The 1,153,433-nt window shown below is 46.5% G+C and overlaps 5 protein-coding genes, 4 long non-coding RNA genes and 3 pseudogenes across 34 annotated transcripts; 4 read left to right on the top strand and 8 right to left on the bottom strand.

Annotated features, from left to right (window-relative positions):
* Positions 1 to 141,861: 141,861 nt before the first annotated feature.
* On the bottom strand, positions 141,862 to 198,824 carry LOC142580183 (large ribosomal subunit protein mL53-like). 3 transcript variants are annotated; one of them, XM_075691063.1, is made up of 3 exons: positions 198,639 to 198,824; positions 149,574 to 149,686; positions 141,862 to 142,151 (listed from the first exon to the last, which is right to left on the bottom strand). In XM_075691063.1, exons 1-3 carry the CDS (start codon positions 198,761 to 198,763, stop codon positions 142,051 to 142,053), a joined length of 339 nt encoding a protein of 112 aa, XP_075547178.1. In that variant the 5' UTR covers positions 198,764 to 198,824; the 3' UTR covers positions 141,862 to 142,050. The 3 variants fall into 3 exon arrangements, with proteins under 3 accessions (XP_075547178.1, XP_075547179.1, XP_075547181.1); XM_075691064.1 differs by having other exon boundaries at positions 198,644 to 198,824; XM_075691066.1 differs by lacking the exon at positions 198,639 to 198,824 and adding an exon at positions 182,774 to 182,797.
* Positions 198,825 to 229,046: 30,222 nt separating this feature from the next.
* Positions 229,047 to 231,995, top strand: LOC142580182 (uncharacterized). Its single transcript, XR_012827619.1, has 3 exons — positions 229,047 to 229,182; positions 229,314 to 231,477; positions 231,546 to 231,995. It is a non-coding gene; the product is annotated as an uncharacterized LOC142580182 (long non-coding RNA).
* Positions 231,996 to 244,258: 12,263 nt separating this feature from the next.
* LOC142580180 (uncharacterized) lies at positions 244,259 to 265,649 on the bottom strand. 18 transcript variants are annotated; one of them, XR_012827613.1, is made up of 7 exons: positions 264,401 to 265,641; positions 262,519 to 262,707; positions 260,106 to 260,242; positions 255,921 to 255,989; positions 255,649 to 255,699; positions 253,035 to 253,125; positions 248,759 to 250,031 (listed from the first exon to the last, which is right to left on the bottom strand). XR_012827613.1 is itself a non-coding variant. In XM_075691057.1 (6 exons), the coding sequence occupies exons 2-5, from the start codon at positions 260,158 to 260,160 to the stop codon at positions 253,082 to 253,084; spliced, it is 219 nt and encodes a 72-aa protein (XP_075547172.1). In that variant the 5' UTR covers positions 260,161 to 260,242; positions 264,401 to 265,634; the 3' UTR covers positions 249,990 to 250,031; positions 253,035 to 253,081. The 18 variants fall into 18 exon arrangements, 10 of the variants coding, with proteins under 10 accessions (XP_075547172.1, XP_075547173.1, XP_075547170.1 ...); XR_012827615.1 differs by having other exon boundaries at positions 265,450 to 265,641; XR_012827614.1 differs by having other exon boundaries at positions 262,552 to 262,707; positions 264,401 to 265,640.
* A 12,387-nt stretch (positions 265,650 to 278,036) lies between these two features.
* Positions 278,037 to 744,885, top strand: arr (low-density lipoprotein receptor-related protein 6). 5 transcript variants are annotated; one of them, XM_075691046.1, is made up of 17 exons: positions 278,037 to 278,280; positions 280,738 to 281,137; positions 361,631 to 361,771; positions 409,512 to 409,620; positions 433,333 to 433,483; positions 433,545 to 433,679; positions 439,962 to 440,358; positions 467,762 to 468,012; positions 499,708 to 500,132; positions 533,875 to 534,189; positions 570,494 to 570,590; positions 570,914 to 571,120; positions 633,088 to 633,216; positions 661,717 to 661,919; positions 694,768 to 695,027; positions 710,550 to 710,747; positions 711,254 to 711,832. In XM_075691046.1, the coding sequence occupies exons 1-17, from the start codon at positions 278,217 to 278,219 to the stop codon at positions 711,270 to 711,272; spliced, it is 3,501 nt and encodes a 1,166-aa protein (XP_075547161.1). In that variant the 5' UTR covers positions 278,037 to 278,216; the 3' UTR covers positions 711,273 to 711,832. The 5 variants fall into 5 exon arrangements, with proteins under 5 accessions (XP_075547161.1, XP_075547159.1, XP_075547158.1 ...); XM_075691043.1 differs by lacking the exon at positions 711,254 to 711,832 and adding an exon at positions 743,629 to 744,885 and having other exon boundaries at positions 278,038 to 278,280; positions 694,831 to 695,027; XM_075691042.1 differs by lacking the exon at positions 711,254 to 711,832 and adding an exon at positions 743,629 to 744,885 and having other exon boundaries at positions 278,038 to 278,280.
* Positions 375,660 to 376,442, bottom strand: LOC142577679 (uncharacterized; annotated as a pseudogene).
* Positions 386,019 to 387,856, bottom strand: LOC142580175 (uncharacterized; annotated as a pseudogene).
* On the bottom strand, positions 614,163 to 622,436 carry LOC142577678 (uncharacterized; annotated as a pseudogene).
* LOC142580173 (uncharacterized) lies at positions 663,976 to 668,705 on the top strand. The gene has a single exon (XM_075691047.1). The coding sequence runs from the start codon at positions 664,102 to 664,104 to the stop codon at positions 666,220 to 666,222; it is 2,121 nt and encodes a 706-aa protein (XP_075547162.1). The 5' UTR covers positions 663,976 to 664,101; the 3' UTR covers positions 666,223 to 668,705.
* crim (QVR superfamily protein crim) lies at positions 744,807 to 859,471 on the bottom strand. Its single transcript, XM_075691048.1, has 4 exons — positions 859,339 to 859,471; positions 808,952 to 809,089; positions 760,657 to 760,810; positions 744,807 to 759,155 (listed from the first exon to the last, which is right to left on the bottom strand). Exons 1-4 carry the CDS (start codon positions 859,391 to 859,393, stop codon positions 759,020 to 759,022), a joined length of 483 nt encoding a protein of 160 aa, XP_075547163.1. The 5' UTR covers positions 859,394 to 859,471; the 3' UTR covers positions 744,807 to 759,019.
* An 81-nt stretch (positions 859,472 to 859,552) lies between these two features.
* Positions 859,553 to 1,059,600, top strand: LOC142580178 (uncharacterized). Of its 2 annotated transcripts, none has more exons than XR_012827607.1 (3): positions 859,553 to 859,640; positions 988,093 to 988,392; positions 1,059,468 to 1,059,600. It is a non-coding gene; the product is annotated as an uncharacterized LOC142580178 (long non-coding RNA). The 2 variants fall into 2 exon arrangements; XR_012827608.1 differs by lacking the exon at positions 859,553 to 859,640 and adding an exon at positions 932,633 to 932,738.
* On the bottom strand, positions 962,399 to 1,039,429 carry LOC142580179 (uncharacterized). Of its 2 annotated transcripts, none has more exons than XR_012827610.1 (3): positions 1,039,387 to 1,039,429; positions 1,034,037 to 1,034,173; positions 962,399 to 962,775 (listed from the first exon to the last, which is right to left on the bottom strand). It is a non-coding gene; the product is annotated as an uncharacterized LOC142580179 (long non-coding RNA). The 2 variants fall into 2 exon arrangements; XR_012827609.1 differs by lacking the exon at positions 962,399 to 962,775 and adding an exon at positions 1,029,856 to 1,029,923.
* A 26,273-nt stretch (positions 1,059,601 to 1,085,873) lies between the features above and the next one.
* Positions 1,085,874 to 1,087,424, bottom strand: LOC142578157 (uncharacterized). Its single transcript, XR_012827198.1, has 2 exons — positions 1,087,217 to 1,087,424; positions 1,085,874 to 1,086,010 (listed from the first exon to the last, which is right to left on the bottom strand). It is a non-coding gene; the product is annotated as an uncharacterized LOC142578157 (long non-coding RNA).
* Positions 1,087,425 to 1,153,433: the final 66,009 nt, after the last annotated feature.

The raw sequence follows: 1,153,433 nt of genomic DNA, 5'->3' as shown, positions 1-1,153,433 counted from the left end.
TTTTCCTGACTGCTCAGGGGCTGCACAACATTATTCATTGTTCGTCGATTCGTGTTTATGCGCCGCCCTGGGCGCCATTCTAGAAAACCTAAACCCGATACCACGGTGCATCCGACTATTCGTGTGCCGTTGTGGCACAGCTAGCGCACGGCCGATTCCAACATTTCTCTTTTGCACTAAAACTGGTGATATGAGCAGCTCCCGAGTTTGGATGGAATGATCTAAAATTTTCCTGACTGCTCAGGGGCTGCACAACATTATTCATTGTTCGTCGATTCGTGTTTATGCGCCGCCATGGGGGCCATTCTAGAAAACCTAAACCCGATACCACGGTGCATCCGACTATTCGTTGGCCGTAGTGGCACAGCTAGCGCACGGCCGATTCCAACATTTCTCTTTTGCACTAAAACTGGTGATACGAACAGCTCCCGAGTTTGGATTGCATGATCTAAAATCTTCCTGGCTGCTGAGGCGCTGCACAACATTATTCATTGCTCGTCGACTCGTATTTATGCGTCGCCCTGGGGTCCATTCTACAATATAAACCAGATACCACGGTGCATACGACTATTCGTTGGCCGTGGTGGTACAGCTAGCGCACGACCGATTCCAACATTTCTCTTTTGCACTAAAACTGGTGATACGAGCAGCTCCCGAGTTTGGATGGAATGATCTAAAATTTTCCTGGCTGCACAGGCGCTGCACAACATTATGCATTATTCGTCGACTCGTATTTATGCGTCGCCCTGGGGGCCATACCACAAAACATAAACCCGATACCACGGTGCATCCGACTATTCGTTGGCCGTGGTGGTACAGCTAGCGCACGACCGATTCCAACATTTCTGTTTTGCACTAAATCTGGTGATACGAACAGCTCCCGAGTTTGGATGGAATGATCTAAAATTTTCCTGGCTGCACAGGCGCTGCGCAACATGAGTCATTCTTCGCCGCCTCGTGTTTATGCGTCGCCCTGAGGGCCATTCTACAATATATATACCCGATACCACGGTGCATATGACTATTCGTTGGCCGTAGTGGTACAGCTAGCGCACGACCGATTCCAAGATTTCTATTTTGCACTAAAACTGGTGATACGAACAGCTCCCGAGTTTTCATGGAATGATCTAAAATTTTCCTGGCTGCACAGGCGCTGCACAACATTATTCATTGTTCGTCGATTCGTGTTTATGCGTCGCCCTGGGGGCCATTCTACAAAACATCAACCCGACACCACGGTGCATCCGACTATTCGTTGGCCGTTGTGGTACCGCTTGCGCACGAGTGATTCCAACATTTCTCTTTTGCACTAAAACTGGTGATACGAACAGCTCCACAGTTTGGATGCAATGATTTAAAATTTTCCTGCTGGCAGAGGCGCTGCACATAATGACTCATTCTTTACCGACTCGTGTTTATGCGTCACCCTGGGGGCCATTCTACAAAACAAAAACCCGATACCACAGTGCATCAGACAATTCGTTGACTGTGGTGGTACAGCTAGCGCACAACCGATTCCAACATTTCTCTTTTCCACTAAAACTGGTGATACGAACAGCTCCCGAGTTTGGATGGAATGATCTAAAATTTTCCTGGCTCCACAGGCGCTGCACAACATTATTCATTGTTCGTCGACTCGTATTTATGCGTCGCCCTGGGGGCCATACCACAAAACATAAACCCGATACCACGGTGCATCCGACTATTCGTTGGCCGTGGTGGTACAGCTAGCGTACGACCGATTCCAACATTTCTATTTTGCACTAAAACTGGTGATACGAACAGCTCCCGAGTTTGGATGGAATGATCTAAAATTTTCCTGGCTGCACAGGCGCTGCACAACATGACTCATTCTTCGCCGCCTCGTGTTTATGCGTCGCCCTGGGGTCCATTCTACAATATATAAACCAGATACCACGGTGCATACGACTATTCGTTGGCCGTGGTGGTACAGCTAGCACATGACCGATTCCAACATTTCTATTTTGCACTAAAACTGGTGATACGAACAGCTCCCGAGTTTGGATGGAATGATCTAAAATTTTCCTAACTGCTCAGGGGCTGCACAACATCATTCATTGTTCGTCGATTCGTGTTTATGCGCCGCCCTGGGGGCCATTCTAGAAAACCTAAACCCGATACCACGGTGCATCCGACTATTCGTTGGCCGTGGTGGCACAGCTAGCGCACGGCCGATTCCAACATTTCTCTTTTGCACTAAAACTGGTGATACGAGCAGCTCCCGAGTTTGGATGGAATGATCTAAAATTTTCCTGGCTGCACAGGCGCTGCACAACTTTATGCATTATTCGTCGACTCGAATTTATGCGTCGCCCTGGGGGCCATACCACAAAACATAAACCCGATACCACGGTGCATCCGACTATTCGTTGGCCGTGGTGGTACAGCTAGCGCACGACCGATTCCAACATTTCTATTTTGCACTGAAACTGGTGATACGAACAGCTCCCGAGTTTGGATGGAATGATCTAAAATTTTCCTGGCTGCACAGGCGCTGTACAACATGACTCATTCTTCGCCGCCTCGTGTTTATGCGTCGCCCTGGGGGCCATTCTACAATATATAAACCCGATACCACGGTGCATACGAATATTCGTTGGCCGTGGTGGTACAGCTAGCGCACGACCGATTCCAACATTTCTATTTTGCACTAAAACTGGTGATACGAACAGCTCCCGAGTTTTGATGGAATGATCTAAAATTTTCCTGGCTGCACAGGCGCTACACAACATTATTCATTGTTCATCGATTCGTGTTTATGCGTCGCCCTGGGGGCCATTCTACAAAACATCAACCCGACACCACGGTGCATCCGACTATTCGTTGGCCGTTGTGGTACAGCTTGCGCACGAGTGATTCCAACATTTCTCTTTTGCACTAAAACTGGTGATACGAACAGCTCCACAGTTTGGACGCAATGATTTAAAATTTTCCTGCTGGCAGAGGCGCTGCACATAATGACTCATTCTTTACCGACTTGTGTTTATGCGTCACCCTGGGGGCCATTCTACAAAACAAAAACCCGATACCACAGTGCATCAGACTATTCGTTGACTGTGGTGGTACAGCTAGCGCACAACCGATTCCAACATTTCTCTTTTCCACTAAAACTGGTGATACGAACAGCTCCCGAGTTTGGATGGAATGATCTAAAATTTTCCTGGCTCCACAGGCGCTGCACAACATTATTCATTGTTCTTCGACTCGTATTTATGCGTCGCCCTGGGGGCCATACCACAAAACATAAACCCGATACCACGGTGCATCCGACTATTCGTTGGCCGTGGTGGTACAGCTAGCGCACGACCGATTCCAACATTTCTATTTTGCACTAAAACTGGTGATACGAACAGCTCCCGAGTTTGGATGGAATGATCTAAAATTTTCCTGGCTGCACAGGCGCTGCACAACATGACTCATTCTTCGCCGCCTCGTGTTTATGCGTCGCCCTGGGGTCCATTCTACAATATATAAACCAGATACCACGGTGCATACGACTATTCGTTGGCCGTGGTGGTACAGCTAGCACATGACCGATTCCAACATTTCTATTTTGCACTAAAACTGGTGATACGAACAGCTCCCGAGTTTGGATGGAATGATCTAAAATTTTCCTAACTGCTCAGATCTGCACAACATTATTCATTGTTCGTCGATTCGTGTTTATGCGCCGCCCTGGGGGCCATTCTAGAAAACCTAAACCCGATACCACGGTGCATCCGACTATTCGTTGGCCGTGGTGGCACAGCTAGCGCACGGCCGATTCCAACATTTCTCTTTTGCACTAAAACTGGTGATACGAACAGCTCGCGAGTTTGGATTGCATGATCTAAAATTTTCCTGGCTGCTGAGGCGCTGCACAACATTATTCATTGTTCGTCGACTCGTGTTTCTGGGTCGCCCTGGGGGCCATTCTATAAAACACAAACCCGATACCACGGTGCATACGACTATTCGTTAGCCGTGGTGGTACAGCTATCGCACGACCGATTCCAACATTTCTCTTTTCCACTAAAACTGGTGATACGAGCAGCTCCCGAGTTTGGATGGAATGATCTAAAATTTTCCTGGCTGCACAGGCGCTGCACAACATTATTCATTGTTCGTCGACTCGTATTTATGCGTCGCTCTGGGGGCCATTCTACAATATATATACCCGATACCACGGTGCATACGACTATTCGTTGGCCGTGGTGGTACAGCTAGCGCACGACCGATTCCAACATTTCTATTTTGCACTAAAACTGGTGATACGAACAGCTCCCGAGTTTTCATGGAATGATCTAAAATTTTCCTGGCCGCACAGGCGCTACACAACATTATTCATTGTTCATCGATTCGTGTTTATGCGTCGCCCTGGGGGCCATTCTATAAAACACAAACCCGATACCACGGTGCATACGACTATTCGTTAGCCGTGGTGGTACAGCTATCGCACGACCGATTCCAACATTTCTCTTTTCCACTAAAACTGGTGATACGAGCAGCTCCCGAGTTTGGATGGAATGATCTAAAATTTTCCTGGCTGCACAGGCGCGGCACAACATTATTCATTGTTCGTCGACTCGTATTTATGCGTCGCTCTGGGGGCCATACCACAAAACATAAACCCGATACCACGGTGCATCCGACTATTCGTTGGCCGTGGTGGTACAGCCAGCGCACGACCGATTCCAACATTTCTATTTTGCACTAAAACTGGTGATACGAACAGCTCCCGAGCTTGGATGGAATGATCTAAAATTTTCCTGACTGCTCAGGGGCTGCACAACATTATTCATTGTTCGTCGATTCGTGTTTATGCGCCGCCCTGGGCGCCATTCTAGAAAACATAAACCCGATACCACGGTGCATCCGACTATTCGTTGGCCGTGGTGGTACAGCTAGCGCACGACCGATTCCAACATTTCTATTTTGCACTAAAACTGGTGATACGAACAGCTCCCGAGTTTCGATGGAATGATCTAAAATTTTCCTGACTGCTCAGGGGCTGCACAACATTATTCATTGTTCGTCGATTCGTGTTTATGCGCCGCCCTGGGCGCCATTCTAGAAAACCTAAACCCGATACCACGGTGCATCCGACTATTCGTGTGCCGTTGTGGCACAGCTAGCGCACGGCCGATTCCAACATTTCTCTTTTGCACTAAAACTGGTGATATGAGCAGCTCCCGAGTTTGGATGGAATGATCTAAAATTTTCCTGACTGCTCAGGGGCTGCACAACATTATTCATTGTTCGTCGATTCGTGTTTATGCGCCGCCATGGGGGCCATTCTAGAAAACCTAAACCCGATACCACGGTGCATCCGACTATTCGTTGGCCGTAATGGCACAGCTAGCGCACGGCCGATTCCAACATTTCTCTTTTGCACTAAAACTGGTGATACGAACAGCTCCCGCGTTTGGATTGCATGATCTAAAATCTTCCTGGCTGCTGAGGCGCTGCACAACATTATTCATTGCTCGTCGACTCGTATTTATGCGTCGCCCTGGGGTCCATTCTACAATATAAACCAGATACCACGGTGCATACGACTATTCGTTGGCCGTGGTGGTACAGCTAGCGCACGACCGATTCCAACATTTCTCTTTTGCACTAAAACTGGTGATACGAGCAGCTCCCGAGTTTGGATGGAATGATCTAAAATTTTCCTGGCTGCACAGGCGCTGCACAACATTATGCATTATTCGTCGACTCGTATTTATGCGTCGCCCTGGGGGCCATACCACAAAACATAAAACCGATACCACGGTGCATCCGACTATTCGTTGGCCGTGGTGGTACAGCTAGCGCACGACCGATTCCAACATTTCTGTTTTGCACTAAAACTGGTGATACGAACAGCTCCCGAGTTTGGATGGAATGATCTAAAATTTTCCTGGCTGCACAGGCGCTGCGCAACATGAGTCATTCTTCGCCGCCTCGTGTTTATGCGTCGCCCTGAGGGCCATTCTACAATATATATACCCGATACCACGGTGCATATGACTATTCGTTGGCCGTAGTGGTACAGCTAGCGCACGACCGATTCCAAGATTTCTATTTTGCACTAAAACTGGTGATACGAACAGCTCCCGAGTTTTCATGGAATGATCTAAAATTTTCCTGGCTGCACAGGCGCTGCACAACATTATTCATTGTTCGTCGATTCGTGTTTATGCGTCGCCCTGGGGGCCATTCTACAAAACATCAACCCGACACCACGGTGCATCCGACTATTCGTTGGCCGTTGTGGTACCGCTTGCGCACGAGTGATTCCAACATTTCTCTTTTGCACTAAAACTGGTGATACGAACAGCTCCACAGTTTGGATGCAATGATTTAAAATTTTCCTGCTGGCAGAGGCGCTGCACATAATGACTCATTCTTTACCGACTCGTGTTTATGCGTCACCCTGGGGGCCATTCTACAAAACAAAAACCCGATACCACAGTGCATCAGACAATTCGTTGACTGTGGTGGTACAGCTAGCGCACAACCGATTCCAACATTTCTCTTTTCCACTAAAACTGGTGATACGAACAGCTCCCGAGTTTGGATGGAATGATCTAAAATTTTCCTGGCTCCACAGGCGCTGCACAACATTATTCATTGTTCGTCGACTCGTATTTATGCGTCGCCCTGGGGGCCATACCACAAAACATAAACCCGATACCACGGTGCATCCGACTATTCGTTGGCCGTGGTGGTACAGCTAGCGTACGACCGATTCCAACATTTCTATTTTGCACTAAAACTGGTGATATGAGCAGCTCCCGAGTTTGGATGGAATGATCTAAAATTTTCCTGACAGCTCAGGGGCTGCACAACATTATTCATTGTTCGTCGATTCGTGTTTATGCGCCGCCATGGGGGCCATTCTAGAAAACCTAAACCCGATACCACGGTGCATCCGACTATTCGTTGGCCGTAATGGCACAGCTAGCGCACGGCCGATTCCAACATTTCTCTTTTGCACTAAAACTGGTGATACGAACAGCTCCCGCGTTTGGATTGCATGATCTAAAATCTTCCTGGCTGCTGAGGCGCTGCACAACATTATTCATTGCTCGTCGACTCGTATTTATGCGTCGCCCTGGGGTCCATTCTACAATATAAACCAGATACCACGGTGCATACGACTATTCGTTGGCCGTGGTGGTACAGCTAGCGCACGACCGATTCCAACATTTCTCTTTTGCACTAAAACTGGTGATACGAGCAGCTCCCGAGTTTGGATGGAATGATCTAAAATTTTCCTGGCTGCACAGGCGCTGCACAACATTATGCATTATTCGTCGACTCGTATTTATGCGTCGCCCTGGGGGCCATACCACAAAACATAAAACCGATACCACGGTGCATCCGACTATTCGTTGGCCGTGGTGGTACAGCTAGCGCACGACCGATTCCAACATTTCTGTTTTGCACTAAAACTGGTGATACGAACAGCTCCCGAGTTTGGATGGAATGATCTAAAATTTTCCTGGCTGCACAGGCGCTGCGCAACATGAGTCATTCTTCGCCGCCTCGTGTTTATGCGTCGCCCTGAGGGCCATTCTACAATATATATACCCGATACCACGGTGCATATGACTATTCGTTGGCCGTAGTGGTACAGCTAGCGCACGACCGATTCCAAGATTTCTATTTTGCACTAAAACTGGTGATACGAACAGCTCCCGAGTTTTCATGGAATGATCTAAAATTTTCCTGGCTGCACAGGCGCTGCACAACATTATTCATTGTTCGTCGATTCGTGTTTATGCGTCGCCCTGGGGGCCATTCTACAAAACATCAACCCGACACCACGGTGCATCCGACTATTCGTTGGCCGTTGTGGTACCGCTTGCGCACGAGTGATTCCAACATTTCTCTTTTGCACTAAAACTGGTGATACGAACAGCTCCACAGTTTGGATGCAATGATTTAAAATTTTCCTGCTGGCAGAGGCGCTGCACATAATGACTCATTCTTTACCGACTCGTGTTTATGCGTCACCCTGGGGGCCATTCTACAAAACAAAAACCCGATACCACAGTGCATCAGACAATTCGTTGACTGTGGTGGTACAGCTAGCGCACAACCGATTCCAACATTTCTCTTTTCCACTAAAACTGGTGATACGAACAGCTCCCGAGTTTGGATGGAATGATCTAAAATTTTCCTGGCTCCACAGGCGCTGCACAACATTATTCATTGTTCGTCGACTCGTATTTATGCGTCGCCCTGGGGGCCATACCACAAAACATAAACCCGATACCACGGTGCATCCGACTATTCGTTGGCCGTGGTGGTACAGCTAGCGTACGACCGATTCCAACATTTCTATTTTGCACTAAAACTGGTGATACGAACAGCTCCCGAGTTTGGATGGAATGATCTAAAATTTTCCTGGCTGCACAGGCGCTGCACAACATGACTCATTCTTCGCCGCCTCGTGTTTATGCGTCGCCCTGGGGTCCATTCTACAATATATAAACCAGATACCACGGTGCATACGACTATTCGTTGGCCGTGGTGGTACAGCTAGCACATGACCGATTCCAACATTTCTATTTTGCACTAAAACTGGTGATACGAACAGCTCCCGAGTTTGGATGGAATGATCTAAAATTTTCCTAACTGCTCAGGGGCTGCACAACATCATTCATTGTTCGTCGATTCGTGTTTATGCGCCGCCCTGGGGGCCATTCTAGAAAACCTAAACCCGATACCACGGTGCATCCGACTATTCGTTGGCCGTGGTGGCACAGCTAGCGCACGGCCGATTCCAACATTTCTCTTTTGCACTAAAACTGGTGATACGAGCAGCTCCCGAGTTTGGATGGAATGATCTAAAATTTTCCTGGCTGCACAGGCGCTGCACAACTTTATGCATTATTCGTCGACTCGTATTTATGCGTCGCCCTGGGGGCCATACCACAAAACATAAACCCGATACCACGGTGCATCCGACTATTCGTTGGCCGTGGTGGTACAGCTAGCGCACGACCGATTCCAACATTTCTATTTTGCACTGAAACTGGTGATACGAACAGCTCCCGAGTTTGGATGGAATGATCTAAAATTTTCCTGGCTGCACAGGCGCTGCACAACATGACTCATTCTTCGCCGCCTCGTGTTTATGCGTCGCCCTGGGGGCCATTCTACAATATATAAACCCGATACCACGGTGCATACGAATATTCGTTGGCCGTGGTGGTACAGCTAGCGCACGACCGATTCCAACATTTCTATTTTGCACTAAAACTGGTGATACGAACAGCTCCCGAGTTTGGATGGAATGATCTAAAATTTCCTGATTGCTCAGGGGCTGCACAACATTATTCATTGTTCGTCGATTCGTGTTTATGCGCCGCCCTGGGGGCCATTCTAGAAAACCTAAACCCGATACCACGGTGCATCCGACTATTCGTTGGCCGTGGTGGCACAGCTAGCGCACGGCCGATTCCAACATTTCTCTTTTGCACTAAAACTGGTGATACGAACAGCTCCCGAGTTTGGATTGCATGATCTAAAATTTTCCTGGCTGCTGAGGCGCTGCACAACATTATTCATTGTTCGTCGACTCGTGTTTATGGGTCGCCCTGGGGGCCATTCTATAAAAGATAAACCCGATACCACGGTGCATACGACTATTCGTTGGCCGTGGTGGTACAGCTAGCGCACGACCGATTCCAACATTTCTCTTTTGCACTAAAACTGGTGATACGAGCAGCTCCCGAGTTTGGATGGAATGATCTAAAATTTTCCTGGCTGCACAGGCGCTGCACAACATTATGCATTATTCGTCGACTCGTATTTATGCGTCGCCGTGGGGGCCATACCACAAAACATAAACCCGATACCACGGTGCATCCGACTATTCGTTGGCCGTGGTGGTACAGCTAGCGCACGACCGATTCCAACATTTCTCTTTTGCACTAAAACTGGTGATACGAACAGCTCCACAGTTTGGATGCAATGATTTAAAATTTTCCTGCTGGCAGAGGCGCTGCACATAATGACTCATTCTTTACCGACTCGTGTTTATGCGTCACCCTGGGGGCCATTCTACAAAACAAAAACCCGATACCACAGTGCATCAGACTATTCGTTGACTGTGGTGGTACAGCTAGCGCACAACCGATTCCAACATTTCTCTTTTCCACTAAAACTGGTGATACCAACAGCTCCCGAGTTTGGATGGAATGATCTAAAATTTTCCTGGCTCCACAGGCGCTGCACAACATGGCTCATTCTTCGCCGACTCGTGTTTATGCGTCGCTCTTGGGGCCATTCTACAAAACAAAAACCCGATACCACGGTGCATCTGACTATTCGTTGGCCGTGGTGTTACAGCTAGCGCACGACCGATTCCAACATTTCTCTTTGGCACTAAAACTGCTGATACGAACAGCTCCCGAGTGTGGATGGAATGATCTAAAATTTAGCTGGCTGCTGAGGAGCTGCACAACATTATTCATTGTTCGCCGACTCGAGTTTATGCGTCGCACTGAAGCCACTCAACAAAACATAAACCCGATACCACGGTGCATCTGACTATTCAGAGGTCGTGGTGGTACAGTTAGCGCACGACCGATTCCAACATTTCTCTCTTACACTAAAACTTGTGATACGAACAGCTCCAGAGTTTGTATGGAATGATTTAAAATTTTCCTGCTGGCAGAGGCGCTGCACATAATGACTCATTCTTTACCGACTTGTGTTTATGCGTCACCCTGGGGGCCATTCTACAAAACAAAAACCCGATACCACAGTGCATCAGACTATTCGTTGACTGTGGTGGTACAGCTAGCGCACAACCGATTCCAACATTTCTCTTTTCCACTAAAACTGGTGATACGAACAGCTCCCGAGTTTGGATGGAATGATCTAAAATTTTCCTGGCTCCACAGGCGCTGCACAACATTATTCATTGTTCTTCGACTCGTATTTATGCGTCGCCCTGGGGGCCATACCACAAAACATAAACCCGATACCACGGTGCATCCGACTATTCGTTGGCCGTGGTGGTACAGCTAGCGCACGACCGATTCCAACATTTCTATTTTGCACTAAAACTGGTGATACGAACAGCTCCCGAGTTTGGATGGAATGATCTAAAATTTTCCTGGCTGCACAGGCGCTGCACAACATGACTCATTCTTCGCCGCCTCGTGTTTATGCGTCGCCCTGGGGTCCATTCTACAATATATAAACCAGATACCACGGTGCATACGACTATTCGTTGGCCGTGGTGGTACAGCTAGCACATGACCGATTCCAACATTTCTATTTTGCACTAAAACTGGAGATACGAACAGCTCCCGAGTTTGGATGGAATGATCTAAAATTTTCCTAACTGCTCAGATCTGCACAACATTATTCATTGTTCGTCGATTCGTGTTTATGCGCCGCCCTGGGGGCCATTCTAGAAAACCTAAACCCGATACCACGGTGCATCCGACTATTCGTTGGCCGTGGTGGCACAGCTAGCGCACGGCCGATTCCAACATTTCTCTTTTGCACTAAAACTGGTGATACGAACAGCTCGCGAGTTTGGATTGCATGATCTAAAATTTTCCTGGCTGCTGAGGCGCTGCACAACATTATTCATTGTTCGTCGACTCGTGTTTCTGGGTCGCCCTGGGGGCCATTCTATAAAACACAAACCCGATACCACGGTGCATACGACTATTCGTTAGCCGTGGTGGTACAGCTATCGCACGACCGATTCCAACATTTCTCTTTTCCACTAAAACTGGTGATACGAGCAGCTCCCGAGTTTGGATGGAATGATCTAAAATTTTCCTGGCTGCACAGGCGCTGCACAACATTATTCATTGTTCGTCGACTCGTATTCGTCGACTGGGCATGGCAGCATCGACAGAATGCGGAGCACTAATCCGTTTGTCTTCCTTGTGCAGCTGTGTGGCCTTCTTGGGTGTTTCAACGTTGGCTGTCCGGACATCGGCGTGCTGAACCTCTCTGCGCATGTCCATCTTTCAACGCATCAAGACATCGATCAAGAAATACGCCCACCAGCATTGGAATCTTGGAATCCGTATCATCATTCTTCGGCAACACGTTCTGATTGCCAGGAACCTGGACTGCAGGGGGCATCACAGTGCACTCAAGCTATAAATGGGATTCATGCTCGTTTTGCAACCACTGGGCATGGCAGCATCGACAGAATGCGGAGCACTAATCCGTTTGTCTTCCTTGTGCAGCTGTGTGGCCTTCTTGGGTGTTTCAACGTTGGCTGTCCGGACATCGGCGTGCTGAACCTCTCTGCGCATGTCCATCTTTCAACGCATCAAGACATCGATCAAGAAATACGCCCACCAGCATTGGAATCTTGGAATCCGTATCATCATTCTTCGGCAACACGTTCTGATTGCCAGGAACCTGGACTGCAGGGGGCATCACAGTGCACTCAAGCTATAAATGGGATTCATGCTCGTTTTGCAACCACTGGGCATGGCAGCATCGACAGAATGCGGAGCACTAATCCGTTTGTCTTCCTTGTGCAGGTGAGCAAAAAGTATGGAAAATGTTTTCGTTCTAATGACCTATTCCTGTTGGTGCTGCCGTGCCCTCGGCTTTGTTGCTTGCTACAGGTTTTCACATTGTGTCTGAGGAAATTATTATTGTTAGCCGGAGACATTGAATCGAACCCAGGCCCTGACATGACCCGAATTTTACAACAACTTAATGATATTGCAGTCGACATAAAAGATATGAAAGAGAACAGATTACTGAACATAGAGAACAAATTAGATGCCCTGTCCAGGCTTGAGAGCCGAGTAACGTCCTGCCAAGAACAGGTTAGTTGTATGAGTACAACGATTGAAAGGCTTGAAGCAAGGCTTGAGCATCTTGAAAATTATAGTAGGAGGTCAAATCTGATCATATATGGCATCCCAGAAACTGAAGAGGAAACAAATGAATCGCTTGAAGAAACCGTAAACAAAGATATTTTTCATGATATTTTAGGACTCGACCCTATCCCTACTGAGCGGATACATAGGTTAGGTAAACCGGCAATTGACAAAACACGTCCTGTAATCCTAAAGCTTTTAGACAGTAGGCATAAAACTGTGATACTCAAGAACGGAAAGAAACTAAAGGGAAAAGATTATTCAATTGGCGAAGACTTTTCAAAGAACGTTCGTGAACTAAGAAAGAAACTATGGGATAGCGCGAAGCCGAACCGAGATAAAAAAGAAAGGGTTTCCTTGGTGTTTGATAAGTTATATATCAATAATATTCCTTACGTTTGGGACTGCGAAAAAAATGATAAAGTGAGGGTTCAAAAAAACGACGGGATCGGCGCAAGTCGGCCCGTGACGCGAAGTTGTACGCAGTTGCGAAACCGCTCACCAATAAAGTGAGTGGTTCATTTACCTCAGCTTCTTTCTTCACTAAGACAGATAGCTTGTCTTGCCATAGTAACACGGGCCAATCTAGTATAAAAAGCTTGAGAATAGCTAACATTAACGCACGCAGCGTTGCAAACAAGAAAGACTCGCTTGAACTTAAACTGCTGGAGTTCGACCCACACATATCAGTCCTGACGGAAACTTGGTTACATGAGGACTTAGCAGATGACCTGGTATTTCCTCCTCATTATAAAGTTGTTCGCAAGGACAGGACCTCAAGGGGTGGTGGCGTAGCCATTCTCTTAAAAGACTCTGTAGAATGCGACCTTGTATATGATGTTCCTGACCTTGAATGCCTTTGCATAAAAATTTCTTGCTGGGGTCATTCTTTCATCCTGTATGGTTGCTACAGGCCACCAGATGCCGCACCCGACTATCTTATTAAGCTACAACATCACCTGTCTCATTTCCAAAATAAGAAAATACTGTTAATAGGTGACTTCAATCTGCCAGATGTGTGCTGGTACCGCCTACAAGGCGGTGCTAAGTCTGGGAGCAATGCAGACGTTCTGTTTGATGTCATGCTTACTCATGATTTAGCTCAAATTGTAAATCAACCTACTCGTGTACAAGGTTCATCTTCCTCTATACTAGACTTAGTTTTTGCTAGCCGTCAATATTCTATGCATACTGTATCGGTCGAAACAGGCATTTCAGACCATCACCTCGTAAGCGTATCGATAGATTTAGTTAAGTCCCCTTACCACAACAAAAAAGCCAGTCACGTACGTTGTTTCAAGGATTATTCTAGGGCTGATGATGCCGCAGTGATTGATCATATGGAAACTTGTTTATCGAGCTTCGATGATAATGACGATGTCTGCAAGCTGTGGGAGCGATTCGTCGAAATGTGTCAATATTGTCTAAATGCCTTTGTTCCGAATAAACGCAAAAAAGTTCACAAACGCACACCTTGGATGACGCGGAAGATTATTCAACTGAAGCGAAAACTAAAAAGATCTAAGAAAAAAAACCACCAGTTAAGTCAGATTGAAACGCTTAAAAATAATCTTGAACGTGCGGTTCGTGAGTCAAAAGACTTCTACTTTAACACAACATTACCCAGTTTTGTTAAAAATGACCCAAGTAAATTTTGGAACTTCCTGAGTGACAGCAAGAAACATATCTCAAAAATAACAGCGGAGGGAGATACTTTGACTGATCCGATTGATATTGCACGCCATTTTAATTATTTTTTTCACAGCGTATTCTCTAAAGAAGGTGTACAAACTGTACAAAGCGCATCAAATTTTCCTGTATCGGAGGTTGACTTTGTTAGCCTCCCTGGTGTATTTGCTTTGCTTTTAGAACTGAAACCTAAAACTTCTTCTGGTCCTGATAATTTACCCAATGTATTTTTGCGACGCTATGCCGAAATAATTGCGAAGTTTCTTTTTGTGCTGTTTAAAAAATCTCTGCTGTCATCAAAACTTCCGGTTGAATGGAAGACTGCTCGAGTTGTTCCCATCTTTAAAAAAGGTGACTGCACATTACTACAAAATTACCGTCCTATTTCTTTAACTTCCGCATGCTGTAAAATGCTCGAACATATTATTGCTAAACATATTAACAAATTTCTTGAAGAACACTCCATATTAAGCGACTTTCAGCATGGGTTTAGAAAGGGCTATTCTACAATAACACAATTAGTTACAATAGTACACACCTTTGCTAAAACACTGGATATGAATGGTCAAATAGACGCCATATTTATGGATTTCAGCAAAGCATTTGATAAAGTTCACCACGAAAAACTGATTCAAAAACTAAAAAACATTAATCTTCCAGACATTTTAATATCGTGGATTCAAGATTACCTCACGAATAGAGTGCAATTTGTTTCAGTCGATGGGTGCAGCTCCAGTTGTCTCCCAGTCACCTCTGGGGTGCCCCAAGGAAGCGTCTTGGGGCCTTTGCTTTTTCAGATTTACATAAATGATATTGTTAATGTGGTTACTCCAGGAACTCATATTCGCTTGTTTGCTGATGATTGTGTCGTTTTCCGTCAAATTACGTGTACTAACGATCAAAACGAACTTGACCAGTGTCTTCGAAATGTTCTTGATTGGTGCAGCGAGTTTTCCATGGTTCTTAACACTGAAAAAACAGTTTCGATGCAAATAACACATAAAAAGAACCCAATTAACCACGTGTATACACTGGGATCATCAACACTAAAGCAGGTTAATAGCTACAAATATCTAGGTGTAACAATCACAAGCCGTCTTTCCTGGAACTCACATATAGATAACATATGCTCCTCTGCATTTAAAAAGCTGTGTTTTCTGAGGCATAAACTAAGAAATTCACCTTCTCACATAAAACTTCTAACGTATAACACTTACATCAGGCCAAAGCTCGAGTATGCTTCGGTTGTTTGGGACCCATTCACTAAACTTAACATAGATAAATTAGAAAGGGTTCAAAGAAAAGCTGTTAGGTTTATCTATTCCAAATTTAAAATCACCGACTCCCCCACTGACCTCATGGCGGCTAACAATATTGAAACACTTGAAACGCGAAGAGGAAAATATCGCCTTGAATTTCTTTATTCTTTACTTAACCATAAGTTTGCTTTGGATCCTTCACAGTACATATCCCCTCTAACCACACGTTATACCCGACATCATCACATTCACTCATTGACACCGTATTTTGCGAAAACTGACTGTTTTAAATATTCCTTTTTTCCGCGGACAATATCCGATTGGAACCATGTTATGACATCTTAATAGTTTGCAATATTTGTCTCCTTATTTTTATGTATATTTCTTTTCATTGTGTTCTGTATCTTTTGAGTTTTAAGAATATATGCCTGTCCTGCTTGGACCCTGAAAAGGGTCTGCAGTATGTACTAAATAAATAAATAAAATAAAATAAATTTATGCGTCGCTCTGGGGGCCATTCTACAATATATATACCCGATACCACGGTGCATACGACTATTCGTTGGCCGTGGTGGTACAGCTATCGCACGACCGATTCCAACATTTCTATTTTGCACTAAAACTGGTGATACGAACAGCTCCCGAGTTTTCATGGAATGATCTAAAATTTTCCTGGCCGCACAGGCGCTACACAACATTATTCATTGTTCATCGATTCGTGTTTATGCGTCGCCCTGGGGGCCATTCTATAAAACACAAACCCGATACCACGGTGCATACGACTATTCGTTAGCCGTGTGGTACAGCTATCGCACGACCGATTCCAACATTTCTCTTTTCCACTAAAACTGGTGATACGAGCAGCTCCCGAGTTTGGATGGAATGATCTAAAATTTTCCTGGCTGCACAGGCGCGGCACAACATTATTCATTGTTCGTCGACTCGTATTTATGCGTCGCTCTGGGGGCCATACCACAAAACATAAACCCGATACCACGGTGCATCCGACTATTCGTTGGCCGTGGTGGTACAGCCAGCGCACGACCGATTCCAACATTTCTATTTTGCACTAAAACTGGTGATACGAACAGCTCCCGAGCTTGGATGGAATGATCTAAAATTTTCCTGACTGCTCAGGGGCTGCACAACATTATTCATTGTTCGTCGATTCGTGTTTATGCGCCGCCCTGGGCGCCATTCTAGAAAACATAAACCCGATACCACGGTGCATCCGACTATTCGTTGGCCGTGGTGGTACAGCTAGCGCACGACCGATTCCAACATTTCTATTTTGCACTAAAACTGGTGATACGAACAGCTCCCGAGTTTCGATGGAATGATCTAAAATTTTCCTGACTGCTCAGGGGCTGCACAACATTATTCATTGTTCGTCGATTCGTGTTTATGCGCCGCCCTGGGCGCCATTCTAGAAAACCTAAACCCGATACCACGGTGCATCCGACTATTCGTGTGCCGTTGTGGCACAGCTAGCGCACGGCCGATTCCAACATTTCTCTTTTGCACTAAAACTGGTGATATGAGCAGCTCCCGAGTTTGGATGGAATGATCTAAAATTTTCCTGACTGCTCAGGGGCTGCACAACATTATTCATTGTTCGTCGATTCGTGTTTATGCGCCGCCATGGGGGCCATTCTAGAAAACCTAAACCCGATACCACGGTGCATCCGACTATTCGTTGGCCGTAGTGGCACAGCTAGCGCACGGCCGATTCCAACATTTCTCTTTTGCACTAAAACTGGTGATACGAACAGCTCCCGAGTTTGGATTGCATGATCTAAAATCTTCCTGGCTGCTGAGGCGCTGCACAACATTATTCATTGCTCGTCGACTCGTATTTATGCGTCGCCCTGGGGTCCATTCTACAATATAAACCAGATACCACGGTGCATACGACTATTCGTTGGCCGTGGTGGTACAGCTAGCGCACGACCGATTCCAACATTTCTCTTTTGCACTAAAACTGGTGATACGAGCAGCTCCCGAGTTTGGATGGAATGATCTAAAATTTTCCTGGCTGCACAGGCGCTGCACAACATTATGCATTATTCGTCGACTCGTATTTATGCGTCGCCCTGGGGGCCATACCACAAAACATAAAACCGATACCACGGTGCATCCGACTATTCGTTGGCCGTGGTGGTACAGCTAGCGCACGACCGATTCCAACATTTCTGTTTTGCACTAAAACTGGTGATACGAACAGCTCCCGAGTTTGGATGGAATGATCTAAAATTTTCCTGGCTGCACAGGCGCTGCGCAACATGAGTCATTCTTCGCCGCCTCGTGTTTATGCGTCGCCCTGAGGGCCATTCTACAATATATATACCCGATACCACGGTGCATATGACTATTCGTTGGCCGTAGTGGTACAGCTAGCGCACGACCGATTCCAAGATTTCTATTTTGCACTAAAACTGGTGATACGAACAGCTCCCGAGTTTTCATGGAATGATCTAAAATTTTCCTGGCTGCACAGGCGCTGCACAACATTATTCATTGTTCGTCGATTCGTGTTTATGCGTCGCCCTGGGGGCCATTCTACAAAACATCAACCCGACACCACGGTGCATCCGACTATTCGTTGGCCGTTGTGGTACCGCTTGCGCACGAGTGATTCCAACATTTCTCTTTTGCACTAAAACTGGTGATACGAACAGCTCCACAGTTTGGATGCAATGATTTAAAATTTTCCTGCTGGCAGAGGCGCTGCACATAATGACTCATTCTTTACCGACTCGTGTTTATGCGTCACCCTGGGGGCCATTCTACAAAACAAAAACCCGATACCACAGTGCATCAGACAATTCGTTGACTGTGGTGGTACAGCTAGCGCACAACCGATTCCAACATTTCTCTTTTCCACTAAAACTGGTGATACGAACAGCTCCCGAGTTTGGATGGAATGATCTAAAATTTTCCTGGCTCCACAGGCGCTGCACAACATTATTCATTGTTCGTCGACTCGTATTTATGCGTCGCCCTGGGGGCCATACCACAAAACATAAACCCGATACCACGGTGCATCCGACTATTCGTTGGCCGTGGTGGTACAGCTAGCGTACGACCGATTCCAACATTTCTATTTTGCACTAAAACTGGTGATACGAACAGCTCCCGAGTTTGGATGGAATGATCTAAAATTTTCCTGGCTGCACACGCGCTGCACAACATGACTCATTCTTCGCCGCCTCGTGTTTATGCGTCGCCCTGGGGTCCATTCTACAATATATAAACCAGATACCACGGTGCATACGACTATTCGTTGGCCGTGGTGGTACAGCTAGCACATGACCGATTCCAACATTTCTATTTTGCACTAAAACTGGTGATACGAACAGCTCCCGAGTTTGGATGGAATGATCTAAAATTTTCCTAACTGCTCAGGGGCTGCACAACATCATTCATTGTTCGTCGATTCGTGTTTATGCGCCGCCCTGGGGGCCATTCTAGAAAACCTAAACCCGATACCACGGTGCATCCGACTATTCGTTGGCCGTGGTGGCACAGCTAGCGCACGGCCGATTCCAACATTTCTCTTTTGCACTAAAACTGGTGATACGAGCAGCTCCCGAGTTTGGATGGAATGATCTAAAATTTTCCTGGCTGCACAGGCGCTGCACAACTTTATGCATTATTCGTCGACTCGTATTTATGCGTCGCCCTGGGGGCCATACCACAAAACATAAACCCGATACCACGGTGCATCCGACTATTCGTTGGCCGTGGTGGTACAGCTAGCGCACGACCGATTCCAACATTTCTATTTTGCACTGAAACTGGTGATACGAACAGCTCCCGAGTTTGGATGGAATGATCTAAAATTTTCCTGGCTGCACAGGCGCTGCACAACATGACTCATTCTTCGCCGCCTCGTGTTTATGCGTCGCCCTGGGGGCCATTCTACAATATATAAACCCGATACCACGGTGCATACGAATATTCGTTGGCCGTGGTGGTACAGCTAGCGCACGACCGATTCCAACATTTCTATTTTGCACTAAAACTGGTGATACGAACAGCTCCCGAGTTTGGATGGAATGATCTAAAATTTTCCTGACTGCTCAGGGGCTGCACAACATTATTCATTGTTCGTCGATTCGTGTTTATGCGCCGCCCTGGGGGCCATTCTAGAAAACCTAAACCCGATACCACGGTGCATCCGACTATTCGTTGGCCGTGGTGGCACAGCTAGCGCACGGCCGATTCCAACATTTCTCTTTTGCACTAAAACTGGTGATACGAACAGCTCCCGAGTTTGGATTGCATGATCTAAAATTTTCCTGGCTGCTGAGGCGCTGCACAACATTATTCATTGTTCGTCGACTCGTGTTTATGGGTCGCCCTGGGGGCCATTCTATAAAAGATAAACCCGATACCACGGTGCATACGACTATTCGTTGGCCGTGGTGGTACAGCTAGCGCACGACCGATTCCAACATTTCTCTTTTGCACTAAAACTGGTGATACGAGCAGCTCCCGAGTTTGGATGGAATGATCTAAAATTTTCCTGGCTGCACAGGCGCTGCACAACATTATGCATTATTCGTCGACTCGTATTTATGCGTCGCCGTGGGGGCCATACCACAAAACATAAACCCGATACCACGGTGCATCCGACTATTCGTTGGCCGTGGTGGTACAGCTAGCGCACGACCGATTCCAACATTTCTCTTTTGCACTAAAACTGGTGATACGAACAGCTCCACAGTTTGGATGCAATGATTTAAAATTTTCCTGCTGGCAGAGGCGCTGCACATAATGACTCATTCTTTACCGACTCGTGTTTATGCGTCACCCTGGGGGCCATTCTACAAAACAAAAACCCGATACCACAGTGCATCAGACTATTCGTTGACTGTGGTGGTACAGCTAGCGCACAACCGATTCCAACATTTCTCTTTTCCACTAAAACTGGTGATACCAACAGCTCCCGAGTTTGGATGGAATGATCTAAAATTTTCCTGGCTCCACAGGCGCTGCACAACATGGCTCATTCTTCGCCGACTCGTGTTTATGCGTCGCTCTTGGGGCCATTCTACAAAACAAAAACCCGATACCACGGTGCATCTGACTATTCGTTGGCCGTGGTGTTACAGCTAGCGCACGACCGATTCCAACATTTCTCTTTGGCACTAAAACTGCTGATACGAACAGCTCCCGAGTGTGGATGGAATGATCTAAAATTTAGCTGGCTGCTGAGGAGCTGCACAACATTATTCATTGTTCGCCGACTCGAGTTTATGCGTCGCACTGAAGCCACTCAACAAAACATAAACCCGATACCACGGTGCATCTGACTATTCAGAGGTCGTGGTGGTACAGTTAGCGCACGACCGATTCCAACATTTCTCTCTTACACTAAAACTTGTGATACGAACAGCTCCAGAGTTTGTATGGAATGATTTAAAATTTTCCTGGCTGCACAGGCGCTGCATATGACTCATTCTTCGCCGACTAGTGTTTATGCGTCGCCCTGGGGGCCATTCTAAACAGTATAAACCCGATACCACGGTCCATCCGACTATTCGATGACCGTGGTGGCACAGCCAGGGCACGACCGATTCCAACATTTCTCTTTTGCACTAAAACTGGTGATACGAACAGCCCCGAGTTTGGACGGAATGATCTAAAATTTTCCTGGCTGCTCAGGGGCTGCACAACATTATTCATTGTTCGTCGATTCGTGTTTATGCGTCGCCCTGGGGGCCATTCTACAAAACATAAACCCGATACCACGGTGCTTCCGACTATTCGTTGGCCGTGGTGGTAGAGCTAGCGCACGACCGATTCCAACATTTCTCTTTTGCACTAACACTGGTGATACGAACAGCTCCCGAGTTTGGATGGAATGATTTAAAATTTTCCTGGCTGCTCAGGCGCTGCACAACATTATTCATTGTTCGTCGACTCGTGTTTATGGGTCGGCCTGGGGGCCATTCTACAGAACATAAACCCGCAACCACGGTGCATACGACTATTCGTTGGCCGTGGTGGTACAGCTAGCGCCCGACCGATTCCAACATTTCTCATTTGCACTAAAACTGGTGATACGAACAGCTCCCGAGTTGGATGGAATGATCTAAAATTTTTCTGGCTCCTCAGGCGCTGCACAACATTATTCATTGTTCGTCGACTTGTGTTTATGGGTCGCCCTCGGGGCCATTCTATAAAACATAAACCCGATACCACGGTGCATACGACTATTCGTTGGCCGTGGTGGTACAGCTAGCGCCCGACCGATTCCAACATTTCTCTTTTGCACTAAAACTGGTGATACGAACAGCTCCCTAGTTTGGATGCAATGATCTAAAATTTTCCTGGCTGCTCAGGCGCTGCCCAACATTATTCATTGTTCGTCGAGTCGTGTTTATGGGTCGCCCTGTGGGCCATTCAACAAAACATAAACCCGACACCACGGTGCATCTGAATATTCACTGGCCGTCGTGGTACAGGTAGTGCACGACCGATTCCAACATTTCTCATTTCCACTAAAACTGGTGATACGAACAGCCCCCGAGTTTGGATGGAATGATCTAAAATTTTCCTGGCTGCACAGGCGCTGCACAACATGACTCATTCTTCGCCGACTCGTGTTTATGCGTCGCTCCGGGGGCCATTCTACAAAACATAAACCCGATACCACGGTGCATCTGACTTTTGATTGGCCGTGGTGGTAACGCTTGCGCAAGACCGATTCCAACCTTTCTCTTTTGTACTAAAACTGGTGATAAGAACTGCTCCACAGTTTGGATGGAATGGTTTAAAATTTTTCTGTTGGCACAGGCGCTGCACATGACTCATTCTTCGCCAACTCCTGTTTATGCGTCGCCCTGGGGGCCATTCTACAAAACATAAACCCGATACCACGGTCCATCTGACTATCCGATGACCGTGGTGGCACAGAAGGGCGCGACCGATTCCAACATTTCTCTTTTGCACTAAAACTGGTGATACGAACAGCTCCCGAGTTTGCATGGAATGATCTAAAATTTTCTTGGCTCCACAGGCGCTGCACAACATGGCTCATGCTTCGCCGACTCGTGTTTATGCGTCGCTCTTGGGGCTATTCTACAAAACATAAACCCGATACCACGGTGCATCTGACTATTCATTGGCCGTGCTGGTACAGCTAGCGAAAGACCGATTCCAACCTTTCACTTTTGCACTAAAACTGGCGATACGAACTGCTCCACAGTTTGGATGGAATGATTTAAAATTTTCCTGGTGGCGCAGGCGCTGCACATAATGACTCATTCTTTGACGACTCGTGTTTATGCGTCATCCGGGGGGCCATTCTACAAAACATACACCCGATACCGACTATTCGTTGACCGTGGTGGTACAATTAGCGCACGACCGATTCCAACATTTCTCTTTTGCACTAAAACTGGTGATACGAACAGCTCCCGAGTTTGGATGGAATGATCTAAAATTTTCCTGGCTGCTCAGGCGCTGCACAACATTATTCATTGTTCGTCGACTCGTGTTCATGGGTCGCCCTGGGGGCCATACCACACAACATAAACCCGATACCACGGTGCCTCCGACTATTCGTTGGCCGTCGTGGCACAGCTAGCGCACGACCGATTCCAACATTTCTCTTTTGCGCTAAAACTGGTGATACGAACAGCTCCCGAGCTTGGATGGAATGATCTAAAATTTTCCTGGCTGCACAGGCGCTGCACAACATGACTCATTCTTCGCCGCCTCGTGTTTATGCGTCGCCCTGGGGGCCATTCTACAAAACATCAACCCGACACCACGGTGCATCCGACTATTCGTTGGCCGTTGTGGTACCGCTAGCGCACGAGCGATTCCAACATTTCTCTTTTGCACTAAAACTGGTGATACGAACAGCTCCACAGTTTGGATGGAATGATTTAAAATTTTCCTGGTGGCGCAGGCGCTGCACATAATGACTCATTCTTCGCTGACTCGTGTTTATGGGTCACCGGGGGGGCCATTCTACAAAACATAAACCCGATACCGACTATTCGTTGACCGTGGTGGTACAATTAGCGCACGACCGATTCCAACATTTCTCTTTTGCACTAAAACTGCTGATACGAACAGCTCCCGAGTTTGGATGGAATGATCTGAAATTTTCCTGGCTGCTCAGGAGCTGCACAACATTATTCATTGTTCACCGACTCGAGTTTATGCGTCGCCCTGAAGCCATTCTACAAAACATAAACCCGATATCACGGTGCATCTGACTATTCAGAGGCCCTGGTGGTACAGCTAGCGCACGACCGATTCCAACATTTCTCTTTTACACTAAAACTTGTGATACGAACAGCTCCAGAGTTTGTATGGAATGATTTAAAATTTTCCTGGCTGCTCAGGCGCTGCACAACATTATTCATTGTTCGTCGACTTGTGTTTATGGGTCGCCCTGGGGGCCATTCTATAAAACATAAACCCGATACCACGGTCCATCCGACTATTCGATGACCGTGGTGGCACAGCCAGGGCACGACCGATTCCAACATTTCTCTTTTGCACTACAACTGGTGATACGAACAGCCCCCGACTTTGGATGGAATGATCTAAAATTTTTCTGGCTGCTCAGGCGCTGCACAAGGTTAATTATTGTTCGTCGACTCGTGCTTATGGCTCGGCCTGGCGGCCATTCTACAAAACATAAACCCGATACCACGGTGCTTCCGACTATTCGTTGACCGTGGTGGTACAGCTAGCGCACGACCGATTCCAACATTTCTCTTTTGCACTAAAACTGGTGACACGAACAGCTCCCGAGTTTGGATGGAATGATCTAAAATTTTCCTGGCTGCACAGGCGCTGCACGACATGACTCATTCTTCGCCGACTCGTGTTTATGCGTCGCCCTGGGGGCCATTCTACAAAACATAAGCACGATACCACGGTCCATCCGACTATTCGATGACCGTGGTGGCACAGCCAGGGCACGACCGATTCCAACATTTCTCTTTTGCACTAAAACTGGTGATACGAACCGCCCCCGAGTTTGTATGGAATGATCTAAAATTATCCTGGCTGCTCAGAAGCTGCAGAACATTATTCATTGTTCGTCGACTCGTGTTTATGGGTCCGCCTGGGGGCTATTCAACAAAACATAAACCCGATACCACGGTGCATACGACTATTCGTTGGGCGTGGTAGTACAGCTAGCGCACGACCAATTCCAACATTTCTATTTTGCACTAAAGCTGGTGATACGAACAGCTCCCGAATTTGGATGGAATGATCTAAAATTTTCCTGGCTCCACAGGCGCTGCACAACATGGCTCATGCTTCGCCGACTCGCGTTTATGCGTCACTCTTGGGGCCATTCTACAAAACATAAACCCGATACCACTGTGCATCTGACTATTCATAGGCCGTGCTGGTACAGCTAGCGAAAGACCGATTCCAACCTTTCGCTTTTGCACTAAAACTGGTGATACGAACTGCTCCACAGTTTGGATGGAATTATTTAAAATTTTCCTGCTGGCGCAGCCACTGCACATAATGACTCATTCTTCGCCGACTCGTGTTTATGCGTCACCCGAGGGGCCATTCTACAAAACATAAACCCGATACCGACTATTCGTTGACCGTGCTGATACAGCTAGCGAAAGACCGATTCCAACATTTCTCTTTTGCTCTAAAACTGGTGATAGGAACAGCTCCAGAGTTTGTATGGAATGATTTAAAATTTTCCTGGCTGCTCAGGCGCTGCACAACATTAATCATTGTTCGTCGACTCGTGTTTATGGGTCGGCCTGGGGGCCATTCTACAAAATATCAACACGACACCACGGTGCATCCGACTATTCGTTGGCCGTTGTGGTACCGCTAGCGCACGAGTGATTGCAACATTTCTCTTTTGCACTAAAACTGGTGATACGAACAGCTCCACAGTTTGGATGGAATGATTTAAAATTTTCCTGGTGGCACAGGCGCTGCACATAATGACTCATTCTTCACCGACTCGTGTTTATGCATCACCCTAGGGGCCATACTACAAAATATAAACCCGATACCACAGTGCATCAGACTATTCGTTGACTGTGGTGGTAATGCTAGCGCACGACCGATTCCAACAATTCTCTTTTCCACTAAAACTGGTGGTACGAACAGCTCCCGAGTTTGGATGGAAAGATCTAAAATTTTCCTGGCTGCACAGGCGTGGCCGACATGACTCAGTCTTCGCAGACTCGTGTTTTGCGTCACCCTGAAGCCATTCTACAAAACATAAACCCGATACCACGGTGCATCTGACTATTCGTTGGCCGTAGTGTTACAGCTAGCGCACGACCGATTCCAACATTTCTCTTTTGCACTAAAACTGCTGATACGTACAGCTCCCGAGTTTGGATGGAATGATCTAAAATTTTCCTGGCTGCTCAGGAGCTGCACAACATTATTCATTGTTCGCCGACTCGAGTTTATGCGTCGCCCTGAAGCCATTCTACAAAACATAAACTCGATATCACGGTGCATCTGACTATTCAGAGGTCCTGGTGGTACAGCTAGCGCACGACCGATTCCAACATTTCTCTTTTACACTAAAACTTGTGATACGAACAGCTCCAGAGTTTGTATGGAATGATTTAAAATTTTCCTGGCTGCTCAGGCGCTGCACAACATTATTCATTGTTCGTCGACTTGTGTTTATGGGTCGCCCTGGGGGCCATTCTATAAAACATAAACCCGATACCACGGTCCATCCGACTATTCGATGACCGTGGTGGCACAGCCAGGGCACGACCGATTCCAACATTTCTCTTTTGCACTACAACTGGTGATACGAACAGTCCCCGACTTTGGATGGAATGATCTAAAATTTTTCAGGCTGCACAGGCGCTGCACAAGGTTAATTATTGTTCGTCGACTCGTGCTTATGGGTCGGCCTGGCGGCCATTCTACAAAACATAAACCCGATACCACGGTGCTTCCGACTATTCGTTGACCGTGGTGGTACTGCTAGCGCACGACGAATTCCAACATTTCTCTTTCGCACTAAAACTGGTGATACGAACAGCTCCCGTGTTTGGATGGAACGATCTAAAATTTTCCTGGCTGCACAGGCGCTGCACGACATGACTCATTCTTCGCCGACTCGTGTTTATGCGTCGCCCTGGGGGCCATTCTACAAAACATAAGCCCGATACCACGGTCCATCCGACTATTCAATGACCGTGGTGGCACAGCCAGGGCACGACCGATTCCAACATTTCTCTTTTGTACTAAAACTGGTGATACGAACCGCCCCCGAGTTTGTATGGAATGATCTAAAATTATCCTGGCTGCTCAGAAGCTGCAGAACATTATTCATTGTTCGTCGACTCGTGTTTATGGGTCCGCCTGGGGGCCATTCAACAAAACATAAACCCGACACCACGGAGCATCTGAATATTCATTGGTAGTGGTGGTACAGCGAGTGCAAGACCGATTCCAACATTTCTCATTTGCACTAAAACTGGTGATACGAACAGCTCCCGAGTTGGATGGAATGATCTAAAATTTTCCTGGCTCCACAGGAGCTGCACAACATGGCTCATTCTTCGCCGACTCGTGTTTATGCGTCGCTCATGGGGCCATTCTACAAAACATAAACCCGATACTACGGTGCATCTGACTATTCATTGGCCGTGCTGGTACAGCTAGCGAAAGACCGATTCCAACCTTTCACTTTTGCACTAAAACTGGTGATACGAACTGCTCCACAGTTTGGATGGAATGATTTAAAATTTTCCTGCTGGCGCAGGCGCTGCACATAATGACTCATTCTTCGCCGACTCGTGTTTATGCGTCACCCGGGGGGCCATTCTACAAAACATAAACCCGATACCGACTATTCGTTGACCGTGGTGGTACAATTAGCGCACGACCGATGCCAACATTTCTCTTTTGCACTAAAACTGGTGATACGAACAGCTCCCGAGTTTGGATGGAATGATCTAAAATTTTCCTGGCTGCTCAGGCGCTGCACAACATTATTCATTGTTCGTCGACTCGTGTTTATGGGTCGCCCTGGGGGCCATTCTATAAAACATAAACCCGATACCACGGTGCATACGACTATTCGTTGGCCGTGGTGGTACAGCTAGCGCACGACCGATTCCAACTCTTCTCTTTTGCACTTAAACTGGTGATACGAGCAGCTCCCGAGTTTGGATGGAATGATCTAAAATTTTCCTGGCTGCAGAGGCGCTGCACAACATTATTCATTGTTCGTCGACTCGTGTTTATGGGTCGCCCTGGGGGCCATTCTACAAAACATAAACCCGATACCACGGTGCATACGACTATTCGTTGGGCGTGGTAGTACAGCTAGCGCACGACCAATTCCAACATTTCTATTTTGCACTAAAGCTGGTGATACGAACAGCTCCCGAATTTGGATGGAATGATCTAAAATTTTCCTGGCTCCACAGGCGCTGCACAACATGGCTCATGCTTCGCCGACTCGCGTTTATGCGTCACTCTTGGGGCCATTCTACAAAACATAAACCCGATACCACTGTGCATCTGACTATTCATAGGCCGTGCTGGTACAGCTAGCGAAAGACCGATTCCAACCTTTCGCTTTTGCACTAAAACTGGTGATACGAACTGCTCCACAGTTTGGATGGAATTATTTAAAATTTTCCTGCTGGCGCAGCCACTGCACATAATGACTCATTCTTCGCCGACTCGTGTTTATGCGTCACCCGAGGGGCCATTCTACAAAACATAAACCCGATACCACGGTCCATCTGACTATTCGATGACCGTGGTGGCACAGAAGGGCACGACCGATTCCAACATTTCTCTTTTCCACTAAAACTGGTGATACGAACAGCTCCCGAGTTTGCATGGAATGATCTAAAATTTTCTTGGCTCCACAGGCGCTGCACAAAATTATTCATAGTTCGTCGACTCGTGTTGATGCGTCGCTCTTGGGGCCATTCTACAAAACATAAACCCGATACCACGGTGCATCTGACTATTCAGTGGCCGTCGTGGTACCGCTAGCGCACGACCGATTCCAACATTTCTTTTTTGCTCTAACACTGGTGATACGAACAGCTCCAGAGTTTGTATGGAATGATTTAAAATTTTCCTGGCTGCAAGGCGCTGCACATAATGACTCATTCTTCACCGACTCGTGTTTATGCGTCGCCCTGGGTGCCATTCTACAAAACATAAACCCGATACCACGGTCCATCTGACTATTCGATGACCGTGGTGGCACAGAAGGGCACGACCGATTCCAACATTTCTCTTTTCCACTAAAACTGGTGATACGAACAGCTCCCGAGTTTGAATGGAATGATCTCAAATTTTCTTGGCTCCACAGGCGCTGCACATGGCTCATGCTTCGCCGACTCGTGTTTATGCGTCGCTCTTGGGGCCATTCTACAAAACATAAACCCGATACCACGGTGCATCTGACTATTCATTGGCCGTGCTGGTACAGCTAGCGAAAGACCGATTCCAACCTTTCACTTTTGCACTAAAACTGGCGATACGAACTGCTCCACAGTTTGGATGGAATGATTTAAAATTTTCCTGGTGGCGCAGGCGCTGCACATAATGACTCATTCTTCGACGACCCGTGTTTATGCGTCATCCGGGGGGCCATTCTACAAAACATAAACCCGATACCGACTATTCGTTGACCGTGGTGGTACAATTAGGGCATGACCGATTCCAACATTTCTCTTTTGCACTAAAACTGGTGATACGAACAGCTCCCGAGTTTGGATGGAATGATCTAAAATTTTCCTGGCTGCTCAGGCGCTGCACAACATCATTCATTGTTCGTCGACTCGTGTTTATGGGTCACCCTGGGGGCCATACCACACAACATAAACCCGATACCACGGTGCATCCGACTATTCGTTGGCCGTCGTGGCACAGCTAGCGCACGACCGATTCCAACATTTCTATTTTGCACTAAATCTGGTGATACGAACAGCTCCCGAGCTTGGATGGAATGATCTAAAATTTTCCTGGCTGCACAGGCGCTGCACAACATGACTCATTCTTCGCCGCCTCGTATTTATGCGTCGCCCTGGGGGCCATTCTACAAAACATCAACCCGACACCACGGTGCATCCGACTATTCGTTGGCCGTTGTGGTACCGCTAGCGCACGAGCGATTCCAACATTTCTCTTTTGCACTAAAACTGGTGATACGAACAGCTCCACAGTTTGAATAGAATGATTTAAAATTTTCCTGGTGGCGCAGGCGCTGCACATAATGACTCATTCTTCGCCGACTCTTTTTTATGCGCCACCCGGGGGGCCATTCTACAACACATAAACCCGATACCGACTATTCGTTGACCGTGGTGGTACAATTAGCGCACGACCGATTCCAACATTGATCTTTTGCACTAAAACTGGTGATAGGAACAGCTCCCGAGTTTGGATGGAATGATCTAAAATATTCCTGGCTGAACAGGCGCTGCACAACATTATTCATTGTTCGTCGACTCGTGTTGATGGGCCGCCCTGGGGGCCATTCAACGAAACATAAACCCGATACCACGGTGCATCTGACTATTCAGTGGCCGCGGTGGTACAGCTAGCGCACGACCGATTCCAACATTTCTCTTTTGCTCTAAAACTGGTGATACGAACAGCTCCAGAGTTTGTATGGAATGATTTAAAATTTTCCTGGCTGCAAGGCGCTGCATATAATGACTCATTCTTCGCCGACTCGTGTTTATGCGTCGCCCTGGGGGCCATTCTACAAAACAGAAACCCGATACCGACTATTCGTTGACCGTGGTGGTACAATTAGCGCACGACCGATGCCAACATTTCTCTTTTGCACTAAAACTGGTGATGCGAACAGCTCCCGAGTTTGGATGGAATGATCTAAAATTTTCCTGGCTGCTCAGGCGCTGCACAAAATTATTCATAGTTCGTCGACTCGTGTTGATGGGCCGCCCTGGGGGCCATACCACACAACATAAACCCGATACCATGGTGCATCCGACTATTCGTTGGCCGTCGTGGCACAGCTAGCGCACGACCGATTCCAACATTTCTCTTTTGCACTAAAACTGGTGATACGAACAGCTCCCGAGTTTGGATGGAATGATCTAAAATTTTCCTGGCTGCTCAGGCGCTGCACAACATTATTCATTGTTCGTCGACTCGTGTTTATGGGTCGCCCTGGGGGCCATACCACACAACGTAAACCCGATACCACGGTGCATCCGACTATTCGTTGGCCGTCGTGGCACAGCTAGCGCACGAGCGATTCCAACATTTCTCTTTTGCACTAAAACTGGTGATACGAACAGCTCCACAGTTTGAATGGAATGATTTAAAATTTTCCTGGTGGCGCAGGCGCTGCGCATAATGACTCATTCTTCGCCGACTCGTGTTTATGCGTCACCCGGAGGGCCATTCTACAAAACATCAACCCGATACCGACTATTCGTTGACCGTGGTGGTACAATTAGCGCACGACCGATTCCAACATTTCTCTTTTGCACTAAAAGTGGTGATACGAACAGCTCCCGAGTTTGGATGGAATGATCTAAAATATTCCTGGCTGCACAGGCGCTGCACAACATTATTCATTGTTCGTCGACTCGTGTTGATGGGCCGCCCTGGGGGCCATTCAACGAAACATAAACCCGATACCACGGTGCATCTGACTATTCAGTGGCCGCGGTGGTACAGCTAGCGCACGACCGATTCCAACATTTCTCTTTTGCACTAAAACTGGTGATACGAACATCTCCCGAGTTTGCATGGAATGATCTAAAATTTTCCTGGCTGCACAGTAGCTGCACAACATTATTCTTGGTTCGTCGATTCCCGTTTATGCGTCGCCCTGGGGTGTATTCTACAAAACCTAAACCCGATACCACGGTGCATCCGACTATTCGTTGGCCGTGGTGGCACAGCTAGCGGACGACCGATTACAACATTTCTCTTTTGCACTAAAACTGGTGATACGAACAGCTCCCGAATTTGGATGGAATGATCTAAAATTTTCCTGGCTGCTCAGGCGCTGCACAACATTATTCATTGTTCGTCGACTCGTGTTTATGGGTCGCCCTGGGGGCCATTCTATAAAACATAAACCCGATACCACGGTGCATACGACTATTCGTTGGCCGTGGTGGTACAGCTAGCGCACGACCGATTCCAACACTTCTCTTTTGCACTTAAACTGGTGATACGAGCAGCTCCCGAGTTTGGATGGAATGATCTAAAATTTTCCTGGCTGCACAGGCGCTGCACAACATTATTCATTGTTCGTCGACTCGTGTTTATGGGTCGCCCTGGGGGCCATTCTACAAAACATAAACCCGATACCACGGTGCATACGACTATTCGTTGGGCGTGGTAGTACAGCTAGCGCACGACCAATTCCAACATTTCTATTTTGCACTAAAGCTGGTGATACGAACAGCTCCCGAATTTGGATGGAATGATCTAAAATTTTCCTGGCTCCACAGGCGCTGCACAACATGGCTCATGCTTCGCCGACTCGCGTTTATGCGTCACTCTTGGGGCCATTCTACAAAACATAAACCCGATACCACTGTGCATCTGACTATTCATAGGCCGTGCTGGTACAGCTAGCGAAAGACCGATTCCAACCTTTCGCTTTTGCACTAAAACTGGTGATACGAACTGCTCCACAGTTTGGATGGAATTATTTAAAATTTTCCTGCTGGCGCAGGCGCTGCACATAATGACTCATTCTTCGCCGACTCGTGTTTATGCGTCACCCGAGGGGCCATTCTACAAAACAGAAACCCGATACCGCGGTCCATCTGACTATTCGATGACCGTGGTGGCACAGCAGGGCACGACCGATTCCAACATTTCTCTTTTGCACTAAAACTGGTGATACGAACAGCTCCCGAGTTTGCATGGAATGATCTAAAATTTTCCTGGCTTCACAGTAGCTGCACAACATTATTCATTGTTCGTCGATTACCGTTTATGCGTCGCCCTGGGGGCCATTCTTCAAAACCTAACCCCGATACCACGGTCCATCTGACTATTCGATGACCGTGGTGGCACAGAAGGGCACGACCGATTCCAACATTTCTCTTTTCCACTAAAACTGGTGATACGAACAGCTCCCGAGTTTGCATGGAATGATCTAAAATTTTCTTGGCTCCACGGGCGCTGCACAAAATTATTCATAGTTCGTCGACTCGTGTTGATGCGTCGCTCTTGTGGCCATTCTACAAAACATAAACCCGATACCACGGTGCATCTGACTATTCAGTGGCCGTCGTGGTACCGCTAGCGCACGACCGATTCCAACATTTCTTTTTTGCTCTAAAACTGGTGATACGAACAGCTCCAGAGTTTGTATGGAATGATTTAAAATTTTCCTGGCTGCAAGGCGCTGCACATAATGACTCATTCTTCACCGACTCGTGTTTATGCGTCGCCCTGGGGGCCATTCTACAAAACATAAACCCGATACCACGGTCCATCTGACTATTCGATGACCGTGGTGGCACAGAAGGGCACGACCGATTCCAACATTTCTCTTTTCCACTAAAACTGGTGATACGAACAGCTCCCGAGTTTGAATGGAATGATCTAAAATTTTCTTGGCTCCACAGGCGCTGCACAACATGGCTCATGCTTCGCCGACTCGTGTTTATGCGTCGCTCTTGGGGCCATTCTACAAAACATAAACCCGATACCACGGTGCATCTGACTATTCATTGGCCGTGCTGGTACAGCTAGCGAAAGACCGATTCCAACCTTTCACTTTTGCACTAAAACTGGCGATACGAACTGCTCCACAGTTTGGATGGAATGATTTAAAATTTTCCTGGTGGCGCAGGCGCTGCACATAATGACTCATTCTTCGACGACTCGTGTTTATGCGTCATCCGGGGGGCCATTCTACAAAACATAAACCCGATACCGACTATTCGTTGGCCGTCGTGGCACAGCTAGCGCACGACCGATTCCAACATTTCTATTTTGCACTAAAACTGGTGATACGAACAGCTCCCGAGCTTGGATGGAATGATCTAAAATTTTCCTGGCTGCACAGGCGCTGCACAACATGACTCATTCTTCGCCGCCTCGTATTTATGCGTCGCCCTGGGGGCCATTCTACAAAACATCAGCCCGACACCACGGTGCATCCGACTATTCGTTGGCCGTTGTGGTACCGCTAGCGCACGAGCGATTTCAACATTTCTCTTTTGCACTAAAACTGGTGATACGAACAGCTCCACAGTTTGAATAGAATGATTTAAAATTTTCCTGGTGGCGCAGGCGCTGCACATAATGACTCATTCTTCGCCGACTCTTTTTTATGCGCCACCCGGGGGGCCATTCTACAAAACATAAACCCGATACCGACTATTCGTTGACCGTGGTGGTACAATTAGCGCACGACCGATTCCAACATTGATCTTTTGCACTAAAACTGGTGATAGGAACAGCTCCCGAGTTTGGATGGAATGATCTAAAATATTCCTGGCTGCACAGGCGCTGCACAACATTATTCATTGTTCGTCGACTCGTGTTGATGGGCCGCCCTGGGGGCCATTCAACGAAACATAAACCCGATACCACGGTGCATCTGACTATTCAGTGGCCGCGGTGGTACAGCTAGCGCACGACCGATTCCAACATTTCTCTTTTCCTCTAAAACTGGTGATACGAACAGCTCCAGAGTTTGTATGGAATGATTTAAAATTTTCCTGGCTGCAAGGCGCTGCATATAATGACTCATTCTTCGCCGACTCGTGTTTATGCGTCGCCCTGGGGGCCATTCTACAAAACAGAAACCCGATACCGACTATTCGTTGACCGTGGTGGTACAATTAGCGCACGACCGATGCCAACATTTCTCTTTTGCACTAAAACTGGTGATACGAACAGCTCCCGAGTTTGGATGGAATGATCTAAAATTTTCCTGGCTGCTCAGGCGCTGCACAAAATTATTCATAGTTCGTCGACTCGTGTTGATGGGCCGCCCTGGGGGCCATACCACACAACATAAACCCGATACCATGGTGCATCCGACTATTCGTTGGCCGTCGTGGCACAGCTAGCGCACGACCGATTCCAACATTTCTCTTTTGCACTAAAACTGGTGATACGAACAGCTCCCGAGTTTGTATGGAATGATCTAAAATTTTCATGGCTGCTCAGGCGCTGCACAACATTATTCATTGTTCGTCGACTCGTGTTTATGGGTCGCCCTGGGGGCCATACCACACAACATAAACCCGATACCACGGTGCATCCGACTATTCGTTGGCCGTAGTGGCACAGCTAGCGCACGAGCGATTCCAACATTTCTCTTTTGCACTAAAACTGGTGATACGAACAGCTCCACAGTTTGAATGGAATGATTTAAAATTTTCCTGGTGGCGCAGGCGCTGCGCATAATGACTCATTCTTCGCCGACTCGTGTTTATGCGTCACCCGGGGGGCCATTCTACAAAACATCAACCCGATACCGACTATTCGTTGACCGTGGTGGTACAATTAGCGCACGACCGATTCCAACATTTCTCTTTTGCACTAAAAGTGGTGATACGAACAGCTCCCGAGTTTGGATGGAATGATCTAAAATATTCCTGGCTGCACAGGCGCTGCACAACATTATTCATTGTTCGTCGACTCGTGTTGATGGGCCGCCCTGGGGGCCATTCAACGAAACATAAACCCGATACCACGGTGCATCTGACTATTCAGTGGCCGCGGTGGTACAGCTAGCGCACGACCGATTCCAACATTTCTCTTTTGCACTAAAACTGGTGATACGAACATCTCCCGAGTTTGCATGGAATGATCTAAAATTTTCCTGGCTGCACAGTAGCTGCACATCATTATTCTTGGTTCGTCGATTCCCGTTTATACGTCGCCCTGGGGGGTATTCTACAAAGCCTAAACCCGATACCACGGTGCATCCGACTATTCGTTGGCCGTGGTGGCACAGCTAGCGGACGACCGATTACAACATTTCTCTTTTGCACTAAAACTGGTGATACGAACAGCTCCCGAATTTGGATGGAATGATCTAAAATTTTCCTGGCTGCTCAGGCGCTGCACAACATTATTCATTGTTCGTCGACTCGTGTTTATGGGTAGCCCTGGGGGCCATTCTATAAAACATAAACCCGATACCACGGTGCATACGACTATTCGTTGGCCGTGGTGGTACAGCTAGCGCACGACCGATTCCAACACTTCTCTTTTGCACTTAAACTGGTGATACGAGCAGCTCCCGAGTTTGGATGGAATGATCTAAAATTTTCCTGGCTGCACAGGCGCTGCACAACATTATTCATTGTTCGTCGACTCGTGTTTATGGGTCGCCCTGGGGGCCATTCTACAAAACATAAACCCGATACCACGGTGCATACGACTATTCGTTGGGCGTGGTAGTACAGCTAGCGCACGACCAATTCCAACATTTCTATTTTGCAATAAAGCTGGTGATACGAACAGCTCCCGAATTTGGATGGAATGATCTAAAATTTTCCTGGCTCCACAGGCGCTGCACAACATGGCTCATGCTTCGCCGACTCGCGTTTATGCGTCACTCTTGGGGCCATTCTACAAAACATAAACCCGATACCACTGTGCATCTGACTATTCATAGGCCGTGCTGGTACAGCTAGCGAACGACCGATTCCAACCTTTCGCTTTTGCACTAAAACTGGTGATACGAACTGCTCCACAGTTTGGATGGAATTATTTAAAATTTTCCTGCTGGCGCAGGCGCTGCACATAATGACTCATTCTTCGCCGACTCGTGTTTATGCGTCACCCGAGGGGCCATTCTACAAAACAGAAACCCGATACCGCGGTCCATCTGACTATTCGATGACCGTGGTGGCACAGCAGGGCACGACCGATTCCAACATTTCTCTTTTGCACTAAAACTGGTGATACGAACAGCTCCCGAGTTTGCATGGAATGATCTAAAATTTTCCTGGCTGCACAGTAGCTGCACAACATTATTCATTGTTCGTCGATTCCCGTTTATGCGTCGCCCTGGGGGCCATTCTTCAAAACCTAACCCCGATACCACGGTCCATCTGACTATTCGATGACCGTGGTGGCACAGAAGGGCACGACCGATTCCAACATTTCTCTTTTCCACTAAAACTGGTGATACGAACAGCTCCCGAGTTTGCATGGAATGATCTAAAATTTTCTTGGCTGCACAGGCGCTGCACAAAATTATTCATAGTTCGTCGACTCGTGTTGATGCGTCGCTCTTGTGGCCATTCTACAAAACATAAACCCGATACCACGGTGCATCTGACTATTCAGTGGCCGTCGTGGTACCGCTAGCGCACGACCGATTCCAACATTTCTTTTTTGCTCTAAAACTGGTGATACGAACAGCTCCAGAGTTTGTATGGAATGATTTAAAATTTTCCTGGCTGCAAGGCGCTGCACATAATGACTCATTCTTCACCGACTCGTGTTTATGCGTCGCCCTGGGGGCCATTCTACAAAACATAAACCCGATACCACGGTCCATCTGACTATTCGATGACCGTGGTGGCACAGAAGGGCACGACCGATTCCAACATTTCTCTTTTCCACTAAAACTGGTGATACGAACAGCTCCCGAGTTTGAATGGAATGATCTAAAATTTTCTTGGCTCCACAGGCGCTGCACAACATGGCTCATGCTTCGCCGACTCGTGTTTATGCGTCGCTCTTGGGGCCATTCTACAAAACATAAACCCGATACCACGGTGCATCTGACTATTCATTGGCCGTGCTGGTACAGCTAGCGAAAGACCGATTCCAACATTTCTCTTTTGCACTAAAACTGGTGATACGAACAGCTCCACAGTTTGAATAGAATGATTTAAAATTTTCCTGGTGGCGCAGGCGCTGCACATAATGACTCATTCTTCGCCGACTCTTTTTTATGCGCCACCCGGGGGGCCATTCTACAAAACATAAACCCGATACCGACTATTCGTTGACCGTGGTGGTACAATTAGCGCACGACCGATTCCAACATTGATCTTTTGCACTAAAACTGGTGATAGGAACAGCTCCCGAGTTTGGATGGAATGATCTAAAATATTCCTGGCTGCACAGGCGCTGCACAACATTATTCATTGTTCGTCGACTCGTGTTGATGGGCCGCCCTGGGGGCCATTCAACGAAACATAAACCCGATACCACGGTGCATCTGACTATTCAGTGGCCGCGGTGGTACAGCTAGCGCACGACCGATTCCAACATTTCTCTTTTCCTCTAAAACTGGTGATACGAACAGCTCCAGAGTTTGTATGGAATGATTTAAAATTTTCCTGGCTGCAAGGCGCTGCATATAATGACTCATTCTTCGCCGACTCGTGTTTATGCGTCGCCCTGGGGGCCATTATACAAAACAGAAACCCGATACCGACTATTCGTTGACCGTGGTGGTACAATTAGCGCACGACCGATGCCAACATTTCTCTTTTGCACTAAAACTGGTGATACGAACAGCTCCCGAGTTTGGATGGAATGATCTAAAATTTTCCTGGCTGCTCAGGCGCTGCACAAAATTATTCATAGTTCGTCGACTCGTGTTGATGGGCCGCCCTGGGGGCCATACCACACAACATAAACCCGATACCATGGTGCATCCGACTATTCGTTGGCCGTCGTGGCACAGCTAGCGCACGACCGATTCCAACATTTCTCTTTTGCACTAAAACTGGTGATACGAACAGCTCCCGAGTTTGGATGGAATGATCTAAAATTTTCATGGCTGCTCAGGCGCTGCACAACATTATTCATTGTTCGTCGACTCGTGTTTATGGGTCGCCCTGGGGGCCATACCACACAACATAAACCCGATACCACGGTGCATCCGACTATTCGTTGGCCGTAGTGGCACAGCTAGCGCACGAGCGATTCCAACATTTCTCTTTTGCACTAAAACTGGTGATACGAACAGCTCCACAGTTTGAATGGAATGATTTAAAATTTTCCTGTTGGCGCAGGCGCTGCGCATAATGACTCATTCTTCGCCGACTCGTGTTTATGCGTCACCCGGGGGGCCATTCTACAAAACATCAACCCGATACCGACTATTCGTTGACCGTGGTGGTACAATTAGCGCACGACCGATTCCAACATTTCTCTTTTGCACTAAAAGTGGTGATACGAACAGCTCCCGAGTTTGGATGGAATGATCTAAAATATTCCTGGCTGCACAGGCGCTGCACAACATTATTCATTGTTCGTCGACTCGTGTTGATGGGCCGCCCTGGGGGCCATTCAACGAAACATAAACCCGATACCACGGTGCATCTGACTATTCAGTTGCCGCGGTGGTACAGCTAGCGCACGACCGATTCCAACATTTCTCTTTTGCACTAAAACTGGTGATACGAACATCTCCCGAGTTTGCATGGAATGATCTAAAATTTTCCTGGCTGCACAGTAGCTGCACAACATTATTCTTGGTTCGTCGATTCCCGTTTATACGTCGCCCTGGGGGGTATTCTACAAAGCCTAAACCCGATACCACGGTGCATCCGACTATTCGTTGGCCGTGGTGGCACAGCTAGCGGACGACCGATTACAACATTTCTCTTTTGCACTAAAACTGGTGATACGAACAGCTCCCGAATTTGGATGGAATGATCTAAAATTTTCCTGGCTGCTCAGGCGCTGCACAACATTATTCATTGTTCGTCGACTCGTGTTTATGGGTAGCCCTGGGGGCCATTCTATAAAACATAAACCCGATACCACGGTGCATACGACTATTCGTTGGCCGTGGTGGTACAGCTAGCGCACGACCGATTCCAACACTTCTCTTTTGCACTTAAACTGGTGATACGAGCAGCTCCCGAGTTTGGATGGAATGATCTAAAATTTTCCTGGCTGCACAGGCGCTGCACAACATTATTCATTGTTCGTCGACTCGTGTTTATGGGTCGCCCTGGGGGCCATTCTACAAAACATAAACCCGATACCACGGTGCATACGACTATTCGTTGGGCGTGGTAGTACAGCTAGCGCACGACCAATTCCAACATTTCTATTTTGCACTAAAGCTGGTGATACGAACAGCTCCCGAATTTGGATGGAATGATCTAAAATTTTCCTGGCTCCACAGGCGCTGCACAACATGGCTCATGCTTCGCCGACTCGCGTTTATGCGTCACTCTTGGGGCCATTCTACAAAACATAAACCCGATACCACTGTGCATCTGACTATTCATAGGCCGTGCTGGTACAGCTAGCGAACGACCGATTCCAACCTTTCGCTTTTGCACTAAAACTGGTGATACGAACTGCTCCACAGTTTGGATGGAATTATTTAAAATTTTCCTGCTGGCGCAGGCGCTGCACATAATGACTCATTCTTCGCCGACTCGTGTTTATGCGTCACCCGAGGGGCCATTCTACAAAACAGAAACCCGATACCGCGGTCCATCTGACTATTCGATGACCGTGGTGGCACAGCAGGGCACGACCGATTCCAACATTTCTCTTTTGCACTAAAACTGGTGATACGAACAGCTCCCGAGTTTGCATGGAATGATCTAAAATTTTCCTGGCTGCACAGTAGCTGCACAACATTATTCATTGTTCGTCGATTCCCGTTTATGCGTCGCCCTGGGGGCCATTCTTCAAAACCTAACCCCGATACCACGGTCCATCTGACTATTCGATGACCGTGGTGGCACAGAAGGGCACGACCGATTCCAACATTTCTCTTTTCCACTAAAACTGGTGATACGAACAGCTCCCGAGTTTGCATGGAATGATCTAAAATTTTCTTGGCTCCACAGGCGCTGCACAAAATTATTCATAGTTCGTCGACTCGTGTTGATGCGTCGCTCTTGTGGCCATTCTACAAAACATAAACCCGATACCACGGTGCATCTGACTATTCAGTGGCCGTCGTGGTACCGCTAGCGCACGACCGATTCCAACATTTCTTTTTTGCTCTAAAACTGGTGATACGAACAGCTCCAGAGTTTGTATGGAATGATTTAAAATTTTCCTGGCTGCAAGGCGCTGCACATAATGACTCATTCTTCACCGACTCGTGTTTATGCGTCGCCCTGGGGGCCATTCTACAAAACATAAACCCGATACCACGGTCCATCTGACTATTCGATGACCGTGGTGGCACAGAAGGGCACGACCGATTCCAACATTTCTCTTTTCCACTAAAACTGGTGATACGAACAGCTCCCGAGTTTGAATGGAATGATCTAAAATTTTCTTGGCTCCACAGGCGCTGCACAACATGGCTCATGCTTCGCCGACTCGTGTTTATGCGTCGCTCTTGGGGCCATTCTACAAAACATAAACCCGATACCACGGTGCATCTGACTATTCATTGGCCGTGCTGGTACAGCTAGCGAAAGACCGATTCCAACCTTTCACTTTTGCACTAAAACTGGCGATACGAACTGCTCCACAGTTTGGATGGAATGATTTAAAATTTTCCTGGTGGCGCAGGCGCTGCACATAATGACTCATTCTTCGACGACTCGTGTTTATGCGTCATCCGGGGGGCCATTCTACAAAACATAAACCCGATACCGACTATTCGTTGGCCGTCGTGGCACAGCTAGCGCACGACCGATTCCAACATTTCTCTTTTGCACTAAAACTGGTGATACGAACAGCTCCACAGTTTGAATAGAATGATTTAAAATTTTCCTGGTGGCGCAGGCGCTGCACATAATGACTCATTCTTCGCCGACTCTTTTTTATGCGCCACCCGGGGGGCCATTCTACAAAACATAAACCCGATACCGACTATTCGTTGACCGTGGTGGTACAATTAGCGCACGACCGATTCCAACATTGATCTTTTGCACTAAAACTGGTGATAGGAACAGCTCCCGAGTTTGGATGGAATGATCTAAAATATTCCTGGCTGCACAGGCGCTGCACAACATTATTCATTGTTCGTCGACTCGTGTTGATGGGCCGCCCTGGGGGCCATTCAACGAAACATAAACCCGATACCACGGTGCATCTGACTATTCAGTGGCCGCGGTGGTACAGCTAGCGCACGACCGATTCCAACATTTCTCTTTTGCTCTAAAACTGGTGATACGAACAGCTCCAGAGTTTTTATGGAATGATTTAAAATTTTCCTGGCTGCAAGGCGCTGCATATAATGACTCATTCTTCGCCGACTCGTGTTTATGCGTCGCCCTGGGGGCCATTCTACAAAACAGAAACCCGATACCGCGGTCCATCTGACTATTCGATGACCGTGGTGGCACAGCAGGGCACGACCGATTCCAACATTTCTCTTTTGCACTAAAACTGGTGATACGAACAGCTCCCGAGTTTGCATGGAATGATCTAAAATTTTCCTGGCTGCACAGTAGCTGCACAACATTATTCATTGTTCGTCGATTCCCGTTTATGCGTCGCCCTGGGGGCCATTCTTCAAAACCTAACCCCGATACCACGGTGCATCCGACTATTCGTTGGCCGTGGTGGCACAGCTAGCGCACGACCGATTCCAACATTTCTCTTTTGCACTAAAACTGGTGATACGAACAGCTCCCGAGTTTGGATGGAATGATCTAAAATTTTCCTGGCTGCTCAGGCGCTGCACAACATTATTCATTGTTCGTCGACTCGTGTTTATGGGTCAACCTGGGGGCCATTCTATAAAACATAAACCCGATACCACGGTGCATACGACTATTCGTTGGCCGTGGTAGTACAGCTAGCGCACGACCGATTCCAACACTTCTCTTTTGGACTTAAACTGGTGATACGAGCAGCTCCCGAGTGTGGATGGAATGATCTAAAATTTTCCTGGCTGCACAGGCGCTGCACAACATTATTCATTGTTCGTCGACTCGTATTTATGCGTCGCCCTGGGGGCCATACCACAAAACATAAACCCGATACCGCGGTGCATCCGACTATTCGTTGGCCGTCGTGGCACAGCTAGCGCACGACCGATTCCAAAATTTCTCTTTTGCACTAAAACTGGTGATACGAACAGCTCCCGAGTTTGGATGGAATGATCTAAAATTTTCGTGGCTGCTCAGACGCTGCACAACATTATTCATCGGTCGTCGACTCGTGTTTATGGGTCGCCGTGGGGGCCATTCTACAAAACATAAACCCGATACCACGGTGCATACGACTTTTCGTTGGGCGTGGTAGTACAGCTAGCGCACGACCAATTCCAACATTTCTATTTTGCACTAAAGCTGGTGATACGAACAGCTCCCGAGTTTGGATGGAATGATCTAAAATTTTCCTGGCTGAACAGGCGCTGCACAACATGACTCATTCTTCGCCGCCTCGTGTTTATGCGTCGCCCTGGGGGCCATTCTACAAAACATCAACACGACACCACGGTGCATCCGACTATCCGTTGGCCGTTGTGGTACCGCTAGCGCACGAGTGATTCCAACATTTCTCTTTTGCACTAAAACTGGTGATACGAACAGCTCCACAGTTTGGATGGAATGATTTAAAATTTTCCTGGTGGCACAGGCGCTGCACATAATGACTCATTCTTCACCGACTCGTGTTTATGCGTCACCGTAGGGGCCATTCTACAAAATATAAACCCGATACCACAGTGCATCAGACTATTCGATGACTGTGGTGGTAATGCTAGCGCAAGACCGATTCCAACCTTTCTCTTTTGCACTAAAACTGGTGATAAGAACAGCTCCACAGTTTGGATGGAATGATTTAAAATTTTCCTGGCTGCACAGGCGCTGCACAACATGACTCCTTCTTCGCCGCCTCGTGTTTATGCCTCGCCCTGGGGGCCATTCTACAAAACATCAACCCGACACCACGGTGCATCCGACTATTCGTTGGTCGTTGTGGTACCGCTAGCGCACGAATCATTCCAACATTTCTGTTTTGCACTAAAACTGGTGATACGAACAGCTCCCGAGTTTGGATGGAATGATCTAAAATTTTCCTGACTGCTCAGGGGCTGCACAACATTATTCATTGTTCGTCGAATCGTGTTTATGCGTCGCCCTGGGGGCCATTCTAGAAAACCTAAACCCCATACCACGCTGCATCCGACTATTCGTTGGCCGTGGTGCAACAGCTAGCGCACGGTCGATTCCAACATTTCTCTTTTGCACTAAAACTGGTGATACGAGCAGCTCCCGAGTTTGGATGGAATGATCTAAAATTTTCCTGGCTGCACAGGCGCTGCACAACATTATGCATTATTCGTCGACTCGTATTTATGCGTGGCCCTGCGGGCCATACCACAAAACATAAACCCGACACCACGGTGCATCCGACTATTCGTTGGCCGTGGTGGTACAGCTAGCGCACGACCGATTCCAACATTTCTATTTTGCACTAAAACTGGTGATACGAACAGCTCCCGAGTTTGGATGGAATGATCTAAAATTTTCCTGGCTGCACAGGCGCTGCACAACATGACTCATTCTTCGCCGCCTCGTGTTTATACGTCGCCCTGGGGGCCATTCTACAAAATATAAACCCGATACCACGGTGCATACGACTATTCGTTGGCCGTGGTCGTACAGCTAGCGCTCGACCGATTCCAACATTTCTATTTTGCACTAAAACTGGTGATACGAACAGCTCCCGAGTTTGGATGGAATGATCTAAAATTTTCCTGGCTGCACAGGCGCTGCACAACATGACTCCTTCTTCGCCGCCTCGTGTTTATGCCTCGCCCTGGGGGCCATTCTACAAAACATCAACCCGACACCACGGTGCATCCGACTATTCTTTGGTCGTTGTGGTACCGCTAGCGCACGAATGATTCCAATTTTTCTGTTTTGCACTAAAACTGGTGATACGAACAGCTCCCGAGTTTGGATGGAATGATCTAAAATTTTCCTGACTGCTCAGGGGCTGCACAACATTATTCATTGTTCGTCGATTCGTGTTTATGCGTCGCCCTGGGGGCCATTCTAGAAAACCTAAACCCGATACCACGGTGCATCCGACTATTCGTTGGCCGTGGTGGCACAGCTAGCGCACGGCCGATTCCAACATTTCTCTTTTGCACTAAAACTGGTCATACGAACAGCTCCCGAGTTTGGATTGCATGACCTAAAATTTTCCTGACTGCTGAGGCGCTGCACAACATTATTCATTGTTCGTCGACTCGTGTTTATGGGTCGCCCTGGGGGCCATTCTATAAAAGATAAACCCGATACCACGGTGCATCCGACTATTCGTTGGCCGTGGTGGTACAGCTAGCGCACGACCGATTCCAACATTTCTATTTTGCACTAAAACTGGTGATACGAACAGCTCCCGAGTTTGGATGGAATGATTTAAAATTTTCCTGGCTGCACAGATGCTGCACAACATGACTCATTCTTCGCCGCCTCGTGTTTATGCGTCGCCCTGGGGGCCATTCTACAAAATATATACCCGATACCACGGTGCATACGACTATTCGTTGGCCGTTGTAGTTCCGCTAGCGCACGAGTGATTCCAACATTTCTCTTTTGCACTAAAACTGGCGATACGAACAGCTCCACAGTTTGGATGGAATGATTTAAAATTTTCGTGCTGGAAGAGGCGCTGCACATAATGACTCATTCTTTACCGAGTCGTGTTTATGCGTCGCACTGAAGCCACTCTACAAAACATAAACCCGATACCACGGTTCATCTGAATATTCAGAGGCCGTGGTGGTACAGTTAGCGCACGACCGATTCCAACATTTCTCTGTTACAATAAAACTGGTGATACGAACAGCTCCCGAGTTTGTATGGAATGAGTTAAAATTTTCCTGGCTACAAGGCGCTGCACATTATGACTCATTCTTCGCCGACTCGTGTTTCTGCGTTCGCCCTGGGGGCCATTCTACAAAACCTAAACCCGATACCACGGTGCATCCGACTATTCGTTGGCCGTGGTGGCACAGCTAGTCACGGCCGATTCCAACATTTCTCTTTTGCACTAAAACTGGTGATACGAACAGCTCCCGAGTTCGGATGGAATGATCTAAAATTTTCCTGACTGCTCAGGGGCTGCACAACATTATTCATTGTTCGTCGATTCGTGTTTATGCGTCGCCCTGGGGGCCATTCTAGAAAACCTAAACCCACTACCACGGTGCATCCGACTATTCGTTTGCCGTGGTGGTACAGCTAGCGCACGACCGATTCCAACATTTCTCTTTTCCACTAAAACTGGTGATACGAGCAGCTCCCGAGTTTAGATGGAATGATCTAAAATTTTCGTGGCTGCACAGGCGCTGCACAACATGACTCATTCTTCGCCGCCTCGTGTTTATGCGTCGCCCAGGGGGCCATTCTACAAAATATATACCCGATACCACGGTGCATACGACTATTCGTTGGCCGTTGTAGTACCGCTAGCGCACGAGTGATTCCAACATTTCTCTTTTGCACTAAAACTGGTGATACGAACAGCTCCACAGTTTGGATGGAATGATCTAAAATTTTCCTGACTGCTCAGGGGCTGCACAACATTATTCATTGTTCGTCGATTCGTGTTTATGCGCCGCCCTGGGCGCCATACCACAAAACATAAACCCGATACCACGGTGCATCCGACTATTCGTTGGCCGTGGTGGTACAGCTAGCGCACGACCGATTCCAACATTTCTATTTTCCACTAAAACTGGTGATACGAAAGGCTCCAGAGTTTGGATGGAATGATCTAAAATTTTCCTCGCTCCACAGGCGCTGCACAACATGGCTCATTATTCGCCGACTCGTGTTTATGCGTCGCTCTTGGGGCCATTCTACAAAACAAAAACCCGATACCACGGTGCATCCGACTATTCGTTGGCCGTGGTGGCACAGCTAGCGCACGGCCGATTCCAACATTTCTCTTTTGCACTAAAACTGGTGATACGAACAGCTCGCGAGTTTGGATTGCATGATCTAAAATTTTCCTGGCTGCTGAGACGCAGCACAACATTATTCATTGTTCGTCGACTCGTGTTTATGGGTCGCCCTGGGGGCCATTCTATAAAACACAAACCCGAAACCACGGTGCATACGACTATTCGTTAGCCGTGGTGGTACAGCTATCGCACGACCGATTCCAACATTTCTCTTTTCCACTAAAACTGGTGATACGAGCAGCTCCCGAGTTTGGATGGAATGATCTAAAATTTTCCTGGCTGCACAGGCGCTGCACAACATTATTCATTGTTCGTCGACTCGTATTTATGCGTCGCTCTGGGGGCCATACCACAAAACATAAACCCGATACCACGGTGCATCCGACTATTCGTTGGCCGTTGTGGTACAGCCAGCGCACGACCGATTCCAACATTTCTATTTTGCACTAAAACTGGTGATACGAAAAGCTCCCGAGCTTGGATGGAATGATCTAAAATTTTCCTGACTGCTCAGGGGCTGCACAACATTATTCATTGTTCGTCGATTCGTGTTTATGCGCCGCCCTGGGCGCCATTCTAGAAAACATAAACCCGATACCACGGTGCATCCGACTATTCGTTGGCCGTGGTGGTACAGCTAGCGCACGACCGATTCCAACATTTCTATTTTGCACTAAAACTGGTGATACGAACAGCTCCCGAGTTTGGATGGAATGATCTAAAATTTTCCTGACTGCTCAGGGGCTGCACAACATTATTCATTGTTCGTCGATTCGTGTTTATGCGCCGCCCTGGGCGCCATTCTAGAAAACCTAAACCCGATACCACGGTGCATCCGACTATTCGTGTGCCGTTGTGGCACAGCTAGCGCACGGCCGATTCCAACATTTCTCTTTTCTACTAAAACTGGTGATACGAGCAGCTCCCGAGTTTGGATGGAATGATCTAAAATTTTCCTGACTGCTCAGGGGCTGCACAACATTATTCATTGTTCGTCGATTCGTGTTTATGCGCCGCCCTGGGGGCCATTCTAGAAAACCTAAACCCGATACCACGGTGCATCCGACTATTCGTTGGCCGTGGTGGCACAGCTAGCGCACGGCCGATTCCAACATTTCTCTTTTGCACTAAAACTGGTGATACGAACAGCTCCCGAGTTTGGATTGCATGATCTAAAATCTTCCTGGCTGCTGAGGCGCTGCACAACATTATTCATTGTTCGTCGACTCGTATTTATGCGTCGCCCTGGGGTCCATTCTACAATATATAAACCAGATACCACGGTGCATACGACTATTCGTTGGCCGTGGTGGTACAGCTAGCGCACGACCGATTCCAACATTTCTCTTTTGCACTAAAACTGGTGATACGAGCAGCTCCCGAGTTTGGATGGAATGATCTAAAATTTTCCTGGCTGCACAGGCGCAGCACAACATTATGCATTATTCGTCGACTCGTATTTATGCGTCGCCCTGGGGGCCATACCACAAAACATAAACCCGATACCACGGTGCATCCGACTATTCGTTGGCCGTGGTGGTACAGCTAGCGCACGACCGATTCCAACATTTCTGTTTTGCACTAAAACTGGTGATACGAACAGCTCCCGAGTTTGGATGGAATGATCTAAAATTTTCCTGGCTGCACAGGCGCTGCGCAACATGAGTCATTCTTCGCCGCCTCGTGTTTATGCGTCGCCCTGAGGGCCATTCTACAATATATATACCCGATACCACGGTGCATACGACTATTCGTTGCCCGTGGTGGTACAGCTAGCGCACGACCGATTCCAACATTTCTATTTTGCACTAAAACTGGTGATAGGAACGGCTCCCGAGTTTTGATGGAATGATCTAAAATTTTCCTGGCTGCACAGGCGCTGCACAACATTATTCATTGTTCGTCGACTCGTATTTATGCGTCGCTCTGGGGGCCATACCACAAAACATAAACCCGATACCACGGTGCATCCGACTATTCGTTGGCCGTGGTGGTACAGCCAGCGCACGACCGATTCCAACATTTCTATTTTGCACTAAAACTGGTGATACGAACAGCTCCCGAGTTTGGATGGAATGATCTAAAATTTTCCTGACTGCTCAGGGGCTGCACAACATTATTCATTGTTCGTCGATTCGTGTTTATGCGCCGCCCTGGGCGCCATTCTAGAAAACCTAAACCCGATACCACGGTGCATACGACTATTCGTTGGCCGTGGTGGTACAGCTAGCGCACGGCCGATTCCAACATTTCTATTTTGCACTAAAACTGGTGATACGAACAGCTCCCGAGTTTTGATGGAATGATCTAAAATTTTCCTGGCTGCACAGGCGCTACACAACATTATTCATTGTTCATCGATTCGTGTTTATGCGTCGCCCTGGGGGCCATTCTACAAAACATCAACCCGACACCACGGTGCATCCGACTATTCGTTGGCCGTTGTGGTACAGCTTGCGCACGAGTGATTCCAACATTTCTCTTTTGCACTAAAACTGGTGATACGAACAGCTCCACAGTTTGGACGCAATGATTTAAAATTTTCCAGCTGGCAGAGGCGCTGCACATAATGACTCATTCTTTACCGACTCGTGTTTATGCGTCACCCTGGGGGCCATTCTACAAAACAAAAACCCGATACCACAGTGCATCAGACTATTCGTTGACTGTGGTGGTACAGCTAGCGCACAACCGATTCCAACATTTCTCTTTTCCACTAAAACTGGTGATACGAACAGCTCCCGAGTTTGGATGGAATGATCTAAAATTTTCCTGGCTCCACAGGCGCTGCACAACATTATTCCTTGTTCTTCGACTCGTATTTATGCGTCGCCCTGGGGGCCATACCACAAAACATAAACCCGATACCACGGTGCATCCGACTATTCGTTGGCCGTGGTGGTACAGCTAGCGCACGACCGATTCCAACATTTCTATTTTGCACTAAAACTGGTGATACGAACAGCTCCCGAGTTTGGATGGAATGATCTAAAATTTTCCTGGCTGCACAGGCGCTGCACAACATGACTCATTCTTCGCCGCCTCGTGTTTATGCGTCGCCCTGGGGTCCATTCTACAATATATAAACCAGATACCACGGTGCATACGACTATTCGTTGGCCGTGGTGGTACAGCTAGCACATGACCGATTCCAACATTTCTATTTTGCACTAAAACTGGTGATACGAACAGCTCCCGAGTTTGGATGGAATGATCTAAAATTTTCCTAACTGCTCAGATCTGCACAACATTATTCATTGTTCGTCGATTCGTGTTTATGCGCCGCCCTGGGGGCCATTCTAGAAAACCTAAACCCGATACCACGGTGCATCCGACTATTCGTTGGCCGTGGTGGCACAGCTAGCGCACGGCCGATTCCAACATTTCTCTTTTGCACTAAAACTGGTGATACGAGCAGCTCCCGAGTTTGGATGGAATGATCTAAAATTTTCCTGGCTGCACAGGCGCTGCACAACTTTATGCATTATTCGTCGACTCGTATTTATGCGTCGCCCTGGGGGCCATACCACAAAACATAAACCCGATACCACGGTGCATCCGACTATTCGTTGGCCGTGGTGGTACAGCTAGCGCACGACCGATTCCAACATTTCTATTTTGCACTGAAACTGGTGATACGAACAGCTCCACAGTTTGGATGGAATGATCTAAAATTTTCCTGACTGCAAAGGGGCTGCACAACATTATTCATTGTTCGTCGATTCGTGTTTATGCGCCGCCCTGGGCGCCATACCACAAAACATAAACCCGATACCACGGTGCATCCGACTATTCGTTGGCCGTGGTGGTACAGCTAGCGCACGACCGATTCCAACATTTCTATTTTCCACTAAAACTGGTGATACGAACAGCTCCAGAGTTTGGATGGAATGATCTAAAATTTTCCTCGCTCCACAGGCGCTGCATAACATGGCTCATTATTCGCCGACTCGTGTTTATGCGTCGCCCTTGGGGCCATTCTACAAAACAAAAACCCGATACCACGGTGCATCCGACTATTCGTTGGCCGTGGTGGCACAGCTAGCGCACGGCCGATTCCAACATTTCTCTTTTGCACTAAAACTGGTGATACGAACAGCTCGCGAGTTTGGATTGCATGATCTAAAATTTTCCTGGCTGCTGAGGCGCTGCACAACATTATTCATTGTTCGTCGACTCGTGTTTATGGGTCGCCCTGGGGGCCATTCTATAAAACACAAACCCGATACCACGGTGCATACGACTATTCGTTAGCCGTGGTGGTACAGCTATCGCACGACCGATTCCAACATTTCTCTTTTCCACTAAAACTGGTGATACGAGCAGCTCCCGAGTTTGGATGGAATGATCTAAAATTTTCCTGGCTGCACAGGCGCTGCACAACATTATTCATTGTTCGTCGACTCGTATTTATGCGTCGCTCTGGGGGCCATACCACAAAACATAAACCCGATACCACGGTGCATCCGACTATTCGTTGGCCGTGGTGGTACAGCCAGCGCACGACCGATTCCAACATTTCTATTTTGCACTAAAACTGGTGATACGAACAGCTCCCGAGCTTGGATGGAATGATCTAAAATTTTCCTGACTGCTCAGGGGCTGCACAACATTATTCATTGTTCGTCGATTCGTGTTTATGCGCCGCCCTGGGCGCCATTCTAGAAAACATAAACCCGATACCACGGTGCATCCGACTATTCGTTGGCCGTGGTGGTACAGCTAGCGCACGACCGATTCCAACATTTCTATTTTGCACTAAAACTGGTGATATGAGCAGCTCCCGAGTTTGGATGGAATGATCTAAAATTTTCCTGACTGCTCAGGGGCTGCACAACATTATTCATTGTTCGTCGATTCGTGTTTATGCGCCGCCATGGGGGCCATTCTAGAAAACCTAAACCCGATACCACGGTGCATCCGACTATTCGTTGGCCGTAGTGGCACAGCTAGCGCACGGCCGATTCCAACATTTCTCTTTTGCACTAAAACTGGTGATACGAACAGCTCCCGAGTTTGGATTGCATGATCTAAAATCTTCCTGGCTGCTGAGGCGCTGCACAACATTATTCATTGCTCGTCGACTCGTATTTATGCGTCGCCCTGGGGTCCATTCTACAATATAAACCAGATACCACGGTGCATACGACTATTCGTTGGCCGTGGTGGTACAGCTAGCGCACGACCGATTCCAACATTTCTCTTTTGCACTAAAACTGGTGATACGAGCAGCTCCCGAGTTTGGATGGAATGATCTAAAATTTTCCTGGCTGCACAGGCGCTGCGCAACATGACTCATTCTTCGCCGCCTCGTGTTTATGCGTCGCCCTGAGGGCCATTCTACAATATATATACCCGATACCACGGTGCATACGACTATTCGTTGGCCGTGGTGGTACAGCTAGCGCACGACCGATTCCAACATTTCTATTTTGCACTAAAACTGGTGATACGAACAGCTCCCGAGTTTTGATGGAATGATCTAAAATTTTCCTGGCTGCACAGGCGCTACACAACATTATTCATTGTTCATCGATTCGTGTTTATGCGTCGCCCTGGGGGCCATTCTACAAAACATCAACCCGACACCACGGTGCATCCGACTATTCGTTGGCCGTTGTGGTACAGCTTGCGCACGAGTGATTCCAACATTTCTCTTTTGCACTAAAACAGGTGATACGAACAGCTCCACAGTTTGGACGCAATGATTTAAAATTTTCCTGCTGGCAGAGCCGCTGCACATAATGACTCATTCTTTACCGACTCGTGTTTATGCGTCACCCTGGGGGCCATTCTACAAAACAAAAACCCGATACCAAAGTGCATCAGACTATTCGTTGACTGTGGTGGTACAGCTAGCGCACAACCGATTCCAACATTTCTCTTTTCCACTAAAACTGGTGATACGAACAGCTCCCGAGTTTGGATGGAATGATCTAAAATTTTCCTGGCTCCACAGGCGCTGCACAACATTATTCATTGTTCTTCGACTCGTATTTATGCGTCGCCCTGGGGGCCATACCACAAAACATAAACCCGATACCACGGTGCATCCGACTATTCGTTGGCCGTGGTGGTACAGCTAGCGCACGACCGATTCCAACATTTCTATTTTGCACTAAAACTGGTGATACGAACAGCTCCCGAGTTTGGATGGAATGATCTAAAATTTTCCTGGCTGCACAGGCGCTGCACAACATGACTCATTCTTCGCCGCCTCGTGTTTATGCGTCGCCCTGGGGTCCATTCTACAATATATAAACCAGATACCACGGTGCATACGACTATTCGTTGGCCGTGGTGGTACAGCTAGCACATGACCGATTCCAACATTTCTATTTTGCACTAAAACTGGTGATACGAACAGCTCCCGAGTTTGGATGGAATGATCTAAAATTTTCCTAACTGCTCAGATCTGCACAACATTATTCATTGTTCGTCGATTCGTGTTTATGCGCCGCCCTGGGGGCCATTCTAGAAAACCTAAACCCGATACCACGGTGCATCCGACTATTCGTTGGCCGTGGTGGCACAGCTAGCGCACGGCCGATTCCAACATTTCTCTTTTGCACTAAAACTGGTGATACGAGCAGCTCCCGAGTTTGGATGGAATGATCTAAAATTTTCCTGGCTGCACAGGCGCTGCACAACTTTATGCATTATTCGTCGACTCGTATTTATGCGTCGCCCTGGGGGCCATACCACAAAACATAAACCCGATACCACGGTGCATCCGACTATTCGTTGGCCGTGGTGGTACAGCTAGCGCACGACCGATTCCAACATTTCTATTTTTCACTGAAACTGGTGATACGAACAGCTCCCGAGTTTGGATGGAATGATCTAAAATTTTCCTGGCTGCACAGGCGCTGCACAACATGACTCATGCTTCGCCGCCTCGTGTTTATGCGTCGCCCTGGGGGCCATTCTACAATATATAAACCCGATACCACGGTGCATACGAATATTCGTTGGCCGTGGTGGTACAGCTAGCGCACGACCGATTCCAACATTTCTATTTTGCACTAAAACTGGTGATACGAACAGCTCCCGAGTTTGGATGGAATGATCTAAAATTTTCCTGACTGCTCAGGGGCTGCACAACATTATTCATTGTTCGTCGATTCGTGTTTATGCGCCGCCCTGGGGGCCATTCTAGAAAACCTAAACCCGATACCACGGTGCATCCGACTATTCGTTGGCCGTGGTGGCACAGCTAGCGCACGGCCGATTCCAACATTTCTCTTTTGCACTAAAACTGGTGATACGAACAGCTCCCGAGTTTGGATTGCATGATCTAAAATTTTCCTGGCTGCTGAGGCGCTGCACAACATTATTCATTGTTCGTCGACTCGTGTTTATGGGTCGCCCTGGGGGCCATTCTATAAAAGATAAACCCGATACCACGGTGCATACGACTATTCGTTGGCCGTGGTGGTACAGCTAGCGCACGACCGATTCCAACATTTCTCTTTTGCACTAAAACTGGTGATACGAGCAGCTCCCGAGTTTGGATGGAATGATCTAAAATTTTCCTGGCTGCACAGGCGCTGCACAACATTATGCATTATTCGTCGACTCGTATTTATGCGTCGCCGTGGGGGCCATACCACAAAACATAAACCCGATACCACGGTGCATCCGACTATTCGTTGGCCGTGGTGGTACAGCTAGCGCACGACCGATTCCAACATTTCTCTTTTGCACTAAAACTGGTGATACGAACAGCTCCACAGTTTGGATGCAATGATTTAAAATTTTCCTGCTGGCAGAGGCGCTGCACATAATGACTCATTCTTTACCGACTCGTGTTTATGCGTCACCCTGGGGGCCATTCTACAAAACAAAAACCCGATACCACAGTGCATCAGACTATTCGTTGACTGTGGTGGTACAGCTAGCGCACAACCGATTCCAACATTTCTCTTTTCCACTAAAACTGGTGATACCAACAGCTCCCGAGTTTGGATGGAATGATCTAAAATTTTCCTGGCTCCACAGGCGCTGCACAACATGGCTCATTCTTCGCCGACTCGTGTTTATGCGTCGCTCTTGGGGCCATTCTACAAAACAAAAACCCGATACCACGGTGCATCTGACTATTCGTTGGCCGTGGTGTTACAGCTAGCGCACGACCGATTCCAACATTTCTCTTTGGCACTAAAACTGCTGATACGAACAGCTCCCGAGTTTGGATGGAATGATCTAAAATTTAGCTGGCTGCTGAGGAGCTGCACAACATTATTCATTGGTCGCCGACTCGAGTTTATGCGTCGCACTGAAGCCACTCTACAAAACATAAACCCGATACCACGGTGCATCTGACTATTCAGAGGTCGTGGTGGTACAGTTAGCGCACGACCGATTCCAACATTTCTCTCTTACACTAAAACTTGTGATACGAACAGCTCCAGAGTTTGTATGGAATGATTTAAAATTTTCCTGGCTGCACAGGCGCTGCATATAATGACTCATTCTTCGCCGACTAGTGTTTATGCGTCGCCCTGGGGGCCATTCTAAACAGTATAAACCCGATACCACGGTCCATCCGACTATTCGATGACCGTGGTGGCACAGCCAGGGCACGACCGATTCCAACATTTCTCTTTTGCACTAAAACTGGTGATACGAACAGCCCCGAGTTTGGACGGAATGATCTAAAATTTTCCTGGCTGCTCAGGGGCTGCACAACATTATTCATTGTTCGTCGATTCGTGTTTATGCGTCGCCCTGGGGGCCATTCTACAAAACATAAACCCGATACCACGGTGCTTCCGACTATTCGTTGGCCGTGGTGGTAGAGCTAGCGCACGACCGATTCCAACATTTCTCTTTTGCACTAACACTGGTGATACGAACAGCTCCCGAGTTTGGATGGAATGATCTAAAATTTTCCTGGCTGCTCAGGCGCTGCACAACATTATTCATTGTTCGTCGACTCGTGTTTATGGGTCGGCCTGGGGGCCATTCTACAGAACATAAACCCGATACCACGGTGCATCCGATTATTCGTTTGCCGTGGTGGTACAGCTAGCGCACGACCGATTCCAACATTTCTCTTTTGCACTAAAACTGGTGATACGAGTAGCTCCCTAGTTTGAATGCAATGATCTAAAATTTTCCTGGCTGCTCAGGCGCTGCCCAACATTATTCATTGTTCGTCGACTCGTGTTTATGGGTCGCCAGGGGGCCATACCACAAAACATAAACCCGATACCACGGTGCATCCGAATATTCGATGGCCGTGGTGGTACAGATAGCGCACGACCGATTCCAACATTTCTCTTTTGCACTAACACTGGTGATACGAACAGCTCCCGAGTTTGGATGGAATGATCTAAAATTTTCCTGGCTGCTCAGGCGCTGCACATAATGACTCATTCTTCGCCGACTAGTGTTTATGCGTCGCCCTGGGGGCCATTCTACAAAAGATAAACCCGATACCACGGTCCATCCGACTATTCGATGACCGTGGTGGCACAGCCAGGGCACGACCGATTCCAACATTTCTCTTTTCCACTAAAACTGGTGATACGAACTGCTCCCTAGTTTGGATGCAATGATCTAAAATTTTCCTGGCTGCTCAGGCGCTGCCCAACTTTATTCATTGTTCGTCGACTCGTGTTTATGGGTCGCCCTGGGGGCCATTCAACAAAACATACACCCGACGCCACGGTGCATTTGAATATTCATTGGCCGTGGTGGTACAGCTAGCGCACGACCGATTCCAACATTTCTCGTTTGCACTGAAACTGGTCATACGAACAGCTCCGGTGTTTGGATGGAATGATCTAAAATTTTCCTGGCTACACAGACGCTGCACAACATGACTCATTCTTCACCGATTCATGTTTATGCGTCGCTCTGGGGGCCATTCTACAAAACATCAACCCGATACCACGGTGCATCCGACTATTCGTTGACCGTGGTGGTACAGCTAGCGCACCACCGATTCCAACATTTCTCTTTTGCACTAAAACTGGTGATACGAACAGCTCCCGAGTTTGGATGGAATGGTCTAAAATTTTCCTGGCTGCAAAGGCGCTGCACAACATGACTCATTCTTCGCCTATTCGTGTTTATGCGTCACCCTGGGGCCCATTCAACAAAACATAAACCCGATACCAAGTTGCGTCCGACTATTCGTCGGCCGTGTTGGTACAGCTAGCGCACGACTGATTTCAACATTTCTCTTTTGCACTAAAACTGGTGATACGAACAGCTCCCGAGTTTGGGTGGAATGATCGAACATTTTCCTGTCTGCACAGGCTCTGCACAACCTTACTCACTGTATATGCGTCGCCCTGGAGGCCGTTCTAGAAAACATAATCCCTAGAAACACGCTGAATCCGACTATTCATAGGCCGTGGTGGGACAGTTAGCGCAAGACCGATTCCAACTCTTCTCTTTTGCAGTAAAACTGGTGATGCGATGAGCTCCGGATTTTTGTTGGAATGATCGAAAGTTTTCCTGGCTGCACATGCGCTACACAACATCACTCAGTGTTCACCAACTCGTGTTTATGCGTGGCTATAAGGGCCGTTCTACAAAACATAAACACTAGACACACGGTGGATCCGACTATTCCTAGGCCGTGGTTTTATTGCTGAGGCATGACTGATTGCAACAATTCTTTTTGCAGTAAAACTGGTGACACGAACAGCGTCGGAGGTTGTTGGGAATGATCGAAATTTTTCCTTGCTGCACAGGCGCTGCGGGACATCACTTATTGTTCATTGACTCGTGTTTATGGGTGGCCCTGCGGGCCGTTCTAGAAAACATGAACTCTAGAGACGCGCAGAATCCCACTATTCGTAGGCCGTGGTAGTAGAGCTAGCGGACGACCGATTCCAACATTTCTCTTTTGCACTATAACTGGTGATACGAACAGCTCCGGAGTTTGGCTGGAGTGATCGAAGGTTTTCCTGTCTGAAGGTATATTTGAAGGGAATCGCGAATAATCGAAATCTAAAACTTATCTAAGAAGATGCTTTCATTGTTATAAATGTTCAGAGACGGGGTGCTTACACAGGCGTCCCCTCTTTTCTTAATCTGGTTGGCCTCCAACAATTCAAGCGCCACAGAATCTTTACTTGTAAACATGATTGTTGTGTCAAGAAGCCTTGCTTCACATACTAGTTTCTTCTCATTCCCGCAGGCCTTGCAATGAAGCGGCAAGTTTGAACCATAGCCGTTTTTCAATGAAAGCTTATGCTCCCTCAGGCGTTCATTGATACATCGACCAGTTTGGCCGATATACTCTTTCCCACACTTGAGTGGTATGCGGTATACTGCCCCTTCTTCACACTTAACAGAAGGTTTCGTAAGTTTAATAGAACAGCCTACTTTCTTCGAGTCATCAGAACCAATCAGGCGGCACAAGGTAGCAAGCTTTTGGGGCGCGGAAAAAAACCACAGGGACTTTGAATTTCACGGCCACGTGTTTAAGATTATGCGCCACTTTATGTGAATACGGGTATCACCACTGGTTTAGTTTTCTTTTCGAATGTTTGACATTCCTAACTGCTTCTTTTTCTTTCTTCTTTCACCTTTTTCAAAAGTGCCTCCGAAACTGCGCTTAAAACCAAACAAGGAAAGCCAGCGTTCCTCAACTTCAAAATCTGTTCGTCAAAGCTTGCTTGTGCCTTATGACAGCACGATTTTTTAAGGGCGGACTGGAGGCACATAGTGGCGATCACACGTTTTACAGTCTTGTAGTGTATAGAATCATACGGCAACAATTCCAAGTAAAGATTCCAAGCAACAATACAAAACAAGTAAAGATTCTGTGGCGCGTGAATTGTTGGAGGCCAACCAGATTAAGAGACGAGGGCACGCCTGTGTGAGCACCCCGTCTCTGAACATTTATAACAATGAAAGCATGTTCTTAGATAAGTTTTAGATTTTGATTAATCGCGATTCTCTTCAAATGTATCTTCAGTGTTCTCGCACGTGCGCATTCACACTTCTTCTTCTTCTCCCTCTTCTTTCGTCCCCCTCGCCCCGTGGCAATATAATCAGCCACCTTTGACTTCAATAAACAGTTGCAAGTAGCGCCTTGTCCTGTCTTTTGTTCCTTCTTTGTGTGCTGTTACCGTTGGCGCTTCATTTTTTGAAAGATACGAAAAACTCCCGAGTTTGGATGGAATGATCTAAAATTTTCCTGGCTGCTCAGGCGCTGCACATAATGACTCATTCTTCGCCGACTAGTGTTTATGCGTCGCCCTGGGGGCCATTCTACAAAAGATAAACCCGATACCACGGTCCATCCGACTATTCGATGACCGTGGTGGCACAGCCAGGGCACGACCGATTCCAACATTTCTCTTTTCCACTAAAACTGGTGATACGAACTGCTCCCTAGTTTGGATGCAATGATCTAAAATTTTCCTGGCTGCTCAGGCGCTGCCCAACTTTATTCATTGTTCGTCGACTCGTGTTTATGGGTCGCCCTGGGGGCCATTCAACAAAACATACACCCGACGCCACGGTGCATTTGAATATTCATTGGCCGTGGTGGTACAGCTAGCGCACGACCGATTCCAACATTTCTCGTTTGCACTGAAACTGGTCATACGAACAGCTCCGGTGTTTGGATGGAATGATCTAAAATTTTCCTGGCTACACAGACGCTGCACAACATGACTCATTCTTCACCGATTCATGTTTATGCGTCGCTCTGGGGGCCATTCTACAAAACATCAACCCGATACCACGGTGCATCCGACTATTCGTTGACCGTGGTGGTACAGCTAGCGCACCACCGATTCCAACATTTCTCTTTTGCACTAAAACTGGTGATACGAACAGCTCCCGAGTTTGGATGGAATGGTCTAAAATTTTCCTGGCTGCAAAGGCGCTGCACAACATGACTCATTCTTCGCCTATTCGTGTTTATGCGTCACCCTGGGGCCCATTCAACAAAACATAAACCCGATACCAAGTTGCGTCCGACTATTCGTCGGCCGTGTTGGTACAGCTAGCGCACGACTGATTTCAACATTTCTCTTTTGCACTAAAACTGGTGATACGAACAGCTCCCGAGTTTGGGTGGAATGATCGAACATTTTCCTGTCTGCACAGGCTCTGCACAACCTTACTCACTGTATATGCGTCGCCCTGGAGGCCGTTCTAGAAAACATAATCCCTAGAAACACGCTGAATCCGACTATTCATAGGCCGTGGTGGGACAGTTAGCGCAAGACCGATTCCAACTCTTCTCTTTTGCAGTAAAACTGGTGATGCGATGAGCTCCGGATTTTTGTTGGAATGATCGAAAGTTTTCCTGGCTGCACATGCGCTACACAACATCACTCAGTGTTCACCAACTCGTGTTTATGCGTGGCTATAAGGGCCGTTCTACAAAACATAAACACTAGACACACGGTGGATCCGACTATTCCTAGGCCGTGGTTTTATTGCTGAGGCATGACTGATTGCAACAATTCTTTTTGCAGTAAAACTGGTGACACGAACAGCGTCGGAGGTTGTTGGGAATGATCGAAATTTTTCCTTGCTGCACAGGCGCTGCGGGACATCACTTATTGTTCATTGACTCGTGTTTATGGGTGGCCCTGCGGGCCGTTCTAGAAAACATGAACTCTAGAGACGCGCAGAATCCCACTATTCGTAGGCCGTGGTAGTAGAGCTAGCGGACGACCGATTCCAACATTTCTCTTTTGCACTATAACTGGTGATACGAACAGCTCCGGAGTTTGGCTGGAGTGATCGAAGGTTTTCCTGTCTGAAGGTATATTTGAAGGGAATCGCGAATAATCGAAATCTAAAACTTATCTAAGAAGATGCTTTCATTGTTATAAATGTTCAGAGACGGGGTGCTTACACAGGCGTCCCCTCTTTTCTTAATCTGGTTGGCCTCCAACAATTCAAGCGCCACAGAATCTTTACTTGTAAACATGATTGTTGTGTCAAGAAGCCTTGCTTCACATACTAGTTTCTTCTCATTCCCGCAGGCCTTGCAATGAAGCGGCAAGTTTGAACCATAGCCGTTTTTCAATGAAAGCTTATGCTCCCTCAGGCGTTCATTGATACATCGACCAGTTTGGCCGATATACTCTTTCCCACACTTGAGTGGTATGCGGTATACTGCCCCTTCTTCACACTTAACAGAAGGTTTCGTAAGTTTAATAGAACAGCCTACTTTCTTCGAGTCATCAGAACCAATCAGGCGGCACAAGGTAGCAAGCTTTTGGGGCGCGGAAAAAAACCACAGGGACTTTGAATTTCACGGCCACGTGTTTAAGATTATGCGCCACTTTATGTGAATACGGGTATCACCACTGGTTTAGTTTTCTTTTCGAATGTTTGACATTCCTAACTGCTTCTTTTTCTTTCTTCTTTCACCTTTTTCAAAAGTGCCTCCGAAACTGCGCTTAAAACCAAACAAGGAAAGCCAGCGTTCCTCAACTTCAAAATCTGTTCGTCAAAGCTTGCTTGTGCCTTATGACAGCACGATTTTTTAAGGGCGGACTGGAGGCACATAGTGGCGATCACACGTTTTACAGTCTTGTAGTGTATAGAATCATACGGCAACAATTCCAAGTAAAGATTCCAAGCAACAATACAAAACAAGTAAAGATTCTGTGGCGCGTGAATTGTTGGAGGCCAACCAGATTAAGAGACGAGGGCACGCCTGTGTGAGCACCCCGTCTCTGAACATTTATAACAATGAAAGCATGTTCTTAGATAAGTTTTAGATTTTGATTAATCGCGATTCTCTTCAAATGTATCTTCAGTGTTCTCGCACGTGCGCATTCACACTTCTTCTTCTTCTCCCTCTTCTTTCGTCCCCCTCGCCCCGTGGCAATATAATCAGCCACCTTTGACTTCAATAAACAGTTGCAAGTAGCGCCTTGTCCTGTCTTTTGTTCCTTCTTTGTGTGCTGTTACCGTTGGCGCTTCATTTTTTGAAAGATACGAAAAACTCCCGAGTTTGGATGGAATGATCTAAAATTTTCCTGGCTGCTCAGGCGCTGCACATAATGACTCATTCTTCGCCGACTAGTGTTTATGCGTCGCCCTGGGGGCCATTCTACAAAAGATAAACCCGATACCACGGTCCATCCGACTATTCGATGACCGTGGTGGCACAGCCAGGGCACGACCGATTCCAACATTTCTCTTTTCCACTAAAACTGGTGATACGAACTGCTCCCTAGTTTGGATGCAATGATCTAAAATTTTCCTGGCTGCTCAGGCGCTGCCCAACTTTATTCATTGTTCGTCGACTCGTGTTTATGGGTCGCCCTGGGGGCCATTCAACAAAACATACACCCGACGCCACGGTGCATTTGAATATTCATTGGCCGTGGTGGTACAGCTAGCGCACGACCGATTCCAACATTTCTCGTTTGCACTGAAACTGGTCATACGAACAGCTCCGGTGTTTGGATGGAATGATCTAAAATTTTCCTGGCTACACAGACGCTGCACAACATGACTCATTCTTCACCGATTCATGTTTATGCGTCGCTCTGGGGGCCATTCTACAAAACATCAACCCGATACCACGGTGCATCCGACTATTCGTTGACCGTGGTGGTACAGCTAGCGCACCACCGATTCCAACATTTCTCTTTTGCACTAAAACTGGTGATACGAACAGCTCCCGAGTTTGGATGGAATGGTCTAAAATTTTCCTGGCTGCAAAGGCGCTGCACAACATGACTCATTCTTCGCCTATTCGTGTTTATGCGTCACCCTGGGGCCCATTCAACAAAACATAAACCCGATACCAAGTTGCGTCCGACTATTCGTCGGCCGTGTTGGTACAGCTAGCGCACGACTGATTTCAACATTTCTCTTTTGCACTAAAACTGGTGATACGAACAGCTCCCGAGTTTGGGTGGAATGATCGAACATTTTCCTGTCTGCACAGGCTCTGCACAACCTTACTCACTGTATATGCGTCGCCCTGGAGGCCGTTCTAGAAAACATAATCCCTAGAAACACGCTGAATCCGACTATTCATAGGCCGTGGTGGGACAGTTAGCGCAAGACCGATTCCAACTCTTCTCTTTTGCAGTAAAACTGGTGATGCGATGAGCTCCGGATTTTTGTTGGAATGATCGAAAGTTTTCCTGGCTGCACATGCGCTACACAACATCACTCAGTGTTCACCAACTCGTGTTTATGCGTGGCTATAAGGGCCGTTCTACAAAACATAAACACTAGACACACGGTGGATCCGACTATTCCTAGGCCGTGGTTTTATTGCTGAGGCATGACTGATTGCAACAATTCTTTTTGCAGTAAAACTGGTGACACGAACAGCGTCGGAGGTTGTTGGGAATGATCGAAATTTTTCCTTGCTGCACAGGCGCTGCGGGACATCACTTATTGTTCATTGACTCGTGTTTATGGGTGGCCCTGCGGGCCGTTCTAGAAAACATGAACTCTAGAGACGCGCAGAATCCCACTATTCGTAGGCCGTGGTAGTAGAGCTAGCGGACGACCGATTCCAACATTTCTCTTTTGCACTATAACTGGTGATACGAACAGCTCCGGAGTTTGGCTGGAGTGATCGAAGGTTTTCCTGTCTGAAGGTATATTTGAAGGGAATCGCGAATAATCGAAATCTAAAACTTATCTAAGAAGATGCTTTCATTGTTATAAATGTTCAGAGACGGGGTGCTTACACAGGCGTCCCCTCTTTTCTTAATCTGGTTGGCCTCCAACAATTCAAGCGCCACAGAATCTTTACTTGTAAACATGATTGTTGTGTCAAGAAGCCTTGCTTCACATACTAGTTTCTTCTCATTCCCGCAGGCCTTGCAATGAAGCGGCAAGTTTGAACCATAGCCGTTTTTCAATGAAAGCTTATGCTCCCTCAGGCGTTCATTGATACATCGACCAGTTTGGCCGATATACTCTTTCCCACACTTGAGTGGTATGCGGTATACTGCCCCTTCTTCACACTTAACAGAAGGTTTCGTAAGTTTAATAGAACAGCCTACTTTCTTCGAGTCATCAGAACCAATCAGGCGGCACAAGGTAGCAAGCTTTTGGGGCGCGGAAAAAAACCACAGGGACTTTGAATTTCACGGCCACGTGTTTAAGATTATGCGCCACTTTATGTGAATACGGGTATCACCACTGGTTTAGTTTTCTTTTCGAATGTTTGACATTCCTAACTGCTTCTTTTTCTTTCTTCTTTCACCTTTTTCAAAAGTGCCTCCGAAACTGCGCTTAAAACCAAACAAGGAAAGCCAGCGTTCCTCAACTTCAAAATCTGTTCGTCAAAGCTTGCTTGTGCCTTATGACAGCACGATTTTTTAAGGGCGGACTGGAGGCACATAGTGGCGATCACACGTTTTACAGTCTTGTAGTGTATAGAATCATACGGCAACAATTCCAAGTAAAGATTCCAAGCAACAATACAAAACAAGTAAAGATTCTGTGGCGCGTGAATTGTTGGAGGCCAACCAGATTAAGAGACGAGGGCACGCCTGTGTGAGCACCCCGTCTCTGAACATTTATAACAATGAAAGCATGTTCTTAGATAAGTTTTAGATTTTGATTAATCGCGATTCTCTTCAAATGTATCTTCAGTGTTCTCGCACGTGCGCATTCACACTTCTTCTTCTTCTCCCTCTTCTTTCGTCCCCCTCGCCCCGTGGCAATATAATCAGCCACCTTTGACTTCAATAAACAGTTGCAAGTAGCGCCTTGTCCTGTCTTTTGTTCCTTCTTTGTGTGCTGTTACCGTTGGCGCTTCATTTTTTGAAAGATACGAAAAACTCCCGAGTTTGGATGGAATGATCTAAAATTTTCCTGGCTGCTCAGGCGCTGCACATAATGACTCATTCTTCGCCGACTAGTGTTTATGCGTCGCCCTGGGGGCCATTCTACAAAAGATAAACCCGATACCACGGTCCATCCGACTATTCGATGACCGTGGTGGCACAGCCAGGGCACGACCGATTCCAACATTTCTCTTTTCCACTAAAACTGGTGATACGAACTGCTCCCTAGTTTGGATGCAATGATCTAAAATTTTCCTGGCTGCTCAGGCGCTGCCCAACTTTATTCATTGTTCGTCGACTCGTGTTTATGGGTCGCCCTGGGGGCCATTCAACAAAACATACACCCGACGCCACGGTGCAATTGAATATTCATTGGCCGTGGTGGTACAGCTAGCGCACGACCGATTCCAACATTTCTCGTTTGCACTGAAACTGGTCATACGAACAGCTCCGGTGTTTGGATGGAATGATCTAAAATTTTCCTGGCTACACAGACGCTGCACAACATGACTCATTCTTCACCGATTCATGTTTATGCGTCGCTCTGGGGGCCATTCTACAAAACATCAACCCGATACCACGGTGCATCCGACTATTCGTTGACCGTGGTGGTACAGCTAGCGCACCACCGATTCCAACATTTCTCTTTTGCACTAAAACTGGTGATACGAACAGCTCCCGGGTTTGGATGGAATGGTCTAAAATTTTCCTGGCTGCAAAGGCGCTGCACAACATGACTCATTCTTCGCCTATTCGTGTTTATGCGTCACCCTGGGGCCCATTCAACAAAACATAAACCCGATACCAAGTTGCGTCCGACTATTCGTCGGCCGTGTTGGTACAGCTAGCGCACGACTGATTTCAACATTTCTCTTTTGCACTAAAACTGGTGATACGAACAGCTCCCGAGTTTGGGTGGAATGATCGAACATTTTCCTGTCTGCACAGGCTCTGCACAACCTTACTCACTGTATATGCGTCGCCCTGGAGGCCGTTCTAGAAAACATAATCCCTAGAAACACGCTGAATCCGACTATTCATAGGCCGTGGTGGGACAGTTAGCGCAAGACCGATTCCAACTCTTCTCTTTTGCAGTAAAACTGGTGATGCGATGAGCTCCGGATTTTTGTTGGAATGATCGAAAGTTTTCCTGGCTGCACATGCGCTACACAACATCACTCAGTGTTCACCAACTCGTGTTTATGCGTGGCTATAAGGGCCGTTCTACAAAACATAAACACTAGACACACGGTGGATCCGACTATTCCTAGGCCGTGGTTTTATTGCTGAGGCATGACTGATTGCAACAATTCTTTTTGCAGTAAAACTGGTGACACGAACAGCGTCGGAGGTTGTTGGGAATGATCGAAATTTTTCCTTGCTGCACAGGCGCTGCGGGACATCACTTATTGTTCATTGACTCGTGTTTATGGGTGGCCCTGCGGGCCGTTCTAGAAAACATGAACTCTAGAGACGCGCAGAATCCCACTATTCGTAGGCCGTGGTAGTAGAGCTAGCGGACGACCGATTCCAACATTTCTCTTTTGCACTATAACTGGTGATACGAACAGCTCCGGAGTTTGGCTGGAGTGATCGAAGGTTTTCCTGTCTGAAGGTATATTTGAAGGGAATCGCGAATAATCGAAATCTAAAACTTATCTAAGAAGATGCTTTCATTGTTATAAATGTTCAGAGACGGGGTGCTTACACAGGCGTCCCCTCTTTTCTTAATCTGGTTGGCCTCCAACAATTCAAGCGCCACAGAATCTTTACTTGTAAACATGATTGTTGTGTCAAGAAGCCTTGCTTCACATACTAGTTTCTTCTCATTCCCGCAGGCCTTGCAATGAAGCGGCAAGTTTGAACCATAGCCGTTTTTCAATGAAAGCTTATGCTCCCTCAGGCGTTCATTGATACATCGACCAGTTTGGCCGATATACTCTTTCCCACACTTGAGTGGTATGCGGTATACTGCCCCTTCTTCACACTTAACAGAAGGTTTCGTAAGTTTAATAGAACAGCCTACTTTCTTCGAGTCATCAGAACCAATCAGGCGGCACAAGGTAGCAAGCTTTTGGGGCGCGGAAAAAAACCACAGGGACTTTGAATTTCACGGCCACGTGTTTAAGATTATGCGCCACTTTATGTGAATACGGGTATCACCACTGGTTTAGTTTTCTTTTCGAATGTTTGACATTCCTAACTGCTTCTTTTTCTTTCTTCTTTCACCTTTTTCAAAAGTGCCTCCGAAACTGCGCTTAAAACCAAACAAGGAAAGCCAGCGTTCCTCAACTTCAAAATCTGTTCGTCAAAGCTTGCTTGTGCCTTATGACAGCACGATTTTTTAAGGGCGGACTGGAGGCACATAGTGGCGATCACACGTTTTACAGTCTTGTAGTGTATAGAATCATACGGCAACAATTCCAAGTAAAGATTCCAAGCAACAATACAAAACAAGTAAAGATTCTGTGGCGCGTGAATTGTTGGAGGCCAACCAGATTAAGAGACGAGGGCACGCCTGTGTGAGCACCCCGTCTCTGAACATTTATAACAATGAAAGCATGTTCTTAGATAAGTTTTAGATTTTGATTAATCGCGATTCTCTTCAAATGTATCTTCAGTGTTCTCGCACGTGCGCATTCACACTTCTTCTTCTTCTCCCTCTTCTTTCGTCCCCCTCGCCCCGTGGCAATATAATCAGCCACCTTTGACTTCAATAAACAGTTGCAAGTAGCGCCTTGTCCTGTCTTTTGTTCCTTCTTTGTGTGCTGTTACCGTTGGCGCTTCATTTTTTGAAAGATACGAAAAACTCCGGAGTTTGGATGGAACGATCTAAAATATTCCTGGCTGCACAGGCGCTGCACAACATTGTTCATTGTTCGTCGAATCGTGTTTATGCGTCACCCTGGGGCCGCTCTACAAAACATAAATCCTAGACACACGATGCATCCGACTAATCGTCGGCCGTGGTGGTACAGCTAGCGCACGACCGATTGCAACTCTTCCTTTTTTGCAGTAAAACTGGTGATATGAACAGCTCCGGAGTTTGGTTGTAATGATGGAAAATTTTTCTGGCTGCACAGGCGCTGCACATGACTCAGTGTTCACCAACTCGTGTTTATGCGTCGCCCTAATGGCCGTTCTACAAAACATAAACCCTAGACACACGGTGGATCCGACTATTCCTAGGCCGTGGTTGTATGGCTAAGGCATGACTGATTGCAACAATTCTTTTTGCAGTAAAACTGGTGATACGAACAGCTCCGGAGTTTGCTGCGAATGGACCTTCAGCAAAGCCCTTAAGGCCTAGAGTGCCGAAACCCGTCTGGACCAGAGTCCTAGAACTTTTTCTTATGTTAAGGGGCGATTGTCTAGTTTTTAGAGCGTGGTCACGAGCACTTTTCTTGGCACATTGTAACGAGGGACAGTCACAGAGGAGGTGTCCGATCGTCTTCTCGCAGCCGCTGGTGTCGCAAGTAGGGCTGTCGGTCATTCCAATGCGGCAGGAATAGGAGTTCGCGAATGCCACGCCGAGCCATTGGCGGCACAGAAGTCTTGGTTCCGCTCGAGATAATCCTGGTGGAAGACGGACTTGTAGAAGTGGATCCAATTTGTGAAAACCTGCGTTCGCGAATTCACTGGTGTTCCACAGAGTCTGCGTAAACTCGCGCGCGAGGGAGCAAAGGCTAGTGGCTGCATCTGTTCTTGACAGTGGTGTTGGTATAGTATGCGTACCATCGTTGGCCAATGGGGCAGCGTCATCCGTACTGTGATTTCCCAAAATTCTTCAGTGACCCGGTATCCACTGGTAGATGATGTTGTGCCCCTTGTTGATTGCATGACGGTGGAGTAGTCGGATGCCTGCGACTAAATGCACATTAGGTCCATGGTTGAAAGGGGACAGCCGACACTGGAGAGATGCCTTCGAGTCACTAAAGATGGACCATGAACGTGGTGATTTGTGACCAATAAACTCCAGAGCATCACGGATAGCTGCCAATTCCACAGCCATCGATCCTTTAACGTGAGACGTCTTGAATTTGATGCTGACAGACTGCGGGAATTACCACTGCTCCAGCTCAACTTTTAGACGAGACACAACCGCCCTTGTACACGTGGGTGCGTTCTTTGTGCTTGTCATGTAGGAATGAAAGCACGGTTTGTTTGAGCGCAAAAGATGACATCTGCGTTTTATTTTTGATGCCGGGAACGACAAGAAAGGCCTGGAGTCGATGCGGGCACCACAGCGGTACAAATGGTCGTGCTGCAGGCGTGAAGTTTGACTGTAAAGTTCCATCTTTGGTGCCAATAATTCTGCTAAACGCCGAACGAGGTCAAGCGGCAGGAAGTGAAGCGAGATGATGCGATGGAAGTCGGGCGAAGTGCCTGAAGTGCTTCCTTAAAGAGTCGACATGAATATTCGTATTGATAGGGTGTTCATGCGCGATGGGTATTGTTGCTGTCGTGGATGTACACCTGGGAAGGCCAAGACAAATTCGCAGAGTTTGAGCACGCACAGACTGGAGGGCACGGAGGTTGGTCTTACCGGTTCCGCCCAGTACAGGTAGGCTATTGGGGGCGAGGAGTTACTGAGTTGCCATCTGTCGGAATCACCTCCCTTGCTATGTATGAGGGATCACGCGGCGCGCTCCTCACAGGTTTGGGTTACGGCGCTCAATAAAAACACCACGCGGCAGCCCTCCTGGACATTTATGTAAGTACTCTCAAAACGAGGGAAGTTTTTTACTGCCAAAATAGTAACCTTGGGCAAACTGAAAGCACTGAATCGTTTACAGACGCTATCTCTTTACCGAATACGTACAGTGAACGCCACTGCGCGCGGTCGCCGTGATGGAGTCTTCCGAACCGGCTTCTTGCGTGAACGGTAGGCACACGCTGAGAGTAAACTATGTGAAATGTGTTCGTATAGTGGGCTGTCTGCATAACCAAATGGGGCATAACAGAACGAAGCCTCAATGCAGCGATCGCACGGGTTCGCAGCGACTGACTGCGCGTCAGCATGCATGTCCGCGCACAATGTTTCGCTTTCGCTGTGAGCGCGTTTTCGCACTGGACCGTGAGTTTTAGGCAGCAGCATGTGAGCATTTGCCAGTACACTAGCAACCATTGTTGTATCGACGCTATCAGAGCTGTTCAAAAATAATTTCGTTACAGAGACTTCGACGCCTACGGCGACTGTGATCTGCCGTCGCCACGATTAAATCTTTTTTTGTCTTCTAAATTCTTGGACATTTCAATATTATTTCTCAAGTTGCGTCGCACTGTATGTTTATCGGTTTTCTCAGCGTGCGATTTCCCTCTGCTTCTTTTTCGTAATCCAGTGCATTAATTCATAACACAAACATGGCCGCATGACACAAACATGACCACATACCATGCATTTTTTTAACGTGCCTCTTCCGTTTCCTTTGCCAGTATGTAGCATCAACCAGTTCACAGACCAAACCGTCATGACATCAGCCGGGCAGCGGGCGAGCGTCTCAGTGTGTGTTTTCTGCTACTCACCGAGCATCGCGAAGTCCCGGCGCGGTAGCAGAAATCTTCCTCGCGACCGTTTCAAAAACTCGAAGGACGTGCTCTACGTTGATGCTGCCGACTATGGCAACGGCCGCATGGCCCTAGCTGTAGCAAGCGCTGAAACTAGATTGATAGCCAGTGGCACAGTTCCAACGGATTGCTCTCAGATTGGAGAAGAATCTGCCATAGCACTTGCAATGGGCTCGGTGGCACGACAGCCATGACAACAGCCGCTTACCTGCGACGCCTTTTCGTTCTGCAGGTTCTGCTTTGGTGTGGCCCTCGACCACGCGACAACGGATGCACTGGCGACATCCCGGAGGTCTCCTGGCTCCCGGCTTGGCCAGACGCAGCAGATGACCTTGACTTGCCACACCGGACGAAGCGCACCCCACCGACATCACGAGGGACTGCTACATCGCCGCCCCAAGATCCGTTTCACGAGCCACCACCTTGGCTCTCACAACTGCGCCCCCTGGTTCTACCGTTACCAAGCCACCAGATAACGTCGCCTTTCACCCAGGACTATATAAGTGTGACACCGTGCAGCGCGGTATTCTATGGGCTCGGTGGCACGACAGCCATGACAACAGCCGCTTACCTGCGACGCCTTTTCGTTCTGCAGGTAAATTATCAGTATTCATTGTATGGCCGACGTACTCGTTATATGGCCCTTGTTGTGCTGCCGAGCCCACAGTGTTGTATTGATATTGCTTTCGATTGTGCACGTGTCCTTCATCAACTACTAATTCTGTCCGGAGACGTTGAGTTAAACCCAGGTCCAAGCACCCGTGCAAGCGAAACGCAAACATCCAGTGACATAATGACAGCACTGACTGAAATTCAATCTGGCCAAGCTTCACTACTAAAAGAAATGAAATCCCTGCAACGTAATCTGTCCCAGAGCGACAGCGCTATAAAGGAGATTAAAGACCGCCTTGTCAAAATTGAAGAAGACTGCGCATCCCTGGTAATAATAAAAGAACAAGTTCACGATATCCGGACGCTTGCCGATCAAAATGCAAAAGATATATCATTGATTAAGGCCAGGCTGGACGACTCGGAAGACCGCGCGCGACGCTCAAACCTAGTATTCTTTGGATTAACAGATCGCGAACGTGAAACGTGGGCCGAGTCAGAATCGTTAATAATAGATCTATGCCGTAAAGAATTAAATATAACTATTCAGTCGGTGGACATCGAACGTGCCCACCGTTTGGGCAAATTCAAAGTAAACAACAACAGGCCAATTATTGTAAAACTTTCACATTTCAAAGTAAAAGAACAAATTCTTTCACAGGGTAGGAAACTGAAGGGCACTGAATATAGAATTTCAGAAGATTACTCTCCTAACACTCTAACAGCTAGAAGGCGTTTAGTCGAATTCGCCAAGACACAACAGAAACCATTCAAGCTCCGACATGACAAGCTAACTATTGGAAACAAAGCTTACACGTTTGACCGCAACGCCCAAAAGGTTGTCCATCGTGCTTTAAATGCCTAGGCCCCAGCAATGCTAACTCCAAGAAAAATTGTTTTTCGTTTGTTTTTACTAACATTAGAAGCATTTTTCCGAAGCTTGACGCTCTCAGTAATCTTGCCGACACAACAGAGTCTGACCTAATTGTTATTACTGAAACTTGGTTGAATTCTACAATAGAAGACTCTGAAATATTGCCATTTTTCCCTAATTTCAATATCTTCAGACATGATCGAACTACCAAACGTGGTGGCGGCGTATTCATTGGCGCTCATAAGGACCTTCAATGTACTGAAATTAAGACATCGTCCTCCCTAGAAATTCTGTTCGTCCTGTGTAATGCCTCTTACCCACCCACAATAATCGCAGTCTGCTATCGCCCCCCTGGTAATGATCCTAACTTTGTTGCAGAATTCCACGAAACATTGCGTTCGGTAACTGAATTGCATCACCACTCTCCGATGTTACTGTTCGGTGATTTTAACTTCCCCGCCATAAACTGGACTAACCTAACATCAGCAACTTCGCAACACAGTACCGAAAGCGATTTTGTTAACTCCTGCCTAACCTTTGGATTAACGCAACTTGTCACTGAACCTACACGTCAAAGTTGTAATTCTTCTAACATACTCGACCTCATTTTTGCTTCTGATCCTGACAAAGTTTATGCAATGACGCATTTGCCTGGTCTTAGTGATCATTCTATAATCCATGCATCGTACTCCTGTCAGCTTACACAACCTACAAAGATAACCAAAGTGATCAAACTGTATGACAAAGGAAATTACTCGGCAATTAACTCGGAACTCGCACATTTTGCTGCTTCATTCCACGCCAGTTTTTTTATGCGTTCGGTCGAAACTAACTGGCTGCTTTTTAAAAACAAGATGCTCGATGTGTTCGCGAGATACGTACCCGTTATTACCCTAACCGAAAAACAGTCATCCCCATGGTTTAATATCACACTAAAGCGTCTTAACAATAAAAAGAAAAGGCTTTTTCGCTCGGCTTAACGATTTAACAACGCAGGCGCATGGAATAAGTATTACCTTGCAGAAAAAGAATTCGAAGCTTTAGCAAATAAAGAAAAACGCACTTTTTTTCGCAAACGCTGCCGTCTATGTTAAGAAATAACCCCCAAAAATTCTGGAAGGTTATTAACCCTAATAACTTCCAACCATTAGCTCTGTTTGACGATCAAAACCATCGTGTTCCCGATTGCGAAATTGCTGAACAACTTAATCGTACTTTTTCTTCCGTCTTCACAATTGAACCTGTTAACATATTACCTCGCTTCCCTCTTTCGGATCATGAAGCCATGCCTGATATTACCTTTTGTCCTTACGGCATTGAGAAACTAATTGATTCATTAAAACTTACATCATCGTCTGGCGTCGATGAAATAAATGCTAAAATGCTGAAAAACACCAAAACAAATGTGAGCGCGATGTTATGTGCTATTTTTCAGCAATCATTGTCATCAGGAGTGGTGCCGGAAGACTGGAGAGTAGGCAAGATTGTTCCAGTCCCCAAAAAAGGTCCTCCATCGCTGTGCTCTAGTTATCGCCCCATTTCACTCACCAGTGTTTGTTGCAAATTAATGGAGCATGTTATTTACTCTCAGATCGTAAACTTTTTAGTATCCAATAACCTCTTTCACCCAGCTCAACATGGCTTCCGTAAAGGTCTTTCATGTGACACCCAACTAGCTTTATTTTTTCATGATCTAAGCTCTAACCTCGACTTGAACGTACCTGTAGATGCTATTTTCTTAGATTTTGAAAAGGCATTTGACAAAGTTCCACACCAACGGCTACTTCTAAAACTTTCCCGTCTCAAGATTAATCCATTTGTACTAGACTGGATACGTAGCTTCCTCACTAACCGACAACAGTTTGTATTTGCTAACACACAGTCATCTAAAAGATCTTCTGTCCTTTCGGGCGTACCACAAGGCACAGTTCTCGGACCACTACTCTTTCTAATTTACATTAATGATCTTCCTACTGAGATCTCTTCTAACATTCCATTATTCGCAGACGATTGTGTAGTTTATCGACGCATAACTAACACTTCATACATGCATTTGCTTCAAGATGACCTAAAACGCATTCAATTATGGTGTAACAAATGGTTGATGTCTTTGAATACTAAAAAAACCTCGCTAGTTTCTTTCCATCGCAGAAAGCATCACCAATCGGGGAAATACACCATATACGGCGCCGAAATCTCATCCGTAGACTCGTGTAAGTACCTCGGCAAAACCTTTTCCACTACCCTAAATTGGTCACATCATGTCACTAACTTAGCCAATGCCACGAATCGAACCCTCGGTTTTCTCCACTGGAATCTAAGGCTTGCTCCCCCATCAGTAAAATTGTTAGCTTATGTTACATATGTCCGCCCTAAGTAAGAATATGCATGCTCTGTCTGGGATCCTCATCAACATAGTCTATCTAATACACTGGAATCAATTCAAAACCGTGCAGCCCGGTTTATCTACTCTGAATATTCTTATCATGCAAGCGTGTCTGAACTAAAATCCCGTGCCGGTCTTACTAATCTAGAATCGCGACGTCTTATTTCTAGACTGTGTCTTTTTCCCAATTTCTATCATTCACCACTCCACATTTCAGCTATATTACCAGCTCATCGTCAGTCCAGCCGCATTAACCACAGCAAAGCCGTGTATCCTCCCCCGGCGCAGACTACCTCTCATCTACGATCATTTCTTTTGAAAACCGCCAGGGACTGGAAAGTCTGTCTGCCGACATCACGCACCACTCCGACACTCATCACTTCAAGGCTGCTCTCAAAACACTGTTTTGTTAAAGCCCATCCCTCATGTAATACCCCATCTCTGGGGCCTTTGAGGTATAATAAATAAATAAATAAATAATTGCAAGTACTTCAGCCAAAATTAGTCAGCAACTCTAAGGTTGCGGTGATGAGCTTTGCCAGAGGCAGAATTTCTCCCGAGGCGAACCGAATCCTGCAGACCTGCAGAGATAGCAGGAAAATTGAAATAATCTGGGCACCTGCGCACGCCTCCCTCGCTGGGAACGAGGCGGCGTACGAATTAGCTCGAGGATTTACATTCCGAGCTGGTGGGCTAGCCGGAGGCTTCACGGGGCGGGACCGCTTAGTGTGTTACAGAAAGATCACACAACACTACAGACTAGGGAGGGTTAAATATCCTCCGGCTGATATATTCTTAAACAAGAGCCAGGCCTCCACTTGGCGTCGCCTGCAAACCAACTCGTTTCCAAGCCTGGTGTCGTGCAGCCTCTACTACCCGGGTCAGTACTCGAGCCAGTGTAAGCTATGCAAAGCCAGGGCTAATCTTAATTACATTCTGTGGGAATGCCCACAGGCTCCCTCTGAGGGAAGAATAAAGTCTGTAGAACAATGGGAGACCTTATTACTGAGCTCCTATCCGGAGATTCAACTGAAGACCGTCCGACTGGCCGAAACCGCCGCTAGGGTCCAAGGACTCCTGGCCGTCGTCTAGGTGGGAAGGCTTAAAGCCTTCCCTACATCTGTTGGACAAATAAAGTTTTACAATCCAACAATCCAATCCTCGCGGCTGTGCTTGCTGCATATGCGAATTGTAGCCGATGGCTGTCTGCCGGTTCTAAGTTTCGCCAGCCAAGCTTCACGCAGCTTCTTGCCCTGCGGCTACGTGCGAATAAGGCTGACACCGGGCTCTGCTGCGTACGTCCGGCACTGCGGCACCGAGCACTGGCCTACCATGCTGCACGTCTCCAAAGGCAGTCACTACCTATTATAGTGCTTTCAAATGTTGTCAAGCAGACACCCAAGGCGGGAATGCCTCACCGCTTATTCAAAACCGCGGCGCAGGTGGGACATTAAACTTTCGTTTTCAGCTTGCTTCGGCGCTTCCGAAGCAGCCGACACGGCCGCTGTGTCCACGTGATCCCTCATGCCACGTCATGCCGACGGTGGCGTCAGCCTTTCCAGTGATGGAGCTAACCCCCAATAGCGTAGGAGACCCAGGAACAGTGCTTTATAATGTCCGAGCATCGCACAACCAGATGCACCAGATGACTTTCCTGCAAGGAATCTGAGCACGTGGGTTATAATGACTAGTTTCCTTTCTAGGTGCGAGGAGAGGCCTCGATATGTTATCACTCCTAGAAAGCGGTACGTTTTCTCGTGGGTGTCCATTAATTTGGGCAACTTACGGTCTCATTGCTTTGTGCGTGAAAGCGACCACAGAGTACTTGTCGGAGGAGACCTCCAGACTTCGCGCTCGAATATAACCTGATTTTATCGTGGCCGCTTTTTGGATTTATGATGCAAAAAAGGGCGAGGCGTGCAGACACGGACACCAGAGAAGTGGACAACACGAGTGCTTCTCTTGTATCACCCACCGTGGTTGCTCAGGGCTGCTGAGCACGAGGTCGCGGGATCGAATCCCGGCCACAGCGGCCGCATTTCGATGGGGGCGAAATGCGATAATACCCGTGTGCTTAGATTTAGGTGCACGTGGTCGTCTGTGCAGCCAACCCCAGGTGGTCGAAATTTCCGCAGTCCTCCACTACGGCGTACCTCATAATCAGAAAGTGGTTTTGGCACGTAAAACCCCATAATTTAATTTTTTTTCTCTTGTGTCCGTGTCTGCACGCCTTACCCTTTTTTCCACTGTGAATCCTTACCAACTAGCTCAGCTTTCTGTCGTTCTAAGCCGCTTTTTACAGTCTGGCGCGCACCTTGGGACGCGCCGCTCCTGCTGACCACAAGCATTTATGTCGTCTGCATATATCGACACTTGGACGGATTGCGGAAGGGTATGAACTAGGTCGATGAGCACGAGGTTAAATAGAATGGGGCTCAAGACTCCGCCTTGCGCTACGCCACGGTAGGTGTTGTGTTGTGATGACGCACCATCTTCTGTTTGCACAAAGAATGACTTCGTGCAGCTAAATATCCATCGAAACACAAGGCCACCTAGCCCGACATCTCCCAAGCTGTCCATGATGGCTCTATGGGTTACGTTGTCATAAGCACCTTTAATGTCGAAGAACATCGCCGCTCACAGTCGCCTTAGGTTCTTTTCTGCTGAACAGAAAACTGTGTGCCCACAGTTTCACCTTCAAGCATCTGTGAGTCTGTACCACATACAGTAGAGAGGGACGTCATACACTATACTGTATGACGTCCCTGTATGCCTGTATAACACGCAGAGCAGTTCGCGAACCTATCTTTATCTGTGTGTTTGCACATGAGGCACATGAGCTTTCAACGAGATCCGTCAATGGCACATAACTGGAAAAGCTTTTTTGACAGAAAACAACAATGCTCCCGCATGCTGTTCAATCTTTCGTAGTCTATGTGACGCGTAATGTATATATGCAAGGAATAACACGAGATAGGGAATAACGGTGTAGATAATACGAGGTAGAAGGCACCGACATTGGGCTTTCCCACCTCTGCCGGAAAAGCCCAATGCTGCCTGGGCTGGGTTCCATTATAATTGAATAGGCATAAATAAAACAGCAGTGGAAGTGCTACACGAATGCAGTTTGGATCTTTTGCCAGCTTCGCCCGTCTTGAAACATTGCCGTGAGAACAGGCCGAAATGGGCCACCTGAGAACACATGGCCTATTCGATAAAATCACGAAGGAGACGGGCCATAATAATACGTGCGCCGACGAAGAAACGCAGGCGCCACCGCCTAGCTCTCGCGAGCAGCTTTCCGATGAGATTTCACGCGCGGAGGGGCAGTCACTTTCCATGAGACGCCCAAGTGAGGCGCGCACTTAGCGAAGTGCTTTTAGGGCCATTTCTACGACTGTCTCCTCGCGTTAGCGGCCGTGGACGTCGAACCAATCGGGCCGCGTCGGTCTGGAGGGAGCAGTGCCGTGTGTGCGTGGGGAGCAAGGAATGCGCTCCTTCGTGTCGACAAATACGTGAAGCTGCGAAGCTGCACCTACGCCGTACCTGCCCGCGCACTATGCGCAATGAACAGCACTTAGAATAAATGCTACGAACACAAAACGTTTCGCATATATTTTTTTTTATTTATTAAGCATTGATTGAGAGACAGTGAAAGTGCTGTATGGCAAGGCAGAACATTGTCTGCCGTACCAAGGCCTCGTAAACCGCACACTATTCGACCGTGAGGTAGCTTGCATGCATTATACATACACAATACAGGGTGTCCCAGCTAATTTTAGCCAGAGTTTAGAAATATGCCGATGCAATCTAAGGCGAAGCAACCAAATGCATGTTGCTTACTAGTGTGTGGAGTAAGTCATACTATTCTTTTATTCTGCTTAATTGCATAATTAGTCAAGATTAATGAGCCAACTTTTGAAGCAACGAAGTTAGGCAAGACATCATAATTAGAAAGTTGTAGAGCGCTTTGCAAGACGTCTGGTTAAGCAATTTCTAACTTTCTACCTACTACGTATTGGTGTTTTTCCGCTTACTGCAGATGCTTGCGAAATACAAAAAAAAAATCTCAGTGCCCTTCCACTCTGTGATGAAGGATGGCCAGCGGCATTGCACTATCTTAGGGATCAGCCCACGTATGAGGAGTGCTTAACGCCTGCTTCACCTCCACTGCGGGTCGGGCCGGTATTGCACTATCTTTTGAACTAACTACTGAACTTCCCACATATAGCACATTCATCAGGCTTCTTTCTATGCTTAAAAACCGAATATTTGGTGTTTTATTGATGTTTAACTGTAGCTGGCTCACTGCTAACGAAATTAAAAGTTTATCTATCCTATTATTATTGGAGTACACGTGGCTGTTACTGAGAAAAAGACACATGTGTCGTCAGCACACAAAACTATGTTGGAGTAAGCGGTAAGTTTGCAATATCTTTCACGTATATAATTTATGATCGTGGACCTAAAATTGACCCTTGCGGGATACGAAGTGTTATTTTATTCTTTTGCGAACAAAACTCATTATTACATGTGTATCGTTGTCTAGCAGTGAAGTGATTTCTAATCAAGTTCTGGGCAGCCCCGCAAATTTCATGGTATGGCACCTGGTTAAATAGGATGATATATTTAATGGAGTCGAAAGCTTTTCTGATGCCCAGGAAATGACAAACCGTATATAATTTGTTATTAAAATTACTGAGTATTTTTCCTTTCATCTTAACAAGTGTCGTTTCAGTAGACCTATGTTCACGGAAGACAAATTATTGATGCAAAATTGCGTGCTTTTATCTAGAATATGATTAGTCGGCCCTTTTGGAGTCGTTTCAGCGCTGTCAAAAAAAGAGAAAGTATGGATTTCCCGTCTGTAATTATATAAATCAACGACGTAGCCTCGTTTGTGCAATAGAACCAATTTGGCGATTTTAATTGGATCGGGATAGATACCATTGGCTAAACCGCTGTTATCGATATGGCATAATGGAGCCGAGGCAACATCAGCAACAGCTATGATTGGTTCAGCTTTTGTGTCACCAGGCCCTGCAGTAGTATTCTTCTTCAAGACCTTAAGAACGGAGAAAGCTTTCATTTTAGTGCAAGTTGATAGGAAATTGGAATTTCAGCTTTCGTAGTTCACATAATTTCAGATTCCATTAATGAATGGGATTCCCCACCAGCCAGTAAATACTGATCATTGAATTTCTTAAGACGCGTCGCTACACTCAATGTCATCAAACGTTAGAGTATCCGGGTTTGTGCCTTGTTGGTTCCCTTTAAACTTTCGAACTGCGCTCCATATTTTGTTTGGATGGTTTGATACCGTGGAAAACATACTCTCATAATACCTGTTTCTAGCTTTTTTGAGCTGCGAAATCAACTTGTTTCTTATTTTCTCGTATTCACTTAACACAACAAGTTCCTTGAAGCTAATAATTGTATAAAATAGTTTGTCATAATTCTAAATTCTATTATACGTCTCTCGAGTTACCAGCGGCTTCCTTGCTTTCTTCCACCTCCTCATTTCTTCTAATGGAAAGGCGTCTTAATAACAAGACTTTTTTATCTTATAAACGTATCATATGAAATATTTGGACCATTCTCGCCATACATTTCAGACCAGTCTGTGTTCTCTATCACGTTAAAGCGGCGACTGCCATTATGCAGTCGCATAAAGATTAAAATGCAGTAATTAACAACATCAGCCGATTGCGATCCAGAGCGCACGCAATAATCTTTGACAACATTCATAACACTAAAAATAATTTCCTACTTCCTTCAGAGAGGTAATTAACCTTCGCTATATTGAGTCAATTACGAGCGGTCAGAAAAAGCAGCGCAGCTAGTCGCACGGCGCTTTTTTTTTTCGCTTCGTGGGCATTCTTTCAGGCTTGGAAACCTTTTACGTAGCACATATGGAGCAACAGTGAGTTTAATGACGAATTTTTCAAAATCTTCCATATTTTCTCATTGAAACTTTTCCTCTGATTATACGAAGTTGATTAACTAATAACAACTCATTATTAAACTAGGCGATATACAAATAGTCTGACTAGCTCGAAGCAACGGCCAGCAACATTATCTTGGTTCTGTCGAGCTACGTGGAACTTGCGTATTTTTAAAAATTTTGGAACAAGTTACATGGAACAGGTGGCGTATTCGGGGGTGATCATTTTCCGGTTTTGCGGAATTTTTTAAAACTTCCCTGCAGCAGATAACATAATTTTAGTCCTTGAGCTGGAGTGTTCGAAGGGAGTGGGGGGCGTCACTTGCCAGACAAGCCTAAACATAGATTCATTTAAGAAAAATACACTAATTGACCTCTTAATTGCTTATTTTGCTGCACATAATGTGCAGTGTACGAATTTTTGGCGGTGAGATTGCAAGGCCTATCTATTTTGAATGATTAATTTAGACAATGGCACCAATTTGGAGATATGCGCCATCAAACTCGCCGTAAAAATGCATTTTTGTTGCATTTAATTTTTTAACATAATGTAACTGGAGCGCCCATGCATTCCGTCCAACACCGGAATATCTCGAACTTCGAGAAGACGCGAAGTATCCTGAACGCGCATACAGGGAAGCCGCGACAGAGCCTACGCCTCGCTCGTTGGCGAGTTCGTGGCAACGTGTAGGCGGCAGAGTCCGTAGCGCAACAACACGTCCTGTGACAGCGGTTCTTTGACGGTGAGACCCTCTCAAAAGGAGCTGCAAATGCACGTAAGCAACGGAGACGCTAGAAGTGCCTCCCCGACTGGTCCCTGGGTTGTGGGCTCACCGAGGGTGAATAAGATCAGCGTTCCGCTAAGCCAGTCAAAAATTAAAAAAAATAGAAATAGAAATGGGGTTTTACGTGTCAGAACCACGATCTGATTATGAGGCCCCCCGTAGTTGGGGCTATCAAGACTCGGGGTCGAGGACGAGGGACGGACTCTTGGAGCAGACGAAGAGGAGACGAAAACCTTTATAGAATATGTACAGAATATATAGCAGAAAATAGCGTAGAAGCAGCGGTTAGAGCGGGGCGGCTAGTGGCGACTCTCTCTCTTAACAATGGGCGGGTGCTGCCTTAAATCCCTTGGGCGACCCATCGTGGACAGAAATGGGGCGGGGCAGGTGCTGAGGTCACCCGTGTCGCATTCTATTCGCCTTTATTTTATTTATTTATTTATTTATTTATTTAGGAATACTGCAGGCCTTAGAAGGCCCAGGCAGGAGGGGAAAGGTACATACAAAAAGAAAACACAATAGATTGACGAAGGAGTAAAAAAAAAAGCTCCGGAAAAAATGTAATAGAAAGTACAATTGCATAATGAGTAAAGCACCTCTAAATAATGCATAGAGAGTGGCAGATACAAATTGAAACACTGTTTCACAAGCACAATTTCAAAGCACAGGAAATGTAATAGAAAAAAAAGGAGGAGTGCATATTTCAAAATTACTACAACGCGCAAATCAATAAATATTGCACAACGATACAAATTGAAACGAGATTACACGCATTCTTGCATGTTAATACCAAATGACGTGCTTAAATTAAATTTTTTCAGCTGACGTCGTCGGGTGGAGCTTCAAACTACTGACGCTTACCTGGTGTCAAAACGTTGGATGAATGCACAAAAAGCCCGCAACGAGCATTTATATGAGAATAAAACATTTCCTCATTTCACAAGGCGTTTGCGTCTTTATGAAATCGCACCTGGCACATATTCGATGAAGGTTTATAAAGATCGCTCGAATCACTTTTACTTAATAAACGATTTCGCAGGAATACCGCGCGCGTACGAGCTGTAGAAGTGAAAAAAGAAAAGAAAAAGAAACGGCGCAGCCGGCGTGAGGCGTACCAGCTAGCATTCAAAACGAGCGCGCACAATACCGAAACAGGAAGTGAGGTTCAGGTATCAACGCCGGTGGCTTGGTGTGCCGCAGTCAATTGGGCCGCTGGGCTCTATGGGAGTGTCCGCTCTTGTATTCCTTTCTCTATGGCTAGGCTCTATGAGAGGGTCCGCTCTTGTTGAGTGAGTCAGTGAAGTAACTTTATTTCGGTCCAGAGAAGACGCAGGGAAGACCCCGCGCCACCCGGCTAGTCCCACGTCGGGACCGCCAAGCCGAGCTTGACGGCCCGATCGCGGGCACTCTGGACGGCCAGGGTTTGGTCGTTGAGTTCGGGGCTGCCCAAGAGCGCAGCCCACCTATCCTCGCTGAAGGAGGAGCCGATGGCTTCACACTCCCACAACACATGGTCCAATGTTGCCCTTAGTCCACAGGCAGGGCAGTCCGCACTGGGATATCTTTCAGGGTATATGACATGAAGAACCGCGAGGTTAGGGTACGCACGGGCTTGTAGAAGCCGAAGGGTAACCGCCCGCGCCCTACATAAGGCGGGGTGCGGGAGGGGGAATACCCGTCTTGACAGATAGTAGTGTGTGGTGATTTCATTAAACGTAAGCAAGGGTTCCCCGCGGGGCAGGGGGACTGCTGAGGCGGCGCGGTCAGTGAGGTGCACTCTTGTTGAATCATTTTTGTGTGGTCGTAGCCACATGCAGCTGAGCTACGCCCCAGCCAACGCTACTTAACCCCTGGGACGCGACTCCACTACCACTGGAACTACGAGTGGCGCAGAACTCAACAGAGATTAGTGAAAATTGCGCGGCGCCCCTGTTTTATGGACCATCAGTATTTAGTTTGTGTCTAGTCCCACGTCTGCTGTCCGTGTATAAATTCGTTCCTCTCTGTCTCAGATGATTCATTAGTGCCCCTGGCACCCCCACATTTGCCCACAACTTGGAAAAGCTCGAGTCGGAAAGAAAAAATTCATTTCACTTCATTCTTTGCACCCATCCCCGCACTGTGTACGACCAGTGCTCCGCTTTCGTCTTATTCAACCCTTCCACTGGGTTGACGCTATTTCGAATGCCTTCAGAGCACAGAACAATGAACTCCGCCATCACACAAAAGCAGTGCCCTTACTTTCGAGGGTTCCTCTAATCCTCTGCATTTAGCTGATCTACTTTTTGTTAGAACATAAAAAGATGACACTAGCTTCCTCACGCTGCATACTTCTGTTATTTCTTTTCACGAGTACTATGTTGTAAGTTGTAAAGATATAAGAGCAGCTGAAAGCACTATCATCAGCTTCATTGTCTTTTTGCAATATTTATTGTTAAAGTGCGGCTAACGTGTCAAAGACATTCCACACAGTTTTTCCACGTGTACCATGCTGAGAAATTATTATTTAACTGTGCTGCGCTCTGCTGTTCTAATTAACTCACATGGAAAGTGGGGGTACTAGACGAATGCCCCGTATGTTGCACTTGTGCAACACAGCAGCTGTACATAGCACTATCATACTGTCACGTAGTAGTGACGGTAAAGAGAGCAACTAAACGGGGCTTGACGAAATTAGAGTTTTAGTGGGCAAACTTCTGCCCTCAAAAGCAGGCTACACTCAAAGAACAACGATAACGGCGAACACAGTGGGCGATGCGCGTAAATTGGGTCTGCCGGTCAAGTACGTCGGCTTTTATACACGAGCAAATGAACATTTCAGAGAAATCGATGGTGCCCTCGTGTCCTCCAGAAAGTTCTACGCCATTCGCGTCGTGCATACAGTTCATCAGATTAGACAAGGTTCGGTGACAACAGACAGCGGACAGAACCATCAATAACATTCCAGAAACTTCCGATACATGCGGACGCATCCCGTGCTGAGCGATAACATTTGTTACACGGTGGAAAGCGCTCACCCGAAAAAGATAAACAAGTCCACGTGTCAATGCCCCCCTCTCAAAAAGTATCGTCCCGAAGCTAGAAAGGTAAGAGGAGAGCCAAACACAAGGGGGCCCTTATCAAAGAAACAAAGACCAAAGTCACACAGTCCAAAAATAAAGTCCGAAGGTAAGCTACGCAAAGTCCCAAAGTTCATTAGCGCTGGTAGAACGGCTTATGTGGCACAACGTGGACTATTTCAGGTCGTGAGCGGCGCCGCTGTGATAGTGAAATGCGGTGTGGTACGACCTCATAGTCAAGTGCGCCGGTGCGTCGGATGATTTTGCAGCGCCCGAAATAGCATCGAAATAGTTTCTCGCTAAGTCCTCGTCGGCGGATTGGCGTCCAAACCCAAACACAGTCGCCGGGCTGGTACTCAACGTAGCGTCGTCAAAGGTTAAAATGTCTGGTGTCGCGGTCATCTGCTGGTTCTCGATCCGCAGGCGGGCGAGCTTTAGGGCGTCTTCGGCGCGCTGGAGATAGGTGGCGACGTCAAGACTCTCTTCGTCGGAGACGTGCGGCAGCATAGCGTAGAGGATCGTTGTCGGGTTCCTGCCGTAAACCAGCTTGAGCGGCTTGTTTCTTGCACCGCCCAGTTGTAAGCGAACGTTACGTACGGCAGGACGGCATCATAGGTCTTGAGTTCGACGTCGACGTATACATTGCTATCATATCGCCGAGGGTCTTATTGAGGCGCTCCGGCCATTCATCTGCGGGTGGTAAGCAGTTGTCCTCCTGTGGCTTGTCAGACTGTATTGCAGAATGGCTTAGGTCAGCTCTGCTATAAAGGCCCTTCCTCTGTCGGCGGATGGATGGATGGATGGATGGATGTTATGAACGTCCCCTGTGGAACGGGGCGGTGGGTTGCGCCACCAAGCTCTTGCTATTATACTGCCCAATGTCCTACCTAAGTTAAACAATAAAAAAATAAAAAAGAAACACTATGAACTCCTACACCCATATTTTCTGATCCCCTATTGCTAACTGTGCTTTTGTACGTCTCCGTTTTTTCTCGTTTCACTACTTTTCGTCCACCAATCCTCTAATCACCTCTTACTAATGCTTATTGCGGAAATGTTTACTTTTTCACTGCTCCCGCTGAACCCAAGGGCTTCAAGGAGGCCAGTGGTGCCTAAATCGACCGCTGGGTAGACGTCTTCACATTCTAATAAAATATTTTCCGTCATTTCCCTAGCTTTACCGCAGCTTCTTCTTTCTTATATCTCGTTTTATAGGTGCGTGTTCTAAGGCATCCCGATCTCGCCTCGAAAAGTAATGAGCTTCCCTTTGAGTTATCATAAAATGTTTCTTTCCTGATTTCGTTTTTTCCTCTTAAGTAGTTACTCATGGCACGTTTCCTTTCCATTGCCGCCACCCATGAGATTATTTCGGCCTCTGACTTTCCGCTTGACCGTTTTTGTTGCTGTGTTGCCCACCTTACAGGTCACACACTTGCTGGTAAGCTTCCTAGTTCCACTGTGAATCCACTGTGAATCAATGTTTTTTCAATCAATCAATGTTTTTTCCTGTACAGATACCTGAACACTCTCCCAGCCCATTTACTTTCCTCCATATTCATCAGCCGTTCTTCATACTCAACTTTTACTGCGAGCTTCCCTCACTTCAAAACTAGTCCAGCCCATATCACCCTGCACAGCTTCATTTGTAGTCTTCCCGTGGGCGCCCAATGCGAAGCGACCCACTAACCTCTGGTTCCCATCGAGTCCTGATTGTACCCCTGATTTAAAGCAAACAACCGCATTTCCAAAAGTAAGTCCTGGAACCATTACACCTTTCCACATACCTCGGAGGACCTCGTACCTGTCGTATCCCCATCGCGCTCTGTGCTTCATTATGGCTGGATTTCTCTTCCCCTTCACTGTTATTGTTTTTTCCTGTGTTTCCATATATCTAATGCCCTCGTTTATCCATATACCACGGTATTTATATTCTGTTACCCGGGGTATTTCCTGGCCCTGTATTTCCACTGTCTGTTCACTGTTTTCATTGAATACCATAACACCTGATTTTCTAACACTAAATTTAAAACCTAAATTGTTGCCTTCCTGTCCACAGATATTAGCCAGACGTTGCAAATCACTTGGCTTGTTAGCTAGCAACACAATGTCATCCGCATAAAATAAACCCGGGAGCTGCTGCTCTACAACTGTACCCGCCTGTTTGTATGAGAGATTAAACCCGATATTACTTCCTTCTAGCGCTCTCTCCATCCTCACCGTGTACATCATAAACAGCAGCGGGGATAAAGGGCACCCCTGTCTCAGTCCCTTGTTGGTATTAGCTTTCTCCTCGTTTCTCATTCCTTCCCATTCAACGGAAACGGCATTTTCTAGGTAAATCTCTCTCAAGAGCTGTAGACAATCGTCACCTAAGCCTTCCCCTTTCAGAATATCCCACAAGATGTTGCGGTCTACGCAATCATAGGCTCCTGTAATGTCTAAAAAGGCCACATATGACAGTCTGCTTTCTACTTTTGATATTTCAATTCACTGAGTAAGAACAAATGAGTTATCATCTAAACGCCTACCTATTCTGAAGGCATTCTGAAGTTCTCCCAAAATGCCATTATTCTCTGCCCAAGCTTGAAGCTTTAATTTGAATGCCTGCATTGCTAGCCTGAATATTACCTATGTAATGGTCAACGGTCTATACGAGTGAATTCTTTCTCCCCCTTACCTTTATAAATTAAATTCATTCTGCTTTGTCGCCAACTGTCTGGTATATTCGTCTATCTTTTAAAGTTTGTTTCACTGCTTTCACCATAGTTTCCCTACCTTTTGGTTCTAGTTCATTAATCAGCATAACGGGAACCTCGTCTAGCCCCGTGGCTGTGCGCTTAGCAATTTTCTCTTCCGCTTTCTTCCAGTTGAAATTTGTCAGCACGAGCTCCTTTTCCACTTGGGTCTCTTTCATTCTTTTCTTTTTCTTCAAGTACAACCTCGTCATTGCATTGGAAAGATTATTTTTCGGGTGTAATTTATTGCCGCTTCTTCCAGTCTGTTTTCATCTTCGTCTAGGATATGTCGTCGTATTGTTGTTGACTTCCTGCCTAATAATTTTATGTGGTTCTAAAAGGGCGCGCCCTGAAGGACCCTAATAAAGTTTTTCATCCATCCATCCACCCAAAATATACTAGGTGCGGCCTTCTTTTCCTCACGTATTTCTGACAACCAACGTTCACTTTCACCTTTTAATTTTGCTTGCATCAGTATTTGAACCATAGACTTTTTCTCCCGGTAATTTCCCATTTACTGGTTACTTCATCCTGCGGCAACTGCGCCTTCTTTCCCTGCCTGTGCTCTCGAGATGCTTTCTGTCGTTCGGCGATCGCTTCTCGTATCTCCCTGTTCCACCAGGAGCTTTTCTGTTTCTTTGTTCCTTTCCTAACGGCGATGATGACTCTGGGGCGCCATCTCGCAGCAGGATGTTCTCGACAAAGAATTTCGCCCCTTCGGCTGCGCCATATGGCTGCGCTATCTTTGGGCAGAGCTTCCATGCGTTTCAGCGTGAGCTGTGGTTGCTCAGTGGCTATGGTGTCGGGCTGCTGAGCACGAAGTCGCGGGTTCGAATCCCGGCCACGACGGCGGCATTTCTATGGGGGCAAAATGCGAAAACACCCGTGTACTTACATTTAGGTGCACGTTAAAGAATCCCAGGTGCTCGAAATTGCCGGAGTCCCCTACTACGGCGTGCCTCAGAATCAGTTTATTCAAGGCAAAAATGGGGATAATTACACGATAAGTATATACAGAAGGAGGTCCCGTAGTTAGGAACTGAAATGGGACCTCCTGTGCATGATGACTAGAATTAATAAAACAACATGGGAAATTTCCGATAATAAAGGTTTTAGGAGACAAGGCATAAGTGAACAGAAAAGCAGCAGATGAATGTATTAAGCAATAACAAGGTGTCAGGAGGGACAAGCGTAAACGAAGAAAGAGGACGAGGAAGAAGGAGTGGAGCGGGCGCGTGGAGCCGCCATCTTGGGGAAGGGGCGCGCGCAGGGAAGGACGTGGTGGCCAGGGCGCAGCGTTCCAGGAGAAGACGGCCGGAGATCGCCTCTCTGGGTCCTGCCCCAGTTCCTAGGCGACACATCGACGTCCCGCCCGAGTACCAGGCTCGGCGAGCAGATGTCCGACGTCCCCGGAACTACCGCTGGCCCGGACCTACCTGCCAGGACACGTCAGCGTTTGTGCCGCTGAACGTAGACGCGCGGAGGCTGGCTACAGCCAGTCACCGTCCCGTCCGGAGAACTACGCTGGGCCGGCGCGCACCGGGAGCGCCAGCCGGCACGAGCCGCGCTCTGCCGGAGCGCGACAGCCCCTCAGCGACCATGCCTTCGTCACGTCGGCCGGGGCATCGGTGACGCCGGACAACAACAACGACTGACGACGACCAGATCGCATCGACGGACCACAGACCGGGGGACGCCGATACCCGCGTCGAACAGAACCGGTACTGTAAGCGCCACTACTACAGCGAATAGACGATCGCCGCACAGACGTTTGTAAACGCGGTAGTGTGAGCGGAAAGCTTAGCAAGGGAGGACGCATTCCGTGTGTAATTAGTGTTGAATCTTACCGTGTGTTCCTGTTACTAAAATAGCCTATTGAATGAATGTTACGTGTGTGCTGCATCTTGCGTTCGTGTGTTCCTTCCGCCCGCTGAAGCAAGCGTACCAGGCGTTAACTTATGCGTGACACAAGGCTTCGGATTAGACAACAAAAGGTGAAACTACAAAAATAGCTTAAGAAAGAAAAAAGAAGTAAACAAAATGCGAGAGACATCGAGAGAAACAAAGTGAAAGTTAGAAATATAACATATAGTACACTCAAATGGGAAAGTTGGAGGAAGCTAAAAGAAAATACTTAAGTTCTGTACGAAACCTGTGAGCTTTGAACAATTTTAAAGGGAATGGTAATGTGTTTCACAGAGATAAAGCTGAAAAATGTAATGACTGCTTACCATAGTTGGTGCGAACGATGGGTAAAATGAAGTTCATATTTCCTGCAAATCTAGTATTATTTACATTAGTAAGGGATGTCTTTGGTAGGATGGTTACTGGAATATCATTGTTTAATGACATAAATATAGATATGGCCAGGGTATATTTAACAAGATCCGTCACATTCAAATTATTATTTTATTTAATAATACTGCAGGCCAATACTTTGGCCCAAGCAGGAGGGGCATATCACAAACAAGAAAAGACAGAAAAGCGTATACAATGCAACATGAAATGAACATAATGCACTAAAGAAGCACAAATGATAACGTCAACATCGCTAACTTGCACAAAAATGATTTTGCAATGCAGCCATGAAATCTTTAGACTGAAATACACTAATGGGAAGTAAATTCCAATCGTTCACCGTTCGAGGGAAAAAACTGTACTTGTAAGCGTTTGTTTTCGCGAAGATCGGTGCAAGCAAATACTCATGACTGTGTCGTGTTCTCCTCGTAGAAGGCCGACATTTGGAAGCTGGTAGCGTCATATTATTATTTCCAGAAAGAGTGTTATGTAGTAGTACAAGACGATTAATTTTTCTGCGTATTTCGAGTCTCTGTATTCTATTGTGTAACATTATTGAGGACGGCGAATCCTTCCTGGCATATTTCCCGTAAATAAATCTCACTGCTTTTCTCTGTACTCGCTCAAGTTCTTTTGTGTCTTTCATGGTATGCGGGTCCCAGAGTTCGGAAGCATATTCTAACTTTGATATCACTATTGCATTGTAGGCTAACATTTTAGTCCTTACAGGCGCGTTTTTAAGCTTTCTTTTTATGAACCACAATTTTTTAGCGCAGCTGAGCAAACATCCGAGATATGAGTTGACCATGTAAGCTTATTGTTGAGGGTAACGCCAAGGTATTTGTATTTGTCGACTTCGAGGACAGTTCTATTTCCAAGTTGGTACGGAAAAATGCTAGCTGATTTTTTTCTTGTTACGCGTAAAAGTACAGTTTTTTCCGCATTGAGCTCCATTCCCCAATTGGAACAACAGTCAGTGATTTCTGCAAGGCATCTTTGCAGCACAAAATGATCATCATAGGACACAATTTCCCTGGAAATAACACAATCATCCGCGTATAACAGTATGGACACATTACCAGGAATAACATCAATCAAGTCATTAATATAGATTAAAAATAACAATGGTCCTAGTACACTGCCCTGAGGGACTCCTGAGGTGACCTGACGTGCACTGGAAGTACAATTCCTAATATCAACAAACTGTTCTCTGTTTTTGAGATAAGCACATATCCACTGTATGATACCAAATGGGAGTCCAATTTTATCTAATTTATGTAATAGCTTTGCATGGGGAACTTTATCAAAAGCTTTGCTGAAGTCCAGAAAGAGCACATCTATTTGTCCAGATAAATCAAGTAAGCGGGATAGCTCATGTACGGTTGTTACGAGTTGAGTTACAGTGGAGAGTCCTTTCCTGAAACCATGCTGAAAAGGTGATAGTATGCTATGATCTTTCAAAAACTCTTGTATAAAACCAGCGACAATATGTTCCAATAGCTTACAACACGAGCTAGTAATAGATATAGGACGGTAATTTGAAACAGATCGGCGGTCTCCTTTCTTGTGTACCGGCACAACACGTGCTTTACTCCAGACTGATGGTATTGCACCTAATTTTAAGGATAACTGGAAAAGATTAGAAATGAATTCAGATAATTGCTCAGAATATCGCCTCAAGAAAGCACTAGGAATGTTATCGGGCCCAGCTGACTTCTTAATATTTATATTTAGAAGCAATGCCAGGACACCTTCGCGACTGATTAAAATATTATCTACCGATGGGCTACTTGCACTGGAAAGTTCACACTGATCACGTTCTGTAAACACACTTTGAAAATATACATTGAAGTATTCACCAATGCAGTGTGCATCCTCTATTTCAATTCCGTTGAAGTTAATGCTTTGTATATGTTGTTTTCTCTGGCTTAGATGCAGCCAGAACTTTTTAGGATCGCTAGAAATAAATTCTTCAAGATTCAAGCTGTAGAACTCATCTCTAGCCGAATTTACCTTTCGTAGTAAGTCTTGTTTCAGCTGCGTAATCTGCGGGGTTGTAGCTTTGTTCCTCTTTCTCAGCCTTTTTATTAACGCGATAGCGTTAAGGAGCTCGTGTCGCAGAAAAGCCGGTGTCGTCGGCGTCGGTGTCGGGTGTCGGCGTCGGCGTCCGCGGCGTTGGCCGTGAGCGATAAATCATGGCAGGCACTTCATAAGTAAAAAGCAACTTCCAAGATGGGCTGGGTGGGAATCGAACCAGGGTCTCCGGAGTGTGAGACGGAGACGCTACCACTCAGCCACGAGTTCGATGCTTGAAAGCGGTACAAAAGCGCGTCTAGTGAATGCGGTGTTGCCTTAGAAACGAGCCGTAGAAAGTTATACTGCGGTGTATATCTGTAATTATGAGCATGTAACTTACAGAAGTCGCATTTACACGAATAGCGAAGTACGTTTCCGCTACATTTCTTCTGCGCTTACCACACACGCAGAGCCATCTTGCGGCAAACAATAGACCCCCTCCTCTCAATGTACGGCGCTGCCCCGACAGGTGGCGCGCCGCGCGCGCGCATTGGGGCTGTGCGCGGACCGGTGCCAGGCGCCTCGCGTCCCCCGACTCCCTCTCCCCAGACGACGCTTCGCCGTGCTCCCGCACGGGTTGCAGAATCAAGCGCCGTTCCTTTCTTTAGATTACTATCTATCTCTCTGCCCGTGCCGATCACGACGTTTGGCTGGCGTAGATCGTTTTCCCCTCCGAGACACCGAGTTCTTTGCTTCGTTCCGTTTGTTCAGGCGCGCGTTTCGTTGCCGCGCCGAACGCTGCGTTGCTCGACGCTCACCGCGTGATAGGTGGGCGCCGAGTCCGATGCGGGGCGCCTCGTAAGTGATCACTGTCTGAGCGCATTGTCTTACACCCCTTGGCGGGTCGACGGCAACGCTGTCGCGTTCCACTCTTGAAGGCGAAGCTTAAGCGTCCTCCAATTTTTTTACGCTTGGTCTGAATAATATCTCGATTTATCCAAGGATTTAGGCGCTGTTTTCGAACTACTTTTAAAGGGACAAGGTGCTCCGTACAGTACTTTACAGTCTCCTCAAAACGTTGCCATGAAAGTTCAACATTATTTTCGATTATACCAAGTTGTGTATCTAAATAACCTATAATCGCAACATCATCTGCCTTAGTGAAATCTCTAATTGTTTTAACTGTTCTATGATCTTGGTGCTTCTGCGCAGGAACTTTCCAGCAAAAAGATATCAACTTGTGATCTGATATACCAGGCTCGACCGTTGTTGTTCCATCAGAAAATACTTCGCTCAGGAATAGAAGATCGAGAATATTATTTCCACGGGTGTCACTATAAACAGCCTGCTGGAGGCCCAGGCTGAACATATATCTATCGCCAAGTCACCAGAAACCGATGAACCATAGTTTAAACGATTCCAGTTTAGACACGGTAGATTAAAGTCACCTGCTATTATTAAGTTTTTTCCCTTTAGTTTCAGAAGATGATCATACAACTGATGCATAAAAGAGTCATCAGCCCCTGGGGCCCGATATACAGAGCACAAAAAAAACGACATTCCCCAGATAGATACCTTCAAGAGTAAACTTTCGTGTTCCTTGATTTGATCTGCAACTGTTACATGAACACTGGATTTTGTTATGACTGCAATACCGCCACCGCGAGAAAACCTGTCTTTTCTGTGCAGATGATAGTTCGGCGAAACTATTTCGTCGTCGCGAATGGCTTCGTGCAACCAAGTTTCCGAAATGATGCAGACATGGGGGTCATATAACAAAAGCAAATCTTCCAGCTTATCTGTTTTATTAACAATACTTCTGGCATTGAATGAGAGAAGCCGGAGCTGGTGCGCCTGCAAAAGCTAGCTTTCGGACGTTGAGCTGTTCGTTCTATAATTTTGTTTGCGGCTCGGTGTACTATCAGTTCCAGAAATCTGTTTACGGGAGTTGGAGGCATCATCCCAAGAAAAATACTGGTCATCAATTCGCAGCTTATCGTGAATCAGCTGAACCTTTTTTCCGCTATCTTTGTCTGCCTTCGCACTAGTCCAAAGCAGTTTGCGTTTGCGCCGCGTGTCAGCGCAGTAATCATTCTGAATAGAAATGTTTGAACCTTTTAGCTTAAATGCGTTCTGCATGACTGAATGTTTTTCCGTGTAGTCCTGGAAATACACGATAATCGGCTTGCCATCTGAACTCCTCCCAAGCCTATGTATTCTTGCCACCGACGAACAGCTCAAGCCCAATCTATTCAGAAAGACGTCGTTTAAAACCTTGTCACGTAAGAGCGACAAAGATTCATTGGGAATTTCCGGAACGCCAAAAACTATCAGATTTGATCGCCTACTTCGATCTTCTAGGTCGATCATCTTGGCTTTCTGCGATTTTAGTATCTCTTCCATTTTACATACAGTTGTGACCAAGGTAGCAGCTGTGCTCGTATTTTCTTGTACGTCTTCTTCCAACTGAGTCAAACGTTTGTCAAAACAATCAACAGCTTTTTCTGTATTTTCAAGGCGCATTTTCAAGTCCGCGATATCATTTCTTATTGCCTGTTGTCCTTCCATCAAGGATTGAAACATTTCTTCAACTGTTGGTACAGGATTTTCCTCAACATCGCCACACAACATCAGTTTGCAGGAGCAAAAACAATCATAGGCTATGCTTATACAAAGTTGAGGGCACGGCAGAACAACTAAAAACCTATTGTCACTACGAAACGAACAGTTGTGACCAACCTGTACAAAGAAGATGAGGCGCATGGTGTACGACCTGCGCCAAGCGCTTTCGCCGTGCCCACTGAAGATCCTCGGGTGCGGGACAGTCTTTATAGGGGTAATGGCCGGTGACGTCACGAATCCATGGCTTGGGAAAGGAGGCGGTTCGATGAGACGTTGAGTATCCGAGCTTGATTGCTGATGCTTGGTGTTGTCGATACCGGCGTTAGCGTGGTTGCAGGCGATGAACCTTGCGCTGACAGCAACAGAGCCTGTACAAATAAGATGAGGCGCATGGTGAACGACCTGCGCCAAGCGCTTTCGCCGTGCCCACTGAAGATCCTCGGGTGCGGGACAGTCTTTATAGGGGTAATGGCCGGTGACGTCACGAATCCATGGCTTGGGAAAGGAGGCGGTTCGATGATGACGTTGAGTATCCGAGCTTGATTGCTGATGCTTGGTGTTGTCGATACCGGCGTTAGCGTGGTTGCAGGCGATGAACCTTGCGCTGACAGCAACAGAGCCTGTACAAAGAAGATGAGGCGCATGGTGAACGACCTGCGCCAAGCGCTTTCGCCGTGCCCACTACATGTGCATCGGCGCTAATTAATCGGCGCTACATGTGCATGTAGCAGCCAATTTGCGCTAATGCTACGAGGTGAAAATGTTATTACTCGAATAGCTCGATTCTGAATTACTTGCAACGAAGTTAGGTGACTGTTATAAGTGTTTCCCCATAATTCAATGTTATAGTTCATATGAGAATGAACGAAAGCATAATAAAGCGACATGAGAGTTGAAAATGGTAAACATGGTCGTGCTTTGATTAAAACGCGTATTCCGTATGCCATTTTGAGAAATTTCATTTTTCCATTCCATTTTATATTTTCATACTCAGAAAGTGGCTTTGGCTCGTAAAACCCCTTAATTAAATTTTTTCGTTTCAGCGAAGATGGTTGGTAGTCCGTCACCACGACGATCCACTTATTTCCAGATGTCGCCGTCGGACAGGGTCCCAACAAATCCATCCCGATCTGCTGAAATGGTCGGTAAGGAGGTTCGATCGTGGTCAGTGGTTCTTTGTCTTGCGTTACGACCACTGCTGCGTAACGTTGACATGTGGCTGCTGCGTGGTATCGTCAGATCGTCCTTCGTCGGCTATTCTTTGCTTCCAGATTTTGTCGGGACGGCAGCGTATCGTTGATATGTCGTGGAGACAGGGTTCTTGGCGTCTTCGTTGGCAGTAGAGGATCTTCGTCAGTTCGACGAACCGCAACCGTACCTCCACCGGTTGCTGCTTTTATAGCTTTCCAGATATGGGCTCGCAGAGCGGCCCTGGGCTTCGTAAGCGTATGGTCGGCTTTGCGGCGATATGTAGCGGGCCTGGTGAGGACGGTCGCCGAGGGCTCCACTGAGTGGCGGCGCGATAGTCGGCGATGTCACGTGAGCACTCCCCAAGTTGTGGATGCGGCGCGTTTACGGCGAACCCTTTCCGTCGCAAGTCGGGGTATGGGCACAGAACACCTAGGTATGGGCATCGGCGGTACACATGGCCGGCTTCTCCGCAGTGATTGCACAGCGGGTGATGGTCGGGGGCTCGCCAAATGTCCGTCTTCCTCGCGTAGCTGCGCTGGGCGGCGGGTGGTCGTGCTGGCGGCGGCGGCGTTGGACGACGGAATCGCGCCGTTACAGGGCCCTGGCGCGGGCACAGAAGGGGACCTTGAAGGCGGGCGACGGCGGCGTAGGTCATCACTTCCTGCACTGGAAGTGGCAATTCGGGCTGAACTTAGGAAACGCCCAGTGACCGTCGAAGTTCGTCCTTAACGATATCAGTGACTGAGGACGTCTGAGATTGGGACGAAGGAAACATGTTGCGCAGTTCTTCGCGCACACTCCTGCTGCTTATCCGTCGGCTATAGACAAAGCCAGATAGGAAGCCCAGTGCTAATCCCGGTTGTTAACAGTGGTGGCTCCTTGTCGAGCAATGTCCTCAGGTGACATATCACCTGTGGAAATGGGTGGCACCCAGACCAGCTCTTAGAAGCATCTATAGATGTTGCTGGGCACAGTGCCGAGACGTCTGATATTCGAAATCCCATCTGCTTGCGCCTCTTATGCAGCCATGCGCTTTTTCAAATGCTATCTTTCTCTGTTTAGTGCCCTAATAATTTATTGGCGTTTTCTTTTTCATGACACTTTGGTTGGTAAACAGCCTCTTGAACAAGTTATAGAACTATGTGTGTCTAGGCCAAGTAGTCACAGTGGACCTAGATCACGAGGATAATACCAAATAAGAATGAATTGGAGCGCCTAGTTCTGTCTATTGCTATCCTCGAAGAGAGAACTACAGAATCAGTTCATTCTAGCAATAATAAACTGCAGGCCTAAAACTTGGTGGATAACAAAGAAACTTGTAAACAAACAAGACCGTTCACAGGTTTAACATTATGAGACAATAATTGTACAGTACATATTTGACAGCAAATGAGTGTAGCCAGTATACTCGTCGAGATTAACAGAGCTGGAATTCAACAGATCATGCAATGGAAAGAGAAGATAATCGACACTCTTATTTTAACAGAAAGTCTGCCAAGGGGAGGGAAACATGGTCAGGGGTAGCAGAGGCCATGGTAGCACGGTACTATTAATAAATCTGCAAGCATAGCATGGAGTTCGCTAACACAAGGCAGGATAGCCAGAGATCGCTGTTACCTTCAATGTTTTCCGTACAAGAGAACCCACTGTTTGTACGAAAAGTATGAGTAATCTTGGTTTTCAAGGTATACAAAAGTTATCACAACTCTGTTGTCTTTCATTTGTTTGAGTGTTTTTCACTGTACAGTACCTTGCACTATCAGCTCCCTAGCCATCATCCTCTTTCATTGTTTCCAGTTTGTTAAACGACACTTTCTTTGCTGCTACTCCAGGGCACGGCATGTGTCGTCGTTTTCTTGCCATATATAATTGTGGTAACTTGGGTCATTGGCTATGTGCGAAAATAGACAACCTATTGCTGATTATTGTATGGTGTAGTAAGCAATTTCGGCAGAGGGAATATGCAACTGGGTATGCGCTCATTCTTGGCTAATCCCCCAGAATGGATGCGCTACTGAGACACACGAAGTATGAAGCCTCAAATGCATTTAGATATTTATGTACTTGTCTTCGCACATGCATGTCACTACTGGACCTTCAGCACATGCTCACTCATGTTGCCTAGCTGCAGACCTGCTCAATACGGCCCGCCATGAGGTTGAGCACATGCTGGAACTAGGAATCGTGCATCCACATTTCAGCCCATGAGCACGTCCATTGCACCCAAGAAGGCTCCAGGTGACTGGTGCTTCAACGAGACCTACCAGTGTTTGACGTCCCCGTCTGCTAGCCAGTGCCATACGTTGAAGGCTTCGCAGCAGCACTGCACAGAGCTGCTGCCTTCTACAAAACCTCTCATCTCATCCTCTCAACATTTTCCCATTGACAAGCATCACAAATCGCCTTCATCTATAGCCCAGAGTGCTAACAGCTACAGGCAGTCATGCTGTGCTCATGTGGTATGCTACTGCTGCAACCTCACCAACTCAGACAAGCTTCGTGGCATTTAGATTTCGACACTGTACAGGATCTGCGTGTTTGATGGTGATAACTGCCTAGGTAATATTTAATACAACCTGTCTAGCAGTACTTGGAATGTTACTATAAATGTGGAAGATGTTTCCTCTACATTTTGTGCAGAACTGCCACAGTGGCGTGCTTCTAGTTCTCGAGGCAAGTTGTATTATTTGTTACATCTTGGTACATGAACGCATGATTGGTTATAAAGTCAACAATTTAAATACAGCTGTATTGCTGAGTGGTCAATCTGGTTTGCTTGTTTTTCTAGGCAACCGCCATCCAGTGTCACAGTCACATCATCAAGGTCATTTGTTAGAACTAACCTCAACAGCTGCACAGAGTGCACAGAGCCTCACATTTTGCTAATGATCACATTTGCTGCACGGTATTGTATTCTGCTCACAAGGTGTTTGTACAATGCCGAGGATTGATGGTTGTCGCAGCTTTGTGCTGGTGTGCTTGAAAAAATCTGGTTAGCCCAGTAATGTAAAATGAGTGTTGCTAGAATTATGCATTATTACAGCAGAAACTATATGGTCAGTAGAAGGCCAACATTGAATTTCATGTCCAGGTATGCGAGTCTCCTTCACTTATGTACTGCTGTGGACAACTACGCTTTCTTTTAGCAGGAACTATTCTTCTTTGCTAGTGCTGTATTCCTTCCCACTGGTAGCAGCTTTTATCCTTTTCCTAAGAGAACCACTTAACAGAAATATAGCTTTCTTTTGTTATATGACAAGGTTAGTGCACCTAGAATCACTGAACAACATAAGTGCTAGCTTGAACCTGCGTGCTGCCCATGTGTGTGCCAATCTGTCCACACTGTTCTTGGGGAAACAAAAAGTGCTAGTAATTGGGTGTAACACGCATGAGCAGAGTTAGAAATGCAGGGGTAATTTGTAGCATAGTAGGAAATTTGTTTCAATAATTACTTCACAAGTTTAGCTGTTTGTTTTAGCTGTTAGCTGTTTTAGCTTTTGTTCTTGTTTGATGTGTGCTTACAACAAATCCTACATTTAATTGGGGAGTGTTGCATGGAGATTAGCTGCTGCTCAAGAGGTTTCAGGGGATGTTAGCTGTACTTCGAGCTTTGCTGTAAATGGAATTGATTCCTCATGGCTGTTAAAGTCTGCAGACCTTTTTTTTACAGGTGCAGTTTCCAGACATTCACCAAATGATTTCGCAGTTCCAAGAAAGTGTGTAAAATTATGTTTTATTTTATAGGTGAAGCACCCAGCCATTCTCAGAGTGATGTCTCGATACAAGAATGTGTGTGCAATGAACTTGATTATTACACCTACCTGCCTTTTAAATGTTTAATTTATGTTTAATCTCATGCTGGATTGCAGAACAGTTAGAACATAGCCTTAAAACTTTGTAAGATAGTGCAAAATTGTCTGTTGTGTAAATTTTACGAAAGACATCCTAAATACTTGTATATTGGCGTCCAATCTGCAGAACAAACCAAAGTCTGCTGGCTTCAATCAGAAAGGAGATCTCATGTAAGCACATTTTGGTACATTTTATTTTGCATACAGTTTGCTCATCAATAATGGTATTACACAGGTATTGCACTTAAGGAATTTAGTTATAAAAATTGATTTGGTAAATGAGAAATTTGATTTTGTCCCCTGCTTATGTGAATGCGCGTTATGTGCATACCACACAGTCGTTTCTTTTTTGTGCATGTGTTCAATATACTACTTGAGTTTTCCCTTTTCCAATTACGTAATTTGTCTTCACTTATTAACATGCCACCAGAATTTGTTTAATCCCATCCATAAGAAAGCCTTTGTGGCAGTGGAATACAGTTTCTTAACATGACTGAGATATGGGCTTTTAATGCATTTGCAAACCATTATGTATTTTAATCTTCACATTTCAGCCATTACTCCCAGCATTTTGAAAGACACTGCTGTCTTAGGAACGCAAAATGAAGTCATTTGGAACCTCTTGGGTAGTAATTGCGAGTGCGAAACGGAGGAGCAGCCTGTACAGACATACCCACTAAAGACAGTTGATGAAATTGACCATCTGGAAGGCAATTTCAAAGCTCCAGCAGCACCCATAGGCAAGTGGTAAATGTTATTCAACAACTTGGTTTTATAAGTATGATTATTCTGCTGTTCTTCAACAGTGCAAAGTCCTAGGTCACAGTGACAGCAACACAGTGCGCAAAACTGCAAACATCATGAAATATTTGCTCCATGTTTCCGTCACTGTCATGTATAGCCTCCATGGACATAAAGGAAGAGCCTTGGCTGATACAAACTTGTGCCGCATAATTCTGGGTAAGCAGAGTTCGAGTGTCTGCAAGTTATTGTAATAAGTCACATGCCACATTTGCAGCATTGGCTTGCTTTAAGTGCACATTGAGTCATAATGCATAATTTTGCAATCTGTAAAGTGTAAAAAAACATTAAAAAATTGATTTGCCATATGCAAGCTCATACTTCAGTTTAAATGCATCTGAATAGCTTACTTCTGGCAGTGGCCTACTGGCTATGGCATTCATTGGAACACATTATCAAATGCTTGAATACCAGCCATATGATAGCATAATTCTGAAGCAGGTAAAAAATAATAACATCTGTGTACTTAGATTTAGTTTCACCTTTAAAGAAACCAAGTTATTCTAATGTCTGCAGCCCTACACTGTAGTATTTTATAATGTGGCAGTAGCTGTGGTATGTAAAAAAATCAGCAATTAGATGACCAGCGAAGCCTTTCAGAACATTAATTCAGTCACCTAGCATGCAAAAGGTGGTTATTTGGAGGCCTGTGTGGTTTCTTTTAATGTCCATTGTATAACTAAGTACTTTTTACAGTGTCTGTATGAAAAAATGCAGCAACAGCATCTGCTTCAGGTGCAGAGATCAGTACAGGTATCATGGCATGGCTGAAGAATGCACAAGCTCGTCTCGATTCAGCCATGAAGCGGTAATCTGATTCATTCTTTTTTTTTTTTGTAATTCACATACCTTAACTCCTTAATTTAAGCTTGTCCATGTCAAATTATTTCTATATGTGCTGGCCCGAGGAGATTCATGCTGGCAATTTCACCTCGAGGACGTTCTCAAAATATAGGCTGATATACAGGCAAGAAAAATAAACAGAATCATCTACAATGCACTTTCTAAATTACTAAATATGCCTTCATATTGCCACGACAAACTTGGTGACATTCAAGTTGCGCGCCCTTTGCTTTGGGCACTGTGCACGCCGTACAGTGGTGTTGTTCAGCAACAGGCAGCGATCTTCGTGGCACGGGCAGCCAGTTGGACCCGGCTCGCATGCGCCACGCGCACGAGGTGTCACGCGAGGAGAAGAGGAAGACTGTTCGAGCCCAGTTTGAGAACGCGACTGCCGCGGATTTCTGCACGACCGCAGCGACTTTTACTTGTGGGCACAAGTTCGCCTTTAATAAATATCCTTGTTTTACTAACATCGTTACATTTCTGGTGGAGGTGCTGGGTATGAGTCGAAGCCCCACGACCGAAAGTCAGCGTAGCCCCGACAACCCGCGAGTCCATCCCGTGGAACTGGCACCTGTACACCAGCGGACCAGCCGCCGTCTGCGAGGTGGCTCGCCCGAATTCGGCCCTCTTCTCTTCTTGCCAAAAGAAACTCCCACAACGGACGCCGCCACAATGACTACCCAGGTAACACCGGCACAGCTAGTAGTAAGCCAACCTCGCAAGCCGCCAACATTCCATGGTGACTCGTTCGAAGACGTGGAAGATTGGTTGGAACTGTTCGAGAGAGTGGCGAGCTTTAATGATTGGAATGAGAGACAGAAGCTCCGTAACGTATATTTCGCGTTGGAAGACCGCAAAAATGTGGTATGAAAACCACGAACCCTCTTTGACCTCTTGGGAGGAATTTCGACGACAACTGCTAGCAACGTACGCCAGCACGGATCGTAAAGAAAAGGCGGAAATCGCACTTCTAGCCAGGAACCAGCTCACAAACGAGAATGTGGCGATGTACATCGAGGACATGTCCCGCCTGTTCAAGCGTGCTGATCCCACCATGAGTGAAGATAAGAAGCTGCGCCATCTCATGCGTGGAGTAAAGCAGGAACTCTTCGCAGTTCTCGTCCGCAACCCACCGCGCACGGTCGCCGAGTTCAGATGTGAAGCAACGACCATCGAAAAGACGCTGGAACAGCGGGCTCGGCAATACAACCGTGAGGCAAGCTGCGCACCTGTCCATGTCTTCCCTGGAGGCCTGCCAAACGACCCGGAAGCCCTGCGGGAGCTTGTCCGGTCAGTGATCAGGGAAGAGCTCAGCAAGTTGCAGATACCTCAGGCTCCAGCTGCACGATCTATCGTCGACGTTGTCAGTGACGAACTCAGGAACGTCATAAGGGATCCAGAGCGTGAGCCACAGCCGACGCGGCGCACCCCAACGTACGCCGACGTACTCAGGCAACCCGCGGTACACAGTAGTAGAGCAGTTGCGACGACCGTTCCCTACCCGTCGACAGTACGCAGTGCACCTCGTCTACTGGAACCACCGGCTGCCTATCAGCCTTTAGCACGTAGTGCACCTCGTTTTGTGGAACAAAGGCCCCGAAAAAGTGACGTCTGGCGTGACCACCCCTTACAAAAATTTTTATAGAAAGTCCATAGACAGTCTATAGACATTTGTCTATGAAGTCTATAGACTGTCTATAGACATTTCTTTAGACTAGTCTATAGACAGTCTATAGACTTATGGCCATACACTTTTTATAGACTAGTCTATAAAAAGTCTGAGTCTATAGACTGTCTATAGACAGCACCTTTATACAATGTTTTATTGCATGGTATGGTGAACAATTAAACAGTCACAACTGCTGCTCGTGCCAGCAACAGTATGTTCCCTTTTATGACAAGTTCATATATGATGCATTATTGTACTTATCCCAAATGGTCTCCATATTTATTGCTGAAACGTTACCCAGTTGGGCTGTCTGTACATTTTTTTTGGCTGGTAGTTAAGTATGCCCGTGCAGAGGGATATATTCAGAAGACGTGACTGGAATATTCACAGTATCATGCCTAAGATTGTAATTTATTTTGCTTAATACACATTTAAATGTCTTTCTCACACTTTTAAATGAATGGGTGATTGGCCATAACTTCAACGGAAGGCAGATGGGCTGATTGTATCGATATGGTCACTTAATTTGTTACAGGTAATGAGGCCTCTTGGGCGTGCCAACAGGTTTCCAAGTTAGGTATGCCACATGAGCACCCGAAATACCACACGAGCACTTTGTGTCATGGCACGACAGATATGCACCTCCTAGGAAACAGAACTGATAGTATAGTTCGAATGAATTCTATTACAGTAAATTATTTAAGGTGCTTTGAAAGATGAAAATTTTTTCTAGGCTATCGAGGTTCAGGACGTTTAGTTAACGAAAAAAAAAACACATATTGAGTAAGAAATGCCTTGTCAGTAAGCTTGACTTTCTTTTATTTTTCAATAAATGGAACCAATTTCCTTCAATTTTTATCAGGTGAAACGTTTTAAAAATATATTTACATCAGAGATTCTCTGGAAACTTTGTATGACATATAACAAGACAGCATACCTATGTGGCCATTTTAAAATTTCCCGATCTTTTTCCAAGCCTTCCCTGGCTGTTCTCATGAAAATTTTTTGGCAATCTATGACGCCTGCAGCTTAAGTGTAATAAAAAAATATTGTGGTTGAATGCTTGCCAAGTACTGCCAGTTCATAATATCTATAGATAAAACGAATAACACGTCAGTCACTTGACATGCAGTATTAGATTCAACTGACTTGAATCCCTTGATTAATAAAGCTGACAAGGGCTTCGGCAAGTTCGTAATTGATGGCCACACGAGTACAGCACGGAAGACACAGAGACACACGTAAAGCAAATGCAACAATGTGAGGAAAAACTATACAATGAGTTATACAATTAGTTATTTTTACGGTTCAATAGTAGTTTTCAATATAATTTGCTCTCATCACTTATGCCTCTAGTTAACTTTGTTTACCTCTGACTAAAGACTACATGGCAATATTAATCAGTACCATTATGATGTTTCGTTATACTACAGTATGATAAGCAGTTAGACAACCGTAATGGTCGCCGGTGCCAGCAACGGTACGTTTCGTTTTAATACAGGTTCATGTGACACACAGTGTACTTATAAAAATAAAAGAAATGCGAGAATCCCAAACGATTGCTATAATAATACTTGTTGAAACAAAGACACCCGGCTGGACTGTGCACATTTTCAGGTGTTAATGCAATATGCCCGTGCCGAACGAACATGCTCAGCATACTGACTGCAGTTTTGAACAATCACGTTAAGATTTGCAATTTATTTCCGCTTAGAACAGTCTGCAATGTCTCTTTTCTCATACTTCGAGATGAATACATTTGCCACACTTTCAGTAGGATGCACATGAATGGGGGCGTACTGATCAGGTTACTTATCAACTAAAACATGTTACGATCTCTTAGGTGTGTTGATAAGGGTAGAACAAATGCAATGCCCACTGAATTATTTGAATAATCTGTGCGTTATCTACTTAGAAAAGACCACCAAATTGATAATCTGGCTCTTTTTTCTTTTGTACAGCGCATATTGTATGCAGTCTGTCCAAGACGACGGCACTACATGCAACTGAAACCGGAACACTTATTACGCACGACAATGGCTTCATACCATGCACGATTAGCACAATGCGAATCTGCGCCAGCAGCTGCCTTGTGATTAAGAGCACGTAAACTGCAGAACGCCGAAGCATCGGAAGCCGCTTAACGCTTTTCATATAGCTCGAAAGATAACTTCTGCTGCTAAATTGTTTAAAAAAGAGACAAAAAACAAATCTTCCAACTACCGTCAAACGCAATGCCTTCAGTTTGAAACGTGTAAAGGTGTTCCCGGAGCGACTAATTTATTGTTCTCTAATTTTTTCGGCTAAGTTGCGAAGCTGCAAGTGACTGAGCTTATCGCAGGTTTCATGCTCCAAAAGCGTTTGTGGTTGCATATAAATGGATTGGGTAAATCTAGAGATTTCTACTAGATGTTTCTTCAAGTCTCGTGTTTTGCTAGCTGTAAATTCCCAAAATTATTTAGATTGGTTGCCAGGAACCTTAAAAATACTGCTACTTTTAAACTATGCGAAAACGGCAGCGCACACACTGCTGATGCATGCCCCGCAAACACGGCCTTTCATCCGAGTACGCTAGCAGTTATTCAACTATGCCTGTCTGTTTGAAAATTCTTGATGCTAACACAATTTCGAGATATATACGTAAAGCGTGTCACGAGAATTTCACTACACATACGATGCAGGATTCATCGCGGCCGGATCAAGCGCCACTAAATGAGATCTACCACACTGGCTGCCTAACACACACAATCCGCTTAGTGGTAGCTAAGTATCAAGTTAAAACATGATGTACTTCCTTTTTTACGCACCTTAGCTATAATGATGAAATCAACAAGCACGAGCGATCGCTCGCCGTAAAACATTCCGTATAGTAGAAGCGAGAACAAGAGCGCGTTATCAAACCATGTCAACGACAAACCGACACTATACCCGAGTCGCCTGCGCTACATGCAGGCGGTTCGCGCTACGAAATGCGCTCACATAATCATGAGGTATTGACGCAAAACGTCTTTGATAAAGCTTACCATTCAGTGTAGTTGACGTGTAATGCCACAAAGAAGACACGCATACACAGACACCAACGTTCAGGGAGACACCGTACACCGGCACAACCGTTTACGTGCCTGGCGCACTCGTTGAGACGGCGCACCGCGGCGCATGCGCAAGAGCTCCGAGCATGCGCAGGAGCTCCGCGCGGGAGGGCGTGCGCGCTCGGAGCAGTGTGAGCGCCTTTTCCTCCTTCATTTTTTTTCTTTGTCTCTTTCTCTCTCTCTGCGCGCCATGCGCGCCGGAACGGGTGGCTTTTCTTTTCCGTTATGCACTTTTTTCGTGGACGAAGGATATGCGCTGGCAGGTTGCATGACAAACGCTGTGGGCTATCGTATGAGACTGGAACGCTAACATGAATGCGCTGTTTGTAAAAGCCGTTACGGGGCCCTTCGGACGTTTTAGACGCATTATTGCCAGCGTCGATGAGTAATACAGCGTATTTGTAGCATATCTTCCAGGGTACCGCCAAATGTGATGCCCGCACGTATGTTAGTGCTAATTTTCTGTTCCGATGATAGGTCAAAGCAATCAGTACAGCATTGAGGTACTCATATGCGTGGCTGCGCAGGCATACCGCCGGCGAAATACTGGGTGGGCTCAGAGAATTTGGCACCTACTTTAAGTGAATGAGAAACTTTGATGAGTTTATAGTGCAGGATATTAGGCAACAAAAGTCGCCCGATGTTAGTGACGCAGCCGAGATATGAAGACAATGTGAAAAGTATCCGAGAATCGGACGACACACAACGCGAACACCACATGCGCGACATCGGTTCATGGCACATTCACAAAGTCCGCGTTGTCAGCTACAAACATTACGAGTGTCTTTGCTGTTAGCTTGATGCCTGTTTCGAATCCACTTGTATCTGAAGCTGGCGTTCATAACACATATTTTAACAATTGGATCGGCGTTTTTCTTCCGTTATTCTACTGCCGCAAAAGTGATGCGACAACTGTGAAGACTGTCTTGGGATTGCCGAGAGCGACTACGTACATCATATGTGGTCAACAAATGCGAAGGTATACACTATGTGTATACTAAAGTCTACAAATAGGCTCTACAGCAATCTCAGCAGTATACAACTTTAGTGGCTTATATCAAATGCAGCTATGTATTATCCACCGGTACCTGCGCTTGGTTACAGCGTACACGGGTTGGGCCCAGATTAACGATGTTTGTCTATTGTTAATCTATAGACATGCAAGACCACGACAACTCAGAGGTGGTGAATTCACCACCTGGTCTGCGGGCTTTCGCCACTTATTCACCCCCTTTGCCACATCTTCCCCATCTGACCTTCACCACCTGGTCTTCGCGAAGTGTACGTCCGGGAAGCAGCCAGGTTTAGGGCCTTCGGGTGACTGGAAGACCTTGGTGACACGGACGGTGCCTGCTCCGCCGCGATCCTCGTTCGGTGCAGCTGCACCGAACGCAGACTAGTAGTCTGCACGGTTTGCCCGCCGCGCCGGGGTTGCGGTGCCGTCGCGCATGAACCAGTGCCATATCATCGCGTTCGCAGAGGGCGGGGGGTATGGGAACTCGGAATTACATATTATCGACTTTCTTCTGTAGACATTCAATACACCAGGAGTAGAGAAAAAAATAGAAACCTTGTCGACTATTGTCCATAATATAGAGAGTCAACAGACAAAGTATGGACAAAAATAAATAGAAACTGTATCGGCTTTCGTCTACAGGTAATCCATATAGAGGGGAAGTAGACAAAGAAGAAACAAACTCCTTATCGAATTTTTTCTATAGACCGTCTATAGACTGCGAGTAGACAAAAAGAAATAGAAATCTTATCGACTTTCGTCTACAGAAAGTCTATATACAAAGTATATGGACAAAAATAAATAGACACTGTATCGAGGTTCGTCTAAAAGTAGTCCATAGAGGGGAAATAGACAAAAAGAAACAAACACCTTATCGTCTTTTTCTATAGACCGTCTATAGACAGCGAGTAGACAAAAAGAAATAGAAACCTTATCGATTTTCGTCTATAGAAAGTCTATAGACAAAGTATGGGGAAAAATAGATAAGAGACTGTATCCACTTTCGTCTATAGGTAGTCCATAGAGGGGAAGTAGGCAAAAAAGACACAAGCACCTTATCGACTTTTTTCTATAGACCATCTATAGACTGCGAGTAGACAAAAAGAAATAGAAACCCTATCGACTTTCGTCTATAGAAAGTCTATAGACAAAGTATGGACAAAAATAGATAGAGACTGTGTCGACTTTCGTCTGTAGGTATTCTATAGAGGGGAAGCAGATAAAAAGGAAACAAACACCTTATCGACTTTTTTCTATAGACCGTCTATAGACTGCGAATAGACAAAAATAAATAGAAACCCTATCGACTTTCGTCTATAGAAAGTCTATAGACAAAGTATGGACAAAAATAGATAGAGACTGTCGACTTTCGTCTGTAGGTATTCTATAGAGGGGAAGCAGATAAAAAGGAAACAAACACCTTATCGACTTTTTTTCTATAGACCGTCTATAGACTGCGAATAGACAAAAATAAATAGAAACCCTATCGACTTTCGTCTATAGAAAGTCTAAAAGTATGGACAAAAATAGATAGAGACTGTGCCGACTTTCGTCTGTAGGTATTCTATAGAGGGGAAGCAGACAAAAAAGAAACAAACACCTTATCGACTTTTTTCTATAGACCGTCTATAGACTGCGAATAGACAAAAAGAAATAGAAACCCTATCGACTTTCGTCTATAGAAAGTCTAAAGACAAAGTATGGACAAAAATAGATAGAGACTGTGTCGACTTTCGTCTGTAGGTATTCTATAGAGGGGAAGCAGACAAAAAGGAAACAAACACCTTATCGACTTTTTTCTATAGACCGTCTATAGACTGCGAATAGACAAAAAGAAATAGAAACTTTATCGACTTTCGTCTATAGACAGTCTGTAGACTTTATATCAACAAAAGTCCAAATCTATAGAAAGGAAAGGTCGTCTATGAAAAGTCTATAGACTTTCTATAGACAGTCTAAAGTCATTTTTGTAAGGGACGAGCGCAGGCCTCTGTGTTTCCACTGCGGAGAAGCGGGTCACCTGTATAGGTTCTGCCCGTACCGTCAAGTTGGGTTAAGGGGTTTTCCCTTAAGCGCACCATGCCTCCGAAACGGTGAACGGCCAGCGGAGATCGAAGAATACTTGTCGACGCGCCAAAGCCCCGTTACTCCTCGCCAACGTCAACCACGATCACCGTCGCCCATACGCCACCGATCGCCTAGCCCACGCGCGTCTCCAAGATTGCCTAGGCGTCGTTCGCCAAGCCCACACCAGGAAAACTGAAGCAAGCGACCTGTGGAGGTGAGGCCGCTGATAACCAGAGTTACGAAGATCCTCCAACGCGATTCCAGTGCGGTGACGAGATAATTCCAGTCTACAGGTGCAGGAACGAAACGATTACGTCAGATTTGCGGTTGATAATAGACGGATGCGAGCTGAATGCCTTAGTCGACACCGGCGCTGATTATTCGGTAGTAAGTTTCAAGATGGCGAAGCACCTTAAAGAAGTTGTGACGAAGTGAACTGGTCCGCAGATACGCACGGCAGGCGGCCATCTTATTACGCCCCTTGGCCGATGCACCGCAAGACTTACGATAAAAGGCTTCACTTACGTTTCTGACTTTATTGTACTGCCAGAATGTTCACGGGAACTTATATTGGGAATGGATTTTCTACAAGCTAACGGCGCCATAATTAACCTATGCAGGTCCAGTGTATCTTTCTCGACAAACCAAGCTATACCTATGGAAGAATCGGAGGAGCGACGTCTCGCTGCACTGCGCGTAACTGTGCCGCCACGCTGCAGTATAATGGTTCTTGTGGAGAATGAAAGATTTTCCGACCGCGAAGGCATAGCGGATGGAAACATAGAGCTCCTTTTCAACAAAGGTATTTGCGTGGCTCGGGGCCTTGTTCAGTTAAGCGATGGCCGTGCAAATGTCGCACTTACAAATTTCGCTAATGAATTCCAACACATCGCACAAGGAACAGCTTTTGCTATTTCCACGAGTTGTGAAGCGACCGAATTATGCAGCCGAACTACGTCAACTGCCCTGCCAGGAACCTGCAGTGTCGACAGATCAATTACCGTCAACCCGAGACTCCCTGAAGCCCAAAAGAAACAGATATATGCCCTGATAAAGGATTTTTCTGACTGCTTCTCCACGTCCTCGAAGATACGGCGCACGTCTGTTACGAAGCACAGAATCATAACAGAGGACGCCACAAGACCGGTATGCCAGCACCCGTATCGAGTGTCACCAAAAGAAAGGGAAATCATCAAGAAGCAAGTAGAGGAGATGCTTTCAGATGACGTTATTCAGCCTTCCAGCAGTCCATGGGCGTCCCTCCGGTAGTGCTGGTTAAGAAAAAAGATAACACACTTCGATTCTGCGTCGACTACCGTAAACTGAACAGCGTAACCAAGCGGGATGTGTACCCCCTTCCGCGTATCGACGATACGTTAGATCGGCTCCGATGTGCAAAGTTTGTCTCCTCCCTGGATCTCAAGAGTGGATATTGGCAAATAGAGGTGGATGAACGGGACCGTGAAAAGACAGCATTCGTAACCCCTGATGGCCTGTACGAATTTAAAGCACTTCCATTCGGCCTCTGTTCCGCACCCGCAACGTTCCAGCGAATGATGGACTCTGTGCTTGCAGGATTGAAATGGCAGTCATGCTTAGTGTATTTGGATGATGTGGTCGTATTTTCCACCACATTTGACCAACATCTAGAGCGCCTGCGACTAGTATTAGAAGCTATTCGCGCAGCAGACTTGACAATTAAGCCGGAAAAATGTCAATTCGGCTTCGATGAACTTCGGTTTCTCGGACACGTCATCAGTGCTGAAGGCGTTCGGCCAGATCCCGAAAAGACAGCAGCTGTTGCGAGGTTCCCGACACCCACAGACAAAAAGTCAGTGCGACGTTTCTTGGGTTTATGCGCATACTACAGAAGATTTGTGGAAAACTTTTCAAACATTGCTGACTGCTGAGCCCCTTATAATACTGACAGGAGATGATCAACCTTTCATGTGGAAAAGCGAACAACAAGACGCCTTGACTAGTTACGGAAACGCCTGCAAGCTTCTCCAATCCTTGCCCATTTTGATGAGACAGCCGACACTGAAGTTCATACCGATGCGAGTAACGTCGGCCTCGGTGCCATACTAGAGCAGTGGAATAACGGCCAGGAGAAAGTAATTGCTTATGCCAGCCGTAAGCTCTCGAAAGCAGAGGCAAACTACTCCGCAACCGAGAAAGAGTGCCTTGCAGTCATTTGGGCAATGTGTAAATTTCGGCCCTACCTCTACGGTAGACCATTCAGAGCAGTCAGCGATCACCATTCGCTTTGCTGGCTGGCGAATCTCAAGGATCCATCCGGACGACTAGCAAGATGGAGCCTTAGGCTTCAGGAGTATGACATTACTGTCTTATACCGATCCGGGAGGAAACACAGCGATGCCGACTGCTTGTCACGCGCACCCGTCGAGACAGTTAACTGTGTCAGAAGAAGAGGATTTCCCGTTCCTTAGCATTGTTGACGCGTCACAAATTGCACAACAACAACGAGATGACCCGGAATTGCTTCCACTTATACAGCGCCTGGAGGGACTCGGCGTTCAACTGCCGCGTATTTTCTCTAGGGGGCTATCCTCGTTCTGTCTGCGAGGAAGTGTCCTCTACAAGAGAAACTTCGAGAACAGCGAGACAAAGTTTTTACTTGTCGTACCCACATCTATGCGAGAAGAAATTTTGCATGCATGTCACGATGAGCCGACGTCTGGACACATGGGCGTGAGCCGTACAGTCGCCAGGATTCGTCTGAAATACTACTGGCCCAAGTTATTAGCATCAGTGCAGCACTACGTCAAGACTTGTCGCGAGTGTCAAAGGCGCAAGACTCCATCCGTAAAACCGGCCGGCCTCCTCCAGCCAATAGAGCCACCAAAAGCCCCATTCCAACAAGTCGGTATGGACCTCCTTGGACCCTTCCCAACATCATCTTTAGGCAAAAAGTGGATAGTTGTGGCCACGGACTATCTGACCCGTTACGCAGAAACTGATTCCCTGTACAATGCAACGGCTGTCGAAGTTGCAAAATTCTTTGTCCACAATGTCGTGCTCAGGCATGGCGCTCCCACAGTTATTACCGATCTGTTTGGATCGGACCGCTGGTACAATCTGTTGGGAACTCGGCGCTGACGCCCGTGGTTGTACCTGGGTCGCAAGCCCCAAGGGTAGCGTTGGCCTGGCGGCCTGGGGTACAACTGGAAGCATCCGAAGGTCCCGGCAAAGCATGAGTCGACTGGTAACAATGAAACAACTTGTTTATTTTAACATCGCAAAGAGTTGGCGGTCAGGTTTGACCGTAGTAGAGAGACGGGAGAGCACTTCACTCAACAGAAGAAATCGGAGCCCTCCTTTTGGCGTCCGGGGGGCAGCTGTTTTTATACTCTCGCAGTTGAGGGCAAGAAGGAACCCCTCAAAAGACGAGCACGTGAATGTACAATGGGCTAATGGTGACGCACACTGTCGTGGCGCTGCGCACGATCTCGTAGCACCCTGTCGTGGCGCTGCGCACGATCTCGTAGCACCCTGTCGTGGCGCTGCCGGTCGGACACAATGACTGGAACGAGATCCCTGCTTTGGCATCGCCTGTTTCGGGCCCAATAACTGGAATGAGATCCCTGCTTTGGCATCGCCTGTTTCGGGCACAATGACTGGAACGAGATCCCTGCTTTGGCATCGCCTGTTTCGGGCCCAATAACTGGAATGAGATCCCTGCTTTGGCATCGCCTGTTTCGGGCACAATGACTGGAATGCGAGGAGGATCCCTAGGCGGTCGCATCGCCGCAGACGCGCCTGGAAACACCTGGCGATGAGTGTTGCGGCGACGACGATCGGGCCAAAATGTCTGCCGCCCCGCCGCAGTCGCGCCGGCAAAACCACGTGTCGCAGGCGAAACGCAACAGACCGCCCCGCCGGGGGAAGGAGATCCCGATGGACAGGGGACTGCATCCGCTGTCCGGAGGGATGTCGCTCGATGATGCTCATAACCGAAGTCGGGCGTCCCTTGACGTTTCTTGAGCGCAGCGCACAGAGAAGGCCTCGTTCTCTCGTTCAGGTTCGCACGGGACACTGCAAAGTGACTTCGGGAGAGTTCACATTTTTGTTCTCGTTCCCGGCAAGCGTTAGAACTACGCTGAAAACTCAACCGCTCAGTCAGCAAGCACGGCACAACCCTCACTAAGCCCTGCCAGGCTCTTTCCCCTTTTTATACCACTGCCTAGTTCCTTACAGTAGTCTAGCATCACTCAGAACGCGTCCACAAATTGAAAAATTGCACTAGAAAGCATATCATCACTTTGAAACACTAAACAAAAGCAATATGTTAAAAAAAATCCTGCCTCAGGAAGAACAACATCAGTAACAAACAATTTTGAGGCTGATTCCTACGTTAGGGGCTTCGACTTAAGCCATCGGCGTTACCGTTGAGACTCCCCTTTTTGTAACGCACCTCAAAGGAATATTGTTGTAAAGCGAGGCTCCAGCGCAGGAGGCGGCCATTTTTGGGAGAGATGGTCTGCAGCCATTGGAGAGGGCAGTGATCCGTCTCAATGATAAACCTCGAGCCGGCTAGATAGCATGACAATTTCTGAACGGCCCACACGAGACACGCACACTCTTTCTCGGTGGCGCTATACGCCTGCTCACGACTGGTCAGCTTACGACTAGCATACAGGACGGGGTGTTCTACTTCTCCATTTTCCCGTTGGCACAGTACAACGCCCATGCCTCGCTCACTAGCATCGCACTGAACAATGAACCCTTTTGTATAGTCTGGCGATCGTAGCACAGGCTGGCTTGTTAGGGCACTCTTTAGGGCGCTAAAAGCTCTTTCCTTTGTCTCGTCCCAGACGACTGTTTGAGGCTCTGTTTTTCTTAGAGCATCCGTCAGGGGAGCCGCGATATCAGAGTACCTAGGGATGTACCTCTGATAGTAGCCGGCGACACCCAAGAACGACCGAATATCGGTCTTGGTGCGCGGTTGCGGAAAGTCTCGCACAGCGGCCACTTTTATTTCAGAGGGGCGGCGACGACCCTGACCAATCATGTGACCGAGGTAGACAACCTCGGCCTGTGCTAACTGGCACTTAGGAGCCTTGACTGTCAAGCCCGCTTCGCGCAGGCGGGTTAGCACTGCCCGCAAGTGTGTCATATGCTCAGACCAGGATGCGGAGAATATCGCTACGTCGTCTAGATACGGTAAAGCGAATTCTTGCTGTCCCCGCAACACTTTATCCATGAGGCTTGAAAAACAGTATGGCGCGTTCTTCAAACCAAAACTCAACACTTTAGGACGGAATGTTCCCATTGGTGAAATGAACGCCGCATACCTACTAGCCTCTTCTGTAAGTGGAACCTGCCAATAACCCCTGACAAGATCTAGGGTGGAAATAAACTGAGCGCTACTAACTTTCTCAAGGCGCTCCTCGATGTTAGGGATTGGATAAATTTGATCCTTAGTGATGGAATTAAGCCTGCGGTAGTCGACGCAAGGACGAGGTTCCTTGCCCGGTACCTCAACTAAAATCAAAGGGGAGGTATAGTCACTCTCACCTGCCTCAATAACACCGAGCTGTAGCATTTTCTTTACCTCAGCCTCCATAATATCGCTCTGGCGGGGTGACACCCGATACGCCTTGGATCGTACTGGCTCTGTGGAGGTAAGTTCTATATCATGAGTAAGTACAGAAGTCCTACCAGGCCTCTCAGAGAACAGACCTTGAAACTCTTGTAATAGCTGGTGTAGTTCGGTTTTCTGCTCGGGCGACAGCGGTGCTTTACTGATAAGGTCACTAATGACTTGACCGGTGTCTTCCCTGTTCGTCACTGAGCCTAGTCCCGGAAGCTCGATCGGAAGCTCTTCAGGAACGTTTACCATCATGCACACCACTGCTTCCCTTTGTCTATAAGGTTTGAGCAGATTACAGTGGTAAACTTGCTGTGCTTTCCGCTTTCCTGGCAGACTTACCACGTAGTTAACGTCCGACAGTTTCTGAACAATTCGTGCTGGGCCCTCCCACTGCACGTCTAGTTTGTTGTTTAGCGATGTGCGCAATATCATGACCTCATCGCCAACCTCAAAACGACGGGCCCTGGCTGTCCGATCATAATAAACCTTGGCCCTCTGCTGGGCCTTTGCCATTGCTTCACCTGACAACTCCTGTGCCCTTCTTAAGCGTTCGAGGAGCTTAAGTACGTACTCCACCACGACTGGGTCGTCGCCCCTACCTTCCCACGATTCTCGAAGCATGCGAAGCGGAGATCGAAGCGAGCGACCGTACACCAGTTCAGCTGGCGAAAACCCCGTAGCCGCATGCGGCGCGGTCCTTAAAGCAAACATCACCCCAGGCAGACACAGCTCCCAGTCAGTTCGATGTTCAAAACACAACGCTCTCAACACGCGCTTCATGACGGAGTGGAGCTTCTCAACGGAATTCGACTGTGGGTGGTACACTGAGCTGTGTAACAGCTTTACCCCACACCTTTCGAGAAAAGTTGTCGTCAAAGCGCTAGTAAACACTGTGCCCTGATCTGATTGGATTTCCGCAGGAAAACCAACTCGCGCAAATATGGACAGTAGTGCATTAACTATCTCAACTGAGCTGAGTTCTTTAAGCGGCACTGCTTCAGGGAACTTTGTCGCTGGGCAGATCACAGTCAAAATGTGTCTGTACCCCGTGGCTGTTACCGGCAGAGGTCCCACAGTATCAATAACGAGCCGTCTAAAAGGCTCCGTAATGATAGGTACCAATTTCAACGGCGCCCTCGATTTGTCCCCTGGTTTGCCCACCCGTTGACAAGTGTCACATGTCCTCACGAAATGGTCTGCGTCCCGAAAACACCCTGGCCAATAGTACTCTTGCAAGAGACGGTCCTTAGTTTTCTTAACTCCTAGGTGTCCGGACCACGAACCCCCGTGTGACAAGCGCAACAGATCCTGACGATAGCATTGAGGCACGACCAGCTGATCGAACTCCACTCCTCTGCGGTCTAGATACTTCCGGTACAGGACTCCCCCTCTTTCCACAAAACGCGCAGTTTTCCTGGCGATACCTTCTTTGACATTGCAGCGCACGTTTTCCAGGCTGCCATCCTTTTTTTGCTCGGCTATCAAAGCCGACCGGCTGACTTTTAGCAACCTATCAAGTCCGTCTGACGTAGGCGCGATGAGCAAATCAGTAGATAGCTCTTCTAACTTTCCCGCGTCGGGCGTTTCCTCTCCAGTATCTGGCGCCTTTAACGTTACAGACTCAAGTCTATTCAGTTCGGGCGTGCTCTGAATATCAGCTTGCTGCGCCTCTGACCCTTTTTCGTTGTTTGATAACGTCGGCCCCGCAACTACCGCCTTTGCAGCGAGCTCCCGAACCTTCGATCTGGTTAAGGCCTGAACACTAGCTTCACCAAACAAAAGCCCCTTCTCGCGCAGGAGGTGATCGGACCTGTTTGAAAATAGGTACGGGTACTGGGGTGGCAGCATAGATGACACTGCGGCCTCCGTCTCAAGCGCTCCGAAAGGTCCTTCAATAAGCACTTTTGCTACCGGCAGACACACGCTATGAGCTTCCACGGCTTGCTTGATCCATGCGCACTCGCCCGTGAACATATGGGGTTCTACGTAAGATGGGTGAACTACATCCATCGTAGCTGCGGAATCGCGAAGCACTCGGCACTCTTTCCCGTTCACGAGGAGGTCTCGCATGTAAGGCTCGAGAAGCTTCATGTTCTCGTCCGTGCTGCCTATTGAAAAAAACACAACTTTTGGTGTTGTTTCCGGACACTGCGCCGAAAAGTGACCCGGCTTCTGGCACGTATAACACAAGCGCGCTCGCCTCATCTCGAACCGCTTTCTGCGTTTGGCTGCCGCCGTCTCTTTACGTTTGGTCGGACTGCTTTCGCTCGCATCCGCACTACGCGTGTCCCCTTTTAATCTCATGGGTGTGAACTTTGGCCTCTCAAACTTCGAGCCAAATTCACCCTTTTGACCGTCCTTAGCTCCGCGAGCTCGACGCGTCACAAACTCCTCGGCTAGCTCAGCGGCTCTAGCCACCGTACTCACGTCTGGCCTATCCAAGACCCAGTATCGCACGTTCTCAGGTAACCGACTATAAAACTGTTCTAGCCCGAAACACTGCAGAACTTTATCGTGGTCACCAAACGCTTTCTCTTCTTTGAGCCACTCCTGCATGTTCGACATAAGCCTATACGCAAACTCTGTATATGACTCACTTCTGCCTTTCTCATTTTCCCGAAACTTCCGACGGAACGCCTCCGCAGACAGCCGGTACTTTTTTAGCAGACTCGATTTTACTTTGTCGAAATCCTCTGCTTCCTCTCTATCCAAGCGAGCGACTACGTCGGCCGCCTCGCCGGGTAACAAAGTGAGCAAGCGCTGTGGCCACGTTTCCCGAGAGAACCCCTGCTTCTCGCACGTTCGCTCAAAGTTAACCAGGAACAAACCAATGTCCTCTCCAAGCTTAAACGGCCGCATCAGGTCAGTCATTTTGAACAATACGCGTTCTCCTGCACCGTGTGCCTGACTTCCATTACGAGCGCGTTCCATTTCTACCTCAAGACGCTTCATTTCCAAAGCGTGTTGACGGTCACGCTCTTGTTGCTCTCGCTCTTTCTGTTCTTTACGTTCACGCTCTTCTTTTTCTTTTGCAGTCTCCCTCTCTTCAATAGTCTCAAGGCATTCCGACAGCTCGTCATCCTCAGCCTCTAACTCAAGAATAGCCTTTAGCAGTTCTGGTTTTCTGAGTTTGTCCGAGACATCCAGACCCAACTCTCTTGCAAGCTCCAACAATTTCGGTTTGCGCAACGACTTCAAATCCATGGCTGCTCTGAATGCTGCTTTCTCTACTGCTTACTATTGTCTTGCCGCAAACTAACCCGGCAGCAACGACAACCACAATTACCAGCTCTGTTTCTGACACTAACAAAAAGCCTGGCAAAGCTCAGAAGAAGAAAGTCCCGCACTCACCAAACCTCGCAGGCAGGAATTCCGCGCAGTCGTTCCGCTGCAGGCAACCAGTCGTCACACAGGGCTCGTTGCACTGCTCCCGGATCGTCGTTGAGCTGCTCAGCATACTGTCAACTGCATCTCTTTGCTGCTGGCCTCCGTTGTCGCGATCTCGCCGCTGGCAGACCGTTGTTTGAAGTCGTAGGCGATCTCACCGCTGCCAACCAGATGTTTGGATCGGACCGCTGGTACAATCTGTTGGGAACTCGGCGCTGACGCCCGTGGTTGTACCTGGGTCGCAAGCCCCAAGGGTAGCGTTGGCCTGGCGGCCTGGGGTACAACTGGAAGCATCCGAAGGTCCCGGCAAAGCATGAGTCGACTGGTAACAATGAAACAACTTGTTTATTTTAACATCGCAAAGAGTTGGCGGTCAGGTTTGACCGTAGTAGAGAGACGGGAGAGCACTTCACTCAACAGAAGAAATCGGAGCCCTCCTTTTGGCGTCCGGGGGGCAGCTGTTTTTATACTCTCGCAGTTGAGGGCAAGAAGGAACCCCTCAAAAGACGAGCACGTGAATGTACAATGGGCTAATGGTGACGCACACTGTCGTGGCGCTGCGCACGATCTCGTAGCACCCTGTCGTGGCGCTGCGCACGATCTCGTAGCACCCTGTCGTGGCGCTGCCGGTCGGACACAATGACTGGAACGAGATCCCTGCTTTGGCATCGCCTGTTTCGGGCCCAATAACTGGAATGAGATCCCTGCTTTGGCATCGCCTGTTTCGGGCACAATGACTGGAACGAGATCCCTGCTTTGGCATCGCCTGTTTCGGGCCCAATAACTGGAATGAGATCCCTGCTTTGGCATCGCCTGTTTCGGGCACAATGACTGGAATGCGAGGAGGATCCCTAGGCGGTCGCATCGCCGCAGACGCGCCTGGAAACACCTGGCGATGAGTGTTGCGGCGACGACGATCGGGCCAAAATGTCTGCCGCCCCGCCGCAGTCGCGCCGGCAAAACCACGTGTCGCAGGCGAAACGCAACAGATCGTGGAACGGCCTTTACTGCGGACCTAATGAAATGCTTGTTGCAAATGACACATACTGACCATAGGAAAACTACGGCTTACCACCCTCAGACAAACGGTTTAACTGAACGCCTTAACAGAACACTGACCGACATGCTTTCGATGTATGTCGACGTTGAACATAGGCTGTGGGACGAAATTTTGCCATACATCACCTTCGCACATAATACGGCCGTTCAGGAAACAACACGAGTCACCCCGTTTGAACTTGTACTCGGCCGAGCAGTAACCACAACTTTGGATGCTATGTTGCCGTTAGATGAAGAAAACCATAACTCATCTGACCTAGATGATTTCTTGCAACGAGCCGAGGAGGCACGACAGATGGCAAGGTACCGAATACGCCGCCAACAACGCATCGACTCCAGCCGGTACAACCAGCGCCGTAGTGAAGCTCATTACCAGCCCGGTGATAAGGTGTGGGTATGGACCCCAGTGCGACGCCGTGGACTGTCTGAAAAGCTTCTGTGCCGATATTTCGGCCCTTACGAAATACTTCGTCGTATAAGCGACGTCACTTAAGAAGTGAAATCCGCTGGACACGAGAGCCCAAGACGTCGCAACTCCACGGAAGTTGTGCATGTTGTCCGCATGAAACCCTACCACGAGGTCATGAACAACAACAAAAAAAAAGTGAGAGCCCCTACTTCCACCTCACGCATCGGGCCGATGCGGTAAGGAGGGGGATAATGCCACGACAAACTTGGTGACATTCAAGTTGCGCGCCCTTTGCATTGGGCACTGTGCACGCCGTACAGTGGTGTTGTTCAGCAACAGGCAGCGATCTTCGTGGCACGGGCAGCCAGTTGGACCCGGCTCGCATGCGCCACGCGCACGAGGTGTCACGCGAGGAGAAGAGGAAGACAGTTCGAGCCCAGTTTGAGAACGCGACTGCCGCGGATTTCTGCACGACCGCAGTGACTTTTACTTGTGGGCACAAGTTCGCCTTTAATAAATATCCTTGTTTTACTAACATCGTTACAATATTCATTTGCAGTCATGAATCAAAAGAGAGCACCTCAGTTCTGAAATTTATGCAATAAATTATTATGTGTTTCATGTTGCATCTTTTGTGTATCCAGAGCAGATATATGTTCAATAGTGTTATGAAGATTTTGTGCGGTTAATGCCCAATTACACGTAAAATAAACATGACGCTGCAACTTAATGACTGCTGAGCATTTCTTGAAGTGTGAAGCAGGTCATGAATTGTAATTTTCTCCCATTCTTGTCACCCATATATCCTTGTCAAGGTCTGTATGCTGCTATAAATTTCTTTTTTTACCTTGCTGTAGGGCACATGTTACAACGGAACAATGAATAAACAGCTAAACGGTGGCAAGCCAGCCACATTTTTCAAGAAGTTGTGTGCTCACCAAACAAAGGCAAACATATATGTAGGAGCATGCTAGGCTTGACTGTTTTGTTGACTGCCTCCTTTTAATTCCTATGCAGATGTTCCATTTGTTCATTCGCGGCACCACTAACCTGCTGGTTGCCATTATTTTTGTCTAGTCAAGGTAAGCCACATGGTTCCAAGGCAGAGCTTGACTGTTTTGTTGACTGTCTCCTTTTAATTTCTATGCGTCTCTTACGTTTACTCTTTCGCAGAACCGCGAGGCCTGCTGGTTGCCATTGTTTTCGTTTGGCCAAGGTGAGTTGCATGGCTGCAAGCCAGACTCTGAATGCATGCTTACTCGGTTGTTTTCTGTATTGCATGCACAATCACTGCATTGGTTTCCATACTTTTTGGCATTTCACTATTTGTATGCTGCTACAAATTTGTTATCTTGCAGTAGGGCATATGTTCCACAAACAGATGAACAGGCGCCAAGCGGCCACGTTTCGCAGTTTGATGCATACCTGTATTAAACACAAGGTAAACGTGTAGGAGCATGCAAGGCTCAACTGTTCCATTATCTGGCTCTTCTATGTTGGCTCTTTTGTGTACTGGTGCTTCTTACTTGGCACCATGTGGCGGCCAGACTAGTGAGGCCATTCTATGTTTAGTCACAAGTGTTTCAGGGCCCCTTTAGGAAGAGAATCATCATCATCATCATCAGCAGCAGCAGCAGCAGTCTGATTACGCCCACTGCAGGGCAAAGGCCTCTCCCATACTTCACCAACTACCCTCATGTACTAATTCTGGCCATGTTGTCCCTGCAAACTTCTTAAACTCATCCGCCCACCTAACTTTATGCTGCCCTCTGCTACGCTTCCCTTCCCTTGGAATCCAGTCCGTAACCCTTAAAGGGACACTAAAGGTTACCAGAAACTCAAGTTAAAGTGGTAGAGCAATGTTCTAGAACGTCTAAGGCGTCAATATAATCGCGAACAGAGCTTTAGTAACCGAGAAATTGAGGTAAGTGCATGACACGATTTGAGACCCCCCAGCGACATTCCGGTACTAGCCCGATGACGAAAGGACTCCTCATAATTTGTGTTACTAATACTCAACTACTCGTATTAAAAATATCATTTCATTCGATTATAAGACGGAAAAAATGCTACTTGTCTACGTCTATTCGATTCTAAGAAAAAGTAACATTTTGACGTTACCCTTCAGTAATATAGGTGTTCTAAAGGTTTCGTTTTCGTTCGACTTTGCGCGCTCGACTCTGCGCCGCGCACGCTTTGGAGTTTCAGTAGTTTCGTTATCACGTCGTGATGTGAGGGTTCTGCTGGCTCGCGAAACTTTCATTTGGAACAAGCAGCGAGAATGCCACGTCCATGTGATGTCGTGGGAAGCCCTCGTTGCTTTCCCGCTCCGGAGAGCCGGTGTCGAGGCCGCCGTCGTAGTACGCAACGACGCCGGCAGTGCGAGCCCTCAGCAGCAGGTCGCGCTCGTCGGTGCTCAAATCGCTGAAGTTGAGCCCACCATCACGAGCCAATTTGTCGGTGTCAGGGTCCATTGCGACGAGCGTCGAAGTTAGCGTCATAGAATGAAGAACCAGCTTATGGGCGTCTTGCGCTGGAGTTTGAGGTATAGTAGCGGCGCCTGGTGGCGGTGCGGGAAACGACATCTGGGTCGTGCCAGCTTGGGTCGTATTCAGCCCTGGCTGTGGCGAAGCACGTTTCTAGGCCGAGTTTTGCGTCGATTCGCACATTTTTATGCCCTGTTGCGAGTGCGAAAAGGCTCGTCGCTTCTCATAGACCACGCTGCGAGCTCGCCGCAGCCTATAGTTTAACGAAAACGGACTCTCCGTGTGCCGTGGGACGTAATGTGGGACGTAATTCGTTTCTCCTTCCGCTAGTCACCATACTCCCGCTTTCGCTCTGCTGTCGGCTCTGTCTTGGCTCTGTTTCTGGCCGCGCGTTCGCGTTTTGCGCAGAAAAGCCGTAGCGCCGTCTCCGGACGCCGTTCTACTCACCGATGGCGCAACGTCACTGTGAGACCATGGCGTGCGTCTATTTGTCGTACAAAAATCCCTCACGTGACCTGATCCTAGGTGCCTAGGGACTGCATCGTTTAGGGATTTTTGAGAAGGCGCGATGCTGGCGCCGAGCGACGCCGTGGCGTGTTCGTCCTCGGCGTGATCGTTCTCTGGACCCCGCGTTGTTCAACATTGCTCATGTGATTGTAGTACGTGCGTTGCTTGTGTGTTGGTTGTAGGTTCTGCGTTACTTGGCGGAAAGCCGCGAGTAGTGGTGGTGCGGCAGTGCGGCTTTCGCCTCGGTGAGCTCTGGCAGTAGAGAATCTGCGTTGTGTGACCCGTGCTTGCTTGACAATTGAAATGTCGAAGTGGCCTAGCGCATCGGCAGCGAAGTTCTGCGAACCGCGATGTGGCGTCGCCGTGTCCGACTTTGCTTAACGGACATCGAGGGATGTGCTGCTCGCTACAAGTCATGTAAATGCGACTGCGTCGACCGCCCACTGTTCAGTGCTGAATGTGTGTTAGGTGTGCTGTGCTTGAAACGAGTGGTTCAGCCGTGCAGCGGGGGGTGGTGGAGGAGCAGAGTGGCTTAGGGTCTCCATTTGCACGTTCACAGATATGTGCTCCCGTTTTGGTCTCATTAGCGGCTGTCGCGGGATTGTGGTGTGCTCCTTGCCTAGTATGAAGTTTACGATGCTAACACACAGCATGTTCACGTTTTTCCGTGCTATATGTCATTTGCATGATACCGAGTTGAAAACAAGGCATATGTATCTGTTGTTTTCGTTTGTGTGTTGTAAATTACTACCTGTTGTGGAAGTTCTGGAAGTCTTATTACGCAAGGAGTACGAACGTAAACATATAAACATATTTCTGTGTGTGTGAAATTATGAATTACCCAGAATAGCCTTTACGACTGATAAGTGGGCTACACAGCCTGTGTGAATCAGCTACCTTTTGTTGCGACGCTCTTCCATGTGGTAGACTGATGCATGGTGCGCGTTTATTTCTGTACTGTTGTAAAAAGCATTTGTTTATTCACTCAATACAAATGTACTGCTTCTTCGCCGCAGTGCATTTTAGTTACGCGGTAAAGGATACTAAAAGTGGGAGGGGGCCGCTATCACCCAGCATAGTATGTCCACTCAGGCGACCTGAGAGGCGGCGGTTGCGCGAGTGTATAATCATAGGGTATAATTAAAGAACTCTTTTTATGTCCAGTGACAGTGGCCCCTTTCCACTTTTAGTATGCTTCAACGCAGTACATTGCTTAGGCTTCACCGCAGAACATAGGTGTATTGCAAAAAAAGTTAATCTTAAAAAGCTCAATTATGCAACGTTTCTTTCGTAGCTTGCTACACCGCAATACAGAGGTGGAAATAAGCATTGTGCAGTAAAGCATACTAATAGTGGAAAGGGCACATAGGTTTGCTCATTATTTTCAATTGTGATATAATTTGCAAGTGCATCTGTGCTCTTGGTAAGCTTAATTGACAATTCTTTGTACATTACAAATTCATATTGCAGGGAAGCTTACTAAGGCACATTCGTCATTTTGTAACGCAGTATTCACCTTCAATGCAGGAGCACAATGCGATTCATACCTATGCTTCTGGCTGGACTGCACATGCTCTTTGAGAATTGATTCGTTTTGCATAAGTGCACTGGTACTTTACTCTAAACTGGAGGGCTGAAATTTATACGGAAGCACAATTTTTATTAAGGGGACAAGATGTTGCCAAGATGGTTGCAGCACAGCTTTTTTTTCTTCCAGGCACCTTTTCTATTAGAAGCTTCCATTGCAGTGTTTCGAGCCTCTTTGAGCCAGCATATAGTGTATATAAAAATCGGACACCGATTGGGAACATCACCTATGCTCTCTGCAATAAGCTGTGCACAGGATAAGTTCATGCCTATATATAGAAAAAAATGTAGCATGACCAGACAAAATAAAAGGGGGTGGGCTGCAGCAATACTAGGTGTTAAGTGGTGCCTTATCCTTTCCCTTCAGTTTTCTGTTTTGTGCTTTCTATTATGGATCCTCCACAGTAACCACACGAGTGCTGAACTTGAGCTTGTTGGTTTCAGATCTGATGGTTGTTACTAACAGAACAGTGTGATACACGAACAAGGGCTTGGAGGCATCCGGTCACCTTGCTTGTCTCATGGTGTCGCTTTGTGAGCACCATGAGCCTCCAGACCAACTCGGAAGAAAGGTTTCTTGCAATCGCTTCTGAACTGTATTGCCACCAAACCAACAGTGCTCTCAATGACAACTTTTGGACAGTAGTATGCTTGCACCCAGCAAAGTCTAAGAAGGAAGCATTCAGGATGTGCCAAGTGGGCACATCCTGAAGCATTTGAAGCTGGCCGCATTGCTGAAGGGGCTTTGCCTATCCGCCCTCCTTATGGATGCACAAGGATGATTTCTTCTTTCAGAAGGATTGTTTCAGAGGTGTCACATGGCAACAGTGTTGGGTGTTTAGTAGCAGATAAGCTTGCCTTTGGCCACTGTCAATAATCTGTTTTTTCTCCAATGCCCCTGTGAAGTGCCTACTTTTTGGACACAACGTGCTCTCCATGCATGCATGCATTTTTAGCTTGTAAAGATGTCTATTACCCCTTGCCTGAAGCCGGTCCTTGCTGATGTCAACCAAGAAGGCAGTGGGGAGTATGGCGATGCATACTTACAAAGCACTGCTAATACCAGTGAAACCAGATTAGTGGAGCTGCCGTTTTTTTTTGTCCACTCCATCTTCATCAGTTACAATGAGCAGTTCTTTGTCCAAACAGAAGGCATATGTAGTTGGTCATGCATAGCCTGCGCACTAAGATTTGTTGGCGTGTTACAAGAGACGTGCCTGAGAACCTTAGCAGTGTCTATACGGAAAAATCTTCTGATGTGTTGATGACTTCCTTCTCTTTATCACAGTTTGCCTGATGAAGCCAGCAACTTGGTCAATTAGATGTTCAACAGGCTTCCCACTAGTTTTCCCAGCGTCTCCTTTACCAGGGTGCTGCTCATAGATATGTTTTCTTGACCTTGCACTGCACTTCAACCATGGCCACACCTGCTGAACCTATAGTATGCGATCAGAAAAGTGCTATACATCACGTTGCTCCAAACTCATGACAAGCTAGAAGGCCTTGAGGAACACCTTCATTAATTTCCGTCCTCATCATACTGTAGGAAGCTTCGCATGACAAGTGCAACAATTAACATCTGCTGGTTTTTCAGTGCTATTCCTGTCCAGCTTGCTGAAAGCTATCCTGAGTGTTTCAAAAGCAAAACTGCTGCCGGACAAGAAGTGCATAAAGCAAGGGTAGCTATAACCATATATGTCACACAAAATGAAGAAGGCCACCGAGTGTACAGGCGGTTTACTTCATATCCAACAAGCTTGGTTCTCCCTCTGTGAGTAAACTCAACTTGCCCCAAAGACATGGCCTGTGACAAACTATGTGCCAGATGCTGTGTCCCCTGCAAAGCTGAAGATGTGTACGAGATCCTGACACCCCGCAGCGGCTTCTACGCTGGGCAAACGGGCTACTATAAAAACGACTGCCTTTACTGATATGCTAATAACATGAAAGCAGGCAGAAATTTGGCTATTCATTGGCCCCAATTGCAGGTGCAAGCCACTCTTCCGCCAGATGCGTGTTGTTCACAGGAACTGGAGCTATACAAATGCAGATAAAAACAATGATGTTTGAAAGTAGTAGAGTTGAACTATATTCTGCACAAACAGTGCTACTTGCAGTGCTGGTAACTTATAGACAATTCATGGCTGCCCCACCATGCAAAGGCACTATTCTTGAATTAACTTCTATTTATGGTGGCCATATATTGCAAGTACATATCATCCACATTGTGTGCAATATGATTAAATGATGTCAACTTTGATAGCCATTCCTAATCTGAGATACAACAAAAGAACTAATATAGGCAACAAATCGTAATTCAAAAAGACAACCAGTGCAGAGGATAAGTGACAGACTTCCTTTTATTGAACAAAAGTCACATGTCAACAACAGTGGGTAGCAAGCTTGGGTGACAGAGGCAAAACTTAGCGAAATGCTACACTCATACTCAAATGTAAAACGGCCTATGACACAAAAAACATTATATTTTACTGAATGAAAGGGCAAGACTCCATCCAAGAATGCACTATGGCACCACATAATTGACATGGTGTAAAAGATGTTAACATGCCCTCTCCATAAAAAAAGAAACACTTAAAACATGCCTTAAAAGGCAATGTGCAGAGTCTGAAAGCAAGGAAAAACAACCCAAAAAAGGTTTCGCTAAGTCTTTCAATGATTAAAATTGTCAAATTGTCTTGTCACTTCTTAATGAATCTTCACAGCGAAAAAGGATGAAAAGAAAGCCCAATAGCAGGGCCACAGAAAATGTCACCAAATAAATAAACCTTGCTTACCAAGGATATTGGTTTAGTTGTCTGACTCTGCAAAATAATTGTGTATGAGCTTTTCTTGTTAGAACGGTTTAGCAGATAGCGGAAAAAATGGACATGAGAGCACCAGGTGCATGCATAGTCGATGCACGAAGAGCCACTGTTTTCTTACTTTTTTTCTCTACTACTATTCACGAATATGTAAGTGCCTTAATAGCACTGCTAAAATCCTACTGCAAAACACAAGATTGGGCAAGTTGTGGCATAACGAAAATTGGAGTTCCACTCATACTGTGAAAGTGATGCAATAAATGGTGAAATATGCGCAGGAAGCTTGCTTCATTCGGTGTTTGTTGAAGTGAACACTTGCCAGCGCAAGTCAGTAATCTCCTTTAAAGAAGTAAAATAAGTGGGAGTTGTGCCTCCCAGTGTTGAAGTGGAAAGACTAGTTTTCTTCCTCCTCTTTCACATCCAGACTTGGTCTCTGGTCTCCAGAAAAACAACCCTTTAGCTTCTTACTGCTGAATTAATTTGGTTTTCTCAAAGCTATATTTGAGCTACCCATTGCTAGGTCTCGCGCTCTGCCCCATCAACCAGCCCCATCCAGCAAATCTGAGAAGCCAAGCACTAGAAGATTAATAAAGCAGATGCACCCAATCACTGTCATTACATGTAAGAAGAAAAATTAACATAGTACTGCCTTCACAAGTGGGGAAAGTGATGAGTAAGAATTTGAAGGCGTGGACGCCAGCTCTATATGCAGCACGCAGACATTGAACAGGTGTTAGCCAATCATGGCACCTGTTGGCTAGATCGCACTCTCCAGGATCGGTATTCGCCACGACTGTACCTTCAGCAGAGTGGCTGAAATGTAGAATTGTGGACTGCCAATCTTTTGATCATATGTTTGAATGAATCACAATGAGAACTTTATCTGCAATATTCTAGCAATAAATTTGGGAATTAGAGTGACAACACCAGTAGACATCAGAACCAGGGGAGTTGGCCCATAGCAGCTATTGGTGTAAAAAAGAAGACTTGCATAAGAAGAATTGAGATGTGCACGCTACATGCCTTTGTTCTGGTAGTGTTCCACTACTTTGGTGCTACAGTTAATGATCTCGAATGAGTTCAAGGAGCAAGAATTTAGTCCAGAAAAAAATATTACGCATAACAGCTGTATCTAGTCGTATCATTTGCCTATGCCGCTGTATATAACCCTGTCCACACTGCTAGGAAGGGAAGCGTAGCAGTGGGCGGCAGAAAGTTGGGTGGGCGGATGAGGCTAAGAAATTTGCAGGGACAACATGGCCACAATTAGTACATGACCGGGGTAGTTGGAGAAGTATGGGAGAGGCCTTTGCGCTGCAGTGGGTGTAACCAGACTGATGATGATGATGTCCACACTTGCCTAAAGCACATGAGTGGCATCCTAAACAAAATTGAGCTTTTGATATTGCTTTGGAGAAAATTAATCTGTTTCAGCCTAACAGTATGTATACATATTGCGCATACCTGCATTCGGTGTACCTTATCACCAACTGTTAAGTCGCCTTCTTACCTCATCAGCAAATCACTCCTGCAACCAAGTGTGCTGGTCCGGGTTTTACCTGCATTTCCACCTGTGCAGTTGGTAAAAGTCTGGCTGTTTACTATAACTTCATATTCAAACATATGGTTGCATTAGAGGCTTTCACACCACTAATGACTGGGCAGGCTTCACGAAAGGCCACCAGTACCTCCTCATTGCAGACTGTGCTCAACATCCTTCTTGGTTGGACTGTGACTAAGAACCCATACATCTTTCCTCCAAAGCGGCTGGCATTGACGATGGTTTGATGCAGAAAGAGGCTATTGTCTTTCCCAGATGCTGGTTCAGCCTCGCGAGGCACATTCCTTCAGTCAATATGCACACTGTCAATGTGAGTGAGACTGATCAAAGGTTGTCTATGGTGTCAGGTTTCTTGCCTGGTTTCGGTAGTGGCATCATGACCAAGTGTTTTCACTCTGTGGGGAATTCCAATATTCCAGATTTCATTGATTACAAGCAATAGTGCTTGCTTCCTTGTTTCGGCAAGATTCCTCAACATCTGAAAAATGACTCCATCTTTGCCATGTGCACTCTGTGGTGTCTGCTTCGTCAAGGTGGCATCCTCTTGGCCGTATGTCTTTGTATCCCCAGTGCGGGTGATGTGCATTGAGCTCACCTCGACTGAGTATTACGTGCTTGTGAAAGCGAATTTGAAGCTGTCAAAGCCAAGTGAAGTCGCCTTGGCTGTGGTGCCTGGTTTTGGGACAGAGGTAGACCAATGCCAAAACGGCTTTTAGCCAGCAGCACATCACCGCAACTTTCTGATGAGACATATGTTTATTCAAGCCGTTTCTTCCTTGCTAATTCAATAATAGCCAATTTTAGCAGCTGCAAATCAAGCTGACTTCAGAAGACTGCTGATTTTTTAGCCACTTCTAGTAGATTATTGCATGGTTAATTTTCTAGTTGGGCATGACATGCTTTGTGCTTAAAAAATGAACTGTTTAAAGAATTATTGGAGTAATATTAGGACAGGCAACTCTGATTGAATCATCACTGCTTTTGTCGCAAAATGTGGCAATGAGCTAGGCAGATGCTGTCACAAAACCATAGGTTGTACAAGTACAGAAGAAACAAAATTGGAGTTGTGAAATTCAAAGCCATATTTTTACAGCCTCTCTTTATACTGCTGACATTAGAGAGCGTTACATTAGTGGACGCAAGCAGCGTGTGTAAACAAGCACCATGTTTGGGTATTTCTGGCACCCATGTGGTTTGCATAACCAAGCAGCACACGAGTCGCTTGCGTCCTCTTATGCAGTACTATTATTTTCATTGTAAAACAACCAATATCAAAGTAAGTCTGATCAGCCTGCATCAATATGCTAGAAATTTTTAAGCACTTAAGGTGTGTTGGTTGAATGTTTAAAGCACTTCACCACACCCTTGGTCACTAGACTTGAACTTTCCAGTATTACTTGCTAATCAACTCTTGAGGTGTTTACGTTGCTTTTCTGTGCTGTAAGATTAGTTTGACAGTCCTAATAGAATTGTTAAAGTGAAGATATGAGCAGTTGTATTGGCCATGTCATTCTATAACTGTTAGATCCGACACTGTCAAAGCACTTGGCAACATTAATCAGCTTCACCTCACTATATATATGTATTGCGGTAAGACCATTCAGCACGTGAAAATAAAAATACCGGCAAATAGAGTTCGAGAGCACCTGAGATTATAGTAAAGCGGGCGGGGCAGTATGTTCAAGGTAACAAATGTGTTGCGGTGAAGTTATTGCAGACGTATATACACATTCATTCGTCCCAACTTTGCACCGAACCCTGCGTCCTGTTGCTAAAACTAAGAGCGCGAAAAACGGGCACAAATGCAGCTGAAGATTACAGGGCACAGTATTAGGCTCCACCTCACTGTGCTTATCGCGCCCTTAGTACGAATAATATTAAACATCTACTCTGCATTTCGTGGAATTCTGGCAGATCATGTGACATCACTAAAGCTCCGTTATGTTCACAGCACTACGCGATAATTGTCGTAAAGCCCACGATAAAAGTAAATCACATGAAGTGACGGATAGTGCACTAGCGCTGCACACGATTGAAAACATGCGCTGCCCTATTTCAAGGACGCGTGAACAGTTGTGAGCAAACACCACCTTATGCATTATATTACTTACGTAAGTCGTGGCCAAAAACACGTGCAATACCTCCGCCTACGAGTCCCGTCAAGTAAAAGTGCATGTGCGATGTGATGACGCTGCCGAAAAGGGGCGAACACGACGACGCTGCTGCACAGCGCCGGTTCGCAAATTGCATTGCCGTGGCGCTACGCCACTTGAATAATTAAATCGTCAGCACCAATGAATTCTTCAGAAATACGGATCTCACACCACCAGAGTTCACCGAGACTTAAAGCCGACATGCCACACCACTACTACTGCGCGACTTTTAGCCAACTAGTACTGATCCCACTGCGGAGACACACGACCAGCGGGCGGCGTGGGCCGGAGATTCAACGCACGCCACGGCATCGCGGTTCGCAGAACTTCGCTGCCGATGCGCTAGGCCACTTCGACATTTCAATTGTCAAGGAAGCACGGGTCACACAACGCAGATTCTGTACTGCCAGAGCTCACCGAGGCGAAAGCACAGATGGCGAAAGCCGCACTGTCGCATCACCACTACTCACGGCTTTCCCGCTAAGTACGTACAACCAACACACAAGCAACGCAAGCACAATCACATAAGCAACGTTGAACAACGCGCGGCCCGCGCGAGCCGGTGAACGATCACGCCGAGAACGAACACGCCACGGCGTCGCTCGGCGCAACCATCATGCCTTCTCAAAAGTCCCTAAACGATCCTGTCCCTAGGCACCTAGGATCAGGTCACGTGAGGGATTTTTGTACGACAATTAGACGCACGCGAGACCATGATGTGAGTACTCCTCGATCGGAGGGCGGGCGATTTGAACTGCGCTAGAGGTACGCGGACGCTTCAGAACGCATTTTCTCTTAAAATAAGTCTCTCCTTGGCACGAAACAAGCGTTTCGAGGTTTCTGTGATGGTATTTCAACTGTTCACGTTGACTTAATAGTAACCTTTAGTGTCCCTTTAATGACCATCGGTTATCTTCCCTCCTCATTACATGTCCTGCCCATGCCCCCATTTCTTTTTCTTGATTTCAACTAAGATATCATTAACTCGCGTTTGTTCCCTCACCCAATCTGCTCTTTCCTTATCCCTTAACGTTACACCCATCATTCTTCTTTCCATAGCTCGTTGCCTCGTTCTCAATTTCAGTAGAACCCTTTTCGTAAGCCTCCAGGTTTCTGCCTCGTACGTGAGTACTGGTAAGACACAGCTGTTATATACTTTTCTCTTGAGGGATAACGGCAACCTGCTGTTCATGATCTGAGAATGCCTGCCAAACGCACCCCAGCCCATTCTTATTCTTCTGATTATTTCAGCCTCATGATTCGGATTCGCAGTCACTACCTGTCCCAAGTAGATGTATTCCCTTGCCACTTCCAGTGCCTCGCTACCTATCGTAAATTGCTCTTCTCTTCCGAGACTGTTAAATATTACTATAGTTTTCTGCAGATTAATTTTTACACCCACCCTTCGGCTTTGCCTCTCCAGGTCAGTGAGCATGCATTGCAGTTGGTCCCCTGAGTTACTAAGCAAGGCAATATCATCAGCGAATCGCAAGTTACAAAGGTATTCTCCTTAACTCTTATCCCAAATTCTTCCCAATCCAGGTCTCTGAATACCTCCTGTAAACACGCTGTGAATAGGATTGGAGAGATCGTATCTCCCTGCCTGACGTCTTTCTTTATTGGGATTTTGTTGCTTTCTTTATGGAGGACTACGGCGGCTGTGGAGCCGCTATAGATATCTTTCAATATTTTTACATACTGCTCCTCTATACTGATTCCGCAATGCCTCCATGACTGCTGAGGTTTCGACTGAATCAAACGCTTTCTCATAATCAATGAAAGCTATATATAAGGGTTGGTTATATTCCACACATTTCTCTATCGCCTGACTGATAGTGTGAATATGGTCTATTGTTGAGTAGCCTTTACGGAATCCTGCCTGTTCCTTTGGTTGATGGAAGTCTAAGGTGTTCCTGATTCTATTTGCAATACCTTAGTAAATACTTTGTAAGCAACGGACAGTAAAGCTGATCGGTCTATAATTTTTCAAATCTTTGGCGTCCCCTTTTTTATGGATTAGGATTATGTTAGCGTCTTTCCAAGATTCCGGTATGCTCGAAGTCATGAGGCATTGCATATACAGGGTGGCCAGTTTCTCTAGAACAATCTGCCCACCATCCTTCAACAAATCTGCTGTTACCTGATCTTCCCCAGCTGCCTTCCCCCTTTGCATAGCTCCCAACGCTTTCTTTACTTCTTCCGGCGTTACTTGTGGGATTTCAAATTCCTCTAGACTATTCTCTCTTCCATTATCATCGTGGGTGCCACTGGTGCTGTATAAATCTCTATAGAACTCCTCAGCCACTTGAACGATCTCATCCATATTAGTAATGATATTGCCGGCATTGTCTCTTAACACGTACATCTGATTCTTGCCTATTCCTAGTTTCTTCACTGCTTTTAGGCTTCCTCCGTTCCTGAGAGCATGTTCAATACTATCCATATTATACTTCCTTATGTCAGCTGTCTTACGCTTGTTGATTAACTTCGAAAGTTCTGCCAGTTCTATTCTAGCTGTAGGGTTAGAAGCTTTCATACATTGGCGTTTCTTGATCAGATCTTTCGTCTCCTGCGATAGCTTACTGGTATCCTGTCTAACGGAGTTACCACCGACTTCTATTGCACACTCCTTAATGATGCCCACAAGATTGTCATTCATTGCTTCCACACTAAGGTCCTCTTCCTAAGTTAAAGCCGAATACCTGTTCTGTAGCTTGATCTGGAATTCCTCCATTTTCCCTCTTACCGCTAACTCATTAATCGGCTTCTTATGTACCAGTTTCTTCCGTTCCCTCCTCAGGTCTATGATAATTCGAGTTCTTACCATCCTATGGTCACTGCAGCACACCTTGCTGAGCACGTCCACATCTCGTATGATGCCAGGGTTAGCGCAGAGTATGAAGTCTATTTCATTTCTAGTCTCGCCGTTCGGGCACCTCCACGTCCACTTTCGGCTATCCCGCTTGCGGAAGAAGGTATTCATTATCCGCATATTATTCTGTTCCGCAAACTCTACTAATAACTCTCTCGTGCTATTTCTAGTGCCTATGCCATATTCTCCTACTGCCTTGTCTCCAGCCTGCTTCTTGCCTACCTTGGCACTGAAGTCGCCCATCAGTATAGCGTATTTTGTTTTCGCTCTACCCATCGCCGATTCCACGTCTTCATAGAAGCTTTCGACTTCCTGGTCATCATGACTGGATGTAGGGGCGTACACCTGTACAACCTTCATTTTGTACCTCTTATTAAGTTTCACAACAAGCCCTACCACCCTCTCGTTAATGCTATAGAATTCCTGTATGTTACCAGCTATATTCTTATTAATCAGGAATCTGACTCCTAGTTCTCGTCTCTCCGCTAAGCCCCGGTAGCACAGGACGTGCCCGCTTTTTAGCACTGTATATGCTTCTTTTGGCCTCCTAACTTCACTGAGGCCTATTATATCCCATTTACTGCCCTCTAATTCCTGCAATAGCACTGCTAGACTCGCCTCACTAGATAATGTTCTAGCGTTAAACGTTGCCAGGTTCATATTCCAACGGCGGCCTGTCCGGAGCCAGCGATTCTTACCACCCTCTGCTGTGTCGCAGGTCCGACCACCGCCGTAGTCAGTTGCTTCGCAGCTGCAGGAAACTGAGGGGCTGGGGTTTGATCGTTGTGTTCATGTTGGAGGTTGTGGCCAAGTACTGCACCAGGGTGGCCAATCCTGCTCTGGTGAGGGAGTGCATTACCGGTTCTGGTCACCAGGATCAGGCCACATTCCAGGCCTGTTTCTGCAATTTTATCAACACGCGGATCCTTTTCTTTAATCCGGTGAAAAATTGCGCGGCACCGGGATTCGAACCACGGACCTCTTGCACGCGAGGCGGGTGTTCTACCTCTACGCCACCGCTGCACTCCTAGGAAGAGAATGGCTTTATGGATATGTGGTACAATACCGCAGTAAGACACACTTGGAAGGCGCAATTGCCAGCCTTGAATGCCAGGATAAAGCCAGCTTGTTGCTACAACCTATACAAACCTTCACGTGAGGTCTGCAACATCATCTGTGGTCAGGCAGTGGTATCCAAGAGGGAACATTGCTGTGGTTACCGCAGCTACGTCTTCATTTTATATGGTCACCTTTTCTATTGTATTTCTAAATTATGTAAATCCAGGGAAAACAGGGGGAACGCAGGAGATGGAAATTCAAGATGATGAGCAAAACGAGAACAGGTTGAAAGCAGGAGCCAATGTTTCGACAAGTGGACTTGTCTTCTTCAAGGTGACATATGCTTTCCTCGCCGCAGTATATATAGGTAGGGTTCTTCTGAAGGGGAGAGGGCGTAAGGCGGGTGGATGCGGCAACAAGCGAAGCTGCGTTAGCGGCGAGGCTGTCAAATTGAGAATAAAAGAGTGCTGTGCACAAGGCCAGGGACACGCCCGTCTGTCAATCACGTGTCAACGGCCGTGTGTCAGCCGGCGTGTTTGGTGGTCGTGGGCTATCGTGCCTCTGGAAGAGATAATAGAAGGAGTGGCAGAAACCAGTGCTTGTAAAAAAATATTAAAGAAATAAAAGAAAAATATTCAAATGGAATAAATAAATAAATAAAAGAAACAAGCGGAAAGAAAAAGGAAAAACCACTAAGCAACTCTAAGCAATTATTCCCAATCCAGGTCTCTGAATACCTCCTGTAAACACGCTGTGAATAGCATTGCAGAGATCGTATCTCCCTGCCTGGCGCCCTTCTTTATTGGGATTGTTGCTTTCTTTATCGAGGACTGCGGTGGCTGCGGAGCCACTATAGATATCTTTCAGTATTTTTACATACGGCTCTTCTACACCCTGGTTCCGTAATGCCTGCATGATTTCTGAGGTTTTGACTGAATCAAATGCTTTCTCGTAATCAATCAAAGCTATATACAAGGGTTGGTTATATTCCGCACAGTTCTCTATCACCGGTTACTATCTCTCCAATCTTGACGTGACATCATAAGCTCTATCGAGAGCAACTTGTGCATAGTTTCTTCGAGAGACAATCAGAATTACCGAAGAAACAGCCTACAGCATAATCTGACAGACCGCCAGCCTTTATAACAAAATATTCTAATGCAATCCCAAACACAAACAACATCCTACGAAAATACCTCCCAATATTATCAAGTAACGAGCGTCTGAGTAAAGCGTTCCCGGATGTACCAAGGGTTACCTATCGCCGCAACAGGAACTTTAAAGACATTTTAGTGCACGGAAAAGTCAGCCAACAGCATTCCTCCGTAAAAAAAAGCATGTTGCCACCCCAGGTGAAAAGCATGCAGGGACCTTCAAAGTGACATTAAAATTAAAAGCACCGCAAATTATTATATACATGAAGTCAAATCTCACGTTACTTGTACATGTTCGGATGTGATTTACATGCTTTAATGTTCCTTCTGTAAGAAACAATATATTGGTGAAACGGGACCATCAATGAACGTGATTAAACGACATTGTGTGGACACAGTTAAAAAGCTTGACAAAGCTCTCGCCGAGCATTTCAACCAACCAGGTCATAACTTTGATGAACTTAAGCTCTACATCTTACCGTCAAATTTCTGTTCTGAATGAGAAAGGAAATACACAGAATCATACCGTATCCATAAGTTCAATACCTTGCAACCAATAGGCATAAACGTTTCAAAGGGAGCTTTAGAATCATTCGTTATGCTAAATTTGAAGCTATAGGCAACACTTAGTTTGGTTGCTTAGAGGGGTTTTTTTTCTTTCCGGTTTTTTTTTTACAATTATTTATTTATTCCATTTCACTATTTTCTTTGATTTTCTTTCATTTTACGAGCACCGGTTTCTACCGCTCCTTCAGAGACCATCAGACGTGCCAGCTGACACACGGCCGTTGACACGTGATTGACAAGACAGCCGTGTCCCTGGCTTTGTGCACAGCACTCCTTTATTCTCAATTCGACACCCTCGCCGCTAACACACCATCGCTCATTGCAGCACACACCCACCTTACACCCTCTCCCCTTTAGAAGAACCCCATCTATATAGAATGTGGTGAGGAAAGCTTATGCCGCCTTGAAGAAGACAAGTCCACTCGTTGAAAAGTTGGTTCCTGCTTTCAGCTTGTTCTCGTTTTGCTCATCATCTTAAATTATGTAGTCATTCTGCATGTCCTTTATGTTTTATTTTTATATACAGTATACTGTGCTCACGAAGGACCATGCAGGTGGGAACTTGTTTGTGCACAGTTTTGTGGTACGAATGAAGCCGCACGGCACGACGATACAAATAAAGCGTAACCACAACCAGTAAAAGAAACCGGTTCAACCTGTCCAGATAAAATATTACAACCCATAGGAGGGTGCAAAATACTACAGTTCACAATCGAGTGCAAGACCTATAACAGCAGGAAGATGCAAAAAAGAACGCTCCACTGAAATACGTCAGGTATACAGATTCAATATTTTGCACATTATGAAATAACACTGCATCAATAAAACATTGACATTCTAAAGAAATGACAAAATATTAAAGTACTAATAGATCAAGTAGCACACTTTCAAGAGCACTTGCACATTCTACTCAAACTATTTTTCAGGTAGTGCATTCCAATCAGCAAGAGTTTGCGGAAAAAATGAGTATTTGAAGAGGTTTCTGCGCGTTTGATACAGAAGTAGATTGTGCGCATGCCGATTTCTCGACGTGCACCACAAGAATGGCTGAATATATGCGCATGCATTCACATTGAGTTTGTTGTGATAAAGCAAGAAAAAAAATTTGTCTCGCTATTTTTCTGTGCTGCTCTATTTACCAGCATTATGGATGACGGCGAATCTGTTCTTTTATATGTATTTGTTAAATGCGAAGCGTACTGCCCGCCTCTGGACCATCTCGAGCCTATCTTATCTTTCTGATAGTGGGGATCCCAAACTACGCTCACATATTCAACTTTAGGCAAAAGAAAAGTTTTGTAGGCAAGAAGCTTTGCATCGGACGGCACACTTTTTAGTTTGTCTAAGTAAACAGAGTTTCCGAGTAGCTGCTCTACAAATGTTTTCGATGTGGGAGGACCACTTAAGGTTATTAGTGATTGTCAATCCCAAATATTTGTATTCTGTGGTTTCTGTTACAGCATTGTTAATTTTATATGTGAATAAAAATGGTTGTCTTTTATTGGTTATGTGTAGCAGCACGGTTTTCTCTAAGTTCAAGGAAATTGACCATGTTGCGTACCATTCATGATTTTTCGCTAGGCTACGGTTTAATGAAATTTGGTCATTCTGGCTCATCACCTTTTTAAAAAATCAAACAATCGTCAGCAAACAACCCAATTTGAACATGAGGACACACAGCAGTGGTAATATCGTTCACATACATGAGAAAAAGAATGGGTCCCAACACGCTTCCCTGAGGCATGCCAGACGTTACAGGAAAACATTCAGACGAGTACCCATCGACATCCACAAACTGAGTTCGGTTGGACAACTACTGTTTGGTCCAATTTATAATAAAAGATGGCAGGCCAAATCTGTGAAGCTTGTTTAAAGGTTTACTGTGGGATACACGATGAAAAGCTTTGCTGAAATCCAAAAAGACTAGGTCAGTCTTACCGGCCAAATTGAGGGTTGAAGCAACCTCATGAATAGTAGCGGCAAGCTGTGTGAATGTTGAAAGGTTTTTGCAAAACCTGTGCTGGCGATTAGATAGCAGTTTATTACGTTCAAGGAATTCGGTTATGAAATGTACGAGGATGTGCTCAAATATTTTGCAGCAGGATGAAGTCAGGGATATCGGGCGTAAGTTTTCTTTTTGTAAGCAGTCTCCCTTTTTATGAAAAGCCACTACCCGGGCGACACGCCAATCATCTGGGATAGCCAGTTTTAAGGAACGAAAAATCGCAGCGAGAATATATGATACAGGCTCAGCATACCGGCACAAAAAAGCATTGGGAATGTTATCTGGGCCGCCTGGAGATCTTTCCTTGAGGTTCAATAAGAGAGAGGCAACACCTTCAACAGATAAAAGGTTAAAATGAAACATTGAAGGCCCAGATGACTGGATGTCGCCTTCAGCTGGAGAGAATACAGAATGGATGTATTCATTTAACAGGTCAGCTATGCCCCTTGGCTCCATTATAAGCATATCCGCGTTTTTTTATTTTGTCAGTTTGTTCAGATATTGAGCTGAGAAAGTGCCAGATCTCCTCAGGATTTGTTTTCAATAACACTAGGCAAAGTAATCCCGAAATACCTTTTTGCACATGACAAGGCACAGGATAATTCTTCTCGGAGTTGACGTAGCAATTCGTTATTGGTTACTTTTTTCTTTGCTCGCTTAAACCTACGCTTGAAATATATAATGTTCCTATCAACCCAGGGGTTGTGGCGATCCAACTTAATATGTCTCATAGAAACAAAATTGTAAATGCATCTTTGAACACTTTCTTTAAACTTATGCCAAAAAGCATCATGGTTTCACAAGTTATCTACTAACTCCAACAGCTCGTCGAGAATCACATTATCATTTGCCTCATTAAAGTTTTTAACAGTTTTGGTCTTAGGTGGAGTCTTCACAGTTATTTAGGGTGCAAGAAAAAAGAACTAACTTGTGGTAGGATATACCATCCTCTACACCAACGACATAATCAACAATACTTCTGCTGACAAATACAAGATCCGATATTGTGCCGCTCCCTTCAGATTCACGGGTGGTTTCATGAACAACTTGAACTAAGTCACTTGTCAGCATTACATCTTGTAATGGGCTGTCAAGCAGGTGAGATGTGATGCTGCAAGCCCAGTCAATTGATGGCAGATTAAAATCTCGAGCCATAATTAGTGATAGTGATCTGATAATGCCAGCAAGAATTCAGGAGGCGAAGGAGGAGGCCTGTAGACAGCACACAATGTAAGTGCATGTCACCAGCAGTTTATTTTCAAAAAAATGCATTCATGGTTTTCTATCTGGGGAAGCAGTGTAGCTAAATGTGTTTTTTAAAATAACTGCAATGCCGCCTCCCCAGGACATACGGTCACGGTGGAAAATATGGTGCGATTCGTCAACTAATACTTCGTCTGGTACACCAACATCCAACCAAGTTTCCGTTATTATTGTGATATGGGGATCGTGGGTAAGGAGGAGGCATTTGAGTTCTTTTGTTTTGTTCACGATACTACAGGCATTAAGATTAAGTACTCTAAGACATTTTGGCCTCATGCATACGTGGTCTCATGAATCTTTTGACTCTGTGCTGTGGCCGAGTTCCTCTGATTTGCTCCCTTCCTCTGCACTACCCTGCGTAAATCTTTTTGGTGATAGAACTGCTCGATCGTTTCTGGCTTCATCGAACACGTAAAGTACGCCATCTAATTTTAGTCTGTCATGGATAAGAGACCCTCTAGCCTCATCTTCTTTCTCAGACTGCCACAGAAGTCATCGCTTATATTGTGTCGAAGAACTATAATCATTACTAATCTATTGATTAGTGCCTTTCAACTTATTTGCCTTCCGCAGCACAGCCTCTTTTTCCAAGAAGTCCCGGAAGTAGACACTGACTGGTCTATTTCCACGACACCTCCCAAGCCGGTAAATTCTCGCCACAGATTTGCAAGTCTGCCCTAATTTTCTGCCTAAAAGATCCATAATCACCTTCTCTCTTAAAATTTGCTTATCTTCTTCGCCTTGTTCCTGGATGCCATAAACAACGATTTTATTAGTCAATAAAGCCGCTTTCTCACAAGACCAGGTGGTAATCTTTTGCTGCACATTATGCACATTTGCTTTGGATGAGTCATTGCACAAAGAGCCAATTTAGACATGTTAAATTTTATGCAGGTTATTATAAATTATGTACTGCTTCAATTTATTTTTCAGCTTTATATAATAACATGCCATGTACTATGAAGCTTGCATATGGATGGTATGCTGAAACAGCCATTAATTTTGCTTTTTACCACGCCATTGTAGGATAACCATTTAGAAATGCTGCTGTAAGAACACCTATAAAAGCCTGCGTATTGTTTCCGAAGCCATTATAACAGAATTCTGGGAACGTCTGGTAAAATTCTAATTTTGTTCTTGTAAAGATGTTTATAAAAGCCTGCATATATAATGCTTCCGAAGCCACTACTACACAACTTTGGGAACGTCTAATACAATTCTTGAAGTTGTTCTTATTGAGATGTTTATTAGCCAGCTTTTAGCCAGCTTTTAGCGTAATGTTAGCAGGGCTTACTAAAGAATCTGTAGACGTTCACACCTAGAAAAGATTTTGAGCAGGACAGCTATTAGACTTTTGAATTAGCTGTTCAAGACATTTTTTAGACATAAAATAGCTGCTTCCGTGTTTCATGGGTACATATAGGGTGTTTTTTTAGCTGCAAGATTGTTTTGAAAATTGCCTGTGGCCAATAGCATAATTCTAGCCCATGATCTAAATTACTCGATGAGGCGGCAATTATTTCCATGTGAAATCAGAACACTTAATTGAAGAATTAGCATAGTCAGGCTAATTAACCATATTGTTAATTACTTCACTGCACATATTTCAATCTACGAGTTATAGCCGGCGATCCACTTGGAGCAAATTCTCAGGTCTGCACCAGTCTCAAGGCATTATTTTTCAAACTGTCTGAAGAAATGCATTGGAGTTCCAGTTACCTCTTTTTACAGAATACGCTGTTTTATGCATTGAAGCACAAGAGTACCTGGAACACCAATGCATTTTGTCGGACACCCAAAATCAATATCTTCAAAATGGTGTGGTCCTGAGAATTCGTTCCAAGTGGATAAGTTTGAGAACTCACTACCTTCAATTCGTAGAATAAAATGTGTGCAAAAAGCGATTAATTAAACAGCTTATTATCATATTTATGTTAATTATTCAAATAAGCATTTTGATGTTTCGTAAATGTAATGGCCGCCTCATCGAGTAATTTGGATCAAGGGTTAGAACTGCGCTTTCTGCCTCAGTCAATATTCAAGAATTTGGTACAGCTAAATATAGAATAGAACAGAATTTATTGACAGGAAAGACAGAGAGGTCGACCTGAGCTAGTGCGCTCTAGTCAGCTACTCTGCACTGGGGAAGAGGGAAGGGGAGTGAAAGTACTGGGATGGATGATGATGATAAGAGAAGTGGTGAGTGCTTATGTCTGAGGCAGTTGCCTTGCTAGAGCCGCTCGTCGAGCTTGGTGTCCTGCGGAAACTTCAACACTTTAGTTGCACTAACTGAAGTTGCAGTGTCAGGCCATTTGCCCAGGATAGCTTCCTCCGACAGTGGTTGCCTGCCAACGCTGGCTAGGATATTCCTTCGCTCCAGCATATATGCTGGGAAATCGCACAGTACGTGTTCCAGTGTTTCAGGCACCTGGCAGTGTTCACAATCAGGGCTGTTTGATTGGCCGATGAGGTGCGTGTAGCGACGGGTGAAAGCAACGCCCATCTGAATCTTGTGTAGCAATGATGTTTTGCTCCGCGTAACGTTCAAGGGCAAACAGAATTTACCCTCTGGGTCGATCATGTGTAGGCATCTGTGAATGTTCTGTATGCTCTGTGAATAGCTCTGTATGCCTTTGTAAGCTCCTGCATGAGTACCTTGATCATGGAGTGGGCAAGGACTCTGATTCGCCCTCGTATATATATTTTTTAGGTACAGCTAAAAAGAAAAAGGAAACTCTATTTAGGAGGGCGAATCAGAGTCCTTGCCCATTTATTTTTTTTTTTTTTTCAGCCAAGTTACAGCTGTAAATGCAAAGTCAACATCTCCATTCCCAGCAGTGAACCTTTCTTGAACCGGTTCGGCCTTATCTGCCGGTAGCTGCACGGCACGGTGCTGCCGACAGTTGTTGAAGATGCTGGTTGTGCATCACATGTCCACTGCATACGAGCAGCAAAGTGTGATTAATTTTCTATGGAGTAGAGGATGAACGCTCATTGAAATCCATAGGGAAATGCAGCCCACGTAGGGGGAAAAGTGTCTCGCTTTGAGAAGCGTTGTGGTGGTGTTGCGAGTTTGTAAAAAGGCCCTGAAGACTTGCATGACAATGAGCATCCAGGGAGGCTGTGTGCATTGCTGACCTACGACAAGGGCCTCTCAAATTTAGTGCTGCGATGAGAAAAATGTCTGAACTGGAGTGGAGACTGTGAAAAAATAGTGTAAGGTACGTAGCATAGTACGTATATTTGCAATTACCTGTAAGTACCCTACTTTGGCTAATAAAAGACAGGTGCGAAGACTTTGCACCGTTATATTCTTCAAGACAGCAGTCACGGTCAGGTAGGTCTTCGGTGTTCACAAAGAACTTTAATAGCAAGTTGCCGCAGCAGGTTGTTGTTCTTTTTAAAATGCTCGTCAAAGACCTCTGCGCCCACTGTGTGCCTTTTGGCGCATCAAACACTTAACAGATGTTTTCGGACATGAAAGGGACTACAAGCAACGTCCAAAAGCTACAAATCCTAGAGAGAAAAGACACCGACGTTGAGCCACATATTTTATTATTCGACGGGGTGCAGGGTGACAAAGCGCGATAGGAGAAAGGCGACGAGGCAGGTGGCGAGCACGAAGCAGGTGGCGAATATGTAGAAGGTCTCCTCGTCAAAGAGGTCCCGGAAAGCGGGCACCTGGCTGTACGCACGCAGGAACAGTTCCGCCTGGGGCGTCAACTTGTCACTGTCCGCCTTGACCATGGCCTGCCAGACGGCCCACCGCTTGCAGCACTTCCAGGCAGCTCAGGTGGTTGCACCGAACCACGGCTTGACGACCGTCCACTGCGGGCATTCGATTGCTAAAGCGTCGTTCATGCACCTTGCCTTGCCACCCTTGCTACAAAAGCTCGCAACAGGGCAGTGTCAAAATTACTTTTATTCAGGCTTTCCCACACCCACCCACGCCTTTTGGCACCACATTGCATGTCGAAACTATTGAATGGTTATAAGTGGATCTATGATGAAGGACACAAGTTTACGAAAGAAAAAAGGCGAGAAGTACAGCGAGTCGTTTTCTGGGAATTTAGTTTCAACTGAGAAGGGTCAAGGAATGACTAGAGGCAATCAGGCGAGCACACAGGCCTACATGGGCTACAATGCAAGGAACCTGGCGAGGTCATGTATCTCAGATTGCTGCCCGGGCGATCTTTAGTTTATTCCTATTTTTGTCCGCTTTGGCTGCCAGTGCAATGAAAATGAGAAGGGTCGCAGGGTGCAAATCGTGCGAGCCCTATCAGTCTTAACACTCTCGATCGGACTGCTGCAGCCAATGACAGCGCTGATAGCGTGGCACATAGCAAACCCGGCCTCGCCACTCCGATCGTCCCAATACTCAAACCTTACTTTAACACTCTGACAACAGCAGGGGCAAGTTCACCGACTGTAACATGGGGTTGCCATCTATCTAGACCTATTTACATCGTTTGTGGTTTGTAGTTTACCCCAAACAATAACCAAGGTCGATGTTCACTTTACACAGCTGAATGAGAAGGGTCGCAGGGTGCAAATCGTGCGAGCCCTATCAGTCTTAACACTCTCGATCGGACTGCTGCAGCCAATGACAGCGCTGATAGCGTGGCACATAGCAAACCCGGCCTCGCCACTCCGATCGTCCCAATACTCAAACCTTACTTTAACACTCTGACAACAGCAGGGGCAAGTTCACCGACTGTAACATGGGGTTGCCATCTATCTAGACCTATTTACATCGTTTGTGGTTTGTAGTTTACCCCAAACAATAACCAAGGTCGATGTTCACTTTACACAGCTCTATTGGTGCATCGTGGCACGTAGCACGTGTGATTGCTTTTGAATTTCATCTTGCACAAAAACAGGTAATCAAGCCTACTGGCCGCCACAAAGAAAGCAAGCAAATGTGCTACCGTCGCGCCGCCGCCGGTTACTCCGATACTCTTCACTGATGGTGGCGGAGTGGCATGACAGTCTATGGAACTTGCGAATAGGACTGGCCTTTGGATCCAGGGCCGGCGGACCTTGCGATCAGTCCGCAGCTCATAATAAAACGTCTGTATTCGTCGACACTATCATCGTCTGCACATTTATGTCACTCATAAGTGACAGTGCAATTAGTTTTACTGGCGCCGTTGGCAGCGATGACAAAACACGCTAGCCAGGGAAGCCACTTCACATGGGCAATTGCTGACCACTTGCAAGTCGAAATCATGCCAATGATTTTACTATTTCGTGCAATGTTTTCTAACATGCAGACTTTCGAGGTCACTTTACGAGTTATTTCATGTCAGAAACAAATTGTAGCGAATTTTTGTGCCGCCGTCAGCGGCACAAGTGGCCAGCATCTCGACCAGGGAGAGAAAAAAAGCACCGGGACGATCGGAGTAGCGAGGCTTGCTTGCCAGCCCCACCCCGCCGGGTTTGCTATGTGCCACGCTATCAGCGCTGTCATTGGCTGCAGCGGTCCGATCGATGCGGCACTTGTTTGAACTAAGCCCCTCCATACATGTTTTCAAAAGAGCATGGATGGAGGGGATTTTCATTACTTTTCGAAGTGAGATCAGGATGCCTTAGAACATGCACTTATAAAGCGAGATATAAGAAGGAAGAGGAAGCATGTGCCTGTTGTGGTGAAGGAACATGTATTATAATGTCAAAATATCTGCCCAGCGGTCGATTTAAGAATCACTGGCCTCCTTGAAGCCGTTGGGTTCAGCAAGAGCAGGAGGAAAGTAAACATGTCCACAACAGAGATTAGTAAGAGGCGACAGGAAGATTGTTGGGAGTAGGGAAATGACAAAACGGAGGCACACAGAAACAAAGTTCACGAAAGGGGTTCCGAAACTTTGGTTATGGGAATTCATTGTGGGTTTTGTTTTTCCCTTTTCTTTTTTTAACATTGGTAGGACATTAGGCAATCAAAATAACAAGAGCATATGGTGGCGCAACAGTGCAGTTTGTAAGCTTCACTTTGAGCAGCGCTACAGCATTTGGTTACTGTGCTTCGATTATGTGACCTCCGTAGGGCCTGTGTTCATCTCTGCCCCTGAACCGAGCAGAAGGTGCCTGAAGGTCAAGGCGATCACCTCTGACACCACTGAGGCACGAAGTGCACGAGTGGTTCTCGTGAGCATACTAAAGAATGCAGGTGTGTAGCCCGTCTCTCCAAGCAAAGTCATGGATTCCAAAGCCACTGAAAGTGGTTTACTTTTTCTTCCAACAGCTTGCACTGTCTTCCCACTGTATTCTGTTAGTGAAGTTCCAGCCCAAGCAAGTGGATGCTTGCTTATGACAAAGCTTTCTATAATAAATTGTTTTTATGAATAAACAAGATCATTCTTTGTACACAGTGCAATGCTCGTACACTACACTCAAAATTCTAAGGTTGTTGAGCCCCTCATAACATCGAAAACAAGTCATTTTTAAACAGTGCATTGCCTGTATAAGGAAAACACCATTTACCAACATTCTTCTGACAAGATAATGTTCACAGCACGACAGCTATTTGAGGTACCGCTAACTTCAGATGACACGGATAATGATGCCAAGATTATTAAGCTCCACTGTACCGATCAGTCAGTTTTTTTTTTTTTCTGTATTTTTCATATTTTCCAGCAATCGTCCTGACTTCAAGCCAAGAAATGATTTGCCCTATCTCTCAAGGGCGTTTATGGAGTAGGCATTCTATGCTTTGACGTTTCAGTCATCAAGCATTACGAAAACATGTACTAGACATGAATGACAGGCACAAAGTAAGCTGCATCAAACAGAGCGCCAGGAAGCGTCAGAAGTGCATAGCCATGCAGGAAGGAAAGAAATCTAGGAGGGAGCGTCACATGATTCTGCTAGCCTCAGCAAGTAAACCTTCTCTGAAGCCGCCCCTCCCGCTGTCCAGGGGCTTGTACACGGTGCCTTTTGGGTAGGAATAGGCCCACATGGTTGCTGGACCATTCGTGATTGTTTGGTACGTGGTAACCCAGCCTGAAGTCAAAGGTACGAAGGCACGTAGGAAGTATAACATGTGGGTTTCTGGTATTGCATGCGTCGTTCATTTCAAATGCAGTGCCTTGAAACATGGAGAAAGACTCAGGAGCCAGACCCACGGCAACATAATGTTCAAAGCACCACTTGCGCTTACCACTGCCGTTTGTCAGCACTATCACCTCAAAACCTGTCCAGGGTATGCCCGATGCAGCTTGGTCTACTGTTTCGTCAAATCAGCTGTTGTGTACCATAAACTGTGGTGCGTATTATCGTGCTAATTTTTGTTCTGCTGTCTTGCACCTATACAGGATGAGATGAGATGTTATGAGGGATAGTTATTTGTCGCGTTGTTCATAAGTAAAAGGTCCTGCCGTGTGTCTTTCATTGTGAAATAAATAAATAGCATTAGCCTGCACTCCGAAATCATCGCCTTTTCTTGAGATTTACGTGCACTATTTTGTAAGATAGTGTAGTGCAACATCGTTACGCTGCGGAAACACGCACGCCTATTGAGTTCTCGCCAGTCTGTTGAGAGGTAGACTGCACGAGCAGAACGGCAGCATCTACTGGGACTGTCTGCCTTACCTATGGGCCGGCACGGCCTTAAATATGCTCAGGTGCCTTGCCATATGCCTTGCCAATCTCTCATTGGGCGAAAGATGAGATGAATTTTTTTCACACGGGAAAGCAGTTGCTGTGGACCTTGGATGCTTGCTTGATTGCCTCTCCATGTTTACAGGGGCAAAAAACATTGTTTCCCAAAAAATGCCCCCAAACATGATGAATTGCCATAGGAAGGGCAGCTTGGTTGCCTTCACACATTTGCAAGATTAAAGGTTTCCTCGTTTCCCTGAAACCGCCCTGAAGTGCAACCAGTTGTCCTTGAGGTGGTCCTCCCGGTTTGTTGAGCCCAATGCCAATCACACGACGCTTCCATTTGCTACAGCCTTGGCTGCTGCTTGAACGGCTAGCCACATGGTGGTTTGGTGCGACTGACATAGCACAGACTCCACTGCCTCACACACTTGAATTCCTTCACTAGCCTTGGCGTGGGATTGCCATGTCTACCATGTGCACAAATTCCGAAACCCCCTCAGCAGAACCAACCAAAGCGAGCCGACTAAATCTACCGCTTGCCTATCACGTGGGGGCCTATTTCCCATCATCCCATTCCTCAAAATTTTTTATGACTAGGCTTCAAGATTGTAACATGACGCTCCCTCTTAGTTTTTTCTTTCCTCCATGCGTATAGCATTTCCTGCGTGCGGCGTGCCTTCAGTAGTGAACAACTGCAGCGCCGCCGCTACAGTCGCCGTAAAACATGCCAGGCGCGGTTGCGCCACTCAACAGTTGTACACTCTATCGTGGCGAAGTGTTTCCTCAGTTGTTTACAGGCCCTGTCCATTGATGTCGATGTTGCAAGGTGCTGCCTTCTGCGGCTGGCTGCGCGCACATACTTTAAAGTTAATTTAAATATGTTCTAAGCTATATTTGCCGTTTATATTTGCAGACGATGTGTGTGTGTGTCCACATAAATTGATCTCACAAGTTAACTCGACTTCAAAATTTTGTGTCGGTACTCCTTCAATGTATAAGCATGATCGAAATTTCGGACACCTTAAGGCATGCCGTTTAATCATTCTGAACCGTCTGCATAACTACGTGCCAATTTGACCACCAAGTTGAGTAAAAATGGCGATATTTTGGCTGTGATACGCTGCTGGCATTGCCATGGCATGGTCATCAGCCATGTTGACGACACCTCCTCAAAATTGAAGCTAGCAAAGCCTAGTTAATCCAGCACAGACTGCACCCCAAACTGTAGGGCAAGCAAACCCTGGCAAAGCATTTGTGAGTCCCGCGGTGTTGGTTCTGTGCATCTGGCATTTGTTCACTCATGTGTTAATAGCAACAAGGTCTCGGCGACTTAACATTGTTTAAACGACGGTGACTCTACCCTCGATGTCTGCAAGGTCAATGACTGTTTCTAAAAAAAGCCAGTCATCATTCAGCTACGATAGCGTGGTCAACTTCTGGAACGCAATTTCGTAGCAATGCATTCCACTCGATTCGATGTGCCACCCTTATCGTCCGTTCATGGCCGGCTGAAAAGGCATCGCCACAACATCGAAATCCTGTTATGTGGCTGAAGAGTCGGTGCATGCATTGATTGTATTTTCATCTATCTGTGGCAACAGCATGACAATGGTAGAGATTGACGGACTGAGTAGACATGGACTGACCAGATCATAGGCAAACGTACGTGTGTGCAGAAACGCGTTGACAAACTTTAGCTTTATTTTTGAACAATCCCTTTTAGAATACTTTTACTACATTTCACGTGACTAGCACCAGACACGTCAATGGACAATATCCATTGTAGCACAGTGCCAATGCTGTCGTTCGCAAATGCAAATGCGTCTGAGAGAGTTTTGGCAGTGCGCAGTTACCGAACGATAAGTGCAGCAATACTCTGCTGGCTGAGCACTGCGCATGCGCACACTTTACGGAAAGACTTTTTGTACGGCATACTAGATGGTAAGGAGTCGTTCAGGCTTGTCTCGCATCGTGTTTTATGAGCTGAGCCGCACCAAGCCAAAAAATAGTGAGAAACTGGCATCGGCCACAGAGTCCACACCATGCATGTGTGCATCTCGCATGCTTTTTTTCACCGTGATAGGGCCAAGGCACAAGTTAACTTTAATTCACCTTCTGAGACGTGACGAAGTGGCAGCAAGTACGACAGTCCTTCTATGGAAGGTAAACTTGAGCTGAACTGAACTTGTGGTACCATTGGTAACAGAATGAGAAAAAAAAAAGAATATTAAAAAAAGCTAAAATAATAAAAAAAAACAGAAAACACGGCAAAAAACTTCGGGTTGGTGGTGTCATCTAGTAACGCAGAGTTTACTTGTAGGGGAAGCAGAGATACCTATATTCTACTTATGTGCTGGTGTAAAGTGTCGGCAGTGGTGGAATTTACAACAAACAGTTCTTTTTTTATATATTTCTTAGACAAAAGCACTTATGTAAAAAAGGAATGTTTTACGCATTGTAGGACAGTGTCACATAATGTCGCTACCGGCCTTGTGACTGGCGTCTACACTTGCCGTAATCCAAGATTTCCATAAAGAATAATGTCTATTTTCTAGTATTTGCCAAAATGAATATTTTGAGCTCAGCACATAATTATTGTATTCTATAAGGCCTGAATGTTAGCCACTATCATCATTATAATGTTACCCTATGCATCGAGCCGCATATATAGCTAAAACATCTTCGGTCATCGTCGTAGGTTAGTACGGAACAGTAATACCGTACCATATAGCACACTTACCGTACTGTAATATGACACTGCTAAAACTCTCTAGTGAGGCGAAATTCCCCAAACGTGATCGTATTCCAAAAGTAGTCATCCGAGAATGCAGCAAATTTTTTTAACCACTCGTGAAATAGTCACTTGTGTTTTGGTAAATTTGGATGTTTCAGACTCCTGATTATTTGGACTTTTAGGCAGTTCATGTCCAGCCTGAATTATCAGTCGGCAACAAGATAACGCAAAGTTTTATTTATTAAGCTGCTTCAGTCATGCAACATAGCAGAGTGTGGGTGTAGGCCTGCTGGTGATGCATAATTTGGAAAGTTACCACAAAGAATACAAGAGACTTGAAGAAAGGGACAACATGAGACGGTGCATGCTATGCATGTCTGCAGCCCACTGCAGGTAGAGACGTATTGCACAGTCGCTATGTTTGGTCCACTTAAGCACAAAATTGTGTTTTTTATGGAGATGGCACAGGAAATCTTGTTAGGCAAAATTTGGCACAGGCATGCAAGCACTGCATATACTAGTAGTAGGCAGGCATATACTAGCTCATATACTAGCAGTGACTACATTGGTTATTCAGCTAAGCTGCACAGCACTCCATGATGTTAATCCACAAAATTTCGAGAAAAAGCAACTGCAAGTACCGACGAAACACAGAAAAAGCGACAGCACAGACAGCAGCGTGCTGTATCAAACCAGAAGTCGCTGCAAAAGACCCCACACCTCACAATCCCTTGCGAGAATGTTTTTGTTATTCGCTTATTACTCCTTGGTATTCTGGATAACTTTGGCTACAACAACATTCACTGAAGCTCTGCACATGTATCTACACTGCCATCAAAAGTGGCCTGCAAGTACACAGACCAATCACTAGAGCAACAAAGATCCCTGGGCTTGGCAGCAGCAAGGTGCCTACTTACAGAGTGCAATCTCAATGGTAGGTTCTGATCGGTCGCACAACACTTCCGTCTTGACGGCACACTCAGGGTTGGTCAACCGCACTCGTGATGTACTCACGTGGAATAGGAAGTCCCTGCACAGAAAGTACTTTTCCTTAAGACAACATTTTCATAGATACACTACTTGCTTTGCTGCCAGACAGGCATCACCGTCAGCCTATTTTTATGACCACTGCAGAACGACCACCTCTCCCAGCCATCTTCAATTACCCTCGTCTTGCGCTATCCAATTTCAACTTGTGATGCAAATTTCATAATTTCATTCCCCACCCAATTTTCTGTCATCCTCAATTGCACTTCCTTTCTTTGGCATTCGTTCTGTAGCTCTAATGGTCCACCGGCTACCTGTCCTACGTATTACATGGCCTCCCCAGCTTCATTTCTTTCTTTGATTGTCAATTAGATTATCAGCTGTCCCCGTTTCCTCTCAAATTCACACTGCTCTCTTCCTGTCTCTTAACATTACACTTAACATTTTTCATTCCATCACTTTCTCCATGGTCTTTAACTCGTTCTTGAGCTTCTTTATTAATGTACACGTTTCAGGCCCTTATGTTAGCACCGGTAGAATGCAATGATTGTACACTTCTCCTTTCGATGACAGTGGTAAGGATTTGGTAATGCCTGCTGTATGCACTCAAACCTGTTTTTATTCGTCTGTAAATTTCCTTCTCGTGATCAGGGTCCCCTGTGAGTAATTGAACTGAATAACCGTACCCCCACACAGACTTTAGAGGCTGACTGGCGATCATGAATTCTCTTTCCCTAGCCAGGCTATTGAACATTACCTTTTTCTTGAGCATATTAATCTTCAACCCTACTCTCATGCTTTCTCAAACAGGTATACATGTACTGCCCTTCAGTGGCCCCACAAGGCTTTGGCAAGCTTGTTTTCTGTAATAGTGTTGAAAATAAAGTGGTATTAAGTATTACTTCAAGCAGGGGGCTATACTCATCTGCAACATTTAGGTCACCGTTAGGCTAAACAAGGTTGGCACATGAAAAAATATAGTGGCAAAGGCAACAAAATGACAATTATAACACAAATGGCAAGAATAAATTTTCATAGATTACCTAAAGCAGAACAGCAATGAAGCCAGTCGAGTCAAAAACGAGTGGGAAACAACTTATAGGGGCTCCGAACCACTTTTTATCGAAGTGAAGGCATTTGAAGTGAAAATAGGCTATTTCAGAAATACTTTGCCGCAAAAAGTACTTCCATGCATTCAGTAGAAGCGGAATTATTGGCAGTCAAACACGGCCTCCACTGTGCTCCTGTTCCTTCTTCAATGCCTTGCACTGCAAAGGTTACGGCCCAGTGAAGCGTGCGCACAATGCTCCGCCTTCTTAATGTCACCGTGGCGCCCAGTTCAAATTTCATTTTGGAGACGCCATCACTTCCGCCTTTGGTGTCTACAACGGGCTAAACATAAGCCAAACACGGTTGTCCTCAGAAAGCCGCTGTGCACTTAGCCAGTGGACTCGTGGCGGCACTCCATGACGGCCACGATATCTACATCATGTAGCCGCCCGCAGCTTGATGTCAGCTATCAGCCGATGGCAACTGTCTAAGGGGATGAAGAGATAAACCGTCCAGAAGACAGTGAGGACAGGGCCTTCTGATGAAAAGAGCGTATTTGAGAGAAAGGTGACTTCGCAATCCGCTTGCGAGCTCCACGCACCACGTACGACTGCAAAGCTTAGCTGAAATGTTCGCAGCAGCATATGGTACCCACAGACCAATCCTGAGGGGTGGTTCAGGGGCCCCTTCAGGTGGCATTACTAAATAAAGAAAAGAAAAACATCTTGGAGCCCTGCGTCACTTCACACATCACTGAACACTAGTGTGGAATTTCAGCACCCTCTACGAATGGCAGCAAACACAGTGTGCATTAACACGGATAAGAGCTCATGCATAGTGTTAACTCTGCATATGCACCGTAAATCATGTGTTAGCTAGAAAAATTTCACCAGAACCCATCACCTCACAATGACTGTCAACGGTAATGCATTAGCATTGAGCCAATATAGCAACACATTGTAGTGCCACCATTGAAACGGGTTATATATAAGGTGTGTACTGCAGCACGACTCCTCTTTCACCCTTCCCTAAAAATAATTGGTGGCATCTAGCGCTGCCGCTACGAAGCCTGCACATGGTCTCCAAATGCATGGCGCAGTGGTGCGTGCGAACGCTAGTGGCATGCAGCAGCTGGGCTTCTCTGTCGTGTTTCCTTCAAGTCCGCGTGTAGACTCCAAGACAAGAATGGTGTGCCGGTGCCTGCAAACGTTGAAAATTGTTCTCTCGCTTGTCGCGCACTCAGTGGCACATACTCAGTGACCCAAGTTGGCGAGAGGTTCATTGAAGAGCGACACATAGGCACTTACCCAATGCGTTTGTGGCACAGCCTGCTAATTTGTCAGGTTGCTATCCTTGAGGAACCCTTGTGAGATGGGCTCCCAATTCCACTCGGCAATGAAGAAATTTAAGGAATTTTTATTGCCATTGAAGAGAGGCACATTCCCATTGGCACGTGCCTAGTTACCCACGTTGGCGTCAGAGACGTTTATTGAAGAGCGGCACACACCTACTGGCACATACCCAGAGACCCAAGTTGGCCTCAGAGAGGTTCTTGGAGTCTAGCACAGTGGTGCATACACAGTGACCCAAGTCAGTGTCAAAGAGTCTCTTCAAACAGCAGTACCTACCGGTTCCCACGTATATAGTGACCCGTGTTGGCATGAAAGAGGTTCGTTGAAGAGCGGCATGTATGTACAAACTGCCACATGCTCAGTGACCGATGTTGGTCCGATGGTTGGTTTCAAACTCTGTTACCTGTGCACTGCAGCCCAATGCGCTGCCCATTCGACCACGAACTACCCAGTGACCCACTAGACAGGAAAATGGATAGATACAAACAAACATACATACCGTACTTACACAAGTGTAAGTCGACCTATCTTTTTAATTTGAAAATCTCAAGTGGGGGGTCGACTTACAATCAAAATCAAAACATGGCACTGCCAAAAAAGCGAGACCAACAAGATATCAGGGGAGCTACAATGTAGTTACAATTTTATGTTTGCTCTATGGCCCTACCCGTAGCTTTTCGCTATCCTGTGTGTTTGTTCGCTTTTCGGAAGGGTTTTGAAATATTTTTGAGTTTTACAGTGTACACAACACTGTAACAACACTGGGAGGGGGGGGGGGGGTCAGTGGTTGATGGAAGTGCTGCTGTTCCATTCGCGGTGGCACCCTCAGAAAGGCGGCGCTTGCGGGCAGTATCAATAGTTCATGGAAGAGCAGACACCGCTCACATGCTTCTTTTTACCTGTATTCAATTTGACTTATTCGATTCGATTTGATTATTCGATTTGACTGCCGGCTACATGCTACTATTATGCTTCCTTAGTCTAAGAGTGCTTCCAGGCCCACTAAACATTCGACGCTCATTTACAGCAGCATTCAAGAGGGCTGCCATCGTTTACGTCGAAGAAACAAATCACTATGAAGCGGGCTGCAAGTTCAATGTTTCTGAACGGGTGGTGCGGGAGTGGCAACTGCAGCGAAGCAAAATTTTCACCTGTGGCGGCGAGAGAAGAATTTCCCACGGGCCGAAGTCTGGACACTTTTCGTAGCTGTAGGCCAAGCTTGCGGTGAACGTCGCTGAAATGCGTGATTGGTCCCTGCCAGTGAAGTGCGACGTGGTCATGAAACAAGCTTGGATCTTCACCTTTTAAGGACCTGCTCCGCCATGAGTACGAGTGGCTGGTGGCAGAAGACCGCGAACTTACGCCAACTGGATCTGTCAAAAAAGCCTCCCTGACGGCTACATGTGGTTGGGTGCATTTGGCGTGGGCTGCTGTTCGACAAGATGTCATAGTGCTGTCGTTTGCCAAATGTGGAATTTCGCTGGACGATGATGCGCTGTGGGACCATAGCAGCGATGACGATGGCAGCACTAGTGAGGACAATGGCACAAGTGAAGACGAGTAGTCCAGTGACCATGTCAGCTACTAATAAATTTTCGTTATCAAATGCGCCCTCGGGTATGCTCTTATTTTTTTTTTTTTTCCTGTCACACGCGAAAGGGGGCGCAACTTACATTCGAGTCGACTTACAATCGTGTAAATACGGTAGACACATAGAAACATATACATAGCCCCCGTAAAGTGCGTAAAGTACCCCAAGAATACTAGGGCATTAAGAAGTTATGAAGATCCAATGCACATATGGAAACTTTTGCGAAGTGAAGCTTTTATGTAGCAGTTAATGAAATGCTTTGTGATTGTTCATATTCTGCATGCAGTGTTTTGCAGCACGGCAACTATGCACCGGCCTGACAAGACTCCCTCCATGCGACCCCCACAACTGTCTGGAATCGGCTCACTATGCTATGACACTGGCAAACCACTTTACTGTGGTCTACAGTCACTTTTCTTGGCATGAAACGAACAGAGCAGACATGCCAAACACCAGTGAATTAGGCATAGAACTCTTTGCTTTAATCATGCACTTGGAGGTGCGTACTTGTTGCAGTGGGGATATACATACATATATATATATATTTTTTTTTTCCCTTCCGTAGAGAACAGAGTGGGCCACAGACACATATGTAGGGGCAGTACACGAGACTACACACATGATTAGTTTTACAAACCACTGTGTTAGCTATTTGGCAGCAGCCATGCTCAGCAAAGTTTGGGAGGGTTTGCAAAGAAAGCTTCACTTTACAACACATATAGTAGCGGGCAGCACACATTGTGGCCTTCTTCAAGTAAATATATTCAGGCAGTGACAGGGAGCGCTGGTGGCCAGAAGTAACAAGAAAGAAGAACAGCACCTAGCAGCTGTACCCCCATCATCAACATCATAAACCTATTTTAGGCCCAATGCACGATGAAGGCGTCTCCCTCCGATCTCCAATTACCCACACTACGCCAACCAATTCCAACATGTGCCTGCCAATTTATTAATTTCATCACCCCACCTAGTCTTTTGCCATCCTCGACTGCGTATTACCAACGCATTACATGACCTGCCCAGCTCCATTTCTTCCCCTTAATGTAGATTAGAATATTGGCTATGCCCGTTTGCTCTCTGATCCCCACCGTTCTTTCCGTCTCTTAACATTATTCCTCCCATTCTTCGTTCCATCGCTCTTTGTGCAGTTCTTAACTTGTTTTCGAGCTTCTTTGTCAGTTTTCAAGTTTCTGCCCCATATGTAAGCACTGGTAGAATGAATTGACTGTACACCTTTCTTTTTCGTGATAATGGCAAGCTTCCCATAAGGGTCTGAGTATGTTTGCCGTATGCGCTCCAACCCAATTTTATTGTTCTGTAAATTTCTTTCTCATGATAAGAGTCCCCTGTGAGTAATTGTCCTAGGTAAATGCATTCCTTCGCATACTCTAGAGGCTGACTAGCGATCCTGAACTCTTGCTCCCTTGCCAGGCTATTGATCATTATCTTTGTTCTCTGCATATTAATCTTCAACCCCACTCTCACACTCTCTCTGCAAAGGTCCTCAACCATTTTTTGTAACTCATCGCCAGTGTTGCTGAATAGGTCAATGTCATCTGCAAACCGAAGGTTGCCGAAATATTCGCCGTTGATCCTTAACCCTAAGCCGTCCCAACTTAATAGCTTGAATACTTCTTCCTAGCATGCAGTGAATAACATTGGAGAGATTGTGTAGTAGGTATCTTCCTACTTTTCCTGCGAAGAATTAGGGTAGCTGTAGAATTTTTGTAGATATTTTCCAAGATATTTATGTAAGTCACCTCTACTTCTTGATTACATAGTGCCTCTATAACTGCTGGTATCTCTACTGAATCAAATGCCTTTTCGTAATGTATGAAAACCATGTAGACAGTTAGATTGTACTCTGCTGATTTCTCGATTACCTGATTGATTACATGGATGTGATCTATTGTGCAGTATCCTTCTGAAGCCAGCCTGTTCCCTTGGTTGACTTCGCATCCAGACTGGTTCACTTGTATTAAGTTTTCTCGTACTTGCTGTTGGCAAGCCATCTGCTGATTTTTCCTTGGGCGTGATGCAGTCTATTTTCGTCCTAATCTGGTAACCTAGCAAACGTTCTGCCGGTGACTTGCCATCCTCCCAGAGTGTTCGACGGTACCTGAGCAAAAAACAATCCAACCGTGTTTTCAAGTCCTTTCCCAGATTTTTCTTTAGTCGTTCCTTGACTGTGTGCACCACTTTTTTGGCTAACCCATTAGATTGTGGGTGACAGGGTGCTGTTGTGAGTTGTATCTTGTTACGTGCCAGGAACTCGCGGAAGACAATGCCCGCAAGTTGTGGTCCATTGTCAGACACGAACATTTTTGGAAGTCCAAACTGTGTAAATATCAAGCTTAGTGCTCTGACCGTGGTTTCCGACGTGGCAACCTTCAGTGGATCCGCTACAATCCACTTTGTTTCCGAGTCTACAATGACCAAGACCATGTGTCGATCCAATGGACCTGCAAAATCATTGTCCAGACGGCTCTATTTTTCTGCGGTCGCCCGCGACGTCGCCGGTACCTGTACAGGTGGCATCACGGAAGCCTGCACACAAACATAGCATGATCTCACCAGTCACTCAATCTCCGAGTCTAGTCCCGGGTACCTAAATAGCGTTCTGGCTGTGTTCTTCATGGAAAGCATACCGGGATGAGTTTCACGTAGCAGGCTTAGTGCACGTCTTCTTGCCACCAAGGGTAAAACAATGCGATGCCCCCAATATACCAAACTGTCACTTACGGCCAGTTCCATCCTTCTGTTGAAATACAGCCGGTAGTCCTCGTGATCCTGTGGGCGAAACAGCAGCCACCCCTTTAAAATCTATTGTCTGACCTGTTGAAGAGTGGTGTCTTGACCGGTCACTTGTTTCACCTCTCAGGCACATATTGTCGTTCCTTCCAGGCCTTGGGAAAACAAAACGTACTCCTATGCTCCGTGATGGCGATTTCGGGGCTCTGTAGCCGGCAGTGGCAATCAGCTGAAGGCATCGGCATCTGAATGCTCACTGCCCTTACGGTACTGCAACGCATAGCTGTAGTTGCCGAGGAACAAGGCCCAATGCTGAATTCTGGTGACCGCCGGTGGTGGTATCGCCTTCCTTGGATTGAACAAACCAGTCAGAGGTTTGTGGTCCCTCACTAGGATGAACTGATGTCCGTACAGGTAGTGCTTAAACCATGCAACGCCAAACACGAGTGCTAGAGCCTCTTATACCAGCTACGAGTAATTACATTCTGCCCTTGTGAGCTTCCTGGAGAGGAACCCAAAAGGAACACCATTGATGCGGTGGGACAAGACGGCTCCATTCCAACTGGTGACGCATCGGACTCAAGCTGCAACGGCTTATCAGGATCAAAATGGGCCAGGAAATTGGAAGCCTCCATTGCCTCCTTAACTTGCCAACAACATTCTTTGTGTTCCTGCTTTCACTGCCACTTGGCTCCATTCGCGAGAAGGGTGTAGTGGGGAGCCAGCAAGGTGGCTAGATTCAGCAGGAACTTGCCGTAATAATTTACAAGATCTAAGAAGGCTTTCAGCTCGCTCACCGAAGTGGGTTCTGGCGCTTCGAGAACGGTCTTTATGTTCTCGTCCTTCGGCAGCAGTCCGTTAGCGTCAATATGATGGCCAAGAAATGTGACTTCGCTTTGCCGAAATTTGCATTTTTCCTTATGCAATCGGAGACCATACTCCGACAGTCTCTGAAGGACTTTACGTAGCCGTGACATGTCGTTCTCCTTTACGGCGATGATATCATCATCCAGATATACCTGCATGCCTGGAATATCACCCAGCAGCCCGTCCATCTGTCTCTGAAATGTGGCTGGTGCAGAGCTTATGCCAAAAGGTAGTCGTTTAAAGCAGAAGAGGCCCTTTTGAGTGTTAACTATCACTATCTTCTGGGCATCCTCATCCAGTGGTAACTGGTGGTAGGCCTAGAATAGGTCCAATGTCGTGAAAACATCCCCGCCGTTCAGCTTTGCAAAAATGTCATCCACTCGCGGCAAAGGATACTGGTTAGTCACTGTGGCCAGATTGACTGTCATCTGAAAATTCGTGCAAATTCTGAGCGACCCACCACTCTTTAAAATGGGTACAAGCAGTGTTGCCCACCCTGCTGTTTTCACCGGCATAAGGACGTCTTCTGCAACTAGCTGGTCCAACGCTTCCAACATCTTCTCTGTCAAAGCATAAGGTACCGTACGGACCTTGAAAAACCATGGACACGCATTTTCTTTTAACTGGAATGCCACGGTGGTCCCTTGCAAAGTTCCAAGATCTTGAGCAAATACATCAGCGTGCTCACTGAGTAGTGCTTCTAATTCCGCGTTCGCTCTATTGGACTTGATTGGTTGCACACTCGTGACCAAGTTCGTCAGCATGGGCACACCGACCTCGTTAAAAGCGTTTATCGTCTCTGCCACATAGTGACGGTCCTTGGCTGTTGACCACTATGACCGTGTCAGGAATATCTTTCCCATCACACAAGGCCGTCATGCTTAGTTGTCGAAGCACTGGAAGTTTGCCCAATAGGCAGGACAGCTTTAGCTGCGTTTTCCAAAATGGCGGCCACTTCCTTTTGCACTTTCAAAACACATCTACTGAAATTATGCTTACAGGTGATCCCATGTCCACCAGCATTGTTAGAGGGACGTTGTTCCAGCTGATGACTTTGTAAATTGGTTTAATCTTGCGGATGCTGGCCTCTTGATGAACAGCCTTTATTGTGTATAGGGCCCCATTATAACCCGAGGTTGCTCTGTCTTCAGCTGTCATTGCGTACAAACCTCGATGCCGTCCATCTGTGTATGACCTCTGCTGTCGGCGGCCAGATATGAATGACTGGCACATTCAGCTCACATGGCCTCGTTTGCCACACCTGTAGCACACTGTGCGCAGGTATTTACATTCATCGTCAGCATGTCTTTAACTACCACACCATCCACACAGGCCACGCATATCCGGCTTTGGCTGAAAATTCCCCATACGGCTCTTTTGCCGTGCAAAATTTACAGAACTTTGCTCTGTAAAGTGCATCATCCTGGCATTCTCAGCCGCTCTGTGCCGCAATTGCAAAACATTCTGCCTATTCCAGGGTGAGCTTCTGTTGTGTCAGTAAATGGCGCCTAATGTCTTCGTTGTGCACGCCACACACAATTCGGTCTCTTAGCATGCACTCCAATGATGTGTCAGTAAATGGCGCCTAATGTCTTCGTCGTGCACGCCACACACAATTCGGTCTCTTAGCATGCACTCCAATGATGTCCCTAAATTGCACTTCTCCGCCAGCCATCTAATTTCAGCAATGAAATCCTGAACAGACTCACTGGCATTTTATGCGCGCATGATGAATGCATAGCTTGCAGTGATCTCGTTGACATGCGGGGCATAATAATCTTCCAAATGCACAGTGACTTCATCGTAGTTAAGCTCGTTGGCCTTTTAGTAGCGTCTGCTGCCGGGCTAGTTGGTACATGGCTTTAGAAATGGTTTAGGCCCAAAAATAATAGATGGACAACAGAATAGAAGGCACGGACAGGCGCACACTTGCAAGTGATTTTTATTTTAGCCGATGCTTCACTTATATACCCTGAGGCACGCGAACAGGAACATACTCAGGTGAGGTCACATGAGATATAAACCAAAGCTAATCATATCCTATAAACTCATTACCGTGAAGGGACAATGATGGAATGCTGATACACTGGTCACCAAACTTTCTGATATACATCGCCTCTGCTAGTTCTCGTGCAACCGTATCCTTACTTTTTCGTAATATGCATGTGTTTTACCACAAAGGTTCACACGTGCAGACTTTGCAGTGATACGGCAAATGCAAGCCAGTCCCATTCTTGATCGATAGAGCATGCTCTTGGAGGCGGTCACTTATACAACGCCCAGTTCGGCCGATGTATATTGTCACATGGTAGTGACTGTGGACGAACACAGCAGCAAAACTGTAAATGGCGAAACTACCTCTTTACTGGGTGAACCTTTCCCCTCAAAAACAAGTTACACTTAGAGCACAACGATAGCAGTGAACACAGTCGGTGATCGTTGGAAATCTGAAAAGCGGGTCAAGCGTGACGGCTTTTCTACATCAATCGTCGAATGTTCCAGGGTAATTGCTGCAACTCGGGCATCTTCCACAAAGATTTACATCCCTCGTGTCGCGCATACATGCAATCAAATTACACAAGGTTCAGTGACAAACAGAGGATGCAATCATTGATAACTTTCCAGAAACTTCCGATACATGCAGGCGCGTCCTGCGTGTGCGATAACATTTGTTAGGCAGTGAAACATGGTCTATTGCAGGAGACGAAAGATCTGGTTAAGAAACGCCAATGTATGAAAGCCTCCAACCCTACAGCTAGAATAGAACTGGCAGAACATTGCAAGTTAATCAACAAGCGTAAGACAGCTGACATAAGGAAGTATAATATGGATAGAATTGGGCATGCTCTCAGGAACGCAGGAAGCCTAAAAACAGTGAAGAAGAAACTAGGAATAGGCAAGAATCAGATGTATGCGTTAAGAGACAAAGCCGGCATTACATTACTAATATGGATAAGATAGTTCAAGTGGCTGAGGAGTTCTTTAGAGATTTATACAGTACCAGTGGCACCCACAAAAATAATTAAAGAGGGAATAGTCTAGAGGAATTCGACATCCCACCAGTAATGCCGGAAGAAGTAAAGAACGCCTTGGGAGCTATGCAAAGGGGGAAGGTAGCTGGGGAGGATCAGGTTACAGCATAGTTGTGGAAGGATGGTGGGCAAATTGTTCTAGAAAAACTGGCCAACCTGTATAGACAATGCCTCATGACTTCGAGCGTACCAGAATCTTGGAAGGAACGCCAACATAATCATAATCCATAAGAAAGGGGACACCAAAAACTTGAAAAATTATAGACCGATCAGCTTAATGTCCGTTGCCTACAAAGTATTTACTAAGGTAATCGCAAATAGAATCAGGAACACCTTAGACTTCTATCAACCAAAGGACCAGGCAGGATTTCGTAAAGGCTACTCAACAATAGACCATACTCATACTATCAATCAGGTGATAGAGAAATGTGGGGAATATAACCAACCCTTATATATAGCTTTCATTGATTACGAGAAAGCGTTTGATTCAGTCACCTTCATCATCCTCATCATCATCATCATCAACCTGGTTACGCCCATTGCAGAGCAAAGGCGTACCCCGGTCATGTACTAATTGTGGCCATGTTGTCCCTGCAAACTTCTTAATCTCATCCGCCCACCTAACTTTCTGCCACCCTCTGCTACGCTTCCCTTCCCTTGGAATCCATTCCGTAACTCTTAATGACCATCGATTATCTTCCCTCCTCATTATGTGTCCTGCCCATGCCTCATTTCCTTTTCTTGATTTCAACTAAGATATTTTCTTGATTTCAACTAAGATACCATTAACTTGCATTTGTTCTCTCACCCAATCTCCTCTTTTCTTATCCCTTAACGTTACACCTATCATTCTTCTTTCCATAGCTCGTTGCGTCGTCCTGAATTTAAGTAGAACCCTTTTCGTAAGCCTCCAGGTTTCTGCCCCTAACGTGAGTACTGGTAAGACACAGCTGTTATAAACTTTTCTCTTGAGGGATAATGGCAACCTGCTGTTCATGATCTGAGAATGCCTGTCAAACCCACCCCAGCCCATTCTTATTCTTCTGATTATTTCAGTCTCATGATCCGGATCCGCAGTCACTACCTGTCTTAAGTAGGCGCATTCCCTTACCACTTCCAGTGCCTCACTACCTATCGTAAACTGCTGTTCTCTTCCGAGACTGTTAAACATTACTTTAGTTTTCTGCACATTAATTTTTAGACCCACCCTTTGGCTTTGCCTCTCCAGGTCAGTGAGCATGCATTGCAGTTGGTCCCGTGAGTTACTAAGCAAGGCAATATCATCAGCGAATCGCAAGTTACTAAGGTATTCTCCATTAACTCTTATCCCCAATTCTTCCCAATCCAGGTCTCTGAATACCTCCTGTAAACACGCTGTGAATACCATTGGAGACATCGTATCTCCCTACCTGACGCCTTTCTTAATTGGGATTTTGTTGCTTTCTTTATGGAGGACTACGGTGGCTGTGGAGCCGCTATAGATATCTTTCAGTATTTTTACATACGGCTCGTCTACACCCCGATTCCGCAATGCCTCCATGACTGCTGAGGTTTCGACTGAATCAGACACTTTCTCGTAATCAATGAAAGCTATATATAAAGGTTGGTTATATTCCGGACATTTTTCTATTACCTGATTGATAGTGTGAATATGGTCTATTGTTGAGTAGCCTTTATGGAATCCTGCCTGTTCCTTTGGTTGATGGAAGTCTAAGGTGTTCCTGATTCCATTTGCAATACCTTAGTAAATACTTTGTAAGCTACGGACAGTAAGCTGATCGGTCTATAATTCTTCAAGTCTTTGGCGTCCCCTTTCCTATGGATTAGGGTTATGTTAGCATTTTTCCAAGATTCCGGTACGCTCGAAGTCATGAGGCATTGCGTATACAGGGTGGCCAGTTTCTATAGAACAATCTGCCCACCATCCTTCAACAAATCTGCCGTTAACTGATCTTCCCCAGCTGCCTTCCCCCTTTGCATAGCTCCCAAGGCTTTCTTTACTTCTTCCGGCGTTACTTGTGGGATTTCAAATTCCTCTAGACTATTCTCTCAATTATCGTCGGGGGTGCCACTGGTACTGCATAAATCTCTATAGAACTCCTCAGCCACTTGAACGATCTCATCCATATTCGTAATGATATTGCCGGCTTTGTCTCTTAACGCATAGATCTGATTCTTGCCTATTCCTAGTTTCATCTTCACTGTTTTTAGGCTTCCTCTGTTCCCGAGAGCATGTTCAATTCTATACATATTATACTTCCTTATGTCAGCTGTCTTATGCTAATTGATTAACTTGGAAAGTTCTGCCAGTTCTATTCTAGCTGTAGGGTTAGAGGCTTTCATACATTGGCGTTTCTTAATCAGATCTTTCGTCTCCTGCGATAGCTTACTGGTATCCTGTCTAACGGAGTTACCACCGACTTCTACTGCACACTCCTTAATGGTGCCCACAAGATTGTCATTCATTGCTTCAACACTAAGGTCCTCTTCCTGAGTTAAAGCCGAACACCTGTTCTGTAGCTTGATCTGGAATTCCTCTATTTTCCCTCTTACCGTTAACTCATTGATAGGCTTCTTATGTACCAGTTTCTTCTGTTCGCTCCTGAAGTTTAAGCTAATTCGAGTTCTTACCATCCTATGGTCACTGCAGCGCACCTTGCCGAGCACGTCCGCATCTTGTACGATGCCAGGGTTAGCGCAGAGTATTAAGTCTATTTCATTTCTAGTCTCGCCGTTCGGGCTCCTCCACATCCACTTTCGGCTATCCCGCTTGCAGAAGAAGGTATTCATTATCCGCATATTATTCTGTTCTGCAAACTCAGCACTAATACCTCTCCCCTGCTATTCCTAGTGCCTATGCCATATTCCCCCACTGCCTTGTCTCCAGCCTGCTTCTTGCCTACCTTGGCATTGAAGTCACCCATCAGTAGAGTGTATTTTGTTTTGACTTTACCCATAGCCGATTCCACATCTTCATAGAAGCTTTCGACTTCCTGGTCATCATGACTGGATGTAGGGGCGTAGACCTGTACAACCTTAATTTTGTACCTCTTATTGAGTTTCACAACAAGTCCTGCCAGCCTATCGTTAACGCTATAGAATTCCTGTATGTTACCAGCTATATTCTTATTAATCAGGAATCTGGTGAGGGAGTGCATTACCGGTTCTGGTCACCAGGATCAGGACACACTTCAGGCCTGTTTCTGCAATTTTATCAACACGCGGATTTTTTTTTTCCTTTTTTTAATCCGGTGGAAAATTGCGCGGCACCGGGATTCGAACCACGGACCTCCTGCACGCGAGGCGGGTGTTCTACCTCTACGCCACCGCTGCACTGGTCCCCCATAAAAAATGCAACAAACTCCCAATAAAGGACGGCATCAGGCAGGGAGATACAATATCTCCAATGCTATTCACAGCGTGCTTACAGGAGGTATTCAGAGGGCCAGATTGGGAACAAATGGGGATAAATGTTAATGGAGAATACCTTAGTAACTAGCGATTCGCTGATGATATTGCCTTGCTTAGTAACTCAGGGGACCAATTGCAATGCATGCTGACTGACCTGGACAGGCAAAGCAGAAGGGTAGGTGTAAAAATTAATCTACAGAAAACTAATGTTTAACAGTCTTGGAAGAGAACAGCAGTTTACGATAGGTAGCGAGGCACTGGAAGTGGTAAGGGAATACATCTACTTAGGGCAGGTAGTGACTGTGGATCCGGATCACGAGACTGAAATAATGATCACGAGACTGAAGCCGTGCAGAATCGCGCCGTCCGATTTATATCATCATGCTATTCAAGAAAAACCAGTATTACCGCGCTGAAACACTCCCTGGCCATCCCATCACTCGAGTCACGCCGCATTATATCTCGCCTCTGTCTTCTTCATCATTTCTACTGTCACCCACGCACGAGACACGAAAAGCTGCAACCCCCGCACAGGACGTCCAGCCGCCTAAGCCATGACCATAGCATCGCACGCATCAACTGTCGCACCCTAGCTCTAAAGTCATCATTTTTTCCGGACGCGATAGCACTATGGAATGGCCTGCCAAATACCATCGCATCATGCACTAACCGCACATCATTCCGGGATAAACTAAATGACCATTTTTCGTGAGGGCAAAAGGTTCCTATCGTATTAGATTCGGCACTCTGAACCGTTGATTATCTTTATTTTTACTTGTTTTCCGTGTGATGCCTTTTTCATTGTATTTTTCTCGTGTATTGAGTGCTTCATATATACATCTATATATTTTTTTTTTCTCGTGTTTAATTCCCGTGAAATTTACTTTGCATTGTATACGCGTGACAAGAACATTTAACTGTTACATACTCTTTATTTGTTATTGTTATCTTTTGTCAATTTATTCTTTCTCTTTGACCTTGATTTTGCTCCCCCCTTATGTAATGCCTTCGGGCCTTTAAGGGAAAAATAAATGAAATGAAATGAAATGAAATTAGGGTGCATTTGGCAGGCATTCTCAGAACATGAACAGCAGGTTGCCATTATCCCTCAAGAGAAAAGTGTATAACAGCTGTGTCTTACCAGTACTCACCTACGGGGCAGAAACCTGGAGGCTTACGAAAGGGGTTCTACTTAAATTGAGGACGACGCAATGAGCTATGGAAAGGAGAATGATGGGTTTAACGTAAGGGATAAGAAGAGAGCAGATTGGGTGAGGAAACGAACGCGAGTTAATGACATCTTAGTTGAAATCAAGAAAAAGAAATGAGCATGGGCAGGGCACGTAATGAGGAGGGAAGGTAACCGGTCGTCATTAAGGGTTATGGACTGGATTCCAAGAGAATGGAAGCATAGCAGGGGTTGGCAGGAAGTTAGGTGGACGGATGAGATTAAGAATTTTGCAGGGACAACATGGCCACAATTAGCATATGACCGGGGTAGTTGGAGAAGTATGGGAGAGGCTTTTGCCCTGCAGTGGGCGTAGCCAGGCTGCTGCTGCTGATGATGATGATGAAACATGGTCGCCCAATAAAGATAAACAAGTACATGCATCTATACCCGACCCTTAAAAAGCATCGACCCAATGTTGTAAACAAACGAAAGTAATAAACAAGACACCCATAACAAAGAAACAACAAAATAAGGAAGTTCGTCAGCGTGCGTAAAAGGGCTTAAGACGCACCCCGTGGACCACTTCAGATCATGCGTGGTGCCTCTGTGAATGCGAAATGTCGTCTGGCACGACCTCATAGTCCAGTGCGCCAATATGTCTGGTGACCTTGTAGGGTCCGAAATAGCGTCGCAATAGTTTCTCGCCAAGTTCTCGTCGGCGTATGGGGTTCAACCCAAACACAATCGCCGGGCTGGCACTCGACGTAGTGTCGTCGGAGGTTGTAGTGTCAGCTGTCTGTACACTGCTAGTTCTTGATCCGTAGGTGGGGCGAGCTGTTGGGCTTTTTCGGCGTGCTGCAGATAGGTGGCGACATCAAGATTTTCTTTGTCGGTGACGTGCGGCAGCATGGCGTCGAGAGTCGTAGTCGGGTTCCTGCTGTAAACCAGCTTGAATGGCATGATCTGTGCTGTTTCTTGCACCAATGTGCTGTAAGCGAAGGTTACATACGTCAGGATGGCATCACAGGTCTTGTGTTCGACGTCGACATACATTGCTAGCATGTCGGCGAGGGTCTTATTCAGGCGCTCTGTAAGGCCATTCGTCTGTGGGTGGTAGGCAGTTGTCCTCCTGTACCTTGTCTGACTGTACTGCAGAATGTGTTGGGTGAGCTCCGCTGTTAAGGCCATTTCACTCTCAGTGATGAGGACTTCTGGGGCACCATGTCATAGCAGGATGTTCTCGACGAAAAATTTCGCCCCTTCAGCTGCGCTACCTTTCAGCAGAGCTTTCGTTTTCAGCGAAGCTGGTGAGGTAGTCCATCGCCACAACGATCCACTTATTTCTGGCTATTCGGAAAGGGTCCCAACAAGTCCACCATCCCAATCTGCTCAAATGGTCGGCAAGGAGGCTCGATCGGCTATAGTAATCCCGCGGCACTTGTCGGTGGTGTCTTGCGTCACTACCAGACTCGGCATGTCTTGACGTAACGGGAAACGTCGGCGATCACGCCCGGCCAGTAATACTTTCCCTGTATCCTCGAAAGCGTCTGGGAGAATCCGAGGTGCCCAGTGGTCGAATCGTCATGCAGGGCATGCAGTACTTCTTGAGGCAGCGCTGATGGAACATCAAGAAGGCAGTTGGCGCAAGCTGGTGAGAAATCCTTTTTTGCTAGTAGACGAGAAGAAAGGGGTTTAACTGAGGGGCCTGATTTTTATTAGTCACATCATAAGTCAACAAACACTGACACCAAGGACAACATCAGGGAAATCACTTGTGCTTAATAAATGAAATAAAGAAACAATAGATTAATGGAAATGAAAGTGGATGAAAAACAACTTGCTGCAGGTGGGGAATGATCCCACAACCATCGCATTTCGTGTGCAATGTTCTACCAATTGAGCTACCGTGGCGCCATTTCCCCATCCACTTTTGGCTATTTATGTTTCCTATTAGAACCCTGGGAGTGCTAGCCTGCGGCAGGAAGGATGTCCCACATCTGCCACCAAGGTCTGCGAGTGGTGGCACCTTAAGCTACAGGCCTGCTCGACTTCCACAACAGGATCCATCTAACCTTCCTCCGGACTCGTCTTACAGTCGCCACCCCTTCGATTCACGCCGGTCACCTACCCCACGTCGCCGATCCATTTCCCCAATGGTTCGCCAACACATCACAGCCCAAGAGAAAAACTAACAATCGCAGTTCCAGAGATAAGAACTGCGTTTATGTAGAACATTTAAAGGCCTCATTCTTCCCCGGCGAACGAAATAGAACTGTTTGTTGACGGCCTCACCACACACGCACTTATCGACACCGGAACCACCGTTTCCATTATTAGTGAGAAGCTTTGCCGCAATTAGAACAAAGTGACAATTCCCCTTACCTCTTTTTCTCAGCGTATGGCAACCTAACATCGCATTCAGCCTTCAGCGTCGTGCACAGTCTGGGTCGTCATTTAAAGTGTTTTGTACATTATCGAATTTGTCGTCCTATCTCACTCCTCACACGACGTTATTCTTGGATGGAACTTCCTATTAGTCAATCAAGCTCTTATTGACTGCGCTCGTGCTTAACTTACGTTATCAGTGCCGTGCTTTGACCCTGATGACCATTATTCTCCTGAAGTTGTTGCCACCTCTGACATCGACATCGCACCTTTCTCCACCGCTCTGGTCCATGTGTCATGTAAATCTGCTGCGAACTCATCTGTTTTGTTTATGCTGTCGGCCACTTGTGCGCGCCACCAGAACTTTCTGCTTCCGTTTGCTGTCGTCACTTTTGCGACGGTTCTGCTGCCCTTTAAGTGTGCAATCCATCCGCCTGCCCATCATCCCTACTCCGTGGCAAGTGCCTGGGTACCTCTGAAGCTTTCGATTGCATTCTCCCGGCCACCGTGTTTGGTGATACGGCATCACTTCCGATTTGGGCCATCACTCCTCGCACCACGACCGATTACCCTGTAGAAGTCTTCGATCGTGCCGTTGTCGCAGAACTCACACCTGTGCAGCATACAGAAATCATCAAGCTCCTCCACAGGGTGTCTACCAAGTCGACATTTCCAAATTCCCCTGAGTTCTCCAGATTCTCCCTGAGCACCTTTGCAAAATTCTCTGAATGAGCCAGAACTTTGTTTTATGTCAAGGCAGGCTGACATCATGTTGCTCGATGCTGTCACTCTCTAATAAGCATGTTGAAACATAAAAATGACTTAATCCAGTCTGAATAGTAAGGGGTAATATCTATTTTATTCAAAAAGAAAACAGAGGGCACAGCAAAAAAAAATTGTAAAACCCATTCCACATTGAGTCGAACATATTCAAATACGAATAAAAAGGAGATGCATATATAAGTAAATATTTTTGAATATGAGCTATTTATATCAAGTGATAGCAAGCTCATCGGTATGAGGCCTGAACTTTGTCAGAACTAAGATTCTCTCTCAGCAGCTGGAAAGTCAACCTCAACTGTTCTGACATACTCTCAGCCTGTGCACAATGCCTCAGTGTAGTCTTTTATTTTGGTTCGAAGGAGGGGCACCTGCATCTCGGCGTCAGTCAACACCGTTTTATGAGCTCAAGCTCCTTCAAAGAGGTGGCAGCACGCTTCCTGTCCCGTTAATTCTCATCCTCCTTCTGCCACGCGTTCACCCCATGGATCATTTGAAGCATCTTCTTGGTCAGTTGTACAGTCAACGTCTGATTTTTTGGACTCCCTAGGGGCCGCAATAACACGAGAAAAATCAGGCAGTCCGGAAAAAATGAATGCGTGTCTTTAACCTTTAAGGGCTGATATTGCCACAGGCGCATCCGAAAAAGCTCTTAAGGCCCGCCAGTACACTTATTAGGCATATTGGTGCTCATACTGTGACTCGGGACTGCACGCATGTATAATCAAGAAATACATGCTGTGTCCTTCAGTGGGCATGGAAGTGCAAGGACAATGCAGACCATGCCAACACCTTTCCGTTTTTTGATGCAGATGCTGATTGTTGGATCCATTTGGGATCTATCGTCCGGCTTCGTCAGTGCGCAGCTATGCCAGCCACAATGCGCAATCCAGGGCACTGAAAAGTGCCACAGGCTACCGGCGGTGAACTCACCTCCCTGTCAAGCGCCAGCGCCGTTTTTGTTTGCGGTACATCAGCCGGAACTCGACGCCTTGCTGTCCGCCGCATTGAAAGCTACATCAGCAACGCGCTTTTTAAGCGACCGCTTTCCCGTGGATTTCTTCAGTGGGCATGGAAGTGCAAGGACAATGCAGACCATGCCAACACCTTTCTTTTTTTGATGCAGATGCTGATTGTTGGATCCATTTGGGATCTATCGTCTGGCTTCGTCAGTGCGCAGCTGTGCCAGCCGCAATGCGCAATGCATCCAGGGCACTGAAAAGTGCCACAGGCTACCGGCGGTGAACTCGCCTCCCTGTCAAGCGCCAGCGCCGTTTTTGTTTGCGGTACATCAGCCGGAACTCGACGCCTTGCTGTCCGCCGCATCGAAAGCTACATCAGCAACGCGCTTTTTAAGCGATTGCTTTCCCGTGGATTTTTTCAGTGGGCATGGAAATGCAAGGACAACGCAGACCATGCCAACACCTTTCCGTTTTTTGATGCAGGTTGGTCGCCCCCTTTCACTTTACAGTAGAAAGTCAAACGACCTTTGCTTACTTGTACTTCCATGCCCAAATGTTTTGTTCGCTTTATTCTGTGAGTGCGTCCACGTTGCTAAGGTGTTGTTTATGTCTGGTGATATTGAGTTAAATCCAGGGCCACCTAGGGAAGATCCCTCTGGTCAGCAATACAGCCAGCTTGTTGCTCTCATGAAATTGCTGCATGAAAAAATGGACAAAAAACATGATGAACTTATGAGTGCCCTTAACGAGCTGAAAGAGGCTCAGCAATCACTTGAGGGGCGTGTTTCCAACATAGACAGCAGGCTTCTCGCAGTTGAAACTAGGTTATCATCGGCTGAAACCACAGTCGGACAAAGCTCAACAGCCGAAGTAGTCACTGTTAACCAACGACTTGATGATTTTGAGGACCGTTCCCGCAGGGTTAACCTTATATTTCACGACATTACTGACACCGGCACGAAAACATGGGCTCAGTCAGAGGGCAAGGTTGTTTCCCTTCTGAATTCCACAATGAATCTAAACCTAAATTGCAGTGACGACCGCTTGTCTTGTGTGCACTGACTCGGCAAATATGTCCCTGGGAAATGCCGACCTATTATTGTTAAATTTATTTCAATGAAACTTCGGGACAGTATCCTGGCGGCAAAGCGTAATCTGAAGAAATCTGGAGTGGATGTGACTGAAGACTTTTGCAGAGCGACAAGAGCTATGAGAAAAAAATTGTTTGATTATGGCAAATCTTCAGGAAAGCAATTTTCAATCCGGCATAATAAGCTCTATATCAGCAAAAAGTGCTACGTTTACTGTTCAGCTACCGACCGTGTTTGGTCCTTGAATCTGGTAATGGTGCTTCCGTTTTAACAGATGCATCACCTGCATCGACGTCGGCTTCTGACAATCAGTTGTTAACCTAACTAAAAGCCCCGCTACTCACCGTGATGTATCTTTTTTATTCACGAATATTAGAAGCATTGTCAATAAACGTAAGGCACTGTCTCAGTCTTGGACGCATGCTCCGCCGATGTGGTTCTACTTACTGAAACCTGGTTATCGTCAAAAAATGACAGCTCTGAGCTATTTGAGTGTGAAAAAAAGTGCGCGGTTTATCGCTGTGATCGCTCCGACAAACACGGTGGTGGCGTGCTCATTGCTGTGGCCGATAATCTTGTATCGCATATGATTGTAACTAACTCTGACTTGGAGTTTATTTGTGTTTGCATTTCCTTAAACCACAAAAATTTTCTTTTTTGCGCATGCTACCGCCCGCCAAATGCTGCTTCAGATTTCTGTGAAAAATTACATGATGTGCTTAATTACCTGGTTCTACAATTCCCACGCTCTCCATTATTTCTCTTGGATGACTTCAATATGCCTAAAATTAACTGGTCTGGACCTGTCCCGGTTGTATCTGAAACATTACCTGGTGTTTCATCTTTTGCTACCTTGTTTTTAGACTTCAACTTCACTCAGATCGTTTCCCAGCCTACTAGAATTGGTCCTACATCGGCTAACATTCTTGATCTCATCTTAACAACAGTACCTAGACTTGTACACTCGATGTCATACATGCCTGGTATAAGCGACCAGAGCTTTATTCATTTCGTTATAACAACTTGCAACATGCGCCAGCCTTCGACAACAAAAACGTTTAGAAATTACAAAAAGGAAGATTATGTCTCAAATAATAAGGAGCTTTAACTATTCTTGGGTGGCTGCATTCCAACATTTTTCGATCGTACAGTGGAAGAAAACTGGATTTCCTTTAAAAATGAATTTACAAGTCTCATTAACAAACACATACCATTACAAAAAATTTCAGGTAAATGGGCACCTTGGTTTAACACAAACTTACAGAGGCTACTGTACAAAAAAAAGCTTCTTTTTCGTTTAGCGAAGTCTACAAACAGTCTTGCTCGCTGGCGTGTATATCGTAATAGTCTGTGCTCCTATCGCATTGCTATCAAACAGGCAAAAGATTTTTTTCTGGAGAGCACACTCCCTTCCCTTCTTTCCACCAACCCTTCCAAGTTCTGGAACTTTGTTAAACCTGCACAAAGCCGTGCCATTTCTCTTGTTGACTCTGTTGGGCACATGCTGCGCAATGAGGAATGTTGTACTGTCCTGAATGACGTCTTCGCGAGAGTGTTTACAAAGTCACCTGCCGTTGTCACGCCGCAGCTGCATAATCGCGATTTCTTTCCCTTGGATGCAATTGTAGTGAACTTTGAGGGAATAGCTAAATTAATTGAGAAACTAAAGCTTTCGTCTTCATGTGGTGATGAGGAAATTAATGCAAAGTTTCTGAAGAACACGAAAGTTTACTCTTCAGTTTTCCTGTCATACCTCTTCACACAGTCCATTGAATCTGGTATGCTGCCATCAGATTGGAAGGTAGGGAAAGTGGTGCCACTTTTTAAATCTGGGAACACGGCATTCGCCTCTCAATTATCGACCAATTTCTTTAACTAGTATCCCGTGCAAACTTTTAGAACATGTAATTTACTGTAATCTAGTCTAATATCTTGAATCTAATGACTTTTTTAGCTCCTGCCAACATGAATTCCGGAAAAACTATTCCTGTGAAACACAGTTTCTGTTATTTACTAATCGCATCGCAGCAGCTGTAGACCGAGGCTCGTTTCTTCATAGTGTTTTTCTTGACTTTTCTAAGGCTTTCGACAAAGTACCTCATCAACTACTTCTACTAAAAATCAGCACTTTGAAAATTGACCCAAACATCCTCAAATGGATCGAATGCTTTTTATCTAACCGAACCCAATATGTTATCGCTAGCAATCACGCTTCCTCTCCTTGTCCTGTTGAATCTGGCGTCCCTCAAGGTTCAGTTTTAGGTCCACTACTGTTCCTGATCTACATAAATGATCCTCCAGATAACATTAACTCTAGTATAAAGCTATTTGCTGACGACTGCGTTATCTATCGCAAAATGAATAACCCTAATGATACACTTGTCCTTCAATCTGACCTAAATAAAGTATCTGAATGGTGCAATAAATGGTTAATGACCCTTAACATCAGTAAATGCAAGCACATGACATTTTCGCGAAGCACTAATGCCTCAATGTCTTCAAAATACAGAATTAATGACATCGGACTGGAGCGCATGTCTGCCTACAAGTATCTCGGTGTCTACATATCTGATGACTTTTCATGGCATACTCACATTGACTACATCATAGGTAATGCAAATCGCACTCTCGGTTATTTCTGATGCAATTTTTTCCAATCTCCACAGTGCCTTAAATTAATGCTTTATCAAACTTTCGTTCATCCGAAACTCGAATACGCATGTGCAATTTGGGATCCGGCACACCGCACTCTCATTCAATCCATAGAATCCCTTCAAAATCGATCAGCTCGTTTTATTATGTCGAACTATTCACGTACCGCTAGTGTCTCGCAGATGAAATCGTCACTTACCCTTCCTGACCTTCAAACTCGGCGCAACATCTCGCACCTTTGTTTATTCCACAAAGTGTTCCATCACCATTCATTGAATCAGCAACTCATTTCGCAGCCAGTGTACTTATCCTCCCGTATCGATCACAGCAATAAGGTAGCTGTTCCTCTTTGTCGTGCTGACATGTACCTGCATTCTTTTATGCCGAAAGCCTGTTCTGAGTGGAACCCCCTTCCCTCTTCTATCGCCACCTTAGCCGATGCGTCATCATTCAAGACCGCTGTGACAGATCATCTTTTAAAATTACTGGAATGTTGCTGTTTTTTTTTTCTTTTATTTTGCTGCTCTTACTGTCTGTTTACTTTGCCCTTATGTTATACGCTTGAACGCTTTTTGTTTGTAAACCATGTACCCACCCCCTCTGTAATGCCCATTGGGCCCTGAGGGTATGATAATAAATAAATAAATAAATAAACTGCCCCTTCCCAGGTTTGTTATCCTTCACCGCTTAACACTGCTGTATTAAGGCAAAGCTAACTTTCGGAGACTGGCATTACGCAACGCGCTGTGCTTTGCGAGCTTCGAGGCCAATTGCAAAGATTACAAAGGCGAAGTTGGTGCCATTGCTGACAGCGGCGAATTCTTTTAATGAAAAACACAGCACCGCACTGCAAGAAGCTTAAAAGCGAACGTAGAAGCAGCTAGGCCTAACATTGCCGCGGTGGTGGCTACGGTTGCCAGCGGATCTGCATGCGAGTGTGCCGGTTCGAGGTGGCAAGATAATCAAAATGGCGGCGGCGGCGGCGGCTTTGATTAATGCCATTGCAGATCTGCAGTCAGGGCAATATACATTGAGTACGTGGTGGTGCTGCAAAGCCGTGCCAATTATCGGGCATGTTCGAAAAATCGGGCGTCTGGAAAATCGGTCGTTAACTACTCTGGCAATACCTCGTGCCGATGACATGGCGTCAGACGATACATTGCAATTCCTCTGTTACTGGAGCCAGCATTAACACGACTTTCTTTCCCTTTCAATAAAGTTACAGCTAATGTTCCCTGATAAAAGCCCAAATTCCCTGAGTTTTCCCTCAGTATTTCCAGACTATTCAAATTCCCTGAGAATTCCCGGTTTTCCCGGTTGGTAGACACATTGCCTCCAGCATTTTCATGCCTCATTTGATATTGGCCAACCATCCTTGGGCCGAGCGTCCACAGTCATTCACCGTATCGACACCAGTCAACAAACACCATTGCGCCAGCGTCCGTATCGTGTGTCGGCCACTGAACGCCGTATCATCGACCAGCCCTCTAACAGTCCCTGGGCATCTCCAGTTGTCCTCGATAAAAAAAAGAGAGTGAGATGGCGCCATTCGGTGCTGCGTCGAATATCGCCGCCTTAACCGAATAACATGCAAAATGTCTATCCTCTGCCGCGCATCAACGATGCCTTGGACAGTCTGCACGGAGCGGAATTCTTTGACTCGCTGGATCTGCGCTCCGGGTAGTGGCAAGTGCTAATGGCAGAGGCTAATCGCCAAAAGACAGCCTTTGTAACACCTGATGGGCTATATGAATTTACTGTTATGTCATTCAGCCTCTGGAACGCGCCTGCCACTTTCGAACGAATGATGGACACCATTCTTCGAGGGCTAAAGTCGAAAACATGCTTCTGTTATTTAGATGACATTGTGGTTTTTTCCACCGACTTTGCGTCGCACCTCAGCAGCCTCGAGCAAGTCCTTGCGTGCCTCTTCACTGCAGGACTGCAACTACAGTGGAACCCCGATCAATGGCGTAGCTAGGTCGTCTGGCACCCGGGGCCCATAGGTCTTTTGTCACCCCCCTCCCCGGGTGTAGCCGGTGGAAAGAGGGGTGTCTTCAGACGTATATGACACCCCCCCCCCCTCATTGGCCCCTTGCACCCGGGGCCCACGGCCCCCCGGCCCCCCCTGTTGCTACGCCACTGACCCCGATTATACGACTTTCTCGGGACCCCGATAAAGTGTCGTAAAATGCGGGTGTCGTAATATCTGAACATAAATTATGCTTATAAAAATACTACTTATTTCGCGTGACAGATTTACGAGAAACTTCAATGTAAACTACTCACATACTCTGCAGGGCTTGGAAAACCAAATTACCAAAAAAGTAAATGCGATAAGAATTAATGCTGCAGCACAGGTACCAATCACGATTTATTCAAACGAACCTTTACGGCACTCCACTACCCACTGCCGCGATTCCCGCCAGCCGGCGCAAAGTTTAAAAAAAGTCGGTAAGTTTCTTTTGGACCTTGCTTGATCCAAGAACCAAGAGCTTTCGCTCGAGTTCGGCAAAGTCCAAAAGGAGGTCCTCTGCGGCATCGCGTGAACAGATGAAGTTCTGGACGCCATCTATGTGCCGTAGCACCTCGGCGAATGTGGTAGGCACAGGCACGGCATCTGTAGCGTCATCGTTGTCCTCATCCGATGTCGCAGCAGTGTCGGCACTAGGCAAAGCATCCTCGCTGGCGTCATCCAGCGACACCTCGCCGCAGATCGCAACGTTGTCGTCGGCCTCCACGTACTCGGCGAAAGTCTTGGTGAGGTTTAAACCCAAGGTCCACCTTTTCTTTTATAATGGTGCCGTCAACGTTGTGGGGATGCGCGACTCTCACGCGTCCCCTGATATGTTTTTCCCGCATAGCACGTCTCCTGTAATCCGGCTTCGCCGCGTGGCCTGGCGCCCGCGGCGGTCAGAGTGGTTGAGGCGCTGTACGAGAGATGGCGCGAGTGTTGCGCTGCTAACGCCGCCGACAGGCGGGGTTACTTGGGCGCCGAAAGACAAGGCACTTGCTCTCTTTGGTTCGGGACAGCAGGCAGTGCGGACGTGCCGTGCCGCGCGTGCACCGTACCATGCTTCTGCGAGACCGTCTCGCGTGGCCGCCTTCGAATGCGCCACCGTTCGCGTGACCGTACACGCGAACGACCAGGCGTTGGGATCCAGCATGGGGCGAACACATTCGCTCGCTATCCGGTCGCGGTGAGTTGGACTTCCTAGATTTGTCGCGCGCCCATCGGCATGTTTTGTGGATAGCAACCCGGCTAGCAGGCATTGATCTATGAAAGGTGCAATAAATGCCCTTGTGATTGTTTGCACTAATGTGTTGTGGTTCCTTTGTCCCAAGAGCGGGTGTGAGAACCCCACAACGTTGATCGCAGAGCTCCGTGCTTGATGCAGCCACTTGAGAAATTTTTCTAACTTCTCATGCTGTCCTTCTTTTGCCGCTTTCCGCTTGAGCCCGAACTTGTTGGCATTCTGCAATATCACCACTTTGTTTGCCAGGATCGTCTTAAGCGAAGATTCATGTATCTTAAGGTCCCGGGCAATGCTGGCTTTCGCGGCTCCATGCCGCTTTTCAGCTTCCTCGATAATATTCAGCTTATCGCCAAGCGACAGAACTATCCGCTTTCGGAACATCGTGCGTCCCGTTGCTCCACACAAATTCAAAACCTCCGCTGAACACTGGTCACTAGGATTACGATGAAGAACAGGTGCGATAAACCGAGGCCTCTCTGTGCTACCTTGTCGGCGGTCTGCTGCTGGGAAACTGGAAGGAGAGAAACGCTTCCCCAACGCAACGAGAGGCGATGCCGCCGAGAAGAGAGGCAGAAAGTGATTGTCGAGAAGAAAAGGCGCTATTTCAGCACAGCAAGTGTCGCGGGCGGCTGCTGGTGGGGGAGAGAGAAACGAATGATGAAACGAGGCAGGGAAGAAAGCTGCGCCGGAGCGAACCGGTCGAGTGGTGTCAAGCACTCCGCACGCAGAGAGATGGAGCAAGGAAAGAGACCTGCAGCATTTTTCTTTCATCCGGTGCTTTGTCCTGCGCTTCGCGAGGGTCGTCATATAACGTGGGTCAGGCGTAATATTGCGTCGGATAACCGGGGTTTTTAATGCATTGCTTCTATGGGGACTTCGCCAGGACTGCACTAATCCATCGTAAAACTTGGGTCATCGCAAAACCGGGGGACGTATAACCGGGGTTCCACTGTAAATTTGAAGAAATGCCACTTCGACGCTCGCACGCTTACTATTCTCGGCCATGTACCGTATTTACATGATTGTAAGTTGACTCGAATGTAAGTCAACCCCACCCCCATATCGCGTGTGACAGGGAAAAAAAAATTTAGCATACCCGAGGGTGCATTCTATAACAAAAATTTATTAGTAGCTGCCATCGTCATCTCTGCTACGGTCCCACAGTACGTTGTTGCCCAGTGAAATTCCACATTTGGCAAACGACCGCACCACAACATCTTGTGGAACAGCAGCCATCAAGGAGGCTCTTTTGACAGGTCCGGTTGTCGTAAGTTCGCGGTCTGCCGCCAGCCACTTGTTGTACTCATGGCGGAGCAGGTCCTTAAATGGCGAAGATCCGGGCTTGTTTCACGATTATGTCGCACATCACAGGCAGGGACTGATCACACGTTTCAGTGACGTACGCCGCAAGCTTGGCCTACAGCTCCGGAAAGCATCCAGACTTTAGCCCGTGAGAAATTCTTCGCTTGGCGTCACAGGTGAAAATTCTGCTTCGCTGCAGTGGCCACTCTCACACCCCCCATTCAGAAACGTCGAACTTGCGGCACGCTGCACAGTGATTTGTTTCTTAGGCGTAAAGGATGGCAGCCCTCTTGAACGCTGCTGTGAATGAGTGCCGAATGTTTAGTGGGCCTGGAACACACATGACGACTGAGGAAGCATGGATATAGCATGTAGCCGGCAGTCGAGTCGAACGCGTCAAACTAAGAGCATTCTAAGAGCTGCAGGGAAAGAGAAACGCGTGAGTGGTGTCTGCTCTTCCATGAACTATCGATACTACCTGCAAGCACAGCTGTTCTGGGGGTGCCACCATGAATGGAACAGCAGCACTTCCATCAACTATCAACACACCCCCATGAGAGTTGGGTGCGCTGTAAAACTAAAAAATGTTGAAAAACCCTGCCGAAAAGCGAACAAACACACAGGATAGCGAAAAGCTACGGGTAGAGCCATAGAGCAAACACAAAATTGTAACTATGTTGTAGCTCCCCTGATATTTCGTTGGTCTCGCTTTTTTGGCGGTGCCATGTTTTCGTTTCGATTGTAAGCTTCATATTTTCACATTTAAAAAAATAGGTTGACTTACAATCGTGTAAATAAGGTAGTTTCAAAAGACGGTATACTGTCGGACCCCACGAAACTTAGGGCTGTATCCGAGTTCCCTAAACCAACCACCATGAAAGAGCTTCGCAGCTTCATCGGCCTATGCTCATATTTCCAACGCTTTGTCCGTAACTTTGCCGCTATCATCACCCCCTTGACGCAGCTTCTCAGGGCAGTTTTGAGCATTCAGCCCCAGCGTGTGACACTGCATTACAAGAATTGCGACACGTTCTCACCTCTCCTCCAGTACTGCGACACTTCGATCCCTCTGCTCCAACTGAGATCCATACGGACGCTAGTGGTGCCGGGCTCGGCGCTGTTCTTGCACAACACAAGGATGGCTTCGAAGAGTATGTCGTCATGTATGCCAGCTGCACCCTTACCAAAGCCGAGGCGAACTACTCGGTTACTGAGAATGAATGTTTGGCCATCATTTGGGCTATCGGAAAATTTTGTCCTTATGAGTATGGGCATCCATTTGACATTGTGACCGACCATCATGCCCTATGCTCGTTATCTTCACTAAAGGATCTAACTGGACAGCTCGCTCACTGGGCATTGCGCCTATAAGAGTACGGCATCTACATTGTTTATCGCTCAGACCGAAAGCATTCAGATGCAGACGCTCTATCCAGGTCCCCCCTGCCCTCTGGTCCTGTCCACTCGCCTATTTCCACCTGCAGCGCCTTCGCCCTCAACATTTCCGACATGCCCTCAGAACAGCGCAAAGACCAATGGTTCTTTTGGTTATTGACTTCCTGTCTAGGCAGTCGCCAGCGCCAATCTCTAGGATGCTCCGTCGTCAAGCCGTGCACTTCATCATTCGTGATAACCTGTTGCACCACCACAACTACAATTTGAGCGGCCACAACTGCTTGCTTGTTATAACCCGACACCTCCACTCCGACATCTGCGCCACATTCCACGATGATCCACAATGCGGCCACGCTGGTGTATTAAAGACATACTCTCACCTCCAGCTTCGGTACTACTGGTGCGGTGTGTACCGTTTCATTCGCCAGTATGTCCGGTCTTGCCACATATCCCAATGACGCAAGACGCCACCTCAACATGCCACCTGCTCCTTGCAACCTTTACCATGTCATGCTCGCGCATCCGACCACGTCGGCACTGACCTATACAATCCGCTTCCCAACACTCCAAGCAACCGCTGGGTTATTGTTGCTATTGGCCACCTCACCCGGTACGCTGAAACTTCTGCCCTAGCATCTGCCACAGCAAAAGATGTCGCGTTTTCTCCTTCAAGAGCTGATTTTACGCCATGGAGCACCTCGAGAATTACTGAGCGACCGTGGTCGCATTTTCCTCCCCAACTTCATTTCAGCATTGCTAAAGGAATGTCGCATCATTCACTGCACTACCACGGCATATCATCCTCAAACTAATGGGATGACAGAACGTTTCAACCGCACCCTTGGCAACATGTCAGCCATGTATGTTTCATCTGACCACTCGAATTAGGATCGCATTCTGCCCTATCATCACCTACGCTTACAATCATCATCATCATCATCATAAGCCTGGTTACGCCCACTACAGGGCCCAAAGGCCTCTCCCATACTTCTCCAACTACCCCGGTCATGTACTAAATCTGGCCATGTTGTCCCTGCAAACTTCTTAACCTCATCCTCCCCCCCCCAACTTTCTGCCGCCCCCTCCTACGCTTCCCTTCCCTTGGAATCCAGTCCGTAACCCTTAATGACCATCGGTTATCTTCCCTCCTCATTACATGTCCTGCCCATGCCCCCCCCCCCATTTCTTTTTCTTGATTTCAACTAAGATGTCATTAACTCGCATTTGTTCCCTCACCCAATCTGCTCTTTTCTTATCCCTTAATGATACACCCATCATTCTTCTTTCCATAGCTCATTGCGTCGTCCTCAATTTGAGCAGAACCCTTTTCGTAAGCCTCCAGGTCTCTGCACCGTACGTGAGTACTGGTAAGACACAGCAGTTATACACTTTTCACTTGAGGGATAATGGCAACCTGCTGTTCATCATCTGAGAATGCCTGCCAAATGCACCCCAGCCCATTCTTATTCTTCTGATTATTTCAGTCTCGTGATCCGGATCCGCGGTCATTACCTGCCCTAAGTAGACGTATTCCCTTACCATTTCCAGTGCCTCGCTACCTATAGTAAATGGCTGTTCTCTTCCGAGACCGCTAAACATTACTTTAGTTTTCTGCAGATTTTTAGACCCACCCTTCGGCTTTGCCTCTCCAGGTCAGTGAGCATGCATTGCAGTTGGTCCCCTGAGTTACTAAGCAAGGCAATATCATCAGCGAATCGCAAGTTACTAAGGTATTCTCCATTAACTCTTATCCCCAATTCTTCCCAATCCAGGTCTCTGAATACCTCCTGTAAACGTGCTGTGAATAGCAATGGAGTGATCGTATCTCCCTGCCTGACGCCTTTCTTTATTTGGATTTTGTTGCTTAATTTATGGAGGACTACAGTGGCTGAGGAGCCGCTATATATATCTTTCAGTATTTTTACATACGGCTTGTCTACACCTTGATTCCGCAATGCCTCCATGACTGCTGAGGTTTCGACTGAATCAAACGCTTTCTCGTAATCAATGAAAGCTATATATAACGGTTGGTTATATTCCGTACATCTCTCTATCACCTGATTGATAATGTGAATATGGTCTATTGTTGAGTAGCCTTTACGAAATCCTGCCTGGTCCTTTGTTTGACAGAAGTCTAAGGTGTTTCGGATTCTATTTGCGATTACCTTAGTAAATACTTTGTAGGCAACGGACAGTAAGCTGATCGGTCTATAATTTTTCAAGTCATTGGCGTCCCCTTTCTTATGGATTAGGATTATGTTAGCGTTCTTCCAAAATTCCGGTACGCTCGAAGTCATGAGGCATTGCATAACAGGGTGGCCAGTTTTTCTAGAACAATCTGCCCACCATCCTTCAACAAATCTGCTGTTAACTGATCCTCACCAGCTGCCTTCCCCCTTTGCATAGCTCCAAAGGCTTTCTTTACTTCTTCCGGCGTTACTTGTGGGATTTCAAATTCCTCTAGACTATTCTCTCAATTATCGACATGGGTGCCACTGGTACTGTATAAATCTCTATAGAACTCCTCAGCCACTTGAACGATCTTATGCATATTTGTAATGATATTGGCGGCTTTGTCTCTTAACGCATACATCTGATTCTTGCCTATTCCTAGTTTCTTCTTCACTGTTTTTAGGCTTCCTCCGTTCCCGAGAGCATGTTCAATTCTATACATATTATACTTCCTTATGTCAGCTGTCTTATGCTAGATGATTAACTTGGAAAGTTCTGCCAGTTCTATTCTAGCTGTAGAGTTAGAGGCTTTCATACATTGGCGTTTCTTGATCAGATCTTTCGTCTCCTGCGATAGCTTACTGGTATCCTGTCTAACGGAGTTACCACCGACTTCTACTGCACACTCCTTAATGATGCCCACAAGATTGTCATTCATTGCATCAACACTAAGGTCCCCTTCCTGAGTTAAAGCCGAACACCTGTTCTGTAGCTTGATCTGGAATTCCTCTATTTTCCCTCTTACCGTTAACTCATTGATAGGCTTCTTATGTACCAGTTTCTTCTGTTCGCTCCTGAAGTTTACGCTAATTCGAGTTCTTACCATCCTATGGTCACTGCAGCGCGCCTTGCTGAGCACGTCCGCATCTTGTACGATGCCAGGGTTAGCGCAGAGTATAAAGTCTATTTCATTTCTAGTCTCGCCATTCGAACTCCTCCACATCCACTTTCGGCTATCCCGATTGCGGAAGAAGGTATTCATTATCCGCATATTATTCTGTTCTGCAAACTCTACTAATAACTCTCCCCTGCTATTCCTAGAGCCTATGCCATATTCCCCCACTGACTCGTGTCCAGTCTGCTTCTTGCCTACCGTGGCATTGAAGTCGCCCATCAGTAATGCAGCGGTGGCGTAGAGGTATAGCATCCGCCTCGCGTGCAAGAGGACCGTGGCTCGAATCCCGGTGCCGTGCAATTTTCCACCGGATTAAGAAATAAAAAATCCGCGTGTTGATAATGCACAAAAAGGCCTGGAGTGCGGCCTGATCGCGGTGACCAGAACCAGTAACGCACTCCCTCACCAGAGCAGGATTGGCCACCCTGGTGCAGTACTTGGCCGCAACCTCCTATATGAATACAACAATCAAACCCCGGCACGCAGTCCCCAGCAGCTGCAAAGCAACTGACCCCAGCGGCTCAGACCTGCGATGAAGGAGAGGGTGCTAAGAATCCCTGGTTCCGGACAGGCCACCATTGGAATCTGAATGCTTACAATACTGCCACGCAAAGCACCACTGGGTTCTCCCCTTTTTTTCTCCTTTACGAACACGAACCTTTGTGCACTATGGTTACGATTCTACCTTACTGGCCAGATGCTTCGGAGTGGACGACTGTTTCTAGAGTGGCTGCTTTCGCCAAAGAATCTTGCCAGCTCGCTCATGCATTCACATCCCAGGACCAGTGGCGCCAAAAGCATCGCCACGATTCATCCACTAAGGTTATGTGCTTTGCTCCTGGCTCACTGGTCTGGTTGTGGGTGCCCTCTACTCCTCCAGGCCTTTCCTCCAAGCTGCTCTCTAAGTACCATGGTCCTTATAGGGTATTGAAGCAAACATCTGCGGTAAACTACCTCATCGAGCCAATGGAAGAGCCTTCCGACCAGCATGGTCACGGCCAGGAAATTGTCCACGTCTCCCTGCTCAAGCAGTGCCACGACCCCTCTGCGTTCTCCTGTCCTTAGGTCACCAGGATGGCTACTCTTTCGATGGGGAGTGATTGTACTGGAGGCACTGGGCAGTGAACATAGTGCTGGTGAAAGAGAAGACGATAATTGCTTGCTTCCCCGTTTCGGTATAGCACCGACCAGTTTCAGCCTACCGCTACAACCTAGAACTAGTGCTGCTAGGCGAACACTCCCATTGTAACATATATATATATATATATATATATATATATATATATATATATATATATATATGTAAACACACACACACACACCACTCCACGTTTTGGAAGCACCTTCCCAAAATAAGAATCCTAGATAAACGCCTGCCTATGATAATGATGATTATATGCAATGAAAAGAATGAACAACATAGAGCACTTGCAGTATTACATACTGTTACATTTGGCATATTAGCTAAAGAGATAATTGTGGTATTGGCATCAAATGGCATTCCACTGAGTCAACGTGGGCACAGATGCTGACAAAGCCGGCACTTTGGCCGGCATCGGGACGCAATTTACAAATGGTATGCCGCTTTACGAGCAGATTGCAATGCAGAAAATCGTAACAAGAAATAAACAGCAGCAGTTCACTTCAGTATGCGCACAGTATATTGTCCAGCCCGAAGCCCAAACCAGATCACAGTCTTTTCCATTCCGAAGCAGCGGTGGAGGCCACGTAGGATGCACTGCCTTCATTTGATTGAACGTACTTCCACATGTGGAGCATCTGAACTCCAGGCACTTTCTTTGCCGTTTTCCATTCTTCTTTCTTCATCTTGCCAAAGTCTGCAAGCTCCCTCTGTGGGAGCTCCAGAATGGTGATGTTCTTTAACGTTCCTTGAATTGCATCCACAAAGCCACTGGCTGTTTGTATGGCCTCACTTGCAGGCTTCCACAAGTTGTCGTGTCATGCTCGATGCTTCACACACACTTCGATGTTTCACAAGCCCACTAATGCCGTTGCAAGCATTTTTGCTGTGTCCAGTGGCCGAAAACATCCATTTCGTCTCTTGATTTTTCACTGCGTTGTAGCTTATGAAACTGATATTTATTCTTGAAGTGAGCGGGAGCCTCGTCGCTCACATATGTTATCTTGGTGTAGATTGGCGCGTTGTCTTCGAGGTGTGCTTTGATTTTCGAGAGCCAAGCATGCATGAGTTGAATCATGAGACATATCGTCGGAAATAACGGCGTAGTTCCGAGTCAATTTTCTTGAAATGACAACGCAAGTAAACACAGTGACCTGCTTTTTCTGCCAATGGTACGTTTGTACTGCGTCTGGAAGCACAACTGTCCAGTTTTCGGCGAAATCAAAATGCAAAACAATTGCACCTCTCTCGCAGCTGTGTTTTTCTTCACGTATTGCTTTTGTTTGCACAGATCTGATATAGTTGTGGGGAATCCATTTCATGGTCATTATTAGAAATTCTCTCATAAATGATGAAGCGGTCAGTTTTTTAACTAGCTCACCGTATTCCCATGAAGCAATCAACAGCTCGTCCTCGCTGCTCATTTCAATATTTTCTGAAGTGAAAATGCCATCTTGTGGACAGTGCTCCCAATTCCTGAGGAAACACGACGCAGTAGGTTCCTGGCATACGCAGAGATTCTGCATATCATCGGGAGAAAGCGACCTTCTGGAGACATTCTGCAGACCCACGAGGCAGAAGTGAAAGTTTGTACAGCATACGCAAACACACACTTGCCACTGTGGCGAGCATTTCACCCACTTAGGACACAAGGATATGAATTTTGGGAGGCCAACCTGGGAGGCAGAGTGAGCTTGCTTGTAGAGGCGGAATGCTTCCCGCAAGGACCGGGTCATGAAGCGTTTAGATACCCATCCTTCTTTCCCTCCTTTTCGATTCTCACATCCCTTTTGTTCAATGTCTGTCTAGAGCAATCGAGTTAATCAATGGTGAAATATTTGAAAATGGTGGTAATGTCTTCGTGTTGTAGTTTACATCTTGTATATCTCTCCTGTGAGGACCATACGCCTTCTTCATCCACCATCTTCTTCGATTTTTGGATTTTTGGATAACATACCTCGTTGCCTCTGGAATAACTTCCTGCACATATTTCACGGTTAGGTTGCGTGGTAGCAGTGTCAGCAGCTGGCAACGCTCTTGAAAGGACGTACACCTAATGTAGGCAGCATGTAGGTTGTCTTTACAGCTGCTGCATTGCGCACACTTTTCTTCTCGGTCTCGGTCGAAGGCTGAGGCATAACTGCCAGGCATTGGGTGTGTTGCGATGGAAAGATGATAGCGATGGCTAAAGCCTTGGTGCGGTGGTGGCACACATGGTGCTATGAAATTCAGGGTTGCGCTGGGCGTTATATATCTATAGGAGCGGCTGCCAAGCGCGGTTCATTCCTGGAGCGGCAGCAGCTCGTTAAAGGCATCTTGAGAGTAGCGACGGGTGCATTAAATGTTTTCATAAACTACCACTAACCACACGTCACTCCAAAATAATGTGCTAAAACATGCTTACAGTAATTAAAGTTCCACTGTTAGAAAAGTACGAAAGCGAATAGGAGCTTTAGACCTTTGATTGTAAGAGAAAAAAACACTTACAAATTACACTTATGAACTCAGCAACTGTAGCATTTAAAATTTACCAACAAAAAAACAATACTAAATCCAGCTTCTCACGACAGCACATCCTAAGGAATACAGGGCAGTCGTAGGGAATGAAATCATGAAGTCTGTTTTGTATTTATTTTCATACTTTAAAACAATATAATGAAACACTTCTCTTGTGCCTTATAATTATCGAGTATTGAGGATTATTCAGACAAATTTTAATGAAATTCGATGATGATGTTTATTTTTAAGTCCAAGTCAAAGTTGTCACTTTTTTTACGTTTTTTAACTTCGGCCAATTTTGAGGCCATACTGAAAAATATCTGTCAAGTGTAGAGCTACAAAACTTGCCTAAAGTGAGTAAAAGTAGCTGAAAAATATTGAGAAAAAGATTCAGTGAGGAGATCTTTACGCATCTTGCCCTAAGGCTGCCCTGAAAAGTGCCTTTTTTGCATCGCATAGCTCCGGAAGCGAAGTTTGCTATGTTTTATTTAGAAGATTGACACAGCAAGAAAATGTTTTAAAGAGGTAACGAAAAAATACTTATGTGCGGAAAAAATTTATTGTGAATGCAGTGAGGCTCCAAACTTGCAAATTTGCGAAGTGGCAAAAACGACATTCTCCACCTCTTGTGACATGATTTTTTCCAAGAAAACTACGAAGTTTTGGAAAACTAAGGTTCATTCCTTTGTGTGGACACATTTACCTATCACATATAAGTTTAATTGAAAACAAAAAATGGTCATGGGGCCTCGATTACCATTCTTATCTGAACATGCCCATACATATATATATATATATATATATATATATATATATATATATATATATATATTAGAAGTACAACCATGTTATGTCAATCAGAGGCCTCTGGAGAGGAGCTGAGGATATAATGAAGTGGGGGGATCAAAGCTGGAACACGGCCGCTGGACAAAAAATAACAGCCATCATCCGTAGAAAACGACACGTGCCATCCTCAAGAGGTAGTGCCATTTAGGCCAGCCAGCAGCCGCGAATGCAACTATGCTGGTCACAATGTGGCAAACCGCAACTGGGAACATATTGTGACTATCACATTGGCGATACTATCGCCTTAGCGTGACGTAGTGCTGAACCAGCCAATTAGCGCGCACCTGAGGGCAACACTAGACAATTTTACCCAGCTTAGCAGAATAGCAGGACTGAAATGCGCATGCGCAGAATGCTAAAGGACCCATACCGTTTAGCGTATGCACACTATTTCTCATATACTGTCTTTGCGTGGTTTACATAAAACATGGCGGCGGTCCCGGCCGCCTGCTGCGAACTGAATTTGGCTATGTTTTTGAAGAATTCACCTCATTTGTAGCAATTGACTCTATAAAGGGCTTTCGCTTAGTCTCCAGCCGCTTCGATGACAGAGTATTACGGATAACTTGGATGAGTTTTCAAGATCACTTCTCATTTCAAACACGTCCAAGCCTAATGAGAGAAACCACAGAACACCTAGAGACACACACACAGGCGACTGTGTGTGTGTGCCTCCTTCTATTCCTGCGTTCCAATCCTGGCCAGCATCGGTAACAGTCCATGTAGACAGCTAAGAAGAAAGCCGAGACAGCTTTGAGAACAAGTAATCGAACGCGTTTCTACCTGTCGCTTCTGCGACGTAACGTCCCCTCGCAGCAACAAAAGAAACTTGAGAAAAGCACACAATATTTCTGCATTTTAAGTCACTGAGGCTGTGAACCTATGAAAAACACAATGTGACTTACATTAAGAGCATAGGAAAGTGTCTACATTTTCTTGTGCGCAAATGACCTTCCCGTCAAGTTTCCGAGTGTCCAGCTCAGACACCACCTCGTTTTGACTTCGATGCTTGCTCAGATGGCGCGTACCCACTATGGGGGACTGGTCAAGAAGCCAGCGGTTAAACGGAAAACGGTTACAGCAAAAGATGTTTTTGAAAGGAGAGCAAACTAGAAAGAAACACATTTTAATCAATTTAATTTGAATTATGTAAAATAATTAATAAACACGTAAATTAACAGAAATTCAAATTTTGCTAAATAAAAGAAATTGAGGATCGATTCCACCCTGTGATTGTGGTCGACCAGTGAAGCTGCTAAAGTGGCATAAATTATGTTGGTATAGAGTTTTGTTGGTATGTAACTATAAATATAATTATGTATATGTTATTTATGCGAAATACAAAAAAATACACACTCATTTATTGCATTGTTTCTTTTCGCTTGCTACACAAGTGATGATGGTCTTGTGGTCGCTGTGACACACCACCAATGGCTCTGTGACGATGCTGGTTAGATGCTTGGCTAGTGTCAAACCTATACACGATCATTGACGCATTGTCATGGGCACTTTGAGGTCACTGTGTAACACTGCAGACCAAACTGTTCAAGCGCAAAGGACCACAGCCACTTGCCATCGGGCCACGACACGTCGACATTGAAGTCGGCCACTACGATGAAAGGCCTGTCTTCGGTGGAAAAAAGCCACCAAAATGTCGACGTCTGTGGGCCGCCTCCCACCGCTGCTCTCACGTCACTCATCGGTAAGATGCTGCTCTTCAGCCGTATGGATCCCGCATGGCCTTCCCATAGCGAACGGTGGAGTGAATTGGTACCAAGATAGCCCTTGGTCGTCTTATCAGGCACGCACTATGTCATACATACACAGAGCTACCGCCGAAGGCCTTTTACGATGCCGCTTTAAAGACACAGGTCTTGTCTAGATGTGGGTATCCATTAAACTGAGCCTCAACGCGAGCGACGATATGCGTTGACCAAGGCACAGTCCAATGGAGTGCACGAAACAAAACACGTTTGTTAGTACTTCACAATTGAGCGTACTTCCTAGTTATTCGCTGAATGAAACTTTGGAGGATTAGTTTTATTCTAGCGGACAAACATGGGGCTGTTCGTTTCCCTCTCACAAAAGCCCATGTATTGACAGCAGATAGGAATTCCACAATATTTACAACTTCACTATGGACTATGTAATTATCAAAAGTAAATGGAACTGAGCGTAGAGTCGTCTTGGCAGCTAATTTTAATATAATTTGTTTCAGGATAGTTTCGACAAAACAAGAGTTACAGCCGTTTCCTGTAATCACACTCCCTCCATAGATTCCCATGTATTGACAGCAGATGGGAATTCTGCAACATTTAAAACTTCACTATAAACTAATTATGACAAGTAAATGAAACTCGGTGTAATGATAGAGTCGTCATAGCGGCCAATTTCACTATTCCAAGATACCTACATTAAATTAAGCGCTACAGAGCTGTCAGAAAGCTGGCTTTGCTGTAAGGCATTTTCTGTTCACCACCATGATTTTTCCGGAGGGTAGCCATAGTCAGCTTTACTGTAGTAAACAAAAAATCGAAGTTTGTGTTCATGAAACTGTCTACTTCCAGGAGACTTAAGATGGCCGCTGTCCACTCAGCCAGTTACAGCGAGTATTGGAACACAGCCTTGATTCTAGCTAGTTTCCTTTATCGCTTAAAACATAAACCGACTACAGTGCAGTTCACTTATAGCGACACCACATATAACATTATATCGGTTTTAATCATGAGTCGACTTCAGAGTATCAACTTCTGCATTAGGGCTATGACAAAAAAAATAAAAAACGTTTACTTCATATCGAATATAACAATCGAAATTCTGCCTTTGAGGCGGCGTTTTCCATGCAGAATAATCGTTAAATTTGCGTAGCTAAGTTCCCCTTAACCGAGACAGGCAAAAAGTTTGCCTACGCGAGTTCGTATCAGCCGTCATTACCACACAGCACATCCCGCCAGCGCGCCCATTGCGAAAGCCATGGAAAGCATCGCAAGTTGGCGCAGTGTGCCACAAGATGGCGCCAGCTGCCTACCACCTAGGCCAAACGGCGGCTCCCCCCTTAGGCCTAGGTGGTAGGAGGGACCTATTTGATAGGCTTATTTAATTCTTTCAGCTAGCTCTTCGGATTCTTACATGGAGTAGGGAGTGATAATTCTTTATTTTTGTTTGGGATAGCGGTCGAGGTCGGCTTTGCGTGAGTGATTTGGCGAACTTGCTCGTTGGGCCTAGGGACGCAGGCCTAGTGATGAAATCAAAGAATGTGAAGGCCGCAGGGGACGGGGAGCAAGTGCAGTGCGACGAGTGCCTGCGATGGTGCTTCCTCGACGAGACTAAATTCCAGAATTTAGCAGACGCAGAGGGGTCTAGCTTCACGTGCAGGTCGTGCGAGGGCGTCAGGGAAGCCGTCTAAAAACTGGAAGGGAATTGGGCGGCTAAGTTCGAAGAGCTTAAGGCAAACCTGAGGGAGGAGCAGGAGAAGCGGGTAGCACTGCAGGCGAAAGTTGAAAATTTCGTCAAGGTGGAGGCGGCCCAGGCCGCGCAGTTAGTAAGGACTGTGGCCGAGCTTGAGGAAGAGAAAGAAAGGAGCGCCGAACTGAAAAAGCGGCTCGACGCGCTTGAGACGCGGGCAGCGGAGAATGTCGGGTCAGGACACCAAAGCGGTGGCAAAAACTCAGAAAGTAGAGTAGACCCTACAGGCGAAGTGGGAGGCAGGGAGCCAAAGCAAGCGGTCACTGGCTCGCCGCCGGTGAATCGGCGTAGCTATAGCGAAGCAGCTCAACACGCCCCGAGTGAGGCGACGCTGCAGCCACAGGAAGCTGGAAAGAGCGGCACCTACCTTGAGGCCGCCACGCGGAAAAAGCAGGAGCCCAGGGGACAATGCCCTTTGTCGAGTCCGAATCACGCGGAAAAGGACACAGGGAAGCAGGGAGAGGTAGGAGAGAGTGAAAGGGTGATTATCGCTGGCGACTCAAACATGGCTGGGTGCTCAAAAGCAATTGTGGAGAGGGTGAAACGCGACAAAAGAGTGGTGGTAGGGACATTTCCAGGGCGGACTCTGAGTTCTGTCATGGAGCGAGCAAAAGAAAAGCTCACGGAAAATGCCCACGTGCGCAACCTTGTCGTAGTAGCAGGTGGGCTAAATGACGTCCTAAACAGGAAAGGGCCAGGACTAGCCGCGCTTGGCGAAGGGAGTGGATGACTTGCGCGAGCTATCCCCTCAGGTGCAGATCATGGTGTGCACGGTGCCGGAGGTGCCTGTGCGTGACAGTCACGTACAAAGAGTCGTAATGGCTGCTAATGAGGCAATATGGAAAATGAGCCGAGAGAAGGGCTTCGAGGTTGTCGAAGTAAACAGGGAAGTGAGAAGTTGTGGTGGTTTTAAACGAGATGGGATCCACTTCAATTACAGGCTAGCACGAGAAGTGGGCTGGCGACTTGGGGGTCGCGCTGTTGCTTTTTTAGGGGGCCCGCGGGTGCTCAGGAGGTCAGAGTAGGTAGTAATGAAGAAGGTCCCCTAGGGGAACATCAGAAGAGCATCGCCGTCGATAACAGAAAAAGGAGGAAAGCAAAAACAAGAGCTCGCCATGAAATAAGCTACATAAACATGCAGGGCGGCAGAAGAAAGGAAAAGTGGGCAGAGATTGAGGAGCAGTTACATAGAGAACAAATAGGGGTGTATGCGGTTACAGAAACGCGCCTTAGAGACTCAGAACAGCCGCCAGTTATTGAGAATTATGTTTGGGAAGGGTGCAACAGAACTAAGTCGGAAAGAAAGGGAGGGGGAGTCGGAATGCTCATCCACCAGGGAGCCAAATGGAAAAGAGTAAATTCACAATGTCAAGAGCATCTTTGGTTATCAGGTACAATGAGTGGGAAAGAAACTTGGCTGGAAGTTACATATTTGTGGAACGGAAAAAATTGCAGAGAGAAGAATAAAGAGTTAGTGGAATGCATAAGCGCTGATATTAAGGGTTTCGGGAATGGTGCTGAGATTGTCCTAGTAGGTGACATGAATGCCCACATACAGGATTTAGATGGCTATACCGACAATAACGGGAAGTCAATGCTAGACCTTTGCGAGCAACATAACCTCGTGATCGTGAATACAGGGCCTAAGTGTGAAGGACAGATCACATGGGAAGTGGGAAACTGGCAATTGACCACTGATTACTGTCTGATGACAGAAGGAATTCATGATAAGTTGAGAGAAATGGTCATCGATGCGGAAGGGTTTAGCAGCATAGGGAGTGACCATAAACGCATCATTTTGAAAATGGGATATGTAGTTGAGAAAGAGAGCAAGGAAAGCACAATGGCCAGTCCAAATTTGAACGCTGAACAAATAGCAAATATAGTCACCAGAGTTGCGGAAGAACTGGGCAAGTGGCCAAGTAAGGAGTGGGAATATGGTGAGCTTCTAAGTGTAATAACGACAGAAATACGGAAAGAGAAACATGTTCGTTGGAAAGGAAAAAAGAAACCGAAAAGCTGGTGGAACAAGGAGATACGAGAAGCGATCGCCGAACGACAGAAAGCATCTCGAGAGCACAGGCAGGCAAAGAAGGCGCAGTTGCCACAGGATGAAGTAACCAGTAAATTGGAAATATACCAGGAGAAAAAGTCTATGGTTCAAATACTGGTGCAAGCAAAATTAAAAGGTGAAAGTGAATGTTGGTTGTCAGAAATACGTGAGAAAAAGAAGGCCACACCTAGAATATTTTGGAATCACATAAAATTATTAGGCAGGAAGTCAACAACAATACAACAACATATCCTAGACGAAGATGAAAACAGACTGGAAGGAGAAGCGGCAATAAATTACATCTAAAAAGTAACAGCCGAATCTTTCCAAGGCAAGGACGAGGTTATACTTCAAGAAAAAAAGAGCATGAAAGAGACCCAAGTGGAAAAGGAGCTGGTGCTGACAAATTTAGACTGGAAGAAAGCGGAAGAGAAAATTCCTAAGCGCACAGTCACAGGGCTAGACGAGGTTCCCGTTAGGCTGATAAATGAACTGGGACCAAAAAGTAAGGAAGCTCTGGTGAAAGCAGTGGAAAAAACTTTAAAAGATAGACGAATACCAGACAGTTGGCGACAAAGTAGAATGAATTTAATTTATAAAGGTAAGGGGGAGAAAGACAGAATTCACTCGTATAGACCGTTGACCATTACATCGGTAATATCCAGGCAAGCGATGCAGGCAATCAAATTAAAGCTTCAAGCATGGGCAGAGAATAATGGCATTTTGGGAGAGCTTCAGAATGGCCATAGAATAAAGAACAGCTTTAGAGAAGGGAAACTGTACCTTCCGCAGTGGTTCGAAAATGAGGAGCGGCAGCGCATGGAACTTACCTAGGTGGACGCCAGGTAGCGCTGCTAAAACAGGGGCGCGATCGGAGATATCTTGTTCGAGACGCGTTCTGTTCAGTTGCTGCAACGTCACAAAGTTGCAGTGTGCAAAATTTGTGACAGCGGGGCGAAGAGAGCAGCCAATCAGGAAGCGGTGACCTCCCCGGTAGTTTACTTCCGTCGTTTGTCGTCTGCTTGCAAACAGTATACTACAAAACTAAATGTTTCTCGTCTTCCAAATGAATTACATCTTTATCTAAAAAAATGTATTTTTTCTTCTCAAGCGCAAACACGTTTTCAAATAGTAGTACGCGTGACTACTGCAATTTAAAACTATTAGTCTTTGCATCGTCCCTAGGTGGCGTCGCGCACAGCGAGAAGAAAAAAGAAAAAAAAACGACTGGAAGAGTGGCGCACTTTTCAAGAGGCAGCGACAACATTCCAGTGGCTCGCTGGCACCGTTGATGTTGTCGATTTCTCTGTACAACCAACGAATTATTTGTTTCGAGAAACAAAAACGACGCCGGAATTCACTTTCTGCCATTTCTTCAAACACGTTTCGAACCGCCACCCGCTCTCCTCCTTCCTCTAGAAACGCCAGCGCTACAACCTAAGTTCCCAAAGGAAGCGCCATTTTCTCGAATTAAACTATAAATTGGATTCAAACATGCCATTCCGCAGCCGAAAAGGCCGCCTGTTGGATCCAATCCAATCCACCAGACGCGTCAGGCGAAGCCGTATGATCGCTCCAAGCGTCCCAGCTCCCGTCGGGTTCGGCGCCTAGCAGACGAAATGCTCGGTGGGAGGATGATTGACAGGAGCGTGTCGTCATTTTGACGTCACCGAAGAAATGGCCGCGCCCCGTGGCTGGCGACGTCGGCGCGGAGTAGGCCAATAGCGCGCGCCGGTAACCGAACGAACGCGCCGAACAACCATCTCTGATCGCACCCCAGGAAGCAGATACACAGGAAAACGTATGCAGCCTGTGGGGTGGGCAACACAGCAACAAAGAATGTCAAGCGGAAAGTCAGAGAGGCTGAATTAATCTCATGGGTGGCGGCAATGGAAAAGAAACCTGCTATGAGTAACTACTTAAGAGGAAAAAACGAAATCAGGAAAGAAACCATATATGATAACTCAAAGGGAAGCTCATTACTTTTCGAAGTGAGATCAGGATGCCTTAGAACACACACCTATAAAGCGAGATATAAGAAGGAAGAAGAAGCGTGTGCTTGCTGCAGTAAAGCTAGGGAAACGACAGAGCATATTTTATTAGAATGTGAAGATGTCTATCCAGCGGTCGATTTAGGCACCACTGGCCTCCTTGAAGCCCTTGGGTTCAGCGGGAGCAGTGGTAAAGCAAACAGGTCCGCAATAGACATTAGTAAGAGGCGATTGGAGGATTGGTGGAAGAAAAGTAGGGAAACGACAAAAGATGGAGACGCACAAAGGCACAGTTCGCAATAGGGGATCAGAAAATTTGGACGTGGTAGTTCATAATGTTTTTTTTCCTCTTTTTTCATTGGCTAACCTAGGTAGGATATTAGGCAGCATAGTAGCAAGAGCTTGGTGGTGCAACCCACCGCCCCGTTCCAAATGGGACGCTCATAACATCCATCCATCCATCCATTGCATCGCCGGCGTACATCCATAATAAATTAAAAAACGAGCTCTCTTTCTACAATCTCCCACAGATCTCCCTCTCGACATGCACCACGAAAGCAGCCGTCGATGCGTCAACAAAGTGCGAAGATTTGTCGCGTGGCACGAAGCTGCAAATTTTGCAAGACTCGCGTAGTCGATGTTATCGACGATCCTCAAAACCGCGAGCGCCGCGATCATGAAGGCTAGAGCCACTGACCATGTCGATCAATGGAAACGGCTGGCTTAGTGCGCGTGGCTGAAACCCCCCACGTGTGAAACCAACACGGTAGCAGCCGCTGACATTACCGAACTCTGGGAGCACGTTGCTACGGACAATAAAATAGGCGTTGCTTCGATGGAGGAGTTTCTGAGCACAAATAGCGCTACCTCGTTCAGAGAAGAATCTCCAACAGGGCGATCGTTGTCGCGACACAGACGGCGACTTGGTGCGACGGAGGAGACAACAGCAGCGGCAGCGATGACGAGATTGACAGCGGCCCGTCTTTGACACCAACCCCAACGTTCACGCAAAGTGCACTGTCGGTAGAATCGCTCATTGATTTCGGGCACGCTCAAGTATGTTTGCACAGCTGCTGAACGAGATGCAGACCGCGGTTGCGAACCTGAAACTTCCGCAAACGCAAGTGCAGACTATTTCAGCGCACCTAACATTTGACATGCTGCTTAGAGGTATAAATAAACGTTTCATTTTTCACAACCTACTTTCTGCATCGCCAGTTTATCGTAAGTGGCAAATTTGGTTTCGAAGCTACGAAGGTATGTTCGGCAGTCTTTTTCTACGGCAGTCCAGATATAGCGATCATCAGTTGTAATGGTCGGTTTTTTCGTTCTAGATATCGTTATAAGTGGACTACACTGCAGCACAGCAATTCACACTTATAAACTCCTATAGAAGTGAATGGAGGATTATATGAGCGTCCCCTTTGTAATGGGGTGGTGGGTTGCACCACCAAGTACTTGTTTTTAATTGCCTAATGTCCTACCTATGTTAAAAAAAGAAAGAAAGGAAGAAAAAAAAACGCACATAATTCCGATCACCACTCTTTCTGGGCCCCTATTGGGAACATTGCTTTTGTACGCCTCCATTGTCGCTACCCTACATTTCTTCCATCAATCTTCCAGTCGCCTGTTACTAATCTCTATTGTGAACATGTTTGCTTTCCCACTGCTCCCGCTGAACTCAAGAGCTTCAAGGAGGCCAGAGGTGCCTAAATCGACCGCTAGGCAGATGTCTTCACATCATTCTCTATCATTTCCCTAGCTTTACCGCAGCAAACACATGCTTCTTCCTTGTATCTCGCTTTATAAGCGTGTGTTCTAAGGCATCTTGTTCTTGCTTCGAGAAGAGCTTCAATTTGAGTTACCATAAACTGTTTCTTTCCCCGATTTTGTTTTTTCCTCTTATGTGGTTACTCATAAGCAGGTTTCTTTTCCATTGCCGCTACCCATGATATTGTCTTCTCAGCTTGACTTTCTGCTTGTTCTTTGTTGCCATGTTGCTCACTATACCGGTAACGTACTTGCTGGTAAGCTTCCCAGTTCTTTGCCTTCACTGTGAGTCAATGTATTTCCTGTACAAATATCTGAACACTTTTCCAGCCCATTTACTTTATTCCATATTCCTCAGTCATTCTTACAAATATATGGGTACTATGAGCATCCCCTTCACAACGGGGGGGTGGGTTGCGCAACCAAGCTCTTATTTTATTGCCTAATGTCCTACCTATGCTAAAGAAGGAAAAAAAAAAAAGATAGAACTTTCTGAACCCCTACTGTGAACTTTGTTTTCGTATGCCTTCATCTCTAATTAATCTCTATAGCAGGCATGTTTACTCTCCCCCTGCTCTTGCTGAAGCCAAGGGCTTCAAGAAGGCCAGAGGTGCCTAAATCGACTGCTCTGCAGATATCTTCACATTCTAATAAAACGTGCTCCATTGTTTCCCTAGCTTTCCCACAGCAACCACATGCTTCTTCTTCCTGATCTCGCTTCAAAAAGTAAAGAGCTTCCCTTTGAGTTATCATAAATTGTTTCTTTCCCGATTTCGTTCGTTTCCTCTCAAGTAGTTACTCATAACAGGTTTCTTTTCTATTTCCGCCACCCATGAGATTATCTTAACCTCTCTGATTTTCTCCTTGATGTTCCTTGTTGCCATGTTGCTCATCATAAAGGTTGTATACTTGCTGGTAAGCTTCTTAGTTCTTTTCCAGCTGAAACAACACTTCTCTGGGGAAAGAAACAAAAACAAAACCGAATCTGAACTTACATCGCAACAGTGGGCAGCTGGATATTTTGACATTTGAGCGAATAAATGCATGAACACACCAATTTATTTATTTATTACAATATCCTTAGGGCCAACAGGGGCATTACAGAGGGAGTGGGTGAAAACAAAGAAAGTACAAGTACAAATCGAAAATCATAATGCAAATGCCTGTTTAACGATATGCTTGGTGATGGCTGTCTTGAAGGATGGAGTGTTAAGAGGTGGAAGGTGGTTCCACTCTGTGCTAGTCTTAGCTAAGAAAGACTTAAAAAGCACATTCATTCTGCAGCTAGGGATGATCAACTTTATGCAGATGATCAACACGTGACGACATATATGACGGGATTGAAGAAAAAAATTCATGTTTTTAGTGTCTGGGTCTGGTCATGAAAGAAAATGCTGTGGAAAAGACTAAGGCATGCAATTTTTCTGCGAACTCCAAGATTAGCTGAACGAAGTTTTCATTTCATTAAAAAAACACTAGCTATGCGAGGATAATTTGAAAGGATGAAGCGAGCTGAGCAATTCTGAACAGATTCTATAGCCTCAATTAAAGTGAGTTGTACGGGATCCCATATGGATAATGCATATTCTAGCTTAGGCCATATTAGTGTTTGATACAAAAGTAACTTCAGATGGGGTGGAGCCTGAAAGAAGTTTCTGCACATGTAGCCAAGGGCGCGGTTCACATTGTTAGTGTCATATTCAATGTGCATGGGCCAGGATAAATTAGCAATGTGAACACCAAGATATCTATAAGATAGTTCACTCTCTAGTGAAACTCCATTATCTTGTAATCGAACATTCTGGACGGATTAGATTGGCATGAGATGGACACAGCTTTACACTTAGACGGGTCAAGAATCATACACTATCGCTCACACCAATTCAACACGTTATCAAGATCAGAGGGGCGCAACTATCATTATGGTCATTTATTGCACGAAAATGAACACAGTCATCAGCAAAAAGCTTAAGGGAAGGGTTCATTCCAATCGGAGGGTCATTAGAATTAGGGAATTAGAAAGAGTAAAGGCCCCAAAACAGATCCTTGGGGAACACCAGGTGTTACCGCACATGGTGATAACGAGTTGTTAGCTGATACAAATTGAGAGCAGTTAGTCAAGCAACATTAAATTTATTTGAAAAGATCAGGGATTCAGAGAACTAATTTTAAGGAGTAATTGATGTGACACCTTATCAAAAGTTTTAGCAAAGCAGTAGAAAGATACATTCGGTTAGCAAACCACTATGTAAAGACGATGCTAAGATATTAGTGAAAGAGTTGAGTCACGCAAGAAAAATTCCTTCGAAAACCATGCTGACAAGACCTGAAGAAAGAGTTGCTTTCAAGAAAAGAAATGAGATTAGAATATATAATGTGCTCTAGAAGTTAACAGGGAATGCTTGATAATGACACAGGCCTGCAGTTAAGAGAATTCGCATTACCTTATTTGAAGAGTGGAACCACTCTCGCTACCTTGCAATCAGCCGGCATTGTGGAGTGTTCAACAGACTGGGTGAAAAGGTGCGCCAAGTATACGCTGGAATAAACAGCAGTATTTTTCAAAAACTTTGAATTAATGTGGCCAACACCGCAACTAGACGATAACTTGAGGCCCTGTATTAACGTCACAGTACCTGTGAAACCCGCGACAATGGGGTCCACTGGGGAAAAAATCACGCTTAAGCACTTCTGGGGCCACATCAAAAGAACAATCAGAAAACGATTTCGCAAAAGCGACGTTTAAGGCAGCACAACAGTCATCACTTGTCACAGTATTCCCAGCGCTTTATCAAAAAGCTTAATGACATTTCGAATAACGCAGGAGGGAGCCTAACGCCAACTGCAACTCCGGGGAGGGTGGTCTAGCTTGCACAGGTGGAGTGATATGTTTGGCAGGCACTGAATTAACTATCCGATCCTGCGTCGAAAACCCGGCATATGGGTGCGTCTAATATGGCCACTTCGGCCGCTCCATGCGGCCTTCGTGAGCATGCAATTCGCAACGCACGCCTCAGGATCGCGCGCAGCCGGTCGCGAGCTGTAGTGACCCACCTCACCGGAGTCGCATTGCTGTGAAACGGGTCAATTCTGACCGTCACTCTCTTGAAGGGCTCCAGGTGCAATGCTTTTGCTGCTTGACCGACGGCCTGCCGCAGAACCCTTACGGCGGTGGACATGATGGCAAAACAAGCATGGACGGCTACGAAGAAGAAGAAAAAACAGCCAATGGTGCTTTGCGCTCACCCAACGGTCAAAAAAATGCCTCAGCTTTTTTTTCTTTTTTAATGTACAGACGGAATCACCAGGCCCCGCACACTCTCAAGTTCAACAAATGGCCAAAATGGCCACAGAGGGCGAAAAATCAATCGAGGCGTGTTTCAGCGTAAGCGCGTAAGTGGAGCTACTGTAATTTGGTCGAATACTTTAATTGGTGCTTTTTCTGCTAGGGGCGCTGAACATGCTGAATTTTTTACGGTACACAAACCATTGACATAAACAATCGAGGTGTCTAAGGATGTTTTTTTTTTACCTCAGGCAAATAGGCAGTTGATTTTCTTTAAATTTTTTTGTTGAAGCTGCTTTTTAGTCATAGCGTCAATGTTTTTGTACTTGATTAACCACCGACAGCCTATTGGTATCGATGTGTTTCCTGGCCGTTGACGTTCGATATAGTGCCTAGAATATACTGGCTAGTGTGCCGAGCACCAGCTCTTTTCAATGGACGAGCGTGGCGCCGCCTGCAATGAATGCCCACTATGGCCGGCAGAGGTCGCTGCCACACGGGTGGGTGCAGACTGCGCGTGTCGTCTGCTTCGCATATCAGTTTCGCAGCTGTTGCGTCGGTTTCTGTGTTTGCGTTTTCAGTGTTATAGCGGCGTTGCGTGCTTGTTCTTGGTGTTGTCAAAGAGTGAGTGCGTGGCTGTTATGTTCGTGTGCCTGTCATTGCGAGAACTATGCGGCGGCGGTGAAGAAATGCCGAAGCTATAGAAACATTGCAAGGAGAGGACCTGCTTTGTACCGTTGTGTAGAAGCGGTTACCGCTCGAACAAAGGGCGTGTATCCTTGTTCACTCTACCATCTGATACGAACCGGCAGCAGAATGGGCAAGAATTATCAGGAGAACGGACAGAAGGCCGGCACCAACTGCTGCGGTTTGTGAAAAACATTTCGAAAACAGTACGTTTAGTCGAGCGCGCGTTCTCTATCACCGTGAATGACGTTGTCCACGAGATTCCCCGCGATAAAACACGCCCACGGTGGAAGTATTCTTCCATCGTGACCACGCCTGAAACCATAAGCTATACCCACGATATTCCCTGAGTATGCTAAGCATTCAGCTTACTTTTCCTGAGTACCAGGGGGGGGAAAACAAGAAAAAACGAGCAGTAGTGCTTTGATCTACTATACTGCAGGTTATGTTGCACGAAAGATCACTGCCCAAAATTCTTGACCGAATTGTGCAGGCTTCCTTTGCGTAAGTAAAGTTGGAGCTAGTAACGACGCTGCTTCATTATTGCACTTCCCATTTTGACAATGGAGGCCTTGCTTGTCTATCTTAGCCAGACGCTGTCAACCACTGTGAAGGCCGTGGGAGATGCTTTTACTGTGTTCTTCAGCAGAAACAAGTTACATGTAGCGAGTGTAGCTGATTTTTCAGGTCAGCTGCAGACAGCTGGCCTTTCCCCAAGTAGGGTGCCCAGAGCATGAAAAGCCAGCTTTGACAGCGCTTGCAAACTTCTTATTTTCTTGAGGTTTCGGTTTTTTTGTAAAGGCATCAACAAAGAGAGGGAAGCGCAAAGGCAACGGCAGAAGCTCCTTAAACTGCGTCACTGCGCGATCTATTTTCTTCATGTATGTGTGCATTATCTCATCTAGGGCTGTCTTATATGCCTGCGTTTGACTGTTGTTACGCATAAATAAAATCTTTATTACACTTTAATGAAAGATCTGTTTCCTATTTTTGTTCACGTATATCAGACATAAAAAGAAATCTGCACGTATTTACCAAGTGTAAAAAAAATGAATAGTACACGGAACACCACGTGCTGTCCATTTTACAGGCAATTTTTTTTTTTTGCTTATTATCCTATCCTCGGGGCCCAATGGGAATTATAAGGAGATGGGTACATGGTTTACAAACAATCAAAAACATTCAAACCTATGAGGACAACAATAAGATAATAGGCAGAAATAGCAGCAAATAAAATAAAAAGAAAGAACAGAGAAATTAAAGTCATTTCAAAAGATGATCGGTTACAGCGGTTTTGAATGGTTATGCATTAATATAACATCGATAGAACAGTAACGTAACCTTAGAATTCCTTTACTTTATTAGAATGAAAAATGTAACCTAAAACTTACCCTTAAAATATTACGTTGCAATCATAGCTAGATTGAAAAAAACAAGTGTCCTTAGTTATCGCCGAAGGCCGTGGGAGATGCTTTTACTGTGTTCTTCAGCAGAAACAAGTTACATGTAGCGAGTGTAGCTGATTTTTCAGGTCAGCTGCAGACAGCTGGCCTTTCCCCAAGTAGGGTGCCCAGAGCATGAAAAGCCAGCTTTGACAGCGCTTGCAAACTTCTTATTTTCTTGAGGTTTCGGTTTTTTTGTAAAGGCATCAACAAAGAGAGGGAAGCGCAAAGGCAACGGCAGAAGCTCCTTAAACTGCGTCACTGCGCGATCTATTTTCTTCATGTATGTGTGCATTATCTCATCTAGGGCTGTCTTATATGCCTGCGTTTGACTGTTGTTACGCATAAATAAAATCTTTATTACACTTTAATGAAAGATCTGTTTCCTATTTTTGTTCACGTATATCAGACATAAAAAGAAATCTGCACGTATTTACCAAGTGTAAAAAAAATGAATAGTACACGGAACACCACGTGCAGTCCATTTTACAGGCAATTTTTTTTTTTTTTGCTTATTATCCTATCCTCGGGGCCCAATGGGAATTATAAGGAGATGGGTACATGGTTTACAAACAATCAAAAACATTCAAACCTATGAGGACAACAATAAGATAATAGGCAGAAATAGCAGCAAATAAAATAAAAAGAAAGAACAGAGAAATTAGTCATTTCAAAAGATGATCGGTTACAGCGGTTTTGAATGGTTATGCATTAATATAACATCGATAGAACAGTAACGTAACCTTAGAATTCCTTTACTTTATTAGAATGAAAAATGTAACCTAAAACTTACCCTTAAAATATTACGTTGCAATCATAGCTAGATTGAAAAAAACAAGTGTCCTTAGTTATCGCCGAAGAGACACGTACGAAGGCGAACGCCTTGTAAAGCCTACTCTAATTCACTCTAGTCCTCCTTCATCCACCCTAATCCTCCTTAATTAATACACCTTAATCCCTCTAATTCAGCCTAATCCCCCTTAATCCAATCACTATAATCAATAATGAAATTTGCTAATGATTAGCATCTCTTATACACGGCTGGACATGTTTTGGTTCGTTTCTGGCCTTCCTTGGATCGTGTGATATGTTCTGTACCTCGCAACACGGCCTTGGAACATGGAGATCAAGGCATTTGCCTTAAAAATTACGTTTTCTCTTCGCCAGCATAGAAACACATCGAGTTCCCCGCTCGAAGCCCAGCTGAGCTAGCACACGCTTTTCGTGCAAGCGACAAGCGCTAGAGAAGCCTGTTGTAATCAAAACAAACCCTGATTTATAAATCAGCTGCCCGCATTTGAACTGTGCTGCTGCTACAGCTTAATAAAAACAAAAAGCGCAGCAGCCCGCTTGCCGATGCTGTGGAAACACGGCGGGCTACGAAGACCGGATGGTGCCGCGGCACCCACCTGCACTGCAGCGCCCCTAGCGGCAGCCGCCGACATTCATTGCATTTGGTGCCACCCGGGAGGCCGCGGACGGTACACTAGCCAGTATATTCTAGGCACTATAGCTTTCGAATACTACGGCGGTAAAACATTTTCGAAAGCATGCTGGTTTCGTCTGCGAGTAATTACATAGACTTGCTGGACTCTTAGCAAAAAATAGTGCCTCATTTTGTTTAGGCGTTGATTATCATAATGAATGCGGCGGAGGTTGAAGGAGTACGCTTGAAGGTACGTTTTTATGCCGTTGATCTCCATAACACCGTAAGTACGCAAACCGATGTCACAGAACACCCGATGCATCATTGTGTGTTCTCCGTCATCGCTTGTTTGCTGTACGCCTACTAATTCTTCATTTCTTCTTCAAGTGTTGTATCCTCCTTTTGTCCTTGTTCTCTTGTGCTTCACTTACAGTATGTCGTTCCGTCAGCTGTGATGCGCATTTGCAAAACCAATACGTTTGATAAGACGCAGTGATTATCATAATTTCACTACACATGTATTAAGCTGGCACATATGGTTCAGATACAGATGCCTGTATGCGGACTTGCACGACGTTGATGCGAAGATTAGAATAATTATGACACCCGTAAGGAAGAGGCAGCTGACGGCCGTAAGCTGTTGCGTTCTTTCCGCCAAACTACCCGGCCTGGTAGTGCTGTAAAGATGCTGTATAAAAGTGACACGCGGTGACAGGGACATTATTATACTTAGCAGCCGACCGTACGTTTTGTAGCTTAGGTCTTCTTTCTTGTGCGTTTGTGCTACCCTTATTAATGATCCATCTCTTGACTATGTTCTTGACTATGTAACCGCGCGTTTGTGTGGATGCGTAGACGTGTGCTTTTTGTTGTACTTGTAAAATGCAAATAAAATATTTTCAGGCTTACTCAATCTTTGGTGTCCTGTGCGTTTATTCCAGTCGAGGCCATCGTGCCATCTGGAAACCGCATTCTGTCAGTAGCCCTACACGAAATGCAACAGCTGGAGCGCGGCGGCACTACTCGGGATAACGGCGGCGTAATAAACGAAAAACCGCTCGGGATGCCCTTAAAGTCAGCTCAGAGTGTGCCTTAACTCGATATTACTCAGCGCTACATGTATTCTGCTGCGCCTCGATCGTGCTCCCGCCAGTTTGGTTGCTGTGTGGCAAACGTAGCGCCTACACATATATGTAGGCGCTACGTTTGCCACACAGCAACTAAACGGGCGGGAGCACGATCGAGGCGCAGCAGCCAGAAACCCAGTAAGGCCACAGAACACCTGGTAAAGTACAGTGAATTCTAGTTCACTGTATGGTAAAGCGGCCGCCGTACTGTGCAAAACCCCGTTTCCGGATGGATGGATGGATGGAAGGTAGGAGCGTTCCCTTTGAAACGGGGCGATGGCAGTTGCCACCATGCTCAGATTTTTATTTTGCCTTTTATTTTTATCTGTGTTGTGTGTTATTGAATTTCTCGATTTTCTTTAAATACGTCTTCCTACCCTTTTAACCTTATGTCACCTCTCTGCTTTTGAGCCACCAATCCTCCAATCGCCTTTTGCTAATTTCCACCGCATATTTATTTACATGACTATCATCTCTGAACCCTAGGGCCTCAGGAAGGGTGACACAGGGGTGTAATCTCTACGACAGATTATACCCTAGATTGCTTCGTTGTAACCTTCTTTCCATGCTTATCATATAAAGCATGAACAGCAGCGGTGATAGAGGACAACCTTGCCTCAATCCTTTGTGAACCTCGACAGTTGTCGTACTCTTGATTCCTTCCCATGTTATTTCAACATTATTTTCTCGATATAGTTCCTGTAGAAAATCAATTACCTCATTACCGATACCTTCAGCTTTTAATATGTTCCACAGGAGTTCCCTGTTCACATTGTCGTATGCACCACTTATCTCCAGGAAGGCTAAATACAGAGGTCTATTTTCCGCCTGAGCTATTTCTATGCACTGGGTAAGCACGAACAGGCTATCATCTAAGCGCCTACCACTTCTGAACCCGTTCTGAAGTTCTCCAAGTATTCTATTACTTTCTACCCATGACTGCATTTTTAATTTCACCGCCTGCATCGCCAGCCTATATATAACTGATGTTATCGTAATTGGTCGAAAAGATCTTATATGTTCTTCTTATCACCTTTCCCTTTATAAATCAAATTCATTTTACTCTGTTTCCAGCTGTGCGGAATTTGCTTATTTGTTATGACTGCCTCCAATGCTTTTATCAGCGTTTCCTTGCTTCTTGGGCCAAGTTCATTAATTAACTTGATTGGAATTTCGTCTATCCCCGCGGACGTGCACTTTGGAACATTTGCTTGCGCCTTTTTCCAGTTAAGATTGGTCAATTCTAAGCTGTTTTCTATTATGCTATTCTGTGTTGCTCCCTCACTTGGGGCGATTACCCTATCGTCTTTCCTAAATGACTCTGCTATAACTGAACCGATGTAGTTCACAGCGTCATCTCCCTCTAAACAATTTCCTTCGGCATCGTGAATCTGTTCCTCTTTTCTGTGATTAGCTTTACCCAGCCAGCTTATATGGTTCCAGAATTTTCTTGACCCCCCTTTAGCTGCATTGCGAACTTCAGCCAGCCAGCGATCAGAGGACTGCTTTATTTTAGCCTGGACGAGGACCTGCACTTGTTGTTTCTTTTGTCGATAATATTCCCATTTTTGGCCTATTTCCTCTTCAGATAACTGCGCCCTAGCTCTTTGCTTCTCTGTGTTCCCGAGATGCCCACCGTCGTTGTTCGATGGCCTCTCTAATTTCGTTATTCCACCAACTTCGTGGCTTCCCCTTTCCTCTCCAGCAGTTTACTCCTTTTACCTCTTTTATTTTTGTACTAATGAGTAGTTCTAACTGATTATAATCCCACCTTTCCATGGGATGTTTCTTTATTGCTTCCTCTATGCCAGCCGCTATTTGCGCTATTTGCGCGTCATTTAATTTTGCGTACTCTTTTTGGCTTCCCTGCATTTCTCTTTTGAGTAGGGCTCCCAACTGTAGACTAATACGCTTATGATCACTTCCGAGGCTGTACTTCCCCTCTTCGTCTATTTCCATTATTGCTAGCTTGCTATACAATCCCTGCGACATTAAGTAGTAGTCAATGGTCGTTTGTCTGTTACGGAACTCCCACGTGATTTGTCCCTCACACTTAGTTTCTCTATTTACTATAACTAGGTTGTGTCGTTCACAGAAGTCTAGCATCAACTTCCCATTACAATCTGCGTATCCATCCAGATCCTCGATGTGGCCATTCATGTCACCCAGCAGACAAATATCGGCACCTTCTCCAAACTACTTTATATCGTCATCGAGACACTTCACTAGATCTTTGTTCTCTTGCCTGTATTTGTCCCCTGTCCCTAAATAAACTACTCCTAGCCATGCCTTTTTTCCGGCAATTGTACCTGATACCCAGACATGTTCTTTGCAAGTTAACTTTATTCTTTGCCAATTTGTTCCTTGGTGTATGAGCATACCTACTCCTCCTCCCTTCCTCTCCATTGTTGTTCTATTGCTCCCTTCCCAGACGTAGCCTTCAATAAGCGGTGGGTCTTCTAGATCCCTGACGTGTGTTTCGAATAGCGCGTATACACCTACTTCTTCGTCCTTTGACTGCTGTTCTATTTCTAACCACCTCGCTCTCTTTCTACCGCCTTGCATGTTTATGTACCTGGTGTTAAATTTATTTGTAGTTTTCTTCCTGGACCTCCTAGTGGCCATTTTATTGGCGTCAGCCTCTATTGTTGCACTTTCTACACTGTTTCTACCTACCCCTACGCCCTGAGGCGCAGTGGACCCCCTAAAAAAGCTACTGCCCGACCTGCCAGGCGCCAGCCGATCGCGGCTCCTAGCCTTCCATTAAAGTGGATGCCATCTCGTGTAAAGCCTCCGCCAAAGCCTGCTCTATGCACTTCTCTGTTTATGTCTGCCACTTCAAATCCTTTCTCCTGGCTTATAGCTTTCTTATTTCACAATTTACAGCCACAACGTCCTTGGCAATTGCTCCGTTCCTTCCTTGCACCTCCGGCACTGTGCATACCACGATCTGGACTTGCTGTGCTATCGCCCTTAAATCGTCAACTCCCTCCGCTAATCTTTCCACTACTTTTGCAGCTTCACCATTCAACACATCATTTAGCCCCGCCGCTACCACTACCAAATTGCGCTCTGCAACATTCTCAGAAAGATCGCTTTTTGTTTCTCTCAGTACTGTGTCCATTGTACTGCCTGGGAACGTCCCGACTGCTACCCGCTTATCACCCTTTGCACGCTCCATTATAGCTCTTTTGCACCTCCTCATATTTGAATCACCACCGACAAGTACTAGGGCATTCTTTCCCTCCCTCCTAACTTCCAGGTTGTGCTTATCATTGACTATGAGCTCATTCCTTGGGGTTAGCTTGTTCCCCTCCTCTCCTCGCGCTCGCTGGCGCCCCTGTGTCTGCAGCGTCGCCTCCTGCGGGGCGTGTTGCGCTGCTTCGCTATAACTACGCCGATTCACCGGCGGCGAGCTGACTACCGCTTGCTCTGCCACCCTGCCCCCGACTTCGCATGTAGGGTCTACCCTACTTTCTGTGCTTTTGCCACCGGCTTGGTGTCCCGATCCATCATTCTCCGCTGCGCTCGTCTCAAGCGCATCGAGACGCCTATGTAGTTCTGCTCTCCTTTCCCTCTCTTCTCGAAGCTCGGCCACGGTTCTTACTAATTGCGCGGGCTGCACCGCTTCCACCTTGACCAACTCGGCGACTTTCGCCTGCAAAGCTAACCGCCTCTCCCGCTACTCCCTCAGGTCTGCTTTCAGCTCCTCGAACTTGGCTGTCCAATTTCCGTCCAGTTTTTGGACTGCTTCCCTGACCCCTTCGCACAGCCTGCACGTAAAGCTAGGCTCCTCCGCGTCTGCTAAGCTCTGGAAACTGGTCTCGTCGAGGGAGCACCAGCGCAGGCACTCGTCGCACTGCACTTGCTCCGCGTCCCCCGCGGCCTTCCCTTTCTTTGGTTTCATCGCTAGGCCTACGTCCTTAGGCTCAACGAGCACGTCCGCCAAATCACTTCGAAGAACTAGCTGAGATAGTTAAATAGGCCTATCAAATACGTCCCGCCTAGCACCTAGGCCTAACGAGGGAAACCGCCAGACCTAGACAAAGCCGGTAGGTTTACCACGCTTACCACGATTTCAAAATCCGCGCTCCCGCTCCATGCAAAATAAAACACTTCAAAAACATCAGCCAATAAGAAGAAAAAAGAGCACCCAGCTACGAACGAAGTCGCCGAAGCCTCGACACAGGAGCGTCCGCACGCCCAATTACTATATAAATGCAAAAAACCAGCAAATAAAAACAGACGCAAGCTCAAAGCATGCACAAAAACTTATGATTTCGTCGTCGCCACGGAGCCCCGAAAAGCACGTCCATCCGCCACAAATCCAAATCCGTTTCCTAGAGTTACTGTATATGCTACCGCAGGTAGCAGAGTTGCGCGTAGGTCCGCCATCTTGCCTGGGAAGCAACCAAATGTATGCGGCGAAGCCGCACTCCGTTTTTGCTGACGGCATGCCTACCGTATCGTCGATCGACAGTTCGTGGTTTTGCATCGCTTTTGGACTGCTTGTCCGCCTAATCGTAAACAAAGCGCATCGAAACAGCTGACTGCATAAGATCGTCAAGAAAAAGGCGCCGAGATCGGTGCCCACCGAAGCTTAGGCCTAGCGTATCCGCCGAGTCCGTCTGCACGCTCTCGGCGCGCCTAGGCTCAGGAATCAAGAAGTCTAACACGGATAAATCACTCTATATTTCAGCTTTCGCATCGGTGTTCTTAAATAAACCATTTTTTCATGTGTACAGTGCGAGCACAAGTAGCGATGAGCGCCGATGTGACGCGTCATAAACACAGGTATGTATGTGCTGTCGCGGAAGGCTCCCGGCTCTAGCCTGCGCTTCTCTGACGAAGATATATGACTAGACAGACGTGTCTACTGAAAGGCATCACTGAACTAAGGAAACGTTGCATATCCTTCGCTTGAAGAACAAGAAACAGCTATCCAAATCAGTAGTAACAGCCCATACAGCGTCCCAAGTCGGCGGTTCATTTAGGACTTTTTTCAAAGTTAAAATGCCAGTCGCAAGTGAAAATCGATGTTGTGGCCCTTCCGAGCATGCTACTGAATACGGACAGCAAAATTTTCTTTGTTGTACAGGCGTGAGTTTTATATGCAGGGCGATAGCGCATCTACCATGACTGAGCGAAACATCTCTGTGAAACTAAAACTGCTTCTCGATCCTTGACATGGCATATTATCCCCTCATCTTCCACTTCTGGCGTGGCGCAGATGAATGTCTGGAAATAAAGAAAAAAATTCTGGAGTGGCGCAGTGGTAAAGTACCGGGATTGGGATCTGTAGGTCCGCCGATCGAATCCTGGTCGGAGCTTTTCTCTTTTTCCTTTTTTTTTTATTGCACCAAATCGCTCTCTGTTGTTTTTTGTATTCCAACAAGATATATACGGTGTCCAGGCACCGCGTATTTAACGCGCTATAGTTATTTTTCGCACCAGTACCCAGTGCCTCCGAGTACGCCGCGCCTGCCCAGCATCCAGCGCGCGGCACTGGGCCCATAATCCGGCGCTGCACTGAACACTGGATAATGGGTACTCGGTTTTGCATTAGGGATACCTGCTTATGTGCCAAAGCTCTCAACGTGTAGGCAGTCTAAAACATTACTGGTGAATCAATGACCAACCATGGCATTTCGACACTGGTACCCCCTTAGACTTGCTGTAGAAGCGTACCCACCTACTAGCAGGCACTGGATATCAGCCACACTGGATATCAGCCACACCTGCAAGAACCACTTCATTATGTGCCTTTTCACTGCAGGGATTCCAAAAGTAACCTTCTGTGGGAGTGTAGTGAAAGTTTTTCTCTCACAGGATTGACATAGCTACACTGACATAACTACATAGCCAGCTCACCGCAGCTAGCCCGCACGCGAACAGCGAACGCCAAGGTCGGCCGGATTCGCTTTGAATTTGACTGGCGATAACTTGTGTCAATCCAGTTCGCTGCAGCGGCGGCGTCGGGAAATACAAAAATTGGCCCGAGCATCTGCTTCTCCGCAATGCATGGTTGCTTGACTACCACGTGATGACGCTCTGCCAATAGAGGCGCTAGCGGCGTGATAAAACAGACGCGCAACTCTGCTACCTTTGGTAGCATATACAGTAACTCTACCGTTTCCTAGAGTTCTTCCTAAAGGCACATAATGAAGTGGTACTTGCAGGTGTGGCTGATATCCAGTGTGGCTGATATCCAGTGCCTGCTAGTAGGTGGGTACGCTTCTACAGCAAGTCTAAGGGGGTACCAGTGTCGAAATGCTAATGGTTGGTCATTGATTCACCAGTAATGTTTTAGACTGCCTACACGTTGAGAGCTTTGGCACATAAGCAGGTATCCCTAATGCAAAACCGAGTACCCATTATCCAGTGTTCAGTGCAGCGCCGAATTATGGGCCCAGTGCCGCGCGCTGGATGCTGGGCAGGCGCGGCGTACTCGGAGGCACTGGGTACTGGTGCGAAAAATAACTATAGCGCGTTAAATACGCGGTGCCTGGACACCGTATATATTTTGTTGGAATACAAAAAGCAACAGAGAGCGATTTGGTGCAATAAAAAAAAAGGAAAAAGAGAAAAGCTCCGACCAGGATCCGCGGACCTACAAATCCCAAGCCCGGTACTTTACCACTGCGCCACGCCAGAATTTTTTTTCTTTATTTCCAGACATTCATCTGCGCCACGCCAGAAGTGGAAGATGAGGGAATAATATGCCATGTCAAGGATCGAGAAGCAGTTTTAGTTTCACAGAGATGTTCGCGCTCAGTCATGGTAGATGCGCTATCGCCCTGCATATAAAACTCACGCCTGTACAACAAAGAAAATTTTGCTGTCCGTATTCAGTAGCATGCTCGGAAGTGCCACAACATCGATTTTCACTTGCGACTGGCATTTTAACTTTGAAAAAAGTCCTAAATGAACCGCCGACTTGGGACGCTGTATGGGCTGTTACTACTGATTTGGATAGCTGTTTCTTGTTCTTCAAGCGAATGATATGCAACGTTTCCTTAGTTCAGTGATGCCTTTCAGTAGACACGTCTGTCTAGTCATATATCTTCGTCAGAGAGGCGCAGGCTAGAGCCGGGAGCCTTCCGCGACAGCACATACATACCTGTGTTTATGACGCGTCACATCGGCGCTCATCGCTACTTGTGCTCGCACTGTACACATGAAAAAACTGTTTATTTAAGAACACTGATGCGAAAGCTGAAATATAGAGTGATTTATCCGTGTTAGACTTCTTGATTCCTGAGCCTAGGCGCGCCGAGAGCGTGCAGACGGACTCGGCGGATACGCTAGGCCTAAGCTTCGGTGGGCACCGATCTCGGCGCCTTTTTCTTGACGATCTTATGCAGTCAGCTGTTTCGATGCGCTTTGTTTACGATTAGGCGGACAAGCAGTCCAAAAGCGATGCAAAACCACGAACTGTCGATCGACGATACGGTATAGGCATGCCGTCAGCAAAAACGGAGTGCGGCTTCGCCGCATACATTTGGTTGCTTCCCAGGCAAGATGGCGGACCTACGCGCAACTCTGCTACCTGCGGTAGCATATGCAGTAACTCTACCGTTTCCTGCAAGCGACTCGTGTGCTGCTTGGTTATGCAAACCACATGGGTCCCAGAAATACCCAAACGGGTTCTTGTCTACGCATGCTGCTTGCGTCTACTAATCTATAGCTCTCTGATGTCAGCAGTATAAAAGAGACTACAAAAATAGGGCTTTGAACTTCACAACTCCAATTTTGTTTCTTCTATACTCCTACAACCTAAATACTATGCTGTCATGACAGCGTCTGCCTAGCTCATTGCCACATTTTGCAACAAAAGCAGTGATCACTCAATTAGAGTTGCCTGACCTAATATTACTCTAAGAATTCTTTAAACAGTTCATTTTTTAAGCACGAAGCATGTCATGCCCAATTAGAGAATTAACCACGCAATAAGCTACTAGAAGCAGCTAAAAAGTCAGCAGTCTTCTGAAGTCAGCTTGATTTGCAGCTCCTAAAATTGGCTATTATTGAATTAGGGGAAGGAAAGAACAGCTTGAATAAACATGTCTCATCTGAAAGTTGTGGTGTGCTGCAGGCTAAGGCAGTGAAAGGAAGCCATTTTGGCATTGGTCTACCTCTGTCCCAAAACCAGGCACCGCAGCCGAGGCGACTTCACTTGGCTTTGACATCTTCAAATTCGCTTTCCAGAGCACAGAATACTCAGTCGAGGTGAGCTCAAGGCACATCACCCACATTGGAAATGCAAAGACGTACGGCCAAGAGAATGCCACCTTGATGAAGCAGACCTAAAATTAACAAATGACACCAACTATCCCATCTGCCACACCCTCCATTAAAACCAGAAGGTACACTTACTTAGCACGGGCAACTGGGGCCTTCATCCAGAGTGTCAGTGCGACTCTGCCCCAAGAGGCAGCGAACATTATCCAGTATAACACTTGATGTAGGGATGAAAATGTGCCATATTAAAAAAATCGCGGTTTTAGGCTGGGACCATTTCTGTGATGCACTTGAGTCTGCAGAATGTAAAGGTGTTGGAGAATCGCTAGCAACATGCATCCTTTACACACTGCAAAGAGCGACATGCGAGCTAGAGCTTACTGGGGCAACATTCAGCCCTGACAAGCACCTGCTGCAACTTTGGGGTGAGCAAGCCAAGCTGCATACTACATACTTAAATTGTGGCTGCATGCAACAAACCATGGTCAATGTTCTGCACAAGACTGAGCAGGCAAAGATGTCATGCTAAGCAACTTGCCAGAGACTAGTGAATGGACCACTGTGTGTCATTTGAATGTATAGGTCTCAGTAAGATGCGACACATTCTCGGCTATAACAGAAAACCAAATACTGTAATACTATTGAAAACATGCTGCTCGATCTTCAGCGCACATCTGAGTAATTTGAGGAACAAGCTGCAGATGCTTTCCCAAACAACATCACAGTGACTGACCGTCACCAGAGTTGTACGCACCTTAATGACCATTTGCCAAAGAAGAAATGGAAAGCCTCTTTATGATGGCAGAACGTGTCGTTGCTCTCGAGCATGTCAACACTTGAAGCGCACATGGCAAAAATGGAGCCATTTTGCAGATGTTGAGGAATCTCACCAAAACAAGGAAGCCAAGCACTATTGCTTGTAATCAATGAAATCTGGAACATTGAAGTCCCCCACAGAGTGGAAATACTTGGTCATGATGCCACTACCGAAACCAGGCAAGAAACCCAACACCATTGCCAACCTTTGATTAGTCTCACTCACATTGACAGTGTGCAAATTGACTGAAGGAACGTGCCTCGCGAGGCTGAACTACTGCATGGGAAAGACAAGACTTTCCATCTGTGCCAGATTGGTTTCTGGCCTAAGGTTAACACGTGCGACAATAGCCTCTTTCTGCATAAAAGCATCGCCAATACCAGCCACATCGAAGGAAAGATATATAGGTACCGCAGTCGAACCAAGAAGAATGTTGAGCACAGTCTGCAACGAGGAGGTGCTGGTGGCCTTTTGTGAAGGCTGCCCAGGCATTAGGGTTGTCAGTGTTGCCAAAGCCTCTTATGCAACCAAATGTTTGAAATATGAAGTTACAGTAAACAGCCAAAAACTTTTGCCAACTGCACAGGTGGGAATGCAGGTAAAACCCGGACTAGCACACTTGGTTGCAGGAGTGGTTTGCTGATGTGGTAAGATGACTTAAGAGTTGGTGATAAGGTATACCGAATGCAGGTATGTACAGTATGTATATATACTGTTCGGCCGAAACAGGTGAATTTTCTGCAAAGCAATATCAAAAGCCAATTTTTTTTCAGGATGCCACTCATGTGCTTTACGCAAGTGTGGACAGGGTTATATAAAGCTGTATAGGCAAAATGATACAACTAGATACAGCTGTTAAGCATAATATTTTTTCTGGGCTAAGTTCTTGCTCCTTGAACTCATTAGAGATCAGTAACTGTAACACCAAAGTAGTGGACCATTACCAGAACAAAGGCATATAGTGTGCCCATCTCAATTCTTGTGCTTATGCCAGTCTTCTTTTTTACAGCAATAGCTGATATGGGCTAACTCCCCTGGTTCTTCTGATGTCTACTGGTGCTCTCACTGGAATTTCCAAATTTCTTGCTAGAATATTGCAAATAAAGTTCTCATTGTGCTGCGAGGATTCAAACATAGGATCAAAAGACTGGCAGTCCACAATTCTATATTTCAGCCACTCTGCTGAAGGTACGGTCATGGTGAATACTGATCCTGGAGAGTGCAATCTAGCCAATAGGTGCCATGATTGGCTAACACCTGCTCAATGTCTGCGTACTGTATATAGAGCTGGTGCCCACGCCTTCAAGTTCCGACACATCACCTTTCCACTCGTGAAGGCAGTCCTATGTTAATTTTTCTTCTTACATGTAATGACAGTGATTGGGTGCATCTGCTTCATTAATCTTCTAGTGCTTTTGTTTTCCTCAAGCACAGTGCGAGACCTAGCTATGGGTAGCCCAAATATATATTTGAGAAAACCAGAACAAATTCAGCAGTAAGAAGCTAAAGGGTTGCTTTGGTGGAGACCAGTGGCCAATTCCGGATATGAAAAGGAGGAAGAAAAGTCGAGTTTTTCCACTTCAACACTGGGAGGCACAACTCCCACAAATAAATACGACTCGTACTTATTTTACTTCTCTAAAGGAGATTACTGACTTGCATTAGCAAGTGTTCACTTCAATAAACACCGCATGAAGCAACCTTCCTGCGCATATTTCACCAGCTACTACATCACTGTTTTGCGTTACGAGTGAAACTGCAATTTTCTTAATGCCACAACTTGCCCAATTTTGTATTTTGCAGTAGGGTGTTAGCAGTGCTATTAAGGCACTTAAATACTCGTGAACAGAGATAGAGAAAAAACATAGAAGAAAGCAGTGGCTTTTTGTGCGTAGGCTATGCCTACACCTGGCACTCTCATGGTAATTTCTTCCCTATCTGCTAAACCATCGTAAACAAGAAAAGCTTATACACAATTATTGTGCAAAGTCAGACCACAACTAAAGTGGAGGTATCCTTGGTAAGCAAAGTATATTTGATGGCATTTTCTGTGGACCTGCTATTGGGCTTTCTTTCCTTCCTTTTCAGCTGTGCAGGTTCATTAAGAAGCAACGAGACAGTTTGACAATTTAAACAATTGGAAGACTTAGCAAAACCTTTTTTGGGTTCTTTTTTCTTGGTTCAAGACTCTGCACATTGCATTTTAAGGCGTGTTTTTCATGTTTTTTGCTTTTGTGTTTTTTATGTGTAGGGCATGTTAAAATTTTTTACACCATCCCAAGTATGTGGTGCTGTAGAGTTCTTGGATGGAGTCTTGCCCTCTCATTACGTACGATATGATGTCGGTTTTTTGTGTGCAAGGCTGTTTTACATTTGAGTGCGATTGTAGCATTTTGCCAAGTTTTGCCAAGTTTTGCCTCTGTCACCCAATCTTGAAAGATTGCTACACACTGCTGGTGGAATGACACATGTGACATTCTTTCTTTCAATAAAAGGAAGTCTCACTTATCCTGTGCACTCGTTGTCTTTTGTCGCTTTGAATTGCAATTTGTTGCCTATATTTGCTCTTTTGGTGCATTTCAGATTAGGAATGGCTATCATAGTTGACATCATTTAACCCTATTGCACACAATGTGCATGATGTGTACTTGCAATATATGGCCACCAGAAATATAATAGAAGTTAATAATTCAAGAATAGTGCCTTTGCATGGTGGTGCAGCCATGAATTGTGACTATAAGTTACCAGCGGTGCAGGTAGCACTGCTTGTGCAGAATATAGTTTAACTGTGCTAATTTTCAACATCATTGTTTTTATCTGCATTTGTATAGCTCCATTTCCTGTGAACAACACACATCTAGTGGAAGAGTGGCTTGCACCTGCAATTGGGGCCAATGAATAGCCAAATTTCTGCCTGCTTTCATGTTATTAGCATATCAGTAAAGGCAGTCGTTTCTATAGTAGCCCGTTTGCCCAGCGTAGAAGCCGCTGCGGGGTGTCAGGATCTCGTACACATCTTCAGCTTTGCAGGGGACACAGCATCTGGCACATAGTTTGTCACAGGCCATGTCTTTGGGGCAAGTTGAGTTTACTCACAGAGGGAGAACCAAGCTTGTTGGATATGAAGTAAACCGCCTGTATACTCATTGGCCTTCTTCATTTCGTGCGACATACGTGGTTGTAGAGACCCTTGTTTTAAGCACTTCTTGTCCAGCAGCAGTCTTTTGCTTTTGAAACACTAAGGATAGCTTTCAGCAAGCTGGACAAGAATAACACTGAAAAACCAGCATGTGTTAAATGTCCAACTTATCATACGAAGCTTCATACAGTATGATGAGGGCGTAAATAAATGAGGGTGTTCCTCAAGACCTTGTAGCACATGTCATAAGTTTGGAGCAACATGATGCACTTCTTGCACTTCTTTGATCGCATGCTATAGGTTCAGCAGGTGTGGCCATGGTTGAAGTGCAGTGCAAAGTCGAGAAAACATGTCTGTGAGCAGCACCCTGATAAAGGAGACACTGGGAAAACTAGTGGGAAGCCTGTTGAACATCTGGTTGACCCAGTTGCTTGGTTCATCAGGCAAAGTGTGATAAAGAGAAGGAAGTCATCAACAGATCAGAAGGTTCTTACATATAGACACTGTGCCAAGGTTCTCAGGCAGGTCTCTGTCATAACACAACAACAAGTCTTAGTGCACAAGCTATGCACAACCAACTACATATGCCTTCTGTTTGGACAAAGAACTGCTCATTGTAACTAACGAGGTTGGAGTGGACAAAAAAAAAACAGCAGCTCCATTAATCTGGTGTCACGGGTATCAAGTGTTTTGTAAGTGTGAAACGCCATACTCCTCAATGCCTTCTTGGGTAACATCAGCAAGAACCAGCTTGAGGCAAGGGGTAATAGATATCTTTACAAGCTAAAAATGCATGCATGCATGGAGAGCACATTGCGTCCAAAAAGTAGGCACTTCGCAGGGGCACTGGAGAAGAAACAGATTAATGACCGTGGACAAAGACAAGCTCCTCTGCTACTAAACACCCAGCACTGTTGCCATGTAACGACCTCTGAAACTATCCCTCTCAAAGAGGAAATCATCTTGGTGTATCCATAAAGAGGGCAGACAGGCAAAGCCCCTTCAGCAATGCTGCCAGCTTCAAAAGGCCCACTTTGGACTTCCTGCATGCTTCCTTCTTAGACTTTAATGGGTGCAAGCATTCTACTGTCCAAAAGTTGTCATTGAGAGCACTGTTGGTTTGGTGGCAATACAGTTCAGAAGCGATTGCAACAAACCTCCCTTCCTTGTTGGTCTGGAGGCTCACGAAGCGACACCATGAGACAAGCAAGGTGGCTGGATGCCTCTAAGCCCTTGCTCATTTATAACACAGTTCTGTTAGTAACAACCAAGAGACCTGAAACCAACAAGCTCAAGTTCGGCACTCGTGTGGTTACTGTGGAGGATCCATAATAAAAAGCACCAGAACAGAAAGCTCAAGGGAAAGGATAAAGCACCATGAAACACTTAGTATTGCTGCAGCCCCCCCCCCCTTCTTTTATTTTGTCTGGTCATGCTACATTTTTTTACTATAGATAGGCATGAACTTCTGTGTACAGCTTACTGCAGAGAGCATAGGTGATGTTCCCAATCAGTGTCCGATATTTATATACACTATGTGTTGGCTCAAAGAGGTTTGAAACATTGCAATGGAAGCTTCTAGTAGAAAAGGCGCCTGGAAGAAGAAGAAAAGAAAGCTGTGCTGCAACCATCTTGGCAACATCTTGTCCCCTTAATAAAAATTGTGATTCCATATGAAATTCAACCCTCCAGTTTAATGTACCAGCACACTTATGAACGAATCAATTCTCAAAGAGCATGTACAGTCCAGCCAGGCTTCCCTGCATGGGCATGAATCCGCATTGTGCTCCTGCATTGAAGGTGAATAACACGTTCCATAATGGCGAATGTGCTTTAGTAGGCTTCCCTGCAATATGATTTCGTAATGCACAAGGAATTGTCAATGAACCTTACCACGAGCACAGATGCACTTGCAGATTATATTACAATTGAATGTAATAAGCACAGGTAAACATATGTGGCCTTTTCACTCTTAGTACGCTTTACTGTACGATGCTTATTTACACCCATGTATTGCGGTGTAGCAAGCTACAAAAGAAACGTTGCATAATTGAGCCTTTTAATATTACTTTTCTCGCAATACACCAGTGTTTCGCGGTAAAGCATACTGTCACTGGACATAAGAGTTCTTTAATTATGCGCTCGCGCAACCGCCGCTTCTCAGGTCGCCTAAGTGGACATACTACGCCGCGTGATAGCGGCCCCCTCCCACTTTTAGTATGCTTCACCGCGTAATTAAAATGTACTGAGGCGAAGAAGCAGCACATTTGTATTGAGTGAATAAACAACTGGTTTTTACAACAGTACAATAAACGCACACCATGCATCAGTCTACCACACGGAAGAGCGTCGGAACAAAAGGTAGCTGATTCACAAAGGCCGTGTAGCCCACTTATCAGTCGTAAAGGGTATTATGTGCAATTCAAAATTTCCGACACACAAAAATATGTTTATATGCTTACGTTCGTACTCCTTGCGTAATAAGACTGCCAGAACTTCCACAATAGAAAGTAATTTCCAACACGCAAACGCAAAGTATTGGACATATGCCTCGTTTTCAACTCGGTCATCATGCAAATGACATATAGCACGGAAAAACGTGAACATGCTGTGTGTTAGCATCGTAAACTTCATACTTGGCAAGGAGCACACCACAATCCTGCGACAGCCGCTAATCAGACCAAAACAGGAGCACATTCCTTTGAACGCGCAAATAGAGCCCCTAAACCACTCTGCTCCACCACCACCTTCACTGCACGGCTGCACCACTCGTTACAAGCACAGCACACCAACCACATATTCAGCACTGAGAGAGAGAGAGAGAGAGAGAGAGAGAGAGAGAGAGAGAGAAACTTTATTTGGTTCATTCAAGGAATTAGCGTCTCGAGGTCTCCGTTGTCTTCTTGGGCGCCGGCGACTTGGAGCCTCTTCCGGCAAGGGTGGGCCCCTATTCCAGGGCTCCACTGAGCCTAGCTACCTCACTAGCGTGCTGCACTAAGGACCTTTGGGCCGTGAGCTCGCAGCTGGTAAGCCGACGCAGTCGCATTTACATGACTTGTAGCTAGCATCACATCCCTCGATGTCCGTTAAGCAAAGGCGGACACGGCGACGCCACATCGCGGTTCGCTGAACTGCGCTGCCGATTCGCTAGGCCACTTCGACATTTCAATTGTCACCACCACCGGGTTCTCAAGGAAGCACGGGTCGCACAACGCAGATTCTGTACTGCTAGAGCTCACGGCTTTCCGCCAAGTAACACAGAACCTACAACCAACATACAAGCAATGCAACCACAATCACATGAGCAATGTTGAACAACGCGCGGTCCGGAGAACGATCAAGTCGAGAACGAACACACGCCACGGCACCGCTCGGCCATAGAATAAAGAACAGCTTTAGCGAAGGAAAACTGTACCTTCCGCAGTGGTTCGAAAATAAGCAGCGGCAGCGCATGGAACTTACCTAGGTGGACGCCAGATAGCGCTGCTAAAACAGGAAGCGGATACACAGGAAAACGTATGCTGCCTGTGGGGTGGGCAACACAGCAACAAAGAAGGTCAAGCGGAAAGTCAGAGAGGCTGCATTAATCTCATGGGTGGCGGCAATGGAAAATAAACCTGCCATGAGTAACTACTTAAGAGGAAAAACAAAATCAGGAAAGAAACCATTTATGATAACTCAAAGGGAGAAGAAGCATGTGCTTGCTGCGGTAAAGCTAGGGAAACGACGGAGCATATTTTATTAGAATGTGAAGACGTCTACCCAGCGGTCGATTTAGGCACCACTGGCCTCCTTGAAGCCCTTGGGTTCAGCGGGAGCAGTGGTAAAGCAAACAGGTCCGCAATAGACATTAGTAAGAGGCGATTGGAGGATCGGCGGAAGAAAAGTAGGGAAACGACAAAAGACGGAGACGTACAAAAGCACAGTTCGCAATAGGGGATCAGAAAATCGGGACGTGGTAGTTCATAGGTTTTTTTTTTTTTCATTGTTTAACCCAGGTAGGATATTAGGCAGCATAGTAGCAAGAGCTTGGTGGCGCAACCCACCGCCCCGTTCCAAAGGGGACGCTCATAACATCCATCCATTTATAGAGTTTCTCACTATAATACGCGTGCGTCTAATTGTCGTACAAAAATCCCTCACGTGACCTGATCCTAGGTGCCTAGGGACAGGATCGTTTAGGGACTTTTGAGAAGGCATGATGGTTGCGCCGAGCGACGCCGTGGCGTGTTCGTTCTCGGCGTGATCGTTCACCGGCTCGCGTGGGCCGCGCGTTGTTCAACGTTGCTTATGTGATTGTGCTTGCGTTGCTTGTGTGTTGGTTGTACGTACTTAGCGGGAAAGCCGTGAGTAGTGGTGATGCGACAGTGCGGCTTTCGCCATCTGTGCTTTCGCCTCGGTGAGCTCTGGCAGTACAGAATCTGCGTTGTGTGACCCGTGCTTCCTTGACAATTGAAATGTCGAAGTGGCCTAGCGCATCGGCAGCGAAGTTCTGCGAACCGCGATGCCGTGGCGTGCGTTGAATCTCCGGCCCACGCCGCCCGCTGGTCGTGTGTCTCCGCAGTGGGATCAGTACTAGTTGGCTAAAAGTCGCGCAGTAGTAGTGGTGTGGCATGTCGGCTTTAAGTCTCGGTGAACTCTGGTGGTGTGAGATCCGTATTTCTGAAGAATTCATTGGTGCTGACGATTTAATTATTCAAGTGGCGTAGCGCCACGGCAATGCAATTTGCGAACCGGCGCTGTGCAGCAGCGTCGTCGTGTTCGCCCCTTTTCGGCAGCGTCATCACATCGCACATGCACTTTTACTTGACGGGACTCGTAGGCGGAGGTATTGCACGTGTTTTTGGCCACGACTTACGTAAGTAATATAATGCATAAGGTGGTGTTTGCTCACAACTGTTCACGCGTCCTTGAAATAGGGCAGCGCATGTTTTCAATCGTGTGCAGCGCTAGTGCACTATCCGTCACTTCATGTGATTTACTTTTATCGTGGGCTTTACGACAATTATCGCGTAGTGCTGTGAACATAACGGAGCTTTAGTGATGTCACATGATCTGCCAGAATTCCACGAAATGCAGAGTAGATGTTTAATATTATTCGTACTAAGGGCGCGATAAGCACAGTGAGGTGGAGCCTAATACTGTGCCCTGTAATCTTCAGCTGCATTTGTGCCCGTTTTTCGCGCTCTTAGTTTTAGCAACAGGACGCAGGGTTCGGTGCAAAGTTGGGACGAATGAATGTGTATATACGTCTGCAATAACTTCACCGCAACACATTTGTTACCTTGAACATACTGCCCCGCCCGCTTTACTATAATCTCAGGTGCTCTCGAACTCTATTTGCCGGTATTTTTATTTTCACGTGCTGAATGGTCTTACCGCAATACATATATATAGTGAGGTGAAGCTGATTAATGTTGCCAAGTGCTTTGACAGTGTCAGATCTAACAGTTATAGAATGACATGGCCAATACAACTGCTCATATCTTCACTTTAACAATTCTATTAGGACTGTCAAACTAATCTTACAGCACAGAAAAGCAACGTAAACACCTCAAGAGTTGATTAGCAAGTAATACTGGAAAGTTCAAGTCTAGTGACCAAGGGTGTGGTGAAGTGCTTTAAACATTCAACCAACACACCTTAAGTGCTTAAAAATTTCTAGCATATTGATGCAGGCTGATCAGACTTACTTTGATATTGGTTGTTTTACAATGAAAATAATAGTACTGCATAAGAGGACGCAAGCGACTCGTGTGCTGCTTGGTTATGCAAACCACATGGGTGCCAGAAATACCCAAACATGGTGCTTGTTTACACACGCTGCTTGCGTCCACTAATGTAACGCTCTCTAATGTCAGCAGTATAAAGAGAGGCTGTAAAAATATGGCTTTGAATTTCACAACTCCAATTTTGTTTCTTCTGTACTTGTACAACCTATGGTTTTGTGACAGCATCTGCCTAGCTCATTGCCACATTTTGCGACAAAAGCAGTGATGATTCAATCAGAGTTGCCTGTCCTAATATTACTCCAATAATTCTTTAAACAGTTCATTTTTTAAGCACAAAGCATGTCATGCCCAACTAGAAAATTAACCATGCAATAATCTACTAGAAGTGGCTAAAAAATCAGCAGTCTTCTGAAGTCAGCTTGATTTGCAGCTGCTAAAATTGGCTATTATTGAATTAGCAAGGAAGAAACGGCTTGAATAAACATATGTCTCATCAGAAAGTTGCGGTGATGTGCTGCTGGCTAAAAGCCGTTTTGGCATTGGTCTACCTCTGTCCCAAAACCAGGCACCACAGCCAAGGCGACTTCACTTGGCTTTGACAGCTTCAAATTCGCTTTCACAAGCACGTAATACTCAGTCGAGGTGAGCTCAATGCACATCACCCGCACTGGGGATACAAAGACATACGGCCAAGAGGATGCCACCTTGACGAAGCAGACACCACAGAGTGCACATGGCAAAGATGGAGTCATTTTTCAGATGTTGAGGAATCTTGCCGAAACAAGGAAGCAAGCACTATTGCTTGTAATCAATGAAATCTGGAATATTGGAATTCCCCACATAGTGAAAACACTTGGTCATGATGCCACTACCGAAACCAGGCAAGAAACCTGACACCATAGACAACCTTTGATCAGTCTCACTCACATTGACAGTGTGCATATTGACTGAAGGAATGTGCCTCGCGAGGCTGAACCAGCATCTGGGAAAGACAATAGCCTCTTTCTGCATCAAACCATCGTCAATGCCAGCCGCTTTGGAGGAAAGATGTATGGGTTCTTAGTCACAGTCCAACCAAGAAGGATGTTGAGCACAGTCTGCAATGAGGAGGTACTGGTGGCCTTTCGTGAAGCCTGCCCAGTCATTAGTGGTGTGAAAGCCTCTAATGCAACCATATGTTTGAATATGAAGTTATAGTAAACAGCCAGACTTTTACCAACTGCACAGGTGGAAATGCAGGTAAAACCCGGACCAGCACACTTGGTTGCAGGAGTGATTTGCTGATGAGGTAAGAAGGCGACTTAACAGTTGGTGATAAGGTACACCGAATGCAGGTATGCGCAATATGTATACATACTGTTAGGCTGAAACAGATTAATTTTCTCCAAAGCAATATCAAAAGCTCAATTTTGTTTAGGATGCCACTCATGTGCTTTAGGCAAGTGTGGACATCATCATCATCAGTCTGGTTACACCCACTGCAGCGCAAAGGCCTCTCCCATACTTCTCCAACTACCCCGGTCATGTACTAATTGTGGCCATGTTGTCCCTGCAAATTTCTTAGCCTCATCCGCCCACCCAACTTTCTGCCGCCCACTGCTACGCTTCCCTTCCTAGCAGTGTGGACAGGGTTATATACAGCGGCATAGGCAAATGATACGACTAGATACAGCTGTTATGCGTAATATTTTTTTCTGGACTAAATTCTTGCTCCTTGAACTCATTCGAGATCATTAACTGTAGCACCAAAGTAGTGGAACACTACCAGAACAAAGGCATGTAGCGTGCACATCTCAATTCTTCTTATGCAAGTCTTCTTTTTTACACCAATAGCTGCTATGGGCCAACTCCCCTGGTTCTGATGTCTACTGGTGTTGTCACTCTAATTCCCAAATTTATTGCTAGAATATTGCAGATAAAGTTCTCATTGTGATTCATTCAAACATATGATCAAAAGATTGGCAGTCCACAATTCTACATTTCAGCCACTCTGCTGAAGGTACAGTCGTGGCGAATACCGATCCTGGAGAGTGCGATCTAGCCAACAGGTGCCATGATTGGCTAACACCTGTTCAATGTCTGCGTGCTGCATATAGAGCTGGCGTCCACGCCTTCAAATTCTTACTCATCACTTTCCCCACTTGTGAAGGCAGTACTATGTTAATTTTTCTTCTTACATGTAATGACAGTGATTGGGTGCATCTGCTTTATTAATCTTCTAGTGCTTGGCTTCTCAGATTTGCTGGATGGGGCTGGTTGATGGGGCAGAGCGCGAGACCTAGCAATGGGTAGCTCAAATATAGCTTTGAGAAAACCAAATTAATTCAGCAGTAAGAAGCTAAAGGGTTGTTTTTCTGGAGACCAGAGACCAAGTCTGGATGTGAAAGAGGAGGAAGAAAACTAGTCTTTCCACTTCAACACTGGGAGGCACAACTCCCACTTATTTTACTTCTTTAAAGGAGATTACTGACTTGCGCTGGCAAGTGTTCACTTCAACAAACACCGAATGAAGCAAGCTTCCTGCGCATATTTCACCATTTATTGCATCACTTTCACAGTATGAGTGGAACTCCAATTTTCGTTATGCCACAACTTGCCCAATCTTGTGTTTTGCAGTAGGATTTTAGCAGTGCTATTAAGGCACTTACATATTCGTGAATAGTAGTAGAGAAAAAAAGTAAGAAAACAGTGGCTCTTCGTGCATCGACTATGCATGCACCTGGTGCTCTCATGTCCATTTTTTCCGCTATCTGCTAAACCGTTCTAACAAGAAAAGCTCATACACAATTATTTTGCAGAGTCAGACAACTAAACCAATATCCTTGGTAAGCAAGGTTTATTTATTTGGTGACATTTTCTGTGGCCCTGCTATTGGGCTTTCTTTTCATCCTTTTTCGCTGTGAAGATTCATTAAGAAGTGACAAGACAATTTGACAATTTTAATCATTGAAAGACTTAGCGAAACCTTTTTTGGGTTGTTTTTCCTTGCTTTCAGACTCTGCACATTGCCTTTTAAGGCATGTTTTAAGTGTTTCTTTTTTTATGGAGAGGGCATGTTAACATCTTTTACACCATGTCAATTATGTGGTGCCATAGTGCATTCTTGGATGGAGTCTTGCCCTTTCATTCAGTAAAATATAATGTTTTTTGTGTCATAGGCCGTTTTACATTTGAGTATGAGTGTAGCATTTCGCTAAGTTTTGCCTCTGTCACCCAAGCTTGCTACCCACTGTTGTTGACATGTGACTTTTGTTCAATAAAAGGAAGTCTGTCACTTATCCTCTGCACTGGTTGTCTTTTTGAATTACGATTTGTTGCCTATATTAGTTCTTTTGTTGTATCTCAGATTAGGAATGGCTATCAAAGTTGACATCATTTAATCATATTGCACACAATGTGGATGATATGTACTTGCAATATATGGCCACCATAAATAGAAGTTAATTCAAGAATAGTGCCTTTGCATGGTGGGGCAGCCATGAATTGTCTATAAGTTACCAGCACTGCAAGTAGCACTGTTTGTGCAGAATATAGTTCAACTCTACTACTTTCAAACATCATTGTTTTTATCTGCATTTGTATAGCTCCAGTTCCTGTGAACAACACGCATCTGGCGGAAGAGTGGCTTGCACCTGCAATTGGGGCCAATGAATAGCCAAATTTCTGCCTGCTTTCATGTTATTAGCATATCAGTAAAGGCAGTCGTTTTTATAGTAGCCCGTTTGCCCAGCGTAGAAGCCGCTGCGGGGTGTCAGGATCTCGTACACATCTTCAGCTTTGCAGGGGACACAGCATCTGGCACATAGTTTGTCACAGGCCATGTCTTTGGGGCAAGTTGAGTTTACTCACAGAGGGAGAACCAAGCTTGTTGGATATGAAGTAAACCGCCTGTACACTCGGTGGCCTTCTTCATTTTGTGTGACATATATGGTTATAGCTACCCTTGCTTTATGCACTTCTTGTCCGGCAGCAGTTTTGCTTTTGAAACACTCAGGATAGCTTTCAGCAAGCTGGACAGGAATAGCACTGAAAAACCAGCAGATGTTAATTGTTGCACTTGTCATGCGAAGCTTCCTACAGTATGATGAGGACGGAAATTAATGAAGGTGTTCCTCAAGGCCTTCTAGCTTGTCATGAGTTTGGAGCAACGTGATGTATAGCACTTTTCTGATCGCATACTATAGGTTCAGCAGGTGTGGCCATGGTTGAAGTGCAGTGCAAGGTCAAGAAAACATATCTATGAGCAGCACCCTGGTAAAGGAGACGCTGGGAAAACTAGTGGGAAGCCTGTTGAACATCTAATTGACCAAGTTGCTGGCTTCATCAGGCAAACTGTGATAAAGAGAAGGAAGTCATCAACACATCAGAAGATTTTTCCGTATAGACACTGCTAAGGTTCTCAGGCACGTCTCTTGTAACACGCCAACAAATCTTAGTGCGCAGGCTATGCATGACCAACTACATATGCCTTCTGTTTGGACAAAGAACTGCTCATTGTAACTGATGAAGATGGAGTGGACAAAAAAAAACGGCAGCTCCACTAATCTGGTTTCACTGGTATTAGCAGTGCTTTGTAAGTATGCATCGCCATACTCCCCACTGCCTTCTTGGTTGACATCAGCAAGGACCGGCTTCAGGCAAGGGGTAATAGACATCTTTACAAGCTAAAAATGCATGCATGCATGGAGAGCACGTTGTGTCCAAAAAGTAGGCACTTCACAGGGGCATTGGAGAAAAAACAGATTATTGACAGTGGCCAAAGGCAAGCTTATCTGCTACTAAACACCCAACACTGTTGCCATGTGACACCTCTGAAACAATCCTTCTGAAAGAAGAAATCATCCTTGTGCATCCATAAGGAGGGCGGATAGGCAAAGCCCCTTCAGCAATGCGGCCAGCTTCAAATGCTTCAGGATGTGCCCACTTGGCACATCCTGAATGCTTCCTTCTTAGACTTTGCTGGGTGCAAGCATACTACTGTCCAAAAGTTGTCATTGAGAGCACTGTTGGTTTGGTGGCAATACAGTTCAGAAGCGATTGCAAGAAACCTTTCTTCCGAGTTGGTCTGGAGGCTCATGGTGCTCACAAAGCGACACCATGAGACAAGCAAGGTGACCGGATGCCTCCAAGCCCTTGTTCGTGTATCACACTGTTCTGTTAGTAACAACCATCAGATCTGAAACCAACAAGCTCAAGTTCAGCACTCGTGTGGTTACTGTGGAGGATCCATAATAGAAAGCACAAAACAGAAAACTGAAGGGAAAGGATAAGGCACCACTTAACACCTAGTATTGCTGCAGCCCACCCCCTTTTATTTTGTCTGGTCATGCTACATTTTTTTCTATATATAGGCATGAACTTATCCTGTGCACAGCTTATTGCAGAGAGCATAGGTGATGTTCCCAATCGGTGTCCGATTTTTATATACACTATATGCTGGCTCAAAGAGGCTCGAAACACTGCAATGGAAGCTTCTAATAGAAAAGGTGCCTGGAAGAAAAAAAAGCTGTGCTGCAACCATCTTGGCAACATCTTGTCCCCTTAATAAAAATTGTGCTTCCGTATAAATTTCAGCCCTCCAGTTTAGAGTAAAGTACCAGTGCACTTATGCAAAACGAATCAATTCTCAAAGAGCATGTGCAGTCCAGCCAGAAGCATAGGTATGAATCGCATTGTGCTCCTGCATTGAAGGTGAATACTGCGTTACAAAATGACGAATGTGCCTTAGTAAGCTTCCCTGCAATATGAATTTGTAATGTTCAAAGAATTGTCAATTAAGCTTACCAAGAGCACAGATGCACTTGCAAATTATATCACAATTGAAAATAATGAGCAAACCTATGTGCCCTTTCCACTATTAGTATGCTTTACTGCACAATGCTTATTTCCACCTCTGTATTGCGGTGTAGCAAGCTACGAAAGAAACGTTGCATAATTGAGCTTTTTAAGATTAACTTTTTTTGCAATACACCTATGTTCTGCGGTGAAGCCTAAGCAATGTACTGCGTTGAAGCATACTAAAAGTGGAAAGGGGCCACTGTCACTGGACATAAAAAGAGTTCTTTAATTATACCCTATGATTATACACTCGCGCAACCGCCGCCTCTCAGGTCGCCTGAGTGGACATACTATGCTGGGTGATAGCGGCCCCCTCCCACTTTTAGTATCCTTTACCGCGTAACTAAAATGCACTGCGGCGAAGAAGCAGTACATTTGTATTGAGTGAATAAACAAATGCTTTTTACAACAGTACAGAAATAAACGCGCACCATGCATCAGTCTACCACATGGAAGAGCGTCGCAACAAAAGGTAGCTGATTCACACAGGCTGTGTAGCCCACTTATCAGTCGTAAAGGCTATTCTGGGTAATTCATAATTTCACACACACAGAAATATGTTTATATGTTTACGTTCGTACTCCTTGCGTAATAAGACTTCCAGAACTTCCACAACAGGTAGTAATTTACAACACACAAACGAAAACAACAGATACATATGCCTTGTTTTCAACTCGGTATCATGCAAATGACATATAGCACGGAAAAACGTGAACATGCTGTGTGTTAGCATCGTAAACTTCATACTAGGCAAGGAGCACACCACAATCCCGCGACAGCCGCTAATGAGACCAAAACGGGAGCACATATCTGTGAACGTGCAAATGGAGACCCTAAGCCACTCTGCTCCTCCACCACCCCCCGCTGCACGGCTGAACCACTCGTTTCAAGCACAGCACACCTAACACACATTCAGCACTGAACAGTGGGCGGTCGACGCAGTCGCATTTACATGACTTGTAGCGAGCAGCACATCCCTCGATGTCCGTTAAGCAAAGTCGGACACGGCGACGCCACATCGCGGTTCGCAGAACTTCGCTGCCGATGCGCTAGGCCACTTCGACATTTCAATTGTCAAGCAAGCACGGGTCACACAACGCAGATTCTCTACTGCCAGAGCTCACCGAGGCGAAAGCCGCACTGCCGCACCACCACTACTCGCGGCTTTCCGCCAAGTAACGCAGAACCTACAACCAACACACAAGCAACGCACGTACTACAATCACATGAGCAATGTTGAACAACGCGGGGTCCAGAGAACGATCACGCCGAGGACGAACACGCCACGGCGTCGCTCGGCGCCAGCATCGCGCCTTCTCAAAAATCCCTAAACGATGCAGTCCCTAGGCACCTAGGATCAGGTCACGTGAGGGATTTTTGTACGACAAATAGACGCACGCCTATAATACCTAGAGCAAAATCTGGCGCCACCATAGAGTTAGTAGAACAACCCTAGAGGAAAAGCTGGGCCGGAAAAGTGGGAACCTCTAGGGCGCCGCCCTGTTGCTACTGGTCAATATGGCCAGCGCAATTAGTATTGAAAGAGCTGAAAGCAAGTACAGGTCACCTTATGCTTTCTCATCTAAAAACGCATACCTGATGGCTTTATGAAGGTGGTACGTTAATATTAAGTTTACAGAAAGCGATCGCTAAGTCCGCGACTTATGTAAATCACGATGTACGCATTCATGCAATAAAGGATGCCGCCAATTTCGGTTTCGAATCTGTTTTTTGGATGCGTAGTAGTTTCGTACAGTTTAGGTTTGACATGCGATCGCGCGTCGACATCGGACGGTATGGCACACACACTCGTGCCTTATGTGCCACCGAAGCCCCGAAGTGCTCTCGCATATACCTTCACATGTAAGTAAACAAATGTATCTCCTTGTTGAGAATATCACGCGAGTAGGCAGCTCTTGTGGTGCATCACAATCGTTTGAGAAGCGTCACAGTATAGCATTTTTCTGCATGCGGAGCGGTGTTTTTATTTGCAGGTTTCCCTTCAGTAGGAAATTGCTGGACAGGCGGACCAGCGCACCGGAATTCTACTGGCGAAGCCGCAAGCAACTCAAAGAATCTGTTTAATTGTTGCACTTTGAACAATCATGCTTCTACGAAGGCCACAGCAGACAAACAGCCTGATGCCGAGTATTTCTGTGCCACGAAGTAATCAAGAGGCGAGTGCCTAATGCGGACGAAATCGAGTGCATCGAGACTTAGAACGACAGAAAGCTGAGCTAGTTGGTAAGGATTCATTATGCAAAACAGAGGTGAGGCGTGCAGACATAATAATAATAATATTTGGGGTTTTACGTGCCAAAACCACTTTCTGATTATGAGGCACGCCGTAGTGGAGGACTCCGGAAATTTTGACCACCTGGGGTTCTTTAACGTGCACCTAAATCTAAGCACACGGGTGTTTTCGCATTTCGCCCCCATCGAAATGCGGCCGCCGTGGCCGGGATTCGATCCCGCGACCTCGTGCTCAGCAGCCCAACACCATAGGGCGTGCAGACAGGAGAAAAGAGTAGAGAAGTGGGCGGTGCTCGTGTTGTTTGCTTGTAAATACTCTACTCTTGTGTCCTGTCTGCACGCCTCACCTCCGTCTTGCATGACGAGTGCATCAACCCACATATTAATAGCGTAGGCGTTTTATTAACTGTGCAATATTTTCAACACTTCCTTGCATGCCATTTCATGTGGAATATCTTTTCTGGTCACAAATTTGTGCAGCGAATCTATTTGCATGATTGACTCCGGGCCTGCGGGAACGTTCACTTGCACTTGATGCTGAGTCTTTTACATGTATCCATAAACTGCAGATATGCACATCAGATCCCTGCGAGCATTTTCAGAAGTCAATTATTTTAGACAACAGGCACATATGCAATACTGACGTAATCCCGAGTACCACTAAGCAGCTGGGACACATTTTTGTTGACCATACTCGCAGGTAAAATAAGTAGATCATGTGGACAGCTCCAGCTCATTCTCCTTAAATCAGTGTGTACAAGGGGTATGCAAAAATAATTCTTTTCTCGCGCACCGATTATTTTGCTCTATAAGCAAGAGAACCCACCACGTTAGTGTAACGTATCTTGCACATCACACTAATATGTGCTTTAATTTACCAAGTGAGATGAGTTACTTTTATGGCTCATTCAGTCATATCACACTGCAAGCTGCATTCATCAATCTTCAATTGGATTTTGCAAATGTTTAATGAAACATGTTTCCCTTTTATGCAGATATGCAATGGCAAGCCCTTCCGTGTGTTCCAAAGGTAAAATATAAGCTCTAAATTAAAAAAGACATTTTTAGTCAGAAACAAGCAAAAATGGTGAACGCAGAGTATCGAAGCCCAAGGTACAGAAATTATGAGAAGTGTCGAATGATTTTAAGGAAAGAGTCGTATTTGAAAATGCAAGACTCTTTAGTGGAGGTCAAGCAAGTCAATATAGGTAGAATACTCTGCAAAATTATGCGAGTGAGGGGATGTCAAACAATAGGTCAGGAAATGCGTTGTTCTTCTGCAAAAAAAAGGTGATTGCCATTACATAAGTAATTTTAGCATCATGAGACTGGTGCTTGATAAATTCAGAAATAAACCAAAAAACAAGACAAGCAAAAATAAAAAAACAATTTAATGATGCTCTCTCCACACTGGCATAAATAAAAACAAACACATCACATCTAATGTGGACATATGAGACGCCTTGTGAAACACTAAAGGAAAAATTCAGTTTCGAGCTATGGAACTTGCCGCATAGATGTGGGGGGCCTTGCACTAATAGTGATAGTTACCACTGCATTTAGAAATTGAAAGCATTCGTGCAGACAAGGATGATTCTTTATATTTTTGGCTACCACTTCAAATGCCTCCACCAAGTGTTACAATGCTGCACGCAGCCATACTAAGGATCTCACAGCAACACCTGCAGGTAAAAAGCAGAAGCAGTCAAAGTCATGGTGTGTACTGGACACTATGTTTGAAAATTTTTGGGCAAGAAGAGTGCAAGAAGCAGACATAACTGCATTGATTTCAATAATTTCCCATTTGAATGGCCTTTTCTTTTTGCTTAGACAATGCCTATGCCTAGTCACAGCAGCTCCCTCATACAGACTCCGCAAGCCAAGAGGCCGTGGAGGCAAATGCAGGTAAGAGGCAAGAAGCAATAGCACTGGTATCGACATTCATCTAATTTCTTACTTTTTCTTTCGTTTAGGCAGCCAGCACACCTCGAACAGCCACCTTGACTGCGGGTGTGTCACCCTAGTCACCAAGGAAACATTTGAGGGAAAGCGGCAGGCAATGTGAACAGCCACTTCTCCATGTAAACGATACTCTTTCTCTCGGATGACTCCTGCGCCTCGCCACGCCAGCACACTTGTGCACAAAGATGCCGTAGAGGCACGTGCAGGTCGGAGGCAAGAAGCAGTGGCACTGGTGTCGACATTCACCCAATTTCTTTTTCTTACACTGAGGCAGCCAGCACACCTCAAACAGCCACCTTGACTGCGGGTGTGTCAGTAGATTCCTGTTGTACACATGCTCATAATAAACTTCAGTAAACTTGAACTTGATAATAAACTTGAAGGCAAATGGGACATTGATGCATTGTATTTTTGAACATTTATTGTACACATACAATGTATGTTGCACTTTGCAGTGCTACAGAGCGTATCTTGAAGCTTCCCCCTATATTTTGCACCTTTAATTACGTATGTGTTGTGTGGCCCTCAATGCAGTTCATGTTCTAGCAGCTGCTTTGTCTGTGTATCGCACATTGGCTTAAGCTTGTGATATCCACATACTTCTCTCACATATACAAAATAAAGTTCTATGTAGTCCTCAGTGTTACAACAAAAAATGAAAGTAAACAATCCAATCGTGGAATTGTGTTTATTACAGTGATTCCTATGGCAGTTACTGACAAGTTGACAACTTGAACTGGTCAATCCGTTCACAGCCTGCTCTATTTTTCAAAAATAAAGGAGGCTATGATCCGTTATGGCAAGGAATTGTATGTATACATAAAAAGAGGGGGGGTATGTGTGTGTGTGTTTGTAGTAGGGGGTATAAGATTAGGGCGGTACGAAAAAATGTACCAACACCGTCCTCTAGACCCATTGCGTTAAGGTACCGTAACAAAGCGTATTATGCATAAAGTTCACACAACCAACTCTGATATTACTGCACACGCCAGGCGACTCGAGCTAAATTTGTCATGACGCATTCGCGACTGCACCGGATGCCCTCCATATTATTCTCTTTAATCGTGCACACTGCACCGACGCAAAAGAAAGATCATGGGCGCAGGTGCCTTTAAGGTATCTCGACCTTGCGAGGCGCTGCTGCGCGTGCCAGGGGAGCTGTCCGTGCGAACACTCCCTGGCACACACCTGCCTCGGCGGCCCCAACCTACGTACCGCCCTGCTTCGAGCTTTGATCCCCCCACTGTCCCTTGGGTGCCCTGGAGTTCCTGCGCCGCGTGCTTTATTATAATCTCAGGTGCTCTCCTAAAGCCTGTTTAGACTTCCGTTTGCCGGTTACATGTACCCTACAGCTGGATCAGTACTTATAATAATAAAAAAACCCGATCTATCGTCGCGACGATAGATCGCGAAAGCGGCTTTTGCAACATACCGCGCCCGTGCGAAGAGAATTACGGAACGCCAACGAGGAATCTCACCACAGCTTCGAGCTCGTAACCTCGTCGAGTGACACTCCTGCAACAGGCGTGACCGCTGAAAACCGCATACCGCCGGAAACTTCAACAGGATCATCCCTCGGTTGCATAACCGCCCCCTGTACGGCAAACATGGACTACACCCACACCGTCCCGCAACATAGAATAAAGAACCAACTTATAAAGCCCAAACACACGGCTGCACGCACACATCACGACACTACAAGCGAGACGCCATGCTGCTACGCTGCTACGGTTGCCGGATTAAAACTGACTACTGTCACCAAGTCTAGCAAGCGTCTCAGGAGCTGGCAACCTCGGCGCGTAGCAACATGGCGGCGCTCTTGCGGTTCCCGATTTCAATGCATGGGCACATAGAGTTTCTCACTATGTAGTGAGAAACTCTATGCATGGGCATGGCATGGGCCCTATGGGTCGAAAACAGTCTGACGCCGACTGCCTATCACACGCCCCCATCGATCCCCCGCCGGAAGACGACGAGGATGACGACGCCTTCCTCGGAATAAGCGCAGAAGACTTCACTAACTATGGGTAGCTTGTCCTCTAGAGTCAGTACAGTAACTCTATGGGCGCCACCGTCTATGGGAGCATAGAGTTTCCTAGGAAACTCTATGTATGGGAGTTTCTTAACACCGTGCCGTCATGGGAATGACGGTATATGTATAGTGCCTATAGCATAGAGTTTCTCACTACATTACCCAGAGGGAAATCTGGCGCTGCTGCGCTGTGGTATGCATGGGAATGCCGGTATATTGACGAGCACATCGAAATTGGATTTCACCGCTCTTTCTGCGCACGCGCGAGGAGCAGTGGTTGCGAGAGAGAAATGTGGGGACTTTAGGTGCTCAAAATTTCTCGTCATTTAGGTACTACGGGGAAGAAAACCGTTTCCTCCGTTTGTCCCTAGCCGAGCTTGCTGAAGAGAATCGACAGGATGCGTGACCGGCAAGGCGAAAAAGCCGCGTCCGAGGTGAGTTTGTTGCTATTTTGTTGCGACGGTAGCATATTAAATTTTGTAGTCGCAAGGGGATACGTTTGGAAGTGAGGTGTCTTCTCGGATGACTTTAGTGGCAAAGCATTACGTCGTGCCGATGCATTGTTCATTAGCGTCGTTGATCAAGGTCAGCATACCACACACTTCAGGGGAATTGCGGGAACGGAAACAGTTTATGAATTAACTGCCGTGCCGATGCATTAGTTCTTAATGTAACTGAGCATACAACACACTTGGAGATTCGTGGGAATGGAAATTTTGTACTCTGTATGTGTATGTGTGTACTTGCGTCGCCATGCAATCTGAGCCGTAGATCGTTGAATAATCCCGGCTGTTACGATGTCTAGCTCATATACGGGGCGCTCTGTGTGGACGAAACAAGGGCTCAGATCGCTACAACCGCAGGCGAAATACTCTGAATGCCTGCCAGTACACTTGTTCGGCGTCTCCGTGCTTGTACTGCGGCAGGAGACGTGACGGCAAGTGGGCACGTATATCACAGTGGCCGCTTTCACTCTTGGTATACTTTGCCGCAATACAATGCGCATGCTTCATTGCTGGCTTCGAAGCTGGCTTTAGGCAAACGGTATTATGCAACGCTCGAGCCATGTTGTCCGTCACTGCGGATAGAAAACGCATACACGTTCAACCTATTTGAGCTGCATCATTTTTTCGATGTTTAACCCTCTGTACTAAATGAAGAGCATAACGTACGCCTGTGTGGGTGATTTAAAAGATTGATAAAAAGCCTGGTAACATGTGCAGTCAGTCAAAAAACACTATATATGCAGGCGTCCACGCTCCTGTAAAAAAAATGCAATTCAGTGATGACCCTCTGGAGGTGGATCCGCACCTATATAAGCACAGCCGGCTCATCAATCACAAAGTAGGAGCTGAAGAGAAATTTTTAATGCTCATTACACAGCGATTCATTTGTGGTCAGCCAGTGACAAACTCATTGCACGAAACAGCGAGACTTCGTTTAATCCGCAATGCTTATGTGGCGAACAGGAGAGCAATAACATTTCTAGCAGAAAGTGCTTGCTCCTTGGCATCCGATCTCCTTATTCATTTGCTACTTTCTTCAAATTTTTCTTTTTATGTGATGCTCTTGCCTTCACACGCTGTCAGACTTCTCCTTCATGCGTTTCCTTAATACTCCTTCTATCCGCTTCTTGCTCGACATACCGTGCATGCCTTCAGTCATGTCCAATTGATCGATGCAGTCTTGTCCTTTTGTCTCTCTCCTCCAGAACCTGCAACTTTCGACAACCACTCCCCAGCATTATTTTGCTTCTTTTTGTGATAGTGCCTGGCTATCTGTTGCTGATGCCACGCATTCATTTTGCAATGGTTTATTAGACCACATACATAAATTAGCAGCTGTATAAAACGTTGACCCTCCAGCACTTCCACAAAATTCATGCAGAAGTGGAAACACAGATTACACTTCATTCTTCACCACAGCTTACTATGTCTGCATCAAAACTTGATATTACCTACACGTCTGCACTGTCTTTGTGTCTTCCTTTGTAGCTGTAGGTCACTGCATGAGCAGAAAAAAGATTTTGTTGCTTAATGTTCATATGCTTAAGCAGGCAATGTGGTGTACTTGATTTTCACAATGCTTAACTCAATTGGTGGTATGCCTGCACTATAACATGCACAAACTGAACAGCATATCCAAACAAGAAAATTGCTAGCCTATCGCAGTTAGGTTGAGTCATTTGAATGAAAGTTGGGACAGTTTTTGTATGGGATGGCTGATGGCATTCAGGCTCATCATGTCATCCTCAAAGTGGGAGCAAAAACGCAGTACGTACATGTATAAAAGATGAGCAGTTTTATTGGATTGTGGTGCTTTACATGCACCTCACTTCAAGCACAATGATGTCTTTGCGTGTCACCTGTGTCGATATGAAGCCACTGCAGCTGGTGAGCAATGTGCTTGCAGATGGCACTGGCTACATTCCTTTGGAAAGGCATCATGTTGCACAATGTAGTGAAGATGAAGGCTTTTAAATTAATGTGTACTTTACTTTTTATTTACCTCTCACCTACTGTTGCCAACACAAATGATGCCTCCTGGTAAGCCGAATGCCTGTGAACATTGCAAGGCAAAGTGTCAGGCAGCCGTTTATAATCTTCAGCATAATACTGTAGAAGGCGGCCTTCTGGTTTGTATACATGAAAGCACCAGGAAAGCAAGCTAGATAGACTAAAGACTAGCTGACTTGACAGCTCTGTACAGCCTGTACTGCTTACAGAAAGCAAGTCACACTGGTCATGGGAGCTATAGCAGCGGCATGCAAATAGAGGTTTGTATTAGCTGTAGTACATATACATAGCCTTTCTTTGAGGAAAAATATGTTTGGTCACTTTTCATTAACTTTAGCTAGTCAGGACATGCATTATCACTTAAACTGCTTAGTTTTCAAATAAAACGAGCATTTTCTACATAGTAACTTTTACTTACATGAAATATGTGGTCGTGTTGACCTGCAGAAGTGTACAGAATACATAAAATCTTGAAGCACTTAAGCAGAATTTATAAACAATGCTAAATTTAGGTGGACTGACAAACTGGACTCTACAACACAGATAATATAGGGCACTTTCAAGACAGTTTCTTGATGGCCTACTACCTAGAAGGTATTTAGAACAAAAACAGTGTCAACTGATTGGAAAAGGAAAGGGGACAGACACAGTGCTCACTTACGACTCAAGGTTTTTGTGTGTGTGTGTGTGCAGTAATATATACAAGGTGGGTTCAAAAAGAAACCGAACTTTTGAAATAGCGTGCCAATCAGCAGAGGGAGCGCGCTGCGGCTACTGAGCGCATGTAGCGGCAGGTTTAGACAACAAACTGCCATTCGCCGCGTTTCGCTCTGATTGTTATTTGGCGAGCTACAGCCGCTGAAGTGAGCACATGAACAAGCTGCTCTTCGGATTGGTGCCAAAGTGACAATGAAGGAATTGGAAGAACAGTGTGTGTGTGTGAAGTTCTGCTATAAACTTGGGAAAACTTTCACAGAGACATTTCAGTTGCTTAGCCAAGCATACGGGGAGGACTATATGAGTCGCACGCAGTGCTATGATTGGTTCAAGCGTTTTGAAGAGGGAAGAATGTTTGTCGGTAACGATCCCAAGCCTGGACAACCTTCCACACCCACAGATGATGACAACATCGAGAGAGTTCGAATTATGATTCGTGGAAATCGTTGTTTGACTGTTTGAAAAGTCGCTGATGACGTGGGTATCAGCGTAGGATCATGTCATGAAATTTTGTGTGACAAACTTGGGATGCATCGTGTCAGTGCAAAATTTGTGCCACGTTTGTTGTCTGGTGCACAGAAGCAGACCCGTGTTGAAATAAGCCAGGAAATGCTTGCCGCTGCCAATGACGATGAAAACTTTCTTAAGAACATCATAACAGGCGATGAGACATGGGTTTATGCCTACAATGTTGAAACGAAAGTGCAGTCGTCGCAGTGGGTGGCCAAAGGTTCTGTTCGTCCAAAAAAAGCACGCATGAGTCGGTCAAAAATGAAAGTGATGTTGGTTGTGTTTTTTGACTGCAAAGGCATTGCCCATCAGGAATTTGTGCCACATGGTTAGATGATAAACAAAGAAGTTTGCCAGGGAACCCTAACATGTTTGAGAGATTGTGTGTGCAGTAGGAGGCCTGAATTGTGGGAAAATCAGGCTTGAATGTTGCATCATGACAATGCCCTGGCTCACATGTGGCTCCTTGTCTGCAGCTACTTAGCGAAACACCACACTCCTTTTGTGCCCCACCCACCATATTCTCCGGACCTAGACCCTTTCCAAATCCTAGAGGAGATCCAGGACAATGCGAGAAGAGACCTGCATGCCATTCGAGAAATTGCATTCCAGGAGGCTTTCCAAAAAATGGAAGATGGGAAGAGTGCATTGCCAGTAGGGGGGACTACTTTGAAGGGGACAGCACTGAAGATGTACCATAAGCAGCAAAGCTGTTTTAGCAAAAGTTCGGTTTCTTTTTCAACACACCTCATATGCATGGAAAGGGTGGGGTTCAAGGCAGGTGCAACAACAACACCCAATGTGAGGTCGAATGTAGAGTTTAATGTCCAAACCACAGCAGTAAGCTGGTAACTTTTAAATGGTAAGCAGAACAGTAATGCTACGGGAACTGTCATCCCCTTCATAATTGTAACAACCGTCGGAATATTGAAGTGTCTTTTCAATGTCCCATTAATTTCCACTATTCTCATTCTAAATGGGCAAATGCACCTCCATTCATTTACCATAAGACATATCAAGAGATCAACCCCAATAATGCTAGTTCTTTCTAGGTAGCTGAAGCAAAATAGCATTTCGTTCAGTCAGTATTGATGCAAGTTTTCAAACACTCCTATCATGAAATAGCTCAGTTGTCCATCTTGAGCAAGGCAGTTATTAGCTGGTATAATGTCAGAATTTGTTTATCATTTACTGGTAGACCTGCCGATGATAATGTAAGCAGAATGCTGCTGAGACCAATGAGAAAGTGTGAAAAAGAAAATAATTATAACATTGTTCCAGCCATCATTCCCTAAGGTGTCCACCCTGCCCCATCGTAAGCAATCACTTCACATCCCAGCATGCATATCTTGCGCATTTCTTTATTTCACTTTTTCTCTATTGTGTAGGACTGGCCATATTAGCTTAAAGCACTAGAAATCAATAACAATGACATCAGCATTGCCGCTGAGAAAAGACTGAAGTTAAAGAAAACAGAACAAAATCGTACAAGGAAAGTAACGAACACACACGAGCACCTATTCACAACTGGAAGTTTATTGGTGAAGAAACAGGTACAACACAAATTGATAAGGAAATAAAATGTTCACGGAAAAACTGTACATGTGTAACAGAACCTTGTGGGTGCATAAAGAAAAAAAGACTAAATGTTAACCTCATCACCCAAAGGGTCCCTGAAACTATTTTAGTTGTGTGTTACCTACACGTACACAGTATCTCTCCTCGAATGGTTACTCAAAAAAGCTTCATGTCACCATGCTATATAAAGAGCTGCAAGTGGTTAAAAATTACCCTCCTCTAAAGCCTTTCCTCTCCAATGTCACTTTTATTCTATGTGGCCTTGGCTATGTCCTGCCTCATTGGACACGACATCGTACAATGACAGTAGTGTTGGCTACTTGCAGTTTACTTGAACCTAGTGTGTTCCTGTGTCACTTAGAGATGCAGCTTTTTTTTGTTATTGTGGTGATGAAGGCCTCAAAACGAAGTTTACATAGAGTGCTTATGTTTTGTACAGTGTGCAGTCGCGGTAACTTACTCTCTGCACTCACCTGCAGTACAAGAATATAAGTGCAATAGATACAGTGCAAGTTTCTGCCACCACATGTACCCCTCTGCTGCTTTGCTTTGGTTGCTGTCGTCACTGTGCTATCGTTAAACATTATTGCATTCTTTTTCACTTTTTGCCTGCACATCTACAGCCTGGCACATCTATAGCAAAGCCCTGATTTTTTGGGGAAACTCTAATTCATACCTTCCCTACCACACACATACAAATGTACTATCGACCCAAAAAGTTAACGAATGGAGGGATCTCACAAAAAGCTGAATATCTCCGCAGCCTCAAAACGAAGCCTGGTATTCCCATTTCCAGCCTCTACTAGTATATGCGAACATTGTGATGTACGATTTTACTGGCTACTTTTAAAGGCTGCTCGGATATTTAGCGTTTTCTGAGATCCCGTGGTCCGTAAACTTTCTTAGTCAATAGTATGTGTGTAGACAACAGTGGCAGACAATCTGCTATCTCAGGCAAGTCTACCATTGGACTCAAGAAACATCTACATGTCTTACATTAGTGTGTTTACTTTTACAGGTACATCAATTACTGTGCCTTCATATCCTACTAAAAATAAGCTTAATGAGGAGGCTTGCTTTGCGTATTATTAATGATGTCATGTGGGAAGCCAATACACTTCATGAAAAAAGATCACTTGTTCGTTCTACTAGAGGTGGCTCAAAACCTGGGAAGTGGTGCCGCTGTGACACCTAGCAATGGTGATGTTTAATACCTAATAATTACACAATTTATGCAGAATACCTAAATTTTATTTCATCATTCATCATTAGTACAGATGGAGGTCCCAGAGTTACAAAAACTGTCAGTGGGACCTATTAGTAGTTAATATAGTAATGAATACATTATGGCAACATAGCAGTGATACACATCAGAATACACGAAGTTAATGAAGCAAGTAATCAAATACAAGGAAGGTGCTTACAAATGCAAGCAAATGAAATAGATGCTGTGTATGAATAAATAAAAATGTAGTAATTGGCACGTTATGGAAACATAGGGATGACACATATCAAAGAACACAGGGTTAATGTACGAGATAATTAGAAACAAAAATATGCTTACAATATGCAAAGTACAAGTGAAATATATATTGTGCGACAAAAAACTTAAAATTTCTAAAAATAAGGAAGGAAAAAATAAAGACAATGGGATATAGAGAATAAAAGCGATACATTAGGCAAATACAGAAGCACTGAAAGTGTTAAAATAAATTTGTATATAATATATGTTCGTAGTAATGAGTCTGTAGCCAGTAGTGTCGATAGTAAATATTTCTTCATATCTCTCTTGAATGTTAATGTTGTGCGGCAGGCTTTAATAGGGGGTGGTTTAATTTAGTGTTTAATCACCATAAAAGAGCAGTAAACATTGACAATTAGTGTTTATTTGAGGAAGGAAAGAATTGTTAGAGGAATGTCTCGTATTGTTAGTGTTGGTAAGAGCAGATATATTAAATGCTGAACCCTTGATGATCACCAGAAGGTACGCTACTGACTGTGCACTTGCACAAAACTCAAAATAATTTCAGAGCCCTGAAAACGAAGCTTTCTTTTCCCTACTCGTCAGGTGTTTCACAATCTGCACTGATGGTGTTCTTCTCGAGTATGGCTTGTGCTGTGCGAATGTTCAAAATGTCAAATGTAAATCAAATAGTTGTTGACCATTTGACTTGTATTCAATTGGAGAACACGCAATTAGAAGTTATCAAATCTTCCTTTCTGTCAATAATTACACACACTAGAATCTTTAGGGAGAAAGTCAGGTGCATGTGGTGACCATTCTCAAAGGGAACTGCAGTTCCTGAGTGGACATATAGAGCAGGTACTTTTTTGCTTTGCTTAGTAATTTCTAGTCACGCAGTAGGGATGCCTTGCCTTTAGGCAGCCAACAGATTTGTTTTCTCAATTGAGGCTGTAAAAATTATCATTTGGACAATGTGAACATGTTCCTGATGTCATCTTGGTGCGGCAGATACTATTACCTTTCAGTCACTCTCATTTACAAACTTATCAGTTGACCAGAAGCCTGGTTGTGACTGGCATTACGTGTGTCGAACAATCTAAAAAACATCTCTTCTAAAGCTTTCCGCGGTTTCTTTTCCACCTCTCGAGTTTCAAAACCCGCCATAATGCCTTTGGCATTGTGTGCTGCTAAACCCAAGGGCGCGGAATCAAATTCCGACTGCAGCAGCTGCATTTCCACGGGGAAGAAATGCAAGAACACCTGTTTACCATGCATTGAGTGCACATTGAAGAATTCCAGGTGGTCAAAATTAATCCAAAGTCCCCCACTATTGTGTGTCTCATAATCATGTCGTGGTTTTTGCACATAAAACCCCAGACTCACCTCTTGTGTCCCCTGTAAGTAGCATTGGTTACACGCATTTAAGGCCATACTGCTCCACTCAAGGCCCATGTGTAGTAGGGGTTTTCATATTCTGATATTTCTGGATAGAATTAAATATGGATATTTGACGAAACTGACCTATTGAATATTGAATAACAAATATGTTCACATTTCAGAGAAGTGTGGAATATTTCTGAAAAAAAAAAAGAAACTTTACATTGCAAGGGTGGACTTTTAACATTGTTGGTACAACATTTTTTTAGTGCTTCGCGCAGAAACCATACACAAGACAGACGAGAGAAGAGACCACACACAAGTGGTACTTTCAACGATTTATTGGAAGTTGGATCACGGGTTTATACATGCAAGCATTTGCTAGCATTCTTGATAAACCTGGCCAGATTGATGCTATATTCCTGTATTGCAGACAGAAAAGCATTTGAGCTTGTTTGACACTCAAAACTAATTGAGAAGCTCGAAATCACAAATCTTCTGCCATACTTAATTGGCTGAATCTCTGCATACTTAACTAAGCACAAACAATTTGTCAGCATAAGCGATTGCCCTTCCCATGAAGTGCCAGTTACTTCCAGTGTTCCTCAAAGCAGCATGCTTGGCCTCTTGTCATTTTTAATATATATTAATGATATAGAAGTAGTCAGTCACCCCTTTTAAGTAAAGTTTTGTTGATGATTGTTTTTTATTTAATGAAATATGTTTCTGTTAGCCCAAACTTCTGTTATTTCAATCTCAAAATTGGCCTTCGTCAGATAATTCAAACCTCACTGGTCAGATTCGCCCAAATACAGCTGTGTTAAGCGCTGAAGCATATGCAACTTGCTGTGGTGAAGCATACCAAGAATGGAAAAGGGCCACTGTCACAGGACATAGCACGTGTTCCTTGATTATACAGGCATGCAGTCTCCTGTCACAGTAGGAGCACCTAGCCACCTAATAAGCATACTGGCAGCCATTCAGAGCTGTTTCTTACGTTTCAGTGGTGATTTGAGTCCTTTTTTCACCTTCCATGCATGTCTCGTATATGAGACCATTAATGAGGCCTAGTATGTGTTCTTTAAGTAAATGTGCCGTGCACAGAGAAGTGGAAAACAATCATGTGTTTTGGGAAAGCTAGCAAAAAGGAAGGCAGTAAGTTGAAAAAACTGCGATAAGCCGAGGAGATGTTAAAAGCCAACAAAAGAGTGTGAATATATCAAACTCTGAAGGCCTGCCCATACACCTATTAGGCGTCTTGGTGCTCATACTGTGACTGGAGACTGCACATGTGCATGTACGTAAATTAGGGAACACGTGCTGTCTTGCAACAATGGCACCTTTCCCTGCTTGGTATGGTTCTATGCATAACATGGCTGTATTGCAGTCAAGCTAAAATTAAGAAAAATAGTAAACTGGGCGAGTTGGTAGCTGTTGATGGTTGCAGGTGTAGCGCTAAACTGAAACGCGGCCAAAGTTAATTTTAAAGGCAAATACTGTAAAGTGAAGCAATGGCATGTTTCAATGTTCTTTTATGCCTTTTGTTCAATTCAACCAGTCTCAATGGTCCCGTCAGGATCAATTAACGGGCATGCCTCATAATCAGAACTGGTTTTGGCAAGTAAAACCCCAGAGAGGTGATCAAATTAATGGAAGTCGACTGTATATATGGCTCATGAGTAGAGCCACCACTGTCTAAAACCGGTACAACAAGAAAACACCAAGAAACCTAAATGATCCATTGCAAATGCAGTCAACTTTCATGGCATGCGCAAATAATCTAACTTTCTCACGGACAATGATAGTGATAGTTCGCTGATACATTGGTCAGCGGCCGAGAGGATTTGCCCAGTTTCTACTATTAATTTTACACACTTGTGCTTATCCCTGTATATAACAGCGGTGTCATTTAGAAGAGGGCGACATGGACATGTATTGCAATGCAAAGCAAGAAAATCATCACCTGATACACTATTTCTCTCTTAAGTGCTCATTAATGCATCTTCCGGTTTGGCCTATGTAGCATCTACCGCATGACAGTGGAATATGATAGACCACTCCTACAGCGCATCCGACGAACTCATCTTTGCGATTCTACCGCAAACCGGCTTTTTTGTCCTTATTGGGTTAGTGGTTTTACACAAGGTGCTTGGCTTATTTGGAGCTGAAAAAATACCCGCACGTTACCTTGGCTTCCTATCTTTTTCAGGCTATGTGATATCTGGTGTATATACGGAATCACAGCGGTTTTCACCTGGTCACGGCTGCTAGCTCTTGCATTTGCACGGAGGCATCGTCTCGAACGTTCCTGTTTGAGCAGCCTTTCTGCCATTGACACCAACACATGGTTAGGGTAACCAGCCTCCTTAAGACTTGCAGCCTGTTGCTGGAAACTGGTTTTCATCAGGATGTTTTTGAAACACATGTTAGTTACAAAGGGTTTAAGATTGGGCTTGTTGATAAATTATGCTTCAAACTCAGGTTAACAGCGCAAAGCCACCAGAAGGGATAGAAGAGAGAACGGAGTGCTGAACTTCCAACTGTTTATTTTCTTTTCAGAAAGCATCGCTATTTATAGTCACACAATAGCCCACCAACCATGCTTAGAACGCCACGACAAAGCCACACAAAATTCAACGTGGTGATAGCCCGAGGTGTCTGATCTCCTCGTCAGTGAGAGCAATAGAGGGGTGCTGACTCAACCATTCTTTAAACGTAGAATTTCTCCCGCTTTGATTATCTCACGTGTAACACGGTCTCCGTGTTTTGCAACGATAAAACATGTTTTGAATTTCGGCCTACATCCACATGCGCAGCAGTGGGCAGAATGCCATCCCTATTAGTTAGTTATGCCCCTATTCACCAAATTCAAATGGGCTGAACGAAATTGGAGAAGGGGTTTCTTAGCTCATGGACTGTAAGCCCAGCAAGTCCTACTATCAGTAGAGATGAACTGAAAGTCAAGAAACTGAAACGTATTGCACTTCAAGAGGTCTCAAGCACTCGCAAAAAATCTTAGACATCAGGACATTTTTCTAGAAAACTATTACTAGGGAAATCCAGATACACTAAAAAATTGTTGACAAATCTAAAAGCTCGCTGAAAAACTGTTAGTCCCGTGAGGTGGTCATATATGTGCCTATCTAATTGTGCTAAATATAGGTTGCTAAAGACGGGAGCCAGACACAACCCTATGCAAATGCCTTTCTTCTGCAGATGCAGCCTATTGTTCCACTGTGCAAAGGTTGACGACATGTAAAAACACCATAATTCTAAATACCCTTCTACTGAAACAACCTGCTTCCTGTGAAAGCCTTACGGCACCATATTTGTCAATACAATCCTCGACACATTGAATAATGTCATTGAGCAGGGTAGAATAATATAATTCTCTGACCTTAGCTGAGAAGGCCTTGAAGCCCTTTTTGCCGTGAAACCTAACAAAATCAAGGATTTGTCAGAACCTTTTACAAGAAACTGGTCATCAATCTAACGTTCAGCTTTGAAACCAGGTACAGGGCAGCTTGCTTCTGCCAGGTACTCCTTTCGAAAATTATGACCTGAAAAGGAACATCCTCCTTGTGCACTTACTAAAAATTACATCTCTGAACTTTTCCTTAGTTTATCGAGATTAAACTTTCTGTAAATTTCACTTGGTTTCGCTGCTGCTTTCATAAGTGATACATGCTTGCGCTCATTCAACACTGCAGAAATTGCTTGACTGGCTTTTTCCAAGAAACATTTAAAGGAAAAAACTGCAAAACCACCCTCTTTGTCAGCTGGTATGACACACAATGAATTATTCTTCAGGTAAGACTACACATTTTACAGGTAACTTAGAAGGTTGGGGCTTACATCGTAACAGGGCATCTAAACTTCTGAGTTCATCCTCACACCATCTTCTTGCGGGGCTCTTCTGGACACTTTACTTATGATGGACAGGGAAGTTCCGGTTTAGTCCAGCTGGTAGCTTGGGCACATTTTGGACCGAGGCCAAGAACTTTGCACACACTGTTGGGAAGGATGAAACCTTCAGAAACGTAGACATCACTTGTTGCTTTCTGTCAATTCTTGTCCACGTGAGCCCGTAGTAGTCTTATTTGAGGTTGCCAAAGGAACTTGGTGGCCTGATCAGCTAAGTGCAGGTGCCTCCACAGAAGATTCCTTGCGACGCACGGCTCATACTGATCAAACATCTGCACGCTGAGGTAATCTCTGTGGAGACATGCCTGCTGAAGTCGTTTAGCACATACAATCTTCAAAATTCTTTTTCCGTGACCGACATTCGAATGGTGCGAAACCAGTAAACAACGATTTTATATCCTGTGGAAGCTGCTTGTTATGAATACAGAACCTTAGGACACACGTGCTGCTAGCAGCTGTGGCAATGAGGGCAACAGTATGCCCAAAATCCCGAGGAACATATTGAAAAAAGCCTGTTGTACTAGAAATGAAATTGACAAGGGTGTCAATATGGGCTTGTTGGTCGGTCATCATGGAATGGTATCTGGGTAGTGCAGCAAAACACGTACACAATAAAAGAAAGCTAGAACTACCTGTGAGCACATATATATGCACAAGTGTATGGTTGAATAAACTCACAGGTGTTTAATTTGTTTTCTTCTGTTGCTACTTTTTCTTGCATTTTGATTGCTACATATATTGGTAATTCCCGCAAAAAGCATCAGCTGGTAGTCACCACTGTATTTTGCTATGCAATTTGTATTTTGTTATGCAATTTTAGCATCTCAGCGCGCGCCTGAAGGCGAAATTGTTGCCTAGGCAAACTATCGCCGAACTGGAACGTTTCAGAATACGTCCCCAAGTATGTGCACGAATACTTCACTGAAAAACATTTCAGGCGTATCTTTGCTTTATTACTAAAATTTCGCAGCAACACAGCATTTCTTTACTCTAAGTTATTTAGGAATCACTAGGTGTCATTATCTACGTCGTTCATACGTACTTTAGGCAGTAAAAACGGCACACCTACCTGCGAGCTTCTCTGATACCGACGTGTCTGTTATAAGGCGATGATATATATATTATTCTGGACAAATCGGGCGAAGCCAACATGCTAAGCATATAATAATGGGATTTTGTTTTGAAATCGAACTAGAACTGAAGCAAACGCAAACGCAGGTTAAGATTACGGTAGAGATTACGGTTACGGTAGTACCCATGTAGTGGTTTCAATACCACTTTTCATCAGGCCTATAAGAAAGTGGCGGTCAGATGCAGCCGTATACCGATAAAGCATGTAGTTAAATTACAAATATTGCCCTTGCAACGAAGGTCGGCGCAAGCTGGCTGAGAGGGTTTGCTTACCTCCAGAGATGGCGCGTATACAAAGACACACACGTATCGATGCAGGACTTTCTAGAGGCTTCACAAATACTCACAGCATCTATTCAATGAGATTGCGTTATGCATAACGGCACACGAAAGCTTCGAGACTCAGCCATACTCAGCTGCGTTAGTTACGCCAACTTCGAAAAGTAAACAGGAAGCTGCCATGGCACTTTTTTCAGGAAGCAGGTGGCGCTTCATGCATCAGAAACCGAAACAGAAACTAGCAAAGCCAATCTTTTTTTTTTTTTTTTTTTTGTAAGCGTTAATCTTGTTTTCAGTGCTCGGAAGTTATAAGTTATTCTATTGGTTTGTTGCAGGGCGTCCGTGTCATTGAAAGATTCAGTCCCAGTTTAAATGGTTTAAATTCTTCAAACAGCTCGTATTTTTTGCACCGCCAGTACACAGAATCGTTTTATAACGATCTTTATTGATGAATCGATATGTGGCCATTGTTTATAGCGTTTTGAAGAGCACTCGCTTCGTCTTTCCAACAGGACGCATAGGTTCGGCGCTCCGATTTGCATTTAAGGGGAGCTTTTGATAGCCTTACTTTATCCATTTAAGCGCTGTAGATGCGTTGTGACGCCTTTCGGTAGTTTGCGACGACGCAGAGTATAACAGCGGAGTCCCGCTGTTTACCTTTAACGTGTTAAACGAAGCAAAACCTCGGTAGTGCATCGTAATTTTTTTCTAAACATAATGCAGGCACCACTCGCACCGTTAAAGCATGACTGTTAAGAAGCATTTGCAGCAGCTCATTTGTCACTACGTTGGTGCGAGAATATTGCTCATCTGCCGCTTTACCTTTACTGCTCCGTATTTTTGTGTATCCGGATATTTTAATTTTATGCAAACCACCCATTCCGTGTGAAAAAGAAAAGAATTTAAGGAAAGGAAGATGCAACAGTTGCAAGGAAGGTGCAACAGTTGTGTGAAATAAATAGTGCTTTACCAACATCTGTAGTGACCTGGTGATCGTGCGCCTTGGGCGAATTCATTTTGTGTAAAAATGTGTTCCGGCTACTTAAAAAGTAAGCGTGACGTTATGGCATCAACTGCTATCTCTCATGTTGAATGAATTTTTGACAATACGTCATTGTCATGGTGCCGAGGCAAAACACAACTGAAAGTCACCTTGCAACCAAAACGCTGCCTTTCAACATACGACAGGAACACATAAACAAAACATTACGCTTCAGTATACCTTATTTTTACAGCTATTCTGAGCTATAAAGCTTAGGTAGTTGTGAAAATGAGAGGCAGCTGCGATGGATATAGAAGAGCATAGTATGCTTGCAATACCTAGAAATATTTTAAGGATGAAATTTCAGTACTTGAAAACAGTGCATAAAAGTAGAGCACTGCATGGACACTTTTCCCTGGCCTGACCCGAGCCAGTGCCATGCACTGGTCCACCCTTGTCTAGCTCAGCTAGGTTTGTCCTGTTAGCCCTTCAGCCTCAGTGTAGCATGATCCACCTCTCTGTTGTTATGAAGATGCCAACTGCATACGTATTTGCTAGATACAAATCTTGCTAAGCAGTTTTCCACTTGCATTGCTGCCGACAAGTGGCAAAAAAAAATAATTTTTTTTTTAATTTTTGGCAGCAGCGAATAATTTGCCACCTTACATTACTTTAGCTGTGGTCATAGTAATGCAAGCAAAAAAAAAAAATAATTAGAAAATTTATCAGAGCAATGAAATTAATTGACATGGAAGGAAATAAATTATGGATATGCATTCACCAATTATGTTGCACGTTAAGGTGTAGTCCAACCGACTAATGATTTCCATTTAATTTCTTTATTCATTGTTCAAGCAAGTTGAATGAAGTTGTGTAATTCATTGCATAATTACATCAGCATGAATGAATTCTTGATTGAAAGTTTTCTTCAATAAATACTTGAAGGGGGGATGCTGCGAAATTTCTCGTTGGTGAAGGGGATTTGAAAAACAGAAAAGAATGTAATGTCTCACCACAATGTCGATGGGATTGGTGGATGAACAGGCGACCAGAGTGTGGTGGCTCCGGTTTGAAGAGGGAAGGCAGGCGGCGGCAGATGGTGATGGCGTTCTGACCAGGCAGCTGGGCGTAGAACTCGGGCCCATAGCCCGACTGCTCTCGTTCTGCTCATGGGCGCAGAAACTCGCCGGTTTCGAGCAGCCGTTCACGATCGGGTAGAGTGGTGAAGCCCAGGAACGGGTTGGCAGGAGGTCCCAGTTGGGTGAAGTCCTGGTGGCTCGGGTCCGCAACCTGCCGGTCAGTCTTGAACTCCCAGTCCGGTGGCCGACCTTCTCTTGGCGTCGCTTCCTAGAACTCTCCCTTCTGCCAGCGCACCTCGCTTTTCTGCTGCTCTCGTCGATTTTTCGTTTCCTGATTGGCCCCTGGAAGCTCCGTGTTTTCTTCTGATTGGATGCATTTTCATTTTATTATTTTTTTTTCTTGTGCTGCGTGCTCACGTGCCGGACGCTCTTCAACGTTGTCTTCCATCCAGTACGGAATTCGCCTCTGCGCGCACATTCTTTCTCGTCTGCTTATTGTCTCTCTCCATCTGCTGCACCGTGTCACACACTACACACCACACTATGTAGTACAGACATTCATATTATTACGATCTCATCGAGAGATGCTCAAGAGATGAGCCGCCGCGAGGAAGAGATGAAGTGTGTCTGGGCTCATGGCGTGAGCGAGTGTCGGCCTGGCTGTCTGGCTCCAGTGTAAATAGCATGTAAATAGCCTCTTTCATCTGTGTATTTCGTCTGTGTCTGTGCAACATTCTGGTGGAGGTTAGCGATCCCCGTCCTCGTCACGGCACTCCAAAGTGGTCGGTACATCGAGCTTGTCACCGTACCTCCCAGTGACGAGACCGCATCTGCAATGGCTTCAGCTTGTCCGACTGCTCTTATCGTCATGGTTGCCCAACATCGTGACCCTGGTCTCTTCTGTGGCCTGGAGGGACAGGACGTTGATGATTGGCTCAAGCTCTATGAATGCGCCAGTGCTAATAACAGGTGAAATCCAACAATTATGCTTGCTAATGTAATCTTTTATCTCGGTGGCACCCCACGCATGCGACTCTGAACGCATGACGAGATAACGAGCTGGGACAGTTTCAAAGTAAAGCTACGAGAACTGTTTAGCGACCCCTTTGGGCGCAAGGTTGCCGCGAGAAAGGCTCTTGCGCCTTGTGACCAGACATCTACAGAGCCATACGTTTGATACATCCTAGACGTCTTGGCTCTTTGCCACAAAGCCCACCATACTATGTCTGAAGCAGATAAGGTGGCTAAAAGGCATCGCCTACGACGCTTTCAATTTTCTTGTTTTCGGCAACGTCTTTCCTATCGGCGCCATGACAAATTAATACCGTCGCCTTGAACAAGCTAAGAGCCGCCGTATCACACACCACATCACGCAGCTACCCAACAGTGCTGCTACGTCGACATGTGAGGGTCGACCACATCAGGCGACCACCTGTGATGACCGAACCCGTATTGTTCGCCGCCAGCTCGAGGCCACCTGTTGGCCAGCCTTCTCTGCAACACCTCCCGACCCGCTAGCAACCACAATTGCCAGGATTCAGGCCGTCGTCAGACAGGAATTTGAGAACATGGGTCTGAACTCCGTGTGTTGCACGTCTCAACCCAGCGTTCCCCCGTTCTCTAGCGGCCCTCCTCGTCCCCGGCACTCCTTTTCTGCCACATATCGCAACCCGTCCAAATGGCGTACCCCTGATGACAAGCCGATCTGCTTCCACTGCTGTCGCATCGACCACGTTGCTTGTCACTGCCGCAACCAATGGCCACCACCTCCTCGGACATACGCCTGCGCTTATTCCTGCACCTTTGGACCTACTGTTCCCTATGCCACCCGCCTAGAACCCACTGCCGCTGATGCCCCACCTCCGAACCTTCGCTACAGCCACTCGCCCTCATCTCAATGCCATTAGTCTCGTACGCCCAAGGCCCGTCGCTTCTCCTCGCCGCCTATTGCCTCCTGGATGCAGCCAAAAAACTAGGCACCACAGCTTCTGGAGGTGAAGCTGTGTTGTCGACCCTGCCCTCAAATTCTCTGCTCATGTTACCTACGAACCAAAACTTTCTTGACGTTGACGGGTATCCTGTGTTACGTTCGACCAGCAGGTGCTGGCGATCTTCGAGGAAGGGACCGACGGAAAGGCACCACCAGGTCTGCTCTGACGACTCGCTTTGAAAGGACGACCAGACATCAGTCCCCAGCCCATCGGCGCTACCATGGCTGTGGCGGCGACTGGTTTTGTAAGGAGGACAATGCGCCTCGTTTCCAACGGAAGGGTGCCGAGATGGCTAGACACAGTGGACGGAGCAAGTATTATTAGTGTGTACACCGTCAAGGTCTGCTTGGAGCAGGGGAGCTCCTGGAAGATATTTTGCGGTGCCGTCTCAGGCAGCTTAGAACCCGTCTCGCGCATCAGTCAATGGACAGATGCGGCGGCCACTGACTGCAGGGTCAACTCTGGAATAAAGAGGCGCCTGCTCGGGTCAAGCACAGTGTCTGCGAAAACCCTCTCACCTTGGTGTGGTCAGTGCAACCTGTGCAGAAGTGAGTGCATAAACCCTCCCCCTCAAAGGCGGGTTGGTTACGATGACTTTGGACGCTCCGAATTAGTCGGCGGTGAACTGCCGTTTTCCCTCACCTAGGGATTTCGGGAGGACAGTGTATTTAAGGAGCCGTTGGCGGCTCCTCAGGGTGCATTCCTTTTTCAGTCATGTTAGACTGATGAACTGTCACATTCTCATGCAGATACTGTAAATAAATCCCAGATTCCTCATTCTTGATGAGAACAAGTCTCTTCCTTCAACAACGTCCTCAGCGTGGATAAGTTCGATGACCGCGTGGGCCAGCTACCATCTATTTCATGCCCGACTCCAACCATTACACCTGTCACTGCACTCATCGATGCAGGAGCACATCTTTCTATTATGAGTGCTGCCTTCCGACGACGACTGAAAAAGCACTTCACCCCAGTGTCTGCACGCGTCGGTTGCGTTGCGGATGGCGGTACTGTGCCTATCATCAGCATATGTACGGCATGTGTGAGCATCGCCGGCCGCCACACTCCTGTCCTCTTCACCGTGATTGCTCATTGCCCCATGACCTAATTCTCGGACTCGATTTTCTCTCTGCGCATTCTGCTCTTATTGACTGCTCTGCCAGTACCCTTTGCCTTGAGTTGCCGATTCTCGTAGAACCTTCTAACGCACCCCAGTGTCGCTTACGCCTCACCTGCTTTATTCGCCTGCCACCGAAGTCAATAGCCTATATTAAACTGTTGTGTTGCCCACCTGTTCCTGATGGCGAGTACCTCGGCACTCCTCTGCCCAACATTCCACCACAGTATGACATCACTGTGCCTCACAGCATTCTGACTGTTACTGCTAACCATACTCGCATGCCTATCTTTAACTTTGGATTGGGAAAGCAAATCCTACTGCAAGGTATTTGCCTTGTCAACGTTGATTGTCTCGGCGACTATCACGTAGCAGCTTTATCAACCGATGGTTCTTCTGAGCTTAGCAAGCCCCTTGCACCAGCCTCGGGCACCGATGCCAACATAAAGAAAATGGTTGCGGTGGACCTGTTCTCTGCGCAGGCTGACAACCTTTGCCACGTATTATCCTCCTACCGAGATATTTTTTTACTTCAAACGATCACCCTTTAGGCCAGACGCTCGCGGTCCAGCATCGGATTTCTACTGGCGATGCTACGCCTATTCACCGATGACCATATCAAGTTTCTGCATCGGAACGCCGAGTAATTCTAAGTGAAGTGAACAAAATGCTAGATAAAAACATCATTAAGCTTTCTTCGAGTCCCTGGGCGTCACCTGTGGTTTTGGTTAAGAAGGACGGCACGTGGCGCTTCTGTGTAGACTACCGTCATCTGAACAAAATTACTAAGAAGGAAGTCTACCTGCTCCCAAATATAGACGATGTCCTTCACTGCCTCCATGGTTCCAGCTATTTCTCTTCTATTGATCTTCGTTCTGGATATTGGCAGATTTCTGTTGGCGATATGGACAGAAAAAATACGCTCAATCAGCTTGGTAAGTTTAAAAAAGTAGGGTACGCTGTTCACTCCATAGAGAAATGTTTTGCGTTCCTGGTTCATTGGCCTTGAAACGAAATTGCCCTCGCTGTGCAGCACTATAACATGGTTGAACTTCAAAAGTTCCTCTCATAAGAATGCAAAGAAGCTCCCCAGAAGGACGGGTGCAGTTGTCTAATGTGGCTATCACTAATATTACCCACAGTCAAGATTCTATGGCACATATGTTTCTTTGATTAACAAGGCCAACGTAAAAGCAAGATGTGTGTTTTTACACCATAGATCAGCAGCACATAACCTCCACCTTAAATGTGATTGTTCACCTAAATCTGCCTGCATTTTGAAAGTTAGTGCAAACATTAAAATTAAATTAAATTGTGGGGTTTTACGTGCCAAAACCACTTTCTGATTATGAGGCATGCCGTAGTGGAGGACTTTGGAAATTTCGACCACCTGGGGTCCTTTAACGTGCACCTAAATCTAAGTACACGGGTGTTTTCGCATTTCGCCCCCATCGAAATGCGGCCGCCGTGGCCGGGATTCGATCCCGCTACCTCGTGCTCAGCAGCTTAACACCATAGCCACTGAGCAACCACGGCGGGTAGTGGAACCTTCTGTGCTGTTGGCACCCAATTTCAAAGTGTTTGCCCAGCCCTGTGCACTGTAACTTGATGGTTCCAAATTGCTGGTTTTTAGGCCCTTGCCCAACTGGTTTGTTGAAATAGATGTTAAAACGAATGACAGCTACAATTTCCTGGACACTTATCAATGAGATTCCGCTGTAATTTCAGCGGTGCTCACAGCAACAACAGATTTGGTGAAGTAAGGGACAGGCAGAGTGTTAAAGAGAACTGTGAAATCCATCAAACGGATATGTTGAGCTAACAATGTGGACTGATTGTATAAAGCGAGCAAGCTGCCGAGAATTGCTAAGCTTGATGTGCAGACCTCATTTCTTAGGCAAATAAACTGTGCAATGTCTTGTTTTATTATTGATGACTGCTCTGCCAGTCTGCCTGAGTTGTCATTTTTTTGTATTTATCATAAAGCAGGCACTTTCATGTTTTTGTAGTTGTGTGACACAGAGTCATTTGTTTCTTACAGCTGTCATCTTCTCAGAAGCAGGTACTCATGCTTGGACACCTGGAGAGCACAAGCTGCAGCATGTATGCCGAAATAAACAGCTATTGCCTATTTCAAATAGAACCTATGTAAGGCAAGGCCCCTTTTTTGCTGTACTGTGCTTGCAAATTGCAAAGCAATGATAAGACACAATGTAGAAAGAAACATTTTCTTTTATTTGGCAGACATTAGAGTGGCATCAAAAAAAAAATATATATTGAGCAGCCCCAAATCAGTCACTACACTAAGCAGCTCCACTACAATTCACATGACCTAGGAATCCCAGCCTTACAACCGAATGATTATTCGTATAAGTGACGATCAAGATCATTCTTCACTTGAATGCCACGGAGCGCTGTTCAGTAACAGCAGTCAGTTTGTGTCCCTGCAAGCAGGAATATTAATTCGTGTTTTGGTTAATGGTGACATAACGAAATTTATAGTTTTCTGGCCCATCAGATGTTTGAATCGCAAATAACTTCGCCAAAGATGTACACCTTGTCAGCGGTACATGCAGGATGATTTGCGTTGGCCAGACTTTTGAGTGGGACTTCGGTATCAATGGAGGTATAATGTGTGTGTGCATGCTTCAGTACAAGGGAGATTGGAGGCAGCATCAAGGCAACCTATAGGCACTGCGTGAAAAATCTTGAAAGCTATGCTATTTGCTAATGCCCTTCTGCCCTCTGCACTTGATAGAATACTTTCCAGGTTTAATTTCAATCAGAAAAGAAATTTAGTATTTTCTGATGCTACCTTGACATGCAAACAAATTTTTGTCATGTAGGAGGAGGGGTTAGGTTAAACTACAACACAATTTATCTATAAGTTTTTCAGCGTGCTATTTCATGTGTGGTACACTTTCTTTAATTTGGCTTGCTGACCTGGCAGCCGCATAGTCTTGGGCCAGGGATGACTGGATGGGAGAAGACAATGAGGTGTACTGTTCATTGTTTAATAGGCGCTTGTGTACTATAGCATGTAAAAATAAAAAAAACGAGTGATATTTTTATGCTTTAAGCATTTTGCAGAGTGAAGTAAAGTTATAACGATTTTTTTTTCTCTAAGAGATGAGAGAAGATGGTGTTGCTTGCTCATGATGTTGCTGGGATACCCTAGTACCTAGCTCATAACTCTTTAGTGAAGTAAAGATCACCAGGTAGAAACCACATCAATTTGTAAGAGTTATGAATCTTCAGCATGAAAGTAAATTAGTGCTTTATTTTATTGGATACGTTCCCCTTTTGGAAAGTTCTGTGAACAAAATGAAAATTTGCAAAAGGAACAAATAAGAATTTGGAACAAGCATGCTATCAACACAACTAATGCAAAAGCAGAATTTAGTCACACTACATACCAATAAGGACAGTGTAGGTGTGAGAACGTTGCTGATACTTTACTTTTCCACCTATGACAAAGGAAAAAGTATACTCCAGTAATTCAAATGAGAACACAATTCTTGTTACACCAGGTGTGGCGAGCCCGGGAGACAGCAAGAGCCGCAGGAGTCCTGGACTAAGGGCGCCTCCCACACAAGCAGAATGACACCTGCTTTTCCTTTCTTTCTTTTAATAAATGTTTTTCCTTCTCCTCCTCTTCCTTATAATGTTCTTTAATACAATGGTTTACCTGACTTGGAGGCAGTTTTATCTTGGGAGCTCCTATCTGAATACATGGGAACAGAGAAATAGTTTTTCTCTGAAGCCAGCAGCAGAATTCGATGAGGTTGGTTACATGTAAAAAAAAAAAGCTGAAATGTAGCGACTGTTTTAGGGGGCAATTTTTTGTGGCAGGAAATTTTGAAAATTGTGAAATTAAAAAGACTTCCGTATGAAGTTTACAACTTGATACAAAAGCTATGAAATTGTAAACTTTGTGCTTATATTTGTAAGCTTACTGACTCTCAGCAATTTTTCCTAAATATTCAAGGTCCTAAATCAAAATTATGCAGCCTAGAATGACTAAAATTTAACTTTTTCTCTCAAATGCAACAAATTTCATTGAAATTATTCCAGTAGTCTCAAAAGCATTTCTGCATTTTACATGTATTTGAGTGAAGAGATTAGAGTTGGCACTGAACTAAAGCATCCTCCTCAAGGTAAGCACATCATTTCTGGCCGTAAGGCCAGTTATCAGTCGACGCTCTACACTATAAAAGAGAATTGCCTTTTTTTACACTTTTCCAGCAATTCCAACTTAGTAGCATGCTTAACTGAATGCAGCTAGGAAGAAGGAAATTTGACAATTTTTAGTTTATGTGCAGAATTAATGCATTTGTATGTCACTGAATTTTGGCCTTCATAAGCATTCATATCCTTGAATTTTCTTTCAATGTTGAATCGAACATTTTGTACAATACCTGAAGCAGCCATCAGGCCACCAAGCAACGTAAGGGCAAATAAGAGCTTCATGTGGAAGCACTTAAAAGGTCTGCTCAATTCACCTGCACAACTGTGAACCAGTTAACGAAGGTTCACGAGAAGTTCAGAAATTGTGCAGCTTGTTTCTGCGGTGCAGGCACAGCGCAACACTCGAAACAAATGCCAAGGTGCAGATGCGGTGCAGGCGTTATGTTATGCCCGATTAATGTGCACAGAGTGCGTACATTTGAAAGATTGTGAACTACAAGAATTATCAGCTTGTGGGCCTAACTACAAACCACACTTGTAGACACATCAGACGTGTGTAAGCGGGCTTTTAATGGTGCTTGCACCCATGTGCTGGATTGTCTGCTGCACTGCTGCGTCGCACCTGTACGCCTGCACCAAGTCGGCACCGACAGCGGAGTAGGTGCAGCAAAATCATGAATCAGCCCTGCACCTTTTGAAGCGAACGGAGTGGTTCAGCGGGTGCCATTGCTGCACCACTGGAACGAATGGCAAGGTGCAACACCTCGTGAACTGGTTCAGGCGGTGCAAGCGAATTGAACGCACCTAAAGTAAAGCACATTCAGGGGTGCTATAACATAAAATGATTTCAAACTGTTTTGATTCCAATCTCCTGACATCAAATTTATGTAACCACCGGCGCAAGCATCGGGCAGTGACTTGCAGCGTGGTCTGAACAACCCAACCAAACACTCTCCTCGTTTATAGGTGGTCACCTTTGTTCACTTCCAAAACCAATAACATTGCCTACACTCAGCGGTTTTTCTTATCTAATTGGCTGACAAGAGGCGAGGTGTACGGTCTAGTGGAGAGGGTTTCGATGGGGCCGAGCCAGCACAGTGAAAATAGATAACCGCATGAAGAGGGTGGTGCTGGCTTCTCCGAATGGTCCGCTTCACCTTATTTAGCTTGCGGTGGCTGGTCGAAAATCGCGGCGGCTTGCAACAGAAGGATAAGAATGCCGCTAAAACGAATCCTCAGCAAGGAAGAGTTGGCAGAGCGATGCTGTATACATGCCGCAAGGGCTCGATAACGTTTTACTGCCGTGCAAAAAGGTTTATAATGTGCAAACAAATACATGCTGACCGGCAGATGTGAGTAGCGAGGGCCTGAGCGATCGGCGGGCAGCCATCTTCTATTCCTTTCAGAACGGGGCAGTCTCTGGCTATTCAGAAAAATTTTCAGTTTTGTTCAGCATATTAATGCATTTTTTTTTCACGTACACGTCACTTTGATGCAGTCAGTTTTTGTGGTTTTGTGAGGTCGCGTGACAGACAGGCGAGGTGGGTGTTACCCAAAAACATTGAACCAATAGCAGAGGGCCAATGGTGAAAAGGCGTTGAATCAGGAATAATTATTTTTCTTTTGTGCAGTTTAATCATTCATAATCAGTGTGTACATGTATAGCAGATGGAGAGCCATCACGGTTTTCGTGACGTCGCGTGACAGACGGGTGAAGTTTGGAGTGGCCTGAAAAAGTTTTGACCAATCATGGTGGGCTGATTGCAGAATTGGAATAGAAAAGTTTGGAATCATTTTATGTTATAGCATCCCAGGATTCTACAGGGGGCCATAGAATGTAGGCTTCCATGCAAAGATGGCCAACCTCACAAGGTTCACACGGCTGACGTAATGAAGTCAACCTAAGCTGATCTCAACCTCCCTAAGTGATGCGACATTGGTTGGCTGTTAAAATTTTTTAGCTATGGCAGTGGCAACCTCATGGACAAATTTGAGGTTGACTGAGGTCGAATGCTCGGTGAGGTTATATTTCACAGCAGCTGATGTGCACATTTCCACCTCATGAATAAATATGTGGAAAGTTTTATGATTTTACTGATATGAAGGGGTAAATATTTATGATAATAATACAATAGCCCCAGGCAGGAATCTGGAAGTGGGCCTCACCCCAAGCCACCTGAGGCTTTGTTTTCAATTTGTATAGACAGCTCTCGTCACATATGAACCATAGGTGAACATTTCTTTTGCTTTACTTCAGATGTGTGACACCACCGCAGTTGGATATCTTGCATCGGCCTGTATCCTCTGACCTTACTTTTAAAAGACAGTGAGTCACGTGCCAAACTACTTCCTCGTCTGCTCTGAACTAACAAATGACAGTTGTTGCCTCTCATTCAGTGTTGGCCAAAGACAGCTAGCCAGAATCTTGGTACTGAATAATTAAACTACGCAAGACAAACATTCTTTTTTCTGGTATGTTGCCTGTAGGCAACAATTGTCAATAAAGGGTTAATGAGAAATAAATTAAAAACTGAAATACAGTAGAACCTCATTGATACGATCTTCACAGGAACTGGAAAATAAAGTGTACCATAGGAAAATCATATCATCCAACATATTATCCAACCAAATCGGATTTTCAAGAAAAAAAAAAAAAACTTAACATTTCGAAAAACGTATTAAGCAGAATCGTATCGAGGTTCCACTGTATAAAAAAACTACACTGAAATTGGCTGTAGAAAAGTCAGTACTACTAATTACTAACTGCGCTCTGAAGCTTGTCACAATTTTTTCTAGAGTTTAGAAGTCTAGGACCTTGATTTAACGCAAGAAATGAATAGTCAAAAATATCATGCAAGTACCCCTTTAAAGTTCAACATCTTGAGACGTATTTCTGCACATTGAGATGTAATATTTACCAAAGCCATAAGACTCTTAACAAAGCATGTTTCACAGTCTTGCAGGCAAACCAAACATTTACAGTGGTGCACCTTCAGTCAATTCTATGGACCTAATGCTTGCATCTTGCACACCTGCTCAAGCCAGAGGCAGGAAATTAGGAAAACCTCCAAAACACTTCAATTATCTCTTTCTGAAAGAGAGAAGTATGTTTTATCTAGCAATTCTTGACATAGCCAGACTAGTCTAAAGGTAAATTGACAACTATGTTCCTCACGAAGGCCTGATTCACACAGGTGTTATCAGCCCCATCACGGTACATGCGTCTGTCAGGACAGAGCATTTCCTTGCCGATTTCTCTCCAGAAACAAGACGCTATCGACATTTGCTGATGCTCTAAACATCATCAGTATCCTGTGTTAGAGGAGAAAATGGTGTGAAAACCCTCTATTTTCACAGATACAGGTTCCGTAACATTTGGTGCCGAGACATGACAGGATGGGTCAAATGTGTGAACCAGAATTAACTTACAATGGCACTTGAACATAAGATAAGTTAGAGAAACATTGCTGTAAACAGATGGCAACACAGGTGAAAAGTTTTAGATAATGATGCCAAAGGACAGACACCATTGCTTGTAATGCTTCAGTAGAAGCACAAGGTGAGATTTTCAAGATCATAAGCTGGAATCTAAACCATGCAAGGCAAGCAAAGCCCACCTGCCAACTGTGTTCACAGCAGCCTACACATATTGTCAACCCACGTGACGTTTCTGTGGCCAACATACCATGGCGGTTGTGCCAGGATGACTGTGGATGCAGATGGCAACGTGGCCAAAGCATTCTCGCCTTGAGCTAGCATTGCAGATGCAGCCAAGGAGCACCTGCTGCATAAATCAGTCTTGCGTCTGGAAGCGTCCGCAACCTCCATGAAAGTGTTACACAGGAAAAGAGATGCACCAAATATATTTACTGAATATTTACAAAAACTGTAGCAGCTGACAAGATAGTAGTTAGCACGCAAAATCCAAAAGTGTTCCCTTTTTCATCAGCCTTTTAAAATATGCTCTCTAGATCACTAGACTTTATCTAAAGCAGGAACAATAGATCGATCCTCTTCAAAAAAAGACAATACAGCACTGACATGGGTACTCGCATGAACGAGCCCACTTCGTGTGTCGACCACTCGAATCTGTTTTAAACACAGGCCTATTTCCAAAGCTCCAACTGCAGTGCACTTGCTTTTATGAAATATGTAAATTAATTTGGGCTAGTTGATGGGTCTTAAACGAATGCACAAATATAGATGGAAGTGACAATGTGGACAGAACCGTCTTCCAACTGTTTCTATTAGAGCATAACCTCCCTATAGCAAAGCAACATATAGGGAACTGACAGTTACAGTGAAAAAGTGCCAGTCCTGATTACACTCCGTTAGGCATTCACATATTTTTCAATGATATCCCATTCATACACTGCGTGCACAAGAGACTATTTAAATATGACAAGCCTTTGGTGTAACTTAGAATGATCAGGGGTTCCCTGCAGTGCGATTAGGTGACAAGTTTGGTTCAGTACATATTGATTGGTTTCATTGCATGGTATTTATATAATTGTTACTTTTACAAAATATTTCGCCTACTGCCTAATGCGAAATTTGAGTGCAGCTCTATACAGGTTTCCATTTCGCAATATATTGGCTAGCATGGACAATCTATCTCGTGTGGCACTTCGCAAACAAAGCAAGGTGTGGCGCAACTGCGTTGCTAATTGGAAGACCATGAGGGCAGCACATGGGTGATGCGTGGGCGCAATTCACAGCAGCTGCCGCAGACAGACCTCTGCTCATGCAGTGCTTTGTTTCCTTACAGATGATGCGCACTAGTGTGGTATAAAGGCTTCCAAGATTTTCTTTCCTAGGAAACATCTAATGAAGCAATAGCTCCTAAGAAGGCCACTATCCAAGATAATCAAGAAAGGAATAGAGAAAAATGTCACAGAAAATCACATCAAACTAGGTCAGAGCATCAAAAATTGACCAACATTCTAGGCCTTGCCCTTGGAAAAAGTCTTGCAGCAAGGTTAATTGAGCACAAATTATATGCAGGTATTCTATGGAGTGATGTCAAAGCTCAAACACTGAGCTCTGCTCTTCTGCAGGACCTTGGTGATGCACATTTTAAATACCATTCTTCTGGCTACTATGGTTTACAGGAAAATTGGTCATCCTTAAGCGGACAGGCCACCACCATAGTACATTTTCAGGCATATTACTTGCGCTAGCAGGCAAAACAATTAAGGTATACTGACAATGAACATCTGCGGCAGGACGCAATAGCAATGACAGTATTTGGCAGGATGTTTAGACAACAGACTAAAAAGAGTGGACTGGAGGTGAAAGCAGTTCTTTTGGTGAAGTATTTAGCTCGGCTTTAAACAGTGCATTGCTTGCATATAGGGTAACATACTTGTCATGTGCAAGTTTGTAACAGTGTACTTATGATGGAAAATTCTGATCAAAACCACACAGTGGCATGGTGAGGCAAGTGGACAACACAGTGGTTTTAAAGCATTGTTTCATGCCGAGTACTAAGCAGCAAGTTCGGTATTCCCACACAGCAGCCAGGTTAATGAGATCAAAAATGAGAATAAAATGTCAAACCAAGTGACAAAGCATGAAGCAAGACCTATATATAAAGTTTCAAAGTTCTTTGACTCGTGTGTGCACCTTGTTGGCAAATGTGTGAACTTTCGACGCAGAAAAAATGTTGTCATAGGAAACAACTTGTCAAAGATAATCACTTGTTTATCAACAAAGCGAGATTTTATCACACAAGAGTTCAAAAATCGCTGCTTAAAAAATTAGAAACACCAGTAATTTTGACCTTCTCTTGCATTGAACACCCTGTGATTAAACTGTCTATGGCATCTCTAGCATGTCGTGCGGACCAACACCTAGGCAAGAGACAATGCCAGCAACTGCTGCAGAATAGGCAAAAGCAGAGAAAACAGTAATGGCATGAAACAGGCTGTAGCATTACAAAAAGAAAATGCACAAGTTTGATGACAAATGATAAAAAAAATACAATTCAGAGCCCTTCCACTATGTGAAGATGGAAGACCAGCTGAAGCTGTACTTGTTGACAAGTATATTGAGTTATATATGGTTAATTGCTATATTGATTAAATAAAGAAACATACACACAACTTCGTTATCTTTGATTTTCTATTTACTTTGTCACCATGGTAACCATTGCTTTGTGGTCACTGTGATATACTGCAATTGGTCGCCGATGCTTTCGTGCCCACTCCCGCTTCTGTTTGCAAAGGTGATCCTCACGGGCACGCTGTTCTTCATCGGTCACAGAGCAGCTAGCCGACATTACGGATCTGCAGACAAGGCGGGTCTGGCTATAGCAACTGCCCGTTGCCTTCACGCTGTTGCTCACACCGGTGCTCTTAACATGCACATTGTTGTTCTTCAGTACGAACTAGACGCATCCTGGCCATAGCAGGACCAAAGTAAAACTGCTGATAACGTCGCTAGAGCGATGTCGACTTCACAAGAAAACGAGGCACAGACATTGGTGGGTACACAATGACGTTTTATTATTCTGCCATGCACTCCGGAGCCACTGATCACTGCTGGCGCACAGCAGGCTACTGTGGATTCAATTTTGTCGACGCAACTTTTTTCTGCACACCCTGTCGATGTATGCACTATTGGTCATGGTCAGAACCTAGCCATATACAGCTTCTCTGTAAAAATAGCAGGGGAAACAGAAGCAGACACGTTCAATGCATCACAAAGGAATGCAGCAGGCAAAAAGATGCGGTTTCTGCAGCACAAGCCATGACCTTGTACAGCTTGTGGCAAAAAAATGCAGCACAAGCAGATAGCTCAATCACTTCGCAGTTGTTCTAGCCTTGTGAACTGGAGCAACTGGCTTTCCTGTCCAGGAAGCATGGGCAACGACACTGCACACATGTTGGTAATATCAAGCTTTGATGCAGACATAGTAACGTGTGGTGAGGAATTAAGTAATCTTTGTTTCCACTTCTGCATGAATTTTGTGGAAGTGCTGGAGGGTCAAGGTTTTATACAGCTATTAATTTATGTATGTGGTCTAATAAACCATTGCAAAGTGAATGTGTGGCATCAGCAACAGATAGCCAGGCACTATCACAAAAAGAAGCAAAATAATGCTAGGTTGTCGAAAGTTGCAGGTTCTGGAGGAGAGATAGAAAAGGACAAGACTGCATCGATCAATTGGAAATGACTGAAGGCATGCACGGTATGTTGAGCAAGAAGCGGACAGAAAGAGTACAAGGAAACGCATGAAGGAGAACAGTCTGACAGTGTGTGAAGGCAGGAGCACCACATTAAAAAAAATTGGAAGAAAGTAGCAAATGAACGGGGGATCAGATGCCAAGGAGCAAGCATTTTCTGCTAGAAATGTTATTGCTGTTGCGCCTTAGCCCTGGTGCTGCAAATGGAAGGTGGAAGAAACAAGTACAGTACAAGTTGAGAAAGCGTTGTGGCAAGAGTGAGTGGCATTAGATCGGTGCCTCATCAAAATGATAGAATTTGCAGTGCTCATCTGCACTCAACAAAGTGTGGTAACCTGTGTTGCTGGAAGTGTGTAAACTATCTCGAGATGAAATGTACAATCAGCCAGCTCTTCCAGATTCAGAAAAGAGTTAAGACCAGAGGAAAATTTCAAAAATTACAAGACGGCAACCTGATTTGATAAATCATATTTTGGATGTTTCCAGTAGAAGCACTTGCACCAACGGAAACTAAGCTGCATTAAAGGTTGGACTTCAGAAAGTGCATCAACACTACACCAACGATAAATGCAATTCCACTACATGGATGACTTGCCTTGTATGAAAACATTGTTTTCACCTTTTGCTCTCCTGTTCGCCACGTAAGCATTGCGGATTAAGACGAAGTCTCACTGTTTGGTGCAATGCATTTGTCACTGGCTGACCACAAATAATCGCTGTCAATGTAGTCTAATGAGCATTAAAAAGTTCTCTTCAGCTCCTACTTTGTGACTAATGAGCCGGCTGTGCTTACATAGGTACGGATCCACCTCCAGAGGGTCACTACTGAATTGCATCTTTTTTTTTCTTTACAGGAGCGTGGAGACCTGCATTAATAGTGTTTTTTCACTGACAGCACATATGTTACCGGGCTTTTTATTAATCTTTTAAATCACCCACACTGGCGTACGTTATCCTCTTCATTTAGTATAGAGGGGTAAACATCGACAAAATGATGCAGCTCAAATAGGTTGAACGTGTATGCGTTTTCTATCCGCAGTGACGGACAAGATGGCTCGAGCGTTGCATAATGCCGTTTGCCTAAAGCCAGCTTCGCTGCAGGGCACCAGTGTCGCGCAATGAAGCATGCGCATTGTATTGCGGCAAAGTATACCAAGAGTGGAAAGCGGCCACTGTGATATACGCGCCCACTTGCCGTCACGTCTCCTGCCGCAGTACAAGCACGGAGACGCCGAACAAGTGTACTGGCAGGCATTCAGAGTATTTCGCATGCGGTTGTAGCGATCTGAGCCCTTGTTTCGTCCACATAGAGCGCCCCTTATATGAGCTAGACATTGTAACAGCCGGGATTATTAACTAGCCAATATCAGTGTTACTGTACAGCTTTCACAAAGGTCTACTGCTATGAAGTTGCATGACGACCATTTTTCTTTAGCATACATTTCTTCCGTATTCATCCGCAGGGCGTAGTCTTTTGCCAGTGTGGCTGTACAGCTCTCACAACGATCTACGGCTCGATCGCATGGAGACGCAAGTACACACATACACATACAGAGTACAAAATTTCCATTCCCACGAATCTCCAAGTGTGTTGTATGCTCAGTTACATTAAGAACTAATGCATCGGCACGGCAGTTAATTCATAAACTGTTTCCGTTCCCGCGATTCCCCTGAAGTGCGTGGTATGCTGACCTTGATCAACGACACTAATGAACAATGCATCGGCACGACGTAATACTTTGCCACTAAAGTCATTCGAGAAGACACCTCACTTCCAAACGTATCCCCTGCGACTACAAAATTTAATATGCTGCCGTCGCAACAAAATAGCAACAAACTCACCTCGGACGCGGCTTTTTGGTCTTGCCGCCCACGCATCCTGTCGATTCTGTGCTGCAAGCTCGGCTAGGGACAAACGGAGCTAACAGCTTTCTTCCCCGTAGTACCTAGGCGAAGAGAAATTTTGAGCACCAAAAGTCCCCACATTTCTCTCTCGCAACTACTGCTCCTCGCGCGTGCGCAGAAAGAGCGGTGAAATCCAATTTCGATGTGCTCGTCGACAAGTGCAATCGCGGAGACGTGGATCGTCGAATTCGGTACGTACGCGAAGGGAGAATAAAAAACTTGTACAGATTGCATTCTCCGATTGCTATGCGTTTGTTGACACGCTACACAGCAAATGAAGTGCATTTTCACGTTTGCTTCGTGCGCCTTTGCGAGTTGTCAGTGCTAGGAGGTGTTCGATCCCCAGCAGACGACGAGGTCGTCACAATTTTCTTTTGTTGAGTAGCATGCAAAAATCGCGCTTACGGAGCAGCTTGAATTATTTCAACCTCGGCAAGGGCAAATGACAAGACAGCAAAGTACCCGAAGTTTCAACGTTGCGCTGAACGCGGTACCGTTCAGTTGCATTTTCTTGTCGGTTTTCAAGCATGAATTGCCCGATGCATCTTGAAAGCTTATCTTGCCTCTTATTAAATTTGACAGAGCAAAAGTGTAGGCTATCGTAATGAATTTGCTACGATAGCATTAAATCCGTGGCTTGAATAAAATATTACATGCACGTTAAGTTGCACCTCTTCTCTGGAGAATTTTTTTTTCTTGCACAGAAACCAATAAACATTGGCTATGTTGCGGACTTTGTATCCTTACTGCATCTGTATTAACACTTGCTTTGAAAGGTAATTAACTCAAGAGCTAGTAGATTAAGTAAATTGCTTGCTATAGTGGCAAAGTGACAACGTACCCTCGTGCACAATTATGTAGAACTCGTGCAACAATGCGAAAAGCAGGCAAACGGCCTGTTCTTGTGGGGATAAAACAGTATAAAACGACACGCTGAAGAAAAGTAAATCAAAACTGTGCAGTGAAGTCAGCCAGTGCAAGCAGTTCTTGCACGTTCACAGCGGATCAAGTGTGCAGAAACATTCATGCCTTACATGTTTCTAGTAAGTTTCTAATAAGTTTGTGATCACATATATTAGTGTGTAAACCCATATAACGATATCCGCTGCGATTATTATCTTTATAAGTAATGAAATACCATGCTACTTGCAAGAACATATATCACCCGAGGATTTTAGAACAAATTTCTGCATTTAAACTATACACAATATGTGGTTTATTCAATAAAAGACCACAAACTGGGCTTTTTTGCAATGACAAACTTATTCCAAACTTTACTTACATACAGGCAAGAAAAAAAAATATAGACAGAAATATTGTTCTTCAATTTGTTCACCTGCCACTGTGGCTATAGCATTCTGCTGCTAACACAAGGCGAGGGGTCGATTTGCCAGCCATGGAAGTCGCATTTCTATGGGAGTCATAGGTGAGAAAAAAAGCTCTTGCACTTAGATTTAGTTCATCACCTTTTATTGAACTCTTACACTTCAAAATACTATTGCATAGGGGGGCATGCTTATGCAAAATCTAACACCAATAGAAGGCAAAGGGCAGAATTGTAAAACAACTTTCTTTCGTGATAATTCGAGTGTGTAAATATTCATTGCATCAATATGTATTGTTCAACAGCACTGCACAAATAAGCATGATCAGGTATAACAAGTACTCTGTCAGGAAGCTGGTTCTACAGATGTATAAAAGGCATGAATGCTCATATTACGTCGCACACATAGCACAAAGAAAACCTTTTTCAAGAGTTGTCCCTTCTGGCAGATATGAGTGGGCCATAAGCAGCAGAAACTTTATTGCAGGACATTGTGTAATACCGCTTATGAAAGAATGAAGAGAGTGAAGAGGCTTTTAACAGCAGTACCTCATGCTGCTCTAATAAGAGGAACGATGAGCAAAAACATTTCTGGTAGAGCACTTAAACAGTAACTTTCTGAAAGACAGAAAATTCCAGGTGAGAGTTTGAGGTACATTTGGCCCACACACACCAACAACACGGGCATACTACAAGAAACACTACAGCCTATGGTGTATTACAGTCTATGGGAAAGCTATGTTATACAGAAATCAAGAATGATGCAACAAGCCCTCGACAACACTGCAGACTTTCTTGGCCAGTCTGGCCTCTCGCTTTCTGATAAGTCAGCTCATATCTACGTCGGAAAAAAAAGAAAGACTAGAATCAAGAACTACCCCAGATTGCACATTGTGATCCACATAGCTGGACAAATATGCCCGCAAGTCAACATCCACAAATCCTCAGCTAGTGTAAGCCCATTACGGCAGAGCCAGCACATGGGTGAAACAATTATGCAATGCCTGGACGCAACTTCCACACCTGGTGAAAAGAATAATCTCGAAATAATGGGGGTGGACGAGTGGATGCTATAGAAAATCGCAGATGCTGTGCTTGTGTCCAAGGTATGGTACGGTGTGAACTACCAGCAGCACACAAAAAAGACAACTCATCGAATACAGGCATCGGGTAGTAATAACAGGTCTTTCCAACTGTACCATGCTTGAAGACCTCTATGAGAAAGAGCTAACGAACAAGCACCTAGACAGAGTAGAGTTGCAGCCTGCAGCACAAATTCTTTGTCTCAAGAGCTCAGAACCTCGTCCCAAGATACTATGCCAGCTAGCATATGAGATGCAAAGACTACTACCTCTCCCTTCAGAAACACAACCTCGGGATTACCTGAACTTGAAACACAACAGGCCCATACCGTGCAATATGGGGGCAAACAATTAGGCCAGGAGACTATATGCAACTGCCAAACACACAGAGAAGGTTGCTAATCATGAAGATGCAAGCAAACATAAGGCACATATAGTACACTGATCTGGCAATAGCAATGTAACAGTAGTATGACACTACATAAAACTAAACCCCATATAAGTGAGTACAATTCCAGGTCATCCTACACCTAGAAAAGCTGAACTGAAAGCAATCAAAGCAGCACTTGTGCAGACTACACCCTGCACAACACCCTGCACAACACCCTGCATGGATTCACCAGAAACTGTCTGGGCCTGCACGTCACACAAGATTGTCAGGAAAATCAGGAGACTGACACGCTGCTTGTAAGCACATGGCCGGAAATTAAATTACAGGATACATAGCCATGCAGATATTTCAGGACACAAGCAGGCTTATAAGCCCGACATAATAACTGAAAACTAGATGAGTTTGTGTGTATTCATTATTAACTAAAGTGCAACAGATACACAACAGACAAGAACGAAGTGCTCTGTGTGTTCACTTCGTTCCTGTCCATTGCATTTCTGTTGCACTATAGTTAATGAATTCATAAGGCTGCACAGGAGAAGAATGGTACCTCTGCCCAAGGGCCCAATCTCTTTCTCTCTCTCTCTCTCTCTCACACACACGCACACACACACACACACACACACACACACACACACACACACACACACACACACACACACACACACACAAATGTTGCAAGAGTGCATAGCATGAAGCAGTATCAACAGGATGACACTAGATATGGATGAGGACGAACTTTCAACTGAGGTTCATTTGTAAAAATGTGGCGAGATATATAAATTACCAGAAAAAAAGGACAATGAGCAAAACGAGAACAAGGTGAAAGCAGCAGCCAACATTTCGACAAGTGGACTTGTCTTCTTCAATGTCCACGTGTGGAAACGTTGGCTCCTACTTTCACCTTGTTCTTGTGTTGCTCATCGTCTTGAATTTCTATCTTCCACCTTCGCTGTGTTTTCCCCAGAAAAAGAAAGACATCTTTGAAGGATAGATAAAAATTGGTGCTTGATGCAGCCAAACATAAATAAAAATGCTACAGAAAGAAAATACAGAAAAATACCAAGTGCAGGAAAAGAATCATTACAATTGCCAATCCTGCATGCCAGCACCTTTCAAGAAACACTGTTCTCATTCCAGTAGACAGACTGACAGCTTGCTTATGCAAGCACATTCTTCCAGTTCCATGCCATTGGAAAAAAAATGAGTTTCCTGGAATGCAGCCACATGCACACTTGGTGATCACAATGTTTTTTTTTCCCTGGACTTGTATATATATATTTTCTGCCTTTCCCGCTTTTATGTTTGGTTTCATCAAGCACTAGTCTTTATCAGGTTTTATTGCTGTACTACTTTCTGGTAACCTTTATAGATCACTGCATTTTCACAATAAACCTTTTAACTAGGAGTTAGCGTACCGTGTTCTTACTGCTTCACACTATACATTCTTGCTACATTGGCCAAATAAAGGATTTTATAAGGTATCATGAGGGCCATTAAAGTGACTTGTTGCAGTCTAAAAAAAAAAAAAAAACGAATAGCCTGGTTGCAAATGGCACCAGAGAACACATAGGACAAACAAGAAAACCGAGATGATCTAACCATCAAAAGTTTAATGTACACACTGAGTAAATGCTCGCTGACAAGCAATAAACAGAACATACACAAAAAGGAGAAGCAAAAATTCATGTGCGTTTCCTGACAGGAAATGCATCCATTTCTAACGGAGGCTGTGCTGACAAGATTCTCCCAGCATTTTTAGATCTACAGCTTCTGTAATTTCTCTAGGCAGCCGATCTGCACAGAATGCTAGCTTCTTCCTCTACAATGCACGCTCAGATGTGGAGAGTGCATTGTAGAGGAAGAAGCTAGCATTCTGTGGAGATCGGCTGCCTAGAGAAATTATGGATGCTGTAGATGCAAATACACTGGGAGAATCTTGTGTCAGCATGGCCGCTGTTACACTTTCAGAGATGGATGCGTTTCCTGTTGGGATCTGTATGGACACACATCAGATCTTTCTTCTGCTTTTTGTGTAAATTCGATTTATTGCTTGTCGAACAGCACTTACTCGGCATGTTCAATAAACTTTCATTTGTTAATACACCTCATGATTGTCTTGGTCTCTAGCAGAAAGGTGTTCATTCTTTTTACAGTGAAGCTGTATATGCCTAGGCGAAACAATCATGGTCCGATCCCAAAAACCCTAGTGTAGGGGTATGAGGTATGAGCCATTGTTTAAGGGGGTGTGAGCCATTGCATTCGTCTTGCATGATGGACGGAGACATTTCTTGTTGGGTAGACATAGAAATGCTTATGCATTTCAAACATACATTTATCTGCATATTATTGCAGGGAAGGGACACAGAGGGGGATGCGGTTAAGACAAGATCATGATGTCATTATTATCTCACAGCAAAGGTGTGGTGGGCCAGTGGCTAGACTGATAGTGACGTCGTTTCTCTCTAGCAGCAGTGCGCGCGTGCAGCAGTCTCTCTCAGACTTCCCAATAGGTTTGAAAATGTGTCCCTGTATTTAATTAAATGAAATGTGCAGCCCCGGTGTGTCACTTCGTAACTACAGTGCATAACTGAGTCGTAAACATTATGATTAACGCATTACAAAACACAAGTGCGTAACATAATTCAGAAAGACTTTGATGGACCCGCTGCATTAACACAATGAACCACTCATTTCACTTTACATGATGGTGATCTTGCAAAGTGCAATGTGTGGCATTCCAAATAAACAATGTGATAAACCCAAGCCAAACATGTGCATAACCTCATTAAGAAACACAGACATAACCAATAATATAGAAAGACTTGAATAAACCATTGGAATTAACCCAGTGATAAACACCGGGGCTGCACATTTCAGCTTCGCTGGTCTACCGTCTGTACAGGGTGCATGGACAGTAACTTTTTCTGTTATTGTTTGTTAAGTATTGTATAATGTTGTGCCAGTAAAACACGGGCTAGTTGATGCAATGTATTGGTACTGCTTTTTTTGCTGGTTTTTTTCTTAATGTTGTGCCCTTTTTCCTTTTGTAACAACTTTTTTATTCCCCTTTGCATAATACTCCAACCTTGTAGCCTGCGAGGTATATAAATTTAGTACATAAGCACGTCGTTCATTCATTTTGTTCGTGGAACAAAAACGCATTGATAAGCTTAGACATATAGTCATTGCTTAACACTTTCGAAACGAACAATTATAGCTTGCTATCGACATTGAAGCAGCCTTTCGACAGCAAGAAAAGGAATCAGTTTTTCCAGCTCTGAACATTGAATTGCAGGAAATGCAAGCAGGCATAAAATTCTGCCAATATAATCTGTTCAGGAATACCAAATTGGAATAAACATTGAGGCTTGCATTTGTACTTTCTCTGGCTGAGCAATCTAGCTTGAAATGACTCTCATAAGCATGTCGTAACAATGTTGATCTAATACAGGTTAAATGCATGACTAGCTTAAGAAATCTGGATGATTGCTATAAATTACAGTGAAGAAACTATAATATCTAATAACATTAATAATACCATAATAATATTTATTTCCACAAAACAGGCTAACCGTGAGAGGCGTGCGAGGCTGAGCAGAAAGCTGAAAAATTCTACGGCAAGTGCGCCTGCCTTGGGCCTACGATCCTGCATTATGAATAGCGCGTATTGATATGGTCTTCTCGTTAGAAGTTCCGAGTATACTACCAGCGCGAGACACGGGACAACAAAGTGGACGAGAAGCGTGTCTTTTAGAATGCTATGTTACAACGTACAGGCTTCTACAAAAGTGACGGTAACTGCTCGAAACATTTGATGCGTCGGCTTTTGCGCCTTTAGAGGTATTTAGAGGGGGCTCCCATATATATATTCGCAGCGCAAGCACGGCGATGGACGAACTAGGCTAGCGCTAAGGTTGAATTTCACGACACAATTTTCATTCCACGTCGTAATCACACAGATCGTTTGAGGTTTCGTTCAGGGGCACACGCGGGCGTTCGGGTCGGTGCTTCTTGTTGCGTTCGGCGTAAGAATATGGCTAGGAGCAGGCACCACATATGCGCAATGACGGGCAATATACACGCATCATTTCTCCAGAAGCTGACGCCGAGCACGGGTAGCGCGAGGATCTTGTTGGGCTGACACGACAACTTCGTGGCAGCCGAATTCCGAATACTGCATATACGGTGAGGGTAGCTATATGAACTTGTCGATGGGCCATCTTGTAGATTGCTGTAGCGCAGGCAGAACGAAACGGTCATAGAAGGTAGATAAGACAACAGACAGCGCTGAACCACTTGCGAACAGCTGTTTACGTGCGCGATCTCGCACTGAACTACAGAAACCGCCGTCGCGCACCCCAAGACAAATCTTAACTAACGTTTCTTAAATTAGTAAACGTACATATTATTTGCTTTTAATCAAGAGAAGTCAATAATATTATAGTGTAAACGTTTTATTCACTACAATAAAAGAATTATGCAGCGTGTGCCACGAAACCTGGCAGTAAGCAACCCTGGGCGTCGCACCAGTCGCATTGTTGAAATCGCAATCATGTGAAATGAGCCCTCTAAAAATCGCATTGCGACGCGTGCGACAGCACCGATTTTCGTCGTTGCAGTCGCAGCATGTGAAACAGCCTTATGTTATGGCGCTAAGTTGTCGCTATGGCGCTTCCGTGGATGGATGGATGGATGTTATGAGCGTCCCCTTTGGAACGGGGCGGTGGCTTGCGCCACCAAACTCTTGCTACTATGCTGCCTAATATCCTACCTTGGTTAATCAATGAGAAACAAAAAAAGACACTATGAACTACCACGTCCAAATTTTCTGATACCCTATTGCGAACTGTGCTGTTGTACGTCTCCGTCTTTTGTCGTTTCCCTACTTTTCTTCCACCAATCCTCCAATCGCCTCTTACTGATGTCTATTGCGGACCTGTTTGCTTTACCACTGCTCCCGCTGAACCCAAGGGCTTCAAGGAGGCCAGTGGTGCCTAAATCGACCGCTGGATAGACGTCTTCACATTCTAATAAAATATGCTCCGTCGTTTCCCTAGCTTTACCGCAGCAAGCACATGCTTCTTCTTCCTTCTTATATCTCGCTTTATAGGTGCGTGTTCTAAGGCATCCCGATCTCGCTTCGAAAAGTAATGAGCTTCCCTTTGAGTTATCATAAATGGTTTCTTTCCTAATTTCGTTTTTTCCCCTTAAGTAGTTACTCATGGCAGGTTTCTTTTCCATTGCCGCCACCCATGAGATTAATTCAGCCTCTCTGACTTTCCGCTTGACCTTCTTTGTTGCTGTGTTGCCCACCCCACAGGCCGCATACTTGCTGGTAAGCTTCCTAGTTCTTTTCCTCCACTGTGAATCAATGTTTTGCCTGTACAGATACCTGAACACTCTCCCAGCCCATTTACTTTCCTCCATATTCCTCAGCCGTTCTTCATACTCAATTTTACTGCGAGCTTCCCTCACTTCAAAACTAGTCCAGCCCATATCCCCTTGCACAGCTTCATTTGTAGTCTTCCCGTGAGCGCCCAATGCGAGGCGACCCACTGACCTTTGGTTCCCGTCGAGTCCTGATTGTACCCCTGATTTAAAGCAAACAACCGCATTTCCAAAAGTAAGTCCTGGAACCATTACCCCTTTCCACATACCTCGGAGGACCTCGTACCTATTGTATCCCCATAGCGCTCTGTGCTTCATTATGGCTGCATTTCTCTTCCCCTTGACTGTTATGGTTTTTTCCTGTGTTTCCATATATCCGTTGCCTTCGTTTATCCATATACCAAGGTATTTATATTCTGTTACCCGAGGTATTTCTTGGCCCTGTATCTCCACTGTCTGTTCACTGTTATCATTGAATACAATAACACCTGATTTTCTAACACTAAATTTCAAACCTAAATTGTTGGCTTCGTGTCCACAGATATTAGCCAGACGTTGCAAATCACTTTGCTTGTTTGCGAGCAACACAATGTCGTCCGCATAAAATAAACCTGGGAGTTGCTGCTCTATTACTGTACCTGCCTGTTTGTATGATAGATTGAACCCGATATTACTTCCTTCTAGCGCCCTCTCCATCCTCACCATGTACATCATAAACAGCAGCGGAGATAAAGGGCACCCCTGCCTCAGTCCCTTGTTGATATGAACTTTCTCCGCGCTCCTCCTCCCTTCCCATTCAACGCAAACAGTATTTTCTAGGTAAATCTCTCTGAAAAGCTGTATACAATCGTTACCTAAGCCTTCCCCTTCCAGAATATCCCACAAAATGCTGCGGTCTACGTTGTCGTATGCTCCTGTAATGTCCAAAAAGGCCACATACAACGGTCTGCTTTCTGCTTTTGATATTTCAATACACTGAGTAAGAACAAACAAGTTATCATCCAAACGCCTACCTATTCTAAAGCCATTCTGAAGCTCTCCCAAAATGCCATTATTTTCTGCCCATGCTTGAAGCTTTAATTTGATTGCCTGCATTGCTAGCCTGTATATTACCGATGTAATGGTCAACGGTCTATACGAGTGAATTCTGTCTTTCTCCCCCTTACCTTTATAAATTAAATTCATTCTACTTTGTCGCCAACTGTCTGGTATTCGTCTATCTTTTAAAGTTTTTTCAACTGCTTTCACGAGAGCTTCCTTACTTTTTGGTCCCAGTTCATTTATCAGCCTAACGGGAACCTCGTCTAGCCCTGTGGCTGTGCGCTTAGGAATTTTCTCTTCCGCTTTCTTCCAGTTTAAATTTGTAAGCACTAGCTCCTTTCCCCCTTGGGTCTCTTTCATGCTCTTTTTTTCTTCAAATACAACCTCGTCCTTGCCTTTGAAAGATTCGGCTGTTACTTTTTGGATGTAATTTATTGCTGCTTCTCCTTCCAGTCTGTTTTCATCTTCATCTAGGATATGTTGTTGTATTGTTGTTGACTTCCTGCCTAATGATTTTATGTGATTCCAAAATATTCTAGGTGCGGCCTTCTTTTTCTCACGTATTTCTGACAACCAACTTTCGCTTTCACCTTTTAATTTTGCTTGTACCAGTATTTGAACCATAGACTTTTTCTCCCGGTATATTTCCCATTTACTGGTTACTTCATCCTGTGGCAACTGCGCCTTCTTTGCCTGCCTGTGCTCTCGAGATGCTTTCTGTCGTTCGGCGATCGCTTCTCGTATCTCCTTGTTCCACCAGCTTTTCGGTTTCTTTTTTCCTTTCCAATGAACATGTTGTTTCTCTTTCCGTAATTCTGTCGTTACTACACTTAGAAGCTCACCATATTCCCACCCCTTACTTGGCGACTTGCCAATTTCTTCCTCCACTCTAGTGACTATATTCGCTATTTGTTCAGCGTTCAAATTTGGACTGGCCATTTTGCTTTCGTTGCTCTCTTTCCCAACTACATATCCCATTTTCAAAATGATGCGTTTATGGTCACTCCCTATGCTGCTAAACCCTTCCTCATCGATGACCATTTCTCTCAACTTATCATGAATTCCTTCTGTCATCAGACAGTAATCAATGGTCGATTGCCGGTTTCCCACTTCCCACGTGATCTGTCCTTCACACTTAAGCCCTGTATTCACGATCACGAGGTTATGTTGCTCGCAAAGGTCTAGCATTGACTTCCCGTTATTGTCGGTATAGCCATCTAAATCCTGTATGTGGGCATTCATGTCACCTAATAGGATTATCTCAGCACCATTCCCGAAACCCCTAATATCAGCGCTTATGCATTCCACTAACTCTTTATTCTTCTCTGTGCAATTTATTCCGGTCCACAAATACGTAACTCCAAGCCAAGTTTCTTTCCCACTCATTGTACCTGCTAACCAAAGATGCTCTTGACATTGTGAATTTACTCTCTTCCATTTGGCTCCCTGATGGATGAGCATTCCGACTCCCCCTCCCTTTCTTTCCGACTTAGTTCTGTTGCACCCTTCCCATACATAATTCTCAATAACTGGCGGCTCTTCTGAGTCTCTAAGGTGCGTTTCTGTAACCGCATACACCCCTATTTGTTCTCTATGTAACTGCTCCTCAATCTCTGCCCACTTTTCCTTTCTTCTGCCGCCCTGCATGTTTATGTAGCCTATTGCATGGCGAGCTCTTGTTCTTGCTTTCCTCCTTTTTCTGTTATCGACGGCAATGCTCTTCTGATGTTCCCCTAGGGGACCTTCTTTATTACTACCTACTCTGACCTCCTGAGCGCCCGCGGGCCCCCTAAAAAAGCAACAGCGCGACCCCCAAGTCGCCAGCCCACTTCTCGTGCTAGCCTGTAATTGAAGTGGATCCCATCTCGTTTAAAACCACCACAACTTCTCACTTCCCTGTTTACTTCGACAACCTCGAAGCCTTTCTCTCGGCTCATTTTCCATATTGCCTCATTGGCAGCCATTACGGCTCTTTGTACGTGACTGTCACGCACAGGCACCTCCGGCACCGTGCACACCACGATCTGCACCTGAGGGGATAGCTCGCGCAAGTCGTCCACCCCCTTCGCCAAGCGCTGGGCTAGTCCTGGCCCTTTCCCGTTCAGGACGTCATTTAGCCCACCTGCTACTACGACAAGGTTGCGCACGTGGGCATTTTCCGTGAGCTTTTCTTTTGCTCGCTCCATGACAGAACCCAGTGTCTGTCCTGGAAATGTCCCTACCGCCACTCTTTTGTCGCCTTTCACCCTCTCTACAATTGCTTTTGAGCACCCAGCCATGTTTGAGTCGCCAGCGATAATCACCCTTTGACTCTCTCCTACCTCTCCCTGCTTCCCGGCTTCCTGTGGCTGCAGCGTCGCCTCACTCGGGGCGTGTTGCGCTGCTTCGCTATAGCTACGCCGATTCACCGGCGGCGAGCTGGCGACCGCTTGCTTTGGCTCCCTGCCTCCCACTTCGCCCTCGCTTTGGTGTCCTGACCCGACATTATCCGCTGCCCGAGTCTCAAGAGCGTCGAGCCGCCTTTGCAGTTCGGCGCTCCTTTCTTTCGCCTCCCCAAGCTCGGCCACAGTCCTCACCAACTGCGCGGCCTGGGCCGCCTCCACCTTGACGAAATTTTCAACCTTCGCCTGCAGTTCTATCCGCTTCTCCTGCTCCTCCCTCAGGTTTGCCTTAAGCTCTTCAAACTTAGCCGCCCAATTCTCTTCCAGTTTTTGGACGGCTTCCCTGACGCGCTCGCACGACCTGCACGTGAAGCTAGACCCCACCGCGTCTGCTAAATTCTGAAATTTAGTCTCGTCGAGGAAGCACCAGCGCAGGCACTCGTCGCACTGCACTTGCTCCCCGTCCCCCGCGGCCTTCATGTTTTTCGAGTTCATCGCTAGGCCTACGTCCCTAGGCCCAACCCGACCTCGACCGCTATCCCAAACAAAAACAAAGAATTATCACTCCCTACTCCATGTGAGAATCCGAAGAGCTAGCTGAAAGAACTACCCCCTAGGCCTAACGGGGGAGCCGCCAGACCTAGACAAAGCCGGTACGTTTCCTACTCCTACCAAAAATTCAAAATTTGCGCCCCTACTCCATGCAAAAGAAAACACTTCAAAACACTAGCTAATAAAGATAAAAGAGTACTTAGCTACGAACGAAGTCGCTGAAGCCTCGTCCACAGGAGCGTCCGCGAGCCACCTCCGTTTTTTGTTTAAGCAGCGCCATCTGTCGGGCTCCCAGCTAAGTTCCATGCGCTGCCGCTTCTTATTTTCCAACCACTGTGGAAGGTACAGTTTCCCTTCTCTAACGTTGTTTCTTTATTCTATGCTGTTGTGCAGCGATGAGCGATAAGGGTTGGCGGTGTGCTTGTCAACCGTGCAACAAGTGATGGCCGCGTTGCTTCGGTCCAAGCGGCCGACGTCGCGGTATTTATTCACTGCCAAGTGACACATGAGGCAGCTAAGGATACACTGGCGCTTCTGGGAGGATGCTTCGCTGCTGGCACCTTTGTGGCTTGATATTATGGCTCGCCGTGTGCGATGCGGCGCACGGTGAGTGTCCGAACGTTTTCAGCGAGCGTTAGGCCTAGTGGCTCTCTTTTACGGCTCGCCTACATGCAGCGTCGTCGCGATCGCGCGCATTTTATTGATCGGGCTGTCGTGCCGGCACGTTTGAATTTGTCCCATTTGCGCGCTTTTTCTGACGCTGTCGTGTTTCCGTCGACACTGCCAATTATGGACCGTCAAGTGGCTGTTAGCCTGCATGACATAACGCGATTTCAAGTGCCCATCACATGTGAATAACACCCATATTTCGTAAGGCGTTGCTATTAAATAAACAGTAAGAAATGTCATTTCGGCGATGCTCCGTCGCCTGGACTTCTTCCTATTCATCTCAACGTAAATGGTACAATGATTGAAAAAAGGATTCTGAAGTGTGGCTTGGTAGGCAAGCGCCTCCCAAGCAAAGTCGCACCACATGTGCTTAATCTTTGCCGGCCGCTCATCTTTCTCACCGATTGTCGAACCGGGCTCGTCTTTCCGTACCGATGCGTTGTCATGGAAGGATGGTGACGCCAACCACGCTTTAAGAAGTTTGAAATTACTGGTTTTGTACACCATTCTGCTAAAAACTTCTGTCCAAGCTGAGTGATAGGTTTTACTGCGCTTTCGATTGATGACGTGCTGCACATAGCGTGGTGCGCGCGAATAATAATAGTAAAAAAAAAGTGCAGTGACATCTGCTGCGTCTTTCACAAATGCCCTCAGCACAGTTTGGGCCGCTATTTTGTAACGATGCTAATGCGTTTTCGCGTTTCGTCAGTAGTCGGTGAGTGCGACGCTCCGCCTGTTATCGACGGGATCAGCCGGCAATGAGCGATGGATTATAATAGAGCGGAAGACATCGCCTTGCTTTTTTTTTTTTTGTCGCAGCACTCCTGACCTATCACGGAGGGCGGATTTCGAATAAAAACAGATTGGAATAGTTACGTTATAGCTCATCGGCCATCAGGCGCACGCTGATTGGCTGGTTGAGCACCTGCGTCATGCGCAGTTATCGCCGAAAGTGATCGTGAAATACGTTATTTGATAACATTGTGTAATGATGTTCCACTGTACTATATGTAACCTTTGTTTTGTTACCTCTTTATTTGATGCTGTTTTTCTGTTCGATAGAAACTGTTTCACCCTTACTCATGCCCTTCAATGGGCATGTAAGGTATGAGTAAAAAAAGAAAATGTAGATAGTATTATGAGTAAAAAAAAAAGTTGATAGTCTTAGGGCACATTGTTTGTTGGATGTCGAAATAACCAACTTTTGATTTGGAGAAGTATGGGAGAGGCCTTTGCCCTGCAGTGGGCGTAACCAGGCTGATGATGATGATGATAACGAAAGTCCCAAGGATATTTGGACCTTTATCGACTCGGGCTTGAATAGTAGTCCTCCCAGAGGCTTTGTGCTTTTGTCTCCATGTGACAGAATTCAGTTTTCTTATATGTTGAAATTACAAGCTGAGGTTGGCATTTCTACAGCTTGTGTGAATTGCGTATTTTCTTACCCACTTTGAAAACTTGAGTCAGTTCAGTGTACCGCTTGCTCCCAGCAGAAGGGCCAGAAGGATGCACTTGAGTGCACACGCGATGTATCTGACTTTGTTGTGTGGGTGCTCTTCCAGGGGAGTGGCCTGGCAGAGTTCAGTGCAGCTTCCACCAGTGTGCATTGCTTGCTTGGCGTTTTCACTTATAAAATTGGGTTGACTTTGATAGAATTTTTTTAAACTTTGATCATGCTTTGGTGTGCTTGCTTGCATCATTGAAAAGCTTTACTATATTTATTTTACAGTACTGCCAGCTGCTTTTTGGCAGCCAGAACAGGACATTTCCACAAGCAAAATAATGTTGAAAAACAATTAAGAACCAGCAGAACAAACAAAGCTACTTATTTTGCTCATACACAACTGTTCAGAACAACCAGTAGGCGGAAAATAGTGCTGATTATAACAACATGAAAATTTGTGTATTCAATAAAATTAGTTAAAAGGCTAAAAAAGACAAGATCACTAAGCAGTAATGTGAAAAATACAGCAATGATTACAACCAATACGAGGAGAACTGCATACTTTGTTCGTCACATATGGCTGGCAACAGTCAAACTTGCATTTATTAAGGGTGTGCAAACGTGTGCAAACCTTGCTGTGCTAGAGGCAGTAATTATGAATAACTAAATTAAATGTGCAAATCTGAAGTGGAAGATAATTTACATTTTATGCATTGTTCTTAATTGCAGCTGTAGGTGAGCAGAAATTTTGCTTAACTTGCATAAACAATGTTATGATTTCATATTAGACAATTGCATCATACATTTGTTTGTTCCGCATGATCTAGCAGATGTAGATTAGAGTAGTGATGTGCAGCGATATATGTAAAGAAAGAAATAAGGCCCTGAATCAAAACTGTGCTTGACGCAAGTAGTCTCTGTTCAGCCTAACAACAAAGGGTGGTATGCAGGGGTACGCCTACTGTTTGCCAACCGTAAAGACATTCGGCTGTTGGAGCTGGATGCTTCAGGCCGCCGTGCAAATGGCTCCCGGCTGGTGGTGGATGGTCTCGAGGACGCAGCGGCATTGGACTTTCTCTACGAAGGCGGTCTTCTCTTCTGGACCGACGTGGGACTGGAGGTGATACGGCGTCGGCCACTGGAAGGCTCCGGGGCCGACGTAACGGTGGCGTCCATGGGAGTGGTGTCTCCCGATGGCCTGGCCTGTGACTGGGTGGGTCGCAAGCTCTATTGGACCGACTCCGAGACGAACCGCCTCGAGGTGGCCGAGCTTGATGGCTCGCACCGCAAGGTGCTGCTCTGGCGTGACCTGGACCAGCCACGCGCTATTGCGCTCGTCCCAACAGATGGGTGAGCTAGCCATTTCGTCGCAACTGCAAACTGAGTTGTGCGCTCTGCCTAGCATTAACTGTTCCATTCCTGTACTTTCTTCTAGCACTGACTTATTCTAAAGGCAAGTATTTCACCTAAATGGGATATTAAACAGCATCCACCAGAAAGTGCCACCTCTGTGCGAAACGTGAGGGCAAACAAGCCAGTCAAACAGCTTTGTATACCTTGCACTCCTGTTTATGTTCCTGTGCTACACATTTAAAAAAAAGTGTGCATACTTCATTTATAAGCGGAAGAGGGGCTTGCACAGCCATTTAACGGACTATTCGAGCTCTGAGGGCATTGTCCAAATTTCTAAATAATGTGGAGCAAGAAAAAAAAAAGGGATTCTTCTGAGACAAAGTATTTCACCGCAAGTGGATGCATGACATGCATGCAACTGGGCTTGTTTGGTGACATAGTGATCACATGTAAAAGAGCAGGGACCCTGAAAGTAGTGCATATGTGCCATCAATGCATTCCAGCATTTCTGGTAAAGTTCGGGACACCACGGACCCGAGCACATGGCGGTATCTGGGTGCGTGGCCTTGCTGTGTCAGGGGAAATCGGTGTCGAGCTAATGCCGGGTTAATAAAGAGAAAATTAGACATCCACCCATTCGTAGCAGTTGTTACAAAGGAAACTCTAATTTCAAATTTTCCCTTTATTAATTACCTCTCTCCACCTTGCTGGTTTCTGCGGAACTATTTTGTCAAACTAATGCCGGGTGTTTGGAACTTTATGGCCTCTCGGCAAAGCGAACACTCCTCTTTGTCCTCAGCTTTGTGTTAGACAGCAACCCCTGATTGACCCATCCTTGGGAAGTTGGCAGTCGCGTTTTCCTGTCACCCCAATCCAACCCTTTTCTTTCTCTCTCTGACTTTTGCAGCTTCCCCGTGTTCTATTCGCTTCTCCTGACATCAAAATTTCCACGTGGCAAGGGTTAACTCCTTGCCATGTTTGTAACCACTCTTGATTATACATGTTGGGCTATAGCAAAGTTGTAGAACTGGCACATACTGAACATAGTCCTGTTTCTTGTTGGGCTCTCCATGGTGGGTGGCTCGCATCTGTGCTGAACTGTGGCAGAACAGTCTCCTTGACTTCCTCAGAAAAGAGGGCACCACCGATGATGTTTCCAGTTCTTTCGCAACCAAAAAGAACTGTCCCAGTACCATTTACAGTGCGTTCCACTGATAATGATATTGTAGTTCAGAGACAACTATTTATTGTGGGCTAACCTGTGCCCGGCAAGTAAATCAAAAGATGACTGCAGCATTCCAGATAGATCAAGAATGCCTTCATTTTTTTTCTATCGAGCGGTGCTTCACCTCTTCTTATAGTATTCCCATACAATGGTCATATATGCTGTGAGTGCATGCAATGAGTGCACAAGCCACTGTGCATACCTGCCAACTCTTCCGAATTTTCCGTGAAATGTATGAATTTCGAGTAGTCTTACGATTTTGCGAATCTTACTTGAAATTTTATGGAAAACATTATATTTGCAAAAAACAACATGAAAATGTAGTAAAACTACACCCTGGTGCCTTGCGCCGCCACGAGAGGGCAATACGTATGTGTGGTATCATCATCAGCAGCTGCAAGGTTGTAGTGACTTCTGTCATCTACTAGGGGGGTCACGAATCCATATCCAAAGCTCGATAGTGCTTGTAGATCCTCCGCAAACCTGTTGCCATGCTGTTGCCTTTGTTCGCACGGACTTGCAGGTTTGGACTTGAGTCAGCTTCAGTCACTGCAGTGTTGGTCTCTCCTTTTGTGTGACTGGCTCCCATGTTATGTGCAGTGCGACTCCGGCCTGTAGCGGCTTCGCAGTGCAGTGTCGGGCTCGAAGCCCCGACAGTACTTCCAAGGGTTTTTGAAATCATACATGGCAGAATTTCTGTGCTTTGTACCGTTGAAAAAAGGGGAGTTCAGATTCTGCACCACATGTGCCTGTGATGTGAACATCTTGCATGGCGGCAAGTCTGACAAGGTCCACATCGCTTCAAAAAAGCATCGGGGATACCGTATATACATGATTGTAAGTTGGCTCGAATGTAAGTCGGCCTCCCCATATCGCGTGACAGGAAAAAAAGAAAAAGGAGAGCATACCCGAGGGCGCATTCGATAACGAAAATTTATTAGTAGCTGATACGGTCACTGCAAGGAGGTTAAAGGAAAACTGCTAGAGTGGAAGCTCCTGTAGCTTCGTAACAGGAAAGGTGAAGCCGATGCTTGCCCCTCCTTCACCTGAAATAGAGCCTTATTGGGTGATGTTTGCTTACAGATGAAGTGATTTGGCTCTGTTATTGTTATGCTAGGCTAATTAGAAAATAAAAGCTAGTTGTTCCCAACGAAAATGGTAATTTCTTCTGAATATTGATGACGTTCTCCCCCATACAATATGCCAAAGTATTCAGATTTCACTCTAAAACCAGAGGTACACGTAGATAGGTATGTCGGGCAAAGCAGGCGATTATAAATCGAGGAGGTTGATTAACTCATGGGAAGTGTGCGAAGAGCGCTCCATCATTTTTATTTGTAGTTCTATCGTGCCCCTCCTGTGCGGACCTCTTTGCGTCACTGGGCTACTCGTCTTCACTAGTGCTGCCATCGTCATCGTTGCTACGGTCCCACAGCGCGTCGTCCAGCGAAATTTCACATTTGGCAAACGACCGTACCACGACATGTTGTGGAACAGCAGCCCACGCCGACTGCACCCAACCACACGCAGCCGTCAGGGAGGCTCTTTTGACAGGTCCAGTTGGCGTAATTTCGTGGTCTTCTGCCGTCAGCCACTCATTGTACTCATGGTGGAGCAGGTCCTTAAAAGGCGAAGATCCGGGCTTGTTTCATGACCATGTCGCACTTCAGTGGCAGGGACCGATCACGCATTTCAGCGATGTATGATGCAAGCTTAGCCTACAGCTCCGGAAAGCGTCCAGACTTCGGCATGTGGGAAATTCCTTACTTGCCGTCACAGGTGAAAATTTTGCTTCGCTGCAGTTGCCCCTCTCGCACCCCCCGTTCAGAAACATTGAACCTGCGGCCTGCTGCGCAGTGATTTGTTTCTTCAGCGTAAAGGATGGCAGCCCTCTTGAATGCTGCTGTGAACGAGTGCCGAATGATTAGGGGGCCTGGAGCACTCATGACGACTGAAGGCTGTTTCACACGCCGCGACTGGAACGACGAAAATCGGTGCAGTCGCACGCGTCGCAATGCGATTTTTAGAGGGCTCATTTCACAGGATTGCGATTTCAACAATGCGACTGCTGTGACGCCCAGGGTTGCTTACTGCCAAGTTTCGAGGCACACGCTGCATAATTATTTTAAGCATAAAAGTAGCATGTAGCCGGCAGTCAAGTGGAATGATGATAGTGATCTAAAGAAAGGAAAGACGCTTGATTCTGCAACCCGTGAGGGAGCAGGGCGAAGAGTCGTCAGGGGAGTGGGAATGGGAAGAGAAAGATGATAGAGAAAGAGGGAGGATCTGGCCTAATAGACTCCACTATGCCCGACAGGTGTCAGTCCTCAGTAAAGTTGCCAGTGTTGTAGCGGGTGCTTATAGGGTGTCTATTTTCATAGAAATTATAAACTCCAGCAGGCTTCGCAGCGCAGGGAGCGGGAGACACACCGGGAACAGCAGGTCACGCTGGAAGGCCATGGCATCTGTAGGTGTTCATCACTGTGGGGAGGTTCCTGCACCAAGGATGGGCAGTGCTAGGATCGGCCTGCAGCTATTTCAGCCCGCTGCATGTGTTCCGATGCAACCGGGACGGTGGCGCACTTCAGAGAACTGCGGATAACCGGCAGCCATGTGGCGAGGGGTCAGCTCAGGGGAGTTCTCGAGGGGAGGTAATTGACGGAACCTCCCCATGCGCTTTTCGACACCAGACAATGTGCTACCCGGGCGCGCCACTCGGGACGGCTCCGAGTTCGACGAAGCAGGCTTTGTGCGCAACACGACAACGCCGCCCTGTTCTGCTATGAGTGGGGGAGTTGCCGCGGGAACGCCGATGGGGGCTCCTTCCCACGCGCCGACCAAGACACAAGACAATGTGCTACCCGGGCGCGCTACCCGGGATGGCTCAGAGTTCTACGAAGCCCCTCTGACGTTGGCTCCGGACCATTGCACCTATGTGTGTGCGTGCGTGTGCGTGTGTGTGAGCCCTCATCCTCCTCCAAGTCGAGAGCCCGTCTCCTCCAAAAGGGCGCGTCATCTACAATGACGTCGAACTATGACGTCGAGCAGAGCGCTTATAAGCAGGGATTGTTGACTGCTAGGGGGTGCTCATTGTCGTGCTAGAAATGTACTCGTGAGCTGCGTGCTCGTTGTCGTGCTCGAAATGTACTCGTGAGCTGTGTGCTCGTAAGCTGTTTGCTGTATGCGCGTCTTGCGGGCTCCATTTGGGAGTCACGCTAGACTGTCGATGTATCTCATGTTCAACTGCAAATAACATGTAAATAAATCCTGCTCTCCTAAGTCCCGACAAAGAGTCAAGCTCCTTCCTACAGCTACGACTGCCAAATCTTAGGTCTGAATGGTAGCGGTGAGATCGGCCTACAGCTCGTAGATCGTCTGACAACTCTAACAAATGGTGGCAGCAGTGTGATCGTCCGACGAATCTTACATCTGGTGGCAGCGGTGAGATTGGCCTGCGGCTCGTAAATCGGCCTACGACTTGGGGACAGCAACAGCAGCTGACAGACGTTGGCACATGGTGACCGACGGGTATCCTGATCAAGTTGGAGGCGACTTGGGATTGACCACCTCTTGCAACTGACTGGATGCGGCGGGGTAGGACTGTTGATATGGTGCTGCTTCAGTGGGTAAGCGTTTGGTTTTGGCTGTAAGATTTACCAGGCTTCAATTTCTCTGTTTGTTGATTTGATTCGCTGGGATCTTTCACTTGTATTTTGATTTGTGTGGGTATCGCAGCAAGTATTGTGTGACAGCAGAGCCAAAGCTTAAGGGGATCAGATCGCGAAAATCGCAAGAAAGATCGATTTTTGGCAACGACGCGTTTCGGTATCTGCAATGCCTAATCTACATTGTATCAAAATGGTTTAACTGAAAACGCACTAAAAGTGCCCGAAAAAAATTAATTTATGAGTTTGTAGGGCGAGAAAACAGCTTTAAATCGCGTGAAATCACCGCAGTTCGCGGAGCCCTAACTCGTCTTTCCCGCCACCGAACGCCGCCATCTTGGTATCGTTCGAAAGCTCGAAGTTTCGCCATTCCCTTTCTGAATTCTTCGGCCGTCGCCATTTTGTAACAAACACACAAACACAAAAGAAGCGTGGGTCTGCTAGAAGCGGTCACACGGGCCCTGCGATGAAAGCGGGCCTCCGATTGGTTGCCGTACTGAAAGGCGTCTCGCCATTGGTTGCTGCTGCAGCAGCGGGCAAGCTTGCAACCACAGCGGACCGCAGTTGTCTGCTTTGAAAACCACGCCGGCGTGTTTCTTCGTTTGACACTCGCAGAATTCGGATTTATGAAAGCTCCCAGGTCAGTGATGGATCGTCGCTCGTTCGAAAAGAACTTTTAAATGAAGCATGCCTTCGGAAAATGGAAGCGCAAGCCTCCTACGGCGAGAAAAAGACTGCGGCCAGCGGGAGAAGCGCAGAACCCGACTGAACACGCGGATAACGTGCCGCGTTATCTTGCACCGTGCGATTCCAGCAGCGAAGCCGACAATCTCCCTGTGACATCGACACTGATAACCAAGCCACCGGAAGACGTGCCAACGGAGACTCTCGCACCTGTGCGTACGGCCGCGCGAGTCAGCAACCGAGATGGCGTTGTTGGAGGCGACGCGGGTCGAAAGTCTCCATCGCCGACAGAGACGGTGTGCATTTCCGATGCATCGTGCGACAGGGACACGCAGCCTGCGAGTGAGCCCCAACTGTCGACGAGCTACATACTGTATGGTGACTCAAGGCTCACCAGACGAATCGTCGCACGATTCAGACGCGCCTCGAGCCGCGTTTTGTGCCAGCGGTGACTGCAGAAGCGCAGGCATGCAGCGTTCGCGACTCCCTTCGCGCAGTGGCCGCGACTGAGCGGAAGCAGCAATGCCAAGAACAAATTTCGGCCCCTTGTGACTGTGAGTTCATTATTATGCCTGTTTCCGCGATGAACTCTTTGATCGCTAAAACTCTGTGCCCAAGATGCCAACAGCGTTCTGTGGGTGTGCACTGCGATACCAGGCTCGGTCTGGCAGTGAAAATGGTGGTCATGCACTACTCCAGACTGCACAAGAAAAGGATAAAGAACGCCTGAAGAAGGCATCCAAAGCCCACCAAACAATGAGGCAAAGGTGTAAGAAGATGCCTGACAGCAATGATTCAAAATATTACAGCCCTGGTGCTTTTGAATAAATTTGCAGTGCTGTTAAAACTTTGCAGCCAGTTTTCGCAATTGCATTTTTTTTGTCAATCACCTCGCTCGTGGAAAGCGTAGCACAACAATGGCTGGACAGATTTTGGCCCAGTTTGTTTAGCTGTGATCCTCAAGCTGTGCTGTACTTAAAGACAGTCTTGAAATGTTTCTTTATCTTTCCATTATTTAATTATTTCACAATTACTACATGGCTCCATGCAGTGAAGCACAGTCATGTGCATGTTATGTTGAGCAAAAAATTATTAGCGCTTTAAAAAAAAATCGAACAGTGTCTTGATGTGGATTAGACATCTGTGCAAACATACAAAGTATTCCCTGCTCCCTATCATGTTTCGTTACTGTGCCAGGCTTTCCACAAGCAAGGAACTTATAAATTCTTATAAAACAAAAACTAATTAAGATATCCTAATGAAATTTTAGATTTGTCTTTTTATTGCAATGTGCAGTGTGTGTGCCAAATTTCAGCCCTTTCTGTCAAGAAACAAAAAAGTTAATTCTGATCCCCTCCTCCCCCCTTAAAGTAGCGACCATGGTCCTAATGTGTTTGACGAGAGCTGACCTGTTGTGGTTCTGTGAAGAGATCGAGGTAGACGTAGAGGAGGACTTGACTGAAGCAGAGATTCGTAAGACAATTCTAGAAAGTGACAATGATTTGTAATTCATCGAACATCTGAGCAACCGAATTCTTAGCAAAATACAGGAACAGGAAGCAATCAGGCAAGAACAGGAAGGATTTAGGCAAAAACAGGAAGAAGCGAGGCAGAAACTGAAAGGGATTTCGCAGGAAGAAGGCCTAACAGAAGTAATGAGGCAGTACATTGCTGCATTGAGCAATGAGATTCAAGGTTTAGAGCAGGCAATCGAACTAAGTCAACAGCGGCTGGAGAAATCTGTAGGCTGTACGCAGTGAAAGTGGGAGGAAATAGACAGCAGATTTCAGCCGAAAGCCGGGAAAAGTAGTAGCACCTGCGAGATTAGCGGCGTTCAGAAGTGAACTCAGTGTTAGCCGCTAACGATGCCTTAGTGGCAGCAGAGGCCGTTAAAGGCCAGAGCGAGAGCGACGAGGTGCTGTGCCAACAGAGGACTGTAGAGACAGCTAGGCCAGCTGCCAACAAATTGGCACAGTTACCACGCGTGGGCGTCGCATCTCATGGTATCGAGGTCGTTAGCGAGGTACAGGGTACTGTTGACCCGACAGACACGAGCACCCATGTCGAGTCAGATCTGCGTGCCGAAGTGATGTGCGAACTGCACGATGCAGTTGAGGGCAGCTCTCAGGATTGCGAGCTGCATAGCTCAAGAGAAGACAACTGCATTGTTCAGGGATCGGTGCAGCTCTCCATCAGTCTAGATAGCCAAGAGAGAGTAGATATAAATGAAAATCACTCAGACTGTGCGGGTAAGAGACCGATCCGGGCCGACGAGATGTGTACCGGCCAGCACATGGCGCCAGAGGACGGCATAAAAGGGAATTCCAAGAGAAAGCGCCGCAGAAGAAAGCACCGTAAAGATCGGAATGCGGTAGCTAATGTAGCGAAGCCAACAACGGCGGCGGGCGCGAAGAAGAGTGCGGTCGTCATTGACTACGTGTGCGCATCAAGGACGTTTTAGCCACCGGTCCAAAGGAGGCCGTGAAGCATGTTCTGTACAGACACGGACAAAGGGCACGGGGCAGTTATGTTCCTTGTCGGTCCGTCGTTCTTTTTGACGTTCAGCGTGTAGTACAAAGAAGCGCAAGGTGTCAAGACGAGACCAGGTGGGGAGTAGCGATGCGGTCAATCGAGGTCGTGATGAAAGCGGGGCGCCAGGACGCAAATTGGCAGGGGACTGTAACGTCTTGGGGGAGCTGATAGTGAGTCAGCCCTTTTGTTGTTCCTCGGTAGCCAGAGTAGCTTTCGGACCGCGACCACCTCGGGTATGGCTCAAAGTATGAGTCAGACGTAAGCGTTTGGAACGGGAGGCCAAGAGAGCTTCCGTAGGAGAAAAAAAATATTGTTTTGTTTTATTTTTGAGCATTTGAAAAATATCGCGATTTAAGACTACAGTTTCTTTCAGTATGTAAGGTATGAGCTTTGTATATGTTTTGTTTGAGAAGATCAAGATTTGAAAGACTGGTTGTTCTGTAAACATGTAGTATCACGAGGTGTTCATTAATACGTATATAGGCTTTCTTTTTTTGTGTGTGTGAGTAACCTGAGTGTCAAGGTTATCGCTGAGAGACCTATGGTAACGCGCATGTGTTTTAGTTAACCTTCCTTTTTTATGTGTTTTTTTTATTTTCTAAGGTTAACCGCATAGGTTTTCAGTAAGTGTGTGATTTGCACTGAGTTCATAGTTCCATTAGCGCATGTCCTGTGTGGGCGGAGGGAAGCAGAAGATTTATGACTGGGTTGCTCGTGTGTGTTGACGGCAGCCGTATTCTGACTTCTTTAGTGACGGTGCGTAGAACTACTAATTAACAGACGCATATTTAAGGATTCTGCGGTGTGCTTGAGTTACGCAAGGTAGTTGTTCGTTTAAGGAACGCGTCCTTTGTGGACTAAAGGTACAAATGTGAGTAAGCGTGATGAAATGCTTACGTACGACGGAAGTACGCATTCAGAATAGGGACCACAAAGCTAGCGCGGTTGAATTTTCGTACCTATGGAGTTTACCAGACGGTTCAGTGGCAACAGTACATGAGATAAGTACGTCACTGTGATAGGATAAAAACAGGCTGTTCGTGAACTTAGGCTTTAAGTTATGTTCGGGTATTGGTGGTTAAGAGCCTTCAGTTTAATTCTGCGTAAACCTTTACTCTTGTGCAGCGCGACGGTCGGGTTTGGTCGAACTCAAGAGGAACGTGAATGCTCGCTTTGGGGCAGCAAGAAATTTTGGGGCAAAATTTGGGATTCCCAGTTGAGTGACTTGCATTGAAATTGTGATAGGAAGCCTGGTGGGTTAACAGCTAATTCCGGGCGTTTGAACGCTGAGCGGTATTGTGTTGCCGGGTCGGCTCTTCTGTGCCAGTTGTTGCGAGATGGTTGAAGGCATTCCAAGTGCGTAGGGGTTGCAGAGAGCAAAGCCATCGTCTTGCTCGCCAGCCATTCTCTTCCTGCCCAGCGGTTGCCAACACTGGCCGCGAGATTTTCCGGGCCATGGAGGAGCTGTTAGGATCGGCCTGCAGCTATTTCAGCCCGCTGCACGTGTTCCGATCCAACCGGGACGGTGGCGCACTTCAGAGAACTGCGGATAACTGGCAGCCACATGGCGAGGGGTCAGCTCAGGGGAGTTCTCGAGGGGAGCTAATTGGCGGAACCTCCCCATGCGCTTTTCGAGACACCAGACAATGTGCTACCCGGGCGTGCCACCCGAGACGGCTCCGAATTCGACGAAGCAGGCTTTGTGCGCAACACGACAACGCCGCCCTGTTCTGCTATGAGTGGGGGAGTTGCCGCGGGAACGCCGACGGGGGCTCCTTACCACGCGCCGACCAAGACGCAAGACAATGTGCTACCCGGGCGCGCTACCCGGGATGGCTCAAAGTTCTACGAAGCCCCTCTGACGTCGGCTCCGGACCATTGCACCTATGTGTGTGTGTGTGTGTGTGTGTGTGCGCGCGCGTGTGTGTGAGCCCTCATCCTCCTCCAAGTCGAGAGCCCGCCTCCTCCAAAAGGGCGGGTCATCAATAATGACGTCGAACTATGACGTCGAGCGGAGCGCTTATAAGCAGAGATTGTCGGCTGCGAGGGGGTGCTCGTTGTCGTGCTAGAAATGTACTTGTGAGCTGCGTGCTCGTTGTCGTGCTCGAAATGTACTCGTGAGCTGTGTGCTCGTAAGCTATTTGCTGTATGCTCGTCTTGCGGGCTCCATTTGGGAGTCACGCTAGACTGTCAATGTATCTCATGTTCAACTGCAAATAACATGTAAATAAATCCTGCTCTCCTAAGTCCCGACGAAGAGTCAAGCTCCTTCCTACAGCTACGACTGCCAAATCTTACGTCTGAATGGCAGCGGTGAGATCGGCCTACAGCTCATAGATCGTCCGACAACTCTAACAAATGGTGGCAACGGCGAGATCGTCCGACGAATCTTACAGCAGGCACAGAGAAGGTGCTCCAGAGTCTCGGGGTCCCCGCACCTCTTGCAGGCAGGTGACGTGGCACGGCCCTTGGCGTACAGCCGGGCCGCAGTCCAGTTGCAGCCAGTCCGCAAGCGCAGGAGTGTGGAACGGTCTCGTCTGGAGAGGCCATTCTCTGGAAGTGGCTTGGGGGCCCTGCCACTAGCCACTCTGGGGTCCGGGTGAATGGGGGTGAGCAGGCACCGTAACCGATGTCTCATGTAGTCCGAAGTCGCTACCGCTCTGGTAACTGGGACTACATCATGATGGGCAGCTTTGGCGTAGGTATCCGCCTCCTCATTGCCGGCTACCCCGACATGTGAGGGCAGCCAAACCAATGCCTTTTGTCAAACTATAGAGAAAGCTAACCGCAACAGGGAAAGAGAAACCCGCGAGCAGTGTGCTCTTCCATGAACTACCGATACTCCCTGCAAGCGCCGCCGTTCTGAGGGTGCCACCGCGAATGGAACAGCGGCTCTTCCATCAACTATCAACACCCCCTTATGAGTGTTGTGTGCACTGTAAAACTCTAAAAAAATGTTAAAAAACCCTTCCGAAAAGCAAACAAACACGCGGAATAGCGAAAAGCTACGGGTAATGCCATAGAGCAAACAAAATTGTAACCACGTTGTAGCTCCCGTTGGTCTCGCTTTTTTGGCGGTGCCATGTTTTGGTTTCGATTGTAAGTTGGCCCCCCCACTTCAAATTTAGAGAGTGTGGTTGTCTTACAATATTATAAATAAGGTACTTGCAAGCCACGCACAGCCAGCAAAGCCTAGCAAGTGTTGCGCGCAGTGACAACGACCTCGGTGGGATTCGTGCGGAATACCTCTTCACGGCGTTTTTAGTTGAACACACCGTCCTGCTGAGTGTCAGCAATCATGCCGGACCGCTTTTCCGGAAGATGTTAAGATGTTCCCCAAGTGCGAAGAAGTGAAATGCTACACCTGTGGACGAACAAAGACAACGTCAATTGTCCAGGAAAAGACTGCCAACGCGAAGACTCCTTTGCTGGATGACCTAAAACAGCAAGTATTTTCGATTGCTGTGGATGGCAGTAACAATAGGGATACACAGCTTTGCCTTATTGTTGCGACATATTTCGTTAAAAAAATGAGTAGAGTCGAAAGCCGCCTTCCTTGCCTCCGGACAATCCAAGAAGAAGCGATGGGTCACAAAATTGCAAATCTGGTTCTGGACGAGATGAACTCACGGAATTTTCCTGTTGGAAATCTGTTGGCTATGTGTTCAGACAAGGCCAATGTCATTATCTGCAAGAAAAAGTGTTTCTTCTGTATTGAGAGAGGCTCAACAAGGTTTGATAGGGGTTAGTTGCCCATGCCATCTCATCAACTTGGCAACCCAGAAAGGAGCTTCATGTCTTCCTGTAAAGGTTGATGAGGCTTTGGTTGAAATTTTTTTTACCTAGAGAAAAGCTCGAAACGGAAAGATCGACTTAAAGAGTTCCAAAAAATGCATGACGCTGATGTCAGAGAGATGTTGAAGCATTCGCCGACAAGTTGGCTGTCGTTGGGAACCGCTACTCAGTTTTTTTTAATCTGAAACAAAGCAGTGCAACAAGCAGAGCTTGTTTTTGGAGTCACACGAAATTCTGAGGACTACCTCACAAACCTCCAAGAACCCTGCACTGACCCCAAAGTCTGCTACACATCTTCACAAGACTGCTACAGGCCTCTCATTAAAGAGGAAAGGAGCTCATTCTGGACCTCAAGCAAAAAAACTGAAACTTCATACCAAGGGCTCTGGGGAAGCCAGCCACGTTACCCGTGAGGAGCGCCTGTTTTATTTTTTGTCATCCGAGCTAAACAAGGCATGCTGTATTTTTCTCCAAAATGTTATACCGCTTTTTGAGAAGGTAAATTGCTTTCTTCAGGCACAGGCTCCTCAGATACATGTACTGAGGGACCTCTTGAAACGCCTTTTCGAGGATATCCTGACTAGATTTGTGCACCCAGGTGTTGTCAAGGCATGTCATTAATTGCTGGAAGTTGGCTATGGAGCTGCAGAGAACCAGAAAGGTGATGAAGACATAATCATTGGCAGCACAACCAACTCTGTGGTTGAAACACTGAGCTGCATTGAGAGAGAGCAGTTCTCTGCTGTGTGTCTTTACTAACGGCAGCATGCGATTACATTCGCCACAAATTCCCGCTAGAAGAGGTCACTCTCAAGATGGCTGATGTTGCTCAAGTACAAGCTCTGGAAACTGCTTCATTCAACAGTGTACATCATTTTATTATGGCGTTCTCTGCAGAATGTCAAATCAAAAGAAGCAATCGATGCACTTGAAGTCGAGTTTGCCAACTTGCAGGCATAGCAGGTTCCAGCTGACATATTGAATGAGCCAAGGTGTGACATTCAGTGGTCACAATTGGGAAGCGTTCGAAGTTTCGACGGATCGCGCAGGTTCCACGGAATTTCAGTGGTTATGCTGGGTATTCTCTCCATTCCCTACAGCAGTGCTGAATGTGAGAGAATATTCAGCACTGTGAACAAAACTCTGAACGGAGTTTCACTCATCTGCGTATGAGAAAACACTCGAAAGTCTGCTGATGGTCAAGGGGCACCAGAGTGGTACTTGCTTTGAACAAAACTACATGGAGAAGTTTCTGAAGCAGGCGAAGTCGGCAACAGCAAAATCGTTGCAAAAAGAAATTTTGCCCCAGTGGTGTTTTTGCTCTTTACTCTCCAAGACACGAATTTCACTGGCAGTTGTGACTTGATTCTTGACTGAGCGTTACTAGCATCAAAACTTCTATTGGTATTACGAATTTCCAAATCTTCAGGTTGGTAGGACAACTGCCTACCATCCGCAAACGAATGGTCTCGCGGAGCGCCTGAATAAGACCCTCGCCGACATGCTAGGAATGTACGTTGACGTCGAGCACAAGACGTGGGACGCGGTCCTGCCATATGTAACCTTTGCTTACAACACGGCGGTGCAAGAAACAACACGGATCATGCCGTTCAAGTTGGTTTACAGCAGGAACCCAACGACGATGCTCGACGCCATGCTGCCGCCCGTCACTGACGAGGAGAATCTTGACGTCGCTACCTATCTCCAGCGTGCCGAAGAAGCCCGACAGCTCACCCGCCTACGGATCAAGAACCAGCAGCGTACTGACAGCCGACACTACACCCTCTGATGACGCTTCGTCAAGTACCAGCCAGGTGACCGTGTTTGCGTATGGACCCCGATACGCCTACGAGGACTGAGTGAGGAACTATTGCGACGCTATTTCGGACCCTACAAGGTCGTCCGACGTATTGGCGCACTAGACTATGGCATTCCGCATTCACAGCGGTGCCGCGCATGATCTGAAGTGGTCCACGTGGTGCGTCTTAAGCCCTTTTATGAAAGCTGACGAACTTCCTTAGGTTGTTGTTTCTTTGCTACGGGTGTTTTGCTTATTACTTTCGTTTGTTTGCAGCATTGGGTCGATGCTTTTTAAGAGGGTGGTATTGACACGTGTACTTCTCCTTATCGGGCGACACGTTTCACCACCTAACAAATGTTATCGCACAGCGCAGGACGCGCCTGCATGTATCGGAAGTTTCTGGAATGTTATCGATGGTTCCATCCGCTGTCTGTGGCCGAACCTTGTGTAATCTTATTGCATGTGTGCGCGACGCGAATAATCCCAGTGATTACTCTGGAACATTCGATGACTGATGTATAAAAGCCGACGCGCTTGACCCGCTCATCAGATTTTCGACGATTGCCGACTGTGTTCGTCGCTATCGTTGTGCTATAAGTGTAGCCTGTTTTTGTGGGCACAGGTTCGCCTAATAAATGTTAGCTTTGTCTTTCACAGTATTGCTACTGTGTTCTTCAACGTCACCACCATGTGACTATCAAGAACAAAAAATCCTATCGTTATAACCGATCATTACTATATCTGGACAAAACAAAGAAAGCTGCTTAACATTTTCCTGTCCGCACCTATACCCATCGATAGCCTATTGGTGGTTTCAACCTCAAATTTTGCCAAGCTCGGACTTTTTTGGACAGCTAGCGCTTTCCAGCGCATAAAAGAGGAACTATTTTCTAGTTTTGCTTTTGTGGTTTTTTTTTCACCACAGGTTTTTAAAGCGCCTTTTAGTCGGCCTTGACAAGTGCTTATGGCTTCCGACATGGCGTCGACGTTGCGTGCAGCTGCGTTTTGAAAACTGCAAGCTTCGTCAGATTCTGATAAGTGTATATCAGAATTTTTTTATGCTGGTGGCACCACAGACTCAAAAGATAATTTTGATTCATCGAGCTTCAGCATAGATGCCGAAAGTGCGTCAAATAGCCCTGGAACATCAACAGGTTGCAGCTTGCCGCATTCTTACATGATCTGCACTCTAACCTTGCTTCTAATCTTCAGTCTGACGTAATATTTTTTAGATTTTGCTAAACCTTTGATAAAGTACCACATAAATGCCTATTGATAGAACTTTCCTGCTTACTGTATTTACTGGAATCTAACGCACAGTTTTTCTTCCGATAAAACAGGACCAAAAATTGCGTGCCCGTTAGAATCGAGTATGACCCTAAATCTGCATTATCATATCGCGATCGGCACTTCATAATGGCCGCCTCATACGATAAAGAGTTTCTGCGGTCATTGAGTGAGACGAGTTTGTTTCCTTGTGCACTCATGACACCATGCTTGTTAATTTACTAGTAAGTGAATGTTTAAAAGTTTATACGGCTGATAAAACTACTATCCTTACTTTTCGTATAGCTGTCTACTAATTTGCTATCTTAATCGATGCTTAGCCTTTCGGGCGAAACTGCGACTTTTTTTATTTATCGCAACTTTAGTGCATTGGGAGTAAATCTTTGTTTTTTCCAAATGAGAGAAAGTTGCATTTCTATATGAAAGAATGAGGTGCGCGGTACTGTAAAGGACTTTCCTTTTTTGTGGGTTGCGGGAAACGGGTGTGCATTACAATCGAGGGCGCGTTGGAATCCTAGTAAACACAGTAAACCTTCATCCTGATATACTGAAGTGGATTGAAGAATTTTTGACTAATTGTTCGCAATTCGTCACCATTAATAATAGGAATTTTAATTCGGTCTCTGCGATATCAGGCATCCCGCAGGGATCCGGGCTCGGCCCGCTACTTTTCTTGAAATACATAAATGATTTGCCATTAAATTTAACAAGCAGATGATTGTGTGGTATATTGTGCTATTTTTTCCACTGCTGACCAGGCTTCTCTTGAGAGTGATCTTAATGCTGTCCAGGACTGGTGTAAAGAGTGGCTAATGGAACTTAACCCACAAAAGTGTAAATTTTTGTCCATTCACCGTCGTCGTAATCCTCTCGCATTTCCTTACGTAATCTCTGAAGTTGCAGTACAATGACAGAAAGATGAACTAATTGGTAAGGATTCTATATGCAAAAAGGTAAGGCGTGCAGACAGTCGGCGTTCATGTTGTCCACTTCTCTTGTGTCCTGTCTGCACGCCTTACCTTTTTCCAGTGCAACTAGTTCACTCATAGAAATATTTAGGAGTAACGCTTTCGAGCAATCTTCCTTGGGATTCTTGTGTTACTAACATAATATCATCCGCTAACAGGACATTAGGATTTTTAAAACACCATCTATATCATGCGTCTTGATATGTAAAATTATTAGCCTACAAATAATTTGTCAGGTCAAAACTAGAATTTGCATCGCCTATTTGGAATCCTCATCAAGCATACCTAATTAATGATCTCGAATCTACAAAATCGTGTCGCTTGTTTCATTGACTCGTCATATTCTTTTGATATCAGCGTTTCCTCCTTAAAAACTGCATCCGCATTATCCCCCTTTTCGCTTTGTCGTCACACTGCCAGCCTATCTTTATTTCACAAATTCTTCCGTATCCCTATGCGCATCGCACCTTATATCCTTCCCCTTACATGCATATCTCACCGCACCGTGCATCACAGCTACAGGTTGCCTGTCCATGGTCATGCACTATCACGTTTTCAAATTCTTTTTTTTTTTTTCTCGCACAGCTGCAGACTGGAACGGATTTCCTAACGACGTTGCTGTCATCATGTGCCCATCGCAATTCATTGAAAATGGAAAAAACTTCCTGTTATTGTGACTGTCTTTTTATTCTTGCCGCAACTTATGCAACACCCCATTTATAGGGGCCTTTAAAGGGACACTAAAGGCAAATACTAAGTCAAGCTAAAGTGACAGATTAGTGTTCAAGAATCTATAAGGTGTCAATATTATCATGAACAGGGCCTAGTAATCGATAAATTTAGGGAAATTTAGGGAAGGCCCCGCCGGGACATTCAAGCTTTTCGCTGATGACGAAAGCACTCCTCAGTTAAATTCTGTCACTAGTACTACACTACTCGTTGCAGAAAACATCCTTGTATTGTATTACTGTCGAACCCGACTATATTGACACAATGCTGTGGGGCTCCCGCGCTGCGGGACGGCACGTGCAGCGGCCAGCGCCATGGAAGACGACGAAGTGCGTATGCTTCACGCTCTTCTTCTGGCCCGCCATTAAAGAGAAGCGTATATTTTGTAAGACTCGTCTTCAATCTACATTACAATATCGAACCCGTTTACATCGAATTATTGTATATATCGAACAATTTCTGGACACGGTATAGTTAGAATGAGTATATATAGGAAAACTTACGCTTACATCGAACAAAAATAGCAGCGACTCCCGATATATCCAACATCAAGCGCCGGAAAAGTGCCCCCAGAAGTTGGCTTTCTCTCGCGGTGGCGGGGAAACCCGGCGGTGCGGCTCCATCCAACCGCTCTCCCTACCGTGACCACGTTTGCTGATCCTGGCCTGCCCGCAGTGCTTGCTCAGACAGCCAATCAGAGGCTCTTGTGCCCTCGTTGTGCAACATGGCGAAAGTGCGAGTTGTCTTGCTGTTTTTCTGGTTCATTGTGTGTGCGTCTTGTGGGCCTTCTCCCGCAGTGTTGCCGTGATTAAGCGGCAGAATTCGCCTTTCGTCATGAAGCTCTAAATAATAAATCGGGCTGAGCGCGGTAAGAAGTCGAATGTCCCCGCAGCGTGCAAGATTCCGAGGACCACTCTCAGCATGATTTTGAAGAATAAGGGGAAGATTGGATCATCCGAACTTGCTTCAGCCGTGCCGGCTTCCGCGTGCTCGGTGATGACTGTAAATTCTGATGAATGTGACGAAGCCGGTGCCAGTGTTGCCGAAGATTGAAGTGAGCTGTCAAAATTTGCGAAAGCTGTTGACGAATCAACGATGGACTAGTGTGTGAGTGCAAATGATGGTGTCGCGACCACGGGAGAGCCCGAAGACGAAGACTGCATTGCCAACATTGTACCGAACACAAGTGAAAGTGGGCACAAGGAGGAAAGCAACGATGGTCCTTTGCCCACATCCTCCGAAGTGACACTCGCATTAGACCGGTGCTTCTGCCGGAATGCAGAAGGTTGCGGCCTCAGCTGCTCCGACCGACTCCTTAGACAATGTGGAGAAGTGCATGTGTCGCAGACAGCGAAACTGCTCAAGCAGAAGAAAATGCAGGACTATTTCATGCGAAACTAAGCTAGGTTCATGAATAAAGTGAGTTTATAAATGGTATGTGCTTTTATGACATCCAATTATTTAAAATAGCAGGTTTATATCGAATTAAGCTCTATATTGAACTGATAGGCTTTTTATTGCGAGTTCGATATAGCCGAGTTCGACTGTATAAAATTTATTATTTATTTATTTATTTATTTATTATCATACCCTCAGGGCCCAATGGGCATTACAGAGGGGGTGGTATATGGTTTACAAACAAAAAGCATTCAAGCCTCTATAAGGACAAGATAGACAGTAAGAGCGGCAAAATAAAAGGAAAAGAAAAATACCAGCAAAATTCGAGTCATTTTAAAAGATTATCTGTCACAGCGGTCTTAAATGATGACGCATCGGCCAAGGTGGCGATAGAAGAGGAAAGGCGGTTCCACTCAGAACACGTTTTTGGCATAAAAGAATGCAGGAACGCGTCAGTGCGACGAAGAGAAACAGCTACCTTATTGCTGTGATCGATATGGGAGGATAAGGACACTGGCTGCGAAATGAGTTGATTCAATGAATGGTGATGGAACACTTTGTGGAATAAACAAAGGCGCGAGATGTTGTGCCGAGTTCGAAGGTTAGAAAGGGTAAGTCACGATTTCATCTGCGAGACACTAGCGGTACATGAATAGTTCGACATAATAAAACGAGCTGATCGATTCTGAAGGGATTCTGTGGATTGCATAAGAGTGTGGTGTGCTGGATCCCAAACTGCACATGCGTACTCGAGTTTCGGACGAACGAAAGTTTGATAAAGCATTAATTTTAGGCGCTGTGGAGCTTGGAAAAAATTGCGTCAGAAATAACCGAGAGTGCCATTTGCATTACCTATGATGTAGTCGTGAGTATGCCATGACAAGTCATCAGATATGTAGACACCGAGATACTTGTATGCAGACACGCGCTCCAGTCTGATGCCATTAATTCTGTATTCTGAAGACATTGAGGCTTTGGTGCTTTGCGAAAATGTCATGTGCTTGCGTTTACTAATGTTAAGGGTCATTAACCATTTATTCCACCTTTCAGATACTTTATTTAGGTCAGATTGAAGGACAAGTGTATCATTAGGGTTATTTATTTCACGATAGATAACGCAGTCGTCTGCAAATAGCTTTATACTAGAGTTAATGTTATCTGGAAGATCATTTATGTAGATCAGGAATAGTAGTGGACCCAAAACGGAACCCTGAGGGATGCCAGATTCAACAGGACAAGGAGAGGAAGTGTGATTGTTAGCAATAACATATTGGGTTCCGTTAGATAAAAAGTATTTGATCCATTTGAGGATGTTTGGGTCAATTTTCAAAGTGCCGATTTTTAGTAGAAGTAGTTGATGAGGTACTTTGTTGAAAGCCTTAGAGAAGTCGAGAAAAACACCATCAAGAAAGGAGCCTCGGTCTAGAGCTGCTGCGATGTGATTAGTAAATAACAGAAGCTGTGCTTCACAGGAATAGTTTATCCGGAATCCATGTTGGCAGGAGGTAAAAAATCATTTGATTCAAAATATGAGACTAGATTAGAGTAAATTACATGTTCTAAATGTTTGCATGGGATACTGGTTAAAGAAATCGGTTGATAATTGAGAGGAGAATGCATGTTCCCGGGTTTAAAAAGTGCCACCACTTTCCCGACCTTCCAATCTGATGGCAGTGTACTAGATTCAATGGACTGTGTGAAGAGGTATGACAGGAAAACTGAAGAGTAAACTTTCGTGTCCTTCAGAAACTTCACATTAATTTCATCATCACCACATGAAGACGAAAGCTTTAGTTTCTCACTTAATTTAGCTATTCCCTCAAAGTTGACTACAGTTGCATCCATGGGAAAGAAATCGCGATTATGCAGCTGCGGTGTGACAACAGCAGTTGACTTAGTAAACACATCCGCGAAGATGTCATTCGGGACAGTACAACATTCCTCATTGCACAGCATGTGCCCAGCAGAGTCAAGAGAAATGGCACGGCTTTGTGCAGGTTTAACAAAGTTCCAGAACTTTGAAGGGTTGGTGAGAAGGGAGTGTGCTCTCCAGAAAAAAAATCTTTTGCCTGTTTGATAGCAATGCGATAGGAGCACAGACTATCACGATATACACGCCAGCGAGCAAGACTGTTTGTAGACTTCGCTAAACGAAAAAGACACTTTTTTTTGTACAGTAGCCTCCTTAACATTGTGTTAAACCAAGGTGCCCATTTACCTGAAATTTTTGTAATGGTATGTGTTTGTTAATGAGACTTGTAAATTCATTTTTAAAGGAAATCCAGTTTTCCACTGTACGATCGAAAAATGTTGGAATGCAGCCATCCAAGAATAGTTAAAGCACCTTATTATTTGAGACATAATCTTCGTGTTTGTAATTTCTAAACGTTTTTGTTGTTGAAGGCTGGCGCATGTTGCAAGTTGTTATAACGAAATGAATAAGGCTCTGATCGCTTATACCAGGCATGTATGACATCGAGTGTACAAGTCCAGGTACTGTTGCTAAGATGAGATCAAGAATGTCAGCCGATGTAGGACCAATTCTAGTAGGCTGGGAAATGATCTGAGTGAAGTTAAAGTCTAAGCACAAGGCAGCAAAAGATGAAACACCAGGTAATGTTTCAGATACAACTGGGACAGGTCTAGACAAGTTAATTTTAGGCATATTGAAGTCACCCAAGAGAAATAATGTAGATCCTGGGAACTGTAGAAACAGGTAATTAAGCACATCATGTAATTTTTCACAAAAATCTGAAGCAGCATTTGGCGGGCAGTAGCATGCGCAAAAAAGAAAATTTTTGTTGTTTAAGGAAATGCAAACACAAATAAACTCCAAGTCTGAGTTAGTTACAATCATATGCGATACAAAGTTATTGGCCACAGCAATAAGCACGCCACCACTGTGTTGAAGTAAAAAATGAAGTAAAATGGTACTTGTCCAGTTTTTCATTTTCAGAAACAAGAACTCATTGAAATTACCCTTGAGAACAACGTGGGCAGTTGAAAGGTTTCATTATCGCTAGACGCTGCGCCGCCCTTGCTTTGATGTTTCAGTAGTATCATTATCGCGTAGTGCTGCACTGGTTTTGCTGGCTTGCGGCACTCGCACAAACTGCAAGTAGCGAAGAATTCAACTTCCATGTGATGACGTGGTATGCCCAAATGTTCTACTCCACTTGACCAAATAACAGCTGCAACGGCGAATCCACCGCACTGTCTTGGCTCGGTGCCACCTTCTGTCACTCGCCGTTTTTATCACCGATGGCAGCAAAGGATGGTGATGGCGTATGCAACGTCACCACTACCCAGGTTAGGTGGTGGGAGATCTGAATTTTGAGAACGGTATTCGGACCCTTCAGTTCCAGTTTTCTCGTAAACTAAGTCTTCTCTTGGCACGAAACGAACATTGTGAGACATCTAGAATGGTATTTAAAGAGTCCACGTCGACTTAATATTTGCCTTTAGCGTTCCTTTAAGGTAATAAAATTAAATGAAATGAAAGGTATCCGCCGATAGGTTTCGTTTTGTACTCTGAACTGTTTCATCGCTGCTGCGCTCAAATCTAAAGATATCCGGTATGTTCTAAAAGCCACAGTTGTTCTGCAGGGTGTCAGAGTTGTTTGGGCCGGTTCATTTGCCGCTGGTGGTGCAAGGAGTGGAGTTTTGCGCAAGAAGGCAGCTGGGTGTAGACCTCGGCATTGCGCTATTATTGCGCGCCTCACTGCCGCGCGGCTGTTTGCAACAGCCACTGTGTGAGCACGATAGCCACACGGGCTGACATTTTCGTTTGTATATAACAATATTCTACGGATAGAAACCTTGTATGTCCAGGAATGTTGTATATTGACACGTGTATTTGTTTATCTTCATCTGGTGGCCACATTTCACTGCCTAACAAATTTTATCGCACAGCGCAGCACGCACCTGCGTGTATCGATATGCAATGGAACGACATGCATATGGACATCTGGCGCCACCCGTCCCCAAATGCGTGCTAGGCTTCAACGTGCAGTGACAATCACAGCTAGGTATCTGCGGCGTCAAGGCCTCCAACTCTCAACAGAAAAATTTTCTGTGATTACATTCACGCGAAAACAAATGACCAGGTATCCGATAATCGTTAACGGAGTAGCGATACCTACGGTTACACACCACAGATACCTTGGCTTAGTCATAGACCGGGGATTATCTTGGTCAAGACACGTCGTCGCACTGAAGTCGAAGCTGAGGAGTTTTGTTCACGTCCTTCGCGTCGTTGCAGGAACAAGATGGGGCCCCTCGGAGTCGTCATTACTCCAATTGTACTAAGCACTATTCGTAGGTTATATACGGTACAGCATTTCAGCGCTCTCAAGCATGGGACTTAGCTGTGTGCGCGCGCTGGAGAGCATTCAAGCTCAAGCATTGCGCACATGTTTAGGCCTCCCACGATGCACGTCAACCAATGGAACAATAGCGGAAGCTCGTGCTTGTCCTATTGGGGTACACTTGCTCTGCGAACCTCTTCGAATGTACCTTCGCGTGTTGACCCGACACAGGCACCATCCTCTGTCATCGCTCCCTGCCACCCACCCAGGTTCCAGCTTTTCAAGGACTATATCGCGCCATCAGAGTGTTTTGCCGTCAAGATTTTCTCCCGCCTGTATTGGGTACTGCCTAAACCTGTCGTTACATTGCAGATACCTGGAATTACTAAAAAGTCATCCGTTGCATCTATCGGCCTCAGGCAACTCACCCTGTGGCACATTTCTGCAAAGTACGGAGATATTGTACATGTGTATACTGATAGCTCTGTCACACCATATGCCTCCACTGCAGCATTCGTCATTCCACATATGATCATCGCTCGGCGGTTTAAACTAGACCATACCTCAACATCAACTGCCGCAGAACTTGTTGCTATCCGGGAGGCACTTCGATTTCTCTCTGAGGAGCCTCCTCACGCATGGAATATATTCTGCGATTGCAAGCCAGCTCTTCAAACGATTGACTATGTTCTCAGATGGGGCCTGTATTATTGCATGGCTATAGAAATTACAGAGCGTCTCGACCACGCAACTAGAAATGGCCACAATGTCACCTTTCAGAGGATACCCTCACACTGGCCTGATCGGGAACGAACAAGCAGACGCTGAAGCGAAAACTGCTTAAGATAATGAATGCTTGTGAGGTACGCATTCCGTTCTCACGAACAGACACAAATGCGCTACTTCGTTGCGTAAACCGCAACCCTTCATTGGAACACTGGACCCTACCAGATCGACGACACAAGCGATTACACAAGTGGGACCCAGAAACGAAATTTTGTATGCCTCACAAGCTAAAAAAAAAGCCACACGAGCATGGTGCACCGCATTCGCCTTGGTGCCGCATTCACCAGCCGTTATAGACATATGATAGGTGCCAGTGATGCCCAAACTGGGAATGCTGTGAGGTGCCAGAAACACTTGAACATATATTTTGTGTGTGTTCCACGTACGTGCAAGAACGACAGCAACTTGTCTCTTCCATTGCAAAGATCCATGAGAGACCGCTATCAGACGAGTTTCTTTTAGGTCCTTGGCCTAATGCAAACAGCGCAGCCCTGGTAACGAGCCGCTATAGCTTTTCTCCAAGCCACTGGGCTGGACGCATGGCTTTAGAGATGCCACAACTCTGTGAATTTGTATATATGCATCTCTTCCTTATACCATCATCATTCATCAGCCCTTTCCCTCCCCGTCCCTTTTCCCCAGTGTAGAGTAGCAGGCCAGAGCAAGTTATAGCTCAGGCCGACCTCTCTGCCTTTCTGTAAATAAATTTCTCTCTCTCTCTCTCTCTCTCTCGCTGGAATGTTATTGATGTTTCCATCCGGTGTTTGTCACCAAACCTTGTGTAATCTGATGCGCGACATGAATAGTGTAGAACTTTGTGGAAGACACGCGGGTCCCAGTGATTACTCTGGAACATTCGACTGATGTATAAAAGCCGTCGCGCTTGACCCGCTGATCAGATTTTCGCTGATCGCCGACTGTGTTCGCCGTTTTCGTTGAGCATTGAGTGTAGCCTGTGTAGTGGGTAATATGCTGCGGCGCGAGACCCGAGCTTGGGCTGTTGATGCGAAGCACTAGGACTCGTGATCTAGAGCTACCTGCGATCCCTCGAACGAGCTGCAACAAACCCCATTTCATTTGGTGGAGCTGCGGGGTAACCTTGCAAATTGGAACTCTGAAGACAGACGCTACCGACTGCTGCAACCGTGCCTGACAAAACCACCCAGGAAGATGCACCACAGCCTCCGACGGTCATCGTTTCTGGTGCATTGCGCCAGCGTGATCCTGCCATCTTTAGCGGCACCGATGATCATGATGTGGAGGATTGGTTGTCATCTTACGAACGGGTGACCCAGCATAACAAGTGGGACGACATCACCAAGTTGCACAACGTGCTGTTTTACTTAACCGGCTTCGCGAACCTCTGGTTCCGAAACCACGAACACGATTTCACAACGTGGAGCAGATTCAAGACAAGTTTCACAGAAGTGTTCGGGTGCCCTGCTGTGCGCAAGCTTCGCGCAGAACAACGCTTACGGGGGCGCGCGCAACATCACGGTGAAACGTTCACAAGTTACATTGAAGATCTCATTGACCTGTGTAAGCGCGTGAATCCGTCAATGGCGGAACAGGACAAGATAGAACACATTATGAAAGGCATTGATGAGGGCGCATTTCAAATGTTGTTAGCAAAGGATCCGTGTACCGTGGCCGATTGTGCCAAAGTTTTGACGAGCTACGGAAACAACGCATCTTAGCTCGGCGCCCACCGCCTACGGAAGATTCGTTAGCAGCATGGGTATTGGCGACAACCACACATCTTTGCTGACGCAAATAAAAGAATTTGTGCGTGAGGAGGTCGCGCGACAGCTCTCGATTTGGCCGACCACGGAGAAGCCTGCTCAATATTTGGCTCCAGCGCCATGTCAGCCGGCTCCCGTGGCCGCGCCTCTGACGTATGCTGCAGCCGCTGCACGGGCGCCTCGTCTGCCTGGATTCACTCCTCTGCCTTCAGTGCCTCTCCAGCCGGTGGCTCTCTTTTTCAGCGCACAGCAGCAAGGTACAAATCCTTGGCGCACTGCTGACAACCTCCCAATATGCTATGCCTGCGGTACACCGGGACATGTAGCGTGCTTCTGCCGGCCTTCGTGGGCACCGCGCGACCACCCAGCTCCGACTTCCAACCATTCCGTATGCCTCAGCGACCACCACCAGAAGTCTATGCTGCTGATGACATACCAACACCGCAGCCACAGCGCTACAGTACTCGTCGCTCGCCTTCCCCTCGTCGGCGCTCACTCTCACCCATGCGTCGTAGGCCCAGTGCCAGTACTACTGAGGCGGAAAACTGATTTCCGCAGTTCCTGAGGCACGAACTGCGTTATCGTCGGAACATCAAAGTCCTCGTTTTTCCCCTGCTAACGTCAAGTGTCCGTTGATGGCATCAAATGTCTTGCGCTCGTCGATACAGGTGCTGCTGTATCCGTGATTAGTGAGAAACTTTGCCGTGAATTACGGAAAGTGACCATGATGTTTTCGGTACTATTGCTTAGAACAGCCAGTGCACAAGTTCAGCCAGTCGCTATGTGCATTGCCAGGGTGCTGATTCGAGACATTTTGTATTCGAATGATTTCTTTGTGTTAACTTGTTGCACCGACGATGTGATTCTCGGTTAGGATTTTCTGTCGCGCCATCACGCCATCATTGACTGTGCACGTGCTGAGGTTCAGTTCTCCGTTCTGTGCGATTTGCCATCTTCATGATGTTCATGATGTTACCAGGATCTGTGTAGCTTCAGCTACTGACCTTCCCCCTCACAGCGTGGTATTTGTCCCTCTTTCATGCGCATCGCTTGCTGAAGCGACGGTCATGTTCTCACCCGCTGCCGTCTTCATTCACCGCCAGCCTATATTGTTGCTTTTCGCCCTCCTCACGATTCACCATGGGGCTGCAGAAATACTGATTTCTAACCCAAATTCGTACACTTTGGCCTTGCACTGTGGCGAGACTATTGGTATCATCCAGACTGCGGACGCTGACGTTATTGTGCATTTCCCTGTTCCTGACGACGTGGATACTGCCAATGTAACAGCACTGGCACTCCATGTGCCATCTAACCGAGTATCACCGGATGTTTTTTGTCGCTCTATTGCCGATGACCTCGAGCCGACACAATGAGAGCGGCTTATTACTTTTTAAAATGATTTTCACGCCTCTTTTGACTGCAACCAAGCATCATTAGGCCGCACAAGTACCGTCTCACCACATTGATACGGGACATCACGCACCATTACGCCAGCGTTCGTACCGCGTGTCATCCACCGAGCGTCGTGTCATCGCCGAGCAAGTTGAAGACATGCTTGAACATGGTGTTATCAAGCCATCCTGCAGCCCTTGGTCGTCTTCTGTAGTACTCATTAAGAAAAAAGATGGCTCGATTCATTTCTGTGTGGACTGTCGTCGCCTCAACAAGATTACATGAAAAGATGTCTATCCTCTACCGCTTATAGATGACGCCCTGGATTGTCTTCATGGTGCCGAATCCTTTTCTTCTTTGGACTTGCGATCGGGCTATTGACAAGTGCCAGTGGATGAATCCGACCGCTCGAAGACAGCTTTCATTACGCCTGATGGCCTGTATGAGTTTACAGTAATGCCATTCGGCCTCTGCAATGCACCCGCGACATTTGAAAGGATGATGGACAATATTCTACGAGGCCTCAAATGGAAGACGTGCTTGTGTTATTTAGACGACGTAGTTTTCTCCCCTGATTTCACTACTCACCTCTCTCGTCTACGCGAAGTCCTTACTTGCCTTACCACCGCCGGCCTTCAACTTAACTTGAAAAAGTGCCGCTTGGGAGCCCGCCAGCTGACCATACTTGGCCATGTCATGTCCAAAGACGGCGTCCTTCCCAACCCTGACAAACTTCGTGCTGTCGCAAAATTTCCGCGGCCGACTAAAGTGAAAGAGCTCCGAAGTTTTGTCGGTCTTTGCTCTTATTTTCGATGCTTTGTGCACAATTTTGCCTGCATCATCGCTCCCCTGATGAAGCTCCTGGCTGGCCCTGGTGACCTCCACGACTGGACTCCGGCATGTGACCAAGCCTTCACCACTTTGCGTCGTCGGCTTACCTCACCGCTTGTTCTACGCCACTACGACCCGAGTGCACCGACTCAAGTTCATACCGACGCCAGTGGCGTTGGTCTTGGAGCCGTCCTTGCACAATGAAAGCCTGACTTTCCAGAATATGTGGTTGCATATGCGTGTCGTGGCTCTCACGAAGGCAGAATTCAATTATTCTGTCACGGAAAAAGAATGTTTGGCTATAGTTTAGGCCTTAAACAAATTTCGCCCTTACTTGTATGGCCGTCCGTTCGACGTTGTGACAGACCACCACGCGCTCTGCTGGCTTGCGTCACTGAAAGACCCGTCGGGGCGTCTTGGACGTTGAGCTCTTCGGCTCCAAGAATTTGACATTCGCGTCATTTATCGATCCGGGCGCCAACATTCTGATGCAGATGCGCTCTCCCGTTCACCCATGCGATCCGACGAAACGCCGCCTTCATCCATAGAGTGCCGGGTTGCTACGCTTGCTGTTACTGACATGCCATCTGAACAGAGAAAAGATCCGTGGATTGTTTCATTCTTAGCAGTTCTTAGCAGGACAAGAATGTCATTGACATTCTTAGCAGTTCTTCAACGTCTACATGCCCTTGAGCCCTTCGTCGTCAAGCCACCCACTTTGTGCTACGGAACGCCATCTTGTACCGCTGAAACTATCAGCCGGACGGTCGCAAATGGCTGCTAGTCATCCCTCGCCATTTGCGTTCCGACGTATGCACGTATTTCCATGCAGACCCACAACAAGCTCATGCTGGCGTCCTGAAAACCTATGAGCGGCTCTGCCAGCGGTACTACTGGCGCGGCATGTATACTTATGTCCGCAAATACATTCGGTCATGTGCAGCCTGTCAGCGACGCAAGACATCTCATATGACAGGCCCTCTGCAACCTTTACCGTGTCCTGCACATCCTTCTGATCGGATTGGCATTGACCTTTATGGGCCTCTTCCATGCACTGCTAAAGGAAATCGGATAATTGTCGCAGTAGACCACCTCACAAGATATGCCGAAACTGCTGCACTTGCTTCGGCTGCTGCTTGCGACGTCGCTGCATTCATCTTACGGCATTTCGTCTTACGGCACGGCACACCGCGAGAACTGCTCAGTGACCGAGGCCGTGTCTTCTTGTCCGAAGTTATTAATAAGCTACTCGCCGCGTGCCGCACTATTCACCGCACCACTACGGCGCATCACCCACAAACTAACGGTCTAACGGAACGATTCAACCGCACTCTTGGGGACATGCTCACCATGTATGTTGTGTCTGATCATTCCAATTGGCACGATGTCCTCCCTTTCGTGACGTACGCGTACAATACCGCCGTTCAGGCTACCATAGGCTTCTCACCATTTTTCTTTCTTTATGGACGTGAACCATCCACTGCCCTCGACACTGTACTACCATATCACCCGGATGCCTCTGAATTCATCCCTGTTTCCGAAGTTGCTCGCCATGCTGAAGAGTGCCGCCAACTGGCTCGCTCGTTCACGTCGGATACCCAAGGAATCCACAAAGATCGCCACGACAATGATCAGCCCACACAGTACTTCGCCGTGGACTCTCACGTCTGGCTTCGGCTGCCCTTCCAAGCTCCAGGCCTTAGCCCAAAGCTTGCTCCGAAATATCAAGGTCCGTACCGTATCATCGCATGTACTTCGCCTGTGAATTATGTGGTCGAACCGGTGATGCCATCTTCGGACAAACGCTGCCGTAGCCGCGAGACCGTTCAAGTCAGCCGCCTGAAGCCGTACCACGACTGCCTTATCGTATTGACACGTGTACTTGTCTTTATTGGGCGACACGTTTCACCACCTAACAAATGTTATGGCACAGCGCAGGATTCACTTGCATGTGTGGGAAGTTTCTGGAATGTTATCGATGGTTCCATCCACTGTCTGTGACCGAAACTTGTGTAATCTGATTGCATGCGTGCGCGACGCGAATAATGTAGAACTTTGTGGAAGGCGCGCGGGTCCGAACGATTAGTCTGGAACATTCGACGATTGATCTATAAAAGCCGACGTGCTTGACCCACTGATCACATTTTCGACGATCGCTGACCATGTTCGGTGCTATAGTTGTGCTATAGACCGTTTTTTCGTAGGCGCCGCCATATTGTGAACGCAGTGGCGCCGCCTATGAGCAGCGCCATACTGGCTTGGGTGAAAGCGGTCTTTTGCATGGCAGGTATGGCGGTAGGTTTTGGCGTTTGTTTTCGCGGTCGTGCGGTCTGTTTAGTATGACGTGCGTCTTCTACGTGGTAAACGGTTCTGTGAGACGTGCTGAAGTGGTTTAATGTGTCATGGCCGGAATTTCTGCTGGCGTTGAGGTGGACGTAACACGCAGCGTGATGTGTGCGTGCATATTTGAGCTCACAATCAGCCACGGAGATCAATTGTGTATTTCTGAATGTTCCGATCACTAATGTGACCTTATTGCAATATTATCCTCTATTTCTAAGCTGCGGTTTAGGAGCCATGAAACATACGCGACGATCGTAACAGCGTGGGTACCGTTCTGCTACGATAGGAGCTGTGATGTTATACTTTGACATTCGTTCAAACTGTTTGCTGCAGGTTACATTGCGTAGCTACTTGGTTCGATGGATAAGGTTTCCGTCCCTGAATAAAATAGTTTTAGCAAGCAATAGTAGCATGCCTTACAGTCTGAATTAAGCTTGTCCAGCAAAGGGACTCTTTACGCACTGCGCGAGCGTTGTAAGCAGTGGTAGGTGCTGGATTACAGACATCTTTGTTCTATATACCGCATGGTCCAGCAGTTATATATTATCAGCGGTTATGTATTTATAAACATTGTGCGGCGTGACTATGTGAGGTCGTATTGCGGCGTTAGTCCGTTTTCTCTTGCTTTTTCGAGAAAGAGGATGACAACCGAATTTTTTTTTTCGGTTGTGTTCGTTCCGTCCTCTACGACGCACTCACACGTATTGCGAAAATTTTGTCCTCAAAAATAGGCATCGCATTCTTTTTATGCGATCCCTCTCATATATTATGGCTGTATACAGGCCAAAAAGGCAATGCCGAAATGCACAGCTTACATATGTATCGTGCTGGTTCACCAACCGCAGAGATCGCTGTGTTGAGCAGCGCCATCAGCCTCATGCAGGAAGGCTAGCGTAGACATATGGTAATTTGAAGCCTACTAGACTTGAAATGCGCGAGAACGATGCCGGTGCATCAAAAATATTTGATAGCGCCTGCCGCTTAGATGTTTCGTGGTTGCCTTAGGTTGGCCGTGCACGAGCATGCGCTCTTATGCTTTATGTTTTACTCCCTACGCCAAGTGATCAGATAGTGAGCAGATTTACCATTTCATGCTGCTAATACAGAGACACCGGTTTTCTTTGTTAAATTAGAACCGATATAAGCAAAATAGTTCACAACACACACACACACCACGACTGATAATGTGCGTATACCGCGGCTGATAAAAAGCGTCACATTTTTGCGCCCCCAAGAGATATTTCCGCCTACTGTAGTTACCAATGCATCGAAAAGCTTCCCTGACGACCTTATATGAACGGACATGGCGTAAATTTCACAAAGTACCTTCTAAAACATCTCGAAATCGTTCCGCAGCACGCGACAGCAATACTTTCACAAGCAGCGCCGCGCCAGCTCGCCCTAGCCAGAGGGGAGGAAAGCCTCTCCGCGCGCCCTATCCTCCTCGCCCGATGAAAAGGTCTTTAAGTGTAGCCTGTCTTGGGGGCACAGGTTCACCCAATAAAAGTTAGTTTTGTCGTTCACAGTATTGCTACTGTGTTCTACGTCGTCACCACGTGACATGTGGTGGAGGTGCTTTACGTTCATGTACCGGACGCCCCCGACCAGCCGTAATTCAAGCCCGGACTGCAAAGAGAACACCAACGTAGTCTCGGACCATCGAGCAAGCCGCCGTCTTCAACAGCTTCCCCCGGAGCACGGACTTCTACCTGAGAAGACCAAGAAGATTGTGGCCAAGGCAATCCCAATGGCGGCCCCAGCGTCCCCCATCATGCTGCAGCAGCCCAGGGAACCACCGACGTTCCGCGGTTCCACATTTGAGGACCCGGAAAGCTGGCTGGAAACGTATGAGAGGGTCGCTACGTTTAACAGCTGGGCAAGGGACGACAAGCTGCGACATGTCTATTTCGCATTGTAGGATGCTGCCAGGACGTGGTTCAAGAATCGAGAAGCCACCTTGACGGCGTGGGACCTGTTCCGAATCGGCTTCCTGCAAACATTTACAAGCGTTGTGCGAAAAGAGCGAGCCCAAGCTCTACTGGAGACCAGAGCGCAGCTGCCGAATGAAACGATTGCGATCTTCACTGAGGAAATGACCCGTCTGTTTCGCCACGCTGACCCGGAAATGTCAGAGGAGAAGAAAGTCCGCCTACTGATGCGTGGTGTAAAGGAGGAACTATTCGCTGGAATGGTAAGAAGCCCACCGAAGACCGTCGACAAGTTTGTGAGGCGACGAACATCGAGAAGACACTGGAATTGCGGAACCGGCAATTCGACCGATGCACCAAGCCAACAAGCTACGCCGGCGTTCAATCAGTGGCCACCGACGACCTGCGCGAGACCATCCGGGCAGTCGTATGAGGGGAGCTTCAGAAGATCTTCCCATCATCACAGCCTCAAGTGGCTTCGATTGCCGACGGCGTACGTAACAACAACGTGTGACAACATGTAACAAACATGTAAGGAAAGACTTTTGGCGTAAAAGCCGAATTCGCATGGGAGGGTTGAAACCTCTGTAGACAATAAACCAAGGCAGAAAGCCACTTGGAAACATAATCCTTAAACCATACCGGAGGTTGTCTGTGACGTGTAGACCTACGTATGACTGGTTCAGGTTGTAGAGTAGGGACAGTGGAAGTGTTACTCGTACGGGTACTGGAATGTGTGTCAGTGTCCTGAGTGCCTTCAGGAGCAGTGGCTTGGGTAGGAGTGTCCTACGGATGTTCAGGAGACTTTTCTGCACGAGGTGAACCCAGTGGCGGTGGTGAAACAGGCGATTGCAAAGAAGTGGCTGCCGTAAGAAAGTGGGTACCAGTAGGAACTGGAAGAAAAGGTGGAAAACTATCGTCAAAGGATTTGTCGTAATTGAAATGACTCCTTTCATTTGTTGTTTCATCCTCACGTACCGTGTACTTCACCGGTTTAGAAGCACTCCAATGCTTGCCATTTTCAAGCCGGAAAGTACTTCGACCTACTTTACGATAAATCTTGAATGGACTGGAGTATTTAGGACCAGATTTCCGTGAAGTACGCACTCTAACCAGATGGCCTGGCTGAAACTGAGGACATTTTTTGCGCTACGATGATCCACATACTTCTTGGTATTTTCCTGTTTTTGACGTCCTCTACTCTGCTCATCCTGGCGCAAATTTGGAGAAACAAATTCAAGATGAATTGGAAGCATGTTTGCGATGTCCAGACAAGTTCGTGTTGTCGACTATGGAAGCAGCATAGCTGGAGACACACTAAGTATTGCTAAGTATTTTAAGACTACAAGCCTGAGGTTTTGCTCTTCCAAAATAGCAATCTGTATGAACTCTTTAAGGACACGGTTAAATCTTTCTACCTGGCCATTGGCCTGTGGGTAGTAAAGAGAAGACAAGAAATGCTTAATGCCTCTCTCCTTCAGGAAGTTTTGGAACTCTGCAGGAACAAACTGTGGTCCTTTGCTGGACACTATAGCATCAGGAAATACTTCTCTACTGAATATGGATAAAGACTGCGCATGATGGCTTCGAATGTGACGGAAGGCATAAAAGCAACTTCGGCCCACTTGGAATGATAGTCAACCATGACCAAAGCAAAACGTGCATACTGTGGAGCATGATCAAGAAGGCCTGTTATGTCTATGGGTACCTTTTCCCTTTGTCTTAATGCCCATTTGACAGATTGTAGTGGAGCAAAAGATGGTTCGGCAGATTTATCTGCTTGTTGACACACAAAGCAGGTTCCCACAAGTTCCTCAACTTGCCTATCCATGTGAGGCCACCTCTCTATCTGAGCTTGGTTTTTGTGATGCTTAAATGACTCGCATAAGCAGTAGACAGTAGTTTCTGACGCAAGGCGGAAGGAGGAATGATACGTTCACCTCGGAGAAGCAGATTATCCACGTAGGATATTCAGACTGCGCGGCAGCATATGCCTGTAATTCTGGCGGAAGATCCGCCGCATTTATTCATCCTTTGACTTTTTTCTTTTAATGCTTGGCAAACTGGATCTGCCTGTGTAGGTGCTTGGAACTCTTCCTTTGTAATGCATGATGAAACCAAAGACACTATTTCCTCATCTAGTCCTGGATCAGGCTTGGGAGGAACGGGTAAGCGCGACAATGCGTCCGTTATGACATTTTGATCACCTTTACAGTACTCAATGGTGAAATTTTAATACAGTAATCTTGCACTCCACCTTGAAATTCTTAATGGACGCTGTCCAGAATTCTTTGAAGAATGCGACTAAAGCTTAGTGATCAGTTCGTAGTGTGAACTGTCGACCCCACAGGTAAACATGCCAGTGTTCACACGCAAAAAGACATGCGAATACTTCTCGTTCACCTACAGAGTACCGTCATTCTGCGGAAAATAACATACGAGAAGCTAAAGCTACTGTAAAGAGCTCATTTCCGCATTTCTGTTGTGGGACGGTTCCTATGCCAACGTCAGAAGCATCAACCGTCACAACAATGGGAAGATGCGGTTGAAATATGCGTACCACTGGCCATGATGCAAGTACGTCTTTAATTGCCTGAAAGCTGTATTCAGTATCCTGATCCCAGACAAAGGCTTGTTCTTGCCTTAGGAGTTTCCTTAGTGGTTCCACTACGTGGGCATACTGTAAGATAAATTTAGTGTAATATCCCATGATGTAGAGTGTTTTGTCCTTAGACTGTGGTGCCTCCACGATTGCCTGGATTTTGCTATCCTTCGGCGAAATGCCATTTGCAGAAATTTTATGCCCTAGGAAAGTAAATTCTGGGACACTGAATACGCATTTGTGGTTAAGCTGCATGCCTGCATTACTTATTCTGGACAAGACAGTTTGCAAATTCCTGTTGTGGTCACGTTGAGTGTGACCACACACAAAAACATCATCAAGGTAGCACAAGGGGCCTGGATAATTTTTAACACAGAAGACATTTTAAGCGAAAGCGGCCATTGTGAGTAACGAATGTAGTGAGCTCACGGCTTCTTTCGGACAATAGAACCTGATGATAAGCAGACCGTAAGTCCAACTTACTGAAGATAGTAACACCAGCGAGTCGATACAACAGTTTGCCAGCCCTTGATATTGGAAAAGCGTCGATGACGATAGCCTTGTTGGGTTCTCAAAGATTGGCGCAAAATCGAATGGAATTGTCCTTCTTCCGAACCATGACGAGCAGAGAAATCCACTCGTACGCTGAGACTTGTTCGATCATGTCAGCTGATTCCAGCTGTTGCAGTTCAGCGGAGACTTGCTCACGGCAAACCAAGGATAGAGGACGCAGTTTCGCTGAGACTGGTTGCACTGAAGTTCGAACGTCGTGGATGAAGCCCTTTACAAGTCCCAATTGTCCTGAGAACAGATGGGCAAATTTTGTTGGAGCGTTGTGTGAAAGAGACTGAAGCTCAACGCTTGGGTCAGCTGGAACTCCTGATACTTGTTGACATGTGAGCGAAGACCCTTGAATGTCAATGCCCAAAGCTTGAATGGCGTCTAAGCCCGGAAAAGAAGTACCTTGGTTCGTGACATGAAATGTCAACCACGAAGAGATGTCCTGAATGCAGAATTTCTTGCTGCGAATAATGCTGGAGTCGAAGACTCAAAGGGGATAATGGAAAAACCTTGAAATGCCTTTCATACGGTGATCTGTTGATCAGCGACACCGTAGCTCCTGTATCCACGAGCAAGTTGAGTGTAGTATTCGCAATTAGGACTTCAGTATAAATTATTGCTGGACGGAAGTTCAGTGCTTGAATCGTGAGCACAGACGGAACTGTAGTGGCTGATTCTGTATGGGTGATAGTGGAAACAAGCTGCGTTTGAACAGGAGACTGTCGCTGCGTTCGGTTTCTCGAATGGCAAACTGAAGCGTAATGTCGCACTTTTCTGCACGCACGGTGAGGTGTGTGGTTTCTGCACGGTGAGGTGTGAACCACATCAGTAACAATAGACTGCAATGTCTCGACTGGCTTCGCAAAGTTCGGGCCGGGTGCCATGTTGGCCGGCCTTCGCACGTTGCGACTTTCCGCCATGCCGTTGAGCGCCATCTTGAAGCCGCCGGGTCAAGGGAGAAGGGTGGCGGGGACCGCCATCTTGCGCGCCTGGCCGAGGAAGGTGGTGGCTGTTGACACCATCTTGGCGTTGCGTCAAGACACGCTGTACAGATGAGTTGTTGAAGACTTGAAGTTCCTCGTCGACTTTCTCCACACTTAGTTCGATTTCCTCGGCTTTCTTGAGCGTGAGGGACGATCCTTCGTAGGGTAACTTTTCCCGTATTCTTTCTGATGCGATGCCTTGCAAGATTTCGTTGCGAAGGGACTCTTCGTGCCAAGCGCCGAACGCATAAGCCAGGTGCTAGCCTTTGTAACGGGGTGACCAAGTCCTGAAAGGTTTTCCCGGGTCGTTGCTTTCTGTCCCTGAAGATAATACGATACACCAGGGGATTGGTGCTTTCTTCACAATGTCGGACGAAGAGGCGAAGAACGTCTTTGAAAGTGGCAGTTGTCAGGTCCGTTTGCGATGCCAGGTCGTAGTAGAGACGCTGTCTCTCGAAACCTAAGTTACTGAGAAAAATGGCTTTCTTCCTCTTGTCTTGTAGTGCCTCGCATCTGGTCGCCTGGAGAAACATGGTTAAAACACGCTGGCGGGCTAGTTGGTTAGAATCCATGGTAGAGTGTATAAGCGCGACTGGACGAGGACGAAGAAAGAAACAGATACACAGAAGCGCTGTGTCTGTGTATCTGTTTCTTTCTTCGTCCTCGTCCAGTCGCGCTTATACACTCTACCATGGAGAAACATGCAAAAAGACTGTTTCCAAGTGAGCCACGGTACGGAAGGAGTGCAGGGAGGGTAGTGCGAGAAAAGGTGGCAGGGGGGGTGTGCGAACGCGCCATGCTGGGCACCGAGAACAAAGCCGGGGTAGTTGAGATGGACGAAGCAGAAGTAGACGTAGCGTCTTGCACGCCGGAAGCAGGATAGGAGCAGAAGTAGAAAGGCAAGGGCACATAGGAAGCAGAGTAAACGGTTTACCTCGTCGCCATATTGTAGTAGCTTCCATGTGGCGGCCGGTTGCGAGATCTACGGTGTGAGGCCTAAAGGCCTGGCGCGAAACTCTGCAAAAGAAGTGCTGGACTGCTCGAGTCGGGGACCAAACAAAAATGACTTTATTCCAGCGAGGAAAAACGAAGCGTTTACGTCAGGGTGCCACTCAGCGTTTGGCGCTGAGTGGCACCGTGACGTAAATGATTCAAAATCGAAACTGGAAGCGAACACCGAATATTACACCCACCTTGCGCAATAATGGTTCGGTTCATTATGTGTGATGCATGCACATAGCACACAGGCATCTCTCATTTACAAAAGTGACATGCAGATGTGAGGATAAAGGTTCTTTAATGCTCTCATACACTAGGTTGAACATGGTTGCGTGACATAACGGACACTCCAAAAGTTGAACAGCATGGTGTCCGGAGGTTTTTGACAGCTGAAGGTGTTTCCCACAAAGAAATTATTCGCCGTACCACTGCCATGTACACTGAACATTACATTTCATTAGCCACTGTGAAGCGTTGGAGCAAACGGTTCAAAGAAGGATGTGAAAGCTGCAAAGACGATCCAAGACCGGGCCAAGGTCACTGTGCAATCACCCCCAACACAATTGGAAAGGTTGATGAGCTGATTAGACAATAACGGAGGATAAGCATTGATCAACTATCGATGCATGTGAAGCTCGGTTCTCACCATAATTCATGAACATCTCGGTTATCGGCTCCTGTGTGCGCAATGGATGCCAAGATTATAGAAATTACCGCCAGAAGACTGAGAGTTCTGCGCTACCTTGACTCATCTAATTTGGTATCACAATGAGGGTGACGACTTCTTGTTTGCAGTTGCAACAGGAGACAAATCATGGTGCCACTATTATGAGCCTAAAACACGATGGCAATGCTTACAGTGGAAACATTCTAATTCACCCCTCCCAAAGAAAGCAAAGGCCGTCATTTCTGCTGGAAAGGTGTGGTTGACTTTTCTTTTATATCGTCAGGGGCCATTACTGATGGAATTTGCTAAACGTGGAGAGGCTATCAATTGTTTCCGATATTGTGAAACGTCGGATCGGCTGTGTTGCAATCAAGAACAAACGACGTGAAAAATAGATGAATGGGGTCATCTTGCTCTACAACAATGCCCGTACCCACGTCGCTGATGTGGTTAACACTAAACTGGCAAATTTCAAGTGGGAAACCGTGCAACATCCGCCATACAGCCCAGGCTTGTGACCTTGCGACTACCACATCTTTGGGCAATTAAATAATCAGCTCAAGGGAACCAGGTTCGTGTCGGACGATGACGTGAAAGAGTCGGCTACCGGCTGCTTGAAGCAGCAATCTAAGAAGCTTTATGAGACGGGAATTGTGCAACTCGTTAGTCAGTGGGACAAATGTCGAAATGCTCATGGAGACTGCTTTTAAATAAAGGACGCTGTTTGTAGTATATATTCGCATTGGCTCACTTTCATTTGACTCGCCCTCATATATTTTGCAGAACTCCTGCCTTCTATATGGCCCCTCTGTTGCGACTATAATTTCAGTGCGATTACTCACAATACACGACCGGTGACAGCTTCTTCTGCTCAATACATTGGAACAAAGGACAGCATCATTGAGATTTTTCCCTGGCCATTGTATATGTATAAAAATGTAAACAATGTTCTTGAATGACAATGTTTCATTAAAATATGCGTCCTCAACTTGTTCATTTCATGGCCTTTATATATATTTTTTTCTTTAACGTGCCAAAACCACTTTCTGATTATGAGGCACGCTGTAGTAGGGGGTCTCTGGAAATTTGGACCACCTAGGGTTCTTTAACGTGCACCTAAGTCTAAGTACATGGGTGTTTTCGTATTTCACCCCCATCGAAATGCGGCCGCCGTAGCAGGGATTTGATCCCGCCACGTCGTGCTTAGCTGCAAAACACCATAACCACTAAGCAACCATGGCGGGTGCATTTTTCATATCAGCGGCATGCACTGCTTTGCTGGTTTCGAACTGATATGGGTGTAAAGTGTGTGTGATGATTTCTTTACATATGAAATAGATAAAAAACATGGAACCATTGATATCAGTTATTTCAGGCACAATTTTTGGGATATACGAGTATATTCTTTTATGAGAAAATACACATTTTACTTGTCTTGACCGTTCAAGAATTCGTTTACGACACGTGACTAGGCGTGCCCTTTGCCAACTCGGCGCTCTCTCTCGGGTGAAGGTGCACATTCTTGGCTCTGCTGGCAGTAACTCGTGGGTCCAGTTTTCTCTCCTGTTCGTCGAACCTTCTGGGGTAATGGACACGTTCAGCCATAACAGTTTGCCGAAGGCAGGCCTCTTTTTTTCCGGCATGCACAAAGGGCTGGTAACCACTGCGGGGTGCCAGCCACGCCAGTAACAGAACCACCTTAGCCCCTATAAGAACTCGGGCTCAACCCTTCACTTTCCATTGAGGCACGGCAGGATTTTTTTGATAATCCTATTAGGACTAATGCTAAACGCCAATCGTAACACCCTAAGAGGGTTAACCGAGGCTCCCGTTCCAATCTTTGACTTGGGGCCCTCATTTGTATATTATCTGTAATCAGTACACTCTATGCTAACGAATAATAAACTGAAGCTAAGCTAAAATACTGGACTTCTATTTAGTTTTTATGGGAATGTTCTCAACTCGTTAAGATATTTATGCAGTGGTGGGAATGCTGCACCAATGTGCGCTGATTGGACTTTGCTATTGCGTACTGCTCCAAAAATAGTCTTTAAGCGAAGGCTAATCGTTCTGCAGGCATCCCTGATAAAGTTGCTTCGCTCGCGCACTCGCACCTAAGTTACACCACTTTGTTTCAGCAGTGGGAAAATTGGGTAGCTACCAAGCAGTACAGCACAAAGCATGGCGCCGCTGCTTTCTTTGGCCGCATTTGTTCATGGTGTTACAGCCAGTGAGAGGACCGTTGTGAAAGCCAGCAGAATTCAATTAGGGGTGTGCAAATATTTGAGAAGTTGGAAGGTTATCGAATATTGTATTTTTATATTCGTATTCAATTTGGAAAATAGATATTAAGAAATGTTCAAATATTCAGCTGGGTACGAATATTCGCATCGAATAAAATATATTCTATTTTATTATTTATTGATACTGCAATCCCACTTTAGGGATTTTGACAGGAGGGTACAAATGTTGAAAACATCACAAAAAAGGCAACCAACAAATACATAGATACATAAGAGTAAATAAACTAATATAAACTAAAATAGAAGGCATGCGGTAAGTACTAAGTTAGACACGATGTAAACAAGGTAAGTAAAGGCTGTTGAATTTGGGTGTTAGTAAGCTGGTTCCATTCAGTTATTGTCCATGGAAAGAAAGAGTATTTAAAGGAGTTGTTACATGTGTGAAATGGAGCAATTGTTAATAGGCATCTTTGTCTAGTGGCATAACCGAATGAAAAGGTTATTACATCTGAAGTGTCTAATTTATAGTGCCCCTTCACAAATTGATACATAAATTTTAGCCTAGATTACTGGTTTTTCTGGGTTTTTTGTGGCAAGTTGGCTCTGGTTAAAAGAGCAGAAACAGAAAAACGTCCAAAGCTGTTATATATGAATCATGCACCCCTTTTTTGTACGCTTTCAATCTTGTTAATATACCCAAACTTGGTCGCCAGGCTCACAGGGAACTTGTCGATGGTGGAGATTGTACCTTATTGCATCTGTGCACTGCTGCTGTCTTATGTGCACACGGGCCAGTTGACGCGCTTCCTCAGCGCGCTGAATGTACTCCTCGACGTCAGGAGCTAACTGGTCGAGCTGGTCGGTATCTTCATACGGAATCATGGCGTCTAGCATAGTTTGGACATCTCGACCATAAACGAGGCGGAATGGCATGAAGCGTGTAGTTTCCTGCGTGGCAGCGTTGTATGCAAACGTTACGTACGGTAGGATTTCGTCCCACGTTTTGTGCTGCACATCCACGTACATAGCGATCATGTCTGCCAATGTTTTGTTTAGTCTTTCTGTCCAGCCGTTAGTCTGAGGGTGGTATGCAGTGGTCTTTCGATGACTTGTGTAACTCAGCTTGAAGATGTCGTCCAGAAGCTTCGCCGTAAATGCCGTCCCTCGGTCAATGATGATGAATAACGGTGCGCCATGGCGAAGCACAATGTGATGCATAAAAAACTGGGCAACTTCAGATGCTGTCCCACATGGTAGTGCCTTCTTCTCAGCGTAACACACCAAGTAGTCAGTTGCGACAGTGATCCACTTATTGTCGGAGGAAGACGAGCGAAATGGTCCAAGAAGGTCCATTCCAACTTGATCAAACGGCGTACGCGGAGGGTCGGTGGGTTGTAGAAGGCCTGCAGGCTTGAAGGGTGGGGACTTGCGGCGCTGGCATTCACGGCATCCTCTCACGTAGCGTTTGACGCAAGCAGTCAGTCTAGGCCAGTAGTACAATTGCCGTACCCTGTCCAGAGTCCTTGAGTAGCCCAAGTGACCAGATGTCGGCTCGTCGGGGCAGGCTAATCGTCGCGAAGGGCTTGAGGTACAGTGCAGTCCACTTATAACGATACCACATATAACGATATATCGGTTATAACGATGGGTCGACATGAGAGTGTCATATTATGCATTAGGTCTATGGGGAAAAAAACCATTTATAACATTAGGTTATTCACCGCATATCGGATATAACGATCAAAATTTTGCAGTCTGGTCGGCGTTTTCCGTGCCAAATAATCGTAACACTTGCGTTGCTTAGTTCCCTGAAACGGACGATGTCGAGACGAGGCGATGTTTACCTCCGTAAGTTCGTATCTGCCGCCATTACCGCACAGCGCGTCTCGCCCCGCCCGCGCACCGGAGAATAGCTGAGTAGGCACAGCGCGCCACAAGATGGCGCTAGCTGCTTCATGCGTGTCGGCCACAGTCGCTCCGAAAGAGAGAAAGAAAAAAAAAAAAAGCGACAAGCAAAGTGGCGCGGTGGCGCCCGTCCCGCGTCTCTCTCGCGATAGCAGGCTGACGCCACCGGAGCAGCGTGCAACCAACGGTTCAAATGGTTCAACCCAGTTAGAAGATGGCGCCGATAAAGCGCAAAGCTGTGTCGCTTGACACGAAGATGGATATTTTGCAGGACTCTCGATGCGGCTTCAAGGTGAGCGCCCTCGTGAAGAAGTATGAGCTCGTCCAGTTAACGATATCAACCATCTTGAAAACCAGTAGCACCGCGATTGTGAAGGCAGGAGCTATCAGCGGCCATGCCGATCCGCGGAAAAGGGTTAGAGACCCTTTGTACGCCGATGTTGAAGAGGCGCTTTACCAGTGGTTCATCACCAATTGCTTTATGAAGGCGGGCTTTGTGCGTAAGGACGAACTTCCCCAACCCGCTGAGACCGACCCGGTGGAAGTTGCTGACATACCGAGCTCTGTGAGCTCGTTCCTACTGGTGACACAGGTGTTGTGTCGAAGGAGGAGTTTTTGACTGCAGCCAGTGCTGCCTCGTTCTGCGATGAAGTCACCGACGAGGCGATCGCCGAAGATGTGCTGTCTCGACAGACGGCAAAGTTGTGTGACGGTGGCGACGGCATCAGTGACAGTGACAACGAGATCGACAGTGGCTCCTTGACCCCGACCACGATGTCCACGCAAAGTGCACTGTCGTCGATCGACTCCTTAATTGATGTTATGCATGCTAAAGGATTGCCGCCAGTGTTCGCGCAGCAGCTGGAATCCATGCACACCGCGGTTGTGAATCTGAAGCTGCCGCAAAAGCAAGTGCAGATTTCGGACTATTTCGGCGCGCCTAACCATTGACACGGTCATTGGCGCTAGAAATAAAGTTTGTTTTTTATGGCCTACTGTCTACATCATATATTCTTTAGAGCAAGTAGCGAATTGGAGTTCGGAGCTGCAAAGGTATGTTCCGCGTTTAAAAAAAAAATTTTTTTTTTGATAACTGCAGTCCAGATATAGCGATGATCGGTTATAACGATCATATTTTTCGTCTTTCTCGATATCGTTATAAGTGGACTGCACTGTACTACTAGAAGATGTGGTTTGTTGCTGGCACCTGTGTTTCTTTCATATAAGATGCCCCCTCGTAGGCAAAATGACGAAAACTGTCGCGAAAGTGGGCGAGAAATGGAGGCGATGCCGCCTTCTAAGTTATCGATGATGGGTCTTAACTCAGCGACCGATCGCTGTTTAGCGAGCAGATCCGGCCCACTGAGGGCTCCCAGAAAGGTGCTGTCGTCGTCCTCGTCAGGATTCTGAGATTCAACAGGTGCTCGTGATAACGTGTCAGCATCTTCAAGTTTTCTGCCTGACTTGTATACGATAGTGATGTTAAATTCCTGGAGTCGCAGACTCCAACGTGCCAATCGTCCAGAAGGGTTTCGGAGGTTGGTCAACCAGCACAAAGCGTGATGGTCGACCACAATTTAAATGGCCGCCCGTAGAGATACGGCCTAAACTTTGTGGTAGTCCAAATAACCGCGAGGCACTCCTCTGTGGTGGAATAATCGGACTCTGCTCGTGACAGAGTGCGGCTCGCATAGGCGATAACTCATTCAGTACCGTCTTGTCGTTGCACCAGGATAGCTCCGAGACCGATATTCCTGGCATCAGTGCATACTTCTGTGTCAGCATCCTCATCAAAATGACCGAGCACGGGAGGAGAAGACAATCGACGTTGTAGCTCCGCAAAGGCGGTGTGTTCTTCATCGGTCCAGAGGAACGGTGTGTCATCACGCGTAAGGCGAAATAGTGGCTCTGCAGTCTTCGAAAAATATTCAATGAAGCGTCGATAATACGCAGACAAACCCAAGAATCGTCGGACACTTTTCTTATCGGTTAGAGCGGGAAAAGCTGCTACGGCAGCAGTCTTCTCGGGATCGGGCCGAACACCTGCCGCACTTACGACGTGACCAAGGAACTTCAGTTCCTCGTAACCGAAATGACATTTCTCTGGCTTGAGTGTAAGGTCAGCCGATCTAATGGCTTCAAGTACATTCCGAAGGCGTCAAAGGTGCTGATCAAAAGTCTCCGAAAAGATAACGACACCATCGAGATAGACGAGGCAGCTTTTCCATTTGAGGTCAGTGAGAACTGTATCCATCATTTGCTGGAATGTGGCTGGCGCGGAACAGAGGCCGAAAGGGAGTACTCTATAAATTCGTAAAGGCCGTCTGGAGTCACAAACGCAGTTTTCTCGCGGTCCCGCTCATCTACTTCAATTTGCCAGTAGCTGCTTTTCAGATCGATAGAGGAGAAATACTTCGCGCGCCTCAGTCTATCCAGAGAATCATCGATACGAGGCAACGGGTACACGTCTTTCTTTGTGACGTTATTTAGCTTCCGGTAGTCAACACAAAATCGAAACATGCCATTTTTCTTTTTAACAAGAACGACTGGCGATGACCAAGGACTGCATGAAGGCTGGATTATGCCGTCTTGAAGCATTTCCTTCACCTGCGTTTGAATCGCATGTCGTTCGGTTGGGGAAACACGATAAGGCTGTTGCCGTATGGGGGGGCACGTCGTCATAGGTTATGATACGGTGTTTCGTAATCGATGTTTGACGTATCTTCAACGACCGTGCAAAGCAAGAGTGGAACTCAAGCAACAGCTCGCGCAGGGGTTGTCTGTTCTTTTCAGGAAGCGTTGGACTAATGTCGACGTTGCGTAGAGGTGTTTCAGCAGTGCCCATTGCCTTGGAAACAAAACGCTCAGTGACATCAGCGATCGGGTCGGCGTAGGCGATGACAGTATCGGGGAAATGGTGCCGGTGTTCGTAGCTGAAGTTCGTGACAAGAACCTCACCGTGGCCATCGTGGAGATCGACAAGGCTTCTTGCTACGCAAACACCATGAGAAAGCAGGAGAGAGTGATTGCTTTCTGCGATCGCTTCACCGTGTACAAGCCTGTCACATGCCAATTTAACCACGACACTTGCATGTGCTGGTAACGTGACAGCGTCATCGATGACACGAAGAGATGCTCGAGGGTGGATGGTGTTGGCCGTCGCATGGCGCTCTTTGTCGAGAAAGTGACGAGGCGTTGTCGAATGTTGATGATAGCTCCGTGCTCCCTGAGAAAGTCCATGCCGATGATTAGGTCTCGAGAACACTGAGGGAGAATGCTCAAACTGGCAACAAACGTAGAGCCGCGAATCTGTATTCGTGCCGTGCACATGCCAAGTGGTGTGACGATGTGCCCGCCAGCTGTACGAACTGGCGTTTGATCCCAAGGCGTTGTCACCTTCTTCAGAAGGGTGGCCAGTTTTTCGCTGATTATAGAATAATCCGCTCCAGCGTCCACTAAAGCAGTCAATTCACGACCGTCGAGCAGTACAGGAAAGGCCAAAGAAATTCTTCTTCCGTAATCAGCAGGTACTGTCGTCGATGTATCGTCGGTCCGCGTATGCGTCAGTAGGGGTCCTTGATCACGTCCAGACTGAGCGGCCTTGCCCCCAAAGGTCGCTGTGGTTAGTTTTCCTGTCGTAGGCTGGGCGACCGACCCTGCACCACGCTTGAATATGTACGGCGAGTTGGAGAAAACCGCCGCAGCGAAGGGGAGCACGACTGGTGTCGAGCTGATGGAGATCCGCGCTGCTGGGCAACGTATTCCTCAATTTCTGGAGGACGCTGGCCGAACCTAGGTCGCGGCAAGTTCGCTGAGAGTCTGCGTAGTCCGAGCTCTCGATAGGAGCACTGTCGGTAGACATGCCCTGCTTCGCCACAGTAAAAGCAAAGGGGACGGCGATCAGGTGCCCGCCACATGTCTGATTTCCTTGGGGCCTGTCGGTCGTCCTGGTAATATGACGCAGCTTGGATGGGCTCAAGCATAGCCGGGCGCGCGGCGCGAAGCGGGGAAGGAGGTGGGGCAGGTTGCCTCAAAGCTTGCGAATATGACATACGGGGCTGTCATTTCTTAGCGGTCGAGCTTCTGTGTTGAAGGGCGGTTCTCTTAGCGCATGCTAGACTTCGTCACGGAGAACGCTGGACAAGGAGCTGAGCGTCCGCTGTGAAGGTACCGACAGTTTCTGGAGTTCTTCGCGCATCATGGAACGAATGAGCTCTCGAAAGAAATCGACGTGACCCCCGAGAGCTCCGAAGAAGTCCGTAGGTGAGGCAGTGTTCACTTGGCGTTCGTATGATGGTATCCGCTGCTGAAGAGTCTGCTCCATGGTGATGGCCTCGGAAAGAAAATCTGACACAGTCTTGGGAGGACTGCGCACGAGACCGCCGAACAGCTGCTCTTTCACTCCGCGCATTAGGTAACTCCATGGGAAAGCAAGCTTTTCAGTAGCAAGGGGCGCCAGTTTGCGGGCAGTGAGGGTGCACTTTCTTTAAGGGTGTCGATGGCGCGTCACGGAAAACCTGGTGTTGGTGTCCGGCGTCTGGTGTTGGCGACAGCCCACAAACAAATATCATGAAGCAAAACCTCAGGTAACTCCGCAACTCCGTGGGAAAGCGAGCTTTTCAGTAGCAAGGGGCGCCAGTTTGCGGTCAGTGAGGGTGCACTTTTTTTAAAGGTGTCGATGGCGTGTCACGGAAAACCTGGTGTTGGTGTCCGGCGTCTGGTGTTGGCGACAGCCCACAAACAAATATCATGAAACCTCAGACTGAAATATCTTCTCGAACTGAATAAATAATAACAGAAACCCAAAAATGATGTAATTTTTTTGGCGTGGCTGCGCACCTTCTCCGAAATCGGCCCACGCAAGAGGCTGAGTTTCTACCAGAAAGCTTGCCTTCGTGCGTAGTGTTTGCCGCCAGTGTTTCCCGGTGTACATTATGGTTACATAAGCTGTAGTTGCCAGTAAGCGTCAGAGGCAGTCGGAGATCTTTAAATGCTATCGTGTTCTACTCTTAAAGGCAAAGCTTAAGCATCCTCAATTTCTTTTTTCTTTTTTTTTTGCAGCACCACCCCCAATTCTGCGCTTATTGCTTGACAGCAAGTGGTGATGAGTGATGGCTGGCACAGGGTCAGACGCCTCTGAGTTTATGGGCATTTGATGCGGTATAATAAGGCACAAGCTGGCGAGGACAGCTAGTGGGAATTACTAACTTTTCCAGGTTAACAGGAGCCAAATACTCGGTATTTTAGTATAACGGCTTACTAATCTGGTTCTTTAACATTAACAGTGCAAATGCAATGTTCCAACATAACAAATTAACCCAACTTGCTAAGAACTGCAAGTGCATATTGTCACGTGGTGGTGACATTGAAGAACACAGTAGCAATACTGTGAAAGACAAAACTAACTTTTATTGGGCGAACCTGTGCCCACAGAAACAGGCTACACTTATAGCACAACGTCGAAAATCTGATCAGCGGGTCAAGCGCGTCGGCTTTTATACAGCATTCATCGAATGTTCCAGACTAATCGTTCCAACCCGCGTGCTTTCCACAAAGTTATACACCATTCGCATCACGCCATGAAATCAGATATCACAAGGTTCGGCAACAACAGACGGCCGGATAGAAGCATCAATAACTTTCCAGAAACTTCGGATACATGCAGGCGCGTCCCGTGCTGTGCGATTACATTTGTTACGCGGTGAAATGTGGTCACCCGATAAAGATAAGTGCACGTGTCAATACCCCCCTCTTAAAAAGCATCGTCCCGATGCTACAAATATAAGAGAGCGAAACATAAGGACACTTATTAAAAGCAAAACAATGCAAAAAAAAAAAGTCCAAAGGTCAGTTACATGAAGTCCCAAAGTTTACTAACGCTGGTAGTACAGCTTGAGTCGCACAACATGGACTATTTCAGGTCGTGGGCAGCGCCACTGTGATAGCGAAATGCCGTCTGGCACGACCTCATAGTCCAGTGCGCCAATATGTCGGATGATCTTGTACGGTCCTAAATAGTGACGCAAAAGCTTCTCGCTCAGTACTCGTCGGCGTATAAGGGTCCAAACCCAAACACGGTCACCGGGCTGGTACTCGACGAAGCGTCGTCGGAGGTTGTAGTGTCGGCTGTTGGTACGCTGCTGGTTCTTGATCCGTAGGCGGGCGAGTTGTCGCGCTTCTTCGGCGTGCTGGAGAAAGGTCGCAACGTCAAGATTCTCTTCGCCGGTGACATGCGACAGCATGGCGTCGAGCGTCGTTGTCGGGTTCCTGCCGTAAACCAGCTTAAACGGCGTGATCTGTGTTGTTTCTTGCACCGCCATGTTGTCAGCAAGGGTTACGTACGGCAGGACCGCATCCCACGTCTTGTGCTCGACGTACATTGCTAGCATGTTGGCGAGGGTCTTGTTCAGGCGCTCCGTGAGACCATTCTTCTGCGGGTGATAGGCAGTTGTCCTCCTATTGCTTGTATGGCTGTACTGCAGAATGGCTTGGGTGAGCTCTGCTGTAAACGCTGTTCCTCTGTCGGTGATGAGGACTTCTGGGGCACCATGTCGCTGCAGAATGTTCGCGACGAAAAATTTCGCCACTTTGGCTGCGCTGCCCTTCGGTAGAGCTTTAGTTTCAGCAAAGTGGGTGAGATAGCCCGTCGCCACGACGATCCACTTATTTCCGCATGTTGACGCCGGAAATTGTCCTAACAAATCCATCCGGATCTGCTGAAATAGTCGGCAAGGAGGTTTGATCGGCTGTAGTAATCCTGCTGGCCTTGTCGATGGTGTCTTGCGTCGCTGACGATCTCGGCATGTTTTGACGTAACGGGCAACGTCGGCGGTCATACGCGGCCAGTAATACCTTTCCTGTATCCTCGACAGCGTTCGGGAGAATCCGAGGTGCCCAGCGGTTGGATCGTCATGTAGAGCGTACAGTACTTCTGGACGCAGCGCTGACGGAACAACAAGAAGGTAGCTGGCGCGGACTGGTGAGAAGTTCTTCTTCACGAGCACATTGTTCTGTAGCGTGAACAAAGACAACCCGCGCTTAAATGCCCTAGGGACAACGTCGGTGTTCCCTTCCAAATACTCGACGAGGCCTTTTAGCTCCGGGTCTGCTCGTTGCTGTTTAGTGAAGTCTTCAGCGCTTATTATACCAAGGAAGGCGTCGTCGTCCTCGTTGTCTTGCGGTGGGGGATCGATGAGGGCGCGCGATAAGCAGTCGGCGTCGGAGTGTTTTCTTCCGGACTTGTATATTACCGTGACGTCATATTCTTGCAGTCTGCGGCTCCACCTCACCAGCCGTCATGAAGGGTCCTTTAAGTTAGCTAGCCAACACAACGTGTGATGGTCGCTGACGACATTGAACGACCTGCCATATAGGTAAGGGCGGAATTTTGCTGTAGCCCAAATGATGGCAAGGCATTCCTTTTCAGTCGTAGAATAATTGCCTTCCGCTTTTGACAGCGACTGGCTAGCATAAGATATCACCCGCTCATGTCCGTCTTTCTTCTGGACTAGGTCGGCACCGAGGCCTAGGCTACTGGCGTCAGTGTGGATTTCGGTATCGGCATCTTCGTCAAAATGTGCAAGTACCGGCGGTGACTGCATGCATCGTTTTAGTTCTTGAAATGCGTAGGCCTGCGGCGTTTGCCATTTGAACTCGACATCAGATTTGGTTCGATGCATTAGCGGCTCAGTGATGCGTGAAAAGTCCTTGACAAAGCACCTGTAGTAGGCACACATGCCAAGGAATCTATGTACTGCCTTCTTGTCGATGGGCCGGGGGAACTTTGCGAGGACAGCTGTTTTCTGCGGGTTGGGGCGTACTCCGGATTTGCTGATGACGTGGCCTAGGAACAGAAGCTCGTCGTAAGCGAAGCGGCACTTTTCTGGCTTCAGAGTGAGCCCTGGTGATTTGGTGGTCTCGAGTACTGTTGCAAGCTGCCTAAGGTAATCGTCGAAATTTCCGCCATTGACGACGACGTCATCCAAGTATACGAGACAGGTCTGCCACTTCAATCCTGCTAAAACCGTGTATGACGCGCTGGAACGTTGTAGGCGCCGAGCAGTCTGAATGGCATAACGTTGAACTCGTAGAGGCCGTCTGGGCTGATGAAGGCGGTCTTTTCACGATCTCTTTCGTCGACTTCTATTTGCCAATAGCCAGACTAGAGGTTCATCGACGAGAAGTATTTAGCGTTGCAGAGCCGATCCAATGTGTCGTCTATTCATGGTAGGGTGTATATGTCCTTCTTCGTGATCTTGTTCAGACGACGATAATCGACGCAGAAACGTAGTGTTCCTTCCTTTTACTTCACCAGGACAACAGGAGATGCCCACGGGCTTTTCGACGGCTGGATGATGTCGTCGCGGAGCATTTTGTTGACTTGTTGCCTAATAGCTTCACATTCTCGCGTCGAAACTCTGTAAGGGAGTGGTTGAGCGCACTCTTCGGTTATTATGCGATGCTGTGCAACTGGTGTTTGTCGAATCTTCCACATAGCCGAAGGGCGGGTCTAAAAATTAATCTGCAGTAAACTAAAGTAATGTTTAACAGTCTCGGAAGAGAACAGCAGTTTACGATAGGTAGTGAGGCACTGGAAGTGGTAAGGGAATAAGGACAGGTAGTGACTGCGGATCCGTATCATGAGACTGAAATAATCAGAAGAATAAGAAATGGCTGGGGTGCGTTTGGCAGGCATTTTCAGATCATGAACAGCAGGTTGCGATTATCCCTCAAGAGAAAAGTTTATAACCAGCTGTGTCTTACCAGTACTCACGTACGGGGCAGAAACCCGGAGGCTTACAAAAGGGTTCTACTTAAATTGAGGACGACGCAACGAGCTATGGAAAGAAGAATGATGGGTGTAACGTTAAGGGATAAGAAAAGAGCTGATTGCATGAGGGAACAAACGCGAGTTAATGATATCTTAGTGGAAATCAAGAAAAAGAAATGGGCATGGGCAGGACACGTAATGAGGAGGGAAAATAACCGATGGTCATTAAGAGTTACGGAATGGATTCCAAGGGAAGGGAAGGCAGCAGAGGGCGGCGGAAAGTTAGGTGGTCGGATGAGATTAAGAAGTTTGCAGGGACAACATAGCCACAATTAGTACATGACCGGGGTAGTTGGAGAAGTATGGGAGAGGCCTTTGCCCTGCACTGGACGTAACCAGGCTCATGATGATGATGAATCTTCGAAGAAGTCGAAAAGCAGTCCTTGTATCGTTGGAGAAGACTTCTGAGCTTTTGCTGCTTGCTCATGGCGAGACTTGGATTTACATCGAAGTCTGGTTCGGGGACTATGGTCAGCGGGGTAGATGCGGCAGAATCTGAGAGGACAAAGGCATTGCTCGTTTCCACAATTTCCTCGATGTACGCGATTGTCGTGCCCTTGCTGATGTGCTTGAAGTCTTGGCTGAAGTTGGTTAGCATCACTTCCGTTTTCCCTCCATGGAGTCGAGCGATCCCTCTTGCGACGCAAATTTCACGGTGTAGCAGCAGTCGTTGGTCATCGATGACGTCTTCTACGTCGGCAGGTGCTTTGGTGCCGACGGAAATGACAATGCTGGAGCGAGGTGGGATTGCGACTTGACTTTTGAGCACACTTAAGGCATGATGACTACAAGAGCTCTCCGGCGGTATCACTTGATCTTCAGACAGGGTTATTGACTTCGACTTCAGGTCGATGACTGCGCCGTGTTGGTTTAGGAAGGCCATGCCGAGAATGACGTTGCGTGAACATTGTTGGAGGATAATGAAGGTGGCAGGGTAAGTCCGGTCATGAACGGTAATTCTTGCCGTGCAGATTCCAGTCGGCATAATCAGGTGACCTCCAGCGGTCCGAATTTGAGGGCCTTCCCTTGCAGTCTTAACCCTCTTCAACTGGGCGGGGATGTGTCCACTCATGACGGAATAATCAGCCCCCGTGTCGACTAAGGCGGTGACTGCGTGGCCGTCGAGAAGCACGTCGAGGTCGGTGGTTCTTTGTCTTGCGTTACAATTAGGTCTTGGCGTCGGATCACGGCTGTGTCGCATTGACTTGTGGCTGGTATGGGACGTCGTCAGGTCGTCTTTAGTCGTCGTATTCTTTTCTTTCACACTTCGTCGGAACGGCGGCGCATCATTATGTCGTCGAGGTAGTTTCTTCGGCGTCTTCATCGGCGGCGGAGGATCTTCGTCAGTTCGACGAACAGCAACCGCACCTCCATCGGTTGCTGCTTTTAGTTTTCCGGATGTGGGCTCGCTGACCGGCCCCGGGCTGGGCCAGTGTATGGACGGCGCTGCGGCAACATGTAGCGGCCTGGTGACGGCGAACGGGACGGTCGTCGAGAGTTGCACCGAGTGGCGGCTAGGTAATTGGCGATGTCATGTGGGCGCTCCCCAAGCTGTGGACGCGGCGCGTTGATGGCGAACCCTCTCAGTCCCTAGTCGCGGTATGGGCATTGGTGGTACACATGACCGGCTTCTCCGCAGTGATAGCAGAGCGGGTGGTGGTCGGGGCCTCGCCAAATGTCCGTCTTCCTTGCGTAGGTGCGCTGGGCAACGGGTGGGCGAGCTGGCTGCGGTGGCTCTGGATGATGGAATTGCGGCGTTAGAAGGCACTGGCACGGTCGCGTAGGGGGGCCTTGACAGCGTGTGACGACGGCATAGGTCATCGCTTCTGCCTGGGGCTGCGGTAATTCAGGTTGCACCTCAGGAACCCCAAGCGATCGCTGAACCTCATCTTTCACGATGTCGGCGATTGAGGCCACTTGAGGCTGCAACAAAGGCAGGGCCTTGCGCAGTCCTTCGCGCACACGGGCCCTGATGGTCTCTTGAAGGTCGTCCATACCCTGTCCTTGGATGGCGTACTGCGGCATTAGCCCCTGGCGGTTATATTGCCAGGTGCGCATCTCCAGAGTTTTGTCGATCATGGATGCCTCTGCAGAAAACTCAGCCACAGGCTTCGGTGGGTTACGAATAAGTCCGGCGAACAGTTCTTGCTTGACGCCCCGCATGAGGAAGTGGACTTTTTTCTCCTCTGGCATTTCCGGGTCGGCGTGCCGGAAAAGACAGGCCATCTCCTCCGTGAAGATCGCGATCGTCTCATTTGGCAGCTGCGCTCTGGTTTCTAGGAGAGCTTGGGCTCACTCTTTTTCGCACCATGCTTGTAAATGTTTGCAAGAAGCCGCTTTGGAACAGGTCTCACGTCGTTAAGGTTTCTTCTCGATTCTCGAACCACGTCCTGGCAGTGTCTTCCAATGCGAAGAAGACGTGTCGCAGTTTGTCGTTGCTGTTCCAGCTGTTAAATGCAGCGACCCTCTCATACATCTCGAGCCAGGTTTCCGGGTCCTCGAATGTTGAACCGCGGAACGTCGGAGGATCCCTGGGGTGCTGCAGCATGATGGGGGATGCCGGGGCTGCCATTAGGGTTGCCTTGGTCACAATCTTCTTGGTCTTCTCAGGTAGAAGTCCGTGATCCGGGGGCAGCTGTTGAAGACGGCGGATTGCTCGATGCTCCGGGACTACGTTGATGTTCTCTTTGCGGTCCGGGCTTGGATCACGGCTTATCGGGGGCGTCCGGTACATGAACGAAAAGCACCTCCACCAGATGTCACGTGGTGGTGACGTTGAAGAACGCAGTAGCAGTACTGTGAAAGACAAAACTAACTTTTATTGGGCGAACCTGTGCCCACAGAAACAGGCTACACTTATAGCACAACGATAACGGCGAACATGGTCGGCGATCATCGAAAATCTGATCAGCGGGTCAAGCGCGTCGGCTTTTATACAGCAGTCGTTGAATGTTCCAGACTTATTGTTCGGACCCGCGTGCCTTCCACAAAGTTCTACACCATTCGTGTCACGCGATGAAATCAGATAACACAAGGTTCGGCGACAACAGACAGCTGGATAGAAGCATCGATAACTTTCCAAAAACTTCGGATACATGCAGGCACGTCCCGCGCCGTGCGATTACATTTGTTAGGCGGTGAAACATGGTCGCCCGATAAAGATAAGCACACGTGTCAATATTCCTAAATATTCGATAATCGAAGTAAGTATTCGTATTTGATTCGTATGAAAAAACTTTGATATTTGTGCACCCATAAATTCAATTTATTCTCATTTGTACTAGCCCATTGTGAGGCATGTGTGTGAGCTTACAATGAACAGGGTGGCCATGCTGGCTTTGCATCTGCATAACTAATGCAGTAGTCTCACGTGTCAAGGGCTGATGCATGGTGGCACATTGTAGACATAAAAAAAAAAAATCTGTGTACACTGTACTTATTCCTTATGCTTGCTTGCAACTTTATTCATTGCACCGTATTAATACTTTTCAGTAGAAATTATTTCAATAAATTTAAAATCGGGTATTACAACCAAATGCATGGTGACCAGGTACTAGGCCAGAGTTCATGTGCTTTGTTAACTATGTGTTTGGTAACGCATGTGCGTTTGTGAAGCTCGTGGTAAAAAAGTTGGAATGCAAACGAGCAAGTGGCCTAGCCCTGTGTGCCTGGTCCTACAAGCACATATCAGTGGCAGAGTAAAAAACATTACATGCTTGTACTGCTCTTACTGTCAAAAGGGACGTAGCAAGCCTGAAAAGACGCAAGAATGAAAAATGGGGGTTGTCGCGCCACCTTGGAGTACCCGCCCCGGCTTGCTGGGGCGTTATAGATTTTGATGGCAGCTATTCAGGCCTTGTTGGTGTTTTATTGGTAAAGATAGACTACATTTATTCTAAAAGAGCCAAAAGCGCAATCTTGACAAATTTTAAGCAGTTTAACTGGCCCAAATAAGAAAAAGTACTTTGAAATCTGTGACCTCACGCTGGCGCTCACGTTTAAGGGACTGTGACCTTCATTCGCTTTTCTGATAATCTACTTATTACATTATGCAAAAAAGAGGTGAGGCGTGCAGACAGGACACAAGAGTTGAGAAGTGGACAATATGAACGCCAACTATCAACTGAAGGGAGCACTGAAGCGAAAAAAGAAAGGAGACACAAAAACTCATCTGCGCAAGCTCTGGAGTGAATCCTTACTGAATGAATTCTTACCAACTAGCTCAGCTTTCTGTCGTTCTACTTATTACCATAGAGTTGAAGTCTTGAAAGACATCAGGCTAAACTTATTTAGGGCCCCTTAGCATGTCAGTGTAGGGCATGCTGCACTGAATCATTTATGTTGCTAGTTCTTATGCAAAAATCGTTATGTAGACTAAAGAGAACATTAAACTATATTTTCTTTTTCTGTGTGTGTTTTTGCGGCAACCTTTATGCCTGCTCCAAAAACGCTGTGGGACATTCCTACTGCTGTTAATAAAGTTATAGGCTTAGAATGTCAATCAATCAGTCAATCAGAAGAATGTTTATTATTTACAAAGGTGGTACATATTGTGTTGAATATACAGAAGGAGGTCCCACAGCTCAAGGCTGCAAGGGGAACTTCTGTCTTGAGGTGCATGAAGAGCAGTGAGTAAGCAACATTGATTATACATTAGCAATGACTAGTAAGCACAACTATTAAAGATAATTCACATATAACAAAACAGTACTAGTGAACATGAGAACCGTGAACTCAGCCTTCCATTAGAAGCATGACTAGTTTTTTTCTTAAGTGTAACAAATGATACATTGTTTTAAATCATTAGACAGGTTATTCCAGAATAATACAGCTACAAATTGAGCTGTGTGTTTCCCATGGTTACTGCATACTTTTGGTCGCAGAAAGTTGTTATTTGAAGCAAATCTGGTGTTATTCGAATTGTAAAGGCATACCTTGTCAAATACATTAATTGGAGCACACGAGAAGAACCGAGAGGCCCGATTTTCATTAGTCATATCATAAAAGCCAACAAACATTGACACCAAGGACAAATAGAGGAAATTACGTGGGCTTAATAAATGAAATAAAGGAACAATAAATTACCGTATTTACTCGCATAATGATCGCACCCCTAAATTTTGACATCAAAATTCAATTTAAAAAAAAATTTCCCATGTAATGATCGCACCCCGAACTTGCCGCAGCGATATGTCGTGTGCCAAGTCTAGGTAATAATGATCGCGCTTACCATCTGTAGAATGCTACGCGAACGACTCTTCAAGACAAACCAAGCGGTCTGCACGCACCAAACATTCTTAAGCAGATGCCCCATTTCATTCCTTTCATCACTTTCCGCCCTTACATGACGAAAAAAAAAATAAACTACAACCACACTTGCTTTTATTATGTGTAGGCTTTATTATGGTTGTGGTTAACAACAACAACAAAAAAGGCGCCTTTCGATTCGTCTCGTCTGCACTCGTGGGCACGCAACAAATCACGAGCGGCAACGATAGCAGGCACGTTTACACTGATAGGTTAGAAGTGTACCCTATTCATACGCCGACGCTTGTAACACAGCTAAGATATTCGCCCACCCTTAGCGGAAACGTGCCGTATTAGGATAGTAGGGAAGACAAATTTCGCAGTTTCTGCAGCATGCCCACCATGTGTTTCTGTCACTGGCAGCTAAGCGCACCCATCTATTTCTTTCCCCTCAAAGTGAACATGGTTATGTTATTGCCGCAAACTTGCCGATATTAACAATGTTATTTATTACAGACACGGAAGAAACTGTTTCGATGCACGTAATGTACGGACGAGAAGAAAAAAAATTGCGTTCGGCTTGCTCCGCTGGCTGCCATTTTTGTTTTGGTGTCCCGCACTACATACAGCAGCAGCCGCCTATTTGTTGACCTGTTGTCATCCCGCAGCAAACGCAAAATGAAAAAAATATATATATATTTTTTTTTTGCAGGAAATTTAATCCGCGTAATGGTCGCACCCCTGAATTAGCGTCAATTTTTTTTTGACAAAAAAGTGCGATCATTATGTGAGTAAATACGATAATGGAAATTAAAGTGGGGGGGGGGATGAAAAAACGAACTTACTGCAGGTGGGAACCGAACCGAATGCGAAGGTTGTGGGTTCAGTTCCCACCTCCAATAGTGTGATGCTTAGGTGATATTTAACCCTAAGTGTTAACGGAAGTGTGTTTGGCAGGCATTCTCAGATCATGAACAGCAGGTTGCCATTATCCCTAAAGAGAAAAGTGTATAACAGCTGGGTCTTACCAGTACTCACGTACAGGGCATAAACCTGGAGGCTTACAAAAGGGTTCTACTTAAATTGAGGACGACGCAACAAGCTATGGAAAGAAGAATGATAGGGGTAACGTTAAGGGATAAGAAAAGAGCAGATTGGGTGAGGGAACAAACGCGAGTTAATGACATCTTAGTTGAATTCAAGAAAAAGATAAGGGGGCCATGGGCAGGACATGTAATGAGGAGGGAAGATAACTGATGGTCATTAAGGGTTACGGACTGGATTCCAAGGGAAGTGAAGCGTAGCAGGGGCGGGCAGAAAGTTAGGTGGGCGGATGAGATTAAGAAGTTTGCAGGGACGACATGGCCACAATTAGTGCATGAACGGGGTAGTGTGAGAAGTATGGGAGAGGCCTTTGCCCTGCAGTGGGCGTAACCAGGCTGATGATGATGATGATGTTAACAGAAGGATTTTATATTCCCAAAGCACAAGGGTGTTGGCATGGAAAGGACTGAAGGTGATTAACCGTACGGCTTGTTTCTGTAAATGCTGTAATGGAAGTAAGTGTGTTGGATGCGTATTGCCACAGGAGGATACACAGTAAGTAAAATGGCTGTGAATGAAGGCGTAGTATGATGTTAGTAATGCAAGATCACTAAAGTATCGTAGCACATTTATTAGCATTCTTATCCTATAGGCCAGTTTTTGTTTTAGATTTCAGAATATCCTAAATATTTTAAATTTCAGTCTAAAAAAATGCCTAGGAAGGAACATTGCTTAACAGCATATAACTTAAAGTGATTGAAACATAATTGCTGGAGAGTAACTTGAAGATTTAGAGGTGAAGCTGGAGTTCATAAATGTAGTTTTAGATGAATTAACCTGGCGAGAGTTGAATTTGCACCATTCTATCAAGTTCCTGAGGTCATTACTAAGCTTTTTAGTTAGGGAAGGAATTGATGAATGTGTTGCTACTATTGTCATGTCACCTGCATAAAGAAAAGGTGTGGGGTAATAAAGCCAATTAGCAATATCATTAATCTAGACCAGAAATAGAAGTGGTCCAATTATAGAGCCTTGAAGTACACCTTTTGTCATCATACCTTGGTGGTGAAGCAGTGCTGTGCACTGACAAGGTGAAGACACACAAGAATACACGGCACTCGCTGCACTCGCAATTATTTTATTTCAGAACACATACTTCATATTGTGGGGTTCATATGGGGTTCTTCTTCATCATCGCTTGTGGGGCTGGCTCTCGAGTGTGATCCGTGCTGTGGGCGGGGTCGGTTCGCCCAGTCTTTGACGCGGAATAAACGTCGTGATAACTGCTGCGTCACAAGTGGTGGAGTGTGCTCTTCGGTCCTCCGTCCTCCTGACTCCCCGCTCAACCTCCTGGAGCTTCGATCGGGTCGCCGATTGTGCCAGCTGTCCGCCAGCATGTCGCAGGACGAGCCAACAGGCACTTCTACTTCCACCATCTCGGCCTCGGCTACCCCAGCCTCTCTGTATTGGGTTGTCAGTGGGCACCAGCGTGATCCCCATCTGTTTGCTGGACTTCGCGGTGAAGACGTCGAGGATTGGCTGGACGACTATGACCGTGTGAGTTCGGCTAACCGTTGGGACGATGCGTCCAAGCTACGTCACGTCGCCTTTTATCTGACAGGAGTAGCGAAGACTTGGTTTTTCAACCATGAGGTTGATTTCACGAACTGGGACGCTTTCAAACAACAGCTCCGCCAAATCTTCGGCACACCGGCTGTTCGTTCTGCCCTCGCAAAAAAGACTCTCGACACTCGCAAGCAACAACCCGGTGAATCTTATACGTCGTACATCGAGGATGTGCTTGCTCTTTGTCGACGCGTGAACACGGCCATGACCGAATCAGACAGGGTTCGCCACATCATCAAAGGCATCGGAGCTATTGCTTTCAATGCTTTAGCCATCCAGAACCCTGTTACCGTCGCTGATATCGTCGCTACTTGCCAGCGCCTTGACGAACTCGAATCAGTACGGTTGCAGCCAGACACCACTGCAAACACAACCGCCGACGACCCTACATTACGAGCAATGATACGCGCTATAATTCGAGAAGAGCTCCAGTATCTTGGCTTAGCCGCAGGGCCCACGCCTTCTCATGCCTCCGATACCAATCTGCGAGACATCATCAAGGAGGAATTGGCGTCCATGGCTGGTGCAGCGTACACGGACCCTCTAACTCCTAGGGCCCCATCAACGTACGCACAAGTAGCCGCAGCTACTCCAGTCATCGTTCCACCGATGCCTCCTAAACCAACACCGGCCCACATCGCTTCCATGACTACCAGCGCACCTACCCAAACCAGCTATCCGCAGTGGCGTCCTCCTCGTCCCATCTGCTACTACTGCGGCTATCGTGGCCACATAGCACGTTTTTGCCGCAAGCGCCAGCAAGACGAGCGTCGCGGATATGACGTATACGAACGCGATGACTTTTCGCCCGGAGCTACTTTCCAACGTCTAGGGAGCTTCCATGACCAACGCCGTCCTTATGGTCCACTGCGCGGACGCTCTCCATCGCCTACTGTAACATCTGAGACGGCTCAGACGTACCGTCCTGCAAGACTCCGCTCGCCGTCACCCCTTCGCCGTTCTACGTCCCCACTGAGACCTGCTTCTCAATTCACCGAGCGTCGTCCGAAAAACTAAATAATGCAGTTTTTGGAGGAAAAGCTGCATCGAACGACAGGACAGAAATTCCTCCATCGCGTCCGTGCAATGTGATATTGGTTGTAGTAGAAGGTGTACAAGTAGAAGCTTTAATAGACACTGGTGCTAGTGTTTCAGTCATCCACCGTGAATTGTGTTCGCGACTTCGGAAAGTTACGACCCCCTATGATGGACCTACGCTACTCGCTGCTCAAGGGGCCTCCATTCGACCTATCGCCATGTGCACTGCTCGTATTTCCATCGATGGACTTTTGCATTATGTACAATTTGCAGTACTAGGTTCGTGTGCCCAGCAGCTCATATTGGGATGAGATTTTCTTTCTATGGCCTCCGCCTCCATCTGCTGTGGGCAACGCGTACTCCATATGACCGACACGACCTATTCACTTCGTGCAGATGACGCACCCCTTCACTTGCTTGCTGCAGAAGATACCGCGCTACCTCCTCGCCATCAAAGCATCGTTACCATCACGTCTGACGTCATTGACTGCGGCGACGTGCTCGTATTACCATCTGCACGCTGTCTCGCAAGAGGGATAGCCTTTGCATCAGGGCTCGTTAGGTTTGATCATGGCTCTGCACTTCTCTACGCTACAAACCCGACATCCGAAAAGATTCTCATCCCTAAAGGCACTACATTGGCTTGCGCCACTGAATCGGAGTCCATATCTGTTGTTTCCTTTAAACCAGCTTCCTCTGAAGTTCCTTGTACCGGACGGGCCGCATCTTCTTCAGCTCTTGCAGCTGCCATCAGTTCCGATCTCACACCTTCGCAGTCACAACAATTGCTTGCTTTGCTCCAAAAACATGAAGCTTCCTTTGATGCGCATTCAGCTTCGTTGGGAAGGACTTCGATAACGATGCATCGGATAGAAACAGATGGCACATCCATCGTGCGCCGTAGACCGTATCGCGTATCGCTAGCCGAGAGGAAAGTCATTGACGAGAACGTCACCGACATGCTCCAACGAAACATAATACGCCCCTCTGCTAGCCCTTGGTCTTCCCCCGTTGTTTTGGTTCGGAAAAAAGACGGCTCTGTTCGATTTTGTGTCGACTACCGAGCACTTAACAAGAACACACGCAAGGATGTATACCCTATGCCGCGAATAGACGATGCCTTGGTTTCCCTGCAGGGTGCCGAGTACTTCTCCAGCATCGATCTGCGTTCCGGCTACTGGCAGATACCTATGCATGAGCACGATAAGGAGAAAACAGCGTTTTCAACACCAGATGGGCTCTACGAGTTTAATGTCAAGCCATTCGGCCTCTGCAATGCGCCCGCAACGTTCGAGCGCATGATTGACACCGTTCTTCGTGGCCTGAAGTGGAAGACTTGCCTGTGCTACCTGGACGATATTGTTGTTTTCTCGTCAACCTTCTCTCAGCACCTGCAACGTCTGGATGAAGTTGTCACGTGCCTTGCCAATGCCGGACTTCAGCTAAACACCAAGAAATGCCATTTTGCGAGCAAGGCGATCAAAGTACTAGGTCACATTGTGAGCAAAGATGGCATTCGTCCTGATCCTGACAAGGTTTCGGCAGTTCAGCACTTCCCTTGTCCCGAAAAGACCAAAGATTTGTGTAGTTTTCTAGGTCTCGCTTCCTATTTTCGCCGGTTCATACGAGGCTTCACCTCAATAGCGGCGCCTCTGCACAAATTACTGGGTTCTAATGTTCCTTTGTGTGGTCTCCCGAATGTGAATCTGCGTTCGCCCATCTGAAGCGCGCTCTCACATCTGAACCAGTACTACGCCATTTTGATGAAGCTGCTCCTACCCTCCTGCATACGGATGCTAGTGGTCACGGAATTGGTGGCATTCTCCTACAGCGAGACGACACTCTAGGTGAGAGGGTCGTTGCATACGCAAGTCGCGTTCTGACAAAGGCCGAAAAGAATTACACCATCACGAAGCAGGAATGCCTAGCTATCATTTGGTCTGTGCAGAAGTTTCGACCTTATCTTCACGTCCACCACTTTACGATTGTTACAGACCATCATGCATTATGCTGGCTTTCAACGCTGAAGAACTTGTCTGGACGACTTGGTCGGTGGATTCTTCATCTGCAAGAATACGACTTCACTATTACCTACAAGTGCGGAAAAAAACACCAAGATGCAGACGCGCTTTCTCGCTGTCCGCTTCCTACGACACCATGCAATGGACCTCCAACTACCATCCGTGACAAGCTTTCGCACGATCCCTCCTGACATGCTTTCTTGTTGGCCACTGTCGATGAGATGCCTCCACACGACAACAAATCCTTTCAATTTCATCAACTTGCCGACTCTTACTGTCGGCGCATCATAGACCACCTTCAAGGAGCTTCGCGCCCACCTAACGCCCGCCTTCGTCGGCGGCTGACGCAATTTAAGATTGACAACCGCGTCCTATACCGTCATGTCTATCACCCTGACGGTCAACGCTGGGTTCCTGTCCTGCCACGCTCTCTACGTGCTCATGTCCTGCAGGCTTCTCATGACGACATGACTGCTGGTCACCTCGGTTTTCAGAAAACCTATGACCGCATCAAAGGTCGCTTCTACTGGCCTGGATTGTCCGCCAGTGTAGCGAGATATGTCGCTTCCTGCGCCCTATGTCAGCGTCGAAAGCTCCCTACATCAGCTCCAAGCGGCCAACTGCAACCGGTTCCTTGTCCGTCGCAACCATTTGAGGTCGTTGGCGTTGACCTGTATGGTCCTCTTCCTGTGACTCTCACCGGTAAACAATGGATTGTGACAGCCGTTGATCACTTGACACGCTACGCCGAAACAACTTGTGTGAGTTCTGCCTCAGCCTCTGAAGTTGCTGCATTCATACTTCAATCCTTAATACTGCGTCACGGTGCTCCTCGCGTCCTCCTGAGCGACCATGGAAAAGCATTCCTCTCGCAACTACTAGACGAAGTACTCAGAGCCTCCGGAACCACCCACAAGACCACCTCCAGTTACCATCCGCAAACCAACGGCCTCACAGAGCGATTTCATCGCATGCTGTCAGACATGCTAGCCATGTACATCAACCCGGATCACAGAAAACTGGGACGCAATTTTGCCATTCGTGACTTTTGCATATAATACCGCCGTTCAACCCATGACCGGTTACTCGCCATTTTACCTTGTCTATGGTCGTTCGCCCTCTTACTATCTTGATGTCTTTTTCTTCGCGCCACCTGTCCATCAATGTCCTTCCTCCTGCGAAGAATATGTGTCCCGCATTCTGCGTTGTCGCCAACTCGCCTGCATCAACACCGAAGCACGACAACAGGACCGCAAGCAGCATTACGACGCCTCTCATCGCGTCGTGTGCTTCCGCCCTGGCGAGGAAGTGCTACTCCGGACACCAGTTCGTACTCCTGGCTTGTGTGACAACTTTCAGCTTCGGTTCATCGGCCCCTACAAAGTCTTGGAGCAGACTTCTCCGGTTAACTATCGCGTGGAACCAGTTATTGTTCCAAATGACCGCCGCTGCCACGCCGCTGAGATTGTCCACGTTTCCCGTATGAAGCCTTTCACGAGACGTTCACCGCCCCTTTGAATTGCGGCCAGGATGGCCGCTCTTGCGCGAGGGGACATTAGTGTGGGAATTTATAAGCTATTCTTTGTCATCTGTACTTGATCATCATCATGTGGGGTTCGTATGGGGTTCTTCTTCATCATCGCTTGTGGGGCTGGCTCTCGAGTGTGATCCGTGCTGTGGGCGTGGTCGGTTCGCCCAGTCTTTGACGCGGAATAAACGTTGTGATAACTACTGCGTCACAATATTTATATACCTGCGCACCCTCAGACGTGAAAGATAAGCAAGGCAAGATTAATAGCATTTTCAAATTCATTTGCCCGTGCATACTTAGGTGTCAAAGATAGGCAACATGTCTATCATGGTGGGCAACATATCCTATTTGTTGCACCCATAACAAACATTTTTTATTGCACATTTTTTTCTTCTCTTTTTCCTAGTGTTCTTCCAAAAAGGCAACCTCACCATGGCTCAGAAGAACAGATGGTTGACTGATACAACCCTTTCCTCTCTGTGAATGTGAAAAGCTTCAACTATTTCCCTGGCTAGCTGATCCTTATGGTGTGATAGAACTGTAGTGTCATCGTAAAGCGGCCAGCACCTATGTTGTGAGCAGTGCCCGTTAATGTGGGAAGGAATGGTTCCCCCAGTGACCTTTTGTGCTCCAAAAGTCTTGTGTTTACACACCGACTCGTTTGGCCAATGTATACTTTCCCACAAGATATGGACAAACAGTATACAGTGGACGACCTGCACTTGACAAATCTTTCCCTACGCTTAACCGTTCACCTATAACTATTTCGTTTATTTTTGTTGAAACTCTATGATCCAGTTCGGCACATAATTTACCCGAGTTTGTTAGGTGCTGAAAGAACTACTTGCAGACCATACCTGCTACCTAAGTTTTTTAGGTTGTGTGCAATCTTGTGTGCATATGGTATTAACACAGTTTTTCTGCTGTCATTCTCTTTTGTTTTATGCTTTCTGATAGCCATTGCGCACATAACGAATAAACTTATAGGTTGATCTACACAGCACATGTTTTTCGTACCCTGCATTTTTTAGCCTGCTAACTTGTTGGCTCAAACTTTTCTTTATTTTTTCTGGGCAAGACTTAGTTGAGGCAGTTCGCAGGCATGGAAAAGAAAGTCATGAGTTCTAGTGTGTGTTCGCCTTGTGTCAGTATGCTGCTTCACCACCAAGGTATGATGATTAGTCACCAACTAGCCCAACTTTCCACATTACTGAACCTTTTGTCATAACTTCGAAGTTAGAGAACCTCCAGAAATGTAAATGGTTTGTTGTCTCCCCGATCAGTAACTATTTATGAGGGCTTGTGCTGGTATAACAATTCCTAAAGCACTTAGTTTAGTTGGAAAAATTTTATGACTGATAGAATCAAAGGCTTTAGGGAGATCAATGAAGAGTGCATCGGCATATAAGCCCGAGTCGATAGCCAATTTAATCTGATCTGTGAACGAAAGCAGTGCTAGGTTAGTTGAAAAACCTGGGCAGAATCTGAATTGATTGGGTGACAGCAAGTCAAATTTAGGTAAGGATTTACTTAAGAATTTATTTTAATGCATTTTTCACATACCTTGCTAAAGTATGGTAAGATAGAAATGGGGCGATAGTTTGAAATGCGCATGCATTCTCCTTTTTTTGTGCATTGGGATCATTTTCACCTTTTTTAGGTTATCTGGAACAGTGTGTCTACCGCACTGTACCAGAAGGTGCAGTGGTGGCGTAGAGGTAGAACACCCGCCTCGCGTGCAAGAGGTCCGTGGTTCAAATCCCGGTGCCGCGCAGTTTTCCACCAGATTAAAAGAAAAGAAAAAAAATCCGCGTGTTGACAAAATTGCATAAACAGGCCTGATCCCGGTGACCAGACCCGGTAATACACTGCCTCACCAGAGCACCCTGGTGGAGTACTTGGCCACAACCTCCTATATGGACACAACAATCAAACCCCGGCCCTCAGTCCCCAGCAGCTGCGAAGCAACTGACCACGGCGGCGGTCAGACCTGCGATGCTGGAGAGGGTGCTAAGAATCCCTGGCTCTGGGCAGGCCGCCATTGGAATATGAACCTGGCAACGTTTAACGCTAGAACGTTATCTAGTGAGGCGAGTCTAGCAGTGCTATTGGAGGAATTAGAGGGCAGTAAATGGGATATAATAGGGCTCAGTGAGGTTAGGAGGCCAAAAGAAGCATATACAGCGCTAAAAAGCAGGCACGTCCTGTGCTACCGGGCCTTAGCGGAGAGACGAGAACTAGGAGTCGGATTCCTGAATACAGTCGACTCCCGTTAATACGAAGTTCACGGGGACTGCAAAAAACTTCGAATTAAACGAACTTCCAATTAAGCACAAAACACAAAAAACAGCACTTTATTTGTGGCGAAATCTAGTATTTTCTCTAAGAAAAATAGTTGGTCATCTTGCTTTGCTTCTTCTTGCCGAATCGCGCTGCTGAAAGCAAGTTCTGCAGGCTGTAGATGCGGCGGAACGCTTCTTCCGCGTTACCTTCAGCGGCAAAGAAGCGCTCCGCAAGAGCAAGGCCCGCAGCTACATCGGCAGCCTTAGGTTGCGGCTCGCCTTCAACGTCATCGTCGCTTTCCTGGGTCGCTTCCTGGGGCCGAATAATCTCTACAATTTCGCTATCCGTCAGTTCAACGCACGTTTCGACCGCCTTGTCTACGGCGACGTAATCTTCAAAATTGACGTCCCCGAGAGCATCACCAAAATCAGTGCCGTCAAGCTCGCTTGTTGACACTTCCTCCGCTGAAATTTCAGAGGCATCCTCCGAAGAAGCTGCCACAAAACCGCAAGCCCTGAAGCAGTTTGCGATTGTTTCTTGCTTCACACGATCCCATGCTCGCGCCAACATGTGGATGGCATTAAGCAGGCTCACTTCGTACTTTGTGGAGCTATCCATACACAAAATCATGCGCTCGAGGATGTGCCGCCTGTACAGGACTTTAACATTCTTGATGATGCCTTGGTCCATTGGCTGCAAAACAGCCGTTGTGTTTGCAGGCAAAAATGCGAGGCGTATTGCACTCAAGGCTGGCACATTCACGTGAGCACTGCAGTGATCGACAAGGAACAACACCTTGTGGTTCGAAGCAGCAAACTTGCGGTCCAATTTGCTTATCCAGCTCTTGAAGATTTCGGCTTTCATCCACGCTTTTTTGTTTGCCTCATAGTCCACAGGCAGCGTCTTCACGCCTTTAAAACATCTCGGCTTCGCGGCTTTCCCGATCACAAGTGACCGACATCGTTCCGTGCCAGTCATGCTTGCCGCGATCAGCACCGACACTCTCTCCTTGCTGCGTTTGCCCCCAGCACAGTCGTCGTCCTTGAATGTCATGGTCTTCTCTGGTAGAAGCCGATAGAAGAGTGCAGTCTCATCTGCATTGAAGATGTCTTCTGGTCTGTATTCGGCGAGATATTCACGCAGCTTTCCGTCCTTCCATGTGGCGCATGTTTCCTGGTTAACGGACGCCTTTTCACCACACACGCTCTTGAAAACCAGGTCATGGCGATCTTTAAAGCGTGTCAGCCATCCATCTGACGAAACGAAGTCATCGATCCCCAACATTGCTGCAAGCGTTCGGGCTTTCATCGCAACGATGTCTCCACTGAGAGGAAGTTTGTTGCTCCTGGCCTCCCTAATCCAAACCAGCAGAGCCTTCTCCAACTCTGGGTAAGCGCCGGTGCGCATTCGCTTCCGAGAAGTCTTGAACTTGTCGTTCTCAAATGCATCCATTATTGTGCGCTTGTTCTTGATGTAGTTAGAGAGCGTGTTTGGCTCGATCCCGTACTTCCGCGCTATGTCTTGTTTGGCGGCACCTCCCTTCTCAACTTCCTTCAAAACCTCGACTTTCGTTGCCAGGTCGAGCGTGCGATAAGAGCCACGGTTTGCCATGGCTATAAACTGCGCGACTAGGTACAGTCAATTCCGAATCACTCGTGGAACAACCTAGCCTACGAGCTTCCCACAAAAAGGCGCTCGACCAACACATACGCTGCGCACGCTGCAAGACTAATCTCGCACAATCTCGCCACTGCCTGTATGCAGCGGTGCGTGCACCTATGGCACCCGCGTGGCCTCCGCGATCAGCTCCGGCGGGAGCCGCTTCGCCTCCCGCCGGAGTTGATCGCGGAGGCCACGGCAGCCGTAGCAATGAATAATCGCGCCGCTCCAAGAAGGATGGTGTTGCGGGCGGCTGCGGTGGCGATGACACCAACGCGGAGCACGGAACTGTTGCAACGCTTGAAAAATTGCACATTCTACCAGAGAATGACGGTCACCTTGAGGATCCCGGCTGAAAATTAACTTCCAATTAAACAATATTACTGGATGAGGACTTTGAATTATCAAGCGATTTCTTCTATAGGATAACATGCAAAACTGACGGGACCAGCACTTCACTTCTAATTAACCGAAAATTCCAATTAAGCGGCTTCGAATTATCGGGAGTAGACTGTAATAAGAACATAGCTGGTAACATACAGGAATTCTATAGCATTAACGAGAGGGTGGCAGGTCTTGTTGTGAAACTTAATAAGAGGTACAAAATGCAGGTTATAGAGGTCTACGCCCCTACATCCAGTCATGATGACCGGGAAGTAGAAAGCTTCTATGAAGACGTGGAATCGGCGATGGGTAAAGTATGGATGAGATAGTTCAAGTGGTTGAGGAGTTCTATAGAGATTTATACAGTACCAGTGGCACCCACGACGAAATGGAAGAGATAACAGCCTAGAGAAATTCAAAATCCCGCAGGTAACGCCAGAAGAAGTAAAGAAAGCCTTGGGAGCTATGCAAAGGGGGAAGGCAACTGGGGAGGATCAGGTAACAGCAGATTTGTTGAAGGATGGTGGGCAGATTGTTTTAGAGAAACTGGCCACCCGGTATAAGCAATGTCTCATAACTTCGAGCGTACCAGAATCTTGGAAAAACGCTAACATAATCCTAATCCATAAGAAAGGGGGCGCCAAAGACTTGAAAAATTATAGACCGATCAGTTTACTAAGGTCCTCTTCCTGAGCTAAAGCCGAATACCTGTTCTGTAGCTTGATCTGGAATTCCTCTATTTTCCCTCTTACCGCTAACTCATTGATCGACTTCTTATGTACCAGTTGCTTCCGTTCCCTCTTCAGGTCTGGGCTAATTCGAGTTCTTACCATCCTATAGTCACTGCAGCGCACCTTGCTGAGCACGTCCACATCTTGTATGATGCCAGGGTTAGCGCAGAGTATGAATTATCAATAAAAAGCTAACTAAATGCATTGGCATTGTCATACGGACACATAATATTCATAATGGTAACAGCGCGAACAAGACGGCGACAGAGTGAAAGGACACAGGATGAGCACTGACTCACAACTGTCACTGACTCACGACTTGTTATTTATTTATTTATTTATTTACAGATACTGCCAGCCCTTACACAGGGCTATAGCAGGAGAGGAATACGAACAATTATAAATCACATATTTTGTACATGGAAAGTTGTACATTGAAACACAAAAAGGGACAATAAATTAAAATAATAATACCAAGAGGTAACAGCGTAAACCGCTGATGATAACAAGGACACAAAGTTAAGTATAATATTTACAAACTAGGATATTTCCAATGTGTTTTGCGAAGAAATTGATTGATGAGGATGAAACGGCTTCTTCCGATAGGGAGTTCCATTCTTTGATAGCTCTTGGAAAAAAGCTATACTTGAGGAAACACTCGGTATGTATAACAGGGGGACGAATAAACATTGAATGACGATGTCTAGTGGTTTCACCAGAAAGAATTTCAAAAAGTCTGTATGCCTAATATGAACATGATGATGCATTATTAGGTAAATATATTTAAGCCTTTGATATTTAGATCTAGCCTGTAATGTCGGTAGGTCTGCCTGTACAGAAAGTTGAGAAGGGGAGTCCGTCCGCTGATATTTATTGAATATGAATCTGACTGCCAGAGGCTGTATTCATTCGATTTTTGATATATTTATAGCATTGTAAGGGTCCCAGACAACCTTAGCATATTCAATTATAGGTCTAATTAATGTTTTATAAGCTAGAAGTTTTGTTTCTTGAGTTGCGAATGGTAAATTGTGCCTCAGACACCAGAGTGACTTGTTAGCCTTGGCACGCACATAATCTATATGGTGGTTCCAGCGAAGATCACTTGTGAAAATCATGCCAAGATACTTATGCTGATCAACTCTTATAAGTTCATTATTATTAATAATATAAGAGTAGTTTAAGAAATTTAACTTTCTAGAGACTGTCATAACTACAGTTTTTAACGGATTTAGCACCATTTGCCATTCATCACACCATTTCTTTATTTTCTGCAAATTTGCTTGTAATTTAGGCTGGTCTCCTACTGCATCAATTTTATTGTATATAATGCAGTCATCTGCAAAGAGCCTGACGGAAACGTCTATTTCATTTGAGAGGTCATTTATAAATAAGAGGAATAAAAGGGGGCCCAGAACACTGTCTTGGGGAACTCCCGATTTAACACATGAAATCTGAGATCTTGTACCACTAATTTCGACATATTGCTCGCGAGAAAGAAAATCGGATGAGAACCATTGAGTAATAGCAGCATTTTTGAACTTAACATCAATTTTTCTTAGTAGTTTATGGTGAGACACTTTATCAAATGCCTTCGCAAAGTCCATGAAGATCATATCCATCTGTCCCCAAGAGTTAATATTAATAGTTTCTGAAAGATCATGGGCTAATTCGATGAGCTGAGATGTTGTGGATAGGCCTTGACGAAAGCCATGTTGGTGGATAGATAACAAATTATATTCAGTAAACCTTCGAGGGTCGAATTATTTTGAAAACTTTCCCAGGTGGTCAAATTACTTTATTGCGGATCTTGAATGTACAAGATGTATAAAGTCGGGAGCCAATAGTAAAAAAAAATTAGGAACAGTATTTTGGTGTCGGCATCACTCAGAACTGCAAAATGTTCAATAGTATTTCAGAGTGTGGTACTCCTTGAAACACGAGTGTCCGCACAGCCGCAGAGAGCGAGAATACCTCATGAGCGGCGGTGATAAACGAGTTAAGAGCAGTGCCAATCAAGATAGAAATCAACTTCCGCCGCCCCTGCGATAGCGTGCCGACAAAGATAAAAATCACGTTTCGCGCGCCTCCGTCGTGGCGGAACTGAAACCGCGAAAGCGCGTTGCCGTTGAGAGCGAGAATACCTCACGAGCAGCGGTTAAGCTAAGAGCAGCGCCAATGAAGATAGAAATCAACTTCCACCACATCTGCAAGAGGGTGCCGACAAAGAGAAAAATGACGTTTCGCGCGCCTCCGTTGCGATCACGCGGCGAAACTGAAACCGCAAAAGGGGTGTTGCGCGATGCGCGATGCGCTGTAGCTAGAAGTCAGTTCTGTTTATCTCCCCAAGAAGGTAGCACAAATTTCAAACGCTTCTTGTAAGTCCTAAGAGGTGGCAGCACCTCCCAGTGAGCGTGCATCGTCATTATGGCGCGAAATTTCAAACGGAGGGTCGAAACCGTACCCGTACGGCAAAGACCTTGCGGGACAGAAAACTGCCGCCGTACATGTACGGTGAAAACCATCAAAGGGTTAATATAAGTTAACAGATGTTTCGAGACGATATGTTCAAGCATCTTTGAACAGGTACTAGTAATTGATATAGGGCAATAATTTGCTAAATTATCAGCACCGCGGCTTTTGAGGACAGGAATCACTTTAGCTTGCTTCCATACCTTTGGTAAAAAACCGCTATGAAGTGAAGACCGAAAAATTAATGCAAGATTTTTAGGATTCCATTCGGCATATCGATAAAGAAAGTCGTTAGGGATGCCATCGGGTCCAGGGTTTTTCTTTATGTTCAAACGAAGCAAAAGGTTGAGCACACTTTGTTCAGAAATTTCAACGTCAGCAATAGGCGGCCTGTCAGATGGAGTTTCAATACCCGGCATAATCCCGTTGTCTTCTGTGAACACAGATGCAAAATATTCATTGAAACTCTCGGAAGAAGGATGCTCGTTAGATTGTGTCGTTGAGCAAACATTCGATGATGGATTAATGTATCTCCAAAATTTACCCGGTGCTTCTTTTATAAATTTTGGGATTGTGATGCCAAAGAACCTTTGTTTGGATTCTTTCACAAGTATCTTAAGATTCCTTCCAAGACATTGAATGGTGTAACGAGTCTGAGTGCTAGGGTTCTTTTTACAATTCTTACGTTTTCGTTTGATTAGCCTCTTTAAGTGTATTATTTCTCTAGTTATCCAAGGGCTTCTATTGCTAGTTTTTTTAATTGCTTAGGTATATAAAGTTTTATAGAAGACATGACCAAATTAGCAAAGTACTCCCAGAGACAATCAGGACCCTGATTATGCACATAAAGTTCAGAGAATATCTCATAAGAGTCCTCTAGCAATTCTAGAACCCCAACATCATCAGCTCTAGCAAAGTTTAACACAACATTGTTGCGGGGATGGTTTACAGTATTGGCGGAAAGGCTCAAAGACTAGCTTAACGCCGACTTAGTTGTAAGTCGGCGCTCCTCCCGTGTCCTTTCACTCTGTTGTCGTTTTGTTCGCGCTGTTAGCATTATGAATGTATACCAACTCGCCCAACTTTCCTCTTTAAAACACATAATAGGCTGGCCCTCTGATTGCAGCTCATCTATTGTATTATTCATGTTACCCCTAAAGGTCCTCACGGGGAGGGTATTACTAGGGGGGGGGGATATAATCATTACTAACGCTGTACATATTAGAAAAAGCAACAACAGTACATAGAACAATAATAAAAAACTGCAATGAAAACGTAAAGCATAATACGAAAGAAAAGGGTGAACAAAAGAACAATGAACAAAATATTATTGCAACATTCCATGAGAGCAAAGTAAATCTTGGAATCTTTTTGTGTCAGTTTCTGTGGCGATGTGCGATGGCAAATTGTTCCACTGAATGATCGTGCGAGAAATGAATAAGTTGGCATGAAAGGATAAATGGCACTTTAAGCATTTAACTTTGAAAGAATGATCACATCGTTGAAAGATGGCATGGGGTGACTGAAAGAAATCGTCATGAAGAGATGGATGGTGATAAAGCTTATGGAAAAGTGTTAAACAAGCAAGTTTATGGTGATATGATGTTTTCCAGTTGGGCACGCACGCTTTTTTAGTTGTGAGACGCTTGTATAGGATGAGTAGTCTGAAAAAATAAAACAAACAGCACAGCTCTGCAAGGATTCGATGTTAGAAATAACGTAGGCCTGATCGGGGTCCCAAATCGACACAGTATATTCAATTTTAGGGCGTATTAGAGTAGCATAAGCAATCTTTTTCACGTGGATAGGACCTTGTTTGGGGTTACGTTTAAGGTCAAGTGAGCGGTTAGCAGACGTAAGGGTGAGGTCGATATGGTGATGCCATGTTAAGTCACCATGAAGGTGCACCCCAAGGTACTTAGAAGTTGTTAGTTCTACAGTACTGCTATTAAGGATGTACGAGATGTACGACGAGAATACGAGATGTACGATGAGTGAAACTTATGTTTAGTTTTAGAAACGCTAAGGGTCATTAACTAGGATGAGCACCATGTGCTTACTGCATTGAGGTCAGTTTGTAGGGATTGGCAGTCAGGGTCATTGGTAATGTTACGGTAAATTACGCAATAGTCAGCAGAGTCGAACTCTGGACCCCGCACAGTCAGGCAAATCATTAATATAAATTATAAACAGTAGAGGACCGAGTACGCTTCCTTGGGATACGCCAGATGTCACATGAGCAGAAGATTAGTTAGAATTTTTAACAGAGGTGAACTGAGTTCTTTACAATAGAAAGTCTTTAATCCACTTGAGTACATTAGGGTAGATGCTGTGGGGTTGCGCGACTCTCATGCGTCCCCTGATATCTTGTTTTCCCGCATAGCTCTCGTCTCCTGCAGTGCGGCTTCGCCGCGTGCTTGCGGGCCGCAGCGGTTCGTGTGGCTGAAGCACAGTGCAAGAGATGGTGTGAGTGTGTTGCTGCTAACGCCGCCTCACAGCAGGGTTACTTGGGGGGAGCAGGGGAGAACATGCTTCCTCTTTGGGTTGGGACGTCAAGCAGTGCGGACGTGCCGCGCGTGCGCCGATCCATGCTTCTGCGAGACCGTCTTGCATGGCCGCTTTCGAACGCGCCACCGTTCGTGTGACCATACACGCGAACGACCAGGCGTTGAGATCTTGCTTGGGGCAAACATATTCGCTCGCTATCCGGTCGCGGTGAGTCAGACTTCCTAGACTTGTCGCGTGCCCATCGGCATGTTTTGTGGATAGCAACTCGGCTAGCAGGCATTGATCTATGAAAGGTGCAATAAATGCCCTTGTGATTGTTTGCACTACTGTGTTGTCATTCCTTTGTCCCAAGAGCACGAGTGTGAGAACCTCACAATGTTAAGCTGTGCTAATTTAAGTAGAAGTCTGTGATGAGTGACCCGATCAGAAGCCTTTGAAAAATCCAGAAATACTGCGTCGACCTCAAAGCCTGCGTCAAGTGATAAATGTAAGGTAAGTTGTTAAGAAAGCCACTGAGTTGAGTGTCACATGAAAAACCCTTGCAGAAGCCGTGCTGATATTTGAAAATAATGCTATGATTTTTGAGGTAGCTAATTACTTTGCTATGAATGACATGCTCAAGAAGTTTGCAAATTATGCTGGTTAGTGAGATGGGTCGATGTTAAGAGGGGAAGAATGCTCACCTGACTTGAATATAGGTATTACCTTGGCTACATGCTAGTCATTGGTAATTTGCCCGTTTGATAATGATTGTAAAAACAGACAGGACAAGACTGAAGAAATGCGTTGTGATGTACTCTTAAGTATCTTATTGTTAAAGCCAAGGTGGTCCGAACTATTAGTAATTTTAAGGTTCTTTAACAAGGCTAAGATACCAGCTTCATTAATAACTATTTCAGGCATGCGAATGTTGTCAAATATATTTAATTCAGAAGGTGAACCAATATCTTTGTTAGTAAAAACTAATGAAAAGGCTTCATTAAAAATCTGAGCACATTCAGATTAATCAGTTATGACGCCTTTACTGTGGGTAAGCAAAATGTCGGCATTAAAGCTAGGGTTTATGATGCGCCAGAATTTACGAGGGTTGTTGGTTAACAGCGATACCAGGTCATGATTGAAAAAGAGAATTCGAGTCGATTTTAGGAGTGACTGGTACTCTTCATCACGTTTCTTGTACTTTTCCCACATGCTCAAACGAGCATTTTTTACTGCCTGCTGATAAAATCGTTTTTTCTTACTGTTCATGCGCCGCAACTTCTGATTAAACCACAGTACACTGCAGTTGCATTTGATGGACATGAGACGCACAAATTCATTGATAAGGTTAAAAGTATCTTTAAACAAATCCCAATTTCGCTCAACAGTTCGTTAGAAATACTGATTCAAGAACTCAGCAGAGAGACAATCCAATTCAGAGTTAATTTTATCATAGTTAGCTCTGTTGTAACATCGAATTTGTTTAATAGTAGTTTTCTTTTTGTTAAAGGAACCTGAAATGTGTCCTTTTATTACGTCATGATCGGAAATGCGCTCTAAGTGAACTATGTCTGAACAAATGTCAGGATTATTTGTTAATATTAGGTCTACAATGTTGGCGGTGCTCGATGTATGGTGTGTGGGATCAGTAATAAGTTGCGATAGTGAGAAATGAAGACATGATTGAAGGTACATATGAGCTTCGCATTCACTAGCTGTGACGGATTGTGTGAACCACTGCATACTAGGGAAATTTAAATCACTGAATATGAGTAGAGTAGACTTTGGGGAACGTTTACATATTTCACGCGGTACTCGATGAAATCCGACAGAAAAGCAATCATTCATGTTAGGAGGGTGGTAGATAGCACCAATAGTTATATCAATAGAACAGCACTTTAAAGAAACCTATACACATTCGAGAAATAAACTAATCATTACCGGCACAGTCAGCAAATCATCTTATATTGCCAAGAGCACACCACCTCTTCTACGATTTGATCTATCAGATAAAAAAATATTGAAACATGTTTCGCTGAAAAAAATTATTATCTGGTATAACATCAGTGAGCCCTGTTTCACTTAGTGCTATTAATGATGCGGAGCATGAGTCAATTAGTGAAGATATTTCGGCACTCTTTGGTTTGACCCTTCTGATGTTAGTGTAAAGGAAAAAAATTGTTTTATCGGTATTATACATTGAAGTGAAGATTTGAGAAGGATGGGAAACTGGGGGGGGGGTTGTCTGATCTGAGATAAAAACAGGAGCATGTCATTCGTCTGTGGATCGCTGAGATACACAAATTACGTGTCCAGCCTCACTGTCCCACACATAGGCATCATTATTAATGTGAAGCTTATTAGAGACGAGGCGAATGTGGTGTCCGTCCTTCCTTACGGATTTTGCGTACCGCCACAGGTGACGGTGCTTCACTCGGACAGACTTGGAATAATCACAAGCAATGCTGAAGCCTGTTTCTGAGCCTGGAGACGTTTCCTATCACAGATTCAACTTCTTTATTGTAAAAAATAGCAATGACTGGCCTCATTTTACTCGTCAAAAAGCAGCCCAAACGATGCGGTCTCACGATCGAGGTTACCAAGACTTCAAGTTTATTAGAACAAAAGTCACGCACGAGCTGCTCCGAAGCTGCCCAAGTTTCTTCAACTGTATCGGGAATGCCCCCCCCCCCCCCCAAAAAACAAACATTTGACTGTCTAGACCAATTTTCCAGAGCGTCGATTCTGTCTTGCATTTTTCTAGATAAGGTGTTAACTGAGACTGTGCAGATGGTGCCAATTCAATTTTCAATTCTAATTCAACAACACGCTTCGTTAGCGAATCCAACTCATGTTTAGTCTAATATGGATGTTAAGAACCTTATTTAATGATTCCAAGACTGTAGTGTCGCTAGTTTCCAAGCGTTGGACCACAAGAGTCAAATTGTCTAACTTGTCCTCCTGTGCCTTGGTCATGGGATCGGAATTTGGAATTTCACCAACGCTTTCCATGACTCCATTCTCGTGACTTTTTCTTTCATGTGGTTGTAACTATCAAGACTTGTGGCTCCTTTTGATTCAACGTCGCCACCAAGAAGTAGGAGGTGCCAAAGGTACACTAAAGCAGCGCGACTACTGGGCTTCGATTTTCTGCTTCTGGCTACCCGTGGGTTGCCAGAGCCAGCCAGAGTGCCTTCGTTTTTCTCAGGTTGCTCCGCCCGCCGCGCCACGTACTTCTGCCGGGCGTTTGTTTTGCTCTGGCTGGACAGTTTTGGCTACCCGCGGGCTGCCAGAACCTGCCAGGACGATTTTGGTCTGGCTGCTCTGTGAAATTTCTCTAGCTAGCAGGCGACTAAAAGAGGCGATGGGCGCTCGCCGCCATCTTTGCGGGGGCTTCACGGATTGCAACGCGGGCGCTTGACTTAAATTTACCTCGCTCAGCCAACTGTGTACGGTCATCTTCGGATTTCTTTACTTCTAGCTATATCTTTTTAGGTGCTCGCAATGCGGAAGGTGCTAACGCTCCCTTCCGCATTGCGATGCGGTGTGATACGAGCAGTGGTGAACCGTTTGAAGCTTTTGTGTATGTGTGTGTGTCCCCTGAAGGCTTCTTTGTGGCAGTGATCAGCACGCCACGCTGCACTCGCATGCGTGCATGTTATCTGCGTCGTGTTCCACGCAAGTTGTAGACGCTCATTCACACATTGCGGTACATTTTAGGTTCGTCTTTCTCTGGTGGCGTTCCTTTTCACATATCTCACATATGTATGCGGAGATATCTCCTTTTTCTGCAGTTAGCAAAGGCTCTGCAGCTAGCCCGTGTTCGCTCCATCTCTCCATCGTATTCTTGGGCGGCAGCTCGAAACCGATGTTTGTTCGAACTGCCAGCCGTTGATGTAAGCATGCACTGGTTGAGTAATAGGCACACGTACATTAGATACAAGTACGTTGCCTTATTGCTCTCATGATTGCGACCAATGTTGCTTTTCATGTGAAACTTTTCACTGGTCACAGGCGGCATGCATTTTCATGTGCCAGCCACGTCCCCAGCTGCTTAGGGTCAAAATAAGGAGCACCATGAGCCACAACAAACTTTCTGAAATCGAAGCCCAAGCAGGTCGGCACGAAACTTTATGCGTATGAGACGTCCCCAATATCCTGCTTTTTCATGTCTTCTGAAGTGATGACGCAATGCCAACTCATCAATGTTGCTGGTGGGCGACGTGATCGCTGCGAGCAGGGATCCTCGAGCTATCGCTTTCGAGTATACAATCACTTAGGCACGATTTCGCGCCTTGTCATCGGACGCGCCGGAGGTCATCTGTTGCGCTGCAAAAGGTGAGGTTGGCCCAGTGCGCGTCCTTCGCCGAGTCAGGCGAAATCGCGTGAACGTGATTGTATCCCTTAATGCAGCTATATATTTTCAAGGTGGCAACGCATAAATGGGCCAACTACGCCGAGCGCGCGCCAGCCTCGCCGGGCGCTGCCATGCTGGTAGCATGTTTACATTCGGCCAGCTGTCCCGGCGTTCGATTTTGCAAACTTCGGGTAGGTTTGGGTTGTCTTGGGATCTCAGCCCACGTGACTTGCTATCAGGACAGGAACTAGCTGGCTACCATCTGGCTGCCAGCGGGCTGCCAGAACTCCGAAAATCGAAGAGGTCCACTTTTGAGGTAATTGGAACAAACATGGGGGGGGGGGACAAATTGTATTGTCATGTGTGTTCCTGTTCAAGAAAGGGTTTAACTCGTATTTTCCATTGTTCCTTTGTGTTATTACTGGCTTGATGGATCTTGTCATAGTACTGCCTTTTAGCTTATTTCAAAACATTATTGAGAGTATTACAATATGTAGAGTATCTAGGCCTAAGTTTAGCATTAAATGGGCGTTTTTACTTTTTATATATTTTCTTTTTTCCGCATGCATCTCAAGATAGCTTGGTCAGCCGAGGATTGTGCTTGGTGCGGTATACTTTTTACATTTTACAGTGGTAGATGACACTTGTAGACAGTCTTTTATGACAGGCAAGAATTTGGTATAAGTGAAGTAACAAATGACGAATCTATTTTGCTGATGCAGACAAAAGATTTTTTCTATCAGGTAATTCCTTATGAAAAGTTGCGTTCTTTCGAATTGAGCTGCAGGGAAGCCAAAAGAAAATAGAGTAGTAATCAGTTATGGGAACTTGAAGGATGCCACAGTCATTGTGTGAAACAAGTTAGATAATATGTGGTCAATGAAGGTGTGCGAATTACCAGGAATGCATCTTATTGGAAGGGTTATGAGGGGTTCATAACCATAGCTGTAAAAATAGTTTATTTAATGAGTACAGTCTGAGGTGCTATCATCTAAAAGGTTGATGTTGATATCCTCCATGATGGCAACACTCTTCTGTTCCTCAACCAATGTGTTTAAGTAGTGCATCTAGTTCATTACAGAAATCTGATACTGATGACAGTTAAGGGTAGATGCAGCCAATAATAACTTTCTTTGTGCTTGGTGGAATTGGGGATGGTATTTCTATCGATACTGATTTGTAGTTTTTGCAAGAAAGCTCAAGAAGAAGCTTTAGCTTGGGCCCAACTCTGACGCGGCCTATTCAAATACATGTAAAATGCAAAAACATTTTTCTGAGATGACCCCTGGACCGATTTTAATGAAATTTATTGCATTTGAGAGAGACAGTTAAATTCTAGTGACTGTTGGAAGCGGAATTTCTATTTAGGTCCTGAAATATTCGATAGATTGGAAGAAATAGAAGCATGAAGTTTACAAATTCTTAGGTCAGCATCAGGAACAGATATCACGGTTCTGTAAGCGGCATCCATTTGATCATTGAAAGCGGACAAGTTCGATATGTCATTTTACATCTTGCGTGAATTTGTTATCTTGGTTACAAAGGTTCTGCAAAAGCTGTATTTCCATATTACTAATTTTTTTTATATTCATGTGTAACATATCAATTTTGTCCTCTTTAGATGTAGTATTAGATTCAATTCACAGAATTGTATTATCACTTTTTGTTGTTGGGTTACAGAGTTGTAAACTTGATAGTTTCGTTTTTAGAAAATTTTTGATTTTTGCCAATTTTTAATAAATTAACGACCTAACTAAAAAATTCGAAACCAACAGTCACTATATTTTAAGTTTTTCTTTTCAATCCAACAAACCTCGTCAAATTTGGTGCAGTGGTTGCCGAGAAAAACGAATTCTTCTTTTACATGTATTTAGGTAGGAGCACCCGAACTAAACCTTCCCCTTAAGATTGGTTCTCCGTTAGTAGGACACTGCAGATGAGATGAATATTGCGGCTCCACCATGGTTGCTAGATAAACGAAAGCAATGTTTGGAAGCACATGAGGGAAAAGGGATATGAGGGATGTATATCCAAAGCTAGTTTTGTGAGGGTTCGCTTGAAGCTACGAAAAGACAGTAAGAGGCTGTTGTGCTCCTGTGAATGGCGTTCAGATTGAAGGGCCATCATAGGGTATTTCGCAAAGATGACGGCTGTGAACATGCAATGGACGTCCTGTGCATTCGCTTTTGCTGATGAGGCGGTTGTTGGATTTCTGAGGGTCATGCAGGCATTGTGATTAGATCTGTGTTGATTCAGTAACTGAAGTGCGCCTGACGACGCAGCTCCGATTAGGCCTAACAAGCTAGACCGTATGGCCAGTAAGTAGGGTGGCCGTAACACCGCTGACCCATGTGATAACAGGTCACTAACTGTTGCAGAAAGCTTGTTGATAATATTGGTTGCGAAATATTGCATACGGGTTAGATTGATGGCCGTTGAAGTGGCGTTCAGGTTCACGGTCGACCAGCCAGCAACTATCATGAGCACGCGTGCCAAGTCCGTCTGTGTGCTCGCGTATGGGTAGAAAGCTCCCAACTATGCGAATCTGTGGGCATTGGAGCACTGGACTCGCATATCCAATGTGATCAGTGTGCCTTCCGGTGGCTAATTGGACCGATTTTCCCACTTGCTTCCATGCTTTTCACACATGCTGCTTTTGTAGTTCCTTCTGTTCGCACAGCGTACATCGTTTCGATCGATCTAGTCGACCTGGTCAAACCTTGTTCCGATGATCATTGTGTGCTGGTGCCTTGATGTCAATCATTGACAATGGCTGAGTCATTCACTGAACGTACTGACATTCGAAAATCAAATATTAAATATTTGATTTGTGAGTCAAATTATTGGAACGCTCACTATTCGATTTGAAATTGAATATTCAAGTATTCGCACAACCTTATTTTAATAAAAACTGATGTCGCAGCCTCGCTTGAGCATTCCATTGTCACCACTAAACTACCCTCTCATTTAGTTCCCTCACTCTATGCACAGTCCAGTTATTCCCATTGTGGATGGGAGCTGGTAGCAAGGAAAAGCAGTCCTGATGAGCACAAGTCCCTCTTGTTGGCTCCAGAGACATTCTTTGTTCAAACTCTGTCTATCACTCCACAGGTGACTTGTCGCAAGCAAACCAGTGCTTACTAGCACCTTTCACTGCTGTTACACCTGCATGACCATTGAAAACGATGCCAAAAGCAATGTCCGCTGAAGTTATGCATATGGCAGTAGTGATGCTTTTCTTTGCAATAAGCCAGCCTTTGGAGGCGAGGTTGTAAACAACACAAAGGTGATACACGAGTTGTCTGTAAACCTTGTGCTGCCTTAAGCCATGGATCTGTATTCGATCAATCACAGTTTTTGTTACTGATAAATTGGACTGAATTTCCGTGTGTGTTTGTGTGCAGACTGCTGTTTTGGACAGACTGGGGCGACGTGCCCAAGATTGAACGGGCTAGCATGGATGGTAACCTGACCACCCGAAAAGTCATTGTGCGTGAGGACATCTTCTGGCCCAATGGGCTCACCGTGGACTACGAGGCACGCAGGTCAGCCATTCCTACTCATATTGCGGCTGCACTGCCCCACCTGACAACCACTAGAAAGCTGCCATGCATACTGCCTAACCTAGATAAAACAGTCACAATTGGAGCAATAAACTTATTTGTACCCAATATTTGTTGTAAATGTGCACGTGAAATCAGACTCTGGTGATTGCTTCGGTAGGATGATGTGACGACAGCGAACATGGCCTGCTGTCATCCTTAACATCTTGAAAAAAAATGGAGCACTGGGTATGGCTTCCAGCCCATCCAAGAATAAAAGAGCATTCTTTATTCACGTGTGGCTCAAGGCACATGCAAGTGCTTTGCACTCACGATGATGATGGCATGGGATGTGATGAGGATGACGTTGCAGTTTCCACCTATGTTGCATTACTCAGCCGAAACCATTGTAGGGGTCCCATGAAGGGCTTTTGCTCGAGGGGAGCTCTGGGCCAGGCTAATGTAATGGTTCTGTTCACGCGCAACGGAAACACAGTTAAACCCCAGAATCACGAAATCGGCAGGAAAAGCAAAAAAAAAAAAATTGCTTTTACAAAAATTATGTTGTTGTGAAGACGGCACAGATAGGGATTGCGTCGCAAAACAAAACTTTGCAGTCAGCATTTTGTTAACCTAATTTTGCAAACCTTGTTTGAGGCTATGAACCACATTGCCGGCAGCACAAAGTGCGCCCCATGCATCGGTCAGCACTGGCAGCACTGCCATGGAGCTGTATTCTCAGTCGATCACTTTCGGTAATACTTTCGTGAAATTTTGTGTATTGCGGCATGGGACACAGAGCAACAGCATTTCACGTAGGCAGCAGAATTCCTCCAGCACATGTTGCCCGTAGACGCCAAGCATGAAAGCAACCATAACTCATATTCCTGAAAGCGTTTAACCAAGAATACGGCCTCTCCGTGCAAATCTATGTCTGGCGACGCCGAATCCTCACGTGATGCCTGTTTAATGGTATCGAAACCAGTGTTCTTGAAGGAAGCCATCACGGGTGGATGCATGACAGCCCACAGTGTAGTTATCATCTCAAGTGCCATAAGCAAATCCACATTGGTGGACATGGATTTCTTCGTTTTTAAAGCGAAGCTTTCTTTGCCTCTTCAACTTTCCCACTGCTGCTGCTGCTGCTGCTGCTTGGGCTGCTGTGGCTGCTGCTGTCGCGCACACCGTGTCGGGGGTTCAGTGTGTATATATAGTGTGTATATAGTGTATATATAGTGGGGTAACCGTGACTGGCGCCTCTGCGGAGACTGAGATCAGGTCGTTGGCAGAGACTGTTCAACCGGTGGGAACTGCGCGTACGGCGACGAAGGTTGACTGGCCAGATATTGCTGGATTTCTCTCGGGTGCTCTCCCTCACGTGGGCGACGAGCGCCGGGGTGATAGCCCTGGAGTCCAATTCTTCGGTAGTAGCAGGCACGGTACAAGTGGCCCGCTTCGCCACAGTGGAAGCAGAGTGGCTGATAGTCAGGCGTGCGCCACACGTCTGACTTTCGCGTATTGATTCGGGGCCTCGTGGACCCGTACATATGTGTACGTGAACCTTGGCCCTGGAAGTGGCACAGCGGTTCTTCAGAAGAAGGCGGGTTACGATGGTTCCCGGGTTGCGCAGGTAGCCTCACTGCTTGCGCATAAGTCAGTACGGGGGCGGCTTCAGGTCTGGTTTGCACGAATGGCTGTGCTGCCTGGCGAACTTCTTCGCGGACGATATCTGTGAGGGATGTTACGGTCGGTTGAAATCGCACTCCCTGTAGCCGGTCGAGCTCCTCACGCACGACACTACTTACAAGCTCTCGAAGCGCATCGGTGTCATAGGGTAACGAGAGAGAAGATGCTGATCCCAGGTTGATTTGGCGATCGTAGACCGAGGAGCGTTGTTGAAGGGCTCGCTCCATTGTTGTCGCCTCACTGACGAACTCAGCTACTGTAGCTGGAGGCCTTCGCATCAGTCCAGCAAACAGCTGCTCTTTTACTGCACGCATCAGTAGGCGTACTTTCTTCGCTTCTGTCATGCCAGGGTCAGCACGCTTGAAAAGTCGCGACATGTCTTCTACGAACATTGCTACGCGTTCGTTCGGCCTTTGAGCCCTATTCTGAAGGGTTTGCTCTGCTCGCTCTTTTCTTGCGGGGCTGCTGTACGTATCGCGTATCTGCCGTTGAAATTCTTGCCAGGTGGTGATGGATGGCTCGTGGTTAGCGAACCATGTTCGGGCAGAGTCCTCTAGGGCGAAGTACACGTTCCTTAAGGGGGGGATGAGGGGATCGGAACAAACTTTTTCATTTTTTAACTTAGAGTGATGAAATTTGGCATACAGGTTTGAAATAGCATCAAACAGACAGCTACAAAGTTTCACAATAATATCTTCAGTAGTTTTTATTTTGTCATTATTTATATATTGCTCACGTGTTGCTTGCTCGTGGAAAGTCTAGCGGGACAGCAAAATGGGTTATGGGTCTGTAAATGTTTTTAATAGTTACTAAGAAGTATAGTCTAAGTCAAGATTCTCTTAATTTCTTTTTAAATTTCTCTGCTCTTTATCTAAACGATATAGTATGCACCTTCTCTTTATGTTTAGAATGAATCATGCTCCAATTATTGTGTAATAAAAAATGGTGAGCCTAAATGGTAAATCTGAGACTGTCTTGACATAAGGCACACTTCAGCAATTGCAGCAAAACAAACAGGATTAAAATCCATGCTCCCATTGCCGTGCTATGCTTTCCACGAGCGAGGTGATAAGCCCAAAACAAACTGAGAAAACAAGCCTCAAAGTTCCATACTGGCACACACTGTCTAGAATGCTCCTGCATTGTAAAATTTGGTGTCCTTGGCAGCAGGTGACTTCTTAGCCCTCTGTCCTTTCAGAAGATGGACTTTGTGTGCCTTCTTCATTCGCTGGGAATCTTTCTCGACAGCCCGCTGAAGAGAGAGGGCACCAGGGCGCAGGCCCAATGTTGTGCACAGGTCTGAATAAGCTTTCAGACTGCCCGAGTTGTACCTTGAAATTGCCTCGTGCACTGCTGTTTCCACGGCAAACAGTGAGGCATGCTGGTCTTTTGATGCTAGTGACCATATCACTGAATGGAGACTCTCAGCCGCGTTTTGAGTTTTGCCTCCTTTGCACCGGGCCAGCAACTGAGGGTCTGAGAGGTGCTGGTACACAGGCAGAAGTGCTTCAGCAACTTTAGCTGAAAGCTTGTACGTGTGAGCTGGTGCTGGCTGCCCTTCTGCCTCAGCTGATCGGTGGTTGCACCAGCTAAGGGGGCCAGGGGGACACAGCTCATGATGGTGCTCATCATCTGTTGATGTGATGTGGTAGTACGTTGCCATTACTGCCCTTTGCATTTCCTCGACTTCTGAGTGGTTCCGCAGAGCAAGGCCATAGTAGTTCGTCAGTTTTTTGATGAGCTGCTGTGTCAGGCCCCCCTTTCCACCTAGTGGCTCTCCTTTCTTTGCCTTGGCCACCAAAGAGCGAAGTGCAGCCCCCATTCGTTTTTTCACATGATTTATGCAGTCCTCTTTAGATAGCTGTACAAAACCATAAACTTCTTCATCACATAGAGTGCGAAACATGCGGCTGCCCCCATCACAAACTATGTTTGTGTAACGTAAATAATTTCTGCTCAAGGAGCGCCTGAAGAGCTGTAGTGCAGCCTCAACCTCCATTCTTCCAGAATTCACATCAGTGTTTTTCTGGCACTGGTGTTGCTGCTTCCATTCAGCATAGTTGGGGTCACTTTCTGCTGGCTGTTGGCTGCACCCAAGGCAGAAGTTGGACAGAACTATGCAGTCCAACACAAGCCCTGTATGGAATTCAATTATACAGCCTATGCCGGTATGGGAGCTGTGGCCGCGTGTCAACCATGTGCCATCATACACTACTGTGATGTTCTTTGAAAATGTAGTCTCCATTTCAGTGTACACCTTTTTCACTGCCTCTACAGCATCTGCAAAGATGTTGTGTGCAGCTGCCGCTGCGGCAGGCTTGAAAGTCTTTTTGAGGTGCCCATCATATGTTTTGTGGTGTAACCCACGATGCGAGACATTCATGGTGGCCCAGAAGTCATTAAGAGCAGTTGGTCCTTTCCCAATGCTCTTTATTGCTTGTATAGCTCTGATGTTGACCTCAAAAGCTCTAGAGCCGCTCTTCCTTTGTGAGGACCACTCAGACTGTAGGGTACTACCACAGGAAATGCATGAAAGTACCATCTTCACAGCTAGCCCCAGTTCAGTTTCGCGGTGCACTGCTAGGCCGGGCTGCTGACAAGTTGGGCAAAGCGGGGAACCAATCAGCGAGTTCAAAGCAGCAACATGAACAAGCATAAACTCCTCTTCTGGAGGTGCGGGAATGGCATTTTCCTGTGAGCCAGTCAGCCCGAACTTGCGCTCCGTTGCTGAAACCGCGCGAAGCGATTCGCGAACTCTCGACGCTTGCAGTTCTGCAGTTTCCGCGGACACAAATCGTGTTTTCAGGTGAGCTTGAATAGTGCGACGTTCACTGGGCGAACAGTCAACACTGTGAAGAGCGGCAAGGTCGGCCGCCGGCGCATCCGCGGCAGCGAGCGTGCGCCCGCGTTGCAGCTCCGTCGAAGCGCCGGAACTCGTCGATGGCATGGGACTGCCTTCACTGGCGGTTGTTGGCTGCAGAGACATCTCGGCGTTGGAACGACTCACCGCGGAAGCGCGTCTCTGATGCTCTGCAGTCGGGCGGCGATGACCGCTGCAAGCCCACTCCGTGATCTGTGCTGGACGAACTTGTGACGGGACGCTCGCGTACGGCGAGACTCACTGGCATGTCGATCGTCACCGGTGAAGTAACACTGCGCCCGCGCTTCGACGGCGAAAGATCATGGTTCGTCTCACTATCGCTGGCTGGTGCTCGACTCTGCGCAAGATCTCGCAGCACGTTGGGCGAGAGATCGCACAGCACGTTGGGCGCGTACTCCGCCGATTCTAAACGGACGCTCTGCTCGGCCGAACCACCTGCTGACAATCGCCGCTTCTTCCTTGCTGTGACGGGCTTGCGTTTCCGCTTCCCGTAGGCATGCTTCGTCCGGCACTTCTTTTCGAAGGTGCGCGGATCCATTGCACATGGTCGAAGTCCTCGAAACACAAGAGAAGGAAAGGCCAGAAAGGCTTCCCAGTAGCGGACAAAAGCAGAAGCTCCTTGCGCTCCTTGCCTCAGCCGCCATTACGGCGTGGCGTCGGCCAATGAGGAGGCGCTTTACAACGAGCCGCGGCGCAAAGCCAATCGGGGCGCGGCAGCCATTGGCTGCTCCGTGCTGCCACCCTCCTGTTTTTCTTTTTTTGTGCACTTGCTGGCTTGCAGGGGAGGAAGGGAAGGGTTGGGACAAAGAGTCAGAGTCGGGTTTTCCAACGATACCAAAATGGCGGCGCTCTGTGGCGGGAAAGCCGAGCAGTCGCGCCTTGAACTTCGCGGCTTTTTCGCGATTTTGGGCGGATGTGTGGACGCTGGCACCGACAAATATATTTATTTTCAGTGCTTAGAGTTTGTTTTTCGGTGAAATATTTCAGTACAAGATAGAAATGATGCTGTAGATTCTGAAAAGCGTACTTTTCAAAAATCGTTTTTTTGCGAAAATTGCGATCTGATCCCCGCTTCCCCCCTTAACTTTTTCCGCTCGTCCCAATAATTGACGTCAGCCACACGATTGAAGTCGTCGAGCCAGTCTTCCACGTCCTCAAAAGGCTCACCATGGAACGGCCGCGGCCAGCGTGGGGTGTCGAGAAGCAGCGACGCAGGAGGCTGTCCCATACCGTACGTCTCCTGTGTCTGGCTTGCAGTTGTGGTGGACATCCTCGGCAGATCTTGCAGGCCGTATTCCGGAGGCAGTCTTTGAAGCCGTCGGCTTTTGCGTGGGTTGTCCGCTCCCTGTTCTTGGGGGTCAGAGTACATAGACGCGTACCCAGCACCTCCACCAGTTTGTCACAGACAAAGCCACAAAAGACTTCGGTCGATGCTAGAGATCTTTTATATAAGTTGCTGTCCTGGCACCTTCGTTGTTCTCTTCTTCTCGGAGCCACCCAACATGCCTAGCATGTGGCACCGAATTGCACCGAGTGGCTGTCAGCTGTGCCGAGGTCATGGCAATATATATATATATATATAGGTTCAGTGTGTATATATAGATGACAGTCGCGAATAAGAGAGAAAAGGGGATGGCAAAAACTCGTTTTCACCCCACTGCGTCGAATGTGCACAATGCCCTCTGAAGCTCCCTGGCCGTCGCCACATTAGCTGCTTGACAGCTGTAATTATCCATGACTCCCCTCAGAAGCATTGCAGAAACTGCAGCGCTGCTTCCCTTTCTACTAGTGTGCGAGGCCAGAGGAGACGTAGATAGAACTGTAGAGAGAAGAGGAGACGAAGGAGAGGGAGGAGAAAAGGCAGTTCCCATATAAGAGAGGGAGTAGGTGACGCGAGAAGGCAAGGAAACTCAACTATACGACAGTGGTTGTGGATAAACACGATAAGCTTAAGTTCAAGTTACGGTACAGTACGTTGCTGCTATTTCTGAAAAATAAACGCCTTGCAAATATGTCAAGTGGGCAACTTATGCAAGGCGTGCAGACGCAGAGCTGCATTAATTAAAGCACACTGCAGGGTCCAGGAGACACTACGGAAGCGGTCGACTGCAAAACCAACACTTCTGCACTCGCCGCATTAGCTTTGGGGCTATGGCATTGCTAGAGGTCGGGGGATTTGATCCCAATCGCGGCAGCCGCATTTCGATGGGGGCGAAATAGAAAATGCACATGCACTTAGATTTTGGGACATGTTAAAGAACATCACGGTGTCAAAATTAATCCAGAGGCCGCCACTACGGCTTGCCTCATAATCTGATTGTGGTTTTGACCCGTACAGCCTCATAATCCAATTCAAGTTTAATACTTCTGCCGCAATGCAATGTGCCATGTGAGGAAATGACAATGCTCAACCCTCTGAGAGGTTATTAAATATGGCGCACAACAATGCCTCAAGCAAACACTTCTCCCTGTGTGTTCTGTGTACTATGAAGACAAACAGCAGTGGTGCACGCAAGGTAATGTTTAACATCAATTCACCACTCTCGTGTTAGCCTAAACGTTGAAGAAATTAAGCTTTAGCCGTCAACATCACCTCTAATTATCGTCAATCAAAGCATGCAGCACGGAAAGCTTCGCTTACGTCGATTCCCACAGTGCATGGATCTGCATAATTTTTGTTGCACTTTTCTCATTGAGCTGTAGAGTGCTGGGTATGCACATGTCGGTAGACATGCGGCTGTGCCATTTGAAACGGGTGATCAACAAACAACATGGCTGCCATCACGTGATTCCAGCGCACACGGTTGCTTCCGGCACAGGGTTGTTTTTGCAAACAAAAATTACGGCAGAACTGGTCTCATGATGATGGTCAATAATAATGCAATTAACATCAACAGAGTGCAGAACCTGGTCTTTTGGTTTATCTATTGTACCTATTTGCGTTTCTCGAGCGTATCAGTTCTTCCCGATAGAGCAAAGATGAAAAAACTCGGATCATCGTAGAATGGTATCCAGATTAAAATTTATCTATCAGCTTTACCATGGTCACTTTAAAATACTGCGTGAACGTCGCATAACAGAGCCGCCAATGCGCTTTGACTGTACACAACACAACAAAACAGTTACGTAACCATTCAGTTACCTTGACATGCATCAGTATTCCCCGTTTCCTCATGCTACAGGGAAACTTTGTTAACCCGTAGTTGACCGGAGCTGGGAAAAAGTATGTACTAAACCATAGTACTGCTTAACCGAAATAGCATGAGATTGCCCACTTACCTGTCAAAAACGGAACTCAAAGAGAGTGCCATGAAAGGAAAAAAAAAAAAAAAACATGCTGTATTTATTCACTTCGTGCAACAAAAGTGTTATTTTCGTTTGATGCCGCGGTGGCCTAGCAGCGACGACAGCGGCCTCAAACTTACTGAAGCTGCGAGCCAGCATTTCAGCCAGCCCCCTCTTCTTGGCAAACATTCGCATGGCAGATTCCTTGTTGGCGTTACATATTCTCCGTGCATGCGCGCGGTAGCGCTGCAGAAGTCTCATGGTGCCGTTTTCATTGTGGGGTGCTGTTCTTGTCGCGACGATTGCATTTGTGAGGCTGACGTAATGCGCAGCTTCTGCCACTGTCGGGCCTGAATCGCCCGTGCTGTCGCTTTCCGTGTCGTCCTCATCACTGTTGCTAGTCGACACTTCAGCAACAACAGAGGCAACGATGGTGAAAAGTCGAACCTCGTAGCAGACATCTCTTCGCGGTCGCAGCAGTGCTGCCGAGCAACTTCTTTGCATTCTAAATGCCACACACTGTTGTCAACAGCAAATCCCTGTAGCGTGCCAGCGCCGACTTCTTAGTGTCGCGTTCGATAGCACGAACATGTCATGAACAATGTCTAATTTTTCTTCTATGCTGAGCACTCGGCATCTTTTTTTATCCGAGCTTCTGCATAGCGCGAGTCCTTGGTTGCACAATGCCATGATGCTCTCTGGCATGGCGCCGAAATGATGTTCAGTTCAGTTCGGTTTATTTTCTTTAACAACCCCCAATTTCAGGGGTATCACATAAGAGGCGGGTGCAAGATTAGAATTTACACTCATTCAAGTAACCTAAGCGCACATATATATACAGTAAAACCTCGTTAAACCGTACCCGCTTAAACAGTAGTTTCGTTTTAAAAGTAATAAAGTCAAATCCCCGACTCAGCGGCCATTGAACATAATGTGTTTTGTATCTGCATAAACCGTACCACCTTATTGTATACATATCGGTTAGCACGTAGTGTTTCCACTTTTCATTGCGCAAACACAGCAGTGCGGCGTCTCCATCGGGCGGCCTGGTAGAACAACAAGCTTCAGAAATCAAAAGAATGGCCTCCAAGTGCCCTGTGTGTTTGCGCGTGAGGCCACATCAACATCATTTCAGTGCTGTGCCAGAGAGCATCGTGGCGTCATGCAACCAAGGACTCGCGTCATGCCGAAGTTCGGATGAAAAAGACGCTGGGTGCTCAGCATAAAAAAAAAAAAAATTAGACGTCGTTCGTGCTATTGAACGTGACACGAAGAAGTTGACACTGGCATGTGACAGGGATCTGCTGTTGACTACGGTGTGTGGCAATTTGGAATGCGAAGTAGTTGCTTGGCAGCGCTGCTGCGACCGCGAAGAGATGTTGGCTATGAGGTTCGACTTTTCGCCATCGTTGCCTCTGTTGTTGCCGAAGTGTCGACTAGTGACAGTGATAAGGATGACATGGGAGGCGACAGCACGGGTGGTTCAGGCCCGACAGTGGCAGAAGCTGCGCGTTACGTCAGCCTCATGAATGCAATCATCGCGACGAGAACAGCACCCCACAATGAAAAAGGCGCCCCGAGACTTCTGCAGCGCTACCGCTCGCATGCACGGAGAATACCGTATTTACACGATTGTAAGTCGACTCGAATGTAAGTCGACCCCCCCCCATATCGCTTGACCGGAAAAAAAAAATAAGAGAGCATACCCGAGGGCGCATTTGATAGCGAATATTTATTAGTAGCTGACATGGTCACTGGACTACTCGTCTTCACTAGTGCTGCCATCGTCATCGTTGCTGCGGTCCCACAGCGCGTCGTGGTCCAGCGAAATTTCAAATTTGGCAAACTACCGCACCAGGACATCTTGCAGAACAGCAGCCCACGCCAAATGCACCCAACCACACGCAGCTATCAGGGAGGCTCTTTTGACAGGTCCGGTTGGCGTAATTTCGCAGTCTTCTGCCGCCAGCCACTCGCTGTACTCACGGTGGAGCAGAACCTTAAAATTAAGGCGGAGGTCCGGGCTTATTTCATGACCACGTCACACTTCACTGGCAGGGACCGATCACACATTTCAGCAATGTATGCCGCAAGCTTAGCCTACAGCTCCGGAAAGCATCCATACTTCGGCATGTGGGAAATTTCTCACTTGCCGTCACACAGGTGAAAATTTCGCTTCGCTGCAGTCGCCACTGTCACACCACCTGTTTAGAAACATCGAAATTACGGCCCGCTGCGCAGTGCTTTGTTTCTTCGGCGTAAAGGATGGCAGCCCTCTTGAACGCTGCTTTGAACGAGTACCGAACGATTAGTGGGCCTGGAGCACTCATGACGACTGGGGAAGCATAGAAGTAGCACGTAGCCGGCAGTCAAGTGGAACGCGTCAAACCAATACCAATGCCTTTGAATAGAGAAAGAGAAACTCGCGAGCGGTGTCTGCTCTTCCATGAACTACCAATACTCCCCGCAATTTTTGTAGGAAACTCTATGCCCGCAAGCACCGCCATTCTAAGGGTGCCGCCGCAAATGAGAACAGTAGCGCTTCCATCAACTATCGACACTCCCCCATGAGTGTTGCATGCACTGTAAGACTCTCAAAAATGTTGAAAAACCCTTCCGAAAAGCGAACAAACATGCGGGATAGCGAAAAGATACGGGTAGGGCCATAGAGCAAACATAAAATTGTAACTACGTTGTAGCTCCAGTTGGTATCGCTTTTTTTGGCGGGGACATGTTTTGGTTTCGATTGTAAGTTGACCCCTCAACTTCAGACTTTCAAATTTAAAAAAAGGGGTCGACTTACAATCGTGTAAATACGGTACGTAACGCCAACGAGGAATCTGCCATGCAAGTGTTTGCCGAGAAGGGGGGCTGGCTGAAAAGCTGGCACGCAGCTTCAGTAAGTTTGAGGCCGCTGTCGTCGTGCTAGGCCGCCGCGGCATCCAACGAAAATAACACTTTTGTCGCGCGAAGTGAATAAACACTGCATGTTTTTTTTTCCCCTCTCTCCGAGTTCCGTTTTCAACAGGTAAATGGGCGATCTCATGCTAATTCGGTTAAACAGTACGACCGTTTAGTACGTACTTCTTCCGGGCTCCGGCCAACTACGGTTTAACGAGGTTTCACTGTATAATGATAAATGATAACACGTCCAAAACTTGCATTGGAAAATCTTCATTGTGTAACGAGCGCGGCAGGCGCGGCATCAAAGGGAGCAGCCACCGCCGCCTGCGCAGCAGCCAATGGCAGGTGCGCTTTAGCCTGCGGGATTTGAACGAGCTGCTCTGGCCAAGCAGCGCTTCGCATCGCATGGTGGGAAAACGCTAATAGCGTCTCAACTGCGCCGACAATGCCGTTCTGCACGGTGGCAAATAAGAGACAAAGAATTCACAGTCAAAACGACACCAAGATGGCGTGGGCAGGCCGCATGGGCCAGGAATGGCGTGCGCGCTAAGTTTGACTTCATTTCGGCATTTGCGCGTGTTTTGTGGGCCGCGGTGGCCTCAAAAGTAGCGTTTTTTTTGTACTGTGGGGATGAATTAGGTGCACACAATTACAGAACAAGTAGTTTATGAGACATACAAGCCAAAAATATTGTTTTTCAAAAATCGACTTTTTCGCGATTTTTCTATTTTCGAGGGCCGCGTCCCCTCTTAACGCAATGTACAAGTGGACGCAGGTTTTCAACTCTAGAAGCTTTAGGTGATTGCGTTATCAAGATATTTCGTTACGTGGAAGATTACCTGATTTTCTGCAATAGGGAAGAATTCGATTCCGCTGCTATCTCAGTAAGTGAGCAATTTAAACTTTATGGCCTCATAATCAGAAAGGGGTTTTGGCACGTAAAACCCCATAATTTAAACTTTATGGAGGAGGATTAAAGTTTACCAAGGAATTTCCTCAGCAATGCGTAATTCAGTTTCTAGACATTTCCTTGGTCTTCGAAAAAAATCCTGTTTGTTGGCAGTACTCCCCAAGATCTTTGAAGCCGTTGTTAAAGTTTCAATCCAAACAATCCAAAGTAGTAAAAAACGGAATTGCCATGTCATGCTTTAAGTCTTCTCTCACCAGATCCTGCATGCACAAAATGAGCGCCAGTTTTAATGCGCAGGTCCGGCGCCTATTAGAAGCAGGTTATCCTAGCTTAGCGGTGGCCACTGTGGCTGAGCGCCTCAAGAAATCGGTTTCGAGGGGAACGGACGTGATTACAGAAACCAGTAATAGCAAAAAAAGAGTAGTGGCTATTCCGTACATTCATTCAGTGTTGCACAGGCTTAAAGAAGTTTCAAGTAGATATGACGTTAATGTTGCTTTCACTGCTCCCAATAAGCTAGGTAAGATATGCGCTGCCGTGCAGAGGAAAAAGGAGCAGGTGAAAGGCAAAAAAAGAACAGATATTTGTCCAGTGAAGCACAATAATAACAACAGTTTTAATGACTGTCATATGGGTGTGGTTTATAAAGTCCCCTTTAACTGTGGCCAGTTCTATGTAGGGCAAAGGGGCGATGTATCAATCAGAGGCTAATGGAACATAAAAGGTCGTTAACTGGTGGATCGCCTTCTAATCGTTCCCTACATTGCCAAGATTGTAACTGCATGCCAGTGTTAGACGAATGCGCGATATTGCACAAGCACAAGAATGAAGATGTGTCTTATGGTAGAGGCATGGCATATCTATAATGGTGGAAGTACATGCGTGAGTCAGCCTTCGATTACAGCTATCTTTCATGTAGACTGGCACATGTATTTGACTGACACGTGGTGGTACCATTCCAGAGCTTGCGCAGATGAGTTTTGTGTCTTCTTTCTTTTCTTCGCCTCAGTGCTTCCTTCAGTTGACAGTCAGCATTTGTGTTGTCCACTTCTCTTGTGTCCCGTCTGCACGCCTCATCTTTTTTGCATAAAGATATTACTCCTTACTATTCAAACTGGATTAAGTAATTTTTTTGTTTCAACATGCTTACTAGAGAGTGACAGCATCGCTCAACATGGTGGCAGCCTGTCTTGACATAAAACAAGGTTCTGGCTCATTCAGGGAATTTTGCAAAGGTGCTCAGGGAAAACCTGGAAAACTCAAAGAATTTGGAAATGTCAACTTGGTAGGCACCCTGCCTTCGTGCTGCCTCACTTCAACGCGAACTAAGCGGCGAAAACGCAGTGCAAATGAAGCTATCAGCACTCGCACTCTCCCCATCGCAGATGACTTTCAGGATAGGCCGCACCATATGCTGCAGTGGCCGGAGTAGAACCCTCCCCTCCCCTCCCCCACTTGTTCCTTGTGGCAACACCCTCTCGACTAAGCAAGGCCTCTCCACTCCTCCGTGACGTCATCACTACGACGAGCGCAGGAGTTCGGGTTCTTCATGAAGGGAGGTTGCTATGCGCTCGTTTGTTCTCGTGTATCTGCAGCGCCACGTGAAATCATTCTCTGAAGATTTTGGCCTCATGATTTATGATCATGTATATGTATAATGTAATTTCCGGTATACAGTCCGCGTTCGATAGCTTTAAAAACTGAGTATTAGCAGTTTTTGGATTATGAATATATGTTTGCTATTCAGTGTTTTTTACTATCGCCTAATATTGCCCGAAAGTCCGCACATTTACTTTTATTTCTTGGGGGGGGGGGGGGGGGGTATTGATTCTCCGCTGTGCCTTTACATACACCTTTATTTTTATAATAATAGCTCATTGCTTGGCGTGGACTCAGTAATTATTGTCTGGCAAAAATTTAACCCTGTGGTCTATCACTGACCGGGGACTGTTTACCAGGAATTTGGCTACTACTTGCTACTACTTGTATGCTCTCTCTACCAAATACGTACGCTGCCTCCAAAAAAAAGAAAGACATTGCCATAAGTTATGACTCTTATTATAGCTTACAGCTCTATGCATGTATCTGAATCGAGTAGTTGCCTTTCAATTTGATAATAATTAAGCAAGCTGCGTTAGGTACAAAAGATATGTTTATTACAGTGTACAAGTATTCAGAAAACTTTTACAGGTGTTACAAAAAGTCAAGACGAAGAATCAAAACAATCAAGATTTCAAAGTGCTTTTGCTTGTACATGACGCGTTCCTATTTTTGCAATAGTTTTTCAGGAGAATGTTTGCTGCTGTGCTAAGAATGTGATGCATAACCAAATTAGGGCTATGACCACTTTCACATTCATTGAAACTGTCATCGTCTTTTATTAGGTTAGTAGCCATTGTGAAAAGGGCTTGCCTTTGGTTCGATAGAGAATGGAACCACACAGCACACTTTTTTAACTTCGCAGCATGTCCAGGACATTACAGCAGTCATTACAGCATTCACTACTGGAGGCTGTGGGAACTTGAGTCTTCCACGATTCATGTCTGCTATAGTCTCTGCATTTTCAATTGTGATCTCATCTTCTACCAAATTTGCTTGACACGCAGTACATGCAAATTTTTTAAGTGCCGCATGGGCACAGTATCAGGCCACGTATGTTATAGCTGGAAAATTTTGTGCTTGTCCTTGTCGTTTACTTCAATGCTGAAGTTCTGTAGAATGACCTCGTCAATGCTGACTGCAGGTGTCCCTGAATACATGTCTGATAGCTCCAGGGCTTTTTGCAGCCGAAGCTTGCTTTCGGATTCAAACACTTGTCTGATAGATACATGGTACTGCGACCTGGCAAGCTGCCTATACTTGCCAAATGTTTCTTTCAAGCAGTCCGTTTGGAATTTCCCCAGGAGTAGGTAGTCGAATCTATGGTCTTCAAGGCAATAGCTGATGATCTTGACCAAGGCTTCCGTAGTGAGATGCAAGGTGTAGAGGTCGCCACATTTCAGCCCCATTTGTTAGGCTGCCACCAGAGTGTGGCGCCCCCTGTGATCTGTGTGTGTCTATATATGTTCGGGCCCAATAAAGGAGGGGCATTCCCTTTTCGTCCAAGCAAGTGGTCGCACGTTTCGGTCCGTCCCTGCGTGCTCGTGCGCCGCGCGGCACCAACCACGCGACATGGTGTCAGAAGCGGCCGGATAACGCCCCCCTGCCTTAGCCCTCACCTCATAGGAAGGCACCAAGATGTCCCTCGAGACCGGCGGGCCGCCAAAACTGTACGGCGTCAACTTCCAGCCGCCGGCACCGTTCGACTTCGCGAACCCGCCAACGTGGGCGACATGGCTCAGCCGCTACGAAGACTACGCAGTGGTTTCAGGACTGACGAAAGCGTCGGAAGACATGCAGGTACGCTCGCTACTGTACTGCATGGGCCCGGAGGCCCGCCCGCTTCTCGAGACTTTCTCGCTCTACGCCCAGTCGCTCGCTTCATACCAAGCCGTTGCCACCCGCTTCACTGAGCACTTCGTGCACCCGGCAAACGAGCTTTACGAATCGTCACGGTTCCACAGACGCGTTCAGCTGCCCGACGAAAGCGTCGACACGTACTACGCAGAACTGCGCAGGATGGTCAAGCACTGTAACTATCCGTCTGCTGCTGTCGAGGAAAGGCTCGTACGCGACCGGTTCGTCGTCGGCCTCCGCGACTCCCGTCTCTCGGACCAGCTGTGCCGGAACGCGAAGTTGACACTACAGGACGCCTGGACACAAGCCCGTCAATCCGAAGACGCCGACAGGCAAAAGGCGTTGCCCCAGAACTGCACCGAGCACTCCCGCGAGCTCAACCTCGACGCCGCAAAAGCTAGCAAGTTCCCCTCTCGCCGCCGCTCCGCCGCTAAGCCTCGTTCGCCGCAGTCGCTAGCAGAGCGCTCACGCGAGCCGTCCAATTCTGCGGCCGCGCGCCTCACCGACGTTCAGACTGCCCGGCCCGTCGCTCCACCTGCAACTTCTGCAAAAAGAAAGGCCACTTTGCCGAAGTATGCCGCTCGCGGAAGTTCAAGCAGTACAAGCTCAGCTCCGTTCACCTGCACGCCGTCGCGACGCCCGCCTCGGCAAAGTTCGTCGACGTCACCGTTGACGACTACACAGCGCAGTTCAAGGTCGACTCCGGAGCCGAAGTATCTGCTGTTCCCAGCGATTTTCCTACCTTGCCTGCCACACTCGACCAAGTCGACACTCTGCTCACTGGCCCGGGAGGACAGCCACTGCGCGTGCTGGGCTCGTATATGGCACGACTTCAGTGGCAAGGGAAAACAAGCTGTCAGCGCCTCTACGTGATCCAGTCTCTCACTGTGCCTCTTCTGGGACTGCCAGCGCTCCAAGCTCTCCAAGTAGTTCGGTTTCTTGATCAACTCAAAACTTCAAAAGCGACGCTGCACGCCGAGCTCTTCAATGGATTGGGAACCCTCAAGGACGAATACAACATCCGGTTGAAACCCGATGCCGTACCTTTCTCGCTAAGCGTACCTCGCAGGATCCCCATTCCGCTGCTCGAGATTGTCCGCCGCGAGCTGGACAAATTGGAAAGCGCAGGCGTGATCCGTAGGGTCGACAAGCCAACACCATGGTGCTCGGGTCTCGTCGTCGTCCGGAAAGGCGATGGTTCCTACCGCCTCTGCGTCGACTTAACACAACTCAACAAGGTCGTCCTTCGTGAAAGACATATTCTGCCAACTGTCGAGCAAGTCCTTGGCCTCCTCGGCGATGCAACAGTTTTTTCGAAGCTGGACGCGACCGCAAGCTTCCACCAGGTGAAGCTCACTGAAGACTCCCAAGAGCTTACGACATTTATCACCCCATATGGCCGATACTGCTTCTGCCGGCTCCCCTTTGGCATCACCTCCGCACCCGAGTACTTCCAAAAGCAGATGGCAAGAATCCTGGAGGGCCAAGAAGGAGTCGCCAATATGATAGACGATATTTTGGTTTTTGGACACACCCGCCAGGAACATGACGCCAGACTGAGCCAGGTGCTATTTCGCCTTGCAAAAGCAGGTATCACATTGAACCAGGACAAGTGTCGTTTTGGGGTACCCGAGGTCTCCTTCCTCGGAGTTGTCGTCTCGGCACAGGGCATCAGGCCAGATCCGGGCAAGGTCGAAGCAGTCAAAGCCATGGAAGCCCCAACGGACGTCGCTGGCATTAGAAGACTGCTCGGAATGGTGAACCATCTTGCCAGGTTCTTGCCACACATCTCGGACGTCACGGCTCCCATCAGAGCCTTACTGAACAAGTCTGCGAGTTGGGTGTGGCAGCACGAGCAAAAGGCAGCGTTTGAGAAAATCAAGGAACTCTTGACGTCAGACAGGTGCATGGCCAAGTACCACCCGTCGTACGCCACTACGGTGTCTGCAGACGCAAGCTCATTCGGACTCGGCGCAGTTTTGCTACAGACGCAACCCTCAGGAGAGCGCCGCCCAGTCGCATTCGCTTTGAGGTCAATGACCAATACCGAGCAGCGTTACAGCCAGACTGAAAAAGAAGCTTTGGCAACGACGTGGGCTATCCAAAGGTTCGACGAGTTCGTCCGTGGCATCCCCTTCGACGTCGAGACTGACCACCTGCCACTCGTTTCGCTTCTGGGCAAGATGGAACTGGACGTGTTGCCGCCTCGTATTCAGAGACTACGGCTGAAGACCATGCAATACCAGTTCCGTATGCTGCACGTGCCAGGAAAGCTGCTAGCCACAGCTGATACGTTGTCGCGCATCACCTACAAGCCACCCACTCCTCTAGACACTATCGAACTTTTTGCAGCACAGGTAGTCGGCTGCACGTCGGAAGTCTTGCCACTCAGCCCTAAAGACGTGCGACAGGCACAAGAGTCCGATGGCGAGTGCAAAGCCCTCGCTTCCTACTGCCAGAATGGTTGGCCTAAAAAGACCACGATACCACTGCACCTTACAAAGTACACCGTCGCAGACGAGCACCTTGAACACCGTCGCAGACGAGCTCTCTGTCTGCGACTGTGTTCTGTTGAAGGGCGCCCGGTTAGTCATCCCATTGTCCCTTCGGCCAGCGGTCTTGACGCTGTTGCATGAAGGTCATCAGGGCATCAACAGGACCAAAGCCCTAGCTCGGGAGTCAGTTTGGTGGCCCGGTATCTCGACAGACATCGCCTCGCTCGTTGCCAACTGTGAACAGTGCGCTTCCACCTGCGTGAACTTTGCCGAGCCCCTGCTCTCCACAGCCCTACCTGGACATCCCTGGGAATTCCTTGGAATAGACTTGTTCCACCTCAACGGCCAGACGTTCATCCTGGTGGTGGACTATTACTCAAGGTTCCCTGAGGTGGTGACCCTGAGGAGCACGACAGCTCAGGCAGTCATTGACGCTCTCAAATCCATCTTTGCCCGCCATGGAATCCCGCAAGAAGTCAGGTCCGACAACGGCCCACCGTTCTCGTCGCAAGAGTTCGCGGCGTTTGCAGCGTCATACGGCTTTAACCACAGGACCAGCAGTCCACACTACGCTCAATCGAACGGAGAGGCGGAGAGGATGGTGCGGACTATCAAGGACCTGTTTCGCAAGTCAAAGGATCCTTATCTGGCTCTGCTCAGCTATAGGGACACTCCAGGAGTCAACGGCTTTAGTCCAGCCCAGCTGTTGATGGGACGTCAACTGAGAACCAGAGTCCCAAAGCAAGGCTCCCAGCTATGTCCCAACTGGCCCCCAATGAAAGAAGTCGTCGCCAAGGATGCGTCTTACAAGCAGAAGCAGGCCGACAATTACAACAGGCATCATGGCGCTCGAGACTTGCCGCCACTCCAAACAGGTCAGCGCGTCTGGGTGCGACCCGATCAAGTGCAGGCTATGGTCCTCAGTCCGGGGCAAAGAACAAAAAGCTACGTGGTCGAAACGGAGCGAGGTGGCACCCTACAGCGCAACCGGCGTCACCTAGTGCCTTTTGGGACTACTGCCTCCGGAGAGGAACCACCACCACTGCAGCAAGTTCGCTGTCAGGAGCCCCGGCCTGCCAACATCGTGGAATCAACGGTCCCCCTCGGACAGTCCGTGCAACAGTCCCCTGCAGCCAGGGACCGCAGTGACGGTGTGACTCGAACACGTTACGGCCGGCCTATCGTTCCGCCACGCCGTTTGAACTTGTGAAACTTTTGAGGTGTCTGGCTTCCTGAATCTCTCCCGTCTAACCTCCAATGCTTCAAGGGGGGAGATGTAGAGGTCGCCACATTTCAGCCCCATTTGTTAGGCTGCCACCAGAGTGTGGCGCCCCCTGTGATCTGTGTGTGTCTATATGTTCGGGCCCAATAAAGGAGGGGCATTCCCTTTTCGTCCAAGCAAGTGGTCGCACGTTTCGGTCCGTCCCTGCGTGCTCGTGCCCCGCGCGGCACCAACCACGTGACACAAGGCACTGTGGGTCTCCCGAGTGAAAATTCCATTGTCAAACTTCAAACCTTCCCAGAGGTCAAGCCACTGCATGATGGTTTGAAGGAATTCAACTTGCGCACACAATTTTTCAGTGATGACAGCCTGCAGATCATCACGAAGCATGTGTCCTTTGCTGGGCAACATCACATTAACCATCTCCACCAGGTTTCAACAATCTTTAAAAATTCCGCTGTTCCAGCTGCATGCTGCAGTGCATAGCATTGACTGCATGTTTCTAGGGCAGCTAGGTTGAACACTTTCAGTGCAAGCTTAGCGTTTTGCCTTTCCATATTGGATGGGTTGAAGGCCTTTACTGACACTGTTGGAGTAGCCTTGATAAATTGATCTTCTTCCTTTGAGTGGAGAACAGGGAGGGTTTTGAATGGAGCAGTGATAATTTTCGGGTCGGAGTTCAAATCCATAAGTGAAGGAAAAAACATGCAGGTTTCATAGTTCTTTTGGTTGATCCAATTGTTCTGAATACATTTCAACAGGTGAACAGGGTCAATAACGAAAAAAAGAGGATGAATGGGATCTGATGGGTGAGGATCGGAGCTGCTTATTTATGATGACGATGCAAAGAGAGACATTGTTTTGCGGTTGATTGAGTTATCTGTGATGACTGCAATGATGCGGAGCCCAGCCTACTTAAGCTCATTCACGATGCTGTTGAGCGCAGTGTTCAGCTGTTGGGCATTGATTTGTTCAACTGGCAAAATGTGAACAACAGTATTTTGCGATGAAAGGAGGCTTTGAATCATTAAGACGTGCTGTCCTTGCTGCATTTGAAGTGTTGCTGGCAGTGCTGACAATCGTGCCACCCTTATAATCAAAATATGCGTGTACTTATCCATCATGAGAACAACAGACTTCTCATGATCCTTCATTGCACCCACGAGCTTCTTCGCATACAACAGGAAGGAAGCATCGTGCTGCTCAGCTGCTGGATTAACAACATGTGAATTGCAGACACGTCTGATTGTGGACTCATGCGGCAACGTCAGACCTCTGTGGTTCCACAAGTACTTATGGGCATGAGGAGAGACAGTAAACAGGAGGCTTGAAAATACCAACAGCTCTGAAGAGTAGCGGGCTAACTTGCTCAAAAAGAGAAAAACTTGTTCCTAAAAAGGTCAAAGTATCTTGCTGCTCCTCGTCGTACACTGTGCATGCCTCGCCGATTCCCGTTGATCGCGGACTTGCAATTTTAATTCGGAAAGGCATAGCAGTGCAAGAACACAGCGTAAGCGGCATACATGCGGAAAACATGTTTGTAGAGCTCCTTCCCAATAGAACACGCAACCACAGTGTATTTCTCCTCAACGTATATAGTAATCCGGCTCACTCACGGGCTCGTTTCCTCTCTCTGTTCCGAGGGGCGCTTGCCTTGGGCGCAAACCCGTTTCTGGTGGGGGGAGATTTTAACGCCCCGAACGAGGCCTGGGGCTATGGCTACACTACCGCCAAAGGTCGACGCCTGTGGCAGGACCTACATGATGCCGAATTAACTCTTATTACCGATCCCACGGTGCCAATCCGCACGGGCACCTCTACGGCACGGGACACGACACCAGACCTGACGGCGGTCCGCAATATCCCTCAAGCAATGTGGTGCAATACCTTTGAAGATCTCGGTAGTGACCACATGATCATAGAAACACGAATTCCTCAGGCGGGTACACCCCCTTTTCCTAAGCTATTCAAGTGGACGGACTGGGACAAATTCCGAAAGCAGCGAGCTGAACAGAGAGGTGAGGAGAAGATCGATGACATCGAGGCATGGATGGAGACGCTCAACAACGACATGAACAAGGAGACGCAGACGCTCGCACCCGAAGTCCAGGTTGACAAGATCGACAGCCGACTAGCCCACCTCTGGGAAGCCAAGACGTCGCTAAACGCAAGATGGAAAAAGCAAAGGCACAACCGAAAGCTTCGTAAGAAGTTCGCACATATCAATCGCCAGCTGGAAGAACATTGCCGGACCTTAAGCCGCCAACAGTGGTATGACATCCGCAACGCAGTCTATGGGCAGCTCCACAATGGCAGCACGTGGTGTCTCCTTCGTCACCTCTTGGGGGAAACGCAGAGCAAGTCTACTCAGCAAGCAAACCTGCAACGCCTTTTGCACAAGGAACAGGCTACCACGAGTGATCACCAGCTCGTGACATGCCTGCTAGCCAAGTACTTCCCTCAACGGCCCGATGCTCAACACGGAGATTACACTGGAGAGACAAATGTGACACTCGATGAAGAATTTCACGAGTCAGAGATCCGCGCAGCTCTCCACGACCTTAATGGCAAATCAGCACCTGGTCCCGACAAGGTTACGAACAAGACTCTACGAAACCTCGATGATGCCTCGATAACCGCTCTTACGGCATACATCAACAAATGCTGGCGAGCAGGTCGCATCCCAGAGGCGTAGAAACGCTCTAAAACCAGGAATACATGGAGCGAATAACCGGTGTCCGAGTGACGAACTTCCTTGGGCGGCGAACGCCCGACGGCTGGCATCCAAAAATTTGACGGCCGCCGCCGACCTGCCTGTCCAAATATTTTCGTCGGGCCACCGGAAGCGTCGAGCGCACAGCGGCGGACGACAGCCAATCGGGAGGCACCAGTTCCGGTCGCTAGGCATGCTGGTCTTTCGCGCATGGGCCTCTTCTCGTCTTCTGCAACCACGTTGGTGTCTGCGCTAGTGTTGGTGTATTTTTGAGTTATAAAAGTGGTATATGCCAGCTTAAAAAGCGCTTATATTTGTTTCATCATTTACCACAACGGGTATGCTAAGTCTGATAACACTGGCGCCAACACGGCGAACTCGCGGCGGCGTGCGCCCGCTGTTCGCCTCATGTATTGCTATGCAGCGCATCTTCGACGTCTTGCCGCCACGCCCCTGTTTGCCGCGCCGCGTTCGCCGTGACAATTCGCTCCATGTAGCCCGCGCTTAAAGCAGTCCTGATACCGAAGCCAGGCAAGCCGTCCAGCCTCAATCATTTGTGGCCCATTTACCTCACATCCTACGTTGGAAAGGTGATGGAGCACGCGTTCCTCTCCCGCATCAACCACCACCTCGAGGACACTGGAGCCTACCCACCCACTATGGTGGGCTTCCGGTCACACCTCTCCACTCAAGACGTCATGCTCCAGCTCTACCACCAGATTATCAATGACCCAACTAGTGGCAACCGGGCCATCCTCGGCCTAGATCTGGAAAAGGCATTTGACAATGTAGCACATGCAGCAATCCTGAGCCGCATAAACAAGCTCAACTTGGGTGAGCGAAGGTACAACTACGTCAGAGACTACCTGTCGCACCGCACAGTCACCCTCGTGGTCGGCAGCATGACGGCCGAAGAACATACACTAGGAAGCACCGGTACTCCTCAAGGATCGGTCATATCCCCGCTCCTTTTCAACCTCGTGATGCTGGGTCTCCCGGCCTACCTCGACGAGATCGATGGCCTCCATCACGCCTTGTATGCAGATGACATCACCCTGTGGGTCAACAAGGGCAGTGACGGTCAGATAGAATGCACCTTACAAGCAGCAGTCTCTGCAGTCGAAACGTACCTCCAAGACACAGGTCTCAGACTATCTCCACTGAAATCGGAGCTGCTCGTCTACTGCCCACGCCGCCGGCCCAAGTCTACAGCCGAGTCGCGCCAATGTGACGACGTAATGCTCTGTACACAAGACGGCTCCTGCATTCCCCGAGTCCCGAAGATACGCATCCTAGGCATGCATATAACAGCCAACGGGTCAAACATAGAAGCTATTCGCAAAATCGAAGGCAAGGTTACAGCGGCTACCCGCCTGATCAAACGCATTACAAACAAGCACATGGGCATGAAGGAGGACAGTGTCATGTGCCTCATACACTCTTTCACAATCAGTCACATCACTTATGTGGCTGCCTTCCACAACTGCAATGTCACCGAAAGGGAGAAAATCAACACCCTTATACGCAAGACTTACAAGATCGCCCTTCGCCTACCGGAGTCCACAAGCACTGCTCGTCTGCTACAGCTGGGGGTATACAACACGCTTGAGGAAATCGTGGATGCGCAAAAAACCTCTCAACTCGAACGCATGTCTCTGACAGCCACGGGCCGGTACATCCTGCAGAAACTCGGCTTCAACTACCACGTCCAACACGGTCAGAAACAGGTCATTCCACCTGACCTCAGCGACACGCTGATTGTCGCCCCTATACCTCGAAACATGCACCCCGAATTTAATCGGAGCCGACGCCAGACCCATGCCAAGGCACTGCTGCGCTCCTTGGGTGGAAGGAGGACTACGCGCTTTGTAGACGCCGCAGAATACAGACGAGAACACCGGTTCATGGCGGTAGTCGTAGACATTAGCTCCCGGCTTACGCACGCGTGTAGTGTCGCAACGGAATACCCCGAAACAGCAGAAGAGGTAGCGATTGCGCTTGCGCTTACCGACCCCCTCTGCGAGGTAGTTTTTAGTGACTCACAATCCGCAGTTTGCAACTACGCGCGGGGGTGCATTTCCTCCGAAGCTCTCCAGATTCTAAGGAAAGCTGGTCGACAGCACTTCGATAACACTGCGAGGTTTCCAGCGCCCGTCGCCACCCCCACCGATGAGGGCCTCATTAACTTGAACGAGGTAGCACACCGCTCTGCGCGAGAACTGACCCGCCGCGCAGAATCGGAGACCGCCTCTTTGAGTTCGGAACTCCTGGCTCAAAACACGCGAGAACGTCTGGTCAGGTACAGTGATGTTGACATCACCAAGCACTACCAGCTAGGCAGGCGATTGCTGCCTCCACCTCACCCCATGCTGAAACGTCGCCAGGCAGTCATCTGGCGACAATTGCAAACACAAACATTCCCCAGTCCGGTGCGAATGCAGCACATTTTCCCCGCGCAATGCCCTACTGCTCTTTGCGAATTATGTCAGGAAACTAGAGCGACGCTGTCGCACATGTTGTGGGAGTGTCGGGTTACATCAGCTACAATGGCAGTAGCTCCGGAGGCTCTTGCGTCGAAGTGGGCCGCCGCTCTGCGCAGCTCGCAACCTCAAGACACAAGAGTGGGCTGTCCAGCAAGGCCTAGAGGCGGCGACAAGGCAAGGCCTCGAAGTCCCCTCATGGGAGACCTGAGCCCGGGTCGTCAAATTTGCCGGATTCAAAATAAAGTTGTTTCCATCCATCCAAGAAGAGAGAGCATGAGCTTCAATATGCCACCTGTCCTGTCTTCGGGTTTGCGAAAGGCAGAAATCCTATCAGAGCTCTCAACAGCATCCAGGAAATGTGTCAAGCACTGAATGTCAATTCACACTTTTTGGAATGATCATGCCATCCAGTTTGGTGACCTTGACATCTTGAAAATACAGCTTTATAGAGAGGTCTTCGGTGACATTAACCCTTTGAGGGCCTTTGCCGTACAGGTACTGTTTCGACCCTCCATTTGAAATTTCGCGCCATAATGACGATGCGGGCTCACTGGGAGGTGCTGCCATCTCTTCAGACTTGCAAGAAGCGTTTGAAATTTGTGCTACCTTCTTGGGGAGATAAAGAGAACTGATTTCTAGCTTCAGCGCGTCACGCAGACTGTGGCAACACCCCTTTTGCAGTTTCGGTTTCGCCGCGTGATCGCAACAGAGGCGCGCGAAACGTCATTTTTCTCTTTGTCGGCACTTTCTTGCAGGGCTGGGGAAGTTGATTTCTATCTTGATTGGCACTGCTCTTAGCTTATTTATCACCACCACTCGCAAAGTATTCTTGCTTCCTGCGGCAACGCGCTTACGCGAGAGGGTGCCTCAGACCTCTGCCCAAGGCAGCCGCACGCAGGGAAGATGTCATGTGTGCGCGAACACAACTCGTCGCTCCAAGAGGAGAACAGACACATATTTTAGGGGTGCAGACTGCGATAAGGCGCTGTGCGTAGACCTGTGTTTCAAGAAGTACCACACTCTGAAATACTATTGAACATTTTGCAGTTCTGAGTGATGCCGACACCAAAATACTGTTCCTAATTTTTTTTTACTATTTATTCCTGACTTTATACATTTTGTACATTCAAGATCCGCAATAAAGTAATTTGACCACCTGGGAAAGTTTTTTTCAAAATAATTCGACCCTCAAAGGGTTAACTGACTTTCTGATTGCTGGGGAAACCATGACAGTTAGACTGAGAAAGAGTATTTAGTCATGCTGGGAAATAACTCCAGAATTTGGAAACCTTGAGACATGGTAATTTTCAGGCACTGTAACAGTGCCTGAAAATTATCAATTTTGTTTTTGTCTTCTTCCGCCTGGTGGGTCTCAATAGACTTGCTGATGGCATCTTGTAACGCAGCTGCCTCTCAGTGCGTCCTCTTCTCGTCTGGGGCCCCCCGAGACGTGTTTGCGTTTGGGGCAGAAAAATATGCCGGGCAGTCGGGAAGTATGTTTGGAACTGCATCAGGTCATAACCATATGAGCTTCAGTGTGACTTCAATTACTTTGCCCGTCATTGTATCCATATAACTGGTTTAACCGGTTGTACTTACCATGTCGGATGGTTTAAAGTGGCGCTCATAGACCTGGGATAAAAAAAAAAAAAAGAGAATAAAAGGTCTAGAACCTGAACTTTAAACATGAAACGTTAGGCTTGCGGCAAAGCAATGAGGGGAATTTCGCATAAATTTCGTGTGAACTGAATGTCAGGAATACTATTTCACTACTACTTAACATATTTAGGCGGTCCAAAAGAGGCAGCACTACGCCATTATCTCGCAGCATGCTGCCCGCAGCATTTTCGATGCAACTGGGGGAGGTGGAATGACGACAGTCAAAGGAATGTTTTCCTTACCACCGACTGCTTTCCTGGAGTGAAGTCCGCACGGTGGATAGCTTTAATCCATTAAGCCCTTCTTGCTGGGTCCGAAGGGAAGGTGAAGAATGCACACGTTCACCACCGTCATAGTTCCCGCAGCACTGCGGTACACAACAATGTCCAGGCATTATCACAGCCTGCAAACTTCACATGCACCTCCGGGCGCCGACGCACTCACGTCGTCGCTACTGTGCCAGTGCTCACTTCTGACACAGCCTTGATAGTTTAGTGACACATGCTGCACGAAAAAAAGACGCACAGAACGGTGAATATGTGTCACTGCATGTGACCACCATCGGAAAACGAAGGAGTGACTGATGTTTACCGCAGTGCAAACGCATTTTCTAGGTGATCACTGTGTATGAAGATGAAAAGGGAAAACAAAATCACGTACACAAAGCAATATTACCTTACAATACACGCTGTTCAAGAAAAAGTATGAATTATTACAAAATAATATTTTTATTTTTGCAGTAAAGGAGTAAAGCAGTAATAAAGATATCAAAATGTCTTAAATTCCATACTTTGGCTTGTGCTTCTCCGCACATGCGCAGAAGCTCCAAGGTCACGGACAATGGTTGGAGCAGGTGGGGGCACGACGGCCGCTCCTCGAAAGTACCGAGAGCGCTCCGTCGTAGTGTGATGATGTAGCCACAAAGGAGAGGAGGATATGGAGAGGCCTTAGCTAGTCTAGAGGGTGTTGCTTGCCGGCCATGGAAGACTGTGCACTTCCTCCTCGTTTTTCTCCCTAGCGCGCGCAAGATTGAAGCACCACCCTCCGCTCACCCACGGACGCGTTCACTTGCACATACAACATATGGCGTGCGGCGACGATGCTATCACCCCTGGACTTTATATGGTACACCCATGAGCAAAAGTATACGGAACAGGGGTTGCACAATAAAGCCGAATTTTTTTCCTCTGCCTGTGAACGCAACTTTAAATTGAGGACTGCAGTCCAAACTCGGCATTGCGAACTTTTCAGTGTACTCACTAATTCCAGTTTACGCTTGTTAATTACGAAGAAATTCAGTTTCTTCGGCGACCCTGTGGTCCGTATACTTGTGCTCACGGGTGTACATCACGGTGACGGGAGAAATGTGCCTGGAGTGTCCATATAATCGCTATCGCAATAAAACAGATTATGGTAGTTCTATATTATACCAGGCCAGGGTTGATTGCGCTCTCTGGGTATGCAGTGACATATATGGTGACCCAGAAATTATGTTACCATGTCAATTGGACAGCACAATTTGAGAAATTTTTCTGATATGGTGAGAGTCAGCACAGGAATATATAGCTTGATCGTAGCATTACCGATGCTTTCAGCTTTACAGGAAAGCATGCGCCGTGCCACCGCTCGACTCACTGTTCCACATTCTAGTACACTGTAGCTTCAAATCGTGCATTTACTATGCACTTCATGTTGGTTTATTCTGTGTTTTGTCGTGATTTTGATGTGCGCTGCCATATTCTTTTATCCACCAAAATTCAGATGGGCCTGCTCCAAACTGTCTTTAAATGAAAATTTTCTGCTCCAGATTGCTCCAAAATGAAACTTAGTCTGCTCCAAGCTGCTCCAAAATGCAATTTTGTCTGCTCGAAACTACTCCAAAATGCAATTTTACTTGCTCCAATAATTGCTGCAAAATGGCTTTGGGAAGTGCCACCCCTGACTAGCCTTTCAATACAGAGTGAGCGCTGATCAAGGAAAGCCCTAGGTTATATTTTTTCTTGGCTACATTTAGTAAGCACATCTGGTATTTAATTTAATGCTGATTTCTGAGAAACCTGAATGGGTTTCCTTTGTAGCTTCATGCTGCAAAGGTGGGGGACAATTTTTCCCTGTCATGAATTTTGCTTGTCTTGCCGTCTTCCTTAGAACTGATCTGCCATAACCTAATGGTGTTCTGCAAACTGAAATAAAAAACAAAGTTTCTTCATATGGCTGTATTTCACTTCTATTGACATTTACCAAACTGCTCCAAAACATGTGTTTACTGCTGCAGAACGGACAATTCATGCTCCAAACCTGCTCCATAGTGCCAAATTTAACACTCCCAGAGCTGCTCCAAAACTTGCTTGACCGCTTCCATCCTCGGAAGGGATGCCTTCGAGGAAACTGCCGAAAATGTCCGGCGCGATTGCGGAGGTTCCTGTGTTTGTTGGGAACTGGGCAAGTATTCTGTAAGAGTCCACTAGGTGGACCCGTTCATTTTTTATTATTATTTGCGTTCATTATGGCATGGGGCTATGCAGGCCACGTCGCACGCCACTGTAGTCACGTGCAGTCGCTTAGCGCTACTCCATATGTGCCAAGTTCTATGGCGGGTTCTCCGCGCCCTTATTACGATGACGAACCTCGGGCTACATCACTACCATTCCGCCGGTCCGCCAACATCCGCCGCTCAACTTCTCCACACCGACGCTCCCCATCATCGATGCGGCCTTGTCCCGAAGCTCGGGATGAGGAAAATTAATCGTCGCAGTCCATGAGGCAAGGGCTGCGACGCCGTCGAAACGTAGCCCGACCAATGTGATAGACATGTTAGTTGACGGTGTGCGCACATATGTCCTCGTGGATACCGGAGCCGCTGTATTAGTTATGGATGCAAAGCTTTGTCGCTTCCTTCGAAAGGTTGCGACGCCCATTGCTGGATTCGCCCTCCGCGCAGCAGGCGCACAGCGTATTCACCCGATCGCAGCGTGCACCGCTCGTTTTCTCGTCGAGGATGTTGTACACGCCGTCGAATTTATTGTGATTTCCTCGTGCTCCCACGAAGTTATCCCGGGGTGGGACTTTCTCGCCTGCCACGATGCCCTCATTCATTGCGCACGCACCGAACTAGAACTGTCGCTGATCTCAGATATGACGCTTGCCGATAATGCTTCTTTTGCGAACAAACTACTCGTCAGGCACGACACCAACGCTCCTCCCAACTCATCAGTGATTGTATCAATGCATTGCAGCAGCCTCTCTGACGCCATCGCACTACTTTCTCCGTCGGGCCGCTTTTATACTCGAAAAGGTCCGCTGCTGCCTTTTCCGACTGCGAACGTCAAACGACTCCACAGCCATTTTTGTCTGTAACCCCTTCTCATACCCTGTGATGCTGCTTCAAGTGAATGTCTTGGCTACATGGAAGTGATCGACGCCATACAAATTACGGATGTTCCTGAAGACACGTCCTGCGCCATTTACAACACGCTCGGTTCTCTGTCTACGTCCGACCCTTTGCCCACAGGTGCGTTCGATTCATCTATTGCCGATGGCCTCACCCCACCTGAGCGTTCGCAGCTTCTGCGCATCTTAGAAGAATGTCATTCTTCTTTTGATGTCGGGCAACCTTCCCTGGGCTGGGTGTCTGCTGTCACGCACCATATTGACGCTGGCTCCCAACCGCCATTGCGGCAACGACCATATCACGTCTCTGCCACAGAGCGTCGTGTGATTAATGAGCAAGTGGACGATATGCTTCGCCGCGAAGTGATCTGACCCTCGAACAGTCCATGGGCATCCCCTGTTGTCCTTGTTATGAAAAAAGACACTCGGCACGGTTCTGTGTAGACTATCGGCGCCTGAGCAAGATCACTCGCAAAGATGTATCTTGCTGCTGCGAATCGATGACGCCATCGATAGCCTACAAGGAGCAGAATTCTTTTCATCTGTAGATTTACGCTCCGGCTATTGGCAAGTACCCACGTCTGATGTCGATAGGCCGAAGACAGCCTTTGTCACACCCGACGGCTTATATCATGAGAAGCCAACAAACACTGACACCAAGGACAACATAGGGGAAATTAGTTGTGGTTAATAAATGGAATGAAGAAACGATAAATAATGGAAATTAAAGTGGATGAAAAAACGGCTTGCCGCAGGTGGGAACCGAACCCACAACCTTCGCATTTCGCGTGCGATGCTCTACCAATTGAGCTACCGCGGCGCTGTTTCCCCATCCACTTTGTTGGGTATTTATGTGTAATTGTAAACCCTGGGAGTGTTAGCCAGCGTCACCACTCACAGACCTTGGCGGCGGACGTGGAACGTCCTTGTTGCCGCAGGCGCCACGAGAACGTGATCTTTTTAGGTGAAGGCAACTGGTCAATAAACCCACATATGCTACCTGAAGGCATCAATGTTGCCGGATTCGAGACCCTCGTTATGTAATAAACGAGAAGAAAGGGGGTTAACCAAGGGGCCCGATTTTTATTAGTAATATCATGAGAAGCCAACAAACACTGACACCAAGGACAACATAGGGGAAATTAGTTGTGCTTAATAAATGGAATGAAGAAACGATAAATAATGGAAATTAAAGTGGATGAAAAAACGACTTGCCGCAGGTGGGAACCGAACCCACAACCTTCGCATTTCGCGTGCGATGCTCTACCAATTGAGCTACCGCGGCGCTGTTTCCCCATCCACTTTGTTGGGTATTTATGTGTACTAGTAAACCCTGGGAGTGTTAGCCAGCGCCACCACTCACAGACCTTGGCGGCGGACGTGGAACGTCCTTGTTGCCGCAGGCGTCACGAGAACGTGATCTTTTTAGGTGAAGGCAACTGGTCAATAAACCCACATATGCTACCTGAAGGCATCAATGTTGCCGGATTCGAGACCCTCGTTATGTAATAAACGAGAAGAAAGGGGGTTAACTGAGGGGCCCGATTTTTATTAGTAATATCATGAGAAGCCAACAAACACTGACACCAAGGACAACATAGGGGAAATTAGTTGTGCTTAATAAATGGAATGAAGAAACGATAAATAATGGAAATTAAAGTGGATGAAAAAACGACTTGCTGCAGGTGGGAACCGAACCCACAACCTTCGTGAAATGCGAAGGTTGTGGGTTCGGTGGCTAACACTCCCAGGGTTTACTAGTACACATAAATACCCAACAAAGTGGATGGGGAAACAGCGCCGCGGTAGCTCAATTGGTAGAGCATTGCACGCGAAATGCGAAGGTTGTGGGTTCGGTGGCTAACACTCCCAGGGTTTACTAGTACACATAAATACCCAACAAAGTGGATGGGGAAACAGCGCCGCGGTAGCTCAATTGGTAGAGCATCGCACGCGAAATGCGAAGGTTGTGGGTTCGGTTCCCACCTGCGGCAAGTTGTTTTTTCATCCACTTTAATTTCCATTATTTATCGTTTCTTCATTCCATTTATTAAGCACAACTAATTTCCCCTATGTTGTCCTTGGTGTCAGTGTTTGTTGGCTTCTCATGATATTACTAATAAAAATCGGGCCCCTCGGTTAACCCCCTTTCTTCCCGACGGCTTATACAAATTTAACGTCACGCCGTTTGGACTTTGTAATGTGCCAGCAACCTTTGAACGCTGATGGACACAGTTCTCCGCGGTTTAAAGTGGCACACGTGCTTATGTTATCTCGACGACATTTTTGTTTTTGCCTCTGACTTCACCATGCACCTTCAACGCCTACGGTGTGTTTTGACGCGCTTAGCAAACGCTGGCCTCCAACTGAACCTAAAGAAGTGCCAATTTGCAGCACGGCAGCACACGATACTAGGTTACGTCGTCTCAAAAGATGGAATCCTCCCCGATCCAGACAAACTTCGTGCCGTAGCTGAATTTCCTAATCCGACATCCGTCAAAGAACTGCGCAGTTTTGTATGTTTGTGTTTCTACTTGAGGCGCTTCATTCGCAATTTCACCGCTGTCATATCGCCCCTGACGAAGCTCCTTGGCAGCAACGGACCTCTCCATTCGTGGTCGTCCGAGTGCGACGAGGCGTTCACTAAGCTCCGTCGTTTGCTGATGTCTCCTCCCATTTCGCGCCACTACGACCCAACGGCACCTATTGAGGTACACAGAGATGCCAGCGGTGTTGGCCTCGGCGCTGTCCTAGCGCAGCGCAAAGAAGGGTTTCCTGAATATGTTGTGGCATATGCAAGCCGTATGCTTACTAAAGCCGAGACCAATTACACCATCACGGAAAAAGAATGCCTGGCGCTCATCTGGGCGCTTACCAAGTTCCGGCCCTATTTGTATGGTCTCCAATTTTATGTCGTCACGGACCACCATGCACTATGCTGGCTGTCGTCATTGAAGGATCCCTCAGACCGTCTTGCCCGCTAGGCGCTTCGCTTACAGGATTACGATATCCGCGTACTGTACCGCAACGGACGCCAGCATGCTGATGCTGACGCCCTCTCACATTCTTCCTTGCCATACGACAAGCCCTGCTGCACAATATCCCAGCTTGACGTTTCTTCCGTCGATATTGGGACCATCGCTTCTGAGCAATGCAAGGACCCCTGGATTGCCTCCATCATAGACTGCCTTGCTGATCCGTCATCGCAGCCAACCACTCGTGCATTGCGCCGTCAAGCTCGCCATTTCGCCATTCGCGACGACCTGCTTCACCGACGCAGTTACACTTCTGACGGCTGCCAGTGATTATTAGTTGTACCTCGAAGCCTGCGTTCTGAAATCTGCGCATCGTTCCACTCTGATCCACAGTGTGCTCATTCGGGACTTTTCAAAACCTACCAGTGCCTCCGACGACGCTACTGCTGGCGAGGAATGTACAACTACATTCAAAAGTTCGTTCGCTCATGCCCCAACAGCCAGCACCGAAAATCTTCACCCCACCTCTCGCCAGCTGGTCTGCAGCCTCTACCCTGCCCTACCCGGCCGTTCGGGCGCATTGGCATCTATTTGTATGGGCCACTTCCCCCGACGTTGGCTGTTAACCGCTGGGCCATTGTGGCAGTAGATCACCTTACACGATGCGCTGAAACTGCCGCTCTCCCAGCAGCTACAGCGCGCAATGTTGCATCATTCCTGCTTCGCCGATTCATCCTGCAGCATGGTCCACCTCAAGAACTGCTCAGCGATCGCGGACGCGTCTTCCTGTCGGAAGTAGTTGAAGCGATTCTCAAAGAGTGCCACGTTGTTCATCGTACGACTACGGCGTACCAACCTCAAACGAATGGCCTCACAGAACGCTTCAACCGTACGCTCGGCGACATGCTTTCAATGTACGTTGCCTCCGACCACACGAACTGGGACGCCATTCTGCCATTCGTCAATACCGCTACGCAGAGCACCACTGGATTTTCGCCCTATTTCTTGCTGTATGGTCAACACCCTTCGCACACCATCGACACCATTCTTCCATACCGGCCGGATGCATCCGAGTTCGTGCCTATTTCTACCATGGTCAGACATGCAGAAGAGTGCCGCGACCTCGCACGGGCCTTTACTTCCGATGATCAAGAGCGCCAGAGGAGCACTCGCGGTGACGCCACTGCCACGGTCACCTTCGATCCGGGAGCGCTCACGTGGCTCTCAGTCCCTTTAATTGCCCCTGGCCTCTCATCAAAACTGGTCCCTAAGTATGAAGGCCATTATCGTGTTCTCGAACGCGCATCTCCTGTGAACTATGTCATAGAACCAGTTGAGCCATCTTCAGACATGCGCCGCCGTGGACGAGACATTGTCCATGTCGACTGTTTAAAGCGTTACTACGACCCGCTCATCATGACGGGCTGTTAGGTCGCCGGACGGCTCATTTCTCGCTCCCGGGGGGTGATTGTAGCGAAGAGAGACGCTGGTGGGTTCAGCGCTTCTGGCTCTAAACTCTAGTGGGTCGAGCGCTCCTGCTCAGCAACGGCTCTCGTGCTTGGAAGCTGTGACTGCCCTGCCCGTCGACGTTGTGCTGCTCTGAGCTCTGCCAAATAAACACCTTTAGATATTTTATTTAGTCATACTGTTGGCCCGAAGGCTGTTACAGAGGTGGGGTACAGCACAGAAAATGGAAGTAACATTATTTTCTGCTGTTGAAGGCCTGATTGGCTGGGCTGCGCGTCTGCAACAACCAGGTGCCACAGCCAATCAGCGCTTCAGCAGCTGACGAAATGAACATGTCCACTGGGTGCACTGTCCATTTCGGTAGCTGCTGATTGGCTAGGGCCTCTCGTATACTCCTCGCTCGTACTGCTGCATCCAATCAGCAGTGGCCGAAATGCACAGTCCACTAGGTGGACTCTTACAAAATACCCGCCCTGGTTACTGTAAGGCTCCATGATGCGTGGCGATCCCGCTGCACTTGGGAGAGCTGAATCGTGCTGTTTGGCCAGACGGAGTGCGCGCTTAAAGTGGCGGGTGCGACTGCGACGGCAGCACGTCCAGTTTATGCTGGCACAACTTCGTCTGAGGCGAGCCTCGGGTAGTGTACACTGAAATTTTCCGATGTTTTGGAAGTGCGTGCGGCAGTGACAGGTACTTCGCTGTTCAAAATGGTCCTCTGGGAAATGTTGCCATAATCCAGTGTGTTGACGTCCCCGACTGTGGAGCTAAGGAGGCTTGGTTACCTGCCAAGGTATGCTGGCATGTTGGCAGGGTGCGCGGGGTCTGGCACTCGTAAATTTGTAGGGAGTGCAAAGTGCCTGCCGCGAAGCATTCCGGCCTATTCAAAGCCTCACTGGCTGCTGGAGGAGTAGTGCAGTATGTGTTTTCATGGCCCACATTTGCGTGTGCCATGCCTGATCCAACTTACAAGTTTTTCCTGGCCTGACTGTAAATATTAGCTTACGCCATGAGGTCGCTAAATTCGTACCGCAAGCTTGTCATTGTGTTGTGGGAGCCGACTGCTCAATTGCATCTGCAAATGAGAATTCAGGTTGGGCACCAGTTGTAGTCTAGGGTTCTCTCAACCTGCCTTTCTGTGTTGTAAGTGTCGGAGTTGGGCATGTCAAAAGGGGTAGCTGGCCCATGCCGTCGTCTGACTCATCCATGCTGAGGAAGTTGTTGAAGGGAGAAACAGGTTCTCATCGAGAATAATGAGCACTCGGTTTATTTACAATATCTGCATGAGGAGTAGAGAATGTTATGTCTCAACAGTGTAGTATGACTGCATTGAAGAACCCCTGAGGACAGGCGTAGGCAGGGGGGAGGGGGGGAGGGGCTTAATGGGCTTCAGCCCCTCCCGAAATTTTTTCATACTGTCCCTGCAGCAGCGACGAAAACAACTCCCGGTGCCGGAAATCATTCTGGATTTTGCCTAGAATGTCTTTTTCACTCTTAAAACGACATCTCGGCGTGTACATTGCGAACTCGGGCCGGATTTCGCGGCAACGCCCATGCACCGAGAGTCGCATAATGCAAGGAGCCCCATTCGAGCACAAAGTTCAAGGGTGTTTTGATGCCGAGCGGGCTCATCGCAGCATCTCGCGGAGGCCGTGGTATCTATGGAGCGCATGGATTTCAATTCCGAAACTTTATGGATATGAAGTTCTCATAAACTTTTTATGCAAAAGGTCTATTGACATTTCAAAAGTTGTGCTTTAGATTTTCAATTCTGGAACCTGTGGGTTTAATTTTGTTATAAACATTTGACTTCAAAGATGCATTGACTTTTCTAAACTCATACATTGGAACATACGAGACAAGCCAGATCAACACACTATCAGACATGTTGACAAAGCACGCAGCGAGGCCCGATGAGACGAAGCATTGTGGTGGTTCATTTGCGCCGTCATATCACAGAAAAAAATATCATTTTTTTTCATCTGTGCCAAAGCATCCATGTCAAGACACTAAAGCCAGCAAAGGTAACTACGTTCTTATTTATTTTTGTACTTTTACTTTTATTCGCGAGGACACATTGAGCCTCCTCAGATTTCTTGTTCCCGTTACCCATGGGCTGCCAGAGCCAGCCAGGGCACATGTGTTTTTCTCGTGTTGCCCCGACCATCATGCGGTGCACTTCGGTGCGTGTTCGTTTTTCTCTGGCAGAGTGGGTCTTGGCGTGGCAGAGTTTTGGACACCTTCTCGCTAACAGACGAGAAAAAAAAAAAAAAAAAAAAAAATGGTCGCTCGCCGTCATCACTGTGGGGATTCGACGTATTTCAACACGTTCGCTTTAGTGCATACTTTACGGAAGGTCTTGTCTCGCCGGTGTAGGATACCGAGCAGTATGCGTATGGTTCTCTGTAGACCGACCATCTCACGTTTTCTTCTATGTTCATTAGGTAGCCACATTAGGTGCCCAAAGTAGGCATTTGATTGTGGCCAACATGCTTTCCTTTGTGTTTTTATTTCGGTGTCCCTGCCCCACACACACACACACACAAAAAATAAATTGTTGTGGCGCAGCGAATTGTCGCATGGTGAAAGTTCGATTTTGTTACTTCTTCTTTTGCAGAAAATAATGGGCCACGGGACGCTTCAGTTGCTGGATATTTATTATACTGTTGCAATAGCAATTATATGGACAGTCCAGACGCATTCCTGCTGTTGCCATTGCCCTCATGTTCCATATAAAGTCCAAAGGAGATAACAACGTGAGCGCGTGCTGCCGCATGCTGTATGTGTGAGTGAAGGGGGGTGGGGGGCGTGGCATGGGTGTACCGACGATGGTGGCTCAGTCTTGTGTGCGCAAGAGAGAAAAGCGAGGAGGAAGCGTGGTGTCTTCCGTCGCACACGATACATTGGGGGGAGTGGGTGGAGAGGGGGGGGGGGGCTTTGTTCTGTGATCTGTAAATCTGTGATTGCACAACGTTTATTTGCCTTGTTTGATGCATTATATACCGTGACCTTTTGTTAGATACGTAGGGAGACTTTTACGTATATTTAAATATCTCATCGCGAGGTTTTGTATATATGTACAGTGAATTTTGTTGCCAGTGACATTTTTTTGCCCTTTATCAAGCTGTTTCTTTGCATTTGTATATTTCATTGTATCTTCACATTTCTAAGGGAGTATTTCTCCACTTGTGTTCAGTGAACAAACATGCTGGAGTGATTGTGTGCACCCTCACTCTCAAGGTGAATCCTTTGGAGATGTTGGACGCTCTAACTGGATGAACGTGTGGCAGCAGATTCCCTTGGCCTAGGCATCTGGAGAGGACAGTAAGGATTCAAGTGGACTTTTTCAGCTCCTCAGGCAGTGGCGTAGCCAAAAATTTCGTTCGGGGGGTGGGGGGGTGGGCTGGGGGGCGGGCTCAAGTTGCAGGTCTGCCGCCTCCTAATAGAATTTGTCGAGGTTTCAAATACATGAATAATAACTTCATGGCCATTGTCAAAAAATGCTGCAAACGAATTCTTCAATGCTACACACTGTCAGGACAAGTAAAATATGTATTGTTTTTAAGAGGATATACTCGTATGCCCCAAAAATTGCGCCCGAAATAACCGATATCAATGCCTCCATGTTTTCTTGTCTATTTAATAAGCAAATATCACACGAACTTATAAAATATATCAGTTCGAAACAAGCAAGCCAGTGCATGCCACTGATATGAAAAATGTAAAGGCCATTATATGAACAAGTTGAGGACAAATATGTTAGTGAAACTTTGTCGTTCAAGAACGTTGTTTAAATTCTTGCACACGCAACGGCCAGTGAAAAATCTCAATGACACTGTCATTTGTTGAAATGCATTGCTCAGGAGCAGCTGTCACCAGTCGTGTATGTGAGTAATTGCACCGAAATTATAGTCACAACAGACAGCACATATGAAAAGCAGGAGTTCTGCAAAATATACGAGGGCAACTCAAATGAAAGTGGGCCAATGCGAATATATGACAAACGGGGTACATTATTTAAAAGTAGTCTCTTGCAGTGAGCATTTAGACATTTGTCCCACTGACTAACAAGTTGCGTGATTCCCGTCTCGTAAAACTCCTTGGGTTGCTGCTTCAAAAAGTCTGTAATTGACCCTTTCACATCATCGTCTGACATGAATCTGGTTCCCTTGAGCTGTATTTTCATTTGCCCCAAAATGAGGAAGTCGCAAGGCGACAGGTCTAGGCTGTATGGCAGAGGTTGCAGCGTTTCCTAGTTGAACTTTGCCAGTTTTGTATTAACCACATCGGCAACGTGGGCACGGGCGTTGTCGTGGAGAAGGATGACCACATTGGTCAATTTTCCACGTCCTTTATTCTTGATTGCGACATGCAGCTGATCCGCCGTTTCAAAGTATCGGAAAAGATTGATAGTCTCTCTAGGTTTAGCAAATTTTATCTGTATAGGCTCCTGACAATGGAAAAAAAAAAATAACAACACCATTCCGTCAGAAATGACGGCCTTTGCTTTCTTTGGGGGCGGTGAATTCAAATGTTTCCACTGGAAGCTTTGCTGTTGTGTTTCAGGCTCGTAGTAGTGGCACCATGGTTCCTTCCCAATCCCAATTGCAGACAAGAAGTTGTCACCCTCATTGTGATACCGGATCATATGAGTCAAGGCAATGCCGAACTTCTCCATCTTTTGGCGGTGCTTCAAAATCTTGGGCATCCATTGCGCACACAAGAGCCGATAACCGAGATGTTAAGGAATTATGGCGTTCACACTGATGTTCACACGCTCTCTCAGTTCATCGATGCTTATCCTCCGTTATTGTCTAATCAGCTCATCAACCTGTGCAATTGCGTTGGGGGTGATTGCATGGTGGCCTTGACCCGGTCTTGAATCATCTTTGCAACTTTCATGCCCTTTTTTTTAACCGTTTACTCCAACGCTTCCCAGTGGCCAATGAAATGCAGTGTTCAATGTACACGGCAGCCATACGGTGACTAAATTCTCTTTAGGAAAGACCTTCAGCAGTCAAAAACCTCATGACACCAAGCTGTTCAACTTTTGGAGTGTCCATTATGTCATGCAACCATGTTCAACCCAGTGTATGAGAGAATTAAAGAATCTTTATCCTCACATCTGCATGTCACTTTTGTAAATGAGAGATGCCTGTTTGCTATGTGCATGCATCACACATAATGAACAGAAGCATTATTGCACGGGATTGTTTGGCTCACTTTCATTTGACTCGTCCTCGTACAAGGGCACCCGGGTCACTGCCCCGGAAAAATAAAAGAGGAGGGGAAGGGGGGTGCTCGTAGATAAGTTCTTACGCTTGACTTAATTGGTGCGTCTTGGTTCCTGGGATGGCCCAGCAATTAGCTGATGCGTCTGTCAAACGGCCTTGGCTGCTAGCAGTGGCTGTGAGGAAGCAGCATAGAACACCCTTTTCCTGGATTTTCATGGTCCCGGCGTCGGGGTCGGCGGCAGTGTGGCATCCATCAACATTCTATTTGCCAAACGTGTCTTGCGTTGGTGTTGCCGCTGGTCTGTCCGAGGGGACATATTGTTAGCTTCACGAAGCGATTTGTCGCAGTAGGGCATGAGAGGCCGGAAGGTCACTTTCTCATGCTGGCCAATCATAACATTAGAAGGCTTAGGCTCCCTTTTGCTCGCCTTGTACGGCTGGGCTTCGGCAGTACCAGCACAAGCAGAAACACTACAGCACAAGGTAGAATAACAAGCTTAACAATGCTTATTGCTCTAGAGGATTCACGTGGAAGCAGGCTAGTTTGGACCGCAACGTGTGCCAAGGTCAATCCTGGGGTGAGCAATGGTAGGGTGCGACAAAAGCTGTTTACCTGAGGTCCTTTTTTCGTTGTGGCTCGCAGACTTCTTCCTTTATTGGCATTTGCCGGCTGCATCGATTTCAACCACCCTGCCTTGTCCTTTGCTAGGTCCAATGGGCGCGGGCTTCTGCAGCTACATGACCATTATGTTTGCAACTGGTTTGCAAGAGGGTTGTGCCACTGCGAGAAAACTCTGTTGGTCCGCACAGCAAGAGCAGGAAAAGGCATCTGCTCTCCTTGTTTTTCTGGCATGCGGGAAAATATGAAGCTTCATAATTCCCACTGCATGTGCAACTATTCTCCATACCTGCCAACTTTTCCGAATTTTCTGTAAAATCTACGAATTTCGAGCAGTCTTATGATTTTACAAATCTTGCTTTAAATTTTACGGAAAACATTTTATTTGCAAAAAAAAAATGAAATTGTAGTAAAACTACACTCTGGTACCTTGCGCCGGGGCAGCGTGCGATTACAACGGCAGCGTGCGATTACTTTCGCCACAAATTCCTAACTAGAAGAGGTAAATGGCTGAAGTTGCTCAAGTACAAGCTCTGGAAACTGCTTCATTCAACAGCGAACATCATTTTATTATGGTGTTCCCTGCTATCCTACCCCAGCAGAGTGGCAAATCAAGAGAAGAAGAAGTCGAGTTTGCCAACTTGCAAGCATAGCAGGTTCCAGCCGACATATTGAATGAGCCAAGGTATGACGTGCAGCGGTCGCAATTAGGAAGCGCTCGAAGTGTTGATGGATCGCTCAGGTTCTACAGAATTTCAGTGGTTATGCTGGGTATTCTCTCCATTCCCCACAGCAGTGCTGAATGCGAGAGAATATTCAGCACTGTGAAAAAAACTCGAATGGAGTTTCGTTCATCTGTGTAAGAGAAAACACTCGAAAGTCTGGTGATGGTCAAGGGGCACCAGAATGGTACTTGCTTTGAGCAATCCTATAGTCAGATACAAATTTAGAAAAAAGGGGAGGCCCCGCCCAGATGACCGAAGTGCGACGTCTGATTGCCTCCGCGACTAAAATAATTCCGCTAAAAAAATTGTGCATCTGAAACATGCAATTCTCGGTATAAATAAAGACTTTTGTATTTTGATGACTGGTTTAGTAGAGCTCTCCTGTGCTACAGCACATGCCGGGTCGCGACAGAAAAATAATCCAGTGCCTTCCACAACGCTGCCCATCGTCTGCTCTTTAGCTTCATTGGAAGTGACAAAAGTAGAAAGAGCAGCTCTGCATGGCCTTTGCGCTTGTTTAAACGTACATGGCACATTTTCTACTCCTGTTCCGAGCTTCAAATGAATCAGTTGCTATTGAACAAGTACTTATATAAAACAATGCATTTATCGCAACCATTACAAACTCAAGATGCTCGGTGTCAACGAAAGCACAGTCTTAAAGGTGAGGAGGGAGGTCGCAGCTTCGTATATTTCGGGTGGCAAACTGTCGACGCCCTCGCGAAAGCGCCCACGAAATGCGGAGAAAAAAAGACGCAGCACGAAGTATGACATGTTGTGCGCGCCGAGGTCGTGTGCACGATTTCTTTCACCGCAACGAGATACCGACGGTCGAGAAGATCACTGACGAGTTCTCGAAGCGTATATGGTGTTATGTTTGTGCCATGGGATTTGCCTGACGTAAGGCAAGTGCTATGGTGTGTCGACCGTGGAGGCAGCATTCATCCCCGCATGGTGCCTGCTTCGGTCGGCAGACGACTACGTGCACGGCTCGGGTTTTCTCGCGGCTGCACGGCATCCGCGACGGAAGCGGCCACCTGATCACGGACTGCTATTCGGCCCCTCCCCGTGCCAGCAGCAATGCAACCCCCCCCCTCCTTTGTCCGGTGGCGCCCGCACCACCACAAACGACTCCCGCTGTGTTTGAGACGGTTTCCAAAGGAGGGCTGTGTTTCGACCCCGTGCCTTGCAGTTGGTTCCCTCTGTCCTATGCGAGCCATAAAACTTACCCGGCGCACCATTCTGACCCACCGCCAGATCAGCCCGACGCCGCAGCGCGGTTCGAGGAAGCGCCAGCCACCGAGAGTGACCTTAGGACAAGGCAGGCTGCCTGGACCCTCTCTCTCTCTCGACTTTGTTTCGTCCTTAGGGACTGTCTGGGGAATCTGGGGACTGAGGGGTGTTATTTAAGCAGCTTGCAGCTGCTCTGTTGGTCTCTCTCCTGATAACGATGACAACATGTAAACATTGTATAAAGAATTCTTCGCCGAGAAAGCTCTCCTTTTCTCTGACTCTGTGTGAAGTAGGGTCCAGATTTCCTGCCGGCCACACATACCTCGACACACGCAACAATGGATCCCCCATCACTGAAACTATGTACTGTGTGTCAAGCACAGCAGCTAAGCAGCATGGCAGCTAAGCAGCATGGCAGCCAAGCATTCTCCCGTGACCTCTCCAATAAAAAGTAGTTCATTTGGTGACATATTCCTTTTAATGGAAGTCCAATTCTGAAAAAGCAACGTCCTGCACAGATCATGCTCAATATAAGTATCGGCATGGAAACGTGCTGAAATGCTGGAAAAATCTGAATTCAAATACAGTTATTTACCCTGAATAACTGTGTGGGGCCCAAAATGCTCATTCGGGCAGCCACTGTCCAGCTTCACACGAAAAAGCAGTAGTCAACGTGAAATTAACAGCCACCCTTAGCAGGCTGCACGCCAAGGCACATTGTGCGTTGCGTGCAGTTGTGCGGCACCTACTGTTTTTTCCAGCCTGTTGATATGAATAATGCCAATGTCAGAAGGCCCAAAATACTCTATTGTACAGCCACCTATGAGCATCACAGGCCCTGTGATGAAATAACAGTAGTCGGGGCACGCTTGAAAGGCACCTTTAGCCTCTGCACTTCAAAGGCAAACAGCAGTAGTCAACACGAAATTGACTGCCACTTTTAGCAGTTTGCATGCAAAAGCACATTCATGATTGTCGCCTTCTTTATTTTGGTTACCTGACCCAGGCAAGTCATGCAAATAAGAGAACAATTATCAAACATCATTAGCTTCGTTAGACCCAAAATACTCATTCGGGCAACTATTAATAGCAGTAGTTGAGGGCACGCTTGAAAGGCACCGTTTGCAGTCTGCACATCAAATCACAGTCGTGCTGCAGCCATTGTTGTATTTGTTTATCTGACCAGGCAAGTAACACCAATGTAAGCACAATTATTCACCCTGAATAGCTCTGCTAGCATTGTTTGTGAGTGAAGTTGAATGTGTTTTATTGAGGCAATTATTTAATTCACAAGCCATCGGCATAGCGATCGACGGCCAGGTTCAGACAATGACATTTGTGAAGTAATAAATGGTGAAAGTTGCAAAAGCTCTCAGTGCACTGCTTTGCTGGGCTCCATTCACTGAAATATGTCTTTGTAACGATGAAAGTGTCAGACAGGAAATGACACCCCACTGCACAATATTATTCGTGTTGAAAATTTTTACCATCATATGTGATGGGCAGCGAAACCGTCTGTTAACTAAGACTGAATCCATAAAAAATGCAACAGCATAGCAAGGTGTTGTTTCGCAATATGCAGCCTTTCATGTGCACTTCTGGCAAGCTGCTACGTGCACTGATGCATAAACATGAACAGAGGTAAGAGGCAAAGTTATTGTGCAACCCACATGACGCTTTTAAGACAATGTATCTCTAAACCTTTCTGTTTTCATAGGCGATCAAAATTAGTTTTGAGCAAGTTGGTTAATCACATTGCAGCAACAACACAAGAAGCAAGGACAGAAAATACAGCGAGTAGGCAGATTGAGAAGACGAGGTAGACCAGTGAGAAAGGTATTACTGGGATGGTAGAGGCCAGCCCTCCAGTGTACAGGAGTTAGTGCTTTGAATAAGATAAGTTAATGAAAATGTGCAAAGACTTTGCGGAAAGAAAACTAGCAAAAACAAATTCTAATATAAAATAAAAGGACAGAAATAAGAGTAAGTGCAAACACGCATGGAAGCAGGTACTTATTCACACACAAACGCGAAAACTAAGAAAAACTCCAATATAAAGAAATGTGGGAAATAAAAAAAAATTGACAAACGCAAGAAAACATACACACATTTACAAACAGATGCAGGTAGAGGTATTGTAGAAGCGGTTTCACAAGCTGCTGGGCCTACCTTCTTGTATGTTTTTTTTTAACCGTTCTCTGTCTTGGGAATTTTTAATTGCGATATATCACGGGAATCGAAAAGCAGCGCAAAGCTATGTTGTGGGAAACCATATTGTGCGCTGGCAACACAGCTTATGCATGACTGTGCCACAGCACGCATTCTACAGCTTGCAGGCGCGGTGAGCACTGGTGGAAAGCAATCAATTGTGCTACACAACGCTCGAACACCGCCGTGAGACACTCGGCTATCTCACTGCTGACAACGATCGTTCACACTAAGTTGACGGCGACAAATCTTTGCGTTGGAGGCTTCCTTTGCAAATATTTTCTGTTGAGACGCTCGTAGGTTTGTTTCATGTGCGCACGCTTTTCTCATTTCTCCTGAGAATTCTTTTGCTCCATCACTTCACCCCGTCCGACGAGAAATGCAGTGACACAGTACACGAACATACCTGCCGCTGACAGTAGGCACGAGATTTTGGCAAACTTGTTGTAACTTCACTCGGGAGCGAAATAAAAAAGACATGGAACAAACAGGCAGGATGTGTGTTTGCAGCGGTCGCCGTGGGATCCTGTTTTCAGGCAGAGCGTAGCGCAGCATCAGCGATGCTCGCTGCAATGTTTCTTTGCCAGATCATGGCTTTGAATAAACACACGTTGCACAAATGCCGCATCGTAAGCTCGCAATAATATTTCTGGCATGATAGACAATCACAAACAGTTTGGGAATTCACTGTCACGAGGCGTTAACGCGCACAGCAGATGCGACTTGGCCCAGTTCGAAGCCCGGGCGTTGCCCGGGAGGCCATCTTCTCCGACGGCGGGGTCACCGGCTGTCCAGCGCATGACGTCGGTCCAGGGTGCGCGCCCATTGGTGGATGCTCGTGTGCATCTGTCTCGGAGGAGTAAACGCCCCCTTTTTTCTAAAGTTGTATCCGACTATAGATGGAGAAGTTTCTGAAGCAGGCAAAGTCGGCAACAGCAAAATTGTTGCAAAAATAAATTGTGCCCCAGTGGAGTTTTTGCTCTTTACTCTCCAAGACACGGATTTCACTGGCAGTTGTGAAAACGTGAGAGAGCTTGTCGCAAAAGGTAAATCTCTAAAACAAAAAAAGTGCTGCTTTGTCTCTGCATGTGAGAGAGACAGACTCGCAGTGCAAAATGTAACCATTTGCAAATTACTTGGGTCTCGCTACAGATATTTTTTAATGGTCAAGACCTCCGGTTTTGGCTTTAGAACACAGATTCCTGGCTAACCTGGCTAGCCCACGGTTAGACTAATCGCATACAAAACTTGAATATGCATCACCTATCTGGAACCCCCATCATAAGTATCTAATCCAGGCATTAGAAGCAATACAAGATCAAGCTGCTCATTTTATAACATCCAGATGTGATTCTTGGCTGAGTGTTACTAAGATCAAAACTTCTACTGGTCTAACCCCTCTGGCATCCTGTCTTAAAATAGCAAGTCTGCCTTTTTTATAAGCTATACTATAATTTTCCTAAGTGAGAGCCTAATTCTGCCGCCCATGGAATCATCATGACGTTGGTTTATAATTGCCACAGTGTTCAAAGCATTCATGGGTCAACTAACGCTTTCAATAAATTTTTTCTACTGACTGCCATATCAGATTGAAATGTACTTCTTGACGGTATTGTCAATGAAATAAATTCTGTAAAATTTAAACAGTTATTAGTATACCAGTATTGGTCCACAGCCCCAGTAGCAAGCTCTTTTCGTGTTTATCGGCTTTTTCATTTTCATGTGTTTACTTTGTTTACCTGTTTTTGCGATCCGTATTCATGTGATTTACCTTTGTGACCTGTGGTTACCATTTCTTACTACCCTGCCCCATCAGGGGAGGGGCCCTTCAGGGCAAATAAAGGATTATGATGATGATTCTTGGGTTTTAATGGCACACGGGCCAGTTCTGGTCAAGAAGTGCCAAACAGATGACACAATGAGTTCTAGGATGTACCATGGCTGTAAAGGGGCCTAAAATCAGTCACTAATCAGTGTAAGTGCATGAAATATATATGTTCTAAAAACATGACAATGCCTACTATGACCATAGAATATACGTTGCAAAGTAATCAAAAGATAAAAATGTAGAAGTATGGCAATGGCACTAAAGCCTTACCCGGGTCCTTGAACGCAAGAACTGGGAGGCACATGCTCCAAGTACAATTTTCGCAACAAAAGCCTCTGATAAGAGGCTGTGCTATGGGTCACTTGGGTGTATAACCTGCAGTATATGTGCATCCTTTAAAAAAGCTAAGGTTAATTTAACATCAAAGGGTGGGTTGTGGCTAAGGAACATTGCTGGATGTGTTGATGGTATGGTAAACGGAAGTTTTCCTTCCTATGAGCCTCTCTTTCACAGCATTCCAGCAACACCTGCAGGAACGTCAGTTAATCACCACTTTTACCACAGGAAGGTGGCTCATCGCCATTCAGCAAGTACGAGTGTGTACCATATGTGTGGCTGATTCTCAGTTGACAGATGGTAACCTTGGTTCGTCTTATTTTTGTTATGGGTGGCGAGTTCTCCTACTGTGGCTTAGTGGCATGCAGCTTATTTATTTTATTTATTTATTCATACATACTGCAACCCTAAGAGGGTTATCGCAGGAAAATTGGATGTTTCAGTGTCCCATAAGTGTTGCCAATAGCTCCTAAACTTTTTCCACCAGAGAAGTTTCAAGTCCATGGCAGGGACAGCTACAGAGATGTTGGTGGCTTTAATGGCCATTGATGCAGCGATTTTGTCTGCAAGCATGTTCTCCTCAATACCTCTATGGCCAGGTACCCAGCATATTGTGACTTGCTGGTTAGATATATACATTGTGCACTGAAGTAAGTATTATCTTTAGTGAAGGACTTTATAGATCTCACGACGCTTAATGAGTCACTGAATATAGCAGCTTTTTGTATCTTTTTCTTGATGTGTTGGACACCGGACCATACTGCATACGCCTCATCCGCGGATATAGTAATTTCCTGATGTAAAATATCTGACTCAAAGAACGATGGACCGATTGCTGCGTAAGATACACTGGCATGTGACTATGATGCGTCAGTTTAGTATTCAGAGCAGCAGTACTTCGACTGAAGCTCCAAGAAATACATTCGTATTTCGTTCTCTGGAGCATGCTTTGAGACTTCTAAAGCTAACCTTTCCTTCTAAGGAAGCTTGCTAGACTTTCAGTTTAGGCAATGAACACAGATGAATCTCTGTAAGGAAGCTTAGTGTAATGAGGTTAATTATTATTTTGTCTTCTTGACAGTGTTTTTTGTGAGTGGTAATTTCATTGTGGTTGTAATTTTACTGTAACCTTATTTGTAAACACCTGCTTATTACTTATGTGTGCTGACAAGCAATTGAGCACGGAGAAAAACAAAAGTGAAATGCCAACTAGCTGGTTTCCAGGCTTCTGAAGTAACTGCATGGAATTTCCCAAATTTACCATGAAAGTTTTCAGTAGTATTTTACATTGGGAAATTTTCACATGTAATGCTAATTTGAAAATATATATGCATGGCGTGTATGTTATATTTTGCAGTAACATTAAATGAAGACTTGTGAGAAAGGTTTTGTTAAAATGCACAAACGTTTCCAATATAGTCTGAACAGATGACAGTGAAGAAATTCTAGCACTAACCATCACAGGATGACTGTTGACGTAGTGTAGTGACAATGTAGTGACACATTACATTACAGTGACAAGCAATGTAGTGACACATTATATTGCCACTGCTGAAATGCATCATGTGCGAGGCTGGTAGTAATGCAGTCAGCTCCCCTTTGGCTCTTCCCTTCATTGAAGAGCGGTGCTTTACCCAGTAATACTACCTACCCAGTGACACAAGTCGGCTTGAAAGGAAAACGGTTGGATCTGGACACAGTTGCACAGTATCCTAAGAATACTAGCATTAAGCAGTATGTGCAAGACATGCAGGGATGGCCAAATTCTGCACTAAGAGGGAAACAAGCAAAGAATTGGCCGCTGCAGCATGCCCTTGTCAATATATGGGTGCAAACTAGTAGCACGAGTGCAGCTTGCCTTTGGGGCTTGAGGGAGGAACCAAACATGCCCTAGCAGTGACAGGTGGCGTTACCATTCCGTTGTAGCAAATTAGCATGTTTCTAATTTATTCTGAACGAAGCAGGGGCATATTTCACCTAGCAAGTGGTTTAGCAAGAACAACATTTTATATAGGCTTGATTGACGTGTTGATGCAGGATCTACTGGGTGGATGCAAAGCTGAAACTGATCTCATCCATGGACTATGACGGCGAGAACCGGGCAGTCGTCATCCATGGCTCCCTTTCACTGCCCTTTGCCTTGACGGTAAGTGCCTGGCATGTGGGAGGCATGTTATGAATAAATGTGATTGAATAATACAATTCTCATATAGAAAATGTACTATTTGGTTGCCCAAATGTTGAGTACATTTGCGTTCGCTGTCTTGCCTTACACAGCCTCTCCATAGTGCTTGATAATTTGATCTCGGTTTATTTGAAACTGCAGAGAATAATAGAATTTGTGCAGGTCTGTAATTTGCAATGCAAACTATAAGTGATAATTTGAAAGGCCTGTAGTTGTGGTTTCCGGTTGTGGCCTCTGAAACCGGCATGCCACGACATGCCCCTGGCTTTGCATGTCTTTGAGGTGGCGTGAAATGTGGTAGCAATGATGTGTTTCTGGCTCCTGTTGTTGCTTCTATCCTGTAAAGTTGATTGCTTGTGGTGCTTGCACTACATAAATGCATGGCCTTCAATCACTTCGAGAGATTTTGTTTCTCGGACTGCAATTCGGATAGCACCAATTGAGCGAGTGCTAGATTTTACAATGTGACTTCTGATAAGCCATACAGCTGTACAAAGTGCCTACGTTGTGTGATGGCAAACATTAATTTTATGTTTTTTGGTCTGCTACAAAGCAAATCAAAGCATCACCATGAATAAAGGCGTCGCTTTTGCTTTTCCGCTAGTCTTCTTTCTTTCATGTAAATGTCAGCTCCATGGCATGTGTTGTCGTGTTACGTTTTGTTGGCCGCCGCTTGTGTACTGTGTACATGCAATTTTCAACCCCATGAAGGATTGCGGCCTGTGTACGAAGATGGCGACAGACTTGGCCATCGACTATTTGAGCGTAGAAGCAGACATGCAGACACTGGAGTCACCGACAGGGTGACTCGTGCACCCGGTGCAGCAAACTGCTGTGTCAATTACATCGACAAGAGTTGCATCAGGACCGTTACAGAAAATTTCAAAATTTTCTGTGGTCATCTGCACTTGTTTTGTTGTAAAAACACCAGCAGCAATACTGAAAACTCGCTGTAGGGAAGGGCAGTGGTGTAATGCACGATCACCGTGTGCAACAGTTTGGTTACTCAAGGGGCCCCTTGGATATGGCACTGCTGGTGGCTGTTCTCTGGCTGCTCTCTGACCTGCAGACAACCAAAAAAGATGCTCGCCGCCATCTGTGTGGGGACTTGAAGGATTGCAATGCGGGCGCTCGAGGATTTTTACTTTGTTCAGCCAACTGGCTATGGTCACGTTTGGATTGCATTACTTCTAGCATTATCTGTCTAAGGTTCAAAGCACCATTGTGTCTTGTGAGGCATTGCCATACGAGTGGCGGCGAAGCATTTCAAGCTTTATGTCTGTATGTGCCGTGAACAGCCCGCCGCACTCTCAGCCATGTGTGCCGGTTACGTGCATTGTGTTCGGTGAAAGTTGTACATAGATGGTCATTCCCACACATTGTGGTATTTACATTGTAGCTTCTTTACATTTATCCCACTGCCAGCTGTCCTGGCGTCCAATTTTGCAGACATAGGGCAGCTTCGTGTTGTCCTGGGATCTCAGCCCAGGTGACTTCCTATCGGGACCGGAACTAGCCCGCTGCTGTCTGGCAGTCAGTGGGCTGACAGAGTTCCAGAAATCTAAGAGGCCCAATGCTGCGATGCTTGGGTCTGGGTCCTTGGAGGTGAAGTGCAGCGCTTTGTTGTTGCTGGGGCTATGAGGAGGTGCTCCTGGTAGTGCTACTGAGGAACTGCAAAAATTGCGTGCGGGTGGTTTCCTGGCATCATCGTCCAAAAGGGTCATTGCTATTGAGCCATAGCAGCGCTGGTTTGAGTCGTCTGGCAAAATGAGGTGGAGCATTCAGATTACGAAAGAAATACTTAGTACACCGGGTCTGCCTGTCTCTACTTTCACATCTGCAAGGCGACTGCGTGGCATGAAAGTGCTCTACACCTGACAAATTCAAGTGCTCGAGGTTGCGGCACCTCCTACAGCTTATCTCGTCGATAAAGTAACTGGTTACGTGTAATTCATTACTGCAAGCAGTAATTGAATTGCATCGAGTGTTGCTGAGTAAAATAAGTAATCCTTCGATTCGAAGCCACCAAAAAAATGTGCTTAATTACATGGACATGTAATTCATCACGATATGATACCCTGGCAGTGTTAGCCAGTACCACTCACCTTGGCGGCGGACGTGGAACATCCTTTTGGCCGCAGGCATCACGAGAACGTGATCTTTTTGGGTGAAGGCAACCGGTCAATAAACCCACACATGCTACCTGGAGGCATCAATGTGGCCGGATTTGAGACCCTTGTTATGTAATAAATGAGAAGGGGGTTAACCGAGGGGCCCGATATTTATTAGTCATATCATAAGAAGCCAACAAACACTGACACCAAGGACAACATAGGGGAAACTACTTGGGCTTAATAAATTAAATAAAGAAACGATAAAGTAATGGCTGTGAAAGTGGATGAAAAAACAACTTGCCGCAGGTGGGGAACGAACCTCCCGAAATCTTTAGTTTGTATGTACACATACATATACAAACACACGCCACGAACGTACATATAGGAGCCCACTCGCTCCCTCAAAATAAAATCGTGACTGCAACCATAACTCGAACAGCTCAAAAATTCGCGTGTAAATGCGTATCACCTTGCAACAAAAAGCGGTGCAAGGTTTTTCAGCATGCATATGAAGTTTTCTTGCAGAGGCCGGAAGGCAAGAAATATTTTAACGGGGTGTATAAAGAAAACTTCGTGCATGTGGGATGGACAATTATGTGAGCACATTTTGCCTGCCGAAACCAGACGAATAATGATCGTGGCCAAGAGAACTATCGCGTCTGCAGTTATGTCAGTGACCGTTAACCGTGACCGTCATTCGTCACTAACCGTCATTCACAGCTGCTGCATGTTTTCGATATATGCGGCACAGACAGTTATATTTAAACATATTTCAAATGTTCACCTGTGCACATTTTATGCAGAGCTTATTTTTATGATTCATACCTCAAACAGCTGCTTCGTAGCAGCAAATTTGTGAGTAGAAAAATATTAAAAATGCACGAGCTTCTAGATCAAATTTATTTCGTACAAGGGAATGGATGAGCAATGGCTGGTGGCAACAGGGGATGAGTGCTGGTTCTTGGAGCCTTGGGGGCAGAATGCAAAGCCACTGGAAAGGTAACAAGTTATTAAGAGTAAAAACAGGTTATTTTTATTGCACTATAATCACATAAGATGGCAAACTTGCAAAGCAATTATTCACACATTGCAGACTGTAATATGACAACACATTTTTCTTTATCTCTTCATACTACTCAGGTTAATTTACTATAATACATCACCTATTAAACGTACAAAAATAATTTCACATTCCTCATGTCGACTAAGGCTGATCGAACAAGCAACATATTGCGGGTGGTAAATGCTGAAGATATCACAGCTGTCTCATCAGCAGGAGCGCACGATGTTTTCGCATACTACAAAATAGTGAACGCGAGTACACTGATCGACCTTACATGAAAAATGAGAACTCCGACAAAAAAAAAAAAAAAAAAAAAACAAAAAACAAAACAAAGAAACAGAAAAAAGTCGGGATGCAGCGGGCGAATCGTGTCTGTTAGCATTTAGTCTGTTTTGAACATACTGTTTTGGAGCCGCATAGTCAACAATTGTACAAGCTACACAGCGAATTGGGATAGTTGGTAAGCTAACATTGTTGGCGTATATGTGCAGCGCGACACAGACGTGTCGTCCATTGTTTGTCCCGCGTCTGTGTCGCGCTGCACATATAACTCGAAAAATTGCACAAGTGAACAACCTCTCATGCCAGGCGTGCGCATTTCAGCGTGTACAGGAGTGTCACTCGATATAAATGCTGCTTTAGTGTAAACTAGCCGAACTCACCTCTGTAAACAAGGTGAACGCATCTCGCTTATCCTCGTCCCTTTCGGAACTGGCCAGTCTCGTCCGTCTGCACGGCGCCGCGTAATAAGCTTTGCCACCTTACGTGCGATTTATGCAGATTGGTGCGCTGCACCCCGTCATACTGGAATACAAGTTTCAAAATGATGTGTTTCTTACCACTTCACCAAAGTTATTAATTTAATATCGTCCAACACCGTACCTGCAACCAGGAGCTGATCGGTGCAATGCACGCTTGACGGTCCGCTGATTGCAATTTTGATGGCACTGACAGAAACGAGCCGGCGCCGTGCCCGTAAAGTTGGCTTCGCAGCAGCGCAGTTGATCATTTGACGTCATTTTTGTACCACGTGATAGCGCTCGGCGAATAGCGGTGTGAGCGGCGCCGGAAACGGTATGCGCAACTCTGCTCCCTGCGGGAGCATGTACAGGAACACTAATTATGCTAATCAAAGTCTGATTACCATTTTTTTGTTTTCTGTGGAATTTTGTATGTGATGGGGCGAATATGTTGACACAAAGGAATAACCATTAGCTGCATGAGACGCTCTAGTTTTCTTGGGAAAACATTTTATATGACAAGAAATTGAGCATGCTATTTTTGCGATTTCGCAAAGTTCCAAGTCTGGGGCCCTCCTGCTGCACAAATTTTTTGTAATGCTTGAGAATTTTCTCATGTAAGCCTAACAACATGTATTGTTTCAAACACAAAGTAATATTTCTTTTGTTGTCTTCTTATTCTGGGAAAAATTCCTAAACATTTCTCCATGAGTTACGCGCTAAGAAGCCACTTTGCAGCCCAACCTTCATGCAAGATGTATCACTGATCACTGAGAAAATATTCATGCGCAACAAAAATGTATCGTGTATGCAGGAGGGCCCGAAACATGGAACTTAGCGAAATCGCAAAAAAGCTATTCTCCACCTTTTGTCATATACGATCATGGTCATGGGACCTCGATTACCGTTCTTACAGGAACATGTCCATATATATGTTCGTATTTTTGTCATATGTCAATGTGGTTAAAGAGCCGTCTCTGTAGTGTAGATGTTAAAGTGCCGGGCCCCGTCACTGTAGTGCAGATATTAAAGTACCGGGCCCCATCAGTGTAGTCACTACCAAAAGCTTTTTGCCAGCCAGTGGTTAGGGAGTTAGGCCAAACCAGCACTGCTTTTTTGGTGGTCAGACTTCCACTTTGGTGTAAATTTGAAGATATGTTCACAGTGGTGAGACGACAGTTCTCTGAAAGCCATGAAACTGCCTTCTTAATTAATGAGAATGTACAGGCAACTTTAATGAGATCAATTTCTTTCAAGGCCACCATGTTAGCGACGTTGTGACATTTCGTTAAAATAATCGGTTAAAATAATAGATGCCATTGACACATGATGCTGTCTTGAGATTTCAAAACGAGGAAGTCGTTCAAAGAACGACTTCCTCAAGGCATTAAGACTATACCTCCATGCGACGGGGGTAACTTTATGGGCGAACCGCTCATCCAGAAAAAGGGTGTGCCTTGGCTCCTGCATTGCACCCATGTGAAGCGATCTGGTTTTGGCTACATTCGCCCAACATTTGCACGCCTTGCTATCATCTGTGCAAGTGTCTGTTAAGAAGCTTCTTCGTTATGTGGACAATTTTCGAATTGTCCTTGAACAAGGCCCTCACGGCGCATCTGCTCAATTTCAGGAAGTTTACGCCAAGTTCAGTGAAGTGCTCGATGTCTTTGCACTGACTAAGGAATATCCTGAGAAGGGAGAACTTCGTTATCTAGACCTAAAGCTGACGTGCAAGCAGGAACACGTTTGTTGGGAGTACCATACAGTGCGGAATATAGGTCGAGGTTTTTTCCAAAAAACATTAGTAAAATTTCTCCTCTCGACTTATATACTGGCTCTTGGCAAGACCTGAATAGTTGTCTGGCAACACGTGAGAGCCGCAGACCTTTTGGAATCCGCATCGTTATCACCTCCATGTTGACCGACGTGGCCCAGCGCTGACGGCCTATGCAGTTGGACCGACCCCGTCTTCGCTTTTTGTGCAGCGATTGTTCCTGGCATTGTTAATTTCGCGACAACCCGCAAAATGAGTACTGGTACTCGACAGCAGTTCACCGCGGCATTTAAAAAGAGAGTGATCGAATACGCCAAAGTGAATGGAAATAGGTCTGCCCAGCGGCACTTTGCCACCTCGGCAGAAAGTGTCCGGTACTGGCGAATACAGAAAGTCAGGCTATGTTCACACTTGGGAAGTGGCAAGTGGGTGGAAAGGCCAAAGCGGCCGAAAAATCTTTTCCGCACATGTCCAAGATGTTCACATTTCGCCAGTGCAGCGGTTTCACTGCAGCAGAAACCACTGCCACTTTCGCCCACATCCATCTATTCTGTGCACGTTTGTCTGCGTGGTGGCACTGTTCATCATATCATTTCATGCGGTTTGTTCATTCATTCACCCATCAGTTGTCAAAAGCATTGCTGATGCCCTGTCACAGATAGAAGGGAATGCAATTATTGAGGAGCTTGCACTTGTGGATTCTGCAGCCATGGTTACAGCACAGCAAAAAGACAGCAAACTGCCGGCTTTTCGAAATACGGACAACACTTCTGCATTCCAAGACATGCTACTTCCCGGCTCCGCGGTTCCGTTGGTTTGTAATAGCTGTACCAATTGCCCTCACCCCCTGTGTTCCAGCATCATTTTGTTGAAGCGTCTTTGAGGCTTTACATACTTATTCACACCTCCAATTCGTGCAACGTAGCGCCTCGTCGTGACACGACACCTTTAGCCACGCATGAACATTGACATCCGGTGCTGGACACATGCTTGTCTCAAGTGCCAACAAGCCAAAGTTCAGCTACACACAGTTACTCTTTTTAGTGCCTTCGTGCCTCCTGATTTGCCCTTCAATCATGCGCACCTTGACCTAGTCAGCACAGAACGACAGAAAGCTGAGCTAGTTGGTAAAGATTTGTTATGCAAAAAGAGGTGAGGCGTGCAAACAGGACACAAGAGTAGAGAAGTGGACAACATGAATGCCGACTGTCAACTGAAGGGAGCACTAAGGCGAAAAAAGAAGACATAAAGCTCATCTGCGCAAGTTCAGGAATGGTATCACCATGTGTCAGTCGGGTACGTGTGCTGGTCTAAGTGAGAGATAACTGTTAAGGCTCTCAATCTCTTCCTTATGTAAAGTAATCGAAGGCTGATGCACACACACACACTTCCACCATTATAGATATGCCACGCCTCTACCATAAGACGCGTATCTTCATTCTTATGCCTGTACAATATGTGCATTCATCTAACTCTGGAGTGCAGTTACAATCTTGCCAATGTAGGGAAAGATTAGAAGGAGATTCACCAGTTAACGACCTTTTATGTTCCATTAGCTTCTGATTGATGCGCTGTCCCGTTTGCCCTATGTAGAACTGGCCACAGCCAAGGGGAATTTTATAAACCACACCCATATGACAGTAAGTAAAACTGTTCTTGTTGTGCCTCACTGGACAAATATCTGTTCTTTTTTTGCCTTTTACCTGCTCCTTTTCCTCTGTACGGCAGTGCATATCTTACCTAGCTTATTGGGAGCACTGAAAGCAACATTAACGTCATATCTGCTTGCAACTTTTTTAAGCCTGTGCAACACTAAATGAATGTACGGAATAGCCACTACTCCTTTTTTGCTATTACTGCTTTCTGTGATCACGTCCGTCCCCCTCGAAACAGACTTCTTTAGGCGCTCAGCCACAGTGGCCACCGCTACACTAGGATACCCTGCTTCTAATAGGCGCCGGACCTGCGCATTAAAACTGGCGCTCATTTTCTGCATGCAGGATCTGGTGAGAGAAGACTTAAAGCATGACATGGCAATTCCGTTTTTTACTACTTTGGATTGTTTGGATTGAAAGTTTAACAACGGCTTCAAAGATCTTGGGGAGTACTGCCAACAAACAGCTTGGGGAGTACTGCCAACAAACAGGATTTTTTTCAAAGACCAAGGAAATAAATGTCTAGGAACTGAATTACGCATTGCTGAGGAAATTCCTTGGTAAACTTTAATCCTCCTCCATAAAGTTTAAATTGCTCACTTACTGAGGTAGCAGCAGAATCGAATTCTTCCCTATTGCAGAAAATCATCAAATCATCAAAATAACGAAATATCTTGATAACACTATCACCTAAGGCTTTCTCTAAGCAGCTGTCAACTTTACTCGGGTAAATATTGCTAAGAATAGGGGCAACCTTTGAGCCAATACAAATGTCTGATTTCTGGAGAAAAACGCCATCTCTCCACCCAATCAGCGTTGACTTCAAGTACATTGAAAAAATTTCTAGAAAAGCTCCTGTGGAAACACCGCATCTGTCAATAAAAGCGGACTCTTGCACTTGTTCTTTAATGCACTCATTTACGGAATTTAGCAATCTGTCATGCGGCAAGGAATAATACAGGCCTTCGATATCCATACTATGTATACTATGTAGTACTATGTATTATATACTATGTAGTATATACTATGTAGTATATACTATGTAGTATGGATATCGAAAACCTGTATTATTCCTCTCCGCATGACGAGTTGCTAAATTCCGTAAATGAGTGCATTAAAGAACAAATGCAAGAGTTGGCAAGTGCAAGCAGGGCGGTAAGGCGAAACATCATCCGCCGGATTCCATTCTTCGTCAGCCAGGCCAGGTACTCCATGCTGGCGAAAACAGACCTGTCGTAGCGCTGCAATGGTTGCGCCTGTTGATGGAGTGATGACAGGTAGAACCTCCACCCACTTCAAAAAGGCGTCCACCACCACCAGGAAGTAATGGCCCTTGAAAGGCCCCCAAAATCCACATGTAGGCGGGACCAGGGTCTCTGTGGGAATAGCCAGGGGCTGATTTCCACACGACGAGAGGCCCCCTGATGCTCCCGGCAGATTTGGCAGCTCTGCACCATGTGAGCGATGTCATGGTTCAGGCTAGGCCAACAAACATGGGACTGGGCCACCATCTTGGTCTTTTCCACGCCAGAATGACCCGCGTGCAGCAACTGCAGGTCCCTGGGCCGGAGACTTTGTGGGATCACCTCCGTGGAACCCCACAGTAGGCAGCCCTGCTGCAAGCTCAGCTCAGCGGCCTTGTGGCTATAGGCCTGCTGAACCATTTCCTCCCCACGGGACACCGCCTTGGCCACCTGAGACAGGACTGGGTCTTAGCTGGTTGCTTGCGATACCGCAGATCTGGAGAGTACCTCTGGGTAAGCGTGCTCCAGCGTGAACATTTAAGCAGGTTCTGGAACAGCATCAGTCACCTCAGACGGGGCAGGCGGCTCAGGGCATCAACAGGTCCCAGGTCCTTTCCCGGACGGTAAACCAACTGGTAACTGTAAGCTTCCAGCCTGAAGGCCCAGCTTACCACTGGAGACGATGCCTGCGCGGGAACTGCCTTGTCAGGCCCCAGTAGCCCCAACAGCGGCTTGTGGTCCGTGACCGCCTCGAACTTCCCGCCCCACAAATATTGGTGGAAGCGTTCGACACCGAACATGAGGCCCAGGCCTTCCTTGTCCAGTTGGCTGTAGTGTTGCTCTGCAGCACGAAGCCGATGAGAAGCAAACGATACATGGCGTTCCTGGCCATCCTTGTCCCGGTGCGCCAGGACGGCTCCCACGCCGTATGGACATCATCTACGGTCAGGATAATAGGCTTGGCAGGATCGAAGTTTACTAGCACTGGAGCCTTGGTGATGAGCCAGGCTCCTTGCTGCATTGGAAGGCCCGCTCCTGCTCCTTCTTCCAGACCCATTGCCGACCATCTCGAAGCAGAAGATGGAGCGGCTGTAGATGCTCCGACAGGTGCGGCAGGAAACTCCTGTAGAAGCTGATGAGGCCGAGGTAGCTCTGAAGCTGCGCCTTAAGCACAGCATCAACTTTACGTGGAGCCGGGTCTAGGCCAGCCTGGGAAATGACATATCCCAAGTACTTGACACCAGGGGCCCGGAAATGCACTTTTCCAGCTTGAGCTTGAGACCGGCGACCTGCAGTTGTGCCAGGATGTTGTGCAGGTTCTGCAGGTGGTCCCTGTTGTCGCTGCCACTAACCAGGATGTCATCGAAGTACACCGCCAGGTGCATCATGCCCCTGGAGTGGTTGTCGATCTCCCTCTGAAATATAGCTGAGGCTGAGGCCATGCCAAACGGTAAGCGTGCATACTGGAAGAGCCCCAAAGTTGTCGATATTGTGACATACTTCCGGGAGGCATCCTGGAGCAGGAGCTGCTGGTAAGCATCGCTGAGGTCGAGCTTGGTGCACTTCTGTCCACCGGACAACACTGACCAGAGATCTTCAATCCAAGGCAACGGGTACTCCTTGACGGTAGTGACAGTGTGGATGGCAACCTTGAAATCCCCGCAGATCCTGACACTGCCGTCACGCTTGAGGACTGGTACGATGGGAGCGGCCCATTCAATAGTCTTGACGGGCACCAGGATGCGCTCTCGCTGTAACCGTTGCAGCTCCTGGGTGACCCCGTCCGTCAGGGCAAATGGCAGTGGGTGAGGCTTGAAAAACGTGGCTGAGCTCCCTCAGGTACGTTGCCAGCCGTCGTGCAGGCGAATGTGCCCACCCCTGGCTGGAGCAGGGACTTGAACTCAGTTAGGAGGTTGGGGACGTCTTTCAACGCATGCAGGCTGGCTTCCTGGTACTCTGGCAGACGAATTCCCAGTGCATGAATCCAGTTTTGACCCAGCAGCGTCGGCGATAACCCCTCGGTTAAGTAAAGGGGAAGGGTTGCCTCCCTGTCTCGAAAGCGAACGCTAATCTGTGCCTGATTCTGGACCTGGGAGAGCTGCCCGGACTAGCTGCGCATCACACCCAAAGCCTCGTTGCACTTGCCGGGAAAGGTACGCTTGAAACGTTTCCCGGCCATGACAGACACGCTGGTCCCTGTGTCCAGCTCCATGGAAATGGGGTGCCCGCAGATTTCGACGGTCAGCATGTATGGCAGCACAGACGATGGTACAAGGCCTATGTGCCACACGTCGAAAATCGGCAGGTCCTCGGCCACGACGTAAAGCCTGGCCATGGAAGAACTTGAGCCTGCTGCGCACGCCCCCACCGCTCGCCCCTGCCGCATACCCTTCGACGGCTACCCTGGCCTCAGGCTTGTGTGGTACCCGGGCTTGAACCAGGCTGCTGCTGCTGTTTGCTGTTCGTCCTCCCCCTTCAACATACCCGTGCCAGGTGCCCAGTTTTCCTGCACGCATTGTGCTTGAGAGAACTGGCACTGTGAGGGGGAGTGCGCACCACCACAGTGACCGCAGGTACTGCCCTTTGTCGTCAACTTGTTGACCGCCGCTTCCGCTGACGGTGAGCTAGGGACTACACTTACTCTTACGTAACACTTACTCCCCTATTCGTCTGGCGCCAACATGTATAAACTATAATTATTTTCCACGGATAGTCCAGGGGTGGCATGCCTTACCTGTCATTGTCTTATCAGATACAGTCACAGCATTTGAGGACCCTGTGTCTGCTCTTTAAATATGGTGTTGTGCCTGTTCTGTCTTGGTGTTATAATATGTTCATGCATTTTTGTTCAAGATGGGTGTCATTTTGTTTATTGATGTGCTTGGGCAGTGAAATTCGAACAAGCAATGCCTAGTCTAAGCATAAGTCAAGAGGCCCCCTGTTTTACATATCTTACGAAACCTCGATGTGAAGAAATCCTCCGGTCCTGACGACATTTCAAATGCTTTTTTGTACCGATATGCTAATGCAGTGTCATTGTATTTGCACAAAATTCATGAGGCATTCTTAGAAACATTTAACATTCCAGAAGACTGGCGTCGTGCAAAAATTATTCCCATGCACAAGTCGGGCTCTAAATTCGAACTTAACAATTATCGACCTATCTCATTCACAAGTACATGTTGTAAATTATTCAAATGTATGATCTTTAAAGCTATCATAACTCACCTGGAAACTAACAACCTCCTTTTCGATCAACAACATGGCTTCCGATCAGGTCTCTCAACCATGACACAACTTGCGGAGATAACCCATGGCCTCCTTGATGCAATTAACAAAGAGGGTCAGATTGATGTACTCCTTTGACTTCTTGAAAGCTTTTGACTTAGTTTTGCATCATGACTTAATAACAAAGCCTGCGGCTTTCAAAATCAACAGTCAAATTATAATATGGATCTCCCACTTCTTACAACACTGAAAACAGTGTGTTTTCATAAACAACAGTGTTTCAGAATACTTAGACGTGTACTTGGGAGTACCCCAAGGCTCAATTTGAGCACCCCTTTTATTCCTTCTTTACATCAATGATATACAATTTTGCATTCAGTCACCCCTACAAACAAGTCTTTTTGCAGACGACTGTGTAGTGTACACAACTGTAAACCATCGGGATGATAAAATTAGACTTCAAAATTACCTAATCAACATATAAGCATGGAGTTTGAAATGGAAAAGCTTACGTGAAGCTAGACACCAATAAAACAAAATGTTTTAAAGTCGCTAATAAAAAAGAACCGTATAACTTCACATACAAACTGGATGGAACTGAAATCACCATGTACGATAAGGTTAAATATTTAGGAGTCATACTGAGAGGCAATCTGAACTGGGAACCGCACATCAATTTGTTAGTGAGCTCTTAGAAAACTGTCCTTCCTTAAAAGATGACTGCGTAACGCACCGTAATCAGTTAAACTGAATGCCTACAAGACACTGGTAAAACCAGTATTACAATATACAGACATACCATATTGTCACGTGGTCGTGACGTCAAAGGACACAGTAGCAATACTGTGAAAGGCAAAAACTAGCTTTTATTGGGCGAACCTGTGCCCACAAAACAGGCTACACTTAAAGCACAACGAGAGCGGCGAACACAGTCGGCGATCGTCGTAAATCTGATCAACGGGTCAAGTGCGTCGGCTTTTATAGAGCAGTCGTCGAATGTTCCAGACTAATCGTTCGGACCCGCGTGCCTTCCACAAAGTTCTACACCATTCGCGTTACGCGATGAAATCAGATAACACAAGGTTCGGTGACAACAGACAGCCGGGTAGAAGCATCGATAACTTTCCAGAAACGTCGGATACATGCAGGTGCGTCCCGCGCTGTGCGATAACACTTGTTAGGCGACGAAACGTGGTCGCCCGATAAAGATAAGTACACACGTCATTACCCCCCTCTTAAAAAGCATCGACCCGATGCTGCGAACAAACGAAAGTAATAAAGAAAAGCACTCGTAGCAAAGAAAACAACAAAATAAGGAAGTTCGTCAGCGTCCGTAAAAGGGCTTCAGACGCACCACGTGGACCACTTCAGATCGTGTGCGGCGCCGCTGTGAATGCGAAATTCCGTCTGGCACGACCTCATAGTCCAGTGCGCCAATACGTCGGATGATCTTGTACGGTCCGAAATAGCGACGCAAAAGCTTCTCGCTCAGTCCTCGTCGGCGTATAGGGGTCCAAACCCAAACACGGTCACCGGGCTGGTACTTGACGAAGCGTCGTCGGAGGTTGTAGTGTCGGCTGTCGGTCCTCTGCTGGCTCTTGATTTGCAGGCGGGCGAGCTGTCGGGCTTCTTCGGCGCGCTGGAGATAGCTAGCGACGTCAACATTCTCTTCGTCAGTTACGTGCGGCAGCATGGCGTCAAGTGTTGTCGTTGGGTTCCTGCCGTAAACCAGCTTAAACGCCGTGATCTGTGTTGTTTCTTGCACCGCCGTGTTGTACGCAAAGGTTACGTACGGCAGGACCGCGTCCCACGTCTTGTGTTCGACGTCGACGTACATTGCTAGCATGTCGGCGAGGGTCTTGTTCAGGCGCTCCGTGAGATCATTCGTCTGCGGATGGTAGGCCGTTGTCCTCCTGTGGCTTGTCTGGCTGTACTGCAGAATGGCTTGGGTGAGCTCTGCTGTAAAAGCCGTTCCTCTGTCTGTGATGAGGACTTCTGGGTCACCATATCGCAGCAGGATGTTCTCGACGAAAAATTTCGCTACTTCGGCTGCGCTGCCTTTTGGTAGAGCTTTAGTTTCAGCAAAGCGGGTGAGATAGTCAGTCGCCACGACGATCCACTTATTCCCGGATGTTGATATCGGAAACGGCCCCAACAAATCCATCCCAATCTGCTGGAACGGTCGGCGAGGAGGTTCGATCGGCTGTAGTAATCCTGCTGGCCTTGTCGGTGGTGTCTTGCGTCGTTGACAGTCTCGGCATGTCTTGACATAACAGGCGACGTCGGCGGTCAGACGCGGCCTGTAATAGCTTTCCTGTATTCTCGACAGCGTCCGGGAGAATCCGAGGTGCCCAGCGGTTGGATCGACGTGTAGGGCGTGCAGTATTTCTGGACGCAGCGCTGACGGTACAACAAGAAGGTAGCTGGCGCGGACTGGTGAGAAGTTCTTCTTCACGAGCACATTGTTCTGTAGCGTGAACAAAGACAACCCGCGCTTAAATGCCCTAGGGACAACGTCGGTGTTCCCTTCCAAATACTCGACGAGGCCTTTTAGCTCTGGGTCTGCTCGTTGCTGTTTAGTGAAGTCTTCAGCGCTTATTATACCAAGGAAGGCGTCGTCGTCCTCGTTGTCTTGCGGTGGGGGATCGATGAGGGCGCGCGATAAGCAGTCGGCGTCGGAGTGTTTTCTTCCGGACTTGTATATTACCATGACGTCATATTCTTGTAGTCTGAGGCTCCACCGCGCCAGCCGTCCTGAAGGGTCCTTTAAGTTAGCTAGCCAACACAATGCGTGATGGTCACTGACGACTTTGAATGGCCTGCCATAGAGGTAAGGGCGGAATTTAGCTGTTGCCCAAATGATGGCGAGGCATTCCTTTTCAGTCGTAGAATAGTTGCTTTCTGCTTTTGACAGCGACCGGCTAGCATACGATATCACCCTTTCAAGTCCTTCTTTCCTCTGGACTAGGACGGCACCGAGGCCTAGGCTACTGGCTTCAGTGTGGATTTGGGTATCGGCGTCCTCGTCGAAGTTTGCAAGTACCGGCGGCGACTGCATGCGTCCTTTGAGTTCTTGAAATGCCTTGGCCTGCGGAGTTTCCCACTTAAACGCGACATCACATTTGGTTAGATGCGTTAGCGGCTCCGCAATGCGTGAAAAGTCCTTGACAAAGCTCCTATAGTAGGCACACATGCCAAGGAGTCTGCGCACTGCCTTCTTGTCGGTTGGCTGCGGGAACTTTGCGATGGCAGCTGTCTTCTGTGGGTCGGGGCGTACTCCTGATTTGCAGATCATGTGGCCTAGGAACAAAAGCGCATCGTAAGCGAAGCGGCTCTTTTCCGGCTTCAGAGTGAGCCCTGATGACTTGATGGCTTCTAACACTGTCGCAAGCCGCCTAAGTGATCGTCGAAATTTCCGGCGAAGACAACGACGTCATCCAGGTAAACAAGGCACGTCTGCCACTTCAGTCCGGCTAACAACGTGTCCATGACGCGCTGAAAGGTTGCAGGTGCCGAGCACAGTCCGAATGGCATGACCTTGAACTCGTAGAGGCCGCGTGGCGTGATGAAGGCAGTCTTTTCGCGATCTCTCTCGTCGACGTCTATTTGCCAGTAGCCAGACTTGAGGTCCATCGACGAGAAGTATTTAGGGTTGCAGAGCCGATCCAATGCGTCGTCTATCCGTGGAAGGGGGTACACATCCTTCTTCGTGATCTTGTTCAGTCGACGATAATCGACGCAGAAGCGTAGGGTTCCGTCCTTTTTCTTTACCAGGACTTTACCAGGACTTTTTTCTTTACCAGTGGCCGTCGTGAAGCACGTCGAGGTCAGTAGTTCTTTGTCTTGCGTTGCAGTTAGGTCTTGGCGTCGGATCACGGCTGCGTCGTGTTGAACTGAAGTTGGAATTTCGCGTCGTCAAGTCGTCTTTCATCGGTGTAGTCTTGGCTTCCGGATTTCGTCGGGACGGCGGTGTGTCGTTATGTCGTTGAGGTAGTTTCTTCGGTGTCTTCGTCGTCGGCGGAGATTCTTCGTCAGTTCGACGAACAGCAACCGCACCTCCATCGGTTGCTGCTTTTAGTTTTCCGGATATGGGCTCGCTGACCGGCCCCGGGCTGGGCCAGTGTATGATCGGCGCTGTGGCGACAGGTAGCGGCCTGGTGATGGCGAACGCTACGGTCGTCGAGAGCTCCACTGAGTAGCGGTGAGGTAGTCGGCGATATTGCAGGGCCGTTCACTTTGCTGCGGGCGCGGAGCGTTCACGGCGAAACCTCGCAGTCCCATCTCCCGGTATGGACATCGTCGGTAGACGTGACCCGCTTCTCCGCAGTGGTAGCAGAGCGGGCGGTGGTCAGGAGCGCGCCAAATGTCCGTCTTACTCGCGTAGGTGTGCTGGGCAACGGGTGGTCGTGCTGGCGGTGGCGGCGGCGGACGATGGAACTGCGGCGTGACAGGGCCCTGGCGCGGTCGCGGAGGGGGACCTTGACGGCGTGTGACGGCGGCGTAGGTCATCGCTTGCGACTCAGGCTGGGACGATTCAGGGGCTACTCCAATTTGTTGTTGGAGCTCCTCACGCACGGCGTCGGCAATCGAAGCCACTTGAGGCTGTGATAAAGGGAACAGCTTTTGTAGCTCCTCCCGCATGACCGCTCGGATAGTCTCGCGCAGGTCGTCGGTGGCCAGTGATTGAACTCCGGCGTAGTTTGTCGAGTTCGTGCGGCGGTCGAATTGCTGGTTTCGCATCTCGAGTGTCTTCTCGATGCTGGTGGCCTCGCGAAGAAATTCGTCGACGGTCTTCGGTGGGCTTTGTACCATTCCGACAAAAAGTTCCTCCTTCACACCACGCATCAGTAGGCGGACTTTCTTCTCCTCGGGCATTTCAGGGTCGGCGTGGCGGAAGAGACGGTTCATTTCTTCCGTGTAGATCGCGGTCGTCTCATTAGGTAGCTGCACCCGGGTTTCTAATAGCGCGTGGGCTCGTTCTCGGCGTACGACGTTTGCGAATGTCTGCGGGAAGCCGCCTCGGAAAAGTTCCGATGTCGTTAAGGTGGCTTCTCGGTTCTCGAACCACGTCCTGGCCGCGTCTTCCAATGTGAAGAAGACATATCGCAGTTTGTCGTCGCTGTTCCAGTTGTTAAACGTAGCCACTCTCTCGTACGTCTCAAGCCAGCTTTCCGGGTCCTCGAAAGTTGAACCGCGGAACAGCGGAGGCTCCCTGGGCTGCTGCAGCACGACAGGTGACGCTGGGGCTGCCATTGCGGTGGACTTGGTGGCCATCTTCCTAGTCGTCTCAGGCAAAAGTCCGTGCTCCGGGGGCAGTCCTTGCAGCTAGGGCTACCTCGCTGGTTCTTGGCGACGTTGGTGTCTTCCGAGTGAGGGCTTGGGTCACGGCTTTGTGGGGGCGTCCGGTACATGAACGCAAAGCACCTCCACCAGATGTCACGTGGTCGTGACATCAAAGAACACAGTAGCAATACTGTGAAAGGCAAAAACTAGCTTTTATTCGGCGAACCTGTGCCCACAAAACAGGCTACACTTAAAGCACAACGAGAGCGGCGAACACAGTCGGCGATCGTCATAAATCTGATCAGCGGGTCAAGCGCGTCGGCTTTTATAGAGCAGTCGTCGAATGTTCCAGACTAGTCGTTCGGACCCGCGTGCCTTCCACAAAGTTCTACACCATTCGTGTTACGCGATGAAATCAGATAACACAAGGTTCGGCGACAACAGACAGCCGGGTAGAAGCATCGATAACTTTCCAGAAACGTCGGATACGTGCAGGCGCGTCCCGCGCTGTGCGATAACACTTGTTAGGCGACGAAACATGGTCGCCTGATAAAGATAAGTACACGCGTCAATATCTACACGACTGTAAGTTGACTGGAATGTAAGTCGACCCTACCATATCGCGTGTGACAGAGACGAAAGAAAGAGCATACCCGAGGGCGCATTCTATTACGAAAGTTTATTCGTAGCTGGCGTGGTCACTGGACTACTCGTCTTCACTTGTGCCATTGTCCTCACTGGTGCTTCCATCATCACTGCTGCTCCGGTCCCACAGCGTGTCGACGTCCAGCGAAATTCCACATTTGGCAAACGACCGCACTACGACATTTTGTGGAACAGCAGCCCATGCCGAATGCACCGAACCACACACAGTCGTCATGGAGGCTCTTTTGACAGGTCTGGTGTGCTCTTTTGACAGATCCGGTTGGCGTAAGTTTGCGGTCTTCTGCCGCCAGCCACATGTTGCACTTACGGTGGACCAGGTCCTTAAAAGGCGAAGATCCGGGCTTGTTTCATCACCATGTCGCACTTCACTGGCAGGGACCGATCACGCATTTCAGCAACGTACGCTTAAGCTTGGCCTTACAGCTCCGGAAAGCGTCCTAACTTCGGCCCGTGGGAAATTCTTCGCTTGTCGTCACAGGTGAAAATTTTGCATCACTGCTGTCGCCACTCTTGCACCACCCTTCAGAAACATCGAACTTGCGGCCCGCTGTGCAGTGATTGTTTCTTCGGCGCAAAGGATGGCAGCCCTCTTGAACGCCACTGTGAATGAGCACCAAATATGGCCGAATGCTTAGTCAGCCTGGAGCACTCATGACGACTGAGGAAGCATGGAAGTAGAATGTAGCTCGCAGTCAAGTCGAACATGTCAAACAAAGTAAGAGCTACAGGGAAAGAGAAAAATCTGAGCAGTGTCTGCTCTTCCATGAACTCATGGAACATGAAGTTGAAGCTACATGTATACCAAAAATGACCATCAGCTCAAGGCAGAACGATCCATGGTTTAACCGCGAAGTGAACAAGTGCATAAACAAGTAAGAAAGAGAGCTCAGAAAAGCTGCCCGAACAAATGCTCCAGAAGACTGGTGAAATTACAAAACCATAGTGCGCCATACAGAAACTACAATTCTTGAAGCTAAAGACAAGTTTTTTAATTGCACTCTTCCCAATATGATAAAAACTGATCCGAAAAAGTTTTCACAGGTAGTTAACCCAAAACCAAATCCTACTGCTCCCTTACTAATTTCTGAAAGCGGAGCAGTGCTTAACACAAGAGATAGCACAGAGCTATTTAGCAAATGCTTCTCCGCGGTTTTTACTCACAAACGGCCGCTTGATAACACTCACATACTTGAACAACCATCTATTTAATTCCCTTTTTCATCCATCATAATATCGGAGCATGGTGTCTCTCGTGCAATTGACAGGCTTCCTCATAAAACCAGCCCAGGTCCTGACGGTATAAGTGCTAAACTTCTAAAATTAACTTCGCACTACTCTTCAGATTTGTTATCTCTAATATTTCAGCAATCACTAGATACGGGGTGCCCACTGGAAGATTGGAAATCAGCATTAGTAATACCGGCGTTTAAATCTGGTGACACGGCAGACCCTAATGATTACAGACCTATATCACTGACATCTATTTGTTGCAAATTACTGGAACACATCCTATACTCTCACATTATAGCCTATCTTAACGATAATAACCTGCTCCTCAATAGCCAACATGGCTTTCGCCAAAATCGCTCATGTCAGAAGCAGCTATATGAACTTGTAACAGATATTCACATTTCTTTGCACAGATTGATTAGTACAGACACCATTTTTATTGATTTTTCTAAAGCTTTCGACTGGGTACCTCATAATCAACTAAAACTGAAAGTTAGAAACCTACAGCTTAACTACAACACAATGCGATGGATTGGGGAGTTCCTAACGAAGAGATTTCAAGTAATCAGTCTAAACAACTGCTTTTTTAACCGCGCTGACATCAGTTCGGGAGTTCCTCAAGAATTTGTCCTTGGTCCGCTATTTTTAATATACATCAATGACATCGCAACTAATATTACCTCGCAAATACGTCTCTTCGCAGATGACTGCGTCTTGTATAATGAAATAAGCTGCCCTGCCGACATCTCTGTACTACAGTCTGATTTAACAAAACTAACTGACTGGTGTGACACATGGCAGATGGAAATTAACATCATCATCATCATCATCATCATCATCATCATCATCATCATCATCATCATCATCATCATCATCATCAGCCTGCTTACGCCCACTGCAGGGCAAAGGCCTCTCCCACACTTCTCCAAGAACCCCGGTCATGTACTAATTGTGGCCATGCCGTCCCTGCAAACTTCTTAATCTCATCCGCCCACCTAACTTTCTGCCGCCCCCTGCTACGCTTCCCTTCCCTTGGGATCCAGTCCGTAACCCTTAATGACCATCGGTTATCTTCCCTCCTCATTACATGTCCTGCCCATGCCCATTTATTTTTCTTGATTTCAACTAAGATGTCATTAACTCGCGTTTGTTCCCTCACCCAATCTGCTCTTTTCTTATCCCTTAACGTTACACCTATCATTCTTCTTTCCATAGCTCGTTGCGTCATCCTCAATTTGAGTAGAACCCTTTTGAGTAGAACATAGCCAAAACTAAACACATAAAATTTGCTTTGATAACTCGACCTACCTCTGACCAGTATGCAATACGAGGTACTGCTGTTGACTCAGTATCTTCAATCAGGTACTTGGGTGTCCTGCTTACCTCCAATTTAAGCTGGAATGCTTACATTGAACACATCATTACAAAAGCATGCAAAAAACTTGGTTTCCTGATACGGCACTTACGCCTTGTGAACACAGATACCAGACTGCATGCGTACAGTTCTCTTACCAGGCCCTCTTTAGAATGTGCATCCATAATTTGGAACCCCCATCACTCTAATCTCACAAACCTACTTGAATCGGTTCAAAATAAAGCTGCGCGGTTCATCTTCATACTCTCGATATCAAAGTGTGTCCGCCTTAAAGGGATTACTTAATCTTCCTTCACTTGACATGCGCAGGAAATTATCATGGTTGTCCTTCTTCCATAGCCTTTACCACAGCAACATTGCATTCGCTCGAGTCCATATTCTTCTCCCTCCCCACATCTCGACCCGCACAGACCATGTTCATAAAGTAAAACCTATATTTTCTAGGACTAACGCTTATCAAAATTAGCCTCTAGTTTTATCTGTTGCTAAATGAAACTCGCTTCCTTCAAACATTGTCTTGCTTACGGAATTATCATCTCATGCTGCACTGCTAACCTTTTTTGAGTGTGTCAACCTGTCCGAACCCACATTTGCTTGAATATTTACTTAAACAGTGTTTTCATGCGCTTGGCATTGTATAAAATTCATTCCGTCTCATCTGATATGTATCTATGTAGGTTGCTTACCTAAATCATCATTTGATTGTATCCTTAAACTCGTGTTCTGATGGGTACTGATTGTCTACATTGGAATTTAGGTTATGTGTTTTTCACGTTACCAAATATTGTATAAACTTCGTTTATCTTTTCTTTCTTTCTTTATTTTTTTTGTTTGTTTCTGCTCAATGTTTAGATCATTTTTTATGGTTCCTAATGCTCTCATATGTTTGCATTTTACATATTCCACTTACGCTTATCTCTCCAATGCTATACTGCGTGCTTGCAAGAAGTATTCAAGCTATTAAATTGGGGAGGCTTAGGAGTAAGGATCGACGGTGAATATCTCTGCAACCTTTGGGTTTCAGATCCCATTGTCTTGTTCAGCAACACCGGGGACAAGTTACAACAAATGATTGAGGACTTAACAGAGGGAGTGTAAGAGTGGGGTTGAACATTAATGTGCAGAAGACAAAGATAATGATGAATAACCGGGCAAGGGGACAATAGTTCAGGATCGCCATTCAGCCTTTAGAGTCTGTGAAGGAGTACATTTAGCTAGGTCAATTACTTACAGGGGCCCCTGATCATGAGAAGGAAACTTACAGAAGAATAAAAATGGGTTGGAATGCACTCGGCAGACATTGTCAGGTCCTGACTGGAAGCTTACAAATATCATTAAAAAGAAAGGTGTACAATCAATGCATTCTACCGGTGCTGACATATAGGGCAGAAACTAGAAGACTGACACAGAAGCTCGAAAACAATTTAGGGACTGCGCAAAGAGTGATGGAACGAAGAATGTTAGTCATAATGTTAATAGACAAGAACAGAGCGGTGTGGATCAGATAGCAAACAAGGATAGCCGATATTCTAACTGACATTAAGAGAAACAAATGGAGCTGGGCAGGTCATGTAATGCGTAGGTTAGAGGGGTTACAGAATGGGTGCCAAGAGAAAGAAAGCACAGTCAAGGACAGCAGAAGACTGGGTGATGAAATTAAGAGATTCGCAGGCACTAGCTGGAATCGGTTGGTACAGGATTGGAGATAGCAGGGAGAGGCCTTCATCCTGCAGTGCACATCAAATAGGCTGGTGGTGATGATGAAATGCACCAGGAAACCGATCAGGGAACAATGGGTTATTAAGCACACCCCATGAGTTTATGTGGAAACACTTCCAAAGCTATGTCTACTTTGAGCACATATGAAGCAACTACTACCCAAGAAATGGAGTGTGTTCAGTGACTCCAAGGCTGCTCTTCATTGTTTGGTTTCTGCCTTACGCCAAGGACCGCACGAACAATTAGTTCTAGAAATCGGGCTGCTGCTTCACCACTTTGTCGAGCAAGGACACAACATCACGTTACACTGGATTCCAAGCCACTGTGGCATAATGGGCAATGAACATGCCGATGCAGCAGCACAATCTGCACATGAGGAGCGCTTTCAAGACTCCATTCCATTCTCAAGAACAGACACCGCAATAAAAATTTGTGTGCTTGCAAATGAAGCCATCAGAAGCTTATGGAACACGCCGAGCTTGAAGCACACACGTCTACACTGACTGGGCCCATCCCTTCGACTTAGACCCCCATCTGGACTCTCGACTCGAGACAGCAGTACTTTGCCGACTGTGGCTTGGTGTCGCCTACACAAGATCTTTCGCCTTCCGAGTCGGTGTGGATGACAGCACGGCTTGCAGTCACTGTGGCAGTGAGGAGACTATTGAACATGTACTTTGCCACTGTCCTCGATACAGCGCGTACCGGCTGTCACTAGCGACCGCATTGGCATGCCTTGACCACAGGCCACTTTCAGAACAGTCAGTCTTCGAATGCCGACATTAACTGTCATCGTAGCTAAAGTCGGTCAAAGCTTTGTCAACCTTTTTACGTAACAGTGGCCTATTAGAAAGACTATAATGATCCCCTTCCGCCCCTGTCATATTTTTTTTTCTCACCTTTTTATTTTTGTCACGCTCTTCTTTCCGTCTTTACTTCCCCTTTTCCTTCCCCTAGTGCAGGGTAGCAAACCAGAGGTCTTAACTCTGGTTAACCTCCCTGCCTTTCTTTCATTTGCATCTCTCTCTCTCTCTATGAGGCAACTTAATAATACATTTTTTTGGTTTGTCTATCGTGGAGAAAGGCTTAAAAGAAATATAGAACACATTCTTGGGACTGTTGTGAAGGAGGGTATAGTCATTTTTGCGCATTTTATTCATAAAACATTGTTTTTGAGATGACGCCTTGTACCATTTTATGTGATTTTCTTTGTGTTTACCTTGGTTTCTAGCCACAACAATCAAGTAAAAAAGTAACAACTTTTTGGATTCTTAGTAAATGTTTGAACTGTCTACAGGGGCTTGCCTGAAAGGATGAGAGTTCTCTTGGAGAGAATGCAAATGAGCGGTCAAAACATTTTGCAGCTAGCTAAAGGAGAAAAATGGACAAAAAGATTATTTAGTAGTAAATATAGTGTAGTACATCATATTTCATCACGAATTGCATAGTGAGGTGGTCTAAGTAAAAACATAAACTGCAGTGCACTTATTATTAGTCAAAAAGAGAATCAACATTAGTCAAAACACTTTTAGGCAAGAAAACAAATTTTGACCGTGCTGTGCAATGCATTGGCCCTGTGCAGGTTGTGGGTGACACGCTCTACTGGACAGACTGGCAGCTGCGGGCAGTGCTGTCTTGTTCCAAGCTGACAGGTGGCCAGAAGCGCACAGTGCTTGTCGGGGAGCTGGACCCCATGGACATCCAGGCCTACAGCCCTGTGCGCCAGCCCAAGGGTAGGTTGTTGGCGACTGCTGTGCCCTGCGGCAGTGTCACTGAGCCACCACCCTTCTGCAGGTGAGGGCTCCCAGTGCAGCTACAACAACGGTGGCTGCTCGCACCTGTGCCTGGTGTCCTCTGAGGCCCCCTTCTACAGCTGCGCCTGCCCGACGGGGGTGCGACTGCTCAACGACTCGCGCACCTGTGCCAGAGGTGCGCCTTTGCACCTTTGCTTACATGCTTGCTTACGTGGGCAGGGTGCCCGAGTTGGTCACGAAAAAGCTTGCAGGGCAAGAGCAGGCACTTTGTTACCACAGTTGGAAATGCTTTACCCCTTTTCATGGAACACTTGTAATGCATTTGTGGCTTGCTTTCTGCCCCAGCACAATAGGGTGACAGTCCAGATTAGTTCTGAAAAGTGAGCTTCATGATGCTCCGTTATGTTGGAAATTGGTTATCTCGGTAGCTTGGCTTTAAAGGGGGTGTGACGCCGTATCACAATCTGAATTGTGCGAGGTAATCGTTGTGCATTCAAGAACGCATTGCCAAATTTCAGCGCACTTGAGCTAGCACGTAATTTGTAATCAAATTTTTTATATTACACTCAAACGGCATAGCAGTCAGGTAACACTGGCATGCTCACCAGCCGTGACGTTGCAAGCTACATGCTTACTGAGTAAGCATGTATACAGCCGAACCCGACTATATCGAACCCATTTACATAGAATCGGGCTCCATCGAGCCGCTATCCCTACCGTGACCGCGCTGCCTCGGATGAGCCATCGACACCCCCCTGCAAAAAATGATCGTGATGCGCCCACAGCGCTTGCTCAGGCAGCCAATCAGAGGCTCTTGTGCCCTCGTCGTGCAAGATGGCGAAAGTGCGAGTTGTCTTGCTGCTTTTCAGATTCATTATGCTTGCGCCTTGTGGGCCTTCTCCCGCAGTGTTGCCTAGATGAAGAGGCAGAATTCGCCTTTTGCTGTGAAGCTCAAAATCATAAATCGAGTAGAACACGGTGAGAAGTGAGATGCCCTGCAGCGTGCAAGATTCCGAGGAGCACTCTTAGCACGGTCTTGAAAACTAACGGGGAGATTAGGGCAAAAGTGGACAAACTCGCGACCCGGTGTCCGTGGCGGCCGACGCGTACACACGGCCGTGTACAAGTGATTCATCCTGATGAGTGTGACGAAGCTGTTGCCAGTGTTGCAGAACTTTGGAGCTAGCTGTCAGACTTTCAGGAAGACGTTGACGAATCAACGGTCGATGGGTTTGTGAATGCAGATGATGGTGTTGCAACCACGCTAGAGCCCGAAAATGGAGACTACATTGCCGACATCGTACCGAGCACAAGTGAAAGTGGGCACAATGAGGAAAGCAACGACGGTCCTTTGCCGACGTCCTCCGAGGTGATTAGTGCACTCGCACTGGTCCGGTTTTTCTGCGCGAATGTGGAAGGTTGCAGCCTCAGCTGCTCCGACTCCTTAGAAAATGTGAAGAAGTGCGTGCATCACTGGCAGCGAAATTGCCCTAGTAGAAGAAAATGCAGGACTATTACATGTAAAACTAGGCTAGTTTCATCAATAAAGTGGTTTTATAAATGGTGTGTGCTTTTATGACATCCAATTATTTAGCAGGCTTATATCGAATTATGCTCTATATTGAACTCATAGGCATTCTTTTGTGAGTTTGATATAGCCGGGTTTGACTGTATGCATTATTTTACTCGTGGGCCTGCTTTCTTCCTGCAACAATATATACGTCCATAGTGTAATCGAACTTTGCAGGTGAGCGCACTCAAGAAAGCTGTGTGGTTGTTTGCGTGTCAAAAAAGCGAAATGTGTGACAGACTTCCGCTAATTTTCATCTTATCGCCAACCAGAGGCAAATGGTTGTCGCGAGTCTCCCCCCCCCCCAAGGAAATGCATGTGCGGTGGCATCCTTGGTATCCGCACCCCTGTGATGAGAAACAAACAAGTGAGTAACAGGCGGTCGCTCCTTGAGCAATTAGTAACGAGCTAGACATCAGTTTGGCAAGCGCAAGAAGCCCAAACTGCCCGTGGAACAAAACTGAAACTGACCGCAGCCCGCCCGCGCGCACGCACCGATGCACGAGCGGTAGTATGTAGACGCGCCGTAGCAAACAAACCATGCAATGAAAACCAAGGGAGGGAGGCACGAGAAAATAATTTCTTGTATTGCCAAATATTGGCAGCACATGCCAGGAAAGAAAAAGTTAGGAAATTGGCAAAATTTTAAACGCACAGATGGTGCCGTAAATATATGGCATCGGCCCTTTTGGACTTGTTGGCGGGGCTGTATATTTACGTCATTGACCCGGAAATGGTTAATATTTGCCTTTAATGTCCCTTTAAGAAGGATGCGTGGTGCAAGGACACAGGAAAGTGCGAAGCTCGCACTAATTTTATTCCAGGAAGCCACCGGAGTTAAGTACAAATTCAACCCTGTCTAGAGTGTGTATTCAATATACTGGCACACATAACATATGCAAGATCAAAGCTACTGAAAACTCCACGGAAGAAAGTGTGGTATTTACTCTGTTCTAACACGTTTCTACTGTGTAAACTGAATATGGGTTGACCCCTCACCTTTTCAGTGAAAAAGAAATTTAAAAAAATGCCAAAACGCATTTATTTTCACAACCGTGCTGCAGCTTTGGAACAAATTCACTGCAGTGTCACCAGTAGTGAGCGCGCATGAAGCTCTTGCGCAACATCTGCAAGTGTCATCTTTGAGCTCTGTGCACTTCACGAAGTCCACGAAACAGCATTCTATATGGAATGCCAGCCAATGTCACTTTTTTTTTTTTCAGAAATGCCAAATTTGATGGCAACATGGCTGAACAGCCATGTTCTCATTCGCTTTGGATAAGTCTATAACGTTCTTCTTGAAAGACGCTAAACATTGTCTTCATGTGCTACTACTTCTTGATCACCAGACAAAAAACAAATCATGCATGAGTTTGAGCGGAAAAGGTGACGACGAAAAGACGCAGCAGCAACAGCAATAACAAAAAAAAAAACAAGAAAGAGAAGAAAAAGCATGCCAGCAGTCACATTTCTATATGGATACGACTTCCGTGATGCGTCTGCCAACATGCACACCTTAGGTTGCCAGATGTCAGCCCACATTATGCTAAAGATTGCTATATAAGATGAGGAGCAACCTCAGCATGCTTTTATCACGAAGATGTGTCAACTTTTACAGTAAAATCACGATAATTCAAGATTAACTCATTCGAATTGACGGATAATTCAAACTGCTCTGGTGGTCTCGGGACAATCCTACATACTTATATCCTATATCTATATCCTATATATACTGTATACTAAAAGCTCGCCGCTCTCCAAAAATCACTTAAGGGGGACAACACAGGTCTTAGAGACAAAAAAATCATGAAAAAATTGGTTTCTTGTAAGTGGTGTCTTCATAATATACAAACACTGCCGCTTGTTCTGACCAACTTTCCCGCGTCGTGGATCAATATTTTAGCCGCATTATAAATCGATGTAACCGCGGCGAGCTATATTTTGACAGAAAGAAACATAAAAAGGCGCCTTTTTCATGCCACGCCGCTGCTGCTGAACGACCTATGCTGTTGCGGCCATCTTGGTCGCGTCTCAGAGAACTACTTCTCTTCTTCAATTTCCCGCCACATTTTTGTTTGTCCCCCTATTCGCTATTTAGAAATACCGCACTGAAAGAAAGTTCCAGCGTGTGGCCCCATTCGCCCATTCAGTGCAGATGACTAAATAAAGTCCTGCGATTGGCCGAGGCGGCTGGCGTCATCGGCTACGGTGCGCGGACACGCTTGAAAAGCGAACCATGACGCTATTTTGAAAGCCGCTAGCGTAGTGTGTAGTGATGTCAGAATGTCGGGAGTTTGCCACTCGAAACAAGTTTGGCAAGAAAAGAAAGCAAGCACGCAATAACTTCGAAAAGTGCTCCGACCCTGCAAAAAAACACAGCGACGACCACACAAGTGACGGCTGCGACGCGAGATGTAGCGGACCTGGTGAGAGCGAGCTAGGCCTAACGATGTCGCCGGCCAATGCTGATCGCAGGTGCAGCGTTTGGCATGACACAAAGGTGGTGCAGCGAGTGGAATTTCAGAAAGAAGCCAGGGAAAACCTCCAACAACTGGCGGGAACTTTCGCAACAAAGTGGAAATTGGACATGTGTACGAGCCTCAACGACGGTGTGGACGGGCCGGCGGAGATGGGGTCACGCTTTTATGTTATCAGTGCAGAAGCCATAAGCGCTTTGGTCTCGCGTCCACTCAAAATCATGCATGATTTGTTTTTTGTCTGGTGATCAAGAAGTAGTAGCTCATGAAGACAATGTTTAGCGTCTTTCAACAAGAATCGCGGTAAGTGTAGTCTCTGTGGTGGCTGCGTGACTTTTGATTTAGAGGAGCGAGAATACGGCCTTGCCGTCAGACTTCTTGCCATTTGTGAAAACTGTGGTGATGTTTGCGAGTGGAGCTCACTGCGTGTGAAAAACAGCAAAACGGTCAACCCCTTAGTAGTGAACATTCTCGCCGCTCGTGCGATGATTAGCACTGGAAATCGACAAACAGTGATGAGCAACGTTTTTGCTGCAATGAATATCTCACACTGTGGCCTTCATAACAAAACGTGGCAAGGCTATTTCAAGCAGAAGCTGGCGCTGGCGTCGTCGTCTGCTGCCCAAAAGCTGATGGGCGTGTGTGCGCTATCAGTGAAGTTATTGTATAATGACTTGAAACTTGTGAACTCTGGGAATATAGTGGTATCTTACAATGGCTCATAGATGACGCGTGGCCATTCAACGCACATTGGAACGCAGGGAAGGAATTTTGCGTGTGGAGGCTTGACGGAGCAAGTGGAAAAAGGGTCTTTGCTGGCACTGACACTCGACTCATGAAATCGCATGTTCGCGGCAATGAAATATTTTTATTTTAACTATTAATGAACCAATTTGAAAAGTCTTGCGGTAGAACGCTGCCTAGACGACATGTAACGACTCCCAGCACATGACCAAAAGTTGCTATGTGCTTAGAACGACAGAAAGCTGAGCTAGTTGGTAAGGATTCATTATGCAAAAAAGAGGTGAGGCATGGAGACAGGACAGTAGAGAAGTGGACAACACGAACGCCATGTTGAGGGGCCCTCAAAGTGAAGACAGAAGTAGCGACGCTCGAAAAGGCTTATGCGCATGTCTGAGGATTCTGAGCACCGAGTGCTTGGCCATGAAGTCCACATTGCTGATGGTCGGACTGCTTAGCCGCGGCGTCTGAGATGTTCAGTAGCAGGGGATCTGTCATGCTTCTGCGATGTGCATGTCGCGCTCGTTCCCATACTCGTAGAGACAACTGTGGTCGAGACGTCGAGAGCTTGCAAGGTGTGAAGGCCAGATGGCGTCCCTACAGAGCTAGCACTGGCCCAATAGTGAAACATGCTGGACTCATAATATGGCTCCACAACGACCTTCAGTCATTTGCTTTTCGTGCGCTTGCTTCTGTATGGAGGAGACAGCTGAAGCGGAAAATTTCAATACGGAATATTTCACTGTTGAATGAGACCAAGATGGTGGCACTTGGTTAAGCCGTTCCAGAGATATTGGTTTGAAAAACAGTTTTTTGTTATCGTCGTGCAATTTTTGCCACCTTGTCTAATACAACAAATTTTTGTGGTTTTGAGGGAAGATATTTGGAATCTGATCTAAAAAAAGTTCTAGAAATTGAAAGTGGGATTTTCAAAATATTGATTTTCTGGCCATTTCTCACGCTGCAAAAGCCGCGTCACCCCTTAACCCTTTCACTGCCGAGTTCTTTTATTTCTCCTCACTCCCTACCAGCGTAAACAAACTCTCAAAAACCTCGAGCTCACTGGCCACCGCTGTGATGCCATTGCAGATTTCTAAAGTAGGTGGGTTGAAAGCATGCTTCTAAGGCTTGAATTCTCTCTTCTTTTAGCAGAAAGTCGCTGAGCTTCCCCTTGCATAGATTCCTAGGCGGCAGGGGCTCTTCGTCGCTGTCTTCGCTCGACAAGCCGTTTAGCATAGCTGCTTCCTAGTTGTCAATTACATCTGAATTCAAATTCATCAACAGTTCCTGAATTTCTTCGTGTTTCAAAGCGCGGATGCATGTGGCACTATGACTCACCATGGCTGCGCTGCTGAGACCAAGACGAAGCGACACAGATTTAGAAACATGCGTTCCATCTGTGTTCTAAAATTTAACCTACAAGTTGTATGTGTTTATATGACCTCTCGATAGAGGGCACGACATAGCCATGAGTTTTTTTTTTTCTTTAACACAAGTTTTCTCTGAAGTGGCAGGGATGAAGTTAGAAAAGGCAACACAAGTAAACATGGCAGGGTGTTGCGTGTGTGTAACTCGAGATGACTTGGGAGTGCCAGTGTAAGGGTTAACCTGCCTGCCTTTTGTGAACCCTTTCCTCTATAGCTAGTGACCACAGCCGTCTCCACTGCAGGTGCAGAACAGATCCTACTTCTGGCGCGTCGCAAGGATTTGCGGCGCATCTCGCTGGACACACTGGACTACACAGATGTGGTGTTGCCTCTGCGAGGCCTGAAACATGCGATTGCACTGGATTATGACCCTGTGGAAGGCCGTGTATACTGGACAGATGACGAGCTCTGTCTGATCCAGCGGGCATTTCTCAATGGCACGGGCCAGGAGGCTGTTGTTACGCTGGAGGTGCAGCACCCCGACGGCCTGGCTGTGGATGTAGTGGCACGCAACCTGTACTGGACGGACACGGGTACCGACCGAATTGAGGTGGCCCGACTCAACGGCACAGCCCGCAAGGTCCTCATTGCCGAGGGCCTCGCCGAGCCTCGAGCCATTGTGCTGGACCCACCGCAAGGGTGAGTCAGCTGGAACAAACTAAAATACTTGCTATGATTATTTGCTAAATATATGGGCTTAGTTCGCACAAGTGTATCTTTGACATGTTTAAATGCCGACGCCCATAGGTTATGCTGACAAAGAGCTGTAATATACACTTAAGTCCACAACAAATTCAGTCCGTCCCCGCCTAAGTTCACACACACGCGCACCAGTCTTGGGCACCAAAACGCAGGCAGTCACTCAAAACAAGATCCGACAAGGAACACGGCACAAGACTCACTGCACCGCAACAAGGAACACATTTTATACCTGTGTTAATGAAACATGTGAACTGTCTCCTAAATGTCACAGCAAGGCCCCTAGCTGTGGCATTTCGAAGACTGGAATACGCTCTACACTCAAGAAACAAAATCATCGAGCCACGGAGGCCGTTTTCTGTCACGATGAGCACGTGTGCGTACCTCAGAGGAACTTTGGGGGTTGCAACGCATATCAGTCGACTTTGAAGACCCAGTCGTCCCACTACTATTTCCCTCCCCCTGGTTGGACAATTGAATGTGGGTGTCGCTCAAAGCTGGAGAGGGTTGCCCAGGAAGCTCCTCTCGAAGTCCCAACAAGTCCTGGGAGGCAACCGATTCCCCCACGGAATCAGAGACGACTGCTGACTGTGCAGACTCGGAAGTTATACAGTCAGACGAACTACTTAGCTGATGCTTATAACTATGAGAAGACGCTGTCACGACAGACGAGTCATCGGAATGACTATCCAGATTTGAATATGAGTACAAAAAGTCTCCATCACTTGTACACAATGTATACTACCTGCTGGATCCTTCATCACTAGGGTTAACTTAGACACATGCCACGTCGTCCCATCACTGAGTACAAAAATAGATGGTCCTACCTGGGCTTTAACTGTACGAGGTTTACTGTACTTAAAAAATCCTTTCCTGTTAAATCTAATTCTGACGGTGTCTCCCACCTTGACACAAGTTGCCTGAGCACCTCTACGTTTGTCTACATACTGTTTAGCCTGCCACTGTTTCTGCAAGACTCTTTCTTGAACTTGAGGCACAAGACTGTCCTGTTCCCGCAGATCTACACAAAGCCACATGGTTCCATCCTTCTTGTGCACCACCACGAGTGGAGACACCCACTCAGAAGCCTCGACGTGCTCAATGACGTCGCAGTCCTCGAGACGTCGCAATTCATTTGTGCCCTGGTCACGGAGAGTCAGGGGTAGTCGGCGCAACTTTGAAGATACTGGTTTCGCATCTTGCTGCCGATGAATTCGGTGCACAAAGTTGTTGACGAGACCCAACTCGTCACTGAAGTGGTGATCAAAACCCGGAGGCACACCTGTGGGGCTCTGTACTGGAGGAAGCGAAGGTAGACGACATGTCAGCGACGTCCCGTCGATCTTTATGCCCAAGCGTTGGATGGCGTCTAAACGCAGCAGTGATGTTCCTGTAGTCGTTACGTGGAACGTGACGGAGCATGACCTTTGGAAAAACTGGACAGTGGCTTGAAACAGGCCTTGAATGTCGATGCGTTGCTTGGAGAAATTTCTCAAGTCCACTGTTGTTTGTGACAGCCTGTGCTGTCGACCAAAGTGATTTCTAAAATCTTCGGCCGTCATGAATGACACAGACGCTCCCATATCCACCAGCAGTCGCATGGAGACGCCGTTAACTACTACCAGAACTTCCAAATCTTTTTTGTTTCAAAAGCGCTTACCGTCAAGACAGACGCAGACGGCTGCCCTGCGGAAGTTGACGAAGACAGCATCTCTGCGGAAGAGACGTGTTGCACCGCTGTTTGGGTCTTTCGACATACCGAAGCGAAATGGCCCAACGTGTGGCAGGCGTTGCATCGCCGATTTCTTGCTGGACAATTCCTGTAAGACACGATATGGTTCCTGCTGCCACACCGATCGCATGCACCACGGTTGCCGGAGGAGCCATGTGCGAAATGTCGACCATCTTGGCGGCTTCTCGGAAGAAATTGGCCCTCTTGGCGGCTTCTTGGAAGAAGTCGGCCCTCTTGGCGGCTTCCCGGAAGAAGTCTGTCATCTTGGTCCGTCGACGGAATGCCAAGTTGAGATGCCTCGATTCTTCGTACATTTTCGGAGCCGAACGCGCGGTTCGCTCAATGCAAGGCTTCTAAAGAGCGTCCAATTTCTTCTGCCTTGTCCAGGGACAGGGTTTCGCCATGAGCTAATAACTTTTCGCGAACGCTGACGTTCGCTACCCCATGTATTATTTGGTCTCGGACGCGCTCATTGTAGGTTGTGCCGAAGTTGCACTGTACTGCCTTCTCCTTCAGCGCGGTCACGAATTCCAGGAATCCTTCTCCCTCGAACTGCCTTCGACTGGTGAACTCGTGCCTCTCCGCCAGAACATCTGTTGACACGGCGAACAGCCGGTCAAGCCGCTGCAAAAGTTTCTGGAACTCTGACGCTGGGGGGACCGCATCACTTGACGCTGACGCTGCACCGGTTAACTGCCTTGCTGCTTCCTGCTCCTCCTCTGCAAAGTACTTTCGTTGTCCCTCACGCCCCAGAGCGCTGACGAGCGCGGACGCTCATCGCGCGTCCGTCCAGTCGCCACCGCCGGCCGCTTCGAGATGGGCCTGAAAAATTTTTTTCCATCGATACCATGGAATTAATGGTGGCCCGGGCAATTCAAGAAAAACGGGAAGGTTCGCCGAAAAGGAAGCCATGCCCGGTAGCGTGCAGGAGACAGTGCAGAAAACAAGCCGGAGCTCGCAGCAGGAATGGGGCAAGGAAGGACAAGGGGGGCGAGAAGGCCTAGGCTCGGAAGCCTCGCGACGCCAAGTGCGTCGGCAGCGTTTGCATGCCGTGCAGACACAGGAAGGGTCGCTTCACTTACAAAGCTCGTTGGTTTCCCAGGGCTTCGGTCGGAACCGCAGCGGGAATCCCATCCTCATCGCCATAAGATGCTGTGTCGGCAGCAGCAGGCAAGCGGGGGCCCGCGCCCAGCGAACGCGCAGCGAGCGCCGACGCAGAAAGGGAGACGCGGCGCTAACTGCTCCTGATGAAAACCGGACTAGGACTGAGCCGGCTAGCAGCCGTTTATGACCAAAAAAGACTCCACTCGCCAGATGGCACCTCCTGATTGCTCCAGGCTCGTCACATGACAGAAGGGGGGTGCGCCATCTAGCTGGACTACTACAAAACATAAATGTATGATAACACGGAGATCTGGCAGGGGGAGACACTATACCACAGTAGGCAAAAAAAAAAAGGCAGCTGTATGTTTGTCAGCCCCAACACATTATTGTGCGCACTTCCATTATCTAGAACAATTAGCACTTTGCACAGTTTTGCACAATAACGGCGGTCCAGTTCACACTGCCCAGGCCTGAGATATTGCTGAGGCCATCCACGCCTTTCGATTCGAGCGATAGTCTACGGGAAGTTTCTTTATGCTTTTGAAGCATCTTGGCTTTTCTGCTTTGCCAATTATCAAAAGCGGTAGCCGCTCCGTGCCAGTCATGTTGGCAGCCAGCAAAACTGTTATTGCTTGCTTCGTTTACCGCCAACACAAGAGTCCCCCTTAAATGTGACGTTTTTTTTTCAGCAAAGCTTTGTAGAGGAGGGCCGTCTCATCTGCGTTAAAAATGTCGCAGGCATCATAATCGGCTAGGTGTGCGGGTAATCCGGCCCTCCAATCTTCGACAACGCCTTCATTCACAGCTCCTTTCTTGCCACACGCTTTTGTTGAATCGGTCGATCCAGCCATCCGATGCCTTGAAGTCTTCGATGCTGAGCTTCAGCATGTACTTTTCGGCCTGCACAGAGATAAGGGGACCACTCAAAGGCAGCTGTGCGTCGTGCGAATCGGCAATCCATCTTAACAACGCTTCTTCAAGTTTCGGGTGCTCAGCCATTCGCAGTCTCTTCCTGTTGTCAACGAACTTGTTGCTGTCGAACGCCTGAAGAATCTGCGCTTCATTTTTCCCATACGCACTGAGCGTGCTTCTCTTCACGTTGAATTTATTCATTATGACCTGCCGAGGCACCCTTGCCTTCACGGCTTTCAATATTTCTGCTTTCGCTGCGAAATCCTTTGCCTCATACTTTGCCCACTACGGTGGGGCACGAGAGCACATGGTAGCGGGGCTTGCACGGCGCGGCAACGAAGCGACGGATACACGCACGATGTCAAGAAAAAACGAAGTATCAATGGAAAAAAGAAAAGTGCAAACAAAATTTAACACACGCAAAAAAAAAAGTTCCGCCGTCCTCGCACATGCACCTGACGCAAGCTGATAAGCATGATAAAAACGATAATGAAAAAAAAAACTGCACAAGCAAAAGACAATGTCGTAAATGGCGGACAGCAATACAAAGAAATAAAACATGTACATATAGATTAGGGTTGCTACGATAGACCACTCACTACTGTGCCGATGACTATAGCGATGCCGAGGTAGTGCCAAGCACCAAAAGCGACTGCAAAGCCAGAAGTGCGTCATTGCCACCATGATTTTTGAGACGTAGGTTTGTCTATTATGTAGCAATGAAATAAACATGGCGGCCTTGACGTATTTTCGGCCTTTCGGCACTCCCAGCACATGCAAGCATGCCCTTTGAGATCGGCGCACGCTAATCGGAGACACCATCACTAGCGGTGCGATTTGAAAACCCCCTGGTACCACCCGATCCTATATGCCTCACGTACCTCTGAGCTGCGCAAACAGTCCAAACTAACCGAACTACGACCAAATATGTCCGAATTAACGGGAGTTCCGGGCCATAGGGTTATGTACATATTTGACGGGACCACATGGCGTGTCCGAATTAACGGGGGCCAAATTAACTAGCTTTTACTGTATTGCCCTTTACTGCAGTATATGCTCACTGGTGCGCACAACTTTAACCATGCAAAGAAGACTAAGGCTCCGTGGCCTACTGAACCACTACACAGTCGCATATGGAATTAATACTAAAACAACAAAAGGTTCTCAGGCATGTGCAACATAGGACTTTCTTGCGAGACAGGCTTTACGATAGCATCCTTCTGTTCCAATGGGACGGTCTTTTGCTTTCCACTCATATTGGTGATGAAATCAGTGAACAGCGACGCAGTCAAAGAGAGCATGCTGCAATGCGAACCGTTGTGTCCGTGTAGCGCGTGGCACAGAACACGGTGTGCAGACTACACAGCTAGGGTTGTATTCCAGGGAGACCTCCGTAACTTTTGGCGATACATAGTTTCACCTTCGCAAGATTTCACGAACCTATCAAAGTATCTAGCCGACAGAGCTTTGAACAGCACCAGAGACACTGTCGACGGTATATGAGGATGCGTTCGGCCTATGAAAGCCAAGCTATCCAATTCGCCACCCTCTCACAAACCCACTGAGTGAGTGCGCTAGCTTCCTTTGGCCGGCCTGCGGCCTCCAAGATTGCACTGATGCAATTTCGGAGGTCATGCCTTGCTGCGCAAGCCAGTGCGGCAAGCCGCATTGAGAGAGAGAAGTGGAGGAACTGGTTTTTAGCAAGCCGCACAGAAGCATCATTATTGAGATGTGGCACAGCACAGCTAGGCGTGGCGGCCTGCAAGATTGCTACCTCAGCAGGCATGCCTGCGCACCTAGCTTCACTAGCTATGTGCCGCGACGTGAGAGATGTGCAATTAAGATAAAAAGCACTGCTTGTTCGCGGCCACTGTACGCATAGCTACTTTACGCGGGAATGTTGAAGTGCTGCACCAAATGAGTGCCGAACCTGGCAGAAAGGGATATGCTCGGTGCACAACGGTCAGTATTTTTGGTTTAAGAGACAAATCTAGTTCATTATGTCTATGGGGATATGAAGGGGAATTTGCTTTGTTAAATCATGTTCGTTATAACGAGGTTTAAGGGGGGACGCGGCCCTTGAAAACCGAAAAATAGCAAAAAAGTCGATTTTTGAAAAATCATATTTTTGGTTTGTATGTCTCATAAACTACCTGTTCTGTAATTATCAGCACCTAATTCAACCGTAAAGTACCAAAAATAACGCTACTTTTGAGCCCACCGCGGCCCAAAAAACGCGCAAATGCCGAAATGAAGTCAAACTTCGCGGGCGCGCCATTCCCGGCCCATGCGGCCTGCCCGCGCCATCTTGGTGTCGTTTTGACCGTGGATTCTTTGTCTCTATTTTGCCGCCTTGCAAAATGGCATCGTCGGCGCGGTTGAGACGCTATTGGCGTTTTCCCGCGATGTGATGCGGAGCGCTGATTGGCCGGAGCAGCGCATTCAAATCTCGCGGGCTAAAGCACGCCTGCCATAGGCTGCTGCGCGGGCAGCGGCTGCTGCTCAAATCTCGCGGGCTAAAGCGCGCCTGCCATTGGCTGCTGCGCGGGCGGCGGCGGCTGCTCCCTTTGATGCCGCGCTCGCGTCGTTGTTGCCCCTTGCTCTGTCCGCCTCAACATGAGCTTGCGCGCTGTTCATCGCCTTGCGCTATCTTTTAGATTATTTGTTCAGCTTTTCTTTTTTCGCTAGTTCTTCGCAGCACGCGATGCCGGCAAAGCCCAAGACAGTGCAGATGTTCGGTGCACGGGAGCGCGATATGCGTCTTGTACGAGCATCGAACTTCCGATCTGTGTGTGTGTGTGTGTAGTGATTTTTAGAAGAAAGGAAGAGAGAAGTGCAGTGCCGTAACTGTCTCTCAAAGGAGGACACCTCAACAGCACTGCACAGGGTAAGGGGAGTGGGGAGAAATGGATCAGGAAGAGAAAAAAAGAAAGCGGCAAAAAAAAAAAAAAAAAGAAAGGACAAGGTTGAAGAAGGAGCGATGCGGGGCTTATAGCCGCGCTCTCAGCTGCGTTTCGCAGCAAAAGTCAAGGAGGGCAGCAAGCACTCTTTTGACGATAGAGGCGTGCGCTGCGGGAAACAGAAGGGCTCCCTCCGTGTCGCAAGGCAGACCCACGCGACGATACGAGGCACAAAGCGCAGTACGTTCAACATCAAAGGATGGGCAATGCAACAGGAGGTGCTCGAGAGTCTCTTCTTCGCCGCATTCCACACATGCGGGGCTGCCAGTTCCGTGCAGTCTGCTATCGGGCGGCCGTGCTGTAGCAGCCGACGCGCAACCGCAGGAGAAAGGAGCGGTCCCAGCGGGAGAGGCCGGCGCGGGGGAGGAGGCGAGGGGGAGTCCCCGCAGAACTTCCGATCTCCCGCAGCGAGTGCCGACTGCTTAGACGCTTTTCAGCGGCGGAACTGTGCTTTCGGCTGTCGCCAGTCGAAAATCCGACACACTGAGTGTGCCTGGAGCCGCAAGAGCTAATTAGAAGCTCCGCAGGAGCTTTCTAATAAAAAAACACATGTGTTCAACTTTAAAGCCTGTTTTCTCGGAATGGATTTTTTCGCTAGTAGTGGTGCTGGGGAAGGCGATGTCTCAAGAACCGCTCTTCAGATTTGTATGCCGTTTTTTTTTATTCTGTTCCTGAATGACTTTGCCAGGGGGTAACAGGCTTCTTTTTTTGAAAGCTGGTGCAGTTAATTTATAATAAGCAATTAATTTTTGATGGATGTGGTCATTACTGGCTTCATCAAATTCAAAGTTGTCTTAAAAATTTTTGGAGGGGAAATTAAAGAAAAGGGCTCTTTAGCCCCCTGGGATATCTATCAAGGGATCATCACAGTGAATTTCAGCTTCCTACGATGTCCTGGCATTTCTCCAGGCTCTTCCTCAGGCATATACATGAATCACCTAGTTAGACCTCAATAACTCTGGAACTAATAAACATATCTTCATGAAACTTTGCAGTTCCTCATAGTTCAGTGGTGTGAATGTACCCTGAAAGTTTCATCTGGATATCTTAAAAAATAAGAAAGTTCGATCTCCAGGGTAGCCTCCCCCCTTAAGTGCGTGCCTTGTGTGCGACTGGTGCGCGTGTGTGTGAACGTGGGGGGAAACGAACTGAATTTGTCCTTGGACTTAAGTGCGCGTCTTGTGTGCGAGTTTCACTGTATGCTTACTTTGTTTCCAGGGGGGGATGATGTGGTATAGTGTCTCCCCCTGCCAGATCTCCGTGTTATCATACATTTATGTTTTGTAGTAGTCCAGCTAGATGGCGCACCCCCATTCTGTCATGTGACGAGCTTGGACCAATCAGGAGGTGCCATCTGGCGAGTGGAGTCGTTTTTGGTATTAAACGGCCGCTAGCCGGCTCAGTCTTAGTCCGGTTTTCATCAGGAGCAGTTAGCGCCGCGTCTCCCTCTTTGCGTCGGCGCTCGCCGCGCGTTCGCTGGGCGCGGGCCCCCGCTTGCCTGCCGCTGCCGACATAACACCTACCACAACGGCTTCCCTGCAGCCTCTGGATTAGGGAATTATTCAGTAGGTGTAAGGTCGATACAGAAGACAAGTGCTTGAGCGCATGTTGCCCTGTATGGAGGCAAAGAAAAAATATGCAACTCTGCTCAGTGCAGTGCACATGGCAGCGCATGTGTTGAACATGTTGCCCGCAGTAATCGTGAACTGCTTCCGACAACAATACCTGTGTGCAAAGGAGGGGCATATGCATCGGCCCTTGCGTTGTGCCTGTGCTTTGTGTGATATTTTTAGCCTAATTGGACTGCCAGTTGCAACTTGAACTTGTAGAAAGGCATGTTTTAGAAGTGTACAGATACGTTGATGACTTTCTTGTTTGTTTAAGTTTACCGAATGACCAAATGCTCCCATCAGCTGCGAATAATGTGTTAGATCTTTTTAATAGTACTTCATGTTCTTTGGCTTTTACCCTTGAACTTCCTGCCAATGGTGTTTTGCAGTTTTTAGACATCGCTTTGTATTTTACATGAGAAGACCATGTTTGTTGGGAGTATTTACCACGCTTCAAGAAAAGCCTTCTACCTTATGACACCTCACACACTAAGCTCGTCAAACGAGGGACTGCCTTGTTGTGCCTGAATTCGGCTTTGAGAAAGTCCTGTTTGCACAAGGTCAAGCAGAGCTTCAGTTTGCAGGTGTCACATCTGGAAAGCTTGGCTTTTCCTTCGTCTTTTGGTGGTCGTGGGTGGTTCGCTTTTAAAGAAGCTCAAAAATGGCAGCCGCCGCAATCACACAGGAAAAGTAGAAACCAAAAAAGGTTACATACATGCAGTTTCGCACAACCCGAAGAAAGTAGGACGCAAACATGAGGTGGACACAGTTTTCACAGCCCCCTGTAAGCTCGCAAGGTTGTGCTCTCTAATACACAATCGGAGCAAAAAGAAAAGTCCAAAAATTGCATGTGAGAAGAGGCATGTAAACCCCTTGGTGACTTGCGCCACTGATGTCGTTTACCAGATTCCGCTCCGCTGTGGTAAAGTTTACATTGGCCAAACGGGTCGGTCTATAAACGATGTATACACTGTGTATAACGGTGTATAAACGGTGTATAAACGCCGAGTGCCTCAGGGAGGCACTCGGCGTCTTAAAAGGCTGTTGCAGGTGGTATGCACCTACCTGCACACATCAAAGATTGCGGTTGCAGTCCGCTATCTAGAAATGCATCCATTTTAAACAAGGGACTTTTTCTGCATGCTCCTCGCGTCATGTACTGATGCAAAAATAAACATCATTGTCATTGTCATTGTCAAGTCTAATGACATACTGGCGAGAGAAATTATTGAGGCTGGCCAGATATACGCATTATCTGCCACGTGTGTCAGTGTCCCGTCAGTTGCCTTGACAGATAAAGAAATTAGATATCTTCTTGGGCTTTAGTTTTGCATGTATTATGCTTAAGCTTTGTATCAGCCTTTTGACTGCGCATGTGCTGCCATTCGCTCCCTGGAGAGACTTTAATTAAACTCCAGTTGTGAGTGAGCGTCTATCCTGTCCACTCCATTTCTTCCTTCCTGTATTTCCGCTCAATGACACTACATAAGCACATTGAGCGTCGACTCATCGAGCCCGCGTCTAGGCATTTCGCACGTTGGCACCTCGGACTGCACGAATAGGCGTATCGAGTGTCGACTCCTCGAGCCTGCATCAAAGCATTTTACTCGTCGGCATCTTGGACTGCACGACTAAGTACATCGAGTGTCGACTCTTTGTATCTGTGACTACGAATTTCGTGCGTCGGCACCTCGGGCCCACAACCAAGCATATTGCGCGTTCACTCTTCTCATATTGTCACGATAGCTTGCAGCAATATCTATCATACCACCCCTTCATAAAGAGAACCTCATCATGAGCTCTGCTCACTAGGCCCCTTGGGCTGGCACAGACACCTGGCTGCAGAAGTGACCGAGGCATCATACAGAAGTATAATTCTGGAAAGCACCTAGCAGCTGCATGTCTGTCACTCGCTTTCTGATCCTAAGTTCCACAGCCATTGTCAGGTGAAGATGACTTGGAAGGCTGCTGACACTCAGAGCCTTCATTCAGTAACATGGCCAATTTGACCGAAAGAAAAAAAAAAAATGCTTCACTGATCGCACTGCAGACTGCTGTCAATCAGACAGCCTGCAGGTACAACACTGGAACTATATTCATGCCCACACAGAGGTTTGAAACTCAGGCACCATGCTCTTTTTAGAGCAGCAGTAAAGAATGCCATACAAAAGGGGAGTGGGGGGGGTGGGGGGGGACAAAGGCACACCAGACCAGTATGTACAAGAAGCCCTACATCACAAAACACCCCGGGTGATTCCCCTAGAGGTCAACACTGGTTCAAATTTTTGATTGCATTGAATATTTCATATTTTATGCACATATCACTCGGTAGCACGAAAGGGAATGTGGCTTCTTTGCGAAATGAATATTTTAGGAGGAAAAAATTGCGACATTCTTCAGTGAGGAGGAGCCCATTTCATGCACAAGGCATTCTCGCAAATTCACAACAATGTGAAATACAATATATTGCAGCTATAGAGAATACATTTCTGTCTGTCAAATGTAGACATAAAGAAGGGTCAGCTAGCACTGGTTGAGGCTTCATTGCAAAACAGAAGTGTTTTAGAATAACAGCTTAGTTTGCTACAATTTTCAAATGTTACTATAGTTATGTTTTTTTTATCAACTAAACCAATCGATGTAGCCTTTTGAAATTTGGTGGACTGTGAGACCTTAACCTGTTCAACAATAGTGCTGAATGTTGTTGCTGTATCACAAATTATCATTTTTACAATTCACCACAAATCTGAAGTTTTGACGAAAACAAACACTATTTAAAAATCTAAATAATAAAAACAACCGTAAATTTTTCCCAAAATCTCGTAAACAGCTGTTCACAGGCACTTGAAGATGAATATTAAAAAAAACAAGTTGCATTATCTTGTTTGTAATGGCAATATAGGTGGTAGAGAGGAGAGCTTTGCCAGAATGCAGCAAGGTGCTAAGAAAAAGGCACATTGGGGCAAAAAGGACCTGAACAAAACTGTGACTTGCCTAAACTTGACCATGATTGCAACAGAAAGGCAGTTTTAGTAGTTTTAGGCAGCTACCAGCTGGAAATATCTGCCAGCTAACCCTGCCCTAACCAACTCCATCGCCACTTCCACCACCACATCTGAGAGAGAGACAGAAGGGGAGGAAAGACACGGTGGTTAGGTTAGGTGGTAAGTACCAGCTGGCTACCCTGTGCTGGGGAAAGGGTTAATGGAAATAAAAGGCAATAGAAGAAAAAAAAAACTGAGAAAAATTCATACACTAACGTGATGCCATGCGCCATAGGCGCTGACTACGGCAAGGGGGGGGGGGGGCGCTCCTGAGCAATGCTTGAGCTGCCCCTGGGCAATGCTCAAGCCCCCTCCTTCCACACACACACACGCACACACACACACACACACACACACATACACACGCGCGCGCGCGCGCGCGCGCGCGCGCGCGCACGCACGCACGCACGCACGCACGCACGCACGCACGCACGCACGCACGCACACACACACACACACACACACACACACACACACACACCTAAACTGCCATTACTAGAGCTTTGTCACACACATCATTTGATATTTATATTGACTTTCCTCGACCTTCTCACTTGAAATTTTACTTGGGCTAATAGCTTACTGCATCATTGTTGGCGCGGACGTGCATGGCTTTTAATTAATACTTTTGCTTTATTTCTGTAAATCCTGACAATAGAATGACACACACATTAAAAGCACTAGCGACGGCTGCCTCATCCGTATTTTCTACTCACATATATGCCTCCTGCATTCATTGTGGCGATAGAGGCACATTAGATCACATACTTTGGAATTGTCTAGAGGACTCGCCTCCTCCGGAATCGGGTCAGCTCCTTACTTTCAAGCAGTGAGAGGTCATGCTCATGCTCAACTCCCACCCAGCAGTACAACTCAGGGTCGTCGAGTGGGCCAAAGAGGTTGCCGAGAGCCAGGGGCTCCTGGCCACCTAGTGCGACCAACAACCCACCATCTTCCAACCTTCTGCATGTTGTCACAGTTGGTAATGTTGGAAGAAGAGGATGCTGATGGTGGCTTTGGAGACGACGAAGAAGAGTTTAGTGTTATCGCTGCTCTACGCTTGCTGGCTCAGCCATTAAAAATCATTTGTGAATAGACGCACACGTCTTCCTTCCCGTAACATCATTGGTGGACGTGCTGGGTAATCACTTGCGCAAGATGAAGCTCTGCAGCAGACGTAATCTGGCTGCCATGTCATCCGAAGGAGAGAATTCAACCACGGACCCGTCGTCGCCGCTGCCGGTCATCCTGGCCCAGCCTCGCGACCCTGGCATGTTTTCTGGGATTGACAACGTTGACGTCGATGACTCGTTGCAGAAATACGAACGGGCAGCGCACACAACAGGTGGGATAACACGCTTATGCTGACTAATATAATATTCTACCTCAAGAAAACCGCACGGGTCTTGTTGTGTACCGCTGGCCGCTGTTGTGATTCTGGCCGCTGAGTTCAGCGGATGACGTATCTTCGTCAGTCAACCCTAGTGTTGAAGAGCACCATCTTATGGCCCCAAGAATGTATATATTCCAGTGGTTATTAAGTTCCCCTGTTCTGTGTTTGTTTCGTGACGGCAATAAGAGGTTATTGCCGATACGCCTTGTCGCGATGTGCCTCGCGAATGACCCATGCAGCAACATAACACTGGCGATGAGGGTGGGACTGAATGAGACCGCCACAATGGGAAGCTAGCTCCTGTCCGTACTCGTTCACAATGACGCCCACTACAACGGAGGGGCTCGAGCCTTTCGACATCACTCACCCTGAAGAGTGGGAGGACTATGCAGAACGGTTCCAGTTCTTCCTCGAGGCACAGGACGTTACGGGCGCCAGCAAGTAGAGATCGACATTCCTCAGCCGCTGCAGTCCCGCCACTTTTCAATTAGCCAGGGCGCTCGTGGCACCGGCCCAGCTGAAGGATACACTTTTCAAAACAATCCTCGCCGTTCTGCGTGACCGCCTAGCGCCGAAACCACTTGAGCTTGCCAGACGATATGAATTCCATCGCAGCGACCAGGCACCAAGTGAGTCTGTCGCCGCCTACCTCGCTGCTCTTCGAACGACGGCACAGCACTGCAACTTCAACGACCTCGACAACGTGCTACGAGATCGGTTAGTGTTCGGACTGCCGAACGACACGGTGAAGCAGCGACTACTGGTGAAAAAAGAGGTGTCTCTCACCAGTGCTGTCGAGGAAGCGGTTGCCGCTGAGGCCATTGCCCGGGAAGCCAGCCTAGCCTCGTTTCAAACCACCAACGCGCCGCGTTTCGAGCCCGTGCATCAAGGGACGACGACTGGCCATGATGGCGAGCAAGACACCGCCGAAGATGTTCTTCGGTTACATGAGAGCCCCACTCAGCGACGGGACGGGACACGACGGGACAGGACGGGAGAGATTGGTGGGCAGCCCCTGCGCCAACTGTGGAGGCCTGCACGAACGCCGCCTGGGTCGGTTCCGTGGTGCCCAGTGCAGGGAATGTGGAAAAACCGGGCATATTGCGAAGGTCTGCCGGTCCCGGAGGCAGCTTAGCCCACGTCAAAATGCCAGAGACCAAGCCCGAACGCAACAATTCAAGACCACTCCTCGCACCATTTCATACTGCGACGACTTGGCAGTTACTGCTATCAACGAAGTGTCTAAACCCGCCAAGAGGAAGATACATGTGAGTGTAAAAATCCAAGGCACACAGTGTCAGATGGAGGTGGATTCGGGATCAACTTTTCCATTCCGACGCCACAGCCAGACGCATTTTTCCAAAGGGGCGTGTCCAGAACCTGCAGCCACTTGATGTTATCATGAGGGACTATCAAGCCAACCGTATCGCTGTACGTGGAGTTGGTACCGTCCGAGCGCAGTTCAAAGATTTTGACGGCCCATTGCGCCTGGTCATTGTCAAGGGCAAGCGCCCAAGTCTTCTCGGGCTGGATTGGTTTCCGGCGCTCGGTATCAATATCACGGGAGTGCAACGCATCGATCAGCAACCATCCTCACTTGATAACATATTCTGGGACTTTGCCTCTGTGTTCGACGGGACGCTGGGCTGCTACAAGGGACCGCCCGTGCAGTTTGCACTTAACCCTGAGGTTGTGCCTATCCGCCTGAAAGCAAGAAGGGTTCCTTTCGCACTGCGACCAAATATCGACGCCAAACTGGACAAACTGATACAACAAGGAATCCTAGCCATGGTAGAGTGTATAAGCGCGACTGGACGAGGACGTAGAAACACGTGTCTGTGTATCTGTTTCTTTCTACGTCCTCGTCCAGTCACGCTTATACACTCTACCATGGATTCTAACCAACTAGCCCGCCAGCGTGTTTTAACCAAGAAATCCTAGAGCCGGTTGACCACGCTCGTTGGGAAACCCCTATTGTTACGCCACTGAAAACAAATGGGGATGTCCGCATCTGTGCAGGCTACAAGTGCACCATCAACAAAGCCTTGTAGCAGCACTTGTATCCGGTACCAGCTGTCGTCCACCTGCTGGCATCCCTCTCTGGTTGAACTGTCTTTGCGAAGCTAGATTTAATACAGGCCTACCAACAGCTCTTAGTGACTGATGAATCTGCAGAGGCGCAGACCATTGTGACGCTTCGGGGTGCTTTCCGCGTTCAACGATTACAATTCGGTGTCAGCGTCGCATCTGGCATCTTCCAGAGTTTAATGGAGAACCTACTGTGCAGACTACCAGGCGTCATTCCATATTTTGATGATGTCCTCATTTCAGGGGCATCGCACCAGGAATTACTTAGTCGCCTTTGAGAGGTCCTTCAGCGGTTCCAAGATGCAGGGCTTAAAGTCAAGAAGGAGAAATGCCAGCTAGGAGTGACTCAAGTGGAATTCTTGTGTTTCCGAGTCGATGCTGAGGGAATCCACCCCACACTGGCCAAGACGCAAGCCATCCTTAATGCACCACAGCCATTGAACAGAGCCAAGCTGCAGGCCTTCCTGAGTCTTCTCAATTTCTATCATGCATTCCTTCCACACAAGGCCACTGTCGCTGAACCCCTGCACCGTTTGTTGGACGAGAAGGTCCCCTGGCTGTGGGGAAACCTACAACAAACTGCGTTCGACGATGTGGAGAAGCTACTGGCATCCAACCAGGTGCTGACACACTTCGACGAGAAGAAGCCGGTAATCCTTGCCTGCGATGCATTCCCTGTACGGAATAGGAGCAGTGTTGAGTCACTGAATGCCGAATGACACGGAAGCACCAATCGCTTTTTATTCAAGAACCTTATCCTCTACGGAGCGTAATTATGCCCATATTGATAAGGAGGCACTCGCTGTGGTTGCCGGAGTAAAGAAGTTCCATGACTGCGTATTAGGCCGGCCATTTCAGATCCATACAGACCACAAGCCGCTCCTGGGTCTCTTCACATCAGACCGGCAAATGCCACAGATGCTTTCATCGCGAATGTTGCGTTGGTCCATTTTTCTGAATGGATACCAGCATACTCTTCACCACCAACCAGGAAAACAGTTAGGCCACGCAAATGGTCTCAGCAGACTGCCTCAACCGGACCAGTGCCACGATGACCCTTTGCCAGCAGAGGTCGTCATGCTTCTGGACGCACTTCCAGAATCTCCAGTCCATGCAGACGATATGGCTAAGTACTCCGCCAAGGATGCTATTCTCTCCCGTGTCCTCAACTGGGTGTGGAAGGGGTGTGGCCAAGGTGCGCACCGAGTTCCGAGTTCACACCATTCGTGTCCAGGCAACATGAGCTGTTCGCCCACAAGGGATGTAGACCATGTGGTGATTCCACAGACGTTGCGTTTCCGGGTCCTCGAAGCTCTGCATGTCGGACACCCCAGCATCGTCAGAACGATAGCGCGTGCCCTTAGTTATGTATGGTGGCCCAGCATGGATGCGGCCATTGAAGAATGGCCCCGGCGATGCTATCCTTGCCAGGAAACACTGCCCGAGATGCCTCGCGCACCTGTGCACCCATGGGAGACGACCCAGACTCCATGGTCACGCCTGCACATTGATTTCACTGGTCCATTCCAAGGACAGACCTTCTTGATTGTGATGGATTCTTATTCCAAATGGCTGGAGGTCGTACCAATGTCGTCAATGACATCGAGTGCTGTAATCACTACCTTACGAAGATTGTTCGCAACTCACGATCTGCCAGATACCCTTGTCTCAGACAATGGCCCGCAATTCACATCTACAGAATTTTGAGGGTTCCTGGATGCCAACCTCATCCGCCAAGTGACATCTGCACCGTTCCATCCATCCACGAACGGGTAAGCCGAAAGGATGGTACAGACAACCAAAGAGGCATTATCTCGGATAATCCAAGGAAGCTGGGCACAGCGCCTGGCAGACTTCACTCTACAGCAGCATGTAACTCCGCACGCTGTCACAGGATGCTCCCCGTGCGAGTTGTTGATGGGCCGCCGACTGTCTACCATGCTGGATCGGCTGCACCCAGACCGGGCCCCTGACAAGTCCTCCTGGTTGGCAGAAATTCTGCCTACACCACGTACATTCCAGCCCGACGACCCTGTATTTGCACGCAACTACAGCCAGGGCCCACCATGGGTATCTGCTGTGATTTCCAGAGCAACTGGCCCGATCTCTTATGAGGTTGCTCTTCCGGATGGCCGTGTGTGTCGCTGGCACAAGGACCAGATTGGACGGCACATGGACGTGCGAAGACATTTATCCACCGCGTAAGCCCACCTCCTGCGAGAATGTTGTACGTATTGTTCGGCGAGAAATCGAAGCAGCGTCTCCTGCCACGCCAGTGACACAGTGTTTTGACGATTCCTGGCCGCTTGTGTCTCTCAACAAGTCGGTCGTTCTCCAAGAACTTGCTAATGTTGGTCTTCCGTCCATCTGCTCCGCCAGCCGTCCTGACTTTGCTTTGTCTGCTGCCTTTGCGCCTGTTCACTGGAGGCAATACAGTCCATATCCAAGCTATCGCAACCCAGCCGAGTGGCGCGCACATGACGATAGACCCATCTGCTTTTACTGTGGACGTGTGGGCCACATCTCTCGCCACTGTCGAAGTTCCTGGCCTGCCAACTCTCGACCAAGCTTTCCCGCCTACCGCCGCTCCCCACTGAATCCTTGCCTGCCATCACTCTCCACTGTGGGGTTCTCACACCCATGCTCTTGGGACAAAGGAACGACAACACAGTAGTGCAAACAATCACAAGGGCATTTATTGCACCTTTCATAGATCAATGCCTGCTAGCCGAGTTGCTATCCACAAAACATGCCGATGGGCGCGCGACAAATCTAGGAAGTCCGACTCACCGCGACCGGATAGCGAGCGAATATGTTCGCCCCATGCTGGATCCCAACGCCTGGTCGTTCGTGTGTACGGTCACGCGATCGGTGGCACGTTCGAAGGCGGCCACGCTAGACGGTCTCGCAGAAGCATGGATTGGCGCACGCGCGGCACGGCACGTCCGCACTGCTTGCTGTCCCGAACCAAAGAGGAAGCACCTTGCCTTTCGACGCCCAAGTAACCCCGCCTGTCGGTGGCATTAGCAGTGCAAAACTCGCGCCCTCTCTCGTACTGCACCTAAACCACTACGACCGCCGCGGGTGCTAGGCCACGCGGCGAAGCCAGATTACAGGAGACGCGTGAGAGTCGCACATCCCCACACCACCAAGGTTTAAGATGCACTTGACAACGCTCGAGCTACCGCGACTAGCCGCTCGCCATCACCACATACTCGCTGCTCCCATTTGCCCCAGCTGCGTCGCTCTCAATCCCCGGCTTACCGTTGCCGCTCTCCAACGGGAAACTAACTGGGGCAGCTCCTGGAGGTGACGCTGCTCTAGATCCCCGGCCTGAAATTCCTCTGCTGACCTTGCCTACTGATCGGAACCTTCTGGACGTGGACGTGGATGCTTTGCCCGTTACAGCACTCATCGACACCGGAGCCCAAATTTCCATCATGAGTGCGGTGCTTCGAAAGCACTTGAAAAAAGTACTTACTCCTGCTCCGACTCGACTGCTCCAGGTCGCCGACGGTGGAACTCTGGCTGGGCTTGGAATGTATACTGCTCGTGTCAGTGTCGCCAGTTGCCACACGTCCGTTTCGTTTAGTGTGCTCGAACATTGCCCTCACAATGTTATTCTCGGACTCGACTTTTTGGCTGCCCATTCTGCTCTGATTGACTGTTCCGCCGGTGTTGTGCAACTTGACCTACCCCTACCTTTTCCCATAGACCTTCCTGCTCAAGCTCCAACTCAGCTTTGTTCCGCAGATTTTATTTGCCTGCCATTTCTAGCAGCAACCTGCATCCTTGTTTTAGCCTGTCCACCTGTATCTGACGGAGACTATGTCCTTACTCCTTCCTGCGACTTCAGTCCTGCTTTCTCACAATGTCTCCTTCCCACACACCATTGTTTCTGTTGTGGACAATCAGGTGTTTCCCATCCTAAATTTTGGACAGTGCCCACAAGTACTTCCTCTAGGCATGTCTCTTGCCACGTTATCGTCGTCGCATGAGTGCCACATTTTTGTTCTATGTGTTGCGCCGTCTTCGACCTATGCCCATTCTGCGCCTCCTGCATCTGCCCCAACTGACGATTTTACGAAGATGATTGCACCGGACCTTTCAACCTAACAAGCCGCAGAGCTCCGTGGCCTCCTCGAGTCCTACTCTGACATTTTTAACCTGAACGATTGCCCTTTGTTTCAAACTATGGTCGTGAAGCATCGTATAAATACCGGCAGTGCAGCACCTGTTCGCCTACGCCCATACGGGGTGTCGCCTTGTGAGCGACAAGTTATCCAGAGCGAGGTTGACAAGCTGCTTGCCAAAGGGATTATTGAACACTCTTCCAGCCCTTGGGCGTCCCCTGTTGTTCTCGTCAAAAAGAAGGATAACAGCTGACAATTCTGCGTTGACTATCGTCATCTAAACATGATCACCAAGAAAGATGTATATCCACTTCCCCGCATTGACGATGCTCTGAATTGTCTCCACGGTGCCACCTATTTTTCATCTATAGATCTTCGCCCTGGATATTGGAAAATTGCCGTGGATGAAACGGACCGTGAAAAGACCACATTCATCACACCAGACGGCCTATATCAGTTCCGGGTAATGCCTTTTGGCTTGTGCAATGCCCCGGCGACCTTTTAACAGATGATGGACATGCTCTTGCGTAGTTTGAAATGGTCCATCTGTTTGTGCTACTTGGATGGCGTCATCGTATTCTCAACTTTTGCGACTGATCTTGAAAGAATTTCATCTGTTCTTTCTGTTTTTCGCACCGCTGGCTTGCAGCTCAACTCGTCCAAGTGCCACTTCGGTCATCACCAAATAACCATGCTCGTACATCTCGTCGATTCATCAGGCATTCGCCCCGACCCCGCTAAAGTTCATGCTGTGCAAAATTTCCCCGCACCAACTTGTGACAAAGATGTTTGCAGCTTTATTGGCCTTTGCTCTTAATTCTGCAGGTTTGTGGAAAATTTCGCCCATGTTGCCCATACCCTGACTGACCTCCTGAAGAAAGACGTTCCTTTCTGTTTGGGCTCTGAACAAGCGTCTGCTTTCTCGTAGCTCATCACGTTGCTCACCACACCTCCTGTTCTCGCCCATTTTGATGCCTCCGCTCCAACAGAAAGCCGCACTGATGCCATTGGCTACGGCATCGGTGCAGTTTTAGCTCAACGCCAATGTGGGCACAACTGCATTATCGCCTACGCCAGCTGCCTCCTCTCTCCTGCCGAGCGCAATTGCTCTATTACTGAGCGCGAGTGTCTCGCCCTCATTCGGGCGGTGGGCAAGTTTCGACCCTACATATATGGTCGACCATTTACAGTTACAACCGATCGCTACGCCCTTTGTTGGCTTTCCTCCCTCAAGGATCCCATCCGGATGCCTCGGTTGCTGGGCCCTACGGCTGCACGAATACACATACACTGGTCTACAAGTTGAATCGTCTACATCAGGACGCTGACTGCCTGTCTCATCATCGCGTTAGATGTACCGGACGGTTTAGTGGATGTCGCACCGATCTGTGTTCTTTCGCTCTCTGCCTTGCAAGACATTGGCGCTGAACAACGAAGCGATGAATTGTTACGGCCCATTATCGAACGCCTGCTCTCTGATGCGTCTGACCCAACCCTTCACATGTTCGTGCTACAATATGGCATCCTGTATCGCCGCAACATGCGCCCTGACGGGCCCGAGCTCCTAACCATAATACCGTTTCATCTTCAACAGATTGTACTGCAGCAACTGCACAACGTTCCCACCGCTGGACACCTTGGCGTCACGCGGACCTATGACCGAATTCAGCGACGGTTTTTCGGGCCCTGTCTCAACCGCTCCGGCTGGCGCTATGATGCCGTGTGTGAGTCGTGTCAACGCTGGAAAAGGCCTGCTGTGTCTCCTGCCGGTCTGCTGCAGCCTTTGGATATACCAATCAACCCTTTTTTTCACGTTGGCGTTGATCTTCTCGAACCATTCCCTATATTAAATAACGGAAATAGGTGGATTGCCGTCGCTATGGACTATACAAGTTGCTATGCCATTACTAGAGCCCTACTGACCAGCTGCGCCACAGACGTCGCTAATTTCTTGCTTCACGACGTTATCTTACACCACGGTGCACCTCGTCAACTTCTCACCGATCACGGAAGATACTTTCTTGCCAAAGTCATAGACCTACTTCGATCATGTGCTACTAAACACAAACTTACTACCGCTTACCATCCTCAAACTAACGGTCTTACCGAACGCCTGAACCGCACATTAACTGACATGCTAGCAATGTATGTTTCCTCCGACCATCGCGACTGGGACATTGCTTTACCATTTGTCACGTTCGCCTATAACTCCTCGCGCCACGACACAGCTGGCTATTCACCCTTCTATCTCCTCTTCAGCCGTGAGCCGATTTTGCCTTTCGAGACTCTCGTTTCTACCACACTTCACTAGCCAACAGAGTACACTCGGGATGTTATAGCCACAGTGACCCAAGTATTCGTCTTTCTGCTTCACAGACACGCCAGAAGTGCCGTTACGACCAGTGTCATCACGACATGGACTACAAACCAGGTGCTCTTGTGTTAGTTCGGTATCCAACTCAGCGTGTTGGTCTTTCGGAGAAACTCCTCTCTTGATACTATGGCCCTTACCGCATCCTTCGCCAGGTGACCCCTGTCACATATGAAGTGTCTCTGCTGGATGCCATGGTGCGTTGACCTCTCTGTGACATCATCCACGTCAGCCGTCTTAAACCTTACCTTTCTCAGACCAATGAGCCGCACCAATAAGGTGCTTTTTCCGACGGGGGTGATGTCACAGTCGGTAATGTGGGAAGAAGACGCTGATGGTGGCCTTGGAGACGACGAAAAAGAGTTTAGTGTTATCGTTGCTCTACGCTTGCTGGCTCAGCCATTAAAAGTCATTTGTGAATAGACGCACGCTTCTTCCCACAACAATATGAATAAACTCTTCCATCCATCCATCCCATCAAAAGTATAACAGTAGCAAACTGGTACTGCTTCATCTTTCAGAAGGCGCCTAAAATGAAGGGCAAGGCGATGAAAGGAGACAAGACGCATGCGTCAACTGCTGCTGAGCATTTGCTGGAAAACCAAGACTATGTGCATGTGCCACCCAGCCATTAACATTCTGCGTTCTGTCTACCTTCGGCGAGCTAAGGTGAAGAGCGCACCTGGAACCAGATCAATCATTACATAGTTCACATTTAATGTAAAAAGCTTCAGCTATTTGCCCTGCCCGTTGGTCATGGTTTCACCAAAATACTACTCTCGTGTCTGGCAACTTCGGGCTACAGTTGCATTCTTTGCAATGCAAGGTAAGATTAGAGCAGGGGAAAGATGTCAAGCTGTTGCTGTGGTAGCACAGCCTAGTGTTAACGAAGTGACCAGTCTGGCCTGCGTAGGGTCTGCCACATGGCAGGGGCATGCAGTACACAGCATCGTGTGGCAGGCCCGTGTAGGCCGAGGACAGTGCAGTAGTAAGGCATTTTTGTAGTAGCACTTTTGGGCTAGCAATGGCACAAGAAATTTATTGATCGTGGTTTGGGTACAGTGGCTTGCATCACTGTGACAGCAGCTGAAACATGCGCAGGAATGCAACTGAACACGCGCAGACCATGTTTCTCACAGAATACTGACAAAACAGTGGTGTGATCATAACCATCGCCTTGGGAATAGGTGCAGTTGCAACAGAAAAATATTAGCACAAGTGACCGCTGACCCGAGATGTTGAACAGGGTGTCTACCAAATGGGAAAACCAGGAATTCTCAGGGATATTGAGTAGTCTGGAAACAAACTCAGGGAAAACTCAGGGAATTTGTGCCTTTAACAGGGAAAGTTAGCTCTAATTTTATTGAAAGGGTCGAAAGTCATGGTAATGCTGGCTCGAGTAACTGACAGGAATCCTAATGAATTGCCTTTGATGCCCTGTCGTTCGCTGGAGGAGTTGCCAGTGTACATTCAACGACCGACTTTCCGGATTCCTGATAATTTGGACGGCTTCGCGGCACCACCACATACCCCATAGAGTCAATGTATCAGAATGCCTGAAATTTTGGACGCAAGAACTCTTCGCCGTCTGATTTTCCGAACATTATGCCCCGACTGCAGGTCCGAAACGGCATTAATCAAAGCCCCCATCTCTGCCATTTTGATTACCTCGCCACCTCGAATCGGCGCTCTCGGACGCAGATCCGCTGGCAGCCGTAGCCACCACTGCGGCAACGCTAGGCCTAGCTACTTCGACATTCGCTATGAAGCTTCTTGCCGTTGGGTGCCGTGTTTTTTATTGAGAGAATTCGCTACTGTCAGCAATGGCACACGCTCCGCCTTTGTGGTCCTTGCGATTGGCTTAGAAGCTTGGAAAGCACGGTGCGTTGCATAATGTCGGTTCCCGAAAGCCAGCTTCGCCTCTGTACAGAAATGTTACTTGGTAAAGCCTATGCAAGAGTATTGCAGTGAACCATAACAAGTGTGGGAAGGGGCTATTACCACGGGACACAATATGTATTCCTTAATTATACACGTGTGCACCCGGTATTTCCTGTCACAGTACGAGCACCAATGTGCCTAATATGTGTACCGACAGGCCTGCAGAGCGTTTTCATATGTGCCTGTGACGGATTGAGCGTCTAAGGGCAGTGAATGACATGCATTTATTTTTGCCAACTGGCTGATTTTTCGGACGTTTTCGCGGCCCCTAAAGAGTTAGAAAACTCGGATGTGGACTGTGCAACTCACCAAGAAAATGCTTCAAATGGTCCGTCGGGCGAACGAGTGGCGAAAACAGTACAAGAACAGAGAGGACCTACGCATTAAGGAATGAATGGGAAAGGAAGCATGCTACCACCGATTTCAAGGAGCTTGAGCTCAAAAAACAAAGTGTCAGCTGATGCCGAGATGCAAGTGTCCCTCATCCAAATCAATTCACGATGTACGACAAGTCACTTAAATTTAATGGACAAACATGCATTGAACCTGACCTTATAGGGGTATTACTCAGGTTCGCGCGTGCGCACCTGACCCTTCTCTGGATCGCACAGCGCCGGCGGAGCGGCAGTCGCTCACTAGCACTTTCGCAGCAGCCCTAACAGTCAGAGCTGTGACCCCTAACCCGCGGTTCGCAGCGAGTTGCGACCACGATGGGTTCAGGCCAGTGGGGACAGGGTGAGTCTCGACCTAAGGTGTTTATTCACCTTAGGGTACAAATATACCAACTGGACAACAACAGCAAACCACATACAAATACAACACAAAACCTCAGCGGCGGAGCATTCCGCACGTCTGGGGTGAAACAAACCGCACAATGTGGGAACCACAAAAGAGGCTGATAAGAGTTCAGCTCACCCAGAGTGGATCCGCGCTCGGGCCCTGGGGCGGTGAGTCGCACACAAAGGCCGGGCGCAACAGGGGGACGGCGTGCGGCGGTCTCAGCAGCTGAATTGAGATGCGGCCTCTCGCAAGCTCCTCAACCGAAAGACAACAGTGCATTGGGGGAATAGCGCTTCTCCCCGAGCGGCGGAGAGGGAGTCTCCCCGGTTCCAAGAAAGGGAAAGGAGGGAACGGGGTGCCTTGGGCTGCGGCGTCGCGGCCAGGCGCGAAGAGCAACGAGGGCGGCGAACGTGCCCTCTCCCAGCCACTCTCCGCGAGCGAGCACATGATTATCGCGTGATAACCGCGTGGCCGCTCCGGAGATATTGGGATGCGCGTGCGATCCCCACAACCTGTCACGTGTGTCTCGGCACCGTCACGCTCACAGTTTGGTCCCTTTCCGCGCACGCACTAACCTGTTTAAAAATTCATTCTTTCCTCCTACTGTTGTTCAGTGGAATGATCTACCCTCAGAAATTTTCTCTGCTGATAATTTTGAGCAGGCACTACTCATGTATATTGCACAGTAACATGGAATGTTATTTTTTCCCCCTTTTATTCATGTTATTTTTACTATCGCCTATGCACGTGCATTTTGCTGATGGTGTGAATATCGTCCTTTGCAGTAGAAAAAGGCCAACTTGTTCTTTTTTTTCTTTTTTGCTCTCTTCCTTTTTCTGTTCAATATGTCTAGCACAAGAGCACATATTATTCTTGTCTTGAGTGTTTGCGGAAATACGCCCACCTGCTTGGTCTGTATAGGCTGCAGTATGTAGAAATAAATAAATAAATAAATAAATAAATAAACTCTTTAAAGCAGTGAAACACAATACTGAGGCCTCGTGCGTGGGCTGAGGGTATGTCAGGACAGTTAAGGTTGACTTACAAGCTGTTGAGAGAGAATCTAAATTGTGACAAAGTTCGGGCCTCATATCACTGAGCTTGCTATCTATCAGTTGATAGAAATAGCTCATATTTGAAAATATTTGTTTTTGTATGCATCTCCTTTTTTATTCGTATTTGAGAATGTCCTACTCAATTTGCAATATTTTCTCTAATACATTGTATTTGTATTTGTATTCTCTATACATTGTATTTTACTAACCCCTCCGTTCTATTCTCTTTTTGAATAACATAAACACTACTGCTTAGTATTCAAATTGGATTAAGTTGTTATTTTTATTTTTTTCATATGCTTACTAGAGAGTGACCGCATCGGGCAATGTGGTTTCAGCTCGTCTTGACATAAAACATAGTTCTGCATCACTCACGGAATTTTGCAAAGGCACTCGGGGAAAACCTGGAAAACTCAGGGAATTTGAAAATGTCAACTTGGTAGACACTCTGGTTGAAAAACTGGTTTGCAATTGTAAACAAGTTGTTCCTCTTTGGCTTGTCTTGGCTATGAGCCATTTCAGTGGTAATGTGACTTGTGTATCTAAATCAAATCGTAGGTATTACTTGCTTCAAAATTTCTATTGATTTGTTTGAATACTTAAAGGGCCCCTGAAACGGTTCGGACAAATTTTGTAGACGCGTAGAGTACAGCTTAAGTAGAACATTCGCACCACAATTTAGGTGAAGCGTTACGTATTAATGGAGCTACAAGCGATTAGAAGCTACCCTCCTCCCTAGCCATGCTTTTCCTCCTCAACTCGTTCGCCGAGCGAGTAGGGCTAAGCTCCGCCTTCACTGGTTCAACGTCATGATGCGACGTCACATCGTCCACTTCCGGTTGTTTTGGAGCCCGCCCCCGCCCGCGTGAGACCGCTCCGCTAGCCGCTTGGCCGTCGACCCCAAGCGAGAGCTATTGAAGCAGCGTGCGTTGCGAGCATCTGTCGTAGTGCCGCACGTGTCTTGTATTCCGGTAACCACAGGCAAGCTGGTCATTTCGGCAAATGAGTGTAGGCATAAACTCAAGCTGATGAAGGAACTTTAGCGTAGACGTACGTGAGCGGCCTGATCGGTCTGCACGGTCCATACACTTGTTGGTGCAGCGCTTAACCAGCCAAACAAAGCGCTGATATTGCTCTAACCAAGTGTAAAACATTTTAAACATTTATAAAAACAACTTGTTCATGATTACACTCCTGCAAAAAATACACACCAGCAGCAAAGAAGAATACACTTGGTTGCTGCTACTGTGTATGGTTGAGCTCTGCGCCACCAGGTGGCTGCACCGTGCAGACCATTCGCATTTGCCCTTCCGCTCATCCCGTTACGGCAAAGTCAATCGGCCAGACTCTGTCCCCTTGCGCTTGCGTTTTCCCTAATACCGGACTCGGGAAACGCTATTGCGTTAGTAATCTTCCGGTGTAAAGTGACGGCCACAAAAGCGCAAATCCTGGTGCCGATTGGATAGCGGCAGTCCGATGCGCAGCAGCCAGTTCGCTCGTACGCTGCCTTGCAGAGGGACACGATGTCACTGCTTGACATATTGCTAGTCGCTACGTTTGCAGTCCACAAGGCAACAAAGTCGAATCATAGTGCTCGTGAAAAGGCTGAGACCGACTCTGACCGCGGAGCTCTCTTCAAAATGGAGTACGTTGTAACACAAGCAGACGAGACATGCTGTGTGCCGGAAGTGCTTAAGTGTACTGAAAAATTATTCTTGTGCATTCTCTTTATGTTACTTTCTTTTCATAAAAACAAATTAACTAACATTCCAACTATTACAAAGATCATTTGTTTATCATAAAGTTGGAAAAATTATCGATCACGCGCCCTTATCAGCCAATCGGATAGCTCTCCCCACTGACGTCGTATGGGTGATTTCGGTCATATGGGTAGGGGCTTAAATTCCGCCGAGCAGTGCGCTGCGATCGGCAGCCATGTGCATATTTAAAACCTTATAATAAATTACATGCTTTACGCGGAGCACTTAGATGTGTCAATTAATGATCAGAAGGACCTACTCTAATGACTCAATACGTTTGTAGAAAATCGTCAAAAGCGTTTCAGGGTCCCTTTAAGTCAGAGCCTGTCATCATGCTACATTGGCTAACCCTCCATGCTCTCAGTGAGAGTTTCTGCAAAGTAATGAAAATTAGGAGGTATGCAATGTCTTGCTCTTGCAAGGTAGTGGCCAGGTGGAATCATATAGCCTCTCTGACCAGGTGGATGTACTGGACTGACTGGGGTCAGTCGGCCAAGATTGAGCGGGCCGCCCTGGATGGGAGTGATCGGCTTGTGCTGGTCTCCACAGACCTGGGCTGGCCCAATGGGCTGGCACTGGATGCACGGGATGGCCGGCTGTACTGGGCAGACGCACGTACGGACCGCATCGAGAGCACCCGCCTGGATGGGTCCGACCGGAGGGTGCTGCTGGACAACCAGCTCCCACATGTCTTTGGCTTCACACTGCTCGGTGAGGCCTGCAATTCAAGCTTAAGTATATTCATGGGGTCTTAAAATTTTTTTTTCTTAATTCTCCCTATGAACTGAAGAATACAGTGCCGTTGTAGTCAAGAGAGCATACGAAGGAATGCATCTTTCTCTCTTCCTGTCAAGTCACTGGGGAGCAACGGGGCAAAGGGAATGGGTTGTGCGATGGGCAAACAGAACTATTTGTGCTGGAGTGCTAGCTGTATAGCAACTGCGCCAGGATCGCAAGCGTGAGAACTGCTGGCACAGATTGTGGTGACATCAGAGCCAGCTGCTGCACTGTTGGTTGTTGTGCTCATTGTTTTCTCATTAATCAATGTGCTCAGTGCCTGCAGGATCCTTGGGTCTAAGGGAGGGGACACAGTACTTGAAGGTTCGAAATCAAGTTATATTGTCAAATTTATCACTTTTGCATACCCAAGACCCTTCTGCACCAATCTACGAATCTTGGCTTCGAAATTCCATTTATTGACTATGTTATAACTATAAACACTAGCAACCCCCACCACACACAGACCTTTAAATTGTGGTCTAAAATCGCCCTTTTTCTGCCACCAGCTAATTAAAAATTGCGTGTTCCACAAGTGCTATTTTTGGGTAAAACATCCCCAAAATCACGCTTTCATTTGTGCTTGCATGAATGAACAACTCTGCACATTTTATTTTGCACATAAAAATCTATTAGCACATTTTGGTGTGTTTGTGTCATCCACACTGCAATTAATGCACCTGTGGCCGGTGCAGCCCGGTGTCTGAACATGTGCTAGGCAATCCACACTGCCGGTTTGCCATGCACGTGTTGCTCACGGCATTCTAGGCAAATCCTGATGTAGCCTCCCCCCCCCCCCCCTCTTCCTGTAATAGTGTGGGGTAAAAAAGTGTCATGACATGCAACGATCTTATTAAGCACCCTTTTTGGCTAATACCTGCCACGCAAAATAGCCTAACTGTTACGAAGTGTTGCATCAGCTGAAGTAGGCACGCACCAGCTCTGCAGCGGCATGCCTGCCAGGCGAAAGTCACTCCCGACGACAGTGCCACTGTATCTTTGTGACGTAGTGTCGTGGTGTAGGCCTACACGGCGCAATCTCAATAATTTCATCTTAGTTTATTTGAGAATTCATTTACTTTGTAGATTTTGCGCAGCACCGTATTTTACAAAGCGAATTATACAGGATAATTACAAAAGCCTGTGTGCATCCAACCAGATAATTCATAGTTTCCAGTTGGGGCCTCCGAGACTGGCATGATGCGGTGTAATTACAGCTTCACATATCTCAGAGGCAGTGTCAGAAATGTGGTGTGTGGCCGTGACCATGTTTTTGGCTTCTGCAATAGCTTCTGCCGCATGCAACCAGCAAAACCATAGCCTTCAAGATCTGAATCTGTTTATCCAGAGGGCACCACCACTGGGGTGGGGATTCTTTATTCAGACTTATTCATACATATCCCCGCTTAGCCCGAAAGCGTTACAGCAGGGGGGTTACAAGCATGAAAAGAATACATCTTGATTCACACTGTACACCTGTCCACATGACGGTCGATTCCGCTGAGCGATAATTGGCATACAGGCCCGTCCTTGCCCAGTATTCTCTAATTTTGCACTGGTGGTCAGTGTGTGCTGATATATAGTTTGGTAGTTTTATGTACATTTCCCTATCAATTCCAGTTTTGTTGTGATAGATTTTATACAGAAGCTTTAGCTGCAGTTTCTTTCGGCGAGACGACAGGGATTCCCAGTTGAGCTCTGTTTTCATTGCTGTGCAGCTATACTTCCTCCCGTACCTACCCGAGACGAACCTGGCTGCTCTGTTTTGTATTTTTTCTAGTTTATTTATAAGACATATCTGTGATGGGTCCCAAAGGGTACAAGCATATTCCAAAATAGGTTGTATACAAATTAGGTACGCCATGCTTCTAAGGTTAGAATTTGCGCATTTTAAATTTCTTTGAATGTAATTCAAAGCAACTGCCGCTTTGCCAACTACATAGTCCACGTGTGCCCGCCAAGAGCAGTCGCCCGACAGCATCACGCCCAAATATTTAGTCGTGGATTTATTACTTCATATTATTCATTGGACAATGGCTGGCATCGATTACTTTTTTCTTCTTAGTAAACTGTGCATGGATGCACTTACCGGTATTCAAGTTCATTTTCCACTTAGAGCACCATTCATAAATACGATCTAGGTCAGCCTGCAGTTTGAGAACATCATGTTCATTATCGATTTTTCTATAACAATACGGTCATCCGCGAAGAGCCACATGTTAGAGTCAATACCTCAGTTAATATCATTAATATATATCAGAAAAAGAAGAGGCCCCAGAACAGATCCTTGCAGAACGCCTGATGTGACCTCAAGATAATCTGAATTAGTACCATTCAGGACCACACATTGACGGCGACATGACAAATAGTTTTTTTATCCAGCTAAAAACACTAGAATCTATATTTAACATTCGAAGTTTCTGAAGTAGTAAAGAATGGCAAACAGTATCAAATGCTTTGCGGAAGCCCAGAAATATGCAGTCTATTTGCCCACCCAAGTCAACTACAAACGCTAGATCATCATAAAATTCAATCAATTGTGTCGCACATGAAAACCCCTTGCAAAATCTGTGTTGTCTGTTTGTAAGCAATGTGTTGTCCTTTATGTGTTTCATGATAGCCTTATATATTATGTGTTCCATGATCTTGCACGAAATCAAAGTAAGTGAGATAGGTCTATAATTAGTAACTTCTTTTTAGAACCTGCATTGTGAATAGGGACTGCATTTGCAATTTTCCAGTCCTGTGGCATCTGACCAGTAGTTAATGACTTGTGAAAAATTAAATAAAAGTAAAGCTAGACGGCGTGAGCACACTGTTTTAAAATTCTCTGAGAGGTACCGTCAGGACCGATAGCCTTACTTTCATCAAGGTTTTTTAGCAGAGATTCAGTGCCGCTAATGCATAGTTCGATTGGTTTCATAAGAGGAACGTTGCTATTGGATGATTATGGGCTGCATGCAGATTGAGAAAGAAAGACTGATTGGAAGTATCTGTTTAGGCATGTCGCTTTTTCTGCATCGTCAGAAAGAGTGCGTTCATTGTAAATAATTTTGTTTATTCCAACAGGATCAGACTGTGATGCAGGTTGTTGTGTTCAAAGGTTCTGACGGTTCTCTGAGACGGAGCCTCCGAGAACCTGATTGAGGACAAAGCCGTTGGTTTGAAAAACGCACACACAAACTTTTAATGAAACTAGAAAAAGGCTTAAAATAAATAGAAGGAAATAGAAGGCATAAAATAAACACTCAGACACCCCGGTAAGGAACACACTCAGGACTAGTACGGCGTTAAATAGTAAATAGTGCGTGAGTCCGGGCTGACCACGATGGCAGTGGTGCATAACAGTCTCGACGTCGAGAAGCGGCGATAAGACAGTGAGAGAAGTTGCGCCGGTCTCACCAAAGGTCAGGGCGTAGGATGATTGACCGGGCAACCGGAGCACCCTTGCTCTGGCTCGGAGATAGAAGGCAGGCGGCTTGGCGGCACGAGCAGACGGCGGCGGCGTTCTGGCCGGGCAGCTGGGCGTAGAGCGCGGGCCCGGTCCATTGGCTGACCTTCTCCTGGCGTTGCTTCCTGGAACTCTCCTGGCGTCTCTCCTGCTTCTGCCAGCGCGCCTGGCTTTTTCTTCCGCTCTGGCCGATTAGTCGTTTTCTGATTGGTTGTTTGACGCTCCGTGGTTTCTTTTAATTGGTTGGTATTTTTCTCGTTTTCTTTTCTTGCGCCACGCATTCACGTGGTGACGCTCTTTGGCGTCGTTTTCTCTCTAGCACGGAATTCGCCTTGGCGCGCGCACTCCTTGTCTGCTTCTGTCCTTTCAGACCATGTCGCGTACTACACACATCACACAGACCCACATCCCTTCAAATATTGCCAGAACGGTTTAGGATTTGTTTTCATTTTGTCATTTAATCGTTGAAGATACTGTTCTTTTGCTTTTTTTCAACAGGCCTTTGTATTCGCGTGTTAATTCTTGTGGCCTCTCAAAATATGCGTGTGTCTTTGTTCTTTTATATCTTTGAAACACATGCCTTCGTTTTTTAATTAACGTCAATACACGAAAAGTGATCCATGGTTTTTTACGCTTTTGGAGTCTAGCCGATTCAATACTTGGTACGAACTTCTCTGTAAGGGCAAACAGCTTTTTTTAATATGTGCTCCACATAAATTCTACTTCGTGTTCCTCCACAAAATTCAAAAACTGGAAGAAAATCAAGAAGTTTATCAGAAATCGATGAATAATCGCCCTTTTCAAAGAAGAAAGCTCTTCTACTGATGTACCTTTTTGTGCGCTGTACTTTTGTTTTAATCTCTGCAACCACAACCCGATGATCACTGATACCTGGAAAGGTATCAACATTACCAACTAAATTTGCTAAATTACAAAGGAGAAGATCTAGGGTACTATTAATTCTTGTGGGTTCGAGGACATACTGAAGAAAGCCAAAACTACAGTCGCCGACTGATTTCCCGGACTCCAAAAATTCGGACATGCCCGATTATTCGGTCAGCTTCGCGGCACCGCCATTCTCCCCATAGACCATAATGTATAACAACTGCCGAAAGTTCGGACACCTTGCAACCTCTCGTCTGATTTTTCGAACACTCCTTGAGCCAACTTGATTGAGAGCACCATGCACCGACTCTGACCAGTGCATGGTTCGACTTGCTGAACGCCATTTTTGTTGTGAACGGAGCCTCCTTGCTTCCCCACGAAGTGGTGCCATAGAGAAAGAAATTTCAACAAGACTGGACACTCCCATAGAGCCCAGCGGCAGAATTGACTGTAGCACTCCAAGCGGATGTTATTGACTCCTTCCGGTTTCGGTTTTGGGCGCACGCGTTTTTAACACCAGTTGGTACACGCCGCGCCGGCTCCGCTGCTCGGCGCGGCATTCATTTTTTTTTTCGCTTCTGCTGAACCTCGCGTGGCCTTGGCATAAAATCGTTTCATTATTAAGTACAAATGATTGCGTTTGAGCTTTACAAGACTGCGCCGAATCCGTCAGAGGCAATTTCATAAAGAAAACGCAAGACGTCTTCCAAAATGATAAAATGTTTATTTTGCTCTGTATAAATACTCGTTCCGGGCTTCTACATTCATCCAAAGTTGGGGCACCAGGTAAGCAGCAGTCGTAGCCGTACGAAGCTCCACCGTATGCCATCAGCTGAAAGAAAGTAAATTACAACCATGTATCATTTTGGTACATTGACCTAACAGGAGTATTGCGTGTAGAGGCAAAATGTGCGTAAGTGGTGAATGAGCGGCATTACAGATAAATTCACTTTTACGTACATTTCGCAGCAAAGACTCCTCCCAAACAATGCCATAAAATCTGAACAAAACATCCGATTTTCAAGCACAGCTCCCTTCCCAGGCATTATTTCCTGCACTTTAAGTGCACAAATACACAGGTGACTGCGCGTTTCCGAAACAACTTGGCCTCAGTCGACCAATGGTACGCCAAGTACGCAGAGGTGGCTACAACACAGGCTCAGCCAGACCATGTTACACGCTCGCAGAATGCCTTCTAGTCGCACTCAAGACAGATTCGTGGGTGCAAAGCCTGTTTTCAGTCGCTCAGAATACATCAATGTCAAGTTCTTGAGCTGCTCCTCCGTGTTATCTTTTACGCGTCCTGCCGACGCATGCAACACTCCCGTGTTATCACTCTCGGCAATCGCTCGTCGCGTTTTCGACAAGCGTGAGTACCGAAATAAGGTATATGTTGTTGCAGGGCTATAAAATGCATCACAAACTTGTCCCACTAAAATTCAGTACACGCAAAACTAACTCACTATGGCTGGCTTGCTTTTTTGCTAACAGCTTCACGACCCCAGGCGCGGCGAGCAAGCCTCAAGATATCCCAAAAAGTTACCAAATAAATTAAAATACTTTTTCGGGTCAGAGAATGCGTCACGAACTTCTACCAGTAAGATTCAGTACATGCGAAACTAACTGCGGCACACAGCCGAGCTGCTTTTCGCTAACTGCGCCACTACACCGAGCGCGGCCACTGTGCTTGAAAAGTGCCCCAAAAAGTAGTGAAATTAGCTACAATAATGTCTTGGGTCAGAGAAAGCGCCAAAACTTGTCCCGGTAAGATTCAGTACACGCGAAACTGCGTCACACGGCCAAGGTGCTTTTCGTCAGAAAGTCAGGTGCGGCGAGCGTGCCTAAAAACTACCAAAATAGGTTATAATTATGCTTGGGCTCATAGAAAGCGTCACAAACATCTCCCAGTACGAGTAATTAACTCATATTAACTAGGCTTGGACTGCGGAGCTGTTTTTCGATAACTGCTTCACTATATAGGTTCAGTTTTGTGCAGTAATCCTAAATGTGCTTGAAGTGCGTCGCAGACTGTCAAACAAAATTCCTCACCTTGCTGTAGTCCAGTAGTGCAGCGGTGCCGTGTCGAAATGCAGACGGAACACAAGAGAACGCCGGGAGCCCAAAAAACGGGCTACATCCAAAAGAGACGGGTCGCCGAGCACGCGAGCTTCACATGCGCAGCCGGCGTTGCTCACTCCTGCGGCTTGTCCAGCGCATGACGTATGCACGCGCGTCTGGCGGGCTGCTAGCTTGTTGCTAGGCAACGCAACAAAAAGTTGCAAAGTATAAGTTCATTTACACGCAAAACTTTTTCACTTTTAGTGGGAAGGAAAAAAAATAAAACGTTGCCTGGAAGTTTATTTCACATTCTTTTTTCTGACGCTCGCGTCAACTAACGGATGGTGTTGAAACTAGGTGGGACGTGTTTCCTGTTGCCAGTTTTTGAAGAGCGTCCCCTCTTGTTGAATTTCTTTCTCTATGGTGGCGCTAGTGGAAATCCCCGCTCATCATCATCGTTTCTGCCTGGTTCGATAGAGTGGCTCTACAGCAGTTCCGGTTTCAGCTTAGTAAGCCATGTCAAGACACTCCAGGAGCCGATTTGTTTCTTCGCACACGACACTGCGAGCTTCAGGCTCTCCGAGATTCAGGCTTATATTATTGCGCGTAAACGAACAGCGTGCAATGGCGCGTTCACGATTTCTTCAAGCCTACTGCCGAGCCCGAATAAGTGCGTGGAAATAAAGGATACACCTGTTTATTCGGACAGTTCCGCAGTCCCCGTGAGGTCCGAATAAACGGTCGGCGACTGTATCAACCGGGTTCCTCATTTCTAGATTAGTAGGTTTGCATTCATTAACTCACATGTGCCATTTTCCCACTTTAAGTCGGGCAAGCTAAAATCACCTGCAAGCAATATTATTTGGCCAGATGCCTCCGAAAAAATATTGTACAGCATTTCCGAAACACAGAAATCCGAGCTTGGTGATCGATAAGACGCTCCAGTGACAAACGAAAGATTATTAGCCAGTGTAACTGTGCACCAAACCGACTCAACTGAGTCATGACCGATGTTCAACATCGAAGACGAAAGGGACGAATGAACTAATAGAAAAACACCACCGCCATGACCTGGCCTGTCATTGCGATAAGCAGTATAGTTGCAGGGGAACACCTCGCTATCAGTAATGGATGGTTTAAGCCAGGATTGAGTACCAAACGCTATATCTGCCTTTAATGACTCAACCAATCCAACAAACTCATGTATCTTATTGACTATACTACGGCAATTTACCACCACAATAACTAAATCACCATAAACAGAGCAAATATCATTTGTACGTGACCGTTTTGACAGGCCAATAACTTCTTCCTTCTCATCGACCCATTTAAACGCTCTGCCATTTATGATCAGTTTATCGTCCTTCAACTTAACCTGGTTTTTCTTATCCACCTTCGTTACTTTGTCGTATTCCCAAAGTTTCTATTACACTGCTCGAGTTTCAAGTGAAAAGTCCTGTTCTACACTGTAAGAGGAGCCCTTGAACTTGCTTGCATTTTTCAATACGGCCATTTCTTCTTTATCGGATGAAAACTTTACAATTATAGGTCTTTTCTTCCGTTCATAAAAGCGACCAACCCGATGTCCCCTTTGAACTGACTGCAGTTCGATTCCCAAATTAGTAGCGCAGATACCCTTAAACAAGGCTTCAGCTTGTTCCCACGTTTCAGACGGATCTTTGTCATCTATCCTGTAAAACAAGAGGTTCAATCTACAGCTTCTGTTTTCGAGGTCTACATTTTTCTTTTGCAGAATTCTTACTTGATGACTTAGATTCCTAATTACAGTTGCTTGTTGTTGTACTAGCTTCATAACGTTACCTATCTAGTCTTGGGTTTTGTCAAGCTTGCTGTCCATTTCAGCCATTTTGGCATCATGACTAGTTATCCTGGCATCAATGTTTTCTTACTTATTCATAATAGTATCCTGCATTTTCTTCAAGAAATCCATTTCGCCTTCATAAAAGGCCCGGTGTTGAGCTCATTGTCGCCGGAAAGAAGCAAGAGCAAAACGAGCCGTAAAACTCGGCTCACAACTAAATGAAAACGTCTATCACGTCCAGTGCACTGTGCTCGCGCTGCACATGCAACACTCGCCTGCATGGGAAGAGCCGGCAACGCCATGACGGCTTTAAAAGTTTCAATTGGGTGAACAGTACTAACCTGCAGAAACAACAGTGGCGTAAGCTGCATGTCGGCAAGCGTGCCGGCTCTAAATCCCATGCAGTCGAAGGTGCTGTGCAGCTATTGTCGCAGCACTGCGCGACTGAGGCAGAGAAAGAAGAGGTAGAGTGTGCGCACGTGATCTCAGGGTACTCTGCGCCGGCTGGGCCTGGCCTGTAGCTTCCATCTCGGACCTCATTTCACCCTGTAAATAAACATCATTCGTAACATCTTTGGTGGACATGCGGGGCAAATCTTGGACGATCCTCGACGACCCAGCTCTACCAACTGTCCGACGGAGTAGACGCTTGGTCGGTTTACGACCACAAGCAGCGGACATGGCCGATTCCGGAGAAGGCAATGACGACCCCACCTGCGGCGGACCAAACAGCAATCACGGAGGGCAGGCTGGCTACTGGGCACCGCTGCGAGAGCCACCCACCTTTTCGGGGAAGGCAAACGAAGACGTCGACGACTGGCTTAAACACTACAACAGAATGAGTCGCCACAGCCACTGGAGCACTACGAAGCAGCTCGATAACGTGGTTTTTTTTTCTCGCTGGAACCGCGCTCCTCTGGTTTGAAAACCACGAGAGCATTCTGACAAGCTGGGATAATTTTGTAGAAGAATTTACCAAGTGCTTTGGGGACCCGATCTCTAAGGAAAAGAAGGCTGAGCAGACGCTTTCCCGAGAAGCTCAATTACCTGGCGAAACGTGTACAACGTACATAGAGGCTGTTCTGAAATTATGTGGAATTGTCAGCGCTACCATGACAGACAAAGACAAAGTAGGACATCTGCTTAAAGGAATCGCTGAAGATGTTTATAATTTTCTTATAACAAAGGAAGTCCTTAGTACTCCGTCTGATCTGAAGAAACACTGCCGGGCGTTTGAAGCGCTGAAAATGAGAAGGATTGGGCCAAAGTTTGGACGCTTGGACAATGTTACTACTATTGCAAGTGTGTCCGTCCCAACCCACGACGACATCTCCTCGGTGATTCGGCAAGTGGTTAAGGAAGAGCTTGAACGCCTTAAAGTTGTTGACGATGCTCATGGGTGCCATCAGTGTGCATTTGATCATCGCTCTCGTGTGCCACCTGCCACCTGGGCACCTCAGAGTTACCGAGAACCTCGCAGGACCTATGCTGATTGTACGGAGAGCAACAACTTGCCACCACAACCGACAAGCCTGGGACGCCGACAAGATGCACCACAACGATTTCTTCCGCGGGCTCTTCCCTCCTACAACCAGCCTGAGAGTACATTTCCACCCATGGCACCCATGTCACCGGTGTCGCCTGCGACAAGCCACGATTCCCGCATTTGCTACAGTTGCGGTGTGCCTGGACATATTGCTAGGTATTGCCACAGCCGCCCGCAGCGTGCTCCACGGTTTAATTCCTACACACCCCGCGTGCCCGCTGACGTGCCCTGGCCGTATCCCAGTTCCTTCCAGCGGCTCCAGCAGGGACGCGCGAACCGCAGTGACTCCCCCGTTTCCGATCGCAGCCTCACAGCACCACCAACACGACAACGACGCTCTCCATCACCTTGTCGTCGCTCGTTATCACCGCCGCCGCTGAGAAACTAGCTGGTGCGACCGACGGGGGTGAGGCCGCAATATGTTCATCTTCATCAAGACCCCCTTGTGTAAAATTGTTTAAAAACAAAGTGTGCATTTTAGTTGACAATGTGAGTGCTTTTGCTTTAGTTGACACCGGGGCGGCAGTTTCTGTTATGAGCCTGTCCTTCAAAAATCGTCTTGGACAAAAAGTTGTTTTCTTGGGATCGGAACGCTACCTTTCGTGGAGTTGGCGGGGAAATGTTACGCCTACTTGGGGTCTCTTCTGTTTCAGTTACGATAGGGGACCAGACATTTCGAAGTGAATTTACTGTGCTTGAACGTACAACGCATGACATTATTTTAGGAATTGATTTCTTGCGTGAGTGGGGGGCAACTTTGGATTGTGGAAGTGGCGTGATTTCTCTTCGCCGCGACGCGCAAACTTCAATGACAGATAGCACCAGTGATGCCGCCGTCGTTCTCTCCGTGTCACAAGATGTGTGTTTGCCCCCTCAGACTGCAATGTTTGTACCTGTGAATACTTCTCGCCCTCGTACAGGTTCTTGTGGTTTAGCCGAGCCCAGTTATAACAATGCGCTCAAGAAAAATGCGATAGTCCCTCGCTCCCTTGTTGTCACCACTGATGGTTGTACTCGTTTGTGGACAGTGAACGTTTCAACCCAATCCATAACATTGCCGCTAGGACTTACACTGGCAAGTTTTGATGAACAAGCCATTGTCAGCGTCGGAACAGTCGAAATGTAAACTGCCGAAAAAAAATCCAACCCCGATTCCAACCATCATAATTCTGCTGACTTTAACCGCATGATTAACAAGTCGCTGTCTTCTAGTGAGCAGTGTCTGCTGGAAGCTGTGCTGGCTCGCTACGCCACAGTGTTTGATTTTGCTCAAGGCCAACGAGCATCCCATACACCACCGGCGTCTCGTATGCAACACCGCATCCATACAGGGCAAGCAACGCCAATTCGTCAGAAGCCCTACCACGTTTCACCTTCAGAAAGAAAAGTCATCGCCGAGCAGATCGAAGAAATGTTATAGAAAGGAGTGATCCAGGAATCGTGTAGCCCTTGGGCTGCTCCTGTGATCCCAGTGAAGAAAAAAGACAACTCATGGAGATTCTGTGTGGACTATCGCCGCCTAAACACCGACACAAAGAAAGACATGTACCCCCTACCACGAATAGATGACGCCGTCGACTGCCTCCACGCGTCATATTTCTCTTCTGTTCATTTACGGTCAGGATATTGGCAAATTCCCATGCACCCCTCAGACAAGAAGACAGCCTTCGTGACACCTGAAGGTCTCTTTGAGTTCAACGTTATGCCCTTTGGCTTATGCAACGCTCCAGCGACATTCGAGCGATTTATGGATACCGTGCTCCGCGGACTCAAATGGGAAATTTGCATGTGCTATTTCGACGACGTCATTATCTACGGCCGGACATTTCACGAGCACAATCGGCACCTGTCAATCGTTCTTGACTGTATCCAGCAAGCTGGCCTTATTTTAAACTTGAAGAAATGTCATTTCGGTGAGCATCAAGCCCTCGTACTAGGCTTTCTGGTCGACCAAGACGGCATACGACCAGACCCTGAAAAGATAGCAGCGGTTCGCGGCTTCCAACAGTCACAAACGGCAAAAGATCTGCGAAACTTTTTGGGCCTTTGCTCATATTTCCGGCGCTTCTTCAAGAACTTCGCACAGCTTGCCTCTCCCCTCACGTCTCTCCTTCACAAAGACACCCCATACTTGTGGACTGCTGACTGCGAGTCAGTGTTTCAACAGCTGAAATTTTTGTTCACTTCAGGACCGGTACTGCGGCATTTTAATCCAGAGGCATCAACTGAGTTGCACACTGACGCCAGCGGTGCGGGTGCTGGCGCTGTGCTTGTTCAGCTCTGCGATGGCCGTGAGCATGTCATTGCCTGCGCTAGTCGGACACTTGCATAAGCGGAAACAAACTACACCATTACTGAACTCGAGTGCCTAGCAGTCATATTCGCCATTCAGAAGTTCCGTCCATATCTACATGGCCGCGCATTCACGATAGTGACTGACCATCATTCACTCTGTTGGCTGGTTGGGCTGCGTGACCCGTCTGGTCGGTTGGCCCGCTGGGCTTTGCGCCTTCAAGAGTACAGCTTTTCCGTTAACTACAACAGTGGACGCTGTCACATGGATGCTGATTGCCTATCCCGTCTCTCTTAGTCGCACACTAAAGCTGAGGATGATGACTTCGATGACTACCTAGTTTCCATCTCTTCCAACTTTCCAGACCTGCGTACCTTCGAGAGCGAGCAACGTTGCGACCCTACCTTGACATCCCTACGGGCAGCTGCACGTGAGCCAGCAGGAACAACACCGTTTACGTTTCATAATGGTTTGCTGTACAAAAATATTTACTCAGCTGATGGTCCCTCATTGCTTCTAGTTGTGCCCGAAAACCTGCACCCTGCTGTCCTTCGTTCCAATGCATGACAATATCACGTCCGGGCACCTTGGCTTTGCACGCACACTACACCGACTTAGACAAAGATTTTCCTGGCCCATGCTCTGGAAGACAATGAAGCAGTGTCGCCTGCTGTACTGTTTGCCACCGCCACAAGCAAACAACGACGGCCCCAGCAGGCTATTTACAAACAGTTAGGCCACCGACGTTACCCTTTGAAAAAGTCGGCATCGACTTGCTTGGCCCGCTCCCAAAGACGTCAGCTGGCTACCGCTGGATTATAGTATGCGTAGATTATCTTACTCGCTAGATGGAAACGGCAGCACTTTGATCTGCCACTGCAGCCGATGTCTCTTCATTTTTGTTGCATCACGTCATACTCCGTCACGGCGCTTCCCGGGTTGTCATCAGTGACTGTGGACGGCAATTCGCCGACGTCGAAGAACTTTTACGGCTTTGTGGTTCTGCATATCGTCATTCCACTCCTTACCACCCGCAAATCAATGGCCTCACGGAGCGGACGAATCGAACCCTTACCAACATGTTATCAATGTATGTCGCTGCTGACCACAAGAATTGGGACGCCGTCTTACATTTTGTAACGTATGCGTACAATAGTGCCAAGCAGAAAGTTACTGGATATGCGCCATTCTTTTTGCTGTGCGCACGCGCTCCCCAGAGCTTTCTGGACACTATTCTACCTTTATCGTGCCAAGAAGATCCTGCCATCGCCCAAACTCTGTGTCGTGCTGAGGAAGCACGTCGACTGGCGCATCTTAGGACGTTGTCCTCACAAGGCCACAGCAAGATTCGCTATGATGTGCGGCATATCCCCGTCAGCTTTACTCTTGGTGATTATGTTTGGTTGTGGACACCTGTTCGCAAAAAGGGATTGTACCGCAAATTTCTCGCCACTTACACCGGACCATTCGTTATACTCAGCCGCTTGAGTGATGCGAACTATGTCGTCGCCAAAGTGACAGCAAGTAATCGGCGTTCACGTGCGACGCAAGTTGTTCACGTGGCCAGACTCAAGCAGTGCAATCACAGGTCCCTTTAACTCGCTCAGTGAGCTTCGTCTGCCCCCGGGGAAAATGTTGCAGCACTGCGCGACTGAGGCAGAGAAAGAAGAAGTAGGGTGTGCGCGCGTGATCTCGGGGTACTCTGCGCCGGCTGGGCCTGGCCTGTAGCTTCCATCTCGGACCTTGCTTCACCCTGTAAATAAACATCATTCGTAACACTATATAAGCCAGTCCTGGGTCACGTGTTTCACAACGCTCGACGAGCCTGCCATCGACGTCATGATCGAAGAAACCATCCCAGTGAGCCTTGCAGCGTTCTTCGTACAGCGATGAGCTTGCGTCAATTGTCGATATGTGCCATGATGGGTCAGAAGACTGCTCGGGATAGCTCGGATTAACCGCACGCCCACCAAGCGGTCGATGTGCGATCACCGTCCAGGAAGCACCGTAAACCTGCAGAAACAACAGTGGCGTAAGCTGCATGTCGGCAAGCGTGCAGGCTCTAAATCCCCTGTATTGGCATGTCGCAGTTGGTCCCACTTGGCACGTCTGTTTCCTTCGAGGAACAGACGTGTTGATTGGAAGTGCCTTCTCGGTGCGGCAGAAGCAGTGGGCCAAAGATGTGTTTTTTATGTGATTTTTTGCTCATTTGGTTGTTAGAAGTGTTGGCTTAAACAAGCAAACTATATATATTATTTTTCATGCTCTTCAGTTTCCTTGTCATTTTGGTTAGATATAAGAAGCTAATGAATAATTTTATTATTATTTCTTCTACAAGTAGGATTACTTTTGTACACCTTGTTAGTACAAAATAATGGTTAGTACTAGGAAGAACCCAGGCCTGCATTGTTCTGATTGTGAGCGTTCCTACACTTTGGAAGGAACATGGTTTGAGCTGGTACGTGATGCGAATGGGGCAGTTCTTATCTGTAGTATGAGTGTGCTAGGGTTGCAACCAAGCTATGTAGAGCTGGAGAAGGGTAAGCTAGCTAAGTGGGCTGAGAAGCTAGAAAAGGGACTCAAGAGCAAGCACAAGCAGAGGAAGGTGGTAGAAGCTAAGCTAGTGAACATAGAAATAAAGCTGAGAGCTACCATTCTGCAAAGCACTTTGACACAAGCAGCAAGAACAGGTAAGGAAGCTAAAGCCTACATGCCGGAAAGCAGTGGTGGACACATCACTGATGGTCATGAAGGGACTACGACCAAATTGCCTTCCATGGACGAAGACAACAAAGCAAAGGGTGAGATTAAGACAGGAGGGGAGGGCATCGCTGCCTCAGGTGCAGCTGAAGAAGAAGAAAAAAAAAAGCTCCGGAAGGAACAGCGAATTAGGGCTGGATTTATTCTACATGCGTGGTGGACAAATGATGCAACAGAAGGTCCCCGGACAGATGTATGCGGATGACATAGTGCTGCTAGCAACATAGTGCTGGTCCTTGGTGAAAGGCTCGGCAGGACCCAGTTCAAGGCTACATTACAGTGGTCTATCAGATCAGGGGATACCACAGCTTTGCTCGCCAACCACCTTCACAATGTGGATTGGAGCTTTTTTTTTTCCTTTATTCTCAGCGCCGAAAGCTGCACGTGAGGCAGTGATGCCCTCCCAATGCAAGAGATTTACAGACACTTGTGAATATGTGTGGCAACGCAGCTGCAAATCTAGACCTTAAGTTTCGCATAGACATGTCAGGAATTATCATCTTTCATGAAGAGATGAGTAGTTACGTGGTGTCAGTTCAACAACAAGTCATATCCATAGTCAAGCAATATAAATAGCTTGGTGTATAGATAACCGAAAGAAAGACTTACTCAATCACCCACTAAGACAGTTTGAAAATAAAAGGGAAGCGGAATGCAGCAGTAATGAAACATAGCGCACTTTGGGGCCACAATAAATAAGAGGTGGTGCGTGGAATCTGGAAAGAAGAATGGTGCCAGCTCAGTTTCTGTAAATGCTATTCTGGGCTTAAAATGGGATACAGTCGAACCCAGTCGTAACAATATTCAAATGCCAGGAAAATTCCATTGTTATAACCGGTAATTGTTAAAACCGGGTTGCATGAAAAAATGAAAATAGGGGGATGGCGGAGCTGATCTTGGCAAACTATAATGGCGGGGAGGCTAGTGCCCCTCCCCGCAACCTTCCTCCATCCGGCTGGCGATTGTGCTCGCTCGTTTAACTGCTTCCTGGGCGATCACGTGTAACAAGCCGCGGCTGTCGGTGTTAACGAATGGCCCTGCTATAACTGCAAGGAGGGGTCACGGGTGGCAAGCGATATGCGAGCACCGCCGAGGCAGCGCTTTCGTGAGCCCAAAAGATGCCTTTTAAAAGATGCGAGGAGGTTGCCCTGGCAGCTTGTCAGCTTGAGAAATCAAGAAAGAATGCTGAGGCGAGATGGCCAGAAGCGTCTTGACTCATACGTCGCACTGTATTGCAAGAGAAAACCCTATGTCCTTCAGCCTTGCTGACATCCTTGTCCAAGGTATCCAGGTGCTTCACATAGTGCAATGGAAGGTTCCTTGCGAAAACAAAGCCCTGGAGGGACTGAATCATCTGCCGGGCCTTCTGTGAGGACAACTTTGAGGCAGCCTGCCCTATAGCATCATCGCTGCTATCGTCGCTGTCGCTATTCGATGCAAGCACGTTTGCGACGATTGCCTCATCGGTTAGAAGCACTTAGTTTCCGAATCTATAGCCGTGCGCTTTTATTTGACCAGCAACATTGTGCATTGCCGATTATCAGCAAGTGGGTCAGTCATCTTCCGTTTCGGCGGCAAGTCAAAAGAGGCTTAGAAACCACGTGGCCAGGAACGATTTCGACACAACCAACAAAGACGAACACGGGCAATTTTGCTGTTTGCAAAACTGCGCTGAATGAGGAGCCAGCGAGCAAGATGCGAGCAATGCAGTCAATCAAATGGAGAAAGGGCGGCGGAAACAACGCTAATGACACGTCATTGACAGTGCGTCGAGCAGACGACAGCCACTCGGCCCGTGCGCTCGCCTCAGCCAATGGGCGCTGCCGAAACAGGCGGAGCTTTGGGAGAAGGCGATAGCAGCGCCGCCGCAATTTCGGCGTTTTTTGCAACATCCTTGGCGTTTGTCAAACCGTCTGCTGGACCCACTCCCCCATTCCAGTACCCTGTAGTTTCGTGTCCCGGGAACATCTGGACATCTGGGATATCCTGCACTTGCTTGGAGGTGAGCGTCATACACTGCAGATGGCTCTGTATCGCGTTCTGGCGGCGCGGTGAAGAAGCAGTGCGCATGACGCGAATTTTGGCGGCAGGAGAATTTCGTTCTCTGTAGATGCCAGGTTCCCCAGTGTGAACGTGCCATAGGTGCACAGGTATCCTTAACTGAAAAGGGTGGACACAGAATGGAGGAAGAGGTCAAGAAAGTTGGCAACCAACTATAGGGCAATTCAAAGTGCAAATAGCCAACCACGAGTCATCAGAAAGAAAGTGAGAGAAACAGATACAGTGAACTGGATGCAAAGAATGGAAACTAAAACGACCATGGAGATTTACAAGAATGTGAGGAAAAAAATTAGATGGGAAAGTCTGTGTGAGAACACAAAGGGCAGTGATTTGCTTCTTGAGGCTCGAGCTAGTTGCCTACGGGCAAAAACATACCATAGCAAATATTTGCAACAAGATGAGGCAGGTGCATGCTGCAACAAAAATCGGGAGACCACTCGGCACATCCTATGGAACGCGAAGGGATTCACCCAGTGAGACCCGTAGGTAACATAGACCTTCCAGAAGTGCTTGGATTTAAAGTGGACAGAAGCATCAACCAGTCAGCAGTCGAGGTAAGCAAGAGACGTTTAGAGTATTGGTGGAAAAAATGCAGGGAAAATATTGATACAACAGGATCCATTACAGCATTGGTAGTGATACAAAGTAGAGCTTTGAGGAAGAAAGAAATTCAAATATAAAGAGGAAAGAGATGTGTACAAAAATGCTGGAATGTGTAGAACACCTGAACAACTCAAGCAGGCTACGTGACTACTTGTGACCACCGCGTTTCAATGGGGAGGCCAATAAATCATCATTATCAACATTGTCTTAAAACACTACTTATTGCTTCTAGCAGAACATTGCGTGGCCTTGGAGATTGGATCTGAGAGAGCAGTCGCTGAGACTGCGATTCAGATGATTGCAAGTGCTAAATTCTTCGATGTGCACACTTTTAATGCATGAAGCTATGGAAACTGCCAACTTTGTGTGGCGGTTTGCACTAAAGGGATACTAAAAGTAAATATTAAGTCAAGCTAAAGAACTAGATTAGTGCTCAAGAACGTCTCATCATCATCATCAGTGTATTTTATGTCCACTGCAGGACGAAGGCCTCTCCATGCGATCTCCAATTACTCCTGTCCTGCGCCAACCGATTGCAACTAGCGCCCTCGAATTTCCTAATTTCATCGCCCCACCTAGTCTTCTGCCGTCCTCAAATGCGCTTCCCTTCTTCCCTTCTCTTGGCACCCATTCTGTAACCTTAATAATAATCATCATCATGAACCTATTTGAAGGGGGGACACTGGAATCAAAGCTAAGTTCTTTATCTACTGGCAAATTTTGATAAAATTTTGCACAGGATTTAGTAACCTCATATAAACAACACCGTGAAAATACTTCAATTATCTCAATTACTTTTTTGTTTACAAAATTTTTCTTCTTTCATTTTTGCAAAATGCCTGCACACCTGTAAATTGATGCTAGAAGTTCAAGCAAACATTGATAGTACTCGTATATGTATTCTCCATGCAATGACATTCCTGTAATTTTTTTAACCTAACAGAATTTGTTTATATTCTCATTCTTTTTCAGCTACTCCAGCTGCATGAAAATCTCGACCGTGAAAACAAAAGATAACAAATTAGTGAAGCAATTATTTTGGAAACAGAACATGCCATTGTGTGCAATGATGCACAATGAGTGCAATAAAACAAACGGTGTAAAGGTATTCATAACGGTGGCTGAGATATCGGCATTGCAAGTTGACCTTGGTGGTAGAAAAATGTTGTGTGAAAAAGGTGTTCGAAGTTTTGGGCCATGTTTATTAGAATAGAAACCACCGGCCTTCTAGTTACAGGTGTTGGGTTGATCACTTAGCTCTTTGGATTTTTCCTGCTGCCTTGATATGCTTTTTTTGCCCTCTTCTTACGCAAGGCATCTTTCCCGGCTGCTCGACGGAGTCCATGTCCTGCAGGTTCCACGCCAAGAGAGGTGCAAAACTCTGTAGGCTCGAAGGGCACCACTGTTAGTGACACACTGTGTCACTTGCAGCTGTCTACAGCAATCAGGGAAGCATTCTTATCCTTTGGCATGATTGACCAAATCATGGACTGCGTTTTGAGCTTTTTTCCCTCTGCAACGCTCCAGCAACTGAGGCTCAGAGAGACGCTGGAAAACTGGCAACAGGGCCTCGGCTGCATGCACTTTCAACCTGTACTTGTGAGCAGGCTGCGATTCCTCTTTTGCTTCTGCAGCTCGATGCTATAGGGGCATTACTCAAGTTCGCGCGTGCGCACCTGACCCTTCTCTGGATCGCACAGCGCCAGCGGAGTGGCAGTCGTTCGCTAGCACTTCTTCAGCAGCCCTAACAGTCAGAGCTGTGACACCTAACCCACGGTTCGCAGTGAGTTGCGACCACAGCGGGCTCAGGCCAGGGGGACAGGGTGAGTCTCGACTTAAGGTGTTTATTCACCTTAAGATACAAGTACCAACTGGACAACAACAGTAAACACAAATACAAAACAAAACCACAGTGGCGAAGTGTTTCATACTTCAGAGGTGAAAGAAACCGCACAATGTTGGAACCACAAAAGAGGCTGATAAGAGTTCAGCTCACCCAGAGCGGATCCGCGCTCGACCCTGGGGCGGTGAGTCGCTCACGAAGGCCGAGCGCAGCAGGGGGATGGCGTGCGGCGGTCTAAGCGGCTGAATTGAGATGTGGCCAGTCGCAAGCTCCTCAGCCGAAAGACAAAAATGCATCGGGGGAATAGCGCTTCTCCTTGAGCGGCGGAGATGGAGTCTGCTCGGTTCCAAGAAAGGCAAAGGAGGGAATGGGGTGCTTTGGCTGGGGCGTCGCGGCCAGGCACGAAGAGCAGCGGGAGCGGCGAACGTGCCCTCTCCCCACTACCGTCTGTGAGCGAGCACCTGATTATCGCATGATAACCGCATGGCCGCTCCGGAGAGATCGGGATGCGTGTGCAATCCCACAATGCTTACACCAATTTGTCGGCCCCGCAGGACAGAGCTCGTGGTGTGGTTCCTCATCTGTAGAGGTGATGTGATGAAATGTTGCCATAACTGCTCTCTCCACGTCCTTTACATCCTCGCTCCCTCTCAAGGCCATTCCATAGTAGCTTGTCAGCTTGTCAGCCTCTTTATGAGGTCTTGTGTCAGGCACCCTCGGCCAGCAGGTGGTTGGTCTCTTCTCTTGGTGACCGAAGTGCGCAAGTTGGTCCCCATTGTTTTTTTAACGGGATTTACACAGTCCACTTTAGAGAACTGGATAAGGTCGTAGGTTTGGTCCTCATATAGCACCAAGTACATCCGGCTGTCCTCATTGCACATGATGTTGCATTCTAGAACTGGTACAGTGCAACATACAAAGGAAGAAAGAAGCCGAGCCGGCCAGATAAAGGAACGGAACAGATCTGGCCAGCTTGGCTTGCTTTTTCCTTTGTATGTTACGCTGTACCAGTTCTACAATGCAATACCAACTCGCCCAATCCTCAACCCTAAAGAACATGGTGTTGGTTTAACATAGAGCGTTCTTTGTCAAAGAGTGTTGAAAGTGCTCAAGTCCGGCCTCCACCTCCATCCTGCTGGATTTCACGTTTGTGTTCTTCTCACATTGATGCGCCTGCCTCCACACATTGTAGTCACTGTCACCTTGCTTTGGCCCCAACATGCACCCATGACAGTAGTTCGAGAGGACTACGAAGTCCAGTACCAAGCCGCTGTAAAATTCAATTACAGCCCCCACACCAATGTGGCTACTGTGGCCCCGGTTCATCCACGTGCCATCATTAATGACTGTGATGTTCTTAGGGAATGTTGGGTTCATTTTGTTGTAGACTCCTTTCACAGCTGCAGCAGCATCAGCAGACACGTTTGTTGCAGATTTGCTCTCACCAGGCCTGAATTCAGCTTTCAGGTGTCCCTGAAATGTTTTCTGATGAAGCCCCCTGCACAAAACATTAATCACACATCAAAGGTCTGTAAGAGCAGTGGCACTCTTCCCTATGCTCTTGATTGCTTGCACCGACCTCAGGTTCACCTCAAAGGCCCGGCTTCCTTCCTGGTGAAGACCACTGTGCTTCCGAAGCACTGCATGCTGAGCAACGTAAAACTATCTTCATGGCAAGGCCAAGCCTGGTTTCCAGCGCTACTGCTATTCCTGGCTGGAAGCACTGATGGCACGGTGTTTTGCTGAGAAGTGCATTCACTTCGGCAACTTGCACAAGCAAAAACTCACTTGAGTCCGTCGCCACCGAGCATGCTCCTCCAGCTGTCGACCCTATCTTCCGTTCCGTTGTAGGCACAGAACCAAGTGACGCGCGGACAGTGGCGGCGGTCATATTCAACTGCTCCGACGAGATGAACTGTAGTTCAAGATGCAATTTTATGGTGCAACCGTTGCTGGTGCATGGTTTGTCTTCACGGCTGGCAGATGCATACACTTGAACCGCACTTTTGTCTTTCATCTCGGTGACGGCGGTGGCACAATCAGGGTACGTCAGGGAGCATTTACGGGACGTCATAAATGCTGCGCTAACCTATACATTACATGACCTTCCCAGCTCCATTTCTTTCTCTTAATGTCGATTAGAATATCAGCTATGCCCATTTGCTCTTTGATCCACACCACTCTCTTCCTGTCTCTTAATGTTATGCCTAACATTCTTCGTTCCATCGCTCTTGGTGTGGTCCTTAACCCTTTCAGGGTCGATTTTTTTTACCATATGCGACCACCCAAGGTCGATTTTTTTTATTGCACATTTCATTTCTTCAGAGGGACCTATTTCGAAAAAAAATTACCGTAATTTTTCTAGGGTGACCGTAAAGTGAGAAAAAATGTTTTGCGTTGGCATATATGTACGGTTTATTCATAAAAAACAGCAAAAGAATAGCAAATAAAGTTATAAGAATAAAAAAAAATTGGCGCATTGTTATATACAGTGTCCAAACGAGAAAAATACACAAGAAGAATGCGCACACGAACATTTTTCGCAAGTCTCAAATGTTCCTTTTGCACTAATATTTCTTCAGCGTGTGGTAGTCCTTGAAGCGTGGCTCCACACAGAGCGGTTTGTTGCACTCAGCGCACATGTATTTTGTGTCCTTGCGACGTTTTTCCTGCCGAGTGGTGTTGGCGCAGACGTGGCACCTCCTCTGGGTACTGCTTCCCTGAGCAGCCGTGGGAGGAAACTTCTGAATAAAGTGCCAAAAAAGGAAACGCATGCACGGCGGCATCCTTCGTATGCGGACCCCTGTGAGCAACAAACGAGCGAGTAACAGGCAGTCACCCTTTGAGCGATAAGAACGAGATAGCCATCAGTTTTGCGAGCGAAAGAAGCTGAAACCGCATGCGGAACAAAACCGAAACTAACCGCCGCGCGCCCGCGAGAGCGCCAATGCGCGAGCGGTAGCAGACGCTCCGGAACAAAAAAAGAACTATACAACGAAAACCGAAAGAGAGAGGCGCGAGAAAAAAATTCCATGTATTCCCTCATAGTGGCAGCACATGCCAGGCAAAAAAAAGTTAGGAAATTAGCGCGCGTTTTAAACGTACAGACGGCGCCGTAAATATACGGCTTCGACCATTTTCGGACCTGTTCGCGGCGCCGTATATTTACGGCTTCGACCCTCAAAGGGTTAACTTGTCCTCAAGCTTTTATGCGAGTCTCCAAGTTTCTGCCCTGTATGTCAGCACCAGTAAAATGCACTGATTGTACACCTTTCTTTTCAATGATACAGTGGAACCTTGTTAAACTGTAGTTGGCCGGAGCTCGGAAAAAGTATGTACTAAACGGTCGTACTGTTTAACCGAAATAGCGTGAGATCGCTCACTTACCTGTCGAAAATGGAACTCGGAGAGAGTGCGATGAAAGGGGGAAAAAAAAAACATGCAGTATTTATTCACTTCGCGTGACAAGAGCTATTTTCGTTTGATGCCGTGGCGGCCTAGCACAACGACAGCGGCCTCAAACTTACTGAAGCTGTGTGCCAGCTTTTCAGGCAGCCCCCTCTTCTCTGCAAACAATCGCATGGCAGATTCCTCGTTGGCGTTAAGTATTCTCCGTGCAAGCGCGCAGTAGAGCTGCAGAAGTCCCGGGGTGGCTTTTTCATTGCCGGGTGCCAGAGTTCGGAATAATTTTCCTTTAGAATAGTTGCGTTATCGCATCCTGTTCTCGTCGCGACGATTACATTCATGAGGCTGACATAACGCGCAGCTTCTGCCACTGTCAGGCCTGAATCGCCCGTGCTGTCGCTTTCCGTGTCGTCCTCATCACTGCCGCTAGTCGACACTTTGGCAACAACAGAGGCAACGATGGCGAAAAGTCGAACCTCGTAGCTGACATCTCTTCGCGGTCGCAGCAGCACTGCCGAGCAACTTTGCATTCCAAATGCCACACACTGTAATCAACAGTAGATCCCTGTCGTGTGCCAGCGCCGACTTCTTCGTGTCACGTTCGGTAGCACAGATGATGTCTAGTTTTTCTTCTATGCTGAGCACCCGGCATCTTTTTTATCCGAGCTTCGGCATGATGCACTCCTCGCTAGCACGATGCCACAACGCTCTCTGACACGGCGCCGAAATGATGTTGATGTTGATGTGGCTTCACGCGCAAACATGCCAGGTGCTTGGAGGTCGTTGTTCCGATCTCTGAGGCTTGTTTTTCTGCCGGGCCGCCCGATGGAGACGACGCATCGCTGTGTTTGCGCGACAAAAAATGGAAACACTACGTTTTAACCGATGCTTACGCAATAAGCTGGTACGGTTTATGCAGATACAAAACACATTATGTTCAATGGTTGCTGAGTCGAGGATTTGACTTTACTACTTTTAAAACGAAACTACTGTTTAAGCGGGTACGGTTTAACGAGGTTTTACTGTAATGGTAAGCTTCAGTCAAGAGCTGACAATATCTGCCATATGTGATCCAACCCATTTTTATTCTTCTGTGAATTTCCTTTTCATGATCAGGGTTCCCTGGGATTAATTGACCTAGATAAACATACTTCATCACACACTCTAGAGGCCGACAGGCGATCTTGCGCTCTTGTTCCTTTGCCCGGCTATTTATCATTATCTTTGTCTTCTGCATATTAATCTTCAAACCACACTCTTACACTCTCTCTGTTAAGGTCATCAATCATGTGTTGTAACTCGTCTGCATTGTTGCTGAATAGAACAATGTCATCGGCAAACCGAAGGTTGCTGAGATATTCGCCATCGATCTTTACTCCTAAGCCTTCCCAGTTTAATAGCTTGAATACTTCTTCTAAACACGCAGTGAATAGCATTGGAGAGATTGTGTCTCCCTGTCTGACTCCTTTCTTTATAGGTATCTTCCTGCTTTTCTTATGTAGAATTAAGGTAGCTGTAGAACGTCTGTAGACTTTTTCCAAGGTAATTACATGTCTTTCGTACTCCTTGCTTATGTAGTGCCTCTATGACTGCTGGTATCTCTACTGAACCAAATGCCTTTTCGTAATCTATGAAAGCCATATAGAGAGGCTTATTGTACTGTGCGGATTTTTCGATAGCCTGATTTATGACATGGATGTGATCCATTGTAGAGTATCCCTTCCTGAAGCCAGTCTGTTCCCTTGGTTGACTGAAGTCCAGTGTTGCCCTTATTCTATTGGAGATTACATTGGTAAATATTTTATATTATACTGGAAGTAAGCTAATGGGCCTAAATTTTGCAATTCTTTAAAGTCTCCCTTTTTGTGGATTAGTATAATGTTTGCATTCTTGCAGTTTTCTGGGACCCTTGCAGTTGATAGACACTTCATATAAAGAGCCACCAGTTTTTCAAGCATCATGTCTCCTCCATCGTTGATTAAATCGACTGTTATTCTATCTTCTCCTGCTGCTCTTCCTCGTTTCATGTCTTGCAGGGCCCTTCTGACCTCATTGCTAGTTATAAGAGGAGTTTCTGTATCCTGTTCATTACTGTTTGTAATTGAGGTATCCCGACTCCTCTGGGTACTGTACAGGTCAGTATAAAATTATTCTGCAGCATTTATTATACCTTTGAGATTGCTTATGATATTACCTTGCTTATCTTTCAGTGCATACATCTTGGTTTGTCCTATGCCAAGTTTCTTTCTCACTGATTTCAGGCTGCGTCTATTTTTCACGGCTTCCTCAGTCTTTCTGACGTTTTACTTTCGACTATCGCTTATTTTCACCTTGTTGATCAGTTTTGACAGTTCCGTGAATTCTATCTTATCTCTTCGGTTGCACACTTTCATTTTTTGTTATTTCTTCATTAGGTCCTTTGTTACTTGGGGCGTGCTTGCCCACTGGTTTCCTTGGTGCCTTGCCTCCCACTTCAATTGCTGCCTCTGAAGCCAGTCTAGTTACGGTTTCATTCATTACCTCTATGTCATCAGCATCATCTCTCTTTTCTAAGGCTGCATATTTGATTGAAAGTACCAGCCTGAATTTGTCTGCTTTTACCCTTACTGCTTCAAGGTTGACCTGTTTCTTCTTGACCAATTTTGCTCTTTCTCTGTTCAAATTGAGGTGAATCCTAGCTCTCACTAACCTATGATCACTGCACTTTACCCTACCTATCACTTCTACATCCTGCACTATGCTGGGATCGGCAGAAAGTATGAAATCAATTTCATTTCTTGTTTCACCATTAGGGCTTTCCCAGGTCCACTTTCTGTTGCTATGCTTCCTGAAAAAGGTTTTCATTATTCGACGCTTATTCCTTTCTGCGAATTCTACCAGCATCTCTCCTCTCCTAGAATCGACACCGTAGTTGCCAATTGCCTGTTCACCCGCCTGATTTTTGCCCACTTTTGCATAAAAGTCGCCCATTACTACTGTATACCAGATTTGCACTTTTCTCATCGCTAATTCAACATCTTCATAAAACTGATCTACTTCCTTATCGTCATGACTGGATATTGGGGTGTAGGCTTGTACTACCTCTAACTTATACCTCTTATTAAGTTTTATTATGACTATTGCTACCATCTCATTAATGCTGTAGAATTCATCAATGTTGCCTGCTATCTCCTTATGGTTTAGGAATCCTACCCTGTATTACTTCTTATCAGGGAGACCTCTATAGCAGAGGACATGGCCATTATTTAACAATGTGTAAGCTTCACCAGTTATTCTAATCTCACTAAGGCCAATGATATCCCAAACAATGTCTGCTAGTTCTTCGAAGAGTCCTGCTACGCTAGCTTCACTCGAGAGGTTTTGGGTGTTAAACGTTGCAAGGGTCAGTTTCCATGGGCGGCCTGTCCGAACCCAGAGATTCTTAGCACCCTCTGCTGCGTTACAGGCCTGACCGCCGCCTTGGTCAGGTGCTGCGTAGCTGCTGGGGACTGAGGGCCATTGCTTAATTGTAGATATAATCAGGGGAGGTTGTAGTCGAATGCTGCATTAGGGAGGCCAATTGCCATTCTGGTGAGGGAGTGTCCTTGTTCAAGCTTAGTGGGCCTTCCTAATTTGGTTGTACCTGGATTAGTATAGCGCCACTTGCTCGTGGCATCTTTCGCCAGTCAGGTGTAGCTCCAAGCCTGCAGATATAGTGCACTGGAGAATATCAAATTAAACAAAAAAAAAAAAAAAAAAAAAAGAAGAAGAATTGGGGGGGGGGGGAGATTTGAACTTCCGACTACCGCAACCGAGCATTCGACATAGCTGAGTAAGATAATCCCGCAGGCGGCAAGGCTACCTTGTCACTCGGGTCACTCGGGAAAAGTACGGCCCAGAGGGTGCTACGTGCCTAAGAGATCTGCTGATTTGTCCCCCTTTTGCTGGTTTTACTGATCGTCATAGGTTGCATGATATAGCGTCAATTCTCCGTGGTCCTAACCTCTTGTTTCCTGTATCTCACGTATGCATGCGGTCTTGAACGCATCTAGGTACACAACATATTTTCGTTGAATTTGAACAACACCGAAGTTGGGACATGGCTCTTTGGGACGAATAAATTGTGAAGAAGTCGACTTTTGGAAAATTGCATTTGTGATATCTGCAGCTATTGTTCCACAACTACACAAAGTTTCTCCACTCTTGAGTCAATATAATAGCCACAAAATCACTCTATTTTGTCGATACCCGCAGAATTTCAACCGAAGTTATTGCAGAAACGGTACTTCCTTCCTGAAGCGCAGCTGCCATTTTACGCATCGTTGCGTGTATATCTTGGTGTCATCTGAAAGAGTGATCTTTCTTCTTAAAATTTCCGCCAACTCCAGTTCCATGCTGCCGTTGGCTTCCTGAAGTTTCCGTGCCAAAAGCGAGTCCCAGCACGGCCCCTTGTTGGTTGTTTAGCGAATGTGACCTGTGCTCGGCATACGATTGGTGGGATTCCTTTCTCGTCGTAGGCATTGCACTCGTCCGCGCAGTCGTCTGTGCGCCATATTCAGTTCAGTTCAGTTTATTACCTTAAAAGTCCCCCGTAGGGGCATTACATAAGCTTCACATTGTGAGCTTCGAGTCATTGTGAGTGAAGTGACACCGTACTGCATGATGGCCCGTTAGAAATTTCATACAAGGAATAATTTTGGTGTAAAAAAGGTGCGACGTGTGCTTATCGACAACTTCTAGAAGCGTACTGCGACAGATCCTGACATTGAAGTCTTCGTGGCCCTCTCCGCACCTGTGTCTGCTCACGCCGCCGATGTGGGCCTAGGCCTAGGCCCTGCGAAGATTTTGAAGGTCGCGTTCGTCATGATACGAAGTTCCTGAGGCCCGCATAATTGGAAGAGGGCAAAAAAAAAGAACCCAAGAAAAGCTCCAACGGGTGTCACCCACTCCTGCGATGGAAAGGAAGCGAGATCTTCTGATTGATAACACCGATGCCCCCGCTGAAGCCGTTGAACCACTTGATGGGGCCATGTTTACTATAGTAAGTTTAGATGCGGTGAACATTCTGCTTGCGTGAATGAAGCGCAAGGTATGCAATGGCGTAGATATGAAAATAGTCAGAGGTGAGCACGAATACAGACTCTCTGTCAAGTTGATTCTTATGTGCGGGAACCGTGTTAATGTGACGTCGACGTGGAGCCTGCCGCTCATTCACGGTGAACAGAAATCGAACCCATTCGTTGTGAACATTCTTGCCACTCACGCAATGCAAGCAACAGGAAACTGGCAAACAGCCCTCAATGATGTGTTTTCCACAGTGAACATTAGCCATTGCGCACTTCAGATGAAGACGTGGCAACACTATGTGAAAGAAAAGCTGACTCCCGCCGCTGATCATTCTGCCCGAAACGTGACAAGTGATTGTGTGTGTTCGGTTCGGAAACTTTACAACGAATTGTGTCTCGACAACCCCGGGAGCATCACGGTGTCGTATGATGGTTTGTGGATGACCCGTGGACACACCTCGTATCGGCATCGGTGCTGTGATTTAACAGTTTACGGGTCTTTGTTTAGATTACATTGTATTGAGTAATTTCTGGATGGGATGTGATACGGGCCCAAATGAAGATGATCTTGGTTTTCAAAATTGGAATAAGAATCACCAGTGCCAGAGGAACACTAAGAAAAAATCGGGTGAAATGGAAGTGGAGGCTGCCCTCATTTGGTTCAAGAAGTCCCTAGAATGGCACAACCTCTGTTATATCACTATATTGAGTGATGGGGATATCCGTACTTATCTTGCACTGCAAGACGAAAACGTTTACGGTTATTTGAAAATAGACAAGGAAGACTGCGTAAACCACATCCAGAAACGCATGGGTACGGCATTGCGCAGCCTTGTTTCAAAAAACAAAGCCTCTGGCCTTCCAAGCCTTGGTGGAAAGGGTCAGCTCACAGCAGACGTTATTACAAGACTAAGTTCATATTACGGATGGGCGCTAAAAATGCACAAGGGAGACGTGGACGCCATGCACAAGGCAGTGATGGCAACTTACTATCATATCACCTCCACTGACTCTGAATCAAACCACACATTTTGCCCAACAGGCCCCAACTCGTGGTGCTGTCAAAATGCCGCAGAGGCTAGGGGCGAGCCAGCACCAAAACATCCTCGCAACCTGCCCCCTCATGTTTGCCAAGCCTTGCTGCCCATTTACGAGCGTTTGAGTGGCAAGAAGTTGCTTGAGAGGTGCCAGAGGGGAAAGACCCAAAACAGCAACTAGAGCCTCCACTCGGTTATCTGGTCTCTTGCACCGAAGAATCGCCATGCCTCTCGGTTCACCATACAGGCAGCTGTGGCGGAGGCAGTGCTAAAGTTTAATGCAGAGAACGTCAAAGCGTCTGCATCTATATAGCAAGAGCTGAGCCTCAAGCCCAGCTCATTATGCAGTGATCGCATGGCTGAAAAAAGATCAACGCCGATTGAAAGCTTCAGTTCGAAAGCATGCATCAGCTGAAAATATGCATCAAGCCCTCAAAAAACGCCACACAGGCCACAATTTTCAAACTGACTACGTGCCAAAGGGATACTAACTTGTTACAGCTGGTCAAGATTTTACAATATTTTTGAATAAATCGCGGTATCATTTTTCTTGATTTTCTCAAAACAAGCTTTTTACTCACCCTGCCTGTTCAGAGTAACAATATCTCAATCTGTAGGACAGCTACAGCTGTAATTTTTTTGGCTACACGCAGCTAAACGAATAAAGCTTGAAGCGCTGCAAGCATATTCTTATTTGTCTAACTCCTGTAATTTTTTATTTGCTTTCTTTTTTTTTTTATTAGTAGCTAGGCTGTAAACACTGCTGTGATCTTCAGTGAGCTGCTAAATTGCTATTTGTTGTCAGATTGGAAAACCGCTTGCAGCACTGCAGTCCTTATACATTCTGCTTTCCACTTGTACAATAAATATAACTTTCTGGCCAGTATATCTTTACCTATTTTGTCAAATAATGCGAATGAATGTTTAATTATCTCATTAATTACTTAAGCCACAATAGAGTAATTGCATTTTTAAAATCAGCTCAAGAAAATACATATATATGTGCATGCAGGTTGAATTTGCTTAATAAATAAATTAAGAAACCTCCAGATGTCATGTCCCCCCCTTAACACTTGTGTGTAAAAATGAAAAAAAAAAAAACGAAATGTTTTCAGCGCTTACCGAGAGGCCCAGAGTCGCGTATCTTCCACTCGTCGCGTCTGCTTGTCCCTTGCCGTCCGAAAACTAGCACTCCCAGGTAGTTATTCAGAATGGTGAGATGCTCCATTGTATCAATACTGCTCTACGCCTCGCACAGAGCAGGCAACCTTGACAGCTCCCAATGGTGTCTTCAGCCTTTCTACAGCTTTGGACAGCGGTTATACTAGAGCTAATGAAGAGGAAGAAATGGGGGGGGGGGGGGGTAACTGACCCCATAGTTTTTTTGGGAATGCTGCGGGCCTAAACGCTAGGGAGTTAAAGAACTAAAAAATTATAGGCCCATTAGCTTACTCCCAGTATTATATAAAACATTTACCAAAATAATCTTCTATAAAATAAGGGTGACACTGGACTTTAGTCAACCAAGGGAAAAGGCTGGCTTCAGGAAGGTATACTCTACAATGGATCCCATCCATCTCACAAATCATGTAATTGAGAAACCCGCAGAGTACAATCGTCCCCTATATTGGCTTTCACAGATTATGAAAAGTCATTTGAATCAGTAGAGGTGCCAGTAGTCATAGAGCCATTACGTAATCAAGGAGTACAGACTGCTTACTTAAATACCTTAGAAAATATCTACAGAGATTCCACAGCTACTTTTATTCTACACAAGATAAGCAGGAAGATATAAAGAAAGGGGTCAGACAGAGAGACATAATATCTCCAATGCTATTCACTGCGTGCTTGGAAGAAGTATTCAAGCTATTAAACTGGGAAGGCTTTAGGAGTAAGAATCGACGGCGAATATCTCAGCAACCTTTGGTTTGCTGATGACATTGTTCTATTCAGCAACAATGCAGACGAGTTATGTCACATGATTGACGACCTTAACAGAGAGAGTGTAAGAGGGGGGTAGAAAATTAATATGCAGAAGACAAAGATAATGATAAATAACCGGGCAAGGGAACAAGAGTTCAGGATCTTCAGTCAGCCTCTAGAGTTTGTAAAGTAGGTCAACTAATCACAAGGAACCCGAACCATGAGAAGGAAATTCATAGAAGAATAAAGATTGGTTGGATCGCATATGGCAGACATTGTCAGCTCCTGACTGGAAGCTTACCATTATCATTGAAAAGGAAGGTGTACAATCAGTGCATTTTATCAGTGCTGACACGTGGGGCAGAGACTTGGAGACTGACAAAGAAGCTTGAGAACAAGTTAAGGACCGCGCAAAGAGTGATGCAATAAAGAATGCCTGGCATAACTTTAAGAGACAGAAAGAGAGTGGTTTGGGATCAGAGAGCAAATGGGTATAGACAATATTCTAATTGATATTATGAGAAAAGAAAGAATGGCGCTGGGCATATCATGTAATGCGCTGATTAGATAACTGTTGCACCATTAGGGTTACAGAATGGGTAGCAAGAGAAAGGAAACGCAGTAGAGGACGGCAGAAGACTAGGTGGTGCGATGAAATTAGGAAATTCGTGGTTGCTAGTTGCAATCGGTTGGGGCAGGACAGGAGTAATTGGTGATCGCAGTGAGAGGCCTTCGTCCTGCAGTGGACATAAAACAGGCCGATGATGATGAGATAGTATTGTGCCAGTTCATGCTTGAAAGAGGTAGAGGAAGAAATGAGCAGAACAGTCCTGAAAGTGCAGTTGGCAGCTGTGTGCTTCCCATAAAACAGGAGGCTGACCTGATTGCTTTCCGCAGGGCCATACATCTACTGGACTGACTGGCAGGGCCGCTCAATTGAGCGGTTGCACAAGCGCACGGGTGAGCGACAGGTGATCCTGGACCAGTTACCGGACCTGATGGGCCTGAAGGCAGTCAATGTGCATGCCCGGCCTGGTGAGAACGAGTGCAGCCGGGCCAACGGGGGCTGCTCCCACCTGTGCCTGCAGCGGCCCCAGGGCCATGTGTGCGCCTGCCCGACGGGGCTGGAGCTGCGTGCCGACCTGCGGGGCTGCACGGCAGCCGAGGCATTTCTGCTGTATGCACAGCACAGTGATATCCGGCGCATATCGCTGCAGTCGCGCCGCACCGACCAGGTTCCCTTGGCTGGGGTGCGTGAGGCAGCTGCCCTCGACTATGACGGCAATGATGGCCGCTTGTACTGGTCAGACACTGCACTCAAGGTGAGCACTCGTGCATGCTGCTAAGGGAGCTGTTGAAGTTAGTCATTTGTTGACAATTTCTTAATTGCACCTAATATGGGTGCACCAGCAAACACATTCAAGTCATCATGAAGCACAGAGTAGTTTAGATTTACAGCAGTTTTTTTAGGAGCATTCCTGGGGCATTCTTCGAGCATTATTTTGCGGCAGTGGGAAGTGGGACCAGTGTAGTGTGACAGTGGACACAATGTAGTCATTTCATCGTGCTGGTTTAATAGGCATATAAAACTGAAATATTACTTTTATACTCAATAAAATGTCTTATTTCGGTGAAAAAGCCCCAAAATTATTGTACAAATGGATCGCGTTTTCAAACACTTTCTGCCTACCATGTTCTACTTGAGGTTCAAGTTTTTCTTTTTTTGAATTATTGCCATTGGTATTGCGACAAAATGCCATTAATTTTTTGTGTGTATGACGGCCATGGGTCGAACGGCGTTCGTTGCACTGAATGTCATTCCAAGCTAATGGCATTTTACTGTCAGTGTGACAGGGGTATGAGTACAATGAGGTCTCTTTACTAGGAGTGTGCGAATACATGAATATTCGATTTCTCGAATATTCAAGACCCACTGTGGTTTGCTCAATGGCTATGGTGTTGGGCTGCTGAGCTCGAGGTCGCGGGATCGAATCCCGGCCTCGGCGGCCGCATTTCGATAGGGGCAAAATGCGAAAACACCCGTGTATTTAGATTTAGGTGCACGTTAAAGAACCCCAGATGGTCGAAATTTCCGGAGTCCTTGACTACGGCGTGCCGCATAATCAGAAAGTGGTTTTGGCATGTGAAACCCCATAACTAATTTTTTTTTTCGAATATTCAATTTTTTTTTAATATCGGTACGGCTGGTATGTGGTTCGTGGTTGGTGCCCTGACACGCATGATGTTATCGGTACAAGGTTCGACCAGGTCTACTGGACCAATGAAAACTGTTAACGCTACGCCGACAGAGGGACCAATAAAAGCAGCCTGTGGAAAGCACAGAAGCATGTGTTGTGGCGATATGCTCTGTGTGAGGCTAAGGCCGCACACAGTCGTTCCACTGTACTCTTAAACCGTGTAACATAGCTGCGTGTGTAATCGCAGATATGGTGGGTTACGATGAACAAGGCAACCAGCAGTGTCAACTCTAACACGTTCATTGCTACAAGCAATAAGGAATGCTTGCAGAGGGAAGTCCACACTGTACAGTAAAAGCTTGTTAATTCACAACTCGTTAATTTGAAATTTCGGATAATTCAAAGTAGGCGCTGCAGTGCGACCAACAATGTAGCGAAAGCAATACATAAAGCATCCCACTAATTCACACTGAAATTTGCACAGCCACTGATAATTCGAACTCCGCGCCATCATGGATGGGAAGAATGCTAGTGCTCAGGAGCACGTTGGCGATGATTGTCGCCGCGCAGCTTTGCTCTTTCCATCTGAGACTGTCTGTTGCAGGTCGGTTCTCTCCCTCTTCAAGATCAAAACGCGAATACGGTGCTGCGGTGTTTATTTTACTTTTAATTGCGATAGCAATCATAAGGACACTCGAAGCGCATTTCTGCTGTCAATGTCACTGTCGCCGCGGGGCTACGCTGTATGTGCAAGTGAAAGCGTGCGAGGGGAGTCGAGGGAGCCAATGATCATGGCTCAGTCTCACCTGCGTGAAAGGGACAAATGCAAAGAGGAAGTGCGCCATCTTCTCTCTTGCGTGAGGCACCCAACGTTGCGAGGCGCCAAATGGGGACGGGGGACGGGGGGGGGGGGGGGGGGGGGCGCTCACTTTGGGGCTGCAACTGCACATGTGGCAGCTGCGTGTGGTCGTGCGGCCGTATCTTGAGAGCAATCTGCGATGGGGCATTGGCGTCTTTTAGCATTGTGCGTGCTGTGTGTTCTCGGCGCTCACTTGGCGTTCAAGCAATAGACAGCCCAAATTTCACTTCACTCGCTGCTGTTGCCGCATTTCCTCACGCCAACGTTTTGACAGCGAGTGTCCGTAGTAATCAGGTGTGATGTATTCATGTTTGCTGAGCGCGCTGACACCATGATTAGTAGTGAATGTTTACAAGTTGATACAGCCAATAAACGTACTATCCTTACTTCATACGGCTGTCTGTTAATTTGCTATCACAATCGATGCTTCACCTTTCGGGTGAAACTGCATCTTTTTTTCTTTCTTTCTTCATGTCACATCTTAGAGGCTATGCTCTTTATCTACGAGGTGTTCTGCCGAGAAGCAGCACCAGGTAACGTCTATAACGCGGTGGCCGTGATGTTTATCCATGCTCACAGTACCAAAAAGCATAGCCTTTGAGATTCGTGGCTATTACTGAAAAGAAAGCATCGCTGGGATATGTGTTTGGACGTCACCTATGCGTATAGCGCCATACTTGCTGTCCCCTCTAGACTTCGACGTGTACACCATTGGCTGCTATTTTCACAGCATGCGCAGAACAATCCCCAACCTGCGCGCTGATTTGAACGGCTGCTTGTGACCACCGGCGAAGCGGCGCGGGCACCTTTTCTTTCGGCACCATGCATTGTGAGTCGGCGCAGTCGGCGCAATGAACAGATAGATGGATCAAAAGCTATCTCAATGTCGGGCACATTGGGCTGTATTAGCTGCGTCTGGTTATGTTGGCTGCGCCAATGCTTAAACTATAGACGTGCTTGCCAACGTAGTGTAGCGTGTGTGCGCACAGTCATGTTACGCGCCTTAACTGAGAGATCTTTTTCTCTGACTTTCATTTGTTTGAATTTTGTATTATTCAAATTTTCGTCGCATCCCCATAGAATTCTAATTAACGAGCTTTTACTGAAGTAATAAATAGGCTTGCCTTGTTGCATGTGATAATCAGGCAAACTAAAGCCCCACCCACCATCCATGCACCAGTGCCGCTTTTCCTAAGTAAGCACCAACCTTTAAAGGCGCTGCTGTTCCCTGATTTATCATTCACACCAGTTCCGCTTCCGCAATATCTTAATTTTCACTCAATTTCACTTGATGCACCTCTATGCAGCAGTGACGTCTCTTCTGCTAAAACCAGAAGCTGGGACCACACAAGTTCCGCTTCACGCCAGAATCTGAGGGGGTAAGCGAAGCAGAAGCGCAGCGGAGGAGGGTAGGTTGGCGGTACTTAACCTGTTTGGCAGAAACGTGTATGGAGGGGCTTTAAGGGTTGACGCGGGTCGAAAAACGGCGATTTTCATTAAAAAAGTCAAGTTTTATGTTTTCGACTGTTTCAACAAGATTTTTTTTCATTTATTACTGATTCTATGGCATCCAGATTCCGATGAAACCTGGCAGGCGACTGAGGAAAAGTTGACTTCTATCCTTAGTGAGTGCCTAAGTGACCCCCTTTCCCCTCATGAAATTGAACGCGCACACCATTTAGGAAGATTTGCACCTAACAAATGTCGCCCTATCATTGCAAAATTTTTGAACTTCAAAACTAAAGACCTAATACTCGCCAAACGCAACAGCCTGAAGGAAAGTAAGGTCACCATTAGTGAAGATTACTCGGTCGCAACACGTGTAGCACGAAAAAAGTTGCTCGACTTTGCGAAAATCCAACCTGGATCCCCAACCCATAAGTTGCGCCACAACAAGTTACTTATGAACAAGAAATCTTACATGTACGACCCTATCACTGCCACTGTCATTTCCACTGATACGAAAAGCGCACATGCCAGCTCGCCCTCTGCTACTATCGCTGCTAATACTTCCTAGGGACGAGTGAGGGGTAGTGGCCAGACATCCTCGGCTTCAGTATCGCTTCTTTTTACTAATATCAGAAGCGTCCTTAACAAGTACAACTCACTCACATCAGCAATCGATACATGTTCTGCTAAAATAATCGCGCTAACCGAAACATGGCTCACTGCGCATGTCTGCGACGCTGATATCTTCGTCAATGCTCACCGCTTCTCATTCTATCGCTGTGATCGTAGCACGCAGAGAGGCGGCGGTGTGCTTCTCGCAATTTCCAATGATATACCATCATCATGCATACACGTGTAGACTGAACTAGAATTAGTATGGTCAGCAATAACACTTAATCATCAAAAAGTTGTAATAGGGGTATGCTACCGTCGACCTTCGTCATCACCAAGCTTTAGTAACGAACTTTATGATGCTTGATTGATCCCTCCTCTTTTATATATAAAGAAATCAGAGCCGTAAATGATCAGGAAATTATAAATAAACTCGGTGAAGGCACTCGAGGTGGCAAAGAAAGTTGCAAATCTGGCCCATTTTCCAGCGCATGATGCGTCAAATTGCGGCGTCGCAAGCCATTGGGCTTGTGCAAGGCAGTAGGCCTACACTTTTTCTCCCCGAGGTTGGCTTTGCCGCATCACAATCTCCCTGGGAAGTAATAATAGAAACAACATTTCTCCGCCGAAACCAAGCGCTTTCGCTGGATTTCTAAATCACATTGTGCAATTCCAGCCACGCCATTGGCGGCTAGCGCGCGACATGGCCACAGCTTGTCTGCTCTTCCTGCGACGAGCAGCTCTCTCGACATGTTCCCAAGCTTTCACGCATTCTTCTGCTCCTTGTTTACATGGATCCTGTGGAGTAACGTGATTTTCGATCTCGAAAGTATCGGTCGAAGCACAAGTTCAAGGGGACTCGCCTCAAAGTCAAGCGGCGTGCAATGGATACGTCCGCGGCAGCTAAGCCTTACCTCGGTGACGGCGACGTTTTTGATAGTTCAGAGCCGGCCGGCCACTCAAGATTCGTTGACAGCGCAGATGAATTCATCAGCGCATCAGAGAAAAAAAAAAAGTAGAGAATCTTCGACAATCAGGATAGGAGCGGCGAGGAGACGGCAAGCACCTTTATCTGCGAGATCGGCGTTGTGAACGTGAACGCCGCGGCATGTCCGGCGTGCGGATGGCGCCACCTTTTTATCCGTGACTTGGCCAAAAAACGGAAAGGACTCGCGTCGTTTTTGGAGTTGTGTTGCATCAATGCAGCGTGTACCACATCCGTTATCTCGTCAACGTATTCGTCGCGGCGTGCATCTCCGGCAGACGACGCTAACAGTGGAGCGCGCCCTTCGGCCAGCCCAAGACTGAGTTTCACCGTGAATATCAAGGCAGTGGTTGCGGCGCACGCATTTATAGCTGGTCACAATCAACTCGTTCGATTTTGTGCAGTTCTTGGTTTGCCAAAACCGATGCACCATAAATCGTTCACCGCCATAACAAAGAAAGTGCACCTCGCTGCTACAAAAGCAGTGGCTGATAACTTGGAGTTGGCTCGGAAAGTAACAGCACAGGAAGTGGGTCAGCATGGTGCTCACAAAGACACTATGAGAGAACAACATATGGTGCAGGTGAATTCTAAAGTTGTGCACTGGATCTAGATACCCTGGCCTGCATTATGTGCAATTTTTATATAGATTTCAGCGCTACAACACAAATAAAGAACTTTTATAACTTTCAATCGTGTTTTTCTCAGCTTAATATTTTTAGCCAAACATGGCTTTTGTGCACGACATTTGATGTACTTATTGTGGTTCAATCAAGACCAAATTTTGTGTGCATCATCTTTAAGATGTGTAGAATGCACTTATCTAGGTTTTAGTGCAACCAGTTTATATTTAAGAATGGAAATGTTCAATACCCTTGGGTACCAGTCACTGAAAACGAAGCATCAGATATGAAATTCTCTCAAAATGTTGCCTGTCAAGGGAATTTCATTATCTTGGTTATTAGCACTCACTGGAGTGTTCGGGGGACAAGAAACGCCATCTTGCACTGCTATATCATGCCAACTGCTAGGTCCAGTAGCTGCACAAACATGCACTGTTTCTTACTTATGCATGGCACTTACGACATGAAAGCATCGAGCTATCCTAAAGCTAAAAACAGATTTGTTATGAGGATATCAAGCTATATAAGTGGTACAATTTTCATTTGCCTAGCAATAATATTTAAAAACAAAGGTTTCTGAGGAGCGTCTCCCCATAAGGCAAACGAGGTCACTCACAGGTTGCAGCAGGTATTCCTATCCGGCAGGTTCGAAGTTGGGGCACCAGAGAGGGAGAGAGAGTAGCTCCCAGTGATGGTCTTATACCTTTTTACCTTTGCGAGGGGAATGTCCTCCTCGCACATCAGATAGATTTCTTTTTCTGGTGAGTCGGGGGGGGGGGGGGGGGGGTTGTGCGTCATGAGAGCGAGGGAGAACCCAGGAGAGGACATAGTGCTCTTCTCACTGTCTATGCTGGCCTGCAATGCAACATGTGAACGTGAGTATGCGGGAGAAGACGGGCGGGTGTGCCCTCCTCCTCATCAGAAGCTCATATGTTGACGCTGGCACCTAGGTACGTCTGAGGGGTTCGAGCGCCCACTTGCCTAAGTTTGCGCCAAGGTTGGCGACCAAGGAGGCATTGCTCGAGTGTCGGGCTGTAGCCCTCAGCTGGTGGATGCTTGATGCCAACTTCAAGGCAGCTGGTCAGCTCCACTGCTCGAGCTTGTGAGGCGGGATCGTATTCTGGGCTTGAAGGTGGCTCTTAGTGCTGCACCCCAGGTGCTGGTTGTGCAAGATGGGAGGTTAACTGCTGGGTGCCGGCTAGCAGTTCGTGTGGCTGTAGGGCCAGCGTAGCGGCGTCAACGCCTGTGAGTACTGCAGCTAGTTCTCACGGCCATGTCTTATTTTCTGCTCATGGAAATTGGATAAGTCCACTGCATGGAGTGACACTGTGACAAGCAGCATAGCTGGCTGGTTCCTGGAACACAGTCAACGCCCGTTACAAAGGGAATGGCCGCATTCATCATCAACAATTCACAGCACGAGGTAATCACAGCACTCTGGCCCTCACAACCGTCTTTGTTCGATTCGCATACCGCATACCCACGCAATGGATGTTCATGCCACAATTCCATCGTGGCCCGTGTGGGCACTTGAACACTGGAGTGATGACTCGCCGTCAATACTCGACACTCCGCTGTCACTAGACGTTAGCATCTCCACCAGGAACTACCAAGGTGCCAGCACGGCACAGCTGCGTGTTCATGCAGTACGCAACACCACTCGTACTTACGAATGTTCCTCGCAGTCATCGAGCTACGCAACTAGCAGTCTTCCACCTGCTGTGCAAATTGTAGTGCGACTGCAGGTTCGCCATTCAGTTTTGACTGCTCTCTCTCACTGATCGTGGTTAAGGGGAGGGTCTGACCTTCATCGCACTGCTCATCACATGGCACATAGCGTTTCAGGTCGCATGCGTGTACTGGGCTGCCGATCGACTTTCATGTTGTCGAGCCGGTAGACGAGTGAAGAAACCTTCTCTCACACTTGATACGGCCCAGTCCACTAAGGCGCCAGTGAGGCAGGGAACTCTTTGCTAGAATAGCTGAGAACTTGCTGGCGTGAAAGCACCAGATTGCCCCCGCTTTGTAGCGGACATTCCGAAGCGAGCGGTCATACTGTGCCTTCTGTTGGACCCTAGCAGGACGAATGTTACGCCGGGCTTTATGTAAAGCTTCTGTCATCTTGGCACACAGATGTGTCGTGTATTCAGCTTGTGCTGATGGCACGACTGGCATTCCACTGTGATCTGCGAGAACCCCATCCATCGAATTTGGGAGCTCTCCCCTAAGTTTAAAGAAGGCGCATACCCAGTCAAGGGGTTCACTGTCGACTGCTATGCAAACCCGATCTCTGGGAGGTAGGTATCCCAGCCCTTGTACCTTTCAGAGAATGCAATATGCATGTGCTTGATGTTGTGATTTACTCATTCTGTGAGGTTCGACTGAGCATGGTAGATTGTCGATTTCTTGCGCTTAATGCCAAGTGCAATGCATGAGTCAACAAACACCTTTGCACTGAAGTAGGATGCATGGACCGTTATCAACTGCTCTGTTGAACCTCCATTACTTTCTCCATGATCACTCGTGCCGTCAGTTTTCGCAGGGGGAAAAATTCTACCCATTTATAGAAGTGTTCCATGACCACCAGTAAGAATTTGTTCTTGCTTTGTGTGGTGGGATACGGTCCCCTGATGTCACATGCTCATTTGCCAGGGAATCTGGCTGTTCATAAGCTGCATGAAGCTGGGCGGTCGTCTGCCTTGGGGCTTCACGCTTTTGCACACGACACGAGCAAGCACATCAAATCACGTCCCATTTCATGCCTGGCTAGGTGGCAGTGCGGCACAAGGTTGGATACGGCTTTCACATCGCGAAAAATGGCCCAGCAATCTATTTTTTGAAAATCACATTGTCATAACTCTCTTTCTATTTGATTCCGAAATACTGTTACGGGGATGTTGGGAGTATACAAGATTATATTTACAATATATATAGAAAATAAGGGTGAGTGGTTAGGATGGCTGACCACCAACAACCCGCAGCAGCCAGCGTCTCGCGATCTTCTTCCTCTCGTTTTGTTCATCCTTCGTTAACAGGACCCCCGGGTGGTGAAGCGCCGTCTCGACGCATGGTAGGCGAAGAACTGTGAGTGAAGTGTGGCTTCAGCTGCGAACCGTGCACGACGTCAACAGGCGGCGGACTTACGGATAGATCAAATTGCAATGGCGCGATCTCATAATTCACGTCGTTAACTTGATGAAGGACTTCATAAGGCCCTGTGTAGCGAGAGAAAGCTTCTGGGAGAGGCCGACCCGACGACATGGTGACCAAAGCAGCACCCAAGCACGTGGGGCAAACTAAACATCGCGATGGCACTGGTCGTAACACTCTTTTTGCAGATGCTGTGAGGCTAATATGCGAGATCTGGCGATTTGATGCATCATGTGAGCGCGATCGATGACTTCGCAAGCCTACTCAGTGGCAACACGGGCACAGAAGGTAGGATGGTGTCAGAGGGCAATGTGGGGTTGCGACCATACAAAAGATAAAAGGGTGAATATCCTGCGGTGTCATGTCGGGACGAGTTATACGCGAATGTCACGTAGGCCAGCGTGGTGTCCCAGTCGCGGTGATCGTTGGAAATGTAAATTGACAGCATCTCTGTTTGGTTCAGACGTTCCGTAAGACCATTCGTTTGTAGGTGGTAGGCGGTGGACAGCTTGTGCTCAGTGGCACAAGAGCAGAGGAGGTCATCCACAACTCCAGACAAGAACGAGCCGCCGTGGTCTGTAACTGTTGAGGTGCACCGTGCTGGAGAATGACGTTGTGAAGGAGCAATTTGGCGACGTCAGTTGCGCAACAAGTCGGCAATGCCTTTGTTATCGTGTAGCGTGTCGTGTAATCAGTAGCAACAGTGATCCACTTATTCCCTCTAGTCGTCGTCGGAAAAGGGCCAAACAGGTCAACGCCCATGCGAAAGAATGGTTCAGAGGGAACTTCAATTGGATGGAGTCGGCCCACAGGTGGCAAGGAAGGTTTCTTCCAGCGCTGACACAATTTGCAAGTTGTGACATAACAACGCACAGAGCAGTAGAGGCCCGGCCAGACAGGAAAGGAAGCGCGCCGCCGCTTCTTTGAAGGACCCTGAGCTCAAAAAACAAAGTGTTGGCTGACGTTGAGATGGAAGTGCCCCTCATTCAAACCAAAATAAACTCTTGCAGTGAAATGCAACACTGAGGCGTGTGGTCTCCGCCTATATAGCGGTGCTCCGCCGGGAGTCACCTAGACCACCGCGCGGGTCCGAGGATCCAAGCCCCTCAGGGGGACGATCAGCTCAGCCGCGTGTGTTTCGTGTGCCCGAAGCGGACGCTTGTTCGGTCTCCTCTGGGAGCGAAACAGAGCCACCGCAAGGAGAAGGCCCAGAGTACAAGGAAGGTGTTTAATATACGACCACCTTGGCGTTCAGGATATCTGCTACACCCGTATCGGCGCGGGGCTCGTGAGCCGAAGCTCCCGCAAGTCAAGGGGTGACACTCAGTATCTCAAAAACGCGGTAGCACACCGCTATACAGGAGGATGGCTCCCAACGACCGTGCTACCAGGGCAACATTCTTTCAGCTCGGGGTAGCCTCCGAGGGCGACTCGGCGCAGTACGACCGCGCACGTCAAGTGAGCCACGTCTCTTTGGCGTAGCCTTCAGAACAGGAGCAGCGAATAGGTACGCAACCGCCTCGGGTCGAGGACCTTCGGCGAGACCGGCCAACCAAAGGGATGACCGGGAGAATCGGAAGTCAGTACGCACCGTTTCGCTGTCCGAGGGCTTCTCCCCGCGTTGCCGCTCCTCGGTCGACTTGAGTCGCCAGGAGAGAGGGAACGCGGGTTCCCACCCAAACAGACCAATCGGGTGAGCCCCTGGACCGTTCGGGGGCGGACAGCAGCAAGTGTTTTATGGACCCGCTGCCGTTCGGCGCCCTCGGAGGAACGAGAGAGAGGGAAAGCAGTGGACCGCGCGTGCGAAGTTCGAAAGCGACCTCGCTGCGCTGCGGCTCCTATGCCCAAAACGTGCTGCGCTATGGCACTGCAACGAAATGGGCTACGCAGTCCCCACACTGGCGTTGTGTGCGGGCTAAGAGTATGTCAGGATAGGTGAGCTTGACTTGCCAGCTGTTGCGAGAGAATCTTACTTGCGACAAAGCTCGGGCCTCATAAACTTGCTATCAGTTGATGGAAAGCTTATATGTATTCGAAAATATTTGCTTCTGTATTCATCTCCTTTTTATCCGTATTTGAGAATGTTCGACTTAATTTGCAATGGGTCTTACCTTATTTTTTTTTCGAAGATACTTTAATTACTGTGCATTTTACTTACCCCTCCCTTTTGTTTTGTTTTGGAATAAAATAAACACTGCTCCTTACTATTCAAACTGGATTAATTCGTCTTTTTTTATTTTTTAGCAGGCCTCCTAGAGAGTGACAATGTCGTGTGATGTGGTGTCAGCCCATTTTGACATAAAACAAATGTCTCTATCACTCAGGAAATTTTGCAAAAAACACTCTGGGAAAATCTGGAAAACTCAGGGGATTTGGAAATTTTAACTTGGTAGACACCCTAATGCATCCGCTCAGTGTTCTTGGAGAGCATCGCCTCAGTGTTTACATTGAGCCAGGCCTGAATGGCAGAATTATCCACTTCTGCACTCTCTCTGGAGATAACTTGGCAGCTTATCCGCTTTTTTTGCTAGCGACTTAGAATTTTTTTGCAGCTGCTGTTGTACCTTCTCCCTGTTCTTCCAAACTGCGGAGACTCGTGTCGGCGACACCATACCTCTGGGCAACCCAAGCCTTTTCAAACCACTTTCGACATCTCTGACAATGCATTGCTTCACCTCCTAGAATAAAGCTTGCCATTTTCTATTTTTCGGAGAATCGTGGGAATGCACAGCATTACACGAGGAAGCCTGTCTGGTACAGTGGGCTTTGAGTAACCTCACCTACATAGTCTTGTGGTATGCTAACACATAGAACTGAATGGGAAGCGAACTGGTGGTCACAATTAAGTTGCATTATATCCGGTCCCACACTGTAAGGGGTTACATTATAAATGCTCTCTGCTGTATTTGGTATGGCACACCCCTAGAGTTTACGGATCAGTCTGCTCAATGCATTTACACTTCCTAGCTATGTCATGAGCCAGTGGGACCGCAGATAAAATTTTGAACTGTTTTTGCATGTGGATTTACCATGACTACTGAATGCTCTGTCAGGAGTTTATCAAGAGTTTGATGAGGGCTTGGTGATTGAAGCCTAGGATAGTCTGAAAACTCAAGCTTTCGCCCAAGACTTGGTCACTGTGGATGACCACGTCGCTACTTCTGAGTTGACGTCCGTTGAAGACTTAGACTACGAACAAATGAACTTGAGTCTCTGACAGCAATAATGAAGATGTTGACGAGTGTGATGAGCTGCCGTCGATGGCTCAAACACTTAACATTCTTGATGTTCTGCACTGCACAATAAGCACCAGTAGTGTGAGAAACGAAATTTCTGCATGGTCTTATGCATTTCAGACGGGGCTTGCCAGCAGCATCGAGAGCTGAAAAGTTCAAACGAGCATTACCAGGTTTTTTGGACAATGCCAGGTTTTTTGGACAATGCCAGGTTTTTTGGACATCCAGATAATTCTAATGTTTTCGCAGCACTACCACGTACTCCATAGTGCTGATGTATAAAGACATCCGATTTCGCATTTTTTGTCCCGTCCATGGGACCAAAACGGTATTGATCGAAACTACTGCCACCGCCATTTAGCTTATCTAACAGTGTCTAACTAATCCTCTCATCATCCTCGTTGATGGTTTAGAAGTGCAGAATGCACGGCGAGAGTCTAAAGAACGCTGCAAAATGCAGGTTTCCAAACGTCAGCTTTGCCGCAATGCAGCGATGTGATGCTGTCAAGCATATGCAATGTATCGTGGTGGAGAATAGCAAGAGTTGAAATAGACCACTTTCATGGGACATAGTATATGTTGCTTAATATCACATGTGCACACCCATCGTCTCCTGCCGCAGTACAAGCACTGAGATACCTAATAATTTTAGTGGTAGGTTTTAGATGTATTTTGGACGTGGCTGGGACGATTTGAGCCCTTGGGCGCAGTAAAGCCATAGATTCGCTTTCTCTTTCTTTCCTTTCTTTTTTAAATGTTTTTTCCATAGGTCAGTAACAATAATCGGGCATTGGCTGTAGTTGAGCCTAAAATGCTTGTGTTCATTTTCATGTTCAAGTTTGCTCATTTTGAATCATGTTACGTAGGAAGACGCAGACGAAAAGCTATATACAAAGATATTTACGAGGGAATACGCCGCACCAAGAGGCAATAGCCCGTGCTAGTCTCCAATCGTCGTCGTCGTCTTCTCACTGCTCGCCCGTTCGTCATTGTAAACACTGTTCCGTAGCACTACCCCCGGTGGCAAAAGCATCGTCCCGGTGTGACTAAAGGCCGGACTCGGAAGCAGGGTAGTAGGCCTTGAGCCTACTGATGTGCGCAACATCACTAGATGCCAGAGTAGAGGACGTCTTGCCTGGGTCCGGTTGCACTCCGTTCGCGTCAACAAGATGCCCAAGAACTGTAATCCGGCGACAGCCGAATTGGCACTTCGATGCGTTGAGTTGCAGACCGGCTCGACAAAAAACGCCCAGGACTGCTGAGAGGCGCTCGAGGTGTGTAGCGAACGTTGGGGAGAGTGCTATAACGTCGTCCAAGTAGCACAGGCATGTGGACCATTTGAAACCATGAAGAAGGGAGTCCATCGTGCGTACAAAAGTGGCAGGAGTGTTACATAGACCGAACGACATAACTTTGAGTTGATAAAGACCGTCTGGTGTTACAAAAGCAGTCTTCTCGCGGTCAAGATCGTCCACGGCAATCTGCCAGTAGCCGGAGCGAAGGTCAATAGAGGAGAAGTAGCAAGCACCGTGGAGGCAGTCAAGGATGTCATCAATCTGAGGTAGGGGATACACGTCCTTTTTGCTAACCCTGTTAAGGTGCCGATAATCCACGCAAAAGTGCCATGAGCCATCCTTCTTTTTTACCAGTACAACAGGTGACGCCCGTGGACTACATTACAGTTCAATAATGTTCTTGGCAAGCATTTTGCGAACTTCGTCGTGAATAACTTGACGCTAAGCCGGTGACGCTCGATACGGTCGGCGATAAATAGGAGGGGCATCGCCGGTATTTATGCGATGTTTAACAGCTGTAGCTTGGGCCAAAGGACGATCGTTAAAGTAAAAAATATCATGGTAGGAAAACAGAACGCGGTGGAGCTCACGAGCGTGCTCGGACGGCATGTCGGGATTGCAATAATTTTCTGTAATACCTGTGTCACACGGGCACATTTGGAAGGCCTTCCAGTTGACGGCCCACAACTCTATTGACTCAAAGGAGTTGTCGCACTGCTACATGGTACTTTTGAAAGGCCGTTGAGTGGTTCAGGCATTTCTCGCAAAATTGTGTGGCACTGCGGATCTTTATTTTCGTTTTCATGTCACGAAAAGTAAAACAACATTAAAACCACTTAAAAGTGCTATGGCGGCAGTATGACGGCAGCCGGCAGCACATGGAGTAAAGGGAGAGCGTACCAGACAACATGAAGGAAGGAATGAACACAAACACGTTGCTGTCGTCGAGAGTATGTGCAGTTCGCACATATCAAGTGGCAAAAATACTTTATTCAATAATTAATAACACTCATATATAGTATGTTTAGAGCATTTTGGTTTGATTTGTTCTTTCTAACCATGAGTACGAGTACACTGTGAACGAGAGGGCATGTTCGCGCTGTTTCCGCTTCCGTTGCTCAAAAACTATCGAGATTTCGATAGAGTTGAGGGGTGCTCCGTTGACTCGATAGACTTTTGACTCGGCGGCCTTCGAAACCGCCCATGTAGCAGCTCAAACTTGACCTTTGAATCAATTGACTATCGGTTGGAAGGCCTTCCAAACGCCCGTGTGACATGGGTATAAGTAGGTGATGGTACAAGTTGCCAACTGCGATGGTAGAGGAGGATCAGCTGAATTATCGTCTACTGCAATAGATGCTACTGAGTGATCCTCGAAGGAGCAAAGCTGGGCCAGAGACATGCCGCGCGGCAACACTTGTGTCTTCAAGCCAAAATTGACCTTTGGCAGGCAGACGCAATTCGCCATATTAGATAAAACTGTATGAGGTACTGTGATCCCGTGTGTAAGTAGGACGTCTTGCATAGGAGCCGTGATGTAGTGACTGTCGGGCACTGGTGGGGATGACACTAAGTCAACGTAAGTCAGTGCCGAAGGTGGCAAGCGAACGAAGTCGACGGAACTGAGGCGACAGGGGTGTGGTTCAGCGGGATCTAGAATGGGCAGGTCAAGGCGGAGAGTACTGGCGGAACAATCGATGAGAGCAGAATGTGCGGAGAGGAAGTCTAAGCCGAGGATGATGTCGTGGGGACAGTGGGCGGTGACTGTAAATAGCATGATAGTGGAGCAATCGGCGAAGGAGACGTGGGCAGCACACATACCAATCACGGGGGCTGTTCCGCCATCGGCAACACGGACAACAGGCGTCGTGGCAGGCGTAATTCAGGGTGTCTACCAACCGGGAAAACCGGGAATTCTCAGGGAATTTGAACAGTCTGGAAAAACTCAGGGAAAACTCAGGGAATTTGTGCTTCTATCAGGGAAAATTAGCTGTAACTTTATTGAAAGGGAACGAAAGTCGTGTTAATGCTGGCTCCAGTAACAGAGGAATCGCAACGAATCGTCATTGACGCCGTGTCATCGGCACGATGTATTGCCAGAGTAGTTAACGACCGATTTTCTAGACGCCCGATTTTTCGGACATGCCCGATAATTTGCACGGTTTTGCGGCACGACCACGTACTCCATAGAGTCAATGTATATTGCCCTGACTGCAGGTCTGAAATGGCATTAATCAAAGCCGCCACCGCTGCTATTTTGATTATCTCGCCGCCTCGAACCGGCACTCTCGCACGCAGATCCGCTGGCAGCCGTAACCACCACCGCGGCAACGTTAGGCCTAGCTGCTTCTATGTTCGCTATTAAGCTTCTTGCCGTGTGGTGCCGTGTTTTTCATTGAAAGAATTCGCCGCTATCACCAATGGCACCGACTCCGCCTTTGTAATCCTCGCGATTGGCTTTGAAGCTCGCAGAGCACAGCGCGTTGCGTAATGCCAGGCTCCCAAAGTTAGCTTCGCCTCGGTACATTATTGTTAGGCGGTGAAGCATAACAAGTGTGGGAAGGGGGCAATTGTCACGGGACACGGTATGTATTCCTTAATTACACATGCGTGCACCCCGTCTCCTGTTACAGTACAAGCCCTGATATGCCTAATAAGCGTACTGGCAGGCCTTCAGAGCTTTTTCAGACGTGCCTGTGGTAATTTTAGCCCTTAAAGGCAGTTAAAGACATGCATTAATTTTTTTCAGACTGCCCGTTCTTTTTTTCAATTTTATTTGCGGCCCCTCGGAAGTCCGAAAAATCAAATGTTGACTGTACAACTGACCAAGAGGATGCTTCAGATGATCCATGTGGTGAAAGCGTGGTAGAAGGAGGATGAGAACAGAAAGGACCGACGCACTGGGGAATTAACGGGAAAGGAAGGGTGCCGCCGCCTTTTTGAAAGAGCTTGAGCTAAAAAAACTAAGTGTTGACTGACGCTGAGACACAGGTGTCCCTCATCCAAACCAAAATAAACTGTTTTAAGCAGTGAAACCCAACACTGAGATGTTGTGTACGGGCTGAGAGTATGTCAGGACAGTTGAGGTTGACTTCCCAGCTGCTGAGAGAGAACCTTAGTTGTGACAAAGTTCAGGGCCTCATGTACAGATGAGCTCGCTATCAGTTGATAGAAATAGCTCATATTAAAAAATATTTACGTATGTATGCATCTCCTTTTCATTCGTATTTGAAAATGTTCGACTCAATTTGGAATGGGCTTTACCATTTCTTTCGCTGTGCATTTTACTAACGCCTTCCTTCTGTTTTCTTTTTAAATAAAATAGATATTAATCCTTACCATTCAAACTGGATTAAGTCATTTTTTTTGTTTCAGCATGCTTACTAGAGAGTGACAGCATCGGGCAACGTGGTGTCAGCCTGTCTTGACATAAAACAAAGTTCTGGCTCATTCAGGGAATTTCGCAAAGGTGCTCAGGGAAAACCTGGAAAACTCGGGGAATTTGGAAATGTCAACTTGGTAGACACCCTGTAATTACTTTCTTTAGGCGGTTGCGAAGGTCAGCGCTTATTACCGACAAATGCGCCCCAGTGTCTATAAGAGCAGATACAGAAACACCGTCGACTTGCACGTCAAAAAGGTTCAGATGAGTGGGCAACATCAGTAGAGGATTTGGCAGCGTAGGGAGCAATGCAGCATCACCTCGAGGTGCTGCATCATCTAGTTTTCTGGCTGGGAGCGGTATCCGAAGGGAGTCGGCGAAAAGGAGCGACGGGGCTATGGAGAGCGAGGTTGTCGTCGTTGGGGCGAAGGCGAACGAGAATAGGGGCGGTTCAGCGAAGGAGAATCAGTGGCGGCATTATCGGAGCGTGCGACATAGGGACGAGAAGGGCGACCTGAGGGGCGAGAGTAGTCAGTATAAGTAGACCGTGTCGGGGAACTCCAGCGACTGTGACAGTGCCGAGAAATGTGCCCGATTCGATGGCAGTGGAAACAAATGGGCTTGTCGTCAGCAGTGCACCATTCAGATGGGTTGCGGAAACGTGGTGGGCAAGAAGATGCGGGACGGGGTGGAATCGAAGAAGCCAGGCGGGTATCAGGGCGATGGGCCGAGCAGATGGTGTCAAGACCCATGTTTGCGAATTCCTGGCAAACAACTGCCTCAGGGAAACCGTGACAGCAGGTGCGTTAGAGGGGCTTGAGTCAAAGGCAGCCGGATAGGCGGCCTCGATCTCACACCGGACGATCCTGGTAACATCGGCAGTGTTGTTGGGACGAGGAGTGTCGGCACAGGAAGATGTCGCTGGGGTGTTGGGCAGACAGGCAAACTGCTGGTCAATACGTCGACTTTTAGCGAGTTCCAGGCGGCGGCACTCTTTTATAACAGCATCCACCGTCGCTACGTTGTTGCAAACGAGCAAGTTGAAGGCGTCATCGGCAATGCCTTTGAGGATGTGGGCTACCTTGTCTGACTCAGTCATGTGGGGGTCAACTTTGCGGCACAGAGCCAAGACGTCCCGAATGTACGTGACATAGGGCTCTGTTGACGTCTGCACACGGCCGGAAAGCGCCTTCTGCGCGGCAAGTTGGGGACCGTAGGGGTTGCCGAACAAGCCTCGAAGCTGTGTCTTAAGTGAATCCCAACTAGTGAGCTCATCTTCGTGCGTGCGATACCAAACTCTAGGTGTGCCACCGAAGTAAAAGATTACGTTGGCGAGCATGATAGTAGGGTCCCACCCGTTATTGCGGCTGACGTGTTCATGCAGGCTGATCCAGTCGTCGACGTGTTGCTCATCTTAGCCCGATAATACGCCTGGATCACGGGGAGCGGGGAGAGTGACGTAGGTCGTCGAAGTGGCAGCAGGTGTCGGAGGCGGCTGAGTCGAATTGTCATCGCCGGTAGCCATTAAGGAAGGCTCGACGTACCGTCCACTGCGAAGCTCCGTGACGAGGTACAGGGAACGTCCACCTCCACCAGATATGTTACATAGGGAGACGCAGACGAAAAGCTATATACAGTCGAACCCGACTATATCGAACCCGTTTACATCGAATTATTCCATATATCGAACAATTTCTGGGGTATAGTTACAGTGAGTATATATAGCAAAAATTACGCATACATCGAACAAAACTAGTAGCGACTCCCGATATATCGAACGTCAAGCGGCGGAAAGTGTCCCCGGAAGTTGGCTTTCCCTCGCGGTGACGGGAAAATCCGGCGGCGCGGCTCCATGCAACCGCTCTCCCTACGTGACCGCGCTACCTCGGAGCCGCCGACACCCCCCTACACAAAATGATCCTGGCCCGCCGCCCGCAGCGCTTGCTCAGAGAGCCAATCAGAGGCTCTTATGCCCTCGTCGTGCAAGATGGCGAAAGTGCGAGTTGTTTCGCTGCTTATCTGATTCATTGTGTGCGCTTTCTCCTGCAGTGTTGCCGTGATGAAGCGGCAGAATTTGCCTTTCGTCGTGAAGCTCGAAATCATAAACCGGGTCGAACGCGGTGACAAGTCGGATGTCCCCGCAACATACAAGATTCCGAGGTGCACTCTCGGCACAATCTTGAAGGGGGAAATTAGGGCTAAAGCGGCCTAACTCGCTACCCGGTGCCCGTAGTGCCCGTGGCGCCTGACGCGTACGCACGGCCGTGTACGAGTGGTTCATTCAAAATAGCTTCAGCCGTACCGACTTCCGCGTGCTCGGTGATGACTGTAAATTCTGATTAATGCAACGAAGCCGTTGCTGTTGTTGCCGAAGTTTGGAGCGAGCTGTCAGAATTTCCGGAAGCTGATGACGAATCAACGGTGGATGAGTTTGTGAGCGCAAATGATGGTGTCGCGACCACGGGAGAGCCCGGAAACGAAGACTACAATGCCGACATCGTGCCGAGCACAAGTGAAAATGGGCACAACGAGGAAAGCAACGACCGTCTTTGGCCCACATCCTCCGAAGTGATTGGTGCGCTCGCACTAGTCCGGTGCTTCTGCGCGAATGCGGAATGTTGTGGCCTCAGCTGCTCCGACTCCTTAGACAACGTGGCGAAGTGCGTGCTTCGCAGGCAGCGAAATTGCCCAAGCAGAAGAAAATGCAGGACTATTTCGTGCGAAACTAAGCTAGTTTCACCAATAAAGTGATTTCATAAATGGTATGTGCTTTTATGACATCCAATTATTTAGCAGGCTTATATCGAATTATGCTCTATATCGAACTGATAGGCGTTTTTTGGCGAGTTCGATATAGCCGGGTTCGACTGTACAAGTATATTTAGAAAGGAATACGCCGCACTTGGCCAAGAGGCAACAGCCCGCGCTAGCCTCCAATCGTCATCGTCGTCTTCTAACTGCTCGCCCCTTCGTCATTGTAAACACTGTTCCGTAGCAATATGAATTCAGGATGATACAAATATTTTGCATGCTTCTGGGAAATGCATATCACCGAGAGTCTACTGTGCGAATTCCAGGACACCAAAATTTTAAAGTATCAAGGAAAATTTTATGCTTTCTCTATGTTAGTAACACCTCAATATGATGAATTTGTAAGCCTGAATATCACACACATTTGCAACCTACAGAGCCAGGACAAATAAGGCTCGCCACCTTCAACAGAAGATATTCTTGGACAGTTGTGATTACAAATCTGCCCCCCCTTATTCCATTACCTGCAGTAATTAGAGCCTGCAGAAATAGTAACTACACAAATCGGCGCCATGGTCTGCCACAGTGATAGGCACTGTAGTAGCGCGACTGTCTCCTCCTAAGCCGGCGAAGAAGAGAGCATGCTAGCGCGATCGACCTTAGCGGTCGTGGTGACGGCTGCACGGGAGATCCCGTTGTACCATGTCTGGCCCGCCTAATTGAACCGTGGCCACGCGGCTACCTCTTTGCACCACCCCTCCAAATTGGTGACCCGGATGACAGAGCCCAGCCATGCCAGCGTCAACTCCCAAATTGATGATATGGATGACCACGCCTAGCCATGCCAGCGTCAACCCTCACGTTGGTGACCCAGATGACCGAGCCCAGCCATGCCAGTGTCAACCCACAAATTGGTAACCCAAATGACCGAGCCCAGCAATGCCAGCATCAAGCCCCAAATTGGTGACATGGATGACCGAGCCCAGCCATGCCAGCGTCAATTCACAAATTGGTGACCCGGATGACCAAGCCCAGCAATGCCAGCATCAACCCCCAAATTGGTGACACGGATGACCGAACCCCAGCATTGCCAGCATCAACTTGCAAATTGGTGACCCAGATGACCGAGCCCAGCCATGCCACCGCCAAACCCCAAATTGGTAACACGGATGACCGAGTCCAGCCATGCCAGCGTCAACTCACAAATTGGTGATCTGAATTACCGAGCCCAGCCATGCCAGTGCCAACCTATAAATTGGTGACTAGGACGACCGAGCCCAGCCATGCCAGCGTCAGTGCACCAACTCTACCAAGGTGAGTGATGTGGCCTCACACTGTCGGGCATATGTCCCATGGTTGTAGGGTGTCCGGGAATTCCACATCAACGTGCCAGACATCTGGTCAATTCAGCTGGACATCTACTTCCTTCTCAACAAGGTTCCACACTTCGGCTGCATTCCAGGCTTCGTTTGCCGCCCTCCGGCCCCAACTACTACGACGACTTGCGGGCAGCCGTCGTTGCTCACTTTGTCACCTTGATCGCTCAATCACAACTGCTGTCAGCATTTGAATCATGTCATTCCTTGTCTTGTCATCCCACATTGCATGTGTCCACCCATGGCCTATAGTCAGCACCTGCCTGCTCCGGTATCAGACCTCTACTTGGTTCGTGAACCTCCTCCCATTTCAACGGCAGCTGTGCGACAACTCTTTCCAAGGAATTCACTGGGCCAAACGTAAGCACTTCTGGCTATTCTACAGCCCACCGCTTTCCTTCCTTGGAAGTTCCCGTAAGCTGTCCGCTTTCCATTTGGGGGCACCTCACTCATCATCGATACAGAGGCTCTCCCACCGACTCCCCTAGGCACAAATTTCACTCTCAGGCATGGCGACGCCACAAACACAGCCTTTGCGATGCATTCAGTGAGCGCCGCAACCCTGATGCTATTGGCATTTGAGATTTCTCCGCGCCAGCCGAGCCTTCTGATGTTCTGTGCTCACATTTTCCATGGATGCATGGCCTACTGAAGTTTTACAGGAGTAGCTACGCGATCTGGTTTTTTCAGCTCGTGCATCACTGATACGTCTACATCGTGAGCGACTAACACTTGCCCTATCTCCACGCAAGTCCCGAGCTACCAGACTGTCTCCTTTTGGAGCTCCGACTTCTACAGCTCCGGGCATCTATAAGAACCTGTAGCAGGTCGCGATTTGCACTGCGGCATCACTGTGACTGCGCCTCACTCACAACCTACACTGCTGGTGCTGCCTGGTACATCTCTCTCGGACTGTGTGAACCCGACACTACCAACGACGACACCATCTGTGCACCTTAGCTGGACTTTACCAATGGACTTTATTTCAATTGCACTTCGCCCTAGAAGGGGTACCTTGTAGGGGCGCGACTATGGCCTCCAAAGTAGGCGGTGAGGATGATGGGGTCACGTGCGGGTAGCTTGAAAATAGAACACTAGCGCGCTCAACCTGAGTGGCCCCGGTGTCGGCCGCTCTTGAGATCCCACTGCACTATGGCTGGCTCGCCTAAATAAACCGTAGCTGCGGTGGCTACCTCTTCGTGCCACCTCCCACAGCACCATCAGCACTGCGAAGACCGGGAGATTGCACTGATTGCATTGTTGACCATTGGAAAACACCAGGAAAGCGATAAGATTTATGGATAGTTCTAGGCTGTGTTAATGTTACCTGATGATGCACGAGTGGTGCAGCATGTATAAATCTCAGATATGCATTTGTTGTAAGTGCTGGATGCACACCTTACTGATTATACTGGAATTATTAGTGAGCTTAGCACTACAGGTGCAATGGCACGAGGCAAATTATCAACATACTGAAGAAACAGACAGCTGCATGTTTTATGTGTCACAGTCTGTATGCACTAAAGAATCAGTGCATCGTGATCACTGTCTCTGTGCAGCATTGCATTTCGTCTCATCGCAGATGGAACTTGTTCAGATGTGTGGCGTGTAATCTCACTGTCTGTGACTGCATGTCGCAGGGTGCAGAGACTTATGGCCTGGCACACTTGCATAGTGCTAAAGGAGCCTTGAACCACATTTTATTGAAGTAGAGAGACGCATTCGAAGTTAAAATAGACTATTTCAGAAATAATTTGCTGCAGAAAGTACTTCAGTGCATTCAGCAAAAGTGGAGTTATTGACACTCAGTTTGCCTATAATCCGGTGGGCGCTAGTTGGCCGGTGCTAGTTGGAATCGGCTGGCGCAGGTAATTGGAGATCGCAGGGAGAGGCCTTCATCCTGCAGTGGACATAGTCTGCTGCTGCTGCTGCTGCTGCTGCTGCCGCCGCTGCCGCCGCCGCCGCCGCCTCCCCCACCCCCCCTTTGCGGTGCTCTTGCCCATTCTTGAATGCCTTGTACTGCAAAGGCTACGGTGGTGCAGGTCGGGCCAGATGCTCCGCCTACTGAACGTTAGCGTAGCGCATAGTTCAAATTTGATTTTGGATGTTCATGTAGACGCCACTATTTCCGATTTTTATGTTTACAGCGTGCCAAACGCGGTTGTCCACAGCTAGCTGCAATGTACTCGGTGAGCGGACTTGTTGTGGCACCCAGCAGTGGCGGCCTTAGTATCTGCACTACATATTAGACCGCAGCCACATGCTATTGTAATACCTGTGTGCAGCGTTTGCGTTTTGCACGACGGGATTGAGTGCACGCTTGTGCTCCTATAGTCCATTCTGGCCGTTCTACGTGGTTTGGACCAGCTTTGTCTAGCAATCACATTTAACATGCATGTTGAAGTGCTGTTTGATACTACACTGAGCCTGCCAAGGCGTCTTATCTAGGAGCCGCTAGGAGTGAGTGCTTGCTTGCAAGCGTTGGTGTGGTGTGATCTGAATTTTGCCGTGGTTCGAGGCTAGTCGAGTGTTAAAAATTGAAATCAGTGAGGCCCGATGGCTAACACTGATAAGCAGGGTGGCCAAAGTATAATCCCTGTGTGGGCTGTTGCATAATAGTGTCACGTGGTGGTGACGTTCAATAACACAGTAGCAATACTGTGAACGACAAAAAAGTAACTTTTATTGGGCGAACCTGTGCCCACAAAACAGGCTACACTTATAGCACAACGATAGTGGCGAACACGCTCGGCGATCGTCGAAAATCTGATCAGCGGGTCAAGGGCGTCGGCTTTTATAGAGCAGTCGTCGAATGTTCCAGATTAATCATTTGGACCCGCGTGCCTTCCACAAAGCTCTACACCATTCGCATTACGCGATGAAATCAGATAACACAAGGTTCGGCGACAACAGACTGCCGGGTAGAAGCATCGATAACTTTCCAGAAACGTCTGATGCATGCAGGCGCGTCCCTCGCTGTGCGATTACAGTTGTTAAGTGGCGAAACGTGGTTGCCCGTTAAATATAAGTACACGTGTCAATATCCCCCTCTTAAAAAAAGCATCGACCCGATGCTGCATACAAATGAAAGCAATAAAGAAAAACACCCCGTAGCAAAGAAAACAAAAAATAAGGAAGTTTGTCAGCGTCCGTAAAAGGGCTTCAGACGCACCACGTGGACCACTTCAGATCGTGTGCGGCGCCGCTGTGAATGCGAAATTCCGTCTGGCACGACCTCATAGTCCAGTGTGCCAATACGTCGGATGATCTTGTACGGTCCGAAATAGCGACGCAAAAGCTTCTCGCTCAGTCCTTGTCGGCGTATAGGGGTCCAAACCCAAACACGGTCACCGGGCTGGTACTCGACGAAGCGTCGTCGGAGGTTGTAGTGTCGGCTGTCGGTCCTCTGCTGGCTCTTGATTTGCAGGCGGGCGAGCTGTCGGGCTTCTTCGGCGCGCTGGAGATAGCTAGCGACGTCAACATTCTCTTCGTCAGTTACGTGCGGCAGCATGGCGTCAAGTGTTGTCGTTGGGTTCCTGCCGTAAACCAGCTTAAACGCCGTGATCTGTGTTGTTTCTTGCACCGCCGTGTTGTAAGCAAAGGTTACGTACGGCAGGACCGCGTCCCACGTCTTGTGTTCGACGTCGACGTACATTGCTAGCATGTCGGCGAGGGTCTTGTTCAGGCGCTCCGAGAGATCATTAGTCTGCGGATGGTAGGCCGTTGTCCTCCTGTGGCTTGTCTGGCTGTACTGCAGAATGGCTTGGGTGAGCTCTGCTGTAAAAGCCGTTCCTCTGTCTGTGATGAGGACTTCTGGGGCACCATATCGCAGCAGGATGTTCTCGACGAAAAATTTCGCTACTTCGGCTGCGTTGCCTTTCGGTAGAGCTTTAGTTTCAGCAAAGCGGGTGAGATAGTCAGTCGCCACGACGATCCACTTATTCCCGGATGTTGATATCGGAAACGGCCCCAACAAATCCATCCCAATCTGCTGGAACGGTCGGCGAGGAGGTTCGATCGGCTGTAGTAATCCTGCTGGCCTTGTCGGTGGTGTCTTGCGTCGTTGACAGTCTCGGCATGTCTTGACGTAACAGGCGACGTCGGCGGTCAGACGCGGCCTGTAATAGCTTTCCTGTATTCTCGACAGCGTCCGGGAGAATCCGAGGTGCCCAGTGGTTGGATCGTCGTGTAGGGCGTGCAGTATTTCTGGGCGCAGCGCTGATAGTACAACAAGAAGGTAGCTGGCGCGGACTGGTGAGAAGTTCTTCTTCACGAGCACGTTGTTTTGTAGCGTGAACAAAGACAACCCGCGCTTAAATGCCCTAGGGACAACGTCGGTGTTCCCTTCCAAATACTCGACGAGGCCTTTTAGCTCTGGGTCTGCTCGTTGCTGTTTAGTGAAGTCTTCCGCGCTTATTATCCCAAGGAAGGCGTCGTCATCCTCGTCGTCTTGCGGTGGGGGGTCGATGAGGGCGCGCGATAAGCAGTCGGCGTCGGAGTGTTTTCTTCCGGACTTGTATATTACCATGACGTCATATTCTTGTAGTCTGAGGCTCCACCGCGCCAGCCGTCCTGAACGGTCCTTAAGTTAGCTAGTCAACACAATGCGTGATGGTCACTGACGACTTTGAATGGCCTGCCATAGAGGTAAGGACGGAATTTAGCTATAGCCCAAATGATGGCGAGGCATTCCTTTTCAGTCGTAGAATAGTTGCTTTCCACTTTTGACAGCGACCGGCTAGCATACGATATCACCCTTTCAAGTCCTTCTTTCCTCTGGACTAGGACGGCACCGAGGCCTAGGCTACTGGCGTCAGTGTGGATTTCGGTATCGACGTCCTCGTCGAAGTGTGGAAGTACCGGTGGCGACTGCATGCGTCGTTTGAGTTCTTCAAATGCCTTGGCCTGCGGCGTTTCCCACTTGAACGCGACATCACATTTGGTTAGATGTGTTAGCGGCTCCGCGATGCGTGAGAAGTCCTTGACAAAGCGCCTATAGTAGGCACACATGCCAAGGAATCTGCGCAGTGCCTTCTTGTCGGTTGGCTGCGGGAACTTTGCGATGGCAGCTGTCTTCTGTGGGTCGGGGCGTACTCCTGATTTGCTGATCACGTGGCCTAGGAACAAAAGCTCATCGTAAGCAAAGTGGCACTTTTCCGGCTTCAGAGTGAGCCCTGATGATTTGATGGCTTCTAACACTGTCGCAAGCCGTCTAAGGTAATCGTCGAAATTTTCGGCGAAGACAACGACGTCATCCAGGTAAACAAGGCACGTCTGCCACTTCAGTCCGGCTAACACCGTGTCCATGACGCGATGAAACGTTGCAGGCGCCGAGCACAGTCCGAATGGCATGACCTTGAACTCGTAGAGGCCGTCTGGCGTGATGAAGGCAGTCTTTTCGCGATCTCTCTCGTTGACTTCTATTTGCCAGTAGCCAGACTTGAGGTCCATCGACGAGAAGTATTTAGCGTTGCAGAGCCGATCCAATGCGTCGTCTATCCGTGGAAGGGGGTACACATCCTTCTTCGTGATCTTGTTCAGTCGACGATAATCGACGCAGAAGCTTAGGGTTCCGTCCTTTTTCTTTACCAGGACTACAGGAGAGGCCCACGAGCTTTTCGACGGCTGGATGATGTCGTCGCGCAGCATTTCGTCGACTTGTTGCCTAATAGCTTCACGTTCTCGCGTCGAAACTCGGTAAGGGCTCTGGCGGAGTGGTCGAGCGCTCTCTTCGGTTATTATGCGATGCTTTGCAACTGGTGTTTGTTGAATCCTCGACGACGTCGAAAAGCAGTCTTTGTATCGTCGGAGAAGACTTCGGATCTGTTGCTGCTTACTCATAGGAAGACTTGGATTCACGTCGAAGTCTGGTTCGGGGAGAAGGCTCATCGGGGTAGATGCGGCTGAATCCGAGAGGACAAAGGCATTGCTGGTTTCCACAATTTCCTCGATGTATGCGATTGTCGTGCCCTTGTTGATGTGCTTGAACTCTTGGCTGAAGTTTGTTAGCATAACTGCCACTTGCCCTCTGTGGAGTCGAGCGATCCCTCTTGCGACGCAAATTTCACGGTCGAGCAGTAGATGTTGGTCGCCCTCGATGACGCCTTCTACGTCAGCGGGTGTTTCAGTGCCGACGGAAATGATAATGCTGGCGCGCAGCGGGATGCTCACTTGATCTTCGAGCACACTCAAGGCGTGGTGACTACGACAGCTCTCCGGCGGTATCGCTTCATCTTGTGACAGCGCTATCGATTTCGACTTCAGGTCGATGACTGCGCCATGTTGATTCAGGAAGTCCATGCCGAGAATGACGTCTCATGAACACTGTTGGAGGACAACGAAGGTGGCAGGGTAAGTCCGGTCATGAATGGTAATTCTTGCCGTGCAGATCCCAGTCGGCGTAATCGGGTGTCCTCCAGCGGTCCGAATTTGAGGGCCTTCCCATGCAGTCTTAACTTTCCTCAACTGGGCGGCGATGGGTCCACTCATGACGGAGTAATCGGCTCCTGTGTCTACTAAGGCAGTGACTGCGTGGCTGTCGAGAACCACGTCGAGGTCGGTGGTTCTTTGTCTTGCGTTGCAGTTAGGTCTCGGCGTCGGATCACGGCTGCGTCACGTTGACCTGTGGCTGGGACGTGGCGTCGTCAAGTCGTCTTTTGTCGGTGTAGTCTCGGCTTCCTGACTTCGTCGGGACGGCGGCGTGTCGTCATTAGGTCGTCGAGATGGTTTCTTCGTCGTCTTCGTCGGCGGCGGAGGATCTTCGTCAGTTCGACGAACAGCAACCGCACCTCCATCGGTTGCTGCTTTTAGTTTTCCGGATACGGGCTTGCTGACCGGCCCCGGGCTGGGCCAGTGTATGGTCGGCGCTGCGGCGACAGGTAGCGGCCTGGTGATGGCGAACGCGACGGTCGTCGAGAGCTCCACTGAGTAGCGGCGAGGTAGTCGGCGATATCGCGAGGGCGTTCACCTTGCTGCGGGCGCGGAGCATTGACGGCAAAACCTCGTAGTCCCATCTCCCGGTATGGGCATCGGCGATACACATGGCCGGCTTCTCCGCAGTGATAGCAGAGCGGACGGTGGTCGGGGGCTCGCCAAATGTCCGTCTTCCTCGCGTAGGTGCACTGGGCGACGGGTGGGCGTGCTGGCGGCGGCGGCGGCGGACGACGGAATTGCGTCGTTGCAGGGCCCTGGCGTGGTCGCGGAGGGGGACCTTGACGGCGTGCGACGGCGGCGTCAAGGTCCCGTCAAGGTAGCGATCGAAGCTACTTGAGGCTGCGACGAAGGCAGGACCTTGCGCAGTTCTTCGCGCACAGTGGCCGTGATGGTCTCTTGAAGGTCGTCCGAACTCAGTCCTTGGATGGCTTACTGCGGCGTGTGCCCCTGGCGGTTATATTGCCGGGTGCGCATCTCCAGAGTTTTCTCGATCATCGATGCCTCTGCAGAAAACTCAGCCACAGTCTTCGGTGGGTTACGAATAAGTCCGGCAAAAAGGTCTTGCTTGACGCCGCGCATCAGGAAGCGAACTTTTTTCTCCTCCGACATTTCCGGGTCGGCGTGCCGGAAAAGACGGGCCATCTCCTCCGTGAAGATCGCGATCGTCTCGTTTGGCAGCTGCACTCTGGTTTCTAGTAGAGCTTGGGCTCGCTCTTTTCGCACGACGCTTGTAAACGTGTGCAGGAAGCCGCTTCGGAACAGGTCCCACGTCGTTAAGGTGGCTTCCCGATTCTCGAGCCACGTCCTGGCGGCGTCTTCCAATGCAAAATAGACATGCCGCAGCTTGTCGTCGTTGTCCCAACTGTTAAACTTAGCGACCCTCTCATACGTCTCCAGCCAGCTTTCCGGGTCCTCAAATGTGGAACCCCGGAACGTCGGTGGCTCCCTGGGCTGCTGCAGAACTATTGGGGCTGCTCCGGCTGCCATGGGGGCTGTCTTCTTGGTCGTCTCTGGACGAACTTCTCTGACGCTCTTCTTGGTCGTCTCTGGTAGAATTCGGTGTTCCGGGGGCAGCTGCTGTAGCCGGCGGTTTGCTCGATGTTCCGGGACGGCGCTGGTGTTGTCTTTGCGGTCCGGGCTTGAATTACGGCTTGTCGGGGGCGTCCGGTACATAAACGTAAAGCACCTCCACCAGATGTCACGTGGTGGTGACGTTCAATAACACAGTAGCAATACTGTGAACGACAAAACTAACTTTTATTGGGGGAACCTGTGCCCACAAAACAGGCTACACTTATAGCACAACGATAGTGACGAACACGCTCGGCGATCGTCGAAAATCTGATCAGCGGGTCAAGCGCGTCGGCTTTTATAGAGCAGTCGTCGAATGTTCCAGATTAATCGTTTGGACCCGCGTGCCTTCCACAAAGCTCTACACCATTCGCGTTACGCGATGAAATCAGATAACACAAGGTTCGGCGACAACAGACAGCCGGGTAGAAGCATCGATAAGTTTCCAGAAACGTCGGATACATGCAGGCGCGTCCCTCGCTGTGCGATTACAGTTGTTAAGCGGCGAAACGTGGTCGCCCGTTAAATATAAGTACACGTGTCAATAGTAGGAAGAAGCGTACTGATCCAAGCCACCGCAGGGGCATCTGCGTCAGCAGGCGTTTGGTGTGTTGCGACACCACGTACCCGAGCACACGAGGGTTGGACTCTCCCGCGTGTAGCCGTGCGCGGCTTAGCCGTGTTTGGGAAAAAAGGGATCCTGGGGGTTGAGCCTATGCTGGGTGTTTGGACCTTTAAGGCCCCCCGGCGGAGGCAACACACCTCTTCGGCCTCGGCTTCACATAGACAGCGCCTCCAGACTGAGCCACCTGGAGGAAATCTGCAGTCGCCTCTTCCTGTCTCTTTCTCCTCGAATCTTTGTCTTTCTCTCTCACTTTCTGCCTTTCCTGTCTTCTTCTCCCTTCCTTTCTCCACAGCGGCAAGGGTTAACCTTGTGTGGCTATCCTACCTTGGGTACACCATATTTGGTTATAGCGACGACGTACGACTGGCGTCGTGCAGACTTGTACACAAGCTCTGCCACGTCCCCTCGTTGGGCTCCATGGTGGGCGGTCGGCGCTGTTGCCGAACATACACATTTTTCTCATGGCAGCGCAAGCCTTTATTCTCTATGATCGGCGTCTGAAAAGATGCTGCATCGAAGCAACGTTCCAGTTCTCTTTTCGGAGCAACGCTCCATCATTTCCCAAGTTCTATGTACTGCACAGCGAAAACAACGTTCCAGTGAGAAAGCTCTCTCCATTCCTAGTGGCCATGTGTCTAAAAGAAAAAATTGGACCTACATACAAAGCCTCAAAAATGTCTAGTGGGGACCTCCTCCTAGAACTAAATGACAAAGATCAAGCGCAAAAGCTCACAGAACTTACCAGTATTGGTAACGCAACAGTGACAATTTCACTGCATAGAACATTAAATACAAGCAGGGGTGTAATATTAGAGGAAGATTTTATTGGCTTAAGCGACGAAGAACTGCTGGAAGGTTTCCAGGAACAAAATGTTACCAAAGTCCAAAGAATTGTCATCCGTAGGAAGGACCAAGAAATCCCCACAAAACATGTAATACTTACCTTCGGAACAAGTGTAATGCCTACCTCGCTGGATGCAGATTATGTAATGGTAAATGTTAGAACATATATCCCAAACCCTAGACGATGTTTCAAATGCCAAAGGTTTGGACATGCTTCGCATGCATGTCGAGGACGAACTACTTGTGCTAAATGCAGCTCCAACGATCATCAAACTGACACTTGCACCTCTTCCCCACTTTGTGTTAACTGCAAGGCAGATCACCCAGCTTACTCGCGGTCGTGCCCTTGCTGGAAAAAAGAAAAAGAAGTAATTGCTCTAACTGTCAAAGAAAAAATCTCGTTCTATGAAGCCAGAAAGCGGCTATTGTACCTTCCGCGAAGAAGTTATGCCGATGTGACGCAGATGGGGGCAGCGTCACAGAGGTCTCAGGAGTCCTCCGAGACCACGCATAGTGGTCCCGCAGTGACCCCTCCCGCCCCAGTGGTGGAAGCAGCCGGCGCTGCTCCATCCTCTTCAAAGGCCCCGCAGACACCAGTCCCGCAGGGCCCTAAGATCAAGCGAACTCCAAGGCCCGAGACACGTGTCTCGGCGCCAAACTCTCGGTCCTCCAGTGCCTCAGAGAGAGCGATGGAGGTCGAAACTAAAACCCTGGTGTCATTGACCTCGAAGGACAAGCGCTCTCTCGAGCGCGGTAAGAGGGACAAAATCCCAATAACCACCCAAAATAAGAAGGCTATAACCTAAGGGTTATAGCTCTGTTGTACCTGCCTTCTTCAGATCCATGTCACCTAACATATTTCTTATCTTCCATTCACTTGTTAATATCATTTCTTACCCTTCAATTTTATAATGGCTTTTATGATTCATTGGAATTGTAGAGGTCTCTTACATAACTCAGGTGACATAAAAGACCTATTATTTAATTTCTCTCCCGTAGCATTATGCTTACAGGAAACAAACCTAGGTGCAAAGCACAAAAACATTTTAAAAGGCTTCACTGTTGTACAGCACGACCGTACTCAGGCCAACCGGCTTTCAGGTGGTGTAGCTATTGTTCTACCGAGAGGCATTGCAGCTAGAAAAGTTGTTATTAATACTCACTTAAAAGCCGTTGCTGTCACGGTTTTATCACACAAAACAATTACCATTTGTTCAATGTACATTCCACCACATGCACATTTTATTGTAAGAGATGTGGAGTTAATTTTAAACCAGCTACCTAAACCTTTTTTAATAGCGGGTTATTTTAACGCTCATAACATATTATGGGGTAGTAAATCAACTGACACCAGGGGAGAAACACTTGGAAGATTTTATCCTGACAAGCTTAATAATAATATTTGGGGTTTTACGTGCCAAAACCACTTTTTGATTATGAGGCACGCCGTAGTGAAGGACTCCGGAAATTTTGACCACCTGGGGTTCTTTAACGTGCACCTAAATCTAAGCACACGGGTGTTTTCGCATTTCGCCCCCATCGAAATGCGGACTGACAAACTTCCATATAAAGACAGTGTCAATGCGATTCGGAAGGCCTTGACGTCAAAATGGCAATGCGATTGGGACAATTGTTTAAGCAACAAGCTTCATCTAATTAAATCTGTAATTGGCGAGTGGAAATCATGCAGTCACCAGCAACGATTCTACGAGGTTGTGTCGACTTCGAATTGGACACAACACATCTGACGCACAATTTCCTTCTCCGAAAAGAAAACCCGCCATCTTGCGAAAAATGTGATGAAGCTCTTACAGTCATGCACATCTTGATAACATGTCCACACATCAATACACTGAGACGGAGGTTTTTACACAGCCTGTATAATTTGCACATTCCATTACACCCTGCCCTATTACTACCAGATGACCCCCTAGTGCCATTTCCTAACCTCTTCTACTTTTTAGAAAAAACTGGTTATTTACACCAACTATAATGTTATGCAGGTTTACCTGCCAAAACGTTCCGTTTTATTTTGTCTTGTGACTGGCGCAGCATGGCCTTAGGTACCTTTGTGCCATTAAACCCAAACTAACTAACTAACTGATCCAAGCATCCTTGTTGATTGATGCCAGCTATTGAGCAATAGCAGCCATGTATGGGAATATGCTATATATTGAAATATAGCGAACAAAAAGAGTGAGGAAAAGACTTCCATTGAAAGAGGAGTGTTTGAGAAAAAAGTGACTTTGGGCTCCCCTTGCGAGCTCTACATGCTGTGCACGACTGCAAAACATGGCTGAGAGGTTCGCAACAGACTGTGCTCTCCGCAGACTGCATTTTTTCACCCAAACCCAAGGGGTGGTTCAGAACCCCTTTAACCCTTTGAGGGTCGATTTTTTTCGCCGTATGCGACCGCCCAGGGTCGATCTTTTTGTTGCAGATTCCGATTCTTCTTAGGGACTTATTTCGAAAAAAATTTACCGTAATTCTTCTAGGGTGACTGTAAAGTGAGAAAAAAATATTTTGCATTTGTGTATATGTACTCTTCATTCATGAATAACAACAATAAAAAAAGGAAATAAATTTATAAGAATAAAAAAATTTGATGCATTTTATACACATAGTTCAAGCTCTTGAAAATGTGCACGCAAGAATATTTCGCAAGTCTCAAATGTTCCTGCTCTTACACTAATATTTACGTCCATAGCATAATCGAACTGCATAGGTGAGCGCACTCAAGAAAACTGTGGTTGTGTGCCCGTCAAAAAAGCATGTGTGACAAACTTCTGCTAATCTTCATCTTATCGCCAACCAGAGGCAATTAGTTTTTGCGGGTGTCATAAAAAACAAAAAAGAAAAGAAGCAACGGAAACGCATGCATGGCGGCATCTTTCCTATGCGCACCCCTGTGAGCACTAAACCAGCGAGAAAGAGGCGGTTGCCCTTTGAGCGATTAGTAACGAGATAGCCATCAGTTTTGTAAGCGCAAGAAGCCGAAACCATTCTCGGTACAAAACCCGAAACTCCTCCTGCGTGCCAATGCGTCATATACATCAATATTTACGTCATTGACTCTCAAAGGGTTAGCAGGTCCAAGGTCCGTAACAGCTGCGCACGTACGAGACAATGACGTCTACTTCATATGAATGCACGTCCTCAGACCTTTTGTGCAGAGACTTTCTTTGGCATAGGCAAATTTGTCAAAGTACTGCTTACAAATATAGGCAATTCCTCTTGTTGAATGTAGATTTTAATGTCAGTTTGTGTTTTCTTCGATACGGTGATGCTTCAAAATAATTAGAGATTTTTGGGGGTTCCAGGTGATTTGTGGTACCAAGATACGACTGTAGAGTGTGGAAGCAAATGCAAAGACGACGTCCGTATTGTGTGCTCCACACGTGCACTGTGCATTGGTAAAGGTTACCACACATGTGAACCGTAAACACATTTTCTTTTATATTTATTTGTTTCGATAAGAACACTCATGAAACGTGAAAACATGTCTATTAGGCATTGTGATTAGTTAGGCAAGATGCCGCACGATGTCGCTACTAGCATCTACTAACCCTGTGGTATGCAAATGCAATGGCATATACTGGACACGCTAAAACTCTCCAATATGCTGGCAAGTTGCATTCGTTGTGGTCTCGTTAGCAACGACAGTTGTTGTGTGCAGCGCATCAGCCGTGCTTTCCTCAATGGGAGCCAGCTGGAGACAGTTGTGGAGTTTGGACTGGAGCTGCCAGAGAGCCTGGCGGTAGACTGGGTGGGCCGCAACCTGTACTGGGCTGACCTGGGCCTCAAGCGTATCGAGGTGTCGCGGCTGGATGGCCGGGCACGCCGGGTGCTGCTGTGGCGAGACCTCGACGACCCCCGGGCACTTGCCCTGGAGCCCAACCTCCGATGGATGTTCTGGAGTGACTGGGGCAAGGGGCGCCGCATTGAGCGCGCTGCCCTCGACGGCAGCCAGCGCATGCATCTGCTCACTCAGGTTTGGTCTCACACGTTGCTCACCAGTTGGCAGCAGCACTTTGCAGGGTCTCAAATGAATGAAACTTGACGGTCTCTGTGCAGTCCTTCCTCTTTTAGTAAAACATGGTAAATTCTAATGTTTTCACCCCACATTTATGAATTTATGAAAATTGGATTAAACCCCATTTCTCCATGAAATGCAGGTGTTACAAAAATAATGAACACTTAGCACCGTGCGAGCAAGTTGTCGAGGTATATCATGTTAGTAATATTAGTATTATATGGCATATACTTTGCTTTCGCTCAAGTGAAAACTGGCGTGTCCAGTACAGTCCACTTACAATGATACCGCATATAATGATATATCGGTTACAGTGGAATCTCGATGATACGAATCTCGCAAGGTCACGAAAAATATTCGTATTAGCCGAAATTCGTGTCATCAAAACAATTAAAACTAGCTAAATTAAAGAGTCAGAGGTGAACTCTATCAGGTACACGTACATAAAAAGCATTTATTATTGAAGAAAAAGTCTCTAATGTCCTTCTGCTTCTTTTTCTTTGTCAGGTCAATTAGCAGACTTTGTTCAAATCCATAAAAACGCGTGCATGTGTCGTCGCTGATTTCATCCGCAGCCATAGCACGCCTCAGAACTTCGAGCGCATGCAGCGTTTCATCTGCCGGTGGTGGATCCAGCCACCGGTGGTGGCCGGTGGATGTTGCATCCAGACCTTCGCCGTCGCCCACATCTAACACAAAGAACGCGGCCCAAAGCACCGCAGCCACTCTGTCCGATGGCACGCGGCAAAGGAGGAAAAGCACAAAAGCAACAGAAGTGCCACTGCTTCAAACTCTTCGCGCCCAGTTGCGGCCTCCGCGCTGTCCAGCGTCGCGTCCGCGCCTCCGCACCAAAAGAGAGAGGGAGAAATCGTGTAACTGCGTGCTGTTCTCTTTCACTGCCGTCGGTGGGGCTCATGCTCGCGGTCGCGTCCGTCCGTGCGCTGGAATCGTGCCAACTGTGGCTTTTGCCAAGAACACTTTAAAATTTCCAAAGTGTCTTCGGTAATTTTCGTATCAACTGACGCGGGTCGAAAATTGATTCGTAACAACCGTTCTGTAGCATGTTGCAAAGTAATGGGGCTTAGCCGGGACCACAAAACATTCGTATCATCCAGAAATTCGTATTAGCCGTGATCGTATCATTGAGATTCCACTGTACAACCATGAGTCAACTCCAGAGTACCAATTTGTGCTTTTGGGCTATCAGAAAAAAATCCATATATAACGATATGTTATTCACCGCATATCGGATATAACAATTGAAATTCTGCCTTTTGGGCGGCGTTTTCCATGCAAAATAATCGTGAAATTTACGTGGCTAAGTTCCCCTTAAGGGGGGACGCGGCTTTCGCATCGCGAAAAATTTCCAAAAAAGTAAATTTTTTTAAAATCACATTTTCAATTTCTATAACCCTTTTTCTATCTGATACGCAAATATCATCACTGTAAGCCACTCATAAGTGCTCTAAAAATTCATTTTATTCGCCAAGATGGCGAAAAATCTCACGGAAATCAAGAAAGAACAGCATTTTTCAAGCCACAATATCTCCGGAATGGCGCGACCGAGCGCCACCATCGTGGTCTCGTTGGAAAGCGCATTTCTCCGTTTTCAATATTAGCGCTTCAGCTATCTCCACCATACAGAAACAAGCACACAAAAAAGAAATGATTGAAGGTCGTGCCGGAGCCTGCAATTGGCTGTGCCCGCCATGTGACTCCAGCGCGGTTCGCCATTGGTCCGGCGCTCGCATCGTCTGCTCGGCTCTTTGCAGCACACGAGTCTGGACTTCTCCACTTGCCGTAATCTTGAAGTGTCAAAACGGGCACTACGCGGACATCGCAGTAGCGTGGCTGATCCCTATGTTTGTGGACGTTTCAGACTTGCGGCTAAGCATTCCGAGCATCGGTGACGCGGACTTCGCGACCAAGATTCACGCATGGAATCCTTCGACATGCGGCTAAGCCTTTCAGCACTCATTCTTTCGGAATTCGTTACCAAGCACATTGCGCACGCAATTCTCGGACACGCGGCTAAGCATTTTGCGCATAGGGAGTCTCAGACTCTGCAATCATGCACATCGCGTGCGGAGTTCTTGGACCCCCACCTAAGCATTTTGTGCATTGGTGCCTCCGACTGAGCGACTTCAAGCGTCGACTCCTCGAGCCCGCATCGGTACGTCGGACTGCGCAAATGAGCGCATCGAGGCTCGACTCCTTGAGCCCGTGACTAGGCATTTCGTGCATCGGCACCTCGGACTGCGCGAATAAGCGCATTGAGTGTCGACTCCTTGAACCCGCGGCTAGGAATTTCGCGCATTGGCACGTCGGACAGCATAAATAAGCGCATCGAGGGTTGATTCCTCGAGCCCGCAACCAAGCACATTGTGCGTTCTCTATTATCATACTGTCACAATAGCTCGTAACAGTATCTATCATAGCACCCCTTCATAAACAAAACCCCATCATGAGCTCTGTTCACTAGGCCCCTTGGGCTGGCACAGACACCTGACTGCAGAAGTGATCAAGGCATCGTACAAAAGTACAATTCTGGAAAGCATCTAGCAGCTGCATATCTATCACTGGCTCTCTGATATTATGTTCTACAGCCATTCTCAAGTAAAGATGACTTGGGAGGCTGCTGACACTCAGAGCCTTCATTCAGTAACATGGTCAACTTTACCAAAAGAAAAAAATGCCTCGCTGTTCATACTGAAGATTGCTATCAATTGGGCAGCCTGCGGGAACATGCTGCCTGAATGCACACTGGAACTATATTCATGCCCACACAGAGTTCTGCACGTCACTTGGTTTGAAATCTAGGCACCATGCTTTGTAGCGCAGCAGCAGCAAAGAATGCCCCCCCTTTTTTTCTTTTTGTAGAAAATAAACGGGGGGGGGGGGGGGGGGGGAAGCATGCCAGACCTGAGGCCACATGTACAAGAAGCCCCACATCACAAAACACCCCAATGTCTACAGATTTGGTGCCTTTTAGAGAACTGAAGAGAAGGTGGAACTTTGAGAGCCATTTTCTCAAGACTGTCTTTCTGCCTTTCTGCTCAGTTTCTGGAGCTGATTTCTTTGTTACCGTTTAACATATTTTCACTTCGCTTTTTTTGTCACGTTCCTTGGGCTACAGTGCAGGTCGTGACATTCTTGCTTTCTTATCTTGGCCCTTTGTAAGCTTACGATATGACTATTCGTCTACCCCGAAAGTGTGCTTGATGCGAAGGTAACATAAAATATAGCAGTCCAAAAAATGTGTGTTGCGAAAAAGAAAATGCAAGAATGTCACGACCTTCAGCACGCATTTAGCTATGCAGTCAATACTTAACAAGCCTTCTATCACGTTTTTTAAGTTCCCCAGGCTTTCAGGAAAGTTAGAGGACCCGCCGTGGTTGCTCAGTGGGTATGGTGTTGGGCTGCTGAGCATGAGGTCGCGGGATCGAATCCCGGCCACGGCGGCCGCATTTCGATGGGGGCGAAATGCGAAAACACCCGTGTGCTTAGATTTAGGTGCACGTTTAAGAACCCCAGGTGGACAAAATTTCCGGAGTCCTCCACTACGGCGTGCCTCATAATCAGAAAGTGGTTTTGGCACGTAAAACCCCAAATATTAAAGTTAGAGGGAAAAAAATTCTGCTCAATAAAATTGAATAAAATGTTCTCAAGATACCGCTCTGAAACTTTTATGGAAGCATCAGGGAGACGTTCTAAACATTTGTGCCAATTTTCGTCAAAACCCATGATGAAATAAGGAATTTGATTTTCAAAGCCACAACCCCCCTTAACCAAAACAATGCAAAAATTTTGCGTACGCGAGTTCATATCTGTGGTATATTGTGTTATGGTATGGTATGGTATGGTATGATGAACTTTATTCATGTCCTGAAGATCAACCCTTAGGTTGACAGAGGCGGTTCCCACGTTGTGACAGTAAGGTTTAACTTTACTGCCAGTTCGTCGGCCTTCTGGACCGCCTGTAGTTGATATAAAAGAACTTCACTGTGAAGTACTTGTCGCCACCAGTATCATTCCTTGTCGCAGTCTGTGAAAGACACAGGACACTGCCAAAGCATATGATCCAGAGTAATGATGCCATTACACTTTTTGTAATTGATTGGTACCTCTCTTTCTGGATATAGCTTGTTAATAAAGTTTGGGCTCGGATTAGCTCTTGTCTGTAACAATCTCAGAGTCCCTGATTGAGCTCTATTGAGCTTAGTGTGTGGCACTGGAAATTCCCTTCTGTTCATGTAGTAATATTTCGTGATTTCATTATGTGGAAGTAATTGGTCCCTGTTCTCCTCCTGTATTCTTTTATGGTCCTGGTCGCGTAGTGCAGACGTAGTAAGTCCTCGTGCAGCTGCATTAGCCATCTCGTTTCAATTCTTCCGAGATGGATTGACAGACCCCATGTGTGCAGGAAAGTAGCGGATTTCGATCCCTTGGCTGTCCATCTCACCGATCAGCTAGGCAGCCCTTTTGGTTACAAAGCCTTTGGTAAAGTGGGCCTCTTTGATTTTCGGAGTTCTGGCAGCCCGCTGGCAGCCAGATGGCAGCCAGCTAGTCCCGGTCCTGATAGGAAGTCACGTGAGCTGGGATTCCAAGGCAACCCGAACCTGCCCGAAGTTTGCAAAATTGAATGTCGGGACAGCTGGCCAAATGTAAGCATGCTATCAGCATGGCAGTGCCCACTGAGGCCGGCGTTCGCTTGGCGTAGTCGGCCCATTTATGTGTTGCCAGCTTGAAAATATATAGTTGCATTCCGGGATGCGATCACTTTCGGGCGATTTTGCGTGACTAGGCACAGGATGCGCACTGGGCCAACCTCACCTTGTGCAGCGCCACAGATAGCCTCCGACGCGTCAGTTGACAAAGCGCGAAATCGTGCGTAATTGTTTCCTTGAAAGCGATAGCTCAAGGATCCCTGCTTGCAGCGATCACGTCGCCCACTGGCGACATTGATGAGTTGGCGTTGTGTCATCACATCACAGGACATGAAAAAGCAGGACATCGGGTACGTCTTATATACATAAAATTTGGTGCCGACCTGCTTGGGCTTCGATTTCAGGAACTTTGTTGTGACTGATTGTACTTCTCATTTTGACCCCAAAGAGCTGGGGATGCGGCTGGCGCATGAAAATGCACGCCACCTGTGACTAGCGAAAAGTTTCACATGAAAAACAACATTGGTCGCGATCGTGAGAGCAATAAGCCAATGTACTTGTGTCTCATGTACGTGTGCCTATTACTCAACCAGTGCATTCTTACATCAACAGCCGGTAGTTTGGACACATATTGGTTTCGAGCTGCCACCCAAGCATATGACGGAGAGACGGAGTGAACACGGGCTAGCTGCAACGCCTTCGCTAACTGCAGAAGAAAGAGATATCTCCGCATACATACGCGAGATATGTGAAAAGAAACACCATCAAAGAACGACGGAGCCGAAAATGTTCCGCAATGTGTGAGTGAGCGTCTACAACTTGCGTGGAACACAATGCAGATAATATGCACACATGAGAGCACGGTGCACTGATCACCGCTGCGAAGAAGCCTTGGGGACACACAAAAGCTTCAGACGCTTTATCACCACTCGTATCACACCACTTTACAATGCGGAACGGTGCGTTAGCACCTAAAAAGATAACGCTAGAAGTAAGAAAATCCAAAGATGACCGTAGACAGTTGGCTGAGCTAGGTAAATTTAAGTCCTCAAGTTGCCCGCGTTGCAATCCCTGAAGTCCCCGCAAAGAGGGCGGCGAGCGCCCATCGCCTCTTTTAGTCGTCTGCTAGCCAGAGAACTTCCAGAGAGCAGCCAAACCAAAATCGTCCTGGCAAGTTATGGCAGCCCGCGGGTAGCTAGAACCGTCCAGCCCGAGCAGAATGAATGCCCGGCGGAAGTCTGTCACGTGGTGGGCGGAGTAAACCGAGAAAAATGAAGACACTCTGGCTGGCTCTGGCAGCCCGCGGGTAGCCAGAAGTGGAAAATTGATGAAGCCCAGTGTCTAATAGCCATCTTAGAGTCACTGTAAATTCGCATCCACTTATTATTCCTTAAAGCCAATGCTATTGCTACTTGTTCCGTGACCGTCGTATCTTTAGTCATGACTGTAATGCCATCCCAAGTGAGACCATCTACATCTAATACTACTGCCGTGACGGCTTTCTTTCCTCTGACCCATGCAGCGTCTACAAAAGCCGCATGTTCTCTGTCGTGTTCTATCATTTGCTGGAGAGCTTTGGCCCTTGCCTTTCATCAGCACAGGATGTGCACGGATATATCATTATAGCACATATAATGGTATATCAGTTACGACCATGAGTCGACTCCAGAGTATCAATTTATGCCTTAGGGCTATGAGAAAAAAGCCCATATATAAGATTTGTTATTTACCACATATTGGATATAACAATTGAAATTCTTCCTTTTGGGTGGTGTTTTCCATGCAGAATAATCGTGAAATTTGCATTGCTAAGTCCTCCTTAACCATGAGATTGCAAAAAGTTTGTGTAGGCGAGTTTGTATCTGCCGCCATTACTGTGCAGCGCATCCCACCAGCACGCCAATTGCGAAAGCCGTGGAGAGCGTCGTAAGTTGGCGCAGCATGCCACAAGATGATGCCAGCTGCTTTGCATCCGCATCACCCGTGAGCGTCCAAAGACAGAAAAAAACAACAATGCAAGAAGCGAACCGCGCCTGCGCTCCCTTTCTACAATCTCCCTCTTTTCCTTGGCGAGCGCAGGAATGCGCTGCGGAAGCAGCAATGAGTGCACCAACACGGTGCAAAGCAGTGTCGCTTGAAACAAAGCTGCAAATTTTGCAAGACTCAGAGTCTACAATATCGACGATTCTGAAAACTGCCACGATCATGAAGGCTAGAACCAGTCACCATGCCAATTAACAGAAATGGTGGACTTTGTGTGCCAGAGCAAAACCCCTCGCGTGTGAAACCACGTGCACGGTGGCAGCTGCTGACTTACCAAAATCCTGGAGCATGTCGCTACTGGCGATAAAATAGGTCGGGCTTCGATGGAGAAGTTTCTGTGTGCAGATAGCGCTGCCTCGTTCTGTGAAGGATCTCCGACGGGGGCGATCGTTGTCGCGATGCAGACGGCGGCGTGGTGCAACGGAGGCGACGACAGCAGCGGCAGTCATGATGGGATTGACATTGGCCAGCCTTTGACTCCACCAGTCTTTGCACTGTCGTCAGTAGAGTCGCTCATTGATTTCATGCATGCTAAATTATGGCCACCACTGTTTGCGCAGCTGCTGGATGCATTGCACACCGCGGTTGTGAACCTGAAACTTCCACAAAAGCAGGTACAAATTTCTGACTATTTCTGCGCGCGTAACGCTTGACATGCCGTTTAGAGGTATAAATAAGCTTTTCATTTTTCACATCCAATATTCTACAGTAAAACCCTGTTAATTCGGATTTCGCGGGACTGGAGAAAATGTCCGAATTAACCGTATGTCGAATTAACGAGGTTTTGACAATAATAACTCATAAAATGCCTAAAACATCATCATTTTTAGTTCATGAAATAATTGGTTATTGTTGCTTGTTGCGCGCGAGAAATTTGCGCAGAAAGCACAATTTTTTGGAGTTCTTGTAGGTGGTGCAGTCCACGCAGACTGTCGGGAGAAACGACGCAGATGTCCTCCAAAACTTTAGGGTGTCATCGGCCTCTTTAGCAGTGTGGCGCTGCACTTCACACGCATCCATGACGGGCGCATTTTCGCTGTCAGAATCGTGCTCTTCGTCGCCAGTAGATAGAGTATTTCATCGTCATTCAGGCGACCAGCAATGGCAACGTCCCTATCGATGTGGATGCATTCGTCGTCCAGAGGCAGAAGTCTGCCGAAGCGACTGTCATCTTCCTCGGCGTTTTGGTTAACATCTGCATCCCCGACTCCAAGAATCGCTGTCTTGGACAAAGCCACTGTGTCGGAAGCAGTTCGCGATTACTGCGGGCGGCGTGTTCGACACATGCGCCACCATGTGCACTGGACTGAGCAGAGTTACATCATATTTTTTCTTTGCCTCCATACAGAGCAACATGAGCTCAAGCACTTGTCTTCTGTATCGACCTTTCACATACTGAATGATCCCCTGATCCAGAGGCTGCAGGGAAGCCATTGTGTTAGGCGGCAAAAAAAGCAGCTGTATGTTTGTCAGCCCCGACACATTATTGTGCATACTACAGTTATCTAGAACAATTTATTTATTTATTTATTTATTTATTTATTTATTTATTTATTGATACAATACTGCAGGCCCAAATGGAGGCTCAAGCAGGAGGGGCAGAATACATAAGTATTTACACGCATGTATAATATATACATACACATATGAAAAAAATACAAAAGCAATGCAACATGTAAATATCAGAAAAAAAAAATGAAAGCGACGACTAAGTAAGATTAAGAGAAGTTAGACTGAAGGAAGACAACTTGACAAACATTAGAACGGTATCACACGCATATATAAGCACTTGGAACAACTATCGCGAGAGAGGGAAAAGAAGTACCAGAAGTTGAACGAGCGACCATTGCAAAATACTGAAAATAATAGAGTAAGGAAGATGTGGAAAGTATCAAACAAAATTCATGTGTAAAAAAAACAAAAAGAAAACGGTAACAAGGCTTGCCGATATGGCAATACCTTTAATATTAAAGACACATGCGTTCACTAGAATCGGTGTTTATCAATTTTGATAATGGCAGGCTGTTCTAATCTGTTACAGCGCGCGGGAAGAAGGAAAACTTGGAGGTTAGTTCGGGTGTTATAAGGTTTTAAAGAATCAGCGTGACGATACCGTGTTCGACGCGCTGCAGGTGGTTTAACATAAGCCTGTGGGTGGAGGGACAAACAGTTGTTTTTAAGCAAGAAAAGAAATTTCAGTCGTATTTTCCTGCCCAGCTCTATCATTTGGATATTATGTTTATTCATTGGGCTAGTAGGAGAGTCACTCAGTCTATATAGTCTAAAGCGTTAATGTTAATTTTCTTATAGGGATCCCACACAATGCATGCATATTCTAGTTTCGGTCGGATGAGTGAAGTGTAAGCCAGTAATCTAGTACCAGAGGGAGCGTGCTTTAGTTTGTGCCTGAGGAGACAAAGTTTCCTGAAACACTAGTTACAGACTTTAGAAATGTGGCTATGCCAGCTGAGGTCATTGTTTATTGTGATTCCGAAATATTTATATTGGCTGACTTTGGTTAGCGGTTCAGAGTCGAGGTTATAGACAAACATTAAAAAAAATTTTTTTTTCTTGTGGACATGTAAACAGTTTTTTCGCTGTTCAATTCCATACCCCACCGACATCACCAGGAAAGAATGTTTTGAAGGTCAGAGCTAAGCATTAATTGATCTTCGTGGCAAGTAACCTTGTTAAACAACACACAATCGTCAGCAAATAATCTAACTTGAACAGGATGATAAATTTCGTTAGTGATGTCGCTTATGTATATTACAAATAATAAAGGTCCTAGCACACTCCCTCGAGGTACTCCAGAGGTTACTGAAAGTTCGTTAGAAGAATAATCAATTAAACAAACTGCTTGCGATTAGACAGATAAGCCGCTGGAAGGTCTATCTGCTGGAAGGTCTGTCGACTGTAGTTTTCCTATAAGTTTATTGTGAGAAACAAGATCAAATGCTTTCTTAAAGTCTGAAAATATTATGTCAATTTGTCATGACTTGTCAAGAGCACTTGCAAAGTTCTGAATAATTGTGGTTAATTAATTAATTAATTAAAATAATTAAAATAATTGTGGAAGCAGAGAAACCCTTCCGGAAACCATGCTGATGAGGAGACAGTACGTTGTTGTCACTTAGGAATTTATTATTTCATTAGCTATAATATGTTCGATTAACTTGCAACATGATGAAGTTAACGATATCGGACGATAACTAGTTACTAGGGTTTTCTCACCTTTTTTCGGTATGGAAACGACACGTGCAGTTAGCTAGTCTGTAGGAAGATTAGCCGAAGATAACGAGGAACGGAAGATAAGAAAAGGGGCTAACGCTTTAGCATACCTGCGCAGAAAAGCGTTCGGTATGTTGTCTGGTCCTGGAGATCATTTAGCTTTGAGGTTCAGCAACATCGACACTACACCCGGTTGCGAAACAATATCAAAGGTCGAGTTACATGACATGTGGTTAAGGTTTATACCGTCATCGAAATTTGAAAAAACACTCTGAAAATAGTTATTGAAGTGCTCCGCGATACGTTGTTTTTTGACGACGACATGACCCTCGTGAACAATTTGGTCAATTGACTTGGTTTTTGTGCTCAGAAAAGCCCAAAATTTTTGGGGTGCCGTTCGAATGAAATTTGGCAATCTATGGTGAAAATTCCAGCGTTTAGCTTGCCGTACTTCTTGGTTCAGGTTATTTTGGATTTCGCGAGTTGAAACATGTGAGACACATCGTCGTTTTAAGCGCTTAGCTTTTCTTCTAAGGTGCAAGATCTCTCTCGTTATCCAGGGAGTAGTCTTGGAAGTTTTTTGTTTTATTGGGAATAAAGTTCTTAAGGCAGTGAGTGATAATTTCTTTAAATTTATCCCAAAGCACAGTAGCATTGTTACTGTGAAAGTTATCAAGGCATTGTTCAAGATAATCCACTTAATAATTTAATAATAATACACTTAATAATAATAATGAGCACTTTGCCCAATTTTGCACAAGAACGACGGTCCAGTTCGCGCTGCCAGGTCTGAAATATTGCTGCAGTCATCCATGCCTTTCGATTTGTGCGATAGTCTACAGGAAGTTTCTTTATGCTTTTGAAGCATCTCGGCTTTTCTGCTTTGCCGATTATCAATAGTGGTAGCCGCTTTGTGCCAGTCAGGTTGGCAGCCAGCAAAACTGTTATTCTGTCCTTGTTTCGTTTACTGCCAATGCAAGGGTCCCCCCAAAAATCGCGAAAAAATTGAGTTTTTGAAGCTGATATTTTCGGAATCTAGAACCATTTTTGCACTAATTTGCGAAGTTATAGCTTCACTTATCATTACTTTCGCCACAAATTCAATTTGTAACATGCCTGTGAGGTGAATCTGAGCGGAAATTTAAACAAAAATGGCATTTTTTCTGCGTCGAACAGTTGCCGTCGCACACGGGTTATCATGGCCGTCTTGGTCTGGTTTGAAAGAGCCGCCCTTCACCTTCAGTTTCCCGCCGTCGCTGGCTGTCCTTGCTCATTGGCTTTCTAGAAAAAATGCATCATCGAGACGTACCAATGCGCGATTGTATTGGCTGCTCGGTGCATGTGACAAAGTCTAGGCACCCGATTGGCCTAGTGTCCTACCTGTTGTCTGCTTCACGCTGTCGAGACGCGCACAAGCGCGCGCCAATTTGTCTTGGGGTTGTCGACTGACTGCAGCCATGGTTCGGCTGTTCAACAAGTTCAGCACCAAGAACAAATTTGGGAAGCGAGTGAGGCGATCACTATCGGAGAGCTTAAAGAAGCGTCCCACAATGACTCAGGACAATGAGGATGACGACTTCGCTGCAATCGGCAGTGCAGACGCCAAAGCGGTTGCCGCTGCCGCCACGGTAGGCCTAAAAGACTCTAGACCTACGAGCTCGTCAGCTGCCGACAGCATCGCGGAGAGCGGTCGTGTGCGTCTTGACACGCAAATTTTGCTACCACAACAGTTAGAGGATGAGAAGAAGGAAGCGGAAGAGAAACTTCGGGAAATGTCATCTGTCGCGGCGACAGAGTGGAAGTGCAATCTTATTGCTAAATGCACCGACGCCGTGGTTACCCCCCCGACGAAACGGCCTTCATCATCATGCATTTGGAGGCGGTGAACGCGTTGATATCGCGTTTACAGTGCAACATTTGTAGATTTGTAAATCATGAGAGGTGAGTGGGAATACGGTCTTGCCGTCAAGCTTCAGCTCATGTGCACGAACTGCGGTGACGTATCGTCAAAGCGGAGTTCGCCGCGTGTCGATGGAGAGCAAAAGATCAGCCCATTTACTGTGAACCTGCTCGCCACACGTGCAATGCAGGCTACTGGCAATAGGCAAACTGCACTGAACGACGTGTTTGCGACAATGAACATTGCGCGTCGTGACCCTGGCATTCACAGCTCCAAGCGCATGGCTGAAAAAGATCAGCGTCGTCATTTGGCTTCAGCATGGAAGCACTCCTCTGCCGCCAACCTGCAGCGCACCTTGAAGAAAAGGCGCACGAGTGCAAACAGTCAATCTGACTACATGCCTGGTGAATAGTAGCCCATTAGGAGTGTACATACCATGATATTTTTAACTAGCTAAATAAAGTATCAACCATTGTTTCTCGTTTTCTCAGAACACAGATTTTGGCCACTTTCTTTGTTTGCTGCTTTGATATCTTTGGACCTAGGACCTAAAGAGCTAGGGCTATTTCTTTTGCAGCATGAAGCCAAATGTGCAGATAAAGCAGCGCTGGGAGCAGATTTTTCATTCGCAGCTTGAAAAAAAATTTTTTTTAGTTTAAAAATTTCTTGTTCTTCATCATGCATAAACAATAAACTTTATTGTGCTGTAAATTGAGAAGTAGTTGTCCAATTTTAAATCTGCTTGCAGTGCTGTATTTCTTATGCATTCTAGTATCTATTCAGTGTTAATAACAATGTTATGTTAAAAATATATATATTTTATTGTTTCAGCAAACAATAGAATGTGATTACTAATTATCTCAGGAAATAATTGACCTATTTAAAATATAGTTACATATTTAAGATCAGCTCAAGAAACTGAACAAGTCTGTGCAGTTTCATCTAAGTTGATTAAGAAATAAATGACGTTATCTTTACAACCCATGTCCCCCCTTACATGTGATGGATTTATCCGGCAGGACTTTGGTAGAAGAAGGCCATCTGATCTGCATTAAAGAGGTCGCAGGCATCATAATTGGCTAAGTGTGCGGGTAGTCCGGCTCTCCAGTCTTCGACAACGCCTTCATTCACAGCCCCTTTCTCGCCACACACTTCGGAAGACCAGGCCATGTCTTTTGTTGAATCGGTTGATCTAGCCATCCGATGCCCTGAAGTCTTCGATGCTGAGCTTCAGCGTGTCCTTTTTGGCCTGTACACAGATAAGGGGGTCACCCAAAGGCAGCTGTGCGTCGCACGAATTGGCAATCCGTCTTAACAATGCTTCTTCAAGTTTAGGATGCGCTGCCGTTCTCAGTCTCTATCTGTTTTCAGCGAACTTGTCGCTGTCGTATGCCTGAAGAAACTCCGCTTCATTTTTCACATACGTGATGAGCTTGCTTCTCTTCACGTTGAATTTATTCATTATGGCCTGCCGAGGCACCCCTGCCTTCACAGCTTTCAATATTTCTGCTTTCGCTGCCAAATCCTTTGCCTCATACTTCGCCCGCTTTGGTGGGGCACGAGAGCACATGGTTGGTAGCACGGCTTGCGCGGCGTGGCTAGGCGCAGCAACGAAGCGACGGCTACATGCGCGATGTCAACTGAAACCGATGTCAGTATAAACTGAAAAAAGAAAAGCGCAAACAAAATTTAACACACATGTACAAAAAAAAATTGGTTCCGTCGTCCTCGCACACGCACCCGAAGCTAACCGATAAACATGATAAAAATGACAACGAAAAAAAAACTGCACAAGCAGAAGACAACGTAGGAAATGGCGGACTGCAATACAAACAAAAAAACATGTATGTAAAGATTAGGGTTGCTAGCATAGACCGATAACTATCATGTCAATAACCATAGCGATGCAGAGGTAGTGCCAAGCGCCAAAAGCGACTGCAAAGCCAGAAGTACGTCATTGCTGCCATGTTTTTTGAAATGTAGGTTTGTCTGTTATGGGGGGGGGGGGGGGTAGCAATAGAATAAACATGGCGGCCTTGACGTATTTCCAGCCTTTAGGCACTCCCAGCACATGCAAGCATGGCCTTTGAGATTGGCGCACGCTAATCGGAGGCGTCATCGCTGTCGATGTAATTTGAACATCCCCTAGTGCCACCCGATCCTATATGCCTCACGTGCCTCTGAGCTCTGCGAACAGTCCGAATTAACCGAAGTACGACCAAATATGTCCGAATTAACTGGAGTTTCGTGCCATAGGGTTTTGCACATGTCTGTTTTGCACGTGTCCAAAATAACCGAGTTTCCTAATTAACGGAGGCCGAATTAACGAGGTTTTACTGTAAAATGTCAGTTTTTTATTACAGTCGAACCCCGCTACAACGAACGTCGCTTCAACGAAATTTTCGCTTCAACGAAATATTTCCAATTCCCCGTCAGCTCGCTATACAAAGTAATGGAACAAATTTCTCATCACAACGAACCATTTTTGGGGCGCGTTTCCGCTTCAACGAAATTTTTGCTATGCGAAGCTCGATTTAAAAATATATCTTACAATAAAACAAGCATATCGCCGCCCATCTATGTACTTCCATAGGCCCACGCTGCTTTGTTTCGCTAAACATTCGCTGGACCAAACTAATCCACTCACTGAAACGCACATGATCACCGCCATAGCTTGGTGTTGATGACTATCGGGCTGGCTGCCTTGCGACAAGGCGCGGGGGCAAGCTCCCGTTTTCTTCCAATCCAATTCAGAGCCGCAACCAATCCGTTGCCAAAGGACGCAGCAGCCTGGCAACAGCAGCGCGTTTGCCCTAGTTTTTTTCACTCGTGCTTGTGCTGCTAGTGCGCTGTAATGAATGCGAGCATGGCGACTTCATCTAGAAAGCGGAAGTTCCTCTCGCTTGAAGAGAAGGCACGGATTATCAGCGCGGCATCCAGTGGCAGGAAAAAGGGAGATGTTGCAGCGGACTTCGGCATCTCACAGAGCACGCTGTCAACGATCTTGAAGTCGAAAGACGCGATAGCGCAAGCTCTTTCTTCGGGGACATCCGCGAAGCGGAAAAAGCTGACGCAAGCGGCTCATGAGGACCTTGAGAAGGCTCTGTACACGTGGTTCCTCGACGTGCGCGCAAAGAAGATGCCGGTCAGCGGAAACATGTTGCAGCAAAAGGCACTTGGCTATGCCTGTATGCTGGGCATCAATGATTTCAAAGCCAGCTCAGGGTGGCTGACCCGTTTTAAGGCCAGGCATGAAATCGTCGCTAAAGTGCTGTGTGGGGAGTCGGCCTCATCAGACGCCGACGCTGCATCTGCTTGGGCATCAGCTACTGTGCCGGAATTAATGGAGAAATATGCCACATCAGACATATACAATGCCGATGAAACGGGACTTTTCTTCGAGCTCCTCCCCTCCAAGACGCTTCACATGAAGGGCCAGCCATGCAGCGGAGGGAAGCATAGCAAAAAGCGTGTGACTGTGCTCCTGTGCTGCAACATGGACGGGTCTGACAAGCGCTGCCCACTGGTGATAGGCAAAAGTGCGAAGCCGCGGTGCTTCAAAGGTGGCAAGAGCCTGCCCGTCAAATATGTTGCCAATAAGAAGTCTTGGATGACACGGGCCGTTTTCAAAGAGTGGCTAACCACTTTCGACCGTGACATGACGGCAAAGAAACGTAAGGTTTGTTTGCTCATCGACAATTGCTCAGCGCATAACGTTGAAGACGTTCAGCTTCAAAGCGTGGAAGTAAGATTCTTCCCGCCGAATTGCACGGCTTTAATCCAGCCGCTGGATCAAGGTATCATCAATAGCGTTAAAAGCGCTTATCGACAGCGACTGATTCAGCGGCTGGTGTTAAACATCGACACCGGTCGGGCAATCGAAGTGGATTTGTACATGGCTGTACAGATGGTCTCAGCAGCGTGGACGGCAACCAGTCGCAGTATCATCTACAACTGTTTTGTGCACGCCGGCTTTCACTCCGATGCTCAACTGGCAGCGAACTCCACGTCGGACGAGGAAGGCTGCAGTACAATTGCTCCACCCTCCACAGAGGCCAATGCGGCATGGGCAGCCCTTCAGGACTCCGGAGATGTGCCGGCCGATGTTCACATCGGCGACTACATCGCTGTTGACAGTGAAGTGCTAGCTCACGAGGAGCTGAGTGACGAAGCTATAATTGAGGGCGTTCGCCACAACGACGCATCATCGGATGATGACAGCGACGCGGAGGACTTAGCGCCACCACCTGCAATAAAAGTGATGGATGCTTTTGATGTGATCCGCAGATTTTTCGGTGCTCACGATGACGACGTCGCGATGCAACTGTTCACCGAGTGCGAAAGCCGCGCCACTGCACTCGTGGCAAAAAAAAAGAAGCAGAAGAAGCTGACCGACTTCTTTGGAAATAAATGATGTTTTGGGACTATGTGGTCCAACCTGACAGTGTTTTTGGCCTGTTTTCGCCTCAACGAAATTTCGCTTTAACGAAATTTTTCGCGCGCCCCGTCAGTTTCGTTGTAGCGAGGTTCAACTGTATAAGTAACAAATTTGGTTTCGGAGCTTCAAGGGCACGTTTAGCAGCTTCTTTTTTTTACTACAGTCCAGCTATATCGATCGGTTATAACGATTAGATTTTTCTTTATTCTTGATATTGTTGTAAGTGGACGGACTGCACTGTAGAATACATTTAGCGCCTGCCAGCTTTGAATGTATAAAAACTTTTTTAGTAGCGACGTTTACGTGAATACAAGAGTGGTGCATTGCATCACATTTCTCGCAAGTTGCATATACAGCCGAACCAGCTTATAACATTACCAGTTTTAACAGTATATTGGTTATAACAATCAGAAGCTGCTGCATCATTAACTTTTGTGGGTTTTCCATGGTGAAATAACCCGGAAAAAGGCAATACCCTAATGTTGCATTGTCAGTTATAACGATGGAGTCTGTGGCTGCTGGGTGTCCCATGCCGAAGGGTAGTGAAATGCGAAAAACTGGAAAAGGAAACGGGAAATTCAAACCGCCTCACAATGGACCGCGCCCCCAACAGCCGTCACGCACTCATTTTCCAAGCTTTTCTGCGCACCTCTCCCCGTCACCCTTCTACCTACCTCTCCAAACACGAAAGGGCTGCACCCATAGCTCTACGCCGCGTCACACTCCGAAACACAAATGGACCATGCCATCTGTCGTGCTCCCAGATTGCTCGCTGGATCCTCATTCAGCACATTTCTACAAACAGCCTAATCTCTCGTCGTCTTCTTTGTTGGTTGTGTCGAAATCATTCCTAGCCACATAGTTTCTCAGCCTCGTCCGACTCCCCGCTGAAACTGAAGATGGCTGATCCGCCTGTTGATCATCAGCAATGCACAATGTTGCGGTTTAAAAAAAGTGGATGGCTATAGATATGGAAGTGAAGTGCTTTCTAACCGATGAGGCAATTGTCACGAGCGTGCTTGCATCGGGTGGCGACGGCGACGACGGCAGCCATGATGCGGTAAGGCAGGCTGCCTCAACATTGTCCTCATTGTCTGGCAGGTGATTCAGTCCCTCTGGGGCTTCGTTTTTGCAAGGAACCTTCCTTTGCATTATGTGGAACACTTGGACGCCTGGAAGGACGATTTTGGTAAGCTTCACTTAAAGCATGCAAGGCTGACATTCGTAGGGTTTTCTCGTGCAAGCTAGTGAGAAATACGGGGCGAGTTGTTTGTGATGATCTCGCCTCAGCGTTTCTTCGGAATTTCTCAAGCCGACAGGCTGCCGCGGCAACCTTTTCACATTTTTCGAAAGGTGCCCTTTGGCTCCACTAAAACGATGCCTCGGTGGAGCTCGCATTTCGCTTGCCGCCCGTGACCCCTCTTTGCAATTGTTATAGCAGTGCTGTTCTTTAACGCCGACAGCCACGACATGTTACACATGATCGGAGCATTCAGGAAGCAGTTAAACGAGCGAGCACAATCAGCAGCCGGACGGAGAAAGGTGGTGGGAAGGGGCACTGGCCTCCCCGCCATTATAATACAGTCAACGACTGAATTTTCGGACGCCCAAATTTTCGGACATGCCTGATATTTCGGACGTCTTCATGGCACCGCCACGAGCCCCACAGAATCAATGTATAAGGACATCTGAAGTTTCGGACGCTCGAACCCCCCGCCGTCCAATTTTCCGGACTTTTTGACGCGACGGAAGGGCCTTTGGCTCCTCGCACAGCGCCCTTGCGCAGGAAATCGACTTGCAGCCGAAGCATATCGCCACTTTGAACCACAACTAGCCAAATCTAGCCGGCACACAACGATTTGGTCTGGCCACGCTGGCTCTGTTCATAGCCGCGCTTTTGCCTCCGGCGGAGTTTCCGGAGCGGCGCCATTTCATTTGTTTGCATAGGCCACGTTTTGGCTAGCGTGGTGTGGTTGTGCTGTTGTGTCAAGTGTGCTCTGCGACGCTCGTCTGCGAACTCCACTGTTCGCAACTTGAGAATTTCGCTTGCCTTCGATGGCCCTCACTCCGTCTTTGTTGTTCTTGCCGATGGCATCGAAGTGCAGAAAGCAGTACCGTTCGCTAACGATGGAGAAGAAAGCCGCCATTATTAAACAAGTCGTGAGTGGCTATCGCAGGCTGCCGTGCGCAAGGAGTTCGGCATGGAGCAAGGAGTCAGGTTGTGGGGGACTCAGAAGACTCCGATGTTGAAAATGAAGAGCCAATGCCTGCGTCGTCTACAAGCGCCGAGTTGACGCGAGCACTGTTGACTCTTTCATCGGTGTACAGTGCTGACATGACCCTTGCTGAGATCGAGGTGAATATGATTGCATGCAACCGGAACGCCGTCCAAACAACAATCACGTTCTTCAAGCCACTGCAGCAATAAAACCGGCTGCCCGACGATGCACATGTACATAATAAACCGGCAGTCGGCTGCATACAGAGTTTTTGAATGCATATTTTTTTTATAGCCACTTCACTGATGCTTTGGCAGGGTTTCGGAAACCTGGTACTTCGCCCTTTACCTCTAGATCCGAGAAAAAAAGTGTTTTTTTCATGCATTCATTTTTTCGGACTGCCTGGATTTTCGGACCTTTTTACATTCCCTAGAGGGTCCGAAAAATCGGTTGTTAACTGTATCCTCACATCGGCTCTGCCATCCCCATATTTTGATTTTTTTTCATGCAACCCGGTTACAACAATGGGATTTTCGTGGCACTTCAGTATTGGCATAAGTGGGTTTGTCTGTGCATCTAAATGGCTGCAATATGCTATGAATGGAATCAAAGGGCCACCAAAGGCAAACATTAAGTTAAGCTAACGTGATAGATTAGAGTTCTAGCAGCCGTCATCGTCTTCTTTGGCTGCCTTTGATTGATTGATTTATTTATTCAAAGTACTTTACAGGCCCGAAGAATGGGCATTGGGTAAGGGAAACAAAAATTTTACACAGTATAAAGAGCAAACAATTATACAAAATTATACAATTATACAATGCTTTGTTAATAATAATACAATGAAGAGTCAAGTTTACACAAACTAAAATTCTAAGATACAAAGAAAAAAAGCATACAGGAAGCAACGCAGACAAGAAGTTTTTTTTTTAAAGTAAGAAATGAGTTTTATGTCGTGACGGAATTTTTTTGTTAGCTTCAGCTACCATGATATCGGGAAGGTCGTTCCACAAGCGGATGACACGTGGAAACGCAGACGAGTTAAAAGCGTCTGTCTTGCCGTAGATGCGCGTGAAAGAAAGATGATTATGCAATCTTCGTGAGTTGAATGGGGAAACTTGCAAAGTTATTGGTGATGGCCTCGGTCCGTGAACGTACTTGTGAAACAGCAATATAAGTGCTACATCACGATGAGTGTTCAAAGAAGAAATTGATGGACTGATTTTAATTTGCGTTCTTTCGTTCCAGTTGTAATTTTGTGAAATGAACCGAGCGGCTCTATTCTGAACTGATTCTAACTTAGTGGTTAAATAAATGTAATGAGGGGACCATATTGAAGAAGCAAATTCAAATTTAGGGCGAACAAATGTAAGATAGGCTAATTTGCGGACATTTGTCGGCGTCTTACTGAGGTTCCGGCGTAAATATCCCAAGGTCGGGAGGCCTCCCAAGGTCGGGAGGCAGTTTAACCACGGTGAACTGCTGCCGATTGGTAAGAAAGTTCCGAATCCAAGATAGCGTTAGTGAATCTAAGGACAACGAAGACAGTTTAGAAATTAGTCGGCAGTGAGCTACGCGATCAAAGGCTTTTGAAAAATCTAAAAACATGCAGTCAGTTTGCAGGTTTTTGTCCAGATTAAAATGTAATTCAGTCGTGAACTCAAATAGTTGCGTGTCACACGATAAACCCTTTCTAAATCCATGTTGGTTTGTGAAGAAACAGTTATTATTCTCTAAATGATTGTAAATATGGGAGGTGATTATATGCTCTAGCATCTTACAGCAGATGGAAGTAAGTGAAATCGGTCTGTAGTTTATAGGTGAATTTCTATTGCCAGATTTAAAGATGGGAATGACCTTCTCGATTTTCCATTCTTGAGGAAGTATACCTGTCGATAGCGATTGTCGGAATATATTTTACTCGAGACTCATATCGTGTTATTTAGTATCTTTGAGTTTATGTCGTCAACGCCTGCTGATGTGGACACTTTCAGATTATTTATAATGGATGCGATGCCGTGGACAGTAATGTTGATGGGCTGTAAGAAAGGGTAGTCAAGATCAGCTACCTAAGGCACGTTTGAGTCGTCTTCTATAGTGTATACTGATGAAAAGAATGAATTGAACGCATTTGAACAGTCATGGTCTGGAATGGGAATGTGGTCATCATGCAAAATGATGTTGCTGTCCTGTTGCTCCGGACGCACTGATTCCCAAAATTTTTTGTGTAACTTGTGAGCAGGGATGGTAAATCGTGCGAAAGTACCTATCTTGGGCAGCGCGTACTCTAGAGCAGTAGTTTTTCAAGAAGTCGGTGTATTTTTTTCCAAGATTTTAGAGTGGACACTCGTTTTGCGGCCGCGTACAATCGTTTCTTTTTATTTCTCAGTTAAGTGACTTAGTGAACCACGGGTTGCATTTATCATTTGTTATTTTAATTAACAAACGTGTTGACTAACCAGTGTTACTAGCTTGTTTTTGAACAAATTCCAGTTATCTTGAACTGTTCGGTTACTGAAACAAGGAAGTAATACACTAACAAGAAATGTTTCAAGTTCAATGTTAATAACACTAATTTCCTCTGTTATAGTCACGAATTATCTTAGTTGTCGCACCAGAAAAACGGGACGGTACTTTTAAGGTTCAATTGCATTAATTTATGGTCACTGAAACCATCTAAATATGTTATTTTTTCAACAGTATTAGGACGGTTGTCAATACTAGATCCAGTATATTGGAATCACGAGTGGGTTGACTTACGATCTGTGACAGCCATGCCTTTTACATATGGCGTGCTCCGGTACGTGTCTCGTGCCATCAGCTGCAAGGTTAGAAAAAAGGGAAAAAGGATAAAAAAGAGCTCGCTGACTCAAACATTGTTGTAGCGGACCTAAACTCGCTCCCTATAACATTGTGACACAGACGTGATTGTACGGTGGAGACCGACGACCGGTGCAGAGGGCGTCGTTACGGTGCAGATTCGCCTGCCATCCTTTTGGCCACAAAATACTGCAACCTGGTTTACTTAGGTGGGGGCTACCTTAAACCTTCAGCAAGTTACCTTGCAGCATGCGAGGTTCCTCCAAGCCGTCTCGGCACTATCTACAGAGCTGGTTGGGGAGTTCCAAGACGTTGCAGATGCACTCCATGACACCACCCCCTATGACCACTTCAAAATGATGGTGCTGCATTTAAGTCCATGTCTGTGCACAGGCGCCTCCAGCAGCTTCTCAACAAAGAAGAGCTTGTGGACTGTCAGAACTTCTACGTCGTACGGGGCAGCTTCTCAGTGACTGTAGGCTGTACACAAACAGCCGGCTGATGCGTGAACTGTTCCTTCAGCATCTGCTGCTGAATCTGCTGGTTGCCTTGGCTATCACACCAGAAAACATGTCCCTCTGCAATCTTGCCAAGCTGGCCAACCGCATCGCTGACTATTGTACAGGTTTGAATCGGGCATGTAAAAATGCGGTAACGGGCCCATGCCGTCGTCCAACTCATCCACCTTCGGGACGCGGTTGAAAGGAGGAACATGCTCTTATGGAGAACTAGGAGTACGGGATTTATTTACAATATCTGCATGAAGACAGGAGAACATTACATTTCATCAGTCTAGCATGACTGAAAATGAAGCACACCGAGCAGCCGAAAATGGCTGCTTAAAAACCCCCTTTCCTCCCTAGATGAGGGAAAACTGCCGTTCAACCTTTGTCCAATTGGAGCTTCCAGAGTTGTAATCGTAGTCGACCCGCCTTTGAGGGCAAGAGATAACACACTCATTCCCGTGCTTTTGTTTCGCTGAACACACCGAGCGGAGAGGGTCCTCGTAGACAGGGTTTGTCACGCTTGACTCAAGCTGGCGCCTCTTGATTCCAGAGCTGACTCCGCAGTTAGCTGGCTGTGTCTGTCAAACGACTGTGACGATTTCTGGGGCCCATGAGAAAGCACCGCAAAACACCCTTTTCTAGGAGTTCTCTTGCTCCAATTAGACCGTGAAGGTGACACCGAACCAACTAACAATACTTGGTCTGCCAAACATGGCTAGCCTTGCTGGCACCATTAGGCTGTCCGAAGAAGGTGCATTGTTGGCTTTACAAAGCGACTCGTCGCAGCGGGCTCGGAGAGGTTTGAAGGTCACTACCACTGCAGGCCGATTGTAACTTTATTCAGTAAGAGGTACTGTGGCAACAATGACTGTTCCGCTGTTGCACCTCGATCGCCTTCAGCAAATGATTGACAAACTTGCTGAGACCATTACTGCACTACGGTCATCGTTACACCATTGTCAGTGTGACCACGATTGCAATTGCAGATTTCCTCCTCGGTCCAGCTCCCATTCTGACCGTCGTCGTGGCACATATTGGTGGTATCACAACAAATTCGGTGTCAGCACACGTCAGTGCCGTTCTCCTTGTAGCTGGCAGGGAAACATGCCGCAGAGTCACTGATGGCAGCCTGTGACTCTTGCTGTATGACAAGCTGCCTGTTCTACTTCACTGACAAGATTTCTGGATGACGATTTTCCGTGGGCACAGTTGCAGAGGTCAGCGTCATTCCTGATGCGCAACTAAACCAGCACTGTGCAAAAAAAAAAAAAAAAAAGAAAGAAAGAAAGAGTGCGCTCCTCTACGAAGTTGCGGACTAAAAGAGGAACATGTACGACGGACAAGGCGCCTTGTCCGTCATACATGTTCCTCTTTTAGTCCGCGTCTTCGTAGCGCTCTCTTCTTCAAGTATGCAAAACCAACTTGCCTACATCAAGCTTCTGCTCTTCAAGCAGCCAACAGCTATCAACACATATCGCCAGTGCTCTCTTGGGTCTCTGACGTACGTTACGATGGGTGTTCATTGTTGCAGTCGTATGTATGGCTATATTGAGTAGGGATTGTCTGACCTATTTGACCCTTAGTGTTGACCTCCGCGATTGTCGCCTCCTGGACACGATGACTAGGATGTCTATACAAAGCATCCTCGTGCCTGTGACATAAACCACCAGAACAGTGCCACAGATACCCTCAGCTGTGTTCGTTTCAATTCTGGCAGACTTCCAAGCTATCATCAAACCTTCATATCTTGAGCTACCAATACATCACAACATCACGCATCATGTTGTCACCGCAGGCCCCCCAGTCTTCTGCCGACCCAGAGGCCTCGCTGGTGACCACCTTGTCATTGCAAGGAGAGAATTCGACCACTTGCTGCAACTGGGTATCATCCGTCCCTCGTCGAGCAGTTGGTCTTCAGCACTCCACATAATACCAAAGCGCGACCCGGGGTATTGGCACCTGTGTGGTGACTACTGTGCACTCAACGTGTGCACCGTCCCTGATTGCTGTCCACTCCCTCACATTCATGACTGCACAGCCAACATAGCTGGAACAGTAATGTTCAGCAAGGTAGATTTAGTGAAGGCCTGTCATCAAATCCCTGTCGAGCCAGCGGACATCCCAAAGACTTCAATTATGACACCATTCGGTCTTTTCAGAAGTACGTGTTGCTGGGCTAGTCTGTTCATATTGCTGAGCAGACCATAAATATCACTATGGCGCAAGCAAGAAAGGACAAGGGAAAAAGGGGAACGCCATGTTGGTACTCCCCTTGTTCCCTTCAGCCCTTCTTTGTTTGCGCCATAGCGATCATATTTATGGACTACGCAGCAGGCTTTTCAGGTACGTTCACATGCCGTTTGAGCTGAGAAACGCTCCTCAGACATGTCACCTGGGGACTCCCCTTCGTCTTTGCATACTTCGATGACCTCCTGGCAGCTAGTGCTTCCCCCAGTAGCATAGCAAGCATTTGCGCCTGCTATTTTTACGCCTCCAAGAACATGGCCTTATCAAATTCACAAAGTGTGTCTTTGGTGTCCACGACATTGAATTCCTCAGGCACTGTGTGACGCCCGAAGGAATTAGACTGTTGGAAAAGAATGTTCAAGCCTTGCGCGAGTTTCCACGCCGTCACTGCAAAAGCTCTGAGCTGCTCAACTTCTACTGCCGTTTTCTTCCCAACTTCGCCGGAATACTTCTGACTGACCTTTTCAAGGCCGCTAAAGCTCCCTCTACTCTACTGTCCTGGAGGTCCAACGTCAAAGAGACCTTCCAAGCTGCCAAAATGCATTGGCAGATGCCACCCTGCTGGTGCATCCCTTACATGTTGCACCAATGTATCTTATCACCGATGCATCTAGTACAGCTTTCGGCACCGTTTTACAACAGTTCCAGCGCAACTCCTGGTGCCCACTCAGGTTTTTCTCGCAAAAGTTAATGCCTGCAGAAACGTGCTGCAGCGCGTTCGGTTGCGAGCTGCTCGCGGTATACTTGGGCGTTCGGCATTTCCGGCACCTGCTGGAAGAAACAAGCTTTCACGTCCTCACGGATCACAAGCCTTTGACCTTTGCTTTTCGCGGTAATCACAACACTTATACCGCACAAGAGATACAGCACCTCAATTTCATCTCCGAGTTCACCAGACATATGATACATATTGAAGGCCCAGTCAGTGCTGCCGCAAATGCCTTCTCCTGTATCGACGGAATATCCACGGCCACACTTGGCTTCGAAGAAATCGACATGTCTAGTTTCGGGACCTCTGTTCCACTGCTACATCATTGTCGCTGTCCGGCGTGCCCTTTCCATTTTCTTCAGGCACTCACTCGCGATGTGTCAAGGGGTCGAGCACGTCCATTCGTCCCATTCCGACTTTGCCATCAAGTATTTCACGAGCGACGTGGCGCAAGTCATCCCGGAGTTTGTGCCATCCAGTGTCTAATTACTTCCCACTTTGTGTGGCTGAGCGTGACCTCTGACATGTGCCGCTGGGCTCGCAAATGCCTTCACTGTTAGCGCTCCAAGATGACATGACACACAAAGTTGCCAATTCACTCCATTTGTCCACCTGATGATCACATTCACATTAACATCATTGGCCTGCTGCCACCATACCGAGGTGACCGCATACTCACTTGTGTAAACCATTATACCCGTTGGCCTGAAGCATTTCCTCTCACTGACAAACAGCACTTACAGTGGCTTCCACCTTTGTCAGTGGCTGGATCTCGTGCTTCAGATGCCCCAGCATTGTTACGACCAATCGTGATGGACAGTTCGAATGTGATCTCTTCCGTGAACTCATGGGCTTGCTAGGCGTCCGCCATATTCATACTACTGCGTATCACCCATCGGCAAATGGAATGGTTGAATGCCTTCACCGTCAACTTAAAGCCACCTTAATGGCCTGCCAGGCTTGCTATTCTTGGGCTGAAGACCTTCCTGTCATCCTGCTAGGTGTGCACTTATCTTTCATGGATAACCTCAGCTGCACAGCTGCGGAGCTAGTCTATGGCACAATGTTGCAGTTGCCCAGTGAATTTTTTGCACCAGCTACTGTTGCCACGCCCGATCCAGGCAACTATGTTCAGCAGCTCCGCTTCCTGTTTGCATGCTGGTATCCTTGCCCTCGTAGGGTTGCATCCTCAAGTAATTTTTGTCAGCAAAGAGATGCCTACAGCGAGCCGCATTTTCGTTATGGTGGTAGGCAGGCATCCGACAATCTCGTATGCGTGCCTATGACGGCTTTTTCAAGGTACTCAAGCAGACAGAAAAAACTGTTACCATCAACCTCAATGGTTGTGTGGAAGTTGTGGCAATAGACAGGGTCAAACCAGCCTACCTAGCAACCTGAACATCATTATCCGCTTTCAAGAACTTTACAACCACTGAAACGACGGATCTGTTCGATCACCTGGCATCAAAGGCCGTTTCTTGGGCATCACTGCACTGCTGCTCTTCTCCTAGAAGGGGGAGGAGGGAGCTCTCTAGCAGCCATCGTCATCTTCCTCGTCTACCTTTTAAATATGGTGCGCTCCAATGCATGTCTTGTGCCTCGTGCCACGAGCTACGGGTTTAGAAACAGAGAAGAAGAATAAAAGATATCACTCCCTATAGTGCTCAAGAACCTCTAAGGCGTCAATATTATTGCGAACAGAGCTTTAGTAATCGAGAAACTGAGGTAAATGCAGGACACTATTAGAAACTCTCTTGGGGTATTCAAGTATAGCCCAGTGATGAAGGCACTCCTCATAATTCTATCACTAGTACTCGACCACTTGTAATACAGTGCAGATACTTATAACGTAACCGCTTTTAGTGCGGGACCGGTTATAGCATGGGTGTTTTTTGACCACCGATATATCTCCCATAGAACTCAATGTGTAGGTGGACCGTTTGTTGTGTAGGCATGCGAAACAGAATACTGGTTATAGCGCGGTTCCTTTAAGCGCGCAACTATGAAATCAGCCCATGGAGCACGGCCTTTTCTCGGAGGTGTTGAGCACAGCCCGCATGGCCGCACAGTTGCCGGGCGCACAAACGCGGAGAAGGGGGAGCGTGGGCGCATACATGGAGACCAGCGGCGAGAAGCGAAACAAAAAGGAGGAGAAGGGCGGGAGACTTTAGAGGAAGGAGGGCGATTGTTTTCATCACTATAGCAGCGTCCAATCAGGGTGCGCGGAGTTGGGGGATGAAGCGATAGCAGCGACAGCGCACTCCTGTTTTTTCAGTTTCTTTGTTGCATTTGGTGTGTGCACGTCGTGATCTCTTCGTGATCTCGTCGTGTCATAGTTCTTTATGCGTGTGTGTTGTCGACCTTTCGTCACCATGGCGTCGGCGGCTTCTTCAAGCGCTGTGAGAAAGAGGCATTCCTTATCGCTGGAGACGAAGGAATGCGTTATAAGGGACATAGAAAGTGGTCTGAAGAATATGTCGGTGGTGGCGAAAAAAGGCGTTTCCGACACAACCGTGTCGACCATATACACGAACAAGGACAAATTGCAGCAGCAACTGCAGCGAGATTCGTCTTCCCTGTCACAGAAGAGAATACGTACGTCAAAGTACAAAGACGTGGACGCAGCGCTCTTCAGATGGTTCCGTGAAGTTAGGGCTCAGAGCATACCAGTGAGTGGCCCCATTCTACAACAAAAAGCCAAGCCCCTTGGTGCTCTTTTAGGCCACGATGACTTCAACCCACTTAATGGATGGATCCAGTGATTCAAGGATCGCCATTGCATCAGCTGCAAAGTGGTGTGTGGTGAAAGCAGGGATGTAAACGAGTCAATCGAAGTATAGCTTCGCTTAAATTTGGAAACCTTGCTGTCTACGTATACGGACAGAGACGTATACAATGCCGATGAAGCTTGCATATTTTATAACCTTCTGCCCATCGCACTCTTGCGCTGAGAGACGAAGCGTGCTCTGGCCACAAGGCCTCAAAAGAGCGCATAACTGTGTTGTTCTGTGCTAACATACATGGAAGCGACAAGCGCCGCCTGTTTGTCATTGGAAAATCAGTGAGGCCACATTGCTTTAAAAAATGAGAGTGCCTGCCAGTGACATACGAATCCAACAGAAAGGCGTGGATGATGCAAGACATGTTCACAAGCTGGCTTTGCAAGTTTGATGAAGATATGGTGGCAGAGAAGTGACAGGTCATGCTCATTCTCGACAATTGCACGGCCCACAACGTCAAGCCAAAGTTGACTGCAGTCAAGTTTGTGGGGAGCACACGCGCCCATCTTCCCCCGCGCCGTCGCGTCGAGAGCCGGCATAGACAGGAGAGAGGCGCACTATGCCCTCCCGATTCTCCTCTCGCGACGCGCATGCGCCCTTCCTCCCTGACTCGCGGGCAGGTAGCTGACGGGCGAGGAGGACATTCCCTTCGCCCAGGTAAAAAGGTACAAAACGGCACGACCGGGGGAGACACCCTCTCTCTCTGAGGCCGGACCCTTAACCTGCCGGACTGGAGTACCTGCCACAACCCGTGAGTGACCACGTTGCCTGACTATCCCGGGCAACGAGGCCAGCCTATTTATTACTATTACAGAGAGGACGTCCCTCTGCCAGTGTTCTTTATTGCCGGTAGCAATAAACGTTCTTACAGCTGACGCCGCTGGTTGCCTTATTCGTTCGAACCCGACGTAGCCGCGATTTCCGCGCTACGGGTTGGGGAGTAACACAAAGCGACTGCGTGGGGCTAGATCCGGAGCTCGCCTTCTGCCCTAGCCGCACGCAGAGTGGAACCCCCACAAAGTAAAGTTTCTGCCTGCCAATACGACTGCAAAATGTCAGCCGCTCGACCAGGGTGTCATTGCAACCGTAAAGGCACTTTACAGAAAATGAATCTGCAAAAGAGTTTTGCTGAGCATGCAGCAGCAGCAGCCTCTGAAGGTGAATTTAAGGGGTGCGATTGATATGGTTGCTGCTTCTTGGTGGCAGGTAAAAGCCACTACAATAAGCAACAAACTTCAACAAAGTAGCCTTCGTGCGCAATGCAGAGGCTCTTGACGCCGATGAGCCAAACGAGAATGTTGCCGATGAGACGGTCAACACCGACGAAGTGTGGTCAGGCCTCGTTGAAAGCAAGCTTGTTTCCACCACAGACACCTTCCAAGAATATGTTGATGCCGGTGAGTCGGAGCTTCCCCTCTGCGAGGAAGCAAGCGCGGATGATGCGATCATCGCAGCGTTGCGCGGTAGCGCACAGCTTGCAACCGAAGACGAGTCGGACGCCGATGTCGACCCGACGCCAGACCCAGATGCCCCGTGCAAAGATGCTTGCAATACCTCAGCAGAGTGAAGATGTACTGCCCGAAGAACAGTTTGAGTGAGAAAGTGCTTAAGCCTGGTAGAGGACGAAATTGTTCGAAGTGTTAAAAACATTCGCCAGACAAAAATAAGTGTTCGTCCACTGATGCAGCACTTGTCAGGAGAACTTTGTTTCTGTGCTGTGTTGCGATTGTGTTGCATGTGCGTGTGAGTGAAATATGTAATAAATTGTGTTTGAAAGGTGGGTGGTCCGTTTGGCATAGGCAAAAACTGAAAAAAAGCATGCTTTGGTTATAATGCAGTACCACTTATAGCATGGATTTTTACAACTCTTGCGACTTACGTTATAAGCAGTCTACACTGTATAAACATCATATTATTTCACAATAAGACGAAAGAAAATGCTACTTCCAGTTCAAATAGATCTTTAGAAAAAGAAAACTCATTGACGCTACCCTTGACAACACTGGCTGCCAAAAGGTTCAGTTTTCTCCATACTTTCCTGCCCACGCTTTCTCATTTCTTTAGTTTCGTTATTGTGTAGTGCTGTGCTGGTTTTTATAGCTTATGAAACTCTCACAAAGTGCAATTAAGGGGGGACACTGTTCTTCAAATAATGTTCATGATGTTTTCCATCAATATTCATGAAACTTTCCATTCTTGTTAAGACTTTTGTACTGATTTCAAATATGTAATTATTTTTCCAATAGGCCATTTAGTTCTGAAGATAAATGAAATTCATTGTTCATAATTTGCCCAAACAATAGGGGGAAAAAAATGCGCTACAAAATTCATATTGGCACATGCCTGGGTACTAGAAAACATAAGGAACACAGTGGTAGGAATACTATTTTGATACATCAAATATTAGCAATTTTATAGCAATTCAATCTTTACTGTTCGAATTGTGGCTACCCCACTGTTTGATCTAAAGCAGCATTGAAAATTTTTAAAGCATAAATTCCAAAATCTGACCCTACCATTGTGTACTTTGCACACTCAGCTACAAGCCACAACAAAAATTATGGCTCTATCTGCTTTGAAGGCAGATATATCGCCGCGGCAAATCAGCAACAAGTCAAAAGGCGGTGGTTCGAGAAAACGAGAAAAAAGGAATACATTCACTTTTAATCAAAAGTACAGAAATAATTTTGCATTATTTTGCAGTGAAAGTGGCTAAAAGCCACCAGGAATATAGTCGCTCTGACCACGGCCTCCCAAATGCGGCAAAAGCATCGTTTGGCACCTTTCGCCGATTCCCGGTGGCTTGCATCGCGCGTGCGGCAAGGTTGTCGTTCACGCGGGTCGAGCTCCACGCCGATGTGATATCGCCGCAACACGCGCATGTGATAACGATCTTTATGGCGAGGCCAGATTACCGTTCGCTTTTGCCTCCTACGATGCTGCCGCCGCACACCTTGAACTTGACAAACGACATCAGTGCGTTGACGGAGTCCTACTGGGGATAGCGAAGCCTGCCTCGGCGTCCACTGGCGCGGCTGCAGCGCCGTCGGCGCGAGTGAGCAAATCCAACACCCGCTTTGTTGCTGGCATTGACGCAAGAACTTGAAGTTTTTTTTGAGCATTCATCTCCCTCTGCAAAAAATCCGCACGCTGCGACATTGCAGTGTCACACCGAACGTGGCCGCTGTCCGTAACTATTTCACTCATTTGTGAGCTGGCTAGGCCTACTTCGGCATCATTTGCGGTTGGCGGCGAGCTACTCTCGATGCTTTCAGAAGCAATGGAGCGCTTTTGAAAGTTATAAGCTGATCGCTTCTTCTTTTTGCCGAACTTGTGCCTCGTGGTGAACTTCCCCGGTGAACTGGACATCGTTGGGCAGGTGCCAACAAACCTACGAGACGCGCCGTCGCGTCGCCTTTGGAGTGGAGCAGACGATGGGAACCTCGCGCAGCCAACCACAGCACGTGTTTTTGGTCACGTGCGCTAGTCAACGAATCGGATTGCGCGTTCGGGCTTTTTTTTCTTCCCCGGATTTCAACGTCACTGGCATACCGACGGAGTCACTTTTAGCGGGAAATTAAAGAAGGAAGGCTCCTCTTTCCAACGAGACCAAGATGGCTGCAATCGCGCGCATAGAAAAAGAGCTACGCGCCGCGATAAAAAGGGCTGTTTTTGCGCGAAATTCAGCTCACAGTGATGTTATAAGTTGATATTGCGGACGAAATACTCTTCCCTGAGATTCGAAACTTGGTGAATTAAAGGTACTAGCTGTAGAATTCGAAAATTTCATTTTCAAAAAATCGATTTTATCGCGATTTTTTCACCGCAATGACCCGTGTCCCCCCTTAACAGGGAATGCCACATCCATGTGATATCGCGGGATTCCCGAACGGTCCACGCCACTTGACCAAGAGCAGCTGCGGTGGCGAATCCAGTTCTCCATCTTGGGTTGGTTTCTCCACGGCCGTGCGTTTGTTTTGCGCAGACAGCCATAGCGCCATCTGTCAGGCGCCGTTTTACTCACCGATGGCAGTAACCGGTGTATGGGACGTCACCACTCCCCAGTTGGGTGGCAGGAGATTCGAATTGCAATACAGGTATTCGGACCCTTCAGATGCAATTTTCTCATTAACTATTTTTTTGGCATGAAACATGCCCTGCAAGGTTTCTGGAATGGTATTTAAACAGTCGACGTCAACTTAGTATTTGCCCTTAGTGTCCCTTTGGGGGGGGTTGGGGGTGGGACTTTGAAACAATTATAGTGGGATTTTGATAAAATGTGCTGAATTTTTGTATTTCAATGTGCTAATTTTAAATATACATTCAGTTTTCTTGCACAGTAAATAACTTTATAGAAGTTGAACAAATGCAATTTTTTGCATAATTTGCTTGGAGGTGAACTGTTTACCAAACTATATATGGCATAATAAAAAATGACATACAAAAATGATGTGGAACAAATGAAGAGTGCAAATTATCAAGAATGGTGTTCTAACCCAATGTTATATCAACTGAGACCATTGCAAACTTCAATGAGAGAAATCCATCTAACTGCTATAAAAGAAACATTTAAAAAAATTTTCTAGTAAATGCAGCAACGTTATTTCGTAAATTTGCACTCTACACAGCTTTGCCTTTCTGGAAAAAAGAAAGGAATTACAGTGATAGCAGAAGTAGAAGAAGAGATAATGCACCTCCAATACAGTATCATCAAAATTGTGGTTTTGAGAAAACAACAGGAAACATTTCAGAACTGATATATTGGAAGGGAAGTTTGAAAAAACTGAACCAAAAGCCATCGGTAGGCACCACGTATCATTCATGGCCATTTAGTTGTTGCCAGTTGACAACATAGCACGTACTGTGAGTATGTTCACTTCAAAAGGATTACACGTTTCCGGGCCCTTAATTCCCATGGCGAGCTCCATCCCTACGCAAGTTCATTGCAGATCTCGCAAACCACTGTCAATACTGTTGCGAGACTGTAATCTTGATTGCTCTGGACTAGCTTCGCAGAACCACCGCAAGTGTTGCACAAGAATGCCTAGAAGATTGTTCACTGCTGCAATTTCGACGACAATGTATGGAGCAGCGGGCTCCGCGACTGAGGCTGTTGCACTCTCGGCGGTCTGATCTTCAACAAAACGCTAAATCTTTCGCTCCATGGCCGGTGTAGATGCAGTCTTGTCGAACGAAGCTGGAACTTGGAAGTAGAAAGTGGTAGTAATTACGTCACGCACAAGAAGGTGGCATGACATTTAACCAGCTCATTAATGGGAAACAGCTGCCTGGCATAGACACATCTGGCTAGCGGACGGATGTTACGTCACTCCCTCGTCTCTCTCTTCTTCACTCCTGGTGCGCATCTGCTCGCTTGCAACAACTGCATGCATGCGCTCGTTACATGCTCTGACGTCAGCACCGGAGAGGTGCGTTTTGTGCACCGCTCGCTAAGGGGCTACGCCCTGACGGGTGACGCGCGCTGGGCTTCATCCTCGCTCTTCATCCGCGTATCGTGCCAAGGCAAAGACGTTCGCTCGCTTAACCTAAGTGTCAAAGTCGCATGGTAGTAAACACGACGCAAGGAACTTTTAAGTAAGGAAAAGCCTTTGTGGGGTATGAGCATAAGAAAACTACATACATCAAGAAAGCATTCGTTACAAACCTAATAGCAAGAAACCTAACACATGACAAACTATCGACAAAGTTAGTTAATTAAGAATGTTGTCTAAAGTCCTTACACACAACATGTTATGAAGTTCAAAATATTTACATTAAGTTCATCGACGTAGCCGCTTAACCTAGTTGTCACTGCTCCCAACGCCACGTCGTTGGGCCCACCGATGCATCATGGACATCGCTGCATCCGACGTTTAGCCCACGGTTGACCGGGTCAGGTAGTCTGGGCACTGGGGTGACCGAGGCGCCTGGATCGCCTGATCGGCTCCTCTTAGTTTGCGGATCGTAGTCCGTTAAAGGGCTCTGTCAGCCTGTAGCTGTGTGGTCTCCGGTGGAGCGCCCGCTCAGCTCGCGAGTCGCGGCGGCGGCAGCTGAAGAGCAGCTTCCACTTGGTTGCCACAGTCTCCCCGCTCCACCCCTCCTGTCCGGCCTCCAGCTCCTGCCCCTCGTTGTTCCAGAGCGTAGCTGGGCCGCTCTCTTCAGCTATGTGTCTCTTTTTCCCGCTGGCCATGTAGTTCTTCGTGCACCTTTGCAATTGTTCTTTCATATATTGTATTCTTTTTATTCGTACGCTCTTACTTTATAACTTCTTTTTTCTTTCTTTATTTTTTTCCACTCACTCCTTGTGCTTTCTTGTCCTCTTCTTTTCTTCTGCTCTTTCTTCTTCTTTCTTTATTGACTCAGGACGCTAAGGAACACCAATGAGGTGCAAGTGCCACTAAGAGACACCTAAGTCAAAGATTAGGTTCGTCTACCAATTTTTTAAAAGTAGTCCTTCTGTTCTTAATGATTTACAGTCACTCACCAACAATTGGGACTCGGTGGGTACTGCCTGAAAGTCTCAATAATTGGTAGCCCGAAATATTGGATTCTGGAGAGGTTATGCGACCTTGTGATAAATAATTGCCACATACCGTATTTACTCAATTCTAATATACCCTCTATCGTAGCGCGTGCCCGTTTGTCTTGACTTAAAAAAACGAAAAGTCCTTTGCAGTACTGCGCACCTCATGCTTTCGTACAGAAAGACAACTTTGTCTAATTTGGAAAAACAAATACTTAATCACAGTGTACTAAAGTTGCGATGAATAAAAAGAAGTCGCAGTTTCACCCAAAAGGCAAAGCATCGCTTGTGATTGATATGGAATGGGTATTGAGCGCAACAGTGAGCAAGCCGAGTACATTTTCTGTGCTGCTGGAGTTCGAAGAGATGTTACACTTGCATATTTGTATGAAAATATCTAACTAACAGCACTTTAGAAATAAACTGAATCCTAGAGACTAATCAATTTCGTTTTGGGCAAATAAGGAACTAATCCTTTGTTTATTAAACGCAATTTGCTCAAAGGGAGTAAAATATATGACTACAAAGTCCTGCTGCACATACATAAACATAACCTGTTACGTGCAGTACACACAACGTCAGCTCTTTATGCACTGCATAACGGACGGATAACAACACAAATTTTGGAAGAGCTGTCCTCGCTTATCACATACCCGCACTAATAAAGCGTCTGGATTCACAAATAAATTTCAGTATGAAACTCTATAAATAGTCGCAAATAAAACGTTTTTTGTTGAATGAGTGAAGAACCCTTTAGCACAAGTGCATATTTATTTTTTTCACACTTCTATGTCTTCATTGTATGTTCGTAGTTGCCATATCTGTATTTGATTTTTTCTTGCGTTGCATATTATTTTCACTATTTCGAAATACCCTGCGATGTAAAGTCTTTCAAATTGTTCTTTTGTAAATGCATCAGTTTACCTGCTGTCTGTATGGTCCCCAGCTCCCCTCTAGTTGTCTATGACCTTTTTTTGCCCGGAGGACCCCCATGTGTTGGAAATAAACTGAACTGAACTAGTGTTTCTTAGATTTATCATTTCTGGTTCTGTTCTTAAGGTATTGAGCAAATCTCATGATTATTCAAATTATTCACGAATCCCGGCCATGGCGGCCGCATTTCGATGGGGGCGAAATGCGAAAACGCCTGTGTACTTAGACTTAGGTGCACGTTAAAGATCCCCAGGTGGTCGAAATTTCCGGAGTCCTCCACTATGGCGTGCCTCATAATGAGAAAGTGGTTTTGGCACGTAAAACCCCATAATTTTTTTTTGAATTATTTGCTTCAAAATTATTTGAAAATAATTACGAATTGCTTCACCTTCGCTTCCAACCAAGCAATTGATATTCACGGAAGCCTAGTAAATACTGTTATTAGACATTGAGAGCTACTGTTATTTCTTGAAAATCTTTCTAGGGCAGCTTGAAAATAGGCGTTCTTGATGGAAAATTGATGCGTGTTCAATGCATTCACTTTCCCCAAAGCTCCGCCGAGACATGCTGCCACTAAAGGGAGGATTACTATTTGGGTCTTCATAGGAGCCAGGCACGTGAATGCTGACTGGTCAAGTTTGAATTATTTGGTGAAGGCCAATTTTAGGATTGAAATAACAAAAGTTTGGGCCCATAGAAATGCATGGGTGCTGGCTGGGTGCTTTGGTGGGGTCGAATTGAAAAAAAAAAATCGAATTAGCCGTAATCGCAATAATGGAAGTCTACTGTATTAGAATATATCAAACATTTGCGCAAGCCTACTCACTGGTAATGTCTGAGGGAGGCTAAAGTAAAAAGAAAAAAGTAAGTGTTGTTGCTTTGATAGCAAAAGTTTACTTGCCTCCTGTTTGCACATGCTGTAGCTAACTTGTATGTCCTTTGTTCTTCAAAAGCAATTGGAAAAACAGTGAGCTGCTAGTACCCTCTTTCTTCCCTTCGTGAGCCTGAGATTATTCAGGTGTAGCGCCAGGTGCATGATTTCACAGTAGCCGACAAGAAAAAAAAAAAAACATTGTTTGAACTGTTGCTCCACTGGGCACCACAGTATATATATATATATATATGTGTGTGTGTGTGTGTGTGTGTGTGTTTGTGTGTGTGTGTGTGTGTGTGTGTGTGTGTGTGTGTGTGTGTGTGTGTGTGTGTGTGTGTGTGTGTGTGTGTGTGTACATACATGCATACACTCCAGATCGGGCGTGTGAACAGTCTCACCATTGACCATGCTGAACAACGCCTGTACTGGACCGACATCGATGCCAACCACATCGAGTCCTGCGACATGGCTGGTGAGTACCTTGTGTCTCTCAAAGCGCAACTAGCTTGCAGTGCTGCATTACTTGTTGCTATTAGGGGCTGCTTTCACCTGTGTGTGACGTCACATAAAGCGCCCTGTCTAGTCAAGCGCATTCTCTGTGGCAATCATGCCATGATATCGACACATCCCAGAGCAACATAAAGAAGAGCTTTAATGTTCGATTATCGTACAACGAAGAAAGAGGTGCCATAGTTGAAGACTGTGAATTAATTTTGACCACTTCTTTATGTACACCCAAAGTTTTGCATGTTGGAACGATGGTTGGCTCAGAGCGGCAGAAACCTGTTGCTGCAGGCAAGCGTCGCCGAGTTTCTGTTCCAGCAGCGGCAACGCAGCGCCCCTTTGGGTTGACCCAGTACCAGGAGTACCTGTACTGGACCGACCTGGAAGGGAAGAGCATTGAGCGGGCCCTCAAGAGCACGGGTGCCAACCGCAGCCGCCTGCTGGGCCAGCTCAAGTACATTGACGACCTGCTGGTGTTCCACACCTCCCGTCAAGCTGGTCAGTAATACCCTGGTTACACGATTCTAATGTGCACCTAGTTTTTGCAGGTGGGACGTGGGTCTTAAAAACCAAAAATCGTGAAAAAACATTTATTTTTGGGAACTACTTGTTTTAGCATCTGTAATGCCCAATCTACATCGTATGAAAACATTTGCCCAAAAACACACCCTACGTGTCCGAAAAAAAATATTTTGTCAATGCGGATGACCAGAAACAACCCCAAAATCACGCAGAAACACTGGACTTCACGGAGCTATTTCTCGTTTTTCCCGCCGCTAAGCGCCGCCATCTCGGTATCGTTCGAAAGCTCAGAGTTCCATCTTTCTGTTCCCTGTATCGCCTGCATCCTCGCCGGCAATGACCACATAGAAAAAGTGCAAACGTAAAACAGTCAGGGGCTGGTCTGACGAAGCTCGTGATGCACACTGCCCTCCTATTGGCCCAGCGTACTGACAGGCACTTTCTGATTGGCTGTTGCTACGGCAACTAGGCCTAGCAGATGAGCTCGTCTGCTAGGCCTGGCAGTGGGTCGCTTCGACAACTGTTGATACACCATTTCTTTGTTCATTGTATTGCGAACGTAAGCGGCAAATCGACCCTCTCAAAAAAAAAAAAAAAAAAAATTTGAAACCGAACACACGTTCACGAAAACCGAAGCGTAAGCCGTCTATACTTCCTAAAGCCAGAAAGGAGAGGCAGTTATCGCAAGGTTCATACAAGCCGACCAGATCGCGCCGGAGATAAGTCACTGTGTCACGCAACCTCGTACTGTATCGGCAATAATGCAGCAGTGTAGCTAGCCCTTCCCTCTATCCCCGTGTGCAGGTTTACATTGGAGACCGCAGGCCATGTGCCAATGCCTATTCCATTGCCTCGTGTGTACACGCGGTCGTTTGGCGCATTGCAGATTCTCGTATGAGCCTATACGTGCACCTAATATCTACATTATTGGAATAATTTTGCGTTTTAATTATATAATAATTATGTTTTGCCGGTTTTAAAGCCTGAAATTTATATTTTCTCAGTTTCTTTGGTCTTTTTGTTTTTCTGAAATGTAGCTTTTCGAAAGTCTCAAATTTTGGGATTAGCACTGTGTTCCTTCTACTCATTCAGTTCTCGTCATTCTTTCTTTCCCAGAATGCAGGCGAGTCATAGAGCGCATAAAAACTGTGAGATAGTGTCTTAAGACACTTAAATATTTTGAAATCATGTAGAAATCACCAACATGAATTCACACTGTTGAAGCTGCAAATTTAAAATTTCGTAACTTTGGCTAAAGTAGATCAGGGTGTCTACCAACCGGGAAAACCGGGAATTCTCAGGGAATTTGAACAGTCTGGAAAAACTCAGGGAAAACTCAGGGAATTTGTGCTTCTATCAGGGAAAATTAGCTGTAACTTTATTGAAAGGGAACGAAAGTCGTGTTAATGCTGGCTCCAGTAACAGAGGAATCGCAACGAATCGTCATTGACGCCGTGTCATCGGCACGATGTATTGCCAGAGTAGTTAACGACCGATTTTCTAGACGCCCGATTTTTCGGACATGCCCGATAATTTGCACGGTTTTGCGGCACGACCACGTACTCCATAGAGTCAATGTATATTGCCCTGACTGCAGGTCTGAAATGGCATTAATCAAAGCCGCCACCGCTGCTATTTTGATTATCTCGCCGCCTCGAACCGGCACTCTCGCACGCAGATCCGCTGGCAGCCGTAACCACCACCGCGGCAACGTTAGGCCTAGCTGCTTCTATGTTCGCTATTAAGCTTCTTGCCGTGTGGTGCCGTGTTTTTCATTGAAAGAATTCGCCGCTATCACCAATGGCACCGACTCCGCCTTTGTAATCCTCGCGATTGGCTTTGAAGCTCGCAGAGCACAGCGCGTTGCGTAATGCCAGGCTCCCAAAGTTAGCTTCGCCTCGGTACATTATTGTTAGGCGGTGAAGCATAACAAGTGTGGGAAGGGGGCAATTGTCACGGGACACAGTATGTATTCCTTAATTACACATGCGTGCACCCCGTCTCCTGTTACAGTACAAGCCCTGATATGCCTAATAAGCGTACTGGCAGGCCTTCAGAGCTTTTTCAGACCTGCCTGTGGTAATTTTAGCCCTTAAAGGCAGTTAAAGACATGCATTAATTTTTTTCAGACTGCCCGTTCTTTTTTTCAATTTTATTTGCGGCCCCTCGGAAGTCCGAAAAATCAAATGTTGACTGTACAACTGACCAAGAGGATGCTTCAGATGATCCATGTGGTGAAAGCGTGGTAGAAGGAGGATGAGAACAGAAAGGACCGACGCACTGGGGAATTAACGGGAAAGGAAGGGTGCCGCCGCCTTTTTGAAAGAGCTTGAGCTAAAAAAACTAAGTGTTGACTGACGCTGAGACACAGGCGTCCCTCATCCAAACCAAAATAAACTGTTTTAAGCAGTGAAACCCAACACTGATATGTTGTGTACGGGCTGAGAGTATGTCAGGACAGTTGAGGTTGACTTCTCAGCTGCTGAGAGAGAACCTTAGTTGTGACAAAGTTCAGAACCTCATACAGATGTGCTTGCTATCACTTGATAGAAATAGCTGATATTAAAAAATATTTACTTATGTATGCATCTCCTTTGCATTCGTATTTGAAAATGTTCGACTCAATTTGGAATGGGCTTTACCATTTCTTTCGCTGTGCATTTTACTAACACCTTCCTTCTGTTTTCTTTTTAAATAAAATAGATATTACTCCTTACTATTCAAGCTGGATTAAGTCATTCTTTTGTTTCAGCATGCTTACTAGGGAGTGACAGCATCGGGCAACGTGGTGTCAGCCTGTCTTGACATAAAACAAAGTTCTGGCTCATTCAGGGAATTTCGCAAAGGTGCTCAGGGAAAACCTGGAAAACTCAGGGAATTTGGAAATGTCAACTTGGTAGACACCCTGTAGATACAAACATCCAAGTGCTAGCTTGCAGTATTTGTACATCCACGAACATACCAGCTTCATTTTAGCTATGTTGTTGCAGTACATTTCTTGCAAATGACATCCCAAATTTTTAACACAAGAAGAATTGTAACCTCTTTTTTTATTGACCTGAGAAAAAAATCTGATTGCATATTTATAAGCGGCACGCAAGATTGCATGTGTCCTGAAAGTTCACGTGTAGAGTGAGTATCCAAAATGGTTGTTATGGATGCCATATCCCCTCATATTTAATGCTGTCTGTTTTTTGTACTTTTCTCAAAACACACATTTGGTCTCCTTCTAATATTCAGGCCTCGATATCTTGAACACCAATAACAGATAGAAAAATTTATATTTTTTTACATAACGGAGCCTGTAGCCTGCAGAACGGAGCACATATACTCTGTGCAGTATAGCAAGCAATATTTGTTTTCTCACTTTGGAACTTATTTATTTTGCAACAATTTCTGCCACATGGTTGCAATATTTTGTGGGCTTGTATTCAATGGGCTCTAAGATATCTATTAAAGGGAAGCTGAAAGCTTTTCCAGAAAAAATGAGTGAAGAGCAGTACGTCATGGTTTTCAACCCTCTGAATTCGAATATCGCATCGAAATTGAGCGAAAGAAAGTGCAAACATATTTTATTTTGACGAAAAGTGCAGCAACAGACACGCCCAGCTCGCGCGCCTCGTGATTGGCCAACCACAGGCGCCTCGCGCACCTGTGATTGGTCGGCCGCCTCGTGACGTCAACAATGGTATTCGTCCAGACCGACTGCTGCCGCTACACACGAAGCACGGTGCAAGGTAGTTTGGTGCTGTTTTGCTGAGCCGGTCATGGAAATTTTCGAGAGCTTGCGTTTCTCTGAGGAGTTCGGCGTTAAGTCCAAACTCCACGAGAGCGATTTTGCGCGCGACGGTGACGGGCGACGGCTTCGAGCGACAAAACGGGCCGTCGCTTGAACAGATCGCCCGGTGTTGTCGCTCAATCGCTCGTTTCTAGAAATCTAGAACTCGTCGCTCGGAAGTGCTATTAGCGACCAGCTAATAGTGCGAAGCCGGAACCGTATGTTCATAACTCAAATACTACTTTTGTCGCACGGAACGAGCAAACTATTGAATTTTACATGTGCAAGAATAAGAACCTAGTGCAAGACCTTCAGAAATATTTTATGCTCCTTTTTTAGTAAAGTACATCAACTTAAATTGATAAAGCATGCCTCACGCTAGTTTCGGCACGTATATTGCTTATCTCATACCCGAGAAGTCGTCGCTCAAAGCCGTCGCTGGCGTGGAGTTCGGCTTGCAGGCGACGAGTGAATGCGACAGCCATCGCCTCGCTTTTCGTGCTGTCACTGTCGCGTGCAAGATCACTTGTAAGGGCTTTATACTTTCTCCCTACATGTACGAGCCGATTGCGAAGAGCCGGCCTCTCCAAGAAGCAAAAAATGCTGGTGCAAGCACGGCTTTCCACGCGAAGACGAAGTGTTAGCATCTCCTTGTGTTGGAAATGTTCTTTGGCGAGTATGTTTTTTGCTAAGCTGCATTCAGCGTTCCAGTGAGTACGTTTCCGGGCAAACAACTGTAGCGTTATGTTACTGCATGCCTCCTCGTAAACGTAAGCGGTGATGCGATCTTCGGCATTTGTGCGCTGCCCCAAAGCTGTCGGCAATCTACACAGACGGTTTAAACGCGGGAAAATTTTACCGGCTGTTGTATAGAACCTTCATCAGCGCGCCATCTGCACGCTACTCGTAACCGGCGAATTCCGTCGGCTACGTGAAATGGTCGGTTTCTCTATGTGTGCGAGAGAAGGGGGAGCGTAGCGTCCTGGCGCGAGCAGGCTTTCCAACACATGCAAACTTTACGTTTGCACTGCATTATGGTAGCTGCATGCAGGCTGTTTCACAACACACGTGCGAATAGAAAATTCGCGGCGCTTGGCGATGAACCCTGCGTCAAGCGTGGGAGATAAACATGCACCTTCCGTTCAGCGTGTTAACACGAAGGAGAACCCAAAGCACGCATTATTGATAAACTCCGGTAGTAATCGTCACGGAAGTCGTTAGAGCACAACACTGTTGTTCTTGAGCGCTTGAAGTTGTTTCGCTTCACGGCAGCCTCCCACTTAACTGAAACAGGGTGTCTACCAACCGGGAAAACCGGGAATTCTCAGGGATTTTGAGTAGTCTGGAAAAAGTCAGGAAAAACTCGGGGAATTTAGGCCTCTATCAGGGAAAATTAGCGGCAATTTTATTGGAAGGGTCGAAAGTCGCGGTAATGCTGGCTTGAGCAACAGACAGGAATCGCAATGAATCGTCTTTGAGGCCATTCGTCGGCTGGATGAATAGCCAGTGTGCAGCCAATGACCGACTTTCCAGATTCCCAACAATTTGGACGGCTTCGCGGCACCGCCACGTACCCCATAGAGTCAACTTGTCAGAACGTGTGAAATTTCGGACGCAAGAACTCTTCGCCGTCCAATTTTCCGGACGTTTTGCCGTGACCGCAGGTCCGAAACGGCAATAATAAAAAGCACCACCACTGCCGTTTTGATTACTTCGCCACCTCGAACCGGCACTCTCACACGCAGATCCGCTGGCAGCCGTTGCCACCACTGCGGAAACGCTAGACCTAGCTGCTTCGACGTTCGCTGTGAAGCTTCTTGCCGTTGGGTGCCAAGTTTTTTATTGAAAGAATTAGCTGTTGTCAGCAATGGCACGGACTCCGCTTTTGTGGTCCTCGCGATTGGCTTAGTAACTTAGAAAACACGATGTGTTGCTTAATGCTGGTTCCCGAAAGTCAGCTTCGCCTCTGTACAGAAATGTTACATGGTGAAGCATACGCAAAAGTATTGCAGTGAAGCATAACAAGCATGGGACAGGGCTATTGCCAAGCGACCAGTATGTATTCCTTAATTAAACACATGTGGCACCAGGTACCTCCTGTCACAGTACGAGCACCGATATGCCTAATATGTGTACCGACAGGCCTTCAGAGCGTTTTCGAACGTGCCTGTGGCGGTTTGAGCCCCTAAGGGCAGTGAATGACACACATTTACTTTTTTCCAACTGGCCGATTTTTATAACGTTTTCGCGACCCCTAGGGAGTTCTAAAAATCGTCCGTGGACTGTGCAACTGACCAAGATGCTTCAAATGGTCCTTGGGGCGAACGAGTGGCCGAAGGAGGACAAGAACAGAAATGATGTACGCATTGAGGAAAAAATGGAAAAGGAAGCTTGCTGCCGCCGTTCTGAAGGAGCTTGAGCTCAAAAAACAAAGTTTTGGCTGATGCCGAGATGTAGGTGTCCTGCATCCAAACCAAAATAAACTCTTTAAAGCAGTGAAACACAACACTCAGGCGTCGTGCGCGGGCTGAGAGTATGTCAGGACAGTTGAAGTTGACTTACGAGTGGTTGAGAGAGAATCTCAATTGTGACAGAGTTCGGGCCTCATACCACTGAGCTTGCTATCAGTTGATAGAAATGGTTCATATTCGAATATATTTGCTTCTATGTGCATCTCCTTTTTATTCGTATTTGTGAATGTCCGACTTATTTGCAATTTTTTTCGAAGACGCTTTATTTGCTGTACATTTTACTAACCCCTGCCTTCTATTCTCTTTTTGAATAACATAAACACTACTCCTTAGTATTCAAATTGGATTAAGTCGTTTTTTAATTTTTTTCATGTGCTTACTCGGGAGTGACCGCATCAGGCAATATGGTTTCAGCCCGTCTTGACATAAAACATAGTTCTGCATCACTGAGGGAAATGGGCAAAGGCACTCAGGGAAAACCTGGAAAACTGAGGGAATTTGGAAATGTCAACTTGGTAGACACCCTGTGAAAGCTTCTTGTCTTGCAGGAACTAATGGAACATCGGAACATCGCCGTGGCCGCTGGTGTTCATGCAAGCGTAGGCTGCACAGAACGCCGGCATGATCGGCCTACAAGTTCAATTGATGCTGCGCATGTCAACTACCACTCCTATATACACACAAACAAAGGAATGTAGGGTCAAGCGAAGCAGATTAGGACGGCACGCATGCAGAAATAAGCCCGGTTAGGCACGGTCGCGGAGACTGCGAAGGAACGGAACACCAGCGCTGACGTCACTACGCCGCGGTTTCCGGTCTTCGCTCGCATCGTCAGCGTCAGCAGCAGCGCGTGGCGCTCAAACGGGGGCATATCTACAGCGCAATTTTAACCGCGAATTGTGTCGCTCCTAAGTGAAAAATCCCCCCCTAAATTTTACCTGCATGGTTTATAAGGTTCCCGCATCCGTATATGAGCGTCTTATTGAATTCGACAGACTCTTCAGCTTCCCTTTAAGGGCCAGTTAAAATAATTTGCTTGCTATCTTTCATTCCTTAGTCTTTATGCTATCTAAGCATGCCTTACAAATAACTTTTTATCGTGCCATTTATTTTCCATTATGGCCTTAAACAATGGAAGGGAGATGTTAATTATCATGGAAACTAATTGACCTACAACAAAACTAATTACATATTTGAAATCAGCTCAAAAATCTTAACAAGCATGGGAAGTTTCATTAATATTGATGAAAAAGAGGATGAACATTTGAATAGCAGTGGGAGGATACCCTGGAGACCAACTTTTTATATTTTTTAAGATATCCGGATGAAACTTTCAGGGTACATTCATACCACCAAACTATGAGGAACTGCAATGTTTCCTGAAGATGTGTTTATTTGTTCCAGAGTTATTGAGGTCTAACTAGTGGTTAATGTATATGCCTGAGGAAGAGCCTGGAGAAATCCCAGGATATCACAGGAAGCTGAAATTCACTGTAATGATCCCTTGATAGATATTCCAGGGGGCTACAAAGCCCTTTCTATTAAATTTCCCCTCCAAAAAAATTTTAACGCAACTTTAAATTTGATGGAGCCAGTAATGACCACACTCATCAAAAATGAATTGCTTTTTATAAATTAACTGCACCAGCTTTCAAAAAAAGGAAGCTTGTTTAACCCTGCCAAAGTCATTCAGGAACAGAATAAAAAAAAAAAAAAACGGCACACAGATCTGAAGAACGCTTCTTGAGATATCACATTCTACTAGCGAAAAAATCTATTCTGAGAAAACTGGCCTTAAAGTTGAACCCATGTGTTTTTTTAGTAGGAAGCTCCTGCGGAGCTTTTAATTAGCTCCTGCGGCTCCAGGCACACTCAATTTGTCGGATTCTCGACTGGCGACAGCCGACAGCACAGTTCCGCCGCTGCAAGCGTCTACACAGTCGGTACTCACTGCGGAAGATCGGAAGTTCGATGCTCAGACAAGTCGCATATCATGCTTCTGCATATGGAGCCTCTGCACTGTCTTGGGCTTCATTGCCGGCATCGCGTGCAACAGAGAACCAGAAAAAAAAAAAAAGAAGCTGAGAAAATAACTTAAAAGATAGCGCAGCTCGCAAGCAGACACCTGTTCAGGCGGACGGAGCAAGGGGGAAACAACGACGCGAGCACGGAGGGCACCGCATCGAAGGGAACAGCTGCTGGCGCCGCCCGCGCAGCAGCCGATGGCAGGCACGCTTTAGCTCGGGGGATTTGAAAGCGATGCTCCGGCCAATCAACGCACCGCATCGCATCTATCACGCCAACGATGCCATTTTGCAAAGCGCAAGACAGACAGAATTCACGGTCAAATTGACACCAAGATGGTGCGGGCAGGCCGCATGGGCCGGGAATAGGGTGCGTGCGAACTTTGACTTCATTTTGGCATTCGCGTGTGTTTTATGGGCCGCTGTGGCCTTTGCGGTTGAATTAGGTGCTGATAATTACAGAACAGGTAGTTTATGAGACATACAAGCCAAAAATGTTGTTCTTAAAAAATTTTTTTGACAAATTTTTGGTTTTCGAGGGCCAAGTCCTCCTTAAAGTAAGAAAATAAAAGTGAACCCGAATGTAATGTGTCACTAATTCATGAAAGATATAGCCTGCCTCCCAAGTTTGCAATCATAACAAAGGGAGACCTGCAGGAATTACCTTCATTTACAAGAACTCTTTATTATTGTTCTTTCATAATGAAAGCAGCATGCTGTCATCACTGTTTGCGCTTCATTGGTCGCGTATACCGAGCACACAAGGGCACTTTTCTCAAGTGATCACAAGTGCTCTCAAGTGATCATAATGCCGGTTTCCAATAGTCAGCTTTGCCTCAATACAGAAATGTTACGCGGTGAAGCATAACAGGCGTGGGAAGGGGCACTTGTCACTGGACACAGTATCTATTCCTTAATTATACACGCATCCATCCACCATCTCCTGTCCCAGTAGGGGCACTGATATGCCTAATAAACGTGATGGTAGGCCTTTTCAGATGTGCCTGTGGTGATTTGAGCCTTTGATGGCAGTAAAAGACATGCATTCATTTTTACGGACTGCCCGATTTCACGGACATTTTCGCGGCCCTTAGGGAGTCCTAAAAATCGGACGTTGGCTGTACAGCTGACGAAGAGGATGCTTCGAATGGTTCGTGGGGCGAAAGCGCGCTAGAAGGAGGACAGAACAGAAGTGACCTAGACATTGAGGAATGAACGGGACTAGGCATTGAGGAATGAATGGGAAAGGAAGTCTGCCGCCACTTTTTTCAAGAAGCTTGAGCTCAAAAAACAAAGTGTTGGCTGACCCTTGAATACAGGTGTTCCTCATCCAAACCAAAATAAACTCGCTAAAGCAGTGAAATGCAACACTGAGGTGTTGTGCGCGGGCTGAGAGTATGTCAGGAGAGTTGATGTTGACACACGAGCTGTTGAGAATCTCATTTGTGACAAAATTCGGGCCTCACACCAATGAGCTCGCTATAAATTGATAAAAGTAGCTCATATCACCTTCAGTCACGGCGTGCGCATTTGTAGAAGCGACCTATTTTTGCCATTTCTGTGCAGTGGTAACAAGGAATAGAGCATGAACATTAAGCTTATGGCAAATTGAACGTTCTGTTAACCTAAATTACTTCCATTTTGCTTCTGAGTGATATGTATCATTACAGAGTATTGCTTTGGTGAAGGTACTACCGTGTTTTAGGTGACACTTAATGTAGGGCATTTCGGTAGCAACCTTGAAATATATAATTATTTTTTTCTTTCTTGAAATGCCTCAGGCTAATGAATAACTTGTGCATGTAGTTCAAGTGAAAGATTTAATCCTTTTTATGAAGAAGCGTAGCATGACTGACTTTACGCTATTCAAATATTTAGTTACTCAATAATGACTCATCATAAAATGCTCAAGTCATTCTATCACCTTTATTTGCTTTCGTTGGAGTCTCAAGCGCCATCTATATTTCACACATATGTATCGACAGTTGATCATAATTCGTGACTCAATTGGGAATGCAAAAACATTTGTTTATGTATGCATCTCATTTTTATTCATCATCATCATCATCATCATTTATTATACCCTTAAGGGTCCCTTCGGGGACATACATAAAGGGTGGGGGAAACAGCGATGTGATAGTGCCATACATCAGCTCAAAAGAAAAAAAAACACAAAATCAACAGAAAAATAAATAATAAACTGTAGAAAACATAAGGTATAAACAGAACAATGAAAATATCTCAAACTGAGTAGCAATAAATTAAAGGAAAAGTGTACACGTAAATGTGAAACATGCTAAACATAAGTGGCAAAAAAGAAGAAAAGGAAAAATAGGCGATGACGCAAGACGGATTGCTGGGAGAGGAAACATGAGGAAAAGTGGCTATTTTGGGTTGAAATGGTCTGATAGTAACTGTCTAAATTTGGAGTGATTTGACTCTAAAACCACGGCTTCGGGAAGATTGTTCCATTCTTTTATGGCGATGGGGAGGAAGGATTTGTTGAAGGCGTTGGAAGAACCATGCAAACGCTGTATACTAAGGGAGTTAAACAAACAGTGAGATGAGCGTATCGGAACATGTAATAAGTTCTTGCGCAGTGCAGGAAAGTTATAAAGTATAATTTATGGAAAAGACGGAGCATTGCCAGTTTCCGGCGGAGTGCTAGGGGTTCGAGTCCGAGAGTCAATTTCATGTCAGTAACGCTGTGCCAAGGTGAGTACTGGGAAGTTATGAAGCGGGCTGGCCGGTTCTGAATGGCTTCGAGCGACTGAATCAAGTAAACCTGGCGAGGGTTCCATATGGCTGAGGCATACTCCATTTTAGAGCGGACGTATGTTTCGTATGCTAGTTGCCTGATGGATGGAAGGGACATAGCCAGAGATCTTCGGATGAAACCAAGTGTTCTGGAAGTGTTAGCACAGAGTTTCGTGATATGGTCCACCCAAGTTAGCTTGTTAGTTATTTCGACTCCTAGGTACCTGTATGAGTTTGTTACTGATAGCGCCGTGGAGTTCAGTGAGTACGAGAAAAGGGTAGTGGAAAGCTTACGTGAGATGTGCATGCATTTACATTTTGAAATATTAAGGTGCATAAGCCAGTCAGAACACCATTTCTGGATTTTGTTTAGGTCGTCTTGTAATGATTCCTGGTCGGTATTATCGGAGATGCGGCGATAAATGATACAATCGTCCGCAAAAAGACGGACGGATGACGAAATCCCAGATGGCAGGTCGTTGATGAAAATTAGGAAGAGAAGCGGAGCAAGGACGGAACCCTGGGGAACTCCAGAGATAACGTCAGTAGTTTTAGACGCATGGCTGGCGATGACTGTGAACTGTGAGCGGTTAGTTAAAAAGCAGCGAATCCAGGATAAGATAAGAGGGTCGAGTGATAAGCATGCAAGTTTACACAATAGACGTTGGTGAGGAACGCGGTCAAATGCTTTTGAAAAAATCTAAGTAGATGACGTCTGTTTGAAATGAAGAATCTAAATTAAGGTGAAGATCGGTTGTAAATTCGAAAAGTTGGGTTTCGCACGAGAAGCCTGCCCTGAAACCATGCTGCTTGGGAAAGAAGAAAGAATTGTGATCGAGGTGATTAGCAATATGGGAGTAGAGTATATGTTCGAAGAGCTTACATGAGATGCATGTTGGTGAAATGGGACGATACTTAAAGGGGTTAGCACGGTCGCCGCTCTTAAAAATTGGCACAACCTTGCTTGATTTCCAGTCATCCGGAATTTGACTGGGTGAAGATGAGTTGCAGGATTTGGCTTGTGAAATGTTTCGTGCCTTTAAGTACTTTAGCAGGAATGTTATCAGGTCCGGGTGAAGTGGACGGCTTGAGGTTATCAATGAGCTTTGAAATTCCCTCAGATGTGATGGTTACGGGTGGCATTGGAATAAAATTTAGGCTCGGTAAAATAATGCTCTTATCCGCTGGCTCGTGGGTGAAAACTGAGGTGAAGTAGGAATTCATCGCGTCTGATAGCTCGCAAAGCGGAACGTCTGTGCCGTCTTGTCTTTTTAAAGATATGTTATAGGAGCTGTTTTTGTTGGGCTGTAGCAAATTCCAAAATTTCTTGGGGTTAACACGCAATATTTCTAGAAGATCGTGACTGTAGAATTTTCTTTTGGGTGACCGCAATAATCTAGTGTATTCGCGAAGGATGCCGAAGTATTTTTCCCATTTTACAGGTGATCCGGAGTTATTGGGATTACGGAAGAGGCGCTTCTTTTTTCGTGATAGCTTACGCAGCGAGTTAGAATACCATCGCTTTGTGGAATCCCCGTGAATGCAGATGAGTAGGACGTAGGCGTCTATGAGCGATAAGATTTTGTGCTTAAAAAGACACAATTTTCGTTCACGGATCTGGTAGCCACGGACGCTTGAAAGGTGGTGAAAAAGTGTTCAAGGTCGGAGTTTATGCTCGCGAAGTCAGCCTTACTGTAATCACGGATGTATTTGATGGGCGGTTGACGGGGGAGACTTCAATCATCCGGTTAAAGAACACGAGATTGTGGTCACTCAGCCCACTGCAACATGAAAAGGATTGGATTAGCTCAGGACTGGAAACAAGAATGAGGTCGAGAATATTTGAGCCTCGTGTTGGCTTGTTTACTGCTTGGGAAAGGTTTGAAGTGAGGACCATTTCAAGGAAATCTTTAGATTGGCGAGATGACGCAGTAAGAGCCTCCCAGTCGATGTCCTGGTAGTTAAAATCACCGCAAAGTATTAGATTGGCATGAGGAAATCTGGATTGCAAGTCGTGAACTACACAGTGAAGGTCCGTAATAAAAGAATGATCCGTGTCAGGTGCTCGATAACATACAATTAGTATATTGGTACAAGAGGGAAGGCAAATTTTCAGACACATTATTTCGCTATGGCTGCTTATCTCAAGTAATGTGGATGAATAATTTGAATTCACAAGAGCAAGACTGCCGCCTCCCCGGCGATCTACTCGATCTCGCCTGTAGATATGAAAGGACCGGTTGCTGTGGAGCCATTCTGAATCGTTAATATCAGGTGTTAGCCAAGATTCAGTAAATAAAGCGATGTCAGTTCTATGGTCTTCGAGGACGGCCTCAACTGTTTCTTTTTTTGGCAGGTAGCTTCTTATATTTGTCAGTAGGACAAAAATTTTTTTAGTTTTAGCTGTGCGCAGGCATTCTGACAGCTGGACCTATGGCAGGGAAGTGTCGCACGGCACCCGCGTTAACCGCTATGAATGAAGTTCTACAACGGCATCTGTTTCGGCGTTGTAAGTGAAAAGTTTTCTGCCGATAACCAACTTATCAAAGCGCATCGTAAATGAAGCGTTAGTTTGTTGGCCATAAGAAAAAAGCTTTTTCCGGGCTAGCCGAACTTTAGCCGAGTAATCCTCACGAACCGAGAATGGGGTTTCTTTAAGTTTCTGTTCTGCAACAAGAATTCTTGATTTATCTTTGAAGTGTGCAAGCTTAACTATGACTGGGTGGTTTTTACCTAACTGGAAACGACCTAGGTGGTGTGCACATTCAATATCTTGGCTACCAATTGTGATACCTAGGTGTTCGGAACAGAAGGAAGTAATGTGGGCCTCAGACTGGTCCCAGCTTTCGCCGAGTTCGTCCTGAAGTCCGAGGAACAATATGTTTCTGCGTCGCAAGCGGTTTTCAGCGTCGTCGCACTTGTTTGTCAGTGCTTTAACGTCTGAAGCAAGCTTGGCCGAGTCAGCGTTTGTTACGGACGCAGCTGCTTTTTCTGGGTGTGTTTCGATAGTTTTTTCGAGTATTTCGACGCGCGCTGGAAGACGATGCACAGAGTCTTCAATGTTCGTTTGTGCGGACCGGATCAAGGCAAGCTCGGCAAGTACGGTGCTCTGAGCGGATTCAATACGAGATATGGCTTGGTAAATTGTTTCCAAAGAGGGCGGAGCATCGTTTCCGTTCGGGCCTGGGTTTAGTTCGACATCACCAGATAAAACAAGGAGAAGAGAAATAAGGTGGCCGTTGAGCCAGTAGAAGCAAGCGATACACAGCATCCTTTGGCAACACTCGATGGCGTCTTTGGGGCACGACACCGCTAGCAAAAATGGGTTGCTAGAGTGACAGTACGTGGCATAGGGAAGATAACTAACCTGCAGCAGATGAAAAAAGGGCGTCTGCATGACGAGTTGCGATGCGGTGGCATGCCCCGAATGACTCCAGCACCTACAGGCTTATGTAGGTGCCGGATTCCCGCGCTTGTGCCAGGTTGCCAGATGACAGACTGGTCCACCGCTGGAAGCAGCGGATGCAGGTCGATGTGGTCGTTGTCGATGTAGTCGTCGCCAGCTGGCAGCCAAGCGATTTCGTTGACGTCGTGTGGCCCAAAAAGGCCTGAGCTTTCGGCGTTGGAGCGTGAAGTGGCGGGGCCCCATATCAAAATTGCCTGCAGCAGATGAAAAAAGGGCATCCTCATGACGAGTCGCGATGCGGTGGCGTGCCCCCTGAGAATTGAGAATTTTCCACTCTATTTGCAATGAGTTTTACCATTTCTTTTTTCAAAGTTATCTTATTCGCTGTGCATTTTACTAACCCCTCGCTACAGATTTTTTTTAAATATAAAATAAATGATACTCCTTACTATTCAAACTGGATTAAGTCATTTCTTAGCATGCTTACTAGAGAGTGACAGCATCGGGCGACATAGTCTCAGCCCGTCTTGACGTAAAACAAAGTTCTGTGTGACTCAGGGAATTTGGAAATGTCAACTTGGTAGACGCCCTGTACCTACACAATAACATAAATAGCACATGGAGCATGAATAAGTGCACAATTCATCAAGTGTGTTTTAGCAAATGTAAAAAAAGGGGGAAACGAAATGCTGGAAACTGATAAGCTTCCTAGTTCTGTTCCTCCACTGTGAATCAATGTTTTTCCTGTACAAATACCTCAACACTCTGCCAGCTCATTTACTTTCCATATTCCTCAGTCGTTCTTCATAATCGGTTTTACTGTGAGCTCGCCTCGTTTCAAAACTTGTCCAGCCCATATCACTTTGCACAGCTTCATTTGTAGTCTTCCTGTGAGCGCCCAATGCGAGGCATCCCACTGACCTTTGGTTGGCGATTGTACCCTTGAGTTCAAGCAAACAACCACATTTCCAAATCTATGTCCTGGAACCATTACACCTTACCACATACAGTCTAACCCAGCTATATCGAACTCGAAAAAGAATGCCTGTCAGTTTGATATAGAGCATAATTCGATAGTCTGCTAAAAAAATTGGGTGTCATAATAAAAATCACTTCACTAATGACAATAGCTTAGTTTCGCACGACATAGTCCTGTATTTTCTTCTGCTTGGGCAATTTCGCTGTCTGCGACGCGCGCACTTCTCCACATTGTCTAAAGAGTCGGAGCAACTGAGGCCGCAACCTTACACATCCATGCAGAAGCACCGGACTAGTGCGAGTGTACCAATCACCTCGGAGGATGTGGGCAAAGGACCATCGTTGCTTTCCTCATTGTGCTCACTTTCACTTGTGCTTGGTACGATGTCGGCAATGTAGTCTTCGTTTTCGGGCTCTCCCATGGTCGAGACACCATCATGTGCACTCACAAAGTCATCGACTGTCGACTCATCAACAGCTCCGGAAATTCTGACAACTCGCTCCAAACTTCGGCAACACCGGGAACAGCTTTGTCGCACTCATAAGAATTTACAGTCATCACCAGGCACGTGAAAGCCGGCACGTCTGAAGCGATTTCAGATGAACCACTTGTACACGGCCGTACATATGCGTCGGGTGCCATGGGCACTGGGTCGCGAGTTTGTCTGCTTTAGCCCTTATCTCCCCGTTATTCTTCAAGACCGGGCTAAGAGTGCTCCTCGGAATCTTGCACTCTGAGGGGACATCCAACGTCTCACCACGTTGGACCCGATTTATGATTTCAAGCTTCACGGCAAAAAGCAAATTCTGCTTCTTCATCACGGCAACACTGCGGGATAAGGCCCACAAGGTGCAAACACAATCATCATTGTGGTGTGAACCTCTCTTCTTGTCTTTTGTGTTTTGTTACTGGTTTTTCCTTCAACTATGTACCAACTGGGCAGGATTTCAACCCTTCTACAAACCAGGAAAGCAGTGAGACAACGCGCACTTGGGCCATCTTGCACGACGAGGACACTAGAGCCTCTGATTGGCTGTCTGAGCAAGCACTGCGGGCAGGCAAGGATCATTTTTTGCAGAGGGGTGTCAACGGCTTGCCCCCGACGCAGCGCGGTGACGGTAGAGAGAGTGGTTAGATGAAGCCGCGCCGCCGGGTTTCTCCGCCGCCGCAAAGGAAAGCTAACTTCTGGGTGCACTTTTCTGCCTCTTGATGTTCGATATATCGTGAGTCGCTGCTATTTTTGTTTGATGTAGGCGTAACTTTTGCTATATATCATACCTGCCAACTCTTCCAAATTTTCCATAAAATGTATGAATTTTCAGCAGTCATGATTTTACGAATCTTGCGTAAAATTTTATGGAAAACATTTTATTTGCGAAAAAAAAGTTAAAATGTAGTAAAACTACACCCTGGTACCTTGCGCCGCCACGAGAGGGCAATACATATGCATAGTACCATCATCAGTAGCTTAAAAGTTGTAGTGACTTCTGTCATCTACGAAGGGGATCAGGAATCCATATCCAAAGCTCGATAGTGCTAATAGTGCCTCTAGCGCCTCCGCAAACCTGTTGCCATGCTGTTGCCTTTCGGGTTTGGACTTCAGTCAGCTTCAGTCACTGCAGTGTTGGCCTCACCTTTTGTGTGACTAACTGCTGCGTCAGACGCAGTGCGACTCCGGCCTGTAGCGGTTTCGTAGTGCAATGGCGGACTCGAAGCCACGACAGTACTTCCAAGTGTTTTTGGAATTGTACAAGGCAGAATTGTCGTCCTTTGTGCCATTGAAGAAAGGGGAGAAGTTTGGATTCTACACCACGTGTGTCTGTGATGTGAACATCTCGCATGGTGGCAAGTCTGACATCAAGGTGCACATCACTTCGAAAAAACATCAGGGATAAGCACGAGCCGCGGACAGCCAGCCAAGCCTAGCAAGTTTTGTGCAGATCAACAACAACCTCAGTGTGATTCGTGCAGAATGCCTCTTCACAGCATTTTTAGTTGAACACAACATACCGTTGAGTGTCAGCGATCATACTGCACTACTTTTCCGGAAGATGTTCCTGAAGTGTCAAGAAGCGAAATGCTACGCCTGCGGACGGACAAAGACGACGTCAGTTGTTCAGGAAATGTCCACCAATGCACTAGAAACATCAAATTAGCTCTGGAAACTGCTTCATTCAACAGCGTATGTCATATTCCCTGCTATCCTACCCCAGCAGAGTGGCAAATCAAAAGAAGAAGCAATCGGCGCACTTGAAATCGAGTTTGCCAACTTGCAAGCGTATCAGGTTCTAGCCGACATGTTGAATGAGCCAAGGTGCGACGTGCAGTGGTCACAATTGGGAAGCATTCGAAGTGTCGACGATCGCTCACGTTCCATAGGATTTCAATGGTTATGCTGGGTATTCTCTCCATTCGCCACAGCGATGCTGAATGTGAGAGAATGTTCAGCACTGTGAACAAATCTTGAACGGTGTTTCGCTCATCTGTGTGTGAGAAAACACTCGAAAGTCTGCTGATGGTCAAGGAGCACCAGAGTGGTACTTGCTTTGAGCAAACCTACACGGAGTAGTTTCTGAAGCAGGCAAAGTCGGCAATAGCAAAATCATTGCAAAAATGAATTGAGCCCTAGTGGAGTTTTCACTCTTTACTCTCCAAGACATGGATTTCGATTGCGGTTGTGAAAACATGTGTAAGCTTGTCACAAAAAGTAAATCCTTTTAAGAAAGTGCTGCCGCCCCCGCCCCCCTGCAATAGATTTAGGAACATCCAAATCTTCAGGTTGGCAGGTATGATATATAATCATTTTAACTGTATTGTGTCCAGAAATTGTTCGATATACAGAATAATTCACTGTAAACGGGTTCGAAATAGTCGGGTTCGACTGTAGCCCGGAGCACCTCGTACCTGTTGTATCCCCATAGCGCTCTGTGTTTTTTATGGCCGCATTTCTCTTTCCCATTACTTTTATTGCTTTTTCCTGTGTTTCGATATATCTATTGCCTTCGTTTATCCATATACAGTCGAACCCGACTATATCCTGCCCATTTACATTGATTAATTCTGTATATTGAACAATTTCTGACCACGGTATAGTTACAATGAGAATATCTAGAAAAAGTTACGCTGACATCGAACAAAAATAGCAGTGACTCCCAATATATCGAACGACAAGTGGCGCAAAAGGGCCCCCAGAAGTTGGCTTTGCCTCGTGGCTGCGCGGAAACCTGGCAGCGCGGCTCCATCCAACCGCTCTCCCTACCGTTACCACGCTACGCTGGGCGAGCCGTCGACACCTCCCTGCAAAAAATGATCCTGGCCTGCCCACAGCACTTGCTCAGACAGCCAATCAGAGGCGCTTGTGCCCTCGTCGTGCAAGATAGCCCAAGTGCGAGTTGTCTTGCTGCTTTCCTGGTTCATTGTGTTTGTGCCTTGTGGGCCTTCTCCTGCACTCCTGCAGTGTTGCTGTGATGAAGCGGCAGAATTCGCTTTTTACCTTGAACCTCGAAATCATAAATCGGGTCGAATGTGGTGAGAAGTCGGATGACCCCGCAACCTGAAAAATTCCGAGGAGCACTCTCAGCACAATCTTGAAGAATAAGAGAGAGATTAGGGCTAATGTAGACAAACTCGCGACCCGCTTTGCATGGTGGCCGACGCATACGCACGGCCGTGTACGAGTGGTTCATCCGAAATTTCTTCAGCCATGCTGGCTTCCGCATGCCCGATGATGACTGTAAATTCTGATGAGTGCGACGACGCCATTACCGGTGTTGCTGAAGTTTGGAGCGAGTTGTTAGAATTTCCAGCAGCCGTTGACAAGTCAACGGTCAACGAATTTGTGAGTACAGATGATGGCGTCGCGACCACGGGAGAGCCCAAAAACAAAGACTGCATTGCCGACATGGTACTGAGCACAAGTAAAAGTGGGCACATTGAGGAAAGCAACGATGGTCCTTTGCCAACATCCTCCGAGCTAACTGGTGCACTCGCACTATTCTGGTCATCATCATCATCATCATCAGCCTAGTTACTCCCACTGCAGGGCAAAGGCCTCTCGCATACTTCTCCAACTACCCCGGTCATGTACTAATTGTGGCCATGTTGTCCCTGCAAAATTCTTAATCTCATCTGCCCACCTAACTTTCTGCCGTCCCCTGCTACGCTTCCTTTCCCTTGGAATCCAGTTCGTAACCCTTAATGACCATCGGTTATCTTCCCTCCTCATTACATGTCCTGCCCATGCCCATTTCTTTTTCTTGATTTCAACTAAGATGTCATTAACTCACGTTTGTTCCCTCACCCAATCTGCTCTTACTCCTTAACGTTACACCCATCATTCTTCTTTCCATAGCTCGTTGCGTCGGCCTCAATTTAAGTAGAACCCTTTTCGTAAGCCTCCAGGTTTCTGCCCTGTACGTGAGTACTGGTGTACTATTCTGGTGCTTCTGCCCAAATGTGGAAGGTTGCGGCCTCAGCTGCTCCGACTCTTTAGACTATGTGGAGAAGTGCATGCATTGCAGGTAGCGAAATTGCTCAAGCAGACGAAAATACAGGACTATGTCGTGCGAAACTACCGTAAAAACCCGCGTATAATACGAACCCGAATATAATACGAGGTGAAATTTCTGGGACGAGAAATGGAAAAAAAAAGTTTTACCCGTGTATAATATGAGTGAGAGAAACTCGGGGAAAACATTTATTTAAATCGGACTCAGCACTTCATTCACTGTCGTCCTCCGTTGCGCTTTCATCGGACAATTCCTTGTCTGACATATCCTCCCAGAGGTACTCGTCCTCGGTGCCATCGAGCGCGTTCGAGATCCCGCACTTCTTGAAAGCGCGACGCACAAGGTCTTCTGGGATGCTCGCCCATGCGTCCACGATCCACTTGCACAGCGTGGCTGGCGATGCCCGCTTCAGCCGCGCAGTCGGCGTCACTGCAGGTTCACCTGACCGCATCCACACTGCGTAGCACCGCTTCACCGCGTCCTTGAAAGGCTTGTTGACGCAAACATCTAGAGGCTGCAGCTGAGACGTCATCCCACCCGTGATAACGACGAGTTCAGTACTACAATCACACCACAGCTTCTTCACCGAGTCGGCCAAATGGCCACGAAACGCGTGCAGCACGAGGATGGACGGGAACGACAACAGTGCACCGGGCCGCCTACACCAAACGGACTTTATCCAGTCGAGCACAAGACTCTCATTCATCCACCCTTTCTCATGGCATTTAACAATGACATTTTTCGGCAGCTCACCTTTCGGCATTGTCTTGCGCTTGAAGACTACATAGGGCGGGAGCTTGCGGCCGTCTGCCGTGCATGACAACATGACGGTAACATGCGTCTTCTCGTTCCCAGTGGACCGGACACAAACTTGTTTCGAGCCCTTTTCGTGCACGGTGAGGGGCGATGGCATGTCCAGATAAACTGGTGTTTGGTCAGCATTGCCGATTTGCCCTAGCTGAAAGTTCTTCAACTTGCGCAACGAAATAATGTGGCGCTGGAAAGCCACCAGTAACTCTTCAAACGATTCCGGCAGCTTTTGCGAAATCGAAGTTCCCCGGCGCAATGAAAATCCTGCACGGCACATATACCGATAAATCCAATGCTTGCTTGCTTTGAAGATGGAGCTCGTTAGGCCTTTTTCTCTCGCAAGCTCCCTAGCTTTTGCCTGCATGAGCTCCACACTCACAGCAAGATGCGCGGCTCGCTGTTCTCGGACGAATTCCGTCAGTTTGAGTTCAATTTCCGGGAATGTCCCATTCTTCGGGCCGCGAAAGCTTCTTCGCGTTCCGCTGCATTTAAAAAGTGCTTCTTTTTGCCGTCGCCATCCGCGGATGCTTCCCTCGGTGACGCCAAACTGCCTCCCGGCTGCACTGTTGCAGATTTCCTCTGCCGCTAAAATCACATTTCGCTTGAAAGCTGCCGAGTACTGCTTCCATGCCCCTGACATCGTGCTCCTTCACTAAAAATGATGCACTTCGCGAAGCACGGTAAACACGTGAACTGCCAAGGTCCGCACTCAACAAAGAAAGAAACGATGCCGTAGCCACGCTGCAATAGCGAAGGCAAGCCGTAGCCAGGCAGCAATAACAAAGCCAAGTCGTAGCTATGCAGATATCACGAAGCCAAGCCGTAGCCACAGGGCAATAACGAAAACAAAACTTCGAGCCGAACTTTGAAATTTTTGTCCGGATCCGCATATAGTACGAGGCGGAAATTTGGGACGCTAATAACAGGAAAAAAACCTCGTACTATACGCGGGTTTTTACGGTAAATGCTTGTTGTGGAAAAAAAAAAATTGTCAACGATTACGTTACTTCCTAATGCAAAATTTGAGCGCAGCTCTTCAGCTGTTTCGGCTTTTCTATATACTGAGGCAAATAATTCAAGCAAGACACGTACAGTTACAACTCTTTATTCTTCGCTTCTTCACGAAACACTCCACTCCCAGTTGCTGATTGTCATGAAGGACATGAAGGCTTCATCCATTGGCTGACATTTTGGCAGGATTCGGGCCCTGGTTGCGTGCGCTCCGGGTATGCACGCGCAAGGTGGGGCCGAGAGAGAGACCACATTGGGGCAGCGTCTGTAGGTGCGTACGTTCTCCTCACTGCCGGCGGCGGCCCCCTTTGTCCCCCGCCGGCCGATGGTTACTTCAGCATGGCGGGGTCCCAGCCCCGATGCGCGCATGCACTTTTCCATCGTCTCGTTGTCCTGAGGAAGCGTCTCTCGATCGTGCTCTATCTCCCACATACAAGTGAAGAAAACTGGAAGGAAAGACGCCATGTTCCATCGTGCGCATGGTGCCGAGGAGAGGGGAGGGAGGGGACGGCGTTTTACTTGAGGAGCATTGCGCAGGCGCTCCGTGCCCTATCTTCAAAGCGATCTGCGTCCAGGGCAATGGCAGTTCATACCTCTGTGCGTGCTGCATTCTCACCGCTCAGTTTGAGTTGAAGCGAATGTTTGCAAGTTTATACAGTTGAACCCCACAATAATGAAATCATCGGGGGCAGCAATTCTTTTTTGGTTCTCGCGAGAATTTCTTTATTTCAAAAATGAGATAAGGCAGACAAAAAATGTACATAACAGAGGAATCAAGTTTAATTGAAAAAATTCTTAATCTTGGTCTGCAGTCCACGGCCTCGGAGGAGTTTTAACACTCAATCCTCACAACTCAGAATATGTTGCAATGGCCACATCATCATGCGTCGCCAGGAATGACCGCACGGCGTCGTGTGCGTCGAGCACATCTAGCGGGCTCGCTTGCTTGGTCGTGGTTTCGTTACCATCATCGCTGTGGTCAGTGCTGGGCACACTGCTGACTATGGCGTCATTCGTTAGTTCCTCACGGACGACCAAGTCATCGCCGACAGACAGGACGCTTGTCCAGGAAGCCCTTGTACACAGCCTGGGGCATGTCTTCAAAAGGCGGAGCAACCACAGTCTTGTGCTCCCCACGTGCTCCATTCTCCAGCGCCACCAAGATGCTGTCTTTGGATTTGAAAATGGTCGACAGGGAGCTGAATGGCATCCCGAACTTGACAGCGATATCCATATTCTTTTTCCGGTTGCAGCTTCTGCGATGATTTGAGATTTCCACAAGAGCGTGAGAAACTTGTGTTTCTTAACTGGAGGAGGCATTTCGCAAGGCTTACTGCCGCACACAACGGCCAAGCACGACAACAATGAGGGGTACGACACAAGTCACCTGGCTGCTTTTGCCAGAGGCGCAGCCGGAGGTCAAGCGGCATTGTATGGTTGGCACCAAAAATGAGTTATGCTCTACAACTATCCTCTAAGCAAGCAACAACAGGTGCCAGAAAGCAAGTTTCTAAAGTGATTAAAAAACATGTTTGAGCACATTTTTGATTAGGATTTCACTTTTTGATGTTATGTTGAGACCATGCGAAGAAAACTCTCGATCCGCTACAGCAGAAATTTTCGTTGTCGCAGGGCTGCCGGTTGAAGATATGTAATTGTTGAAGGACATGAAATACACGTACTTCTATGTACCTCTGCCACGAACTCCAAAGTATTTTGTTGTTGTGAGAATTTCTTTAGTAAAGCAATGAAGGGGGCTAGTTGGTGAACGTTCATGATTATATTGCGCTCAGTTTTACACAGACAATATTAAGGAAGGACAGGACATGGATAAACGTAGCGCAAACTACCAACTGTTTAATAGTGTTAAAGAATGCGCTTATATACAAGCAGATGTGGCGCGGGGGGGGGGGGGTGTATAAAAGATATGACAAGTTGGCGAAATGTGATCATAGTTCGGGTCAGGCATACATCGTTCACTTGCACCTGTTCGCCCTGGCAAACTCGACCTCAGCTTTGATAAGCGCGATGGACGGAGTGCTTACGCACATTTCCTTTTCTTTAGCTATCGCAAGCGCCTCCCATATTTCTCGCTCCGTTTTTGTTTTTGATGTGCCAATGACTGTGGTGCTTTCTAGTAGCAGAGAGCATTTGCATTGTTTGCAATGTGCAGCCAAGTTGCTAGGTGCTGTCAGAAGCTGGCACATGTATTTGTGCTCTCGCAACCTATCATTTAGACAGCGTCCAGTTTGCCCGATGTATACTTTGCCGCAATCTAGTGGGATTTGGTTAACAACTGAAGTAGCACATTCCACGTACTTTTTCACATGCTTAGTCTGACAGACCCTACCGTATTTACACGATTGTAAGTCGACCCCTTTTTTAAAATTTGAAAGTCTGAAGTTGGGGGGTCGACTTACAATCGAAACCAAAACATGGCTCGCCAAAAAAAAGCGATACCAACGATAGCTACAACGTAGTTACAATTTTATGTTTGCTCTATGGCCCTACCCGTATCTTTTCGCTATCCCGCGTGTTTGTTCGCTTTTCGGAAGGGTTTTTCAACATTTTTGAGAGTCTTACAGTGCATGCAACACTCATGGGGGGGGGGGGGTGTCGATAGTTGATGCAAGCGCCGCTGTTCCCATTTGCGGCGGCACCCTCAGAACGGCGGCGCTTGCGGGGAGTATCGGTAGTTCATGGAATAGCAGACGCCGCTCGCGGGTTTCTCTTTCTCTGTTTAAAGTCATTGGTATTGGTTTGACCAACTTTTTGACGCGTTCCACTTGACTGCCGGCTACGTGCTACTTCTATGCTTCCCCAGTCGTCATGAGTGCTGCAGGCCCACTAATCTTTCGGCACTCGTTCACAGCAGCGTTCAAGAGAGCTGCCATCCTTTACGCCGAAGAAACAAATCACTGCGCAGCGGGCCGCAATTTCGATGTTTCTAAACGGGTGGTGCGAGTGTGGCGACTGCAGCGAAGCGAAATTTTCACGCTGTGGCGGCAAGTGAGAAATTTCCCACGTGCCGAAGTCTGGACGCTTTTCGGAGCTGTAGGCTAAGCTTGCGGCGTACGTCGCTGAAATGCGTGATCGGTCCCTGCCATTGAAGTGGGACGTGGTCATGAAACAAGCCCGGACCTTCGCCTTAATTTTAAGGTTCTGCTCCGCCGTGAGTACAACGAGTGGCTGGCGGCAGAAGACTGCGAAATTACGCCAACCGGACCTGTCAAAAGAGCCTCCTTGACGGCTGCGTGTGGTTGGGTGCATTTGGCGTGGGCTGCTGTTCTGCAAGATGTCCTGGTGCGGTCGTTTGCCAAATTTGAAATTTCGCTGGACCACGACGCGCTGTGGGACCGCAGCAACGATGACGATGGCAGCACTAGTGAAGACGAGTAGTACAGTGACCATGTCGGCTACTAATAAATTTTTGTTATTGAATGCGCCCTCGGGTTTTTTTTTTCTTCTTTTTTTCGGTGAAGCGATATGGGGGGGTCGACTTACATTCGAGTCGACTTCATCATCATCATCATCAGCCTAGTTACGCCCACTGCAGGGCAAAGGCCTCTCCCATACTTCTCCAACTACCCCGGTCATGTACTAATTGTGGCCATGTTGTCCCTGCAAACGTCTTAATGTCATCCGCCCACCTAACTTTCTGCCGCCCCCTGCTACGCATCCCTTCCCTTGGAATCCAGTCCGTAACCCTTAGTGACCATCGGTTATCTTCCCTCCTCATTACATGTCCGGCCCATGCCCATTTCTTTTTCTTGATTTCAACTAAGATGTCGTTTACCCGCGTTTGTTGCCTCACCCAATCTGCTCTTTTCTTATCCCTTAATGTCACACCCATCATTCTTCTTTCCATAGCTCGTTGCGTCGTCCTCAATTTCAGCAGAACCCTTTTCGTAAGTCTCCAGGTTTCTGCCCCATATGTGAGTACTGGTAACACACAGCTGTTATACACTTTCCTTTTGAGGGATAGTGGCATCCTGCTGTTCATGATTTGAGAATGCCTGCCAAACGCACCCCAGCCCATTCTTATTCTTCTGGTTATTTCAGCCTCATGATCCAGATCCGTGGTCACTACCTGCCCTAAGTAGATGTAGTCCCTTACCCCTTCCAGTGCTTCGCTACCTATCGTAAACTGCTGTTCTCTTCCGAGCCTGTTAAACATTACTTTAGTTTTCTGCAGATTAATTTTCAGACCCACCCTTCTGCTTTGCCTCTCCAGGTCAGTGAGCATGCATTGCAATTGGTCTCCTGAGTTACTAAGCAAGGCAATATCATCAGCGAATCGCAAGTTGCTAAGGTATTCTCCATCAACTTTTATCCCCAATTCTTCCCACTCCAGGCCTCTGAATACCTCCTGTAAACATGCTGTGAATAGCATTGGAGATATCGTATCTCCCTGTCTGACGCCTTTCTTTATAGGGATTTTGTTGCTTTCCTTGTGGAGGACTACGGTGGCTGTGGAGCCGCTATAGATGTCTTCCAGTATCTTTACATATGGCTCATCTGCACCCTGATTCCGTAATGCCTCCATGACTGCTGAGGTTTCGACTGAATCAAACGCTTTCTCGTAATCAATGAAAGCTATATATAACGGTTGGTTATATTCTGCACATTTCTCTATCACTTCATTGATAGTGTGAATATGGTCTATTGTTGAGTAGCCTTTACGGAATCCTGCCTGGTCCTTTGGTTGACAGAAGTCTAAGGTGTTCCTGATTCTATTTGCGATTACCTTAGTAAATACTTTGTAGGCAACGGACAGTAAGCTGATCGGTCTATAATTTTTCAAGTCTTTGGCGTCCCCTTTCTTATGGATTAGGATTATGTTAGCGTTCTTCCAAGATTCCGGTACGCTCGAGGTTATGAGGCATTGCGTATACAGGGTGGCCAGTTTCTCTAGAACAATCTGACCACCATCCTTCAACAAATCTGCTGTTACCTGATCCTCCCCAGCTGCCTTCCCCCTTTGCATAGCTCCTAAGGCTTTCTTTACTTCTTCTGGCGTTGCCTGTGGGATTTCGAATTCCTCTAGGCTATTCTCTCTTCCACTATCGTCGTGGGTGCCACTGGTACTGTATAAATCTCTATAGAACTCCTCAGCCACTTGAACTATCTCATCCATATTAGTAACGATATTGCTGGCTTTGTCTCTTAACGCACACATCTGATTCTTGCCTATTCCTAGTTTCTTCTTCACTGTTTTTAGGCTTCCTCCGTTCCTGAGAGCCTGTTCAATTCTATCCATATTATAGTTCCTGATGTCCGCTGTCTTACGCTTGTTGATTAACTTAGAAAGTTCTGCCAGTTCTATTCTAGCTGTAGGGTTAGAGGCTTTCATACATTGGCGTTTCTTGATCAGATCTTTCGTCTCCTGCGATAGCTTACTGGTTTCCTGTCTAACGGAGTTACCACCGACTTCTATTGCGCACTCCTTAATGGTTCCCATGAGATAGTCGTTCATTGCTTCAACACTAAGGTCCTCTTCCTGAGTTAAAGCCGAATACCTGTTCTGTAGCTTGATCCGGAATTCCTCTAGTTTCCCTCTTACCGCTAACTCATTGATTGGCTTCTTGTGTACCAGTTTCTTCCGTTCCCTCCTCAAGTCTAGGCTAATTCGAGTTCTTACCATCCTATGGTCACTGCAGCGTACCTTGCCGAGTACGTTTACATCTTGTATGATGCCAGGGTTCGCGCAGAGTATGAAGTCGATTTCATTTCTAGTCTCACCATTCGGGCTCCTCCACGTCCACTTTCGACTAACCCGCTTGCGGAAAAAGGTGTTCATTATCCGCATATTATTCTGTTCTGCAAACTCTACTAATAATTCTCCTCTGCTATTCCTAGAGCCTATGCCATATTCCCCCACTGACTTGTCTCCAGCCTGCTTCTTGCCTACCCTGGCATTGAAGTCGCCCATCAGTATAGTGTATTTTGTTTTGACTTTACCCATCGCCGATTCCACGTCTTCATAAAAGCTTTCGACTTCCTGGTCATCATGACTGCATGTAGGGGCATAGACTTGTACCACCTTCAATTTGTACCTCTTATTAAGTTTCACAACAAGACCTGCCACCCTCTCGTTAATGCTATAGAATTCCTGTATGTTACCAGCTATTTCCTTATTAATCAGGAATCCGACTCCTAGTTCTCGTCTCTCCGCTAAGCCTCGGTAACACAGTACATGCCCGCTTTTTAGCACTGTATATGCTTCTTTTGTCCTCCTAACCTGACTGAGCCCTATTATATCCCATTTACTACCCTCTAATTCCTCCAATAACACTGCTAGACTCGCCTCACTAGATAGCGTTCTAACGTTAAACGTTGCCAGGTTCAGATTCCAATGGCGGCCTGTCCGGAGCCAGGTATTCTTAGCACCCTCTGCAGCGTTACAGATCTGACCGCCGCCGTGGTCAGTTGCTTCGCGGCTGCTGGGGACTGAGGGCCGGGGTTTGATTGTTGTATTCATATAGGAGGTTGTGGCCAAGTACTGCACCAGGGTGGCCAATCCTGCTCTGGTGAGAGAGTGCGTTACCGGTTCTGGTCACCGGGATCAGGCCGCACTCCAGGCCTGTTTGTGCAATTTTCTCAACACACGGTTTTTTTTTTTTTTGTATTTCCCGGTGGAGAATTGCGCGGCACCGGGATTTGAATCACGGTCCTCTTGCACTGGAGACGGATACTCTACCGTCCCCGCAGGAGTTAAATTAAAAATTGAATTATGGTGTTTTGCGTGACAAAACCACTTTCTGATTATGCACGCCGTAGTGGAGGACTCCGAAAATTTCGACCACCTGGGGTTCTTTAACGGGCACCTAATTCTAAGTACACGGGTGTTTTCACATTTCGCCCCCATCGAAATGCGGCCGCCGTGGCCGGGGTCCGATCCCGCGACCTCGTGCTCAGCAGTCTAACACCATGACCACTGAGCAACCACGGCGGGTCCCGCAGGAGTTGTACGCCTCATTTATCCTACAGTGGTGCCCTATTTGATCAGTCAAGGTGGACCAATCTGAGCTCGGTTATACCGCATGGATGGCACTCGGCTAGAGAACCTGCTATTTATGACCTGCACATGTGTGGCCACACATAATTGAGGATACATAATTTTTTTTTTTTAGGAGGGTTTCCGTACAGTGATAAAAGGAAGGAAAACACATTAAAAGAAAAAAAAAAAGGAAAAAAAAGGAACATAACATGTGATTTGAACTCGTGATCCTTCAATGTTGCCCGGAAAGGTAGCTCAGTCGGTTGGTTCGTCAAGCCAACGGTTACTTTCAAGCGCCAAAGCTCCTGCTCCGAGCCTCATACTTATGTGGAAAGGGACTGATGTTGTCCGCGGCAGTCGATTTTTGCTGATTCTGAGTGGTTGGAAGGCATAATTTCTTGGAAAAATGGCCGCCAGAGGAGCAGCGTGAACTCTAGCGGCTTTAGAGACTAGGAAAACTGCCTTACAATATTTAGACTTGAGGGGAAGCTTCGTTAACAAACTATAACACGGCAAGCAGCACTCGAATACGACGAGAGAAATTATTGAGACGTGGGAAATTCCCTTGAAATAAATCTGGTTTGCGAGACAAATGCTTGTATGTATTGAATCTCTTAAAAGATGAGGGGGGAAATATGCGCTCACCGAGAGGGCATCTTCAGCACGAGACCACCGCGAGGCACCTTACTGAGATGTAGAGAGCTTCGCGGCCGGAACGAAATCTCCCCTCTCCGCCGGCCCAAGGTGGAAAACGCGCTTTCCGATCGCTCAAGGTTGCGCGGATATTGTATAGCTCTAGCGTCTAGGAAAAGGCTTAAACAGGTGCGGGGGCGGCACGCATAGCGTGGGAAGCTAGCCGCCGAAATAGCTATCTCAAGTACTGCTGCTGGCGAGGGCGAAATACCTTCGTGTAATTATAATAACCCTAATAGGACTTCTTTCAAAGAAAAAAAGAGAAGAAAAAGAAAAGGATATGAAAAGGATACAATCGTGTAAATACGGTAGCACTAGGGTTTGCCTCTTTGGATCCTGCGTTCACCCTCTTGCACATGCCTTTTAGTTTTTGTGGGGCGGAGAACAGAACTTGAACATCATGGCGTTGGGCTGTCTTTTTTATCCTATGTGACAAGCCATGTATGTAAGGCAACACCACGCGTTTTTTCAATTTTTCTTTTTCCTGTGTTTTCTGCCTTTTCTTGTTGGTTCTGATTTCGGGCAACAAGTTTTCACAGATTTGCGCCACCATGCTATTCGGGTACCCACTGTTTCTTAAGCGGCTTACTTGCAAATCGATGCTCTCCCTCACAGCATGGCGACATGATTTTTCAATTGCTTGACTGATGCAAACCTTGGCAATGCCTCTTTTTATGATTTTAGAATGGCATGAGTCAACCTCAGGATTTCTTTTTCTCCTCTAGTTCTGTAGCACCAGCAGATGTGGGAGCCTCTGAGCATAATGTTTATGTCAAGGTACTACAATCGACCTTCGGTAGGAGTCTCGTACGTGAACTCTAAACCTTCATGCGCTTTTTTGAACATGCTGATGACAGTTTCTACACTTAATGGATCAGTTTGGTCTTCTTTCATGGACACCAAATAACCGTCAACATATCTGAAACAGGTAGTTATGTTAGTTTCTTCAAACAAGGCGGCAAGTTTCCTGTCTCCCACACTCAAAAATAAGTCGGAAAGCACGGGAGCTATACAAGAACCAATAGCGATGCCATCCTTCTGCTCATACACACTGCTCAGCAACCTAGCAACTTGGCTGCACATTGCAAACAATGCAAATGCTCTCCGCTGCTAGAAAGCACCACAGTCATTGGCACATAAAAACAAAAACGGAGCGAGAAATATGGGAGGCACTTGCGATAGCTAAAGAAAAAGAAATATGCGTAGCACTCAGTCCATCGCGCTTATCAAAGATGAGGTCGAGTTTGCCAGGGTGAACGGGCGCAAGTGAACGATGTATGCCTGACCTGAACTATGATCACATTTTGCCAACTTGTCATATCTTTTATACCCCCCCCCCTCCCCCGCGCCACATCTGTTTGTATATAAGCGCATTCTTTAACACTATTAAACAGTTGGTAGTTTGCGCTACGTCCATCCACGTCCTGTCCTTCCTTAATATCGTCTGTGTAAACCTGAGCGCAATATAACCATGAGTGAGAATTTCGTTGTTGAAGGCTTTCGTTATCGTGGGATTTGACTGTATGGCTAATAAAATCTACTATCCTTGCTTTGTGTAGCTGTCTACACATTTGAATCAATGTGTAGACAGACTGACTTTTTTAGAGGTGGCCACACACAAAGAAAAGTGCTCAAAACTTTATCCTGAATAACAAATGCAGCCCCAAACTTTGCGCATATTGTCCAAAAAGAAAAAGAAAGATTAGGCTCCTTATGTGAGTAAAAACGGTAAATAGTTTGGTACAGTTGAACCTGGCTATATCATACTTGCAAAAAAACGCCTATCAGTTTGATATAGGGGATAATTCGAAGCCTGCTAAAGAATTGGACGTCATAAAAACAGATACCATTTATAAATTCACTTTATTAATAAAACTAGCTTACCGTAAAAACCCGCGTATAGTACGAGGTTTTTTTCCTGTTATTAGCGTCCCAAATTTCCGCCTCGTACTATATGCGGATCCGGACAAAAATTTAAATGTTCGGCTCGAAGCTTTGTTTTCGTTATTGCTCTGTGGCTACGGCTTGGCTTCGTGATATCTGCATGGCTACGACTTGGCTTTGTTATTGCTGCCTGGCTACGGCTTGCCTTCGCTATTGCAGCGTGGCTACGGCATCGTTTCTTTCTTTGTTGAGTGCGGACCTTGGCAGTTCACGTGTTTACCGTGCTTCGCGAAGTGCATCATTTTTAGTGAAGGAGCACGATGTCGGGGGCACGGAAGCAGTACTCGGCAGCTTTCAAGCGAAATGTGATTTTAGCGGCAGAGGAAATCTGCAGCAGTGCGGCCGGGAGGCAGTTTGGCGTCACCAAGGGAAGCATCCGCGGATGGCGACGGCAAAAAGAAGCACTTTTTAAATGCAGCGGAACGCGAAGAAGCTTTCGCGGCCCGAAGAATGGGACATTCCCGGAAATTGAACTCAAACTGACGGAATTCGTCCGAGAACAGCGAGCCGCGCATCTTGCTGTGAGCGTGGAGCTCATGCAGGCAAAAGCTAGGGAGCTTGCGAGAGAAAAAGGCCTAACAAGCTCCATCTTCAAAGCAAGCAAGCATTGGATTTATCGGTATATGTGCCGTGCAGGATTTTCATTGCGTCGTGGAACTTAGATTTCGCGAAAGCTGCCGGAATCGTTTGAAGAGTTACTGGTGGCTTTCCAGCGCCACGTTATTTCGTTGCGCAAGTTGAAGCACTTTCAGCTAGGGCAAATCGGCAATGCTGACCAAACACCAGTTTATCTGGACATGCCATCGCCCCTCACCGTGCACGAAAAGGGCTCGAAACAAGTTTGTGTCCGGTCCACTGGGAACGAGAAGACGCATGTTACCGTCATGTTGTCATGCACGGCAGACGGCCGCAAGCTCCCGTCCTATGTCGTCTTCAAGCGCAAGACAATGCCGAAAGGTGAGCTGCCGAAAAATGTCATTGTTAAATGCCATGAGAAAGGGTGGATGAATGAGAGTCTTGTGCTCGACTGGATAAAGTCCGTCTGGTGTAGGCGGCCCGGTGCACTGTTGTCGTTCCCGTCCATCCTCGTGCTGGACGCATTTCGTGGCCATTTGGCCGACTCGGTGAAGAAGCTGTGGCGTGATTGTAATACTGAACTCGTCGTTATCGCGGGTGGGATGATGTCTCAGCTGCAGCCTCTAGATGTTTGCGTCAACAAGCCTTTCAAGGACGCGGTGAAGCGGTGCTACGCAGTGTGGATGCGGTCAGGTGAACCTGCAGTGACGCCGACTGGGCGGCTGAAGCGGGCATCGCCAGCCACGCTGTGCAAGTGGATCGTGGACGCATGGGCGAGCATCCCAGAAGACCTTGTGCGTCGCGCTTTCAAGAAGTGCGGGATCTTGAACGCGCTCGATGGCACCGAGGACGAGTACCTCTGGGAGGATATGTCAGACAAGGAATTGTCCGATGAAAGCGCAGCGGAGTACGACAGTGAATGAAGTGCTGAGTCCGATTTAAATAAATGTTTTCCCCGAGTTTCTCTCACTCGTAGTATACGCGGGTAAAACTTTTTTTTTCCATTTCTCGTCCCAGAAATTTCACCTCGTATTATATTCGGGTTCGTATTATACGCGGGTTTTTACGGTACTTATCATTTTATTACCTGTCAGGTCAATGTCTATAGCGCGCGACGTTCGCGTCTACCATGCGCATCTCCTGGCCTCCCCTTTCCCGTAGCATTGGTTGGCCCGCCCGCTCTTCCGCTAAGTGCGTGGGGCAGCGCCAACTGTGGTTTGTTACCTTCTTGTTCATCAACAATATCACTGTTTCTATCGGTTTGTTCGTGCGAGTTCCCGCCGCCAGAAAAGAGATTGACAATGGCAAATGGAAGCGCAAAACAATATCAATGGATTACAAGGTGGCTATGCTGAAAGCCGTCGAGTCCAGCGTGAAGGCATAGTGTTGAGCACGCTGTCCACAATTTTGAGCAGCAAAGAAGCTGTCAGCAGTGTTGTTGCACGTGGCGTAAAAGGCGAAAGAAAGAAGCTGCAAGTGCCCGCTTTCGAAGCTGTTCGAAGGCGGTCTTTAAGTGGTTTTTGGACTCAAGAGCAAGCGACACTCCTGTAAGTAGAGCACTGTTGCAGCGCAAGGTGAGGGACTTCGCATACATCATGGGGCACGACGATTTTGTGGCGAGTGTCGGCTGGCTGCAGCGTTTCAAGGAGCACGCCACGACATCGTCGGCAGGGCTGTCAGCGGGGATGCGCGAAGCTGCAGTGGCGTGCGTGGAGACAAACGTTGGACAGCTGCTGGAAAAGCACAGTGCCATGGATTTGTTCAACGTGGATGAGACAGCCCTGTTCTACCAGGTGCTGCTGCAAAAACCTTGGCCATCAAAGGCGAACGCTGCCAGGGCAGTAAGCAGAGCAAGGTCCGCGTAACCGTGTTGCTTTGTGCCAGCATGGATGACTTGGAAAAGGTGCCGGCCCTCGTGGTGGGCAAAAGTGCGTTACCACGATGCTTCAAAGGCGAACTTAAGCTCCAAGTGAGTTATTTGTCCAACCGTAAGGCTTGGATGACGAGAGAAATTTTCGCACAATGGCCATGGGAGTGGGACGAGCGGCTGGGCAAGCTGAACCGGAATAGATGCCTCGTACCGAACAACTGCGCAGTCCACCACGCTGCCACTGTGCTCAAAAACATCGAGCTATGCTTCTTGCCACCAAACTGCACTGCCGTTGTGCAACCCCTCGACCAAGGAGTTATCATGAAGTTTAAGGCGGGAGACTACCCTCAGATACCAACTTTATTGTTTATTGAGATATCTTAATGACATTTTCAGGATAGACTCACGGCAAAGGCATTGGTAGAACTGCAAAACGTTATGCAGTTATCTTCACTGGTTCTCAAGTTACAGTAATATGTCAGAATGGTGCACATGGTTTTCTCATTCCAGGCCTGGAGAATTTTCAAAAGGTTCCCAGATTCCCAGATGGATACCTCAGGGCAAGACAGAGCCTTTTTTTAAATTTCCTTGTTGATAAGTTTTAGCAGACCGCTGAATTTAGTGTTGGTGATTAAGATTTTATCAATCAAATTTTAGTTAAATATCACAAATTACAGACACGATATATTTAAAAAAGATTCGCTCTTCTTCCCCTCAGGAATTTATTCAGATACACAATTAAATATAAAACTGGAAATCTGATGAGCGGTTGGAATAAGCAGCCTCACCAGCCAAAAAAGTAATTTTGAGAAAATGAGCTTTGAAAGTTTTGAGCATGTATATTGGTCTAAAATGGCCCTGCTGCATAACTGGAGATGTCCTTAGGCACTCTCTTCTTTTGCCACCCTTCCACCTTCTCTTGTGATCATTTCTTGGCCTTTCTCAAGCGCAGAAAATCTTTCTCGGGTGCCCGTTGAATTGCCAGGTGGCGAGGTGTTAGCCCCCACTGATGAACTTAGCTCTTTTATTTATTTATTTATTTATTTATTTATTTATTTATTTAGAGTACCCTAAAGGCCCCGAAAGGCATTACATGGGGAGGATACAATTCACACATGATATGTCAAGGCAATAAAAATGACTGAAGACAACAATCAAGCACTTTTTTTTGGTCCTAGCAATTATGGGAGACACTTTGAATACATGGTCATTGCAGGTGGACAGATAATGGGCGGGTAAGGTGGGAGCAGATGAAAAAAAGATGAACCGCAATATCAAAGGGAGTAAAAAATATACAGACGGAAATATTTCCATTGTGTGCCAAGATCTGGAAGATTAAGGGTCTGCTTTAACGTCGACACACTTTGGTATGGAGAGTAAGAGTGCAAAATAAAGCGGGCAACCTTATTTTGAATTGATTCTGTGCAATCAGAAAGGTTAGATGTGTGAGGGTTCCAAATAATTGAGGTGTAATCGAGGGTTGCTCTGATAAGGGAAATGTATGCACAAAGTCTTGTGTCACTGTTTGCAAAGTACAGACGGCACTTTAAAAAGCCAAGTTTTTTGAGTGCCTTGTTAGTAATATGCTCAACATGCATGGCTCAGCTTAAATCAGACATAAGAATAACGCCCAGGTATTTAAAAGAAGAGGTTCGTTTGAGTATGCAATTGCATAGAGTGTTCACGTTGGGCGGAAAGCTTAGCTTGGAAGAAAATGTCATGACCTTAGTCTTATCTGCATTAATTTTCATCTTCCAGATGCTACACCACTCGGCTAATGTGGTTAAATCTTTTTGTAATATGACAACATCATCAGGGGTGGTTATCTGTCTATAAATTACACAATCATCGGCAAACAGCCATATTGTTGAAGATATATTCGTACCTATGTCATTAATACATATTAGGAATAATAACAGGCCTAACACTGACCCTTGAGGCACACCTGACCTAATGCGGCAGGAAGTAGATTGGTTGTTATTAATAATTACTTATTGAGACCGACCAGATAAGAACTCGTTAATCCACTGGGTAGTTCTTTCATCTAACTTAAAGCTGTTTATTTTCATGATTAGCCGTTTATGGGGAACACGATCGAAGGCTTCCAAGAAGTCAATAAATATTGCGTCAGTATAAAGCAAATTGTGCAAAGAGTCATTTAGGTCAGTGGTTAGTTCGAAGAACTGCGTTTAGCAAGATTGTTCGTATCTGATGCCATGCTGATTTTTGAATAACAGATTACTTGCATTAAAATGACCCACAATGTGAGAGTAAATTATGTGCTCAAGGAGTTTACAACAAACTGGTGTCTTTGAAATCGGACGGTAATTGCTTGGACATGAGGGCTCACCAGATATAAATACGGGTATGATATGGCCAGATTTCCAATCATCTGGAACACAGCCGGTATCCAGTGATTGTTGGAAAATTAAACACAGTAAAAACGGTGATACGTGGGAGGTTAGTTTTAGATGTTTTGAGCTGATACTATCTGGTCCAAGACTGGAGCTAAGTGGGAGCTTGTCAATAGCCTGTGACACACCTGCTGCAGTAACGGTGATGGGCTCGCTTGGGTGAGTTATCATAGAAAGAGAGACGGATCAAAACTGGTCGAGTAGTGGTTCGTCGGTAAAAGCTTGACTGAAAGTATTGTTGAAGAGGTCACCACATGCTTTATGGGGCACCATGCAGCCATCTGCGTCCTTTAGGGTTACTACTGTTTAGGGTTAATTACACACCAAAACTTTTTTGGATTAGACTTTAACCAAGTGGTCAGGGTATAATTGAAATAATGATCCTTAGATTCTTCAATTGTTCTTTGGGATTTTTATTTATTTATTTATTTCACAATACCGCAGGCCAGATTGGCCCAAGCAGGAGGGGCATGAAAACACAAATCATAACAGCACGCATATGCAAAAAAAAAGAAAAAAGATTACATTGCATGTAACATACAAGAGAATCAAAAATTAAAAAATGACAGAGCAGAAACTAAAGCAATGAACATTGAAATTGCCTACTTTCTACTGAAGAAATAAAGTTTGAAGGGCCTGTTCCACGTCAGGAGAGCGAAAAATCGATTCAAGAAGCGCGTTCCAATCAGCTATTGTTTGAGGAAAAAAACTGCGCTTAAATGAGTTTGTTTTAGCAAATATAGGCTGTAATGCGTGTTCGCTATAATGTCGGGTCCTTCGAGTAGTGGAGTGCCTGAGGAATGAGGGGGGAGCAATGCTAAGCTTTCCTGCCAAAATTTTATGAAGGAAAGAAATGTGGCTCAGTTTTCTACATGTACTAAGCAACAGGATATAATTGTCCTACATAAGTTGTGTTGGGGAGTCTGACCTTCTGTACAGTCGACTCCCGTTAATACGAAGTTCACAGGGACCGCAAAAAACTTCGAATTAAACGAACTTCCAATTAAGCACAAAACACAAAAAACAGCACTATATTTGAGGCGAAATCGAGTATTTTCTCTAAGAAAAATAGTCGGTCATCTTGCTTTGCTTCTTCTTGCCGAATCGCCTTGCTAAAAGCAAGTTCTGCAGGCTGTAGATGTGGCGGAACGCTTCTTCCGCGTTACCTTCAGCGGCAAAGAAGCGCTCTGCAAGAGCAAGGCCCGCAGCTACATCGGCAGCCTTAGGTTGCGGCTCGCCTTCAACGTCATCGTCGCTTTCCTGGGTCGCTTCCTGGGGCCGAATAAATCTACAATTTCGCTATCCGTCAGCGCACCGCTTGTTTCGACCGCCTTGTCTACGGCGACGTAATCTTCAAAATTGACGTCCCCGAGAGCATCACCAAAATCAGTGCCGTCAAGCTCGCTTGTTGACGCTTCCTCCGCTGAAATTTCAGAGGCGTCCTCCGAAGAAGCTGCCACAAAACCGCAAGCCCTGAAGCAGTTTGCGATTGTTTCTTGCTCGCACGATCCCATGCTTGCGCCAACATGTGGATGGCACTAAGCAGGCTCACCTCGTACTTTGTGGAGCTATACATACACAAAATCATGCGCTCGAGAAGGTGCCGCCTGTACAGGACTTTAACATTCTTGATGATGCCTTGGTCCATTGGCTGCAAAACAGCCGTTGTGTTTGCAGGCAAAAATGCGAGGCGTATTGCACTCAAGGCTGGCACATTCACGTGAGCACTGCAGTGATCGACAAGGAACAGCACCTTGCGGTTCGAAGCAGCAAACTTGCAATCCAATTTGCTTATCCAGCTCTTGAAGATTTCGGCCGTCATCCACGCTTTTTTGTTCGCCTCATAGTCCACAGGCAGCGTCTTTACGCCTTTGAAACATCTCGGCTTCGCGGCTTTCCCGATCACAAGTAACCGACATCGTTCCGTGCCAGTCATGTTTGCCGTGATCAGCACCGACACTCTCTCCTTGCTGCGTTTGCCCCCAGCACAGTCGTCGTCCTTGAATGTCAGGGTCTTCTCTGGTAGAAGCCGATAGAAGAGTGCAGTCTCATCTGCGTTGAAGATGTCTTCCGGTCTGTATTCGGCGAAATATTCACGCAGCTTTCCGTCCTTCCACGTGGCGCATGTTTCTTGGTTAACGGACGCCTTTTCACCACACACGCTCTTGAAAACCAGGTCATGGCGATCTTTAAAGCGCGTCAGCCATCCATCTGACGAAACGAAGTCATCGATCCCCAACATTGCTGCAAGCGTTCGGGCTTTCATCGCAACGATGTCTCCGTTGAGAGGAAGTTTGTTGCTCCTGGCCTCCCTAATCCAAACCAGCAGAGCCTTCTCCAACTCTGGGTAAGCGCCGGTGCGCATTCGCTTCCGAGAAGTCTTGAACTTGTCGTTCTCAAATGCATCCATTATTGTGCGGTTGTTCTTGATGTAGTTAGAGAGCACGCGTTCGGCTTGATCCCGTACTTCCGCGCTATGTCTTGTTTGGCGGCACCTCCCTTCTCAACTTCCTTCAAAACCTCGACTTTCGTTGCCAGGTCGAGCGTGCGATAAGAGCCACGGTTTGCCATGGCTATAAACTGCGCGACTAGGTACAGTCAATTCCGAATCACTCATGGAACAACCTTCAAGAAACAGAGCTTCAAGAATGCAGTTGAACAGATCTCAGAAATATGAGTGCCCCAGGGTGATCGGTTGTTAAGAGTTATTCCTAGGTATTTATATTGTGAGACCTCGCTAATGTGACTGTTGTGGAGGCAATATTGGTAACAGCTAATATTTCTTTTTCGCGTAACTCGGAGAAGTACACTTTTATCAATGTTTAAATCCATGTTCCATTCTTCACACCAGTGACATATTTTAAGCAAAGATTCTTGGAGCAATTTATGGTCTTCTATTGATGTTATTTCTTTATATACAACGCAGTCATCTGCGAACAATTTTACTGACACTGACCGCGGAATTACATTTAATAAATCATTTATATATATTAAAAACAGCAAAGGTCCCAACACACTACCTTGCGGAACACCGGAAGTAACAGCAAGTGATTCAGAAAGGGTGCCATTCACATCAACAGACTGCGCTCTACCACTTAAGCATGCTCTGACCCATTCTACAAGATACAGCGGAAGACCAATCAACTGCAATTTATAAAGAAGCTTTGAATGCGGTACCTTGTCAAAAGCTTTCGCCATATCAAGAAAAAGAACATCGATCTGTCCCGAGTTATCCAGTACGCTGAGAAAGTCATGAACCGTCGTAATTAGTTGAGTAGTGGTTGACATGCCCTTCCTGAAACCATGCTGAAAAGGTGATAGGATGTCTTTTTCCTTTAAAAAGTCATTTATAAAGTGGGCCACGATGTGCTCTAGGAGTTTGCAGGATGTAGAAATAATTGATACCGGTTAGTAATTAGTCACGAGTAGCTTATCCCCTTTTTTATTGATCGGTACAACGCGAGCCTTCCTCCAATCCTTAGGCAACTCACTGGTTTGCAGAGATAAAGTGCAAAATTTTAGCAAGATGCTCTGAGATCTGGTTGGCATAACGCTTTAAAAAAGCATTTGGAATGCTGTCAAGACCATGACCTTTCCGAATATTTATTTTACGAAGCAACGACAAAACCCCTTCTGTGGTAATGACAGGAACCTCGCTAGGATCGATGGATCGTTTCGGTGCATCAAACACCATATCTGAAAGGCCCCCAAAAACAGTTTGAAAGTATCCATTTAAGAGCTGAGCTATTTCCTTCCCGTTGGTAACGAGGCTCCCATCATCACTTTTAATTTCTTTTATGACCTCTTTTTGATGGCCAAGGTAATTCCAAAACTTGCAGGGATCTGTTATTATGAATGAAGGAAGAGTAACCCTAAAATAATGGGTTTTCGAAGTGGACAGTTCCTGTTCTAATTCATGTTTTAAATTCTGCAAATACTGAGGAGATGTAGAATGATGTCGCCTAAGACGTTGAAGTCTCCGCTTCAAATGAATAATATCACGACTCACCCAAGGGTTTCGACGCTTATTTCTCACTCTCCGTTGAGGTACAAAATTTGTGATAGAAAATAATATGCCTTCCTTGAGGCGTTCCCATAAGCTGTGTACATCGCCCTCATTAGTACGCAGCAGTACATCATCCAAATAATCAATAATAGAAGCATCGTCAGCGCAGTCAAAATCATGGACGCAGGCAACAGACAAATTTCGAGTACTATCAACGCAATTAGTACGACAAGAAAAAAAAAGCAAATGGTGATCAGAAATACCAGGCTCAACTCTGAGTTCACCATTAGAGAACAATCCACTGGCAAAGAACAAATCTAACACAGCATTTTTACGGGTACAGTCACGCACAATTTGGTTAAGGTTTAAAGCTAACATGGTGTCCATAATTACATCACCAGAGGCACAGCTCTCGTAAGCTAAACTCCTCCAGTCCAAGCCTGGTAGGTTGAAATCCCCCGTCATAATCACATTGCTTTCACGCTTGGTTAACAAGTGATCATATAAGCTTTCAAGGAATGTTAATGGGGAATCACGAGCACGATATACCGCACATAATAAGAAGGTCAAGCCCCAACATGACACATTTAAAAACAGGCTTTCGTGCTCTGTAATTTGGTCAAGAACAGTGACCTGGAAAAACGACTTCAAAATAACTGCGACACCCCCACCCCTTGAACCACGATCCCTTCTAAAAATATGATAGCCAGGGGGAATATTTGCATCATTACTTATTTGATCATGTAGCCATGTTTCTGAAAGAACAAGAATGTGCGGGTCATAGGAAAGGAGTAGTAGTTCAAGGGCGTTAGTTTTATTCTTAATACTTCTGGCATTTAGAGACAATATCCGTAGTTCTTGTGCTTGGTCCTGCAACGCCTATCTTTCAGAACTATCACCTATGCTGATAGGTGCTGGCGCCCGTGTACTTGATACATCATCCCACACGTAGTAAGTGTTATCGATTTGCAGTTTGTCGTGAATAAGGGAAACCTTCTTGCCACTATTGCTTTCATTTTTTGCACTATGCCAAAGTAATTTACGCTTTTTGACTGTTTCAGCAGAATTGTCGTTTTGGATAGACACGCCGGTTCCCTTTAGCTTTCCTATGTTTCGCCAAACGTCTTGTTTTTCAAATTAATCCTGAATATACAAGATAACTGGTGAATTCGCAGCTTGGCGACCTAACCTGTGAATACGCGCTACTGAAGAACAGGTAATTCCAAGTTTATGGTGGAAAATTTCGTCAATAACCTTATGACGCAATGTTTCTTCAGTCTCATCTTCGTCTTTTTTGATGCCAAACACAATCAAATTGTTCCTTCGACTTTTATCCTCTTGGTCAACCAACCTTGCTTTCTGCGATTTCAGTGCTTCCTGGACTAATGCCATGCTTTCATGTAGGTGCTCAATTTCTTGCGTCTTTGATATTTCGTTCACCTTTTTGTCTAGTTCGCTTACGCGTGTGCCAAAGTTTGCGAGAGTTTTTTCTGTCTGTTCTAGCCTAGTAATAACATTGGCCAGGTCACTACGTATAGCTTGCTGACCTTCATCAAGTTGCTTAAGCAGTTCTGGCACAGAGGGTCCGGGACCAGGGTTTTGCTCAACATCTCCGCAAAGCAGTAGCATCAATGTACAGAAGCAATCAGAAGCAATGGTCAAAACCATATGTGGGCTCGGCACAACTACAAGACACCTCTAGTCACTTCTGTACAGACAGACACTACCAACCTGGACAGAAAGCTAATTCACGAGCTAATAGTTTGTTTTTTTCCATGCATTATCAGTTTTGGTTCGCGAGGCCTTATTATACGCTCTTTTCCTTTTATTCAGGCAATGTTTGACTTTTTTTTGTAAACCAAGGAGCATTTATTCTTAATGTGAATGAAATCACAGAGATGCACATATTTTTGATTTTCTTAAGGAAGTCAAGGAACACTATCCAATTGTGATTAGCTGCATAATTAATAAACTTGTTTGCAAAGGAGCTTGCAAACTCGGTTAGCATGTTATTCATTTTTCCAAAATCTGCCTTTTTGTAATTAAGTATGCGTTTTAGCTTTGTTGGCTTATTAGGAAGTGGGAGTGGATGCAAATAATGTACTACTTTATGGTCACTAATTTCATCAATGACATGAACTACAGGATTAGTTGGATTGTTTGTTAGGACTAAACCGAGGGTGCGTTTGCCCCTTGTTGGTTCCTTTACGAACTGAATTATGTGAAACAAGTTTAATGTTTGAAGGAAGCGAGATACCTCAAGCCGGGCGGCTGTTAATGGCGATGATGGCGTTGACCAGTTAATAGCGGGGTAGTCAAAAGTCGCCTCCAAGCAAAAAAACACACTGAGAAAATTTATTAGAAATAAATTCAAGCACACTAGTCATGTGGTCAACAAAATCAGGAGGCCGATAATATACGGCAATAATGCATGTGCGGCCTTCAAATCAGGTTTTTACAAAGAGCAGCTCAAGAGGGGTATCAATAAGTACAAGAGAAGGTTGATAAACAGTCCTAATTGCTATCAAGACACCACCTCCTCTAGACAAAGTTCTATCTTTACGAAACATTGAGAAGTAATCAGGAAGCAATAGCTCGCTTTTGCGTATGTCACCCCGGAGCCAAGTTTCTGTGCCTAGTATGATATCAGCAGAGTACGTGTGAACTATTGACAGTGATGAATCAACTTTATCTATAATGCTGCAAAAGTTAGCCAGAAGAATAGATAAGTTATGTACCCTTCTTCTAACAGGCTCGATTCATACAGTTTGTCATTCTGAGGCATGTGGTTGCAGTGTGTCTGCCTGAATTAGACGGACAGAAACCACATCATAGCAGTAGATGTGCCAAGTAGATGCTTGGGTGGCCCTGTGGCAGCCAGCATTATATGTTAAAACTGCCTCATGCAGTGCCGTCTCCACAGCAATCAGCGACGCATGCTGCTCTTTGGACATCAGGGACCACAGCACGGAGTAAAATGATTCTTATACATTCTGCGTCTTTGCTCCCAGGCAGCGTTGCAGAAGAGAAGCCTGTGAGAGGCGCTTATAAACTGGTAGCAGTGCTTCTGCAACATAGCCTGGAACATTGTATCGATGCTTCGGAGGTTGCACCCCACCACTTTCGCTGGCGTTATGATGATACCACGAGTCTGCACCCTCAGGGAACAAATCGTGGTGAGGATCTTCGTCCGTCGATGTCACGTGGTGGTACGATGCCATCACTGCACGCTGCATTGCAGCCACATCGTTGGAATTGTTCCGTAGGGCCCAGCCATAATAGTCGGTCAACTTGTCGATGAGGGCTTTTGTCAGCCTACCCTTCCATCCTAAAACCTTGTCACTTTTCTGCGCAAGGTTGTGCAGTACAGTCCCCATCCTCTTCTGGACGTGGTTCAGGCATTCCTCTTGCAAAATGGGGACCAGTCCATAAACGTTTTCTTGCACAAGGGCAGAAAAAGTGGCACCATCTCCGCCAGACACGAGCATTGTGTAACGGAGGTTGTGCTTTGGCTCCGAATGTAAGAAAAGAATGACAGCTGCCTCAACGTCCATCCTCCCAGTCAGTGTTTTTCTGGTACACATGATCCTCCTGCCAGCTTGTGCAGCCTGGCTCTCCAGGCTTTCGTCCTACTTGGCAACCAAGGCACTGCTTCGATAAAACAATGGCGTCCAATATGGGACGTGTGGCCACGCTTGTGCCATGTTCCATCAAAGTTTACTGTGATATCCCTGCTGAAATACAGATCCATGTCCTTGTAGGTGGTTTTCACAGCAGAAGCAGATTCTGTATAGAACTTGTCTATGCCCTGTGTCTGCTGTTCCCTGTATTTCTTCAAGTGCTTCTGAAAAGTCTTATGATGCAGGCCACGATGGGACATGTTCAACGCTGGCCAAAAGTCATTGAGGGCTGTTTGTCCCTTCCCTATCTGTTTTTTTGCCACAATGGCTCTTATATTCACGTCAAAGGCCATTGAGTCATCCTGACCAGCAGAACTCCATGAGATTGCAACTACTCCACAATGTAAACATAGCAGCTCAAGCTTTGTTGCAAGTCCTAGTTGGGTGCCTCCTTGAACCTTCATCCCAGTCACAAAGCACCGCTGGCACGGAGTCCCGGATAGCAGGTCGCCTAGGGCATCCATTTGCACAAGGAGAAATTTCTCGGCTTCACTTGTAGTGGTGGCAGCTTCAGGATCACGCTCCATTGCTTGAAATTTTTGCTCCATTGCTGACATAGCGCGAAGTCCTCGTTGCACAGCAGCGCATTTTTATCCGCCGCCTCTTTCTCCTCACATGTCGGGAAACGTGTTTTAAAGTGCACAGTGGACGACACGATCGCACTGTCCGAGGCAGATGAAAGAGAGGATGTGGGAGCCACTGTCGATGAGCACGAGACACCAGGCGCACTCGTCACGACAAATTCTTGTGCCGGTGGAGCAGGAGTCACGTTGCTAGAAGCGTGGACGCAACCCACTCTTGTGTAGATGAAGCAGAAGCTGCCCCACAGGAACCATCGGTGCGATCATTGTCGGCGCGCAAGCGAGCGGCGAGCTTCGCCATGCAGGCCAGCTTCATAGAATGCTTCCTTGCACCGAACACGTGTAGCGCCTTGAGTTTCTTTTGGCGCATCGTGGCCGACTGCAAAACAATCGGCAGGCTAAACGCAACAATGGTCTTGTAAAGACGGTAGAAACTTGGAGGATATGCGAATGGCTGCAAAGGTAGATGATGGCAAGTGGAACACACAAAGGGTGCCGGCGATGGAGGAGCCGAAGCAGACGACGGCCGGACGCATTATGCAGGAGACCACTACGTCATCGCACGTAGCAGCCAATAGGAGTCATGGGCTTCCCCGCGTCCTTGAAGAGGCGCGTGCTTCTCTCAATCTCAGCTTTGCGTCTCTGTCGCTAGAAACTTGAAAGCTCTCGCGAGCCCTCCAATTATGAGCAATTTACGCCGATGCTGCGCTGTGGCTGCTGCCGTATGCGGCTGCGAAAAATGCACAAGAATGCACAAGCAAAACAACACCAAAATGGTAGAGCTCGGGGGAGCAGTGGAGAAATGGCATTTGCGCCAAGTAGGGGTAGAGGACACGTTTGCCGCTCCCATTGCTCTTCGCGCCTGGCCGCGACGCCGCAGCCAAGGCACCCTGTTCCCTCCTTTCTCCTTTCTTGGAACCAGGGAGACTCCCTCTCCGCCACTCAGGGAGAATCGCTATTCTCCCAATGCGTCTTTGTCATTTGGTTGAGGAACTTGTGACTGGCTGCATCTCAATTCAGCCGCTGAGACCGCCGCACACTGTCCCCCTGCAGCGCTCGGCCTTTGTGAGCGACTCACTGCTCCAGGGCCCAAGCACGGATCCACTCTGGGTGAGCTGAACCCTTGTCAATGTCTTTTGTGGTTTGCAACATTGCGCTTTTTTGTTTGCCTCAGACGTGCGGAACGCTCCGCTGCTGTGGTTTTGTATTTGTGGTTATTGTTTTTGCTCTGTTGATATTGTTACTATAAGGTGAATAAGGACCTTAAGTTCGAGACTTGCCCCATCCCTGTGGCCTGAACCTGCCATGGTCGCAACTCACTGAGAACCACAGGTTAGAGGTCACAGCTCTGACTGTTAGGGCTGCTGCGAAAGACTGCCGCTCTGCCGGCGTGGTGCGATCCAGAGAAAGGTCAGGTGCGCATGTGCAAACTTGAGTAATGCCCCTATAAACTTTACTGTTAAAATTTCGTTAGCCTACTTAAGTTTGTGAGGATAAACAGTCAACGACTGATAATTCGGACTCCACGGGGTACGTGAAGAAGTCCGAACTATCAAATGTCCGAAAAAATGAATGTATCCAAAAAATATAACTTTATTTATGGTTTAAGGCACCTGTGCATGGAACGAGTGGTCGATGCGTTGCTGCACGCACTTCTGCTTACGTGCAACCAAGTCTGCCTGTATTTCTGCCAGTTGTGAGTTTTGATGTACGCCGATGCAAGGACTGCAAAGGTTTGAGTCAGATCCTCATGTGGAAGGTTCCAGAGCACACGGCACATCATCATCCCGAGTCAGAGTCATTGTTTGACGTTAGGAGAATTTGCTCAATTATTTCGTCATTGTTCAGTTCGGCACACGCCGAAATTGCGCTGTTGACGTCTGCAAAGTCTACACATCTAACAGTGGCAGGAATCGGCACACCGCAGCCCAGCAGGTCATCAATGATGTCCGCATTTTAGCTCTTTGTGGTAGGCGGCAGTTCAGCCTCTTCAGTTGCGGCGTGGGACTCATTTGGACTGTGACCTGAGACTCATTTCGAGTTGGTCTGCGGGGCCACGACTTCACAAGAAAGAGTTGTTGGAGCCAGTAGAGCACTGTCTGGAACGCAAACTAAACAGAATGCTGTGCACAAGGCAAGCTCAACAAACAGGATGGCGACAGCGGGCCCTGCGCAGGGAGTGCCAAAAAGGGATGTGATGATCATGATGTTGATGTGATCTCACAATTCAGGCAAAGCCTCCAAGATTGGCAGTTGCAGTTAAATCTTGGAGGCGTAGAGCGGCGACCAAGGCAAGGCTTCGAAGATTACCATCTAGCATGCAATCACTGAGGCCATATTTGATGACTCGTCGAGGTTACCAGTGGAGATAATGGTGGCAGAGTTGGCGTACGCTACAGCCACGGACGGAGTGCGGATAATCGAATATAGAGCTGGCGGCTGTCTGGAACATTGGTCGTCTTTACACATTAAATATATGGGGTCATTGGTGGTGCTGCGAAGGGGTCCGGATTATCGGTGTCCGATTTATCGGTCGGTGGCTGTAGAACTGCATTGCCAACAGTGCAAGGTGCTCCGCATGTGTCGATCAGCAGTGGCAGCACTGCTGGGGAGCAATATTCTTGGTCAATTGCTTTCAAAGGTACGATCACTTCTGCGAGATTTTGCGTAACTTGGCACCAGATGCAGAGCAACAGGGCAGTGGGACGAGGTTTATTGTCGTTCACAACGTTGTGGAACGCTAGGTAAATCAAAGCACTGCACGTGCTGGCACGTGCAGCTGGCACGTGCCAGCTGATGGCAATCTTCAGCATATTTGGCTACTTCGGAAAGCGGAGTATACTCTGTAGCACCAGGTTGGTACAGTAGTATGGTGTCCAAAGGGCATGAAGGTTCACAGCCATACACAAGAGAAAAGGGGGAAAAGCCGGTGGGCGCTTGCGCCGCGGTGTTGTGCACGAATGTAACAAAGGGGAGTACGGTGTCCCAGTTGAAGTGGTCGGATGAAATATACGTCTGCAACATGTCGCCAAGTTTGCGATTAAAGTGCTCGGTCAGACCGTTGGTTTGGGGATGGTAGGCGGTCAATTTGCGATGCATTATCCTGCACTCAGCGAGGAGGGCTTGGATGCCCTCCGATAGGAAGACACAGCCTCTATCACTCAGTAATTCTCAGGGAGCACCGTGGCGTAGAACAAAATTTCGAAGGATGAAAAAACCAACGTCACGGGCGGTCGCTGCTAGCAGAGCTGCTCTCTGAGCGTAGCTAGTAAGGTGATCTACGCCAACAATAATCCACCGATTTCCCCACCCGCTGCATGGAAACAGGCCGTAGAGGTCGATGCCGACGCAGTCGAGCGGACGAGACGGGCATGGTAGCGGCTGCAACGGTCCTGTGAAACGCTGAGTAGGTGTCTTGCCTTGTTGGCATGTAGTGCAAGGCTGAATCTACTTTTGCACAAAGTTGTACATGCTTCTCCAATAATAGCGCTGACGCAACCTTGTGTAAGTTTTGAGGACGCCGGCCTGAGCGCTTTGAGGATCAGCGTGAAAAGATGCGCATACGTCAGAGCGCATATGACGAGGTATAGCGAGGAGCCATTTGCGTTAGTCGGGCATTTAGTTGTGGCAATATAGAATGTTCTCTCGCACAGAAAAGTGGGTTGCTTGGCGACACAGTGCTCGTGTCGAAGGAACATCAGACGGAGCGGCAAGGCAGTCAAGTAACATTGCAAGGGTTGGGTCCTTGCGCTGCTCTGTGAGCTTGTCAGTGATGGTGAACGGTGACAGGGTGGACGAGGAAGCTGACAACGACGCCAAATCAGGCGTCAGTGGGGAGCGAGAGAGCGCATCAGCGTCGGAGTGCTTGCGACCGGAGCGGTACATGACGCGGATGTCGTACTCTTGCAAGCGAAGCGCCCAACGTCCCAAGCGTCCAGACAGGTCTTTCAAAGAAGAAAGCCAACAAAGGGCATGGTGGTCAGTAACAACGGCGAAAGAACGGCCGTAAAGGTATGGGCGAAACTTGCTTAGTGCGCAGATGATCGCTAGGCACTCCTTTTCTGTGACAGTAATTTAATTCTGCTTTCTTTAGAGTACAGCTCGCATAAGCGACGACGTATTCATCATAGCCAGCTTTCGGTTGTGCTAAGACCACGCCAAGGCCAACTCCGCTAGCATCAGTATGGACTTCCGTGGGAGCATCAGAGTAGTAGTGGCGAAGAATTGGTGGTGATGTCAAAAAGTGGCGCAACTGCTGAAACGCTGCATCACATTCAGGTGACCACGCTGCTATACCGTTACTGGCGGAAAGTAAACTTGTCAAAGGCGCCATGATGGATGCGAAATTGCGTACGAAGCGACGAAAATAGGAACATAAGCCAATAAAACTTATGAGGGTTTTGATGGACGTGGGCGTTGGGAAGTCTGCAACGGCGCGGAGCTTGACTGGGTCCGGGAGGACGCCGTCTTTTGAGATAACGTGACCCAATATGGTTAGCTTGCTTGCAGCAAAACGGCACTTCTTGAGGTTAAGCTGTAGGCCGGCAGATGCGAGACAGGTCAGAATGTCATGCTGGCGAGCGATGTGTGTCGGAAAATCGGTTGAGAAGACGACAATATCGTCTATGTAACATAAACAGGTCTTCCATTTACGGCCGCGAAGGGTGGTGTCGATCATACGCTCAAAAGTAGCAGGCGCATTGCACAACCCGAAGGGCATGACGTTAAACTCGTAGAGGCCATCGGGTGTAACGAATGTGGTTTTCGGACGGTCAGGCTCGGCCATTGGAACTTGCCAGTACCCTGAGCGCAGATCCAAGGAACTGAAGTATTCTGCGCCTTGTAGACAGTCGAGAGCGTCATCGATTCGAGGGAGTGGATAAACGTCTTTTCTCATTATCTTGTTTAGGTGTCTGTAGTTGACACAAAAGTGAATGGAGCCATCTTTTTTTCTCACCAATACGACAGGTGAAGACCAAGGACTCTTGAGAGGGACAGATGACTCTACATTTGAGCATGTCGTCCACTTGCTCCGTGATTATTCGGCGCTCTTCGGCGCAGACACGATACGGGCGCTGTCTCAATGGGGAGTGGGAACCGGTTTCGATGGTGTGAGAAACATCGGTGGCACGGTCTAGTGACATCTGATGACAGTCGAAAGAAGAGACAAACTTGTGAAGGAGAGCGAGAAGTTGGCGGCGATGAGGTGGGGAAAGAGCAGGGTCGATGGCGTTGTCAAAACACAGTGAAGGTGATGAGCCGGAGGCCGAAGCGATGGCGTCAACATGACGGAGGGAGTCGGTAGGAACATCGAGGTTGTCGACGTAGTCGACCGCCTGGAAGTATCCTACGGTCTCTCCACGCAGTAGGCTGATCGGGTACTGGCAGTAGTTGGTGACCAGCATCACGGTTGACCCAGATGTTACAGTAAGCACGGCAAACGGAAGAACAATGCCCTTGCGTTGAGCAAACACATTGGGCGGCGTGAACACTACAGTGGCGCCAGATGCGGCATCAGACGACAAGACAACAGCCATCGACGACTCAGGAGGTATGGTGGTGTCGGCGTCCACAGTGAGTTTGTCGGCAAGGTGAGGAGAACTGGTCGGCAGTGATTCACACAGTGGTAAAAGCGACACTTCTGCACGTGAACAGTCAATGACAGCATGACACAGGAAATCCCAACCAAGGATGAGGTCGTGAGAGCACGATGGTAGCACGAAACACTCGATTATGTACAGAACGTCGTTGATGACGACACGGGCCATGCATACAGCTGAAAGGTGAATTCACTGCGCGCTGGCAGTGGCGAGCACCAGGCCAGAGCAAGCTGTAGTCATTTTCATAGGTTGCGGCAAAGGCTCTCGTGAATGACGGAAACGGCAGCTCCGGTATCGACCAGTGCCACTGCGGGTACTCCTCCTACAAAAACAGTAATAACATTTTGCGGCAAAGATTGAGGTCTTGAGAACGTCGATGTATTTGCAGTTCTTGACTCAGGAACTGCAGCGGTCAGTTTCCCTCTTCAGTGGGAACTCGACGATGCAGGGGCGATATTGAACGCCGACGAGGAGAAGGGGAACGCCGAGTTTCCGACCGGCGATCAGTGTCGAGACGAGGCGGTGAAAATGGAGGCGTGGCGGCGTATTGTGATGCATAGCTGGGCGTGTCAAAGCTGGTATGCGCACTTGGGGCGCGGTGGCGACAGAAGTGCGCCATATGGCCAGCAATGCCGCAGGTGAAGCAGACAGGCCGGTTGTCTTAAGTGCGCCACGTCTCGGTGGGACGAAAAAATTATGGTAACGGTCAGGCAACTGGAAATGAAGCCGGGGGGAGGCATGTGCGATGAACAGCAAACTGTCCGCGCAGGTGGCCGTGCAACCACGGCTGCATAACTGAGCGGCAGCGACATAGGGTGAGTGGCAAAGTTGGTATGGGCCGGCAGCACACTCATAGGATTTGGTGAGGGTATTGTAGGAACTGCAGGAAGTGCTTTGGGTATTTGAGTTCGGATGGCTTGCTGCAGCGTTGAAGGCAAAGTTTCCGTACGTGCGTCGCTGTGAGGCAGCAGCGAGAGCTGCTTGGCCACCTCTTCACGAATAAAATCTTTAATATGCTGCGAGAGGGTCGAGTTGGTTATTTCGGTAGAAACCACGATGCTCGAGACGGAATCGGCGAGCTGAATGTTCTGGCGGACGATGGAACGTTGCCGGCGCAGCTCGTCAAAGCTCTGGCAGAGGTTAATGAGGACTGATACGCTGGTTGGGCTTTTGGCCAGCAACATCTGGAATGCGCCATCCTCGATGCCCTTGAGGATGTGTTTGATCTTGTCATCCTCTGACTTGCTGGGATTTACCCGCTTGCACAAATCGAGAACATCCTCGATGTAGCTGGGGAATGTCTCTCCAGGCTGCTGTGCGTGCTGGCGTAGACGCTATTCAGCACGTAGCTTACGCGCAGCTGAGTGATCGAACACTTCAGCAAAAAGTCTTAAATGGGGACCAGCTTGTAAAGTCTGATTCGTGGTTGAAGAACCAAAGTTTGGCTAGGTCGGCTAGGCAGAAAGGCACGTACGTCAGCTTAGACTGGTCATCCCATTTGTTATTGGCACTTACACGTTCGTACGATGACAGCTAGTCTTCTACGTCGTGTTCGGCGGTCCCACTGAAAATGTGTGGGTTGCATTGACGGGGGACACCGGCGCAGATGACAGTGGCAGCCGGTGGTGCAGGCAACGAGGTGGCGGGGTCAGGCATAGTGCAGGGTGACCTTGTTGGCAAGGTTCGAGTGTGGAGCTCCAGGACTAGGCGAAGGATCTCAGCAACCTCCACCGAATGCTACGAGGTTTCTTGTCGTTCACAACGTTGCGGAACGCTAGGTAAATCAAGGCACTGCAAGGGCTGTCCGTAGCACGGGGCTCGCTCGTGATCACGGCATGGCCCTTCGTCTTCGTCTTGAGACGGCACATACACAGGGGTGCGTCTGCTTCATTACAGCAGCAGCATTTCTCCAGTGCACTCTGTCTCACGTAGGTGCCAACGCGTCAGGTGCCGAGCACAATCTTATCCTGTCTTGGGGGCGAGCTCCACCACTGGAACAGCTGGCGCCATCGTCGGCGTGACGTGGCATGAGGGATGACGCGGACACAGCGGCCGCGTCGGCTGCTTCGGAAGCACCGAAGCAAGCTGAAAATGAACGTTTAAAGTCCCACCTGCATTGCAGTTCTGATTAAGTGGTGAGGCTTTTTACCGCCTTGGGTGTCTCCTTGACAACATTTGAAAGTACTGTAGTAGGTTGGGTGGCTGCCTTTGGAGGCGTGCAGCATGGTAGGCTACTGCTTGGTGCTACAGTGCTGGATGTATGCAACGGAGCCCGGTGCCAGCTTTATTCACACTTAGCCTCAGGACAAGGAGCTGTGTGAAGCTTCATTCGCGAAACTTTGAACTGGCAGACAGCCATCGTCTACAACTCCCGTATGCAGCAAGCACAGACGCAAGGAAGATTTCTGCTACAGCGCTGGGACTGTGATGTTCGGTGAGTAGCAGAAAACGCATACCGAGATGCTTGCCCGCGCCCATTGCCCGGCTGATGTCATGATGATTTTGTCTATGAACCTATTGATGCTAGATACTGGCAAGTTCACTGGAACGGAAAGGGAGCGTTAAGACGCACATTAAAAAAGGGATGGCATATGGTCATTTTTGTGTTAAGAAAAAATGCAATGGCTTACGAAAATGAAGCAGAGGGAAATCGCACGCTGAAAATACCGATAAACATACAGTGCGACACGACTTGAACAATAATATTGAACTGTCCAAGAATTTAGAAGAGAAAAAAAGATTGAATCGTCACGACGGCACATCACAGTCGCCGTAGGCGTCGAAGTCTCTATAACAAAATTATCTTTGAACAGTTCTCATACCGTCCACGCAACAATGGTTGCTAATATGCTGTCAAATGCTCACATGCTGCGGCCTCAAGCTCGCGGCACGGTGCGAAAACGCGCTCACAGCGAAAGCAAAACATTGTGCACGACATGCATGCAGGTTTGCAGTCGGTCGCTGCGAACCCGTGCGATCGCTGCATTGAAGCTTCACTCTGCTATGCCCCATTTGGTTATACAGACAGCCCACTATAAGAACATATTTCACATAGCTTATTCTCAGTCTTTGCCTACCTTTCACGCAAGAAGCCGGTTCGGGAGACTCGCATCACGGCGACCGTGCGTAGTGGCGTTCACTGTACGTATTTGGTAAAGAGATGGCGTCTGTAAACGATTCTGTGCTTTCAGTTTGTTCAGGATTATATCGACAGTCAAAAACTTCCTTCGTTTTAAGAGTACCTACATAAATCTACAGGAGGGCTGTCGCGTGGTGTTTTATTGAGCGCCGGAAGCAAAACACAAAACCTATGAGGACCGCCGCGTGATCCCTCATACTAAGCAAGGGAGGCGCTTCCGACGGATGGCGACTCCGTAACTCCTCGCCCCCAATACCCGAAGGCAGCCTGTTGAGATTATGGTCTTTTTGCGCAAATCTACGTCCAGCACCGAATCCGCATGCAATGCCTGTTGAGTGGCACCAAAATAGCGTTCTTGACGCAAGGGATGCGTATTCCCGGATGATCGCTCAATCCCGGTGGCCTTTGCGTGGTACTCCATGCTGCAACTATCATCATCTCAAGCACCTCGAACAATTCCGCATTGGTGGGGAGCGGATTTCCTTGTTATTGCTGCATTTTCCTCGCCGAGACTTGCATTACGCACTGCACTACGTGTGCTAAAATCGTCGTCACATGTCAATAGCAACGTGTGCCGCTTCAAACAGGCGATCAACAAACAAGATAGCGGCCATGGTGTGTTTCCAGCACACGCGATCGCTTCTGACACTTGGTTGGTTCCGGCGCCTCTTCCTGTGTAATGTGGTGGTATTTTATGTAATTTTAGTGCAATGCAATCCCACTTGAGCACATTTTGAAGCCTGCTGGTTTTGCGCCAGGTAGTAATATGCAGGGTTACGTTTCGGCAAATTTCGTTAATGCGGGACTGCAGTACAGAGACATTTCGTGGTTGAGAGGTATGAAATAGGTTGAATCCTATGGGCGTTCACTGGGAATACGAAAATGTTTCGTTGTCACGAGAATTTCGTAGTCGCAGGATTTCGTTATCGCGAGTTTGGACTGTACTAGTGAAGCGTACAAATAAAGTGTTTAAATGAAGTGAGAAACTTTGTCCCAACATTGCGTCGCAATTCATCACTAACCGTCTGTATTTATAGCTCTCATTCTATAATGGGCAGCCATTACACCAGTCACTCTAGAGAGTTTTGCATGAATTCAGAGCAAAGGGCTCACACAGATTTTAAACTAAGCAGCATATGCATGTGTTCTTAGCACCAACACACATCTGTTATTTCGGTGTCAAGATAAAATTACCGCTACATTGAAATAATTTACTAACACAGCATGCGTGCCACCTGTAGTTCTCTGGTGCTGAATACATAGCTAAAGCATATTGAATCAACACAGCAAGTATTAGTGAGTTGGTGGATTAGCATGTTTACGTCTAAAGTGGAACCTCGTTAACTCTTTCGTTATCGAGAGAAAATGGTCTTTTTTTTTAGGTCTCGGAAAAAATTATTTACGACTACAAATAATATTCCAGCACACTTTGCAGAATAGCCTATTGCACATAATGAAATGCTCCTTTCAAAAACATACGCTGCCAAACAAAAAGAATTTATTAGGTAAAACATAAAAACTCTAGAAAGTGCCATTTTTGCTGCCAGTTGATAGAAACAACAATACGAAAACATTATATCTACAAAAACATTAATATTAGAGGAAGTTCAGAATATACATTTCAAAGATAAATAACCCAGGAATAGTGCCTGAAAAAAATCAATGCTCAGTACACTGCCATTCTTTGGATGCAAAAAGGAAACCAAGACCAGTTCATCGCTCATGCCATGCGGTGAAGCAGTTCCTGGATTTTGTGAAGCATAGGTGCACTCCGCACTTTTTCTGCAAAACATATGGTTTTTGTTCAACTTTGCAGTTTTCATGACACATTTTGCAGTTCCGCCTTTATGACACCTTCTGAGGATGGTTCAACGAGAAGTCCAAGGAACATACTTCACCAGTTTGTCTAAGTTGTGCACTTCTTCCAGGACCGATCGCTCTCAGTGTAGCTGGGCGACCATAAGACTATGCATCCAAGCTTATCTGTTTGCATTTTTGCAGATTGGTTTTATCACCTATGCAGAGAAGGAAGAGTAGAATGAAATCCTACGCCATTGTAAACTGTCTTGCGCTTATCCGTAGTGCTTGGCCGAGATGTGCTTCGGGTGACCTTCTTGGTGTGAGCGGAAGTTTCTTTGCTGCCAATGGCAACTAGTCATGACCAAATGAAGTATGCACCCTGAAGATAATCAGTAGAGCTTATGGGGGTATTACTCAAGCTTGTGCATGCGCACCTGGCTTTTCTCTAGATTGTACCGTGCCGCCAGAGTGGCAGTTGCTCGCTAGCAGTTTCGCAGCAGCGAAAGTGCTAGTTTGCAGTGAGTTGCGACCACGGCAGGTTCAGGCCAGGGGGACAAGGTGAGTCCTTGACTTAAGGCGTTTATTCACCTTATAGTTACATGTACCAACAAAGGAGCAACAGCAAACACAAAACAAAACCACAGCGGCAGAGTGTTCCACACAACTGAGGCGAAAAACCACACAATGTGGAAACCACACAAGAGGCTAATTAATGGTTCAGCTCATTTAGCGTGGATCCGCATTCGGGCCATGGGGCGGTCAGTCGCTCACGAAGCCCGAGCACTGCAGGGGATGACGTACGGCTGTCTCAGCGACTGAATTGACATGCGGCCAGTTGCAAGCTGCTCACCCGAAAGACAAAAACGCATTGGGGGAATAGCACTTCTCCCGGAGCGGTGGAGAGGGAGTCTCCCCGGTTCCAAGAAAGGGAAAGGAGGGAACGGGGTATCCTGGTTGCGGCGTCGCGGCCAGGTATGAAGAGCAGCGGGAGCAGCGAACATGTCCTCTTCTCGCTACCCTCCGCAAGCGAGCACGTGATTATCGCGTGATAACCGAACCGCGCGGCCGCTCTGGAGATATCTGGATGTGCGGGCAATCCCACAAGCTCTCAGGTCGCGCCAAAAGACTGGCTGGTAAGCGCACACCGCTCAATGCCGTAAAGAAAACTCGCCAGTGAACAGCTGCGGACATCCCCAGCAGACTCAAAACAGAGTCGCTGTCAGAGCTTGAATTTGCTTTGCTGTCATCTTTGGAATTATGATCTAGGCTTGGATCACGGCTTGTCGGGGGCGTCCGGTACATGAACAAAAAGCACCTCCACCAGATGTCACGTGGTAGTGATGAAGCTAGCGTTTTATTGGGTGAACTTGCACCCTCAAAAACAGGCTACACTCAAAGAACGGCGACAGCGGCGAACACAGTCGGTGATCATCGAAAATCTGATTTGCGGGTCAAGCGCGTCTGCTTTTATACAAGCGTCGTCGAATGTTCCAGAGTAATCACTGGGACCTGCGTGCCTTCCACAAAGTTCTACATCATTCGCGTCGCGCACACATGCGATCAGATTACACAAGGTTCGGTCACAGACAGCGGATGGAAGCGTCCATAACATTCCAGAAACTTCCCACACATGCAAGCTCGTCCTGCGCTGTGCGATAACATTTGTTAAGCAGTGACACGTGTCGCCCGATAAAGACAAGTACACGTCAGGCATGTTTTGTGGATAGCAACTCGGCTAGTAGGCATTAGTCTATGAAAGGTGCAATAACTGCCCTTGTGATTGTTTGCACTACTCTGTTGTCGTTCCTTCGTCTCAAGAGCACGGGTGAGAACCCCACAGTATCATGCTTTTTTCTTGAGTGCAGCAGAGGTTGACAGCCGCACCCCTTTTCGCTACAACATACGCAAATTAGTTCGCAAGAAGGTTCGCATTTGCAGCCAACGTGGCATTGGCAGGAAAGCTGCCACATCTCATTATTGGCAAGGTTGCAGCCTATTTACACAAAAGTTTCTTGGTTTTCTTGTAAAACACATTTCAACTCGCAGGTAAGTTAAGTCTATATTTGTTACTCTCTGGTAAGCCATAGCTCCACTTAGCCCATACTTCGCGTCCCCGTCAGGTAGGGTTTAATGAGATTCCACTATGTTTGCCGTACGACACAGACGAGGGACAAGAAATGGATGACATGAGCACTGACTGAGAACTCGATGCTCATGTTATCCATTCTGAGTTCCTCGTCTGTGTCCCGCTACACATATACAGTCGCCGACAGATTTTTTACTCCAAAAATTTGTACTTGACGAATATTCCAGACTCAATAAATGCACTGTCAGGGTTCTCATGGCTAATGCATTTGTGTAACTGATTTCTTGGGTGAATTTACTCCCTAAAGATTTATTTTCCCGACTAAATCGCCTGTTCCGTGTCACACTACCTGATCTTCAAGGCGACCACATTGGATATTTCGTTGGCTTGGCTTCCAATGGCTGGCTTTATAGCCTCCACGATTAGGAGGTGCACACCATTAATAGGTATGTACAAGGCTGCACATAAAGGACACAGACGTGAGAAAGAATGATGGGACACGCACGTGTCCGTGCCCTTTTTACGTGCAACCCTGTACGTAGTTATGGCTTACGAGCAGGCCCAAATAGATGTCTTAGTGAAGCTATCAATAAGGAGCACAAGCTATCCTCCGGTACCGGAGGCCATGCCCGCCCTTCTTTGGCTGACAAAACATTCCAGGAGGTGTCCATCGTTTTTTTTTTTCGTTTTTTTTTCCTTTCTTTTCCATTCGGCACTATCGGCATAATCACTTCATGCTGAATCTTCTATTCTGTTTTTTAAGTTTTGGTCACCATTCGGCACACGGTGTGTCCACAGAGCAAGTGTGTCTCGGGAGGCGTCGTCACATCTCTGTGCGTGTTTGTGCAGCTTGGTGTTTATGTGCCCTAGTGCCTTTGTGAGAGCCAAGAAACGTGGCTCATTTCTTTGATCTCTGTGGCCATCTCCGTTCGCAAAGATCTGCAACACGGTGACGCTCATGGTGACTGTATATGGAGACGACGTCACTCTAGCGCAAATCCAAGCAAATCTGATTGCCTCCTAGCGTAGTAGGAGGCAGCGCATTATTAGACATCTTATTTAAGATGCTCGAAGTCTAATAATCCTTTTTGTTTTTGACTGACCGAATTTCTTGGATTGTTTGATTTGTCAGCTATTTTTCGGTCTCTGCAACATCCGCAAGATCGGTCGGCGACTGTACGTAAAAAATAAAAATAAGAAAAAATATTTAATGGAAAACGCAGGTAAAAGAATTACTGGACAAATTTTATAAGGTTAGCTTGATATATCTTCCGACAACTTTTTATGGCTATGCATAAGAGAGTTTTGACAACAGTACAGTATTAAACATGGTAATACTATTGCGGCATATCTGAACATGCATCTTTACGTGCAAACTGCAGAAATCCTGCACGGTTTCGTACTCATAATTATTTGTGGGTGGGAGGAAAGAGAATGGGACTCTAAATTTTTCTATTCTAATGACATTGTCTGTGCTTTTTCAAATGTTCCTAACATAATGGATGCAGAATTTTCGTCAACTGGTGTTTTACCCTGTGAGATGTAGTTGTGCTTAAATTTTGCGACCATAGGTGTTGTCGCTGCTCATTGGTTCCAAACCAAATTTCAGCCTTTGCGATCATGTGAATTGACCTTGCATTCTCTGTTGCCATTTTGTGATAGTGGTGATGCTGCATCTCACAACTCTGACGCGACGCTTTTGCAAACACCGCGAACACGGTTTTGGCTGCATATCCGATTGTAACGCACAGGGAATTTTCAGACTTATTTTCTCTAAAAATGGTGCTCGTTAAATTGGGGCAAATATGGCAGATCTTATTAGAATACAATAGCACCATACCAAAGTGGGCCAAGTGAGGGCTTGAGGGGCAGCAATTCCCGGCAGCTGGAGAATACAGACAAAAAAAATTGATGAACAGGTTTATATGCAATAAAATTCACAAAAGTTATTTCTTCACAACTTTGCAGCCATTCAAGGTGTACATCCTTACAGGCAGATTGTTTAAAAGAACCGGAGTGCTTCAAATACACCTGCTGTACCCCAAAGGAGGCAGTTTACACTTTGCTATCCATTTACAGTTGCGGGATGGAACCAAGCGAGTGTGGGAAGCGTGGCCCAACTGTCAGGCCTGAGTGGCCGTGAGTCTTGGGAGGAGACTGCAGGGAGGCAGATTGCGTGAGGTGTTAAACTGCAGAAGCCTACAACAAGTCGGCTATTAAAGTTAAGCGCCAATACAGTTAAACGTTGGTATAACGAACTTCAATATAACGAAATTCTCAATGTAACGAAGTATTTAACATTTCATAACCTCTTCTCCATAGAACACCAGATATTTAAAACCTCAATATAATGAAGTGTGTTTGTATCTGATTTCAGTATAACGAAATTTTGCTTCCACCGCAAAGGAATGCTGTGATTTCCGTGGAAACTTTCGTGGATGCATATGGTCAAATGATTGAATTGCAAGCGGCTGCTTGCAAATGCACTTCTCAGATTGCGTGTGGCACGACAAGAGCGACCGCCAAAGTGGAGCCGCATCATGTTCCGTGTTAACTCCAAGTGTGACAAGATTCTATGGCGCCCTGCGCACTTTGTGTTTTAGGCATTTAGGTGCGAGTGAAAGTGTGCAAGTATGAGACAAGAAAGATGGTGGCTTCATGATTGCCACCTTCCCGCGCAAGCAAAGGGAAAGAGGGAAACGGGAGTGAGCTTGCTGTATAGCGATCAAGTGCGCGCGGAGGGAGCAGGAGGGGGTAAGTTGCCGTGCATTGCTGCGCATGGCTGTAAGTGCGGCTGAGCGCGTACGCAGCTGTGCACCCTGCTTCAGAGGTAATCTGCTGCGTGTGCCAAGAGTGCCGAGACGGCTTGCCACCATGTAAGCTGTATTATTGTGTGTTCAGCATTGAAAGTTGCATAATCGCGAGTTTTGGTGACCTGTTGGAGTGAGAGGCAGACGAAGCCTTTGCTGCCCGCTGCCAGTGCTCTTCCTGATAGCATCGCCCACACTGGGACGACGCTATCACTTGCAGAGGCGGAGTGCACGCGTGCCTGGCATTGCTTAATTCGTTCCGCCAATGTGAAGATATCGTTGCTGTGCCCTAAAATCGAATAATTCGTCTCTGACTCCCAAATTCATCAAAATGAATTGTTTTCTCATTCAGATTTGCTTTTTTCAATTGCCCGGTAATTATGAAAATTCAGCAACCCCAATCCATGTACTAGAAATTGATAGGCAACTGTACTTTTTGCATAAAAGGTCGAATTTCAGTACAACGAAATTGATAGAACAAAGCAAAGTGCCGATTTTACCTACTTCATTATATCGAGATTTAAGTGCATAAAAAATTCGCAAAACTCACTGCTGAAGTTTGTTTCATTGAAAATTGTTTACAACAACCATGGCAGTACGGCTGTGATGAAAATTTGCCTATGGCCAACAGGGCGGCCGGCAGCAAACCATAGTGAAAATTGGTGATCAGGCCTGAGATAATCTACATGGGCCGGACTGAGAGCTGTTGAAGTGACATTCTGGCAGGTGGGCAGCCGGGCAAAGCTACAGCGGCTGCGCCTACAAAGTTGAACTGTATGTTTAGTGGATGTAACAGGTTAAGCTTGTGTGTGAGCAAAAAGCATCCGCCTGAATTTGCACAGCTAAACTGCTGGCACTGTGCAGTCAAAGTTTTGCATGCAACACTTGCACTGTGATGAAGCAAGGTCCACATCTGGCTGCACAATGGGCAGACGTCTGTATAGCCATGGCTACCATGAAATTTCAAGTAGACTGAACGAAAAAGTCCATGAACTTGTTCAGGCAGCAGAATACTTGGCAAAAGTCTGCATAAATTTTTGTACTGCTAGCATTGTAATAAATGGAAAACTTGTATTTTTGCATGAAAATAGCTTAATAACAGCACTTCAAATATAAATTTTTTAATCGTTTCATGTGAGTGGCACCCATCCCCCTCCCCACAGCTATTCGAACTATTCCTTTTAAAATTATTCCACACTACAGAGTAGTCAACTTATAATGATATCATAAAGAACTAAAAATTTGATCATTATAACCAACCATCACTGTATCTGCACTGCTACAAAAAAGAAAAGCTGCCAAACATATAGTAAACCCTTGTTATAATGAAGTGATTGTGATGTCAAAAAAATTTATTATAAGTGGTAATTAAAAAAAAAAGAAAGCAAGGACTCCGTAAAAGCTAAAAAAAAAGTAGAGCTGAACTGGCAAAACTCTGTGGAAGTCTAATATGGCTGTCACGTAGTGCACGATCGAGCCAGATCGGGGTCCAATTTTTCGGTCACAATTGGCTCCTTTGCGTAAGCTCGGGAGGGTGGGAGCCAATAGGGTCTTGGTTTGGGTGACTTTGAGCACACTGGGAGGCTTGCCGGAAGGCAGTGTGGAGTTGTATTTCCATTGCGCACTACTTTCACATCGCCGTGCGGGTGCAGCACCGAGGAACAGCGAGGGCTGTTCGCTCGCTCAGAGTGAATGAGCCCTCCGAATAAAGACACCGACAGCCAGCGAGTGAGGGCGGGTGAGCAGGTCCTGGGCTTGCCTTGTTGGTGGTGGAACAGAGTCGTGCATTTGTGCTCACGCAGTTTCCGTGGCAACAAGTGCGTGAGCACCAACGTGCTGCCGGCTTCTTGTTTGGTTTTCTTGTTTTGACTTGCGCTGGCACCATGATTGTTGCTGTTGATCACGGTGATTGTGGACCCTGCGATGGGGATGATTGGCGTGAGGAAATGCGCATAGATGTTACTGTGTGAGGCTAGACACAGTGTGCTGCTCTTACCCAGGCTGGAACCAGTGTGCGGTGTACAATGGGGGCTGCTCCCACCTGTGCTTGGGCGTGCCAGGCCTCCGGGGCTACCAGTGCGCCTGCCCCACCCACCACCCTCTCGGGCCCAACAACCGCACCTGCCAGCGTGAGTGTGGCCTTTTCCTTTTGGGTTGTTTCTGCAGCACACCACACAAAGCGGCACTCTGGCAGCAGAGGTGCTCACCACTTGGTGCTGCTGTCCTTCCAGCCTTTCGTACTGATGCACCAGCCTTGGCTCGGGTATCCACGAGGTTGGCCTTCGTGTGTAGTGCTGTCCTACTTTTGGTGTTTCACATATACCTGTATTCTTTCCAGAGATGCGGTGGGGGTGCATTTGCACACCTTTCAATTTTCCTTAGTACAGTGGGCTTTCACAATTTCTTATGCACTGTATTCTTGCTTTACCATTGATTGATTCCTCACTCACCTGCAGAGGGCAGCCGCACCTCTCCCAACCAGGCTGTCAAAAAAAAAAAAAAAAAAAAAAAAAAAAAAAAAAAAAGCAAAAAAAAAAGAAAATACCAGTTCGGTTCGGGTTCAACACACACTGATTTTATTCTAGGTCAGTTCTGGTCCTGAGAAAAACATAACAGTTTGCAAACTGGTTCGGTGCAGACTATTTTATCGTGCCTCGTGGCGATATGCTGCATAGTACTATCACCTTGTGTGCATGGCGCATGTGCAAGTTCCATAAAGCGGAGCCAGAAATTTACTCAGAACTAGACAGATACAGAGGAATTTTCAGGTACATATTAAAGACAATGGCGATTACACTCAAACCTCGTTATAACAAAACTGGTAATAACAAAGTAAATGAAATTCCCTTTGAAAGCTCTAAGGATCCATGTATTTGAAACATCGTTTTACGAAGTGAAATTGTCCTGCCAATGGATATAACAAACTAAAGTTGGGTACAACTTAACACTTTCCTGTTCGTGAAAAAATAGACAGTTCTTGGGTAGTGTAGTAAACAAAATTTTTACTGCTGTGGTAAATGCTTGATTATGAGAATGTATGGTAGCAACTTGTAAAAGTAATGTGCTCTCTGATGATATTATTTTCACTGATTATTTTCATTTATTAACAATTCTTCGAAAAACATTAATAAATAGCTTTGTAACAAAAACTATAAAACTCCGTAAAAACATTGATGCTGCTCTGCACTAACAGAACCTAACAAAATTTCGAAATATACATTTTCAACAAAAAGGCTATATAGGACATTCTTGCAAACACAGTTAAACCTCGATATAACAAACTTCAATATAGCGAAGTATTTAACTTTTCATAACCTCTAGTGCATAGAACACCACGTATTTAGAACCATCAGTATAACGAAGTGTGTTTGTATACAATTTCACTGCCACCGTAAAGGAATGCCGAGACAATAAGTGGAAACTCTATGCTGCCTACCAAATGCTTCAGGTCTGAAGACCACTTTATAATAGTGCTTCCATGTCCAGAAGCAATGTTTGATCCTTTTTGCAATTTACTCTTGTTGATGAGTGGCAGCATAGAGCAAAACCCTGGTCCTGAAGAAAAGGTGATGGCCGAATTGCTCAATACTGTAAAAGAAACAAACGCCCATTGTATTCGCATTGAAACAAACCAGTCATGTATGTCACAGGCAATAGAAGAGCTTAAACATTCACAGCAGTCTATCACAGCCAGCATCACCGCAAGCTCTGGAATGTCAGATGGTTGGCTTTGGGACTTTTCAGCTAGAAATGATTGACACGTGTCAAAATGTTAAATGTTTACAGCAAAAGACCGCAACGCTTCATTTCATTTATTATACCCTCAAGACCACAAGGTATTACAGAGCGGAGTGGGGTAAAAAAAAAAGGTTACATAACAAAGAAAACAAAGAAGGCAGCACGTGATGTAGTCATAGACGTGTGAAGCCCGAAGCGATGGTGTTGATTATGGCCGTACGAAATTGTACCTGGTCTTCAATAGCAATCAATAGCTTCGCGGGTGGCTCGACGATGTGGAAGACAGATTACAGCGAGGAAATCTCATATTCTTAGGGATATCCGATAGCCTGTCTGAGAATGCGTGTCAGTGCGAAAAAACAGTTATCTCCATCACCTCAGACAAACTGGATGCACGTCTACCACTAGGTAGCATAGAGCGTGCACATAGAATCGGTAAATTTGTCAGTGGAAAAAATGGGCCTCTATTAGTGAAGTTTGCCACTTTTGAGACAGAAGAGCTGGTGTTTTCCAAACGGTTTGCTTTTAGGAGACTGGTATCAGTGTAAGCGAAGACTTTTGCGCTGCAACACGTCATGTCCGGAAGAGACTTCTGGAATTTGGCGGAGGCTTAAACACTAACTTCAAATTGGGCTTAAAGAGACTATTTTCGGAGGGAAAGTGCTACATGGTTCAGTACTGACGAAAATTCTGTTATCGAAGTGAATACTGGCAGACAACCGACCAATGCAGTCACCACGTCCCCAGGAGCAGCCCCTTCTGGACGTGTCTATGCGGGAAAGAAGTAGGCCCACATGAGTGTTGGAAGCTCGTCATCAACAGCATCCGTGATTTTTACTAACATTTGGAGTGTTTTTCCTAAAAGAGATAGTTTGAACAGTCTACTTAACGACACTGGAGCTGATATTGTACTAACGGAAACCTGGCTCTCTGACAAAACCGAGACAGGCTAGCTGTTTCACTGCAACAAAAAATTTATTGTATACCGTCTAGACTGTGCCGATAGGATAGGCGGTGGTGTTTTAATTGCTATTAACTCTAGTTTAGAATCGTTCCTTTTGAGTGTGACTAATAATTTGGAATTACTCTGGTGCTACCTATCTATTGGTTTCAAAAAACTAATCATAGGTATCTGTTATCATCCACCTAATCCTGATTGTGATTTTGCAGAAAAAATTCATGCCACCTCAAACGAAATATGCTTGATTCCGTGGTTAACCCATGTTTCTCTTAGGAGATTTTAATTTCCCTACTATCGACTGGTCACATTCCTGTCCCTTTTCTAACTCGGCATCTGCAGAGGGTGCAGATTTCCTTAGCGTTTGCTCAGATTTTAACCTTCCACAGCTAGTTATCAAACCAACACGTGTGACATCTACATATTCTTTGCTTGACCTGATTCTAACCAATCATCCTGATAATGCTTCACCAGTAACCCACGTGCCTGACCTAAGCGACCATGACACTTTGCACTTTACTACTTCGATCCCTTCTACAAAAAGCACACTAAATATATCACAGACTACAAAAAGGCTAACTTTAACACTATCAACTTTGACCCATCGGCCTTCCTTGACCGCTTCCTTGTGACACACGTTGACTTATCAGTTGAAGAATTTTGGCTGTCTTTCAAAACTACAATAATGCATCTCATTGGCAAATACATTCCACTTCGAGCAATTAATCAATCTTCTAACGCCCCTTGGTAGAACAGCCATTTGAAACGATTATCCAACAAAAAATGCAGACTTTTGCGTTATGCCAAAAAATCATTAAACACTGATAGGTGGTTAGCATACACATCCGCTGCCAGAAGCTTATACAAGTGCTTTAAACACGTCCAAATTAAATTTCTTTCAATATGTGCTTATCTTCTCACTCTAACTTTCATTAGCCCCTTCCCTCTATAATGCTTCATGTAAGCCGTGAGGGTACTATAAGTAAATAAATAAATAAAGCAATGCCGAAACAATAAGCGGAAACTTCTGCGGACGCAGATGGCCAATTGATTAAATCACAAGTGGCTGCTTGCAAACAAACCTCTCAAGTGGTGCGCCGCACGACGAGAGTGACCGCCTGTCATATGTGAGAGGCATGGTGCACAAAAAGAAGAGGACGATGTGCGCCGACCGGTCCGACCAGCACGAGCCCTCGAGGCGCGTGACCCGAGGTGTTATCGGAAGAAAAGCGGTACAAAGCTGGGATTGTCGACGTGGTTCTGGGCCAAGAAGGTTGGAGCGCCAGTTTCACACTGGCGACGGGAGCCGTGGAGGTTCGGACTGGCCCGTGACGCTGGCTATCCACGGTGTGGCCATTGACCTCGGCGACATTCGAGCGAGGCTCCCTGGACCTGCTGCAGCCTCCCACGGCACTGCCGGCACTCCAGGAATTGGATCCCCCTTTTTCGGCAGACCAGCACGAACGGTAGTCCCTGGGGCTTCTCGTCGGCACTCAGACTAGTAGTGGCGGAGCCCGGCGTTAGGCCTAACCAAGGAGGCCGGAGTGCCACATCACCGACATAGTTTGGGACGCCAACATCTGAAACGGAGGAGCTGGTCAGTCAATACCAAGGCAACAAAGCTTGCGAAGTCGGCAGGAGCACCGACTGGGATCAAGAGCCAACGCACATCGGACTTGGAGTTACGTGCGACAACGGAACTTTGTAAGAGCATTCCTTTTTGTTTGCGTGCAGCCATAGGCCAGGGTTGCCGGACTTTCGTGCGAAACGCGCTAAGGACGCACGTAGGCGAGGATAGGGACATTGTTTTGGCTATGCAAGTATGGAGTTTTATTTTTTGCCAATTGACTTTTGACTTTTCCTTTTCAAGTTTTGACTTTCCTATTTTGAGTTTGGGTAAATTAAAATCTGTTTGCTGTGCTCGCTTGCATCTCCCGACTCCATCTCTCCCAACATCCGCACGGCCCCGAGATCAGTGACACCACCAAAGTGGAGCTGCATCATGTTCCGTATAAAAAGTACAAGTGCAGTAAGGTCCTGTTGTGTCCCCCGCACTATGTGCTTCAGGTGCGAGTGAAAGTGTACGAGGGTAAAACAACAAAGATGGTGGCTTCACGAGTGCTGCCTTCCTGCACGAGCAAAGAGAATGAGGGGGAGGGGAGCGAACTCGCAGCAAAGTGATCAAGCGTACACGAGCGGGCGAACGGGGGGGGGGGGGGGAGAGGGGGGAGTAAGTTGGCGTGCATCTCGATTTTTGGTGGCGCTCTTCTCAGCCGTGGCTGCGCAGAGCTGTAAACATGGCTGAGCGCATACGCAGCTGTGCAGCCCGCTTTAGAGGTAATCTGCCGCATGTGCGAAGATTGGCCATGCCGAGACGGCTTGCCACCATGTAAGCTGTGTTATTGTGCGTTCAGCATTGAAAGTTGCATGATCACGAGTTTCGGTGACCTGTTGGAGTGAGAGGCAGTCGAAGCCTTTGCTGCCTGCTGCCAGTGCTCTTCCTGCTAGCGTCGCCCATACAGGAACGACACTATCACTTGCAAAGGCGAAGTGCACGTGTGACTGGCTTTGCTTAATTCGTTCCGCCAATGTGAAGATATGGTTGCCGTGCCATGAAATCGAATCATTTATCTCCAACTCCCAAATTCATCAAAATGAATTGTTTTGTCATCCAGATTTGCTTTTTTCAATTGCCCGATAATTCGGAAAATTCTGCAGCCCCAATCCATGTGCGTTAAATCGATAGGCAACTGTACTTATTTGTATAAAAGGTAGAATTTCAATACAACGAAATTTCGTTAGAACAAAGCAAAGTGCCGATTTTACCTACCATATTTACTCACATAATGATCGCACTCGTGTAATGATCGCACCCATGAATTTTATCACCAAAATTTCATTTTTTTTTCTTTCCCGTGTAATGATCGCACTCTGAACTTGTCGCAGCGATATGTCGTGTGCCCAGTCTAGCTAATGATGATCTCGCTTACCATCTGTCGAATGCTACGCAAACGATTCTTGAAGACATACCAAGCGGTCTGCATGCACGCAATATTCTTCAGCAGATGTCCCATTTCAATCCTTTCATCACTTTCCGCACTTCCGTGAAAAAAAAAAGCTACAACCAAACTTGCCTCGGCGTATTATTTGTAGGCTTCATAATGGTTTTGGTCAACAACAACAAGGGCGCCTTTCGTTTCTTCTCGTCTGCACTCGTGGGCACGCAACAAATCGCGAGCGGCAACGATAGTGGCCACGTATACAGTGATACGTTAGAAGTGTACCCTATTCATACACCGACACTTCTAAGATATTCGCCCATCTTTAGCGGAAACTAGCCGTATTAGGATAGCAGTGAAAACAAATGCCGCAGCATGCCCGCCATGTCTTTCTATGTCACTGGCAGCTAAGCGCGCCCATTTCTGTTTCTGTTCCCTCAAAGTGGACTTGGCTACATTATTATCGCAAACTTGCGATATTAATGATGTTATTCATTACTGATATGGAAGAAACTGTGTCAATGCATGTAATGTACTCACGAGAAGAAAAATAATTGCGTTCGGCTTGCTCCGCCGGCTGCCATTTTTGTTTTGGTGTCCCGCATTGGCAGTGGCTGCCGCCTGCTTGTCATCCCGCAGCAAATGCGGGATAAAAAAAGAAAATGTTTCTTTTCGTGGGAAATTTAACCCGCGTAATGATGGCACCCCCGAATTTGTGTCAATTTTTTTGACAATGAAGTGCAATCATTATGCGAGTAAATACAGTGCTTCATTATATCGAGGTTTAAGGATAGACACGGGATTTAGAGACCAAAACATCGCAAAGAAAATTTATATTTTGAAAACGGTATTTTTGGAATTTCCAACTGTTATTCTACCACTTCGCCAAATTGTGTGCATTCTAAATCAATATTATAGCTGCAAAATAGATTTTTGGCACCAGTGTAGGCTAAATATAAGCCAAAGTTTCCGTCAAGAAGCGCTTTTCCCATGGCGCGTGACGGCCCCCGCAGTCATTCGGTCGCGCCGACCCATATATCATTTGAAAGAGCAGTCTCTCGTCTTCATTTTCCCTCCACCGCCGGCTCCGTCCGCACATTGGCAGTGAAGAAATTTCGCCTCAAAGAGAAGACCCAATGCGTGCTGTAATTGGTCGACAAAGGCACGTGACCCTCAACTAGCCATGCCATTGGCTACACTGGCGTCGTCTGCATTGCTCCGCGGCCGCAGTGCACACGCCGTGCATGCGAACGAGGTTTCCCACGCTGACAGCGATGCCGACCTTGACTCCGAAGTCCGCTACGAAGTTCAAATTTAGAAAAAAGAAGAGGAAGTCTGCGTAGAATGTCAAGAAACGACGCCCCGCTGCACTGCTTCCCGATGACATCGATAAAGGCGCATTTTTAGTCCGACGTTAGCGACTCACAGGGAAGTGTCGCTCGACTCGGGGTACGTTGGAGTCCGTTGGCCGTGTCCTGTTACGCTGGCTACACCAGTGTGTCGAACCATCGCTCTAGCGATAGACGCTGTTGGTTTCGCCAACGCGACATAATGTGTGTGCATGCTCACGCTACGTCGGACTATATTTAGCCCCCCTGCTCCCGCAGTCGAGCGACGCCAGAGATACCGATGGCGTGTCAGGCCTAGTGCCCCAAAGTGTTTCTGACAACGGCCGCGTTTCATCAACGTTTTGGCATGACGCTACTATTCTGCAGCCGGAATATTTTTGATGTGTTGACAGTGAAGCTCAAGGAAAAGTTCAAGCATTAGTGTCAACTCCTGCTACTGACTGAAAATCGAAACTACTAGATCGTGTTGACGACACTGCTGCTGGAACAAACGAGATGTTGGTTACGTCTGCTGGAAACTTGCAGCGGGTGCTCGGAAGGCATCACTGTAATGACACTAGCCAGACAGACTACATTCCTGGAGACTACTAATGCAAGAGCACTTGTATATATTCAAATATTTTATGATGTTCTGTTATAAAAATAAGCTCATTTTGTTTTTTCAACTTTTCTCAGAAAGTCATTTTTGGTGTTTTTTAGACTTGCCGAAGTGCTAGCTCGGTCTTCAGCGCACATAGAACCATAATTTTAATAGTGGCATGTAGATACATGTGTGTACTACACAAAGCTAGGAGCAGGTTTGTTAATTTCGCTTTTTTAAGTTTTGAAATGTGGCTTCTAATTGGACCACATGATTGCCATGTCTGGAGATCAGTCTTCCCATTGCTGTAAAATTGGTAATACCTGCAATATAAGAAAAGTAGTCCTGTAGTTGTGTTGATTACACTTTGTAGTATCTAGCCATACGTCTTTAATGAACATTCTGGCTCATACGCTCCTTACAATTCCAATAAACAATATGTCATTAATTTTAATTATATCTGGAACCACCCAGTCAATTTAAATGCAATTATATTTTTGAAATCAGCATGAAAAATTGTCTGGGTGAAAATGTTTAATAAATTTAGTCAAGAAAAAAAAAAGAAGTTTCTAAACACCTCTTTCCCCTTAACTGTATAAGCTTTCTATCTGTAGAAGTGCTTTATAGGGATGTGCAAATATTTGAAAATTTCGAATACTATCGAATATTATATTTTTAATATTCGCATTCGATTTAAAAACTATGTATTTCAAGATTTCTGAATATTTTATTGAATATGAATATTCGAAACAAATCAAACATATTGCTGACTGTGCAAGAGCAAGCATGGCATTTAGCGTTTATTTCTACCTATATCTAAGAAAGTGTGTCTGATGTTGTGCTGAATTTTGCGATAATTTTATTGAAAGATATTGATAGGATAGTTGGTGAGCCACGATTTCAAGCAGCGCACTTACATCTGACACATGCGCGCACACATAGAAAATACATGCACAGGCGTGGGACTGCAGCTACTGCTTTGTTGCTCAAAGACCCACCTTTTGTAGGGTCCCTTGAGAAGTACATGCGCTTTGATGGCAGTGAGGCGTGAACATGAAGCAAAGTAAAACCCACACAAACAACACAATAACAAAGATAACATTTCTGGATTCCCACTTTATGAATAATCAAAGTCCAAGATAGCAGCATGCTTTCTCAGAAAATAACCAAATTAGGAAGACCCACTAAGCTTCAACAAGACACTCCCTCACCAGAACAGGAACTGGCCTCCCTGGTGCAGCATTCGGCCACTCCCTCCCAATGACTCGTTCAATTACCCGATGGCCCTCAGTCCCCACAAGTTGCGGAACAAGTGACTAAGGCAGCGGCCAGACCTGTAACGCAGCAGAGGGTGCTAAGAATCTCTGGACCCAGACAGGCTGCCAATGGAAACTGACCCTTGCAGTGTCTAACACTCAAACTCTCTCGACTGACGCTAGCGTAGCAGGACTCTTGGAGGAACTATCAGGCATTGTTTGGGATATCATTGGCCTTAGTGAGGTTAGAACTGGTGAGGCTTATACACTGCTGACAAATAGCCACGTCTTCTGCTATAGAGGAATACCAGATAAGCAGTTTGGAGTAGAATTCCTAATCCATAAGGACGTAGCAGGCAACATTGACGAATTCTACAGCATCAATTAGAGGGTAGCAGTAGTCTTAATAAAGCTGAATAGGAGGTATAGAATAAAGGTAGTAAAAACTTACGCTTCCACCTCCAGTCACAGATGAAGAAATAGAAGTTTTATGAAGATGTTTAGTTAGCGATGGTGAAAAGTGCAAACTCAGTGCAGTCAAACCCGGCTATATCAAACTCGCAAAAAAAAACGCATATCAGTTCGATATAGGACATAATTCAATGTAAGCCAGCTAAAGAATTGGATGTCATAAAAGCACATACCATTTATAATATCACCTTATTGATGAAACTAGCTTAGTTTCGCACGAAATGGTCCTGTATTTTCTTCCGCTTGGGCAATTTCGCTGTCTGCGACGCACACACTTCTCCACATTGTCTAAAGAGTCGGAACAGCTGAGGCCACAACTGTCCACATTCGCGCAGAAGCACAAGACTAGTGAGAGTGCACCAATCACCTCGGAGGATGTGGGCAAAGGACCGTCATTGCTTTCCTTATTGTGCCCATTTTCACTTGTGCTCGGCACAATGTTGGCAATGTCTTCGTTTTTGGGCTCTCCCATGGTCGCGACACCATCATCTGCTCTCGTAAACTTTCTGACGATTGACTCGTCAACGGCTTCTGTAAATCCTGACAGCTGACTCCAAACTTCAGCAACACCGTCACGAGCTTAGTCGCACTCATCAGAATTTACAGTCATCACTGGAAATGCAAAAGCCAGCACGTCTGAAGCAATTTCGGATGAACCACTTGTACACGGCCGTGTGTACGCGTCAGCCACCATGCAAAGCAGGTCGCGAGTTTGGCTGCTTTAGCCCTAATCCCCCTCTTATTCTTCAAAATTGTGCTGAGAGTGCTCCTCAGAATTTTTCACACTGCGGGGTCATCCGACTTCTCACCACATTCGACCCGATTTATGATTTCGAGCTTCAAGGTGAAAAGCAAATTATGCTGCTTCATCACAGCAACACTGCAGGAGAAGGCCCACAAAGCACAAACACAATGAACCAGAAAAGCAGCGAGACAACTCGTACTTGGGCCATCTTGCACGACGAGGACACAAGAGCCTCTGATTGACTGTCTGAGCAAGCACTGCGGGCAGGCCAGGATAATTTTTTGCAGGGGCGTGTCAATGGCTCGCCCGATGCGGCACGGTCACGGTAGGGAGATGGAGCCGCCCCACCAGGTTTCCCCGCCGCTACAAAGGAAAGCCAAGTTCTGAGGACATGCTTGCACCGCTTTTTGTTCGATATATCGGGAGTCGCTGCTATTTTTGTTGGATGTAAGTGTAATTTTTGTTATATATACTTATTGTTGAGTAGCCTTTACGAAATCCTACAACCAAAGCGCCAGGCAAGATTTCGTAACGGCTACTCAACAATAAACCATATTCACACTATCAATCAGGTGATAGAGAAATGTGCGAAATATGGCTGTCAGGCAGCGAGATACGATCTCTCCAATGCCATTCACAGCGTGTTTAGAGGAGATATTCAGAGACCTGGATTGGGAAGAATTGGAGATAAGAGTTAATGGAGTATACCTTAGTAACTTATGATTTGCTGATGATATTGCCTTGCTTAGTAATCCAGGGGACCAATTGGAAAGCACGCTCACTGACCTGGGCAGGCAAAGCAGAAGGGTGGGCCTGAAATTAATGTGCAGAAAACTAAAGTAATGTTTTACAGTCTCGGAAGAGAACAGCAGTTTACGATAGGTAGTGAGGCACTGGAAGTGGTAAGGCAATACATCTACTTAGGTTAGGTAGTGACCGCGTATCCGGATCATGAAGGTGAAATAATCAGAAGAATAAGAATGGGCTGGGGGTGTGTTTGGCAGGCATTCTCAGATCATGAACAGCAGGTTGCCATTATCCCTTAAGATAAAAGTATATAACCCCTGTGTCTTACCAGTACTCAGCTACGGGGCAGAAACCTGGAGGCTCTACTTAAATTAAGGATGATGCAACAAGCTATGGAAAGAAGAATGATGGGTGTAGCGTTAAGGGATAAGAAAAGAGCAGATTGGTTGAGGGAACAAATGCGAGTTAATGACATCTTAGTTGAAATCAAGAAAAAGAAGGGGGGGGGGGCATGGGCAGGGCATGTAGTGAGGAACTAAGATAACCGATGGTCATTATGGGTTACGGACTGGATTCCAAGAGAAGGGAAGCGTAGCAGGGGGTGGCAGAAAGTTAGGTGGGTGGATGAGATTAAGAAGTTTGCAGGGACAACATGGCCACAATTAGCACATGGCCAAGGTATGTACAGAAGTATGTGACAGGCCTTTGCCTTGCAGTGGACATAGCCAGGCTGATGATGATGACTCATTGTAACTATACAATGTTCAGAAATTGTTCGATATACAGTATAATTCAAAGCAAACGGGTTCTATATAGTCGGGTTCGACTGCATACTGTAGTCATGGGCGACTTCAATTCAAAAGTGAGGAAAATGCCGGCTGGTGAACAAGCATATCGGCAACTATGGCATCGATTATAGGAACACTCAAGGAGCGATGTTGGTAGAATTTGTGGAAAGGAATAAACTGTGAATAATGAACACCTTCTTCAGGATGCGTTAGAACAAAAAGTGGGCTTGGAAAAGCCCTAATGGTGAAACAAGAAATGAAATTGATTTCATAATTTCTGCTGATCCCAGCATAGTGCAGGATGTAGAAGTGTTAGGTAGGGTAAAGTGCAGTGATCATAGGTTAGTGAGGACTAGAATTCACCTCAATTTGAAGAGAGAAAGAGTAAAATTGGTCAAGAAAAAACAGGCCAACCTAGACACACGCTGTAAGGGTAAAAGCAAACCAATTCAGGTTGGCACATGCAAACAAATATGCAGCCTTAGAACAGATATGAAGATGACATAGAGGCAACGAATGAAACCGTAACTAGGCTGGCTTCAGAAGCAGATATTGAAGCGAGAGGTAAGGCACCAAGGCAACCAGTAGGTAAGCTCTCTCAAGTAACAAGAGACCTAATAAAGTATTAGAGTGTCCAACTCAAGAGATCAGATAGAATTCACGGAACTGTCAAAACTAATCAACAAGGAGAAAATAAGGGATATTCATAATTATAATATGAGAAAGACTGAGGCAGCAGTAAAAATTGGACGTAGCCTGAAACCAATGAGATGGAAGCTTGGCATCGCGCAAACCAAGATGTATGCACTGAAAGATAAGCCGGGTAATATCATCAGCAATCTCGAAGATGAAATAAAAGCAGCAGAAGAATTCTATAGTGACCTGTACAGTACTCAAAGCCGCCACAATACTATTCGAAGTAGTAATGAACAGATTAGAGAGGCTCCTTCTATAGCTAGCGATGAAGTTAGAAGGGCCTTGCAAGACATGAAATGGGGGAAAAGTGGCAGGAAAAGATGGACTACCAGTCGATTTATTCAAAGATGGAGGAGACGTAATGCTTGAAAAACTAGAGGCCTTTTATACGAAATATCTATTAACTTCAAGGGTCCCAGAACTGGAAGAATGCCAACATTATACTAATCCACAAAAAGGGAGACATTACAGAATTAAAAAATTATTTGCCCATTAGCTTATTTCCAATGTTACATATGTGGTGAAGAGGAAGACGAAGAAGGCGCTCTTGTGTCGGCTGTGCGCGCGATCAGCATTCGTCTACTCCCAGTGCGACTAGACTTTGCCTAGTGCCTTATAATAAATCATCTTATTACATTTGGTGAAAGGTGCTGCACTTCCCGACCTCAGCCTGGAACTTCGCAGCTGAACTTTAACATCTGCTCCAGCCGCTACTATGAACGACACTCCCAACAATCCGCTTAGCGCATCTGCTGCTCCTGTCATGTGCGGCGCCGTGCAACGGCAGCGGGACCCTCCTGTTTTTAGCGGATCAGGTGAGACTGGGACGTAGAAGATTGGCTCTCTACCTACGAGCGCGTCAGTGAAAACAACAAGTGGGATGACCCGACGAAGCTCCGTAGCGTCATCTTCTATCTTGCTGACGTTGCGAACCTCTGGTTCCACAATCATGAACGGGAACTGCAAACCTGGTCCGCTTTCAAAACTGCATTCGCGGAAGTCTTCGGTCGGCCAGCCTTGCGAGAACTCCGTGCTGAACAGCGCCTCCGCCAGCGCGCTGAACAGCCCGGCGAGACTTGTACTAGTTACATAGAGGATGTCGATGTTTGCGCCCGCGTCGATTCCACCATGACTGAAGAGGACAAGGTGAAGCACATCCTCAAGGGCATCGAGGACGACGCATTTCAAATGCTCCTGGCGCGGAACCCTACTTCTGTCGCAGCTGTCGTCACTCTTTGCCCGAGCTTCGATGAGCTGCGTCGACAAAGGGTCCTTGCGCACAGCGCTCTTGCACCTGGCGACTCGCTCTCGGGCCTCATGCTTCGATCAAACACCACGCAGCATCGCTCTCTGTTGAGATCAAGGATTTCATTCGTGAGGAGGTGGCGCGCCAATTGTCTATGCTGCCTCTCAACGAAGGACATCCCCAGCCTGACACAGCTCTGGCTGCTCCCATTAGGCAGGCCATTCGCGAGGAACTTGCTGGGTCTTTACCCTTCGCCCAACCCTGCCCTCCCGTGGCTGCACCTCTGACCTATGCCGAAGTCGCCGCGCGACCTGCGCCGCCGCTGCTCTCGTTTTCAGCGCCAATGCGACTTCAAGCTGTACCTCCTCCCGGGTCGCCTGCCATTCCATCTCGACGCCCAGTTCAGACCCCTTGGCGCACACGCGACAACCGACCCATATGCTTCGCTTGCGGTGTCGCCGGCCACGTTGCGCGCTTCTGCCATCGTCGCATGCCACCTGCTAACGCTACTGTTGCGCCACCTGGATATGCCTATTCCCACGATACTACCGGGCATGCGATGCTTCCCGACCACGAGTTTTCGCCACCTCCTCGACGTCCTGTCGGCACCCATCATTCGCCATCACTACGTCGTCGCTCACTTTCCCCCTTACGTTGCCACCAGTCACCTAGCGAGGGAAACTAGTTGCTGCAGTTCTGCAGGCACGAACTGCAAGCTTCGCGACTTCTACAAGGCCTGCACAGTCGCGACGCAATTTATTGGACGTTTTGGTCGAAGGAACCGCTGCAATTGCGCTTATTGATACTGGGGCTGCAGTTTCTGTTATCGACAAAAAGCTTTGTCGCAGCCTCCATAAGGTCACAACGCCGTTGTCTGGTATGCTTCTAAGCACCGCGACTGCGCAGCATGTAGCCCCGCTTGCTCAATGTACTGCAAGGGTGGTCATTGACGGCATTGTCTATGTTGTTGAATTTCTCGTGTTGTCATCATGTTCACATGACATTATTCTCGGCTGGGACTTCTTGTCTCACCATCGTGCCATCATCGACTGTGCCCAGGCCGAAGTGGCGCTTTTCCCGCTTGCCGATGCCCCACTGCCTGACCCCTCTGAACAAAAAGCCTCCAAGCTCACAATTGTGTCCGATACGGACTTACCAACCGACATGTGTGTGCTTGTGCCCGTCTCTTGCTCTACCGCGCCAGACGCTACAGTACTTTTTACACCGTCGCCTATTTTTCTACGTCGCAAGGCCCTACCTCTCCCATTTGCCGTCCTCACCACTGTGTCTGGATTATCCTCAATGCCTGTGTGTAACTCGTCTCACTAGCATGTGACGTTACTGTGCGGCGAATCACTCGGTCGTGTTCAGCCCCCTGACCCGCTTCACATTCTCGATGTTTCCGACGACACGGCCTATTATGAACTCGACGCCCTCACTTCTCTCGTGCCGTGCATGTCATCATCATCATTGTCGTCGTCGTCGTCAGACGTTCTTGAATCTGTCGTAGACGCCGACCTGCCGCCTGCATATCGTCAGCAAGTCCTCGCGCTTCTTCAGAATTTTTGCTCGTCATTTGACTGTGACCAACTATCTCTGGGGCGTATGGCAACCGTCACTCACAGCGTACACACTGGTTCCCATCCTCCTTTACGCCAGCGACCATACCGCGTGTCGGCAGCCGAGCGACAGATCATTAGCGAGCAGGTCGACGACATGCTGCACCGTGGCGTCATTCGCCCTTCCCACAGTCCTTGGGTGTCTCCTGTAGTATTAGTACGCAAGAAGGACGGGTCAATACGCTTCTGTGTGGATTACCATCAACTCAATAAGATCACTCGTAAAGATGTCTATCCGCTGCCTCCGATAGATGACGCCCTCGACTCCTTGCAAGGCGCAGAGTACTTCTCATCTTTGGATCTTCGCTCCGGCTATTGGCAAGTGCCGATGGCAGATGATGACTGTGAGAAGACAGCTTTCATCATGCCCGATGGCTTGTGCGAATTTACCGTAATGCCATTCAGGCTCTGCAACGCGCCCCCTACATTCGAGCGTATGATGGACACCATCCTTCGCAACTACAAGTGGAAAACATGTCTGTGCTACCTTGATGATATCGTGGTGTTTTCGCCAGATTTCCCAACGCACCTCGTCTGCTTGCGTGAGATACTGATCTGCCTTACCTCTGCTGGCCTCCAACTTAAGGGGGGAGGCTACACTTGAAATACTGCTTTCTTATTTGTGGACAGATCTGAACGAAATTTTCACACTTTGTGTATTTTAATATGCAGATTCTAAATATATAATTAATTTTGCCATAGGATAAGTAGTTTCTGATATACTCTAGAAGCATTGTATTAGCTGGGTCCTTTGTTTGGAGGAAAATTAGCATCTTAACAGAAAACCGTAACATAGTAATTTGAGTATAAAGACTATCTAGAATGTTCAGGGAGTCCAGTAAGGTTTTAACCAATGTTCTAGGCTAATCTGAGCAAAAGTTAGAGCTCATCAAAGTTGTGAAAAAAAAATGCCATCTTGACATGTCAAGCATGTGACCCAATTTGAAAAGGTGCATATTGCTTACTGCATACATTTCTCTTTCTGGCAAAAAATAAATTATGCCGATAGCTGAAATAGGACACAAGCTATTTTACCTGCAAATTGGAAGTCTGTCAGAATTGTTGTTTTGAGAAATCAAGGAAAAACATTCTGCAACATCTTTATTGAGAACATACCAATAAAATCTCAAGGAAATTCACCAGGGGCATAATCTGGATGCATCCTATCTTTATGCCGCTTTTTGGCCAGCTTCCTTGCGATCAAAGGTGCTTCTTGCTGGAGTTGGAACTTCGATGGCCGTCTTTCTCCTTTGCTAGCTGAGATGCAGTGCCAGGAATATTCATGTGTAGCTGCTGTAGAATTGCAGTGGACGCAAGCCAGTGTCCCAGTGTTGAAGCGTAGGACAGCTTCCGCAACAGCAGCTTGCACGGCAAAGAGAGATGCATGCTGTTCCTTTGAGACACTCCAAATCACTGAGTGAAGGCTCTCATTCGAATTCTGTGTCTTGCCTCGCTGGTATCTTTGGAGCAGGGTTTTTTGAGATAGCCGCGTATATACAGGCAGCATTGCTTCTGCCACATGTTCTGGCAAGTTGTAGTGGTGCCTAGGTTCAGGCTGTCCCTTTGCTCTTGCAGCATTGTGACGACAGAACATTGTCAGAACATTGCTGAGCGCCCGTACTCCTTGGCGGGGTCCTTGAAAGCATCACCACTTTCTAGCCGCACCCGGGACACAGCACGAGTCCAAGGAACTCTCGTACGACGGATAAATCCAAGATTGCAAATTCAGTTCCGCTGTCGTTGACGTCCTCTCTCCTGTCGACACCCAGTAGCTTGAACTTTCGTTCCATTGCAGACTGCGACGCCAGGCACGTTTTCCGGCGCTCGCTACTTTCTTCAATCGGGAAGGAAACGGTGCCTGCACGATCTGTGCCAACACGTGTGGCGTGGGCGGACGAAGTGTTGACGCTAGACGTGCCGGTTTGCAGCTCGGAACTCGATCCGGGAGAATGTCCAGGCAGACCAGCAACCGGCAACTCCGCGAGTATGACAGGCCTAGCCGCCTTCCGTCACGCATTCCACAGCCGCTTGACGCGTAGTAGCCTTGAGACGACGATCTTTTCCAGCCATCCGGGCAGCGAAATCAGCACCTTATCAAACGTCGTCGCGAAGCAAGCGGCTGAACAAACGTAGACAGCGGCGCGATGAAACCAGAGATAAACAAACGTAGTGAAACGCGAGAGCGGTCGAGCGCGCGCCAAAGAGCGCCAGACCAATAGGAAGGAGCGAGGCGCGCGGGGTGTGTGCGCGCTCTGGCCAATCGGCGGCACGGACGCATCCTTCAGAAATGACGCGATAGCGTCGCTTTCCCTTCACCGACGCCATTTTGAACTGGCGCAAAATGCGCACAAAGAAAACAGCTTCAAAACAAGCGCAAGATGGCGGCCATCGGCCAACGCGTTTGCAAATGGCGACGGCGCGAAGTTTGAACATCTTTGTCCAAATTTTGCTGATTTCGTGTTCACCCTGGCCCCTTTAAGCGCGATTTTTATTATTTTCCCATTAAATTTAGCTTCTAGATTTCGCGGAGGGATTCTTGAATGTATAAACGTAGCGAAAATGCACTTTTCCAAAAATCGACTTTTTTGTGATTTTTTGCCGTTTCAAGACCCGCGTCCCCCCTTAACATCAAAAAGTGCCATTTTGCTGCTTGCAAGTTAACAATATTGGGTCACGTTGTATCGAAGGACGGTGTGCTTCCTGACCCAGCCAAGCTTCGCGCGGTCGCAGAGTTTCCGACGCCCACTACTCTTAAGGTGCTCCGCAGCTTTATAGGGCTCTGCTCTTACTTTTGGCGTTTTGTGTGCAATTTTGCGACTATCATCGCACCACTGACCAATTTGCTTACCGCTACCAACGGCATCTCCGCGTGGTCAACTTCCTGTGACGAAGCCTTCCAGCAACTACGTCGCCTACTTCGCCACCGATTCTTCGACACTACAATCCCACAGCACCTACAGAGGTACATACGGACGCCAGCGGTATTGTTGTTGGTGCAGTCCTCGCACAACGAAAAGACGGGTATGACGAGTGCGTCGTCACGTATGCGAGCCGCACTTTAAAGAAGGCAGAAACCAACTACTCAGTAACAGAAAAGGAGTGCTTGGCCATTATTTGGGCGCTCGTGAAATTTCGTCCATACCTATATGGTCGCCCTTTTGACATTGTCACTGGCCACCATTCACTTTGCTGGCTGTCCTCGTTGAAGGATCCGTCAGGTCGCCTAGGCCGATGGGCGCTCCGCTTACAAGAATATGATATCCGCGTTGTCTACCGATCGGGCAGAAAGCACTCTGACTCCGATGCGCTTTCCCGATCGCCGCTACCTTGTGATGTGGCTTCAGTGTCTCCGCTCTTCGCATCCATGTCAGCCTTCAACGTCGCTGATATGCCGGACGAGCAGCGTAAGGATCCCCTGCTTTCAGCCATGCTGAATTTCCTCCACGACCCATCTGCCACACCCTCTTCTCGAACACTTTGTCGCCAAGCCGCTCACTTTACTGTCCGCGACAACATTCTTTACCGCAGAAATTATTTGCCTGCTGGTCGCAAATGGCTCCTGGTGATACCACGACACATGCGTTCTGACATATGCGCTTATTTTCATGCTGCTCCTCATAATGGTCACGCCGGTGTTCTGAAAATGTATACTCGGCTAAGGCAGCGTTTCTACTGGCACGGCATGTATCACTTTGTGCGCCAGTACGTACGCACTTGCACGGCGCGCCAACGGCGTAAAATTCCACAGCGCCCTCCTGGTGAGCTACAGCCGCTGCCCTGCCCGGCTCGGCCCTTCGATCGCGTCGGCATAGACCTATACGTGCCACTTCCCTGCAGCTCCTCGGGTAACGGATGGATAATTGCAGGTGTCGACCACTTGACGCGCTACGCCGAGACTGCAGCACTCCCGGCAGCCTCTGCGCACGAAGTTGTGTTCTTCATCTTGCGGAACTTCGTTCTTCGACATGGCGCACCACGTGAACTGCTCAGCGACAGGGGACGTGTCTTCTTGTCCGAAGTCATCCAAGCCCTTCTCGCTGCATGCAGCATCGTTCACCGCAAGTCTACAGCCTACCACCCGCAAACGAACGGCTTGACAGAGAGGTTCAACCGCACACTCGGTGATATGTTTTCTATGTACGTCGCCTCGGATCACAGTAACTGGGACACTGTTTTGCTGTTTGTCACGTATGCCTATAATACGGCCACACAAGCTACCACTGGCTTTTCGCCCTTTTTTCTGCTGTATGGACGAGAGCCGCCGTGTACTATGGACACAGTGCTCCCATACCAACCCGACGCTTCCGAATGCACACCTGTGTCTGAAGCCGCCAAATACGCCGAGGACTGTAGGCAGCTCGCGCGAACCCTTTTTGCTCAAGGTCCCGCTGCTCAAGGTCGTCAAAAGCTGTGGCGTGACAGTGGCGCGCTTACACCAGTTTTCCCGACTGGTTCCCTTGTTTGGTTGTGGGTCCCACCTCACAGCCCTGGCCTTTCGACCAAACTACTTGCACGCTATGATGGCCCCTACCGTGTCATAGACCGTACCTCCGCTGTCACCTACGTTGTAGAACCTGTGGCACCTTCACCCAACCATAGGCATCGCGGGCGTGACACGGTTCATGTCAACCGACTTAAGCCGTACTATGACCCCCTCATCCTACCTACGCCGTAAGTCGCCAGGATGGCTCCTCTTCTCTACCGGGGGCCATTGTGGTGAAGAGGAAGACGAAGAAGGTGCTCTTGTGTCGGCTGTGCGCGCGATCAGCGTTCATCTACTGCCAGTGCGACTAGACTGTGCCTAGTGCCTTATAATAAATCATCTTATTACACATAAAATATTCACCTAGATAATCTCCAATAGAATAAGTGCACATTAAGGGAACATTCTCAAAACTTAACAAACCAAGACAAGCTTGCAAATTTAGTTTCGCATGTGATGGTTTGCAAGTGCGTGCCACGGTTCAAAGAAGCAAAGTTTCTGGGCGGAAGTGCAAGCGATAAAGCTAGAGCTTTGCCTGAAGCATTCCACATGCAAGAAAAGACGGGTCTGTGCATAAGCGGTGTTTCTATAGAGTTGTACTCGGCTGAGCGCACACTTCTGGAGAGATGTCTAAAACCATAACATATGGCTTTTCGTCTGTTGCTGTCTTTTATTGGTCATTTGTTTCACTTGCTGCTTGGTTTTTATCATTTCACTTCCCGTGAGTGCTTGCGATATTGCGATATCATTTTTTTTTTGTAAAAGAAGGCTGTTGCAGTTCGGTTGTGCACTTGTGTTGTGCTTGTCTTAAATTTGAACCCTTTTCAAAAATAAACCAGTTGTCAGTAGCGTTCCCTCGTCGTGTCGCCTTTTCGCCATGTGTTCGTCCCTTTTAGCACTACCATCACTTTTAAAAGAATGCATCACCAACTAGCCCCGCACCAAGTTTTATTGAAGAGCAACACTGGACTTTAGTCAGCCAAGGGAACAGGCAGGTTTCAGGAAGGGGGGATACTCTACAGTGGATCACATCCGTGTCATCAATCAGGTAATCGAGAAATCCGCGTAATACTATCAGCCTCTCTTATGGACGTATTCCTAGGGGTGTGCAGCACAACCCGGAAAAAGGACAAAAGGAAGTTCATTGCATTCCTATTGTTGTTCGCACTCGTATCATGTACTTCCTTTTGTACTTCGTCCAGGTTGTGCTGCCCACCCCTAGGAATATGTTCAGTCGCCAACTCGCCCAGCTTGCTGTGCTAATTCTCTATATGACTTTCATAGATTACGAAAAGGCATTGGCAGTCATAGAGGCATTACGTAATCAAGGAGTACAGGACGCTTATGTAAATATCTTGGAAAGTATCTACAGAGATTTTGCAGCTACCTTAATTCTCGAAGAAAAGTAGGAAGATATGTATAAAGAAAGGCATCTGACATGGAGACACATTCTGTCCAATGCTATTCACTGTGTGCTTGGAAGAAGTATTCAAGCTATTAAACTGGGAAGGCTTAGGAGTAAGGATCAACGGTGAATAGCTCAGCAACCTTCGATTCGCAGATGACATTTTCCTGTTCAGCAACACTGGGGACGAGTTAGAACAAATGATTGAGGACCTTAACAGAGAGCGTCTGAGAGTGGGGTTGAAGATTAATATCAAAAAGACAAAGATAATGATGAATAGCCGGGCAAGGGAACAAGAGTTCAAGATCTCGAGTCAGCCTCTAGAGTCTGTGAAGGAGTATCTTTGGTGAATTACTCACAGGGGACCCTGATCATGAGAAGGAAATTTACAGAAGAATAAAAATGAGTTGGAGCGCATTCGGTAGACATTGTCAGATCCTGTCTGTCTGTCTGGAAAAAAAAAGGTGTACAGTCAATGCACTCTACTGGTGCTGACATACGCGGCAGGAACTTGGAGGCTGACAAAGAAGCTTCGGAACAAGTTAAGGACTGTGCAAAGAGCGATGAAACGAAGAATGCTACGCATTACGTTAGGAGACAGTGGTGTGGATCAGATAGCAAACAAGATAGCCGATATTCGTATAGACATTAAGAGAAAAAATGGGGCTGGGCACATCATGTAATGCGCAGGTTAGATAACTGGTGGACCATTAGGGTTACAGAATGGGTTCCAAGAGAAGGGAAGCGCAGTCGAAGACAGCAGAAGACTAGGTGGAGTGATGAATTAAAGAAATTCACAGGCGCTAGCTGGAATCGCTTGTTGCAAGACGGGTAATTTGAGATCGCAAGGAGAGGCCTTTGTCCTGCAGTGGACAGGCAGGCAGGCTGGCTGGCTGGGCTGGGCTGGGCTGGGCTGGGCTGGGCTGGGCTGGGCTGGGCTGGGCTGGGCTGGCCCGGGCCCGGGCCCGGGCCCGGGCCGGGCCGGGCCGGGCCAGTGGTGGTTCAACTGCTCTATTTGTGCCATTTTGGGCAATTCAGCGTGCCTGCTCCTGGCTGTGCCTGCCCGCTCAAGTGTCATTTGCGCCTACTGCGCAAAAGTGAGATATTTTCGCGCTCTCACAGCAAAACAATGCTTTCGGTAGCGTTATGCAACTACAGTCAATGACAGATATTTCGGATGCCCGATAATTTGGATGCCTTCGCGGCACCGCCGCGGTATCCTATTGAATCACTATATCGGATCATTTGAAATTTCTGATGCAAAAACACTTCGCCGTCCAGTTTTCCAGTCTATTTGCCATGACTGCTGGTCCAAAACAGCATTGATTGAAGCCACCTCGAACAGGCGCTCTCACACACAGATCCACTGACAGCCATAGCCACCACCGTGGCAATGCTACTTCGTCATTCGCTACCAAGCTTGTTGCTGTTCAATGCTATGCTTTTCACTAAAACAATTCGCCACTGTTAGCAAAGGCGCCCACTCTGCCTTTGTAATCCTTGCCAATGGCTTCGAAGCTCGGGAAGCACGGCGCGTTGCATAATGCTGATAAGCTGAGCCTCAATATAGAAATGTTAGGTAGTGAAGCATATATGAAGTATTGCGGTGAAGCATACCAAGAGCTGAAATAATTGTCACAGGACACATTATGTATTCCTTAATTATACACGCATGCCCCCGCAATCTCACAGAAATGCCTAATAATTGTACTGGCAGGCCTTCAGAGCTTTTTAGGACGTGCCTGTGGTGATTTCAGCTCTTGGGGGCAGTAAAAGGTGGTGCTTTAAAAGCTTGGTCGGGTGTTGGTGCCAAAAGTTACGGCTCTATGTCGAATCGACTCGGTATCTATCCGCAGAGTCCACATCACACAGGAAGCCAACAAACCACCTCACAACGAAGGCGAGTGTATACAGGATGGCACCAACACTGTTCTCCACTGCCATCACCATCTTTGCAGCGCAACATATGGAGGCATCTCACCTTGGCGCTGTTCATAGGCACATATTCTCTTGTGGAGTTTCTTGCATTGTTATTGGGCGTAATACAGTCGACTCCCGTTAATACGAAGTTCACGGGGACCGCAAAAACCTTCGAATTAAACGAACTTCCAATTAAGCACAAAACACAAAAAACAGCACTTTATTTGTGGCAAAATCGAGTATTTTCTCTAAGAAAAATAGTCGGTCATCTTGCTTTACTTCTTCTTGCCGAATCGCGCTACTAAAAGCAAGTTCTGCAGGCTGTAGATGTGGCGGAACGCTTCTTCCGCGTTACCTTCAGCGGCAAAGAAGCGCTCTGCAAGAGCAAAGCCCGCAGCTACATCGGCAGCCTTAGGTTGCGGCTCGCCTTCAACGTCATCGTCGCTTTCCTGGGTCGCTTCCTGGGGCCGAATAATCTCTACAATTTCGCTATCCGTCAGCGCACCGCACGTTTCGACCGCCTTGTCTACGGCGACGTTATCTTCACAATTGACGTCCCCGAGAGCATCACCAAAATCAGTGCCGTCAAGCTCGCTTGTTGACGCTTCCTCCGCTGAAATTTCAGAGGCATCCTCCGAAGAAGCTGCCACAAAACCGCAAGCCCTGAAGCAGTTTGCGATTGTTTCTTGCTTCACACGATCCCATGCTCGCGCCAACATGTGGATGGCACTGAGCAGGCTCACCTCGTACTTTGTGGAGCTATCCATACACAAAATCATGCGCTCGAGGAGGTGCCGCCTGTACAGGACTTTAACATTCTTGATGATGCCTTGGTCCATTGGCTGCAAAACAGCCGTTGTGTTTGCAGGCAAAAATGCGAGGCGTATTGCACTCAAGGCTGGCACATTCACGTGAGCACTGCAGTGATCGACAAGGAACAACACCTTGCGGTTCGAAGCAGCAAACTTGCGGTCCAATTTGCTTATCCACCTCTTGGAAGATTTCGGCCGTCATCCACACTTTTTTGTTCGCCTCATAGTCCACAGGCAGCGTCTTCACGCCTTTGAAACATCTCGGCTTTGCGGCTTTGCCGATCACAAGTAACCGACATCGTTCCGTGCCAGTCATGTTTGCCGCGATCAGCACCGACACTCTCTCCTTGCTGCGTTTGCCCCCAGCACAGTCGTCGTCCTTGAATGTCAGGGTCTTCTCTGGTAGAAGCCGATAGAAGAGTGCAGTCTCATCTGCATTGAAGATGTCTTCCGGTCTGTATTCGGCGAAATATTCACGCAGCTTTCCGTCCTTCCACGTGGCGCATGTTTCTTGGTTAATGGACGCCTTTTCACCACACACGCTCTTGAAAACCAGGTCATGGCGATCTTTAAAGCGCGTCAGCCATCCATCTGACGAAACGAAGTCATCGATCCCCAACATTGCTGCAAGCGTTCGGGCTTTCATCGCAATGATGTCTCCGTTGAGAGGAAGTTTGTTGCTCCTGGCCTCCCTAATCCAAACCAGCAGAGCCTTCTCCAACTCTGGGTAAGCGCCGGTGCGCATTCGCTTCCGAGAAGTCTTGAACTTGTCGTTCTCAAATGCATCCATTATTGTGCGGTTGTTCTTGATGTAGTTAGAGAGCACGCGTTCGGCTTGATCCCGTACTTCCGCGCTATGTCTTGTTTGGCGGCACCTCCCTTCTCAACTTCCTTCAAAACCTCGACTTTCGTTGCCAGGTCGAGCGTGCGATAAGAGCCACGGTTTGCCATGGCTATAAACTGCGCGACTAGGTACAGTCAATTCCGAATCACTCGTGGAACAACCTAGCCTACGAGCTTCCCGCACAAAGGCGCTCGACCAAAACACATGCCTCGACATACGCTGCGCACGCTGCAAGACTAATCTCGCACAATCTCGCCACTGCCAGTATGCAGCGCTGCGTGCACCTATGGCACCCGCGTGGCCTCCGCAATCAGCTCCGGCCACACGCGGCAGCCGCGCGTGGCTTCCGGCGGGAGCCGCTTCGCCTCTCGCCGGAGTTGATCGCGGAGGCCACGGCAGCCGTAGCAATTAATAATCGCGCCGCTCCAAGAAGGATGGCGTTGCGGGCGGCTGCAGTGGCGATGACACCAATGCGGAGCACGGAACTGTTGCAACACTTGAAAAATTGCACATTCTACCAAAGAATGACGGTCACCTCTAGGATCCCGGCTGAAAATTAACTTCCAATTAAACAATATTACTGGATGAGTACTTCGAATTATCGAGCAATTTCTTCTATAGGATTACAGTAGAACCCCGCTGTTACGTTCCTCACTGCTGCGTTTTCCCGGCTGCTACGTCGTTTTGATCCGGTCCCGGCCTAGCTTCCGTAGGATCCAATGTATAAGGAACCCCGCTTTTACGTAGTAGCTTTGAAAACGTTCCCGCATGATGCGTCACAACCCGAACCCGCCTGGGCTAAAGTCGGCAACGCGCTCCAACCGCCATTTTGGTTTTTGACGAGTTTTGACCAGGCTTGGCCGGGCTTGGCTATGGAACTGGCTGCAAGAAGCTGCACGCCAGTTTGAGAGGCCGCCAATAAATGGCCATACGTGAAAAATGCTCTCACTATCACTGTGATTACGGTCACCGCATGGTTTGTTGGACGCGTCGACTAAGGAGGGGCCCTGACATCACTCTTTGTGAAGCTATAGCTAAAGGGAAGCCGGAAGTGGGCGTTGCTCATGGCGTTGCTCCGCCTATCAGGCCAGCTCTCCTCTCTTATTTACATTTCTCGCTAAATCACGCCGCGCTGCGCGCAACCAGGCTGCTCGGACGCGCGCGCTTCGCAGCAATACTAAACAATCGTTAGCACGTTAGCATGATTACGCCAAAGAGGGCAAAATTTGCCGCGGATATTCCTTCGTCCGTGGCCATTGCCGTGGTCCGGTGACGACGAGGAGCACGAGCCGCATGATGCCGGGGAGTTGCCAAATCCTAGCTTTGGAGAAGCCGTCGCGGCCCTGGATCGCCTCCGCAGGTACGTCGCACCTCACAGCAACACTGACAGAGATGCGGCCTTCCAGGCTATTGAGAAACGTTTGGTGATTTCTAGCGAGCGAAAGAAACGGCAAGTAACCATTCTAGGCTTTTGTTAAGTTCTAAACGCACTCTGTGGAAATAAATTGTCTATAGTTGAAGCTGCACTTTTTTCATTCATTTTCGGAGCTTTCCTCACTGTTGCGTTTTCCCGGCTGTTAGTTTTTTTTCCTCGGTCCGGTGAAAAACGTATGAACGGGGTTCCACTGTACATGCAAAACTGACTGGACCAGCACTTCACTTCTAATTAACCGAAAATTCCAATTAAGCGGCTTCGAATTATCGGGAGTCGACTGTACACACTTTGTTAAGTGCGGTAGAGCATAAGAAAGGACATATGTCATTTGGAATGCACTTAAGACATTTGCCATCACTTTTTGTCGTGGCGTAAATTGTTCGAGCTTATTTGTAATTTTATTTCTGTCTTGCACCCAGGCGTACAAAATTTTATTTAATTGCTTGCAAAATAACCTCATTGCCTACCCAAATAAAGATGTTTGCAACATACTGTGCATGGTATATCATCCCTTAAAAAGCAAGCTTAATTGGTCGCTGTTAGCTTTGTGTCCTGCTTCACTCTTGAGCAGCACTTGCTGATTGCAGCGTAATAACAAGCTTCGCCAAAATACTGTACAAACTGGCTGGACCACCACTGAGGACCCATAATGCTCATTCAGACTGCCACCGTCATCTTTGACGGGCCCCCTGGTGAAATAGCTGTAGTCAGGGGCACGCTTGAATGGTACAGTTAGCAGTCTGCACTTCAAATCACAGTCATGTCATTGCCAATGTTTAATTTATTTATCTGGCTTGGGCAAGTAATGCGAATGAACGCACATTTATTAACCTGAATAGCTTTTCTAGCACCTTTTTTTTGTTTTTTGCACTGAAGAATGCTCAATAAAGTTGCACATGTTTTAGTGAGGTATTCAAAAGGTACAGCGCGACTGGGACGGAGATAAAGAAACACAAACCACATCAAAAGCGCTTTGTTGTTGTGATGACCAGATTCAGACAGTGAGACGGGCAAAGTAATAAGTGGTGCAAGATGCAAATGCTCTCGGCACACTGAATTGCTGGGCTCTATTCACTGAGAAATGTGATTGTGATGATGAATGCATCAGCCAGGAAATGACACCCCACTGCACATGTGTACCACAACATGGTATGGGCAGTAAAACCGTCTGTTTACTAAGACTGGGAGCGGGAAAAAAGCAACATACCAAGGTGCAGTTTCACAATGTGGCACCCTTTCTGTCAACTTTTCTGTTGTCATAGCTGATGGAACTTTCTTTTGTGCAAGTTGATCCATCACATTGCAGCAACAACACAAGAAGCAAGGGCAGAATATTAGGAGAAAACACAACGAGATGTCAGATTGAGAAGACTAGGTAGATGTAAGGAAAAGGTTTTAATGATGTTGAGGAGGCCAGCCTTGCTATTCACAGGACTTGGTGCTTTGAACGTGATGAGTTAACGAAATTCGAAAAAAGGCGTGGCTGAAAGCATATCAAAGACAAATGCAAAAGTAAAAGGAAAGAAATAAGAAGAAACAGAAACATGCACGGAAGCACTCACATATTCACACACATGCACACAAACACGAGCATGAGAACTAAGATCTAAAATATGAAAAAGGCGCACCGCGACTTCTGCAGCGCTACCGCCCGCGCGCATGGAGAACATGCAACGCCAGCGAGGAATCTGCCATGCGTTTGTTTGCCGAGAAGACGGGGCTGGCTGAAAGGGCTGGCTCACAGCTTCAGCAAGTTTGAGGCCGCTGTCATCACTGCTAGGCCACCGTGGCATCAAATGAAAATAACATGTTTGTAGCGCGAAGTAAATAAATACTGCATGTTTATTCCCCTTTAATCGCACTCTCTCCGAGTTCCGCTTTTGACAGGTAAGTGGGCGATCTCATGCCATTTCGGTTAAGCAGTACTACCGTTTAGTACATACTTTTCCCGAGCTCCAGCCAACTACGGTTTAACGAGGTTTCACTGTACAGTCGATCCCGGATATATCAAACTCAAAGGGGATCGCGAAATAGTTCGATATATCGATAATTCGAAATATAAAATATGCATGTCAAAAGTTTCTCTAACAACTCCACACATCTCAAGGCAGTTTCCTTGTTGTTCTGCCGGGCCGCCCGATGAAGATGATGTACCGCCGTGTTCGTGCAACAAAAAGTAAAAACACTGCGTGTTAACCGATACGTACGCAGTAAGCTGGTACGGTTTATGTGGATACGAAACACATTATGTTCAATGGCCGCTGAGTCGGGGATATGGCTTTACTACTTTTAAAACGAAACTACTGTTTAAGCGGGTACGGTTTAATGAGGTCTTACTGTATATATATTCAGAGGCACCATGCACCGATATCATCAATGGCAATATGGTGTGTCGTTACATTGCTTTAAAACTGGTCTCATCAGTGTCAACAGCCGTCATGAGATTGTTTCTGCCGAAGTGTATTCTACATTTATTCAAATCTATAGTTGTGCTGATCCAAAAACCATGTGAGGAATAAAAGCCATGCGTACGTGCAGGCCCGCCCAGCTTCCTGCTGTTCAGCCAGAAGTTCAGCATCAGTCGGCTCGGCTTAGATGCCGAAGATTCCCCAGATGTGATGCTGCCCATTCAAGGCCTCAAGAACATACGAGCCTTGGAATTCGACCCTGTTTCAGATTTCCTCTACTGGATCGACGGCAAGTCACACGTCATCCGTCGAAGCCGAGACAATGGAACTCAGGTGAATCTCTAGCATTACAAAACTGGCATCTGCTGGAGCAGGCTTTTCCCAAGTGTTCATTTACAGATGAATTCTCATGGCAAGGAATGGATGATTGGACGAAACTTTTCAACATTACTTTTCCTCTCTTCAGGGGTGGAAGTGGTGCGCCATTTGCGCCATCCTGCGCCATCCTGCTCCAAACTGCTTTCCCTGCGCCATCCTGCTCTAAAACACAATTTTGCGCCATAACTCCGCCGCGCCGGCCACTTCGATGTTTTACCGTCAAATTTAGCGAAGCCTATGGGTTATTTTTCCTCTCACTGTGGGCTAGCCGATCTGATCCAATCCGATCCGATCCGATACTTCGTGCGAAGTGTTTGGTGTTGTGTTTGTAAGCTGCTGTCGTTGGATGCTGATCGCCTGCAAGCCTGGACATGAGCAAAAGTAAGTGTATTGAAGCTACCGAATCTAGAAAATGCTACATTATAGCAGTTATGTAACTTAAATGCTCAGCCTTGAGGGCAGCGCAGACAGGATTGTCTAAAAGCGAAGCTGGGTGGTCGTGCCTTGTAGCTGCAGTGGACGAAAATGTGGCGCCATTGTTTGATTTTTCGTGATATATGGTATGCAGTAGGAAACAAGCTAGTGCCACTTGTATTTGTTGGTCCTCGCTTGTCATCAGGTCAGGTTGTCGAGCATACTAAATTCTCGATTATTTGACCTCCGTTTTCTCATATAATTCGAAATAGCAGCGCGGTCCCAAAGCCTATGGTGTCGGACCTCAGGCGCGTGTGCTATGGCAGGCGCGACGTCTATCGGTAGTCCACCACTGCCGAAGTATAAATCAGCTGCATATTTTCAGTTTTGCATCTCTTAAATTCAAGCCATCCCTCCGCTGCCACCGGGCGTGCGCATCGGCTCTGTTTCGGACATTGCGCGTCACGGGTCGTCGTGTAGTTTTATTTTGTATGTTTACTTTGGGATGGCCAGGTCACGGCGTTCTAACGTCTACGCATCTCTCTCTTGCGTCCACGTGCTTTCTCCGCTCTTCGAGTATGTTAAACCGCCGGGTTTTGAGGACGCTTCACCTCAAGCCTGTTTCACATGCCACCGAAAATGCTAGCGAATCCTGCCGCCGCAGCGGGAAAGCCTGTTTTGAGCCGCTGCGATGAGCGACGAGGTTCCAACAAGTTCGAAATTTTCGCTGCGACGCGCCGCTTAATCGCTCAGTCGCTTCCATGTGAACCTGCCGTCAGAGTTCATGCGGTGAAGCATCCTCAAATCGTGATGGGGCCATTTGTGAATAGGCACCACGGCTACTGCGTCACACTGCGAAAAGAGCCGCGGAGGCGCTTATGATTCTGGAGCAGTTGTACGACGTTCCCTACAGTGTGCGAAAAGCAAAAAAACTTGACCAAACGGCAAAAAACTGTCGCGGTCACTTTGTTTCCATCTCAAATTTACTGCAACAATATTCCAGGTGTTCATTTTATAAAACTGCTGTGATGCAAACTGTTTTCATCAGTTTTTTTAGGGCCATTCGATAATTTGGACTTTCAGATAATTTTAACATGGTTGCTATTTCCTTGAAGGCTGAATTGGCTAGATTTTACTGTACTTTTACATGCCGGGTGGTGTAAGGCCGCGCGTGAGCTGGAGCTGTATTCTCTTAACATTCCACTGGTCATTTTGGATCCATTTGATCTTGTGGCATTTGACCACTCGCTCCACAGGAGCCAGCGGTCCAGTTGCTATCCACAAATGCTTGTAAGCTGCGGCTTCGTCACCCAACCTGTGCCAGAGAAATGGATCCGACATAGAAAATGGAATGTTGAGAATACGCCCCTGGGCAGTATTTAGCTGTCTCGTGTGCAGTCTAAACTTTCGAGAAAAAAAAAACCGCTGCAAAGTATTCTACAAACACATTTTAGACATAAATATTTATTCATGATCCTAGTATAGTTGTGGAACTCAAGTGCCTGAAAATTCTTTCGTAGACCACAGTTCCGTTCCAGGAGCAACTTTTTTTTACTCTTTTTCAGAACTATGCACCAAATTCAACGCAGACGTCCTGACCAAAAAGGATGGCAATGGGGACCTCATATCCCTCTGGTGTCGGCCAAGTGCAAAAGACAGTGATGGCTTTTGTGTGCTTTGTAATGTTACAGTGCACTGCGCGCAACATGGAAGCTCAGCAATAATGCGCCATGCAATGTCTCTTAAGCACATCGAAAATGCAAAAAAACATCGGAACAAAGACGGGGTCCTAACCAAGAGCACTACCATCCAAAGCACCCTAGATTTCACGAAGAATGCAGTGTCACTGTCCCTGCAAGGAAATGTTACAAGAGCTGAAACAGTTTTTGCTCTTTCTGTAGTATCCAACTCACTCCCATACACTTTGGGAGATGTGGCAACAGCAACATACCCCAATATGTTCCCTGATTCACAGATAGCAAAAGCCTTCCAATGTGGCCGCAAGAAAGTATCTTACATCATATCTGATGGCTTAGGACCATACTTTAAAGCCAAAGTGCTTGAAGAACTTGCAAAGCCTGAGGTATTCTATACCGTAATGATCGACGAGACCCCAGTGCCCGAGATGAAGGTGCAGCAGCTGGATGTGCTCATCCGGTATTTCTCTGTTAATCCACAAGATGTCGTTGTAGAGCACCTTCAGTCATTTCACATGGGGCATGCCACTGCAGATGAGCTCTTCTCCTGTGTTGAAGATGCACTTAACGAACTTCCAAAAAATAACATGCTCTGCTTCTTCTCTGATGGGCCAAATGTTATGAAGAGCTTGAAGGGTAAAATAAAAGCAGAACTTAGCCCCAACATGATTGACATTGGGGAGTGCAGTCTTCATAAAATGCATAACGCATTTGCCACTGGTCTCAACACTTTCTGCTCTGAGATTGAATGTATTGTCACTGACATCCATCAGTACTTCAGATATGCCACAAGACATGCGGACATCAAGGATCTCCAACAGAAACTTGGATTGCCACAGCTGGAGTTCCTGCGGCATGTAAGCAGCAGGTGGCTGACACTATTACCAAGTATACAGCGTGTGCTTAAGCTGTATGATGCTTTGAAGTCTTTCTTTTCCAAGGCTGCAGAACCAAGAAAATCCTCATCTATAAGGCACAATCGCCTCGCATCTGCATTTTCTGACAACACGCTCCGAGCACGACTCCTTTTTGTTCAGAATGCCGCCCAGCTCTTTGACAAGTTTCAAACCTTGTTTCAGAGCAAAGAGCCTCTTCTTCATTTATTTTATGATGAAATAGTTGCTGTGGTCAAACAGCTGATGGGCAGATTTTTGCGGCAGGAGTCGTTTGTAGATGTAACTGGTTTCCATTTGAAGAATGTTCAAGTTGAATCGCAAGCTAACTGGAAAGTGAAACCTGAGCTTGGCTTAGATACTGAGAAAGAAATGGAGCTTTGGACACCAACTCAGAAAAAGGCTTTCTATGTCAAGACCAGAGCTTTCTATATATCCTGCACAAAGTACCTCGTCTCAAGGTTACCTTTGGACAACAAAGTGCTGTTCCACAGTAGATTTTTGAAGCCTGGTGTAGTAGGAGACCACTACACAACGTCACTGCGCTACATCGCGAATGCCCTGCCACAAGTCATGCCACCCAGCGAAGTATCATCTCTAACTGATGAGTGGTTGCGCCTTTGCTGCGAAATTTCTGACTGGGATGTTTCAACAAATGTTGTTGAACACTGGGTTAATGTGTTTGCACTAAAAATGCCCACTGGCGAACCCAAATACCCAAGACTGGGAAGGCTCGTAAGGGCTGTTCTTTCCTTGCCGCATGGCAACGCAGACTGCGAGAGAGGATTCAGCGAAAACAAGCAGGCGCTTCACCATCGAGCCTCTTTGTCAATAACAAGTGTGTCAAGCCTTCGTCAAACGAAAGCATACTTGAAGCGTTATGGGGGTGACGTCACAAAGGTGCCAATCACTAGAGATCTCCTCAAGTGTGTTGGAAAGTCGTACAGTGGTTATCGCAAACGCGTTGAAATGGAAGAAGAATCAAAATCACGCAAACGGAAATGTGACGAGCCACTGACAGAAAGCAGCGAAGAAAAAAAGCTGAAAGAGGAAAAGGCCACCCTGCAGTGCCGTCTATCCACCCTGAAGGCATTACTTACCAGTGCCGAGGAACTCATCAGCACAGGAGTAAAATCGAAGGACATGGACAAAGTGGAAACTGGAAACGTTTTGCTCGTTGATGTGAATTCCAAATTGCCGGCGGTGCTTGAGCGCATTAGAATGATAGATTCCACGCTGGAATCTAACAAGTAATTCTAACAAGCAAATTGAATGCTGAATAAAATGATTTTCTTTGCGTTTTTTTGTATGTCAGTGTGAAGTTGCAATTATTACAAGTACTTTACTCTAGAAACATGCTCCAAAACACAATTTTTGTGCTCCAAAACATAACTTTCGTGCTCCAAAGCTGCTCCGGAATGGCATTATTACTGCTCCATGAGCTGCTCCAAAATGCTCAAGCCTGCTTCCACCCCTGTCTCTTGAGCGGTTTCTTGTGCATCTGTAGTGAGGTTTGCATTTGGGCAATTTGATACGGATCCATGATGAAGTGAAGGTAGCGCAAAACAACAAGGACAGAGAATAATGGACACAACACTTAATGGTCACTAATGGTTTATGTGCAGTTACGTGCAATGTGAGCTGCAACACAGTGCCTGTGTTGAAAAACGGCCCAAGACTGAATAATTGGGCAACTAAACACCGCTGCAATTACTGGCATTTATTACATTGATTTTTCATATGCCAATGCCGCCGTGCAGTCTTGAAAGCCTTTTGAACGTGTGCACCGTGTTGCATTGCATGCTTCTGTTGTTTCAGCACGATTTCATAATGGCACATATCGGGTTACCTGCTACACTAGCTTAGTGGCTATGGCCTTGCACTGCTAAGCTCGAGGTGATGGAATGCTCGAATACTTAGATTTAGGTGCATGCTGGAGTGGGGCCAGTGGTCTTGAAAACCGAAAATCTCATAAAAAAGGTGATTATTCAGAATTACTTGTTCTGGCATCTAGAATGCCTAATCTACACCATATTAAAACGATTTGCCCAAAAACTCGCCTAAGTGTCCGAAAAAAATTATTTTGTCAGTGCAGACGGCGAGAAAAAAAGCCCAAAATCACACAGAAACACTAGAATTCACGAAGCTATCTCGAGTGCCACCGTCTTGGTATCGTTAGAAAGATCAAAGTTCTCCCTTTCAGTTCGCCGCATCCTTGCCAGGGTTGGCAGTGTTAATGAACGTTTAAAATTAATTAGGAGTATCCAGCAAAACAATTAATCTTCCTTGATTTCCACCTTTCACTTAATCAACCTAATCGATTAGGCGTGTTGGATTAATCATTTTAGACTATTTGACAGCAGTTGTTTTTCTTCCTCCAGTGATCGCTTTTTCACCAGCTTACAAATGTTCAGCATCATTGCTCAGTACAAGAGGCGCATGCATGATTTAAAATTTATACAAATGTTATAGTTGATTCTATCTGTTGAGCGTGTTTTCACCGAACCTTGTATAATCAGATTGCATGTGCAACACAAATATTGTAGTAGTTTCTGGAAACCACAAGGGCACCAGCGATTGCACTGGAACCTTTGACGGGTGATGTATAAAAGCCAATGTGCTTGACCCGGTGATCAGATTTTTGACGATCACCAACTGTGTTCGCCGCTATCGTTGTGCTTTGAGTGTAATTTCCTTTCTTGAGCACAGGTTCGCTGAATAAAAATTTTGTCAAGGTATTAACAGTTTCGCTGCTGTGTTTCTTGACCATCACTACCACGTGACATCTGGTGGAGGCGCTAATGCATTCATGTACCGAACGCCCCCGCAAAACCGTGATCTAAGCCCGACACCTGAAGACAATGGCAACGTCTTAAAGGACAAGCGACTTGCCATAGGCAGCAAGGACTGCTACCGGTGTACAGGCATCTACCTGAAAAGATGAAGTGTACGGCCACAATGGCAGCCCCTGCATCGCCAACACCGATCATGCTGCAGCAGCACAGGGAGCCACTGACGTTCCACGGATCAACATTTGAGGACCCGGAAAGCTGGCTGAAGACGTGGAAGGGCCGCTACAATTAATGCCTGGAACAGCAACAAGCTGCACCATGTCTTTTTCGCGTTGAAAGATGCCACCAGGACGTGGTTTGAGAATCGAGAAACTACGTTAACAATGTGGTACTTGTTGCGCAGCGGCTTCCTCCAGACATTCACAAGCACCGTGCACAAAGAGCGAGCGCAAGCTCTACTAGAAACTTGAGTGCAGCTGCCCAATGAGACTATCGCAATCTTCACGAAAGAGACCACCAGTGTTTTCCGGCACGCCAACCCGGAAATTCAGACAAGAAAAAATTTGAATTCCTGACGCCCAAGGGCTCAAGGCCATCATTTAGGTAGAGAGGCCTACGTCTCAAATCTGCTGTGCACCAATGAAGTTTATTCCTCGTCCTCCTCCTGATGCGGGGCGTCAAGTGAGAACTATTCCTTGGACTGATCTGCAACCTGTCAAAGACCATTGCTGAGTTCTTGACAGAGGCAACGACAATTGAGAAAACTTTGGAAATGCTCACTAGCCAATATAACCGCCACATGCTCACGCTGCAGTGCACCATCCAAGCACTGGCCTCCGACGTCCTTCAAGAGATCTCAGGGCCATTGTGCGCGAAGAACTGCACAGATCATGCCTTCATCGCAACCTCAGGTGGCCTCGGTCACTGACATGGTCATGGAGGAATTACAGCGATCACTTGGAGTTCCTCAGGCGCAGCTGCAATCGCCATAAGCCCAGCCAGAAGCAATTACATTCGCCACCATCACCCGCCACCATGGTCCTCTTCCGCACCCATGCCAGGTCCTCGAAGCACCGCGATTGCGTCGACCAGTGCAGTGTTCCAAGGAAGACCTGAAGTTTGATGCACCCTGGACCATCGTACACTCTGCTATCACTGCAAAGAACTGGGCCAAATGGGACTGCTAAGGTTCGCCATCAACGATTCGCGCCCGCAGCAGGGTGAACACCCTCGCAATATCACCGACTACCTCGCTGCCACTTAGTGAAGCCCCAAACAACTGTCCCATTCACCATCACCTGACTGATACCTGTTGTTGCAGCGCTGACATTACGCTGGCCCAGCTGGGAGCCAGTCCGTCAGCCCATATCTGGAAAACTAAAAGCAGCAATCGGTGGAGGTGCGGTTGCTGTTTGTCGAACTGACGAAGACTCTGCGCTGACGACGAAGACGCAGAAAAGACTATCTCAACGACACGTCAGCAAGGTGCTGCCATCCTGGCGAAGCCTAAAAACAAAGTATATGCGGACGAAAGAAGACCTGACAATGCAGCGTTCCAGCCACAGGTCAACACGACGCAAGCATGATCTGACGCCAAGACCTAACTGCAATGCAAGACAAAGAGCCACCGACCTCGACGTGCTTCTCGACGGCTCTGCAGTCACCGCCTTAGTAGATACATGAGCCGACTACTCCGTAGTGAGTGACCCATCACCGCACAGTTGAAGAAAGTTAAGACTACGTGGGAAGGCACTCAAATTCGCACAGCTGGAAGACACCTAATAACGCCGACTGGAATCTGCACGACAAGAATTACCATTCGTGGCTGGACCTACCCTGCCACCCTCGTTATCCTCCAACAGTGTTCATGAAACGTCATGCTCGGCAAGGACTTCCTGAACCAACGTGGTGCAATCATCTACCTGAAGTTGCAGTAGTAACGCTGTCCAAAGATCAAGTGATGCTGCAGGAAAGCTCTTGTATTCACCATACCTTGAGTGTGCTTGAAGATCAAGTGAGCATCCCGCCTCGCTACGGCATTGTCATTTCTGTCAACACTGAAACACCCGCACATGTAGAAGGTGTCGTTGAGGGTGACGAGCGTCTACTGCTCGATCGTGACATTTGCTTCACAAGGGGGATCACTCAACTGCATGGAGGAAAAAGGAAAGTGATGCTGACAAACTTTAGCCAGGAGTTCAAGCACATCAACAAAGCCATGACGATTGCATACCTCGAGGAAATTGTGGAAACCAGCAATGCATGTCCGTCCTCTCCGATTCTGCCACATCTACCTCGAAGACCATAATTCTCGAACCATTCTTCGAAATAAATCCAAGCCTCCCATGAATAAGCAACAATAGCTCGAAAGTCTTCTCTGACAATACAAAGACTTTTCAATGTCATTGAAGATTCAGCAAACACCATTTACAAAGCATCACATAATAACGGAAGAATCTGCTTGACCACTCTGCCAGAGCCCTTACTGAGTGTCGACGCGAGAATGAGAAGCTACAAGGCAACAATTTGATGAAATTTTGCGCGATGATATTATCCATTCGTCAAAAAGCCTGTGGGCATTTCCTGTGGTCTTAGTGAAGAAGGAGGACGGAAGTCTGGGCTTCTGCGTTGATTATCACATCACCAAAAAGGACGTGTACCCCCTCTTATGGATAGACAATGCATTTGACCAACTCTGCAATGCTAAGTACTTTTCGTTGATGGACCTCAACACTGTTTATTGGCAAATTGTAGTTGACGAAAGGGATCGAGAGAATACCACGTTTATCACGCCAGACAGCCTCTAGAGTGATAAACGCTTGCTAGGAAACACTTGCTTGATAAAAGCTTGCTATCAATTGATAGGAATAGCTCATATTCGGAAATACAGCGAAACCTTGTAAAACCGTAGTTGGCCGGAGCTCGGGAAAAGTATGTACTAAACGGTAGTACTGCTCAACTGAAATAGCCTGAGATCACCCACTTGCCTGTCAAAAACAGAACTCAGAGAGAGTGCGATGAAAGGAGAAAAGACATGCAGTATCTTTTCACTTCGCGCTACAAAAGTGTTATTTTCATTTGATGCTGTGGCGGCCTAGCATGCGACGACAGTGGCCTCAAACTTACTGAAGCTGCGAGCCAGCTTTTCAGTGAGCCCCCTCTTCTCGGCAAACAAACTCATGGCAGATTCCTCGCTCGCGTTGTATGTTCTCCGTGCGCGCGGGCGGTAGCGCTGCAGAAGTCGCGGTGCGCCTTTTTCATTGCGGTGTGCTGTTCTCGTCGCGACGATTGCATTCATGAGGCTAACGTAACGCGTAGCTTCTGCCACTGTCAGGCTTGAATCGCCCGTGCTGCCGCTTTCCGCGTCGTCCTCATCACTGTCACTAGTCGACACTTTGGCAACAACAGAGACACTGATGGCGAAAAGTTGAACCTCATAGCCGACATCTCTTCACGGTCACAGCAGCACTGCCGAGCAACTTCGCATTCCAAATGCCACAGACCGTAGTCAACAGCAGATCCCTGTCGTGTGTCAGCGCAGACTTCGTGTCACGTTCGAAAGCACGATGTCTAATTTTTCATCTATGCTGAGTACCCGGTGTCTTTTTTATCCGGCATGACGCAAGTCCTTCATTGCACAACGCCACAACGCTCTGTGGCACGGCACCAAAATGATGTTGATGTTCATGTTGATGTAGCTTCATGCGCAAATGCACAGGGCACTTAGAGGCTGTTGTTCCGATCTCTGAGGCTTGTTGTTCTGCCAGGTCACCCGATGGAGACGATCCACCGCTGTGTTTGCGCGACGAGAAGTGGAAACGCCACGTGCTAACCAAAACGTACACAATAAGCTGCTATGGTTTATGCGGATACAGTATAAAACACATTATGTTCAATGGCCGCTGAGTTGGGGATTTGACTTTACTACTTATAAAACAAAACTACTGTTTAAGCGGGTACAGTACAGTGCAGTCCACTTATAACGATATCGAGAAGGACGAAAAATATGATCGTTATAACCGATGATCGCTATATCTGGACTGCAGTTATAAAAAAAAAAAATTTTTTTTTTAAACGCGGAACATACCTTTGCAGCTCCGAACTCCAATTCGCCACTTGCTCTAAAGAATATATGATGTAGACAGTAGGCCGTAAAAAACAAACTTTATTTCTAGCGCCAATGACCGTGTCAAGGGTTAGGCGCGCCTAAATAGTCCGAAATCTGCACTTGCTTTTGCGGCAGCTTCAGATTCACAACCGCGGTGTGCATGGATTCCAGCTGCTGCGCGAACACTGGCGGCAATCCTTTAGCATGCATAACATCAATTAAGGAGTCGATCGACGACAGTGCACTTTGCATGGACATCGTGGTTGGGGTCAAGGAGCCACTGTCGATCTCGTTGTCACTGTCACTGATGCCGTCGCCACCGTCACACAACTTTGCCGTCTGTCGAGACAGCACATCTTCGGCGATCGCCTCGTCGGTGACTTCATCGCAGAACGAGGCAGCACTGTCTGCAGTCAAAAACTCCTCCTTCGACACAACACCTGTGTCACCAGTAGGAACGAGCTCACAGAGCTCGGTATGTCAGCAACTTCCACCGGGTCGGTCTCAGCGGGTTGGGGAAGTTCGTCCTTACGCACAAAGCCCGCCTTCATAAAGCAATTGGTGATGAACCACTGGTAAAGCGCCTCTTCAACATCGGCGTACAAAGGGTCTCTAACCCTTTTCCGCGGATCGGCATGGCCGCTGATAGCTCCTGCCTTCACAATCGCGGTGCTACTGGTTTTCAAGATGGTTGATATCGTTAACTGGACGAGCTCATACTTCTTCACGAGGGCGCTCACCTTGAAGCCGCATCTAGAGTCCTGCAAAATATCCATCTTCGTGTCAAGCGACACAGCTTTGCGCTTTGTCACCGCCATCTTCTAACTGGGTTGAACCATTTGAACCGTTGGTTGCACGCTGCTCCGATGGCGTCAGCCTGCTATCGCGAGAAGACGCGGGACGGGCGCCACCGCGCCGCTTTGCTTGTCGCTTTTTTTTTTCTTTCTCTTTCGGAGCGACTGTGGCCGACGCGCATGAAGCAGCTAGTGCCATCTTGTGGCGCGCTGCTCCTACTCAGCTATTCTCCGGTGCGCGGGCGGGGCGAGACGCGCTGCGCGGTAATGGCGGCAGATACAAACTTACGGAGGTAAACATCGCCTCGTCTCGACATCGTTCGTTTCAGGGAACTAAGCGACGCAAGTGTTACGATTATTTGGCACGGAAAACGCCGTCCAGACTGCAAAATTTTGATCGTTATATCCGATATGCGGTGAATAACCTATCGTTATAAATGATTTTTTTCCCCATAGACCTAATGCATAAAATGACACTCTCATGTCGACCCATCGTTATAACCGATATATCGTTATATATGGTATCGTTATAAGTGGACTGCACTGTATAATGAGGTTTTACTGTATTTGCTTCTTTATCCATATCCTTTTTATTCGTGTTTGAGAATGGTTAACTTGATTTGCAATGGTTTTTATAGGTATTTTCGAAGATATTTTACTCGCTGTGCATTTTGCTAACCCCTCCCTTCTGTTTTCTTTTACAATAAAATAAACACTACTCCTTACTATTCAAATTGGATTAAGTCGTTTATTTTTTAACACGCTTACTAGAGAGTGACATCATCGGGTGACATGGTGTCAGCCCATCTTAACGTAAAACAAAGTTCTGTGTCACTCACGGAATTTCGCAAAGGCACTCGGGGAATACTTGGAAAACTCGGGGAATTTGGAAATGTCATCTTGGTACCCTGGTTTAGGCAGGTTCCGGGGGGTTGAGGCTTGTATCATGGTGCCAGAAGACGCTAAACCCAGATTCTTGAGGCCCTGGCAGACTTCGTTTACTCTGATGGATCAGTTTGAGGAGTTGTTGCAGAGACTGGCCCATCAAGGCATGGTCCGACCAGTGAAGACTGCCAGATAGGCAGTTTCGCATATGCGCCAATTTCAAGATGACTGTCAATCCCATAGCACTTGTGGAAACATAACCCATGCCGCGCATAGGTGAATTGCTCACAAAGCTCCAGGGAGGAGTAAGGTTCACAAAGCTAGATCTGAAGGACGCCTACCAGCAGATCGAGCTGGAATAATAATCGCAAGAGTTCATCACTGTCATTCCCTCCAAAGGCTTGTTTCAGTACACGAGACTGCTATTCGTGGTCGAATCAGCACCAGCACTGCATGCAGTCCACTTATAACAATAGCACATATAACAATACAAGGTCTGTTAGAAAAGTATCCAACCTTTTTCTTTTTTTTTTTTTTGCGAACACCTGATGGATAATAAACAGGCGAGCTTGCATCAGCCGACCTTGAACCTTCGTGCGAATTGTGCAAATTTTTTCCCGCCTGTCGATAGCGTCAGTCGCTGGGACGCAGCATTTGAGTGAGGTAGTGTGCAGTGCTCTCGTCGGTTTTTTATTGCAAGGAAAACGGCAGAGCGACTGGAGCAGCGTTATTGGATCAAATTTTGCCAGAAACTGGGTGACAGCCAAACCTTTTGGAAGATTCAGACGGCTTTCGGTGATGATGCTATGAGCAGCACACAAATTGAGTGGTGCAACTGGTTTAAAGACATCCGCACATCGGTGGAAAGTGAGCCGTGCTCCGGTGGCCATCAACATGCTGAATTGACCAAGTCATTGCCGAAGTGAATGCTGTGGTGATGCGGAACCATCGTATGACTATCCGAGAAATTGCGGAAGAGGTGGGCATCAGCACTTCTTGTGCACATTCCATTATGACGGAAGATTTGGCCATGAAGAGAGTTGCGGCAAAATTCATGCCGAAGCTGCTCACGGTGGAGCAAATGCAACTTGTTTCACAGGACATGCTAGATTCCACAAACAGTGACCCCTACTTCATGAACACCATAATCACTGGTGATGAGTCTTGGGTGTACGGGTACAACCCAGAAACCAAATCCCAGTAGTCACAGTGGAAGCATTCCACGTCACCAAGACCAAAGAAGGCCCCGCCAAGTGCGCAGCAATGTCGAAGTGATGCTGCCTGCTTTCTTTGACTTCTGTGGTGTGGTACACCATGAGTACGCACCACAGGGTCAAACAATCACCAAAGGGTACTACAGGGATGTCCTCCGTCGCCTACGTGATGCCGTGCGGCTCAAGAGACCGAAGTTGGGGTCAACAGGAAATTGGCGCATCCATCACAACAATGCTCCTGTACATTCCTTGCATTTCATTCAGATTTTTTGGCTAACAACCAGACTCCTGTAGTTCAACAAGCTCCTTACTCTCCTGATATAGTCCCCTGCGCCTTATGGATGTTTCCCAAAATCAAGAGGCCATTGAAAGGAGCGTGATTTCAGACAAGAGAGGACATTATGGCTGCAATGACAGCTGAGCTAAACACCATTCTGAAAGAGGCCTTCTCGGAATGCTTCCAACAATGGTGGCACCGCTGGGAGAAGTGTGTGGAGTCCCAAGGAGACTACTTTGAGGGTGATTAGGTTTCCAATACTCCAGTTGTGCCAGTTTTTTTTCTTCGGCCAAAGGTCGGATACCTTTCTAACAGACCTCGTATATCTGTTATAACTAGAGTCAACTTATCAACTTATGCATTAGGGTTATGAGAAAAAAAAACATAACTATATTGCCGCTAGTTCTCACGCGCCAGCGCTGAAAAAGAAGTGACTTGAACGCGCGCTCGGCAAGAGGTGGGCGATAAAGAAGAAGAGGCAGAGGCTGAGGACGCCAGCTTGAGTTTTTGTGTACGCCATCTTGTACAAGTGTCTGTCTCGCCGACACCGGGTACATCTTCAATTGTCTTTTCGTGACAAAACTGGTGGAGGTGCTGGGTACGGTTCATCCGATGCCACAAACTCCTCCTGGTAGCGGGGAGTACCAGCCCTATACTAGTGGACACCCCTGTTCACCGGGCCAGCAGGAGAATCCGAGGATTACCTCCGGAACTTGATCACCTCTCCGCAACAACATCGACGCCCCCACGGACCAGTATGGAAGGAACATCGACGTCTCCATCGACCATTATGCAAGGTACGGCCTCAACGGCAACTCAGTACCTGCTCCAGAATCTCAGAGTGCCGAAAGTGTTCCACGGGGATGTCTTCGAGGATGTTGAAGACTGGTTAGCCCAGTTTGAGCGCGTTGCTGAGATAAACGAATGGAGTGACGCGGCGAAGCTGAGAAACGTGTACTGCAGCTTGGAGGACGGTGCTGGCACTTGGTACGAGAACCGAGAAGGGCTCCTGAAATCGTGGCTCGAGTTCCGCGGTGCCTTGCTGGAGACATACACCAATGCTGATCGCCGCGAACGAGCCGAACGGGCGCTCCAATCCCGCATTCATCTGCCGAATGAGAGCGTGACATCGTACGTAGAGGATATGACGCGCCTCTTCCGTCGGGTGGACCCTACCATGTCAGAAGAAAAGAATCTGCGCCATCTAATGCGGGGAGTTAAAGAACAGCTATTTGCTGGCCTGGTTCGAAGCCCGCCGAAGACCGTGGGTGAATTCTTAACCGAAGCCACCACGATGGAAAAGATGCTGCACCATCGCTCAGCCTTCTATGAAAGGCAAATGAACGCTACTTCACCTTCGGACCAGCGCTCAGCTACGTATGACAGACACGCGAATGCTGCTTCACTGACGGACGCGGTTTCCTTTGGAAACTTGGACGTTCTCCGAGACCTTATCCGCTCTGTGGTTCGTGAGGAGCTTCAACGGCTCAGCTGCCCGCCTCAGCCCACGCTGGGTTCCATTTCTGCCCTTGTGAGAAGTGAAGTGCAGCAAGCGATCCAAGGTCCCGTCCCAAGCAGCAATGCGCTGCCTGTGACAGCACAGTTGCAGCGGCCCTCAAATGCGGAAGTTTTGGGGCGAGTCCCTGTCCGCGCTCCGACCCATTTCATCCCCGCCACGTCTTACGCCGCGTCATACATCCCGCCGCTCCCATCAGTGCAACCGATCCAACGTATGGAGGATCGGCGCCCGCTCGAAAGGAAATCTGACGTCTGGCGTACCCCGGACAGAAGGCCTCTGTGCTATCACTGTGGAGAAGCCGGTCACGTACAGTCGAACCCGGCTATATCGAACTCTCAAAAAAACGCCTATCAGTTCGATATAGAGCATAATTTGATATAAGTCTGCTAAATAATTGGATGTCATAAAAGCACATACCATTTATAAAATCACTTCATTGATTAAACTAGCTTAGTTTCGCACGAAATAGTCCTGCATTTTCTTCTGCTTTGGCAATTTCGCTGCCTGCGACGCACGCACTTTTCCACATTAAGGAGTTGGAGCAGCTGAGGCCGCAACTTTCCGCATTCGCGCAGAAGCACCGAACTAGTGCGAGCGCACCAATCACTTCGGAGGATGTGGGCCAAGGACCGTCGTTGCTTTCCTCATTGTGCCCACTTTCACTTGTGCTCGGTACGATGTTGGCAATGTAGTCTTCGTTTTCGGGCTCTCCCGTGGTCGCGACACATCATTTGCGCTCACAAACTCATCCACCGTTGATTCGTCAACAGCTTCCGAAAATTCTGACAGTTCGCTCCAAACTTCGGCAACACTGGCAACGGCTTCGTCGCATTCATAAGAATTTACGGTCATCACCGAGCATGCGGAAGTCGGCACGGCTGAAGCAATTTCAGATTAACCACTCGTACACGGCCGTGCGTACGGGTCGGGCGCCACGGGCATCGGGTCGCGAGTTTGGACGCTTTAGCCCTAATCTCCCCCTTATTCTTCAAGATCGTGCCGAGAGTGCTCCTCGGAATCTTGTGCTCTGCGGGGACATCCGACTTCTCACTGCGTTCGACACGATTTATGATAGCGAGCTTCACGACGAAAGGCAAATCCTTCCGCTTCATCACGGCAACACTGCGAGAGAAGGCCTACAAGGCGTACACAAAAACAGCGAGACAAGTCGCACTTTCGCCATCTTGCATGACGAGGGCACAAGAGCATCTGATTGGCTGTCTGAGCAAGCGCTGTGGGGGGCCAGGATCATCTTATGCAGGGCGGGGGGGGGGGGGGGGGGTGCCGACGGCTCATCTGAGGCAGCGCGGTCGGGCGCGGTCACGGTAGGGAGAGTGGTTGGATGGAGCCGCGCAGCCGGCTTTTCTCCGCCACCGCGAGGGAAAGCCAACTTCCGGGGGCACTTTCCGCCGCTTGACGTTCGATATATCGGGTGTCACTGCTATTTTTGTTCGATGTAAGTGTAATTTTTGCGATATATACTCATTGTAACTATATCGTGTCCAGAAATTGTTCGATATATAGAATAATTCGATGTAAACGGGTTCGATATAGTCGGGTTCGACTGTATACCGCAAATGCCCATACCGCCGCCTTGGACTGCAAGGTTTCGCTGCGGATTCACCAAGGCCCAGATATGGCAAAAGGCCTAGGGCGATTGAAAAGTACTTGAACCAGCAGGGTATGCCCCTGTTCCCGCGGCGGCAGTCGCGCTCGCCGTCCCCCAGGCGATCTTCCCCAGCTCCTAGAAGCCCTCTAATGGCAGCGCAGGGACGATCGCCAAGCCCTCGCCGGGAAAACTAAGAACAGCGACCTTCGGGGCCGAGGCCGCTGATAATCGCCCTTCCGAAGACCTCCCATCGACACAAGCACGGTCTATTCAGCACGATTCAGCGACGACAGCAGCCGAACTCAGCGACAGACTCTTGCTAGACATACCTGTTGTGCTTGACGGCCGCCACGTTAGTGCATTATTGGATATGGGTGCCGACTACTCGATCTTGTGCGGAAAACTAGCGACGGAACTTAGCAAAGTTATCACGCCTTGGTCTGGAACGCAAATTCGTACTGCTGGTGGGCATATCGTAACACCGTTGGGCATGTGCACGGTCAGAGTACAAATTCGTGGGTCCACGTTTCCAGCCAGCTGCCTTATACTCCGCGATTGTTCTCGAGACCTCATCTTGGGCGTCGACTTTCTGCGAGAGTATGGTGCCGTTATAGACCTCCGGGCACGCACAGTGACTTTTTCGACAGAGAGAGCAGCGAACAGCCGCAACAATTGCCGACTTAACGCGCTTCGGGTTTACGCCGACAGTGTATCTTTACCACCACGCGCAAGTGTCCTGGTAGCGGTCGTATGCGACGATCGGCGTGACGGCAAAGCTGTTGCAGAGGGCAATTCCTCCCTTATGCTGACTCATGGTGTATGTGCAGCCTGCAGTCTCATTATGCTTCGAGGTGGACATTCTGCGCTCCTCGTGACGAACTTCAGCCAGGAACATCGGCACCTGTTTCGTCGTACTACTATCGCTTTTGCTGAGCCCTTAGCAGACGTTGCTGAATGCTTTGCGTCTATGACAACGGACAACCCAGCTCACACGCTCAGCAACATCGACATCAATTCAGACCTTTCGGAGGAAAAGCAAGAAGCGCTGCGTGAGTTACTACTTCGGTTCAAGGAGTGCTTCGCATCTACTTCTAAGGTACGCCAGACGCCCATCTCGAGACACCTAATAATCACGTATGACGATTCTCGTCCCATACGACAACTGCCTTATCGTGTATCGGTGAAAGAGCGCAACGTTTTTAATGCACAAGTGAAAGAAATGCTTGACGATGACGTCATACAACCATCCCAAAGCCCTTGGTCATCGCCGGTAGTCCTTGTCAAAAAGAAAGACGGAACGCTTAGGTTCTGTGTTGACTATAGAAAGTTGAATAACGTCACAAAAAAAGACGTTTATCCGCTTCCGCGGATCGATGATTCGTTAGATCGGCTGCGGCGAACCAAGTATTTTTCAGCAATAGATTTGAAGAGTGGATATTGGCAAATCGAAGTTGACGAACGCGATCGCGAAAAAACTGCCTTTGTTACCCCGGATGGACTGTACGAATTTAAAGTACTTCCATTCGGCCTGTGTTCTGCACCGGCCACATTCCAGAGAATGATAGACACTGTTCTTACGGGTCTGAAGTGGCACAGTTGTTTAGTATACTTAGATGACGTCGTCGTGTTTGCGGCGACTTTCGAAGAACATCTGAGGCGTTTAGAGGCGGTACTTGAGGCGCTCCGCTCCGCTAATCTCACACTAAAGCCAGAAAAGTGTCACTTCGGTTACGAAGAGTTGAAGTTTCTCGGTCTTGTCGTGAACGCCGACGGTGTCCAGCCTGACCCAGACAAAACATCTGCTGTTGCTGCTTTTCCGACTCCTCGTGACAAGAAAGCAGTACGCCGCTTTCTCGGTCTGTGTGCGTACTATCGTCGCTTCATCGCAAATTTCTCCCGGATCACCGAACCACTCATACGCCTCACGCGAGAAGACACACCCTTCGTTTGGACGGATGAGCAGGACGCAGCTTTCACCGAGTTACGGCAGCGCCTGCAGGAATCACCCGTTCTCGCTCACTTTGACGAGGACGCTGACACCGAGGTGCATACCGACGCAAGCAACATCGGTCTTGGCGCTGTTCTCGTTCAACACCAGGAAGGCGTCGAGCGAGTGATCGCTTACGCCAGTCGCACCCTTTCACGTGCCGAAATTAACTACTCCACTTCCGAGAAAGAGTGTCTAGCGGTTGTGTGGGCCATCATGAAATTTCGGCCTTATCTCTACGGTCGCCCTTTCAACGTGGTGACAGACCACCATTCCTTGTGTTGGCTAGCCAACCTACGAGACCCGTCCGGGCGACTTGCTCGATGGAGTCTCCGTCTGCAGGAGTTCGATGTTACCATCGTATACCAATCGGGCCGCAAACACGCAGATGCTGACGCGTTGTCGCGCGCTCCCGTCAAAACTTGCGATAAGGACATGGACGAAGGCGGCGCATTCCTTGGGGCCCTCACCGCATCTGACCTGATCACACGACAGCGCGCGGACGCCGAAATACGCCCTCTCATCGATCACCTAGAAGGCAAGAATGTTACAATTCCACGACACCTTTCTCGCAGTCTCTCGACCTTCTGCCTCCGAAAGGGTGTCCTCTACAAGAAAAACTCGAGTGCCAGCGACAAAGAGTATCTATTGGTCGTACCTGCCACCATCCGTGATGACATTCTCCTAGCCTGCCATGATGAGCCCACGTCTGGACACTTGGGATTTTCACGCACTCTTGCAAGAGTACGCCAGACGTACTACTGGCCCCGCCTTTCTCCCACGGTGAAGCGTTACGTGCAAAGCTGCGGTGAGTGTCAACGCAGGAAATCGCCGTCTTTAAAGCCCGGGGGGTTACTGCAACCCATCGCACCACCTAGCGTGCCGTTTGATCAAATCGGTATGGATCTTCTGGGACCCTTTCCCTTGTCAGCCAGCGGAAACAAGTGGATTATAGTCGCCACAGACTATCTAACACGCTACGCCGGGACGAAAGCTCTACTACGTGCCACTGCCTACGAAGTTGCCCAGTTTTTTATCGATCAGATAGTCCTAAGGCATGGTGCCCCATCACATGTCATCACCGACAGAGGAACTGCCTTTACGGCCCAACTGATAGAGGACATATTCGAGCTGAGCTGCACGCAGCATCGCAGGGCCACTGCCTATCATCCGCTGACCAACGGACTGACGGAACGGCTAAACAAAACCATTGCTGACATGCTGTCTATGTATGTAGACGTCCACCATAAAACATGGGATCAACTCCTTCAGTACGTTACATTCGCATACAACACCGCCATTCAGGAAACAACACGCTTCACACCGTTCCGTCTTGTCTGCGGGCGCGAGGTCCAGACCACGCTCGACGCAATGCTCCCGCACGACACCGACGCATCACTTACTTCCGACGCCGAGCAACTTATTCAACACGCCGAGGAAGCTCGTCAACTCGCGCGCATACACATCACGACGCAGCAGAGTGCAGACGCGCGACGCTACAACCTTCGACATCGGCAAGTCGAATACCAGCCAGGTGACCAAGTCTGGGTGTGGACTCCCAATTCATCGCCAGGGGTTGTCTGAGAAGCTGCTGAGTAGATACTTTGGACCGTACAAAGTGATACGCCGCGTTAGTGAAGTGAACTATGAGGTCATTCCCGACGGTGCCGCGTCGCCTCGGCGCCGACAGCACCACTCAGAGATAGTGCATGTGGTTTGCCTCAAACCGTATTTCGCGCGTTAAGGCGGCGCCAACTGATTTCATACGACTGCCACACTTCCACTTTCTTTTAGTCAGCATCGTAGTTTAGTAAGCGTCGGGTCGATGCTTTTCTTTTGGCGGGGGGATAATGCCGCTAGTTGTCACGCGCCAGCGCTGAAAAAGAAGTGGCTTGAACGCGCGCTCGGCAAGAGCTAAAGAAGAAGAGGCAGAAGCTGAGGACGCCAGCTTGAGTTTTTGTGTACGCCATCTTGTACAACTGTCTGTCTCGCCAATGCCGGGTACATCTTCAATTGTCTTTTCGTGACAATATGTTATTCACCACATATTAGATGTAACAATTGAAATTCTGCCTTTTGGATGGCGTTTTCCATGAAGAATAATAGTGAAATTTGTGTTGCTAAGTACCCCTTAACCGAGATGGGGCGAAAAGCTTGCCTGGGTGAGTTTGTATCTGCCGCCATTACCATGCAGCGTGTCTCACCAGGGCGCCGATTGCAAAAGCCAGGGAAAGCATCGCAAGGTAGCGCAGCGTGCCACAAGATGGCACCAGCTGCTTCGTGTCCGCTTTGCCGGTGAGTGTCCAAAAAGAAAAAAAAAACGAGAAGTAGACTGCACTCGCACCCCCTTTCTACAATCTCCCTCTCTTCCTCAGCGAGCGCGGAAACGTGCCATGGAAGCAGCAATAAGTGCATCGACAAAGCGGAAAGCTGCGTCACCTGAAACAAAGCTGCAAATTATGCAATACTCAAAGTCCAAGCTCCTGCAGGCGACTATATCCACGATTCTGAAAACTGCGAGCGCCACGATCATGAATGCTATTACTAGCCACCATGCCGATCAACGGAAACGGTGGACTTTGTGTGCCAGGGCAAAACCCCACGTGTGAAACCCAACACGGTGGCAGCCGCTGCAATTACCACACTCTGGGAGCAGGTCACTACTGGCAATAAAATAGATGGTGCTTCGATGGAGGAGTTTTTGAATTCAGATAGCGCTGCCTCGTTCTGCGCAGAATCTCCGACGGAGCGATCATTGTCACGACACAGGTGGCGGCGGGGTGCAAAGGAGGCAACAGCTGCAGTGACAACGAGATTGGCAGTGGTCCATCTTTGACACTGACCCCAACATTCATGCAAAATGCACTGTTGTCAATAGAGTTGCTGACTGATTTGATGCACGCTAAATTATAGCCACCAGTGCTTGTGCAGCCGCTGGACGCGATGCATGCCACGGTGGTGAACTTGGAACTTCCATGAAAGCAAGCGCAGGTTTCTGGCTATTTCACAGCACCTAACGCTTGGCATGCTGTTTAAAGGTATAAATAAACGTTTCATTTTTCACAGCCTACTTTCTACAACGCCAATTTTCCATCGTAAGTGGCAAATTTTGATTCGAAGCTACGAAGATGTGTTCGGAGGAGGAGGAGGAATAAACTTTTATTGTAGAACCAGCACTTTATGATGGCCGGGCCTAAGCCTCCCATGAAGGGACGTCGAGGGCTTGCCTCGCCGCCGCCTCGCGGGCGTGCTGGGTCGCCCAGGTGTTCGGCAGCTTTTTTTTTCTTTACGGCAGTCCAGATATAGCAATGATCAGTTATAGCGATTGAATTTTTCGTTCTTCTTGATATCATTATAAGTGGAGTGCACTGTATTTCAATGGGAAATGGAGAATCTCCTGAATGGTCTTGATCATGTCACAGTCTACTTTGATGACATCTTGGTAACGGGTGACAGTGATGACGAACATTGTGCAAACGTCTGCAAGGTACTAGAGTGCTTGCAAGAGGTGGGCCTGAGCCTGAAACTTGCAAGAGGCAATTTTTTGTTACCTGAGATCCAGTACTTGCGTTGCATAATAGGTGCTGCCGAGCTACGTCCATATCCTGCCAAGACTGAACCAGTGGGGGAAGCTCCCAAACCCCGAGGCGTGAAGGAGTTGCAAAGCTATTTGGGTTGAGTGAATTTCAACAGAAAGTGTCCTGAATGTGTCGCATGTACTACAACCATTGAACAGCTTGCTGACCATAGGGACCAAGTGGCGCTGGACTGCAGTCGAACAAGTTGCATTCGTTAGGAACGAAGAGCTTCTCGCATCCACTTATGTCTTGGCCCATTACAACCAGTACAGACCAACTGTGGTGATCACTGCTGCTTCCGCTCACGGCTTGGGGGCACTCCTAGCACAGAGAGAGACTTGTGGAGAAGAGCAGCTGATAGCCTTTGCATCAAGAAGCCTCACCGCCGCTGAAAAGAATTGCAGCCAACTGGATAAAGAGGCACTTGGACTTGTGTTTGGTGTCACAAAGTTCAAGCAGTACCTGTGGAGATGGAAATTCTAAGCGGTTACCGACCACAAACCCTTGTTGGGTCTCTTAGGAGCTGTTAGGCCTATTCCTGAAACGTGCTCGCCGAGGGTTCTTTGCTGGGCGTTGCTGCTTGCGGAGTACAGCTACAGCCTGAGCTATAGGAGGCCTGATGGCCCATGCAGATGGGTTGAGTAGGCTCCCCTTGCCAACAACAGAATGTTCTGCAGAGGCTCCTACAGAGGTATTCATGCTTGAAGGTGTCTATCCCCGTGCTCATTCAACAAAAGTGGTCGCGGAAGCCATTGCTAGAGACCCGGTGCTGTCAAGATTACTACAGGATTTCAGGCTGGTCATGTCTAGACATAAAATCATGGGGGGCATATGTGTCCCGATTCAATGAGTTGAGTGTGCATCAGAACTGTTGGCTGCGGGGAAACCGTGTTGGGGTAACCTCCAGCCTCCGAGGGGAAGTCCTCAAGTTACTGCACGAGAATCACCCTGGGGTCACGAAAATCAGTCATTGCACGAAGTCGTGGTGACCGTCACTAGACTGCGACATCATAGCCACAGTTCAAGAGTGCTGCGCTTTCCAACAGCAGCAGCCATTGAGACCAGTGCCTATGATGTCATGGCCAAGAAGTCACGTGGGCTATGCGGGACCTTATAGGAACTCCTACTTTTTTTTTGCAATTGGGGCGTTCTCCAAATGGATTGAAGTGTATCTTGTTTGATCGCCTTCAGCAAAATGTACAATTGCATGCATGTGAGTCATGTTTGCGATGGGCCTCCCAAATATGGCGGTATCAGACAATGGTCCCACGTTTCTAAGTGAAGCGTATGAGATTCATTATGCAAAAAAGGTGAGGCTTGCAGACAGGACACAAGAGAAGTGGACAACACGAACGCCGCTATCAACTGAAGGGAGCACTGCGCCGAAAAAAGAAAGAAGACAAAAACTTGTCTGCCCAAGCTCCACTTCTCTTCTCTTGTGTGCTGTCTGCATGCCTCACGTTTTTTGCATAATGAATCCTTACCAACTAGCTCAGCGTTCTGTCGTTCTAAGCGTATGAGATATTCTTAAAAAAGTATGCCGTGAAGTGGATGCTGGAACCACCCTATTCCGTTCTCTAATGGTGCTGCGGTAAGGGCTGTTCAAACAATGAAGGCAAAGCTACAGAAAGTTGGCCCAGAGGACCTATGTGCACAAATACTATTTGCATATTAGTCTTATGCCCCACAAAGTCACCGGATGTTGCCCATCCGAACTGTTGGGATGGAGGCTCAGGACCGCATTGGACCTGCTGCGGTCGGACCTAAGAAAAAATGGTGCTCCCGAAACAACTCGCTCAGAAGAAGGAGTATTATCAAAGAGCCAAACCGAGGGTTCCCGCACAGGCAGGACACAGGGTGCTCACCAGGAATTTTCTGCCCAGGTCCGAGCTCGATGCTTGCTGTAGTCGCCAGGCAACACAATCCCAGATGGAGCTACAGTTGCATGATGGACAAGAACAGACCCAGCATCTGGATCATGTAAGGCCACAGTTGATACCCGACTGGCACTACCGTCATGGCTCCAGCACCTCCACTGAATGCCCAGAGCTACGGTTCCCGCTGCCATCAGGGACCGGAGACACAGCCAACAGTGTTCTTTCTGAAGTGGCGCCAAGTTTGGCGGCAAGCCCTTCCATCCGGCAAGCCCTCCCAACTGGAGGACAGTGACAGCATAAGATCACCGCATACAGATACTTCCTGCCTCCTCCCACACCTCATCAGAGCACTAGGTAACGTTGTGTTAAGTGGGGAAAAAATTGTGGTAACTGGCACCACCAGGTGGCGCTACTCGTGGCAAACAGTGGAAAGGTGTAATAGTTCCAGGACTTACTTTTGGAAATGCGGTTGTTTGCTTTAAATCAGGGGTACAATCAGGACTCGACGGGAACCAAAGGTCAGTGGGTCGCCTCGCATTGGGCGCTCACGGGAAGACTACAAATGAAGCTGTGCAGGGTGATATGGGCTGGACTAGTTCTGAAGTGAGGGAAGCTCGCAGTAAAATTGAGTATGAAGAGCGGCTGAGGAATATGGAAGAAAGTAAATGGGCTGGGAGAGTGTTCAGGTATCTGTCCAGGAACAACATTGATTCACAGTGGAGGAAAAGAATTTGGAAGCTTACCAGCAGGTATGCGGCCTGTAGGGTGGGTAACACAGCAACAAAGAAGGTCAAGCGGAAAGTCAGAGAGGCTGAAATAATCTCATGGGTGGCGGCAAGGGAAAAGAAACCTGCCATGAGTAACTACTTGAGAGAAAAAAAAACGAAATCAGGAAAGAAACAATTTATGATAAATCAAGGGGAAGCTCATTACTTTTCGAAGCGAGATCGGGATGCCTTAGAACACACACCTTGTGGGGATGCGCGACTCTCGCGCGTCCCCTGATATGTTTTTCCCGCATAGCGCGTCTCCTGTAATCCGGCTTCGTGGCGTGGCCTGGCGCCCGCGGCGGTCGGAGTGGTTGAGGCGCAGTACGAGAGATGGCGCGAGTGTTGCGCTGCTAACGCCGTCGACAGGCGGGGTTACTTGGGCACCGCAAGACAATGCGCTCTCTCTTGGGTTCGGGACAGCAAGCAGTGCGGACGTGCCGCGCGGGCGCCGATCCATGCTTCTGCAAGACCGTCTCGCGTGGCCGCCTTGGAACGCGCCACCGTTCGCATGACCGTACGCGCGAACGACCAGGCGTTGAGATCCAGCATGCGGCGAACATATTCGTTCGCTGTCCGGTCGCGGTGAGTCGGACTTCTAGATTTGTCGCGCGCCCATCGGCATGTTTTGTGGATAGCAACTCGGCTAGCAGGCATTGATCTACGAAAGGTGCAATAAATGCCCTTGTGATTGTTCGTACTACTGTGTTGTCGTTCCTTTGTCCCAAGAGCACGGAGGAGAACACCACATCTGGCTGCCCAACGTGGGGCTCTTGGGGCATCGGACGATAGATTTAACAGTTTTGCTTCGTTCGAGACCTTTGTTTGAACCGAAGCGTAGGGCTAGCGTGGATTTTGATCGCTAGCGTTGGCGGCGTGCTTTCTTGAGCGAGGCGACAGTGGCTGTAGTGTGTTTGAACATGTCAACATGCTAAGCCTTTTCGCAAGTTTTTTTTTTTTTTAATGACATTCGTCGGTACGAGAGCCACGTGGTCTGCATCCTGGGAGAGCGAGACTTAGCGCCTGCGGAGAATTGGCAAGCCTGAAGCGAGTGAGTACGGAAGCCTCGTGGGTGGTCCGAATTTCTCATGTAAATAGCTTCTCCTATCTCTTTGACTCTGATGAAGTCGCCGCTCTGGGAGCCGGGTGGCCGCGGGCGCCACTACGGGCTGACTGTTATTGCGGCCTGGCACGGGCGCTCCGACACCGTCTGGGACGGTGGGCGCCATTAACTCGCATGCTGTGTGCACCGAGCGGAGTAGGACCACCTAACAGAGCTAACGTCTCCTCGCGGCTGCCTGTTTTGCGCTCATTTTGGGTGTTGTTTTTGGATGCCGGTTGTTGTCAGTGTTGCAACGCTTTAGGCCTAAGGCTTTACGAAGCTGCCTGTCACACGTGGAGGGACAACCTGATGGACCGTGGCGTTGAGGTGTTGCAATTTGCTTCCCGCATTCTATTTAGCCTCGCACGAATTGAAATTACTCGTTCGACTCAAGGAAGCGAGCGTCGTTCACGTGAACTTAGCAAGTGAGTAGCCGCCCGATCTTTTGCTAGCCGAGTTGAACATCGTACCATGTGGGCGAAGCGCAGGCAGACTTCCTCTCCCTTGCACTACTTTAGTGTTTGCCGAGTGCGTTGAGTGTACGCAGCGTGATTGGAGTCACCCCTGGTTTGCCGTCACATGCACATCGTCTGCGCTGCTGCCCTGGACTGCGATCGAGCCACCGGGCAATGATGATGCTGTGGCGAGTTCGGCGCAGCAACTTCGGCGGCCACCTGTATCCAGCTCGCAACCCTCGGCAGCGGAGAAAATAGCCGGCGGTCACCAACAGCTACTGCGGCCCTCGCCAGCAGGGTGCGACGGCGCGAGCGACGCTTGCTCGTACCGACTACTGCATCGTCGTCTCCGGAGTCCTGGCCTGGAATCGTGCAGTCAAGTCTGCAAAGCTGCTGCTGTGACCGGCGGATGCCAGCAGTGTACCCAGGGACAATGTGGGCTCTCATGTTATGGACAGCGTGTGGACATTTCCTCAGCGCGGCCACTGTTGCATGTACTATCTTGTTCGCGAAGCACGGGTTGATGTTAGACCGTGTGACATGTTTCGCTGGAATATGTAGGGATTTAAGGTTGGGGGATGTGGGGATGCACGACTCTCACGCGTTGATGTTAGACCGTGTGACATGTTTCGCTGGAATATGTAGGGATTTAAGGTTGGGGGATGTGGGGATGCACGACTCTCACGCGTCCCCTAATATGTTTTTCCCGCATAGTGTGTCTCCTGTAATCCGGCTTCACAGCGTGGCCTGGCGCCCGCGGCAGTTGGAGTGGTTGAGGCGCAGTACGAGAGATGGCGCAAGTGTTTGGCTGCTAACGCCGCCGACAGGCGGGGTTACTTGGGCACCGCAAGACAATTCGCTCTCTCTTGGATTCGGGACAGCAAGCAGTATGGATGTGCCGTGCCACGCGTGCGCCGATCCATGCTTCTGCGAGACCGTCTTGCGTGGCCGCCTTGGAACGCGCCACCGTTCGCGTGACCGTACGTGCGAACGACCAGGCGTTGGTATCCAGCATGGGGCGAACATATTCGTTCGCTATCCGGTCGCGGTGAGTCGGACTTCTAGATTTGTCGCGCGCCCATCGGCATGTTTTGTGGATAGCAACTCGGCTAGCAGGCATTGATCTACGAAAGGTGCAATGAATGTCCTTGTGAGTGTGTACTACTGTGTTGTCGTTCCTTTGTCCCAAGAGCACGGAGGAGAACACCACAACCTATAAAGCGAGATATAAAACGGAAGAAGCGTGTGCTTGCTGCGGTAAAGCTAGGGAGACTATGGAGCATGTTTTATTAGAATGTGCAGACGTTTACTCAGCGTTCGATTTAGGCTCCACTGGCCTCCTTGAAGCACTTGGGTTCAGCGAGAGCAGTGGAAAAGTAAACATCTCCACAATAGGCATTAGTAAGAGGCGATTAGAGTATTGGTGAAAGAAAAGTAGGGAAACGACAGAAAATGTAGATGTGCAAAAGCACAGTTCGAAATAGGGGATCCAAAAATTTGGGTGGGCTAGTTCATAGTGTTTTTTCTCCCCTATTTTTTATTATTTAACCTAGGTAGGACAATAGGCAGTATAATAGCAAGAGCTTGGTGGTGCAACCCACCGCCCCATTCCAAAAGGGACGCTCATAATATCCATCCATCCATCCATCCATCCATCCATCTATCCATCCATGTACAATAAAATGCAAGAGCGCATGACCTGTGTGGTCACTGTGCCTACGCCCCTGACAATGCTACTACTGTGTTCTCACTACCGCGCGCTATGATTGCGGGCCCAGTCACCACACATCGCTGTATTCCATCAGACCTGACATTGTATAATTCGGAACCCGTGCCATGCTTTCTGCGGTTCAAAGCCATCAATGGAAGATAACAAAGCTGGAGTTGGCATCATTGCTGATAGTGGTGATTTCTTTCAGTGAAAAACATGGCAACGAACTGCAGGAAGCTTGGTAGTATAAATGTCGAAGCAGCAAAGCCTAGTGTTACCACAGTGGTTGGCAGTGTATTTGTCTGCAAGAGCGATGATTCTAGTTTGTGAGGTAATCAAAATGGCAGTGTTGGTGTCTTTGATTAATGCCGTTCTGGGATGGCAAAGAGCTTTAGTGTCTGAAATTTCAGACGTTCTTATACATTGGCTATATGAAGCCTTTTGATGCCGCTCCAGCAGGGCGTACGCCGACATGATTATGATAGCAGTGGCAATAATGTCATTATTGCCTGGCATGACTCATTCTAAAACAGAGGCGCAAGTGTGCAAACGCAGCTCCGATCCATCAGCAGACGAAGACAAGAGCATCTCACAGCTATATGCAGAGTTGACTCTTTCACAACCGTGCCCATTCAAATCGATGAATTTGATTGACACATTTCAAGTTCAAGTTCTCGCTTGGCTTGTGAGCGCCTAGCGCCATCTAGGTTAGAAAGTGGCAAAGACACAATGTGATCCGCTATGTTTTGTTGGTTTTTTGCTTTCCGGTGCATCCCCCCACGGCGCAAAAAGTGTTGGATTGTCAGGCGAGCGAGTCGATCATGGTGTTATCATCACTTGCAGTGTTTCTCGCCAATTGAGCGCTTCTGTAGCTGATTTTGCTATGAAATCAACAGTAGTGAGCCTGAAGAAGATGTCGACACATCAGAGTTCAGCACAGAGGACGAGGATGCTTCAAATCAAGCCGGAATATCCAGTGTGTGAGCGTCTGCTCTGTGTGCGGTGCACCATTTCGATTCCTAATAAATAGTTATGGGCAGTGGAGCATGTACTCACAGCCATATTATGTATTTTCAGGCTCAACGTCATGCGGACATGATTCGTTGCCAGCAGCTGTAAAGCGCGTACAGTTTTTTCCTAGAAGAAACCCGGGGGTCGAAGTTGGCAGCGCGCTCCGGAGTAACGCACAGCACTTCATACAAGCCATTGATGTCTTCCAACTATTTTTTACTGCAGACCTAATCAACGTTATCTGCGAAAACACAACCAAATATGTGTGGACGCATATTTTAACGACGCAGACCTACGCAGAAAACGACAGCTCATGGAAAATTTTCAGTTCCGGTGAAGTAATGCAATGCATTGGAATCCTGATCTACATGGGAATTGTGGAACTGCCTCACCTCCATCTCTACTGGAATACCTCGGAGTTATTTTGAGGCCTCATTTCTCCAAAGATTATGCCCAAAAGCCGATTTTTTTCGTTCCTTGCTTTTCTCAGTGTCATGGACCCGGAGAAAACTGACCCTGTTTGTGATGGCAAGCTGCACAGGATCACACATCTACTGCAGCATATGAACAACGTATCAGGTCAGCTTTTTCAGCCATACCGAAATTTGTGTGTGGATGAACGAATGGTTAAATTAAAAGGACGATCAGGAATTCGGCAGTATGTGCGTGACAAGGGGTCAAATGGGGGTATAAGCTATGGGTCCTCGGTGACTCAAGGACAGGCTACAATTCAGTGTTTACACCAGGAAATGAGAAACGCCCAGCTCAAAGGGACTGGCTTATGACATTGTAACCCGCCTGTGTGATGTATATTTGGATAAAGGCTACAGCAGCTACCTTGACAACTTCTACACGTCTACCTCCCTCATTGAACATCTTCTTGAAATGAAAACTCTCTCTTGCAGAACAACGCGCGAAGATCGGCGTGGATTTCCCTCCCAGTCGAAAGACTCCATTTGGGAGAAAAGAGCAACTCGAGAGGACATTCGCCGGCTACGGTGCCGTGATGTGATGTACTTGCAGTGGAAAGACAAGCACACTGTAAACATGATAAGCTCAGCACACGGTGCCAACAATCACGTCACTGCAATGCGAAAAGTGAACAGAGGAGACCAATGGACAAAGCCCCCCACCAGAAAACCGCTCTTATAATGTCTTGATGAAGGGTGTCAGGCGGTGGAAGACGCTGTTCTTCCACTGCATTGACATTGCTGTCGTCAACAGCTTCATAATTTTCCGAGAACACAGGGAACATCACCCTGAGAGAGAGAGAGGAGCTCTCTAGAAAGACTGGCTTTGACCAGCTTGCATTTCGAATTGACCTGGTAAACCAGATTTTTGGGATGGTAGTTCCACTCGGAACGCAGCGACTCTACAGCGCGACTCTACAGGCAATACCTTTCGGTACAACTTCAGAGCGGTGCAGGGTGCTTCACAGCTAATGGTCTGCATCGCGAGTACTTTCGGTTGGCGGACCAGACAACTGAATTCCTATGGCAGCAAAAACTACGTAGACTCCGAGAACAGCAGCCACAAAAGAAGCGGTCGGCCCCGCAGAACCTCGTCCATATTCCAGAGTCTGTTGCTTTGCCTGAAAAGATTCGAAAGGTCCTATCTTTTGGGCCGAAGTTTGCCGTCCAAACCAAAAGGCCCCCCAGAGAACTTCTGTCCTACGTTCGAGATGTCTCAAGGCTTGTCCCAGACCATGAGGTAGGCCGTATCGTATCGGAAGGTGTCGATGTACTACAAAGGTGCAAGCAACCGAACGCGAGGATTTCGGTGAATCGGGTGGCCTCTTCACTCGTGGACAATTCGCTGTGTGTAATTCCTGCCGATAAAGAAGGTGGTTTTGCTGTATTACCTGCTGAAGACTTTAACGCCAAGGCTCTAGAAGCCATCAGTGCCACGTTTAACTGTCATAGGGAGGTGTCGCTGGCTAAGGTAAAGGCCGTGGCAAAGGGCATGTGCAACAGACTTAATCTGCAAAAATTAACCAAGGCCTTTGAAAACAGCAAGCGAGATCATTTGCAAGTTTTCTTCAGTGCCAAAACGCATAAACCCAGTGTTCCGTTACGGGTTATTGTGTAAGAAATTGATACTTGGCAAAAGCCATTGGGGGTGTTTTTACAACAAAAGTTGGGCCTTCTGCCTGTCAGTGACCCTTTCCTCATTAAGAGTTTGAGATTGAGTTTTTGAAGTCACATTCTGGCCGTGGTCTTCAGGCGTTTTCTATTGACATAAAGGATCTTTATTACTCCTTGCCGCATAGAAGCGTACTGTCCTGTGTTGAGCAATGTATTGATAAGTATGGTGCTGTTTCCTTCCAGAATGAGGCAGGCATGTCTTGCAGTCAATTTTTAGAACTTTTACAGATTTATCTTAATTCCACCTTTATCACTTGGGATAACCAATGTTTTTTGCAGAAGAGCGGAGTTTGTATTGACTCTTGCATTGCTCCCATTCTTAGTGACTTGTTTTTATCCTGTTTAGACCGTGACATTTCTTCACAAGTGCAAGGCACTGCAGTTTTTAAAACAATTAGATACGTTGATGACTTTTTAATTTTCATTGACTGCTCTTCTGATGCCTTCATTCTGGAAGCTAAGAAAGCGTTAGAAACGTTTCAGAAGTGCTTAGTCCCCCTTCAAACCACTCATGAGATGCCAGTAGATAGGTCTCTTCTTTTTCTTGATCTTCGCCTGAACTTTCAGGACAACCACACGTGTTGGTCGTATGAGCCGCGAGCCAACAAGCCACTTCTGCCGAATGCGTCTGCACATTCTAAGCTTGTTAAGCGGGCCATTATCAGTTTGTGCTTCAAGAATGCCCTTAGCAAGTCATGCTGTCATGTTGTGGACGCAAGCTTTGAAGCGCAAACTTTACGTTTGTCCTTGGCTGGATATCCTAGGGTGGTGCTAGTGTCTGTCGCAGAACGCATTTTAAGAGAAGCACGATCCAGAACGCAGAAGTCAGTTGCCGATGCCCCTCCCGGCACACCCCCTAAAGTAAGTGTCATACCTTACATGCACGGGATATCCCACAACTTGAAAAAGATTGCCCAAAGAGTGAATGTAAGAGTTCTTTTCTCTGCTCCCAACAAGCTCGGCAGGCTTTGCAGGCTGACGGATCCAAATGCCGTCCCTTCTGATAAGTGCAGAAAGCACCACCGAAAAAAGTTTGTCGAGTGTGTCCACCGGATGGTGTACAACCTCCTGCTTTCATGTGGGAAGAAATATATCGTACAAACTGGGCGTTGCCGCAATGATCGGCTCCGCGAACACAGCAACAATGTAAAAAACGGCTCTGGTGGTTTCTTGGCGATCCACTGTCGCGATCATGGATGCAAGCCTCTTGAGGATCAATGCACGATTGTTTCCTGTGGCAGCACGAAGCTCATCCGTGAAATATCTGAAGCGCAAAATTGGGTGACACGTGTGTTAGCTTCCCGTCTCTGGCTCTCACAGAAAAAGAATTACGTTTCTTGGACGCGGCACCACATGACTAGTAACCATGTTACATGAATTCGCTCTTCATTTTCTTGTAAGCGCATGCGTGATCTACGCTGCCTGCCATGTATAAAACTGATGCAGTGGCACTATAAACTTAGTTGAAAGTTTGCGCTTGGTGTGTCGTCTTCTCTCACGTCCGTGTCGTTTTTAGTGTCGCGCAATATCATTTAAGTAATGGATTACCAACTTGCCCGAGATGCTGCTCTCATAAATCTTTACATTATAAAAATATTTTCATTAATTTGTGTTATAAATATAATGCAACATTTATGTTATTGAATAGGAAATTCTTTTAGCCACATTTTGATACCAAACAATTTAAATAGGGCATTACTGCCTAGCCACCAAAAAATATTTCCTTCCACCTACTAAAAACTGCCCGTTTTCCCATGGTAGCGAAAGAGTTAAAGAGGGGTGGCAAGATTTTCATGCTGTCATGTGATTGCCACAGCAGCATTTTGCTGCTGCAGGCATGCCGCATGCATTTTCCCTCTGGTGTGGCTGGGGCTGAAGAGCTCAGCGAAAGGAACGGTGACATTGCTAAGAGCGACTTGGCATGCTGCGGCTTGCTTTCATTGGAGGGGTTCTCATCAAAATTGCACAGGTGGCCCCCACAGCATTTTCTTCCGCACTTCTGGCACACCACAATGGAGTGATGTCAATTCAGGTGACAACGATGGCTGCCAGTGTGGGGGCACACCCGTATGCTCTGGCCCTGGACCCATATGCACGGCAGCTGTTCTGGAGCTGCAGCCAGGGCAACCTGATCAACATCAGCTCACTGGACGGTGGGCGCCCGCTGGGCATCTTGCTGGCATCAGGCAAGGACCGCCCGAGACACCTTGCCCTACACCCACTCCTAGGGTGAGCCACCCTTTCGATCTCAATTCTTGCAGAGTGCAGTCGGTTGCAGGAAAATTCCATTCGCAGTAATGTCAGACTGACCAATTTTCTCTGGTGCAGTAGGCAAAATGTCAATGAGCATAGTGCAGACAATAGTTCGTGTTACCTAATAGATTGACTGCCTAGACAAAATCAAAAATATTTTTCACGAAAGTGCAAAACAGCAGAGCCCGCATATCCACATCAGTCACAGCTTCAGCAGCATCACTGTTGCGCTTTTGCTTCCAACTGTTTCATTCCATTAAAAAAGGTTCAACAGAAGTTGAGTGGGAAGCAGGTGCTTGCCTACTGGCCACTATCCTGCTTGTCATTCTTTCCAGCATGAGTTTGTCAGTGTTTTCTGATGAATTCAATTTTTATTGACATGTATCGTACAGTGAATCATACAAAGAATGTGTCCAGTTGTACAGTACTCTCAAGACATGCGAAAAACAGGAGAGGGACATTTCAGCTCGGACAGAGCATGTCCTCGACAGTGTGTCCTTGTGCTAATAGAGAAAGCTTAAAGAACAACGAGATAAACATCCTTGTAGACGAAATAATGAATGATGTCATTAAGCTTCTGGGATAACATGGCAGCAACACCATGAGTCCCTGTGACAGCTGTACGAAATACAGCAACACTGTGCTGCACCTAAACGGGGCAGCTGGCGAAGGCAGAAATATTTACTGGCTATACCACTGGCTACAGGCACCAACTTCGCACGGCCTCTCTTCCTCTTAGGCAGCCGTCATGCTCGAAGCCACTTCCTACCGTAAGAGGACCTGACATCCATTCCCTGCTAAAAAATGAGGCAATTTCTTGGTCCTTAAACAGCATGTTGCTACAGCCTTCGAGTGCCGTAAATGCTGAATGTTGCTAGTTCGCAACATATCGTAGCCAAAGCAGAGATGCAAAAATTAACTGCATTCTCAAGCTTCTGATAGACCTGTTCATCAGGCAAGGAGGAAAGGACACCGCTAGCCTTTCCTCCTTTCTGGTTTGTGCGGTCCGGTGCAGCGCTGCTTGAAAATATTACTATCGCATGCTGCGGAACGATTTCGAGATGTTTTAGATTGTACTTTGTGAATTTTTTTCAATGTTCGTTCGTGTGAGGTCGTCAGGAAAGCCTTTTGGTGCAATGGTAACTACAGTACGCGGAAGTATCTCTTGGGGGCGCAAACATGTGATGCGTATTATCAGCCGCAGTGTGTGTATGTGTTGTGAACTATTTTGCGTATATCGGTTTTAATTCGATGAAGAGAACCAGTGTTTCTGCATTACCATGGTAAATCCGCTCACCATCTGATCACTTTCCTTCCACCTACTAAAAACTGCCTGTTTTCCCATGGTAGCGAAAGAGTTAAAGAGGGGTAACAAGATTTTCATGCTGTCATGTGATTGCCACAGCAGCATTTTACTGCTGCAGGCATGCCACATGCGTTTTCCCTCTGGTGTGGCTGGGGCTGAAGAGCTCAGCGAAAGGAACGGTGACATTGCTAAGAGCGACTTGGCATGAACATAACTAAAACATAAGAGCGCATGCACAGCCAACCTAAGGCAACCATCTAAGCGGCAGGCACTAGCAAATATTTTTGATACACCTGCATCATTCTTGCGCATTTAAAGTCTAGTAGGCTTGCAATCACTATATGTCTACGCTAGCCTCCTGCATGAGGCTGATGGCTTTGCTCAAAACAGCGATCACTGCGGTAGGTGAACCAGCATGATAGCCTACATATATAAGCTATTGTGCTTCAGCCTTGCTTTTTTGCTCTGTAAAGCTGTAATATATAAGAGGGATCGCATAAAAAGAATGCGGTGGCTATTTTTGAGGACAAAATTTTCGTAATACATGTGAGTGCATCAAAGAGAACGGAACGAGCACAGCCAAAAAAAAAACGGTATCATCTTCCTTCTCGAAAGAAGGAGAAAGTGGGCTAACACCACAGTACGACTGCTCGTAGTCACACCGCACAGTGTTTATAGAGCTATAAACGAGCTATAAAAAAACGATTAAGTGCCTTAACAGTTGTCTCTCACGTAGACCGGCACATGTACCCGACTGACACGTGGTGATACCATTCCTGAGCTTGCGCAGATGAGTTTTGTGTCTTCTTTCTTTTTTCGCCTCAGTGCTCCCTTCAAATGGTAGTCGGCGTTTGTGTTGTCCACTTCTCTACTCTTGTGTCCTGTCTGCACGCCTCACCTCGTTTTTTGCATAATTAACTTTTCCCTAAATGTTGCAATGGTTGTGCAGGCTTTCTTAACTGTTTTTCAGAGTGATTCTTTAGCGAAAGAGCTTGAAACTGTCTTGAAGAGCCTCCTTGCAAGGTTCGTGAAGCGCTCGGTATTGACAGAAGCCATGAGCATCACGAAACTGCTGCGAATTGATGTTCATGATACTGCCAATTACGCGTCACTTGAGAAAGTGGATGTTGGACGGGTGGCTGAGAAGATCTTAAAGAGCGGAAAAGCGAGTACCAAGTGTGTTCTTGAATTTAGGGGTGAGTGTCGGAAGTTCATTGTGAACATGATCCTGAAAATCATGGAGAGAAGTCCTATTAGGTACCCTATGGTTCGAGGGTTGTCATGTTTCGACCCCAGAGAGATGTCAAAGGCAGAAATGTGCCTTGGGAAGCTGAAAGTTGTTCTTAACTGTTTAATTGACAGCAAGCTTCTCTCTGAGCACAAGAGCGATATTGTGTGTGCACGGCACATTCAGTTCTGCTCAGAAAAACGGCATGAACTGCAAAACTATGAAAGAGACCAGGGACCACAAAACTTTAAGTAACGCCATAACAGCAGTTTCCCAGTGGTGCAAGAACTGGCAGATGGATACCAATCTAAAAAAGTCAAAAATAACGTACAGCGCAAAGGACAAGGACAGCGATAGACGACACACACAGCGCTGACTTCCAGCGCTGACTTCTTTGGAAGTCAGCGCTGTGTGTGTCGTCTATCGCTGTCCTTGTCCTTTGCGCTGTACGTTATTTTTGATCATGAATTACCAACTAGCCCAAGCAACCACCCTAAAAAAGTCAGTTCTTTTATCTATAACCAGAAAAAAACATACATCAACCTTCCAGTACAGTCGCCGACTGATTTTCCGGACTCAAATTCGGACATGCCCGATTATTCGGTCAGCTTCACGGCACCGCCACTCTCCCCATAGACCATAATGTATAACAACTGCGGAAAGTTCGGACGCCTTGCAACCTCTCGTCTGATTTTTCGGACACTCTTGAGCCAACTTGATCGAGAGCACCATGCACCGACTCTGACCGGTGCATGGTTCGACTTGCTGAACGCCATTTTTGTTTTGAACGGAGCCTCCTTGCTGCCCCACGAAGTGGCGCTACTGGAAATCCCCGCTCATCATCATCGTTTCTGCCCGGTTCGATAGAGTGGCTCTACAGCAGTTCCGGTTTCAGCTTAGTAAGCCATGTCAAGACAATCCAGCAGCCGATTTGTTTTTTCGCGCACGACACTGCGAGCAGGCCACGTTTTTCGTTTGTGCGACTGGTGTCGGCACGGTAGTGTTTGCTTTGTGTGCTCTGTCGAGGTTTCGGTGATCGAACGCGGCATACGTAAACATCGCGTCAAGTGTCTAATGGTGCTGACAGTGCCCGCGCAGACTGCGCTGGGGAATGCCGGCAAGCGGGTGCCGGGAGGCCTAAGATTTGTCTCCTTCCACAGTGGTTGCATTGCGATTCCGGACGCCGTCTCATTTGACAGTTTCACAGGTGCTGACACTGCTGTATTGACATGCGCAGAACTCGACGACGGCGAGATCATTCGTCAGGTTTCTGCTGCACCGCCGGACGATGACTCCGAGTCGGAAGATGACGCACCATGTGCTACGCTGCTGTCGCATGTAAAGCGTGTATAAGCAGTGACTGTACTTCAGCCGCCTATAGTAACCGTACGACCCTCTCCAAGATTCAGGCTTATATGATTGCGCGTAAACGGAACAGCGTGCAATGGCGCATTCATGATTTCTTCAAGCCTGCTGTCGAGCCCGAATAAGTGCATGGAAATAAAGAATTTCATTATTTTTTTTCTTAATCTGCTTTTTCAGACACCTGTTTATTCGGACATTTCCGCAGTCTTCGTGAGGTCCGAATAAACGGTCGGCGACTGTACACCCTTAAGGGGGGAGGCTACACTTGAAATACAGCTTTTTTATTTGTGGACAGATCTGAACGAAATTTTCACACTTTGTGTATTTTAATATGCAGATTCTAAAAATATAATTAATTTTGCCACAGGATAAGTAGTTTCTGATATACTCTAAATGCATTGTATAAGCTGAGTCCTTTGTTTGGAGGAAAATTAGCATCTAAACAGAAAACCCTAACACGGTAATTTTAGTATAAAGACTATCTAGAATGTTCAGGGAGTGCCATAAGGTATTATTCAATGTTCTAGGCTAATCTGAGTAAGAGTTAGAGCTCATCAAAGTTGTGAGAAAAAAAATGCCATCTTGACATGTCAAGCATGTGACCCATTTCAAAAACTTTTTGAGAAGAGTGCTACTTTTAAAAGGTGCATATTGCTAACTGCATACATTTATCTTTCTGGCAAAAAAAAAAATTAAGTTGATAGCTGAAATAGGACAAAGCTATTTTACCTCCAAAATTGGAAGTCTGTCGGAATTGTTGTTTTGAGAAATCAAGGAAAAACATTCTGCAACATCTTTATTGAGAACATACCAATAAAATCTCAAGGAAATTCACCAGGGGCATAATCTGGATACATCCTATCTTTTTGCCGCTTTTTGGCCAGCTTCCTTGCGCTCAAAGAGGCTCTCGCTTCTTGCTGGAGTTAGCACTTCGAAGGTCCGGCGCTCCAGACGTTTTCCGGCGCTCGCTGCGCGCTCGCTACTTTCTTCAGTCGTGAAGGAAACAGTGCCTGCACGATCTGTGCCAACACGCGTGGCGTGGGCGGACGAAGTGTTGACGTTAGCCGTGCCAGTTTGCAGCTCGGAACTCGATCCGGTAGAATGTCCAGGCAGACCAGCAACCGGCAACTCCGCGAGTATCACAGGCCTAGCCGCCTTCCGTCGCGCATTCCACAGCCGCTTGACGCGTAGTAGCCTTGAGACGACAATCTTTTCCAGCCATCCGGGCAGTGAAATGAGCATCTTATGAAACGTCGCGAAGCAAGCGGCTGAACAAACGCTGACAGCAGCGCGATGAAACCAGAGATAAACAAACGTAGCAAGACGCGAGAGCGGTCTAGCGCGCGCGCCGACGAGCACCGGACCAATAGGAGCGAGGCGCGCGGGGGGTGTGCGCGCTTTGGCCAATCGGCGCCACGGACGCATCCTCCAGAAATGACGCGATAGCGTCGGTTTCCCTTCGCCGACGCCATTTTGAACTGGTGCAAAATGCGCACAAAGAAAACAGCTTCAAAACAAGCGCAAGATGGCGGCCATCGGCCACCGCGTTCGCAAATGGTGACGGGGCGAAGTTTGAACATTTTTGACCAAATTTTGCTGATTTCGCGTTCATCCTGGCCCCTTTAAGCGCGATTTTTTATTATTTTCCGATTAAATTTAGCTTCTAGATTTCGCGGAGGGATTCTTGAATGTATAAACGTAGCGAAAATGCACGTTTCCGAAAATAGACTTTTTTGTGATTTTTTGCCGTTTCAAGACCCGCGTCCCCCCTTAACAACATTCCTCTTGCATCTGTTCATGAGCATAAGTACCTTGGTGTGACAATAACATCTGACTTCAGGTGGGATTCTCACGTTAACAATATCACATCAACCGCAATAAGACAGCTATTCTTCATTAACAGACCCCTTAAACTAGCACCATCTGGAACAAATTTACTCACATATAAAACACTTATAAGACCGGTTCTAGAGTACGCCTACACCATTTGGTTCCCGTTTACTAACAAGCTGATTAAAAAACTTGAAGGGGTACAGCGAAAAGCACTGAGATACATATATAATAAACACTCCATCACAGACTCACCAACAGCATTACTGAAACGGGCAGAACTTCTAACCATGGATAACAGAGCCAAGCTTGCTAGACTAAAAATCATGTATCAGTTAATGCACAATCAACTTAAACTGCCTATTATGAAATACATATCAACGTCCTCAAATAGATTAACTCGTCATAAACACACACACACATTAAGTGAATTTTCATTCCACACTGATATTTTCAAATACTCATTTTTTCCAAGGGCGACATGCGAATGGAATAATCTTAACACAGGTATCACTGACAGCTCATCCTTAGATACGTTTGGTACCCTGATTGCGGATCAACTATACGCATTGCAGCAATAATTCTTCTCATTATTTACGTAGTTCCTTATTGCCTTGTTATTTTAACGGTGTTTGTGCTTGACTATAATTAGGCAATGGTGCAATATATTTCTTTTCTTGTTGGCATTATTGTAACCTTGATTGTTGCGTTACTGTTATTACCTCAATACTGACCCTGTAACTGGTTTCTGTAACTGCAATTATTGTTGTCATATCCTCTCCGTTCTAGTTATTCTCTTGTATAATCACGTAATCAAATTGTTATGTGCCCAAGTTTTTTATTGTATCAGATTTAGTATGTAACACCTTATACCATGTTCCTACGTATCACATACAGCCCTTCCTGTTACAATCCCTGATGGGATTCACAGTCTCAATAAATGAAATGAAATGAACGCCTTGACGTTCTCGTCGTGCGCCTTTTGAAGCATGACGCGGCATTCTCAATGTTATGGGAAGTACTGAAGGTCCTTCTCTTGCTTAGCCATGGGCAGGCTTCAGTAGAAAGAGGTTTCAGTGTAAACAAGCAGATCGCGGTCGAAAATATGGCAGAGCTCTTGTATATCTCACTACGAGTCATCTGCGAGGCCGTGAAAACCCACAGTGGGCTGCTTAACATTCCGCTGTCGAAAGAACTGAAGTCATCAGTGCGCCAAGCCAGGCATAGGTATGCGTTATACCTGGACGAACAGAAGAAGCAAGCTGTAGCACAGCAGGTAACCTTGAAGAGAAAAGAATTCGAGCTAGAGCTACAGAGCATGCAAGAGAAGAACACAAAGCTCAAAAAAACTCTTAAGTGCTTGCAGGAGTCAGCGGATCGCTTTTCGGAAAACGCCGAAGCAAAAAATAACCTGACTTGTCTCGTCAAGGCCTACTGTTTCTATCGAACAGCCAAAGAAAAAGAAGTGGAGATAACAGCTCCTGAAAAAGAAATTAAGGCGAAAATAGGGCTCCTTTCCTAAGTCATGTGAGGAAATAAAATTACGCTAACACTCCTTGAATTCTGCCTTTTTTGCATCCTTGAAATGTCCTTGAATTTTCAGCCAAATACTGTGTAGGAACCCTGTACTAAATAGACCGCATGAGTGCGAAAACAAACGCCAGAAACTATGGCCGAGCGTATACCTGCCATGCAAGACGGAGCGCTCACCCAAACCAGCATGCTGACTGCCCATAGATGGCGCCACTGCGTAGCAATATGGTGGCATCCATGATAAAATGGTCTGTATACCCATTAAATCTCTCGAATGTGAACAATACAAATAAAATATTGAAAGCATAAACTGACCTTCCTGATGTTCACAAAACCTGTAGAAAATGGTAGGGTTCGCATGTGTGAGCACCTCATCAATCACAACGCCACATAGTGGATACCAGCGTCCCACTATTGTGCCTAGATGTCATCGCATGTCAGTGCTGGCAAACGTCGCGAATGTGTGATTGGCAGTTGAGCCATAAAACATACTGCCAGGCGATGGGCTGCATTTATTCGGTATGTCACGAATTCTGCTATTTGGAGGTGTGGAAAATATCTTTATCAATAGAGAATTTCTCTTAAATAGAATCAAGTGTTTCCTCTTTTTTTCTTTCCTCCAGCAATAATGAATTGGTGATTTTCTGTTGTACTGAATACCTAGTGAGGTTCTCAGTCTAATAGTGGACCTGTGCTTTGGGGCGATTTTTTTATTGCACCAATAAGGGCCCCTATTTGCAGAAAATCCAGTGTCGACGCCAGCATCTCCGGCTGAGAAAATCAGCTCGAACCACGCATCTTGATTCACACAGGCCCTCCACGTGGCGCGTAGGCGTTACTGAAATAATTGAATTTTTCAAAGTAAGCTGTGTCAGAAAATTTTTAAAATACAACTTACACACAACCTACAGACATGATAACGGTAGATTGTAATTTGAATTGTATGAGAAAACATAATTCAGTTCTGTGGGAACTCAAACAAAAGCCCCCTTTAACGAGATAGCATTTTCTAGCTGCCATTCGAGGTCTGTCTTAAAAGGAGTAGTGCGGCCCACTCGGTTCCTTGCAACACCTTGAAAAAAAGAACCACAAAGCTTGCCTTCGTGGATAGCATTCGCCACCAGCGTTTCCAAGAAAACATTATGGTTACATAAGCTGCAGTTACCGGGTAGCGTGAGAAGCAGTCAGAGATCTTTGAATAGCATCACGTTCCACTCTTAAAGGCAAAGCTTAAGCGCCCTACAAAATTTTTGTTTCCGGTTTTTAAAGTATAGAAGGGCTAAACCAACTTTACAGCAGTTTGGTTATCGTTAGGCTAGCCTACGCGACAGATGAAAGGAGCACGCATCACGTGACTCGATCACCTGTCTTATCGTTGTCGGGCAATTTCTTCGTCGTGACATTGTAGCACCCAAAATTTACCCCAGAATTCTTTTTTTAACTTCAGTTATCATCATCATGAGTGACACATGAAAGGAAATCTTGGCAGTCACAGTGCTTCCAGCTTCCAGTCACCATTTCGCTGTTGTGTGCATGTGTGCAGGCTGGTTCGGGCATGTTGTGATCATTGTTTATTTGTCAATCCTGGGCATGGGGGGGGGGCCATGCCACGAAGACAATGCCAGCAACATGCTTTAACTCTTTCCCTACTGCGCCCATTGGTAGCCCACTAACGAAGGTTTTGAGTGCTCTTTCAAGTCCTTCCATGGCAGTCACGAGTCCACTGTACCATCTGACTTGTAGCAAAAGACCTGCAGTTTTGTCTTCTGCATAGTTTCTTGTCTGCTACGTTGCAGAAATTTTAACTGGTTCAGCAGATGTCGGAGTTTGAAAGTGAAAATGGCCACCTCTGAAAAATCTTGATTTTGAAAAGTTGATTTCTTTTGACAGCCTCAGTAGCAGCGAGTTGGAGAATGCCATCTTCTCATCTGAATTTTTTTCATAAAGAGACAACAATAGCTGCATCACAAGTTTAGGCTCCTACACCGTATAGTAGAACCTCGTTCATACGTTTTCAAAAAACATGCAAGAAAAAGACGTACTAACCGGAAAAACGTACAATCTGAATAACTGAAAAAATTTATTGACATCTACGTAAGTGAAGCGCCACGCCGATTGCTGCGGCATGAAACGCCGACGCGTGTCGAGTTGGTGGTGCTCCAGTGGCCCGTGACGCGTGTTGTTTATCGCGTCACAAACGGGGGCGCGTTTGTATTATCGCTTACTAAATGCGTGCAGTGCGCTACCAATGGCACTATGCACCACACGCTGTAAAACTGATAGGTGAAAATGCTTATCACAATAGGTTTGGCAGCGATAGCTTTGAATGCAGCGTGCGACGACCCGTGCGGAGATTTGCTGTTACCTGATTGAGAAACTGTGGCCGTCTTTTTTCACGTGAGACAAGCGGCTATACACTGATGCATGCATATTGCGTGTTTCTTGTGGCCAATGCACGCGGGCGCCCCGATGAAGACGACGAACGCTTTGTGGCTCTCGAGCTGTCAGCTGAGCTGACCAGCGCTGCAGTTACCCCTTCTAAAGATACTTTGTAGATAATCTCCAGTCTCAATCCTTCGTTCGCGTAACATTTTGGTGGAGGGTGCCGTTCCCCGTCCTTGCCACGGAGCTCCGCAGCAGCCTGTGACGACACCTCATCTACTCCTGCGACCCCGACAACAACGTATGTTACGGTTACCAATCCCTGCGATCCTGGCATATTCTCTGGCTAAGATAATGTCGACGTTGAGGACTGCTCAGCCTGTATGAGCGTGTTAGCCAAAACAAACGCTGGGACCCTACCATTATGCTAGCGAATGTCCTATTCTACTTTGGCGGCACTCCTCATTGTCTGGTTCCGGACACATGAGGACGAGATCTCTACGTGGGATGCTTTCAAGAAGAAGCTCAGCGACCTCTTTGGAAATCCCACCGGTCGGTAGCTGGCTGCTAGAAAAGAGCTTGCTACCCGAATTCAGTCTTCTACTGAATCGTATGTCTCGTCTCGTACATGCAAGACACACTCGCTCTTTGCCAAAAAGTCCATGAGAAAATGGCCGAGGTCGACAAAGTCAGCCACATACTCAAAGGGATCGCGAATGACAGATTCAACTTGTAGGCTTTCAATGATGTGTCCACCATCGACGTCATTGTCAAGGAATGTCGCCGCTTTGAGCTCGCCAAAAGCTGCCGCGTCATTCCACAGTTCTCCCAGCTTCCTAACATGGCTGCAACGTCGTCTTACGTCGACCTTACTGCTTCACCACCCTTAAATGAGCACATCACATGTATTGTTCGCCGCGAGCTCAAGGCTGCAAGTCCTGCGCCGTTCCATCGATGCCCACCTGACCCCACCATCAACCAAAGAGCCCCAGTAATCTCTTTCATTCAGGAAGTTGTATGGCAAAAGTTAGCAAAACTAGGTTTGCCTGCTGCCTGCTCCGTCTCCCGACCTGACACCCGAACGATGCTGACTACTACTCCTCATGGCGATGTGTATTCCCCTCCCACATACTGCAACCCTACCGAGTGGAGAACTCCGGACGACAAGCCCATTTGCTTCCATTGCCTCCGCATTGGCCATGTCGCTTGCCACTTCAGCACCTCCTGGACGTCGCCGTATTCAAGCTCCTTTTCTCCGTCTCCTTGCCTATTTACCGACTCGCGCCGTTACTTGCCTCGCCGTATGCCTCCTACCTCTGATGTATCCGTCGATGTCAGTCGTCCTGCTTGCTCGCTCTCACCTCAGCGCCATCGGTGCCCATGTTGGCTTAGCCAGTCACTCCAGGAACGTCTAGCCCAAGCCCCACTTATGTAGTGCTGGCAATCCGGCTGCAGAGCTCTGCATGGCACACTTCTTCATTACATCTTCCCCCCTCGCTGAAGGCGGAGTCACGCTGGTGGCCTAAGGCGTCACGAGGACGAAGAGCTTGTGATACAGCTTGAGGCGATCTACATGCACAGTTTTGTGGCCTCAGTGACGCAGGTCCGTAGGGGGTGTCAGAGGTTCAATGAGAGTTTACCGGAGAAGTTTGTTGTAGGACTGGTAGGGTCAATGGTATCTAGAGACAAACTTTGAGGAGACACCTGGTGTCAAAGAAGGAGGCACCCACAACCAAGCAAGAGCGTAAGGTGAAAGCTGCTAGTGGGGGCACCTATCGTCATGACGAAATTTCTGTAGCGCTTCTTCTTGCATTGTAAGTGAGCATGCTAGTTGTCGACATTCTTCTGCATACCGGGCGGCTTCGGAAACCGGTGTACGCTCTGACAAGTCAAGATGGTAAGGAAGAATGGTGTCAATGGGAGATGACGGTTCTAGGCCATATAGTAGAAAGAAGGGAGAAAAGCCCGTCGTTGCCTGAGGTGCCGTATTGTAGGCCTACTTGACATAGGGAAGGACGAGGTCCCAGTTGGCGTGGTTGGAGGCCACATACATCGAAAGCATGTCACCAAGAGTTTGGTTAAAGCGCCCTGTCAAGCCGTTTGTTTGCGGGTGATATGCAGTGGTACAGCAATGAATAATGCGGCATTCAGTGAGGAGTTCTTGAATGACATTGCGGCCTCAGTTGCTCAAGAGTTCGCGGGGAGTGCCGTAATTTAGAACAGAGCATTGAAGCAGGAAGGAGGCAATCTTCAATGTCGGCGTGGGTAAGCGAGCACGAAAGAGCATTGGCAGTGGCATGTTTCTTGCCTGAGCAGTAGACAACCCAGATGTCTTACTCTTGGAGTTTCAGTACCCACCGGGCTAGCTGGCTACAGGGATCTTTGAGGGACGACAACCAGCAAAGTGCGTGGTAATCAGTAATGACGTCGAAGGACCGGCCGTACAGGTATGGACGAAATTTAATGGCCCAGATGATTGCTAGACATTCTCTTTCAGTGACTAAATAATTCGTTTCAGCTTTCATGAGAATGCGGCTCACATAAGTAACAACATATATTCGCTAGGTGAGCACAGTGCCAAGACCAACACTGCTAGCATCTGTATGGATTTTCTTGGGAGCAGTTGGATCAAAATGGCACAGTATCGGTGCTGTTGTAAGCAGGCAGCACAGTGTCGCAAAGGCATCATCGCAAGCTGGGGACCACACGGAAAAGTTGGAGTCTCCCCGAAGAATGTCAGCGGTGCCATAATCTAAGTAAAATTTTGAATGAAGCGGTGGAAGTATGAACAGAGGCCAATGAAAATGCACAAGTGTTCGTAGGCCTCAGGAGTTCTTTAACAGCGTGTAGCTTAGCGGCATCAGAGAGAACACCATCCTTTGACACAACATGTCCGAGAATGGTCAGCTTGCGTGCCCCAAAGTGACATTTTTTCAAGTTTAGTTGGAAAATCTGGTGCAAACACTACTACACCATCCAAATAACACAAGCATGTGTTCCATTCAAGGCCTCAGAGAATGGTATCCATCATGGGCTCAAATGTCACGGGCGCGTTGCAAAGGCCAAATGGCATCACACGAAATCAGTATGTGCCATCTGGTGTGATGAAAGCAGTTTTTGGCTTATCATCTGCAAAGATAGACACTTGCCAATAATCAGAGCATAGATAGAGGGAGGAAAACATTTCTGGACCTTGTAAGCAGTCTAGGGCGATGGTAATCCACGCAAAAGCAGATCGAGCCAACCTTTTTTTTAACTAAAACTACTGGCGATGCCCATAGACTGTCAGACAGTTCAATGACGCCACGCTTTAGCATTTCACCTGCTTGTTAATGATGTGGCGCGCTGTCAACGATACACGGTATGGTCACCGCCGTAGCGGCGAGTGAGCACTGGTGTCAATTCGTTGACATACAGGGGTTGTTCGGCCCAAATAAGTGCTGTGGCTGTCAAAAGCACGGCGAAATTTGTCGAGGAGATAGAGAAGGTCATGTCATTGCTTGGGGTTTAAGGTGTTGTCAGTGATATGGCAGAAAACATCTTTAGCCGATGTGGCAGTTACAGGACTACAGCAGAGGGTGTAGAGGCTCTACAGTGCCGAGAGATTCACCACGAAGCAACATAATTGGGAATGGGAAGTGGTTGTATATGGGAAGGTGAATCATACCAGCTTGGAGGCCAAGCAGCGCGGTTGGGAGTAATGAGAGGTGGCAATGAATGAAAGCAGTGGAAGGTGTGAAGAGTACGGTAGAGTCGGAGGCAATGAAACAGGATACAGGTGCCTGAACAGATGTGTGCAGAGGTATCTGGATGTCGTCAGTGAGGGACAACTTGGTGCAGGAAAACGAAATGTCAGATATGGCATTGCCAAGTGAAGAGAAGGTGACTTCTGCATGGGAGCAATCAATGACAGCTTCGTGATGGGAGAGAAAATCCCAACCTAAAATAATATTGTGGGAACAGTGGGGAAGAACGACAAACTCGACTATGTAGAGCACTCATTGAATTTCAAGTCTGACGGTACACGTAGCCACCGCCTGGACGTGCTGTGCTGTGGCCGTGCGGAGTAATGGACCGAAGAAAGGCGTTTTGACTTTTTGGATTGAGCAAGATGGTTTACAGATTACAGATGTGGCAGCACCTGTGTCAGTGAGGACAAGCTCAGAGACACCTTCAACAGCGACATCAATAATGTTTGGCGGCGAAAGAAGAGGGCTTGAGCTTGGAGACGATGACACAGTTCTTGCCACAAGAACTGCACTGCTTAGTTTTCCGTGTCAGCAGTAGAAGGACGTCAATGCACTGAGGAGAGCGAGCGATGACGGGGACAAGTAGAACAGCGGCCAAGAACTTGTTGAAGGCTTAACCCCACCTTTTCAAGGTCCCAAGATCAAGGCTTTTGTGCGGAAAGAAGTTGCTTGCCAGCGGTCAAGAACTGGTTGAATTCGTGGTCTGGAGCATAAGACAACGGATGCTCACACACAGCTGTGCATGGGTCGTCACGTGGATGAAGCGGACAGCGGCGGTGGCGCAGCCGTGCCACGTGTCTAGGAAGACCACAGAAATAGCAGATGAACCAATTGTCTGCTGTGCACCAGGGATTAATTACTCGATGGACTGGATGTCGTGGCGGCTTGGAGGCGAAGCCCGGAATGTCAGTGGTTGTGGTTTTGTGAGGCCGTTGGCGTAAGTCACTTGGGTGGTGACCTGAGAGCGCCCGCTCCTGCGTGAGGACTTCGGACACTTGTTCTTGTACAACATGTCGTAGTATCGGACTAGGACGAACTTGACTCTGGCAAGTTGGAAATGAGGGAAAGCTGGCGAGCGACTTCTTCCCGCACGAAAGCCTTGATCTTGCGATGTTGAAAAGGTGGGGTTGAGCCATACAATGATTCCTGATGTTGAACAGGGCAGTGGGTGACAAGGCGTTGTCAGCAGAGCTTGTCGTAGCTTTGGCACAGCTCAGTAACTTGGGCAACTGTAGAGGTGCTCTTCAAAATCGTCTGGAATGCATCCTTGTCAATACCCTTCAATATATGCTTGATTTTGTTGCTCTCGGTCATTGACACATCGACTTTGTTACAGAGGTCAATGACACCTTCGATGTAGCTGGTAAAAGTCTCACCAGATCGCTGAGAGTGTGACTGCAGGCGCTGTTTGGCACTAAGATTTCGAACACCAGGATGGCCGAAGATGTCACTGAACTTTATCTTGAACACAATCCAGCTTGGGATTTCGCTTTCGTGGTTCCGAAACCACAGTTGGGCGATGCCGGTGAGGTAAAAAGAGATGGTGGCTAATTTCATGATGTCACCCCATTTGTTGTGCACACTGACGTGTTCATAAGATGAGAGCCAGTCATCAACGTCATGGTCGTCAATGCCGCTGAAGATGGGAGGGCCTCACTGACAGAGTGTGCCAGTGCATACAGAGAACTGGTGGTGGTGAGCTCGGGGTGCTTTCGGTTGTCATGATGGCAGGGAGAGTTCGGCTGCACAATTCCATGATTAAAGGAGACCTAGAAAACCTCCACCAATTATGACAAAGGAGTCCGACACGGCTGTGGACGACACGAATGGCGCCCACTGGAAGGCGCGACAGCATAGGCTTAGCCAGTCACGCCAGGAACAACGTCTAGCCTGAGCCCCACTTGTGTAGCACTGGCGAGCGGGCTGTGGAGCTTCTGTGGCGCACTTCTTTATTACAGTACATATAATTTCTTTATAGTACTACACTGTATTGCCGTTGTGATTTTGAATACTAACTAGCATGATCTAAGGATCAGGAACTAGGGATCCAGATATCCAATATTTCCTGTGTACTCTCCCCATTTGAATTTGTGATAAATGTGCAGGGTACTGGTGTGGAGCAACCTGGTGAACCCATCCCTGATTGAGCGCTCTTTTGTGGACGGTTCGGCACGCCAGACGCTTGTGTCGGGAGAGCTTCGGCAGCCCGGGGCCCTTGCGATGGACTGCCCCGAGGAGCGCCTCTACTGGTCTGACCTTGAGTTGCGACGGGTTGAACATGTGCAGCTCAACGGAGAGCAAAGGTCAGTCCTTACCAGTGGCAACACCAGGGGTGTTGGGCTTAGAAATTCTCAAATGTCATGTAGTGTCTACTAAAAATATGGCACCATGTTTAGTGCCAGTGTTTTGCTAGGCTTGCATTTTCTTTTTTGCAAGTCACTGCTTTGACAGAATTATAACTGTTATAGTATCACTTTTGAGAATTTTATATCGAGACAGGCATGCCTGATCAAATTGCATAAACAACATAATTGAGCACCAATGTTGGCTCTGAGGTGTATAAGCAAGTACAGTTCGAAAGTTGACTTTGTTATATCAGAATTTCCTTATAACTAAAATTCAGCCTTTTACACTAGTAAATATAGTTGCTGAAAAAGCTTTCTAAAACGGAAGTAACCGAAAAATTTTCCAATACGTCGGGCAACTGGAAAGAATGAATTTCAATTTTTTAAGGAATGTCAGTTTGTTGAATTTGTGTTGGCACCCAAAGATGTGATTTCATGCCTTGTTGACGATATCTTCACATCAGTGGTACAACACTGTCATGAAAAGCACAGGCCTCTGGAGAGGAGCGAGTGGTTCGTCTTCCTCAACCTCCAGCAATGAAGACAGCGCATATGGAGCCCTCTCCCTTCGCCCCAGACCACTGCAGAATGTCAGTGCGGCTGTGTGTGCATGCTCGCATGGGAAGACTGTGCGCACGAAGCCTTCTCGCAAGCACAGCTTGTGGCGTGCAGGACGCAATGTGGTCGTGTCGCATTTGGACTGTATACGGAAAATGACAGCAAGAGGGTCTCGCTCAGCGTTGACAATATTAGCTTTTCTTTTTCTTTCTTTCTTTTTTTGTGCCGCCTGCCGGAAATGTTTGTTTGTGGGCAGTGTTTCTTTTCTGGCAGTTTTCTTGTAATGCTGGCTTCTTTTTGCCTGTGCAAAAGCTTACTTTTTTTTTGTTACAGTAATGCATGCTTCATGTGTTGCAAACATGCAACTTATCCACACCCCTTTGGTAGCAAGAGGGGATTTTGATCATAATCCTCAAATGGCATGCTTCACATTTCTTCTTGCATGGTGTTATTCTGGACACTGGAAAATACCACTATATTGTCAAGTTTTATAATGGCGGTATTTTGAAACAATCAGAGAGACTGTGCTGCTACGGCATCTCTGATTGGCTCAAAATGCTGCCATTACCAAATTTAACAATATTGTCAGGGAGTAGTGATGGTGAAGAAAGCAGGAAAACTGGGAATGATAAAACTAGCATGTTATTGGGCGAACTTGCGCCCTCAAAAACAGGCTACACTCAAAGAAAGACGACAGCGGCGAACACAGTCTGCAATCATCGAAAATCTGATCAGCAGGTCAAGCGCATTGGCTTTTCTACATCAGTCATCGAAGGTTCCAGAGTAATCGCTGGTGCCTGCGTGTCTTCCAGAAAGCTCTACATCATTTACATCGCACATACGTCAACTCAGATTGCATAAGGTCGTTGACAACAGACAGCAAACAGAACCATTGATAACACTCAAGAAACATCCGATACGTGCGGGCACATCCAGCACTGAATGATAACATTTGTTAAGCCCGGGATACATGAAGCGAAATTTCATGGTGAACATCGCCCGGCACAATTACACACAGTGGGACGACGCCGATGGTTCTCTGGCATTGCTTACATTCAGCGAAAAACAGGTGGACACAGCCGCATGCTCGCCACACATTTGTCCGTGTTGCCAGACTTCTAGGAATGTGTTTTTGGATCAGAAAAAAAAATATACCACATAGGCTTTTTAATGTATTATTTGCCTCCTAATGACTAAACAACTTTGAAAAAAGTTTCATAGAGGCGCTTACAAATGGTTTCTACAGATTTCATTGAGCTGCAAGCGTTTTAGCGGGCTGGCTTTGCGCCGTCTGGCTACGTTGAGCGGTGGCACCACGGAACGCAGGCAGAAGGTTCCGTGGTTTTCCAACTGTGACTTTAGTTTACTTTGTGTAAAAGCACATTGTGGTTATTCATGTTTACCTCAGTTTCAGTTCCTGTTTTAAAGCCTCCTCCAACTACAAGCATTTACAGCTGCAGCCAGATAGGATAGAATTACTGGTATTTGGCGTGAAATGGGCCTCTCAGCGGCTCTCATTCTCAATGCCCGAGGCATTCTGTGTGCCACCTGGGCCCACACAGATGCGAACAGCCACAAGACCAGGTGTGGGGCGCTTCTACCTATAATCTGTCATCACTCTTTTCCCTCAAAGCACTTGAGCAGAAGGGACTTGTGGTTATTGTAGAGCAGGGATGGTTTCTCACCGAAGAAGCACAAAACCAAGCTTTGCAAGCATGTGTGCCGACAGCAAGAACCAGCTTCGGGCGCCGCAAACGAGAAACTGTTTCGTCCCCTATACCTAAACCCATATAGGCAGCAGTACAATGCACACACTATTTTGCGCCATGGAACCTTCGATCGGGATGGTAAGAAAATTGCACTGCACTTATAATTATTATCAGTTTTGTGAGCACTTCACTTAATTTTGTAGATGAAAACTAAGTTTACGCAAATTTGTACTCTTAAACATTCAATATCCAGCTGTAATGATCAGTGGCCTCCCTTTCACGTGCAGAGAGCCCAAAAGTGCTCTGCCAACCTAGCCCAGATGCCTGCATTCAGTCGCTGCAGTGCGGCCACACGACAGACGCTCCGATGGAAAACCAAAAATACACAAAAACCAACCAGCTGCCGGAAATCATAGGGAGGTCGATCGTTGCGACACCTGCTGAGCGTGCTAGATACTCCCGCCACTTCCAATGGCGATTCTTGCCGGGCGGCGTTTTTCCAATCGGATCGGGTAGCCGACGGGAGTCAAATTTTTGCCCGCTGGACGTATTTTGTCACCAGTTTGCCGGCTTTCCGCTCCATGTATCCCGGCCTTTAGACAGTGAAAAGCGGTCACCCAGAAAAAACAAAGTACACGTGTCAATGCCCCCTTCTCAAAAAGAATCGTCCCGATGCTGTAAACCAAACAGAAGAGCTAAAAACGGAAAAGGACACTTGTTAAACAAAGCCATCAAAATAACAAGGAGTTGCGGGATCGAATCACGGCCACTGCGGCCGCATTTCGATGGGGGCGAAATGCGAAAACACCTGTGTACTTAGATTTAGGTGCACGTTAAAGAACCCCAGGTGGTCGAAATTTCCGGAGTCCCTCACTACGGCGTGCCTCATAATCAGAAAGTGGTTTTGACACGTAAAACCCCATAATTTAATTTAATAACAAAGAAGCAAAGTCCAAAATAACACAGTGCAAAAAAAAAAAATCCAAAGTACAGTTATGTAAAGTCCAAAGTTCGTCAGTGCTGGTAGAACGGCTTAAAGGAGTACTGACACAAAAAAAATCCACGTGGTTCTTTCTGCTTTAATAAGTAGTTAATGACCCAGTAATCACGGCACGAAACCTCATTTACTTCAGAGCGCGACAGGTAATTATTTGCAGTCTTTTTTGTAGCGACCAGTCGAAGTTTCGGTTCCAGAGAGCAATGAGATGGGGCAAACGGGAGTGTAAACAAAGTGGTCACGTGTTCGCAAAAAGCCATGACGTATTGTCGTGCGACTGCCGCATCGGTCGGACGACCGCAGCCAATGACAGCGCCGGTAGCGTGAACGTCATGGCCACGTGGTAGACCCGGCGGGGCAGGGAGCGGGCGCCTCGCTGCTCCGATCATGTCTGTTTCTTTATTTTTTTTTTTTTTTTTTTTTTCCCTGGTCGAAATGCGGGCCTCTCTCGCCGCTGACGACGACGCATAAATGGGCTACAATTTGTTTCTGACACGAAATAACTCCTAGATTAAAGTGACCTCGAAAGAGTGCGAGTTAAAAAACGTTGTGCGAAATAGTAAATCGTTGGCGTGATTTCTACTCGGACGCGGTAAGCGCAGACGCGCCAGCAATTGTCTGTATACGAAGCGGCTCGCCTGACTGGCCTGTTTACTCATCGCTACTAACGGCTCCGGGAAAACTAACCGTATTTTCACTTAAGAGAAACATAAATGTTCAGGCATTGATTGTGCTGACGAATTTAGGCGCTTTATTACGAGCTGCGGACGAATCGCAAGTACGCTCGGCCCCGGATAGACGGCCGGCGAGCTAGGCCTACATCGTCTCCCAGCGATCGCAAGCTCACTTGGCATGCTCGTTCGCTTCTGTTGGCGCCAAAGAAATCAAATGTGGTACTGGTGAGCAGTTTATGTCTCTTATATGAGAGGTCTCTTATAAGCAAGGTACCAAGTTCTCATTTTCTAACGAGCCCTTGTATCGATGTTGGCAACATACAAATAAAAAAAGCACAAAAGCAGGCTATAACCTGTTGAAAAAAAGGTTTATTATATGACATTTGTCGTTAAGCTTTGTTAGTGGTGAAATAGTTCTCAAGCTTGGTTTGCTTCATGGCTGCATTGACAGTGTTCTTCAGCACAGCTTCTTCCAGCTTGGTGACAAGGCTGAGAGATCCTTCACGGTCACTGGTCCAAAGCTGTATGTGTTGACGAACTCGGCTAAGTACTGTCATTACCTCCCCAGAAGTCATTGGTGCTGCACAATCACTTTCGTTGTCAGACACATCTGTGACACTGTCTTCACTTTCCTCATCTTCCTGCACCATCCTGATCTCATCATTATGTTCTCATCACAGAGGTCTTCTGTAACAGCAAGATTGTCATCCGCTTCAACAAAGCCCTGAAATGTGCCCGACTCATTAAAGTTCCTCTGAATGATTGGCCAAGATTCTGGCTCCTCATCTACAGAACCAGAGTCTTCATCTGCAATGTCTTCGTCTGTGTCTTCCTGCTGCAGATTAAAACCTGCTTTACGGAAGCACCCTCTCACAGTGCTGCTCTTAATGTCGTTCCAGAAGCCAAATAGCATTTCAATTGCTGTCCTCAAGTTGATCGTTGTTTCCCGCTTCTGCAGCATATCAAACAGCAGCCGCTGAACAAGCCGTTCTCTGTATTTTGCTTTAACAGCTCTAATGACCCCTTGATCCAGAGGTTGTAGCAAAGACGTGCAGCCAGGTGGAAAATAGCTCAGCTCAACAGCTTTCAATGGTGGGGTTTTCATGTGTGCCGCACAGCTGTCTAGAAACATGAGAATTTTTCTGTTTTTCATTGCCATCTTCTGATCAAAACTAGTCAGCCATTTGTTGAAAATCTCAGCTGTCATCCACGCAGCCTTATTTGCAGTGTACTCTACATTCATTGAGTAGTTCTTTAGGCAGCATGGTTTTTTGGACTTGCCAATAACCAGAATTTTTTCTTTTTCAGTTCCGTCCATATTAGTACAGAACATGGCTGTAATACGATCTTTTGACTTTTTGCCTCCACTGCAATCTTGACCAGCAAGGCAAAACGTCTTTCCAGGGAGCATTTTGAAAAATATACCTGACTCATCCAGGTTGAAGACATCGCAAGCCTTCCTTCCTCTCAGCAATGTTGGCAATGTCTCGTCTTTCCACTGCCTTACGGCATTTTCGTCGGCAGCTTTGCTTTCACCGCAAACAGCTTTGTAGCTAATTCCATGCCTACGCTTGAAGCGGTCGAACCATCCTTGACTGGCCTCAAACTCAATGCCAAGGCCAAACGCAAGCTGCCTGGGTCTGGCTTGAACTAAGGGTTCGCTGAGCGGTATGTTCTTGCTCCGCGCATCCTGTATCCACAGAAGAAGCGCTTTTTCTAAGGCAGGATGAGACGACTTGCGCAGTTTCGATCTGTTTGCTCCGGTTGGCGCTTCTTTTAGCAGCTTTTCTCGTTGGGTCCAAATCCCGCCGACCGTCTTTCTGGACAACCCAAATTTTCTGGCGGCGTCAGCTTGCTTCATTCCACACTTTATATCCACAATGATGTCCAACTTTTTTGCGACAGTCAGGAAAGTATGGCGCTTGACGGAGCTGTTCTCCATACTGATGCGGTGACAGCGAGGCAACAGCTGTCCACATCGATGAAGCACATGAAGATCAGTTGCACATGGATCAGTCGGACAACAGCATGGAGAAGGAAAATTGGAACAATAGGGCGATGGCGATAGCGATTCGGCTATACACTGTGGGCAGGGTTGATCGAGTTACCTGCGGGATTGCCGGGCGAAGCAAAACTAGAAATTATAACGAAACTAAATAAAAAAATATACACGAATGTATAAATGGCGCAAATGATGGGTAAAATAGACTATTTCTAAAAGCGTAGCCTTTGAGATTTGTTGCTCGGACCGTTGTCGTCCATAACGACAACCGCCTTGTTTTTATTTTGACTTGGCTATTGTCTCGCTTTCAGCTGATTCTAGCCCGCTCAAGCCGACCTCGGAATATGAAACTCCTGTCTCCGCCGCTTCGGTGGCAGTAGAGTTACTTATATGGCTCCCGCAGGGAGCCACATAGAGTAATTCTAGGTGGCAGAAGCAATTACCGCCATCCATTAGACGAGTGGGAAAACAAAACTCGCTCTTTTATGACCTCCGAGATTTGCACGCGTCGGCGCGCATATCTTGGAGGTCATAGCCTTTTTTTTTTTTTTTTTTTCCACGCTTCTCGCAACTACGCTCCCCTCGTCACTCCCTTATCTTCCACGCTTTCCGGTCTCTCCGCGCGCGCCGGTCACCATATCGGCGGCTTGAAGTTGAGTTGTCACCGAGCGATGCCGAGAGTTTGCCCCGCTCAAGTGCCTGCACGCGTGGTCGCCGCTCGTACCTCTGGCCGCGGAAAAACCAGACAGACGTTGAGGCCTCGTTTTTAAAAGCAGGCCCGCTTAACGGGACCAAGCGCCGCTGGCCTTCGGTCTTGTCATGTCACAGCCGATTCGTTGCTCGCGCACCGGGAGCGTGCTTGCATGTCCTCCTCGTCGTCTTTTATGGTCGGCTCACTGTGGCGCATAGTTGCCCGCTACGTAACCTTGGTGGTAAGCTTGAAGTGCTTCTCTGTGAAGCATTCCCATTGCAGTGGTCTTTAACCGTTTCTTTTTTTCTTTTTTTTTTTTGCTTCCACAACGGGCGTAACTGCGGTCAGTGGTTGACGGCACCGCATGTAAACCTCGAATGTCTTTTACAAGCGAGGTTATTGACCAAAATTTATGGACAACTTGTCCTTTACAACCGATTGTCTTCTATATGCGGTGTCTCTTACAAAAGAGGTCCAGTTAATGGGAGAGATAGGGCGGCCAACCATGTGTGCGAATAGTGTCCATTATACCCGATTGTCCATTATATCCGTGCCTCTTATAACGGGATTCAACTGTACATTATTTTACACTCGTGGGCCTGCTTTCTTCCTGCAACAATATTTTTGAAAGGAACCTCACTGGAATTTCACATTTTTCCGCAATGATTGATGTTTTTCTTTCCAGCTTCAGCCTGGGCCTTCTCTTCTAGTGACAGAAACTTGCGTTTCTTTGTTGGCTGCGACATGCTTCTCCAGATAACGATTCGACAGCTTCAGGAGACAATGACCAACTGGCATGTGATCTTCGCACAACAGCGTGCTGTTGATGGATTTCGCGTTGTCTCTGAGCAGCTGCCACATTCGACGAAGAAGTTGACCAGGGAGTTGGTCACCGGGTTTTTCAGCGGACAAAAGCTGCTGGATGTGACAACGCTGTGAGGCTACTGTGCGCTGCAGTAGGGGGCCCGCCTTGAGATCGTCATAGGTGCGGTAGACAGTGGGGCGTTCAACAAATCTGCTACTTCCTCAATGGTGGCGGGTGAGAGCGCTGCCATTGTCGAAGTAGCAGATTTGTTGAAACTTATGGCTGCTAGCACCATCGGATGAGCATGAGTGAAAATATGAGGCCCAAATTGCTCTATACATTCCTTTCACGCTGCCCCTGTTGCTAGTAATAGCAACCTGATAGTAGGTCTGCAGCTTTAGGATAGCAGGCTCCTTCAGTTTCTCTCCTCTTGGCAGGGGTTCTTTTAGCTTCCGGAGAGCGGTTCCGAGGCGCTTTGCCACGTGATTAGTGCAATCTTCTTTTTCAATAAGGACACCACTGTAGGCATTGGCCTCTACCACTGCTGCATAGGCTTTCGAGTTCCCGTCGCTAAGAAACTTTCTGAAATACAGTGGTGTGTCGTAAGATCGGCTCCTCTGCCATATACGCACTGCTGCTTCTGTCTCCATAGCATGGGACGAGCAGTCTACATTCTTTTGACACACAGGGCCATGAAATGCCTGCCAGACTTCTTCTTCCTCATCTGGCAGGACCCTGTGCCGGCTGCAGGCAAGGCAGTAGTTCGAAAGGACCTCGAAGTCCAGGCAAAGGCCAGTGTCCAGGGAAACAACTGTCCCAATGCCGTTGTGGCTTTTATGGCCACGTTTATGCCATGTGCCATCATACATCACAGCAATATTATCCCCGCCGGCATCTCTCTTTGTAATCACCCGCGATTTCCAGAGATTTTTGGAGACTGCACTCATCGCAGCATCGTGTACCTTCCGGCTGATTGCAGCGAAAGATTTGTGATGCATCAGTTTGTGAAGTCCAATCACTGATGAAAACCGCACTAGCTACTCATACTCAATTCTTATCGAACGGGCCGCCACAGCAGCTTTGACGTTGATGGCGAAGCTTTCACGCGAGCTCCCGCTGTCATAGTCTCGGCGTGCACCTTTGCTGGTGTCCCTGCATGCCGCAACTCGCCGGAGGCATCCGTAACACGGGCGGGATCGGCACCGCTTCCGCTAGGCCTAACCGTGGATTGAGTTGTCGCTGGACGAGCCTTTGCCTTAGATTTCCGTCGGCGACCTCAATATTTGTGCACCGAACGGTGTTTCACTCCATGATGACTGCGCTTGCTAGGTCTCGCTTCGTCCATGAAGAAGATATAGTTGCCGAACGATCGTCACTCTGAAGCGCACCTCGATGACACATGGACCCAGCAAGTAGGCTTTGCCACATGTACGCGCATGATGGCCAATGGCGTTTCCGGATTCATACCACGTGATTTAAAAACGAGTCGCAGCGCTCAAAAAACACGGCAATAACATGCTTTTCTTTATAATTTCTAGCGCTGTAGACGCCCAGGCAACCATGGCGATTCAGAGAATGAAGCTTGGCTGATCTCCTCACGCGATCCGCAACAGCGAGGAACCGCGCCATGGCGGCGGCGAGACGCTCGAAGACAGCGTACTTTCGGTTTTTTAATAGCCACCTTGTGCTCTTTAAATGCATTTTTAATCCATTTCCCATTTTAGTTCAGCTTTGATTTTTATTTTCATATAAGTAGAGGTACTAAACTTGACAAAACAAGTAAAAACAAAAAATGGATAATTTTCGAAAAAAAAACGCGATTTTCGACCCGCATTTCCCATTAAGCACCTGCTCCGCCGTGAGTATGAGTGACTAGTGGCAGAAGAGCGCGAATTTACGCCAACCAGACATGTCAAAAGAGCCTCTCCGACGGCTCTGTGTGGTTGGGTGCTTTCGACGTGGACTTGTGTATGTATGCAAATGCGGAATTTTGCTGGACGGCAACATGCTTCGGGACCGTAGCAGCAATGACAATGGCAGCGCTAGTGAGGAGTAGTAGTCCAGTGACCATGCCAGCTACTAATAAATTTTCGTTATAAAATGCGCCCGCGGGTATGCTTTTTTTTCCCCCTGTCACACGTGATATGGAGGGGTTGACTTACAATCGTGTAAATCCGATACATGGCAGGAGCGAGTCAGAGAGGAAAGGCGACACTAGAAACTCATTTTCACCCCACCACGTCGAATGTGCACAATGCCCTCTGGAGCTCCTGGGCCGTCGCCACATTAGCCTCTCGACAGCTGTAATTATCCGTGACTCCCCTCAGAAGCATTGCAAAAACTGCAGCGATTCCCTTTCTGCTACGGTGCGAGTCCAGAGAGGACATAGATAGAACTGTAGGAAGGAGAAGAGGCAGTTCCCATACAAGGGAGTTGGGGGTGACATGGAGAAGGCAAGCAAACCCTACTACTATACGGCGACGGTTGTGGGGAACTGGAGAAGCTTAAGTTCAAGGTGCAGTACAGTATGTTGCTGCTATTTCTGAAAAAATAATCACCATGCAAATATGTCAAGCAGACAAGCTATGCAGGGCATGCAGAAGCAGAGCCGTATTAATTAAAGGGCACCGCAGGTTCCAGGCGACACTACGGAAGCGGTCGACCTTCAAATCAACAGTTCTGTGCCCGCCGCATTAGCTTTGCGGCTATTAGCCCCGAAAACGAACTACAGGGGTGCTGCAAGCGCCGCTCGCATGACGTCAGGGCACAGACTCTCGCCTGTCATCTGCTGCACTTCAAGCGGTGTTTTCGTTTGTTTGCTCTCGTTCCCTCTGTTTGTATAATTATGGCAGTTGACTCAAATTTATTTTAGCGACGACTTCTTCGTTCACAAAAATTTATTCAAAGAGCTTATTTTTTAGATGACAATACAGTTCTCAAAGGCAACGCTACAGTGCCAGCCAAAGCAGCACAGACCAGCGCATTGCAGCTTTTGCATGTGCGGATCGACAACTGCAAAAACATAGCATATAGAACCTTTTCATGCTTACAAACAGAGCTCCCAGAAGACTTCTGGTTAAGCCCTCAGTAGCGGCATATGTTACAATAGCCTATAAACTTATAGGACCCTCCAGCTGGCACCAGTTTCGCTGCAGAGTTGGAACGTTTGACAGGTGAATTGTAGTGTTAAGTGCAACAAAAAAAGCCCCTACATGAGCTTGATGTTCAGCGCACGGTCCCTATATCTGAAAACACCAAGAATATGTGCCTGGAGTATACTATGCAACAAAATACTTCTTTTTTCTTGGCTAACTGGACTGTCGAAGTTGGCTGACCGGAAGTTCCCTGGGATCATGAACGCACTGCTGCCACATCGCGGATGCAAAAGGTCTATAAGAATCCAGTTATGATACCATACCTGCCGCGGTGCAACAAGTATGTCACAAACGGTGGCTATATATGACTTCTACAACAGTCACCTTGATTTTAATCCGCAAAAACAGGTTTGCTCACAATGAGTAGTACATGGTATAATACAGTCGAACCCCGCTACAACGAACGTCGCTTCAACGAAATTTTCGCTTCAACGAAATATTTCCAATTCCCCGTCAGCTCGCTATACAAAGTAATGGAACAAATTTCTCATCACAACGAACCATTTTTGGGGCGCGTTTCCGCTTCAACGAAATTTTTGCTATGCGAAGCTCGATTTAAAAATATATCTTACAATAAAACAAGCATATCGCCGCCCATCTATGTACTTCCATAGGCCCACGCTGCTTTGTTTCGCTAAACATTCGCTGGACCAAACTAATCCACTCACTGAAACGCACATGATCACCGCCATAGCTTGGTGTTGATGACTATCGGGCTGGCTGCCTTGCGACAAGGCGCGGGGGCAAGCTCCCGTTTTCTTCCAATCCAATTCAGAGCCGCAACCAATCCGTTGCCAAAGGACGCAGCAGCCTGGCAACAGCAGCGCGTTTGCCCTAGTTTTTTTCACTCGTGCTTGTGCTGCTAGTGCGCTGTAATGAATGCGAGCATGGCGACTTCATCTAGAAAGCGGAAGTTCCTCTCGCTTGAAGAGAAGGCACGGATTATCAGCGCGGCATCCAGTGGCAGGAAAAAGGGAGATGTTGCAGCGGACTTCGGCATCTCACAGAGCACGCTGTCAACGATCTTGAAGTCGAAAGACGCGATAGCGCAAGCTCTTTCTTCGGGGACATCCGCGAAGCGGAAAAAGCTGACGCAAGCGGCTCATGAGGACCTTGAGAAGGCTCTGTACACGTGGTTCCTCGACGTGCGCGCAAAGAAGATGCCGGTCAGCGGGAACATGTTGCAGCAAAAGGCACTTGGCTATGCCTGTATGCTGGGCATCAATGATTTCAAAGCCAGCTCAGGGTGGCTGACCCGTTTTAAGGCCAGGCATGAAATCGTCGCTAAAGTGCTGTGTGGGGAGTCGGCCTCATCAGACGCCGACGCTGCATCTGCTTGGGCATCAGCTACTGTGCCGGAATTAATGGAGAAATATGCCACATCAGACATATACAATGCCGATGAAACGGGACTTTTCTTCGAGCTCCTCCCCTCCAAGACGCTTCACATGAAGGGCCAGCCATGCAGCGGAGGGAAGCATAGCAAAAAGCGTGTACCTGTGCTCCTGTGCTGCAACATGGACGGGTCTGACAAGCGCTGCCCACTGGTGATAGGCAAAAGTGCGAAGCCGCGGTGCTTCAAAGGTGGCAAGAGCCTGCCCGTCAAATATGTTGCCAATAAGAAGTCTTGGATGACACGGGCCGTTTTCAAAGAGTGGCTAACCGCTTTCGACCGTGACATGACGGCAAAGAAACGTAAGGTTTGTTTGCTCATCGACAATTGCTCAGCGCATAACGTTGAAGACGTTCAGCTTCAAAGCGTGGAAGTAAGATTCTTCCCGCCGAATTGCACGGCTTTAATCCAGCCGCTGGATCAAGGTATCATCAATAGCGTTAAAAGCGCTTATCGACAGCGACTGATTCAGCGGCTGGTGTTAAACATCGACACCGGTCGGGCAATCGAAGTGGATTTGTACATGGCTGTACAGATGGTCTCAGCAGCGTGGACGGCAACCAGTCGCAGTATCATCTACAACTGTTTTGTGCACGCCGGCTTTCACTCCGATGCTCAACTGGCAGCGAACTCCACGTCGGACGAGGAAGGCTGCAGTACAATTGCTCCACCCTCCACAGAGGCCAATGCGGCATGGGCAGCCCTTCAGGACTCCGGAGATGTGCCGGCCGATGTTCACATCGGCGACTACATCGCTGTTGACAGTGAAGTGCTAGCTCACGAGGAGCTGAGTGACGAAGCTATAATTGAGGGCGTTCGCCACAACGACGCATCATCGGATGATGACAGCGACGCGGAGGACTTAGCGCCACCACCTGCAATAAAAGTGATGGATGCTTTTGATGTGATCCGCAGATTTTTCGGTGCTCACGATGACGACGTCGCGATGCAACTGTTCACCGAGTGCGAAAGCCGCGCCACTGCACTCGTGGCAAAAAAAAAGAAGCAGAAGAAGCTGACCGACTTCTTTGGAAATAAATGATGTTTTGGGACTATGTGGTCCAACCTGACAGTGTTTTTGGCCTGTTTTCGCCTCAACGAAATTTCGCTTTAACGAAATTTTTCGCGCGCCCCGTCAGTTTCGTTGTAGCGAGGTTCAACTGTATCGAACTTTTGCATTTCTTCACAGAAATGTTCCACAGTAACACGAGAACCTAACTAACACTGCAGTTTACATTCTACCAGCACCACTTGCTTCTTTAACTGCTTCTAAAAATTAGGCAGTTCTTCATGTGTTTCTTTTAAATGGCGGTAATTTGTAGTAAAGGTAATTGACTTTTGCAGCTGTTTGCAGAATACGGAAAGGAATGTACCAATATATAATCCCTTTTCCGTGCTACACCTTGAACTCACTTGAGCAATTTACTGGCTTGTTGCTTGAATAATATACGTGACGAATCTATTTGGCAAACTGACGCAGGCCACTCGGCCCAAATTTTTTAGTGAAATATGCCTTTTGGACCTTATGGCTGCAGCCAGAAAGAAGCCGAAGCATCATTGTATGGGACATATTGAAGATATCCTAATTCCCCGGTGGAGGGTCAAAAATCAAGTGAAATGTGTAGGGTTCATGTCTTCCTTATGAAGGTTTGCGAGGTTCTCTTTTATATACTGACAAAGCGAATAGTTCTCCGTTTGTATAATTCAACAATGCTGGATCGAGACTTGGTGATGCTGAAGGTGCTTGAATTTTCCTTTTCTAGGCACCCTAAGGTGCACTGTGAAATAACTGTTCATGGTGTCAATTCGAAGTTGCAGTGAACTGATGAGTTTCGCGAACAATGCATGCCTCACCATAATGACAGTAGGTTGCCACCGTTGTGTGAGGGGTGTGCCATATTGTCGATAAATGCTACTGAGGGCCACCATTAAACGTTTCATCGCTTGCATTTGATTGGCTCTCAATTTTAACCACGGAACCTTTCTTTGAGGTGATTGAGACTATGGTATTTGTGAATTAACTATATATACATGACGCACCATCATGTTAGCAGCCATGAGCAATTCGTTTCATGGGGGCCTGTTTCAGAGAGCGGTGAATGTAGCAGCAAACTTTTTCGTATGAAATGAGTGCCTAACTCTTCCTTTTACGCATTAATAAAGTGAACATATTTGACTAGAACAACTCTCCAACGTAACAAGAATCATGATGACAGTTTCGCTGAGCAGTGTTTTTCTATCATGGATAACATGTCAACACCACATACCATGATTTTTCTTCCGTGCAAAATGCAATGTCTCTCATAGCTAAGTACTAGAGGAATATTAAGTGCTTAGCAAAGCATCATACACAACTTCGCGTGTTGAATTTGCAGGCATTCTTTTTACGCAAAATTTATGTACAGGCATGGTGCATATATGCATTGCAAAACCAGTAGACCCCTTCAACGCTACATAGCCTGCGATATCCAAGCCGCAAATTTTCTTGACTCGTGCTCTTTTGAAGAAGGAACTGTGGTTCAGGCATGACAGCTGAAAGAAGCCGACATATCCTTCATTAAGGACGGCTCAAGTCACCCATACCCATAGCCTACACGAAGGGAACGAGTGCGCGCGGCACCCGAGCGAGGCGGAGCGAGCGGCGTCCTGGCCGTGACCTCACCACTCGTAAGTTCTCGCCGCTAATGGCATTACTAGAGGCTGTGAATTTGATCCCAACCATGGCAGCCGCATTTCGATGGGGGCGAAATAGAAAACGCACCTGCACTTAGATTTTGGGACACGTTAAAGAACATCACAGTGTCAGAATTAATCCGAAGTCCGCCACTAGGGCGTGCCTCATAATCTGATTGTGGTTTTGGCACATACAGCCCCATAATCCAATTCAATACTTCTGCCACAATGCGATGTGCCATCTGAGGCAATGACTGTGGCGCACAACAACGCCTCAAGCAAACACCTCTCACTGTGTGTTCTGTGTACTACGCAGACAAACAGCAGTGGTGCCCGCAAGGTAACATTTAATATCAACTCACCACTCTCATGTTAGACTAAACAATAAAGAAATTAAGCTTTAGCCGTCTAACATCACCACTAATTATCGTCAATCAAAGCATCCAGCACAGAATGCTTTGCTTACATCGATTCCCACAGTGAGTGGTATCTGCATATTCTTTTAAGCTTGCAAAGTCTGCAAAGTCCCTTCACAAGTAAAGCAGATGGGCCCCCTTCCACTGCAAGCAGCAGGAGTCCAGACACTGGTCTTCACGGCCCTACTTGGAAGAGTTTCTGATGATGCAACAACAAAGAGATCAGTTCAAAATAAATTAGTGGGCCTCCGCCTTCACCTCTTCCAATGTCTGCCTCAATGTTCATATTGCTAAACTGAATTTTTTTTTTTTTTGCTTACCCCCTCCCCCCCGCCGAATTTTTATGTTGCAAGGTTGACAGGCATGCTAATAACTAAACACATTTCATATGTAATAAGCTATCTAAACTAGCTGATTAACTAAGCTCATTACTACATAACTTTACTAACTTATCTAGATAACTATTAACTGGTACCTACATTAACAATAGCTAACCTATCTAACCAAATACTAATAAATTCTTGCCTAACTGTATTATTTACCTAACCAAACAAATATTTATGAAATGAATTACTGCACAAATAACCAGCTAGCCAAACCTACTTAGTAATAATCTAGGAACTGCATTACCAAACTAAACTCAATTATATGCCTAATGTAGCAAAATACAGTAGCAAGACTAATTTCATAATTAATACATGCCAACTATAATTAAACAAATAAGGCAACTAACCAAACTAGCAAAATACAACTATAATTGTAACTGGAGTTTCTGACTATAATTATTTAAATAAAATTCACTAATCAAGCTAACCAACTGATTAACTAAGGTATCTAAACTAAGCAAATATTAACTTACTAACTAAACAAAGTACAAATAGAGACAGCCACCTGGGGTGCGATCGGAGATCTTTGTTCGGATGCAATCCATAGTTTGATTCAAGAAAAATGGTGCTTGCGTAGGGAACTTAGGTTGTTGCGCTGGCATTCCTCAAGAAGGAAGGAGAGTGGGTGGCGGTGTGAAAGGCGTTTGAAGATATGGCAAAACGTGAATTCCGTTGTCGCTTTCGTTTCTCGAAACAAATAGTGCGTTGGTTGTACAGCAAAATCGACCCCATCATCGGTGCCAGCAAGCCACGGGAATGTTGTTGCTGCCTCTTGAAAAGTGCGCCACTGTTCCCGTCGTTTCTTTGTTCTCCTCGCTTTGTGCGACACCACCTAGGGACGACGAAGAGAAACTAATAGTTATAGTCACACATACTGCTATTTGAAAACGTGTTTAAGCTTGAGAAGAAAAAAAATACATTTTTTAGATAAAGATTTCATTCATTGGAAGGCGAAAAACATTTCGTTCTGTAGTATACTGTCTGCAAGCAGACGACAAACGAAGGAAGTAAACTTCCGGGGAGTTCACCGCTTGCCGATTGGCTGCTCTCTCTGCCCCATTCTCAGAACTTTTGCATACTGGCACTTTGTAACGTTTCGGCAACCGAACAGAACGCGTATCGAACAAAGATCTCCGATCGCGCCCCTGGTGACACAGTGTGCAGAAGGCTACTAGGGGTGGAGGGAGCCATGTCAGTCATACGAAGGTACCGTATATATATAATTTAGGCACAAACACATCGCACGTTCAATAAAATCCAGGAGTGCGATATGACTTCAGTTGACGTTCAATAATTTTGCCAAATCTTTCTGTTGCATGCTCACTCTGCAAGCATACTGAAATAAAGGTGGGCCTATCTTGGCGAAAGACTTGCATGATCGTGCAGAGCGACTACAGTGAAACCTCGTTAAACCGTAGTTCGCCAGAGCTCAGAAAAAGTACATGCTAAACGGTAGTACTGCTTAACCGAAATAGCATGAGATCGCCCACTTACTTATCAGAAACGGAACTCGGAGAGAGTGCGATGAACAGGAAAAAAACATGCAGTATTTATTCACTTCGCGTGACAAAAGTGTTATTTTCGTTTGATGCCGTGGTGGCCTAGCAGCGATGACAGCGGCCTCAAACTTACTGAAGCTGCAAGCCAGCTTTTCAGCCATCCCCCTCTTCTCGGTAAACACTCGCATGGCAGATTCCTCGTTGCCGTTGCATGTTTTCTATGCACGCGGGCACTAGTGCTGCAGAACTTGTGGGGTGCTGTTCTTGTCGCGACGATTGCATTCACGAGGCTAACATAACACGCAGCTTCTGCCACTGTCGGGCCTGAATCGCCCATGCTGTCACTTTCCGTGTCGTCCTCATCACTGTGGCTAGTCGACACTTCGGCAACAACAGAGGCAACGATGGAGAAAAGTCAAACCTCGTAACCGACATCTCTTCGCAGTTGCAGCGGCGCTGCCGAGCAACTTCTTCACATTCCAAATGCCACACGCCGTAGTCAACAGTAGATCCCTGTCGCGTGCAGACGCTGACTTCTTCGTGTCATGTTCGATAGCACAAACAATGTCTAATTGTTCTTTTTTGACAAGGACCCGGTGCCTTTTTTATCCGAGCTTCGATATGACACGAGTCCTTGTTTGCACGATGCCACAACACTCTCTGGCACGGCGCCGAAATGATGTTGATGTGGCTTCACGTACCAATGCACAGGGAGCTTATCTCTGAGGCTTGTTCTGCCAGGGCCGGGCCGCCCGATGGAAATGACGCACCGCCATGTTTGCGCAGCGAAAAATGGAGACACTATGTGTTGACCGATATGTACGCAATAAGCTGGCACGGTTTATGTGGATACAAAACACATTATGTTCAATGGCCCCTGAGTTAGGGGTTTGACTTTACTTCCTTTAAAACAAAACTACTGTTTAAGTGGGTACGGTTTAACGAGGTTTTACTGTACTATGTGGTGCAGCAGGTTCTTCTACTTAAGCCAGCACCTCTGGTGCCTCCTCCGGTCCCTGTCTGAATCTTTCGGGGAAGTTTCGTGACCAGATGGAAACTATAGAAGGACCCTCATCCTGCAGTAATGCCTATAGAGCTGTGCAGAAGCAGCCATGTCAAACCACATTTTCTGAGGGGGTGTTGGCGGCTTGCCGGGCCGCCGCTCGAGTTGGCCAACTTCTGGGCTAGTTTCATTTATCGGTAGTGGCTACTATTTTTGTTTGATGTAACTGTACTGTATAAACCAGAATATAAGTAGGAATATTTTCTTTAAAAAAAAGTTGCCCCTAATCGTCCAGCATCCTACAGTGTGCATGTTTATGAACACATGGCCAAGAGCCATATCTATATCCAAATGTGATTGTTTTTTGTCGCTGCATCTTGTGCAAGCTCTTTGTCCAACCAACCTCGTCTGTGAATTGTTTTATTTCTTTTTGGCTGGCAAGCACATAGTAGTGGCACGTGAAAATTTTCCCGTGGTGTTCAAAATGAAAGCAGATTGCGACGTAGCTGCTCAGTGCCAGTTTGGCCCACGGTGTAAGAACAGGTCTCACTATGGGTGGTGTTGCACCGCTGCACAGCAGCACACTCTGAGAGACTGAACAAGCGGTAAATGTGGATGTCTAAGCAATTGTAACTGTATGCAAAGTGCGTTGAAAGAAATTAAAACTAATTTTTTCACTGTTCCTGCCCTTCACTATAGTCATTCAAATCCCTCAGGTGCCATAACGGATGATAATGACCCCGACAGTTCAGTCGTGCCGCATGCTCTAGCAGACGGCCAGACAGCATGTGTCGATCCTTGGAAGCGGTTCCCGACAAGCACTGCGAGCAGACGACGAGCCATTGGTTTAGCAGTGTTCGCTTCAAGATTGAGCAATCTATCACCGTCTTCTAGGCAAGCGCTTAAAAATTCAGACGAACAGTCTGAATCCCGAGCTGCGACGTTGCCTGGTGGAGACGGATTGTAGGCAAGAAGTGATTTGCACCTAACTGCAACGGCAGGTCTTGCATGTGCTAAGAGAGAGTTTCCATGTTCAGTGAAAAGAGCTGACTACATGGTTCGTAGGATGCTCTCAAACGTGGAGACCAAGTCCTGCGACCAGGAGAGTAAGGTTGCAAGAAGCACTTCGACACGGCGTATGTCACAAGTTCATGGGCAGCTGTGCACAATAAATATTTAAAAGGGTGTGAACTTGTCTGTAAGGCTTCATTATGGAGAAACAGTGCGAAGAAATGTGAAGACAAGATGGACAGGACAGGCGCTGTGCTGTTTGTCTTTCTTGTCTCACTTTTCTTTTTGCTGTTTTTCCGTAATGAAGCAGTGCACAATACATTTGTTATCGTCAACACATCTGGAGGAGCAAGGTTGAGAAATATAGCTAAGCTAAGATGCATGTCAAAAAAGCCCAGGTGGGCATAAATAATACTGGAGCCATCCTTACGGCGTACATCTTAATCAGTGTGGGGCTGTTCACCAAAAACCCTGAATTTATTTTTTTGACGTTTAGAATAATTCATTCAAGAGTACGCATGTTGATACCATGGATTCTGCGACAGCAGGGTTTATAAGGAATTAGCTGCCTCTCAATTCGTGGCTTCTAGAATTTGGAACTTGTGTGCAGAATCTGTATGCGAAACGTGCTATGCGTCATTCTTTAAGTAGAAAGAGTGAAATATATTAATGTTATCTTACTTTATTAGGTGAAGGCGCTTCTATTTATTCAGAAACTAATCATATGCAGCACTCCTCAGAACCCCGCTTCGTTTGAAATGAAAGTGGAATAGCTACATATTGTGACAAATAGTAGTGACGATTTGTTAAAGCAGAAGTAATGAAAATAAATTAGGTTTCTTGTGGATTCAACAAAATATGAACGGTGACTGCTGCACTGAGAGAAATATGATACTCTTTTGTTTAGAAAAGGTACCAAAGCACCTTAGCAGTTATAAATCGCATTTTAAGATTTTGAACGAGAAGAAAGGGAGTTAACCGAGGGGCCCGATTTTTATTAATCATATCATGAGAAGCCAACAAACAAAGACACCGAGGACAACACAGGGGAAATTACTTGTACTTACTAATTGATATAAAAAAATTATAAATTAATGGAACTGAAAGGGAATGAAAAAACAACTTGCTGCAGGTGAGGAACGATCCCATGTTTCCTCATTACGCGTGCGATGCTCTACCAATTGAGCTACCGCGGCGCCGTCTTCCCATCCACTTTCCGGGGTGTTTATGTGTTACTATTAGAACTAATCCTGGGAGTGTTAGTCAGCACCGCCAATCAGAAACCTTGGCGGCGGATGTGGAACATCCTTTCTGCCACAGGCGTCACGAGTACGTCATCTCTTAGACTGAAGGCAACTGGTCAATAAACCCACACGTGCTACCTGAAGGCTTCAATGTTGCTGGATTTGAGACCCTCGTTATATAATGAATGAGAAGAAAGGGAGTTAACCAAGGGGCCCAATTTTTAATAATCATAAGAAGCCAACAAACAAACGACACCAAGGACAACACAGAGGAAATTACTTGTACTTACTAATTGAAATAAAGAAATAAATTAAAGGAACTAAAAGGTTCCTTTCAGTTCCACAAAACTTTAAATACCAGGAGGTGTGTTTATGGTGCCATTTTTAAATGGCTTCGAGCACCCTTGCGTGCTTGCCACTGCATGGTTCTGCTCTGGGCAGTGAGTTTTATTGTTTAGTAATAAAATTTAAAAAATCGCAGTTTTTTCGATGATTTACCCTACGATATCCCTTAAGGTCAGACCAGACTTGCCGCTTGCCAGTGCACGCTCACTTGTGGCCGCTTTCGGTATATGCCATGGCAGGCTAATTGATACCGCTTCAAAAATGCACAAGTTCGATGTGGCTACCATCTGTTGGCCAAGCTGGTGAAGGACAAAGCCGGTCCCTGCAGCATGTACCATGGTCAGACTGGCACATATGAAGGCAAGCACGCACTCGAGCCCCGTCGTGCAAACGCTGCGCATATGCACTACTGCTGCAGGTAGCTGCGGTCTGCTCTGTAGCATAGATGCACCCCGGCAGGGTGCCGCGACGAGTCCACTGGCGGCTAAGTGCACTCGAGCTCCCCGAGGACAACCGCGTTTGGCTTATGTTTGGCGCATTGCAGGCGCCAAAATTGGAAGTGGCATCATTATCATCCTAAACCAAATTAGAACTGCACGTCATGGTGACATTTAGAAGGCAGAGCATTTTGAGCATGCCCACTCTGCCGTAGCCTTCGCAGTGCAAGGCATTGAAGAATGAGTGGAAGCACCTTGGAGGCTGTGTTTGATTGCTGATAACTCCGCTTCTGCTGAACAGTACAGTGCAATCTCATTAAACCATACCTGATGGGGATGCGAAGAAAGTACATGCTAAGTGGTGCTATGGGTTACCGGAAAGTAAGAAATATGCACTTACCTGCCTGTGAGAAGAAATGTGTTTCATAAGGAAACCAAGAAACTTCTGTTCTTGTGGGACTAGGTTTCGGCCTTGCCAGTAACGAGGAGTGGCAGCTTTTTCGTCCCTGCCATGTTGGCCGCAAATGCAGCTGATATCCTGTCCTTCACTTGTTTTGTGCCTGTGCACGATTCCCCTTTAATAAAAGTTCGGTTCAGCAACATCTTTGAAAAAGTGCCGATTCCTCATGTTGAATATGTCTTCCGGGGAATGCTCTTGCAAGACACGTTCCAGCTTGCCGCTGCACCTTCGCCTTTGTAGTTAAGTTGTACCACGTCTTAAATCCAGTGAGCCAGCCACTGCTGCAAACAAAACTGTCGTGGCCTATCTGTGTGGCGAAGCACTGCGCCTTTTCGGTGAGAGGGGGCCCGGTTCCAGGCACGTTTTTTGCCCTCGCACCAAAGCCTCCTCGACATCTGGGTAACTTAAACGACAATGCTTGATCTTGGATGATGCACCTCCTCTCTCGCTATCCAAATGCCACAAACAGTAGCCAGTGGCAGGCCTTTCTCCCATGCCTACACGGACTTCCTTGCTCCACGTTGGATGGCATTGATGATCTCCAGTTTTTCTTTGATGCTCATCACGCTAAGCTTGCCTGTCTGACATTGTGCAGTCCAGCCAGCAAACAAAACAACTGCACACAAGTGCACACTCTGCAGCTTTCACGGCATCACGTGGGATCTCGCTAGGTCGCTCCACCATGGCCTCCAAGATTACTAGCCTGATACAACGCATAGCAAAAGGTCCTTGCGCTCGGCTTCTTGAGCCAGTCGACGGCAGATGGGCTTCGTGTGACATTGTGCAGCACTTTGGCTCTGTTAGAATACTTGGAAGGAGAGGGTTTTAAATACCTTTTGACATCTAGACTAAGCCAATATAAGTTGGAGAACTTGTGAGGTAGCCGTGTGGATCCAACGATCACCCAACGCTGTCTCAATTTTTCGTTGTGCACTGCCTGTTTTTTTATAACTTGGCAAAGGCAATGCAAACAGGGAACACAGAGGTCAGTGAAGATTTGGTATCGCTACTTAACTCACCTGATAATTCTGACAAGAAAGGGGATGTTGCTGGAAATCTGACGCTGGTAGAGCAAAGGCTAAACAGTACTCCGGCAGAGCACCGAGCTTATGTGAAGGAAAGGAGCGATGACCGCCTCATCCATTATATATGGCAGGGTATGTTGCGCAGACATTTTTTACTCGCAACAAGTGTGAGGACTGCCGCTCTCTTCTTTTGCTGGACTCTAGTGTCAGTAGCAGTCTCAAAATTCACGAAATTTGTGACAAGGGAGGATTGCTGTATTCCTCCAAGTTGCTTTTTGAAGCACTAAAGAAACTTGAGGGAATACATTTACAACCTTTTTCAGCAAAGAGGAGCTTTGCAGTGACAGCATAGTTGATGTCATTATTCTAGTGAAAGCTTTAAATTTGGCTATGCCTTTTGGCTGCAATTACATGCTGATGATTTCACATCAGCAGTTGTGCGTTTTTATGTCCTAACAAGGCTGCACTTCTACATTAAAGGTGTTAATCAGTGAAGAGAAGCATGACAAAAAAAAGAAATTAAACTTTAAACTTAGCTATACTGTTCTTAGCAAGCTGGTGTAACATATGTATGCCGACTCTTCTGTCTTTTTTATCTCAATGCACAACTTTTTCTGGTGCATTCAAAAAGCTAATTTTGTGAATATAGTTAAGAAATGAGTTGGAGAATTAATTTGTGCACATTAAGTCCGCTGTAGGTCTCCATTGTTTGGGATGGAATGTACTCACACTGTTTTTCTGTGTTGTGGCATACTGTGCGTAGTTTTGCAGAGATCCCTTTTACTTGGCATCTTTACTACCTGTTTCATTCCTTTAATTCATAGAACTGTAGGATGTCGGTGTGTCTCATACACGTACAGTCGCGATCAATTTGAAGGTGATCGCTCGAGCAGCGACCAAAACTAGGAGCAGCGCCACGTTACGTCATCGCTGTCGGTCGAGAGGGAAACATCAGATAGCTCTCCTCTCTCTCTTTTGGTGTTCCCTGAAAAGCTGTCACTCCCATCACCGTTCACGGCATAACCTGCGAATTCATTTCGATTGCGTTATGAGCCTTTGCACGGAAGCGTCATTGTTAGCCAAGATATGCATGAGGAAGCGACGCACACAGATCATTGCCATGAAAGGGAACCAAACGCAAAAAATGTGGCTAGTTGGTCTTGGGGGTGATGGCTGCAGCCTGGAAGAGCATAATAGGGGAAGAAGGCAGCGAAATTTTTATCTTCGTAGTTCCGAAATCGGTCGCTATGCTGCTTGGAAGGCCCGCCGGTCGATGCTCGCGCGATCACCTTCAAATTGATCGCGAGTGTACATGAGCCTGACATTCGGAAGCACTTCATGATGTAAATAAAAAAAATTCACAAATAAACTGTGCAAATGTAGTTGCGGGGAGTTCGCGAAACAGAATGAAAGAACGAGGGACAGATGTCTATCACTAAAGAAGGTAAATGCCAAGCAGGGAAGCTCTTTGGCTTTGGGCTATGTACGTACATGTTGTTTTGCCTTCTCTTCTGCAACAGCGGCTGAGGTACTAAACGCTTGACGTTGGGTCGCGGATGCCGCAGCCACTTTTTTATGAATGTGAACCGCAAATGAAAATGTGTGCACCTGGAATCCAAGTTGGTTTAAATCAACTCGATGTCCTTTAGTATGGCGTTATTTCCAACCGAGTTTTCCGTCCGAATAATTTCTGGTTACGTGGCAGCGTGGCTCAAAACAAATTTAACTGCTTTTCGCCGCTACTTTGGTGTCTGCAAAACCTTTGCTGTCAGATTAATAAATCCGTCTAATGGGCGTTGAGATGCGCTACGAGTGCACATATAATTAATCTCTTATATGAAGTGAGTTTCAGGGATGCATCTTAACATCTGCCAAGCATTTGCATGTCTATTTGATTGCGACAGAAAATGATTATCAAAATATCAACATGCAGCGCTGGCACTGGCCCGTCCGTTCAGTACAGCCCATATTCCTACAGTGCCATCTCGTGCTATCTACATGAAGCGCCTTAGCGGCGAGCGCTTCCTGAACACACTGCCCCTATTCTAGTACATTGTATTGACGCTGCGAGTATGCCACGTTTTTCCTTTGCGCCACTGGTGTCGGCGTGGTGGTGTTTGCTTTGTGTGCTGTGTCGAGGTTGCGGTGATCCAACGTGGCATACGGAAACATAGCGTCAAGTCTGTTATGGCGCCAACAGTGCCCGCGCAGACTGCGCTGGGGAATGCCGGCAAGCGGGTGCCGGGAGGCCTAGGATTTGTCGCCTTCCGATGTGCTCCCTACTGACGCCGAAAATTTTCTGCCGAGACCAGCGCAGTGGTTGCATAGACGTCAAACTCTGGAGTTTTCCAAGACGCATAGCGCCACCTGCCGGTGCAAAGAGGCAGTAATTGAGTAGTGCAAAGCCAGACTCCCATGCTAACTTACATATGCAGCTAGCGACTGCAAAACAATGATTTGACTAGATTTTGATCCATATTGCGAGTGTTTTGCCCATTTAACACCCAGACAGAGAGCTATGAATTTCTCCGCTAGTCGGTGTCAGATTTGGCAGTCGTAGCTGTATGAAGGAGCTTGACTTTTCCTCGGGACTTAGGAGAGCAGGATTTATTTACATTATTTACGTCTTAGACAAGATATATATCGACAGTCTAGCGTGACTCCCATATGGAGCCCACAAGACTAACATACAGCGAACAGCTCACGAGTACATTTCTAGCACGACAACGAGCACTCAGCTCACTACGACGAGCACGACGACGAGCACCCTCTAGCAGCTGACAATCGCTGCTTATAAGCTCTCCGCTCGACGTCATAGAAGATGACATGAAGAAGATGGAGGAAGCAGGCTCACATACACGTGTTGCACAGGTTTCAGTGCCGCACACGCACACTGGTGTAAAGATCCAGAGCCGACGTCGAGGGGCTTCGTAGAACTCTGCTCCGTCCCGGGTGGCACGCCGGGTAGCACATTGTCTGTTGTCTCAAAAAGCTCATGGGGAGGTTCCGCCAATTACCTCCCCTAGAGAACTCCCCTGAGCTGACCCCGTGCCACGTGGCTGCCGGTTATTTGCAGTTTTCTGAAGTGCGCCCCGTCCGGTTGGATTGGAACACGTGCAGCGGGCTGAAATAGCTGGCACGTTGTCACCCCGTATGGCCATTCCTAAGAGCTCCTCCATGGCCCTGAAAATCTCGCCTGGCCAGTGCTGGCAACCGCTGGGCAGGAAGAGAATAGCTGGCGAGCAAGACGATGGCTTTGCTCTCTGCAGCCCCTGCGTACTCGGAATGCCTTCAACCATCTCACAACAACTATCACAGAAGAGTCGACCCGGCAACACAATACCGCTCAGCGTTCAAACGCCCGGAATCAGCTGTTAATCCACCAGGCCTCCTATCACAATTTCAATGCAAGTCACTCAACTGGGAATCCTAAATTTTGCCCCAAAATTTTGTGCCGCCATAGCGAGCGTTCACGTTCCTCTTCAGTTCGACCAAACCCGACCGTCGCACTGCACAAGAGTAAAGGTTTACGCAGAACTGAACTGAAGGCTCTCAAATATCAATACCCAAACATAACTTAAGCAGCCTAAGTTCACGAACAGCTTGTTCTTATCCTGTCACTGTGGTGTACTTATCTCATGTACTGTTGCCACTGAACCGTCTGGCCAACTCCACAGGTACGTAAATACAATCGCGCTAGCTTTGTGGTCCCTATTCCGAACACATGCTTGCATCATACACAAAGTTTTTATCACGCTTACTCACGTGTTCTTTTAGTCCATACAGGACACGCGCTAATGGACCTACGAACGCTTCTCAGTGCAAATCATGCACTCACTGAAAACCTACGCGGTTAACCTTAGAAAATAAAAAAAATGCTTATAAAAAAGAGAAGGTTAACTAATACACACACACGTTACCATAGGCCTCTCAACGATAACCTTGACATTCAGGTTACTTACACACAAAAAAAAAGAAAGCCTATTTACTCATTAACTAACAACTCGCTAAACTACAGGTTTACTTAAAACGCGTCTTTCAACTCTCGGACCTTCTCAAACAAAACATAAACAAAGCTCATACCTTACATACTGAAAGAAACTGTAGTCTTAAATCCCGATATTTTCCAAATGCTCAAAAATAAAACAAAACAGCATTTTTTTCCTTCTACGGAAGCTCTCTTGGCCTCTCTTTTTCAAACGTTTACAACTGACTCATACTATTTCAGCCGTACTCGAGGTGGTCGCGGTTTGAAAGCTATTCTGGCTACCCAGGAACAACAAAAGGGCTGACTCACTATCAGCTCTCCCAAGACGTTACAGTCTCCTGCCAATTTGCGTCCTGGCGCCCCTCTTTCCTCACAAACTCGAGTGACCATGTCGCGATTCCCCACCTGGTCTCGTCTTGCCACCTTGCGCTTCTTTGTACTACACGCTGAGCTTCGAAAAGAACGACGGAACGACGAGGAATTTAACTGCCCCGTGCCCTTTGTCCGCGTCCGTGCAGAACATGCTTCGCGGTCCCCCTTTGACCGGTGGCTCGAACGTGTTTAATGCGTCAACATCGTCTGTGACGACCGCACCTTTCTTTTCTCCGCGCCCTGCCTTTTCGCGCCTGTCGTCGTCTTTGGCTTCGCTACATTAGCCACCGCTTTCCGATCTTTTCAGCGCTTCTTTCTGCGGTGCTTTCTCCTCGAACTCTTTTTCATGCCGTCATCTCGCGCCTCGTGCTGGCCGTTACACATCTCGTCGGCCCAGATCGGTCTCTTACCCGCACAGTCTGAATGATCCTTAACTAAAACATTCCTCTCTTGGCTACCTAGACTGGCGGAGAACCGCACCGATCCCTGAACAATGCAGTTGTTCTCTAGTGAGCTACGGAGCTCGCCATCCCGAGAACTACTCTCAACTGCATCGTCCAGCTCGCTTATCACTTTGGCATGCAGATCTGACTCGACATGGGTGCTCATGTCTATCGGGTCAGCAGTACTCTTTACTTCGCTAGCAACCTCGCTAACATTACAAGCGACGCACACGCGTGGTAACTGTGCCAATTTGTTCGCCGCTGGCTTAGCTGTCTCTACAGTCCTCTGTTGGCACAGCACCTTGTCGCTCTCACTCTGGCCTTTAACGGCCTCTGCTGCCACTAAGGCATTGTTAGCTGCTAGCACTTCGAGTTTACTTGTGAACGTGCTGCTAGTCTCGCAGGTGCTACTCCTTCTCTCAGCTTTCGACTAAAATGTGCTGTCTACTTCCTGCCACTTTCGCTGCGTCCAGCCTACAGATTTTTCAAGCCGCTGTTGACTTTGCTCGATTAACTGCTCAAAACCTTCAATCTCTATGTTCAGTGCATCAATGTACTGCCTCGTAACTTCTGTTAGGCTTTCTTCCTGCGAAATACTTTTCAGTTACTGCCTAGCTTCTTCCTGTTTTTGCCTAAATTTATCCTGTTCTTGCCTAATTGCTTCCTGTTCCCGTTTTTTACTTAGAATTTGGTTACCCATTTGTTCTATGAATTTCGAATCATTGTTACTTTCTAGAATTGCCTTACGAATTTCTGCTTCCGTCAAGTCCTCCTCTACGTCTACCTCGACCTCTTCACACAACCACGACAGGTCAGCTCTCGTCAAACACATTAGGACCATGGTCGCTACTTTAAGCTTTGGCTCTGCTGTCACACAATACTTGTTGCGATACCCGCGCAAATCAGAATACAAGTAAAAGATCCCAGAGAATCAAATCCAAAAACACAGAGAAATTGAAGCCTGGTAAATCTTACAGCCAAAACCAAACGCTTACCCACTGAAGCAGCACCATATCACCAGTCCTTCTCCGCCTTACCCAGTGAGTTGCAAGAGGTGGTCAATCTCACGTCGCCTCCAACTTGATCAGGATACCGGTCGGTCACCATGTGCCAACGTCCATCAGTTGCCATTGCTGTCTCCGAGTCGTAGGCCGATCCTACCGCTGCCACCAGTTGTCAGATATGGCAGTCGCAGCTGTATGAAGGAGCTTGACTCTTCATCGGGACTTAGGAGAGCAGGATTTATTTACATCTTAGACAAGACATATATCGACAGTCTAGCGTGACTCCCATATGGAGCCCACAAGACTAACATACAGCAAACAGCTTACAAGCACAAAGCTCACGAGTACATCTCGAGCGCGACAACGAGCACCCTCTAGCAGCCGACAATCGCTGCTTATAAGCTCTCCGCTCGACGTCATAGTTCGACGTCATTGAAGATGACCCGCCCTTTTGGAGGAGGCGGGCTCACATACACATGTTGCACAGGTTTCAGTGCCGCACACACACACTGGTGTAAAGGTCTGGAGCCGACGTCAGAGGGGCTTCGTAGAACTCTGCTCCGTCCCGGGTGGCACGCCGGGTAGCACATTGTCTGTTGTCTCGAAAAGCTCATGGGGAGGTTCCGCCAATTACCTCCCCTCGAGAACTCCCCTGAGCTGACCCCGTGCCACGTGGCTGCCGGTTATCCGCAGTTCTCTGAAGTGCGCCCCGTCCGGTTGGATTGGAACACGTGCAGCGGGCTGAAATAGCTGGCATGTTGTCACCCCGTATGGCCATTCCTAACATCGGACGCACCGCTGAACTGCCATAAAGCGCTTGCTGGCTCACTTAGCTCGCTCATCAGACTGATGGTGGAAACGACAGCAACCTCGATAGCACCGCGCGCTACCAAGAAACGCCACAATCGATGCTACTGTTGTGTTGTAAGTTGCCATGAACTTGAAGGACTGAATAACAACATTCAGTTTTACCGATTTCCATCGCGATCGTATGAAGGGGAAAGTCGATAGCGCTGGATACAGGCCGTTCAACCTGTTCGGTAATCGAATTACTTGCGTTCCCCACAACACAGCAGCTCGCAGGAGAAAGTGCGACAATTTTGTTCTGGTGTAATTGTGTTGCGTAGCCCTGACGGAGGACCGCAGTAACCAAGCGAAAACTCAAGAATCTGCAGCTGCCACTTCGTTGGTAACAGAAAAAACAATGTTGCGAACCATCCTGCGTATGTGCCATCGATATTTCCACCTCTTGACAGGCGTCCGCCTCCGCTTGACTCAACAAGTGGAACAGAGAGATTTGGCGGGTCAGTTTAACCAAACAGTTTGGTTCGTTTATGAATTCAAAATCCTGTTCTAGAGTATCGTTGTATTGCGAGCTGATATCTAGTTTTGGTATTTTTTATGTCCTGCGCCAATACAACAATCACGTTACGTAATGTGCCGAGCCTGCTAGACTGCATTTTTCAAATGTGAGCAATAAAGTTGCTGTAGGAGCACTGGATGAGTAATTGCGAAGTAACACACGCGTGTAAAAAAAAAAATGTAGCGTTTGTTTACATTTATTTGTGCGCGCTTGTTGCTCGAAGCGTCTGCGAAAAGTTCAAAGCTACTGAGCGAGGCTGTAGCTCCTGCGGAAAAAAAAAGATGCGACACATAGGCACTGTAGGAAGCTTATACCCCTGTCACACTGGGCGTTTTAATGTCATTCGAACCAAATAGCACTAGCATCGAATGACATTATTCGGTTTCTACACAGCGATATTTAATGCCATTAGCACCAATTGACTTCGGCAATTGAATGAGTTCGAGAAACTCATTCGGCTTCGCACTCGGAGCGAATGTGCACTCTCAACCCCAGAAACAAAGCAAAACAGGTCACAGCATTTGCAAATTGAAAACTGTACTCTTATAGAAACAGTAAGGTTTGGGTGTTTTATTGGACTTGTTACGTTAAAGAGACAAAATCTGTGCGGCAGGCTGTCGCAAAATGTTGTTACTCTACAGCTCAGCAGTGTCTGGCCGCCGCCACTCTGCTCGTCGACCATAGAACGTCTAATCGCTTCCTCTTATTATTACGCCTTGCTCGTAACGCAAAGTACGCAGCAACTAATCGCTTCACCTCCTGCAACTTAGCATCGTCGTCCAGCGTCGCCATGTCAGACATTTTGTTTGTTTTCAATTTATCGGCTAGTCAGGTGGCTAAGCCTTGTTTTGGCTTATAGTGGCCACATAGTTTGAAATAGAACAACTTTTTTTATATGCATTACTACGATATTTTTTTTTTCAGTGAAGTGACATCCCAAAAATATATTTAAATATGTGGATTGCTTATGCAAGCACTTTATACCTACCTTGTTCTACTTTAGATGCCACGTTTCTTTTTTTTTTTTTTTTCGGAATCTTCGCCATTGATATCGCCACCGAATGACATTAATTTTTCTTGTGTAGCACCTCCGCGGGCGAATGACATTCGTTGCACCGAATGACATTAATACTCCCAGTGGGACAGGGGTATTACTTTCGTTATGTTCGCATGCTGTTTGCTGCCCTGAAAAAGGCTATGGAAGGATTTACTCTCTGTAAATAATTGCGAGGAATATGTTACGATAAAATGCATAAAAATATAGGAGATACTTAAGTCTTGTGTTCAGGACATTTTCAATATGAACTAATTTTAAATGCTTAGCTTTTTATGCTGATATGCCTATAAACAAACCTGATGCTCTCTGTACTTGCAAGTTGCAGCACGCCGAAATAACACCTGAGACTTCTTTTATGTTGTACACGTACTTCGCCCTGCTGAGCTTCCTCCCTTTCCGAAGCGTGGATGGGCGGAAAAAGCTTTCCAGATCCTTGATTTTTAGGAAACTGTGCCTTAACACAACCGAAAGCGGTGGGTCCATTGTGGCCTATGCACTTTCGCTTGCGGACAGCTCTTTTTGCACTACTCAGTTCGCGCCAAGTCTGTGATGGGGGCGCTGGTGACTGGTTTTTCCGCAGCACCGCCTGGGCAGAGTCTGAGGTCTATTGCGATTCCAGACATCGTCTCATTTGACAGTTGCACCGGTGCTGACACTGCTGTACTGACATGTGCAGAACTCGGCGATGGCAAGATCATTCGTCAGGTTTCTGCCGCATTGCTGGATGATGACTCCGAGTCGGAAAATGCCGCACCATGTGCTACGCTGCCGTCGCATGTGCAAGGAGTGACTCTGCTTTCAGCCGTCTATAGTGACCGTACGATCCTCTCCGAGATTCAGGCATATCCGATTGCGCGTAAACGTAACAGCATGCAACGGCGCATTCACGATTTCTTCAAGCCTACTGCCGAGCCCGAATAAGTGTGTGGAAATAAAAGATTTCTTTTTTTGCTTAATCTGCCTTTTCGGACGCCTGTTTATTCGGACATTTCCGCAGTCCCCGTGAGGTCCAAACAAACGGTTGGCGACTGTACTTGTGATGAATAAAAAATATCATGAAGTTCATACTTGCTTATGCACATTACTGATATGCTGTGCATGCAATGCTTGTTAGCTGGAAGCACTGCCTCAAGCAGTTCTGGGCAGTCTGGGCCCACTGTTCACAAGTACAGTTAAACGTTGATATTGTTACGAAGAGTTGCGGAGAAATGATTTTCTTTACAGGAGATGGACGATGATCGTTCTCTTCGTCTTCTTTCTTCTTGCACCTGCCTCTCGTATCTGTTACAATATAATGAACTATGTAACTTCTTGCAACTTGTCCATAAAACATGTGTTTAGAACCTCAAATACTGAAGTGTGTTTATGCACGATTTCAATATAAAAAAATTTTGCTGCCGCTGCAAAGGAATACTGAGACGATAAATGGAAACTTCCGCAGATGCAGATGGTGAAATGGTTGTTTGCGAACGCATCTCTCAAATCGATAAGATCCTATTGTATGCGAGGGTAAGCCGAGAAGGATGATGGCTTGATGAGCAGCATGTTCCCACATAAGCAAGGGAAAATGGGCTGGGGGAGCAGGTTTGTGTGCATCTCATTTTCTGGCGCGGCTGAGTGCATGCACAGTTGGTGCACCCTGTCCTTGAGGCTTTGCATGTGCAAAGCGTGCCCGGATGGCGTGGCATCATGTGCACTGTCTTTCCGCGCACTTAGCACTGTAGGTTGCGTAATCACGAGTTTCAGAGACGAAGCCCACTGCTGGCACTTTTCATCATAGTGGTCTTGCTGTAGGCGACATTATTGACCCCGGGGGCAGAGTGGGCACAAAAGTGCGGCTGGCTTTCCTTCATACCATTGACGTGAAGATATGGTTGACACTGCATGAAACCGTCTCTTTCGTCGCAAACTCTCAAATTCAAGATTTTTTTTTGGCCCCTTCCATGTAAGAAAAATCCATTGGGGATTGTGTTCATTTACATAAAAGACTGTATTTCGGTATAACGAGAAAAACTGCCTATTTGACCTACTTCGTTATATCGAAGTACAGCGTTGCAACTCTGTACAGTGTGAGAAACCGTAGCTCCATACAAAACAAAAATGGTGACGAAGTCTGTTCTGGTGTGCAGGAAAGTGCTGCTGTCCAATGTACAGGCTAATGCGTTGGCCGTGTCAGGAGACCAGCTGTTCATCCTAGACCGTACTGACCAGTGCATCCTGCGTGCCCACAAGCTGAGTGGCACTGACGTGCGGCCACTGCAAGCGCGCCGCCCGCAGCTGACTGCACTACTGGCTGTGCGACGGCCAGCAACGACAGCAACGCACCCATGTGTGGGTCACCGCTGCTCGCATCTATGCCGCTCGGTGCGGAGCCGTGCTCAGTGCGCCTGCCCACCGGGACTAGTGCTACGAGGGGGCGAGTGCGTGGCTGTGGCCCGCTGTAATGCCGAGCGTGAGTTCGGCTGCGCCGCAGGCGGCTGCATTGCCCTGGAGGCCCGCTGTGACGGTGCTGCAGACTGCGCAGATCGCTCTGACGAGCGCGACTGCCCACCTGGCTGCACACCGGGCACGGAGTTTCGCTGCCGCGATGGTGGCTGTGTGCCCAAGCCACGACTGTGCGATGGCAAGGCCGACTGCGCCGACGAGTCGGACGAACTGTGTTGTGGCGCCGACCGGTTCGCCTGCCACTCGCGTGACCAGTGCATCGACCGTTCACGTGTGTGTGACCGACAGCCCGATTGTGCCGACAGTTCAGACGAGCTTGTCTGCGAAGCTGTGAGCAGTGCCAGCCGCACGGCCACCACCACTGTGGTGCTGCTTATCGTTTTCGGCTCGTTGACGGTGCTGCTGGCCATTGGCCTGTGCTGCTACCAGCAACGCACGCGCGCCGCCCCTGTGGCAGCGGTCGCACCACATGCCGCCGCCTATCGCATGCTGCCTTACCCAAAGCCGCCCGCGGCGCCTCCTCCCTCGAGCACTGCATCCAGCAACGGCTACCCACGCGAGACACTCAATCCGCCACCCAGCCCAGCCACACTTTACGGTGGCCCCACACCGTGCTCGACGGACGTGTGCGACGACAGCGAGCCGTGCCCGTGCCGCTTCCGGTGTGATGACTCTCTCTATGACTCTGACCCCAATCCGCCACCACCAACGCCGCGCAGTCGCGGCTGCGTCTCCGATGCCAGCTGCCCGCCATCGCCTCTCAATGAACGGGCCTTCTGCCACCCGCCACCACCGTCACCTGTGCCCGAGTCTGACTACTAAGTGTAAATAGTGTGTACAGTGAGTGACACCAGTGCTCGGAGCAGTGTACAGGACATTTTTATTCATTTTTGTACAAAGTTTTTCATTCCATGTGTTTGAGTAAACAATCACAAGCTGTCGATGGCTCCACATGAAAACTTCTTGGAGCCTGGACGGATACAAAATGACAGTACACATTCGCAGAACTTTTAAACATGAGCAAGGATCACACAATTCCAAGGCACCTAGAACAAGAAGACTGTCAGTCAATGGCCCTAGGAGAAAACACAGACACCACAAAAGCATTCAAAACACTGCTAGCCAGGTTGGCTCTTAACAATCTTACTGCGAGAGAATGCTACCATTACGTGTTTTAACTTTTTATAACTTCTCATCCTTAGAACACCATGTATTTGGAACCTCGAAATAATGAGCTTACTATATTGGTACACTATTTCAGTGTCGTCGCTAAGGAATACAGAGACAAGAAATGGAAACTTCCGTGGCTGCAGTTGGCCAAATGGTCGAATTACAAGTGTTCTCGTGACGTAGAAGAGAAGCAATGGCACATTCTGTATAAAGTACAAGTGGAATAAGAACTAATCGTGCCCGCATGCTGTATGCTCCTGCGCAAGTCAAAGCATGCAAGGCTTAGCCAGGCACTGTCTTCCTGTGCATAAAGGGGAGGGGGAGAGCTTCTTCCGTTGCCAGTTCTGAAATTCAACAAAATGTTTTTCTTTTTCTCATTCAAATTTGCTTTTTTTTTATTGCCCGATAATTCGGAAAATATTGCAGATCCTTCTGTGTAAGAAAAATTTATCGGCGACTGTACTCATTGCACAAAAGGTCGAATTTCTATATTGTGAAATTTTGATATAATGAAGCAAATTGCAGATTTTACACTTTGTTATCTCAAGGTTTAACTGTACAGTCTCATAAGGAAATCACATCTGATTGCAGAAAACTTCAGTGTACAAGTATTCATCGAACACAGTACAAAAATAACAAATGTGATCATAACGAGGGGCGTTCGTAAAGTTCATACTATTGGTACCATAAATTTTGAGCATTTGTGTACGACAGGCATCAAAATGAGCACATGTTTCTGTAGTTTTAGCGGAATGTAAAAATTGCATTCTGTGCACCACGCTAGGACATCAAAACCAAATGGGCGATGTCCATCAGAAGAGTTGGTTGAAGCACGAGCAGCGATTCACTTTCTGCATTTCAAGACACACGTGTCCAAAGAGATTCGTGCCGAGCTGCTAGCGATGTTTGGTCCATTCACTTTGCTGGCTGCAAATGACTGTGGAAGCAATGTGTGTCCAAAGGAATCAGAGCTGCCAGCCACAAGTTATCTGCTGCAAATCTGAATGACTGCACTTTTGCAGGACATCACTCAAGTGTTCTCTTTAATAGTGGAAATTTGTAGTGACTGTCGCCATAGTTCGCCACCAGCTCGGCATATACATAGCGAGAGGGACAGACACAAAAGAAATAATAAATTTGCGAATTGTGACAGTCTCATTCATTATTCAAAAGCTTTAAACATTTGTGCACCCTTACCAAGAATGAAGGGAAGTCCTGTGTCACAATGAAATGCAGACTGGCATAGCAGCCTTCACAGCTCTAATCATGAAATGCAAAAAAGAACCACAAGCCAATACATGCACCTGCTTTGGCCAATACCTTCTTTTATTTTTTGACTGACCACGTTGTTGCAGTGCATTTGTATGCAAACCTACTTCCGCCATATGTGTATTGGTAAGGCTTTTAAAAAGTTTGAGACTAGCCAGTACTGGGTACATCATGCCAGGAGGTAACAGTAACAAGCCACAACATTGAGACAGAAATGGAAGCCTGCATTTACGTATGCGAGTTACTGTCTTCTTCGTATGCAAAAATGACAATGACACTTCTTTTAAAGGACTTTTCGCCAGGTCTGGCCATTTCGAACGGACAAGCGCAGCACATACCATGCACACCAATGATCGTGCCTGCAAGGTCCGCTACGCGCCACGACAAGAGCTGGAATGTTAAATGTTTGCCCTTCTCCTCGTGGGCACCATGCTCAGAGTCCATCATGCAAGTGCGCCTACGTACATGGTACTACTGTGGCATCACTCGTAGCGACGGGCGACTTCGAGAATTATGCAAGACAACATCAGTTAATCTGTTGCTCCAAGAGATGAATTAACATTTACACAAATAATAAAACACATGAACTTAATGTCTGCGTGTTCTTGTTTTACTTTGTACCATAGCGAGAGAGATGTACTTTCATTTCATCTGCGTGTTCCCATGTCGTGCAGTCATGTGTGCGGAGAGCAAAACTGCCATTTTCTACCGGCTTGCCAAGCCTTTTCGTCTCGGAATTTTGTCCACAAAAAAAAAATACCCAAGCGTCTTGTTGGTCATAAGCGCTCCTTTGGGCATTTCACTAGATACACATTTTAGCTAGCTCCTAAGGAAAATTGTTTTGGCTGCGGCTCTCAGAATAGCTAATGTCAGACTGGGGAGTCAGTACCATTGATTCGAACTTATCACCATGGTGTATCACTGCTATGACATTGACAATAAAACTTTTAGAAAGAAAGAACATTGCTTAAAGGGACCCTGAAACGGTTTTAACGATTTTCTACAAACGTACTGAGTTGTTAGAGTAGGTCCTCCTGATCATTGATTGACACATCTAAGTGCCCCACGTAAAGCGTGCAATTTATTATAAGGTTTTAAAAATGCACATCGCTGCCGATCGCAGCACACTGCTCGGCGGAATTTTAAGCCGCCCCTACCCATATGACCGAAATCACCCATACGACGTCAGTGGGGCGAGCTATCCGATTGGCTGACAAGGGCGCGTGATCGATAATTTTTCCAACTTTATGGTAAACTAATGATCTTCCTAATAGTTGGAATGTTAGTTAATTTGTTTTTATGAAAAGAAAGTAACATAAAGAGAATGTACAAGAATAATTTTTCAGTACACTTAAGCACTTCCGGCACACAGCAAGTGTCGTCTGCTTGTGTTACAACGTACTCCATTTTGACGAGAGCTCCGCGGTCAGAGTCTGTCTCAGTCTTTTCGCGAGCACTATGATTCGACTTTGTTGCCTTGTGGACTGCAAACGTAACGACTGGCAATATGTCAAGCTGCGACATCGTGTCCCACTGCAAGGCAGCGTACGAGCGAACTGGCTGCTGCGCATCGGGCTGCCGCTATCCGATCGGCGCCAGGATTTGCGCGTTTGTGGCCGTCACTTTACACCGGAAGATTACTAATGCAATAGCGTTTCGCGAGTCCGGTATTAGGGCAAACGCAAGAGCAAGGGGACAGAGTCTGGCCCCTTAACTGTGCCGTAACGGGATCAGCCATGAGATGAGCAGAAGGGCAAATGTGAATGGTCTGCGCGGTGCAGCCACCTGGTGGCACAAAGCTCAACCATACACAGTAGCAGCAACAAAGTGTATTCTTCTTTGCTGCTGGTGTGTATTTTTCGCAGGAGTGTAATCATCAACACGTTTTTATAAATGTTTAAAATGTTTTACACTTGGTTAGAGCAATGTTAGCGCTTTGTATGGCTGGTTAAGCACTGCGCCAACAAGTGTATGGACCGTGCAGACCGATCAGGCCGCTCACGTACGTCTACGCTAACGTTCCTTCATCAGCTTGAGTTCATGCCTCCAGTCATTTGCCGAAATGACCAGCTTACCTGTGGTAACCGGAATACAAAACACGTTCGGCGCTACGACAGAATGCTCGCAACGCACACTGCTTCGATAGCTCTCGCTTGGGGTCGACGGCCAAGCGGCTAGCGGAGAGGTCTCGCGCGGGCGGGGGCGGGCTCCAAAACAACCGGAAGTGGAAGATGTGATGTCGCATCGCGACGGTAAACCAGTGAAGGCGGAGCTTAGCCCCGCTCGCTCGGCGAACGAGTTGAGGAGGAAAAGCATGGCTAGGGAGGAGGGTAACTTTTAATCGCTTGTAGCTCCATTAATACCTAACGCTTCACTTAAATTGTGGTGCGAATGTTCTACTTAAGCTGTACCCTACGCGTCTACAAAATTTGTCCTAACCGTTTCAGGGGCCCTTTAACATTTACACCAAAGTTCAGAATTCTTTCTTCACATCTACGCAAAGCGCAGCTATAAAATTTTGCCAATTCTCTTCAAATTTCCCAAATTAAGCGCACTGACATGCACTAACACAATGTGAAAAAATATGTTGCATTATTTCTTTGGCTGCGTAATTACAAAGTAAATAATGTGAAAGAACAAATGCTATTGCCACGGCCACATAAAATGGGTGTGTGCACACATGTTGACTTCCTTTCACTTACGAAACGAAAACGTTCCGGGATGGTACAGTAGGTACGGATTGATGAAACAACGCTTGAAGCGGAAACGAGCAAAGGCTGTGCATGGGTACAGCAACAGAACAATGGTGCTCTGTCACAGGGCTTGGTCTCTATATTGGGCCTCTAAGTGTATCTCTTGCGTGCAGTTAATTGCAGAACTGAGTGGATAGGCTTCGAGAACAATTTTCCCAGTGAAGTACAGGCTTGCAACTTGATCAACGAGGGAGTACATAAACGGCGGAACTTGGCAGTGCCTGAGTGAACCAACACCACACTAAGCCACACATCGCGAACTGCAAATAGGAAGGAATAGACGATGGGAACGGAATAGATGTTACCGTATTTATTCGCATAATGATCTCACTTTTTCGTCCAAAATAATTGACGCAAATTCAGGGGCGTACGCGGGTTAAATTTCCCGCAAAAAGAAAAAATTTTTTTTTCATCCCGCGTTTGCTGCGGGATGACAACAGGTCAACAAATAGGCGGCTGCCGCTGTATGTAGTGCGGGACATTAAAAAAAAAAATGGCGGCAAGCGGAGCAAGCTGAATGCGCCGAACACGATTTTTTTTCTTCTCATGAGTACATTACACGCATTGAAACAGTTTCTTCCGTATCAGTAATGAATAATATTGTTAATAGAGAGTTTTAGAATAGGGGCCCCAAACGTTTTGGGGCCCCAAAGAAATAGCGTCGAAGCCACTGCGCATGCGCAAGACGCAAACTCCGTTTGGTTTTTGCGTTGGGAACGCTATTTCAGCGATTAGCGGGAGCCCAAATAGCGGCCCCAAAAGCTTTGCATCGGCAAACATGGCGGCACCCATCGAGGCGACGGCTCTAACCTAACACAAAACTGGGTTCAATTCGCGGTAACGCGTGAAGTTCGCAAGTTAGGAGAAGTGAGTGCAGTTATCGCTTTCTCTCAACTAGCGTGTGTTATGAAGATTGACTCATTAGACGCCACTGATTTTGAATTCGATTGTGGATTTTATGGCTCGTAGGCCTAACACGGCTAAGCTTGGCTGGTGAAGGCTAGTAAAGTTCGTTTGCTCAAAACTAAGCGCAACTAATTGTTTGCTGCTTACAGAGAATAACCTCTAAATTGTACTTAAACGCGAATACACGCAAGTAAAAATTATTATTCCTATCATAAAATGGTATATTTTATGTAATTATTTCTAATAGTTTTTCTTTGACGCCGTAGTGGCGCTGTCAGCGCAAGACGCTATCCGCAAGCGTCAAACCCTATTCTAAATCTCTTCACTCCTACGTGCCCCAACGCTAACACCCGCAAAGCTCTTTGGGGCCCCAAACTATTGGGGCCCCTATTCTAAAACTCCCTAATATCGGCAAGTTTGCGACAATAACATAGCCATGTCCAGTTTGAGGGGACAGAAACAGAGATGGGCGCGCTTAGCTGCCAGTGACATAGAAACACATGGCGGGCATGCTGCGGAAACTGCGGCATATGCCTTCATTCCTATCCTAATACGGCATGTTTCCGCTAAGGGTGGGTGAATATCTTAGCTGCGTTACAAGCGTCGGCGTATGAATAGGGTACACTTCTAACATATCAGCGTAAACGTGGCCACTATCGTTGCTGCTCACGATTTGTTGTGTGCGTACTATTGCAGACAGGAATCAAAAGGCTCCCTTTATATTGTTGTTGTTGACCAAGACGATTATGAAGCCTACAAATAATAAAGCCAAGGAAAGTTTGGTTGTAGCTTTTTTTTTATGGTGCAGAAAGTGATAAAAGGAATGAAATATGGCATCTGCTTAAGAATGTTCGGTGCGTGCAGACGACTTGGCATGTTTTCAGGAATCATGAGAACAAAGAAAAACTGCGCAAAAAAGAACAAGACAGAGAAAGAACCACACGACACAGGCGCAGACTAACAACTGGTTTAATGCTCCAACGCCACTTTCCTACCAACAACAGAACGCATGCGCACCAACCGCAAAGACCAATGCCGCTATCATGTAGTCAAGCCTAGAAACGCCAACTCTTTGTGGTACAAATGTATGGAAGCCTCACTAACACATTTATCCGGCCCTAATCTTGCGATTTCTAAAGCTTCGATTACTTCACGCTCTTTCTTATCACTTGCGCGTCCGACAATCTTAGTCCTGCCGAAAAGTGGAGTACAAACATTGCCGTCATGCGTGCAGGTCTTGCAATGCTTAGGAAGATGCTGTCCTCTAGAATCATCTAGTGAATTGGCATGTTCTAATAATCTAATATTAATGCAGCGGCCTGTTTGTCCAACGTACACGTTGCCACAACTCAGCGGAATCTCATAGATGACATTCGCTCTACAAGGCACAAACTTGTTCCTGTGGTTATTGCTGCACTCGATTTTCTTTTTCCTATCAGGTCTAGCTAAATTGCACAGACTGGACAGCTTACAAGGTGCCGAAAAGAGAACCTGTATGCCGAATTTACCCGCGACCCTCTTCAGGCCGTGCGAGACCCTGTGGACATAGGGCATAACTTCATACTTCCTCCTCTCCTGTGGATCCGCCCCACGAGGCTTTGAACTTGGTCGGAAGGACTTCAACAGGGACTCAGCAACAGCCAGAAGAAGGGCCAACGGAAAACTGGCCGACCGAAGGCGATCAGCTTGGGCATCAAAACTAGACTGAACCTTGTGTGGACAGGACTTCACTAACGAAGCCCTGAGGCACGTTGACGCAATCCCCCTCTTGACCAGCTTCGAATGGCTCGAGTTGAAGGGTAGAAGTGCTTTTTTCGACCTAGGCAAGTACGCCCAGGAGAGGTGGTCAGGATCGTTAAAAAATAATCTTAAGTCTAAGAATTGCAAGCAAGAGTTTTCAGGAAGTTCAATAGTAAAATTAAAACTGGCAAAAGCAGACTTAAAGGATGCTAAAACCTCCGATGCCACCTGTGTCAAGTTATCGTTGTAGTCTAAATTTAAAAGAATTAAAAAATCATCGACGTATCGGAACACACGAACGATGCGGTCGTCAGAAAGTACGTTGGCAACGTTCGTTGGCAAAGTACGTATGGCAATGTTCTTTCTCTTCGCCTTGAACTTTGTCAGCAATCCTATGCGCCGTCGCCAAAGCCTCGTGCTTGCACAGAGAGACTTCCAGGCTGAACTTGGCTGAACTTGACTATGGCGACGGCGCATAGGATTGCTGACAAAGTTCAAGGCGAAGAGAAAGAACGTTGCCATTTAGAATGCGTTGATGTGATCCGCAATACTTTCAAAGGCACGAAGAAAGGAAATTCCATGGTGAGATCGGTGGCAAGCTTTTTTAGGAACTCTGATCTCGCTTTGATGACGGCCGATAAGGAAGGAGGCTTTGTGGTTTTACCCCAGAAGCTTTTTAGTGATAAGGCCATGTCCGCTGTCTTAAAGAACTTTAGGATTGTAGATCTGAATCCGTCTAAAGTGAAGGCAAAGGCGGTTGCACTATTAAGGGATCTGAAACTCGATCGGCTAAAAAGTGAAGTGGTGAAAAACAAGGTCACTGTGGTCTCAGTGTTCTTCAGTGCCAAGAGCCACAAGATGGAGTGCCCTTTCAGAGCCATCGTTACGGAAACTGGTTCCTGGCAAGCCGCGGTCAGTCAGTACCTTCTGCGCCATCTGGGAAGTCTGGCACCTGACGATCCGTATAAGGTCAGCAGCTCAGACCGCGTGGCGCAAGTACTAGGGGATAACCTTTCTGCTGTTAACTCGGGCTTCTCGGTTGACATTGAAGAGCTGTTCTATTCCCTTCCCCACGAAGACCTGTTCTGCGCTGTCCGGAACTGTATTGAACGATCTGGTGCTGTGTCTTTCCAGAATGCGTGTGTTATTTCTGTGGAAGGTTTTCTAGAGTTGCTTAAGGCATATATTTCTTCAAACATTGTGAGTTTGCAGGATAAATTTTATGTTCAAAAACGCGGTATCTGCATCGGGTCGTGTGTAGCCCCTGTTTTGTCCGAGATCCTTTTAGCCGAACTTGACCGCTCGCTAGCGCGGGTACTTTCTGACGACCGCATCGTTCGTGTGTTCCGATACGTCGATGATTTCTTAATTCTTTTAAATTTAGACTACAACGATAACTTGACACAGGTGGCATCGGAGGTTTTAGCATCCTTTAAGTCTGCTTTTGCCAGTTTTAATTTTACTATTGAACTTCCTGAAAACTCTTGCTTGCAATTCTTAGACTTAAGATTATTTTTTAACGATCCTGACCACCTCTCCTGGGCGTACTTGCCTAGGTCGAAAAAAGCACTTCTACCCTTCAACTCGAGCCATTCGAAGCTGGTCAAGAGGGGGATTGCGTCAACGTGCCTCAGGGCTTCGTTAGTGAAGTCCTGTCCACACAAGGTTCAGTCTAGTTTTGATGCCCAAGCTGATCGCCTTCGGTCGGCCGGTTTTCCGTTGGCCCTTCTTCTGGCTGTTGCCGAGTCCCTGTTGAAGTCCTTCCGACCAAGTTCAAAGCCTCGTGGGGCGGATCCACAGGAGAGGAGGAAGTATGAAGTTATGCCCTATGTCCACAGGGTCTCGCACGGCCTGAAGAGGGTCGCGGGTAAATTCGGCATACAGGTTCTCTTTTCGGCACCTTGTAAGCTGTCCAGTCTGTGCAATTTAGCTAGACCTGATAGGAAAAAGAAAATCGAGTGCAGCAATAACCACAGGAACAAGTTTGTGCCTTGTAGAGCGAATGTCATCTATGAGATTACGCTGAGTTGTGGCAACGTGTACGTTGGACAAACAGGCCGCTGCATTAATATTAGATTATTAGAACATGCCAATTCACTAGATGATTCTAGAGGACAGCATCTTCCTAAGCATTGCAAGACCTGCACGCATGACGGCAATGTTTGTACTCCACTTTTCGGCAGGACTAAGATTGTCGGACGCGCAAGTGATAAGAAAGAGCGTGAAGTAATCGAAGCTTTAGAAATCGCAAGATTAGGGCCGGATAAATGTGTTAGTGAGGCTTCCATACATTTGTACCACAAAGAGTTGGCGTTTCTAGGCTTGACTACATGATAGCGGCATTGGTCTTTGCGGTTGGTGCGCATGCGTTCTGTTGTTGGTAGGAAAGTGGCGTTGGAGCATTAAACCAGTTGTTAGTCTGCGCCTGTGTCGTGTGGTTCTTTCTCTGTCTTGTTCTTTTTTGCGCAGTTTTTCTTTGTTCTCATAATGTCATACCAACTAGCCCCTCACCGTACGCTTCTAGATTTCAGGAATCATTCGCGTAGCATTCGACAGATGGTAAGCGCAATCATGATTAGTTACACTTGGCACACCACATATCGCTGCAACAAGTTCAGGGTGCGATCATTACACGGGAAATAAAAAATATCAAATCTTGGTGACAAAATTTAGGGGTGCGATCATTACGCGAGTGTGATCATTATGCGACTAAATATGGTATATTTATGCTGCTTATAGACTCAGCCATTCTTCTCTCCAGCAGTTCGTCTCACAGCACATCCACTACGAGGTATTTCAAGCATGGGACAGACCGGCTCCCCAGTCTTCATTTTGAGTTCACTAAACTCTTGCAGGTCATTTCTTGGGAGATAAATGAATCAAGGCAGTGATGGAACAGCTGCGCCAAACTGTGCCGAGAGCGTGCCTTTGCACCATCCTGAGCCAAAACGGCATTTTAGAAGAAAATTACGCCGAGCCTGCGCCAAGACATGCATAAAAGCAAAACTCTCCTTCCATCGACGTTTCGCAGCTAGTAAAACAAATCAAAACCAACTGCACGCTATCATCATCATTATAGAAGGAAGCAGAGGCCCGTCCATAGTTTCTCACTACAATTGAACCCGCTTATAACAATACCAGTCTTAACAATCTATCGGTTATAACAATGAGAAGCTGCTGCACCGTCGACTTTTGTATGTTTTCCATGATAAAATAACCCACTTACTACAATGCCTCCACGCCACATTATCGGTTATAACAACGAAGTCTGGCTGCTGGATGTCCAAGCAGAAAGGTAGTGAAATGCAAAATCCTTGAAAAGAAAAAAGAAAACTAGAAATTGGAGCCGCTGCATGATGGGCCGCTGCACGATGGGCCGCTGCTCTAACAGCCGCCGCGCGCTCACTTTCCAGCCATCTCCGCGCGGCTCTCTTTCGTCGCCCTTCCACCGCTCTGAACAAGAATGGGCTGTGCCCATAGCTCTACACTGCCCCACCTTCCGAAACACGAATGAACCGTGCCAACTGCACCGCAAGAGATTGCTCGCATGTTGTTCGGTGGCTTCTTATTCAGCGCAGTTCTGCAAACAGCCTAATCGCTCGCGTTCGTCTTTGTCGGTTGCGTCGCAGTCGTTCCTGGCCAAGCGATTTCTCAGCTTCACTTGACTCGCCGCCAAAACAGAAGATGGCTGGTTCGCCCGCTGATCATCGGCAATGCACAACGTTGCCGGTGAAAAGAAAGCACACAGCTGTGGATTTGGAAACTAAGTGCTTCTAACTGATGAGATGATCGTCGCAAACGTGCTTGCATCGGATAGCGACGGCGATGACGGCAGCGTTGACGCGACAGTGCAGGCTGCCTCCACGTTGTGCTCACATGGGGCCCGGCAGATGATTCAGTCCCTCCGGCACTTCATTTTCGCGAGAAACCTTCTGCTGCACTACGTGGAGCACTTGGATGCCTTGGAGAAGGATGTCGGCAAGCTTCACGTAAAGCATGGGTGGACATAGACTTTTCTCGTGCAAGCCAGTGAGAAATACGTGGCGAGATGCTTGTGCGAGATGCTTGTGGCGATCTGTCCTCAGCGTTTCTTCTGGATTTCTCAAGCTGACAGGCTGCCGCAGCCACTTTCTTGCAATTCCTAAAAGGCCCCTCTTGGGGCCACCAAAGTGATGCTTCGGTGGTGCTCGCATATCGCTTGCCACCCGTGACACCTCCTTGCAGTTGTCATAGCAGTGCCATTCTTTAACGCTGACAGCTGCAGCTTGTTACACGCGATCGGAGCGCCCAGGAAACAGTTAAACGAGTGAGAACAATCGGCAGCCAGCTGGAGGAAATGGACGGAGGATGGGGAGGGGCAGTGGCCTCCTCGCCATTATAGTTTTCTTACATGAGCTCCGCGATCCCCTTATTTTGATTTTTTCATGCAACTCGGTTATAACAATTATAACAATGAAATTTTCGTGGCACTTGAATATTGTTATAAGTGAGTTCAACTGTATATAGTGAGAAACTCTATTGGCCCGTCGGAGCCATCCAATTTGTCATTCGCACTTTTTCTCTGACGGAAGTGCAATGCAGTGTCGCTGTATCGTCTTGCTGGTGCTTTGCTTTGTATGTAACATTCTAGGATTAGAGTTGAGCTTTTTCTATGCTTATGGCTGATAGCGGGGCTTTGCAAAAGAGCCACTGTGATCAGAATCGCACATGGTGCATAGTTAAATATGGTATTAGCAAATGAGGTCGAACACGGCGAGAGCCACCACTTGAATGAGTGACGGCATATTTCTTATCACAAAAGTTCTGTATTCAGCTTGGGTCACTGCGCTACTTTGGTGAAATAGTCGCCAACGCAAATGCAAAACCTTGTTTGCATCTCTCGCATGCGCAGTGGCGCTGCCGCTAATTTTGTTTGTTTCTTGCTGCCGCAAAACCTTTGCCGCCCCTATTCGAAAACTCCCTAATTTGCACGGCATCACATGAGTATATTGATGTTCAGTGCAGGCATGCGTACTGATTCGTCTTGCGGTGAGCCATTTGCACACAAGTCGTGACTGTCACACTGTCTTGCATCCTGGGTTAATAAACGCACGTTTGTTGACAATCTGCCTGTGGTATCCGTGCCTTCTCTGTGCAGTATTGACAAACCCGGCCGTAGTGCCCTTTGTGCTTTGCAGTGTGGAGGAGTGTCGCATCTTTTCCCGACCGCGCTTGCAGGGTGAGCCTAGCACAAACCCATCTCCACAACATACAGATTATATCAGTTAAATTTTGTATGGTGTATGGTAAGCACACCTGCATTGGACCCTGCGCCGAAAGGTGAAATGGCTATTCTACCACTGAGCAAGGTCACATTCAGCAATTTTCATTAAGCATTTATACCAAATCTGGCTGAAGTTCAATTGCGAAACTTTTTTCTCTTTCCCATGACGCTTGGCCAGCAAAACAGAGCTTTTCACCAAAACTGAAAATGGTCACCGGACATGCCCAGCCAAGCTTATATGAATACACCCTGTAAGGTATCGAACAAATATGTTGTGAAACAAGTATAGAATTGTTTTTAAATGTATCTGGTCAGGGGCAGTGAAGTTTTCGAATAATGGGCCAAATGAGCCAGAAGCTCAACCACAATTCACTGCAGGATATGCAGGATATGCTTGCATAGCAAATTTTTTCACAGATGGTACAATCGGTAATGTAACAGCATGTTCAGCCTGCTGTAAGCTGAGACAAAGCGTAATCAGCAACGCCACACACAAACAAAACAGGCACAGGCTCTCCATGCTAGGCCATGGCAGCACCCAAGGGATCACTTGTATGTGTGCCACACAGGCACAAAAAATGATTAAAAACCGTTAATGCCCGAGGTCTTTTAACGGCATTTTTTTCAACGCAGCTGCCACACGTCCAAATTTAATGGCATTTGACATGATTATGTCAGTGACTATCTTCTGAAGCGGCCAATCTCTGGGTTCTAATTAAAAAATAAGCATACTATGGTGCTGTTAGCATGAGTTTGCAGCTGTCTATTACAATGCAGCAACCAACCATAAAAACTTCAGCCAGTGCATGGGGAATTTGAAGCCCAAAATCAAAACAGCACCTGCCGCATCGAACTTGTAACACCGGCCTGAGAAAGTTTGCCAAGTACAACTTCTGATAGGAGTGTTGTAGATGAAAGTTATGTTTAAATTTTTTTTTTTTTTTCACGATAGAGGCTGATAGAGGCACTTCAATTACTATTCCACTGCGCAAGGTACAACGTTGAGAGTATACATTTCTCGGTTGAATGAGTTCTAGAGAACACATGTAATAATGAATATTAAGTGTGTCCATGTGACATAATGCAAATGGCATTCAAATTTAAAGCATTAACCAGTTAAAGTAATTTTCTGTGCCCATGTGACACATGTATGCATTTGTGGTGGCTAGTAAAGCCCATGGACATGCTCTATCAGTATTCGCAGCCACAATTGTAGCTGCTAAATGTTGCCACTGGGAGACTGGAGGTGCACCTCACAAGCAAAGTATGCACTGACCTTGGCTTCCTTATATGTGCTTTCTGCAGAGCTGCTTGCATCATCAGCAGGCATTTCTTTGTGCTAGCTCAACAAACAGAAAGCTAGAGGACAACTGTTGACAAAAGGTGCAGATGGGTTTCCTTACTACAGGAGAAAACGGACCACTGTTCCTCAAACACTGTGCTTGTGTGTTTAATACATTTTTTGCACCCATAACAAAGTAAGTGCTAACATGCTCACCTGCTTCGGCTGGGACTCATCACTAATAAAAGGCACGCCAGCAACCAAGGTGAAGTATTTTAAAAAGGTTGCTTTGTCTCCCCGATGGGCCGATGGAATTCTGTCGAAGCAAAAAGGCTACCGAGGGCAAGCTGAAATATCCTTTGTCAATGCTGTGAATTTTGTTTAGTTCCCAAAGCTCTTGATCTAGGAGTAGTGTGAGGGCACTTTGCTCAGCTATTTTTATCGCTTGCCTTCCCTGGCATCAGCCAAGTGTACAGAGGGCCCATTTGCATGACATGCAGTTTGGCCTCGTGCACTATAGAACTTATTTGCTGATATATAAGAGATTCAAACCTCTCTGCGATGCATATCAAACAGCATTGGAATGATTAAACATGTCACCGGATGCTCCACTCAAGTGCCAGCTCAGCACGAATTGATGCAGCATACAGAGCTGCAAACCCTAGATTCGTGCAGCAATCGTGGTGGGTAGTTCATGGGTCCCATGCCAGCAACAATGCCAATGGTAGCAGCAGCAGCAGGAGGGGCATCGTGGGTATCCTGCTATGTGCACTGTTGCACCAGTAGTAGAACTCGCAGAAGCAGTACTCCACAGACGTGTAGTAGTCCCTGCAAGGGCAGTTGACACCTGTCACGGCACACATTCATCTTGGGGCAATGCACTACAGGCGACTTTGTTAATTCAACCCTGACGGGACTAACAGAATTCATAACATTATCCGGCAGGTCGAATGAAACAAGATGCAGAAAAAAAACTTCAAAACACACCGCTTCTTCAAGTTTGGCAGGATTTACCCTATTCTGTCCAAAGCATAAAACTAACATAGAGATAAGATTAAAGCTTTTAAACACAGCAGAAATCTAACACGCACCTGATTTTTTACCAACAAGAAAGCAGAAAACTAACGTAGAGATTTTAAAAAATTTTAATTATAGGGTTTTACATGCCAAAACCACTTTCTGATTATGAGGCACGCCGTAGTGGACGACTCCGGAAATTTTGATCCCCTGGGGCTCTTTAACGTGCACCTAAATCTAAGTACATGGGTGTTTTCGCATTTCGCCCTCATCGAAATGCGGCCGCCGTGGCCAGGATTCGATCCCGCGACCTCATGCTCAGCAGCCCAACAACATAGCCACTGAGCAACCACGGCGGGTAACGTAGAGGTAGCATTAAAGCTCCTCAACAAAGCAGAAGTTTAACGCATACCCAATTTCTCAGCAAAAAAAAAAAAAAAAATGGGCAGGGGTTGTGTTGCACAGTGATGGCTGGTTTTCTAAAGTTAGCTTTGCCGCATGGTTTTTAAAGTCAGCTTCGCCGCAATGCAATAGTGTCATGCGACAAAGCATAGAAATTCCACGAACGAGTTTTCGGTTTAGTTTTCACGAGGGGGTGGGGGATAGTGCGCAGTAGAGCTGGTAAATACCGTAATCGGACATCGCGACCTACCGTTACTGCTTTGACATCTTTCTAGGGCAGGCCGAACATAGGCATTTCCGACTGTCCAGTAAACTCTGCCGAGACAGACGCTACCAGTAAAGGTGTTGCTATTGGTCAGGCTGTTCGAGTTAGAATTTTCTGGCGAAGGCTAGTTTTAGCATTGAAATAACAAAAGTTTGGGCCCAAAGAAATGCATGGGTGCCAGCCGGGGCCTCCAGTCATAAAAAAATTAACCTAAGTCTACTGGCATAAATTCAAATGCTAACTGTTCCAATGCAGTCTTTCATTTCCAATTCCACCTGCATTAGTAAAAGTGCCTTAATTCAGCCTCCAAAACATATGCTTGGGACTACGCCATGCTTTGAAACCGTCTACCAAACGTTTACACATTGCACTTTCCTTCTATGCAGTAATTGCACATAAAAGGCAGTAATTGCATTTCAATTTAAGCTGACAGCAGAAGTGATAGGCCAGATCTAGTTGGCATAGAACAGAAGCAGATGGGAATTTTCAGGGGACCTAATTAAGCTTTCCTGACATAACACAAGCAGCAGTGGCAGAAGCAGCAGCTGAAGGTATTCTTTGCCCTCTGCATGTCTGCCACTAGTTCCATCTTTATGACCACGTAGCAATCCTTGAGACCTCTGCAGTAGAATGAAAATGCCGCACCGTTTCAGCTCGAGCTCCTTGATGTTGTTGTCAACGTAAACGGCCAGCTTGGGGCTCTCGGCTGCAGGTCGGCAGCCCTCGTAGGTGTCTGCCGGGATGTCATGCCGATATGCCTCCAGATTGGACAGACAGTCCCGTGTGTACAACACCTCCGCTGCACAAGAACATTCGCAGAGAGTAAGATTCAAAGGAAAACTGTTTTAGAACACTTGTTCCCTTTCCAAGCAGTGTAACCAAAATTACTTTCTTTTATGGCCCCTGTCTGCTCTCACAGCCAACAGTGCACTCTGAAAGGGGTATTGCTGAGATTTAGCACCGGACAAGAAGGCCTGAATGCACGCTGTGGGACTGCAGAAAGTTGTGTTTCACAAGTTTTTATCAGTCCTGCATTCCACCAAAGCACTGCAAGCTTCAATGCAGTACAATGCCTGTAACTGTATGTGAGCAGGTGCTCCTAAGTAACAACAAAAATTGTTTAAACTTTGAATAGCGTGAGCTTTGAAAATTTCATGCTGTTGTGTGCCTGTACATGTTAATGTGTCATCCTTGGTTTTTATGTATTTCTATACTCCACCATCCTCTATACCTTGAGGGATAAATCAGCTTTGGCGACAGGTAAATGACCTAGAATTTCGCAACCGGCGGCTTAATCTGGAAGTACATGGTGTCCTTGTAGTTGCTGGTGAGAACCTATTGTCATCATTGGACCAGGTTGCCGACACGCTTCGAGACTGACGCTGAACTATCAGGCCCGCCAGCGAGACAAGATAATGGAATTATCATAAGGTTTGCCAGACAACAGATAAGGGGCACATGGCTGCAGAAAAAGAATGCGCTCAAGAACAGTGCACCGAAAGTTTTCATTCAGGAAAATTTAACTTGTTACCACAGATAACTTTTTCGATCTGCGAAAGAGAAAGCAAAAGCAAAAGGCTATGATTTCGTCTGGTATATAAATGAAAAAATTCTCACTCGAAAGTACAGTTGAGCAGTTGCCATTGCTATTAGGAGTAAAGACAACCTTGGTATAACTGATGCTAAGTTTATTCTTTTGTTTTCAAAGAAAGCGCGATGGATGAGACTCGCTACTTTTTGCCTAATGATGTGAACCAAGCAGTGTCAAAAGTTCTCGACAGCTTCTCACAAATGTATTCACCTGAATACTAGGTAGGTCAGTGAAAAACAAAATATTGCGCTTAGAAGAATTTTTTGCCGGATTCTCTTTTCAATTTTCTGCAATAATGCTAACGGAGACATGGAGCACTTGTGACTACGATGTCTTCAGATTGAAAGACTATACCACATATTGCATAAATAGGCAAAATGGTGGTGGTGTCGCAATATTGCTCAGCAATGATGCACAAGGTCAAGCACTTGAATCGTACACTGTAATAACCAGAGATTATGAAATTTTTTGGATTTATACACAAAGCACTGTGTCTTCTGTATGATACTGGCCTCCAGCCTGCAATATTTCATAATTTCTGCAGTTTTATGACCTGTTTATGGCTTCTGTTGTTCAGTGTTACAATCAGTAAACGTTAATAGCTTGTGGTGATTTTAATATTAATATGAATATTCCCAGCCTGCCTGCTAGAGATTTTAACACAACCAGTGTGTCTAATGGCTTTGTTAACCTGATTAATATGCCAACAAGAGTCAAGTGAAAACCATTCTGTGCTTGATCTGATTATCACTGACTCTATGCAGACGAATCTAATATCGGGCATTTTATTTTGTTGCATAAGTGATCATCTTCCCGCATTTGTTTGCGTAGAGAAGCCTGGTACAATAGGGAGAAAATCTACATCAGTGACATACCAAGCATTTACAGGGACATCACTGACATCCTTGGTGACGAGCTCGTGAAAATAGATCGGAGTAGGATAGCTGAACTAGATGATGCAGATTTAGCCTATAATATGTTTATTGATACCTTTAAACAAATTTATCATGGCTGTTTTCCTCTTGTGACCCACATGAGAGGTCGCAAAACTCGCAAGCCGTGGATAACGCTAGAGCTCCGCAGAGAAATACAGCCAAACAAAAGTTATACAGGAATTTTTTGTGCACACATCAGGCTGAGGACTTTGCAGTGTTTAAGAAATGCAGGAATATATTGACTAAAAAACTGAAATCTGCACGAACTTCCTATCAGTTATTGCTTCTGGAAGTCAAGAATGCTAGACATAGAACACTGTGGGCAAGATTAAATACTCTGTTATAGCGTAATAGTGTATGTACAGCATGAACCAAATTAAATATTGATGAAAAGGACATTGCTGATGTGGAATTGGCTAATGTGTTCAATACGTTTAAAAAATGACTACTAGCGCTGCTCAATCTGATGCTTGCACATATATACACATTTGAAATGATGAATCAGTTTTTCTGCATCGTGTTGCGAAAGCCGAAGTACTAGTGTCAGTGGTAAGAAATCTCAACAACAGCAGTAGCTGTAACATCGATGACATTCAAATTCAGCCAGTCAAGCATCTAATTGAAATTATCACATCGATACTTGCTCACATCACAAAAAGCTGCAATTAGGAAAAGTCATTGTCTTTTTTAAAAAATGGAGATCGAAATGTTCTTGGAAATTACAGACCAATCTCAAATCTGCCAGTGTTCCCAAAAGCCTTTGAAAGAATGCTTCATCTAAGACTGTCTAACTTCATTCATAAATTTAACCTGCTAACACCATTTCAGTTTGGCTTCTGCAAAGGCAAATCAACCGAGTCTGCATTACTCGATCAAAAAGAATATATAATAACACAACTAGAAAACAAAGCTATTGTCACTGGTAAGTTCGTGTATTTTTCAAGGGCTTTTGATCTCATGCATCATAAAATCTTGTTAAATGAATTGCAGCGCTATAGTTTCCCAGGGAAAGCACTATCATTACTGAACTCCTATCTATCATTTAGGCAACAAGTGGCATTAATTAATGGTATACAGTCTGAACCGAAAGCCCTCATATGCGGTGTTTCTCAAGGAAGTACGCTAGGACCTTACTCTTCAACATTTATATAAATGATATAAATAAGCATTAACCATAACACAAAGTTTGTCATCTATGCGGATGATACAAGTCTGTTCTTTGCCGGTAATAATAGTTTCAAACTTATTGACCAATGTAACGTTGTAATGAAAGCCCTAGAGGATTGGTCCACTGATAATTCAATGAAAATCAATGAGGGTAAAAGTAAGGCTGTCATTTTCACACCGAAAATTAAACTGATCCCACTGCATGAAGATATTACTTTAAATTCACGTCCTGTAGAAATAGTAGAGCAATTCAAATGCCTAGGGGTTATATTTTCCTCCAATATGTCATGGCATTATCATGCTAATTACGTCTCATACAAAATACAGTGGAAACCCGCAATAGCGAAACCCCGCGACAACAAATTTTCGCGACAACAAAATATCCGTATCCCTGGTGAATGCCCATAGGATTCAATGCATTTCGTACCTCTCGGCAACTAAATGTCGCTGTACTACAATTCTGCATCAACTAAATTTGCCGGAACGTAACCCCGCATATTACCTGCTCCAAATGCTCCAAAATGTGCTCAAATGTGCTTGCTTTGCACTAAAATTGCGAAAAATACTACCACATTACACTGGCATGGGCGCCGACATTTTTCTTGTAATCGTGTGCACCAGAAACACGTCATGGACGCCATCTTCTTTGATGATCACCATACCCGTTCGAAGCGGCACACATGTTGCTACCGGCATGTGACAACGGTTTTTGCACACTACTAGTGCAGTGCGTAATGTGCGCCTCGGTGAGCAAAATGTAGCAAAAACAAGGAAATCCGTCTCACCGACATGGAATATGGCACTTGAGATGGCAGTCGCAGCTTGGAGTACAATGGATCGGGCCGTGATTAAACGATCGTCCGGGAATACGCATCTGTTGCTTCAAGAATGCTGGTTTCCGTGCCACCTGACAGGCATCGTGTGCAGATTCAGGATCAGATGTAGATTTGCACTAAGGGGCCGTAATCTCGATCGACTGCCTTCGAGTATACGAGATACGATCACTTTTGCACTCGACACTGTATGCGTCGGCGTCTATGGGAGACAGCGTGCGCTGGAGAAATGCTACTGCTTACGTGGAGCACTGTTGCTCTGCATCCGGTGCCAAGTTAGACAAAATCTTGCAAAAGTGATGGCATTTTCGAAAACAATTGACTGGAAGTAAGCTAATGGGCCTATAATTTTTCAGTTCTTTAACGTCTCCCTTGTTGTGGATTAGTATAATGTTTGCATTCTTCCAGTTTTCTGGGACCCTTGCAGTCGATAAGACACTTTGTATAGAGAGCCGCCAGTTTTCCTGGCATTATGTCTCCTCCATGTTTGATTAAATCGACTGTTATTCCATCCTCTCCTGTCACTTTTCTCCATTTCATGCCTAGCAAGGCCCTTCTGACCTCATCTCTAGTTATAGGAGGAGTTTCTGTATAATTTTCATTGTTTTTGATAGAGCACTCCTCAGGCCTCTGGATACCGTACAGGTCAGTACAGAATTCTTTCACTGCCTCTATTATACCTTCGAGATTGCTGATCATATTGTTACGTGTGGAAAGACACAGATGAAAGAGGCTATTTACAGGCTATTTACACTGGAGCCAGGCAGCCAGGCCGACACTCGCTCGCGCCAAGGGCACCAACCTACTTCACCGTCGTTCTCGCGGTGACTTGTCTCTTGAGCATCGCTCGATGATATCATAATACTACCCCCCCGGCAGCAAAACCACCGTCACGGTGCTGTTAAATATCCAAGGCGCGTGGAGAGTTGTAGGGAGCCGGGCAATGTGGACAATGTCACTGGTTGTCACAGCGGAGGACACAGTGAGCGTGGCTAGAACAATTTCATAGGTAACATCGGTCACTTTGCGGAGCACGCGATATGGGCCTGTGTAACAGGAAAGCAGTTTTTCACAAAGGCCAACTTCACGCGATGGTGACCAAAGCAACACGAGGGTGCCGGGCACAAAATGGACATACGGTGATGGAGGTCATAGCGTTGCTTCTGTTTGTCTTGAGACACTTGTAGATGAGCGCGCACCAGTTGGCGAGCATGGTCAGCATGGGCATAATCGTTAGTAGAAGCTGTGGCGGATGGAAGCAGAGTGTCCAGTGGTAGTGTCGGTTCACGACCATACAAGAGGTAAAATGGGGAAAAGCCAGCAGTTTCGAGACGGGAAGAGTTGTATGCAAAGGTAACGTAAGGTAGAGCCAGGTCTCAGTCACGGTGGTTGTCGGAAACGTATTTGGATAGCATGTCTGTAAGGGTGCGGTTCAAGCGCTCAGTGAGGCCGTTCGTTTGGGGACGGTAGGAGGTGGTAAATTTATGCCATATTGAGCAGGCACGCATGATGTCGTCGATGACTTTGGCCAAAAATGTACGGCCACGGTCTGTTAGCAATTGATGCGGAGCACCATGCATCAAAATAATATCATGTAGTAGGAAGTCTGCAATATCAGTTGCGCAACTGGTCGTAAGAGCGCGGGTTACGACGTAGCGGGTCGCGTAGTCCACCGTGACTGCAACCCACTTGTTTCCTGATGTAGCCGAAAAGGTTCAAGCCGACACGATGGAAGGGCTCGGCACGGATGTCAAGCGGCTGCAGGTAACCAGCGGGGAGCTGGGAAGGCTTTTACGTCGTTGGCAAAGTTCAAAAGTGGCAACATAACATTGTACGGAACGGGCAAGGCCCAGCCAGAAGAAACTGTGACGGACATGGTCACAGGTTCAAGATATGCCGAGGTAGCCTGCCGTTGGTGCGTCATGAAGCTCTTCTAGAAGGGTAGAGCGGAGGTGTTTAGGTATTACAAGTAGGAACTCGGAGCCATCTGGATGAAGGTTATGACGATACAGAGTACGATCGCATAGGACGAAAAGGCGTAGAGTAGCATCGGCCGGAGAGTGTTCAAAACGGTTGATGAGTGCTCTGATGTAGGCGTCAAGACGTTGCTCGTCGGTGAAATGAAGCAGCTGGCAATATTGGAGGAGTCAGAGTCGTCAACAGGGTAACGCGACGAGTTGTCAGCGTCTTGGTGCAGGCAGCCAGACTTGTACACCACGAAATATGAAAATTCTTGTAGCCTCAAAGCCCATCGACCAAGCCGGCTTGTAAGATCTTTTAGCGATGAGGGCCAGCAGAGAGCATGATGGTCAGCGACTACGGAAAAAGGGCAACCGTAAAAGTAAGGATGAAACTTCGCAACCGCTCAGACAACAGCAAGGCATTCTCGTTCCGTAATGAAATAGTTGCGCTCCGATGGTGCTAGGAGGTGGCTCACATAAGCAATTACTCGATCCTGGCCACGCTGGCGCTGGGCTAAGACGGCACCTACGCCATGACCGCTGGCATCTGTACGCAATTCTGTAGGGGCATCAGGGTCGAAGTGGGTGAGAATTGGTGGTGAGGTTAGAAGAGTGACGAGACGAGAGAAGACCCGCCGCCTTCTGCAGTACCCCACGAGAATTGTACGCCTTTCTTCAAAAGATTAGTGAGGGGTCTAGCAATTATCACAAAATCTGGAACAAAACGACGAAAGTACGAGCATAGCCCTACAAAACTTCGAACGTCTGCGGCTGTCTTCGGAACCGAAAACTCTCGGACAGCGCAAGTTTTGTCGGGATCAGGCTGTACTCCGGAATCATCAACGAGATGGCCCAGAAGAGTAATTTGTCGATGGTCAAAACAACATTTGGGCGAGTTAAGTTGCAGCTTCGCCTTTCGAAATATATCAAGTATAGTTGTTAGACGCTCAAGGCGAGTGTCGAACGTTGGCGAGAAGACGATGATGTCGTCGAGGTAGCAGAGGCATGTGGACCATTTGAAACCTTGGAGCAAGCAGTCCATCATATGCTTAAAGGTGGCAGGAGCGTTGCATAATCCAAACGGCATTACTTTAAATTGGTGTGACCATCAGGTGTGACGAACGCGGTTTTTTCTCTGTCCATATCGTCAACAGCAATCTGCCAGTATCCTGAACGAAGATCAATAGACGAGAAATAGCTAGAACCGTGCAGGCAGTCAAGAGCGTCGTCTATATGTGGGAGCGGGTAGACGTCTTTCTTAGTAATGTTGTTCAGGTGACGGTAGTCTACACAGAAGCGCCACATGCCATCCTTCTTCTTAACCAACACCACAGGTGACGCCCAGGGACTCGAAGAAGGCTCAATGCTGTTTTTATCTAGCATTTTGTTCACTTCATTTTGAATTACTTGGCGTTCCGACGCAGAAACTCGATACGGTCGTCGGTGAATAGGCGTAGCATCGCCAGTAAGAAATTGATGCTTGACCGCGAGTGTCTGGCCTAAAGGGTGATCATCGAAGTCAAAAATATCTCGGTAGGACAATAATATGTACTTGGCAAAGGTCTTCAGCCTGCGCAGAGGACAGGTTCGTCGCAGCCATTTTCTTTATGTTGGGATCTGTGCCCAAGGCTGGCACGAGGGGCATGCTAAGCTCGCGAGAACCATCGGTCAATAACGCTGCCATGTGATGGTCACGAAGACAATCAATAGTGGCAAGGCAAATACCTTGCGGTAGAATTTGCTTTGCCAGTCCAAAGTTAAAGACAGGTATGCACCAAAGTTAAAGACAGGTATGCGAGTGCGGTTCGCAGTAATAGTAAGTACACTGTGAGCACCCAATGTGCACCCATTAGCCAATGTGAGCCAATGTAGCCAATGTGAGCACCCAATGGCTAATGACTCTTAATCCAAAAAAATGTAAACATATGTCGTACACCTTTCTTGTCTTCTTACACAATAGCCAACAATCGGATTGAAACAGTAAAATCTTTCAAGTACTTAGACGTCTTAATTTCCTGTGATCTTAACTGGGACACGCATATCAACAGCAAAGTATCATTGGCAAACAAAACACTCGGCTTTGTGAGGTGCCACTTGCGTCGTGCGCCTCAGGATGTCAGACTTGTGGCATGCAAATCACTTATCAGGCCTAAAGTCGAATATGTGTCACCAATCTGGAACCCATATCAAAAATATTTCGTTAACGCACTTGAGCGCTTCCAAAATCGTGCAGTAAGATACATTCATTCATCCTACTCATATGACGTAAGCATATCATCCTTAAAAGAAATTTGAGTAGAGTCGCTCTCGCACCGCCGTAAGATAGCCAGCGTTGGTCTTTTTTTCTAAGTTTTTCTACAGTTCACTTAATCGTGTGCCATACATCATTCCACCCGCAAAAATATCACAATGCGCTCGTCATCCGCTCCAAGTTTTAAAACCACGCTCACATACAACTACCTTCTCTGCTTCTTTTTTTTCTCGAACAGCAAATGATTGGAATGCCCTTCCCCACTATGTTGTATATACAAATAATCACCATGTGTTCATTGCTGAGGTTGCTTCAATTATGTCAAATTAATTACATTTTTGTACAAATTCATCATCTACCGTACGTTTTCGATTATATGCAATGTACCTACCTTTTTTCAAATGTTCCACTAGTTACTGAAGTGAATTGTCCATTGCCATTGTTTCTTCTCTTTAGCCAAAATAAATGTTGCTTTTTCTTCTAATTGACAATTTGTCACAAGTATGTAGTTGTTTATACAGGGTATCTACCACTTTTCAAATGTTTCGTTTGTTATCACGTTGAATTGTTGTTGAGAGATGTACCCCACTCCTTATGCAACACCCCTGATAAAGGGGCCTTTAAGGAAATAAACTGACCTGACCTGACCTGTGAGGCACAGTAACGTCATAGTGTATTGGAATGTCAGGCAGAGGAGTGACGAGGTACTCGCCATCAGGAACTGGTGGGAAATACAATACTTCAATGTAGGCTATTGAGTTTGGCAGCAGGCGAAGAAGGCCGGTGGGGCGTAAGCGGCAGTGGGGTGCGTCAGAAGGTTCTGCGAGCATTGGCAACTCAAGGCGAAGGGTACTGAAAAAACAGTCAATAAGAGCAGAATGCGCGGAGAGAAAAATTGAGGCCAAGAATGAGGTCATAGGGGCAATGAGCAATTACGGTGAAGAGGACAGGAGTGTGGTGGCCGGCAATGCTGACATGTGTCATACACATGCCGATGATAGGCACAGTACCGCCATCCGCAACGCGGCCGACGCTGCGGTAAGGAGCTTGTTCAGTCGTCGTCGGAAGGCAGCACTCATAATAGAAAGATGTGCTCCTGTATCGATGAGTGCCATGACAGGATAGCCGTCAACGTCAACGTCAAGAAGGTTTCGGTTCGTAGGTAGAGGATTCGGTTCGTAGGTAGAGGTTTCGGTTCGTAGGTAGAGTAGAGGATTTGAGGGCAGGGTCGACAGCACAGCTTCACCTCCAGAAGCTGCAGTGCCTAGTTTTCCAGCTCGTTCCGGGAGGCAATAGGTGGTGAAGAGAAGCAACTGGGTTGGGGCGAACGAGACTGATGGCGTCGAGGTGAGGGAAAGTGGCTATAGCGAAGGTTCGAAGCAGGAGCATCAGCGGCAGTCGGTTCATGGCGGGTGGTATAGGGAACAGAAGGTCCAAAGGTGCGGGAATAAGCGGCGGCGTATGTCCGAGGAGGTGGTGGCCATCGGTTGCGGCAGTGACAAGCGACGTGGCCGATGCAACAGCAGTGGAAGCAGATCAGCCTGTCATCAGGGGTACGCCATTCGGGCGGGTTGCGGCGAGATGTGGCAGAAAAGGACTGCCGGGGATGAGGAGGGCCGCTAGAGAACTGGGGAATGCTAGGCTGAGATGCGGAACACACAGAGTTCAGACCCATGTTCTCAAATTCCTGTCTGACGACGGCCTGAATCATCGCAATGGTGGCTGCTGGCAGATCGGGAGGCGTCGTGGAGAAAGCTGGCGAACAGGTGACCTCGAGTTCACAGCAAACAATACAGGTGACGTCGTCACAGGTGATCAACGAGAAGAAAGGGGGTTAACCGAGGGGCCCGATTTTTATTAGGCATATCATAAGAAGCCAACAAACACTGACACCAAGGACAACATAGGGGAAATTATTTGTGCTTAATTAATGAAATAAAGAAACGATAAATTAATGGAAATTAAAGTGGATGAAAAAACAACTTGCCGCAGGTGGGAACCGAACTCACAACCTTCGCATTTCGCGTGCAATGCTCTACCAATTGAGCTACCGCGGCGCTGTTTTCCCATCCACTTTCTTGGGTATTTATGTGTCCTAGTAGAGCCCTGGGAGTGTTAGCGAGGGTCTCGAATCCGGCAACATTGATGCCTTCAGGTAGCATATGTGGGTTTATTGACCAGTTGCCTTCACCCAAAAAAAAGATCACGTTCTCGTGACGTCTGCGGCAAGAAGGACGTTCCACGTCCGCCGCCAAGGTCTGTGAGTGGTGGCGCTGGCTAACACTCCCAGGGTTCTACTAGGACACATAAATACCCAAGAAAGTGGATGGGAAAAAAGCGCCACGGTAGCTCAATTGGTAGAGCATCGCACGCGAAATGCGAAGGTTGTGGGTTCGGTTCCCGCCTGTGGCAAGTTGTTTTTTCATCCACTTTAATTTCCATTAATTTATCGTTTCTTTATTTCATTAATTAAGCGCAAATAATTTCCCCTATGTTGTCCTTGGTGTCAGTGTTTGTTGGCTTCTTATGAGTCGTCACAGGTGGTGGTTTGACGCGGTCGACCCTCATATGTCGACATAGCAGCAGTGTTGGGTAACCGCGTAATGTGGTGTGAGATACGGCGGCTCTTAGCTTGTTCAAGGCGACGGCATTCTTTTATGATGGCATCGATAGTCGACACGTTGCCGAAAACAAGCAAATTGAAAGCATCGTCGGCGATGCCTTTTAGCACATGTGCCACTTTATCTGCTTCGGACATATTAACGTCAGCTTTGCGGCATAGAGCCAAGACATCGAGAATGTAGGAAACATACGGCTCAGTATATGACTGAACACGAGACACAAGAGCCTTTCTCGTGGCAACCTTGCGACCAATGGGGTCGCCGAACAGATCCCGTAGCTTTTTTTGAAACTGTCCCAACCGGTTATCTCATCGTCATGCATTTGGTGCCACACGCATGGGGTGCTGCCGAGATAAAAGATGACACTGGCGAGCATAATCGTTGGGTCCCACCTGTTATTAGCACGGGCATGTTCGTAGAGCTTGATCCATTCGTCAACATCCTGTCCCTTCAGGCCAGAGAGCACACATGGGTCGCGATGTGGGGCAACCGTGGCGATTGGTGCAGTCAGACAAGCCGAAGCCGTTGCAGAGCCGGGCTCATCACCGAGACGCATGGTGGCAAGCTCGATGTGTCGACCACTTTGGAGTTACGTGGCGAGGACGGGGATCGCTAACCTCCACCAGAATGTTACGTGTGGAAAGACACAGACGAAAGAAGCTATTTGCAAGCTATTTACACTGGAGCCAGGCAGCCAGGCCGACACTCGCTCGTGCCAAGGGCACCGACCAACTTCGTCATTCTCGCGGCGGCTCATCTCTTGAGCATCGCTCGATGATATCGTAATACCATATTTACTCGCATAATGATCGCACTTTTTTGTAAAAAAAAAATTGACGCAAATTCAGGGGTGCGATCATTACGTGGGTTAAATTTCCTGCGAAAAGAAAAAACATTTTTCATCCCGCATTTGCTGCGGGATGACAACAGGCCAACAAATAGGCGGCTGCTGTTGTATGAAGTGCAAGACACCAAAATAAAAATGGAGGCCGGCAGAGCAAGCCGAATGCAACGAACACAATTTTTTTTCTTCTCGTGAGTACATTACGTGCATTGAAACAGTTCTTTCTGTATCAGTAATGAATAATATCATTAATATTGGCAAATTTGCAGCAATAATGTAGCAATGTCCCCTTTTAGGGGACATAAACAGATGGGCGCGCTTAGCTGCCAGTGACATAGAAACACATGGCAGGCATGCTGCGGAAACTGCGGCATTTGTCTTCACTGCTATCCTAATGCGGCACGTTTACGCTAAGGATAGGCGAATATCTTAGCTGTGTTACAAGCATCGGCGTATGAATATAGTACACTTCTAACGTATCAGTGTAAACGTGACTACTATCATTGCCGCTCACGATTTGTTGCAGGCCCACGAGTGCAGAAAAGAATCGAAAGACGCCTTTGTTGTTGTTGTTGTTGACCACAACCATTATAAAGCCTGCACATAATAAAGGCAAGTTTGGTTGTAACTTTTTTTTTGCCATGGAAATGCGGAAAAATGATGAAGGGAATGAAATGGGGCATCTGCTTAAGATTAAGAATGTTTGGTGCGTGCAGACCACTTGGTTTGTCTTGAAGAGTCGTTCACGTAGCAGTCGACAGATGGTAAGCGCGATTATTAGCTAGACTTCGCACACGACATATCGCTGCGGCTAGTTCGGGGTGCGATCATTACACGGGAAATGAAAAAATCGAATTTGATGACAAAATTCAGGGGCGTGATCATGCGATCAGGGGTGCTTATCCTTTAGTGCATACAACTTGGTTTGTCCTATGCCAAGTTTCCTTCGAACTGATTTCAGGCTGCATCCATTCTTTACGGCTTCTTCAGTCTTTCTCATGTTATAATTTCGAATATCACTTAGTTTCGCTTTGTTGATCAGTTCTGACAGTTCCGCGAATTCTATCTTATCTCTTGAGTTGGACACTTTTATTCTTTGTAATTTCTTTATTAGGTCCTTTGTTACTTGGGAGAGCTTGCCTACTGGTTTGCAGGGACAACATAGCCCCAATTAGTACATGACCAGGGTTGTTGGAGAAGTATGGGAGAGGCCTTTGCCCTGCAGTGGGCGTAACCAGGCTGATAATGATGATGCCTACTGGTTGCCTAGGTGCCTTGCCTCCCACTTCAGTTGCTGTCTCTGAAGCGAGCCTCGTTACAGTTTCATTCATTAGGTCTATGTCATCATCATCTCTCTGTTCTAAGGCTGCATATTTGTTTGCAAGTACCAGCCTAAATTTGTCTGCTTTTACCCTTACTGCCTCTAAGTTGGCCTGTTTTTTCTTGACCAATTTTACTCTTTCTCTGTTCAAATTGAGGTGAATCCTAGCCCTCACTAACCTATGATTACTGCACCTTTACCCTACCTATCACTTTTACATCTTGCACTATGCTGGGATCGGCAGAAAGTATGAAATCAATTTCATTTCTTGTTTCACCATTAGGGCTTTTCCAGGTCCACTTTCTGTTGCTATGTTTCCTGAAAAAGAGTTCATTATTCTCAGCTTATTCCTTTCTGCGAATCCTACCAGCATCTCTCCTCTGGCGTTTTTAGAATCGACGCTGTAGTTGCCCATTGCCTGTTCACCCGCCTGGTTTTTCCCCACTTTTGCATTGAAGTTACCCATTACTACTGTATACCGAGTTTGCACTTTTCTCATTGCTAATTCAACATCTTCATAAAACTGAACTACTTCCTCATTCACCTAACCCAAAAAAGGAATCTCCAACATGTATAATTTGTCATACCGACACCCGAGTGCAGCTTTATTTAGTCATTCTAGAGTGATTAAAGTACATAACCTCGATAAATATCGCCTTAGCGTCATCTTTAAATAGGAAATTAGAGATAATATAACCAACCTCAGGAAATTAGCAAAACTTAGGAAAAAGGTATTAAGCTATCCGACAAGACATGGCGAGGAATGGATAGTACCAACACCTCGACTTAATCTTGGACAGGAACGCCTTCACTACACTTTTCTGTTTCTTCTTAATAGTTATGGTCTCATTAATTTTGATTAGTTTTCTTATTCGTGCGAAGAGCTTCATACTATGTATTTAAATAACATGGCTGAAGTTTACTTATGTGTACATATTACTGTTTCGTATATGCTTTAATGATTCCTTGGTGTGCTTATCTATGTTTTTTTAAATTGTAAAAGTTCCAGTACTGCTTCCCTGCTGAACATTAGGTTTTAGACTCGTCAAGCTGCCCTGGCATAGTTTTTTTCTGCAACCGCTCCATATGTATTTCAATATGCGAAAATAAAATTGAACTGAAATAAAGATGTGCACATTTTCACTAGTGTCCAGGAACAAGTGTTGCTCGAAACCAGATGCCCGCAGCCCTTCTCTGGCACGTTCACGAAGTGTCGATAGGTTAAATTATCGCTGAGGCCGTCTTTTGTTTTGATTCTCCAGTCCTATCTTTCGTCCCTCCAAGTGATTCATTCCGGTGATTACAGCTTACCTGAGCTAATGAGGAAGGGAGAAAAGAATGACGCTTTAGAAGACCCCTTGACTGTGCACATGCAGTGATTTATAGTGGCTGCAGTTAGACACTGCAGCACAAACTAAAGTATCTTTCCATCACGTGCCATGCTGTTCCTGTTTCATACCAAGGTGCAGTCGCATTGTGTTCACAAGATGCACGGTACAGCAGGGAGTCAGTGGCTGTGCGAGGCAGCAGCAGAGGGTGTGTGTGGCCTTCCATTGAGCCAAGCTGGTAGCATGGCTGGTTTAGCATGTTGCCAGGTTGACCACCAGTTTGAGGAAGTTTTGAACTGCTGCATCTGATAAGTTATTAGCAACCTAATCCGCCAGCAGATTTAGGCCTAATCAGCACAAAATGATCCATAAATGTTTATTCTGACCTAAAAATGGTTCTTTATATCAATTTCTAAAGGGGGGTGGGGGGCTGATATCAATTTCAAGATCAAAATTTTAAAGTTAGAACAACGCTATAAATGTGCAGGTTTCTAGGTTAATTTCAATTAGTTTGTTATAACAAGGTTTGAAGTAGTATTGGTTCTGTCTAATCCATGCTAGGCTCAGTGCACTTCCTGCACTAGTTCACAGTGCACTGCATCATAATAGCCCTTTACACTCACGGACAACTGTCCATGGCAATGCGGGGAATGCTGCAAAGGCAAAGCATGCACAAGTGATATTAGTGATCGTGAAAAAGTCCCACATTCTCATCCACATCAGCTTAAGTTGGGGAAGAGAAAGCATAAACAGCTGATTTACAAAAGGAAAATAAAATTAAACACTAATGAATGCAGAATTCGACTTATTTTCCTGCTTTTCTCTGCTGCCACTGTGAAAACACACATTGCACATGGAAGCTATGCTGCCTTTGTATCTGTTCCAAAAAGCCAAAAGCGCTATCAAATGCTGCCAAAATACTTGGCACAGTAACACATACAGGGTGTTTCAGCAAACACTTTCAAACATTTTTTTTAATTGCCTGTATCAGATATTACAATTCTAGTCTGTGAGCTGGACTAGAATTGCGAAGAGGCAGACATTACTTGCACAAAAAACTGAAATGCATAATTGACTAATTAACAAACAATCACTAATTAAGCTTTTAGCTAATGCCCTTATGTTGCAATTTACAAACTCTAGCGGGTGAGACTGCAAGGCATATCCACTTGAAAAGAATTGTGTGGATGACACCATTTAGAGATATGCACCATCAAACTTGTGGTAAAAATGCACTGTCGCTCCTCATACTTTCTTAAAACATTGTTTTATGCATTGCAAGACAAAAGTAACTGGAACGCCAATGCATTTCTTCACAAAGTTCAGGAATCAATATCTCAAAACTGATGTCATCATGTGAATTCATTTCGAGTTGTGCACCTTGCAAACTTCCCAGCTAGAATTCGTAAATGGAAATTGTGCCATAAGGTTATTGGTTAAAACTGAATTAGTGATTTTAGTTAATTATGCATTACAATTTTTCACCTCTTTGAGTAGATCAGCTCATGGACTAGAATTATGCTATCTGCCACAGGCAATATAAAAAAAAAGAATTTGAAAGTGTTTGCTGAAACACCCTGTATGTGCAAACTACAGTGTTCTCTTTATTGCAACAGATGTGCAAGAATAGAGTCTGTGCTACAGTGTCGCCTAGGGCACTTGCCTAGGCGACACTTGCTGAAGCAGTGAAGACATGGGGAAGGCGGGAGATGGAAATTTAAGACGATGAGCAAAACGAGAACAAAGTAAAACCAGGAGCCAACATTTCAACAAGTGGACTTGTCTTTTTCAAGGCAACAAATGCTTTCCTCAGCACAGTATATACAGGTAGGGTTCTTCTACAGGGGAGAAGGGTTAAGGCGGGTGGGCGAGGCAACGATTAAGGGTGAACTGAAAATAAAGGTGTGTTATTCATTGTTGGGGGAGGAATTTGAAGAAGCGCCGTGGGTCAGCCAGTTGACGTGCCACTGGCTAACACACGGCCGATGAGATGGCTGTGTTTTTTCATGGAAGGGGCCTGGACGATGGGGGGGTGGGGGGTGGGGATATTAGCTGCTTGTCAGCAACTATTGTCTCTCTGAAAGGGAGATGCAAAGAAGCAGCAGAAAATGGTGCTCATGGAAAAAATTACAAAATGAAATAAATATATAGATCAAACAAAGAAAAGGAAGGAAGGGAAGGAAAGAAACAAGACACTAAGCAACCCAATGAAAAATAACTAAGTGCTGTTGCCTATAGCTTGAAATTTAGCATAGCAAAGCCCATTTGAAACTTTTATGCCTATTGGTTGCAATGTCGAACTTATGGATTAGGTATGATTCTCTGTATTTACTGTCTCATGCAGAACAGAAATTTGACTGTAGGATGTAGCAACCAGGTCAACCAGGTCATCAAAGTTATGACCTGGTTGATCGAAATGCTCGGCGGCGGCTTTAAGAACTCTTTAGCTGTGTCCGCGCGATGTCCATTTAACCTGACATTCATTGATTGTCCCGTTTTACCGATATATTGTTTCTTACAGAAGGAACATTCAAGCATATAAATCACATTAGAACTAGTGTAAGCAAACTAGTTTTCAGTGTGTATAACTACTTGCGGTGCTTTTAATTTTAAAATCACTTTGAAGGTGCCTGCAGGTTTTGCACCTGGGGTGAGAACATGGTTTTATTCCGGGGGGAATGATGTTGGGGGTCATTTCTGCATGCACTAACATGTCTTTAAAGTTTCTCTTGCGGCGGGAGGTCACCCTTGGTACCAGATGCCCGTTACTTGATAATCCTGGGTGGTATTCCCATAGGATGTTGTTTATGTTTGGAAGGGCATTATAATATTTTGTTATAAAGGCTGGTGGTCTCTCCAATTCTGGTGCAGGCTGTTACTTAGCTAATTCTGACTGCCTCTCCAATCTTCAAAGCGACGTCATAAGCTCTGTCGAGAGAAACTTGTGGATAGTTTCTTTCTGCTTAGCGTTACTTTAAGGTCGTTTAGGTGCTGGATATAATCGTCTTTGCTGCAGACTCTTATTCTTTTTGCTTGTCCGACAAAAATTCCTTGCTTGCAGTGTCGCGGGTGATGAGTGTTGTAGTCTAAATATCGCTGGCTATCCGTAGGCTTCCAGTAAAGTGTCTATCTCAGTTTTCCATTTTCGATGTAGACCGTCATATCATGGAAGTTGATTTGACTAGGAGAGTAGTGAGCAGTAAATACTCAGGTGAAAGCGGTTGAAATGGCTAATTAGGTTGGTTAACACACTTGTGCCCTGTTCCCATATTATAAATATGTGGTCAATGTAACGCAGATAGGTGTGCAGTTTCAAAGGGTGTGATTTTATCAGGTTTACTTCAACTTGTCCCATGAAAATATGTCACCTTGAAAAAGACAATTCTACTTGTCAAAACACTGGCTCCCGGTTTCACCTTGTTCTCATCTTGCTGAAGCAGTGGGCATTTCCAGAAATGTGTCCCCGGCCTCCTCAGTGATGTTTCTATTTGCCGAGCTGCAAATTTCCAGTGACTCGGCTAAGCACACTGTAAGACTGGGAAAGCAGGGTGATGTGGACTGAAAGCTCACACTGCACTGAAACAGCGACACATTTACAAAAGATTGCGGCAGAACCCATCTCGTGACGACTGTCGAAAGTAATGCGTTAGTATTGAATCAATATAGAGACGCAAAGTATTGCTGCCATCAAAACGAGTTAAGTATGAGACGTGTGTGCTGCTGTGGGACTCTTCTCTCGCGCTTTCCTAAGAACACTCGTCTAGTGCTGCTGCCGTAAAGTCTGCACGTGGCCTCCGAAATGCATAGTATGCCGTGTCAGAGTTGTTGGACGATCCCACCGCTGTCAACCAGATGTAGGAATCGTCGGACGATCTCGCCGCTGCCACCATTTGAAGGAGTTGAAGGTCATAGAGAGGAACTCCATGAACAGGATTTATTTACATTATTTACATTTTAGACAAGACATACATCAACAGTCTAGCGTGACTCCCATATGGAGCCCACAAGACTAACATACAGGAAACAGCTTACGAGCACACAGCTCACGAGTACGTTTCGAGCACAACAACGAGCACGCAGCTCACAAGTACATTTCGAGCATGACAACGAGCACGCAGCTCACTAGTACAATTCTAGCACGACAACGAGCACACAGCTCACTAGTACATCTCGAGCACGACGAGCACACTCTAGCAGCCGACAATCGCTGCTTATAAGCTCTCTGCTCTCGAAGTCATAGTTCGCCGTCATTCAAGATGACCCGCCCTTTTGGAGGAGGATGAGGGCTGTCGACTTGGAGTAGGATGAGGACTGTCGACTTGGAGGAGGATGAGGACTCGCATACACGTGCCGCACACACACACAGGTGTAATGGTCCGGAGCCGACGTCAGAGGGGCTTCGTAGAACTCTGAGCTGTTCCGGGTAGCACATTGTCTAGCGTCTTGGTCGGAATGCGGGAAGGAGCCTTCGTCGGCTTTCCCGCGGCAACTCCCCTGCCCATTACGAGAAACATGCCAACGCAATGCCTTCAAACACTGAGAATTGTTGCCTTGCCTGCCGCACAGTCAGTGACACATACTCAGTGATCCAAGTTGGCGAAAGGTTCACTGAAGAGAGGCACATACCCAGTGCATTTGTGGTGCAGCTTGCTAATGCGTCGGGTTGCTGTCCTTGAGGAACCCTTGTGACAAGGGTATCATGCCGTGCAGCATCGAAGAAATTTAAGGGATATTTTTTGTCATTGCATAGCGGCACATTTTCAGTGGCATATATCTAGTTACACAAGTTGGAGTCAAAGAAGGTCGTTGAAGAGTGGCACACGTACCCAGTGACCCAAGTTGGCCTCAAAGAGGTTCACTGAATACGAGCACAGACCGAGTGGCACATACCCAGTGCTCCAAATCAGCGTCAAAGAGTTTCTTCGAACAGCAGTGCCAACCAGTCTCGCATCTACAGTGACCCATGTCAGCCCAAAAGGTTCATTGAAGATTGGAACATATGTACACATTGCCACATACTCAGTGGCCCAAGTTGGTCCTATGGTTGATTTCGAACCCTGTTGCTTCAGCACAGCAGCCTGATGTGCTAACCATTCGACCACAGACTACCTAGTGACCCAAGTAGGCAGGAAAACTATTAGATACAAACACATACATACATACACACACACACACATACATACGTACGTACGTACATACTTACACACATACATACATGGATGAATGGATGGATGGACGGACGGACGGACGGATGGGATGGATGGATGGATGGATAACCCCCAGAAAATGTGTGAAGTACCCTAAGAATGCTAACACATTAAAATTCAGCAAAACCCATCTCATGATGATTGTGACAGTAATGCATTTAGCATTGGATCAATATAGTGACACAAGGTATTTTTATCGTCGAAACGAGTTATGTATGAGCCGTGTACTGCAGTGGGATTCCTATTTCGGGTTTCCCTAGGAACACTCAGTGCCATCCAGTGGCACTGCCATGAAGCCTGCACATGGCTTTCGAAATACTAGGCGTGCCCGAGCGTGCGAACCGAGAAACACATCATGCAGCAGCCGGGCTCCTCTCTCTCGTGGTTCTTAGTGTCCCTGTATATGCTCCCACAGGGAGCAGAGTTGCGCATAGGTCCACTTTATGTTCCAGCTCTGCAGTGAAGCCACTCCTCATATAGCAGGAGGAAAAGCCATGCGGTGTTCCATTTGCTTTTTGTCTGCTGGTCGTGAGCTACATGCGGCAATTGTTCACAAGCGCTGAGCAAGATGACACTATTTAATGCAGACTACACTTGAACCATTGGTGTAGACGAAGGGGGGTAGGGTGCCAACCCCCCGAAATGTTTAGTTTGCATGCGCATATATACACATGCATATACCCACATGCATATACACACACCCACGAACGTACATATAGGTAGTAGGATCCCCTCAATACCATGCCATTTGGCTGCTCTGGAGCTGCAGCTACATTCCAGAGATTGATTGACCGCAATCTGGGGGAAGCCAAGAGGCGCTATGCGCTGGCATACCTCGACATCATTGTCATCTTCTCTCGGACGTTCAAGGAACACCTCCACCATCTGGAGAACATTCTCTAAAGGTTGCATGCCACTGGGTTGACTCTAAACACAAAGAAAGACCAAATAGCTGAGACTTGCATTTCCCTATTGGGCTTTACCATCGACAGGGGTCGTGTTCGGCTGTGCGAAGAGCAGTTGCAAGCTATCCTCAAATACCTGACGCCGATGAACATTCAGGGCCTTAAGCGCTTTTTGGGAATGGTGAACTACTACAGACAGTTAATCCTGAATTGCACCACTCTCCAAGCGCCCTTGACTGCACTGTTGAAAAAGTCAGCATGATGGAGCTGGGGTCCTGAGCAGGAAGGTGCCTTTCATGCACTATTTCAAGCTCTAGTGGACACAGCCAAACTGAAGCTGCCCGACCTCAACAGAGAGTTCGTTGTCCAAGCTGACGCGAGCAACCTGGGCCTTGGGGCTGTGTTGCTTCAGGAGCATGACAGCGTTCTCCGACCAGTCGCCTTTGCCAGCCAGACACTTAACGCCGCCGAGCACAACTACAGCGTGACCAAAAGGGAGTGTCTCGCTATAGTTTTGGCTCTCTGGAAGTTCGACTGTTACGTCGGCGGAGTGCCATTTGTGGTGGAGATGGACAACATGGCAGTCTCGTGGTTTAAGTGCTTGCGTGAGCCCTCAGGCCGCCTCACGCACTGGGCGTTGACACTGCAGCGGTACAACATTGTTGTGCGCTACCGGAAAGGGAGTTCGAACGTGGTGGCTGACACCCTGTCGCACGTCCCTATTTCAGCATCCAACTCTTAGGTCCGTTACTCCCATGAGCATTCGCACCAAGTAGAGAGCGGAGCCTCAGTCTCCCATGACTCGAACGGCGCCAATTCACCCTCAGGAGAAACCGGAGCCTGTGTCTCCAATGACTCGAACGGCGCGACTCCCGATAGCGAAGCGATCCCCAGATTGCCAGCCTCTGGAGAGGACGTTTACCTGGTGGACCCCATTACTTCCTCAAGTATCGTATTCAGCAGGCAAGAGCTACTTAAGGCACAGCAGAGCGATCCATTTAGTTGACAAATTGGTGACGGGCTCAAAGAGCCGAGCTGCCAAGAGGAGTGGAGCGGCAAAGCCGTCGGGCGCACACGGACAGCTGGTATTGCTGTTGGCACCGAGTGCGATGCAGCTGGTACTGTTGCGGGCACATTGGATATGTATCTGCTTGAGGCCGATGGAGTTCTCCTGCGCTATACCCCATCTGAGGAGGCTCCCCAGGAGTCGTTTAAGGTGGTGATGCCCCATTGTCTAAGGAAAGCCACCTTGAGCTATTTCCACCACTCGTGGCCTTAAGACTTACCAAAAGTTGTGCTGCTCTGCTACCTGGCCAGGCATGAAGCGTGATGCCCTTCACTATGCCCGCTCATGCCGTATGTGGCAATGCGTGAAGTCTCGCGCGGGCAAACCCCCCCCCCCCCCCCCCTCCGGTCTCATGCAGCCAATCGATAGCCAGCTACCCTGGCAAGTCGCGGCCTGTGACATTATGGGACCCTCTCCCAGAAGCCGGCAAGGCTACGTTTTTCTCCTGGCTGTCACAGATCACTTCACGAAATGGGTTGAACCTTTTCCCCTTCGGAAGTTAACAGCACGTGCAATCTGGAACAAGTTTACTGAGGTCTTTAACCACTTCGGCTTTCCGGCGAAGCTGATAGGATCTTACTTCACGGCCAAGGTGTTCATGGATGCGTGTGCTGCCTTTGGCATTAAGCACCGCAAGACAAACATGTACCACCCACAGGCCAACTCAACAGAGTAGATTAATCGGAACCTCAAGCCCTTGCTCGCGGCCTTTGCCCAGCAACACGGGGATTGGGATGTCTGTCTTAACGAGATAGGCTTCTCCTTGCAGTCCACGATGAACCGTTCGACTGGGTACACTCCCGCTTTCCTCAACTTTGGGAGAGAGCTGCCAAACCCCACGGACTGCATTTTGCGGAACGGCAGCAGGGCGTGCGCCACGAAAGCTGGCTTTTCCAGCTACACAAAACTGCGCTCACAGGTGGACGCAGCCTTTGACCTGGCCCGTTCCAACCTGAAAAAGCGCAAACTGGAGAGAAGGCCTAATACTGTCACCCAGCTATTACAACTAAAACAGTTCACCACCGACAGATTGGCAAAAAAAACGTATGCCTTTAGCAATGGCTGGTCCTTGGAGAGCGCGCGCGCAACCACGAACTTCGTCGTTCTCGCCTTAAGGGTCCCGTGTCATCACGTGCAAACTTATTTCGCGTCATTGCTCCCCTCTCAAAAGCGACCGGCCTGGTCGCTTCAAGGGCAGTGGGCGCGCACTATGGGCAAGAGTGGCAACATGAAAAGACAAAAAATAACATACAGGAATGTACACAATGCTGAAGCGGTTTGTGAGGGTTACTTATCCCTCGCGTGCGTAGTATGGCTTCATCCATACTATGTGGACGACTTCAGCACGGGGACGGCGTCGGTTCGAACCAGGATCAGAGCTTTGAGGCACCACCTCGTAGTTCACATCACTGAGGCAGCGTACAACTTCATAGGGGCCAAAATAGTGGCGCAACAATTTCTCTGAGAGCCCACGGTGTCGGATAGGTGTCCACACCCACATGCCTGGTAAGTACCGGACATTCCGTCGGGTCCGGTTGTAACGGTAGACGTCGGTATTCTGCTGGGTGCGGATGCGATTCCGAGCAAGCCGGCGAGCTTCCTCGGTTTTCTCGACGAAATCTTCAGTGGTGTCATTCCTTGTGGTTCCGTGGTCTACCGGGAGCATGGCGTCTAAGGGGGTTGTAACGCGACGTCCGTAAACAGGCTCGAATGGTGTAAACTTGGTGGTCTCCTGCACAGCGGTATTGTAAGCAAACGTGACGTATGGCAAAATTTCATCCCATGTTTTGTGTTCCACATCAATGTACATGGAGAGCATGTCGGCTAATGTTCTGTTTAGGCGCTTTGTTAAGCCGTTAGTTTGGGGATGAAAGGCTGTGGTCTTTCGGTGGTCAGTGTGCGTCAGTGTGACGACTTGTTGCAATAACTCCGCTGCAAACGCTGCACCGCGGTCAGTAATGAGTACAGCGGGTGCACCGTGGCAAAGCACGATGTTGTGGACGAAGAAGCTGGCGACTTCAGCAGCAGTTCCCCGCGGCACAGCTTTCGTCTCCGCATAGCGAGTTAAATAGTCAGTTGCCACGATTATCCACTTATTTTGCAAGGATGACGTGGGGAACGGCCCAAGAAGGTCAATTCCCACTTGCTGGAACGGCGCCGGAGGCGGATCCAAAGGCTGAAGGAGGCCGGCAGGCTTGACGGGTGGAACTTTACACCTCTGACAGTCACGGCACGTTCGCACATAGCGCTGAACCGACGAAAACAGGTGTGGCCAATAGTATTTTTGCCATATGCACGCTAATGTCCTCGCGAAGCCTAAGTGGTCGGCACAGGGATCGTCGTGACACGCCTGTAAAACTTCCTCGCGCAGTGCCGTCGGAACGACGAGAAGGAACGTTTCCTGGCTGTTCTCGAAATTTTTCTTGTACTGGACATCGCTTCGCAGGCAGTACAATGTCAATCCTCATGAAAGTGGGCGTGGGACAACAACGTCAGCTCCCTCGAGTTATCGGATGACTGGAAGCAGCTCAGAGTCTGCACGTTGATAGTCAGCCATGCGCACCACGTCGACGACACCAAGAAACGGCAAATCTAGCTCCAAGTCGGAGGATGTCAAGGGAATAGGAGAACGTGACAAGCAGTCAGCGTCACTATGCTTATGGCCGGATCTGTAGACAACAGTTATGTCGTATTCCTGGAGGCGGAGGCTCCAACGAGTGAGGCGACTTGACGGGTCTCGTAGATTGGCAAGCCACCACAGAGCGAGTGGTGATCGCTGATCGCTCGAAATGGCCAGCCGTATAAGTAGGGTCGGAACTTGGTGATGGCCCACACGACTGCTAAGCCTTCTTTTTCGGTCGTTGAATAATTAGCTTCTGCTTTTGTCAGACGACTCACGTATGCAATTACACGTTCTGCGCCATCTTGCCATTGAACCAGAATAGCCCCGAGTCCTACGCTGCTGGCGTCGGTGTGTATTTCAGTTGTCGCGGTGTCATCAAAATGCGCCAGCACTGGAGCGGATTGAAGGAGTTTACGCAATTCGGTGAAGGCCTGCTCTTGGTCTTCCGTCCACGCAAAGGGCACATCTTGTCGTGTCAGTCTCGTGAGCGGTTCAGCAATCCTTGAGAAGCCTTCAACGAAACGATGGTAGTAAGCGCAGAGGCCCAGGAAACGCTGAACAGCCTTTTCGTCTTTAGGATGAGGAAACTCAGCAACGGCAGCGAGTTTTTCTGGGTCTGGTCGTACTCTTTGGGAGCTGACCACGTGGCATAGAAGCTTGAGTTCCTGGAAGCCAAAGTAACATATTTCAGGCTTGATGGTGAGGTTGGCCTTGCGTATTGCGGTAAGGACACTTCGTAGCCAGGCGAGATGTTCATAGAACGTGCTGGAAAACACAACAACATCGTCTAGGTACACTAGACACGTCTGCCACTTTAGTCCAATGAGTACAGTGTCCATCATTCGTTGGAAACGTAGCAGGAGCGGAACAGAGACCGAAAGGCAGCACTTTAAATTCGTACAGCCCATCGGGAGTCACGAAGGCGGTTTTTTCACAGTCATGCTCGTCCAGTTCGATGTGCCAGTAGCCTGAATTTAGGTCTAACGAAGTAAAGAACTGAGCATGACGCAGACGGTCCAAAGCGTCATCAATCCGTGGCAGGGGATAAACGTCGCATTTCATGACTCGGTTAAGCCGTCTGTAGTCAACGCAGAAGTGGAGTGTGTTGTCTTTCTTTTTTACTAGTACGACAGGCGATGCCCACGGACTTGTCGACAGCTGGATGACGTCATCATTTAGCATTTCTTGAACTTGACGCTTAATTGCCTCCCGCTCCATAGGTGACATGCGATACGGATGCTGACGAACAGGCCGCACCGACTCCTCTGTAATGATCTGGTGTTGCGTAACGGAAGTGCGCTGGACTTTGGATTCCGTGGAAAAACAGCCGAAGAATTCTGTCAGTAGGCCCAGCAGCTGATCCTTCTGTACATCTGCTAAGTCAGCATTAATGTGGACGCGGGTATTCAGGCTGGCGTGAGTTGTTGCATCCGGTGAAGTCACTTGTAACGTGCCGATGTCAGAGAAGTCAGCAATGTCGTTCAGGAATGCCACAGCTGTACCTTGAGGGACGTGATGATACTCATGGCTGAAGTTTGTCAACAAAACTTGCGAGCACTTACACTGTATTCGAACAAGGCCCCGGGCAATGCAGATGTGTCTTTCGAGCAGCAGCGGGATATTTGCCTCGGCAATACCCTCATAGCCGTCGAATGCGTCGCAGGTGACGAGGGTCACTACGCTGCTCCTTGGCGGCACCGTGATGTTCTCGTCAACAATCCTCAAGGCATTGACATACATGTCGTCAGTGCTGCTCCCTGCTAAGGCCTGCGCCGTCGAGAACGTTACCCGTGACTTTTGTAAGTTAATCACAGCTTCATTAGCCTGCAGAAAGTCCATTCACAGAATTAGGTCCCTCGAACAGCCTGGGAGGATAACGAAATCTCTGAGGTACGTAAACCCACGAATGCTCACTCGCACTGTGCATCTTCCTACCAGGGTTAGCAGATGGCCTCCTGCAGTGCGAATCTGCGACCCAGTCCACTCGGTAGAAACTTTCTTCAGCTTGCAGGCAAGGTCCATGCTCATAACTGAGGTGTCCGCACCAGTGTCGATTAACGCCCTTATTTCTTTGTCGTCTATGGTGACGGGAATGTTCAACGTTACTACCTCTCGTAAGGTGTTTGACTTTGTCTGTACGTCTGCGTCGTTCTGTTTTTGTTGTTGCCATCGTAGTGGAGGATCTTGTGTACGGTCGTCGTCAGCGGCCTCACCGCCGGAGGTCGCTGAACTCAGTTTTCCCGACCCGCCGGGCTAGGCGAGCGGCGTCTCAGAGCGCCGCGAGTAAAGGCTTGGCTTGGTGATGGTGACCTGTAACGAGCAGGAGACGACGAACAGGGCTCCTGCCATCACTGATCAACACTGCGACGATTCACGACGAAGCTCTCTATTTCCGGCGGCCGCACACCAGGTCGTGGACGAGGTGCATTCGGCGAGAATCCACAGAGCCCCTCATGACGATAAGGACACATTCTGTAGATGTGTCCGGCTTTGCCACAATGAAAACAAAGGGGCTTGTAGTCTGTGGTGCGCCAGACATCGCTCTTCCTAGTCCTTGCTTTGGCGATGTGCGGTGGGCTGCGAAGCGGCCTGAAGCTTACGTCTATTTGTTGAGTGGGGTGTACTATGCTGCACGCACTTGAGGGTGGCGGACGGCGTACTGCTTCAGCGTAACTCATTTCGGCGTGCGGTCCCTGCTGTGGTGCCTCATGCTGTCCAGGAATATGGACAGCCTGTCGGACCTCGGCGCGCACCATTTCCGCAATGAAAAGTTGTCCCACAGGGGCAGTGGTTGTCTGCATCTTCTGCAGTTCCTCCTTGACGACAGCCCTGATGAGTTCTCACAAGGCGCCAACGTCGTTACCGAGGGTAACGGCAGAGAGCTCTCTTGAAATCATGGCGTCGCGGTTGTTTTGCCTGGCCCGCTGTTGAAGGGCCTTTTCCATAGCAGTGGCTTCGTCATGGAACTCTGCAAGTGTCGTCGTCGGATTTCGAATGAGGCCAGCAAAGATTTCCTCTTTGACGCCGCGCACAAGATGGCGCACCTTCTTTGTTTCAGTCACAGAACGGTCCGCACGTCTGAAAAGCTGATTCATGTCTTCTACGTACGCCGTCACTCGCTCATTCAGGCCTTGAATTCTTGCCTCCAACGCTAACTCCGCCCTCCCCTTCCTGTCCGCCCTGGCGAAGGCATTGAGGAACTGCCTACGAAATTCTTCCCATGACGTCAGTGTCGCCTCGTGGTTCTCAAAACATGTTTTCGCGGAATCCTCAAGAGCGAAGTACACGTACGCGTAGCTTACACTCGTGGTTCCAGTTGTTGAGGTTGGCAACCCGGTCAAAATGGTCAAGCCAGTCGTCGGCGTCCTCTGAAGCACTTCCGTGGAACAGATTCGGCGTCCGGATGTGATTGACGACAACGTGCGATGCTGCAGGAGTGGCAGGAGGTGGTTGGTTCGTCATTCTAGTTCGTTCGGGTAGCAGACCGTGCTGTGGCTGGAGTCCCTGGAGACGTCGGCTGGCATGTACATGCACAGGGGTAAGCTCGGCTGAACTACTCGCCGGGCTTAGGTCTGGGGTATGCTCTGGAGATCTTAACATCGACCGTACTCCGCACGTCCACCAGAAATTTCACCCAGCTATTACAACTAAAACAGTTTACCACCAACAGATTGGCAAAAAAACCTCTGCCTTTAGCGATGTCTGGTCCTTAGAGAGCGTGTGCGCAACCACGAACTTCGTCGTTCTCGCCTTAAGGGGGGACACCCCTCTTTGAAAAATTTTTTTTATTTGTCGATTGATTGCAATGAAAGTTTCGTGTTTTATTAAGTTTTATGCACTGATTCTAAATCTGCATTTATTTTTTCCATACAACAAACAGTTTTCAAAATATTTACAATATTATGTTTTTCATTTGGAGTTTGATAATTTCCCAAACAATTGATGCAGTGATAAAATTTAGCATACCAAATTAATGTTTAACATCTAAGGAATGTAGTAAAACAAGAATGAGTCTCCTAGGCAAATTAGGTCTAAAGCTAGGGGTTGCCAAACCCATTGCAGTAAAAGTTCCCTCACCTGCTTTATACAAAGTATCTTTTAAAAAAATGTTACTGACCAATATGTGCAGTGAAATTAGCCTTACTACAAAGAGTAAGAGTTTCTGTTTTCAGGGGAAAAAAAATTACTGTGCTAGCACAAATACAAACAGAAATATGTTTACTCCAAAACTGCTAGTGTGTCAAAATTGTAGTTTTGAAAAAATGAAGAAAAACGGTTTCAAGCACCTTTATGAGAACGAAAGCACCTCAAATTACAAAAATGCACCTGGGGAATAATCTGGGTGCATCCCAGATTGGTGCTTCTTTTTTGCCATCGTCTGGAGGCCCAGTGATAATGCCCGTTTTTTCCTGGAAGCAGTGGTGCCACGCAAGTCTTTTTCTTTGGCTCTTTTTGAGCCGGAGTCTGTCACATTCATATTCATTTCTTGAAGAATGGCTGTTGCTGCATATTCATTTCCAGTATTGAAGCGTAGCACTGCTTCTGCAACGGCTGCCTCCACAGCAAAAAGGGAGAAATGCTGCTCTTTGGAAATCGTACTCCAGATGACTGAGTGGAACGATTCATTGGAGTTTTGGGGTCTCCCTCGCTTGCACCTATTCAGCAGCTTTCCATCTGCCAAGCGCTCATACACAGGCAAAAGGGCCTTTGCCACATCCGCTGGTAAGTTATACTTGTGCCTTGGTTGTGGCTCACCTTTTGCTGTTGCCGCATTATGACGGCACCAAGAATCCTTGCCACTTGGGCACAGGCTGTGGTTAGAGCAGCTGTCGGTTGACGTGACATGGTGGTACGTTGCCATTACCGCTCTCTGCATGGCGTCAACATCACCACAATGAGACTTGAGTGCTCGACCATAATAGGCACTCAGCCTGTTGATGAGGTCTGCTGTGAGCCTCCCCTTGCCACCAAGTCCCCACATGCCTTCACTTTTGTGCTTCTGGAGCAGGTTTTGAAGCGCTGCACCCATACGTTTTTGTACATGATTGACGCAGTCTTCTTTCTGAACATCTACAAAGCCGTACACCTTTGCATCCTTGATAGCATTAAAAGTGCGGCTGTCACCGTCGCACAGCATGGTTGTGTACTTTACTTTGTTGCGTTCTAAAGAACGCTGGAACAAGATTAATCCAGCCTCAACTTCCATTTGGCCAGATTTACAATCAGTGTTCTTCTGGCACTGATGGGATTTCCTCCACCCAGCATACTCTTCAGAGTCAGGTGTGGGTCCAATTTCACAGCCCAAACAAAAGTTTGAAAGCACGACGTAGTCCAGGATGTAGCCGGTAAATAGCTCCGCCACTGCGCCTACTCCTATATGCGAAGAATGGCCCCGCGTCATCCAGGTGCCATCAAAGCACACAGCAATGTTGCCTTTGTGTCCAAAACACAAGTTTTCGTAAAGTGCAACCGCTTTTTCCGCGCACTGCACCATAACAGCCTCAGCTGCACGCGTCGCACCGGCTTTCAGAGTTTTTTTCAAATGCTGTGGAAACGTCTTGTTGTGGAGACCTCGGCCAGACAGGCCCATCGCTGCGAAAATGTCATTCATGGCTGTCTGCCGTTACCTGTTGCGAGCATCGCACGCCCGGCAAGGATATTAATTTCAAACGGGTTGCATTTCTTTTCACCCTGTACCCGTCGCGAACTCCACTCAGTCGCTACCTCACCGCACCTCTCGCAGATCAGCATCAGTTTCACTGCGAGGCCGTACTCGCGATCTCCTGTCACCATCTCCGCGCGTCCTTGACAAGTCTGGCAGCGCAAAAAGCCAAGGAGGGAGTTTATCGCACGCATGTCGACGGCAGTAAACGCTGCCTTAAGCCTGTTTCACATGCAAGCGATTGAGCGAACGGAGCGAACAGTGGCGCGGCGCTGCGAAGCTTTTCGCGAGGTTTCGTTTCACATGCATTGCCGCCGCGCGTTTTCTGCCGCAGCGAATAGCAGTGCTGCTGGCAAAAAGCACGGGACTTTAAGCCAGTTTCGGTAGTTTGCGACTACCAACATAAGCATTGCTTTGTCCCTGCCTCTCAAATTTTTATTTTATGAATACATATCCTGCGCTTAGCAATGAACAATTCGTTGAAAAGCTCTCTGGGCATGTTGCCCGTACCCCGTGTAGCAAGTAAATAAACATCGTCCTATGCGCAGGCTTTCCCGCACTAGTCCTCCACAGGTCACGTGTCGAAGCGGGCCGTTCGGAAGCGGTGCTGCCGCTCTGCCGCTGCGATGAAATTCCAACTTGCCCGAACCTCGCCGCTCCCGCCGCTAGTGCCGCCGCCGCCGCCGCCGCTCGAAACAGATTTCTGCGGCGCGGCGGCAGGATTCGCGAGCATTTTCGCTTGCATGTGAAACAGGCTTTACGGTCGTCTGTCCCGACGCTGCCGCGCCGCCGAGGTCCGTGAATGACTCCATATTTCGCGTCGTTGCTGCCGTCGACGCAAGCCGTTCGAGCGTAGCCTTTTCACGAGCGCTTGCCTCCCTTACGTCGCTGTCGGTGACAGTTCTAGAGTCAATTCTCACTCGGGCGGACACTTCAGACGCGTCGAGTGCGCTGTCCACCGATGCAACTTCCAGCGAGGCATTGTTTGGTTCTCCGCGGCAGGGCGGTTGCCCGTCCGTGTGTCGGTCGGCGAGTCTGGCGTCCGCAGGCGTGTTGGCTGCACTGTCCAGCGAAGCATCGTCCAGCGAAGCATTTTCTGCTTCTCCGAGGGGCGCTGCGAGCAGCCGAGGAGAGCGGACGCACTCCACATGCGCTCCGCAGTTTTGGGAGTTTTTGGCCCGGACAACCCACTTAGATCACCAAATTTTTGGCCGAGGCCGACGCCGAAAGCGAAGCGAACCACGGGGACACCTCTTTCGAACCGGTGGGTCCAATATTTTTGGATTTATTCGGTCCCGAAGATTTCCCACGTGGCCGACCGACGTTAGGCCTATTAGGCTTAGCACGACAGCGGGGCTCCGCGGCCCTCCCGACCCCGGTCAGCGGTAAAGGAGCCTGGGGCGACGACCCGGACACCCAAACCCAGCATGAAACACGAATCTTTTAAAGGCCCAACGAATTTCGTGGCGGAATCCCAAGAAACCATGGAGGAAGACTACCAAGACGCGGACGGGGAGACCCTCGTCCACGGACCAGCGTCAAGTACCCAAGCCCCGAAAGGCAGCACCCCATCGACAATAATGCTACAAGCAAACCAGAACAACGACACGGATTGGCAGATAGCCATGTCTAGAAGGCGAAAGAAACAGCAACGGGGAAGCCAGGCAGAAGTTTTGGCGGGAACGGCGCCAGGGAACGGAAATTCCCTAGGGTCGACGAAGAGCACAGATGGCACACCAGCTGCATCCAAGCAAGGAAAGAGGGAAGAGGCGCCGAGGAGGAGGCTGCCTCCGCTCCACCGGGACGACCTAAAAATAGTCCTCCGACCGAAGGCACTGGCAGTGAAGAACCTGTAGACACACCAGGTGGCGCGAGCGGTGGTTGCAGCCACCAACCACGGATGCAAGGCGGAAGACCTTATAATCCGGCTGCGCACGGGATCGAATATCATAACCATCAGCACGGACAACAAGAGCGCTGCCCAGAGCATCAGACACATCACGCAACTGAAGATTGGGGAGCACAGTTACGGAATCAACGCACACGTGGCGGCGCCGGAGAGAACGCTGCGCGGGGTTATCCACGGGGTGGACCCAGGAACCCCGGCAGAAGAACTACAAGCAAACCTACGAACCCAAACGCAGGGAGTGAAGATACTGGCAGCCAGAATGCTAGGCCAATCGAGCACGGCTGTCATTACTTTCGAAGGCCCCATTCTCCCCAAGCAAGTTTTATACTACGGGGTAGAAATGTGGTGCTACCCCTACAGGCCGACCAGACAGATATGCTACATATGTTGCCAGCAAGGACACCGATCGGACGTTTTCCCAAACCCGAACATCAAGGCCTGCAAGCAATGCGGAGAGCAAGACCCAATTACAGAGCATCAATGCACACCCAAATGCCTAGTCTGCGGGGGCAACCACAAGACGGGCACTAGGGACTGCAAACAACGACTAAAGACAGCGGAGGAGCTGCGCGGCAGATCCGCCCAAAAGGGCCAGCAATGGCAGAGCCGGAGCAGGAGCCGTAGCCGAGGAAAAAGACCAAGGTGGTTCGGAGAAGACGACGACTCCCGGGACCAAAGCAGAAGCAAGTCAAGGAGCCGGAGCCGAGGAAGAAGCAAGAGCCAGGACGGACGCCGGGACGAGTCCTACCCGCCACTGGGGAAGCAGAACGGGCCCGGACCAAAACAACAGCAGATGAAAGGTGGCATTAAGGTGAGCTGGAGAGCAGGCCCTCCCAAATCACTATTTCGGCACTCGGATACCAACACTACACAGACAAACAATGAAAAGAAACTAGAGGAGGAAAACAAGGCATTAAGAAAGGAATTAGAGCAATGTCGCGAAGAGACTAGGCAACTTAAAAGAAAACTAGACGAGCTCATCAAAGAGTTGCAGTGGCAGAGACAGGGGAGGAACGTGACAAACACGTCGGCTCCATCAGTTGAGGACACGCAACAGACAGAAGAGCAAAACTTCAGAGACGAGATCAAAGGTTTCATGATAACAGTACAGAAGCAGATGCACGAAATGCAGCAAAAGCAAGCGTTGCAGGAACAGAGCTTCTGCACCTACGTTAAAAACCAAAATACCCAAAGAATCACTAACGACGCCAGAGATAGACTCTACAATGAGAGGCGTTTCGGACCTGAAAGCCAAAGTGCAAACAATAACAACGCAACATGGCAGGACAAAACCAATTAAACATATGGCAATGGAACTGTAGAGGGTATAGGAAGAAGCAGGGCCTCTTAGAGCAGTTTATTAACACTAAAGGAGCACACCCAGACATAATCATGCTACAGGAAACCAACATAACACCCACGCTAAGGGGATACACATGCCAAGAGAGCGGAAGGACCGCAACCCTCATTAGCAATAAGATAGTAACCATAGCACACAAGGAGATTGAGGGGACAAAAATCGAACACGTGATCACAGAAATCATAGCCAGAAAGAAATATAAAGGGAGAAGCACGTTCATAATAAACCTATATAGCCCCCCTAGACAAAAAGATGGAGATTTCGAGAAGCTGTTTGCCGAGGCAGACAAACTAGCCAGATCGAACACACTCATCATAGCAGGGGACTTTAATGCCAAAAGTCCGAACTGGGGCTACCAGAAGGCAGAACGAAACGGACAAAAGATAAGTGACGCGGCGGAAAGGATAAGATGTGAGCTACTCACAGACGAAAACCAACCTACGCGACTAGGGAATAGCGTAAGCCCAGATACCTGCCCAGATCTAACCTTTGTGAAAGGAGCAAGCCAGGTCGAATGGGAGAACACGCTAGAAAACCTAGGCAGCGATCACTACATCATAAGAACGTCAATAGAGGCAGGAACAATCAAGAGAAAGATAGGATTGGCCCATTTAACAGATTGGGACGCGTTCAGACAAGGAAGTCAACAACTAAAGGGAGAGATCACATCCATCAAGGAACGGTGTCAGCAGCTCAAACAAATACAGGAAACATACACGCAAGAAATAGATAGGACGGAGCAAGTACCGGAGGTGGACAAACGTCTGCTTGGGCTATGGGAAGCGAGACGTGGACTCACTAAAAGATGGAAAAGACAAAAGCTTAACAAGAAACTCAAAAAGAAAATAGCAGAAATCACAGCAAAAGCAGAGGAATATGCAACGCAACTGGCCAGGCAAAGCTGGCAACAGTTTAGCAGTTCGCTACAAGGTACGCTCAACACGGCCAAAACGTGGCGCATTCTGAAAGCATTAATGGACCCAGGGAAAACAAAGGCAGAGAGCAACAAGGCAATCCAGAGGCTGATTCACCAGTACGATGGTACCGAAGAGCAGCTAATGGAGGCCTTGAAAAACAAATGCTACGGACAGGAAAGACCCGAAGAATATAAAGGGGAATACCAGGGGGAAGGAAACGCAGATATGGACAGGCCAATCACACGAGAAGAAGTGAACGCAGCTCTGGAGTCCCTAACCAAAAACACAGCAGCGGGAGCAGACAAAATTAAGAACTCCCTCATTCGCAACCTAAGCGAGGAGGTGATAGATCAATTAACGATCTACTTAAACAAATTGTGGAACGAGGGAACGATCCCGGAGGAGTGGAAACACGCCGAGGTCGTAATGATCCCGAAGCCAGGAAAGAAACTACAGATAGAAAACCTAAGACCAATCTCCCTCACCTCGTGCTTGGGAAAGTTATATGAAAGAATAATCACAAAGAGAATACAGCAACTCATGGAAGGCAAGGAACTGTATCCGCACAGTATGTTTGGCTTCCGAGCAAAGCTATCAACACAGGATGTCCTCCTACAGATTACCGTATTTACACGATTGTAAGTCGACTCGAATGTAAGTCGACCCCCCCATATCGCGTGACCGGAAAAAAAAAAAAAAAAATAAGCGAGCATACCCGAGGGCGCATTCGATAACGAAAATTTATTAGTAGCCGACATGGTCACTGGACTACTCGACTTCACTAGTGCTGCCATCGTCATCGTTGCTGCTGTCCCACAGCGCATCGTGGTCCAGCGAAATTTCAAATTTGGCAAACCACCGCACCAGGACATCTTGCAGAACAGCAGTACACGCCAAATGCACCCAACCACACGCAGCCGTCAGAGAGGCTCTTTTGACAGGTCCGGTTGGCGTAATTTCGCAGTCTTCTGCCGCCAGCCATTTGTTGTACTCACGGCGGAGCAGAACCTTAAAATTAAGGCGAAGGTCCGGGCTTGTTTCATGACCACGTCGCACTTCACTGGCAGGGACCGATCACGCATTTCAGCGACGTACGCCGCAAGCTTAGCCTACAGCTCCGGAAAGCGTCCAGACTTCGGCACGTGGGAAATTTCTCACTTGCCGTCACATTTCGCTTCGCTGCAGTCGCCACTCGCGCCACCCGTTCAGAAACATCGAAATTGCGGCCGGCTGCGCAGTGATTTGTTTCTTCGGCGCAAAGGATGGCAGCCCTCTTGAACGCTGCTGTGAGCGAGTGCCGAACGATTAGTGGGCCTGGAGCACTCATGACGACTGGGGAAGCATAGAAGTAGCACGTAGCCGGCAGTCAAGTGGAACGCGTCAAAAAGTTGGTCAAACCAATACCAATGCCTCTTAACAGTGAAAGAAACCCGCGAGCGGTGTCTGCTCTTCCATGAACTACCGATACTCCCCGCAAGCGCCGCTGTTCTGAGAATGCCGCCGCAAATGGGAACAGCGGCGCTTCCATCAACTATCGACACCCCCCCCCCCATGAGTGTTGCATTCAATGTAAAGCTCTCAAAAATGTTGAAAAACCCTTCCGAAAAGCGAACAAACACGCGGGATAGCGAAAAGATAAGGGTAGGGCCATAGAGCAAACATAAAATTGTAACTACATTGTAGCTCCCGTTGGTATCGCTTTTTTTTTTTTTTTTTTTTGGCGGGGCCATGTTTCGGTTACGATTGTAAGTCGACCCCCCAACTTCAGACTTTCAAATTTAAAAAAAGGGGTCGACTTACAATCGTGTAAATACGGTAAGGAAGAGGTCCTAAGCAAAGCACCCAAGACAGGAGAAAACATCATAATGGCACTAGACATCAAGGGAGCCTTCGATAATGTCAGCCACGCGGCGATAATGGAAGGGCTTCAAAACATAAATTCTGGGAAGAGGACTCATGACTACGTGAGAGCCTTCCTAGCAAAAAGAACGGCCACAGTAGGACTAGGGGATATAAGAAGCGAAACCTTTGTCACCCCAAGCAAAGGTATGCCACAGGGCTCAGTCATTTCACCCATACTGTTTAACATTGCGATGTTTGGCCTGGCCAGGGAACTAGGCGAAATCGAGGGCATACGACATGCAACGTATGCGGACGATATCACAATATGGGCCAACCAAGGAACGCTAGGACAAAAGCAAGAGAAACTGCAAGAGGCAGCAAAACACGTAGAAAACTATGTTAAGGCAAGAGGCCTGGCTTGCTCCACAGAGAAATCGGAAATACTCAGAATTGGAAAGAACCCCACCAAGGCTGAAATCGAAATAACCTTAGAGGGCCAGCTTATAGCAGAAAAGAACATGATAAGAATTCTAGGAATGTGGCTGCAAAGCAGCGGAAAATGCAATCACACAATTAGCTTACTCCAAAAATCGACAGATCAAGTAAGCAGGATGATTACGAAAGTTTCAAATAGAAGACATGGCATGAAAGAGGCAGACACGATCAAGTTGGTTAAAAGTTTAGTGGTCAGCAGAGTCATATACTCGCTACCTTACCACTTGATGAACAAGCTAGAAAGAGAACAAGCAGAAACAATACTAAGGAAGGCGTACAAAACGGCACTACACCTACCGAGGAATACTTCAAACGACAAGCTACTGCAGCTAGGAATACACAACACGTTCAGCGAGCTGGCAGAAGCGCAACTACACACACAAATAGCGAGACTTTGGCAGTCGGCTACAGGAAGAATGCTCCTAAAGAGACTAGGATACAATACGAAAGGGGCAATAGATCGAGAGGCAGACATCCCAGACAATGTCAGGCAAACCCTCAGAATAAGTCCAATGCCACGCAACATGGATCCGAACCTACACGCAGCCAGAAGGCAGGCAAGGGCAGAATATGTGGAAGGCCACCTGGCAACACAGGAAGACACGGTGTACACGGATGCAGGGCTATACCCGTGGGACAAGCACACTAGAACACACAGAGTAGCTACGGCTGTAGTAGACTACATGGGAGAGACAATCAGCTGCGCAACCATAAGGAATTGCACGGTAGCGGAGGGGGAAGAGGTCGCCATAGCGCTTGCAGCGACCGAAGGCTACCGAAGTAACAGATCACTAACCATATTAACAGACTCCAAAGCTGCATGCAGGCATTACATGCAGGGGAGAGTCTGTAAAGAGGCCCTGCGAATCCTCCTCGGAGCAGGAACCCTCGGAAATAAAGTGAAACACAAAATTTTCTGGATACCGGCCCATACCAAGATAGAAGGGAACGTGAGAGCAGACAGTCTAGTTCGCGAGATCACATACCGAGCTGGACAGATAGAGCCTCTCGAGAACCCTACAACGGTGGAGCCGACGTGTGCGGAAATATTAAACTACCATAGAGGGCAGAGAATCAAATATCCTCCGCCACACACACTACTTACACAACAGGAAGCATCCGACTGGAGAAGGCTACAAACCAGAACTTTCTATAATCTACACATACTAAGTAAAATGTACCCGACACAATACAGAAACTGCTGCCCATGGTGCGGAGAAATACCAACCCTTTACCACATAACATGGGAATGTAAGCATAACTACACATTCCATAAACATAAAAACCCGAGTGCGGAGCAATGGGAGGGCCTGCTCACCAGCAGCAAGCTCACCGCCCAAAGGGCAATGGTGCAGCACGCGTGCGAAGTGGCCAGGCTCAGTGGAGCCCTGGAATAGGGGCACACCCGTGCTGAAGAGCCAGGCAGCAAGCGCAAGACGGCTCACCGCTAAAACCCTTGATAGAATCAATAAAGTTTTTCTCTCTCTCTCTCTCTCTCTGCTTCTCCGCGACAATCGGGCGGCTGACGATCCGCAGAAGTGAAGGCACGTTCACACCGAAGGCGGAGCGGACAAGCGGATCTGGCCAAGCGGCCATGGATTTTCCGCTTTGTGGAAAATACGCGGCCGCTTGCCCGGGCAGTGCCCTGACCGATTCTTTCCGCGCGGATAAGTTGGTCGCTTTGGCCGCAGCCAATCAGAACCCGACACTGCGGAAGCGCTGATGAATGAATGTAAACGAATGTCTTTCTCTGGGCTTTTCGCTTCTGTTATTCAAAAGCGTCAAAACGGCAAGTTGGGCCAGTTGGTTGGGATTCATAGTAAGGTTTGTTACAGCGCAACACAAGACAAGGACAAAAGAAGGTATAAAACGACGACACGGCGCCGTGTCGTCGCTTTATACCTTCTTTTGTCCTTGTCTTGTGTTGCGCTGTAACAAATCTTGAAAATCGACTAGACAAGTGACGAGTAAAATGCCAACGATCTCGTCTTCTTCGTCTGAGCTTATTTTGCAGAAGTAGATAGCGGACGGGAGCGCGCCGACCCACGAAGAAAAAAATATCGAAAGTGCACGCACAAACCCAAAGTGCCGCGAGATGGCGCCACGTCCTTGAAATTTCTAAAGAAATTGCGAGATGCCCCTCCCTCCCGGCGGTGCAGATAGCCAGACAATGCGGCCGGTCTGAACAGGCGCGGGCGCTCACCGCCTCGCCACTTTGAAAATCCGCTTGTCCGCTTAGACGCTCCGCTTTCGGTGTGAATGTGCCTTGATGGATGCACTGTTCAGCGATGCGTCGTCCAGCGATGCATTGTTTGCTTCTCCGCGGCTATCATGCGGCTGCTCGTCTGCACTTGCTCCTCGTCGGTTGCTGGCTTCAGATGGAAAAGAAGACGATTCCCCTACTTTCTTCTTCGTTTTCCTTCGTCTCCGGCCGAACATATACACCGAATGGTGCTTCTTCGGTCCCCCTGGCATAGTTCCGTGCAGTACCGAGGACTCGCTTAAAATGGCGGCATGTGCAGCGCTCATGCCAGGGCAACCGGCCTAAGCCTATCAGATGGTGCCATTCGGGTCACGTGCTTTTTCCGACCAATAAGAACGCGCGTTGAAGAAAACTTTGCGCTTGTTTTATTTTACTGTGGCTGGCACATGGTGGCTGGCCGAGAGAGGAAGGGAAGCCGGACACGCGAGCTTTCAAACAAGACCAATATGGCATAGTTGACCAAGATGGCTTTTCGTTTTTGCGCGGCGCGCGGTCGTAACTAGCGCTATTTGTCCACAATTTAAAGGGCGCTTTCAGAAACTACACTATTTTAAATCGACATTACGGCGCAATTACGCATCAGATTTAAATGGAAATTTGCTCAAAGGTGCAGAATTATACCATGAATCCAAAAATGAAAAGATTGAAAATCTGGCTTTTTGACCGATTTTCGGTCCCAAAGAGCCGTGTCTCCCCTTAAGGGTCCCGTTTCATCACGTGCAAACTTATTTCGCGTCAATACGACCTGTCACATAGGGATGTGCACTATGGTATCGGCGGTCTCATCCTCAGACACAACCATGTCTTGAGTGACGCTGCCAAAGGCATCTCTGCCTCCTTGTCTGCCAAATGGTCAGGCCTGTACTGAGTGGAGACCACATGTCCCCTCTGCAGTTAACATCTCGGACCTCAAACCTTTCGTTGCCAGTAGCAGCAACTGGGGAGAGGGGGAGGCAGTCAACGAACCACAGGCAAACCATGACACGGCTGGCCCAGGCCACGCCACCGGCGCAACCTGCGGAAATGCACCTGTTCTATTTCGGCGGTAGCCGCAGTTCAACCACGAATACAGTCACGGCCGCAACGGAACTAGCACTCTTTATTCAGAGGCATGTATATATACACAGGTGGCAACACTGGCGGCGTGTAAGGGCAAACAGAAACTGAAACTGAGATACTACATATTCCCCTCCTTACAAGAACAAGGTAACTGATAATAGATTAGTGTTGTTATACATATATATAGTATTTGCAATTAATTACAATTATCTTCACAATACATGTCATGTGCTCATCATTAATAATACTGTATGGAATAATTACACAGCATGGCCTAGGACAAGCAACGCCAAAAAGACAAAGCAAAAACGACAAATTGCTCGCAAAGACACAGGCATGTGTACATAGTTCGTGTAAGCACTCAAGTGCAAGCACACAAGCTACATGTGGTCCCGGTATCGATCTGGAGGCCTTCTGTTCCTCGGTGGTTGGACCCGACGTTGAAGCACACGGTCATCTGGCACAGCTGACGCTGGAGCTCGTAGCGTGGGCGTAGCTGGTGAGGCTTCGGGACGAGCTGTTGAGGCGTAATCGTTGGATTGCCGAGATGCCCACGACGGAGTCACAGGTTCGGAAACAGCATTATGCTGCTGATTCCATGTGGCTGAAGCTGCAGGTACCCTGGATAGCTTCGACGCGTTCCAGGTTCGTCCATCATCAAGACGAAACGTTGATGGACCTTGTTGACTGATTACCTTTCTCGGGTGGCTAAACGCGAGGTCTCCCTTAACCGATATTCCAGGTTTTCTTATGCTAACGTAATCACCAACAGACACTGTTGTCTTCTTCGCGGCCCCGCGATGGTCTGTGTACTCTTTGCTGTAGTCTTGCTTGCTCTTAACTCGTTGGCGCAGACGATGAAGTTCGGAAACAGGATCGCTGAAGAAAGCTGGTGACGGGTGACCCACAACGTCAAGGCATGTTCTCGGTCGCCGTCCGTGTAGGAGAACAGACGGTGGAACTCCCGTAGTGGCATGTGGCATGCAGCGATATATGCCCAAATACTCTGTTACCGCTCGGCGAAGCGGACGCTGTTCCAGCATAGCGACCTGCACAAAATTCTTGAAGACCCGGTTAAACCGCTCGACAAGTCCGTTCGCTTGGGGGTAGTAAACGGAAGAGTGCACAAGGCGGATGGCGCGATCTTTGAGGAACTCAATGAACTCCCTAGATGAGAACTGGGGCCCGTTGTCGCAGACCACCACGTCTGGATAGCCTTCATGGGCGAACACGTGAAGCAAAAAGTTGATGACTGTGCGGGAGGATACTTCACTGCAGAATTGAACATCTGACCACTTGGAAAAATAGTCGGTGAGCGTAATGGCGTATCTGCAGTCATGTGGGGCTCTCTCTATAGGGCCGACGATGTCAACAGCAAGTTTCTGCCATGGACGCTCTGGCAGGGGTACTGGCTGCAAAGGGGTGGTAGCAGTCTTCGTACTTTTGTCAGCCATCTGACATATGCTGCAGTTCTGGATGGAAAGCTCCACTTGCCTGTCCATGCCTGGCCACCAGTACCGTTCTCGTAGCCGAGCTTTTGTTCGAACTATACCAGGGTGAGCTTCATGGGCAGCAGCGATTACCTGCGGTGTGAGAGACAAGGGAACGACGATTCGTTCGCCGCGCAGGAGCAGGTTGTCAACGACGGACAATTCTTCACGTACCAAGAAGAAAGGCTGAAGTTCGCCCGAGAGAGTCTTATGTGCAGGCCAAGATGTGGCGACATAGATCTTGACTTGTTCTAACATGCAGTCATCACGAAGGGCCTGTTGAAACTGCTCTTTAGTGAGGCACGGTAACTCAACAAAGGACACAACCTCATCAAATGAGACATTTTCCTGCGGAGACGGAACTGGAAGGCGGGAAAGGGCATCCGCCACCTGGTTTTGAGACCCCTTCCGATACTCTACTGTATAATTGTAGCGAAGCAGCCGTTCGGACCAGCGTGCAATGCGAAGGGGGCGGCGCCCAGTGCCTTGAGAAGAGAGCAGCGAGACCAAAGCTTGGTGGTCCGTGCGCAACGTGAAATGCCGTCCCCACAAGTACGTATGCCAATGCTCCCAGGCCCAAACACACGCCAGCGCTTCACGCTCTCCAACTCCGTATTTCTTCTCTGCAGGTGAAAGTGTGCGTGAAGCAAAGGCAACAGTTCGCAGCATGTGGCCATCAACCTGCTGGAGAACAGCACCTAGTCCGCAGTCGGACGCGTCAGTGGACACTACAACCGGAAGGGACGCATCAAACATGTGCAGGACTTTGCTGGAAGAGAGCAGAAACTTCACCTGGGCGAAACTGGCGTCTACAGCATCATTCCATATAAATGGCTGGTTCTTCCGGAGAAGAGCTCGCATTGGTTCTACCACATCAGCAAGCCTGGGAACGAACTTGGCATAATACTCTATCAGTCCGAGGAAAGAGCGCAGACTAGTACTATCAGTGGGCGCCGGAGTATTCATAATGGAAACAATTTTCTCTGGCAAAGGAGAGATGCCTTGCGGTGTGATCCTGTGTCCCAAGAAGGAAAGTTCCTGTACGCCAAATACGCACTTGTCATTCAACTTGAGCCCTGCTTCCTTAATGCCCCGCAGTACAGCGGTCAGGTTGGCCAAGTGTTCCTGTTCGCTCTTCCCGAAAACAATGATGTCATCGATATAGAACAAAACACCAGAACATCCTTGAAGGATTTTCGACATCATTTGTTGAAATGCAGCGGGGGCGGATGCCAACCCGAAGCAAACGCGCTTGAAGCGGAAGAGGCCATCGTGAGTTATGAAAGCGGTCAAGTCACGGCTTTCAGGATCGAGCAAAACCTGGTAATAGGCCGACGCGAGATCTAGCTTCGAAAAATGCGTTGCCCCATAAAGACTGTGGAGGAGTTCTTCGGTGTGTGGAAGAGGGAAGCTATCCGTCACGACAGCTTTATTAGGCTCCCGTAGGTCCACACAAACACGAATGCCTCCATCCTTCTTTTGAACAACAACAATCGGAGACACCCATTCTGAAGCCTTAATGCGCTCTATCACGCCCAACTGCTCTAGCCGACGAAGTTCCTCAGATACCCGAGCTCGGAGTGAAAGAGGAAGGCGGCGAAGTTTTGCTACAACGGGCGGAATCGAGAGCCTTACTTTGACACGATGTACAAACCCATTTGCTAGGCCGAGGGCGGAGTCGAAAAGACATGCAAATTCATTGCGCAACTGTGCTGGAAGACGTGCAGATGAAACTGGTTCCTGAACAGGAACTTGTACGTTGGTAGCACTGCTAGTTGACGTAGTAGTCTCAAGGCAGTGGAGGGACGAGCCATCAATCTGGAAGTCAAGAGCCATAATGGCGTCGATACCCAGAAGCGATGTACCTTGCGAGACAACGTAGAACAGAATGGCCGCCTCGCGTTCCTTGTATGCGACTTTCGAAAGAAAGCATCCTCGCACTGGAATAGGCTTTTTTGAATAATCTAACAGCTGCACACGGGGCGCGGACAGCAGCACCTGTTCGGCAAAATGTTTATCAAAAAGATCCCCCGCTAGAATGGAGACTGAAGATCCCGAGTCGATAAGGAATGTTAAAGTCGTGTGACCAACTGCTACCTCGACTAGAATTCCGGCGCGGCCGGACGCGGTCACACATAGAATGCCCACAGCTTCATTGTCAGTTTCACTGTCGGGCAAGGTTTCATTGTCGGGCAATGTGTGTTCGCTAAGCTCACGAACCGCAACGGCCCGTCGCTTCTTGTTGCATACCGCGCTGAAGTGACCAATGAGACCACAATGATAGCAACGTTGACCTTTGGCAGGGCAGCGAGGTGATGCGGCACGGTGCTGGCGCGAACCACAACGATAGCATTGAGAGGACGAGTTGTATGGGCGCAGATACGAGGCAGGTTGGCGGCTGTCGTGCTGCAGGCTCGCCTCGGTACGAGGTTCACGCAGGCGCGCGTCGTTACGCGGAGGGTGGCGCGTTCCAGTGCTTCTATGGTCGTATAGCGCCAAGAGAGAGTGCCCTGATATGCGCTGCACATTGCCGGAAGCAAATTCTCGAATGTCCTCATTGGCCTGTTCGACTTGTGAAGCTAATGCCACTGCTCGGGGGAACGAGAGGGTCGAGCCCTCAAGAAGAAGGCGTTCGCGAAGATGCTGGGACGCGACCCCTTCCACGAACTGGTCCCGAAGCGAGTCTTCCAGAGACACATAAGAACATGCTACCACGAGAGCACATAGCGCAGCAACGTACTCCTGTACAGACTCCCCCGGTTGTTGCATACGACGGCGAAACCGGTGCCTTTCCGTGACGACATTGCTTGTGCTTGTGAAATGTTGCTTTAAGGTTTCGATAGCTTCGTCATAAACGGAAGGCTGAGTGGCGTCCCCGCTCTCCTTACTACGTTTATCGCCGGCAGCTGACTCACCGCTCTGGGCGGCATCACGTTGACCCTCAACGCCGAGGCTGTGTATCAGCAGGGCCTTGCGACGTTCGGGCTTGAAGTCGGACGCTCCTGATGCCAGCAGAAAGTTCTCGAACATCCGGTACCATTGCGGCCAGGGAACAGGAGGGCGGCCGGGTACAGACAAGAATGGGGGCGGCGGAGCGAGCCCGATACAGCTCATGGCGTAGTAAAGTTGCAGGCGCGGTTACGCCCCTCGAAAAGGTCCCATCCTCGTCGCCATTGTTGTATTTCGGCGGTAGCCGCAGTTCAACCACGAATACAGTCACGGCCGCAACGGAACTAGCACTCTTTATTCAGAGGCATGTATATATACAGGTGGCAACACTGGCGCCACTGGCGGCGTGTAAGGGCAAACAGAAACTGAAACTGAGATACTACAGCACCTAGGCAGCTTTTCTCCCACCAGCTTGTAGCCGGACTTCATGTCCTACTGGGCAGATCAACGGAGAAATGCAGCTACAGTGCGGCGGACAACATTGAAGTGGGCACAGACCCTTGTGGCCTAGTATTCCCTCTTATGTGTTGCCCAAGGCTCAGCCTGGGCAACACATAAAGCTCAGCCTGGGCAATCAGCTGGGCGGGCACCTTTTTGGTAAGCCGGCTATGCCGGAGGGCTTTCCTGTTCCTTCCCCAGCATCATCGAGTCTTGCTACGCCTGGGCCCACTGTGCCACCAGTCTTGTTGACCACAAAGTCAGCTGTCCCTGGTCCTGCCGCCGTGACTGATTTCTACCTTGGTGGGCCACGAACTTGTGCCAGCCTTGCCTCCTGCTGCCTAGGCTGCCGTTCACTGCGGCTGGTGCACCCAGTCAAGTGCTAGCCCCTGGCCGAGGGTAGTTACTCCAGCTGCTGCTGCTATAGCCTGGCTGCCAGTCATCCTGATCTGCTGTTCCTGTCCGCATGCAATCTGGGGAGCCCAGCGACTTTCGTGGTGGCCACTGCGCCAAAATGGCAGCCACGCCTCGCGCATCCCTGGCAGCTCCTGTCCAGCAGAGCTCAAGCGTTGCTGGCTGACCCATGGTGCTGCCCCACCCTGTCCTTCTAGGGCTGCCAACCCTTCCTCCCGGCAGTGGGCCCTTCCTGGGATGTGGATTGGAACCTTCATGAACAAGGCTGGCCCCCCTGCCTCAAGAGAAGCAACATCTTTGCCTCTTTGTACTGTGGCACCTTTCCCTGACCTGGTTCTGAGGATGACAGCGACACCCTCTTAGACTTTGCTCTGTTGGCTTAGCCCACTTTGGCTGAGTCAACCTTGCCACTTGGCGGCCTCGGCCAGCCTCCTTTGCAGGTTGGCCTTGGTCTTTAGGAGGGGGGAATGTGGGGATCAAGGTCCTCCCCGCGCCTCGTCCTCCAGCTCACACGCTGTGCTTAGCTCGATTTCTGGGAACCGCCACCGTAACGGCAACATGGCCGACACGGCTAGCATGCCGGAGCTAATTTCCCACGCAAACCATGCTTCTCTCCCTCCAGCTCGAATCACTGCGTGAGCAACTGTCACCGGCTCGCGCCCCGATTGGCCTGCGGCCCCAGGGCGCCCTCTCCACCCGAGCTCTCTTTCGCTGAGTGCTTCATCGCCGTGGCAGATGCTCACAGGCCCTAAACGAGTTCACTACATGGGACCTATGCTCCCGCGACTCCTCGTTCTCACGCTTGGTGGACCGCTTACCGGTTATCTCTAGCGCAGTGGCCGCGCGTACTCAATCGGTCTTGCGGTGAGCCTTTGGCCATAAGCGTGGTGACTGTCACACTATGCTGCATCTTGGGTGAATAAACCCGTGTTTGTTGGTGATCTGACTCTGGCACCTTCTCTGATTCTTCGGCAAGGTTGACAAACCTTGCCGAAGCGCCTTTGTGTGTTGCGGAGTGGAGGAGCGTCGTGCCCTTTCCTGGCCATCGCTCATAGGGTGAGCCATGTGCAAACCTATCTCCACAAAGTAAAAGCTGTCACTGCATCAGGGCCGCTGAAAAGGAAGCTTTAGCTCTGGCCGAACTCTGATGCCGCTTATTCAAGTACATGTAAAACTCATGAAGGCATTTATGAAATAAACTCAGGACCAATTTTAATGAAATTTGTTGCATTGAAGAGACAAAATTAAATTCTAGTGACTGTTGGAAACAAAATTTCCATTTAGGGCCTGGACTTTCTTTAAAGAATTTTCTAAAATTTGTAAGATTGAAAAAATAGAAGCACGAAGTTTACAAGCTCGTAGTTCTGCACCAAGAACAGATATAACAGTTCTGTAAACTGCATCCATTAGATCATCCAAAGCGGACAAGCTTTATATGTCAATTGATATCTTATGTAAATTTGTTAAATTGTTTACAAGGATTTTGTGAAAGCTCTGCTCGCATGTTACTCATTCTTTTGAGAGCCATGTGTAATATATCAATCTTGTCCACTTTAGATGTGCCATCACATGCAATTTACAGAACTGTGATATCTTTTATTGCTGAATTACAGAGTTGCAAACATGATAGTTTCGTTGTCTGAGAATTTGCAATTTTCACCAAATTTTATTAATAAATTAACGACATAAATCAAAATTTTACAATCAACAGTCACTAGATTTTAACTTTTTCTTTAAATGCAACAAACCTCATCAGATTTGGTGCAGTGGCTGCTAAGAAAAACAATTTATCTTTTCCCATGTACGTATTTAGATAGGAGCCCCCGAGCCGAAAATCGAGAACGCTGGTACACACAGCAAACTAAACAAAACAGGAATGTAGTTATGAATAAGCAGAACATTTGCGCTTACCTCTAACTCCATATCGTAAATAATGTTGTCCTTGACTTGTGAAATGCCCTTCACCCCGGCGAGGACAATGTTGTCTCCGATTAAATGCTTTGCATCATCTACATGGCTGAGGAGACGCTGCCCTTTCGCCATGAAAATAGTCGTCAACCGCACAGATCTTCTTAAACGCAGATCAAAGCATGGACATCGTGCACATGTCCTTCAAATGAAACATCTACACACAGAGACATATACTGGGCAAGTTATGAAACCTGCACAAACACGTGCAGTGCAGCAGGCAATCAAGGCGATGTGAAGAAGAGATTTACACCAGCTCATTGAAATTTTTTCGCCACATGCGGTGCTCACGCCAATGCGGGAGCGGTGCTCGGCGATGCCATTGTTGTCTATAAACTTATCCCATTGCACATCTTCGACAAAACCTGTATACAGGTTCGCAGGTGTGCCACTGCATGTGCATGCAGCGGAATTCAAGCTGAAATGGCATGATACTCAACAACTACAGTGACTCCTTGCAACTCCTGACATCTGAGGATGAAGTTGACAAAATTCAGGCTATCTACATAGCTACCAATTCCCTCTAAAACTCGCCTGAACATGAACATTTCGTGGTTGTGCTCGGTGTTTTGAAGCAGCTTGCACAAATTACGAGGCATTTTTACAGTTTTGACGTGGCATAGCACAAATCGCAAATTTACCACCCCTGCATGGTATACTCATACAGTCTGCTACCTTGACCACAGCCACTAAAGATTGTGGTGGTACTAGTACTATCATTGTGATGCACTACTCCACTACTGCATGCTTATTTCCATGAAGCTGGTGAGCCATTTCCACCTTGCTGACATAAAGCTCAACCCACATAGCCCTCAACCCACACAGCATCTCTGCTGCATCAGCACGTAACCTCGGGTTACCATTCAGGAGCAAGTGCATCGTAACAATAACAGTGAGGTGAGTAACAATAACAGTGAGGTGGAAAGATTGATGCCTAACATATTTTGATTTGTTTTTGCTGTTTTGCACCTTTTTTGAGTGCATTAGTTTTTTACTTTGTGTGTTTGACTGGCATTGCATTTCACCTTCTGTTCCCTTCTAAATGTTATTGCTATTGTTTTTACTTCAGTCATGACTGTTTCAATATCCTTTTTCTTATGTATGCTGCCCCCTTATGTAATACCCCAACAGAGGCATTTAAATGTCAATAAGTTATGATGATGATGATCCCTCACACAAAGCTCAGAATAGAAGGCATTGAAAAGGCATGTTTTCCAATGAAGGTTCTACAAGATGATAGCACATCAAGCCAATGTCTAACACTTACAACTGCGTTCGTAGCACATAATGCAAATATATCCCCTGAAAGTCTGTCCACGGTATCATGGTATGTCTGGTGACCACTGCTTTCTGTGCGTAACGAATTATTGTCATCGTCATCAGACTTGGAATAAATTAGCTCTATTCATTGATTAGACCAAATTATCTAATCGCAGTTATTTGTAATACTGCAAGTGCTGATGCTTCCCCAAAAACGTGCATGAACATGGTAAGAGGCAAGCCCATGATGGCACAACTTACAGCCTTTGCGCTCGATGATCTTGACACACTTGTCATCATCTCGGGGGCACGTGATGGCATGGTGAATGAGCCAGTTTACCTCATCCTTGCAGCCTGGCTGGTTGCTAATGCATGAATAGCACCACATTTCCGCGGCTCCTGCAATGTCAAGAATGATGCAGATATTGCCATTATGACGATGCTACAGACTAGGGCACTTTAAAGGTCTTCTAAATGTTTGAGCATCCTCATCAGCACTTTCTTTCCAACAGTGCCAACTTTGTTGGTCTGCTATCTGCCTCAGCCACTGTTTCCATGTTTTCCAACCAACAGCCAACAATTAATTTTTCTATTTATTATTCATCTCACAGTCCCCAGAATTTTTAGGTGGACCACAGGAAATGGTCATTGGCCCTTTTCTTTCCTTGGCCTATATATTACCTTTTCCATACTATGAAGCACCCACCTATTCATGGATGATGGCATTCTTTATCGTCCTGTACATGACACCTCAGATCCTTCAATCTTACACAAAACTGTATCCAATACCGGTGTGAAAAGTGTTTGATGTGCTTGAACGCTAGAAAATCCAGACATGTTTCACTCCATTGCAAGCAGTCTTACCAGTTGCGAATGTTCACCATCAGCAACTCCTATGTCCATTCTCTTGAAGCTTTCAAATACCTCAGCATGAATGTCACATATAATTTGTCTTGGTTATCTTATATAACATAGATTATGAATAAAGCCACTGGGTTCTTGGACACTTAGTACAAAGCTTCCAGAATTATAATTTTAACTCATTCAACTCTAATTTGCTTTAAGCTAGCTAGTGATATTTGGGATCAATACCAGCCTATAACCGTTTTATTATGCTCGTGGCAATTCAGAATTGTGCAGTTAGATTTGTTTACACACATTATTTTGGTCTCACCAGTGTCTCTGCTCTTACATCCAGGGCTAACCTAAAACCCTTGCCTTGACAGCATAAGGTTTCTGGCCTCTTGTCTTCGTAAAATAAAGGAAATTCAAGCCAGGACAAGCCGCAGCAAGATTAACTGGGTAGTCTTTGTCCCCTTTTATTGCTTCTTGAGATTCGCGCTACTCCACCCCTTTTTTAATAAGCGCGGTAGCTCACACCGGCATCTATTTTAATTCCTTCATGTCAGGAAATTGGCTCGCTTTACTTTGCTCACTTTATTGCAAGCTCCTTGAAGGGGGGATAGAAAAATGAGCTTAGCTGCATTACAACCCTTCTACAATACAAGAAACACCACTCTTAATATTGTCACACCGAATTGGCGGTGAGGAACGACGCATTGTCAAGACTGTCAGTTATGAATTTAACTCTTGCGCCCAGCAAAACAAGTAACACTCAAGCGCAACGATTTTCGGCTGAATTTCGTCACCATTACTTGTGCTTTTCTTCAGCGTAATTGCATGCTTCCCCTAGCGACGCCGATTTCTTGGTTGAGCAGCAGGGGTTGGTTGTCCTCAACGATGGCTTCCATGTCTCTGGCCCCTTTTGCGCTGATGCAAATCATTATGGTAGCACGAGGCAGGATGCTAACTTGATCTTCAAGTACACTTAGGGCGCAACAACTCAGAGTCCTCCCCTGCGGTATCACTTGATCTGTGGACAGCATTGTCAACTTGGAGTTTAAGTCGATGACTGCATTGTGTTGGCTCAGGAAGTCCATGCTGAGAATTACATCTTGTGAGCATTGTTGCAGGATAACAAAGGTCGCTGAGTAAGTGTGATCATGAATGGTAACTCTTGTCATGCAGATTCCAGCCAGCGTTATGAGGTGTTCTCCAGCTGTATGGATTTGAGGGCCTTCCCAAGCAGTCTTTACTTTCCTTAACTTGGCGATGTAGTGTAGACAACAGAGTAGTCGGCTCCTGCGTTGACTAGAGCGATGGCATTTTGGCCATTCATAACAATGTCAAGGTCGGTAGTTCTTGGCTTTGCATTGTGGTTAGGCTGTGGCATTGAATCACAAATGCATAGCGTTGTCCTAGTGCTGCGCCGTCGAGTTGTCAGGCTTTCTTGAGGCGGCGTATGTTTCGCTTCGAGGTGTCATTTGGATGGTGGCGTTTCGCTGTTGCATTGTCGAGGAGCAACGTGAGGCTTGCAATGTCAGCAGCAGCAGAGGATCTTCAGCATTTTGTCGAACGGCAATAATAGACTAACGGATAAGCCACATGTTCAGCCAGTGTACTGCCGGCACTCCAGCAAGCAACAGGGCCCTGGCAACGGCAAACAGAATGGTCGTCGAGGGCTCTACTCCATTGCTGCAAGTAGTCGGGGATGTCTTGTGCTCATTCTCCTTGTAACAGGCAGGGCGCGTTCACACTGCACCCTCATAGTCTCATCTGACAGTACAGGCAGCAAGGTTTTGACTACAAGGCTCGGCGACAACAGAGGCAGCAGATATAGTGGTCAATAATAATTAAGAATGTTCTCATACAATGCACGCACGTGCTGAACGTCATGTGCTGAGCGATAACGCTTAACATTTGTTGGCCGGCGAAAAGCAGTCACTAGAAAAAAAACAAAGAGAGGGCTTCATAAGCCAGAAGACCAGCGCCCTTGAAGTTCACGCACCAGCTCATTCATGCATTTGTACGACAGCTGCTTTGGCCTAGTTAATTATTTATCTTCAAAGATGAACTACATTGTATAATAAAGAGCCAATGACTGAATTTAGCAAGTTTCAAGAACTTTTACTTTGCCAACAGGGCCCAAATAGATGAACACACATTGAAATTCATGATGTCACATTGCAGTAATGGCATTGGGTTTTCAGCACAAAGGTTTAACACATTGAACTTTGACCTTCATCTTCATTTCTAGTAAATAGCCTGCAAAACTGATGTGAATATAGTTTCAAAAGAATAATCAGTCTAAACAAATCAAGTGTTTCTTTTACCAGTGTTACTTTAAACTGTGTCGATGAAGAGCAACATGTCATCTGTATCGTCCAGGTGGAAAACCTTGAAAAAGTTACATGGAAATAGGCTTTACTGATGCCTACATATAGAGGTGGGCAAATATCAACTTTTTTGAATATCAAGCATTGACTATCGAATAGCCAAACACACTCATATATTTACAGCAGAAATATTTATTTTCGCATAATTAGGTACTATTCTTGTACTGACTAGCAAAAAAAAAGACAACCAACTATCACGAACAATTACGATCAGTTTCAAATGGATTATCACTAATTTTCATTAAAGAACCATACAAATAGCCTCTCAACATAGTGAGCCTTGTTGCAAACAAGCTTTCCAAGATGGAATCACTGCTGCAAGACTAGGGCCTCCATAAAAGCTAAATAAATAGTCGTTGCAAAAAAAGATCAGCAGTTGTGGAAAAGAAAAAGTAAGGTTGCTGAAGTGCCTGTATGCTGCATAAACATGTAAAAGGGCCCATTGTGAAGAAAACATCACTAGTTGTAGCGTAAAAGATAAAACTGCTACATGGCTAGGCTCTGAGAAACACTAAACAACAGACTACAAGCAAGAATCGCAGATTGTCATGTAGGCTTCCAACACGAAATTGAAAACGAAGCTTGCATTACCCACTTTGTTTCTGCACTGCTTCGAAAACTCTTGTGGTTGTTTCATTTCTCATAACTTGTGCCACCTTGTTTAGCAGGCAGCTGACTGCTCGGTCTGTCGTGACGATCGGAAAAATGACTGACACATGTCTTACACGCAACGAAGAGCTTTCTGAGGATGCAATGTTCCTAACGTGCTCAGAATGTCATTATATGTATCATATTGGCACATGTTCAGGGGTGAATGAAGCCGCATACAAAAAAAAGGCAGAAACTGCAGAAAAAGCACGGAAATGCCCAGCATATAAAACAGCTAAGGCTCGAAGCAACCAGAGCGGTAAGAAAACAAGCGAGGAACCGGAAGCAAATATTGCAAGTGAAATTGCGGATATTCGTCTCGTGCTCACAGAAGTACTTGAGATTAAGTCAAAAATTGACACACTAGGAGAGATAAAGGCCACTGAGGATGGTATTGAGCAGTTTATGCAGGAAATGTCCACAAAATACGACGAAGTTTTGTCAAAAATGAAGAAACAGCAGGATGCAGACATGTATGCCCTTGGAAAGCGAGTGGAAAAACTCGAGGCTCAGGTAACAGAACAAGAAAGCCAGGAATTAAGGCAACAAGTTAACGAACTAGAGCAGTACAGCAGATGTCAAAACTTAAAAATACTTGAGCTGCCCCATCATGATAATGAAAACCTACTGGAAAAGCTTAATGTCTTGGTCACTGATCTCGAACTTCTGCTCCTTTCTGAGGCAGATGTTGAGGCTGTTCATCGATTGCCCTCACGGTCTATCAATGACAATGAGGTCGGGGAGAGTGCTAAGAAGGTTGCATCTGTTCTTGTACGCTTCGTATCCCGTTCAACCAGAGACGCATGGCTTGCAGAAAAAGGGCAGCTTAAGGAAACGAAATCTAAAATATTCTTCAATGAAAACCTGACAGCACAGAACAAGACGCTCTTTTGAAAAATGAAGAAAACGGCGAAAGAAAAAGAGTAGAGTTTGCCTGGCTAAAGAATGGAAAAATGTTTGTTCGTCGCAGCCCCCGCAGCCAAGTTATCAGGATTAGGACGAAAAACGATCTGGATAAGATACGTTGAGTAACAGGCGGTACGCACATCGCGGTAACTGATAGCATTGACAGCCTTGAAAATAACAGTCCCGTTCACATATTCTTATCATGATGCTGATTCATTCAAACATTCAAGGCACCTACAAAAAAAAAATGTTTTCCTTATTCCATCTCAACGCTCAAAGCCTTCGGAATAAACAGGATTCTGTGGAACTCTTCCTAAATGCATTAGACCATAAATTTGAAATTTCAGCTTTCATTGAAACTTGGTTTACCAATGATTATGATGTTATACAGTTTCCAGGATACAAATGCGTATCAATTTCATGGAGTGATAAGAGAGGGGGAGGTATGGCTATTTATATAATGAACTACCTAAATTATGTCACCATAGAAGAGTTTTGTGTAATAAATCAACACTTTAAGTGTCTCATGTTAAAGTGTGTTGGTACCATACTTGCCGCTGTATATAGGCCGCCTTCTCGATCACAGGCAATTTTTTTAGCATTTCTTGAAAATATGTTAGAGTAGTGCATGCAGTTTAAGTTGTCTGTAGTTATTTGTGGCAATTTCAATATCAATCTTTTATTACTTGATTCTAATCAGCAAAGAACGCTTGATATTTTTCTCTCGTTTGGTTGTGAAAATGTAATACATATGTTAACTAGAGTGACAGACATGTGCCATACCTTACTAGATGTGTGTTTTACAAGCTACAAAAAGGATGATGTGAAAGCAGGTGTACTAATAGCTGATATTAGTGACCACTTACCTATTTTTATGTTCTTTAAACCCTACTGTACACCACAGAGTCATTCCAGAACATGTGCACCCATTACATACAGAATCATTAATGAAGCTAAGACTATAATATTTAGAAACTTAGTAGCAGAAACAAGCTGGGCAGATGTTCTTCAACTGTCTGACCCTGTCGCAGCATATGACGTCTTTATTAAAACAGTTACCGAGCTCTACAATCAAGCCTTCCCTACAGTAGAATTCAAAAAGTGTAAAAAAGCCAGAAAGCCATTGATAAATGCCGACCTTCTGAAAAGAATTAGAGAATGTGACAGACTATTTGCCTCTTTTATCAGAACGAAAAATATGGACTGTTTGACTGAATATAAACAAATTCGTAATAGGTTAAGCTCTGATATTAAAAAAGCCAGGACTAGTTATTACGAATGTAAGTTTACTGATATCTGCAACAACCGTAAACAAGTATGGAATACAGTAAACAAGCTAATGCCGAACAACAAAAGAGACGGCGTCTCTGAACTCGTTATAAATGGTGTGCCTTACACAGGGGCATCGCTTGCTCACAAACTTAATGAGCACTTTCTTATGTCAGGGGCTTCAAGTAAATCTCAGGCAAGTAGCTGATTTTACAACGTTTGTGACGTCCAACATCCAAAGCTCAATGTTCATGTTTCCAACTACAGAATTAGAAATCTGCACAGTAATCAAAAACCTAAAAAATAGCAGTGCATGTGGTGCTGATGACATTAAAGTTCATCCTATAAAATCTATCAGTCACATGATTAGTCAGCCACTTACACATATATGCAACCTGATTTTGAGTACCCGAATATTTCCAGATAAATTAAAAATTGCAAAAGTCTCCATCATACACAAGGGAGGTGATAGAAATGATAGAAATAATTATAGGCCAATTTCAGCCCTACCAATCCTCTCGAAAGTAGTTGAACAAGTTATAAACATCAGGCTACTAAACTTCTGCAAGCGAAACGATATCATCGCTGAGCAGCAATACGGATTCCAGAAAGATAAATCTACTGAAATGGCGCTAATAAAAATTAAGGACAAGATAATAGACAATTTTGAGCAGAAAATATATACAATAGGTGTTTTTCTAGACTTTAAAAAGGCATTCGACTCCATTAAGCACCCTATTTTACTGTCCAAGTTATATAAATATGGCATTAGAGGAACGGCTCTCACATTAATAAAGAATTACCTCTTAGATCGTCACCAGTAAATGAATATTACAAATGCAAAGTCCAGCTTAGGCCAGATACATTATGGAGTTCCACAAGGATCAATGCGTGGACCGCTGTTATTTCCGCTTTATATAAATGATATTGCTACGGAACAATATGTGCGATCACGAAAAGGCGAGCAGTGTGAAGACGACGACAACGATTAGAAGCTAGCGCGGGCTGTTGCCTCTTGGCCAAGCGCAGCATATTTTCTTGTAAATATACTTGTACATAGCTTTTCGTCTGCGTCTTCCTACGTAACATATCTGGTGGAGGTGGACGTTTCCTGTACCTCGTCACGGAGCTTCGCAGTGGACAATACGTCGAGCCTTCCTTCATGGCTCCCGGCGACGACAACCCGACTCCGCCGGCTCCAACACCTGCTGCCACTTCGACGACCTACATCACTCTCACCACTCCCCGTGATCCTGGTGTATTCTCGGACAAAGATGGGGAAGACGTCGATGACTGGATCAGCCTGTATGAACACGTCAGCCGCAATAACCGGTGGGACCCTACTATTATGCTTGCCAACGTAGTCTTTTACCTTGGTGGCACACCTAGAGTTTGGTATCGCACGCACAAAGATGAGCTCACCAGTTGGGATTCACTTAAGACACAGCTTCGAGGCTTGTTCGGCAACCCCTACGGTCACCAACTTGACGCGCAAAAGGCGCTTTCCGGCCGTGTGCAGACGTCAACAGAGCCCTATGTCACGTACATTCAGGACGTCTTGGCTCTGTGCCGCAAAGTTGACACCCACATGACTGAGTCAGACAAGGTTGCCCACATCCTCAAAGGCATTGCCGATGACGCCTTCAACTTGCTCGTTTGCAACAACGTAGCGACGGTGGATGCTGTTATAAAAGAGTGCCGCCGCCTGGAACTCGCCAAAAGCCGACGTATTGACCAGAAGGTTGCCCGTCTGCCCAACACCCCAGCGACATCTTCCTGTGCCGACACTCCTCGTCCCAACAACACTGCCGATGTTACCAGGATCGTCCGGCGTGAGATCGAGGCCGCCTATCCGGCTGCCTTTGACTCCAGCCCCTCTAACACACCTGCAGTCACGGTTTCCCTGATCTAGGCAGTTGTTTGCCAGGAATTCGCAAACATGGGTCTTGACACCATCTGCTCGGCCCATTGCCCTGATAACCATCCGGCTTCTTCGATTCCACCCCGTCCCGCGTCTTCTTACCCACAACGTTTCCGCAACCCATCTGAATGGTGCACTGCTGATGACAAGCCCATTTGTTTCCACTGCCATCGAATCGGGCACATTTCTCGGCACTGTCGAAGTCGCTGGACTTCCCCGACCCGGTCTGCTTATACTGCCTGCTCTCGCCCCTCAGGTGGCCCTTCTCGGCCCTATGCCGCACGCTCTGATAATGCCGCCACTGACTCTCCTGCACCGAACCGCTCCTATTCTCGTTCGCCTTCGCCCCAACGACGACAATCTCGCTCTCCCCAGCCTCGTCGCTCCTATTCGCCGACTTTCTTCGGACGCCGCTCCCAGCCGGAAAACTAGACGATGCAGCGCCTCGAGGTGACGCTGCATTGCTCCCTATGCCGCCAAATCCTCTACTGACGTTGCCCACTCATCTGAACCTTCTTGACGTGCAAGTCGACGGTGTTTCTGTGTCTGCACTCATAGACACTGGGGCGCATTTGTCTGTAATGAGCACTGACCTTCGTAACCGGCTCAAGCAAATTATCACGCCTGCCACGACGCCTGTTGTCCGTGTCGTCGATGGTGGAACAGCCCCCGTAATTGGTATGTGTACTGCCCGCGTCTCCTTCGCCGATCGCTTAACAATCGTGCTATTCACAGTCATCGCCCACTGTCCCCACGACATCATCCTCGGCTTAGACTTCCTCTCTGTACATTCTGCTCTCATCGATTGTTCCGCCAGTACTCTCCGCCTTGACCTGCCTGTTCTGGATCCTGCTGAACCACACCCCAGTCGCCCCAGTTCCGTCGACTTCGTTCGCTCGCCACCTTCGGCACTGACCTACGTTGATCTAGTGTCATCCCCACCAGTCCCCGACGGTCACTACATCGCGGCTCCTATGCAAGACGTCCTTCTTACACACGGGATCACAGTACCTCATACAGTTTTATCTATTACGGCGAATTGCGCCTGCCTGCCAGTGGTCAACTTAGGCTTGACGACACAAGTGCTGCCACGCGTGATGTCTCTGGCCCAGCTTTGTTCATTCGAGGATCGCTCAGCAGCATCCATTGCAGTAGACGACACTTCATCCGATACTCCTCTACCATCGCAGTCGGCAAATTGTACCATCGCTGACTTACAGAAAATAATTTCGCCCGACTTGCTGTCTGAGCACGCTTGTGAACTCTACTGCGTTCTGTTTTCCTACCACGATGTTCTTTACTTTAACGATCATCCTTTGGCCCAAACTACAGCTGTCAAGCATTGCACTAATACCGGCGATGCCCCTCCTATTCATCGCCGCCTGTATCGAGTGTCACCAGCTGAGCGTCAAGTTATTCAAGCAGAAGTTTGCAAAATGCTTCCCAAGAACATTATTGAACCATCATATAGTCCATGGGCGTCACCTGTTGTACTGGTCAAAAAGAAGGATGGCTCATGGCGCTTTTGCGTGGACTATCGGCACCTTAACAGGGTTACCAAAATGGATGTGTATCCCCTACCTCGAATTGATGACGCCCTTGACTGCCTCCACGTTGCTCGCTGTTTCTCCTCTATTGACCTTCGCTCCGGCTACTGGCAGATTGCCGTGGATGATCTCGACCGCGAGAAGACTGCTTTTGTAACACCCGACGGTCTTTATCAATTCAAAGTGATGCCGCTCGGTCTATGTAACGCCCCTGCCACTTTTGAACGCATGATGGACTCTCTTCTTCACGGTTTCAAATGGTCCACGTGCCTGTGCTACTTGGACGACGTTATCGTATTCTCCTCAACGTTTGCTACGCACCTCGAGCGCCTCTCAGCAGTCCTGGACGTTTTTCGTCGAGCCGGTCTGCAACTCAACGCATCGAAGTGTCAATTCGGCCGTCGCCAGATTACCGTCCTTGGACATCTCATTGACGCGAACGGAGCGCAACCGGACCCAAGCAAGATCCATGCTGTTGCGCACTTCCCTGTTCCGAAGTGTGTCAAGGATGTGCGCAGCTTCATCGGCCTTTTGCCGCCATAGCACGACCACTAACCGAGCTTTTGAAAAAAGACGCCCCTTTCCAGTGGGGTGATAACGAGGCCTCTGCATTCTCAGATCTGATCGACATTCTCACATCGCCTCCCGTTCTGGCCCATTTCGATCCTTCTGCGCCTACCGAAGTCCGTACTGATGCTAGCGGTCACGGAATTGGCGCAGTACTGGCACAACGCCAGCGTGGCCACGACCGTGTTATCGCTTACACCAGCAGGCTCCTCTCACCCACGGAGCGCAACTATTCCATCACTGAGCGTGAGTGTCTGGCCCTAGTTTGGGCGGTTGCGAAATTCCGCCAATACTTATATGGCCGATCCTTTTCCATTGTCACAGACCATCACGCGCTTTGCTGGTTATGCTCACTGAAAGATCCTACAGGAAGACTTGGTCGCTGGGCCTTACGCCTCCAAGGATATTCGTATACTCTCACCTATAAATCTGGCCGACTACACAAGGACGCTGACTGCCTGTCTCGCTACCCGGTCGACGAGCCTGATGCCGCCGACAGTAGTAGCGCCAACGGCATTTTAACGCGATAGCGTTAAGGAGCTCGTGTCGCAGAAAAGCCGGTGTCGTCGGCGTCGGCGTCCGCGGCGTTGGCCGTGAGCGATAAATCACGGCAGGCACTTCATAAATAAAAAGCAACTTCCAAGATGGGCTGGGTGGGAATCGAACCAGGGTCTCCGGAGTGTGAGACGGAGACGCTACCACTCAGCCACGAGTTCGACGCTTGAAAGCGGTACAAACGCGCTTCTAGTGAACGCGGTGTTGCCTTAAAAACGTGCCGTAGAAAGTTATACTGCGGTGTATATCGGTAATTATGAGCATGTAACTTACAGAAGTCGCATTTACACGAGTAGCGAAGTAAGTTTCCGCTACATTTCTTCTGCGCTTACCGCACACGCAGAGCCATCTTGCGGCAAACACAGAAGACCCCCTCCTCTCAATGTACGGCGCTGCCCCGACAGGTGGCGCGCCATGCGCGCATTGGGGCTGTGCGCGGACCGGTGCCAGGCGCGTCGCGGCTCCGACTCCCTCTCCCCTGACGACGCTTCGCCGTGCTCCCACGCGGTTTGCAGAATCAAGCGCCGTTCCTTTCTTTAGATCACTATCTATCTATCTCTCTGCCCGTGCCGATCACGACGTTTGGCTGGCGTACATCGTTTCCCCCTCCGAGACACCGAGTTCTTTGGTTCGTTCCGTTTGCTCAGGCGCACGTTTCGTTGCCGCGCCGAACGCTGCGTTGCTCGACGCTTTCCGTGTGATAGGTGGCCGCAAAGTCCGATGCGGGGCGCCTCGTAAGTGATCCCTGCGCCGTAGCGCATTGTCTTACACCCCTTGGCGGGTCGATGGGAACGCTGTCGCGTTCCACTCTTGAAGGCGAAGCTTAAGCGTCCTCCAATTTTTCTCTGTGTCTGCCTTCGCTAACATCGCCGATGAGCAGTACCGAGACCTATCGCTGCGAGCACTTATCGAGCATCTGCGCTCTACACCTACCGACGCATCCGTTCGCCGATATGTCCTCCAGGGCATCATTCTGTATCGAAGGAACTTCCTTCCTGATGGCTCTGATCTTCTTGTCGTGCCAAAACAGCTACGACAGACTGTGCTCTTTGAGATGCATGACGCACCCACTGCAGGACATGTTGGGGTAACCCGCACGTACGACCGCGTCCGCCGCTGCTTCTATTGGCCTGGTCTCGTTCGCTCCGTTCGACGTTATGTTGCTGCCTGTGATCCCTGCCAGCGTCGGAAAACACCTCAGGTGCTACCTGCCGGTCATCCCCAACCGATCACCGTCTCTGTGGAACCGTTCTTTCGTGTTGGATTAGACCTGCTCGGTCCCTTTCCCATGTCATCCTCTGGGAACAAATGGGTAGCTGTCGCGACTGATTACGCCATCCGATACGCTATCACTCGGGCTCTCCCTACCAGTTGCGCCACTGACGTCGCGGACTTTCTCTTGCGTGACATTATCTTGCTTCATGGCGCCCCGCAACAGCTGCTTACTGACCGTGGTCAAAACTTCCTCTCGAAAGTTATCGCTGACATTGTGCATTCCTGCTCCATTCAACACAAACTGACTACCTCATACCACCCTCAAACCAATGGCCTGACAGAGCGGTTAAACCGTACTCTTACCGATATGCTGTCCAAGTACGTTTCAAAGGACCACCACGACTGGGACATTGCCCTTCCTTACGTAACATTTGCGTACAATTCTTCCCGGCACGACACCACCAAATTTTCTCCATTTTATCTACTGTACGGTCGCGAACCTACCTTGCCCCTAGACACGGCACTTCCTCCTGCTGCGATCTCAACAAGCAAGTATGCGCGCGACGCCATCGCCCTCGCCGACCATGCACGCCAGCTTGCCCGTGCTCGACTGACAGCCTCACAAACCACTCGGCAGTGTCAGTACAACGCCCGCCATCGTGACATACAGTTTTTGCCTGGTGCGCTCGTGCTCCTGTGGTCGCCCTCCCAGCACGTCGAACTTTCAGAGAAGCTCCTTTCGCGATACACAGGGCCCTACCGCGTGCTGCGCCAGGTGACACCTGTGACTTACCAAATTGCTCCTGTGGGTTCAACCTCGTCCTCTCCTCTGGCATCTAGTGATGTCGTGCATGTCAGTAGGCTCAAGGCCTACTACACTGCTTCCGAGTCCGATCTTTAGTCGCTCCGGGACGGCGCTTTTGCAACCGGGGGTAGTGCCACGGAACAATATGTGCGATCACGAAAAGGCAAGCAGTGTGAAGACGACGACAATTAGAAGCTAGTGCGGGCTGTTGCCTCTTGGCCAAGTGCAGCGTATTTTCTTGTAAATATACTTGTACATAGCTTTTCGTCTGCGCCTTCCTACGTAACAATATAATTAACGTGCCCTCTACCCCGGAAATAATACTGTATGCTGATGATACCAATGTATTCATCTGCAGACAAGATCTAGAAGTCCTCCAAGTAGAAACCAATGTATGGCTGGAAAATTTGTCCACGTGGCTCCATGGTAATAAACTAGAGTTAAACACTAAAAAAACTAAGTACATTATATTCCGCGCTCGTAACAAGTGTATAAAACAAGAAATACTTATCCAATTTCGCAATGAACCTATCGAATGTGTAGCAACACATAAATTTCTTGGTGTCATATTTCATGAACATCTTGACTGGTCACCTCACATTGAAAAAGTTCGCACTGGTATCTCCAGGTCCATTGGTATCATGCATAAAATAAAGGACCTTTTGCCTATCTGGCTAAAAAAACAACTATACTAGACACTGGTACACTGGCATTTCCACTATTGTCTTCTTGTCTGGGACACAGCACCTAAAACAAGCATAGAAAACATATACTTATTACAAAAGAAATTCTTGCGCCTAATAGATAATGCACCATACCCTAGCCACACTGCTCCATTGTTTAGTAAACACCAATCGCTTACACTGTGGAATGTTAAAAACAAAAAGATAGTGTTAGCTAGTTACGTACAAACGCATTCCGATCCTACCGCTTTTTTTCATCAGTATCTAACGAAAACACACACCTATAACACCCGGCACATATGTTATAATAAGGAAAAAATATATACGAATTACGGCACCCAGAAACTTAGCTACAGAATTTCCAGTTTTTTAAACGATCACCATCCTGCTGTAAACACTATCCAGGAAAGTAAATCATTCAAAGCTTTCAAAAATAGCATCACTATGTATCTGTTGTCACTGCAGGCATGACCACTCCTCGTTTTTTCTGTTGTTTCTTACAGTATTTTCCCAATTGTACATAAATGTTCAATATGAAATAACTCCAGTTTCAATGTTAACCAACCACTCTGCATTTCCATCTAGTTTAGTGTTTATTTTATGCGCTGAATGTCTTGTGCTCTCAAATGGGAGCAAGATGGGTGCAGACTCCTTGTCAGGCATCCACTTGCCTTTTGGTCTGCGCCCTAGGCAACTGTACCATATGTTGTCTGAATAAACTCTTTGACTCTTTGAGTCTTAGAGAACAGTAAACAGACTTTAGAAGTTGGCTGTTGCAAAATATTTGGTTAGTTCCGATATTAGAGCATACCAAAATTGCCCAAATTGCTGATTTCAGAATAATGATACAAATAGATTATGTTTAACATTAGATTTGTATTCAAAACTTTGTATATGCATCCACCCCTACTTACAATGAGCCGCAATGTGAGCAAATATTTATATAAGTTGAAGAGCAAGCAAGGCAACAACCTTGTTGAAGACTGAGACTGATGTCCGTTGGATGCGGTTTATTGATCCAACTGCTAAGATGGCACTAGCGCATTCCTTTGCCTCACGTGTTCGTCACCTCTTCTTTCTTCTCAGTTTTCGTCACACTCCTACGGCCGTGTTGCATGTGTGAGCCTCCAGGAGGTAAAACCACTCTACAAAACGTCGAACTTGCTGGCCGTTCAAAAGTAGTACCAGGAAGGACTACGCAATACTGTTTCTTCCTTGAAACACTTCAATGACACGGCTCATCTACCACATCAGAGGTGGCACATTTATGTCCTCGACGATGACAAGATCGTCAGGCTTTAAGTTTGAGGATGGCATAGGCTTGCTATGATGAGCAGCGTGCAGGAACAGATGGTATTCCTTCTTCCTTTGCTTCCAAAGCCTCTGAATAAGCTGTTCCTGTTGATTAGCTTGTGTCGAAGGCCAGGCACAGTGACACTAATAGCAGGGTTTTCTCCTTCTGTTGCCAAATTGACAAGACGCTTGCAGACTAAGAAGTGCGAGGGCACCAGAACGTCTGTGAATGTGACGTCATCCTTCAAGTAGGTGAGTAGACGACAGTTAACTTCCACCTGAACTTCAGCAAGCGTGGTGAGCAGCTCTTTGTAACTCAAGCTGCTTCATCCCAGGCAACACCTTAGTGCATCCTTAATTGTGCGGATTACACAATCCCAAAAGCCTCCCCACCACAGCGCACATTTATCTGCTTCAGTCTGTGCCAAGACTGCGCCAACACCATACAGTGATGCATCGCAACTGAGCACAATTGGTTTCTCAGAAAAGTAGTGGACCAGAACAGGTGCAGCTGACAAGAGCCTTTTACTTGTGATGAATGCTTGCTGTTGCTCTTTCCCCCAGCTCCACTTTTCCCCTTCAAGAAGCAGCTGATGCAAAAGACGCAGTCTTGTTGAGATGTTTGACAAAAACCGTCTCTAGAAATTAAGCAAGCCAAGATAGCTTTGAAGCTCCTTCACATTCTGTGGCTGTGGCACATTGATGATGGCTTCTACCTTCTTGGGGTCGGGCTTTAGACCTTGCATATAATGTGGCCCAGGTATTCCACTTTGGGAGCAAAGAAAACGCACTTCTCCCAGCTTCAACCTAAGGCCCACTTCCCGAAGTTTCTGCAAGACAATCGTCAGATTCGCCAAGTGGTCTTAGTCGTCGATGCCTGTAATAACAATATCGTCGAAGTACACAGCTGTTTTCGGCACACCACAAAGCAGATTTTCCCTCTCTCGCTGAAAGATAGCAGATGCAGCAGAAACGCCAAAAGGTACGCATGTATAATAGTGCGTTATAAATATGAAATTTGACAGCTGCTGGTAAGTGGAATTTGAATTTCACCAGAATTCTACTGCCTTTGCAATCTGCGTAGCAACGTGGTTAACATGGATGTCCCAACACATATGCTTTTGGAAAACTACACCAAGTGACTTTACCGAGTCAACAATTTCTATACGTGAATTCCATAAGATTAGATTCGAAGTGGGTGATGCAGGGGACTGTCGAGGTGTGAAGATAATAGCTTTTGTTTTATCTATGTTAATTTCAAGCGAATTTATTATGCTCCACTTGTGTAAATTGCGGAGAGCTTCATTAATATTACTTTTAAGAGTTTCGTAACGATGACTATGAAAAAAAATTGTATCATCTGCATAAGTTATATACTCTGCGCCGTGGTTACCTTGTGTAATGTCATTTATATAGAAATTAAATAGAAACGGTCCAAATATGCTCCCTTGGGGACAAGGGAGCATACACCTGAGGTAACTGCTTTGCACGGAGATAAATTTCCCTGAATGCAAACACATTTCATTCGATGTTGTAGGTAGGATGTTATAGGCGCGAGCGGTGTGCCTCTAATTCCATATAATTCAAGTTTTTTAGTTAGTCTTAAGTGGTTTAGATGGTCAAACGCCTTCGAGAAGACAATATATATACAGCTATCAGAGGTTTTTCATCGAAGGCTTTTAGAATGATTTCTTTCTGCATGACAAGGGCAAGTTCTGTAGACGTGCCTTTTCTGAATCCGAATTGGGTGGAACTAATTAAATTGTATTTGTTGGCAAATCCAATTATTCTAGCGTACATTATTTTTTCTAAATCTTTGGAGAACACGGGCAGTATGGATATCAACCTGTAATTTGATAAGTTCTTTTTTTCTCCGCCCTTGAATATTGTAATAACTTTTGCTATTTGCATTTTCTTTGGAAAGACACCTGTCAAGTGAGCTAGATTATAAATATGCATGAGCTGTGTCAGTATGATGTCAAGAACGTACTTCACTGGCCTGATTTAAATATTGTCAATATCGCACGTTAAGCTGTTCTTAAGAGATTTGTACACATGATTTATTTCACTCTCAGCTGTGGGATTCATATTATTACGATATTATCGGTAGATACCCAAGAGACGAGCTGCCGTGAGAACGACGACGAAGTGGGTCGGTGCCCTTGGCGCGTGTGAATGTCGGCCTGGTGCTCTGGCTCCAGTCTAGTGTAAATAGTCTGTAAATAGCCTCTTTTGTCTGTGTCTTTCTACACGTAACATTCTGGTGGAGGTCAGCGATCCCCATCCTCGCCGCGGAACTCCGGAGTGGTCGGTACGTCGAGCTTGTCACCATGCCTCCCGGTGACAAGCCCACCTCTGCAACGGCTTCGGCTGGTCTGACTGCTCCCGTCGTCACGGTTGCCCAACATCGCGACCCTGGTGTGTTCTCTGGCCTGGAGGGACAGGACGCTGACGAATGGCTCAAGCTATATCAACATGCCAGCGCTAATAACAGGTGGAACCCAACCATTATGCTCGCCAATGTCATCTTTTATCCTGACGGCACCCCACGCGTGTGGTACCAGACGCATGACGACGAGATCAGCAGTTGGGAATCTTTCAAAGAAAGGCTACGGGAACTGTTCGGCGACCCCATTGGCCGCAAGGTTGCCGCGAGAAAGGCTCTTGCGTCTCGCGTTCAGACATCTACAGAGCCGTACGTTTCCTACATCTTCGACGTCTTGGCTTTATGCCGCAAAGCTGACGATGCTATGTCTGAATCAGATAAAGTGTCACATGTCCTAAAAGGCATCGCCGACAACGCTTTCAATTTGCTTGTTTTCGGCAATGTCTCAACAATCGACGCCATCATTAAAGAATGCCATCGCCTTGAACAAGCCAAGAGCCGTCGTATCACACACCACATCACGCGGCTACCCAACACCGCTGCTACGTCGACATGTGAGGGTCAATCGCGTCAGGCCACCCCCTGTGAAGACGTCACCCGTATTGTTCACCGCGAGCTCGAGGCCGCCTGTTCGCCAGCTTTCTCCACAACGCCTCCCGATCCGCCAGCAACCACGATTGCCATGATTCAGGCCGTAGTCCGACAAGAATTTGAGAACATGGGTCTGAACTCTGTGTGTTCAACATCTCAACAAAGCGTTCCCCAGTTTTCTACCGGCCCTCCTCGTCCCCGACAGTCCTTTTTCGCCACATCTCGCCGCAACCCGTCCGATTGGCGTACCCCTGATGACAGACCAATCTGCTTTCACTGCTGTCACATCGGCCACGTCGCTCGTCACTGCTGCAACCGATAGCCTCCGCCTCCTCGGACATACGCCGCCACTTACTCCCGCACCTTTGGACCTTCTGTTCCCTATGCCACCCGCCGTGAACCCACTGCCGCTGATGCTCCTGCTCCGAACCTTCGCTACAGCCGCTCGCCCTCACCTCGACGCCGTCAGTCCCCTTCGCCCCAATCCCGCCGCTTCTCTTCACCGCCTATCACCTCCCGGGCCCAGCCGGAAAACTAGGCACTGCAGCTTCTGGAGGTGAAGCTGCGTTGTCGACACTGCCCTCAAATCCTCTGCTCACGTTAAACACGAATCAAAACCTTCTTGACGTTGACGTTGATGGATATCCTGTCACGGCACTCATCGATACAAGGGCACATATTTCTATTACGAGTGCTGGCTTCTGACGACGACTGAACAAGCTCCTCACCCCAGCGTCAGCATGCGTCGTCCGCGTTGCGGATGGCAGTACTGTGCCTATCATCGGCATGTGTACGGCACGTGTTAGCATCGCCGGCCGCCACACTCCTGTCCTCTTCACTGTGATTGCTCATTGCCCCCACGACCTCATTCTCGGCCTTGATTTTCTCTCCACGCATTCTGCTCTTATTGACTGCTGTGCCAGTACCCTTCGCCTTGAGTTACCGATTCTCGCAGAACCTTCTGACGCACCCCAGTGCCGCCTACGCCCCACCGGCTTTATTTGCCTGCCGCCAAAATCAATAGCCTATATTGAACTCTTGTCTTCCCCACCAGTCCCTGATGGCGAGTACCTCGTCACTCCTCTGCGCGGCATTCCACTACATTATGACGTTACCGTGCCTCACAGTATACTTACTATTACTGCAAACCGCACTTTCATGCCTATCGTTAACTTTGGATTGGCGAAGCAAATTCTGCCACAAGGTATTTGCCTTGCCAACGTTGATTGTCTCGGCGACCATCACATGTCAACTTTATCAACCGATCCTTCTTGCGAGCTTAGCAGGCCTCTCGTGCCAGCCTCGGCCACCGATCCCAAGATACAGAAAATGGTTGCGACGGACCTGTCTTCTGTGCAGGCTGAAGACCTTTATCAAGTATTATCGGCCTACAGAGATATTTTCGACTTCGACGATCGCCCTTTAGGCCAGACGCTCGCGGTCAAGCATCGGATTCTTACTGGCGATGCTACTCCTATTCATCGACGACCGTACCGAGTTTCTGCGTCGGAATGCCAAGTAATTCAAAGCGAAGTGAACAAAATGCTAGACAAAAACATCACTGAGCCTTCTTTGAGTCCCTGGGCGTCACCTGTAGTGTTGGTTAAGAAGAAGGATGGCACGTGGCGCTTCTGTGTAGACTACCATCATCTGAACAACATTACTAAGAAGGACGTCTACCCGCTCCTACGTATAGACGACGCCCTTGACTGCCTCCACGGTTCCAGCTATTTCTCTTCTATTGATCTTCGTTCTGGATACTGGCAGATTGCTGTTGACGATATGGACAGAGAAAAAACCGCGTTCATCACACCTGATGGCCTATACCAATTTAAAGTAATGCCGTTTGGATTATGCAACGCCCCTGCCACCTTTGAGCGTATGATAAACTCCCTGCTCCGAGGTTTCAAATGGTCCACATGTCTCTGCTACCATGACGACATCATCGTTTTCTCACCCACGTTCGACACTCACCTTGAGCGCCTCACAGCTATACTTGATGTATTTCGAAAGGCGAAGCTGCAACTTAACTCGTCCAAATGCCGTTTCGGCCGCCGCCAAATTACTGTTCTGGGCCACCTCGCTGACGCTTCCGGAGTACAGCCTGATCCCGACAAAACCCGCGCTGTCCGAGACTTTCCGGTTCCGAAGACAGCCGCCGACGTTCGAAGTTTTGTAGGGCTATGCTCGTACTTTCGCCATTTTATTCAAGATTTTGCGGCAATTGCTAGGCCCCTCACTAATCTTTTGAAGAAAGGCGTACAATTCTTGTGGGGTACTGCAGAAGCCGTCGCCTTCTCTCGTCTCGTTACTCTTCTCTCCTCACCACCCATTCTCGCCCACTTCGACCCTGATGCCCCTACAGGATTTCGTACAGATGCCAGTGGTCATGGCGTAGGTGCCATCTTAGCCCAGCGTCAGCGTGGCCAGGATCGCGTTATTGCTCATGCGAGCCGCCTCCTCACACCACCGGAGCGCAACTATTCCATTATGGATCGAGAATGCCTTGCTGTGGTCTGGGCGGTAGCGAAGTTCCATCCTTACCTTTACGGTCGCCCTTTTCCCGTAGTCACTGACCATCATGCTCTCTGCTGGCTCTCATCGCTAAGAGATCCTACAGGCCGGCTTGGTCGATGGGCTTTGAGGCTACAAGAATTTTCATATTCCGTGGTGTACAAGTGTGGCCGCCTGCACCAAGACGCTGACAGCTTGTCGCGTTACCCTGTTGACGACCCTGACTCCTCCAATATTACCAGTGCTGCTTGTGTATTCTCTGTGTCGCAGCTGCTTCATTTCGCCGACGAGCAACGTCGTGACGCCTACATCAGAGCACTCATTGACCGTTTTGAACACTCTCCGGCCGACGCCACAGTACGCCTCTTCGTCCTCCGCGACGGTACTCTGTACCGTCGTAACCTTCATCCGGACGGCTCTGAGTTCCTACTTGTCATACCTAAACACCTCCGCTCAACAGTTTTAGAAGAGCTCCACAACGCACCAACGGCAGGACACCTCGGCGTATCTCGAACCTATGACCGTGTACGTCGCCGTTTTTTCTGGCCGGGCCTTGCCCGTTCCGTACGACGTTACGTCGCCACCTGTGAACTTTGCCAACGATGCAAGAAGCCTTCCCAGCTCCCCGCTGGTTACCTGCAGCCGCTCGACATCCCTGCCGAGCCCTTCCATCGTGTCGGCTTTGACCTTCTCGGCCCATTTCCGGAATCTACATCAGGAAACAAGTGGGTTGCAGTCGCGGCGAACTAGGCGACCCGCTATGCCGTAACCTGCGCTCTTCCGACCAGTTGCGCAACTGATGTTGCGGACTTCCTCCTGCATGATATCATTTTGATTCATGGTGCTCCGCGTCAATTGCTGACAGACCGTGGCCATACGTTCTTAGCCAAAGTCATTGACGACATCATGCATGCCTGCTCAATACAGCATAAGTTTACCACCTCCTACCACCCTCAAACGAACGGCCTCACTGAGCGTTTGAACCGCACCCTTACAGACATGCTATCCAAATACATTTCAGACGACCACCGTGACTGGGACCAGGCTCTACCTTACATCACCTTTGCGTATAACTCTTCCCGACTCGACACTGCTGGCTTTTCTCCTTTTTACCTCTTGTATGGCCGTGAACCGACGCTACCACTGGACACTGTGCTTCCGTCCACCACAGCATCAACTAGCGCTTATGCCCGTGATGCTATCGCCCATGCTGACCATGCTCGCCAACTTGCGCGCACTCGTCTACAAGTCTCTCAGGACAAACAAAAGCAGCGCTACGACCTCCGTCACCGTGATGTCAATTTTGTCCCCGGCACCCTCGTGTTGCTTTGGACACCATCGCGTAAAGTTGGCCTTTGTGAAAAACTGCTTTCCTGCTACACGGGCCCATATCGCGTGCTTCGCCAAGTGACAGATGTCACCTACGAAATCATTCTCACCACGCCCACTACGTCCTCTGCTGTGACCACCAGTGACATCGTCCACGTCGCCCGACTCAAGCCCTATAACTCTCCACTTGCCTTGGATATTTAACAGCACCATGACGGCGCTTTTGCCGCCGGGAGGTAGTATTACGATATTATCGGTAGACGCCCGAGAGACGAGCCGCCGTGAGGACGACGACGAAGTGGGTCGGTGCCCTTGGCGCGTGTGAATGTCGGCCTGGCGCTCTGGCTCCAGTCTAGTGTAAATAGTCTGTAAATAGCCTCTTTTGTCTGCGTCTTTCTACACGTAACAATATATACGCTCGTAGAATTTCTCGAGATACCATTTACTGCCTCCGGAGAATGAGAGCTAGTGACTAGATTTATGAAGTAGTGATTAAATTCTTCTGCTAATTTAGCTCCTTGTTTAAGTATCCGATTTAGTAGCTCATTAATTTTCCTCCACATTAAGTCCAATTTCTCTTCTTTCCCAATATCGAAGTAACTGTAGAGATAGTTTCTCTAATAAGTAATAAGTAATAGCAATAAGGCATTAGTTTTGTTTCTGTGTGTCCGAAATATGCCCCAGTCATAAGTGTTACGCGTTTGGAGGAACCTGTTAAAAAGCTTATCTTTCTTTTTAATCATTTTGAGGCATTCCTTATTTATCCAAGGCTTGCGCTCTTTTTTACTTTATTTATGTATGATATATGGAAATGACTTCCAGTATGCAGCAAGACATAGGCGCAAGAATTTGTCATATGCATCATCAGAGGTGTGACATGTATATGGTATCCCATTTTATTTTTATAAGATGATTGCAAAAGTTCTGCAATGTTTTTTCACAAATATCTTGAATTTTCTTGGTTTGTGGAAGTGTCGTACAGTCTCGATCAAGCACTTTTGCAAACAAAAAAAATAGGTAAGTGATCACTAATGCTTGATGCCAATACACCACCAACTTAGTGCTCTGGTAGGTTTGTTATAAATAGGTCAATTATTCGTTGTCTTTGTCACTCGTGTAAAATCTCTAATTACATTGGTCGAACAGTATGAAGACAGCATTGTCTGCAACTTGTGCTGAGAATTTGAGTAATTCAGCATGTCGATGTTAAAATTAAGCATGTTGATTTGCCCTTGACTTGCTCGAGCTCCCCACTAAGCCTGCACAAAAATATGTTTGAATGTTCTAGACTCACTTCTGGAAAGGCATGTTGAAACTTGTCTACTGGCATTACGGAGACACTTGCACCGGTGTCCAACTCCATCGGAAATAGCTTCCCAAACATTTCAATGGTGACAAGGAAGGGCGGCACAGTCGGCTCACCACTTAGGTGCCACATGTCAAGAACGTCAGGGCCGCGAGGATAATGAAGCACGTCGGTGGCATCAACAGCGTTTACCTGCACGGTACGTGTTGATCGTGTCAGAACAGTCCTCACAGCAGACGTTTTTTTTCCTTTGCGAATGTGTCAGCCTTCCGCGAGTTGAAGACGACTGCCAAGTGCCCCACTTTCTTGCAGTAGTGACACTACGACTTGCTGTGCCTGCATTGCGACGCTAAATGACTTCTGTCGCTGCAGCGGTAACATGCCATGCTCTTGGTCGCTGATGGTACCCGGTGAGTAGGCAAACCCGGTAAACTACTTGCAGTTGCCTGACACAGTTCACCGGCATCTATTTTAGCGGCTTCCATCGCCAGGGCAGTTTTCACTGCGTCCTCAAATGTGAGGTCAGAACTCTCGAGTAACCATGTCTGAACTGCTGCGTTGCTTATGCCACATACTATTCGGTCTCTCAGCATACTGTTGAGTTCGGTTCCATAATTTCAGTGCTCAGACAAACACTTGAAGGCCGCAACAAAGTTGCTGACTGCTTCTCCTTCGGAACGCCCCCTTGAATTGAAGTGAAACCGTTGCACTACAAGGGATGGGGTGGGGGCGTAGTGCCTGCCAAGTACGGCCTGTATCTCGTCGAGTGTTTTATCTTAGGGCACTTCCGGCTTTACAAGGTTGCAAAGTAGTGCATAGGTACAAGGCCCGCAGCAGCTAAAAAATATTGACTTTTTTTTTTTGCTGGCACAACGTCGTTGGCTTCAAAGAACTCTTGGACGCGCTCCACGTAAGCAGGCCAGGCGTTGCCTTCGCCCTCGAACGCTTCGATCCTACCAAAGGTGGGCATGGTTGTTCATGCCGCTTGGTGCATCCTCGTCACCAGTTTCTCACATGTAGTCAGAAGAAGTGGAGCCGAGACCCGAGCTTACAGCGAACACAAAACAAACTGTTTATTGCCTCATCCAAACTCCTCAGTCCTGCTCTCGTCACTCCCTCTTCTGCTCGCAGCAGTAGGTGGCGCTAGCAGCACAACAATAACAATTGTCACAATTTTGCTTTGGATGAGGGGCACCTGCATCTCGGCATCAGTCAACACTCAAGCTCCTTGAAAGAAGCAGCAGCACGCTTCCTTTCCTGTTCATTCCTCAATGCATAAGTCCTTTCTGCTCATGTCCACCTTCCACTGCGTGTTCGTCCCACGGACCATTTGAAGGATCCTCTTGGTCAGTCAAAGTCCCATTTTTCGGACTCCCTAGGGGCCGCGAAAACGTTAGAAAAATCAGGCGTTCAAAAAAATTAATGCGTGACTTTTATGCCCTTAAGGGCTCAAAGCGTCTCAGGCACATCTGAAAAGGCCTGCCAGTACACTTATTAGGCATATCGATGCTCGTACTGTGACAGGAGATGGCAGGTAGACACGTGTACAATTAAGAAATGCATACTGTGTCCCATGACAATTGCCCCTTCTCACGCTCACTATGCTTCACTGCAATACTTTCGCTTATGCTTCAGCGTGTGACATTGCTGCATTGCGGCAAATCTGACTTTTGGGACATGGCATTCTGCAACGCGCCGTGCTTTCCAAGCTTTGAAGCAAATCGCAGTACCACAAAGGCGGAGTCGGTGCCATTGCTGACAGCGGCGAATTCTTTCAATGGAAAACATGACGCTGAACGTCAAGAAGCTTAATATCGAACGTCGAAGCACCGGCCTAGCGTTTGCCACAGCAGTGGACGGCTGCAGCGGATCTGCGTCTGATAGCGCTGGTAAAAGGCGGCGAGGTAATCAAAACGGCGGCAATGGTGGCTTTGAATAATGCAGTTTCGTACCTGCGGTCATGGCAAAAAGTCCGGAAAGTCGGACGGCGAAGCGTTCTTGCGTCTGAAATTTCACACGTTCTTATACATTGACTCTATGGGGTACATGGTGGCACCCCAAAGCTGTCCGAATTATCGGGCATCTGGAAAGTCATTCGTTGATTGCACACTGGAAACTCCTCCAGCCGATGACACGGCGCCAAAATACGATTCGTTACGATCCCTCTGTTACTCGAGCCAGCACTACCGCAACTTTCTTTGCTTTCAATAAAATTACAGCTAATTTTCCCTGATAGAAGCACAAATTCCCTGAGTATTTCAAGACTATTCAAAATCCCTGGGGATTCCTGGTTTTCCCAGTTGGTAAACACCCTGAGAGCTGGCATAGTCCTGAACGTTGCCTTTGAAAAGGCAGCAGAAATGTTCGACGCTGCAGCGAAATGCTTTCGCATTGTCAGAGTGCACGACAGCAGGAATTCCACGTTTTGCTGCAAAGCACCTAAAGGCTAATAAAGATGCTTGCACTATCAAATCTGTGGTCAACTCCAGGTGTACTGCCCTGCTCACAGCACAAGAAGACAACAATGTACACTTTTACAATCGAGGATGATTCGGCACGGCAGTAGAGTGGCCCACAGAAGTCAATTCCGACCACTTCAATCGCTGTTGCCTCACTGATTCTTTCCTTTGGAAGGAGTGCTACAAAGGCAGCTTCGGGAAGCAGGCGCCGTCGACGGCATGTTAATCAAATCAAACATTTATTTGTTTTTTCAAAGCATGATTACAACAAGGATACGCAGAAGAGGGTCCCAAGGTCACAAAACCGCACCAGGACCCTCTGTACATGACTTTTGGATACAAATTACGAGATTAACAGAGAAATATAGAATTAAGCAAGCCAACAGAAAAAAACGGGTACAAAAAAAAGGTTTATATATATAAATATAAATCTGTTTTGTGATGGTATAAATATTTGATAGAGAAATACAAATTCATACTAAGACTGAAAATATGCACGTAAAGTTAGCATGAACAGTGACAGTGCATCATTATCACGTACAAAAAAATTACAAAGATAAATTAGAAAGAAAGAAAAGAAACAAACAAACGAGAGAACAGAGTAAATAAAATAAGTCATAACAGAATTATTTATTTAAAAGATGGGTTTTAAGTGTTTTTTTAAATGCAGTAAGTTAGTTAGTCAATTCGGGTTTAATGGCGCAAAAGCGACTAAGGCCATGCTGCGCCAGTCACAGGACAGTATAAGATCCAATGTTAAGGTAGTTATAGCTGTGTTATCTTAAAGCCGATGTAGATAATTGGTTTCACCTAAAAACTGGAACAGGTTAGTGAATGGCACTAGTGGGTCATCGCCCAATATTAAGGCAGGGTGCAGAGGTATATGTAAGTGATAGAAATTTTTGAAATGTTTCCGTCTCTGTGTTTCAGTGTGTGGGCATGATATAATGATGTGGGTTACTGTGAGCGTTTCGTGACATTTCTCGCATGTTGGTGGACTTTCGTTTCGAAGTAAAAAATTGTGTGTTAGATGCGTGTGTCCAATTCGAAGTCGACATAACATTACCTCATAGAACCGTTCTTGGTGAGTACATGATTTCCACTCGCGAAGCTGGGGTTTAGTTATATGTAACTTGTTATTTACGCACGTGTTCCATTCTTGTTGCCATTTTGATGCTAGGGCCTTACGAACCACTCTGATGCTGTCTTTGTATGGAAGTGTTATGTGTGTGATGCTTTTGTGCGCTGCCATGGATGCGCTTCTATCTGCAGCTTCGTTCCCTGCTATCCCAACATGGCTTGGGACCCAGCAGAATCGTATGGTTCCTTCGTATTTCTTGTTAAACACTATGTTTAAGATATCGCCAAGCAGGGGTTCAGACGCGGAGTTTAAGTTAAGGGCTCTTAGGGCACTTAACGAGTCGGTATAAATGATAGCATTCTTCTGCTTGTCGGAAGTGATTTTCTTAACTGCCATCCAAATCGCATAAACTTCGGCGGTAAAGACTGAAGAAAAATTATTTATGCGAATGCTATTTTCCCAATTTTTTGTTACGATCCCGACACCTACGTATTCTTGTGTTTTAGAGCCGTCAGTGTAAAATTCTGTGTAATTTTTATATTTTTCTTGGATAGCTCGGAACTCTTGTATTATATGCTCTTGTGGAATGTCTTTTTTCTTTATATGTGTTAAGGTGCAGTCACACAGCTGTGTAAAATTGCACCACGGGGGCAATCTTGGTGGCCTTTCGGCAACCTGCAGGGCTTCAGGAGGGATATCATAAGTCTGACAGTATTGTTCGTGTCTTAAGATGAGTGGCCGAATCATGTTTGGTTTATTCGTGTAGTGTATTCGTGATTGGCACTGTGTTACGATGTTGTAGCATATATGTTGTGGTGATGACCGAATTCTTAGTACATAGGAAAGTGTAAGTAGTGCTCTGCGGTGCTGTAATGAAGGCTCATTAGCGTTAACGTATAAACTTTGTACAGGCGATGTCCTGTAGGCACTGCTCGCCAGTCGTAGGCCGAGATTGTGAACTGGATCAAGTCGCTTAATGTAGGACTTCCTAGCTGCACAATAAACTACACTACCATAGTCGAGGATGCTACATACAAGGGATCGGTATATACGTAGCAGACATGTACGGTCATATCCCCAGTGCTTATGTGATAAAACCTTGAGGATATTTAGTGCTTTATTTGCTTTAATTTTGGTTGCGTTAATGTGGGCCAGGAAGTTCAGTTTGGTGTCAAACGTTACGCCTAGAAATTTATAGTGTTCTTTGACCGGTAGCGTTATACCATGCAATGTGAGACCTGGAGTACAGTGTAACCCTCGCTTCTGGGAAAAGAGAACTGTAACAGTTTTGTGTGTTGAGAACCGGAAACCATTTTTGTTAGCCCATTGTGTAAGATTATTTATCGTTATTTGTAGTTGTTGTTCACAGGTGGGTAAGCTTGAGGCGCGGCAAGCCATTTGCAAATCGTCGACATATATTGAGTGCATAACAGATGATGGGATGATTTTATTCACAGAGTTCATTTTGACTATGAAGAGCGTCGTGCTCAGAATGCAACCTTGTGGAACGCCATTTTCTTGTGTGAATGTGCGCGAGAGTATTGTGCCGAGACGTACTTGAAATGTTCGGTTTGACGTGAAATCGCATAGACAATTCAGCATTCTTCCGCGAATTCCCATGTCAGCCAGGTCTCTCAAAATTCCGTATCGCCATGTGGTATCATATGCCTTTTCAAAATCAAAGAAAACCGCGAGGCAGTATTGCTTGTGAAGAAATGCGTCACGTATCTCATGCTCTAGTCGCACGAGATGGTCAGTGGTGGAACAGCCCTTTTTGCATCCGCACTGGTGTTTGTCTATTAGGTTTCTTGTTTCTAGGATGAATGTGAGTCTTATGTTTATAATGCTCTCATAAGATTTGGCTAGACAACTTGTTAGTGCAATGGGTCTATAGCTGCTAGGGGATGTACCGGGTTTACCAGGTTTTAGAAAAGGTACTACTACCGCTTTTTTCCAATCTGTAGGCATTACCCCACACTCCCATATCTTATTGAAAAATTTAAGAAGTGCCCCTACCGACGCTTGGGATAGGTGTGTCAGCATTGTGTAGTGCACACGGTCAAGACCTGTTGCCGTTTTTTTACCAGCAGAGAGAACTCTGTTCAATTCATGTATTGTGAGGGGTTTATTGTACATTTCAGCTGAAGCCCCAGTGGTAGGCAGCCTCTCTTTCTCAGCCGATTCTTTGTATTTTAAAAATGTATTTGAATAGTTTGCTGAGCTGGATATGTTATGAAAGTGTTCACCTAATAAGTTGGCCTGGTCCTGTAGTGTTGTTTGTGTGCCTGGACATGTAAGTAGTGGTATAGTGTATGATGAGTACTCTCCTCTAAATTTCCTCACCTGGTCCCACATTCGTTTTGATGTTACCGTACTATTAATTGAAGAGATGTATTTTTGCCATGATGATTTTTCAGCATGTCTACGAATGAACCGTGCTTTGGCTTTGGCTTGTTTAAAAGTTAACAGGTTGCTATAGGTGGGGTGCCTTCGTAGGATTCCCCAGGCCTTATTTTGTGCTTTTTTAGCGTCGGTGCACTCCTTCGTCCACCAGGGGTTTAGCTTTTTACGCACAATACCGGAAGACTGCGGTATCGCCTTTTCTGCCGCTGTGATTATAACTTCAGTGATTTTTTTATTAAGATCATCAATACTGAGCTCTGGCGAAAAGACATTTTCCAGTTTCGCGTTCTGCATAAAAACCTGCCAGTCAGCGAGCTGTAATTTCCTTCGGCGTGGTCTAGTTAGTAGGGTTTGTGGTGATGATAGGTGTTTGATGAGTGTGGGTAAGTGGTCGCTACCATATGACGTGTCGAGAGTTTCCCATTTAAAATCAGTAAAAAGAGAGGGTGAACAAAAAGCTAAATCTAAACAACTAAATGTGCGAGAAGTCGGTGAAAAGTAAGTTGGCGCACCTGAGTTTAAAAGACAAATATTATTTGACAGGATAAAATCTTCAACGAGTTGCCCCCTTTAGTCAGTTTTGACACTGCCCCAAAGAGTACAATGAGCGTTAAAATCTCCTACCAAGACAAATGGCTCCGGTAACTGTTCTGTTAGATTTTCTAAGTCTTTGATAGTAAAATGTGTGTGAGGTGGGATATATAGTGAGCAAATGGTGATTGTTTTGTAGGATAGAAGGGTGACAGCTACGGCCTCTAAAGATGTATTTAATGGGACATTTCGGGTGGGAGTGCCGCCCTGCACGACTATAGCCACTCCACCTGACAACCGGTTGGAACATTCGCGGTCCTTTCGGACAACGGTGAAACCTCTAAGGAATTGACTGTGTTTAGGGCCTAAGTTTGTTTCCTGTAGGCAAAATGCGATTGGCGAAAAGTTATTTATTATGTCCTTAATGTCACCTAAATTGCGAATCAGTCCTCTACAATTCCAATGCACTATAAAAGCCATAGTGGCAGAATTGAGAATGGTAATTCACATATATGTACTAAGTAACTGTAGGTGACATTTGTTAGTGGGAATGTGCTATTGGAAGAACGGTAACCGTTCAGGTTACTGGTCCCTTTGTTTGTGTAGTTATTGTGAGCTTGTCTTTCTTAGTGCGCTCCAGAGAGCGCTGATGTTTTGGTGTCGATGACGCCGGAGTTTTGGTGTCGACATCCATAACCTTCTCCGAGGCGCTGGATGATCGAGAACCAGGCGCTGAGACGCGCGTCTCAGGCCTGGGAGTTCGATTTAGCCTGGGGCCCTGTGGAACCGGGGTCTGCAGGCCAGTCTTTGATGATGATGATGATGATGGAGCAGGACTGGCTGCTGCCACCAAGGGGACGGATGGAGTTACTACTGGGCCACTGACTGCGGTCCCTGTAGACTCCTGAGACCACTGCGGTGCTGTCCCCTGTCGCACCGCACTGGCGTAGGTTGTTTGAGGTAAGTGTGCTAGTTTCTTTCTTGCTTCATAAAAGGAAATCTTCTCTTTCACTGTAAGTGCAATTATCTTTCTCTTTCTTCCAGCAGGGGCAAGATCGTGAATATGCTGGATGATCTCCTTTGCAGTTTGTACAGTGTGGAGCAGCATTACAGTTTTCCGACTGATGGTCATTGGCACTACACTTTGCACATGTCGATTTACCTCTGCATGATTGCGATGCATGTCCGAATCTCTGGCACTTGAAACACCGCCTCGGGTTTGCGATATACGGTCTTACGTTGATCTTAAGATAGCCTGCATCAAGTGTAGTAGGTACAATACTGGTACCAAAGGTGAGTATAACGTGTTTGGTCGGGATTTGTTCATCATTTCTTCTGAGAGTTATTCTTTGAACTTTGATTACATTTTGTTCTTGGAAACCTTCCAGGAGTTCTTCATCGCTTAGGTTTAAGAAATCTTCTTCTGATATTACACCTCTGCTTGTGTTGAGAGAACGGTGTGCTGAGATTGTGACTTTGATGTTACCGACACTGGTTAGATCAGCGAGCTTTGCAACTTGGTCTTTGGTTTTGAGTTCAAGGAGGAGGTCCCCACTTGACATCTTTGAAGCTTTGTATTGCTTTCCGATTTTTTCAACTAGGCATTTTGCTATTAGGAATGGCGATAGTTTTCTCATTGGCAGAGATCCTTCACTGTGGATCACATGGTAGCGTGGGAACGTTTCTGCGTTGGTTTTCAATGTGAAATCAAAAATTGCTTCGGTGCGCCCTCTTTTGATAGGACGATCTGCAAGGGGGGGGAATGCATTTGCCATGTATTCTTGGAATATTCAGCGGCGATGGTAGCCACCCACCACCGAGCCCAACAAGGGGACGCTACGAGGTTAGGAACATACCTGTATGCGTCAGCTATACAACGCCGCTATAACCTAATATATGTACCCAAGGTTGGGTAGATACACACGGTTAACCCTTGCTGCCTGGAAAATGAGAAGTAAACTGAAGTGAGTAGAGGACAGGAAAGAGTCAAAGTGAGAGAGAAAGACAAAGAGTGGAGAGGGGGACAGGAAGAGGCAACTGCCGATTTCCCCCGGGTGGGTCAGTCCGGGGGTGCCGTCTACGTGAAGCCGAGGCCAAAGAGGTGTGTTGCCGCCGCCGGGGGGCCGTAAAGGTCCAAACACCCGGCATTGGCTCAACCCCCAGGATCCCCTTTTCCCCGGACACGGCTAAGCCGCGCACGGCTACACGCGGGAGGGTCCAACCCTCGTGTGCTTGGGTCCGTGGTGTCGCAACACACCAAACGCCTGCTGACGCAGACGCCCCTGTGGGGAAATGCAGTAACAGATGATGATGTTTTGATGGGGTAGGGAAGTGAATTCCGCATTTTAATAGCGCAGAAAGATGCTGTCATTTTACCGTAATTAGTAAGAGCTTTAGGTAGCAAGAAATTATTTTTCTGAACAATAGAAGTAGGGGCAGCATTCTTCAAGGAATCTAAGGAAATAAAATTGTGTGTGTGATCTTTATTAATCAATCTAAAAAGCATAGTAATCAAGTTGAGTGTGACTAAATCAGTAGTTGCCAGCAATTTATTCTCCATGCGTATGATATTATTATTGATTAAAGTTAGAAATAATGCGCAGAGCTAGGTTTTGTATGTGCTGAACAGATGTTAAGTGGCACTGATATGTGTTGCCATAAATAGCAATCCCATAATTATTATGAATATGAATGAATGCATAATAAAGTGAAATGAGAGCAGCAGTAGACAGACAAGATCTAGCTTTTATGAGCGCTCATATACCGAAAGAAGTTCTTTTCTTAACTTGTGTGATATTCTTGTGAAATTTTAGTTGTTCATTGAGGTAGATACAAAGAAATGATACACAGTCGCTAGCAGAAATAAAGTGCGAGTCAAGGGAAACCTGAGGTTAAAATGGTAGTCTTCTTTGAGGGGAGCAAAAAACAATGAATTTAGGTTTGTTTGGATTCAAAATCAAGTGATTACTGCGACACCAAGTAACAACTTTAGCTAACGCACTGTTTAATTTATGAGTTAATGATGTTAAAGATAGATCTGAGTCTGAGATAGTTGTGTCATGAGCATATAACATGCATTGTGAAGGTGAAGCCTGTTGCAGAAGGTCATTTATGTAGAGAATGAATAATAATGGTCCCAAAATGGAGCCCTGTGGTACCCCTTGATTAATTGTTTTGGTGTCTGAAAAGTTGCCCGATAAATAAACTGTTAGTTTTCTATTATACAAGTAGCCTCTCAAAAAGATTAATGCTGGACCTGTTATTCCATACGCTTCTAATTTTTTTAGTAACATGTCGTGATTAATTGTGTCAAAAGCTTTTGAGAAGCCTAAAAATACAGAACCAATGATAAATCCTTTGTCAATAGAAGTCTTAATGTAGTCTGTTAATGAGATTACCGCCAAGTCAGTTGAGCTACCTGAATGAAAACCACATTGGAAATTATTCAAGAGATTAAACTTTTTCAAATAATTATTCAAGCGACTAACAAATAGCTTCTCAATTATTTTGCTAACAAAGGATAAGATAGAAATAGGTCGGTAATTAGAAGTAATAGACCTATCACTTTTTTTTTAAATGGGTATGACTGTTGTGTTCTTAAGGGTGCACGGAAAAATTCAAGTTTTAAAGATTCTGTTAATTATGTTGACCAACATTTGAGAGATTAATTGACCTACCAATTTTAAGTGGCATGCTTGAATGCCATCTAATCCGGGCAAGGTATCCTTAAGGTTCATAATCGCAGTGAAAACTTCTTGTATTACAGGGAAAAGAAAAAACGAGAAATTTACGTGATCCATGCTACATTCAGCATCCACGTGATGCTGATTGGAAATGTCAAAAAAGAATTCACTAAAAGCATTAGCAATTTGAGGTTCGTTTTCATGCATAGCATCATTATAATTAATTTTAGGGATTGGAGTCTCACACGCTGTTCACTTCAAGAATGCGTTGAGCAACTCCCATTTCTTTTTAGAATTGTTCTGGCAGCTTACAAATTCCTTATCATAATAACATCTCTTAGCTTGCTTCAGTAAACAATTGAGAATGTTGCAGTATTTTTTGTATCTTAATGCCAAAGTTAGATTGAATGGCTGTTTTTTTGTATAAGTTATCTTTTTTACGCATACTTTCAAGAAGCCCCTTGGTTACCCATGGACATCGAGGGGAATGGTACCACCGTTTACATTTGCTATTAACAGTGTTCTGAGACACAGCTTCCCGAAATAAGTCACAAAACCTTTGAAGTGTGCTCTCAGGGTCTCACACCTGATCAATTTCGGGCTAATCGATATTATTTATATCTTCTATAAATTTACTCTTATTGAATACTTTCGCTAAGTACCGTGAACTGTCCGAGCTATTCAAAGAGTTAAAAATGGCAAAAATAGGATAATGATCACTAATGTCAGTTTTAATCATGCCTGAATTAGGTGTAGGAGTTATGTTTAGTTAATGCATGATCTAGAAGTGTTTCTCATCCATGAGTAGTACATCTTGTTGGTGATGTTATGAGTTGCTCATACCCGAATCCACTAAAGCAGTCAGTGTAGGCTATACACAGCTTACTGTCGATATCTAACAAATTGATACTAATATCACCCACTATGCGAACATGCTTACTTTCTGAAGCTAAAATGTTGAGAATGTTATCGAGCTGAATCATAAATTCACATGAACATTATGACGGCAAACGGTATATGCACCCCAGAACAAACTTTTTAGAGTCAATGAACGAAAACGAATGATCTAGTTCAATCCACACCGATTCACACTGCGGAATAGGTATAGAAATGTCACACCTTCTAGTGCAAGTGATATTGTCGGAAATAAATGTGGCTGATCCTCTGTGATAATAACTTGAACGGGAGCAGTATTCTGAATGTTAAGACGGAAATCCAAACATGTAAGTGTCATCATCACAAAGCCATGTTTCCGTGATGCATATGAAAGAAAATGGGACAGAAAGGAAAGTAAAAAAGATACTGATATTATCGTGATTACGCCGAAGGCTTCTTGCGTTGAAGTGGACAAGGCAGCGATTATTATTTCATATCAAAGATCGAACTTCCGTAGGTGAAAGAGAAGCCATGTTTCCTTTATACTGACACGTGTACTTGTCTATCTTTATCGGGCGACACGTTTCACCGCCTAACAAATGTTATCGCACAGCACAGGACGCGCTGGCATGTATCGGAAGTGTCTGGAATGTTATCGATGCTTCTATCCGCTGTCTGTGACCGAGCCTTGTGTAATCTAATTGCATGTGTGAGCGACGCGAATAATGTAGAACCTTGTGGAAGGCACGCAGGTCCCAGCGATTACTCTGGAACATTCGACGACTGATGTATAAAAGCCGACGCGCTTGACCCGCTGATCAGATTTTCGACGATCGCCTACCATGTTCGCCGCTATCGTGGTGCTTTAAGTGTAGACTGTCTTTGTGGGCACAGGTTCGCCCAATAAAAGCCAGTTTTGTCTTTCACAGTGTTGCTACTGTGTTCTTTAACGTCACTACCATGTGACAATATGCTCTAAGTCACGAGCATCTACGAAAAATTGTGCAGGTCTGATTCAGTCAGAATGCAAAACACCCTGCTGTCATTAGTCTTTCGTGCCTTTATTTGGCAGTTTTCTGTCCAAAGAAAGAACCAACTTTTTTCTTTCTTCAACGCAAGGGCCCTAGAAAACAGTTGTTTGTTCTCAAGAGTCAAGTGTCGCTTTCAAGTTAAGGCCCAGGCGGCCTCGCGAAGCCGCACCACACGCAGAAAATGCCAGAGTAGAATGCCCCCCCCCCCCCCCCCCAATGCCTAGCGCGCGACAGTAGACGATGTGCTTCATCCCCTTTCTCCTCCTTTGCGCGCGCTAGATTGAGCCACCATCGTCGGCTTACCCTCGTACGCTTTCACTCTATCATACAGCTTACGGCACGCGGCGACGATGTTATCGCCCTTGAACTTTGTACGGAATGTCACGCCGACCCCGCCAGTGACACCAATGGCAGAAATGCACCTGAAGTGTTCATGTAATTGTTGTCGCCATAAAACACCTTTCATTGCATTAAACATCTTCGGGGATCTTGCTTGTTTGCTCGTCCCTTGTCATGTCGTGGAGAAACTAAAGTATTATGGAAGATTCTGGGGGGGCAGATTCGGCAAATTGAAGAAGTCTCCTCTTCTCATAAGTGTAATCCAAAGTACTGCCTGTGCGGTGTTTGAAGAATATTGCCCCTGTCCCAACGGTCTACAGCATACAGCGTTACTCTCAAAAGCCGTCGTTAACACTTGCCAGCCAGGAGCTCCATGGATCGCTTACGTGGTCTGTAATACACAAGTTGTACCTTTTACGTGCATTTCTTGTCAAATAGGTTCTCCTATTCAGCACTTTCTCTTCATCGTCCTTCTATTCATCTTGTTGGCATGCATACTCGTAAAAACGCATCCATGTCAAGGCTCTAGGGTCAAGTGATCATTCACATTAACTGCCCAATCATTTGCACCACTGAAACCGATCTAGGATGCGTGAATCTGTGCTTTGCGCGCCTTCTTAATGAAATTATTTTTCTTCTCACGGCAAACAAAAACGAGCAATGATATTTTTTGGCAGATTTTGCAGCAACACGGTGAACACAATCAATGTCACCAGGCAAAATAGGACAGTCAATAGTCAACAGTCAAGAATAGACAACCTGCTTGAGAATGGCAGTGCATTCTTCTAGAACCTTAAGTACTCGGAACGCCCTTTGTTTCAACGTTGTTCATCCTGGAGTACTAATCAAGGTCTGCCAGCCTTTCTTTTTTAAGGTTTCATTTTCATTGGCAAGGCAAGGCATGTTTGCAGCAGTGAGCTCGTCCTGTCTCGCATGCACAGCATCATATTTTTTACTAAGAAATTCCACTGTGTTACAAAGCGAACCCTGTCCGTCGATAGAACGGTTCCCGATTCTTTCTAGTAGCCTTCCTGTTAGGTCATTCATTAGACCTTCCAACTTGTTTTGAAATTTTGTCTCAAGTGATTCGACTCTCTTTACAAGTTCAGCGTTTGAGGGCATTCTATTAAACAATCAGTTAATGGCAAGCACAATCGAACAGCAAATACACAATGTCTCAGCAGCAGTCCTGATGAAATACCTAATTACCAAAAACACTTTGAAGATGGAATGCGACTAACCTGCACATACAAAAAGATCAAGCTTAGGTTGATCTTGGCTTGGCCATAGACTGCTGCCAAATGTGGCGACGAAGCTGTCCGCAGTGCCTTACATGGCCCTTGTGAAGAGGCTAGCAGACTGCGCAGGTCCAGAGTCATGCCCACCGAGGCCTATCAGTCGAGCCGAACATCCCTTTGTCCACAAGGAAACAGATACAGACTGTCAAAGCGACACCCTTGCGGATACAAGATCAAGCTTAGGTTGATGTTGGCTTGGTAACGGACTGCTGCGGACTGCTGAAAGCGCGCTTTCTGAAAGCGCTTCACTGTGCGACGCCCCTTGAAGATCCAAAAGCATTCCCGACGATCCAGGAGGGTGAGTTGAACGCCTCCATGTAGGAGTTGTACGTGCGTTGCATCAACCAAGAGCTTGGTGAATCGGTGATCTACAGGATGCAAGATAGGATGCTTCAATTCCTCTCAGTTGTAAGCTGCTGCAGTTGGCCTCCTACACGAAGTAGTCCATCACGGTCAAGAAACGGTTGTAACGTCAGCACACTGGAGGTGTTGGGAACTCGTCCTTCCTCCAAGGCCGTGACTTCGCTTGCTGTGATGACCCTAATACGGGATAAAGGTTCGTGCACTCAAAAGGTTATGACGGTTCTCTTAGGCGGAGCCTCCGAGAAACCAATTGAGGACAAAGCCGTAGGTTTGAACACACACACAAAGACATTTAATCCAACTAAAAAGAGACATAAGGTAAATAGAAGGAAATAGAAAGCATGCTTAAAAATGAACACTCAAGCAGACATTGCGGCAAGGAACGCACATAGGGCTTGCATGCGGTTAACGAGTGCGCGAGTCCGGGCTTGCCACGAGGGCAGGGACGCGTAACAGTCTCGACGCGGCGACGCGGCGACAGGCTGGCGAAAGCAGTGGCGCCGGTCTCACCATAGGTCGCGGTGTAAGCTGACCGACCGGGCGACCGGAGCGCGCCAGCTCTGGCTAGGCGAGGTAAAGTGGGCGGCTTGGTGGCAGGAGCAGACGGCGGCGGCGTTCTGGCCGGGCAGCTGGGTGTAGAGCTCGGGCCCGTAGCCCGACTGCTCTTGTCCTGCCCACTGGCACAGAAGCTCGAGCGCCGGCCTCGGGCAGCAGGCGGCACGACAGACGGGGGCGGCGTTCTGGCCGGGCAGCTGGCGTAGAACTCGGGCCCAAAGCCCGACTGTTCTCGTCTCGCCCACGGGCGCAGAAGCTCACCGGCCTTGAGGAGCTGGCGGCACGCTCGGGTAGACGGGCGACGCACAGGAACAGGTTGGCAGGAGGCCCCGGTCGGGCGAAGTCCTGGTGGCTCGGGTCGGGAACCCGACGGCCCGTTTTCAACGCCCGCTCCGGTGGTTGACCTCCTCCTGCTGTTGCTTCCTGGAACTCTCCTGGCATCTCCCCTGCGTCTCCTTGCGTGTCCCCTCGTTCTGCCAGCGCACCACGCTTTTTCTTCTGGTCTTGCAGATTTGGCATTCTCGGATTGGCTGCCTGACGCCCCGTGGTCTTTTCTAGTTGGTTGCTTTTCTTCTTTTTGTTGTTTTTCATGCGCCGCGCGTTCTCGTGCCGGACGCTCTTCGGCGTCGTTGTTTTCCTCGGCGCGCGTGCACTCAGTGTCGTCTGCTCCTGGCCGTCCCGATCACCGCACCATGTCGCGCACCACACATCACACTTGCGAATGCGCTGGAGCATAGGACACACCTCAGCCAATACATCTCCGCCTGGTACAACTCAAACGCCATCAGTGGTCCGATAGAAGATGGTGTGTTCTGCGAAGCGTTACGACGAAACCTCATGATCCAAGCCATTACTTGGAGTAATTGGGAGAGGCAGCCAAAGCGTGCAACCTCAAGCAGTGGCTCATGTAGGGGCGCAGGAGGTGCAACTACTACGGTGGAGGAAGCGGATATCTCTTCATGTATCACGCTAGAAAGGGCCTCCGGTGAAGGAACAGAACAAATCTTTGCAGGTCATTGCAAGTGAGGCTGTGACAACCACGAAGACTGGTCCACCAGTGAGACTTGCGCATCAATGACAGGGCTGCTGCTTCACGCATGAGCAAATCTGCCGGATTGTTGTTGCTTGTGCAGTGCCTCCAAGAATGCTCCGAAGTCAAGCATTGTATTTCGAGAATGTGGTTCCGCATGAAAGTCTCTCGTTGTTTAGCGTCAGCAGCAATCCAATGTAGGGCTGTCGATGAGCCACTCCAAAAAAACCCCTGACAGCTAGATGTTTCTGGAATTCCTCATAGGTAGTTCAACAGCCTGGAAGCCAACAGGCACGGAAGCAGCTCTAGGCATGGCAGCGAGATAGTTTTCAGTGGTGTGACCCTGAACTTGCTCATGAGCAGCTGAACATTAAATGTTCCTCCTTTTATCTCGTAGCGCATGTAGACGGCTACAACATACGCCAGTGGGCTTGCATCACAGAACAGGTGAAGTTCAAACAGTGGAATCCGTCGCTGAGTGGAGCAAATGATGCAGCATGGAATGCGCAGCGAGGAGAGCATCAGTAGTTGGGATGTCCAGCTTTCCCACTGTTTCTCGACGTCTTTCAGTAATGGCTCGTCCCATGGTGAGTTCCTTCGCCACAGCTGCTGGAACAATAATTTCACTCGAATGACAAACAGAGCCACGAGGCCTAACGTACTGTAGTTTTCCAAATGGCTGCAGAGTAGTGTGTTTCATGGCTGAGTGCGCAGAAACATATTCAGAAACGGCTTTGGTGGTAAGAATGATATCGTCAGCGTTGCGGTCCCATAATAAGCCAAGCAACCTTATTGTTGCTCTGCCTTCTCCAATGTTGTCGAAAGAAATGTTGTCGTTGAGGAACTAGTGACAAAGAACGCTGGAGTTGGAGCACTCCTTTCTTAACTCCATACTTGCATCTGCTAAAATAGCCAATGCAGTGCGGTAGGTTTTGAGGGCACCTTCTTCAGTTGAAGCTCATATGATGAGGTTGTCCTTGTAGAATGATGTCTGTAGGCATGTAGCTATTATTGGCCAAGTCCTTTTCCACAACTTGAAGTGATGCTGCGAAGCAGCAGATAGAAAGAAAGGGCTAGATGATGCTCCAAAGGGCACACAAGTCATTCGCCATTTGATGAAGGAAGGTATTGTCCCCTCTTCGCCGGATAGTCGGTTGACCAATAGGAAGCGGTGAGTGTCGCAATCGTCTTGTGAAATTGAAATTTCAAGGAAAGAAGTTGAACTTAAAGAAGCTGAATTTTTTTAAAAAAGGGAGGGGAATGATGTATCGGCGGTTTCGAAACCAAAACCGTATCTGACCCGCCCTCTGGGGCCGCTGATGCAACGACGCTCAGCCTATTTAAGGCATGCACACTTGTAATAAAGTCACTCTCTGCCTCAGTCCCCATCTCCATCTCTGTGCCTTTTTCCGGCTGCCGTCCCGGCGTGGCCAACGTGCCCGGCATGGCGTTCATGGTGGCCACGCCGACGTAACAGTTTGGCAACGAGGAACATCGAACTACATTGCGCCTGCCAGTAAGTTGCGCTTGCTCAATGCATTTTAACGGCATCTTTCCCTTCGACTGCTCTTATTTCAAGCAGTATTTCTGCACTTGCTGAGGCTGCTGATCCCTGCTTGCTGCTTTTACAACCCCATTGTCCAAAGCGCCATCGTCCTTGCATCTCCCTTAACTTCGGCTATGCCTATTACTGCTTCATACTTCTGCTGCCCTCCTTGCCAGCAGCATTTTTGCACCGTGCATTCGACGTCACCTGTCCCACACCGACACTACTGCGTCGTCGTCCTTGCACCTGTCCTTACCCTTCGGCCCTCCCTGTTACGGCTTGGCATGAATATAGCAATCCCCCCACGCTTCTTGTCGTGCTCTGGTGTATCAGCCATCCCGTGGCTAAAAAGGTGAGGTGTGTTGCAGACTTACGTCGATGCGGCCGCCAGGACCACTATGCCGAAACACAAAGCGCTCCTCCTCAACACACTGGGGGTGGAAGGCGTCAGCATCCACTACCCCATCACTGAGACGAAGACAGAGGCCGAGGAAGGGACAGGGGATGCACCGGCAATTGATGTTTATGAGGCGGCACTTCAAGTGCTCAGCAAGCACTTTTCTACTGAAGATAAATTCTGCAGCCACGTACAGTTCAAGCACAGATTCCAAAGTCCAGCAGAGCCGACTACAGATTTCCTCCAGGATGTGCATCATCATCATCATCATCATCATCATCATCATCATCATCATCATCATCATCAGCCGGGTTACACCCACTGCAGGGCAAAGGCCTCTCCTATACTTCTCCAACAACCCCGGTCATGCACTAATTGTGGCCATGTCGTCCCTGCAAACTTCTTAATCTCATCCGCCCACCTAACTTTCTGCCGCCCCCTGCTACGCTTCCCTTCCCTTGGAATCCAGTCCATAACCCTTAATGACCACCGGTTATCTTCCCTCCTCATTATATGTCCTGCCCATGCCCATTTCCTTTCTTGATTTCAACTAAGATGTCATTAACTTGCATTTGTTCCTTCACCCAATCTGCTCTTTCCTTCTCCCTTAACGTCACACCCATCACTCTTCTTTCCATAGCTCGTTGCGTCGTCCTCAATTTAAGTAGAAACCTTTTCGTAAGCCTCCAGGTTTCTACCCCGTAGGTGGACGGCAGGACGTGCAACGGCTCGCCAAATCCTGCAAGTTTGGCACCACTACAGATATCATGGTCCAAGACCAGATCCTTTGCGGCTTGCAGTCGCAACAACTTCGCCGCCAGTTCATTCAACTCGGCGAGCACTTCACCGTCAAAAAAGCTTTGGAAATTACACAAGAGGAACACACCGACAAAATAATGGAGAAGCTCTGCGTTCCACATGTAGACGCCATTTCACAGCGTCGTCAACCACAAGATGGCGGTCTTCCCCGCCCTGCGCTATTCCAAGATGACAGTTATCCTCCCACCCGACTGCATTTTAATATGGCGGTCTTCCCCGTCCGGGCTACAATCAAGATGGTGGCCAATGGACCAACGCTTCACCCCGACCGCACCTAGATGGCGGATGCCGAGAGCGAGGAGGTGGGCCTTCCCTTCGGGGAAGGAGGCAACCGGCGCTTCCTTTGCCTCTGCGCCGCCAGCTCGGCCCGGCGGCTGCTTCCGCTGCGGCTCGCTGCAGCACTGGGCGAACTTTCCAGATTGTCCTGCCTGCCACAAGCTCTGTCAAACATGTGGAAAGAAGAGGCACTTTTTCCAAATGTGTCGGTTATCGGAAAGTACATCTGGACTTGTAAACAAGCTGGAAACGCGCGACACTACTGCCATCAAGACTGCAACCAACCTACACATCGAATATGCTGTCGGTGCTCTATCGCTTATGCGCGTTCCTGTACAAGTTAACAACGCTAACTCTCTACCTGATGATCGACACAGGGGCAATCGTCTCACTCGTGAATCTTCAGGAGAGGCACTTTTCACATATCTGCCTGCTTCAATTGCATTTGATCATCCACAACTACTCGGAGCAACTGGTGAAGAATTTGGGACTTTTCCCCACAACCGTCAAGTTTCAAGACAAATTAGCTTTGGTGAACTTTCACGTGACTGAACTTGGTTTGTCACATCTGGGACACGATGCTATCAAATCACTCATGCTAGTGATCGATGGAGCGACTTTGTCTTGCGTCCAAGCCTCATCTTCACTACCGGAATTCGACATTGGTTCCCGCTGTGCGGAACGTCATCCAACTTCACTGAACTTGTACAATACAATGGACTTTGACAATGCACCACAGGCCTACGCTTGTTTGACTTCACCACCAGTGAGGGTGAACCATTGTACAGTATTGGAACAGTCTACCCAGATAAAGCGTCATGACGGCAAGCTCCACATAAAACCCAGGTGGACGAGATAATTTGCGCGCTGAGCGTATTCCTACCAGGTTTTTCTATAGTCGCACGCATGCTGAGGCATATAACCCTCTTGCATATTCTTTTGTAAAACAGTCACATGCAGCTACTTCAGATGTTCCTTCAGTGAATTCCGCGTTTCAGTGCAGTTCTCATTCCCAAGTGCATTCTTATATAGCTCGTAAAGTTGCTCGAACGAGTGTTTCGTGTTCAGCCAAGAGGCAAGATCAGGTACGTGATCAAATTCTGACTGATGTGCCCAGTCAGATTGCTCAGCTAGCAGCACCGACTGCTGACAGCTTCATAGGATCTCAGGATTCTATTCAGGCACGAGTTTCTAATCCGGCTGTGGTGCCCAGCCAAAATGTTCTTTCGCCCAATAGGCGTGCAACTGAACTGGCTGGTTCAATGCAGGCACCTTCACAACACAGTCCTCATGCTTTCCTTGAAACACTTGACGCTCATGTCTCCAAGCCTTCTTGCTCACATGCAGTTCTTCGTAAGTCTTCGCTCCCAGCTATGTCTGAGGAGCACATCAGTGAATCTTCAGATTCTTTTGATTCCTGTTCTTCACCTTCAGAGTCATCGATGGGTGCTTCAGAGAGCTAGAAAGTTCAGATGCCAAGTCCTCATCTCCACCTCCAGTTTCGTCTGGTGGGTGCTTAACTGAGCAGCAAAGCTCACATGCTAAGTATTTATCTCCATCCTCAGTTTTGTCTGGTGGGTGCTTAACTGAGTGGCAAAGCTCAACACCAACGGAGCCATTATTGGCACCGCGGCGATCAAAAAGGCGGCACCAGAAATCGTGCCATTTACAAGATTTTGTTCCATGATGTGTCAGCACTTCATGTCATCATGTCATGTCAGTGTTCCATCCCATGTCAGTATTCCATATTAAACCTGGACAGGTGTTCAGATAATCGACTGCTTCACAGTCCATGGAGTTACAAGTTATCTGGTGTATGTGTTTAAATGTTGTCTCATATATGCACTTTTTAAAAAAATTTTCATTTTCTTACTTGTTTCCAAGTGTAAGCCGAGTGCTCTCATTTTCTACTTCTTTTCACCAGGGAGGAGAGAGTAGAGAGCCAGTGTTCTGTGTCATTCAGAAATCTTTAATGATGGTACTTGTGTAATGTCATTCGGAAATGCGTAGTGTAATTCAGAAATGTATAATGATGCCTCCTCGCTTCTCGTGTTGAGATTGTTAATGTCACAAGTTCTCAAAATAACTTTTTAAAAAGGGGGAATGATGCTGTATCGGCGGTTTCTAAACCGAAACCGTATCTGACCATATCTGACCTGCCCTCGGGGGGCGCTGATGTAATGACGCTCAGCCTATTTAAGGCGTGCGCACTTGTAATAAACACTCTCTGCCTCTCTGTTTGCATCTCCGTGCCTCTCTCCAGCCGCTGTCCCGGCGTGCCAAACGTTCCCGGCGTGGTGTTCATGGCGGCCACGCCGACATAACACCTTGCAATGTCCGCGGTCAGGATAATTGGGTTCATCATGAGCTGTACAAGCGATTGGAAGAGCTCAACTTTTTGTCCAAGATATTTTAGCACTATGACTCGCCACGTTCATGAGAAGAGGCGTCAAACAGTACGCATATCTTCATAGCGACAACGTCTCAACTGATAACTGCGTGGTGTGGAAGGTAGTAAACCATCACTCCGAGCTCTAGAGAAGTGTCTGCCCGTTCACCGTGATATTCTTTGAAGTACTCACTGATGGTGCGGTCATACTTCTGCAGAAGCTCCCGCTGTCATTAGAAAAGCTGAACCTGACCTCTGAGCTGGTTTTCGGCAACACTTCGGCTCGTGTTAGTCAGTCACCCCTGGTGCCTTATCATGAAAGGAACTACGTAACGTCCAGCTTCCTTGTACACGTACCGTGTGAACTGAGTCATTGCCACTTGGTCACAAACACTGGCGATATCCAGAGGGCCGGTGATCCCTATTGGATTGCGTCGCTACATCTCCATCGGGTCAGCAATGTCATATGCGGCTTGCTCATTCCACTCCCATGCAAGGAATAGGGCCGATTAGCTATAGTTCCAATTAGGCAAAGCATAGGCGGGCCTTACTGGGTAGACACCTCAAGCCAGCCAACCGATGACAGCCTCAACTACACATAGGTCGCTGTTTAGGCATTCTACCGGTAGTATGCGCCAATAGTAATCTGATCCTATAAAGATACCGACTGTCTGCATCGGCTAATCTCCCAGTCAATGCTTGTATGTGACAAACATCTTACATTTACGCAACTGTGCAAGGAGATCTTGTCCGACAGCTGCAGTGTTAGGGTGCAGACTCCGGGTACCTCCAAAGCATCTACCACGATGTTGTGGGAGTCGAACAGACTATGAAGTTTTAGCTTGATGCTTCGACAGCTGTACTGGCGAGAGCACTTAGAAGTTCTAAACATCAACATCCTTCTGTCCTGAGGGAAGGCAGATCGAGCCTTTTGGTGAGGTCACGTCGAATAAACGTTCTCTGGATGCCAGTGTCAAGCAGTAGTCTAACATGGAATTGTGGTTCGGGTTTCCGGATGCCCACATTATGGCTATTGGCATCAGGACAGGCGCAGACATAGAACTACTAGCTGGAGCCCTTGTCACTGGCGACTTGTCACTTTTCATTGGGTCATGGTTGACCAGTGTATCACTGTTCTCGGTAGATGGGCAGTTGCTGCCTTGTTTCCATATGGCGCAAAGTATGGAAACATGACCTTTTGAGCAGTACTTGCCCTTGAGCCACACGGCATTTCGGCACTTTCGTGTGACGTGGACCTCTCTGCCACATATAAAACAACAGTTTCTTCCAGTTAGTCGACGTCTAATCTCGTCAGCTGATAATGTGACACGGCAGCCTTTTACAGCATGGCCACGCTGATTGCACAGTACACAGCAGGGATGGTCGTTCTATGCAGATACTGCGGCCAGCGCTAATTTTGACGGTACCGGTGGTGGTAGACAAGGTCTACCACTGCAGGGCACATGGCAAAGGATGCTTGACTTGTAGTGCTTCAGTAGCTGACGAGATGAGCCTTGTAGCAGCAGCTCGAAGTACGCCTCTGCTGAGTCACAGTCCATCCAACGTCGCTGTAGGGCACCAGCCTTCTCCCGGGCTTCACCACACCAAAAATTATGTTGAAGACAAAGACTGATGTCCATCGGATACAGTTTATTGATCCAACTGCTAAAATGGCGCTAGCATGAGCCTTCACCCCCCTCATGCGTCCTCAACCTCTTCCTTGTATTCAGTTTTTATCAACCAAGCAGCGGTGGCGTAGAGGTAGAACACCCGCCTCGCGTGCAAGAGGTCCGTGGTTCGAATCCCGGTGCCGGCAATTTTCCACCGGATTAAAAAAAAAAAATCCGCATGTTGATAAAATTGCACAAACAGGCCTGGAGTGTGGCCTGATCCCGGTGACCAGAACCGGTAACGCACTCCCTCACCAGAGCAGGATTGGCCACCCTGATGCAGTACTTGGCCACAACCTCCTATACGAACAGTTTGCAGGCACGGCATAACCACAATTAGTACATGACCGGGGTTGTTGGAGAAGTATGGGAGAGGCCTTTGCCCTGCAGTGGGCGTAACCAGGCTGATGATGATGATGAAACAAAAGTATCTGTTCACAGGCACCACCTCAGCCATCATTCAATTGAAACATATCGAGCAAGTGCATGTTCGATTCAATTATGGACTCTGAGCCAAACTTACACCACATACTGTGTGAACAATTCAGAAGACATTCAAACAATACAGCCAGGGTGCAATGGATTCCTGGTCACGCAAGAATTAGGGGGAATGAGATGGCTACATGCCATCTTCAGGCCTGCTCTGTGATGCCTGGAGCCAGTGGAACCCAAAGAAAATCTAACTCTCGTGTGGCTAGACTGGAGAGACAGACTAGACAAGCTACGAAAGAACACCATGCTCTACTTAGAACCTGCACCAGACATGACAAGACTGGAAGCAATGCTGTGGATGCTGGCACAGGCACACTCCTTGCCAACACCCCACTTCTTACACAACATACAGGGGAAGCCTGGACAACCCACTTGTTCGGGAAGTGGCGGCTTCCCGGACAATCCCACAAAATGTGGGCACTTTATGGGATTGTCCGGGAAGCTGTGTTGCTATGCAGGAATGCCTGGCCACCATACCATCTAAACAATGTCCAACAATCTTGGGGGGGTGGATGACTGACCCCCGTTCTCAAAGTATGCAGCCACTGACCATGCTTATCATGAAGATTGGTCTAGCCGCCCGAAGAGACAATGCATAAGCCCAAACTAGGGTTCTATTTTTAGAGCACAGCTCTTAGGCGCCTGTTCCTGCATTGAGCATCAGCATTCCTCAGCATGCATCAGCGTAACCTAACAAATGTGGAGCGCAATCGGGAATGAAAGACAGCGATAGAGAAGAGAGTGTGACAAGGAAAGTGTGGAGAAGGAAGGTGCAGCAAGGCGGAAAGTGGAGGAGGAGGGTATGGCGAAAGCATGAGAACAAGCATAGTACTGTGCAAGACAGACTCTGCGGTGACGACCACTACGAGATGGTGCCAGTGTAGTGCACCGTCGTCTGTTCACAGATGGCATGCGGCAAGCGCGTGCCAACAAAGCACTGCATGCGCAGAGGCCTGTTTGCAAAAGCTGCTGTGAATCGCGCCCACGCGTCACCCATGCACTGCCTCTCGGTCTCCTGATTAGTGAGGCAGTCAAGTCACACTTCGCTCTGTTTGCAATGTGCCGCACAAGACAGATGGTCAGTGCCAGCCAATATATCACGAAATGAAAACACGTATAGAGCTGCAGTCAAATTTTACATTAGGAAGTATCGTAATCGTCAGTGATTTTTTTTTCTTTTTGTAATTAGTAAAGTCTGTTTTCTCTCTCTCTCTGAGCCAATAATGTGTTGAAAGGTGAGCCACGCTGCTAACTTAACAAATACAGTTAAAACTCGCTCCAACGAAACCCGATTTTACGAAGTTCCCAATCTAACGAAGAAATTTCCATCCCCCAGCAGGTATCCATAGGGTTCAATGTTTTCCAACGAAGTTTTCCCTGAAATAAATGAGTAAAAAAAAGCAGTGATTTCTTTCCACTTTTGACACAGATGGGTTTTTCTTCAAGCGTGCGCTCTAAAGCTATCGCGTTAAAACATCTAGGCACCATGGTCATGGCCCCAGCTTTATTTTGACGAGGCTGCACGCCTTGCCCATGCGCGGAACAGCAGACTCAACACCGCCACGATATGAGTGGCAGTAGTCGCTCTCGTTATTTCATGGTTTATGTAACAGATGGCTGGATTAGTGGCAAATACAATACCGCTGTAGCTTTTGCATGTCGCTAAGTTACAATTTTAGATTTCGAAAGACCGAAAAATTCTTTTCTCGATTTTACGAACTGCCGATTTAACTAAATAATTCGAATATGGTCATCACTTCGTGAAATCGAGTTTCAACTGTACATTTAATGGCCATGTGCCATATTTGCTGCCAAAAAATTTTCTGTTTGTTTTAATATGCCTAACGCCACCAGCAGTTCATGTCATGTAGTATTCTTTTTAGCAAGAGAATTATCTTCTTTCCCCTCGCATGTTCATGCTCCGATTACAGCACCAACAAACCATGGTAGTGTAAACAAAAAAATTTGCTCATGGGCCACATATGGCCCGCAAGCCATATGTTGTGGAGCATTGTTGTAGACATATTCTGTAAAATTTTTTAGCATCTCCTTGGTACCTTGTTTGTGCAGGTCTGCAGAGAGGAACCTTTTACAGAGGTCAGAGCTTCGGCCTCCAACTCTACATGGAGTGAGGGTAATGATCTTTTGAGCATAATCAATAGCTTATGCTTTCAGGAAATAGTAATTTGATAAAACTTACACATCAATAATTTTTCAGTTATTTACCATCACTACTAGGGTTCATGGACTTGTGCTACGAGAACACAGAAATGCCTTCTCCTCTACATATTACACGACTTCAGTTATGTGGCACTCTTCTTTTCAGGAGACCTCCAGCGACATAAAATGATATAATAAGGTTCCTTAAGAGTGGCAACTCCATAGAAGATCTCAATAACAGGGGGAGGAGGCTGCATTCCATTGCAATTCATCATTTAACCCAAGAGGAAGGATCCAAGTTGGCCCCATGATAAATCCAACATTTTGGGCTGGAGTTGTCATTAACTTAATTAATTAGCCCAACCAGACAAGCAATTTTATCAAATGCTTAGCTTCCTGTGCATGAGGGCGTTTTTATAAACAGCAATGTTCATGCAACACCTACTTACCTTGCTCATCCCCCCTCTTCCCCTCCTGAGTGAAAGCGAAGTGAGGTAATATTCATGATGGAAAAGCGCTGCTAAAATGGAGACTTAGAAAGAATACAGGACAAAGCACTACTAGCAACTGGAAATTATATTTAGGAAAGGTGCTTTTATATGCAGAATGAATGAAACTGGTTTAGTGCATAAAAGATGGTGCATACAGTATTACTTTCAAATGAGGAAAGAAATGCGTCAGCCAGACGGGCCGATGCCTGAACGTTTGCCTTCGCAAACATCAAAGTTCTCTGAAAGGGGCACAGCACTCGTATTTAGCAATGCACTGTAGCAAATACACATGCAAACCTAAATTTGATGCCACGGTTATCACTGACACGCACGCAAAGTGATCCGTAAAAGAGATCACTGAAGCCTATAACATTAGGAACGGTGGGGATGGCTGTGTTAGCCAGCCATCTAGTCTTCCAAAGTACGAAGTTGCTTTTTTGGAAAAAAACGTGACAGGGGCCATTGTATTTTGGACTTGATATCTCACGTTGCATTCTGGTTTTCAATGATAGTGGCTTCATGGTGACGTACGTTCATTCTGTATATAAGAACACCTTTCATAAATGAAGTTTCCAGCTGCTAGTAGTGCTTTGTCCTGTGTTCTTTCTTCCTAAGTCTCTGTTTTAGCAGCACTTTTCCATCATGAACATTTACCGACACGCCCAACTGACAGCTATTATGAGGTAACACGGATTGTCAAGTTTGTCACAGATATGTACATCTTTTATTTTTTACCCGACAAGAATGACAGTGATAGGCGAGTTGGCAGGCCACGCTGTAGTGAACAGTCACAGTGGGCATGAAAAATGAAGGAAACATACATACAGTGACAATACTACTTCAACCATCATGCTGGCATTATGTGTAAAAATGCTGAAAGCGGCAATCAATAGCGGTTTGTTTGTAAGCAACTATGAGCAGTGACGTAGACAGCAATTCTTTTTCGAGGTGGGCTCAACTTACTGGGAGAGGAAGGTGAGACAGGCAGGGGTTGTCGCACATTGATTTAGTTTATGCCAGGGATGCAAGCACAGAGAAAGTTCGAGGGGGATGGGGGGGGGGGGGACCGGGCGCTCTGCCTCCCCTTCACCCGCCCCAATATTTTTTCTGTACGCCACCAGACCAGCCCTTCCCCTAAACCCCTGAAACATGAAATAAGAAACCTACTAGGATAAGAAGGGGGGGGGGGGGGGAATGAAAGAAGAAACCTACTAGGATAAAAAGGGGGGTGGAGGAACGTGTCCGGCGTCCGCCTCCTCTGGCTATACGCCCTTGACTATCAGCAAGCTTCGGAAGGCTAGTGAATTAAGGCTTGCTAATTAGCTTTCACGTTACTGACGGGCAAATGAAGCAGTGCGGAATGTCATGGGGATGAGCATTGTTCCTGGCATTAACATCACTTAATTATTGCCGTTAGCATTAAATAAATACAACATATGCATATTTGAACTGATATTTTGTACCAACCTTTCGTCATAAAGTGTCGGCACTCAGTTAAATATCCAATATAGCACAAAAATTTCAAACTGAGATGTACATGTAATCAAGCGAACGTCGATCGTGTCACAGGTTCATTTTCGATCGCGATCGAGTCCTGTAGGAGTCGAACTTCTCGATCGCGACTAGATTCTTTGAGCAAGCTGCGGAAGGGAGCCGATCGCTGTTGAGAAATTCCATCCCGACGGCGCTCGATCGCGATCGAAAGTGCACTGGGACACACACGACTGTTCCCCCCCCCCCCCCCCCCACCACCACTTCAACCGGAAAAAGTCGCTGGCCACTCGAAAATCTGCACCACATACGCGCGTACGAACTACACTTTGGGAACGTACTCGAAACGATATCAGGCAAGTTTGAGAAGACAAACGTGCCAGCAGTGCTCAGACCGTGCAGCAAACGGACTGTGATGGCTCTGCGCCCATACCAAAAGGAATGTGTGGATGTTCGGAAACGCGTCCGTGACGCGAAGACCGCGGCGTCCCACTTACCGACATGGCACATGACCAGCAGCACGATGCCCAAATTCAGTAGCACCATCTTCATCACGGCAGCTTGAGACCAGTCACAACAAGCATAGCCGGAACGGTTGCGTTGTACTTGTCTGTTCCGCGCGAAAACTCGTCAAACGGCACGCCTCGGAACAATCATCCAGGCGGATAGATGGCAGCACGGTCGGCTGGTCGTGTAGATACGAGGGCGTTGGCCGTACGTTGCGAACGTCGTGTCTTGCCAGCACTGCGTCAGGTGTCAGATCAAGTGCGGATGTCCACTAGCGCAGGCATCGCAACCGGTAAGCAGAGCTATGCTAATACGCCGTTCACAAGTAACCAGCCGACCGATTAAAGCAGCACCGTCACGTCACATTCCACTGAACACAGGTCTTATTTTAACTTGCGCTCTCTCACGTGCGGCGGCCTACGGGGGATTCCGCGACTGCGCTGTCGTGCCGCACGCGCGCTCGCTACGTGAAGGCAACGGTAACACTGAACTTAGTGTCACACATTACTTCCCCCTTCTCCTTTGGCTTCTGGATTGGATTGGCGCGGCTCGCTACGTGCTTGCGCGCGCTTTTTCAAGCGCAGATTGATGCGCGCCTGGTTTCTGCACTATATATTTACACCATCACTTTTCCGAGCGCAGATTGGTGTGCGTCTGGTTTTTGCACTAGGCTGTTATACGATCGCTTGTCGCTGCTTTCCTTTTCTCTGGTTTGATTCGGCGCGGCTAGGTGCAGGCGCGCATATTTGGTGTGCGCCTGCTTTCTTGCGCTGGTCTTTGAACACATCGTTCGCTGCTCGCGCTTATATTTAAGAAAACGCTGCGCCGCTGGCATACCGTGTACGTAAGCGCGCAGCAATGCCGGGAAACATTCATACAAAAGCAAAGGGTCAGAACACTGCACTTTGTTTTTCATTACTTTGTCATGTACCTTCACACTGGGTAGCGCCGAGCTATCGCTTCTAACAAACGCAGAAATGAGTCTTTGCAGCGCGTGTGGCCATTAATTGACTACCCAACACAGCCATGTGAGGTGCGACTCCAGGCGGAGAGGAGGTGGCGCTTCACTTTCTGCATGCCAATAACTTTCCATTTTTTGCATGTGAACGCCCGTGATCGGGTCCACAAATTTCATGCTGTCTGGTTTAGTTTCCCATTGCAGATTGAGGCTCAATCCGTTAGCATCCACTAAGTTCGGGATGCAGTTGTATGCGGCCCATTCATCACTGTGGATGGTGGTCCCCGGTTCAACGTTGACTGCAATAATGGGGCCTAGCGTCGCCGCGTCTCGTCTGTCGACCTTCGGAACTGCCCGGTGGTCACGCAGGTCATGCCGAATACCCATGGTCCAAGGTCTGCAATGCCGCCGTGATTTTGCCGGCTCGGCGGAACCTTGTCGCCCGTCATCAGGTGGCCTCGATTGTGTTTTCGCTTGCCGCGAAGGAGGCATTCATCAATTTGCACAATCCTTCGGGGCCACCGAGTGGGTGTCGCGCCAGCAGCTCGTCCCGCACGACCTCACGAGCTATCACGGGCGTTCACACGCAAAAACTAGCAAGTTAATAAACTGAAGCGCCACCTCCTCTCCACCGGCTGCAGGGTAACTGCACCGCTGCTGGAGTCGCACCTCACATGGCTGTGGTGGGAGTCAATTAATGGCCACACGCGCTGAAAAGACTCATTTCTGCGTTTGTTAGAAGCGATCGCTCGGCGCTACCCAGTGGTAAGGTACATGACAAAGTAATGGAAAACAAGGCGCAGTTTTCTGGCGCGCTTACATACACGCTACGCCCGCGGCGCAGCACTTCCTTATATATAAGCGCGAGCAGCGAGCGATGTGTTCGAAGACCAGCGCAAAAAAAAAAAAAAAAAAAAAAAAAAAGCAGGCGCACACCAAGTATGCGCGCCTGCACCAAGCCGCACCGATTCAAGCCAGAGAAAAGGAAAGCAGCGACAAGCGATCGTATAAAAGCGCAGTGCACAAACCAGACGCACATCAATCTGCGCTCGAAAAAGCGACTGTATAAAAGCCTAGTGCAGAAACCAGGCGCACATCAATCTGCGCTCAGAAAAGCACGCGTAAGCACGTAGCGAGCCGCGCCAATCCAATCCAGAAGCCAGAAAAAGGGGGGAAGTAATGTGTGACACTAAGTTCAGTGTTACCAAGGCAACTTGGCGCTGTCAGCCGACTTTCTATGCTCGAATTTTCAAAATACGAGTCTGCAGGCTTGTCGAACAGTATATGCGGAATGTTCCAGGACTCTATTTTCTGCGAAATCGAGCGGAGTTGCCGCGGCCGCGTCGTCACCACGCTCCTGGCGTCGTCTGCTAGTATTGAGTTCTGGCAGCCAGACGGCAGCCAGCTAGTTCCGGTTTGGATTTTGTGGCGGATGGACGTGCTTTTCAGGGCTCCGTGGCGACGACGAAATCATAAGTTTTTGTGCATGCTTTGAGCTTGCTTCTGTTTTTATTTGCTGGTTTTTTTGCATTTAAATAGAAATTGGGCGTGCGGACGCTCCTGTGTCGAGGCTTCAGCGACTTCGTTCGTAGCTAAGTACTCTTTTTTCTTCTTATTAGCTGATGTTTTTGAAGTGTTTTATTTTGCATGGAGCAGGAGCGCAAATTTTGAAATCGTGGTAAGCGTGGTAAACGTACCGCACTCTAAGAACAGTTTACACCCTTTGGCTTGCCCCTTCTGCCACACAAAGATAATCGTCATCTGCCTTGATGCGTTTCCTTTCTTTATCGCTGCGAGCCCAGAACTTTCCAGTAACGAATGGCACGCGCGTTATCAGCATAGAAGAGTTTACACTCTTTGTAGTGCCCCTTCTGATAACGCGCGTGCCGTTCGTCGCTGGAAAGTTCCGGGCTTGCAGCGATAAAGAAAGGAAACGCATCAAGGCAGATGACGATTATCTTTGTGTGGCAGAAGGGGCAAGCCAAAGGGTGTAAACTGTTCTTAGAGTGCGGCTTTGTCTAGGTCTGGCGGTTTCCCTCGTTAGGCCTAGGTGCTAGGCGGGACCTATTTGATAGGCCTATTTAACTATCTCAGCTAGCTCTTCGAAGTGATTTGGCGGACGTGCTCGTTGAGCCTAAGGACGTAGGCCTAGCGATGAAACCAAAGAAAGGGAAGGCCGCGGGGGACGCGGAGCAAGTGCAGTGCGACGAGTGCCTGCGCTGGTGCTCCCTCGACGAGACCAGTTTCCAGAGCTTAGCAGACGCGGAGGAGTCTAGCTTTACGTGCAGGCTGTGCGAAGGGGTCAGGGAAGCAGTCCAAAAACTGGAAGGAAATTGGACAGCCACGTTCGAGGAGCTGAAAGCAGACCTGAGGGAGGAGCGGGAGAGGCGGTTAGCTTAGCAGGCGAAAGTCGCCGAGTTGGTCAAGGTGGAAGCGGTGCAGGCCGCGCAATTAGTAAGAACCGTGGCCGAGCTTGGAGAAAAGAGGGAAAGGAGAGAAGAACTACATAGGCGTCTCGATGCGCTTGAGACGAGCGCAGCGGAGAATGATGGATCGGGACACCAAGCCGGTGGCAAAAGCACAGAAAGTAGGGTAGACCCTACATGCGAAGTCGGGGGCAGGGTGGCAGAGCAAGCGGTAGTCAGCTCGCCGCCGGTGAATCGGCGTAGTTATAGCGAAGCAGCGCAACACGCCCCGCGGGAGGCGACGCTGCAGCCACAGGGGCGCCAGCGAGCGCGAGGAGAGGAGGGGAACAAGCTAACCCCAAGGAATGAGCTCATAGTCAATGATAAGCACAACCTGGAAGTTAGGAGGGAGGGAAAGAATGCCCTAGTACTTATCGGTGGTGATTCAAATATGAGCAGGTGCAAAAGAGATATAATGGAGCGTGCAAAGGGTGATAAGCGGGTAGCAGTCTGGACGTTCCCAGGCAGGACAATGCACGCAGTACTGAGAGAAACAAAAAGCGAGCTTTCTGAGAATGTTGCAGAGCGCAATTTGGTAGTGGTAGCGGCGGGGCTAAATGATGTGTTGAATGGTGAAGCTGCAAAAGTAGTGCAAAGATTAGCGGAGGGAGTTGACGATTTAAGGGCGATAGCACAGCAAGTCCAGATCGTGGTATGCACAGTGCCGGAGGTGCAAGGAAGGAACGGAGCAATTGCCAAGGACGTTGTGGCTGTAAATTGTGAAATAAAAAAGCTAAGCCAGGAGAAAGGATTTGAAGTGGCAGACATAAACAGAGAGGTGCATAGAGCAGGCTTTGGCGGAGGATTTACACGAGATGGCATCCACTTTAATGGAAGGCTAGGAGCCGAGATCGGCTGGCGCCTGGCAGGTCGGGCAGTAGATTATTTAGGGGGTCCACTGCGCCTCAGGGCGTAGGGGTAGGTAGAAACAGTGTAGAAAGTGCAACAATAGAGGCTGACGCCAATAAAATGGCCACTAGGAGGTCCAGGAAGAAAACTACAAATAAATTTAACACCAGGATCAGGTACATAAACACGCAAGGCGGTAGAAAGAGAGCGAGGTGGTTAGAAATAGAACAGCAGTTGAAGGACGAAGAAGTAGGTGTATACGCGCTATGCGAAACACACGTCAGGGATCTAGAAGACCCACCGCTTATTGAAGGCTACGTCTGGGAAGGGAGGAGGAGTAGGTATGCTGATACACCAAGGAACAAATTGGAAAAGAATAAAGTTAACTTGCAGAGAACATGTCTGGGTATCAGGTACAATTGCCGGTAAAAAGGCGTGGCTAGGAGTAGTTTATTTAGGGACAGGGGACAAATAAAAGCAAGAGAACAAAGATCTAGTGAAGTGTCTCGATGACGATATAAAGAAGTTTGGAGAAGGTGCCGATATTTGTCTGCTGGGGGACATGAATGGCCACATCGAGGATCTGGATGGATACACAGATTGTAATGGGAAGTTGATGCTAGACTTCTGTGAACGACACAACCTAGTTATAGTAAATAGAGAAACTAAGTGTGAGGGACAAATCACGTGGGAGTCCCGTAACAGACAAACGACCATTGACTACTGCTTAATGTCGCAGGGATTGTATAGCAAGCTAGCAATAATGAAAATAGACGAAGAGGGGAAGTACAGCCTCGGAAGTGATCATAAGCGTATTAGTCTACAGTTGGGAGCCCTACTCAAAAGAGAAATGCAGGGAAGCCAAAAAGAGTACGCAAAATTAAATGACGCGCAAATAGCGCAAATAGCGGCTGGTATAGAGGAAGCAATAAAGAAACATCCCATGGAAAGGTGGGATTATAATCACTTAGAACTACTCATTAGTACACAAATAAAAGAGGTAAAAGGAGTAAACTGCTGGAGAGGAAAGAGGAAGCCACGAAGTTGGTGGAATAAGGAAATTAGAGAGGCCATCGAACAACGACGGTGGGCATCTCGGGAACACAGAGAAGCAAAGAGGGCGCAGTTATCTGAAGAGGAAATAGGCCAAAAATGGGAATATTATCGACAAAAGAAACAACAAGTGCAGGTCCTCGTCCAGGCTAAAATAAAGCAGTCCTCTGATCGCTGGCTGGCTGAAGTTCGCGATGCAACTAAAGGGGGGTCAAGAAAATTCTGGAACCATATAAGCTGGCTGGGTAAAGCTAGTCACAGAAAAGAGGAACAGATTCACGATGCCGAAGGAAATTGTTTAGAGGGAGATGACACTGTGAACTACATTGGTTCAGTTATAGCAGAGTCATTTAGGAAAGACGATAGGGTAATCGCCCCAAGTGAGGGAGCAACACAGAATAGCATAATAGAAAACAGCTTAGAATTGACCAATCTTAACTGGAAAAAGGCGGAAGCAAATGTTCCAAGATGCACGTCCGCGGGGATAGACGAAATTCCAATTAAGTTAATTAATGAACTTGGCCCAAGAAGCAAGGAAACGCTGATAAAAGCATTGGAGGCAGTCATAACAAATAAGCAAATTCCGCACAGTTGGAAACAGAGTAAAATGAATTTGATTTATAAAGGGAAAGGTGACAAGAAGAACATAAAATCTTTCCGACCAATTACGATAACATCAGTTATATATAGGCTGGCGATGCAGGCGGTGAAATTAAAAATGCAGTCATGTAATAGAATACTTGGAGAACTTCAGAACGGGTTCAGAAGTGGTAGGCGCTTAGATGATAGCCTGTTCGTGCTTACCCAGTGCATAGAAATAGCTAAGGCGGAAAATAGACCTCTGTATTTAGCCTTCCTGGACATAAGTGGTGCATACGACAATGTGAACAGGGAACTCCCGTGGAACATATTAAAAGCTGAAGGTATCGGTAATGAGGTAATTGATTTTCTACAGGAACTATATCGAGAAAATAATGTTGAAATAACATGGGAAGGAATCAAGAGTACGACAACTGTCGAGGTTCACAAAGGATTAAGGCAAGGTTGTCCTCTATCACCGCTGCTGTTCATGCTTTATATGATAAGCATGGAAAGAAGGTTACAACGAAGCAATCTAGGGTATAATGTGTCGTACAGATTAGGCGAAAAGGTTGTCGAGCAACGACTACCGGGTTTAATGTATGCGGACGATATTGTACTGTTAGCAGATAGCCAGGAAGATTTGCAAACTCTGGTTAATTACTGTGGGGACGAAGGAGACAGTTTAGGTTTCAGTTTTAGTGCAGCTAAGTCCGGTGGGATGTTTTTCAACGATACCACTGATCAGGAGCTTACAATACAAGGCCATGAAATACCCCGAGTGGCCGAATACAAATACCTCGGCATATGGATAAACAAAGGGCAGATGTACACGGAAAAGCACGAACAGTCTCTAATAGCAAAAGGGCGAAGAGATGCCGGGATAACGAAGCATAGGCCATTGTGGGTGTACAACAGCTATGAGGTACTGAGAGGCATTTGGAAGGGAGTAATGGTGCCGGGGCTTACTTTCGGGAATGCGGTCCTGTGTTTAAGGGCAGAGGTTCAGTTGAGACGAAGTAAATCAAAGAGCTGTGGGAAGGTTAGCACTAGGTGCCCACGGGAAAACCACAAACGAAGCAGTACAGGGAGATATGGGCTGGGCATCATTCGAAGCACGGGAAGCTCAGAGTAAAATCCTATACGAAAAACGTCTGAGGAAATTGGATGATAACAGGTGGGCAGCTAAGGTGTTTAAATACCTATACAGAAAGAGCGTTGACTCACAATGGCGGGAAAGAACTAGGAAGCTAACCAGTAAGTATGCCAGACACGAGGACGAAAAAGGACAGAGCATTAAACGACAGGTTAAAGATGCGGAAGGTAAAAATTGGATAAATTCAATGGAAAAGAAGCATAGTGTAGAACTATATCGATACTGGAAACAGCAGATCAGGAAGGAAGCGTTTTACGATAACTCAAGAGGCAGTGCCCTACTCTTTGAAGCTAGATCAGGATGTCTTAGAACGCGGAGCTATAAAAAGAAATTGAACGAAGAAGAAGACACATGTACTGTGTGTGGTAAATATGGAGAAACGATGGAACACCTCATACTAGAATGTGATGGCATCAATCCCGATGTCGATGCGGCCACAGTCACCCTTCCTGAGGCCCTAGGGTTCAGAGATGATAGTCATGTAAATAAATATGCGGTGGAAATTAGCAAAAGGCGACTGGAGGATTGGTGGCTCAAAAGCAGAGAGGTGACATAAGGTTAAAAGGGTAGGAAGACGTATTTAAAGAAAATCGAGAAATTCAATAACACACAACACAGATAAAAATAAAAGGCAAAATAAAAATCTGAGCATGGTGGCAACTGCCATCGCCCCGTTTCAAAGGGGACGCTCCTACCTTCCATCCATCCATCCATCCTGATAGGAAGTCACGTGGCTGGGATCACAAGCCTATATGACTGACCACGACCAAAGCCACGACTAGAACATCCTAACCATGACCTACTGGAACTGCATATCCGGCTTCTAGGGGGCCACTTGCACCCACTCTCGTTCAACCCGCGAATTTCAGCATTTGCACCACCACTACTGCTTTGGCCCCTTCACAGCTCTGCGCGTGCAAGCGAAGCCGCACCACGCTTGTGTTGCGCTACGTGACGGATTCCAGACCACACGTACACTTGCGGACGTGCGCAAGCTCGCGTTCACGCGCATGCGCAGACGGTGCGGCATGGCTCGCATGCGTCGAAATGCGGCGTGATCTCGGGGAACAGCTTCGTTCTTTATTCCACGACCTACTGAACTCAAGATCTGCACAGATCTCCCTGCTCCAGCACGCCTCGTCTAGTTCGCCCCTTTTGCCGCTAGGGACAGAGCGTACGAGCAGAATGGCGCTAGTTATAACCTGTTCGCTGTCGTCTGCTTCTGCGATCTGTTCAGCTTTCGTGCTGCCATTTCGGCAGGCACCAAGCGCTTGTATTGGCGGAAAATGAATAAATTCACAAATATAAAAAGAAAACAAATTTTCGAATGCTTTGTGTTTGAATTGTGAAACTAGAGGAGGAGGCGCGGTGCAAGAAATGTAAACAACGACCATATGTGGCAGTTGCAATGCTAGAGTGACGGCATAAATTTCCCTTTCCTAGCCTCCGTAAGAGACTGGAAAAATTGTTTTAGAATATTCATAGGATAATCTAGCTTTCTTGAGTTGATTACAGATAGCCTAATGTCGTAGATGACATTAGGATTTACTACTGTGTGCGTATAGTGAAAGGACATGATCTGGTGAAAGTATTCACGAGTAAGTCCTCCACCCGATATGTGCAATAGGTTGATCGATTCTGCTTTAAGGAAAGGTGAGCATTATGTTTTGAATGTCGTTGGATGTGTAGCTCTGTAGAAAGCTTGCAAAAGCGATCAGAGTGCTTTAAAACGTGCTGCACTGCAGGCCTTAAATTGTACGTGTCACGGAACTCTTTTCAAACTGTAAAGCTAGCTTTGCTGCGTGGTACGGCGGCGGCAGCATAACGGAGGTGCGAAAGATACGTACGCAGTGAAGCTGTGTGCGTATTCTCTTTTATTGCGAAGCAATACTACTTTAGGTCGCACTTCAGCCCGTTCCGTGGCGAGGCGGTGGTAGGCACCATTGACCTTTAGCGTGACCTCGCTGCGTGACGTCACACCACGTGACCTAGAGTGACGTCACACCAGCTGTGTAAAAACGGGGCCCCACATAGAGTTTCTAATAATACCCTAGAGGGAAATGTGGCGCTAGTGTCTACGGGGGTTCTCATGAGCGTTGCCTCAACCTACATGGGAATGATGGGAAGCACAGGCTTCGGATTGACTTCGATCTTTAGACTAGTGGCGTTTGCTTGCGACGCATTAAACGAAGCTATACTCAAATATTATCGCATAAAAACTAATTTTATTTCTGCAGTATGTCACATAATGTACAACACGCTACATAAACTTTGTATGACTGTGAGATGGAATCATAGTTTACTATGGTTTATCACCAGGACACACCAGGGTATGCATTCTTGTGCTATTATGTTCCCGATTCAACGCCAGAGAATATTTATTTATTTATTTTTGCAACAACTATAACAACCATGCATTTGCTTATATAAAAATACTCGTCAAGTATTATTGGAAATAAAAATGTATTGTGAGAAAGTTTTGCGCCCTTGAGCGGAATGCTGCAAGTGTCGTCTGCTACGACACCTGCTCGCTGCAAACGCTAGACATTTCTCGCAGACGACAGGCACTTGCGAACTCTCTTGCTCTTTCGAAAGGCTGCGTCAGCTGTCACGATTGCTGAACGTCTTCAAGTATTTTTAAGCACATCTGCTGCAGTGCTAGCTAGGACGCTAGTGGCCTCATACGAGTATGCTTCATGATACTTTATATTGAGGTAACGCTTCCGAAGCGTTATGGCGTGGCTTTGCAATTACCCATTTTGCGACCCTAGACTACAGCCCGGAAGCAGCAACCTGTCCTACCACAAGTAAGTTTGTGTTCTCAGAGACCTAAAACACGCATTTCAATGAGCACATAAACCAGCAATGCATGATGAAGCCGTCAATAAAATTTGATTGTCAAGCCACTAGAAGTACAACTGTATATGTCTTGTATCAGTAGTGCCTTCTTTTCCCTATTCTGAAGTTTCATAAAGCACGTAACGCTACAGCGTCAACCTAACACACTTAATAAACCAAAGTCCAAACGCTCAAAACATGTTCTTTCAATGTTTACGATGCCGTCGCTTTCTCGTCAGTACTTCGACACCACACCGCGACACAAACATCGTCTCAGTCGCTGGCCCAGCGCGCTACGCCACTTCGAGCAACATAATAAAGGCAGAGAGCTTTGCGTTGCACTGTCCCACTGCAGGTTATAGCAATTGAGCTTCAAGCGAAACCAAAACTGAAAAAAAAAATACTTGTAGACTGGTTCGCCAGTCAACAGAACGCCAATCCGAAGCCTGCACTTCCCATCATTCCCATGATGGTTGAACGATCGCAGCGCCAGATTTCCCTCTAGGTGTACTAATATGAAACTCTATGGGGCCCATAGTGGGGCCCCATCTCACGTCGTCGCGAGGCGAGGCGGTAGCCACCAACGGCGGCCTAACTCCCGCTCCTCTCACCAGGGGCGCTACGATAATGATACATCCCACGAAGTTGGTGGAATAAGGAAATTAGAGAGGCCATCGAACAACGACGGTGGGCATCTCGGGAACACAGAGAAGCAAAGAGGGCGCAGTTATCTGAAGAGGAAATAGGCCAAAAATGGGAATATTATCGACAAAAGAAACAACAAGTGCAGGTCCTCGTCCAGGCTAAAATAAAGCAGTCCTCTGATCGCTGGCTGGCTGAAGTTCGCGATGCAACTAAAGGGGGGTCAAAAAAATTCTGGAACCATATAAGCTGGCTGGGTAATGCTAATCACAGAAAAGAGGAACAGATTCACGATGCCGAAAGAAATTGTTTAGAGGGAGATGACGCTGTGAACTACATTGGTTCAGTTATAGCAGAGTCATTTAGGAAAGACGATAGGGTAATCGCCCCAAGTGAGGGAGCAACACAGAATAGCATAATAGAAAACAGCTTAGAATTGACCAATCTTAACTTGAAAAAGGCGGAAGCAAATGTTCCAAGATGCACGTCCGCGGTGATAGACGAAATTCCAATTAAGTTAATTAATGAACTTGGCCCAAGAAGCAAGGAAACGCTGATAAAAGCATTGGAGGCAGTCATAACAAATAAGCAAATTCCGCACAGTTGGAAACAGAGTAAAATGAATTTGATTTATAAAGGGAAAGGTGATAAGAAGAACATAAAATCTTACCGACCAATTACGATAACATCAGTTATATATAGGCTGGCGATGCAGGCGGTGAAATTAAAAATGCAGTCATGTAATAGAATACTTGGAGAACTTCAGAACGGGTTCAGAAGTGGTAGGCGCTTAGATGATAGCCTGTTCGTGCTTACCCAGTGCATAGAAATAGCTAAGGCGGAAAATAGACCTCTGTATTTAGCCTTCCTGGACATAAGTGGTGCATACGACAATGTGAACAGGGAACTCCCGTGGAACATATTAAAAGCTGAAGGTATCGGTAATGAGGTAATTGATTTTCTACAGGAACTATATCGAGAAAATAATGTTGAAATAACATGGGAAGGAATCAAGAGTACGACAACTGTCGAGGTTCACAAAGGATTAAGGCAAGGTTGTCCTCTATCACCGCTGCTGTTCATGCTTTATATGATAAGCATGGAAAGAAGGTTACAACGAAGCAATCTAGGGTATAATCTGTCGTACAGATTAGGCGAAAAGGTTGTCGAGCAACGACTACCGGGTTTAATGTATGCGGACGATATTGTACTGTTAGCAGATAGCCAGGAAGATTTGCAAACTCTGGTTAATTACTGTGGGGACGAAGGAGACAGTTTAGGTTTCAGTTTTAGTGCAGCTAAGTCCGGTGGGATGTTTTTCAACGATACCACTGATCAGGAGCTTACAATACAAGGCCATGAAATACCCCGAGTGGCCGAATACAAATACCTCGGCATATGGATAAACAAAGGGCAGATGTACACGGAAAAGCACGAACAGTCTCTAATAGCAAAAGGGCGAAGAGATGCCGGGATAACGAAGCATAGGCCATTGTGGGTGTGCAACAGCTATGAGGTACTGAGAGGCATTTGGAAGGGAGTAATGGTGCCGGGGCTTACTTTCGGGAATGCGGTCCTGTGTTTAAGGGCAGAGGTTCAGTCGAGACTAGAAGTAAATCAAAGAGCTGTGGGAAGGTTAGCACTAGGTGCCCACGGGAAAACCACAAACGAAGCAGTACAGGGAGATATGGGCTGGGCATCATTCGAAGCACGGGAAGCTCAGAGTAAAATCCTATACGAAAAACGTCTGAGGAAATTGGATGATAACAGGTGGGCAGCTAAGGTGTTTAAATACCTATACAGAAAGAGCGTTGACTCACAATGGCGGGAAAGAACTAGGAAGCTAACCAGTAAGTATGCCAGACACGAGGACGAAAAAGGACAGAGCATTAAACGACAGGTTAAAGATGCGGAAGGTAAAAATTGGATAAATTCAATGGAAAAGAAGCATAGTGTAGAACTATATCGATACTGGAAACAGCAGATCAGGAATGAAGCGTTTTATGATAACTCAAGAGGCAGTGCCCTACTCTTTGAAGCTAGATCAGGATGTCTTAGAACGCGGAGCTATAAAAAGAAATTGAACGAAGAAGAAGACACATGTACTGTGTGTGGTAAATATGGAGAAACGATGGAACACCTCATACTAGAATGTGATGGCATCAATCCCGATGTCGATGCGGCCACAGTCACCCTTCCTGAGGCCCTAGGGTTCAGAGATGATAGTCATGTAAATAAATATGCGGTGGAAATTAGCAAAAGGCGACTGGAGGATTGGTGGCTCAAAAGCAGAGAGGTGACATAAGGTTAAAAGGGTAGGAAGACGTATTTAAAGAAAATCGAGAAATTCAATAACACACAACACAGATAAAAATAAAAGGCAAAATAAAAATCTGAGCATGGTGGCAACTGCCATCGCCCCGTTTCAAAGGGGACGCTCCTACCTTCCATCCATCCATCCATCCTGATAGGAAGTCACGTGGCTGGGATCACAAGCCTATATGACTGACCACGACCAAAGCCACGACTAGAACATCCTAACCATGACCTACTGGAACTGCATATCCGGCTTCTAGGGGGCCACTTGCACCCACTCTCGTTCAACCCGCGAATTTCACCATTTGCACCACCACTACTGCTTTGGCCCCTTCACAGCTCTGCGCGTGCAAGCGAAGCCGCACCACGCTTGTGTTGCGCTACGTGACGGATTCCAGACCACACGTACACTTGCGGACGTGTGCAAGCTCGCGTTCACGCGCATGCGCAGACGGTGCGGCATGGCTCGCATGCGTCGAAATGCGGCGTGATCTCGGGGAACAGCTTCGTTCTTTATTCCACGACCTACTGAACTCAAGATCTGCACAGATCTCCCTGCTCCAGCACGCCTCGTCTAGTTCGCCCCTTTTGCCGCTAGGGACAGAGCGTACGAGCAGAATGGCGCTAGTTATAACCTGTTCGCTGTCGTCTGCTTCTGCGATCTGTTCAGCTTTCGTGCTGCCATTTCGGCAGGCACAAAGCGCTTGTATTGGCGGAAAATGAATAAATTCACAAATATAAAAAGAAAACAAATTTTCGAATGCTTTGTGTTTGAATTGTGAAACTAGAGGAGGAGGCGCGGTGCAAGAAATGTAAACAACGACCATATGTGGCAGTTGCAATGCTAGAGTGACGGCATAAATTTCCCTTTCCTAGCCTCCGTAAGAGACTGGAAAAATTGTTTTAGAATATTCATAGGATAATCTAGCTTTCTTGAGTTGATTACAGATAGCCTAATGTCGTAGATGACATTAGGATTTACTACTGTGTGCGTATAGTGAAAGGACATGATCTGGTGAAAGTATTCCCGAGTAAGTCCTCCACCCGATATGTGCAATAGGTTGATCGATTCTGCTTTAAGGAAAGGTGAGCATTATGTTTTGAATGTCGTTGGATGTGTAGCTCTGTAGAAAGCTTGCAAAAGCGATCAGAGTGCTTTAAAACGTGCTGCACTGCAGGCCTTAAATTGTACGTGTCACGGAACTCTTTTCAAACTGTAAAGCTAGCTTTGCTGCGTGGTACGGCGGCGGCAGCATAACGGAGGTGCGAAAGATACGTACGCAGTGAAGCTGTGTGCGTATTCTCTTTTATTGCGAAGCAATACTACTTTAGGTCGCACTTCAGCCCGTTCCGTGGCGAGGCGGTGGTAGGCACCATTGACCTTTAGCGTGACCTCGCTGCGTGACGTCACACCACGTGACCTAGAGTGACGTCACACCAGCTGTGTAAAAACGGGGCCCCACATAGAGTTTCTAATAATACCCTAGAGGGAAATGTGGCGCTAGTGTCTACGGGGGTTCTCATGAGCGTTGCCTCAACCTACATGGGAATGATGGGAAGCACAGGCTTCGGATTGACTTCGATCTTTAGACTAGTGGCGTTTGCTTGCGACGCATTAAACGAAGCTATACTCAAATATTATCGCATAAAAACTAATTTTATTTCTGCAGTATGTCACATAATGTACAACACGCTACATAAACTTTGTATGACTGTGAGATGGAATCATGGTTTACTATGGTTTATCACCAGGACACACCAGGGTATGCATTCTTGTGCTATTATGTTCCCGATTCAACGCCAGAGAATATTTATTTATTTATTTTTGCAACAACTATAACAACCATGCATTTGCTTATATAAAAATACTCGTCAAGTATTATTGGAAATAAAAATGTATTGTGAGAAAGTTTTGCGCCCTTGAGCGGAATGCTGCAAGTGTCGTCTGCTACGACACCTGCTCGCTGCAAACGCTAGACATTTCTCGCAGACGACAGGCACTTGCGAACTCTCTTGCTCTTTCGAAAGGCTGCGTCAGCTGTCACGATTGCTGAACGTCTTCAAGTATTTTTAAGCACATCTGCTGCAGTGCTAGCTAGGACGCTAGTGGCCTCATACGAGTATGCTTCATGATACTTTATATTGAGGTAACGCTTCCGAAGCGTTATGGCGTGGCTTTGCAATTACCCATTTTGCGACCCTAGACTACAGCCCGGAAGCAGCAACCTGTCCTACCACAAGTAAGTTTGTGTTCTCAGAGACCTAAAACACGCATTTCAATGAGCACATAAACCAGCAATGCATGATGAAGCCGTCAATAAAATTTGATTGTCAAGCCACTAGAAGTACAACTGTATATGTCTTGTATCAGTAGTGCCTTCTTTTCCCTATTCTGAAGTTTCATAAAGCACGTAACGCTACAGCGTCAACCTAACACACTTAATAAACCAAAGTCCAAACGCTCAAAGCATGTTCTTTCAATGTTTACGATGCCGTCGCTTTCTCGTCAGGACTTCGACACCACACCGCGACACAAACATCGTCTCAGTCGCTGGCCCAGCGCGCTATCGCCACTTCGAGCAACATAACAAAGGCAGAGAGCTTTGCGTTGCACTGTCCCACTGCAGGTTATAGCAATTGAGCTTCAAGCGAAACCAAAACTGAAAAAAAAATACTGGTAGACTGGTTCGCCAGTCAACAGAACGCCAATCCGAAGCCTGCACTTCCCATCATTCCCATGATGGTTGAACGATCGCAGCGCCAGATTTCCCTCTAGGTGTACTAATATGAAACTCTATGGGGCCCATAGTGGGGCCCCATCTCACGTCGTCGCGAGGCGAGGCGGTAGCCACCAACGGCGGCCTAACTCCCGCTCCTCTCACCAGGGGCGCTACGATAATGATACATCCCACGAAGTTGGTGGAATAAGGAAATTAGAGAGGCCATCGAACAACGACGGTGGGCATCTCGGGAACACAGAGAAGCAAAGAGGGCGCAGTTATCTGAAGAGGAAATAGGCCAAAAATGGGAATATTATCGACAAAAGAAACAACAAGTGCAGGTCCTCGTCCAGGCTAAAATAAAGCAGTCCTCTGATCGCTGGCTGGCTGAAGTTCGCGATGCAACTAAAGGGGGGTCAAAAAAATTCTGGAACCATATAAGCTGGCTGGGTAAAGCTAATCACAGAAAAGAGGAACAGATTCACGATGCCGAAGGAAATTGTTTAGAGGGAGATGACGCTGTGAACTACATTGGTTCAGTTATTGCAGAGTCATTTAGGAAAGACGATAGGGTAATCGCCCCAAGCGAGGGAGCAACACAGAATAGCATAATAGAAAACAGCTTAGAATTGACCAATCTTAACTGGAAAAAGGTGGAAGCAAATGTTCCAAGATGCACGTCCGCGGGGATAGACGAAATTCCAATTAAGTTAATTAATGAACTTGGCCCAAGAAGCAAGGAAACGCTGATAAAAGCATTGGAGGCAGTCATACCAAATAAGCAAATTCCGCACAGTTGGAAACAGAGTAAAATGAATTTGATTTATAAAGGGAAAGGTGATAAGAAGAACATAAAATCTTTCCGACCAATTACGATAACATCAGTTATATATAGGCTGGCGATGCAGGCGGTGAAATTAAAAATGCAGTCATGGGTAGAAAGTAATAGAATACTTGGAGAACTTCAGAACGGGTTCAGAAGTGGTAGGCGCTTAGATGATAGCCTGTTCGTGCTTACCCAGTGCATAGAAATAGCTAAGGCGGAAAATAGACCTCTGTATTTAGCCTTCCTGGACATAAGTGGTGCATACGACAATGTGAACAGGGAACTCCCGTGGAACATATTAAATGCTGAAGGTATCGGTAATGAGGTAATTGATTTTCTACAGGAACTATATCGAGAAAATAATGTTGAAATAACATGGGAAGGAATCAAGAGTACGACAACTGTCGAGGTTCACAAAGTATTAAGGCAAGGTTGTCCTCTATCACCGCTGCTGTTCATGCTTTATATGATAAGCATGGAAAGAAGGTTACAACGAAGCAATCTAGGGTATAATGTGTCGTACAGATTAGGCGAAAAGGTTGTTGAGCAACGACTACCGGGTTTAATGTATGCGGACGATATTGTACTGTTAGCAGATAGCCAGGAAGATTTGCAAACTCTGGTTAATTACTGTGGGGACGAAGGAGACAGTTTAGGTTTCAGTTTTAGTGCAGCTAAGTCCGGTGGGATGTTTTTCAACGATACCACTGATCAGGAGCTTACAATACAAGGCCATGAAATACCCCGAGTGGCCGAATACAAATACCTCGGCATATGGATAAACAAAGGGCAGATGTACACGGAAAAGCACGAACAGTCTCTAATAGCAAAAGGGCGAAGAGATGCCGGGATAACGAAGCATAGGCCATTCTGGGTGTACAACAGCTATGAGGTACTGAGAGGCATTTGGAAGGGAGTAATGGTGCCGGGGCTTACTTTCGGGAATGCGGTCCTGTGTTTAAGGGCAGAGGTTCAGTCGAGACTAGAAGTAAATCAAAGAGCTGTGGGAAGGTTAGCACTAGGTGCCCACGGGAAAACCACAAACGAAGCAGTACAGGGAGATATGGGCTGGGCATCATTCGAAGCACGGGAAGCTCAGAGTAAAATCCTATACGAAAAACGTCTGAGGAAATTGGATGATAACAGGTGGGCAGCTAAGGTGTTTAAATACCTATACAGAAAGAGCGTTGACTCACAATGGCGGGAAAGAACTAGGAAGCTAACCAGTAAGTATGCCAGACACGAGGACGAAAAAGGACAGAGCATTAAACGACAGGTTAAAGATGCGGAAGGTAAAAATTGGATAAATTCAATGGAAAAGAAGCATAGTGTAGAACTATATCGATACTGGAAACAGCAGATCAGGAAGGAAGCGTTTTACGATAACTCAAGAGGCAGTGCCCTACTCTTTGAAGCTAGATCAGGATGTCTTAGAACGCGGAGCTATAAAAAGAAATTGAACGAAGAAGAAGACACATGTACTGTGTGTGGTAAATATGGAGAAACGATGGAACACCTCATACTAGAATGTGATGGCATCAATCCCGATGTCGATGCGGCCACAGTCACCCTTCCTGAGGCCCTAGGGTTCAGAGATGATAGTCATGTAAATAAATATGCGGTGGAAATTAGCAAAAGGCGACTGGAGGATTGGTGGCTCAAAAGCAGAGAGGTGACATAAGGTTAAAAGGGTAGGAAGACGTATTTAAAGAAAATCGAGAAATTCAATAACACACAACACAGATAAAAATAAAAGGCAAAATAAAAATCTGAGCATGGTGGCAACTGCCATCGCCCCGTTTCAAAGGGGACGCTCCTACCTTCCATCCATCCATCCATCCTGATAGGAAGTCACGTGGCTGGGATCACAAGCCTATATGACTGACCACGACCAAAGCCACGACTAGAACATCCTAACCATGACCTACTGGAACTGCATATCCGGCTTCTAGGGGGCCACTTGCACCCACTCTCGTTCAACCCGCGAATTTCAGCATTTGCACCACCACTACTGCTTTGGCCCCTTCACAGCTCTGCGCGTGCAAGCGAAGCCGCACCACGCTTGTGTTGCGCTACGTGACGGATTCCAGACCACTCGTACACTTGCGGACGTGCGCAAGCTCGCGTTCACGCGCATGCGCAGACGGTGCGGCATGGCTCGCATGCGTCGAAATGCGGCGTGATCTCGGGGAACAGCTTCGTTCTTTATTCCACGACCTACTGAACTCAAGATCTGCACAGATCTCCCTGCTCCAGCACGCCTCGTCTAGTTCGCCCCTTTTGCCGCTAGGGACAGAGCGTACGAGCAGAATGGCGCTAGTTATAACCTGTTCGCTGTCGTCTGCTTCTGCGATCTGTTCAGCTTTCGTGCTGCCATTTCGGCAGGCACCAAGCGCTTGTATTGGCGGAAAATGAATAAATTCACAAATATAAAAAGAAAACAAATTTTCGAATGCTTTGTGTTTGAATTGTGAAACTAGAGGAGGAGGCGCGGTGCAAGAAATGTAAACAACGACCATATGTGGCAGCTGCAATGCTAGAGTGACGGCATAAATTTCCCTTTCCTAGCCTCCGTAAGAGACTGGAAAAATTGTTTTAGAATGTTCATAGGATAATCTAGCTTTCTTGAGTTGATTACAGATAGCCTAATGTCGTAGATGACATTAGGATTTACTACTGTGTGCGTATAGTGAAAGGACATGATCTGGTGAAAGTATTCACGAGTAAGTCCTCCACCCGATATGTGCAATAGGTTGATCGATTCTGCTTTAAGGAAAGGTGAGCATTATGTTTTGAATGTCGTTGGATGTGTAGCTCTGTAGAAAGCTTGCAAAAGCGATCAGAGTGCTTTAAAACGTGCTGCACTGCAGGCCTTAAATTGTACGTGTCACGGAACTCTTTTCAAACTGTAAAGCTAGCTTTGCTGCGTGGTACGGCGGCGGCAGCATAACGGAGGTGCGAAAGATACGTACGCAGTGAAGCTGTGTGCGTATTCTCTTTTATTGCGAAGCAATACTACTTTAGGTCGCACTTCAGCCCGTTCCGTGGCGAGGCGGTGGTAGGCACCATTGACCTTTAGCGTGACCTCGCTGCGTGACGTCACACCACGTGACCTAGAGTGACGTCACACCAGCTGTGTAAAAACGGGGCCCCACATAGAGTTTCTAATAATACCCTAGAGGGAAATGTGGCGCTAGTGTCTACGGGGGTTCTCATGAGCGTTGCCTCAACCTACATGGGAATGATGGGAAGTACAGGCTTCGGATTGACTTCGATCTTTAGACTAGTGGCGTTTGCTTGCGACGCATTAAACGAAGCTATACTCAAATATTATCGCATAAAAACTAATTTTATTTCTGCAGTATGTCACATAATGTACAACACGCTACATAAACTTTGTATGACTGTGAGATGGAATCATGGTTTACTATGGTTTATCACCAGGACACACCAGGGTATGCATTCTTGTGCTATTATGTTCCCGATTCAACGCCAGAGAATATTTATTTATTTATTTTTGCAACAACTATAACAACCATGCATTTGCTTATATAAAAATACTCGTCAAGTATTATTGGAAATAAAAATGTATTGTGAGAAAGTTTTGCGCCCTTGAGCGGAATGCTGCAAGTGTCGTCTGCTACGACACCTGCTCGCTGCAAACGCTAGACATTTCTCGCAGACGACAGGCACTTGCGAACTCTCTTGCTCTTTCGAAAGGCTGCGTCAGCTGTCACGATTGCTGAACGTCTTCAAGTATTTTTAAGCACATCTGCTGCAGTGCTAGCTAGGACGCTAGTGGCCTCATACGAGTATGCTTCATGATACTTTATATTGAGGTAACGCTTCCGAAGCGTTATGGCGTGGCTTTGCAATTACCCATTTTGCGACCCTAGACTACAGCCCGGAAGCAGCAACCTGTCCTACCACAAGTAAGTTTGTGTTCTCAGAGACCTAAAACACGCATTTCAATGAGCACATAAACCAGCAATGCATGATGAAGCCGTCAATAAAATTTGATTGTCAAGCCACTAGAAGTACAACTGTATATGTCTTGTATCAGTAGTGCCTTCTTTTCCCTATTCTGAAGTTTCATAAAGCACGTAACGCTACAGCGTCAACCTAACACACTTAATAAACCAAAGTCCAAACGCTCAAAGCATGTTCTTTCAATGTTTACGATGCCGTCGCTTTCTCGTCAGGACTTCGACACCACACCGCGACACAAACATCGTCTCAGTCGCTGGCCCAGCGCGCTATCGCCACTTCGAGCAACATAACAAAGGCAGAGAGCTTTGCGTTGCACTGTCCCACTGCAGGTTATAGCAATTGAGCTTCAAGCGAAACCAAAACTGAAAAAAAAATACTGGTAGACTGGTTCGCCAGTCAACAGAACGCCAATCCGAAGCCTGCACTTCCCATCATTCCCATGATGGTTGAACGATCGCAGCGCCAGATTTCCCTCTAGGTGTACTAATATGAAACTCTATGGGGCCCATAGTGGGGCCCCATCTCACGTCGTCGCGAGGCGAGGCGGTAGCCACCAACGGCGGCCTAACTCCCGCTCCTCTCACCAGGGGCGCTACGATAATGATACATCCCACGAAGTTGGTGGAATAAGGAAATTAGAGAGGCCATCGAACAACGACGGTGGGCATCTCGGGAACACAGAGAAGCAAAGAGGGCGCAGTTATCTGAAGAGGAAATAGGCCAAAAATGGGAATATTATCGACAAAAGAAACAACAAGTGCAGGTCCTCGTCCAGGCTAAAATAAAGCAGTCCTCTGATCGCTGGCTGGCTGAAGTTCGCGATGCAACTAAAGGGGGGTCAAAAAAATTCTGGAACCATATAAGCTGGCTGGGTAAAGCTAATCACAGAAAAGAGGAACAGATTCACGATGCCGAAGGAAATTGTTTAGAGGGAGATGACGCTGTGAACTACGTTGGTTCAGTTATAGCAGAGTCATTTAGGAAAGACGATAGGGTAATCGCCCCAAGTGAGGGAGCAACACAGAATAGCATAATAGAAAACAGCTTAGAATTGACCAATCTTAACTGGAAAAAGGCGGAAGCAAATGTTCCAAGATGCACGTCCGCGGGGATACACGAAATTCCAATTAAGTTAATTAATGAACTTGGCCCAAGAAGCAAGGAAACGCTGATAAAAGCATTGGAGGCAGTCATAACAAATACGCAAATTCCGCACAGTTGGAAACAGAGTAAAATGAATTTGATTTATAAAGGGAAAGGTGATAAGAAGAACATAAAATCTTTCCGACCAATTACGATAACATCAGTTATATATAGGCTGGCGATGCAGGCGGTGAAATTAAAAATGCAGTCATGGGTAGAAAGTAATAGAATACTTGGAGAACTTCAGAACGGGTTCAGAAGTGGTAGGCGCTTAGATGATAGCCTGTTCGTGCTTACCCAGTGCATAGAAATAGCTAAGGCGGAAAATAGACCTCTGTATTTAGCCTTCCTGGACATAAGTGGTGCATACGACAATGTGAACAGGGAACTCCCGTGGAACATATTAAATGCTGAAGGTATCGGTAATGAGGTAATTGATTTTCTACAGGAACTATATCGAGAAAATAATGTTGAAATAACATGGGAAGGAATCAAGAGTACGACAACTGTCGAGGTTCACAAAGGATTAAGGCAAGGTTGTCCTCTATCACCGCTGCTGTTCATGCTTTATGTGATAAGCATGGAAAGAAGGTTACAACGAAGCAATCTAGGGTATAATGTGTCGTACAGATTAGGCGAAAAGGTTGTTGAGCAACGACTACCGGGTTTAATGTATGCGGACGATATTGTACTGTTAGCAGATAGCCAGGAAGATTTGCAAACTCTGGTTAATTACTGTGGGGACGAAGGAGACAGTTTAGGTTTCAGTTTTAGTGCAGCTAAGTCCGGTGGGATGTTTTTCAACGATACCACTGATCAGGAGCTTACAATACAAGGCCATGAAATACCCCGAGTGGCCGAATACAAATACCTCGGCATATGAATAAACAAAGGGCAGATGTACACGGAAAAGCACGAACAGTCTCTAATAGCAAAAGGGCGAAGAGATGCCGGGATAACGAAGCATAGGCCATTGTGGGTGTACAACAGCTATGAGGTACTGAGAGGCATTTGGAAGGGAGTAATGGTGCCGGGGCTTACTTTCGGGAATGCGGTCCTGTGTTTAAGGGCAGAGGTTCAGTCGAGACTAGAAGTAAATCAAAGAGCTGTGGGAAGGTTAGCACTAGGTGCCCACGGGAAAACCACAAACGAAGCAGTACAGGGAGATATGGGCTGGGCATCATTCGAAGCACGGGAAGCTCAGAGTAAAATCCTATACGAAAAACGTCTGAGAAAATTGGATGATAACAGGTGGGCAGCTAAGGTGTTTAAGTACCTATACAGAAAGAGCGTTGACTCACAATGGCGGGAAAGAACTAGGAAGCTAACCAGTAAGTATGCCAGACACGAGGACGAAAAAGGACAGAGCATTAAACGACAGGTTAAAGATGCGGAAGGTAAAAATTGGATAAATTCAATGGAAAAGAAGCATAGTGTAGAACTATATCGATACTGGAAACAGCAGATCAGGAAGGAAGCGTTTTATGATAACTCAAGAGGCAGTGCCCTACTCTTTGAAGCTAGATCAGGATGTCTTAGAACGCGGAGCTATAAAAAGAAATTGAACGAAGAAGAAGACACATGTACTGTGTGTGGTAAATATGGAGAAACGATGGAACACCCCATACTAGAATGTGATGGCATCAATCCCGATGTCGATGCGGCCACAGTCACCCTTCCTGAGGCCCTAGGGTTCAGAGATGATAGTCATGTAAATAAATATGCGGTGGTGTTGGGAACTCGGCGCTGACGCCCGTGGTTGTACCTGGGTCGCAAGCCCCAAGGGTAGCGTTGGCCTGGCGGCCTGGGGTACAACTGGAAGCATCCGAAGGTCCCGGCAAAGCATGAGTCGACTGGTAACAACAAAACAACTTGTTTATTTTAACATCGCAAAGAGTTGGCGGTCAGGTTGACCGAAGTAGAGAGACGGGAGAGCACTTTACTCATTTTCCCGAAACTTCCGACGGAACGCCTCCGCAGACAGCCGGTACTTTTTTAGAAGACTCGATTTCACTGTGTCGAAATCCTCTGCCTCCTCTCTATCCAAGCGAGCGACTACGTCGGTCGCCTCGCCGGGTAACAAAGTGAGCAAGCGCTGTGGCCACGTTTCCCGAGAGAACCCCTGCTTCTCGCACGTTCGCTCAAAGTTAACCAGGAACAAACCAATGTCCTCTCCAAGCTTAAACGGCCGCATCATTTCAGTCATTTTGAACAATACGCGTTCTCCTGCACCGTGTGCCTGACTTCCATTACGAGCGCGTTCTATCTCTATCTCGAGACGCTTCATTTCCAAAGCGTGTTGACGGTCGCGCTCTTCTTTTTCTTTCTCTTTTTGTTCTTTAAGTTCGCGCTCCTGTCTTTTTGCAGTCTCCCTCTCTTCAATGGTCTCAAGGCATTCCGACAGCTCGTCATCCTCAGCCTCTAACTCAAGAATAGCCTTTATCAGTTCTGGTTGGCAGCGGTGAGATTGCCTCCGACTTCAAACAACTGTCTGCCAGCGGTGAGATCGCGACAACGGAGGCCAGCAGCGAAGAGATGCAGTTGACTGCATGCTGAGCAGCTCAACGACGATCCGGGAGCAGTGCAACGAGCCCTGTGTGACGACTGGTTGCCTGCAGCGGAACGACTGCGCGGAATTCCTGCCTGCGAGGTTTGGTGAGTGCGGGACTTTCTTCTTCTGAGCTTTGCCAGGCTTTTGTTAGTGTCAGAAACAGAGCTGGTAATTGTGGTTGTCGTTGCTGCCGGGTTAGTTTGCGGCAAGACAATAGTAAGCAGTAGAGAAAGCAGCATTCAGAGCAGCCATGGATTTGAAGTCGTTGCGCAAACCGAAATTGTTGGAGCTTGCAAGAGAGTTGGGTCTGGATGTCTCGGACAAACTCAGAAAACCAGAACTGATAAAGGCTATTCTTGAGTTAGAGGCTGAGGATGACGAGCTGTCGGAATGCCTTGAGACCATTGAAGAGAGGGAGACTGCAAAAAGACAGGAGCGCGAACTTAAAGAACAAAAAGAGAAAGAAAAAGAAGAGCGCGACCGTCAACACGCTTTGGAAATGAAGCGTCTCGAGATAGAGATAGAACGCGCTCGTAATGGAAGTCAGGCACACGGTGCAGGAGAACGCGTATTGTTCAAAATGACTGACCTGATGCGGCCGTTTAAGCTTGGAGAGGACATTGGTTTGTTCCTGGTTAACTTTGAGCGAACGTGCGAGAAGCAGGGGTTCTCTCGGGAAACGTGGCCACAGCGCTTGCTCACTTTGTTACCCGGCGAGGCGGCCGACGTAGTCGCTCGCTTGGATAGAGAGGAGGCAGAGGATTTCGACACAGTGAAATCGAGTCTTCTAAAAAAGTACCGGCTGTCTGCGGAGGCGTTCCGTCGGAAGTTTCGGGAAAATGAGTAAAGTGCTCTCCCGTCTCTCTACTTCGGTCAACCTGACCGCCAACTCTTTGCGATGTTAAAATAAACAAGTTGTTTTGTTGTTACCAGTCGACTCATGCTTTGCCGGGACCTTCGGATGCTTCCAGTTGTACCCCAGGCCGCCAGGCCAACGCTACCCTTGGGGCTTGCGACCCAGGTACAACCACGGGCGTCAGCGCCGAGTTCCCAACAACCGATGCCATCGGTGGGATCCAAACAGTGGAAATTAGCAAAAGGCGACTGGAGGATTGGTGGCTCAAAAGCAGAGAGGTGACATAAGGTTAAAAGGGTAGGAAGACGTATTTAAAGAAAATCGAGAAATTCAATAACACACAACACAGATAAAAATAAAAGGCAAAATAAAAATCTGAGCATGGTGGCAACTGCCATCGCCCCGTTTCAAAGGGGACGCTCCTACCTTCCATCCATCCATCCATCCTGATAGGAAGTCACGTGGCTGGGATCACAAGCCTATATGACTGACCACGACCAAAGCCTCGACTAGAACATCCTAACCATGACCTACTGGAACTGCATATCCGGCTTCTAGGGGGCCACTTGCACCCACTCTCGTTCAACCCGCGAATTTCAGCATTTGCACCACCACTACTGCTTTGGCCCCTTCACAGCTCTGCGCGTGCAAGCGAAGCCGCACCACGCTTGTGTTGCGCTACGTGACGGATTCCAGACCACACGTACACTTGCGGACGTGTGCAAGCTCGCGTTCACGCGCATGCGCAGACGGTGCGGCATGGCTCGCATGCGTCGAAATGCGGCGTGATCTCGGGGAACAGCTTCGTTCTTTATTCCACGACCTACTGAACTCAAGATCTGCACAGATCTCCCTGCTCCAGCACGCCTCGTCTAGTTCGCCCCTTTTGCCGCTAGGGACAGAGCGTACGAGCAGAATGGCGCTAGTTATAACCTGTTCGCTGTCGTCTGCTTCTGCGGTCTGTTCAGCTTTCGTGCTGCCATTTCGGCAGGCACAAAGCGCTTGTATTGGCGGAAAATGAATAAATTCACAAATATAAAAAGAAAACAAATTTTCGAATGCTTTGTGTTTGAATTGTGAAACTAGAGGAGGAGGCGCGGTGCAAGAAATGTAAACAACGACCATATGTGGCAGCTGCAATGCTAGAGTGACGGCATAAATTTCCCTTTCCTAGCCTCCGTAAGAGACTGGAAAAATTGTTTTAGAATATTCATAGGATAATCTAGCTTTCTTGAGTTGATTACAGATAGCCTAATGTCGTAGATGACATTAGGATTTACTACTGTGTGCGTATAGTGAAAGGACATGATCTGGTGAAAGTATTCACGAGTAAGTCCTCCACCCGATATGTGCAATAGGTTGATCGATTCTGCTTTAAGGAAAGGTGAGCATTATGTTTTGAATGTCGTTGGATGTGTAGCTCTGTAGAAAGCTTGCAAAAGCGATCAGAGTGCTTTAAAACGTGCTGCACTGCAGGCCTTAAATTGTACGTGTCACGGAACTCTTTTCAAACTGTAAAGCTAGCTTTGCTGCGTGGTACGGCGGCGGCAGCATAACGGAGGTGCGAAAGATACGTACGCAGTGAAGCTGTGTGCGTATCCTCTTTTATTGCGAAGCAATACTACTTTAGGTCGCACTTCAGCCCGTTCCGTGGCGAGGCGGTGGTAGGCACCATTGACCTTTAGCGTGACCTCGCTGCGTGACGTCACACCACGTGACCTAGAGTGACGTCACACCAGCTGTGTAAAAACGGGGCCCCACATAGAGTTTCTAATAATACCCTGGAGGGAAATGTGGCGCTAGTGTCTACGGGGGTTCTCATGAGCGTTGCCTCAACCTACATGGGAATGATGGGAAGTACAGGCTTCGGATTGACTTCGATCTTTAGACTAGTGGCGTTTGCTTGCGACGCATTAAACGAAGCTATACTCAAATATTATCGCATAAAAACTAATTTTATTTCTGCAGTATGTCACATAATGTACAACACGCTACATAAACTTTGTATGACTGTGAGATGGAATCATGGTTTACTATGGTTTATCACCAGGACACACCAGGGTATGCATTCTTGTGCTATTATGTTCCCGATTCAACGCCAGAGAATATTTATTTATTTATTTTTGCAACAACTATAACAACCATGCATTTGCTTATATAAAAATACTCGTCAAGTATTATTGGAAATAAAAATGTATTGTGAGAAAGTTTTGCGCCCTTGAGCGGAATGCTGCAAGTGTCGTCTGCTACGACACCTGCTCGCTGCAAACGCTAGACATTTCTCGCAGACGACAGGCACTTGCGAACTCTCTTGCTCTTTCGAAAGGCTGCGTCAGCTGTCACGATTGCTGAACGTCTTCAAGTATTTTTAAGCACATCTGCTGCAGTGCTAGCTAGGACGCTAGTGGCCTCATACGAGTATGCTTCATGATACTTTATATTGAGGTAACGCTTCCGAAGAGTTATGGCGTGGCTTTGCAATTACCCATTTTGCGACCCTAGACTACAGCCCGGAAGCAGCAACCTGTCCTACCACAAGTAAGTTTGTGTTCTCAGAGACCTAAAACACGCATTTCAATGAGCACATAAACCAGCAATGCATGATGAAGCCGTCAATAAAATTTGATTGTCAAGCCACTAGAAGTACAACTGTATATGTCTTGTATCAGTAGTGCCTTCTTTTCCCTATTCTGAAGTTTCATAAAGCACGTAACGCTACAGCGTCAACCTAACACACTTAATAAACCAAAGTCCAAACGCTCAAAACATGTTCTTTCAATGTTTACGATGCCGTCGCTTTCTCGTCAGGACTTCGACACCACACCGCGACACAAACATCGTCTCAGTCGCTGGCCCAGCGCGCTATCGCCACTTCGAGCAACATAACAAAGGCAAAGAGCTTTGCGTTGCACTGTCCCACTGCAGGTTATAGCAATTGAGCTTCAAGCGAAACCAAAACTGAAAAAAAAATACTGGTAGACTGGTTCGCCAGTCAACAGAACGCCAATCCGAAGCCTGCACTTCCCATCATTCCCATGATGGTTGAACGATCGCAGCGCCAGATTTCCCTCTAGGTGTACTAATATGAAACTCTATGGGGCCCATAGTGGGGCCCCATCTCACGTCGTCGCGAGGCGAGGCGGTAGCCACCAACGGCGGCCTAACTCCCGCTCCTCTCACCAGGGGCGCTACGATAATGATACATCCCACGAAGTTGGTGGAATAAGGAAATTAGAGAGGCCATCGAACAACGACGGTGGGCATCTCGGGAACACAGAGAAGCAAAGAGGGCGCAGTTATCTGAAGAGGAAATAGGCCAAAAATGGGAATATTATCGACAAAAGAAACAACAAGTGCAGGTCCTCGTCCAGGCTAAAATAAAGCAGTCCTCTGATCGCTGGCTGGCTGAAGTTCGCGATGCAACTAAAGGGGGGTCAAAAAAATTCTGGAACCATATAAGCTGGCTGGGTAAAGCTAATCACAGAAAAGAGGAACAGATTCACGAAGCCGAAGGAAATTGTTTAGAGGGAGATGACGCTGTGAACTACATTGGTTCAGTTATAGCAGTAGTATAGACGATAGGGTAATCGCCCCAAGCGAGGGAGCAACACAGAATAGCATAATAGAAAACAGCTTAGAATTGACCAATCTTAACTGGAAAAAGGTGGAAGCAAATGTTCCAAGATGCACGTCCGCGGGGATAGACGAAATTCCAATTAAGTTAATTAATGAACTTGGCCCAAGAAGCAAGGAAACGCTGATAAAAGCATTGGAGGCAGTCATAACAAATAAGCAAATTCCGCACAGTTGGAAACAGAGTAAAATGAATTTGATTTATAAAGGGAAAGGTGATAAGAAGAACATAAAATCTTTCCGACCAATTACGATAACATCAGTTATATATAGGCTGGCGATGCAGGCGGTGAAATTAAAAATGCAGTCATGGGTAGAAAGTAATAGAATACTTGGAGAACTTCAGAACGGGTTCAGAAGTGGTAGGCGCTTAGATGATAGCCTGTTCGTGCTTACCCAGTGCATAGAAATAGCTAAGGCGGAAAATAGACCTCTGTATTTAGCCTTCCTGGACATAAGTGGTGCATACGACAATGTGAACAGGGAACTCCCGTGGAACATATTAAATGCTGAAGGTATCGGTAATGAGGTAATTGATTTTCTACAGGAACTATATCGAGAAAATAATGTTGAAATAACATGGGAAGGAATCAAGAGTACGACAACTGTCGAGGTTCACAAAGGATTAAGGCAAGGTTGTCCTCTATCACCGCTGCTGTTCATGCTTTATATGATAAGCATGGAAAGAAGGTTACAACGAAGCAATCTAGGGTATAATGTGTCGTACAGATTAGGCGAAAAGGTTGTTGAGCAACGACTACCGGGTTTAATGTATGCGGACGATATTGTACTGTTAGCAGATAGCCAGGAAGATTTGCAAACTCTGGTTAATTACTGTGGGGACGAAGGAGACAGTTTAGGTTTCAGTTTTAGTGCAGCTAAGTCCGGTGGGATGTTTTTCAACGATACCACTGATCAGGAGCTTACAATACAAGGCCATGAAATACCCCGAGTGGCCGAATACAAATACCTCGGCATATGGATAAACAAAGGGCAGATGTACACGGAAAAGCACGAACAGTCTCTAATAGCAAAAGGGCGAAGAGATGCCGGGATAACGAAGCATAGGCCATTGTGGGTGTACAACAGCTATGAGGTACTGAGAGGCATTTGGAAGGGAGTAATGGTGCCGGGGCTTACTTTCGGGAATGCGGTCCTGTGTTTAAGGGCAGAGGTTCAGTCGAGACTAGAAGTAAATCAAAGAGCTGTGGGAAGGTTAGCACTAGGTGCCCACGGGAAAACCACAAACGAAGCAGTACAGGGAGATATGGGCTGGGCATCATTCGAAGCACGGGAAGCTCAGAGTAAAATCCTATACGAAAAATGTCTGAGGAAATTGGATGATAACAGGTGGGCAGCTAAGGTGTTTAAATACCTATACAGAAAGAGCGTTGACTCACAATGGCGGGAAAGAACTAGGAAGCTAACCAGTAAGTATGCCAGACACGAGGACGAAAAAGGACAGAGCATTAAACGACAGGTTAAAGATGCGGAAGGTAAAAATTGGATAAATTCAATGGAAAAGAAGCGTAGTGTAGAACTATATCGATACTGGAAACAGCAGATCAGGAAGGAAGCGTTTTATGATAACTCAAGAGGCAGTGCCCTACTCTTTGAAGCTAGATCAGGATGTCTTAGAACGCGGAGCTATAAAAAGAAATTGAACGAAGAAGAAGACACATGTACTGTGTGTGGTAAATATGGAGAAACGATGGAACACCTCATACTAGAATGTGATGGCATCAATCCCGATGTCGATGCGGCCACAGTCACCCTTCCTGAGGCCCTAGGGTTCAGAGATGATAGTCATGTAAATAAATATGCGGTGGAAATTAGCAAAAGGCGACTGGAGGATTGGTGGCTCAAAAGCAGAGAGGTGACATAAGGTTAAAAGGGTAGGAAGACGTATTTAAAGAAAATCGAGAAATTCAATAACACACAACACAGATAAAAATAAAAGGCAAAATAAAAATCTGAGCATGGTGGCAACTGCCATCGCCCCGTTTCAAAGGGGACGCTCCTACCTTCCATCCATCCATCCATCCTGATAGGAAGTCACGTGGCTGGGATCACAAGCCTATATGACTGACCACGACCAAAGCCACGACTAGAACATCCTAACCATGACCTACTGGAACTGCATATCCGGCTTCTAGGGGGCCACTTGCACCCACTCTCGTTCAACCCGCGAATTTCACCATTTGCACCACCACTACTGCTTTGGCCCCTTCACAGCTCTGCGCGTGCAAGCGAAGCCGCACCACGCTTGTGTTGCGCTACGTGACGGATTCCAGACCACACGTACACTTGCGGACGTGCGCAAGCTCGCGTTCACGCGCATGCGCAGACGGTGCGGCATGGCTCGCATGCGTCGAAATGCGGCGTGATCTCGGGGAACAGCTTCGTTCTTTATTCCACGACCTACTGAACTCAAGATCTGCACAGATCTCCCTGCTCCAGCACGCCTCGTCTAGTTCGCCCCTTTTGCCGCTAGGGACAGAGCGTACGAGCAGAATGGCGCTAGTTATAACCTGTTCGCTGTCGTCTGCTTCTGCGATCTGTTCAGCTTTCGTGCTGCCATTTCGGCAGGCACAAAGCGCTTGTATTGGCGGAAAATGAATAAATTCACAAATATAAAAAGAAAACAAATTTTCGAAAGCTTTGTGTTTGAATTGTGAAACTAGAGGAGGAGGCGCGGTGCAAGAAATGTAAACAACGACCATATGTGGTAGCTGCAATGCTAGAGTGACGGCATAAATTTCCCTTTCCTAGCCTCCGTAAGAGACTGGAAAAATTGTTTTAGAATATTCATAGGATAATCTAGCTTTCTTGAGTTGATTACAGATAGCCTAATGTCGTAGATGACATTAGGATTTACTACTGTGTGCGTATAGTGAAAGGACATGATCTGGTGAAAGTATTCACGAATAAGTCCTCCACCCGATATGTGCAACAGGTTGATCGATTCTGCTTTAAGGAAAGGTGAGCATTATGTTTTGAATGTCGTTGGATGTGTAGCTCTGTAGAAAGCTTGCAAAAGCGATCAGAGTGCTTTAAAACGTGCTGCACTGCAAGCCTTAAATTGTACGTGTCACGGAACTCTTTTCAAACTGTAAAGCTAGCTTTGCTGCGTGGTACGGCGGCGGCAGCATAACGGAGGTGCGAAAGATACGTACGCAGTGAAGCTGTGTGCGTATTCTCTTTTACTGCGAAGCAATACTACTTTAGGTCGCACTTCAGCCCGTTCCGTGGCGAGGCGGTGGTAGGCACCATTGACCTTTAGCGTGACCTCGCTGCGTGACGTCACACCACGTGACCTAGAGTGACGTCACACCAGCTGTGTAAAAACGGGGCCCCACATAGAGTTTCTAATAATACCCTCGAGGGAAAGGTGGCGCTAGTGTCTACGGGGGTTCTCATGAGCGTTGCCTCAGCCTACATGGGAATGATGGGAAGTACAGGCTTCGGATTGACTTCGATCTTTAGACTAGTGGCGTTTGCTTGCGACGCATTAAACGAAGCTATACTCAAATATTATCGCATAAAAACTAATTTTATTTCTGCAGTATGTCACATAATGTACAACACGCTACATAAACTTTGTATGACTGTGAGATGGAATCATGGTTTACTATGGTTTATCACCAGGACACACCAGGGTATGCATTCTTGTGCTATTATGTTCCCGATTCAACGCCAGAGAATATTTATTTATTTATTTTTGCAACAACTATAACAACCATGCATTTGCTTATATAAAAATACTCGTCAAGTATTATTGGAAATAAAAATGTATTGTGAGAAAGTTTTGCGCCCTTGAGCGGAATGCTGCAAGTGTCGTCTGCTACGACACCTGCTCGCTGCAAACGCTAGACATTTCTCGCAGACGACAGGCACTTGCGAACTCTCTTGCTCTTTCGAAAGGCTGCGTCAGCTGTCACGATTGCTGAACGTCTTCAAGTATTTTTAAGCACATCTGCTGCAGTGCTAGCTAGGACGCTAGTGGCCTCATACGAGTATGCTTCATGATACTTTATATTGAGGTAACGCTTCCGAAGAGTTATGGCGTGGCTTTGCAATTACCCATTTTGCGACCCTAGACTACAGCCCGGAAGCAGCAACCTGTCCTACCACAAGTAAGTTTGTGTTCTCAGAGACCTAAAACACGCATTTCAATGAGCACATAAACCAGCAATGCATGATGAAGCCGTCAATAAAATTTGATTGTCAAGCCACTAGAAGTACAACTGTATATGTCTTGTATCAGTAGTGCCTTCTTTTCCCTATTCTGAAGTTTCATAAAGCACGTAACGCTACAGCGTCAACCTAACACACTTAATAAACCAAAGTCCAAACGCTCAAAACATGTTCTTTCAATGTTTACGATGCCGTCGCTTTCTCGTCAGGACTTCGACACCACACCGCGACACAAACATCGTCTCAGTCGCTGGCCCAGCGCGCTATCGCCACTTCGAGCAACATAACAAAGGCAAAGAGCTTTGCGTTGCACTGTCCCACTGCAGGTTATAGCAATTGAGCTTCAAGCGAAACCAAAACTGAAAAAAAAATACTGGTAGACTGGTTCGCCAGTCAACAGAACGCCAATCCGAAGCCTGCACTTCCCATCATTCCCATGATGGTTGAACGATCGCAGCGCCAGATTTCCCTCTAGGTGTACTAATATGAAACTCTATGGGGCCCATAGTGGGGCCCCATCTCACGTCGTCGCGAGGCGAGGCGGTAGCCACCAACGGCGGCCTAACTCCCGCTCCTCTCACCAGGGGCGCTACGATAATGATACATCCCACGAAGTTGGTGGAATAAGGAAATTAGAGAGGCCATCGAACAACGACGGTGGGCATCTCGGGAACACAGAGAAGCAAAGAGGGCGCAGTTATCTGAAGAGGAAATAGGCCAAAAATGGGAATATTATCGACAAAAGAAACAACAAGTGCAGGTCCTCGTCCAGGCTAAAATAAAGCAGTCCTCTGATCGCTGGCTGGCTGAAGTTCGCGATGCAACTAAAGGGGGGTCAAAAAAATTCTGGAACCATATAAGCTGGCTGGGTAAAGCTAATCACAGAAAAGAGGAACAGATTCACGAAGCCGAAGGAAATTGTTTAGAGGGAGATGACGCTGTGAACTACATTGGTTCAGTTATAGCAGTAGTATAGACGATAGGGTAATCGCCCCAAGCGAGGGAGCAACACAGAATAGCATAATAGAAAACAGCTTAGAATTGACCAATCTTAACTGGAAAAAGGTGGAAGCAAATGTTCCAAGATGCACGTCCGCGGGGATAGACGAAATTCCAATTAAGTTAATTAATGAACTTGGCCCAAGAAGCAAGGAAACGCTGATAAAAGCATTGGAGGCAGTCATAACAAATAAGCAAATTCCGCACAGTTGGAAACAGAGTAAAATGAATTTGATTTATAAAGGGAAAGGTGATAAGAAGAACATAAAATCTTTCCGACCAATTACGATAACATCAGTTATATATAGGCTGGCGATGCAGGCGGTGAAATTAAAAATGCAGTCATGGGTAGAAAGTAATAGAATACTTGGAGAACTTCAGAACGGGTTCAGAAGTGGTAGGCGCTTAGATGATAGCCTGTTCGTGCTTACCCAGTGCATAGAAATAGCTAAGGCGGAAAATAGACCTCTGTATTTAGCCTTCCTGGACATAAGTGGTGCATACGACAATGTGAACAGGGAACTCCCGTGGAACATATTAAATGCTGAAGGTATCGGTAATGAGGTAATTGATTTTCTACAGGAACTATATCGAGAAAATAATGTTGAAATAACATGGGAAGGAATCAAGAGTACGACAACTGTCGAGGTTCACAAAGGATTAAGGCAAGGTTGTCCTCTATCACCGCTGCTGTTCATGCTTTATATGATAAGCATGGAAAGAAGGTTACAACGAAGCAATCTAGGGTATAATGTGTCGTACAGATTAGGCGAAAAGGTTGTTGAGCAACGACTACCGGGTTTAATGTATGCGGACGATATTGTACTGTTAGGAGATAGCCAGGAAGATTTGCAAACTCTGGTTAATTACTGTGGGGACGAAGGAGACAGTTTAGGTTTCAGTTTTAGTGCAGCTAAGTCAGGTGGGATGTTTTTCAACGATACCACTGATCAGGAGCTTACAATACAAGGCCATGAAATACCCCGAGTGGCCGAATACAAATACCTCGGCATATGGATAAACAAATGGCAGATGTACACGGAAAAGCACGAACAGTCTCTAATAGCAAAAGGGCGAAGAGATGACGGGATAACGAAGCATAGGCCATTGTGGGTGTACAACAGCTATGAGGTACTGAGAGGCATTTGGAAGGGAGTAATGGTGCCGGGGCTTACTTTCGGGAATGCGGTCCTGTGTTTAAGGGCAGGGGTTCAGTCGAGACTAGACGTAAATCAAAAAGCTGTGGGAAGGTTAGCACTAGGTGCCCACGGGAAAACCACAAACGAAGCAGTACAGGGAGATATGGGCTGGGCATCATTCGAAGCACGGGAAGCTCAGAGTAAAATCCTATACGAAAAACGTCTGAGGAAATTGGATGATAACAGGTGGGCAGCTAAGGTGTTTAAATACCTATACAGAAAGAGCGTTGACTCACAATGGCGGGAAAGAACTAGGAAGCTAACCAGTAAGTATGCCAGACACGAGGACGAAAAAGGACAGAGCATTAAACGACAGGTTAAAGATGCGGAAGGTAAAAATTGGATAAATTCAATGGAAAAGAAGCGTAGTGTAGAACTATATCGATACTGGAAACAGCAGATCAGGAAGGAAGCGTTTTATGATAACTCAAGAGGCAGTGCCCTACTCTTTGAAGCTAGATCAGGATGTCTTAGAACGCGGAGCTATAAAAAGAAATTGAACGAAGAAGAAGACACATGTACTGTGTGTGGTAAATATGGAGAAACGATGGAACACCTCATACTAGAATGTGATGGCATCAATCCCGATGTCGATGCGGCCACAGTCACCCTTCCTGAGGCCCTAGGGTTCAGAGATGATAGTCATGTAAATAAATATGCGGTGGAAATTAGCAAAAGGCGACTGGAGGATTGGTGGCTCAAAAGCAGAGAGGTGACATAAGGTTAAAAGGGTAGGAAGACGTATTTAAAGAAAATCGAGAAATTCAATAACACACAACACAGATAAAAATAAAAGGCAAAATAAAAATCTGAGCATGGTGGCAACTGCCATCGCCCCGTTTCAAAGGGGACGCTCCTACCTTCCATCCATCCATCCATCCTGATAGGAAGTCACGTGGCTGGGATCACAAGCCTATATGACTGACCACGACCAAAGCCACGACTAGAACATCCTAACCATGACCTACTGGAACTGCATATCCGGCTTCTAGGGGGCCACTTGCACCCACTCTCGTTCAACCCGCGAATTTCACCATTTGCACCACCACTACTGCTTTGGCCCCTTCACAGCTCTGCGCGTGCAAGCGAAGCCGCACCACGCTTGTGTTGCGCTACGTGACGGATTCCAGACCACACGTACACTTGCGGACGTGCGCAAGCTCGCGTTCACGCGCATGCGCAGACGGTGCGGCATGGCTCGCATGCGTCGAAATGCGGCGTGATCTCGGGGAACAGCTTCGTTCTTTATTCCACGACCTACTGAACTCAAGATCTGCACAGATCTCCCTGCTCCAGCACGCCTCGTCTAGTTCGCCCCTTTTGCCGCTAGGGACAGAGCGTACGAGCAGAATGGCGCTAGTTATAACCTGTTCGCTGTCGTCTGCTTCTGCGATCTGTTCAGCTTTCGTGCTGCCATTTCGGCAGGCACAAAGCGCTTGTATTGGCGGAAAATGAATAAATTCACAAATATAAAAAGAAAACAAATTTTCGAAAGCTTTGTGTTTGAATTGTGAAACTAGAGGAGGAGGCGCGGTGCAAGAAATGTAAACAACGACCATATGTGGTAGCTGCAATGCTAGAGTGACGGCATAAATTTCCCTTTCCTAGCCTCCGTAAGAGACTGGAAAAATTGTTTTAGAATATTCATAGGATAATCTAGCTTTCTTGAGTTGATTACAGATAGCCTAATGTCGTAGATGACATTAGGATTTACTACTGTGTGCGTATAGTGAAAGGACATGATCTGGTGAAAGTATTCACGAATAAGTCCTCCACCCGATATGTGCAACAGGTTGATCGATTCTGCTTTAAGGAAAGGTGAGCATTATGTTTTGAATGTCGTTGGATGTGTAGCTCTGTAGAAAGCTTGCAAAAGCGATCAGAGTGCTTTAAAACGTGCTGCACTGCAAGCCTTAAATTGTACGTGTCACGGAACTCTTTTCAAACTGTAAAGCTAGCTTTGCTGCGTGGTACGGCGGCGGCAGCATAACGGAGGTGCGAAAGATACGTACGCAGTGAAGCTGTGTGCGTATTCTCTTTTACTGCGAAGCAATACTACTTTAGGTCGCACTTCAGCCCGTTCCGTGGCGAGGCGGTGGTAGGCACCATTGACCTTTAGCGTGACCTCGCTGCGTGACGTCACACCACGTGACCTAGAGTGACGTCACACCAGCTGTGTAAAAACGGGGCCCCACATAGAGTTTCTAATAATACCCTCGAGGGAAAGGTGGCGCTAGTGTCTACGGGGGTTCTCATGAGCGTTGCCTCAGCCTACATGGGAATGATGGGAAGTACAGGCTTCGGATTGACTTCGATCTTTAGACTAGTGGCGTTTGCTTGCGACGCATTAAACGAAGCTATACTCAAATATTATCGCATAAAAACTAATTTTATTTCTGCAGTATGTCACATAATGTACAACACGCTACATAAACTTTGTATGACTGTGAGATGGAATCATGGTTTACTATGGTTTATCACCAGGACACACCAGGGTATGCATTCTTGTGCTATTATGTTCCCGATTCAACGCCAGAGAATATTTATTTATTTATTTTTGCAACAACTATAACAACCATGCATTTGCTTATATAAAAATACTCGTCAAGTATTATTGGAAATAAAAATGTATTGTGAGAAAGTTTTGCGCCCTTGAGCGGAATGCTGCAAGTGTCGTCTGCTACGACACCTGCTCGCTGCAAACGCTAGACATTTCTCGCAGACGACAGGCACTTGCGAACTCTCTTGCTCTTTCGAAAGGCTGCGTCAGCTGTCACGATTGCTGAACGTCTTCAAGTATTTTTAAGCACATCTGCCGCAGTGCTAGCTAGGACGCTAGTGGCCTCATACGAGTATGCTTCATGATACTTTATATTGAGGTAACGCTTCCGAAGCGTTATGGCGTGGCTTTGCAATTACCCATTTTGCGACCCTAGACTACAGCCCGGAAGCAGCAACCTGTCCTACCACAAGTAAGTTTGTGTTCTCAGAGACCTAAAACACGCATTTCAATGAGCACTTAAACCAGCAATGCATGATGAAGCCGTCAATAAAATTTGATTGTCAAGCCACTAGAAGTACAACTGTATATGTCTTGTATCAGTAGTGCCTTCTTTTCCCTATTCTGAAGTTTCATAAAGCACGTAACGCTACAGCGTCAACCTAACACACTTAATAAACCAAAGTCCAAACGCTCAAAACATGTTCTTTCAATGTATACGATGCCGTCGCTTTCTCGTCAGGACTTCGACACCACACCGCGACACAAACATCGTCTCAGTCGCTGGCCCAGCGCGCTATCGCCACTTCGAGCAACATAACAAAGGCAGAGAGCTTTGCGTTGCACTGTCCCACTGCAGGTTATAGCAATTGAGCTTCAAGCGAAACCAAAACTGAAAAAAAAATACTGGTAGACTGGTTCGCCAGTCAACAGAACGCCAATCCGAAGCCTGCACTTCCCATCATTCCCATGATGGTTGAACGATCGCAGCGCCAGATTTCCCTCTAGGTGTACTAATATGAAACTCTATGGGGCCCATAGTGGGGCCCCATCTCACGTCGTCGCGAGGCGAGGCGGTAGCCACCAACGGCGGCCTAACTCCCGCTCCTCTCACCAGGGGCGCTACGATAATGATACATCCCACGAAGTTGGTGGAATAAGGAAATTAGAGAGGCCATCGAACAACGACGGTGGGCATCTCGGGAACACAGAGAAGCAAAGAGGGCGCAGTTATCTGAAGAGGAAATAGGCCAAAAATGGGAATATTATCGACAAAAGAAACAACAAGTGCAGGTCCTCGTCCAGGCTAAAATAAAGCAGTCCTCTGATCGCTGGCTGGCTGAAGTGCGCGATGCAACTAAAGGGGGGTCAAAAAAATTCTGGAACCATATAAGCTGGCTGGGTAAAGCTAATCACAGAAAAGAGGAACAGATTCACGATGCCGAAGGAAATTGTTTAGAGGGAGATGACGCTGTGAACTACATTGGTTCAGTTATAGCAGAGTCATTTAGGAAAGACGATAGGATAATCGCCCCAAGTGAGGGAGCAACACAGAATAGCATAATAGAAAACAGCTTAGAATTGACCAATCTTAACTGGAAAAAGGCGGAAGCAAATGTTCCAAGATGCACGTCCGCGGGGATAGACGAAATTCCAATTAAGTTAATTAATGAACTTGGCCCAAGAAGCAAGGAAACGCTGATAAAAGCATTGGAGGCAGTCATAACAAATAAGCAAATTCCGCACAGTCGGAAACAGAGTAAAATGAATTTGATTTGTAAAGGGAAAGGTGATAAGAAGAACATAAAATCTTTCCGACCAATTACGATAACATCAGTTATATATAGGCTGGCGATGTAGGCGGTAAAATTAAAAATGCAGTCATGGGTAGAAAGTAATAGAATACTTGGAGAACTTCAGAACGGGTTCAGAAGTGGTAGGCGCTTAGATGATAGCCTGTTCGTGCTTACCCAGTGCATAGAAATAGCTAAGGCGGAAAATAGACCTCTGTATTTAGCCTTCCTGGACATAAGTGGTGCATACGACAATGTGAACAGGGAACTCCCGTGGAACATATTAAAAGCTGAAGGTATCGGTAATGAGGTAATTGATTTTCTACAGGAACTATATCGAGAAAATAATGTTGAAATAACATGGGAAGGAATCAAGAGTACGACAACTGTCGAGGTTCACAAAGGATTAAGGCAAGGTTGTCCTCTATCACCGCTGCTGTTCATGCTTTATATGATAAGCATGGAAAGAAGGTTACAACGAAGCAATCTAGGGTATAATGTGTCCTACAGATTAGGCGAAAAGGTTGTTGAGCAACGACTACCGGGTTTAATGTATGCGGACGATATTGTACTGTTAGGAGATAGCCAGGAAGATTTGCAAACTCTGGTTAATTACTGTGGGGACGAAGGAGACAGTTTAGGTTTCAGTTTTAGTGCAGCTAAGTCAGGTGGGATGTTTTTCAACGATACCACTGATCAGGAGCTTACAATACAAGGCCATGAAATACCCCGAGTGGCCGAATACAAATACCTCGGCATATGGATAAACAAATGGCAGATGTACACGGAAAAGCACGAACAGTCTCTAATAGCAAAAGGGCGAAGAGATGACGGGATAACGAAGCATAGGCCATTGTGGGTGTACAACAGCTATGAGGTACTGAGAGGCATTTGGAAGGGAGTAATGGTGCCGGGGCTTACTTTCGGGAATGCGGTCCTGTGTTTAAGGGCAGGGGTTCAGTCGAGACTAGACGTAAATCAAAAAGCTGTGGGAAGGTTAGCACTAGGTGCCCACGGGAAAACCACAAACGAAGCAGTACAGGGAGATATGGGCTGGGCATCATTCGAAGCACGGGAAGCTCAGAGTAAAATCCTATACGAAAAACGTCTGAGGAAATTGGATGATAACAGGTGGGCAGCTAAGGTGTTTAAATACCTATACAGAAAGAGCGTTGACTCACAATGGCGGGAAAGAACTAGGAAGCTAACCAGTAAGTATGCCAGACACGAGGACGAAAAAGGACAGAGCATTAAACGACAGGTTAAAGATGCGGAAGGTAAAAATTGGATAAATTCAATGGAAAAGAAGCGTAGTGTAGAACTATATCGATACTGGAAACAGCAGATCAGGAAGGAAGCGTTTTATGATAACTCAAGAGGCAGTGCCCTACTCTTTGAAGCTAGATCAGGATGTCTTAGAACGCGGAGCTATAAAAAGAAATTGAACGAAGAAGAAGACACATGTACTGTGTGTGGTAAATATGGAGAAACGATGGAACACCCCATACTAGAATGTGATGGCATCAATCCCGATGTCGATGCGGCCACAGTCACCCTTCCTGAGGCCCTAGGGTTCAGAGATGATAGTCATGTAAATAAATATGCGGTGGAAATTAGCAAAAGGCGACTGGAGGATTGGTGGCTCAAAAGCAGAGAGGTGACATAAGGTTAAAAGGGTAGGAAGACGTATTTAAAGAAAATCGAGAAATTCAATAACACACAACACAGATAAAAATAAAAGGCAAAATAAAAATCTGAGCATGGTGGCAACTGCCATCGCCCCGTTTCAAAGGGGACGCTCCTACCTTCCATCCATCCATCCATCCTGATAGGAAGTCACGTGGCTGGGATCACAAGCCTATATGACTGACCACGACCAAAGCCACGACTAGAACATCCTAACCATGACCTACTGGAACTGCATATCCGGCTTCTAGGGGGCCACTTGCACCCACTCTCGTTCAACCCGCGAATTTCAGCATTTGCACCACCACTACTGCTTTGGCCCCTTCACAGCTCTGCGCGTGCAAGCGAAGCCGCACCACGCTTGTGTTGCGCTACGTGACGGATTCCAGACCACACGTACACTTGCGGACGTGCGCAAGCTCGCGTTCACGCGCATGCGCAGACGGTGCGGCATGGCTCGCATGCGTCGAAATGCGGCGTGATCTCGGGGAACAGCTTCGTTCTTTATTCCACGACCTACTGAACTCAAGATCTGCACAGATCTCCCTGCTCCAGCACGCCTCGTCTAGTTCGCCCCTTTTGCCGCTAGGGACAGAGCGTACGAGCAGAATGGCGCTAGTTATAACCTGTTCGCTGTCGTCTGCTTCTGCGATCTGTTCAGCTTTCGTGCTGCCATTTCGGCAGGCACCAAGCGCTTGTATTGGCGGAAAATGAATAAATTCACAAATATAAAAAGAAAACAAATTTTCGAATGCTTTGTGTTTGAATTGTGAAACTAGAGGAGGAGGCGCGGTGCAAGAAATGTAAACAACGACCATATGTGGTAGCTGCAATGCTAGAGTGACGGCATAAATTTCCCTTTCCTAGCCTCCGTAAGAGACTGGAAAAATTGTTTTAGAATATTCATAGGATAATCTAGCTTTCTTGAGTTGATTACAGATAGCCTAATGTCGTAGATGACATTAGGATTTACTACTGTGTGCGTATAGTGAAAGGACATGATCTGGTGAAAGTATTCACGAATAAGTCCTCCACCCGATATGTGCAATAGGTTGATCGATTCTGCTTTAAGGAAAGGTGAGCATTATGTTTTGAATGTCGTTGGATTAGTAGCTCTGTAGAAAGCTTGCAAAAGCGATCAGAGTGCTTTAAAACGTGCTGCACTGCAAGCCTTAAATTGTACGTGTCACGGAACTCTTTTCAAACAGTAAAGCTAGCTTTGCTGCGTGGTACGGCGGCGGCAGCATAACGGAGGTGCGAAAGATACGTACGCAGTGAAGCTGTGTGCGTATTCTCTTTTATTGCGAAGCAATACTACTTTAGGTCGCACTTCAGCCCGTTCCGTGGCGAGGCGGTGGTAGGCACCATTGACCTTTAGCGTGACCTCGCTGCGTGACGTCACACCACGTGACCTAGAGTGACGTCACACCAGCTGTGTAAAAACGGGGCCCCACATAGAGTTTCTAATAATACCCTAGAGGGAAAGGTGGCGCTAGTGTCTACGGGGGTTCTCATGAGCGTTGCCTCAACCTACATGGGAATGATGGGAAGTACAGGCTTCGGATTGACTTCGATCTTTAGACTAGTGGCGTTTGCTTGCGACGCATTAAACGAAGCTATACTCAAATATTATCGCATAAAAACTAATTTTATTTCTGCAGTATGTCACATAATGTACAACACGCTACATAAACTTTGTATGACTGTGAGATGGAATCATGGTTTACTATGGTTTATCACCAGGACACACCAGGGTATGCATTCTTGTGCTATTATGTTCCCGATTCAACGCCAGAGAATACTTATTTATTTATTTTTGCAACAACTATAACAACCATGCATTTGCTTATATAAAAATACTCGTCAAGTATTATTGGAAATAAAAATGTATTGTGAGAAAGTTTTGCGCCCTTGAGCGGAATGCTGCAAGTGTCGTCTGCTACGACACCTGCTCGCTGCAAACGCTAGACATTTCTCGCAGACGACAGGCACTTGCGAACTCTCTTGCTCTTTCGAAAGGCTGCGTCAGCTGTCACGATTGCTGAACGTCTTCAAGTATTTTTAAGCACATCTGCTGCAGTGCTAGCTAGGACGCTAGTGGCCTCATACGAGTATGCTTCATGATACTTTATATTGAGGTAACGCTTCCGAAGCGTTATGGCGTGGCTTTGCAATTACCCATTTTGCGACCCTAGACTACAGCCCGGAAGCAGCAACCTGTCCTACCACAAGTAAGTTTGTGTTCTCAGAGACCTAAAACACGCATTTCAATGAGCACATAAACCAGCAATGCATGATGAAGCCGTCAATAAAATTTGATTGTCAAGCCACTAGAAGTACAACTGTATATGTCTTGTATCAGTAGTGCCTTCTTTTCCCTATTCTGAAGTTTCATAAAGCTAGTAACGCTACAGCGTCAACCTAACACACTTAATAAACCAAAGTCCAAACGCTCAAAACATGTTCTTTCAATGTTTACGATGCCGTCGCTTTCTCGTCAGGACTTCGACACCACACCGCGACACAAACATCGTCTCAGTCGCTGGCCCAGCGCGCTATCGCCACTTCGAGCAACATAACAAAGGCAGAGAGCTTTGCGTTGCACTGTCCCACTGCAGGTTATAGCAATTGAGCTTCAAGCGAAACCAAAACTCTAAAAAAAATACTGGTAGACTGGTTCGCCAGTCAACAGAACGCCAATCCGAAGCCTGCACTTCCCACCATTCCCATGATGGTTGAACGATCGCAGCGCCAGATTTCCCTCTAGGTGTACTAATATGAAACTCTATGGGGCCCATAGTGGGGCCCCATCTCACGTCGTCGCGAGGCGAGGCGGTAGCCACCAACGGCGGCCTAACTCCCGCTCCTCTCACCAGGGGCGCAACGATAATGATACATCCCACGAAGTTGGTGGAATAAGGAAATTAGAGAGGCCATCGAACAACGACGGTGGGCATCTCGGGAACACAGAGAAGCAAAGAGGGCGCAGTTATCTGAAGAGGAAATAGGCCAAAAATGGGAATATTATCGACAAAAGAAACAACAAGTGCAGGTCCTCGTCCAGGCTAAAATAAAGCAGTCCTCTGATCGCTGGCTGGCTGAAGTGCGCGATGCAACTAAAGGGGGGTCAAAAAAATTCTGGAACCATATAAGCTGGCTGGGTAAAGCTAATCACAGAAAAGAGGAACAGATTCACGATGCCGAAGGAAATTGTTTAGAGGGAGATGACGCTGTGAACTACATTGGTTCAGTTATAGCAGTAGTATAGACGATAGGGTAATCGCCCCAAGCGAGGGAGCAACACAGAATAGCATAATAGAAAACAGCTTAGAATTGACCAATCTTAACTGGAAAAAGGTGGAAGCAAATGTTCCAAGATGCACGTCCGCGGGGATAGACGAAATTCCAATTAAGTTAATTAATGAACTTGGCCCAAGAAGCAAGGAAACGCTGATAAAAGCATTGGAGGCAGTCATAACAAATAAGCAAATTCCGCACAGTTGGAAACAGAGTAAAATGAATTTGATTTATAAAGGGAAAGGTGATAAGAAGAACATAAGATCTTTCCGACCAATTACGATAACATCAGTTATATATAGGCTGGCGATGCAGGCGGTGAAATTAAAAATGCAGTCATGGGTAGAACGTAATAGAATACTTGGAGAACTTCAGAACGGGTTCAGAAGTGGTAGGCGCTTAGATAATAGCCTGTTCGTGCTTACCCAGTGCATAGAAATAGCTAAGGCGGAAAATAGACCTCTGTATTTAGCCTTCCTGGACATAAGTGGTGCATACGACAATGTGAACAGGGAACTCCCGTGGAACATATTAAAAGCTGAAGGTATCGGTAATGAGGTAATTGATTTTCTACAGGAACTATATCGAGAAAATAATGTTGAAATAACATGGGAAGGAATCAAGAGTACGACAACTGTCGAGGTTCACAAAGGATTAAGGCAAGGTTGTCCTCTATCACCGCTGCTGTTCATGCTTTATATGATAAGCATGGAAAGAAGGTTACAACGAAGCAATCTAGGGTATAATGTGTCGTACAGATTAGGCGAAAAGGTTGTTGAGCAACGACTACCGGGTTTAATGTATGCGGACGATATTGTACTGTTAGCAGATAGCCAGGAAGATTTGCAAACTCTGGTTAATTACTGTGGGGACGAAGGAGACAGTTTAGGTTTCAGTTTTAGTGCAGCTAAGTCCGGTGGGATGTTTTTCAACGATACCACTGATCAGGAGCTTACAATACAAGGCCATGAAATACCCCGAGTGGCCGAATACAAATACCTCGGCATATGGATAAACAAAGGGCAGATGTACACGGAAAAGCACGAACAGTCTCTAATAGCAAAAGGGCGAAGAGATGCCGGGATAACGAAGCATAGGCCATTCTGGGTGTACAACAGCTATGAGGTACTGAGAGGCATTTGGAAGGGAGTAATGGTGCCGGGGCTTACTTTCGGGAATGCGGTCCTGTGTTTAAGGGCAGAGGTTCAGTCGAGACTAGAAGTAAATCAAAGAGCTGTGGGAAGGTTAGCACTAGGTGCCCACGGGAAAACCACAAACGAAGCAGTACAGGGAGATATGGGCTGGGCATCATTCGAAGCACGGGAAGCTCAGAGTAAAATCCTATACGAAAAACGTCTGAGGAAATTGGATGATAACAGGTGGGCAGCTAAGGTGTTTAAATACCTATACAGAAAGAGCGTTGACTCACAATGGCGGGAAAGAACTAGGAAGCTAACCAGTAAGTATGCCAGACACGAGGACGAAAAAGGACAGAGCATTAAACGACAGGTTAAAGATGCGGAAGGTAAAAATTGGATAAATTCAATGGAAAAGATGCGTAGTGTAGAACTATATCGATACTGGAAACAGCAGATCAGGAAGGAAGCGTTTTATGATAACTCAAGAGGCAGTGCCCTACTCTTTGAAGCTAGATCAGGATGTCTTAGAACGCGGAGCTATAAAAAGAAATTGAACGAAGAAGAAGACACATGTACTGTGTGTGGTAAATATGGAGAAACGATGGAACACCTCATACTAGAATGTGATGGCATCAATCCCGATGTCGATGCGGCCACAGTCACCCTTCCTGAGGCCCTAGGGTTCAGAGATGATAGTCATGTAAATAAATATGCGGTGGAAATTAGCAAAAGGCGACTGGAGGATTGGTGGCTCAAAAGCAGAGAGGTGACATAAGGTTAAAAGGGTAGGAAGACGTATTTAAAGAAAATCGAGAAATTCAATAACACACAACACAGATAAAAATAAAAGGCAAAATAAAAATCTGAGCATGGTGGCAACTGCCATCGCCCCGTTTCAAAGGGGACGCTCCTACCTTCCATCCATCCATCCATCCTGATAGGAAGTCACGTGGCTGGGATCACAAGCCTATATGACTGACCACGACCAAAGCCACGACTAGAACATCCTAACCATGACCTACTGGAACTGCATATCCGGCTTCTAGGGGGCCACTTGCACCCACTCTCGTTCAACCCGCGAATTTCACCATTTGCACCACCACTACTGCTTTGGCCCCTTCACAGCTCTGCGCGTGCAAGCGAAGCCGCACCACGCTTGTGTTGCGCTACGTGACGGATTCCAGACCACACGTACACTTGCGGACGTGCGCAAGCTCGCGTTCACGCGCATGCGCAGACGGTGCGGCATGGCTCGCATGCGTCGAAATGCGGCGTGATCTCGGGGAACAGCTTCGTTCTTTATTCCACGACCTACTGAACTCAAGATCTGCACAGATCTCCCTGCTCCAGCACGCCTCGTCTAGTTCGCCCCTTTTGCCGCTAGGGACAGAGCGTACGAGCAGAATGGCGCTAGTTATAACCTGTTCGCTGTCGTCTGCTTCTGCGATCTGTTCAGCTTTCGTGCTGCCATTTCGGCAGGCACAAAGCGCTTGTATTGGCGGAAAATGAATAAATTCACAAATATAAAAAGAAAACAAATTTTCGAAAGCTTTGTGTTTGAATTGTGAAACTAGAGGAGGAGGCGCGGTGCAAGAAATGTAAACAACGACCATATGTGGTAGCTGCAATGCTAGAGTGACGGCATAAATTTCCCTTTCCTAGCCTCCGTAAGAGACTGGAAAAATTGTTTTAGAATATTCATAGGATAATCTAGCTTTCTTGAGTTGATTACAGATAGCCTAATGTCGTAGATGACATTAGGATTTACTACTGTGTGCGTATAGTGAAAGGACATGATCTGGTGAAAGTATTCACGAATAAGTCCTCCACCCGATATGTGCAATAGGTTGATCGATTCTGCTTTAAGGAAAGGTGAGCATTATGTTTTGAATGTCGTTGGACGTGTAGCTCTGTAGAAAGCTTGCAAAAGCGATCAGAGTGCTTTAAAACGTGCTGCACTGCAAGCCTTAAATTGTACGTGTCACGGAACTCTTTTCAAACTGTAAAGCTAGCTTTGCTGCGTGGTACGGCGGCGGCAGCATAACGGAGGTGCGAAAGATACGTACGCAGTGAAGCTGTGTGCGTATTCTCTTTTACTGCGAAGCAATACTACTTTAGGTCGCACTTCAGCCCGTTCCGTGGCGAGGCGGTGGTAGGCACCATTGACCTTTAGCGTGACCTCGCTGCGTGACGTCACACCACGTGACCTAGAGTGACGTCACACCAGCTGTGTAAAAACGGGGCCCCACATAGAGTTTCTAATAATACCCTCGAGGGAAAGGTGGCGCTAGTGTCTACGGGGGTTCTCATGAGCGTTGCCTCAGCCTACATGGGAATGATGGGAAGTACAGGCTTCGGATTGACTTCGATCTTTAGACTAGTGGCGTTTGCTTGCGACGCATTAAACGAAGCTATACTCAAATATTATCGCATAAAAACTAATTTTATTTCTGCAGTATGTCACATAATGTACAACACGCTACATAAACTTTGTATGACTGTGAGATGGAATCATGGTTTACTATGGTTTATCACCAGGACACACCAGGGTATGCATTCTTGTGCTATTATGTTCCCGATTCAACGCCAGAGAATATTTATTTATTTATTTTTGCAACAACTATAAGAACCATGCATTTGCTTATATAAAAATACTCGTCAAGTATTATTGGAAATAAATATGTATTGTGAGAAAGTTTTGCGCCCTTGAGCGGAATGCTGCAAGTGTCGTCTGCTACGACACCTGCTCGCTGCAAACGCTAGACATTTCTCGCAGACGACAGGCACTTGCGAACTCTCTTGCTCTTTCGAAAGGCTGCGTCAGCTGTCACGATTGCTGAACGTCTTCAAGTATTTTTAAGCACATCTGCCGCAGTGCTAGCTAGGACGCTAGTGGCCTCATACGAGTATGCTTCATGATACTTTATATTGAGGTAACGCTTCCGAAGCGTTATGGCGTGGCTTTGCAATTACCCATTTTGCGACCCTAGACTACAGCCCGGAAGCAGCAACCTGTCCTACCACAAGTAAGTTTGTGTTCTCAGAGACCTAAAACACGCATTTCAATGAGCACTTAAACCAGCAATGCATGATGAAGCCGTCAATAAAATTTGATTGTCAAGCCACTAGAAGTACAACTGTATATGTCTTGTATCAGTAGTGCCTTCTTTTCCCTATTCTGAAGTTTCATAAAGCACGTAACGCTACAGCGTCAACCTAACACACTTAATAAACCAAAGTCCAAACGCTCAAAACATGTTCTTTCAATGTATACGATGCCGTCGCTTTCTCGTCAGGACTTCGACACCACACCGCGACACAAACATCGTCTCAGTCGCTGGCCCAGCGCGCTATCGCCACTTCGAGCAACATAACAAAGGCAGAGAGCTTTGCGTTGCACTGTCGCACTGCAGGTTATAGCAATTGAGCTTCAAGCGAAACCAAAACTGAAAAAAAAATACTGGTAGACTGGTTCGCCAGTCAACAGAACGCCAATCCGAAGCCTGCACTTCCCATCATTCCCATGATGGTTGAGCGATCGCAGCGCCAGATTTCCCTCTAGGTGTACTAATATGAAACTCTATGGGGCCCATAGTGGGGCCCCATCTCACGTCGTCGCGAGGCGAGGCGGTAGCCACCAACGGCGGCCTAACTCCCGCTCCTCTCACCAGGGGCGCAACGATAATGATACATCCCACGAAGTTGGTGGAATAAGGAAATTAGAGAGGCCATCGAACAACGACGGTGGGCATCTCGGGAACACAGAGAAGCAAAGAGGGCGCAGTTATCTGAAGAGGAAATAGGCCAAAAATGGGAATATTATCGACAAAAGAAACAACAAGTGCAGGTCCTCGTCCAGGCTAAAATAAAGCAGTCCTCTGATCGCTGGCTGGCTGAAGTTCGCGATGCAACTAAAGGGGGGTCAAAAAAATTCTGGAACCATATAAGCTGGCTGGGTAAAGCTAATCACAGAAAAGAGGAACAGATTCACGATGCCGAAGGAAATTGTTTAGAGGGAGATGACGCTGTGAACTACATTGGTTCAGTTATAGCAGAGTCATTTAGGAAAGACGATAGGGTAATCGCCCCAAGTGAGGGAGCAACACAGAATAGCATAATAGAAAACAGCTTAGAATTGACCAATCTTAACTGGAAAAAGGCGGAAGCAAATGTTCCAAGATGCACGTCCGCGGGGATAGACGAAATTCCAATTAAGTTAATTAATGAACTTGGCCCAAGAAGCAAGGAAACGCTGATAAAAGCATTGGAGGCAGTCATAACAAATAAGCAAATTCCGCACAGTTGGAAACAGAGTAAAATGAATTTGATTTATAAAGGGAAAGGTGATAAGAAGAACATAAGATCTTTCCGACCAATTACGATAACATCAGTTATATATAGGCTGGCGATGCAGGCGGTGAAATTAAAAATGCAGTCATGGGTAGAAAGTAATAGAATACTTGGAGAACTTCAGAACGGGTTCAGAAGTGGTAGGCGCTTAGATAATAGCCTGTTCGTGCTTACCCAGTGCATAGAAATAGCTAAGGCGGAAAATAGACCTCTGTATTTAGCCTTCCTGGACATAAGTGGTGCATACGACAATGTGAACAGGGAACTCCCGTGGAACATATTAAAAGCTGAAGGTATCGGTAATGAGGTAATTGATTTTCTACAGGAACTATATCGAGAAAATAATGTTGAAATAACATGGGAAGGAATCAAGAGTACGACAACTGTCGAGGTTCACAAAGGATTAAGGCAAGGTTGTCCTCTATCACCGCTGCTGTTCATGCTTTATATGATAAGCATGGAAAGAAGGTTACAACGAAGCAATCTAGGGTATAATGTGTCGTACAGATTAGGCGAAAAGGTTGTTGAGCAACGACTACCGGGTTTAATGTATGCGGACGATATTGTACTGTTAGCAGATAGCCAGGAAGATTTGCAAACTCTGGTTAATTACTGTGGGGACGAAGGAGACAGTTTAGGTTTCAGTTTTAGTGCAGCTAAGTCCGGTGGGATGTTTTTCAACGATACCACTGATCAGGAGCTTACAATACAAGGCCATGAAATACCCCGAGTGGCCGAATACAAATACCTCGGCATATGGATAAACAAAGGGCAGATGTACACGGAAAAGCACGAACAGTCTCTAATAGCAAAAGGGCGAAGAGATGCCGGGATAACGAAGCATAGGCCATTCTGGGTGTACAACAGCTATGAGGTACTGAGAGGCATTTGGAAGGGAGTAATGGTGCCGGGGCTTACTTTCGGGAATGCGGTCCTGTGTTTAAGGGCAGAGGTTCAGTCGAGACTAGAAGTAAATCAAAGAGCTGTGGGAAGGTTAGCACTAGGTGCCCACGGGAAAACCACAAACGAAGCAGTACAGGGAGATATGGGCTGGGCATCATTCGAAGCACGGGAAGCTCAGAGTAAAATCCTATACGAAAAACGTCTGAGGAAATTGGATGATAACAGGTGGGCAGCTAAGGTGTTTAAATACCTATACAGAAAGAGCGTTGACTCACAATGGCGGAAAAGAACTAGGAAGCTAACCAGTAAGTATGCCAGACACGAGGACGAAAAAGGACAGAGCATTAAACGACAGGTTAAAGATGCGGAAGGTAAAAATTGGATAAATTCAATGGAAAAGAAGCATAGTGTAGAACTATATCGATACTGGAAACAGCAGATCAGGAAGGAAGCGTTTTACGATAACTCAAGAGGCAGTGCCCTACTCTTTGAAGCTAGATCAGGATGTCTTAGAACGCGGAGCTATAAAAAGAAATTGAACGAAGAAGAAGACACATGTACTGTGTGTGGTAAATATGGAGAAACGATGGAACACCTCATGCTAGAATGTGATGGCATCAATCCCGATGTCGATGCGGCCACAGTCACCCTTCCTGAGGCCCTAGGGTTCAGAGATGATAGTCATGTAAATAAATATGCGGTGGAAATTAGCAAAAGGCGACTGGAGGATTGGTGGCTCAAAAGCAGAGAGGTGACATAAGGTTAAAAGGGTAGGAAGACGTATTTAAAGAAAATCGAGAAATTCAATAACACACAACACAGATAAAAATAAAAGGCAAAATAAAAATCTGAGCATGGTGGCAACTGCCATCGCCCCGTTTCAAAGGGGACGCTCCTACCTTCCATCCATCCATCCATCCTGATAGGAAGTCACGTGGCTGGGATCACAAGCCTATATGACTGACCACGACCAAAGCCACGACTAGAACATCCTAACCATGACCTACTGGAACTGCATATCCGGCTTCTAGGGGGCCACTTGCGCCCACTCTCGTTCAACCCGCGAATTTCACCATTTGCACCACCACTACAGCTTTGGCCCCTTCACAGCTCTGCGCGTGCAAGCGAAGCCGCACCACGCTTGTGTTGCGCTACGTGACGGATTCCAGACCACACGTACACTTGCGGACGTGCGCAAGCTCGCGTTCACGCGCATGCGCAGACGGTGCGGCATGGCTCGCATGCGTCGAAATGCGGCGTGATCTCGGGGAACAGCTTCGTTCTTTATTCCACGACCTACTGAACTCAAGATCTGCACAGATCTCCCTGCTCCAGCACGCCTCGTCTAGTTCGCCCCTTTTGCCGCTAGGGACAGAGCGTACGAGCAGAATGGCGCTAGTTATAACCTGTTCGCTGTCGTCTGCTTCTGCGATCTGTTCAGCTTTCGTGCTGCCATTTCGGCAGGCACAAAGCGCTTGTATTGGCGGAAAATGAATAAATTCACAAATATAAAAAGAAAACAAATTTTCGAATGCTTTGTGTTTGAATTGTGAAACTAGAGGAGGAGGCGCGGTGCAAGAAATGTAAACAACGACCATATGTGGTAGCTGCAATGCTAGAGTGACGGCATAAATTTCCCTTTCCTAGCCTCCGTAAGAGACTGGAAAAATTGTTTTAGAATATTCATAGGATAATCTAGCTTTCTTGAGTTGATTACAGATAGCCTAATGTCGTAGATGACATTAGGATTTACTACTGTGTGCGTATAGTGAAAGGACATGATCTGGTGAAAGTATTCACGAATAAGTCCTCCACCCGATATGTGCAACAGGTTGATCGATTCTGCTTTAAGGAAAGGTGAGCATTATGTTTTGAATGTCGTTGGATGTGTAGCTCTGTAGAAAGCTTGCAAAAGCGATCAGAGTGCTTTAAAACGTGCTGCACTGCAAGCCTTAAATTGTACGTGTCACGGAACTCTTTTCAAACTGTAAAGCTAGCTTTGCTGCGTGGTACGGCGGCGGCAGCATAACGGAGGTGCGAAAGATACGTACGCAGTGAAGCTGTGTGCGTATTCTCTTTTACTGCGAAGCAATACTACTTTAGGTCGCACTTCAGCCCGTTCCGTGGCGAGGCGGTGGTAGGCACCATTGACCTTTAGCGTGACCTCGCTGCGTGACGTCACACCACGTGACCTAGAGTGACGTCACACCAGCTGTGTAAAAACGGGGCCCCACATAGAGTTTCTAATAATACCCTCGAGGGAAAGGTGGCGCTAGTGTCTACGGGGGTTCTCATGAGCGTTGCCTCAGCCTACATGGGAATGATGGGAAGTACAGGCTTCGGATTGACTTCGATCTTTAGACTAGTGGCGTTTGCTTGCGACGCATTAAACGAAGCTATACTCAAATATTATCGCATAAAAACTAATTTTATTTCTGCAGTATGTCACATAATGTACAACACGCTACGTAAACTTTGTATGACTGTGAGATGGAATCATGGTTTACTATGGTTTATCACCAGGACACACCAGGGTATGCATTCTTGTGCTATTATGTTCCCGATTCAACGCCAGAGAATATTTATTTATTTATTTTTGCAACAACTATAACAACCATGCATTTGCTTATATAAAAATACTCGTCAAGTATTATTGGAAATAAAAATGTATTGTGAGAAAGTTTTGCGCCCTTGAGCGGAATGCTGCAAGTGTCGTCTGCTACGACACCTGCTCGCTGCAAACGCTAGACATTTCTCGCAGACGACAGGCACTTGCGAACTCTCTTGCTCTTTCGAAAGGCTGCGTCAGCTGTCACGATTGCTGAACGTCTTCAAGTATTTTTAAGCACATCTGCTGCAGTGCTAGCTAGGACGCTAGTGGCCTCATACGAGTATGCTTCATGATACTTTATATTGAGGTAACGCTTCCGAAGCGTTATGGCGTGGCTTTGCAATTACCCATTTTGCGACCCTAGACTACAGCCCGGAAGCAGCAACCTGTCCTACCACAAGTAAGTTTGTGTTCTCAGAGACCTAAAACACGCATTTCAATGAGCACTTAAACCAGCAATGCATGATGAAGCCGTCAATAAAATTTGATTGTCAAGCCACTAGAAGTACAACTGTATATGTCTTGTATCAGTAGTGCCTTCTTTTCCCTATTCTGAAGTTTCATAAAGCACGTAACGCTACAGCGTCAACCTAACACACTTAATAAACCAAAGTCCAAACGCTCAAAACATGTTCTTTCAATGTATACGATGCCGTCGCTTTCTCGTCAGGACTTCGACACCACACCGCGACACAAACATCGTCTCAGTCGCTGGCCCAGCGCGCTATCGCCACTTCGAGCAACATAACAAAGGCAGAGAGCTTTGCGTTGCACTGTCCCACTGCAGGTTATAGCAATTGAGCTTCAAGCGAAACCAAAACTGAAAAAAAATACTGGTAGACTGGTTCGCCAGTCAACAGAACGCCAATCCGAAGCCTGCACTTCCCATCATTCCCATGATGGTTGAACGATCGCAGCGCCAGATTTCCCTCTAGGTGTACTAATATGAAACTCTATGGGGCCCATAGTGGGGCCCCATCTCACGTCGTCGCGAGGCGAGGCGGTAGCCACCAACGGCGGCCTAACTCCCGCTCCTCTCACCAGGGGCGCTACGATAATGATACATCCCACGAAGTTGGTGGAATAAGGAAATTAGAGAGGCCATCGAACAACGACGGTGGGCATCTCGGGAACACAGAGAAGCAAAGAGGGCGCAGTTATCTGAAGAGGAAATAGGCCAAAAATGGGAATATTATCGACAAAAGAAACAACAAGTGCAGGTCCTCGTCCAGGCTAAAATAAAGCAGTCCTCTGATCGCTGGCTGGCTGAAGTTCGCGATGCAACTAAAGGGGGGTCAAAAAAATTCTGGAACCATATAAGCTGGCTGGGTAAAGCTAATCACAGAAAAGAGGAACAGATTCACGATGCCGAAGGAAATTGTTTAGAGGGAGATGACGCTGTGAACTACATTGGTTCAGTTATAGCAGAGTCATTTAGGAAAGACGATAGGGTAATCGCCCCAAGTGAGGGAGCAACACAGAATAGCATAATAGAAAACAGCTTAGAATTGACCAATCTTAACTGGAAAAAGGCGGAAGCAAATGTTCCAAGATGCACGTCCGCGGGGATAGACGAAATTCCAATTAAGTTAATTAATGAACTTGGCCCAAGAAGCAAGGAAACGCTGATAAAAGCATTGGAGGCAGTCATAACAAATAAGCAAATTCCGCACAGTTGGAAACAGAGTAAAATGAATTTGATTTGTAAAGGGAAAGGTGATAAAAAGAACATAAAATATTTCCGACCAATTACGATAACATCAGTTATATATAGGCTGGCGATGTAGGCGGTGAAATTAAAAATGCAGTCATGGGTAGAAAGTAATAGAATACTTGGAGAACTTCAGAACGGGTTCAGAAGTGGTAGGCGCTTAGATGATAGCCTGTTCGTGCTTACCCAGTGCATAGAAATAGCTAAGGCGGAAAATAGACCTCTGTATTTAGCCTTCCTGGACATAAGTGGTGCATACGACAATGTGAACAGGGAACTCCCGTGGAACATATTAAAAGCTGAAGGTATCGGTAATGAGGTAATTGATTTTCTACAGGAACTATATCGAGAAAATAATGTTGAAATAACATGGGAAGGAATCAAGAGTACGACAACTGTCGAGGTTCACAAAGGATTAAGGCAAGGTTGTCCTCTATCACCGCTGCTGTTCATGCTTTATATGATAAGCATGGAAAGAAGGTTACAACGAAGCAATCTAGGGTATAATGTGTCCTACAGATTAGGCGAAAAGGTTGTTGAGCAACGACTACCGGGTTTAATGTATGCGGACGATATTGTACTGTTAGGAGATAGCCAGGAAGATTTGCAAACTCTGGTTAATTACTGTGGGGACGAAGGAGACAGTTTAGGTTTCAGTTTTAGTGCAGCTAAGTCCGGTGGGATGTTTTTCAACGATACCACTGATCAGGAGCTTACAATACAAGGCCATGAAATACCCCGAGTGGCCGAATACAAATACCTCGGCATATGGATAAACAAATGGCAGATGTACACGGAAAAGCACGAACAGTCTCTAATAGCAAAAGGGCGAAGAGATGACGGGATAACGAAGCATAGGCCATTGTGGGTGTACAACAGCTATGAGGTACTGAGAGGCATTTGGAAGGGAGTAATGGTGCCGGGGCTTACTTTCGGGAATGCGGTCCTGTGTTTAAGGGCAGGGGTTCAGTCGAGACTAGACGTAAATCAAAAAGCTGTGGGAAGGTTAGCACTAGGTGCCCACGGGAAAACCACAAACGAAGCAGTACAGGGAGATATGGGCTGGGCATCATTCGAAGCACGGGAAGCTCAGAGTAAAATCCTATACGAAAAACGTCTGAGGAAATTGGATGATAACAGGTGGGCAGCTAAGGTGTTTAAATACCTATACAGAAAGAGCGTTGACTCACAATGGCGGGAAAGAACTAGGAAGCTAACCAGTAAGTATGCCAGACACGAGGACGAAAAAGGACAGAGCATTAAACGACAGGTTAAAGATGCGGAAGGTAAAAATTGGATAAATTCAATGGAAAAGAAGCGTAGTGTAGAACTATATCGATACTGGAAACAGCAGATCAGGAAGGAAGCGTTTTATGATAACTCAAGAGGCAGTGCCCTACTCTTTGAAGCTAGATCAGGATGTCTTAGAACGCGGAGCTATAAAAAGAAATTGAACGAAGAAGAAGACACATGTACTGTGTGTGGTAAATATGGAGAAACGATGGAACACCCCATACTAGAATGTGATGGCATCAATCCCGATGTCGATGCGGCCACAGTCACCCTTCCTGAGGCCCTAGGGTTCAGAGATGATAGTCATGTAAATAAATATGCGGTGGAAATTAGCAAAAGGCGACTGGAGGATTGGTGGCTCAAAAGCAGAGAGGTGACATAAGGTTAAAAGGGTAGGAAGACGTATTTAAAGAAAATCGAGAAATTCAGTAACACACAACACAGATAAAAATAAAAGGCAAAATAAAAATCTGAGCATGGTGGCAACTGCCATCGCCCCGTTTCAAAGGGGACGCTCCTACCTTCCATCCATCCATCCATCCTGATAGGAAGTCACGTGGCTGGGATCACAAGCCTATATGACTGACCACGACCAAAGCCACGACTAGAACATCCTAACCATGACCTACTGGAACTGCATATCCGGCTTCTAGGGGGCCACTTGCACCCACTCTCGTTCAACCCGCGAATTTCAGCATTTGCACCACCACTACTGCTTTGGCCCCTTCACAGCTCTGCGCGTGCAAGCGAAGCCGCACCACGCTTGTGTTGCGCTACGTGACGGATTCCAGACCACACGTACACTTGCGGACGTGCGCAAGCTCGCGTTCACGCGCATGCGCAGACGGTGCGGCATGGCTCGCATGCGTCGAAATGCGGCGTGATCTCGGGGAACAGCTTCGTTCTTTATTCCACGACCTACTGAACTCAAGATCTGCACAGATCTCCCTGCTCCAGCACGCCTTGTCTAGTTCGCCCCTTTTGCCGCTAGGGACAGAGCGTACGAGCAGAATGGCGCTAGTTATAACCTGTTCGCTGTCGTCTGCTTCTGCGATCTGTTCAGCTTTCGTGCTGCCATTTCGGCAGGCACCAAGCGCTTGTATTGGCGGAAAATGAATAAATTCACAAATATAAAAAGAAAACAAATTTTCGAATGCTTTGTGTTTGAATTGTGAAACTAGAGGAGGAGGCGCGGTGCAAGAAATGTAAACAACGACCATATGTGGTAGCTGCAATGCTAGAGTGACGGCATAAATTTCCCTTTCCTAGCCTCCGTAAGAGACTGGAAAAATTGTTTTAGAATATTCATAGGATAATCTAGCTTTCTTGAGTTGATTACAGATAGCCTAATGTCGTAGATGACATTAGGATTTACTACTGTGTGCGTATAGTGAAAGGACATGATCTGGTGAAAGTATTCACGAATAAGTCCTCCACCCGATATGTGCAATAGGTTGATCGATTCTGCTTTAAGGAAAGGTGAGCATTATGTTTTGAATGTCGTTGGATTAGTAGCTCTGTAGAAAGCTTGCAAAAGCGATCAGAGTGCTTTAAAACGTGCTGCACTGCAAGCCTTAAATTGTACGTGTCACGGAACTCTTTTCAAACAGTAAAGCTAGCTTTGCTGCGTGGTACGGCGGCGGCAGCATAACGGAGGTGCGAAAGATACGTACGCAGTGAAGCTGTGTGCGTATTCTCTTTTATTGCGAAGCAATACTACTTTAGGTCGCACTTCAGCCCGTTCCGTGGCGAGGCGGTGGTAGGCACCATTGACCTTTAGCGTGACCTCGCTGCGTGACGTCACACCACGTGACCTAGAGTGACGTCACACCAGCTGTGTAAAAACGGGGCCCCACATAGAGTTTCTAATAATACCCTAGAGGGAAAGGTGGCGCTAGTGTCTACGGGGGTTCTCATGAGCGTTGCCTCAGCCTACATGGGAATGATGGGAAGTACAGGCTTCGGATTGACTTCGATCTTTAGACTAGTGGCGTTTGCTTGCGACGCATTAAACGAAGCTATACTCAAATATTATCGCATAAAAACTAATTTTATTTCTGCAGTATGTCACATAATGTACAACACGCTACATAAACTTTGTATGACTGTGAGATGGAATCATGGTTTACTATGGTTTATCACCAGGACACACCAGGGTATGCATTCTTGTGCTATTATGTTCCCGATTCAACGCCAGAGAATATTTATTTATTTATTTTTGCAACAACTATAACAACCATGCATTTGCTTATATAAAAATACTCGTCAAGTATTATTGGAAATAAAAATGTATTGTGAGAAAGTTTTGCGCCCTTGAGCGGAATGCTGCAAGTGTCGTCTGCTACGACACCTGCTCGCTGCAAACGCTAGACATTTCTCGCAGACGACAGGCACTTGCGAACTCTCTTGCTCTTTCGAAAGGCTGCGTCAGCTGTCACGATTGCTGAACGTCTTCAAGTATTTTTAAGCACATCTGCCGCAGTGCTAGCTAGGACGCTAGTGGCCTCATACGAGTATGCTTCATGATACTTTATATTGAGGTAACGCTTCCGAAGCGTTATGGCGTGGCTTTGCAATTACCCATTTTGCGACCCTAGACTACAGCCCGGAAGCAGCAACCTGTCCTACCACAAGTAAGTTTGTGTTCTCAGAGACCTAAAACACGCATTTCAATGAGCACTTAAACCAGCAACGCATGATGAAGCCGTCAATAAAATTTGATTGTCAAGCCACTAGAAGTACAACTGTATATGTCTTGTATCAGTAGTGCCTTCTTTTCCCTATTCTGAAGTTTCATAAAGCACGTAACGCTACAGCGTCAACCTAACACACTTAATAAACCAAAGTCCAAACGCTCAAAACATGTTCTTTCAATGTATACGATGCCGTCGCTTTCTCGTCAGGACTTCGACACCACACCGCGACACAAACATCGTCTCAGTCGCTGGCCCAGCGCGCTATCGCCACTTCGAGCAACATAACAAAGGCAGAGAGCTTTGCGTTGCACTGTCCCACTGCAGGTTATAGCAATTGAGCTTCAAGCGAAACCAAAACTGAAAAAAAAATACTGGTAGACTGGTTCGCCAGTCAACAGAACGCCAATCCGAAGCCTGCACTTCCCATCATTCCCATGATGGTTGAACGATCGCAGCGCCAGATTTCCCTCTAGGTGTACTAATATGAAACTCTATGGGGCCCATAGTGGGGCCCCATCTCACGTCGTCGCGAGGCGAGGCGGTAGCCACCAACGGCGGCCTAACTCCCGCTCCTCTCACCAGGGGCGCTACGATAATGATACATCCCACGAAGTTGGTGGAATAAGGAAATTAGAGAGGCCATCGAACAACGACGGTGGGCATCTCGGGAACACAGAGAAGCAAAGAGGGCGCAGTTATCTGAAGAGGAAATAGGCCAAAAATGGGAATATTATCGACAAAAGAAACAACAAGTGCAGGTCCTCGTCCAGGCTAAAATAAAGCAGTCCTCTGATCGCTGGCTGGCTGAAGTTCGCGATGCAACTAAAGGGGGGTCAAAAAAATTCTGGAACCATATAAGCTGGCTGGGTAAAGCTAATCACAGAAAAGAGGAACAGATTCACGATGCCGAAGGAAATTGTTTAGAGGGAGATGACGCTGTGAACTACATTGGTTCAGTTATAGCAGAGTCATTTAGGAAAGACGATAGGGTAATCGCCCCAAGTGAGGGAGCAACACAGAATAGCATAATAGAAAACAGCTTAGAATTGACCAATCTTAACTGGAAAAAGGCGGAAGCAAATGTTCCAAGATGCACGTCCGCGGGGATAGACGAAATTCCAATTAAGTTAATTAATGAACTTGGCCCAAGAAGCAAGGAAACGCTGATAAAAGCATTGGAGGCAGTCATAACAAATAAGCAAATTCCGCACAGTTGGAAACAGAGTAAAATGAATTTGATTTATAAAGGGAAAGGTGATAAGAAGAACATAAGATCTTTCCGACCAATTACGATAACATCAGTTATATATAGGCTGGCGATGCAGGCGGTGAAATTAAAAATGCAGTCATGGGTAGAAAGTAATAGAATACTTGGAGAACTTCAGAACGGGTTCAGAAGTGGTAGGCGCTTAGATAATAGCCTGTTCGTGCTTACCCAGTGCATAGAAATAGCTAAGGCGGAAAATAGACCTCTGTATTTAGCCTTCCTGGACATAAGTGGTGCATACGACAATGTGAACAGGGAACTCCCGTGGAACATATTAAAAGCTGAAGGTATCGGTAATGAGGTAATTGATTTTCTACAGGAACTATATCGAGAAAATAATGTTGAAATAACATGGGAAGGAATCAAGAGTACGACAACTGTCGAGGTTCACAAAGGATTAAGGCAAGGTTGTCCTCTATCACCGCTGCTGTTCATGCTTTATATGATAAGCATGGAAAGAAGGTTACAACGAAGCAATCTAGGGTATAATGTGTCGTACAGATTAGGCGAAAAGGTTGTTGAGCAACGACTACCGGGTTTAATGTATGCGGACGATATTGTACTGTTAGCAGATAGCCAGGAAGATTTGCAAACTCTGGTTAATTACTGTGGGGACGAAGGAGACAGTTTAGGTTTCAGTTTTAGTGCAGCTAAGTCCGGTGGGATGTTTTTCAACGATACCACTGATCAGGAGCTTACAATACAAGGCCATGAAATACCCCGAGTGGCCGAATACAAATACCTCGGCATATGGATAAACAAAGGGCAGATGTACACGGAAAAGCACGAACAGTCTCTAATAGCAAAAGGGCGAAGAGATGCCGGGATAACGAAGCATAGGCCATTCTGGGTGTACAACAGCTATGAGGTACTGAGAGGCATTTGGAAGGGAGTAATGGTGCCGGGGCTTACTTTCGGGAATGCGGTCCTGTGTTTAAGGGCAGAGGTTCAGTCGAGACTAGAAGTAAATCAAAGAGCTGTGGGAAGGTTAGCACTAGGTGCCCACGGGAAAACCACAAACGAAGCAGTACAGGGAGATATGGGCTGGGCATCATTCGAAGCACGGGAAGCTCAGAGTAAAATCCTATACGAAAAACGTCTGAGGAAATTGGATGATAACAGGTGGGCAGCTAAGGTGTTTAAATACCTATACAGAAAGAGCGTTGACTCACAATGGCGGAAAAGAACTAGGAAGCTAACCAGTAAGTATGCCAGACACGAGGACGAAAAAGGACAGAGCATTAAACGACAGGTTAAAGATGCGGAAGGTAAAAATTGGATAAATTCAATGGAAAAGAAGCATAGTGTAGAACTATATCGATACTGGAAACAGCAGATCAGGAAGGAAGCGTTTTACGATAACTCAAGAGGCAGTGCCCTACTCTTTGAAGCTAGATCAGGATGTCTTAGAACGCGGAGCTATAAAAAGAAATTGAACGAAGAAGAAGACACATGTACTGTGTGTGGTAAATATGGAGAAACGATGGAACACCTCATGCTAGAATGTGATGGCATCAATCCCGATGTCGATGCGGCCACAGTCACCCTTCCTGAGGCCCTAGGGTTCAGAGATGATAGTCATGTAAATAAATATGCGGTGGAAATTAGCAAAAGGCGACGGGAGGATTGGTGGCTCAAAAGCAGAGAGGTGACATAAGGTTAAAAGGGTAGGAAGACGTATTTAAAGAAAATCGAGAAATTCAATAACACACAACACAGATAAAAATAAAAGGCAAAATAAAAATCTGAGCATGGTGGCAACTGCCATCGCCCCGTTTCAAAGGGGACGCTCCTACCTTCCATCCATCCATCCATCCTGATAGGAAGTCACGTGGCTGGGATCACAAGCCTATATGACTGACCACGACCAAAGCCACGACTAGAACATCCTAACCATGACCTACTGGAACTGCATATCCGGCTTCTAGGGGGCCACTTGCGCCCACTCTCGTTCAACCCGCGAATTTCACCATTTGCACCACCACTACAGCTTTGGCCCCTTCACAGCTCTGCGCGTGCAAGCGAAGCCGCACCACGCTTGTGTTGCGCTACGTGACGGATTCCAGACCACACGTACACTTGCGGACGTGCGCAAGCTCGCGTTCACGCGCATGCGCAGACGGTGCGGCATGGCTCGCATGCGTCGAAATGCGGCGTGATCTCGGGGAACAGCTTCGTTCTTTATTCCACGACCTACTGAACTCAAGATCTGCACAGATCTCCCTGCTCCAGCACGCCTCGTCTAGTTCGCCCCTTTTGCCGCTAGGGACAGAGCGTACGAGCAGAATGGCGCTAGTTATAACCTGTTCGCTGTCGTCTGCTTCTGCGATCTGTTCAGCTTTCGTGCTGCCATTTCGGCAGGCACAAAGCGCTTGTATTGGCGGAAAATGAATAAATTCACAAATATAAAAAGAAAACAAATTTTCGAATGCTTTGTGTTTGAATTGTGAAACTAGAGGAGGAGGCGCGGTGCAAGAAATGTAAACAACGACCATATGTGGTAGCTGCAATGCTAGAGTGACGGCATAAATTTCCCTTTCCTAGCCTCCGTAAGAGACTGGAAAAATTGTTTTAGAATATTCATAGGATAATCTAGCTTTCTTGAGTTGATTACAGATAGCCTAATGTCGTAGATGACATTAGGATTTACTACTGTGTGCGTATAGTGAAAGGACATGATCTGGTGAAAGTATTCACGAATAAGTCCTCCACCCGATATGTGCAACAGGTTGATCGATTCTGCTTTAAGGAAAGGTGAGCATTATGTTTTGAATGTCGTTGGATGTGTAGCTCTGTAGAAAGCTTGCAAAAGCGATCAGAGTGCTTTAAAACGTGCTGCACTGCAAGCCTTAAATTGTACGTGTCACGGAACTCTTTTCAAACTGTAAAGCTAGCTTTGCTGCGTGGTACGGCGGCGGCAGCATAACGGAGGTGCGAAAGATACGTACGCAGTGAAGCTGTGTGCGTATTCTCTTTTACTGCGAAGCAATACTACTTTAGGTCGCACTTCAGCCCGTTCCGTGGCGAGGCGGTGGTAGGCACCATTGACCTTTAGCGTGACCTCGCTGCGTGACGTCACACCACGTGACCTAGAGTGACGTCACACCAGCTGTGTAAAAACGGGGCCCCACATAGAGTTTCTAATAATACCCTCGAGGGAAAGGTGGCGCTAGTGTCTACGGGGGTTCTCATGAGCGTTGCCTCAGCCTACATGGGAATGATGGGAAGTACAGGCTTCGGATTGACTTCGATCTTTAGACTAGTGGCGTTTGCTTGCGACGCATTAAACGAAGCTATACTCAAATATTATCGCATAAAAACTAATTTTATTTCTGCAGTATGTCACATAATGTACAACACGCTACGTAAACTTTGTATGACTGTGAGATGGAATCATGGTTTACTATGGTTTATCACCAGGACACACCAGGGTATGCATTCTTGTGCTATTATGTTCCCGATTCAACGCCAGAGAATATTTATTTATTTATTTTTGCAACAACTATAACAACCATGCATTTGCTTATATAAAAATACTCGTCAAGTATTATTGGAAATAAAAATGTATTGTGAGAAAGTTTTGCGCCCTTGAGCGGAATGCTGCAAGTGTCGTCTGCTACGACACCTGCTCGCTGCAAACGCTAGACATTTCTCGCAGACGACAGGCACTTGCGAACTCTCTTGCTCTTTCGAAAGGCTGCGTCAGCTGTCACGATTGCTGAACGTCTTCAAGTATTTTTAAGCACATCTGCTGCAGTGCTAGCTAGGACGCTAGTGGCCTCATACGAGTATGCTTCATGATACTTTATATTGAGGTAACGCTTCCGAAGCGTTATGGCGTGGCTTTGCAATTACCCATTTTGCGACCCTAGACTACAGCCCGGAAGCAGCAACCTGTCCTACCACAAGTAAGTTTGTGTTCTCAGAGACCTAAAACACGCATTTCAATGAGCACTTAAACCAGCAATGCATGATGAAGCCGTCAATAAAATTTGATTGTCAAGCCACTAGAAGTACAACTGTATATGTCTTGTATCAGTAGTGCCTTCTTTTCCCTATTCTGAAGTTTCATAAAGCACGTAACGCTACAGCGTCAACCTAACACACTTAATAAACCAAAGTCCAAACGCTCAAAACATGTTCTTTCAATGTATACGATGCCGTCGCTTTCTCGTCAGGACTTCGACACCACACCGCGACACAAACATCGTCTCAGTCGCTGGCCCAGCGCGCTATCGCCACTTCGAGCAACATAACAAAGGCAGAGAGCTTTGCGTTGCACTGTCCCACTGCAGGTTATAGCAATTGAGCTTCAAGCGAAACCAAAACTGAAAAAAAAATACTGGTAGACTGGTTCGCCAGTCAACAGAACGCCAATCCGAAGCCTGCACTTCCCATCATTCCCATGATGGTTGAACGATCGCAGCGCCAGATTTCCCTCTAGGTGTACTAATATGAAACTCTATGGGGCCCATAGTGGGGCCCCATCTCACGTCGTCGCGAGGCGAGGCGGTAGCCACCAACGGCGGCCTAACTCCCGCTCCTCTCACCAGGGGCGCTACGATAATGATACATCCCACGAAGTTGGTGGAATAAGGAAATTAGAGAGGCCATCGAACAACGACGGTGGGCATCTCGGGAACACAGAGAAGCAAAGAGGGCGCAGTTATCTGAAGAGGAAATAGGCCAAAAATGGGAATATTATCGACAAAAGAAACAACAAGTGCAGGTCCTCGTCCAGGCTAAAATAAAGCAGTCCTCTGATCGCTGGCTGGCTGAAGTTCGCGATGCAACTAAAGGGGGGTCAAAAAAATTCTGGAACCATATAAGCTGGCTGGGTAAAGCTAATCACAGAAAAGAGGAACAGATTCACGATGCCGAAGGAAATTGTTTAGAGGGAGATGACGCTGTGAACTACATTGGTTCAGTTATAGCAGAGTCATTTAGGAAAGACGATAGGGTAATCGCCCCAAGTGAGGGAGCAACACAGAATAGCATAATAGAAAACAGCTTAGAATTGACCAATCTTAACTGGAAAAAGGCGGAAGCAAATGTTCCAAGATGCACGTCCGCGGGGATAGACGAAATTCCAATTAAGTTAATTAATGAACTTGGCCCAAGAAGCAAGGAAACGCTGATAAAAGCATTGGAGGCAGTCATAACAAATAAGCAAATTCCGCACAGTTGGAAACAGAGTAAAATGAATTTGATTTGTAAAGGGAAAGGTGATAAAAAGAACATAAAATCTTTCCGACCAATTACGATAACATCAGTTATATATAGGCTGGCGATGTAGGCGGTGAAATTAAAAATGCAGTCATGGGTAGAAAGTAATAGAATACTTGGAGAACTTCAGAACGGGTTCAGAAGTGGTAGGCGCTTAGATGATAGCCTGTTCGTGCTTACCCAGTGCATAGAAATAGCTAAGGCGGAAAATAGACCTCTGTATTTAGCCTTCCTGGACATAAGTGGTGCATACGACAATGTGAACAGGGAACTCCCGTGGAACATATTAAAAGCTGAAGGTATCGGTAATGAGGTAATTGATTTTCTACAGGAACTATATCGAGAAAATAATGTTGAAATAACATGGGAAGGAATCAAGAGTACGACAACTGTCGAGGTTCACAAAGGATTAAGGCAAGGTTGTCCTCTATCACCGCTGCTGTTCATGCTTTATATGATAAGCATGGAAAGAAGGTTACAACGAAGCAATCTAGGGTATAATGTGTCCTACAGATTAGGCGAAAAGGTTGTTGAGCAACGACTACCGGGTTTAATGTATGCGGACGATATTGTACTGTTAGGAGATAGCCAGGAAGATTTGCAAACTCTGGTTAATTACTGTGGGGACGAAGGAGACAGTTTAGGTTTCAGTTTTAGTGCAGCTAAGTCCGGTGGGATGTTTTTCAACGATACCACTGATCAGGAGCTTACAATACAAGGCCATGAAATACCCCGAGTGGCCGAATACAAATACCTCGGCATATGGATAAACAAATGGCAGATGTACACGGAAAAGCACGAACAGTCTCTAATAGCAAAAGGGCGAAGAGATGCCGGGATAACGAAGCATAGGCCATTGTGGGTGTACAGCAGCTATGAGGTACTGAGAGGCATTTGGAAGGGAGTAATGGTGCCGGGGCTTACTTTCGGGAATGCGGTCCTGTGTTTAAGGGCAGAGGTTCAGTCGAGACTAGAAGTAAATCAAAAAGCTGTGGGAAGGTTAGCACTAGGTGCCCACGGGAAAACCACAAACGAAGCAGTACAGGGAGATATGGGCTGGGCATCATTCGAAGCACGGGAAGCTCAGAGTAAAATCCTATACGAAAAACGTCTGAGGAAATTGGATGATAACAGGTGGGCAGCTAAGGTGTTTAAATACCTATACAGAAAGAGCGTTGACTCACAATGGCGGGAAAGAACTAGGAAGCTAACCAGTAAGTATGCCAGACACGAGGACGAAAAAGGACAGAGCATTAAACGACAGGTTAAAGATGCGGAAGGTAAAAATTGGATAAATTCAATGGAAAAGAAGCGTAGTGTAGAACTATATCGATACTGGAAACAGCAGATCAGGAAGGAAGCGTTTTATGATAACTCAAGAGGCAGTGCCCTACTCTTTGAAGCTAGATCAGGATGTCTTAGAACGCGGAGCTATAAAAAGAAATTGAACGAAGAAAAAGACACATGTACTGTGTGTGGTAAATATGGAGAAACGATGGAACACCTCATACTAGAATGTGATGGCATCAATCCCGATGTCGATGCGGCCACAGTCACCCTTCCTGAGGCCCTAGGGTTCAGAGTTGATAGTCATGTAAATAAATATGCGGTGGAAATTAGCAAAAGGCGACTGGAGGATTGGTGGCTCAAAAGCAGAGAGGTGACATACGGTTAAAAGGGTAGGAAGACGTATTTAAAGAAAATCGAGAAATTCAATAACACACAACACAGATAAAAATAAAAGGCAAAATAAAAATCTGAGCATGGTGGCAACTGCCATCGCCCCGTTTCAAAGGGGACGCTCCTACCTTCCATCCATCCATCCATCCTGATAGGAAGTCACGTGGCTGGGATCACAAGCCTATATGACTGACCACGACCAAAGCCACGACTAGAACATCCTAACCATGACCTACTGGAACTGTATATCCGGCTTCTAGGGGGCCACTTGCACCCACTCTCGTTCAACCCGCGAATTTCACCATTTGCACCACCACTACTGCTTTGGCCCCTTCACAGCTCTGCGCGTGCAAGCGAAGCCGCACCACGCTTGTGTTGCGCTACGTGACGGATTCCAGACCACACGTACACTTGCGGACGTGCGCAAGCTCGCGTTCACGCGCATGCGCAGACGGTGCGGCATGGCTCGCATGCGTCGAAATGCGGCGTGATCTCGGGGAACAGCTTCGTTCTTTATTCCACGACCTACTGAACTCAAGATCTGCACAGATCTCCCTGCTCCAGCACGCCTCGTCTAGTTCGCCCCTTTTGCCGCTAGGGACAGAGCGTACGAGCAGAATGGCGCTAGTTATAACCTGTTCGCTGTCGTCTGCTTCTGCGATCTGTTCAGCTTTCGTGCTGCCATTTCGGCAGGCACAAAGCGCTTGTATTGGCGGAAAATGAATAAATTCACGAATATAAAAAGAAAACAAATTTTCGAATGCTTTGTGTTTGAATTGTGAAACTAGAGGAGGAGGCGCGGTGCAAGAAATGTAAACAACGACCATATGTGGCAGCTGCAATGCTAGAGTGACGGCATAAATTTCCCTTTCCTAGCCTCCGTAAGAGACTGGAAAAATTGTTTTAGAATATTCATAGGATAATCTAGCTTTCTTGAGTTGATTACAGATAGCCTAATGTCGTAGATGACATTAGGATTTACTACTGTGTGCGTATAGTGAAAGGACATGATCTGGTGAAAGTATTCACGAGTAAGTCCTCCACCCGATATGTGCAATAGGTTGATCGATTCTGCTTTAAGGAAAGGTGAGCATTATGTTTTGAATGTCGTTGGATGTGTAGCTCTGTAGAAAGCTTGCAAAAGCGATCAGAGTGCTTTAAAACGTGCTGCACTGCAGGCCTTAAATTGTACGTGTCACGGAACTCTTTTCAAACTGTAAAGCTAGCTTTGCTGCGTGGTACGGCGGCGGCAGCATAACGGAGGTGCGAAAGATACGTACGCAGTGAAGCTGTGTGCGTATTCTATTTTATTGCGAAGCAATACTACTTTAGGTCGCACTTCAGCCCGTTCCGTGGCGAGGCGGTGGTAGGCACCATTGACCTTTAGCGTGACCTCGCTGCGTGACGTCACACCACGTGACCTAGAGTGACGTCACACCAGCTGTGTAAAAACGGGGCCCCACATAGAGTTTCTAATAATACCCTAGAGGGAAATGTGGCGCTAGTGTCTACGGGGGTTCTCATGAGCGTTGCCTCAACCTACATGGGAATGATGGGAAGTACAGGCTTCGGATTGACTTCGATCTTTAGACTAGTGGCGTTTGCTTGCGACGCATTAAACGAAGCTATACTCAAATATTATCGCATAAAAACTAATTTTATTTCTGCAGTATGTCACATAATGTACAACACGCTACATAAACTTTGTATGACTGTGAGATGGAATCATGGTTTACTATGGTTTATCACCAGGACACACCAGGGTATGCATTCTTGTGCTATTATGTTCCCGATTCAACGCCAGAGAATATTTATTTATTTATTTTTGCAACAACTATAACAACCATGCATTTGCTTATATAAAAATACTCGTCAAGTATTATTGGAAATAAAAATGTATTGTGAGAAAGTTTTGCGCCCTTGAGCGGAATGCTGCAAGTGTCGTCTGCTACGACACCTGCTCGCTGCAAACGCTAGACATTTCTCGCAGACGACAGGCACTTGCGAACTCTCTTGCTCTTTCGAAAGGCTGCGTCAGCTGTCACGATTGCTGAACGTCTTCAAGTATTTTTAAGCACATCTGCTGCAGTGCTAGCTAGGACGCTAGTGGCCTCATACGAGTATGCTTCATGATACTTTATATTGAGGTAACGCTTCCGAAGCGTTATGGCGTGGCTTTGCAATTACCCATTTTGCGACCCTAGACTACAGCCCGGAAGCAGCAACCTGTCCTACCACAAGTAAGTTTGTGTTCTCAGAGACCTAAAACACGCATTTCAATGAGTACATAAACCAGCAATGCATGATGAAGCCGTCAATAAAATTTGATTGTCAAGCCACTAGAAGTACAACTGTATATGTCTTGTATCAGTAGTGCCTTCTTTTCCCTATTCTGAAGTTTCATAAAGCTAGTAACGCTACAGCGTCAACCTAACACACTTAATAAACCAAAGTCCAAACGCTCAAAACATGTTCTTTCAATGTTTACGATGCCGTCGCTTTCTCGTCAGGACTTCGACACCACACCGCGACACAAACATCGTCTCAGTCGCTGGCCCAGCGCGCTATCGCCACTTCGAGCAACATAACAAAGGCAGAGAGCTTTGCGTTGCACTGTCCCACTGCAGGTTATAGCAATTGAGCTTCAAGCGAAACCAAAACTGAAAAAAAAATACTGGTAGACTGGTTCGCCAGTCAACAGAACGCCAATCCGAAGCCTGCACTTCCCATCATTCCCATGATGGTTGAACGATCGCAGCGCCAGATTTCCCTCTAGGTGTACTAATATGAAACTCTATGGGGCCCATAGTGGGGCCCCATCTCACGTCGTCGCGAGGCGAGGCGGTAGCCACCAACGGCGGCCTAACTCCCGCTCCTCTCACCAGGGGCGCTACGATAATGATACATCCCACGAAGTTGGTGGAATAAGGAAATTAGAGAGGCCATCGAACAACGACGGTGGGCATCTCGGGAACACAGAGAAGCAAAGAGGGCGCAGTTATCTGAAGAGGAAATAGGCCAAAAATGGGAATATTATCGACAAAAGAAACAACAAGTGCAGGTCCTCGTCCAGGCTAAAATAAAGCAGTCCTCTGATCGCTGGCTGGCTGAAGTTCGCGATGCAACTAAAGGGGGGTCAAAAAAATTCTGGAACCATATAAGCTGGCTGGGTAAAGCTAATCACAGAAAAGAGGAACAGATTCACGATGCCGAAGGAAATTGTTTAGAGGGAGATGACGCTGTGAACTACATTGGTTCAGTTATAGCAGAGTCATTTAGGAAAGACGATAGGGTAATCGCCCCAAGTGAGGGAGCAACACAGAATAGCATAATAGAAAACAGCTTAGAATTGACCAATCTTAACTGGAAAAAGGCGGAAGCAAATGTTCCAAGATGCACGTCCGCGGGGATAGACGAAATTCCAATTAAGTTAATTAATGAACTTGGCCCAAGAAGCAAGGAAACGCTGATAAAAGCATTGGAGGCAGTCATAACAAATAAGCAAATTCCGCACAGTTGGAAACAGAGTAAAATGAATTTCATTTATAAAGGGAAAGGTGATAAGAAGAACATAAAATCTTTCCGACCAATTACGATAACATCAGTTATATATAGGCTGGCGATGCAGGCGGTGAAATTAAAAATGCAGTCATGGGTAGAAAGTAATAGAATACTTGGAGAACTTCAGAACGGGTTCAGAAGTGGTAGGCGCTTAGATGATAGCCTGTTCGTGCTTACCCAGTGCATAGAAATAGCTAAGGCGGAAAATAGACCTCTGTATTTAGCCTTCCTGGACATAAGTGGTGCATACGACAATGTGAACAGGGAACTCCCGTGGAACATATTAAAAGCTGAAGGTATCGGTAATGAGGTAATTGATTTTCTACAGGAACTATATCGAGAAAATAATGTTGAAATAACTTGGGAAGGAATCAAGAGTACGACAACTGTCGAGGTTCACAAAGGATTAAGGCAAGGTTGTCCTCTATCACCGCTGCTGTTCATGCTTTATATGATAAACATGGAAAGAAGGTTACAACGAAGCAATCTAGGGTATAATTGTCGTACAGAGTAGGCGAAAAGGTTGTTGAGCAACGACTACCGGGTTTAATGTATGCGGACGATATTGTACTGTTAGCAGATAACCAGGAAGATTTGCAAACTCTGGTTAATTACTGTGGGGACGAAGGAGACAGTTTAGGTTTCAGTTTTAGTGCAGCTAAGTCCGGTGGGATGTTTTTCAACGATACCACTGATCAGGAGCTTACAATAAAAGGCCATGAAATACCCCGAGTGGCCGAATACAAATACCTCGGCATATGGATAAAGAAAGGGCAGATGTACACGGAAAAGCACGAACAGTCTCTAATAGCAAAAGGGCGAAGAGATGCCGGGATAACGAAGCATAGGCCATTGTGGGTGTACAACAGCTTTGAGGTACTGAGAGGCATTTGGAAGGGAGTAATGGTGCCGGGGCTTACTTTCGGGAATGCGGTCTTGTGTTTAAGGGCAGAGGTTCAGTCGAGACTAGAAGTAAATCAAAGAGCTGTGGGAAGGTTAGCACTAGGTGCCCACGGGAAAACCACAAACGAAGCAGTACAGGGAGATATGGGCTGGGCATCATTCGAAGCACGGGAAGCTCAGAGTAAAATCCTATACGAAAAACGTCTGAGGAAATTGGATGATAACAGGTGGGCAGCTAAGGTGTTTAAATACCTATACAGAAAGAGCGTTGACTCACAATGGCGGGAAAGAACTAGGAAGCTAACCAGTAAGTATGCCAGACACGAGGACGAAAGAGGACAGAGCCTTAAACGACAGGTTAAAGATGCGGAAGGTAAAAATTGGATAAATTCAATGGAAAAGAAGCATAGTGTAGAACTATATCGATACTGGAAACAGCAGATCAGGAAGGAAGCGTTTTATGATAACTCATGAGGCAGTGCCCTACTCTTTGTAGCTAGATCAGGATGTCTTAGAACGCGGAGCTATAAAAAGAAATTGAACGAAGAAGAAGACACATGTACTGTGTGTGGTAAATATGGAGAAACGATGGAACACCTCATACTAGAATGTGATGGCATCAATCCCGATGTCGATGCGGCCACGGTCACCCTTCCTGAGGCCCTAGGGTTCAGAGATGATAGTCATGTAAATAAATATGCGGTGGAAATTTGCAAAAGGCGACTGGAGGATTGGTGGCTCAAAAGCAGAGAGGTGACATAAGGTTAAAAGGGTAGGAAGACGTATTTAAAGAAAATCGAGAAATTCAATAACACACAACACAGATAAAAATAAAAGGCAAAATAAAAATCTGAGCATGGTGGCAACTGCCATCGCCCCGTTTCAAAGGGGACGCTCCTACCTTCCATCCATCCATCCATCCTGATAGGAAGTCACGTGGCTGGGATCACAAGCCTATATGACTGACCACGACCAAAGCCACGACTAGAACATCCTAACCATGACCTACTGGAACTGCATATCCGGCTTCTAGGGGGCCACTTGCACCCACTCTCGTTCAACCCGCGAATTTCAGCATTTGCACCACCACTACTGCTTTGGCCCCTTCACAGCTCTGCGCGTGCAAGCGAAGCCGCACCACGCTGGTGTTGTGCTACGTGACGGATTCCAGACCACACGTACACTTGCGGACGTGCGCAAGCTCGCGTTCACGCGCATGCGCAGACGGTGCGGCATGGCTCGCATGCGTCGAAATGCGGCGTGATCTCGGGGAACAGCTTCGTTCTTTATTCCACGACCTACTGAACTCAAGATCTGCACAGATCTCCCTGCTCCAGCACGCCTCGTCTAGTTCGCCCCTTTTGCCGCTAGGGACAGAGCGTACGAGCAGAATGGCGTTAGTTATAACCTGTTCGCTGTCGTCTGCCTCTGCGATCTGTTCAGCTTTCGTGCTGCCATTTCGGCAGGCACAAAGCGCTTGTATTGGCGGAAAATGAATAAATTCACAAATATAAAAAGAAAACAAATTTTCGAATGCTTTGTGTTTGAATTGTGAAACTAGAGGAGGAGGCGCGGTGCAAGAAATGTAAACAACGACCATATGTGGCAGCTGCAATGCTAGAGTGACGGCATAAATTTCCCTTTCCTAGCCTCCGTAAGAGACTGGAAAAATTGCTTTAGAATATTCATGGGATAATCTAGCTTTCTTGAGTTGATTACAGATAGCCTAATGTCGTAGATGACATTAGGATTTACTACTGTGTGCGTATAGTGAAAGGACATGATCTGGTGAAAGTATTCACGAGTAAGTCCTCCACCAGATATGTGCAATAGGTTGATCGATTCTGCTTTAAGGAAAGGTGAGCATTATGTTTTGAATGTCGTTGGATGTGTAGCTCTGTAGAAAGCTTGCAAAAGCGATCAGAGTGCTTTAAAACGTGCTGCACTGCAGGCCTTAAATTGTACGTGTCACGGAACTCTTTTCAAACTGTAAAGCTAGCTTTGCTGCGTGGTACGGCGGCGGCAGCATAACGGAGGTGCGAAAGATACGTACGCAGTGAAGCTGTGTGCGTATTCTCTTTTATTGCGAAGCAATACTACTTTAGGTCGCACTTCAGCCCGTTCCGTGGCGTGGCGGTGGTAGGCACCATTGACCTTTAGCGTGACCTCGCTGCGTGACGTCATATCACGTGACCTAGAGTGACGTCACACCAGCTGTGTAAAAACGGGGCCCCACATAGAGTTTCTAATAATACCCTAGAGGGAAATGTGGCGCTAGTGTCTACGGGGGTTCTCATGAGCGTTGCCTCAACCTACATGGGAATGATGGGAAGTACAGGCTTCGGATTGACTTCGATCTTTAGACTAGTGGCGTTTGCTTGCGACGCATTAAACGAAGCTATACTCAAATATTATCGCTTAAAAACTAATGTTATTTCTGCAGTATGTCACATAATGTACAACATGCTACATAAACTTTGTATGACTGTGAGATGGAATCATGGTTTACTATGGTTTATCACCAGGACACACCAGGGTATGCATTCTTGTGCTATTATGTTCCCGATTCAACGCCAGAGAATATTTATTTATTTATTTTTGCAACAACTATAACAACCATGCATTTGCTTATATAAAAATACTCGTCAAGTATTATTGGAAATAAAAATGTATTGTGAGAAAGTTTTGCGCCCTTGAGCGGAATGCTGCAAGTGTCGTCTGCTACGACACCTGCTCGCTGCAAACGCTAGACATTTCTCGCAGACGACAGGCACTTGCGAACTCTCTTGCTCTTTCGAAAGGCTGCGTCAGCTGTCACGATTGCTGAACGTCTTCAAGTATTTTTAAGCACATCTGCTGCAGTGCTAGCTAGGACGCTAGTGGCCTCATACGAGTATGCTTCATGATACTTTATATTGAGGTAACGCTTCCGAAGCGTTATGGCGTGGCTTTGCAATTACCCATTTTGCGACCCTAGACTACAGCCCGGAAGCAGCAACCTGTCCTACCACAAGTAAGTTTGTGTTCTCAGAGACCTAAAACACGCATTTCAATGAGCACATAAACCAGCAATGCATGATGAAGCCGTCAATAAAATTTGATTGTCAAGCCACTAGAAGTACAACTGTATATGTCTTGTATCAGTAGTGCCTTCTTTTCCCTATTCTGAAGTTTCATAAAGCACGTAACGCTACAGCGTCAACCTAACACACTTAATAAACCAAAGTCCAAACGCTCAAAACATGTTCTTTCAATGTTTACGATGCCGTCGCTTTCTCGTCAGGACTTCGACACCACACCGCGACACAAACATCGTCTCAGTCGCTGGCCCAGCGCGCTATCGCCACTTCGAGCAACATAACAAAGGCAGAGAGCTTTGCGTCGCACTGTCCCACTGCAGGTTATAGCAATTGAGCTTCAAGCGAAACCAAAACTCTAAAAAAAATACTGGTAGACTGGTTCGCCAGTCAACAGAACGCCAATCCGAAGCCTGCACTTCCCATCATTCCCATGATGGTTGAACGATCGCAGCGCCAGATTTCCCTCTAGGTGTACTAATATGAAACTCTATGGGGCCCATAGTGGGGCCCCATCTCACGTCGTCGCGAGGCGAGGCGGTAGCCACCAACGGCGGCCTAACTCCCGCTCCTCTCACCAGGGGCGCTACGATAATGATACATCCCACGAAGTTGGTGGAATAAGGAAATTAGAGAGGCCATCGAACAACGACGGTGGGCATCTCGGGAACACAGAGAAGCAAAGAGGGCGCAGTTATCTGAAGAGGAAATAGGCCAAAAATGGGAATATTATCGACAAAAGAAACAACAAGTGCAGGTCCTCGTCCAGGCTAAAATAAAGCAGTCCTCTGATCGCTGGCTGGCTGATGTTCGCGATGCAACTAAAGGGGGGTCAAAAAAGTTCTGGAACCATATAAGCTGGCTTGGTAAAGCTAATCACAGAAAAGAGGAACAGATTCACGATGCCGAAGGAAATTGTTTAGAGGGAGATGACGCTGTGAACTACATTGGTTCAGTTATAGCAGAGTCATTTAGGAAAGACGATAGGGTAATCGCCCCAAGTGAGGGAGCAACACAGAATAGCATAATAGAAAACAGCTTAGAATTGACCAATCTTAACTGGAAAAAGGCGGAAGCAAATGTTCCAAGATGCACGTCCGCGGGGATAGACGAAATTCCAATTAAGTTAATTAATGAACTTGGCCCAAGAAGCAAGGAAACGCTGATAAAAGCATTGGAGGCAGTCATAACAAATAAGCAAATTCCGCACAGTTGGAAACAGAGTAAAATGAATTTGATTTATAAAGGGAAAGGTGATAAGAAGAACATAAAATCTTTCCGACCAATTACGATAACATCAGTTATATATAGGCTGGCGATGCAGGCGGTGAAATTAAAAATGCAGTCATGGGTAGAAAGTAATAGAATACTTGGAGAACTTCAGAACGGGTTCAGAAGTGGTAGGCGCTTAGATGATAGCCTGTTCGTGCTTACCCAGTGCATAGAAATAGCTAAGGCGGAAAATAGACCTCTGTATTTAGCCTTCCTGGACATAAGTGGTGCATACGACAATGTGAACAGGGAACTCCCGTGGAACATATTAAAAGCTGAAGGTATCGGTAATGAGGTAATTGATTTTCTACAGGAACTATATCGAGAAAATAATCTTGAAATAACATGGGAAGGAATCAAGGGTACGACAACTGTCGAGGTTCACAAAGGATTAAGGCAAGGTTGTCCTCTATCACCGCTGCTGTTCATGCTTTATATGATAAGCATGGAAAGAAGGTTACAACGAAGCAATCTAGGGTATAATGTGTCGTACAGATTAGGCGAAAAGGTTGTTGAGCAACGACTACCGGGTTTAATGTATGCGGACGATATTGTACTGTTAGCAGATAGCCAGGAAGATTTGCAAACTCTGGTTAATTACTGTGGGGACGAAGGAGACAGTTTAGGTTTCAGTTTTAGTGCAGCTAAGTCCGGTGGGATGTTTTTCAACGATACCACTGATCAGGAGCTTACAATACAAGGCCATGAAATACCCCGAGTGGCCGAATACAAATACCTCGGCATATGGATAAACAAAGGGCAGATGTACACGGAAAAGCACGAACAGTCTCTAATAGCAAAAGGGCGAAGAGATGCCGGGATAACGAAGCATAGGCCATTGTGGGTGTACAACAGCTATGAGGTACTGAGAGGCATTTGGAAGGGAGTAATGGTGCCGGGGCTTACTTTCGGGAATGCGGTCCTGTGTTTAAGGGCAGAGGTTCAGTCGAGACTAGAAGTAAATCAAAGGGCTGTGGGAAGGTTAGCACTAGGTGCCCACGGGAAAACCACAAACGAAGCAGTACAGGGAGATATGGGCTGGGCATCATTCGAAGCACGGGAAGCTCAGAGTAAAATCCTATACGAAAAACGTCTGAGGAAATTGGATGATAACAGGTGGGCAGCTAAGGTGTTTAAATACCTATACAGAAAGAGCGTTGACTCACAATGGCGGGAAAGAACTAGGAAGCTAACCAGTAAGTATGCCAGACACGAGGACGAAAAAGGACAGAGCATTAAACGACAGGTTAAAGATGCGGAAGGTAAAAATTGGATAAATTCAATGGAAAAGAAGCATAGTGTAGAACTATATCGATACTGGAAACAGCAGATCAGGAAGGAAGCGTTTTATGATAACTCAAGAGGCAGTGCCCTACTCTCTGAAGCTAGATCAGGATGTCTTTGAACGCGGAGCTATAAAAAGAAATTGAACGAAGAAGAAGACACATGCACTGTGTGGTAAATATGTAGAAACGATGGAACACCTCATACTAGAATGTGATGGTATCAATACCGATGTCGATGCGGCCACAGTCACCCTTCCTGAGGCCCTAGGGTTCAGAGATGATAGTCATGTAAATAAATATGCGGTGGAAATTAGCAAAAGGCGACTGGAGGATTGGTGGCTCAAAAGCAGAGAGGTGACATAAGGTTAAAAGGGTAGGAAGACGTATTTAAAGAAAATCGAGAAATTCAATAACACACAACACAGATAAAAATAAAAGGCAAAATAAAAATCTGAGCATGGTGGCAACTGCCATCGCCCCGTTTCAAAGGGGACGCTCCTACCTTCCATCCATCCATCCTAGCTGCTGGCGCGCGGTCGAGCCGGCTCAGACACGCTCTGCGGCTGTTTGCTCCGTGTGTTTTCCGAGCCGTGTTACGTTCAACGTGGCCATGCTTGTAAAAACAGTGGATGATTTGAAAAAATAAGGCGTATCCCTGCATCTACTGCAGCACAGGAGGTTCGATGCCAAAAAGAAAGACGGACACCCATTTATACGCTCCGGGCTGCCGCAGCGATTATCAGGGCGCTCCTAAAGCGTCATTGTTCGCCGCACCAACGGAAAATGAACTCGGGAAGAAATGGGAGAGCGCAATCTGCGAACAGCAGACAAGCATCTCACGGAATCTTCATCGGTATTTCATTAAAACTTCTTTCTGGGCGAGTTGGTGCATACTTGACATAAGAATTCCATGCTTGTGTCTCGTCCTTGTTACGTTGTGGTTGCATGTGTTTGCGTTGTTACAATTTTTTATGTTCAGTGGTATGTGAGCGCCACTTTGAGCCTCGATACATTTGGAGGGATTACGTCGGCATCATCAATAGCACCGAAATGCGACTTCCACGTGGGAAGCTGCTGGCGCCTGGCGCGGTGCCTACCCTTCTGCCCGACTGTACGTCCTACCTTTCTCTCGCACCTGTTGAAGAGAGGCCAGAAAGAAAGAGGCCAGCCGTAGAAAGTGCACCGATGGTAAGCACGAAGTTACGTAAGAGCGCACGGACCGCACAAAATGAAGAAAGAGCGGGAGATTGTCAGCTCCGCCAACCACTTCGCGAGATCCTGGTCGAGTCTGCGTAAGATGAAAACGGACAGTTTGCGGAGAATGAACCATTCGCAATGAGCTCGCTCCAAGTAGTGAATGTTCCCTCAAGCTCTGGTGCCACTTTAACTGTGGCAACGACTCAACCGTAGTTTTCGCGACAACGTAGGTACAAAAGCAAGAAAGGCTCGAGATATTGCATGAGAAAGTTCTGCATTTCAGTGGGCATGAAGACGAAGTGTCTGCTCAACTGTACTTTAGAGGTGGGCTGTGCCAAGACATAGTTGTACGCTCCCTTGCCGCTGCGAACCATTTGCTACAAGACTCTGAGAGCCGCATCATCTGCCAAGGAATAATGCCTGAAAGTGACTTTCATGACCTTTCACGTGTTTTAACTCGAGGTTGCAGCCTGCTGCTGTGGTATTTGGGACTCCAGCATCCAGTGACAGCCGCCTAATTTTCTATATCGCTGGTTGTGGCGAGAAAGTGCATTTTAAAGACAGGCTGTGAAGCCTGCCTGAACTTACTATTTATCACAAAATGGGCAGCAGGAAATTTGAGGCTTGCAGAGTTTGCCATATGAAAGACAACGGTGGTTTGTCATATCCTGCCTCCCCTATATACAAGTTTATGATCAACTTGGCCAAAGACTTCATAGTTTGTTTTAGTCTTCTTGAGTTGCACGCAGACAGTGTTTTAGATGTTTTAGCTAGGTGTTGTTAAAGCCAGGCTGCAGCATGAACTTGGCTGCCCTGTACACTTCGAATCCATCACAGCAGAACTCACTGCTTTCTACATCATAACCAGGCTACATTTCTTCACAAAAAGCGTAATGAAAGAAGGCGCCCTGCAGGCATCAAAATATATTAGGCTCAGTTGATGTTCCTAGAACTCCATGCTACAAGGTGTTTTTGGTCATGTGTTTTAACAGTAATAGTTACTTATAATGGGATTTGATGCTCGGTGTCTGGGGAAGGTACACTTTAGGGTTCCATTATAGCTGTGCTATTTTCATTGTGAATAAGTAAAAAAAATACTCACCTGGATTTCTTTCGAGCGTCACTCTGACAGTATGTGCTGAAGATGCGGCGGATTTCTTAGGAGCTAAAATTTCGGGAAAAATTGTGAGTTTGTATGTGCGCAATTGCATAGTCAAAAATGAATTCATTCCGGGGTTTAATGTGTAAAACACACTAAGATCTAATTATTAGGCACGCAGTAAAGAGGGGAGGACACATGAATAATTTTGACCAACTGGGGTTTTATAACCGGCAACACAGACATGTTTGCATTTTCCCGCTATGAAAGTGCAGCCAACGAGTCCATTATTTAATCCTACGCCCTCGGGGTTAGCAGCGCAACGCCGAAGTCGCTACGAACTTTCCTGTCATTTGCGATAAGCACGCGATTTAAATGGAGTGGTAAATATAGCTCCATAGAAGCAAGGCAGGCCCAGATATATTGGCTTTCGAGCAGTAGATGAGCAACAAGAAGCTCAGTGAATTGCCAGCTGGCACATGCGATACGACGAGCGCAATGAAAGCGCCGGACTGTGCGAGAATACGCTAGCAGACGGCATTGTCGATACTATGGTCTCGATGTGGCCTTCAAAATCTTCCTTTACACAATACTTTGTTAAATACAATCCTGTTCTGTTATAATGAAAGAACTATGTCCGTAAAAAACCCTTAATAACACGGAGCGCCTCAAAAGCAACGAATATGAGAGCAGCCGGTCTGCTAGAAAAGGTCGCAGTGGCGACACCTGGTGGCGTCAACGGAAAGAGGCACGCGCGCCCCTTTCCGGTCGTGTCACTAGGACATTATTCTAGTACACTATAATTAAGATTGGTCAGTTCTAAGCTGTTTTGTATTATGCTATCTGTTATGTATCTCCTGGTGCCCCCTACAAATCCGACATTTTTTAATCGACTACAGGCCTATATCGTTGCTGCCCACGTGTTGCAAACTACTCGAGCACATCATCCATAAGCACATCATTCAATATTTAACGGCAAATAACTTCCTGTCTCCACAGCAGCATGGCTTTCGAGCAGGATTTTCTACAACAACGCAGTTATTAGAGTTCACACATGACATAGCCACATCACTAAATAACCGCGGTCAGCTTGATGCGATCTTTATCGACTACTCAAAAGCATTTGACACGGTAAGCCATAAAAAATTGCTTCTAAAACGTGCTGCAATCTTTCCTGGTAATAAACTAATTGACTGGATATCCGATTACCTGCACCTCCGATTCCAATCCGTCACTTTTAATTACAAAACCTCTTCTATAGCCCAGGTTACGTCAGGGGTGCCGCAGGGCTCAGTTCTCGGACCACTCCTATTCATCATATATGTTAACGACATTATTGAAGTAGCCAGAAACACACAAGTGAAAATACGTCTTTATGCAGATGATTGTGTGATCTATTCTAACATTCGTACTCTTCGTGATCAAGAAGTGCTTAATAGCGTATTTTCATCCTTTTCAGACTGGAGTAAGACATGGCAGATGAGCATTAACTTCAGCAAGACTGTGGCAATGTCTTTTACTAATAAGAAACAGCCCCTAAAATTTACGTATAGCACACAAGGATACAGTATTAACGAAGTTAACGAGTTCAAATACCTTGGACTTACTATCAGAACTAACCTTAGTTGGCATAATCACATCAATATAGTCTGCTCTAAGGCGATGCGAAAAATAGGGTGCCTAAAACGAACTTTAAAACACGGCACTAAAGAGTGCAAGCTTACGGCCTATAAATCACTCATTAGACCTGTTCTGGAGTATGCTTCTGTAGTGTGGTTGCCTTATCGCATACAGGATATTTCCAAATTAGAATCCATCCAGAAAAAAGCTGTTAGATTTATTTATGGCCGTTACGACCGTATGTTTTCTCCGTCATCCCATGCACACGCTTTATCACTGGACCCATTGTCGTTTCGTCGCACGTGTGACCGCCTAATCCTGTTGCACAAAATCGTTCACGGGTCATCTAACATTGAAGCGCCTATCTCGCTAACCACACCTACTGCGCGAGTAAACCGACGTACTCACCCATTAAACATAGATCCCTTCGTTCCAAAAATAGATTGCTACAAGTTTTCTTTTTTTCCACACACTGTTGAATTATGGAATAACTTAGATGGTTCTCTGCGTTCATTGCCGACTAATCAATATCAGAAAGAACTGCCTAACCACGTTGGTTGACATGTTATGTTCATAAGTTATGTAACCCACCTCTGCTATGTCTCTAAAATTAGATAGCACTATTTGTAAATAAAATAAATAAACAAATAATAAAGGCTAGGCTAGTCGTGGCCGCCAGAGTTCTTCTCAAGAAATGGAGTCTGTCACTCGCGGCTTCGTGCCGTCGCATCTTTGAAACCCTACGCAACAAACCCAAACAACATAACATGGTGTCAGAAGTGTAAGCAGATCGTCCCCGCAACGCCTGAAATCAACAAAATGGCCAACGTTTTCATCCAGCCCCCGGGTCACTTCGAACCTGGTGACACTCCTCAGACCGCATGGGAAGAATGGCGGGAAGCATTCACCATATATGAACTGGCTTGTGAGTACAACACTAAGCCTAAATCAGCGCGGAAGGCATTGTTGCTTCATGTACTTGGCCCGCATGCTCGTCGCATCGCACAGACATTCCCTCCAGACCCTGCCGCCGGAAACGAAGACGCAGACCCAGTGAAATACATACTTGACAAGTTTGACGAGTTATATCGCCCGTACAAGAACGTCATACAAGCAGCGGCGGTGTTCAACTCGATGGTACAAAAGCCAGGTCAGTCAATTGACGATTTTGTTACTGACCTTCGACGACAGGCGCAGAAATGCGACTTCGGTGACAAGTGCGACAGACTCATCGGCGACCGCGTGGTGGTTGGAATCCGCGATGGAGCTCTCCGCGAACGGCTCTTTCGGGAGCGCGACCTCACTCTGGAAAAAATCGTCTCAGCGTGCAAGGCAGCGGAAATATCAAAGAAACATGTGCAAGAGATCGTAACCAGTGATCAGCAGCCAGAAGTGAATGCCGTTCACACGTATAATCGGAAACCCACGAAGACAACTGGTCGTCCGCTAGGTATCAACAAACCTCAGCAGCCTCATCGCTCGTCCCAAAGGTCTAATCGTAAATGTTATCGCTGCGGAACCTCGCACCCCCCACAACAGTGACCAGCTTTTGGCAAAAACTGTTACAGCTGCGACAAACTTGGCCATTTCGCGCACCTGTGCAAGCAGCCACGTCGGCAGACAGCAGCGCATCGACCGCGAGTCGGACTGCTTCATGAACATCCACAACAAGACTCGCAGGAGGAATTATACTTAGGCTGTTTGACTACGTGCAGTGTCAATGCCGACGCAACAGACTGGAGCGAAAGTGTCAGTGTTAATGGACACGAGGTGACATTCAAGTTAGACACCGGTTCGGACGTCAACATAATTCCAGAACATATGTTCAAGCAGTGGCCGTGCAGACCAGCAGCCAAACCAACCACAGCTAAAGTGACTACGTACAGTGGCCACCAGCTTCCAATAGACAGTGAATGTGAACTGTCTTGTGCGGTAAACAAAAGGTAGTGCCGTCTGAGATTTCTTCTGGTGAAGGAGCCCCTCAAGCCGATACTAGGGGCCGCTGCATGCACAACTCTGCACTTGCTTTCCCGTGTGAAGACCCTTCAAGCAACGACAAAGTCCACTGACACAGTGTTGCAAGAACAGTTTCAGAAAGTACTGAATGATTTCCCTGACATATTTGAAGGAATCGGCCAGCTTCCGGGACGTTATAGCATCCAGCTGCGTGAAGGTGCAGTGCCGACAGTTTGTGCTCCTCGTAGAGTACCTAGTGCACTCGAGGATAAGGTCAAAGCAGAGCTGAAGCGCATGGAGAGGAATGGCGTAATCACGCGAGAGTCAGAACATATTGAATGGGTCCATCTCATAGTGGTGATAACCAAAAAAGACGGAACTGTTCGTTTGTGCCTGGATCCACGGAACCTCAATGCAGCAATAAAAAGGCAACACTACTGCATACCAGTACCAGAAGAGCTTTTTGCAAGCCTGAACGGCTCAACAGTCTTCTCTGTCCTTGATGCGAAGAGTGCTTTCTGGCAACTGACTTTGGATCAACCAAGTTCACGGCTTTGCACATTCGCAACACCATGGGGTCGTTACCGTTTTCTTCGAGTACCATTTGGGCTTGCGACAGCCCCCGAGCTGTTCCAGCAGGCCATTGACAAGGTATTTCAAGGGCAGGCCATTGTGAAGCCGTATTTTGATGACGTACTGGTTGCCTCAAGGACTCCAGCAGAACACACAGCCCATCTCAGAACTGTGCTGACCATAGCTAGACATAACAACCTGAAGCTTGACAAATCAAAACTGAAGTTAGGACTTTCAGCCATAAAATATCTGGGTCACCAGCTCTCCTCAGATGGGCTATCCCCAGACCCTGACAAGGTCAGATCAATTGAGGCCATGTCACTTCCATCAAACAAGTCAGAACTGCAAAGATTCTTGGGAATGGTGACATATCTCACGAAGTTCATCCCTAACTTTTCAGCAAGTACCAGTCCTCTGCGTGAGCTTCTCAAGGCAGGTGTAGCGTGGCTCTGGACAAGCCAGCACACAGAGACTTTCAAGCTCATCAAACAGAAGCTCACAACAGCGCCTGTGTTGCGTTATTTTGACCCATCCAAGCCGATCACAATTTCAACAGATGCCAGCTCATACGGCCTGGGATCGGTTCTCTTGCAGGAAGGCAGACCAATCGCATATGCTTCTGCAGCCCTTACGCCTCCCCAACAACGTTATGCTCAAATAGAGAAACAACTTCTAGCTGTGGTGTTCGCATGCGAGCGGTTCCACTATTACACTTTTGGACGCTCTGTAACAGTGGAAACAGACCACAAACCTCTTGCTGGACTGCAGACAAAGGATCTAACAAATATGTCACCAAGACTGCAAAGACTTGCTCCGGCTACAGTGCTATAGCACTAAACTAGTGTATGTACCGGGGAAACAGCTAACTGTGGCTGATGCCTTGTCAAGATCCCCAAACCCCGAATCCAAGGTGGAAACTGCAGACAGTGATCCAGGACTCTTTGTGTCCAGTCTGGTTCAAGCGTCGCCCACCAAGCTCAACCAGATCCAGGAAGCAACAAGTCGGGATCCAGTATTGCAACAACTAACCAAGTACATTCAACAAGGATGGCCTGATCGCCCTAGTGATGTTCATCCTATGGCAAGACCATACTTTCACATAAGAAGTGAACTGTATATCACAGACGGCTTCATTTGCTGTGGTCAATGGCTTGTCATTCCAGCAGTTCTCCAGGCTGATGTTCTTGAGAAACTCCATCAGGCACATCGTGGTATAGTGGCTTGTAAAAGACTAGCAAGCCAGAGTGTTTATTGGCCCACACTCAACAAGGACATTGCCACCCTTGTCTCAAGCTGCGACACCTGCCAATCCACCCAGAAGTCAAACCCTCAGCAACCATTGCTTGACAGAGATCTGCCAGCACGACCATGGGAAAAGTTGGCCGTTGATTTCTTTCACTGTCAAGGCAATACATATATCCTTGTTGTTGACTACTTTTCAAAGTACGTTGAAGTGAAACGTGTGGAAACCACTACGTCAACTTCAGTTATTTTGGTCCTGAAGGACATCTTTTCACGGTTTGGACTCCCCAATGTGCTTATCTCTGATCAGGGACCACCGTTTGACTCGCAGGCATTCAGAGCATTCCTGCAAGAATGGGATATTGCTCATGAACCGTCATCACCCCACTACTCGAGGTCCAATGGGCAGGTCGAAAGAACAATACAGACTGTTAAGTCCATGTTGATCAAGTCGCACACCGATGGCAAAGATCTATCTTTGGTTCTCCTCAACTACCGTGCCACCCCAACCATTGGAGCAGCTTCCCGAGCAGAGTTGCTAATGGGGAGGAAATTGAGAACGTTCATACCGACCTTGCCCGATAATCTGAAACCACACTACCCCACAGATGCACATCTGAAGCTCCTCAAACGCAGACAGAGTGCACAGCACAGATATGGAGACAACCACACTCGCATACTTGCACCTCTGAAGAAACATCAACCTGTATGGGTGAGGCACAAGAATGACTGGAAAAAAGCAGTCGTCACACAGGTTGGTCCTCAACCAAGGCGCTACACAGTGCAAACTACAAGTGGAGCAATTTATGTGCGTAACCGTGTGCACCTGAGGCCACGCACTCAGGTGGTCCGTGAAGCCACTCGTACAGCAGAAGACTACACCCTTGATGAATCGGGGCCAACAAGTGGCAACGATGCTACGCCTCACAACTATCCTGAAGAAGCAAGACATGCTTCGACATACGTGACAAGGGCTGGAAGAGCCATACGGCCACCGGCCAGATTCCAGAACTGAACGTCATGAAGTGCGTGTTTTATTGTTGTAATCGTCACTCAAAAAAGGGCGTGTTATGTATCTCCTGGCGCTCCCTACAAATCCGAGATTTTTTAATAAACGCTAGGCCAGTCGTGGCCGCCAGAGTTGTTGTTCTCAAGAAATGGAGTCTGTCACTCGCGGCTTCGTGCCGTCGCATCTTTGAAACCCTGCGCAACAAACCCAAACAACATAACACTATCCTGTGTTGCTCCCTCATTTAGGGCGATTACCCTATCGTCTTTCCTAAATGACTCTGCTATAACTGAACCGATGTAGTTCACAGCGTCATCTCCCTCTAAGCAATTTCCTTCGGCATCGTGAATCTGTTCCTGCTTTCTGTGATTAGCTTTACCCAGCCAGATTCTATGGTTCCAGAATTTTCTTGACCTCCCTTTATTAGTTGCATCGTGAACTTCAGCCAGCCAGAGATCAGAGGACTGCTTTATTTTAGCCTGGACGAGCACCTGCACTTGTTGTTTCTTTTGTTTATAAGATTCCCATTTTTGGCCTATTTCCTCTTCAGATAACTGCGCCCTCCTTGCTTCTCTGTGTTCCCGAGATGTCAACCGTCTTTGTTCGATGGCCTCCCTAATTTCCTTATTCCACCAACTTCGTGGCTTCCTCTTCCCTCTCCAGCGGTTTACTCCTTTTACTTCTTTTATTTTTGTACTAAGGAGTAGTAACTGATTATATTCCCACCTTTCCATGGAATGTTTCTCTATTGCTTCCTCTATTTGTTCGTCACTTAATTTTGCGTACTCTTTTTGACTTCCCTGCATTTCTCTTTTGAGCTGGGCTCCCAACTGTAGACTAATGCGCTTATGATCACTTCCGAGGCTGTACTTCCCCTATTCGTCTATTTCCATTATTGCGAGCTTGCTATACAACCCCTGCGACATTAAGCAGTAATCAATGGCCGTTTGTCTGTTACGGGACTCCCACGTGATTTGTCCCTCACACTTAGTTTCTATATTTACTATAACTAGGTTGTGTCGCTCACAGAAGTCTAGCATCAACCTGCCATTACAATCTGTGTATCCATCCAGATCCTCGATGTGGCCATTCATTTCACCCAGCAGACAAATATCGGCACCTTCTCCAAACTGCTTTATATCGTCATCGAGACACTTCACCAGATCCTTGTTCTCTTGCCTGCATTTGGCCCCTGTCCCTAAATAAACTACTCTTAGCAATGTCTCTCTACTGGCAATTGTACCTGATACCCAGACATGTTCTCTGCAAGTTAACTTTATTCTTTTCCAATTTGTTCCTTGACGTATCAGCATACCTACTCCACCTCCCTTCCTCTCCGTTGTTGTTCTATTGCTCCCTTCCCAGACGTAGCTTTCAATAAACGGTGGGTCTTCTAGATCCTTGAGATGTGTTTCGCATAGCGCGTATACACCTACTTCTTCGTCCTTTAACTACCGATTCGCTCTCTTTCTACCGCCTTGCATGTTTATGTACCTGATCCTTGAGTTAAATTTATTTTTTTAGTTTTCTTCCTGGACCTCCTAGTGGCGTTTATTGTCGTCAGCCTCTATAGTTGCACTTTCTACACTGTTTCTACCTACCCCTACGCCCTGAGGCGCAGTGGAACCCCTAGAAAAGCTACTCCCCGACCTTCCAGGCGCCAGCCGATCTCGGCTGGATGCCATCGCGTGTAAAGCCTCCGCCAAAGCCTGCTCTATGCACTTCTCTGTTTATGTCTGACACTTCAAATCCTTTCTCCTGGCTTAGCTTTCTTATCTCACGATTAACAGCCACAACGTCCTTGGCAATTTCTCCGTTCCGTCCTTGCCCCTGCGGCACTGTGCATACCATGATTTGGACTTGCTGTGCTATCGCCCTTAAATCGTCCACTCCCTCCGCTAATTTTTCCACTACTTTGGCGGCTTCACCATTCAAGACGTGATTTAGCCCCGCCGATACCACTATCAAATTGCGCTCAGCAACATTCTCAGAAAGCTCGCTTTTTGTTTCTCTCAGTACTGCGTCCATTGTCCTGCTGTGAGCGTCCCGATTGCTACCCGCTTATCAGCCTTTGTACGCTCCATTATAGCTCTTTTGCACCTCCTCATATTTGAATCTCCACCGATAATCCAGGTAGCACAAAAGAGATACGTAACGTTTTCGTAGCGTTTATCCAAGACGATAAAAACGGGTTAAAGAAGACACGAATGAGAGAACTTCGGCGGGAAAACGTCGGATATCTCTGCTAATGTCCGGCTTAATTACTTTCTTGAGACGATCTAGAACAGGTCTGCAAGACGAATTCGAAAAGCTGGTCTAGAAATAGGATTGGGAAAGACACAAGTAATCCCTTTGCCAAAACTATTCGTAACCAATTTCTAAACGTTTTTAGGACGTTATCGAAAAGCTGGTCTAGAAGCGGTCTTGAAAGGTTTGCGATCATCTGAAGCTAATTTTCGCGGGTGACGGGCGCGATCAGACATTGTTGTTCAAAACACGCGTTTAGTTTCGCCTCACGCGACTGGCCTATGCCGCGCAGACGTCGTCAGCCGCACCCGTTGGCACGGCCTAGGCCAATCGCGTGAGGTAAAACTGATCGAGCGTTTCGAACAACGATCTCCAGTCGCGCCCCAGATGAGTAGAAGCGTCGGTGTTGACTGTAAGAGCCATGGCGCAGTGCCAAGCACTGTTCCCCGCATGGCCGGCGCATCGTCTACCAAGTCGCACGAAAATGAGCCTGTTAGGAATAATAAATCCTTAATACCGCCTTTAGTAAGCTACGATGCTTACAACCACAATGGGAATGACATCCTGCAAAGAACAAATGGCCACGTCTTGGCAGGTGGCCAGACCAAGCCCTTCATGCCAAGAGTTCATGAAATGAGAACATTGTGACAAAGCAAGAACACTTTATTAAAATGTAATGCTTATGCAAGGTTCGAACAAACTGTGTGAGAAATGCAAATAGAAATAAAAGTACATCAACAATGACAAAAGTCGCAGAAAGGATTCGTAATGAACTCGAAAGTGAACATTCACTAGCACATAAACAAAATTCCAAGTACACATACAAAAATGAACAGAAAAACCTGGAGTGTACTAAAGTGTCTAATTTATCATAGTAAAGCGCACGTGCTATTAGATGGACTAGAGTTATGCAGAAGTGACATCGGAGCGAATGGAAGAAGTAGACTGAAAAATGCAAGAGTATGAATTGGATGGTAACTGCCTCCAAGCAATGTTACCAATCATCTAGAAGCTTGAATAGAGCACAAAAAGAAATACCACCGCATACCATCATAAAACAATCCTGTGACAGAAATAAAAAAAAATGGGAACAATGCAAAATTGGAAATATTGCCCTTAGGATATATCAAAGAAGGTAATGGCAAGAAAAAACCATACAACAAAAAAGCAATAAAGTGAAATTAGTACAGAATACTTAAACGGGGGATTCAGTGTAACAAGTGAACACTACTGTAGTACAGCGAACGATGAGACAGTAATGCTGCATCTTGCCACTCCAGAACGTGAGAAATGAATATGCAAGCCTCATATTAGAAACTTACATAAACATGGAAATAAACTGGAATGCACTGGAAGCTGCATTTGTGTAACAAAGGAAGCAATGGTCATAATAAATAGTAAGTGTTTTATCTAAAAAGCCCTTTACAAGAGGCAAAGTTGTACCTCTCTGGCAAAAATAAAGTTGCAACAAATAATTTGCAAACCCGCAAATACATTAATTAGCCCACTGACATGTCACACTTTGCGCTCATCTCCAGTCTCCTAAAGTAAAAAAAAGCACTCTGAATGAGAAAAACGTTTAACACATGTAGCCCAGAGCAAATTCTTTGCCAGTTCACTCACACTTTCACATCCAAAAACATTTGCCACAAAGTCCAGGCACAGTTCCACTGATGTTTACCAATTCACCCCCACTTTCACGTCAAAAAATATCTGGCACACAGTCCAGGCGGAGCTTCATAGATAAACAGCTTGAGAGCCCACTACTGATTATTGTGCAGTCCCGCTGCTGGAAATAGAACTGCCGCACATGCTGGTAGTGGTTTCAATCTAGACACACATGCTGCCCTGGACAGGTATGTTCAGATATCTGCACTGGTGCTCCATTTTGTCGAAGTAGACACATTAATGCGCTACGCTGGTAATTGAAATGTTTTGAATGCACAAGTATTGGCTTCACCAGAAAGACTTGCCCACATACCACCACTGGCATATATATGCACTTGCTCTTCACTCAGTAGCATTGAACTTAAAGTGTTCCCTATGTGGAAGCCATGTGTAAAACCGGTGTCACACGACCACTCTCGATCGCGATCAAGCCCGATCCGGATCGAAATTATCGATGCGACTGGCTCACTCTCGTAGCTTGCGCAGAGGAGCCATCACGACCGAGAAATTCGATTTGTAACGGACTGGATAGCGGCTAAAAGAGCCCTGTGTGAAACCGGTATCAAATAATGCACAGACGTACGCTAGGAAAATGTGTTGCACAAGGACAAAGAACTGCGACATGCCCTGTTGTGCGAAGCGCGCGAACAGAACACATGTATATATATATTAAAAAAAACTGCGAGAGCGCTTCGCGAACTCCATGCGCACACATGGCACCCGCACGAACTCGGCAGGCCGCCGTAAAGCGCGAAGGGCGCACAGCGTACATTCTGACACATGTCCCAAACTGCAAACAATCGTACTACCTAAATCATACAAGTTATTTTATACCAAGGGCATACTCGACTCACGTATGCAGTATCCACAAGCGAGTTATGCAGCGTACATGATGTATCCATTCGCCAAATAGTAAAATTGATAACAAGCACAAAGCTACAAGGGACTCAATACATTACTACCATTTGAGGCGTCAAATAAAATCGAATTTGGCCGTTTCATATATTGGACACAATATATGGACACACGTGGTACCCGGTAATACCATGAAATACCCATCACGTGGGTAAAGGGGGCGAAAACACAATCGAGAACCTGAAGCGCAAACGATAAAAGCACGGTATGGTGCACGCAAAATTCTGTCACTGCGCTGTAGCGCGAGGGAAGAAAATAGGGCGAGCACTTGACCTCACCTATTGGGATACCGCACTAGTAGTGAATCATTAAAAAAAAGCCTGTTTGAACCAGTTCCATTGTCTGCAACACTCTTGCTAAACGGGAGACTTAAATACCACGATGATGGCTCTATTGCGGAGATCGGCAAGGTGCGCACAGACAGAAATTTTGCCGCCTTTCTTCGCATTCTGCAAAATGCTTTCTTGTTAGGATCACGCATAGCGGTCGACCTCGACGCTAGGGACACACAGGCACGATTTCGTCCCTCTAACTTTCGTCCTTATACTGCCCTTAACGCCTTAATTACAGCGTCAGTGAAAAGGCGCCTCACATAACATGACAATGAACTTGAAGAGCTGATTAGTGCCCTCCACTCCGCGCCCTCCAATTGAAAACACTACTGATTTCCAAATTAAACTACACAAACAGATCGCACAACCCAAACTAATCACAGAACGCCGTTTTCTTGACGGCAAAACCCTGCAACACTTACATGACAAAGGGCAGCGGCAGCACATTCAGAACAACCGCTATCATACCACAGCGCAATGCAAGTGCGATAACGTTATTATGCCCGGCTCAAACAGATCGCACAACCCAAACTAATCACAGAATGTCGTTTTCTTGACAGCAAAGCACTGCAACACTTATATGACAAAGGGCAGCGGCAGCACATTCAGAACAGTCGCAAACAGACCATAGTGCCATGCGAGTGCGATAACGTAACTATGCCCGGCTTCACTAATAACGTGGCCGCCTTGATCACATAACAATTGAAAACACTACTGATTTCCAAATTAAAACCACACAAACATATCGCACAACCCAAACTGATCACAGAATATCGTTTTCTTGACAGCAAAACACTGCAACACTTACATAGCAAAGGGCAGCGGCAGCACGTTCAGAACAGCCGCAAACACACCACAGCGCAATGCGAGTGCGGTGACACGACGACGCCATGACGACGCGACTATGCCCCGGCTCGCCCGGCTGCCCGGCATCACGAATCACGTGGCTACCTTGGTCACATGATTTGACGACGGTATCGCCACCTTGCGCAAGGTTGGATCGCGTTGATGGGTTGTTGAATACTGTAGAAGCCGCTAAAGAGGCTGACGCGCCGTGGCGTGGCGGTGGCGTTTTGAGTCGTTTGCAAAACGTATTCACCCCTCGTTTTTAAGCTGTCTGGCTTCCAACGTTATCAAAACGTATTCACCCCTCGTTTTTAAGCTATCTTGTTTGGAACGTCTTTGATGCGTCGATTTTGGTCAAAAATCCTTTTCAGACGTTGAATCCCTTATTACGACGTTTTCAAGACTGTGTGCTACCTGGGAAGTACTAGGGCATTCCCTCCCATCCTCGGCAGCGAGAGGGCTGCTGATTTTCATAGCATCAAATGGTTCCCGGCCCATGGGAATCAATGTGCACTCTGAATTTGTTAACGCCAATGAGTTGGCCCATGACTGTGCGCGAGGTCTTCCACACCGCGGCGGTTCAGGTGGACTCACGAGCGGCGACATAGGACTGTACAGGGATTCACTTCTCACCGCCCATGAAATCTTGGCACATTATCAACTCGCTCGACGGGCCTTTCCGCTACCACACCCTAAACTTAATAGACGACAATCGTCAGTATTTCACATGCTACAAACGGGGTCGTTCCCCTCCAGGGGCCGATTCAGTCACTTTGCGCCAAATGTAGAACCCCACTGTCCAGACTGTGGGGAGGCGTACTGTTCCTTATCCCATATGCTCTGGCAATGCCCTGCGTTACGCAGCTCTTCGCTAACCACTCTAACCGACTGGGAGGCAGCCCTTAAAAGCCGCGACCTCTCGGAGCAACTACGCGCTGTCCAGAGGGCCTGCGACAGGGCGGAGAACCACGATCTTCCTACCCCGACGTGGGTGCCGCCCGCGACGGCTACGGAGACTCCCTGAAATGGGAGGTACCCTAACGCTGTTCCTCAGGACCATTACTAAAGTTCTTTGTCTGTCTGTCCCTCCCTCCCTCCTAACTTCAAGATTATGCTGCCTCTTATCATTGGCTATGAGCTCATTCCTTGGGGTTAGCTTGATCCCCTCCTCTAATCGCGCTCGTTGGCGCCCCTGTGGCTGCAGGTTATAAAAGCGACACCCCTGCAGGTGGCTGCAGACTATGGATGGATGGATGGATGGAAAGTAAGAGCGTCCCCTTTGAAACGGGGTGATGTCAGTTGACACGATGCTCAGCTTTTTATATTACCTTTTATATTTATTTACCTGTTCTGTGTGTTATTAAAATTCTCAATTTTCTTTAAATAGATCTTCCTACCCTTTTAACCTTATGTCATCTCTCTGCTTTTGAGCCACCAATCCTCGAATCGCCTTTTGCTAATTTCCACCGCATATTTATTTAAATGACTATTATTATCTCTGAACCCTAGGGCCTCAGGAAGCGTGACTGACGCCGCATCGGTATCGGGATTGATACCATCACATATTAGTATGAGGTGTTGTATTGTTTCTACAGATTTACCACACGCAGTACATGTGTCTTCTTCTTCATTAAATTTCTTTTTATAGCTCCGCGTTCTAAGACATCCTGACCTAGCTTCAAAGAGAAAGGCACTGGCATTTGAGTTATCATAAAACGCTTCCTTCCTGACCTGCTGTTTCCAGTATCGATATAGTTCCACACTATGCTTCTTTTCCATTGAATTTATCCAATCTTAACTTGTCTTTTAATGCTCTGTCTTTCTTCGTCCCCGTGTCTGGCATACTTATTGGTTGGCTTCCTAGTTCTTTTCCACCATTGTGAGTCAACGCTCTTTCTGTATATGTATTTAAATACCTTAACTGCCCACCAGTTGTCGTCCAATTTCCTCAGGCGTTTTTTGTATAGAATTTTACTCTGAGCTTCCCGTGCTTCGAACGATGCCCAGCCTGTATCCCCCTGTATTGCTTCGTTTGTGGTTTTCCTGTGGGCACCTAATGCTAATGTTCCCACAGCTCTCTGATATATTTCTAGTCTTGACTGAACCTCTGCCCTTAAACACAGGACCGCATTCCCGAAAGTAAGCCCCGGCACCATTACTCTCTACCAAATACCTCTCAGTACCTCATACCCGTTATACCCCCACAATACCCTATGCTTCATTATTCCAGCACCTCTTCGCCCTTTTGCTATGAAAGACAGTTCGTGCTTTTCCGTGTACATCTGCCCTTTGTTTATCCATACCACGAGATATTTGTATTTGGCCACTCGGGGTATTTCATGGCCTTGTGAGCTCCTGATCAGTTGTATCGTTGAAAAACATCCCACCGGACTTAGCTGCACTAAAATGTTATGTTGTTGGGGTTTGTTGCGTAGGGTTTCAAAGATGCGACGGCACGAAGCCGCGAGTCACAGACTCCATTTCTTGAGAACAACTCTGGCGGCCACGACTGGCCTAGCCTTTATTAAAAAATGTTGGATTTGTAGGGGGCGCCAGGAGATACATAACACGCCCCTTTTTGAGTGACGATTACAACAATAAAACACGCACTTCATGACGTTCAGTTCTGAAGTCTGACCGGTGGCCGTATGGCTCTTCCAGCCCTTGTCACGTATGTCGAAGCATGTCTTGCTTCTTCAGGATAGTTGTGAGGCGTAGCATCGTTGGCACTTGTTGGCCCCGATTCATCAAGGGTGTAGTCTTCTGCTGTACGAGTGGCTTCACGGACCACTTGAGTGCGTGGCCTCAGGTGCACACGGTTACGCACATAAATTGCTCCACTTGTAGTTTGCATTGTGTAGCGCCTTGGTTGAGGACCAACCTGTGTGACGACTGCTTTTTTCCAGTCATTCTTGTGCCTCACCCATACATGTTGATGTTTCCTCAGAGATGCAAGTATGCGTGTGTGGTTATCTCCATATCTGTGCTGTGCACTCTGTCTGCGTTTGAGGAGCTTCAGATGCGCATCTGTGGGGTAGTGTGGTTTCAGATTATGGGGCAAGGTCGGTATGAACGTTCTCAATTTCCTGCCCATTAGCAACTCTGCTGGGGAAGCTGCTCCAATGGTTGGGGTGGCACGGTAGTTGAGGAGAACCAAGGACAGATCTTTGCCATCGGTGTGCGACTTGATCAGCATGGACTTAACAGTCTGTATTGTTCTTTCGACCTGCCCATTGGACCTCGGGTAGTGGGGTGATGACGGTTCATGAGCAATATCCCATTCTTGCAGGAATGCTCTGAATGCCTGCGAGTCAAACGGTGGTCCCTGATCAGAGATAAGCACATTGGGGAGTCCAAACCGTGAAAAGATGTCCTTCAGGACCAAAATAACTGAAGTTGACGTAGTGGTTTCCATACGTTTCACTTCAACGTACTTTGAAAATAGTCAACAACAAGGATATATGTATTGCCTTGACAGTGAAAGAAATCAACGGCCAACTTATCCCATGGTCGTGCTGGCAGATCTCTGTCAAGCAATGGTTGCTGAGGGTTTGCCTTCTGGGTGGATTGGCAGGTGTCGCAGCTTGAGACAAGGGTGGCAATGTCCTTGTTGAGTGTGGGCCAATAAACACTCTGGCTTGCTAGTCTTTTACAAGCCACTATACCACGATGTGCCTGATGGAGTTTCTCAAGAACATCAGCCTGGAGAACTGCTGGAATGACAAGCCGTTGATCACAGCAAATGAAGCCTTCTGTGATATACAGTTCACTTCTTATGTGAAAGTATGGTCTTGCCATAGGATGAATATCACTAGGGCGATCAGGCCATCCTTGTTGAATGTACTTGGTTAGTTGTTGCAATACTGGATCCCGACTTGTTGCTTCCTGGATCTGGTTGAGCTTGGTGGGCGACGCTTGAACCAGAGTGGACACAAAGAGTCCTGGATCACTGTCTGCAGTTTCCTCCTTGGATTCGGGGTTTGGGGATCTTGACAAGGCATCAGCCACAGTTAGCGGTTTCCCTGGTACATACACTAGTTTAGTGCTATAGCACTGTAGCCGGAGCAAGTCTTTGCAGTCTTGGTGACATATTTGTTAGATCCTTTGTCTGCAGTCCAGCAAGAGGTTTGTGGTCTGTTTCCACTGTTACAGAGCGTCCAAAAGTGTAATAGTGGAACCGCTCGCATGCGAACACCACAGCTAGAAGTTCTTTCTCTATTTGAGCATAACGTTGTTGGGGAGGCGTAAGGGCTGCAGAAGCATATGCGATTGGTCTGCCTTCCTGCAAGAGAACCGATCCCAGGCCGTATGAGCTGGCATCTGTTGAAATTGTGATCGGCTTGGATGGGTCAAAATAACGCAACACAGGCGCTGTTGTGAGCTTCTGTTTGATGAGCTTGAAAGTCTCTGTGTGCTGGCTTGTCCAGAGCCACGCTACACCTGCCTTGAGAAGCTCACGCAGAGGACTGGTACTTGCTGAAAAGTTAGGGATGAACTTCGTGAGATATGTCACCATTCCCAAGAATCTTTGCAGTTCTGACTTGTTTGATGGAAGTGACATGGCCTCAATTGATCTGACCTTGTCAGGGTCTGGGGATAGCCCATCTGAGGAGAGCTGGTGACCCAGATATTTTATGGCTGAAAGTCCTAACTTCAGTTTTGATTTGTCAAGCTTCAGGTTCTTATATCTAGCTGTGGTCAGAACAGTTCTGAGATGGGCTTTGTGTTCTTCTGAAGTCCTTGAGGCAACCAGTATGTCATCAAAATACGGCTTCACAATGGCCTGCCCTTCAAATACCTTGTCAATGGCCTGCTGGAACAGCTCGGGGGCTGTCGCAAGCCCAAATGGTACTCGAAGAAAACGGTAACGACCCCATGGTGTTGCGAATGTGCAAAGCCGTGAACTTGGTTGATCCAAAGTCAGTTGCCCGAAAGCACTCTTCGCATCAAGGACAGAGAAGACTGTTGAGCCGTTCAGGCTTGCAAAAAGCTCTTCTGGTACTGGTATGCGGTAGTGTTGCCTTTTTATTGCTGCATTGGGGTTCCGTGGATCCAGGCACAAACGAACAGTTCCGCCTTTTTTGGTTATCACCACTATGAGATGGACCCATTCAATATGTTCTGACTCTCGCGTGATTACGCCATTCCTCTCCATGCGCTTCAGCTCTGCTTTGACCTTATCCTCGAGTGCACTAGGTACTCTACGAGGAGCACAAACTGTCGGCACTGCACCTTCACGCAGCTGGATGCTATAACGTCCCGGAAGCTGGCCGATTCCTTCAAATATGTCAGGGAAATCATTCAGTACTTTCTGAAACTGTTCTTGCAACACTGTGTCAGTGGACTTTGTCGTTGCTTGAAGGGTCTTCACACGGGAAAGCAAGTGCAGAGTTGTGCATGCAGCGGCCCCTAGTATCGGCTTGAGGGGCTCCTTCACCAGAAGAAATCTCAGACGGCACTACCTTTTGTTTACCGCACAAGACAGTTCACATTCACTGTCTATTGGAAGCTGGTGGCCACTGTACGTAGTCACTTTAGCTGTGGTTGGTTTGGCTGCTGGTCTGCACGGCCACTGCTTGAACATATGTTCTGGAATTATGTTGACGTCCGAACCGGTGTCTAACTTGAATGTCACCTCGTGTCCATTAACACTGACACTTTCGCTCCAGTCTGTTGCGTCGGCATTGACACTGCACGTAGTCAAACAGCCCAAGTATAATTCCTCCTGCGAGTCTTGTTGTGGATGTTCATGAAGCAGTCCGACTCGCGGTCGATGCGCTGCTGTCTGCCGACGTGGCTGCTTGCACAGGTGCGCGAAATGGCCAAGTTTGTCGCAGCTGTAACAGTTTTTGCCAAAAGCTGGTCACTGTTGTGGGGGGTGCGAGGTTCCGCAGCGATAACATTTACGATTAGACCTTTGGGACGAGCGATGAGGCTGCTGAGGTTTGTTGATACCTAGCGGACGACCAGTTGTCTTCGTGGGTTTCCGATTATACGTGTGAACGGCATTCACTTCTGGCTGCTGATCACTGGTTACGATCTCTTGCACATGTTTCTTTGATATTTCCGCTGCCTTGCACGCTGAGACGATTTTTTCCAGAGTGAGGTCGCGCTCCCGAAAGAGCCGTTCGCGGAGAGCTCCATCGCGGATTCCAACCACCACGCGGTCGCCGATGAGTCTGTCGCACTTGTCACCGAAGTCGCATTTCTGCGCCTGTCGTCGAAGGTCAGTAACAAAATCGTCAATTGACTGACCTGGCTTTTGTACCATCGAGTTGAACACCGCCGCTGCTTGTATGACGTTCTTGTACGGGCGATATAACTCGTCAAACTTGTCAAGTATGTATTTCACTGGGTCTGCGTCTTCGTTTACGGCGGCAGGGTCTGGAGGGAACGTCTGTGCGATGCGACGAGCATGCGGGCCAAGTACATGAAGCAACAATGCCTTCCGCGCTGATTTAGGCTTAGTGTTGCACTCACAAGCCATTTCATATATGGTGAATGCTTCCCGCCATTCTTCCCATGCGGTCTGAGGAGTGTCACCAGGTTCGAAGTGACCCGGGGGCTGGATGAAAACGTTGGCCATTTTGTTGATTTCAGGCGTTGCGGGGACGATCTGCTTACACTTCTGACACCATGTTATGTTGTTTGGGTTTGTTGCGTAGGGTTTCAAAGATGCGACGGCACGAAGCCGCGAGTGACAGACTCCATTTCTTGAGAACTCTGGCGGCCACGACTAGCCTAGCCTTTATTAAAAAATGTCGGATTTGTAGGGGGCGCCAGGAGATACATAACATAAAACTGAAACCTAAACTGTCTCCTTCGTCTCCACAGTAATTAACCAGAATTTGCAAATCTTCCTCGCTCTCTGCTAACAGTTCAATATCGTCCGCATACATTAAACCCGGTAGTCGTTGCTCAACAGCCTTTCTACCTAATCTGTACGACAGATTGTACCCTAGATTGCTTCGTTGTAACCTTCTTTCCATACTTGTCATATAAAGCATGAACAGCAGCGGTGATAGAGGACAACCTTGCCTTAATCCTTTGTGTATACCTCGACAGTTGTCGTACTCTTATATCCTTCCCATGTTATTTCAACACTATTTTCTCGATATATTTGCTGTAGAACATCAATTACCTCATGACCGATACCTTCATCTTTTAATATGTTCCACAGGAGTTCCCTGTTCACGTTGTCGTATGCACCGCTTATATCCAGGAAGGCTAAATACAGAGGTATATTTTCTGCCTTAGCTATTTCTATGCACTGGGTAAGCACGAACAGGCTATCATTTAAGCGCCTACAACTTCTGAACCCGTTCTGAATTTCTCCGAGTATTCTATTACTTTCTACCCATGACTGCATTTTTAATTTCACCGCCTGCATCGCCAGCCTATATATAACTTATGTTATCGTTATTGGTCGGAAGGATTTTATGTTCTTATCGCCTTTCCCTTTATGAATCAAATTCATTTTAATCTGTTTCCAGCTGTGCGGAATTTGCTTATTTGGTATGACTGCCTCCAATGCTTTTATCAGCGTTTCCTTGCTTCTTGGGCCAAGTTCATTAATTAACTTGATTGGAATTTCGTCTATCTCCGCGGACGTGCATTTTGGAACATTTGCTTCCGCTTTTTTCCAGTTAAGATTGGTCAGTTCTCAGCTGTTTTCTATTATGCTATCCTGTGTTACTCCCTCATTTGGAGCGATTACCCTATCGTTTTTCCTAAATGACTCTGACATAACTTAACCGATGTAGTTCACAGCGTCATCTCCCTCTAAACAATTTCCTTCGGCATCGTGAATCTGTACCTGCTTTCTTTGATTAGCTTTACCCAGCCAGCGATCAGAGGACTGCTTTATTTTAGCTTGGACGAGCACCTGCACTTGTTGTTTCTCTTGTTTATAAGATTCCCATTTTTGGCCTATTTCCTCTTCAAATAACTGCGCCCTCTTTGCTTCTCTGTGTTCCCGAGATGCCAACCGTCGTTGTTCGATGGCCCCCCAAATTTTCTTATTCCAACAATTTCGTGACTTCCTCTATCCTCTCCAGCGGTTTACTCCTTTTACTTCTTTTATTTTTGTACTAATGAGTAGTTCTGATTATATTCCCACCTTTCCATGGAATGTTTCTCTATTGCTTCCTCTATTTGTTCGTCACTTAATTTTGCGTACTCTTTTTGACTTCCCCGCATTTCTCTTTTGAGCTGGGCTCCCAACTGTAGACTAATGCGCTTATATGATCACTTCCGAGGCTGTACTTCCCCTATTCGTCTATTTCCATTATTGCGAGCTTGCTATACAACCCCTTTGACATTCAGCAGTAATGAATGGTCGTTTGTCTGTTACGGGACTCCCACGTGATTTGTCTCTCGCACTTAGTTTCTCTATTACGGATGGATGGATGGATGGATGGATGGATGGATGGATGGATGGATGGATGGATGGATGGATGGATGGAAGGTAGGAGGGTGCCCTTTGAAACGGGGCGATGGCAGTTGCCACCATGCTCAGATTTTTATTTTGCCTTTTATTTTTATCTGTGTTGTTTGTTACTGAATTTTTCCATTTTCTTTAAATACGTCTTCCTACCCTTTTAACCTTATGTCACCTCTCTGCTTTTGTGCCACCAATCCTCCAATCGCCTTTTGCTAATTTCCACCGCATATTTATTTACATGACTATCATCTCTGAACCCTAGGGCCTCAGGAAGGGTGACTGTGGCCGCATCGACATCGGGATTGATACCATCACATTCTAGTATGAGGTGTTCCATCGTTTCTACATATTTACCACACACAGTACATGTGTCTTCTTCTTCGTTCAATTTCTTTTTATAGCTCCGCGTTCAAAGACATCCTGATCTAGCTTCAGAGAGTAGGGCACTGCCTCTTGAGTTATCATAAAACGCTTCCTTCCTGATCTGCTGTTTCCAGTATCGATATAGTTCTACACTATGCTTCTTTTCCATTGAATTTATCCAATTTTTACCTTCCGCATCTTTAACCTGTCGTTTAATGCTCTGTCCTTTTTCGTCCTCGTGTCTGGCATACTTACTGGTTAGCTTCCTAGTTCTTTCCCGCCATTGTGAGTCAACGCTTTTTCTGTATAGGTATTTATATAAATACCTTAGCTGCCCACCTGTTATCGTCCAATTTCTTCAGACGTTTTTCGTATAGGGTTTTACTCTGAGCTTCCCGTGCTTCGAACGATGCCCAGCCCATGTCCCCCTGTACTGCTTCGTTTGTGTTTTTCCCGTGGGCACCTAGTGCTAACCTTCCCACAGCTCTCTGATTTACTTTTAGTCTCGACTGAACCTCTGCCCTTAAACACAGGACCGCATTCCCGAAAGTAAGCCCCGGCACCATTCCTCCCTTCCAAATACCTCTCAGTACCTCATACCTGTTGTACCCCCACAATGCCCTATGTTTATTATCCCGCCATCTCTTCGCCCTTTTGCTATGATAGACTGTTCGTGCTTTTCCGTGTACATCTGCCCTTTGTTTATCCATATGCCGAGGTATTTGTATTCGGCCACTCGGGGTATTTCATGGCCTTGTATTGTAAGCTCCTGATCAGTGGTATCGTTGAAAAACATCCCACCGGACTTAGCTGTATTAAAACTGAAACCTAAACTGTCTCCTTCGTCTCCACAGTAATTAACTAGAGTTTGCAAATCTTCCTGGCTATCTGCTGACACGAACAGGTTACAAAAGCGACACCAGCGGCCAACGGTTGAACGAGAGTGGGTGCGAGTGGCTCCCATAGAAACTGGATATCTGTGCAGGTCTGGAGTTCCAGTAGGTTGTGCTTTATTTTATGCAACGTTTTTAGATCTACTTCAGTTTCGCCATAGGTTTCGCGGCTCCCTATGCGAGCCCACTGGCCGACGTGTTCGCAACGGGTGTCACTGAAACTACTGGCGCTGCAGTCGCGTCTTTCGTTAGAGCCGCACGTCGTCTGCTCCTGCTGCGACGCGTTTGCACCAACAGGCCTGTAGGCGCTTATCCGACGGTAAATGTAGTTTACATCCGCAGTCTGAGTTTTGTGAAAAACCTGCCGCGTGTAAGTAACGGGGACTTCACGGTGTCTATGCACTATCGGCGCTGTAGTGACGCATCTCTCACGCAGCGCTACTCCTGCGATGTCATCTCTGCGGTGGGTCGTTTTCCCCAACTGGCCTGTGCCGTTCGCTCTTTGACGACTGCGTTTTGGCTGCTGAACAATATTTTATGCCAAGGACCCTCGAATGACATGTCTAGCTACTGTTTAGAGGCTGCAACTACACCGCAAATGAGCGGTCGTGCACTGCGATTCCGCTTTTCAACCAACTTTTTCCCTATAAAAGCGCCACGGTGCTCCCTTCAGCGGGGGCTTTATTTTTTGCTGCTTATTCTTAAGATGTGTATTAATTAAAGACGGCGAGCGCCTGTGCAGATGTAGGGACATTAACGCATCACGCCCAGCAGTCACTTGAGACAACGCTGTGGTGATCCACCCTCGTTAACGCTTCTTCGCCTAATAAATTTAATTGACACATGTATTTTTATAGTTGTCCGCGGATATTATGGGACGTGCAAATGCGTTGGAAGTGATCTGCGAGCAGTGGCAAGAACGAAGTTAGATACTATGAACATTTTTAGGTCAAATTGCATAAATCATTTTCTTTTTGACGAACAAATTTAAACAGAGTGACACTTTTTTTTTACTTTGTGCACAAAAAAAAGTAATTTTGCGCAACTTTTGCTCAAAGCAATTTTGCCCTCTTTCTGGCTGCTTCCCCTGCTCTGTTCATTTTTTTTGGAAAAGAAGTGCATGCGCATGACAAGATAGAACTTGATGACATTAGCATGTCACCTCCTCATAATGATTATCACACCCTAGTGCCGGCACAGATGCTTTGTCTAGCCCGTCCAGGATGCTCCAAAATAAGTCACCAAAAACTGCGTTACTGTCGAGGATGTGACGAATTATTTCTTCTGTGTTTGATGAGGGTGAACACTCTGAAAGACCATGGCTTGAATGACCTCAGCTCTGTCAAAAGATTATGCGAAGGTCGTGGGTCACGCGCACTTGGTGGCACAGAAGCACTTTCCAGTGATTCAACACACCGTTCGCAAGACACGGATTTGGTAACTTTCTTCACTGTATATCCAGCCAGGCAGTATAGACAACCATTTCTTGTGTTCCTGCTTTCTGGTACCCGTGGTCGCCCAAGTCATCCATGTGGCCTACTGAAAGACTCATCCCACAGGGCTTCTTGTATAGCTTTGCTGCAACTGCACCTTTCAGCTCAGCGCCGCGGCAGTCTTTGCCTTTTGCCACAGGCCTGCTGTTGTGAAGAGACACCAGAACACCACCGGGAGCGCCAGAGCAATTTCCTCTCACTGTATTTTCCACAGGAGTGAACAACAACAATATAAATCTGGCTGAATTGAACTACGGATGGGTGGTTGGTCATCGTCGCCATGAAATGAACGGACAAGACCGAAAAATTTCTGAAATGAATAAAGAAAGCATTTTGTGAGTGATTTCGCCTACGCACTTTTTAATTTAGTGGTACTATAGCGTGCAGTAATAAAAGTAATCACGATAAAACAAACTTTGCATTTGCAGTTTGTGCATGTAATAAAAATTCAACAGCTCTCCACATTTTCAACAAGCATTTGCGCATTACCTCTAGAGGATCTTGGTTGAGCTTCACTGTCAGTTTGTAGGGTACACCAGCTTCACGGAGCTCATCAATTATGTCGAGCACTGACATTAGCACAAACACGCAAAGCTTTGGTTGTCTGCCGCGAAGAAAACATAAGCATGTTTCGGTGGTGGTAGTTGTGTTGCGTGATGTTGAGCAGGTCTCGAAACTTAATTCTTGATAATCTGCGCAAATAAATGAATTTATAGTTTGCACTAGACTGTAATTATTACACTAAGTTGGACGCATGTACACTGGCTTAAAGCGTACCTCAATCTTTGGTGAGCCCTTTCGTATTCCATCTGCAGGATGTTTTGTGTTGAGTGCATCAAAGTCGTCATTCATTGTCATTGTAAACGCTTTTGTTCCCTCCGAGTCTTGGAGGCCTTCAACGCTTTCTTTCCTGTATAACTGCAATCCAATAGCAGTACTACAGCTGAACAGCTGTGGAAGGGAAACGAAGTGTAACAGTTGTAATTGAAAAAAACTTACAAAGCAACAAAGAGCCACCTTCCATATTTAGGCATATTACTATTTTTAATAGCTATCCTGTGCAGCGAGTCGCATGTTCAATCTCTGCTAGTGTGTGGGGCTTATGTGCGCTGCTGAGAGCTTGGGTACGACTTTGAGATGATCGTGAGGCTTATAGCGCGTGAAAAAGACAAGGACGAAAGGAAGACGTGACACACACAGGCGCTAACTTCAACAACTTTTATTTCGAGCAAGGGACCCATACATGTATAAAGCTTTTTCGCGTACAGCATACATGCGCTGTTTGCGAAAATTCCTTACGCACCGTTGCGCAGGTAAGATAACTCTTTGCGGGAAAGGGCAATTGATGGTTTTGACACACAGTTATCCCCAAGCCTATCAATAATTTCTGCTTCTATAATTTCGCGAGTTATCCTACATGGGGCTCTTCCCACAATGGAGCAGTCTCTGTATGCTGGAGCACACGTCGAGTAGTCACCATCATCCACCCCGGCAACAGCGCACTTGCAATGCCTGCAGTGAGCGTCAAGGAACCCACCCCGCGTTTCTGCTACATTATACTGGTGTTCTTTTAAACGCTTGTTGAGGCACCTCCCGCTTTGCCCCACGTATAGTTCTTCCCACACATTAAAGGGAGGCTGTAAACAACTGCTTCCACACATTCAACTAACGGTTCGTGGTGTTTCTTTTTGCACGCGCGCTCGTCAGAGAGGCCTGGCCTGGTTAGTCTGCACAGACATTGCAATTTTGTAGAAGCTGAAAACACAACCCTAACATTCGCACGTTGACCTAATTTCTTTAAGTGATGCGATAGGCCGTGGATATATGGGATGACAGCTGTTGTGTCGGCAGCGGCAGGCAAGTGGGGGGCCGCGGCCAGCGAACGCGCGGCGAGCGCCGACGCAGTGAAGGAGACTCGGAGCTAACTGCTCCTGATGAAAACCGGAACGAAGACTCAGCCGGCTAGCGGCCGTTTATTACTAAATAGGACTTCACACGCCAGATGACATCTGCAGCTCCTGATTGGTCCCAGCTCGTCACATGACAGAAGGGGGTGCGCCATCTAGCTAAACTACTACAAAACATAAATGTATGATAACACAGAGATCTGGCAGGGGGCGACACTATACTACACAGCAACGCTCCTCTTATCTACACAAGGCAGGATGGCGGAATTCTTTGATAGCTTCGACTTGAGCAGACCCTCAGCAACGCTAATAAGTACATGTGTAGGGTAACCTGCCGATCAAAGACGGAGGATCTGATCGTTGATGCCTTCGGTCATCAGCTCCGGGCATAACTTACATAATGCGTTTGACAAGCATGTAAGTTAGCCTGAAAAAAAGTTGTCGACACCAATCAGCACAGGTTATTATGAAATAAACTACGCTAGCTCACCTGTCCATATTTGTGCTTTAGCAAGTGGTTGCGTGCACACTTCAGGGCATGTGGCACATCACATATGAAATAAAGGTACGCGCGTTCAGACAGGCATGGATGTGGATTCTTGCGAGAAGGTGAGGTTGCGCTGCCGCGCTGATTGCCATCTGCTGCCACATCGAGCGATTGTTCTCAGCCCCGTCACTGACTACGGCGATCACCATAGCACCATGTTTATGCAATTGCATTACTGCTTGCAACACCAGCTCTGCTAAAATCCTGCCAGCCGCAGCACCTTTTGTGGCAAAGGTGGCAATCGGTTGCACCCAGCTCTCCAGAAGTGGTACGAACATCAGCACGAGCGTATGATCTGCAAGTTGGTCAGTTCCTTCATTTGAAATGCCACCGTAGTCCACAAAACCATCAAGTTTGAAGGTTGACTTGTTGAAATCGTACGCCTGGCGTAACTTAATTTCATCGAAAATCAGTGTGCCGAACTTCTTCCCGTCTGCTCTGTTGCCCAGCTGTTTTACAATAGCTTCCTTACAGAGAGGATTGAAACCATACTTGCATGTTATTCCTTTCAGAATTTGTGTGAGACGGCTCAGGAAGGACAAGGGCAGCATGTTCATGTCAAATAAAAGCTTATATGCTCGAGGGCTCGCTATTCTCAGCATTAAACAATTCAGAAGCCAGTCCGCATTGTACCGCGTGCCACACGGAGGCTTTGCTTTCAACTATTTAAACGATGTCATAACTGCAAGTCACTGTAAAGGCGGAAGTTTGGCCAACGCTTCCTCGATTCTGTTATCGGGTATTTCAGAAAGCCTTTACTTCAGAGACAAAATTTCCTTCTTTTGCTTTTGAAGTGCAGCAGCCGCACTATATAAGCAGCCTTTTCTACACATTGCGTAGTTCCTGATATCGCTTGAGCGTTGCGCTCGGAGCCTTAATGCTCAGTCGAAGTTTCCTCTGTAGACGGAGACAACGCGCGATGACTAGTTAATTGCCTTGTAAGTACATTGCACTGCTTGTGGAATCGCTACTAGATACTTTTCAGTTGTAAAACTCCGCCTGGGAGCGACGCGAGAACATGACTAGAGTGAACTAGACGTGCACTGTAACGTGACCCTCTACCATCTCCTCTCGCGAGGTGGCGCTGCCGCCATGGTGATTCACAGTGGAGGAAAAGAACCTGGTCGGCGGAAACGTGTATGGAGGGGCTTTAGGGTGGGCAACACAGCAACAAAGAAGGCCAAGCGGAAAGTCAGAGAGGCTGAATTAATCTCATGGGTGGCGGCAATGCAAAAGAAACTTGCCATGAGTAACTACTTAAGCGGAAAAAACGAAATCAGGAAAGAAACCACTTATGATAACTCAAAGGGAAGCTCATTACTTTTCGAAGCGAGATCGGGATGCCTTAGAACACGCACCTATAAAGCGAGATATAAGAAGGAAGAAGAAGCATGTGCTTGCTGCGATAAAGCTAGGGAAACGACTGAGCATATTTTATTAGAATGTGAAGACGTCTACCCAGTGGTCGATTTAGGCACCACTGGCCTCCTTGAAGTCCTTGGGTTCAGCGGGAGCAGTGGTAAAGCAAACAGGTCCGCAATAGACATTAGTAAGAGGCGATTGGAGGATTCGTAGAAGAAAAGTAGGGAAACGACAAAAGATGGAGACGTACAAAAGCACAGTTCGCAATAGGGTATCAGAAAATTTGGATGTGGTAGCTCATAGTGTTTTTTTTTTCTTTTTTCATTGGTTAACCTAGGTAGGATATTAGGCAGCATAGTAGCAAGAGCTTGGTGGCGCAACCCACCGCCCCGTTCCAAAGAGGACGCTCATAATATCCATCCATCCATCCAGCCTGTATAACGCTGGTAGAGCAACGACTACCAGGTTTAATGTATGCGGACGATATTGTACTGTTAGGAGATAGCCAGGAAGATTTGCAAACTCTGGTTAATTACTGTGGAGACGAAGGAGAGAGTTTAGGTTTCAGTTTTAGTGCAGCTAAGTCCGGGGGGATGTTTTTCAACGGTACAACTGATCAGGAGCTTACAATACAAGGCCATGAAATACCCCGAGTGGCCGAATACAAATATCTAGGAGTATGTATAAACAAAGGGCAGATGTACACGGAAAAGCACGAACAGTCTTTCATAGCAAAATGGCGAGAAGAGGTGCCAGGATAATGAAGCATAGGGCAATGGGGGGGGGGGGGGGGAGGTACAACAGATATGAGGTACTGAGAGATATTTGGAAGGGAGTAATGGTGCCGGGGCTTACTTTCGGGAATGCGGTCCTGTGTTTAAGGGCAGAGGTTCAGTCGAGACTAGAAGTAAATCAGAGAGCTGTGGGAAGGTTGCTGTGGGAAGGTGGGTTTGATTCACGGAGCAATCCAGGCAGCCTTCGCAACCAGGCAGAGGCTAACCGCCTTCTTCGTTCATTGCAGAAATGCGCGTTTGAGGAGCGGAATCCGAAGCTGCTACCGTCACTGCTGGTGGAACCTACACGTGTCCACGGATCGTCCCCCTCCCTCCGTTCTCTACTGGCAAGCCGCACCTGCGCACTACTGTCCGATATCAACGGCGTCCCCTATATAACCGCTGCACGACGGTCCCCACATCATTCACGGAGCAATCCAGGCAGCCTTCGCAACCAGGCAGAGGCTAACCGCCTTCTTCGTTCATTGCAGAAATGCGCGTTTGAGGAGCGGAATCCGAAGCTGCTACCGTCACTGCTGGTGGAACCTACACGTGTCCACGGATCGTCCCCCTCCCTCCGTTCTCTACTGGCAAGCCGCACCTGCGCACTACTGTCCGATATCAACGGCGTCCCCTATATAACCGCTGCACGACGGTCCCCACATCATTCACGGAGCAATCCAGGCAGCCTTCGCAACCAGGCAGAGGCTAACCGCCTTCTTCGTTCATTGCAGGTGTGTATCCTGTATCTTTGATTACATCGATCTTAGGCTACTGGATTGCTCCGTTCGTGTTTGTGTCCAGCATGGGTGATAAGCCTCCTTCAACTATAAAAGAACTTGTAAAGGCTATGACTGACTTGAGTGCACAGTTTAACTCTAAGCAAAGTGAACTAAAGCAAGATATAAAGCATGTGATTGAACCTGAAATGGAATCTGTCAAAACTTCAATGGGCTTTATCAATGAAAAGTTCGAAGAATTTAGAACAGAGATCTCTGAGCTCAAAAAGACCCTGTCTGACGTGAAAAACGTAAACCTGGAAATGAAAAAAGAAAACAACCGACTCACAAATGAAGTGAAAACTCTCAGGCACGAATTGACTGAACTGCAGCAGTACAGTAGAAGAAATAACCTTGAAATCAAAGGCATCCCTCCAGCACCCACTGAAAATCTGATTTCAGTGATGACATCGATCTGTCATCTCTTGAGCACCAAGTTCGATGAATCCGATGTTGAAGCTATCCATCGTGTGCCCTCAAAAAACAAGGACGAACCCAACATCATTGTTAAGTTTGCTTCCAGGAAAGTGAGAGACAGCATTCTGAAAACAGCGAAAAAGCAACGGCTGAACACTACACTTCTGAGCTTTGACGATCACGAAAATCCCGTGTTCATCAACGAACATTTGTGCCCGGCAAACAAAATTTTGCTAGGTAAAGCACGGAAAGCCAAAAAGGAAAAACAGTGGAAACACGCATGGGTATCAGATGGCAAGATCCTGATGCGCAAGACAGATACCTCGCATGTTCTACATATAACCTGTGACGCTGATCTTGCTCAGGTAGTCTAGAAACATGGCCTTTTCCGTCGAGGAAATCAGTGCTAAGTGGCACGAGAGCGAAAACCTTTCCATTTTTCATTGCAATGTCCGCAGCATAAATAAAAATTTAGACCAACTCACTGTACATTTATCGCAACATTCTTTCCAGTATGATCTTATCGCTGTAACTGAAACCTGGCTTAAGAAAGGAGAAATACCGTACATACCGGGTTACACAACGCTATCTTTACCAAGAGATAGCACCGCACGAGGGGGTGGCGTTGCTCTTTTCATAAAAAACGGCATAGATTATCAACAGCTCTCGGATTCCTCTCTGAGCTCTAATACCACAGAAGCACTTTTTATTCGCCTTAAGACAGACGTCGTAATAGGCGTGGTATATCGTCCGCCAAACACGTGCACAAGTCAGTTCATATCTGATATGGAGTCCATTCTGGTTCCTCTGATGTCTTTTAATAATCAGTTAGCAATAGTTGGTGATTTCAATATCGACTTATTAAAGGATGACTGTCCAGATTATATTTTCTTACTGGAATCGTTCAACCTCAAGAATGCTATCAATGTGCCCACTAGAATTACACATCAGTCTGCAACAATTATTGATCACATCTTATGTAACCGTGATATGGATGCCTGCGCTGGTGTTTGTAACCAAAACATTGCTGATCACTGTTCAACTTTTCTGTTTCTGCCACGGTCGGGTATCGATTGTATTTGCCCTACCCATACCAATGTATTTTCACGGGTGGACTACGCGCATGTCAGGCGTTTGCTCGAATCTATTCATTTCGAAAATCTGTGTCACAGTGACGTTCACACAGAATTTGGTAACTTCGTATCTGCTGTTTCCGATGCAATTACTAAGTCAACACTGAAGTTTTCTCGGCGCAACTACAAACATGCCATATGTCCTTGGATTACTGAGGAAATACTCACAGTATTGAAAAAGAAGGATTCATACTATAATAAGCTCAAAAACAACAGAACAAATGCTTATTACTTGAAACAGTTTAAGTATTACAGAAACAAATCCGTGGCGCTGATGAGAAAATCAAAGAAATTGTATTATACTAATTTGGTTAATCGTCAAGGAAATGACACAAAGCAAGTATGGAAGATTGTAGGAGAAGTTACGGGAACAGCTAAAAGAAAACAGATTGTTCCTGTCAACTTGTCAATAGAGACTGCAGACCAGTTTAATCAGTTCTTCACAACATACGGTCAGAACAGTGCGCAACCTACTCCCTTAGCTTCAGTGACATCCGACATACCTCGATGTATTAATAATGAATTCAGTTTCTCGAACATTACTAGCGATGAAGTTGCAAGTGTTGTGGCGAACATGCCCACGAATAAAGCGGCCGGGCCAGACGGCATAATGGCTAAGGTAATCAAGGACAACATTGATTTGTTTTGTGTTCCTTTGTGCAGAATATTCAATCATGCGATACACTCTAGCTTATACCCCGATACTTTAAAAGTTGCAAAAGTTGTTCCGATATTTAAAACTGGTGACCCTAACAACCCGTCTGGTTACAGGCCAATATCTGTACTGAGTGTCGTCAATACCATTTTTGAAAAATTAATTGCTTTCCAACTGAAAACCTTTCTTGATGTTAATCATATTATTTGTCCTCAGCAACACGGATTTGTTTCTAGCAGGTCCACGTCCACGGCTGTAGTTACTCTATCACAGCTTATCCTATCTGCTCTTCATAACCATAATGTTGCTGTAAGCGTATTTATAGACATCAAAAAAGCTTTCGACACAGTTTCACACTCCATTCTTTTAATGAAACTGGAAGCATATGGTGTGCGTAGCGGGGCCCTTGAATTCTTTAAAAGTTATCTTTCTTCACGACAGCAGCAAGTTGTCCTCAAACAGTTCAAGTCTGCATACCAAACTGTTACGTGTGGTGTACCCCAGGGGTCAGTTCTGGGACCGCTTTTATTTTCGCTCTTTATTAATGACCTCCCCAATGCAATACAGTGTTCTCAAATTTTGATGTATGCGGATGACACTGCACTTATCTTTACTGGCAACTCACTTGAATCAATAGAAAATCCTATTAACAATGAACTCCAACGTATCTCGACCTGGTTTCGTAATAATCATCTAACTTTAAACACTGAAAAAACTAAATATGTTATTTTTCGTTCAAAACAAAAGTGTATTGAATTAAGTGATTTTTCTATATGTGTTGACAACAATGTTATTGATAGTGTGTCTTCTTTTAAATATTTAGGGGTCATGTTCGATTGCCACTTGTCTTGGAAGGAACAGGTGCACAGTGTGTGTAAAAAGGTTGCGTACGGTTGTTTTACCTTGTCTAAGGCACGGCGGCACTTTCCACCTGCTATTCTTAGATCACTGTATTTTTCATTATGTCACAGTCATCTCAATTATTGCAGTGAATCATGGGGAATCACATACAAAACGTATTTAACACCATTGCTAAGACTACAAAAACGTGCCTTGAAAACCATGGGATTACCTTCTTCGAATAGTTCTAACAATAACATTTTTGACGCAATGCAAATCATGTCATTCACAACCTTACGCGATTACAAAATAGCTCTTATGGTTAATAATATTATAAATACCAACTACCCCTTACCTCTTGGTGCATTCAGTATTCCCGTCCGCAACACTAGACAAGCCAGCAATGGCAATTTTAACCTTCCTATTTGCCATAATGCGTACGGAGAAAGACGAATAGAATTTACAGGAGCGAAAATTTGGAACTCGTTGCCAATTGAAGTAAAGCAAGCTAGGAATTTCAAACTGACATGCAAGAAACATTTTTTGGGAATGGAAGCAAGGCTACAAAGTTAGTTTTTCTTCAATGTGTTTGTGATTGCTGTCCTATATGTTATTTTGTATTGGACCGCTTACTAGCCTCATTGGCTATCGGTCCAAATATCTGTGTATACATTTTGTTTGTGTTACTCAATAAAGACTTCTTGATTGATTCTTGATTCTTGAAACGAAACAGTACAGGGAGATATGGGCTGGGCATCGTTCGAAGCACGGGAAGCTCAGAGTAAAATCCTATACGAAAAACGTCTGAGGAAATTGGACGATAACAGGTGGGCAGCTAAGGTATTTATATAAATACCTATACAGAAAAAGCGTTGACTCACAATGGCGGAAAAGAGCTAGGAAGCTAACCAGTAAGTATGCCAGACACGAGGACGAAGAAAGACAGAGCATTAAACGACGGGTAAAAATTGGATAAATTCAATGGAAAAGAAGCATAGTGTGGAACTATATTGATACTGGAAACAGCAGGTTGGGAAGGAAGCGTTTTATGATAACTCAAGAGGCAGTGCCCTACTCTTTGAAGCTAGATCAGGATGTCTTAGAACGCGGAGCTATAAAAAGAAATTTAACGAAGAAGGAGACACATGTACTGTGTGTGGTAAATATTTAGAAACAATGGAACACCTCATACTAAGATGTAATGGTATCAATCCCGATACCGATGCGGCGTCAGTCAGCCTTCCTGAGGCCCTAGGGTTCAGAGATAGTAATAGTGATGCAAATAAATATGCGGTGGAAATTAGCAAAAGGCGATTGGAGGATTGGTGGCTGAAAAGCAGAGAGGTGACATAAGGTTAAAAGGGTAGGAAGACGTATTTAAAGAAAATCGAGAAATCCAATAACACACAAAACAGATAAACATAAAAATAAAAGGCAAAATAAGAATCTGAGCGTGGTGGCAACTGCCATCACCTCGTTTCAAAGGGGACACTCCTACCTTCCATCCATCAATCCATCCAGCCTATGGCATAGAGTTTCTCAAAGATATGGTGTCTAGATAGCGCATTTGGAATATCCAGAAAGTACAACGCATGGCAACCGCAACACCACACTATTGGCTTACGAGCCTGCGGGACGCCGTGATGTCACTCCTAGCAATGGCGCCAAGAGATAACTCTCGTTCCCGGTGCTCTCCTGTTGACTAGACCTGACTAGACTACACCGTGTTCCAGACGTCGCAGGCTTGCGTGCGTCTAATTGTCGTACAAAAATTCCTCACGTGACCTGATCAGGGTTAGCACACTCTCAAGTGCAACAAATGGCCACAGAGGGCGAAAAAATCGACCGCGCGCCGCTGCTAACAAAACCAGCGTAGTAGAATCACTTCGGGATGCTTTCGTTAGTTCCAACATTTCCCGGTAGAGGCGTCGTAGTAAGCGCAATTTTATCTTACAAACTTTCTCTTACACTTACCGAAGCATTTTCTTTTACATAAAAACAGGGCAAAATTATCATTGCTAATTAGATATTGTACTCTTTGTTAGTAAGTTTATTGTTTCTTTGCCATTATAAACGCAAATAGCGTTCAGCATCACCGATCTTTCACGTGACCTCTGGCCTGGATTTAAAATTTTTACCGGTATTTCCGAGTGCACGGCGGCACGGATTCATTCGTTCGTACACTCAAGACTGGTTGCTTCTTTGTTTCTAAAACTAGTTTCTTGCGCTTCGATGTCTCGCGTTATTTAACTTGGGGTGAAGTTACGTGTTTGCAAGCGGACATGTAAGCCTGGCAGTTGGGTTTCGGTCGTGAGCCATTCGGAACAGGTCTGCATCGAAACGGGAGCTGGATTTTGCTGCGGCTGACAACGGCAATAACGGTGAGTCGTTTAACACCGCTGCTTGAATCGTTATATAATATCCGTCTCATTACCTTCCAGGCGGGCACAAGTTAACGAACTAGATCCTGCATTACATATGGGCATCGAGGATCTCAGTTGCTGTTTGCTAAATAAACCTTTACTTGCGAGGCTGTCGTTTGGTTTACACACACAACCAGGAAAGAAAGAGCGATATCGGAACGCGCGTCTCATTTTTCATGTTATTGTAGCCATGGTTGTAGGTGACTGAGTAGCCTTATCAATATACATATTAAACTTTTTTTTCGAGTCCGCCGGCAACGTCTTTCGCCCACAAAACCGAATAATCCTTTGGTAAAATGAAGTGAAAGTACATAATTTAATGTATTAAAGAGTTGCAAGCATGATAATTCACACATATTTCGTACTTGTTGGTTCCAAATGTTCTTGCTGTTCAGATTGGTTTACCGTAGGGCATTTATTTTTGCAATAGTGAAGCGGTGCATCACGTTCGTGCAGAAAAATAATGCATCAGTTCTAATAGCTTCATGACTTTCATGCATTTGCTTGTGGAACTAGCAGTGTTGACATGCATTGTAGTTAGGCAGACATCAATTTTATGGACAATAGCAATATTTATTTAACATGCTGCTTAAGCACCCTAGAACAGACAGTGTACATTTGCATGTGTTCTGTAGTCGCAAATCATTACAACATATATGTTACACCTTTTTGCATTTCATATTGCAAAACTTTGCTTTTTCAATTTCTGATTCAGTCGAAATTTCTATTCCAGACATGCAGTAATGAGGACGGCACCAGTATAAAGCAACACACTCCACGCACTAAACTGAAGCTGCTGCCTGCTACAACAAGGTCATTGTGTGGACATTGGCTACTACTACAAGGTAAACAACACATGGTTCAGAAATAAATATGTTTGATATATGCTGTATTGGCTTGCTGTTTGCAGCAGATATGAATGTTTGTTCATATTTATGGTTCAGTTTAATTGGTTCGAACATATAAAACACACATAAATTTGGCTAATCTGTGCTCTATCTCATGTGTCACCGTTTTGCCCCAACAGAGTCTATGCCAAGCACATCTTGGTCATCACAGGAGCTCCAACCTGCGCCAACAGGAAGGGGCTGGAGCCGAATTTGCAAGGCTTTTACACCAAGAACAAAGAAGCACATGCAGAAGAATATGAATGAGATATCAAGTCTGCAGAGGACTGTGTCAAGACTGAAAAGAGCTTCAGCCACCATTCCACCAGCACGGACATTTGGCTGAGTCATCCAGGTAACTCAAAAAGGACTTTCTAGAAATTCTTCGTCTTCAGATGCACCTGCAACATCTGACCAAGCACGGACGACGCTGGCCAAACGATCGAGTTCCATCAGTTTGCCCTTAATCAGCTTCCTAGCCATGTTAATTCCCTTTGTGCCAAGTGTAATTTTTCTTCTATAAATGCAAGCTTTCTCATTGCCCATTTTTGTTAGAGGTCATTCATCCTCATCCAAATATAAGGGTCAACCGATTCTTCGCTGATACTTAATACCAGTCACTGTCTAGCACTAGCAGCCTAACATATCTGTAGCAGTATCTTCTAGTGTATGTTTTCATGCGCAATTCCTCTCCTGAAATAGCTGATGCAGCATCGGCATGCGTCTTGCATTAACCTATGCACATGTGCTATGCACCATTTTACTTTTCTTGATGTTTTTAGCCTTCAATGCTTGCAGAGCAGAGTGGCTTCTCTCTTGAATGCAAGCTTTCTCATTTTCCATATTCCTAGTCTCGTTGATGATTGCTCCTCTTCCTTGATAGCCTGGGTCTTTGTGCAAGCTACACTGAAGTGATTGATTGCAGAATCTGGTTTTGCTGCCACATTTGGTTGTGGTAACTGTGTTACGTTTCTCAGATGTGGGGGCCTGGTCAGTTGCATTGGTAAGCAGTCCCTCGAGGTAAGCATTTGCTCCTCCAGTCCGCAAAGCGACATAGACTCCCAGTATACACACACCGTAACTGGTGCGCCCCGTTCGTTCTGGCCTGCTGCAGCCATGGGCAAATTGTGCTTGTGGCCTACCTCGGCCATGATTTGCTCAAAACGGAGACCAGCATATGTGCTTACATGGTTCGAAGTGTATGAAGTTGATAGCCGTATGGGTGGAAAGGCCCGCAAGAATGGCTGCCGAAGGTGATGCCCACAAAAGCGACTTGTCCACATTGCGACAAAGTGGGACACAAAGTGTGAGCCACACATAGCGGCCCTAGAAAGAAAATAAATGTGCAGGTTGGAAAGGAGTTAACGCTAAAATGCCGGGTAGTCCATGTCGCTGTGTTGGTTGCGGCAGCAGATGCCTGCGTCACCTGATTGCTTCGCAATGGAAGTTGCTCATCTTCAACGGCAACTGTTGGTTCAAACAGGTGCGAGGCTCTGTCCAATCTGTTTGTACCGCAGGTTGTCGCTCGTTACCAGACCACCACATGCGACAAAGGCAAGCATTATGCCTGTAAGATGGTTCGTAGCCAATGTATAATGTATTGTCTGAACCTCATGCGGTGACTGATTGCTGTTTAATTTTGCTGTTATGTCACTTGGTTACGGTCGCAGTTTTATGTTTTTCGAATATTGCGGCCTGGTCGGTTGCACTGGGAAGCAGCCTCTCGTAGTAAGCATTTGATCCTGCAGTCTGCACAGCGACATAGACTCCCAATTTACGCACACCGTGATTCGTGCTCCCCGTTCACCCTTTCCTGCTGCAGCCATGGGCAAATTGTGCCTCTGGCCTTTCTCGGCCGTGATTAGGCATGAACGGAGACCAGCATAAGTGCTTACATGGTCGGACGTGTATGAAGTTGGGTGGAAATGCCCGCAAAAGTGGCTGATGAAGGTGATGCCCACGAAAGCAACTTGTCCATATTGAGACAATGTGGGACACCAAGTGTGAGCCACACATTAGCGGCCTCCAAAAGAAAAGAAACATGCAGGCTGGAAAGGAGTCAATGCTAAATTGATGGGTAGTCCATATGTTGCTGTGTAGGCTGCGGCAGCAGATGCCTGCGTCACCCGATTGCTTTGCACTGCAAGTTGCTCATCTTTAACAGCGACTGTCGCCGCAAACAGGTGGGACACCCTGTCCAATCTGTTTCTGCTGCTGGTTGTTGCTCGTTAGTAGACCACCACGTGCGACGAAGGCAGGCACTACGCCTGTAGGTAGGCAGCTCAATGTACCCTAAGAGACCCGTGTATGTGAATGCTCGCTGTTGCCATATGGTTCGTCGCCAATGTATAATGTATTGTCTGAACCTCATGTGGTGATTGATTGCTGTTAATTTTGCTGTTATGTCACTTGGCTACGGTCGCAGTGTTATATTTTTAGAATATTGCGGCCTGGTCGGTTGCACTGAGAAGCAGTCTCTCGAAGTAAGCATTCGCTCCTGCAGCCTGCACAGCGACATAGACTCCCAATTTACGCACACCGTGATTCGTGCTCCCCGTTCGCGCTTTCCTGCTGCAGCAATGGGCAAATTGTGCCTCTGGCCTTTCTCGGCCGCGATTAGGCATGAACGGAGACCAGCATACGTGCTTACATAGTCCGATGCGTATGAAGTTGATAGCCAGATGCTTGGAAAGGCCCGCAAAAGTAGCTGATGGAGGCGATGCCCACGAACGCGACTTGTCCACAGTGAGACAATGTGAGACACCAAGTGTGAGCCACACATTAGCGGCCCCCGAAAGAAAAGAAACGTGCAGGTTGGAAAGGAGTGAACGACTAAAATCTGGGGTAGCCCATGTCGCTGTGTAGGCTGCGGCAGCAGATGCCTGCGTCTCCCGATTGCTTCGCAATGCAATTTGGGCATTTTTAACGGCCACTGTCGCTGCAAACAAGTGGCACACTCTGTCCAATATGTTTCCGCTGCTGGTTGTAACCTGACCACCACGTGCGACGACGACGGTGAGCCGTTTACGAGCTCGCGTCAATGATGCCAGCGTATCTCGACATGGAAATTTTATTTCTGCTATTGCACGAGAATGTACACCGCTTGTCTTCTGCCAATAAAGTCGCGCGTTCTTTTCACTCACTTGTGGCTTGTTTGTATGGGCGTCAGTAGAGGCTTTTGGCAATTAGAACGCACCAGCTACGCGGCAGCGAAGGCATTGAGGCATGCCGCATAGTCTGCAGCATAGAGTTTCCTACAAAAATTACTAGAGGGAACTCTGGCGCTGCAGTCGTTGTCCTACCATGGGAATGATGGGAAGTACATGGATTTGTCTGATTTTCGTGCTTGTGGATTCAGACGTTCTTGTGGCTTTGTATATTACGCCATATAAATCTTATTGTCGTATATTTCGGCGCAAGCTCTATTCTTCGAAGGGCAGAAGATGCCGGGAACGCGTACAATTGCTAGTAATTGCAACGATTTAGCTTGTCGAGATGGCCAAATCGAAACGCGCCAAGCGTCTCAAGGCACTGGCATGCCCGCGATAAATTCATAAGGGCGTTTCATTCGCTTGTCGATACGTGCGTCCGTGGCTTTATGGTTTCAGTACCAGGCTTCTGTGCTAGAGTCCTTGTGTTCGAATCCTGCCATCGGGCAATTTTAATGATGTTTATTTAATTATTTATTCTGCAATATACTGTTGAAAATGAGTTAACAAAGTCACAATGCCGTTTGAAGCCAAAAGGACGAAGTTTAGGCAAATCCATGTACTTCCCATAATTCCCATGCTCGGACAACCGCCCCCATTGCAGCTCCCGTAGACACTAGCGCCAGAGTTCCCTCTAGTAATTCTTGTAGGAAACTCTATGGTCTGCAGGGAAAGCACGGCGCATACCAGCGTACGCGACCGGCAAAAAACGGCCATATTGGATTTTGCTCTAAAAAAAAATTGCACTTCCGCTTCCGGATTGAGCAACGTCATCTGGCGTCCGCCTAAGTAAGTTCCATGCGCTGCCGCTGCTTATTTTCGAACCACGGCGGAAGGTACAGTTTCCCTTCTCTAAGTTGGTTCTTCATTCTATGACCTGCTCCTAGGTGCCTAGGGACAGGATGTTTAGGGATTTTTGAGAAGGCATGATGGTGGCGCCGAGCGACGCCGTGGCGTGTTCGTTCTCCGGCTAGCGCGGACGGCGCGTTGTTCAACGTTGCTTATGTGATCGTGCTTGCGTTGCTTGTGTGTTAGTGGTAGGTTCTGTGTTACTTGGCGGAAAGGCGTGAGTAGTGGTGGTGGGGCAGTGCGATTTGCGCCTCGGTGAGCTCTGGCAGTACAGAATCTGCGTTGTGGGACCCGTGCTATGGTGTCTAGATAGACACCATAGACGCCATAGACACCACCACCCTATCTAGACACCATACCCGTGCTTCCTTGATGTAGTATAGTGTCGCCCCCTGCCAGATCTGTGTTATCATACATTTGTTTCGTAGTAGTTTAGCTAGATGGCGCACCCCCTTCTGTCATGTGACGAACTGGGACCAATCAGGAGGTGTCATCTGGCGTGTGAAGTCCTTTTTAGCAATAAACGGCCGCGAGCCGGCTAAGTCTTCGTTCCGGTTTTCATCAGGAGCAGTTAGCTCCGGGTCTCCCTCACTGCGTCGGCGCTCGCCGCGCGTTCGCTGGCCGCGGCCCCCCCACTTGCCTGCCGCTGCCGACACAACAGTAACTATACCGTGTCCAGAAATAGTTCAATATATAGAATAATTCGATGTAAACGATGTAAACCAACGAGCTTCGTAAGTGAAGCGTCTCTTCCTGTGTCTGCACGGCACGCAAACGCCGCAGACGCACTTGGCGTCGCGAGGCTTCCGAGCCTAGGCCTTCTCGCCCCCTTTGTTCCGCCCTGCTCCATTCTACTCGAGCTCCGGCTTGTCTTCTGCACTGTCCCCCGCACGCTACCGGGCATGGCTTCCTTTACGGCGAACCTTCCCGTTTTTGTCGAATTGCCCGGGCCACCGTTAATTCCGTGGTATCGATGGAAAAAAATTTTTCTGGCCCAACTCGAAGCGGCCGGCGGTGGCGACTGGACGGACGCGCGACGAGCGTCCGCGCTCGTCAGCGCTCTCGGGCGTGAGGGACAACGGAAGTACTTTGCAGACGAGGAGCAGGAAGCAGCAAGGCAGTCGCCCGGCGCAGCGTCACCGTCAAGCGAAGCAGCAAGGCAGTCGACCGGCGCAGCGTCAACGTCAAGTGATGCGGTCCCGCCAGCGTCAGAGTTCCAGAAACTCTTGCAGCGGCTTGACCGGCTGTTCGCCGCGTCAACAAATGTTCTGGCGGAGAGGCACGAATTCACCAGTCGAAGGCAGTCCGAGGGAGAAGGATTCCTGGAATTCATGACCCCATTGAAGGAGAAGGCGGTACAGTGCAACTTCGGCACAACTTATAACGAGCGCGTCCGAGACCAAATAATACATGGGGTAGCAAACGCCAGCGTTCGCGAAAAGTTATTCGCTCATGGCGAAACCCTGTCCCTGGACAAGGCCGAAGAAATTGGACGCTCGTTAGAAGCCTTGCATCGAGCGAACCGCGCGTTCGGCTCCGAAAATGTTCGAAGAATCGAGACAGCTCAACGTGGCGCTCCGTCGACGAGCCAAGATGACCGACTTCTTCCGGGAAGCCGCCAAGATGACCGACTTCTTCCGAGAGGCCGCCAAGATGACCGACTTCTTCCGAGAGGCCGCCAAGAGGGCCGACTTCTTCCAAGAGGCCGCCAAGAGGGCCGACTTCTTCCGAGAGGCCGCCAAGAGGGCCGACATTTCGCACATGGCTCCTCCGGGAACCGTGGTGCATGCGATCGGTGTGGCAGCAGGAACCATATCGCGTCTTACAGAAATTGTCCAGCAAGAAATCGGCGATGCAACGTCTGCCACACGTTGGGCCATTTCGCTTCGGTAGGTCGAAAGACCCAAACAGCGGTGCAACACGTCTCTTCCGCAGAGACGCTGTCTTCGTCAACTTCCGCAGGGCAGCCGTCCGCGTCTGTCTTGACGGTAAGCGCTTTTGAAACTAAAAAAGATTTGGAAGTTCCAGTCGTAGTTAACGGCGTCTCCATGCGGCTGCTCGTGGACACAGGAGCGTCTGTCTCATTGATGACGGCCGAAGATTTTAGAAAGCACTTTGGTCGACAGCACAGACTGTCAAAAACAACAGTGGACTTGAGAAATTTCTCCAAGCAACGCATCGACATTCAAGGCCTGTTTCAAGCCACTGTCCAGTTTTTCCAAAGGTCATGCTCCGTCACGTTCCACGTAACGACTACAGGAACATCACTGCTGGGTTTAGACGCCATCCAACGCTTGGGCATACAGATCGACGGTACGTCGCTGACATGTTGTCTACCTTCGCTTCCTCCAGTACAGAGCCCCACAGGTGTGCCTCCGGGTTTTGATCACCTCTTCAGTGACGAGTTGGGTCTCGTCAACAACTTTGTGCACCGAATTCATCGGCAGCAAGATGCGAAACCAGTATCTTCAAAGTTGCGCCGACTACCCCTGACTCTCCGTGACCAGGTAACAAATGAATTGCTACGTCTCGAGGACTGCGACGTCATCGAGCGCGTCGAGGCTTCTGAGTGGGTGTCTCCACTCGTGGTGGTGCGCAAGAAGGATGGAACCATGCGGCTCTGTGTAGATCTACGGGAACAGGACAGTCTTGTGCCTCAAGTTCAAGAAAGGGTCTTGCAAAAACAGTGGCAAAGTAAGCAGCGTGCAGACAAACGTAGAGGTGCTCAGGCAACTTGTGTCAAGGTGGGAGACACCGTCAGAATTAGATTTAACAGGAAAGGATTTTTTAAGTACAGTAAACCTCGAACAGGTAAAGCCCAGGTAGGACCATCTATTTTTGTACTCAGTGATGGGACGACATGGCATGTGTCTAAGTTAACCCTAGTGATGAAGGATCCAGCAGGTAGTATACATTGCGTACAAGTGATGGAGACTTCTTGTACTCATATTCAAATCTGGATAGTCATTCCGATGACTCGTCTGTAGTGACAGCGTCTTCTCACAGTTATAAGCATCAGCTAAGTAGTTCGTCTGACGGTATCACTTCCGAGTGTGCACAGTCAGCAGTCGTCTCTGATTCCGTGGGGGAATCGGTAGCCTCCCAGGACTTGTTGGGACTTCGAGAGGAGCTTCCTGGGCAACCCTCTCCAGCTTTGAGCGACACCCACATTCAATTGTCCAATCAGGGGGAGGGAAATAATAGTGGGACGACTGGGTCTTTAAAGTCGACCGATACGCGTCGCAACCCCCAAAGTTCTTCTGAGGTACGCACGCGTCCTCATCGTGACAGAAAACGGCCTCCGTGGCTTGATGATTTTGTTTTCTGAGTGTAGAGCGTATTGCCGTCTCAGGCAATTCACATGTTTCATTAACACAGGTATAAAACGTGTTCCTTGCTGCGGTGCAGCGAGTCTTGTGTCGTGTTCCTTGTCAGATTTTGTTTTGAGTGACTGCCTGTGTTTTGGTACCCCAAGTCTGGTGCGCGTGTGGACTTGGGTGGGAATAAACTGAATCGTTGTGGACTTAAGTGCGTGCCTTGTGGCGACTGGTGCGCGTGTGTGTGAACGTGGGGGGGGGGGGACGAACTGAATTTGTCCTTGGACTTAAGTGCGCGTCTTGTGTGCGCGTTTCACTGTATGCTTACTTCATTTCCAGGGGGGATGATGTAGTATAGTGTCGCCCCCTGCCAGATCAGTGTTATCGTACATTTATGTTTCGTAGTAGTTTAGCTAGATGGCGCACCCCCCTTCTGTCATGTTCTCCTGTGGTCGAGGCTTCAGCCACTTCGTTCGTAGCTAAGTACTTTTTTATCTTTATTAGCTAGTGTTTTGAAGTGTTATCTGTTGCATGGAGTAGAGGCGCAAATTTTGAATTCTTGCTAAGAGTAGCAAACGTAGCGGCTTTGTCTACGTGTGGCGGCTCCCCCGTTAGGCCTAGTTGGTAGGAGGGACCTATTGATAGGCTTAATTAATTCTTTCATCTAGCTCCTCGGATTCTTACATGGGGTAGGGAGTGATAATTCTTTATTTTAGCTTGGGATAGCGGTCGAGGTCGGCTTTGCTTGAGTGATTTGGCGAACTTCCTCGTTGGGCCTAGGGACGTAGGCCTAGCGATGAAATCGAAGAACGTGAAGGCCGCGGGGGACGGGGAGCAAGTGCAGTTCGACGAGTGCCTGCGATGGTGCTTCCTCGACGAAACTAAGTTCCAGAATTTAGCAGACGCAGAGGGGTCTAGCTTCACGTGCAGGTCGTGCGAGGGCATCAGGGAAGCTGTCCAAAAACTGGAAGGGAAACGCCGGCTAAGTTCGACGAGCTTAAGGCAGACCTGAGGGAGGAACAGGAGAAGCGGGTAGCACTGCAGGCGAAAGTTGACAGTTTCGTCAAGGTGGAGGCGGCCCAGGCCGCGCAGTTAGTAAGGACCGTGGCTGAGCTTGAGGCAGAAAAAGAAAGGAGCGCCGAACTGGAAAGGCGGCTCGACGCGCTGGAGACGCGGGCAGCGGAGAAGGTCGGGTCAGGACAACAAAGTGCTGGCAAAAACTCAGAAAGTAGGGTAGAACCTACAGGCGAAGTGGGAGGCAGGGAGCCAGATCAAGCCGTCCTCAGCTCGCCGCCGGTGAAACGGCGTAGTTATAGTGAAGCTGCACAACGCGCCCCGAGTGAGGCGACGCTGCAGCCACAGGGGCGCCAGCGGGCGCAAAGGGAGGGGCAGCGGACACAGGCTGCAGTCGAACGGTTTGCACGTAGGAGGGTCCTGGTGATAGGGGACTCCAATGTGGGGAGGGCCGAACAGGGCGTGATGGCGAGAGTGAAGGCGGACGGGCGAGTACAGGTGGAGGCGCAAGTGGGCAAGGGCATGGCGGAAGCAATGACCAAGGCGCGGGAAGTAGTTGGGGTCAGCACGGAGAGCGACAGCTTGGTCATTATGCACTCTGGGCTCAATGACGTGCTTAAGAGGAGAAGCCAGGACCTTGAGAGGCACATTGATACTGGGCTGAGTAAGCTTAGAGAGGCCTCCGGGAGGGTGCATGTGACCATATGCACTATCCCAGATGTCCAGGGCCAGGCTTACCAGGCTTACCAGGGTGGTTGAGGCCAATCGGGTCATTAGGAGTCTGAGCGGACGACTCGGGTACAGCGTGATGGAGGTCAACAGGGACGTGTACGGAACCGGCTTCCGGCCTTTTGTGCAGGATGGCATTCACTACAGTGCTGCCACTGGCAAAAGGATAGGGGGCAGGATGGGTCGCCAGGCAACAGCTTTTTTAGGGAGACCCAGAGCCCTAAAAGCAGTGTAGGCGTGGACGATTCGAGGCAGGAGCCACAAACACGCAAACATCGGTACTGTAGGAGAGGTGACAGGAATAAGCGCAAGATCCAAATTAAATCAGACATAGGGTTCATTAACATGCAAGGTGGCAGAAATAGGCTAAAATGGGAGTAAATCGAAGAACAACTAAGACAGGAGAACTGAATGGTTTATGGGTTTGTAGAGACACATCTTAGGGACATGGAACAACCGCCCTGTAACCCTGATTATGCATGGGAATACTGCAACAGAGTGCAGGGTAGCAGAAAGGGTGGGGGAATTGGAGCACTCATTCATAAAAATACAAATTGGCAAAGGGCCAAACAGGAATGCAAGGAGCATTTATGGCTAAAAGAAACACTTCTAGGCTTTGGACAGGATCAAATGCATCTAAAGAGGAAAACAAAAAATGTTGGACTGTATAGCAGCGGACATCAATGAGCTAGGAAAAGGATGTGAAGTAATTGTATTAGGAGACATGAATGCGCATGTTGAAGATATGGATGGGTAAACAGACTCCACAGGTAACATGCTGCTGGATATGTGTGAGAGGCTTAACTTAGTTGTCTGTAACTCTACCGAAAAGTGTGACGGGATCATAACATGGGAGGTAGGGGGTCGACAATCGACGATAGATTATGCGTTAATGTCACATAGGATGTACGATAGATTAGGAGCCATGATTATAGGTGAACAGGGCTCCAGAAGTATAGGTAGTGACCGCAAACGTATCAAGTTGAGTTTTAAGAGGGAAACTAAAGTACGAACGACGCGCGAGGAAACGCCAGATGTGATTTTTTACTCAGAAGACCAAGTGGAAATAGCAGCCAAACAAATTGAAGAGGAAATATCAGAGGGTACTGAAACTGATTGGACTTGTCCAAAGTTAATGAGACTATTTGAGCGTGAGCTAGGTAAGGCGCGAGTCAGGAAAACAAGGCAAGGGATACGAAAACTCAAGAGCTGGTGGGATGAAGAGGTTAAGAAGGCCATAAAGAAACGTCAGGAAGCCTCCAGGGAACACAGGTATTCCAAAAGTAAGGGAGACCCTGAAGCAGAAGTAGAGAGGAAATGGGTAAACTGCATAAAATGCAAAAGGGAAGCATCCTATTTGATCAACGAGAAAATCAAGACAAAAGGGTCCCAATGGCTGTCAAAAATAAGCAATAAAAAAGATAAACAGGCAGCTAGAAACTTCTGGCAACATATGGACTCCTTGGGTGATAGGACAAGCCTAGAGCAGAGGTATATAGTAACAGCTCAAGGTACTCGGTTAGAAGGAGAGGAGGCAATGGAGCATATAAGAACCATGACGAGGGAAAAATTTACAAAACAGAGAAATGGTACATACAGTACGTCGGAGAGGGATAGCCCGGTCAACCCACTGCTTTCGCTTGGACAAAAAGAGTGGGAAAGGGCTGAGAAGAGGGTACCAAGTAGCACATCGGAAGGCCCCGATGGTATTCGAATTACGTTAATAAAGAAATTGGGCCCGAAATCTAAGAAAGCATTGAGGGAGGTGGTGAGCAAAATGCTAGTGGATGGTAAAGTACCTGACGAATGGAGGCTAAGTAAGATGAGAATGATATATAAGGGAAAGGGGGACAAAGCTGACATAAATAACTACCGGCCTATAACAGTGACGTCAGTGGTTTACAGGGTGGTTATGCAGATTATAAAGGACAGACTGCAGGCATGGGTAGAGAACGAGGGGGTACTTGGAGAGCTACAAAATGGGTTCCGGAAGCATAGGAGGCTAGAAGACAATCTGTTCTCGCTAACACAGTGCATTGAAATAGCTGAAAAGGAACACAGACCCCTATGGCTGGCTTTTTTGGACATCAAGGGAGCCTATGACAGTGTACTTCAAGAGGGCTTGTGGGGCATTCTGGAAACTTTAGGAGTGCAAGATGGAGTAACCAATTTCTTAAAAGGTATCTATAAAGGTAACCGGGTGATTATACAATGGGAAAAGCAGGTTTCGGAGCCTGTAATGATTCGGCGGGGGCTTAGGCAGGAGTGCCCATTGTCACCTCTGATGTTTATGCTGTACCTACAAGGTTTAGAGGCCAAAATACAGCAAAGCGGACTCGGCTTCAACCTATCATTTTTCAAAAAAGGAAAATTGATTGAACAGTCATTATCAGGACTGATGTACGCGGATGATATTGTATTAATGGCTGACAATGCAGAAGATCTGCAGGAATTAATGGACATATGTGGTACAGAAGGAGACAGATTAGGCTTGAAGTTTAGCAAAGAAAAATCAGCAGTCATGATTTTTAATGATAACATTTGCGGCGAGCATAAGATACAGGAGGCCACGCTGGAGATAGTCGATAAATACAAGTACCTTGGGGTGTGTATAAATAATGGCATTGAGTATCTGACAGAGTACAAAAAATATCTAACGACTAAAGGTAACAGAAGTGCAGCGATTATGAAGAGTAGGGCACTGTGGAACTACAATAGGTACGAGGTAGTACGAGGGATATGAAAGGGGGTAATGGTACCAGGCCTGACTTTTGCCAATGCAGTTCTATGTATTAGAACAGAGATCCGGCAACAGTTGGAAATTAGGCAACGTGGTGTGGGTAGGCTGGCTCTGGGAGCACATGGCAAGACACCAAATCTTGGAGTGCAGGGGGATCTGGGATGGTCTTCTTTCGAGGGCAAAGAGGCTAGTAGCAAGATAGCATTTGAGGAGCGATTGAGAAAAATGGGGGAAATTCGGTGGGCTAGGAAGGTTTTGAGTTACTTATACACGAGGAATGTTGACACGAGGTGGAGGAAGCGAACTAGAAAATTGACAAGCAAATACTTGGGCAGTAGCGGGGGGACAAGTAAGGAATCATCTGTCAAGAAAAAGGTTAAGGAGGCAGAGAGGGGTATGTGCAGTACAGAGATGCAAACCAAATCGGCATTGGAGACATACAGGACGTTTAAGCAAGAAATAGCCAAAGAAAATATTTACGATAACTCTAAGGGAAGTTCATTGTTGTTTGAAGGCAGGACAGGTGTACTGCGGACTAAAACGTACCGAGCCAGATACCAGGAGATAGATTTGGTGTGCGAGGCGTGTGGAGAGGAGGAGGAAACGGCTGAACACCTGATATTTGCTTGTAAACAACTTCACCCTGCAGTTGAATCTAACGGGGAACTATTCAAAGCCTTGGGTTTTAAAGACAGTGAAAGTAGAATAGACTTTGAACAGGTAGAAATAACTAAACGGAGACTATCTGATTGGTGGATAATATCAACCCAAAAGTAAAGGAGTAAATACATAGGTATGCATGCATATAGAACCATTAAAGGCTAGGTGGCGCGCGCCGCCGCCGCCCGATTCAAAGGGCTGAGCCTCAATCATCCATCCATCCATCCATCCATCCATCCATCCATCCATCCATCCATCCATCCATCCAATGTGACGAGCTGGGACCAATCAGGAGGTGTCATCTGGCGTGTGAAGTCCTTTTTAGCAATAAACGGCCGCGAGCCGGCTGAGTCTTCGTTCCGGTTTTCATCAGGAGCAGTTAGCTCCGAGTCTCCTTCACTGTGTCGGCGCTCGCCACGCGTTTGCTGGGCACGGGCCCCCACTTGCCTGCCTGTGCCGACACAACACTTGACAATTGAAATGTCGAACTGGCCTAGCACCTCGGCAGCGGAGTTCTGCGAACCGCGATGTGGCGTCGCCGTGTCCGACTTTGCTTAACGGACATCGGGGGATGTGCTGCTCGCTACAAGTCATGGAAATGCGACTGCGTCGACCGCCCATGCACTGTTCAGCGCTGAATGTGTTTTAGGTGTGCTGTGCTTGAAACGAGTGGTGCAGCCGTGCAGCGGGGGGGGGGGGGGCGGGGGTGTTGGAGGCGCAGAGTGCCTTGGTGGTCTCCATTTGCACGTTCACAGATATGTGCTCCCGTTTTGGTCTCATTAGCGGCTGTCGCGGGATTGTGGTGTGCTCCTTGCCTAGTATGAAGTTTACGATGCTAACACACAGCATGTTCACGTTTTTCCGTGCTATATGTCATTTGCATGACGACCGAGTTGAAAACAAGGCATATATGTCTGTGTTGTTTGCATTTGTGTGTTGTAAATTACTTCCTATTGTGGAAGTTCTGGCAGTCTTATTACGCAAGGAGTACGAACGTAAACATATAAACATATTTCTGTGTGTCTGAAATTTTGAATTTCCCATAATAGCCTTTACGACTGATAAGCGGGCTACACAGCCTGTGTGAATCAGCTACCTTTTGTTGCGACGCTCTTCCATGTGGTAGACTGATGCATGGTGCGCGTTTATTTCTGTACTGTTGTAAAAACCATTTGATTATTCACCCAATTAATACAAATGTACTGCTTCTTCGCCGCAGTACGTTTTAGTTACGCGCTGAAGGATACTAAAAGTGGGAGGGGACCGCTATCACCCAGCATAGTATGGCAGCATAAAGGTCCGGCCACTTCGCGGATTCCGGCCAGTGGGCACGGCAGGGGCACAGCGACAATGCCGCTCACGAATCCTTTCCTGTTTTTCGTTCAGGCCGTGCTCTTCATCTGCCCGACACCCCCAGCCATCGAGACATGCTTCGGCCTTTCTGCGGCTGAGACGACGGAATACTGTATCTTCAGGCCTACCAGTCCGCAGAGATGCGATATCAGTGACATGCTCCCGGACATGCGCACATGGGCACCGTTACTTGCCGGATTTTCCTCGCCGTCATCGATTACGTCAGAGTTTTGGCAGCATAAAGGTCCGGCCACTTCGCGGATTCCGGCCAGTGGGCACGGCAGGGGCACAGCGACAATGCCGCTCACGAATCCTTTCCTGTTTTTCGTTCAGGTGAGAGACTATCGCCTAACGTATACCTATCGCAGTGACAATGTTTGCCTCTTGCTTCTGCCGTGCCCACGGTCTTTGAGTGATATGCTTACTGCGATTTACCATTGCTTTGTGAACCTACTGCCTACCTGTGGTGACGTAGAGACTAACCCGGGACCGTCTACTGCAGAGATGCTTCAGACCCTAATTGATGATGTTCATGAACTTAAACACACTGTGCAAGCTACTAACAGCAAGATTAACGAAACAAGTATTAAGTTGTTTTCAATTGACAAGAAGCTTGACGATATTTCTGCTACGGTGACTAATTACACGAGCAAGGTTGACGAGCTCAGTCAGAAGTCGAAAAACTGGCTTTGAAAGTAGACGACTTGGAGAATAGGAGTAGAAGAGAGAACTTGATTGTATATGGCATAAAAGAATCGACCGAAGAAAATTGGCAATCCCTCGAACAAGTCGTGACTAAAAACATTCTGACTGACACTCTAAAGGTTCCAAACGTGGCTATCGAGCGTATTCACAGAATTGGCCGCCCAGCCGAGGGCAGATGCCGACCCGTCATATTTAAACTTATGGATGGCAGAGATAAGGTCAATATTTTGAAGAGTTGTAACAAACTGAGAGGCACAGCCTATAGCATATCGGAAGATTTCTCCCCGCGGGTACAATCAATCCGAAAGAAGCTCTGGGCTGCTGCTGCTGAATACAGGAAGAAAGGTGCCAAGGTCGTGCTGTCATTCGACAAAATCAAAATTAATGGTAAACTGTTCCAATGGGACGACACTCAAGATAAAATAGTCCCGCTAGCTTCACAATGACGGCCTAACTGTAACTTCGGAAATAAGAGTCCGCTTAAGAGCCGCAATTTAGGCCATAGAGACACAGTTCAAAGCGAGTTCTCTGTTCTGAACATTAATGCCCGCAGCATCCGGAATAAAACGGAAGACTTCGAAGGTCTTCTTTTAACGTATGAGCCTGATGTTGCAGTGCTCACCGAAACGTGGCTCCATGATAACATATCCGATAAGGATGTGATACCTCATTCGCACGAAATTATCCGCCATGACCGCAGTTCTAGAGGGGGTGGGGTAGCCATTGTGATAAAGAAAGGAACAGATTACACGCTTGTACCACACCATACTAGCATAGAAATGGTCTGGATCCGACTTCATACTTGCAAACACAGCATCTTTATTGGCGCCGTTTACAGGCCTCCAAATTCAGATCTAGGTATGCTCGAGACGCTGTATGACTTTTTGAATGAGCACAAAAAGCGATATTCACATGTCATTTTGTGTGGTGATTTTAACTTGCCAAAAATCAACTGGGAATCCTTGAGCGTCTCATGTTCATGCCGGCATTCTGATTTGCTACTCGATATTGCCTTTTCTTGTAACTTGAAGCAGGTTGTGGCTGAACCATCGCGAGTTACTGCTACCACGGGCTCACTTCTAGACCTTGTATTTGTGTCTGATGCTATTGAAAGGCTGGGTTTCACGGTTAATATTGTGCCTGGTATATCCGACCACGATTTAGTGCTTTTCAAAACCAATATGGCACGACCAATCACACGCCAATCAACAAAACAATTTTACGATTTCAATGACGCTGAAGAAGAGAGTATTTTAGACCTTCTTGAACAAGAATACGACAATTTTTTTGCAAGGTACAGTGAAGGCCACACAAGTCCGAATGAATTGTGGTTGCACTTTAAAAGTACGGTACATATGTGTATTCATCGGTACGTCCCGCTGAAGAAAAAGAAAATTCATAGCCACAGTCCATGGATTACGCGAGAAATAATTCACCTAAAACGTCGCGTAAGCAGACTTTCCCGTAACATTTCGAGGGCTGCACACAGTACTGTGGCGTCACTTCGTAGAGAGCTAAGAAATCAAATAAGACAATCAAAATTCCAATTCATAAATGTAAAACTGCACAACTTCCTCATTAATGACCCGCGAAAATTCTGGAATTATCTAGCTCAAAAAAAGGACCCCATACACAAATTGACAATAAATGACGTGGACGTTAGTGACGGACAACAAATAGCGGCAACATTCAACGACTATTTTTCTTCTGTGTTCCTGCGTGGTGATGGTCCGTCTACCAATTTCAGATCAACCAGCTTCCAGATACCTGATCTTAGCATAGGCGAAGAAGGCATTTTTTCCGCCCTTCTACACCTGAATACAAAGAAATCATCTGGACCTGATGATATTCCGAACACGTTTCTTTCCAGATACGCGGAATGGTGTTCGAAATTCCTCTTTATTATATTCCGTACTAGTCTACGAGAGGGTGACGTTCCCAGGGATTGGAAGCTGGCTAAGGTTATTCCTGTGCACAAATCTGGTACCAAACTCTGTGTCGCTAATTACAGGCCAATTAGCTTGCTGTGCACCGCAGGTAAAGTTATGGAACACTTTGTTTTCAAACACATCGCCTCATTCTTGGAAGACAATAATTTTTTTTCTGAGGCTCAACATGGATTTCGTCGCGGGTTATCTGCTGTGACACAGCTAATTCACACTACCAATGATTTCTGTAAAACCCTTGACAAAGCAGGACAAATAGATGCCATTTTTCTGGACTTTGAAAAAGCCTTCGACCGCGTACTGCATAGTAAACTTCTGCTAAAACTTAGACACATCTTACAGAATCAACAAATTTTACAGTGGCTTGATTCATACCTATCTCACCGGCAACAGTACGTCCAGATATCCAGTTCAAGCTCACCCATCGCTCCAGTATTTTCAGGAGTGCCACAGGGCTCAGTCCTTGGGCCGCTTCTTTTTCTTATATATTTAAATGACCTAAAACTTGACTCTCCTGTGCGGGCCCGTTTTTTCGCAGATGACTGCGTAATTTATCACACAATTCTCGCCGAACGTGACCAGCTCGTTCTAAACAACTACTTGTGTGCTGTTAGTAATTGGTGCCAAAACTGGTCGATGACATTAAATGTCACGAAATGCAAACAAATGACCTTAACCCGAAAGAAAGATCCACTGAAGTATTCGTACAAAATTAATAGCGCTCCTCTAGAACCAGTAGAACAATTTAAGTATCTTGGCGTAACGATCAGCTCGAACCTCAGTTGGAGCCCCCACATTAAAAACATGGTTTCAGTGGCATCCAAAAGACTATGGCTAATAAGACATCGGTTAAAACATGCAACCACTAAAACAAAACTTGTAGCTTATACTTCGCTCGTGCGCCCCCTACTGGAATATGCTGACGTGATCTGGGATCCGCACACTAAAACGAATGTAAAAAGTATCGAGGGGGTTCAGAGAAAGGCACTGCGATTTATACAACACGCCTACGGAAGACGGGTATCGATATCTGATCTTCTTAGCCGCTCCGGTCTTCCCACCTTGGAATCTCGTCGAAAAATGCACCGTCTGAAGATGCTATTTGCAATCATTAATAATCATACCAAATTAGACTTCCACACTTACATGCAGTACAACAGAACCCGACAGACTCGACACAAACACGACAAAACAATTATAATGCCTCAGTGCAGAACCAACACATACAAGCTGTCGTTCTTTCCAAGAACGATAGCAGACTGGAACAAGTTGCCCTACGATGTGGCCACCTTATCATCACCCGATGCATTTTTTTCAGCAATCAGTTCTAGCCAATAAACTTTGTGAGCTCGTTTTTTTTTCTTTTCTTTCTTTTTTGGATTTGAATGTAACGCGTTTGCATCTTATTTTGTTTGCTTTGCTTCGCAGTAACCTTCTGTGTGCCTATGTGGTTCTCTGTCGTAACTGCTACTGTTGTTGTTTTCTTGATGGACCATTAATATGAAAAGCGTCATGTACCCACTCCTGCCCTGGCTACCAAATGGCGGCCGGCAGTATTGAATAAATAAATAAATAAATATGTCCACTCAGGCGACCTGAGAGGCGGTGGTTGCGCGAGTGTATAATTAAAGAACTCTTTTTATGTCCAGTGACAGTGGCCCCTTTCCACTTTTAGTATGCTTCACCGCATTACATAGATGTATTGCGAAAAAGGTAATCTTAAAAAGCTCATTTATGCAACGTTTTTTTCGTAGCTTGCTACACCGCAATACAGGAGTGTAGCATCGTGCAGTAAAGCATACTAAGAGTGGAAAGGGCACATAGGTTTACTCATTATTTTCAATTGTGATATAATTTGCAAGTGCATCTGTGCTCTTGGTAAGCCTTATTGAAAATTCTTTGTACATTACAAATTCATATTGCCGGGAAGCTTACTAAGGCACATTCGCCATTTTGTAATGCATTATTCACCTTCAATGCAGGAGCACAATGCGTATTCATGCCTATGCTTCTGGCTGGACTGCACGTGCTCTTTGAGAATTGATTCGTTGTTCATAAGTGCACTGGTACTCTAAACTGGAGGGCTGAAGTTGATACGGAAGCACAATTTTTATTAAGGGGACAAGATGTTGCCAAGGTGGTTGTAGCAATTTTTTCTTCTTCCAGGTACCTTCTCTACTAGAAGCTTCCATTGCACTGTTTCGAGTCTCTTTGAGCCAGCACATAGTGTATATAAAAATCGGACACCGATTGGGAACATCACCTATGCTCTCTGCAGTAAGCTGCGCACAGGATAAGTTCATGCCTATCTATAGAAAAAAATGTAGCATGACCAGACAAAATAAAAGGGGGTGGGCTGCAGCAATACTAAGTGTTAAATGGTGCCTTATCCTTTCTGTTGAGTTTTCTGTTTTGTGCTTTTTATTATATGGATCCTCCACAGTAACCACTAGAGTGCCGAACTTGAGCTTGTTGGTTTCAGATCTCATGGTTGTTACTAACAAAACAGTGTGATAAACGAACAAGGGCTTAAAGGCATCCAGTCACCTTGCTTATCTCATGGTGTTGCTTCATGAGCACCGTGAGCCTCCAGACCAACTAGGAAGGGTAATTTGTTGCAATCACTTCTGAACTGTATTGCAACCAAACGAACAGTGCTCTCAATGACAACTTTTGGACAGTAGAATGCTTGCACCCAGCAAAGTCTAAGAAGGAAGCATTCAGGATGTGCAAGTGGGCCTTTTGAAGCTGGCATCATTGCTCAAGGGGCTTTGCCTGCTGCCCTCTTTATGGATACACAAAGATGATTTCCTCTTTGAGAGGGATTGTTTCAGGGGTCGTTACATGGCAACAGTGTTGGATGTTTAGTAGCAGAGAAGCTTGTCTTTGCCCACTGTCAATAATCTGTTCCTTCTCCAGTGCCCCTGTGAAGTGTCCACTTTTTGGATGCAATGTGCTCTCCATGCATGCATGTATTTTTAGCTTGTAAATATGTCTATTACCCCTTGCCTCAAGCTGGTCCTTGTTGATGCCACCCAGGAAGGCATTGCGGAGAATGGCGATGCGGGCTTACAAATCAGTGTTGCCAGTGAAACCAGATTAATGGAGCTGCCGTTTATTTCTATCCACTCCATCTTCATCCAGTTACAATGAGCAGTTCTTTGTCCAAACAGAAGGCATGTGTAGTTGGTCATGCATAGCCTGCGCACTAAGACTTGTTGGCGTGCCTCAGAACCTTAGCAGTGTCTATATGCAAAAACATTCTGATGTGTTGATGACTTCCTTCTCTTTATCACACTTTGCCTGATGAAGCCAGCAACTCGGTCAATTAGATGTTCAACAGGCTTCCCATTAGATTTCCCAGCGTCTCCTTTACCACGGTGCTGCTCATAGATATCTGTTTTCTTGCGTGACCTTGCACTGCACTTAAACCATGGCCACACCTGCTGAACCTATAGTATGCGATCAGAAAAGTGCTATACATCACGTTGCTCCAAACTCATGACATGTGCTACAAGGCCTTGAGGAACACCCTCATTAATTTCCACCCTCATCATACTGTACAAAGCTTCGCATGACAAGTGCGACAATTAACATCTGCTGGTTTTTCAGTGCTATTCCTGTCCAGCTTGCTGAAAGCTATCCCGAGTGTTTCAAAAGTAGGACTGCTGCCGGACAAGAAGTGCATAAAGCAAGGTTAGCTATAACCATATATGTCACACAAAATGAAGAAGGCCACTGAGTGTACAGGCGTTTTAATTATTATCCAACAAGTTTATTGGTTCTCCCTTTGCAAGTGAGTAAACCCAACTTGCCCCAAAGACATGGCCTGTGACAAACTTTGTGCCAGATGCTGTGTCCCCTGCAAAGCCGAAGATGTGTACAAGATCCTGACACCCGCAGAGGCTTCTACACTGGGCAAACAGGCTACTATAAGAACGCCGCCTCTACTAATATGCTAATAACATGAAAACGGGCAGAAATTTGGCTATTCATTGGGCCCAACTGCAGGTGCAAGCCACTCTTCCACCAGATGTGTGTTGTTCACAGGAATTGGAGCTATACAAATGCAGACAAAAACAATGATGTTTGAAAGTAGTAGAGTTGAACTATATTCTGCACAAACAGTGCTACTTGCAGCGCTGGTACCTTATAGCTACAATTCATGGCTGTCCCACCATGCAAAGGCACTATTTTTGAATTATTAACTTCTATTTATATTTATGGTGGCCATTTTGCAAGTACATATCCACATTGTGTGCAATATGGTTAAATGATGTCAACTATGATAGCCATTCCTAATCTGAGATGCAACAAAAGAACTAATATAGACAAGAAATTGTAATTCAAAAAGACAACCCGTGCACAGGATAAGTGACAGACTTCCTTTTATTGAACAAAAGTCACATGTGTCACATGTCACCAGCAGTGGGTAGCAAACTTGCAAGCTTGGGTGACAGAAGCAAAACTTAGCAAAATGCTACACTCATACTCAAATGTAAAACGGCCTATGACACAAAAAAACATTATATTGTACTGAATGAAAGGGCAAGACTCCATCCAAGAAAGACTCCATCCAAGAACACATTATGGCACCACATAATTGATATGGTGTAAAAGATGTTAACACGCCCTCCCCATAAATAAACACTGAAAACACGCCTTAAAAGGCAATGTGCAGCGTCTGAAAGCAAGAAAAAACAACCCAAAGAAGGTTTCGCTAAGTATTTCAATGATTAAAATTGTCAAACTCTCTTGTCACTTCTTAATGGATCTGCATTGTGTACTAGGGTGTTCTGATAAGACAGTTTCAGCAAGTGTATTGGAAAGCAGTGTTCCCAGTCTGTGTCCAATATTTCGAATTTAAAGAGGGTCAGGCTGCCTTTCAAAGATGTACATTTTAGTTTATAAAACAGAAAAAGGCAAGCAAAATTGATGTGCTTTAGAAATTCACTTAAAGCAGGGCTCTTAAATTAAAGCATTAGCTTGCACAATGCCATTATAGCAGCTTTCCACCTCTAACATTTTTTATCCCAGTTGTAAAAAGATGGGAATTTCTTTTTGAACAGAACTTCTTAAAGTATATTTAACAGGCGAACCAAATACATCATAAAAGTGGCATTTCGCATCTGCAACAACTTCAATGTACTTGAAATTCAGCATATTGGGACATGGAGGAAGCCATAAATAGGCAATAACGGTCCGAGAGAGTTCTCTGCAATTAGGTGAAGAAATTGGCACATACCTGCAATATTTATTGATATCTAGAGGGAACTTTAACATCCAACACAATATAGGCTCTTTCGGGACTGTTTATAACGTTTTGTGCCAGCACAAATACGTTAAAACACTATTCAGTGCTTTCACGCCGTGTCCATGTATGCCGAATTGCATTAACAGGACGTGAGCAGCACAGTAATCGCAAGGGCGTTTTGTTTCCTCTTGAGGGCATCGCGCTGCGTATCATTAGTAGTAGTGGTGGAATACGACTCCATCTCACAGGTTCCGAGCCTTGGTTTCGCGCAGCGATCCTCGCAGCGTAAACTGTCGCACCGGCGTAGGTCCCGATTCCTATCAATCGGCAGGGCGGAGAGGGCGCTTCGATGGATGGGACGGAAAGTCGCGTCACCCTCGGCTCGCGACCGCGCCAGCACACAGTTACGCCTGTTTCATGTAAAACCCCTCCATACACGTTTCCGCCGACCAGGTTAAGTACCGCCAACCTGCCCTTCTCCTTCACGCACCTCTCTCACTTAAAGCCCCTCCATACACGTTTCCGCCTACCAGGGGCTTTAGTTTCACGTAGCCGCGTCTGCGTGCTAGCCACAACAAAACGTTGGCCACGGCGATGGCCACGACCCACAAGCTACGCGAGACCGCTGGTCATAGAGTTACTATACTGACTCTAGAGGACAAGCTACACATAGGGCCCATGCATTGAAATCGGGAACCGCAAGAGCCCCGCCATGTTGCTACGCGCCGAGGTTGCCAGCTCCTGAGACGCATGCTAGACTTGGTGACAGTGGACAGTTTTAATCCGGCAACCGTAGCAGCATGGCGTCTCGCTTGTAGCGTCGTGATACCACGAGCACATCGAAATTGGATTTCACCGCTCTTTCTGCGCACGCGCGAGGAGCAGTGGTTGCGAGAGAGAAATGTGGGGACTTTAGGTGCTCAAAATTTCTCGTCATTTAGGTACTACGGAGAAGAAAACCGTTTGCTCCGTTTGTCCCTAGCCGAGCTTGCTGCACAGAATCGACAGGATGCGTGACCGGCAAGGCGAAAAAGCCGCGTCCGAGGTGAGTTTGTTGCTATTTTGTTGCGACGGTAGCATATTAAATTTTGTAGTCGCAAGGGGATACGTTTAAAAGTGAGGTGTCTTCTCGGATGACTTTAGTGGCAAAGCATTACGTCGTGCCGATGCATTGTTCATTAGCGTCGTTGATCAAGGTCAGCACACCACACACTTCAGGGGAATCGCGGGAACGGAAACAGTTTATGAATTAACTGCCGTGCCGATGCATTAGTTCTTAACGTAACTGAGATTACATCACAGGTTCGTGGGAATGGAAATCTTGTACTCTGTATGTGTAAGTACTAAAACTTGCGTCGCCATGCAATCTGAGCCGTAGATCGTTGAGAGCTGTACAGCCACACTGGCAAAGCACTACGCCCTGCGGATGAATACGGAAGAAATGTATGCTAAAGAAAAAATTGTCGTCATGCAATTTCATAGCAGTAGACCTTTGTGAAAACTGTACAGTAACACTGATATTGGCTAGTTAATAATCCCGGCTGTTACGATGTCTAGCTCATATACGGGGCGCTCTATGTGGGTGAAACAAGGGCTCAGATCGCTACAACCGCATGCGAAATACTCTGAATGCCTGCCAGTACACTTGTTCGGCGTCTCCGTGCTTGTACTGCGGCAGGAGACGTGACGGCAAGTGGGCACGTATATCACAGTGGCCGCTTTCACTCTTGGTGTACTTTGCCGCAATACAATGCGCATGCTTCATTGCGCGACACTGGTGTCGTGCAGCGAAGCTGGCTTTAGGCAAACGGTATTATGCAACGCTCTAGCCATGTTGTCCGTCACTGCGGATAGAAAACGCATACACGTTCAACCTATTTGAGCTGCATCATTTTGTCGATGTTTAACCCTCTATACTAAATGAAGAGGATAACGTACACCTGTGTGGGTGATTTAAAAGATTGATAAAAAGCCTGGTAACCATGTGCAGTCAGTCAAAAAACACTATGCAGGCGTCCACGCTCCTGTAAAAAAAAATTCGACTCAGTGATGACCCTATGGAGGTGGATCCGCACCTATATAAGCACAGCCGGCTCATCAATCACAAAGTAGGAGCTGAAGAGAAATTTTTAATGCTCATTACACAACATTGACAGCGATTCATTTGTGGTCTGCGAGTGACAAACGCATTGCACGAAACAGTGAGACTTCGTTTAATCCGCAATGCTTATGTGGCGAACAGGAGAGCAATAACATTTCTAGCAGAAAATGCTTGCTCCTTGGCATCTAATCTCCCCATTCATTTGCGACTTTCTTCAAATTTTTCTTTTTATGTGATGCTCTTGCCTTCACACACTGTCAGACTTCTCCTTCATGCGTTTCCTTAATACTCCTTCTATCCGCTTCTTGCTCGACATACCGTGCATGCCTTCAGTCATGTCCAATTGATCGATGCAGTCTTGTCCTTTTGTCTCTCTCCTCCAGAACCTGCAACTTTCGACAACCACTCCCCAGCATTATTTTGCTTCTTTTTGTGATAGTGCCTGGCTATCTGTTGCTGATGCCAAAAATTCATTTTGCAATGGTTTATTAGACCACATACATAAATTAGTAGCTGTATAAAACCTTGACCCTCCAGCACTTCCACAAAATTCATGCAGAAGTGGAAACACAGATTACACTTCATTCTTCACCACAGCTTACTATGTCTGCATCAAAACTTGATATTACCTACACGTCTGCACTGTCTTTGTGTCTTCCTTTGTAGCTGTAGGTCACTGCATGAGCAGAAAAAGATTTTGTTGCTTAATGTTCATGTGCTTAAGCAGGCAATGTAGTGTACTTGATTTTCACAATGCTTAACTCAATTGGTGGTATGCCTGCACTATAACATGCACAAACTGAACAGGATATCCAAACAAGAAAATTGCTAGCCTATCACAGTTAGGTTGAGTCATTTGAATGAAAGTTGGGACAGTTTTTGTAAGGGATGGCTGATGCCATTCAGGCTCATCATGTCATCCTCAAAGTGGGAGCAAAAATGCAGTACATGTATAAAAGATGAGCAGTTTTATTGGATTGTGGTGCTTTACATGCACCTCACTTCAAGCACAATGATGTCTTTGCGTGTCACCTGTGTCGATATGAAGCCACTGCAGCTGGTGAGCAATGTGCTTGCAGATGGCACTGGCTACATTCCTTTGGAAAGGCATCCTCATGTTGCGCAATGTAGTGAAGATGAAGGCTTTTAAATTAATGTTTACTTTATTTTTTATTTACCTCTCACCTACTGTTGCCAACACAAATGATGTATCCTGGTAAGCCGAATGCCTGTGAACATTGCAAGACACAGTGTCAGGCAACCATTTATAATCTTCAGCATAATACTGTAGAAGGCGGCCTTCTGGTTTGTATACATGAAAGCACCAGGAAAGCAAGCTAGATAGACTAAAGACTAGCTGACTTGACAGCTCTGTACAGCCTGTACTGCTTACAGAAAGCAAGTCACACTGGTCATGAGAGCTATAGCAGTGGCATGCAAATAGAGGTTTGTATTGCCTGTAGTACATATACATAGCCTTTCTTTGAAAAATATGTTTGGTCACTTTTCATTAACTTTACCTAGTCAGGACATGCATTATCACTTAAACTGCTTAGTCTTCAAATAAAACGAGCATTTTCTGCATAGTAACTTTTACTTACATGAAATATGTGGTCGTGTTGACCTGCAGAAGTGTACAGAATACATAAAATCTTGAAGCACTTAAGCAGAATTTATAAACAATTCTAAATTTAGGTAGACTGACAAACTGGACTGTACAACACAGATAATATAGGGCACTTGCAAGACAGTTTCTTGATGGCCTAGTTCCTAGAAGGTATTTAGAACAAAAACAGTGTCAACTGATTGGAAAAGGAAAGGGGACAGACACAGTGCTCACTTATGACTCAAGGTTTTTGTGTGTGTGTGTGTGTGCGTGCGTGCGTGCGTGCGTGCGTGTGTGTGTGTGTGTGTGTGTGTGTGTGTGTGTGTGTGTGTGTGTGTGTGTGTGTGTGTGTGTGTGTGTGTGTGTGTGTGTGTGTGTATGTGTGTGTGTGTGTGTGTGCAGTAATATATACGAGGTGGGTTCAAAAAGAAACCGAACTTTTGAAATAGCGTGCCAATCAGCAGAGGGAGCGCGCTGCGGCTACTGAGCGCATGTAGCAGCCGGTTTAGACAACACACTGCCATTCGCCGCGTTTCGCTCTGACTGTTAGTCGGCGAGCTACAGCCGCTGAAGTGAGCACATGAACAAGCTGCTCTTCGGATTGGTGCCAAAGTGACAATGAAGGAATTGGAAGAACAGTGTGTGTGTGTGAAGTTCTGCTACAAACTTGGGAAAACTTTCACAGAGACATTTCAGTTGCTTAGCCAAGCATACGGGGAGGACTATATGAGTCGCACGCAGTGCTATGATTGGTTTAAGCGTTTTTAAGAGGGAAGAATGTTGGTCGGTGACGATCCCAAGCCTGGACAACCTTCCACATCCACAGATGATGACCACATCGAGAGAGTTCGAACTATGATTCGTGGAAATCGTTGTTTGACTGTTTGAAAAGTCGCTGATGACGTGGGTATCAGCGTAGGATCATGTCATGAAATTTTGAGTGACAAACTTGGGATGCGTCGTGTCAGTGCAAAATTTGTGCCACGTTTGTTGTCTGGTGCACAGAAGCAGACCCGTGTTGAAATAAGCCAGGAAATGCTTGCCGCTGCCAATGACGATGAAAACTTTCTTAAGAACATCATAACAGGCGATGAGACATGGGTTTATGCCTACAATGTTGAAACGAAAGTGCAGTCGTCGCAGTGGGTGGCCAAAGGTTCTGTTCGTCCAAAAAAAGCATGTATGAGTCGGTCAAAAATGAAAGTGATGTTTGTTGTGTTTTTTGACTGCAAAGGCATTGCCCATTAAGAATTTGTGCCACATGGTTAGATGGTAAACAAAGAAGTTTGCCAGGGAACCCTAGCATGTTTGAGAGATTGTGTGTGCAGTAGGAGGCCTGAATTGTGGGAAAATCAGGCTTGAATGTTGCATCATGACAATGCCCTGGCTCACATGTCGCTCCTTGTCCGCAGCTACTTAGCGAAACACCACACTCCTTTTGTGCCCCACCCACCATATTCTCCGGACCTAGACCCTTTCCAAATCCTAGAGGAGATCCAGGACAATGCGAGAAGAGACCTGCATGCCATTCCAGAAATTGCATTCCAGGAGGCTTTCCAAAAATGGAAGAAAAGATGGGAAGAGTGCATTGCCAGTAGAGGGGACTACTTTGAAGGGGACAGCACTGAAGATGTACCATAAGCAGCAAAGCTGTTATAGCAAAAGTTCGGTTTCTTTTTCAGCACACCTCATATGCATGGAAAGGGAGGGGTTCAAGGCAGGTGCAACAAGAACACCCAATGTGAGGTCGAATGTAGAGTTTAATGTCCAAACCACAGCAGTAAGCTGGTAACCTTTAAATGGTAAGCAGAACAGTAATGCTACGGGAACTGTCATGCCCTTCATAATTGTAACAACCGTCGGAATATTGAAGTGTCTTTTCAATGTCCCATTAATTTCCACTATTCTCATTCTAAATGGGCAAATGCACCTCCATTCATTTACCATAAGACATATCAAGAGATCAACCCCAATAATGCTAGTTCTTTCTAGGTAGCTGAAGCAAAATAGCATTTCGTTCAGTCAGTATTGATGCAAGTTTTCAAACACTCCTATCATGAAATAGCTCAGTTGTCCATCTTGAGCAAGGCAGTTATTAGCTGGTATAATGTCAGAATTTGTTTATCATTTACTGGTAGACCTGCTGATGATAATGTAAGCAGAATGCTGCTGAGACCAATGAGAAAGTGTGAAAAAGAAAATAATTATAACATTGTTCAAGCCATCATTCCCTAAGGTGTCCACCCTCCCTGCCCCATCGTAAGCAATCACTTCACATCCCAGCATGCATATCTTGCACATTTCTTTATTTCACTTTTTCTCTATTGTGTAGGACTGGCCATATTAGCTTAAAGCACTAGAAATCAATAACAATGACATCAGCATTGCCGCTGAGGAAAGACTGAAGTTAAAGAAAACAGAACAAAATCGTACAAGGAAAGTAAGGAACACACACGAGCACCTATTCACAACTGGAAGTTTATTGGTGAAAAAACACGTACAACACAAATTGATAAGGAACTCACGGAGGCAGAAATCCGCGCGGCCCTACAAAAGTTAAACACCAAATCCTCCCCAGGCCCGGACGGTATAACCAACAAGACTCTCAGGAACCTGGATGATGAATCGATAGCCAAACTAACAGAATACATAAACGAGTGTTGGGTAAAAGGAGAAGTGCCAGCTCAATGGAAGAAAGCGACGATAACGCTTATTCCAAAACCTGGTAAGAAGCTTGAGATAGACAACCTCAGACCAATCTCCCTAACATCCTGCGTCGGAAAATTAATGGAACATGTAATTTTAAACAGAGTAGACAACTTCTTAGAGGATAATACCATATACCCAGATACAATGATAGGATTTCGCAAAAATCTTTCGACACAAGATGCGATGCTCCAACTTAAGCATCAGATAATCGATTATAACACGCGCTCGACAAGGGCCATCTTGGGCCTTGATCTTAAAAAAGCTTTCGATAATGCCAACCACGCAACCATATTGGAAAACATCGAACGAATAGGACTAGGGCAACGGACGTATAACTACATCAAGAGCTTCCTATCAGATAGGAAAGCAGTCATCTCCGTCGGAGGGCTCAAGTCGCCCGAGATCGACACAGGAGGGGCCGGCACGCCGCAAGGCGCTGTCATCTCGCCGATGCTGTTTAATCTCGTCTTGATGGGACTCCCCGAAAAATTAAATCACATAGAGTCCCTGAATCACACAATCTACGCGGACGATATTACTATCTGGACCTGTGATGGCAGCGACGGATCAATAGAACAACGACTCCAGACAGCAATTAACACAGTAGAGGAACACCTCATAGGAACAGGCCTCACATGCTCTGCAGAGAAATCTGAACTTCTATTGTACCGCCCCACACTTAGAGGCAGGCCTCCCAAAGGATACGACAGAAACAAGGCTCATGAGGAAATCAAGCTACACACCAAGAACGGGCGGAATATCCCAATAGTCAACCAGCTCAAAGTGCTGGGTGTGGTAATCGAGAACAAAGGCACAAATACGGAAACCGTAAAGAAGTTAGACACAAAGGTAACAAACACCATGAGATTAATCAAACGAATTACTAACAAGCACCAAGGTATGAAGGAAGAAAGTATCATACGGCTGATACAATCATTCGTAATCAGTCAGATCACATACATAGCAGCCTTCCACAATTGGTTTGCAGCTGAAAAGCGTAAAATTAACAACATGATAAAAAAGGCATACAAACTAGCGCTAGGGGTTCCCATCAGTACGAGCACGGATCTCTTGCTAAAGTTAGGACTCCACAACACACTGGACGAACTCATAGAAGCACAACAAACATCTCAAGCAGAGCGACTAACCAAAACCAAAACGGGACGGCATATACTAAGCAAACTAGGAATGAATTATCACAATCTATACGGGGAAAAGAGCACGATAACGAGAGAAATTCGTGACAAACTCCTAGTACCAAATATACCCAAGAACATGCATCCAGGTTACAATGACGGCAGACGCAAGAGTAGAGCAGAGAAAATTATCCGAAGCTTTGGGTCAGACGACAGAGCAACCTTCGTAGACGCGGCTGAATACCCAGACAGAAATAGCTATGTAGCAGTAATCGTAGATCACACCCAAAAACCCCTTACAAGCGTATCAGTTAATACCAAACATTCCGAGACCGCAGAGGAGGTAGCCATTGCACTAGCATTGGTCTCCACGAATGCTCAGTACATCATTAGCGATTCTCAAGCGGCCATTAGAAATTATGCAAAGGGTAGGATCTCTCCTGAGGCATGGCACATCATCAGAGTCAATGAAGCAAAGTTCTCCAATGCAGAGAAGAACGGCAGGCAATTGATCTGGTTCCCAGCGCATACGACTCCAGACATTCCCGCAGTCAACCTCAACGAGGTAGCACACCGCGAAGCTCGAGGTCTTACTCGCCGAGCTGAGCAAAGAGTGACTTCCATCGGTCAGGAGAACGCGGAGGAGGAAATCTGGAGAGAAAAAGATGTATTAACAAGATTTAGTGATATTACCAAATTCTATCAAAATCGGAGGCGGGTATTACCACCGCCTCACACTAAACTGAACAGAGCTGAGTCCGTTACTTGGAGGCGACTACAAACAGAAACTTATACGAGTCCCGTGCAACTAAAAACTTTTCTACCCCGATATATACGAGAGCGATATGTGCAAGCTATGCAAGTCTGTTAGAGCCACCCTTCAACACATGTTGTGGGGATGTGAAACATACCAAAATAAAATGGCAGTCTCCCCAGAAAATCTACGGGCGCGGTGGTCGGCCGTGCTGCTCAGCTCAGAACTCCAAGACCAACTTTGGGCCGTCCAGCGAGCCAAGGAAGCCGCACGGGAGCAGCAGCTCCCAGTGGCCATCTAGGCGGCCCCAGGCCCGGGCCTCCCAATCGCCGGATTCCAAATAAAGTTATCACACACGCACACAAATTGATAAGGAAAAAAAATGTTCACGGAAAAACTGCACATGTGTAACAGAACCTTGTGGGTGCATAAAGAAAAAAAGACTAAATGTTAACCTCATCACCCAAAGGGTCCCTGAAACTATTTTAGTTGCGTGTTACCTACAGGTACACAGTATCTCTCCTCGAATGGTTACTCAAAAAAGCTTCATGTCACCATGCTATATAAAGAGCTGCAAGTGGTTAAAAATTACCCTCCTCTAAAGCCTTTCTTCTCCAATGTCACTTTTATTCTATGTGGCCTTGGCTATGTCCTGCCTCATTGGACACGACATCGTACAGTGACAGTAGTGTTGGCTACTTGCAGTTTACTTGAACATAGCGTGTTCCTGTGTCACTTAGAGATGCAGCTTTTTTTTTGTTATTGTGGTGATGATCGCCTCAAAACGAAGTTTACATAGAGCGCTTATGTTTTGTACAGTGTGCAGTCGCGGTAACTTACTCTCTGCACTCACCTGCAGTACAAGAATATAAGTGCAATAGATACAGTGCAAGTTTCTGCCACCACATGTACCCCTCTGCTGCTTTGCTTTGGTTGCCGTCGTCACTGTGCTATTGTTAAACATTATTGCATTCTTTTTCACTTTTTGCCTGCACATCTACAGCCTGGCACATCTGTAGCAAAGCCCTGCTTTTTTGGAGAAACTTTCTAATTCATACCTTCCCAACCACACACATACAAATGTACTATCGACCCAAAAAGTTAACGAATGAAGGGATCTCACAAAAAGCTGAATATCTCCGCAGCCTCAAAACGAAGCCTGGTATTCCCATTTCCAGCCTCTACTAGTATATGCGAACATTGTGATGTACGGTTTTACTGGCTACTTTTAAAGGCTGCTCGGATATTTAGCGTTTTCTGAGATCCTGTGGTCCGTAAACTTTTTTAGTCAATAGTATGTGTGTAGACAACAGTGGCAGACAATCTGCTATCTCAGGCAAGTCTACCATTGGACTCAAGAAACATCTACATGTCTTACATTAGTATGTTTTCTTTTACAGGTACATCAATTACTGTGCCTTCATATCCTACTAAAAATAAGCTTAATGAGGAGGCTTGCTTTGCGTATTCTTAATGATGTCATGTGGGAAGCCAATACACTTCATGAAAAAAGATCAGTTGTTCGTTCTACTAGAGGTGGCTCAAAACCTGGGAAGTGGTGCCGCTGTGACATCTAGCAATGGTGATGTTTAATACCCAATAATTACACAATTTATGCAGAATACCTAAATTTTATTTCATCATTCATCATTAGTACAGATGGAGGTCCCGGAGTTACAAAAACTGTCAGTGGGACCTATTAGTAGTTAATATAGTAATGAATACATTATGACAACATAGCAGTGATACACATCAGAATACACGAAGTTAATGAAGCAAGTAATCAAATACAAGGAAGGTGCTTACAAATACAAGCAAATGAAATAGATGCTGTGTATGAATAAATAAAAATGTAGTAATTGGCACGTTATGGAAACATAGGGATGACACATATCAAAGAACACAGGGTTAATGTACGAGATAATTAGAAACAAAAATATGCTTACAATATGCAAAGTACAAGTGAAATATGTATTGTGCGACAAAAAACTTAAAATTTCTAAAATTAAGGAAGGAAAAATAAAGACAATGGGATATAGAGAATAAAAGCGATACATTAGGCAAATACAGAAGCACTGAAAGTGGTAAAATAAATTTGTATATATGTTCGTAGTAATGAGTCTGTAGCCAGTAGTGTCGATAGTAAATATTTCTTCATATCTCTCTTGAATGTTAATCTTGTGCGGCAGGCTTTAATAGGGGGTGGTTTAATTTAGTGTTTAATCACCATAAAAGAGCAGTAAACATTGACAATTAGTGTTTATTTGAGAAAGGAAAGAATTGTTAGAGGAATATCTCGTATTGTTAGTGTTGGTAAGAGCAGATATATTAAATGCTGAACCCTTGATGATCACCAGTAGGTACGCTACTGACGGTGCACTTGCACAAAACTCAAAATAATTTCAGAGCCCTGAAAACGAAGCTTTTTTTTCCCTACTCGTCAGGTGTTTCACAATCTGCACTGATGGTGTTCTTCTCGAGTATGGCTTGTGCTGTGCGAATGTTCAAAATGTCAAATGTAAATCAAATAGTTGTTGACCATTTGACTTGTATTCAATTGGAGAACACGCAATTAGAAGTTATCAAATCTTCCTTTCTGTCAATAATTACACACACTGGAATCTTTAGGGAGAAAGTCAGGTGCATGTGGTGACCATTCTCAAAGGGAACTGCAGTTCCTGAGTGGACATATAGAGCGGGTACTTTTTTGCTTTGCTTAGTAATTTCTAGTCGCGCAGTAAGGATGCCTCGCCTTTAGGCAGCCAACGGATTTGTTTTCTCAATTGAGGCTGTAAAAATTATCATTTGGACAATGTGAACATGTTCCTGATGTCATCTTGGTGCGGCAGATACTATTACCTTTCAGTCACTCTCATTTACAAACTTATCAGTTGACCAGAAGCCTGGTTGTGACTGGCATTACATGTGTCTAACAATCTAAAAAACATCTCTTCTAAAGCTTTCCGCGGTTTCTTTTCCACCTCTCGAGTTTCAAAACCCGCCATAATGCCTTTGGCATTGTGTGCTGCTAATCCCAAGGGCGCGGAATCAAATTCCGACTGCAGCAGCTGCATTTCCACGGGGAAGAAATGCAAGAACACCTGTTTACCATGCATTGAGTGCACATTGAAGAATTCCAGGTGGTCAAAATTAATCCGGAGTCCCCCACTATTGTGTGTCTCATAATCATGTCATGGTTTTTGCACATAAAACCTCAGACTCACCTCTTGTGTTCACTGTAAGTAGCATTGGTTACACGCATTTAAGGCCATACTGCTCCACTCAAGGCCCATATGCAGTAGGGGTTTTCATATTCTGATATTTCTGGATAGAATTAAATATGGATATTGGACGAAACTGACCTATTGAATATTGAATAACAAATATGTTCACATTTCAGAGAAGTGTGGAATATTTTTGAAAAAATAAACTTTACATTGCAAGGGTGGACTTTTAACATTGTTGGTACAACATTTTTTTAGCGCTTAGCGCAGAAACCATACACAAGACAGACGAGAGAAGAGACCACACACAAGTGGTACTTTCAACAATTTATTGGAAGTTGGATCACGGGTTTCTACATGCAAGCATTTGCTAGCATTCTTGATAAACCTGGCCAGATTGATGTTATTTTCCTGTATTGCAGACAGAAAAGCATTTGAGCTTGTTTGACACTCAAAACTAATTGAGAAGCTCGAAATCACAAATCTTCTGCCATACTTAATTGGCTGAATCTCTGCATACTTAACTAAGCACAAACAATTCGTCAGCATAAGCGATTGCCCTTCCCATGAAGTGCCAGTTACTTCCAGTGTTCCTCAAAGCAGCATGCTTGGCCTCTTGTCATTTTTAATATATATTAATGATATAGAAGTAGTCAGTCACCCCTTTTAATTAAAGTTGTTTGCTGATGATTGTTTTTCATTTAATGAAATGTGTTTCTGTGAGCCCAAACTTCTGTTATTTCAATCTCAAAATTGGCCTTCGTCAGATAATTCGAACCTCACTGGTCAGATTCGCCCAAATACAGCTGTGTTATGCGCTGAAGCATATGCAACTTACCGTGGTGAAGCATACCAAGAATGGAAAAGGGCCACTGTCACAGGACATAGCACGTGTTCCTCGATTATACAGGCATGCAGTCTCCTGTCACAGTAGGAAAACCTAGCCACCTAATAAGTATACTGGCAGCCATTCAGAGCTGTTTCTTACGTTTCAGTGGGGATTTGAGTCCTTTTTTCACCTTCCATGCATGTCTCGTATATGAGACCATTAATGAGGCCTAGTATGTGTTCTTTAAGTAAATGTGCCGTGCACAGAGAAGTGAAAAACAATCATGTGTTTTGGGAAAGCTAGCAAAAAGGAAGGCAGTAAGTTGAAAAAACTGCGATAAGCCGAGGAGATGTTAAAAGCCAACAAAAGAGTGTGAATATATCAAACTCTGAAGGCCTGCCCATACACCTATTAGGCGTCTTGGTGCTCATACTGTGACTGGAGACTGCACATGTGCATGTACGTAAATTAGGGAACACGTGCTGTCTTGCAACAATGGCACCTTTCCCTGCTTGGTATGGTTCTATGCATAACATGGCTTTATTGCAGTGAAGCTAACATTAAGAAAAATAGTAAACTGGGCGAGTTGGTAGCTGTTGATGGTTGCAGGTGTAGCGCTAAACTGAAACGCGGCCAAAGTTAACTTTAAAGGCAAATACTGCAAAGTGAAGCAATGGCATGCTTCAATGTTCTTTTATGCCTTTTGTTTAATTCAACCAGTCTCAATGGTCCTGTCAGGATCGAATTAACGGGCATGCCTCATAATCAGAACTGGTTTTGGCAAGTAAAACCCCAGAAAGGTGATCAAATTAATGGAAGTCGACTGTATATATGGCTCATGAGTAGAGCCACCACTGTCTAAAACCGGTACAACAAGAAAACACCAAGAAACCTAAATGATCCATTGCAAATGCAGTCAACTTTCATGGCATGCGCAAATAATCTAACTTTCTCACGGACAATGATAGTAATAGTTCGCTGATACATTGGTCAGCGGCCGAGAGGATTTGCCCAGTTTCTACTATTAATTTTACACATTTGTGCTTATCCCTGTATATAACAGCGGTGTCATTTAGAAGAGGGCGACATGGACATGTATTGCAATGCAAAGCAAGAAAATCATCACCTGATACACTATATTTCTGTGCTCTATTAAGTACTCATTAATGCATCTTCCGGTTTGGCCTATGTAGCATGTACCGCATGACAGTGGAATATGATAGACCACTCCTACAGCGCATCCGACGAACTCATCTTTGCGATTCTACCACAAACCGGCTTTTTTGTCCTTATTGGGTTAGTGGTTTTACACAAGGTGCTTAGCTTATTTGGAGCTGAAAAAACACCCGCACGTTACCTTGGCTTGCTATCTTTTTCAGGTTATGTGATATCTGGTGTATATACGGAATCACAGCGGTTTTCACCTGGTCACGGCTGCTAGCTCTTGCATTTGCACGGAGGCATCGTCTCGAACGTTCCTGTTTGAGCAGCCTTTCTGCCATTGAAGCAATGGCAGAAACGTGGTTAGGGTAACCAGCCTCCTTAAGACTTGCAGCCTGTTGCTGGAAACTGGTTTTCATCAGGACGTTTTTGAAACACATGTTAGTTACGAAGGGTTTAAGATTGGGCTTGTTGATAAATTATGCTTGAAAATCAGGTTAACAGCACAAAGCCACCAGAAGGGATAGAAGAGAGAACGGAGCGCTGAACTTCCAACTGTTTATTTTCTTTTCAGAAAGCATCGCTATTTATAGTCACACAATAGCCCACCAACCATGCTTAGAACGCCACGACAAAGCCACACAAAATTCAACGTGGTGATAGCCCGAGGTGTCTGATCTCCTCGTCAGTGAGAGCGATAGAGGGGTGCTGATTCAACCATTCTTTAAACGTAGAATTTCTCCCGCTTTGATTATCTCACGTGTAACACGGTCTCTGTGTTTTGCAACGATAAAACATTTTTTAAATTTCGGCCTACATCCACATGCGCAGCAGTGGGCAGAAAGCCATCCCTATTAGTTAGTTATGCCCCTATTCACCAAATTCAAATGGGCTGAACGAAATTGGAGAAAAGGTTTCTTAGCTCATGGACTGTAAGCCCAGCAAGTCCTCCTATCAGTAGAGATGAACTGAAAGTAAAGAAACTGAAATGTATTGCACTTCAAAAGTCACTTCAAGAGGTCTCAAACACTCGCAAAAAATCTTAGACATCAGGACATTTTTCTAGAAAACTATTACTAGGGAAATCCAGAAACACTAAAAAATTGTTCACAAATCTAAAAGCTCGCTGAAAAACTGTTAGTCCCGTAAGGTGGTCATATATGTGCCTATCTAATTGTGCTAAATATAGGTTGCTAAAGACGGGAGCCAGACACAACCCTATGCAAATACCTTTCTTCTGCAGATGCAGCCTATTGTTCCACTGTGCAAAGGTTGACGACATGTAAAAACACCATAATTCTAAATACCCTTCTACTGAAACAACCTGCTTCCTGTGAAAACCTTACGGCACCATATTTGTCAATACAATCCTCGACACATTGAATAAGGTCATTGAGCAGGATAGAATAATATAATTCTTTGACCTTAGCTGAGAAGGCCTTGAAGCCCTTTTTGCCGTGAAACCTAACAAAATCAAGGATTCGTCAGAACCTTTTACAAGAAACTGGTCATCAACCTAACGTTCAGCTTTGAAACCAGGTACAGGGCAGCTTGCTTCTGCCAGGTACCTCTTTCGGAAATTATGACCTGAAAAGGAACATTGTGCTGTCCCGTGTCCATTTCAAGTTTCCCGCCCGGGCGCCGCCTTCGTCTGCGAACATTGGACTCCTCTCCCCTCCCTTCTTCTTCCTTCTCCCCGTGCGCCGTCACTCTCGTTTCGTCCCTCTCGGATTGCATTGTTTACGCGACCGGCGCCTCTTTTGTTCTTTCGCGCTGCACGACTGTGGCAGCACCGCGTTTTTACGAGTATGTAAATGCACAGGATAAAGTTTTAATTTTCTTGGTGTTTGCGACTCGTTAACTATCTGAGGAGTGGCCGCAGCCCCAACGCGTGCCACGGAATCAGAACAGTAAAAACGCGATGAACGCCGAGTCGGCATCTCACGCGCGTCTCCAAAGCGCCTAGGCTTAGGCGGCTCGGCTCGCTGGCTCCGCGCTGCGAAGCTCCGTTTTCGCCTCGCAGCCACACACGGCATGGCGTCGCAAGACCGCAAGTCGCCCGCTGCTCAAGTGAGTCCGGACCAATCTCGTCTCGCATGCTCTGAGAAAATGGCAAGCTCTGTGCAGTCACGGCATTCGTCGCGCTCAGCCCGTTCGGAGCGTTCGACCGCCTCGACAACGCCAAGCATGCTCGCCGCCAGAGCAAGAGCGGAGGCCGCCGCGGCGCGAGTGCAGGCTTCTCTTATGAAGAAAGAAGCCGCGGTGAAACTGGAAAAGGCCAAACTCGAAGAACAAGAGAAAAATGCGGCCGCGGAGATCGAACGCAAGAAAGTCGAGCTAGACACCGAGTTACATGTGTTGCAGTTGGATAGAGAAGCGGCCGCCGCGGAAGCACAAGCAGAGATCCTGGAGGCTGCCGTAGATCAGCACGGCGGGGAGCATCACATCTGTCGGACTGTGGAGGAGGCATCCGAAGACCGCGCTCAACGTACCTTTGACTACGTGCTTGACCAGGCTCACGTGCGCATTGGCCCGCGCCAGCAATCGCAGCGGCATGACGGCGGAGAGCATTACGTCTTTCAGAACGTTGATGAAGCAGCTGAAGACCACGCTCCATGCACTCCTAGCGCTCACAACCAAGGAATCGCCCAGAACGTTGCTCGTCAGCAGGGAGATGAAGCTAACGCCCCAGAACTGACCGCCATGGCAAAGTATCTGATTCGACGCGACCTTGTGAGTACTTCACTTACGAAGTTTGACGACTGCCCTGAGAACTACCGGGCGTGGAAATCTACATTCAAGGGAATGACACGGACTCTCGAGGTTACGGCAAGCGAAGAACTTGATCTTCTCGTGAAATGGCTTGGTGCCGAGTCGTCGAGCTATGCAAAGCGGCTGCGTTCCGTGCACGTCGACTGCCCCGAAGCCGGGTTAGATGTAGTTTGGGAAAGACTTGAGGAATGCTATGGTCGTCCGGAAATTATAGAAGAGGCCATCTTCAGGAGAATCGCAAGTTTCCCCAGACTGTCCGACAAGGACACCGAGAAACTGAGAGAGCTGGGAGACCTGCTTCTTGAAGTTGAGGCTGCAAAATGTGACCCTCAGCTGACTGGGCTTTCCTATCTGGACACGGCAAGAGGGGTAAACCCCATCGTAGAAAAACTGCCGCAGCGCTTGCAAGACATGTGGATAGCGAAAGGATCGAAGTACAAACGAGATCATCGGGTCGCCTTTCCCCCTTTTTCGTTCTTTGCCAGCTTTATCAGGGACCAAGCGAAAACGAGAAATGATCCTAGCTTCAAACTCAACACTGCAAGTGGCACCCCTTCAAGGCTCCCAAGAGCAGACAGATGGGCTGCGAATGACGGCACGAGAAGAACGCCCATCTCAGTGCAACTGACGGACGTGGAAGCAAGCACCGACCATCCGCCCTCAAACGCTCCAAAGTGGCATGATACAACCAAGTATTGTCCTCTGCACAGGAAGCCTCACCCCCTCCGGAAGTGTCGTACTTTCCGAGAAAAACCGCTGGATGAACGAAAATCTCTGCTGAAAAATTATGGAATATGCTTCAGGTGCTGCGCTTCAACAGACCACTTTGCAAGAGACTGTAAAACAGTTCTCAAATGTGACGATTGTGGTAGCGAGAGGCATGCCACAGCACTTCATGCCGGAAATGTCAACCATAAGTCTCCTGCAGCTCATCACGACTCTGAAGATGTAGGTCGAGACCAAGATTCCGCACTTGAAGTGTCATCAAAGTGTACGGAGGTCTGCGGTCAAAGCGGCGGTGGCAAACCCTGCTCTAAGATCTGCTTGGTGAAAGTTAGTCACCCGACTCAGCCTCACAACACTGAAAAAATGTATGCCATCTTAGACGACCAGAGCAACAGGTCCCTTGCAAGAACAGAGTTCTTCGACATTTTCGGGCTCAATGGTGACAGTTCCCCCTACACTCTAAGGACATGTGCTGGAACTGCAGAGGCGATAGGAAGAAGAGCATCCGGCTTTCTCATTGAGGACATTCATGGCTCCGTGAAGCTACCCTTGCCAACGCTCATCGAGTGCAACGAGATGCCTAACAACAGGAACGAGATTCCAACACCGGAAGTGGCATCGCATCACCCCCATCTCAGAGCTGTAGCTAAATTCATTCCTCGTTTGGACCCAGAGGCCAAGATTCTACTTCTCCTCGGGAGAGATATCCTCAGAGTACACAAGGTTCGACAACAGCGCAACGGACCGGCTGATGCTCCATTTGCTCAGAGACTGGATCTGGGATGGGTCATCGTGGGGAATGTCTGCATAAGTCGAAGTCGCCCACCGGACTCTGTGAGCAACCTCAAAACAAACGTCCTTGAAAATGGACGTCCCTCCATTTTCGAGCCATGCCAGAATCATTTTCTTGCCAAGGAGAAGCTCGCTGACACGCAAGGGTCGACAGACTGCTTCCAACCAGCTCAGAACGCTGCTAGGAAAGACCGCTGTGGCGATGGGGTCGCTGAAACGCTGTTCCACACAACGAAGGATGACAACAGACCTTCCCTTTCCGTCGAGGACAGGAAGTTCTTGAAGCTGATGGATGACGAGTTCTCAAGGGACGAATCCAACAGTTGGGTAGCACCTCTTCCATTTCGTTGTCCAAGACCTTGGCTTCCGAATAACAAGTGCTTGGCCGAGTCACGCCTCACTGCTGTCCAACGGACCTTGAAGAGAAAGCCGGAACTGAGGGAACAATTCGCGAGCTTCATGGAGAAGATGTTCAAGAACGGCCACGCCGAGGAAGCTCCACCGGTTCGAGAGGGAGAAGAGTGTTGGTACCTCCCCATCTTTGGTGTTTGCCACCCACGAAAGCCTGGGGAAACACGAGTCGTGTTCGACTCCAGTGCACAGTTTAAGGGCCTGTCTCTAAACAGTGTGCTGCTTACCGGTCCAGACATGATCAACAGCCTGCTTGGGGTGCTCATCCGATTCCGGAAAGAGCCAGTGGCCATTACTGTGGACATTAAGCACATGTTCTACTGCTTCCTGGTACGAGACGACCACCGAAATTATCTGAGATTTCTGTGGTTCCGCAACAACAACATCTACAGTGACGTGGTAGAGTACCGAATGAAGGTACATGTATTTGGAAACAGCCCTTCACCAGCAGTTGCAACGTACGGGCTACGGAGAACAGCACGAGAAGGAGAGGAAAAATTTGGCAGCGACGTCAGGCAGTTCATTGAGAGGGATTTCTATGTCGACGATGGGTTGAAGTCTCTCTACAACGACGAGGACGCCATCAGCCTAATACGCCGCACGCAACAGATGTTGGCCGCATCGAACCTTAAGTTCCATAAGATAGCCTCTAACTGCCCTACAGTGTTGGAAGCATTTCCAGAAGAAGACCGTGCCAACGATTTGAAGGATCTTGACTTGAGCAATGGCTCACAGCCGATCCAACGCAGTCTGGGAGTTTCTTGGAATCTGAAGAAGGATGTCTTCACATTTACGACTCCATTCCAAGAAAAGCCATTCACTCGGCGCGGTGTCTTGTCAGTGGTAAATAGCCTGTACGACCCACTTGGGTTTGTTGCTCCAGTCATCGTTCAAGGAAAGTCCCTCCTCCGAGAGCTAGTCGCTCTGACATGCGACTGGGACTGCCCACTTCCTGACGAAAAGAGAGCCGCCTGGGAGGTGTGGAAAGACTCCTTGCAAGTACTCGAGCAGCTGGACATACCTCGCACCTATGCCCCTGCCTCACTCACTACCGCACAGTGGAAGGAACTGCACATATTCTCCGACGCATCAACGAAAGCTGTGGCTGCAGTGGCGTACCTCAGAGTGACATATCCAGATGGTGCGTGTCATGTCGGGTTCGTCATAGGAAAGGCTAAGCTAGCACCGCATCCGGAACACACCATCCCAAGGCTTGAACTGTGCGGCGCAGTCTTGGCAGTGGAGCTAGCAGAACTCATCAGTCGTGAAATAGATATGGAACTTGATGCTGTAAACTTCTATACTGACAGCAAGGTCGTCCTAGGCTACATACATAATGAGACGCGAAGGTTTTTTGTGTATGTCAGTAACAGGGTGGAACGCATAAGGAGCTCTACACGGCCAGACCAATGGCACTACGTTCCTTCTGACATGAACCCTGCGGATCTAGGAACCAGGTCTGTGCCAGCGGCCCAGATGGCAGGATCGACCTGGCTGACAGGCCCGGACTTTTTGTATCGTCAAGAACACTGCTCGCAGGTATTGAAGGGCAAGTTCGACTTGGTCGATGCGGACTCCGACACGGAGGTGCGGCCCCAGGCAAATGTTCTCGCAACCAGTGTGGACGTGAAACAACTCGGCAGCAAGCGGTTCGAGCGCTTCTCAAGTTGGATTACGCTGACTCGCGCAGTTGGAACGCTCGTACGGTAGTGGACAAAATTCGGGGCACTTCTGAAAACGTGTCAAACTGCCCGCGTAACAGCTCATCTCACCAAGTGCGACCTTCTGCAGAACACCTAGCCCGAGCAAAGGCAGCCATTATTCTATCTGTCCAGAAGGAAGCCTTTTCAGAGGAGTTCAAAAGCTTGCAACGAGGAAAGCGACTACCGAAGTCAAGCCCTCTGTGGAGACTGGATCCATGGGTTGATTCCGACGGTCTTTTGAGAATCGGTGGCCGACTGGGCAGGGCCAACCATTTCGACCAGCAAGAGCAGAAGCCCATCATCATGCCAGGGCGACACCATGTCACCACCCTGGTTGTGCGGCATTATCACGAACAGGTCAAACATCAAGGACGCCACTTCACTGAGGGAGCAGTCAGGGCAGCTGGGTTCTGGATCGTCGGAGCTAAGCGTAGCATCGCCTCATATATACACATTTGTGTTACATGTCGCAAGCTCAGAGGAAGGCAGCTACAGCAGATGATGGCAGACCTGCCCGCAGAAAGACTAAGCACCGAGCCACCTTTCACTTATGTCGGACTAGATGTATTTGGCCCGTGGCAAGTCACGTCTCGTCGCACCAGAGGCGGTGAGGCCAACAGTAAACGGTGGGCCGTACTCTTCACTTGCATGAGTATCCGTGCTGTTCATATTGAAGTAATCGAGAGCATGGATACCTCAAGTTTTATTAATGCGCTCCGCAGATTCTTTGCCATAAGGGGCCCGGCAAAGCAACTGAGGTCTGATTGCGGGACAAATTTTGTTGGAGCATGCACCGAACTAAAGGTGAGCACCACTGGCCCAGACCACGAGAAGCTAGGAACATTCCTGTCAGACCATGGATGCACTTGGGTGTTCAATCCCCCTCATGCTTCTCACATGGGAGGAGTGTGAGAAAGGATGATAGGAGTCACACGGCGAATTTTGGACTCCATGCTTCTTGAGAATACCTCTCGTCGCCTTACTCACGAAGTCTTGGTAACCCTCTTGGCAGAAGTCTCAGGGATCATAAATTCACGACCCCTCGTTCCTGTCTCAACGGACCCCGAGTGCTGGGAAGTGCTGACTCCGGCAACGCTTCTGACCCAGAAGGTCGGCGGCAACACAGTGCCACCAGTCTTTAATGACAAAGATATATATCGGCGACAGTGGCGGCAGGTTCAGTGGCTGGCCGACGTCTTTTGGTGCCGCTGGCGACGCGAGTTCCTTACCACCCTGCAGAGTCGTCGCAAGTGGCAGACCCCAACGCGGAGTCTCAAGGCAGGTGACCTCGTCCTCCTGAGAGACAGCCAGGTTCACCGCAACGAGTGGCCCATGGGACTCATTGTGAACGTTATCGCGAGTGCGGACGGCAAGGTGCGAAAGGTGGAAATCAAGACGGCAACACGGGGAGTGATCAAGACGTTTCTCCGTCCTGTGACCGAGACAGTCCTGCTTATTCCGTGTGAGGACTGAAAACATCATATAGTGGTTATATGTATAACCAGACGGGGAGTGTGCTGTCCCGTGTCCATTTCAAGTTTCCCGCCCGGGCGCCGCCTTCGTCTGCGAACATTGGACTCCTCTCCCCTCACTTCTTCTTCCTTCTCCCCGTGCGCCGTCACTCTCGTTTCCTCCCTCTCGGATTGCATTGTTTACGCGACCGGCGCCTCTTTTGTTCTTTCGCGCTGCACGACTGTGGCAGCACCGCGTTTTTACGAGTATGTAAATGCACAGGATAAAGTTTTAATTTTCTTGGTGTTTGCGACTCGTTAACTATCTGAGGAGTGGCCGCAGCCCCAACGCGTGCCACGGAATCAGAACAAACATCCTCCTTGTGCACTTACTAATAGCGTCCTCGATCACCCTTACCGGTGCGCACCGGGGCGCCTTGGTGCGCACTTTCATCCTCGACCAACCGCACCGGTGCGCACCGACCATCCTCGATCACCGGAAGCGCACCCTGTTGGAGCGGTTTCCCATTTCCCCGTCTCGCACCGAGAAAATCGGCGGTGCGCCGGGGTGCAATCCCAACAAGCACTGCGGGACGCGCGCGCGCACTGCCGACTGCACAACCGTGGATGCTCTGGCCCGATAGCTGCGGTTGCAACGGAGTTGACGGAGTTGGCCAGTGGAGATGTCGGCAATGAGAAAGGTAGCGCTGCTAATTGCCGCAATCGATGAGTTTTTTTCAAGTTCGTCTAACAGCGAAGACGGCATGCTTATCGACCTCTTCCAAAAACAATGTGGTGAAGAGCGGCCGAAAGTGGACAGGTTCGTTGAAAGGGTTGTCAGGAATGGCTCGTCAGGATTAATTATAAGAACCATTGGTGTTTGCTTGCAACCAGGTATGTCGGAGCACGCAGTTTGACAAGGTTCGAGCGCTTGCCGCAGATGCTCAGCACCTGCAAACAACAAAATGTGCGCGCGCGCGTGTTCGCGCACGTCTTGCGCGCCAGGGGCAAAGTAGCGCTGCATGCAAGCACCCTGCAATGGGTGCAGTTTTGTCCTCGATGTTGACCCTCCGCAGTGCGCCACCACGGCGGTGCAAGGCGCACCATTCTGGTTTCGGGGCAACCCCGGGGCAAGGTGATCGAGGACGCTGTAAAAATTACATCTCTGAACTTTTCCTTAGTTTATCGAGAGTAAACTTTCTGTAAATTTCGCTTGGTTTCGCTGCTGCTTTCATAAGTGATACATCCTTGCGCTTATTGAACACTGCAGAAATTGCTTGACTGGCTTTTTCCAAGAAACATTTAAAGGAAAAAAACTGCAAAACCACCCTCTTTGTCAGCTGGTATGACACACAATGAATTACTCTTCAGGTAAGACTACACATTTTACAGGTAACTTAGAAGGTTGGGGCTTACATCATAACAGGGCATCTAAACCTTCCGAGTTCATCCTCACACCATCTTCTTGCGGGGCTCTTCTGGACACTTTACTTATGATCGACAGGGAAGTTCCGGTTTAGTCCAGCTGGTAGCTTGGGCAAATTTTGGACCGAGGCCAAGAACTTTGCACACACTGTTGGGAAGGATGAAACCTTCAGAAACGTAGACATCACTTGTTCCTTTCTGTCAATCCTTGTTCACGTGAGCCCGTAGTAGTCTTATTTGAGGTTGCCAAAGGAACTTGGTGACCTGATCAGCTAAGTGCAGGTGCCTCCACAGAAGATTCCTTCATACTGATCAAACATCTGCACGCTGAGGTAATCTCTGTGAAGACATGCCTGCTGAAGTCGTTTAGCACGTACAATCTTCAAAATTCTTTTTCCGTGACCGACATCCGAATGGTGCAAAACCAGTAAACAACGATTTTATATCCTGTGGAAGCTGCTTGTTATGAATACAGAACCTTAGGACACACGTGCTGCTAGCAGCCGTGGCAATGAGGGCAACAGTATGCCCGGAATCCCGAGGAACATATTGAAAAAAGCCTGTTGTACTAGAAATGAAATCGACAAGGGTGTCAATATGGGCTTGTTGGTCGGTCATCATGGAATATGGTATCTGGGTAGTGCAGCGAAACACGTACACAATAAAAGAAAGCTTGAACTACCTGTGAGCACATATATATGCAAGTGCATGGTTGAATAAACTCACAGGTGTTTAATTTGTTTTCTTCTGTTGCTACTTTTTCTTGCATTTTGATTGCTACATATATTGGTAATTCCCGCAAAAAGCATCAGCTGGTAGTCACCACTGTATTTTGCTATTCAATTTGTATTTTGTTATGCAATCTTAGCATCTCAGCGCGCGCCTGAAGGCGAAATTGTTGCCTAGGCAAACTATCGCCGAAGTGGAACGTTTCAGAATACGTCCCCAAGTATGTGCACGAATACTTCACTGAAAAACATTTCAGGCGTATCTTTGCTTTATTACTAAAATTTCGCAGCAACACAGCATTTCTTTACTCCAAGTTATTTATGAATCACTAGGTGTCATTATCTACGTCGTTCATACGTACTTTAGGCAGTAAAAACGGCACACCCACCTGCGAGCTTCTCCGATACCGACGTGTCTGTTATAAGACGATGATATATATATTATTCTAGACAAATCGGGCGAAGCCAACATGCTATGCATATAATGTACGATGAGTACCAACTAAGGGGATTTTGTTTTGAAATCGAACTAGAACTGAAGCAAACGAAAACGCAGGTTAAGATTACGGTAGATTACGGTAGAGATTACGGTTACGGTAAAACCCATGTAGTGGTTTCAATACCACTTTTCATCAGGCCTATAAGAAAGTGGCGGTCAGATGCAGCCGTATACCGATAAAACATGTAGTTAAATTACAAATATTGCCCTTGCAACGAAGGTCGGCGCAAGCTGGCTGAGAGGGTTTGCTTACCTCCAGAGATGGCGCGTATACAAAGACACACACGTATCGATGCAGGACTTTCTAGAGGCTCCACAAATACTCACAGCATCTATTCAATGAGATTGCGTTATGCATAACGGCACACGAAAGCTTCGAGACTCATAGCGTCCTCGATCACCTTGCCCCGGGGTTGCCCCGAAACCAGAATGGTGCGCCTTGCACCGCCGTGGTGGCGCACTGCGGAGGGTCAACATCGAGGACAAAACTGCACCCATTGCAGGGTGCTTGCATGCAGCGCTACTTTGCCCCTGGCGCGCAAGACGTGCGCGAACACGCGCGCGCGCACATTTTGTTGTTTGCAGGTGCTGAGCATCTGCGGCAAGCGCTCGAACCTTGTCGAACTGCGTGCTCCGACATACCTGGTTGCTATGGATCTTATAATTAATCCTGACGAGCCATTCCTGACGACCCTTTCAACGAACCTGTCCACTTTCGGCCGCTCTTCACCACATTGTTTTTGGAAGAGGTCGATAAGCATGCCGTCCTCGCTGTCAGACGAACTTGAAAAAAACTCATCGATTGCGGCAATTAGCAGCGCTTCCTTTCTCATTGCCGACATCTCCACTGGCCAACTCCGTCAACTCCGTTGCAACCGCAGCTATCGGGCCAGAGCATCCACGGTTGTGCAGTCGGCAGTGCGCGCGCGCGTCCCGCAGTGCTTGTTGGGATTGCACCCCGGCGCACCGCCGATTTTCTCGGTGCGAGACGGGGAAATGGGAAACCGCTCCAACAGGGTGCGCTTCCGGTGATCGAGGATGGTCGGTGCGCACCGGTGCGGTTGATCGAGGATGAAAGTGCGCACCAAGGCGCCCCGGTGCGCACCGGTGCGGGTGATCGAGGACGCTATCAGCCATACTCAGCTGCGTTAGTTACGCCAACTTCGAAAAGTAAACAGGAAGCTGCCATGGCACTTTTTTCAGGAAACAGGTGGCGCTTCGTGCATCAGAAACCGAGCAGAAACTAGCAAAGCCAATCTTTTTTTTTTTGTAAGCGTTAATCTTGGTCTCAGCGCTCGGAAGTTATAAGTTATTCTATTGGTTTGTCGCAGGGCGTCCGTGTCATTGAAGGATTCAGTCCCAGTTTAAATGGTCTAAATTCTTCAAACAGTTTGTATTTTTTGCACCGCCAGTACACAGAAGCGTTTTATAACGATCTTTATTGATAAATCGATATGTGGCCATTGTTTATTGCGTTTTAAGAGCACTTGCTTCGTCTTTCCAACAGGACGCGTAGGTTCGGCGCTCCGATTTGCATTTAAGGTGAGCTTTTGATAGCCTTACTTTATCCATTTACGCGCTATAGATGCGTTGTGACGCCTTTCAGTAGTTTGCGACGACGCAGAGTATAACAGCGGAGTCCGGCTGTTTACTTTAAACATGTTAAACGAAGCAAAACCTCGGTAGTGCATCGTAATTTTTTTCTAAACATAATGCAGGCACCACTCGCACCGTTAAAGCATGACTGTTAAGAAGCATTTGCAGCAGCTCATTTGTCACTACGTTGGAGCGAGAATATTGCTCATCTGCCGCTTTACCTTTACTGCTCCGTATTTTTGTGTATCCGGATATTTTAATTTTATGCAAACCACCCCTTCCGTGTGAAAAAGAAAAGAATTTAAGGAAAGGAAGATGCAACAGTTGCAAGGAAGGTGCAGCAGTTGTGTGAAATAAATAGTGCTTTACCAACATCTGTAGTGACCTGGTGATCGTGCGCCTTGGGCGAATTCATTTTGTGTAAAAATGTGTTCCGGCTACTTAAAAAGTAAGCGTGACGTTATGGCATCAACTGCTATCTGTCTTGTTGAATGAATTTTTGACAATACGTCATTGTCATGGTGCCGAGGCAAAACACAACTGAAAGTGACCTTGCAACCAAAACGTTGCCTTTCAACATACGACAGGAACACGTAAACAAAACATTATGCTTCAGTATACCTTATTTTTACAGCTATTTTGAGCTATAAAGCTTTGGTAGTTGTGAAAATAAGAGGCAGCTGTGATGGATATAGAAGAGCATAGTATGCTTGCAATACCTAGAAATTTTTTAAGGATGAAATTTCAGTACTTGAAAACAGTGCATAAAAGTAGAGCACTGCATATGGACACTTCTCCCTGGCCTGACCCGGGCCAGTGCCGTGCACTGGTCTACCCTTGTCTAGCTCAGCTAGGTTTGTCCTGTTAGCCCTTGAGCCTCAGTGTAGCATGATCCACCTCTCTGTTGATATGAAGATGCCAACTGCATACGTATTTGCTAGATACAAATCTTGCTAAGCAGTTTTCCACTTCATTGCTGCCGACAAGTGGCAAAAAAAATTTTTTTTTATTTTTGGCAGCAGTGAATAATTTGCCACCTTGCATTACTTTAGCTGTGGTCATAGTAATGCAAGCACAAAAAAAATTATAAAATTTCTCAGAGCAATGAAATTAATTGACATGGAAGGAAATAAATTATGGATATACATTCACCAATTATGTTGCACGTTAAGGTGTAGTCCAACCGACTAATGATTTCTGTTTAATTTCTTTATTCATTGTTCAAGCAAGTTGAATGAAGTTGTGTAATTCATTGCATAATTACATCAGCATGAATGAATTCTTGATTGAAAGTTTTCTTCAATAAATACTTGAAGGGGGGATGCTGCGAAATTTCTCATTGGTGAAGGGGATTTGAAAAACAGAAAAAAACGTAATGTCTCACCACAATGTCGATGGGATTGGTGGATGAACAGGCGACCAGAGTGCGGTGGCTCCGGTTTGAAGAGGGAAGGCAGGCGGCGGCAGATGGTGATGGCGTTCTGGCCAGGAAGCTGGGCGTAGAACTCGGGCCCATAGCCCGACTGCTCTCGTTCTGCCCATGGGCGCAGAAACTCGCCGGTTTCGAGCAGCCGTTCACGATCGGGTAGAGTGGCGAAGCCCAGGAACGGGTTGGCAGGAGGTCCCGGTTGGGTGAAGTCCTGGTGGCTCGGGTCCGGAACCTGCCGGCCGGTCTTGAACTCCCAGTCCGGTGGCCGACCTTCTCTTGGCGTCGCTTCCTAGAACTCTCCCTTCTTCTGCCAGCGCACCTCGCTTTTCTGCCGCTCTGGTCGATTTTTCCTTTCCTGATTGGCCCCTGGAAGCTCCGTGTTTTCTTCTGATTAGATGCATTTTCATTTTATTTTTTTTCTTCTTGTGCTGCGTGCTCACGTGCCGGACGCTCTTCAACGTTGTCTTCCATCCAGTACGGAATTCGCCTCTGCGTGCACATTCTTTCTCGTCTGCTTGTTGTCTCTCTCCATCTGCTGCACCGTGTCACACACTACACACCACACTATGTAGTACAGACATTCATATTATTACGATCTCGAGAGATGCTCAAGAGACGAGCCGCCGCGAGGAAGAGATGAAGTGTGTCTGGGCTCATGGCGTGAGCGAGTGTCGGCCTGGCTGTCTGGCTCCAGTGTAAATAGCATGTAAGTAGCCTCTTTCATCTGTGTATTTCGTCTGTGTCTGTGCAACATTCTGGTGGAGGTTAGCGATCCCCGTCCTCGTCACGGCACTCCAAAGTGGTCGGTACATCGGGCTTGTCACCGTACCTCCCGGTGACGAAACCGCACCTGCAACGGCTTCAGCTTGTCCGACTGCTCTTATCATCATGGTTGCCCAACATCATGACCCTGGTCTCTTCTGTGGCCTGGAGGGACAGGACGTTGATGAATGGCTCAAGCTCTATGAATGCGCCAGTGCTAATAACAGGTGGAATCCAACAATTATGCTTGCTAATGTAATCTTTTATCTCGGCGGCACCCCACGCATGCGACTCCGAACGCATGATGAGATAATGAGCTGGGACAGTTTCAAAGTAAAGCTACGAGAACTGTTCAGCGACCCCTTTGGGCGCAAGGTTGCCGCGAGAAAGGCTCTTGCGCCTCGTGACCAGACATCTACAGAGCCATACGTTTGATACATCCTAGACGTCTTGGCTCTTTGCCAATAAGCCCACCATACTATGTCTGAAGCAGATAAGGTGGCTAAAAGGCATCGCCTCCGACGCTTTCAATTTTCTTGTTTTCGGCAACGTCTTTCCTATCGGCGCCATGATAAATGAATGCCGTTGCCTTGAACAAGCTAAGAGCCGCCGTATCACACACCACATCACGCAGCTACCCAACACTGCTGCTACGTCGACATGTGAGGGTCGACCACATCAGGCGACCACCTGTGATGACCTAACCCGTATTGTTCGCCGTCAGCTCGAGGCCACCTGTTGGCCAGCCTTCTCTGCGACACCTCCCGACCCGCCAGCAACCACAATTGACAGGATTTTGCCAATTGACAGACAGGAATTTGAGAACATGGGTCTGAACTCCATGTGTTGCACGTCTCAATCCAGCGTTCCCCCGTTCTCTAGCGGCCCTCCTCGTCCCCGGCACTCCTTTTCTGCCACATATCGCAACCCGTCCAAATGGCGTAACCCTGATGACAAGCCGATCTGCTTCCACTGCTGTCGCATCGACCACGTCGCTTGTCACTGCCGCAACCAATGGCCACCACCTCCTCGGACATACGCCTGCGCTTATTCCTGCACCTTTGGACTTACTGTTCCCTATGCCACCCGCCTAGAACCCACTGCCGCTGATGCCCCACCTCCGAACCTTCGCTACAGCCACTCGCCCTCATCTCAATGCCATTAGTCTCGTTCGCCCAAGGCCCGTCGCTTCTCCTCACCGCCTATCGCCTCCTGGATGCAGCCAAAAAACTAGGCACCACAGCTTCTGGAGGTGAAGCTGTGTTGTCGACCCTGCCCTCAAATTCTCTGCTCATGTTACCTACGAACCAAAACTTTCTTGACGTTGACGGGTATCCTGTGTTACGTTCGACCAGCAGGGGCTGGCGATCTTCGAGGAAGGAACCGACGGAAAGGCGCCACCAGGTCTGCTGTGACGACTCGCTTTGAAAGGACGACCAGACATCAGTCCCCAGCCCATCGGCGCTACCATGGCTGTGGCGGCGACTAGTTTTGTAAGGAGGACAATGCGCCTCGTCCCCAACGGAAGGGCGCCGAGATGGCTAGACACAGTGGACGGAGCAAGTATTGTTAGTGTGTACACCGTCAAGGTCTGCTTCGAGCAGGGGAGCTCCTGGAAGATATCTTGCGGTGCCGTCTCATGCAACTTAGAACCCGTCTCACGCATCAGTCAATGGACAGATGCGGCGGCCACTGACTGCAGGGTCAACTCTGGGATAAAGAGGCGCCTGCTCGGGTCAAGCACAGTGTCTGCGAAAACCCTCTCACCTTGGTGTGGTCAGTGCAACCTGTGCAGAAGTGAGTGCGTAAACCCTCCCCCTCAAAGGCGGGTTGGTTACGATGACTTTGGACGCTCCGAATTAGTCGGCGGTGAACTGCCGTTTTCCCTCACCTAGGGATTTCGGGAGGACAGTGTATTTAAGGAGCCGTTGGCAGCTCCTCAGGGTGCATTCCTTTTTCAGTCATGTTAGACTGATGAACTGTCACATTCTCATGCAGATACTGTAAATAAATTCCAGATTCCTCGTTCTTGATGAGAACAAGTCTCTCCCTTCAACAACGTCCTCAGCGTGGATAAGTTCGATGACCGCATGGGCCAGCTACTATCTATTTCATGCCCGACTCCAACCATTACACCTGTCACTGCACTCATCGATGCAGGAGCACATCTTTCTATTATGAGTGCTGCCTTCCGACGACGACTGAAAAAGCACTTCACCCCAGCGTCGGCACGCGTTGGTTGCGTTGCAGATGACGGTACTGTGCCTATCATCAGCATATGTACGGCATGTGTGAGCATCGCCGGCCGCCACACTTTTGTCCTCTTCACCGTGATTGCTCATTGCCCCATGACCTAATTCTCGGACTCGATTTTCTCTCTGCGCATTCTGCTCTTATTGACTGCTCTGCCAGTACCCTTTGCCTTGAGTTGCCGATTCTCGTAGAACCTTCTAACGCACCCCAGTGTCGCTTACGCCTCACCTGCTTTATTCGCCTGCCACCGAAGTCAATAGCCTATATTGAACTGTTGTGTTGCCCACCTGCTCCTGATGGCGAGTACCTCGTCACTCCTCTGCCCAACATTCCACTACAGTATGACATCACCGTGCCTCACAACGTTCTGACTGTTACTGCTAACCATACTCGCATGCCTATCTTTAACTTTGGATTGGGAAAGCAAATCCTACTGCAAGGTATTTGCCTTGTCAACGTTGATTGTCTCGGCGACTATCACGTAGCAGCTTTATCAACCGATGGTTCTTCTGAGCTTAGCAAGCCCCTTGCACCAGCCTCGGGAACCGATGCCAACATAAAGAAAATGGTTGCGGTGGACCTGTTCTCTTCGCAGGCTGACAACCTTTGCCACGTATTATCCTCCTACCCAGATATTTTTTACTTCAAACGATCACCCTTTAGGCCAGACGCTCGCGGTCCAGCATCGGATTTCTACTGGCGATGTTACGCCTATTCACCGATGACCATATCAAGTTTCTGCATCGGAACGCCGAGTAATTCTAAGTGAAGTGAACAAAATGCTAGATAAAAACATTATTAAGCTTTCTTCGAGTCCCTGGGCGTCACCTGCGGTTTTGGTTAAGAAGGACGGCACGTGGCGCTTCTGTGTAGACTACCGTCATCTGAACAAGATTACTAAGAAGGAAGTCTACCTGCTCCCAAATATAGACTATGCCCTTCACTGCCTCCACGGTTCCAGCTATTTCTCTTCTATTGATCTTCTTTCTGGATACTGGCAGATTTCTGTTGGCGATATGGACAGAAAAAATACGCTCAATCAGCTTAGTAAGTTTAAAAAAGTAGGGTACGCTGTTCACTCCATAGAGAAATGTTTTGCGTTCCTGGTTCATTGGCCTTGAAACGAAATTGCCCTCGCTGTGCAGAACTATAACATGGTTGAACTTCAAAAGTTCCTCTCATAAGAATGCAAAGAAGCTCTCCAGTAGGACGGGTGCAGTTGTCTAATGTGGCTATCACTTATATTACCAACAGTCAAAATTCTATGGCACATATGTTTCTTTGATTAACAAGGCCAACGTAAAAGCAAGATGTGTGTTTTTACACCATAGATCAGCAGCACATAAGCTCCACCTTAAATGTGATTGTTCACCTAAATCTGCCTGCATTTGGAAAGTTAGTGCAAACCTTAAAATTAAATTAAATTGTGGGGTTTTACGTGCCAAAACCACTTTCTGATTATGAGGCATGCCGTAGTGAAGGACTTTGGAAATTTCGACCACCTGGGGTTCTTTAACGTGCACCTAAATCTAAGTACACGGGTCTTTTCGCATTTCGCCCCCATCGAAATGCAGCCGCCGTGGCCGGGATTCGATCCCGCTACCTCGTGCTCAGCAGCTTAACACCATAGCCACTGAGCAACCACGGCGGGTAGTGCGAACCTTCTGTGCTGTTGGCACCCAATTTCAAAGTGTTTGCCCAGCCCTGTGCACTGTAACTTGATGGTTCCAAATTGCTGGTTTTTAGGCCCTTGCCCAACTGGTTTGTTGAAATAGATGTTAAAACGAATGACAGCTACAATTTCCTGGACACTTATCAATGAGATTCCGCTGTAATTTCAGCAGTTCTCACAGCAACAACAGATTTGGTGAAGTAAGGGACAGGCAGAGTGTTAAAGAGGACTGTGAAATCCATCAAACGGATATGTTGAGCTAACAATGTGGACTGATTGTATAAAGCGAGCAAGCTGCCGAGAATTGCTAAGCTCGATGTGCAGACCTCATTTCTTAGGCAAATAAACTGTGCAATGTCTTGTTTTATTATTGATGACTGCTCTGCCAGTCTGCCTGAGTTGTAATATTTTTGTATTTATCATAAAGCAGGCACTTTCATGTTTTTGTAGTTGTGTGACACAGAGTCATTTGTTTCTGACAGCTGTCATCTTCTCAGAAGCAGGCACTCATGCTTGGAGACCTTGAGAGCACAAGCTGCAGCATGTATGCCGAAATAAACAGCTATTGCCTATTTCAAATAGAACCAATGTAAGGCAAGGCCCCTTTTTTGCTGTACTGTGCTTGTAAATTGCAAAGCAATGATAAGACACAATGTAGAAAGAAACATTTTCTTTTATTTGGCGGACATTAGAGTGGAATCAAAAAAAAAATATTGAGCAGCCCCAAGTCAGTCACTACACTAAGCAGCTCCACTGCAATTCACATGACCTAGGAATCCCAGCCATACAACCGAATGATTATTCGTATAAGTGACGATCAAGATCATTCTTCACTTGAATGCCACGGAGCGCTGTTCAGTAACAGCAGTCAGTTTGTGTCCCTGCAAGCAGGAATATTAATTCGTGTTTTGGTTATTGGTGACATAACGAAATTTATAGTTTTCTGGCCCATCAGATGTTTGAATCGGAAATAACTTCGCCAAAGATCCATCCTGCATGTACCGCTTGTCAGCGGTACATGCAGGATGATTTGCGGTGGCCAGAGACTTTTGAGTGGGACTTCGGTATCAATGGAGGTATAATGTGTGTGCATGCTTCAGTACAAGGGAGATTGGAGGCAGCATCAAGGCAACTTATAGGCACTGTGTGAAAAATCTGGAAAGTTATGCTATTTGCTAATGCTCTTCTGGCCTCTGCACTTGATAGAATACTTTCCAGGTTTAATTTCAATCAGAAAAGAAATTTAGTATTTTCTGATGCTACCTTGACATGCAAACAAGTTTTTGTCATGTAGGAGGAGGAGGAGGGGTTAGGTTAAACTACAACACAATTTATCTATAAGTTTTTCAGCGTCCTATTTCATGTGTGGTACACTTTCTTTAATTTGGCTTGCTGACCTGGCAGTCGCATAGTCTTGGGACAGGGATGACTGGATGGGAGAAGACAATGAGGTGTACTGTTCATTGTTTAATAGGCGCTTGTGTACTATAACATGTAAAAATAAAAAAACGAGTGATATTTTTATGCTTTAAGCATTTTGCAGAGTGAAGTAAAGTTATAACGAATTTTTTTTTCTCTAAGAGATGAGAGAAGATGGTGTTGCTTGCTCATGATGTTGCTGGGATACCCTAGTACCTAGCTCATAACTCTTTAGTGCAGTGAAGATCACCAGGTAGAAACCACATCAATTTGTAAGAGTTATGAATCTTCAGTAAATTAAAAGTAAAAGTAAATTAGTGCTTTATTTTATTGGATACGTTCCCCTTTTGGAAAGTTCTGTGAACAAAATGAAAATTTGCAAAAGGAACAAATAAGAATTTGGAACAAGCATGCTATCAACACAACTAATGCAGAAGCAGAATTTAGTCACACTACATACCAATAAGGACAGTGTCGGTGTGAGAACATTGCTGATACTTTACTTTTCCACCTATGACAAAGGAAAAAGTATACTCCAGTAATTCAAATGAGAACACAATTCTTGTTACACCAGGTGTGGCAAGCCCGGGAGACAGCAAGAGCCGCAGGAGTCCTGGACTAAGGGCGCCTCCCACACAAGCAGAAAGACACCTGCTTTTCCTTTCTTTCTTTTAATAAATGTTTTTCCTTCTCCTCCTCTTCCTTATAATGTTCTTTAATACAACGGTTTACTTGACTTGGAGGCAGTTTTATCTTGGGAGCTCCTATCTGAATACATGGGAACAGAGAAATAGTTTTTCTCTGAAGCCAGCAGCAGAATTCGATGAGGTTGGTTACATGTAAAAAAAAAAGCTGAAATATAGCGACTGTTCTGGGGACAATTTTTTGTGGCAGGAAATTTTGAAAATTGTGAAATTAAGAAGACTTCCGTATGAAGTTTACAACTTGATACAAAAGCTATGAAATTGTAAACTTTGTGCTTATATTTGTAAGCTTTCTGACTCTCAGCAATTTTTCCTAAATATTCAAGGTCCTAAATCAAAATTATGCAGCCTAGAATGACTAAAATTTAACTTTTTCTCTCAAATGCAACAAATTCATTGAAATTATTCCAGTAGTTGTCTCAAAAGCATTTCTGCATTTTACATGTATTTGAATGAGGAGATTAGAGTTGACACTGAACTAAAGCATCCTCCTCAAGGTAAGCACGTCATTTCTGGCCGTAAGGCCAGTTATCAGTCGACACTCTGCACTATAAAAGAGAATTGCCTTTTTTTACACTTTTCCAGCAATTCCAACTGAGTAGCATGCTTAACTGAATGCAGCTAGGAAGAAGGAAATTTGACAATTTTTAGTTTATGTGCAGAATTAATGCACTTGTATGTCACTGAATTTTGGCCTTCATGAGCATTCATATCCTTGCATTATCTTTCAATGTTGAATCGAACATTTTGTACACAACCTGAAGCAGCCATCAGGCCACTAAGCAACGTAAGGGCAAATAAGAGCTTCATGTGGAAGCACTTAAAAGGTCTGCTCAATTCACCTGCACAACTGTGAACCAGTTAACGGAGGTTCACGAGAAGTTCAGAAATTGTGCAGCTTGTTTCTGCGGTGCAGGCACAGCGCAACACTCGAAACAAATGCCAAAGTGCAGATGCGGTGCAGGCGTTATGTTATGCCCGATTAATGTGCACAGAGTGCGTACATTTGAAAGATCGTGAACTACAAGTATTATCAGCCTGTGGGCCTAACTACAAACCACACTTGTAGACACAGCAGACGTGCGTAAGCGGGCTTTTAATGGTGCTTGCGCCCATGTGCTGGATTGTCTGCTGCACTGCTGCGTCGCACCTGTACGCCTGCACCAATCGGCACCGACAGCGGAGTAGGTGCAGCAAAATCATGAACCAGCCCTGCAACTTTTGAAACGAACGGAGTGGTTCAGCGGGTGCCATTGCTGCACCACTGGAACGAATGGCAGGGTGCAACATCTCGTGAACTGGTTCAGGCGGTGCAGGCGAATTGAACGCACCTAAAGTAAAGCACATTCAGGGGCGCTATAACATAAAATGATTTCAAACTGTTTTGATTCTAATCTCCTGACATCAAATTTACGTAACCACCGGCGCAAGCATCGGGCAGTGACTTGCAGCGTGGTCTGAACGACCCAATCAAACACTCTCCTCGTTTATAGGAGGTCACCTTTGTTCACTTCCAAAACCAATAACATTGCCTACACTCAGCGGTTTTTCTCATCTAATTGGCTGACAAGAGGCGAGGAGTACGGTCTAGTGGAGAGGGTTTCGATGGGGCCGAGCCAGCACAGTGAAAATAGATAACCGCATGAAGAGGGTGGTGCTGGCTTCTCCGAATGGTCCGCTTCACCTTACTTAGCTTGCGGTGGCTGGTCGAAAATCGCGGCGGCTTGCAACAGAAGGATAAGAATGCCGCTAAAACGAATCCTCAGCAAGGAAGAGTTGGCAGAGCGATGCTGTATACATGCCGCAAGGGCTCGATAACGTTTTACTGCCGTGCAAAAAGGTTTATAATGTGCAAATAAATACATGCTGACCGGCAGGTGTGAGTAGCGAGGGCCTGAGCGATCGGCGGGCAGCCATCTTCTATTCCTTTCAGAATGGGGCAGTCTCTGGCTATTCAGAAAAATTTTCAGTATTGTTCGGCATATTAATGCATTTTTTTTCACGTACACGTCACTTTGATGCAGTGAGTTTTTGTGGTTTTGTGAGGTCGCGTGACAGACAGGCGAGGTGGGTGTTGCCCAAAAACATTGAACCAATAGCAGAGGGCTAATGGTGAAAAGGCGTTGAATCAGGAATAATTATTTTTCTTTTGTGCGGTTTAATCATTCATAATCGGTGTGTACATGTATATCAGATGGAGAGCCATCACGGTTTTCGTGACGTCGCGTGACAGACGGGTGAAGTTTGGAGTGGCCTGAAAAAGTTTTGACCAATCGTGGTGGGCTGATTGCAGAATTGGAATAGAAAAGTTTGGAATCATTTTATGTTATAGCACCCCAGGATTCTACAGGGGGCCATAGAATGTAGGCTTCCATGCAAAGATGGCCAACCTCACAAGGTTCACACGGCTGACGTAATTGACTTCATTACGTCAGCCGTAATGATCTCAACCTCCCAAAGTGATGCGACATTGGTTGGCTGTTAAAATTTTTTAGCTATGACAGTGGCAACCTCATGGACAAATTTGAGGTTGAGTGAGGTCAAATGCTCGGTGAGGTTATATTTCACAGCAGCTGATGTGCACATTTCCACCTCATGAATAAATATGTGGAAAGTTTTATGATTTTACTGATATGAAGGGGTAATTATTAAATACAATAGCCCCAGGCAGGAATCTGGAAGTGGGCTTCACCCCAAGCCACCTGAGGCTTTGTTTTCAATTTGTATAGACAGCTCTCATCACATATGAACCATAGGTGTACATTTCTTTTGCTTTACTTCAGATGTGTGACACCACCGCAGTTGGATATCTTACATCGGCCTGTATCCTCTGACCTTACTTTTAGAAGACAGTGAGTCACATGCCAAACTTCTTCCTCGTCTGCTCTGAACTAACAAATGACAGTTGCTGCCTCTCATTCAGTGTTGGCCAAAGACATCTAGCCAGAATCTTGGTACTGAATAATGAAACTACGCAAGACAAACATTCTTTTTCTGGTATGTTGCCTGTAGGCAACAATTGTCAATAAAGGGTTAATGAGAAATAAATTAAAAACTGAAATACAGTAGAACCTCGTTGATACGATTTTCACAGGAACTGGAAAATAAAGTGTACCATAGGAAAATCATATCATCCAACATATTATCCAACCAAATCGGATTTTCAAGAAAAAAAAACTTAACATTTCGAAAAACGTATTAAACAGAATCGTATCGAGGTTCCACTGTATAAAAAAACGACACTGAAATTGGCTGTAGAAAAGTTAGTACTACTAATTACTAACTGCGCTCTGAAGCTTGTCACAATTTTTTCTAGAGTTTAGAAGTCTAGGACCTTGATTTAACGCAAGAAATGAATAGTCAAAAATATCATGTAAGTACCCCTTTAAAGTTCAACATCTTGAGACGTATTTCTGCACATTGAGACGTAATATTTACCAAAGCCATAAGACTCTTAACAAAGCATGTTTCACAGTCTTGCAGGCAAACCGAACATTTACAGTGGTGCACCTTCAAATGGTGCAGTCAATTCTATGGACCTAATGCTTGCATCTTGCACACCTGCTCAAGCCAGAGGCAGGAAATTAGGAAAACCTCCAAAACACTTCAATTATCTCTTTCTGAAAGAGAGAAGTATGTTTTATCCAGCAATTCTTGACATAGCCAGACTAGTCTAAAGGTAAATTGACAACTATGTTCCTCACGAAGGCCTGATTGACAAAGGTGTTATCGGCCCCATCACGGTACATGCGTCTGCCAGGACAGAGCATTTCCTTGCCGATTTCTCTGCAGAAACAAGACGCTATCGACATTTGCTGATGCTCTAAACATCATCAGTATCCTGTGTTAGAGGAGAAAATGGCGTGAAAACCCTCTATTTTCACAGATACAGGTTCCGTAACATTTGGTGCCGAGACATGACAGGATGGGTCAAATGTGTGAACCAGAATTAACTTACAGTGGCACTTGAACATAAGATAAGTTAGAGAAACATTGCTGTAAACAGATGGCAACACAGGTGAAAAGCGATAATGATGCCAAAGGACAGACACCATTGCTTGTAATGCTTCAGTAGAAGCACAATGTGAGATTTTCAAGATCATAAGCTGGAATCTAAACCATGCAAGGCAAGCAAAGCCCACCTGCCAACTGTGTTCACAGCAGCCTACACATATTGTCAACCCACGTGACGTTTCTGTGGCCAACATACCATGGCAGTTGTGCCAGGATGACTGTGGATGCAGATGGCAACGTGGCCAAAGCATTCTCGCCTTGAGCTAGCATTGCAGGTGCAGCCAAGGAGCGCCTGCTGCATAAATCAGTCTTGCGTCTGGAAGCGTCCGCAACCTCCATGAAAGTGTTACAGAGGAAAAGAGATGCACCAAATATATTTACTGAATATTTACAAAAACTGTAGCAGCTGACAAGATAGCAGTTAGCACGCAAAATCCAAAAGTGTTCCCTTTTTCATCAGCCTTTTAAAATATGCTCTCTAGATCACTAGATTTTATCTAAATCAGGAACAATAGATCGATCCTCTTCAAAAAAAGACAATACAGCACTGACATGGGTACTTGCATGAACGAGCCCACTTCATGTGTCGACCACTCGAATCTGTTTTAAACACAGGCCTATTTCCAAAGCTCCAACTGCAGTGCACTTGCTTTTATGAGATATGTAAATTAATTTGGGCTAGTTGATGGGTCTTAAACAAATGCACAGTGCAAAACAAAATATAGATGGAAGTGACAATGTGGACAGAACCGTCTTCCAACTGTTTCTATTAGAGCATAACCTCCCTATAGCAAAGCAACATATAGGGAACTGACAGTTAAAGTGAAAAAAGTGCCAGTCCTGGTTACACTCCGTTAGGCATTCGCATATTTTTCAATGATTTCCCATTCATGCACTGCGTGCACAAGAGACTATTTAAATATGACAAGCCTTTGGTGTAACTTAGAATGATCACGGGTTCCCTGCAGTGCGATTAGGTGACAATTTTGGTTCAGTACATATTGATTGGTTTCATTGCAGGGTATTTATATAATTGTTATTTTTACAAAATATTTCGCCTACTGCCTAATGCGAAATTTGAGTGCAGCTCTATACAGGTTTCCATTTCGCAATATATTGGCTAGCATGGACAATCTATCTCGTGTGGCACTTCGCAAACAAAGCGAAGTGTGGCGCGACTGTGTTGCTAATGGGAAGACCACGAGAGCAGCACATGGGTGATGCGTGGGCGCAATTCACAGCAGCTGCCGCAAACAGACCTCTGCTCATGCAGTGCTTTGTTTCCATACAGATGACGCGCACTAGTGTGGTATAAAGGCATCCAAGATTTTCCTTCCTAGGAAACATCTCATGAAGCAATAGCTCCTAAGAAGGCCACTATCCAAAATAATCAAGAAAGGAATAGAGAAAAATGTCACAGAAAATCACATCAAACTAGGTCAGAGCATCAAAAATTGACCAACATTCTAGGCCTTGCCCTTGGAAAAAGTCTTGCAGCAAGGTTAATTGAGCACAAATGATATGCAGGTATTCTATGGAGTGATGTCAAGGCTCAAACACTGAGCTCTGCTCTTCTGCAGGACCTTGGTGATGCACACTTTAAATACCATTCTTCTGGCTACTATGGTTTCCAGGAAAATTGGTCATCCTTAAGAGGACAGGACACCACCATAGTACATTTTCAAGCATATTACTTGCGCTAGCAGGCAAAACAATTAAGGTATACTGACAATGAACATTTGCGGCAGGACACAATAGCAATGACAGTATTTGGCAGGATGTTTAGACAACAGACTAAAAAGAGTGGACTGGAGGTGAAAGCAGTTCTTTTGGTGAAGTATTTAGCTCGGCTTTAAACAGTGCATTGCTTGCATATAGGGTAACATACTTGTCATGTGCAAGTTTGTAAGAGTGTACTTATGATGGAAAATTCTGATCAAAACCACACAGTGGCATGGTGAGGCAAGTGGACAACACAGTGATTTTAAAGCATTGTTTCGTGCTGAGTACTAAGTAGCAAGTTCGGTATTCCCACACAGCAGTCAGGTTAATGAGATCAAAAATGGGAATAAAATGTCAAACCAAGTGACAAAGCATGAAGCAAGACCTATAAAGTTTCAAAGTTCTTTGACTCGTGTGTGCACCTTGTTGGCAAATGTGTGAACTTTCGACGCAGAAAAAGATGTTGTCATTGGAAACAACTTGTCAAAGATAATCACTTGTTTATCAACAAAGCGAGATTTCATCACACAAGAGTTCAAAAATCACTGCTTAAAAAATTAGAAACACCAGTAATTTTCACCTTCTCTTACATTGAACACCCTGTGATTAAACTGTCTATGGCATCTCTAGCATGTCGTGCGGACCAACACCTAGGCAAGAGACAATGCCAGCAACTGCTGCAGAATAGGCAAAAGCAGAGTAGACAGTAATGGCACGAAACAGGCTGTAGCATTACAAAAAGAAAATGCACAAGTTGGATGACAAATGATAAAAAAATACAATTCAGAGCCCTTCCACTATGTGAAGATGGAAGACCAGCTGAAGCTGTACTTGTTGACAAGTATATTGAGTTATATATGGTTAATTGCTATATTGATTAAATAAAGAAACATACACACAACTTCGTTATCTTTGATTTTCTATTTACTTTGTCACCATGGTAACCATTGCTTTGTGGTCACTGTGATATACTGCAATTGGTCGCCGATGCTTTCGTGCCCACTCCCGCTTCTGTTTGCAAAGGTGATCCTCACGGGCACGCTGTTCTTCATCGGTCACAGAGCAGCTATCCGACATTACGGATCTGTAAACAAGGCGGGTCTGGCTATAGCGGCTGCCCGTTGCCTTCATGCTGTTGCTCACACCGGTGCTCTTAACATGCACATTGTTCTTCTTCAGTACGGACTAGACGCGCCCTGGCCATAGCAGGACCAAAGTAAAACTGCTGATAACGTCGCTAGAGCGATGTCGACTTCACAAGAAAACGAGGCACAGACATTGGTGGGTACACAATGACGTTTTATTATTCTGCCATGCACTCCGGAGCCACTGAGCACTGCTGGCGCACAGCAGGCTACTGTGGATTCAATTTTGTCGACGCAACTTTTTTCTACACACCCTGTCGATATATGCACTATTGGTCATGGTCAGAACCTAGCCATATACAGCTTCTCTGTAAAAATAGCAGGGGAAACAGAAGCAGACACGTTCAATGCATCACAAAGGAATGCAGCAGGCAAAAAGATGCGGTTTCTGCAGCACAAGCCATGACCTTGTACAGCTTGTGGCAAAAAAATGCAGCACAAGCAGATAGCTCAATCACTTCGCAGTTGTTCTAGCCTTGTGAACTGGAGCAACTGGCTTTCCTGTCCAGGAAGCATGGGCAACGACACTGCACACATGTGGGTAATATCAAGCTTTGATGTAGACAGTAACGTGTGGTGAGGAATTAAGTAATCTTTGTTTCCACTTCTGCATGAATTTTGTGGAAGTGCTGGAGGGTCAAGGTTTTATACAGCTATTAATTTATGTATGTGGTCTAATAAACCATTGCAAAGTGAATGTGTGGCATCAGCAACAGATAGCCAGGCACTATCACAAAAAGAAGTAAAATAATGCTAGGTTGTCGAAAGTTGCAGGTCCTGGAGGAGAGATAGAAAAGGACAAGACTGCATCGATCAATTGGACATGACTGAAGGCATGCACGGTATGTTGAGCAAGAAGCGGACAGAAAGAGTACAAGGAAACGCATGAAGGAGAACAGTCTGACAGTGCGTGAAGGCAGGAGCATCACATTTAAAAAAATTGGAAGAAAGTAGCAAATGAACGGGGGATCAGATGCCAAGGAGCAAGCATTTTCTGCTAGAAATGTTATTGCTGTTGTGCCTTAGCCCTGGTGCTGCAAATGGAAGGTGGAAGAAACAAGTACAGTACAAGTTGAGAAAGCGTTGTGGCAAGAGTGAGTGGCATTAGATCGGTGCCTCATCAAAATGATAGAATTTGCAGTGCCCATCTGCACTCAACAAAGTGTGGTAACCTGTGCTGCTGGAAGTGTGTAAACTATCTCGAGATGAAATGTACAATCAGCCAGCTCTTCCAGATTCAGAAAAGACTTAAGACCAGAGGAAAATTTCAAAAATTACAAGACGGCAACCTGATTTGATAAATCATATTTTGGATGTTTCCAGTAGAAGCACTTGCACCAACGGAAACTAAGCTGCATTAAAGGTTGGACTTCAGAAAGTGCATCAACACTACACCAACGATAAATGCAATTTCACTACATGGATGACTTGTTTTGTATGAAAACATTGTTTTCACCTTTTGCTCTCCTGTTCGCCACGTAAGCACTGCGGATTAAGATGAAGTCTCACTGTTTGGTGCAATGCATTTGTCACTGGCTGACCACAAATTAATCGCTGTCAATGTAGTGTAATGAGCATTAGAAAGTTCTCTTCAGCTCCTACTTTGTGACTTATGAGCCGGCTGTGCTTACATAGGTACGGATCCACCTCCAGAAGGTCACCACTGAATTGCATGTTTTTTTTTCTTTACAGGACCGTGGAGGCCTGCATTATTATTGTTTTTTCACTGACTGCACATATGTTATCAGGCTTTTTATTAATCTTTTAAATCGCCCACACTGGCGTACGTTATCCTCTTCATTTAGTATAGAGGGGTAAACATCGACAAAATGATGCAGCTCAAATAGGTTGAACGTGTATGCGTTTTCTATCCGCAGTGACGGACAAGATGGCTCGAGCGTTGCATAATGCCGTTTGCCTAAAGCCAGCTTCGCTGCAGGGCACCAGTGTCGCGCAATGAAGCATATTGTATTGCGGCAAAGTATACCAAGAGTGGAAAGCGGTCACTGTGATATACGCGCCCACTTGCCGTCACGTCTCCTGCCGCAGTACAAGCACGGAGACGCCGAACAAGTGTACTGGCAGGCATTCAGAGTATTTCGCATGTGGTTGTAGCGATCTGAGCCCTTGTTTCGTCCAGATAGAGCGACCCGTATATGAGCTAGACATCGTAACAGCCGGGATTATTAACTAGCCAATATCAGTGTTACTGTACAGCTTTCACAAAGGTCTACTGCTATGAAATTGCATGACGACAATATTTCTTTAGCATACATTTCTTCCGTATTCATCCGCAGGGCGTAGTGTATTGCCAGTGTGGCTGTACAGCTCTCACAACGATCTACGGCTCGATCGCATGGCGACGCAAGTTTTAGTACTTACACATACAGAGTACAAAATTTCCATTCCCACGAATCTCCAAGTGTGTTGTATGCTCAGTTACATTAAGAACTAATGCATCGGCACGGCAGTTTAATTCGTAAACTGTTTCCGTTCCCGCGATTCCCCTGAAGTGTGTGGTATGCTGACCTTGATCAACGACACTAATTAACAATGCATCGGCACGACGTAATACTTTGCCACTAAAGTCATCCGAGAAGACACCTCACTTCCAAACGTATCCCCTGCGACTACAAAATTTAATATGCTGCCGTCGCAACAAAATAGCAACAAACTCACCTCGGACGCGGCTTTTTCGTCTTGCCGCCCACGCATCCTGTCGATTCTGTGCAGCAAGCTCGGCTAGGGACAAACGGAGCTAACAACTTTCTTCCCCGTAGTACCTAGGCGAAGAGAAATTTTGAGCACCAAAAGTCCCCACGTTTCTCTCTCGCAACTACTGCTCCTCGCGCGTGCGCAGAAAGAACGGTGAAATCCAATTTCGATGTGCTGCGGTGATGTGCAACGTTCTTATGCCCCAACCACTGGCACGCGCCGAAAGCTTCGGCGCGCGCTGGCAAGCGAACGCGTCGCTTCGCTTCGGCTGGAGGGAAAGGGCGCGCAACCACTGGAGACAAGCTCCGACGCGCGCCGAAGCTCGCTCCTCGGCTGCGGCGCACTGTTGCTGGACTATTCCGTCTTCATCCGTCAAAGTCCGGCCTAAAACAGCCTGCTCTAAACTAAGCTTGAAACAATAAGGTTGTGATCTGTATGTGCTTTTAGATACAAAAAACACGTTTGCATAATGAATATACACCTGCCGCAACAGTTCGTTTTTATTTTTGAAGTAACAATAGTGTACAAAATATCGACATCAGCGCTCGCGCGTCGTCTGTCTGCAAGATCGCTTTGCAAACACCTGCACGACGATGCCATATATCAAAAACTGTTGTACCATTTCATTTTTTGGTAGCTTATTGCACAGCCAACTATGTAAGAATTAGGCGTGCAATGGTATAACTGAAAAGAATCTGTGTTGGAAATATTGCCACGTAGTAGTGACGGTAAATAAATAGTGCCGGCTCAATGGCAACGATAGCGGCGAGCAATGTCGGCAATCGTAGAAAATCTCATCTGCGGGTCAAGCGCGTCGGTTTGCATACGTCAGTCGTCGAAAGTTACAGCCTATTCGCTGGTGCCCGCGCGCCTTCCAGAAACTACAACACAACTCGTGTCGCGTATGCAATCAGATTAGCAAGGTTCGTCGACAACAGACAGAACCATCGATAACATTCGCGAAACTTCCGATACGTTCAGGCGCATCCTGCACCGAGCGATAACGTTTTAACATTTTTTAGCCGGTGAAATACGGTAACCGGATACAGATAAAGCATCCGTGTCAATATAATTATGCTTGTTGGTGCATGAGAGAAACGTGAAAAAATGGCTTCTGAGAAAATCAGCAAAACAGAATTGAAACACCTGTAGCACTCACAAAAAAAAAAAAAAACTAGAATAGCTAAAATGTATGTAATTCGTATCTTGTCTCCCCCCAATTCTTGATTCTGCCAAATCTAGCCCATGGAGCACCTCTATTATTCTAGGTTGTTTTGATGCATCAACACCGCATCTGGAGGCCTTCACATCGAGTTTATTGCTACAAAACATTTTCACAGTGTAAGGGCCATGTTCTATTGTAACTGGTTTCCACATATCAAGTTTGCCTTTCTTTACATTAATGAAATGACATACCGTCAGATAATACAAGCTTGAGAATTAGAGGGTTTTAATAGGAGTCTTTTGTTGCCCTTTGCCAAGTCGTACTATTGAAGCACTTATTCACATGCATGGGAGCAGCTCATTTGCATAGTATAAGAAATATATAAACAGGTTATTTTCACAATTTATACACTTCGTCACCACAAAAAGAAAAATTGCAGTTTATTGTTTTCAGCCTGCTATGATGTCTTGACTGAGAAAGATATAATCAATTTGTTCTGCGAGGCACGCAATAATTGCTGAGGCATATTTTATTGCACAAAACTGCATACAGTAGCCAGCCATTATTAAAACTCAGAAGAAATTAATAGCACAATGCATATGATCAGGCACATAGCATATTATTGCACTTTCCCAATTCATGCCAGAACGACGACCACAGGCGTCCTTCTCTAACAAGGTCAGCATCCATCGTGCCTCCTAACCTCCCTACCTTTCATTTATCATTTTCTCTCTCACTTCTTAATTCATGCCCTTTTTTTAATTGCACAAAAGCTACTGCACTAAAATAGTATACTAGTACATACTTAAAAAGCACAATTTTATATTACGATAATAATCAATCATTCAAATTTTCATTGTAGTGCCCAGGAACAGCTAGAGAGCCTTTGTACTGGTGCACTTAACGAGCTTTAAGGAATGTATAATGTCATGGACCACCTTATACAGGAACAAAAGGTGCGATTAATTAAGACTTGAATCTAGAGGTGCGAGTTGAAGTATATTTGAGAAGGCTCAACTGTGGTCGCCAGAATGGCAAAAGTGGTGCTTGAAGATAGACATCATTTTATTCTGGATGCGTTCAATGAGGTCAGAATTAGATTTGCTCATTGCACCCCCCTCCTATAGAGGCATACTCTAGTAGTTGGAGGCACACAGCAGAATTTCAGAAACACAACAGGTGAGTGGAAATCATGCAATATACGGCAAGCAATTCCAAGAGCGTGAAGGGCATCTTGTGTAATTATCTATGTGAAGAGAAGCTTAGCATTTTGTCGAAGTACACACCAAGATCTTTCATTTCATCGACCCTAAGGAGTGGAGCATCACGTAGGGTGTATCAAAATTTCACATGGTGCGTTTTGTGCATATAACTTAATGCCCTAGTGTTGGAAGCATTTAAGAGTACGTATTTTTTCTGCACCAGTTTGAGAGTGAAAAAATGTCTTTTTGGAAGTCGATGCAGTGGTGAACACTGTTGACAGTCTGAAATAGTTTTAAGTTGTCGGCACACAAAGTCATGCTGTTCATTTATTAAAATGCTCTTAGCACTAACAGAAGGCGAGGAATCCCATACCGATTCAAACACCTGACGCACTGAAGAGGATAGATATAGGTCGGCAGTTAGTAACTGCACATCCAGCACCTGATTTGTGCATGGGCAATGCTCATGCTACCTTCCGAGTGCTAGAAGAGGTACTAGACTTTAGGGAACTATTGAAGATGCTTGTGAGAACGAGGAACAAGTATGCTTCCATACGTCTTAACCCTTTCAGACACCACTTTATCTCGTTGATTGAAAAGTTGCTTTCACCACATCTCTTGCATACTCAGAATCGTAGAAAGTGTACAGCTGCAGCAAATATTAAGAATTTTCAATTGTTTAGCGAGTTTTGTCAAGTTTACAAAATTTCGACTCCATGCGAAAACTCACTACAGGAACACAAAATATGAGAACATGTACTATATCGTGTTTTGAAAAGCTTGAAAAGCACTTATCCAGCCACTTGACAATTATGCCTGGTGCACGACATTGTAAAAAACAATGAAAGAAGTGAACTCGCTACATACAACGTACTGACACAGAGTAACAACACCCAGCCGTCTACCTTCCCACTAATTTTGTTAAAACATTCTGCACATTATTCAAAATTGCAGCACAGTTCCAATAATAAGTGTTTCAAGATGTATGAAACACATATTAAATACCATTACTTTCATCAGTGCTTTTGCTATTGATGCACGCTCCTGCTGTGCCCAATTGTGTAGACAGCGTCTCAAAGGGTTAAGCTCTGTGGAGGAAATACCATCAGCACCACAAGAAAGGGAAAGTTTAAGGCAAAGTTTAAGGCACTTCATATACTTGGAAACGAGGTTTTCATTGACTGTTAGCATACACTGCGCCAGACTGAGAAGGAAGGTTACTTGAAGCATATTTCACACCATATAGCAAACAGAAATGTTCTGCAAAGGCATCAGCAGTGTTCGAGACAACACCACTATTTTCATGAAGAAGACGTACATCTTTGGCACTCTTTTTACAAGGGAGAGCCCACAAAGCTCCAGAAATATTTTGAATTATGTGTCACGCTGGCTTCAACACAATCAACGTGGTCAAAGTGATGATTCTAATAATAACAATAATAATAATAACAACAATAATAATCTTAGTGGTAACTTGGCACACTAGACTAAAAAGAAGGCTGATGCCTGTATGTTAGAGCATCTGATAACCAGCCATCTAGAGCAGGAATTTGCAGGATGCAGAAGACACTTCCTTCCTCTCCATGTGCACACACACTTGCTCAATAACACAGCACGGCACACACGCACACATTTCACAGGTGCACAACACACACGAGTGCCAATTCAGTCTGGTTCCAAGGAAGGAGAATCCAAATCGCCAGGGGGGTGGAGGGAAAGCTCTGCATGCCAGATATAATCATGGTGTTGTGGTGTCGGGCCATAGAGGCGCGATGAGGGCTCAGACTGTGCTGACCACTTGTTCAGACGAACTGAAGAAATATTAGTGCTGTCCAGAGAGTCGTCAAGCACCCCGCAGTATAGACTAGTGCAATGTTGCGCTGGTATTGCAGGGTGTGCTACTTGAGGGGTTTGAGACAATCCTCCAAGGCTGGCATGAGCTTGTGACAACCGAAAAGACGGGAGTAAAGGGTGCGTATTGTCCGGCGCTCAACAAGCTTGAGTTTGTTAGCGTCGCGAGTTTGGTACGGGAACTATACTGATGAGCAGTACTCAAGTCGTGACAGAATGATAGAAGTGTAGAGTGCTCGGAAAACCTTAGGTCATCAGGGAAGGGAGACGCGACACAAACCCAAGAAAGGGCTGGTGCTTACATACAGTGCTGGTGACATATGCGGAAAAGTTGAGAGAACAGCTAAATGCTACACCCAGAATGGGAAGGGCCCGAACAGTCTTTATAGAAGTGCCTCCAAGGAAGAAGGTTGGACGTGCAGCAGTTTCGTTGTGGCTGATACGCATGGCAGCACTTTTTACGGTGCTACTACAAAGTTTGATCCCAGTCGTTCACCTTTACGGAATGTATTTATTGTAAGCACATATGCTGTGCATCGGCATATTGTTGTTGTGGAAGCGTTAACTTGTTAATAAAACACATTCTGCGCAGATGCATTAGTAACTTGGTTTTGAGTAGATCTTTGTCCTGACTACAATTTATAGTATCGCAGCAAGAAACATTTTAGTAGAAGCTGAAGGGATTCCAGCAGTTTAAGCATACTGACTGCACAAAACACTGACGACACCTTTTCACCTTCCCCACAATGCACTCACACCATCTACACTTTCCATAAGCAAAAAGTGAGATAAAAAATCAATTACAATTTCATTGACTCAGTACTTGCTGCTTCTGAAGCAGGCATCGAAGCAATCGTGGTATACGCTGCTACACGCATAGGTCTTGCATGATGCAGGTCCTGCTATGCACTGCACACAGGGCACACGTTGCAAACAGATAATTTCTTTTTGCAGTGCTCAACTATTAACGACACACTGACTCAAACATGACTGCATTGTCACGTATGCTTCAGTGCGTCAGTGTTCTTGATTGCTACACGAGCGATTTATGCCCAACTAGCCCAAAAGACGGACGCACTAGAAAGAAGTGAGTGAATGAGTACAGTGAACTTGTACTGAACTGGATTCACATGCCGAATAGAAGAGCGCAGTGTCAGCTGAAACAGGCGGCACGGCTGATTATGTAAGTACTTGTAATAGTTCGTCTACTAGTGTATTTCGCTTTCGGAAGTTATCTTTACCACTGGAAACAGCGCAGAGCTTGGCCGTGACACTTGAGTCAACCGACACCACACGAAACACGCCGCGGTTGACCAACCCAACTTCCACACGGTTCATTCACCACATCACACATCACACGAAGTCAGGAGTGCCATATTTTAAATCACTGCAGCACCAAACGGACCTGAAAATTCACTTCCTTCGACAGAGTTTCTTAGCTGGCCTCGTTCACTCGTCAGTTACGAACTCGATGGACCCGCTAGGCCTACGCGTAACGTAAACAACATCGGCGATACGCGAGTGCCGATTATCCAGACTTCGGAACTCGTAAACATGTTTCCATTCGTTTTGGGCACAACAAAATACACACACAACAAGCACAGACGTTGCGGTAATCGTGATTCGGTTGGCTGTTTTAGCAGACGATCGCACTGAGCCCGGCGGAACCCAGTGGGCAGGTTGGATTAGGCGGCGTCGTTCGAAGTCGCTTCGGATCCACGTCGCACTGCCACAACCCACTGTCGTCGGTCGGTCGGTTGTGTCGTTGTCGGCCTACTATTACAACACTGTCTTTTAGGAACACTGTCGCGCGCGTCGTGCGTCCAAAAAACTCGGACGATCGTTGATGCCGGAGCCTCCGCTTGGGCGGCCATTACAGGCATAGCAGCCGGAGGCTGCGCAGCCTTCGATTGGTTGACGCGTGCGACTCGTCGCAGCCTCTCATTGGTGCACGCCGGCGCAGCTTCGCCGCGCGTCGGCAAACTTCTAGCATCGGCAGTAGACATAATCGCTGCGCGACGTTCCGCTTCGCCGCGTTTCCGACCGACGCTTTGACGCATTTTGCCCCAACCACTGGCACGCGCCGAAAGCTTCGGCGCGCGCTGGCAAGCGAACGCGTCGCTTCGCTTCGGCTGGAGGGAAAGGGCGCGCAACCACTGGAGACAAGCTCCGACGCGCGCCGAAGCTCGCTCCTCGGCTGCGGCGCACTGTTGCTGGACTATTCCGTCTTCATCCGTCAAAGTCCGGCCTAAAACAGCCTGCTCTAAACTAAGCTTGAAACAATAAGGTTGTGATCTGTATGTGCTTTTAGATACAAAAAACACGTTTGCATAATGAATATACACCTGCCGCAACAGTTCGTTTTTATTTTTGAAGTAACAATAGTGTACAAAATATCGACATCAGCGCTCGCGCGTCGTCTGTCTGCAAGATCGCTTTGCAAACACCTGCACGACGATGCCATATATCAAAAACTGTTGTACCATTTCATTTTTTGGTAGCTTATTGCACAGCCAACTATGTAAGAATTAGGCGTGCAATGGTATAACTGAAAAGAATCTGTGTTGGAAATATTGCCACGTAGTAGTGACGGTAAATAAATAGTGCCGGCTCAATGGCAACGATAGCGGCGAGCAATGTCGGCAATCGTAGAAAATCTCATCTGCGGGTCAAGCGCGTCGGTTTGCATACGTCAGTCGTCGAAAGTTACAGCCTATTCGCTGGTGCCCGCGCGCCTTCCAGAAACTACAACACAACTCGTGTCGCGTATGCAATCAGATTAGCAAGGTTCGTCGACAACAGACAGAACCATCGATAACATTCGCGAAACTTCCGATACGTTCAGGCGCATCCTGCACCGAGCGATAACGTTTTAACATTTTTTAGCCGGTGAAATACGGTAACCGGATACAGATAAAGCATCCGTGTCAATATAATTATGCTTGTTGGTGCATGAGAGAAACGTGAAAAAATGGCTTCTGAGAAAATCAGCAAAACAGAATTGAAACACCTGTAGCACTCACAAAAAAAAAAAAAAAACTAGAATAGCTAAAATGTATGTAATTCGTATCTTGTCTCCCCCCAATTCTTGATTCTGCCAAATCTAGCCCATGGAGCACCTCTATTATTCTAGGTTGTTTTGATGCATCAACACCGCATCTGGAGGCCTTCACATCGAGTTTATTGCTACAAAACATTTTCACAGTGTAAGGGCCATGTTCTATTGTAACTGGTTTCCACATATCAAGTTTGCCTTTCTTTACATTAATGAAATGACATACCGTCAGATAATACAAGCTTGAGAATTAGAGGGTTTTAATAGGAGTCTTTTGTTGCCCTTTGCCAAGTCGTACTATTGAAGCACTTATTCACATGCATGGGAGCAGCTCATTTGCATAGTATAAGAAATATATAAACAGGTTATTTTCACAATTTATACACTTCGTCACCACAAAAAGAAAAATTGCAGTTTATTGTTTTCAGCCTGCTATGATGTCTTGACTGAGAAAGATATAATCAATTTGTTCTGCGAGGCACGCAATAATTGCTGAGGCATATTTTATTGCACAAAACTGCATACAGTAGCCAGCCATTATTAAAACTCAGAAGAAATTAATAGCACAATGCATATGATCAGGCACATAGCATATTATTGCACTTTCCCAATTCATGCCAGAACGACGACCACAGGCGTCCTTCTCTAACAAGGTCAGCATCCATCGTGCCTCCTAACCTCCCTACCTTTCATTTATCATTTTCTCTCTCACTTCTTAATTCATGCCCTTTTTTTAATTGCACAAAAGCTACTGCACTAAAATAGTATACTAGTACATACTTAAAAAGCACAATTTTATATTACGATAATAATCAATCATTCAAATTTTCATTGTAGTGCCCAGGAACAGCTAGAGAGCCTTTGTACTGGTGCACTTAACGAGCTTTAAGGAATGTATAATGTCATGGACCACCTTATACAGGAACAAAAGGTGCGATTAATTAAGACTTGAATCTAGAGGTGCGAGTTGAAGTATATTTGAGAAGGCTCAACTGTGGTCGCCAGAATGGCAAAAGTGGTGCTTGAAGATAGACATCATTTTATTCTGGATGCGTTCAATGAGGTCAGAATTAGATTTGCTCATTGCACCCCCCTCCTACAGAGGCATACTCTAGTAGTTGGAGGCACACAGCAGAATTTCAGAAACACAACAGGTGAGTGGAAATCATGCAATATACGGCAAGCAATTCCAAGAGCGTGAAGGGCATCTTGTGTAATTATCTATGTGAAGAGAAGCTTAGCATTTTGTCGAAGTACACACCAAGATCTTTCATTTCATCGACCCTAAGGAGTGGAGCATCACGTAGGGTGTATCAAAATTTCACATGGTGCGTTTTGTGCATATAACTTAATGCCCTAGTGTTGGAAGCATTTAAGAGTACGTATTTTTTCTGCACCAGTTTGAGAGTGAAAAAATGTCTTTTTGGAAGTCGATGCAGTGGTGAACACTGTTGACAGTCTGAAATAGTTTTAAGTTGTCGGCACACAAAGTCATGCTGTTCATTTATTAAAATGCTCTTAGCACTAACAGAAGGCGAGGAATCCCATACCGATTCAAACACCTGACGCACTGAAGAGGATAGATATAGGTCGGCAGTTAGTAACTGCACATCCAGCACCTGATTTGTGCATGGGCAATGCTCATGCTACCTTCCGAGTGCTAGAAGAGGTACTAGACTTTAGGGAACTATTGAAGATGCTTGTGAGAACGAGGAACAAGTATGCTTCCATACGTCTTAACCCTTTCAGACACCACTTTATCTCGTTGATTGAAAAGTTGCTTTCACCACATCTCTTGCATACTCAGAATCGTAGAAAGTGTACAGCTGCAGCAAATATTAAGAATTTTCAATTGTTTAGCGAGTTTTGTCAAGTTTACAAAATTTCGACTCCATGCGAAAACTCACTACAGGAACACAAAATATGAGAACATGTACTATATCGTGTTTTGAAAAGCTTGAAAAGCACTTATCCAGCCACTTGACAATTATGCCTGGTGCACGACATTGTAAAAAACAATGAAAGAAGTGAACTCGCTACATACAACGTACTGACACAGAGTAACAACACCCAGCCGTCTACCTTCCCACTAATTTTGTTAAAACATTCTGCACATTATTCAAAATTGCAGCACAGTTCCAATAATAAGTGTTTCAAGATGTATGAAACACATATTAAATACCATTACTTTCATCAGTGCTTTTGCTATTGATGCACGCTCCTGCTGTGCCCAATTGTGTAGACAGCGTCTCAAAGGGTTAAGCTCTGTGGAGGAAATACCATCAGCACCACAAGAAAGGGAAAGTTTAAGGCAAAGTTTAAGGCACTTCATATACTTGGAAACGAGGTTTTCATTGACTGTTAGCATACACTGCGCCAGACTGAGAAGGAAGGTTACTTGAAGCATATTTCACACCATATAGCAAACAGAAATGTTCTGCAAAGGCATCAGCAGTGTTCGAGACAACACCACTATTTTCATGAAGAAGACGTACATCTTTGGCACTCTTTTTACAAGGGAGAGCCCACAAAGCTCCAGAAATATTTTGAATTATGTGTCACGCTGGCTTCAACACAATCAACGTGGTCAAAGTGATGATTCTAATAATAACAATAATAATAATAACAACAATAATAATCTTAGTGGTAACTTGGCACACTAGACTAAAAAGAAGGCTGATGCCTGTATGTTAGAGCATCTGATAACCAGCCATCTAGAGCAGGAATTTGCAGGATGCAGAAGACACTTCCTTCCTCTCCATGTGCACACACACTTGCTCAATAACACAGCACGGCACACACGCACACATTTCACAGGTGCACAACACACACGAGTGCCAATTCAGTCTGGTTCCAAGGAAGGAGAATCCAAATCGCCAGGGGGGTGGAGGGAAAGCTCTGCATGCCAGATATAATCATGGTGTTGTGGTGTCGGGCCATAGAGGCGCGATGAGGGCTCAGACTGTGCTGACCACTTGTTCAGACGAACTGAAGAAATATTAGTGCTGTCCAGAGAGTCGTCAAGCACCCCGCAGTATAGACTAGTGCAATGTTGCGCTGGTATTGCAGGGTGTGCTACTTGAGGGGTTTGAGACAATCCTCCAAGGCTGGCATGAGCTTGTGACAACCGAAAAGACGGGAGTAAAGGGTGCGTATTGTCCGGCGCTCAACAAGCTTGAGTTTGTTAGCGTCGCGAGTTTGGTACGGGAACTATACTGATGAGCAGTACTCAAGTCGTGACAGAATGATAGAAGTGTAGAGTGCTCGGAAAACCTTAGGTCATCAGGGAAGGGAGACGCGACACAAACCCAAGAAAGGGCTGGTGCTTACATACAGTGCTGGTGACATATGCGGAAAAGTTGAGAGAACAGCTAAATGCTACACCCAGAATGGGAAGGGCCCGAACAGTCTTTATAGAAGTGCCTCCAAGGAAGAAGGTTGGACGTGCAGCAGTTTCGTTGTGGCTGATACGCATGGCAGCACTTTTTACGGTGCTACTACAAAGTTTGATCCCAGTCGTTCACCTTTACGGAATGTATTTATTGTAAGCACATATGCTGTGCATCGGCATATTGTTGTTGTGGAAGCGTTAACTTGTTAATAAAACACATTCTGCGCAGATGCATTAGTAACTTGGTTTTGAGTAGATCTTTGTCCTGACTACAATTTATAGTATCGCAGCAAGAAACATTTTAGTAGAAGCTGAAGGGATTCCAGCAGTTTAAGCATACTGACTGCACAAAACACTGACGACACCTTTTCACCTTCCCCACAATGCACTCACACCATCTACACTTTCCATAAGCAAAAAGTGAGATAAAAAATCAATTACAATTTCATTGACTCAGTACTTGCTGCTTCTGAAGCAGGCATCGAAGCAATCGTGGTATACGCTGCTACACGCATAGGTCTTGCATGATGCAGGTCCTGCTATGCACTGCACACAGGGCACACGTTGCAAACAGATAATTTCTTTTTGCAGTGCTCAACTATTAACGACACACTGACTCAAACATGACTGCATTGTCACGTATGCTTCAGTGCGTCAGTGTTCTTGATTGCTACACGAGCGATTTATGCCCAACTAGCCCAAAAGACGGACGCACTAGAAAGAAGTGAGTGAATGAGTACAGTGAACTTGTACTGAACTGGATTCACATGCCGAATAGAAGAGCGCAGTGTCAGCTGAAACAGGCGGCACGGCTGATTATGTAAGTACTTGTAATAGTTCGTCTACTAGTGTATTTCGCTTTCGGAAGTTATCTTTACCACTGGAAACAGCGCAGAGCTTGGCCGTGACACTTGAGTCAACCGACACCACACGAAACACGCCGCGGTTGACCAACCCAACTTCCACACGGTTCATTCACCACATCACACATCACACGAAGTCAGGAGTGCCATATTTTAAATCACTGCAGCACCAAACGGACCTGAAAATTCACTTCCTTCGACAGAGTTTCTTAGCTGGCCTCGTTCACTCGTCAGTTACGAACTCGATGGACCCGCTAGGCCTACGCGTAACGTAAACAACATCGGCGATACGCGAGTGCCGATTATCCAGACTTCGGAACTCGTAAACATGTTTCCATTCGTTTTGGGCACAACAAAATACACACACAACAAGCACAGACGTTGCGGTAATCGTGATTCGGTTGGCTGTTTTAGCAGACGATCGCACTGAGCCCGGCGGAACCCAGTGGGCAGGTTGGATTAGGCGGCGTCGTTCGAAGTCGCTTCGGATCCACGTCGCACTGCCACAACCCACTGTCGTCGGTCGGTCGGTTGTGTCGTTGTCGGCCTACTATTACAACACTGTCTTTTAGGAACACTGTCGCGCGCGTCGTGCGTCCAAAAAACTCGGACGATCGTTGATGCCGGAGCCTCCGCTTGGGCGGCCATTACAGGCATAGCAGCCGGAGGCTGCGCAGCCTTCGATTGGTTGACGCGTGCGACTCGTCGCAGCCTCTCATTGGTGCACGCCGGCGCAGCTTCGCCGCGCGTCGGCAAACTTCTAGCATCGGCAGTAGACATAATCGCTGCGCGACGTTCCGCTTCGCCGCGTTTCCGACCGACGCTTTGACGCATTTTGCCCCAACCACTGGCACGCGCCGAAAGCTTCGGCGCGCGCTGGCAAGCGAACGCGTCGCTTCGCTTCGGCTGGAGGGAAAGGGCGCGCAACCACTGGAGACAAGCTCCGACGCGCGCCGAAGCTCGCTCCTCGGCTGCGGCGCACTGTTGCTGGACTATTCCGTCTTCATCCGTCAAAGTCCGGCCTAAAACAGCCTGCTCTAAACTAAGCTTGAAACAATAAGGTTGTGATCTGTATGTGCTTTTAGATACAAAAAACACGTTTGCATAATGAATATACACCTGCCGCAACAGTTCGTTTTTATTTTTGAAGTAACAATAGTGTACAAAATATCGACATCAGCGCTCGCGCGTCGTCTGTCTGCAAGATCGCTTTGCAAACACCTGCACGACGATGCCATATATCAAAAACTGTTGTACCATTTCATTTTTTGGTAGCTTATTGCACAGCCAACTATGTAAGAATTAGGCGTGCAATGGTATAACTGAAAAGAATCTGTGTTGGAAATATTGCCACGTAGTAGTGACGGTAAATAAATAGTGCCGGCTCAATGGCAACGATAGCGGCGAGCAATGTCGGCAATCGTAGAAAATCTCATCTGCGGGTCAAGCGCGTCGGTTTGCATACGTCAGTCGTCGAAAGTTACAGCCTATTCGCTGGTGCCCGCGCGCCTTCCAGAAACTACAACACAACTCGTGTCGCGTATGCAATCAGATTAGCAAGGTTCGTCGACAACAGACAGAACCATCGATAACATTCGCGAAACTTCCGATACGTTCAGGCGCATCCTGCACCGAGCGATAACGTTTTAACATTTTTTAGCCGGTGAAATACGGTAACCGGATACAGATAAAGCATCCGTGTCAATATAATTATGCTTGTTGGTGCATGAGAGAAACGTGAAAAAATGGCTTCTGAGAAAATCAGCAAAACAGAATTGAAACACCTGTAGCACTCACAAAAAAAAAAAAAAAAACTAGAATAGCTAAAATGTATGTAATTCGTATCTTGTCTCCCCCCAATTCTTGATTCTGCCAAATCTAGCCCATGGAGCACCTCTATTATTCTAGGTTGTTTTGATGCATCAACACCGCATCTGGAGGCCTTCACATCGAGTTTATTGCTACAAAACATTTTCACAGTGTAAGGGCCATGTTCTATTGTAACTGGTTTCCACATATCAAGTTTGCCTTTCTTTACATTAATGAAATGACATACCGTCAGATAATACAAGCTTGAGAATTAGAGGGTTTTAATAGGAGTCTTTTGTTGCCCTTTGCCAAGTCGTACTATTGAAGCACTTATTCACATGCATGGGAGCAGCTCATTTGCATAGTATAAGAAATATATAAACAGGTTATTTTCACAATTTATACACTTCGTCACCACAAAAAGAAAAATTGCAGTTTATTGTTTTCAGCCTGCTATGATGTCTTGACTGAGAAAGATATAATCAATTTGTTCTGCGAGGCACGCAATAATTGCTGAGGCATATTTTATTGCACAAAACTGCATACAGTAGCCAGCCATTATTAAAACTCAGAAGAAATTAATAGCACAATGCATATGATCAGGCACATAGCATATTATTGCACTTTCCCAATTCATGCCAGAACGACGACCACAGGCGTCCTTCTCTAACAAGGTCAGCATCCATCGTGCCTCCTAACCTCCCTACCTTTCATTTATCATTTTCTCTCTCACTTCTTAATTCATGCCCTTTTTTTAATTGCACAAAAGCTACTGCACTAAAATAGTATACTAGTACATACTTAAAAAGCACAATTTTATATTACGATAATAATCAATCATTCAAATTTTCATTGTAGTGCCCAGGAACAGCTAGAGAGCCTTTGTACTGGTGCACTTAACGAGCTTTAAGGAATGTATAATGTCATGGACCACCTTATACAGGAACAAAAGGTGCGATTAATTAAGACTTGAATCTAGAGGTGCGAGTTGAAGTATATTTGAGAAGGCTCAACTGTGGTCGCCAGAATGGCAAAAGTGGTGCTTGAAGATAGACATCATTTTATTCTGGATGCGTTCAATGAGGTCAGAATTAGATTTGCTCATTGCACCCCCCTCCTACAGAGGCATACTCTAGTAGTTGGAGGCACACAGCAGAATTTCAGAAACACAACAGGTGAGTGGAAATCATGCAATATACGGCAAGCAATTCCAAGAGCGTGAAGGGCATCTTGTGTAATTATCTATGTGAAGAGAAGCTTAGCATTTTGTCGAAGTACACACCAAGATCTTTCATTTCATCGACCCTAAGGAGTGGAGCATCACGTAGGGTGTATCAAAATTTCACATGGTGCGTTTTGTGCATATAACTTAATGCCCTAGTGTTGGAAGCATTTAAGAGTACGTATTTTTTCTGCACCAGTTTGAGAGTGAAAAAATGTCTTTTTGGAAGTCGATGCAGTGGTGAACACTGTTGACAGTCTGAAATAGTTTTAAGTTGTCGGCACACAAAGTCATGCTGTTCATTTATTAAAATGCTCTTAGCACTAACAGAAGGCGAGGAATCCCATACCGATTCAAACACCTGACGCACTGAAGAGGATAGATATAGGTCGGCAGTTAGTAACTGCACATCCAGCACCTGATTTGTGCATGGGCAATGCTCATGCTACCTTCCGAGTGCTAGAAGAGGTACTAGACTTTAGGGAACTATTGAAGATGCTTGTGAGAACGAGGAACAAGTATGCTTCCATACGTCTTAACCCTTTCAGACACCACTTTATCTCGTTGATTGAAAAGTTGCTTTCACCACATCTCTTGCATACTCAGAATCGTAGAAAGTGTACAGCTGCAGCAAATATTAAGAATTTTCAATTGTTTAGCGAGTTTTGTCAAGTTTACAAAATTTCGACTCCATGCGAAAACTCACTACAGGAACACAAAATATGAGAACATGTACTATATCGTGTTTTGAAAAGCTTGAAAAGCACTTATCCAGCCACTTGACAATTATGCCTGGTGCACGACATTGTAAAAAACAATGAAAGAAGTGAACTCGCTACATACAACGTACTGACACAGAGTAACAACACCCAGCCGTCTACCTTCCCACTAATTTTGTTAAAACATTCTGCACATTATTCAAAATTGCAGCACAGTTCCAATAATAAGTGTTTCAAGATGTATGAAACACATATTAAATACCATTACTTTCATCAGTGCTTTTGCTATTGATGCACGCTCCTGCTGTGCCCAATTGTGTAGACAGCGTCTCAAAGGGTTAAGCTCTGTGGAGGAAATACCATCAGCACCACAAGAAAGGGAAAGTTTAAGGCAAAGTTTAAGGCACTTCATATACTTGGAAACGAGGTTTTCATTGACTGTTAGCATACACTGCGCCAGACTGAGAAGGAAGGTTACTTGAAGCATATTTCACACCATATAGCAAACAGAAATGTTCTGCAAAGGCATCAGCAGTGTTCGAGACAACACCACTATTTTCATGAAGAAGACGTACATCTTTGGCACTCTTTTTACAAGGGAGAGCCCACAAAGCTCCAGAAATATTTTGAATTATGTGTCACGCTGGCTTCAACACAATCAACGTGGTCAAAGTGATGATTCTAATAATAACAATAATAATAATAACAACAATAATAATCTTAGTGGTAACTTGGCACACTAGACTAAAAAGAAGGCTGATGCCTGTATGTTAGAGCATCTGATAACCAGCCATCTAGAGCAGGAATTTGCAGGATGCAGAAGACACTTCCTTCCTCTCCATGTGCACACACACTTGCTCAATAACACAGCACGGCACACACGCACACATTTCACAGGTGCACAACACACACGAGTGCCAATTCAGTCTGGTTCCAAGGAAGGAGAATCCAAATCGCCAGGGGGGTGGAGGGAAAGCTCTGCATGCCAGATATAATCATGGTGTTGTGGTGTCGGGCCATAGAGGCGCGATGAGGGCTCAGACTGTGCTGACCACTTGTTCAGACGAACTGAAGAAATATTAGTGCTGTCCAGAGAGTCGTCAAGCACCCCGCAGTATAGACTAGTGCAATGTTGCGCTGGTATTGCAGGGTGTGCTACTTGAGGGGTTTGAGACAATCCTCCAAGGCTGGCATGAGCTTGTGACAACCGAAAAGACGGGAGTAAAGGGTGCGTATTGTCCGGCGCTCAACAAGCTTGAGTTTGTTAGCGTCGCGAGTTTGGTACGGGAACTATACTGATGAGCAGTACTCAAGTCGTGACAGAATGATAGAAGTGTAGAGTGCTCGGAAAACCTTAGGTCATCAGGGAAGGGAGACGCGACACAAACCCAAGAAAGGGCTGGTGCTTACATACAGTGCTGGTGACATATGCGGAAAAGTTGAGAGAACAGCTAAATGCTACACCCAGAATGGGAAGGGCCCGAACAGTCTTTATAGAAGTGCCTCCAAGGAAGAAGGTTGGACGTGCAGCAGTTTCGTTGTGGCTGATACGCATGGCAGCACTTTTTACGGTGCTACTACAAAGTTTGATCCCAGTCGTTCACCTTTACGGAATGTATTTATTGTAAGCACATATGCTGTGCATCGGCATATTGTTGTTGTGGAAGCGTTAACTTGTTAATAAAACACATTCTGCGCAGATGCATTAGTAACTTGGTTTTGAGTAGATCTTTGTCCTGACTACAATTTATAGTATCGCAGCAAGAAACATTTTAGTAGAAGCTGAAGGGATTCCAGCAGTTTAAGCATACTGACTGCACAAAACACTGACGACACCTTTTCACCTTCCCCACAATGCACTCACACCATCTACACTTTCCATAAGCAAAAAGTGAGATAAAAAATCAATTACAATTTCATTGACTCAGTACTTGCTGCTTCTGAAGCAGGCATCGAAGCAATCGTGGTATACGCTGCTACACGCATAGGTCTTGCATGATGCAGGTCCTGCTATGCACTGCACACAGGGCACACGTTGCAAACAGATAATTTCTTTTTGCAGTGCTCAACTATTAACGACACACTGACTCAAACATGACTGCATTGTCACGTATGCTTCAGTGCGTCAGTGTTCTTGATTGCTACACGAGCGATTTATGCCCAACTAGCCCAAAAGACGGACGCACTAGAAAGAAGTGAGTGAATGAGTACAGTGAACTTGTACTGAACTGGATTCACATGCCGAATAGAAGAGCGCAGTGTCAGCTGAAACAGGCGGCACGGCTGATTATGTAAGTACTTGTAATAGTTCGTCTACTAGTGTATTTCGCTTTCGGAAGTTATCTTTACCACTGGAAACAGCGCAGAGCTTGGCCGTGACACTTGAGTCAACCGACACCACACGAAACACGCCGCGGTTGACCAACCCAACTTCCACACGGTTCATTCACCACATCACACATCACACGAAGTCAGGAGTGCCATATTTTAAATCACTGCAGCACCAAACGGACCTGAAAATTCACTTCCTTCGACAGAGTTTCTTAGCTGGCCTCGTTCACTCGTCAGTTACGAACTCGATGGACCCGCTAGGCCTACGCGTAACGTAAACAACATCGGCGATACGCGAGTGCCGATTATCCAGACTTCGGAACTCGTAAACATGTTTCCATTCGTTTTGGGCACAACAAAATACACACACAACAAGCACAGACGTTGCGGTAATCGTGATTCGGTTGGCTGTTTTAGCAGACGATCGCACTGAGCCCGGCGGAACCCAGTGGGCAGGTTGGATTAGGCGGCGTCGTTCGAAGTCGCTTCGGATCCACGTCGCACTGCCACAACCCACTGTCGTCAGTCGGTCGGTCGTGTCGTTGTCGGCCTACTATTACAACACTGTCTTTTAGGAACACTGTCGCGCGCGTCGTGCGTCCAAAAAACTCGGACGATCGTTGATGCCGGAGCCTCCGCTTGGGCGGCCATTACAGGCATAGCAGCCGGAGGCTGCGCAGCCTTCGATTGGTTGACGCGTGCGACTCGTCGCAGCCTCTCATTGGTGCACGCCGGCGCAGCTTCGCCGCGCGTCGGCAAACTTCTAGCATCGGCAGTAGACATAATCGCTGCGCGACGTTCCGCTTCGCCGCGTTTCCGACCGACGCTTTGACGCATTTGACCCTTCGGCGCGCGCCGAAGCTTTCCAGCGCGTGCCAGTGGTTGGGGCATTTGACCCTTCGGCGCGCGCCGAAGCTTTCCAGCGCGTGCCAGTGGTTGGGGCATTAGACATACTTCAGTTTCACAGCTCCCTATGCGAGCCCATTGGCCGACGTGGCCGAAACGGGTGTCACTGAAACTACCGGCGCTGCAGTCGCGTCTTTCGTCATGCGCCGCGCGTCGTCTGCTCCTGCTGCGACGCGTCGTTTACACCAACAGGCCTGTAGGCGCTTATCCGACGGTAAATGTAGTTTACATCCGCAGTCTGAGTTTTGTGAAAAACCTGCCGCGTGTAAGTAACGGGGACTTCACGGTGTCTATGCACTATCGGCGCTGTAGTGACGCATCTCTCACGCAGCGCTACTCCTGCGATGTCATCTCTGCGGTGGGTCGTTTTCCCCAACTGGCCTGTGCCGTTCGCTCTTTGACGACTGCGTTTTGGCTGCTGAACAATATTTTATGCCAAGGACCTTTGAATGACATGTCTAGCTAGTCTTTAGAGGCTGCAACTACACCGCAAATGAGCGGTCGTGCACTACGATTCCGCTTTTCAACCAACTTTTTCCCTATAAAAGCGCTACGCTGCTCCCTTGAGCGGGGGCTTTGTTTTTTGCTGCTTATTCTTAAGATGTGTATTAATTAAAGACGGCGATCGAGCGCCTGTGCAGACGTAGGGACATTAACGCATCACGCCCAGCAGTCGCTTGAGACAACGCTGTGGTGAATTGATCCACCCCCGTCAACGCTTCTTCGCCTAATAAATTTAATTGACACATGTATTTTTTATAGTTGTCCGCGGATATTATGGGACGTGCAAATGAGTTGGAAGTGATCTGTGAGCAGTGACAAGGACGAAGTTAAATACATATGAACAAATATTTATTTAGGTCAAAGCTTAATTCATTTTCTTTTTAACGAACAAAACAAACAACAAACACAGTGACACTTTTTATTTACTTTGTGCACAAAAACGTAATTTTGAGCTACTTTTGCTCAAAGCAATTTTGCTCTCTTTCTGGCTGCTTGCACCTGTTCTGTCAGCGATGCCTCACTGTTCATTTTTTTGGAAAAGAAGTGCATGCGCATGACAAGATAGAACTTCATGACATTAGCAGTCACCTCCTCATAATGATTGTCACATCCTAGTGCCGGCACAGATGCTTTGTCTAACCCGTCCACGATGCTCCAAAATAAGTCACCAAGAAATTGCGTTACTGTCGAGTGTGTGACGAATTATTTCTTCTATGTGTTTGATGACGGTGAACATTCTGAAAGAAGGTTCACGTAAGCACCCTGGCTTGAATGACCTCAGCTCTGTCAAAAGGCTACGCGAGGGTCGTGGGTCACCCGCACTTGGTGGCACAGAAGCACTTTCCAGTGATTTAACACACCGTTCGCAAGACATGGATTTCGTAACTTTCTTCAATGTATATCCACCCAGGTAGTAGACAACCATTTCTTGTGTTCCTGCTTTCTGGTACCCGTGGTCGCCCAAGTCATCCATGTGGCCTACTGAAAGACTCATCCCACAGAGCTTCTTTCACCTTTCACCTTTCAGCTCAGCAGCAGCCTACGCCTTTTGCCCCAGGCTGTCGTGAAGAGACACCAGTACACCATCGGGAGCGCCAGAGCAATTTCCTCTCGCTGCATTTTTCACAGGTGTGAACAAAGACAACAATCTATAAATCTGGCTGAATTGAACTACGGATGGGTGGTCATCGTCGCCATGAAATGAACGGACAACTCCGAAAAATTTCTGAAATGAATAAAGAAAGCATTCTGTGAGTGATTTCGCCTGCGCACTTTTTAATTTAATGGTGCAGTAATAAAAGTAATCACGATAAGACAAACTTTGCATTTGCGGTTTGTGCATGCATTAAATATTCAACAGCTCTCCACATTTTCAACAAGCATTTGCGCATTACCTCTAGGGGATCTTGGTTGAGCTTCACTGTCAGTATGTAGGGGACACCAGCTTCGTGGAGCTCATCAATTATGTCGAGTACCGACATTAGCGTAACACGCAAAGCTTCGGTTGTCTGTCGCGAGGCAAACATAAGCATGTTTCGGTGGTGGTAGTTGTGTTCCGTGATGTTGAGCAGGTCGAGAAACTTCTTGATTATCTGCGCAAATAAATGAATTTATAGTTTGCACTAATTGTAGGGCTTCCATTAAAACGTCATGTACAATGGCTTAAACCGTACCTCAATCTTCGGTGAGCCCTTTCGTATTCCCTCTGCAGGATGCTTTGTGTTGAGTGCATCAAAGACGTCATTCATTGTCATTGTAAACGCTTCTGTTCCTTCCGAGTCTTGGAGGCCTTCAACGCTTTCTGCCCTGTATAACTTCAATCCAATAGCAGTACTGCGGCTGAACAGCTGTGGAAGGCAAACAAAGTGTAACAGTTGTAGTTGAAAAAACTTACAAAGCAACAGAGAGCCACCTTCTATATTTTGGCATATTACTGTTTTTAATCGCTCACCTGTGCAGCGAGTCGCACGTTCATTCTCTGCAAGTTTGTGGGGTTTACGTGCGCTGCTGAGAGCTTGGCGCTATCAGAGCTGTTCAAAAATAATTTCATTGTAGAGACTTCGACGCCTACGGGGACTGTGATGTGCCGTCGCGACGATTCAATCTTTTTTTTTCTTCTACATTCTTGGACGTTCCCATATTATTTCTCGAGTTGCGTCGCACTGTCTGTTTATCGGTGTTCTCAGCGTGCGATTTCCGCGTATTTGGAACATCCAGAAGGGACAACGCATGGCAACCGCAGCGCCACGCTATTGGCTGCCGGCTGCGGGGACGCGCCGTGGCGTCATGCCTAACAACGTACTCTCATCACCAGCGGCATAGAGCAACGCCTCCTATAATATACTAGTTATAGGAGGCGTTGCATAGAGTTAGTAGAACAACTCTAGAGGAAAAGCTGGGCCGGAAAAGTGGGAACTATGGTGTTCTATAGTGGGAACCTCCATGGCGCCGCCCTGTTGCTACTGGTCATTGTGGCCAGCGCAATTACTATTGAAAGCGCTGAAAACAAGTACAGGTCACCTTATGCTTTGTCATCTAAAAACGCATACCTGATGACTTTATGAAGGTGGTGCGTTAATATTAAGTTTACAGAAAGCGATCGCTAAGTCCGTGACTTATGTAAATCACGATGTACGCAATAAAGGATGACGCCAATTTCGGTTTCGAATCTGTTTTTTGGATGCGTAGTAGTTTCGTACAGTTTAGGTTTGACATGCGATCGCGCGTCGACATCGGACGCTATGGCACACTCGTGCCCTATGTGCCACCGAAGTCCCGAAGTGCTCTGGCATATACCTTCACATGTAAGTAAACGAATGTATCTCCTTGTTGAGAATATCACGCGAGTAGGCAGCTCTTGTGGTGCATCACAATCGTTTGAGAAGCGTCACAGTACAGTATTTTTCTACATGCGGAGCGGTGTTTTTATTTGCAGGTTTCCCTTCAGTAGGAAATTGCTGGACAGGCGGACCAGCACACCGGAATTGTACTGGCGAAGCCACAAGCAACTCAATGAATCTGTTTAATTGTTGCACTTTGAACAATCATGCTTCTACAAAGGCCACAGCAGAAAAACAGACTGATGCCGAGTATTTCTGTGCGACGAAGTAATCAAGAGGCGAGTGCCTAATGCGGACGAAATCGAGTGCATCGAGACTTAGAACGACAGAAAGCTGAGCTAGTTGGTAAAGATTCATTATGCAAAACAGAGGTGAGGCGTGCAGACCGGACACAAGAGTAGAGAAGTGGGCGGCGCTCGTGTTGTTTGCTTGTAAATACTCTACTCTTGTGTCCTGTCTGCACGCCTCACCTCCGTCTTGCATAACGAGTGCATCAACCCACCTAATAATAGTGTAGGCGTTTTATTAACTATGCAATATTTTCAACACTTCCTTGCATGCCATTTCATGTGGAATATCTTTTCTGGTCACAAATTCGTGCAGCGAATCTATTTGCATGATCGACTCCGGGTTTGTGGGACCGTTCACTTGCACTTGATGCTGAGTCTTTTACATGTATCCATAAACTGCAGATATGCACATCAGATCCCTGCGAGCATTTTCAAAATTCAATTATTTTAGACAACAGGCACCATATGCAATACTGACATAATCTCAAATACCACTAAGCAGCTGGGACACATTTTTGTTGACAATACTCGCAGGTAAAATAAGTACATCATGTGGACAGCTCCAGCTCATTCTCCTTAAATCAGTGTGTACAAGGGGTATGCAAAAATAATTTTTTTCTCGCGCACCGATTATTTTGCTGTATAAGCAAGAGAACCCACCACGTTAGTGTAGCGTATCTTGCACATCACACTAATATGTGCTTTAATTTACCGAGTGAGATGAGTTACTTTTATGGCTCATTCAGTCATATCACACTGCAAGCTGCATTCATCAATCTTCAATTGGATTTTGCAAATGTTTAATGAAACATGTTTCCCTTTTATGCAGATACGCAATGGCAAGCCCTTCCGTGAGTTCCAAAGGTAAAATTTAAGATCTAAATTAAAGAAGACATTTCTAGTCAGAAACAAGCAAAAATGGTGAATGCAGAGTATCAGAAGCCCAAGGTACAGAAATTATGAGAAGTGTCGAATGATCTTAAGGAAAGAGTTGTATTTGAAAATGCAAGACTCTTTAGTGGAGGTCAAGCAAGTCAATATACGTAGAATACACTGCAAGATTATGCGAGTGATGGGATGGCAAACAATGGGTCAGGAAATGCGTTGTTTTTCTGCAAAACAAAAGCTGATTACCATTACATAAGTCACTTTAGCATCATGAGACTTCTGCTTGATAAATTCAGAAATAAACCAAGAAACAAGACACACAAAAATAAAAAAACAATTTAATGATGCTCTCTCCACACTGGGATAAATAAAAACAAACACATCACATCTAATGTGGACATATCAGACGCCTTGTGAAACACTAAAGGAAAAATTCAGTTTCGAGCTACGACACTTGCCCCATAGATGTGGGGGGCCTTGCACTAATAGTGATAGTTACCACTGCATTTATAAATTGAAAGCATTCATGCAGACAAGGATGATTCTTCATATTTTTGGCTACCACTTCAAATGCCTCCACCTAGTGTTACAATGCTGCACGCAGCCATACTAAGGATCCCGCAGCAACACCTGCAGGTAAAAAGCAGAACAGTCAGAGTGCTGGTGTGTACTGGACACTATGTTTGAAAACTTTTAGGTAAGGAGAGTGCAAAAAGCAGATATAACAACTGCATTTATTTCCATAATTCCCCATTTTAATGGCCTTTTCTTTTCGCTTAGACAATGCCTACGCCTAGCCACAGCAGCTCCCTCATACAGACTCCGCAAGCCAAGAGGCCGTGGAGGCAAATGAAGGTAAGAGGCAAGAAGCAATAGCACTGGTATCGACATTCATCTAATTTCTTTCTTTTTCTTTCGTTTAGGCAGCCAGTACACCTCGAACAGGCACCTTGACTGAGGGTGTGTCACCCTAGTCACCAAGGAAACATTTGAGGGAAAGCGAAAGGCAATGTGAACAGCCACTTCTCCATGTAAATGATACTCTTTCTCTCGGATGACTCCTACGTCTCGCCACGCCAGCTCATCTGTGCAGACTCCACCAACAAAGACGCCGCCGAGGCACGTGCAGGTCAGAGGAAGCAGTGGCACTGGTGTCGACATTCACCTAATTTCTTTTTCTTACACTGACGCAGCCAGCACACCTCGAACAGCCACCTTGACTGCAGGTGTGTCAGTAGATTTCTGTTGTACGTACATATGCTCACAATAAACTTCAGCAAACTTGAACTTGATAATAAACTTGAAGGCAAATGGGACATTGATGCATTGTTTTTTTGAACATTTATTGTACACATACAATATATGTTATATTTTGCAGTACTACAGAGCGTATTTTGAAGCTTCCCCCTATATTTTGCACCTTTAATTACGTATGTGTTGTGTGGTCCTCAATGCAATTCATGTTGTAGCAGCTGCTTTGTCTGTGTATCGCACATTGGCTTAAGCTCGTGATATCCACATACTTCCCTCACATATACAAAATAAAGTTCTGTGTATAGTCCTCAGTGTTACAACAAAAAATGAAAGTAAACAATCCAATCGTGGAATTGTGTTTATTACAGTGATTCCTATGGCAGTTACTGACAAGTTGACAACTTGAACTGGTCAATCCGTCCACAGCCTCCTCTATTTTTTAAAAATAAAGGAGGCTATGATCCGTTATGGCAAGGAATTAAATGTATACATAAAAAAGGGGGTATGTGTGTTTGTAGTGGGGGGTATAGGATTAGGGCGGTACGAAAAAATGTGCGAACACTGTCCTCTAGACCTATTCCGTGAAGGTACCGTAACAAAGCGCATTATGCATAAAGTTCATATACAACCAACTCCACGCAACAATGGTTGCTTGTATACTGTCAAATGCTCATATTCTGCGGCCTAAAGCCCATGGCACGGTGCGAAAACGCGCACGCGGCGAAAGCGAAACTTTGCGGACAAGCATGCAGACGTGCAGTCGGTCGCTGCGAATCTGTGCGATCGCTGCATTGAGGCTTCATTCTATTACGCTCCATTTAGTTATATAAGCACATATTTCACATAGTTTACTCTCAGCGTTTACCTACCTTTCACGCAAAAAGCCGGTTCGGGAGACTTCATCGCGGCGACCGCGCGCAGTGGCGTTCACTGTACGTATTTGGTAAAGAGATAGCGTCTGTAAACGATTCTGTGCTTTCAGTTTGCCCAAGATTATTATTTAGACAGTAAAAAACTTCTCTCGCTTCGAAATTACTTACAGAAATGTCCGTGAGAGCTCGCGCGTGGTGTTTTCAGTGAGCGCTGACAGCAAAACCTACGAGGAGCGCGCCGCGTGATCCCTCATACTACGCCAGCGAGGCGTTTCCGTTAGATGGCGACTCCGTAACTCCTCGCCACCAATATACAACTGATATAATTGACAGCGCCCCCTATACACAACAATAGGCTCGAGAAAACCAAACGAATTCAGCAGCAAGAAGCTAAAGGGTTGTTTTGGTATAGACCAGTGGCTAAGTCCGGATATGAAAGAGGAGGAAGAAAAGCCGAGTCTTTCCACTTCAACACTGGGAGGCCCGACTCCCCCGAACAAACATAACTTGTACTTATTTTACTTCTCGAAAGGAGATTACTGACTTGCATTGGCAAGTGTTCACTTCAACCAACACCACATGAAGCAAGCTTACTAAGCATATTTTACCAGCTATTGCATCATTGTTTCGCGTTATGAGTGAAAATGCAATTTTCTTTATGCCACAACTTGCTCAATTTTGTGTTTTGCAGTAGGATATTAGCAGTGCTATTAAGGCGTTTGAATACTCATGAATAGTAGTAGAGAACAAAAAAATAAAAGTAGGAAAGCAGTGGCTTTTTGTGCATAAACTATGCATACACTTGGTTGATACAATGTTAAAGTTGCTGAACTGCAGCGCCCCCAAGCAGCACTGCCTTTTTTTGTGTGGCTGCTGAGCCATGCCTAGCGGGCAAGATATAAGTAGCGGCCAACGTTCTTATAGCGTCCTCGATCACCCGCACCGGTGCGCACCGGGGCGCCTTGGTGCGCACTTTCATCCTCGATCAACCGCACCGGTGCGCACCGACCATCCTCGATCACCGGAAGCGCACCCTGTTGGAGCGGTTTTCCATTGCCCCGTCTCGCACCAAGAAAATCGGCGGTGCGCCGGGGTGCAATCCCAGCAAGCACTGCGGGACGCGCGACGCGCGCGCGCACAGCTGACTGCAGAACCGCAGACGCTCTGGCCCGATAGCTACGGTTACAACGGAGTTGACGGAGTTAGCTAGTGGAGATGTCGGCAATGAGAAAGGAAGCGCTAGTAGTTGCCGCAATCGATGAGCTTTCTTCAAGTTCGTCTGACAGCGAAGGCGACGTACATGCTGATCGACCTCGTCCAAAAACAATGTGGTGAAGAGCGACCGAAAGTGCACAGGTTCGTTGAGCGGGTCGTCGGGATCAATTATAATATCCATTGGTGTTTGCTTGCAACCAGGTATGTCGGAGCACGCCGTTTGACAAGGTTCGAGCGCTTGCCGCGGATACTCAGCACCTGCAAATAATAAAATGTGTGCGCACGCGTGTTCGCGCACGTTTTCCGCGCCAGGGGTAAAGTGGCGCTGCATGCAAGCACCCTGCACGGGGTGCAGTTTTGTCCTCGATGTTGACCCTCCGCAGTGCGCCACCACGGCGGTGCAAAGCGCACCATTCTGGTTTCGGGGCAACCCCGGGGCAAAGTGATCGAGGACGCAATTAGACATACTTCAGTTTCGCAGCTCCGCTCGGGAGATGGCCGAAGTGGTGGTCACGCGAACTAGCGGCGCTGCGATCGCGTCTTTCGTCACTTTTTGTTTCGTTTCTGATAGAAGTTGCTTCATTTCTGGTAGATTTCTGTTTTATATTTTGAGAAGTAGTTATTTCACAGTTCTTAATTTTGAGCCTCTTTGTGAAATATTGTGATATCTGAGCTCTGTATTGTAAGTGCGTTTTTGGTAAGGAACTTGAAACTTGACTTCTGCTTTCACTTCTGGTTTCATGTTGGTTGCGCTGCACCGTCAGTCGCTATCCTTCTCCGTTTTGTAGGTGTTGTGTGATGTGTCGCGATTTGCTCTCTTGAAAAGCTTCTTGAAGAAGCGTTTCCGCATCTCATGACAGCAAGAAGTTCCCTATGCCGTGCTGTTTTGCCCCCGGCTGCACGAGCGGCCTTATGGCGTTTTTCACTGGTCGATTCGGAGCAGGATTTCTTGCTCCGTGGCAACGAATCCGAATTTCACTGGTCGATCTGGAGCGGGTTCGCGCGTTCCACTGGTCGTTTCGGATCAACTCGCTCCGCGCCGGATCGCTCTGACTTGCTCCGCCGCCGAGGCGCGGATTCGGGCGGAAATAGTTCGCGTCACTTCCGGCTTCAAGCGAAATCGGTACCCGGTTGGTGCGCACAACATTGTGTTGCTTCGCAAGATGGCTGCGTTCGGTGCTGCTGCAGCGCTCGCGTTTAGCGATGAGAGCGCGGACGGCAGCGATTACGAAGTGACGTAGGTGCTGTACGAAGACTTCTATGCACGTTGTCCATGCACAATCCTTGCTGGCGCGACATGGAAATGACGGGCTATGCGACTGCCACGGTCAAATTACACACGGGGGACGGCGAGTTTGGTTGCCGTGGAAACGTACAGAACGGAAGTAGGGCATGGTTTTCAGAACCGGTTCGTGCGACGTGTACGCAGACTTCCTGTGTGATCCGCCGCGGAGCGTTTTTGCGCTCCGCTGGCCGATTCGGATTCCTGAAACCCGAGCGCTCGCTCGAGGATTTCGGCCGCCGCTCCAGATCGACCAGTGAAAAACGCCATTAGACACGATGCCGCTGGTCACCATTTTTTCGCACCGCCGCAAGACGCTGGAGAGTTTAAAAGTTGGGAGTGCATAGATAGATAGATAGATATTTTTATTTCTCTGAAAACAAAGTACAGAAATGAGAGAGGACGGGAGGGAAAAAGCTGCCGAATGCAGCTTGAGGACCCCCTACGCCCTACAGAGCAGCAGTGAGGTGAGAAACAAAGGCAATACGACAGGTTGCAAAGTATACACAAACAGAATTCAAAATCACAATACTCGTAATCTATTGCATAACTGCAATTTTTACACGGAATCTATTACATTGTTATGATTTTACACAATTAACGCATTTACACAATTTCTTCGTCAATTCCCATTACACAATTTTAACGACAAAAAATACAGATAAATATAATTCATTCAATACAGTTACAATACATACAATACATACATACAATACAGTCACAGGTGAGCTATTCGCTCGAAAGCCCGAAAAGATTGAACAATTCTATGAAGGTTTGTATAGAAAGCAACCTAAGGGAAAAACGATTTTCTTCGAGAACATTTAGATACCTAGGCAGATTGTACGATAAAGATTGTGTGCGGTATTTGGTGCGACTTAACGGTAGGGACCATGACATAGAATGACGTACATCATATGTAGGTTCATGACGTACAAGCTGAAACATTGTTAGCATAAGGTTGTTGTTAGTTGCTACAGCAGTTTTGTAAATGAAAAGAAGTTTGAACACATACAAGGTAGTTACACTTAAAATATTGAACTGCCTAAAATATTCTCTGGTGTGAGCATTCCACGGTATATTAGCTATCAGCCTTACCGCACGCTTTTGTGCAATTAAAAGGCGCTGTTTATTGTGTTGAGTCGTTGTACCCGAAACTGTGTGGCAATAAGTAATCACTGGCGCTATGTATAAATTATAAATGAGGAGTTTAACCTGTGTGGGAAGGGTTAACCTATGTTTGCATAACACCCCATTTAACCTGTTCATTTTAGCACGAATATTTTCAACTTGTAGGTCCCAATTGAGTGTCTCAGAGAATATAACACCAAGAGATTTTATACTGGATACAATGTCAATCTTGTCATTACCTAATAATAGTTCGATATCACCACTTACTACTTTATTTTTTGTTCTATATATCACAGCTTTTGTTTTATTCGTATTAACTTTAAGACAATTTTTATTACACCAGTGACGCAAATGTTCCAAAAATTGGTTGCCACGGATGGATAACTCAGCTAGTGTGTTTCCTGTGGCGAGCATTGTAATATCATCAGCGTAAGCTACGAGATGAACCGGAAAGGGGGTATGAAAAATGTCATTTATATAAACTAAAAACAACAGAGGCCCTAAAATGCTTCCCTGTGGTACACCGGATAAGATTGGCTCAACATCTGATGAGGTTTCATTTAAACACACCATTTGTTTACGGTACTTTAGGTAAGACTGTATTAAAGCAAGACTGATGCCCCTAATGCCATAGTGACTGAGTTTCTGAGATAATAGAAAGTGGTCAATTAGATCAAATGCTTTGGATAAGTCTATATATATCCCGAGAACAAGAAGCTTTTCTTCAAAGGCGGAAATTATAATTTCTTTTTGTTTAGTCAATGCCATCTCAGTCGACCTCTGTTTTCTAAATCCAAACTGGTAGTCAGAAAGAACAGAATGCTTACTTAGAAAGTTAGTCAACCGGCAATGAATAATTTTTTCTAATGCTTTAGACAGTACTGGAAGAATCGATATTGGTCTGTAGTTGGAAAAGTCAGAAACAGATCCACTTTTATGTATGGCAACAACCTTTGCGATCTGCATTTGTTTTGGGAAGACGCCGCTACTTAAACAAAGGTTATAAATGTATACTAGTGTCGGGGCTAATAAGTCTATTACAAATTTAAATGGTTGGATTTGAAAACCATCTTTATCCTTGGATTTACTCGACCGGAGGTTCGAAAACACGAATATTATTTCAGATTCAGTAGTTGGAAACATAAATAAGGTTTCGTGAACGCTCGGTGCCACACAGGCATAACCGACAGGGACATCTGGTGCGACACAAAGTGATTTTGTAATATTAATGAAAAACCTATTGAACTGGTTGGAAAGTTCCTTTCCGCACAGAACTTCGCCTTCTTTTTCAATGGAAGCAATAGGACGGCGTGACCGGAAGTTAAGCAAGCGATTTAGTTGGTCCCATTGGTCTCGGGCACTGTTTCTCGAAGCGGGGTCAAAAAGATGGCTAAAATATTCCAATTTCGCCCTCTTCAGTTTTCGGTTTAACTGATTACGGTATTTTTTATATGCGCCTAATTTTTCAGGGTCTCGAGATTTAATGAACTGTGTAAATAACTTGTCTTTTAATTTTATTTCACGAATTAGTTCTGCCGTTATCTATGGTTTTCTATTTTTGCATTTTCTTGCATGCCTCAGAGGAAAAGAAGTGTTGTAAATAGCTTTCAGTTTGGATAGAAAAGCATCGTAAGCCATGTCAGGGTCATTTATGGATAGGACGTATTCCCAGTCAGTGGCGGAAATCGCGTTCCGAAAGTTACTCAAGGTGATCGGATCAATGCGGCGATACTTGAAATCATGCGGTTTAGAAGCGCTTTCTGGTCTAGCATTGTTAACAAAAGCAAAGATTGGGAGGTGATCACTGATGTCACAGGCGACGGTCCCTGCATCTATGTTAGACTTATCTGCATTTGTGATGATAACGTCGATACACGTTGCCGTGGAGCACGTTATGCGCGTCGGGGTTTCGATAACGTTGCAAAACCCATATGCATCAATTAAGGCCACAAGTTCCTTTCCTGGTTTCGATACACATTTCATATCTAAGTTCACATCACCCGACAGAAAAAGCAATCTTTCATTAGAAGACGCGTAATCAAAAAGAGCTTCTAGCGATTCGAAAAACGTGTCTAGTCTTGCATTAGGGGGACGATACACCACACTGAAAATGCTACTATGGCTTTCTACAGTCAATAGCTTAAGATCTTCCGTTGCCAACGTAAATTGCTCGCTTTGAGCAACAGTTATTGCATTATGAATATGCATCGACACGCCCCCACCTTTGCGACCGGATCTGTTAAGGAAAAAGTGCTTATAACCATCTAGAGCAAGATACTCAGATTCATCACTATACCACGTTTCACTGAACATTAGTACACTAAAGGAGAAACCCAGAGATTCAAAAAGTAACTGTAAATCTTCGAACTTATTGTTAATTGAGCGACAATTAAGATGAAAAATTCCTAGTGTATTGTCATTTGCATACTTCTTGAGAACCGAAGGAGCTAAAAGTTCGTGACAATTCATCAGAGCGATAAGATATACTAGATCATTTTAACGAGGTCCGCACTGCTGATCACCTTCAGCAGTCTGCTTTTTTCTTCTTTGCGTGCGAATATTTGGCCACCGCGCACCCACACGAATTTCCAGTTGACATCCCGTTTCTTACTGATTGTCTGCCCAAGTAGACGCTTCCATTCAGGGCACAAGTGCTCGTTGATGTAGATAGGGGTAGACGCAGTGAAACCGAGGTCCTTACATGTGATCCTTTTCTTTCTGGCTTTCTCAAGGACAGCATCGCGTTTCTGGCGGCGAGCGAATTGCACAATAGCGTTCATGTTCATTGAACCGCCAGGAACTGACACTCTGTGACAGAGTTCTACATCAGTGGGTAGGATAGGCTCTCCAATTTTATCGCCGATTTTGCCGATTAACTCAAGCAGGTTTTCTGCGCGGTTCATGGGAATTCCTTTTATTTCCAGGTTGCGGTTTCGAGAGTACTGTTCGCACTCCGTGATCCTTACTTCTGCTTTGTTAAGTTGAACATTCAAGAGATTACATTGTTGTTTTAAACTTTCATTTTCTACCCGTAAGCGTTTGTTTTCATCCAACACCTTCTTGAGGTCCACGGTCATTTCATTAAACTTTTGGTCTGAAGAAGACAGGCTCGCCTTAATCTCCCTTAGTTCACTGCGAATATCACGTTCAAAGGACTCTCGAAAAAGCTTCAAGCCATTTTTGATTTCATTTTTCAGGTCGTCAAACGCGACACTCAACTCTTTGCTAATTTTTGACATGATGAAAAACAGTTAGACAGATTTGACTCCCGAATGGCAGCAGTGGCGTGCAAAGGTCAATATGTATTGCGGAAGCCGCAAGTGCTAGGCACGAACCTGCAGTAGAAGGGAAGACGAAAGCTGTGAGCCGCCTGCCCGCGCTGTTCACGCCACCGCTGCCATATGGGGGAAGCCGGCCAGGGCTGCTGAATTTGTAGCTGTATGTCGATGACGTCACCGGGCTGTCCAGTGGAAGCGGCGAGGGGCTATCACGCAGGCAATCGACGATCCTTGTGCGGAAAGCCGGCCCGATAATGTTGACTCAGCGTGGTAGACTGTACCGGGTCGATGGCGAAGCACACGGACGAAATCCTGCAGTAGAAGGGAAGACGAAAGCTGTGAGCCGCCTGCCCGCGCTGTTCACGCCACCGCTGCCATATGGGGGAAGCCGGCCAGGGCTGCTGAATTTGTAGCTGTATGTCGATGACGTCACCGGGCTGTCCAGTGGAAGCGGCGAGGGGCTATCACGCAGGCAATCGACAATCCTTGTGCGGAAAGCCGGCCCGATAATGTTGACTCAGCGTGGTAGACTGTACCGGGTCGATGGCGAAGCACACGGACGAAATCCTGCAGTAGAAGGGAAGACGAAAGCTGTGAGCCGCCTGCCCGCGCTGTTCACGCCACCGCTGCCATATGCTACACCGAAAAGACAAACGCCTCACAAACAAATCAAAAGTGTGTGAACGCCACTTTGAGGACGACGACATTTTGAAATACTACAAGCATGTTGTGGGTAACAAAGAAATAATGATTCCTCGCGGGAAATGGATGCTTGCTCCCGGCGCACTTCCTCGGCTCTTTCCTGGGCTGCCTGAGCAAATCTCAAAGCCAAAAAATGTGAAGCGAAAGCGACGTCCACCAAAAGAACGAGCGCAAGTGCCGGCAAGTACATCGGGCGAAGCTTGTAGTGACAGCGCTTCAACTTCAAACCTGCTGTTGGGCTTGGAAGAAGGAACTTCAGAAATATGCGCTACACACTTTGCGCTCAACGATCTCACGAACGTGACACTGCCTTCTGCGCTCTGGAAGTTCGAAATTGTTGAGGACGACGCAACACAGAAGCGATGTGGAGTATTTTATATGAGGCAACTGGTAGCCGGGCATCTGCGAGTAATGAAAACTGTTGTGCTTGAAGGGGATGGTACTTGCTGCATAAACGGCTACAGCAAAATCCACAAGAGGCTATTTCGAGCTGCGACTAGCATTGCAAGTGTGGAAAGAATCCTGAGAGAAGCAGACAGCTTGAACATATGTGCGGGCGTGAAAGCATGGCCAGCGTGACTCGGCGACATCAGATAATATGCACCACAAGCAGTGCAATGTACTTACAAAGCAACTAGTCTGCACGCGTTGTCTCCGTCTACAGAGGAAACTTCGACTGAGCATTAAGGCTCCGAGCGCAACGCTCAAGCGATATCAGAAACTACGCAATGTGAAGAAGAGGCTGCTTAGGGCGGCTGCTGCGCATCAAAAGCAAAAGAAGGAAATTTTGGCTCTGAAGAAAAGGCTTTCTGAAATGCCCGATAACAGAATCGAGCAAGCGTTGGCCGAACTTCCGCCTTTGCAGCGACTTGCATTTATGACATCGTTTAAACAGTTGAAAGCAAAGTCTCCGTGTGGCGCGCGGTACCAATGCGGACTGGCTTCTGAATTATTTAATGCTGAGGATAGCGAGCCCTCGAACATATAAGCTTCTGTCTGACATGAACATGCTGCCCTTGCCCTCCCTGAGCCGTCTCACACAAATACTGAAAGGAATACCATGCAAGTATGGCTTCAATCCTCTCTGTATGGAAGCTATTGGAAAACAGCTGGACAACAGAGCAGATGGGAAGAAATTCGGCACACTGATTTTGGATGAAATTAAGTTACGCCAGGCGTACGATTTCAACAAGTCAACCTTCAAACTTGATGGTTTTGTGGACTACGGCGGTATTTCAAATGAAGGAACTGACCAACTTGCAGATCATGCGCTCGTGCTGATGTTCGTACCACTTCTCGAGAGCTGGGTGCAACCGATTGCCACCTTTGCCACGAAAGGTGCTGCGCCTGGCAAGATTTTAGCAGAGCTGGTGTTGCAAGCACTAATGCAATTGCATAAACATGGTGCTATGGTGATCGCCGTAGTCAGTGATCAACGGGGCTGGGAACAATCGCTCGATGTGGCAGCAGATGGGAATCAGCGGCAGCGTAACCTCACCTTCTCACAAGATTCCACATCCATGCCTGCCTGAGAGCGCGTACCTTTATTTCCTGTGTGATGTGCCACATGCCCTGAAGTGTGTACGCAACCATTTGCTCAAGCACAAATATGGACAAGTGACCTAGCGTAGTTTATTTCATATATAACCTGTGCTGACTGGCGTCAATAACTGTTTTTCAGGCTGGAGATTACCGCATAAACTTTGCCCACTATCAACTTCTCTATGAGTGCGAAAGAAAGCATCATCTCAAAGTCGTCCCCAAGCTCTCAGCAGCGCACGTAAACCCCACAACCCGCCGTGATTGCTCAGTGGCTATGGTGTTGGGCTGCTGAGCACGAGGTCGCGGGATCGAATCCCGGCCACGGCGGCCGCATTTCGATGGGGGCAAAATGCGAAAACACCCGTGTGCTTAGATTTAGGTGCACGTTAAAGAACCCCAGGTGGTCAAAATTTCCGGAGTCCTCCACTACGGCGTGCCTCATAATCAGAAAGTGGTTTTGGCACGTAAAACCCCAAATATTATTATTATTAAACCCCACAAACTTGCAGAGAATGAACGTGCGCTTTTCCTCTAGAGTTGTTCTACTAACTCTATGCCGCTGGTGATGAGAGTACGTTGTTAGGCATGACGCCACGGCGCGTCCCCGCAGCCGGCAGCCAATAGCGTGGCGCTGCGGTTGCCATGCGTTGTCCCTTCTGGATGTTCCAAATACGCACTGCTATTGGATTGAAGTTATACAGGGCAGAAAGCGTTGAAGGCCTCCAAGACTCGGAAGGAACAGAAGCGTTTACAATGACAATGAATGACGTCTTTGATGCACTCAACACAAAGCATCCTGCAGAGGGAATACGAAAGGGCTCACCGAAGATTGAGGTACGGTTTAAGCCAGTGTACATGACGTTTTAATGGAAGCCCTACAGTTAGTGCAAACTATAAATTCATTTATTTGCGCAGATAATCAAGAAGTTTCTCGACCTGCTCAACATCACGGAACACAACTACCACCACCGAAACATGCTTATGTTTGCCTCGCGACAGACAACCGAAGCTTTGCGTGTTACGCTAATGTCGGTACTCGACATAATTGATGAGCTCCACGAAGCTGGTGTCCCCTACGTACTGACAGTGAAGCTCAACCAAGATCCCCTAGAGGTAATGCGCAAATGCTTGTTGAAAATGTGGAGAGCTGTTGAATATTTAATGCATGCACAAACCGCAAATGCAAAGTTTGTCTTATCGTGATTACTTTTATTACTGCACCATTAAATTAAAAAGTGCGCAGGCGAAATCACTCACAGAATGCTTTCTTTATTCATTTCAGAAATTTTTCGGAGTTGTCCGTTCATTTCATGGCGACGATGACCACCCATCCGTAGTTCAATTCAGCCAGATTTATAGATTGTTGTCTTTGTTCCCACCTATGAAAAATGCAGCGAAAGGAAATTGCTCTGGCACTCCCGATGGTGTACTGGTGTCTCTTCACGACAGCCTCGGGCAAAAGGCGAAGGCTGCTGCTGAGCTGAAAGGTGCAGTTGAAGCAACGCTATAAGCCTGTTTCACATGCTGCGACTGCAACGACGAAAATCGGTGCTGTCGCACGCGTCGCAATGCGATTTTTAGAGGGCTCATTTCACATGATTGCGATTTCAATAATGCGACTGGTGCGACGCCCAGGGTTGCTTACTGCCAGGTTTTGTGGCACACGCTGCATAATTCTTTTATTGTAGTGAATAAAACGTTTACACTATAATATTATCGACTTCTCTTCATTAGAAGCAAATAATATGTACGTTTACTAATTTAGAAACGTTAGGTAAGATTTGTCTTGGAGTGCGCGACGGCGGTTTCTATTGTTCAGATCCACATCGCGCACGTAAACAGCTGTTCGCAGGTGGTTCGGCGGTTCTTTATTCTATGGTTCAGCGCTGTGTGTGTTCTTATCTACCTTCTGTGACCGTTTCCTTCTGCCTGCGCTACAACAATCTACAAGATGACCTATCGACAAGCTCATATAGCTACCCTCACCGCATATGCAGTATTCGGAATTCGGCTGCCACGAAGTTGTCGTGTCAGCCCAACAAGATCCTCGCGCTACCCGTGCTCGGCGTCAGCTTCTGGAGAAATGATGCGTGTATATTGCCCGTCATTGCGCATATGTGGTGCCTGCTCCTAGCCATATTCTTACGCCAAACGCAACAAGAAGCACCAACCCGAACGGCCGCTTGTGCCCCTGAACGAAGCCTCAAACGATCTGTGTGATTACGACGTGGAATGAAAATTGTGTTGTGAAATTCAACCTTAGCGCTAGCCTGGTTCGTCCATCGCCGTGCTTGCGCTGCGAATATACATATGGGAGTCCTCTCTAAATATTTCTAAAGGCGCAAAAGCCGACGCATCAAATGTTTCGAGCAGTTACCGTCACTTTTGTAGAACCCTGTACGCTGTAACATAGCATTCTAAAAGACACGCTTCTCGTCCACTTTGTTGTCCCGTGTCTCGCGCTGGTAGTATACTCGGAACTTCTAACAAGAAGACCATATCAATACGCGCTATTCACAATGCAGGATCGTAGGCCCACGGCAGGCGCACTTGCCGTAGAATTTTTCAGCTTTCTGCTCAGCCTCGCACGCCTCTCACGGTTAGCCTGTTTTGTGGAAATAAATATTATTATTATATTATTAATGTTATTAGATATTATAGTTTCTTCACTGTAATTTATAGCAATCATCCAGATTTCTTAAGCTAGTCATGCATTTAACCTGTATTAGATCATCATTGTTATGACATGCTTATGGGAGTCATTTCAAACTAGATTGCTCAGCCAGAGAAAGTACAAATGCAAGTCTCAATGTTTATTCCAATTTGGTATTCCTAAACAGATTACATTGGCAGAATTTTATGCCTGCTTGCATTTCCTGCAATTCAATGTTCAGAGCTGTAAAAACTGATTCCTTTTCTTGCTGTCGAAAGGCTGCTTCAATGTCGATAGCAAGCTATAATTATTCATTTCGAAAGTGTTAAGCAATCACTATATGTCTAAGCTTACCAATGCGTTTTTGTTCCACGAACACAATTAAGTTTTCTCTCTCCGTCTCATTGACAGCCATGGAATGAAACCATTCACTTTCATAAGTATCAGGATGCAAACATTCTGAAATTTGTCCTGAGCATTTGTCTGCATCCACATGTGTCTGCATCCACATCAAACATGTGTGCATGTTTGTATCAAGTTCTAGGGTTACAATCGCAGTGATCTACACATATTGTTATATTGCAACAAACAAATTTATTTAACTGTGTTTTCAAATCTAAAATGTGGCCGTGCAGTAACGACTACATTAATAAGCAAAAAAAAAACTGCAGATTCAGTGTACGTGTTGGAATCTATGCGAAGTGAAGTTTTTATGCATTACACTGTTCACAAACCATACCGAAACGCAAATGGCAGTTAATGTAAATGCGCACTGCGAGACATCAACACAGTGACGTTTGTTGAGCAAGGAATGGTGCGAGGTGTATGCAGATGAATGAATGACGTGCTTATGTACTTATTTATTTATATACCTCGCAGGCTGCAAGGTTGGAGTATTATGCGAGGGGGAATACAAAAGTTGTTACAAAAGGAAGAAGGGCACAACATTAAGAAAAAAAACCAGCAAAAGAAGCAGTACCAATACATTGCACCAACTAGCCCAACGTATTTTACTGGCACAACATTATACAATACTTAACAAACAATAACAGAAAAAGTTACTGCCCATGCACCCTGTACAGACGGTAAACCAGCGAAGCTGAAATGTGCGGCCCCGGTGTTTTATCACTGGGTTAATTCCAATGGTTTATTCAAGTCTTTCTATATTATTGGTTATGTCTGTGTTTCTTACATGTTTGGCTTGGGTTTATCACATTGTTTATTTGTAATGCCACACATTGCACTTTGCAAGATCACGATCATGGAAAGTGCAATGGGGGGGGGGGGGGGGAGTGGTTCATTGTGTTAATCCAGCGGGTCCATCAAAGTCTTTCTGAATTATGTTACGCACTTGTGTTTTGTAATGCGTTAATCATAATGTTTATGACTCAGTTATGCACTGTAGTTACCAAGTGACACAACGGGGCTGCACATTTCATTTAATTAAATACAGGGACACATTTTTGAACCTATTGGGAAGTCGGAAAGAGACTGCTGCACGCGCGCTCTGCTGCTAGAGCTGCTGCTGCTACTCGTGAATTCATTAACTATATTGCAACAGAAATACGATGGACAAGAACGAAGTGAACACACAGAGCGCTTCGTTCTTGTCTGTTGTCAATCTGTTGCACTTTAGTTAATAATGAATACACACAAACTCATCTAGTTTTCAGTTATTATGTCGGGCTCCTGCTTGTGTCCTGGAATATCTGCATGGCTATGTAGCCTGTAATTTAATTTCTGGCCATGTGTTTACAAGTCGCATGTCAATCTCCTGATTTTCCTGACAATCTTTTGTGATGTGCAGACCCAGACAGTTTCTGGTGAATCCATGCAGGGTGTTGTGCAGGGTGTAATCTGCACTACAAGTGCTGCTTTGATTGCTTTCAGTTCAGCTTTTCTAGGTGTAGGATGACCTGGAATGGTACTCACTTATATGGGGTTTAGTTTTATGTAGTGTCATACTACTGTTACACTGCTATTGCCAGGTCAGTGTACATATTATATGTGCCTTATGTTTGCTTGCATCTTCATGATTAGCAACCTCCTCTGTGTGTTTGGCAGTTGCATATAGTCTCCTGGCCTAATTGTTTGCCCCCATATTTCACGGTATGGGCCTGTTGTGTTTCAAGTTCAGGTACTCTCGAGGTTGTATTTCTGAAGGGAGGGGTAGTCGTCTTTGCATCTCACATGCTAGCTGGCATAGTATCTTGGGACGAGGTTCTGAGCTGTTGAGACAAAGAATTTGTGCTGCAGGCTGCAACTGTACTCTGTCTCGGTGCTTGTTTGTTAGCTCTTTCTCATAGAGGTCTTCAAGCATGGTAAAGTTGGAAAGACCTGTTATTACTACCCGATGCCTGTATTTGATGAGTTGTCTTTTTTGTGTGCTGCTGGTAATTCATACTGTACGATACCTTGGACACAAGCACAGCATCTGCGATTTTCCATAGTATCCACTCGTCCACCCCCATGATTTCGAGATTATTCTTTTCACCAGGTGTGGAAGTTGTGTCCAGGCATTGCATAATTGTTTCACCCACGTGCTGTCATGGGCTTACACTAGCTGAGGATTTGTGGATGTTGACTTGGGGGCATACTTGTTCAGCTATGTGGATCACAATGTGCAATCTGGGGTAGTTCTTGATTCTAGTCTTTCTTTTTTTTTTCGACGTCAATATGAGTTGACTTATCAGAAAGTGAGAGGCCAGACAGGCCAAGAAAGTCTGCAGTGTTGTCGAGGGCTTGTTGCATCATTCTTGATTTCTATAGAAGATAGCTTTCCCATAGACTGTAATACACCATAGGCTGTAGTGTTTCTTGTAGTATGCCCGTGTTGTTGGTGTGTGTCGGCCAAATGTACGTCCAACTCTCACCTGGAATTTTCTATCTTTCAGAGAGTTACTGTTTAAGTGCTCTACCAGAAATTATTTTGCTCATCGTACCTCTTATTAGAGTAGCATGAGGCAGTACTGCTGTTAAAAGCCTCTTCACTCTCTTCATTCTTTCATAAGCGGTATTACACAATGTCCTGCAATAAATTTTGTGCTGCTTTTGGCCCACTCATATCTGCCAGAAGGAACAACTCTTGAAAAAGGTTTTCTTTGTGCTATGTGTGCGACGTAGTATGAGCATTCATGCCTTGACATTTGTACATCTGTAGAACCAGCTTCCTGACAGAGTGCTTGCTATATCTGATCATGCTTACTTGTGCAGAGCTGTTGAACAATACATATTGATGCAATGAATATTTACACACTCGAATTATCACGAAAGATGGTCGTTTGACAATTCTGCCCTTTGCTTTCTATTGGTGTTAGATTTTGCATAAGTATGCCCCCCCCCCCTATGCAATAGTATTTTGAAGTTTAAGGGTTCAATAAAAGGTGATGAACTAAATCTAAGTGCAAGAGCTTTTTTTTTTATCTATGACTCCCATCGAAATGCGACTTCCATGGCAAATCAACCCCTCGCCTTGTGTTAGCAGCAGAATGCTATAGCCACAGTGGCAGGTGAACAAATTGAACAATACTTCTGTCTATAATTTTTTTTCTTGCCTGTATGTAAGTAAAGTTTGGAATAAGTTTGTCATTGCAAAAAAAGCCCAGTTTGTGGTCCTTTATTGAATAAACCACATATTGTGTATAGTTGAAATGCAGAAATTTGTTCTAAAATCCTCGGGTGATATGTTCTTGCAAGTAGCATGGTATTTCATTACTTATAAAGATAGTAATCACAGCGGATATCGTTGTATGGGTTTACACACTAATATATGGGATCACAAACTTATTAGAAACTTACTAGAAACATGTAAGGCATGAATGTTTCTGCACACTTGATCAGCTGTGAACGTGCAAGAACTGCTTGTACTGGCTGACTTCACTGCACAGTTTTCATTTACTTTTCTTCAGCGTGTCGTTTTATACTGCTTTATCCCCACAAGAACAGGCCGTTTGCCTGCTTTTCGCATTGTTGCACGAGTTCTACATGATTGTGCAGGAGGGTACGTTGTCACTGTGCCACTTTACTTAATCTACTAGCTCTAGAGTTAATTACCTTTCAAAGCAAGTGTTAATACAGATGCAGTAAGGATACAAAGTCCGCAACATAGTCAATGTTTATTGGTTTCTGTGCAAGAAAAAAAAATTCTCCAGAGAAGAGGTGCAACTTAACGTGCATGTAATATTTTATTCAAGCCACGGATTTAATGCTATCGTAGCAAATTCATTACGATAGCCGACACTTTTGCTCTGTCAAATTTAATACGAGGTAAGATAAGCTTTCAAGATGCATCGGGAAATTCACGCTTGAAAACCGACAAGAAAATGCAACTGAACGGTACCGCGTTCAGCGCGAAGTTGAAACTTCGGGTACTTTGCTGTCTTGTCATTTACCTTTGCCGAGGTTGAAATAATTCAAGCTGCTCCGTAAGCGCGATTTTTGCATGCTACTCAACAAAAGAAAATTGTGACGACCTCGTCGTCTGCTGGGGATCGAACGCCTCCTAGCACTGACAACTCGCAAAGGCGTACGAAGCAAACGTGAAAATGCACTTTATTTGCTGCGTAGCATGTCAACAAACGTACATAAATGGGAGAATCGAATATGCGGTACAAGTTATTTATTCTCCCTTCGCGTACGTACCGAATTCTACGATCCACGTCTCCGCGCATTGCACTTGTCGTGCGAGACGCCATTTTCCAAAACAAACCGGCGGAATAGCTCCGTTGACAGCTCTCCGCGCAATTTCGACGGAAAATCGCAGCGATCGGTGCGACGGTGCGACTGTGCGACCAACCGGTTGGTCGCAGCCGAAAATCGGGGGGTCGGCACTGCGACTGCGATTTTCATCGCAAACGACGGAAATCGCACTTCCGGTGCGACGAAAATCGCATCATGTGAAACAGGCTATACAAGGAGCTCTGTGGGATGAGTCTTTCAGTAGGCCACATGGATGACTTGGGCGACCACGGGTACCAGAAAGCAGGAACACAAGAAATGGTTGTCTACTACCTGGGTGGATATACATTGAAGAAAGTTACGAAATCCATGTCTTGCGAACGGTGTGTTAAATCACTGGAAAGTGCTTCTGTGCCACCAAGTGCGGGTGACCCACGACCCTCGCGTAGCCTTTTGACAGAGCTGAGGTCATTCAAGCCAGGGTGCTTACGTGAACCTTCTTTCAGAATGTTCACCGTCATCAAACACATAGAAGAAATAATTCGTCACACACTCGACAGTAACGCAATTTCTTGGTGACTTATTTTGGAGCATCGTGGACGGGTTAGACAAAGCATCTGTGCCGGCACTAGGATGTGACAATCATTATGAGGAGGTGACTGCTAATGTCATGAAGTTCTATCTTGTCATGCGCATGCACTTCTTTTCCAAAAAAATGAACAGTGAGGCATCGCTGACAGAACAGGTGCAAGCAGCCAGAAAGAGAGCAAAATTGCTTTGAGCAAAAGTAGCTCAAAATTACGTTTTTGTGCACAAAGTAAATAAAAAGTGTCACTGTGTTTGTTGTTTGTTTTGTTCGTTAAAAAGAAAATGAATTAAGCTTTGACCTAAATAAATATTTGTTCATATGTATTTAACTTCGTCCTTGTCACTGCTCACAGATCACTTCCAACTCATTTGCACGTCCCATAATATCCGCGGACAACTATAAAAAATACATGTGTCAATTAAATTTATTAGGCGAAGAAGCGTTGACGGGGGTGGATCAATTCACCACAGCGTTGTCTCAAGCGACTGCTGGGCGTGATGCGTTAATGTCCCTACGTCTGCACAGGCGCTCGATCGCCGTCTTTAATTAATACACATCTTAAGAATAAGCAGCAAAAAACAAAGCCCCCGCTCAAGGGAGCACCGTAGCGCTTTTATAGGGAAAAAGTTGGTTGAAAAGCGGAATCGTAGTGCACGACCGCTCATTTGCGGTGTAGTTGCAGCCTCTAAAGACTAGCTAGACATGTCATTCAAAGGTCCTTGGCATAAAATATTGTTCAGCAGCCAAAACGCAGTCGTCAAAGAGCGAACGGCACAGGCCAGTTGGGGAAAACGACCCACCGCAGAGATGACATCGCAGGAGCAGCGCTGCGTGAGAGATGCGTCACTACAGCGCCGATAGTGCATAGACACCGTGAAGTCCCCGTTACTTACGCGCGGCAGGTTTTTCACAAAACTCAGACTGCGGATGTAAACTACATTTACCGTCGGATAAACGCCTACAGGCCTGTTGGTGCAAACGACGCGTCGCAGCAGGAGCAGACGACGCGCGGCGCATGACGAAAGACGCGACTGCAGCGCCGGTAGTTTCAGTGACACCCGTTTCGGCCACGTCGGCCAATGGGCTCGCATAGGGAGCTGTGAAACTGAAGTATGTCTAAGAACGTTGAGTAGCGGCAGTAGTCGCTTTCGGTAGAATAAAAAACATGCGAGTGCGTTATTACTGGGCGCGCTTGGCCTGTTTCTTCGGTGGCTGCGCTTCACTGGCCAGCATGTTTCAAATTCACTGAGCCATACGCAATTGTATCACTGGTGCTCTAATGGTCATTTTTTCCATATCTGCTAAACCATTCTAAACAGCAAAAGCTTATATACAATTATTGTGCAAGGTCAGACCACAATTAAACTAGAGGTATCCTTGGTAAGCAAGGTATGGGGCTCTTGCACTGCCCAGGGGGCGCTGCGAAAAAGGTGCTAAAAAGCGCCCTCTGTCCTAAAATGGGTCGTACCAAGCTCGGTCGTCTGCTTCGGAAAGCACGCTTACAATATGGACTCTCCACTTTCGGTTGTGTTGTGTCACGGCCTGCATCGAATATCGGGCGCCGAAGATTTTTTCAGGGGTGGCACGCTGCGTAAATGCAAGAAATTATGCAGCGCCGAATACCTGTACGCGGTTCAAGAATTAAGCGGCGAAGTTTTAGCGCGGTGTCAATCGCAAGTGAAGCGAGTCGCGCACGAAGTGGAACTTCAGGTAAGGTTTGCACGCTGCTAGATTCAGGCGCACAAACGCGAGGAAATGCTTGCTATAAATGAATCCACAGCAGCGATAAGCAGACATCATGTGTACGGAACTGCTCGAGCACACGACGGTACGCGCCGCGATGTACGAACTGCTCGAGCGCACGATCGTACGCGCCGCGACGGCAGCGGTCTTTCTACATGCCACGAAACGGCGGACCTCCTGCAATCTTTGTTGACTGCATGTCGCTAAACAAGTGGTTCTGCCTGCGTTGTAGTAGCGGCCATCTGTCGCTTTTAGTAACTGGTAATAACTGATGCAATGCACATGAGCACGCACGTACGTGCGAATCGCGCTGCACCGCGAGCTCGTGCGCTGCTCGCTTGACGTAGCTTTTAATGACAGCGCTCGAACATCGATCTGCTGTAATCAATACTACCTTGCTGCGCTGCCTCAACATGCTGGCTTGAGGTCAAGTATGAGCACATTTAACTCTCTAACCTGTGCTGCTCGTAGTGGGGTAGTGAATTGTCACCGAATCAGCCCGGCCATTTGCACACACCTGGTCACTTCACCACTTCGCATCAGTCGAATTGTTAATTGTCGCTGTGGCCGGGTCTCGAATCGTGAATTACCAGCCATGCCTGATGCTATGTCGGTCTACTGTCGGGACTGTAGGTGCAAAAGACCGAAATTTAGAACGCAGATAATCAAGCAAGCTTCAAGACAGGCGAAGCAGTCAGCATGGCGCGAAGTTTCGCTTACTCAGCGCGACGAACTGCAGCTATATGCAGCGCGCCCGACGCTCCACTTCGTGAGGCCTTGAAGGAAAACGGTAGAATCGGATGTTGGGATTCAGGCCTTCTTGTTCATGGCAGCCCACGACGCAGCAGTATTGACGGTGACGCTTTTTCGATGCTCAGCTAGGTCCCTCCGGATCGACGTCGCCGATTCCTTCTGTTTCCAGCATTACGTCCCACGGCACACGGAGAGTCCGTTTTCGTTAAACTATAGGCTGCGGTGAGCTCGCAGCGTGGCCGGCATGGTCTGTGAGAAGTGACGAGCCTTTTCGCACACGCAACAGGGCAGAAAAAAGTGCGAATCGACGCAAAACTCGGCCTAGAAACGTGCTTCGCCACAGCCAGGGCTCAATACGACCCAAGCTGGTACGACCCAGATGTCGTTTCCCGCACCGCCACCAGGCGCCGCTACTATACCTCAAACTCAGGAAGATTTGCAAACTCTGGTTAATTACTGTGGGGACGAAGGAGACAGTTTAGGTTTCAGTTTTAGTGCAGCTAAGTCCGGTGGGATGTTTTTCAACGATACAACTGATCAGGAGCTTACAATACAAGGCCACGAAATACCCCGAGTGGCCGAATACAAGTATCTCGGGGTATGGATAAACAAAGGGCAGATGTACACGGAAAAGCACGAACAGTCTCTAATAGCAAAAGGGCGAAGAGATGCCGGGATAATGAAACATAAGGCATTGTGGGGTTACAACAGGTATGAGGTACTGAGAGGCATTTGGAAGGGAGTAATGGTGCCGGGGCTTACTTTCGGGAATGCGGTCCTGTGTTTAAGTAACTGAGCATGTGTTGTTTTATTCCGCGCCGTCTTTGTAATCATGTGTTTAAGGGCAGAGGTTCAGTCGAGACTAGAAGTAAATCAGAGAGCTGTGGGAAGGTTAGCACTAGGTGCCCACGGGAAAACCACAAACGAAGCAGTACAGGGAGATATGGGCTGGGCATCATTCGAAGCACGGGAAGCTCAGAGTAAAATCCTATACGATAAACGTCTGAGGAAATTGGATGATAACAGGTGGGCAGCTAAGGTGTTTAAATACCCATACAGAAAGAGCGTTGACTCACAATGGCGGGAAAGAACTAGGAAGCTAACCAGTAAGTATGCCAGACACGAGGACGAAAAAGGACAGAGCATTAAACGACAGGTTAAAAATGCGGAAGGTAAAAATTGTATAAATTCAATGGAAAAGAAGCATAGTGTAGAACTATATCGATGCTGGAAACAGAAGATCAGGAAGGAAGCGTTTTATGATAACTCAAGAGGCAGTGCCCTACTCTTTGAAGCTAGATCAGGATGTCTTAGAACGCGGAGCTATAAAAAGAAATTGAACGAAGAAGACACATGTACTGTGTGGTAAATATGTAGAAACGATGGAACACCTCATACTAGAATGTGATGGCATAGAGAAAGGAATACAACAAGAGCGGACACTCCCATAGAGCCCAGCGGCCGAATTAACTGCAGCGCACCAAGCCGTGGATGTTAAAACCTGAAGCACACTTCCGATTTCGATTTTGTGCGCGCGCGTTTTGAATACTAGCTGGTGCGCGCCACGCCGGCTCCGTTTTTTTTTTTTTTGCTTTTGCAGCAAATATTTTTTATTTATTAAATATTTATTTGCAAATCATTTTATCAAGTAAAATTGACTGCGAACGATCTTCACAAGGCTCCATTGAATATGTGCCACGTGCAGTTTCATAAAGACGCAAGACTCCTTGTGAAATGAGGCAAAATTAACGTTTATTTTATTCTTTGTAAATGCTCGTCGCGGGCTTTTTGTGCATTCATCCAGCGTTGTGGCACCAGGTAAGCAGCAGTAGTTTCCGCAGGAAGCTCCACCAGACGACGTGAGCTGAAAAAAAATACAAGCGTTATTTTGGTATTAACATCTAAGAATAATGCCTGTAGAGGCGAAGCGTACGAAAGTGGTGAGTGGGCGGCATTACGAACAAAAGCAGTTCGTATTTACACACACGGCGTAGAAAATACCCGACTCGTCTCAAGCAATACCGTACATACCACAAACACACTAATTCCACGCATTCCCCTCTTCCCAATACTTATTTCCTGCACTTTAATAGCACGAATGCGCGGGCACCGGCGCGTTTCGCGGACTTCGCTACAACCGACGCGATCGTACGCTACGAATACACAGAGGTGGCCTCAATACAGGCTCTCAACCAGAGCATGCTGGACGCTCGCAGAATTCCTACTACTCGCACTCAAGACAAGATGCGTGGGTGCCGTTCAAAAGACAGAATTTTCGAGTTACTAGTTCCTGGCGTTTGAGCTCCTTGGCTCATCTCTTGTGCGTTCTGCAGGCGCAAGCAACACACTCCCGTGTTATCACTCTTGACGATTGCTCTTCGCGTTTTCGACAAGCGTGGGTACCGAAAGAAGGCTTAAATTGTTAATAATAATAATATTTGGGAGGCTTAAATTGTTGCGGGGACATAAAAATCGCCACAAACTTGTCGCGTAAAGATTCAGTACGCGCCAAACTGACTGTCACCACGGCCGAGCTGCTTTTCGCTGCGTCACAACAGGCGCGGCGAGCGGGCCTCATAACATAAGAGTATCGAAAATGATTTTCAACAATGTTGGGCGTCAGAGAAAGAAAAGCGCCATGAACTTGTCAGTGCATTAAAGCGCGAAACCGCGCACCACGGCCGAGCTGATTTTCGCTAACCGAGTGACAGCGCCAGGCGCGCCCACTGCGCTCGAAAGGTAGCCCAAAAAGTAATGAAGCTAGTTTCAATAATGTTGGCAGTCAGAGAAAGCGCCAAAACTTGTCGCAGTAAAATTCAGTACACGCGAAACTGCGTCACAGCACCCTGTGCGACTTGCGTGCCCAAAAACTACCGAAATTAGTCAAAATAATATTGGGGCTCATAGAAAGCGTCGCAAACATCTCCCAGTACGATTCATTAATTCAATTTAACTGCTCCACGACGGCCACGCTGTTTTTCGTTAACTGCGTCACAAGTCTAGCCTAGGTGCCGGGCAGTAAGCCTAATTACTTGAAGTGCGTCGCAGACTGTCGAACAAACTTTCTCACCTTGCCGTAGTCCAATAGTGCAGTGCTGCCATGTCGAAGTTCCGAATGAACGCAATAATTCGCCGGGAGGCCACCAAACCAGGCTAAATCCCAAAATAGAAAAACAGGCAGACGGGTGCCCGAACAGTCCAACGCTCAGATGCGCGGCCGGTCTCTCTCGCTTCGGCGGTGCGTCTGACGAATGACGCAAACATCTGGCTCGTCATTCGCCGGTTCGCCTGTCGCTAGGCAACGGAAGTAAGCCGCAACGTTTAATTTAATTTATACTGAGTTATTTTTAATTTTTCCGGGCAAGAATAAAAAAAATTAAACAATTTCTGTTAATCTCATTTCACATACTTCTTTTTTTCGATGCTCGCGGCCCCAATTCGTCGATGTTAATACTATAGCGTGACGTGTTTCTTGTTTCCAATTTTCGCCGAGTGTCCGCTCTTGTTCAAGCGTGCGTCTATTTGTCGTACAAAAAGCCCTCACGTGACCTGATCCTAGGTGCCTAGGGACAGCATCGTTTAGGGATTTTTGAGAAGGCGCGATGCTGACGCCGAGCGACGCCATGGCGTGTTCGTCCTCGGCGTGATCGTTCTCTGGACCCCGCGTTGTTCAACATTGCTCATGTCATTGTACGTGCGTTGCTTGTGTGTTGGTTGTAGGTTCTGCGTTACTTGGCGGAAAGCCGCGAGTAGTGGTGGTGCGGCAGTGCGGCTTTCGTCACGGTGAGCTCTGGCAGTAGAGAATCTGCGTTATGTGACCCGTGCTTGCTTGACAATTGAAATGTCGAAGTGGCCTAGCGCATCGGCAGCGAAGTTCTGCGAACCGCGATGTGGCGTCGCCGTGTCCGACTTTGCTTAACGGACATCGAGGGATGTGCTGCTCGCTACAAGTCATGTAAATGCGACTTCGTCGACCGCCCACTGTTCAGTGCTGAATGTGTGTTAGGTGTGCTGTGCTTGAAACGAGTGGTTCAGCCGTGCAGCGGGGGGTGGTGGAGGAGCAGAGTGGCTTAGGGTCTCCATTTGCACGTTCACAGATATGTGCTCCTGTTTTGGTCTCATTAGCGGCTGTCGCGGGATTGTGGTGTGCTCCTTGCCTAGTATGAAGTTTACGATGCTAACACACAGCATGTTCACGTTTTTCCGTGCTATATGTCATTTGCATGACGACCGAGTTGAAAACAAGGCATATGTATCTCTTGTTTTCGTTTGTGTGTTGTAAATTACTTCCTGTTGTGGGAGTTCTGGAAGTCTTATTACGCAAGGAGTACGAACGTAAACATATAAACATATTTCTGTGTGTGTGAAATTATGAATTACCCAGAATAGCCTTTACGACTGATAAGTGCGCTACACAGCCTGTGTGATCAGCTACCTTTTGTTGCGACGCTCTTCCATGTGGTAGACTGATGCATGGTGCGCGTTTATTTCTGTACTGTTGTAAAAACCATTTGTTTATTCACTCAATACAAATGTACTGCTTCTTCGCCGCAGTGCATTTTAGTTACGCGGTAAAGGATACTAAAAGTGGGAGGGGGCCGCTATCACCCAGCATAGTATGTCCACTCAGGCGACCTGAGAGGCGGCGGTTGCGCGAGTGTATAATCATAGGGTATAATTAAAGAACTCTTTTTATGTCCAGTGACAGTGGCCCCTTTCCACTTTTACTATGCTTCAACGCAGTACATTGCTTAGGCTTCACCGCAGAACATAGGTGTATTGCAAAAAAGGTAATCTTAAAAAGCTCAATTATGCAACGTTTCTTTCGTAGCTTGCTACACCGCAATACAGAGGTGGAAATAAGCATCGTGCAGTAAAGCATACTAATAGTGGAAAGGGCACATAGGTTTGCTCATTATTTTCAATTGTGATATAATTTGCAAGTGCATCTGTGCTCTTGGTAAGCTTAATTGACAATTCTTTGTACATTACAAATTCATATTGCAGGGAAGCTTACTAAGGCACATTCGTCATTTTGTAACGCATTATTCACCTTCAATGCAGGAGCACAATGCGGATTCATACCTATGCTTCTGGCTGGACTGCACATGCTCTTTGAGAATTGATTCGTTTTTCATAAGTGCACTGGTACTTTACTCTAAACTGGAGGGCTGAAGTTTATACGGAAGCACAATTTTTATTAAGGGGACAAGATGTTGCCAAGATGGTTGCAGCACAGCTTTTTTTTCTTCCAGGCACTTTTTCTATTAGAAGCTTCCATTGCAGTGTTTCGAGCATCTTTGAGCCAGCATATAGTGTATATAAAAATCGGACACCGATTGGGAACATCACCTATGCTCTCTGCAGTAAGCTGTGCACAGGATAAGTTCATGCCTATATATAGAAAAAAATGTAGCATGACCAGACAAAATAAAAGGGGTGGGCTGCAGCAATACTAGGTGCTAAATGGTGCCTTATCCTTTCCCTTCAGTTTTCTGTTTTGTGCTTTTTATTATGGATCCTCCACAGTAACCACACGAGTGCTGAACTTGAGCTTGTTGGTTTCAGATCTGATGGTTACTAACAGAACAGTGTGATACACGAACAAGGGCTTGGAGGCATCCGGTCACCTTGCTTGTCTAATGGTGTCGCTTTGTGAGCACCATGAGCCTCCAGACCAACTCGGAAGAAAGGTTTCTTGCAATCGCTTCTGAACTGTATTACCACCAAACCAACAGTGCTCTCAATGACAACTTTTGGACAGTAGAATGCTTGCACCCAGCAAAGTCTAAGAAGGAAGCATTCAGGATGTGCCAAGTGGGCCTTTTGAAGCTGGCCGCATTGCTGAAGGGGCTTTGCCTATCCGCCCTCTTTATGGATGCACAAGGATGATTTCTTCTTTCAGAAGGATTGTTTCAGAGGTGTCACATGGCAACAGTGTTGGGTGTTTAGTAGCAGATAAGCTTGCCTTTGGCCACTGTCAATAATCTGTTTTTTCTCCAGTGCCCCTGTGAAGTGCCTACTTTTTGGACACAATGTGCTCTCCATGCATGCATGCATTTTTAGCTTGTAAAGATGTCTATTACCCCTTGCCTTAAGCCGGTCCTTGCTGATGTCAACCACGAAGGCAGTGGGGAGTATGGCGATGCATACTTACAAAGCACTGCTGATACCAGTGAAACCAGATTAGTGGAGCTGCCGTTTTTTTTCCACTCCATCTTCATCAGTTACAATGAGCAGTTCTTTGTCCAAACAGAAGGCATATGTAGTTGGTCATGCATAGCCTGCGCACTAAGATTTGTTGGCGTGTTACAAAAGACGTGCCTGAGAACCTTAGCAGTGTCTATACGCAAAAACCTTCTGATGTGTTGATGACTTCCTTCTCTTTATCACACTTTCCCTGATGAAGCCAGCAACTCGGTCAATTAGATGTTCAACAGGCTTCCCATTAGATTTCCCAGCGTCTCCTTTACCACGGTGCTGCTCATAGATATCTGTTTTCTTGCGTGACCTTGCACTGCACTTAAACCATGGCCACACCTGCTGAACCTATAGTATGCGATCAGAAAAGTGCTATACATCACGTTGCTCCAAACTCATGACAAGCTAGAAGGCCTTGAGGAACACCTTCATTAATTTCCGTCCTCATCATACTGTAGGAAGCTTCGCATGACAAGTGCAACAATTAACATCTGCTGGTTTTTCAGTGCTATTCCTGTCCGACGTAGTAGTTCTGCGGAAACCCGCAAGGTGGAGAGAAGTAATTAATTATTTATTAACTTTTCCTGTCCAGCTTGCTGAAAGCTATCCTGAATGTTTCAAAAGCAAAACTGCTGCCGGACAAGAAGTGCATAAAGCAAGGGTAGCTATAACCATATATGCCACACAAGATGAAGAAGGCCACCGAGTGTACAGGCGGTTTAATTCATATCCAACAAGCTTGGTTCTCTCTGCAAGTGAGTAAACCCAACTTGCCCCAAAAACACGTCCTGTGACAAACTATGTGCCAGATGCTGTGTCCCCTGCAAAGCTGAAGATGTGTACAAGATCCTGACACCCGCAGTGGCTTCTACACTGCGCAAACAGTTTACTATAAGAACGACTGCCTCAACTAATATGCTAATAGCATGAAAACGGGCAGAAATTTGGCTATTCATTGGGCCCCACTGCAGGTGCAAGCCACTCTTCCGCCAGATGCGTGTTGTTCACAGGAACTGGAGCTATAAAAATGCAGATAAAAACAATGATGTTTGAAAGTAGTAGAGTTGAACTATATTCTGCACGAACAGTGCTACTTGCAGTGCTGGTAACTTATAGCTACAATTCATGGCTGCCCCACCATGCAAAGGCACTATTCTTGAATTAACTTCTATTTATGGAGGCCATATATTGCAAGTACATATCATCCACATTGTGTGCAATATGATTAAATGGTGTCAACTGTGATAGCCATTCCTAATCTGAGATACAACAAAATAACTAATATAGGCAACAAATTGTAATTCAAAAAGACAACCAGTGCACAGGATAAGTGACAGACTTCCTTTTATTGAACAAAAGTCACGTGTGTCACATGTCAACAGCAGTGGGTAGGAAGCTTGGGTGTCAGAGGCAAAACTTAGCGAAATGTTACTCATACTCAAATGTAAAACGGCCTACGACACAAAAAACGACATTATATTGTACTGAATGAAAGGGCAAGACTCCATCCATGAACACACTATGGCACCACATAATTGACATGGTGTAAAAGACGTTAACATGCCCTCTCCATAAAAAAAAGAAACACTTAAAACATGCCTTAAAAGGCAATGTGTAGAGTCTGAAAGCAAGGAAAAACAACCCAAAAAAGGTTTCGCTAAGTCTTTCAATGATTAAAATTGTCAAACTGTCTTGTCACTTCTTAATGAATCTGCACAGCGGAAAAGGCTGAAAGCCCAATAGCAGGGCCACAGAAAATGTCACCAAATAAATAAACCTTGCTTACCAAGGATACTGGTTTAGTTGTCTGACTCTGCAAAATAATTGTGTATGAGCTTTTCTTGTTTAGAATGGTTTAGCAGATAGCGGAAAAAATGGACATGAGAGCACCAGGTGCATGCATAGTCGATGCACAAAGAGCCACTGTTATCTTACTTTTTTTCTCTACTACTATTCACGAATATGTAAGTGCCTTAATAGCACTGCTAAAATCCTACTGCAAAACACAAGATTGGGCAAGTTGTGGCATAACGAAAATTGGAGTTTCACTCATACTGTGAAAGTGATGCAATAAATGGTGAAATATGCGCAGGAAGCTTGCTTCATTCGGTGTTTGTTGAAGTGAACACTTGCCAGTGCAAGTCAGTAATCTCCTTTAAAGAAGTAAAATAAGTGGGAGTTGTGCCTCCCAGTGTTGAAGTGGAAAGACTAGTTTTCTTCCTCCTCTTTCACATCCAGACTTGGTCACTGGTCTCCAGAAAAACAACCCTTTAGCTTCTTACTGCTGAATTAATTTGGTTTTCTCAAATCTATATTTGAGCTACCCATTGCTAGGTCTCGCGCTCTGCCCCATCAACCAGCCCCATCCAGTAAATCTGAGAAGCCAAGCACTAGAAGAATAATAAAGCAGATGCACCCAATCACTGTCATTACATGTAAGAAGAAAAATTAACATAGTACTGCCTTCACAAGTGGGGAAAGTGACGAGTAAGAATTTGAAGGCGTGGACGCCAGCTCTATATACAGCACGCAGACATTGAACAGGTGTTAGCCAATCATGGCACCTGTTGGCTAGATCGCACTCTCCAGGATCGGTATTCGCCACGACTGTACCTTCAGCAGAGTGGCTGAAATGTAGAATTGTGGACTGCCAATCTTTTGATCATATGTTTGAATCCACACATCACAATGAGAACTTTATCTGCAATATTCTAGCAATAAATTTGGGAATTAGAGTGACAACACCAGTAGACATCAGAACCAGGGGAGTAGGCCCATAGCAGCTATTGGTGTAATAAAGAAGACTGGCATAAGAAGAATTGAGATGTGCACGCTACATGCCTTTGTTCGGTAGTGTTCCACTACTTTGGTGCTACAGTTAATGATCTCGAATGAGTTCAAGGAGCAAGAATTTAGTCCAGAAAAAAAATATTACGCATAACAGCTGTACCTAGTTGTATCATTTGCCTATGCCGCTGTATATAACCCTGTCCACACTGCTAGGAAGGGAAGCGTAGCAGAGGGCGGCAGAAAGTTGGGTGGGTGGATGAGGTTAAGAAATTTGCAGGGACAACATGGCCACAATTAGTACATGACCGGGGTAGTTGGAGAAGTATGGGAGAGGCCTTTGCGCTGCAGTGGGTGTAAACAGACTGATGATGATGATGTCCACACTTACCTAAAGCACATGAGTGGCATCCTAAACAAAATTGAGCTTTTCATATTGCTTTGGAGAAAATTAATCTGTTTCAGCCTAACAGTATGTATACATACTGCGCGTACCTGCATTCGGTGTACCTTATCACCAACTGTTAAGTCACCTTCTTACCTCATCAGCGAATCACTCCTGCAACCAAGTGTGCTGGTCCGGGTTTTACCTGCATTTCCACCTGTGCAGTTGGTAAAAGTCTTTAGCTGTTTACTATAACTTCATATTCAAACATATGTTTGCATTAGAGGCTTTCACACCACTAATGACTGGGCAGGCTTCACGAAAGGCCACCAGTACCTCCCCATTGCAGACTGTGCTCAACATCCTTCTTGGTTGGACTGTGACTAAGAACCCATACATCCTTCCTCCGGAGCGGCTGGCATTGACGATGGTTTGATGCAGAAAGAGGCTATTGTCTTTCCCAGATGCTGGTTCAGCCTCGCGAGGCACATTCCTTCAGTCAATATGCACACTGTCAATGTGAGTGAGACTGATCAAAGGTTGTCTATGGTGTCAGGTTTCTTGCCTGGTTTCGGTAGTGGCATCATGACCAAGTGTTTCCACTCTGTGGGGAATTCCAATATTCCAGATTTCATTGATTACAAGCAATAGTGCTTGCTTCCTTGTTTCGGCAAGATTCCTCAACATCTGAAAAATGACTCCATCTTTGCCATGTGCACTTTAAGTGTTGACATGCTCGAGAGCAACAACAGGTTCTGCCATCGTATATAGAGGCTTTCCATTCCTTCCTTGGCAAGCGGTCATTAAGGTGCGTACAACTCAGGTGACGGTCAGTCACTGTGAGGTGGTCGGGGAAAACATCTGCCGCTTGTTCCTCAAATTTCTCAGATGTGCACTGAAAATCGAGCAGCATGTTTTCAATAGTATTACAGTATTTGGTGCATCCTGTTATAGCCAAGAATGTGTTACAGCTTACTGAGGCCTATATGTTTAAATGACGCCCCCAGTAAGCTCTAGTTAGCATGTCGCTCTTTGCAGTGTGTAAAGGATGCATGTTGCTAGCGATTCTTCAACACCTTCACATTCTGCACACTCAAGTGCATCATGGAAATGGTCCCAGCCTGAAACCCCGATTTTTATATGTGGCACATTTTCACCCCTACATCAAGTATTATATCACATAATGGTCGCTTCCTCTTGGGGCAGAGTCGCATTGACACTCTGGATGAAGGCCCTAGTTGCCCATGCTAGGTAAGTGTACTGCCCTTCTGGTTTGAATGGAGGGTATACCAGTTGGGATAGTTGGTGTCATTTGTTAATTCGAAGTCTGTGGTGTCTGCAGTATGTTCAGGGTAACAAATGTGTTGCGGTGAAGTTATTGCAGACGTATATACAAATTCATTCGTCCCAACTTTGCACCGAACCCTGCGTCCCGTTGCTAAAACTAAGAGCGCGAAAAACGGGCACAAATGCAGCTGAAGATTACAGGGCACAGCATTAGGCTCCACCTCACTGTGCTTATCGCGCCCTTAGTACGAATAATATTAAACATCTACTCTGCATTTCGTGGAATTCTGGCAGATCATGTGACATCACTAAAGCTCCGTTGTGTTCACAGCACTACGCGATAATTGTCGTAAAGCCCACGATAAAATTAAATCACATGAAGTGACGGATAGTGCACTAGTGCTGAACACGATTGAAAACATGCGCTGCCCTATTTCAAGGACGCGTGAACAGTTGTGAGCAAACACCACCTTAAGCATTATATTACTTAGGTAAGTCGTGGCGAAAAACACGTGCAATACCTCCACCTACGAGTCCCGTCAAGTAAAATTGCATGTGCGATGTGATGACGCTGCCGAAAAGGGGCGAACACGACGACGCTGCTGCACAGCGCCGGTTCGCAAATTGCATTGCCGAGGCGCTACGCCACTTTAATATTTCAATCGTCAGCACCAATGAATTCTTCAGAAATACGGATCTCACACCACCAGAGTTCACCGAGACTTAAAGCCGACATGCCACACCACCAGTGGCGTAGCAACAGGGGGGGCCGGGGGGCCGTGGGCCCCGGGTGCACGGGGCCAGTAGGGGGGGGGGGGGGGTGTCATATACGTCTGAAGACACCCGACAATTGTCGATATCCTCGCCTTCCTCGACTATACCCGGGGGGGGGGGGGGGTGACAGAAGAGCTAAGGGCCCCGGGTGCCAGACGACCTAGCTACGCCACTGCACACCACTACTACTGCGCGACTTTTAGCCAACAAATACTGAACCCACTGCGGAGACACACGACCAGCGGTCGGCGTGGGCCGGAGATTCAACGCACGCCACGGCATCGCGGTTCGCAGAACTTCGCTGCCGAGGCGCTAGGCCACTTCGACATTTCAATTGTCAAGAAAGCACGGGTCACACAACGCAGATTCTGTACTGCCAGAGCTCACCGAGGCGAAAGCACAGATGGCGAAAGTCGCACTGTCGCATCACCACTACTCGCGGCTTTCCCGCTAAGTACCTACAACCAACACACAAGCAACGCAAGCACAATCACATAAGCAACGTTGAACAACTCGCGGTCCGCGCGAGCCGGTGAACGATCACGCCGAGAACGAACACGCCACGGCGTCGCTCGGCGCAACCATCATGCCTTCTCAAAAGCCCCTAAACGATCCTGTCCCTAGGCACCTAGGATCAGGTCACGTGAGGGATTTTTGTACGACAATTAGACCAATGCCTCCTTTACTAGATGCCTGCCGCGTCGCTAGTCTTCCTATTGGAGCGGAGGTTCCCGTAGTTCAGGGTAGTCGCGGAGAGACAGCGCTCGCAGCCGACCCACTTCCTGTTGCGGAGGAAGTGACGATTACTAGGCTGGCGCGCGCTCGACCAATGGCTTGACCAGAGACTGTGGGTCCTGTGCCTCCGGGATCGCATCAGACGCCGCTAAAATCTCGGAGGCATGGCTACGTGATTTAGGTTTGCAGCGGCCACCGCAGCTAGCGCTCGCAGCCGACCCGGGTTAGAGTTACTGTATATGCTACTGTAGGTAGCAGAGTTGCGCGTAGGTCCGCCATCTTGCCTGAGAAGCAACCAAGTCTATGCGGCGAAACCGCACTCCGTTTTTGCAGGCGACATGCCTAGCGTATCGTCGCTCGACCGTGGGCGCTTTTGCATCGCTTACGCACCGATTTTCCGCTTAATCGCAAACAAAGCGCATCGAAACAGCTGACTGGATTAGATTGTGAAGAAAAAGGCGCTGCCCTTTTTTAGCGCGCGGCGTAGGATGCAGCGCGTATATTTGTTTTTTTTTTGTACTTGCATTCCCCTGTGCACTTTCTCCGCCCTAATAACGTATGGGCACTCGCGTATCTAGGATAGATTGTGTATTCTATGTACGCCGATCAGATGCAGCATTCGTGAACCGCGACGGTAACGATTAGATCGCACCGAATAAACTTAGGGAATATGGTGATGTTATATTATAGATTCCGGAAACCCTACAAAAAGTTTCGTGCGAAAAAACTGCTTCACAAGGTAGTATAAGGTTCGAAATAACATAGCGTATTAAAAACTGGACAAACTTTAGTAATTGAGGTAAACAATCAGATACTTTAATAACTTTCCTTCGCTTGAATACTGCTTGGCACTCAGATTTTGTTTCAACAGAGATAAATACGCTACTAAGAGCAGTGCAGTGTTCTTTTAGCATGTAAACAGTAACAAAAAGCACCGAGCCACAACTGCCTCTTTTTTGGCAATAAAATCACAATGCGAATTTCAGAGAAAAAAAAAAGAACGCTAGTGTATGCGCGTGCAAATATATTGATATAATGAGCTTTATCAAGTTGTGATCTTTTACAAAGGGAACTGTACTAAATATAATGAGGCCCATACTTGCTTATGTGCCATAGCTCTCAACATGTAGCCAGTCTAAAATATTACTGGTGAATCAATGACCAACCATTGAATTTCGACTCTGGTACCCCATTAGATCTTGTGTAGGAACATATCCATCTACCAGCAAGCAATGGATATCAGCTACACCTGCAAGTGTGATTTCACTATGTGCCCTTTCACTGCAGGGATTCCAAAAGTGGCCTTCTGTGGGAGTGTAGCGAAAGTTTTTCTCACAGGATTGACATAGCTACATTATAGGGAATAATTCAAAACACAATTAGGCCCTTACCGTATTTTAAATGACGATTCATTCCTCTTGCATCCTGCTTCGCATAAGCTGTAGTAGATTAAATATCTTTACTTAGTAGTAACCTCTTTCATATTCAGAAACAGCCCAAGCAGTGCATAATCATGAATGTGCGCTGGCTTTTTTACGACACTTCTGTGAAAGCAGTGTCGTGCATCACATGCAGAAAACTGGTAATTCCAGCTAAATCTTCTGTATAACTCTACGTGCTTCCATTATTCTAAAAAAATCCAGACTTGCAGTAGCTTTTAATATTCCAGCTGTGAATTTTTTAGCACAGCCCAAAATGCACGTAGCTGTTAGTCAAGCAATTTCATCTCATACACACTTGACGCAATAGGCAGTTGACTGAAAATTTGTTTGTTCAGGTGTCTTTACCTGAACACCCTTCACTAGTTTTACAAAGGAAGAAAAACAATTACTGCAGTAAGGTGTCACGAGGCAGGCCGACGAAACAAACGTGAGATGCGCTACGCACGTTGCGTTGTTGCTACGCAGCTAGCACGCACGTGGACAGCGAACGGCAAGATCGGCCGGATTGGATTTGAATTTGACTGGCGATAACTTGTGTCAATCCAGTTCGCTGCAGCGGCGGCGTCGGGAAATACAAAAATTGGCCCGAACATCTGCTTCTCCGCAATGCACGGTTGCTTGGCTACCACGTGATGACGTTCTGCCAATAGAGGCGCTAGCGGTGTGATAAAACAGACGCGCAACTCTGCTACCTGCGGTAGCACATACAGTAACTCTAACCCGGGTTAACCCGGGTGGGGAAGAGTAAAGAGGAAAGGGGCAGGAACCAGCTTCTCGGCTCACGCGGCAGGCATCTAGTAAAGGAGGCATTGATTAGACCATAGAGTTTCTCACTACATTACCTAGAGGGAAATCTGGCGCTGCTGCGCTGTGGTATGCATGGGAATGCCGGTATATTGTGACTTCGGATTAGCATCGCTCTCGTAGAGACAGGACAGCTTGAAGACGCGCTTGGCAAATATCGTTCCGTCTGTCACAATGATTCACTTTCTACTAAAACAGCACGTGAAAAGCTGTTTTAGCTTTATTATTACGCAAAAACATGTTTTGTTTAACTATGAGAACTTGTTATTGTGTGTACGACTACATGTTACGTAAAAAGTATCAGCGTGCCGCTAAAGTTGGAGGACAGGCGACAAGGTTCGCGCTCGCTTTGAAACAGTTGGCCGTCTGTTCTTGCTTTTCTTCACTTGGTCATGCACTGAGGGTGAGTAAACATGTAATATGTGTGAATGGAAGCCTTTTATGAAGATTTTACTTTGAGAGCGCGTTATTTGCGTAGCCATAGCCACGTTTTAGACGAAGCCTTTTACAACACCAGCCAACACGAGCCTCGCAGACACATATACCGTCATTCCCATGACGGCACGGTGCCCCCTTAAGAAATTCCCATAGACGGTGGCTTAGACGGATTAGACGCACGCCTTGTTCAATCCCTTTCTCTATGGATGGATGGATGGATGGCGGCTATACCCTTTGTATCGGGCGGCGGCTGGCGCCACCTAGCCTTCTGCTCCCCCATAGAGTTACTATACTGACGCTAGAGGACAAGCTACCCATAGGGCCCATGCATTGAAATCGGGAACCGCAAGAGCGCCGCCATGTTGCTACGCGCCGAGGTTGCCAGCTCCTGAGACGCGTGCTAGGCTTGGTGACAGTAGTCAGTTTTAATCCGGCAACAGTAGCAGCGTAGCAGCTCGGCGTCTCGCTTGTAGTGTCGTGATGTGTGCGTGCAGCCGTGTGTTTGGGCTTTATAAGTTGGTTTTTTATTCTATGTTGTGGGACGGTGTGGGTGTGGTCCATGTTGGCCGTACAGGTAGCAGTTATGCAACCGAGGGATGATCCTGTTGAAGTTTCCGGCGGTATGCGGTTTTCAGCGGTCACGCCTGTTGCAGGAGTGTCACTCGACGAGGTTACGAGCTCGGAAGCTGTGGTCAGATTCCTCGCTGGCGTTCCGTTATTCTCTTCGCACGGGCGCGGTATGTTGCAAAAGCCGCTTTCGCGATATATCGTCGTGACGCTAGATCGGGCTTTTTATTATTATAAGTACTGATCCAGCTAGCTGTAGGGCACATGTAACCGACAGACGGAAGTCTCAGGAGAGCACCTGAGATTATAATAAAGCAGGCGGCGCAGGAACTCCACAGGGCACCCAAAGGACAGTGGGGCGATCAAAGCTCGAGGCAGAACGGTACGTAGGTTGGGGCCGCCGAGGCAGGTGTGTGCCAGGGAGTGTTTGCACGGACAGCTCCCCTGGCACGCGCAGCAGTACCTCGCAAGGTCGAGATACCTTAAAGGTACCTGCGCCCATGATCTTTCTTTTGCCTCGGTGCAGTGAGCACGATTAACGAGAATAATATGGAGGGCATCCGGTGCAGTCGCGAATGCGTCATGACAAATGTAGCTCGCGTCGCCTGGCGTGTGTAGTAATATCAGAGTTGGTTGTATGAACTTTATGGATAATACGCTTTGTTACGGTACCTTAACGGAATGGGTCTAGAGGACGGTGTTGGTACATTTTTTCGTATCCGCCCTAATCCTATACCCCCCACTACAAACACACACACATATCCCCTTTTTTATGTATGCATACAATTCCTTGCCATGACGGATCATAGCTATCTTTATTTTTGAAAAATAGAGGAGGCTATGGACCGATTGACCAGTTCAAATTGTCAACTTGTCAGTAACTGTCATAGGAATCACTGTAATAAACACAATTCCACGATCGAATTGTTTACTTTCATTTTTTTTTGTAACACTGAGAACTACATAGAACATTATTTTGTATATGTGAGAGAAGTACGTGGATATCACGAGCTTAAGCCAATGTGCGATACACAGACAAAGCAGCTGCTACAACATGAACTGCATTGAGGGCCACACAACACATACGTAATTAAAGGTGCAAAATATAGGGGGAAGCTTCAAAATACGCTCTGTAGCACTGCAAAGTATAACATATATTGTATGTGTACAATAAATGTTCAAAAATACAATGCATCAATGTCCCATTTGCCTTCAAGTTTATTATCAAGTTCAAGTTTACTGAAGTTTATTATGAACATATGTACAACAGGAATCTACTGACACACCCGCAGTCAAGGTGGCTGTTCGAGGTGTGCTGGCTGCCTCAGTGTAAGAAAAAGAAATTGGGTGAATGTCGACACCAGTGCCACTGCTTCTTGCCTCTGACCTGCACGTGCCTCCGCGGCATCCTTGTGCACAAGTGTGCTGGCTTGGCGAGGCGTAGGAGTCATCCGAGAGAAAGAGTATCGTTTACATGGAGAAGTGGCTGTTCACGTTGCCTGTCGCTTTCCCTCAAATGTTTCCTTGGCGACTAGGGTGACACACCCGCAGTCAAGGTGGCTGTTCGAGGTGTGCTGGCTGCCTAAACGAAAGAAAAAGCAAGAAATTAGATGAATGTTGATACCAGTGTTATTGCTTCTTCCCTCTTATTTGCATTTGCCTCCACGGCCTCTTGGCTTGCGGATTCTGTATGAGGGAGATGCTGTTGCTAGGCGTAGGCATTGTCTAAGCAAAAAGAAAAGGCCATTCAAATGGGGAATTATGGAAATAAATGCAGTTATGTCTGCTTCTTGCACTCTTCTTGCCTAAATGTTTTCAAACATAGTGTCCAGTACACACCAGCACTTTGACTGCTTCTGCTTTTTACCTGCAGGTGTTGCTGCGAGATCCTTAGTATGGCTGCGTGCAGCATTGTAGCACTTGGTGGAGGCATTTGAAGAGGTAGCCAAAAATATGAAGAATCATCCTTGTCTGCACGAATGCTTTCAATTACTAAATGCAGTGGTAGCTATCACTATTAGTGCAAGGCGCCCCACATCTATGCGGCAAGTGCCATAGCTCGAAACTGAATTTTTCCTTTGGTGTTTCACGAGGCATCTGATATGTCCACATTAGATGTGATGTGTTTGTTTTTATTTATCCCAGTGTGGAGAGAGCATCATTAAATTGTTTTTTATTTTTGCGTATCTTGTTTTTTGCTTTATTTCTGAATTTATCAAGCAGCAGTCTCACGATGCTAAAGTGACTTATGTAATGGCAATCAGCTTTTGTTTTGCAGAAAAACAACGCATTTCCTGACCCATTGTTTGACATCCCCTCACTCGCATAATTTTGCAGAGTATTCTACCTATATTGACTTACTTGACCTCCACTAAAGAGTCTTGCATATTCAAATATGACTCTTTCCTTAAAATCATTCGACACTTCTCATAATTTCTGTACCTTGGGCTTCTGATACTCTGCATTCACCATTTTTGCTTGTTTCTGACTAAAAATGTCTTCCTTAATTTAGAGCTTAAATTTTACCTTTGGAACACACGGAAGGGCTTGCCATTGCATATCTGCATAAAAGGGAAACATGTTTCATTAAACATTTGCAAAATCCAATTGAAGATTGATGAATGCAGCTTGCAGTGTGATATGACTGAATGAGCCATAAAAGTAACTCATCTCACTTGGTGAATTAAATTAGTGTGATAAATTAAATTAGTGTGATGTGCAAGATACCTTACACTAACGTGGTGGGTTCTCTTGCTTATACAGCAAAATAATCGGTGCGCGAGAAAAAAATTATTTTTGCATACCCCTTGTACACACTGATTTAAGGAGAATGAGCTGGAGCTGTCCACATGATCTACTTATTTTACCTGCGAGTATGGTCAACAAAAATGTGTCCCAGCTGCTTAGTGGTACTCGGGATTATGTCAGTATTGCATTCTAAAATAATTGAATTTTGAAAATGCTCGCAGGGATCTGATGTGCATATCTTCAGTTTATGGATACATGTAAAAGACTCGGCATCAAGTGCAAGTGAACGTTCCCGCAGGCCCGGAGTCAATCATGCAAATAGATTCGCTGCACAAATTTGTGACCAGAAAAGATATTCCACATGAAATGGCATGCAAGGAAGTGTTGAAAATATTGCACAGTTAATAAAACGCCTGCGCTATTAATATGTGGGTTGATGCACTCGTTATGCAAAACGGAGGTGAGGCGTGCAGACAGGACACAAGAGTAGAGTATTTACAAGCAAACAACACGAGCGCCGCCCACTTCTCTACTCTTGTGTCCTGTCTGCACGCCTCACCTCTGTTTTGCATAATGAATCCTTACCAAGTAGCTGAGCTTTCTGCCGTTCTAAGTCTCGATGCACTCGATTTCGTCCGCATTAGGCACTCGCCTCTTGATTACTTCGTCGCACAGAAATACTCGGCATCAGGCTGTTTGTCTGCTGTGGCCTTTGTAGAAGCATGATTGTTCAAAGTGCAACAATTAAACAGATTCTTTGAGTTGCTTGCGGCTTCGCCAGTACAATTCCGGTGCGCTGGTCCGCCTGTCCAGCAATTTCCTACTGAAGGGAAACCTGCAAATAAAAACACCGCTCCGCATGCAGAAAAATGCTCTACTGTGACGCTTCTCAAACGATTGTGATGCACCACAAGAGCTGCCTACTCGCGTGATATTCTCAACAAGGAGATACATTTGTTTACTTACATGTGAAGGTATATGCCAGAGCACTTCGGGGCTTCGGTGGCACACAAGGCACGAGTGTGTGTGCCATAGCGTCCGATGTCGACGCGCGATCGCATGTCAAACGTAAACTGTACGAAACTACTACGCATCCAAAAAACAGATTCGAAACCGAAATTCGCGTCATCCTTTATTGCAAGAATGCGTACATCGTGATTTACATAAGTCGCGGATTTAGCGATCGCTTTCTGTAAACTTAATATTAACGTACCACCTTCATAAAGCCATCAGGTATGCGTTTTTAGATGAGAAAGCATAAGGTGACCTGTACTTGCTTTCAGCTCTTTCAATAGTAATTGCGCTGGCCACATTGACCAGTAGCAACAGGGCGGCGCCCTAGAGTACAGTGCACTAGAAAATATTCTATACTTCTAGCTCACTGTACCCTAGAGGTTCCCACTTTTCCCGCCCAGCTTTTCCTCTAGAGTCGTTCTACTAACTCTATGTGCTCCCCCTCCTATTTTATTATTATTTTTTCCCTTTCTTTATATCCTCTTTTCCTTAACCTAGTTTTCACTCCCCTCCTCCCCCCAAAATAACTATCTAAAACAGTAGAGGAACCATTATCTCCCCGGTTTATGGTATTATCTATCCCTTGACTTCCTCCACCAATCCTCTAGCCTCCCCTTCGTTGCTGCCACTCTTTTTCTCGTCTATTTGCCCTCGTTCCCCGGGAAAACCTAATGCCCCTTCCATATCTGCCACTGTAACCTCTGCCAGGTTAGGGCGAAGGTCTGTGCATCTCAGCACTATATGCTCAGTGGTCTCCATTTCGGCTCCGCAAGCTGCGCACCGAAGGTTCACGTCTTCAAATTTAGCCCTGTATGTTTTCGTTCTCAAAACCCCCGTCCTAGCTTCGAATAAAAGTGAGCTACCCCGCGAGTTATCAAATAAGAGCTCTCTCTTAATCTCCTGTTTTTTGTGACCTATACATTGATAGCGCTGGCTTTCCGAGCATTCTTTCTTCCCACATTTTTCTTTCCGTCTCCTTCACCTCCTTTCCCACACTAGAACCACGTTGGACCCCCTCCCTCGGCTGTAGGTATCTATTCCTCAGCTTCCTCGTTCTGAGTGTCCACTTTGTGTTTAAACTTTTCATGTACAGATATTTGTACACTTTTCCTGCCCACCTTTTTTCCTCCAGTGCTGGGAGTCTCTGTTCAAATTTTAGTTTACTTATTGCCTCTCTACCTTCGAATGACGTCCATCCCATGTCCCCCTTCACTCCCTCATTAGGGGTGTTCCCGTGTGCTCCTAAGGCCAACCTGCCTACACTTCTCTGTCTCGTTTCCATGCATGCCTGAACTTCCGATTTCATGCACAGTACTGAATTTCCGAATGTGAGGCCAGGTACCATAACCCCTTTCCATACGCCCCTAACCACCTCGTACCTATTATAGTTCCAAAGTGCCTTGTGTTTCATTACAGCTCAGTTCCTTTTCACTTTTTCGATCATAATTTTTTCCTGTTCTTCCAAGTACTTTTTGCCCTCGTTTAGCCATATGCCCAAATACTTGTATTTTTCAACATGATCAATCTTAGTGCTTTGTATTTCCAATGGTTCCCCCCTTTCTTCATTGTATACTATTATCCCAGACTTCTCTCTACTGAATTGTAGTCCCAATTTTTCCCCCTCCTCTCCACATATGCTCATTAGTTCCTGTAGCCCTACTCGGGTGTCAGCAAGCAGTACAATATCATCTGCATACATCAGTCCGGCTAGTACTTGAGCTACCTTCTGCCCTTCCAGCATATAGCTTATGTCAGTTCCTATTGTGCTCTGTTCTAGTCTCTTTTCGATTTGGCTCACGTAGATCATAAAGAGCAGAGGCGACAATAGACAGCCCTGCCAGAGACCTCTTCTTATTTTAGCTGGTATCAATCCCGATGTCGATGCGGCCACAGTCACCCTTCCTGAGGCCCTAGGGTTCAGAGATGATAGTCATGTAAATAAATATGCGGTGGAAATTAGCAAAAGGCGATTGGAGGATTGGTGGCTCAAAAGCAGAGAGGTGACATAAGGTTAAAAGGGTAGGAAGACGTATTTAAAGAAAATCGAGAAATTCAATAACACACAACACAGATAAAAATAAAAGGCAAAATAAAAATCTGAGCATGGTGGCAACTGCCATCGCCCCGTTTCAAAGGGGACGCTCCTACCTTCCATCCATCCTCCAGCGCAAGACGCCCATATTTATTGGCCGGCGCTGGGTGCACGCGCGTGGCAGCAGACATAGAGTTACTACTCTATGGCAGCAGACGACCCCAAGTGGAGTCCGCTGCTGCCACGCATGATGACGTCACAAAAAGAAAGCTTAATAAAAAATACGTGAAATGCTAACGTTATCGTTTTGTTGTTAAATGCACTACGCCTAAATAAATAAAGCATTTATTTTATGTTGCGTTTTAAAATCGAAAATGACTGTCGGCGCCAACACACGCGTGCACGCAGTGGGAGGACCGTTGTGATTCCTTGTGGCTTGGCTGTGTGGTGTGTACTGTAATACTGGTTCACTGTGTAATATCGGCGAGTACGAATAACGTTGCCATTACGAAGCTACAGAAGCTTCGAACGAACTGTGCTGCATCCACGAAACAGCACGACATGTCGCCTCATTTGGACTGTCGGTTTCGAAGAGTCGTGGTAACATAGCGCCGACTGCATATGGTGCCGACACGGATGATGCATATTGCAGGGTGTGTCATATCGAAGGACTCTGGTCATATGTAGCGAGTGTTTAAGTTGTGTGTACGCCTTCTGGCAAAACCGGATGCCTGTTTGGCCTTGGACACCACGTCGACACACTGCTCTCGAGCTCGAAAACGCAGAAGTGGTGCGCGTCGGCATTGACGTCGATGTAGGGTACATACACATTTCCAAATCGCTTTGCAAAGTAAGGGCGCCTTTTGTCGATGAGCAAAGTGCATTCAAACATTTCGCGTCGCCTTACGCACGCAGAAGCCTAGTAACGAAAGCCTGGACGTGAAACGTGAATCTAACAGAAAGGCCTGTTCCCGCCTGAAGGCAATGTCAGCAAGTGTCCGTGACGAGTGTCAAGTGACTCACACGAGGCTGGGCGTTGAACAATGTGTGGAGTGCAGCTGCTTCAGACTGGCCAGGGCCCAACCCGCTTTCATGAACCATTTGAAATGCCCAGTGTATTAGTTGCTATAGATTGTGGTGCAGTGAGACAGCCATTCCGTAGCAGCCATGAAAATTACCTGTGGAAGTAATAGTAATGCGATAGGCTTTCGTGGTGATTGTCATTATGTATCACATGCATCGGAGTGCGATCATTTACACCCTGTGCACGTGTTTAGATAAATGCATTATTTTCTGAAGATATGGTACAACACCTGGATCTTGAGTGGATCTTTCACTGTACAGGCTATACCAAAACGTATCTACCTTTGTGTGCTTCATTTTTGCCAACTGCCTTTGCTCTACAAAGAAGGCCAAGTTTCTCTCACTGAGTTTAACTCACTAAGGGAACAGGCTTGTGCGTCTTAGCTGGACTTGCAGCAATAAACAGAGGTCAAACACATGTGGTATAGCTTTAGTGGTACAATTTTCAATTGGGGGCCATTGTACATGCACCCCTAGGAAATCATTTGCTATGGCAAATACTAACGTAGTGGCATTTCCTTTTTAAATTTGTATGCCTTAATAATATTTTTAAGATATAGAAGTATGTCTACAAATTTAATAAATTTGGAGATCCTGACGTAATTCCTAATGCATGTTGGTACGTTATATTATTCCCAACGGACTCCTCAGTATCGCTGTTATTTCTCAGCATTCTCCCACAACAGGTATTGTTCTTTCATCTTTGAAACAAACGAAAGTCCTCCCGCTTTTCAATCTGGTGACTGAGGCATTTGTAGCTATATATAGATGGATTTTCTTAGCACCTTATTCAAGTAAAATGTTAGAATACATAGTTTATAAGCATACTGTTGAATTCATTGAATCGCATAATGCCCATGTAAGTTCTAATATTGCTTTTTGCATGGATTTAGTACCATGTCGCAGTTAACTCACGACGTCACTCATGCTTGTGTTTTCTAGCAATGTCAATCATGATTAATAGTTTGCACTTCATTTGCTTGCTTTTTTTCACATTGCATGGTGTGTGCATATTGTTCTTGTATGTATACCTGAATAAAAAATTCAGTTGCAAGTCAGTGCTCCTGTTGCGTTTTCACTGTCCTTCATACTTTGTGCACTGTTTCTACTCTTTCAAAAACGCACTAACTCGTCCAGCTCTCAGTATGGAAGCTTAAAGTCAGCTGTTAAAATGAGAATCCAGTAAACATGGAGACTGTCTGTAGGACAATAGCAATGATTTTACTGTTTGCAACATGCAGTTTGTACATGTTGGTACAAGAAGATTTCAAAGAGATATATGGAGTGTTACAGTGCGCAAGGTTGAATGGTCCTGTCCCTGCCATGAGTACTGCAATATCATCATAAGTGTGCATAGGTCTTGCACTGCAAGCCAGAGACTTGCTCCAGGGCTTTATTATTTTATTAAGTGTCGGCTGCTTGTATTCATAACGTGGTTGGTAAATTGCTTACCTATTTCCCATCTAAGTTCCCTGCATTTCATTCTGCTGTACTCACCGACTTATTTTCAGCACCTTTCTTTCAATGACATTAAGGGTTACATTCATTTTGTGTCAAGGTGTTTTCTAATGCACCAAGATTGAAGATTCTGACAAGTTTTCAAAGCTGACGCAATGGCAAAAATATTCTCGGCCATAAAGTGTGCTCATTGAGACACCAGGCACCTTGTCCCACAAAACATCAATCAATTCTATTTTTAGATAAAAGCACATCAGTTTCTTACTTGTCAAGCTACATCTCTAGGCGCCACATGGTCTTTCCAAAAAGAAGGTTGCACAAGTATTTAAATGCACTGTTTAAAAGTTTACTGTTAAGACCTGTGTTTCCTTCATTTTAGTTGCAATATGCGAAGTAGGTAGCAAGAGTGCTTAGCTTTAGAGCATCTGCTGTTGACAGAGCTAAGCTGACATGAAGGTGAAAGGGCATCCCTACATATATCAACCCAATGTAAAGGTATGGCTTGATAAAGACATGTTGCGCTGGAAAGGTTAATTAAAGGTCAGCAGGATTCTCTGGTAATGTGGCACACACAATACAGCTGGGAAACAATATGCAGATTACTTTGCAATTACTCATTCGTGTCTTGCTTTCTTTCTACAGCATAAGTCTGCATGCTATAGTTATTTATCTTCATAACATCATAAAAAAAACTAATTCATTGCTCAGCCAGCTAAGCCATTCTTGACATAAAGCTTCTCAGCCTGGTCTCTACATATGTTAGCTTTGAGAATGCCTTTTCACACAAACATGTCACAGGAACGCTGGAAAGGAGGTCAAGAACGCAACATAAATCTTTGGAAACTGATTTGTCCAGCCCAGTATCATTTTACGGTCCTGGCTTTCTTGATGCCAGTTTGGGACTTAAGAAGCCGCAGCTTAGCATGCAAGGTGTCGAACTATATATATTTCAGAGGAGCTAGACTTGAAAAGCCATTTTATTATCCCCCACATAAAGGTCCAAAAGGCTCTACATGAAAACTATGAGATAAACTTGCGTAAATCCCACGCAATGTGGGAATTGATGTTATGTAAAGTATTTTACAGGTAGTTGGCTATGCCAAGGTGACGTGTTGCTATCAGTTGTTCCGAAACGAACACTCGTGTGAAACTTCCTGTTGAAGCTCAAACAGAGGCGACCAACAACAGGTGTGTGTGCTGCCGCTGAGACACCTGGATCTTTTCATGTGAGCCATCTGGTTCCAACGCAGGTAGCGTGAGAGTTGCATGGCAAAGCTGGAATGACGACAATGCAACGAACACGATGGCATCACAACCACAACACATCCACACATCTAGTAGCACAAGCTAATATACAACTTGGGCTACTGGGTTGGCACAAAAACATGTAAGAGTAACAATCCCCATTATTGAAATATTTCAATACAAACTATAACAAAAAATTTAGTGCTTTGTTGCACCTATAAAACTACATAAAAAATCATATACTAACATAAGCAAATACACAATAAAAAGTCCATAACAGCAAAAGCAATATCGTATTACTTATGCGACTTTATTTTATTGATGAGGCCATGAAAGTAGAAATGCCAGGTGATAACACTTTGCCAAAGCTCAAGCAAATGTCTTGTTTAGTCCACTTCCTTTTTGGTGGACTTTAATTTGCTGGTCATTGATGCTTGTACATATTGACATAGCTCCTGCCAGTCATAGCAAAAGCTGATTTTATTATGATTATGGCATGCAGTTTCTGAACTCCAAGACCAGCTGCTGCTCTTTTTTTTAGCATAGCTTCCTTCAGTTGCAGCAATAATATAAAGTTAATATGTGCTGGGCCAATGTACAGATATTTCTGTACTCTTGCATGTCATCCTTTTTACTTCTCCCATTTCTGCCCAGAATGATGCAGTTGATTCGATTTCCAAGGTTGCTTTTGCATTGCTTGTAATTAACCTTGGAAGGCAGCATTCTCCACTCTTTTTCTGTCCTTGCTGGATTAAGCAACAAGCAAGAATACTGCTTCAGGTGTCACAGTGGTTGCTTTATTTTGTCCTCCAATGTAATAGCAATTGCTACGAACTTAGCAAGAACCTGGTCCAGATGCCAGCAGTCCTTTCTTCACCTTTGTCACAGATGTCTGACAATGCAAATTAATTGGCAGAAAATTTACAGATCATGCGCTTCAACTTGTTCACCATCTTCAATGCAGGTTTCTATGCAACGCTTGCAGTAGTTTGTCCAGCTGACACATTCCACTGCCAAAAAAACTTGTGTGTCTGTATCAGCATCACTCTTTTCTCTGGTGTTTGGTTGGATGAAGTTCTGCAAGAGAAGCATCTGCCTAATCATCGCACGAATTCCTGAGTATACATTAACCAAAATAATAATTGAATTGGTTTAAGCAATGTAGGTAGTTGGGCGAGTTGGTTCAGTGTTGCAGGCTTGTAAAAGTCTATAAGATACAAGGACAATTAAAAGAAAGGACAAGAATCAGTAGTGCATGTGCTACGTGTGTGTTGTCCTTTCTTTTGTCCTTGTACTTTAGGTGCATTTACACGTCCGAAATTACTTAAGCATGTCGCATCTTAGTTTCAACAGGTATGGCTGACTAGATTTTTTGTGGTTTTTAGTTTTCCTGCATGGGGTTTACATCTGAGAGAGAAAGAAAGGAACAAGGAAGGCCGGATAGGTTAACCAGAAGTACATCCAGTTGGCTACCCTGCATGGGGGTGAGGGTATGAGGGGTTAAAAGAAAAAAAGGAGGCAAGTCGAGACAGTCCACTCGCACAAAATACAGATGGTGTCTATAAGTATCTTTTCAGATTCGTTTATTTTAGAAAGTCATAAGAGCATGTATGCATAGCTTTCTTCATTAATATGGCCAAGCACCCAGGATCCTAGCCTCTGTGAAAGGTCAACTATCCAGTTGGGTGGGTACACTCTAAAAGGGCTGATATTGGACATCAAAGACTGACAGGGGAGGTGTTCAATGGTCTTCTTGCAGTTACAGTGGTCACATTTAATAACAAAGGACAGTGAATTTGTAAAGGTACTTGATCAAGTATGCCTCTAAATACCAGGGGTTACAAAGAAGGCCCAGATGTCATAAACAGTTCTAATAGAGCTTCCTCTCACCCCGAAAGGGAGATGGTGATGTTGCAGCAGGAGCAAACATCTTTAAAAGTGGAGGCTAGTGAGTAACAATGGTTCTTGAAAATGTAGCCCGAGAGCTCACCACTTTCAAGCAAACGAGATGGTACTCAAGCAAAATGGTGGAATGTTGAATATGTGCTCTGAGCCCTTAAGTATATATAGCTATGTAGGCCGAGATTAGGTCTCTCTGATGATTGCAATTGTAACAATTCAACTGTTAACAATCGTGAGCGTGTTTTACACCCAGTAGATTCAAGAAAATGCTACCTTGACCATGGTTATATCACCAATTTAACCAGTTCAGAGCTAAACTTACATTTCAAGATGCTAAAGGTCTCGTTAACAGCCATGCGCTCAAGAGGGATTTATTTAGAATTATTTGTCCAGCATGCCATACATGTACCCGCCTGTTGTGTTGACTAGGACAGGGACCATTGATTTATATTTGCAGAGGCTTTGTAACAGTGAGGGCTGTCCTTAGGAATTCAGTAGCCACACAATACACAATCTGTGGTGCAACCAAAAGTATATCTGAATGTGCTCCACAAAGGCAATGAGCAAATCACTTTTGTGATAGTGCATTTTGCACGGATGTAAGTGTAAGTCAGTGTGCTTTTTTTCTTTTTTTCTCACTTCCTTTCTTTAGTCCCTTGCCGTCTAACATGGAGAATAGTTTTCCCAGCCTGGGGCTGGGGCTTCTCTAGATGCAATTAAATTTTCTCTCGAAAGAGAGAAGAGCTAGATGTTGAAGATTCCACAGCCACTGACAGTCCATAGTACACCCTAAAAAAAGTTTACACCCTTTGGGGCTTGTTTTGTCCTACAGCGATAATCGTCATATCTGCCTTACTTGCATGAATATTTCCTTTCTTGAAAACTCGGCGCTCGATACTTTACTGTCGAGAGTGCCGTGTCAAGCTGATTACGCACAAGCCATTCGTGACTGGGAAGTACCGGCAAGACAAATGACGATTATTGTTTGGGGACAAAATACAACCCAAAGGAGTAAACTTTTTTTAGAGTGTAGTCATAGCTTACAGAAATCCACATGTGGGCAAGGTCTTGTATGCATCTCATAATGGTCGACAAATTTGCTTTAATTAGCTTCACCACAACATAGACATTTTGTGGACTCAATTGTACAAAATGCAGTGAGAGAAGCATATGTTCTAATATATATATATATATATATATATATATATATATATATATATATATATATATATATATACACACACACACCTACACGTGGGCAAAGGTCTTGTATGTATTTCTTAATGGTTGTTGACAGATTTGCTTTATCTTCGCCACAATACAGATAAGTTATGTGGTGAGTTATACAAACTGCATTGCTGTGAAGCATACTGAGATTGAAATGGGGCTCAGTTCAACTCTCACGGGGACTATAATAAGAGTCCCTAATTACACTCGTGCGTACGCGTCGTCTCCGGTCACAGTATGAGCACTGAACCATCTAATATGTGTGCCGACATGCATTCAGAGGTGTTTCTGGTGTGGTGTTTTAAGCCGTTGTTTTGCCCTCAGGATTTCTCTCTGTTCGCGCCCTCTTTACACAACCACTCGCGAACAACAATAAAACCAACTAATAAACCCAGCTATTCGCTGCAATTAATAATTGATGTCTGAAAATGGGCTTTACAGCAGCATTAAGTATTATGCAGTGAAGCGCTATCAGAAAAAAAATTTTAACTCCGGTAAACACATTCCGCTTCATCATGTTTTCGCAATGTTCAGTGTCTCGCAGGAAGCCAGTATATAAATGCAAATCAAGTTTTTTACGATATGTTCTCAGCAGTTGCAGTGGCTGCGATGAACTTTTACACCAAAATCTATCGGCTTCATCGCATAAAATTTGTGCTGCAGTGAAAATGTATTCGACGTGTACTACACATATCCGACTGCACTGGTACAATAAACCATCCACAAAATTAAGCCAATAGCTGTTTAGCTTGAGTTTCGTAGTTTTAGTGTCTTCGTGCGAGTGAGATGTTTCCAACTTTCTAGTTTTTTATCAGTGAGGTTTATTATTACGTTGTACTGCAAAGAAGCTGCATGTCAGAAGTACATATTCTTTACTCGTTGCGCAGTGACTAACAAATTAGTGGTTCTCGCCATGAACTGCTGTCCATATTCACAATGGTCACAGTGATCTCACAGTCCCTGCAAGTCAGTACTCATTCGGCTCATACTATGTGTCTTTTGGTGTGCGCTACCAATCAGTGACTCATTCTGTCTGCTGCTTGCAGTCGTCCATTAAAGCTGTATCTGCTAGCATTTAGAAACTTGGACAATGTTAGAAACTTGGACAATGTACAATGATTTACTTATTTTTATGTTTTATATTTACATTTTTGTTATTTTTTCCCTTCTTATTTTTAATGTAATACAAGGCGTTGTGCAGGTTAACGATGCGGTACTTGTAAATTTATTAAGATAGCTCTGTTTTTTGAACACTCTAAACATGCATGGTTTTGAATCTGCCTTCGGTTATGTGTAAAAGGCAGGAACATCTTTCTGGTATAATGTTCTTGGTTGCAGCGAAGGATGTATAAATATAGCTGATTTTGTAATAACTTCACGATTTTTCTGCGCCGCAGTTCTTTGATAGCGCACTACCAATACATACAAAATACACTATAAAAATGTCTTTCCGCACTACACATTACAATTTTTGACGGGGTGTTTGCACCTGTGAAATTCAGGAGCCGTTGTGTTGTTGCCGCCCAATTTTCGTGTCCGACATTTGTGGCACGTTCGCTAGTATAGGAAACAAAGGTGGCAGTCAGGAACTGCTCTGCTTTCTTTTTACCCGATCATGTTGGTGTTCTGATGGTCTATCCTTTAGGTAGTCAGAGTTGTCAGTTGATAGTGCTTTATCTACTGTCATCGAAAGCTTCATAGTTAGCCTTTGCGAAATATGAAATAGATTATCATATCTTGGTGGTGAAGCAGCACACTGACAAGGACAAGGCGAAGACACCTAAGAATTTATGATACTAGCTGCAAGGTATGATGATTAATCGCCAACTAGCCCAGCTTTCCACAATGAAATAGATTATTTACTTGTAGCATGAAACAATGATGCAATAGAAATTTCAGCTTTTCATATGAAAGCATGCAGTGATTCATGCATGTGTACTTTTTCAATCCAGCGAGTCCACTAAGGCAGCCCTGTCAGAATAACTTATTCTTATGTGAGAATAAACCAAAGTTATTGTTGAAATGTTCTTTCCCATACTCACTTGAATGACTGAGATGCCTTTGTACTTAACTAGAGATAGCTAGTTGGTCAGCACGCTTGGTCAGACAATGGCCTGGCCAACTAAGGTACCACTTTGCCAGAAATTAATGGTGGTTTTAAATTACACCTTATTGTGCAAGTAGAACACCACACAATAAATTAAATGACTGACAGTCACTGAACAAGAGAATCTGCCTGGAGTCAATGTTTGGACAAAGGGACTCGCCTTATTAACAACTGATTTCCGCATAGCTCATCGCTCGCAAGGGTCGAGGAGGATAAGCAGGTGCGTAAGAGTAAAATGAAGGCTATGGAAAGAGGAAGTGGAAAACTTTGACGGCAAGGATTAGTTTGCGATACTAAAAGGGGTGTGCTAAGGGTTCTCCCAAGTGGGGTGACGAAAACAACCCACAGAACTTCAAATGAACCATTACATACAAGTAGGCGTCAACCTACTGTGGCAGCCTTTTAGGAAAACCTTCTAATTAAGGTAAGACTTGCACTGTCAACTCTGTGGACAGCTGAAAGTATCTCGTAATCATTTCACGTAATTTCCTGGCCATGATGAAATATAATCTGGAGCTCCTACTGTTCCACTTGCCCTTTGTATTTACTATGATATAGTGTTACCTGAAAACACATCTTTCTTTATGGACAGCTTTTAAACTTGCAAAGCCTTTGCTCACTTTAACATACTCGGGCTTCTTAAGCACGATGTCAATATTATGACCTTTTTGTCAATGGGTAACTGTTCTAAGACCTGTGGTGTACAAAATTTATCTTCCGATGCTTACTTTTTCAACATCTCCCAATATTGCACATCATTTAATATTTAAGACAACAGCAGTTATAGTGGACTAAGGAGGGCTGTATTGACTGATGGAACTACCCACATGAAAATATTTCACTTTTAGTACTCTTAAGAGTTCAGCATTTGAATTGTTGAAACATTCAAATGTGGTCAAATACACTGGGTTACAATTATTGGATTGTGTCTGCATTAGATAGAAAAGAATGAAACTGCTGCCATGTCATGTACGGAATACCTGGCTTATAAATTAAGTCATGAACTCAAACCCTAGCAGGAACATGGATTTCGTTTTTTCTACAATGGTTTTTTTTTGTAGGATCATTTCTGATCACTAACTTAGCCACGGTAGCACCTATGAGTGGCTCCCTGATTGCTAAACTAATATGTGGTACGTTATATTTTAAGCCTGTTTTTTTAACTAATATATGCACTTGAAGTGACTTGACTTATGGTTGTGCAGCTTTGCTAAGGTTCACTTTTTATATATTGTATACGCGTTTAACGGGTTCATGGCAACTCTATTTTCATTAATCACTCTGTTGTGGCAATCTAAATGTACCAACAACCATCATCTTGCACTCATTTCTCTCCTTCCAAGTTGAAAAAGAAACACAAAAGAAAGAACCATGGTCACTAATAAAAATGTTTTGCCTTTAGTGTACATAAGACTAAACCTGTATTCCATACATATACTAATACAACTAGGAAGACATTACAGCATGGAGCCCCTCTGGTTGCTTGAAAGTTCCGAGATTCGTGCAGCTCTAATTAATATCAATATAAGTGACCTTTCCTCTGTATATGTTCCAAGTACTACTTAATGAACTGGATTGTGGAAATAGGCCTAATGCTGATGCTATTAAGCTAATTTCTCAAAAGAAATTGCTACCTGATTTGTGTGAAGCCTGTCTGCAGCTCCTTTCTATAAATATAGGTGTATGAAAAAGGGTAATATTATAAACCTGATGATAAGTAGTCATTGTAGAGAGAATCTGGTTCATATTTTAATGTTTGGAACAGGAGTCAGAAATACCACCGATTTCACCTGACATTGTTAATGGTGTGTGGCATGTCCTACATACATTATTCTTAATCTAGCTGCTAGTGAGCCCCCCCCCCCCCCCCCTTTTAAATCATCTTCTTTAAATCATTGCCCAAACAAAAAGAGCATGTAGGTGGCTGTGTTAAGACTTGTTCTTCATTATTGCCTTTCACTGAAAGCCATGACCCAAGGTCTTAACAGTATTCCTTAGTCTAAGCAATGCAACTTTTTGTCGTGAAGCTTAATATTAAAAAGAACTGGTCTGCCGAAGGCATTTTCATAGTAGCCTAATAATTTACCCGCAGTTTCTTTGCAAAAGCCACCCAACATTTTTCACCGCATGCCTTGCATTCTTAGACTTTTGTCCTTGCTGTCTAGTTTTGGATTCGCTGATGTACATCATTTCAGGCGTGCTTTCTAGCAAAATTGGTAGACTTAGCTTTCCGTCAATTGTACAAGCCATACTTGCCAGGTGTGCCAGCTTGTGTTCCCCTACTCGATTCTGAAATGAAATACTTGTACACATTGTGGTATGTTTAACATTTTCCGTGCCTTCGACGAGCTAGGTTCCTCCGTGGCTTTTTGCTAAAAATGGCCAAAGACAAGCTCAGCTCATAAACAGTACTTCGCATTCTCTAGCAATGCCATGGACAAGCCAAGATGTGTCTCAATGCTTAGTTAGGCTTTTGATCGAAGGCAATGCATAATCCATGGGACAGCACAAAAAGCAAATTTATTCTTTCTGAGCAGGTAAAACACGTTGCCAACTGTGGTTTTAAAAATATATTAGCCACTTCTGGTCAGAATGAAACGAATTGTGTGATTTTACATGCCAAAACCATGATATGATTATGAGGCACACAGTAGTGGAGGATTCCGAATTAATTCTGACCACCTGCGCGCGTTTCCTTAATGTGCGCCAAATGCACATGCATGGGTGTATTTGCATTTCGCCCCCATCGGGGTGACAGTGCGACATGGAAGGGGATAAAAAAGCGCTTGGTAGTACATGCTGCACGAGTGTGCTTAACTGAGCTGGTTAGTGCACGTTTATAATTGAATTTAACAGTGCTGAAGATTGGTGGAGAGAAGATGACAGACATCGTTAGAGGGGTGAAGCCTCAAAACGCTGTAAATAATTTAATATAGTAGCTTCTTTACAGCCAATATTGTTTGCCAGGAAGATACTATGCCCTGATGTTACGACGCAGTATATGGTCATGTGGGAGCAGGACATTGCGATGTTACGACACGCGCTCTAGCTCATTCAGTCGTCCGCTAGGCTGCTACATTGGCCTTCACAATTAGCAGCACACAAGTCGACCGAGCTAGCCGGAGGCCTCACGTGACTCTCCCTTCTCCCACGTGACCACACACTGTGTTGTGATGTCACTACACAGTATCCTCCTAGAAAACGAAACCGAAAGCGGCTCTAGGAAAGCTATTATACCAAATCACGCCACTCCAAGGCTTGTTATTATATTTTTAGAGCTCGAAGAAAAAAAAACGAATAATTGAAATTATCATGTCAGTACCTCTTCAAATGGAACTTTGCAGACAATGTTCGGCCTAAGTGTATCGGGTGCTTTGAATAAGCATTTATGGTCTGAGGATATGTTGTAAATGCCAAAGAAAAGTCGAAGGGGGATAGCCCCCAGGCATAGTTTTGTTCGTAAGGTAGTTTATTTGAAAAACCTGAAGGAGATAAGTAACATTTCCTTGATGCAAATATTGGCTTGCATAGCTGTAACTGGCACAAGAATTGTTGAAGCTTGAAGCAGCATCGACTCTGTCATGGGCATTCAAGCAGTGGGCATTCCTTCTCTGGACAAAGAACTAGAGTGAGGGGGCTGGGTAGAACTGAAAAATATTGCAGTCCAGCATGAATGCAAGGACATACTTCATGTTATGCACAACATACGGTATCTGTCAACAATAAACTTGCGCACAGTCACAAAATACAGATATGCCTGCTCGTGGATAGACATACATGGCTGCCTTATACATGACATTTAGCATGACAGCCATCTGGCTCTGCCGAGGTATGCAGTAGTGTAACAGCAATGGAAGTGTTGGCAAACTGTATGGCAAAATCTATGCAAATTAAAGGGCAGGCTATTGCTTCATGTCAAGATAACTTGATTCAGTACAATACCAGTGAAATTTATATCTCGGTATATCTGCCCAAAATAGACCCTATTTACGCATTGCACTTCGGCCCACGTTAACTCTCACACTACTGCACACAAATGTTCTTTTCTTTCCCATTGCCGAACTCCTATTTTGGTCACCACTATAGCAGTTTGACTAATTAATAACCTTTCTACTAAGCGAAAACTGCACACATTCAGCTTATCCAAGCCACACATCCCGATTTGCTCACAAGGAACAAATTTTATTCCATCTATTTCAGGCTTTCAGGTTGAGTTTGCACAGTTATGCAATTTTGGAGCTGTTTATAATGTTTTGTGTATCGTACAGTGGGGCAGTATTATTTTATTATTGTGTTCAAAAGGAAATCCTTTTTTAAACATAAAGTATTATTTTTACTATTTTCTTGCATTCAGGTGCTTGAGTTCTTTCCCGCAATTTTTCTGCATTCGAGTGCGTGACTTGTCTGTCCAAGCTGCCAAGTGCCTTCGCTTCATCCTTGTACTCTTCTTGGTGCCTTCAGTATGATGCCTGTCTGTTTGATCACACACGAAAGTGCTAAAACTCTCCTTTGACTTATCGTTCTGGTTCTGATCTTAACTGCCACACCTTATTTCAAAGAATCCTTGTCTCGTTTTTCTGCAAGCTTCATCCCCCCCCCCGCTTTGTTTTGTGTTTTTGTCTTTAGGACTAATGTTTAACATTTCTTTAGCAGTGGTGCCAGATGGATTATCAGTCCCAGTTAAAGGAAAGCTGTCGCCGTCTTCAGGGCAGACACAGCACCCACTGACCGACACAGCATAGCAGACCTGCTGACAGAGAACAGAATGGCTTTTGTGGCACAAATTCAGATTTGCCTCTGAGTTTCTGTGCTTTTGGAGCTATGACTGTTGCTTCTGCAACGCACCTATTTGCTGTGAGAATATCGCTACTCAAGTAGTGGCAAATTTTTGCAGCATTCTTTAGACAGAGTTACTTAGCTTCATCGATGAGCATCCTCTAGTCATGTGAACAAACCCAGCTCTATGGCCTGCTTATTAAAATCCCTGTTGGCATAGCGGATGTGTAACCTGCTTTCTAGTCTAATTTGGTCAATCGGACCTCGAGCTTCACTTTACTGCAGCAGATGTCCAATACAAACTATTCACAAGCCTCTACGTCGCTCTTGTTGAAAACAAACTAAGTTGAACTTAACAACTATTTGTGACATAGATGCAAGTATTCGATCACTTTTCTTTGATGTCAGTGTGCAAGAATATTCCCATAATTCTCAGCCACTCAATGTCCCGTATTTCAGTCTTTTACGTCCCTAGGGCACTTGTGAGTGCACCCCCCCATACAAGGATGCTACATAATTCAAATCAAATCAAATCATATTTTATTCTCCAGCAAGTATCTGGATGGTCACCTGGGCTAAAAGCTGTACAAACAGCTTGACGAAGACCCAGGAAACCATTACATGGCAGCAGCAGACAGAACGAAATAACAATAGCAATACAGCAGTAGTCATCAAATCAAATCAAGTACAGCAATCAAGGACAGCATCAAATCAAGTACAGCAATAACACAGAAGTTTTCTTAAACCACATATGAAGAAGTACGGATTACATGTGCACAAAGTATGTTCGCAGTTGTTTTCAACTAAAACAAGCAGTATCTTTATGTTCATTGAGAAAAAATGGCAGATTGTGAGCCAAGGATTGCAGCTTGTAATCGGTTCGAAACTGTGGTAAGGACCAAGTGTCAGTACAACGAGTGCTAAATATTGGTGTACGATATTCAAGGGAAGCAAGTTCTGTGAGGAAATTACTCATACCTGTGAAAGAAAAGTATGTTATTTGTAACAAACGAAATTCATATATATTATCTACACGGATCAAATTGAATAATGCTATTGTGGGATTAACACTTGACGTTGGTTCAATGTTAACAATAAGGCGAATAATTTTCCTCTGCAATACACAGAGCTTGTTCATATTTCTTTTATTTGTTGTAGCCCATACCAGTGTACAATAGTTAATGCGAGAAAGAAATGGGCCTTAATATATTTGTAGTTTAGCGCTTGTGGGAAGAAATGTGCGGCAGCATGAGATTACACCTGTAACTGCAGACAGTTTTCTGGAGATTTAAACAGCATGAGCGTCCCATTTTAGATGGGCAGAAAAATACACACTCAGAACCTTGAGCTCGGTGACTATTTCTATATGCTAATCTTGAAAAATGAATGAATTCACCGGAGGAACTGCTTTATTCTGAGCCCAAAAATAGCTGCTTTGGATTTAGTCGGGTTTACTTTGATTTTATTTACTCTAGTCCATGCCGATAGTTTAGTAAGGATATCATTGCATTTCGGCTCTAGTGTGCTAATATTACTCCCGCATAATTGTTAGTAACCACCAGTGATCCTCGCAGTTCCTCCCATCTTTAACACTGCCATGGTGGTACTGGATGCTTGAAGGGCAAAGCTTCCAAATTTCAGATGGGATGACCTCAGCGTCAGGCCGCCGTTGGAATATGAACCTGGTAACGCTTAACGCTAGAACATTATCTAGTGAGGCGAGCCTAGCAGTGCTATTGGAGAAATTAGAGGGTAGTAAACGGGATATAATAGGGCGCAGTGAAGTTAGGAGGCCAAAAGAAGCATATACAGTGCTAAAAAGCGAGCACGTGCTGTGCTACCGGGGCTTAGCGGAGAGACGAGAACTAGGAGTTGAATTTCTGATTAATAAGAACATAGCTGGTAACATACAGGAATTCTATAGCATTAACGAGAGGGTGGCAGGTCTTGTTGTGAAACTTAATAAGAGTTACAAAATGAAAGTTGTACAGGTCTACGCCCCTACATCCAGTCATGATGACCAGGAAGTCGAAAGCTTCTATGAAGACGTGGAATCGGCGATGGGTAGAGTGAAAACAAAATACACTATACTAAAGGGCGACTACAATGCCAAGGTAGGCAAGAAGCAGGCTGGAGACAAGGCAGTGGGGGAATATGGCATAGGCACTAGGAATAGCAGGGGAGAGTTATTAGTAGAGATTGCGGAACAGAATGATATGCGGATAATGAATACCTTCTTCCGCAAGCGGGATAGCCGAAAGTGGACGTGGAGGAGCCCGAACGGCGAGACTAGAAATGAAATAGACTTCATACACTGCGCTAACCCAGGCATCATACAAGATGTGGACGTGCTCAGCAAGGTGCGCTGCAGTGACCATAGGATGGTAAGAACACGAATTACCCTAGACCTGAGGAGGGAACAGAAGAAACTGGCACATAAGAAGCCGATCAATAAGTTAGCGGTAAGAGGGAAAATAGAGGAGTTCCAGATCAAGCTACAGAACAGGTATTCGCCTTTAACTCAGGAAGAGGACCTTAGTGTTGAAGCAATGAACGACAATCTTGTGGGCATCATTAAGGAGTGTGCAATGGAAGTCGGTGGTAACTCCGTTAGGCAGGATACCAGTAAACTATCGCAGGAGACGAAAGATCTGATCAAGAAACGCCAATGTATGAAAGCCTCTAACCCTACAGCTAGAATAGAACTGGCAGAACTTTCAAAGTTAATCAACAAGCGTAAGACAGCTGACGTAAGGAAGTATAATATGGATAGAATTGAACATGCTCTCAGGAATGGAGGAAGCCTAAAAGCAGTGTAGAAGAAACTAGGAATTCGCAAGAATCAGATGTATGCGTTAAGAGACAAAGCCGGCAATATCATTACTAACATGGATGAGATAGTTCAAGTGGCTAAGGAGTTCTATAGAGATTTATACAGTACCAGTGGCACCCACCGACGATAATGGAAGAGAAATTAGTCCAGAGGAATTCGAAATCCCAAAGGTAATGCAAGAAGAAGTAAAGAAGGCCTTAGGAGATATGCAAAGGGGGAAGACAGCTGGGGAAGATCAGGCAACAGCATATTTGTTGAAGGATGGTGGGCAGATTGTTCTAGAGAAACTGGCCACTCTGTATACGCAATGCCTCATGACCTCGAGCGTACCGAAATCTTGGAAGAACGCTAACATAATCCTAATCCATAAGAAAGGGGACGCCAAAGACTTGAAAAATTATAAGACCGATCAGCTTACTGTCCGTTGCCTACAAACTATTTACTAAGGTAATCGCAAATAGAATCAGGAACACCTTAGACTTCTGTCAAGCAAAGGACCAGGCAGGATTCCGTAAAGGCTACTCTACAATATACCATATTCACACTATCAATCACGTGATAGAGAAATGTGCAGAATATAGCCAACCCTTATATATAGCTTTCATTGATTACGAGAAAGCGTTTGGTTCTGTCGAAACCTCAGCAGTCATGGAGGCATTACGGAATCAGGGTGTAGACGAGCCGTATGTAAAAATACCGAAAGCTACCTAGAGCGGCTCCACAGCCACCGTAGTCCTCCATAAGGAAAGCAACAAAATCCCAATAAAGAAAGGCGTCAAGCAGGGAGATACGATCTCTCCAATGCTATTCACAGCGTGTTTACAGGAGGTATTCAGAGACCTGGATTGGGAAGAATTGGGGATAAGAGTTAATGGAGAATACCTTAGTAACTTGCAATTCGCTGATGATATTGCCTTGCTTAGTAACTCAGGGGACCAATTGCAATGCATGATCACTGACCTGGAGAGGCAAAGCAGAAGAGTGGGTCTAAAAATTATTCTGCAGAAAACTAATGTTTAACAGTCTCGGAAGAAAACAGAAATTTACAATAGGTAGCGAGGCACTGGAAGTGGTAAGGGAATACATCTACTTAGGGCAGGATTTGACGGCGGATCCGGATCATGGGACAGAAATAATCAGAATAAAAATGGGCTGGGGTGCGTTTGGCAGGCATTCTCAGATCATGAACAGCAGGTTGCCATTATTCCTCAAGAGAAAAGTGTATAATAGCTGTGTCTTACCAGTACTCGCCTACGGGGCAGAAACCTGGAGGCTTACGAAAAGAGTTCTACTCAAATTGAGGATGACGCAACGAGCTATGGAAAGAAGAATGATGGGTGCAACGTTAAGGGATAAGAAAAGAGCAGATTCGGTGAGGGAACAAACGCGAGTTAATGACATCTTAGTTGAAATCAAGAAAAAGAAATGGACATGGGTAGGACATATAAAGAGGAGGGAAGATAACCGATGGTCATTAAGGGTTACGGACTGGATTCCAAGGGAAGGGAAGCGTAGCAGGGGGCGGCAGAAAGTTCGGTGGGCGGATGAGATTAAGAAGTTTGCAGGGACGACATGGCCACAATTAGTACATGACCGGGGTTGTTGGACAGGTATGGGAGAGGCCTTTGCCCTGCAGTGGGCGTAACCAGGCTGATGATGATGATGACCTCAGCGTTCCAGCCTTGCAAACCTTGGAGTGCCCATCACGATGAAGGTGCAGAATATTGGCGGGCAAACAGCTGGTGGTTTCAAGGGCTAGGCCTGCACGATCAGCCTTCCGATGAGACTTGCTATCCCAGCCTTGTGAGCTAAGGAGCAGTCATCGTTGTGTTGGCGAGATAAGTCTGCACTTTAGTTCACTTCAAGGGATGTTCACTTCAAAGGTTGCCTTCAAAATGGATGTCACTGAAAAAATTTATCGCCCCAGCCTTGCAAGCTTTGCAGTTGTCATTGCAGTTGTCCTTCGCATCGATAGACAGGTCAGCGGCTGCTCCAAGGGCTTGGCTGACAGGTTGTGTCATTCACCTCTGGGGGCATCCTGGCTTTGTGAACTTTAAGCCGTTGTGCCGTTGTGTAAATCTTTACGATTTACTTCCCCTTCCAGGGGTCCATTAAACTTTTGTTGCATGTATGCGATGGCTTTATTTTCTTTTGGATACTACGAGGTTTTGGGCAAGTCACCAATTCCAAATATAAATAACCGACATGATATCTACTGATTATTGGTAGCCATGTGGAAAGCAGGCAAATGCAGTGAATATGTAATGGATAAAAAATCACTCAACATAGTTAGATGGTCTGTTGAGATTCTTAGGCCTGCCAAAGCTATAAGAACACAACAGTGCAAGCCATAAAGTATATAAATTTAGAACAATATACAAAATATTATTCGGTTATTTACTATGTTGACTGTTTATTAAATAAAGACTGGCAGATTTTATTCCGTAATGATGCTGTGAACAGCCATGCAGCTCAGTATAGTTGCAGCCGCAATGGGTCTGTGCTGCGCAGAAATGTATATGAAGTTTATTAATTAAATATTTACATAACATCTGACGAGAACTCAGTTGCCATATACATGCAGCCGTGCAGGTAGGTCTGCATGATCAATGAGCGCAAAAACAATTAGGCCATAAAAGTCACTGAGTGGCTTGTTTTATTTGAAACTGATTTTGCCCAAACTACACACAAATAAAAATCATCACATATCTGTCTCAATATGACAAACATAAATGAGGGAGGAAATGGCAAGACGAGGAGGAGAACAAAGCCAGAAAGATTGGGCTTGGTTCGAAACCCGACAGCAGCTTCAAAGCATGGTCAGAAGGTTGGCCCAGGATACTAAAAAATATGTGTATGTTGGGAAGAGTTCGAGGGCATTGTGGTCAGCCCCATGTTTGATCCATAGTACTATCTGCAATGCATGTCAATAATTGGCCTCCTGAAAGTTGTTTCCTATGTAAGCATGGCTGTGTATGTTTCAGCTCAAGAACGCAAGTTATAGTTACCTGCTTCTGTGCCTGAATTGACAGATGAGCACGCTTAATAAATCAGGACATGTCATTAGTGTACTGAGTAGGCGTATGTTAGCAGGCTAGGATTTTATTTGTCACCAGTTATATTTCACATCATTTTACCTGTTGCACAATGTAGACCAATGAAGGCCCAAGCACAAGAGGGAAGATGAAAAAGTGAATGCATACATAACTTTCTTTAATGACAAAATGAATGTTTTCTGCATTAATGTCATAATACATACCTGCCAACTTTTACAATTTCATCACAAAATGTCAGATTTCTAGAGATTGCTTATAATTCTTCTACTGACGCAAATAATTATAATGTGGGCATTTCTTAGGCACTTCATCATCTGCACATGATCATCATCAGATCGTGTTCTTCATCTTCATCTCTTGTGGGGACCCATCTTAAGATTCATCTGTGCCTTCAGTGTGATCGGTCCACCATGTCTTCGGGACGTATTAAAGGTAATGCTAAATGCTACGTCACAATAACATTTCTTTCATTTGCATCCTAGTAAAGGCAAAAATTGATCTTAACGGAATGCAAATATTATCAATGGGCAATTTTCAGAACCAGACTACTCAGACCCACTCAGTTATTCAGGGTTACTGGCAGCAGTGCCACAATAAAACGGCAGGTAATATTTTGGCTGAGGTTACATGAATATTTTGCACATAAATATCACAAACATTTGTTTTTCTATGATGGAGATTATGTTTGCTGCAAATATATGGTATGGTATGAATAACTTTATTTAGGTCCTGAGGGATCAGTCTGGGACTGATGCGGGCCGCTCCCACGTCGGTACAGAGAGGCCGAGCCCCTCTGCTGTCTCGCGGGCCCTCTGGACAGCCCTGAGTTGGTCCGCCAGCACTTCACTGTGCAGCATCCGCTGCCACCACTGTTCACCTCGAGAACCATCACCGGCCAACGCCAAGCAGCGCCAAAGAATGTGTTCTAAATCGAGCAAACCCCCACACTTACTACAATAGAGTGAAACCCCGCAGTCCGGATTAATTTTATTCATGATGACTGGGTTAGGGTACGTACATGTCTGCAGAAGCCTTAATGTAACCGCCTGTGGCCTATTTAATTTAGAATGTGGCAGGAGGAATGCCCTGCGCCCTAGGTAATAGTGCTTGGTGATTTCGTTGTAGGTTAACAGCTGGTCCCTGTACTCAGGAGCGGGAGATCCAGCCCCTTTAGGGAGTACACGGCACACTAATCCTCGTGCCTCCCTGTGCGCCACCTCGTTGAGGTTATGCGGGGCTCCCTCCACTGTCCCCATGTGCGCCGGGAACCAAGTAACTGTATGCGAAGTGATATCCCTACCCTGCAGCAGTTTGTTATCCGGTTCCGCAACAAGTCCTCTCGAGAAGGCTTTAATCGCAGATCGCGAGTCACTAAACGCCAAAACTCTTCTTGAATCAATTAGTGCTAGAGCAATAGCCACCTGTTCCGCAACCCCCGGATCTTTGGTATAAATGGAAGCAGCATTTCTAACGCTCCCTTTGCCATCTACCACCACCACAGAATAAGCATTTTTACCATTAATCCATGCGGCGTCAACAAAAGCAGACTCCTCCTCCTGATCCTTTGCCTCGCGCAACAAAGCCCTAGCTCTCGCAACCCGCCTCCCTACATTGTGCACAGGGTGCACATTCCGCGGAAACGGACGAACCATGATATTTGCCCTAAGGTTCACGTTCAACGCGTGTAGGGGCGCCTTATCGTGCAACACAGCCACCGATTCTTCAATTGACTGTAAAATAGACCTACCCGCTGGTGCACATAGCAACCGCTCCCTCTGTGCAGTACGCTGAGCCTCGGCAATTTCATCTAAAGTATTATGCAAACCGAGTCGTAACAACATATCGTTTGACGTAGTCATAGGAAGACCAAGCGCAGCCTTGACGGCTTTTCTTATTAATGCTTCCAATTTCTTTTTCTCCCCCCTATTCCAATTTAGCATAGCGGCCACATACGAGAAATGACACATAATAAATGTGTGAACTAAGCGCATCGCACCTTCTTCTCCTAAACCCCTATGCCTATTAGAGATCCTTCTTATAAGTCTTATGGCCTCCTCCGTCTTCTTGGTGATACGCTGAATGGTTCTAATGTTCGATCCGTTCGCTTCAAGTACAAAACCCAGGACCCTGATTGCTTCAACTTTGGGTATCACCGACCCTCCCCTAGTATGAATTCTAATGCAAGGCTCAACTTCCGGTACCCAACCCTTTGGCCTACGACCTAGCTTCTTAGATTTTAAGATCAACAACTCCGACTTTTTATTGGAACACTTGAGCCCCATGAGACCCAGATACTCCTCTGCAAGCGTTACCACCTTCTGCAGCCTAGCCTCAAGCTCTCCATCACTACCACCGACACTCCATATAGTAATGTCATCCGCGTAGATAGGATAGCCAATATCCTGGACAGTGTCCAGTGTATTAGCCAACTTCAACATCGCCAGATTGAATAACATAGGCGAGAGTACGGATCCCTGCGGAGTACCACAGCAACCCAATTTAAAGACTTCCGACTTTATCTCCCCAAACTTGAGACATGTCCTTCTATCCATGAGGAAAGCCTTGACAAAATGGAAAAGCCGCTGCCCCATGTTCAAGTCCGATAGCGCTTGTAGAATGAAAGAATGTCGGATTATATACAAAATAGTGCTTAATAGTGCTGCAAATATAGAGCAGCGTGCCTTTTCATAGCACCTCTGCAGAATGAAGTCATGTAAGGTTCCCAGATGTGTTGCATAATTCAGTTTCCTAAAATCAGCTTCGCCACAATAGTCTTGTTATGCAGTGAAGCATATGCAATGAACGGCGGCGAAGCATACTATAAAAGTGGAAAGGGGCCACTGTCACGGGACATATAATGTGTTCATTAAAGGGACATTAAAGAGAAAAATTATTTCTTCTGCATTAGTAAATTACCTTTCTACAACACCAAAAACACCACTCTTACCAGTATAAGATGCTTGGTAGGCCAGAAAAAGTGCAAAAACGAAAGACGGGTGGCGATGCTTCCTTGAAGTTTCCGCACCTGGTCGCTGTGACGTCATGGATTTGGATGGTATCTTCTAGGGCCTACTTAAGTACATAGCGGTACAGACTGTCTACATTGTGTTCTAAAGGAACCAAATGTGAAGTTTCGGGAATTTTTACTCAGCCAACGCGGCCCAAATGCAAAAATATACGTTGGTATCCCTGACGTCACACTGACGCAGCTGCGTTGGGGTTTCGGCGCGAATTTCAAATACTGATACTTCGAACTTCATTTTCACATCCAATAACCAAACTATTGCTTTAAAATGACTGCCTGCAGAGTTCTAAAACAATGCTTTATTAGTCTAAACTGATTTATTGTTTCGCTTTAGTGTCCCTTTAATGATACGTGTGTGCACCCTTCGTCTCCTGTCAGTAAAAGCACCAATACACCTATTAATTGTACTAGCAGGCCATCAGAGCTACTTTGGACATGGCTGTGGCAATGTGAGCTCTTATTTCAACCACCTTGCAAGGATGTAGCTAATATTCTAAAAATAATAAACACAAAAAACATGAACACTATAAACTTTGGCTTGATAAACAAAACGTTACTTTCTTACAGCTAGGGCCGCACTTTTCACCCCAGAACATGGGCCTTAAATATCCACAGAAACAGCTTTGAATGGCTGCCAGTACAGTTATTACGTGTCGGTATTTGTAGTATGACAGGGGACAGTAGGTGCGCGCATGTGTAATTAAGGAACACACATGTCCTGTGACTACGGCTGTATTACGGAAAAAATGACTTTAGGAAACCAAGTTATGCAACATTTTTAGACCCTTGCCCAAAGCCAACCAAATTTCTTTCACGAGAACGATTCTCGGAATTTCTTACTATATTCCAGTGTTTTCTGTCTGCAACGGTAGTACTTTTTGCATATAAAGTTGAAGAGTCTGTAATACAAATGGTTTGTTTGTGTGTAAATTGTCCATCAGGGTAGCTTAAGCGCCAAGTAGAACACAAAAGGAAGATGATATATAACGCAGAAAAGCTGAAATTTGGCCTAGACAGCACAAGATAGCACGAATTGTAGTTCTTGCGTAAATGCATTTTGACCATGAGTTTTGAAAAACCCTGTTCACTTAATGTTGAAGATAAAAGCTATAAGGAAAAGTACACAAATTCTTAAGGAATGAAAATGCTCAGGGTAGGCTCATCAGAAAGTATAAGCTTTGCCTTTTAGTGAGAGTTTCTCAGAAATTTAAATGTGGTTTGTAATGAGAGCTAATTTTGAATGCTGATAATTCTAAAAATTCTATCACATTGAAGTCATTTAATGAGGATCTAGCTTCTTCACTTTTTCCTCCAAGTTTGGCATCGGCATCTAACCAAGTAGACGTAGCAGGATACAGCTGTACAATGGACAGGGAAAATATGAACATTTACAGGACAAAGGACTCCTGCCAGATAGATTTAGCGGAAGGGCTCTGCACTTGCGTGATTGGTGTATTTAACATTAATAGCTCATGCAATTCAGAGATGCTCAAACAGTAAACATGTTTAATATTTCGTAGAGGCATGACTGTCACCTCTATCGCAGGCGAAAAAGATGAGCTCACATGCAGGTAGCGCGAGAATAGATCACGCTAGCGCACTTGACCAAAGCGGCCGCGGTGTCAGCCTGCCCCGAGATCCCGTGGCACCATGGCTGGCTGGCTTAAACAAACAGTGGCTATGGCGGCTACCTCTTCGCTCCGCCTCCCACAAATTTATGACACGGATGACCGAGCCCAGCCTCCCCACAACTTGGTGACCAGGATGACCGAGTCCTGCCATGCCTGCATCAGCGCACCAACTTTACCAAGGCGAGTAGTGACGTGGCCTCGCACGGTTTGGCAGACGTCCTGCGATTGTAGGGTGCACGGGAATTCTACATTGACATGCTGGACATCTGGTTCATCCCGCTAAACAATGATTTCCTTCTCAACAAGGTTCCAGGCTCCGGCTCTCAGCCCATACTCTGACTTGTACAAGGACTCGTGGGCAGCCGTCCTTGCTCACTATGTCACCTCGAGTGCTCACTCTCCTCCAGCTGGTGCTCCATCACAACAGCTCTTGCCATCTATCGTGTCATTCTGCATCTGGTCGTCCCACATCACCTGCGTCCACCCGTGCCGGTCGTCAGCATGCGCCGACCCCAGCATCAAACCTCTGCTTAGTCCGTGAGCTTCCTCCCCAGCTCAAAGGCAGCTGCTCAACGATTCTTTCCAAGAAATACACTGGGCTAAACGCAAGCGCTTTCGGCTACTCTACAGCTCGTCGCTCTCCTTCCTTAGACGTTCCCACAAGCTGCCCGCTTTCCACTCGGGGCAACTCACTCATCGCCGATTCAGAGGCTCAGCCACTGGCTCCACAAGGCGCAAATTTCACTCTTGCTGGCACGGCGTTGCCACAAGCACAACCTTCGTGATGCATTGAGTGACCACTGCAACCCTGATGCTATCGGCATTCGAGATTCCACTGCAAGTAGCAGCAGGCAAACTTTCCGATGTTGTGCTCGCACCTTCTGCGGATGCATGGCCTACCGAAGTTTTGCAGGAGCAACTCTGCCATCCGGTTTCTTCAGCTCGAAAATCACTTCTACGTCAACAACATGAGTGACCAACACTTGCGCTATCTCTACGCAAGTCCCGAGCTGCCAGACGGTCTACTTTTGGACCGCCGACTTCTACAGGCATGGTCATCTACAAGTGCCTGTGGCAGGTTGCGATTTTTCACTCTGGTATCATTGTGGCTGCGCCTCACACACAACGTATGCTGCTGGTGCTGCCTGGTATGTCTCTCTCAGATTGCGTGAACCCGACACTACCAATGACGACACCGTCTGCACACTTTACCTGGGCTTTACCATTGGACTTTATTTCAATTGCACTTCGCACTAGGAGATGGGCTCTGTAGCTGCGCGACTATAGCCTCCAACACAGGCAAACAAGATGGGCTCACGCACAGGCAGAGCAAGAATAAAACATGCTAGAGCACGCGACCTGAACAGCTGCTCCCAAGATCCCATGACACCATGGCTGGCTGGCTTGAATAAGCCGTGGCTACCTCTTCACGCTGCCTCCCATAAATTGGTGACCAGGATGACCGAACCTAGCCTTCCCACAACTTCTTTGTACATACACCTCTGCTCACAGTGCTTCTGTCGCAAGTCAGAAAAGGTTGCCTTAGCCTGCAAGTCATTATTGCATTCATGTAATTAACCATGAGGACTTGTTAATTTGCATTCCAGCAGAAGGGTTAAACATTTACACAAGTCGGAAATCAAAATGGAGCGACTCCCATGCATTATGGGAACCAATGTTATGGTAACATTTTGCTGGTAACCCAACATTGTTATGATTAACGTGAAGCGTTGCTAGGCGGACCGACATGTTTGTGTAAAATGAACTATGTGTGTAACGAAAACAAAAAGACGTTAGTGACTATGATTGTGTGACACTGACGGCATGATTTCTACTCCGGCCATTTGAAGTCAGCTTACAACATGCAGACTGTTGCGTTCTACATGTGTACTGGACGAGCATATGAAAGAGAAGCATGGATTGTGAAGTTATCAGTGATTATGTGTTATACAATCGTACGTACCTATGGCTATGTCATGTGATGAATGTTAAAACGATGGCTTCATAGGTTTCTCAGCCGAAAGCAGTTTTTTAGAAATCCATAAGGGATTTCTTTGAAAAAAAAAGTTTTATAGCTGAAAAAAATTTTCTCCAGGTCCTGGGATCGAACCCAGGACATTGTGCTAAAGTCAGGTTGATGAGAATTTTCCTTTTCGTTAACCCTCCTTGATTTTGCGGGCTTCCACAGACCTGATTTGCCATTAATTGGGCTTAGGAGCAGGCAAATGGTCGACGGCCCTAACTTTGACCACCTAAATGCCTTGGGGTAGCATACAAAAGTTTATTGGCTACTAGCCTGCTTCTAAGGTCACATGCAATTAAAATGAATTATATTAACTAACACATGCAGGATCGTTCTAATAACATATGCCTCCATGAACTCAAGCACTGCCCAAGATCATAACATGCAAAAAGCACAGTTCACTTTAGTAGGCCTTGCAAGGCGTGCCAAGATGCACACCATGAAATTTATTTGAATTGTTTGAGTGCTTCTTAATATGGTCATTTATTGGGACACTAAAGGCAAATACGAAGTAGATGTGGCCTATTAAAGTAGCATTCCATAAACCTCACAGTGCTTGTTTCGTGCCAAGAAAAGACTTAGTTTACGAGAAAATAGCGTCTGAAGGGTTTGCATACCTAGAGAGCAATTCAAATCGCCTGCTCCTGAGGACAGTGTGGTGACGTTGTGCCATCACTGCCCTTCACTTCCATTGGTGAGTAAAACAGTACCCTACAGACGGTGCTACAGTTTTCTGTGCAAAATGCGTAACCGTGGCCATGGAGCAACCGAGCCAAGACAGAACGTTGGACTCGCCACTGCAACTGCTCTTGATCAAGTAGCATGGACTGTTCGGGAATCCCGCAACATCACATAAACATAGAATTTTCTGTAACTTGCAGTTTGTGTGAGTTTCGCGAGCCAGAAAAGCCAACTCAGCACTATGTGATAACAAAACTACTAAAACGTGTTAGCGTGGGCGATGCTTTCAAGGGTAACCTCAATGGTTTCTTTTTTCTAAAAATCAAATAGAACTAGACGAGTAGCATTTTCTTTCATTTTATAATGCAATACAGCAATCTTTTTTATTACTAGTAGATAAGTCCTAGCGACAGAAATTTAATGAGTGCCTTCATCATCGGGCTGGTACTTGAATGTGCTGGGGCAGCCTCTAATTGTGTCCTGCAGTTACTTTCGTTTATCAATTACTGAAGCTCTGTTCGCAATAACAGTGATGCCTTCGAGGTTCTCGAGCACTAATCTATTACTTTAGCTTGACTTAATAATTGCCTTTAGTGTCCCTTTAGACACTAGTCCCTCTGACCTGCATAGGACTTGCCACAGCAGAGAGGTATTGCGCTGATAACCCCCACAGCAGAGAGGTATTGCGCTGATAACCCCCACAGCAGAACACACAAAGTGCTTGGCATGGTTCTTCATACATCCTTGTTTCTCAGTACTCGTGTTACAAAGACACAATTGGGCTGATCACTTCGGTGTGGGAGAAACCACTGGGGCACCACATCTACCAGCCAAGTTTTTCAATTTTGGCTAATTCTGCGCACATATGGCACGAAGTCATATCTAGTGATATCTGTCATTTTATGTCCGATGGTGTGTCCTAGTGAGGAACACTTCACCTTACAAAGAACAGATTTGGTAATAGCATGTACAACAAATTGAGTGAAGCTGGATTTCAAATGCCTGTTCATTTCATGAAATGGCATCAACAGGCCACTTGCCCCAATTGGGCAAATGGCCAATAAACCATCATACCCTATCTTAGGGCATCAAGGGGCAGCTGAAGTCAGAGCCCTCGAACAGTTGCCTGTTGATGTATTTCATGATGCCTGCAGTTAAGACGTCTGCTGCTGTGGCTGTGAGTGGTAGTGGCTTATGCCAAGGGGATGGGAGGGTGAGTGCCACAGCAGCTGAATCGGTAAGGCACCACATGCCTAATGAAAGGGGTGTGGATTCAGCTCCTACCTACACCAAGCTATCTTTTCGTCCACTTTCATCTGCCTTTCCATACTGTCTATAAATTCCAAAAATGCACAATTAATTTACTCTATGCTTTCTCCGATTTCATTGTCTATTTTCATCATCCGTTCAAACAATTATGGCTCAGCTCGATGTGGGCTACTTCAGCTTGGAAGATAAGAACATCCGAGGAGGCCAAAGGAAGTGACTTGGTCGGCACTTGTGGATACTGTTCAGAATCTGTTTTAAAAACATAGAAGGCTTTCAGCTGAACGCATAGCAAAGACAGTCGATTTGTCATAAAGGTTCTTAGAGTAAATACTCACTAGTGCACTAATCATGAAAGCTTTAGCTAAGTGTGCTCCAATTGCTGACAAGAAATGCAGAAATAAGGTTACTTGTCAATCTAGTATATGCTCCTGACAGTGCAGCTTGCCGGCGAGCGCCGCAACACCCGTCACAGCAGAAGCGCAACTAGGGGACAGATGGGGGAATAGGCACCCTGCAAGACAATGCAGTTTGCGGCGTTGAAGCTGGTCGGCGCACAGCATGATATTGGCGTGTTCAATAAAAGCATGAATCTTTTTAAAAGGCGGGAGCTGACGCATACGCTTTCGATTCCGCTTTTTGGTACTTGTCAAGTCGTCAGTCCTCACATCACTGGCAACTGCGCTTTCCGTGCTTGTATGTTGACATTTCTAACCGCATTGCCGGACATTTGTGTCATTCTTCTGCCTGTCCGCGTAGAAGCTTGGTTAAGATGTCCTCTTTGCCACATTAGGGCAAGACAATTGTTTAATAAAGCAAGATTAACATAAAATACATGTTTTCTTTAGATTGTTGCTCCGGGTGATCTAGTGCCTCACTTGATTCCCCCCCCACCCCAATGCTTCATAGGCTTCATCGCCTCTCTTGTTTCATCCTGACAGCCAGACCAGGCTCTAGTTACTTCAGCGTCCAGTGAAGGTATGCGCCTGGGGGTGCTATTTACATGGAGCAGCAGTGTCTGCCTAACCGGACCCTTTAATCTGATTTGCAACTAGAGACAAGTTTTACATTTAAACTAGTGTGAAGCTTGTCACCGACTTGTGATAGCACTGCAATGCATACTAATAATGCGGCAAAGGTCGACCATGAGGCAGCCCTATTACAAAAATCTGGACTTATATCTTCCTTAATGCGCCCCTAAATCAATTTTCCATTTCGCTTTCCTCAATGGCACTTGTACTATCTTGGACTATCTAGTGACGTAGATGCGCTCGTGGCATGTTTTGAAAGCATTGTAAAATCATGTATAGATCGATTTGTTCCTTTGAAAACTAAGAAAAAGAAACAATAACCTTCCCTGGATGAACCGAGAACTGCTGCACTTATCGCGATGTGCTGGCAGACTTTGCACTAAATACTCGAACAATTCTCAGACATGCGTTTTGTACGCTCAGGTAAAAAATGAACTGCAGAAAAAAAAAAAAACCTCGGCCAAAAATTTCTTCTATAATGTTCAGTTGCCGAAACTGTTCAAGTCTAACACCCGTAAATTCTGGTTTTTCATATCTCCTGGCTCTTCTTCTTCCACATCTTTTAAAATCAACAGTTGTTAATGATCCATTAGAGATCTCAGAAGCGTTTAATACATATTTTCAGTCAGTGTTCGCCTCGGATGATTCCAGTCTTTCAACACTTACAACTAACGATTTTTGTGCAACTGATGATATCAACATTAGCCTAGGTGCTTTGAATCTCGTACTAAACTTAGATACTAAAAAAACAGCCGGCCCTGATGGAATTCCATGTTCCTTTTTAGTACGATTCTCTATGGACATCTAAATATCTGTTCATTATATGTCAGAAGTCCCTTAATAGCAGCGTTGTGCCTTCTTCTTGGAAAAGAGCTAAAGTACTACCTTTATATAAATCTGGTGACACACAGCTCTCATCTAACTATAGGCCTATTTCTTTAACCACAACCTCATGCATAATACTAGAACACATAACTTATAAGCATATAATAATGTTCCTTGAAAATAATACCTATTGAACAGATTTCAGCGTGGCTTCAGGTGCGGCTTTAGTACTGTAACCCAACTTGCGGAATTCACTCATGACCTTTCCAATTACATCGACTTAGGTAATCAGATTGACACCATTTTCATTGACTTTAGCAAAGCTTTCGACACTGTACTACAATATAAATTTCTTTTGAAACTCCATAATATTCTAACTAACCCACAGTTAGTGTCTTGGGTTTCCAGTTTCCTTTCTTTACGTTCCCAATTCGCATGCGGATTCATCTGTAGTCGATGTCACCTCAGGGGTCCCACAGGGATCTGTACTTGTCCTTCTACTATTCTTATTGTTTATTAACGACCTTCCAGACCATGTTACTTCAAAAATGCGCCTCTATGCAGATGATTGTGTTATGTACAGCCCAGCTGACTCACTCACTGATCATCAGCGCTTTAAAGATGCCTTTGTTTCATTTTGTGACTGGTGTGCTACCTGGAAAATGAGCATCAATTTTGATGAAACTGTTATAATGTATTTTACTAACAGAAGCATGCCCGTATGTTTTTATTATATGTCCAACGGTGTACCACTAACAGGAGTTTTTCAATAGAAATATTTAGGCGTCATTTTTACACCCACCTTGTCTTGGTCTAAACATATAATTACATTTGTAGTAAAGCGTTAAAAAAACTTGGTTACATCTGCCGGACTTTGTCTGCTGCTCCCAGGGACACTAAATTAGTAGCATACAAAACACTGATTCGCCCAATTTTAAAATATGCTTCCTCCGTATGGAATCCATATAAACAATGTGAAATTAATTGTATTGAATTGGTCCAGAGGAAGGCTATTCATTTTGTTTACCGTCGCTTCGACTGAGACTTTTCACTGTCAGCTGCTCTGGCGGAATTACACCTCCAGTTTCTTTCTAGACGGCGGCACATAGAATCTCTGAAGATTTTCTATTCTTATAAGAACTCTCTTTGTCACCTATCAGATCCCTCCCTTTTAACGCCTGTTTGCCCAACTTCAACTAGAGCTTATCATGCCTCTAATATCCGACCACTCCATCTACGCACTAACACTTTCACATAGTTTTTTCCCCCGCATGATTGAACAGTGGAATTTGTTACCTGCCGAAGTTCGTTTAATACCCATTTCTCAATTTTTAAATGCTATTGCTGATGTATAGTTCCTTTTCATTTTCTATTTCTATGTTCCTGTTTCTGCATATCATAATTAGTTTTACTCGCATGTACACCCACTCCTGCCATAGCCCTAACGGGCCGCAGTATGTATATAAAAAGAAAAAATGTGTGGCCGCAGTAGCAGATCCAGCAAAATGCAGATATTTCAGTGGCGCGAATATAATTGTCACACTTTATCTTTATCGCCGTGCATTAGCTTGAGAAGCGGCTAATGACTTTGAACACGCTAAAGTAAGCAAAAATTGAGGGCTCACTAGAGCGTCGAAACAGTGCCACAAAAAAGCGAGCTACTCGAATATCAAGCCGAGTCATGCTCACAGACTCTTCTGAATTGCTATCTCAAAGCATAAATTCATATACAGTGTGGCAAAGTAAAAAACAAAAATTTTGTGTTTCCATTGCTATGAATGTTGGCCCTCCAGCAAAAAAAGACCCCTTCTTTCACGCCAAAAATGTATGCAGCAGTGTACAACATTTGTCTATGTGAAAGCGAATAATTTTGCTATCGGCTTCCAGTAACAAAGCAAAATTCGTGCCATTTCTGTTGCTCTAAGCAAGATCATGCATGCAGTTTCGATAATAGCACAACACTGGCAGACCAGTCCTACCGTGCCAGTGTTGACTCAACTTGTTGTGTGAAGCAATGATAGCTTTTGCACCGACGTGCCGCCTGGGCAGTGCCAGAAGCTTGTACGCTATTGTGAAGAGAGGCATCTGTTTTTTGTAGGTTACTCTTAATGAATTGGCACACGGTTATTTTTGTACAATGTCAAAACAAAGAAAATTGAAGACATTCGTTCCCCTCCAACCTAAGGAATTTAAAATCTAAATTTCTGCAGGTAAGGTACGGCGTCCATGTTTTGGGACCAAAAAGGGATCACCTTGGACTATATTTAAGTGGATGCTACAGTAACAGCAGTGAATTATTTATCACTGATGGCAAAATGAGGCAGACAAGATCGACAGGCTTTTAAAAGCAGGTTTATCCTATAGGTCATGCGTGCCATGGCCGAATCCATTTCCTGAAAGCTGAAGAGCAGCTCGACAAGGACTCGCTAATCAGATGTAAGCGGAACAGACGCCACTAGACCTGAGCTGTACAAATTGTACACCTCATGTACAAATATGTGCACAAATTTACCCACAGCTTCAAGAACATGCCTGCTAGATATAATGTTCCATTTGTTCCTTTACACACCTGCCAAATTAGCCCAATTGTGTTCTCGTACCAAGAGATAAGGGTGTATGAAAAATCACGCCAACCATTTTGAGCATTGTGCTGTGGGTTGGCCATAAGATATCTCTCAGCTGTGGCAAGTTCTACGTGGACCAAACGGCCCAATGCCTGAATGACTAGTTGAGGGAGCATTCAAACAATTTAAATAAACCAGATGGTGCAGCACATATTGCAAGGCCTGCTCATGTGAGCCGTGCTTTCGCACACTATGATCCTGGGCAGGAGTAGCAACAAAACATCGCGTGAGCTCACGAAGGTATATTTTATCAGAAAGGTTGTGCACATGTTAGTAGCACTTCAATTGCCTTAATTCCTCAGAGGTGCACTTGTTTAATGGCTATTTGAAGCATTACAAGACAAACTAGCACTGTCACAACATTCACCTCTTGCGTGTGTGTAAAACTTGTACACTATGTTCTATCCTTTGAATCATTAAATCAGTTGATAGTTGGCACTTTCCTGTGTCCTTCCTCTGTAAATAGATTTTCGCGCACAAAAACAATGTGCAGCAGACTTCACCAACTTGCCCAAGACGAAGTCCTAGTCAGACTCGCGAGATTTTCTTATTGTGATGAGAATTTCTGTCACTGCACGGCACTCTGTTCGAACAAGGCCTTCACTGATAAGATGGGAGAAAAGAAAGGTTATAGAGGCAAAAATTGTCACATTGTCACTCAGATATATTCCCTAATGCTATGCCTAAAAGATTTTTTTTTGCTGGACAAGAGGATCAGGGTAAGGCTCAAGACCTATGAGCATTCTTTTGCACAGATGAAGGGATTAACCAAACAAGCCCTGCGAAGTCAAGGAAGATTCATACAATGGAAACTTGGCATTTGCTTGAGAGTGGCATGCATGGACCTGCAAACTCACACCGGTCATATTAGCGTGCATCTCACACCTAATGCATGTTCCTGCAATGAACCTACATCGTGTTTGTAAACAAGTTGCGAGGAACATTTGCGCAAACCTGGTGCCTCGCATAGCGCCATCAAAAGACGCAATACTAAATAGCAGCTTAGCAAACTAGCTGGAAGAAATTTAAGAACATTTCTTGGTCTTCAAGACAGCCAAGCTTTACAACAAAATTGAGCCAGAGTAGAACTATGAGCGGCTGGGCCACGTTCTGCAATATATGTCTTCATTGTTTACATTGGGGTTGCTCAACATGTGCCTTTTGAACTGTGGCGAGCAGGTGCTCAAGCAAGTCGCGATTTGCTAGCCGCCAAACTCCGAGATAAACAAGGGAACAGTATGGACATGCAAGACAAGAAACAGTAGAGGTAAATGTGACATCGAGTGCCATATAAAAATTGCAACAGCTCACTTACTCGGGCAATATCTGCAACAGCAATCCTACGAAGGATGAAACATCTTTTTTTTTTTGCGATCGATGCACAACACTAAGCGGCAACTGCAGCAACAAGCACTTGGAACGAGTTCAAACGTTTTTACCATAAGAGCAAAAAGTTCTGCCAAACTGAGAGCCCACATATGCCCCATTCACATCAGTAAATTCAACAAACAAGAGCAACAGCACTGAAAACCGTAACAGGAGCTGCACAAGACCACACTACCAACCATAAACGCGCTCCAAGGCATAAGGAAACGAGCTGCTCCAGCGTTGCGCCCAAGTGTGGCTCGAGATCGCAAGCTCGAACACCATCCCGTTCTTCCAGCACAACTAACTAGAACAACATTCTATCGCACAACACAGTAATTGTAAAATTGTGTTTTAGGAACAGGTGAAGCAGCTCCAGCAGCGCGCGCAAAACTATAAACCGGAACACGCCATACTTGTTTAAACGTCATCATTACTGTGACGTCGCTTCCGTGCGTGGCAGCAGCGTTTTAGTATGACATTTCGCTTCTACCACGCGCGTCACCAGTTACCGCCATATTTATTTGGTGACACTTTCTGTAGCCCTGCTATTGTGCTTTCTTTCCTGTTCAACTGTGCAGGTTCATTAAGAAGTGACGAGACAGTTTGACAATTTTAATAATTGAAAGACAGCAAAACCTTCCTTGGGTTGCTTTTTCTTGGTTTCAGACTCTGCACATTGCATTTTCAGGGTAGTTTTCCTTGTTTTTGCTTTTGTTTCAGTTTGTTTATGGGGAGGGCATATAAACATCTTTTACACCATGTCAAGTATGTTGTGCCAAGAGTGTTCTTGGATGGAGTCTTGCCCTTTCATTCTGTACACTATAATGTCTGTTTTATGTGTCCAAGGCCGTTTTAGGTTTGAACGTGAGTGTAGCATTTTGCTCACTCCTTAAGGAGTGTGCAATGGAAGTCGGTGGTAACTCCGTTAGGCAGGATACCAGCAAACTATCGCAGGAGACGAAAGATCTGATCAAGAAACGCCAATGTATGAAAGCATCTAAACCTACAGCTAGAATAGAACTGGCAGAACTTTCGAAGTTAATCAACAAGCGTAAGACAGCTGACATAAGGAAGTATAATATGAATAGAATTGAACATGCTCTCAGGAACGGAGGAAGCCTAAAAACAGTGAAGAAACTAGGAATTGGCAAGAATCAGATGTATGCGTTAAGAGACAAAGCCAGCAATATCATTACTAATATGGATGAGATAGTTCAAGTGGCTGAGGATTTCTATAGAGATTTATACAGTACCAGTGGCACCCTCGACGATAATGGAAGAGAAATTAGTCCAGAGGAATTCGAAATCCCAAAGGTAACGCCGGAAGAAGTAAAGAAAGCCTTGGGAGATATGCAAAGGGGGAAGGCAGCTGGGGAGGATCAGGTAACAACAGATTTGTTGAAGGATGGTGGACAGATTGTTCTAGAGAAACTGGCCACCCTGTATACGCAATGCCTCATGACCTCGAGCGTACCGGAATCTTGGAAGAACGCTAATATAATCCTAATCCATAAGAAAGGGGACGCCAAAGACTTGAAAAATTATAGACCGATCAGCTTACTGTCCGTTGCCTACAAACTATTTACTAAGGTAATCGCAAATAGAATCAGGAACACCTTAGACTTCTGTCAAGCAAAGGACCAGGCAGGATTCCGTAAAGGCTACTCACCAATAGATCATATTCACACTATCAATCAGGTGATAGAGAAATGTGCGGAATATAACCAACCCTTATATATAGCTTTCATTGATTACGAGAAAGCGTTTGATTCTGTTGAAACCTCAGCAGTCATAGAGGCATTACGGAATCAGGGTGTAGACGAGCCGTATGTAAAAATACTGAAAGATATCTATAGCGGCTCCACAGCCACCGTAGTCCTCCATAAAGCAAGCAACAAAATCCCAATAAAGAAAGGCGTCAGGCAGGGAGATACGATATCTCCAATGCTATTCACAGCGTGTTTACAGGAGGTATTCAGAGACCTGGATTGGGAAGAATTGGGGATAAAAGTTAATCGAGAATACCTTAGTAACTTGCGATTCGCTGATGATATTACCTTGCTTAGTAACTCAGGGGACCAATTGCAATGCATGTTCACTGACCTGGAGAGGCAAAGCAGAAGAGTGGGTCTAAAAATTAATCTGCAGAAAACTAAAGTAATGCTTAACAGTCTCGGAAGAGAACAGCAATTTACAATAGGCAGCGAGGCACTGGAAGTCGTAAGGGAATACATCTACTTAGGGCAGGTAGTGACGGCGGATCCGGATCATGAGACGGAAATAATCAGAAGAATAAGAATGGGTTGGGGTGCGTTTGGCTGGCATTCTCAGATCATGAATGGCAGGTTGCCATTATCCCTCAAGAGAAAAGTATATAATAGCTGTGTCTTACCAGTACTCACCTACGGGGCAGAAACCTGGAGGCTTACGAAAAGGGTTCTACTCAAATTGAGGACGACGCAACGAGCTATGGAAAGAAGAATGATAGGTGTAACGTTAAGGGATAAGAAAAGAGCAGATTGGGTGAGGGAACAAACGCGAGTTAATGACATCTTAGTTGAAATCAAGAAAAAGAAATGGGCATGGGCAGGACATGTAATGAGGAGGGAAGATAACCGATGGTCATTAAGGGTTACGGACTGGATCCCAAGGGAAGGGAAGCGTAGCAGGGGGCGGCAGAAAGTTAGGTGGGCGGATGAGATTAGGAAGTTTGCAGGCATGGCATGGCCACCATTAGTACATGACCGGGGTTGTTGGAGAAGTATGGGAGAGGCCTTTGCCCTGCAGTGGGCGTAACCAGGCTGATGATGATGATGATGATGTAGCATTTTGCTAAGTTTTACCTCTGTCACCCAAGCTTGAAAGTTTGCTGCCCACTGCTGGTTGAATACTCGCACGACATTTTTTTCTTCTTTCAATAAAAGGAAGTTTGTCACTTATGCTGTGCACTGGTTGTCTTTTTCATTTTGAATTCCAATTTGTTGCATTAGAGATTAGGAGTGGCTATCATAGTTGACATCATTTAACCATATTGCACACAATATGGATGATATGTAATTGCATTATATGGCCACTGTAAATATAATAAATAGAAGTCAGTAATTCATCAATAGTGCCTTTGCATGGTGGCGCAGCCATGAATTGTGGCTATAAGGCACCGGCGCTGGAGGTAGCGCTGCTTGTGCAGAATATTGTTCAACTCTAATAACACTGCTTTCAAACATCATTACTATCTGCATTTGTATAGCTCCAGTTCTTGTGAACAACACACATCTGGTGGAAGAGTAGCTTGCACCTGCAGTTGGGGCCAATAAATAGCCGAATTTCTGCCCGCTCCTATGTTATTAGCACGCTAGAAAGGCAGTCGTTTTTATAGTGACCTGTTTGCCCAGTGTAGAAGCTGCTGCGGGGTGTCAGGATCTTGTACAAAAAAATCTTCAGCTTTGGAGGGGACAGAGCTTCTGGCACATAGTTTGTCACAGGCCATGTCTTCAGGGCAAGTTGAGTTGACCCACTTGCAAAGGGAGAAACAAGCTTGTTGGATATGAAGTAAACTGCCTGTATACTCAGTGGCCTTTTTCATATTGTATGACATGTGTGGTTATAGCGACCCTTGTTTCATGCACTTCTTGTCCAGCAGCGATCTTTTGCTTTTGAAACACTCAGCATAGCTTTCAGCAAGCTGGACAGGAATAACCCTGAAAAACCAGCAGATGTTGCATGTATAGAGTGCAAAAAGGCAGCATTTGTTCTAATGTTTATGCGGCTTCCTGATTCCAATGAACAAATATTGTAATTATTTTTGTTACTGAAATTCTGCTCTCCGGTGTGAATTGTATGTACGTTATATGTGTCTTCATTTGGACTGATTATAACCACTGTTGTAACTGTGGGGTTTGGGACCTCTGTCAGGCCTTCATGCCTTTAGTCCCAGTCTACCCTCCCTCGGACGAGAAATAAAGTACATATGATGATGATTTTAAGCATTGCACTTATCATGCGAAGCTTCGTACAGTATGATGAGGGCAAAAATAAATGAAGGTGTACCTCAAGGCACAGGTCATGAGTTTGGAGCAACGTGATGTATAGCACTTTTCTGATCGCATACTATAGGTTCAGCAGGTGTGCCCATGGTTTAAGTGCAGTGCAAGGTCAAGAAAACAGATATCTATGAGCAGCACCCTGGTAAAGGAGACGCTGGGAAATCTAATGGGAAGCCTGTTGAACATATAATTGACCGAGTTGCTGGCTTCATCAGGCAAAGTGTGATAAAGAGAAGGAAGTCATCAACACATCAGAATGTCTATGCATATAGAAACTGCTAAGGTTCTGAGGCACGCCAACAAGTCTTAGTGCGCAGGCTATGCATGACCAACTACACATGCCTTCTGTTTGGACAAAGAACTGCTCATTGTAACTGGATGAAGATGGAGTGGACAGAAATAAACGGCAGCTCCATTAATCTGGTTTCACTGGCATCAACACTGATTTGTAAGCCCGCATCGCCATTCTCCGCAATGCCTTCCTGGGTGGCATCAACAAGGACCAGCTTGAGGCATGGGGTCATAGACATATTTACAAGCTAAAAATACATGCATGCATGGAGAGCACATTGCATCCAAAAAGTGGACACTTCACGGGGGCACTGGAGAAGGAACAGATTATTGACAGTGGGCAAAGACAAGCTTCTCTGCTACTAAACATCCAACACTGTTGCCATGTAACGACCCCTGAAACAATCCCTCTCGAAGAGGAAATCATCATTGTGCGTCCATAAAGAGGGCAGACAGGCAAAGCCCCTTCAGCAATGCTGCCAGCTTCAAAAGGCCCACTTCGCACATTCTGAATGCTTCCTTCTTAGACTCTACTGAGTGCAAGCACTCTGCTGTTCAAAGGTTGTCATTGAGAGCACTGTTGGCATGGTGGCAATACAGTTCAGACGCAATTGCAACAAACCTCTCTTCCTAGTCGGTCTGAAGGCTCACGGTGCTCATGGAGCGACACCATGAGACAAGTAAGGTGACTAAATGCCTCCGAGCCCTTGTTCGTTTATCACACTGTTCTGTTAGTAACAACTATGAGACCTCAAAACGAACAAGCTCAAGTTGGCAATCGCGTGGTTGCTGTGGAGGATCCATAATAAAAAGCCCAAAAACAGAAAACTCAAGGGAAAGGATAAAGCACCATTTAACACTTAGTATTGCTGCAGCCCACCCCTTTCTTTTATTATGTCTGGTCGTGCTATATATTTTTTTTACTATAGATAGGCATGAACTAACTTTTCTTGTGCACAGCTTACTGCAGAAAGCATAGGTGATGCTCCCAAGCTCAATCAGTCTGATTTTTATATACACTATGTGCTGGCTTAAAGAGGCTCGAAACACTTTAATGCAAGCTACTAATAGAAAAGGTGCCTGGAAGAAAAAAAATTATGCTGTACTGCAACTGTCTTGGCAACTTCTCGTCCCCTTCATAAAAATTGTGCTTCCATATCACCTTAAGTCCTCAATTTTAGACTAAATACCGGTGCACTTATGAACAAATCAATTCTCAAAGAGCATGTGTAGTCTAGCCAAAAGCATGGCCATGAATCTGCATTGTGCTCCTGCACTGAAGGTGAAAAACGTATTCCATATAGCAAATGTGCTTTAGTAAGCTTCCCTGCAATATGAATTTGTATTGTAGTGAAACATATTACAAAAAATTGTCAATGAAGCTTACGAGTGCAGATGCACTTGCAAATTATATCACAGTTGAAAATAATGAGCAGTTTAAACCTATGTGCTCTTTCTACGCTTTAGTATGCATTACTGCACGATGCCCATTTCCACCCCCAACACACTATCAACACACTTCACCGCATGACACACCTGTATTGCGGTGTAGCAAGCTATGAAAAAAACGTTGCATAATTGGCCTTTCTAAAATTACCTTTTTCGCAATACACCAATGTTTCGCTATGAAGCCTGAGCAATGTACTGTGGTGAAGCATACTAAAAGTGGAAAGGGGTCATTGTCACTGGACAAATGTATTCTGTAATTATACCCTCGCGCACCCGCCCCCTTCTGTCACAATGTGCACACCAGATCACTTAATAGGTGGACATACTATGCTGAGTGATAGCGGCCCTCTCCCACTTTTAGTATGCTTCTCCGCGTAACTAAAATGTACTGCGGCAAAGAAGCAGTACATTTGTAATGAGTGAATAAACAAATGGTTTTTACAACAGTACAGAAATAAATGCACACCATGCATCAGTCTACCACATGGAAGAGCGTTGCAACAAAAGGTAGCTGATTCACACAGGCCGTGTAGCCCACTTATCAGTCGTAAAGGGTATATTATGGGTAATTCAAAATTTCAGACACACAGAAATTTATTTTTATTGATTTATTTAGAAAATACTGCAGGCCTTGTAGTGGCCCTTGCAAAAGGGGAAGAAGTACAGAAAAAAATAACAACAAGGAAATGCAAGAATACATGAGTAGCAAAACAGAAATAACAACAATTAACTACATTGGAATGATTGCAGGAAAATAAAAAATAAACAATTTCAGAAACACTGCAACAAAGCAAGATAAAAAGAAGCAAACAACACTTTTCAACTGTCGCATGTTCAGCTGTCAATGCATTCAATGCTGTAAGTGTTAATAAGAAGCGATATGGGCAAGTTATTCCATTCGGTTATTGTGCGAGGAAAGAAGGAATATTTAAAGGTGTTGGTCCTGGCAAAATACAGAGTTAATGACTTGGCGTGCTGGTGCCTTGTTAATCGCCCTGTTAGTGGTTGTATGTATTGCTGCGGATTAAAAGATAGCCGATTATTCTGAAGCAGATAGAGGAACTTAATCCTTTAAATTTTCCTTCGCAATTTTAGTGTTTGTATATTATTCATTTTCATTAAGTTTGAGGGAGAGTCAGTTGGACGGTATTTAGAAAATATAAAGTGGACAGCTTTTCGCAGAATTTTTTCTAATGCATCGATGTTGCGTTTCGTGTACGGGTGCCAAACAATTGCCGCATATTCTAGTGTAGGCCTTGTAACAGAGTTGTAAGCCAACAGCTTGGTTTCCGGAGGTACCATTTTTAATTTATGGCTGAGCAGACCAAGTTTTCTTAAAGCTGAAGCACATGTAGCAGAGATATGTTCATTCCCAGAAAGATTATGCGTTATGATAACCCCCAGCTACCTATATCCCTCGACTTCGGATAAGGGTTGAGATGCAAGATCATAAGTAAACGGTAAAGGGTGCTTTTTTTTTAGTAATTCTCATAGAAACCGTATTATTAACCCTTTGAAGGTTTTTACCGTACATGTACGGCGGCGGTTTTCTGTCCCGCAAAGTCTTTGCCGTACGGGTACGGTTTCAACCCTCCGTTTGAAATTTCGCGCCATAATGACGATGCGTGCTCACTGGGAAGTGCTGCCACCTCTTAGGACCTACAAGAAGCGTTTGAAATTTGCGCTACCTTCTTGGGGAGATAAACAGAACTGATTTCTAGCTTCAGTGCGTCGTGCAGACTGCGGCAACACCCCTTTTGCGGTTTCGGTTTCGCCGCGTGATCGCAATGGAGGCGCTTGAAACGTCATTTTTCTCTTTGTCGGCGCTCTCTTGCAGGGTGGTGGAAGTTGATTTCTATCTTTATTGGCGCTGCTCTTAGCTTGTTTATCACCGCCGCTCACGCGGTATTCTTGCATTCAGCGGCAACGCACTTTCGCGGTTTCAGTTCTGCCGCAGGATCGCAACGGAGGTGCGCGAAAGGTGATTTTTCTTTCTCGACATGCTCTCGCAGGGGCGGTGGAAGTCAATTTCTATATTGATTGGCGCTGCACTTAGCTTGTTTATCACCACCGCTCTTGAGGTATTCTCGCTCTCTGCGGCAACGTGCTTACGCGAGAGGGTGCCTCAGACCTCTGCCCAAGGCAGCCGCATGCAGAGAAGATGTCATGTGTGTGCCAACACAACTCGTCGCTCCAAGATGAGAACAGACACGCATTTTAGGTGTGCAGACTGCGATAAGCCGCTGTGCGTAGAGCCGTGTTTCAAGGAGAACCACACTCTTAAATACTATTGAACATTTTGCAGTTCTGAGTGATGCAGACACCAAAATACTGTTCCTAGTTTTTTTTACTATTTATTCCCGACTTTATACATTTTGTACATTTAAGATCCGCAATAAAGTAATTTGACCACCTGGGAATGTTTTCAAAATAATTCGACCCTTAAAGGGTTAATGTTGAGCTCCATGTTCCACTGCTGACACCAGGAATGAATGCTCTGAAGGGTAGAATTTAAGAGGACTTGATTTTCGTGGCATCTAATTTCATTAAATAAAACAATCATCAGCAAACAATCTTAATTGAACGGGGTGAGCGATTACATCTACAATATCATTAATATATATTAAAAATAACAAGGGGCCAAGCACGCTTCCTTGAAGAACACCGGAAATAACTGGCACTTCATCTGAAGGGCAGTCGTTTATGCTGACGAATTGTGTGCGCTTAGTTAAGTATGCAGAGATCCAGCTAATTAGGTATGGCGGCAGTTTCATGACTTCGAGCTTCTCGATTAATTTATGGTGACAAACAAGATAAAATGCTTTTCTGTAATTCAGGAATACAACATCAATCTGACCAGGTTTGTCAAGAATGTTAGCAAAGCTGTGGATGACTGAAGCTAACTGAGTGACGGTGGAAAACCCCTTCCTAAAGCCATGCTGTACCGGTGTGAGGATGCTGTTGTCACTTAAGAATTCTTTTATTCGGTTAGCTATAATATGTTCCATAGTTTGCAGTAAGATGAAGTAAGGGAAATCGGTCGATAGTTCGTTATTAATGTCGCTTCGCCTTTCTTAAGCACCGGTACAAACCAAGCCGATCGCCAGTCTTTGGGAAGGGTGGCGGAAGATAAAGATACACTAAAAATGCACACTAGAAAACGTGCAACCATTTCTGCATAGCAGCGCAAAAAGACATTTGGGATGTTATCCGGTCCTGGTGATGATTTCGCTTTAAATTTAACAGCATAGAAACCACACCAGTCGTCGATATAACAGCAGGATCAACATAACAAGGGGTACGGCTGAAGGGTACATGGTTCGAGACACTTGAAAATACACTTTGAAAAAATTTATTAAAATGTTCCGCTATACATCGCTTCTCAGTAACCGTTACACCGTTGTGCACAATGCAGTCAATGATTTTCTTTGTGCTAGCTAGATGGTTCCAGAATTTTTCTGGTGCAGTGCGCATAAAGCTAGGCAGGGTATATTGAATATACTGTTGCTTAGCCTTGAATACAGCCCGATTCAAGGCTTCTTGAATGTTCTGGATTTCAGTGCAAAGGGCATGCTGTCGCTTTAGCCTTTTTAGTTTAAGTTGCAGTACTTTTCGTGTAATCCACAGATTGCGTTTGGACTTCTTTTTAACTTTGTTTGGAATAAAATTATCGAGACAGAAATGGCACCTTTCTTTGAACTTATTCCAGAGCACCACAACGTCATTCCCATCAAATTCGCTCAGCCTGTGATCTATGTAGTTCAAAAAACTTTCATCTTTGGCACGGGAAAAGTCCTTTACAATCACTGTTTTATCAAAGGCAATATTGCAACGTTCCATGGGACATGAAAAGTAGACAAGTTCATGATCCGAAATACCATTTTCTACAGAGGTGACAAAATTTTCAATAGAGCGACTAATAAAAATAAGATCAAGCATAGTTTCACTATCTCCTTGTAAGCACATCGGCTGTGTCACAGTTTGTTGCAAGTTATTAGTTAGCATATTATCAATCAAGTAATCGACATTCTGATCGTACCTGTAAGCAGTACAATCCCAGTTAACACCAGGCAGATTGAAGTCACCAACGAGAAGTATTTTATCCTGAGAAAAAGTCGACATTTGCTCATAAAGGTCATTTAGGAACTGGGTAGGTGACTCACGTGCGCGATAAACAACGAATAAAAAGGATCGCCCCCAACAGCGAAGGCTTAGGCTGATACTTTCGTGATTTTCAATCTGTCGAAGTAGAAAAGCAGGTATTCTATGTTTGACTAGTGCAGCTACACCGCCTCCTCTGGAAGGCCTTTCACGTCGAAATACTTGATAAGAAGGTGGAAAAGCGCTTGTGCTATCAATGTCATCGCGCAGCCAAGTCTCAGTAATCACAACAACATGTGGATCGTAACTTAAGAGGGTAGCCTCAAGCTGGGCACTTTTGTTCACTACGCTGCGCGCGTTTATGTTTAAAACCCGTAGATTCTTAGTAGTCGAACTAATTTATTGAGGGGTGGATGAGCTTTGACAAGTATTTAATTCTATTCTGGAGTTAGTGTTTTCGTCCCACACAAACAATTGTCCATCCACTCGTAGCTTATCATTGATAAGTTTTACTTTCTTGCCCAGTTCTTTTTTGCTTTTCGCACTCTCTCAAAAAGTTTCTGCTTTCTGCGCGCGTCCAGAGAAAAATCACTTTGAACTGATCCTTGATCTTCTTGATCCTTTAAGCTTGTGTTCGTTTTTCAATACTTCCTGTTTCTCGTTATAATATTGAAAATATATTATAACTGGCCTATTTTTGCTAGGCTTGCCCAACCGATGAATTCTCCCTATAGAGTTGCAGGTAGCATTAAGTTTCTGTGAAAAGATGTCCCTCAAGACTTTTTGCTTCGAATCATTAACAGTTTTGTCACTGCCTTCTTGTACCCCAAAAACAATAAAATTTGACCGCCTGCTCCAGTCCTCTAGGTAGATGATTATTTTATGCAGAAGATTCACCGATTGTTCAAGGGATGCAACGCGAGCACCTTGTTTAATGATTTCGTTGAAAGTAACGCCATATCTGACATTAACTTTTCCATCGTGCTTTGCTGAGTCCTAAGTGTCGCCACTTCAGAGGTAAGTTTGTGTTGCCCTTCCAACAGTTCTTTCAGAAGTTCTGCTGTCTGTGGGCCAGGGTTCAATTCTACGACCCCGCAGAGAAGAAGCTGGCACACACAATACACATTGTACGCTATGGTAATGCACTGTTGTGGGCATGGCACGACCAATATACTGCAGCAATCACTTCTAAGCTTAGTAAAATATTAACTAACCTGCGCGATACAGAAGAAAGGCTTAGACATCATGTCGAAGCTCGGTCTGCCATGCCCACTGAACTCGCAGAGCTGCAGCTGTTCTTTTATAGTCAGACATGATGACGTACATCACTTGGTCCCAAGGTGGCGCTGAGGATGCGTCGCAGATGATGTCCTCGAAAACGAGGTACTGCGTCGCTGTTCCCGCTGTCCACGAGCAAGATTCATCCGGTGGTATCTTGAAATGGCCAGACAAATGATGAAGTGGCATTGACGCTCCGGCTAAGCTCAGCAGAAAAGCCTGTGTGATACAGAAGACGGGCTTAGGCATCATGCCGAAGCTTGGTCTGCCATGCTCACTGAACTCGCAGAGCTGCAGCTGTTCTTTTATAGTCAGGTATGATGACGTCCCTTGGTCCCAAGGTGGCGCTAAAGATGCGTCGCAGATGATGTCCTCGAAAACGAGGTACTGCGTCGCAGTTCCCGCTGTCCACAAGCAAGATTCATCCGGCAGTATCTTGAAATGGCCAGACAAATGACGAAGCGGCGTTGACGCTCCGGCTAAGCTCAGCAGAAAAGCCTGCGCGATACAGAAGAAAGGCTTAGACATCATGCCGCAGCTCAGTCTGCCATGCCCACTGAACTCGCAGAGCTGCAGCTGTTCTCTTATAGTCAAGCATGATGACGTCACTTGGTCCCAAGGTGGCGCTGAGGATACGTCGCAGGTGATGTCCTCGAAAATGAGGTACTGCATCGCTGTTCCCGCTGTCCACGAGCAAGATTCATCCGGCGGTATCTCGAAATGGCCAGACAAATGATGAAGCTGTGTTGACGCTCCGGCTAAGCTCAGCAGAAAAGCCTGCGCAATACAAAAGAAAGGCTTAGACATCATGCCGAAGCTTGGTCTGCCGTACCCACTCAAGTGCCATGCCCAAATGTGTTTATATATGTACGTTTGTACTCCCTTCAAAATAAGACTGCCAGAACTTCCACAATAGAGAAAATTTACAACACACAAATGGAAGGAACACAGACATATGCCTCGTTTTCAACTCGGTCATCATGCAAATGACATCAAGCACAGACATCTAGCACAAGCTGTGTGTTAGCATCGCAAACTTCATACTAGGCAAGGAGCACACCGCAATTCTGCGACAGCCGCTAATGAGACCAAATAGGAGCACATGTCTGTGAACACGCAAATGGAGCCCCTAAGCTACTCTGCTCCTACACGGCTCTACACGGCTGCACCACTCGTTACAAGCACAGCACACCAACCACATTCAGCACTGGACAGTAGGTGGTTGACGCAGTCGCATTTGCATGACTTGTAGCTAGCAGCACATCCCTCGATGTCTGTTAAGCAAAGGCAGACATGGCGACACCACATCACAGTTCGCTGAACTGCGATGCCGAGGCGCTAGGTTACTCCGACATTTCAATCCGCCTTTTGCGATGCCGAACTGCGCATGCGCAGCGCCCTAGTGGCTTAGGAGCGAAACGATTTGGCAGGTGCATGACGGGATTCGACTCTCTCCTCCGAGTGAGTTGAGTCTGGCCGTGGCAGGCGCTGCACTTGTCATTGGAATACGGCGCAAGCGGTTTCTTTTATAGACACTTACAGACCGGCACATATCCGTGTCTGGCCATTCTACAAGAAGTTTACCTTGACGTATATTTCGACGAGGTCTGCTCGTCCAGCGGGCAGACCTCCGCTTTAGCCCACATTCACTGGGAGTGCGGGTCGAGATACCCCAAGTTCAGCTTCTGCGTAGCCCCACTGTAGGCAAGCAAATCCTGGCTGTCTGGGGTGCCCGCGACTGGACAGGCGAGCTAGACCTGCCAGTCCCGACGTGGGACTAGCCAGGTGTGTGACGAGTTCCTGTCCTTGCCGGACTTCCAATAAAGTTCTTCCACTTCCTTCTGAGCCTCACCATTCTCGCTGCCGCACGCGCAGAACGCCTTTCGAACATTATTGCCATCGAAATTTGGCGTGATGCCAATGTCGTTTCTCGCTTACAGTTGCACCTCCCATGACCATCCCAGCAGAACAGGGTGGTTTTTCAGATTTCTGTCGGTAAAATGCGATCGACAGTGCCGTGAAGCCTGGATTAGGGCTGTGAAGCGGCAAGATGCGCAAGGGCGTCCATGGCAGCCGTCAGCTGCATCTTGACTGTGCGGGAAGCACTTTGTGGCATATGTATATGTACTTGGTATATGTAGTTTACCTGTTTTTTGTTGTCACACTGTAGTGTGTGACAACAGTAGCACGACAAACAATGACCATTGTTGAAGAGAATCGTATGGAGGCAACGGCATGATTTCTGTGCTAGCCATTTGGCTTGAGCTTACGGCATGGAGATTGTCGAGTTCCAGATTGGTAGTGGACCACCGTTGCCGAGAGAAACACAAATTGCAACATGATCAGCAACAATGGGTTATACAATCGTATGCACCTATAGCTATGTCATGTGTCATGTGGTGTATGTTAAAACGATGATGGCATTTCTACTACACTGAAGAAATGTTAAAGCATGATTATCTTGGGCGATCATGAATTCAGTAGAATGTTGCACAGTTTCTACGTAACGCAACCTGCTACGAGGAAAATGGGCCAGCCCCAGACATAGTGGAATCTAATACAGCACCTCCAAGTGCAAGCTGTCACAAGGAAAGAAGACGAGTGACACGGGGGCATACGCGCCAAATGTTTCAAAGTGCTGGCTGGCTTTGGAACGAGAGAAACATGCGAGCGATTGTGGCCTAACGGTTAGAGCGCCGGGCTGCTGTGCTCGACGCAGAGGCTCAATTCCATTATTGGCGACAACTTAT

Source organism: Dermacentor variabilis, chromosome 4 (assembly GCF_050947875.1).
Source record: "Dermacentor variabilis isolate Ectoservices chromosome 4, ASM5094787v1, whole genome shotgun sequence".
In the NCBI taxonomy this organism is placed as follows: domain Eukaryota; kingdom Metazoa; phylum Arthropoda; class Arachnida; order Ixodida; family Ixodidae; genus Dermacentor; species Dermacentor variabilis.
This window is presented reverse-complemented; position numbering and strand designations above follow the sequence as displayed.

What these genes read in the sequence shown, in the direction of transcription:
- LOC142580173 (XM_075691047.1), top strand. Translation starts at nt 664,102, where the DNA reads ATGCGCCATGCAATGTCTCTTAAGCACATCGAAAATGCAAAAAAACAT.
- LOC142580183 (XM_075691063.1), bottom strand. Translation starts at nt 198,763, where the DNA reads ATGTCCACCGCCGTAAGGGTTCTGCGGCAGGCCGTCGGTCAAGCAGCA. An exon ending in AGCAATGCGACTCCGGTGAG is followed by an intron (nt 149,687 to 198,638) that starts GTGGGTCACTAC and finishes CTTTCTGTGCAG; the next exon opens with GGACTTCCTATTCCACGTGA. An exon ending in TACCATTGAGATTGCACTCT is followed by an intron (nt 142,152 to 149,573) that starts GTAAGTAGGCAC and finishes GAATGCCCGCAG; the next exon opens with TGGACGGTCGTCAAGCCGTG.
- arr (XM_075691042.1), top strand. Translation starts at nt 278,217, where the DNA reads ATGCTTCGCTGCTGGCACCTTTGTGGCTTGATATTATGGCTCGCCGTG. An exon ending in CCCTGTGCGCCAGCCCAAGG is followed by an intron (nt 433,484 to 433,544) that starts GTAGGTTGTTGG and finishes ACCCTTCTGCAG; the next exon opens with GTGAGGGCTCCCAGTGCAGC. An exon ending in GCCGAGACAATGGAACTCAG is followed by an intron (nt 661,920 to 694,767) that starts GTGAATCTCTAG and finishes AAAATTGCACAG; the next exon opens with GTGGCCCCCACAGCATTTTC.
- LOC142580180 (XM_075691053.1), bottom strand. Translation starts at nt 265,485, where the DNA reads ATGCGTGGGCGGCAAGACCAAAAAGCCGCGTCCGAG. An exon ending in ACCAAAAAGCCGCGTCCGAG is followed by an intron (nt 260,243 to 265,449) that starts GTGAGTTTGTTG and finishes ACTTTCATGGAG; the next exon opens with GTTGCGGACGCTTCCAGACG. An exon ending in ATCCTGGCACAACCGCCATG is followed by an intron (nt 255,700 to 260,105) that starts GTATGTTGGCCA and finishes CCTTTGTCATAG; the next exon opens with GTGGAAAAGTAAAGTATCAG.
- crim (XM_075691048.1), bottom strand. Translation starts at nt 859,393, where the DNA reads ATGAAGATGGTGCTACTGAATTTGGGCATCGTGCTGCTGGTCATGTGC. An exon ending in GATCATCGAGCGCAAAGGCT is followed by an intron (nt 760,811 to 808,951) that starts GTAAGTTGTGCC and finishes GTTCTTGTGCAG; the next exon opens with CGGAGGTGTTGTACACACGG. An exon ending in AAGGAGCTCGAGCTGAAACG is followed by an intron (nt 759,156 to 760,656) that starts GTGCGGCATTTT and finishes CTGCCCTTGCAG; the next exon opens with GGACTACTACACGTCTGTGG.